Source organism: Atractosteus spatula, chromosome 9 (genome assembly GCF_055471065.1).
Source record: "Atractosteus spatula isolate fAtrSpa1 chromosome 9, fAtrSpa1.hap1, whole genome shotgun sequence".
Lineage (NCBI taxonomy): Eukaryota > Metazoa > Chordata > Actinopteri > Semionotiformes > Lepisosteidae > Atractosteus > Atractosteus spatula.
In genome coordinates this window covers 52,102,246-53,246,725 of record NC_142714.1, presented here as the reverse complement: position 1 = coordinate 53,246,725, position 1,144,480 = coordinate 52,102,246, and the positions used below count along the sequence as shown (strand labels likewise).

At 41.0% G+C, this 1,144,480-nt stretch overlaps 25 protein-coding genes and 1 non-coding gene across 39 annotated transcripts; 12 read left to right on the top strand and 14 right to left on the bottom strand.

The window, feature by feature from the left end:
* Window positions 1-182,502: 182,502 nt before the first annotated feature.
* diaph2 (diaphanous related formin 2) lies at window positions 182,503-680,773 on the bottom strand. 6 transcript variants are annotated; one of them, XM_088924957.1, is made up of 31 exons: window positions 680,748-680,773; window positions 679,537-679,937; window positions 651,741-651,773; window positions 649,947-650,123; window positions 643,994-644,098; window positions 638,372-638,392; window positions 545,565-545,704; window positions 526,622-526,696; window positions 526,447-526,516; window positions 524,022-524,158; window positions 521,574-521,682; window positions 518,211-518,321; window positions 516,759-516,871; window positions 510,816-510,932; window positions 505,941-506,059; window positions 503,137-503,201; window positions 501,561-501,665; window positions 497,042-497,104; window positions 492,464-492,775; window positions 484,887-485,001; window positions 404,679-404,780; window positions 398,264-398,358; window positions 374,252-374,353; window positions 370,620-370,859; window positions 352,163-352,292; window positions 299,053-299,177; window positions 264,840-265,004; window positions 252,678-252,813; window positions 237,084-237,176; window positions 232,018-232,068; window positions 182,503-187,491 (listed from the first exon to the last, which is right to left on the bottom strand). In XM_088924957.1, the coding sequence occupies exons 2-31, from the start codon at window positions 679,627-679,629 to the stop codon at window positions 187,427-187,429; spliced, it is 3,384 nt and encodes a 1,127-aa protein (XP_088781083.1). In that variant the 5' UTR covers window positions 679,630-679,937; window positions 680,748-680,773; the 3' UTR covers window positions 182,503-187,426. The 6 variants fall into 6 exon arrangements, with proteins under 6 accessions (XP_088781083.1, XP_088781086.1, XP_088781087.1 ...); XM_088924960.1 differs by lacking the exon at window positions 232,018-232,068; XM_088924961.1 differs by lacking the exon at window positions 497,042-497,104.
* A 91,551-nt stretch (window positions 680,774-772,324) lies between these two features.
* On the top strand, window positions 772,325-814,400 carry glra4a (glycine receptor, alpha 4a). The gene is made up of 9 exons (XM_088925106.1): window positions 772,325-772,678; window positions 797,628-797,761; window positions 798,715-798,782; window positions 800,668-800,891; window positions 801,708-801,790; window positions 804,926-805,063; window positions 805,455-805,669; window positions 806,283-806,432; window positions 813,354-814,400. Exons 1-9 carry the CDS (start codon window positions 772,611-772,613, stop codon window positions 813,645-813,647), a joined length of 1,374 nt encoding a protein of 457 aa, XP_088781232.1. The 5' UTR covers window positions 772,325-772,610; the 3' UTR covers window positions 813,648-814,400.
* An 18,275-nt stretch (window positions 814,401-832,675) lies between these two features.
* gla (galactosidase, alpha) lies at window positions 832,676-838,362 on the top strand. The gene is made up of 7 exons (XM_088925104.1): window positions 832,676-833,012; window positions 834,027-834,201; window positions 834,554-834,731; window positions 834,969-835,060; window positions 835,976-836,137; window positions 836,845-837,042; window positions 837,584-838,362. Exons 1-7 carry the CDS (start codon window positions 832,846-832,848, stop codon window positions 837,926-837,928), a joined length of 1,317 nt encoding a protein of 438 aa, XP_088781230.1. The 5' UTR covers window positions 832,676-832,845; the 3' UTR covers window positions 837,929-838,362.
* Window positions 838,363-838,513: 151 nt separating this feature from the next.
* Window positions 838,514-841,636, bottom strand: rpl36a (ribosomal protein L36A). The gene is made up of 5 exons (XM_088925105.1): window positions 841,605-841,636; window positions 840,377-840,482; window positions 840,148-840,215; window positions 839,720-839,842; window positions 838,514-838,596 (listed from the first exon to the last, which is right to left on the bottom strand). Exons 1-5 carry the CDS (start codon window positions 841,605-841,607, stop codon window positions 838,576-838,578), a joined length of 321 nt encoding a protein of 106 aa, XP_088781231.1. The 5' UTR covers window positions 841,608-841,636; the 3' UTR covers window positions 838,514-838,575.
* A 1,146-nt stretch (window positions 841,637-842,782) lies between these two features.
* btk (Bruton tyrosine kinase) lies at window positions 842,783-865,787 on the top strand. Its single transcript, XM_088925103.1, has 19 exons — window positions 842,783-842,905; window positions 849,489-849,545; window positions 851,027-851,194; window positions 851,521-851,625; window positions 855,392-855,473; window positions 855,835-855,966; window positions 856,566-856,627; window positions 857,185-857,378; window positions 858,668-858,730; window positions 859,104-859,158; window positions 859,807-859,886; window positions 860,427-860,554; window positions 861,030-861,104; window positions 861,770-861,941; window positions 862,792-863,008; window positions 863,557-863,621; window positions 863,891-864,006; window positions 864,496-864,653; window positions 864,956-865,787. The coding sequence occupies exons 3-19, from the start codon at window positions 851,054-851,056 to the stop codon at window positions 865,031-865,033; spliced, it is 1,923 nt and encodes a 640-aa protein (XP_088781229.1). The 5' UTR covers window positions 842,783-842,905; window positions 849,489-849,545; window positions 851,027-851,053; the 3' UTR covers window positions 865,034-865,787.
* A 1,218-nt stretch (window positions 865,788-867,005) lies between these two features.
* On the top strand, window positions 867,006-869,028 carry timm8a (translocase of inner mitochondrial membrane 8 homolog A (yeast)). The gene is made up of 2 exons (XM_088924474.1): window positions 867,006-867,263; window positions 868,344-869,028. The coding sequence occupies exons 1-2, from the start codon at window positions 867,153-867,155 to the stop codon at window positions 868,503-868,505; spliced, it is 273 nt and encodes a 90-aa protein (XP_088780600.1). The 5' UTR covers window positions 867,006-867,152; the 3' UTR covers window positions 868,506-869,028.
* Window positions 869,029-869,254: 226 nt separating this feature from the next.
* LOC148828882 (magnesium transporter NIPA2) lies at window positions 869,255-874,210 on the bottom strand. The gene is made up of 6 exons (XM_088924472.1): window positions 874,119-874,210; window positions 873,574-873,715; window positions 872,691-872,747; window positions 872,040-872,130; window positions 871,536-871,696; window positions 869,255-871,237 (listed from the first exon to the last, which is right to left on the bottom strand). Exons 2-6 carry the CDS (start codon window positions 873,713-873,715, stop codon window positions 870,588-870,590), a joined length of 1,101 nt encoding a protein of 366 aa, XP_088780598.1. The 5' UTR covers window positions 874,119-874,210; the 3' UTR covers window positions 869,255-870,587.
* Window positions 874,211-874,444: 234 nt separating this feature from the next.
* On the top strand, window positions 874,445-882,604 carry taf7 (TAF7 RNA polymerase II, TATA box binding protein (TBP)-associated factor). The gene is made up of 13 exons (XM_088924473.1): window positions 874,445-874,507; window positions 874,783-874,847; window positions 874,998-875,074; window positions 875,172-875,250; window positions 875,768-875,901; window positions 876,229-876,352; window positions 876,686-876,744; window positions 878,089-878,161; window positions 878,423-878,536; window positions 878,938-879,132; window positions 880,082-880,194; window positions 880,709-880,768; window positions 881,572-882,604. Exons 2-13 carry the CDS (start codon window positions 874,808-874,810, stop codon window positions 881,614-881,616), a joined length of 1,113 nt encoding a protein of 370 aa, XP_088780599.1. The 5' UTR covers window positions 874,445-874,507; window positions 874,783-874,807; the 3' UTR covers window positions 881,617-882,604.
* Window positions 882,605-883,569: 965 nt separating this feature from the next.
* LOC148828880 (uncharacterized) lies at window positions 883,570-890,295 on the top strand. Its single transcript, XM_088925595.1, has 8 exons — window positions 883,570-883,665; window positions 884,312-884,491; window positions 884,853-885,041; window positions 885,447-885,623; window positions 885,931-886,072; window positions 887,562-888,106; window positions 888,584-888,725; window positions 889,187-890,295. The coding sequence occupies exons 1-8, from the start codon at window positions 883,570-883,572 to the stop codon at window positions 890,293-890,295; spliced, it is 2,580 nt and encodes an 859-aa protein (XP_088781721.1).
* A 163-nt stretch (window positions 890,296-890,458) lies between these two features.
* drp2 (dystrophin related protein 2) lies at window positions 890,459-921,489 on the bottom strand. The gene is made up of 23 exons (XM_088925891.1): window positions 921,398-921,489; window positions 919,277-919,433; window positions 914,276-914,432; window positions 912,923-913,043; window positions 912,218-912,486; window positions 911,495-911,641; window positions 910,067-910,145; window positions 909,043-909,103; window positions 907,894-907,955; window positions 907,213-907,287; window positions 906,467-906,668; window positions 905,430-905,515; window positions 903,989-904,146; window positions 902,712-902,878; window positions 902,024-902,135; window positions 901,206-901,342; window positions 900,702-900,767; window positions 898,561-898,626; window positions 897,442-897,600; window positions 895,965-896,199; window positions 895,675-895,792; window positions 895,314-895,403; window positions 890,459-894,947 (listed from the first exon to the last, which is right to left on the bottom strand). The coding sequence occupies exons 2-23, from the start codon at window positions 919,321-919,323 to the stop codon at window positions 894,928-894,930; spliced, it is 2,634 nt and encodes an 877-aa protein (XP_088782017.1). The 5' UTR covers window positions 919,324-919,433; window positions 921,398-921,489; the 3' UTR covers window positions 890,459-894,927.
* Window positions 921,490-955,834: 34,345 nt separating this feature from the next.
* cenpi (centromere protein I) lies at window positions 955,835-966,713 on the bottom strand. The gene is made up of 20 exons (XM_088925716.1): window positions 966,243-966,713; window positions 964,765-964,902; window positions 964,329-964,447; window positions 963,596-963,703; window positions 962,860-962,908; window positions 962,683-962,729; window positions 962,118-962,207; window positions 961,893-962,024; window positions 961,169-961,318; window positions 960,276-960,396; window positions 960,090-960,181; window positions 959,817-959,934; window positions 959,186-959,250; window positions 958,695-958,804; window positions 958,198-958,333; window positions 957,652-957,776; window positions 957,363-957,411; window positions 956,978-957,196; window positions 956,385-956,426; window positions 955,835-955,963 (listed from the first exon to the last, which is right to left on the bottom strand). The coding sequence occupies exons 1-20, from the start codon at window positions 966,379-966,381 to the stop codon at window positions 955,835-955,837; spliced, it is 2,178 nt and encodes a 725-aa protein (XP_088781842.1). The 5' UTR covers window positions 966,382-966,713.
* A 1,750-nt stretch (window positions 966,714-968,463) lies between these two features.
* On the bottom strand, window positions 968,464-971,838 carry tmem35a (transmembrane protein 35A). The gene is made up of 2 exons (XM_088925592.1): window positions 971,435-971,838; window positions 968,464-970,396 (listed from the first exon to the last, which is right to left on the bottom strand). Exons 1-2 carry the CDS (start codon window positions 971,552-971,554, stop codon window positions 970,034-970,036), a joined length of 483 nt encoding a protein of 160 aa, XP_088781718.1. The 5' UTR covers window positions 971,555-971,838; the 3' UTR covers window positions 968,464-970,033.
* A 1,573-nt stretch (window positions 971,839-973,411) lies between these two features.
* On the bottom strand, window positions 973,412-979,209 carry LOC148828876 (ADP-ribosylation factor-like protein 6). The gene is made up of 7 exons (XM_088925620.1): window positions 979,087-979,209; window positions 978,197-978,258; window positions 978,001-978,069; window positions 977,643-977,737; window positions 976,970-977,099; window positions 976,298-976,353; window positions 973,412-973,437 (listed from the first exon to the last, which is right to left on the bottom strand). Exons 1-7 carry the CDS (start codon window positions 979,207-979,209, stop codon window positions 973,412-973,414), a joined length of 561 nt encoding a protein of 186 aa, XP_088781746.1.
* A 1,777-nt stretch (window positions 979,210-980,986) lies between these two features.
* Window positions 980,987-985,336, top strand: LOC148828875 (uncharacterized). Of its 2 annotated transcripts, XM_088925773.1 has the most exons (5): window positions 980,987-981,022; window positions 981,337-981,839; window positions 982,938-983,047; window positions 983,855-983,975; window positions 984,985-985,336. In XM_088925773.1, exons 2-5 carry the CDS (start codon window positions 981,816-981,818, stop codon window positions 985,159-985,161), a joined length of 432 nt encoding a protein of 143 aa, XP_088781899.1. In that variant the 5' UTR covers window positions 980,987-981,022; window positions 981,337-981,815; the 3' UTR covers window positions 985,162-985,336. The 2 variants fall into 2 exon arrangements, with proteins under 2 accessions (XP_088781899.1, XP_088781898.1); XM_088925772.1 differs by lacking the exons at window positions 980,987-981,022; window positions 981,337-981,839 and having other exon boundaries at window positions 982,761-983,047.
* Window positions 985,337-986,101: 765 nt separating this feature from the next.
* On the bottom strand, window positions 986,102-993,507 carry arl13a (ARF like GTPase 13A). 3 transcript variants are annotated; one of them, XM_088925460.1, is made up of 10 exons: window positions 992,522-993,507; window positions 991,478-991,585; window positions 991,079-991,149; window positions 990,424-990,673; window positions 989,240-989,345; window positions 988,479-988,684; window positions 988,115-988,223; window positions 987,513-987,786; window positions 986,791-986,901; window positions 986,102-986,533 (listed from the first exon to the last, which is right to left on the bottom strand). In XM_088925460.1, the coding sequence occupies exons 2-10, from the start codon at window positions 991,534-991,536 to the stop codon at window positions 986,478-986,480; spliced, it is 1,242 nt and encodes a 413-aa protein (XP_088781586.1). In that variant the 5' UTR covers window positions 991,537-991,585; window positions 992,522-993,507; the 3' UTR covers window positions 986,102-986,477. The 3 variants fall into 3 exon arrangements, with proteins under 3 accessions (XP_088781586.1, XP_088781585.1, XP_088781584.1); XM_088925459.1 differs by lacking the exon at window positions 992,522-993,507 and having other exon boundaries at window positions 991,478-992,390; XM_088925458.1 differs by lacking the exon at window positions 992,522-993,507 and having other exon boundaries at window positions 989,270-989,345; window positions 991,478-992,260.
* Window positions 993,508-997,993: 4,486 nt separating this feature from the next.
* Window positions 997,994-1,010,540, top strand: xkrx (XK related X-linked). Of its 2 annotated transcripts, none has more exons than XM_088925456.1 (3): window positions 997,994-998,983; window positions 1,007,046-1,007,308; window positions 1,007,409-1,010,540. In XM_088925456.1, exons 1-3 carry the CDS (start codon window positions 998,628-998,630, stop codon window positions 1,008,212-1,008,214), a joined length of 1,425 nt encoding a protein of 474 aa, XP_088781582.1. In that variant the 5' UTR covers window positions 997,994-998,627; the 3' UTR covers window positions 1,008,215-1,010,540. The 2 variants fall into 2 exon arrangements, with proteins under 2 accessions (XP_088781582.1, XP_088781583.1); XM_088925457.1 differs by lacking the exon at window positions 997,994-998,983 and adding an exon at window positions 999,131-1,000,673 and having other exon boundaries at window positions 1,002,385-1,007,308.
* Window positions 1,010,541-1,013,453: 2,913 nt separating this feature from the next.
* nox1 (NADPH oxidase 1) lies at window positions 1,013,454-1,023,691 on the top strand. Its single transcript, XM_088925870.1, has 13 exons — window positions 1,013,454-1,013,540; window positions 1,014,106-1,014,201; window positions 1,014,958-1,015,068; window positions 1,015,480-1,015,564; window positions 1,016,870-1,017,015; window positions 1,017,701-1,017,882; window positions 1,018,095-1,018,224; window positions 1,018,718-1,018,810; window positions 1,019,010-1,019,251; window positions 1,019,893-1,020,055; window positions 1,020,991-1,021,137; window positions 1,021,690-1,021,814; window positions 1,022,262-1,023,691. Exons 1-13 carry the CDS (start codon window positions 1,013,496-1,013,498, stop codon window positions 1,022,386-1,022,388), a joined length of 1,692 nt encoding a protein of 563 aa, XP_088781996.1. The 5' UTR covers window positions 1,013,454-1,013,495; the 3' UTR covers window positions 1,022,389-1,023,691.
* A 283-nt stretch (window positions 1,023,692-1,023,974) lies between these two features.
* cstf2 (cleavage stimulation factor subunit 2) lies at window positions 1,023,975-1,035,155 on the bottom strand. Of its 4 annotated transcripts, none has more exons than XM_088924659.1 (15): window positions 1,035,042-1,035,155; window positions 1,034,579-1,034,657; window positions 1,033,735-1,033,904; window positions 1,033,417-1,033,553; window positions 1,032,977-1,033,096; window positions 1,032,469-1,032,591; window positions 1,032,102-1,032,204; window positions 1,031,382-1,031,444; window positions 1,030,431-1,030,490; window positions 1,028,683-1,028,830; window positions 1,028,239-1,028,429; window positions 1,027,608-1,027,762; window positions 1,026,520-1,026,603; window positions 1,025,570-1,025,734; window positions 1,023,975-1,024,852 (listed from the first exon to the last, which is right to left on the bottom strand). In XM_088924659.1, the coding sequence occupies exons 1-14, from the start codon at window positions 1,035,118-1,035,120 to the stop codon at window positions 1,025,612-1,025,614; spliced, it is 1,635 nt and encodes a 544-aa protein (XP_088780785.1). In that variant the 5' UTR covers window positions 1,035,121-1,035,155; the 3' UTR covers window positions 1,023,975-1,024,852; window positions 1,025,570-1,025,611. The 4 variants fall into 4 exon arrangements, with proteins under 4 accessions (XP_088780785.1, XP_088780786.1, XP_088780787.1 ...); XM_088924660.1 differs by having other exon boundaries at window positions 1,026,520-1,026,600; window positions 1,035,042-1,035,148; XM_088924661.1 differs by lacking the exon at window positions 1,030,431-1,030,490 and having other exon boundaries at window positions 1,035,042-1,035,147.
* Window positions 1,035,156-1,035,394: 239 nt separating this feature from the next.
* Window positions 1,035,395-1,044,438, top strand: LOC148828870 (U3 small nucleolar RNA-associated protein 14 homolog A). Its single transcript, XM_088925947.1, has 15 exons — window positions 1,035,395-1,035,516; window positions 1,035,911-1,036,004; window positions 1,036,573-1,036,643; window positions 1,037,135-1,037,199; window positions 1,038,055-1,038,203; window positions 1,038,840-1,038,995; window positions 1,039,105-1,039,224; window positions 1,039,496-1,039,590; window positions 1,040,131-1,040,254; window positions 1,040,703-1,040,780; window positions 1,041,040-1,041,433; window positions 1,041,958-1,042,391; window positions 1,042,825-1,043,009; window positions 1,043,419-1,043,518; window positions 1,043,640-1,044,438. Exons 1-15 carry the CDS (start codon window positions 1,035,395-1,035,397, stop codon window positions 1,043,970-1,043,972), a joined length of 2,520 nt encoding a protein of 839 aa, XP_088782073.1. The 3' UTR covers window positions 1,043,973-1,044,438.
* Window positions 1,044,439-1,046,877: 2,439 nt separating this feature from the next.
* Window positions 1,046,878-1,046,950, bottom strand: trnav-uac (transfer RNA valine (anticodon UAC)). The gene has a single exon. It is a non-coding gene; the product is annotated as a tRNA-Val (tRNA).
* Window positions 1,046,951-1,061,644: 14,694 nt separating this feature from the next.
* On the top strand, window positions 1,061,645-1,076,821 carry bcorl1 (BCL6 corepressor like 1). The gene is made up of 14 exons (XM_088926058.1): window positions 1,061,645-1,061,848; window positions 1,062,030-1,062,106; window positions 1,062,885-1,063,043; window positions 1,064,413-1,064,503; window positions 1,065,116-1,067,524; window positions 1,068,405-1,068,543; window positions 1,069,191-1,069,604; window positions 1,070,018-1,070,214; window positions 1,070,672-1,070,944; window positions 1,071,609-1,071,775; window positions 1,072,358-1,072,503; window positions 1,073,665-1,073,742; window positions 1,074,339-1,074,495; window positions 1,075,109-1,076,821. The coding sequence occupies exons 1-14, from the start codon at window positions 1,061,645-1,061,647 to the stop codon at window positions 1,075,368-1,075,370; spliced, it is 4,773 nt and encodes a 1,590-aa protein (XP_088782184.1). The 3' UTR covers window positions 1,075,371-1,076,821.
* Window positions 1,076,822-1,092,275: 15,454 nt separating this feature from the next.
* Window positions 1,092,276-1,095,163, bottom strand: mid1ip1l (MID1 interacting protein 1, like). The gene is made up of 2 exons (XM_088925372.1): window positions 1,095,021-1,095,163; window positions 1,092,276-1,094,087 (listed from the first exon to the last, which is right to left on the bottom strand). Exon 2 carries the CDS (start codon window positions 1,093,985-1,093,987, stop codon window positions 1,093,481-1,093,483), a length of 507 nt encoding a protein of 168 aa, XP_088781498.1. The 5' UTR covers window positions 1,093,988-1,094,087; window positions 1,095,021-1,095,163; the 3' UTR covers window positions 1,092,276-1,093,480.
* A 1,537-nt stretch (window positions 1,095,164-1,096,700) lies between these two features.
* Window positions 1,096,701-1,105,927, bottom strand: tspan6 (tetraspanin 6). The gene is made up of 8 exons (XM_088925689.1): window positions 1,105,648-1,105,927; window positions 1,102,608-1,102,796; window positions 1,101,808-1,101,882; window positions 1,101,401-1,101,496; window positions 1,100,605-1,100,760; window positions 1,099,939-1,100,022; window positions 1,099,458-1,099,542; window positions 1,096,701-1,098,646 (listed from the first exon to the last, which is right to left on the bottom strand). Exons 1-7 carry the CDS (start codon window positions 1,105,732-1,105,734, stop codon window positions 1,099,474-1,099,476), a joined length of 756 nt encoding a protein of 251 aa, XP_088781815.1. The 5' UTR covers window positions 1,105,735-1,105,927; the 3' UTR covers window positions 1,096,701-1,098,646; window positions 1,099,458-1,099,473.
* Window positions 1,105,928-1,107,830: 1,903 nt separating this feature from the next.
* srpx2 (sushi-repeat containing protein X-linked 2) lies at window positions 1,107,831-1,123,627 on the top strand. Of its 2 annotated transcripts, XM_088925017.1 has the most exons (12): window positions 1,107,860-1,107,984; window positions 1,108,425-1,108,505; window positions 1,111,314-1,111,412; window positions 1,115,973-1,116,053; window positions 1,116,142-1,116,333; window positions 1,117,242-1,117,418; window positions 1,118,845-1,118,971; window positions 1,119,307-1,119,428; window positions 1,120,407-1,120,586; window positions 1,121,251-1,121,384; window positions 1,122,124-1,122,245; window positions 1,122,634-1,123,627. In XM_088925017.1, exons 1-12 carry the CDS (start codon window positions 1,107,888-1,107,890, stop codon window positions 1,122,812-1,122,814), a joined length of 1,593 nt encoding a protein of 530 aa, XP_088781143.1. In that variant the 5' UTR covers window positions 1,107,860-1,107,887; the 3' UTR covers window positions 1,122,815-1,123,627. The 2 variants fall into 2 exon arrangements, with proteins under 2 accessions (XP_088781140.1, XP_088781143.1); XM_088925014.1 differs by lacking the exon at window positions 1,111,314-1,111,412 and having other exon boundaries at window positions 1,107,831-1,107,984; window positions 1,108,418-1,108,505.
* sytl4 (synaptotagmin-like 4) lies at window positions 1,123,229-1,133,900 on the bottom strand. The gene is made up of 17 exons (XM_088925013.1): window positions 1,133,839-1,133,900; window positions 1,130,766-1,131,029; window positions 1,130,180-1,130,395; window positions 1,129,959-1,130,068; window positions 1,129,551-1,129,650; window positions 1,129,178-1,129,312; window positions 1,128,992-1,129,082; window positions 1,128,593-1,128,671; window positions 1,128,305-1,128,411; window positions 1,127,884-1,127,976; window positions 1,127,414-1,127,592; window positions 1,126,680-1,126,782; window positions 1,126,014-1,126,175; window positions 1,125,807-1,125,897; window positions 1,125,569-1,125,674; window positions 1,125,168-1,125,376; window positions 1,123,229-1,124,884 (listed from the first exon to the last, which is right to left on the bottom strand). The coding sequence occupies exons 2-17, from the start codon at window positions 1,130,882-1,130,884 to the stop codon at window positions 1,124,745-1,124,747; spliced, it is 2,040 nt and encodes a 679-aa protein (XP_088781139.1). The 5' UTR covers window positions 1,130,885-1,131,029; window positions 1,133,839-1,133,900; the 3' UTR covers window positions 1,123,229-1,124,744.
* An 872-nt stretch (window positions 1,133,901-1,134,772) lies between these two features.
* tyw2 (tRNA wybutosine-synthesizing protein 2) lies at window positions 1,134,773-1,142,194 on the bottom strand. Its single transcript, XM_088925012.1, has 7 exons — window positions 1,141,867-1,142,194; window positions 1,141,250-1,141,418; window positions 1,140,304-1,140,502; window positions 1,138,373-1,138,523; window positions 1,137,280-1,137,389; window positions 1,136,995-1,137,152; window positions 1,134,773-1,136,212 (listed from the first exon to the last, which is right to left on the bottom strand). Exons 1-7 carry the CDS (start codon window positions 1,141,920-1,141,922, stop codon window positions 1,135,823-1,135,825), a joined length of 1,233 nt encoding a protein of 410 aa, XP_088781138.1. The 5' UTR covers window positions 1,141,923-1,142,194; the 3' UTR covers window positions 1,134,773-1,135,822.
* Between the last annotated feature and the right edge of the window lie 2,286 nt (window positions 1,142,195-1,144,480).

Below are 1,144,480 nucleotides of genomic sequence, written 5' to 3'. Positions count from 1 at the left end.
TTTTAGTTATTGAATAGCTGGGTTGTCTGCTCGTCATCCGCAGGTGACTTGCAGTCTAGTTTAATGCATTGTACTATACACATTCTGGTTAAAATAACCAATGAACACCCCAATTTCTTATTCATCAGTAAGGAGACAGCACAGGCCTATAAAGACAATACTAGCCATTTGTACACTACACTCATCACCCTTTCTATATTTTGGAGTTAAGTATAGCTTCTTTTCCTTTGTTCTGATCTTATTATTTCTGGTAGAGAATAATACTTCCAGTGATCTTCTTAGATATGTACTTCATGTTAAATAAAAATAAAATGCACAAGAAATGCATTACACTTCTTTAAGCGCACATCTCAGAGGTGAAATTGCTTCTTTTTATTGCTTTTTTACTGTAAACGTTGTAGAGTTTGACAGGGGCTGAGAGCAAAACTATTTTCTTTACACTCTACAATATTGCAAACCAGGAGTGGAGTGAATAGAAGTCCTTACTTATCTGTAGACGTAACATAAAGACACAGCTAAAATTGGATGTCTCACTGACAGTTTGACTTGGACATACAGTATGCAGTGCACATGGGAGGTCAAGAACATCCAGATAGCAATGTGGTTCAAATCTGATATACAGTATACAAGAATACGAGGAAGAGAAAATAATATCTGTTTTGAGTTCTGTTGGCCTACAACACATCTGCAATTTAATCCACACCCCTTAGGGACAGGGTTAAGCAATTGTACAATCCATGCTGTTGTTACGCCACAGTTTCAGCAATATGAAACCTATCCAAACACCTTGCATGTGGAACTCCTGAGAAAAGCTGCCCATCTGGAGAGAATGGTGAGATTTTCTCCAGACATTGCTGTTTTCAGTCTGGGCTACTTACTTAATTAATAATAATAGCTTACACTTATATAGCGCTTTTCTGGACACTCCACTCAAAGTGGTTTACAGGTAATGGGGACTCCCCTCCACCACCACCAATGTGCAGCACCCACCTGGATGATGCAACGGCAGCCATAGTGCGCCAGAACGCTCACCACACATCAGCTATCAGTGGGAAGGAGAGCAGAGTAATGAAGCCAATTCATTGAGGGGGATTATTAGGATTGGTAAGGGACAATGGGAAATTTGGCCAGGACGCTGGGGTTACACCCCTACACTTTTCCAAAAAACATCCTGGGATTTTTAATGACCACAGAGAGTCAGGACCTCGGTTTTATGTGTAATCCGAAGGACGGCGCCTGTTTACAGAATAGTGTTCCCGTCACTATACTGGGGCATTAGGACCCACATGGACTGCAGTGTGAGCACCCCCTGTTGGCCCCACTAACACCTCTTCCAGCAGCAACCTTAGTTTTTCCCAGGAGGTCTCCTATCCAGGTACTGACCAGGCTCACACCTGCTTAGCTTCAGTTGGATGGTAGTTGTGAGTTGCAGAGTGATATGGCTGCTGGCTATATAAGTAGCCCGTAAGGACTGGGAGTCCTGACACGGGAGTGCTCGATTGGCCAGGGACTGCTGGGGTTGGCTAGGGCGTCTGGCACAAGTACTTCTGCAACTGATGTTGGGGACAGCAGAACAAGAAGCTTCTAGCTTTGACCAAAAGGAGCATGTGACAGAGTGCTTGTTATTTTTTCTTTCTGAATGTGAAATACTCCAATACTTCCCTCTACCCTTCTGGTATGTTTGAGAGAGTGTGTGTGATACGAATGAAGTGTGAATGATACTTACCCTTTTTGTTGTTTCCCTAAAATCACTACAGTGTTTTTCCTCGTTGGAGTATTGTTTTGTGTTGATCAAGATGGCCACCAGTCACCTTTCCTGTTTGTAGTATCACACAAATGATCTTAAAGGGAAAGGTTACTGGTGAGCCATCTATAAATAACCGATGTAAGGTTAGTTGTTTTGTTTAAGTGAATATATCACGGTTGCATGACTTTGTTAAAATTTATAAGTAATTTTGGGATGGTTAAATACTTTATTTTGATCAATCTGCCCATCTCTGTTAAGAAAATGTGAGCGAGTCCCTTTAAGAGGATGGTCCTTGGAAGAGGAGGGGCTATAGAAGGGACTGGGAGAGCTCAGTATGGAGAGGGTGCCTTGGAGGGAAGGTGTGGAGAGTACTCCTGTGAGGGTTTTTTTGTTATCCCTATTTTTTTGGCAATAAATCCAGTTTTGTTTGTATTGGAAGACTGCTTTGTGGGAGTTTCTTTTCTTTTGAGCCAAACCTGGTCACTCGGCTGGTGACAGAGCATAACCCCTCCGCAACGACTGGAACAAAGCTGATGTCAGACATTTGCAAATGCCAGAATGGAGCAATCGTTACTGATACATGGAAGCTGATGAAGCTTTGGGTACCACAGATACAATTAAATATGTTTTTGTTTCCTAATTAATTTTCTGTTGCGATCCTTTGTTACATTAGCACAGCTTTTAAGTTGGTTGTAGCTCAGATTTTGTTGTTTGTCCATTAGCAAATGGGTTCTAAGTGGAAAGTGAAGTTGGTACATTTGCACAACCACTGATTAATAGGATTAAAAAAGGCAAATTACTAACAAGAACTCTTTACTCTGCTACTGGAAAAAATGGCCCTTAGCTACAGAAAAATTCACAGGAAATGTTGCTGAATCACTGAAATGTAAAGAAAGCATGTTTCACATTTCACTTTGCCTGAGAATACATCTACTGTACATGTGGATTACATAAAAACAGGAAAATCAACACATACACAATCTGTTCAAGATAAAGGCAGGCCAAGTGTTTACCTTCTCAGAATATATATTATATAGTTACAGGAACAAGATATAGTGAGGAATGTTTTATCATATTTAAGAGATACCTCATAGATTAATTGTTCAATGGCATGAAGTGAAGGAACACAAAACCTAAGAGCAGAGGATTTTCATGCAGTCTAGCACTTGCTGGAGCCCTGTGTTTACAATGGTAAGTGATCCAATCACTAATCAAAACCCCAATCAAGCAGTCACTATAGTTGGCTCTCATCCAGGTAGTCACAGCTTCCATCCAATTAAAATCATGACAGAAGGAATGCAGGTGCAAACTGCAAAGCAATTTTTCCTTCTCAACATCAATTGCATGTGTTGAAAAAACATTATTTTGAAGAAAAAATATATTTTCTGTACTGCTGTTCTGAATCCTCCCCTGAAATGTTGTGCTGGTCAAATGGAGACTACTTCTGAACAGCTGCTCTGCCTGGACTGCTCATTGGTTAATGAGAAACTACAGTATGAAGCAGGACTGTTTTTCTGTTGAAGAAAGCACATTAATTCTGCCATGTTCCCACATGCATGCACTGCAGAAGATAGAGAGGGCAAAGCAAGATTAATTTCATGTACTCATCTGTCCAGCTGTATGGAAAACTGTTGTAGTGTGCTGTGAAACAGTGCAAAAAGTATTTTTTTTCATGAAAGCAAAATTAGTTTTATTTATGCTTTTTAATCACATGATTAATGCTTATTTTAATTTTGACAATATTGCAGGCATTTACATATTTGTTTATACAGTATATTAGTAGTAACAGGAGCAGTGCTTAGAGCCCTACAGTTCTTTTACTGCTATGGTCTGCCAACAATTTTAGACATCACTGCTAACATTATTAGTGGTATACTAGTATACTTCAGATTGCTTACCATCCATAAGTGTCCATTAACATCATCTGAAATACAGTATTGGATATGTACAGCAAATTATATATATTTAATTTTTGTCCTTTACATTATCCTCAATTTGAAAGTCAGAACTGTGAGCCTGCTTTTGTTTTTCTTTCTACATCGATCTGGCAGAATAAGCACAGGATTCAATACACATTATTAGAATATATGTATATGTAAGAAAATATTTAAAAGGTGACTGAATTTGACCAATTCATGGCTATTAGGCATCTGCAGAAAATCTTTGCTAAGCAGCTTGGTGTTTTTAACTAGCTATAATTTTTTTTCTTGTGTTTTTTGTTGTCTTTCTTTCTTCAGATTTTAATTAATTTTTTTAAACAAAAGCTTGCATTTACCAAGAGATTTACAGACAGGTGTACACAGCTTTTGCTGAAGCAGGTGTCGTAAATTGATTTTTTTTCTTCGCATCTTTGCAGAAGATTGCTGGAAACAGATCTCTCAACCACAAGAACACAAAGAAATGAAAAAGAAAACAAGAAAAGGGCCTAAACTGAAATTAAAGAAATCATGCCAAACCAAAATGATTGTCCTGGATATGATTGGACTTTTTTTTTTACAAATTCTGCATTTGTGGAGGTTTAATTACTCTGGTGCCAGCTACAGCACAGACGAAGCCATCTTTGGCTCGATTCCTAGAAGATTATCACAGGCACACATCTACATTTTTTCAAGGTGTGAATGAGGGATGCTATTTCTCTGATTTGGCCAGATATATCAGAAAAAGAACAACTATTGCAAACAAAGATATTTTTTGTTATATGAAAACAGAATCTACCTTAACATGCACAGCTTTAGAAGGAGGTCATATTCAGGTAGCTTTGATAGAGATTAAATACATCCTACTTTCTCCAATATTAATTTAAGTATGGCGAAACTAATTTAAACTGACTTTTATTTTTTCAATGTTGACCATGTGTATTATAATAGAACTCAATGAACAAATCTTAGCAGACAGAGTTTTGCAAAACCTGAAGTCTAGAGCATTGTCACCGATTGAATATATTTTTATAGTGCACTCCAGGATTCCCAACCAGCCATGCCTAACCCTTATCTCAAAAAGAAGCTGATCTGAATTTAATGAGGGAGCTGTACAAAAATCAAATATCATGCAAATCAAACCTTTTTCAAAGCATTTTACAAGCCTCACTGTGCTTACAGAGTACCACCAACATGCACACAGATAAGAGGGCGATCATATGTGTCACATTAGAAGGAAAAAGCAAATCTGGCACTTCTGTTTGTCAATCTACCCATATCTCATATGTAACTGATGTTGCCCCCCTACAGCTCCTGTCTTGTGAGCATGAGAAACTACTACTTTAGTGTCTCTGAGGCAGACCTGAGAGACGGAAACTACACCCCAGGTTGTGATATTCATTTGCTTCCTAAATACATAATTAATCTTTTAAAAAAAACTTGGATGCCATTTTTATTGGACAGATGTTTAGAGCACAATAAGTGGGTCAGGTTGAAAACATCAGCTTTAATTGCGTAAGCTGTTAATGCCAAGTGTAAATTGTGCTATTGTAGAAAGTATTCTGCCTGCAAAACAGACCTGAAGGACCTATTGAGCAGCAGGGAAGGTCTGTGTGAAGATGTGAGTACCACAGATCAAAGCAAGAGGTAAGAGATACCAAAGGGAAACATTAAAAAACATTTATAAAATATACAACCATTTCAGCATTCATATACACCTCCCAATACATACACATACAAGCTAAACTGTATAGATACACATGGTGTCTATGTCACTTGACTTTGTACACACTAAGCATTGAAAGTACAGCCTTTGTCATCAACACTGGCACATGCTGAAAGCAAACAGAATATGTCCCCCCTGGTCTTGCATCTGTTCACGTTGCCAGTTGTACACAGACATTACCAGGATAGACAAGAAACACTGCTGGATAAAATCAGTGCCATTCAATTTCCAAGAACGCAGTGAACTGGTTCCCAGAATGCTACTGCTCAAATTTGCAAATTCAGCAGGTTAGATGCACAGTATGGTTCTGAGGCTGAAATGGAAAAACAAAACAAGAGATCGGAAGTGGTGCACAGCATACTCAGTAAACTTCATACTGTATATTAAATTCAATGATTAATTTGCTTTGGCTGTCATGTTGCAATATTAATGGCGGTACAGGATTTGTCTTTGTCAGACATGAGACTCCATTCCCTCATATCACTCAAAGCAGTGCTTTTAGTTTTGGGAGCTTCTCATGACTTGCACCCTTCCTGGATCACCAGGTTGATGCTGGTGTCCTCAGAGGCAGGCAGGATACCCTGATGCATTGTTTCATGTTTTTATTAAGTAAGATATTTACTTACTTAAGATAAAAATATTTAGGCATAGTCAAATTCAATGTGAGATCTGGACACTGAAACTGAACCACCTTAAAGCAAAGTGTTGCGGGGCATTTCAGATCCAAGACTTCAGATAATTTGGCTAAAATTAAACTCTACATCACATTTTTGGCAGTTCCGTTTTTTGCATGCAGGGATCTTAAGTGCCACACAGCAATGTAAAGCTCTGTAACACACACTAGTAGAATCTTATTAAAGTGTGGCGAAAGCCTGGCTAAAGCAAAGACTGGACATGATCTAAAAACATCTTTCATACAATTGTTCCCCACGTGGCTTTGGTGTGTTTATTTCTCTTTCAATTGGCCACAACGTGCCTAAAACTAATGAAAAGCAAGATTAGTCCAAAAGCAGAGCCTGAGCCCCTACAGAAAGGCCCGCGAGTCTGTCGAGCAGCTGAGGGGAAAGATTACAAAGAGTGCGACAGTCTGTCTCTCCAGAAGAGGCAGTGGCTCCAGGGCTAGGTGAAGCCTGCCATTCCCAGCATCCTTGTAATGTGAGTGCGCAGCCTGTGCCACAGCCTGCAGTCTCCCTTGTCCCCCGCGGGCAGCAGAAATCTGAATTTAACAGGAATGCAGCTGATGAACCTGAATTTCAATTCAAAAGCCAACCTGCTTTCTAATGGAACAGCATGCTGCTATTAGGGGGACTGTCCTTAAGGGATTTCATAAAATAATACTACACTGCTGCAATTTAAATAGAAAAAAACCCCAGAAATATTCATAGCAAAGGGGGCAGTGAAAAACTCAGGCTGGAGAAAAAGCCTCCCTTTACGTCTCTTTCTTTTATGAGTACAAAGGAGGAGAAGGCCTGTGGAGGGTGGGCAGAATACAGAGAGAGGGGGATACTTTGTAAGGAGCCTGTCCACACAGTACGTGCGATCTCACATAGGTGAGCTAGTTACTTGCAGCCTGGAACTTAAGGAAGGAAAGAGACTCAGTAGCAGGAGATGATCTATAGTACACAGAGTATATCTTCAGATGAGGAGAGAAAAGTAAGTAACTCGAGCTGAAATCAATTCCTTATCCACAAAACATACAATAATAAACTGTTTTCCATTTCTTAAAATCATGGCAAACACAAGTGACACATTTCCACCAGAAGGCCCTCTTCAGTTTTCTAATGAAAAGTAGAACACTTGCTTTTCCATGTGATCATAAGACTTAAAAGTTAAAGTACTATGTTAATACAGACAAAACTGTATAGCATTAAACAGAGTCACCTTGCAATCAATATAACTCCAAATTTATATTTAAGTACATAAATTTAATTTTTCACTAAGTCCAAGTGCTTCCATAATTTGCAAGGTAAGTAGCCAATAAGCTTCCAGTAGTAGTCAAGCCAGCAGCCTATAAGCTGTAATAAGAGATGTAAAAAGAGATGGACTACATTACCATCATTGAGCTTTTCAATATATGGAGTTTATAACAAAAGTTCGGGAGGGATGGCAACCAATCTCAGTCAGACTCAGCTGTCAGTAATTAGCAATCGCTCCTGGCAATCCATTCCTCTCCCAAATGCTATAAATACCTACGAGATCCCCATCTCTCTCTCTTGCACGTCTCTTGCATCCCACCTCCACCCCAGCTCCACCTCTGCAGCTGCCCCTTGGTCGCCCTGCATGGGTATCCTGGTCTCCTTGTCCTATGTCCGGGAGGCCAGCCCTCAGCCAAGTGGGTTAAGCCACAATTTTAGCTCCATGATGCTTTCATCTTGGGTGTTTGTCATTCCTCATGAAACTCAGAACATACTGATCCATGTCCATCTCTACTGTTGTGTTGAGTGTTAAGAAGATCCATGTCCAATTACAGTACATCTATCAAGTGTTATAAGATTATTCCCCATAAGGAGCTAATAGCTAGCTGAATAAATAGAGTTCTTAAATAAATGTTTTTGCACTTTTCCTCCATGCAATATTATCCCACCTCCATCTTCACTGATGCAAATATCACAGAAAATGACATAAAATGTCAAGATTATTTTTATCTAAATATTAGTAAAGAAAAAAGAACAGAAACATGACTGTCATTTCGCAATATTTATTTTTTTTGTAATATAGATCTAAGCTTAAAGCACTCTTCAATACAAACAATTTTACCTCTTGAACATACTGTTGAATACATCCTGTCAATCCACTCCACTTAGTTCTGTTTGCATTCCCATTTTTGAGTTTTTTATGTTTGGCTGCAGAATCAAACCTGATCTTTGCTGTGAAAACTTCATGAACAGAATAGATTATTATACAAACAAAAAGGTAAAGAAGATGTAGTCTTGATTATTTCATTATAATTATTGAGATGAAGCCAACGGGTCACCCTTAAAGATCACTCAGAGCCTCTGCAGAAGTCCCTTTTACAGACCTCCCGGTGGGCATTTTGATAATCCTAACATTTCTTTTTTCGTTTATATTTGCATTCATTGCAGGGCCATGGGAATCGAAAAGCTGCTCTAAACCATTTTTAGGAGGGACAACGTATGGTGACACAACCATGGGAACTATTTTGACTAAATTAATATAAGTATAACACTCACACAATGCTTTTAGTAAGCTCATTTAACTAATTGGGTTGTAAAACCATGCATCTATTTTTCAGTAGTCAAGATTAAAACATCTCGGAGCAGATGAACCAGCAATAAAGGCTGAGGAATGAGGAGCAGATTCAGCATAACAACAGGCTTCATAACATAAGCATTGGGTTAAAGAACAAAGGCAATCAAATATTTAAACTCACACCAGAGTATTTTCAACTAAGAAAACCTGTCAGTTTTAAGGCAGTATGCTACTGGAAATGACATAATGTAGAAAGATAATGATTTCCACAAAAAAAAATCAGCACTCATTGATAGTGCTCCTTCTAGATTCAGAACCGAAAGGAATAAAAGATCAGACAGTCCTAAAGTATATGTATTCTCTGTTAAGGCTGACTTGAAATAACTTGGGGAAGCAGTGAGTACACAGCTGTATAATAAAAATGAGCCCTGTTATTGATGTCTGGTCTCCATTGAAACATAAAAGAATTCATACATGTACCCCGAAGAGAGAGTCAGGAGCTGCATTGGGATCAACTTTCACTTTATAATATCCCGAACTTTATTCAGGAGCAAGAACTTTGCTGAAGCTAATTACTGCTGTTATTAAGCAGGAGGACTAATAGCAGCATTTGTTGTGATAACGGCTCCTCTTTGTAGAGTGCCAGATTAGTTATAGATGACAGAAAAATCATCAGACATATCCGAACATTTTTATTTCCATTTTATGAATCCAAAAGCAGCATGAGGGGCTCTTTGGCAATGCATGTGGAAGACTGTTCCAGTCCGGAATGGTTAAATAATGCAGCTCATCTTTTGATAAGAAGAAGGAGGGTGGGGAGGTGCACACTATCACACAGCTCCAGCAGCCTTCAGATGCTTTCAAGGCACAGAAACAGTCAATTAGTGACTACATCCCTGGCACCTAATTACAATCCTCAGCCCTTCTTGAGAGGAAATTCAAGGTCAGAGAACCTCCTATCTGTCTCTCATCAGCTGGGTGATGTGCGCATTTCATCCCCTTGTTTGTGACAAAAGACGAACACGTTTTTCATCTTCATTGAACCTCACAGATGAGATGCTCAAGTAGTGATCTGGTACTTAACACCCTAATTTTATCAACCGGAAGTCAATGCAGTTCACTGCAGGTCAGGGGATTACTAATTGCAGCTTTGCCCACAAAGTAATAGTGCTACAAGCCTCCTATGATTTCAGCCTTCAAAAAGCTCCCAATTTAACTCAAGTGATGCCCACATTTATTAGCCTGACAGCTGGCTGAGGTGAATCAACTCCACAGCTTTTATCCACCACCAAAGACAGACACAAGTAGAGGGAGAGGGTAGCATTCCTGAGGTTGCCATGGCAATCAAACTCCCTTTTATTTAAAGCCTGTGCATTGGAAAATTGCTTGGACTGTCTAGGTGAGCAATGCCCTCATGTCTTCATGGTTACCTCACACAATCACAGCAAGGAAGGCCGCTGTACCCTTGCCCTAGAGTCCATGATACAAAACAAGCAGCAGTGCAAAAAGCAAATTTGACCAGAGGCAATAAGCGTCTTCTGAGAGTAACTGCGAGTGAAGACTCTGTCCTAAGACAGAAATGTCTGTGTATCAATATTGATCTGTCAATACATTTCTGCATAAACACAGGTACATGAGAAATGGAAATAGAGATTCAAAATCCTGTCATGTGAAATGTACATGAACCTGTAATGAGGTTCAGGGTAAATAATGTGCTTTGAAACCATATACTGTATGTAGCTAAGGGCCAGAGATGATATGAGGTCTCAGGAGGATAATCTGCTTGGCAAACGCTCGTGGGTGTCCTGCATGGCCCTTGAGCACAGACACACTGTGCTGTGAGGAGGACTGTGGACCCTGGAGAGCAGCTGTAAGTAGAGCTGACCTGCTGGCCATGGATCACAGCCGCACACCCCTCTCCTCGTCCCATACACACTGGCCACGCTGGACCCCAGTAAGACTGCCCCACAGCTTCCCAGGAACGGAGTACCAGCCCCTGTACTAGGAAGAATGATCTTATGTGCATTATAGAAGGGAAAGAGCATTACCACCGTGGGCTGACCTGCACCTTTTCTGTAGGTTGACGTTACTTAGTCAGGTTAGACTTTGCCAGTCACGAAGAATGACCTTTTTAAAGGTAGATGTGGATATTTTTTTTCTTGATGATTAATAGATGTCTGCAATATTCATGCTAGCACATGAATGGATAATTCCACAAAGAAGAAAACTGTCATTAGGGTGGTCAGCACAACTTCCCGTCAATCAGAGAGAACCAGTTACGAGAAAGGCCTTGGAGGACCATTTCTTTTTAATTTTGTCTCTATATTTTTAATTTATCCCGGTAAGTAGCTGTTTTGCTTTTTGCAGGATCATTATTAAAAAAAAAGATTTCACCCAAGGTGATTTATCGCTGCCCCTTTTTAATGAAGTGATAATGATAGACGTAATCTGGCACCACGTAATTATGCTTAATTGTTGTTTGTTTTGATTTGAGTCTGTAGACACAAGAGTGCTGCACAGGGAGAAACAGAGGCAGAGTGCCAGCTTCGCCAGTGAGAGTACAGGATTTCAGAAAGAGTCTGGTGCGAGGGCTATAGGTGTGTCAGCCAAATTTCAAAATCCTTCCCAACTTACTTATGTTTCCTTTCTGCAAAATGCCTCTCTGGGGTATGTGGCCTAGCCACAGTTGTACTATGGCAGTCTGCTGCACTGGGATTTGTAAGGCATACAGAAATGTCATTCCTTAATGGAAAGAAGCCTTGCTGGAGTCTATGAATATGGTCTGTGATCCACTATCTAATGAAATGTATTACATGTTTTGAAGAGCATTACCAGTGAAATATTGTAAAACAGGTGCAAGCAACATTGGGAAATTGCAGCATCTGACATTTTTCTGATACTTTTAAAATGCTCCTGCTGGCTGGTATTACTTTTTTTCACAACTCCTGTTTTATTTATTATAGACAATACGAGTTACAACAAGCCTTTTGTGGTGAACGGAACAAAGAAAACAAGAAGCTCTTTCATAAAGTTGAAAAGACCAGTTTCTGCAAAATCGGACATTTAAGTGTGTACTTCATTATTTTTTTCCTTTCATCTTTCTTTCTGTGCAAATTTAAGGCAATCTTCAAGAATTTTGTGCTTTGTCAATCACGTCTGAGCTCACTAGAGGAACAGGTGAATTCATGCATTTTTTTCTCCATTGCCTATGTGTCTGAATAACTACACATGCTCTCGACTGAATGATAAAAAGTATCTGTGATTTCCATTTCAGCACACTGTATCTCCGACAGACATTTCATAATGCCATTCAAAATATGCCTTTCCTGCCTATAGCTCAGCAAGCAAGAGGCAACATTCAACATCTAATTGCTTTACTACAATTAGAGTAGTATCGGCAATAGGAAGAATATGATATATTCACTAGACAAAACAATTCTAAAATAGAGTATAAGAGTTCCCATTGTTAAATCTTCATAGAACCAAATGAAAATTCCTTACAACTACAGACAGCCAAAACATACAGTACAGTCTGACGTTTCCCTCATCTCTGTTGGAAGAAGGACAATAATTATTTAACCATGCCACACACGCTGAAGCATATTGAATATGAGGCTGTTACTACAGTAGCAGGTATCCACCACCTGGATAGCTGTGCAATACGTATCTGAGAGCACAATGAAATTGAACTTTGTGAGGCTCTCATGATAAATTAAGACTGTTTTTTTGGTCGATATGTCAACAACTAAATATAAGAAACAGCTGGAAAGGGGGTTGGATTCTGATCCCATAACAATTAACAAGGCGGATTTAAAGACTGAAAAGGTGTGGTGGCCATGAAGTAGATTTTGTAACGAAAGTATTCTTTCCAGACCCTATGCGGATGACACAATCCAGGGAAAAGTGAAGAAAACACGGGGGAAAAAGTCATGCAGGATACGGGGATGAAAACAGGGGGCGTGTCCTAGGTGCGCTGGTGTTCGGTGGAGGTGTGGCCAAGGCAAACAATCCAGGAAGAAGTCCAAAGGAAAATCCAAATGGAGGCGAAAGTCCAAAGCCGGGTGGCCCATCCTAGACAGACGATTAAAAACAGGAACCGGGTCGGAACCGGCAGGGGAAATGGGAACAGAAAATAAAACCTTAACGGGACCAGGCTCTTCCAGGTCCCGGACTCGCCTGGTGCGGAAACCAGAGCAGAGACCGGATTAACGTCAGGGGGGCTGGAAGGAGGCTGGAACAGGGGGCAGGAGCACAAAATCAGGTTAGAAGTGAAAGAGCTGGAGCGCCCTTAAGGGGGAGGGACTACAGTCGTGACAGGTTTATAATTAATCCAAAGTCTTGATAACATAATAACTAATGAGATCACAAAGCTTTCTGCTCTTTTTCTTTTCGTAAGTTATTCCACTATATATGATAAACTTTAAGTCTTGTGTTCTGTCAAGATTGTTATGATTGTGACCTCAATAAAGGTAGTCATAGTAACTAGGCACATCTACTTTTTGAATTGAATAGCAATCTAGAGTATTAACAACACACAGGAAAGAAATGAAAGTAATTTTCATAGAGTAATGCACACTATTGAGCACTATAACACAGGCAGCTCTGATGCCAAGAACATGGCAAGTGTTTTGAAAGTTTCAGCAAAATTAAAATAAAGCCTTAACAGATACACAGCCTTAACAATGCAATTTGAAAGGGTAAATCGTTACCATTTAAGAGTGTACAGTATAGTTGACCGTGACGTATATTAACAGGTAATGTCTGGTTTCTCCAGGTGATTAAATTAAAACATTCAGTGACAAATTTGTGTAATGCTTTTTTTTAGTTCAATGTAACGTGAACAAATCAAATCATGCCCGAGAGCACAAGGTACAATACACAATCACAAAAATCACCCTTTTGTCTTGTAGTAAAACTATTAATAATGTCTGCTTTTGAATTGGATTACAGGCTAACAGACTGAAGAAATATGTTGCAAAGGAAAGAAAAGCAGCTAATCTTCATATCAGAACAGTTTCACAACTGCATGGGCATGCATAATATCTCTACATGCTGACATTTCCTCCCATTCTTTAGTTACATATTTCATGACAAGACTGCAAATGGAAATGGAGTTAACTTGCAACTTGAACTTTGCTCTATTCCTCCAACACTCCACAGTTCTACATATTCCACCACACTTCCAACTTATTTGAGAGAGCTACCTTGTCTCCGCACTTCAAACCCTCTGCTGACTGATGGTTTCACACAGGTTTCAACTTCAATAGCCTATCGATTTTTCTAGGTGAAGTTTACAGTTTTTGCTTATATATATATTTATTATTTCACTGTTAAAGTTTTATAAGATATTGAATTCCTTTAAACATCCGGACAGAACACATGCCCTACTGCCTTTCTAATTCTCAGTCCTGGTTTGTTTTCTCCTCTCACAGGAACTGAAAGAAAGAAAAGGGAATTGAGTGTGAGCTACTTTATTACTGCTCTATGAGAACAATGAATGCTTGGACATCATTCTCGCCCAAGGAATCTTTTCTGTTGCTGTCCTTGCAGAGAAGCATTGACTCAGATTTCATGAGCAGTGGCCAGGCTATCATCTAATAGTATTGACCCTGTGATGGGAAATATATACTGTAGCCGCACAGTTTCTGAGAAAATTTGATAGATTGATACGTGGAAGGTCAGAAAGAAAAGAAAAAAAGACAAAGGTTTGCACCCTCACTGATCCCACACTCAAGGGAAGATATTATCGATGATGATAATAACAAAAACAACCATAACAATAATACAAATAATAACAACAATAAAAATACTTTGCATAATTGAAGTACAGAAGCACAGTGAACCAAATTCATACTTAATATACTGCAATCTCTTATGGGTCTGGGCAGTGAGCTCTGTCTCCTGTGAACTGAATCCTGGTCTTTGGCAGAGTGGGGAGGATCTATCTCCCGTTGTGTGAGGAGAGAGGAGCTCTGAGCCAGTGGATGTCAGATTAACTGTTTAACTATTTAATGGAAGACATCGCCATAGTCATTACGCTGTTCAGTGTCTTATACAGTATGTTCGCACAAGAACTTTAATATCCACTCTATATTTCTTAGGAAGCCAGTGATTTTTGCCCAGGGAGTTCATTTTATTCTTGAATCTTATTTTATAATTTAGCAAATACCATGGTAGCTAATGTATTGTAGTAGTCTCAACTATATTAAAAACAGGCAAGTATCAATTTCCTCAGCCACAGACACACAGAGCACGGACCCACACTTATACAGTACAAAGGGATGATTAATGATGCACCTCATTGATAATTACTCTCATTTATATTGCATCTTTTGGCCCAGAAGGTCCCAAAGCCCTTCCTGGATAGCAGGGCCCCACATCAGACACCTCTGAGATGCAGTCCCACCTGGTACAACAGCAGCTGCTCTTCTCCGGTCACCCTGAGCTGACCAGGGGGAGAGGTGAGACCCCAGGACAAGTGGAATTTAGCCAGGGCACCAGAATTTTCATTCCCACTCTACGAAACAGTGCCAGGGGAAAAAGGAGAACATGTTAAAAACCCAAATGTCAACAAGCTGTGCCTCCCTGCATGCAGACAGCAGTGCTGGACAGAGTGTTCCCTCATTAAAAGCACTTATTAGTGAAAGAAGGGTGAAATTCTAACCTGTAGCCCCTTGTAGGACTATGGAAAGGATTCATCTGGAGCTTTGTACCAATTAAGCAACAAGTTAGCTTTTTTTCCTACAGAGACTGAATAATTTCAGCATTAGGAATCAAATCCCATTACCAGGGGGGCTTGATGGTTGTGGTTCCAGAGAATCTACCTTGGCACAGGTCCTTTGTGCTCACTTTTGAAGCAACTATTGCTAGTTTATTAATGGGCTTTCAGAAATGTAGTGGCTGGGATGAGGGTGGCAGGTTAAAAGCCGCCTGAATAAGAACCGCTGATGAACTGTGACAGACCTTCGAGAATGAAGCAGAGCCTCACGATGGTCTGGCAGTGAAGGCAATCAACAGTCCAGTAAGAAAAAAGAAAGAAGAATGCACTATTGCCCTCAAAAAAGAGAGAGGAACATAGAAAAGTATAAACAGATTTGGAACAGATAACTGAATACAGGAGAGTCAATATTGCACCAAATCCCACTGTAGCACAGTAAAAGTAAAGAGTGCCCTGGAGCAAGGAGAGGTCTGCGAGCTAGGAAATGACATTTGATGAAAGGCAGAGGTAGAATGGGCACTTAAAGTATCTTGTATTTCCAGCATATTTCTCCACATGGAATAAATAAAAAAACTAGATTAAATAAGGGCCTTGAAAAATCGTATGACAACTTTCAGAGTTATAAATTAAATCTAGAAAATGCTTTATCACGTATGCAAAGGATATGAGCTCTCCTTCATGCCATCTGACCATGCACACAAGACAGTTGCCCCTGAACAATAAGAAAATGATACGGCATTACATGAACACATGTATATATTCATGCTTATTTAAAACATGACCTGTTGTTTGGAGTACTCTGCGTTGGAGAGATGTCACAGGACTGGCTAAAATCCATTCTAGATTTCTGCATTCCACACCGAATGAAGGAAGGAAAAAAGGCATTCTGAAATTCATAGCCCAGATGAGCTGGAAGCACCTCGGCTTAATGAATAAGATAGGACAAAATTTGGACCCCTGATGGTAAATTGAAGAGTTATTAACTTTGCTCAAAGACATTGAAGAAAATGTTAATCTGACTGCAGGGCGCTAGGCCCTTTAAATTTAGACATTTTAAACCAATTATAGCTAATTTTCGTTTTCCTTTATCATTAAATACTTCATGTGGAAACCTATTTAATTTGACCTTCGTATTCCTTAAGGGATTCAACCTCTGAGTGCACTTCATATTTTTTAATTAATAATTCATCGTTAACTGACAAGGATCTTCCAGTAAACATGTGTTTGAAAATGACACTCGTTTTATTTAGCCGGACTTCTTTACATTCATTAAAACTCTGTATTTTATTATTTTTTCAGCGGTTGTTTAACCAGTCACAAAAAAAGCAACTTGTTAATATTGAGAGGAGTTTTCCTCAGCAAGTTTTTAGCTGGTGGCAAAATGAACAAAGAGACCCAGAGTTCATGACTTCTGACAAAAAGAAATATTTAAAAATGAAATGTGCAAGTGCCATTGTGCATAGTAAGAATTTTTCTTACTTCAGCCTCATATTTAACTTTTTAAAGCATTTTTTAAGGCAGTCAGAATTAGCAAAGCTATTGAAGATTACATCTAAAATGTTGTGACAACTTCTGTGAGATTCAAAGATTGCAGAGACGTCACCTTTATTTCATCCTTTTAGACAAAATTCACTGCGTACTGTTTCTTCTTTTGCTATTTATTATGTTGCTGTCAAGTGCAGTCTCCTCACGACCTTCTCTTATTCCTGTAGAATTTGGAATCCCGATGGCTTTGTACACCATGAGCCCTATTTAATCAAAGCACCAGCCCTGGGAGGACAAGGCCAGTGTACATTTTACACTGTGTGGGCTCCTTGGTGTCTTACGGGAGAGTCAGCAGTGACTGGAGGAGCTACTTGCTTCTCACAGACAACGTTGCCAGATCAAGACTGTTCAGGAGATACAGTACCTGTGGTCACTGGACCAGAAGCTGAGGATACCCTTGCCTGCTGAAACTTGTTGAGCCCTGATGGTACTTGTCTAGTTGTGTGCAGCCATGTGGACAATCTGGTTCAATTCACATGTAGATTTGGACTGATATGAGAAATCATTGCATCTCAAGTCATTATATTTCAGACACCACCGTGTCTGAAATTTCAATTACATTTTATTTCAAAACAATAAATTCATACTACCTTAAAACTAATTACTTTAAAAGGTAATTAGTCTAGCCTGGAGATATAATGATATAATGTCCTTCCTCACATGATCCCACTGATAAAATGCCATTGCATACTGCAGCTGTGGAGGCCTGAAAACAATCTCTACAGGAAACACTCCTATCAATGAGTTTGCACAGTTACAGACTATACAATAAAAGAATGAAAACAAATTCTAATCTTTTTTTAATTACACGGAGTGGTTTTTTAATTACAAAATAGTCTAATTAGTGGGTTTTTGATGCAAATAAGCCGAATGGTGGTAATTATTTAGAGTGGTTAAATGGTTAGTTTTGACTTTAGTTTCAAGTCCACTCTAGATTTTTCTTTTGTTTAAATAAATAGACAATCTCTCCTTTCAGTAAATCACTGTTTCTCAAGGAGGCATAGCTGTTAAAGAGAAGATTATTTAGTTCAAACAACAGCAGTGAATACAAACTAATTCTCTGTTCCTCCTTTAAATATTTTCTTACTTTATCACTTTTGCCTGAAAAACACACACATTGGAACAGTAGAAAGAAAAAAAAACAATGCCATTCTGTACTGGTATTTTTACTGTGCACAATTATGATGAGTTTGAATTCCAGCTGAAATCATCTTTGCTGTCATTTATAAGGAAACAAACATAAATAAGAAATATACTTTAATGTGTATCTCCTTTGGTTTTTTCTTACCTTTAAGAAGAAAACTGCTTTTTGTCTAGAAGACACCTCTTAATTTTACTTATTTAAATTAAACAGGCAACAGGCTACAGGCAGCTTGAGATCTTAACATTTAACATCAATCGAGTCGCAGCTAAGCACAAGGTAAGAGTGACTTTCTCCTTCCCCTGGGCTCAGTATTAATGAGGCTGGATCATACTGCACTCATGGACACAGACCTTCAGAGATTTCTCTGCACAGCACCTATACAGTATACCGTTTCCTATTAAGAAATCTTAATATTAATCTATAACATTTCAAAAGCCTCCCTTACTCACATTGCTTTTAGAACAAACATACTGTACTGTACATGGGACCATTATTTCCCACTTGACTGGTGCAATTTATAACTGTTTGTTTGCGTGTATCATAATTCAGCAAGCATTCTCTCCTACATTCTCTTCTGTTTTTACGAATTATAATCATTGCTAATTTATTGCAGGGATACACTGACAATGGTGAAGTGTACCTGACCATATTCAGGTCAATGTTCCTTTTAAGGAGGGCTTGCCTATTGTGGCCTTAGCTAAACTACCCAGCTTAAATCTTTGAATGACAATCCTTGTTGGTAGAGCTGGGAGAGAGAGCATTAATGCACTAGCAATCAATTTCAAGAGGCGTACCTTATAATGACAAAAGGTTGCAAGTGAATTGAGTCTGAGTTCTAAATTGCAGACAATCCAAATAACACTGTCGAATGGACCGACAAGCACCAAGTTTTAAAATTGATTCTGAATTTCAAATCGGGGTCTCGCAAGATTATGTGTTACAGCGCATTTACATACAAATCCACAGATGCACATAGTCACAAATGGACAAAACGGAAAGAAGAGCAACTTTAACAAACAAAACATAAGCCCAAAACAACAATGCCTAATCATATTTGAACATTCTTTTCTTTCATAAGGATTGTGTCTTGACTGATGTATTCCTGTTCTGTTCATTAACTAGCTAGGAGTGAGACTACATTCCCACAGCCCTGTGTCAGAGTTCAGTCAATGAAAGCCAGTGAAAATGAATATGAAGCAAAGGAACAGTCATTGTGCTGCTGACCAGAGCACGGACTACCTCACACTAGAGTTGCGGATCTTGATATAAAGGCATGTACCCATCGTGCCTATCAGCATCAGATAAACAGAACAAGGACCTTAACAAGCAACAAATGAAAGGGAACCTAATGACACTTCTGACATGATCTTCAAATAACAACACAGGGTCAAAAGTTCTGTAGCGGGTTCAGACTGCAGTCAAGGGTTTGATGTCAGCACCATCAACAACAGTCCTGACGTTGTCAGCAATGTGAAGCTGTTATCTGCAGCCTATGAGCATAATCTCAGCCTTGCCACAGGTTAGCTTAAAGAAGCTAAGCTCCCATGTCTTAATATCAGACAGGCACACTTAAACTATAGAAACCACAGCAGCAACATTGAACTGGCTAAGTCAGTGTCGTCTGCACTAACTTCTGCATTTTGCTTCACTTTAAGGTCTCTCACAAAACAATACATTTATTGACATCACTTAGAAGTTATAAGAACATAAAGGCTGTAAACTAATGGAGGTAATTCTGCCCAGAACACCTGTTTTGTCCCAGGATGTTGTAAAAGAAACCAATGTATCAGCTTCAACATGTGGCTAGGTATCTTCGTACAGATCATCACAGCTTCTCGTGCCTGCAGTTCCCACTATCAAATGCACTTCCCACAGTTTCTTTCTGTCCTCCGGTTCATTTTTTCAATGGGTCTAATTTCTCAGTGTCTTTGAGTTTTGTGAATAAGTGAATCATATCCTTTCATAGTCTTCTCTGTTCAAGACGAAATTGAAGAAATTCAATTACTTTAGCCTCTCAATTTAAGGCATTTCTTTAAAATCAAGAATGTACGCAGTTTCAATTCTCTGGAATGATTCCAGAGCAGCACTTTAAAGGGTATATACTGTATATATTTAACATGGCGACCGAAAATGTGCACAATATTCTAAATTTGTTAATGCTGGTGAAAAATCCTTTGGATTAACTTCATTGTCAACACTCTTCGTGCTTTCACATAAAAATATTTAGGTCTTAGATAATGTTTTAGGTTAGATAATGTTCCAGGCGATGTGGTCCGCATCTCCAAAAGTAAAAAAAAAAAATCATTAATGAAACAGAAATCAAAACACAGATAAAAATAGAATGAACTCCTGGCCCTGAGCTGTCTGTAAGATGTAGTCTAGGGGTGTCAGTTCTTTGTCTGTGGCAGGGAATCCAATGCATGATGGGTCTGGCCTTCCAAGTTGGATTTCTCTAAAGAAATGACACATGGAAACAATCGTATTCTTAGGAAAGAAGGTGGATTCTAGTTAAATGTTTCCTGTTCTCTCTTTTATCTGTTTTTGCACTGGATGATGAGGAAAATATTCAAATCAAGGCCTCTATATGCCTTCACTCATTAATTGTCACTTATAAAAAGACCGCAGAGAAGGGCTACCTGCCTTGCATCAAAGCTGACATTTTATTCAAGAGCCTGGAAACAAGGGCTGAATAAGGCAGCTCTCAGCGCAAGGACTGCATTCATCTCCTTCAGAGCAGGGTGCCATTGTCAGGCAGCTGTGTACTGAATAGGGAATCAGCTCCCAGACAGCCACTATTGGCACCATTCGAATCGAGGTGGATTACATTCACACTCTGTGGCAAAACACACAACCGAGGAAGTGGGAGAACAGACAGAGCACTATGCTGTCTGTGCCCCTGCAAAAAGAAAGTATATGCTTTCTGAGAATACAGCTGACTGGGGAACTGCATAAGACCATTTTAAAGACTGCAGAAGCAACAGTGATACTGTGCTTTAGGAACCACACCTAGGACAGCTGAACTACCCAATGGATCAGGGTGTGCACAGAAAATATCACAGAAAACCCACCTCACATTGAGGAGACTATGGAATCACTAGCACTTGGCTGGCACTCAGGAAGCTTAGGAGCAAGTAGTACGATGCATGGATTGATACAGTGTGAACCTGACTTGAATTAGTAAGTCATGTTTATGCTGATTGCCAAGGGTATAGCAGAGTATCCACCAGAGGGCTTTAACAGGAAGTGTTTCATTCAGGTCAGGGCCCTGCTGAGCAGTACTGACTACCCTCTCATTACACAGGGAGTGGTTCCTATTAAGAACATGGTTTTCTAGGTGCTGACATCAGAGTGGTCCAATTTTTTTTGTTTATATAAAATGTCAACAAAAGAAGACAAATAAGTGCAAATATGTAAATATTAAGAAGACACTGCCAATAAATATGCTACTCCACCTGCTCTGATGGACCTGCAGAAAGTTACACACATTTTCAGGTTTTTGCCTGTTCATTGTGAAAAATATTCCAGTCCATTACCACACATTAAAACAATAATATTCAACCCATTCATGATTTTTGAGAGGGATCTTTGCTTCAACTCTGCTGTAGATGGGTTTGTGGAAAATGAGATATTTTCTAATTCTTCTTACATCTAAAGAGGATCTCTAACCCTTTGCCTCTGAGCTCATTGCTAAACATAGCCTTGGAATTGCGACTACTGCAGAAACCCTTTGAGTTATCCATCCAAGCACGCCTGTTTATCTAGTAGTACCTCTGCAGTCATAGAACCACCATGAAATGATTCTAATCAATATCTTCCTCTGTGCCATGAAACATGCTCATTTTTTCGTGAGAGAGAATAAAAGTCCAAATATTCTTGGAAAATGATTTCTGCATATCACCTTATAATGGAGCTAAACTTACACTGATACCACTACTCTAAATATATGCTTCTTGTAGCAAATAAAATATTTTTGACAGCACTATGCAGCTGAATTCGTATTCAGTTTCCATTACCTGAAAAGGCTCAGATTCTCAGGTGAAGACAGAATTAAATCAAAGTAATTTGGAAAGCTTCTACTCAGGCACTGCTTTTTTTTGGTCCAGCAATAAGAATCAATGTTTTGGAGAGGCAATGTGTAGCATTTGAGTTGAAATTGATAAAGAGAAAAAAATTGAGAGAGGGAGTGAGTCAGAGCTGGAGAGGGAAGGAGCCAGCGAGAGAGACTAAAAGTCTCACACATTGAAGTAGACGGATGATTCTCTGGAGCGAGGAATACGGTGCAGCAGCAGCTCGGAGAAGAAAGAATGTTAACTGAACTCCAGGTGATGAAATCTCTTTTCAGTAATGAGCCTGCTCTGGTGACTGCGGTTGGAGTTTGGGTTGTTTGACAAGTACGTTAGTCAGTGCTCACTAGTCTCACAGTAAGACTGCGACAAGCTCTCCCTCTACCTGTCTGTTTCCATTAATTCTTTTTAATAAAAAGACACAGTGGCTATATTGCTGAAAAACACGGCAAGAAGCAAGGGAAAGGTATTTTTAGAGCATCTAAACATTACATCACACATTTACTTTGCACTATAATCAGTTCTGTAGAGCAGTAATTTTGCTTAATGGCAGATAATGGAAAGCTGTTTGACTATACGACTCTTAATATTTCAAACACCCATTCTCATATTTCTCATAAACAAATGCACCTTATAGGTGAACACTGGTTAAAATGAGAAGTAAAAACAGAGAACACATTGCCTACAAACATTTACCTTGCTGCTTGGCAAGCTAAATATGAGTGCATTTAATAAGTGTCAACATTTTAGTTTGCAAAAACAAACATGCATTTTTCTGCACTGGTCAATTAATATACAATAGAATAAATGAAAACACTGTGCAAATGTGAGTGTATTTACTATGGTGATTACACATGACATCACATATAAATCCCTGTGAACTTTTACTAACACTTCCATGGTTTTGTATTAGTGTTTTTATTTGTATTAGTGCTTGTACTTGCACTTTTCACCAGACACATCATTGACTCTTGAAACATCAGAAGTTAGAGTTGTAGGACACTGCATGCAAATTAAAAGAATGTTTGCCTTTCTGAATGAACACGTTTCACTGTTAATCTTGCACTTACAGTATCCATTGTTCATGACACAGATATGAACCCCTAGACAAACCCATGTAAGAGGCATTAGAATCGACAGAATCCAGTTTTAAAACAGAAATCTAGACACACACTTGAGCTCTGTCACATGTCACTGACGCAGTCTCAGTCCTCCTTAACAATGACCTAAGAACACAGTCAGTCTGTCTCGTTTAACGATACATTTCTAACCAAAGGATGAAATTAAATCAGCTAATTACCCTGCTTTTTTAATGTTATCCTTTATAGGCAGAAGGCTTTTATCTGCATATGTTTTCACATAAGAGGGAATGTGGGCAATGCACTCTGGTGGTAGATAAATATGGTAAAAAGGCTGCATGAATTACAAAGCACTTTTCAGCTGACTGCAGCACTAGACATAAAGACACTCCCATTAGCAGGGGTTACATTACAATTAAACTGGTATGGTTCCCATTGTGCAAACTGTATGCAATGTGATGTAATTACATAGTAACTACTGGCACCTGGAAATTGCTTAGTGACGAGATTTTTTTTTCTTTCTTTTAAATTCGAGGCACATTTTAGTTGCCATGAAACAAATCAGATATAACGTACCAGAAGTGAGGGCTGTACTGTAAACCTCAAAAGGCTACATTGTAATCAGGGTGAAGCCAATGTGACAAGAAAATGTGTGAAGCTGGGTTTAAAGAGGGAACATTTTCAATAGTGCTTGTGTGGTGCCTGTCACTGATGACATCTTTAACATTCCTGTTGACAGCTTTGGCTATTGTAAAAGGGCAACAAGCATGCATAAACAATATTTAAATGGCAAATTTAGCTCACAAAAACAAATGTACCTCAGGCAAGCAGAAAATAATTTCCTTAGATTGAATCTAAAAAGATGCATGACTGTGAACAGGCACATATCACTTTCTTCATGTGAGATGGGTGATTTTTGTTGTAGATGATTATTAGGTTTCTTTTCAGCTGAGAACAGGTTAATTTACCGAGAGTCACAGATCTCACTGCCTTCCATCATGAAGCATTTGCGTCATGCTAATCACATAATAAACTTTGATATTTGGTTTAATTTATTCCATTTGCAGGTGACCTTTGGAGTTAAGAGTTATTATTATTTTTTATTGCTTTTCTGTTAATGACATCAATGTCAAACTCCTCTCTATTAGCAGTGCTAATGAACCAATGAGGAATTGTTCAGTCTTGACAAAATCACTGTTCTCAATTTAACTCAATTCTTTTGCTGCCTTTTTTGTTTGGGTAGTCCAGGAGAAAACTTATAGGTAGAAGTTATGGGTTGAACACTGGTTTTCGCTATTTTTTTATTTTAAGGCTATGCAAAACAGTCCTCCACCATACTGTACATATAAGGGACTGCTTTCAAGAGGGTAAGAAAGGAACTGGGGAGGTATTCAGATATAATAGCTTTGCTCATGTGTAGCAGTAGGCAGAAGAGAGACTTTTTTCAGAGCCAATTACAGCAGAAACGTTTCCTTTTTAGCATCGGCTTTTTCGAATCCGCCCCAGGTCTGAAGAAAACAGGCTGATCGTGGCTCAATGGAGTTTTCATTCATGTTCATGCATTGAATACTATTTTGGCTCATGTCTGAAGATGGTTTGTAATTAAAAACATTTACAAAAACAAAATCCAGACCCACGGAGAAACCTCTCTCACTGACTTGGTGACCAGAGTCAAGCAGTTTTTCTTCAAATAATTGGAGCCAGATGCCCAGACACCCAGCTCCAGGATATTCCTGTTCAACTGTCTGAGAAGATGACACCTCAGGAGCCCAACGGGCTGTCTTTCAGTCTGGTAGGACTGACATGTATTGCTGTAGCTGTCAGGCCTGTGGTATGCGAAATGCTTCCCGTACTTTAAAGTTGTACAAGTCATACAGCAACTGTTGATCGATATTAATGCCACTAATACTGAAAATTACAAGCAAGTAAAGTCATATATAACACATCTTTGCAGCTTCCTTACCTTCAGAAATCTGCTGGTTTGGTATAGAAGAATAAAGCTTGACCCAGCCTTTACTCATCTACCTCTGGAACTTGTGACTTGCCCTTCAATTGTGAGATGCATCCCCCTGTAAACACAGGGAGCATGGTTAAGGGATATTTCACAGCCTTGAAGAAACAGGAAAACACATAACATTTAGTATTCGGGAGCATTATTTATTTATTTCAGCTTGTTTACACAGGATACTCCCTTGGAGGAACTGGTCATCCTCAAGGGGCTGCCCCTGTTCTGGATCCAGGACGCTAGTGTTACCGATTCGACACCGAGCACAACGCCACAAGGCACGATGCCCAGAGAGAACAAAAACTCGGCACAGCAGTCAAGCACCAGCTTTCCTAGTTTTACGAAGCCTTAGAGAATTCCCACCATCTGAAACAGAGTTGCTTTTTTTTTCCTTTTCATGCTCTTCTTTTTAAGTCCATTACATAAAAATGCAGGACTGATTTTAGAGAGCTGACAAACATATCGAGAGGTTCAGAGATAATAAGAACCTAAATTCTCTGAATTGTTGGGTTGTATAACAAACCCCCTGGAGTAAAGTGTTCACAGCTGTGGGGGTGGGATTCAGTATTTGAGCAGGTGTTAGAAAACGCAGGCAGCCCAGCCCAGAACAGAGCCACAAACAACAAAGCCCCTCAGTGCTTGAAAATGTAGAGCCCTATTAATCATCAGATCACCTGAAAACATTGTAATGTTAAAACCTAATATACATATTGGCAAGACATTAAACATGCATTATCAGCTAACATTATTTTAATTGACAAGCCATTAAAATTTGGACACAGCAAAAACATCTCTGTCTGTTGTCCTAAGAGATGAGCAACTACAGCCTACAAGTGCTGTCCTGCGAGTTTCACAGGTATTTGTGAACTACTAGTAGGTACATAAAAAAGAAAGTTTTAACTGTCTTCCATATAATTATTTCAAATATGTAATTAAGATTGGAGATGGAGTGAAACCCAGTCAAGGGAGGAGCTCATGAACTGGAGTTGTTCTTTCCTTATGATAAACTGCTGCCGGCCTGGATGTGTACAAACACTTTGTTCTCATTTGGAAGACGTATTTGCTGTGCACACTAACAATAATAATTCAGAACATTTCGATGGACTTGAATACAGCAGGCCGTACCATGTCATACAAACAAGAACCTGTCTGTCGGAATGCACGGGTGCTGTTTTGAATCCACATGAATTGAATGTAGAGCTCTATTACCTATCAGAGGTCCAGCACCTGCTGGGCATTACGGCAGCTGCCCATGAAGAATATTGATTGCCAATGCCCACTTTTCGACTGTTTGTTTCGATGACAGGTTCTCAGAATAACATGCTTTATTTACAGCAATATTGATTGTTTCACTCTTGTGCTTTGGAATTGGCTATTGCTGGCCTAATGTTAGATCACCCCTCAAAATGTGACTTTAACACAGACATTTGATCATTTCTTTTTTTTATTTTTTCCCTCCGTATTCCAGCTCCACTCACCATTTATTGAGTGTCGATCTAATAATATCTACCTGGGGTAGGAGGAACAGATAAAGACAAAGTGATTTTATCAAAGCCACAGGTATAGTCTTTTATGGTGGCAATCAGATCAAAGTGACTGTCCAGTTTAGATGAAACATGTGGTGAGTTTTTCTGGAAGGATGCAGGGCCATTTGATTGAATTGTAGCCACATTGGAGTATATCTGAGTGCATTGCCTTCAAGGTCAGCCTTTATTGTAGTTTAGTGCTATACGTTTTTATTGAGAAATGGTTTTCCTATTTTTACTCTTTTTGTGAATATTATTATTCACCTTATGTGATTGTGTCAACAGAAATGTATTTGTGTGACACCCTTCTGCATTCAATGGTTGGCTGGGGTTAATTTAAAATTGACTGAAATACTAAAGCTTCTTTTTTCTACTTTTTTCTTATGAAGGGCTTTCCATGGTTAGTGAGGCATAAAACTGTAAAACGTTAATTTGTGAAAAGTTGAAAAAAAAACACAATTTCCTGTAAGAACTTATGCATCAAACATAAATTCTTTAAGATGTGTTTCTATTAACTGTGTCATGGCTCTCCCTCCAGAACCCTGCTTATACACACAGCTGTTCCAAAGAAGCATATTCTTTTATTTCATTTCTAATTAGATAACCTTCACAATGGAATTGACTATCTTTAGCATTGCAGTATCATTTTGAACTAAGGAGCTGAATCCAAAAGCTTTGTTAATGTTTTAGACATATTACTAACATTAATGTCCATACACATTTATTTAATCAATAAAGAAGTTAATAAAACATTACAGAGCTTCATGTGAGTTGTTATAATGAAACCTTATTATCATCATCATTAGTAGCAGAATGGATGGAACTGGCTATACTATCAGCTATGTGTCTAACTGTAGAAATTACAAGTCCAAATCAATTTGCACTAATTGTTACTCAAAAAAAGAAAATCCCCATTTGAGAAATGAGTGACCACATTTTGACCTTCAAAAGAAGCCACATTCATTTGTTTTCATTAATGCTCCCAGTCCCTAGTGACTGCATTCCCCAACTCTTTCAGCAAATCCAGACACAGGGACAGTGTTTTTCTGTGCTCAGGGTGGAATGATCATCACTCTCGTTACAGTTTGCGTGTCTTGTCTAAAAGTGAAAGAAAAAGGTTCTGTAGGTGGTAAACTAAAGCTTTTCAAATACTACTCATTAGTGTCAAAAATTTCCTTTACTTTACAGTCAGGTTATAGTTTGCACAGCGGTGGAATTCTTTGTATCCTCACTTCCTCAGAAGAACAATCATGTCTATCAGTGTTAATATACAAACTGCTGCATGTGTAGAATGGTGTTTCCAATGTTATGAGCCATCCATGCCAAGACCATCTTCTGCTATTACAATCATACTGCAAAGAAACTCAAGCTACTGCTGTAGTTTTCACTGTGGCCTATAGTTTATTTTGTCTTTGTAATTACTCCAATTGGAAAATCCACTAAAAATAAGTCTTTGTAAGCAAGGCTGATGAACACTTTGCAAAACTGTTGCTGACCTTCATCTGTAATTGCTGCATTTTGTATTTCGCATTCATCTCTCAACTCCCAGCCTATCTATTTTTAATTGATCAAAACCATCTCAGGAGGTTTATCAATTAATCATTTGATCATGCAAACATCTTGACAGCAACCCAACAGAGATCTAAATATGACTTCAAAGATGTGTTTATTTTTATGCTGCAAGCTTGTGTTTAATCCTTTAGATCATAATGCTTTATTTAAGGGATACTTGAAGTTCTAAACATTTCCAGGAGCAATGCAAGGAACTCCTCAGCTAGGGGTAGACAACACTGAACAGGGGATGGATAAGGGGCTCAAGGCTGCAGCTTGTTGAAGAGCATGAGTCTGGGGTACAGGCTCTTTGGCAGACAACAACTGATAAAAGATGTGTGATTGGTGGTGGTGGAGGGGTGTCCTTGAATTTCTAGGAAAACAGAATACAATCCCTGGCTTTATTTGAATTAAACAGCACCTGCTTAACAAATATTTTCAAGTGTCACGTGTTGCAACGGGAAACAACAGAAAATGAGAAAATGATAAAGTGTAAACTGAAGTCTGTCATCACAGTCATCTCTTTAAGGAAGTTAAGGTAAAGTGAGAAACCGTTTAATTCAACTGAGAGTAAAAGGAAAGTCCAAATGACAATTCCCTTATACCCATCAATCTGTGAACAAGGCCTGAACACAGACACTGTCTGAATCTGCATTCAGATGTCATTCGGAGAAGTTAAGGAAGTGTTCACAGGCAGCTACAGGCACCAGGACTCCTAAAACCCTTATACTATAGGTTAACGTCAAAGCCTGAAAGGACAGCAGTGAAAGCATGTGTCTGCAGAAGACAATGTCACATCTCCATCAAATCCCTGCCTCCATCTTCAGGAATGGAAAAAGACACAGACTTTCAGAAATAGCTTGCAGGCTCAATTTTAAGAATACTGTTAGGTCTGTTTTTTTTTTTAGAAAAAAACTCAGTTTATCTTTCTAAAATATATTTTCAAAACCCGCTCTTTGAAGCATCAACTTAAAACATATCTTGGTATTTTAATAAATAAAAACTGTTGACTTGCATTGATTCGAATCTTGACTCATTTATAAACAAACATACAAAATATAACTATATTTTATCTTTTCTTCTTTTTTAGGAGCTTAAGAAGCTAATGCCCCATTGGTGCTTAGCAATAAAGAAAGACTGAGGTCACCCGGGGTCACCTTGTCCCTCAAGAAAACGTCTCCATCATACTGAAACAGGAGGCAGGAGGTCCGGCGACCCCCGTGGAGAATTAAAAAGAGAAAAAACAGCATTCGCTTGGCTTTGTTCGCAGGCATCCCCCTCAGCCCCCTTTTCATTGTATGTGGGGTTTTTGGGGGTTATGAGGTAAGGTGGGGGGAGCAGATGGGGGAGGGGGTGGGGTGCAATTTCGAGAGAGTGGCGTCACCGTCTGCTCAGCTCTGTCGGGAGAATCTGGGAGTGACCTCCTTCGCTATCCTGCAGGGGGCCGGAGGGAGAGAGGGGAAGCAACTGTTGCTATGCTATCACAATGTGTGATATGAAAGCTACTAATCTTTACGCCCCAGCGCGCACCACGGACAGCCTGAACGGGCCCTGGTGCGTACTTAATACACTAATCACACCTTCTCCCTCAGATCAGCTCAGGCCAGCCTCGCCGCGACTGGCACTCCTCTGGAGAGCCGAGCAGAGGGAAGGCATTGTTCCTTTCCGGATTGGAAACGCCTCCCCCCTGGGCTGGCCCGTATCTGAGGCCCTCCATCGCAGGGCTGCTCTGATGTGAGTGCGGCAATGGAGTTGTTCGCTCTTTCAAAATCTAGGGAATTGTTGTTGCAACAGATGCTAACCAGAAACACCCCCTCTTTTCCATTGCAGTGCTGCAATATTGACTGATATTATCGTTTTTAACAATATAAAACATAAAGAAAACATTAAAATGGCTTTCAAAGTATACATTTTCCAACTTTTAACATCATTTTACTTGTGTTACAAGTTCTAATAATTTTGGTGCGTCTTTTCTTATCTATTATTCAGTAGTTCATTCAGATCCTAATAAGTACAATGTAGAGGTGAAATGTATAATCTTATGACACGATAATGCTTTATTGTCTGATTTCTCAGAACTTTATTTGCATCCGAGCAGCTATGTTTTGCACACAAAGAGACTTACAAAAACAATAAAACATTACATATAAACATTACATTACATTAAAAATCAATATAACGTTACATAAAAGACATCAACCCATACAACACATACAGTACCAGTTACCCTACGAACATTTGTATGCTGAAAAATGTTAATGAATTGGTCTACATTAATGATAACCCCGGCTGAGCTGCTCAGTGAAATGGACTTTAAGATGTTCAAACAGTCTTCAGAGGTGTCTGCTTTATCATACCTGGTGGAAAAAAACATTTTTGTCCATTTAAAAAACTGAGATTTATCAGGGGTGGTTTGGTGTAACTCAGCTGGCTGAGGGAGTCAGGGAGCCACTGTAAGGGTGAAGATGGGGTGGTGGGATGGGGGTGACAGAGGAGCACAGAGAGATGTTCAGGAGGAGAGATACTGTATATATACTGTATGTAGTAGAGCAGAAGTGGGTGCCATTAGGATCCAACCTTTCTCCCGACTTTCTTTTAAAAAATTCTATAAATTGTCACAAGAAAGAAAAGTTTGAGAATGGATTAGGAATTAAACAATTGAGGGTTTTTGATATCTATCTTAATTTCACACAGCCCATATATTTCAGGAATATGTAAGAAACTGAGCAATTTCTCTTGCAACACTGCAGTTGTGTACTTGATTGAATTGCAATTATAAGGTAAGTTAAACTTTTTTAATTCACATATTTCTCAAAAGATGTTTGAAGAAACAAAATAATTTAACAAAGCATTTTTTTCAAATACTGACATTTTTTCCTCACTCCTAGTTGTGACCACAAAGCATATCACAGTATAAGCCCAGTTTTCAACAGCCAACTAAAGATTCTTTTGTGAAAAAAAAACATTTTTTAATTCTTCTTTTAATGACTGTAAAAATAATTTGATCTCATCGTCTAGCAGCAAATAAGGTAAATGGCAGAAGAGCAGGCAGGTATTAAATATTTGTGCCTGGCATTTGACTTAAAACATTAATTAAAAATGGATTATGTCTATTTGCTATAGAATGGTCTGTTCTCTTTTAGTCACAGATTTCCCCATAAAGACTAATCAAAATATTATCTCAAATTGAATAATATCAACTGTGCTCCATGGAGGGCTGTGCTTTTCCCCCTGCTTGTTAGAGATATAAGGGCACACTAAAAACAGCACGGCACACTGATAGGTAAACATATTCCAAATGTAATATAGGATTATTTTTAATTTGAGCTTTCAAATGTTCTGCAAAAGCACAGTTAGGAAGCTTTTTGTGAATCAATACAATTTTAATAATTAACACAGAGAGAAGACAGCCAACACATTTGGCTTTAATTAGAGGACATTTTCCTTACCAGTGACAGTCTTGTGGCTCTGATACAGTGCCGTTTTCACACATTTTCTTTGTCACATTTGTCTGATAGAGAACAAGAGCTATTAGATGTTGCAGGTAAGTCATCTGCCATGAAAATATTGTTACTAAACTGCATACGATTTACAGATTCAACAATCATATAAAGAGGTCACAGCAACTGAATAAGAACGCCCCCAATAGGCACACACTCTCATGTTTGTTAACTCTCTCATCTGCTGGACAAGTGCAGTAGGCAACTTTTAACATGTAACTGACAAGTAAATGAGTATCTTACAGCAAAACAAAAAAGCTAATGGATAATGAGAAAAGTCTAAACAAGATTCTCTCAAATAGTGTTTTCTCTCACAAACTGTTTTTAGATTGACTAATTTTCACAAATATATATGTATTGTAGAAACAAAGCAGTGGGCAGTGTTGTATTGCAAGACGGGGGCTGCTCTTCTGCCATGAGCAACAGGTTTAGCATGTTTACTGCAGTTCCCTGTGCTGTTGTTGGGAACAGCAATAACTTCATCAAATGGCAGGTCATGTGAACTCCCACATGTGTGACCTCAGTCTAAGCCCAAATCCCAGCTGTGACCCTAACAAAACAACCACCACAACCGCATGTGTTTTGGCAGCAAAACCTGCAACACTGTAGCTAAAAAGCTTAAATGTGCATGCTCTTGCCCCCATCAGCAAAGACACCTTTATTCCAAAACAATTATAGAAAAATTATGGCTACTTTCCTGCTTCAGTGCATGTACAATTGCGTGGGTCAGTTTTTGGATTCATTTTAAGGTTTTGCTACTGTAAATGGGAAGTATCCCTCAAGTCAAGACAAATGGGAAATACATTGAGTCCATTCAGTACCCCGGATTTCATTTTACCTGCTTTTAAATTATCCATTAGAATACGTCTCATCATTTCAGTTTTGTCCTTAAGAAAAAGACTGATGAATAAGGTATATTAGGAAACCTGAAAGAATAACTGCCCCAATGGGCTCTGGTAATTGACTAGCTTTGTAGGCTCCTTTAGTTCTCGAGAAACTAATATTCTAGCTCTCAAAAGCCACTGCATTTCTGACATCAAAAAGAAGAGCATTCATTTTCGATATGTTTACTTAATCTTACAGACAGACAGATTGGAGGAAATGAAACTCTTTCAAAAAGATCCAAGAACCTTTGATCTCTGAATTACATTCCGAACGTTATTTATAATCTACTTTTCATGTCTTTGTTTGCTGTACAAGCAAAATGCAAATGGTTGCCCTGTGGTTTGTTTGTCTGATATTTTATCTTTGCATTTGAAATGAACTGTGCATTGTGCTGCATCACTGTTATACTGTGTTTCTCCTTTTGAGTGATACATTTTGTTATGAGGACTTCATAGCACAAATACAGTACAGAGCTTCTAGGTGCACTCTTTATTCATTTCTACTGTTCTAGCTTAAATTAAGGAATACTTAATGAATTGGGGGAAATGTTTTATTTTTAAGTACCTATGAAAGCAGGAGACATATTCTTAAAAACTATGGCATTATTTTGTAGCCCAGTATCTGCATGCAAATCATTTGTTTTATAAGATGAACCTCTTATGCAATGTGCAGTATGTGTGATTGGTGAGGCGAGGATGTTGTAGAGTCTTTCTTGTCTGTGTACAGTATCTTCATACTTTTCTTCATGGTGGCAGTGGTCCACATCTGCGTGGGCTCAATTTGCTCAATAGGAAAGATACCTGTCACAATGAAAAATAGAAACCTTAACTAGTGACAGTCCTAGAAAAAATAGAAACAGAACTAAGATTAAATAAAATCAGTACATATTTGTGTTCCTTAACAAAGCACTGAAATAAAAGCACAGCACAAGGCATCCTCTATCCATTCAGCACACTTGTAAGGGCACTTTTTCCTTTTTATTAAAAAAAATGATAAGTAGAATTAATAGCTGGGTTTAAACAGAGGTTGTCTGCAGTGTGAGACAAGGGCTTTATTCTCTACACAGATTAATAGAGAAGTTTAATTGGGTTTATTTTACTCAGCTGCACTGTAGAAACAGCCATGAATTATGCCAGGGGAATAAAGCAGCGTCCAAGATTTGGATTATCTGGCACTGTCCACCAGTGCTACATCCTACCAGTAGTGAAGTGGGCAACTTCTGCACTGGTGTCTGAGTTTGGGTCACTGAGAGTTACAGCTATATCTGAGTTAGGAACTCGATTTCTCCATGTGTCTCAGAACCACCAGAAGGCATGAGAAGTGTGGAGGAAGATGATATGCATTTACCAGATATTCCTGACAAGGCAACTGAACTATGAAAGGTTAAGGTGAAAGATCACTTATGGCACAGAGAGGCCTGCAATGTGTATAGTTATTAATCAATTGCTCTCGGCACAGTAAACAGTACTTTTATGCTTTGGCATTTATTGATTATGTCTGGATTGCATTGAGGAACATATACTGACCATTTCTTAATCACAGAGGGAAAACAAGCATTCAGAGATAGCTCACCACAAATACATTTACAGAAAACACAAGCCCTTTGGAAGAAAATGAAATCATTATCTTAAAATGAGCTATTCAAGGGAGATTAAAAATGGAAAAATACCATTTTCAGGTTTTAGAATTAGCAAAGGTGATTGGGTGACCAATTTGTTATTATTAGCAGTAGCAGTAACAGTAGTAAGCATACACTCTCATCCAGGGCAACCTACAGTGTCAAAAATCTACATTTAGTTTAAGTACAGTACAAGGAACAATTGTATACAGTAGGTATATTAAGGAAAATAAAATAAATTTATGCATGAGTACTCTCTGATGTTTCCTACACAACTAGATAAATGCCTAATATTTTTCTGCTGTTTTTTTCTGTTCAAATTGCAGAATACAATCTATTCTGTACCTTTTAGTGAGAAGTCACTAAACAGGACCATGGACAGAGCTTATTACCACAGTGTCTGAAGCAAGTTCGGGAAGTCCTTCCATTCCAAGCTCATACTCATAACTATTTTAGTTATTTTTTCCATTAGGTTTTAATGTTGTAACAGTTTAACAGAGGTTCAGTAAGTTGGTTGATAAAAGAACAAACACTGGCCAACCAGACGATACACAGAGTTTCTTTTAAATTGAAGGTCTGAACATGGAAAAAGAGGCAGATACGACAGTGGTTTTGTGACTCAAAGGGAACTTCTATACAGAAATAATTAATTCACATTATTGCTGGAAATAGGAATTCACTGCCATTCTGTGCCTTTGCCACCAGAACCATCCTGCGAGCCCTGTGATACCTCCAGTTTCAACACAATACCTACTGTACGTGCTGCTGAGATGGGGTGGAGGGGGCGACGAACAGGCTGCTTGCCTGTTTATGGCAGGATGCTGCGGCGCTGATTTCCTGAGCTGGCAGAGAGACATTCATCTGTTTACTGATTCGCTACTCAGGTGACTGCAGGGGTGGGGAAGAGACACCTGCCAGTTTAAACAGGAACGCGGACACAGTTAGAGTAGGAGTCCTGAGGGAGCTGTGCAAGGTCTGTGTCCAGTACGAAAAGAGAACACAGGAACAAACTCATCACCTCCAACTTCATCAGTATTTAACAAATAAAAATTTCCCAGTCTTAGAGAAGCAGAAGGTCTTTTTCTAGTAACTCCATGTCTGTGTATGCTCTTTTTGTATGGTAGCTCATTTTCTTTTGTGTTCGTTGTCTTGAAATAATAATTCCTCTGAATTCTGTGCCCCTCTAAGAAGTTAGTTTTCCTGATCAACTGTTCCAATAAATCCCAGTTAAGCCAGATACCTCTGCCGTGTCTTGGAATCCGTGATATGTTTTTATATCATTAACCCCACCACTACTCCCAGCCCTCTTCTCATGACTTGTGCATACTGACTAGATAGACACACTTATTGCTGGCATATTCAACATTTTTGGCAAACCTTCTGAGGGTTTGTGAGACTGTACATGTGTAAAAAAATGTTGAAGGAAAATAAGCTAAAAGAAACTTTAAAAAGGACTGAGCATTTTGGAGGACTGCAGGTGATGAAGTGCATGACCTGCTGGTGCAGTGCTTTACAATTATTTATTTATTTTGCATGAATGTGCGCATCGATATGTTATTGCAGATACTTCTGAAATGATAAAAAAAACTTAAGCTGTTTTCAAATAGATCCTGAACTATAGAAGGTTGAGCTTCATGAAATCAATACAGTGAACAGACATATACAAATGAGTGAAACAGCAGTACTAATTAAATCATTAGAATGATTACACGGGATTGTAAAGAGAGGCTGCTTACAAAGGTTGACATTGTAATGCATGAGTGTTACGTAAAAAAGTAAAGAGTTATGTAAATCCAAAAAGAAGTAACTTCATAATAAGAAACACACATGAATGTAAATTTAAGTATTAGCAAATAACAGGGGAACCTTAGTTAACAGAAGACAAAAACTCCTATCACTCATTCTTGCAATGTGTCAATGTGTTTGAGCACAGGCTTGAAATCTGAGACACAATCATGTGCACTGTGAAAGACACACATCCTCTCAGTGGTAATTTTCAGGTACCTAACCCTGACCTTCACTTAGTCCTGAACTGAACCATTACTTAGTCCCACTGTAGCTGAGAACTGAACCGTCACTCAGTCCCACTGTAGCTGAGAACTGAACCGTCACTCAGTCACACTGTTCTTTAGTTTGCAGGGTTTTTTTGCCGAGCCACTGGCCACCTAAACACGGAACAAACAGAAATGCTGCAGAAATCCGAGGTCAGTGATGCACAGAACGAGAAAATAAAATCTTTTAGAGTTAAGCCAAAACATTTTGTGCAGAAATCCAGGCTAGCAGATATCCACAGGCCATTAATGATAAAATGACTGCTTTCAAAGGAGGAGAAGAAAGACAAATTGAAGTTAAAAAACTTGAAATGCCTCAGGGATTTAAGTCGAAGACATTGCAGTATAGCAGTTCTCTTTTATTATTATTTTATAGTTTACTTTTCTGCCATATAAAAGCTTCTGTACTTATATTCTTTTATGGGGAATAATATCAATTTGAATTTGACCCATCCTAACCTCTGATCATCATTCATTCTGAACTCACACAATTTCCTTTGCAGAGATTTTTTTCTCTATCTAAAAGCCACAATGGAGCAAGCTTCATCAATTGAGAGAATATTTTGAGTAATACACAGTTCTGAAACTGCTACCAAAAAATAAAGCAAGACGCATAAATAACAACAGTCCAACAGTCCTATTATTCATGGTATATTTCTATTTGTCTACATGATATTCTACATATTGTGAATGTTTGTTCCACAGCATTCAAAATATATACACATTAAAAATGCAAAACATTTCAAGATTCTGAGTATTTGTATAATATGAAACAAGGTTACTGCTATTTGTATTTTCTATTGTTTCGCAGGTAAGCACATTTGTAAAGAATGCCACAGAAATGACAAGTGAATAGTCAAGGTGTCTGGCTTCCATTTCAGCATAAGAATACCTGACATATTTTAGGTACTTTTCAGTTTTTTAATTAAACTGATAAGTGAATAAATTAATTTCTAATCTTATTTCCTGTTATTTTACAGATAGCCTGTAATGTGTAGTAATAATAATAATTCTTTATTTTCACTCGTGAACATGAAACTGGTCTGTAGGTCATGGTGAAAAAAAAATACTACCAAAGTTTCAAAAGCTACTGTTCTTCCAGGTAAGGAAAACTGGGCTTTACACGTTCAGTTTGATAAAATTACTGCCTGTAACTGCAATATGTTTCAGTCCTTGTTTTATAGATTCTATGAATATTTTACATCTTGAAGCTTGGGCATCATTCAGAGTTTTCTTAACGTATCTCCTCTGTTTCTCTAGAAACATTTATTTAGCTGGAGCCTGCAGAAAACTCCACCATGTCCTGGGTTATGAAGGGAAGTTATGCCACCTGGGAATGTGAGGAGTCCTTAGACCTCTGAAAGCCCATGAGGTTGAACTGTGACTGCACTGCCTCCCCCACTCAGAGACATCGAGGCTGGGATCTGGCCCTCTGTGGTGAGCTGTGTATTACTCACACACAACACTTCATCGCTCTTGCTGTACAGTGCTATGCACTACTTGATGCAAACAAAGGCCTTTGCAGAATGTCACTCAAAGCAAAAACAAAACTCAGGATTACCCTGAAGAACTGAAAGACTGCTATTAAACAAAGAAAGGAGTAAAACATGATATAAGACATTCTGCTGTCATGTCTCTTGAATGCAATTGAAGACAACAATACACCTGCCCAGACACATCTGCAGTCCTAATTGTAACAGGAAGGGGACACATATCTCAAATATACTGGTTCACCATGTTGTAAATGTGAAACAGTATTGCACAGTATTGTCATTCTGGTGTCATGGGGCATAATTAATAAAATACTGTTTACTATAATAAATACATAAATAAATATACTGTAGCTGATGTTGATATTATTTGTGTGTTTTTTACCCTCAAATGTCTCTTTATTAAATCTAATTCATTACTTAGAAGTGAATAATGAGCACAATATTATCTACGGATGCTGCTGATGTTATATTTATTCAACAGAGAGTAAATCTGAATATAATTCTGCAAAGCAATTACGCTGAATGTACCAGCAAGTATCTCAATTTAGAAGGGATGATTGATAAAGATGAAAAAAAAATATTGCATTCTTATCATCAAGAATATTTAACATTTGATGGTAATTCACAAAATCCACCCAAAAATGCATAAGGAAACAACGACACTTACAGTCCTACTCCCCAAAGACATACAAGGCTCTATTCAAGTCATTAATCAATTTCTTTATAGACATTTTTGCACACAAAACAATCTCACTATAGTACTAACTGGGTTTAATTCATAGGCAGTTAAACAAAACTGAAAGCAACGTTCTAGACCATCATTTCCGTGTTTAGTTGCCCTGGTAATGCATTTATTTAATTCAAATTATTAAACTTAATATACAGTAGCTATTTAAATAAGTACATATGTGAGTTCATATTCTTTTCTGAGCATGACTAACAGAGGATGTTAATAAAGTGAGGAGTCATACCAGCACAAAAACACTTATGTGTCCTACTTTATAACATTAAAACAGTAATGCAAAGTAGTTTGTGATGGTCAGGGATGCGAACTCACTGAAACCTTTTTCCTTTAAATCACATCTGGAATACTGCTATTGTACCTTTAACCCTTAAGCAGAAGAAATGTGTTTTGTATTTCAGCATGTGTCTGTTTAGACAAAATAGATTTTGGAAATAGTTTAAATGTTTTTGGCATCATTTGTGATTAATTGATCATTCATGACTGGCTGTTATACATGTTAATGACTTTGAATTGTATAAATATTGTATCACGTCATTAGTTCCTTTAGTCACTTAGTTGACTGGACAGGGGTGATGAAGTGGTTTAAACGGTTGAATGTCAAGTGTGCTGAAAATCAAGAAAGAAACACTTAATAGAATTACTATACCCAACTTGTTAAAATAAGAATACCTTCATGCCATCTGTATGTTGGAACAACACCTTAGCTGGACTCACCAGCAGTGGAGCTAAGTCCATGTTTAGTGATAAATCAAAGTTTTGATTAGAGGGACATCAGTGGCACAGAGGTACAGAATGATACTCTAATTGTTGTGTACAACAGACAAGTAAATGGAGGGGTCAAATAAAGCTGATGGGTTGGACTGTTTAATAGCTGCAGACCTCTATTTGTAATGATGGATGGCAACCGAATTTCATGGTGCCCTATTGATCAATTTTTTGGTCCCATGGTGTTCTTCTAGCAAGTTCATCCTGAAGTGACACCTTTCCCACAAGACAACACATGCCCACATGCTGCTCCCGCAATGACTTTCTTGCAAGATGAGAATGTCACATTTATGCTGCAGATGTCCTGTTTGCCAAACTTAAGCCCCATCAAAAACATCTGTGGGATGAAGCATGTGGAGTATAGGGAATGGAACGATCAAATGAATGGTACAGAATCTGCAATATGGGGCAAAGCATGTATCAAATACAGTACGTACAGCTTGGATTGTTTGTAATTTTTTGTAATTTTAGCCACAATACTACATAACTTTCATAGCAGACTCCCCGTTAATCAACTCTGTTCATGGCAAATGTCAATTTGCATAATGAATCATTTCAGTGCTGTTCTTGTTCAGCTCATTGCTGTATATATGTATAACTTCACTGCACGTTTTACAAAAAAAGATGATCATTTTCCCATTAATTATCTTGAAGTAGTCCCTTTAACTTTCTTTTGAAAAATACCCAGCTGTATAAATGGGTACAAATGTAAATTGTTTTGGCTAAAAATGCCAACTGCTTTGTACAACAGCTACAGTTATCGTCTTCATCACCATAAAGTATTTCCAACAGTCCAAATGCGGTTAAAATAATAACTACATAACTATAATCACAAAAGGCTTCTCATTCCCCTGCACTTCCTCAGCAGCTCTGGTGCAACGCTCCCAGTAGCTGTTCTGCTCAAGAACTGGGTTCCTACTTGCAATTAATTGCCCTGAGATCACTCTGCTGAAATGGAGCTGGACACATGGGCATCTGCATGTTAAGTCCCCATTGAGCAGCCAGACCCAGGCGACAGTTTTGTGGCACGGGCAGGAAATAATCTGAAGTAACCCTCAACAGACAGATACTGCTATTTGTCTTTCTGTCATGATGAGCTTCAGTGACTCTTTAGATAGATGATGGATGAGGCAAATATTTCACCTCCGCCTGACCTCCAAGTTGAGAAAATAAGTTTCCCGGGGAGGCGTGAAAGTCAGAGAGCAGCTCTGTTGTAATGCACCTATCAGGAATACAAGACACGCAAAAATATATACAGTATTTAAGACAAACGTGTAGTTGAAATTAGCCAATTAATACACTTCTTAAAACTGATTATTGCAGTATTCAATGCACACAAAAGTTAGATATGGTGAGGGGTATTCAAGCATAATAACTAATTAATGCATTTCAGCATTTTGGTTATTTCTTTGTTAAGATTAAAGCTGGTCCAACTTAACGCATTAATGATATTTTGACCATGGTGCGCCAAAAAAAACAATGGTTGATAATTTCACATTAGCAAATCATTTAGTAACTTAGATAAAAGCAATGTGTTTGTATCGGATGCTTTTTAGTGAAAGGTTTTGCTTTAAATTTACACCTTTTCTTCCCAAACATGCATTATACTTTTAGACAGTAGGACAGTGCTTGTTCTCCATGTCAGGTAAAGGTCACAGATTGCTCAAGTCAAATGTTAAAACACTTAGACCACTATTACTGTATTAATTAAGCCAACAGTTGTTGCAGGGGAGCTACATCACAAATAAGGCTGGACATTTCAACCAGAAACCAACATCCATCTTTTCTCAAGCATGTGAGTTACAGGTAAGTCAATCAAGTGCTTTTCCTATGTCAGCATTGTTAGTTGATATACTTCTTTGGTGCCACTCTTCAGACCAAGCCCTGCTGAAATCTACAGTGATGACAGGATGTCTTCAGGGCCAGTAAGCGAACATCTAATTAACTTATTATAAGATGTTTCGTAGCTGGCTATCAAGTGCTTGCTTGAGGCATCAGTAGATGCCCTGACCTGATTTGATTGCACAACCACATAATGAGCTAGTTAATGCCCTACATGCAGTGCTACCTAATTCCACAGCTGCAGCAGAAGACTAGTAAAGATTAATTGAGGCAGTTGGAGTGCAAAAAAAACCCAGAGGTTCCAATAAAACTGCAATCAGCAAGACAGAGCTATATTAAAGAAAGCTAAGCAACCCACTTAGGCTGATATTTAAAGGTTAATTTGTGTTCATTAATAATTAAAAGGATGTCTGTTAACTTAATATAGCCTATGCATGTTTGGAAAATGTTAATTAGAGACCCACTTTAAAATCCTGTCAGGTCACGAAGAGGGTTGGTGAGACAAGGAGGGTGGGGGGTGTGGGGTTCAGATGTGACAAACAATTAGATCTATTTTATCGTCCAAAAGCAGTCGGAAAGTTGATTGACGCCCTAGGCTGCCCAGCCTGGAAATGGGCATTGTCTATTTCTGCTGGAGTGGTGTACCATAGCTGAGCGCTTTCAAACACAAGGGCTCCTCTGTGTGTGTGTGTGAGAGGGAGTATTGTGTGTCTATGCGCCTGTCTGTGTTGATACACACACATGCTTGTAACTCTGTCTGAGCCTTCAAGACCTGTTGAAACCAACAGGACTGCAAATCATTAAAAAAAAACAACTTATTAAGTACTGAAAGGACCAGCATTTCTAATTGACTGTGTCTGATAAACAACATTTTCAAAGCAAAATGGGTTTCTTTGTGGCACAATAAACGCATTTTGAGAAAAGAATGCTTTTCAAAAGAGCTTTCTAAATCACAGAAATTGAATTTTTCTTTAGCGTGGGAGAACTATTAGATTGATTTTGTTTTCTTTAGTCTTGGGGATGGGTTGATAATCTCAGGTTTGAGACTATGGATGAACTCCTGGGCCAGTGATCCTGTAATTTAATGGCTGTGGGTGGGTCTTACAGCTATGCAGCATAGTGATGGCACAGTGTATATAGATTACTTTTGCACCTACTAACACACAAGTCTCCGTGCTCTTCAGCTCTGCTAATGTTTGTTATTTTTTTCATTTAATAAAGCCTTTGTGCATATCTGCCCTCTTTTTTTTAGCTTCAGTGTGGAGCACCTCACACCCAAAACATCCCCATAATACATTACAAAAAGGGATTTAAGAATCGAATCTGGTCAGCCCTTCAAATTCCAATTCCAAAATCTAGTTATAAGAAAAATAAGTTACGTAGTCTCCACTTATCAACTTACTGTAGCACCGCTGCACTACAAAGTCAATTTGAAGTACAGATGAGGAGCTGTGGGTATGTCTGTATAGCTGTGGAAACTAACTAAAAACACAGGAACATAAGAACAAGATTTTCTCCCTGCAAGTGACTGATACTTACAAGACAGAACAATTGAAGGTTTCTGTAGAGTATGGTGAAAGGCCCTCTATAAGCTGATTTTCACAGTTTCTAGACATATGCCAGGAAACCTCAGCCTCCCTTGACTTCACATGTTCAGCTCCAATTACAGCTGGTATTTATTTGTCTTAAAATAAATGTAAGCAAATGGTTTGTACTTCATAGCTGATTAAAAACAGCCGGAGTTTTTTTTTATTTACAGTACATGAAAGTTGAGATCCTCTTGAATGTTTGACCCCTACAAAAAATGTAAAAAGAGAGCAACACCCAAGCACTCCTTACCTCTGATTCATGCGATTCATATTTAGTAAGCTCTTCTCATTGTCTTTAGTTATCATGGGGTTATTTTTTCTCTCAATAATGAGACAAGTGGTGCAACAAAAGAGTATGAGTTTTTCCTCTGAAGGACAGAGGAACACAGAAGTTTGATGCCTCAGGGAACTATTATTAAACATTACAACTAGGGAAAGTGTGCTATGTCTGTCTACAAGTGTATTAATACAAAGTCAATGGAGTACATTAACACAGCAAAATACACATGGGGAAAAACAAAGTGTAATACAGGAATGTTAAACAGACCATTAAAATGCCATTTGAAGGTTTATAGGCTTAAAAACGGACAGATATACTCAATTTCTTGGCATTTGCAAACTTCATCCTCCCCATTCAATTACTAAGTGTGGTTCCTTCCTGTGATCTCCCAGCCCCTAGCTAAACTGGCACCTCTCACTGCTGTACGGCTGCCTTGGGCATGCAGCCATGATAAAAAACTTCCTTTGAACTAGGAAGCTGTAGGCTGCGGGATTGATATAATATTTAGTTTATTAATTAGATAGAGAAAAGAGAATGCCTCAGTTCTAAAGTGCACCTTTCATGAAGGGGAGTGCCACAAATTCAGAGCTAATAGGCAGGACAGAATTTACCGTCTTCCCCACCTCCTCTCTCATTCTCTCTTACTTAATCTTTCCACTTGGTAATGAAGCTTCATTAGAGCCAGCTTGCTACCCTGCTTGTTAACTGGTTGCAGCGGGTCAACCCTCTGTCATATGTTTTTCATTGTCACTAAGCTGCAGCAAGTGCTGCACAAGGACAAACCCCATCAAACCCCTCTCATATGAATTCAGAAATTAAGCTACAGTATATAAAGAGCTTGAGTTGCAAACTGTGATTAAATGAGACCACAGCACTAGCTACTACAAGCATGAGACATTCTCCAACAGCCTGTTACAAGATGATATACTGTAGTTATGCTCACAAACAGGGCAGTGAACTAACTTATAGCAGGAAGGATGATCTTTGGTTCTCAGGAGTTGGGTTAGGGCAGGGAGGCTCCTGAAAGACTGTAATTCAATCCTGGAGGAGTAGAGCTGCTTGTCGTACAGTCATACACAAAGGAAGGGACAGTAAACACACTCAAGACGCAACTACAAACAATAGCAGCACGCAGATGGGGCAGGAATGCATATAGTGCTAAAATCATTGAGAATTTAAGAAAGACTAATTCTGAAGAGTTCAGTAGCTTGTACTGAATGTGCCAGGTAAGTCTATTATGGACAACAAAAATCAGTCTCAGATCCAACAGACCCAGCCCCTTCTGCATCAAACATTTCAATAAGGCCAAGTGCTGGTCTGAATCTATAACATTTTATTTGGAATCATGAAGATTATGTGCAGATGCAGTGTCAGTACTTTCTAAAACGCCAGTTAATGAAGTATGACACATACTATTTGTTTAAACAGCAAGTGATAGCACGAAGTGCTGATGAATTACCACAATTAAGATGTGGAGTCTGAGTGGAAGGTGGTGATTGGGACTGGGGTGCCTCCATGTGGAGGCTATATGAACGAATGTGTGCACGTGAGTCCTGTGATGGACTGGCATACCCATCCAGGGTGTAAGCCCACATTGCGTCCTGCAGTTGCTAGGCTAACAGGGTGAAAATGTATAAACAGAAAATGTTTCAGAATTCTAATTCTGAATCCCCATTTTGACTATATTATCTCATTACTGCCTTTCTAGTCCTGGAGATTGAGTTCCCTATAAACTGCTTTGTGTTTTGCTTTCCCTAACTTGAAAAGATTAACTCCTGGGCAAGACCCTTCATAATGTTTTCCCAGACATGAACTTCTGTCACATGCTAAAAAAAATATAAAAATTTTTCTTTGAGCACAGAACCCCTAGTTTATTCATTTTTGTATCACAGCATCATGACAAAGAATTAGAAGTATTTTTTTCTGATGCACTCTTGTACATTTCAGTGTCGATTTTAAAGATAGCTGTTTACATCATTCTAACATTTACAGAATACCTACAAGGATGCACAGTTTTGATAAATATTTATGATAGCAGAGAAATGGGTGGGAGGCTGTAAACTAGGAGAAAACAAGGAAAACTGGGATTCTGGGTATTTCTTCACATCCTTTAACCTCTGTAAGGGTGGGATCAGAACAGCTGTTGTTGTGTTGTTACACTAATGTACATCCACACAGCATATCTTCCTGTTGACTCAAACAAAATCATATAACACACAATTGTTCACAGTGATACATCTTCACCTGTCTAAAGACAGCAACTTGCTGAGGACCACAGAAAATGAAACATGTTTGCGGTGCTTTCAGGCTGCTCCTCTTCAGAAATTACCCAGCATGCTAAAACCACAACACATAGACTGGCATTCCAGCACAAGATGATTAGACTCTGTGTGACAGTGAGATCTCAAGCAAGGGTAAGGGAAGGTCATAGTGTTGCCAAAATGAAAGAAATAGCATATTTGTAACGATCAGTTGTTTCCGGACCCTATGCGGACGACACAATCCGAAGAAGTGGGGAAACACTAGGAAAAAGTCATGCAGGAATACGGGGATGAAAACGGGGGGGCATGTCCAAAGTGTCCACGGGGGAGGTGTGGCTGAGGTAAACAATCCAAAAACGCAAGAATAAGTCCATAGCCAGGTGATCCATCCAAACAAGGAATTAAAACATGAAACAGGTCGGAACCGGCGGAAAGGGAGCGGGAACAGAGATTAAAACCTTAACGGGACCAGGCGCTTCCAGGTCCCGGACTCGCACGGTGCGGAAACCAGATGCAGAGCCAGGATGAACGTCAGCGCCTGGCTTTTAAGGTGGACTGGGAACAGAGGTCAGGTGCACAGAATTAAGTCTGAAGTGAAAGGGCTGGAGCACCCTTAAGGAGGAGGAACTATAATCGTGACAATATTCAGGATAACATTATTATCAGAGATAATCAAAAGAACTGCAATTAGTTTTATGAAGTGTCATAGGCAGTAAAATTGCTCTCTAGCAACTCTGCAAAGTCAGAAAACCTTCTCCCTGATTTTAGTTGGTTAGGGGAGCGAGAATCGGTTCTACTTTTCCTGAAAAGACACCCCTCTTGTAGTGACAGGTAGCATGGGCATTATTTTAATATTCTATCTGTAGCGATACATACAGATGCACTGTTACTAGCGTGAAAAAAAATGACATTATGAATTATGGTAGCCATTTATCTCCCAGCAGAGGGGCTTATAAATTCACTGTGTCTAAAAGTATCTTGCACCTCAACAATACATCAACTGGCGCAGCCCATCAGTCCGAAGCAATTAGAAATTATTCACAAAGTAAAATATAGTTGTGGTGCTACTAGTTTCTGCTACGGTTTGTGTGGGCTATTGGCAGGACACTGGTGCTCTTGGTGTGAGCTCGGTCAGTTTGTTTGCATGGGGCTGGTCGTGTTCCTCTCCTGATTTTCAAAGACTTACAGCCAAGAGGTGATACAATGACAGTGATAGGAAAATGTAGGTTTTACTGAGACAGATTGGAATCTTTTTGGTACAATATTTGCTTTTAATAATTTAATTTTTGAAACAGTGGAGAGAGACCCATGCATTTTTTATTAGAAGGAAAGATGCATCAGTTTATGTATGACTTGTACTGCCCTCCGGTTACCCTGTGTTAGGAATTGAGGCTAATATTAACACAGTGGATCATTTCTGGAGGTCCCCTTTAATTTCTGCAGTCATCATTTCTTCCCCACATCCAGACTCCTTTTTCCCATCTCCAAACCACTTTATCCTTTCAAGGGAAAAAATGTTACTCAGATTTGTTAAAACATCCCCTTCCTTTACTTGAAACTAACAAATAAGCCATAAACTTTAAAATGTTCAAAAAGTAGGAACATCAATGTATATTCTTTTGAAGACAGATCTCATGCCATCAAGACCTTGAAAAAAAAACTGATAAAAGCCTTTTGAAAGCATTATCTGGAGAAGCCTGCATTTCTGTCTTTTACAAGACACTAACATTTCCATCTGTGTTCCCTGTTTAACATAATCTATATAATTAGTATAAAAGAATATGGAGAAAGAGAGCTGTGTATTTTTTAAACTGCTAGTGGGAGGTGGTTATTTTCTCATAAGACTGTATAATTTACAGCAAGCATTCATTGTTTGTTCCATGTCACCCTGTGAATTATATTTCTTTCAGCATGATGTTTGTATACTGAAGTGTGTACAGTAAGGTCTATGTGTGCAAGAGAGATACAGTGTTTTGCATGTGAAAAAAAAAAAGCTAAACAGAGTATTGAGTCAATTTGACCAGAATAGAAATCAAATGCATTTCAATATTTGTGCAACACATTTGCTATAGTATGAAATGATGGTGTTGCTCATTAACACTTCCTATTAACAGATCTTCCAGTGAGTTGCTGTCTCCAGTTATATAGGTTACTTTACTACACTTTAGTTTTTGCAATGCCTGCTCAGGCGGTGGGAGTGGTTGAACACAGTCTAAAAATCACATCTAATAATAAGGACTGAACATATATTTTTCAGAATTAAACAGATCTTGGGTATTAAAACTTTGATCAATACCTCCTCGCTGCACATTCTTCTTCCAGTCATCATCATCTTTATTTATATTCAAGGCTGCTTACATTTATGTGTATACAACCGAATACCAAACAAATTAAATACTTTTACGATGATGCAAAAATGTATGTAGGATAAAACAAAACCTAAGCTGGTTTATCACTAATTTTAATTCATGTAGGTCACATGATGAGCCACTCTAGAAGCTGACAGTGTGCAGTGGTGTCTCTGGAAGCACACTGGACTATCCAGCCTCTAACAGCCAGCCCCGATTAAGGACAAGTCAACAGGTTTAACAGCACTGGGACCTAATTGTCATGACCAGCATCATGATTGCTCTTGTTCCCATGGGAAGAAATGGAAATTTCTTACCCAAATGTTAATGTTTTTTTTTTACACATCTCAAAAACGATTTGGGCCCACATCAGTTAACTTTTATCTGGCTGCAAAAGAAAAAAAAAAGGTTGAAAGAACCGAATGCAGCAAAAACAGTGTGAAGTAAGCATGGTTTACTGTCTGATTTGAAAATGCTTAATTTGTGTTATTCTAATTTTTTTCACATATTTCCAATGTAAATGAATCTATTTCATAATCCCTGTAGGAAATTTTGCTTCTTCAATGAGCTGGGACCAGGCTGATACTCACTGTGGCCTGTCTATTGCAGGCTTCCAAAACCAAGAGCTGTGGGTTGTGTTTCTAGTTACTGGCTGTATTAGGATATAATTTCCCTAGAGATCTTCAGAAAAAAAATAAAGTTAGCATTGCGAAAATGCAGATTGCTTGTTATACCCATATATTTCTGCTGAAACAGAATGGATATAGAAAAAGTCATGGACTCCAAGGGGAAGGGTCCATCATTGTGGTCCCTGCAGGGGCTGTGTGAGTAAGGAGGGAAATGGGAATATTTATAGACTGCATTTCGCTTTAAAATTTACTTCTGCATAAAAATGTTGATTGAAACACCTACATATTAATCTAGAGTTGAGAAGACCTGTTTTATTGCTTGTTGCTCTGCAGTTGTCAGGCACCTGGTTGTTAAGATATATTGGGCACAAAATATGGTAGCAGTGGATCATTCAATCTGGTGAGAACAATGAACCTCTACAATCATTCACAGGCCAAAACAGAAGCCAAACACTGGACTGTCTGTACTTTCCAGTGCTTAGAAAATGCTTTCCTATGTTGTCGAATTCTCTAAGCAAATCAATATGAGATAGCTTGATAATGTAGTTTCTTTCTTCCAAACAAAGAAATTTAATTAAAAATAACTTCTGCAAGATTGCACACAAGAAGCAGCTTGTGCTGTCCCAAACCCTCCTGGCAGCAGACACAAAGGGTTTCTACACTCCAGTGGCTAAGTGAAATAAAAATGTGTCTTTCTGGATCCACTGACAATGAAATGTGTAAAAAAAACAATAAGAGTAAATAGCTAACTATCCCCACTTAGAAAGTGGTTAGCTGAATAGTTTGGAAAAAAGATAAGCACTACCTAAACTCCAGGGCAGAGAAGAGTTAAACCACAGAGCTGTGACCAGAGGCCTCCTCTGCACAGGCTGAAGTGCCTTCCTACTGTTTAGGGACCTTTCTGCACATTACAGCCAAGTGCTTTTAAGCAAATGTAGTATACGGCTGCAACGGCACAGCCAATTTTATTTCATTTATACATTTTAAAGAAATTTTGAACCTCTTAAAGCAAACCGTGCTGATGCTCAGAAAAATTCAAATTTTCAATGCATAATACAGAGCAGTGAAAAAAGAGCACTAAAGGTCTTTACGGACATTTGTGTCGGCTTCTGTAAGGAATCGGTGACTTGAGGTTTTTTAATTAGACGCTCAATACGAAGTGCAAATTTTAATTTAGCATCTCCCTGAAAATGTACAAATGTACAGGTATCCAGGTCTTTCTGAGGGGATATTATCTGAAGTACTTAAAGACTGCTCATGACTATTCAGAGCTCCAGAGTCAAATATGTGAATTTGCATTGGTTATCTACGTCTGACAGGCACAATTTCCATTGGTCAACCTGACTTTACAAAATTGCTTATTTGTAAAACCTATGGGTAATTTAAAAGCTTTTTCTGCTCCAAGACGGAACAATGTATCCTCTCAGGTCTCTCTCTAAACTTACGTTATCTGTCCCCCAAACACCACACACAGGCAGGTTGTCAATTAAATTCAGGATCCTAGTTTTTGGACTGAAGCTTCCAACTTTCATTAGACCCTCTGCCAGCTTCAGCACTCTTAAATTTTTAATCGGTTGCTCATTTAAACAATCCCATTGATTGTTTTAATTCTGCTTTTGCCTTGAATTGCATGTAACACTGAAGTTTTCCTTATGCACTGTGTGCCTTTGAACACATTGTTCAGCTCCTTCTTTGGGTGTTTTTTAAGACAGTAATGGTTACATGCAAAGAGGCAGAACATAAGAGAAAACAAGGAAGGTTTGGCAACCTCCTTAACCCCTAAAGCTTAAGACAAGATGTGAGCAAAGGGGTTGATCAATGCACTGTTCTACTGTTTAGCATTGAAAAAAGACTACGCAGTCTGATTTAGTGCTTTGCCTTTTATGTCCTCACATACACACTGTGCTTCCTAACCGAGAATCTCACTAAGAGGCTTAACCGAGGATGAATGGGTTACAAAACAACAACAAAAACAGAGCACAAACACACACACCATAAAATGGAAAAATACTTAATATTCATTCTTTCAAAAAACGCCAAACCCTGAACATACGGACCTCCTGGCCACTCCTGTAAGCTGTGGCAGGTGCGAGAGCTCGGAACAGAAGCACGCTCATCAAGTTTGCTCTACGCAGCCGCCAAATTGGTCGACGTCCAGAAAGGAAGAGATTGAGCTCGCAGGGCAGCGGCAGGGCTGCTCTCTGCAGAGAGGGCTCATACCACTATGGCCCGCTCGGACTGCCGCAGGGCACTGGGCACGCCGAAACCAAGCAGCCGCATTCAATACAAGAGGCAGAAGGAAATAGTGCACCATGATCCTGACAGACAAACATGGCAGATGACAACACCTTGCTCAGCAGAACTCCAATCCAGGGGCACACAAAGTCCTTAAATTCTGATGAGCAGTGTCTACTTTCCACTTTGCACACAAACCCACAAGCAAACACTTACTGTAGGTGACAGCAACACTGTGAAACGAGGGAAGAAGGGTCAGTGACTGGTAAGTGGCAGTCTGGTCTCAAATGGGAGAATTTGTCAGGGGTGTGAGAAAAGGGACGGAGCAGTGGCTCTGTGGATAAGAATCTGCACCTGTGGCTGGAAGGTTGCCCGTTCAAATCCTGCGGCCGGCAGAGGAATCCTACTCTGTTGAGCCCCTGAGCAAGGCCCTTAACCCCAGCTGCTTCAGGGGCGCTGTATAAATGACTGACCCTGTGCCCTGACCCCAAGCTTCTCTCTCCCCATCTGTGTGCCTGTGTGTCTCATGGAGAGCAAGTTGGGGTATGCAAAAAGACAAATTCCTAATGCAAGAAATTGTATATGGCCAATAAGTTATCTTATTTTAAAAGATGGGGCCACAGGAGGCGACATACAGTATTTATGCTTAGGTGAGTAGAAGTGGGCGAGATTAATTTTGACCGTCATCCGAACCTTGGCTTAAAAATTCCATTAATGGTGCGCAAGCTATAGCAGTGCATATACTGTACAGTGTAGACTGACATGACACAGCAAATAGCAATTCATTGCAGGACAAAACTTCATAAAATAGCAAGCATAACCAGTCTACTTTGTCTGGATACTCCAAACATGTCACCCTTATACAGTTTGTATTTCCTTGGCTGTAAGTCCTAACAGTACATAAACTAAACATAGGTTTAGTCAGCTTGTAGATCTTCTTCTTGTAATATAAGCAGGTCACTGTAAAATCAGGACAGCTCTTCAGACTGATTGGTCAAGGGCCTCTTCTCTGTCATTGTTTTTAAATAGAAAAATGAATGGCCTGGCACACAATGCTGGTACACAGATCCCAACACTTGACTCCAGCTCACAAAGTCTTATCAAATCTCTCATTAGCATTCAGTCACCACTCTCTGTGTACTACTGCCATAAATGTACCCAGCAATTCATATGTAGCTCCCTGCTGTGTCCTCTTCCTTCCCTGCCATTATCAGATTCCTCATGCTCATTTGGGTTCCTCTACACACACCAGATTGCAGGCAATATTCTTTTTTTTGGTTAGGTCAGAAACTAGTCTAGAGTGAGTGCATATGTTTTCAACTCTTTTTTTAGTGTTTAGTTAATTATTTGTGCCAATAACTGTCAAGCAGATGCTCTCACAAACCCAAGTGCTCTGAAAGTAGAAACATAAGATACTGTATGTGTTATTATCATGTACTGTAAAAGAAAAAAGGATACTTCATGCATTGCATTGTTAGTAACTTCCAAACTACTCAGTACATGATGACATATATACATACAGTATAGAGCAACATGCCAAACTGAAACACACACATGCATGTTTGACTTTGTGTGTGTACTCCACACATTCTGTAAACTGTACACACCAATTGTCATAAGAAAATTAGGTGAGCAGTAAAGTGCAATGAGTCTCGATGTGTTTCAAGAATGTGGTTTCTGGTTAAACTCTCATCTCTGGTTAAGCTCTCCAGACAGTAGATCAAGATTCAGTTCATGTTAGAGCTTTTTATTTCTTTCCTTCTTTGAACAAGCCAGCAGTTCCTATAGCAGCACCATCCTCCAAGAGGGAGCCAGTGTGGTCTTAAAGTGATACCGGGCAAGTTGCAATTCCTGACTTAACTAGATTGACCTTTTCCTGACCCATTTTGTTGACTCAGTTTCTCAATTACACACAGCAAAAAGGCCAGACACTTAATTTATTATTCAATATGGTTTTGGAAAGATGTCAGGCTTAAAACAGCTCCAGGGAGAACTCCAGTTTTTATTATTTTTTTAATTTGATAGGAACTGGCATATAAAAAAAGGAAAGAGAAGGCATATGATTTCAAATATTTTAATTTTTTAACTGCATATAACAACAAAACAAGGAGAAGAGAGATTCTGACCAAGCTTATCTATAAGCCCGGCAAAATATTCCCTTATGAAAGTCCACCGTGGTACAGTGAATTTGCATGGCAATTTTGCAGTTCTCCCATTATTTTGCAAGCTTATATTATAATTTTACTTTATTGTGCTGCAGTTTGTGTAGCTCTGCTTTTTTGTAACTTTACTGTGACTTTACTACAGTACACACTAATAAATGTTTATGAGTGTTTTTTAATTGTACATGGGTATATTGAAACACACATGCCACAGATTTATATACACATAAGCATACATTGAAATTCCACACTCAACATTATCAAAGTTGCTAATCCAATTTAATAATGCATGAGCCTGGAATAACACTTTTTACAGCAATCAACATGCAGACTTGCTTTCGAGTAAGTGCCACGGTGATAACATTAGAATTGCAGACAGCTTCCCAAGACATGTGGATTGGTGATCATATCACTGCAACTAATGCTCTCCATTCAAATCAGGACCGTCTTAAGACTCACAATTCTTAATCTCTCATGATGCACCCTTCATTCTTCATTTCTTCTCTGAGCACGCTTTTCACTTCACCACTTCCAGCACAGACAACATTTGAACTACGTTAATTGGAATACAGGGTAAATAGTTTGATTATGGAGCCTTAGAAGTGTACAGTGTATGACAATTAAAGATCCTCCTTGCAAATTCATAATTCGGGGCTGTTCAGCTGAAAACTAGAGTGAAACAATCATTATCATTACTGTAGCTCTTAGTGTTTCCCTTCAGTGCTCTCTTCCAATTCTCTGTATAGGGATGGAGCCTGTTGCAGGGAGCCACGTGCTCAGGCCTCATTATGAGCAGGGAAGCTTCAATGTGTGTATAATTATATAGTTCAAGCCCTGCAATTTGAATATCGTGACTTTGAACTAATGAGAGATGCAACAATGAAGGAGAAAATTACCTAAAATTTTCAGACTTTGATTATTTACAAGGGGCATTGACATAATGTGTGGAGCATGGAAAGATAATTCCATGTTACAAGAAGTTTTCTACTGACCTACAGTTTCTGTTGTTCCCATATTAGTGGAATGCATGTCACTCATTTTATGCAAAAATATCATGCAGAGTACTGTCTCAAAGTTTCAATCCTTCTGCCCTGAAGCTAGTGAGCTGTAGAAAAGTCATGCTATTGCATACAGCAGGTCCTGAAAGGAAGATGGATGGGAAACAAATTACAAAACATTTGGTCAAGTTTGGACAATACCCAAGTGATTTCTTTCTCGATAGGTGGATTCAAACTCATTGAAACCCATTGAACATGTTTTTAAAAAGCTTGTAATTTTCTACAGAGCACCCATTAGCTTTAATCATATCAAGACCAATGGTTCCACCAACAAGAGCAAAATTAAGACAGTGTTTCCTGGCTACTTATTTTCCATTTGGTGACAACATTTCAGAGTCCTGTCACATTGTATTTAGTCCAAGTAAGATGGCTCAGACCTTGAATTTTCACAGTTTCAGACTTTTTATGTTGTTAATTTGTAGAAAAATCTTTAAATGGCCTCTGTCCAAGCTTAAAATGAATTCCTTTGAAAAGACCAATCGATCTTTTTCTTTCTCTTTTAATTCTGCTTCTGTTTTCACTGTCTTTGGCCATGTTCATTCAGAGGGGAGTGTAAAGGGAAGAGTGAGTTTAAGTCTTCAACTGGGTTTGTGGGGGAGGGAGGCTAACACACACAGTTTGTTTTTGAGAACCTGCTGAAGCACAGTGCTGAGATGGGGAGGGCACTCACTTCAGGCTTCTCAGTCTGCAAATGGCCCCATTCCAGAACTGCAGGAGATACAGTTTCTATTGTGAAAGCCGTGAAACCTGAGCAGTAGTGGAGAGGCAGAGAGAGACAGAGGGAGAATGGGGGTACATTAGAATGCACTGTTGAGCGCTTAATGAGAGAGAGGCCTGTTTACTAAGGGAAAAAGTGGAACAGAAATGAGAGACAGGAGCTTGTGTTGGGGGGTAGGGTGGGAATTTGGGGATTAATGCTTTGTGGGTATTAAAAGAATGCTAAAGGCAGAAGCTGTTATCCAAAAAGAAATGAAAAACAAACATTTTGATCTAATAGCTCAGGACAATGTATATTTTACACTATGGGTTTCCGAAACATAAATGACAAAAGAGGTTAGGTTTTACAGATCAGCAGTAAGATGTCACACTGAAATAAATTAAGCCCAGAAGAGAAATGTATCAGTGCATTTAATAGCATTTTATATTTATAGAGGAGTAACTGAAGTATATAATTAAACATAAAAGCCATTTCACTTAACCTTGGGCCTCAGCTATCTTAACACAGAATGTGCTAGATAATATGATAAAAACAAAAGGCAACTATACAATAATAGCAGTATAAACCGCAATACAAATATAGAGGGGATTCTCTATGAAATTAAGTAGTCTACAACCAGAAGGCAGCCTTATAGGTGTTTTGTAAAAAAAATAATACATTATATTTTGTATATTACATTAACAGAAATGTGTAACATTTAAATTGAAGAGAACAGAACTTTCTACAAAGTACTAGACAAAATGTTAAAGACCAGCCACTTAACAGGTATGCAATTTCTCATTTTTTCTCACTCAATTTATGGAATGATGTAACACAGCATCTTTCTTTCTGGGTCTGGTGTGGCTGTGGACATCTGTGCATTGGAACAAATGAGCCATTCTGACCACCTGCAATGGTTTTCCAAACCAGACTAATGATTGATTTGCTAATTGCTTTACATTTTTTTACTCTTAGGCTTAAGTACCAGCAATGTTATTGCTGAGGTCTGGTAGCATGTTTTGCTGAATGAGATTTCTTATACTGGTGTCAATCAACTGGTGTCCTGCAAAGCTGAGTCTATATGCTAGACTGTCAAATATGATCTGTCGGGAAGAGCAATGTAAGCACTTTCCCTTGGCAATAATGGTTACAATTGATGCACCACAGCAAGTATTGCTTATGCATATTAGAATGATAGGATAATCTTGTCTGTATCTCATTCTAATATACTCCCATCAAGAAACATCTGTTCAATTCAGATGATAATTCTATAAAGGCACTCCTGAATGATGTCATAAGAGATTTACAGTAGGTGAGCAATAATACCAAAATATCAGTGGTGTAGTCTCAGTGCGATGCAATGCATCCTTCAGGTATGACCGTGTCCTGTGAGAGACTAAACTCCATCATCTTATTCCTGTTAAAGGCTGGTAACCTGGGCCCATCCCAGAAGCATAAGGCACAAGTAAGGACAGTGTCACGAACACGGAATGAAATCCGTGTCAGATCTTGTAGAAGACCCTATGCGATGCGGTAAGAGCTGGAGAAAACAGGAGGTGTGGTAAAAGGGAACACACAGGGGTTTAATAGTGCACAAAATAATAGTGACAGTCCGTGAGACAGTGTACAGGGAAGACAAAACAGCATCCAAATCCAAACGGGTCCAAGGGCAGGTCAAAGCACAGTCCGAGAGTCCATCAACAAGGAATCCATCCTGGGACGCGACAAAGTTAAAATCCCCGGGAGGGGGGAGCACACGGACAAACAAAACATGGAGGTCCAAGGGTGAAGGGGCGAGATCCTCCAGACCCCGGGCTCAGGAAGCGGGAGGTGTCGGGGATGAGGCCTATGCCCTCAGGAGACGGACGTAGGGTTTCCTGGTGCTAGGCGGGCCTCGCGACATCTTACCCTAATGATGAGCCCCGAGGACTGAAGGAGCTGATCTTTAAATAATAACGCTAAAAGGGTACACCTGGAGAGCTTAATCACACGGACAATAATGGGAGCAGTGGAGCGCCCTCTAGGGAGGGATGTCGGGCGTGACAGACAGCACCCTTGGCGGAAATCCAGGAGGGACAGTAGCAGGGCACTAACACAATTCAAAGACACTGATTAACCAGCTAACACGTTCTTCCTGAAGGTGGGAGGAAGCCGGAGCAGCTGATGCAAACCCACACATTTCTGGGGGGAGAGTGCTGACTCTACACACAAGGCGCCTCAGGCCAGTATCAGAAAGTGGACCCAAGAGCTGACCCAAACATCATTGCCCCATTTACAACTTATATTATCTGATATTACATTTTTTAACATTTTAACACTAAAAATGGTCACATCCTTGGCTGGGAAAAGTGTGACACAATTGAAAACGGTAAAAAAAACTTTGGGATTCTTATTGACAAAAAAGCACACAAATTTTTATATTTCTATCAACATCTAGCCTGTTTAATATTAATTTTGCTTTTCTTATCCAATGCAAGGTAATAACTTGTAAAATGAACATTCTGACAGTGAAATAGACAAATGATTTGGAATTGAAGGAAACATTTGCAACTATTTACTTAGGAGCATCTTTCTGATGAGCAATTCTCTCTGTCCACAACAGAAAATTTGAAAAGCGCTTAAAAATAAATTATATTATTATTACTCCCCTACTCCACCAAAAAGCAATTCTAATTTTTGTTTCGAAATTAAATTAAAAAATGTCTGTTTTGAAAATGGATTCAATCGTTAATTGGAATATTTTTTTGTTTAATTTTTTTAGAATTATCTAGCCCTCAACAAAATATGTAAAGTTCTCCCTAGAGCTGCAAATTTAGCATAGTAACCAGGGCTCGCAGTGGCTAGCCTAATTATTTCCCATCTTTTTAATCCTGGGCGCAGGTCTGTTGCTTCCATCTGCTTTATTGGTGCTGGTTGAAAGACCCCCTGTCACTTCTCGGCTTATCACTGTACATCAACCTTCCCTGAGCTGATGGGCTGGTACAAATGTACAGCATGCATGTCATTGGAAATGACACTAGGAAAAAAGGTTAATTCATTTTAAAGAAAGACATCAAAAACCACTGCACCATCAATTAGTTTGAGCTGAAATACGGCAGAAGTCAATCTGGATTTTTGTGCTGTAGCTGTTCGCACTGAATCAGCAGTTTAAAAGTGTGTTTAAACACTGTGGGGATCTGTTTTCTTCAAGAAGAAATAGGAGGAAAATCAGGTTAGGGAGAGGGTGCCCAGCAGGACTCAAATGCACTCTACTCAATAAAAACGTAAACTGATTTCTTTAAGGAAACTACTCAGGGAGAACAGAACAGATTGCTGGAAACGTTCTGTATGCAGGCTAAGGTGGAATGAAAATACTGTATAGGTTACTCCCTGACAATTACAGCAGAGAAAGTGGAAAAAGATAAGGATATAAGAAAGCATTGCATTTTGATAAGCAAACAGACAGAGCTGCAGAAAATAAGTAAATATATACAGTAGACACATTATTCTGTTCAGCATGAATGCCATATCATGAAATTTGAATTGGCTTATTGTACTTCAGTAGCTCCTAAGAAATAGAAGATCATGGACAGCAAAAAATAATTAATAAAATAGCTCAGCCTCCTGGCAAACATGCTGTTTTCAGGATTCCAGTGCAGGAAGTCACGGTTTTTAAATTAATTATTATAGGAGAGAGTTGATACTCTTTAATAAATAGCTAAATTGAAAGCAAAAAGAAAAAGCATCTCCCTTTTACAGATCTACAAACAAGTCCCTTTGAAAGTACTTACAGTGCTAAAATCAGAAAAGGTGAGCTATCTGTACCTGGTGTACACCAGCCTAAGCTGTACAATGCATGAAAAAAAATATTGCCATAAGTCAATTGCATTGTCATAAACATGGAAAGGAGCATCGAGCAGCACGATTCATTGGAGTGGTCGGTGCAGATAGATGAGAGTTATTAATACAGACTAGAATGTATTTCACAGAGCATTTATTGTCTAAATATTGGATAAAATGCTTGGCTTTATTACTAAGCTTGCTATACAGAACATTGCTCGACTACAGTATATTTCTGTATTTCTAGATCAGAGAGGGGAATTTATTATGTTTTTATAGCAGTTATAATGTTAAGTTACAATTTATTAATTTTGAAAAGTAATTAAAAAAAGCAAGTTACACAAATAAATGTGTATATGTAAATACTGTATGCATACAGATATAAGTTTACATATTAGATTTAAAATAACTTTATTCTCATGAATGGTCTTATCCAGACTTAATCAATGCTACTGCCATCACATCGCACATTGACTGTGTAAAGAAATTCATGGATTCTGAGTTTAGTTTTAATTTTCTGTCATTTTAGATATGAAAGGCCAAAGAAAGACTGGCCAATGCCTATCTTTTTTATTTTATCACTCTTTTAATTTGTTCTTGTCCTTTGTCGCACATGGAGAAAGTACCTGCTATGAAAGTGCAATACCTATGAAAAATGTCAAAGACGTGATCGTTATTAGATTAGAAAAGCATCATTAATTGTGCTCTAAATTGTTCATCTGCATCAGGTGCAAGCCCTTGACAGGGTTGTTACAACATACTGAGAGCCCACTGAACTAAGCCACTGTACCACCATGGCTGAAATAGCTGAACATTACCTGCCTAAAAGGGTGTCGCTCAGACCATAAGCAAAAAAAACAATCTGATTGAAACATATGGCTCAAAGTTATTTACTAGCTTTGGGTGAGCTGTTGTCCTCTTTTCTCTCCCTGCAGGTTCCGGTTTCCCACTGTTTCCCCATGCTTTTCGAGGTAGGCGTCCAACCACTTCATTTTTAAGTTCACAACAGGGTGCTTTTGTAATCGTCCAGGTAATGGCTGGCATTTTAAAGCTGTAGGCAAGCCAGGGCAGACGGGTAAAGACAAAAAGAGAACACAATACTCTGTACCATAGCACTGAAACTAACCACGTGAGGAAACCCAAGCATGTTTTCAAGAACCTTGATTATGCCTTCCCCTTCACAGCACCTGCCTGGGAATGTGGACTTGGCTACACTTGAGACTTGAGAGAGGAAACTGGGGTCTCTAGGTTGACCAAGACTCTGTAGGACTCTCATACAGTCTGCTGCAATCTGGAGGCTTTTTACACAGCACCACATGAAATATTGCAATATACCTATACATGATGTGTTTTTTTTCTAATGTGCTATCCATTGTACTAATGTGCTTAGTGGGAACAATGTGTTGTCAGTCAAAAGAGAAGATTTTTGTCTATTGCTCATATTGTGGGAGATAGGCATGGTAACTTGATTTCTTAAAACCTGCAGCAGAATAACACTGAAATTTAATGAGGAATCATGCAAGCCTCACTGCCTCTGTCCTCTGATTAACCCAAATAAAGACATCACATGTTAAATTAGAACGTATATTAGAGAAGAATGTTCACACGAAAGGAAATTAAATTTTCTTTTAAATACATTTATTTCACCATTGCTCCCTGCTGTAAATCCTATCTCATACTTTGAAAATAAAACACATGCTGGAGCCCATACTTTCGTTAAATGAACAATTAAAACTCCTAAGGCTACGTTCCATGTATATATAAAATTTCACATTACAGCCTAAAATTATGCAGAATCTAATTTTTCAAGGATTATGATCTCTTATAATCATTTCCTGTGTTTCATTGGAATAAGCAAATTGTACCTTTTAAATGGGTCGCAAAAAGCTTTGGCAGCTTCTGAGGATTCTTTAGTCTGTCAGCTGAGCAAGTGACAGTTAGGCTTATCATATCCAAACCTCTTTACTTCTGGAAAAAGGCAATTTGGAGAAACGTAGGGATCAAGGTAGTACATGGATACAGATAAAGACCTGGCTTCTGCACTATCTGTAAGAGTAATATAATCACTCTGGGCGTACGTAGAAGAGTGTTCAGAGTTTGGGGTTGCTGCTCTTTCTAATCAACATAAATGGCCTAGACTAATATCATCACCTTGTCAAATTTGCAATGAACTGGAATACTTAAATATATATCTTTAAACCGATGCTTGGAGTCTCTTACTTCTCAATGGTTTCAGCCTGCAGCCTCTCACCAGTGGAAGGAATGGGTAACTGAAATGCAAATGGATGAGGTGTTTGGCTTTTTCTCCATGTTTTGTTGTTTTATTTCCAAGCCAACAAAGGATCAAGCTCAAATGGGTTCTGGGTTAAAAAATCAGCATCCTCTGGTATTAATGAACAGAAGTGAAAAGGAAAATACATGAGCCTCCAAATACCAAGAAACATTCTAGTGCATCCTGCACACTATGGTACTGGAGCCCGTTGAAAAAAAATACAACCAAAATTAGGAATCCAACTGGTCCTAACCAGTGTTGGAGAAAGTAAAGTTTCAAATGTAATTTTCCATATCACCCCTTCTGTGCAGAAATGCACTGGTCTTTACTTTTAAAACACTGAGATCTTTGGATGGACCCTGGTGAGTCACACAAAAAGTGCAGACAGCACAAGAGTGTGTCACACTGTAGACAGAAACACTCTTTTAAAAAAGAAGCCATCCATTCTGCAGTCATGATGGTTGATGCAGATTATATTCTATTGATGAGATATAAATGATGCTACCCTCTCTGATTTATACTGTGATGAAGCATCTTGCACCCTACACTCAAGTGTCATGGTCATATGAAAAACCTGAACTATATAAGAAAGCCCTTCTTCCAAGTTCGATTGCAAGGCTTGAGTTTAAAGCATGAATGTTTTATACTGCTGGTTGACTAATGCGGCATTTCTCTCCAATGCTTCTGTCGTGTGGGGAGAAGTATACGGGGAAAAGTTGAAGCAATAGAAGTGTTACGACTGGTTCACTAATCTTCAAAACAACAGTAGCAAAAACAAACAAAAAATGCTTTTAATTTTTCAAGAACCACTGCTAATGCTTTCTACCCACTGATTTACAAGTATAGCTCTGTGTTCCAGGTCAGCAGTGGACATGGATAATTTCAGTGTCCTGACTGCACAAATAATTGCTTCTCCAGTATAGAGATAATGACAAAAATGAAGAAGTCTAAGCAAAAGAAAATCCACCAGAGATTGTATATCTAGAATGTTATATGTGTTACAGTGAAGAACAAAAGAAATTAAAAAATGAGTGACATGTTCATGTATTTTTATAAAATCATCTTGCGATGTAATGAAATTTTATTGTAACTGTATAAAACGATAAGGATAAAGTTTCCATACTGTAGGCAAAATAAAAAGATGTATGCAGCTGTGTAACACAATATATTGTGAAAGGGCAATTATAAAATGCATTTCCATTGACGTTACATCGTTATTATTGTGTAGCTAAAGGCAATGTAGTTTTACCCATTTAAGTGGCAAGGAAGAAAGTTTGGATACTGATGCACAAAGAAAATGCAACAGTCTACATTTTAGATCAACAGCTCATAAGGCACATTCATAACATTATTTATGTTTGAAATAGTGAGCAGATAGGTTTGTTGATTGAATAGCTCGAAAAACTTCTGATGAAAACAGGAAACAAAACAGAATGGATGAAGCAATGGTTCACAAGCAGCTAGGCACCTGCTGAGACCATTTTGTGCTGATGTGTATCTTGCTGCCCTTGAAGAAACATTAACTCCTTTCTTGCAGGAGAGAATTCACACTGGGAAGTGGAGGAAGTGACAGAAGGGGCAGACAGTGTTTGAATATATAGTCAACAGTGTGGATTTTAAATCATGGTATGTTCTGTTAAAGTAGGATCTCATTTAGACTGTAACGTACAGTTATGGTCAGCACATTACAAAAAAGATATAGCTACTCTAGAGCCAGAGAAGACCAATCAGGTCCACTCCCAGATGGAAAGGTACTCTAACAATCCAGGAAAGTTCAATCATTTAGTCTCATACGACTATGAGGGACCTACTGTAATTAATTTATTCTAAATCAAAGGCAAACATCCACTGAGGCTCAGACCAATTTAATAAAAATAAAAATAGAAAAGACCTATAAAAACTGTTCATGTCAATTTCAATTTATATACAGTACTTGGGTTATTCATTTCAGAGTGTTTAGGAAATACACTACTAAAATCTTGAAAATTGCATCTTTTAGAAAATACTGTACACCGCAGACCAGTAAATACCATGTAATAGTTACTGTTACACATTTTCTCCCAGCTGGCACAAAGGGATTTAGGAATCTCTTTCCCTTTTCAATTATTCATTTTTCTGTTCATTTTTCAAGCATTCCTATGACGTTTACAGATTAAATATAGCAGAGGAGCATGAAACAAACACAACATGGAAGGAACTAACACATTAGGCACAGTGCAGAAAGAAACACTCATTCATCATATTTAAGATCTGAAAAGAAAGCAAACATATCCTATTGTATTCTTTGTATTTCAGTGTTGATATCTTGTAGTATACCCATTTCTCACATAGAGTAATTCACAAGACTCAGAACAGTAATGCACTCAATATACAGTGCTATTTCAAATGTTCTAATAATAATAATAATAAACTGCTGGCAGAATATTTAATTCCAGGATGCTACCAAAGCCTCTCCTCTCTCCATTGTTGTTTAATGCTATTTAACAACTGCTATTGCATTAAAGAACCTGCTAAATGATTCCAGAGTGACAAAGAAAGAGCTGATTTTAAAGACTGGTCACAGGGGACAGCTGTCTTCTTCACAATGGGTCAGCAAAATTCTCTTATCTTTCAGAAAAGTATTCCGAGGCCAAACAGGCTAGAAATACAGAGTGCAGAGTGCCACTAGCTTTTGTTATTTATTAGTTTTATCACTGCCCTACTAAACAGAGTTTTGGTTTATGACTGACAAAACTGACACAGTGGTAATGGGCATGAGAAGCAAACCATTAAGGCACGTGTGCATTAGAAACGTTTGTGTTTGTCACAGCTGAATTTAAATAATTATAAATGTATTAGTTTAAGAATCTTCATTTCACGTAATGTAGAATGATGAGGTAAGTTGCAAGAACTGTGAAATTGGCAATCGCAGCTCCTGCCCTTGCACAAGCATGACAGTAAGGAAAACAACACCAGCGTTTCATCCAAAACTGCAGAGCAGAAACAACTCCAAGGTTTTAGGAGGACTGATACAGCTGCAGTTCCAGCAAGAGAACTGTTCGCCTACCGTAGGTCTTCCCTCTCCGGCCTGAAGAGATCTTTTCAAGAAAGAGATCATTTCAAGAAAGATCTCTAAGGCCCCTGGCCTCGCAGTGGGAGGAGACTCATTGCTACTTGTTTTCTCACCAGATTTAAAGATTTAATTAAATTAAATCTGATTTCAGTAAATCTGATTTCAATTAAATCTGAAATGTAAAACCCTTTGGTACAGTAAGACCTGCAGTACAGGAACAAAAGTAGAATTGTTCCAATCTTACTCTTTATTGAGTAAAACACTTCATATGTTTTAGTGAAACAGCATTGTTTCATATTTCAAAAGTGTCTGCATTTTCACCCCAGATATGCCACAGCTCTATTCAGCAGGACTGGGGTCCTGGGGTGTGTGTGCTTCTAGCCCTCCCAGGGGACCTTGGAGGCAGTTGGGTGATTTTGCTCTGCTGTCATATTTACTGCACAGAGCTTTACAGTGCTGTGCTGTAAACTGCAGAGAGGTCTCATCCGCGACTGAAAAAAGCAATAAGTAATGTTGCAGCTTCAGCTTAATTGCAAAAAAAAAACACATTTTTATCAGCGCTATAACTCTGTTTGAACTTGACAGGATGGCTGGGAGTAGTCAAAAATACATTATTGCCTCCTCAACGCAGTTCCGTCTAAATGAGGAGATTGAAGATCATCATTGATTTCCACCAGAAAATCACAAACATGAAGAAAGGCAACTGCAGTACTGCCAGGTGACATAACCCTGTAAAACACTTTGCAAGCAAGACTTCTTTGACTCCAGCACTTTCTTGGAAGCAAATTGTGGGTTACTCCCCTCTCTAACTCCCTGCTCTGGGAGTTAGGCCTAACAGTACCCAACATCAGGCTAAATGACAACACAACAAGGACTCATGGTGTAGTTGCTTAGCAACACAAGGCAACTAGGTTATTTGTTAAAACACAAAGGGTGAAAAACACATAATTTTTCAAATACAAAAAGTCTTAAGGCCATAATTATTTATGCAATTTGAAGTTTATTTCACCTGCATCGATTGTGTGCATTTGTGTGTGCAAAGAGGGGTGTTATTTACAGTGGGTTTCAAGAAAAAAACAAATCAAAACCCACAATCTTGATTTTCTCTGCACAACATCTGCGATCTTCACAAGAATGGTCATGTGTTTTAGGGGGATGCAGTTTCTGAGCCTCAGGCAGCTGTTGTTTAAAGTTCCCATAGCCAACGAGAGATCTATAAGTTACGCTGTGCATCCCTGCTCACACAGAGGCAAACTACCACGCAACCCCACCCAACCCAAAAAAACACACGCAAATTAATTCTACTCGATTTGTGCTTATGTCCCTGTTCTGACAACATGTTCTTGGCATGTTTGCACACAGAAATGTAGTTATTCACCAATGCAAAAAATGGTGAAAATGCAAAACACAGATAATCAAGCATGCAATTACCAATTCACAGATTCCTTCAAAAGCAAGCATCCATCTTTTTCTTATCAGAAAGCTGCTTATTGCTAAAACATGGCATGGGTCTTATTCTGGCAGCACAGGACACAATGCAGAACAACCGCCTGGATCGGATACCAGTCCATCACACACAACCCCCCCCCCCAGAGATAACTAACGAAGCCAGCATGTCTTTGGCAGGTGGAAGGTTAACGTCATCTCACACGGATACAGTCAGAGCACACAAGCTCCACGGACGCCCCAGTCCAGAATCGAACCCAGAACCCAAGAGCTACGAGACAGCAGCACTTCCCTCTGCCCATCTATTCCCAGTCCACAACCTGCACATTTGTACTTCATCAGGGACCTGTTACCATTACCGTTATGATGTCCGATTGTGGAATGTGACGTAAAACACTCAGTATCACAGTAATTTCATAAAGTCCTTGCACAGCTATTAGCTATTAGTTCAGAATAATGTGGGTCACCACATGATATCCCACAGCTCTAGTCAAAACTGGCTTCTTTGAGGTAAACAACTCTTTGCTCTTTGCTAATCCATGGTCACACTGAGTTTTAAATTCAATCTTACTTTTCTCATTACAAGTTTTGGAGATATAGGGCCCCATATGGGTTTGAAAATAGTTTACAGTTAATCCAAACGATTTCTGTATTAGGAGCAAAATGGCGATTATTCCAGATCTATATGTGCAGCTGATAAAATGCTGTTTGACATCAAAGGGAGGGAAAATGTGCGAAGGAAAAAGAGAGTCTGAGAAGTGATGCACGATGAGCAAAACTGTCGGAATAATTTGAAAATGTGCCTGATGGAGAAGGACTTTAAGGCTCTGGAGTATTTGCAGTGAGCTTTCACATAAAATAACACCAATACAGCACACTTGATGTGATTACAAGATGAATGCATACCATAATCACATATAAAGCTCTTTTAACAGGCACCCTTTTTACCTGGTGTAATTATAAGCAAAGTTACATGTCAAAAGCTTTTCTACAGTAAAATGTATTTTTTCCTGTTGCACATCAGTAGAAAATTAAGTATATTGTATGTTTATGCAGCTGCAATTTCTTGGTTACATAGAAACATATTATATATTTATCAGGTTATAATTTATGTTTACTCTTATACTTGAATTCCACTAACTGAATTAGTAAAGGGTGAGACAGCCCCAGACACACCAGGACTGAATATGATAGTTGTTTTCAAATATGAAACAAACAGGTCCCAATTAGGACAAAACAAGACAGAGCCATAATGAATAATCAGGATTAAACAGGGTTGTCCTGTGGTCTGCAGTCTTAAACATAAGCCAGGGGAATGTAGAGTTAAAGCTATACTGTAGGTGCAGCCTTTCTAAGGTTTGACCTAGCATTACAAAATAGGCTAGATGTGCTTCCTCTTGCAAAGCACAAGAAATTAATTCAGAGTCCTGCCCAGATTTATCTGGTGATGCATAAATCAAGATTCACAGAGTCTTTATAAAGAGTCAATGGAAATGGCCTGGCAATAACACTTCATTTCAATTGGCAGAAGAATATATTGTAGTGTACAATTGTATATGGATGTCTGCACAAGCCTGCAGCTTTAAGCGCCAGTGCCAAGATGGAAAAATTCCCTTTATCTGAATCTTCTCTCACTGACATCCATAAGGCATGGACTCACACACATTTCCCAAAGGAGAAATGGTGAATTGAATGTTCTTTTTTTCTTACTGGTATGCTCTGTTTGTTTTTGACACCTCTGGAATGGTAGGCCTTTTTTCTCCATTCCCTTTGCCTTTGTCATTATTGCCATTGTTGTAGGCGTATTCACAGCTCAGAAATTAAAATCTGTACATCATGTAAGCCCACATGAAAACTATAAGGCAGCCATAAACATCTATGACAGAATTAATCTCTCTCAACTCTCTGTGTTTTTTTATAAGTACAATTTGTAACTATCAACCATCAAAGATCTCATTTGCTTCTTTGCTTTTTTGGATTGTATATGTGCATATTAAATTTGGTGAAAAGTAAAAGTAGGCCTATTCTCTTCATGGAGCAGTGATGTCAAAGCTCAAATTTAAATATAAAACAGGATACCTATGTATAATTTTCAATATGCTTCAAATGAGCTGATGTTAAAACAAGCCCATAAAGAGAACCCGAAGTGCTTAATTTTAATGCTTAGCACAGCATTCGATGTCCATTTCAAGCTACACAATTTGTAAAGTACAAGGGGCTGTGGTCAGGGCTCAGCCCATTCCAGGATGATAAGCAGCCATTACAAATAAAGGCTTTACATTCATCCTGTTTTCATGTGTCTCCAGGAGCCTGTAAGACATGTAAGACACATCTTTAATGCTACTGCGCTTGCTGAGGATGCGACAACTCAAATGACACAGAGTAATGGTTTGTTTAAAGCCTAAGTTTTGCATGTAAATACCATTTTCTCTCCTTTCTTGGTTCTGTATGGGTACATTAATATATCACACAACCTTGCTGCAGAATACAGTATATGTTAGAAACATGAATTTATGTAAAACACACAGATATAGTGTATATCAATAAAATGCACCCATCAAACTTTACTGTACAATTCTAGTATCCAAAACCAAGCTGACTTTACCTCTTAATAATTTAGTCATACTTAAACATGAGATGGGAAGCATCAAGTCATTTAAGCCTTGCTTTCTTCTTTCCTGTCACAGAATTAGACTGGAGTGGTCATTGCAGTAGACGGGGTTAACGAATAAGGGGCACCACTCCTGCTTCACATGGAAAGGGAGAATTAACACAGCCAGTAAACCAACCAATTAACCACAGCCACCATGTCTTTGGCTGATGGAAGGAAAGTGGACAAAAATGACCACAGCTGAGTCTGGCTCAGTCATGTAATTGGTCACTTGGTTTGGCACGTACTGTTGCACTCAAATAGGAATCCATAAATGATCTATCTAAAAACAACGACAGCTTACCTCCACTCAAGGTAAACTTCAGAATTATCGTGTACATGTGCACCTCATCAGAGAATGCAGACAGGGCCATGGCTGTTGTGGAACACGTACTGTACTGTACATGAAACCACATATCTAAAAATGTCCATATCTTCAAAAGTGAGATTTCAGCTTGGTCCCCCATCATTGCTGCCCCTAGCCGCCTGTGTGTACCTGTGATTGGATGGAGAGTGGGGATTGCTGATATGCAAGGTGTGTCAGTCTGAGAGTCAGGAGCTTGGCTGGCAGTACACGTTAGTGTTCTGATATTAGCACACCAGGAGGTGTGATAGCGGCTGTGTGAGCTACTGTAGTGACCAGAAAACGTCTTTTCTTTTGTTTGGGTTTTTTTTATGTCAGCTTTAATAAAAAACCCTGGGTTTTCAAGGGAAAGCAACTTCATAAACATTATAAACCTCAAGGGAAAGCAACTTCATAAAGGCTCTCTGGAGTTAAACTATTACACGCTGTTGCACTGTGTGTAATAGTTTACACAGTAACTCCAGAGAGCCTTTCTGAGGATGGGATGTTCCATAATATACTGTATATCCTATTCCTGTGATCTCTCATAACATGTAATTGCAACATCCTGTAACCCTGATGGTGGTTAAACATTTTAAATGCTGTGTCTGGAAACAGAATCATTAATAATGAGGTCCTGGCATAAGTCTATATACTGTACAGAGGATTAAACAAATGTGAAATAAAAAAGAGCTGCTCTTAACTGTGCTAGACAGACTTTGATTTTCTCCAGAAGTAATTTAGGTAGAGATGTGCACAGTAAGTCTGGATGAATGCTAACGCACTCATTGTGAGGAGTCTTACTTAAAAATTAGGAATGAAAGGAAACATTTTATTGCAAAACATTTCACAGACTCTATTCTTCCTGACACCTCATTCATGGATAATAAAACATTTTTATCCAAGACTGACTACCTAACAAGCACATAGTTGCATAATTATACAGCACACAATAAATCAGTGTAGACTGTTTGAAACCAATTTGCTTTCTAGTTTATCTTTCCCTGGTTTTGGCTGAGATGTATGATAAGAAGTTTGAATTTGCAGAGAGTTGACAAACTGCATATGCCTTATAATCTATTAAGCATCCCGCAGACACACCGTTGTCCAATTTAAAACTTGCAGTCCTAACTGATGCTCGTATGTTTATTAACTCTGGTAGTCAGGCTCCACCAGCTGAGCTTCGACCTATATACTCAGCCTTTATATAAGGGTAAATTAGAGGAGTCATGATGTATATCAGTAGGACTTTTATGCCTGACTGACAAGACAAATTTGAGAACTAAAAATAGTAGACTGGCTATGAGGTATTTCTCAGCTGGAGGTGTTTTGAAATATTTTCTTACAAAGAAGAAATCAGTGGAATTAGGAAACACATCCATAAAATTGGACTTGCTCAGATTTGGTAGAAATGAGCAACAAGGCACTGCAGCTATTTATCTTAATCAGACAGGATATATTAACAATGCCAAGCGATGAATTACAGAAGGAATCAGTTGTATATAATACAACTCCAGTGCATATTTTAATCCAGTAATAATATTTGCTTACACTGTACTACATTGTAGTGGAATTGTGTCAATTATTCCTTAATCTATTTGCTTGATTTTGTTAATCATTTGATATTGAGGGTACTGCAAACCCATGGTATATGCTATCCAGACATGTGTTACCATAAATAATAATATTGATCTCTAATCCATTATTGTAGTTGTAATTCAGGAATAAACATAGGAATGTGTTGCAGTTAGACTATAATTCAGTGTGTTGCATTTGTAATGATTGTTCAGCAATGATATTGGCTTGAAATGTACTATTTTGTAGTTTCTGTTGCATAATGATGTTCATATACATTGTAATCTTTAATGCATTTTGCTGTTGGAATTCAGTAGTAATAGTGGTTTATAATGCATCTCTCAGTAATGGTATTACTGAATGTTTTTACAGTTTTAATTTAGAAGTGATACTGGTCTAAAATACACTGTTAGCACTGTCATTCAGTTGCAATTTATGCTGTAATTGTAAATCACTAATGATATTGGTCAACATCATTATTTGTAATTGAACCTTAATGCATTGTTGCTATTCATTAGTGACTACTGTACAGTATGAACTGTATCAATATATTATTGATATGGAATGAACAGTATTGCAGTTATAGATACTTAATTAGATTCTGAATATGGTTTTTATTGAAAACACAAACATATTTACCTTTGATTTGATATGAGTTGATTTAATTTGTGCTTCTCCAAAAAAATATCTGTCATCTAATTTTATTTTTATATCATTCGTGCAATTCAAACTCCTACCACAAGTCTGTGACAAAAAAAAAGCTTTGCTTTCTGTTTGGAATGATTCTCTATAACTTACTCACACAATGTGGCATTCTGGAAACAACTTTCTGGAAACAACTATACGGGTAGAAAGAGGAGCTACTGTATAGACATGCTCTTGCCAAAATGAACTACCCTTTCAAAGGCATAGCTGGTTATGTAAAGATCAAATTCTGATTAAAAACAGGCAATGCAGTATAAAAAAAAACTCTTCCATGTTTAATGTTGTCATAAGGAGACTGGTGAATGGTCAGTCTTTTTCCATAAAGATAAACAACACACTGGGACTACATTTATCCTGAATAAACTGGATATGTTCATATTTAAGTGCTATCCTCTCCACTTTCCGCTGCTGCCTCACAATTACCTCTTTGAAATATTACCACATGGTTCTGACGCTGAGGAAAAGGAGATCACATAAATATGCTAAGAGGCATGATCAGGGCTGAAACACACACACACAGAAATGTTTTTGATGGGAAAAAATCCTCCATCATATTTTATTTTATTATAGAAGGTTATCACATGAGCAGGTACAACTTCTCAAATGGAATTTTCTTTCCCAGTGGTTTGTTGGGACATTATCACATACCTGTTGAGCTGGGCTCAGGTACTCTACAATACGAGTGATGAAATCCAGCACTCATGACTCTCACTTGTACAGAGACATAGTGCCTAGTGTCTGACTTTGTTCCTATAGAGTAGATCAGGTTGCATTTTGACACACCTAGGGCCCATGTAAAGCTGAACTCTTCAGCTGCAAGTAAATGATTCCATGCATTTTTTTTTGTTTCTATTCGTTGGAGAATTACTTGTGGTCAAATTGACTGCTAGTATTAATACCACAAACCAGACAGAGAACGTCACTCTTCTTCCTTTCACCTGAATCCCTGTAAGACCTGAATTCCAAAACCACTAACTAAAACGTTATAAATATAACCCATTATACTATCTGTAACACGAGAACGTGGGAAATCTGGCCTTAACATTCAAATACTAAACAAGTGGGTCGTGCAGGAAATTAACTTCATAAACTGACACCACCATTTGTGTAACAAATAGTTTTACTGCTGTCAAATGGAAGTTGTTAACTGGAGCTCAGGAAGGTGTATGACAAACTTCCTGCTGTTCTAAAACTTAATTGCACATGACCTCCCTCTTCCACCATCGTAGTTGCTCTTGGGTCACTCCCAGCTCCTCCACTGGCCAGTGAGTTAATCCAATTATCACTCTGCCTAAACACTCATTAATTAAACATCAAATCACACCTAATTTTTCGATGTCACTATGGCTCATAAATTATTTTTGTCACCCTTTTCTACATCTCACACCTCTGATCACGAGGATGATCAAAACGTCTACGGATGTAGTCCTTGTAAAGTTGGAATACAACTAAGATTGACCCGGTGATGCACAGAGGACAGGCTTGGAAGCCCACTTGGATGCAAAGGATCTTGTCCTGTCACTAAACATTACAGAGCCTGAAAGCAGCTCTGTCTTGTGATGCCACTCTGACATCATTTTCCCCAGCAGGGCACTGTGTGGTTCTTTCACCTACTGAAGGGCTGCATATATATATTCACAAGAAACTGGCTCTGGTACTTTAACATCACTGACATGAGTCACTATGATCACAGGATCTAATTGACTATAATAAAACATTTGCACATAACATAATCAAAATATAAGAAGAATGTACTGTAGGTACATGTATTCATACTGTAGATCCACAACTCAAGGGCCTGAACCCAGACCTTTAGAAAGTGTTAATCTGATCCAGTTTAGTTAATGTTGAGCTCCATTAGGTCATTAAGAGGAGAGATGGAACAAAAACTGCAGAACCTCAATTTTCAAACCATATGAGAGCACATTCTGAAACAATTGGGCCAATACAATTCCTGTAGAGAGGAATTTTAATTCTTAAGATGGACATTGGCTAGTTCGGACTTTATTAACCCATTGTTAGCTTAATTTTGAAAACATTTTCCTCGCGTGACATGGAAAATGCTAATGACTGTCTGTCATTGCTCAGACACTGTGTAACACCCCAGTGCCACTTATATGAACAATTAATTTTGAATTAATTTACTGGTTAATGCTTCACAAAAAAACTTGCAGCTGAAGTGGACAACACAGCTGAATACGGCACTGAGTGAAGTGCCTTGCTCCAGGAAGCAATCGTAGTGCCACAGCCAGGATTTGAACTCTCAAACTGCAAACAACAAATCCAGAACCCTGCACCTTTATTCCACAAGGCTGTTATATGGCTATGGCATAAGTGCTTCTTTGAAAGTGGGTTCTAGTCATTAAATCCTTATTCTAATGCTCTCAGCTTCCAGATATTCACAGTACAATATATCTGTTCTGTATGATGTTAAGATACTATTAACCTTTTAAAAATGAATTTCATGCTAGGTGATATTCATAGAAACCACAATCCAGATCCAAAAAAAACTGAAAAGTATTCCATAAGTAGAATAAATTAATATCCGGGACCCTAATTACACAGATTCCTATTAAGGTGTCCTGGCAGTAAAGCAGTCTTGAGACTCCATGAAATCCCTGAATCCACGGGACTTTGAATCAGTGAATTGTGTAGAAGAAGATGTACTATGCATGAATCTATTATAATTGACCTCCTTCACAACCTGCAAAGAGTGTATTAGTGATAGCACTCATGATTATACACTTAAGATAGCTTTTTTGTATGTGCAGGGACAGTCAGATTGCACTCCCTTCTGCTCAATTACTGGCCTATGACAGACCTCCAGCATGGTCCATTATCATCTTTCCACGCTCAGTAAGTTCTCTTAGATAGTAATTATCACTCAATATTCAGATGGGGTCCCACATGACAGCCATAATTTGTGAGGAAACACAGAAACTCAATGATATTGCTTATGGTGAGCAGCAAAATAGTGTTTTCCTGTACAACTGACTTACATCATAGCATAGAAATAGCAACTGTGCATTAGTGTTTAGGAATTCCCTTTTGGGAATAGGGATTATTGTTTTTATACATAAAATATGTGCTTAATGCAGCTTATTAATTTTATATATGATCAAAGAACAGCCTATACTATTATTACAGTATAAATGTGATTCACACTTTCTATAATATATTTCACAGGGAGGTATTCCTATGCACCTAATGATAATTAAAAACAAAACTCATGTTCACGCTAAATGTGGTTCATGAAATCATGCAAACTCATATTCAAAACATTAAGCTTTCAGCTTGGATTTTAGAGTATCTAGGGTTTCATTTTTCACTGAAATGTACTTTATTTACAAAATCTAAATTGAGATGATATCTCAATGGCTCAGATGTAAGATGTCTGACTAGGCCACAGGTTGGGGCAGTCAGTGGCTTAGTCCCTGCAGATGTAACCTTGGGCAATGGAACATGACAAGCTTCTTGCGAAGCAGGTGACTGAGGTCATAGGCTGAACGGAGGATTCCTCTTAGAAAGGACTGGATACTAAGCAGAACTAACAGCCTAGAAAACATTTCTTGACCTGTTGTTCCATTTGACATTTGTGTTTTAGTAGGCAGAAATCTGAGGATCTGAATTTGAGTCTCTGGCGTTAATTAGTATGGCTAGAGTGCTATCAGAAGGAGTGCTGCAGCATCACTGTCTCACACCCAGTGGAAATAACCATAAACCATCATGGCTACTGGTGCATACACTTCAGTAAACCAGATCACAACATCATAAGGCATTAAACCAGACATGTTGTGTTGACATTTACTTATTCTCACTGTCCATCATCTTTATCATCGTTTAGTAACATCTGTACAAAATGTTTTCTGTAATGTGTTCCTTTTTTACATGTCTTATGTTTAAATGTTAAAAAATAAACATAGACGGCACAAAGCAAATATTGTGGAACAGTTACAGTATTTATGCAACACCAGATCCATGATATCCACTTCTGAAACCACAGCACATTTATTTTAATTACAAAAAACATATTCCTAGTATAAAAAATCTTTTTGAATCTTCTAAGAAGTACATCTCTGCTTTGATATCCAAGAATAGGGAAAATGCCTTCTGTTATTTTTACACTCTGCAAAGTCTTTCTTTCAATGTTTGCACCTTTTACAAAGTGTTCAGTGCTGAAAAAGTGTTGGAAATGATTCACATAAGAGCATGCTGTCGCACCCCAACTTGTCAGGAATGAAATGCATGAACTGGATATATTCCACTGCTCTAACAAAGACAATTGAACCTTTTTGTGTGTGATACATTTACGCAGAAGACAAGCTGTCGAGTTTAACAGAACACAAAGCTCTGAATCATATGCGAAAAGTTTTGTAAAAACATGAAAAGGGTCTTCTGTAGTCTAGCTCAAACAAGATAAAAAAACATCTCTCTACTACTTCTTTTTAGCCCGTACAGTCAACCCATGTATCTTTTTAAAGGTCTGGAGTGGTGCTTTATTTAATTATCAGTGCATGCTTTGCCATCTTGTAAAATTTACTCTTGGATGAAGTGAATATAACAATATTGTAAAAACTAATAAAACTGGTAAGACATCAGATTTAGGAAAGATTTAGAACAGAAGGAACTGTAATTGCAATGTAACCAGATACAATTGTATTTACACATTTATTCAATTATTTCTTTGACTTAAATCCATGACCCAGACAATGAAAGTCCTTTGAAATACATGCTCTTAATTACTGTCTTTGCATAATCTCACTACATTTCCTTCATAAAATTTAAGCATATTGTTTACTTACTAGATAATACGAACTACACCAAACCTTTTTTTTTTTTGCTGAAGAGTAACTTTATAACAGAAAGGGGGGGATTTATTTGAGTGGGTTAGAATCTATTTCCATTGTTATACCATTTAAATTGATCAAGGTAACGTCCCGGGCTTGGATTTACATCAGATATAAAATTACTAAAGATCTGAATGAGGCTACAGCTACCACAAAACACGCCTTGCGAAACTGTGCTGTCCTCACACTGCACTGCAGCTCGCCCTCTGACGGGGAAGACTGCAATCCAGGACCACTTTCGTTCTAATGACACATCGATATAAAGCAACATTTCTGTAGAGCTGTGTCCCTTGTGCTCAGGTTTCTTCGGACAACAAGTATAAATGAGACTAGATGAGCTGTGAAATGTTCAGGATGGGACTGCATTGTCCTTTTTCACCCCATCAGATGTTGTGTTATCACAGAGTCCTTCCCTCGGATACTAATAAATTTGAGTTTTTCTCTCCGGGCCACTCTCATGCTTTTATAGCCTTTTTTTTTACTTTTCCCAACACACTTTGTTCTCCTCTCATTTGCTTCCTATGAGATTCAGAAAAAGACTGCTACTCCTGGTAGCGAAGTTGGAGGTTAATGGAGAGGAGGAGGAGCTTACTCTTTATTCTTGATCTTAGTCCTGCCATTGTCTTCTGTACTTTGTGTAGTTCTGTCAATATTCACCCACAGATGAACAGATGTGCAGAACGGCCTGTGGACAGGAAAAGACTGGTAATATTCTATCATTTTACAGAACTTGAACTACAATGAGAAGCACCGGTGATGGACAAATTAAACTGCTTGTACAGCAACAGGCAGCTTATGGTAGAATACCAGTCTGTGAGACTCAAAAAGCAGATGTCTGCACAAAGTGACAGCCATCAAAAAGCAAGGCCATAGAAGCAGGCTGACAAATAGGATGCTTAGAAATGATAATCCTGACCTCTCTCTTTTCTCAATTACAGCTGTAAAATGGTTGTACTGGGTGTCCACAATGTGGTGGGAGGAGACACACACAGCAGGGCACTTGAAATGGTTTCACTCAATGGGATACCTAAAGTGCACCAGGTATGTGGGAAAGGAGAATAAAACCCTTCCAGGACTAAGAGCAGTCTCACGGATCATTGCCCCCCCCAATAGCTGCAATGCCATCCCAACCCCAGTGCTGGTCAAAGATCCATTGTTCTGTGCTATTGTGCCATAATTCAGAACTGCAGCTGCCACCTGTCCCCAGTAAAGCTGGGGAAGGTTCACCTCTGAACTGTGAGTTAAAACACCGTTGTGTGCGACTTGTTGGAATGTTTCCTTAGACTCTGTGAAGCACTTGACAAATGTGCTTGATGCATTTCCTGGACAAGCCAAAAAGGAGGCAAGTGTTTTCAAGCTGAGACAGAGAACCACTGCAGGGTTTTATCTAAAATGTACAAATCGGAAATGAATCTAGTTTTAAATCACATTGGAGCTGCCAAAAAATGAATCTATGCAGAGAAAATCATGTTAAATATGAAATTTCATATAGAAAATTAAAAGGGGACATTAAAACATAAATGAAGTATCATATGTTGATTTAAGTGATCAAAATAAATATATATTTATTTATTTTGGTTCATTGCTGAATTAAACAGACTGCTTAAAACACGAAAAAGCTATCTTCCTTTACAATTAAATAAGTAGCCTCAAACAGAAACTGATAAATCAGTATCCTAAAACAATCTGGTTTTGGCAAAGTCTGGGTGTGCAATATGATTTAAAGCCTTAATTATACCATTGGAAACCTAGATTTTTCAAGTAAACAAAATCTGGGCAATTACTTCTATCCATGGAAGGAAAGACAGAGCCTCTGTTACTCAGCAAACCGCCAACAATTAGTATGTTTGTGACCAGTTATTGATCTAAGAGAGAAAAGAATATCGACATCCTCTCTCTGTATAAAATTAGTTTATGCATTTTAATTGCTGAGTCAAACTTGAAATTACTGAGAATGCCCCAACATTCCTATTAATGAATAATTGACACTGAAATTAGTTTTATATTGAACACAACACCCTCTCAATCAATAGCTCCAGTTGGTGTGATTAAAATAATTTAGCTACTGTATGCCACAGTTAAATGGACGTAGCTTTAGTGTTCTTTGCACTGCTCTATTCAATACAGAGGTATGGAAATAATACACAGTCCAATCCCCTCTGATTCCAGATCTGTTTTCAAAGGAGGACATATAATCTTACTGATATTTCCAGCTGTGTGCATCTTACTGTGGGTAGGTGGTATGCTCAGGCTACTCTTTACTATGCCATCATATCAAAAAATAAAATAAGAAACCAGGTCACTGTTTCACAGAAAAGAAGTCACAGACATAACTGCTGTGTTAATTCTATTACATTGTATTTCCAAATGGGAATACAAATTGAAGTGTCTCAGATTGTGCCTAAACTTTTTTGGCAATGTGCTGAGAGTCACAGTCATTCCCAGAAACTCACAAAACTAGTCCAGGTGTAGAAGGTACTGCATTAATAACATGACATTGAAAGAATCTTATAGATCTTCTGTTGTGTAGAGGAATATTGGAAGAGAATGCTGGGAATTTCACAGAGAAATCAAATACATACTGTACAGTGATGACAAGCCCAAAAGTATTAGCAAGACCTAGACCCTCTAATCTCATACCCAATGAACGAGTAGCAGATCTGACATTTCGTGAAGTGAATTCTTTTTTAGGTGCATTATTTCATGCAGGGTTGAAAAATAATGTGAATGAGTACTCAGAAGTCCATGTCTCCTCAATAACCCATTCTCTATGATGCTTAAATACCATGCTTGCATGCATGCATCCAAGTCTTTCTCTCTCATAAGCATTTGTCTCCTCCAGTCATGCTGTTCTAAGCACAAAATAATACTTCTCCACTGAGTCACATTAAAAAATATATTATCATGATCACCACCAGGCTATTCATTCCTTTGACTGTCTATTATACAGTTCTACCACGTGCCACAGATATGTTCTTTAAAGCATTGGTGCTTAGCACAGCTATAGCTCTTTCTCAGTTTGACTTCTTTGGAAAACTTTAACTATCCAACTCATGACCTTTACTGCAGTGAAGAGGACAGTAGACTCTCAGATGCCCCTTGCTGCTTTGGTCTGCAGGACAGAAAGTGAATGAAGCTTGAGTACTTACTTTCTGGAACAAATGTAGCTTAGATTTTGCCTCATAAAAACTTACCAGAGGAAAAAAAGAAGCCTGTAATTAAGTTGGTTTCAGAGCCGCATACAACTGAAAATCCTGCCATCTTGTATGTTAATTAGGATAATTGGAATTTATGTCTGCGGGCTTTGGTAGTTAGGTTAGTGAATCATTACAGCTGAAGGCAGAATAAGCTATAAATGAATTTCTTCCCAATCACCTGCCTTTGAGAAAGCCATTCTAAGATGCCACTGAAAATGAAATAATTCTGCAGGTATCATTCATTTACAGTTTGGTAATGGGTTCAGCTTTGTTCCAATTATGTACACTTTTTAAGCAAACATAACTTATGAAATGGATGCTTAACACCACTGCCAGCTTTTCAAGGACCTTGATAGTAAGACCTTCCTTTTATTTAGAATTGCTTAGAATATTTTAGTAGAATGAAGATATATTTTATGGAGTTTTTTGCAGCTGCCACTCTGGGATGCTTGACCATGAAAATATAAGAAATATTACAAAACAAAAGCAGGTTTCGTAGCCTATTTAGACCTGGGTAGCTTGTAAAGAGGAGACCAGACAAGACGTTTGGGTTAGTTAGATGCAACTTAAAAAACAACAAAATGGTGGACCTACAGTAGTATTTATTATCTGTAAGTTCTCATGACATAATTCCACTTCTTCTCACAGTCTAGTTCTAATCTTGCCTTTCCACATAATGAAAGCATTCTGTAGGTTTAAATATCCCTAAACATAATTTTATGGGAATATATCAAACTATCATTGAATAACAGGAAAATTCAGCAGGTATAGGGAAAGTGCTACAACCATTAGACTGAAACATTCAATCTATCATCATCATTTCTACATTTATCACAACATCATGCTAACTTCAATGACCCGGTAATCAGCTTGTCTCCATTCCTACTTTGTCAAAACATCTCAAATCCAATATCACTTCTAAACAGCACTCTAATCTCAACAGCTCATAGTAACATGTTACTGGTTTGTCAAATGTCCTGTAATATCTGGATCCAGCCAGCTCTATCCGCATTTGGTGGTACAGTAACCCTGAGTTCCTTACACACATGTATTTAACTATATACATACATTTTTAACATATTTTAAAGAACAAGTAATAGGTTTATTCCATGCTGAAAAAAATTGGAAATTATTCCATTTCTTCAGAATGGAATAAACCTATTACTTGTTCTGAACTATATTTTAAAGAAAGTGCACAATGATTTATTTTAACTTTCTCATATGATGCACATTATTTCAGCATTTCAAATGAAAGAAATCTGCACACATAACTAGATAATACACCAATAACACACCATAAGGTGACTTGGCTGTTTCATTGGTATAGCAACCTGTGAGAGGAAGTATTCACAGTCATGCCACACTGGCTCTCAACAATCCTATAGCCTTTGTTAATAAGCACCAGATTTGCTTGTTGAGATTATAAATTAATTAATTTTGTTATTCTAGAAGATAATTAGAAAAGGGTGTTTGCTTGTAATTCTGATGAGCTTAGTAGCACACCCTCTTTTATTCAATGCCTCTGTCTCTCCCTCCCTTTCATCTAGAAATTATTCACTTACTCTCTGGAGCCTAAGAGCTTGTTGTGGCACGAAGAACCATTTTCAAATTCGCATTTCAAGCAAAAAAAAAAACATAGGAAAACAAAATTGAAATTAGATTCGGCAATTGCTTTTGCCACAGATGTCCAGTTGGACGGACACTCTCCCCTCTTCAGCTGTTCCAAATAACGGCTGCTCTTGCTGAACCTCTTTGGGGCTGTTAGCTTGTTTAGATGGCCGGTAAAGTCAAATGACCCGTATCAGACTGTTCAAGAAGAATGTGCTTTTCGAGCCAAAGTACCTTCTTCAGGGAGAAGTAGCAGATCTCAAGTATGAGCTTCAAGCTGAGTCCTCACTAATATCCCAATATTTCAACTGGCCTATTACCCATGCAAACAGCTTCAAGTAAGCTACATATGGCCACCCAGGGAAGAGAGATACATTCTGGCCAATATTGAATTTAACTACAAACAAGTTCTGCTTGGCTGAACTAACCCTCCCACAGCTTTGCACTTGTTCTGTGCTGAGAAAGTCAGAAAAGTGGTTTAAAATATGTAAAGAGTTATGCGCACTAAAACTGATAATTTTGAAACCATATCTGGTCAACCAGATCACAATTAAAAATCTGGGATTATTTTATTTGAAACAGGTCTAAATCAGTTCAGAACAGCCTAATGACTAGGTTGTATTTGTGATGTATAAGATATTTTAAGTCTTCAATAATGAAAATGTTTATGTAATAAAAATTAAAAATCTTGTCAACAGATACAAAGATGTATTCACAGTCACAGCACAATAGCTCTCAACAATCTTATTGTGTTATTTTAATAAGCACCAGATATGCCTGAATGGGATTTTTCAGATATAGATATTTCTCGCTGAGTCAATAATTTGACATGGATAATGTCTGAATATGCAGAAGCCATCTTTAAAGAAAAAAAAACAGATACACAGAGAATTGTTTAATTTATGAACTTGTTTATTAAGTAGCAGCTCAGTAATGATTTCTAAATAGTTTTTCAATATATTAAAATGTCTTTGTAATTAAAGTTTAGATAACAAACTCTTCCACCAATTTCCCTCTAATCTGTCCTAGCTTTCAAAAGCATTCCTTGCAAGAGAATTAATTGCTTCAATCAAAATTCCTCGATGGTGACGTTTAATCTGTGCTTTTGCTTAACGAGCACATTTTTAATAGCATGTACAATGTGATGAAATTAACCCTACAGAAAAGTCTCAATTGGAAAACTAAAGAGTAATTAAGCATTCATTAAGCATTTAAGATAAGATGACTAGTCTCTCAGCTTTCATTACATACATTTTACAATATACTATTGCACTTAATAACACTTTGTGTATTACTTCGATGTAAAATAAAGTTAGCGCTATGTTAAAGTTAACTGTGTAAGGGACCCTTGAAGAGCAACAAATCCCATCTATGCAAAAAACACTGCTCAAAGCCCATATCATGGGACACGGGTGCAAACACTATTGGTACTGTATGTGCATTTAAAACTGAGAACACTAAGCACTTCTTTACACACAAGGTTGTGGGAGTTTCAAACAACTAGCCCTCCTGTACTGTTGAAGGGAATAGTGTGCCCTACATCAATAAATAACATAATGAGATTCTTTGATCAATCAGCTACTAGCTTGCTAATGAGCTTGATAGGCCAAATGGCCTCCTCTCATTTATAATCTTTCTTGTTTTCCTCTGTGCTAAGCCACACACATCATTGCAGGGCAGCAAGATGCTTTGGTTGTATCATCTTTTCAAACTTATCATGAATATTGACTTTGCCCACTAAACAACAGCATGTCCCCATCAATCTCCTGTATTCCAATTTATTGGGATACAGGTGAACTGTAGTTTGTTGCAATTCTTCAGTCAATAGCATGATAACAAAAAGATGGACATGATTGCACAGATTGTGTCTTCTTCTTAATATCTTCTCCAGTAACTGAAATTAGATACCTTACTGATATTTTAACCAATGCTCATGTGACTGCCAGAATATTATTCATTTAAAAAACAGCTTATTTTGAGATTTTCTGTTTTCATTTCTATTCAATTACATTTAAAAATGAATTAAGCTGAGAAATAGATTGTCAATGAGAATAATGCCAAGCTAAAACAGGAAAAGTACTTATTTAGAACTTTAAATGGAACCTTGGGTTCCTGTGTAATTTTATGGCACCTCCTAGGTCAGGCTCCACATATCTGTTGCACATAATTATGCACAGAGTATACTTACAAAAGAAAACATTTCTTTGTACTGTATGTATCCCTTTGTAAGATGATTGTTTTTCACTTGTATTTCTAATTTGTGTTTTTCGCAGATAGCTATGGTTTACAAATTAAACTTCTGCCTGTGTGAAGAAGTATAAATGTCATAAGAATACTAAGTAAACTAGACCACTGGTGGCTAAATGCACCCAATTAACATTAAAATCTGAACTTAACAAATAGAAATGCACAGCAACTTCGATGTAGTTTATCAGAACATTACAATAGCACAGTCAATCACATGTTCTAATGCCCTTGATGAAGCCTATGAAATGCACCTGCATTTTAAATTAAATTAAATTAAAACAAACCATGTCAAAAAGGTTCATTTTAAGCTTTTAAAAGGGACTCCCAGAAGACCTCTCCATACTAACAGGCTCTGAACCTTATCTGAACCTTTTACACAGTTGGTGTCTGACTGTTGTGCCTTTTATATCTTAAAGCTGCCTAACCACAACCAGTGTGACACAGTTCCCACACAGAAGCACTCTTCACCTTGGAGAGCTGTCAGGCAGAAAATAATAATAAATAAATTAATAGAGTTACACTGTATCTGCACAACTGAGCACCCTCAGTTCCTATCAGTCATTAATAATTCACTTTCACTTTTCTGTCCATAGGGATAGCTTTTTAATGTAGGAGTGGGCTCAAGCTGTGTCAATTTCACGCTTAAAGAAAGTGTCTATTACCTCCTTACTTTTAGATATTCACATGGTCCGGTATCATTAATAGTGCTTACAAGAGCCCAGGAGTGATCCCTCATCATTAGATATTTTTAAGACCTGTTATCACTATGATCCCTACGTTACCAGATAAATATTGTACAAAAAAACATTTCATTACATGGCTGAGATTGTCCCATGCCTAAATTGTAGAATTAAAAAGGTTTAGCAAGAGATTGCTTCTTGAGCATGTGTTCAGCTGTTGAGGAATTTCTAACAAAACATCACTGTGGTACAGTATAACCTTTACAGTGGTTAAAGTGCACCGAAGCCTGGACAAATACAATGTTTTTACAAAAATAAGACAGTGCAGTGTACAATTTTTTTATAGCAGCGCTCAGCACAAATTTTTCTACGTCTGGGAAATATGTGATTTTCTAAACCTGTTGTTGCACAAGACATACTATTACACAGAGAATTAACTGCTGTTAAAGATTTCTAATAATCTTTCTGGTCATTGCATGTTTGTGTAAAAGATAAATGCAACCAAAAGGAGACAATATGATAACAAACACCTTTTAGGTGTGGATCACAGACCAGGACATTGTAACGCTGTGTTCAGTCTGAAACACCCTAATGATATATGGTGCAGAATGGCTTCTCTCAACCTAAAAATATTCCCCTTTGCCCAAGACAATTGGTCAGAGGCCACTGTCCACTACCAAAAGAATGATCATCCAACAAGGGACATGTATTGACCTGTAGGGTGGTTACCAGGATATGCCTAATAACATCTTAACCAATCATCAACTGTGATTTTCTACCTTTATTAAAGTTAGTACCCAAATCATTTTGATGGTTAACTCACTGGCTTCTCTGACTCTCTGACTTTGCCAACTACAGTATGTAACTGCAAGCAGTCCAATTCAGGACTTAATTTTTTTTCAAGACTTTTTCTTTCCAAGCCAAGAGAGTGAGTTAGTAAATAACAAGATTCTACAACAGAAGAAATCTTATGTTTTGCTAAACAATTTTTTATTTTTGCCTGATTACAAAAACAGTTGCACTCTTATTGTTAACATTCTGAATATTTAAGTATTTTCAGTAAAAAACTATATCTGGGACAAACTGAGTTTCTCCCACCCATCTTTCTTGTAGTCAGATCCAAGCAGACTGTGCATAGCACAATGCTAACTTCCTTGCAGAGCTAATCTCAGAAACACAAGGCAAAGCTCCCCTCTCCCTCTGCACACAGCAAGCAGCTGAAGACACTAAGGCAAGAAACCCTGCTCATCTTCATCTTCAGTGGGAAGTTCAAACTCATCGAGAAACGTTTGGTCAATGTGTATAAAACTTCTTTATTCACACTATAATTCTCAAGAGTTGAACTATTATACCAAACTAGTTTAGACCACGATAGTAAATGCATATTTAGTCGTATGTGAGAATATTAATGTGATTTCATTATCTGAGACTGATATAACCTACAAGGCAGACAATAACATTATAATTGATTTTAACTCTGATGTTATTATCTCTAGTCTCAACCTTTTATATCATAGCAGATCAATTCACAAATAAATACTATTATTTTTTGGATTGTTTTTCATCTTTTGTTGTAAGGATCTTTAATTGACACCTAAAAGTTGTCAAAGCTCTCTTGCAAGCTACAGTATAATTGTTAAAGTAAATTAAAAACCTTCACATCGCTACATTACCTGGCACCCCATACGAGGACTACTAAAATGGAAATGGAACAATTGAATTTGACATTTTGCAGCTTTGCCAGATTTTGTATGCAGTTATACTGTGTGTAACAAACCCATTCACAAGTGCGCACAGCTCCCTGCTATTGAGATCCACTGGGTGAATCTGTGGTGTGTGAGAAGTTTCTATGTGACTGTCCATCACCAATTGAATAATTTTTACTCATGATCTGATACTGATCACTGCGGCTACTAAGACAGTACTGAAAAATTTGATTTAAATCAAAAGTTGCTAGCTGTAGCAACAGAGCAATTCGGTAGAGAAGACGCTGTGGATTTAGTTCAGATTTTCTCCATCTGTGTTTTAAATCTTTCCAGACAACTCAGACTAACTTGCAATGAGTTTTTGAAAGTTGAAATGCTCCCGAGTGAACTGGAAATCTTTACAATTGAGCATGCTGAATTATCAGGCATTCTTAATGAAAAGAAATTAAAAGCCCCTTACGTCGCTACACTTTTAATACAGATTAAAAGATTCAAATTTTGCATCTAATACAAAAGTTCAAGAGAAGGTCCAGCTCTAATCTTACCTGCAGTACTTCTGCCTTCCAAGGCAACAATGACACACTTCCTACTTCCTACGGACTTGTTTGTTTTCACATTCCTCCCACCACCCCACCTTCACCACTGCAGCAGCTCACTGGCTCATCCCTCTTTAAAGGATGGGGGCTTGGGGTCCCGGAGCCCCCTGCTTACAGATGGGTTATCGTTCTCCTCAGCAGGAACGTTACCCCAATAAAGCTCACTGGGTGAATCACATCTCTTCTTCACCTTAATGTGGGGTTGCCCAGACTATTGCACTGCATTTAAGACAAATGGAAAGACAAATTGTAATATGCACGCACTGACTTAAGATGGTATAGATCAAACACATCCACCTTTCAAAGCCAAAAATTAATATGCAAGACATTTGAAGACTAAGATTATAGTTTTAAAATCTCTCTTTTAAATGAAAGTTCAACTTTAATGAAGTACTTCCATATAATGCACAAAGACTTTTTGTGTCTTAAACTTCCTCCGTCTGAGTTCCTAAACGTCCTTTTGTCTGAGTGATGCAAGGCTTTGTCATAGAATTGATTAGCATTAGCAGTTCAGTGTTGGTGGAGAATGCACCTGTGAAGAAAGGATTAGTTAATTAAGTTTAAAGAATAGCCAGGGACAGAGATTTCATTTTGTCACCCATTTGAAGTCAATAGGTCTTATTTGTGAACATTTTCTTAAAGGAGTAAAAGCACTCTGTTTCCCTCAAGCAAAATTATTTGTCCTGTGAAAAACTGCATACAAGCCTGAAAAGTAAAGCTTTTTTGCTTTCCACAAAAGAACCAAGAGATTTAGAGATTTTATATGTGTGACCGAGAGAGAACACATCTGCTTTCATGAAGCGTACTTCAGATGATTTCACCGAAAGCACCACATATGCTAAGAAGTGCACTCAGATGCTAAGGAGCATATTCAAGGTGACCTGCCAAGGTCTCTTTGTGACAGTCAGTGAGGATTTTTTCTTCCCCAGAGAACAAATAATTGGAGAAAATCAAACGGATCTATTGAAAAATCATGAGGGAATTAAAATTTGCCCTTTATTGAAAACTGCCCTTACTTGCCTAATTTTGTGGCTGAATCCATACTGCAAGGCCAGATCCCAGAGCTGTTTTCTTTCATTTTTTTGTGTTTTCCTTAGAATGCTGGGCTATTATAAAGGAAAGGTAATGGAACACTGTTCTAGCTGCAGTCTGTGGTAGAGAGAGAGAGGAATTCAGAAATGGGTTGACATTTCTCAAATTCACAAGCTGAAGTTGTAAAGAAATTATTTAAAGAGAAAAGATTCAGGGAGAATACACAGCTGGATCCAAATGGATTTATACCTTCAATACAATGTAACAGAAAGTTGGTTTCGGAAAACAAAAATGGAAGTGTACATTCATTGTTTTTTGCATAAATTAAAGCACGAAAAATGATAAGAATTATTACAATATCTTGATATATTTGAAAGTCCCTAAGTTCTAATGAGAGCACCAGGACCAAAGGATGTACTGTACATGTAAAACAATCCTGAAGCAGGACATGTCCATATCTGTCCTCCCCATGAGGGAAGATGTTCATTTTTAACATGATCTTCACCTTTCAGTGCCAGGAATACCCCTGGTGAGATCTGCTCAACTATCATCATGTGGCCCCCTTTGACATGGGAGAAGATGTCTTATCTTTTTGCCTTTCAATATTAGGACTAAACTTACAGTTTATTTGCAACCTATTTACGGAGAATGAATCTATGTGAACATTGCACAAGTAGAAATGTGTGAAATGTTTCTCACACAGTTCATGAAGGGTATGGATACATCTGAAGCCTAGTGTTCTTTTAAAGAATAAAACAAAGGTTCGATTCTGTACAGACTTGAACCAGCAATGTCTGCTTGAGTGATGTGGCTTTACGCGGGGGCGTGCCCAGTGTGGAGGCGGAGCCCTGGAGGAAGGGCGACACCTTGCTTTTGTAGTCCCAGCTGTCCCGGCTTCTAGATGATGGGTCCTGTGAGTCCTATAAAGTCCTATAAAGGGTCCTGGGACAGCCCCAGAAGGGGGAGTTCCGCATAATGCATTATTTTTCTTTTTCTTTTTCTTTTTGGCTGTCCCATCACGTATTTTCACCGGGCCAGGCACACCTTTTCCATGCACTTTTTTTGTTTTGTTTTGTTTTCACCTTACACACCCTGCTCTGCCAGACTGGACCCTGTTAAACAGGGTAAGCCCAGCCTGGATGTCGCGATGCATAGTGGTACACCTTTGTTTTTTGCTTTTTTGTTCCATTTCTCCAAATCACTTTACTTGAAAGAATATACTTTTCTTTTAAAAAAATAAAGTAATTTCCAAAAAAATCTCAGTTTAAACTTCCACTCTATGTTGGGATAAAAAAGAAATCCATTTGTGTTTCAGTAATGCCTCACTGTTCATGCGTGACAATGCAATATGGGTCAAGCCTAGGAAGTACATGTATATAAATTACATTTTAACTATGAGGAATTGACCCATGAGTACAGAAATATTAAGACTTCTACATCCTTATCTTTCATTGATCGCTATATAAACTCATGCCTGCCAGCCCAATTAATAAGACAAAGTCTTCTTAGACTAAGAGCAAGCCACACAAATGAATGAATCTTTTCTGAATAAAAAAAGAACACAAGCCTAGCATCATTCCACTCCTTCAGAATGCATAATTGAATTATAATTGTCAATTTCATAGTTGGATATGAAACAGATAATTACTCACCTCCTGAAGAGAGTAGAAAGTGAAATATTTTGGAAACGATCTGCAATGCATGTGATTGGGATTACTGCCCATTTCTGCTGGTCACAGACTTTGCCTGTAAACTCAAACGGTTAACTGTTTCTACACCTCGAATGTGCGTCCTAGTGCATCTCTAACGCATCCTGGTCACTTTCTGCACCACAGAGCTAAAACACCTGAAACAATATCAAACACAGTTCCTCTGACATGTCCTTCGTAGCTGGACAGGCTTCATACTGCCTTGCATGGCTGCTAACTTTCATTTAACTGTTGTTTTAATCCCAAATTATCTTTTGTTGAATTATTTTTATGCAGACACTTCCCATCCTGATTTGTCACCTCTACGGTGCGGAAGGTATCCTCTAAAGACTCATGTCCTCTCTTATTCTGCCCTTAGCAATTCAACTCTTACCTCCAACCCCCACCCCAATCTTGCTCATGAAAATTAAACTAAGAGACTTGTTTTTATTTGTTTGCACAGCATTATATTCCAAAGCTGGCATCTTTTAATTAAAGGTAAAGGGAACAGGTTTCCTTTCCATTACATAGCTGTAAACAGTTTAATGCTGAGGAAGTCAATTCATAGTAATTTAATAGAGCTGCCATTAACTTTTAATTATTATATTAGGAACAAAGGGCAGGGTGTTGACAATTTTATTTTAGTTAAATACTTTACGCATTTTTTTTTAAAAAAGGAAATTATATAAAACAGAGCTAAGTAAATACTGTAAGTTAGTAAGTATGGTCTGCAAACCAAAGAGCTGTCAGGCTGGGGCAGACTTCTTCACAAAACAGAAATGAAGGGAGAGGAGAGAGGCAGAGCCATGCAGCTTAGTGACTGTGGTGTACACATCATGTTCCATTCTCCTCAAAGCTACAGAAAGAAAGAGCTCCTTCTGCTGCTCAGGCTCCTGAGGGGACAGGCAATTTGATTGGCACAATAAGGTAAGCTGAGGCACAGGTGGTACCCAAACCGGCTCTGATGAGGCTCCCCTAAGATGAGATAAAACAGTGACAGGCACCCAATGAAGTGCTGACTGTCTGATCTGCATTTGATTGAAATTTAAACATGGACACAACAGAGTGCATACTGAGAAATTACCAAGGATGTCTTTGCTCGGCATCTTGGTTTTCCACTAAAGATTTTTGTCAGAATATTTTTAACTTGAATGGTAGGGATTCAAAAATGCATAGCTTACAAGTAGTAAATAGGAGATTTTGTATTGATTTTAAAGTACTAGAGATATGCACAAGGCTCACATGAAACATTTGAAGACAGATTTCTGTGATATAAACTAAATGTTTGTGTGAAGACATGGCATATTGTTGATATGATTAGGAGGGCTGACTCTTTGGACACTAGATGTCAGAGCAATCTGTTTGTGAAATCTGTTGGGCACTGTCAAAACAGTTTAGGTGATGCATTTTTTTGCCTTCTCTATCCACTTGTGATCCAAAAACTAAAGTGTATTTAACTATAACATTTTGCTATAAGGTGTTTTATTTTATAATATTTTCACTATGTTCTAAACTGAAAAGGTTTTACTATGTACCATAAATACTGTTCACATTTCAACCTTAAAAAATACAATTCAGTAATATTCACTGAAAATAAACTACTGAATTGAAAATAAACTAAAGCAAATTTTGTTTAACGTCTCTTGGATTGTGTGCTTTAAATAATTGAAATGAGTCAATTAATTGTTGTTTTGTTTTGTTTTGAATGGCACGTTGCAAAGTTGAGAAAGTTATTATCTAAAAGTGCGTATTTAATATTCTCTGTTATTCCAATCTTGTTGCATCACTTATAGAGTATGATCCGATATTAAATTTGATTTTAAAGCACACATTCCATTCCTAAAGGAAATCCAGGTAAAATAACAATTAAAAACAGTGCATTAGCACGGAATCAGTGCCATCTCTCTGTGTCATTCAGCACTGCTGTAGACCCCTGTCTGGCTCTCCCAGGAGGAAAAAACCTGGAGTTAAGTCAATATTGTGACAGCTGAGATACTGGAAGCTCATGCTGTATCCTAATTAGGGTTTGGTGTGTATTGAGAGTTTTTCTAATTGTCATTATATTTCCACTTCAAATTGTGGCAAAATGTTTTGAAGTCGGCAATCGGATACAAACCTGTTGTTAATGGGCTCGATTTAAAGTTAATGAGCACTGTATTAGTGCAGAATTAGCTAACAGCAACTTAAACTGAGCTGAGTGGATTATGTTTTCATTACTTCCTCATTAGGTATAGCTGGGGATTAGATGACTTGTATGAAATCGTGTGCAAAAACCATAGGAAATCTCTTTAGCCAATTCAGGAAGTTTAAAGAACACCTAACTTCAAACTTTTCCTTAACTCCCATCCCCCCAAAAATGTCTTTTTACATACTGACCCTCAGATACACTGCCTATTTTTAAATCTTGTCATTCACAATTAAATAAACTCAATTAAAGGGAGCATGTACTGTATAACTACTCAAAATAAAAAGAAATTCCAGTTCTGTTACAGTTAACTCCTCTCAGGCTGGTATTGTTTTCATGGCCAACTGGGCTTACAATCTTGAGAGGAACGGGTGAAGGTTTATTCCCTGCTGAAAAGAGAAGAAAAGAAACGTGTTCCTTTGCAGCCTACGTATGCTGACGCAGCTACCTACATGAACTATTGCAATCTTGAGATATCATTCGATACCAGGTGTCAGAAAATTGTTGCTGTGGTCAGGCCAAGGAAACTGTTCTGTCTGTAGTCTGCATGAAGGTGTGGAGCTGCAGTAAAGGACCACTATGCAAAGGGAGAAAGGCTACCTGTAGAATAATTATATTCAGTATACAATCCTTGAACTTAATACAAAAATAAACTCCATCATTTCACTAGCAGAAATATAATGCACCAATGTACAATTTAGTATCCTCAAACAGCTGTTTAATGCTATTGGAGCTTAACGCTTCCTGGTTGATAATTCGTATTAGAAATACTGTAGGAATTGAATTCCTCCAAAAAACAGTAATACAGAGAATTTCTGTATGGCTTGTGGTGTTAAAGTACCAAAGGCAAAGACCTATAGTATCTTGACCAGATTCAAATTTTATTTTTTTTAGTGGAGGAATCAAGCGTTCGCTGTCTGCCCATGGAGTCAAGTGTTGGTATCCTGGATGAGAAAATATTATTAATCTAAGTCACTATAACACCGATACGTTTCTGTCATGTGTGTGTATGTACAGTAATAATGAGAATATGAGACAAGGATTTCACAATATCCTTAAATACTAAAGTGAAGATGTGATAAACTTAGTGTTTTCATGAAATCTCTGGCTTCACGTTCCTATAACATGCAGAGGTCCAGAAACAGCCCCAATGGTACTTCTTTCACTACTTGCCTGCAACTAATGGACTGATTGTAGGAGATCTTTCATCCAAATCTTAATCTGTCAAAAATTGTAATGTCAGATTAAACTAGATTTATCACACTCTTGAAACACTCAGGACTTAGGACCTTCTTTATTTTAAAGTGAACACTACATATCAATGAACTAGTTTTATACAAATTGGAGTTTATTACAATTCTAAATACTGTAGGAAGAAAGCATACTGTATGCTGTGATTTCAAAGTAGTCCTGATGTGGCCTATAAATACAAACAGGTTTCTCCATGGTCAGAACCCCCATAAACAGATATGAGATGACCAAGAATCTTATCTCAATGAAATAGAGCCTTGGATGTCTACAGCCTAAATAGCATTAGACATTATGCCTTCACTTCTCTGTGCACAGGGTGGACCATTATAAAAACAGAAAAAAAATCAACAAACCTTTATAATTGGACAAAATATATTAGAAAAAAATTGAAAATGTTATATTTTTTCCTACAGTATAAACCATCTGTTAGCTTAATTAAAAATAAGCTCATTAAGACATATTGAGCATCATCTAAAGCAGCACATTACCACCATTACCTACAGTACCACTGTACAATAATACAGCTGCCGGATTTCCTCTTATATTCAAGGCTGCTTGTCAGAACACAAGAAAGGTCAAAACCAAGAGGCCATTTAGTCAATCTAGCTTACTTGGTTCCTTGTGCCTAATTGATCTGAGGTTTACTGCATGTGTAGTTTTTGAAAAGTTGTTTTTTAGAAAACCAATCAGATCTCAGTACTTTTTTGTCATGAAGAACTGGGTGTCCTCCAGCCCCGTAATGATTTGTAGTTTTTGAAGGTTATGAGGCAATCAGAAAGCCAATGTCTCAATAGGATCACAATCCATCCCAGAATTTATGACTTGGAGCAAAGGTTTCACGCAGTCTAGCACTAAAACCAGACACTGTGATATTTCCTGAGCAGCAGCTTTGAAATAATGATTCTTTAAATTTCTGCAGTTGGTTCAGGCTGGGAAACACAAAGCGATCAGGAAAGGCAGGAGGTAAAATAAAATCTTGGGCTGGGACAGTTCACTTGACACCTCAAACCATTATGATCTGAAGCAATTGTAGATGGCCAGCTAATTAGGCTCCATGGATAGAAGGAGATATTCAAAGGGGAGGAGGAAACTAAAAATAACAATTAATTTGCATCATAGTGATGATTTGCAATAATGAGAGCAAAGTGATAGAAGAAAAGAACCTTACTGGACTGCACTGGCAAATAATTCTGCATAGATAAGAATATGTACACAGAGGTCCGAAGGCTGAGCTGATCTGTCATGTCCTTCTGTTGCATGGATTTACACAGCATTTCAAGGCTTATGTTTATTTGGAATGTATTTTGATCTACAGAGTGTCTCTCTCTCAGTGTGTGTTTTCTTTTCCTAATAGTGCAGTTTCAAGTGACTCAAACTCTCAAAAGAGTATCAAGTGTCTGGCTTTTGCTAACTTCATTTGAAACCCTATGCAACATGACCTTGGCTTATTCTTGTGGCGTAATGAGAATCTTACTAATAAATCACAGATTGCCATACAGGGGTGAAAGGTAACTTTTATGTGAAATGTATGCAGTTGAACCAATATTACAGAGTCCTAATGAAGATTTTGCTTTTATTAAAAAGTACTGTGCCCATGAATTGCAGACTTGGAGAACAGGGTTTTAACAAAGTACTACAGAAAAGAAAAAGCCATGTCACAAGTTACTTAAAAGATAAGTACATACAAAATTAATGATCTTAAGTTAATCTTTTTTCTTTATTCATTAACATGTTTTATTCTACATTAATGTGCATGCTTTAAATACAGCTGAAATCCCTAACACAAAGTGAGGAATATGAATTAGGGGCATTACATTTCTGAGTGCAGCTGTGTGTTTGTTTGGCATAAGTGCGAAAGTGCTTGCTGCACTAAATTGCTTCTTCAAAGCTGGAATCAACAAGATAGACTATAGGGATATTCTTAGAAAAGCAATATGTTGGACTAAAGGCCAGACTTTGAAGAAAATGTAGTAAATATACAGTATGTACTTTGTTATGTTATGCTTAATCCATAACATGTAACGGATTTTAATTTGGTTAAAATGTTAATAATGTAGTAAGTACATTCTATCCCAAAGAACCCACCTGCGTGACGCATATCTCCCACTCTGTACCCCACTGCACAGCAACTCAGGAATGCAAGTGAGAAAATGCTTTGAATCATTCGTACATTGTAATAGTAGCTAAATGTGTCTGAAGATGCAAATAGTTTAGCTTGCATTTCAATCTCTTTTATTTGGAATACCGTTCTTGTGAGGTATCTATGAAATATTAACTTTTAACAGTGTATAAAAACATGCAATAGCAGGTGTCAGTTGAGAAAGTAAATCTGTCACGTTTTGCATTTTGGGGACAACGCAAAACGAAGATTGTTATTATTAAGTACATTACATTATAATTACATTTTAATTATAAATGCTTAATAAAATGCTTCTATTTTTTTAATTGCAGTCATTCCTTTCAGTTCTACTTTAAATGATGCCCTTCAAAGGGCATTCTTTTGTTTTTCTTGGAAAAAAAAGTGTGGAGAGAAACCTGTGAACAACAGCCCTGAGAGGTGTGAACTTAATCAGAATTAATGAGAACTTCAACTCGATCTCCCATGGCACATCTTCTATTTCAATTTTTTTCCCCTTTAAATCACTATTTTGATAATTATAGTAACTTATTTTGACAATCAAAGACCGTTATTTCTCCGGAGTAATAATGAAATATGACTGGAAAGAAAATTAGGCTGAGTTTGCAGATGCCCCTTAATAACAAAACGCGCAGAAATTTGGACAGTCGCGACGCGATTCTATCCAAAAATAATGACAAATGAAGAGTACTAATTCTCAGCTGAAGCACGACCTAATAAGGCTTAAACCCGAGCATGTATTCTTTTTAAAAACAAGTGTTAAGATAAGTTAAACTTCTTCCCCCTCCCAATATGATTAATTGAAAGTAAAAAGACACTAAGGACGCACTTCTAAGATACTGCGCTTTGTGGTTTTCTGTGCTTTCCTCAATTCCGCTTTTGTCTGTCGCATTAATCCATACACAAAGCATCCACTGTTATTCTCTGCTACATTCTTTATGAGAGTGAGACTTGACCCGTTTGGTCTTATTATCTGGCGTTTTCTTTTCTTTCCTCTTAATGCCCTGCGCTGCACTCCACCCTCCAATGAGAAGATAATTGGCAGCATCTCATACATGTTTTAATGCCGACTGGTAACCGAAATCTGCTACACAGTAACTATCCAGCGCACTTTCTTATCGTAATTGTTTCAATGGCTGATTTCCCTTGCTGACCAATTAAATGTAACACGTGAAGGGCGCAGTGAATTCAGTTTTTTTTTTACTAAATACTAAACGTTGAGCAAAATCGTGATAAAGCAAGGGCAAACACGCGATATTAATGCTTACATAAGTATGTTCGTTCACGGGAGACATTTGCATATGCTACAAGAAACGCGTCCGGGTTTTTTTTCGCTTTATTGAAAAGGGCGATACAAATGGAGTATCGCCAGGAGATGCGCTCCTGTAAGAGAATGGATCTATACGCTATGGATTGATCCACAATGCCTGATGAGTTTTACAATTAGTAGGACAGAAGAAATATTGCCCTTTGACTGTACGCATGTGCGTGTCATGAACGAGTCTAAAGAGATTAAATATAGTTAGTATTCAGAACTTCGAATGCCAATTATCGATCTTTATGCATGTCATTATGAGGCAGTAATTCATCATGTGTCATAAACCCCAGGGTAATTAAGCACAAGAGCAAGACTTATGAAGGCTATCATCAGTTTCTTTGGTAGGGCGGTCAATCACTCTATTAAGCGCTTCCCGGGGGGTTGCGCACATGTTGGCCGGTGGCAACTTGCACCCTGAGGCAAGCAGACCTAATTAAAAGGTAGCCCGACGGAATTATCTGAGCACCGAACAATTTCAGTTTCTCATTCCCTGTCTTTCTCAGTTCTGACAATGGTCTGTCTTCCTCCTAAGGACTCGGTTCTCTCCCTCATCCTTCTTGCTGCTGTTCCCTGCCTTACAACTGCGCAGACTGACGCATTACCACAGCGATTCCCCGGGGAGCGTAATCTGTAATTTTTTAATCGTCTCCTGACAACACAACAAGGCGCGTTCTTTAATTTATATTTCTACATTTTGTATTCTTTCTTAAATGTTGGTACTATGCTTATGGTAAAGTAATTTTTGAAAGGATGGATGTGTGTGGAGCTGTTTTTTTTCCATTATATTGATTTAGGAAAATATTACTACAGTACATACAGTATATATTAGGACAAGTAATAGGTTTATTCCCTGCTGAAAAAAAGAAGAAAGAAAACACAACGTTTCGGCCGTGGAGCCTTCTTCAGGTGTAAGAAAGACAAGGCAGTAGGCAAAGGTAATGTAGCGGGAAGACAAAAGCTGGGAGAGAGGAGGAGCAAGAGGTGGGAGCAGGGGACAGAAAGAGAGGCCAATGAAGAGGTGTGAAGTCAGAATAGGTGTAGAGAGGTGTGAAATGAAACCTCCAATGAATAGAGAAAAGAAAAGTAGTCTGTCGTTAAGAGAAAGGGGAAGGTGTGATCCTAGCTGCAGGATAATATTGGTTTCTGTAGTCTTTTTGATGTATGAGTTCAGAAAACCGTCTTTTAGAACACAGACGGAGAGATTTCTATCTTTCTCACACCTGAAGAAGGCTCCACGGCCGAAACGTTGTGTTTTCTTTCTTATTTTTTTCAGCATGGAATAAACCTATTACTTGTTCCTTTACTTGTTCCTACACATGCTGACGCAGCTACCCACCTGAACTACTACAGTATATATTAACTTTGTATGTGTTTCTTAAACTGCTGACAGACATTATCGCTGACCTTCCTTGTCATAGTATTCTATGTACAGCTGGTCATCCATTGCATTCATGAAGGAGCAATAAACAGGTCATGTTATTTATCCTTTTTATGAGCTTGAATATCTGAAGCATAAATTAAGTGGAATGTTTAATTTTAAACGATACTATATGCAACTGGATGTAAGCTGAGTTAATTTCACAATAGGCACACACATACTCTTGTGTCTCACACATGAGAAGCTTAACTCAGCCCTGGAAGGCTGACTCCAAGGAAATAGGCAAGTGTGGCAGAAAATTTGGCAAATGCATTAAAGCTGCATTAAAATGAAAAATCCCCAGCATTGTTTCAATGGCTTAGATAATGATTGCCAGCTTCTAATGAAGTTTAAGCCATGAGTATAAGAAGTCAGATACAGTATGCAAGGCCTCTGATTACGCCCTAAAGCAGTGTAAGCCCCAGCTCCAATGTACTGAATTAACGTTGGATCAATGATCACAGTTGTGTGAATCCTGTCCTGGAGGGCAACCCATTCCTCACAGACAAGACCCCTCTCTCCCAGCACAGCGAGACCCACAAACAGGAGACAGTTCCCTAACTCTTAAAGGAGGAACGCAATTAGACTATTCATAAATGTAAAGACTGTAACAATTCGTATGAAGGAATGCACAAGGATAAGGAACAAGGGAGCTCCTCTGAATACTTAATTCCTGGTTAAACATTCCTGAACATTCTGAACATTCCATCAGATGGCGGAGTTAACATTAACAGCAGGTGTCTGGTGTTCTGTGGGACCTTTTTTCTGGGGAAGTGGAAGAGCACACTCATGTTGCATTATCTTCCAGCATGGGTCTGAGAAGCACTCGCTGCTTAATTTCTTGATTCCCCGCTTTACAATTTGTTTTATTAAGCAAATTGGCTGCAAAGGACAAAAAGCTCCTTAATGAAAGCCTACTGCAAAGGTACAGCTCCGAAGTACGAAAGCTGGAGAGAGGGAGTGCCCAATGCAGAATTAATTTTTAAATCTGAGAACTTGCTTTGAAACACATCTTTACAAGACAGACAGCATCAAGTAATTAAAAATTTAAAAGAGCTTCCTAGACTCAATTAGATGTGCTTTGATGGGTTATGAAAAAAGAGCATGTGTAGCTGAGAACACTGTTGAAATCAAGGGGCTTTTCTGACTTTCAATCCAGTTGTCATAACTGCTTTCTTTTCTATCTTCCTGTTTTTAAAGGGCTGTTTACATTGTAAAACAACCATCAAAAACAGCTGTGACTCTAGAACTCCATGCGCAACTGGTGAATGTTTATAAAATATGGAATAACATTTTTCTCACCTGGCGTGTATTTACTTCCTTAAACATTGTATTTTGCTTATATAACTCGATTTCTTTATATATTTAAACATAATGTAAAATATTTATAATGCAAAACATTGGGGCAGACTTGAACAGTGTTTATAGCTTTGTAAACATTTTTTTTTATAAATGACACCAATTACACACAGGCAAACAATTATTAATTCAAAATGTTTTTAAAATTAGTATAAACACGTATACGTGTTTTGATCTTTTATAAACATAGCGTGCATTAAATGTGTATTTTTGCAGCATTTTCATATAATAAAATTTAATTAAGTTACATACTGTGTTGTCAATTCTTTTGAAATACATGGTCAATTAACAGTGTTGTCTAAACAACATTTACATTATAATTAGAATACATGTATTTTAGTATTCACTATAGGCTGCATTGTGAGGTCCTGGTACAATGATAAAGGGACATGTCTGAGAGTGATGCCAATGAATTAGTTTAGATCTCTGATGCAGGTCAGCATCTCCACTTATGTGTAAATGGGTAACACTGGTCTAGTGCTTGCAAGTGACCTTTCATTAATGCAGAATAAATATGCTATCAACACTGAATTACACTGAGGTAAAGCATGCATATGAAAATATTTGTTAATAGCATATAATTAATCATTTGCAGAAGACAGTTAATGTTGGTATATTGCACTAGAAATGTGCTTTTAATTCTTAAAATATATACTAGGTTATGGGGTTTGCAACCACTCATCTAAAACATCACCTACATGTAACTCTTTGCATTGTTCATATTTTTTCATACTAATATGCAAAACAACAATCTCAAGGCTAGACATGACATGCTGTGATGTCTGTGATTGGCTCATGCAATCAAATCTCGTCAGTGACAGCCTGCAGCAACATGTCACCAGAAATTGAGCCCATCCTGTCTGTCAGCCACAGAAATGTGTTTCACATTGACTTGAGAAGGTGTACAATCACAGTTGTTTTTGAAAAGGCAACATGGCACCTATTAAAACTGTCACACTTGACTGATTTATGCTCAGTGCTTAATAGCTTGTTTTTTACCATTTGCATAAATACACAACAGCTTGTTTTAGGTTTCTAGAAGTTGTGTTTCCAGAGAAACATTCTTAAATGATCAAAGGAAGGATAACACACTTCTGTTCTGAAAAACAGATTCACATACTTCCAGGTAAGCGATTAATGAGCAGCATATTCTTAGCAATTTTTACAGAATACATGTTTATTTGATCTAACATCCTACTCACATTTACTAAACTATTTAAAAAGAAAATAAAAAAAAACTTTGCAATGTTGCTAGACTAGTGCTACTTTCAGCCGTCTAATGACTTAATTTGGCCATCACTACTTTTCACATGGGGCTTCAAAGGGAGATGTGAAGGTTAACAGTTCTACCAAATGTCTAAGCAAAAGACAGCAGCTTCATAAGAATCTGTATCATTATATTATAATGAGCTGCATTCATAAAGCAATGACTGATGATGGGTATATATGCTGTATACATACGACTAATGAACTAGTACTGCTCCATTCCACACTGAAAAGCAAAAAGAAATGAAAAAACAATGATATGAAGTTTGCAGGGAAAGGAGGGTGAGAGTAATAGTATACCTACTCTCTTAAAGCATTATTAATGCACCAAACACAATCAGTTCCAATAATCATTTGTTGAGCTTTTCCTCTCAGTATATCCTTCAGATGAAAGGGTGGGGTAGAGAGGACAAAGCAAACAGATGGACAGAAAGAGTAGAGAAATGGAAAGACGGGTAACTGGATGACAAATTATGTGGGAATTGTCTGTTAATAAACTGAGACATTGGAAAGATCAATCGATCACTGAGTGCTGGCGGAAATTGTGAACCCTGTTTCAGGATAATTTTGGATTCTGCTAACACAAATTTTGAGAGACAGGGCATAACACTTGGGAGGTCAGTGACTATTCTGAAAGTAGTATTCAGACTGCCTTTTGACACTGTTTATTCCTTGTGTTCTTTAATTAGATCACAAGATTCTTTACTTAGACAGTTTAATTCATTAAACATCGGTGAATATAAAGAAACGACTTAGTTTACACTGCTTAAAAACTGTTGAAGTGATGAAATTCCACTGCATTTCTAGAAAAAAAGAAATCTATTTTTAGATACTGTGGCATGTGTTATTTCTTATCTGGAATTGTCGAGGCTGAAGGCACTCTCAGGGGTTTTCACACAGGTTTCTTCACTGCCAGAGACAGATAATTGGTTATTTTGAGTAATTTTATGAATGCAGCTCAGCTGTTGTTGCTCAACCAAAAGTAAACAACACTTTGGGAATAGCATATGGTTTCTGTAATCGAAATTCAAAATTTACTAAAAATCTACCAAGGTGGAGGTGAAACAACTTTACTCAATTAACTCTTTGTTTCAGCATGTCCAAACAGCCTTTCTTCGTATATGCTAGGTTCAGAATTTCTGTGAGAATGTTCAAATACAGCCCACCTACAGTATATATTTCTTTTGTTGAATCAGCCCTTGTTAATGGATATCTCGAGATTCTTTCATCTCATCTGCTCTAACTTGTAGTCATCCCTGACATAATTTCCCAGAAGCTATAAAAACCATTAGCAAGCATATTTCCCTCGCATTTGTGTCATGCAGTCCTCCTCCACCCTGTCCCATCCGCTGCAGCTGCCCCTTGGTTAAAGAGGAACAGCAACACTATTTGCACATTCAGGGTTATAAAGAATTGGCACTGATGAGTGCATTCCAAACCGCACTGAAAGTACAGTGAGTACACGGTAAGGTGCAAAACCTCCAATTTACACCACAAAATAGATTAAATTTATGTGTAGGTATGTGCAGCACTGTATAGCCATCATTGTCTGCGATTTAGAATGAAGCAACAAAACGCCAACAAGCAGGCCCTGTTAATTCAATAGAAATATTCTCTTAGTCGTAAAATCATATCTAATGCATATCTTAACTTATAGGTAAGTTAAAAATGATAGGGATAGCACTTTCTTTGAGCACAAGTTTTGGTTCAGTATCTGAACTGAAAATATATTTCATATAATGAATGGTCGGGTTTTATAAACAAATAAACACCAAAGCAGAGAAAATGTCAATATCCTATCCCAAATTGTCAATATTTGAAACCAATCTATTTCTGTTGCAATAAAGCCCATAGCTTAGACCAAGCAACATTTACTAATGTATTAGTAAATATGTAATATTACAAAACCAACATCCTTTTAGCTCCTCTCCCTGCAGGGTGTTCCCAGCCTCCTGGTCCTGTGACCATGTGGGTTAATGTTTTGTTAATCCACATTATTCAGTTTATGAACAGTACTAGTTTAATTCAATTCATTACACCTGCATTTTGATTTTGGTTCAGTTGATCGATCAAAATGTTTCTTTATTTGTACAGGTGTCACGGGAGTCAGACTCTCCAACACTAGAATTATATCTTGGAACAGTTCCTGTTTCTGTCATGGGGTGCTTTACATTAAGAAGTGAATTCAAAGCATTAAGGATCTATGACACTGGGTCTATGAAAGATGACGACTGCATCAATAATTGCAGAATCTTAATATCCAAAGCCCTTATGTGACAAAGTATTAATTTAGTGTAAAAAGGCTTTTACACTCATCTACATGACTGGTGAAGACCCAGGTACTGATCAGTAACTTATTCCATTCTTAATCATATCAACCTCTGAATATCATTTAAGCTTATCCTAGGTTTGAGTTTGTAAAGCAAAGTGCAAATCATGCCCCCCCTCTCTCACATTTTCAAAGGAGAGTGAAGGAATTAAACAAATGGAACCAAAGTAGTATGCCATACAGTAGTGCAGAGAACATGTTGTACAAGTATCAAAATATGAAACAAAAGCTGTGTGATGAAATTCTCCTCACCAGGTAAACCTTTCCACAAAAGGTCTTAATCACATGACAATGTTTCACATTCAGATGTCTCACACAATGCATGCACATGAATTTCAGATGACAAAACTTATATACATGTAGGTGATTGTTTCTGTGTATTATATACTGTAAAGAAATAGAAACACTACACTAAATACCATGTGAAGCTAGGTACTGTATATACAGTACAGTGAGAGTCTGTTTTGGATTGATAATCAAGGATTTCATGTTTCAAGAAACCAAGGTCTAAAGCCATTGTTTGCTTTTTGCGTGAATAGGAGAAGACCAGAATCTTCTGATATTCATTCCACATGAATCGTTCAGTCAAGTACAAAACACAGTTCAGAAGAAATAAAATACTACATCCTTACTGCGGTGTTATGAAAAAGAATATAATTTTTTTCAAAACATCTAGCCTTGCCTATCAAAGACCTAATCATTCTTTAAAAAAGCTGACTTTTACTCCCTTCCTTATTGTAACTCAGATCTTCCTTGCTCTCCGAAGAGCCAGGCAATATTATACTTTTCGTCCAAAGATGATGATAAAGGTCCTAGTGGAAAAGACTGGCGCTCTGCTTGTAAAAGCATGATTACAGAGAAAAGGAAGACCTACAGGAGTATGCAGCCAATTTTATCGTAACCCAAGACATGAATGATTCTCATTGTAAGATAATGGGGTATATTATCTAACGTAGTTCTCAACAGAGACCTATCCGCGCTTTAAGTGGTTCTCATTTTATGAACAACCCCCAATAAGGGTTTTAAGATCATGTATTTGATCTTATGTTTAATAATGTACTAATCTTATAGGCTTTGAAGTACTGCTAATATGCAATAGCATTATAATTATGCCACTAAGTATATATTATAGATCGAAGCTATGAAACTATGATGCCACACTGAGGATGCATTACCATACAGCACAAGATTAAATTATTACCACACATTAAAGAGAAGGTGAAGCCAGTTCAGAGATAGCATCCAAGCGACAATGGGAAGATTCAAATTAGTCCAGGAATAAAACATATTTCTTTTTTATTCCTTTGATATTACTCGTTACCATTTCTTTACATTGTTTCCTGGCCTCAGAATCCCTCTGCTGATTCCAATCTGCACTCCATTATCTCAGCGGAAGACCCTCAGTACTGCCTCCTGTGTCTGCTCCAGCTTTCTACTGTCTGCTGCCAGCCATGCTGCAAGAAAGCCTCTGCGTAGTGCAGCAGCACTGGCTACTTCATTACCATACCCTGGTGTGTACTGTCTGACCTAGAGAAGAAGAACGAGTTTGGATTTATAATGCCTAGAGTTCACTGAACTTAAATTTGCATTAACTATTTAAGACTCTGTAACATTTATTTTAAGGTACATCTTTGCAACTGTTTAAAATAATAGAAGCAATATGCAGTGCATGATCAATTACATTAAAATACCAAAGTGCTCTTTGACAAAAAAAACAGCCAAAAAAACTAATAATGAGCTATGCTCTAGTTTACTTATAGTAGACTAATAAGGAAAGAAAAATAGAAAACTGAGTATAAAATACTGCACAGAAGTTCAAAAATTAAAAAAGAAAATTCCCTTTATTTCAAGATACATTGTGTATTAATGTTGTATTTATTTATAGCAAAAGAAATCATGTCAGGTACTGTAGCACATATCCCAGTATCCATCTTCATTAGATCAATAGATGAATTGCTAATGAAACAACCAGATTCACTCCAAAAGGAAAGGAATGAAATGCTTTTTGTGCCTTTCAGACAGATTTGATGAGGACAAATGATGTGTTTGCTACTATCCTCAAATCTTGTTTTTATTTATGATACAGTACTTGGAGGATTAAAGCTTTGCTATTTTTGATTCATTTTGGCAACAAATTCTTCTGTTCACATCCCTTCTAAAACAATATTGTTTAAACAGAATTAAATCCCTCTGCCAGTACATACAGCTCGCAACTCGTTGCTGGGAGGCTCAGGCAATACCCTACAGTGCCATACACTGGTCATGAAGGAGATGGCTAGGGTCTTTGCCATGAATCCTCTGATGGGTCACCTCCAAGTCAGAATAGTTAGAACTCCCCACATGGTTCTGCCTGAGCTCTGAAAGGGGTGACGGGGTTAGTGCATAGTGAGGAATGCTGGGAAGGGAAAGGAAATAATGTCAGTGGTACTAATTGGTGCTTGTCTTCTTTTCTGGACTCACATTCTGAGCTTCTTTGGTCAGATGATTCACAGCCTTATACATTCTTTATCACAGAGCACAAATACACTCAATAATAATTCCTCAGTCACACAGGGCACACAGATAAGAAGAATCCAAATTTGCTGTGAGGTGCTAAGGACAAGTACAATATCTTTTTTTAAATAGTTTCAAAGCGATTTGCTTCATGCACAGTGCAAAAACAAACTATAGGTACAATCATGTAATCATTAAAAAAACTAATACCAACATTAACTCAGGCTGGTTCTTTAGGTAGATGTTTATGTATTTCTGGTACTTCAATAACCATGTGGATGTGTTCAGCAATAATTGCTTTAGAAATGGAAAAATACCACGCATCCTCTTCATCCCATATGCTATTCAGGTAGCTGTGACAGCTGTGGGCTCTTTATCCTAAAGTTTTAATGCAAAAAATATAATACATAAAGTATTGTAGCCATGGACTGTGCAGTATATACTTTTGAAAAATAAGTAAATAACTAATGTTCAGATTTGTTTAGGAAATGTGCTAAATGCTTCAAGTTTGAAACCTGAGTTTCTAATAAATAAATTATTGCCAAGGACAAGAAATTTATATTCTATATGTCCTCCACCCTAAAGAGGTTCCAAAGAAACATTCTCCCTGAAAAAACAAAGAGGTGACCAAGGCAAAAAAAAGAGAACAAAAACGAACATTACTCATGTCATTGGTGCCTTTGGGCTGTTGTAGAAATTGTGCTAAGTGTCTCACAATGCAAAGCTTGAGCTCGGATGACTGTGGCTTCATTCTTCCATGCAGAACAGGAGCACCTTTGTTAGGAGTGGATAGTAAGACATGGACCATTGCTTCACCTGGGAATGTGCTCAAAGGCCTAAAGCTTATTACAACTTGTGACCTTTGCTGGTTGTCAGCAAGAAAGAAAAAATGTGTTTTTTGCTCCACTCACCTGCACTTTACAGATGAACTAGTAGTACAAGGAATGTCAATGCACAGCACTGAAAGATTGTCATTGCTTTCATTCAGGTGTTGCTAGGTCTTACTTCAATGTTTTACATTGACTCAGATGTGTTCATTAGATGCAGATATTCCTTTAAAATGTGAGTCTACAGGAATTTCCTTGAAAGTACATACTGTATTACATTTCACCATTAAAATCCCTTTGATATTTGCACAGGATCACAAAATAGATATTGAACAGCAAAAGAGATTGACAAGAAGAAGTTTCAGTCTTATTAAAAACCTCAGTGGAAGGACTGGATGTGTTTTATAGCTGCCATCAGATTCATGCCACCTGTGAACATCATCGTCTTCTGAAGTCAGTTCTCCTAGACAAGACATTTTATTTTCTAACAAGATAAAAATGTAACTGGTTTGGGAAGATCCAAATGTGACATCTCGTCTTGTCCTTTCCTGTAGCTTCAGGTACACAGGTTCACTTTTGAAAGAAATGAATAGAAATCTAAAATGCCCATCTGCACAAGTGATGTTACTTAGTGATGTACTGTACGTGCTGGAGAATGCTCCTTTCAACACAACCATCACACCTGCACTGCACCAAAATGTACAGGTGTGTCACAGACATTTTATTTACTGATTTTGTTTTGTCACACAATAAATGGTCACATTATACAAAGTAGCTATGTTGCAGTGGATATTTTTTGATTACTGTACAAAGAAAACAGTCCATAAATGCACTGAAATGATAAAGGTGCTCCTTAGTCTTTTCAGTTGTCCAAAAGAGTAATGCAGCTCAAAGGTTGTAGTTGAACATCAGGTTCCCTTCTCTATATAGTTAAAAGACATTGCTTCTATCAAGAAAAAAAGAGTACTGTTTCTTCTAACACAAACAAGTAAATAGAGCTGTTCTTATTTCATTGAGAACTGATTCACAAAGCTGTGCAGCATTTGAGTCTTGTAAAGTGGCCAGGGGTTGTGGTGCCGAGGGTACAGGCCAGGGCTGTGCTACCAAAAGAGTTCAGATTACAAATGGAAATAGAGCTGACTGTGCTGTTCTCTTCCTCTTTCCCTGAGCACTAAATTGAAAAAGTGGATGTTTATTTCAAGGACTGTTATAGCAAGAACGTAGAACATAAGAGGAGACTGGGTCATGTTGCCATTCGCTGATAAATATAAGTTTTATGAAATGGAGTGTGTTGGTGCAGCACTTGCAAGAGGAACCCAGGGAAACTTTTTTTTTATCCCTCTGCTTTGAATTTATTTAGTTACACTTTAGTTCCTGCAAGAAGAAGAGAGAAAGCATTGACAGGCGATGGAGCCTGACATTTGGGAAGTGCATCTTGGAAACAACTCTGTTGGTGTCATTAGCTGCAAATGTGTTTTACTACAATAGACTGCCATTAAATGGTGAGCCAACAAGGCAACAGCAAGTTTAGCATCAGGCCTTATAGTGGAGGAAATCTCTCTGGTCAGTGTATCCACATTCCAAATCTGAGGCTGCTTATAAATTCTCTCTTTAACAGTGTATCTGAAATGAGAGTCTTAAAATAACTGTCTATTAAAAACATTCCTTGGTATTACTGTTTGTTTCATATTGTTATTAATATATTAAAAAGTAAAAAAAAGATATACTATATTGTTGTGTACCTCTTTACCTCAGAGACGTCTAGAAAGTTAACTATTATCAACCTGAGTTTAATACAACTAAATAATATATCCACACACTACAAGCAGAAAGTTAAACAGAAGTATAACACTTTTTCATGATTTGTTTTGCCCAATTTATGATCTTTCACGAATCATTCATAAGTGACCACTGGCTCATAAATGACTCTTTTAAGGGTCTGCGTCAATTTTGTTCACCAAATTCTTTATTTTGATCATTGGAGAAACTGAAAAGTGGTCATTTGAAAATGTCAACTTTTAAAGGACAGTACAGTCATTTAAATGTTCCTACATAAGCCATGAAATACCATTCCTCAATTAGGAAGAACAAAATCTTAGCATGAAATGACCTAGGCTCTGTATGAATAAGATGCCTGATTAGTTTGAAAGCCGTCCAGGAATAATTGGAAGTCACACAATTATCTTTAATTCTTACAGTAAAAGATTGACAGTGTTAGTTTATCAGTGCCAAAGACATCATGCTAGTGGGCACTAATAACATCCCAGCAAAATGCCAGTGGATTGAAGACCTAAAGCTGTACTGGTGAGAGTGGTGTTGTAAGGAATACTGTTCATTTTCTAGCAAAAAAAATTGTTTTTCATTGAACTGGGATAAACAATGTCCTGAGGCGACAATAGTAGAAAATGTCCATCTAAATATGAACCAAAATTAAAAACAAGAACGCAAAAGTGTTCATTGTTTCATCATCACCAGGCAAAATACAATTTGTATAAAGTCAACTTTAATTTTTAAAAAGCACTTAGGCTTGTGATTCACAGGTGTTTATTTCAATTTTTTACTTTGGTCAGAAAAATGAATAGTTTCCCTGTGGTCAATGCCATCTACAACTTCAGTCGTTAAAGAACAAGTGAAGAAATTACCTTTCTCTGAGAATAGGAGAAGCCCTGTGATGAAGGGCTATTGCACGACCTCTGAGGTCGCCCTCAGTCATTATTCACTCTACCTGTTTCATCTTTGTCTCCAACCCAGAAAATATGTAGAAGTACAATATATCTTTCCATTTCTTAAGCTCATCAGACTTGTTGTCGTTGTAAATAAGTTTTGATCATTTAATCTATTTGCACGTTTGTATGTTCTTTTACCTGTTGTGAATCCACACTGTTGTACCTGAATGCTTGCTCCACCATTCTGAATCAGAGTTACAGGCCCGTCTCACCTCTGGATTAAATGGGGGCTCAGCAGTCTCACCTGTCCAGAAGGAGCCATGGGCAGAGCTTAGGGGGTTTAACCTGGCACTCATGGTACAGTCTCGTCTTGGTATAGTATGTACTCTTGTGAGTGTACTCAGATATTATTGTTCTGCTAGTAGAAATTCCTTGGATAAACTGCAATTTGTTATTTTTGTTGTGTGTTTGTTTTTCTCTGTTGTAAATATTTTTTTTTGCACCAGAGCACTTGTGGTAAACAGGCAGTTTTTGCATGTGTTCACACCTTTTGTAAATGGGCTAGCTCACATGGAAAAGAAAGCAGTTTCTTTCATGGAACTTATTGTCTGAGCTACTCGTTAGGTACTTCCACAATGTTAGGAATCTATCTGAGCAATAGTTCTGCTGTTACGTCCAATGGAATCTGACTGCCCTGCAAGATACATCTGATGTTGTAAACCCCCTAAAGGCACTCTGGATGAATCAGCTGGACAACAAAAGAGCAGAAATAGATTTGATGATGGATAATAGTTCAGCACTACAGCAGTGATATTTGCTTTATTATCTGACTTACTGAAGCTGTTCACATTTGTACTGCTGTACTTTCCCAAAACATCCTGTGAAAGCTCTTCACTGCTGAACATTCAAGTGAAATGTTTTATTGTGGTTCTGTGGCACATTGCCTTTGTGGTACAAGCCCTGACCTCAGATGATGGTCATCTGTGTTTGACCCATGGAGCCATGCACTGAATTCTCTCAGCCACAATGCTGTAAAATAAAAAAATAAAAGACAAATATAATAGAATAAAATAAAAGATACAGTATGTGGAAAAACTGCTCATGTTATGCGACTCCATGGTCTATGTGCAGAGACTAAGTGGTAAACGTTTGACTGAAGAGAAAACAATAGCCTGAATTCAGTTTGTTTAAGAAACCAACCTGGCTCAGAACCTAAAGAATTAATCCAGAGGGCTACATTCAGAAGTTCATAAGAACAGTTACAAATGAGAGAAAGCCATTTGGACCATCTTGACCATCTGGGAGTTAATAAAGTAATCAGTTAACAGACTAACAGGTTCACTGGGAACCTGATGTGACTCAGATGTAATGTGCAAGAGTTGATTTAAATTTCCCAGCCCCCACTTGCCACTTAAACTTAAATTAAAATCTATGCTTTTGAAGTCAAATTTAAAATAGAAGCATCATCTACTTTTGAAATGCCACTTGGTATCCAAGTCTCAAATTTCACATCACCTCCTTCCACACATCACTGTCAAAAAGAAAAGAAAGAGGGGGCAATGAAAGTCTTAGATTTGGACTTCGTCCCTCTTCGAGACCCACCATGGAACTTGTCTGGAAAAGGGAAAGGGCCAGCTCGGCTGCTCAAGTTTGCCTCTCTCCTGTCTCAAATGCTTTATCTGATACAGATCTATCCTGGCACAGGGAACAGAGCCAGCTGGTGTGACTGCCACTGTTGCCCACTGCCCACAAGCAAAGCCATCTCAGGACTCAACACAATCGCTAGTGACATGCCAAGCAAAATTGACTGTCTGGGTTATAGACACAGGGAGCCAGCTTGAAGGATGGGTGGGATTTGATGTTGTCCAGTAGCAAACACTATTTCTCTGAGACAATAAAAACATTTTTAATGTAAGAACTGTTATTTGTAGGCATAGTACTTAGTGTTTGAAAATATAAACTATAAACAAATCTGTGAAACACGAAATACATTTTGGCATTGTCTTCCAGTTTGTATTTTTTGTAATTTAGACTAATTTGTTAAATGAACAAGTAAGTTCATTTTCATGAAGAAAAGTTTGAGTAATTTTCTATTGAAAATTTGAAGGCTTTCTGCACAGACAGAGTGCAGCAAACGAAATACAGGATTAAAGAAAAAAAACTTCTGCGTTAATGATGGTGCCGCTATCTCTTTGTTAATTTCGCATATGCTAGTTACAGCACCATGCAGCCATTGTAACATCATTCATTTACACTGCAGGTGAATTACTACAAAGTATTAGAGACCCAGAAACATCTTGCTTTGAAGAACAGAGTCAAGCAGTTTTGGTTGACCGATATTTGATGTGTGATAGGGGTTAATATATCTTCATCAGGAGCACCTATTATGTGTTCATTGTTGAGAGAAAACATCTTTAGCTTCCTGCCAAGTCTTCCGATCCGTCGCCTGCTCTGGCCATCCTATTCCTTAGAGGGGTCAATATATTTTATGAGTCAATTACAGACTAAAGGGCAAGTTTTCCAAGATGAATGCACACACGGAACAAGCCAATTAAAGTGAAATGTATGCACGCAGCAATGCAGGGTGGTGTGAAGATACACCTTTTAACATCATTACAGAGCCCTGGAGGAGCAGAAAACGTATTAATCACCTTAAAACAAATGGAAACATGCAGCAGGGGAAGCTGCAAAAACACACAAAAAATTGACTTTTTACTTAGGGTTTCATATGTTCCGTTTTTGTCTGAAATCTAATTTATTACTGTGTAGCATGTAGTCAAAGAAAAGTGTGGCATCTCTCATACAGCAACAAATTGTAGAAAGTCTAACAAGCTTTAATCAAAACCAGAAAAGCACTTTTACTCATTCAACTTTCTTTTTAACAGAATCTTTGAAAAATGTACTTAACAGGAGACATCACTTAACAACACAATGACACCGTATTTAAAATCTAATACTTAGTGTAGTGCATGCCTTTTTTATTTGTTATTGACTGTCTGTTCTAGGAATTTTCCATAAATCATCGACAAGATGTTTGCTCCTAGTAACCCTGAGCTATTGATTATATCACCTGTCCATTCCATGGTACAGTATACTGTACACAGACACACAAGCACTCAGTGGCAATTCAGAGACACCAGTTAACCCAGCTAGTGTTTCTTGCAGGAAGGTGGAAGGAAACTGGAACACCTGGAGTAAACATGGACATACAGTATGCAAACTGTAGACTGAAGGCACTCCTTTCCAGAATCAAACCCATATCCCAAAACTTGTGAAGCAGTACAGCTAACTGCATGATCACAATGTCAAACCTGTGAGAATTGAAGTCTGAATACAGCATGGAGAGAAAAGGCTAGGTCTCAGCTCTCAGGTATAGGTCTTAACATGGGAGTGGTATTTGAGCTGGGTATTTCTTTGATTAACATCTCTAAAAGACCCCTCCGGTGTCACCATTATCCTTAAAGAATCGGGTTTCTGTCCTCTGCTTTATTCTAGTGTGTTACATGATACTCCCTTCTGAGTGATTAAGACTAGGAACACAATTTAGTCCTGGGACAATCTTTAAAGCTCTAATACGGTGTTTATAAATATTATATTGTGGACATCAATTATTAATAAACTATCAGATGCATTATTAAGTCTTTATGGCAAGTCATGTATTTGCATAAAAGATGGAATAAAATTTCTATCACATACCTTGTTATGCAAATAGCATTTTATTAAGTAGCATTAATTTTAATACAGCATCTGAGAGGAGTCCTTTCGGGGGAAGTATATCTTAGTAGTGGAATAATCATAGATATTTTAATAAAATGTTAATTAAGAGAAATGGCATGCACAATTTTACTCACTTGCACCAATTTGTTAAAACATTTTTGCCTGTCACAGACATATTTTAATATCCCCACCATTCATCTATAACTAATTTACATGTCCATTAGATGTCTGTCAGGCTTTGGTATTCTTCGTATAGCTGACTGTTCTGTTAGCTAAGTGTTCTGTAAGTACCAGAGGGTGATACAAGCTGATTTCTTCAGCAGAAACATTTTTTTCTCTCAGCAGCTGCAGATTTCTCTGTGTTCCAAAAGGCTTATTACTAGATGATTACTCTGCAGATCCTTGAAGGAATTATACACAATTATCCATAAAAATTATGATCTGTTTCACCCCTGTCTTTGTGCTGTACTGTTTGCCTGACATTCAGTGGCTAATCAAAGCTTGTATGTTTAGGATTTGTTTCCCTGTCGAAGGGAGATTTGTCAAGTGAAACCATCAGTCCAGCATAATCAGGAATATGTAACAGAAACTGTACAAAATAGTGTAATGCATCCACTTAAAAGAGTCATGGTTTTGAAAAAAACAGAGGATTGACTTTCACAAACAGTGCAATACTACAAGGGAATTTTGAGTGAGAGGTGACAGTGGTGCCAAAGAGGCAGCTGATGTGAATATGCAATGCTGCAAGTAATGCAATTCAAATGACTGGCATTATTCAGACAAATAAAGTGAGCTTAAATTGTTCTCTTCTGTACAAATGCTATAATTCAGTCTCTGGGGCTAGGTGCCCGACAAGGTATTGGTGAGCCTATGGTGAATATTAACTACCTTTAAATGCCAGGAGCTATGCACACAGACATTCCCTTTCTCAGATATTTGTTTCTCTGAAATGAAAATATGGAAGGAAAGAATAAAATATTAAAAAGAAAAGATACAGCTGAAATACAAGTGTGTTCTCATTGATAAATAAGGCTAGACGAAATAAAAAATCTCATTCCCATTTCTCTTAAACCTTTGGCTGAGGCATTACTATTCTACCTATTGTTAGACTGCAAAGGGAACCTTCATACTCTGTGAATATTAAAATACATACAAAGCAAGATCCTCTTTGAGGCTTGTGTTTAGAAGGATTGACTACAAGATTGAGACAGCATGCAGAAAAGCACAGTGTCAACTACATTCCTCTTAACTTCTTTGCATCTCCTTGAGCGCTTTTGTATGATCTTTTGGAATACTGTCAAATTGAATTTGTAATTGGAATTTATCTCAAATGTGTGATAAGAAATTCTGTGCCTGTGGACTCCAATAATAAAATAATAAAAAAAACACCAGCCCAGATGTGAAGGCGGGCATGTCAGCTGAAGTACACTGTGTTACTGCTGATGTAGAGAACATCCTGGAGATTTTATTAGAGTTGCTTTGCTAAGGTTTAATGTTTCATAACTTCGTGACAGACATGAATTTAACTGTTTGTAATTACATATTGCATTTCGATAACTTGATTCTGAATGGTTGACTGCCGCAATTAAACACACCATGCTGCCCCCAGGACCTTCGAAATGAGACCTGAGTCTTGGCAGTCTCCAGCAAATTAATTTTAATTGGTATATGTTCGCCTGGATTTCAGTAGGGTAAGAAACAAAACAAGAGTGGCCTTCTTCTGTTTTTCCATGGGAATTTTCTGGATAAGTATTTAGCTGACCCTGTCATTACATTTCACAACAAGAAGGTCAAAACCTCCCCTGGCAAACAAAGAAATCCAATACTTATTAGGGAAGAGAAGGGAGTGAAAAGATGTTTAATTCTAATCATAATCACAGTATTAATTGACAGTATCCCGGGGCTGCTTGGGCCGTTGTTGAATGCCTTTTCAGTGAGGAACCTATCCTGGACTTTTAATTAAGCTCTATATGAGTCCTTTGTTTCGGAAGGCTCACTGCTTCTCACTGCTGTAGATCATATTTGTCAGGCCCCTACGACAGCCCACGGCCCTGTGATGCTGCTCTTCAACCTCTGATGTGCTCCTTGCTTGCATTTCACTGCAGTCTCATATTAGGGATCTTGTGCTGTTTCCTCAATTTGCAAAACCAAGCATATATATTATGACATGAATTTCACTTGTTTTGAACTCGTTAGTCATGATACGAACACAGCAAAATCCATCCCTCCAACATGCCGGGTCATGCAAGTGTTTTTTTTTTTCTGCTGAAATGACTGAAAAGGCTGTGTCTCCATGGGGCCTGCTCTGTGAAACTGTGATCGTTTTAAAGACAACACAAGGCTCCTATGGGACTCTCTGTGCGGAACCAGTTCTTTTACTTGGCTGTCAGACAGTTATGATTGAGTCGTCTACAAAACACGGTTTCAAATATCCATGCTGAACATGGTCTATAGGTGCTTATTATTGATTCAGAGTGTGCAAAAACAATATTTACTCATACAGTCTTTAAAACTTTTGAACTTCCCTAAGTTCTATGAAACCTAAAAACAATAGCACATTTTTTTAAACAAAGGAATATTATACAAATAATGTTTCCAATGACTCATTCTTTGCACCTCTTGCTCAGTTTTTTTAATCATTTGTGATACTCCCTATCAGAAGTGAAATTTCGGTCCTCTGACTGTCCACCCATTATCAGAAAGGCTTATTCCTGGTAGTTGTCTTGGCAACCCGGAGCCTATCCTGAAGACACAGGGCCTGAGGTGGAACACTGCAGGGAATGTTCCAATGCTGTCAGACCAGGACAAGATAGAGACACCACATTACTTGTCTGGTATGTCTCTATCACATGAGGGGAACATAAAAACACAGGCAGAATATGAGAACTCCACACAGAAGGCACTGCAGTCCAGGACTGAACCCCACACCCAATATCTGTGAGGCAGCCACACTAACTGTCAAAGAGTAATAAACTCTGGATAAGACATACTCCAGCAGCTTCTAGTGAAAATGTGGCTCGGAGAGACTACTAATTTTCCTCTTGGCCTTATAAAGTTAGGCACTTCTCCTAAAAGGTTTCTGAAGTGTTATGTCCTACCTCCGAGCAAAGTCTTCATTAGCTGAAAATTAACAGAAGCAATTAACCTTTAAAAGACCACCGTCATTAAGGGCTTTTTAAAAGCCTTGGCGTCTCTTACATTACAGGAAACATGTGCCAAGGAACTCCACTGAGTCATTGTCTGAAACAGGCATAAGCGTGGAAACAGCCCGGCTGATGAAGAGCTCTGGCAAAGGGGAATAACAATAATATATGGAAGAATGTTCTGACAATCAGCCCCCCCAGCCAACTCATTAACAGCAATTAGCAGTGTCACAACAGCCAATACACACACCTACACACCAATCCACACACTTAGACCTGCTTAAAAATTAAGGTTACACTTGCTAATTATAAACCTTGCTTATCACTGGAGCCAATCAGTTTGGTGTCGAATGGCCTTTATCCTAACTTCAACGAGACCATATACAGTAGGAAAAAGAAGGACTACCCTCCTACCTCGTATAACGAAATCTCACTCTGCATTCGTATAAGAAAATTCGTATTTTTCCTTTGTACCTTGGATAAATGTCATACAAAAGTAAAATTCAGATTCCTGAAAGTTAAGCATTTGGATCTCTGCCATTTATTACAAAATTAAGTAACATTACATATTTTACAATGTAATGTAATGTAAAATAGAAATGACAAAAACTGAACTTATTAAATTCTAAAAAAGCAGGGCTGACAGGGACAGAATGTGGAAACCGAGAACAAGAAAGGGTTAAAGAGGTGAAAAATAAATTTAAATAATTTCCAAAACAGAAAACTCTACAGTAATTAAGAGGCTGACAGAAAGACAGAAGTAGTAAGTGGGTCAACTGGAAATGTCTTGGGGTGGGGAGGAGGGATTATACAGAAGCAGACGGGAGAGACAAAGTCAAAATGGCTGTGTGAACGACTCCAGTGTTTCTGGACTTGTGAAGAGAGAGACCATCCCTGCAATCCCTCCGCAAGGTCTCCTTTAATTACAGTTCCTAGGCCCCTTCAGAAATCACCCTTCTTCAATAGGTTACTTACATGTCATGTGAAATGTTATCAGTCACATCTTAGCCTACAGTTTGCATTAAGATCATTGTTGCATGCGGTGATGATGCTATTTCGGGATGCTAGTTTCTGTGGCTCTCACACAAACAAGACGGCTGACCGACAGCATGACCCCCCCTTCCTGCTTCCCCAGCCCAGCTGCTCAGCTGCTCCTTTCTGCACAGCTTCTGTGATCATATAGACACTCCATCATGAGTCACAGAAACTGAGCCAAGAGTCCAGTAATCTTCAGGCTTTTATTTTATTCGTGCATGTCTTGAAACGTGTATTTGACATGTCTGAATTAGAACCGCATAGTCCATAATACTGTATCTTACATATAAAGTAAATTACATTATGAAATTCAAAAATAGCTCATGCAGGCTCGCTGATTGTTCACATGGTGGCCCAAAGTGGAGCTCCACTCCCAGTATCCTCACAAAGTCTCGTTTAATGTTTTGACTCTTAATGAAACATTGCTTACTTAATTGTGTTGGTCCCTCTTGTGACAAGTAAATTAGCCTGTGATGAAATATATACCACTGCTGTAGCAAACTCCTTCTGGGGAAGAAGAAAAGAGAAGTGAGGGGGAGTAAATTACAATTATGGTCCTTAAGTACATTTCTTCCACTTCATTCTCACATCCAGGAGAAGTTACAAAATAAGGGGGGTGATGGGTGATAAAACATACATTTTAAATATCCATCTTCTCTAGTCTGAATCTTCTCTTTGCCTTGCAAAGTAAAGCTTACTTGCCCTCCAGGCAGCTGTCATCTATTGAGTTCCCTGTTCCCTGTAGAAAAAACAGGTGAGTTCTCAAGGGTGGAGTCATTGTATTCAGGAGAGCCACATTCTTCGGATTCTCACAGGGAAATCACAGAATTGGCTGCACCTGGTGACTTCTGCTCCCTTTAAAAGCAGTTCCTGAGGCAGTGAAAGTGGCCCTTTCCACAGGGCACTCAAGTTTAGGAAGTAGTGAGTATAGTGGGATTAAGCTAAGATGGCAGCCTTGGTTGTTTTCTGGGTTGGGATGCTGCTTAAGTAAGAAGATGGTTAATGAGCACACCTGGCCAACCAGAATCAACCGAGAGAGGTTATTTCCACTGCTATCTGGGTTGAGAGACTTAAGGGTAATGGAAAGATAAGGCTATGGTTCATGTGGAACCCCCCCTGGCCATGCTGTCCTAATGGGGGAATGTAGGAGTCACTTGTGGGGGAGAAGGGATTCCCCCCCATCTAAATGACAAGCTCCATCAGGCCACTGAGCATCTATCCACTTAATTGCCTCTCTACCTTGTGGGTGCCATGTGATTGCTGTATAACCAGACTGCCCTGGGACAGGATGTAGATGGAGTGCTCCACAGTGGTCACACTCCTTTGTCCCTTGAACCCACTGTGTCACAGGCACTCACACAGGAGCAAGGGACAGTGGGAACAAACACCATTTAATGCTTTTGGTCAGTTGTCTCACTCGCAGTTTTGTACCCTTATGAGTTATCTAAGTATTTTCATGGAAAAAACTGACAAAGCAACCTTGCTTAGGAGTAGATCTCATGGTAGTTAAACTTCTTGAGACAGCATAAAAAGTCTTGCCCACATTTATTTTTAAAGTAGCAGAACTCCATTGTCTACAGAAATGTTGGACAAGGACAATGTGCTTGGCCACCAATTAGCTTTGAGGACTGAAAGAAATGAGTCTAATTTATGCTTTTGATGGCTGACATGACTTGAAAATGTTTGCTACAGTAGTAAAAGTGATGCTTTCTGCATTTATAGGAAGAGATAAGAGACTGAAGATAGCAGCTGAGTGGCTGAGAGCAGTTAGCAAAAACTAGGGTTTTGAATCGGATACATGCAGCAGTAGAGAAACAGAGGGACTAAGGTAATGAAGTAGTATGAGAAATGTGAGTGAAAAGATGAGGTGAGCCAGCAAATTCTGAATAATTTTCAGTGGGCAGACAGTGTTGGCAGGGAAGCCAGACAAGAAGAATATACACAGGAGTCTATGTAATAGAATGTCAGGGCCTGAACTAAGAGTATTGTGGAAAAGAAGGGGTGGATTCTGAAACCCTGGGAGTAGATGCAGAAAGAGAATAGAAGGGGACCCGGAATGGAACCTTGGTGGACGCCATTGGACAGAGAATAGGAAGGAGAGAACAAGCAGATCTGGTTGAGGAAAACCAGGTGCAAATAGTGCTAGAAATCCATTGATTAGCTGGGTCCACTATCTTAGTAGATGGGGAATAGAGTGATCTACAGTGTCACAGGTGGCAGAGAGATCGAGGAGGATTCAGCAGAGGTGAGGGAAGCAACATGAGATCAGTGAAGAGAATCGGCAACATAGTCTTACATAGTCAGTTTTTGCCACATGCGCTGTGCGGACAGTGTCAAGTGGCATGACAAAGGAAGGAGCTGGCAGTGCACTGCCCACTTCCTGAATGCAAGTGGGCAAATGTTTTAGTCAGAGATTGGTGTGATGGAGGAGAAAGAGGTATAACAGGTGGGTAAATATGAGGAATGAGTAAGCAAAGAGCTGAAAGTGGAGAGTGAGGGAGAAGATTAAATGTTTGAAAAGCTTTCAGATGGTGGAGAAAATCAAAGGCATAAGATAACATGCAAGTCTATCAGATGAGGTTGGGGAGCAGGGATCAGAAGGGAGGAGACTGTGCAGAAGAGCTTATGAAGACTGATTGTAGGAGATGAGATGCTAAAGAGAAGGATGAAAAAGGAGAGTAAAAACAGAGATCCAGAGGGCATTTACTTTTGTTTCAGCTTAGTTAAGCTTGGTTCAGTCCAAGCAGGGTATAGAGGAGAGCCAGGGGTGAGAGTGGGAGGAGTCAGTGAAGGAAGAAAAAAAGGAGCTGGTGAGTGAACATAGTGAAACAGGGAATGAGGTAAGAGAAGAGTCATAGGTGGAAGATGGGGCAGTGCAGCATAAGCAAAGGTAGAAGGCAACATAAATGGAGGTAGGTGGAAGAATAAACCACAGGAAGTGGTCCGAATAGTCAAGAGGTAACAGAGAAGGGTAATAAGTAAGCGTTTCCTAGATAAAAGATCCAGCCTGCAACCTATATTGTGTCAAGAGCGATGGTTGAAAGAGTGCAGAACAGAAAGCAGTCCAAGTAAAAAATTGTGTTTGGAAGATGGAGAGTTGAAGTCACGTTGCAAGATCAGAGGGACAGGGGGCAGAGAGCAAAAGAAAGGAATCTTGTTCATCAGAAAAATGAAGAAGTAGACCAGGATAAAGCAGTGAACAGTGGCAAGAGGAGGGGAGTTTACTTTGGAGGTATTACAGATAAAGGTGTTGACAGAGGGACAAGCCAGAAGATGGGAGCAGGAAAGAGCGGCGGTCCTATGCCACCACCCTATCCAGAGAGAGAAGGACAAAGAGACCGGACATAGGCAGAGCAGATGGCTACTGGGGTTAAGAGGGGAGATCCAGATTCTGAAAGGAGCAAGAAAATCCAGAGAAAGATGGGAGGGAAATGTGGAGATGACATCGCAGCTAGAAATTGTTTGGCAGCTCCAAAGAGAACCTGAAACCAACTCAGTCAGTCAGGAAGAGAAGGATCTGAGTCAGCAGGGGAACTGCTGTCTAAGCATGTGATTACATAAGGGCAATAAAAAAGCAATCAGTGTTTAAAATGTGTGCATATACCTGTCACTACATGCCAGCATAATGTTTCAGATTACATTTCATGCAAAGTAACAGGTTAACTGGCAAACATTCATCTATTGTATTCCTCACTTTAAACACATTATCTGTTATCAAATGGCTGCTCTTCAAAAATAATTCTGCTGCATTTCACCCGCAATATATAATATATTCAGTATGACTTGTTTCCAGTAGAAAGAAACTGCTTAGTGTGAGTCTGTCACTATTTAGTGCTTTTCTCAGTTTAAACTGTTACTTTAGGCAACATAGAGTCAAGGCGACTTCAGCCCTCAAAGTAGTATTTGATCATTTTATGTCTCTGTTTTGGTGTGTACCTATTTAGTCGAATAGTATACATGTTTCATTGAGTATGGGTATATTAGTACCAGAGATTATACATGAAGGAATGGAAACTTCCTCACAGTTAAGACTCATGAATTTATTCTGTAAATAATGCTTCATATAGTGTGACTGATGTGAAATTGCACAATCTTTGATCAGCAGCTGTGAAATCCTATGCTCACATGTAGTACATAAAAAGTACATTCTTATTTACTGTAGGGATCACATTTTTTAATTAAGGTTTTCTAATGCTGCCAAAAAAGCCAATAACAGTGTAGATAATTATGATGAACAACCGTTTATTTATTTCGCAGGTTTGTAGTGTTGCACGCATGAAAGACACATGCTTATAAACAAAAACCCTGATATCTGAAGCATGTGCTGAGATTTCTTCACTTGAATCAGTTTCAAGAAAGTGAAGTATTTTTCTGCTGTACAGGAAAATACAGTACATCGCACATGTTGCACTATGACCTCTGTCGTGAATGCTATTTTGCAGGATGTGGGATCCTTTTTGATCGAGGCGTGGCTTTTTCATGCATGCTGGACTAAGGCTGGTATTTTGTGTTAAGGGACAAGCTTTAACTGAATCTCCCATGGATTCCATTTGATTCATCCCATGCTGATAGAGGGCTTTATGGTGGCTGTTGAATGCAATTACAATCGCAATCAGATGGAGAATATGCTCAGTGTGATGCATGGGAAAGCTCCTACAATGATGTCACAGCTGAGATTTGACAGCAGGGATTTGCTCTCAAATTAGATGTAGTTGAAAAGCTTGGGTATAAACTAGACACCTGCAGAGCTGCAGCTGGAATGACTATTATTATCAACAATGTTCATTCAAAGACTCCCTCATGAAATAATAAAATGCTATAAAAAGGATCTTTGTCTAGGTGCCTCCACATCATTTTTCTTTAGTTGTAGAAGGGAATAAGTGGGGAAAAGCAGGCTCTGTAAAAAGGTAGTTATTCTCAAGAGCTAGCAGGTGTGAGATTACCTAGCTAGCTTCTAACACATGGTACCTTACTCCCAGTAGGCAACATTGTAAGACTGAAATTTTCTTTTACTGTAACTAGGTGTGTGTTCAGAAGGGAGGAGCCCTTTATGTTTGGTGCTGTTGCATGATACAGGATTTTTTATGCGTAAAGAAAAGTGTAGATGGCATAAAACCTCACATTTGCCTGCAAAACCTTTGAATTTAGTGCAGAATTATAATCATTCCAATGAAATTATAATAATATGCAACATAGTGTAAGTAAACGAAAGAACTAAAACTGAATAAAATCAATTTAAATGTGTACCCAAGAGTTTTAAAAATGCTAAAAATTCTGAAATGTCTGAAATCTTACCTCGAAGATCTTTTTATTTCATTTTTCTGTGATGGTCACTTGCTTCATTCAGAGGATAAAGAGAATGTTTACTTAGATCCAGATTCTTCCTGAATAAAACGTGTTGTTTACAATTGTAACAAACAACAGTAACAGTTTAAAGAATATCACGTATGGAATTTGCCATTTTCACTGAAGAAACAGGCAGGATTTTGTTGATCAATGGGAGGAACCTGTTGCTCTAGTTCCTTTTATGTGACGCAGCCGACACTCAGTGTGAAGGAATGTGAATTGATCTGGCTGAGTAACTCTTTTCTTGGTGTTTCCCCAGACGCGGGCGGGTTATGGCTCCGCTACCTCCCTTTTCTCGCCCTTTCCCAGATACCCCTTCCAGGCCCTGAGGCCCAACCACCCTCTAGCACTGGCAAGGTAGTCGCCATCGAGAGGGGGCACACTGCCCAGATGTCATCAAACAGCAGCTGCAGCCTGTTACTGCTGCTGGATCCTGCCGGCTGCCCCCGTCTCCCCTTCCTGATTGACAGGGAAACATATCTGGAATTATGAACCTTGAATTTGAGGCTGCTCTGCCATTTTCCCAATGGGGAGACAGTGCTGAAGTGATTTGGAGCTTTAACGATGTATCATTACATACAGCTCCGTGAGATGAATATGACATGAGGCTGTTCCCTCCCTGCTGCAGGAGGCCTTTGGTCCTTCCCAGACATGGGGTTTGCTGATTTGCAGGGGGATTTATCTTACAGCAGGGCAAAGCGGGAATCTCTTTTTATATATTTTTTTTTTCTCCCCATAAAGCTGTTTGCAAAGGATTAATTGACATATGGAACCAAAAGGGAAATAAAATGCGCTTTATTATAATAATGATAATAATGATTATAAGATTTATTATAATACACCTTATTTAATTTCCCTTTTGGTTTCAGATGTCATAGAATATCAAGTTTTAAATATAGAACTGGAGCTGAAAATTCCTTATTTATACTGAAATTGTTTTAGTGCTCAGTTACAAGGAAACAACTTTGATTCTCATTTTTAAACAAATATTTTTCTTAGTGGATCAGATTCAATGATTGAAAATAAAACAAATTATGAAATAAATACTGAATGAAATTCCACTTTGCAAGGAGAGGATGTTATAAAAACATTGCCACACCTACACATCTACACGTTGTTCAGCAAAGCATTTTGTGCTTTATGTACGGCTGCCTACATCTAAAAGCAGCATTAGTGACACAGAGAGTAAGCTGAAAAGAAACATGCTTGAATTTTCAAGGCTGAGCACTGACATTGGCAATGAACAGTATAGTATCTTGTAACTCTTCTCCACATCATCTAATGATCTCAGGAGGCCTGTCTGGGTCCACATGATTTCCTGAGGTACTGTATTTAGTGTTTTTCTGTCTACCCTCCTGATTGTCATGGTAATGGAATTCTTCTTGGCAATTGTTTGGTAGCTAGCAGGTTTGCAGGCCTCACTCTCTTGCCTGTTGCTATGGTGATTCGGGCATTTCCTTACTGCCTGAAAGTTGCCCAGTGTCAAGCCATTGAAGCAGCTTTAATGAAAGTTAAGACAAATGTTTATTAAAGGATGTTATAAAAAGTTTTTAAACAAATGTTATTAAAATAAATAGTTTTTTTTTCTGGGTAATCATACATTGAGAGGAATTTAATTATTTATAATATTAAAATTAAAAAAATATAAGAAATGGCAAAATAGAACTGTCCCATTACCCAACTGATTTTACAATTTCACTTTTTGTGGAAGTTGCAGTACAAACGTAAGTTTTAATTCTAATAGTATAACTGCACTAAGAGCCAATTGTCATTTACATGATGATCTGGAGACACATTTACTGTATACAGCAGGTCATTTACTGAAGCAATCCGTGTGCAAGAGGACAGGTGCCTTACTAGGTACAGTTCACCCTGAGAGTCAAATCAACAAGCCCTAACTACTGCCCCACACTGCTGAATTTAAATTATACTGTATATATGCATACTTACAGTATAAACACTAGGTGTTCAATAGGCACCGTCTCCTCACGGTGATGGCTGATGTCCAAATTAAATACTCCATGCAGGTTGGTTGCTAAGAATCTGTCAAAGAATTAATTTCCGCTATGCGCCTCTCCTTTGTTAATCATTCCCAACATGATGATAATTGACATTTCAAGATCAAAAAGACAAAAATGACAGAGCTGTAAATCTGACTGAAAGTTCCTCTTTGGAGTGTTTGGTAACAGATCACAATGAATTTTTATTAACGTCATTAACTTGGGTCATCTGGCTTTAGAATAACTAATTTTACAAAAAGAAACAAATTCCTCACAAAAAACTTTTTTGAGGAAGAAATATTTATAAATCTTTCAGCATAGAGGCCTTTGATGAAGGAGTGCATCCTTATTGTGAGGGGGAGTTGGTTCAAGTTAAGAAACAGTACCACTAAGTTACATTTTCAAGAGCAGTCCTTACATAGCGACAGAAAGTGTTTTAAGTTTGCTCAGAGTTCCCCCAGTAAAGTGAGGGAATAAGGGAATAATAGTGACCGAAAGACACTAAATACCCTTCTAGTCAACATTTATCACTTCTGCTTTTATAAATGGTATTAACAATTCTGCACAACACTAAATTTACAGCCCTCTGCTATGCTCATAAATGCCTCAGAGTATGACATTTGGTTTGCTTCCTGTGCATATTTCTGGGATTAAAATGTTTTTTTAAATAACATTTTGTAATGGTTTTATATTCACATTTTTGGAATAGGTGATTTTTTGCTACTGCATTAAGTTTTTTTTTTCCAGCCACAAAAATTACATCTGCATCAACAAGTGTTTGAATTCTGTACCACTTCATATCAGCCCTATTGTTACTGCACCAACTTTCTACATGCAGGGCATAAAAAACCTTCAAATTTCAGATAACCTTCCAGCATCGACAGAAATAAAAATAAATACCTTGTAGCGATTTATTTTTTAATACTACAAGTTTCAATTATAGACTCCAGATTCTGTAAAACCAGAGACCATTAAGAGTCTATCTACTCACCTAACAGATGTGCACAGTTTAAATGCTGGGGAAGTGAAAGAGCACTACATATTCAACTGCAAGTGCCTTGCACTATAGAGTTTTTCTCTTGCAGTTTTCCAAGCTGTTCTGTGGAAAATTCAGCATCTACTTCATTATTGTCTTTAAACACAAATGAGCCTCATCAGATTTGTGCTGGTATCATATGTCTGCTTTGCATTTTTGCAGATTAATTTTCTGTGCTGCTCATTTCCTAACCTCTCTTTGATCTATACCCCTCTACTGAGTGGATTGTGTTGTGAGTCCACTTCAGACGGGAATCCTGGAACATGTCTTTTAATGGGGCTCTTCAGACTTCCTGCTCTAAGTAAAATCAATTGTGAATAGACTGCTGTCGATAAAAGAACAGCTATTCACGGGCACTTACTCTCTCCATTCCACATTTGCTATCAGGTTTATTTTCCAAATAAAAAGCAAAATGGGGCAAATGTTGCCCTAAAGCAAAAAAGTTGATTTGGGGTTACTGAACCTGCTTTTGTGTAGTAATTAAATTTACGAGCTGAGAAATTTAAAATGTAGCTCCGTTTTGGAAAATAAGCAATCACTAAAGGAGCTCAATGATTACATGATATGGATGTTGAGGTCCCAAAATAAAACTCTTATAGTTGCAAGGAGATGAAAACTTTAAAAGCAGCTAATAGCACAATTTTCAGAAAAATATAAACATTTGAAAGCATTAACCATGGAACTGCATTCACAATGCTATGCAAAGACAAAGACAAAGACAAAGAGTCAACAGATTAACATCACACCTGAGATTTATGCTGCTGCCCATAGCAATAGGAACATAAGATTCAAAGTCTGTCAATGATTGATCAAAAGGAACATTGAACAGGCTAAATATTATATATTTAAGAAAAAACAATCTTCACTCTGGCGGTATAAAATAAAGTTTTGGTTAATCTATAACTAACCAAAATTTGAAAACAATTATTACCTGTATCAGCAAAGCTGTTAGCTTTGATTTTTACAAAAAGGTGTTATCTTAGATGTTCTTACACTGTTTTAATGAGAAGTGTCTGTTTCCCCGGCATCTCTCATACTGTCCAAGAATCAGAATTGGGATTGTAATTAGCTAACCTGCAGGCATACAATACCGAACTAAATTATTTTAATAGCCTCATGGCTTACCCATTTATAGCTTTTAAAGCTCAATCTTTGCTCAGATTAACTTGCCTAGTAGTGCCGGAGAGGCCCCCCTGCTATCTGGAGAAATTCAGGAAGCTGCAAAGAAGCAGCACTGTCTCCTGACTAACTCTCTGAGGAGACAAACAAGCTCTTGTTCCCAAAGACAACAAGAGACAAACAAGCTTGCAACTCTATTTGTTGTGTGCTCAGACTGGACCTTGTTAAGAGTCTTCCTGGATTTCATTGGAATGTCTAATTTTATTAAAAGGGCCTGGAGAGAGTATGAGAGATACAGAAATTGTAATTCATATACCCTGGGGATGAAGACAATTAGCCATTACCCATTTCTTGTTCCCTCTGTTCTTGGCATAGTTTTTTTTATTCCAACTCCTGCATCACATTATCTGACGTCTTCTGCCAAGATGACTCCTCAGGGCTGAATCCAATTGCCAGCTGATGCTTCAAATGGACCCCAACTTCACGCTAAAATAACTTGGAGTATCAAAAATTAATATTTATCCTCCTAAGCAATTTCAGTAGTTATGAGATTCACCTTCAAGATGTAATGTTGCATGCAGGTAAAATGGTCACAAGGAAATGAGAGCTTCTGAAATGAACCGGGGGAATAATGAACTGCAGGCAATTCCTACTGTCTGATGGGCAAGCAGGTCTGGTGTAACCTTATGACAAACAGGAAAGTCAATGCTCAGATCATTCACATGCCTTCAACCTCGGGGCATGGCCTTCAGATTCCCTTTGAGAGTGTCTCCCTTGTCTCTGGTACACCCAATATCCAGAGCCCCTGGCTCTCCTGGTCTTGCACAGGTGAAGAAAAGTCACGTGTTTCTCCAGAGAGACAACATGGCAAAGTGTGTTTTCATTAGCGGAGAGTGAAAGCTCTCTCCTCACTTCTGCAGTCGCCAAAGAGTGTTGTTGATGTTTAAATAGAAACTGATCAACACAAACATTCAGTTGTGGCTTTTCACTGTACCTCCCATGTGATCCCAGCCCCACCTCCTGAAACAAGTGTCATCTCAGAAACTGCGGACTAATGTATGAAGACATTCAGTATAGAGCTGAAAGCCTTTTTCAGTATATAAGATAGAAACAACACTTTTAGAATGTTTGCATTGTGTCACATAACATCCCGTTGTCTTTTTCTATTTTTCTATTTTTTGTTTCTACTTTTGTTCAACAAAACTTACACAAAAGTAGAAATTAACAGATGAGAATGCAATCAATTGACGTCTGTTTAATTTCATGTTAATAAACCTGAATGCAAATGTGGAATTCACAGCTTTAAATAGAAAAACAGTCCCTAATATGTCACACAAAGGTTTAGGATGGGAATATTAGAGGATTTAATTTCATTTTTTTCCACAAACTGTTGTTGTCACTAGAATTATTATTAATTTATTATTCTAGAGCTTTCTTAAGGATTATATCCCCAGACTTAGAATTTTGCTTTGTAGGTATAAGAGAAAATGATTATCTGTAGATGTAAAGCCTGTGTGAGTCACAAAATTGAAATTCATGCATTAAGCTCATTAAAACTGCGCCTCCATAAGTAATAATTCAGTAGACTCTTTACGCAAGTGCAGCTTATGTTACTGAAAATATTAACGGCTTTCTGACAGCTGTAACCAGCTGCAGTCAGTTGTTAGTACAGATTGCTTACATTGGGATACTTCAGGAAGGAAACCCCTTCAAATAAACTGAAGCTTGGCTGCGGTTTTATGTACACCGAACAATGAAAACATAAATCTTGAATTTCATAATTTATCCTACCAGGAAGCCCCAAAGATACCAGAACCTGTAAAATAGCTAGTGATTTTTGTAATTTAACAACTGTATCACAAATGGTGATATCAAATTAAAGGGAATTTCATTAGGATGTACTGTATAACAAAAGTAAACAAGACATTCTGCAAACAGCAGGCTTTAATAGGTAAGGATGCAAGCCATCTGTGCTACCAATTTTTTTGTTATTCTTAGCAAAAGTCTAGCAAAAAGCCTTTTGCTTTTTTATAAAGAAATAAAATGTAATTGATTGTTACTATTGGTTACCAGAAATGCATGATGTCAAATCTTTTAAGATATATATTTTTTTTACTTTAGCTTCAGCCCACAGCAAATGTCTGAAAAAAGATCAGCTAGTTCTTGAGAGGATCAAGGATTAGCTCTTGCCTGTATGGGGGACATGTTTATTAGCAGTCTCAGTGCGTTGTCCAAACAACAGGAGTCTCATCAAAGCTGGAATTGAAGACGATGTACTCCAGGCAGTTAAAAACGTGCTATAGAAATGAAAAAAAAAAAACACAATTTGAAGCTGAGGCATTTCAAATTATTGGTGCGACCAGGATGTCTCAGCTTTTAGAGTGCTTCAGTTTTGCAGTTGGAGTATTCATGTTACAAAGTTGTACAAAAAGCTTTATTCAACCTCATCGATTTCTAATAGCTTCATGCCAATTTAACATAGTGGAGCTTACTCAAGAACAGCTTCACTCTAGGACGACCTCGGCTCCTAGCTTCCTCTAGCAAAATGTCTATATGGTCAATTTCCCAGTTCCAGAAGGCTCTTTTTTTGATGGATTCCAAGCTAGTGTGTTTTCTAAAGAGGACGATGTCTCAATGGAACAAACAAGGTAACTGGAAGGTGCTGTGGTCTTTTCCTGAAGTCTGGAGAACCTGACTGTGATTTAGTATACCAGTGGTGGTTTACCAGGGTGGGTTCAGCAAACGTACAAGGCATATAGGTGTACAAAGCTATAAGTCACAAGCTCCTTAAACAAACCCTATCTAAATTCTCTTTTATTTCCAGCTGGGAAAGTTTCCTCAAATGGTGTTCAGGAATGTGTGCTCCTGCAAAAGGAGCTTGAGACCATAACGATCCTTTGTTTACGCATGAAGCCCTCTACATAGGGCTCTCACACACTCAGAACCATTGTACCAATGTCATTGCACTAATCAATCAATGGGCACACATTAGAGTATCTCCACAATTACTGTAATATCGAAGCAGACTTATTTCTGTTGGCTACAAAGGCATTAATATCAAATTGTGGCAAATTGCCCTAAACTAGTAATGATGTCGTTAGAGGAGATAATGTGCAATTATTTTAGTCTAAACCACTATTTCAGCACACACATAATTATTTGGCGCTTTCCAAGCGTCACAGCTGCAAGCTTCAAGGTATTTAGAGCTGAACGAAAGAACATTATTCCCATTCGTGTGCCAGCACTGGCCATCAAAGGGAAATGTGTGTTGTATCTACATGTATTGGGATAACTTCCTGTGACCAGAATCAGATGTTGCCAAAATATAACTTGTTTCGGATGTTGGTAGCCACCTCTTTTGTGTATCTTTCAGGACCAGGAATCTGGCTAAAAAGAAACAAGCAAGAGAGACATGATTCGATGATGTCTGCTGACAGCATGCATCAATTTACTGTCCCACTGTGTCATTTGGTGTGTAGGCGTGTGTTCTTTTGGGATCCTCCAAAGCGCAGAGAATAAAATAAGAGAGTTTTGAGAATTGTTTCTCTGGCTAGACTTCAGTAAACCCTGAAAACCTAGAATCGAGTTTGATGGGATAGAATGGTGTTTGCGAGAAAGGTCTATCTGTCCATGGAATGTGTGAATTAAAAAAAATAACATTTGGCTGAACTAGAGAAGGAATTGACTAGTGCACACATTACTGATTTGAATCTGGGCTGTCATTAACCAGCTGTTGCTGGGATTACCCAAACGGTGGCAGTAATTGTCTGACCACTGCCAGTGTCCAGACAGAATGTTCTTGGATTGCCGTTGCTCTGTGACCTGGGAGCCAGTGAACTGCATCACTCCTCTGGTCAATGCTGATTTTCCTGCATACACTTGGGAGTGCTCAGAGACATAATAATGGTTCATACAAGAACAGGCCGCAGTGATTAGAGGTTCTGGTCTTGTAACCGGAAGGTTGTGGGCCCGAATCCCAGGTGAGATACTGCTTTACCCAAATTATAAATATATATGAATGAATGCAAATGTAAGCTGTTTTGGATAAAAGTGTCAACCAAATTATTTTGTAATTCTTGAAAAAACAGAGGGACTGGTACTCAATAACTATACATTAACTATACAAAATGACAGAATGTTTAGGTCTGGTTATCTACAATTTCTTAAAAAGGATGAGTGTTATAACTAATAAATTCAAACCCTATGCAACCTAAACAATTGATCCTCAAAGTCTTATAAAAGCTTATTGTCTTAGTGTCTTCTATTAATTGTTTATTGGAGATTTCATGTCACCAATTCAGTATCTGAGCCTTACATCCTCTGGTAAAAAAAAAAATGTGTTCATACCTTTTAGCAAGACTAAAACACTGCCATAGTCAAGCCAGGAGCAAAATAGTGATAGGCATGATTTGCTTTGTTTTTGTGCCTTTACAAGGTGACTGGAAGACTCCTATGCTTAATCAATTATGCTTTAACAGAAAAGCAAAATAAAATAATTTATAACAACAGGCTGAAGCTGGAGAAAGAAATGTTCTAAAAAAGCAGCCTTTGGCACCATAAATCAAAGGTCTCTGAAGAAAACCATCAGGAACTGCAGTGAAAGGAAGAAAGAAAAAAATCAGGACCTTGTTTTTGTTAAGGGTAAGTGACAGGCAGCTCAGACAGAAAACACATTTCTGAGCCAAATTCAGTATCATTTCAGCTTGAACTAAGTTAATGATCTGCAGACGCGATGGAAGAAGGGCATCATAGGATTAGATTCCACAGAGAAGAAATTATATTGAATGTAAGTGAAAAGGCTGGCCCTCCTTAAAGAACTTGCTGTTACTAGTGATGAATGGTAGCTTTGCTTGAATGCCAATAAATGCCAGTACACTGGGGGTGTATGCATTTTAATTGTGTGCACATTTATAAGGTTGTTTTTTTTAATGTAACATCTGTGTATATTATAACTGTGAACATACAATCTGTATTGTTTGGGGTTCATTGCTTTTGGTGCATTACTGCAATGTGCATATGGACTGCACATATGACACTGTGGGGAAAAAAACAGCATTATGAAAAATGACTGCATTGGAATCAGAAACCTTAAGCTTGGATTACACTGGAGATACAGCACACAGTAATAGGAGTGCAGAAGCAAATCGGTGTCTCTCAAGCCTTACTCTGCTTTGATTTGTAAATGGCATTTAAATTGTCTGCAGGAGCTATGAGGCACCCTGACTGTGGCGAAGCATGTTTGAACGTGCGTGGGGAGCAGAGCTGGATGCCACCGAGAATGCAGCAATTACCATAGCCTGTGTTTTCAAACAACAGTACAAAATCATAGCAAATAAATGACAATACATAAATGAGAAGGTGAGCTGATGCACCATATTATAAGAGAAAACTGATTCAAGTTTAACATAAATAGCACTAAAGTGTCAAATATCTCCTTATAGATTTCACTAAACAAAAAGCAGTTTCATTATTAAAACTCATCTCCTTAGTAAAAACCTGCTATAGTAAATATGTACCCGTAGTTTTACTAGCAAGTTAATTTAAGTTGCTTATTGCATCTCAGTAGCTTTCTTGATCTCTTTGAAGAATCTCTATATTAAAAATGACCAATGGGACTCTGAACAATCTGTCTAAATGAATTGCAAATTGTATTGCCTTACAAGTGTGATACACATTAATGCTACATCTATGTACTTGTTTTTCTCTTTGAACAAGTAGCCCATAATGATAACCACTTGATTATTTTTAATATGTCAAATGTAGCTTATCAAATTTTCAGCCCTTATGAAAGATTCAATGATGCAAACAGGACATCAATGCAGCAAACACAATTGTTTTTCCAGATTTAGCTTGGAATCCCTCTGAATTACTGTTCTGTAGCGTACTGTATATTCATTGTTTATCTTCTAAACAGTCTTTGTAAGGAAGAAAATGAACTGTGAGGATACCTGAGTGCAGTACTATCCTGCAGTTTAAAATGTTACACTGTTAACAAACTCAAATTACCCACCTTCATATCTATTGGCATTTTCAGTGTATAATATTAAATATATAAAACACAGTCCTGTCCCATCTTCTCATGTTATTTACATTTTATTGATTGTTCTTTTCTTTTTTTTCTGTGCAACAATTGCATAGCAGCTTCTCAGACATAGTAGCTCATTGTAAGAAAAATTCTCTACAGACCTGTAGAGGTCTGTGGTGAAATAAAGAGGTGATGAAAATGTATTCTTCTTCTGATTATCTTACAGAGGAATGTTGTGTATCTCATGACACAGTGAAAGGTGTTTCAGGATTGCAGTCTTCCTTGACTTTTGAAGATGGCCTTGCCACCCACCTCAGGAGCAAGACAAGATGGACACAGGCGTTTCGGGATCTAAATCTGTCGATTATTTACTTGGAAATGCCAGTTCCTGAGAGATTCCTGATAACACAAGTTGTTTTATGGATTTACAAAGGAACAATGACCTACTATGTCTCAAACTCAAAATAATTATAATGATAGATTGATATCAGCTCTAACAAACGTATTCTGGTGCAGCTACTGAAAGCAGGTGTATCTTCAGAGCAGCAGAAGAAAGGGATCAGAGTGGAGCCCTGCTTCAGTTTTGCTGTAAATAAAGGCTGAATACAGAGGGAAGCCTTTATTATAATAATGCTGCAGATTGATTTTTTTCTCTCTAGTCTGTATTTTTAAAAGCTTTTGAGACATTTATTTCATTTCCAAAAAGAAAGCAAACTAAAACATAACTGACTCATAATGGGACTCCCAGAGAAATCCAATCTCCAAAGCACCATTAGTAAAGGTAAAGAAGGCTAAATGTGATATTTTTAACAATACCCCCGGCGTAAACTATTGGTGATAAGTGCACAATAATGCCCCCACCAGTAATGCTACCGAAACCAGAAACCATTGTGGATCTCTCCTAACAAGTGAAAGTAAAGAGTCTAAAAGTGCTTTTTTAATAATGTCACTCCAGATAGCACACACCTCTGTCATTCTAGACTACTTGTCTTGTGTCAGCACACAGGCAGGGGCTTGAAGCATTAGAGAGAGTAGTGAGGAGGTTTCAAACAAGAAAAATAAATACAGTAGATCAAATAAAACTCAACTGGAAAATCACACTGTGTCATGCCAGGAGGATGGGACTATTGTGACTTCAGAGCAATAATTAACTTGACTTCTTAAACCATTCTTTTAACATGTGGAAGAACATTTAGCTGAAACATGTCCTGCATGAGTGTTTGTGACCATTTATATCCAAATGTCAGTGAGGACAAAACATAGAGCTTTTCAGTTTCTACACAATGAAGTAAGAGATTCTGGATATAGTAAAGCAAGCTACTGTAGATTATGGATCATTAAACATCTGATTTTCTCAGCTGTGAAAGTAAAACCATAAGCTTTAGCAAACATTTACTTTTGGGCGTAATGTGTTTGGATAATCTTCAAGTACAAGAGTGTTTATACATATACCTAACAGGGTCTGAAAAAGCAGTCAGTTTTCCCCCTCAAAATTAACTACTTATCTATGAAGCACACTCAAGCTTCCAAATATCACATGGGCCAAACCAGATCCCAGAGATCTACAAGGTTTTCATTTCAGATGAGCTCTGAGTGACTCAATTAAACATTTGCTTAATTAGGACAAATTTAATATGCTTTCCAGATCTCAGCTCATTGGCCATTTAAGGCTACCAAAAAAACATGCAGGTTTCTGGTTCTTCAGGTTGTAGGCAGAGCACTCCTGTTCTACATCAATTCTCATACTCCCAGTTTCAATATCTCATGTTCTGAGAAACTTGAGACACTTGTGAGAAACTTGCTGAATGACTATGGTCATTCAGCATTTTCTTCCAGAGTAGAGCTTGAATGTTATTTTTAAAAAAGCTTGGAATATTATTGTTGTTCTTTACCAAGTACACATTACTGTAATATATCTGTGTGTCATATGGAATGAATTAAACAAATTAAACAGTTTGTCTTATTTTATACAACAGGGTATGTGTCTGAAAATCCCAAACCTCATTGGAATTCTCAGGTTGAATTAAACACTGTAAGTTATCTGGTCATCCATTAGCATTCCTGCATTACTTACAGACAATTTCATGATTTTCTTTACAGTGTGCTGGTTTTGTGTTCCCATTAGTCAAGGTTTGCATGCTACAGTTTACAACTTGCTTGTTTGCTAACAACTGTTTGAATTTCTTCTTCCTGAATCGCAGATGGCACCTGCCAGTCAAATGGTAAGAGATGGAAATGCATGGAGAGAAAAGCAGGGAGAAAAATGTCTTTGCATTAACATTTGGAAGTGAGGCATAAATAAAATCTATTAAACTAATTAATAAGAAAGTATTCCTTTTCATATAAAAAGTGAATTTCAACTTTGAATGTATGAACAGTTCTTAAAGGAAATTTGCCTGTCATTTGCACATATATAAATTGATTGCTACAGTATGCAAAACTATATCCAGCAATAATTATTCCCAAACTCCACAGGTTGTAAATATAGCTTATACTGTACATCCAAATTTTTATACATGTAAACTGAGAACAAGGAGATGAGCCATAGTACTGTGGCAAATATTTGTGAAGCCCAGAAATACAAAAGATCACAACTGGTGTGATCACTTGAGACTTTGGTCAGGAAATTGGCAGACTAAACTAATGATCATCACACCCTCCCTGCCAAATTATTAAGAGCAATAAAGAACAAAGAGCTCGAATCCACAAAACACTATCAAGCTGAGCTAGAGCACTCGGCGGTTAATTCCAGGGTACAGACTCAGCTTTAACAGTAATGATAACTCATAGCCTGTTACATACAATAGGGTCAGATCCTGATGGATATCAAGAGTTAAATTATAATGTTCTTTGAAAAAAATTCCAAGGCTCTCTTTTGCTTCAGTCCTTAGGCTGCTCTCTAAATAGACTCAACGCGTATTTTAAATCTGAACTGTAAATGTAAACCTTTGAGGCGAGTGCATTCAAAGTTACCTGCAGTTTAGCTGCATTAGCTGCTTTAGCTGCTTTAGCTGCTTTAGCTGCTTCCAGCTTCTAGGGGGAGACGTGCGCAGTGTCGCCGGGCCTGTTGTTTCCTGCTGTCAGCTCTGCACCCTGCTGCTCGTCTCTGAGCCTGGGCGAGTTTGCTTTCTGATGCTCACCCCGAGCCATGATTGAGTGACACTCGGCTTGCTCGGCAGCACTTGTCCACCAGCGTGTGAGAACACAGTCTGAGAGTGGAGCTCCGGCTGCCACCCAGCAGGAGGGAGTCAACCTGGTGTCAGATCTACTCAGGGGTGGACCTGGAGCAGGAACACTGGGCTCTGTGTCCACATGTTGACATGTGCCAACAAAGACAACCTCCCTTTAAATCCTAGTGTGGGACTCCTGGTGCTGTACAAACCACCTCTCTTTCACAAGTGTCATTTTCATATCTGTTTTATCATAGCAGCTCGCCTTCCTGCTAATCTGCTCCACATAAATGCTTCACGAGCAACACACAGAATAAAAAAAAATCCTAAGACAAAATTAATTAAGCCTGTGACATGGTGCTGCCATTCCTAGTGTTCATTACTGACAGGATTTATTCCACTGAAGAAGAAAAATACTTCTAAGTTATTAAAACTAAGTAGCACTGAAGAAAAGGCTTTTTTATCAATAACCATCTAATAAAGTTTATAGTTTAAAATGAAAATGATTGTTTCTCCCTTGCTGCTAATTTAAGATTCTTTAGTGTTTTAGAATACACTAGAGGAATGTGATTAAAATAACCTCTTACAGAATAAAGTGTCACATCTCATTTTAAAACACAGAACTCACAATTCTGATTTCCCAGTTACACAAGTTTCAGCAGAGCATTTTTCTCAAATTTAAAAGTTTACAAAGAAGTTTAAAATCCCGCCCAGTTTATTCAAATGAATCACACATTATTTCCACGCATTACGGACTGCCAACCTTTTAATTAACAACTATACTTGACTTTTTATTTTAAATTCACAGTATGACATAATACTCCTCAAATCATCAAAGCACCAACCCTATCTTTCTGCACCAAAAAACTTAAAAGAAATGATCCCTCAAGCGAATACAGAAACCTTTATAAATAGTTTGAGTTTGGAAATTAAGACTTTAATGTTTTCATACCACTTATGTGCTAAACACTGAACTGTTTGAAACATTTTAATATTAGGAGCACAGGTACTGTATCTTGTTGTTTGGAGTTCAGTCTGTGTTATGCTGTTGGGATTTTGTACCTTTTCTGTTTTCTGATCTAATGTTCATCAATATTTTAGGTAGGTGTCTAGATGACAATTCTTTCCTGAATACTATCTAATCTCCTGGATACTATTTATAATACTATTTCTACTGGAAATCTATTCCATTAACAGAACTTTGCTAAAATAGGAATAAAAATGAAATTCCGTGCATATAATTAAAAAAAGAACAGTTACCCAACGACCACTACTCAAAACAGTTTCAGAACTTGTCTTTGTTTTTTCCCTTAAACAAAGAACGGCTACCACCTGAGAACACTCATTGTTATCACTTAATCAAGCTCTCATAACCTTGATTCAAAATATGAACCAGACGCAAATACAAACTAAGGAATAGTGCATTTGAAATACTGTATCGAAGATCAGGTGGCACTTCCTTACACTACGAAGTGTATGTGGAACGTATGTTGTGGGAGTGTGGAACAAAGCTGCCAGGCAAGTTGTCACAAGTAAATTGTAATTATCCAAGACTTAATTATGCTCCTCTTCTATTACGCCAAAATAAACACTGTTAATGCGGAAATATTTTGTAGCACGACCACTCTTTCAAAAAGCTGCTAGATGAGATCCTTGGATCAATTAGCTACTAATAGCCAAAGGAACCAGATGGGCTGAATGGCCTTCTCTTGTTTGTAACCTTTCTTATGTTCTACAGGGAGACAGCTAGAATAGCTGCCTCTTTATCTTTACTTTGTGGGTGAAGTAGAGCAAAAGCAGTAACAAGCCAGAGACTGTTCACCTAGTCTTGCTCATTTGTCCAAAAATCTTAACCATTAGGATCCCAGGATCCAGCTTTAAAACATGCAAATCAGCTTTTTGTTCTAGAACACTTGACTTCATATAAAGTTTCCTGCTTTTAATACTTAATGCATCTTCTAGCAATTTCCTCTGAAAAGGAAGTGTTGCTGCACAAGATCCATTAAGTCATATTTTTTACAACCTCTTAGGCTTTTGTATGGATATCCAATAGCATTTGGAAAGTCGCTCAAAGATTTGCCAGTAGCTCCCAAGCTGCTCCGTGCAAAGATGCATCAGTGCTGAACCGCAGGCGCTCAAGGCAACTTGAACAAACAGGCAGATTCTACCATTTGAAAGGTCAGGCTGAGGAAAATAGAAAAGAAACAGCAACACAGACTGCCAGTAAAGTGAGAGCCAGAGAGCACTGCCAATACAATTCCACACAAGAGTCCTGACACTCTCGAACCATGTTGATCACTCACTGATTGAGAAATCAGCTTCAGAAAAATAGATCACCCGTGTTTAATGCAGCATAGTGCAGCTCTGTATGGCATTTGAAAGCTGGACGCGAAACAGTTTATCTCCAGTTCCAGGGCTTGTTGAAAGGGGAGCAGAAGGTAAAGCATTCCACTCTAATGGATACAGCACAGAAGTAACGCTCCAGATGCCCATCTGGTGTCAAAAAGGGGCTTCCCTGAACAAAGACCTTTGGAAAGGGTATGGAAAATAAGGCGTGCAGAGGGGGTGTAGTTCTGGCTGTTCTTAATTCTATTTTACATAATCACCTGTAATAGGATTAGTTCTGGGGCTCAGAGCCCTCCAAGAGATCCTTAACATGTTTTTAAATCCTAGTTATTTGTTGCAGCCTCTGCAGAGGAAGCACAGGCATGCAGTACCACATTTGTCTGTCCTCCCACATATTTCATTCTCATTAAGCCCCTGTTGCACTCTTTCACTCAGGCAGAAATACAGATACATCGCTTCACTTTCCTGCCTCCTTCCTTCTGTCTCTCGCTTTAATATTATTGTCAGTGAGGTACTGAGAAGTCAAGCCATGGCCTCTGCTCCCACTCACAGTCAGGGCACCTTTTATGTCCATGAAGTGACTTGCCATCTATCAGAAGCATGTTGCTTGATGAGGGGTTTTTAGTTTATCTGGGTGGCACTTCCTCTGCCTGTAGCAAGACTATGCTATAGATGTCTCCTTGCCTTTTATAACGCCTTATTAAGAGAAAACAATGGGAGAAGATGCCAGCTATTTGACTTGGTAACTGTTGAATGTGGAAGTGGTGAAAATCTAAATAGGAATACTGACAGCAGCTTTTTAGATTTTTTTAGTATGAACAAATTTTGAAATCCTGAGTGCATTCTGTAGTTAAGCATCACTTCCAGAGCATCTTTGATATTATTTGAAGGAAAAACAAACCCACTGTGTGCTAAGAAACAGTGCAATATAGCTACCTTGAAGTACTAATCCTTTAAATTTCATCTATTACCTGTTATACAACCACTCCATGCTATCCAATATTGAAAACTCTCAAAGGGACAATGTATCTTTCCGCATCAAGCTTCCGATTCTCAAGCTGCAAAACTGCAAGAGGAGACAGGCTTCTTGTCTGCTTGCATTTAAGTGTCTTGTAATTACTTACTTGGATTCTACAAATCGACCTGGACCTCTGAAGATGTTTTGATTTAAAGAGATACAAATAAATCTACAGTTTACTGCTGTAAGATGCAGCATAGAGAACTTTGTGATATCCAATGCTTTTCATCAAGTGAATAAAGTGTTTATTAAAACATACATTTCTTTCCATCCTTAATTAAAAAAAAAGATAAAACAGGTAAAATAAATACAAAAATTAAAGTAAATACATGTACACACACACATGTCAGCAGACAATCTTTGTTATCTTCATAATACAGAAGGAAGTTCTTATTTGTGGCAAAGAAAACGATCATCAAAACCATAAATATTCATTTTTCACACATTTCAATCTGTTGAGGGTCCATGGCCTCAAACACCCTGAAAGTCATCAATATTCACACAGAAGGCTTAAGCATTGCAGAAAAACTGGACAATTCCCATCTCTGAGACTGCACATGGATTAATACAGTATAGTTCTATGCACACATGAAAAAAAGTGAATGACCTCATTGTGGACTTTTAATTCATTACAGTATAATCTATCCTACCATCCATATAGTTTCCCAATGTAGGAAAGCATTTAGAAGCCATACAGCTCAAAGGGCTTCATCAAGCAGGTGCATCCAACTGTCATGAAGAAGAAAGGATCTGTTGCCCTTCTGAGCAGCAGTGTGGAGTTGTGGTTAGGTTTTCCGGATGCTGTTTGTGCAGTCTGTGACAGGTACTGCACCCAGATTTCTCCAGTGAAGGCCCTGCTGCATTAATGGGGTTCCACATTCTCATTCCCAATTAAATGTCTTTCCTCAATTGACATTTAAAACCTGTGTCTGGTGGTAAATGTTATTACTTTGCATTCACATTGATTCATTCCCAACACTCATTGCATTAACCACCCTGTGGATAGATAGAGCATCTGACCCAGATAGACCTGATGAGAGCTATTCAGTATGATTTTCTAACTACATTTTAGGAACTAAATCTGAATCTGAATTGAGATAAATTTAAATAATATATATTTTTTTCATTTGAATCCTTCACATTAGTATAAAATAGAATGTTCTATATATACTGTAGCAAGAAATGAATGTCACATTACTAGGAAGCATTCATCTAACCCCTCCATCACTCAGGTTTGATTACCTTGAGTCCTTAGTTAACAGTATTAGCAAGCAAAATCAAGACACATTTTGCTGTTTTCTCACCATGGGGCATGAGCTATAAGGGCAATAAGGCTCAGAAGGCTGGATCATCAGGGATATTCAGATAGAAATCCAAAAATCTCCAAAGCTAAGCTGGCTTGGATGAAGACAGGGATTTAGTTGCGGCCCGGCTCAAAATGTCAGACATTTTTTTTCTCTGTTTCTACTCTCCCCTGTTCTTCAGAATTTTTCTGTGCAATTACCAGGATGGACACTGAATATGGAGCAACTAGATGATTATGTGTCAGCAGAAGCAGGCAACCTGATACTGAGCAACCAGGGACTCGGTTAAGGATGTGACAGTCCAGAGACAGCTCTGAAATTGCCTTTTTGTGTGCCATTTTGGCAAGGCAAAAGCATGTGAGGACACAGTATCATAGTGAACCAGTAGGACAGTCATTTTCCAAAAGCCTATTAAAGGAAGGGTAGCACTTGCACCAGTAGCCCTTTAATCAATACTGGTGTTTTGTGCTATTTGATTGACAAGGTCTATACCACGTGCACAGCACTTTGATATTAAGCATCTAGTGTATTAACAATTGATGGGCTGAATGCTTTCTGCTTTCTGCTTTTAATAGTTTGATTTATACAGAAGGTGCGTCTTACAATGTGCAGGGTGTTAATTACAATGCATTGGAAGCACAACCTAATTTGCAACAAATTAGAATACAATCCAGGTGGTAAAATTCTTCTTGAGTTTTAAAACAAGGCACCTCGCAGTTCACTTCTCAAAACAGAAGATTTTCCTTTCAGTTAATTTGCATTTCTGTTGTTATGTAGCCCAGAAAATATCAACAGAAAGTCAGTTCATTCCAAGGTGCTAGCATTATCAGAGATGGAAAAGAAAATGTCTTGAAGTGTTTTAGGGGAATGTACTTTAAATCTCAAATAACATTTTGGTTTAGTGAAGTCATTACTCAAATTCAGTGAATCAATGTGAACATCTGCAAGATCCTTAAAACTGCCTTCTGAGAATATCCTCATAACGTTATCAATAAGGAATTATTGTAGTGTTTGAATTGAAGTGTTTGGTACTCTGGGAGGTAGCATTTCAGGAGCTCTCAGTGGCACCGGTATTTAGGATGTATCGTACAAGTAGTAGGCAGGAGGTATTGTAATGTCGTTGACTTCAACCTGTCAGTATGTCTGTTGTATAGGCCATCCTCAATTATAATTATTTTCACTTTCACAGAAGGAAGATACCTTTAAAGTTGGCGCTTAAGATTTCTGGAAGATTAATCCCTGATTCTCCATAAATAAGCCGAGAAGTAATGTACTGTATATCTGAAGTCTCATCTGGAAAGTACTGTTTTAATTCCACTGGGCCACCTAATACATTGATACAATGAACTCATTTTTATATTTTTCAACCATGTACAGAAAGCAGATTTAAATGCTCATCCCAAAATCTGTGTGAAGGACTTAAGTAGGTTACACTCATGACATAAAAATATAGCGCATTTTTAAGGAGACATGACAAATACAAAGCCAGCAAAACAAAGGTCAGGTATCTCCTTTTGACAGCTGGCATTATTAATTTCTCCAGGCAGACCTCTTGGAAAGCACTGACCTCTGCAGCAAAATAGCCTCAATTTTATTTCTGGTGAATATTTTGAAGCCTAGATATTGAGAAGAAAATCTACAGCATGCACTGAAAAAAGCTTAGCCGGGCACAGAACTATGTGTGATGCAGGTTAGTGTATTTTAAGTTCATATTTAGAACCTTTTCAGTTTCTGTACTTGTTTCTTCTCACTCTGTACCCAGTCTCATAAGCTTGTTACACACACTTATCCAAACCAGCATGCATTACAGTTGAAAAAACGTCTTACGGATACTACCACAAGTCCCTTTCACCTGCATTTCTTTTTTAAACATGTCTGCACCTACTCTGGATCTTCTTCAAGGCATCAGCTCAAGCTTTCTTGCCTGCCTACGTTAATCATAATACAGAAGACCTGAAAGATAAATCTATAATTAGCATATAGAATATTTAATAACCCATATCTTGCAGAGACTCAAATGAAATGTAACAGAAAAAAGTAATGTATGATAACTCTTGGTTTATTCCAAACCTTAATATATGCTGTATTACGACTGGCAGTTCGCTTAAAATTTCCAACATTTCAATGAGAATGTCTTCAAAAGCGAATCTAATTATGGCTTTCTAAAACAAAGGGACTCAAATCCCTAGTGTACTAACGGCCCAAGCCCGGGAAAAAAATCTGAAATTTAACATTCTTGGTTGTAATTATGGAGCTTTGATCGCATTTTTCTAGATATTTCACAGATGATTATTTTATACCTACATCTCCCCAGACATATTTTCACAGATAAAGAACAATCATAAACAAAATTGTCTTTTTGTTGTTCTGCTATTTAAAGAAGAAAATAAGAATTTTAACCATAGACACACGTGGTATTAATTTCAGGTGGGGTAGTTTCCAAATAGACAAGGATTTTATTACTGTAAAATATGATAAGCCTAGGTTATATTTTTAATTTCCTCAGACCCTGGTCTTTCCTCGGTACACTCTCTAGATTAACTGAACTTGCAGGTCCTTCACACTTTTGGACAATTCAAACTCATTCACTCTTTAAAACTCTGGATCCAGATCAGCCATGTTAATCTAGTTCCCTGTCTGCCACCTGCCAACCTAAAAAACAAGCCTTGAAGAAAATAAGTACACTGTACATAGTGAATAACATGTGCTATTACAGTCCACCTTACAGAGGGGAAAAAAACTCCGTTTTTGTTGTGCAAAGCACTTGTGTTGCAGTTCTTTTATTTCCCAGTAGCTGGCTGAGGATACAGCTACTCTCCTTTGTTGAGCCAGTGAGAGTACAGTTATATCATTATCACCGGTACCAGAAATTGGCTTTTCCTTCCCTGCCACCTGCTTTCAGAACAAATTACTCCCCACAATCCCAACTCTTGATTAAGCAGAAATCCTCTTCTGATTTAGAAATCAGTTTAGGTTTTATTTTATATTTATTCAAGCAATAACCTCATTAGAATTTCTACTGCTGCACATTAGAGCAAAGTAGATGCACATAGACTTAGTAATGACTTCACAATTAGCAGAGCAGATCAACAATTAAATCAAACATATCTAATAAAATTGTTTTCACATACCACGGGGGGTGAATGAATTAAGGTCACCATCTAAATTTTAAACGCAATCACTTTAATATGTGCAAAATGTTTAGAAAAGTAATGCTATGGAGACATGAGCTTATAATTATTCAACAGCACAGTAACCCCATCATCCTACTGGGACTCTTCACAATTCTGGTCCAGTGGGAAGCACACCACCTACTGGTCCACCACTTATACCAATAGCACAGCTTTCCATAGTGGCCTCCCAGCCCAGTAACTCCTTAGCTTCAGTGATAATAAAATCAGGCTACAATTAAAGCTGCTCCAGTTAAACATTAAATTGAAAATGTTGCTTGGACTCTGATCGTTGAACAAAACCACTGTATTTCCATTACAGTACATCTAAAAAAAGGCAGATTTTATTTTCATTCAGTCTTTTTTTACAGGTCAGGCACAATTGTGCACTGTAGTTTTAAATAACAAAAATAGAGTTCATCATCATTGATATACACCTCTATACCTGTACATGCATAATAGATGGTTATGATCATGCCTTAAATCAAACCAATAGAGAAAAGTCTTCAAATATTTGCATCTCAGCAATACAGTACATACAGTAGGAAACCTTTCTGTTATAGTATCCTATTTTACTTGTTGCTTCTGGCAAATGCCTGGACTGAAATTAATCAAAATCAAATGTCTTCATAAAACAACCATTATAAACTTAATCACCAAATTTGTCATCACCACAGACAAAAAGGCTGATTTCTGGAAGACAGTGATAAAGCACAAGCTTATCCTAGTCAGATGACCAGATTTAAAAAGAAGACTATAATGATGACTTTTCTAAATTCTAAACTTCCCGGAAATGGTTACAAAAAGATCAGCTTTTTAATGTGTATATATCAGTTTGTAATGCTATCCCCCACTGCAGCAAAACCCTTTGTTAAAGGACATGCACCTAGATAAATAATGTACTTTCATTAACTACGAGGAACTTTAATTTGCATCACTAAGCAGCTTACAAAAAACTTAAAAAAAAACTGCTTCAAAAAGCACATGAAAACTGTCTAAATCTCAAATATGCAAGTCGCTCAGGTGTTTCATAGCAACGCCTCCATACTGAGCAGTTGACCCCAGTTAACTGACTCTAATTATGTACTTAACTTCTTCAATTAAGAACAAAAGGAAATTGCAGGGCAGTAGCAAGAGAAGAGAAAGAAGGGAATTCACTTGTTAATAGAGACAATGATAGTGATATTAATAATAGAATGTTTATATTAACGTGGTGCTATTTCTGTCATATAATCTAACATAAAATGTTTTAGAATTTATCAAACATTTAAAACTGCTGACTACTGCTTGTTAAAGCTCTGCAGTAGCTATATCTCTTGGGACTTGAGCATAATTACAAACCTTTTTTTCTAACCATCAAATTGACTTTATGGCGACATGATGCTGCAGCAGTAATCATGAGTTCCTGTTCAAGCACGTGTGCCTTTCCTCCGGTTTCCCCCAACCTTTGCAACATGAAGACAAGCCTCGTGCTTCAAGAATAGACTCTGGGTTACCAGAAAAGAGGAGCTTTGTTTAGTGATCTTAGGTGCAGATCGAAAAAAAAAATTCTTACTCGCAGCCATTTTTTTATCCTCTCCTGTGAATCTCTTCTTTCTCACCAGAGGTGGATCATCTTTTTGGACTTCACCAACTAAACCTTTTCTGGTAAAAGTTTAAGCATGACATTGAAGTACACATAAATACGAAATTTAATGTAGGTACTGTACACACACAACCCGATAGGTACACCTCCCAATATCCTGACCATGTACAAGAGATACAGCAGTTCGGCATGTAAAACTCACAGACAGTGAAAACTGGATATTTTACAAAGATTTCCAACACTGTGGAAGTTAAGAAAGTGGGACCTAATCAGCCACCAATGCATCGTGATTTTGACAGGAAGGAGTGGTCTACAGGGACTGAAACAGTCTACCCTATTCTGTTTCCCAAGAGTACTGTTTGGAGGGGACAGATCATGGACCAAATACACAACCAGTGATATCTAACAGCTGTCAGAGTAAATTAAGAAACAAGAGTACAGTGCAGAACATTAATATTGGGAACTGTACTTCACTAAAAATGATGGAAAGTCCCATATTGAGAGGCTTACATTTTGAAATAGGAAAATATTGCTTAAATAAAAGGTGATGCAGCTATAATGAGCGGTTCTTCAAACATGCAAATGTTGTACATTGCTATGCCAGCCAGCTCAATGTCATAATGCACGAAGTGTGTGACAAAGTTTTACAGAAATGGGATTTGAATGCAGTAGCTGTGAAACTCTACTGCAGATTTTTGTGAAATCACGGGCTATTTAAAGAAAAGCCGTGATCTGGAGAACAAGAAAACCTCCGGCAGGCCATGCCAACAAAAAAAAGGTGGCAGAGAGGTGGAGTTCTAGGGGGGAAGCGGGGGATGCTCCGCCCCTTCCTCCATCATTCAATTTTCTCTTCCCTATTTAAACCCTAACCACACTAACACACGCCTCCTAACGTTTTGAATTCAAGTCTTCTGTGTTCGGAGCGCTAGACCTGTAATGGATTGCATGCTTAATTCTCTGCCGTCCTCAGACCACCTTTCTTTCCTCCATCACCTTGACGATTCTCCAGCTGTTCCTTGGATCCAAATTTATCCACCTCGCCGGCGTTTCTTCTCCCATCCAACCCCCCGCAGCACGCAGCTCCCGCAGCCACGGATTCGCCGTCTCGTCTTTTAAAGGACCGACCTCTTTCAAAGCTGCTCACATCGCTCTACAACAGATCTGTTATTCCTATTTCGCCTCAGTCCGATCGTTTTGATTTTTTTTCTCTATTCTTTACGATTCGATCCCGGATGAAACCGTTCTTCCTCTCCCTCCACTGTTTTCCTCAGCTCCGCCTACTGCAAAAACTGGTAGCTGCTCCTCCTCCTTCGCTCGGCTTTCCAGTTTCGCGTTCTCCTCCTGCACAGCCAAAGAGCTCTCTAGGAGATATTTCTCTTTAAGGTTCCCAGCAGGTTTCTTAAATCCTCGAAACCCCTTCTCGCTTTGCAGCCGGCATTGAGTCCTACCTGTTTAAATTTCAGCTTCGCTTCCTGCTTCAGCCCCGCCCGTCTCTCCTTCTACCGACCCCGTGTCAGATTTCATCCTCGGCACAGCTAACCCTTTAGACTCGGGCATCGTCATTTTCCCTTCTCGTTTCCGCCGCCAGATCCTTGTCGGCGAAGGAGATAAACGAAATTGTCAGCTCTGAATGCGATTACTCGGTAGCAGAATCTGGGGATCTCACCATTGCTCTAAATCCTGGGATCCATGTCTTCTCAAGTTTTAACTCTGGGCAAATTTATTCTGAATTTCTCCGTTTTCAGGAGTGTCATCCGTTCTTTCCAGCCTCTCAAGCACCAGGGGTGGACTACTGCTTCTGATCTTTGTGTGTTACAGGGGTTCTTTGTTTTATGCCCAATTAAATCGCTATTCTCGCTGTCTGTTCTAGCACTACATCTCGCACTTAGATAAGATAAAATGACGTTATTAGCCATATACAGTACAATTTCTTGCATTAGGAATTTTTCACATACCCCAGCTTGCTCTTCATGCGACACACAGACAGGGAGAGAAGCTTGGGGTCAGAGCGCAGGTTCACCCATTTATGCGACACCCCTGGAGCAGTTGGGGTTAAGGGCCTTGCTCAGGGGCCCAGCGGAGTAGGATTCCTCTGTCGGCCATGGGATTTCAACCGGCAACCTTCCAGCCACAGGCGCAGATCCTTAGCCACAGAGCCACTGCTTCTCCCTTTTTTTTTTTTAAGATAAGAACTTTGCACTTTGTGGAATCCCAGCAGCACTTCCAATAGTTTCTTCCAGGAAGCCTCTCTGCCTTTTATCTTCCATACCAAGACAAGGCCATCTTACCCCTTCAAGAATCCCGTTATGGATGCAACGTGTCTGGCTGCTGTGGGTTCTAACAGCCGTAATTGACCAGTTTCCCTGTCATCTGTTTTCCAGAATTGAATGTTTGATTCTGTGACCCATCTTGCATCCCGGCCCCTCACTTTCTTTTCTTTGCTTTTTCTGACCCGATCCACTTCGCTGTGGATACTTAAGTAACCCGTTACATGTTTCGATCTCCAATGCTGGTCTTGACCCTCCATTTTACTTCTTGTTCCTTCAGAATTGAAGCTGCCACCTACACTGCCCGAGCTATCTAGGCTATTCAGCTTATTTAAACAGTGGGCCATTTGCCCTCCTCCGCACTCAACCTTTGCATCGACACCACTCTCTCACGCATTTGAGCTACTCATTATCTATTGCTGGTCTGCCCGGAGTGGGGGCGTCGGTTCCACTGGGGCCACCAGAGGTTTTCCCCTGTATTGGCACGAAGGGGTTTTTTTCCTCTCCACTGTGTGGTCAGACTCACACATAGCCTCTACACATTCCTCTCCTGTTCTTTTCTCGTTTCTTTAATTATGCATTGGCACACACTTCGTTTGTCCTCATGGATGTTGGAAGGGAAAGTGTTGCTCTGGGGTTCCATTTTGTGGGGGTAAGTGAAGCTCACTTCCCTGACCTTAAGATGGCAGCGCCACCTTGACCCTTTCTGGGGAGGTTCTCAAAGCATGAGCCAGAACGGATCCCCGGCCACATTATTCTCAGGAACTTATTCTCATTCTCCCTGTCCCCTAAGGGTTTATCCCAGTTGCGAGGCCGTGCCTCAGAGTGACTCTCAACAAGTCAGGGGACTTGCTTCCTTCTCAAGCAGCTTTCTCTTTGTTCTCAACCCCTCGGGCAGCGCCCCTCAAAGCGATTCCTCCAGTCAGGGGTTCTTTGTCTTCCCCCTTAAGGGGTTCATTCCCAGTTGTGAGGCAGCGACTCTCCGTGAGTCAGGGGTGTTTATGTTTTCACGCCCCGGACGCTGCTGAGTCAGCCACCCCAATCGGCCACTTGGGTTCCCCGCGCTGTCTGGGTGCTACTTTTCTCTTCTTTGCTAACCCCTGCTTCTCCCCTTGAACTACAGTGAAAGAAAGTATTGAGAAAAAGAATCACCTGATGCCCTTTGATCTTATTGATCGGGAACTTCTCCATTTTAAAAATTGATTTTCTGGAGGAACAACTAGGCATGGCAGCTATAAATAAGTGTTATACCTTATGCAAAGAATAATTAAAAGTGGACTCATTGTGTTGCTTTGAATATGAAAATGAAATGGCTGTAGGTCATGGAAAGCAACAATCTCCATGTCACATTTTCAGAAACTTTCCAGCTGCAGATCTTTCTAACTGTTCTGGTTATAAATGCAGAATTGGAGAAGTCTTTCAGTAAACTGAAATCTTTTCTTCTCTGTACTGTGATCCAAGACAGATCTATGCCACTCTTCCCATAGAGCTAAGAGGCAAGTTTCTGTATCAATAAAGTAGGCATAAATGTTACAAATGTATCTGGTTTGTTAGGGGATCCAAAATGCTTGTTACATTTTTATTGACATGCACATAATGGTTTCCATTAAGGTTACTACTAATATCTTTCATTTTTTAGAAGGGAGCAGTACAGCTAAACCGTTTGGTGTATTTCACTAATATAGGCCATATTTACAGTTCATGCTGTGTATATTTAAATATAGGCCATATTTAAAAGCCAAAGTTATGCCCTCTTCCAAAGTAATAATTCCATGTATGCACAATATATCACCAGCATACTGTACATGTCTGCTATAACCCATAAATAGGTTTTGTGTTGATTCACCCAAGACTTCAAAGATGTTTGTAAAATACATGAGAGCACACTCCATTTTGAAAATGGTTTTACAAAACATTTTAAGATGAAAATTGTTTAAATATCATCTTGACATAAAGCACCCTAAGCTGGATAAAACTGACGGAGACTGCCAGTGTGTTCTATGTGTCAGGAAAATGCATTAATCCTCAGCATAAAACTTGCACATTGGCACGAGAACAGAGTGGCAGACCAAATCTTAAAAAGGTACAAGGTTATACTGTGAGGCTAGATAACATGGTTTTTTAAAATTGGATTAAAGATGACTGCCAAGATGTTCGCATAAACACACAGCAGCCGAATGGGTGGATGTTGTCAGAGTGAAAAGTAGCTGCTGTAGATGCCAACATGCACGGACTCAAAAATAGACACAGGTAGAAACCGAGAACAGGCGTAAGACACTGGCACATGTCGGAGTGGACTTGGCATCCACACCAGTGAACAGATGTTAATCCAGGGCAGATAATTACATCAGTGCAGGAACAGACATTTCTTCTGCTTAATTTAGGTCTTTAGAAGCAACGTGATACTGTAAGTGCGATTGCTCCCAGAAGTGGTGGCTGCAAGATTCCCCCCCAAGTCCTGCCTGGGAGGGAGGGGCGCAGTGGGGATCTGATAGGTGAGCCTCAGCAGAGGGGGCCAAGCGGCAGGGAAGCCCAGCCTCTAGCAGGAACCAGGGCAGAGTGAGCAGGGTCCAAATCACCCATGTGTGCTCGTGCCTTTGGCTGCCCACAGAGGCCAGTGAGGCGAGCCTCTCACCTAGCACGGTAGATAATGGAGGATTTCAATATCATAGCATGTACTATATAAGTAATGTGTAACATCAACTAGTGCTGGGTAATAAAGAACCTGCAGCATGTTTTCAATGCACAGGTATACGGACAGGTAAAACAATGAACCTCTTAACTAGTGTATTCTAAATGTCCCTAAAAATGCTTGTGAAATCGGCACAGACTTGGGAAGCCTTCTACAGTACCTAAAGATTTGAAAGGTATTGAAGTAGCCAGCAGCTTTATATGCTGTTTTTTTCCCCAGAGATATTCAACTTATTTTACATTTATTCTGTTTTTCCCCGCCCACATAACTTGATGCACTTGCAGAAGATACAGAGTTGGAAAATGAGAGATAATGGCTCCCATGTGCACTTCCTTGCTCTTACATTGAACCGTAAAAAACAGTCAGGTCACTTTGTAATCACGTTTAAATACACGAGTTACAAATTTATAAAGGAGTTCTAATTACCAATATTTTTCCCAAGAGGGGGTGTCTTCATTTCCTTTTTTTTCTTTCACTTTCTCTTTGCAGAGAATATTTCAAAGGCATATTACCCAAGCACATCAGACTGGTCTGCATGCTATCACTGAACATTGAAATGTTTCTTCATTACTGTCGTTCTGGAAAATGGTAAGTAGGTTAGATGAGCTCTGGACAATTTATCAGTCTCTCTTGGCTGTAGTTTAGCGACCCAGATCCAGAGTGTCAGGGCTGAGCTTCGGGACAATGGCCCTCCTTTTCAGGGAAAGACGCATAAATCTCGCTTTAAATTAAGTTAACATGTTCTGCTACATTGCTTAATGAGCTAAAGTAGTAAACAGTACTGGAGCAGGCACTCTGATTTATTAGCAACACTGACTTTAATGCTGTTAGATCTCTCTCGGAAGAATGAAGGGGTCCAATAGAACACTTTCACCACCCTTTGTTCACAAATGTGTTGCCATTTGTTTTTTTTCAACACTCAATAAAAATAAAGAAGGAGTCCTCAGATGGATGCTGCCTGGCATTTTATTAACACAGTCAGGCCTGCTGAACTGCATTAGGGAAATTTACTATCGCAAAGACATTAGATAATTCACGGCGTGGAACCATGCGATAAATAAAAGAGCTGGCATAGGTAAATACGCTTGCATGCCTCCGACTGTCACAGCCACAGAGACCTTGTTTGCCCTTCATGAGGTAAACTGGCACCAATAAGCCTGACAAATTCTGGTTTCATACAATGGTGCATTCTAAACAGACTGTGAAAAGCTCCCTTTGCAAATAACATATTACACTACACTCGTGTGCCTCCTCCTTGCAAATTACATGTGATTTCTCTGAAACTACCTGGCTGTATTTCACAGCATCACCTGCAACACAAAGAGCACAAGTGCCATGCAGCATGCAACGATTCCTTTTTTATAGTTAGGTATGGACCTTAATAGATCTTGTTGCTTTTAACAGTGTTATTAAAATACACGTACAGTATCTTAATAGATAATCTATAATGAAATCTGTCAAACTTGAGTTATTGAGGATTTTCCTGCTGTTTTCTTATCTTCTGCATTAACTGTTATTGCCACCTTAATTCTGTCACTCCTGCACAATGCGAGAGGTGTGGTCTTGAGCACACTCAAGTGCTTATCTGGGACTAGTTACAACAGAAGAGACCATAAAAATATTTTTCCCTGGACAGATAGTACCTAGGTGTGGTCTTCCTGCGTTAGTTTATTTTTTAAATTCCATGTTTATGGCTTTGTTTCACATATAGGTTCGAAGTAAATCCTGTGTAATACTAGGCATTAAAGAAAAAAAAAGTATTGAACCTACTCAATCAGGGAACAAAATTGAACAGTATATTGAGAACAGGAGCTGACTCAATTTTTCCTATTGATTTTGTAGTGAACTTGGCTGAATGTCCTTGGAAAATAGGAGGTGTAACTACCAACTCACTCCTTTACACATACAGTACCACAGAAGGGCAGAGGTAATAAGGTAAGACACCTGGTTTACTTGGGATACAGGTTTCTACTGCATTACTGTCTTTTTAGTCTGATGGTTCTTTTTGGCCTCTTATACCCTTAATTATTTGGGAATCAGATATTTACTGAGAGAAGTATAACAAAATCAGAATCAGTTTCATTCAAGGGGGGCTCAGAATATGGTTGAGTATGGTTTTTAATCAAAATTACTGATGAGCATCAGCACTTTGGAAATAGAAGGCTTTCCTGACGAATCCACAACTGTAATCTGACACCTTGACATTATGACCCACAGTGGAAATTCATGAGCAAGGAGGTGAGACACATTGTCAAGCATATATTACACAAGGACTTGGACTCCGAGTAGACAGAGAAAGTAAACATTACAAAGATTTTCTCAGAAAACATTCAGATGCAAATCCTGGAGAAAAACCGGTGGAGAATACTGTACAGGGTGCAATGTTGCCCTTACTGTATGGCACTGTCTCACTGAAGAGAGGGATCTTCTCCCTCAACATGCATTCTTAGCTGTAATGCTCAGCTCGCTTCATCGATCCTCGCAAGGGCTGTCTTATTGAGCTATTACAAGGCAACGGTGGCTCTCCTAGCTGCAATTATGGACCTTCTCTTCTCCTCACAAATGGGCTTAATAGGCTACTCTGAGTCTGGTATAGTCAAACATCCCATCCAGGGTTATGGCCACCCAGTGCCCAGCCAGGAGACAGAGGGCACAAGGGTGTGGATGAGAGTGCACACAGCAACAATTTAGCGTAGCAAGGAACACTTGTTAAGGCTCTGTATGTAACTCTTTAAGGCATACTGTACCTCCTGCATTTCCAGCAATTTCTCCAGGAAAGAGGCCGCAGTCCCTGTGTTTTATACTCATTCCTCCAGAATAAATACAATATATTGAAATCTCCAGGATGTCAATGATAAGGTCACAACTTCCAGCCCTTTAATTTACATTAAATTAAACACATTTAGTCCCTACCTACAGTACAACTCGCAGAGGAGGAGCAGCATGTCCTAATTCATCCATATTAGAAGCAGTGCTCCTGGGAGCAGCATGGAAACACAGTATTGCGCAGATGTAGGCCTAACCCATGGGAACTGCGAAGATAACTGCTTTAACATCACGCAGCCAGGCCACATCTCTGTAAACCCCTCTGTTTTGATAGAAAATGCGCAACAGTTCCACAAATTGTTTTTGTTCATCGAATTAAAAAAAATGTTAAAAAATTAGAAATGAAAATAGAAATTATTATGTACAGTATAATCTTAAAGGAACAAGTAATAGGTTTAGTCCATGCTGAGAAGAGAAGAAAGAAAACACAACATCTCGGTCGTGGAGCCTTCTACAGGTATTAGCGCACCTGAAACGCTGTGTTTTTTTTTTCTTTCTTCTCTTTTCAGCTTGGAATAAACCTATTACTTGTTCCTTTGCAGCCTACGCATCCTGACACAGCTACCCACCTGTATGATCTTTAATGTTCATGTGTATCTTGGTCGGACTAAAGAAAAACAATATATATAAATATATTAAAATGCTGTCACAAGTTGTGCTGCCTCAGTCTTGCAGATGGAAAACCTGCAGGGTAAAAGCAAAATACCCACCTGTCCAGAGTGAGCCTATACAGATACAGAGTCCGATTGTCTGAGAGATGAGAGCAGGCAGCAGCCCTTCAGTGGTTAAAGAGCCTGCAGCAACACAGCAGTCTATTGTTCTGAAACAGACTCACCTAAGAGTGAGGCGATAACCAAGGAGGGAGTTCCCCTCTGCCATGAAACACCTGTCAGTTGCACATACATGACCAGTGCATTAACAGGTAAATGTTGACCAAGTGAGCAGCATTATCTCCCACTGTTCTCTCACAAACAAATCAGTGTGGCACTACTGCTCAGCACCATTTCCATAACAGCTATGTGATGTAAATCAGACCCAGCTCTATTGTGTTGAACAGAGCCTGTCATTTCCAATAGTTAAATGCAAATCTGCCGTTATCATCCAGCACACTCCAGTGTGGACGCCCATGTCTTTCTGCAGTGATGGAGGGAGTGTGCGGTGTGTGGCCTTTCACGGAAAGCTCTTAATACAGAAGCTCTCCTCTATGAAAGGGTTTCTGTCATTGACATTTTGCATGGCAGACAGATTGTGTAGGTTTATCTACATCTAATATGTGCGTGTGGAATGTTTGATCTTGCTTGTCATTCATCAACTCTGCTATTTCTATTAAGCGATTTAGCTTAGATAGGAGGATGGGTACATAGAAAGTATGAGCGTTTTTTTAATTTTATTTACATGTCACTTAAGACATGTTCTTCACAGTTTGCCTCAATAAAATGAATAGTTGTTGGAATAGCAGCAATAATAACAGTTTTAGATGATTTCATTAATCCTCAAATCTCAATGTATACTGCAAAATCAAAGCAAACAATTCTTTTAATTCTTTTATGCATGGTGCAAAATACAGACCACATTTTTGTGGATTATTAGCATGTGTAGTAGATGGACTGCTGCATAGATACACAATTTAATCACTGCATTTTACTGCATTTCTGCCACAGTTATCAGCAATATTATGATGAAAAAAACCCAGAAGTAGTAGCCTCTCGAGACCCACTATCTCTGCCATGCACACAAATCAGACTGGACACTTTGTGAATCCCAGACACAGGCCTGCATGAATATTTAGTGAGACCTGTTGGCTAACTGAGACATTGTCATGTTTTCATCACCAGCTCCTCATCACAGTGTGAGCTGAGGGACTCGGCAGTAGTGCAGTTCTGCACCATTTCCTTTCAGCTCTGCTTCTTCCCTTTAGAACAGTAACGGAAAGCAAACAATGCTGTGCGCTATTTGATACTTGATTTCATCCATAAAAAGAGATGCAACTGGGACATCAAAACACTGTAAAGATTAAAAGCTCATTATTGAAAACTGTGATGAAATTAATGGATGCACAAGAACATTTCAAATCAAGGTATGTTGTGTTATGTGTACTGTATCTGTAGGCCTTCTACTATTCAATACAAAAATACAGATGTATAAATATTTAATTCACTTGATTTCATTTCAACATCGAAAAGCTTCCTTCATCCTGTTGGAAGAAATATTTACTGTTTCTTGTCACTAGTAAACACAGTATCTGTGCCTAGATCCCACCTCCATTCTATTAACACCTGAACATTATACTACCTTGTTGTTTTTGTAGGAGTAAAAATGTTGTGCTGCCTACTGCATCATCACCTCTAACCACAGACTAGCAAGAGCATCTATCAAACCACAGTTCAGCCTAGGTTTTTAATCACTGAACCTGCAGGGTTCTAGGCCAGGCCCCTTGTTGATTATTGCAATTCAATTTACTGTATTAATTAAAATCAGAGCCGAAAGGTATATTTTCACCCCGATTGCTGACCCTAGTGGGTTTTTGATATGTTCTTTTATCCTTTTTTTTAATTGTTGTATTGCTTGTGCTGTGAGAAAAGGTTATCTCTTCAGTACAGTAATTTGCTTACTGTTGCCCCAGGGCTTAGGAGTAAATGAGTGGATCTCTCAGTGGACAATTTCAGTGTTAATCCTTATATAAATGGATAATAAGATCAATAATACTCCCATTGTGAGATCGGGAGCCAGAGTTAAGGTGATAGAAGAATGCCAGTGTTGAAATAACAAGGTAGGGACTATCTGGCACCAGAGCCTCAGGGACAGGAGGGCTGGGTATTTAAAGAGCTGTGTTCCAGAGCTGCCTCTATAGGTGTGTCATCAGAGCTCATGTAGGTCTCCCAGTGTGAGATCAGACTGCTAGAGTGAGAAGGTTGAACAGGACTTTCCACATCATGGGTTTGTTTCCTGCTGGAGTTGGCTGTGCAGAACAGGCATGTGGAGGTGACTGAGGGACATTGGATCACACAATACCTGATGCACCACAGAGGGTCACAACAGTCCACTCACCCGAGCAGGAGCACAAACATTGTCACTTTGTCACATCTGAGAGAAAGCTTTTCCTCAGATCCCAGGGTTCCTGCTTGTACAGCACACACTCAGAACACAGAAACGTAGGCAGAAAAGGGACAAGGAACCATTCTACTTGCCTGGCTTTCCAATTAAAATATTAATAGATTACTTGTAACTTTGTGCTTAAAGCTTGAGACTTCTGTTATTTCTTTATTCCCAACCCTGCTTTCTTTTAAACATTAATTAATTGCTGTTAAGCTGTCTTTGCATCCTAATTAAAGGAAAGCTGCTTATTTCTATCTGGGTTCAGGGAATCTGTTGTGTGAGGGACATAAAATTACTGTACATTCAATTCAGTGTCTTGTTAAATCATATGTAACAGAAGATCCGTCAAGATGTCTCTTAACATTTGTGGGAAAGACAATCTGTCCCATTGGATGTTGAATTAGATGGCTGCAAGACTGAAATACTTGTCACAGTAGGATGAGGGCTAATTCATTTAACTAATTTTTGTTTGAAAACAAGGTACAGTAAGTAGGGCCAGAGGATCAATTAAGATATGAAAATGAAAATGAGTGACCTTATTTTGTAATTAACTGTTATGTTGGGGTTTTTTGTTGCTTTTGTTTTTGTGAGTTAATTGGGAAGCAGAATTGGACAATTCATTTTAAAGGAGTGTCTCATGATGTAAATCCCCAACAGCTCAGGCCCTGTTTATGCAGTGACTGCTCCATATTTCAGTGAAGTATTGATTTTGCCCAAACAAACTTCTAAAACAAATGAATGTAAATATATCCTTCTTAAAATATTTTCTTGGCAAGCTAAGTTAAAGTTAAAGCTAAATGTTTGTATGAAGGGACTAGATTTATAAAGCTTGTACATTAAATGGGTTTAAAAATCAATTAAAAAGTTTAAGGAGTTTAAAGAAAAAGAAATAACTTTATAAAATGAATAAAAAAGAAAAGGATCCAGTTAGGAAAACAAAGCACAAAGTACAAGAATGAGGTGGAATAGAATATTGCAATGGATGTCAAAAAAATAAAAGTGCTTTTTCTCAGTATTACAACAGAAAAATGACAAAAATTGATGTAGAGTCTCACAGATAATTATAGAAAACTGGTTATGAGATATCCATACCTTAAAGGGTAACCAAACCAAGCTATTGTAAACCAATAGGTCTCACCTCTGTTACATATTTATGAAACAATAACAAGAACTGAATGAGAGTACCAACAGGATGTCACCTGTCACCGTAGTTCCCTGTTACGGGATAATCAAGATGGAGTTTGACAAAGAATATCTTCCTTCACTCGTTCTTTGAATGAGAGACAGCAGAAATGGATAAACAGAATATATAGGAACAGTTAAAAGATTATTCCATGCTGAAAAGAAAAGAGACAACATTTTGGCTGTGGAGCCTTCTTCAGCTCTGAGGGAGAGAGGAATAAACTGGCAGTTGATACAGCTTGGGAGCTGCTTGGGAGACGAGGTGGGAGAAGGTTGAGAGGGGTGAAGAGAGGTGTGAAGTCAAAACATGCAAATGAACAAAATGAACTTGAACAAAATATATAATATGGTATATTTAGATTTTAAGATTAATGATTAAATTACAGGTGGCAGGTATTCAAGATAATGTGTATCTGGGGATTAAAAAAAGGATAACAAAATCGAAAAGGGTGAAGTGATGTCATTAGTGGCGTAACACGAATCAGTATGAGGATCATTTTTCTTCTTAATTCAGATAATTTATTCAATGATCTAGATGCTGGTGTATTTGTTAAACTAATTGAGTTCATAGATGATACTTAAGAAGATTAGAAAATTGTGTAGCAGCCAACTCAATTCAAAAAGACAAAAATTCAAGACTGGGCAAACACCAAAAAACAGAAGAACTTTAATGCAGACAAACGCAGAATGGGAAAAAAAAAACTAAACTATAGATATGAGACAAGTGACACTGAGCCTCAAGAAGTTCTGAAAAAGATTGGTCTATACAGAGATTTGCATCTTTCAGTTGGATCAGCAGTGAGGAGCTGCAGTGGAGCAGAAGCAGGTGGTGTCCATCAGCTGTAGAGCGAGCCTGGAGCTACTGTACCATGGCCACTGTGTAGCCAGAGCAAGAACTGTTGACCTTTGCATGTTCTATAACAATGTAAACATTAACATGAGCTGGAAGCATTATCTGACTTTTGTAAAAAAAACAAGGTGTGTAATGTACCATAAAATATGCTTCCACATCTTGAACACAAGATAGTGGATTTTTCTAGTACTGGAGAACAGAGATGTGACTCCTAAGCAAACAAATTGTGGTGCCACAGCTAAACGATAATTTAATCTCATACATTTAACCTTTGAAATTTAGGCTCCTTCAGATGACCTAGATGAGTGATCAGCCCTATTTTGCTGGCAAGAGTTATTGCCTCCTTAACCACTCTTTCATGCTCTAATCAAATAGGACTTTGTGTCTGTACAGGCATGTGCTGTAGTCTGTGACCCTGAATGAGTCTTGTCATATTAATTATTTTAAGGGAGGTGAGCCCTGGCCAGGGTCAAGCTGAAGGTGTGAAGCAGCATTAGCTATTCTACCCTTATGTCAATCGAGTTCTGGGACAGAAACTACCCTTGTGGTCTCTGACCCCTTGTTTGATTGTTCCCTGTATGTGTAGAGATCTTTAATCTACTAATAAAAGTCTTAATTAATCAAAGTATATAACTATTGTGAGAAAACTGCACTAGATATTTTAGTAAACATAATAGCAAGGTAAATCCTTAAAGGCCAGTTTAATGGGATCTCCATGTTACCATCACACTGCTTCTCAGAGGAAGTATACTGCAATTGTCTGAAGAAAGTCACATCGAGATGGATGATGGTCTGTAATGGTCCTTTTGAATCTTAGCCAGGCAAACATACTGGTTTACTGTGTCTGTGTTATGACATGTTACAGATTTTCCTGTGGCAGAGTGAAAGTTCTGTAGCACAACACCACTGTTTCTCTTGCAGCTGAAGCAGAGAGAGGTAGTACTACTTCCCAGCTGTGACACTCAACTCCAGAATTTCCACTGACACGTGATTTCATGCAACCTGTTTTCAGGCTATTTTAGGAGAGAAGCACACCTTAAGTTCACAGTGTTTGAGAGTCTGACCTTTCTGAAAAGCTGTCAGTTTTCTATGCTGGAATATGCTGTCATGGACCTTATGAGTGCCTACTCCATTCAATAGGGAAAAAAGGAGAAGGGCTGTATTCCCCGTCAAATATACTGTACAAATTTGTGTTGTGTTTCCCTTTCGTTCACATCTTTATATACATGATCGCCTTACAAATGGAATATTAGTGACAGAGACCCAATGTATAACTCAAATAGACATGGGAATACCAACTACTGCAACGGGCACAGGCTTTGGGCTTTGCTGTTCTGCTGCTCAGGACCTCTAATAATGCAAAGATTTATATTTCATTCATCTTTTTTAATGGTTGTATTGTTACCTTTTTTAATTAGGATAAATGGCAAAATGGGTTTGTTTTAATTATTTGTGGAATTAATCATGGAACAATGATTATACAGGAACAGCATCAATTAATAGATTCTGAACTCAAATGTATATTCATTACGTTTTAATAAAGTCTATATTAGCATGGAAGGCAAACAAATTTTACAACCATTTGCAAGGCTAGGTCAGTGAGGTAATTGCTGGAAATTATGAAGCACTTCCCTCATCAGATACAATACATAAACTTGAGAATTTCCAACAACTGAAATTAATATTGCAACCATTAATCTGGAATGTGGTAGATGGCTGCTGGTAACCTTTGGGACCCTGAGCAGACTACAGGCATTCACCTTTTTTATTTACAATTGTAGACTATTAACCCATTAGTTACTAAGGTCATGGTGTTATTATGTCACAAATGCACTCAGTGACAAATATTTCGTCATGATAGCAACAGGCTGTTTGACTTGGTAATGAAAATGAGGAATTAATTACTTGTTATAGCATCTGACCTCATTGTTCAGAAGATACTTCTCTACTTCAAAAGAAGCCAAGTGCAGTACAGTACAGTCAAAGCTGGAATGTCATTTACCTCATTTCCTAAGATAATTGTTTAGGTATCCTTTAAAAGTAAAATGATTAAACCACTTCAGAAGCTAAAGACTAGTAGTTTCACTGTCCTTCCAGTCTGTCAAATGATAGAATCAAACATTATTAATAGCCCCTTTCTTATGGATTTTCAAATTCTTTGTAATCTCTGTACATCGAACAACTTTTACTTTGTTTTTAAAATACAAATATATACGTCTCCAATGGAACTTGTCATGAAAGTCTTCAAACTAAGGCCTCGATTAAGTCAAAGGTTTTACCAAACTACAAATTATGACCATCGTGCCTGATAGCTACTTTTTATGTATCTAGATGTCAAGAACTGAACTTAGAGTAATTTGAAGTAGATGATCCGAGGGCTGCCCTTTTTCTGTCATCAACAGAGGATACCCTATCCATGATATCGACAGGGCCATCACCTGAGCTGAAAACAGCCCTTGAATTATCAACTCGATCAGGACCTGCTGGCCTCACAACTGCATTCCTTTGGTGCTTCTCTACCACCCTAAAACACTTTCTATCCCCAGGACCATTTATGACAACTTTTCCATCTTACAGGATGTTCCCTCCACTGGTACACTCTTTTCTGACCGCCCCATCATCTCATATTGCCAACCACCTAATATGAGTAACCTTCTTGTTCATGGCTCCCTTGACCACCCTCAGCAATCATCCACACCAGGCACTTTCCCCTGCAAACCTTTACTTGTTCCTTTGCAATTTCAACTAATATACAGTACATGCAATTTAATGTCACCTAGCAAAACCCCATAAATAACAGGATTACATTGTTTCTTTACTCATTTATTTTTTCCTTCAGTTTAAAACTTTTGAAATTAATTTTGTTACTCTCAGAATGTGTCAGATGGAGAGTGATGATGCCCACATTGATAAATTGGAACTGTATAAGCTCTCTCCTGCAGTTCAGTGAGAAATGCAGAATTTCAAGGGATGTTACAATTGTGCAATGAACTACAAAGATCTCATTTAGAATATTTTGTAATATTTTGCAGAATACCATACAAAAATCTACTCTGGAGACATCCTGAGAAGGCCACCCAATTACCTTCCCAGGCCTAAAGCAATGTCTTACACTAAAAAGCTAATGTGTCATGTCATTTGCCAAACAGCTTTATACCATACGGTGTTGCGGGAAGCTGGAGATTACCTGGCAAGCAACAAGCGCAAGTCAGGGTACACTCTGGATGGGGCGCCAGTCCATTGCAGGGCAAGTGCAAGCCAATCATAAATGGGGACAATTTGGAGGCCACAGTAAAGGCCGAGGTGGGAAATCTGGCCCAGACACCAGGATAACTCCCTACTCTTATCGAGAAATGCCCAGGGATCTTTAATGACCACTGAGAGTCAGGACCTCGGTTTAATGTCTCATCCGAAAGATGGCACCCACTACACTATAGTGCCCCCACCACTATACCGGGGCATTAGGACCCACACAAACTGCAGGGTGGGCTCCCCTTACTGGTACCACTGGTCTTCCCCGGAGGTCTCCGATCCAGGTACTGACCAGGCTCATCCCAGCTTAGCTTCAATGGGTAGCCAGTTGAGAGCTGCTGGGTGATATGGCTTCTGGCTTAAAAGCTATTACAGTCTACTTAAAACTTTTTAGATGAGAAACCCTCAGGGACATTGACAAGGTCCTCTCATTGTGGCTTCATAAGAATCAACAGTGAGACATAAACCAGAAGATGGAAGTGGAATTAAAGATGATTCAAAAGTGCATTTAAAACAGAGACCAAGTAGTACATCATTACACAAACAGCTGTGAGAGTCTGGAACTTGATACCATGATACCCTGGTACCCTGATACTCTGGCTTCATCCAAGAAGCATCTGAATTAGGTCCTGAGCTAAAAGACCTCATGCCTGCAAGGCAGACAAATATTTCAGTTTTTAATGAGTTTTTACAATCCATCCCACTTTGTGTGGATTGAAACAACCCAATCACATTGTATTTTTAGAATCTGATGGAAATTACCACTTTTTGCATTTTTTTCAAATTAAAGCGGAGGTGCTTGGATAGTGACACTGGGCAGCTACTTATGAGCTAAACCCACAATGATTTTGAGCAAAGCTCTGTGCATTGCTTCAACCTTGATTTTCTAGTGGTTTGTGGGATGTCCCGATTGAGTCGTGCGTAAACTCTTGTGACTTCGTAATTGATTATTTTCTCTGCCAGTCTTTGAGACAACAAAAACACAGAAAATCATTTTCTCATGTGCTCCACGATGCAGCATGGTTCTTCTGTAACATAAATAAGTATGGCACATCAAGAGATCAAGAGAGAGTGCAATTCAGAGGGAATGATAGAAAGATGGAGTGGAGATCAACAACATTTTTGATTCTCTTTACATGCTCTGCCTCCATCTGAGTGTGCTGTAAAAGTGGGAGTCAAAATATTATATGAAAATGTGTAACTGCCTATCCTGAGAAATTAGATAGCTAAACGTAGAACCCTTAGAATATATTTAATCTCCTTAGTGGAGGTCTCCCACACAATAATTATTGACACTTTCTATGAACAAAAGTAATTTTGTTTGCAGAGTATATGGACATTAACTGGAGAGGTACTGCTATAGGTGTTACTTTTGTCATTCTTATCTTGCTATCTTCCACTGTCTGTACATTTTAGGGTTCTTAGTCTTTTGATTTTAAGCACAATATATTCCGATCTACACTGAAGAGTGCATCAGGGCTTTTTTATGCAGTCCCATGTAAATACCTTTGCAATGCAGAAATGCTTCTAGCCACCAAAGAATAAGACAAAGTTAGCTAAGAACAAAGAGCAAAAAGGAAGCGCAACAAAAGCACACAGGATGGATTTCCTAGCCTTTAGCTCTAGTACAAAATGTGCTGTAATATGTTTGTGTTTTCAAATAAAGTACTTTGTACTACAGAAGCACATTCAAGGAATCAAAATACTATTTCATTTTTTTAAGTTGTGACTATTCATTGCTTTTTTTTTAGTTGTGTCTACAGAGCACATTCTGCATTTTATTCAAAATTCTGGAATAAAATGCTTTAGAAATCACCCTACCAGCTCATGCACAAGACAACCCCTAAGTATTGTGGTATTTAGTTACCATGGTAAAGTTATCAATGGTATTGCTTTATCATCAGCATTTTTCTTTTCAATTATTTGTTTATTTTGCTTTCTGCCTCTCCTTGCATCTTAATAGACTGAAATGGGTTTTTATGCACTGTTGAGCAACCATGACCTGCCTTTCAGCAGGTTTGTATCAGGTGGGAAAGCCAGAGGAGCAGCCCATTCAGGGGACGATGTAGTTCATTTGACTGCTGAGCTCTGTACAGGAAAACATGGTCTTTCTAAATGTCCAGGGAATATGGTCCAGCCAGATGACAAAGGAGGGACCAGGCATTAATTACAACTAATTACAGTTCTTTCCTCTGTGAGGTTTATTATAATGCTCCTTGGACAATGCAGATTCAGATCTGAGAAAAAGAGGAAAAAAAGAAAAGGTTTGACTGACATAATGCATGGGGATATTGTAACAATCACACTAGACACAGTGCAAACGCCCAAACAAAAACACCTTTTTATCAGTTTTGATTGTATTACAAATTAACATCCTAGGCTGTGTTGTATCATATTTCGTGCTAGTATAATCTATCCTAATACTGACATTATCTCCCTAAAGGCATATATTTTAAAGTGAAGGTGCATGAGAACTGAACACTGTAAACAGTAGTGTAATGGTAGAGTTTCACAAACACAGTAATAAAATAAATCATCTTAGTTGAGACACATATTTGAGTTAAATGATCTGGAGCCTACATTAAATAAATTTAAGTTTCAAATTAATTTATTTCAAGAATATTTGGAGTTTATTTTTAAGATGTCAGGTTTTGCTATTTACAGTATGACACCCCTAATGTATATAATGCCTAAACTGATGGTCAGTTCAGTTACAGTACGTGCACTGCCAGTCTTTGGACTGCCTGAGACATCAGGATGTGTCTCAATGAATTGAGTGATCTTTGTCTATGAGGGTTTTAAAATCAACTATTAATATAAGTGTTAAATTCAATGTTTCATGCCCAGCTAAAAAATTAATCTTCGGATTCTCGACCTTCTTTTCTGCCAATAACTTCCAATAACTCTACCTATTCTGTCTATTCTTAACCATCTCTATTTCTCATAGTATTTCTATAAGACATTCCAAGATAACAATATATTAAATATAGAAAGACTTCACATCACTGAATAGCGTAATTAAAATGCAGTGTGAAATGAGAAATATAGGCATTTTTTCTGCTGATTCAAGGGTAGTGAACATGTGAAATTTCATTTTCTGTGTAGTTAAAAATGAAATTTCTTTAACATCAAAAAAAGAATCTCAATATTGGTATTGATGTGGGAGGAATAAAAGATAATTTGAGCAGTAACTGTTTAAGTTCCAAGGTCACAGTCATATAAGGACAAAATAGAAGTATGGGGGAATTTATAACTTGACAAAATCCCATTATTGTATCCCTACATATTTTTGTGTAGCAAACCATTAGAATGGACTGTCATGAAAGTAGAGCATGAAAAGAGTAATTGTATTCAAAATAGGACTTGTCCCTGTGTTGACCATGCATGGTGCCATATTATGTCATTTACAGTCGGGCGATGGGGACCAGTGAGTAAACTCTGGTGGGGCGCAGTGCACCCTAGTCTATCAAACCTACGCTGCATGTCAGTCGGAGCTTGGAGGAAGCTGGGCCTGGTAAGTGCTGCACAAACACGAGGAGAATTCTCCTCGGAGAAGGTACCCCAGCCTGGAATTGAACCCAGGGCTCAAAAGGCGACAATACTAACCACCATGCCGCCATGCCTCAAATGAAATCTATATTTATATTTGTAATGGCAGTGCTGTTGTACCAATATTTGTATGTCATTCGGAAATAAATAGCACTTGGAAGACAATTTTCTTCCCTATTGCATGAGGATGGGTAAATTTGAATGATGCTGATAGGTAAATGTCTTCCACCATATTTTAAGCCTACAGCCATTCGCGCATTGAACAAAGGAATTGCAAATGAACAAAATAAATGTCAGAGTGAGTTTGCACTGGGATCCGCTTGGTAACACTGGAGTAACGCAGAAATTGACCTATTCGCCACAAGCCACACCACTTGACGAAGCAGCCTGGGTCACGGCAGGAAACGCGGGGAATGGAAATACAAACGGCAATTGAAAAAGAAGTCCTGCCGCCCCTGGAGTGCTGGGCTTAAAGAACACGAGCTGGCATTTCACAGTTACGTTGAGCTTGGACAAATCTTTGCGTAGCAGTTGCAAAATCATTTTCATGGCCCTAAGCCTCCGAGCGTGTTTGCCATCCCTCTGAGTTAGCCCTCAAGCATAATAGCCCCCAACCAGCTTAAGGCCTGAACTGGAACAACATTATTAACGGAGCCCCTGCAGGCGGACCAGCTTGCTGGCTTTGTTTTGAGAATGTAGTGCAGGCAGCCCTTTCCTTGGGATTTGCTTAAAAATAAATAAGTAAAATCATACCGACACAATGTTTAAGAGTGAAAAAGAGAGAGCAAGAAAAAAAATCTATGCATTGCAAGTTTGCTGCTGACAGCCAGCCAGGCAGACAGGAAAAACATTAACACCTGGTAGACAGGGATCTTCATAACAGCTTCTCAGTCAAACACACTCAGAGCTGCGCAAGTTTCAAGGTATTTACACCACATCTGGATTGCGGATGCATGATCCACCCCACTGTGATCAATGGAAACAGCTCCGAGGTGAGGTAGGAACAGGGCCAGAATAAGATATTACAGTCCTTTTCCTATTTTTCATGTTTGAGAAAGGGCAATTAGCCCTGTTTCTCTTGCCTGCTGGATCAAACAAAGGTGGAATGCAGGCTGTGTGAACAACACTTTCAGGGCAGGTAAATTACTAGGTGAATATGCAGCTGTGGCCTTTTATACTTCCTCACTCTGTGGCTTCTTTCTTCCTACAGAACACTAATTGTTGATTATGAATTTAAAATCTGTTCAAGGCTTCCTCTGCCTAAGACCAGACCTTGCTTCCCCCAAGTATCAGCCTAAAAACACATCTTCGACATCTTACACTGACGAGCTAAAATTAAACTTTATTAGTCTTGGAACAGTAAGATTTCTGAATGATCAATCGTTTAACAAAGCAGAGAACACAAGTGGAAACTATATTGACGATAGTCAATTTAAAAAAAGAATATGTGGCACTTCTTTATGCAAAGGCTTGTGGGTGTGTGGATCCAACTACCCAGCCATGTCATTCAAGCTGATGAGATCCTCCAGTCAAATTGCTACTAACTACCCCTCTGGCTAGATGGTCCAAATAGCCTCTTCTTGTTTGTACTCTTGAGCATGTTCATTAATGTCAGCTATAAAACTGGGAATGCAAGGGAAGGGTAATGTTAATTTATGTTTTCCACACACATAATAAGTACTTCATGTTTACAAGAAAAGGAGCTACAGATGACTGAGAACGTCAGGCAGTTTGGAGGCAGAGTTGTGCACCGATGGACAGTGTAACAGAAAACAGATGGTCTGTTTTGTTTTGTCAAGAAGAACCTCTGAACCAGTGCAAAATTTACTAGATACCAGTTGTTTCAGGGTTTTCACCGCTCTTTCTCTGCTCTCTGTTGACAATCATGCCTTTGTCAGCCTTACCAGTGGGTCTGCATCTCTAGTCCATTCTTTCATAGTTTTTACCAATTTAAAAATCCCCTTTCCCAGTTCCATAACTGAGCTGCCATCACTACTGCACATTATCTGTTATGGTATAAAAAAAACAGCAACAGCTGGCAGACTTGAATGCTGATAAACTGAAAGCGAAGCTGAGCACTGCATTTGGGGTTAATAGGTGGCTGATCTGACAGAATATAAAGTATAGTGTACATACACGCACGTGCTATCGGCCTGGGCACGAAAAAGGGATAAAATCAAAAAGATGCCGAAGAAGTGCTTCAGTGTTGCTGTCCCACCTTCTTGCACCATGAGACCTTTTAAACAGAGTAGCAGAGATGAGAGAAATGAAGATACCTTCCAGGGGTGGCGGGGGGGGCACAAGATGTGCTGTGACTGTCGGAGTAGACCCCTGCCTCTGCGAGCGAGCTAAATGATCATTACAATCATTAAATTGGATTGACAGTGGCCGCAGTGACACAAAAGCGGAATTCTGTGCGGTGTCTCCGGGATTAGAAAGCACAAAGCCCTTGCCAGTAATTCTTCAAGACAAATAGCATTGCTCCCCAGGCGCAGCTTTAACGTCGGAGGCAGGCTCAGCTAATTAGCAAGGGAGGTGTGAAGGTGAAATCATTAATTTATTTATACAGTGTGCCCTCTATCCCTTTGTCCCTGAGTGAAGGAAGGATGACGAGGAAGACATAGAGAGGAGATGGGCAAAACAAGCATGGGAAATAGAGGGGAAGGGTGAGGAAGACAAACTGTAGACAGAGGAAGCACTGCAGCATATGAGGAATTGAAAGACAAGGCCAGGTGGACAGAATGAGAGTAACCAGCAGAAAGGATGACACTCTCATGACAGACTTGTAAGAAATATCCAGGAATGCAGAGAACAATTTGATACAGGAGACTATTTCCTTCTAAATAAATAACGTTGTTTGGGTATTATTTGATTGATGGGGATGCTCTTGTATTTTTTTTATTCAGAGCTGTTCTGTGTCAGCCTTGACTGCTGTCTCCGGGCTGCCCTTCTCCCAGTAAGCTCAGCTGGGTCCTATACAAAATGATTCATGAGACTGTTGCTTTTTCCTGACCCTAGCAGCCTGTAACACAAAACATCAGGAACAGCTCAAAACACTTTCACAGATCCCAGATTAATGAGCATTTTAAGTGCCTTTATAAATAGCCTTCCGTCTGTATAAAGTAAAATTCCCAGGTCTCAGTACGCAAAAAAAATTGTAAAAGCTGAACTTGACTATATCCTGTCAAAAAACTGACAATAAACTCTTGATTCTGTAGGAGATCAACCTTAAAAGCTTCAAATTGACATACTGATAGGTATTGCTGTAAGCTCTCAGATACAATTTAGTGTGAAGGTTCAGATCAAGTGAGGCATCACTAATATATATATATATCAAAACAACTGTGATTTTAAAAAGTACCCTTAATATTTGAAAAAAGAATTTTGGCGTCCAATCTTTAAAATGCACAATATTTATAGTTTGGGAACATGCTAAGTTTCTGTTAAAATGTGATCCATGGACAAACTCTCAATAGCCCTTGTACACAACAGCAAGTTCTTCTACCTTTTTTATAAATATAAATTCATTTATAAATTCAGGTGACTGCCTGAACTGGGTTTAAAAGAATAAGAATAAGATAAAAGACATGAAAAATCATTTTTCTAACAATGACATTTTTCTGATAATGAGCCCTGTTCACTAAACCATGAATCATGAACCACTTACTAAACGATAAAGGAACATTTCATCAGTAAAAACGTTTTTTTTAAGTCTGATTATATTGATCGGAGAGGAACTACAAAAGTTGCGTATTACATTAACTATAACTTCATAACATGAAAAGATCTGAAATCCCACAGATGCAAGGATATATATATAATTATTAAAAGAACCAATGATTTGTATCTGTTGTTTTTTTTCTTTTGGTTATTTCCAGAAAAAACAGCAGAAATAGTTCCTTGCATTTATGTAGTGCTTTTCATCCTGAAGGATCTCAAAGCACTTCACATGCAGCACTTAATCCCCTACTGAAGTGCAGCACACACCTGGGTAACGTGTGGTTGCCTTTATGTGTTTGGGTCCCCACTACACAGCAGATCAGGTGGAGAAGTGGGAAATTCCTTCATCAATTGAATTAAGATTGAAATACAGGGAGGCCAGATTGTCAAACCCATACAGTAGTTCACCAGGAAAGCAGGGCTAACTCCCCTAATCTTATAAGCACTGCCATGGGATTCTTAATGAACAAGCAATCAGAACCTTGGCTTTAAGTCTCATCTGAAGGAAGGCACTTCCTAGAGCTCAGTGTTTCTAGTCACTGTAGTGTAGCACTGGTCTGGAAATTCTGGTCCACTGACAACACTTATGGCTGGTTTTCTTTAGCTGTCTCACATCCAATTCTCAACAGGCCCAGCCTTGCTCTAATGAGAAGGAGTGTCTCAGATCCTAAAGACGTTTTTCTTGGAGTGAAGGCTAAGTCCTACTGTCCAGAACACCTGTTGGGGTAAAAGCTGCATTCCAGTCAACCAGTGAGCTTGCAGTGCTACCAGCATAGGCTTCAGAATCAGAAAGAGTCAAAGGAAACTCTCCTGTGAAAGGATACTGCAGGATTTGCCATGCAGAAAAACGATGGGTGGCTCTGAGAAGCCTTCATATCCAGAGGAAGGCATGCACTCTCCTCACCTCTCCTGTGGTTACAAGGACTGTAGCTGTGAGACAAGCTGATTAACATCTTTGCTATTCCAAAAATGGGAGGTAAAATACAGAATTGCTGATTAAAATAAATATAAGATCCTATGGAAAAGAACAAAACAACCTGTAATGAAGGACAGGATGCTGTCCAGAGAAGTAATGTGTGAAGATTTTGTACCTAAAAGTCCCTTTAGTATATATTTCTAAAGGATTTCTAATGGCTTCCAAAGGGACATAATCTGATCCCACAAACTAGAGAGACATCTCATAACACCTGAGTGCCACAGGCAGAAAATGAGAAAGAATAACTTTATCATGAGTAGAATAAAAATGATGCCCCACTGGAATATATTAGTGTTCCTTTACATGTGGTGGGTATTCTGATGCTGGAAAATAATATGAAAACTGGCTAAACAACAGCTACATATGAGCCAGTAATATGAAAATAAGTCCATATGTGATATGGGAAATACAGTAAGATTTGGAAGCTGTGCTGCTTTCTACTGAAAGTGAAATGGACTATGTAAAGAGACAGTAGAGAATGAGCAGGTGGATGAATACATAATGAAATACATCTCTTCACATCTCTAGGTACTCATTACAACTGCATGGGTAAGGCGCCACTTTTGCTTACCAACATAATTGTCTTGCCATAAAAGTAGATTTGATCCTACTTTAGATCTTCAAGTGTACCAAAGTTCATTGACAGCAACCAATTCAAAGCTTTAGAATCAAACCACCATTTACATGATTCAAGCACAGTGGATGGAACTAGGGAGCAGACAATTTAAATGACCTTTCTCATTCATTATGGGGAGAGCCATGAATCATCCCTACATAGGTCATCAATCATAAGCATGGAACTCAAAACATTTTCTCACATGCGATACCCAAGCTGTTATCGCACATCTTTCACTCTTGCAATTAGGTCTCAGGACCTATACTTCCCTGGATAATATGAACAGATTTATGCTACATTATCTCTTAACCTATAGCTTTGATTGGGATGAATCTGTGGTGTTTATTTTTGCTGTGACTATCAGTCTAGGGTATCTTATTGTATTTCTAGTGTGTTTTCAGTAAGCTCGGTGCCTGATGTGCATCACAGGTATGAACAAAACAGGTCTAAAAGAGAGAGCAGCAGCAGAGTATTGGTGCAAGTTTCTAATCAATATAAAGCTTCAATCTTGAAGGCTGTTTTGAGCTGCTTTTGTCAACAATAACGATATTCTTCCACTATATTCTCAACTCAAGGTCCATTTGATTGGTGTATTACGTATGTGGGAGTTTCAGCACATTATTCTTTTCAAGAGCTGATGGAAAAGATGACATTATTTTCACTCTGCAGTGGATCTTACATTGCTTTCAATTCTATCCTAATGAAAGCAGATATAAATAATGTTCAGAATAATAACAGAATGTTTATATGGTGGATTTTTCCTCTCTGCAGGAGATATTTTGAAACAGATAGCAAAGAGGAACTAATACAATAATGAGTACTGGGAAAGATATATAATAATAGTGGACTGTGTGAAGTTTTTGCCAAGCAATGTGATATAGTAATGTTAGACAGTGAGCACAATGATTATTCTGGGTGGATCAGTCTCACACTGCCAAAAGAAGAATAAATAATGGTGTATTTGCAGTGTCCCGTTCTTGATTCAGCATACAGTAGCATCATTCACTTCAACCATTTTTGAAGATACAGCCTTTATTATGATTTTAGCAAATTCTTTTTTCCTCTGAGTAAATATTTTCAGGATGCAATCTTCATTTATTGCACAACATTTTGGGAATATAAGTAATGTAATTATATTAAAATATAGTTATATGCCATGTTTACTGTATATTGAACCTGTGTTTCAAGTAAATTTAGTATGAAATAAATTGCTTTAAATGATTGTCAAATGCAAAATATAAAAAAAAAACAGCAGCCAGGAAAATCAAAAGTATGGAAAATTGTTAGTGCCAAGAAGGAAGAGTCATAATCTACTCTTATCATTGATATTGCTGTTCCACTTTAATGATGTCTTTCATTATAATAATTCAGCTTCCTATTACTGTACTTGAGCATGATGTGATCTTATAAGGCATCTGATTTAAGGTACTGTAGCTCTGAGCATGTTCCATTAATATACTTCTCTTAACTGAACATCAAGGCTAAAGCTTATACACCAAAGCCCCAAAAGACCTTTCAGTAGTTACTCTCTGTAGGTTGATTTGAAGAGGCTGAGTTTTTACCTTAATGAAAGTGTGGCAATCTCACAGATGTAATTTTAATCTCCAAGGATAAGACAAGACCAGTCTGGAAAAGTTAAGGTGAACTGATTGATTGATGAAGACAAATAGTTCCTTAAGTCCGGAGGATAGTAGACAAGGCCTGTGAAAGAAAAAAATCTCTAGGGGAGAGAAGAAGTGATGACAAATGGTCTATCAGTCGTAGATTATATTGTTGTACTAATTTCAGCATTAACAACAGCGAATCCTTTTGTCCTTTCAAAATTCGTTTAGAAAGCCAAGTACCTAAATCCTTACTAAAACAATATTTCAACAAATAATCTATTTCATACTGTATTTCAATGTATTTGTGACATTTCCATGGGATATCAATGAGAGACTGGTACATGCATTAGAAAGTAGTGTGTTTTGAAAACAAAACTGGAGCTACTGAGGCAAACTAGAGGAATCAGTCCAGAAAAGCAACATTCTTGAAATCTGAGCTTCTTCTGACTTTGCAGTAGAAATCCATGATCTGGGATGGCTGAGATAGGCTGTTGGTATTGTCAATCAAATGTGTTTTTTTTTCGTTATATACAAAAGTGAATTATCTTTAAATTACCACACCCGAAGAAGGCTACACAGCTGAAACGTTGTGTTTCTTTTCTTCTCTTTTCATCATGGAATAAACCTTAACTTGGATCTTTAAATTAATACTATATTCCTGTATGGCTTGAAATGTCAGACAAATGTAATGTGCAATATCAAACATGACAAAATTCTGTACCATTGCAAATAAAATCAAACACTTTAAAGCAGTGTTTCTTTGCAAGATTCTTACAAGACTGAAGGTTGACAAATTATTTTCCCAACAATTTATGGGAGCTAAAAGAATCTACAGGATATTCCAACCTATAATTCCACAAAATAATAAGAACAACAGTCATCTGTCTAAATCCTGTTTCTCAGGTGAACAGCTGGACTGTTGGAGTTTTGGCTGCAGAAAACAGCGGCACAGCTGGCTTTTAAGAGGAAGAGCTACCTGAGTGCCTCTGGGAGGTCACACACATCCAGTCTGTGGAAGGGCCCTCCCTGGGTGCCACATACAAAGACAGAAGGGCTGTGCAATTGCATGCAGATGTTCCTGTTTACTGGGCACTGTTACTTTTCCTGTGCTTCTTTTCTTTTGGGTCTATTTTAATGTCATGCTTATTTTATTCTCATTGTTTAGACATCAACTTCATTAAAAATGTTGTAATTTTTTACACAAGTAGTACTTTAATAATCACTGGCTAGATGCAACAACTTAGTAGAAAAGTGTATTTGCTTTATACAGTACACTGAGGATCATCAACATATATGCCAAAGGGAGTCTTGTTCCTTCAGTGGCTGAAGGAATTTTGCATTGCTGGTGGAATGCTGATGCAATGATAATGCTGAGTTATTGTCTGAGTCACCACAAAACAACAACAACCCAAAGAAAAACCATAAATTAAACTTCTTTTTTCTTAGCTAAAATCCTTTAACCACCAGACAGACTCTGCAGAGCTGACATTTCAAAGTGATTTGTCTAGTTACAGTGCTTCTCAGAGCGCATACAGTTCTGCAAAAGGTGAACAGCAACATAACCTCGACCTTCATTACACCAAGGAATGGAACAAGTGTAATGATGATTAATTATGTCGTGCACGCTTTGTAACAGTTAAATGGCATTTCTTAACAACTAACAACAAAAAAAAGGACCTTTATTCATCCCGTTCTTCTGCGCAGTTATCGACCGCTGCAGTCCCCTGTGGTTCAGGGACAGCGTTACTGTGGTGGGCACAGACAGAAAGGACACAAGGAAAGTTAAGGGTTTCCTGTGTTTCAAAAGCTTTTCTTAAAATAAAATAAACAGAGATAATGAATGCACTTCAATTCCCTTGAGGTGTCATGACATCAAGCCAGAAGAACGAGATGGTTTTATGAAAACTTCGTGTCAGCGCTCAGGTGACATTGACAAGCTGAGTTGATGACAGGTGTGAGTGACAATGTGCAGGGAAAGGAGTCAAAGCAACACAATCCTGACAACAAAACTTTGCTGTCTATCCATTTGCTGTGTAAAGTGTATTTAACACCAAATACTGGAGGTGCTAGAAAACAAGATTTAATCTTTACTTCTTACATCTTTTAACAGAGCTTCTGGTGAAGCGATGTCTTGTCCATAAACTCATAAACATTGCATTAAATATTTTCCCTTGGCATTCTCTAAATAATTTAGCATCTACACTTTGAACTTAGATTTTAATAATTTAGGTAGGAGGGGGTAATGAATACTATCATTTTTTAAACAAAATAGCAGCCATAATTTACAATGTAAACATTTGTTTTAGTAGTTACACATACAAAGCAGACCCTAATGGATTTTATTTTCACAAAAGCCTCGTGGTTACAAGCCGTAATGAATTATTTGCAAACTTCATCATGCTGTTTCTTGGGCAATAAATAGGAGAAGCTCTTTCTTGGCAAGGGTGGGCATTTATGAATCTAAAGCAAATGTTTTTTTTTATCATTTCAAAAGGAAAAGTAAGCTCCTGTGAGAGTCTTCTCCTTCCTGCAATTGCTAGAGTCATTCATTCAAATCGAGGGTATTCTGCACAAAGCTCACAATGAGGAGAATGCTCCATTTCCAACATTCATACTTGCCATTTAATTTATCATTGAATTTATCGACAAATTCTCCATTTAAACAACTGTGGTGAAAAACCAACAATCCTCTGTTGTAACAAGAAGCTGCTGGCACCTATATGTATTTGACAACAGCACCCAGAATTCACATTCTGTCCTTGTTTTTCCTCTGCATTAAGCAGTTTTGCTTGTAAAAGCAATGCTATCAATTCAAACCACAGTATTACACAAACCCTAAATCAAACGTTTACACAAGTGTGATGTATAATTGGCATGAGAGAAGAAACATGCGGGCCTGAAGACTGCAGGGAAAACTATGAAATTAAATGAGAGATTTACAGATTCAGTGTTCCAGAGTAATGCCAGGAATGGTGTTATTTGTCAATTACAAGATAGTGGAATCAATTGAAAATGGCAAAGTGCAAATAATGTAGAATGTACCCATGTTTGATCTTAGAAAAAAGTGCAAACATCATAAAGTTCACTCAGTTTTTTTGCTTTTTTTTGTTTTATATGTGTATAAAGTGAGATAAATGGTTGAATACAGAGAAAGTTAAATATTTTACAAATACATTTTGTTTAGAAAACAACTTAATTCTAATAATTTACAAAAGGGGTAAAATGTCCTCTCTCAACTTTAGTAGAAAACATTCTGAAAACAGTATGAGGGCTTAGGCAGTTACAAAGAGTCACAAGGTTTGATATGCACAGATACACACAGCAGGTATTGTTATATTAAGGTAAAAACAAATATTTATAATCTGATTTAATAAAACTTTAATCTTAATAATTGCAATGAATATACCATATGAACCTAGTATTCTAAGATTCCTGTCCAGAAGCCCGTGATGATAAGATCCATTATCAGTAAAATGTTGACAGAGCAAGATGAGATGAGCATTGAATATTACCATAAATTGCAGTCATCAAGATGAAAAATCCAGAGGCAAACATTCACCACTCAAAGTAAATAAATATTTTTTTTATTTTACATGTTGTACACAATGTAGAGAATCAATAAAAAGAAAAATAAAATGTTAGGACATCCAGTTAAAAGCATGAAATTTAAATCAAAGGATTTCACATTACAATTTTACACTGCACTAGTATATCCTAATTTACAATATTGTGTACACTTTTGGTCACCACATTGCAAAAAAATATGCCTTTGTTACTCTAGAATCAGTCTGGAGAATAGCAACCACATATATTCCTTCACTGAAGGGCTAAAACTGGTTCTTTGTAGTCCTGAGCAGGAAAGACTATGAGGGGATATGATTCAAGCATTCAAAACCCTCAACAGCAGAAAGACAACCCAATGGACTTCTTTGGAGTCAAAATTGAAACATAAACCAGAAACAAGTACAAACTGCATTGAAGTGCATTGAAAACTGAGAACAGGTTTTATATTTCTTAGGTTTCTCATATACTTTAGGAGTTCAAGAATATATGGTTCAACCACTGGGTCTAAATAAGCTTGATTATTAATTCATGGCTTGTGTCCTGAATCTGAAGGTTGCTCGACACCTTTTAAAGATGTGATTAACCGAAGCCATAGAGTGTCAGCACACTGAATCAGGCTCCACTCTTGAGCATAAGAAAAGAGAGTTTGTGAACATTCGGCCCATCTAGCTCATAGATGAGCTTGAGAAACGGGGTCTGAGCAGTAAGGACCACACTCCTGCTCCACAAATGCAGGACAAGATGTGTCAGTGTGATTCACGCTTACACATTCCTCTTTTAAACAACAAAGACTTCCTAAATGTCCTCTTTGCCTGAGATATCGTCAGCATTTTCTGCTATACGATCACCGCCTTCTTGTGGCCTTACAAGCTATTAAACAGTTCTTTAAGCCTCAGAACTTCAAAACACATGTGTTTCTGAAAAATGTGCCAAGCTATTTAACTGAAGAGTTATCTAATCTTCACATTCTGTGGTAACAACAACAAAAGATAATGAGGAGAGAAAAAAATCTCCTTGTTTTGTCAAAACTGTTTTTTCTTGTTTTCCCCAGATTGCTATCAGGAAAAGCCTATTACGTTTAGTGTGGTGGGTCACTTTCTGTTCAAAGCTTTCTCTCAAGCCTTCCTTCCTTAATACACAACCAAAAGTCAAAGTTATGATTTTTTAAAATCATTGTATCATTCAGGATTTATTAGTCAGGTTGACGTGGCTGTACCCTCAGCAGTCTGATTTGGCTTTCTGTTAACAAGGGAGAATAGTATTGCTGGTAGCAACAGATGTTGAACTGTGAAGAGCCTGGAGTTTCATGAACCTTCTGTACTGACAGAGTGGTTTTATTGGCTGACATTTTTCATTGGCTCTTTTAAATGCTCTCATCTAACCTGTGGCTTAGCTTAACCTTGCACTGAGCTGGGATAGCACTGAGTTTGGCACTTCTGCACATGAGGTATTGTAGGCCCAGGTTGCATAAAAGAGCTTATGTGTTAAAAATCAACATTTATGTCAGTTCCAGTGACAATGATGGAACGCATATTGGAAGGTGTTTTATGCAAGTGGCCAGGGGACATCATCTGTGAGAACAGCCAAGTAAAGTGGAGGGCATGTGTGTGTGTCCAGGTATTAGTGTAATAGCGAGGACTGAATTTGTGGTCACAAGGTGTCAGGAGTTAAATCAATTCTCTCATAATCAAATGGATAATCAAATAATAACCTTATAATCCAAATGGCATCTTTGTAAAAACTTAAAGCTGCTAAAACTGTTTCTTTCGCATCTGCCTTCACCCCATGTAGAATTAGATTTGAGTTGATAATCTCAAATAAAAATGCGCAGTTGTCAGTACACTATACTCTGCTCCAGATGCACCAGATCTAAATTATGCTTCAGGGAAAGCCAAGGCATTTTATAGTACCACAGCTGTCTCTTTGTTTCTGGCTGGGGTACAGTGTCGACTGTCCCATGCTGAATTGTAAAACTCTATGGGTGTTTATCCTAAACTTGCAAAGGCATAAAAGGGAACCTGGATTCGGTCCCTGGCTGTGTGCGATCTGTTTTGAACTAATTCATTCAGGACAACCTTGTGCCTCTCTGGCAGAACAAAATGAACTGGCAGGGTTCACATACCAGCTGATGGATGTACCCCTTTCCTTTCTTTTTCCCCTTTGGAATTTCACTCCAGAATAGCTGGATGTCACAGTTTTGACATCTATGTTCTCCTAAAATTGGTATTATTCCAAACGTCCTGAAAACTGAGGACCATTAGTCTCCAGTGTTATATAATAGACAACACCCTGGCAGAAGCTTAAAACAAGCAGAGGAGGATATAGAAACTCTGTTGCCAAGTGCAATGGGCATGTCATTGTGTTTCAGTGTGTTTCAGCATTTACAATTAAATAAGTCTTAGCATGTCTAAGGCTCATCAGAGTTTATTAAATAGTATTAGAAGCAATAGCAGAGGTCAATGTCACATCCCAGTAACACCTGCCATAGTGTAAATGCAAGTTTATAAATTCTAGCAAATAACGTACAAAACAATTATCTTTCTAAGCACCAATGAAAGAACCATATTAAAATTAAATTTAGTCGCTGCAGTTATGAAAAATAACCTTCATGCTAAGAGGAGCCCTGCATCACATAGCAGGACAGTCCCCAGGATTGAAAAGACTAAAATTAAATTAAAATCAGTGTCAAAGAAAATAGGCTGCTCTCTCCCTCTCTTAGATGTACAAAGGATTTACAGGGATTCAGTACATAGGCATGCAGATAGACAGGCGGGCGGAAAGACAGAGAGAGATTTCTATAATACATTTAAAGAGTGTTTGCTTGACTAAAAGAACACACAAGAGAACATTGCACATCTCCCTCTACCTTCATCTGTGCTGCCCTGCAGTCCAGAGGTCTGTGTGACTTGCTCTTGGGGAGTAATGCCAGAGATAAAAGCACTAAACCTGTCTCTGCTTGTTTGCTCGTTTACAGTCCTAGGAAAGATGAAAAAAAAACATTCTTAGTCCATTTCAACTAGAGCATTATTAATAACTGAGGACAGAGAGGAGGAGGAGGGGGGAGTGTTGTGGAATTTTTAAAACGGATAGCATAGGCGAGAGAAGGCTTGGTTTATTGTTTCATTAAGAGTCAGTTTGTGTGGTCAGCAGTTCTGCACTGGGGTGTATGTATTCCATGGGGAGTAGTTTAGCTGAAGGCAAAAACAGGAATTCTTCTGAGGCTTTTATGTACTTTAAGTGACATGATCTTAAGAAAGCCTTTAATAAAAAACATCCTGAGGTTTTCAGCATTCCATTTACAGCAAGGTACTTATTCAATTACTGTATTTTCTTTTCTTGTGCCCACATTGTCAAAGTTTACACAAGGCAGCACCACTGGCTAAGAAATTCAGCTTTCCAGAGAGATGAAGCAAGGTCAGGTGGATGATATGTAGTAACTATATAGTAGGTGCTCCATCCTCTTGGAAGGCTGGGTCTATACGGGCCTGGAATGTACCTACAAAACTAGTCTAACTAGACAATGAGAAACTCATTTAAGGTCCCAGAAGGGAAAAACCCAGACATTTCCATTATGTCCTACTGTTGTTTTCACGAGTGTCATCATTAATATCTTCTGCTCTTAAAGAGGAAATATTGCACAGCACAAAAAAAAAAGAAAAAAAGAGCTCAGAGTAGATCTCAGAAACCTGCGCTTTGTCTGTTCCTGCAATGATTTTGGATTCAACACATTTCTTGACAAGAGAGAACTGAGAGCCAGATCAAGCAGATGGTTTGGCTCCTTAAACACACATGAAGATGAAAGATACGCTTCTCTGATCTAACGTTACACTTAATCATCATTTTAAGACTTTGTTCTCCAACTACATCTCCTTTAGTCTTTTTCTTCCCCTTCCTACAGAGAAGGGCAACATGCGGATGGTCTTTCTGGAAAGGTTTAAAGTTAAAAGACTTCACCCTTCGTTACCTTGCCAGAGAACCAGATTCATCATATATACTTTACATATACACATTTCTTCACTCCTATTTGTTTTTTTAGATGAATGGTACAAAGACTATGAACTGGAAAAACAGGCTAATAACATAAGAGAGCAAGCGTGACTCAGTGAGCTGAAACTGGATGGGAAAAAGCACAGGATGCCAGAAGAAGAGGGAGAGAGCAGGGTGCAGGAAGGAGGGGAGAGATGAGTGCTTGAGAGACGTGGATTCTTTGTGACAGTTTAAAGTTGCTTTTCTTTGCTGCAGCATCACTGTGTCCTCCCAGCTGGAGTTCAGAAACAGGGGTAGCGGGGCTGGTGGAGGGCGGGCAGGGGTTCCAGGGGCAGATGTTCAACAGAGGAGCGGAGCAGGATTCTGTGCTGGCTGCTAGGATCAATATGGGTTGTCACACCACAGCAGCAGACGGCTGACCCCGAGGGCCAGGACAGACAGAACAGGCCAGATCTGAAACACCAATGAAAAGAAGCAGTGGGTGTGATGGAGCAATACGCTCTCACATGTCACACTGAGAAGCCGATGTAGAGAATTAATTTACGTACTGCAAAACTAAACATAGCATGTGTGTTTTTCCACAGCTCAACATCACACTAGTGTACTGTTAGTGAACTTGTGTCTCCAGTAAATGCACTGGCACACAATACTTGTAGATACATAATTAGAACAGCTGGCGAGAAAAAGAGGAAAGTTTTTTTTTACCACCCAAAGTAGGCGGAATGCAAAATGCAGCATAATTATGTTATATTCCTTTTGACAGCTGATTTATCTATGTATGCATTAGTAACTTGGTGGCGTGTTTACTTGCTGCTATTATGTACCTAGAGAGAGAGAGAATGAGACTGAAAGAGAGGGACAAGGAGAGTGTGTGGGCAAAAAAACTATCAGGAGTTGACAGGATTAGCATCACTGATGGATAATTTATCTACATGCAGAATTCTACAGCATATTCCTTCATGTGCGCCATCCATGTAAGCTACTGTATATTGTTTCCACTCCCATCCTAAACCTCGCTCTTTCTGTCTTAACTTCTTCAAGTAGTTTTTGTTCCACTTGCTTTTTTCCACCACATTGTCTAGGTTTTTCCACATTACAGTAAACGCTTCTGACAAAACTTCTCAAAGACACAGTCATTCATTAGCAAGGGATGAAATGATACAGAATCTTACCTGGCTCATTTTGACATTTGTGTCTGCAGATCTGCAAAGAATCTCAACGATTTCCACTTTCTAAAAAACACCATTTGAAGAAAGTTTTTTTATGGGCATGGATCTTCACCGAGGAACCAATTTTTTAAACGCACAACAGGGGGTGAGTGCTGTTGGCTTTCAGCTCTTGGGTTCTAGGTTCAATTCCAGACTGGTGTCGTGACTGTGCCCAGGTTTCCTCAAGGACGTTGACAAAGTCCACCCAGTGGACAGTGAAATAAAACCAGAGAATAAAAGTGGAAACTTGAAGCCGATGGGAGAGTTCATTTATTTACTGTATTGCAAAACTGAACATAGTGTGTGTGTTTACTCACCTGGCGGTAGTACATTCTAGAACTGAGAACAGGAAGCACATCTTTATGCAAATAGTTGTGGGAGTGTGGAACATTCTGCCCGGTCCTGTTGTGGAAGCTGATACCCTAGCTTCTTTCAAGAAAAAAAGCTGGATGGGATCCCTGGATCAATTAGCAAACGACCTAGACAGGCCAAATGGCCTCCTCTCATTCGTAACTGTTCTTCTTTTCACATGATAGACTCCGCCTTGCCACAGCATTTTCCAGGAACAAGTGAGTTTCTGATGATATTGTATTTTTAGAAAGTAGAAACAGGAAAGCAAGACTTTTGGAATACCATTTTAACCCCCTACCAAGTATCAGGCCATACATATTGGAATGATTGCTACTGTAAGTTGTTTTAAGTTGTCTTAGCTAAAAAGGCGTTAATGAAGTGCACTAAAAACAGCCCATGTGCAAAAGACACCATCCGGGCTAAACTGTTTCTTATGGTTCTGGAGTCAATGAGCTTCTAAAGTATAGTGCACAATAGCTATTCTGTATCTACTGAAACCTTATCTGATTACATACAAAAGAAATGTCACACATGGCAATCTGTTCCAAAAGCAGATACCCCAGTTATGCACATTAACAGCAACACAGGAATAAAGATGACAACATTTAACAATTTAAAAAATTATGCACTGATTAAAAATGCTACTTACACTGGAAGAGGCAGATTGCCTTTTTTTAAAGTGCAAAAATATCCATCTGCCTTTGATTTTTCTGTAGTGGATGTAGGAAATATTTATGCACAACCCCAACAGATTATTACGAGAATAACTATCCTTTTTATCTCTCTCTAAATAGTGAAATTACTGTAAGTGAGCGTATACACACAGTACACGCACATGCATTCACATAAACAAATGCATTAATTAGATCTACTGTAGTTAAAGTACAGTGCAGTGCAAGTGGTCTATTTCCAGCATGTGATGCACTTGAACTTAAAATAGACATTTTTTAAAATAGGCATAGACAGAGTCATTGAATATAGCATTGAGATATTGAGTATAGCACAGCATTTGTGCTATAAAGCAAAAGGAATTTCAAAGCATAAGACAGGAACAGGACCAACGTGTCATTTCAGCACTTCCCAAGAGATGGTGATGTCACAATTTAAAATTCAGACTTCAATCTGACATTTTTTTAATGTTGTTCTTGCTATTCAAAGATTTATTTCAAAGTTTACTGAGGCGGGTTTGAAATGCATCAGATTAGTACCTGGTCTATAGTTTGAATGTGCAGGAAAGAGTATACAGAAATTACCTAAACCAGGAGCAAATAGGACAAAGCCTATTTTGATTGTACTGATGGAAAAAAAAGTTTCCTAGAGGCTACAAATTTGAACTCACATTTTAACTCGAGGCAGTTGCAATGAATTAAAATGTGTCTACAAACACATTTATCACTATTATGATCAACTGAAGGAATGTTTTAAATTTTCTAAACTAACAACTTGACAGCTGTGTTTCTACACAACTACAGACTGCACAAAGCACAGAAACGTCATTATCGTTCCATTTGTGTTGGCTTGCAGAGAAGATTGGATGACATAGCATTTTCTTCTCAAGTTCTCAGCCCATAGAAATATTCATAGAAATCTTAGAAGACTGTCTCTAACTTAGAGACAGATAAAACAAAGGGCTGCTGTCAGTCAGAGACATTGGGTCTATTTATTTTCTCCTCATAAACTAACTTTAAGAATTTACATTTATAACATCACACTTTTTTTGCTGCAATGCAGATGAGGGTTGGGCATATAGTTGTTATACTTGGCTGATGGAGAGCTCTGTCCTTTTAATAGGTGTAAAAATGTTTAACTTCTCTGATAAAAAGGACCATGTATACTCAGTAGCTTTGTGGTAAATCTAAGCAACAATCAATATTATAAAAACACATCATCTACCCAGGAAATTCAGTTTTGCACTGATGTTGATACGAAAGCATTTAACGTCTCAATACTATTTCAATCAGTACCCTGAGGTGTGTTGGTGTGTCTATATCTATATCTATGCTGTAAGTGACATATACTGTCGTGCATGTATATTTTGCTGGTGTGGAGGTCAGTTCTGCGTCCTCATAGCTCTTGGGTCCTGGGCTTGATTCCCATCAGCAGCACATTCTGTGGGGAGTCTGCATACAGTATGTGCATGGATTTACTCTGGGAGCTCTGGTATCTTCCCACCTTGAGAGGACATGCTGGCTTGGTTAAATGTGGCCTCCAAATGAAGCTCATTTTTGTTTCTGTGCAGCCTAAGATGGATCTTGCCCATCTTAACCACTCCAGCTGTGGGATAGGCTCTGTGTTCCTGTGACCCTTTCCAGGAATAAGGAGATTTGTGATGATGGAAACCTGAATGGATGAATATATATACACAGTATATGTACAGGTAACAGCACCAACAGGCATTTCTGCTGCATTACTTGTGCTATTTACCAGAGTTGTCAGAGTAATTGCTACCATTTTTAGTGCTCGCAGAGAATCAAAGGCTGCAAAAAACGTACCAGTGCGAACCTGGCAGACTTAAAAGGAAAATCACTTGTTTCATGCTTATGTGACTCAAACATTTCAAGGCTCACTTTGCTTTTACAGGCTCTAATTATTTAAAGTATTTTCCAACAATTTCTTTATTAAACCTATGCTGCCTATTGACTGAATAATTTTCCCACAAGCCCCACACATTTCTTAAATTAGAGGTGATCCTTAGGAATTTCCACATCTCTGAATGGATCTTTGAAGACATCTGTGACTTTCTTGGCACCATGGTATCGCATCATTATTTGTAACTTTTATTTAAATATTTCTATTTTACTATTATAAGATATTACCAGTATTGCCATTTATTAGGTATGGTAAAAAAGAGATACAAACCTGGAGATTCAGTATCCATGTGATTCAGGGTGTTCTAATTCCCCTTTAAATTGCATGAAAAGTGCAGATACAATACAATAACATTGAAGGCCTGAACCCCAATATCCAAATATTTACTGATTACTGACTTTATGCAGTATCTGTAATTCTGTGCTGCAAATGACTAAACTGTAAACGGGTAGCGCATCTATGAATGTGATTAAGAAGCAGCATCAGAGCTAAAGTGTTTTAAAGTCACTATGAATTATGGTATAGAAGGATATTAGCTATGGCTTTTTCACAGTGCTGGAAAGCTGTGTAAAGAAAAACTTATTCCAGTTTGTGTATACACAGCCAGATCTGTTTCCCAACACTCCCATGATACACAGGGAGGACCCGGTTGCCCTTAAACACACTGAAGTCGAGTCACAGCCAGGCCACAGTGAGCCATACACGCAAAAACAGCCTGTGCTTCTTCGCTCATGTCTTAAAGTCATTCTGCGAAACAGACATAGCTAATTAATATGCATATATTCCATAATTTATATCTGTCTGCCTATCAAACCTGCTGCCTTATAGCAACTTCTTTAAAACTATAGTAGAGGTGTTCATTAACAATGATTACCGTGATAGAAGTGTTCTTTTTATTTTGCTTATTTGCCTAAAAGTGCACTTAAAGCAATTACTGCAGGGGCGATTTGGACTGGAAAGTAGTACCTCTGTCCACTGATGGCTTTCCCTCGTCCCATGAGGACTGAAGCATCGTTGTTTAATACATGATCTTGATTAGAGGCTGACACTCAAAAAGAACATTATAAAGAAAGATACATATTCAAGGTTTAATTTTATATCACAACGTGGTTATTATTCATTTTGATCATTTATACTTTATGCAGGAACAGTGTGTATACTTTATCGTAGAGTGGCCAATATAAAATAAAGATGGTACAAATAAACTTTTTTAAGACAATAAAACATTGTGATGTTAATCCTAAAGGTAGGTAGGGCTAATTATAGTAGTATTAATACATCATCAAAATGTCAGATTTATTATTTATTTAACAGAATTCCTTAGTATCTGTTGTGCTATGTGTAAATCAGGTGAGGGCACAGATACTGACTTATTATGATAAATCTTTTGCTTGAAGCCGTACATTAAAAAAACATAACCTCTTTAATTAACCGGTTGCCATGGCAAAGCATTTTTGTTTAAATGGCTCTTTAAAAAAACAATACATAACAGACTAAAAAACTGCAGCATTTAAGAAAAAAAAATATTCCAAGCTGTGTTCCCGCATAACAGAGCACCAATTTGCAAATGACACTTTTCAAACTGTGCATACCTCTTCCAAATGTATGGACTGTATTTTTATATATACACGGTTAATATACTATACCATATAATTATGATCTGCAAGATTTCTTTTTCTTCTTTTAAAGGGTACAATAATGTGGTAATTAAACATCAGTCACCAGTAGACAAAATAAGCACAAAGGAGTGAATGACATATCCCTCTGAAAAGCTGCAGTCTCTTTCTATAGAAACAATGTCTTTTTCAGTTGATGATGTACTGAATATGTATATAAACCATAACAGAACAGGTGCTTTTTGCAAAATAAATGGAGTGCATTCTTGTCTGCCACAACACAGAGGTATCATCACGGGCCTTGATAGGGGGATCTTTCATCCTAGAAAGTTCCTTTTCCTAATCAAACGTTGAAACAGAAAGGACACACCTACATCCATATACACACAGTGCCCCTGTGTGTCACAGAAGGTTTTAGTAAAACATTAGCAGAAATTTGAATATGATTACAGTACTACCACATTTTGTATATTGCAAAACAAACAACAATATAATTAAAAAATAATATTAAAAAAAAACAGGGTTCTTTCATCTTTAAAGCTACAGTATAACTTGTAGGCTTTCCATCACCTCTGTCACTGGACATTTTTTATAAATGAACATTTATAGCAATCAAATACATGTTTATATAATTCACTGAAATGTGTTATCTCTGTACACTGTGATGTGGTTCACATTCATTGTAAAACCTTGAAAAATATAATGATACAAATCAGAGTATTAAAATTAGATTACATTTGCCTTCTGCTGGAATTGTGACCCGCATTCGTCAGTCTCCAAGACAGATTACATCTAAGAAAAAGTGAAAGTAAATGGTTCTGAGGAAAAATCAAATGACAAAAAAAACAACAGGAGGATTTCTCCTGAAGTGGCTGTCTGTATCAGTGGCTTTGAAAAGAAAAATACCAAGCAGGCCTAAAAAAGTCTTAATTTCACAAAGTGGTTGTGAAAACTGCAAATCAGTGTAAGATTTTAGATAATTGAGGGCTGAAGACTGAAGGGCAACAGGCTTTGTAAGAGTACTGTTAAGTACCAATTTTCGTTCTCTAGATACAAACTTGGCACTGAAAATAGATGTCGGATGGGAGAGGGAAAACAGCAGCTTTTCCTGCAAAATTAAAACAAAACAGTGTCGAGATGTTCGGGATCCCTAAATCTCCACATTATCTTTATCCACCTTCCACATACAGTTTGTTCTTACAGAATCTACAGTAGATCAGAAGGAAAAAAGTTACTCCAATGCGTCTAGTTAACCAGAACCTCATTAGTTGAACAGATCAAACAGTAGCATGACTTCAACCTTTCTAGAAAAAAGGGAACATGTTTTAAACAATAAGAGATAGACAGCAGAAAACCATAAGACAGCCTAGATGACAGTTCAATACATTCATGTGAAAGATCTCAGTGATGTCTTGGCCTGCTCTGTTGTGATTTGTTATGACATACAATGGAATTTGATTATGTCAAAAAAGTCGTGGGGTTAATGAAAGCACCAGTGACTGCAAGCAATCTGGAAAATGCTTTCCTTCATGATATATTGTGTTGTTTATTGAACTAAACAGATTAACCGTGATAGACTGTTTCTGGACGGCAGCAATTTACAGCTCATAAAAAAAAATGGTTTCAGATTTTTTTTTTGTTTCTGTTCTTCCTGCTCATCTTTAGAGCTGTAATTAGAAAATTAATTTCTTGGTGAAATTACCGAGACCTAATAATGATCAAATAATAAGGTCAAATAATGGCTTCAGTTGTACATTTGTTACAAAAAACATCTCTCTTTGCTCTTGTTGTAATCAGGCTGCAAGTCACTAAATCACAATTTGCTTTACAAAAATAAAGAAATTCAATCTGGAAACACACCTCTGGATAATCAGAGAAGTGACAAAAAGAATTAGCAAAAGAAAAGTCCAAAACACAGGAACTGAGAGATATGTCAGTGGTGTTACAATCAAAGCATACTATTCACACTACTGCCTCACCGCCCACCACTAATTATTATCACAGTCACCATAATTAACACTTAACAGTTCTTTTCATTATATTAGAAATTTCAAAGAACAAACCCAAATATACAATATGTTAAAAATGTAATTCCTCTGGATGTGACAGAAATGCATGTTTGTCTTTTATACATCAGTGTTGTGGAATTAGATGTCTTGGTTCTGCTCTTTTCTATGAAGCAGAGAAAACCCAGGCAAGTGCAAAATAAGCAGAGCTCCACTGCAAAACAAGGATTTCACAAAGCCGTTTGCACCACAGCTTACTATGAAGAATATATACATATGTATATCTGTGGAAATGAAGGCTGATAAACTCATATTAACAGAATTTTCCATATCTGACTGTGTGAAAACAGATGAGTAGTGATAAAAGTGAGATGCAGGAAATACTCAGGTTATCCCTTTTCATGCTGTTGATATATGGTACATTAAATTAGTATTTGTTACCTGTCCACAATGAGGAAATTGACTTATTTCTCTTTTAAAAACGTATTGTTTAGATTACTTTGCTTGATTTGAAAGCACATGCTAAAGGCTTCAAAACAAAGAAAGTGTTTTGAATTGCACTGTGTTTGTAACTGGCTGCTTTTGCCCAAAGGTCTGGTAGTAACTTGTATAGGAGGCTGTTAATGATTCTTTCAAAATGCAGCCGCCATGTTGTTTTAAACCCCTATAGTTAAAGTGCCTTTAAACTTGGTATGCAATGTCTTCATTTGACTCTGCCCACTGTGTCTGCTCAGAGAGGGCAGCCAGGGGCACTCAAAAAAACTGACAGACAAATCCATTTCTAAAAACACTTAAGGAGAATCTTTAATGGCCCCTGAACACAAGTTAGATGCCCAGTGGTGAAGAGAAGAATCTGAAAACCCAGGGTTGGTTTTCCAGTTTTTCAGCGCTTTACAACAACAGCGGTAGTAATAGCATTCAGTCCACGTTGTCTTTTTACCGAGCACAATTTTTATTCATTAAGGGCTTTGTTTTGTTGTTGTTTAAAGAACTTTGGAACAAAAAAGTATGCCTTTTTGTTGTTGCAGGGCCAGTTTTTGAAACAGATTTGGAAAGTTAAGACCTTAGTTGAGAGGAGCGCTGGCCATACAGCTGGAAAGTACTTAGGCTTAACTGCTTTGCTCTTTACAAAAATAAAGAGTTCTGAAAAGGTATCTTAAGGCTACTAGCTATCCACAGAAGGTTATGGAATACCACCCTTGCTGAAGACTCAAGCAATCAAAACAATCTACCTAGTAACTGTACTTCAAAATTGTAGATCTAATAAAAATATAATATCTTTACAAAAACAGCTAAAGATATGTCCAAACTTGGACAAAGCTTTTTTTGAACTCCCATAATTCTAACTTCAATTACTTCATTGACACTTGGGTTTTTAAAAGTAAATAGGTCATATGGACTGGAGAAAATGTATTGTTGTAATTGTCTTATTTTTAGCGAAGATTAAAATTAAAACTGTTATTTCTTGAGTACTGTACCAACATAGAAGATAGAGACTGTTCCTCCTCAGAGTTTTCTGTAGAATATGTTTAGTTTTAACATGCTCTATATTTTTAAATATGTGTTGAAACACTGTTCTCTTCAGTGCTGGTGTTGAAATAAGCAGCTGTGGACAGACATTTGTGTAGAGATCACAGATAATGAGAAAATGAAATACCAGTAAAATACCATGTAATATTTCTGATTCATACAAAATATGAGAGACTGCAATCAAATGGAAATCATGCAAAATTTGACCCAGAATAATTGAACAAATTTGCATTAAATAATTCTGCAGCTGAAAAGAAGAAAATGTTACCAAGCGAATAGGAAGGTTTTCCACAACTGCATTGCTATTCAGATCAAGTAGTGAGGTGAGAGGACCTAAGTGGTTTAGTTTTCAGGACCTCTCAGACGCTTTTGTCCTGCATTTCAGCAGGTAGCCAGGGAGGATTCACCAGCAGACAGAACTGTCTGGCACTGAGTGCTACTCTCTGGCTTCTATCACAAGTGAGGCAGAAAAAAGACAGATGGGCAACTTAACATATGTCAGATTAAAAACAAACAAGCTGAAAAAGTAAAATAAAAGCAACCCTCAATGTAATTAGCCATGTCCTTTGCAAAGTAAAGACACAGTAAGTAAATAAATTAGTAAGTAAGGCTTCGGACATGTAGCCACCAGATGGCCTTTGATGTTCCCTTCCTATTTGACAATCCCTGTTTTCCAGGACTCTGTTGTCCGTAAAAAGCCCTTTACTGTTTTATCTACACACGCGCCACTCCATCCCAGCGCTCCCCGTGTTTCCGAGACTGTCTCTTTGGCACATATTGTTTCTTCCCGGTGAGGTGTGAGGGCCTGGCTAGGCAGACGGAGCAGGTTCACAGCGCCAGAGGGTTCCCATTGTGACGTGAGCGCGACCGCTCCAAACCCACGCGCCGGTGATCTGCAAAGACAAACCAGGGCAGAGTGTGAGTCCTCGGTCATCCACAGCCAGCCGCACACAACCCACGGTGGCTTCAGGAGAAGTGGACTGGCCTGTTCCCGGTGTGTGTTCACAGTGAAAAAGCAAGCTGTGCCTTTTATAAGCACAATCGCACAGCTATTGTGTGAAGATATTTCATTTGACAGTAAATGATTTTAAAGAAATAAGCAGTACACGTTAATTTATGACTGGAACCCGATTTAAAAACAGAGAAGAATTCCCCCCTTTTTTTCTTTGCAACATGAGCTCTATAAAAGTACAGTAGGTTCTGTATGCTGAGTTGGGTTGTCATGGGGTCAAAAAGACCAGAAATAAAACAAAAATGGTGAAAAAGAGACAAAGAGAGGAGGGGAAATGTGCAATGTGAGTGTGCAGGCTCATGCTACTATTTGATCTGTTCAACCCAAGAGCTCTGCAACCTCTTATAAACAATGTTCCGATCACAGAGGAGATGCAACAAGAGCACTAGTGTGATGCAGACACACTGGCCTTGGAACAAGGCATAGCAAAAAGAACAAAGCAGCAAGGGTACAAGGTGAAGGTCAGTCCTGGGAGACAGCCCAGCGATCAGGCACTGCAAGCACAGGTGGACATGAACCACCACAGGAAGGCAGAATGGTAATGAAATAACATGTTTTTGAGCTGACATCTAGTTAGCTTTTTGTTCACGAATGTGCACTGAACTCTTTGTAACCTCACCATTCAAAGGTACAGGAAAATAATTTATCAGAAGTGGGATGACAGGAGACGGTGATTGCTGCGTGTAAGTCGATTCAGTGCACAACTTAGCGATCAACATAGACAGCAGTCCAAAAGTGGGACACTGACTCCTAGCATCAGACGCAGTTCCCATGAGGGCGAGTGTATCTGGGATTAATGCATACAGAATAGCAAAAAACTAGCCATCCAATCGGTGAATTACGCCCACCTTTCAGAAACGAGGCAACAATGCAGAAGATCTTTGAATGGCAGTTTGTGGTGCATACTGTTAGAACAGTGCAGCAAACGCTGCCTAAGGGCTCGATGTGGCATTCATTACAACAGGTAATGAGCTGAATGAGACTGTGAGTGGGACGCAATCACTTTCTCTCGTTTACCCACAATGAAAGAAATAGCTTTCAGTTCAGGAAAACAATGTAGCAGGCACACTGGGGGAGCAGAAAAGAGAAGCATGAGCAAAGCCGAACAATGGGAGAGGAACAGCGGCAGTGCGGGCTGAATGTCTCCTGTGTCACTGTATCCTAGAATCTCAGAATTTCATGCAAAGTTAATTAGAGCCAGCATCGGAATGCTACCAATAATTAAGTTACTTTTAACCAATCAAAGTCCTATGTCATATGTGCTAAGGAAAACATTTTTCCTACAAGCTGTGTATTACAGAGACACCTTCATTTTCTCAGAAGGCAAAAATGTCAGTGCTGAGTTTTAGTCTCAGACTTTAAGCAGGTTTGATAATTATTTTTTTAGAACATATAAAATATACAACATGGTTATTTCATACAGCTTGAAGAAACATTTTTGTTGTATTGATGCTGTTTGTCTCCAACAAGTAGATTGTGAATCTACTTTCTATACAAAAATAAACTTGTATTGGCAAAACACTTATAATTGTGCAAAAACGTGTAGTTATTTTTTCTAGAATTGCCTAGAAATAAAATGTCTTGTATTAAGAGATCAACAGTGCTGTATCTTTGAATACAATAGACAAAGACAAAGCTTATTTGAAGAAACCAGAGTTCACATAAGTTGTTCCGTTCTCTTCTACTTCTTAATTTAATCTTGTTTTTATAAAGTAGCTTAGATTATTGATCAATTCACAGATAATTATATATGAATCTCCTAGTAATAAACAATAACCTCTCCATATATTATTATTAATTTGTTTAGTTGATGTTTTTATCTATTTTATCGTATTAATAATAATAATTGCTTACACTTATATAGCGCTCCACTCAATGCCAAAGCGCTGTACAGGTAATGGGGATCTCCTGCACCACCACCAATGTGCAGCCCCACCTGGATGTTGTGACGGCAGCCATAGTGAGTGACAGAACACTCACCGCACATCAGCTATTATTGGGGAGGAGAACAGTGTCCCCGTCACTATACTGGGGCATTACGACCCACATAGACTGCAGGGTTAGTGCCCCCTGCTTGCCCTACTAATACCTCCTCAAGCAGCAACCCTTAGTTTTTCCCAGGAGGTCTCCCATCTACTGTAGGTACTGACTAGACTTACGCCTGCCGAGCTTCAGTGGGTTCCCAGTTGTGAGTTGCAGGGTGATATGGCTGCTGGCAAGTATTAGTACTGCTAAGCATTTTATTGAAATGGTCTCAGTAAAACAACTTGCTCAAGGGTTCAACAGGGTGCTTTTGAACCTACAACGTTCCAGTTACAAGTCCAGAGCCATCTCTGCTACTTCACACTGATGAGACATAGTTTAAAATACCATAGAAGCACTGTACCGTTGAGCTGGCTAGCCCATGGGAAGTTAGAGAATGTTAAACCAGGAGAACCACACTTACACAATTCTCATTGGTTCTGAAGTTTAAAAAACAAAAGGTAGGGGATGATTTGCAAAACATTTTTTCCATGTGTAAGTGAGCCTTTTTTCCAGACAACATTCCTTAAAACCAGATGAGCAATAATCATGCTTTTACATTTTGAGAGAAAGAGAAAAAGTTTTTGAGAAAACCATGGCAGTGATCACACATTTGTCTGCTGTCATTGAGCTTGATGGCTTTTTTACCTGGTTTTCCCATGGCTGTATCATTTACAGTTCAGAAATGCTGGAAAGAAAAAGAAATGACAAAAGGAAAACAACATTCTTCCTTTCAGCAGGGAAATGCCTGCACTCCACAAAGTAATTAAATGCTAACAACTGGCATTGTTTTTCAAGTGTTAAGCAATGTGTCAAGGGGATGAGCCAAAAGCGACACCAATCTATTTAGAAGGTCTTTGGTAATGAATGCACCATTGGGGGAAAATGAGAGAGAGGCTGGGGGGGTTAATAATCACTGCTGATGCCTCTCACAGCTACGGAATTGACAATTTGCACAGCACAAGGGCAGGCTGGGAAGATTTCAGACAGGCGCGGTTACAAGCTTTTGAAAACATAAAATTATACTGGCTATTGTCAAATAAAATTTAAAAGCTTTAGTGGGTTTTATGCTGCTGTCACTCTGTATCATTTACTAGTGTAATTTCTGCACTGTCTATAATATGCAGGTCCTCCTCACAATTTGCTTTGTGGGAGGTTTACTGTTATTTTAACACCTTTTGAACCATAAAGTATTAACTCATTAATTAGTGACAGTCAAGCACTTTGGAAATAAACTTCAAGAAAATAAAAACATTAGTGCTACACTTGTCAGCAAGCCAAACTTCAAACTATAAATATAAACGGTCAGCTGGTGGAGACGGCTCCTTGTTTTAAGTATCTGGGTATATACATTGAATACTATACATGAGATTACAGAGAATGTTGTTAAAAAGCCATGCAGAGAGGTTTCAAGAGCTTTGATGTAAACAAATACATCCTAGTGTTAGCCTACACAAGCCTGGTAGGGACCGTGCTCTCTTTTAGCATCTCTACTTGGTGTAGAAATGGTGTCAGGGGTGAGCTGAGCTCTCAAGAATTATAAATATGGGCAGCGAAATTATTGCTCAGAAATAGCTAAATCATTTTTGCGGGAAGGCAATGTTAATGTTGAATAATGCCTCGCACCCACAACACCAAAGGCTACGAAAAACATTTTTAAGAAGTCACTCAGTGTGACATTAGTCTTTTAAATTCTGATGTACAGGCCCGATCAGAGTTCTACTGTTTATTGACAGCATATATAAGAATGCCACAATTGAATCTTATATTGTTGTAGTTTATTGTTTTGTTATTTACTGCACATTGATTGTATACATCTTGTAAAGTCCATGTTTTATGTATTCTGCATTTGTTGTCCCAGTGAGGCCAAAGGAAATTTTCCAGGGTATGGGGATAATAGTGTAGATTATTCTTCTAATAAATAAATGAGTTTGTTAATTAATGGGATGATTACTCAGCAGACACAGTTATCACCACCTGAGTGGGTCTACCCTGTTAGAAGTAAAGTAGCCACAATCCAAGGGGAAATAACTGCAAATATAAATAAAATTACTGACCTGAATTAGCAAACCTGAGATGTCTCTGGTTCTCAGGTGGTTTAGTATTTTTTTTCCGTTTAAAAAAATAAAGTATATACAACTTACACAAAGCATTTGGATGAAAAATTAGGTCAATTTCAGCATTGTTGCATGTACAGTAGTATACACTCAAAACAATAATATGGAAAAATATGCAAAAATGATTTGGGCATCTTAGTGAACAACACTTGACATTCAGAGGAGAACCCGTTTCATAAAGAGAGGTTTAAATACTTGAGTCAGTGTCACTCTAGATACTGGATGAAGTCCCCACCTGGAACCTCCAATACCTCCCAGTAGACCAAGGCAGCTTAGTTTTCTGCTTTTTCAATCTGCTCTGTGGCAGTACTCTGATACAACCAGCTTCTTAACTGCTATACTGATCCTGCTAATTATCTCTTAAATAATTAAGGAGTTGCAGAACTTTAATGTAGTGGATTGGAGGGGCTGCAGTAGAATTATTCGAATGTACTGTATGATAGCTAGCCCCAGGGAAGCGTGGTTGAGCACTGGTTAGCAGTGCTTTCTGTGTGGAGTTTGCATGTGCTTCCCCGTGTTCCCATGTTCGCCTGGGCTTGCTCTGGGTGCTCCAGTTTCCTCCCACAGTCCAAAGACTTGCTGGTAGGTTAAGTGGCTTCTGGGAAAATTGGCCCTGGTGTGTGTGAGAGCGTCTGTATGCATCTATCTATGTGTGCCCTGCGATGGACTGGTGTACCGTCCAGGGTGGAACCCGACTTGCGGGTGTGCCCATTGCTTGCTGTGGTTTCTCTGTGACCCTGTCTTGGATACAGTATACAAAAAACAAACTTTCTGGTCCTCAAATATGAAAGGCGCAAGGCGGAGTTGCAGTGGAACTGAGTGTCTTCAGAAATGGGTCATATACAAGGGACTTGGGTAAGAAGGGTCTGCCGCACACTGAAGAGATGTGGCTGCAGGAATAATATCAGATTCTAGAGAATAACTCAGACCTCAGCTACAACAAAAAGAGGGACTGCTTTTGAAAGCCAAGAAACATTTGAAGGTCTGATTATTGCAGGTGTGTTTGATGCTACTATGACTTACTGCCTGGGTCGGTAGAGCCTGGATACCTCATCCTTAATTACTGTATTTGGTTCTTTTTGAAAATTGCCAAGAGAAAAAAAGAATGCATGCCCAAATAAAGCATATTGAGGTGCTGTCCAGTGATAATCGGTAAACACAGCAAAATGTGTGTACTTGTTCAGTTTGTTAATAATGCAGTTGTTAATGTTTTCCTATATTTCATAAAATTGAAAAATGATGGTAGGATACTACATTTTTAAAACATATATTACAGTTTAGGTTTACATTTAGAATCATGGGATTAACGAACAGCTAGCATAGGCTGTAGCCTAGGGTTCCCGGATTGATCAGGTGCCCCTCACGTAGTATCGGATAGTCATAGAAAGGCTATGGTCGCATACGTTATGTGCTGTGCTGATAATGGTCTAATAGATTCAGAACTAAAAAGACAGTTCAGTTTGACAATGAATATGAGTATTGGACTAACGTCTTGAAAACGGTGGTTGCAGGGGTGACATTTTTAGCAGAGCGAGGGCTGCCTTTTAGGGGACACAGCAAAATGTTCGGGCACCCCCGACAACGGGAACTTCACGGGTGTCCTTGAAATTATCAGCGAGTTTGATCCCTTCTTGAAAACACATATACAAAAATGTCTAATCGTCGATGCAGTGTATTGACTGATTTGAGTCTATTGACCGCAATGGACTTGCACGAGTGGGAAGTGTCCTGCTGTTCTTGAAATAATGTGCTCAGACAGGGTGCTCACTGGTCTCTGAGGTGCTGATCTTGTTGCTGTTGTGTATTGTCGGTTTCAAAGCCAGCATGCGCATGATTTCTGTTGTCAGCTCACAGATTAGCTGTGAACCTGATTTATTGGTTGTACTGCTGTATTTGAGTTACAAGCTATTGTAATGTTTGAGTATTTGGGCTCCCTGTGTACTTGTGTGTTCCCTGCACTACATTCAGTTTGAACTGGCGGTAGCAGCTCCTACTCCGAACTGAATTATATTACAGCATTTTCTCTCACTTTTTTCTGGTAATGGGATGGGTGGGGCTTCTGATCACCTTAATCCGCCACTGTGTGCCACACTTGTGAAAAAAGGTATGTTTCCTTAATTTGTATTTTTGGACATTTCCTGACCCCCCCCAAAATAATCTCAGACGTGAGTATGACTTTGTGTCTGCCCGACCAATAGTGAAAGGGAAACAAATAAACTCCTCCCAGTCACATTCAAGAAATCAGCAGTGGTTCCAAAAACAAATCTGATTAAACAAAGGAAAATAGCGCTGCTAGCAGAAAAGTGAAACAAACATATTGTAACAACTGGGTTCAGGTGTAAATCAAATCCATATTCATCTGTCTAGGTTACATTAGTTGGAGTCTATCCAGCTCTGAAGCATCAGCTTCTACTGAGTGAATATGCTAAACAAGTACAGGCTTTCTATAACACGTCAGGGCAGTCAAGGGACTGCAAGAATAACACACTGAAAAGGACAGACTGGATTTTATTTTTTAAATTTATTTTAAGATAATCGGATCAATCTAAATATTAAAGTCCACAATCCAAAAAAGGCCACAATTCAATCTGGGTGTATAATCAATATTTCTGGAAAGAAATAACCAAATCTGTAATAATAGCATCTTAAAGCAAATTAACACAGCTGTTAACAAATTAACAAATCTTGTTAATCTTTGTTAACAAATTTTAATTTAACAAATCAGTCAAATTAAAAGATGAAAGGAATAAAAACAGCTCATGCTTATATTGCTTATTAAGCATTAAAGGGTTAAAAACCATACTGTGTACTTATACACAACAAACCACAAAGAAATTCACATTGAAAATAATAGAATGTCATGAATGTACATGTATTCTTTTTAACTCTTATTAGAATAATTACAGTACTGATGTGTTAAGAATCACTAAGTGCCATCACCTTCCTAAGGACAACAGGACTAAATGTATGTGGGTGGAATTAAAATATTACACTCCCACTTAGAAAAACAAACATTTCTTAAAACCACCAGCAAACATTTCAGATGATGGTAAATTGTTATACATAGAAGTCCAGTGGTGTAATCCAAGTAGATTAATCTTTTAAATATAATGACATTTCTAGCAATGTTACAAACTCCTTTGTAGTAATTCCCCCAAGAGGATGCATCAAATGTCTCAGGTACGCTAATTAGTCTCACAAGATTTGTGATATTACACTATATGTGGGAGGTGTAGACGGGAAACTAGTATAAACTTGGATGTATGATGCTGGCACTTTGCCTACTTGTAACGGGCAGACTTTCCACATTTTAAAATTGTCTAAAACACGGAGAGACACCAGTACTCCTTAACATAGAAGTGCATGCAGGGCCTGGGTTTCACTGGGAGCCTCAAGCAGCAAACACATCTTAATGAAAGTGTTCTGAGCTACAACGCTCACATAAAGTTCAGAGTTTAAAGAACTCAAATCCTTTTCAAAACTTGCAGACCTTTCCTGAACAGCATTAGGAAGGATCTTTTGCACTCTGAATGATCATCATATTTTACATTCATAGTTCTGCGTTTCCTTATCTTATCCACAACTTAGTAAAGATTCTTTGCACAATTCAGAGTGAAGTTAGTCTGTTATAGCTGCTCATGCACAATAATAATAACAAAGCACACAAAAATTCACCAGGATTGCAAATAGAGTAAAATGACAAATATTTGAGAAAGTTCATTCTAACAGTGAAGAAATAGCTTAAAGGAACATCTGTAAGAGTTAAACGTATTACTTTGTTCTGCACCTCTGATATCTTATACATTAATTCCGATATTAATGTCCATACTTCTGTATACATGCATGGTGTGGTTGTTTTTTTATTTTAAATGAACATGCAAATAATATTAATTCTCTGCTTACTAAGATGCTATCTGATTGCTCCAATCACTGGTTGTAGCAGAAGTAAGTTCTGCTTTTCCTGCATTCTTATTGTCTAATCAGCTCTGTTCCAGTGCGTCCAGAGTGAAAAGTCACTGCTCTCAGGAGGTTCTCTTGTCACATCGAATGTGAACAGGATGGAGTTAATACCTTTAATAGAGTAAGAGCATTTACTGCCTTAGCTGCACTGACCACAAAGATGTTGTGATGTACCATAACTTAAAAAATATATAACATTTATGTAATGTAAATAAGTCAAAATAAAGCAGTAGTGGGTCAAAATAATAATGTGCAGTTTGCAGACTCTCACTTATTTTAAAGATATTATATGTGCAGCTCTGCTCCCACTGCAGAGCTTTGGGGCAACAGAGCACCGCCCTGCAGACAGTGCTGAGTATTGCTCTGCCACAGGACCGGGTCCCCGACGTGGGAGAATTCAGTGCTACTGACATAACAAGGGGGTGACATCACTTTCTGTTACAGGCTCAGTGCCACTGAGCCCTGTTACAATTACATCAAACATGCTCCCTGCTCTGGTGAATGACCCACTTACTTGGCACATCCTACTTCTCTACCTTGAGGAGCGCATTAAAGTTTAAAACCCTTATTGAAGGAAAGGGTCTGGACTGCCATTTAAAAGCCAGCATCTTAACACATATTTTGCCACAGGCCTGCATTTTCCCCCCATTGTCCCACTAAATTTCCCATTCAGGATCACTTGGCTAAAAGCAGAACCAAGCCTGAAAATAATAGCTCTTGACAGCCCCATACACAATACAGTGTTGGAGAGCTGAAAATCACTATGGATGTCAATACACGAATGCTTATTTTTAGAGGAAAAAAGTGCCAGCTTTTTGGCTGGAAATAAGCACGATCGGGCAAGTGCTCTGCAGAAAAACAGATTTTTCCTACTAATAGTGAGAGTGACATGTTACAGCATTTCTTTCTAATACAATAACTCCTGAAAGGTTGCATGCGCATTGCACTGTGTTAAGTTTGACATTACAAAATCTGGATGAAGAGAATGCTTGTCATTTTTTCTTTTATTTATTGTCAGATACATATATTTTAAAAGGCAATTTGCAGGGTCATTTGTCACAACTAGGAATTAGCAAAGGTTCTTTCCTACTTGACGACTAATTTCCAATTTTTGCGCTGGCCTGGGCAAAATAAAGTTTCACAGGAAAGGAAAAAACAACATTAGATAGGAGAACATTTAAGAAGATTACAAAACAACTTATAATTTAACCCCCCCCAAAAAAATCACAGCCCGAAGCTCTCAATAGAACCTGACTTGAGATACAAGAAGAGTGAAGAATAACACAGAACGGTAAAAAAAAAATCTCAATGCAGGTTTTTTAAAATCAATTTTGCCCAAGAGGAAGAATTCCTCAGACGTGTTTGTCTTATCAGAAGTCAAGGAGGCACCTTTCAAAAGAGGGAAGGTGTCAATCAGGATTGGAGAAAAAAAAACTTCTTTCTTTGACATTTTCTTAAGGTTCCCGAGAGCTAGGAAGAATGCAGAATGGTTTTATCAGCCTTGATTAAGAGTTTCATATTTAAATTCCTGTGCCCAGGTAGTAAACGTCTGTTTCCCTCCGCTGTCACTTTGCCACGGCCTGTTGAAGAGCTCCGGCTGTCGGTGCAGCCTGCCGCGGCTGCTGGAATGAGAGCGGCTCACGAAAGGCGCTAGAAGGCAGCTCTGCGTACATCTGGATACAAATGAAGGCAACAGTGACGAGTGGGCCTCCAAACAAGATTCGGCCCGCCAAGTGGCTAATCTATCAGGATCCTGCCGTATCACAGCCCAGAGGCCCCGCGCGGATCCTCCAAGACGGATGCCACTTCTGCACTGTGCGGACGTGCAGCGCACATTGGGAATACGAGACTGCCTGGAAAGACCCGAGTTCAGAGCACGCAGCGCCTCTCTGAGCGCACGCTGCTAGATTCTTTCATTGCCATTACGATTCAGAAATGCTGAAAGGAGAACAAGGCTGAAGTACTAAAGAATACAGACCCCAGTGTGAAAAGCAACCCTAATAAATCATATCAAGACCATGTCAGATCACTTAATCTGATCTGAAGTGTGACAATAAGCTAATGTTCTGGCAGAGGTTCTTGTATTGGTGCAAAGGTGCCTGACTCCAATTTCAACACCTAATTATAAACCTAACAATTAAATCTAGCCTAAATCATAATCCTTAGTCTAACCCAACACGACTCCTTAACTAGTCAACCCTAATTCACAATCTATTCTCAATTCTTCATTTGTCCATATCATTCATCTAATCTGTAATCCATAATTCTGCTCAACCCAAGTCATTAAATTCAGACATTAGCATAATCTCATTTTACCAAACTGAGGAAGCAGAGTGGAATGTATCCAGAGCCTGAGAGTCTACAGTACATAGACGGGTGACTTTAAGACGATTCATCTCACCACCATGTATTTTCATCACAGACATAGGACTGTAAAGCTGTAAGTGGACACAATCTCTGTCAAGATAAGAAAAAAAATAATAATTAAAAAAGAGATATATGTCAGCGGTACAATTACTGAGATACATCTTTGCAGACTCAGCTGCTTAAATAGGTCTTATCAGGTGCAATCTGTTTGAGAGTGAAAGAAAACCGTACAGTCTGTAAATGGGCTGACTGACAGAAGCATAAGTAGACAGAGATAGTTAGACAAATGGAGACTAAGATATAGTTTGACAGACAGGTGGATATATAAATGGATAGTTTGGCAGGATGATAAGGTAGGTAGACTGATGGATCACCAAACAAATCGAGGAAGAAAAAGGCTGGTGAGGATGCAGAAAAAATATAAAAATCTCTGTAATGATAGCAAGCCAAACTCTTCGATAAAAAGAAAAGAATCTTGTTGATAAAGAAAAACTAGTAAATTGATTCTCTCCCCCCCCTCTTCCCGTCAACATCTCTTTCCGTTTAAATTGAAATCTGAATGTCACAAACATGAGATCTATTTTAAACAAAGAGTAGGCTGTGACAGAATAAATGTTTTATAAGATAATTTTTATTTCACTGATCTTGAAATAACTTTTCACTGACAATACATTTTTTTAAAGTAATCCCGTCCTTTACTTCAAAATACATAATCAGTTTTGTTCCTTGTCCTGTTACAGCCTTCATTCCCCAGCAATATCGGGAGCTCTGATGAAATGAAGGAAGAAAACCTAGACGTAGCAGAGGCATGGCTAGGCTGTACCGATGAGCTGCAGTCTGGGCAAGACTGGTCAGGAGTTTCTAAGTAATGTATGCATATATATTGTTATGGAGTATTATGAATGTCCATATGGGTTCGTGTACAACTACAATACTTACAAATTTGTTCACCCCCATAGTTCAGTGGTCTAGACAAGTGGTGCAGTGAGCAACATTCTGAACCTAAATCCTTCTTTGAGATGGCAGTATGAATAGTCAGTGTGAAAGATGCCCTAATATAGTAAAGCAAAAGCAAGCAAAGAGGAAGATGTCTGGTTCAGGAGACCAAAGACTCGGCCACTGTCACTCTCTCTTTTCTGCCAACACTGAAAACTGCATCACTGTGAGTGGATGCCATGTTTTGCAAGCTGGACATCCAGTGCTCTGGCCTCGTCCTTGAAAGAAAGAAACCTCATCACACTCTTGTGGTGGCCTCTTCAGATCTCTACTTTTACTTTTCAGTGTGGCATCATCCTCATCTTGATCCTCTGAGGCTTGAAGGCTGATGCAGCTCCCATCTCTACTGTTTAAATATACAAACTGTGTATATATATATTCATACCACTATACAGATCGACTGCTTATTACAGATTCCAAACAACAGAAACTCTGAGGTCATTTCAGAGAGATATTTTATAGACTTATTAACTGACAGAGCTGTACAGTAAACAGCCATGAAAAGTCCCATTGTGAGCAGACAGGACCATCAGAAATCCTAATCGCCAGCTAAGTCATTACAGAGTCCCCAAAGCCCTCATTATGTCCTGCTTTGGGATGATGTCAAAAACACTGAAATGGGAACGTTTAAGTTTTAAGTAGCAGTCTGAGCACAGATTGTCTCTGTACCCTTTTCTCTGAAGGGAAAGGAAAGATCCTTAAAGAGCCCTAACAAGTGTTTTAGCACTTTTTAACAGACGCTTGTTAAAGGTGTAATTTGATGGTATAATGTCTCTCTGTTGTTTGATAGGAAGAAGTAGCTTTTCTTAAAATGACACCGGAAATTCTGCTGCTCCAGTTAACAATGGCAACAGTATGTGTTACTGGGGTGAGATGCAGTTTTTTTTACTTTACAGCTCATATTAAAGTATTGCACTAGATTGCTGAAAGGAATGCCAAAAACCTCATTGAAATGTTACACATCCTTAAAGTCAACAACAGTCCTGCGCAAATCTAAGACAAAACATCAAATCAAACTACTGTAATGTTTGAAAAGACAAAGAATCTCAATAAATGTGGAAAAAACAATATTACATTAGCAATCAGTGCTATTAAGTGCATCTTACTTCAAAGAGAAAAGGACAGGTATTTTACAAAAAAAAACAAGCAGATCTCAGAAAGTATAGAAAAGAACATCTCTGCAGCATCTATACAAATAAACATGTGGAAAAAGTCTGAGTTTTTATATAAAGACCAAGTGTTTTAACTTCAGAAACTCAGTACAACCTCATCTCACATCACCCCTGTCAGCTTGCTACCACATAGTACACAGGGGAGTATAATGGCTAAATAATAAATACGGGGTTATGTTTTTTATTTTATGACTTTATTTTTTTTACATATTTGTTAAGAAGCACAAGAGCCTTTAAAAAAAGTAATCCATTTTGTAAAAATGTAAAGAGTAAAGAGCTCTTATACAGTACGTGCTTCTGAATCTTTAATGCAGAGATGCTCTCTAATGTACACAAGACATTTGGCTCATCCACCGAAGGTCCCAGCTCCACTCTTCATGCCCAGCTACTGTTGCTAAGGGGTCTTCTTCCTAGTTCAGTTTCAGGATAATGGCTGGAAACAGGGCTTCAACTGGGTTTCCTCTATTTTTGGCAAAGCCCACCCAGCAAACATGATTCTCCAAAGAACACGGATCAAGAAGAGCTGGACCCATTTCCAGCTCTTGCTGATGCACAGGAAAGCCTTTCATTCATCCTTCATGTTTAATTATGACCACCTGCTCATGTTCTTTGGTTGTGGTAAAAAAAAAAAGATGAGAAGATGTCTAACTGTGTAAGGAGGTTTAAACTGATGACCCACCTCTGAAAGAGTCTGCACTACTATGGATTTCAATAAATAAAACACTTATCCCTTTTTTTTAACGGAAAAATATTCCTTCAGGGAAGCCCCCTGAGATCTTGTTTGCTTGGTCGCTTGTCACCACTTAGCCACTGGGTTTCAATAAAACAAGCAAACAACACGATCCTATGCCTATAAATAACTTATAATTTCTAAACCAAGTACTGTACACAGAGGTTCAAAAAGGCCTTTCATCATTCTTTTATGGGCTTACATGGGAAATCATATTTTGAACTTGAAGGAAAAATGTTTTAACGCTTGTACACACAGAAAGCAAGAGGAAGTGCACAAGTCGGAGATTGGCAATTTAGTCCAGAAGCAGCACAGTATGTTTTTATGATTTTTGAGACCTACTGTAATCATTATCTAACCCCTGGAGAACATAAACTGGAGAATTTGATGTAAGAAGGTCTGAAAAAATAAGGGCTAAAATATTTTTAGTTAATTGTTTAAGATTTAATTTTTTGTACTGTTCAAATTGCAGTTCAACACATTGATAGTGTTTCCCCAACCTTTGTACACAACCCTATATAGTATATCACTATCTACACAAGATTCTTTTACAGTCATGTAGACATGGAAGGACCATTATTGTAACTCGGCGTATATTCACATTTCTTGAAAATATTTCTCTGAATTTTGTGATAAAATATTATTTTTGCAAAAACTCTATTAAAAAATTGCCAACCCATATCCTACCACTTGGAAATCAACAGGTGCTTTGCCAGTTCTCTCTAAATTAAAACCTTTACTGCTGAGTGTCCTATAAACTGTGCTCAGCAAAAGCTGCAATTCAAAAGGTTTTTATTTCTGAAAAACCCTATGATTACATATGAAAAACTATCTGCAGGACAACTTTGAAAGGATCCAAATCACACAGTGCAAACCCATGCTCATGCTGTGTGAAGAAAATGTTTTTTCACCAATGACAAGGAAGAGTATGCCTAGAACTCACAAACACCATATTTGCCCTGAAAATACATGCTCCTTTAAAGAATTCGGTACCATGGAATCGATCGCCTTCTGTGGCCAATAAAGGTCTGCTCGTAATGCTGTATCCAGATGGGCAGCATGCTTGTAACCAAGAGTAATTAACTCCTGCAATGTGAGATACTGTGCACAGGGCTAATGCGATAAACTGACGGAACATCATTACTGAGCTGCAAACATGAAAAGCCATTTAATTTGGGATACAAATCTGACTTGATCTCAGATCCCACCACCTGCCTTTCACAACTATGGTTCTTCTAGCTGAAGTAATAAGAAAAGAGGAAAATGAAGAAACAAGGCATTATCTTAGTTTGCTAATGTAGGAAAGCCACCGGGTGCTGTGGTGAAATACAAAATCAATGTCTCCTTTCAGCGTGCACCATGACACCAGCTTGTAAAAGGAAAGCTCATCCCACTCAGATACTAGATTACTGTTGTACCATAGTACTAATATACTGAAGGCTCTTTTATTAATCTCAGAAAACAGCACGACAAGAGAATAAAATATTCTATTAAATATTTCTGCTTTTAATATTATTTCACTAGTTCAAACCTATAGTATTGCAACAATGTTTCAATGAGGGTATTACTACTTGGAAAAAATGTAGGTATGCTTCACATTTACGTCAAGAAAAATGTAGAAGGATTTACAACATCTGTGAGATAAAGACACGATCCTTTTACACAGACCCTGTGTCTATGATGTATTCATCAAAAGGTGCTGCAGGTGTTTAATTTTATTCAGTATTTTTGTGGTTTCTGAGTGGAAAATTGAAAAAAGGAAATTAAAAGAAGCAAAACAGCCCTGACATTGACTTGAACTGAACAGCAGACCATCATTATATCTGGGGCTAAATGTACCACAATTCTATCTGAAGACACTCTCCTTGTAGCCTCTCAATCTTCCCCACAAATAGCTGTCTCCAGCCCCTAAGCAGATGAAACCCCTATGCAGCATACCTGTAGCCAGAGTGCTTCCCTGAGATCAATTAACATTAAACTTTAAACCTGGGATAGTACTACAGAAACAGCAGGAACAGCTTCTATACCATTGGGGACGTGGAATGGGGAAAAAGCACACAGGCAGAAACAAAGCTGTAGCAGCTCTCACGTACTGTTGGCATGATCCTGTGTGTCAAATGACTCCCCAGGTATTCTGTGCTGTTCATTAATGACATGTGAACCAAGCACAATGAAGCACAGTCTCACTGCTAATAATCCAGTGGCCAGGAATCTTCTTGGAAGGGCCCTCTCTTAATTTAAAAAAAATCAAGCAACTTGCTGACACGTTACTTAAATGAGCCCGGAAAACACTGTCATGTCTCATTCATAAATAATACACAATTCAATAGAACAATATGCATAAAAAACATATGGCAGAACAAAGTTTCACATTAACTTACCTGGACCACTGTTACTGAGCTGCATGAGTCCGTGTCAGCCCTCAGGCCCTTGAGAGTGACCTCCATCACTTTCACCTGACCTCTGTCTGCCTGGAGTTCTGCTCTAAGCTTTTGGCTGAAGTCTCACTATGAACTATTTTGAATAATCACCTGCCTATAATGTCATTCTCACAGATGGCTGTAAAGGTTGATGCATCCTGGTATATCATTTTGTGTAGTGATTATGGAGTTATGACAGTGCTTTCTTTGCTTCAGGTAAGAAAAGCATTACCAGTAATTTTATTGACATCCAAAAGTGTGACAGAAACCTGCCCCCCACCCTGTCAAAAAAGCATAAAACTAGCAGAGGTAAACAGAAATATTTACTTCAATATTATTTACTTGTACAGAATGAAGACTTTTAAAAAACACTTATAGACCCACTTACAGTAAGTAAAAACCTAGTGTCTGAATTTTAATTACAAACAAAATCCACAAATCACATATCTGCTGTGTTTATACCTGATTGCTTGTGGATACATTGGAATTCGTGACACGAACTTTTTCTTTCAGTTCTGTGTAGTAAGTTTCCCTCAGGATGTTTGAATTGTTTGAGCTACTAAGTCTTTTTTATACATCAGCCGGCACTGGGAACCTTATTATTTTTCTTCAATCGGTAAAAGCAGAGAGCATGCTTTTCATTTTTATTATGCCAACCACCTCTGAAGACGTCCAAGAGAAACAGCACAGGAAATGGAGCAAGCGGCTCTGCATTTCTGAGGATTGTCCATCTGAAATGCCAAGCAAGAAGAGTGGGTCTATTCCTGTGGTGCCCCTGCCTCCCTGTTGTGCATTCCCATCAGGCAAAAGGCACACACACCTGTCGGCTCCTGTGGGTGTCAGGACAGCTCTCTACGGAGACGCGCATCTCCCAGGGAGAATGGCAGGGGCCTCTATCTCACAGGCATCTGCTGACAGCACTCACCCCGTCACAGCAGGGTGCCCCGACATCCAAATTTCAAAACCTATCCAGCACCCCCTTCCTCCAGCCCTGGACCTCTGTGCCCAACACTAGGGCTTGATGACAGCTATCAACATCTATCCCAGCCAAGACTGTTGTTGAGGTTGGTGCTTGGGAAAAACAGAGAATAGCAAAGTAGGACCACTCGATATCCTCTACTTTAGCACAGAAAATATTTTGCGGGTAAACTGTGACTCATTTTTTCTCTCTGTTATGTTTTACTTCAGCTCTTCCCAACATCGATATCTAAAATGTCAAAGCCTCCTCTCACAATTTCTCTGTCTCGAGTAAACGGGTTACCTAATCGTTGCGTCTTCCTGTGTACAATAACAAAACAAGAAAATATCATGGAGTGCTAATTTACAGACAGCAAACACTTTATAAGTTGCGCAAGAACAGTGGAGATGTCTTGAAGGCTGACATATGAATCAATTTCAAAACATAAAACTCTGAAAAATTACATTGTGTAAAGTATCCTGAGGTCAATATGGAAAAATTAAAATGAAAAAATAAATAAACTTCAGCATAGAAAATCTGAATTGCCCTGTCCTAGTTTTTATTCCATTCCTGGCCCATTTCAAATGTATTTTTTCATTTAGATTGCCTAGTGTTTGTCACTAAAACCCGGAAACATCATGCTGGTCCATTTTTCCTTTTGCTGCTCTTCTTTTGTACTGCTGCTTTAGCACATCACGTGCCAAACTGGCACTTCATTCAGGGGTCTGTAACTCTCATTTACTCTTCTGCAACATGCAGAGGCCAGCACAGCAAAACCCCCTTGATTTCTCTCCTTAATTGAAATGAAGTTGGTTGACCTTTGTATAATTATGGTCTGGACAGCTTCCACCGGAGTTTTCTTTTTGAACTCATAAATCATTTAGTGTCTCAGGCCACTGTGACTGTCCTGACCTTTCCCCTGACATTTGCAAGGTAAGACTCTTTCAGCAAAGATAGTTTCCATCAAACAGGGCACAGTGCCAAAATTAACAGCCTGATGACTCGATTAAAATGAAAGGAAGAAACATATCCGATTTATTATTAACATGTTCAAAGTTGCATTCTTTCAGACTTATTCATCATTCAGAGAAATACTTGGTGCTATATAACCATGGGCCATGATTTTTAATGAGTTGCCCTAAGTAACTTGCGAAACAGATTCCTAAAACTACAAGTTGGAGGGATGCCGCAGTCCCCTCAGTTAACAAGAAGATACTGCATCTTATTGTCAGTAGGTGAGATAGTACTGTAAGTAAACTAACTAAATACACAAGGTTTCTCCCCACAATGCTCAGAGAAGGCTGATCCCTTGGCTTTCAGCTGATACTGGATACTGTGCACACACATGAGCACGCGCCACTGTGAGCACGGGAGACTGAGTCAACTCCGCTAATCCACAGGCAGGTTGCAAAAGGTGAGGATGCTGCCTATTGACCCAGCAACAGCCACAGTCCTCATCAACACACAGACAACACCAGGAAACGACACAGAACTCCTCCTTTCTTCTAGTAAATCACAAACACCCGGGCATCCTTGACTTGCATTTAGAAAATAAAAACATGCTCCGCTGAGCGCTGAGAAATTGATTTCTGCTTTGATACAAAAATATTTTATGTCAGAGCACAACCCTGCTCATTCTGAATCACATGCTCTTCACAGAAATTAAACCTGTATTTTATAATGGGAAAATGTCAGTTATTTGGCAGGAGCAGCAACAACTATGAACCCCCCCCCCTCTTTGATAGGAGAGTGAAACTTAGGGATTTAACCAGGATAATTCCCTCATTGCAACTGTCTGTAATCTGCTTCAACAATACAGATTCTATGTGTATTTTTTTATGATGTATGCCTTCCAAATTAAAAAGTAAATCATGTAAAAAAACAAGTATTAGTTTTCTCTTCTTCTTCTATTTGAATATTTTGCATTTCTGTTTTTTAGAAATACAAGCACACTCGTATACACACAGAGACACCACCATTTGACGACTGATTTCTCCAGGCACCAAGCTCTTCATTAAATGTTGATTTTCTGCCAGAGAGACGCACACTCCTGCTGGGGAGAGGAAATGAAGCCTAACCGGTGTGCCGGGATCAGTGCCCCTGATCCTCTCCGGCACTGCCAGGGGATCTCTGCATCTGTGGAATCTGTGGGCCCAGCTCTGTACTTCATCAAAAGTAAGACCACATCTCCCACATCTACATGGGTGTTGGCAAACATAATCCCACCAATAAACAGTAAAGTCTAACCATGCCTTGGTGAGCTTGACAGGTGAAACATCATTTTGACCAATTAACTAAAGCAGAAAAGCCAAACAAAAATACCCACGACAATAGTTTGATGGAATACAAAAAAATCCATTCTGACTTAAGCAACTAATTCCATGCAGTGTCTGTGATCAATGGCAAAGACCCAGACAAGCCAATGCATTCTTCCCATCTGTCGATGGATTGATTTGAACTTGACCTAAGTCCATTTTCAGCAGGATTTAAGTTTTCTCCCACTGGAGTTCTGTAATTAAGGTCACCTTTTATTTGTCTATTTCAATTCCTGAAGCAGAATTCTGTGCAAGTAATTTCTTATTACTCCAGTATAGAAATGTGGACCTTTGTTGTGAAGTAACAGACATCTGGCAAGTTAAATCCTTCCATAAGTTAACTTGAGCAGAACACAGTCTTACAATCTAGGATTTAAAAGAGACTGAACTGCACATGCACTGAATCTCCTACAGTTTACCTAAACAGTTTAAAATGCTCCTTTTAAAAGCTAAATGCAAGTTAGACAAGAGCTACAACTAACTGCTTCTTTACTCAGTGAAAGCTGCAAAAGAACTGAATTCAGGAGCACTGACTTTCAGCTCACTTATGTTACCTCTGCTTCTGTTTCTCGAAGCACCTGTTCACTTAAGATTTGTTCTTAAATTGGAAGAAAAATCCTTCAACATAAGAGGAATTGTTTATAGATTTTTTTATTTGCACAGACCAGTTGAATGTAAAGGGAACATTTCTGAATTCCAGAACAGTCCAGTGCACTGGAATGTAATGAAAAATAAAGATAACAAACAAAAGCAAGACAATTGCTCTGGATGAAAAAGAAGAAGAAAAAATTCATAATAATGGTAGACCCAGTTGAAAAGTGCAGAAAGGTTTATAATAGAAAGTTTATAATAGTTTGCACTGATGGATCTTGGTTGGATTTGCATCGATTTTTTCTGGTATTGAACCACATAACTAGCAATTAAGCATTTGAGAAGAGAGCTGTTATCTCTGGCCATCAACCACACTTGATCCCAAATTGACAAATATCACAGGAATTTCCCCTCCTGCTCCAAAAATCTGTTTGGGAGCAACACAGCCAAACACCTGAAAGGACAAGGAGATTTTTTTTAATTTGAATTCTGTTCTTCAATTTCTCTGGGAAAAAAAAAGGACAAAGAGTGATTTACAGTTGCACTACAAGTAAAATAAAACTGGATTTCTATGTGATTCACTGCTGCAATCCAAATTACTCTGGCTAATTCGATACGGATTCTTTCTGACAGAAAATCAACTTTTAATGAAGAGCCATGAGTCTGGAGAAATTAGGCAGTGCCCAGAGGAGTTTGTATTAAAAGTTTATAAATGACAGCAGTCTGAGGTTGCGGAGCAGTGAGTGCGACTGGGGAGAAGTGATCCATGTAAAGACAAACAGATTCAGAGCAGGGTCCCTGTCCACATTACACTGCTCTTCTGCAACTACTTGGCTCATTCCCTTCTGCACTGAATGAAAGAATTAAAGAAGATGACAGGCATTTTTACTGCAGTAAATGACTTAAACCAGTGACGTTACTGAGGAAACCACCTTTTCCTGAAGCAGGCCTCTCCCCAAAGAAAAGAAACAAAGTACGACCCGCAGAGGCAAGCCACAAGAGCTGCTGAACAAACACATACTGACACAAAGGTTCTCTCATCCTTCTCTTGATCAAATGTACCGGGACAAGGAGCCATATGGGAATCACAGTTTATTAAAACAATTACAGAGATACATATGGGCTGCATGAAGACTATTATCTCCAGAGATTTATGCAATGTCACATAACTGAGCAGAGATGTTCTCCGCATATGAGGAACTGGAAGGAGCGATGGGAAAGGAGAAGGTGCAGTGTGGATCCACTCCTTTCCCCAGCCCTCCCTTCACACAGCCACCCCATCCCAGCCTGTGACTCAGCATCAGCTATGAGTTTGCTCAACATCAAAGATCACCGAGCACTGCAGTATTTCGTCTCAAAGGCAACACGGATTCCACAGCAGGCTGATAGAGCACCATAACCTGGCAAATTGTACAAATACCTTTGAAAGCTGCTCAATGTTCATTTTCTGAAAATGTCTCATTTACTTTGATTAAACCTAAACCTCAGGAGTAAAAAGCCTACCAAACAAGCCCAGGAAAACCGAAAAGGTGACAGAAATTTCTAGGCAGATATACTTCAAAAGGGAAAGACAATGCTAGCTTTGCAGCTAGGATATCCTGCACAGCTTTTAAGAGGCTCTCTGTGTGCTGTAATTTATTCTAAGCACAAACAACTTTCTTACCTTCATTTGACAGGTTATGAAGCATTTCATCTCGGATCCTGTCTTTTTAGGTGATGTCGATAAATAATTTATTTTAATTAATATAATATCTGCTCACAGTAGCCGAAGATGAGCTCTGTGGCATTTATATCAAGGGAAATCACATAGCAAAGCTGTCATTCTAAACATTCTAAGTGATAAGATATGACTACTTGTAGGCACTGGTACATGTTATCATGTTGACTGCATTTTAAAGAAGAGCACTGGTATGCATGTGTGACATTTCTATTGCATATGCCTTATAAAATGGCAGATAAGGAGGATGTTCAGTTTAAGATGCTATCAAACCATGAAAGAGTTAAGCCTTTCCTGTGAAGCAGGCCAAACCGGTTTATGCACAGTTTTTAATCCTTGAATGCTGAAATCAATTCAATGAAAACAGGCCAACAACAATGTTTATCTTTTTACTTCTGTCATCTTATAAATACATCAACTGTCCATATTGATGTTTTAGACAATTGATATCTAATTTTCAGTTATCAGTTATCTAATATCAGTTTATGTCAAATAAAAAAAAATGCATTTACCCTGTATAGCCAAGTGCATTATCACACTTAAAGTCTGTTGTTCCTCTATAGCTATCATAAAAATAATTATGCAATCAATTCTGTTTTTAACTAAAATGTTTTTGTCAATGTGAGTATTGTACCAGGATTCTTCCAGCCATACGTGTGGAGCAGGTGGTCACCTCTGTGTCTCCTAACACACCTCTTGGACAATGCAGGGCCAGTCCGGCCTTCCATCTCATGGGCGACACCCCTGGCGCCAGCATGTTCCTGGCACTGCCCACATCCTCAGTGCTTTAGCTCTTTCTCTGCAATTCTCGCCTCATTCCTGGCTCACCTCTTTGCAATTTATCGCTAAATGTTTATACTTCAATCCAGCAGCAGCTGGAGAGACATACAGGTTGTGTACACTAAGTAATGTGAGAAGTGAGGTGTAAGTAAAGAATACACTAGCAATACAAGAGCACAATATTTATCTCAGTTTGCTGTCACTTGCAGGTAATTGCACCATAAGGTACATTTATTCATGTATTCTATCTTAAATAGCTGTTAATTAAACAGAATAAAATAATGGAAGCAATCTCCCATTAAAGAATAAAGCCCAGGTAATTATTCAGTGATACAGAGGAGAAAGTATATTTTTAATTAGTGGTACCACTGCAATTGCTTATAGATTACAATAATTCTGTAATGGTGCATTTATTCTAAGTTAGTTCCACCCAAGTTAGTTACAGAATGACACTGCAGAAGATGGCTTATATTTTCACGGTACAGAAGGCAGATGCTCTTCTTTTCTTTGAGACGGGATTTCAGTTTTCATAGATTAGGTGAACCTATTTTACTAAAGAAAATGCAGTATACCTTTTAAATATTAAAAACTGTGACTAAAACGCATGCATCATGAAGAGGTCAGAGTAAACCATTTACTTTTTATTCAGTGAAACTCTCTTAAATTAATTTGTCTCAATAATAAAAGTAATAACTAAAACTTTGAAGTTGAACCAGATTGATTAATACAAACCTGCATAAATCATTCTTCATTTTTATTTTACTCTTCAACATGTCTAATGGCAGATTAAAACTCACAGATGTTCTTTTGAAGAGGAGCATAAGAAGGGAAACAAAACAGAGTGGCCCCTTAGTTAGTTTTGACTTTAAATGACAGTATTTTATTCAAATAAATGATTTATTTTCCTCTCTACCTTGCCCCTGACAGCCAGTCTATTATCTAAGTCTAGTACCTTACTTGCACTGTTCCAGTTTCAGTGAACCTCCAGGAACATGGATGCAGTAATTACAAACAATGCCAGGACAATTTAATCTTGACAGCGGCATAGATCTTTCAGTAAAAACAACACATAAAAAAATTCCAAAATCCAGCTAAAGCTTGCAAATGTGTTGAAGAAAATCCCTTTCCTCTGTGGCCTGTAATGTAGTACTAGTGACATAATAGTAAGTGAATTCTTCTATTTCCTATGATGATTTATAATTTCAGTACTCTGTGACATTAATTTGAGATGCCTAAATTATGATTTAGCCCAGGAGAAACACCTGGGCCAAGGTGAAAGTCAGTGGTCTTCATTTTCAGTTCAAAGCCGATCTAGCTCATTTAATTTCTAGTAGCGAACTGATCCAAGGTTTCCATCTAGCCATTTCTTAAAAGAAGTAGCAGCTTAAACAACGTGGCTGGGTAGCTTGTTCCTATCTTTTAAAAGTTGTTCTTCCCAGTTCTACTGTTTACTATAATCTAATATGTTCAGATATTTATTTACACTGGTGTTCAAAAACACCACAGAGAAAGTTACTGTTTAAATCAATCCTGAAAAGCTTGGACTCTCACATGCCTTTGGCTGGCTGAAGGAACACTCCCTGTTCTGTTTTAAATTCACTTACACTTGCGTTTGCAGCTTCATGTTTCAACTTCCTTTTTTCAGTCTGTCAATGTAGGATTTTTAAGCCCTGGAATGTGTTTGCTTTTCACTGGCCTGATTCCAGAACAGCAATATCTTTGTTTTAACACGGTGACCAAAAGTGTACACAATATGCTAAATGGGGTCTTTCTAGTACATTGTACAATTTCATTCTTTGGTTTAAACTCTACACATTTTTTCTGCTATATATCCTAGCCTTCTGTTTGCCTTTTATATTGCTTTTATATTGTGTTCCCCATTGTTTAAAAGATTAAAATGATGTGTCAACATGAACAAGTAAGTCTTTTTGATATGTAGCTTCTACAGGCTTCGTGTCTCCCATCCTATATTTATAATTTGGTTCTTCCACCTGTGTAACAAACTGCACTTGTGTACATTAAGTGGCTTGAATTCTGTCTAAATCTTTCTGAACTCCCTTTGCTGTGCTTACTAGGTTCTAATGAAAGGACCTTTTTTGTTGTAGCACCACAGTTGATCTTAAAGTGTTTGTTTATTATTGCTTAGGAAAAGGGTTTATTTCGTATAAAAGATTTGTAGGCAAAGTCACTTGTTGTGCCATATTTCTATTCAGATGCAGATGACGCAGTTATCATTGACAGCTCCTTATGAATAATAGAGCATGCCAAACACGCAATGTGCAAGAGGAAATGAAAGAGAGCTCTAGTTATGGACCACCAGTTTCATTAGAGGCGCTATTATTACCTTACAATGGCAACATCTATCATCTAAAGCCAGGATATAACATTCTTATTGGACAGGAAGAGACTGCTGTTAATATCAGCTCTCACCACATATCCTCTGTAACCCAGATGCTGCCAGATGTTTTCAGGTATGCTCCTGAACTTTCTTTTCTTCAATCTCTCTGCACAAGCTGCTGTTATGGTTCAAGTTACTCTGCCCACACTTTAAAATTCCCTTTGTGAGAATGATATGCAGATTGTAGGAATTTTCTTTTCACTTTCTGACGGCCAGAATAGGTTCTTTGTAATAGAAGCAGCTGTGGATGGCTGATTAAATGTGGGTATACTTACCATATCACACACTCGAAGGTAAAACTGAAGAATGTGCTTTACTATGATCTATGAAAATATAGGGAATAAAATTCAGGCCACCAAGAATTCAAGAGGAATTCTTCTGCACTGGCTAGGTAGAACAATTCAGGAATGTGGTTGTCGCCACTTATAGCACTATGGCTGCCATCGCATCATCCAGGTGGATGCTGCACATTGGTGGTGGTGGAGGGGAGTCCCCATTACCCGTAAAGCGCTTTGAGTGGAGTGTCCAGAAAAGCGCTATATAAGTGTAAGCAATTATTATTAATTATTATAAGATAGTCTGCCTGTCCTTTGTTCCCCTATTTCCTACAAGGACTGCTCAACCATTGTTTGTCCTAAACAAATACAAGTAGTTTTAGGGATAAGGGAGGCTCAGCTGCGGTTTAATGATGGAATGTGGTGTCTGGTGAGTAAGATTACACTGGTATTTTAGTTCCATTAACATACTGTACAGAAGGAGGTTAGTCTTATAGGCTTTAAATGATACCCTAGTTCCCTTCAAGAAATATTGGGACATCCAGACCAATTTAGTATCTGCAACCAAACCAGCTACTGTAGATGGACTGAAGGGTCTCCTCTCAGTCTGACCCGTTTTCTAACAGATTTATTTAGTTATTCTTACCCCACTAATCAAACAGTAACAGGAATTATCTAAAAAGCTCTCCTGTGCTGTACCCAGAATCGGACTCACATGCAACACTACTCTTTTTTCAAATAATTTTTAACAATAAAAATACTGTACGTGTTGAGTTTCTGTGTGCAGGGACAGACATGAGATCTAACTCCCATGTTTCATTTGTAACCCCTTTACCAGTTGTATTATTCTCCTTACAGTTGTGTAAAGAATAAAGGAAAAAAATAAAAACCAGTTTTATCTCATTGTTATCACCTTTCAACTTTGAAAGATGCTTGAAAGCTCCCCACTGTGAGCACCCTGAGTTCTGTAGCAAAGGAGCCAAGCCAGCTATTTTCAGTTACCGTACGCTGTGCACATGTTTAAAGAGTTATTAATGTTAAGAACTGTTGGTAGTAATTATCAGTTGCTGTTGTGGTAACATTGCCTGTTAATTTTGTTAATGTTTCCTTTGCTTCCTGGTGAATAGTTATTGCTGAAGAGGGAAATGCCGATTGAAAATGAAGAGATATGATGAACCATTTAAACACTTGGTTACAGCTGCTAAGTACTGGTCACTGGCAGGAATTACCAAAGTGCTGGTTTGTACTCTAGTGCCTCATAAAAAAGGATGTCCATTAACTAGAATTTCATCAAAGATGAAGTTCATACTATAACAGGGATTTATTTTAAATGATTTTTGACGTTAATATGGATCATCATAAGCATCACTATAAATTTAAAGATATAGACGTATAAAGCAATTTCTTTTATAGCTTCACAAAAAAGGGCAGGGGTTTTGAGTGAGAGGGAGAGGGAGGGGTGTGGCTGGGTACAAGGGCCATTATTCCACATGTGTTTAAAGAACCTCTTTTCTAGTAGTACCCAAACAATTTCTCTCCTACTACTGCTACTACAATGCAATGTTACACACATGCATGTGTGTGTGTGTTATTGATAGCAAAGTAAAAATATTTTGTGTAGGAAAAAAATACCAAAAGCATTTGCTTTGTAAAACCAACAGATGGGATCTAATGATTCCAGACTTGGGAAGCAGGGTAAAAATGTGATTTATTGTCACTTTCTTTCAACCTTTGCGCATCTACCCTGTTCTGTGGGCTCAGCGTTAAGCGCTTGGCAAGTCTGGAGTGGGTCGGCAGTACACACAGGGTTGGGTAGGCTGACAAGATGCCCACACACTTGCAACACCGTCAGTGGCTGCACCACCCCTGCTTTACCCTGATGGCGCTCTGGGACTCTGTGAAAAGGGCTACATGGCTCTGACACCTGTGCACTGCTCCATGTGGGTAGAAGGTCATTATAATTAGCAACTGCAATATGGAGCTTATAAATAAGCAGAAATAGCAAGGTGCAGGGTAATTCCACACCCAAACACTCCAGTTCTCCATATATTCACAAGGGAAACCTAGAGAACAAAGTGTACGACTCAAATTTCAATTTATTTACTTCGGTTGAAGACAGGTGTAGGCATTCCCGTGTACAAAGGTGGATGCTTTATAAAAATGCAGCTCATTTCCTGCAGCACACATCAGTGCACACAATGCTGACCATTGTACATTAACAGATGCATATGCTCATTTTTCCCCTATTGTAGGGATGAAATTGCAGACATTATGAAGGGTATATAAGAGCTCACCAGAGTGAAAGTTTTGCCTTATGTGACAAATGTCTGACTCAGTTTAATAATATATTTGCACACGCAGATCATCACATTTGCTTAGAGTTTGTGTATGTTTAATATCTTCAAATAAGTGCACCACACTGTTGTGTGTCTGCTGTGATTGCTGCTGCTCAAGACTGGGGAGTATACTAAGTGTGCATTTATTTAGATGAAGAAAGGAAAGATGATTAGAGCTACAGGAATTCAGTTGGGTAGAAAATAGAAGAAGTTTGACAACATATGCAGAGATTCTGGGTTCTGTCTGATGAGGTTTGCAGTGCAAACATTTACAGATTTCTTCTGTTTACTGCAATTTCCTTTATCAGCCAGTTTTGTACCCTACTTTCAATATATTTAGAAGCAACTGCTATTTTTTCTCTTCTAAAAAATGCCCTAAAAATATTATTATGAAAGTTCTTTAAAATGATTTAACTATTTCCATGGCTTTGGCCTGCTGGTTGTGTTTTGCTTTTGAAACCAAGGCGACAGCCAGCACCTGCATTTCTAAAGAAGTGCAACACGAGGTCACCACATGAAAAAGGATATGGACCTCGGGGAGGGGCAGGGGTGCAGGTCTGGGGCAGAACTAAAGAGGGGCGTGCTCCTTCACGACAGAGGAACAATCCTGTTTTAGAGGAGGCACGCTGGTTTTGATTAAATTCCCATTTCCCCAGGTCTCTGCGGGCTCCTTTGTGAGGCTCCCTGCGCTGATGACAGAAAGCACCGCCGAGGTGGCAGCTGCAATTAAGAGGTCGTGCCTTTTATAGTTGCCCCACCATCTTCCTTTCTTTGTCTAGTTCCCCAACCCCTAGCTGAAGTTGTACTCATTCTCCGTGCTCCTGTCCCCACTCCTGTCAGCCTCTTCCCAACCCTCTGTGCTCTTTTCCATCTTTCCTGTATCCATTCTTCTCCTTTCCCTTCTTTCCCTCCAGTTGCATCTGTTCTCTCCCTCTGTAAATGAATCCCATACAGTTTGCCTCCTCCTATCCCAGGGCTTCATTATTATTCTATAGACCTTCCCTTTCCAACTACCCCAGCTTCACATCCACGGATGCCTTGACTTTCATGACTGATGGAGCTTTAATGCATCAGACGATTATTAAAGCAAAAAGACAAACTAAAAATAAGATACACTGAAAAGGAGAAAATAATTGTACCAACTGGAGTGTTATACAATCAGTAAGCCAGCACTAAGTATGTGTGCTCAACTTACCTCTGCTTTATAGGATTTATGCTCCAGATTTAGAATTGAGCTGACTTTGTTTTTCTGCCTTTCTTTTTAAAGTAATTTTATTGAATAGTTTTCATCTCCTAAAAAAAACATTAAAAATATATCAATACAAAATAAAAAATGCACTCAGCTCTAGCCTTCTCTCTTCTCCCCCTTCCAACCTGAAGTTACAGTTCAATTCCTCTGATTCGTCATCCTTACTCCCCTCCAGCAGATTAGCTATGTTTAAGGCAGCAGTTTTACACTTTGAAAAACACTGTGTGAGAAATATATTAGAATATAAATAAGAATATAATTATATCAGTCTTGATACTGAAAAGCCCTTGGCCATTTCTAAAAGCAGAAGCTAAGTCTGACTAGACGTTTGGAGGAATACTTTATTTTTTATGGCTGTGAACATGTGGAACACTACTAATTTGTACATACATGAGCTAAAGGTGTTTTATTTTTCTTCACATTTCTCTGTCCTTGTATCGCTTCCATCTTCCGTTCCAGTTAATGACCCTTTTGCAAGGGCACTGCCCACACTGGATTTCTGAACAGGGGTGAGCATTATCACCAAGCCTGTGTCTCTCCAGCAGCAGCTCAGTGAACCCCATCTAATCCTAGCCAACAGTTTGCCTTTTGGGGCCCTGTCATTGTCATGCTGAAACATCCAGTAGCCCCATTCAGATGGCTTAAAAATTCAAAGCCTTCCTTTAAAAGGGGTTCACTTGTGTTCGCTTACAAAAGACCAACTAGAGTTACTCCCATAGAAGGGCCCGTTCAAAATCAGATTATTTCCACTCGAATCATCTTTTATCCACCTGCCAGTTAAGTATGTACCCAGCATTGTCTCTTTGTGAATACCTATTTTAGTATGACGGGAGTGGATGCTCATTGTTGCATTTCTTGCTGAGTTCCTAAGCAAAGAAGCATGCTTCTTTTTCTCCCTTGTTTTTTAAGTATATTTCTTTGAAGAAATCTGGGCCACATGCCCCTAAGGAACGCAAAGTGCTTTAATTCATTCCCACCTTTTCTCCCTGGCTGCCATCTCCGAGGCCTCCGTTATGCCCAGAAGTGATTTGTTCAGGCTGGACCATCAAATCAATTATCGCAGCAGTATGCTTTTCTATTATGAGAGGAGAAGACTGACAACGGGAAGATAGCTGAAGGTGGAAGGCGCCTGGCCTCAATTTATTAGATTATTAAGTATCGTTCTTGTTGTTATTAATATATTAATAAAAACAACACCACTAACTGCTGCAATGAACATTAATGCTCACAAGTGATGCTTTTGAAAATTATGTGAAAGGCACAGCACTGGTTTCACTCTGCGGGCTGCTGTGTCACACCTCGATCAGACATATTTGAGAAAAACCAGCAGAAAAATCTTATCGGCTTTTTCAAAAGCTGAGGGAGCAAACCCATCATCCCACCACCAAGCCCCCAGCGCAAATGATAGAAAGTGATGATTCCAGAGACTGTGCTGGGAACAGAGACAGAAAAGGGGGAGAAAGGTACTAGGAAAGAGAGAAAGAGCTCTGGGAAGAAAGAAGAGCAGGCTGCCGCACCTCAGCTGTTAACTCAACAGGACTTTCACTCAGGCGTTAGTCCAAGGCAGCCCTGTAAAAGCTTTTTTTCTCCATCGACTGTTTCATCTCTTCAATAATTTAGGATTTATTCTGTTCCCAATAGATACCATAAAAAATGAATAATTGCACCATCAGCGTGCATCCACAGTAATGGCACTGGGAGAGTTTAACACGCAGAGTTGGTCCTGTCTCTACTGGTTTGAGGATGTCCCTCCATGGGTGAACAGAAACATCATGTTTTGTAATCTCAGCGTGCTAAGAGCAAGTACTGTGTATATTTAGACAATGGTGTCTGAATTGGCAAGCTTCACTTATTGCAATGAATATTTTGTGGAGTGTACTAAGAGGAGGCCTATGCAGACTGAACCTTGACATTTAATTTAAGGAGGACATTAAAAGCACCATCTACTTTAAAAATCAAATTTAAATTGTGTATATGGTTTTAAATGTTTTAATATTTCTTAGATTCAATTTCTTCAATAATTATGAGATTCCTCCAGCACACTTTTCACAATGATATAGTGTAAGCCACATTTTTCAGCTTTTTTTGGGGTGGATCATGAGGGCAGAGTTCTAAATCTAGACGGAATGAAAACGTGCTCGGTGGACTTTGAGAATGGGGAATGGAGCACAGAGCTTCCAAGTGAAACACTCATAGCTTGCGGGAAGATGTAAGCAAAACAATCTTTAAAGAGCAGATTCAAGAGGTAAATACAAGTCAAATATCTTGTTCATGGTGATGCAGTAAATCACCTCAGTAAAACTGAGGTTACAAGATCTTTTAACATTTTAAAATCTCATCAGATTATGGTCTACTCCTTCTCCTCACTGCACATGGCCACATGATGAGATACTTTTAAGAGCAGTTCCACGTAGTGATTTGTCTTCTGCTTGAGTGACCTTGCTGCACAGTATTTTGAAGGGATGAACACTTCTGTATATAGCTAAGCATTTCTTACCTCCATCGCATTTACATCGCATTTACAACTTTATTGTTGTCAGTAGCAACTGTGGTGCATCTTCCACAACGGTATTAAGAGGCTCTTAAATAGGATACTTGCAAGATTACACAATACATGATAGTAGAGAACAAATTTAATGCTATGTTGATATTTGTTATGAAGTTTACACTGTCATTTCAGTTAAATTGCAATGCAGGGTCAGAGTATAACTACTAATTGCAATCAGAATTTTAACAATGCTGAGCACATAAACACAGTTGTGAGAGGAAAGCATAAATACATTATGTATTAACACTCAGTCTGCAGCCCCAGTTTGACTCATTCTGGGGGGTTAGCTGTTTGTCTCACAGCACCCTATCTTGATTGACACAAGGATACTGTGTTGCACAATCACTGTTAACTACTGATAATTATGCAGGAGATGCTCAATCAGGCAGCAAATGAGCTGGGACAAGCTTAGCAACATATTTTAAATAGTTTTAAAGTTACAGTGGCAGTGTTTCCTGATTACTTCATATCTGTTTCGACCAGCAGAGAAGAAATGAAAAAGCAGGAGAGTTATTTTTCAATACATGAGTTTGTAGTGCAAGACATTACTAACCCCATGACCCATTTAGAAATGGTGTCCATTCCCAAGTGTTGCAACAATAAACAGTTATTTAGAAAAAACATAAAAAAGCTCCCATCTCAGTTCCATTTCCCTTTCAACCTATCTCCAAGGTCAATCACAAGATATGCATCTATGTGCAAATGTCTGTCAGTTTCAATCTCAGAGGACTGGTGCTGCACTCTGACATTGCAGGGATGTGGAGGCTCTAAACCAGGAGTGTCCTGGAAGACCAGTGTATTTGCAGTGTTTGCTAGGTCTTTGCAAACTGGTCCAATTAAGCCAATAATAGTCTGACTTAGGTCAGAGTTGGGCTTAAAACCTGCAAACACATGAGTCTTCCAGGAGAAGAACCGGACAGCCTCACGCACGGGATCGCAAAAAATGCCATATCAGTCCTCCAGCCAGAAGTGTGAGAAAGAAATGAAGACTAAGAGGTTACAGCTTCACACTTTGGGTTCCCAGACTTTTAAAATAGGGACATGTGTATCATGCTGAATGCATCACAATAAAAAAACACAATCAAAATCCAGTAGGGAGTATTCTGAAAAAAAAAACATTAATATTCTTCTGGAGCAGAATCGAATCGGAATCTTCTGGAGTAGATTGTTCACCTAATAGGAATATTAATTCTTATGTGTGCTTAGAACTGAGTATATTTAGCATTGCCTAAATTAAACTGAAGTTCTGAAAATAATATTTTAAACCTGACAGTTCTGTTTGACGAGACAGTAAGCAAGATTAAAGTTTTGTGTGCTAATCAACACGTGAATTTTGAATCTTGCTCTCCATAAATCCTTTCAGAACTGGGCAGAGTGATTGATGTAAAAAAGCTGAACCAGTGGGATTACTACTAAGTAACTAAATGGGGCATATCAGTTTTCCATTACCAGAAAGGAGCAGCTATTTGGAATGTTCAGCTCTAAATGAAAAGGTGAAGCCGCACTCAGACACTGCAGTTCATTCAAGTGTAAATGTTGCACGCTTCCAGGTTTTTTTTGCAAATGGAAATTTGCAGTTCATTCTCGAGCCCATCAATAAATAAACCAAACTAACACAAATAGATAAATAAATGCAGGAAGACTCTAAAATGGGCATCTGCCAGCCCAGGTGATGGAAATATGTCAGGTAGAATCACGCTTGAGTTGAAGGAGAGTGGCTGAATGAGAAAATGCTGCTGATGGCACATTCACAGTTCCCCTCAGAGACATGTTTCAGCCAATCAGGGACGCTGAGGATTACAGAAGATTTTTGCAGGAACGGCACTGCAGGCACTGACATTAATGTTACTTTTAGTGTCTTTCCCTCTGTTGTTGTTGTCAGCTTTGAGAGCCACCAGTCTGACAGCAATGGAATCTGCCTTGGAGTCCTCCCCTGTCAGCACACTCTCCAACACTCTCACTCACTCTGCTTGTCGGCTCGCTGGTACCTACAGGCTATGCAAGTCCGTTCAATCCCACGGACCTTGACCTTCGCCTCAACCGCTGGGTCACACGAACAAGGCAGCCAGAGCTGCTGGAGCACAAGAGACCAGGAGTTTTCAGACAGCACCACTTAAATATAAACAAGCCATGGCAATAAGTGCATTCCATGTTAGAATGATACCATTATTGTTTTAGTTATAAACTGGCCACTTCGTGTTCTACTGTCACTGGTAGGCCAGTGCCCCCCTCTCAGGCTACTGTTCCTTCACTCTTTAGGAAAACACAACCAGTACAAAACTTCACAAACAGGTGGAGGGAGATGAATCTCTTCAGTCTACAAAGGAGGAGAATGAATCACTTTGGAGGAGATTTGAATCAGGTATGCAAAATTTTTGTGGGTGTGAACAGGTTCAGCCCAGGGGACTATTTTACACTCAGTGGTCACATTAAGGGTCACATGAAGGGGAATTCACTTAAGACGTAAACTTCTTTACTCACGGAGCAGTGGCTGACTGAACCAGCCATGCAGTTGACACGCAAACCTTAAGGAATCGTTAAGGAAACTAAACTAAACTACCAAATGAGAAAGATGGGCAGGGTGGCCTCCTCTCGTGTGCAGAACTGTCTTATGGTTTTAGATTTAAAGAATAAAGAATGAACTAATCCCAGGCTTGTGCTGTGACCAAAAATCCTAATAAAAAATAAATCATAGTTTATTACACCCCTCTTCCCAAACAACATTTTTCTTTCAACAGAGATGGTAGCTGTGGCGGGAGGCCTTTCCAACATCAGACCTCAGTCCCAACCAACCTCGTCTGCCCAGAGCGCTGGCCTGAGGAGTCATGCTGAGGCTACCACAGTGCTTTACATGTCTCAGCAGGGCCCTCTTCCCACGGAAATGTATGCCCTCTGTTTTTCTGCACTCTTTTTAAACAGTTTAATTTATTTTTAAATTAACCAGAATGTGCTAGCATTGTTTGAGCTTTTGATCCAGATCATGAAAAGCTACGATGCATCATGAAAACCTTGTTCAAAACACAAGTGACAATTGAAAATGCACAATGGCTGACCTAAAATGAGCTATAAACTCTCAAACACACTCAGTACGTCTTATAATCTGAATACAAGAGCTAACACACACCTGTTATGAATATCATGAATATTGAGTGGATATTCAAATTAAGAAAGTTATTTTGGTTGCAAAGGGAAAAAACATATCAATTATTATTACATTTTTACACTGAGAGCACTGATAAAACCATTTATATTGTAATAATGTCAGAAAACATGACTGTATCTCAATGTCCATCCTCTTCACAGAGAACAGCTGCTTTCCAGAAACACTTAGATGTTATTGCTGCTTTTGTTCTCCATTTTTATGGAAATTTCAATCCGGGAAAAATACCCGCTTGTAAAGTGGTATAACTTGGGACCAGCAGGGGAGCTGCAGAGCACAAAAGATCTCATTTCAATTCAGCCTCTTCTGCAATTTACTTGACTGGCGGTTTTACCAAAAGTGACTTGCGTTTCCACCCATCTACACAACTGGGTATTTTACTAGAGCAGCTCAGGTGAATCCCCCTGCACAAGGGCACAACATAGTGTCTCAACTGGGATTTGAACCCACAACCTTCCAACAGGGAATCCAGAACTCCAACAACTGCTGCACACTGACTTTCTCATTTCTAATGATCACATTGTAGCAGAAAGGCCCTTCTTAGCTAAATAAAATGTATCCAAGTTATAGCTCGAATCCATTAATTCTAAACTTAACACTTTTATTAATTCCAATTTCATTTTCCAATATTTCTATAAACATGAGAATGAGGTTTTTACCCCAGTGTAGGTTTTCTGCAATTCATAAATGTGAATTATAGATGCAGACTTACAAAGAAGCATTCACACCTGCTAGCTCTCTCATACAGAGAACCACACTTTTAAAATTACACAGTTCTTACACAGATGGAAAAACATTAGCAAAAACATTTTACAAAGGGATTAAAGCAGCTTTGTAAGGGAAAATGCAACATGTCTGATTCCAAATAAGAATTGCTTAAGCTCATTCAGTGAGTGTTGGAAAACCATAACAGGATTTGATGATTTAGCTGGTGCCTGTCTATTACTCTAACATCTTCTCAAGTCAAGGCAACATCTGCAGAAAGATCTCACTTAAATGCTCTGTTTACTACTGTCTGTCAAAGCAGGCCATCCCCTAACTAGATCTGAGCTGATCTTTTGGCTGACTTCTTTCAAAGACTGGAGGGAAGGAACGATGGCAAAAACGTTTGTAAGAAATCTGAAAAGAATTTAAAGCGGAAAAAAGACCCTTGTCTCATTGGCATGAAGAGCATGAAGAGAGAACAAATAATCCCAGACATAATCCACTGGGCTCAACAGAAGCAGACAGAAGAGAGTCTGTACACAGTTCATGCTGGGGATTTCCAAGGGCCAGTGCTGGGGAAATTGTTCTTTTCAGTTATAAGTAATGTGTGTAAGGAATTTCCTTTTTAAAAATATCTTTTTAAAAAGATAAAGGGTGAAAATATTTTTAAGTTTAAACTACTGTATACTGTACATTGTTTGTGTATATTTACAGGTACTGTAAATTTCCCTTACTTACTTAGTAACCTCTTACATACAGTCTATACAGTAACTTGTAACTGTAATGGATTACTTTTTAAAAGAAACATTCCCCAATATTAAATATTAAGGAATCCTAATTCCTTTATTAACTCTTCTTTGCATTCTCCACACAGACTTAATAATTTCCCTTTTACCTTCTAAAAACAGCACTTGCATATAAACCTTGAAGTGCAGATATTTTTTGCCAAACTGAGTATCATTCCACTCTCTGCTAAATAGAAACAAGAATTGTTTGCAGGTGAAACAGCCCAGTGGCACTACGCCTGTTATAGAATTTGATGTCACTCTAATGAAACTTAGACTGTACTGAATTCTGGCATGACATACTTACAGCAGTGCTAGATGTTTCTTGAGATAAAAGTCTAACAAGTCATTCTGAAGATCTAATTAAAGATTCATTGTATGTTTGCTAGTTTCAAATAAGGTGTCAATAAACAAAAAAAGAGAAAACATTTCTTATCTTGAATTAATTTAAAAAAACAACTGTTTTCCTACAAAAAGTTGTGAAAACAGAAAATGTCTATTTGCCAGAGATAATCTGAATTTCAAATCAGTTTTCAGCAGAAGAAAATACGTCCTAAGCAATCAAAGGGTTATTATCCAGAGAATTAAATCATTTCCAGAGCAGCAGCTTTTTAATATACAGGCTATCACAGCATCCCATTTGCTATCAAGCATCCTCTTTTAGCTTAATATAAGTGAAAATTAATAAAGAGTAAACAATCTAATTAAAGAATTAATAACGCAAGAACAGCTTCGCTGAAAAAAAAATAAAATAAAATGCTCTCCTTAAGTGTTTTTAACACACGGTATTCTTCTGGAGTTCTGGACTATTGCCAGGACTCCAGACATCAGATTATATTTCAGATGGGACCAAAAAAATGCTTATTTGTTTCATTAATGCAACCAGCTGTGCACTCACAGAGCCACAGAAGGATCTGTCACTGTGATGGCACCATCAGCGGCCCTCTTCACCTAAACTCTATGGCATACTGAAAAGGTCACAGCCTGGTCAGACAAAAACACTGAGGACGAAGAGAGAGGCTAGGGCTGTAGTTTGGTGAGTAAATAGCTTGACTCAATCTACTCTAAAGTAAAGCAATTGATGTCCGTAACAAGCCACTTCTCCTCTAGCACCCTGCTTATACAGTGAGCTTCCATCCCTCACTACACAGTACAGGTAGACTGAGCATCAGTCATTCATCAAAAGCCACATCTGATATGTTGAAAATCTTCACATGGGTTGAAAGTTTTCCCAAAAGCAAAAAGTACATAGGGAGAAAATTATTGATGCCTTTTTTCTCTTAAAAGGCATCGTCTTAAGCTGCAGTTTCAAAATTCTCAGACTTCAGCATATCAGCAAGTTAAATGGGCACACGGTGCACATGGGTTCTGCACAGAAATACACATAAGGATTGTGCATAAACAGCAGGTGTGTGTATATATATATCATATATATATATATCTGTAATTAGAATCCCACAGACTTCTGTCACAGACATTAAAGAGAAACTCATCTGGGTCTTATAATCCGTGTGGCAAACTTCGAAAGACACTCTAAGCAGGGCTGTAACCCACGTTGCCCCCAGCAAGGAAAGTGTATTATCACTCAGCCCAGGCTGCCTGCGTTTCTCATTTCCAGCCAGCTTTGAGCTCCTGATACTTTCTGATTATGTGCGTCCATGAAGGCAAATGGAAAACTAAAATATTAATTTCGCATTGCACCGGCTGACAGATCGCAGATAGCAGCGGACACTCCAATGCAAACGGCTCCCAAATACTATTTGTCACTGGTAATAGACACCCTGCATTTGAATAACAATGGGAAAATTGCTGTGGAAATAACATTAAATGCCACAATTGCCTTTCATTTTCCACCGACGTAACTACACTCCATTCGGAATCGCTTTATTTATTGTCATCAGGATTATTATTAGGTCTTTTCCCCCTTAACCAGAGATAAATTAGCCTTAATTTGTCCTTTGGAACTTTCCATCTTTAGAAACCAAATATGATAGCTGTGGATATTTTATCTGAAGATTATGAGCCCAATTTTTCAACCTGAACACAGAGATGTTCTTATGATTTCCAATCTTGGTTTTAAAGCCATTCCCTCCTTTTTAGCTGCAGGAGTTATTGCTCTATTAAGAATGTCACATGGCCGTGAAGTCATCTGCAAAAATCACTTGGAGTTAAAACATTTTAAACAATCGTCCATTTGGTGGCCCTCCACCTCAAAAGGTTTACAGACAAGACACACCTTTTTAATTGTTTTTTAGGCTGCTGTTAGTAGTATTTGACCAGTATATTAAATCTATTTCAGAGTTTAGATAGTATTTGGTTGCATTAATGCTGCATTGTCAATTTACTATAAAAATAGCAGGACTGTTTAAACGCATTGCATTCAAGTTTAAGAGAAATGGAAAAGGTTCAATCGCACGTCACAAAGTACTTGAGTTGATTGCTGCTGTTTCATTTTCTAAAAATGTTGAATTGCCTCTTTGTTAATCCCCTGATTAAAGATGATTTAAGTTCAGTAAGCCAGGTGGGGTATAATAGTCTCGAAGCTCCACTTCACAAGCCTGTGCATTTAACATGGGTTGCCAGGGGTTGACTGCTTTCATATAACACATACTGTACTGTACTACAGCTTTCCCTTATAAAATGATTTATGAATGGTGTGAAAGGATAACCAATACTATTGCATTATGGTTTGGTTCATTCTAGTCCACTGTTATGAAGAAACTTAGATAAGAGGGTCATGCTGCCGGAGTAAAGTCAAACAGCTCAGGCCAACAACCTCTTCAATGCAACACTGAAGAACATGGTGTCATTCTGCTTGAATGGTTGCTTTTACTGATATTCCATTTATTAAAGAACTGAGCAGTTACACTCTGCTAGTTTTATTATCCTATATACAATTAGAATAAAACAGAAGATCGGTTTCACAGAACAAGCAATTAAATGGTACACAAAGCTCGACTGTGGTTTTCCAAGCTTTTTTTCTTTCCATTGATAAAATTTAATTTTCAACTCTCATTTCTGGGAGAAAAATGTGTGGGTGTGGAGTTTGACCCCAACGCAAGGCAATCAAAGAATGTGATCCTCCCTGAAGGTGCATGCAGTATTTCTGGCCTCATAAACATTCCTGTTTTTCTCAAACAGGCGTTGTGTCTCATGTTGCTGTCTCTGCAGTGCATCAATGGCCTTTACTGCTTTATCTCCCAAAGTGTCCAAAGGTTTGGCAATGTTACAAGCCCTTGAGGCTACCTACCACCTCAAAGCCAATCACATCAGCTAGATGTCTCTGTGAAGCAGCCTGGGTATTCTGAATAGAAGTCATCTATTACCACCTTGAGGAGGTTGGTCTTAGAGGGCTGCACTGTTGGGGCTTATCCATCATCTCTGTTTATCAACAACTTTGCCTACAGTGTGTTCAAAGGAGGGAGGTGCAGACAACAGAGAGAAAATTAATTGTTAAGGGCTAGAAAACTACTCATACACACAGCTATTTGGTTAAATGGGTTTGTGGTGAATGATGATCTGCTGCAAAGCGCCTGACTTAATAAAAATGACAACCACGTGCAGCAGTTGAAATGCAACAACACAATTACAGCTGAACATAATGGTTCTTTGGCTATTGTAATGCTATCTCAAGTCATTCCTTTGCATTTGTAAAGCAATATCCTACCACTACTTTCCTTCACATGACTTATTTTCAAGTGCTTCGAATGTTTTGAAGTGCCAAATACAAACCAAGGCAGAAACAGCAAAGCCTTAATGAATTGATCTGTATTTCTGTGAAAATCTGGGAGGAGAACAGGGCCCAATTCCATCCAATTCATACCTCAATAGCACTGTTTCCCAGTGTTCCCAGTATCACCCCAGTACAAAACCAGTTCAGAACCCTCTCAGTTTATTGGGGGTAAGGGGGGTTCTGATTCCATATACTTAGCCAAGTAACCATAGCTCAAACTAAACAGGTCAAAGCACAAATACCAATAAAGACTCTTTAAAATCACATTTTTTGGATTTGTAGGTATCGTATGAATAACAAGCATTTAATGTTTTCCTTCATTACATTCAAATTATTATCACAAGAAAACAATACCGCTAGTCTAAACAGAGATTCACTGATTTGTTGTAATAAGCAATCAGGTTCAGACAGAACTCCTTTCTCATCAGCTGAGAAAGGCTGCAGATCCAGATTGTATCATTAACAAAGACAGTAAAAAAACAGTCTCTTTGCTAGGGTATTGCATTACCTTCTGGAACAGCCAGAAATGAGCATGTAACTGGTAGCAAAACAAAGGACTCTGCTCACCTGTTGAAAATTGAAGCAGCACGTGTAAAATTTCTTAGTCTCAGTGATGGCAGGATGAATTAACATGGAAGAAATGAGTTGTGGAGCTAAGAGGTGAACAGAAAACCAAGGATACTCAAAATGGTAAACTAACCACCTCTTTCTGCCAACCCTGTGCCATTAGGACAAGGATAAAAATGATACAGATGTCACATTCTGATTACAGGACCTTTGATTTCATTACTCAAAAAACTCAGTCCCTGCGCAGCCCTCTTCCCTGCTCTCCTTTTCTCTTTCTGTCTCATTTGCTACTTCATAGATTCATCCCCTTTCTGCCTTGAAAATTTTATGACTGAAAAAAGGTAATTTAATCTTCATTAAACATACAGAAGCCCACTTTCTCCCCTGCCACAGTGAATTAACTACAAGTCTTGAGGAGATGAGACAGTTTGGTTGAAATCCCATAACTCTAGCTTATATTATATCAAAGCATCTCTGCTTTTAATGGAGGCAAGTTGATCCTCTTCCAGTCATCATCAAAGAGCCCCTAATGACAATAGGAGACATCTGATGGAAGATATTTATACGGTAATGCAGGAGAGGCAGAAAGCATTGTCTTTTAATCACTTATAAAGCTAGTAAATAAATAAGATTGGATTCTCCCACTTGAAATCTGATTAATATGCCTTGGGGATGCTTTATATGAAAGACCCACTGAATATGTGGCTTGCTAAGGAGAGTAGAAATCGATTGCAAACACAATCGATTACATGAGTAGCTCCCAACCCGATAGAACAGCATTTCCAGAAATAGCTCTAAGAAAGATGGAAAAAGTTTGTGGTCACTGGGGGAGTTTACACACTCTACACTTAAGGAACAGAGAATCTGCCGGGGCAATCGGAGAGAATTATGAAGTAACAGAGCACGTGTTCTGTGTCTGTGACCCACGGACAGTACCTGCTCCAGTGCTTACCCCAGGAATCCTGATAATGATTTTTCTGGCTGAGAAATATGAACCGCCATGCTGCCATAAAGCATACCCATGCTGTGAACAAGGTGCACCCTGCCTGCATTCTATTCCATCTCAGTGGACTGGAATGCTTTGCCAACACATTTGTATTTAGTTTATGGCTTTAATAACCAAAAAAAATCAAAATGAAAACTGGCTGTGGTATAGAAATTAGATCACGCTTTCCTGGGCTGGAGGCACTTGGTTGTTTATGGTTCTCTTTAGCTTAAAGCAATTACTGCCTAAGGCACCGTGCATCTGAATGGATAAGGTACCCACTTCTTAATCTCTTAGTAAATCTACCCATGTGCTGTAATAAGGGACACAGGTGTCAGGAAAACAATACACTAGTTTAGGATATTTTTTTTAAGATGACCCAATTACATAGGTAAATATGTGGCCCAATAAATAAGATTTAGAGACCAGTTTAATGCACAGATGCACAGTGTTGTGTGAAATGCTTACAGTCACAAGTGAATTCAAATAAAATTAGGTTGATTGTGCAGTTTGTTGCCTTCATTTGTAACTTCTTTCAAAACCAAGCTTTGTACTGTTTACTTTTGAAGCCTGAAAAACAATTTGGGTTTTCAAGTTGATTCCAGACTACACCTTAAAGGCACTATAGAATACGGTTTTATCAGAAATTTTCCAAAAGCTACATTCATGCTGCAATAGGATAAGTCACCATTTGCATCTGATTCCAATTACATGTGGGGACATATCTTTTATAGACGCTACATGTTGACTTTACTTGTTGACTTTTTCAGACTGACTTTGGCCATGAAGCTTCTCTGATTGCCTGCAATTTATACTATTAAATACAGTGTGATCTATCATTTTAGGATCTTGGTAATTCAGAAAAAAGCGGACCTCCAGAAATTTAATTTCACAACAATTCAGACTTTGATGGCACTCTTCTGTAGCTGCATTATGTCAACTTATTGCGTGAAAAGGGTTAATTGAAAAGCTACTCTAGAGGTTGCCTGCACGCTTGATATCCCATTATAACTGTCAACAATTGTGTGGTGGAAATTTTTAAAAGATGTTTTCACCTAAAGTAAAACAATAGCAAAATAACAATGCAGACATGTTTATTTCTAATACCGCCTACATGATTGATAGTAATTGGTCCAACCAGAATTATGTGAAAGTTAGGAACATGAGGATATAAAGCACTATAAAAATCAAATCCTTACCTGCAGACCAGTGCGGATAACCAAAGGGGAATCATCACCGACATTATTCTTACCCCACAATAACATCATATACTGTATCTGCTATCCTATTGAGCAAGTGGAATACTTGTTACATTTTCTCTTTTATGGAAAAAAAGAACAGCAGATTCCTCCAAAGACAGCTTTTGAAAGACATCTGAACAAGATTCTACCACTGAATCAACAAACTTTATTGTTTTTTCTTGTTCTTTTTGTTGCTGATGTGATTGCTTTCTTTCTATTTTAAAGCACACCTTTAAGGCTTGCACTCTGCCTGGTAACCTGATCCTTATGTAGATCCTTCCATATACACAGCACATTTAATCTAGTCTTGCAGTGATGGTTCACATTGCCATATCGGCATTATAAAAGCTTTTCCACCATTCACACAAATATCACCCCATGGCTCATATATTTTATATTGTATACCGTATATAGTGTTAGCCCCACCCAAAAATAACAGTTCTTTAGTCACAAACAGATTTTCTTAGAAAAAACTATTACATCCATCTCAAAATCAGGATAAAGAGTTGAGAAGACAGAAGTAAAAGAAAGATGGAAACAATATTAAGAGAAATGTGATGAATCCAGGCAAAATGGAGTAAGTGCCCAGTTTAAGATTGGTAAAGCTATAAGATAACCATGATGAACTTTCAAAAGGGGCTGCATACCATTTTAAAATCTGTGCACAGGCACTGCAGAGTGAGCAGTATATTTAACTCAGTGACTAAGCAAACTCTTGGTTGTTTGTAAAACTAAAGACAGGACAAGAAAGTCACTGTCAGAGGACACAGAGGACAGGGCAGAGGAAATCCCACCAGTGGACAGATTCAGTACATAGGGAAGGACAGCAGTACCTGAACACACATGAATGCAATCACACTGAGGGAACCATTCTTTTCTCAGATACAAGGAAGCCATGGTAGACTGTACTTAACCACACATACAGTTCCACAGATAAACACACTCACACGCACACAGCAGGCATCCCTCAGAGGGAAAGGCTGGAAAGGCAAAGAAATAACTTTCTGTCACTGTTCTTCCAAAGTAGGCCAGGGCAGAAAAGGCCGCAATCCATTAAGGGGAAGTATTTTTGGGTGCTCTGTGCAACGTTTGACATTTGCAAGCAGAATGCCAAGCTGGGAAACAAGTCAAAAATCCTCGTGTAGGAATTGATGGAGGCATGAGCCCCCCATGACGGAACATTTCCTAAAAGCAAACGCACGTGCCGGCAGTGGTGACATGCTTTAATGGTGCAGGCTTGAGAGGGTAAAAATAGTACGTAGCTGGTTAGGTGTCTGAGTGGGCTGATCAACACCAAGGAAATCATACTGAGCCTTTGGTACAGGGATGAAACTAAGGAAGTGAAAATATCTGCAGTTTTCTTTTTCATGTACACAAATTAGTATTATTCAAATATCTGATATCTCATTTAAATTCATCTAGTGACTCTATATCGGTCCTGTGCTTAATTTTGGGTTAAATATTCAATTACAAAAGAGTATGAGGAGCTAGATAGCACAAGGAATACTTTTGTAGCTGATTTTGCATCTGACAACAATAGGGTGGAGGGCATGATGGATTCTAGCATAATTCAAAGCCATAAGGAATGTAGGCAGCAGGCTCCAGCTGATGTTCAATATTGGGCCAACCAGCTAATGCTGCAAGGTTAACAAGAAGAGGAGATACAAGTGGGAAATCACTGCATCTCATCTTAGGCTCACCAAAAAGTCTGTCCCAAGGGGACCTTGGATGGAACAAGGAGGTTTTTCAGAGGCTGGTTCCTTGCATCTAGACAAGGAGAGTCCAGTCCTGGTTCTGGAGGGCAAATGTGGATACAGGTTTCTCTTCTAATATAGCTCTTTATGAGCTACCTAAACTGCCTGGTTAACAGTTTAACCAGACTGATTCATCAGCTTCTCCCAGCTCTTCAGATGGCTTCTCTGGTGAACTGAATGTTCACTCAAAGAAAGAAACAAACTGAAGGGCAGAAGTTGGCATCTTCCAAAAAACCCCAAAGCAAAACGAAAACTAAAGAAAAGCAAACAGCGATGGTGTGTAACACAAAAGTGAAAAGGGTGACTGTGCTGAACGGTGCATAGAATCATCATGCAAGATCTCTGCAGATCTTCGACAGAATGAGGGCTGGGAGATTATCAGAGCTCAGCGTTGTGCATCCTTGGGTGCTTACACCAGCTTTTGGTTTGAATCATGAGTCTCTATACAAGCTCTAGTGTGGATTAGTCAGAATTACTGCCTAGATAGAGGGGAATGGAGGTAAACAACAGAGATTTGCTTCGTTACCCTTATTGGCACCTGTCCACCATGATGTTGGACTGGAAGGGCTTTGATCACCTGTAACATTGATGAACCAAACAAAGAGAAACACATCAAGCAGGAAGCCTTTCAAAAGGGCAAAGGCAACTTGCCATTGTGAAACACTTTTGATACTGTCAACGAGAATGCCAAGTACTGGGACACTAAATACACACTGGCTCAGAATGAACCAGAGAAAAGGGTTTTAGACAAATACAATTTTCTACTGGATGTCAGATTTTCTTAGCAATTCAGGAAACACAAACAAAGGCAGGTTGTGAAGGAGTAGCTCTTTATCCTTGCCAGCCACTGGCAGAATTTTGTCAAGATGTGACCTGCAGGGATTCAGGAGCTCAGAGTCAGAATGTTTTCTGAAGTGTGGCATGATTCATCACTTTATTGGTATTTTCTAAAAAGATGCACACCTTGACATACAAGGTTATACATCAGTATTTTTAAATAAAAAAAAAATACACCTGTTTCAAAATGTTCCTTGCCTGACATTGGGATTGGGGCCTGAGAGTTAATGGACTAAAAACAAAATCTCTAAGTGTTTTGTATTTAAGAGCTCCACGAAAATGCCACCCATGGTCCATCACAAGTGTCATTCCAGTACACAGCCGCGTCTGTAATGATGTGCTTTGACATTAGCTTTTCACTGTCCTGCAGGATTGATCAGTTTGGTGTCTGACATAACATATAACAGCCTCTCACTAGGATGCAAGGTGACTCACATGCATTGCGGTTTGAAAATCTACATGGACATGGAACTGGTGTTCGGTCAAATTCGTCAGTGTCACTGTGAAGGCTGCACAAATTTCTCACAGCGCAAGGCTGGCATCACTTTAACCAGAAGTGTCCTGTGGAACAAACTGCCCTTGTGTTCTCCCACCTCACTACCTGGATATGGACACTCTTCAGAGCAGAGGTAATAGAATAAGATATACCGTATGTCAATGTGTCTCTGTGGATCCACAGCATCCATTCATTACATACAATAATCTGTGGCTTAAGAATGACAATGTGACAATGAATCCTTTAGGAAGGGCACCAAGGACAGATGCATTTAATAGGTTCAAGAGTCTTCAACACAGAACTGATAAGGTTATACAGTATATATGGTATGTCTTCTTTTTTCTAGCTGCTATTTAAATTTCAGTAGTGATATTAACCCTTCTCATTGCTCATTTTAATATTCAGAACAGTAGCTTAAAACATTATATTTTCAACCCTATGCCCAAGCAAACACAGTGTGCACCTAAAATGTACAGATGCAGCCATTCAAAATGCGCGGGCGATACCGCATTATTTTCCGGTATGCTGTACGCAGTCTACCGCAAGCTACCGGTAAATACCGCGAGTTACCGGTAAATACCGCTAGCAAAATAATAGTATCCGGAATTTCCGCAAGGTGGAGCTAATAAAGCTCAACCTCTCATGTTTGAGCTGTAGCCATCAAAGTCTTTAACGAAGATATTAATAATAGTATTAATAATAAATGACCTTGGACAAGCTGTAAACTCAAAGTATTGCCCTGGTCCACATTCTTTTTTTCATTGACCGTCTTTGTAAAAGTAACGCCACAGCATTTCGCAATCACGCATTTTTTTCCAATCATGCAAAGTACAGTGATTCACCATGCCTTTCACATGCTCATAAAAGAGATTGATTTAGGGACATAAACATATTACCGTATGCAAACTGTACTGTATACAGTATGTATATGTATATTTAATGTCTTAACTGTGCCCGTTTAAGTATTGAATATTCATATCTAATTTTACCACTGAAGGGAAATCTTAGTAGCTGAGCATAAAAACAATAGGAGCATACTGCAACGCGTGTGAAGGCCATAAACGATATTAATTTTGGAACATAAACATACAGTATATGGCTGGTCTCGGTACTTTAAAGAAAACATACACGAAACATGGTTTCATTATGACCAGAATCTTGAGATATTTTTAACTTGATTTACAGTATTTGAGAGGTATGTCTTAACACCGATACTACAGTGCTTAAGTACTACTCACGTATATGTTTCTAGGTTTATATTATGCATTTCATACGGTCAAATTACTTTTGAGCAACTAATAAGAAGCGCGAAACGGTATGCGTTTTACTTTCGTTTCGTGCTGGGACCCGTGGATTGATTAGAGATATCAAGTACATACAAGTCATTTTTTAAATGTTGTAGTTCGTCTTGAAAAAATGTTACGAGTACATCATCTATCAACAATTACACAGGTTCTGTTTCCATATTGCGGATTTTGGTTACGTAATATTATTTTCTAGATTTCACGTTGTGAATATATGATTTGGGCAAACAGAGCCGCAAAGAAGTACATTATGGGTTGTTGTTTTTTTTTGCAGTTTTATCTAGAACAAGCGATGCTTAAACCTTTGTCTGATTCTTGTGAAACTATCCACACGACAGTTACAGTACCTAGGAGTTGACTTCAGTGATGTCACTGATGGGATGTTTCTAAAAATCCATCCTCTGTAAAACGTCTTCTCTAGTTGTCCTGCATATGTATTCGCTAATGAAGCTGTGTGTTCTGAGCCTGGATCTCTACATTTCTGTATGAACCACCTTAGAGGGCTAAAGACAGCTTGTGTTTAAATTGAGTGTAAGGCAATTTATGCTTCTAAAGTCATGGTCAGCATTTTTGTACTGTGCTGTAAACTTGTTCTGTGCCTAGTCACATTATTTTATAGCGTTTTCATAGCGTTATCAAATCTGGTGGCGCTGTGTTAGTTTCCTGACTCCCATGTCACATGGTCTGTGATTGTAACCTGTAATACCGGTTTAATTCGTCACAGCCAGCACTCCGGTTGTAAAGTAGAAGCAGGCGAGATTTCCAGCGAAAAACACCTCCCCCTTCTTCAGGTGTGAGGGTCTTCTGCTCAGAATGAAACGCTAAAATGTAATGTAGGCTCTGAATGGGTTCTGACTTGCTTTAACAAAATATGTTTACAAATCCTTTCACCTGGCATTTTCGTAGTTAGAAATTATGGAACGCTCTGTTAAAAGCAAGGGAGTTTTTATGTCCGTTGCAGTTCTTTTGCAACATGAATATAATTATATCGTTATTAATTTCTTGAGATACGCGATTCCATATTATATTCCCTTTTAATCAAATTCTAAAAGTATGCTTGTTGACTCCGGTATCGCGTTAGTTAAAGACTTCGATGCTTAAAATGTTTAGGAGAAATGGAATACTGGTGTGTATGTTTTCTTTAAAGTACCGAGACCAGCCATATACTGTATGTTTAAGTTCCAAAATTAATATCGTTTATGGACTTCACACGCGTTGCAGTATGCTCCTATTCTTTTTATGCTCAGGCACTAAGTAAAAGGAGATGCTTCATATTGCTTGACTAATTTTAAAAACTAAGTTAGAAATGCAGACGCTCCCTCGGTGCGCTGCTCTGGTGCGCCGGCTCTTACACAGTGCCTGTCTGCCGTAAGCGTTACAATATACATACCCAACACTGCTTGTACCCATCTGTCATGCAAATAAAACACCTTGAATTGAATTGAATTGAGGGGAGAGGGGGGAATACTAAAGGCAATACTGGCTCAATACCCTCGATGGGCTTTGACGTGCTAATGCGTTGGTTTAACAGTCCGGGTGTGGCAGGCTTCCAATGTCAACTCGACTCGATTGGAAGACAATGAACGTATTTTGTGATATTTAGAAATATAAATTTGTTTGGTGCGAGTGAGGTTTTATTTAATCTCTGACCAAGGGAAACGTTTCATTTTTTCAAAGAAATGTTTGTTAAAAAATAAAGTCATAGTTCTATGGGATTCAATCACAGACCATGTGACAAGGGAGTCAGGAAACTACTCTAACACACAGCGCCACCGGATTTAATAACGCAATAAAAACGCTATCAAATAATGTGACTAGGCACAGAAAAAGTTTACAGCACAGTACAATAATAAATGCTGACCATGACTTTAGAAGCATAAATTACCTTACACTCAATTTAAACACAAGCTGTCTTTCTGTATGAACCTCTAAGCTGGTTCATACAGAAAATGTAGAAATGCATTAGCCTGATTATGATTAAAAAACACATAATTAAACACGCGTTTGCGATTTAAATCAGAACACGATTTAAATCAATATAAATGTTTATATTGTAACGCATACTGTCCAGCCTCCATTTCTCTATAAAAATTTACTCTGTTGCACACACACACACAATAGAAGGAGGAACCGCTGTCAGAAGGGAAGATATGTTCAAAATATCGCAAATATCGTTCATGTTGCGATATTTTGAAATATAAAAGTCAATTTATTGTCCATAATATCGCTATTCTATTTTTTCGAAGAAATGTTTGTTAAAAGAAAAGTCCGGCACCAGCTGGATTCGATCACACAACCTCCCAGTTGCTAGTCACGCACCTAGACCAGTCGGCTAGAAGACAGCTCGCATGAACAGGCAGGCGAAAAAGCCCTACACAGCCCTGTCGCAGCACACGAATACCGTTATTAAATTCTTTAGATACGCGATTCCATATTATATTCCCTTTTAATCAAATTCTAAAAGTATGCTTGTTGACTCCGGTATCATGTTAGTTAAAGACTTCAAAGCTTAAAATGTTTAGGGAGAAATGGAATACTGGTGTGTATTTTTTTCTTTAAAGTACCAAGACCAGCTACAGTATATACTGTATGTTTATGTTCCAAAATTAATATCGTTTATGGCCTTCACACGCGTTACAGTATGCTCCTATTCTTTTTATGCTCAGCTACTAAGATTTCCCTTCAGTGGTAAAATTCAATATCTACAACGGGCACAGCAAAGACGTTTTTACTGTAAGTCTTTCTACGACAGACCAACGGACCACGAGTGCCCCTGTCGGTCAACCAATCACGTACTGCGGTGCCACGCGTCATCTTGCGTCATACTGAGCGACGTCACCTGCGGTACGTGTCTGTGACGCGCACTTTGAATGGCTGCATCTGTACTGAACAGGGAGCAGCGCAGCAGGACTTTGCGATCATTGGACCCCACTGCCAATTGCAGGATAGACCTACCGTTCCGTGGAGCTCGCTTCCTACGGTCGCGGAAAGCTGCCCCCGACTGCAGGGCCTCCATCAGGCTGTCCATCACACCAGTTTCGTCTCCTTCTGCAGGGAAGAGGGTGAAAGAGATGCATGAGCTCCCACATGACAGCCCTCATTGGATACTCCCAGCCTCTGCACGTGGAAAGGTGGCCTTCTGCCTTCATGGGCTAACCACTAAATACTGTATGTGCGGCAGAAGAAGGAGCTAATGAAGAAGAAGCCACATCGTAGGACACAATCAGGCTACTCAAGCTGCCCAGCCATGTTTTTGAAGCAGATATCCTGTTTTTTTTTCAAGAAACACCTGGATGAGATCCTTGGATCAATAAGATACTAGCTACTAAATGGACAAGGAGGGTTAAATGGCCTCTTCTATTTTATAAACTTTATTATGCTTTAAGCAAACATTTTAAAGACTGTTGCTAGTGATGGCTGAAAGAGATAGCTGCAGCTCCACAACTACCAAGATATGGGCTGATGGCACATGTTTCTATAAAGCTTTAAAGACAGACACTTATTTGTACTGTGGTTGTGTATTACTATTCCTTTCAAATCATCAGAATTTAAATGCATGACATCAAACATTTAAGCAATATATGTACTTTGGAAAAAAACAAAACTATGCACAGCTTGTGGTGAGTAAGTAGCAAACAATGTGCGTATAATAAACACAGACAAATCTCCACATGAAGGTGATGGGATATGTGCACTGTCGCTGACGAATACCTTTTCTGGGGTTCGCGGTCAGGGAGCTAAGTGCTCCTTACTAAGATTTAGTATGGGACTTGTCGATACCTGGGTGCTCTATCATTGTTCTGTCAATGACACTCAGACTAGGCTTGGAAAGTAGCAGAAAAATATGCTCCAAGCCACTGCAGCTCTTTGTTCTGTAACACTGCAGGACAAAACTAAAAAACAAAAACAAGCAAGACAGAAAATTCCAAACTCTTAACATATGGCTGCAATGGTAGGTTAAACCTATACATTAAATCACATCATACAGTATAAAGATTTCGTGACTATACGCCTGTAGTCTAAAATAAACTTTGGTCTCTATCTGGGTCAGCTATCTCCACTCTCTGCTAATGACTCACTGGCTTCTCTTTCTCACTGCATTCCAGATCATACATAAATTTAAACTACAATCATTAAACTGAATTATGGACATTGACAACATGAGTGAGTTACAGCTCTTAAAATGTTTACAATAGGGGAAGGAGCTTCACCTAAGAATTGCCATAGAGTATCCATAGTGTAGATATGTGTTTTCAGACATTGTAATCAATCGTTTATTTTCTCACGCACTTAGAAGAGATGACAGCTAACAAATAGAAATTATGACCAGAACAAGCAGACAAGTCTGCCTAATTAATTTTAGGTAATGCCACTCTTTCCCTGATTAACTCAATGGCAATATATATAGAGTTTTTTGGTTTTCACAGTGCCAGGCAGCTCCTCCTGAAATAACTCAATCCAAAACATTAAAAGAAAATACAAAATAAAGATATTAAATGTAATACATATTGCCAAGGTCTAAAAAATGTACCTCATTAATTCTTTTAGTTGGTCTCTTATTATTCCTTAGGCACTTCCCAAGGGCTAAACTGAAATCAAAGTGGCTGTGCTGTGTACATACTGTATTTAAAAGTAACCCAGATTAAATCAAACTTAATTAGCCTTGCCGTTTAATGGCATGTAGTTGTGTTTATATATTGTGATGTGCAGTTCTATGATGATACTGAATTTGATTAACCTTCCCTGCTGCCAAATAAAAATTACATATCCCTTCTCCCATGTGACAATGGTGCGAGACAGTTCACGTCCAACTATAAACTGACTCCAAATCCCCACAGAAGCAAGGAGAGCACTTTATTTCTGATGCACATTTTCTTTCTGCAATCCAAATGACACTACAGTATAGTTGAAATGCAATGTGCTGACTATTTTTTAACTACCCAGACTTTCATATCTCACTTGTGTATTTACTATTTTAATTCACACATGTGGTGCAATGCACTTTTAGACAGCTGTCTTTCTTTCTCCCTGGGTTTCTAGTCATCACAGGGGGCAACTGACACTTTGATCAATTTGTCCTACTTCTGGCTTAACTGTAGCACAATTCATCATCCATAATGACCAAGCCTCAGGAACTAGGTAAGTTCAGAGGGAGCATCTCAGATACAGAGCAGCTTAATTACGGAAGAGGATGCTCACTCATTGCCACTATACTACTGTGCTAGAACAGGCTTTAATTTGGACCACGTAGAGTTTTTGTTCGACAAAGCAACTAGGTGAGTCAAGTGGATTGGGCACAGTGTTCTCCTGGAAAGTGTTTATATATTTGAGAAACCTCCAAATGAAGTATACATACAAACACGGAGAAGATGTATTTACCATAACCTAAACTGCATTAAAAGGTAACCGATGATGTTGAATTATTTAATTATTTTTGTATCAACTAAAAAAAATCTTTGGGCTTTACCAATAGATGAACTGTTTTTGCTGTGCAGATGCAGCCATCTAGAATGTGCGAGGTGTCACTTGGTATATTGCGATAGGTACTGCATCATGGCTTTTTTACTTTTTCAAATAATCTGATGCAGGACTGTGCTACTCTTTAAAACTCCCAGGTGGCACAGTAAATCCTTAAAGCACCGTAGCTGTGTGTGGTTGTCAGATGAATTGGTACTGTATAACCCCTGAACTGCTCAGCGATTCTACAACTGCAGTACATTTGAAAATAGCAAGTCTATTTTTTTCCCAAATTTTTTTAGTTTATGATAACATAGTTTCAGATACAGTACAGTATATAGAAAAAGATCTTGGTGCAGCTTTAAGGGAAAACAAATGTGTTATTTGTTACTCTCATAAATGAAAATAGTAGTTGTTAACTGTGTTAAAAATATGCTGTACAGCACATAATTTACAAATGTGTTTGGGTCAGTAAAAAACAGCCCATTGATACATAGCACTTAAGTCCATTGACCGATTTTTCTTTTAAGGTTATCTAAGAGGAATGTAGATTAATCATCTATTAAATATGAACTCACAAAAACACATTATGTTACTAAATTTTTCACACGAAAGTCACATTTAACATGAAATTTTTAATCAATCAGAGCAAATCAGATGATAATCCTTTTTGGCAATAAAAACCATCTTAATAGATATAATTAAAATACTATTTTAGACAAATACATGAGAGTAACATTCCTGACAACAGTAATAATTGATTTAAAATCAATTAATATAATTGATTTTAAAAATAAAGGTACCTTTGAACTTAATTCTTAATTTTCTGCTGATTAAAAATAAAGCTTTATAAATACATTATATGTTATATTTATACATTAATATTCTTAATAATGTTAAATGTTAATATATTTAATTTATTTTGATTTTCAGCTACTAAAATTCCCCTTTACTGACATGATCCCATATTAAGTGGATTTAAAGAAGTAGGCTTCCAGTACATAAATGTTACAGTACTGTACCATACTTAATGGTCTAATACGAGAGCTCTGTTCATGGCATTTAATCCCCTTTTCAGGAAAAAAAACTGTACAGCCATGTTACTGTACATTTTAAAACAGTAGCTAGGCTATGCACTGTATATCTTTATATACTGTAACACATAAAATGTTATATTTTTAAAAAATATGATAATTAGACTAAAAAACAACACTGTTGCAGTAAAAGCTAATGCAACACACATGCCACCTATCTGTTTTCTGTGACCAGTGAAGGGCTGGATTCGGTATGCAGGAGCAGACTAGTATACAACAGTTTGCTTTCCACTAACACCAGATTTGACGCACATTCTAGATAGCTGCTTCTGTACTCAAACTAAGCCACTCAGGTTTACGTCTTCCCTTTATGACACCTTTGCCTGTGTCCCTTTGAGCAGTACAAAAGATGCATTAATTGTTATGTCTCGGTCTGTGGAAACAAAGATGAGATGTTTGTGAATTGTAAAGAGGTAACCTTTGTTTCTTAATGTTTCTGATTTTTTTCAGAAAGACAATAACATGCACAGGAAATTGCCTCCCAAATGAGTTAGGTAGGGTTGAGACCTGCAAAATCTTCTGAACCTCATGCAATATTACATCTTCACAAGCTGCAACTAACAGCCCTTAGCTTATTAATGACTTCATTATGCAGTAAAGAACAATTCTTTATTTTACACCTAAAGGATTTCCTTTGGTGAGAAAGTGTCTGCAGAGCCTCCTTCACTGTGAACCTTTGCGCCTGTTACTCTGATCTTCACATCAGGGCCTATATCATGTAGCACTTCTTGCTGGTGCCCTGGGCTGCTGAATGCACCAATAAGCTCTGGAGTCTGACTCCTTTCCTCATTCGTGTTATAATATATTGACGTGTGCTCTGTCACATTTTTAATTAAGGGATAACAAGTACAGCTATCTTACGGATTTGTGAATTCGCACTAGAGATTAGCTTCAAGACAAGGTAACTGGCAGCAGGTAGGTGCTTATTACAGTATGTGTAGCACAAGAGTATCTGCATTGGAGAAGAGAGTCAAGTGCTGTGATTTCTGTGTAAGAAAAGATGGATATCAATTTGAAAGAAATACAGAATTTTCCTCTGCAATATCCAGCTATCCACAAGCAGACGTTTAAAGGAGAAAGGTGTTTGCAGTTTTTTAGATACTTGACTTTGTCAGTCTGACAACAAGTAATTCAGTCAAACATCCACATAAGTACAAGTGCACACAGAATGTGCTTATTAACAATGCATCTACTAAATATCTGGCAACATTTATATTGATGCCTAAGTATTTATATCTGAACTGCAAGGTAAAGCCACACTTTTGAATAACTCAAGAATACAATTTGAATTGTGAATTTTGTAACCAATGAAGTAGCTAATAAACCAACAGGAACATGGACAAAATGAACAGAAAAGCTATACGTATTATAAAATTATTATTCTTGACCTCTGACTTACTTTTCAACTCAAAAGTAAAACATATTCAGGGTAACATCTAAATAGCACAGATGTACTTTTGTGCTAAGCGAGTATAGAGACAGATAAACTTTGACTTTAATGCTGCATTGGTGCCACTTAAAATGAAAAGGTACCTACTGCAGCTGACAAGCTGGATTTGGCTAAAGCTCTTGTGAACGGAGCAGGGTTTAATGATAACCTTCAGGGATTGGTTTAAGTGCAACAGCTCTCATCTCTGTGACCTATTACTTCAGGTCCGTGTGCAGCAGAAACTATCCCCAGGACCTGAGAGGTAAGGAACTGATATCAGTCTTCTTCAGCCACACCAGTCTCACAGACCTTCAGAGCTATCTCTCCACCTCGTAATCCTCTCGCACACCAGACCTCGCCGACTCCTAGAGATGAGAGGGTCAGATAACTGTTGTTTCTGTCTGGCCACGAATATTTCTCTCAGGCAGGTAAATCCACTGCTGTCCCATGGACCTCGCCCTTTGGCTCACAGATGTCAGGTTACATACCAAGGGCACGGACAAGACTCTATTGATCCATCGCTGTTAAAATATTTATTCATCTGTCAAACTTTTAGTCTGTTCATGCATTTAACTATCATGTTCAGTGGTGTATATGCCAAACTTTTCAACTGCTTGTCCATCTGTCTACCTATCCATTCATGCAACAATCTGATACGAAGACATTATTCGCTCAAGTCAACAAAAGGTAAATATTGTCCACATATCAGTCCACATCCCTGTCAACACACATCTGCAGACTGCACTGCATTCTCCATGCCAAGAAGAAGCTGTGAGAGTGTACCAAGCTGCGCTGCCCCTGGTAATAAAGGTGCTGTTCTATTCTTTTTGAGCAGCACACTCATTTGCAAAGATTTATTTTGTGAAAAACAGCTGGTAATAAATCGGAATCTTCCCTGCTTTAGTAATTACAAGTACAAATAGCAGATCCATTTGCTTTACCTGTAATCCAGAAATCAGGTTATCTGTCTTTAGGGGTTCTGCTCAGTTTGGCTCACTGCAGATAGGGGCACACGAGTGTCCTAAGGGCACACTGAGTCTATTCATATTTTATGAAATTCCTGATGAATTAAAAACTCACCAGAGAAGAGCAAAGCTACATCCTATCGATATTCATCACTTTGTTTCTCTGTTAAAAACTGAAGCGATGGCATTGTTATAATTATGTGGCAGCGTCAACACTGTTCTGTTCATAAATTCAATTTGCTAGCTGTCATCTCCTTCAAATGTGGAAAAAAAAAAACAGAATCGATTAAGATCACAATTCCAGATGGTTCACACAATACCAGCTACAGTACAATCAGAAAATTCTAATCCACAGTCATTCTGGTTTTGTTTTATAGTTGTTTTTTTTTGCTAAATTGTAAGCAAATGTAATACACTTTAATAACTTTGTGAGAATAAGGCTGAATTGAAAAAGCCTGAATTTCAATTTCTGAATGGAAAAAGCCCACACCATTTTAAATGTGTTTCTAATATCAAGTCAAACGATAAGGGAATCCAGAGGTTCTGTGATGCAGCTTACATACAAAAGGGCCAACCTAAATAATGAACTATAAGCAGACATTATTTTCCAGTTCTAATAATGAATGCAATCATTTTTTTCTGATTTTTTTACTGATATTTATCCCGTAAAAATACATACATCAAAGGAGCTTATTTATTGCAGTGCTTCCCCATTGCAATCTCACTACCACAGATCCTCCACTTTAATTGGCTCTTTAATGAGATTTAATAAGAGCTTTCAGCCCCTGTACTTGATGAGCTGAAACAACTCTGAAGGGGTGCCGCAGAGATTGCACCCCCCCCCCCCCCCCCCCCCACTATGCGCCCACATCACATGCTGAAGAAAAAAAGAAAAGCAAAATTGAAAAAATTGTACTGGCTGGGTTTTGGTTGTTGTTTTCTGAACATACTTCATCCCATCTGTTATGCCGGTGAAAGTCACCTGTACAATTAACTCAGCACATGCTCTGTGAATACAAACCGATGCGGAGCCATGTTTTACAGCAATGGGTAGAGCCTGCAAGGTTATGATGCTACCTCCTGCTTAAGGGGGGTGTGTCCTCTGGCACAAAGGCTGCCCTGCTCTCTGCAGCGTTCAGAGCCCAGTGTGGACCTGGGAGGAGGCAGCGAGGGTGATTCCCGGCCACGCTGAGGTGTTATTTCTGTGCATTCCTCCACGAGTTGACGCTGTTTACAGACACTTCACAAGCCCTTCTCAAAGAAGGCAGCCGCCGCATCAGATCAAAGGCAGGCACTAGGCAAGCCGCGGTCAAATGAGATCAAGACAATGCGAAGAGAAGGCTAAACTGTCCACCCTAATGTAAGACTCCTCAAGGGAGGTTGGTCCGCGATGAACAGGTTGCTCTTTCAAAAGAAAAGGACCTCAATTTTTCCTTTGAATGCTTTTTTCATTTATTCGTCTTAACACTCTTTGCCTGAGTTGCAAATCATTACAAAATAACATTGTAATCTGTGAGAACAGCAGAGGGATCATTTCACAACTGCGGCTAGATCCTGTGGCAATCGAATCATGGATGCTCCTGAATGCCCAGCGACCCCGAGGGTGTGAGGGTGCTCGGTCCCGGATTCGAGTGAGTGGTGGGGAGAGCTGTCTCAGTCACTGACAGAGGCCCTGGACTACAGGGGTGGGGGGATCCTCTATGAAACAGCACGATACAGAAAGAGGAGTAGCCAAGCCCAACCACACTTTATGAAACCATAGTCCCAGCCATGCCCTACACAGCTGCATCACACTGACTGCCATAAAAAAAAAACAAAGAAATAAAAAAAGAGGATCTCCATCTGGACAGCTGCTGCAGGGCTGCGATGACGGCAGCTGGAACACCTGCAGAGCTGTGATAAAGCAAACCCGTGCTTTCACACCCCTGCCTCTCATGCCTTACTGGCCCCAGGACAGAGCAGGCCGAAGCCTGCCTCAGAAATAACCCCGGCCACCTGTGTGACAGAGAACAGGGACAGGCCAGGAGCAGGAAGGACAGGTCTGAAAGACTGCTGAGAGGGTTGGGGATCGAAAGCAAGCAAGCAGAGAGAAGCTGTGAGCTTGGAGGGAAAGTGATAGTGGCGGGCTGAGGTCTGGAGCTGTCTCACATTCAGTGGAAAGTGGCAGCATGTTGCTGGGGGTAGGAGGGCAGTTATAAGGACGTGAGTAGAATGCAGAGACAGAAAAATCTGGGTGAATGTAGAAAGATATAAATATGGGCAAGGGTGAGAGGTGGAGGACAGACGCATTACCACCTTGTAGCAACATTTCTGCCTCATTACCACTGATTAAGTAATTTTACTTTTCTCTGTGTAATCTACTGTGAAGTGGGATCTGCTGGTGGAAAACAGCTCCTTCGCCTCACACAGGTGGGTTCCCTCCCATAGAATACATAACAGAAATCCCCCAAAAATCATTTGGACGTTGTTATCTAACTGACTGGCTATCTACTGTAGCTTCCACTACCTCTCTTTCCTTCCTAATTACTCCTCTGCCAATCAATTCCTCCTCTACTGCAGTCTCACTGTCCTGTCTTGTCTAAAGGTGCATCTGCACAAATCAGGACAACATGATAATTAATAATAATGACCGCCAAACTCTAACGCAGCAAACTGTCTTGCTGAGAAAACCACAAAGGCGGTGGATGTTAGATGTTCTTCAGAGTAAGTGTAATTGAATTTGACTGATTGCTGGGAAGCAACTTAAGATGTGTAGAAATGGTTCAAATAGAGACCACCCATAGATATTCAAGTTCTATAACGAAATTTAAAGCCAATTTTGTTTTCAAAGAGGGAGGAAAACCTGAATTAAAATATAGAAATGTAAAATTTCTCAGGGGTATCGTCTCATTTCTGTCTGTGACCTGAGGGAGAGACCGCCGCTTTAAGTTAAACAGGCTTAAAGTGATTATAGCTTTTAGTACTGGTCTAATTAGCTTTTTTTCTATAAAAATATTAATCCAAAAACATAAAAAAGTTTCTTATTTAAATGATTATTTCATATTTTTTGAAGAAAACTCCAAGGGAAAAATCCCTTAAGTCATATTAATTTGTAATGAAATAATTATCATAGAATAATCAAAAGGCTCTCAGTTCTGCAGATTCTACTTCTGTAGGCATGTAAGAACAGGGCATAAAAATAAAATAACTGCAAAAACATACACTGAAACCAGCTAAGATTTGTTACTTGCGGTATTAAAATTAATTCTAAAACTAGTGCTAAGAAATACAGAACTGTTTTTTTTTTTGTCAGAGTGTAACTTTTTCCTTGAGGACAACTCTAATCACATATACTGTAACATCTAAAAAGGTATCATGATCTTCAGGAAGATGACAGTCTGCCTGTCAGTTAATATATTGCTATCAAGTATGCCATTATTTATTAGACTAGATGTACTACAGTAGATAAGCCCCTTGCCCTTGTTGCTGTCTTTCAAGGTAATGACTGGAATTCACGCTGCATGGTGCAGCCTGTGGATTTGTGTCTGGATTTGCTCATGCTTCAGATTCCTGTGGCTCTGGAGTGTAATGTGGTATAATTCAAAACCAAAGCTGGTTTCTGACAGCAACAAATTACATCTGATCTTACTGCAATTGCAAAATTTCAGAAAATGCAGATAACGGAGGATTTTTTGCAGTGATTTTGTTTAGAAGCGAAAAATACGGGCAACTGATATCATTTTTAACCGACAAATGTTCTCAAAATTAAGTACCATTAACCTTATTACAATGTGATTGTTCCCCAAGTAAAATCTTTTTTCTTGGAAATTAAAATTACCTTTAATAGACGAACAGAAAGACTGGAAAGTCTAGCAAGACTTCTTGTTCCATGGCAGGATTTTCTGCACTTTTTCTAACTCAAAATTAAAAGTGGGTATTTTTTTCCCCAACATAATACAGAAAAGAAAAAAGCAAGTAATCTTTCCCCTTGTGCACCACAGTTTCTTGGCATTTCCTCCCAAATTATTCACAGATACTTTTAGAAAACAAGAAGCCAGTTTGGCTCTGGAGGAACAAACTCTGAAAACTGTTCTCTATGTTATGTATTATTCAAGTAATGACATGATAAACTAGTTAATTGCTTACTAATTAAGTACTTTAGTTCCAAATATGTAATGACTGGTGTGGCTCCTCACTCTGCTCCTCACATAATGGATTGGGCTTCCCTGAGGCTGTCTTTTATTTGACTTGGAGCTACAGTACATTCATTTCCAGCTGTGGAACATCTTGTGAGAATCTGACCTTTCCACTGTCAGCTCCCTGTCACTCCTTTAGTGCTGTTACTTTATAATCACCTGGCATATATGCAGTACCCTGCACACAGCCATGTCTTCAAGCACGGTCACTTACTGGTACTAATTCATATTTACTGAACTGATATCCTTTTCTGAGAACTCAATGCATTTTTAAAAGACACCAATTAACTAGGACTGACAATTTCATAAGATTTGCAATAGATGACTATAGAGTAGCTCTGCTCTAGTGTAAATCAAAAGATAACGGTGCTGTGAATCCTAGGAGGAGGAATCTTTCACCTGCTGCACATTCACATGTTCACATTCTTTCACAGTGGTTTGTCATTAGAGTATTGGGAAGACAGAAAGACAGATAAAACAGATGCATGAGCTGACACAGATAAAGTCCACGTATATACAGTAAGCATTTACACACAAACAGCACTGGTGCTGTTGAATGGAGCTAAACATCTCACTTACAAGGAAGGGTTCTTCGTTGAACGAATACAATACACAGAGAGACCAGGAATGAAGCAGATGAATCTGCAATTGATTTTCTCTGTAATCTGAGAGCCTACCTTTCAGAAAATAAAATAGGAATGATTCTATAACCTTTTTCAAGGGCTTCAAGCCCATCAATATAACCTTAGCTCTATTTTGTCTTTTCTCTTTTTTCTTTCCTTTTCAAAGTAAAAAATAGGCTTTACCTCTGCTGGTTGACTGTGGCAGTTATGTCTAATACAATAAGCCAGCCTCTAGCACTGACCACTGGTATTCTCCTTCTCCAGCCAAACTGAAGCACCAGCTCACAGCATCTGTCTGAGTCACTGACACCCCTCCAGAACACATATGCAGGCACACAAGTACGCACACACACATTCCCTTGGTTATACTCTTTTATAATGTACAGAGTCCCAGCTGAATCAAAACCTTTACTCAGATTTTTTCAATTATTTAGACTGGGTTTTATTCTGGAGGGTGGAAAGTTACTCTCAAAGCAGCCCCATCCGTGACAATGGTGAAGATTCCAACCCATCTACCATAGTCAGCTCACTTAAATTGTTGCCAAGTTTCTGTTTGTCTTTTTTTGTTATGTCATGGCATCTAAACTTCAGAAATTAAACACACGAATAAAATTTTCGTCTTGAAGAACAAAACTGTGCTCTTATATTTGTTTTTCACCTCATTGGTATTATATGACTTTACCCCAGGAGCAGAGAAGCCTCAATGATGTCTTACTTGGTCAGTTTCATGGTCACTGGGAGTGACCAGGGGGTGTTGTCAATGGACACACACTGACCTCAGCAATGCCAGCATGAAGTCTGCCATCACCCGTGACACATGGCACAGTGATACCAGCTGCCAAGACCCACTCCTCCCTAAGGATCAGCCAGAAGCCAGCCCAGTCACTCCTGAACAACCTCTCACACTCCTCTACACACACAGAGCACGCTGTCTATGACATAATGTAATATCTCGCAGCATAATAGATATCCTGCTGTGATGAAACATCTTGTTCTATTAGAGACAGAAGGATTACGTGGATTTAGGCTATTTTACAGTATTTCCCATTTACTTTCAGTGGGTAAAGCAATTTGGAGAATGTTGAACATCTGGTCAGTCCGAGAGAATATGGAAATCCACTTAGAGCAAATTAAAACAAATGGGGAACAGAGTAATGACTTCATAAGCAATTTCCCCTATTAGTATTGCTAATACTTCACTACAAAAACAGATTCTGCCTGTGCGCTCACAGTTCATCTGTCAAAAAGGAATAAAATATTGATGTCAACCTTAAGATGTTCATTCAAAACTTTGGTTTTCATAACCTTTTCTTATTTGATTCAATTGAATTGTTCAAATATTTAATTGTTTTATTTTTGTTGGTGATGGTCATGACTCCTGACCACCACAACACAAACCTCTTTAAAAATCAGAATGAATAAAATCATGAAAAATTAATTTGATAGTTAATCATTTGCTTATGAAGAGGATTAGCTTCCAATTTACAAAATGAATGAAAATCCATTTCATTATATAAATTGCCCCTTAAAATGAATTAAATGTAACTAAAAAAAACAAAATGCTCAGCAATAAAGTGATTATTTCCATTCATTTGTTTACCTTCCAGGTCTGTCTCAGAAAATGAGCTCCAAAGGCCTAATTTCTTTCAAAATTTCTCACTTTGTCCACAGTATCCTAGATTTCCTTCTTGATTTACTGTATTTGTAACTAATATTTACAAGAAGAAACACAGTACACTTCAGATTTAAAAGAGAAACTATTTAAATATATAGTAATTAGCTTCCTTATCCTGAGCTTGCTGATGTTAATTAATGTTGCTGTTTATTTCTAATTTATAACTGTTTTTTACTGTAAAGGTGTAGTGAGAAATAGAGTAATTTAACAAATGCTCACCAACAAAGTGCAGTGATAAGTAAAATAACGGATAATTACGTACATGCTTAGAACACATTTATTAATATCAGCAATAAATTTGTATGGCTTGTTTATAGTGAAAACTACTTAGACATATTTTAATATAGTAATACCCTTAAACAAACATTAGCCTTGTCTTTAAAAGTTGAAGAGTACCTTAAATTGTTGAGCTATAGCCCAGTACTGTGCAAATTTAAATTTCAACACATAATAATTATGTTTAAGTTATTCACACTCTTTGATAATGCAGGTATAAAAGCCAGAATGCTTTTTTAAGAATATGCCTATAATTTAACTGGTGGCCAGTGCTGACCTTGCCAAGCATCCTTACAGATAGGTATAAAACTAAAAAAAATCTTTCAAACCAAATCCTAAGAAATGGTTGTTTAGCAGCAAAGTCTTCTCTACTTCTTCTAACTCTAAACAAAATCTAATCATTTCCAGATCAAAATCTTTACACTTTAATTTTTTTTTCTCAGTTACACGAGGCACTCATCTTGCTCAGGAGTGAAAATGCTTCTTAATGGACCCTGTGCAATTGATTTGCAGAGCAACACACCACTATTCCCTGCTCAATACACTATGTTCAAACAAAAGACACCTAGAAAGGTAATGAAGGGGTCAGAGATGAGTTAAGAAGATGCAAGAAATTTATAACATTTCATTGCCCTTGGCATACGAGTTTAAAATACTGTAATGTTTTATTTATATAACACTTCTTTTGGAGCTTGTAGACACTAAAGATCAAAATCTGTACAAACTAAAATATTAATATACAAGATCTTTTGCTATGTGGTTAGACACAGATTGTTCAATGTGCTTTCCAGTGTTGCAAACCCGGCACCATTAAAAAGAGGTCACTGCGTGACTCTGCGCTTCTTCAGTCTCAAAGTTTACAACACATTGAAAGAGGCTCGTACTGTATACTAGGAATTCACATTCCAGAAATGCCCTCGGTACTCTGCAGTTCTTTTGTTGTGTGACATTTGAAACCAGCTGGCTGTCAAACAGGGTCTTTCACATGACTTTACAGACTGCTGCTATCAATAAGTTTCTAGAAGAATAAAAGTTGCAATTTTAGTGGATTTACAGAAGGTCTTCCAAATCCCTTCTAACCTACTAATGAACAATGTCTCCCATTCTGGGAATATGGGGAGTACAAGTTCCCTGCAGCATAATAATGTAAGCTATTTTATTTTTTACACAGCTATTAGAACTGGACAACAGATTCCCATGAGGGATAGTTCAAGACTTAAACAGAGCACTAACTCACTCAGTTTGCTCACTCACTCATGTGCCATCATATAGAAACTTGAAAGCATCACAAGGAAAATCCCGGGGTAAAGGATATACAGTACATGTATAAAGTTATTTGCTCCTTTTTAAAATCAGAAGTCATGATGGCTTTCATTTAGATCTCTGTTTTTTCTACTTTCCTGGGAAGGGAGAGGAACAATTCAGCTCAGTTGTGTGGTTTAATGACCACACAACAGTATTAGGTGTCCAGCTCCCTCTACATTACACATTTTTAAATCAACTAGAAACAACTGAATAAGCAACAGCTAGCAGAGCTGAATGAAAATATGCAAGTGTAGACCCTACACATACAATAGAATTAAAAACAATACTATTTTATTCAGAAAATTAAAGTGGGTCATTCATTTATAGCACACAGATATATGGTAAGTACCGTCATTACAGGTTACTGAAGTTAGAGTTTACTGAAGAAAAAAAGACAAGTGATCTAATTCAAATGTTCTATGACTCTTCACATCATAGTTGAAACGTGAAGGAAAACATATTGCTATTCTACTAAAAATGTTATTTTAAAATTCCGTGTTTTCAAGCCAGCATGAAATGCAGTGCTGGAGTGCAATGTCAATAGGCCAAATGCATCTGTGTCACTTAGAACTTAAACTACGGAAAGTAGGAAGAAAAACCACATTTCCTTAGACTAATCCTCTACCTGACAGCCTATTATCTGCCTGCCCTACAAATGCAGTGAACCTGAATCCCATAGAAGCTCAACAACTTTACAAGTGACCTACATCTTCAACGGCACTTGAGGGTGTCTGTCTGCTAGTTACCCACCAGAGCCGAAGTGCTCACAGCTGAGTGAAAGGATCCCCATGGTACATTTTAAGATAAATGATGTTTCTAAGATAGACATTTCTGTATAATTTAGAGGGGAAATAACAATAATAATAATAAATGAAAGAAACCAGAATCCCAGAATAACTGCATAACAAACTGGTCACAACTGCCTTTGATGGGAACAAAAAAATACATGTGCACAAGATATTTTAAAAATAAACTTGTACCCTAAGGCTTATCTATAGAAGTATCATATTCATAGTTCTAACAATACAATATAGCATTAGAAATGTATGTATATAATCAATTTAATTTATATAGTGATTTTCATTACAGAGCATATTGTATGGAGGGGGACCTACTTGACTGACCACTAAATATGCAGAATCCAACAGGGAGATGCAGCCATTCTGTTCCAGCAGACCCACCTCACAGTGAGTCAGAAGGGGGAGCGAGAGACTGTGTCACCGGGAGAACCAAGAGTAACTCAAGGGAATTTAGGGTTTACACCCACACTCTTCTGAACAGTGTCATGGGATCTTTAGTGTGCAAGTAGTCGTTATCCTCAGTTTAAAGTCTTGTTTGAAGGCCTGTCAGCCTGGGTAAAATGCGTGTTAATGTTTGCTTCTTTAGTAGAAAACAGAGGAAATCAATACAACCTTCTTATTTGTACTGTATGTAACATGCTAAATCACCTCCAGCCAGCTCCAATTAGCCTGGAAGCGCAGCCTGTAACATTATTCAGCACTTTCCCTGGCACCCTAAAGCTCCCAGGCAGCAGCTCGCCAGCATGTTACCTTTGTTCATGTCAATCAGCTGCTTCTTCTTCTGCTGTCGCTCCAGCTTCTCCCGCTCAGCCTTCTCCTTTGCCAGCTTCGCCCTCTTGATCTTCTCCTCCATCTCCCTCTTCTTGTGGTTGTCTTTCACAGCATCCTGCACAGGAGACACAGGCACACAGGTTAGGACTGCAGCTCACAGAGCAGCCCTCCAGCATCGACAGCAGCTGTAGAGCTTGACAAGGGTTTGGAACTTAATAACTGAGGGAATCCTTGGCCAATATTGTTCTGGAAGCACAGCACTGGATGGTAAGAACAGCAGAAGCACAACATGTGATTAAAAAGCCTAAATAAAAACCAGTGTTCACACTGAAGACCAAAACAAAGGAAACTCTTGTAAGGAATATGGATATAGTTCTATTCCACAGATAAGGATTTTCAAAACTGTGTTTTTTTTTCAATTTATAGCTAAGTGATCCACTTTTATTTTCTATTGATCCTATTAAGAACCAGTAGGTAATGAAGAAAAAAACAAAATAAATGCCGCAGCTCTTCTGAGGTCACAGAGAACTGTGTGGTTACACAAACTCAGGCAGCAGGACGCCAGGATTTTTTTACAGAACACCTCTGGATATTCTTCACTGTGACTAGGGCAGGCTCATATACAGTATATGTTATCCTTTGATTTGGTTTTCTGGATTACTTGCTGGCATCTGCACCTCATCCCACTCTCTGCCTCTCTCCAGCATTACAAGGGGAGAAAAATGTAACTTGTAACTGATTGCATAGTTTAATGTCTTGTAAGAAACGTAACATGTCAGTTCATGGCTTGCTATGAAACACTTCACACAGAGCACCAAACACAGAGGAACATACTCCCTTCTTCTCTCACTCACACATATTTCCCCACCACAGAGATCTTTGGGATATGCATTCTTGATCGCTTGACAGAAAGCCGACACTGCTGTGTGCTTAAAAGATATTCTGAAGCCACACTGCACATCTAACAGTAGTCAATCTTGGACATCAAAGACAATAAGGACATACTGGCTTGCATTCAGAGGAAGACAGTGAAGCTAATCTGAAAAGGCACAGCTACCTCTTCTCCATGAACATCAGGTTTCAGGTATGTAGGTTGCCTTGTTCTCGGTCAAATGTGTAATAGATTTGACTGACAAACCAAAGTGTATAGAACCCAGTATACCATTGAAAAAATCAAGCAAAGAGACATGGGCCATGTTATAATTTTCCCATTTTGTGTTAAAACCAATTTCATGAATAATTTTCAAAGCCAATGAGGCATTCACCCTTTCCAATAAAAATTCAGCACTCAAAATGTCTACAGTCAATATCTGAGTGAAGTGCAAAGAGAAGGTGTGTGGATCTGAGTCCTTAGAGAATGTGGGAAAGACATCCATCACATATGTGATACAACAGCAATGGAAATTGATTTAAATCCTTCCAGATTGGAGAATAACAACACAAATGATGTCCAGGATAACAGTGGTGAAAAAGAAGAGTGACCTGTTGCTTTTTTTTCCTTTTCAAATGTCAACAGGGCATCAGGGACTTTGAGAGTGCAACACTAGGAGAAGTCTTGTTAATGGGCCTAACACAAATGACACAGACACAACAGGCTGCATTGTGAAGCCTGAGCACTGGGCTCCTGAAAATATCTCCTAACTCAAGGCTCCTGGTGTACGCTTGTCATGACTCGGCTGCGGTTTTGCATATCAGCTGGACTTGGGGGGGTCCACACACCGGCTGGGAAAGTTATCCTGCTTCTGTGCTCCGATATCATGAGAGTCACCACCCAGACCCTGCCTGAGTCTCCCCAGGCCTGCTGCATGTGTCATGTTTCACATTAAAACAGAGGGATTACAGGGGTTGTATCTGTGAGGCAGTAAGAAAAACACTTCATACTCAATAAAAGCCTTGCTGGCTCCGAGTCCAGTGACAAGAGCACTCGCTGTCACAGTCTCCTTGTGAAATGACAAGGGCAGAGAGGAGCAGACTAACTTTCTTTCTGCTAGTGGACATAGATTCATTTTATTTTTCCATTGCTTTACTTGTCCCAAACATGTAATTGACAGGCATTAATTAAGTCACTCACTGTTACTGATTTACTGCAAATTACTCCAAATCAAACTTGCTTCTTGCCATGGACGTGAAGGCAAAAATTAAGCCAATATATATTAATCAGAATAACGTCATAATTATCTGCATTTGGGCATCAGCATAACATTTATTGGATTCAAAAGCATTTCCTTTAGTGGTTCTGAAAAGGTTAATTTCATTTGGATCCCAGCATAAAGTGCATAATTATCTCAATCATTAAGCATCAATAATTATTAATACTCATTTCAAACACATATTTAATCACATAATTTTCACTGTTTCTAGTCTCCTTTGTTGCATAAGAGAATGTTTATCATTTAACACATGAAGAGGATTGGTTATTATTATATTATTGGTATTACTTTCTTAAATAAAGAAGCAGCTGCTTAGGTTTTTCATCAGAAATAGGAGTGGGCATTCATTTCATTTTTATTTTATAAAACTCAGTTTCCTAAATGTCATTTTCTAACGTACTAGAATGTTGATGAAATCAAACAACTCAAAAGGGATTTATTTATTGTATTTACTCTGAAAAACACATGGAACTGCAAATTACAGAAAACTTGGTTTGTCCAGAAATGGTATTGTGCTCTAAAGTGTCTTGGGCATCGTTGGGTAGATAAATGAATGGGTCAGGAATAAAGACTTGAATGCAAATCAACATAGAGTACTGGCTTTTTAGAAGAAATTATTTAGTCAAAATGGTGCACACAGGAGGCAAGAGTATTAAGCTGGCATGCGTGTAGCTCTGTTAACAAGTGATCATATAGAATTGGTAACATTAGGAACAGCAATAATTAGAAATGCAAATACATTAGAACTGTCAAGGTAAACCTGCTACAGAATGGAAGGAGGAGAATCAGCAGGCTCAGCAGAAACTAGACAAGAACAATATGCAGGAAGCACAGTAAAAGAGGACCCCAGAAAAAATGCATCATCAAAGTACTAGGTAATTAACTGCTCATACCTAAATGCCAGGAGTCTTAGGAAGAAAATAAAGTAGACAGAAGCTCCTGCATTAGCATGTGATTATGATGTAACTGGAAACCTGGCTACTGCAAAGAGAATAGCAGTGACAAATACAACATTAGTGGATCCACAGCATTCCAAAGAGATGGGAAAGGCAGTTGAGGGGGAGATGTAGCACCACTATACATCAAAATGAGCATACAGGCACAGGAGCCCAACCTACAGTACAGTACATGAATCAAGGGGCAGACTCAAACATTCAAAAAGCAAAATATGTTGGGAGTATTTTACAGATCTCCAAAATTCCAAAATCAATTACAATTTGAGGAAAGCAGATTACAGACAACACAGAAAGGGGTTTAGAGATGTATAATTGGAAAAACATGGATGCTGTATAAATGGTAACATTTTAGAGATTTTATGCTTGAAAAAGAGAACAGATTCATCCCTAGAATAAATAAGTGCAAAGAATGAAAAGCTAGTAGCACAAACGTTTTAATAAACCAATTAAGAAAAAAAGGAGAAAGAAAGCCCTTTAGAAAATGCTAAAAATTCAACAGATCCAGTTCAAATCATTACAATAAATTTCATGCACAACTCACTGTATATGTATATACTGTACATACAGTACAGGTTATGAGACATGTTAAAGGAAAGACAGCAGCATAGGGTGAAGTGTCTCTGACATAATAAATGGCAACATATCATTGTTTCCTTCCTCTTTCTCCATCACACCTGGAGAAGTCTCAACAGCTGAAAGGTTGACGGTCTTATTTCCACTTTTCAGTGCAGAATTAACCTTTACGTATTCCTTTGCATGCTGACACAATTACCCAGTCAGACATTTTACTGTATGGTAGATTTATATTTTTTTCAGCTGCTTAAATCTAAGCTAAAATGCATGTGAACCACTCTACTATTTTAGCTTCCTCACACTGGCTCCCTATGGATTTGAGAATAAAATTTAAAACACCACAGCTCACCTTTAAGAGTTTGAACAGTTTGGCTTCTGACTACATCAGAGAGGTGCTAACTCCCTGTACAGCTACACATCATTTGTACTCTTCAGATTCTGGCCTTATTTTAGATCCCAATACAAGGTTCCAAACACTGGGCGACAATGCTATTCTGTTCTTTTGCTCCAGGACTGTGGAATAATCTCCCAGCTCATATTAAATTTTGTAATTCAAGTATTATGTGTATTAATGTGTCTAATGTTTTTATTTTATTTTATTGCGCACTGCTTTTAGATGCGATGGGAAAGGGGTAATGTAAAATACATTTTATGATTCTTTATTATATAACAATGTATTATATTATTTTCCTATTATTATTATAAATTCTGGTAAAGTTAGTTAACTGGTCACATTTGCAGATGAAACAAGAAAGTAGAAGCTTTTCAATTTGAGTTAATTTGAAAACCGGGCAAAATCTGGAAAACGATATGAATTATATTTTAAATGATGAATTTAAGACAACTACAGAGTATTATTCACACATAGAAAAACAAGCTATGAAACACATGTAGTACTAGAATGAACAAAGTCTTTGTTGTTTATGTTCTTATGTTCACACATCATTTACATCTCCTCAAGAATGTGGGGAAGCAACATAAAACAGTGTTAAAATACACAATTATAAATATAGAATTAAATTCAAGAGATTATACACACAATGCACTGGTAAAACTTAATTCAGAATATTGTGCACAGTTGCGATTGCACATTGCAAAAAAAGAAACATCTGTAGTGAAATTATTACAGAGAAGAACAACCAGGTAAATTACCAGTCCTTCTTTGAGAGGCAAAATGTAATGCACTTTTTTAGTAAAAAAGACTAAATGGGAACATGCTTCAAGAATTCAAAATCCTCAAAAGCATGAACAAAAAAAGTTGGTCTACTTTACGTCCAGGCATGATCATTTTTATGTGCTGGCTGAATTAACCTAATTGCAACACTAGAAAGACCAACCATCTAAAAAGACCGACCATCATGTTGGCCTCTGAAAGGACTCTTGCTTTCCTTGTGTACAGGAGTTCACCACTTCAAAGTAATACTGGAATAATAATCTGGGCCCTGCAGCAAGTTTATCAATAACAAAGAAGTAGCTGAAAAGTAGCAAAAACAGTAATCTCTTACATTTCACAGGAAGTCCTTGTGGTGACAGCAGCAGACACTAATCGATATGTTAAGGCAAATTAGACCAGATAATTGCATTTGCACACTAAATAATCCAAAGTCATTAGGAAAGCTGATTACACGAAAACCTTAGCTTAAAACATGCAGACGTTCCTTTTAATTAGAAGTCTTTAAATGGCTTGTTTAGAAACAGGCTGAAGAATCTGGAGATAGCCTTCCTTCATGGAAAATAGAAAGCAGGGTTTCAGTAACCATAAACAAAACTCCAGGGACTCTGGAATAGGCATTGTTTAAGCCTCTATGTCTACAGCTGAATTAAGGATGAGTAGATTGCAATCATCCATGAACACAGTGGTACAACAGTGCTGCAATTAATTATGTCCTGCATTAACCCTTCTAAGTGCTGACTGGAATTAATGGAACACTTTTTTGGAAACACTTAACAGTCTACAACAGGAGCTCACAAGGTATGACAATAATAACGATAATATAGACATTGTACTACAGTGTAGTATTTCAAGATGAAAAAAAATACTCCTAATTTAACTTTACTCCCCACCAACAGGCCTATGTATAGGATGAGACCAGCTTTACTGCTTCTAGTTATTATTGTTATTATTATCAGGATTAGCAGCAGCAGCTTATCTTGCACTGTACCATGAAAGGTGTTATATAAAATACAGGTTAAATGTGTTTATATAAATAAATGATGTGGAAATGAAAATTCTGAAATGGCTGAGATTACAACATTACGTTGTTTTTTTAAGCTGCAAGAAAAAAGGCATAAAAACCCAAGAGTGGTGTGGACGCCCCTGAGGAAAGTGTACACCGCTGTCTCATTGACGGGAAATCGAAACTCAGCTCCTGTGTGCAGTGCGCGTTCCGGGATTTCACTTTTAACTCAATTCATTGGCATTTGTGCAGGCAAGACTTGCTTTGCCGAAAATGAGGGAGGTACAGTAAGAAAAAAAGTAAGTTGGGATCCCTGACATACAGTATATCTCTATTCCCTCTCCTCCACACAGCCTGTCCTTGTGTCCAGTGTCTTAAAGAATGGCATCCAGCTCCAGTGTTCTGACTGTGGCTCTTGTGTGGCAAGACTGGGGCCAGGCTCAAGGAGAAATGAAAGGACTTTGTGCAAAACTGTCTCTTAATAGCTACCTCACTCCCGCTGCAGAACGACAGTGTTTCATTTAGGGGTTGTTATGCACTCATCATTGTGTTGACAGCACTGGGTTAGAAGACACTTTAATTTGTCACCTTCTCCAGTTCAGAATGGTAATTATGTGAAATGCTAGGCTACTGAAATTACATGCCTGTAACGTTTACAACTATCCTGAATCGAGGCACTATATTCATAGGAATTAATGTATATGTATTACACTCCAGCATAAATACAGAATAAAATGTCCTTTGCTAAGCACTCTCTCTGGTCTTCCACTGCTTGTACACAACTCTGAAAACGTTTCACATAGTGCACCTTTGGAGTCACAAGTGTTACACGCAAGAGGGAAAACATCACATTTCAGTAGGCCCAGTAAATTATCTTGCTTCACAAGTCTCACTAGGAATGCACCAGACGCTTCAATTTAAAGCAATTTGAATTATTTACAAACACTGTTTACTGCTCCTCTGACCTTACACTTGTCCCTTGATTTTTTTTTTCAGCCGTTACATCTTAAAATCAGTATTGCAGCTTATAGTCCTTATTAACAGAAGAAATCAGATTACACTTTAGTAAACTTGTTTTAATGGCTTATGGGGTGGGATTATTAAATGTATTTCTACCTTTGCATCCAATTCTTTTATTCCTATTATTATTTTGTGAGCTGATACTATTAGAAAAAGAAGAAACTGTAAGCCCTTACTTTGTACTTTTTACCTGCCATCCATGAGAAACTGCTACTGTATCTCTTTGAAACCCTGTGTAGCATGGCTCTGCTCCTCAGTCTCTCCTGGCTTTATTAGTCATATTAGAAGCACACTCAATTAATGAGCCCGATTGTTAGCTCACTGCCCAGCTGCTCCACTTTGATAACTTGTTAATATATGGATAGTTTTATCCTCCTCATACTTTAATAATTAATAGAATTTTTATATGTATTGAAACGCCTATTGGAATATAAAGAAACACAAAAATTAAACTGGATACAATCTTCTCTGTCGTTTATAGCCAAAAAGAGAGAACCTCATACACCATAGCTATACAATCCATATACGTATATGTAAGTGGTCCTTATGTGAAAGAGCCAGAGCGATGTAAAAATTAAATCTTCAGTCAAGCAGCTGCCCTGTACTTGAGTTTACAGAGACTTTTATATAAATGAATTCAGCCTCTCTTTGAGGAAAACCACTTTATTATGCAGAACAACTTAGTTAAACCATCCATCCATCAATCCATTTCCAGTAACTGTTTTATTCATACAGGGTGATGGTGATCCGGAGCCCCACCCAGCAGGCTGAGGGAGCAAGGCAGGGCCACCCTGGACTGGACTCCAGTCGATCACGAGGTGCAAACACATAAGGGGGGGCATCTAGAGACATTGTGCCTTTGGGAAGTGGGAGCACGCGGAAGCACCAGCTCATAGACGAGAAGAGGACATGCAGGCTCCAGGCTGGTAGACTAGAAATCAAATAAGCTTAACCACCCTCTACAAACAGAGGGACCTAGAGAAGCCCTACAGCACTGGAATGTGTGACTCACCCACTCCAACCAGAGATGACTCTGTGTCCCCAGGTGTAGCGGTAATAGACTGGTGAAATATTTTATCCCCTCACTCTCAAACAATGCAAAATATATATTTTTTTATCTGCTTTAAGACTTTTGTACTACATTATTTGTTGATGGTGGTTGTCTGTTTAGTCTGTTTTTGTTGTATTGTTGTGTTGGATTCTGCTGTAAAACAAATTTCCCCCAGGCGATAAAGTTTGAACTGAATTGGAATCAGAGATATGAGGCAGCGGCACTAACTCCAACCCTTGTTTAAACCTCAACCAGTTCATCGTTTTACGTTAAAGGGACACATGCAAACCTTCACTGAGAATACCTGGACCATTCAGGAAAATCTTGTTTTTAAAAATCTAAAAATTTGTATTTTCCTTCTATGTCTAAAAGATACTATACATGACTATGTAATCAGACTGCTTGGGGGAAAAAAGTTTCATGAAGCCTCTATTATTAATATGCATATCTTAATAGCAGACTACAGGAGTGTTACAGCATCCATCAATGGTTATGGTTGGATCAGCACTTCAGAAGATGCAGCTTAAATGAATGACTGGGGTATACAGGGCAGTGAATGCTGGACGGATGTGCATGAGACAGATCCTCAATACAGCTGTCACTGGCACAGTGCACGGACAAGAATGAGAATGAAAGAGTTCAATTATCTGAAACGTCTTGAGCAAGACCCATCAGCATCTTGGTCTTCGGGTTTCAGGAAAAAAACCCAACATCAATTTCTGCCAATTGGAAAGGCTGTTTTAAAGGCCAGGCTTGACTGAGCCTGGACCAAAATCTTTCAGATAGAAATTAAACAGAAGTGACATTTGATCACAATCTAGCAGACACCAAAGGTGATTTAAAAGCAGTGAACTACAACATCAAAGCCAACCCCCTCCTAGATAGACCTCTTTTTACACTCTCCTGCGCCTCACAAGTGTCTCTCCAATACTTGAAGATAATGCAAGGATAAGGCAGTTATAAAGGGGTTTTGTCTTGAGAGAATAATACTATGGACAATCATTGCAGGAGGTAAGATTTAGAAAAATGGATAACAGAGCGTTCACTCCAGTCCAGTCTCAGAACATGATTCCTCTGTTCATATTTTAAAAGTGCACGGAAAGTGTTCCTTCTTATGCTTCAGCAGCCGATACAATCAAGGTTGTGGCTTTACCCTGTTCAATAAACTGGGAAAAGCAGCCTTTTGGAATGTCTTTCCTGTTGCTTCCAAACTGTGAACAGCGTAGCCTATATTAAGACCCTTTATATGGGCAGAGTTCTTGGTGCTGCAGCACGCGATGTACTTTGATGAGGAGAATGAAAGTTAGTTGCAGATACTGAATCACATGAAGGGGGAGAAGAGGGGGGAGATGCAGTCAAGGGGACCTTGCCATTCACATTAATGGGTTTTGAAGACTTTGAGCGTACCCTCTGGACAAGGTGTCATATTTCTGACACTTTTCACTTTTTAGTTAAGGAAAGGAAAGTGAAAGACAGGAAAAAATCACAACGTGTAAACGAATATTTAAGAGCCTCCCTCTTGAGAACAGTGGTCTCCCCTCTTCAATCTCATTCCCATTTGCCTTTTCTCTATTTATTATTTCTGCTCCAGATTCTTACAGCCGTTGCATGTATTACACTTGTGCAGCATGAAAACTGGAAGGTGGCATTCTCACATTTGAGGAAATACGCACTTTACAGCAAAAGAAAATTACCAACAAAAATAAGTCAGCATCTTGCATATAATACGAATATTCACAGATTTTGCCTTTTTAAATGTTTTATATTCACACACTCCTATCTGTCATGCATCTTACACCTTCATGTTTAAATAAGGTCTGTTGATGGCTCTAAAACATCTTCTGTACTCCAAGTCTATTACATGTCCAGCACATACTGTACAGTAACATAGTAATGAGACTCCACAGAGCATACAAGGACTTTCTTTGTCAGTGCAGAACTCAAAAACACAACATACAAATATGGTCATGAGCACAGCATGTGTATGTCTTACAGTAATCTAAGCTCATTATCTGTCCTTTGCTCAGTATCTGCCAAGGTTGTTTTCTGTAATATGAAAAAATAAGTTCATTCCTGGCTCTCCATCCTCCATCATTTTTAGATTTCTGGATGGAAGGAGTTTATCTTAAACAGGGGCCCCACTACTGTCCTATGCTGTATACACTAGAGGATCTACTGTACCTCCTGCTCTGTTGCACAACCAAACCATGTTTTATTCCTACGTGCTCATCATCCTGCCAGTGACGCAGTAAGGCCAGACATAATCAGAGATGTATTCGCTACATTGTCCCCTACTGGCGAACTACGGCAGAGTATTCAAGCATTCCTGTGGCGTGGAATTCAGGAAACTGTTATTATCCAGAAGAATTGCCACCATTACTTCTGAAAGCAAGTAAATTATACATGTAATAAAACAGTGCTCAAAACTATTTAAAATGCAAATGATCACCATTACGAATATGCCTTTACATTCAAAAAAGAGAAGCAGACTGTCTTACTTTATTGAAATATAACTTTTAAATTTGCTCAACTCTGACCTGCACACTGTGTTTGGTTACATATTTCAGGCTAATAAAACTTTCTACTAAAAGATTTTATATATATATTCAGATATCTAGACATATAGAAAAGATTTAAAAAAATATACAGAAATGTTATATGCTATAAAATGCAGAAATGTTATAAGATGCGAAACATAAATTAATCTGTGCCAAATTTTAGTACTGCTGTTACATCTATTACTATACCTAGCGATATTAGTAAAAGCATTCTGTATTATTATATTCCTCATCCCTCTGCAATATATATATTAAAAAAAGGAAACATATTGTGAAAAAGTCTAAGAACACAGAAAAAACTGGAAACATGAATAAAAGTCTTTTAAAACGGAAAGAAGATTCTCTTCATGGTGAGCTGCCTGATCCCTATTCCTGCATGCCATTTTTTTTATTGATGTCACCATTAACCTAAAGCGGGGACATGACCTTTCTGTTATCCCCCCTCTTCTCCCAAGCGATCAAGGAACTTATTATGCCTCTTTTATCGGCTCCTCAGATCTGCCCTTGGAAGATCTTGGATCAACGCCGTAAACTTCCAAGCTCAAAAGCAGCAGGTCTGCTGGACGGCAGGTTGTAATTTTACATGCTAGGATGGGCCTTTCCCCTGACACTGTCTACAGCTGTCGATCTCAGCCTGTTTCCTAGCCTCTGGTTTGCAGCTACAGAACCTGAGACACAAAACCATATCATAGGACTCACCAGGTTTCTTAAGGTGACCACGCTGATGAGGGTAAGAAATAGTAGAATTTTATAATGAGGAGGCACACTGCACTGGCATGTGGTGCAAAGCATGGCATTTGACATGGAATCCCTGAGCTTGTCACTAAATCCATCCTGAATGGTCCTAGATAAGTTCACGTATTTTACTTAGTGAAAACTCACACTGTTCAATCAGCTCTCCCTGACTACAAACATCATAAATTAGGGGATGTTGGTTGGTTGGTTGGTTGGTTACAGTAGCACAAGTAATTTGGTTCATGACACTTCTAAGACCTTGAGATCATAATTTCAGCAGCTAACTTAGATGACTGCCATAAATCCAAGTGACACAGGCTATCATTGGTGACTTCAATGTATAGTACAAAACAGCATGATGCACTCCATGCATATTTGTCCAATGTTATTTTGACATGACACAGGATCTTGTCTGGGATGACAGCACATTTATTATCACATTTATAGGTACTTATCAAGAGATCCTTAACCTCTCAGCACCTTCACCCAGAATGACAGGAAATCATTCATCTCAAGGGCAATAAAATATCTCATAGCTCAAAAGCCTAAATGTCATGGAAAACAAAATAAAATTAATGTTTTAATAAATGCAAATTAAAGTACAACTAAACACCTATTACACATTCATAACACATCTTCTGTCTAAAATCTCTGTAATGTCTATACAGCTTTATCAAAGTTTATGAATCCCAGACCAGAGGGTTAACGGAGGAACTGCAGAATCAAGCTGGAGTTACCTGTTTAACACACTTACCTGTGTACATCCACTGCTTCCAACAAAAACTGCATCCATACAGAAAGATAAAAACAGCATGACCTGCTTGCTCCCAAAGACAGAAAGCATCCCTCCTCTGCTATGCCACAAAACCAGTTTTAAAAAAGTTATTTTCCCAAAGGTGAAAGATTTAAACCAGAGCTCACCTGGTAGAGGTTGCGGAAGTTGGCGAGATCACCAAAGAAGTCTTCGATGCTGATGGCATGGGGGTCAAAGGCAAAGTAGCTGCCCAGGCTCTCGTACAGCTTCTGCATGTTCTTGTGCATGATGGAGAGCTTCTCGTACTGCTCCCGTGAATGTTTGGCAAAGCCGTGAGGAGGTGGTTAAGGAAAGCCGGCTATGTAAATCCATACTCACCCATGGAACTGATGATCTAAATAATTAAAAACCAAAAAACCATTTCACTTTTGTAAAGTTTCCTTGTGCATTGCAAGAGAAAATAAAGCCTCTTTAAATTTCAGATACCAAAGTCCAAAAAACCTATTCGCACCATTTCAATAAACAGAGTGGTATCTAGAGGGATGGCTGATTGCTGTCATTGTTCCTTTGTTTCTCACAAAATGGGAAAGCCCAGCCAACATTCCTTTAATCTACAGTGTAGATTAACAGTTTTCTCATGACAAATCACTGCTGCCACCTCCAGTGTACCCAGTATGGACAAACTGTTTTGATGTAAAACAGTAGGATGTAGGAGTACTCTGCTGCATTAAATTTGTGACAAATACAAGAAGTGAAACTCACCATTTTTCTTTTTCATTGGTGACCACTGTGTAACATTAAACTTTTACAAATAAGAGATAGGAACGGTATAATAAATTCCTCCAAATTGCTAATTCTAATTGACACAATGGATCTTCCTGGTATTTAATTGTCCAGATTTCATTTCCCCAGTTTAAGTTATCCAACTAAAGTCTGAATTCCCCAAAGCAGTAAATTTCACAAAAGAATAATTTTAGAGTTTAGTTATGCATATTATACCAATTCAATCAGATGCTATGCCAATTATTTTTTTTCTACCAAAAGCAAAACCACAAAACCACAGCACTGTTTTGAGTATATTTTCTGTCAAGTTATAAGCTTGAACGATACTTCTTCCAACTTCTAAGATAGTCTCAATAACTGCCATTGAGCTGTCATGTCAATTTAGTGAAAATGGACAGATGTGAACACTCCAGAAACCCTCTTAGAGAAGTTAGGTCTGAGGAATCTGAAGCACTGTGAATGGAAAGGAGAAGAGAGAGAGTCTCAGTGGCATGATGGCTCAGTGCAGGCAGGACATAGCAGAGAAATGAAGAACAGAACCCTCCACCTCAGCTACAAAAGCAGCAACAGTTCATTAATGTTTACACACTGCTTCTAAGCTGTTGATGTAGATAGTATAAGTGTGCCTTTCATAAACTCACGTCAAAAGCTTGGCTGTCAGGAAATGAAGCAGTTCTGGTTCTGACAACAACCACCAAATCCTCTGGTTGACCCTTCTTAAGTACTGCTGGGTTGTCTAGAGAGAGACACATGGAATAGCCAGAGAATTATGCCAATGCAGGGCATGGAGCCATCCAACTTCAAAATATATGACTGAAATTAGGGAGATAGTGGTTTACTGGTGAGTCCAACAGAAGTGTAAGTGTGGACCTGAATTGAATAAACAGAGAGATGCTTGCTCAACACTCTGACTTTCTGTTTTTAGGTACAGTATTGGTTTAATCAATGTATAATTTGATTTGATTTCTTACTTCCAGATCCTTTATATTATGGTATGTTGTAATAGGACAGGCATTTTTTACAATGAGTAACAATGTGATGAACAGCATTGCTATCTGAACTACGGAAATACAACATTGTCCTGGGCAAATGAGGTTAGGTTCAAGGCATTTCCTTGATGATGCTTTGGACAAAAGAGGAAGAAGAAAGAAAGCATGATGGCAGGCACACATTGTGTGTTAGCGTGAGGAAACTGAACAGCAGAGCTTTAAAAAACCTCAAACACATTGAAGTTTAAATTGTTCTGATTACATTTCCTATGACAAGTGACTGAGTTGGCAGAAAGACAAGGACAGTGCTTGTGCATCTTGATGAAAGCTGTCTTGTTTAAGGAATCGGGAAGGGACTTGAATACTGTGAGGAAGGAAACAAAGATCGAAGGACACAGAGAATGTTGTTCACATTCGGATCACAAAATAACCTGCAAAGCCCCTGATGCTGGGTTTGCAATGACATTTATCCTTCAGATTAAAACAAAAAGACACATAGATGAAACCAAAGAAGAAATATTTCAAAACTATGGAAGCAATTGCATCATTCTATACATACTGTATATGGCTGGCCATGAATAACCCAAGAAAGGAAACAAGCTACTTTATTCCTCAGGTCTATCAAATGCAAGGCAATGAACACACCTAGTGAATACTGACCTGCTGAGTGCTAATCCCCTCCTGCAGGCTACCCTTTCATGCCTCCTCTGCTGAACACAGACAATAAGTCTGGAAGGGCAGGGGGACTGGTGTACAAGCACACCTTCACTCCTCGCTGTGCCGCGCAAAGCCGCACGGTAAGGTTACTACAGCCTGATCAATGAGATCACAGCTGAGGGTCAAATCTTTCTGATTCCATCCTGGTGTGCTCAAAATTAACATCAATTAACTCTGGCATGTTAAATACACGCAACACGGAGTGAGGGAAGTGGACTTCTCCTGTCTATTTAATAGAATATTTTTAAAAGTTACAGGTCATTAAATGTTTATATCTGAGAGACCTTAGTTCAACAAATTAAATTCCTACCTTATTTCGGCAAATCTGTTCTCTGCGATCATATAATAGCTATAAAAACAGTCTTGTTTTTTTAGATAATGATACAAGACATCACTCAAAATGTTAAATATTATATAATTTAATGCATTTTTTTTATTTTTTGGAAAAGGGAAAGACATTGTATAGGATTCTACCTCAAAACAACAGCTTTGAGAAAAGAACTGTGATCCTAACTATGCTTTAAAACTATATAAAACTGAACAGAAAAGAAAAAAAAATCTTTCTTACTATACAGTGGCCACCTATAAGGACAGCAATAAATTATCTAGTTTGTTTACCACCCTGCATGTTAGGGAGTTATTAAAAATGGTAAATTGCTCTCTTAGGCAAGGCCAAAAAGCCTTCTTAATAAATCTTGCCTAACCTACTTTCAGTAATGTTTATTTAATGCCTTCCTATGTGTCTCTTGGCCTTAAGCACAGGGACTGAGCGAGCGTAGAGACCTGCTTTCCTTGGAGTCGTAGAATTATCCCCTCTCTGGGTACCGCAGCCCCAGTCAGAGGCTTCTTGCTCTCGTCTTGAAGCCTGTTGCACACGCAGCGGAACTGAGCCTGATTTAAAAGGAGTTCCCCCATTGGGCCACACTGCAATCAGGGAGCAATGAAGGCTCTTCACCGCTGCCCTGCCAAAACATCACTATATCACTATACTCCACAACCCACATGCCAACGAGATATGGAAGACCATTTGTTCATCAAGGAGATGAAAGTGTGAGATTTTTAAACAAATCCCAAAACAAGTCAAGTCAGTTCCCCGTACTAGTCAGTACCAAGCAGCTCACAGGGGTGTGGGGCCGCCCCACTGTGGATGTGGGAACAGGAACAGAAAGCAGGAGTGAAGCAACAGGTCTGCAGAATGGTACTACAAGCTCTGGCGCTAGAGAATGAGGCAGATGCAGTGTCTGTCAGAAGGGATTAAAAAAGGCCCTTGACTTGGCACAATTACTTGGAGTTGACGCTTGGGCATTTGAAGCATATTGCAGGGCAGACAGGGACGCTGGAGGCTGGCTCCCACTGGGGCTGCCAGCACAGGCCGTAGCCGGCAGCCTGAGACAGTCTGTAGGCACAGAGGAGCAGGAATAGCACTGAGTGTGCCGTTCTGCTCCCATCCTTTAAGATACCATTTCTTCATCCCAGCTGGCACCATAATATGAAAGAAGAAGACAGATGCCAAAGCATTTGCTACTAGGAAAAGTTTCTTATAATATGCTTCAAATTGTACTGCCTTCAGGAAGGCCAATGCTAAAGGAATGAAAACAAAAGCTAGATATATACAGTGTTTTGTGAAATGAAACAAGGGTCATGGGTCCCACTGAAAAATATGTCCCTCTGTGGTAATGTAAAAAGAAAGGTTTTGAATTGATTTTTCATACATTTCTCAGTTGATTTTAAATTATGTTTTAAAAGCACTATTATTTTCTATATTGCTATCTTATGATTCACTATGCATAACTTTACAGTAGTATTCTTATACAGTAACTCTATAAAGACAAGATCTCACAAATCTTTAATTAATAATTCATGCATTTAAACAAAGCTATGCTCTATAGAGAAATTCAAACATTCCACACAATTTTATATTTATATACAATATAATATTTTAAGCAAATCTGAATTCTGAAAGCTCCTTTCACTACATTCTTAAATCAATGACCTTAGTGCTAAAGAAATGAATTGGAATCCCTGCCCTTGAAATCTGCGTCCCCTCAAACCCCAGCCCAGCTGGAACCTCTCCCAGCAGCTTGTAAGAGACCTGTAAAAGACTAGAGCTAACGAGAGCCTTGGCTGTGAGCTGATTGTGAAGCAGGGGTCTGGGGAGACATTACAGGAAATAAGGACCTTGAATGAGACCAGCAATCCAGCCACACGGCATGCCCCCGGCCAGTCCAGGCTGGACAGTATATCTAGCCCTGAATCCCATTCAGCACTATCCCCTTGGCCAGGGGCTTCAAACCCAACCAGACTAGACATATTTGAAGGAGGCACTGCAGTGAAACAGTGCAATATTTACAGCCAGCAGAAAGAAGGCCAAAAATGATAACATGGCCCTGCCACAACAAACACCCTTCTGTTTTCTCATTCCCACCAGCCTCAGATTAACTGCTGGTATAGGGAGCTGGGGTTCATGATTTATGCTTGCATTCATAAGTTAGGTTTGTAATTTGTAACTAGAAACTGAAGAATTCTTGCTGCACATGCACAGGTGTTGACTATCTTGACCAAGTTAAAGCAAAGCAAAACCACTGTGGTTCCACGCAGTGAGTGCAGGTGCTCTGTAGACAGCAGTCCGAGTGAGCCGTGCACACAAGAACTATACACTGTGATATGGGACAGAACATCGATCATGGCATGGTCCCAAAGGGAAGATGCAAAGCAACATTAGGGGAAGCCATCATCCTAAGACACATAATTTTCCCTTATAAGGATGTCATCAAGGATTTCTGTTTCCTCATTTGAAAATGAAAGCAATTTCAATGTCAATTTACTCCATATTCCTGTCCATTAAATATTTATGAAATCTGAAACATCACACACTTTGCCTCGACCGAGCATTCACCATTCCCTGCTGTTTTCTGTAAAGATTATTCAAAGAGAAGCAGCAAAATTGAGCATTTGAAAGAGCTTCTACAAGAAAACGACAGGAAGGATTAAAAGCAGAAAGGAAAAAAAATACTCGTGTGGCATAACAGTAAAAACAACATGCTTTTAACAACCTCTTAAACATCAAAAATCACTGAAACATGATAGAAATGCAAGAACGAAATCAGATAACTCCTAATGGGTCACAGTATGATCCACCAACATCACTGCAATGCCAATCCAGTTCCTATTCCTGAACTTTAGCACTAAACCCCATCCTGTCAGTGTAATGATCTAACTGGCAGGATATCCTGCTCTGTGGCACTAATGAGGAGACCCTCCCAATTCTCAGGGCCAGATTCTAATCTATAGTTTCGCTTCATTGCAATTGAAACTGCTGGGATTTAGCCTGAGACTCTCATCAAAAGCCAGCACTCTCCACTTGAGCTCTTCACTTCAGTTAGACACCAAACAGGAACAGCTGCCTCATCTCTTCCCACTGTAAAACTGTGCCAAAACGACAATATTAATCTGTTGCATTTTGACATTCTGTCAAACAAAAACTTCACCACAGCCAGTTAGAGAAAAGCCAGTTAAAGAACAATTTTTGGTTTGTTTCAGTGTCTGCTCCAGGCCTCTGTGTTTCTTAAATTAATTTGGGATCTGTAAGCTGCATTACAAAGTGAGCTGGTCAACTTGACAGTATCTATACTGCCACACCTGCTGTGCCTTTGACTGTAATTACCTCAGACGTCTGGTGTCCACTTTTTGACTCTTTTATCCCAAGCAGAACTATCCTTTTCTTATAAAAAAGGAAGATGAAACTCTAATTTTAATATTACAAAGTTTGAATTAAAAACACTCTATTGATTATTTTCTCTTTAACAGCCATAACCTTCCTTGTAATGGATCTGTCAAATTTATCTGCCCTTCTCAATCTCAGGAAATGTGTTGAAAATTAATGTCTGGTTCGTTCAAAGGCTTTCATAAACCAGACCTGTGGTACGCCAGCTTTAGCCTATTCTGCTTCACTAGAAGGATATTACCTCTCTCAGCAGGTGGGATGCGAACCAATCCTGACATCTTTTTGATCCTCCTCGCACAAAACCGGCTTCATCTGATAGCTATTAACTTTATCACTTTTCACAAACTGCACAGCAATTCCAAAAATTACACAATCGGACGCACTGATTGTATCTCAAGATAAACAAAGTGGAAAAAATGTATGCGTTTTTATTTTAATTGAAACATTTCAAGAAACCTTAGAGAAGATGGATCAGCCCTCAATGTATTTCACTTTTCCACAAGTGGACTTTATATGCGTTTACTTTCACTGTTCTGGAAGAAGTCTATCACAAGACAGCATTTTAAATATCCCTCCTGCACATGCCTACAATCAATAACAGCAGGGACTTTAAAACAGGACTCCCTGCTGGGTTGTCTTTAAAGTCTGCTTAAGGTGTTGGAAATGTCAATAGAGTTTCAATACCACCTCTTTTGTTGGACTGTATAGAAAATCTCTACGTCTAGTCTGTCTAAGCATTTAACTGCCTTTAGCACTACATAAATTAGATCAATGACACTTTTCAGCAACTGAACTGTTGTACTTTTTTTTCTTATTTTAATGAGGACATGCTCCTAGACTTCTTTTTCAGCAAAGCAATTCAGTTTCCGATCATTGTTAATTTGATGGGGCTCCAGGTTTGTTCAGAAGATACAGTATTTAGGCTGGTCACAACAGCATGTTGGCTTGGTTTTGGAGACAAGGTGAAGTCAGGCCCCAGGCTGAGATGGAAAAATATTGATCCCTTTTCTTTGGTCACAGTGGGGTTTATACAATAAGCAAGACTAAGAACAACTTCATTCAATATCCTGATCATTAACAGGGCCTGTTCTTACCATGAGGTCAAGTTAGTTTCAGAGGGCCAAGGGACCAGTTCTTTCACCAAGGAAATGCACTACAGGGCTTTAAGACCTCATCTCACAGGGTAAGCCTCATCAAGAGCAATGAAATTGAGAAGCTCTCAACCAAAATTATATGATACTCTTTCTTCTACAGGCAATGGAAGCCTGTGAATTTACTGTATGTAAAGTATATCCATGGCTCCTCACTGCAGTTACCTTTCTGTGGCAATAGCAGCTCAGGGCCAGTACTGACAACAGCGTGTAATGGGTCTGATCAGGGGAATGGATAAGTGCGGCCAAAAGTGTGACAGTCTCGTGTCGCATCTGCATGGTCACGATCAGGCAGCAGACATACAGTACAGTATGAGATTACACTTTTTTGGTGCTGGGCTTTTCATAAAGTACTTTCTCAGATGGGATGCTCTTTATTTTTTAACTATTGACTTATGATTTACACTGTACACCTTTTTCATAAACGTATCCTAGAGTGCTGTAAAACAAGAGAAAAATAAATTAAACTGTTTAGGACATTTCACACATTTTGCACAGACCACTACAATGCTCCATTACATAAAGGATTCTGTACAACTATGAGGAATCTTGATCCCTGGTGCAAATTGAGAGCATGTGCACAATTAAGAAGCAAGAAGAAAAGAAGCAGACTCTTGATAGAGATGAGCTGGCAGTGAAACTATTTTTAGATAATTAATTTAAGCCTTTTAATAATTAACTGATAATTATCTGGCAATCAAGAGGAAGATAAAATGATCTTTGAGACTTTTTTTTTGCCATCATATCAGGGAGCTACTGCAAGATGTAGGTTTCTAGTTAAAGACAAAATGGCAGCAACTAACTGACAACAGAAATGATCTCAACAACCTAGAGCTACATAAATCTGTGAATACTAAATGTCTAATGAATGACAGAAAACTGACACCCACACGCTGCTAGTATGTGACATAATAGATGTAAAAGAAGCTACATTTCCTGAAGGAGAAACAGTTTGACATACTCACCACTGAAGCTACAGTAATGATAGAATGGTTGCATACAGAACACTTCCTCACTATGCAAACATCCCTGTAGCAATGCAATCCTATAAATCAGACAAAAATCAATAATACACAATGAAATTAACACTCCACTTTGCATACCAAAACATGCTAATTCATTTCAGATTGTTTATACAAGAACCAGGAAACACAGAAGATCCAGGAAACACAGTTTACAATGTCTACAGCTGCCCAGAGGCCAACACTGAGCCAAGGGGCTATGAATCCACCTTCCTTGTCCATTAATTCAATTCTCTTACTCAAACACAAGCACTTCATAAACACTGTACACATTCCACATTGATTGTGAGACTCCACATCGGATCTATGCGCCAATGTGTAACCTTTCTTTTAAACTTTTAGATATACTGCACTTAGCTGCTAACTTACAACACGACCAAGATGAACCTCATCTCACATGCATCCCTTCTTATTATTCAGAATCCAAACATACAGTGCTTAAGAACAGAAGCACATTACGGTTCACCCAAAGATGTGATCTTTGAATGAAGTCAAACCTTTGACCAGTTTTACAAGCATTCCTAAAAAAGAACCTCACATGTTCAGGAAAACCAAACAACTCTGGCCCGCTTAATGTAGCTAATGTAGCCACATACTGTACACACAAAGTCACAAAATCTATCGAGCTACACAGACAAGAACGGTCCTCACTCTCCATGTCACCGCCCTGCAGTCTTGCGCTCATTCGTTCATCTCCTAAAGGTGTAAGCTTCTAACTTTCTCCCATGTCTCACCAGCACAGGCTGCCCTGTAGTGCCAGGATCTGAAAGAAGAATGGGTTTGCAGGCCTGTTGACTACTCACCCATTAAGAAGGGCTCTATTTGCCCCCGATGACTCTGGTCCAATCCATGAGAATACACAGAGGGAGACACTGTATTATTAAGGAGAAGCAGCACGTTGACAAGCTGCTGATGAATCGCCCCCAGGTAACTGTGTTTGTGCTCTTACTTATGAAAATCAAAACATCCTTCCACTGGTTCTGTCTCATCTACTGTACCTGCAACTACCTGCCTTCTCTCTCTCCCTCTCTTTCTACATATTGTTCCATCGGCATATTCATGTAAATCCATCTGTCAAGCTAAGTATATCCATCTGTCAATCCTTCTACCTAACTGTCACATTATTTTTTTTTCCTCTTCCCCATCTGTCTCTATCACTCTTTATCTAATTTCAAAATGTTATGCCTATGATCCTACAGTAGTATTGTAGTAAAAGTTGCTAAGGAAGAACAATTCTAAATCTGAACTGGAAATATGATAGCTGTTACAAGCCTATAGCTGGCTGTTTTAGAAAAATGGAATTACAGTGCATACACATGCACCGAACAACAACTGTTAATGTCATAGCAGACTTGCTCATTTGGTATTTAAGAAAAGATAAGAGATAAGATAAGATCACTTTATTGGCCATATACTGTACAATTTCTTGTATTAGGAATTTGTCTTTTTGCAGACCCCAGCTTGCTTTCCATGAGACACACGGACAGGGAGAGAAGCTGGGGGTCAGAGCGCAGGGTCAGCCACTTATACAGCGCCCCTAGAGCAGTTGGGTTAAGGGCCTTGCTCGGGGGCCCAACGAAGTAGGATTTCTCTGCCAGCCGTGGGATACGAACGAGCAACCTTCTAGCCACGAGCGCAGATCTTCAGCCACAGAGCCACCGCACCGCAGTTTATTCATACAGTCCACTTAAACACAAGTCCTAATTCCTATCAAACTCACTACTCCTCAACTCACTTAGCTAAAGGTAAGTTTTGTAGGTAGTAGTTGTTTTTAAGAGTGGCTGTATCAGTAGATACCAAACTTGTCCTACAGTACGTGCCACCAAAATGGCTAGATGAGCAAAGTGGCCTCATCTCAATTGCAGCCCATGTCCTCATACGTGCTGTGTATTTACATGGCTACCTTTCTGCTTGCTCACACACATACTGTAAACAGACATGTTTGCAGGTATGAGTCTAATCTTGTTAGTGAGTCTGCATGTGCATGTGTGCAAAACCTGTTGTGTACCTTTAGCTCTTGATTATTATTATTTTCAGCAACCGAATTCAGAGAAAGCACAATTACTTGGCTCTGCGGTGCACAATTTGAGTGTTGCGGCTGACAGGCTACCTGTCTCCCACTGAGCAATCTTTTCAAAATCAATCCAGCAGCTAAACGTATCATTCCTCCGAACCATCATATCCTGTCATGCAGAGATTCGCGCTTCCAGTAGAAAAAACAGACAAACAGCTAAATTAGTGGGGATTTTCTTTAACTCCACAAGACGCATTGCCTGGCCCTGCTGCATCCACATGCTGCCTTCGTTTTTGGTATTGACAGGTTCACAATCTATAATTCCTGAAACATATGTGGCCTCCCCTACCCCACAATCACTGCACAGCTTATACAAAGAAAGAGCAACGCACTACTGCACCACTGCCTGACTTAATTTGCTTCAATTCCTACATGGAATTATTTTAATCTAAAACAATAATATATACAGTACAGTATTTGGTGATGCATTGCTTTTCTGGACCACTGTCATGTAAGAAGTACAGTCCAGCTTACAGGGTGATAGTAATGTATCAGCATAAAAGACAGGTATACAATATAAAAACATAAAGAGAAGGAAATAAGCAAAAGAACAGGCATTCCACAACAAGCAAAAACCCAGATGATGATGGAGCTAAGCTGGATGACATGGTGACGTCTCTCCCTGTCCAGCTGAAGGGGAAAGGGCAAATCTTCCTTGCATTCAATAAATGGCATAAGAAATGCAGCAGCGTCTTAAAATGTAATAAAATGGAAAAAAGAGGCAAGGTTTAAACAGAGTGCACCGGACAGGTTTTCTAAAACAAGAATGATGAGTGCATCATTTCAGGCACATTTCCCATCTCCTGTGAACTTAATATTTTTCTGCAAAATTACTGCTTTTCTTCAGAATTCTTTGGTATTGCTCTGGAGAAATAACTCACACTTACTTGCACATTCATTCGGCCCTTTGAAAAGCTCCTCACTTGCGCAGCAGTGCGTAGCTCAGGGAGTTCAGTATCAATGAGTGCTGTAGAGCTCTTTCGGCTCAGGTGCCCTATCTAATTTCACTCACAGTTCTTTCCTTGACCAAGTCTGTGTGGTATACTGGCCTCTATAAAATCTCCATCTGTCTTAGGCAAATCCTGCTAAAAGCAACAGGTCAACATTCCTCTGACATGGCTCAGTGCATCTCCCTTTAGTTTGGAGTTGAGAAAAAGTGAGAGAAATTGATCATTTTAGCTCTTAAGAGGGGAATGAAAGACTGGCTGGTAAACAGAAACTTTCAACAAGTCATTACACACGAAGAAAAAGTAACTCTTCTCTTATACCTCTGAATTAAATATTTAAGTAAGAAATCTCAGACACTGCAGAATTCTGTACCACTCAAGTAAAATCACTTTGGGACAGACAAAAACAAATAAGAGAAAAGGTAAATTAAGTACAGATAATCCAATAATAACCTCACTCAGAAAGTCTGAGATGGTGGCTGTCAAGACAAACATGGGTTGGCTGGTGCTCAGAGAAGGCGATCTGGGAGCAAAGCAGAATAAAGGATGTTAATGAATGACACACCTAAAGAAAGACTGTCTGCAAGACTCGCTGGAAGAAATGGAGCTAGATTGAAGTGAAGCACAAAGACACTGCCTGTTTGATTCAAGAGCAGGCATGATGTTGAATAACACCCACAAACTACAGTTTCCTTTACAGACCATGCTGTTTCTGAAGGAGAAAGAAAGCTGCTCAACAATACAACTCAGGTTTACTGCTTTCATGTATGGAAAAGAAGCAATTTTTTTACCGAAAACAATAAACAAAGGAGGGATTCTCCGTGGAGAAAAGTAATTAATGTAAATCAACCTTTAATTTCTGAGGCTCCACAACACCATATGTGGCAAGAAATGAGGTATTACCCCTTGCAGGTGGAATAATAGACATCAAAGAGGAAAATGGCAAAAATGGCAACAATGAATCACAATTCCATTTACATCTCGTGATTGCCATTTTATTCTCTTAGTGACATTCATTTCTGTAATGAGGTATCTTGTATCATCAACAGCACTCTTCATGATCATTAACTGCCACCATTCAGGAATGAAGCAGCATTAACCTACTTATTTTGTTAATTATAATTCCTGGGCTTTTATCCTCTGCTGCTAGCTAGCTTTGCTGAACCATCACAAGAGTGGACACACCATTTGCCCACTCCATCCAAGCAGGTCATACTGTATCCTGTGTCATGTGTGCACGATCCTATTCCAAACAACAGTATAAAAACACAAATATTGGTCAGAAGTGTAGAACATGTGGCAAGCAAAACTTCAAAAACAATACCAATGTATTTGTTAAACTGAATATTCATGTTGATGTTTAGCATAAATTAGTAAAGAAGACAGAAATAGGCTATTATAAGCTTTGTTTCACTAGTTAACTGAACATTTGACCATTTTTGTTTGCTTATGTATAACAACAACTTCTAATGATTGTATCTATTCAAAACTCACACATGGAAATACTTCTGAGGAATCCACAAAATGCAGCAGCAATTAAGAAAAAAAGCTAGAGACCATATTGTCTGTCACAATAGTTTGGCAGGCTAGCTGACAGGCAATTGTTCAGATGTTTGTGCTTTAAAGACTGTTTCATTTCAAATAAAGCCAATGAAATATGTAGAGCATAATGAGGGAACTGTGCTGTTAATGACAGAAAACAATGTAAGGAAATGACCAGAACAGTCAGGTTTTTTTTTCTTTCTGTTTCCTATTAACATTTTACAAGCAATAGTGAAGATGTTCCTTCCATGTAGCTGCTCTATTTCTGAAAGTCAGGTACAGTACATGCTGCCAGTAACTGGTTAGACTTTTTTTATTTGGTACTTTAATGGTATAACTTACTGTTTATGTGAAAATGTGAAGCTTTCTTCAGGGCAATTTAGCACCAGGAATTAACCTGGCATTGTGGTCCAGGGTGGCATTTGATTCTGAGAAAGCAGATAAGACTTTCAGTTTCTTTGCCTGGCAGCATCTCTGGCTTAAAGCACAAAGAAAAGACAAGATGTCAACACATACTCCTTGAGCTCAGCAAGAAGGACATGAGGAATTTTACTTCTCGCCTCTTTATTTTTTACATTTCTGGATAAAAAATGCTAGTTGTTTTTCTAATTAACATTTTAAATCCTGATTTCAATTACCTTCGGTCCTAGCCACAGACACTTGTAATTACTATTCAAATTATGGATTAATAAGCAACACACCAGGCATGATTAACTCAGTGTATGTGAGACAGAGGATCACAGGAATAATGCGATTCAAACGCACCCTCCTCTGAGAGTAATTAAGCAAAACTCTGTTTAGATGAAAAAGCAAACATCAAAAGAACAATGGTACATAGGTATTACAACTAAATCAAATATTTATAGCTTGAGACGTTTCAGAGACTCTTTGCATATAGTTTCCATATTAATTACCATGAAGGAGCAGGTTCAAATAACTTCATGACTGTCTTCGCTTAAAGCAACAGGGAACTTATTTCACCAACTGGCTGCCCCCTCCCACTGCCTGCTTATGGATACACTTTAAATAGCTGGGAAGCAAGACATTCCTCTCATTAATAGAAATGTTTAGGGCAGGGCTAACTGTAGATGTTTAGGGAGTCCCAGCCTCTCACAGACAATGTTAAAGTCTGACTTTTGTACCTGATTTATTGAAACCTTTTAATTAACCTGCAATTATGCTTTTTAATCGTATTACAAAGCAGCCGGCAATAAGGCTCCCACAGATCTGCACAATTCCACTGCTCCATGCTGGCATTTCCTAAATGCTATAGCCAAGTCTTTTCATTATAAAAACTGTGAGAATATTTTAAACTGGAGTCCCCACACCTAGAAATCTCATTTAGGTCAGTGTTTTTTATTACACAAAATGACCTAAATCAGGCAACGAATGAAGATTTGCCATTTTTAAAATAAAAAAGACCAACAGAAAGACTAAGGAAAGGCAAATACAATATCTTGTGGGTATCGATGCCTATTCGTTTTTTTTTGTCCAATTACAACATTATAGAAAACTGAATGACTTCTTATTCTTACTTTTCGCGCATATGAAGACAAAGCAGCCAAAGACCGCTAACGCTTATAAAGTCTCCGTCAGCATGAAACAGTCACCCGCTAGTGACAAGGACATTTTTTATGTATCTTAGAATGAACACCTTTCTAATATAGTGTGAGAAGTTATAAGATTCCACCACTGGTAGCACTGAGATTGGACAAATAGCTAATTAATATTAATACCCATAATTCAGTATAATTGCCAAGCATAACTCCCTCCCTCTAACAGAAGGATATTCACTGGAACATAGATGGATATGTGCAAGGAAACTGACAAAGATAGGAAGAGCATATCTTGATGCAAAGAATGGAACAAAGAAAAAAACACATTATATAATACAAATAAATACAAATACAAATATACAAATAGAATTTGCTGATTGTAAGTGCACATTTCCTTAATGTGAATTAGATAGGATGACACAGACAGGCATTCATAAAACAATAAGGAAGTGAATCCCTCCCTGTAATACTGTAGCAAGCATCTTCTCTGTGCTATAGGGACAGCTCTTCCCTCTGGAGAGGGTCATGCCAACTAAAACTCATGTGTTTAATACTGTAAACGCAGCAGAGCAATCTCCACACAAATGAGACCAGCTACTGGCTCTCCACTTTTTTTCTTAAAGCCAGATGAAACTCAGAAACTGGGGATGCAGTGTCTTGCTGAGTTTAGAGAAGGGTTCAAGCTTCACACTCTTTGCAAAGTGCTGATAACTGTAGACCTGTCACTGCAGGCGTATCTTCATATGATACCCTTCTTATTTTGTCTTTTATCCAGTTCCTTTTGCTTCAATCTCAGAAAACCAGCATCTAAAAATTTAATTAGATGCTTCAAAGGGTAAAGCCAAATTGCTCTTCTGCTGCTTCCAAGAAATGATGCATATTTATTCAATAAGAAAAAATAAATACAAAATAAGTGTGATTCTCACGTTAGAGACAGAACCAATTTAGAGCAGTGCTGCACTGTGCTGGTGGTGTTTTTTATCCGCCAACAAAACAGGGAAGCGCTGCATAAATTATGACCACCATGTTGACACCTCAAAGTTTTGGGTAACACATTAAGCTCATTATGACACTAAGGGAAAAGAAAACAAAAGAACACTGGGAGGCCAGGACCTCCAGCAAGGAATTAGAATTCCAGTACGAATACTCATGGGAAAGGGTTAATAATCTGCTGCAGTTTTGGCCACAGCGTGGAGGAAACGTTCTTCTCTGCAGAAGCACTTTCCATTTCTTAACAGTAGTATAAAGAGAGAGAGGGAAGGAGATGGTATTAACACAAATCTCTCTGCTATACCTTTAAAGAAAGTCTAACTTTCATTTCCTTTTGACAAGCTGCTGCTTGTGATCTTCCTGAGCTGCATAATGCCAGGTGAGCAGGCGACATATTTACTGCCCTCGCCTTTATTGTGTTACGCAGTGTATCTCTTCCCCGTAATGTCACTTTTTTAATCCTGTTTTTTAATTTGAATATAATTTGAATTAATGTACGTGTAATTTGGAATACAATGTATTTTTAATCGAGTGCATAAGGGCCCTTGAGAATAGTGAAGAAGACATCTCAATGCATTACTGTGTCTCAGTGTAACATTTCCATCTAAATAGGAAAAGAAAACGCTTGGTTACTTCAGATATTATTTAGGGGAGGTTTAAAGACCCTGGCTAGCAGGAAAGAAAATACACCAGTCTATGAATGAGGGCAAAATCACAGACACGGAGCTCGAGTGAGATTTTCAAGATCGTGAGACTTTTATTGCCATTTAGTAAAACAATGACAAGTAAATAAAAAAATTGATTGTCTTTGGAATGATCTGCTGAAGAACACAGATACATTTCCTTATTATGATGCTGAAGTCAATGTTTTCTTGGCATTGATAAGTAGTTATTGTGTAAGAATTACCTCTTTTGGGACGTTTACAAGTCTAATCCTTGGATCAATTAACTGCTGGCAACCAAATGACCTGGGCCAAATGCTCTACTATTGGTTGTAATTTTTCATATGTCCCGTTACCTTTCACCTAATAATCTCTCAGATGTGCTGTTAAGAACACCAACACAATTCAGGATGGGCATCTTCCTGGAACATTTAAGTTACACCACACGAGCATTCCCTTTTACTTCCATGCTGTGAGACAGTGCAGACATCCATGTCATCCCCCATGGTCATGCCTCTAAAACACACCCAACACTGCTTCATGATGGGGAGGTTATCACTGCTCCACAATGCAGCCTAGCACAGGAGGCAAGCGTGATGGCTGCCCTCTCCCCACACCACTAAGGGTCTAGTCTGAGCCAGCCAGCCAGACGGATCTCTTTCACTCTGCTGGGGGCTAATATCTCCACCCTGCTGGGGTGACACATGGGGATCTAACTTATTTACCCAATATGTATTAATGAATTATGAAGAGGGAGCCCAACAGCGAGGCATGAGCTCGCTTGCCACTGCAGCCCGATAGGCACAGCAGGACACACGGCTGCCCAATGAAAAAAGAGAACAAAGCAAAAAAAACAGAGCTGCGCAATCTATAAACAGCTTTTTAAGAGTGACACCAAAGAAAACCTGCTGGTTTTCAAAGTTATCTTATTCCCCTACGGAGGGGCTGGTTGCCTGTGGCAGTACAGTGTGCACTGCAGTAGTAAATGTTGCCTCTAGCTTTGCAACTTAAAAGGATCTGTGACCCCAGGATGAGGGTCTAACATCAGTGCCCAAACAAACCTTGCTTAAGACAATTAGCACCTCCTTCTGGGCAAATAAAGACAAAGCACCAAGCAATCCAACGTTCCTTTTCATCATTTTAAGGGAAAACGTACTTGTATCTAGAGGGCAAAACAAGGTTTTATTTACAGTATGTTCCTGGCATTAATAACAGAGATGGGCATGACTGTAATTACTACGTAGTGAAGGGGCACAACAGGATACAGACTCTAGAGGGCTGGAAAAGGGAAATCTTCTTACTTGGAGAGACCTCTACTATGGCCTCTTTCCAAATTTCTTTGAGCACCACAAAAATCTAAAAACAACCCTAGGCAAAAACCTACCTAACCTAAAGGTCTCCACTTAAATATTTAATTTCATGAGATACTCAGAGCAAATATAAACTGCATTTGCTGAAATGGGCCCACCTGCAACTGTTGGCTTTAGAAGAAAAAAAAGTAATGTAGAAAACAAATCCCAAAGAGAACTTAACCTACTGTTACACTAGAGGTTTGGAAGTAGTTCACAGAGTCTTATTTTGTTCTAAATATACTGTATATAAAATATATCACAAGTAAAAGTTAATTTTCCCTTGAAACTGAACTTAGGAGGATTCAGCATTCCAAGAGAGAGTTAAAAATAAGAGTGCTGTGGAAGGTTTAGACCATCAGCAATCATTTAAGTAATGCTGATGATTAAATGAACTGCTCATGTTCATTAGGTTTTCCATGGGCTACTGTTTATATATACAGTATATGTAAAATTTAAACATTTGTTAGTAAGCTCTGTAATATCTGCAACATAGTAATACATGGTAAAATTCGCTAGAATCTTAGAATTGAAATGCATTTGGGCCTCCAAGCAGTTGAGCTTGGCACCATTTTTTTCAATATTATTAAGCACACTTAGAGGTTAATTGTTAACTTGGCAGCCAGGCATGTACTGAAATCAATACAGGCTGAGATCCCCAATAGGCAAGTCTGCAGTGTCATAATGAAGAATTCTATGGTTTACGCAGGCTCGCCTGGGATTAAAAAGATTAGTCAACCTGATAAATGTAAGCAACTGAAAAAGTTGTTTTCATTAATAAAAATTTTAAATAATGCATGGTTTCTGAAGACTCACATAAGGCAACAATAAATAAAGAGACGAAAATGAACAAGATCTTAGATTTCTCCCGCGCAGACAAGAATCTTTGGTAAATCGCCAAACACTGAAGAAACACATGGCAAATGAGAATACTCCTGTCATGATCAAGATGAGAATGCAATCTGGTGTGCAGAAACGTCAAACGACCACAGGAGTTTTGCCTGTGTCGATGAACAGTTGGACACCCAGGCTGTTGACCAGACGTCTGTGCCAAAGAAAGTCAAGAGTAGTCAGATGTAGGAGGCCAAAGGTGAGAAAAGGGCTTTATATGAGCAGCTGACTGATATGGAGTAAATTAAATGTTAAAGCAAAAACTGCAGCTTGTGACTCTGAAAAGCCTTTGGGAAACTCAATAGTGAGGAGATACAGTACCTTGTTTAAACTGCTCTGTGCAAGGCTGTTGGTTGAGCCATTAAAAGTTAAAACACACGCTGTCTAAATAGCAGCCTTTATTCTCTGATCACCTATTAAGAGCTATTCAGATAGAATGAAGGGAGAAAACTTAATAAATAAGGTGAGATTTGTACTGTGTAGTAAATATATTCCTCATACATCACTATTTCTCTCATCACTGTTAGATTAAACCTGTGAGGGACCTCACTGGTGTCAAGAAACAGCGAAGCAGTGATTTCTTTCTTTCGTCTCAGAGGAGCCTACTGGCCAGTGACAGGGCCAAGGTGATGGGGGTCATTGGGATGAGGTAAATACAGAAGTAATCTCTAATAAATATGACAAGATACCCTAACTATAGCTATCCACTACTGTGCTGGAGTGTATAGTGGTTATGGTGCTTCATGCAGAAAACAGCATTAATTGATTTCAGCAGAATTCCAGGGTGGAAACGTTAGACGGACATATAGACATTCTTACATGTTACAGCTTCAGTACTCCCAAAGAAAAAGAAAACAACAAAAAAATAACCTGTAAATCCGTTGAAGGTCATGTACATGTCTTGGTCATTCCTTGAGAAGACACAAACTTCGTTGCAGTTTTTTGATAAACTCTTACATCAACACCCTGGAGGCATTCTGCTCTCTCTCTGTCTTTTTTTTTACAGAAGGCTCCAGATTTGTAGGGAAGTCTTGACTGTCCCTCATCACCTTGCTGTGAGATGAATGGGATCAGCAATCTCCTCAATCATTCTAATCATTACATCTGATAATGCCTCATTCACGGCTATAATTTTCAGCTGGCTCCCGGCTATCTTCTTTGCTCCACTTGCCTCCTGTTTTTAGCTTTCATAACGCCCAAGATATAAGAGCCACAACTAACAGATGGCAGCTGATTTGGTGATGCATCCCTGATTTCTACTCCTCTGCCCTTTTTAAAAGCTAGTCTATTGCTAACTTTGAGGTCACCTACTGCTTTGTAATACTGAGCAATCTTAGGTCATCACTGCTGTCTAGGTTCCTATATGACAAGACGATAACTTAGTATGCAGTATTACATTTCCCATGTCAATATGTGCATGTGGAGTTTTTCTTCACGATATAGTGTACACTGTATAGTAATTGCACATTCTGTAAAATAATAAAAAACATTAATTTTGCAGAGGACTACAAAACAAATTGAAAGAATTTAAAGCAATAGATGAGCTTTATAATACAAGTCATAGAAATAAAAGTTTATTTTATATACTGTATATTATATCCAACCCATTTGTGTTAGAACCCAGATTGATGTGCAGTATCAAAGCACACACTGTATAAGCATTAGAATTATCCTTGCTACTTATTTGTAGGATACTACTTGCAGAGTGTTTGACAGGGAGGAGTAATAAGGCACTGTTAAATTATCAGTGTAAACCTGGAGATCTGAATGCTGAGCAACACAACTTACATACGCGTCTATTGGCTTCTGCTGCTGATAGCCCCAGCCAGCACTCCTCCTCCACTTGACGGCACAGTGCTGCTGTTCAATTAATCTAAATCAATAGATTTTAACACTCAATCATAAAATCTGTAGGTTACTTGGAAAAGCTCTATCTGTCACAATTAGTAACCCCACCCCCGCTGTTATTTACACATGTGGCTCTCCCACAATTCAAAGCCTTCACAATAAAGCCTGTACAGGAATGAAAGAGCTGACAGCTGAGTGACAAGCCCTCTGAAGAGAGGGATGCCCTGCGTGACTATACGGGGGGTAGCCAGGGTGCTGTGAGGCATCTGGGTGCTGAAAGCTCGCCAACTAGAACTGGCTTCTTTCCATTTCAGCACTGGGGCATAATTAGTCCCTCCACTGTCCCTGTCATTTAGCTGGTTCAGTAATTAAAATGCCAGAAAAAAAGGAAACGTTTTTAAAAGAAGCAGCCCCTGACCTTTCGATGGCTTGGTAATGACAAGTCTGTTAGCAGACAGAAAACCTTTCCCTGTTACAGTAGCATTTATTTCAGCCCTAATGAGAAGGAGAGCAATGCTGGGGGAGGTGAAGAAGGAAAACTGCAGAGAGAAAAGAAAACAGCAGAGAGTAAAGAAAAAAGCACACTGCATCTGTCACTGGCCCACTGGGTCTGGGCCACTTCCCTCCTTCCACATCTTGACTCATTTCGTTGCTCTCCTGCAGACTGCAGGCCTTCAGAGGGGAACAGTCAAAGCAGAGATGCCTCAGATTGAGGGCAGGACTCGTGGGAGATCCACCCAAGAGACAAACTTCACTCAGGGTCTGTCCTCGGTCAGGTGGCACTCATGTTTGTGTAAACAATCCCCCCCCCCCCACACTCACACTTTTCGGCCACACTTTGCAACAAGGGTTGGCAAAGCCGTTTCTAAACGTGTCATTTATATATGGAATTCATTTCTGAAAAGAGATTTAAGAGATGGGGTATGCTAATAAAGAATTAACAAAGCAAGATCAATGTGATGATTGATAACCAATCTCTAATGTAGCTTATTTGCATGTTAGTAACAAAACACTATTCCAGACCACAGCCTCATAGCCTGGGGCCACGCTTCTTCCCACTACAGTTGGTGTATGTACTTGGAGTAATGAACTGTAATTAACTGTTAATAACACTGTTTAATAACATGTTAATAGAATACTTACATACAGTTATAATAGAGACCTAAAGTGCAACGTGACCAACTTCCTTTTCTTGCAGCTGCAAGAACCTGCAGTCTGCCCCCCGCCATCACTGAAGAATAAGGAACGCTTAGGAATCAAACACAAATATGCAGATGAGCAATCCAACAAAAGACAAATTACAACCCTTTGTGAACATGGTGTTGTTTTAATTAAGGTTCAATTGTCAATTAAGTTTATGCTGGAGGTATTTGGTCTTGTTCTGAAGTGTTTTAATATTAGTTCTAACATAATTACACAATCCAAACAGGCCAGTGTTCAGTTTGGCAAATGGCTCTGTTATCACAGCATACTTCGAAAGAAGTAATTACAGCAAGTCTTTCCATGTGGAGAAGAGCCTGGGAGGGGGAAGACAGACCAAATCTCACACAATAGGAACATCTTCCAATGCTGGGTAACAGCAAAACAAAAGAAAATGCCTAGTATTTAATTTGATATCTAAAAAACAAACTACTAGGAGCACCTCTGACATGATAAAGACCTTACTGAGCTTGATTCCAAGTTGAGCCTCCAGTTCAAGTGCTGGGAAACTATCTTGTTTGTAGGCAATGCAGCTCAGGAGCAGCTAAATGGGTCCTCATTATAGACAAACAAGAGAAAACAGCCTGATTATATAACATTAGTTAACCTACACACATCCTTCTATTTTCTAACTGCTTTATTCAATACTGTGGGGGAGCCAGAGCCTATCCCAGCAAGCAATGGGAGCAAGGCAGGACACACCCTGGACAGGACGCCCGTCAATCGCAGGGCAGACACAGACACAAACAGGCACTCTCTCAGAAAAGGACGATTTTACCCAGAAGCCAGTTAACCTCCAGTATGTCTTTGAACTGTGGGAGGAAACCAACCCCTTTAGGAAAGCCATGTGAACACAGGAAGGACACACAAACTTCGCACAGATACCACTGCACGAATTGAACTCAGGGCTCCAGTGCTGCAAGGCAGCAATTCTAACCACTAAGCCACCGTGCTGCCCTTTAATCTATATTACACATTTAAATGATTATTTATACTATACTATACTTCAAAGAACAAAGTAACTGTGCCTCAAGGTCCCCCTTCACGCTTTAGGTAGATCAATAGTTAGTCTTTTTACCGTTTACAAGTAATATATAAAAGATGAATAATTAATCAATTGGAGATTTTTAGACAGGTAGCCCACAGAGTCTAAAGAAAATATATCCTTGAATGTTGAAACCCCAGTTGGCTAATCTTCACCTTCTCCTTATTAGCCATGATGTGAAAACTAGAGAGAGAACATCAACCGACATACTCATGTATAAACATGCACTTCAGCTTCAAGAATTACAGGGGTACCTTGTCGATACAGACAAATCTCACTCCTTCTTTAACCAGATAGCAGTCTGAAAGAGATATGCTGTGTAACCTTGCTGTAGTTTTTATCACTTTATTTAGAGACACAATTGATTTTGTTAACATAAAGGCCCCCTTAAACATGTTCTACCAGGTTCATGTCATCCCAGAAGTGTGTATCATGTATTTTCCTCAAGTCTCCAGGAATGAAAGGATGTATTCTGTTAGGATATATTTGCCACAGTCACCTCTATGTGATTGATGGAACTAATTTTCTTAATAAATAACACCCTGCTGATTAACGCTGGATTGCAGTTTGTAACTGTTAGTGTTTCTTGCTGTCAATTATTCACTTTAATTAGATTTCCATTTCATTGCAATGATCCTCTCTTTCTGAGCTGGATAAACCAAACACTAACTTTGCCTGTTTTAAAATGCACCCTCTTTCATTATCAGAGCAATGCTCTACTCTTTCAATAAGCATGTGCAAGACTTCCCAAGAAAGCAGCTGAACACATATAGCACACCTAAGAATCAATTTCCAATTCTGAGATAATTGGCTTACTATATTTACATAATGAACAATCTAATTAGTGTAAAGTGGGTGAAAGCAGTCAATAAATCCAAGTAATTGCATGTCTAAGCTCATATATGGAGAGATAGCATGAGAGGCAGCTAGAAGATACCTGCAGTCACAAGCAGGTCTCTGAGCTTGCCAGAAATGGAGCAGCTAAGACGCAGAAACTAGAGGACAGAGCTCATCAGGTCCTGAGGAATATAAACCTTTTCCTCTAGATGATGTCAGTGGAAGGAATAACATTAAGATATGTAGAAAACGTTCTAACATTAATTTGATTTACATTTTAGACCTGTGTTCATTTGGTGCTACATAAACATCTGCAATGATATGAAAACCTTTTTATCAACAAATTCTCCCAGGTACCTTCCACAACACACAGAAGTGGTTATTTGCAATAAACTAAAATATATGTTGCCACTGGTGAACACTCTATTGTCTGCAGAAGAATAAATGTCATTATTTCCTTTTGTACATTGCTGGCCAACATTAAGTACATTCCTATTTTCTATTGTAGAAATAATTGGTATAATAATCAGCTGTAGTTTAGTTGGCTATGGTAATTTCAACAGCTAATTTCGACAACACATACAGTATAACCAGGAATAAATGCAGCAGAATTTAAATCTCTCATTTTTTGCTCATTTTCTTAGTTCCAATCTGATTTTTTAAAAAATAAACACGTGTATTAGTTTAAATGGTTAAATTAAACGGTATGTGTGAAAGATCAAATTATTTTTGCTGGCAATTCAAAAAAACCCCCTTTGAGGTACAAGAAATATTGTAAGAAATAAAAAGGAGCCATTTACAAAATGAACTGTAGTGACCAAGAAAAACTCTACAATGCAAACCACGCAAAATCACCCAAACATGCGACAACGTTTTACAGAATCATTGATTAGGTGATGGAAAATCAAAGGCAGATTCTAATGTTAACACCCATTCAAACTGAAAATAACATGCATGTAACATAAAAAAGATAACTGGATATTCCTAATCATACTTTCCACCAATAACTAGTTAGTTTTGAAAGAAGAAATGTAGACGTCTCAGAGAGTTCTGCTCAAGTCCTGAAGCCTTTCCTTAGATTCAGGAACAAACGGCCCATGGGGAAACTCTGTGAAAGTGTCTATTCTTTTGGGTTGCTAGCTACAGTAAGTGTAAATTGACACTCAGATGCAAGTCTATTGTGCTCACCTCTTCAGGCTGAAGATGAGAGCCTTCTTTTGCAGATGCCAGCCCACATGGGAAGGTCAATATCCCCAGTAACCATCTCAGAGCAACAAGAACTATTTCAAATCTGCTAAAGCAGATGGGGTCTCTAGTTTTCATTTCAGCCAAACTGTGGCATTTCTCTACAGCAACATGCCTTCAAACACATGGTTAAGGAACAGGGTGACTGACCACATCCCCAGTTTGCATCCTTAACAGGAAAGGCACTAGCCAAGAACATGCTAAGAGCATCCAAACAAAGAATGTTGAACAAAATCAACTCAGCACCCACACACACATATACATAATATTATTTTTTGCAGTGCTAATTAAATACAGAATGAGAAGAAAAACTCTCAGAATCCATTTGGCTTTTTTTTTAATGGATAGGGGTTTAGTAATTGTAAGATTTGGACCTGTAGCACTTCATAGCAAATCTGACTTACAGTACTTATAGGGATAGCTGAATACTAGAAGTTTTAAACTAATATATAAAAAGGGGAAGTGTTTTAAATTTCCCATTCTGTAGTGTGAAAGGTGTGCAGGGGTCGTATCTGTACCAAACTTTCATATTTACTTCTATTTCTTTGCTACAGACACAGTCCAATTTATCACTGGAGGGAAAGACTGGACACTCACGACTGAGTTCCTGAAGCTATGCTTACTGCAGGTAAACTGTATAATCTAAAAGGTAAACATTTTTCAATAATATTCTTGATTAATACTTTGAGAAAGAGCACATAGTACACAAAACCGGATAGGATTCTACAAGCTAGTAAAGACCTTCAAAGACAGAAGCTATTTTAGAGGCTCTATTTTCTGGCTGCCCTCTGCTTGCTCTGACCAGCTTCCCTACCACAGAAGGAGGGCTGGTAACTCTCGGCACATCTTGGCAAGCTACAGTAAGTTGCAGGAGCTGCATCACAAATCAGCACCTCCTTCCTAAATATCTTTTGAAAACATACAAGAGACAGAGGCAGCTGCATGCAGGTTGAGGGGCTCAAGGGATCAGACCCAGTTAACAGGCAGCAGACCCACTGCTGCCCCTCAGACCCAGACACTAATCGGGACACTTGCTCTGTGCTTTGGCAGAGATCAGCACCACTCAGGAACTGCCACAGTTTTGATTAAGTTTTAAATTAGAAAATGTTTAATTTTCTCTTCGTCTGTGATCTGATTGCACCTGAAAAATATTTTTCCATTCATTCCAACCTTCAAGACATTGTCCCTTGTTACCATCAGATTTTCCACATCTCCAAATGATAAAAGAAATCAGGATCATTGAAAGTAACAGAAACAGAATGTTTTAGTTTTTATCCCGTCTACAACCCCGTAGACCATGGAACCAATATACAAGGAAGGTGGTGCGGAGTAACAGAACCTTTATAGTTTGTTGTCTTCCCATTTTGTTATTATTTTTGTGCTGTTGTGATCATGTATTCAAAAATGAAGCAGGTGTTCTCTTTCTGCATGAATATGGTACTGTACAGTATTTCGCAATATGATGGTGAGATACTGTTATATTTAGACAATGTCTCAGAATCCCTGACTCATCTGCTATCTAATTTTTATTATTTTAGTGCTCTATTACTGAGAAAAATGAACTGGTCAAAGGCTGCATTAGTGTCATTAAATTATACAATTGAGAAAGCAAGCCTACAACTGATCATTCCATTCTTCATGCAATTCTCTTCAAGCTAATGCTACAACATTTAAAAATGAACATACTTCCTTATTTGAATTTGTTAAGCTCTATAATTCTTCTTTTCTCCTCTTTAGGGTATTGGGATAGTTGAATGCTAGAATTTCTAAACTCGTATGAAAAGTGGCTGTTTTGAATTTTGCATTCTGCGGTGTGAAAAGTCTGCAGGGGTCTTATCTCTACCAAACTTTCAAATTTTACTTCTTCTATTTCTTTGCTTTGTGATCGCTGTGTTTTTAGTTTAAGTTTTAGTTTAGGTTCTTTGCATCCACCTAGAGAAAGTCTGGTGCTTCCACATAGACTTCAGATTTAAATTTATGTTTGTGTTCCCTATAGCCACTATACAGTAAATTGTAATTTGGCCTTATACTCCATGTACAGTACAGTATAACCATGTATTCACCCATGGAACCCTGCAGAGGACACCACTGGCAGTAGAGAGATGGTGTGGTATTGTTTTTGACAGATTTAAAATGACTGATTCACAAAAAGTCTATAATCTTTCTGTGTCTTTTGCTAACATTAAAATGTGCCTGGCATTTCAGGAGCAACTTCCTGAGAGAGTTGCAAATACAAATGGAGAAAACTGAGAAAATCAGACATTTAAACGAATTCAGCATTTCTGCGTCTATTAAAACAAACTCTATAGATGAGACTTTTGGGGGGACAGGTCCAATATAACAAATTCAACCTCTTAAAGTAAATGAAAAAGAGATAAATTATAGTCACTTTAGGTGAATGCCATACCTCTATAGAATTCTACAGAATAGAATAGAATTCCTTTTTCTTCTGCAGTAGGTTTTTTATCATATGCAAAAACAGCACACAGTTATAATTCAAATACAGCTTCCAGAGCTCCCAATGGACCAGGAAGTCAGATTTCTGTGCTGCTCCAGTGACAATTGGTGGTTCAGTCGTGACATTTCTATGCAGTAGGGTTATGGGACACGCTGCCTCTAAAATGCGTCAGAGCAGCACAAACAAGAAGTGAATTATGTAAAAACAAAGCCAACAAAAAGGGTGTCAGAAAGTTCCATTCAGGAACATTTGTTAGCTCCACCTGCCTTACAGTAGGTACTGTATAAAATCTTTTATATCGTTGTTGTTGTGGTTGTTGTTGTTGTTTGATTGTTTATATTCTTGTAATTACTCATCAGATGATTATTCATTATGTGGAGATCCACACTCCACTCAGATCCTGTTCCTCATTCAGACACCTGTTGTAACATCACAGTCATTCAGAACATGCAAAACACCAGCATGCAGAGCACATTTTGCTGGATATTTTTCCTGATACACTGTACTCCAACAATATTAACAGTCATCAGCAGAAAGACTGTTCATGAGCATTATTTACTCACCCTCTGTTGAAATATATTCATAGCTCATTAATTAAAATATTAATGCCTCATGCTACACAGGGTAAATTAGACCTGGCTATTGTTCCTGAACAATGGTAATCTAGACAGTTGCAACCAGATGAATAAAATTGGGTTAGGCATTGTAGCTGCAGAAAGGAAGAAGAGATATGGACAGAACTATCAGTCCACTCAATAAATCCCATTCTCTCCCTTTTTTAAAAATAAAAGTCCTAGTTAATTAAAAGGCTTGGGGGGCTGTGTGTGCAGTAAATAATTATTAATTCACCACTCAGTTTGCTTTGGAAACAGTGAATTGCATTTGAAAAAGCCAAGAAGCTTTTGAAAGGAAATTGGGATGGGGGAGTGAAGGAGCTGATACTGGAGGAGCTGCTCCTGCTATAATCTCTCCCACCTGATTTCTAAAAGGTATTTTTATTCCAAAAGAAAAAAAAGAGAATGTAGCATTTGCAAAGGACAGGAGTTCATTTTATTATATTTTTCAATTTATCTTTTTTTCTCATTTTATCTCAAGCATCCAGGTATTTGCTTACTGTTCAATTACAGATTCTGTCAGTGCTCATGTTAATTCATATCTCTGTCTAAAGCAGTGCTATCCTGGCCATTTTGCTAAAGGTTTATAGTTTTTTAGACTGTTTTTAATGGGTACAGCAGAGCAAATGCTTATAAAAAATATTAATATGACAGAAATAAAAAATACTTTGAACAGAGCAAGATCCCTGTAATGTATGTTGTTTTTGTCACATTTCCATAAGATGTTTGTGCTGTTATTGTTTTTCTCTTTTGGAACACAGTTTTTCACAAGACTTCTGAATCTGGCTGGAACACAGAAAAATTAGCAAGACATGTTTTTATGCATTTGTCTCGCTTTATTATGTGAATAATAATTTTCCCTCTCTTTTACCGCTTCAATTTGAAACCAGCAACAGTTTTCAAATCCATTCTGCCTCTGCCAGCCCTCTCTATCTTGAGACGAACCCTACGGAGACAGGGAAACACTCAGAGACATACTCATCCTCGGAGGTACACAGTGCCAAGATCATGCATTCTTTTCACCCTGGGATCAGGAAAGAAACAGGAGTTAGATGAAGGGCAAGAATGTCATTTATTGACATCGCCCAGTCTTGCAATAGTCCCTTTTACACTGGAGGCCAAGGATCCCTCTGAAAAACCTACCCACCTCCATCTCAGGGGACACAAGAGGGCCTGCAGCCAGTGACCCCCAGCCTAGCCTGAGTGTGGCATCCTGAACTCCAGGAAAGACATCTCCCTGGAGGAGCAGCTCTGGAGCCATGGGATCTTCCTTTTCATTTTTTATCAGCTGCACTAGTGAGTTGACTCTAAAATCCTGATGAACTACAGAGTTCCAATTATTTACTAGCCATTCAGTTTTCATTTCCAAGCTACGGGCTCTCACCAAGGCAGACGCCCTTAATTTATCCACTGAGATACGTACAGTGCTACAGATGATGCATTTGGGTTTCAGTGTCCTAAACAGCCTTCCTCAGCTCGTAACATTGACACACACATACACTTCCTAAGAGCGAGCCGGTACTCTACACTTCATACAATTAAGATGCAAGTCAGAGAGGGGAGAAATTTGAATTGTAACAAATTAAAAAGGTCAAGAAATGAATTTTTGCATAAAATGAAAAATAATCAGCATGCATGTCTATTATGGTGGCTGAAAGCGTTCTACAGTTTTTTAATGAAATGGTCAATTATAAATTTGCATGGTAACTCATTGCACTGCTTCCTAGCCTCCCCTTCCCCTAGCTGTTTTTGCTATCATGACCATTCCTCTTTCTCTGCTGGTTTCCTGTCACTTTTCCAACCAATCTCCCTCCAGCTCACAATCATTTCCTTCACCTGTTTTGATCTTTTTCATTTACCAGGTGCAAGGAAAATCGTGATTCACAAACTGTCTTTCCATCTTTCCATTTACAGACTTCAAAAGATCAAAAAGTTATCAGTATTGCTTTAGGTTTTTTACAACCAATATGAGCATATGCACCACGAAGTAAACATAATAATAAGAAGGATAACAACATTTTAAAACCAAGAAGCATGTAAAAATTACACTGATCTTATCTCCTTGCAATCACACTGTGGTTTTCAGCAACAATGAGAATAAACATTCGTTGTAGTTTCTGAAATATACACATCTCATCTGCTTACTTTTACATTTTTTCTGTCATGATTCAAAGGTGGGAAAAAAAGAAAAGGAACAAGCTGAAACTTATAAAAATCAGTCATGTGCTCAGTTCATACAGATTTCCTGTCAGCAGGAAAAGGCTTTCTTTCTTTTCGCACTTCTATCTAGGCAGAGGTCCAACATCTCCAGGGATTAGTTCCAGCCTCTCACTGTCCTGAACAGCAGACACCTCACCATTTCATAAGAGGTAATTACGAAGCTTGACGTCCTGCCCCTATACTCCGGCACTGCAAGATCCCATTCTGTGTCTGAACCCATTCAGATCCCCCGGGAACGACCAAATATTTTTTTTTCCAGCAAAATAAAAACTTTAAACCCAAGTCACTCAGAAGGTAATTCTGAACCAATATCAACCAAAGCCTGGGATCAACCAAAGACAGGGTATTCACTCTAAATGGCAGAGGGGCATTTTGTTAAGTGTCTTGTGAAGCTACAGAGTCCCTGAGTGTTTACCAGACCACTGGGAACAGCAAGAGATGGATATTATGGAAATTATGGTATTTCCAGCAGTAGCTGCAGCTTGATTGGACAAACCAATTAATCCATTATCCCATAATTAGGCCTTCAAGTGCCTACTCTATCCTTTCTCCCAGCTCCTCCCTTATATAGTACGTGCCATTGCTTGTTCTAAAGTTCTAAATCTCATAAGACCAACTATCAGAAGACATCGGAGGGTCTGTTATGGTTCATATTTCATTTAAAAGCCCATTATTTCTGTAAAAAAATGTTGGCTAAACTGCTGAAGGAACACCCTTTACAATAATTCGCATGCATTATCCCAATAGGAAGAAACATGATCAGTATAATCTTCTTGAGAAGGACTTATCATATCACAAGCAATTGCAAAAAAGTCTTACTGGTACTGTATGGTTATAGACTTCACTTCCAAAAGACAAAAAAATACTGTAATAAATGCATTGCATACCTGAACCTTACTGAAATCCGACTGGAACCACAAAAGGAAAACATATCTAGTTGGACAATATTTTAAGATCAGAAAGCAATTAGAGATAGATAGAGATGGGTTACATAGTCACACAAACTGACCACATAAAAATGATAGTAATTGATTAGTAAAGTGCACTATTGCTGTTAGCCTATACCCCATATATTTTAGCAACTTTTATATCAATTTCAAAATACAGTTTCTTAATCAAGCGTTTAGAACAGAATGTGTTTTATGATATGCACCATCCCAGAACACTTCACAGCAAGTTGGTATATCACAGCATTTTTCTGGGGGATGTTAATGGCAGAATTTCAAAATTTGTAGGTCTCGGTCTGCTAAGCTAAATAAACTATCATTTTTCTTTTCTTTCTTACAGGCACATCTTAATCTTGACAACTACTGTTTTATTCTTACCAACTACCTAGAACAATAAACAAAACAGATTTTAAACATACAGTATGAAACAGATCTAAGAAAATTAAATTACAAACTCCCTTCTCCTCAAGAGTACAAAAACTGAAGTCAATTTCTGTATGCATGCACAGAACGACTTGTGCTTGAATAACATCCAAACATACAGTAAACACATAATCATCTTTTATTCAGAAGGCCCAAAGACGATCTATGGTGCCCAATCATTTGAATTGATTCCCAACACATTCAAAATACCATGAGTTCCAGATTGCCCTATTCATTCTAACTTACAGAAGGAAAGATTGGTTGCTTCATTTAAATGCTTCTGTAAGGGTTCAGGCACAGGTCAAAATGACAGGGCAAACAAAAAATGTCTGAGAGGGGAACCAGAGAAAGATCGTGGGACAAAATTATTGCCCACACACCCACCCTTCCCCCATTTCAATCACTCTCAGGAGCTCTGCATCGATTACAGTCACCACAAAGGCAATGGAAAACTGACAGCTTCTTTCTGGGTAGACAACAATGCCAACTCCATCAACTCTAGATGGTGGAGCTCGACCGAGCCAGATATGGGCGTCCGTCACTGTCACCTAAACGTAGGACAAAGTGGCTAGTCCTGAAAAATGAGGCATGACTACTTGATAATAAAGGTGCCAAAAAATCTTTGTTTCAACCTTTCATCACTTTATTTTTGTCAATTTCTGAAACAAATCTGGGATGATTCCCTACCAACAGAGAGGCAAATCAGTCATCATTCCCAGTTTAGCCAAACTAAGAAATGGCTTCGAATCTCCAAAAGGGAGAGGAAGCTTTACATTCCCCTTGAGACAATGAGACGGGAATGAACAAAGGTATTGTTTCAGTATATCTACATCTATTTATTTCTTTTCTTACTTGAGGACACGTTTTCTATGGGTCTGTTAAATCAATACATAAATCAAAGCCAACTCCACTGTATCTAATAAGAACAAGACAGATCTTATCCTGCCTTGGTTCTTGGAAAATCAAAACTGGTGTGAGTTTATTAACCTTCTTGTGTTTGTTTTTTAACTTCACAAGTAATACAATTTCTTGCTTGTTTGTGTTTGGTGCCTTTATCTAATACCATGTAAAACATTAAACTAAGATGGTAATATATCCTAAATGTAAACAGTTGATTAAAGTAAGAATACTGATTACTTACCAATGAACATAAGGATTATTTCTATATTTATATTTAATTACTGGAGAGGTCATATTGAAATTAATTATTCTTAAATTTAGGTAATAATGGTACTAGCTCACACCAGAAAAAGCAGCCAATTACAGCTGCTGTGCAGCATCAAAGTGTCGCTGTTCTTCTCAATCTCAGGTGTATATTTGAGTTGGCTACTTGTTTCTTTAGTGATGTTTTTCTCAACTCTGTTTCCTTATGTCTAAGAGGAACAAAGCTTGATGGTGATCATCAATAGACATATACATAGATAAATATACATTTCATTGCATCTCATGAGGGTACCAGGGCATTTCTTGTGGTAAAGAAAGATGTGTTTTAGATTGCAATATACTGTAAATGAGCCCATTTTAATCCCAGAAAAACAATATCCATATCCAATACATGGAAGAAATGGAAAGCTACACAAAAGCCTGGAGTGATTCATAATGGAAGGAAAGTCATAAGATATTGAAAACAAGCTCTAAAGGAATTGGATGTCTCCTAAAATACTTAAGGTAAACTTCATGTTTTCAACTAGTGAAAGGCTAAGTATAACACAGTGGTATGAATACTTTCAATGCAACATTATTTTTACTGAACTCCATCACTGAACATGCCTAGCTTGTCCCTCTTCCAGTACATTTTCCTTTCCTGCTCTTTGTCAAGGAATCTTTACTCACTTCACTCACCCCATGCTCCTTCACAGCTCTCTCTTGACCTCCAACAGCATACTGTACAGTAGCTTCTGCACCTGAACTAGGGCCCAGAGAACCGAACATGACCCCGCATCCTTTGTCTGAGTGATCATGAAATGTCAGTCTCCTCCTTTCCCAGCTCTTTGTCATGACTACATATTTCAAGGTATGACCCCTTCTTTTCACTTTGTTATTAAACATGTTCCCCACTGATAGGCTCTAGATCTCATCTTCTTTTTCCTTTACATTCCCTTCTTAAGTTCTCATTTCCTCTCTTTGTTTTCTTAACATATCTCTGCCTCCTCCTCTGCAAAGACCCTTGGTGTGACAATCCCTAACTCTTTGGTCTACCTCATCCTTGAGAAACTCTTGAAAATTCTGTCCACATTATGATACATCTGCAGAACTTGCCCTTCCTCATTATTCTCTTATATTCAAACCCTGTTCTAGGACACAGTTCTCCCACAGAGCCCCCTGCATCATCACTTCGTCCACTTCAAGTCACCTGAGCACCATTTTGAAGAAGACTTCGGTCCTCTGGACCTGTAACTGGCAAGTTACAGGTTCAAATCCCAGGTGGGACACTGATATAGTACCTTGAAGCACAGTACTTCACTCAGACGGCACTGATAAAATAACCAGGTATAATAAAAGGGTACAGTACAAATGTAAATCCCTTTTTTATAATAGCATCAGTCAAATAAATGACTAATTCTAATTAAATTAAATAATAATGCAAAACCCCACTGCATATCTAGTATGGCCCCACCACGCTTCTCTTTGCTATGCAAAACTTGTTTAAACTGGGTTACAAGTCATCCTTTATTTCATAACATACAGTATCTAAACAGCTTATTACTTCTATCATGCCCTAATGAACGCAATATAGTTAGAGGTGTCACAGTTATTTCCAATATGCACTGCAGATACAGTGCCCCTTTTCACCAGAAATTCATTTGCTCAAATAATCAAATGGTTTTCCTTCACTGTAAGTGTATAAATTACTTGTAATCCAAATGAGGGAAGAACAATGAGAATTGATTTACCAAAGGAAGCTTCCAGTCAGGCCTGCGGTAGGTTAGACTGTTAAACCACTCTAGGCTAACACACACTGTGGGGAGAGAACCCACACAATGAGCCACAGGGGAAGACTGCATGAAAGTGCAGTATCAACAGCTTCAGGACTGAACTGTCTGTGATTTAGAGAAGGAAGGCAAAAGATAGGAACATTAAAATACCATCAGCCACGAATGGCTTCCTGACCACAACACAAAGGAGCTACATTTCTGAAAGGATATAGACATCTTTTCCACAAACTTATCCTGCTCGTCATCCGACTTGGGGAAATTCTGGATATCATTCTCCAGGCGCTGGATCTGGCGTTCCATGGTGTCCAGGCTGGCCTTTAAGATCTGGGCAGACACTAGAGGAGAACATAAAAAAACACATTTATAAATTTATAAAACAAAACTAATGTTCACAGCCAGCACAATGCCTCTGATTTACCAAAATATACTGTACTTTCTATACTGAATATATATATACAGATGAGTTCAGTTCAGGAAAAAAATAAAACAGTCTTCTTTGTCTTTTATGTAAAACATGTACGTCAAAAGTTTTAAGAAACTTTATAGTTTTTAAGTCTTGAGCTAGAATACTCATTTCAAACACTTCTGGCATACAAATGTGTAAACGACAATGAGAACTGTTTCAGCGCTTTTTCACAGATATGATACCTAAGAAACAACGCAGCCACTTCTCACTGATCTTACAGTGGATGCTGTGGTTCTTGTTCATTAATCTGTCTATGATCAGCGCTTAGAGAGCGACTCTGTACCCTTTTCCTTGAGTATTCAAATAGGCTCTTTCAAGTCAAAACTTCAAAGATCCTGCAGTGTCTTCAGGGATCAATTGGAATGCAAGCACAGACTTAGCACAGTGTTGTGATTATTGTACAGCTTTAGTAGTATTGACACATGCACATGAAAACAATATTCTTCTAAGCACTTGTTTCAACCCAAGTACATGGTCATTTCACTCTTGTACCCAAGTAGTGCCTGTCATCAGGTGGGCAGTTAATTTTCTGGGGGTTCATCTAAGGACAAGTAAAGTGAGGTGAAGATGCAGAGGAATGAGAGCAGACTTGGCATTAAGATGTAATCAAGCATGCAGATTCTCAAGTCCATTTTTGTGTACAGCCTATGATTCATAATTGTCAGTTCTTTAATTGTTCCAAGTAAAGTTATTAAATTAGAGACCTGGTTGTGGAAGTGTTCTGCTAAGAGGTTATCTGCATGACGGTGTATTAAAACATTACTCCTATTTATGGAACACTGCTGAATCTCACAACCTCATAACATTGTTGTTAATAACCGCCTGCCTTAAAATGCAATTATATAGCTATATCTTTAAACAGGCTGCCTGCAGAGGGAAACAGACATGATGACACAGGGCAAATGGGAACCTATTTTAAAGACATTTAATGGCTTACCTATATTCTTTAATGCTCAGCTAGGACAGAAGAAGAATAAATACAGAACACAAATCACCCAGGACAAGTCTGAACAATGTCGTAGTAACAGTAGTGTCATTAGCCAGCAGCTGGAGGAAATCTCCCAGCTGTGGATTTACTGCAGACTAATCAAGCTTTATGAATCTGGGGGTGAAATTCTAGGGCACAAGCAAAGGAACAGCAGAATTACAGACACTGTCTAAAACACACTGATAAGTAAATAATCTTTCCCAAAAACACTGGTTAAACAGAAAGTACATTATTATTAAATATTATAAACAGACATGGTTAAATATGGTAACGTGCTTTATAAACCTTACTGTACAGTATTAATCGTTTGTTAAAAGTGCTTTACCAGCAATGTACAGTACTTGTTATCGGTGTCAGGCGTATTTAATTTCTCTTCTTTACAGAAAGTAGCATTTATGTACTATATATCCTTATAGAGATCTTTAAAAGCTAAATATTTAAAACATACAATATACAGTAGAATACACTGCACACACACAGACAAAGAACATTATTTGCTTGTCCTGGTCCATATGTGGTCTTAATACGTTCAAAGTTTACTGTCAACAACAGTGATCGCTAGCAATTGAGCAAACTAATCGAGATATGAGCCTATACCATTAAAACTAGCTGTCTGCAGAGCGCGTACTGTAGGATGTCATGATAAATCAGAGGCCAGACACACAGGTAAACACATCCAGACACACTTTGTCTTGTTTGTGTGGGAGCCTTAATGATCAACCCACTGAAAAACCTAACTGATCTATCCAGACCTTTGTTTATGATGTTTTTTTGTTTTTCAGAACTAAAAGTATAATAGCTGGGAATGTTACAGAACTGACTGATACTGCTCTCTGCAGGACGTCTCTGTTAAACAAAGAAGCTGTCTTATTGGGATATTATTAATTCAGCTACTGTAAGAAGAAAATAACATTCATCACAGAGGAAGATTAGTGTTTTTAAATGTACACTGCATAAGGAATATGAAATTAATAAATAGAAATGTGTGCGGGAGTAAACAAATTATCTTCGTTATTTCTTCTCCTGCGAGAAAACTTCTTGGAAAAGGCCAAATTAAACACATAACTCCTTGCAGAAAGTGTATGTGCTTCTTCTAATGAAATACACAGCTGCATCTCGTAGGCTTGGATCTGGAATAAAATCACTCATGTTTTAAATGAAAAATTGACATAGTTGTCTTATAATAATACTGAAAGGCTTTCTTTGTTCAGGGTGATGCTGCTTGCTCTTTTATATGCCAAACATTATGTTTCCCTCTTCCCTATTCACCAGGCTTTTTAAAATATTGCATTTTCACAGACGTGGAAGGCTGTAGAAAAGACCTGCTGTGTTAATGATGACAAGCTTACACCCTGAGACAACATCCCCTCTGCTAATGCTTCTTCTTTTAGTATTTTTTTTTTTCCTGGACAGCTCAGGGAGAATTTTTTTCACAAGTGTATTTATTTCCATGGGATGGGGTTATGGAAGGAGAACAATTTCATTAAAGCACAGTCCCATTTTTATTCTTTCTTGGAATAAAAGCTCATAAAAAACTCTAGCCTTCATAAAACAGTGTGGATGCGCAACACAAAATACCAAATCACCAGCCCTAATGCGAAGATGTCACTGTTATATTCAGCCTTTTACTCGGCAAGACCAGATTCAATTTGAATTTATGGATCGGGGATTTCAATATTTCATTCCTTTCTTTCAAAAGAAGTGTTAATTTCAAAGGTTAAAAAGGAGATTTAGATTTATTTCTTCCATGACTCTCCTACACTGTATAAAGGATGTAGTTTTTAACTGATTTCTGCATATGGATTGAAGAGGCAAAAAAAGGGTTGGGTTCCCTCACAGGAATCAAACACTGGAATAACTCAAAGCCCACAGAGTCCTCACATGCGTGTGTGGGTGCAGAGGCAATACACCTACCAAACTGACAAATTCAGATTTATTGTAATAACCTTCACTATCGGCCACTCCATTAGTTCTCACTGACGTAATTAAGACATGTTTGTATGATTCAAAGCCATGGCTGGACTCTTGACAAATTAAGGCTTCATTTCTGCAGGAATAAAGGGTAAAACATATTCACCCACGTCACTAGGAACACCAGTTGTCATTAGAAATGGTTCATTAGTTTACATGCAGACGGGATCACCCCCTATCCCTCTTCCAATAAATGATGGGAGGTTTTTTGGGGGGAGGGGACTATGAAGGGATATGGGGCACAGACAGTATCAGCCATTTAATCAGCTGTAAAATGAGTTCAAACCTCCAGAGGCACTAAAGTGAAGACCTTTCAGGGCTCCACGAAACACCCTGGTCTCTGCTATTAACTTGGCATGCCAAATTTTTAGAAATCCAATTCACAGCTACTGCAGCTACTCCGATACGTGTTTAAAGAAGTAACCTTGAACTGACTTTCTCAAAAGAATGGCAAAAAATGACACGAGGGAATGCTTTTGCTGTGAAAACGGTTTTTGTTACCAATTTGAACTTCTGCACTCAACAAATTCTGAAGTTAGGAATAACCCATTTAATTTACACAAAGCTGCTTCCCATTGTAAAAAAAAATGTGATTTAAAAAAAAACCTTTTAGTTTATTGTACACAGACTGTATGTATCATTAGAATTGGATGAGGTTTCAAATTAAAATCCCAATACATACAGTACAGTATTTCTTACAGGCAGATTATTTTTAAAGCTCTGCTCATAAAACAAAGGGGTAGATGGATAATGTACAGCACTTACTATTGTTTTTATCATTGTTTTATTGTTTTCTGGTACTACTGCACAACAGCTCCTGTAAATGCTATCCGTGCCAATTTGTTTCTTAGCAAAGCTGATACTCTTAATTAATGAAACGAGCCAGATATGGTGGGTTGTAAATAAAATATAGAAAGAAAAGTAAATACTGTATATCATAGCAAGTGAGACAATGATTCAGTACAGGTGTTTGATCAGTGCAGTGTTTGGCATCAAAGACACAGCTATCTGTGTGGTGAAATGGGGTAGTGGCAGGACCACAGGCTGCAGTCCCAGGGCAGTGCTGTGCAGGGATTCACACAGTAGCTTCTCCCCAGCCCCCAGCTGCACTGCTCATGGCACACCCACCCCAGCACATGGCTGTTGGGGAGAGACATCCCATAAAAGGACCAACAACTGCACCACAGATGTCAGGAAGGTACCTTTCCACTATCTACTGCAGATCTGATACACAAAACAGCCAGAGAAACTCCCTAAAGCCTACTGTGTACAAATGAATCAATTTACTTATACCATAAAAGACAAAAAAATGTATTAAGTTCAAAGAGGACTATAAACCCTGGGCAATATATTCCTGTTGTGGATGACTGACTAACAGTTGAATTTGTTTTGTACTCAATGACTTTCAACATTACAAGGACAAACTTATATACAGTATACAGTATACAGTATATAAAGAACAAACACATTTACAGTATATACAGTATAGACATACTGTACATACAACAAGTACATACAGTATGTACATATATTTATATAGCATAAATCTGATGACGTTCCAGAGAAGCACATATAAACAGTACTGTATTAATTGGATCAGGTACCAGAGACACCTACATTATTCACCCTGTTAGACACAAGCATGTGTTCAACATGGGGTGGACTGGAAAACCAGAAGGACGAAAGGGGAGGACAGCAGCAGCAGGAAAGGGAACACAGAGACTGATATGCTTTCAAAACAAGTCTCTCCAACACAGGAAGAGCAAAGGTTTTTGTGTTGAGTCAGAGATGCAGAATTTCATTGGACACACCGCACCTCCTCCCAGCATTGAAATAAAGCAACACGTGGTATACTGTAGCACCCACATCCCTGGGAACAGTAATATTACTTTAAGCCAGAATACACACTAAGTAGTCAGTGCCCAGTTCAATTAATTTTCATCTAGGGGGAAAAAAAAGCTTTTCAGAGAAAGAAAATTCTGTGCTATAAGCAGATCAGACTGTGATTATAATTTATCTTCTACGATGTGTTAATCGGATGAAAAAAAGAAAAATCCTTTTTATATTCGCTCTGTTTATTACTTTAATACATATTTTCTGTAAAGTCCTTTTCTTAGTTAAGCATTATCATAATTAAATTGGTGCCTTATTTTTATTTACCACTTATAAGGATTTATGATTAATCAAAAACCTTAAGGCCAAAATATGTTATTTAAGCACTGGGAAAATCTGTAAATCTTTAAATCCCCTGCTTATACCATTAAATAAACTCCTATCCTTTTTAACAAAAGCATTGTTAGGTAGCTCTCGTTTTATGGTTTAAAGAAAAAGGCAGAACAATATCTTTCGACAAAGCAATACAAATATAGCCAAGATAAAAGATTCTTGAGGAATGATGTAGAGACTGAGTGACAGTTGCAGGTTAAAAAAGAAATGTATCAACAATCAGGGACTGTTTAACTACTGATCACACCACCCCTTCCAAGAGGATCACTGAGTACCACCATAGCGATGGCACATGATATAATAAGTGCTTGTCCGATTATTTATTTTATTCTCATCTGGGTTTGATGGGATCGGCCTTCAAACCTTTATTGGCATAGTTCTCCATTGCTTGCTAACTACTGTACTGACAGACTTCAGACTGGATTCACAGCAAACACCGCTCCACAAGATACTCCAACTGGAATTTTTCAGTAGCCCGGACAGTCAATTGGGATGAATACAGAGCTTTTCTGAAAGCCCTTCAGAAACAAGGCTTCCCAGTGAGAAAATGGCCTCTCTCAATGCCTCAACAAAAACAGCACAAAAAAGAAGAGAAAGTGCCATCTGTCATGAAACAACAAATACCAAAGAGAGCATTAATCTGTAATGGGCAATGAACAATGGCTGCAAAAGTACAGTTTCACTTGAGCAATTTGTATGGCACTAAACATCAAAAATATCAAAATGGTAAAAAAAAAAAAAAGAACAACAGAATGTTTTTCCATTCTTCTGCCTTTTTTTTACAAAATGAAAGTGCACTTACAGGACATTTACAGCACTCTCCAGCTTTGTAAAAATATTTTCTGAATACTGCTAAATGTCTTCTGAAAAGCACACAAACTTAAATCAAATAACACATTAAGTGAGCCGATTCTTGAATGTTTTTATCACAATATTACAAATATAAGGTATGCAAGGAAAACCTCAGGGCTATTGCATTGCCTGGGAATTCTGACATCATTGGAGAACCTGAAACAAGGTGGAGGGGAATGACAGGGAAGACATAAAGAGCTGGATGAGATCATCCTGAGGTCAGTTCCCTACAATACAGTACCAAACAGTCTCGCTGGGCTGAATTACTTCCTCTCTTTTGTAACCATTCTTTAAGCCTAACGGGTTCCATTGTGAGGTTTCACAGTGGCTCAGTGGTTAGCATTGTTGTCTTGCAGCTCTGAGGCCCTGAGTTCGATTTCTGGAGTGCCAGCTGCATGGAGTTTGCATGTTCTGGAGGGTTAATTGGTTTCTGGGAAAATTTGGCCCAGGCGTGAGGGTCTGCGGATCTGTGTTTACGTCTCTGTGTGCCCTGCGATGGACTGGCGTCCCATTCAGGGTGTATCCTGCCTTGTGTCTTTTGCTTGCTGGGACAGGCTCTGGCTCCTACACAGCCCTGTACTGGATAAAGTGGTTAGAAAATAGGTGGATGGAATGTTTCCATTTCTTTCCACAAACAGAGGTAACAGGAAAATCCTGCAAGCTAGAGAGTGAAAGATTGCAGGTACAGTAAATGCTGCCTAACCTTTGTTAAGAGGAAGACACTCTAATTGATCTAATCTTTAAAAATAGCTGGGACAAAATAAATGGAATACATGCAACACTAGGGATTAATATACCATTTGTTATTTATACAGTACTTTAAATCTCTAAAAACGGAGCATGAAGGAATGAAGTGGAGTTTGCAAACTGGGAACACACTGACAAAGGCTTAATAGAAGTAGGATGGGGATATTCCCAAGCATTAAATAAAGGGCCATAATAAGCTCATCCCAAAAACAATTGTACAAGTCTACAAAAATATTGTCTACAAAGTGATACAAAGTAATGGAGAAATTAAGAAAAAGAAAGTCAGAAGGATGAAAACAATCCACAGACTGTGTAAAAGGGCCCAAGATTAAAATTAGAAAAATTTTACACTGAGCTACAGTGGAAAGTGAAAAAAGTGTCAAGAGGGAGACCAAAAAATATTGCTGTAGAGCCTAAAAACTAAAGTCAAATAGTCAAAAACCTGAACTGTAAATGTTCAGCTTGTGTGATAATATGGCATTAATACTAGGAGAAAATATGTAGCAAAATATGTTAAATGAATAGTTTTTTTTTTCCAAAAAAGATGTCAATAACATGCCCCAGTTAGAAGGAGCTATGACAGTAGTGAGTTATACCACAACTGACCTTGAAGGATTACAGGGTCTGGGATGCTTAAAATTAATAAATCAACCTAACAGCATTTTCACAGGGAAATGAGGGATCTTATTCAGAAACATTTAACTACGATTTTCCAATTGTCATTGAGCCTAGGAGTTATAACCACAAATTGGAGAACTGCAGATATGACACAAGTTCTGAAAGAGGCAAAATTGAACAAGAAATGTGTCTGTTTTCTGTTACAGAACAATAGGTTGATTCCATGATGAAAAAAGAAGAGGGAAAACACAACGTTTTGGCTGTGGAGCCTTCTTCAGGTGTGAGGGGTTGCTGAGGTTGCTCACACCTGAAGAAGGCTCCACAGCCGGAACATTATGTTCTCTTTCTTCTCTATTCAGCGTGGAATAAACCTATTATTTGTTCCTTTGCAGCCTACGCATGCTGACGCAGCTACCCACCTGAACCACTGCTTTCTGTTACTACTAGTTACAATTAAACTAGAAGAATATTAAGAACACTAAATGCATTGTAAGAGAAAGCCAGCATGAATTCATGAAGTGAGACCTTGTGTAATTCACTAGAAAGTTTCACGCATAAAATAGCATTAGTGGAATATACATAGGTAACTGTCAATATTGCTCTGCTTTTCAGGCCCATTGTCATGTACAGACAAGTTAATGTAAATGTCTTCAGTCTAGAACAGTGGATTTTGAGAAAAAGCTTTATCCAGGTTAACAAAATTCTAATTCAGGGGACTACGTCAGACTCAGGGACATGGTGGCACATTGCACTATACGGGAAAATGAGAAACTTCTTTTCCCAGCTTCCCAGCTAGGCAGTTCAGGAACAAAATCTTGGCTCCTCCAAGAAGCAGCAGAACCAAATTTTAGTTTAATTTAAGAAATAAACTGTCAAGCAAGTAAGATGGGCTGAATGGCCTCCTCTCATTTGCAATCTTCCTTGGATTCCTTCTGCTCAAAGAAGCATTCCTGGAGAAAAAGCTGTGTAATGCTGCTCCTGTATGATTTCTGTCTAACAGCACTCAGCAGAAGAAAAACAGAAGACAGGGACATTGCCACTCCAGACACGAGCAGCCCCAGAAACAGTCCTGGCTCTAATGCCACTTGTTTAAAGAACAACAACAACAACAAAAATTGTACCTTACATAAAAGTGGATACTGGCTCTGCCATTTCAGAGTTATCAAATGGGTGATTGTTAATTGGCAGCTACATCATCCAAGCTCCATGGTATCTCTGTCTTTGACAGCTATCTATTATTTCAAAGGATTTTCTACAGAACAGTGATTTAGCTGGAAATAAAACTGCCATTCCTCTTCCTGGCTCCCCTAAGGAGACTGTAAACACTGTTGCGCTGGTGATAACACCACTCCATTGTGAAACGCTGCTCTGTGCAAGGACTCAGTTCAATGACAGACTCTTCTGCTGTGAAGCCTCTAAAAGGCTTAAATTTGCAGACAATTATTTATTTGAGATTGCAGATAAAATGCTGATAAATTGTAAGGTGAGAAAATGAAGGGACCACAGATAAGAGTGCCCGAAGTACCAAAAAAGCAGCCATAAAAAAACAACCTAAGCAGAAAGAAGAGCAAAACAAGAAAGCCAGAGAGAAGTGCACAATTGGGTACACTGTCATGTTTGGAAATGATCTCTCTTCTTGGCAAGGATTAGAACTAAACGCCAAAGGATATCATATGTATTCATTTCTACTACACTTACCTGTATGAGAAAGGCTAGAAACCTGACAAAAATCCATACACAAAAAAAAATCAAATACACAGAGACGAGGAAAGATATCATTTTCTTGCACATTGAGACACCCAGAGATAACTACATGAGGATAATAAGTACTAAGTGTCCCATAGTTTATGGTAATGGTCCTCCCATATGATTTGGGAGTAAGTCTAAATCATTAGACTTACTAGAGTAATGAAGCTGAAAACACAAGAGACAGAAATAATCAGCCCAGTGAAGAACTGAAGAGGTCAGCTGGACCTAAAATGGAACAATCCAATGGCCCTAGAGTGGAACACACTCTCCAGATATAGAGGAATACTGCACACATGCTGTATACGGACTCACTTGCTTGAAATATAATAATAATGATAACTTATCATTGTCATCAACCATATGGGCTTCCTCCATCTGGCTTTCTTTCAAGTCCCCCCTCATTCATATGGCGAAGTAATGTCTCACTTCCTCACCTGTGCTGTGTAGTGACTGGGCCTGCTGTCCAGACAAGATGAGGCAGATGATGTGGGTCCTCTCCTATTTGTAAATGGCTTTACAAAATGGATCCTTTAGTACATATGCGCAAGTAATTACTATTATAAACCATTAACAAGGTCGACTGGATTTTATTCAATTTCACTGCACTACAATGTACGTACTGTAAAACCGTTGTGTGCATTGCTATGCAATCATTTTCTCATCTCATCATATATCTGTTTTTTGTTAATTTGACAATGGAAGTTATAAATGATGCACACCTCATCCAGTACCACAGAAAGTAATAAAGAGTTATGAAAACGGGTGAGGGGTTACTTTGATATACGCCATGTATCTCTTGAAATAAAGGGTATCTTTCTATTAGTCACATAATGGAGGAGAACTACAGTAGTGCTCAGTGATGAAGGTCAAGGAAAGAGAGAGAGAGAATAAAAGCTTCCACAAAGACATCAAGCTCATCACCACCTGAAAAAGCGCCTCAGACTCTCTTTCAAGAAACTGACTGACCACAAACCCTTAAGTCATCTTATTCATGACCCTTGTGGTGCCTTTCCTTCTCCAAAACAGCTGTGGGGCACACTTGGCCGAGCAGGCGGTAGTCATGTGCAAAGAATGCCCTGTGAACAGATGGCCAGGCCTCACAATGTTTACAGGTAAACAGACATCTTTGTTCTGGGCTGCTGGCCTCCCAGGAGCCCCAGATGGAAACAGCATTTCTTTGGATGCCTCTGATCAAAGCATGCACATTCCCAAAGCAATAAAAAGAAGCACTTAAAAGAAGTGTAAGTACAAGAAGATGAGTGTTTCAGAAATTGAAATGGATGAGTATTCTCTTAACTGATTTTTGATGTGGCTCTTTTCAAGAGTTTATGAAAAAAAAACAATAGCAAACGCACTGGTTCCATGAATATCACCTTTTCCCCAAAAAATAAAACATTAGAAATTTAAATACACACATATATCCAAATAATAGTGTTTTCTATTCCTCATAAAATTGGTCTTCTTTCACCAGAATATCGTGTTCTCCTACATGAGCTGCACAAACATTCAAAGTGTTAAAGGCTCTTCAAGAAAACTTCAATTCAAGATAGACGGCACTTTGGAAAGTATGAATGAGTGCTACTCCTCCACAGCTACTTCTAAGCACACACAAGCAAATTTAACTTAAACATTTCAGTCACCTTTTGCAATATAGGTTTGTATTGATACAACGAACCACACTTGTTTAGGTTAAATCTGATGTAAACCATCTATGCATGTTTTCTTAAAAAAAATACAGATATTGCATGAATGCAGGTGAGGAGTTCAACCTTTTGATTTGCAGGTCAGGGATTTGTGATGCTCCTAAGGTTTAGAACAGGATCTTCAGTTTCTCTGAGGCTCATAAACTCTCACATACTGTACCCAATGTCATTATAAGCACATATGTACTGTACATGTCCTTAGCAACTTACTATACTGTAGCACACTGCAATTCTTAAAATTACCTTAGAGTTCCTCTTTAGCTACCAACGAGACACAAACCAGCTAGCAAATCTGACCTTGCAGAAGGGTAAAATCCTAAACTTACAAATAAGAACCTTGTTCTTTCAAACCTGTAGCCCAGAGGTAAACAGAGAAAGAAAGAAAATCCATTGAGTCGCTAAGAAATTTTAAGTGCTCAGGAGATTTTTTTCTTCCTCTCCACAAATTCTTGTCTTTGTGGGAGGTAAAAACCTAAGCCTGAGGCTACTGCAATGCCTATCAGTATAGATTTCTTTATCACAATGACAGAAGTAAAAGAAGCAGACGTGCTTTGTTTTGTGGTTGGGGTTAGAGCTGGGAAGCTTATTCAGTTTCACCTACAGAGAAACAGCAACACTACAGAAGAAAGGTCAGGCACTTGGAAGATGCCAGTGCTGACTGACCCTAGAGCTGTGTGCTCTCACATGGGGAAAAAAGAATAGTTAAGTTAGGTTTAGCTGGCATGGTAAATGACACAAATGTGGCAGTGGAAAGCAGAATACTGCTCCCTGTGGATTTCAGAATAAGATTCAAATACTGCTGCTCACCTTTGAGGGCTTGAATGGTTTGGTTCCTAACTGCAACAGTGAGCTGTTAACTCCCTACATACCTATAGTACACATCCATTTGTGTTCTTTGGCTGCTTTCAGTTTTCACTCTATTCTGTTCCCGTGTTCCAAGACTATGCATTGATCTCATATTTGGAATATTTGGAATTGTGGTTAATTTACTGTTTGGGAAAACCTGGCTCTGTTGTTTATTTTATTGTACAAGTCTTAGAGGTAATGTACTGTGAAAGATGTGAACTGTACAGAATAAAGATTATAATAGGAAATTATAGTGTACTTTAAATTGTATCCGTATAGGATGCACAGCAAACCTTCCAAGGAAAAAAATATTCTTCAATACATGTTGCTTTGGCAACTTTAAATCTGTGAAAAATTAGCTGCACAGCCAATTACTGGAAAATGGTTACATTCTAAAAGTTGTCTTGACAAAAAATAACAATCTGTAACACTTATACAAAGCTGAAATTGCAGCCAAGGATGTTTTTCTCAATCAAAGTCAGGTGGAAAGCAACAGCTAGTTTGTTACACCTTTCAAGTGCTACACACTGGGAGAAGATAACAATGTGAGCAAGACAATATTCTAACTATTGTATAGATCTATGTGAGTACATTCTGTAAATACAGATATTCATTCATAGAATATCAGATTTTCGCAGATTCAGAACAATCAAAAAACCCTTTTCTGATATTCAGACATTAATCTAAAACCCCTCTCAGGATATACAGTATGCAAATGTTTGCTTCTTTAATAAGGAGAAAATTAAATATACCAAAAACCTATCACAAGTGCATAAATGAATTATATAACTCTAGTTCTCAATTATTTCATTTTTTTAGCAAAGCAGTTTTAATGAAGTGCAATATATTTAAAAAAACACATAGACCACAGCAAATTACCATATTTAATTTACTGCAAAGACAAATGTCTATATCACACTGCCAGCAGTGCAGGTCTATCTTGGAATATATTATTATTTTGACATTTTGTTTCCATTGCAATTTTTTTAACTAATGATTTAAATTTTCACATTAAAAAATCTTTTCTGTACCTTGTGCACAATTGACCTCACTCTCAGAACCTCAATTATGAAGAAAAACTTGTTAGCTGGCTCTGCCTCTCAGCTATAAACCAATGCTACGTTTCTGTGTTTAAGCAGGAAATGGTTGTCTTTTGAAAAACCTTCACTGAGAGCCTTCATTTCTCATCAAACCAGTGGCAGTGATCGCAGCTCAAGAGCTCCATCTCGGTGAAAAAGCAAGCAATGATATAAAAGGTGCACCTGAAATTTGGGTATTTAAAGAATGATGTTGCAAAGCGATCAAACCCATCTTTGTGACTTTGGCATTGAATTCTGTGCTGTTGGATATGTCTGCTTGATGAAGAGTGGAAGGTGTATTTATTTACAAAAGCAATTTAAGCAGCTTTTCTCTTTACAGTTCATCTCTTCAATAAGTAGCTTCACCCAATCAGATTATTGCACTAATAGCAACAGCCTTCAAAAAACTTGCTGCTCAATCTCCTTTTTCTCTGACAGTGTTCAGTAAATATTACAAAGGAAAGCACTGAAATTCTTGAAGCATTTTAGTGCATTACAGGTACAGCACAAAAATCTCTGCCTTAATGGTTTCTAATAATGCACATCGAGACTGTAAGGTTTGCAAAGACTTATTAAAAAGATCTGTTTGATTATTTAAATAGTCAAAAAAAGCTCTGTTACAACAATAAAATAATTTCAGCTCTAACAGCATGTTTAGTGCTCTAGAAAAGTCAGTTTTACACTGTGCCACCAGGGTTAATTTTTAGAAAAATGCACTTTTGAAACCTCATGGCATTCTACAGTTATGATAGGAAATGTCAGACTAAATATTCAGAATAAGGAAAAAGAAAAAAAAATTACTCAAACCTTTTTGAAGGAAAGCGATAGGTTATCCCATATTATTATGAATTTTGAAGCCCCTAGGGTGAGACATGATGAAATGGGGACGTGATGTGCTCTCCCAAGCGCTGGGATGTTAGAGATCATGGTGCTTTGACAGAACACCACCAATTTGTTCCTCTATTTCGTTTTTGATTAAAAGTTGCAGGACAGCTGTGCCCTGTGGCAGAGCATAATTCAAAAAAAAATTAGGATGAAGCTAAAAATGTCGACTCCAAAACTAAAAATATGTCGACTCTTGAGTCTCTGGAATGCACCTTCACTTCTTTTGTCATTCTGAATTGTCCTGTACACAGCAGATAATCAATGAAGGCTTGAAATGAACACTACTGTTGCTCTAGGAATGGGTTAAAGACAAATGAACAAATCCCTCTTCTTCATACTGAGCAAAAACCTGTACTGAATTTTGGTTAAGAGCAATGCTCAAATCAAACCACATATCAATGCTGGGTGTGAACATGTTCATTTTGAACTCGAATGCCTTGCATAATTTCTGGAATCAGACAGATTCAAATGTTGTTGCATTAGTCAATCAAAATTTTCTGCAGTTACAAATTCCTTTTTAGTGACTTACAGTAAGTCACTGGGATGCCCTGACAGACAATATCAGTAATATTATTTACTAGTAGCTTATTTGGCTCCTATATTTTCCTTTTTCTTGATTTCAACATTTTGTACATGATGGTGGAGGGAAAGAAAAGTATGAGATAACCTTGAATGAAGTACTGTAGATCAACATACTGTAAAAGAAGATGTTGAGTTAAAGTAGAATTCAGTGGGTTAAAGCGAGCAGGGTGACTACCCAGAAGTGCTTTCTGACTAGCTATTGCCACTGAATAACTGGCAATGGTTTAATAGTAGTGAACCCACAACCTACAACTTACACAACTTTACACAGTGCTGCCCGGGCAATGTCTCCCAAGCCAGCATGATGAAATTCACATGATTGCTTTAGATGCTTGATCCTGTTTGTAACTGTTACTAATCTTTGTGTGCATATAAGGAAAGCGGATTTATGTGTAAAGTTTTCATCGTAAAGATCACTTTTACACGCTGTTAATCTGAGCAGTGATTGACCAACTACATTCCTTCACTCAAAATGTACTGCAGCACCCTACTCATCAATGAAGGTAAAATGAGGAATGACATTGTTATTCCATTTGAGTTTTTTTCCCCTTGTCTGCCAGGGGTACATCTATATATTTAAATATCTGTTGCTCTCACTTCTCTCCAACCCTGTGACTGCAGTTTGTGATTAATAGTCAGTTTGAAATGAAAATGATCTATTCATTTGAGGTGCTAGGCAGCATGGTATGTTTGATTGGCTGTTAGTACAAGTTGTACAGGCGTGTGACAAAAGTGTCAGTCATTAGGAGGTCATGGCCCTTTCTGAGCTGTGGAGTGACTAAAATATCTGTTATGCTGGGAAATGGCAGATCACCTCAGAGACAATACTGAGAGCACAAAACGGGAGAATAAATTATTGCAATAGAGGCTTTATAGGACAATAACACTCAGACTCCATCATGCCCCACATCAGAGGTTAACAATGACTGGAGAGCGGAAATGATTTTAATTTAAAATTAAACTGTGTGCATATCGATCAGTTAGTATTACCTCTTTCAGCCCAGGACAGACAAGTATCCTGGATTAGCTTAAAACTGTGTTCTCTTAAACAGAAGCACCAGTAATATTAGCATTAAACCCCAATGATTATAATAACATAATAACAAGCAATATCCTTGAAGCATTAGCTGACTGTTTCTAATTAAACACACTGCTGTATGTACAGCAGCTTGTATACAAGTAATCCAATGTACCAGCCGTGCACCTCATCCCCTTTTGTTCTAGATTTTAATAAAGTGGGAATTATATCTATTTCTTTTTGTTTTGTATAAGTGGTGTTTACAATATATGTGTACAACAGCTACCCTAAAGGAATCCAATATTTCAGACAGCACTCATTCCAAGTCTGGATTATCTAAAAAATTCAAACCCTAAATTAGATTGTTTACACAGGAATGTACTTGTAAAATTCCACTTAAGGATATACACTGTTGTAACTACAAATTGTAGTAGGCACAGAGTTCCTGGAAATATACCCCAACTATCAGCATTTATTAAAATAGATCCTTCTCACAAACATGTAGCCTCATGTTTGTATTGGTACCTACGTAGGTGTGATGTAACTGCCTAAATTAGGATACAATCCTTCTTCTGTACTTGATAATAAAGTCGATTCAAAGAGATTTATATTTCTCATGTAATAAAAAGGTCAAATCAATCCTCACACCTACCACTCCTGTTCTAATCTAGAAGGAAGCACAAAGAAGGGCCATAAAACATTACATCCTCTCAGAAACACATGTATAAATAAGCATGCTTTCATAATGTGTTTAGGAGGGAGCACGCTCTGTATTGATTATACTGTATTGCTCATTTACTTTTTTGTTTTGCAGCCAGGAGAGACAGAGAGACTGAGCCTCAGCTGTAAAACGAGCCTTTAAACCTCAGGCAATCCTTAAACTCATCAAGGCTTTAATGAGACTTTCAAACGGGGAAATAAATTAACTGACTTTGACAATCAAGCTCATTGAAGACAGTGTCTCAAGAAGTGTGGCGCGTCTAAAGGCAGTGAGGCTGGGGAAGAGGTATTCAGAAATTGGAGTGGGGTAGGAGGGCAAAACTGTTGGTGCTCTAACTTAACACTAAATGACTGAGATTTGTGTGTAAAATTTTGATGTGTTGTCACAAACACACAAAAAGCTCTCAAATGAAGCTGTTAACCATTGTCTCAGTGGCTGATGATGGTAAAATAGAAGAAGATTTTTTTGCACGGATGCATCAGTCCTAAAGTTACAGGAATGAAGGTGTCTTTCATATTAATTACACCGGTGCATGAAATAAAGCTGAAACGGTCATTTCATTGCACAGTAATTGAACTGTTATAACAAATGAATCTGGAACTTAGAGATCATCAATCTCAACAAGGCTTACAAACCAACAAACTGATAAAAAACAACAAACTGATAAGAAAACAATGCCCTAATTTTAATAGACACTCAAAATGTAATTAACCATTTTATCAGACTTCAGTCTAAATTTTTTTAACAATTTAATATTTAGATGGCTTTTTCCTTTTTCTAGCTGGGAAAAGGGAAAAAAGAAAAAGGAAAATCACTGAGCAATATTGCCCCAAATGTATGTCAGCCTGGACACTGGCAGGGCAACAAGGCTAGGGGCCTCAGAGACTACCTGCCAAATATAAATACATAAAAGCTACCTGAGTCCCAAACCATAGGAAGGTCAAGCATCCATTAGCTTAGAATGGGCCCTGACCTTTCAGTAATAAAACTCTTAAGGAAAAAAAGCTAAGCTATAAAAGCACCTTCTCCCACCAGCACTTCCCAAAGATAAAAGCCACACATCAAAATATCTTTCACAAAGTGAAGGACTCCTCAGTGCTTTTGATGTGTAATTATAGGTTTACAATCTGCCTCTTACTATTCACAAATTATTTAAATCTGTACTTGCCATGGTTTGGCATGCTGTTTCTTTTCCCTATGTTTTCTTTACAAGGAACGGTAATACCAGCCAAATTCCATGAAAAACAAAATTATACCCTAAAAGATAAAAAGCTACATGCTGGATATGGGAGATCTTAATGTTTATACCAGTTTACAAGAGCATGGAAATTATTCCTCATTCTGAATGAAGTGGAGTTGCAAAAGTCTCTTTCAAGCTTTAGGATGGCTGAGTCTTAAGTGGCCTAAAACATGCATCTTATGGGTAAACAGGAAAAATCTAAAGAAAAATGTGATCCCTCTTGTTACCTTATTGCCCTCTCCTCTCTCAGTCCACATTTTCCTCAAATCAATTCTAATTTTGGCGCTTTCCTTTGTCACGTTCGAGATTCTTTCCGGCTCCGTCTGACTCAGCCACGATGCAGACTGCCTCCAGCCTGGAATAAATGTCTTCTGCATCTGATAAACCGCAGCTCTAAAAAAACTGACAACAGGGTTTATTTGCCTAATAGAAACTCCAGTGTAAAGTGGGCTTTACCTGCTTTGCTGCAAGGCAATGGCTGCCACACAGGTTTAGGACACTGAATTGCAGAGCGGTGGGAGAATACTTCTTATCCTAAAAGTTTCTGACTTCAGGCAGCCTTCGGTGTCGGATTCTATTTTATACTCCAGGACCCCAGGCACCCAGAGCCTCAGAGCTCCTGTTTACAATATTTACCAACAGCCATGAGGAATCCATACTTTCCACGTGTTTAATCTCATCTAGCCTGTGGCTCAGATGCCGTAACAAACAGGGCTAAAGGAACCCTGGCTCACCGGGACCAAGACTTTCCCCTACACATCAGGTTTTGTTACCATATTTTATTCATTTAAGAACCTAAAGCCAATAAGAACCCAAAGGACACATTTATTGAAAAACATACACAAGAGACATATCCTTAGTGTAGATTTTTTATTGTGAAGAGATATAGACGTCTCTGTATAGACTGTATATAGTAAGAAACGGCTATTCTTTTTTCTCTGGTCTCTAACCTATGCTCAAGACAATTGAAAAAAATGACACATTTGTCTGAGTGTGTCACCCGCAGAGCTTCTTTACTGAATAAGCACCTGTTTTGTGTTGCCTCTCATCCCTAAGTGCTGTTTATAAAGCCAGCCCACTGCATCAGCACTGCACACTCAGCGTTCTCCTCGGGCCCCCATGTGTGAGCCAGCTTCCCTGAAAATGGCACGTCAACTTCAGTAAATGTTTCATTCTTTTATTTGTAATCTGAAACGAAGCAGCAGGGACTGAAATTGCCATTCATTTAGAGGCGATCTGAATAAACAATCAGAAGCTTTAAAGATCACACTTAACACAACTGCCCAGTGCTGAGAGAGAAAAGCCTCTGTACACATTACCAAAGAGATGTTTAATCAAGCATGTTTTTATCTTTATTAATTATCTACATATAGTATTATAAAGTAAGAATATATGCAAGATTAGTTTTTTCCAAACTAAAACCAGAAGCATGAGATTATATATACAGTAGATGTACAGTATACCTACAGTACATACTGTACTGTATATCTCATACTACAGTCTCTTTCTTTCTTTGCATCTGGGAAAGGAGGTACTGGCAGGCTGACAAACAGTAAAGAAGAAAATGGTGACATGGAACTAGAAAAAGAATGACTTATGTTAATGGTCATGATCCGTAATCTTCTCTCCCTACTTTATTGGCAGGCCTTCCGAACAGTCGCAGATACCTATTATGACTTAACGCATCAAAATGGCAGCCTAGCAGAAGCACCAAGGCCACCTGAAGACAGAAACAGCCGACAGCAGCAGGAGCTCTCTCTGTTGAGGGCTGTGCTTGGAGAGCCTCAACTTTGTGAGCGACAATCGATTTTGTGTTCTTCATTTCGTGGGCAGGAATGAGCCAGGCTTTTCTGTCAACAGTTCTGCACAGCTGCCTGTGTCTGCTCTGCAGCTGCTACAGGGGGATAGAGTCAGGCCTCAGAGATGCTCAGAGTTTACATCTCTAGCTTCAAAAACACATTTCTCGGAGCTCCTGTTGCTGTGCATGCACCTTTCAGTAAAAACATACAGTATAGCCTTATCTGACAACAATACAGAAGTATAATATATAAGAATTAAGAAGTGGGAGTTAAAAGATATCATCTTTGACTTTCAATTTACCCTACACATCTTGAGTAGTTCTCAGGTAGCAATTTTGCATTAGTTATAAGGGATTGTTGCGCTATTTTCTGTGTTTGACAAAAGAAAAAACTCTGTTTCTGATTCTAATTGTAGGTAAAAAGGGTGAATTAATTACTTCAAGTTAACCTTAAATAAAAAATAATCATGTACTTTTTTCAGTTTATTAATACATAAATGCAGACCAGTAAACTACAAAATTAGAATGACAAACTTCAGACACATGAATCACCTTAGCAACATATACTGTAACTGTTTTAGCATTAAAGACATCTTTGAAAAAAATCCTAAGAATATAAAGTGATGTCCCTTTTCAAAGTGAAAACATGCATGATAATCTATCTATGTAAACAAGATGGAAAATTCCAAATGGATTGGTTGAGACTAAATGAAGATTCTATTTGCAATGTATGGAAAAGGTCAAGACCTTTTCTCTAGCACCATCTTCACAATATCAAACAAACGGATTCCATTATTTCAAATCAACATCACCCTGATCTATATTCAGACAACCAGGCTTCAAATCCCCAGCCCTGTTCCTCAATTTTACATGCAAAACAGCATTTCTGATTAGAATACATTTGAATATGCATCGCATTGTGCTGGTTTATATCATACAAGCCAAACAGGGAGAATGCTAATCACAAAGGTACGAAAGAGAGGTTATATCTGAGACTTATTAAGGATGTTTTTAAATTTAATTTGATTTCAGTCTCAAGCCTTACTTTTGACTGGAGTCAACTGAAATTCAAATTGACTTTTACATAGAGATGGCATACAACCAAATGTCATGCACAAAATAATTCAAGCTCACTAAATCTGGTTTATTATGAAAAATGTTTATATTATTGTTTTCCTCTTGTAGTGATTTCTTTAGTAAACATCTCAGAAATGATGTCGCAATAGGCTACCTTAATCCTAATAACAGACCATACTACTTACCTAAAACACTGTCAATTCATTTTATCATTTCTACTGTATGTCTGTCCAATATTGATGGTCCACAGAGATTTACGAAGCTGAGTTTTTAGCGAGAAATGGATCCCCTTTTCTCTGGTCCCTTTACATGTGTTGCTATAGGCAACCAAACTAGTTGTGCCAAGACTATAAAAAGCCATCCCTAAATATTGTGTTACTGAGCTCTTGCTACGTGGTGATTCTTGAAGTCAGCAGTAATGGGCAGTTTTCATGTACTTGTGGAAGAGCTGTGATTTTAACTGGCAGATGAACACTGACTTTTGCAAGCATTGAGTATAAACAGGAAGGACACACAGGTAAAACCAGGCTAAAACCAGTGGGAAATGAAATGTTTTTTCTTTTAAGTACAGAAATATCAATATTACATTCATTAGAATAAAATATATTTTAAGCAAAGGCAGTTGCAAGTTAAATATTGATATGATTGATAATGAAAATGACCCAATTTAGCATCTAAATCAATTTACACTACTATAGAGATGCTGGAGATTTAGAGGAAAAGAGAGCAAGATACCTACCATGGCCTTTGAGTCTGGGCCATATTTGCAAACACTAGTCAATACAAGAAAAAACAAGGAGAAGAGAGCAGAAAAACAGATGCTGCATCTCGCAATTGATTGCTAACAGGTTTGTCAGCTGTGTCTACCTAACAGAGAATTGAGTCTACAGTATAACAGACGTTTAATGCAAAAATAAAAAATCCAGAACTTGGCTGGGATGAATCACCCCTTGAAGCCTTGGACTGGGAACAGATCTCTCTCTGAGTTCAGTGCTGCACAGAAGTACCATGTGCCATCTCCTACTGTCTCACATACACCAGAACCAGGTCACGTCTGGGGACTTGTGTGACCTCTGCTTTACACGCCGCATTCAAGACATTTGAGAAAGGAAATGTTGGCTGATCCACATTTGAGGGATCAATGTAAATTGATACTGTACTGTACATCAAAAAACTGACCAGCTATATGCAAGGAATGGACTCCACCCAGTAGCTCGGTTGCTTTCTCTGCAAGGCTGTTCATATTGCTGGCAGACAGGAGTGCTGTGTTTCCAGTAACATGACAAGAAAAGGCAGTAATTACCCATCCAGGCCAGGACCAGATGACAGATATCTTTGTGGTCAGCCCAAGGTGTCAGACTCCCCAGTTCATCACAGTGCATGTCTTATCTAAAAGGTTTTAATGCATATTAATTAACAACAATTTGAGAATATTAATTTACAGCTATTAAATTATAAATGACACCTCAACATCAGCAAATGAATTGGGCTTCAAACGATGAATTAGTTCTAAAAATGACTACATTCAGGCCTTAAAAGCTGCAGAGCACTGACTCGGCTGCTCTTGCAGGTATGCAGCTTTATGCCAGCAAAATGACTAAAAGCTCCAGAAAGTAAAAGGTTGACTAAAATTCATAAATTAACTCAACACCTTTATCTAGGGCCATAGGAATTTTCTGTCAGTTGGAAAAAGAAATTGCTATTAAGGCCACAGTTTCGCCTCCTGTGTATTTTCAGTCTGATATGCGTACTTCAGTTGTAAACAAGTATATTTTTAAAATGTTGACACCAATCACAATCCACTCACACAAAATGTCTTTAGGATTTAGTTAGAGTTTGAAATGTTCTGGTTGCCTGTGGGCCAGTGGAAACGAAATGACCTGTCAGTTCAGATGTACAGTAGTAGCACCTCCAGAACTGTGATAACCCCTGCCTTGTATGCTTGGCCTACTCTGAAGGACCTGGGTTCATTCCTGACTTGATCTACAGTAAGCATATTTTAAATTTACAGACACCTGCTTTATGTGCCATTTTGGGAGTAACTGAAAGGCAGGTATAACCTTATCATAAATAGCCATTGTTCCATATGTCGAAGTAACTTGAGTAGTTTTAAAACAATTCACAATGATCTCTTCTAAAGGTCCATTCCTGGCAATCACAGAAAGTGACCGGAGCTGTACTCAGACTATAAAACTTCCTGAAAAACTGCTTGGTTTAGAGTATCATGGAGTACCTTTGTGTGTCTTCTGATGTGCTCTCCGGAAAATGGCCTTTTTCATAACAAATTAAAACTGATTTCAAATTTTCACTGAAATGTGTTGTGACTTCTATAATAATGACATATTTTATTAATACCATTGTAACAACCTCTATTTTAAAAAGCTACTTAAAATACAATTTGATTGTTATAAACAAACACACACAGACACATCACAGTCTACAGTATATGATAACTTGAGACCGTTATTGTGGCACAACAATAAAAGCTTATCTCTGTCTGGCAGGGGCCACACTACTGGAAAACTCAATTTTCTACAGGTTTGTATGACAAATCTCCTCATTATCTCTACTATCAGATTTCCTGACTGTCGCATATCACAAGAACTACCTGTCAAAACATTTTAAAAGTTCCAGTTGGTCAGTAAAAATCCTTTTGCCCCTGTGTGTTTTCAGTTTGATATATGTGCTTCACTTGTCAACAAGTTTATTTTTGACACTGACCATCCTACTGTTACACTTACAGCTTGGAATCAATTGTGCTCCTTTTTAATCTGAATTTTTAATGCTGTTCTTACCTTTTTCTGATGCACTTAACTCACAAAAATTGGACAGGACTGCAGAGATCAGCCCAAGAGAAATTGCTTCTCACACTGCAAGTAACATTCAACAAGAGTCATCCTGACACACAGCCAAACCAATCGTGCATAACTTTGGGAACTAGACTTACATTGATGCATCCAAATGTTTTTCCTGAAAACATCAAGGCCATGGATTGCCTCAGGATCTTTGCAAACTTTGCTGTGGTGTCACTCGTGGCCTTATTTGTATGCTAAAATTATGAATGGGACGAAGTGCATCAGACTGACAATGTACTCTTGGCTCCATCTGGGCTAGCACATGGGGCATTTCACCAGTGTTTTTCATCTGTCCTGCTTAAATATTAACTACTGTAGCAAAAACAATAACCCCCTCACACTGGGAGAAGAGCTCTACAGAAACTAGAACAGGGAGAGAGACAAAGCACCAGCAGAAAAAGATTACTGTTTACATGGAGGGACATCACAAAACCCAGTAGTGCCCAATTTACAGAAGAAATTAGTGAGACAGGAGGAAAAAGAATTGAAGGAGAAAAGAGAACATACAAGGCAATAAGTGATGAGAAACCAAGGTAATATCATTGTTGCTGTACATTTTACGTCAAAGAAATGCACTGGAAGTTTCTGAGTATATCAGATTAGCTTTGGAAGAGGGCAGAAGGTGGAGGCAAGATGTTGGTTCGTGTCGAACCACATTTCCCAGAAAACTGTGGGGAATGACCTTCCATCCTGGATCTTCCAGCTGGAGGAAGACAATTACTTGGGTGACAATTGCTTGAGTTGGCCTTCAACCTCTGGAAGATGGGAGCAGGGAAACAACTGACAGACAAGCAGGAGAACATGTGTTTTTGAAGGCTCTCAGAAAGAGACTTGAAGAAGAGTTTCTGAGTTCAATGTTTTTGCCTAGGTAAGCAGCTTAGCTGCCCAGCTATTGCTTGGGAGGACCTTCGAAAGAAGTCAGGTTAGAGCTCAAAGAAGAATAGTTAGGCTTTTTGTTTTGTGGATGTGATGTTCTTCCCAGCACTGTAAATAAAGAGCTCTGGGTCTGTACATTATGGCTGTGTTTATGTTTGTATTTCACCTAGTTCAGCCTTGTTAAAGATCTCCTACAAAGGTCATCTTACCTCCAAAAATGATTCAGTGTCCCACCCCCAGGGTGTGCCACAGCTTTCAGAAAATGCAAACAGGTACTGACCTATCAAAATGTGTTTTGAGCCTTTCGTTCTAATTTGTATGGATCACACGCTCTCGAGTTTTGCTGTAAAACAATCTGTTGCCATCTCAAATGAGCTATCTCATTGCTGAAACCAACTACAGTAAAAAAGCAATGTCTCTAGAGTTTAGAAAGCAATTGGTGAAATAACGTTGAATTGGACCTATAAATGCTTTTGTTGCCAACTAATACAAAGCACTCCAGCGCAGACAGGCTATAATTCACCCTCTTTCTCAGCGGAAAGAGAAACCCAGTCAGATCCAGTGTGTGGTATGTATTCAGCTTCCCATCGCCCCCCTTACAAGCTGCCTGAATAAAAGGCAATCTGCAAATTACCAGCCCAGACACCTATCCTGATGTTCTCATGGAAATGTGAATTTGCAAGTAAAACTGAAAATGCATTAAAAAGGTCAAGCCATCAACATAAAGTTTGAGTTTAACCACCTAACTAGAACCACACTATTCTGCATAGTGCTCTCAAACTTAATTCCACTGCATTTCATTTGTTCAAAGGAACTGCTTTTAAAAACTCATTAGCACAATATTTTCTGATTACTGACTGTTCACTTTGCAAAAAGAGGTTTTAATATTTTCAGCACTGCTGATGCCAGACACAAGCATTCATTAAGGTGAAAAAATCACCCAAATGCATTCATGCTTCGGACACATCAGTTTGTTAGACGAGAGTGAAACAAACCTAGAAGCTCAGCCGGCTCTGCTTCCTTCCTCCACACTGTGTGGTTTCATGAAAACGACATACAGTACTATACTTTTCAGAGTACATGCACAGTATACTGTACCTGAAGAAACACACACCCTACCTAGATTCGTCATACACTGTATAGGGTACATGTCCAGGGTTTTCTCAGTTGGCTTGGTTATTTCAAAACTAATTTAAAAAGAAAACAAACATAGGGCATCTCTTGCATAGCAGCATGAGTTGTGGAAGAAGAATTATGGAAGAAGGTGTGCTATCTAGACCAACAGGCAGCCCGAGGATCCCTCTGCTGTATCCGTCAGACGACTTACTGTTCCCATTTCTCAAGAATCGACTCCGATATCACACATACCCGGAAAACTGAACAAACAGCGCTGTTCTGTCTGGAACCCCCTGTGTGCACAATGATGTCATCTGTACAGCTCTGTAAAGCAATGCCTCCTCAAGACAAGCTGTTTAATGCATGTTGCAGCCAGCAATTATGCAGTCATGATCTAACCAAAACCACACAAAAAGTCTGATTGGGTGCATACTGTTTAGGTAAGCAGTTAGAAGAAACTCTATGGTAATGATGGTTGAAAGAAATCAGTGAACATTTCTATGGAAATGAAGCTGCTGCTTAATTTTGCATGCAGAACGCACCAAGAAAGAGGCCGTGCCTGTGAGCTACAGAAGTGCTGAGCGTTCAGCACAGGCTGCAAACTTTGTCAAGCGCAATCATATTTGAACACTTTTAGCTGTATACATAAAATATTAGCTCCTCCAGTAATTATGCTAAAGTCTTGTGCATTTGTTCTTGCAATGAAAGACTTTACTAATTCATCTATTCGCATACTTTATTTTGAATTATTGTAAGCAACAGAGATTTCTGAATCAGCGAACAGTGCCCCCGTACAGACAACTTTAAGGATACAAGCAGCCCAGAGAAAAATTATACAAGCATATGCCTACCAGAAAACAGTTCACCGCCTGTAGGAAGACAATAATGCTTCTGACACACACAGCTGTATACAATTAGACCAACATTCATGACATACACACTACTTGACTTCCACACCCAGCTATCTGCACTGAACTGCTCTATGACTACCTTTTATATACATTACAGAGCTGATGCTCTGCCCTGACACAAAATCGTTAATTGCATGAAAGAAAAAGATAAATTAATTTGTTAATTACTGTATGATGCAAAAATACGTTTTTCCTTATAACTAACATCCCATCACCAGGTTAGTAAACAGGCTTACAGTATTTACAACTCACATGAAAACTTAAACAAACCAATTTGAGCTAAGTTCAGAAGTAAGTGCATGGTAAGCATGAAAGTTTTGACTATATCTCATATTTTTCCTACGAAGGTCATCTTGCCTTCAAAAATGATGAGAAGAATGCATATCTTGCTTTTTATATAAATATGTCCAATCTTTTAAATTCATATGCAGTACATTCTGGACAATGTGGGTGATAGTGAAGACACAAAGGCACAGAGCATTTTCTTTTGACTAGTTTGATTAACTCAATAAGCACGCTATAGTTTGCAGATTTGTCTTTTTATCTAAAACTTAAAGCACTGTTTTTATTTTTAATGTTTGCCTGACTTTTTGAAACTGGCATAAGCCCATGCTACCTGACAATCAAGGTGGCTCTGCAGCGTGGAACCATGTACTCTATTCAGTACACACTGATTTTAACTGCAGCACTGGTTTCCCACAATATGTGTTTATTGTTGGGGAGGTTTACAAATAAATAAAGAAGATGGAACAGTTTATCAAGCAGTTCCTGCTAGGATTTATTTTATTTTTTATTTTATTGTATTTTTTTTGCTTTATCTTTTCTCTCTGACAGCATCTCCTCAAGATCTGGCATATCAAGTAAATGCTTGCACTCGAAGATTTTTCACTGCAGATGGGTGACATGAGAGGAAAACAGAGCAAGGAGGGGTAGCAGTTACACCTTCTTATGTGAAAACAACACTATTTTGGCAGTTTCAGAGCAGGGTGCATTATACTACCTTGGATATTTTCTTATGAAGAACAGATACAAAGTGCTACAACCCTTAATGCTCTATTTAGAAACTAGTAATTGGATAAAAGATACAGATGCAGCCATTCAAAATGCGTGCGTTATTTTGCGGCATACCCCGGTGGGCGTGGCGCGGCATCTCGCAGTGTCACGCAGTGTGACGTGTTAATCGCGCGTCATTTGACGCTCTGCCGGAAACTATCCGGCGTCACCTTGTAAAACCGCCAGGGGGAGCTTAACCTCTCATGTACAGCATTTGAGCCTTTAATTTTGAACAGTGTATTACAGCATGTTAATCTTCAGTCATTAAAATGTTGGTATATTTTATGAAAGCAAGATTGCTCAGTTGGACAAAAGTACACAACCTACCTTTATCAGAAATATTTATGCATCAAAGCCTTTACCGGAGATATTACTAATAGTATTAATAATGGATGACTTTGGACAAGCTGTATACTCAAAGTATAATTTCTTTAGCACATTTGTACAAGCACTTGGAATCTGTCCAAGCCATACTTTGTCAGGCATTTTGTTTTACTTCAACGGGCATAAAAACTTCCTTGCTTTTAACAGGGCGTTTCATAATTTCTAACTACGAAAATGATTTAAAATGCGACACCTATCATTCAACTAGAGCTTAAAATATCACAAGGAAAAATACACACCGGTATTCCATTTCTCCCTAAACATTGTAAGCTTCGAAGTCTTTAACTAACGTGATACCGGAGTCAACAAGCATACTTTTAGAATTTGATTAAAAGGGAATATAATATGGAATCGCGTATCTCAAGAATTTAATAACGGTATGATTATATCCATGTACTGCGGCAGGGCTGTGTAGGGCTGTTTCGCCTGCCTGCTCATGCGAGCTGACTGTAGCCGACTGGTCTAGGTGCGTGCCTGCCAACGGGCAGGGTGTGTGCTCGAATCCAGCTGGTGCTGAACCTTCCAGTTTTATTTATTTATTTTTTAATCGCGTAACATATTACCGTATGCAAACTGTACTGTATACAGTATGTATATGTATATTTAATGTCTTAATTGTGCCCGTTTAATTGAATTTTAAAAAATTATTTAACACGAACATTAAGCTGTTTACATCTTCCGCCTGAGAACAGTCACCCGTTGCTACCCAACGCAGAATGGTGATTGGCTGACACCATCTGACACCCCTCTGATTGGAGAAAAAAGACGTGCTAGTTTGCTATACATACTGTAACAGGAAGAGGATTTCTTTCTATTCAAAACGTGTACTTTAAAAGTTTAAGAAGTAAAAACCTTACAGCGTACACAGATTTCTAAACTGATCAGGATCGTTATCTTTGTCTTATGCATAACAATATTCACCGCTCTGTGCAGCAAATTAATAATAAACTTTATTTTATATAGCGTTTTAAACGAATAAGTAATTAGATTGCTCATAAACCTAATCACTTGCTTTTTCTTTTTATTTAGGCTCAGATTTCAACTATAGATCGTATTATTAATACCCTTGGTGATACCCCTTGGTGTTTCTCTCGCTCTCTCTCGGGTCACCTGATCATTAGCTCGAAAGATTTGAGTGCTTTGTGTATATTCTAATGGTAGTGGGGGCAGGGTGTGTGGGAACAGGTTTGGTTGAAATTGCATTGGAGATCTATGTTCTTCACACCTGAAACATTTTCTCTGAAAGCATTTTCTTCGCTGTTTAACCGATCTTGTTACAGCATGTTACAGTTTACTATTATTAACCATATTAATTTTAAGTGCTTAATGTAAAATCTTGTAAAAATATATTTTCATTGTTCAAATATACATTAAGTCTGACTATCATATAATAAGTTAAATACAAAACTAAAGAAAAAATAGGGTTAAATATAATTCAAAATATTTTGCTAACAATGTTAACTGTTTATGAATAATAAAATGTATTAGCTAAGGCGTAGGATGGCACAGTTGTTAGTATGTTTTTTGTTTTGTTTCTTTTTCATAAATACAACAGTAGTACCTGATGTCTCAGTGGCTTTCAAAATTAAATTATGCATGCAAACCTGTGAACTAGAAAGATAACTAAGATATCCATCCATTTATAATGGTGGCAAAGTGGTTAGCATTGCTATCTTGCAGCACTGGGGTCCTAGGTTCAATTCCTGCCATCCTGTGTGTGTGGGGTTTACATGTTCTCTCTGGGTTACATGGTTTTTCTCCATATGTGTGATATGACTCCCTCTCGCACTCCAAAACATACTGGTAAGTTAATTAGTTTATGGGAAACCTGGCCCTGGTCTGTGTGTGTTTGTGTCTGTCTGTCCTGTGATGGACTGGCGCTATGTCCAGGGTGTATTCTGCCTTGTGTCCGTTGCTTACTGGGATAGGCTCCAAATCCTCTGTACTGGATAAAGAGATTAGAAATGGAAGTAAAGGCACTGTGTGGATGGAACTATACACAGTGTTAGAAACCCACTATGAAATGGCAGCATCTCACTGAGAATAAAATATTTTTTACTGCTGGCTTAAGGAAACAGCCTTTCCACCTCTCTTGCACATCAGTATCCATACCTAGTTATTTAAACAAATTGCCTCTAATTATAAACATCTTAATATGCTGGCTCTGTGGATCCGCATCAGCTATGTTTGCCCATTCCTTCAATTCATGTGCATCCAACACACAGTTCAATGCCAGCAACTACACATAATCTAAAATACAATCCTTATTTCAGTATCTATGTAAACATATAGTCTGTTAACTTCATCATCTTCATCAAAAGTATGCCTAACCCCATTAGGAAGTGTTCTTGTTATAAGTGTATTCCTCAGCTTTCCCCAAACTATCTTCTTCTTGCCAACATCTCTAGTCTTTTATCCTGCAATAACTCAGCCAACACTTAAATCTCCAAAAGCTGCTTGTGTTAATTTCTTTAAATCACAAATATCATGTGTAAATACTGGCCATGTAATACTCTGCATTGTGGAATAATAGTTTATTTTAAAGGGAACTAGAGAAACTAAGAACTAGAGAAATCAAGAAAGGCTTTTTTTCTAGAATTAATAAATGCACATCCTGTTCACTGGGGAAATTAAATCCACACTGAGCAATCTTCAATATGTTCAGAATATGACAGCAAGAATCCTATCAGGGATGCATTACACCTGTTTTCAAGTCCTTGCACTGGTTACCTATCAGATTTCGAGTCAACTTCAAAATCCTTATCCTCCTTATATACTGTCCTACAACTGGTATTATTGTTCTCCGAATTATTGTACTTGACATGACTTCATTCAGCCTTTCCTGAACGTCTATGACAGGCAGAGTGAGTGCTGTTTCTGGTGCGATCTTTTACAGCTGACATTTCACTGTTTTAAACGAACAAGAAATTAGATTGCTCATAAATCACTTATTCTATATAAACACAGCGTAATTGCCCTCCGAAAATCTTCTTTTTCTTGTTCGTTTTAGAGACCTTGATCGAAACTGATTTTAGATGTCAGAAAGAATTTATTTTCTCTGTATTTCCTACATTGCTTTGTCAAGATTTTAACTTTATATCTAACTTTATATCTAGGCTCAGATTTCAACTATAAATCGTACAGTAATTAATAGCAGTAAATACTGATGTTTATACATAAAAAAGTCATGCCTTGGAGTCATGCAAAAAGTCATGCCTCAAGAGCACAGCAAAGAGTGTATTAAAAGACACTTGTATTTATCAACGCTTTCTTTTCCGTATACCAGATTTTATGGAACCACTTCAGAGGGGTGTCAGCCAGTCAGATTCCAGGATTCGGCACTTTAAAGGAAAAATACACACCGGTATTCCATTTCTCCCTAACGATTTTAAGCATCGAAGTATTTAACTAGCATGTGAAATAGCGTGTGAAAAAGTGGTAGTTTTAAGCTTTTCTGCTAATATAATATGGAATCGATATTGATTTAAATCGTGTTCTGATTTAAATCGCAAACGCGTGTTTAATTATATGTGTTTTTTAATCATAATCAGGCTAATGCAACATAAATTGATACAGTATCTTTGTCTTCTAAGCATCTTAATAAACTTTCAGCATAGCTTTCTACCCGTCAAGATTTATATTTCTTGGGATTTTGGGATCAAACGTGGAAGGATTAGATTATAATCGTTTTTATTTGTCAAATACGTGATTGTATTTCTGAATGTTATGTGACACCTACAGTAGTTCACTGCTTTAAATACATCGAATTAAGAAAGTTATGTGTAGCACTTTAGATCTTTTTTCTGAACCAGGGAAAATCTGATCATGTTTCTCTATAACAATAATAAAAAAAACTTTATTTTACATATCGCCTTTAAAAGTGGCATCTCAAAGCAATACAGTAGATCGAAAAACAGTTAAAAGGGACCAGATTAAATACCAGACAATCGCAAACGCATTTTCAATAAAATTATTTTATTCATTCAGCAGTTTGTGAGAGGAACATCCAGCAGGGAGAGACACACACACCGGTTTTCATTGACAAAATTGGTTTTTTTCAATTCCTTTTGTCTAACAGGAATGTTTTGTTTGTGGACAAACTGTTAGACAAGAGGAAAAGACCGCCTCCTCCTACGAAGCATTAATCGCGTATCTAAGGAAAATTGCAGTATACCTTTGTTCATGCACATCATTATACAGTACAGTATCTCAATTTGTATTTCGATAAAAAAAATCGTTTGCCCAGCCACTACTGTTGTTATTGTTTTTATCCTGTAAAGCGTTTTCTTTTTCTGCGTTTTCCATTTCCTTTTTCTGATCACTCGCTTTCTGGATACACATCTCACCTGTCCTGTTCTTTGTTTTCCTGGTTTGCTGATTATGCCTGCTGCGGTCCACTCCTACCCTCACACCTAAAGAATACTATTTTAAATTTCTTGGCGCAGTTCATTAACCCTTGTATGTGCTGTCCGCGCCCAAAATGCAATTAAAAAAAAGTAAAAAACCGCGCTCAAAATGCAATTTAGAGCTTAATAAGATACACTCCACAGGCAAAATTAAAGACAAAATTAAAGACGATTAAAATCTGTAATCTTTCCACTTGTACTGTGAGTCATCGGACAGTTTCTGCTTTGTGTAAGGATGGTGAGAAAGCTGTGTTCAATGTATTTAAGGGACTCAGAAGTAAAAGAAGATGCTTCATATTGCGTGACTAATTTTAAAAACCAAGTTATAAATGCAGACGCTCCCTCGGTGCCGCGCCGGGTGTAAATATCAAAGTATACATTCCCAACAAGAATTGTACCCATCTGTCATGCAAATAAAACACCTTGAATTGAATTGAGGGAGAGATGGGGGTAGTGGGACAGAGATACTGTAGACAGACTCAAGGCAAATAAGATACTTATGGGTACGCAGACATTCACGACAGCAACATACGAAACGTTTGCACGTACTGTATAGTTAAGTTATTACTTGGTTTTCAAAGTGCAACGAAATACAATATTGTTGTTGCTGCTGTTCTGGTTGTTTTTATCCCGTAAAGCGTTTTGAGAAGCCACCTTTAAAGGCGATATATACTGTAAAACCACTGATTCTTATGGAATGTGTTCCGCGGGAGATTCAAATTTTTATTTATTTATTTTTTAATCGCGTATCTTAGGAAATCTCAGTATAACTTTGTTCATGAACAGTGGCATGTTACATTATCATTCGTTTTTTTAACAAGGCTCGCCAGCTAATGTGAATCGAAACCTGTCTTGCTAGCTTTTAAAGTCGTGCATGTGTAAACTGTACTAGAGGGCATGCAAGTTACTCTGCCCCTTTCAGCGGCAGGGAGTCCCTCTGCTGCAACACACAGCAGACAGAACGGGAGACTATTGCCTTTCATATCTGACACCAGTGAAGTAAAAGGGGTGTCTAAAGGGGTGATTTTAGACCACATTTTAGTTACTTTATTTTGTTTACTTTTAACATTTCTGTAATTTACAGTAGATGTCACAATAGAAGCCCGAAGCCTATTATACTCAGTCTAGCCTTGGATCCTCTGAGTCCCTTGACTCAGTTATTGCATATTAATTTCTTGAGATACGCGATTCCATATTATATTCCCTTTTAATCAAATTCTAAAAGTATGCTTGTTGACTCCGGTATCGCGTTACTTAAAGACTTCGATGCTTAAAATGTTTAGGGAGAAATGGAATACTGGTGTGTATGTTTTCTTTAAAGTACCGAGACCAGCCATATACTGAACGTTTAAGTTCCAAAATTAATATCGTTTATGGACTTCACACGCGTTGCAGTATGCTCCTATTCTTTTTATGCTCAGGCACTAAAATCTCCCTTCTGCTTTGTGTAAGGATGGTATCAAGAGCAATCTTAAGTGGTGAGAAAGCTGTGTTCAATGTATTTAAGGGACTCAAAAGTAAAAGAAGATGCTTCATATTGCTTGACTAATTTTAAAAACCAAGTTATAAATGCAGACGCTCCCTCGGTGCGCTGCTCTGGTGCGCCGGCTGTTACACAGTGCCTGTCTGCCGTAAGCGTTACAATATACATACCCAACACTGCTTGTACCCATCTGTCATGCAAATAAAACACCTTGAATTGAATTGAATTGAGGGGAGAGGGGGGGAATACTAAAGCCAATACTGGCTCAATACCCTCAATGGGCTTTGACGTGCTAATGCGTTGGTTTAACAGTCCGGGTGTGGCAGGCTTCCAATGTCAACTCGACTCGATTGGAAGACAATGAACGTATTTTAGCCCTAAATGAATTAATAGCAAACATGGTTTACATAAAATACATTTTTCCAAGAAAGTTTATAATAATACGATCTATAGTTGAAATCTGAGCCTACTTTAAAAATAAAGGAAAAGCATTTTCAGAGAGTAATCATGCTGTGTTTATGTAGAAAAAGCGATTAGGTTTACGAGCAATCTAATTACCTATTCGCTTAAAACGCTATTAAAAATTTACTCTGTTGCACACACACACACAATAGAAGCAGGCACCGCTGTCAGAAGGGAAGATATGTTCAAAATATCGCAAATATCGATCATGTTGCGATATTTTGAAATATAAAAGTCAATTGATTGTCCATAATATCGCTATTCTATTTTTTCGAAGAAATGTTTCTTAAAAGAAAAGACCAGCACCAGCTGGATTCGAAAACACAACCTGTCAGCTGGTAGTCACGTCTACAAGACAGCTCACATGAACAGGCAGGCGAAACAGCCCTACACAGCCCTGTCGCAGCACACGAATACCATTATTAAATTCTTTAGATACGCGATTCCATATTATATTCCCTTTTAATCAAATTCTAAAAGTATGCTTGTTGACTCCGGTATCGCGTTAGTTAAAGACTTCGAAGCTTAAAATGTTTAGGGAGAAATGGAATACTGGTGTGTATTTTTTTCTTTAAAGTACCAAGACCAGCTACAGTATATACTGTATGTTTATGTTCCAAAATTAATATCGTTTATGGCCTTCACACGCGTTACAGTATGCTCCTATTCTTTTTATGCTCAGCTACTAAGATTTCCCTTCAGTGGTAAAATTCAATATCTACAACGGGCACAGCAAAGACGTTTTTACTGTAAGTCTTTCTACGACAGACCAACGGACCACGAGTGCCCCTGTCGGTCAACCAATCACGTACTGCGGTGCCCCGCGTCATCTTGCGTCATACTGAGCGACGTCACCTGCGGTACGTGTCTGTAACGCGCACTTTGAATGGCTGCATCTGTATTGTTTTCACAAATAAGAGACAAAACAAAACTGCAACGATGCCATACTCAGACCATTTCTAAAAGGTGCTGATGAAGTAATCTCACTGGCCATAAGCAAATTCATTAAATACATATCTCTTCTTTTCTCTTGTCTGACAGGACAGAACAGAGAGAATGTTATCAGGAGAGCAGCTACAGTAGGAAAGATTTAGAATGCAAACCAAACAGCTCAGTCAGGCTGCCCAGAAGTAGATTTCTTTCAGCAGTGACTCACTGCGGCTGCTCGAACCACTTACACCAAGACTATCACATCAACAAGCTAGCAGGGAAACCTGAAAGGTCTTTTCATTTTTCCCACCTGCTGTTCGTAATGTATATGGCTTATACTGATTTTTTTTTCACATTACGTAAAAAATAAAGTCGACCTCAGGTGTCCAGTCCAGGGTGTGGCCCTGCCCTGTTCCCTCAACAGTCCACTTGCGGTCCCTTCCCTGGAAAACCCTCGGTGTTGGACGAAGAAATGCGGACACATGGAAAAAAAAAAGAAGGAAAAAACAGGCTCCCTATCCTCCCCAGCCCCTCTAACGATCACAACATTGTGAGTGGTCAACTGTGACAGCACGGATTTCGCGTCTGGCAAACAGCATTATTTTCATTTCAAGATGAATTGTCAAGTTCTATAGAAATCTGCTGTCAGGCTCCTGGATGCAACACTAACCAGGACACGGCCATTCCCTGCATGTCTGTCTGCCTCCGTACCACAGCACCCAACAGCAAGGCAGGAAAGGAGAGGAGCCCTGCCTCCCGACACCGCTGTCCACCACAAGGCAAATACATCACTCAGGCATGGATCAGAAAGGCAGACAGGTCAGCTTCCCGCTCCGAACATTCCTCCTGACAGACTGTCCACTCTCACAGAGCCGCTCTGCGCTCCCAGCAGGACATCTTGTTTCAAAGAATCAGTTTCAACTTTGTGTGAATCAACCTACAAATATCTCTCAGAGGCCTTAGGGTCCAGCTCTTGTCCCACTGCCTTTCCCCGGAAATTTGCTCCTGGGAGAATGAAGATGAATCTGTTGGCATTACTAATGTCTGATCCAACATAATGACAGACGTTTTGTGCTGAGTGACAGAAAAATGCTGTTTTGTTAGTGAGCAACATGCTACTCATTTATCATGTCTTCCAACTGACGCCAGTCAATTTCAGTATCTCCTCTAACTAAAATATGGCGAACATTTCAGGGGATTTTACTATGGGAAGACGTAATGGCTCAGTTTGATTCAAAGTACAGTAAATGCAGGTGCAAGATTCTGAGTTAAACTACTGACTGTGTATATAAAAATACGGTACTGTGTTGTGGAATTATCAATATTACCTTTGGCAGAAAAGAAATGTTAACCAGTCCCAAGGATATCTGCTTCATAAATGCCTTCAAAGCAGTTCTGACATTTTTCAATGTGAGCTTAAATTTTGCCTACGCAACCCTGCCCAAAATGTCGACATAGATCATGTAGTGATGTGGATTCAAAATGTGAAGCCAGCAGTATGCCATGGTGCTGTCATAACCACACAGATACCTGGGGATGATTAAGGTGTATTCAGTTTATCTAATTCACAAGTAAGAAAAAAAAACAATATTATCTGTACAATACAGGCCAAATTAAAAACAGTATAGGGAAAATAGAGATTATGAGACAGATTCAGTGACTTTAACTGTTAAGGAATGGACAGAGAATGTTCTTTTTTCAATGCAACATGTGTTACAAACTCCCAGCCTTTAAATGCACAACAGTATGTACTAACAGAAATAAGATCCACATTCTAAAGACAATGCAGAGATGTCCATCACCAGTGATCAATGATTTCAAGTAAGAACAATAGTGTGCCATCATTTGCATTAATATGAATAAGCACCCTCCAGTAAGACAGCATACAGTACATACTGTAGCAAACAGCCCATTAATCAAGGAAATAAACAGGTCAACGTATTTCTATGACCTAGACTACACAGGGGTAAACAGGGTTAAGTTCTCAGAGCCTGCCATTTCATCATTTGGGAAGAGAATGACACTTTTTTTGAGAAATCAAAACTACAAAACAGAATGGGAGGATGACTCATCTTAAGATTTTTTTTCCAAAATCCAGAGCACCCAGAAACAAAATGAAAATCCACAAATAGCTTTATAAAATAAATCCAAAACAAAAAAAGAAGGCAGGTAGATGTAAGACCTATAAGAAAACAGGCTGCTTGTTGCTATTTATTCTTTACTGGATACTAAACAGCTGTGCGCTGCTTACTGGCACCACACCTGCTGATCACCTGTCTCTCATGCTATTCTGAGCCCATGGCAGATCTGCTCGCTCAAAGGATGACATCAGAGAAGGCACACTGCACCCCCACATGGAGGAACATGCATATCATTACTTAATTCTCTCTGCCTTGGCCAAAATTATCTAGAATGAGAAGCCTGGCTCCAGCTGGACTTATGCCAGTTTACATTCTCATGCATGATAACTAGTGCCAGCGATCGAGGAACTACAACTGTAGAGCCTGTAAAGTTACAAATGAGACCTGTCCCCTCCAAACCCGGCTGAATTTTCACCTTTGCAAGAATGGCCAGAAGCCAGCTTAATCTGAAAGCTTTTCTTGCAGGGCAGAGAGAGAGTCAGAGAGATGAAATTGCCATTTGTCAAACCCTTTAATTATCTGATTGTGAAGAGTGAAGGCAGCTGCCTATCTGAGGTACGGAATAATGAGGGAGGTTTTTTGTCATTTTCGTTTTTATCTTTTATTATGAGCCATGGGTCCAGGATCCACAATCCTGGCAAGGGTGCTTGTGCTTGTTTGTTGCTAAGGCAACACCATTGTTCTTACCATCGGTACACTGATTCATTACGACATCTAGTCTTCTTTTTCTGTTTTTAAGGATCCTGGCTTTTAAGCTTTTGTTCAAAGTTTTCTTTGATAATTATTTCAGATGTATTTCCAAGAAGATGCAGGGACCCACCAGCAAAGAGACACTTGAAAGATATTAAGTCTCTGATTGAGTGAATGACTGATAAGGAAAGCAGGGGCATAAGTGAGCAATTTGTCCCCTGGGTTGCATTAGTTCATTTCAAAACTGCAAAAGGCTGTAATATATATAAGCATCTAGAAGCTCTTAGGCAATCTGCACATTACCAAGACTTCCCCAGAAAGAACTGAATATGGAACATAAATATCTACTTTAACTAGGGAGCTTTAGTTGTGGGTATTTAGAAGAATGAGTTGAATCTCTCTGGCATGTTTATAGATGAAGTATCTACTCATTGTACTTTAACATAATTAGAAAAGCATTTTACTACATTTAAATTGATAAAATGCTACATTTATATAAATATCTCTAAAAGACAAAACACACCCTGCATGAAAATACAGCATAAATCTTGCTTTACAGTCGACCTCCTTAAGCACCTTGTACTGTATTTCCAATTCAATCACATTTCCAACAATAAGCTATGATGGACGAGTACATTTTAAATTTAGAACAGGCATCAGTGACAAACAGCTGGCCTAGACTTATGCACAATAATTCCACTTAAGAGAGAAATACAGTATGAAACACAAATCAAACATAAACTATATTAAACTGAGGTTCAGGATGTATTGGGTCATTACATAATCACTGCTCCAAAACATCTCAATGCCTCTCTGTCAGTCTCAAAAATCAGAGTTTTCAATGCAGCCCCCTGAGCCAGGAAAGCTATTTAGAATGAAACAGGGGTAAACAAACTCAGGAGAGGCTGCCTAAGCTTCTGTATGTTGAAGAGGTTGGAACCAATAAGCTAAAACCCACGTCTTTTTGAAACTCAGGACTGAGTGCAGAAACAAGTAATCAAGCACTCAAAGCAAGCAAGCAGATCAATTAAAGTCACTGATTACCACTGGTGATTCAGAGCTCAACTGGAATAAAAACAAGCAGGACCAGGGCTAGGGACCCCTGGTCCAGAAGGGCTCTCAATGGGGAACAACATAGGGGGGAAACTGTCTCGTGCCTGCCACCAGGTGGCAGTATTGCGCATTCATTGCATAATCTCATGTGCTCTATCCTAGAATCTTCACCTTGGGGGTACAGTACTGTATATAGGCAAAGGCCAAGTTCAAATAATAATCAAACTGTTATCTAAATTAGCAAATAATATAAAACTGAACAGTACTGCTTCACACACAGGGAGGCATCATTTCCATATGCAGCTGCACTCAGACACACACATCACTGGTTGCTTTCGTTTCCTTTTAGTAAAATAATTGCATCTTCACATCATCGCTTTCAAACCCTTGGGGTACACCCTTCAAGACTAGAGTGAAGCAGGAGGGCTTTTTTGTTATTATATTTTCATATATATATATTCTTTTGAGCAAACCAATCCAGCTTCAATTCAGAAACTGAAATCCATGAGGTATTTATCTTGATGGAAGTGTTATTTCATTATAACCCACTGACAAATCCTCACTTAAGAACACATGGTTCACATTCTGGCATATTCATGTTCTTTGTAAAACACAATCAAGCATTTAACCCTTCAAGTGCCACTGAACCAAAACTGCACTTTGACAGTCCAGTCTCTGGTCTCTGGTCTCAATATCACGAGCTCACACTTCAGCTACAGGTCTACAGGTAACACTATTTCAACTTCAGGCTCCTGCGATCTTGGAATGTTACATTTTTGCTACAGAAAACAAAGAGAACGTATTAATTCATCCTGGGCGCTGGATTCTTTGAACCCTCTGGGAACAGGACACGTTGTTGTTAAATACTGGAAGTAAACACAGTGCCACGATGACTTCTCCCTCCAGTGCTTGTATACTAGCATGAAAGAGGCAACAAGACAAAGCCCTGAAACATTACCGTGTCTGGAAAGCAATGCATACATTTGCTGAAAGTACTTAAGTACAGTAACTACCATATCACAACAGCCTACGCAGAATTGTATTTGAGGGAAAAGCCAAGAAAGCATCACTTTCATATTTGTGAAAAGTAAAAAAAAAGACATTGATCTAAGAGATGTCATTTAGGTCCAATGATTTGAATGAGAAAAAAAAAGGAGAAATTCCGTAGATGTGTGAAAGGTCTAAAAGTAAAAACAGCATGCACAGGAGAGCTAGTTAATACACAGTATAGGAGCAAAGTGAATAAATTGAACACTGGAACCTCTGTTTCTACTTCCTACTATCAAAAGTGCAGATAATATCTGCTGTACCACAGATCATGCTTTGGCCTCTTCTCTTACTATAAACATCTTTGGAAAGATTGAAAACAGGACACACCACATGGAGTAGCAATTTGCCCATGTGCCATGCTAATTCTAATATATATTAAAAATCAGTTTAAATACATTTTAGATATAGAGTGTATATAATGTTATACTGTATATGGTCTTCAGTCAGTTGCATGTGCTGTACAGTATATGGTTGTTACCTTCACCAGCACGTGTCTTAAGTAAGGGGCTGTACTACACTAAAGACTGGTAAATATAACCATTTGCAATTCATTGACAGTATACTGTATGACTGTAGTCTCAGCTAAGGTCTGAAGGCTTTTTGTCCTTAACCTTAACTGAAGTAGAAAAAGTAAGAACATTGTCAAAAACATCTTGATTACATATTTCAGGCTCTTTATTTATGTCCTGAATACATCTATTGCCAAACCTGTCACCGTATTGGTTTCTGAAACAGACTACAGCAAGTGTAAAAGCACTGAGATAAGAAACAGTCTGTCAGATTTTAACAGTATGGATTTGTTCATATTTATATAGAACAAGAATTTGTCTCTACTTCTGATCTTTTCAGACTCAGAGCTGTATGTTCATCAGTATCCTTCTGTAAATTATTTCACTTTTTTCAAAATGTTTCCTTGGTACAAAGTCCTTTATAGATTGGATGTTCTTAAACCCTGAATATTCTAAGAGTCCCAGATTTTGTTAAAAGGGAAATTCAAAAGAATTTTGGGCACATCTCCACAGAATGACCTGAGTGGAGAGCACATTTTTCAGGTGTGACACTTGGAACACCTGCAGCTCCAAAAAAAGACATAATCACTGTCAAAACCATCACCAAGACATGTTTGACTCCACTACTTAAAAATACTAACAAGAGCCTTAGCAGTCTACAAAGGAATTATATTATCTTTTAACAGGTTTAAGTATAAGTTTAAGTATCATACATTATCTAAATGTGTTTACTTTTCACATAAAACCATGTGACAAACCATGTGACATTATACCGTAGATGCATTTCTCATTTTACTACTGTAAATGATCTATAATCTTTTCTAAAAATCTAAATAAATCTCCTTCAAAAGATGGCTAGACTAAGCCGCACAGGACCAGCCCGGAGCTATACTGGCCAAATACAGAAATCCGCAACGCAGTACTCAGCCCCTGCCCATCTGTCTCCTCTACAGACAGAGACATCTGTAGGAAGAGATACTCAAATATCGTCTCCTTCTCTGTCGCTCCCCCCTTTTCTCTCTCAATTCCCAGAACAAACCTGCTCTGCAGAATGACTTCATTGAAGTTTCATTACAACTGTAAATTAGATTGAATGAAAAAAAAACAACTTGTGTTTTAACTCCATACAGTGAAGTATACTGCTGTTATGTCTCTGTTGTAGGGCCAACAGCTATGAGCCAAAGACTATGAATGGGAAATTGCCATTTTGTGCCAGTTCTTTAGTGCACCGCAGTGTCTCAAAATGATAACGGATAACAGATATATTCACGACTGCATTAATAACCCCAGAGTTAAACTTTTTTCTTCCTCTTTTCCCAGACTCCACATGACTTTGCCCTTGGCTACGCCTCACACTAAACAGATTTATGAGAACATTTGTGTCACACTTTCTTTTCCCCCACTGTCAAGATAAATAGGCACTGCAGTCCTGATTGAGTGGAATCACCATGCGGGCATTTACTTTCATTATAAAGCTATTTCCATTTATCTTTTATTTAGGGATCTGGAACAAGAGCAAATTGGCCACAACACCCTTCGCATGGATGTTCTGCCCACAATCAAAGGAATTGGGCAACAGGAAGACATATCCAAGAAACGTTTTTGAACAGCTGCATAATGACATCAGATATTATTATAGTATGATGACCTTTCCTTATGCAATGTCAACCACAAACAGTTGATTGGAAATTAACTTCCATGTAAATGTGTACAGAATATGTCACAGAATTAGTCCCTGCTTCTGTATTCTGAAGTTTTACAGGTACAAATCTATTTTGACAGAGCCTTTCTGAAATGAAGTATGAGAAAAAGATCCACTACAAAAGAATGAAGGATTCCTAAGCATTATTTTTTTCCAATGAGAGGTATTACACGGCATCAAGACCCAATTATCCATCAGATCCTGGTTAAGACTTTCTCCATATGCCAGAGAACAGAGGGCACTCACTGCAAAGCTGAGTCTGACCTCATTTTAGCTTAACTAACGTGATATATTTCCAGTTTGTTCCATTTAACAAGACATTAAGATGTTAGGATGAACTCCTGATCTTTCTCTGTATCACCTTTCCCCAGGGGAAATTATCAATCTTTAATTATCACTTCAGCACATTAAGCAGCTGTGGAGTGAAAGAAGGGCACACAAATGCACCCAAATTCCCTTGGAAGATGGTGCAGAGCGAGATGGCATGTGGCGCTCTCCGCAGGACACCAGGAGAGTTCAGGGTGAGGGCAAACACATCCACTCCCTACCCTTCAATCAAATGGACACAGTTGGCTGTGCCAGGCACCGAAGAAACAAAAAAAAGACAGAAATGTAACCATCGGATGGCGCTTTGGACACCAAAGCATGTTCCTTGTCTTCAATCCTTAGGCATGAATCTCCTCGCCATCATAGCGATACCACAGCCACTCTAGACGTAAGGATAACCTATGTTTTCCGGGAGTACAAATAAACTATAAGATAACTATACCTAGGAATCTAGTAAATGGATTCCACCTGAACACATTCTATTGTAAAACATGATGAGAAAGGAGGAAGAACACTGTCCAAGTGGCTTTTAAACAAAGACAATGCGTGGTCTGAAGGAAAACAGAACAATTCCCAAGGCTTGAACTGTACCCTGCCACGTCCTTCACATACTGTACCAAGTACTGAAATGAAGCTCAGTGTCACTTTTGAAATCACAGAAACAATTATGGATGTAAGAAGTCCATTTGGCCCTTTTAGCTCATATAGTTGTTAGCAAACAAGTTATCAAGGATCTCTCCCTGCCTTTTCTTAAAAGAAACCAGGGTATCAGCACTTGTGATGAGAAATGACTCCTATTCTCAATTCTAAAAGTACCTATTTAAGTAGTTTTTTTTGTGTGTTCTGCTTCATGTTTCGTTGTTGGTCCTGAAGTCCAATGGATTCACCTTGCCCATGAGAATTTATATGTGAAAGATGAAATTCATTGAGCCTGTATACTAGTGAAATTGAGTGGGGATAAACAGAAAAAAAACTTTTGCAAAAATGGCCCCTGGTGTTGGGACAGTTGACAGATCCACCTTTATATTTTAATTAAGATTTTATGATGACATAAAAAGATTTTTTTAAAGGCGGCATCCCGATTATTCAGCATGTAATAAAATATTTTTAAAGTCACCATGGGCCGGTGAGAAATGCACTCAGCTTATTTAATTATTATCATTTATTAGGGTTTTTCATTGTTAATGTTTGTCTTTTTAATTGATGAAACACAAATAAAGCACCTTTGTGGCTTTACTTAATTACACTGGGCACATATAAAAATGGAAAGGTGCCCTTCCTGACTTAAAGAACCTGTCTCTATTACACATTCCATGTCTGATTTACAGAGATCAGAATAAAGCACAGCCTTTGAGTGGTCTTGACTCGCACTACACCAGAAAACAACAACAAAAAAGAAACCACTTTGTCTAACATTAGGCTGGATAACTAGCAAAAGGCCTTCTTCCATGGAGAACCCTCAGTTCTCAACAGCTTACAAATCCACATGCTACCAAGGAACAGACTCCTTCTGTTCATGCCTTCGTATTCCTGTCCAATTAAATTACAGACTCCTGCACAGCACCTGGAGATGGTATACATAAATATACAGAGTAGCCAGATTGTAAGCAGATATATTTTTGCAAAACAATTAAATTTTAAGAAGGTATATATCAATAGGTCCATACATGCTCCCTTTTTATATCCTACACTCAAATGTGCTGTGCAATTTATATTCGTATTTGTGTGGCTCTGTAGAGTATATATATTATTTTAATATCCTCTGTGAAAGGGAAAGGATGAAATGTAGCAGAGTTAGAGAGCCATGGACATACCCAGTTGTTTTATTGTAATTTGAATTGTGTGCTCACTTGGCCCTTAAATCATATTCCCTAAGACTTCGCTCTCATGCATCACATACCACTAAAGCATGGATTTGTGTCTGATGCAATTTCTCTTCGCCCACAGTTCTACCATATTTGCATTCCTTGGGCTCGTTTTATGAAAGAGATACGCAAGGAATCACTCTGTTGCAGGAAAGTCGCAAGTAAAATAATAGCGTTTCACAAGGGTATCGTGGGTTTTATTCTGTAATCTGTGATGTCTTGGAAGCAGCAACAAATTTACTTGTTCATTGCAAATCCAGAGTTAGCAGGAAGAAAAGAGAAAGGCTGGTTTATGATGTGTCCCCACCTTTCACGTCCCCCTTCAGGGGTGATAGGGCCAGAATCAGAGACTCAGCCACATTGAGTGCTTTTATAGTAAAGGTTACCCAAAAAAACACTTTTCCAATGAGGACAATGTTTCATTTTCTGGGTTTAATTTTTTCTTGTGATGTGTGCTTTTTATGTGTTGCAAAGCTTTGAGACGGTTTTTATGGATCCGATATAAAATAAAGAGTAGTATTTGCAATGGCACACATGGTAGGTGTTTGTTGTTGGTGCAGTTCAGAACTAGACTCCAAGTTGAAATTATTTTATGACAGCTGTCAGACTGGCAGGAAAACACTTGCCTGTGAACTGCTTCCTAGAACACTTTCTTCACAGTCCTGGGTGCTCTTGCAGGAGTGAAGTGGGCCCCAGGCCTTTGTCTGTTTACTTACAGCAATACAAAAAGGGGTAGAAAACTTTTGATGTCGAGATTTTTGCCCTGGTATTGCTACTGCTAAGTGAAGAAAGGATTACACCATGCACACAACATATACAGTAGGCAACATTAGAAGGACATATGTGCTCACTACGAAGAACTGAGAGTTATGGGCAGAAAACGATGGCATACAAAATAAGAGTAAACTGCTTTTTTTAATCCACCTCTTCCTCATGTGGGGGTGTACTCAGTAAATTTAACTGTAGACTTTTCTTGTAAACAGGAAAAATACATTTTCATATGAGTTATAATGATCATTTTATAATATCAACAGTTGATGCCCAAATATAGTAAATTTTTCTTTCTTTACAAACAGAGATAATACCAGTAAAACAAAACCAGAGTACTTGATTTCATTTCCACAAAACAGGAGTGTCAGCCTGGTTCACAGCATCAGTAATCACACAGTGATGTGATGCTAATTCTTCGTCTATGAGCAAGACTATAGGCACAAACAGACAGCAGATGACATATTCATGAGGAGTTTGTTAAAAATAGCTGAACAGGTCTCTGCTTTGAACCTGGCTGCACAGCTGTCAGGGTCACCACAAGGGGAGGCACAATGACCTGGTCTTTGGGACCTATTCCCCTTCTCTCCATGAATGTCCTGTAAACTGTCTTTACACTCTGCTCTCAACACATGGCTACAGTGTGGCAGGAGTTGGGTGATGGATCACAAGGAGGAGGAAAACTTCAACCCCCCCCCCCTTAGACCCTGGGGGAGAAGACTGTTCTTAGCCAATAAAAGATGTAATCGTGTTTTGGGGGGGCAGGCTAACTAGTCAGCATGGGAGCAAACTGATACATTTTTCTTTACACTGTTCCAAAAGCCCATAACCAGATCATTGGTACTGTGGAAAGAGAACTACTGAGCACTGGGATTCTCACTGCCCTGATGCCTTCTGTATCCAAATTGTCCTTCGCTGACTGGGCTTTCACTTGAATAAGACACTTTTCTTTTTAAGATTCCTAAAAAAATTGCTATAGGGGTGTTATATCAAACTGTGCAAATCCTCAACTGAAGAGAAAAGATACGTATATATTAACTATATACTGTATTTTTTATAATGACTCATGCTAGAGTATAGTTTTTTTTAAGTGATGAAGCTACTGCTATTTCTAAAATATGTTTCTCAGTATTCAAATGTTATAGAAATGTGGAAAATTACTTTTACAGGCTTAAAAGAGGGTTAAAAAGGATGTCTAGCAGAATTCCTTTAATGACTGCATGTTCATGTCAGACAACCATTTCTAGTGGATTACACAATAATGTGGCTATTACTGATTTGGAATTCACATCTTCAGCTTCGGAATGAACATTATACATTCAGATCATTAATATTATATAGGAATTATATGAGGCAGTTAAAATGGAATAGTAGGGGGAGGTATGCATTATGAAGTAATTAAGGTAGGTTCAGTCAGCAATAAAATGGGCAAAAACCAAACTGAAGTCCTTCACTTCTGTCAGATACCCTTTTTAAAGACAAAGGGGTTAAGAAGGGGAAGAAGGTTGGGTCACGTCAGACAAACACGGAAGGGCAGAAGGAAGGCAAGGATCTCCTTCAGCAAATCAGACACGTCGGATTGCTGTTTTTAATCAAATATACTAAGAACAGAATCAGAAATCTGCTTGTGATTATTTAACATGCGATTATCTCAGTTCTCCTAGTAATGGTTGCGAAAAGTTTCTATTTGTGAGTTGTGGCTTTAAAACTGCAAGCTGTAGACATCTACAGTTAATAGTGTATTTTTAGCTATTTTTGGTAAATGCTGTACAATGTATTGCTGAAGTGTGTATAAAATGAATGAAGTGAAGAACATTGTACAGTATATTCTTACAATACAGCATGACTGAAATAGAGCAGCATGCAATCCGTTTAATACATAGTCAAGAAAGTCTTAGGATGGAAAAAAAAGAGTCCTTAATGCAGAGACACAAATGCACTTTGAGTTTACAGTAAAAGGCCTATTAAAAAAATAAAGTACAGAGGCAAGAAAAAAATCAGAGGATATGATAATTCTAGATTTGTTCAAGGTCAGGGCGAAACATGTTCCAGATAAACACTGTCGCAGATTCACATGGTGTTTTACCAATTTACCTGACAGAAAAGCAAACGCTTATGAAAGATCTGCCATTTACTGTAAATTATTCATCAGTACATTGCTGTTAAACATGCTGTAAAAGCACTCTATTTGCGTACTATCAAGCTAGAGCTGAGCCTCCACTGCAAAGGCTGACACTCAGCTGTGACCTTCCTCCTTTGTCTTCTTCATGTTAAGAAACAAGATAAACTAACAGAATAAAGAAACCACCGAGACCGCAGGGAGCACATGGAGGGGAAAAAGGGAGAACTCTGAGAGTTTTTGCATGACTCTTTCACTGTATTGGCCCTCTGAACCTGTGAGGTCACCATGTCACCTGTGAGTACTTCTGCCTCCCTGAGGGGGCTATCCTGCATCTGAGATCGGTCCCTTTTATTAATTCTGGAGGCTGAATGAAGGTTTTATTAGCTGCTGTGTTGATGTGCCTTTGATTCCTGACTTAGGGACTCTGCACAAAATTGTTCTTGTGTTTCTTAACTCCTTGGATGGTTTGAGTATCTGTTCACTTGCCAGTGGAAGACCGTATCATTCGCATTTGTTTTTCTTGATCAATTCTCCTACTAAAGGAAAGATCTAACTGTTAATTTTACTCAATTAAAAAATACAAAACTCACTTTCACACCTGTTTCAAAGAGACATTCAGTATAGCAGGGCACCTACAGTATAGTAACAAGGATGAATATTGTACCATGGACAATGCTTGTATATATAGGTTTAGGAATAATAATGTGCATAATTAGCAACACTTGCATATTTTCAATTTGAGTTGAATTGTTTACCTTATGTACATTGTACATAAGAATTAGGTCAGGCCACCAGGAACAAGACTTAAGCTTGTCTTAAAATGTGCAGAAGTGGACTCTTAGGGGCCGATCATCAATATGCATGTCCACTGTGTGAAGAGATTGATACCAGTCTGCAGTGTATCTATGCTTACTTCTGGACCAAAACAATATAATTCCCATGCATTAACCTACAGATCTTCCTCTGTAATCATACCACTGGGACAGTGGATCAGCAGTAGTGTCACCCAATACCAGGGCATGTCTTGCAGAAATTAAATGGGTCACATTGCTTAAGTGAAAGACGCAGCTTACCTTGTATGTGTTCCTCTCCCCTTATGCATCATTAGTCTTTTGCCAGTGACTGTGTCTGCATGACGTACGGGGGGTCCCCAGTGAACCATTACAACTTTTCCATTGTCCATTAAAACCATGCAAGATATTATCTTTGGGAATATCACGTGCTTCTTCCCAAGCAGAAGATGATCCAAGATTTATACAAAACTCAGGGATTAACGGTGGCTTCTTGGTCATTAATAAGTTTTATTCCACCAAATGCAACAGTTTTAATTAAAGTTCTCTAACCCTGTTTGGTATAATCCCCTGAGACGACCTATAAAACACTGGAGGGTTTAAATCAAGCTGTAAAAATCCTCAAAGCTGCAAGTTTAAGGGCTAGCCACAGGAGAAAACCAATAAAGGATTTATCAAACATGTCTTGTAAACCAGGGAGGCTTCCAGGCCGATGAAATAAAACAAAAGTAAAAAGGTAAAAATTTCAAGGTCACCAATGACGAACTGTGAAGCTTTGAGATGGGGCAATCTGATCTCACCTCAGAGAAATAACGTAGCAAGACTGTGTGTGTCTGCTTTTAAATTCATTAGTCAGTGCATTTTCCTATTATCTAAAGATGTTCCATTGATTTGTGGTAAAAGACTGTTCTGTAGTTCATAAAGAACTGGGGATATAACTGTGAGTAGGTGAAGTTGCAAAGCTAATACCTGCTTTTGCTCATGTTTGCAACCTTTGCTACATTCTTACAGAGTCGATTAGCTGCTTGTAACTGAACCAGGGATATGGCTTGAGAAACCTCTTCCCATTCACTGTATGTTCTTACAAGCTAAAAATAAAAATGTAATTCCTGCATACTGCAAATTTAGAAAAGATAACTGAAATCAACAGAATTCTGAAGGAACTCATGAGTGTTACTGTATGCCTACAAATTTGTGTTTTTCTGATATCTTCCCTTTAATTTTTTAAGCTAATGATAAAACCTGTTTAAATAACCTTGTAATAACTCAAACTCCCACCTCCTGCCATGTCCATCATTTTCAGTTGATGTCCAAATAACAAATAAAGTTTGAATTTGGCACCCTCTCCATGATGTATAATGTAGACAATCTGTTCAGTGACCTGGGCTAAACTCTGTTTTGTTTTAGTTAGTTCAGTAGTGTCGGATAACAGAAAGGCAGAGATGAGAGATACAAGTGAATGCCTCTTATGAGGAGCATATAGGGTCTCATTCACTAAATGCTGGTAAATTTCCATATTACCACCTGGTGAGAAGCCTCCTCACTGTGCACAGAAATTAAACAGTCATATTCACCAGACTAATGAGAAGCATAATTCAAGCATGGTAAAAGTGCACTTTGTACACAGCTACCATGTGGGGAATTAGCACAGGGTTTGCAGACAACAAAAGTGCACAAGGGCAGGAGAAGGTAAAGCACCCCTGAGTAATCAGGACTTTAACTGAATTCTGCATTCACCACCAACCCCCAGTACAAACAATATCACAACCTAAACCTAACCCCATGCTTACTTACTGACTGCTGGTTCTTTAATTCCTGAATGCCTTGTGTTAGCTCCCCTGAACATGCAGTATAACTAGGGCATCGGATTTTCACTTTTAACTGATCAATAACAAGAAAACAATCCTGATACAGAACAAAACAAAATATTGCTTCTTTCATCAGTGGTTTTAACTCAACACTGTTATGACGAGGTAGTAATGTTTCTCAGTTTCTCAGTATCTATTTCATTCAAGGTCTGGGATCACCAACCATAAATGGCAACTCATCAAGGAGCAGGCACATTCTGATTCTCACATTCTTGGCTGTATGAGAACGTTACTGTAACTGTTCTTACGTTCTAAGGTTCCCACTGGCTTGTGCCTTGAAGGTAAAACTTGGGAGAGCAGAGCAGAAGAATAGGGGACTAAACCCCAACAGAAACTCCAGAATTGTGTCACAAGGGTGGTCCAATTTTCCAGCAAGTCCCACAGCCAAATGGGTACCAAGATTAGTTTAAACCTTTTCTACTGGGTCCTACTGGAGACTCCAAGAGGGAGCCCTGTTTCTTGGGCAGCAAAGAGCTTCCATTGTGCCCTTCCTCCTGTGAAGTGTGCTGGAGAAGAAAGTCCAGTTACGCTTCCTGGCATCAACATGGGATAGATTGGTATGGGGAAGTGTTTCCCTTTGAATGTCTGACACAGGCTCAGATTTTATTGGATAACTATTACAATTTGGACAACCCTTTTGACTCTGTTTGCATACAGTGTAACTCAACATTTCACGTTTGCCACGATGCAAATCAGAGGCTAACGTCTGTGTAGTAATGTAGTAAGTAAGAAGTAAGAAGTAAATGAGTAATACCGATAATCAATTCACTATCCCTGCCAATGATTAGACCGTTTGAACAATCCTCTGATTTATGCCAAAGTGTCACAAGTATAGTTCTAATATTAGAAAAAATACTAAAAAAAGTACTGAAGTTTTTTTTTATTTCAAAACTTTCCAGATAGAAAAGTATTTATTGTTTATATATTTCACAGAGCACTGACACCACCTCAGGAGCAGAGCACATTTTGTAATGAGCACTCTAACACACAGTGGGGAGGAAAAAAACACACTATTCTCATCAGAAGTCTGGGGGCAGAATGAGCCTGGCCCAAAAACACAAATCCTCCAAAAAATAATAATTAATTATTATTTCTTTATTAAATCTTTGATCATGTTTGAACCACATTTACTGTAAATACTGTTTAACTCCCACTTCACATACTGTACTGTATGCTAACTAACTATTCAAAATTCTAAAAACACAACAGAATGTTACTGTACGTTGTCACCTCAGTGTGCTTTTAACCTCACACAGCAGGCTGTTGATGGTGAAGTTTATTTTGTTAGTTTCATGATTTTGGAATTCTGTTTATTTCATTGTACAATTTCAAGCTTCAGCTGTCAGTAGGGGTTTGCTTCAGCCTTGAAGACTCAAGCAGATATAACTATTGAGAGCTGTGCTATGATGTGGGATACTGTAAATGCCACATCTCCTTATTCAGGTAGTGAATTCTAAAGCATAGCACAGAAGTGACTGCTATTTTGACTCCAGAAAATGAAAAAAAAACAAGCCAAACAAATTCTATATTTCTGGCATGCAACATTTACTCTGTGTTGACATCGCAAATGAGTTTAGCACTTTACTAAGATCTGGAGATGTATTGTAACACTGGCACAGAAAATTAATGTTTCAATGTCTTATTCCAAGCAAGTTCTGTATTCATATTTGAAGGCAGCACTGTGCAGCTGTCATTCACAGGAAAAGATTTTCAGAAAATAATAACAGCAATGGTATTTAGATTGTTAAGTGGTGTCTTGCAGCATCCATGCATAGAAAACAAAATGTATTTTTCTTCTTTAAATCATCATCTGCTTAAAATCATTTTATTAAAATAGTGTAGTTTATTAAACATTTAAATATTTGATAGCCCTTGAACATAAATGAATAATGTTCAAAAGAATTTTTAAAAATAATACAAATAATGATTTGTTTGCTCACCCATGTGATGGCTTTCAGCCACAGACCTTTTCTTTCATATACTGTACAGCTCTTACAGTGAGGGAGTTTGGCTGTCCCCAAGTTTATTTAATGAAAAATAAAATTCAATCTAAAAAAGCCTGATTATTATTAGTAGTTGTTGTATTATTAATTGCCGTGCTTTATTACAATATTCTTAAAGACCATGTATTTCACAGTACTCCCCATCTGGAGTGGCCCAATGGTATCCATAGGAGCTTTGGATTGCAATGAAACACGATTATTTAACTTGTCAGGAAGCAGCTATTATCGTTTGCACTTAACAATTTCTTTCCATTAGGGCTTGCCAGTTCCAGTGTTAATCAGCACTTACACAGAGTTAATTCCTCAAAAAAATAACATGGGGGCTAAAGAGAGCTCAAATTAAAAATGATCTGTCTCAATGAGGGGCCGAAGTGTTAAGGCTGTGCGGCAGAGAGAAGCTGAAGAAGGATGGGAGCAGGCGCTACCAGCACTCCGCTGGGCGGAGGTGTGAAAAGAAAGCTGCAAGGGGGGGAAACACTGCATGCTTTAAAACACACAGCAGGAGCACCACCACCTGGCCCGAGTCAATGAAACCAAAGTATGTCATGCTTGAAATCTTTCTTCAGACGTATTTCAGGGATGGACTGTTGTTATTCTTGCAAGGTTTTAAAATTCAACCCACAGCAGAATTATAAAAGTGTTGGTCCCACAACATATCTACGCACATCTGCCTATTACCAGAAAGATTGCACTGGAAATGAACTAAGTGCTGTTAAGGCTTAGGGGCTTATTCGCTGAAATTGTTGAAGGCAGTCTCAAGTAACAACACAAGCAACGAGCTTCAGGGTGGCAAAACAAAGAGCAAAATGCCAAATCTTATAAATACCTGTTGAATTAAAATAAAACAAAAAGGTAATAAAAAGATATTTGTATTTTTATGGCACTGATGCTTTCACTCTCACGAACAAAGAACCCAACTTGCTGTGTCTGTCCCCTGCAGCAAGAGCACATTTCATAAACAGAAACATCACTGTGCTGCAGCTCAGCAAAGTCGCTTTACATGAGCGCAGTGGCCAGCATCTAAAATAGATAAAGGCTTAACTGAACATGTCTGTCAGGTTCTTAATCAATACTAGACAAGTAGTTTCCTGCCTGGGCACAGCAGTGTGAATTTATAACATAAAGGGATTGCACACCATAGAGGACACACTGAAATCAGACTTGTACCGCAGAGCAGAGATGGTTCTCCTGCTATCAAAGAGCAATATCATTCCAATTGTGTGAACAACTAAAGTCATTTCAAGGAATTGCCACAACCAATCCGACCGGTTATTGACGATTTCACATTCTCACAGCCAATCGCATGCAGATGCCACATGGTTCATATTTATTTAGCAAATCACAAACCATGAACATCCACCATAATTAGATGTGGCAGCCACCTCTCACCTCTGCTGGCATTCTCCACATGTTCAAGTTCGTCAGTAAACTTCAGGAGCTCAGGGTACTTCTCCTCACACTTTTCTGCAAGGAAGTGGAGCAGTGTTGTCTTCTGGTCAGTGGACTTCGTGTCTCTCAGCTGAAAGACATGGAGATGATCCAGAATGACCAATCAGGCAAGCATGAAAACAAGTATATAGTGACCACAAGGTAACAGCAAGGGTTCAATCCTAGTGCTTGAATGAGGGGTTTTCTTCAGAGACTGCCTCTCTTCACCCAATGGAAGCACGTACAGTATGCAGTAGCTGTGTATCAAAACGGATGTCTGCATGATCTAGAATGCTGCCAAAGCCCATTTTCCTTGCTAAAACACTCTGTTGATCCTGCTGTTCTTCCACCTGTAGAGGCATGACCCCATTTCAGGTTCTTACACTGAATCCTAAAAACAGAAAATCAGAAAGCACTTATTGCAATAAGCAACACCAGCCTGATATCATTTAGCTGTTGTGTATCCATTTTTTTTCTTAATCCTGAAGCATTTCTATAATCGCAGATCAAAAACCCTTGGAAGCCAGTGTTTATAATGTTACACTTCACCCTATTGATTAAGAACCAACAATGAATGAATTATTTTTTCTTCAGATAAGCGCTTGTCACAACTGCAGTTATGTATCTGGATTTTAGGCTTTTACCAAACCCCCTCAAGCATGTTTTGAATTCTGTTTATAATACAGTACGCCCTGACATGAGCACAGCCAATTGGCACCATGCTAATGAATGAGTCTCACCCCAGTGGCTTATCGGTATAGGTCAGAAGAAGTTGCGGAAAGCAATGAGGTACTTTGACGGGCTAGATAAGCATTTATCTGCATGAGTCAAGGTATTAGCAATTATCTGACACCCATCAGAAATAGTGAAACATATTGTTGAGGAATCTTATTTGCCAACGCCTCCTGTACTTGCTTTGAAAACGCACATGATCAGCTTTAAATACTGGCTGACACTGAAAATGATTCAACAATGCTAAGGCTTATTCCTGTGGTACAGCACCCTGACTTACAACATAAAGAATACAGTATATACAAATAACAAAATCTGGTAAGCAGCCACAGGAAAACACAATTATATTCTCCTCAATTTCAAAACACTTTACAAACCACCAGTCTGACAACCTCACTGCCCCTCTGCTTCTCTTTATTATTTTGATTACACAAAAATATAATTTCTCTGGCATCTCAAGTTCATGGGCAGAGCTGAAAACGAAGAAGTAGGTACAGGAGCAATGTAGGGCATGTTCCTTGGTCCACAGCTTAATCTTTGCGGGATCTCTCCAGCTGTGTGCTGGGCAAACCCACTGCGCCTAACGATTCAATGGGGCCTTTCAGGAAAGCATCCAAGCCAAGTGATACATGAGAGCCAAGTTCCTCTTTACTCGCTTAAATTTGATACTGATTCTGGTGATTGGTTCACTGATGCATTCTTCCGAGTACTGAATAAAATCCCAGTCTGGCATCCTCATTGTAGCATGCATCTCGTTTTCACTCTCTGAATACGTGGGGGAAATCTGTCTGTGTTGGAGGTACAAACATTATTCCGCCTTGGATTGCAAATCAGACATGTCATGATACAGGATCCCGGGCTCTACTAAGTTTGAGGCTGCATTATTAAAATAAAGAATGTCATCTATGTAGAAGCAAAGTAAGACTGTAATAAATAACATACTGTATGTTTTAGATTCTTTCACTTTTCCTCACAGGTCCAACATCCAACCATTGCCCAGCACATAAAGGATACAACTTCAATGGGATTTATTTACTAGATAATTTCCTTTTGATATTTCACTTAGTCCAGATTTGGTCTTTTCATTTTACAGCTATGATCTTTGTACCTCCACATGGGTGCAGGTGATGATGAGACAGTGCCATACTTTCTTCAGTTCTGCACAATTTTGATTCTTCAGTTCATCAGCCATCTGCCATTTTCCACGCCAACAGCCATCCTACTAAGAACCGCAATGAGTGATGCTACTCTTGCTGTTGCACAGTCATCCAGCTTTTCCAACTCAAGTCCACCAAGTCTCAACACCACTTGTGAAAAACTACACCACCATTTAAGGAAGCCATCACAGTTGGCTCAAGACTTCGACCGGTGTCCAGTTTGTCTGGAGATTAAGGCAAAACCTGCTCCACCTATTGTATGATTGAGCCAGTTATAATTCCTTTAGGTGTCTTTTCAAATTAACAAAATCCACCCTTACGACTGAAAAAACATACACTTTGTAATAGGAAATCAAAGTTTTCTCTGATTCAATAATTTACATTTAAAATTTGACAGCTGTGGACAGTGCAACAGCTGTTCAGTGGCACCTCTAAAATAATCACTTCTATTGTTAAACTTACAAGTTACAAATTAAACTTCTATTGTGTGACCAATCAAGTGGTTTAGTGAGCAAAGTTATAAACTGGCACGCCAGTGAAAATGAAAATAAGATCAGGGAAGAAGGCTGTGCAAACACATTGTTTTTACTTCCATTATTTTATTTGTTATAGTTTTTAATATTTGTTAAAAGAGCGTTTCAACAATTTCATCATATTTGGAAATTCAGCCACGAGAAAACACACTAACAAGCCAAAAACAAAAGCAGATTCATGTTTGAACACCCCCCTCCCAAAACACATATACTGTTATTAACATGTACTGTATGCAAGCAGCAGACCTGTTACTTCTGAAACGTAAATCTGAAGTCTTTAAGATCACATGGACTTCTACTCCAATAACAGGAGCAAAGTCAGAGCTCACAGAAAAGTTTGAAACCCAGCTGTTTATGTAAAAATCACTCTCAGATGAAACCCTTGCAGGCTAACAAGTGTTGCACCCTGGAGAGATCCTTATTTTAAAAGCAATGGGAGGGAGGACACGTCATATCCTTGTATGAACCAAGAAGCCTACTTTGCACCAGGACATCTCTCCACATGAACAAGGGGCTCTGAATGTAGGCAATGCCTCACCAGTTCCTACAATCCGTGCTGCCACTTGAGAGGGAAATGCTTGTGAAATCAGAGTCAACAGGACAGTGGGAACAGCTAATGCTTAGAAAGACTCCAGGGTTGCATTAAGGAGGGCAGTGGGGCTGAGTAACCTTATCTGCCTCTCTGGCTGAAACAGATTGCCTGCTGTCAAGTCTTAACTTCAGGATGGCTGGTTTGAGAAATAAGACTTGCACATCCCTCAGCTCAACTCCACGGCACACTGCATATCCCCTGAATGTACACGGCACCAATAAAACTGTAAATACATGCAGGGTTCTTGTTATAAACCTGTTTGCAAGTGTAATGACTGCAAATATCCCCTGTATAGGATTGCAAAGACCCCACTGCCAAACATCTTATTTTATGGAAACCAGGATTGTTCAATGTGGAGAAACATTTAATTAAGTAAACAGCAAATAGGTCTGGGATTATTTAGCACAATGCATCTGCATTACAAACTGTAGTTATTTTACTATGGACTATGTGTATGGTTTGTGTAAAAGTATGGAAAAACGAATCCTTTTGCAAGAATGTTCTGCATTGAATGCACAATTCCAAGAAGCATGGAGAGAGAAGTTGCTCAGTGGTTTGATAATGAATGGATCTCAATCACAGATACTATTTCACTTAATTATACTACAGTGCCAACAGAAAAACACACCCTTACTTAATTATAAATGAAAACATACATATTTTCTAGATTTTCATTTGTAACTACATTTCAGAATGTTCAAGCATTTGTTTTTCATTGGAGAATAGGGTGTGTAGACTTTCTATAGACATGGTATGCACACACCTGTAATTTTTCTGTATGACTGCAGCACTGGACAGAACATGATGTGGTCCTTCCTGGATTTCTGTATTAAATTATTGATTTCTGTATGTTTCTGCCTGTTTGACTACTGCTACCTATTTATTTGTCAGTCTGTCATGCCCGGATAATAGTGAAATGGTTTAAAGAAATCTGATCTGCAGGGCAAAATGTATTTTGTGATTTAAAGTAAAGCTCGTGGCAGGAATGACATACAGAGACTGAATGAAACATGTTAAACTGGCAGCAACATTTGAAATCGCTGTAGCAATCAGGGTGTGATTGCACTGGAAGGCAGTGAGCAGTTGATTAAACTCTTTGCAATTGGCTTCTCTCTATTACCTTGTTAGTTATATGATTGCCCCCAATTCAGCTGCCAAACAACAGCAAAGATGCAGTTTTGATTGGATGTTTTCACTTTAAAAGGGAAAAAGTGGCATTATATTGTTATTCAAATTGCAATAATCACCTTTGTAATACAGAATTATGCTTCAAGTTCATAACTACAGTACTTGCATATTAATGTGTTTCTACACGATCATTAATAAGATTATGAAGGTTCAATAACAGGCTGTTTTTTTATAAACCAACACCTGTAGTAATTATACTGTAGCTTCATACTGAAGTAGAGTTTAAGGAAATAAAGCCCTCAGCCCACTTTTTCCCATTGACAGAGGGACCCCACCTCTCCCAGGCTAAGTGGTGTTATGCCTTAGACAGTCTGTTACAAAGATCAATGATTACTTCAAATGATATGTGAGGTGAAAGAATAATTTATCACCATGATATGTAAACAATAGCTATATATTAATCTAAACACATGGCAGCAAATGACTACCAGTTCAAAAGGGCTCCATGATCAATAAAGCTTTTAGCCTGAAAAGGCCTTTGAACCCCTTTCAAAGTAAGGGAGCTTGCTCAAGATGAAATGGCAATTGTTTTCAGGTAGAATGAACTGCTGTGAAAACCCTAACTAGGAAAGCCAGAATTGATTAATCCATTAAAGACGCAAATTCAGCAAATGCATTATTGTCTGTATTGTGCTGGTTATCTGTTTATCTGTGGGTGTTGTAATACTGCATTAAATGTGATCTTCTGTGTTTCTGGGAATCTAATAAATGGACCTGTGAATCATATATGAATTATTACAGGAGTGCTTCCTACAGAGCATTTTTATTCTTAAATGGTGCTGTGTTTGAGCATCCATTATATAAATCGCTTTTCTAAGAGATATTGGCTATAAATGACATGAAGCTGAGGGACACATTTCTGCTGCAATCTCTGAAATGGCAAACACTTACAAATGACTTGTTTCAGTATTAACTGCAAAAATCTTTAAAAAACGAATACTATTTGAGTTGAAGAGTTCAAGAGTTTTATTTGCCCTTCAGGATTTCAGGTAAGGCCTATTTTCAGACCACAAGAACACCTGTTTTCCAAATTAATTTAGATTTTCTTTTTTTTAATAGCCTCCTGATCAGCAGGATCTCTGCTTACCCTAGTCAATATTGCAAAACCTCAATTCAGCATCTCTGTAAATTCTCTTCCATTCAGTATCAACTATAGTCTCTTCTTTATCTCAATATAGAATCCGTAAAACAGTTAATATGGAAGTAATCATGAACGCTCCAGTGCATATATCAAAACAAGCTGCTCCCCTTTCCTGTCGACACTGCACACGAATCCTAATGTTATTCTCTTTATTTAAACAAAATTAAGTTCTGCACTCGCTCTGCCATGGGGTGTTTACAAATCATTGCTCTCCTCACTAACATGCAGCACAGTGATAGAACAGGCGTAAAGATAATGTATTTTAAAGGCTTTGCGATTACCATAAAGACATTAGGCCTGTGCTGACTACCTAGGCAGGTTTAGTGCATGCCTGCCTCCTCTAATTTCAAAAGCTGTCACAAAAGAAAATGGGCTTCACAAGGGCTACATCTTCAACTTTATAGAAATATTCATTAAATAATATGAGAGTATTCCCTTATATTCTGTTCTACACAAACGTGGTTTTAATAGAACTGTTTTTATAGCATCATAATGTCCTGCATTCCTTCAGTGAAACTAGAAAAACAATACAGCATGTAGTCACTGATAAGTGAAAATAGACACTTCGAACTTTAATTTGTCATTCCTTGCCCCCCACCTACAATATATCTTAAGAAATGTGATTGCAACATCCACTGTGCTCTGCACTGATAGAAAACAAGCAAAACCTGTTTATTTTGTATCTGTGAACTACTGTACAGTAATGTACTGCAAACCCAAGAGAAGAAAAACTGCCATAACACCATGGAAACCTGCTTTCATTGACAGAGCAGTCACCGTAACCTTCTTCTGTTCGCAGGCTGGTGTGTTTATTAATAAATTCTTTAGGAGGAAGGACAAACTCACTAGTGAATAACTACAGACATCTAGATCAACCTGAGCACTCTGTGGAATGGAAACAAACAGAAGAAAACAAATATAACAAATTCTAACAGCTTTCTGGGGTCAAGAAAGTATTGTCCTGATACTTTCATTTACTACAAGTTTCTTCCGTAATATAATTTTGTCACAACTGTTACAAAAACTCCACTACAGCAAAGCCTCCAATACCTAGGCACAGGATTCTAATGCAATTCACCACTTCACAAACCTAACTTATACCGCAGGCCAAACAACCTCAGTATAACCATGCGTGCATGGGTGTCATCTGTCACTAATGGTAATTTTAAAAAATGATTTTGGGGAGGAAGAGAACAGCATGATATGATCTAAAATTACACACCATTGAGGAAGGAAACTCACACAGGTAAATGATAATACTCGAATCCGTTTCAATTTCTGTGTCATTTGCCTTAAGAGATAGCATAATTCCACATGTCAGTGTCTGTGGCTTAAGTGCTCTGTTTAAGCTTGAAAAACAGCTCTTAAAAATCCCACGTGAGGGTTATCGGTGATCGGCTTCCTCACATCAACAAACACTCTTTATTCAGTGACTACTTCTGCATATTTATTACTAGAATAATTAAACTATATTTTCCAGCTCATCATCATCTCTGATGAAAATAAATCAGGTATCTTATTTTTTATTTATATCCTACATTATTGAGGCTAATTAATAAGCATGTGCTTACAGAGGCCTGACACAGGTTTTGAAGGTGGCACACACCTTGGAAGACAAGAACTTGATCTTCGGATGATCTTGAAGTATCAAAACATCAATTACTGCTGCCTTGTTTTTGGCACTAATCAAAAAGTTCAATAATGGTCACGAAAGTGAATGTTTAATAAGAATGGTAGCTCTTCCAGTCGAACAAATGAGCATTGCATCTGCAGTCGTATCCTCCCAATGCATATTTAAATTAATCTGTCCTTATACAGTAGGCTCAAAACACAAATTCTGTTTAAAGTTAAAAAAACATCAATCAAATAGTTTTATTTCACTTACAGTATGTCCACATTTAGCATTTTAAGGGACACAGACTAAGGAGAAGAAGGTTTAAAATTGAGATCAGGAGGCACCTCTTTACACAAAGGTTTGTAGGAATCTGGAACAAGCTACACAGCCATGTTGTTGAAGTTCATATAAATTATAGTTTATTTGTATTACTTATTTTATGTCTAAAAGATTTCTTAAGATGGAGATTTGCAAACACATTAATCTCTGCATCTGAAAATGGATTTGCAACCACACACATTCCTTGGTGCAAACATTCACAAAATGCCTTGAATGCTTATCTAATTTCAATCAAACTCTTGTGGTCTGAGTGCATGCCCACCAAAATACAATATCAACTTTTCTTGGGAAAGCACGGCAGACCACAGAGACAAAAAAGATCAAACTGGACCACCTGAAGAGGACTATGGGAAAATAGGTCCTTCTAGCAATCGCTTCTACTTAAAAGAAAATCAATAAATAAAACAATGTTATGCAATCAAAAATAAAAAATGCATTAGCTATCATAAATCATTTCTAAAACAATTGTTACAGCTGTTCTTAAAAGTGATATAGTGTCTGTCAACAGTGTGTAAAATACAGCCAAAAAAAGGCTGTGGCACAAAGTTAGTTACCAACAAAGGAGAGCAGTCAAGTTGAAAAATAATGATGCCTATAGGCTTTTTCAGATCCATACTGCAGCTTGTTCCTCTTTAAGCGAATGATGTCTTTTTTGCCCACCATGAAGTGATAAAAGACTTTGCACTGTAGAAAAAATCCACAAAAAATAAATGGTGAGAAGAAAACTTGAAATCAGCCTGTTGTGAAATCTGATACTTGAACATTCTATAACACCTAATGGATTTCAAACGAGTAAGTCTTCTTTATCAGATAGCTTCATTTAATGGAGTCTTGATGAAGTTTTCTTTGGATCAGACCGATTGTGCTTATAGATGACTTGACAGCCACAGCACTTTTTTTTGCTTCTAAAACAGAGCTGTGTTTGCTTACAGCTCAGGTTACTGTCCGTTTACTTTTTCTGCCCTTTCAGGCTTCCTTAAATCTAGCCAGGTGAATTTCACAAGTCTTTTGTGTGCTAATTTGTCTTTTGCCGGTAGACAAACACTCATTTTCCAAACTTTTCAAAAAAGACTCAAGGACATCATCCACAGCAGTGCCAGGAATATTTAACTTCAGGTCCCTCACAAGCAGAGGCAGTAGCACTTGCATATATCACGGTGACAAGCACAGCAGCTGAGTATATCACACAAGCAGACAGTGCGTTTTCACATTTTTATTCAACCTACTTTTGCTTTGTTGTGCTGTGGGCTATGTAGTTAGTTTGCGGGAGGCATAACAATGTTATTGTATCTCATGCATAGGCTGCATAATATACCCACAATCACGCAGGAGTGAGTTCCTTCTGAAGGCACGATACATAGTAATACATACCCAGTGAAAGATTCAGGTAATACATTAATTCTACATTGGCTCCTAGGTGACCCAGCCAGTAATGACCTCCCATGTGGGCTCTGATTGGACTCTCTTGCACAGAGACAGCCCTGGACTATGCCATTAGCCCCCCATGACCAGTCTGCAAATTGGGGGCAGCACAGAGGTAATGGATGGTTCAAGATTAATACAAGCAAAAACCTATAAAATCATATAGGTGGGCAAATCTCAAACTATCTCAGTTTACAAAAAAAAAGATAATACGAATCGCCAACGCTCCATTTTTATTTAATTAAAAAAGAAGAGAATGTGGGGCATTAGATCTGACAGCACTGGAGTAACAAATTTAATTACTGATCCAGTCATCAAGGTCACAGTGTTTTGACAGTCGGGAGTGCTGAGTGAGCCCAGGGAGGGATGGACACGGATTAGTAATTCATGCCCACCATAGTGCCCAATGAAAAGCTGGAAAAACAGGAATGCCGGCATAACAGGATCGAGCCAGAGACACAGCAATGGTTATATAGCAAAGGTTTTAAAACATGCACACATGCAAAAAAAAAACAACATTAAAAATCATTATGACCCTCAAGGACCCAAGGTAAGCTCAGTGCACAGTTCTTTAGAAAATGAAAGAATGTAATATGTATAAGTGCTTTCATAAAAAAAAGTTATTAGAACAAAAAATGATGCTGGTCGCAAGAGGGGGGAATCTGCGTATGTCTGCCAAAACCTCACTCCAGTGCATCAGAAAGCTTGTTCCATATTCATTCCCCACTGTGATCACTATGGTATTGGAGGTACATGCTGTGAGAGCTAATTAGCACATCCTACCTCTTTGTGCAGAATCTAGCAACCTTTCACTAATAAAGCTGCAGTCAACAGTTCCCCCTTTTATTATACAGGGATCAATCACACGGTCATAGTATGTAATCTACATTTAATTTCATGTATTTGTATTTTTTTCAAATTATTTTAACACCCAAAATGTTGTTAAAAATGCTAAGATGTGCAATACAGCTTTTGTCTGATCATACAGTACGTCCATATTCAGAGTCAGTCATTTTTAATGCATAATGAATTGAAGCTTTTATACAACACTGAAGGTGCAGTTTACAAATGATGCAGAGAACACTGTTTTTAAATTAAACATGAATACATTAAACTGTATATATGAAATGCACTAAGTAAGCAAAGGGTTTGTCCCAGTTTTTCACAGAATTTTGAATTTGAAGTAAACCTTGATGTTTATGAACTTGAGAGGCTTTTATACATCTTTATCTGTTGATTCACAGCAGTAGACAGACAAGTCATAAAGCAGCCTATCTCGGAAACAATGGAGTGAAAGGATTTTATTGTAAGACACCACTTGCATTGCTTTTGCATTTTTTTCTGTCAATTTGTCTCCGTTTAGTGAAGGATTAGACTTTCAATGTTATCACTGACAGACCAAACTGTTGCAGGCAGTTGAAACCATGTTCCTGACATTCATTGCCTGCAACAGGGGTGGGGCTTTTAGACAGCAAAACCCTGTAATTTTAGTTGATCAGTTATTCATTAACTTTACGTGCTTTACATTGATTTACTAATCTATTACCATGATTAAGATCACTGATCACAAAATGACTGAACAGAAATAAATTCACACCCACCACACCCTTCCAGTTAAATGTCTAGGATGTTCCTTGCCCATCTTGAAAGATTTTATTTCTTCATCTACTTACACTTGTAGAGCCGACTTGAGTCTTTGATTTCAAACAGGGATAAAGGAATGAAAAACACGAAAGATTTCCAATACAAACCAAAGCACTGATTGCATTTAATACAGATCTAGCATCTAAAAACAGTATGTTTTTAGTATGAAACAGTCGTTTAAACATCCCTCCTTGGCAAACAAATGTGGGCATCTGTGTTTTACTATGCAACTTTCTTAATATGATTCATTTCACTTTCCATCAACATTTCTTTTGGATGAACAGGGAAGGGATGATAGGTGGGAATTTGTGCATACAGTATATTTCGATATCTTACCATGTAGTATTATTGAATACATTGCTGTCTCTGTAGAAAAATAAAAAACAGGCTCAATTATAATAAAAATGAATCGTATTAAAAAAAATCCATGTACAGATAAACAGTCCCTGACAGACAGCCACAGCTCTACTGGTGTCTTTTTCCGAAAGGCCACGCACCACCGCGCTGAAAAGGCAGCACCTCTTCAGCAAGCCTGGCTCAATGCACACGGCTTCCCAGCTGCAATCCCAATTTCCTGTGCTTACAGAAAGCTTCACTACAGACGGACGCCGAGGATGAGAAAAGGGCTCGTTTGATCAGCTTCTTTGAGGTAAACTGCCGTTTGTACTGGCTGGGGTCTGGTTAAAGAGGACCAAGCTGTAGCGAATTGGCAGGGATCAAGCAGTCACCTCAGGTAATAGCTGCTTTATTGAAATGGTGAGCGCACTCAGCACTATCTGACACAAGACCTGCCACTCCTATTGTTCCTCACACTGAAGCACACAGCGCTGCATCCCAAAGCACAGAATCCAGGCCCTACCTGTATATCACATACTGTAAGCTCTCTTCTGATCACCAAGCAATTTCTATTGAATTTTTGTGACTCTCTTTTCAAACCTCTCCGAGATCAATCACAGAAACAAAATAAAAGGATTTCTGAAAAGAGAAACCAATGTTTAAATATACAGAAAGAAAGAGTAAGCACACATCACAGTTTGTGAAACATTTAGCCCACAGCATTAAATCTTCATGAAATGACGTTCCAGTGAGGGAAGAATACAAGAAAAAAATAAATATTAGCACATATTAGTATGCACATATCATTCTGAAGACAACAGAAAAAATTAAAAGATATATCTAAACTTGAATTTTATTAATTGATTGCTTTGACAATTGTCATTTGTTTTTAGTCCTCTTCATCCCAAAGGATCCCACAATACTAATAAAATGAAGAGGGGGACTTTTGGGAGAGAAGGTGGTGCAAGCCTAACAATAAATTTTGCCTACTCTTATTAAAAGTGCCCCGGGACCTTTAATGACTTAGAAGCAAGATCCTCAGTTTACTGTGTTATTCAAATGCTAGCATATCCTACAACAGTGTCCGTAGTCACAACACAGGGGCATGACTTTAGAAATTCTGGTCCAGAGAAAAAAGTGCCACCTACTGGTCCACTGACACCACTTATAGAAACAACTTAATTTTACTTGAAGCTTTGTTCCCCAGGGCTGACTAGGCGCAGCCTTGCACATCATCTGAGATCTGAAGAGATCAGGCTGCATATACGGTATCATGGGAAAAGGTATGCCTGAGATCCTATGCAGCAAAAAGAAAAAAATAAGTTACACTACAAAGTTCCACTTAATCGTAACCCCCTCGCCTAATTTTATTTATCTTAAAGGCATCACATGCAGAGGGAAATGAAGTCCAAATTACTCATAAGTCTGAAGGCAGGAACCACAAATTGCAATAATGAAGTTTGACTCACTTGACAGATGTCCCATAAATTATAACCTAAGAAATGCCAAAATGTGTCTGTATACTTCATTATCACATATACTATTCTAAGAATAGAACATCCACACACACATACACATAGTACATAAATAAATAATGTGTATTCATGCTGTACAGGGTTTTAACTGCATTTTAGAGTTCTGATATTGCTTTGCAATGCCCTTAATGAGATAATGGAATTGAGGAGATACTGTTTGTGATTTGGTGCTGTCTGCATTTAATTACACAGAGTTCATCAAATCGAAAATTTAAAAACAAAAAAAAACATAAGTGAATTGGGATTAACACTGAAATAAAATAGCTTTTCTGAGAGGTGTTTAAAGTACATTCATATTTAAAGAGGCAATTTCTATAATAAAAGCATAGTAAGTCAGGGGAATTATGTATCCTCTCTACCAATAATCCAAGTCATGTCAGGCCTGATCGCTTAATTTAACTAGCAGAGTTCTGGCAACGAATCTTCCTCTCTCACAAATGTGTGAATCCTCCAAGTTCTAATTTGTCTATTCCAATTCCTGAACTGTGTGTTCCACACTCCAGTGAGCATGCCTGAGGAATCCTGGCAGCTAACATACACTGGTGTTTGGACTGACTTGCCCAGCATCGATATTAAGTCTAGAATGGGGCTGTCTGGAATCTCTGATAAGCATCCGCTCGGCAATCTTTCAATCTCAGTTACAACTTTGAAGAGTGCTCCCCTTGTATGGGTGACAAGACAAGACTGATTAGCCTTGAGCAATGCAAGTTTTTCATTTGTTTGGTTACTCAATATTCCTTTTAATGGCTAATTTCCTGACCTCTAAAGAACAGGAACATCAACAGAAAGAATGGTCCCTGTGTGCTACCTGGATGATCTAAAGACAGGAACTGGGTTGAGCTACAGAAAAAGTCCAGTACAGCCAGCTATATGATTAGATTAAACTTTGGTTATCAGCTTACCTTCTTTTAAATTAAGGATATGAGCAGGTTTCCTAAATAATTCTAGCCAAACTCAGAGGGTTTGGGTTATTTAAAAAATACAGGGCAATGTATCTGGACCACAAAACAGCTGCAGTTTGAATCTTGATTCATGTCTTGCTATTGTTATGCACCTTTGAAAATTTAAAGTCATATGTACTGTACACTGCAAATATACACACATATTTAATTATATGCAGTATATAGGCATGTAGGAAGTACTCAAGTAAAAATCCATTCTGAATTCTTTGCAGACATTCAGTACAAGGCATAGTTTGTTAACCCTGTTTCTAAAGGATGAAAGAGAAAATAATTTCTAATGAGCATAATGTTTAATTTACACTTTTTATTTTGCTTCTCTGAAAGCGGCTGTAACTGAGGAATATGTTTTTTTTCCACACTAGGTTGTTTTTATTTTATTTGAAGTTGTTAAAATCTTTGTAAGGATTCCTCAGAGTCTACCTTTCCAGAAAAATGTCAGATCTGGGCTATAGAAGTTACTTTTTTTGAAAAGTCTATGACAGGAAGCCAAGAGTCCAAAACAGAGGAATGGATTTTTCTCTGCTCTATAAGATTAAAGTTAACTGAAGCTTAAAAGAGCCTGCATGCCCTTTGTGTCCTAGGCAGATGATGGCCAGAATATAGCATTACAGGATTTTCACAGATAATAACATCAATCCACTCACATCCTGGATGAATCTCTGTTTGGATTCCACCCAGATCAAAGAAATCGCAAGTCCATTTCATTCAGAATGATACCTATAGATGCATACACAACACTCTGCAGTGTCTTGGAAGTGGGCTATTTTTCTTCTTTGCTTTTTTTCCTCCTGTTTTTCAAGTGAAATAACAAAAAAAAGTAATTCTATTTAACTCTGTTTAAAACCCCAAGAAGGTGTCAGTAGCGAGAAACGGGGGAACAGGCCGTAGGAGATAAGGCATGACACAAGAGATTAAGAAGACGTATCCCTGCCATCGAAATTCCACGATTGTTGTCAGGTAACCCTTCACCTACAGTATGACACAGATGTTGTATATTCCTACATCCTGGTCCAGATGTTGCAGCCCTGGCTCAGCAAGCAGAGGGGTTTCTGCTGAGTGCAGGTTCAAGCTGAAGTCCAGGGATCGCTGCTTTGACTGCCGGCTGTGCCAGCTGCACCTGGGACTCTCCATGCTGAGAGGGCACAAGGGGCAGAAGCCACAACAGCACACGCCTGCAAGCTTGCTGTGGTGCCAGTGAGACCCGGAGCAACTGTGTTAATTAAAAGCGGTGTGTGTTTTGATGAAAAACAGGGATAGTCACCCCTCTCATACAGCTGTAGATACTGTAAAAGCAGTACAGCAGAACTGACCATTTGCAAATGCAAAACCAAACAAGAGACATTTTAACTCTGAGAAAAGGCCCTGAGTGATCCCATCTCGTTGGTGCTTAAAGAAAAGACTTAAGACACTGCATGCAAAGTTTCTGTATACTTCTACATTCAAAACATCTAAATGACCCGCAGAAAAGCTCTCCAAATTTGATTTCTTTCACATAACAAAGAGCTGCTCTCGGAAGGGATATTTTTTCCACATTTATTAAGTTGATTATAGGCCAAACTAAAGAAGAAGGAGTTTATCCAATTTATGAATCCGATCTAATACTACATAACTGCATTCAATTCAGCTTCTAATAAAAACTAGGGCAGATACAGCTGCCCAGAATCATGTTAAAATAAGTAGGATGAAGTAACAATGTCATCAGCTGGAAATTAGGCAGGGTATAAATTGTTTTACCTACATTCAATTTGAGTCAACACCAGCACTGAGCAGGTTAGGCTTGTGGCCACACATATTAGTGGAAAAGTGTTATGAAAGTAAAGTTCATAATTGGTTATTGAACTCATGAAATAACATGATGGTGGAATTCCAGAGGTGTAATATTGTTGACAAGCTTTAATAACTCATAGCTGTAACCTACTAAATTATCAAAAATCAATGCTAACAAGACTTTATTGTTTCCCTTTTGCAGTTTCTCATACAATTCAAGTATTTCTCAGACAATGTAGCACTTTCTCTAGTACTTTCTAGCAGTCATGCTGTGTCTGTCTAACCATGCAGCATCAGACACGTTCTCCAGCCAGTCATCCATATCTCTTCAGATCAGAGTCCGGCAAGCCTGAAGACTTCAGTGGATGCACAGTGTGGAAGGAGCACAGGACAATGCTCTATGAGTCCTGTTGCTCCTACATTGCACACACACAGCTGTCAGAATGTCCTGAGAGGCTGGAGGATCCCTTAATGAAAAACGTGGACAAGCATGCATTACAAGGACATAAAATATTAACTTGCTGTTTATGAAACATCTGAATGAATTCTACTTTAACTCTTTGCTGACTACAATCTCTTTCCTAATTAAATTTTAAACCGAGCCCTTCCTTTCCAATGAAAAGCAAGCATCCCAGAGACAGGTGCACACTGCATTTTTAAATGTATGCATCTGTTTTCTAGTTAAACACAGTAGAAAACAGATTTTAGGCTGTTCAGTTCTGCACAATTTTACATCCGAAAATTGATGTACAGGCTAGAGGTTCATCTTCAAAATGTTTTTTTCTTGTTGAGCCCTTTGCTCAAACAAGGGCTTTCAAGTTCCAAGTCAAAACTACCCTGATGGTTGGTGAGAAGAGACAACAGTGCAGCCAAGAGAGCAAAGGGTTAAAAAACCTGGCTAAGAACTATCAAGCCTTCATGTTTTCTGGCATTTCAGTGGAGCAGAGAAAGGTTTACAAGTCAATAAACTTCTCTCCCACACAGAAAGAAAGTGGAAAAGTCAGTTCAGAAAAGTGTAACTCCTGATTATCATTATTTTACTGTAGGACAGTAAATATGATCTTTATTTTTAAATTATTATCCATTATATTTTCCTTTTAAATCTTGCAGCCATGTACTCCTACTATTGATAAAAATCTTACAAAGATTTTCATTTGACCTTCAGTAAATTACATTCCATTTCTTCGATATGACAGAAGATAAATATATTCAATTCATTACTACATTTTAGATGATGAATACTGTATATCCTGCTATGAAACCTATGTACAATAACAATGATTAACATATAGGTGGCTGAATGTCTCTTATTATTCTGAGAGATGCAATACAGACACAGGTTAACGTGTGGGTGGAAACATTGATTATTTCAATTCCAGTCCTTCAGTTAGAGAAATTTTTACATTAAAAATTAATCATGCAAGCTTTTGTTTCTTACAAACAGGTGGTTAGGCTCTGTCAGAGCTAAATGGAGCATATAGAAAATGTACATAGAACAATTTAATAAGCTAATTTCTAAAAACAGTAACTCACTAATAGTACCGATATTTAGTAATTGTAATTGAGAGTTTTCCTCCTTTTTTCTTTAAAGGAAAAAAATGTTTTGTTCTCTAGGAGAATTAGTTGCTCACAGGAGAGTTTACGTTGATCTCAAATGATCCCAACCTCACGCTCTAAGGTCACAGCAAGCTAGCCAACAAGGAACAAAATCCCTAACATGCTGAGAGACATTCCTGTGTTGACATCTGCTGGGATCTTCTTGAAATCCATTTCTCCTTTGCGACTCTCTGTCCTAGGCTTTCTAACCCTGGTCCTGGAGAGCCCCAGTCTAGCAGGATCTGTAAGTCACCATTAAGTCACCAGTTTCTAAAGAGAAATTAATTTCTGTGAGAAACTAAACAGGTGAATTGTTAAAATAAGTAATTTACAGATCATTTACGACTGAAATGTAAATACTCTTCAGCCTTCAAGGACCAGAGTTCTCTTAATTGTGAGCACATTACATGTGTCATTCTTAAACAGCTTACAGGAATTGCCAATCTTTAGAAATAGGTGTCCTACAGTACAAAACTAACTGGATTGGGGCTCTCCAGCATCAGGGCATCAGGGGACCCATGATTCAGGCAAACTCAAAGGGGCTTCCAAAATCAGAAACTGCACTCTAATTCAAAAACTAGTAGTTGTGCAAGAACCAGTAGATTCTGACGGGTGTACTGCTCTTTCTAACCATAATGCATAGAGCTGGGCACTGACTACTCCTGAAAAAGCCAACATACCTGGTCTCAAGAAGGAATTAGGACGTCATGGCTATTTTCATGTATACCCATCTGAAGATGCAACTCTTTAAGTCGCTTAAATTGGACTATTTACATAGTTAATGACTGAAAAGTAATATGAATCCATGACAGAAAATGAAAAGGACTTAAGGGAATGAAATGACTGATTAATATGTACTTGGAGCTTGAGAAAAAAAAATGACACAAAAAATTAGTAACCAAAATGTAATCAGAAATGGGTCTAAGAAAAAACATTTGTTTTTTTTGTTGTTTTTTTGCCCTTTATCCTATGTTAAGTCATGGAATGACAGATGGTAGTAATTTCTGTCTTTCCCAGAGTGATGCAATGTGTAATTACAGACCAACAAACTGACCTACTGCAAAGGATTTCACATATAAAAACCGTCACATGCAGCAAATATTTTTATAGGTTGGGTTTTGAATTGTGCTTGGCATCTTCACCGCAGTACTAACCCTCACTTCAGCATGAGGAAAAATCAAATTTCCTCTCCTGCAGCTAAGACACCTGTTCATCCAGGGCAGATCTTTGGTGCTGGAATTTCAATTTGAAAAAAAGTGGGGCTTGCTGTGTGCATCCTCATGTTCCTGAGACAGGTGAGTCCAGCCCACTGTCAGCCCAATGCCCTTGTTTATCTGTCACCAGATGTGCCAGAGAGGAGCCACATGCTCTCTACAGGCTTGTACAGTACAGTACCTAACTGTTTCGGGGTTGGACACTTCCACACCAGAACTAGGAAGAGCAAACTGCAAAAAAGCCTTTCACACACAGCATCCAAAACCAAATAAAAAGCTTAAAAAAAACTGGCATTGAAGGGATATTTTATATAATGTAAATAAATGATACGACATATTTAATCTATCTTATTGACAATTACTGCTTTGACTTGTACAACAAAGCGAAATGTCTTCCTTTTCACGCTGACTTTTCCATCAATCAGCTCACAATAGCTTGCATGGTGTCAGCGCCAGCGCATTCTGCACAGTAATTTCAGCACATTCCAGAACACGTGTTGCAATGCACCCTAAAGCTCACATCAATGGTCTAATCTGTCAAAGGTTTACATTTACTGCTCTTGCAATTTAGAAAACAGAGGGTCTGTCTGTCTGACCCCAGGCAGGGTCATCCATGGAAAGCAGGGACAGGAGACCGTACTGTACCTTGCACAGGAAGGTGATGTTGAAGCCGAAGGTCTGTGCGTTGCGAGAGCCAGCATTCATGTAATTCCCCACCAGTAGCACCAGCTCCAACAGGCGGCTGAAGCCCTCGCTCTTCTTCACCTCCTCACAGGCAAACGTCACGTTCATGATGTCGGGGCGGATGTTGTTGACCTGCTCTTCGAAGGTCAGCTTGAACAGGATGCCGTTGAGCCGCGACCTCAGCATCTTCACCGAGCTCATCTGGAGAACGAGATCAGGAGGACAAGGCATCACTGTGGACACTGAGCGCTGAACACCATCACCGCCACTCAGGACAGAAACAACTAACAGTGGGCAGCAAGAAGCAAATAACCACGGAGTCCTGACACTTTTCAAGAGACGCTTGCTTAGAAAGAGATGCATGAACTTCAGAATGAATATTTTAATAACCCAGTCAGATAAGACAGAAACATTTAACATCATGTGGTTTTACAATACATTGTAAGCGGTCTCTTCATGCCAAAAGAGTCACACTGAATCTGACTTGTATTCCAACACTATTACAGCCTTAATAAGAGATCTCCCTATGTTTAAATTGAATTTGGCTTTTAAGTGGGTCTGTCACAAGAAATAAGGCAGCACATAACTCTTGACAAAACCTTTCTCTTGTTAGAAAATCACAGTTTCATACCTTTCACTTGCTCATTTGCCCACAGTGATATTGAATAAAAAAGTAAGTGCCACTGCTTGATAGCAAAGCCTACAGTTTGAACACAATCCATCCTTTCATATTTACGAGACATCCTCCAACACAAAACAGTCACAGCTTTTAGGTGCAAGCCACTGAAAAATATGGAGCTAACATTCTCAACAGTTCTCAACAGTGTGAAGATTCACAGACATGAATTATCACAGATTGTATGTTTCTAAATTGGGAAATGTTGTATACAGTACATCTGATATACATCTTTGATATTTATTTAGGTATGTATTTATTATCCATCCTAAAGGTGAAAATTAGTCTTTGGCATCATCATAAAAAACTACAAAAAAACAACACCCACCATAAATTCACATTAAAAACAAACTTGTATGGATTCGGATACAATGCATGAAAAGATTAATTTCTGTTGAAGGGCGGGGGATATGAAATCTGAAACATAAGCAGTTATACAACCAAACCATTAACTGCATCTGTACTTATTACAGGTCTGTACAGTCATACAGAAAAGATAGGATGGATAAACAGAAAGCATGTTGGGCAAGAAACAGAATTCAGAAGTGCTTTGAAGCAAAGAGATCTAAGAACTTTTTCACCTGTCCCATGTGACAATTCAATATATAACTGAGAAGACCTGAAACACTAACCGAAAGTCCTCTTTCACCTGTGAGCCGCAGGGCTGGAGGATTGAAATCACACTGAGGAACTTAAGAAACTACAAGAAAATAATAAATCAACAACACCGAGTTCTGTGTCTGTTCTCATGTCATGTGCAGTGAAGTAGGAATTTCAGATACACTGTACAGCTTGTCGCATAATGCACTGCTCAGGGGCTGCCCTGGGACCCTGGTCATGATGTCACATTATACAAGAGATTTAGCCATGTTATGAGTCTGTTGTCTATCAAAATAGCATTGTGTGCCTTTCATTTCTTTATTTGATTCTCACTATATTAAAAAATAATAAAAAAGAGCATTTCTGACAGCTTTAGCAAAAAGTATCTACAAGTGGCTTATTTCCCAGTGGAGCTGTGAGCAGCCCTGATAATGTGGTGTCTTTCCACTTGGCTGTATATTGCTCAGGATAAGCTGTGCCTGTATCACAAAAGCATATCATTACACAAGAGGAACTGTGTACAGATCGGTATTAACAAACATAATTGATAGACACCTGCCTGCTTTTCAGGGCCTGATTCCAAAGGAGCATAGGGGAGTCACTCTAACCATCCCAGATCCCTTTTTATTGAGCCACATTGTGCAAGAAAAGTTTTACTGTTTCAATAAACGTATTGCTTCTTTTAAGTGTACAGTTAGACTTTCTAAACAGAGATCATGAAGTAAATTTATGGAAAACAATTTTTCAATGTATAAAATGAAATAATGATGAAAATGGAAATAATTCACAGGCCACAACTGAGTAGTAAAGTTTTTTTTTCTTGATAAACATTTTCAACACATGGACAAAGATAAAGTTGATTAGCCAAAATAATCTACTATACTAGACTGTTTTCTCAATATGGTATGTGCAGAAGATCATCACATTGCTATTCTATGTTTATATTATTATATTCTAAAGTGAATCAGTGAACCTGATATCTTTATTTGTCATTCATCAAAATGGTTAATCTGAGAAGGATGGGTCCAATTTAAATCTTTTTATTGACAGTTAACTGTTAAGGAAAGAAAAAAAGGTAGCAGTTTTAACCTCCAAATCCAATTGCATGCATAATGATGTACTTTTGCTTTACATCTAAATTACTAATAATAAGCAACATTCCCAACAGGGCAGCTATGCATTCTCATTCATTTCCTGATAACTGGCAATAAAGATAGCTGGGGATGGGAAGCTGTTATGTACCAATTCATCTTTTTCAAACGGTGTGTTCTCTGCTTCTGTTGCTAATGAATCTGTGTATTAGACCTCACCAGCACTGCACCAAATTCTGAAGCATTCAGGTCACCACATATTTTCAGCTGGAGTGTCTACTGCAATTTGACACATCTGCCACCAAAGCATGGTTGCCCGTTACCCTGTGTAAGGGCAATGGCAATGAGAGTGATTGCGATTAATTAGTGTTTGGCTGACCTCTGTTCATGCCCATTTACACAGCTGGGTATTATACTCAAGATAAACTCATTATACTCATGTGAGTGAAGTACAGTATCTTGTACAAGGCTACAGTACATCTGCAGTGCCCTACCCAGGTATTGGCAATGCTGAAATTAGTCTGTCCAAGTTTCAAGGCCGTTTCAGCTACAGCATCATAACACTGTTATGCACTTCATGTTTAAACAAAGCAATGGAATGCCATGGAAAAAAGTTTTTAATGACTGGAAGTGGCTGCTGTTTGTTGCCTTGAAAATTCTCCCTAATTAGGCAGCATGAGGTCACTTCCTTATTTGTGTGTGATGTTTTGTGCACCCCTTCTTTTCCTTCTGAAAATATCTTGCAGCCCAAAAAAACACTGCAGCTTTAAAACCACAAGTCCCCTAATCACACTCTGTATGAAAATCAAGTTCAGCTTCTTTATTATTTATCAAAAATCACTGGCACTGTCAGTCACAACAAGGCTACCAGATTTGACTTGTCATAAAAAATGCCCTTTATATTCTTGGCCTTTTAATTATACATCACTGCGTCTTTTTATATATTGAATAGCGCTGATACTGCAGAGGGCCTGAAGGCAGTCTTTCCTTTTTTTAATGGTTCTCTTCTTAATTTCCTGATTTTCTTCCCTCTACAATCTCTAATAAAGATTTAAAGGAATAGAAAGAAATTGCTCTGCAGCCCCATGGAGATGTGGATCTGGTGTCAAAGCAAAGAGGAGGAAAGGGAAGGAAAAAAATCAATACTCAATTGAAGCGCCTTTCCCTTTCTCTCTCAGTGGCAGCTGACAATTCCCCAGAGACAGGGAGCTCGCTGGTGTACTTACCACGATTCCGAACTGCTCCGACTCGCACAGCTCCTCGTACTCACTCTTCAGCTCCGCCAGGGCGCTCAGCTCCTTCTGCTCCGGCAGGTTGTTGATCAGGTTCTGTAAACACAGACACTCACATCAGCTACTATGTCCCCTTCCTCACGAAAAAGGTGCTACGGAGCAACAGCGTTTCAAAGCACAGGTTTGCGCAACTGAGGCTTGACAGAGTGAAGGGCCCTTCTTATTATTACTCTCATTCCTATTGTTCCAGTTACTGTATTTATGAAGGATACCAGGATGAGGTTAGAAAAAGCCGCTTTACTCTAATTTTAAAAATAGTGCTCCACAAACACTCCACAAGCACTTTTTTGTGTGTCATGTAAGAACACTACAGTTGAGCTGTATACTGTACATGAACCTTGGTGGTATTTAATTAAATTAGTATCTTTGCATAAGGAACTGCCAGTTGAGAGGAAGAAGGCAGGATCATGCATGGGGGAAAACACACAGCAAGGGAAGGTTTGCAGGTGTGGTCTTCTGGTGACCAGCTAGTGGTACAGTATATTAAGTACTGTGCATGCAGCCCAAACAGCCGTCAGGTTTTGTGTTGCAGGAGTAATGTAAAGCAGGGCCTGGGTTACTAAATCATACAGCCCCTCCACCCCAACACACACTAAGCACGGAGGCATGAATGAAAATGCTTGTTCCGCAGATTTAATATCCTAAGTGGCCAGTGCTGATAAAATGACACTGATTAACAGCTTGGGATATGTCAAAGATATGGATGTATTATTAATGTCCTAAGTAAATCAATTTCAAGAGAGATCACACAATGTTTCTAACTGTAGTTTATAATCATGGAGACACCGGTGTCACATTTTCTCACATGAGAAATACTCATTGCATTATATAGCACTTGGTCATTACCACCCTCCCCCTTCAAAATAGCCTGCAAAAGTGAAACAACAATGACGTCATGTGAACATTGTGAGCTTTGCACCAACACAGTTGTGACATTGCTCTATCTAGTGGGATTTTGACAGGGTTGAGGGAGAAGAGGTCTATGTGGTGTACCCACTTTCCACTTATCATAGTAACAATGTGACTGCATGCCATGCCACTGCATCTCAAATTACTGCAAAGGCGCTATATTAATGGCCCCCAGGTTGCAGTAAACCTTCAAATACTCCAGACAGCTTCCACAAACAGACAGCATTTTACCTTGACAAAAGAGCAGAGTTCCATATTCTAGAAACAGAGAGACTGTGTTGGGAAAGGCAGGAAAGTGGGCAACTGAGACTTGCGACTCTGTACACTAAAATAATAGTCTGCTTGTTATATTTTACTAGAAGAAGAATCTATATGTTACAGCTTAATAAGCCATTGTGCAACTACAATGGCATTCTTTAAAAGCAATTTCTTTCCTCTTTCATGACTTGCAAAGTTTTAATGCAGTCCCAGAGCATAAATGTTATGCAGTGTCCCAGGGTTGTCTTCATACTTCTCACACAGAGGAAAGGGGACAAGATTTATTTCAACAGGTCGCCAAAAACACTCAACTAAAGAATGCCTCTCGGGGTGGTGCTGCAATACTGGAAGAGAGGAACTTCCATTCTAATTTTTGTTAGAAAGCAGGGTGTTCCAATCATAATAGTATAATACTATAATAGTAATATAAACAAAACACTGGTAAGTAAAACGTTAAATTTCATTGACTCTAACAAGATCTTAGGTTTTTCACTTTTCTAACTTTATCTGAGTGCAAATTACGGGTTATGGAGAAAACAGCAAGGTTTTCAAAGTGACCCCAACTTTTACCTGACTTCAATTTCTTGGCCCATTCCAAGTGTTACTGAACTAAACATCACATTCCAACAAAAGTATTTCTAACAGAAAAAAAACACGGCTTGTTACTACAGCATGTGGACCTTTAAGAATCATAATCCAGCTCTGCAATTATCTCAAGGAAAGACAGGGGGGAAAAACATAAAACTTTATTTTCTTTAAATGTTAATTGTGAACGTAAAGGTCAGTTAAGTAAACGTAACAAACCGTGGTGACCTTCTCTGGAAAAGCTAAGCCTCCCTTGTGCATTCACAGCTCCTCTCCTTTCATTAATTCCCTCTTATTTGGACGAGCAAAGGGAGCAGTCTGCGCTGCAGCTCCTGGTCACATGACCCGCTGCACACACTGTAGCTCTGCGACACTCTCTGGCAGATCACTAGATACCACAGAGTCACAGCCACAGCCCCAACAGGGGAGAGCGCAGGGTACAGGCCACAGCATCGCCATTCATTTACTAGAGACGCACTCATATGCACATACTGCGTAATGTGTATACTGTACAGTACATATGTATACTGAGGGGTTGTTAAAATGCAATAAAAGATTATCGGAACCAATAGCATTTGTTGCATTTTTAACTCCTCTCAGGATAAGCCCAATTTGAAGTAAAAAGTAGGATTTGAATTTTTACAAGTACAGAAACATATTGGATAGTTCACATAACGGTAAAAGCAGAATTATTTTTTGTATATAGTTGGTATGGTTTAACTAGTATTAAGGCAGGTGCTAGAAACAAGATAATTGAAGTTTTCTTTCTGGAGAAGAGAGTGCCCCTTGCAACTAGGAGTAAGGAATGTAACTACCCAGCATTGAGCAACAGAGATTCAGCAGCAGAATTCAACTGCTATTCTGATACTCCATGGGATTGTTTTTTCTTCTCTACTAGGAGTTGATATTCTTTTGTTCAAGGGAGAAGAATGAATGAATTACAGTAAGGGACAGGAAGAAACAGCCAAGAAAAAAGATACATGATTTATTATGAATAAAATTGCTTTTCTTTCTTTGACAGTATGCAATTAATTTTCCAAAGAAGAAGTAAACATGCATTTTCAATTGGAAGCATGTTAAATGCTAACATAACGTGACACTTTTGTCCTGTCAGTGGCTAAGCTGGTGGGAACACTCTCCCTCAATATCTTGTTTTGACAGCATAAACTAACAAAACAAGAAAAAAAAACTTGTAATTCATTTAACTGTGTTTCTATCCTTTTAGAAATTCATTTTGTTCTCCACGCTTCACTGCGTTTCTTCTTCTTTTTTAATATTCAGTTCCTCGTACTGCAGAATTCTTCTGAGTTGGGAAAAACACCTCTCAATTGTGAACTCAACAAATCATCCCCATTCAGGGAAAAGGCAGAGAGCTGCTGAATATCAAAGGGTACAGTCAAGACAGAGAATAAAGTGAAGGGGTGTGGAAGCCTGGGAGGAGTACGAGTGCAGAATTGGTAGACTGCTGATTCAAGTGATTGATAGTTACAGGTAAGAAAAGCAACCTGAGAGGATGCAGGACTCTCCATGAGCAATCTGGAGACTGCTTAAAATGTTCGGATTATCCAGCGCAGATGAGAGAATCCAAGATCTGTGTACTGTATACTGTATGTGTGAGGAATTAAGAGTCCCTTCTCAGACCTTCTGCCTCAAATTACCGGCTGTGAAGAAACAGAGAAGGCCCCGTCAAGGCTGGTTTCAGTCAGGTCCAGTCAGTTTGGGTAGGAAGTTCAGTGCAAACTGGGCTAATGACTCTTGCTTGTTTCTGTCCTCCTGTCAGAACATGAATCAGCAGCATCAGGCCAACACAGCGATCATGCCAACAGCTTCTGCCCTGCAGTGACCACCCTCCCTCCCTTCTTCCTCTCCATTTCTCTTTTATTTGCATTAGTCTAATCCTGCATCATTTTTCTTTTAAATGCTGACTCACTTTGACTATTCACCCCAGTACGTTTATAGAAGTTTTTGTTTTTAAATTTGATGTAAAGAAACCATCTACAATGAAGTACTGTAGCTGCTAGTTGGGAATGTTGACTTACAAATGCATTTAATTTTTTCCGCTTCTTTTTTCTGTTCACAAAATTGCTGTCAGTGACCCCCTATTAATACCTACAGTAGTGATGCTACATCTCTGATACTGCTGCAGAGTCTCCGACTTTCATCCGACGCTATCCTATCTTCTGCAGTAATGACTTTTATCTGTGCAGCAACAAGAGCACCAGCTTAAGGGCTAGAGGACTCCATTTCAGCCTACCTGTATGCAACACTAAATCTCAGTATTCAGCAGAAGAGAAGGAAATTCTGCCTCTGTGTGTCGTGCCTGTAACAATATCCTGCTTTGTTCCTCTGACTGTACTGTTAATGTCAAGGGATGACGTACGTGACACAAGTCGATGCAACGAAAATAAAATCAGCAGCTAACAGACTGGGAGCCGCATAATTCATTTGGACACGAACCTTCGGCTGACGGCGGAGAAAATGCCTGTCAATGGTTGGAATCTAAATGCTTTTATTTTGCACCCCACAAGTCTAGCATTTCACCAATTAGGCTGTCAAAAGGGTTCTAATTTCTGTTCCTGCTCTATCTACATTTCAATATGTGCTTTCTTCAAATTAGAGGTTCGCCATACTGTATCACAGTTTGTCAGAGTTGGGGAAGACGTAACAATTGCACTCATGAGTCATCAATTCACATTAAGAGGGCTTGATAATTGGGTGCCATCAGGTACAAAGAATGGAAACAGACTTTTATGGATGTTCTTCAACAGATGAGATGGGACAGCGGTCCCTTTTCAATTTATCTAGCTTCTGGCAGGAGCTCAGAATGTACCGTCTCCAATCTTGATATTTAAACAGGGCAGTCAAAGTAAGTGCCAGCCTGCTTCCATAAAAAAAGGAAACAACTCACAAGAAATGAACTAATTACCTAATCAATTAAAAGAGCCCAATATGTAGATGTAACAATTAAGAATAAAACATTTTGGGATTGGTCTGAAACATTTATCTTTGCACACTTGTAAATCTAGCTTTAAACCCTCAGTGCAGCCCTAACACTGTCACTGACTCCACCATGGAACACCAGAACCCTCATTCCAGTCCAAGCACTACTCTCACCCTCAACACCAGCACCATTTTGTATTCTCAGCCAGATCTCTCATTACCACAGTTGACAAGAAACCAACAACTGAGCAAAAGCTTTGCCCCAGCCTTGCCCTCTAACCCAGGCTGGAGTCAGAACCAAACCCCTAAGCCAAAAGGCTAATCGGGAATCTCACTGATAGCCCAACCAGAGCCTTGATCCTAGCCCTGGCTAAAAAAATCTAAAAAATAATCTTAGAGACCTATTTTCTTTATCTTTCTAAAATTCAAGACACCTTTTTTTCCTTTGAAATGTATTACTAATGCTGGGTTTTAGCCTGCAGTTCCAATATGTGCTTATCGTAGCTCACACAAGAAATACCCAATAAATAAAGGGACTTCCAAAGCAATGAAAATACAGCTTCTTAGATGGAATTGCAGTACTATTTTCTTTTTTCTTCAACCCCTCAAAGTCAAAGGAATACTACCCAGAGAACAAGACACTGTCAACAATGCACCATGGATTCTGAATGAAATGCAGAAAATCTCCATTCACACACAGCAGGCAAAATCTGATTATTGGGGTTGTCTTTTCTGAGGCACTGTCCATGCAGACTAAACACCAGTTAATGTCTACTGCTACCTTTTCATAATTACGTTTTATCAACAGATTAAAGAAATGCAGAGCACCTGAAGAAAAACCTATTATGAATTACAGCTTAATTTAACAGGTGATGTTATGTCTTGGCCTTCTAAACCAATCCAAAAACTCAGCAGTGTGTTACGTTTGACCACAGAGTGAAAAAAAATGTCCTTAATCTAGAAGAAAAGCTCGTCACGAATGCTGCTGGAAAGGAGGAGTCTGACTATATACTGCCGGGGGCCATATCATCACCAGGGCCCAAGACTCCAATGGACTAATTCCATCTGTGAAAGATTACATGAAGCGTAATGAAATAATTATAAAGTAATATAGGCTGTCCCAGGTGGGGGTCTATCTTTACTTTCAGTCCCATATTAATTACCTCTGCACTTGGCTTTCACCTTGTTCTGAAAGTAGGGTTGGAATAGAAACAGAAAATATTGTAAAAAGGAAGCACCGTTCCAAGCTTGACTGGTGGAGGGACTAGAGCGCGGCCAGAAGGATCTCAGATTATCAATCAATCCAATATAAACTAAAAGTTCCTGCTTTTGACAGCTTTTGAAATCACTGCTATTACTGCTGGTAGCAGAGCTGCTATTGCTTTATTAAGTCAAATTAAAGAAAAATTAATCTCGGAAGAGACAACTTGTTCCTGTTTTTTTTTTTTAAAAAAGCAATAATACGATCCAGGCTGGTTCTATAAACATTTTGACAGAATGACAGCATCTGCAGGGCTTGCGGCTCCTGACTTTGATCTCTGCTGCTGCCAGGCTGCTTCCTTTTAATTTATTTCACATTTCAAACCCACAGACGACCCATACCAAGTTAATACAGTTTAATGGGGATTTTTGAAGAGCTTCTTTTTAACATATATCCTGAATTGCATCTTTAAAAGGGTAATATATATAAAACAGCAGGTTTTACTAAAGACATTTATCTAAGAAAAAAATAAAAAAGACACTCGCACTGGGTGGCAGAATGTAGATATCATCTACTCTGATGGGTACCTGCTTGAAAAGCCAGTATTTGCTGTGTCGATCGCACAGACATCAATATTTGTTTTTACAATTTAAACACACTCAGGGAGGTCTAACTTAATGTGTTAATCAAAGAAGAATTGCCAACACCAACAACTTTGCTCATTGCATGCACAAATCTGTATCCTTCTGCACCAGTAAAACTGTGCATCAACACCACTGACCATTCAATAATTCAGCTGGAGAAACACAAATTATCATAAACATCCCTTCCTCCTACTGTAATTGAAATCTAAAATATATATTTATTTTATTATATAATAGCATATAAAGAAAAGGCAGACCGGCAGAAAAGAGAGAAGCATTTCATATCGTCCCATTAGGTGAAATTTTTAACTCCTACTGTACTTGCATTACATTAAATTTAATAATTATGCAAGCAAAGCATAGGCCAAGTTCAGTGATGTCCACTCGCCAAGACATCAGGCCGGCACAGACAGCCCAGGCCAAGTCACATTGTCCTTTAGTGGCAACAAGTGTGGTTTTTCATTGATATTGTCATCCAGGTGAAAACTCCTTTAGAAGGATTAATTTTAAAGAAAGGAAAAAGACATGTCTTAGAAGACTAACAAGTCAGGGCTTTAGTACAGAAAACAAGGAATCACAGTAGAGATTTTATCTGTGAAACATTAGGTGGTAGAGCTGATTCACACTAATGTTTTTTTTTGCACACTGCTTGAGCGTGTTGTGTGTTTACATTGGTGTTTCGTTAATGCCTTTGGATTGGAGAATACACGCAAATAAACTTTTCATTACACAAACTGAAAAACATTAGAATACATGGGTTTATACTAACAAGTGAAGAAACACTGGATAGGTGATGTCATTTTTTAAATGGTTATTTATTTCCAATAGTTTTGGTCCCACTCTTACACAAAAGACATAACCTCTCTGGAACCGGTCCAGAGAGGATAAACCAGAGACATTCTTTGACTTGATAGAATGTCCTACACTCACAGGCTAAAAGAACTAAATCCTTTTAGTCTTGATCTAAGAAGAGTACAAGCAGACCTGATTCAATTATTCAGAATCCTTAGAGGCGATGACAAAGTCAACCCTGTGAGCTTTTTGAGAATCAACAGTGAAATGAAACAGGTGGCACAAGTGGAAGTGCTTGTAGAAGTGAGGACAGGAGGGTAGAGCATGTGTGGAGAAGCTGTCCACCCATGTTGCTGAAGCATATGCACCACCTTCTTCCAGAGAAGAGGGATCCTCAGATCCATTAGCTACTAATGACCAAACAAACTAGGAGTGCTCTTGTTCCTAAACTTCCATATGTTATTATGCTTTACTTATGTCACATTTCAACAAAGTTGAAAACCCAAAATAGCAAAGAGTATCAGGAGAACGCAAACTACAGTAAGTTGAAACAGCATTAGAGAAAAATTAAGCACAGTGACATAGAAATAAAAATGTTGCAGCATGAATCATGAAATCTAACACCAAGATGTAAAGCTGATGCAAACCCATTTTGAGAGGGGAAAGGAAGAGCTAGGTGGGCGCTTAGTTGCTCACTGTAGTTCCTGCAGCGCGTGTGTTAATTAGCACCATGGCCAGGCTGGCCTTACCAGCTGTGGGTTAACTGACACGTCTTTTCAGAAAGCCAAAACCTTCCTGAGCTCAGCTCGGTCTTCTTCGGTGATTACTATTGCCTGCATATCCTGATCTTCCTTTTGTTCACATGTTGAAACATCTTTGTTCACATGTCACAGCTTTTATTTTGTCCTGGAGCTACTGTGTTTCCATTCTGTTTGTGCTTCACACTTCGGGCCCACTGCAGCATATTCAAAGAAATTAAAGAAATACAGTATGTGGGTGGTGGGTTTGATACAAGAAACTTTCACAATAAAACACTGGGACACTTAAATCAATTTACAGTCTGTAAGTGGATCAAATCCTTACTTGCAAAAGATATATTTGCTAAGCTGACTTTATCAATGAAGAGGAAGCCAAGATAGGACTGACACAGCTCAAATTATAGTCGAAGCACAATAAAAAAGTCCTTTTATTATTTTTTATTCCCTATGCAATAAATGATTTACACCACAATAATCATCAAATAATTAAAACAGTAAAGCTGAATCAGTGAAAATCATAATAGCTTTATAGTGAAAACTACAGAAGTCTTATCTCTGTTCTTTTATTCTTTACCTGGGAAAAGAATATTTGACATATTGAAACAAACCATCGAGTTCTTTCAGTTACACTTATTTAGCTGGGGGATTTAGCATTTCTATCCTTCTGAAACACTGCACAGTGGTATACCTTTTCACTACTCCTCCACACATAGGTGTCACAGCAGGATTTAAATGACCAAGAGCTTGGTGTTTCTATCGCTAAAGGGGCATTTTCAGCAGAGAGGACTGTTCTCGTTTAAGACACTTCAACCAGAACATCTAAGAGCTCAATTAAAAAGCTTGGGTACAAAGTACAATAAATCATGGTATAAGACAGTTGAGTTGGAAGTGAGGAGAGCTAGTCTGAATTGGGAATCATATTACTTTCCAACAGTAATCAGGCTTTAAGACGTGAAACATCTCACACAAGCTGGCTTGGGAAGCTTTTTTTGTTTAAAGAAAGAGCCTGACCTCTAAGAGCTGGAAGAAATATAGACAGGCTTTATACATTCATCAAAGAACTATAAAGCAGAGAATAAGAGAGGGAGAGGCGTTTCTCTGATTCATGTGATTGAGTTTCATCTCCACTTCATGATAGAATATCTCTAGATAAAGATGTGTTTTTCATTCTCCCTACCAAAAAGACTACCTGAAACCAAGAGCATCTGGAAGACCTGATTTAAGGCCAATAATGCTCTGTGACTGTCACCTACTTAGCAGGCTTATCACAAGCAGAGCGGGTTGCAGATGCTTTTCATGTCAAATCTTCATAATATGTGTACAGAATAATTTTTATGACACCATCTATGAAAAACTACTTATCCTATTATAAATAAATTCACCCTGGAAATATATATATCTATATATAAATAGAAATGACTTTCACAGCTGCTGCCATTTCTTCTGAGAGATGACAACTCTTCAATAATTAACAGAAAAAAAATAATGAAATAAATTTTCACCTAAACCTGTCCTGTAAAAACAAGCATATATAAACCAAACTGCAACAGTGCTTTGATTGAATCGATGTCATTGATTTCAAAACCAAAAGTTTTAACAAAAAGGGTTTGGATCATTGATTTAACTCCACAGATTACTCAGTTTAGACACACTAGCAACCCAAAGTGATTATGAATACAAAGAAGTTTTTTTTTCTTTCCATAAACTCATTTATTCTGATGGGTAATAAACACAGCCCCCTTTTCGTCAGAACTTTTCACTTCGGGCTAATCTATAGCAAACAGGCATAATCCAATCTGTATCTCAACGCCAGGAATCACACGGACACCTAAAACAGAAAGTTCATTACTACAAAGATTGACAGGCGACAAACCCAGGGTGACAGATTCAGAAATCGCATTAAACTAAGTGATAGATAAAAAATGGATTATAGTCGGGGCGGTGGGCGATGAGTCTACAAAGCTGACTGGGACTTGGCATGTCGTGAAATGTGCCTTTTAAAAAAAGCACACCTGAGATGTCTCTTTAATTTTACGCCATTTTTTTCTGAAGGATTATCACAAGTTAATAACGGGGAGCTGACGGCTCTGCTGTTACTGTTCTATATAAAATAGATATATATATACAATTTGCCAGAAAAAGCTCCTTTTGTACCACCTTGGCAGCTGTATGAATTCTCAGATCTACACTCTCCTTTATCCCAGTGGTGAGCAGTAATGCCCCTGTGGACCAGGGAATCGTCAGCTATAATCATGAACTGTAAAGCCTGGATTTACTCAAGTGTACAGAATGAAAGGTGTCCTGGTCAGTGTACGTGTGTCAGGCAGGCAAATCTTTCATAAATCATGTCTGATCAAAGCTTACAGTCATTGCCTCTGAAAATTCTACACTTTCAGTTTGATATCCTGCGGGGGTGAACCACATCTGAATGGAAAATGATAGTGTGTAACCATTCAAGGACATCTTTTAAAAAAAAATCTTTGGATTTTAAAACGTGCCATGCCTTCTGCAGCTTGTTTTAGCAGCTCATAAACATCATTACCATGTGCTTCCTCTTGAATTAACAATACTGTGGTGAGCTTTATAAAGGGGGCAGAAGGCATCGGTGTCTTGTGATACCCCGGCAGAAAAAACAGTCTTCCGTTTATCCATCCACCTAACCATCAACCTATTTATCATAGCTTGCCTACCAAACTAATTAATCAGTCCTGGTAACATGTTACAGAAAATCCCAATCAAGAGACTTTATTAACTCCTACTGTAACTCTTAATCAAGATTAATTTAGATTTAATCAGATTGTTTACTTTAGAGTTATAGCCAAGCTTTCTCTGTTTCGTATGTGCAGATACAACATGAATGTTTTTAAGATATGAATCACAAGTTCCTCTACCCAATTCCTATACCCTAAAACCAAGATTCAGACCGAAGAACAGGTGTTTTAGAGCAAGGCTGCCCTGCAGGGCTCTGCCACCCTTCCTGACGTGTGTCGGCAACCTCACAGATCTTATTCGATCCTGCCAGCCACACAAGCCAGAGAAAGTATCTATTCACTGTGAAAACCACCATTCTGGTACCAAACTGCATCCTCCTGCATTGAGGACTGTTCTTGTGGGATGACAATGGGTTCGTGTGTAACGGTGAGGATTAGAGGTAAGAGGCATTCCCGTCCTGTCACACATTGATAAGACCATTACAGATGCATATTATTTAATGCAGCTGCTGTCATTCTTTCCACTGGGCAGTTGCAGTTTTTCCCACTGCTGGACACTTCCAACAAATAAATTGGTAACTGTTACACATTCTGCACTGAACCAAAACTAAAAACGAAACACTGCACTAACTATTTTTAAAAGGCTTTTCAGACTAATTGCAGACTAATTATAGGTACAGTAATAGTTAACTGTTTCATCACCAGATTTTAAAACACAACAGGGCTTCTCAGCTTTGGAGCCTCCCCAGATTTCATGAGGTTTCCAGAACTCTCCTGGGGACCCTTTACTGCAGTCATGGTGCTGGAAAATGGGGGTTGGAGAAGTTGCATTGGCTGGTCCTTTTAATTGAGCCCCAACTAATTCAGAGCTCGCACAAGTTTGCAAAATAGCATTAAATGTGAAAGTGCACCACCATGCTAAAGTACAGTATGTCATCAAACCAATATTAACTAATGGCACCAACCTGTCAGGTTTAAGGACCAACTCCGCGTTAGTGCTGTGCAATTCTTATCACATTGTCCGGCCATGCAAATGATGTGCAAACAATATGCCAGCCCCAGCCTTCCCGGCTGATGTCGCAGCGAGGAACACAGGCTCTTAGAGACATGGAGCCCAGCCAACGAGCGCAGCAGGTAACGAGCAGGTATGAATATGTATGTGCCACCGAGCAATGGCAACAGATCCGATTTGATTGACAAACAAGATAAACAACGGTAGGAAGCAGGGGTGAAAACGCAAAGGGCTTTCAGTTGCAGCCGATGACAAAGCATGGAACCCTGGGAAGGCAAGGACCACCACACAACACAGTAATGACAGGCCTCAGTGAGCGCTTCCACCTGCAGGCAGGCAAGGCAAGTCAGACCACGGGGGCCCCGGTCGCGTTAGCATGGCTGCCATCACCTGTGAGGTGTCAGCCGTTTTGTTACAAATCACACCATCAAATCACTGCAGTCATTTCCTGGAGAACACTTGTGTGTGTGTCTCCGAAGACTACTACTTTTTGCATTTCCTACAGCCATTAAGTTTTTTTTTTCTGTCACCTCTGAAACAAATATTATCATCTTTCCAAATTTTCTTCTTCTGGCTGTCTGAAAAAAAGTTGTTTTTTTGGTGGCAGAGGACCGAAACCCTGGTCTTACAAACACAGATTCAGGTGTAAAAAGGTTTAGAACAGCATATCAATTTTTTTTTAAAGAGATATATTGCTGTATGAATGCAGAGTGCGTGAATTTGCACTGTGAAAAAATGCAAAGCCCATTAAACTACAGTACACGCATGTACTGTATATACATAGTAATACAAAACCTATAATTATTAATTACTCCTAGAAGCACAACTGTTACTATTAATCAAGCAACAATAATGAACGTTATTGGGATCATTATCAAACACCATAGAGATCCGTACACAGACAACAACAAAAAACTCTTTTTGTGATACTAAGAATATCTTCCAGTCAGAACACACATCACTTAGTGCTCTATTTCAGTCTGAATGCAATGTACAGTGTAATACAAAATGGCTGTCTTGGGGAATGACTGCCCATGGCGGGTACTCTCTTCCTGTCAGGTGTCTGCAGGGCATCCTGCATGTCAACACTCAAGACGAAGCTGCATTATGCAATAAACAGCCATATAAATCCTTGCATCTTGAACCACTAAGAATTGCAGTCAACCAGGGATTAAGTCTCACTGAATAAAAAAGCAAAGAACTTGAACTTAAAAAGAAGAAAAAAAAGGTTAAACACAAGGTCTGAAATCTAAATTTAAATCAATTTTAAAAAAACAGTGAATTGCAGATTTCCAGTGCTTTCTTTGAATTTTCAGTTTCTAAAGTGCACATTTTTTATTCCTATATTTCCTTTTCAAAGCTGCTTTTGAAGAATGATTGTCTATAGGGAGGGCTATTAAAGAATGCACTGCATACTTTCTACATAATTAGGACATAAAGCTCTATTCATGGATTATCTGAGTGCATGTGAAACTTTTTTAGCAACATGCTGAAGAATTCAAAAATGAAACTTTTCCATCCTCTCTTGGAATTATGACCAGTTTTAAGCAAAGTTTTAAGCCATTTCTAGAAATGTTAATGGCAAGAAGTCAGTCAAAATCTGTCAGTTTTATGTTCATTGTATACACACATATGCAGTAAATACACTGTGTATTTACAGTACCATAATAGTGCTTTATGATATCATTTAACAAAAGTGCTTTATAAAATAAAAAAGGGATCACAGCAAGATGCTTGTTTTATTTTTCCAGCTGCAAAAGGTCTACCTGCGCAATGAAAAGTGTAATTGTTGATCGAAGCATGTTCATTTCTAGTACCTGCAACAGCGGTAGATTCTACCCTTTGATCTACCCTCAGATATATTGTACACCACACTCATTCTGTTGTTACAGCTTCCCATGACTTTTGGAAGACACCTCACATTTTAATTACTTCTTAAAACTAAGGAATTATGTTTGAAATACAGTTTTCTCCTCTGAGCCCGGAGAGCAACACAAGGCAGAAACTCACTGTGCAACTCTTTGATATAGAGTACAGTAACTGCGAGTCACAGGAAACATGCCCATCAGCGTAAAAGCTGCAACTGCTCCAGGAGAGCACTGGGTTTCTTTCTGCATTAGCTGGGAAACAGAGGAAGAAGTACTTTACAGTTGAAGGTTTTGAATGGTTACTTCAAAATTGTTTTGGTCACCATTTTACAAAAATAACTACTGCTACAATGGAATCAGTCCAGAGGGTGCAGCCAGATACAGTCTTGGTTGCTCAGTCAAGTATTCAGAACACTCAGAGGTATCTTGAACATCCTGTCCCAGCTCAAACCAGGGGGTGTCAATCAGCACTGAAACATGAATGAAAAATCACAAGTGGAAGGGAAGTACAGGGAAATGTACTTAAAACCAAGAACTGAAGGACCTTCCTCACACAGAGCGTCGTGAAGAAATGGTTGGATGAGATTATCTGATTGATTAGCTCCTGAAAAAGAAAATCAGTTATATAGGCTGATATAACCGTTCTTATCTTCAAATTATCCGGATGCATAGAAAAAAAAAGCCATAATTCAAGTCCATAATATATAACTATAACTATACACGGAGTTAAGAAAAGAATGGGACATACCATATGCAACCAAATGAAAAAAAAAAATCAATCTTTGTAATTTTCCAAGTGTAGCCTTGGCTAATTTCTCTCACACTACTGTATATTCAACTGGAAAGTAAAGTGCTGATATGGGAAAACCTGAATTTGTCCCAATAAAAGTATAATGAGACCAATAGGTCTCACAATTTTGCCGGGCAACTCCATCAGCTCATTTTTGTCACGAATTACACACATATGGTGACTGCAAACCAGCAAGACAGAAAGCAACCACAGCTCTTGTCATTCCCTTTACTTTCATTCAACCTCTACAGGGTGAGCAGGGGAAAGAAAAGCTCGACTAGTTTTCTTTTTTTAAAAAAAATCATCCTAGCACCCATGGCATATGTGAATACCGAAGTGTTGGAAGAATGCACAGTGCTGTCAGGCAAGCATGAGTGTTAACAGCCTGCTAGGTTAGATCAAGTGTCAGGAGCTCAGAGTGTGCTAACACTGCAGGTTGGGATATCAGTGCACCACAGCGCCTCACAGTGGCTGGGCTCCCCCAGGGACTCACACATTCATTTAATCATCTTTCATCCCAGCTCCCAGGCCATATAAGAGCGCTGGAGCACTGGAGAATAGTGCAGGACTTAGAGCATCGTGGTCTAAATGACTTTCAAACGAGAAACAGGGAATGAAAATGACTTTGGTCCATTTGCGTCCTCTCGCCAAAGCCCCGCCTGTGGGTCTATGTGTTCAAGTCCACTTACGCTGCCTAATCTACCACCAACACTCAGGGGATGCCAAGCGGATTTGGCTGGAGAGTATTCTATCACCCAACATTCCACCTCAAGTTCGGTTTCCAATCTCAAGAAAAACAAGGGCCTTCAACTGCAAGGAAACAATGTGCCAGTGGGAGGACTGCGGGGACCTGCAGAGCTGCTGCAGAGGCAGAAGCAGCAGGGGGGCTCTCCGGAGACTGCTTGGGCGTGTTTTAGGGATCCTGAGAGGGATGGGGGGGAGGTGTGGGTTCTTTTCTGTGAGGTGGAGGAAATATGCAGTTTTTGTTTTCTTGCTTTATTTCATTAAAAAATGACCCACCCACCCCCCAAAGAAATAAGGAAAGAATGGAACACAACTAAATTAAATAAGACATAGTTTAAAAGAAGAGGAATGAAAAAACAACATTACCAAATAAGTTGCGGGCGATGGGTAGCTTAACAGGTTGCTCTGCGGAGCAGCTGTTTTGTGTTGTAAAGATAAAAAAAGCAAGTGTGATCATTTCTTTGGCTGGTTCTTTAAATGGCACAATGCACATCCATAGCTTGTGTATGAAAGTTGAAATTGAAAAAAAGGTTGTAAAAAGCCATGCTTTACTGTGACTAATGCCTGCCTCAAGAGACTTCTTACTGCTAGGCATCAGGACTTTAGTTTTACACAATAGTTCCTAATTGTGCCATCTAAAATGTCAAAATATGCACTGGATATCCTTATCCCGGAGGCTTTTGCTAACAGGTAACAAGCTAAATGTAGCCACAGAAAAGAAAAGTACCCAGTACAGGGAAAAGCAAACAAAGAACAGAAAAGAAAAAATTAGCCGAATCCTGTCTGACATAGGCCAGGTCTAAAACATTACCTTGGTTGGTTTCAGACCACTGAGACGATCAATAAATAAATCAAGTTCATAACTATGAAGTTCAGAATTCCTTTGAACAGAGACAGAAGGAAGAAACTGCAATTCTGCACAGGCAGACTCTCCGCTGCATGCCAATTATGACTGCTAGAGAAGGACTTGTAATGGAAAAAAGGAAAAGAGAAACACCAGAAAGATAGCAGGTGTGTGACTGGCAGCATCCTCAGCAGGTCTCTGAAAGGAGGAGAGAGGGAAACAAAAGTATTTTGTTCATTGACCATAGTGGACAGAAATGATGTCAGTCCTCTCATTTTTTGTCAAGACCACTTGGAAAAACATCTGCTGGGAGGACAGTGTGCTGAGAGACAGCTGAAGGGTCAAAGGAAAGGCAGAGCTGGGATGTCTTTTTTTCTTTGCTTTCTGGTTTTAAAGATCAGAACACTGAAAACCAAAAACAAAGTCATACTAATAGAAATGCTTAAATACACAAAAGCACAGAAATAAGCCACCCTCAGATAAATGGAAGACAAGCATGCTTATGTTCATTTATTTCAGGAAGAAAGAGTAAACAAGCAATGACAAAGTCTTTGTTTAATAAATACATACTGGGTCTGAAGTCAGCAAACAATGTCTATTATTCACAAGAGTGGTAATTTTCACAGCATTAGAAAAAAAATCATGAATATCTATTATAGCTTGCTGCCAAATCTTATTTATTATATAACATACAAAAGGTACAGCATAAAGGAGTGGGAAACGGGTTCGGAGTGCAGGGATAGCTGTAGTCATTAGCGTCTTGACAAAACACACTGTGACAGCCACAAAACCCTTGAACTTCTTTACTATGGGGTAATATACTCTCTGAAGTCCATACCTCAACATAGCATGGGGGTCTTGTTCTAAGTTTTTTCAGCAACTCAAAAGCAACCATTAAGGCCTCAGAAATTGCCAAAAACACAGCATCTGACCCATGTCAACAAGAAGTTTAGAAACAGGAAAAAAGCATTAATTGTGCTGGCTCTAACACTGTATACAAGCCCCCAGAGGACCCTGCTATTGTCCCAGCTTTTTCATTAATAAATGCAAGCAGATGTAATGAATGCATGGCAGTAATGTGGCAAATTGGATTTTAGGCTGAGTGTAAGTGCTGTGTGAGAAACTGGCAGGCCTGCAAAAACGTCTTCTTTTCTGTCATGCAAATTCGGGGATCCCTGGATTAAACCTCCAAAGGGTGGGGAAAGAAAGCAGTACAAAAATAAAAAAACAGGGTTTAATTCTACGTATTCTTAAAATACTTTTAAGGTCTCGGGTATTTTAACATACAGTAGATCTTTATTTTTATTAGAAACATTTACAACAGAAATATATTCATCACAAACAAATAAGAAAAGTAAAGTACAGTCATTAGCTTTTCCTTTTTAAGGGGAAAAAGGATGATATTAAATAAATCACCCAGCATGAAAGTTTAAAAATGTACTAATATAATATTCAGTGAAACATGTACCCAGGGCCACACAAAATGGCTGCCCTACCACAGACAACAGTTCTTAAACATTTAGTATTTATGTCTTTTTATGTCCGTCCCTCTCTAACGCTCGGCAAAGTTCAGAAAAAGAAAAAAGTATGGATGAAGGATGAAGAGAATTAGGTAGGAGAGGATACAAAGAAAAAGGTATACCGCGTAGATAATTCTGAAGAGCAATTGACCTACAGAAAGGCACTTGTACCCACTAAGCCTTTCTTCTTCCATGAAAACATTTTTCCTTTGCTAATTAGATCCCACCTCCTCCCACTCCAGTTCTCTGCTGTCTAAGGCCAGTGTGCTACAGAATAAGAGACCACTGGCTCCTTGGTAAGACCAAGGAAGTATAGGATGGCACAGAAAAAGACACTAATTCATCCAGCAGATCACATGGACGCGTCATTCGAGTTTCTGTTCTCTGACTCAAGACTAAGACACAAGACAACGAATCAACTGTATCACATTAATCAGAAAATTGATGCGCTAACAGTAAGAACACAAAGGATGTGCTAATGTTCAGAAAGATAAAAACACTGCAATCTGACAAATGAATAACAAACTGGAACTGCAGTTAACAGAAAGCACTTTTGTTATTTTTCCCCTAAAAGGTTTGCTTACTGTGGCTCTATATCAAACAGTTGATATCTGGCCAATCATTATTATGAAAGGCCTGTATGGGATTTTGCTGTGCCTGAGTTTTCAAATCCATCTTCTCTGCCATGTTTTGAACGATCTAATAACACATTCATGCTCTGAGATGGGACTTGAAATCACGCCACAGAAAATACATAAATATAAAATAACAAAGAATGCCTGAAGATTGTACAGTCTGGTTTGGTTGAGATTAGGTGCCTTTTCCCTCTTTCTTTAGAAAATGTCTTTAAGGAGACTTTGTGAAATGCACGTCAGGTAACTGTGCCTGGCATCGGTCCCAACATCGCTCATCCCCTTAACTTCAGCAGGTAACCGAATTCTCTCAGCACACCCAAACCAGGCCTGCTTCAGCTCCTCTGCTTTTCAAAATGAAATCCAAGTCATACACACAGGATTACATCTGCACAAGACTGGCAAGTTCACAATTTGTCTGAAAAGGTTGATTTCATCCCAATATGACACCAAAGATTTTTTTAACACGCAGATATGTAAAAAGGACCACCCTTCCAGGCTATGATGGGAGATTACCGTGGCACTCACAAAGAATTATGGGTATGAATATTAATTAGCATTTGTGTAATCATGACACTATGGGAGATGGAACTGTCTTAAGTCTTCTCATTCCGCCTTTTTGAGCATATAATTTATTTATACAATTATACTCCATTGACTGAAGCCTACAGCCATTTGATTGACAGCAGGTAGAGACTGACTTGTCACTAACAGCAGTGAATCAGTCTCTCTCCTGTGGACATCTACAACACGCACAGGCGTGTTCCTGGGCTTTCAGCACACACTTCCAAGGCAAATAGCGGTACGACGATTCAATCAGTGACAAATCCTTTCCTTATCCTTTTAAGGTAATAAAAAAATTGTAGGTGGGGGTCCATCTAAAGAATCTATTATCAAACCCTTATAAATGACTCATACTGGTTGTTGGTTGTAAGTAGCTTTCTTTACATTAGATCTGTTTCTAACTGTACCATTTTCTAGCATTCATGTATTTTTATGAGTCCTAAGAGACTTGTGTGAGGAACAGTTCAGCTTTTACACAACAGCAGCAATAATGATACCAAAAATTATAAATGTGCCGGAAAAAAATCCCATGATATAAACTGTCTTATATTGGGACTGTATTTACAGGAATACGTTCCATTTTTTCAACATAAAGATAAATTACAAAACTGTTAACAAAAACCTTGTGAGGGGGCTGTCTCACCAATTTCAGTGATTTTCAACCTGTAACATACAGTAACTGGGCTAGTAATGCAAACAACACTTTGAAAAAGCCTATGCTAAAAAAGTAATCTCTAATTGCTGTTCAGTGGTTTTATACAAAGTTATGGATAGTTATGCATATGAATTGTTCGTGGAATGTGTCATGTATTTATGGTCATCAATGCCCATTAAAACCCTTCTATATAACAGACATTCTCTGAAGCTTGGAAACAGATCTGGGTCAAACACTTTTCACAAGGATATGAAATTCAAAAGTACTTTCAAATGCTTTAAAAATGTGGTTGCAAGTACTGTCATTCTACAAAATGCTTTGTATATGAAAAGTATTTGAAACACCTAACAAATAATCTGCAGATACTTTTAAACACTACCTGGATAGGATGACTTTGCATATTTGATTTGTTGAAATAATTGACTGTATCTCCAATTACCTCCTTCCTGCATGTGAGTAGATGAGACTATTTCAATCAATCAATTACAATGGACTTACCACTCAATGGCAATGGTTGTGGCCATTCTACTGCTCTAGTCTTAATTAACACAGGAATGTGCAATGTAACCTGAGAGACCAGATTAAAGGGAGAAACTTATTAATAACCAACTTCTAACAAATCTTTCCCACATTTCAAATAAATATGTGAGATCAATCCCAAAAGTTTTGAAAATCATAGACATCTTACACTGTGTGTAACACTTCAAGCAATAGTGAAACACAGGACAACATCTAAGGACCTCTGAGAGCAGTACCTCCTCTGTGAAGAACTAGGTTAGTGCATAGTAAATGTTAACGTTTTTCTCTACACACAAAGCACAAATATGTCAACTTTAGGAAAGGGGCAGGTGGCCCAACTGCAGTCTTCAAAGTTTAGTAAAAGTATGTAAAGCCTGATAATAAATAAAAATGAAGGTTGGCATCGTTTCCTCAGTATAATGAATAGCAGAGCTTGACCTCTGTATTCCCTGTGTGATATTGCCAGGCTGTGAACAGGCAGGAGAGGCCTGGGCACCAGCACAATGGCTGCAGAACCCCTTGCCTCTCACACATGTGCCCACTCTTCACAGGCACATCGCGCTGCTCCACTCTTCTGCTCAGAGCTCCCAACGCCAGCCCTGCCTCAGCAGACAATCAAACAGTCAAACTAGCTGCCTGTTTATGCCAACACTTTAAGCAAGCCAACATTTTCTCCTCCACTGGTTGACTCTTCTTAGTATTGGCACATACTTCGGAATTTGATTCATCGCAAGTTTATACAGTACAGAGTATTAAAATAAAACAATGTCTGCAGTTATTTTATTTGAACTAAGTATCTGTACTTCTAGGCAATTAAACGTTAAGCAGCAGACTGCAAAAATGTTAGAAGGCAGACACAGTAAAAGTCTTAAAAAGTTGGTTTAACTGTTATTGTTGGTTGTTGAGAAATACAAGAATAATATCTTTGTTATGGAGTGAACTGATTTTTATAATGAAACACAGAAAAAAAACCCTGACAAGTTTAGTTTACTATTTTAAGAAAATGCTGCTGACATCCAGGCCAGTATTTAGAACACGAGCAATGGTATCAAAAGCACTTGTGGAGCAATTCCGTGGAAATGGAGTGAGGGATTTCTGTCTGAAATGAGATGATATGGTGATGGAGTTCCCAGACAGAATTGAATTTGTACAGCAGAGTCTCAACAGTAGGACTGCACAGCTCTAGATGTGGGAAAATAATTGCTGGGTACATATTCAATCTGAGAGCCGAAATGGCTCTGGAGTTCAGGCATCTGTAAATCATATTCAGGCGGTGATGAAGCCTAATACAGGATAAGGGGAGCCAATCGAGTTTAATATACGTGAGGCGGAGATGAGTCCACAAAGAGCACATCAAAACAAGCACACAGACCAACTTATCAAGGACATCTAGTATCTTCCCTGAACATGACAGGAGGGTGGCACCACAAAAGAATCACTGTTAAAACATCACAAAACTCAGAGACTATGAACAAAATGTGACTGTGTGAAAATTATTTTTAAGGGGGAGAGAGGGAAATGAAACAAGTCAGTGGCAGCACTTTTGAAACCCTTTTTTTATTTTTAAATCCTCCATCCCAATCATGGAAGGTGCAATACAAAAGCAAAAGCATTCCTTGAGCAATAGCCTCTGGTTAAGAGCCACAGAAGCTCCACTGGCCAACAGAAACCTGCTGCCTCATTGCCCAGGGCTGGGGGACAATTGCCCAGCTTGTCTCTCTGTCGCTCTCCACACACACCGTTGCTCCCTTGTCCCAGAGACAAGAAAGTTAAGGTTGCCTGGCTACTCTAACTTGTCCCCTTTCTGGTGGAGGTTCATTCCTAGTGTAGCCAGTCCTGGCTATGGGACTACTGACAAACAGACCCTGATGAACTTCATGGCTTCAATCTCCACCTGTGGCTTTTCTGGTGTTAACATCACTACCTGAGGCTGAAAGCCTGACGTAATTCAGACTGTAACGGCACTTTGTCATCACATCATCACACTTTGTTGTGAGTGGTTTCATAAAGTAGGGGCAGGAAATGTCACTTGGATATTAGTCCTGGAACTAGCAAAACAGTACCCTTAAATAAAAAACACAGAACTAAATCACCGTGGCTCCAGAGTTTACATTCAAGTTCTTGCTGCCATGAGAAAGATGTTCAGTACAGTGTGCTGGCTTGTTCCATTTTTAAAATCTGTTTCACTGGACAGTCAGGCTGCTCAGACGTCTCCTTTCAGGCATCCAAACGAGCTGCAGGTTCCTCAGCAGCCGCTCCTTGTCAGTTCCTGCTCTTGCAATGTCATGATGCGTTTCCCCTCCCCGATAAAGGTGACTCCCGGTTATGGATGAAGACCCCTGCCACTCTCCCGGCCCTCAGGACTGACGGTGCCGCTCTTGATGAACTCCAGACACCAGCCCCCAGCTCCGGTGACTCGGCCCCGAGCACCTCACCTGGCCCTGCTCCTCTTTCTTCACACAGCCTCCCCTCCAGCAACCAACATTTACAGCCCAGAACACTGCTCTGGGTCTCTGCTCAGGTCTGAGTTCACTACCGGCTGGTTTTTATGATCAATTTAGCATATCACCTACTGTGAAATCCAAATAGACGTGTGTGTGTGCCATTCTGCATGTGTGTATAAAGCTCCAGATCAGTCTGCCTTATACTGTACTGTAGAAGTCTTTTGAACTAAAACACACACCAAAACAGAAATGATATCCTTGATTTCCAATTGCTTTTTGGCTGCTGTAAATCCATTTTAATAAATGTGTCTGCTGTAAAAGCATTGTGATTAATCGGGGGAGTTCACACGAATTACATGTTACAACGTCTGTACCACTCAGCAGGGGGGGCCATTTGCTCTGCCTGCTGCTTTTCTTGGGTGGTATGAGATGATGACATATCATTGACTCACAGTGTCACAGCCACAGAACTGCTAAATCACTACACTCCCTCAGCTGCGAAAGCTCAAAGAAAGGAAACAGCAGAAACAAAATCGATACACTTAGATATACATAACGTTAGTGAGGACAAGTGTGGAATACATCTCCGTCAGCCAGCACTGACATACCTGCATGAGAAGCTGACTACTATGATGCACCTGATCACGAACTAAACCCTTGAAAACAGGGGAAGGTTCTAGCTCTTTAACTTTTATGTGTGTGATCGTGGGGGTTGCTTGGTTCTAAATCCCGCTGTGAAGTCCTAGATTTAAAAACACTTCTGCCTTCCCAGAGAACTGGAAGATTACAAGCCAAAGAAAGGTTACTGGAGCTCTGGCTGCCTCTACTTTTGAGATGGCTCGTGAAGATAAATGAGATACAAACTTATTTTTAGCTGCCGCATTCCTAATTGGAACAATGTAGCCTAGCTTCTCTACATGCCATTAAGAGAAATGTTGACTGCAATTCTGCACTGTATAGTACGTCTCATTTTCTACTCCCCAGTACAATCAGCCATTTGACTAGTCTTGCTCCTGAGTGTGTATTCAGCTTATTGCGCCGACATGCTTCCCTACTGAATAATTTCCAGGGAACACGTACTCCCTCCACACACACAGCACCGTTTCATTTAAAGAAAGACAGTCACACATGGCTTGGGAAGAGGCACGCAAAGAGCAAATGGAAGGCAATAAATTGACAGATCAAACCGTTAGCTGTGGCCAACACAGGAACGCCCATTCTTCAGAAAGCACCCCTACCTCAAACAGCCAGCTCTGTTTGTAATTACCACTTCCTGAGAAACAAAAACAGCTCCCAGGAAGATCATTAATCTTGCCTGAAAGGAAACGGCCGGCGTGAGTGCGAGTGTGCTTCTGTGTGTGTTTGCCAAGCGGTGTCCCAGACCACCTATTGTGGGCAGATGGATGGAGGTCCCATTCGTCTCTGAATGGAGCAGAACTGTTTGGAGTCGGGAAGGCGGAGTTGATCTTGAAACGAGGTCAGAGAGAATGGCGAGACGCACACTCACAATGTGCACACAAAACACACACACACACACACACCGGCTGGGATCTTACCTGAATCAGGGATTCACTCAATCTCTTCTCATCCACTTGCAGGATGATGTCTCTGATCTCTTCATAAGGCATGCGGAACGATCCCAAGAAAATAGCTGTTTTGATACGAAAACATACAAGCAATTTGTTAGATGTTTTGGTTTAAAAAAGTGTCAACACTCGAATCTCATCAAAAAAACATTTACCAAATGTATGCCTTTGCTTAGGAGAAATAAAGCTGTGTGTTCACAATGTTTTCATTTGTTTTTATTATTTGGTTAATTGACTGAAAACAATGTTTATCCTCACAAATAAAATTAAAACCTGTACAGTATATCACACAGATTTTTAAAAATGTTTGAAAAAATATAATATCAAATATTGCATGTATTTGTGTAGTCCTTTACAACCCAGAGGATCCCAAAGCGCTTTATACATAGGAGGGAACTAACTTCATCCAATGCCCTCTTGGGTGACAAAATTGTGTAGCTATTCTGCACCAGCAGCAAAACTGCTCAGCAGATCCAGTGGCAAAGTGGGAAATTACAGTACTTCACCAGTTTAAAAAGGGGGGGAATTTAGAGAAAAGTGCAAATACAGTATATGTTAAATTTACAAATACAATTTATATTTTAAACACACACCTACATCTGTTATATTCGTTACATTTGGTAATTTGGAATCTGTAAAACTTAAAAATGTGTTTAATGACAACTTTGAATCAAGAATAAAATCATTACTATACTAATATACTGTAAGTCCTTGAAAAAGCTATTAATCTATTTGTAAACTTCTAGTGAGGTCTAGGCTAAAAAAGCACCTATGCGCTTTAATAATGTTTCAAGAGACAAAAGAAAATGGATCAAAACTAATTTGAAATACAGAGAATGTGCTTCACAATTATTATTCTTAAAAACATACAGCATTTTTAGCCATTAAATGTAAACAAATTAGCAAAAGGAAAAAAAAAAGTTGTGCTTAAAGACTGAAAATAGCACATGCAGTAGATAAGAGCACACAAATCTTCGAAAGCACTCTGCTTCTGTCATAGCTCAGTGAACAATGTGCAGGCAGCACATGAGTTGTGTAAGTGTTCAGCTTTGGGGGCCGATTTGTTCTAGTTAGCCAACTAGACCAGGTGCCACAGTTACTCAGTGAGGAAAACTCAGGTGTAACCGGGACTCAAGAACATTCTGAAGAAGAACACAACAAGAGAGGCTTGTTAATAAGCTCACTAATGGCACTCTCTGTGCATCTGTTCTGAGCTGGGAGACATGGTCTGACTCCCCCAGTTCCCCACGTGGAATATGTCAGCAATCGTGCATGTCGGTAAGTGCCAAGTCAATTATACCCAACTGCATCTCTCAATCTCATTGTGACTATCTGCAATCTGTTAATTAAAATGATAAAAATGGAATCAACACAGAAAGTAAGATAGCAAAAGCTATCACTTTTGTCTTCTCTGAATACCTTTTTATCCCTTTTTGTTATCTAGCAAAAACAAAAAAGCAGCACAAGGCAAGAATCTTATTTGCAGTGTATATTCCTCCTCCCTAATTCATTCTCCCACTTCCATCCCCCTCATTCCTCCTTCAGCCCTTTCTGACTCTGACCTCTGCCCTCTGGTGCTGGATCACAGGACTCCCACCTGTGCTTTAGAGATCGACCCCTCTCATCTCCTCCAGACCCTCGCTCTTACAGTACCACCTTTCATTTCCTTGCCCTTTAGCACCTCTGCTCTCATGCTGTTTTCTCTTTGACTTTAAGAAGTCCTGCATCAACCATATTCTCATGACACCTTCTCTTGGTACCTATCCCCTGGAACCATCACCCTATCTCTGCTCCCTTTCTTCAGCCGATTCACTGCCTTCTATGCACTCCCCTGACCAAGAGCTTGGCTTGATCCTCTCCAGACTTCTCCATCTCACATAAATTACAGAAAATGAATTTCTCCCCGATACAGTATCTCCGCTGCTTTTTGCCTGCTGTTCAAATCAGCTACTCAATTCTCCTGCCCTTTCTCACCAACTTGTTAACTTCAGACTATGCTTAATCCTTCTTCTCCTTCTACCTCTGTGACGACTTCTTCCACTTGGTTGTTGTGGTTCACCCTTATTACTCCACCTTCTCCCTAGAGGAATACCTCAGGGATCAGTGCTTGAGCCCCCCAGTCTGCTTTGGTCTTCTTGTCTCCAATGTTTCTAGCTTGAGAAAGGCTATGCATATCTTTCTACTTTGCTGGGTTTGACTTAAATACCCTTTCACTTTCAGTGCCCTTATCTCTGTATCCTCTCAAAATCTTCAAGAGATCTCTCCTGTGGTGCATTAACTATGCCTTTGTGATCTGTACTGTCCTGTATGCCTAGGAGACTCGGCCACTGCTGATCCTCATCGTCAGCTGCAAACACACATTTTGAGTGGCTCAACGGTTAAGGGCACTCACCTGAGAACAGGCTTAGCTCTATGATTGCGGGTTCAGTCCTGGTTCATGTCACTGGATGTCAAAGAATAAGGGATAATTCCCAGGTGGTGGCAGAGAATTGACTGGGGGTCCATCAGTCGACCTAGGCTGTTTGCTCTCAGTGATACAGTGACCCCTGTAGCCTCCTGGATACCTGCTGGTTTGTGGTGTTGTAGGCAAGGGACACACTTCTCTTCTAAATCAGCACTGAACCTCTGCTACAGGACTCTGTTGCTTGTGGTAAAACACAAGCGGCTCGAGGGTGGGCGAGTCAAAGGAGGCCGCCTACACATCTCCATTCACCCATGTGTGTAGTCACGGGGATTGTAGTCCCAGCTGAGACAGGACAAAACACACAATCTTACCCCAGACTGGTCTTGCTGTCTGGATTCACAGCAAAAAAGGAAACATGCCAAGTGATTTTAACAAAACAAATGGCAAGGGACTTGCATATCGCCTTCATTTCTCCTGGACTGGTACAAGCACCACAGCAGTGAGCCAAACTGAATTGTAATTAGCAGTTCCAAGCAGGTGGGTATAAGACCAACCAGTCATTCCAGACAATCATATGCCAGGTATGACATGCAAACTTGGACAAACATCTATCATTTTCAAAGCCTGAAAAACAGAATACTAAAGAACTACATAATGGGAATTAAATTGAATTATTCCTGTATTGTCTTAATTAGCAAAACAAAATGGAAGAAGCTACACTGTGGTGAAACGTGTAAAAAATTTCTAAATGATGAATAGATAAGTTGATGGTTCCTTTCTAATTTAAATCTAATTAAAAAACAGAATCCCAGTGAGCTCTGACAGCATAACAAAGTGCTGAAACCTTCCGTAAAACTTAAATCGCACAAAGAAACCTTCCGTTCATCAGTTATCAATTAACAGAATTTACACATTTAAGTGAAATACATCCCCCTTCCGCTAAACAACACAAAGAAGCTGCTATTAGGTGATTACAGATTTCACAGATACGTAAACTATTCTTTGCAAAGGTATTTTATAACAAAAGGTGTTTTAGAAGGCTAGGGTAGAACTGCATCTACTGTATAAGACACCATAAAGCAACTACACATTGCAGAAGTAATTTTAACAGCACAGGTTTTTTGTCCTTCATTTATTTTAACACTGTATTGATCAAAACCCCTGCCCTATCCCCTCTGATGAGTTTATGCTAATAAAAAACATGGGTGATCCTGAGTCACCCCCACTTAAACACAGAGGTTTTTGTTCGTCAGAGAAAGAGTCTGAAGCCCCATGTTGAGGTAACTGGAAATTTCCAGGAGCAGAGTCAACACCCTATTTTGCAAGAGAAACTACTTGTGCAACAAGAATAGACTTGGATGCAATGTTAAACATTGTGCAAGTCGGTTAAAAATGTATTCTCTAAAGAGCTTTGAAAAGCCTTACAACCACAAAAGTTTCTGTTAAAATATATACATATTAATATGTTGGACCGCAGATGAAGTCCAGACATGACCTCTCCAGAGACGTCTCTCCCCCGCTCCTTGGAGGATGACTTAATGTAGCTCATTTCTGGACCCTGAATCATTTCCCTCTGATTATTTCATCCAAATTAACAGCGTCTCAGATGGAATGAGTTAGCACTCAATCCTTTGTATCTATTGTTTCAGCTGCGAAGCTTTCCGCCCTCTCCCTGGGCACACACACACAGCAAATCGCCTTTTTTAAAATGTGATAAATGTAACTGGTGTTTCATATTAGGAGGACACATTGTAGCTGGGGTGGGGGGGGGGGAGGGTGGATGGGTCTCAGGCAGGAGAACGGAAAGAAAAACTAGCCTGGCCTCAGCTTTGATAAGCTAGGCTCTCTTAACACTCCGTCAGACTCAGGACTCGGCTCATTTAGACTCCCCTTCAGCTGCACCAATGGATAGATCGCTGAGAGAATTTTATATACAGTACAGTATTGAAACCTTTGGGAAGAGAAGGCCACTAAACTGATCTCAATCACTAAATTCTTCATCACTAATACTTCAGGGCCGAGGGGTACCATGGACCCCACATCCCTCTGCTGAGATCACAGACTGAATTCGATTAGACAAGAGACAGACGCAATTAGGGCTGGACAGAGACAGACTCAATCACAAAAGCAGTTTGCGAGTCTCTTTAGATGCCTTTAACGTAACCTACAGGGTGAGATGTTAAGGCCCGTCTCCAAGAGTGGCTCTTCAGGAGAAACAACATTGCTCTATTACACCAGAGCCCAATCACTCACGTGGGGGAACCACAGGCAACTTCAACGTTTCAGAGAAATCGATGTTAAATGCCCCCCTGAGGTGATATCTATTTCATAACCCATCAAAAACAGACCAATATGTTGGGGCTGAAATTAAACATGGTAGGAGCCACACCTCCCTTTCCTGCCTTCCTCTGTGTCCTCATCTCTCTCTTCATTTCTCCTCCACTCACCTGCTCCCCTCCTCCCTTCCCCTCCCTTCTCTACACTTTCAACTCCAATTTTTCTTCCCCAAAATGAAATGGCTTAATTGTCAGCTTCACTTTTGGGGAAAGAAAAAGATGCATGAAGTTCTGGGCAAGATGCCAGGATATGATATCCATGACACTACATTTGAAAAAAAGAAGGGGAAGTTGTTTTTTTCTGCTTTTTGTAATTTCTTCCTTTCTGCTTTTATAAAGGAGAGGTTTTGATGGCAAGACATTTTGCCTTTCAGATAAGACAGCTGTTTCAGCAGTCTTCTAAAACTTAAAGAGGCAGCAGGACTGTGGTTTGTACATTTCCAAACTTATAGAGGATCTCAGTTGTGTCTCAAGGAGGGGACACCTTTCTGGTGATTCTAGTTTACAGAAAATGTTATAGACTGGGTGATTCTTGTATCACAAACAAAAACATCAGCAAACAATGAATAAATCAAATAAAATGGTGACCGCAATTCTATCACATATGAGAACGACCTGCTTTCCTACACACATCTCAGTTCAGTCCTAATCAGGTGTACCTGCTGTATATAATAACATCATCTTCCAAACACTAGTACCTTCTTCCAGGGCATGGAGTGTGTTTGCTTCCTCTGATAACTGGGTTCTGAAATCTTGGCCAGAACATGCTTTAGTAATTTAATGGTTTGTTTTCAGTCAAGGTGGACAGTGGTGTGTCCGAGGAGGAAGAATTGGTAAAGAAAATTTTAAAAATGCAGCAGAGATAATATTGGTTTCTGGGAATGTACGGTATGATAGCAACAGGCCTCTGAGAACAACTCATATGCAATAAACTGTGCACAAAGCGTTACACAGCTTCTCCATATGCAGCATCTGCTGTGAACTGAACTGGAAAGGTACTGTAGCTTTCTCTTTATTTTTTTTCTTTTATGTAGCACTGTACCAAAGTTAATAAAGCAGAGGTGTATAGAAAGATGCAGTTTAAGGCTCTCAATCATCTTTCCCAAATACACACACGCACACACCCCCTGCAGCACAGCACAGATTGCATGACCCTTGACTTAAAATCATGCACTTTCAATCGTGCCTATATGCTTGCGTGGAGGTGGCAGGGTGGATAACACGAGTTCTAAGTGAGGCATGTTTTTCAAAGAGTATTTCATTTTACATCTAGGTGACACTTTGACGCTGGACTCAATTCATCAGTGTAGTTCACTTAGCAGTAATCGTTCTCAGAGCCCACCACATTCTCGCTCTCAGCAGAGGTCGGAGTACGGGTTGATGAAAGGACAGATTTCCTTATATAAGACATATACTGCCATCACAGCTAATGCACCCTCAACAAGAGGGGGGGATCTGCAGTGAAAATAAAGGAGGGATTGAAAAAACTGTACTTTCAGGCACTTGGGAGGCCAGCGCACATTGTTAAACTCCATGAAGTACATCAGCGCAGAAAAAAACAAAACAAATACCGTCCGCCCTTTCAAAAGTGCAAGCAGGGCCAGAAAGAACACATGGACATGAGGAAGTAGCAGGGCGCACGTACACAAGTTCTGTGCCGTCTTGGAGTCCAGAATCCGCAGCTCCTTCGCTTTCTTCTTAAACTGTAGCACTTTCCTATCATCTGTTTCATCCACATCCTTCTTCACTGTTGAGAAAGGAAAAAAAATAGCAATCAATATCAAAGATATGAAAAAGTATGCCATTTCCTCTGCTTTGCAGAATTTTCACTTCATTTTTCTCATTGCTGAACAAAGAACAATGAATTATTGAGAATTTACTTCAACCAATCAAGATGATATACTCCCTGGCTTAAAACTAATCGCACCATTAGCAGCCAATAACTGTTTGAGTATAAGCTATTCATATTCTGCAAAAAAAAATGAAAAAAGGAAACTATCATCCACATATCAGTAAATCAAGAAAGTTGAAGCGATGAGAGCTTTAAATGCAAGGAACTGCTTTACATTTTCTCATTGATTTTGCCTTTTCGTTTCTGTGTTGTACATTCAAAAGAAAAGTAGAATAAAAAAATTAATTAAGGTGCTTTAACTCAATATTTAACAATACATGTGTTCCTTAACCGTAACTCAAAGAGCAAGTCTTAAAAATTTCAATTGACTACACACACAAAGAATATCGGCAGACTGTTTTTTCCCTCCCTCTGTTAATTCGGAAAACACACCTTGAGAAAAAGTGCAGAGGGCATCTTTCTCAGTTCGTGAAAAAAAGATCCTCATATCCCTTGAAGTCGAGAAAAAGCACACAGTGCAATAACATAGGAATTATGCAGCCTGCCACAGAGCTAATCCCAGTAATTTGCCCCCTGCAGAAAAAGCACCAAGGGTGGCACATTTGCTGGTCTGATCCAAATAATCTCCTCCAGCCATTAAGATTTAATTCTGACAAACTAATCCAGATTACTTCTCAACAGCACAATCATGAATTATTCAACAGACTGGACAGAGTTTCAGTAGGCATCTGGATGTAACTTCTGTTTACTTCTTACATTAGTTTGTGGTTGTATTCTTGGATATCATACTGTATGCGAATTACATCAGGTAACAATGCATGTTGGGCTAAACCTACTCGTTCCATCTCATTTTCAAAGCCCTTCACAAATTAAATCAAACTCATTCCATGTGTCTGCATGTTCAAAACTGTCTTGTACTCACAGACATCCATGAGTCAACTTCAAGGGCAGAGGTCTGAGGTTCTACAGATAAAAATGTGACATACTTAAACTGAAGGACTATAATGACTGTTACCTCTAAGGGAACAAGCAGCAAATTTTACCCTTCTACCTCAACAGGGACACACAAACAAAAGGTAATTGGTTGCCCTTGTCACTTACTGGGTCGGATAAGACCAAGCAGGCTGCACAAAATTGCTTTAGCCCACTGCAACACAAAGATACATTGTGATGGGTGATGGGAACACTTCTTTTAGCCCCTGCGTGCTTGATTATTAAAATATTAACACACACACAATCTGTTTACTTTAGATAACCTCCAGCTCAAAGATAAGAAATCAAATGCAGGTTCCCATTTGTACACTGTTTAGGTGGTTGTAACACTTGTGGAGACGAAAGAGATTTGTAGTAGACGATCTGATCTTTCTCAACTTGAAACACTTTGTCTTAACCTTGCAGGAATTCTATATGAATCTTAAATGGAAACAACTTTCAACATTTCTGACTGAATGCTACAGAATGCAGCAAGATAGATATTGATACATTCTGTACCAGACCATCTACAGTGTTTTATAAATTTGGCTTCCTGCAGCTACAGACAAGCTATACAGCCTCCTTAAATGACAAACATAAAAAGGCACCTGTACATACTGTAGCATTCGCCTTCGTGGACAAGTTTATAAAACAAGAGCTGAGGTCAAACTAAGGAATCGAAACCTGGACTTGCAAAGTGATCAACGGCTCTCAACCTAAGATGCTTTCCACCTAGAACACACAGAGTAGCTTAGGTATTGCTTCCAAGCCACCTAGTTTAGAAAACTCAAAGAGCATGAAGGACCCAGAATATACACAACAGCATTTATGCCCTGTAGACTGACCTCAGCAGATCTCAGAAGCTGTTGTAGATGGTGTTGGTAGACCAGTAGGTGGCTCTCTTACCTCTGGACCAGCATTTCCAAATCAATATGCCCCAGTATGGTGACCAGAGAAAATGCTGTAAAAGGAGCCGACCATCAGGTGAGACTTTAACCCGAGGTCCAGACTATTTAGTTAGCAGAGATTATACGGCACTTTCTTGATGTCACACAATCTGACCTCCTTGAATTTCCCTCTCAATTCAAATGTTGAAATACGTTCTCATGTATCTCCCATAGGAACAAACTAGAATATAATGACTTACTGTTCATCACAGTGCATTTCTTTTTGGAAAACAGATTCCAATCTTGCAGACATATCATTGCCTGTATAAAGCCTCATATTTAACATTTAAGAGATTTTGCACTGTGTTTGACATCTGTGATAGCAGAATCACCATTTTTCCAGCACAGATAGCTTAATGAAATGACCTTATTGTTTGTACACTGACAAAAGTTGCTCTTGTCTCTCCCTCTCCGAGCACAATCTGTATGTATTACAAACCACGGAAGTAATTGTGTTATAGCAGTAATCCTTAAGAGCTTGCAAAGGATGCTGGTTGGTTAGGCACAAAACCCACAATAATACTGTGCGTGTTGAATGGGAGCCCACGGGACTGGCACAATTTATCCCAATGCCATGGTTCAGGAATACTCGCTTGGTGTGCCAATGTGCTTCATCATGCAATCAATCCTTGCTTTTGTTTATCACTTGCAGTCTGTCCTGTCTTTTTTCTTAACGAGGTACTTAAAAAAAAAAACTTAGCAAGTAATCAAGAAATCTTTTTTTTTGCAATATGTACAAATATATGAATAAAATCCTAGAGTATAATCAGGCCTCCAGAGTTTAAATCATGTCCTTTTGTGGAAGCAAGGGAAGAACGAGAATAATCAGATGGCAGATCGAACATAAGACCTCCTCTATTCACCATGGAGCTGAGAACTCTTTACTTATCAAGTCTCTTTTCACTTCTGGGAATACCGGCGTGTCTCAGTGCTAATCATCATAACTTCTATTTATTTTAGCCCAAGGTAGTAATCTCAGAGGAAATCCAGTACAAACAACCTGCACTGCTGAAAATATCTGCCTACTTAAAAGCAACAATCAAAGAGGTAACTTGTCCTTAAGCCATGATGTAATCTATTGTGGGCATCTACCTTTATTTACTGTTAATTCAGTAACAAGGATGAAAGTACTACTAGCTGTTCTTGCAATTACACTGTATATGTTCTAATCATAATTATATATGCAAAGGAACAAGTAATAGGTTTATTCCATGCTGAAAAAAAGAAGAAAGAGAACACAACGTTTCGGCCGTGGAGCCTTCTTCTGAAGAAGGCTCTTCTGAAGAACAAGTAATAAACCTATTACTTGTTCCTTTGCAGCCTACGCATGCTGACGCAGCTCCCCACCTGAATAATTATATATGGTCATACAAATACCAATTTGCAAACTTTGCAAGAGACAGAGCAGGGAAGGGTATGAGAAAGCAGCACTTATTAGAGTTTTCCCCACTCTAAGGTTACTGTACAATAACTTTATGAATTTCTTACACTTACACAGTATTTACCGTAGCTTCTTTACTTCTTGACCCAATTCGGTTAATTCCAAATTTTAGAATAGCAATTTTTGGTCAGCACTATCATTTCTTCCATTTGTTACAGTTAAATAAGAAATACTGGACTTGAAATCCCTTTAGTTCTCAATAAGTGCGAAAGAGTACTGGCAAGAGGCAAGGCTTAATTTAATTTTCTCGTAGGTGCAAAACAATAGTCGGCACATGGTAGCACAGCAAAGCCAAGTACTGAGTGCAGTTAAGAACGATAAACTTATTAATCATTCAAAACAGAGAATAACAGCATAATCTTGGGAGACAAAAGATTAACTTCACACTTATCCTCGAAATGTGCCTTTGCAATCCTGTCTTCAGGGTCTTGTATTGAGTAGGGCATTTTGCATTTACTGTTACTGATACTGCACAAGGCAGAAGAGTAATTAATAGGGTTTATAGTGATCTTACTAGTACAAGAACTATGGCAAAGGATGATTATTTAAATATATACACAGCACTGGAGGTAAGACATGTCCCATATAGGGTTAAATACAGTCGCATCTGCTTAGGGGCAGAGCAGTGGTTGCTGCAATGTTCCCACTCAAAGTAGTAAATACTGGAATCATTTAATAATGGGAAAATTTGAATTGGATCAAGATATACAACTGTTCTGGTTCCTTCCATTACACTGTTCTGGGATCCTATTTATTGACATTTTGTGGATAATTAACTTTTCTGTTTTTGTTCTTTAAGACAACAATGTTCCATCTGGAACTTAAGATGTTCTGTCAGTCCCAAACCTGGAAAGTGACACGTCCCTTGACAATGACATCAGGGCCCCACAATTTCTGGGTCAGCTGCAAACACGCTGTCTTGGTCTGGCTTAGAAACTGCAGAACATGTTTTTACTCAGCAGAGAGGCTCAAAATCCAATAATTCAACTTCAATTTGCAGGAGGAATTAAAAAAAAACATCAGGAAACATCAGTCTAAAAGGCTGCCTATGCTCACAGAGGGGGGGATAGATCTGCAAACTCAGCAGCGGCAGCCAATAGCCCCCACCCCCTGCCGGCACAGCTCCTGTCCACACCTGGCTCGCAGCATGACTGCACACATCCTTCATCTCTGCGCTGTCACCCCGCACAACATCGAAACCTTCATCACCTCACATTAATTGGAAAAAAAATGTTATCTCATAACACAAAACAGACACAATTAAACCTGATATTGTCCTATCAGTAGTTCTTCTCTTGCCAATAACATTGTTGTGGTGGCTCAAGGTTTTTTTTTTCACACTTTCAGATTCAATTAGGTAGCAGTGTCTCGGACTTCTGGGCTGTACCGTAGCCTCCAATGTCGTTACTGTGGCTGCTCTTTCACTGTAGGCAGCAGGGACAGATCCCATTACAGAGCCATCAATTACAGCACATCTGTCCATCACCTGCAGCAGTGCACAGGCAGTCTCCCACCAGCTCCTTTGAATTTCTACAGGTTTTCTGAATTTAAGGAAGGTCAGATAAGAGCCTGCACTTGCACTTCAGGAAGAGGCTTCTTGTAGCGTATACTGTAACTAGAGAGCCTGATGAGTCCTGACAGTGTAGTATCTGGGTGGTAGAGAACACTGGTACATTGATATGTACCAGAAAAAAACACATCAGAATTTCAAAACCCATTGATAAAAACTTTCCCTTACTCCAATTATGTTTCCACCAACCCAGGATTAATGCTGCTATATGAATAACTGAAATATTATTCATATTATTTATTAGAACCATATGAACTAACCAATTAGAGCTGCTGCCAGTACACAAACGTGTATTTGCACAATACTGGGAGCATTATGTTGGCTACAGTCAACTCAAACCTTGACTTCATCTCTGTCTTCTGGCCTTTGGTTGTTATAGCAATCTACAGCAATTCCATTTATTAAAAGACATTCATTTGCTCCAACAGAAGCCCACATTATAGGGTAGGCATCGAAGAGCCTCCATTGGTAAGCCTGTCATGTACAATAAGAAAGGGATACAATTTCTTGTGATGATGGATATTTTCTCTGACAGGCTGTCAGCCTAACGTGCTATGAAAATGCTTTACTAATCACAGATTAATAAGAACAAGAGCCGCTGATTATTATTAATTATTTTATTTTGAGGCTTAAATGAGCGTGGCGGAGGACTAAAATAGATGGAAAAGATTATTTTATAGTGTTTTTGCAGCAGTCTTCTAAAGGACCGAGAGGGGGAGTGCAGGTTTTCTGCATCTGTCAGACACACACTTGGCCTAAAGCCTTTGAATGAAGCACCATTCAAAAACTCAACACTGAAGCATCGATGGGATGGACACTGCTTCAAGATACAAAAGGCTTAAATTTAGAGCATATACAATCGAAGTAAAACACAGAAACTTTTAGCAGTTTTCTTTCATTTAATTTTACTGTTCCATCAAATATTAATGCAGAGCATGTTCACTATTGTTGAAATAACAAGCAATTAGAAAATAAAAAGGCTCCTTTCTTTCTTAATCTGTTTTAAAAGAGGATATATTCTGTTTGTAATAAACATACTGATCAAAACCATTATTGCATTCTGTATTTGAAACGTTAATAGAAAGTAGCTCAAAATGTTTTAGCTGCCAAATGAAAACAACAAACATAACACAAAATGAAATCTCACTTAGCATCATACTGCATAAGCAATAGATGAAACAGGAAATGCAAAAGAAAGGGCTGCAGTGTCTCATTAAAATAACACAAAGTGATTGTATGTGTAACAACCTAAAACGCTCCTATGTATCCATGCACAACTGTATTTTAATATTTCTTGCAATGCAACAAGTTACTGAACTCTAAATATTTTTAATTAGTGTGGAGCATATCAAGAAACACACTTCTCATGTTGTAAGGGTTGCGTATAGTGGTGCAGTGTTGTAACCTTGTAGTCTGATCTCATCAGACCTCAGAAGCTAAGCACATCTGGGCCTGGCCAGTAAAGCGATGGGAGACCTCCATGCCACTGCAACAGTAGATGATGCCATTCTGTCTGGACCTGAATCTCCAGACAAGTGCCCAGTATGGTGTCTCCGGAGACTGTCCTTTAGGATGAGACTTCAAAACAAGATCCTGACTACCGGTTACATGGAATTCCATGTTCGCAAGAGTAGGAGTAGTCACCCCAGTCACCCCATATTGAGTTTAGTCTAAAGTGGCTTAATTCCACTTCAGACATACACAATCTGGCCTTCCAAGAATTCCTTATTAAATCAACTAGTGAAGCAATTTTTCACGTCTCTACCTGATCGGCTGTGTGCAGAAGGGCTGCTACAAGTGAATGGTGGATGTAGTGGATCTCCTACTTGTAAATTAAACAGCACTTAGATCCTTTGTGGTGAAAACGTAAATAAATGCAATCAATTATTTTTTAAAAATGAGTGCCACCTTGAAAGATTGTCTAAATAATGCATCGGCATAAGTAAAGTGTTCTTTATCAATTTAGTTTTTTTCTCTGGTATATACATTGAACTCGAAAAGAACCCATCAAAATATATTTACTTCCATTGTAAGATGAAAATTGGTGTAAGGAGAAAAAGGGATGAAGAAAGATTCCAGGGTGTAACTGAGAAACTATTGCATTGTTCAAAATGACTTGGCCTCATTTCTCAATTTCTGTATATTTTGGACAGAGGACAATTTGTGGATCCCAGGATTTCAAAACTCTTCAAATCCTTGGGGCTCTAGTAATTTGTTGGAACTGTTTAATTTTGGGTTTTGTACATGCAATATCTCCCTGGTGACACAAAAAGCTCAGAGTTACAAAAACCTAATCACATCCACATGTTGATTTCCGGATAAACAAATCTGGATAGAGCTCTGCTGAGAAACATATTTAAAAAAATATTTAAAAAGTTGGTATGACAGCTTTATTACAGATGTGTTTAACAACAGAGCCACACACTGAGCCAGAGGGTTCAGAGAGTCTTCCTTCCCACACAAGAGTTGATTTCTACCATGTCAAATCATTTTTTTACAAAAAAACAATCCCCTTTGTGTTCCACACAACCCATGCACAGTTTCAGCCGAGCTGAAGACTCAGTTGCATGTGTGCTGTACTGGAGCTGACTGATGATTATGTAATGTCACAGCTATTTTTTTCTAAATCTATAAACTTTCTAAAGTTATCCTTGTGTTATACCTACCCATTTTGGAAACACAAATTGTTTGATTATCCCTGATTCCCAAGACCCAGGGGAGAAAGAGGAAGTGCAGACAGGCTCCTCCGCCCCGCCCACTTTCCAGCCACTCCCCCTTCGATACGTCACGGGCAGCATGGCCCCCTGCAGGAGGTTCAGCACCAATCACACGTCCCTTTCCTGCAGCACTGCAATCCTGCGGGTGCCTGGGAGGCCAAGGAGTCAATGTCGCTGAAACCCGAGGGAGTAGTGAATGACTAAGTGTGTCACCACTTGGGGAATCCAGGCCATGGTCGGTTAGTAACCTGGTCATGGTCGGTTAGTGACATGACTCAGGCTCAGACCCCTAATCACAGAGTTTAACCTGTGCTCTGAAAAGGAAACACTGGAGGCCCATAGTTATTTTTAATCCCAAATACAAAGACACTTGTAAATAGGGAAGACTGATTTAATGTGATACCATCAGACTCCAGATAAATCACCTAGAAACACAATTTCACTGGGTCAATAACACTGCCATTGTCAAGATGTTTTACAATAAAAATACTCTTTAAAAGGACAGGCAATTTCAGATCAGACTATTAATTCAGTGACTAACCAGATTCTATCTGTTTCACTAGTTTTGGGTAACAATGGATACTTAACACTTTTGATTGTTCATTTCATTTTTATTTTCTCTTGTTGAATGATTATGGTCATGCATTGGAAGAGATGAGTCCTGGCTGAGGCAAAAATAAAAAAAGACAAAGATTGTTTCTTTTCATGAGTCTGAACACAAGTGAAAAGGGAAAAATGACCATTAAAAAGCCCTCATCTTGAGAAGGAGAGGGAATTGTGTGATGCTCTAAGAGTAAGGAGAACCTTAATGGCTCCTAGAAAAAGGCCAATTAGAACAGAAAGCAAGCAGTGCTCAGTGAAAGGTTAACACCATTCTACAGAGACATTAAGCATAAAAGCCAATCTAGAAATAGAGTCATGCAGACAAGCATTGGTGATCAACTGGCGCCAACCAGCCCAACAGCTTCCAAACCCCACTAGCAGTCACAGTGGATACAAGAATGGGTCAATTTGTGACAAAAGAGCAAAGCTCTTAAATCTTTTTCAAGAGCCGATTGCTGTGCTTAGCTACATGAATATTGCTCCCAAGTCAAGCCAGTCCAGCAATACCTTATAAACCACAAACAATAATGCTACATATTTAACCCACTAAAGCACTTGGAAACAATGTGTGCAAATGAGTGTTTGGTACAGTATGTGAGGCTGCAATGAACAGTGCTACAGCCTGCTAGGTAACCACTGAGGTCGGGTATTAATCAAGGAAAGTAATTAGTTTGTTGAAGAGGTAAAAACTGAGAAACACTGAAAATTGTATATATACAGTGGTAAGGATTGCTTTAGTGTCTGAACAAGAACTAAAAAGACAAAAAATACACTGTAAACAAATTCAAAATCAGAATGTATTGCAACTGGAATTCAGCCATTTTATAACTTCCTCAAAAACAGCTGTTGCCAGACAAAGACAGATGAAAAAGATACAAAAAAAGATTTTTCCACCTCACCAAAACCTGGGTGATCACAAGACAGTAAATCTTAAGACTGACATTTTGGGTGACAAATGTGATTTCTGCTATTACAAAAAGTTAATTGAAAACGGTCATTTTTTAAACTACTTTAGTGAACAAATGTAAAAAAAAAACACTATACTTTGCTGCATGTATTTTGACTTTATTCTTTTTAAGAGGCCCACAAAAAAGACAGCAAGAAAGCAATACCTGAGAATTTTAAGGGTCGTTAGGGTGAAAATTTTAAGGGTCATGAAGATAAAAAATTACCAGCCTCTCTTCACATCAGAGCAATGTCAGTCAAGACATCATCCCAAACAATGTACCCAGAATGACTGAACACTGTTAATGCAACACTATCCCCCCCAAGAGAAAGTAGTATTAATCAGTTAAGAAAACATTGCTTAACAGCACCTTGCAGCTGTGACCAATTCTGCCGACTGACTGGGGCTAAACACCGGCCTTTTTGTTGCCCCAAAGTCCATTTACTGTCTCGGTTATAAGCCCAAGCACTTCACTCCATCTTCAGTCTCCCCTTTCAGAAGCATGTTCCTGCTCCAAATAAGACTTTCTCTTGCATTCAGAGAGCTCAAATTGTTTTTTCTTTCTATCCCCCCCTTTTCTTCTTTGAACAGCAAACGTACATTGATCGGCTTGAGGGTAGTCAATAAAAAAATGCACACAAATTGAATTTGAGCAGCGCATAACAAAGACCCCAGGAATGAGATAAGTGCTTAAATGCACAATCCAAATTTAGAACCTGGATTTGCAGGTCAGTTGAACAGATTTTGATTATGTGGTTTGAAAATTAGTGTCTACAGCCATTCATCAGAAGCAATCTATTATTAGGGAAGCAATTTCTATATTTTTCAGACTTTAAAAAGCTGCTTGTTTGGCGACTTAAAAAAATGTTCATAATAAATGACTGATGGCAGTTGAACACACATAATTTGTGGCCCCCTGATGTCAAACTGAGAGGGATGTTTGGGTAGTAATGACTTGCTCACTATAGCCTGACCTTCAGACTGAAGAGAAGCCTGGACAAGTCAATTCTCAGCCTTCTGAAATGACAAAGAGATGGTCTCTAAGTGTGCGCTTTGATATAGAGAAGGAAGAAAAGTGGGTTCCTTCACTAAATCATAATAGCAATTCAACGCTGCCACATTTATTTGAATTGTGAATATTAAGCAAAGCTTATTTCTACAGTTGTACTCATATACTGTAATTCAATGCGTTTGACATCATACTTTGTAGAGTGAATGATATTCATTCACTAACAGTTTTGCTTTTGTTACCATTTTGTTTTGTTTCTGTGGCATCCTCTCCCTTCCCTGCCCCTTGCAGTAAATTGGGTTGAGAAATCCTTTAATCTGGTGAGTTGCACAGTTTTAAGATGAGCCGTGACAGCTCGTGAGTTCTTCAAGCTGCTTCGGTCTTCCTCTGTTTCTTATAACTAGGCCAACATGACCCATTAGATTTGTGTGCCTGCCAAGCGCTGCAGAGTCGCTTTCCTGATGTTACAAACTACTGCCCCCGCGTCCATTAGTTTTGCCCTACCGACCTGTTTAAGCATTCCAGAGGCATGCTGCACCAAGGCAGATGTCACAGCTACGGATGTAAAGCAGAGATTTTAACACAAACCACAGACAGCTCGCTGGATTACTGACGTCCCAGTAGTCTCTATTACTGCTCACAGCCTCGCAACATGGGGAGAATGATAGTATATACTGACAGCGTGCACAACCACACACACTCAGACACTGACTCTCTAACCACCTTCTCTCCCTTTCCTTCCCTCCACCTCAGAATGAAAGCTGGAAAAAATACTAAGTGGTAGAGGGGGCCGTTTTTCCCAAAGACTGTCATTTTTTCAGTATCATTTTCTGTTTGCCTACATCCCTCCTGATCCCTGCCCTCTTCACTTATCTGTCTCTCCAACTAAGAAACTGTTGCAGCACAAATAAGCTCCCCTCAGAAATGTCAACTATTTATAGACCACGTCAGCAGCTTCGGCAGATTACACACAGAGACACCGGAAGTCCTAATCACTACTTAAAGGATTACTTCCCTATAGTTTATTGAGGTAATAAAAACAGATAAATGGGCACAGCCATCTGGTAATGTCCAGTCTCCAGCAAATAAATACTCTGGGACTAATCTATGCACATAAATGGCACTGCACCTACAGTATATAGTATACCACTTCTATCTGCTGTCTGAAAACACAATGGTGCTCAAAACATTATTATAATAGAATTATTATGGAAAAATCTTTAGAGACATACAAAACGATCATTTAGAAAAAAAACTCTGCTTTCCTTCCTAATGAGTTAGTGATGGTGACCCATGTGTCCCATCTACTGGCCTCAATTACTTAATCATGGTTAAAACAAAATAAATTCTAAAGGTAATAACATTGTTTTCAATTAGTATTAATCTGATGTGCAAGAAGCTGTTATACTGGTAAAAAACATTCAATCTATAAAACGTATCTAAAAATATTTATTAGTATGAACAGGAGAACATCTGTGTACCGCAGCCTCTGACTTGCAGTCTTTCATACCTCCTTCCTAACAACACTCCGTGAGACTGATAAGATTCACAGCTTGTGGATAGGCAGTACTTTTAAAAGTTCATATGCCTTCATGCAGTAAATGCCAAGGCTTGCTGATGGATACAAAATGTGTTTGTGTATTTGTTTGCAGGTCAGCATTATGCTTGTTAGGAGGAAGGTGGATATACTCACAGGATTTCACAATGAGCACATCTGCATTGTTTACCTGAGCTCCCAATCCTCCAAAATGCCAAAGACAGATCCACTGTCACTTTGTTCGAGACTATGGAATCCTACACTGACAGTTAATGTCATGACAGCCTTTCAGACTAGCATATCAAGTTACTAAACCGAGCACAAAATCTTATTGTACTGTACCTTCAACGGTCAGGTCCCTTTACAGCACGGGCTACAGGCCCTTAGTAATGTCTTGTGACCATCACAGCCCACAGTGCTGCTATTGTAATGTGCATATGCCCAAGCAGTCAAAAAATAGAGACACTTGAAAAAGAGTCATTCCAGAGCTAAGATCAAAACACAAGAACAGCTCCACAGAAGAAACCACACATGGGCTCACAACAACACTCCACTGTCAGTTTCTCTGGAATAGCTCAGATCTGGCATATCCCCTTCCTACTTTTTAGCTCTCATACCTGGTTTGTGAACATGGATCACATATATGGATGTGAAAAGGGGGGAAAAGGGAACACAATCAGAGAGGCTGAGACACCTGTTGTCATTGCGTGGTCTATGACCACGTTGCTTCATTTCTACTACACTGTACATCACTATGAGCAAAATGATTGTGTTCTGGGTGAGCTTGTTGCCAGAGCAAGTGATGTCCTGTAAGTGGTAAGAGGTAATCTATGGGGAAACAGCAAAGACACAGTCCGAGAAGGTCTCCTGTAAAGGAAATATCAGGAGAAAACAGACAACAGAGAGAACTCTGTATATAACCAGTCATTATCTATTCAAGAGCAGTTTTTGGAATGTACTGCAACAATACGTATTGTTATTCTAAATCTCTCTTTTGGCAACACATATTGTCTGGAGAGTACTTAACCATTTAGTTTTGTTCTATTAGTCCAGCTGGTCAACTGAGCTATGATTTTTATGATTGTGATTTTTCTCTCCTGCCTTACATTGCAACGTCATCTGCCATCGCTCAGGCAAGCCTCATGGGGCATTTCATCAGAGAACCATTTGGGTCCACCAGCATTGAGCAGCTTCCTGAACTGCACGCCCGAGTCGTCATACATATACGGGTGGGTGTTAAAGACCTTTACACAGGAGTCTGCAAGCGGTGCAGAAGAACTATGTTCTGTTCTAATAGTGAGGTTTTAATATTATCAGACATTTTTGCTCATGAAAGCTATAAATGCATTTTCTGAAACAAGGGGGAAAACGGTAATTAAGCATTAAAAAAAAACACGGGGACCTCATTTTTCTTTCCTCAGCTAGTTCTGACTCCCCCCCCAATCCCCACCAGTTTCTGAAACAGCATGGTGGCATCAGATTTGGGCACATTTGTCTTCAACACTTCTTACAAGATTTTCCTTTTCTTTAATCTCCTCTCTTACTGCAGTCAGGCTCCCAGACAGATAAGCAAAAGAAGTCATATACTTGTACAACTCTGAGATTTCTAAAAATTTCAGTTTCATACCAGAACTAAATACAAAAACCGCATGCTCACCTGTGCAAATGTCACTTCTTATTCCCAGCACCCTAGTTCAAACCAGGAAATGCATTAAAGTACACATTCCTCCATGAGGACAAACCAGAATAAAACTGACAGCCCCATTACACGCAGAATCAGGTTCCGATAACACAGAAAGAGAAGTTGTTGTTCTGCCCATGATCTGCATAATCAATCACAGGCAACGCTCAGTGCGCAACCAATTCTAGTGCGCAAACAGAAGCGGCTGTGTGAGAGGCAGATACTATTATCCATTTTAAAAAGGGCCTGGGAATTAATACTCCAGAAGTTTCAGCACCCCAGCAATCAAACCAACATAAAGAATGAAAATGTGATTTTCTCCTTACACCAGAACCATAAAAAATATATCTGAACTTTTCAGCCACACAGACCTTGATTAATATTAATATGCTTCCTGCACAGCAGACAGAGGGATTTTGACCTCCCTTATGTCAGAACGTATATTAATAGTTACTCTGTACACATACATACATATATCTGAGCCATTTTCTGCCCTGCTGGATTATGAAGAGTTTATGGGACCTGCCGGTACAATGTCTGGATTACTCTTGGATTTCTCTCTGTATTAAGTAACACAGTAAACCCAGGCTACATGACTTTAAGCCTGTCACTAAGTACTCCAGCTTGTCTCATAAAGCAGAGCTTCCATTCGAATGGATGCACATCGTAAAATAAGGTACCAAGCTGAGGTTTTGATTTCAGCTCCTTCAGGCTTACAAATTGTCTTTAAAAAATTAAAACCAAATGGGTACATACTAATTGGCTTAACTGCCATATGTTTTGAAAGAATTTATTATTTTTCATTTGAATCTTTTCTGGAAGGCTGGCTGGAAGGATGTGAATGTGCAACAGCAAGGGCAATTGGCCTATGAACAGGCCTGTGAAGCGAAAATGTGTGGCAGAAACTCTGCAACAGTCAGTGCCAATCTTGATGAGGACTCAATTTTATAACTGTGCAGAAGTGGAATCAGATCAATAGCTCAATATTGTAGATTCAAAGGTAAATGAGTGCATTCAAAAAAACAATAACCAAACATGGATATACCAACATGAATGGAAATTTCCCGTGAATGGCACACCAGGAGGCTCTTTTGTAGCTTAGCCCTAGATCTCAGACATCACCTGCTCATGTCTAGATTACACACTAGAAGTGTACTGTACTTTGGCCGAGTGAACTCCTTGTGAGTTCTAGTAGACATTCTAGTAGAACTCCAGGTCTATCAGTTAAGAGCTGCTCTCCAGTGCTGATGCACTGGTGCTGCTGTAGGCACTGTGGGGGCTCACAGAGTAGAAAATAGCAGAAGGCTTGACAATGTACTAGTTTGGGAGGATGCACGCACAGACCTCATTCTTATCATGATGATATGTGGATCACTATAGTGAATTGAGTTGACTACTAACTGCTAATTCCAAACAAAGAAATCGGGAAAGATAATGTACTGTAGCATCTGAGACATGCTTGTGTTTGTAATAGCTTGCTTAGTGTTGAAATCCAAAATTAACTTAACTATAATGGGCCTCTTATGTAGGCAAAACTTTTAAAGATATGACATTCTTTGAAAACCTGATGCATTGCCATTCCAAAAAATGTGATAGAACAAACTGTATTTTCTCTTCTTTCTTGTTTTTCTGCACAAAACACAGCACTGTGGAACTGAAGCCTCTAAAGGAAGAATGCCCATTCCTAAAAGAACTGACAAACCCTGGCAGAAATTAAATGATGATGCTTATATAAAAAACAGTTTTCATAAAGAAGGGAGGGGGTATTAAGTAATGAATTAATTCATTAGCAGAGACGTTTGTTTGCCTTTTATTTCCTGTTAGCCGTGGGTGTAAATTGGCGAAAGAAAACAAGATTTGTTTTGTAACAGAAAAGCCTAGGAGATACTGACAGCTAACAGACCTGTTTAGCAATAATTAGAAAAAAAAATCTTGCAATGCCACCCCGAAGTGAAACATGATGGGAGGTGTGCAAGACTGAAACAGGCAGGTGGAGCGCTCTTCTGCTGCGCTTTGTTTCTGTTACATGTCATCTCACACCATAGGCCTGGCTCCCGTAGTTCCTGCATCTAACAGTGAGTTTGTCAGAGGCCTTCAGAAAATGTATCCCCTTGAACTCAGAACGCCCTGAACCATCCCCCCTTGTACCACAGTATGCATCAGGAGTACCCTATTATGAATCCATATTCATCCCTATTTTCATATATGGATATCCATGTTTTTGAGCCCATATTTCTGTACAAATCAACATTCAATCCTTCTTTTAAACAGTTACTTTTTATCTTCTTTTTACTCATTTTAGCATTTTACTCTGGGTTTATTGCTGGTTATTTATTACTACTCTCTGTGATTTCAAAGTGACCACAGGATCCTGGACATTTTAAATGCCACCTGGTTCTGGCATCATTGGTAAGAAACAGTTGGGTACTCGGCATTGTGAGTAAGTCAAGAAAAAAAAAGCAGATCCATGAAAAAAAAAAAACCTGAAGCTGTTCTCATGTCCCAGAGTGGAAAAGGGCCTATTGGTCATTGATACAAATGAGGTCTTGGGTTTCAAGTACATTTTCTACAAGACATTTCTGCCTCATCCTTCGTGAAATTAGCCTGCAGTTCATAAATGCTTCAGTAGAAGGGAAACATGAGTAGATAGTCACTGCTTCTCTGAACCATAAAACAGGTTGCTAATATGATTTTAGTTAATCTGCAGTAGATGCTCCCATAAAATTACAGTTTCCACCACATTGATACTTAATGACACCTTTCATGGTGGTGTTTGTCCAGCAATGTGCAAAGGACTGTTTATACATCGGGAGGAAATAAAAGTAAAAGAACCAATAGCATTTGTTTTGTTTTTAATGTCTCTCATTATATTAAACGGCATATTTATGAATTTTTCAAATAAAATGAAATAAGTGCAGTGCAGACATATTATCCATATAGCAAATGCCGAATGAAAGAAGGTCATAAAGAAGAAACAGCTTGGGCTGTGAACATCTGTTTGAGTCTGCTATTGTAAAAGAAACACAGATGATGTGTCACTACATTAAAACAAGGGCTGAAAGGACTATTTTTTACAAAATAACACTAAAAGGTTTCCAAATCACCTGACTCATTACCACCATAATTACAGCAGAATAAAAATACTGCACTATAGTTCTTTAAGTACATCATTTAATAGTGCTTCATTACAGCACAGCATTAAGTGCATGACTTAAATCTCACAGCAACACAGTACTATCGAAGGTTACGTTGTACTTAAAGTATTATTTCTGTCATTCAATCCACTATATTGAAGTTATGCCTCTCCAGAAGAGCTTCAATATATTTTATACAGTACCATACAAAACCACATCTCTTTTAAGCAAAATGGGATTGCATTGTACAACTCAAATTGAGACTAAAACAATCACCAACATTTAAATAGCCACAACAATTCACAATGGAGAATTAACTCATACTTCAGGTTTCCAAAGGACTCTTATATTCAAGTGAACCTACATTTTATGCTGAGCTATTGAGTATGTTTTAAAGCAGCAGTGATTTAAGCCAGGATGTTTGGACCTGTGCAGAGTTTTGTGAAAATAACCCAAAAATAATATTCAAGTGCGGCTAGAGAGGAATGGTGGAGGAGTGGTGTTAAAGTTGGTGCAGCAGCATGGAATAGTGGTAAGGACTCTAGTCTCCTGAGTGTCATGGGCTCAAATCCCAAGTGGGACACAGGCGGCACGCATCTTAGACTGCTCCAGTAAAGGTCTACAGGTCATAACTAGAAATGACTTACACAACTGACTTATCCAGTTACATGAAGTATTAAAAAAATCACCTTCTTATGATAATGCAGAATTTGCAGGAAGAATGCAAGCTCACCTTCTGACTCAAAATCTTTAAAAAATGGAAAGGAATTGGAAAGGACGAGACAAGCTGAAAAGACATCCAAAGTACTGACATTCTTATATAATTAATGACATGATACAAGCCCTGTGCACTCTGTCTGCACTTCCTGTCATGTCGTTAGACGCCACGCTACTCTCTTTTACAAGCGTTGCTGGTCTTATCTTGCTCTGCAGCAAGGACATGCCTTTGCAGGTTGCTTGGTAGATATGTCTGGAACAGAGGTAGCATGCTGGTTGTGATGTTGTCAATAGTCAAAGCAAAGACAGACTGCCCAGCAACATCAAATGAAGCCCTAAACAGAAGGAGTCTTTAATCTCGTCCCCTCCAGCTCCAGCAAACATTACATTAGTCTGCATGAGCTCCACATGAGGTCTAAAAAAGTTTTTATGTTTAAACAGAATGGGCAATGAATAATATTTTTCTTTTTCCAAACATTTGGCATATTTTTAGAAGGTTTGGAAAGTTTTCTCAAAAAAAGTGAAAACAGAAAGCAGGTGACCTAAGAGAAAAATAATTTCACCTCTATCTTAAAAAAAAAACAGAGATGTAGGTCAATTTGTGGTCACTTACTAATGTTTGGGCTGGACTTTCTGGGCACTCAGAGATTTCGATGTGATTCTTTAAAGGATTTCAAAATACTGTCCAACCACTCCTGCACTGAGATAAAAAAAAACAAAGAAACGGCACCAATAAAACAAACATGATGAAAATAACTGAAGGGCAAAAAAATGATAGACGTATTTTGCTCAATGCAGTATGATGCAAGAGGAGAGCAGGCACCCAATGATGGATCAGCACTTTGATAATGTCACTGGACCCATGTTGTGTGGGTTATGGACACCAAGAGTGACATTTTCCTTTTGAGAACAGCCTCAGCAATCTTCAAAACTCTTTCAAAAGCCTGGGACACTCTCAACCAAAGGCTAAGACAGGCTTGTGCTGCTTCACAACACAAGGGCAGCCTTCTGCACACAACACCAAATGGCTAGGAGCAGCAGGTGGGAAAACAACCTGGAACCAAGGAATAAAAAACAAGACAACAGAAGCAATGATTACAAAGCCTGTTCAATGCAACCTTAGAGATGTTGCTCCATTTCCTCACTACATACTGTAGCACCTGTATCTGTACATTTATGTGCAGTACTGTATGTGTCTTTTCAGTCTTAGCTAAATACCTTGCACCGACAAGATGCCCATGCATTTTAAACTCTTACATCAGCCTCCAAATTTCCAGCAGGTGGTATTTTACTATCAAAGAAGTCCATCACTAAGTGGAGGAGTGTACGACAATTACTAATAACGTCTAGCCAGATATGAACACCAAGCATTCCAGCAAAAGAACAAGGTTTGAAACACAGGAAGATCAGAAATACTACTGTTATCATACTAAATATAAGACTGTGTTCTCTTCATTGTCATTCCCAAGGACTTCAACATCACAGGTGAATCACTGTGGAAAAGTGAATGACTGCAGAGTTTTATTCAGGAATTAATCATTACAAATACAAAGCTTTAGAAGTCATCATCTTGCTGAAACCTTTCCATGTTCACTAACACAAAACAAATGCCAGTCCATTTTAAAGAAGTGTTTTTCTTTTTCCCCTGCAGTTCTTCTTATCTGACATCGATCTTGTCAGAGGCCTTCAAGAAAGCAGCCTTCTGGCCTGGGACCAAAGGGCCTTTATAAAAAGCACTGCTTCTCTATTGCACTCAAGAGATACTAGCTCCTTTTTACACCAATCTAAACTGGCTCTCCACAGAATGGTACAGCATGCTTTTCTGGCAATTTGTACTGAATCCAAATATACAGTAGATGTAAGAACTTCTCGATGCAAGCACAAGTGTCAGGGACCAGCTTTGCTTTCAGATATATACAGTACAACGCCTTCCAAACATTTTAATCCCCACCAATAATGTCCCATTTTGATGAATTACAAAAAACTGATGCTTATTTTTAAAATTTTATTTAAACTTTTAAAACGGTAATGATCAAGAAGGTCACTGCTATATACGAAAGAGGTTAAATATCAGCAAAACCTGCAAAGATTCTTTTTTTTTTGTTTGCATAAGTATTCAGCCATTTTAAGTCAGTATTTCTTGGACACACCTTTGGCAGCAGTTACTGCTGTCAGCATGCATGGATAGGTGTCTACCAGATGTACACATTGGGATGATGTAATTCTTTGTCATTCTTCCAGGCAGAACTGTTTTAACTCTTGCCTTTTCTATTGGACTGAAGTCAATTTTGACTGGACATTCCTTTCATCTTGCAAGTAAGGTAGGCTTGTGCTTCAAGTCACTCCTGCTGAAATACAAATGCTTTGACACAGTTTTAGATTATTGGGTTTAGATTCTTCTCTTCCTCCTTTTCATCAGTTTTATCATTTTATTAACACAATAACACTACAATTGAATTTAGCAGTTTTAAAGGTTTCAATGCATTTAAATGGTCTACTATTAATAGTCTACTATTAAAACAGCAGTATGTAGCAGACATAAAAAATATCATTTTAACAATTAAGGATTACAAACTAATTAATAGCAAATTTCTGTACAGCATAATAAAATTTAAATATGCATTTCGTTCATCATGACTCTTGTGGCTTTCTGATGATAAGCTTCTTTCCTGTGTGTTAAAACCCAATTTGAAACTTGAAGAACCGTACTTGAACTGACAAAATATAATCAACAACAGTTAAAAATGGTTGTCTGTCTGTTCATGTGCTTTGCTAAACGTATTTGGCAAAAACAATGAAACTTTAAATACAAATTTAAGAATAGATGAAGCATTTTCTAGGCTCCAAGACAGATGTCAGCGTCATGTGGAACTCCAGCTTGCACAGATGCACTGGAGTGTGTATTACATGTGTCTGTTCCTTGGCAGAAGCACTCTTGCCCCCATATTTGTAAGATGGCCTCAACTAACAGCACAGCACTTGAAACAGAAACAACTCTCCGGCGAAGGGAGATAATTTTATTAAAACTTTCATCCTGCTTTTTCAATGTACTTCCTTTACATTTTCCACTAATGTAAAATTGCAAAACACTGAGCTTAAAGAGGCTATTTAAGAAAAAGACTTGGCGTTTAGGTTGATACATCATTTTCATGGGTGGTGCGGTGGCTCTGTGGCTCAGGATCAGCGCCTGTGGCTGGAAGGTTGCTGGTTCGTATCCTGAGGCCTGCAGAGGAATCCTACTCTGTTAGGCCCCTGAGCAAGGCCCTTAACCCAAACTGCTCCAGGGGCACCGTATAAATGGCTGACCCTGCGCTCTGACCCCAAGCTTCTCTCTCTGTCTGTGTGTCTCATGGAGAGCAAGTTGGGGTATGTGAAAAGACAAAAAGAAATTGTATATGGCCAATAAAATGATCTTGGTCTTGATCTGATCCTCCTCATCTTCCATGGAGAATGTTTGGATAAATAGTTAAAAGTGATTCATTTAAATCAAGGGATATTGTGTTAAAATGTAACAATGCAATAGTAAGAACTAATTTAAAATATTGTTTACAATTCTAGCCACCATGATACTAAAACAATGTTGCCATTCTGGAATCAATTAATAGAAAATAGAAACAACAAAAGTGACAGGCTCAATAACCTAAACCTTTTTAGTCTTGAATAGTGAAGGAATCTGAATCGAATATTCAAACACCATAAAGGCACTGACAGTCAATCCAGTGGCATCTTCAGAATCAACAGAGAAACATGAACCAGAGCTTAAGTAAAACCTAAGGGGAAGTGCATTCAAAACTCACAATGGGAGGTAAAAGGTTGGTTTTGGAACAAGCTACACAGCCATGATATGGAAGCCCATTCCCTGCTTCTTTCAAGAGACGGCTGGATGAGATTCTTGCATCAATTAGCCACTGAATAGATCCAAACAATCTATGCAAGCCTTTGTACACTTTTATCAGAACTTTGCTTTTCTAATTTAGGCAAATGTTTGGAAAATGTGTCAGGGTAAATAATAATAAGGCATTTTTTATGCTACCCTGGTAACATCTGCTGTGATGAACATGGCATTATCATAGAAGGGTGTAGTACAACACAGTGATAGCATGGTTAACCCACAGGCAAACCCACTGTCGAATAGACAGAAATGCAGAAGCAAACACTGACATACAGTTCAGAGTGCAGAACTGCCTCACAGATTTAGCCAAGAAAGCCTTCAACAGTGGAAGAAAGAGCAATAAGGCTTTTTTAAAAATGTTTTATAGAGAAGCCTGTTCTTATTTAAACGATACAGATGTTGTATCATACCAGTATACATATATCAGGGGATTTTATGAAGTTGGCTAACAGTCGTGACATTGAAATGTGTCTTGCACAGCTGAACTTGCAGTATAGTCTCTCACTATTGATGAAAGGCTTATGTGCCAGGCTTTTCTCTGAATTTGTTTCCCACACAACAGGACCTTCCCATATAAAAAGAAAATATACTTTTTTTTTAAAAAAAAGACAACAAAGTGTATCAGTAGCCCGAGGCTACTGTCAATTTGTGATTGCAGCTTCTGCCCCTAAACATGCATGACACCGAGTTTGACCAATGTCATTCTCTTATGGCTACAGACGACTTTCTCTGACAATGTCCTGGGGGAAAGAATCCTCTCTACATTAAACTGCAAAGCTTTCTGATGAAACAGCCTTTTTTATTAATGAACAACAACAAAAAATGCTGTTCTGAAGCAGTCCTGCAGCTCAGACAAAAAGATGCACATTTTTCATCATTTAGAATTATTTATCAATTTCGAAGAGAGAGAGAAAAGACTATGGTTGATCTATGTTTCCTTCACCTTCTCTTAAGAGATGTAAAAAAAATCTGGTAACATCTGCCTGATTTACTCTCTTTTTGACCCAGGAATGATATTTATGATGATAATGAGATTGGATCGTGCACTGAAGGAGATTATTCTTGGCAGACTGCAGAAGTGACCCAGTGTAGGACAGTTATATTACACACACTGTAGAACACAGAACATGTTTTTCACTCCTTTTGTGGTGGTTGATTGTACAATAATTAAATATCAATGGCCTATAACCTTTTCACCTGCAAGGCGTACATTATTAAGCAGTGGTAATACGTGGCCTTCACTGTGAAAATGTGGTAACTACTGTAATAGGCATAAAGACAGAAACAACAGAATGTCCACACTCCAACATTAAACACAGCAGTCTGATTCCACATAAAAGATGATCATGTCTCTCCACACCTCTGGGAACAGAGATAATAGGCAATACCCCGCTATGCAAATAAGGAACTGTCTTGTCCTCTTTACTCCAGAAATTAAGAGTTAATATTGTACTTTTTAGTCCAAGGGGAAGTCTTCCAAATGTTTATTTAGGTCACATTGATGGACACCGCAATAAACATACAGGATCAATTTAACTCCTCTATTATGCATGATGTCAATCCTGTTTCAGATGTTTTTGTGTGCTGTAGAGAGTGTATTATCACTGTGTTCCAGCACTGAAAAGCCTACAGTGAAGATTATTTTACATTTCCTCATTTCTTTTGCTTCTTTCTTTTCCCCCAACATAAAACAGCTGCTTTCCATTTAGAATGTCAAAGCATTACAGCTATACCTCTACACATATACAAACTTTTGATCCCAGCTGGCAGGACCTTAAAATACCATGTCTGACGTCCTGGTTACAAGCAGTATAACGATTACTAGCTGTCAAATGAGACAGGAAACAGTAGATAGGCCAAGTTCTTGATATTCATCAGAGCAAAAAAAAGCACAACCTTTATTGTTTTTAAAAAATGAATAAAAGCAATCTTTATTGCACCCTTCTCCCTCCAATGTGTGGCAGTATATCTTTTTTTTTCCTTTTAAAGCAGTCTAACATCAGATTTGTAATGCTGACACAAGTAAAAACAGTTATAAAAAAATCGAAATCAAGATGTCTGCGTTTATTCATCGATTCTTATCAAGAAGAGGACCTGTTTGTGTTTCATCTCAGAGGCTTGCGTTTGGCTAGATTGTAAATGTGGGAATGCTTGCATCTGGATAAATGAACAAAAGTAAGATTTAAATGTACAGAGCACATTTCTTCAAGTCAGACTTGCAAAGCATTTACAAGCTCAGTACAACGGGAACAGCAAATTCCAGATTTCCTCGTCAGGAATGGGGTCAGGCAGCTTTATGTGATTTCAGCTGAAGGGTTAAAAGACAGGGTCAGGGTAGTAAAAACTGGGTTAATTAAAATACACAATTATCTGCACAAAGCATCATGCAAACCATAGAAGGAGGAGGAGAAAAGCCCCTTTTTTTAGCCATTTTGTGACCAAGGAAGGCAACTCTGCAGAGAGACACACAGCACACTCACAAGAGATTGACAAGATGTGGTTCACTTTTACCTGATTATCAGGCAAAAAAACAATGCAATTTCCTATGAAAAGAGACATCAAGCTAGCATCCTGCCTTGAATCTGTTGAGTAGCGAGCTTAACAAAGATGCTAAATCAGTGACCCTCGTAACCCTCTGTTGCTTTGCTGTAAAAATATGTACTCCTTTTATTCCTATTTTTATTCCTAATTATATGATATCCTAATGATAAAAGGTCTAAACGGCTTTTTTTGCCCTCAAGCTATGAAACTATTTGTGAAAGCAAAATATTTTTCACTGGAAAGCTTCAATTAAGGGTGAAAAAAAGTAAGACTGCCAGAGGATGAGACGGAGCCAGAATTGGCTATTAGATACAAAACTTAATCCACTTCGCTATCTAGGCTACGCATCTGCCTGCAGCATAGAAATGCCGAGATTAGCAAACGAAGATAATAAGCTGTTAACAGTATGCATGAGCTCCAATATTAAATTTCTCCTTGAAATCTAGTTTGGAGGTACTAAATCTATACTCTCAGACATGGTAATGGAGACTGCGTGCAGGAGGGCCTCACTTTTTCACAAGAGCTTGAAGACGCACACACATGGAATAGGACCACAGACGTGAGAAATTGTCATATATCAAAAATACATCAATTTAATTTTAATACTTACTGCTCTGTAAAAAAATCAAAGCATTAACGCAGACATAAAAATGCAGCCTGCATTTCTAGTGCCTGTGAAGTAAGGAACAAAATGCAAGATTTGAAATTCATCAAATCTTTAAAAAAAACAAGCACATCCAGTTTCAAGCGGAGTGTAGATTTTTTTGACAGGTGCTTCTGTGCTGCTGTCATGATTTAAGAGTTTGCCCATCGATCCACAGTTCAGAACAGACAAAATTTATACTGACTGGACGCAGTGTCCAGAATTTTGACTGCAGTTTAATGAGACTAATAACCTAAGTTTTACTACTGAAATAATCTTTTTTGGAAAAAAAGTGTGTGTGTGTGTGGGGGGGGGTAAACACGTACCATAACAGCAGGTCTTAAAAGCATTAAAATTTTATGACATTCATTTTTATTAGATGTGAGGTTTGAGACCTTTTGGAATAAACAAGGAATATAGGCGATTCTTCCTTGTTCTCTATTTGAGAATATTCAGCACAACAGCAGAGTTTCCTTCTCTGCTGGAACAAAACCACACAGCTCTCACTCTAATTACACAATCTAATTTTGTGCTTTTTTCCTTCATCTTTTTAAATTTTTTATTAGGCCATAAACAGTGTATCAGGATTGGTTTTAATAACCAGACGTTGGGAAAGAGCTTCAGTGGGACCTGTTTAATATAACTGAAGCTGATTTGATAAGTCACCATTTCATCACAGATTTTATTTATTAATTACACAGACTTAAAGCAAAATGCCTTCTTAATGACGTATTTTAGTGGGGTTCTGTGGCTAATTAACTGATACTGTTGTTCCACAAGTGCTTATTTGCTTCCAGAATTGTTTGATTAAAGCAGTGTCTTTTTGATTGTTTGCTGACAATATGTGTTTTACTTTTGGCTCTATAAGAAACTGTGCAACCAAATCAAAACTGGCAGTCCTTAAAGCTGACTTAAACCAACTCTAAGACTTCAAGGTACAACATTTATATGTCTTAACTACATACAGTTAGTTAATTCAAAACAATGTAGAGTAACATACTGCATGATGATATCCAAGAAACCAGTGTATACAGCAGGCCAAACACAGACGTAATCCGAGGGAGATACCTTGGTCAAGTGTACCACAGCAGAATCCCACCAGGAATTTAAAGCTAAGACCCTCCCGTCAAATTCCTAACCAGCCACCACTCACGATGCCATCCCAATATCTAGTATAGTATATACAGTAGCAATGTTAAATGTACTGAGAGTCACACCTTCATTGTAGCTTTCCACTGTAAGGGAAAGGACACCCACGATATAATACTTATACACTTTCTCAGTACCATTAATACTGTAGCTCAGTTAAGTCAATAAAGACCCCGTGGAATACAAGTAAAAGGGCATATTAAGAACATAAAATCCACTATGACTGCTACATTCAATAAAAACATTGCAGCCTTCCCCTCTCATGCTGAGTGACAGAAGTGTTATGTGTTCACTGAAGGGAAGAGTCAGGAATAGCAGTACCTTCTTAAAATCCACCTAACTACATCTAACTACTGCACATGCGATTACAATGCCCAACTACTCTACAGCGCTGCATCTGGGAATACTATAATGTCCATTCTTATGGTTGTGGTACAGGCAGGGTTAATCTGTTTTAGCCTCTTAGAAGAAATTTCTACTGCTTCCCATAGTTTCCTGTAGTAAGGCTTTCAATAATAATCCAAGCTAATTAAAAACTTAATTTCACTACTGTACTTAATATAGTCCTTCGAAATTGGACTTCTGAACTGACATCTTGCAAAGTTTTTCAACCTTGCATTGTTAAATTAAGAAAGATAAATGTACAGTATCTCCCTATATTTACAGTACACTACAGGCAAATTAATTTATTTTTAAATCTTTAAATAATTGTAATGTAGCAAAGATGGACACATTCACACTAAAAGCCAGCAGTCTGTGTGACTCTTATCCACTTACAACCTTTGTGAATTTCGAACAGCTCAAAACAAAACAGAAGCACGATAAGGTGAAAGTTAACAGTTCAAAACTAAGTTGACAAAGTGTGTTCCTATTTCATGCTAATTAATCCCCAAACACGTAGCAATCTCCCCAGAGCACGATGTGCATGTCTCTGTGTCCTTGATTACTCATTACGTCTGCTATAGTTCATCTGAGCGCAGCGCTGCGGTGACTGAATTAGACATCTCCAAGCTCCGCGCCCTGCACCCCCTCCCTCGTGCGTCTTCCTCTCACACACAGGCAGGGAAGGCGAGAGAGAGACACTCGGGCACTGAAGGAAAAGAGGAAAACAGGGGGGCACTGGGTGAAGAGAGAGAGTGGAAAGATGCAGAGGAGGAGGAAGAGTGTAACTGGGGGAGACAGAGGTGGAGAGGACTGCAGGGAGGTTGGATGGAGACAGAAGGAGGGAGAAAAGAGCAGAACAGCGCGTTAGAGACAGACTAAACTGTCATGGCAGGCATTATGTGAGAATATAAATAAGGGAATCATCAAGGTGAAGAGGCGGCCCTCAGAGTGCTGGCTGAACCCTGAGCGCGTAGGTAATACACTCTGAAACTGAAAAGGTCTGGAAAGCTGCGATTCTCATTCATTTTAATAGGGGCCTTGGAGACTCCAAGTGCTGCCTCCTGCCCCACGCTCGTGGATGTCGATAGACCTTCCAATGTAGTGATCTCCAAATGAGCCGTAATGCTTCCCAGCCAACTTTCTTTTTAGAGAATGCAGGAAAAAGAAAAGTTCTTTAAGTAACCAAAATGAGTCTGTACTGTTCTATTTTTAACCAAGTTATGAAACTAGCCAAAGCTCTAATAATCTGAAGCTCTAATAATGTTGTAATAGAAGCTGCACCAAAGAATGCTGTGCTCAGGTTGTGTGGGATCTGCAGTTAAGGCATTGTTTTTTTGTGTTGTGACAATAGCATTAGAACACCTATAATTAATAAAGAAAAATAAGCTGCAAATTCTAAATAAACATGGCATTTACAGTTTGTATACAGTGAATTACAGGGCGGGGAGGAAATACAGATGCATCAAGGAAGAAAACAAATGAGCAAACAAACCTACATTCTGCTCAGGATATGGATATCAGGATACCAAACCAAACTTCACTGTGTTAGAATCCACTTGCCTTTGAATTAATTACAGCAATAGTGATTACGAAGCTATAAACAAAATAATCACTAAGAAGACTGGAAATCTCTTCCTATAGGTAGTTATACTGAAAATCCTTGTCTTATTGTGTCACGCCCCTCACACACCACAGCAGTGAAAATGTGTTAGTCATCTGCCTTCAGAAATGAAGCCAGCAGCCTCAGGATCGACAAATACAGGCTTTCAGCAGTGCTGACAGAAAGAAGAAAGAGTGAATGAGCTGCTCAGCTAAGTTATTGTGTCAATGTGCCGCTGCACAGCTGCGAGAGCTCTGACACAGTAGATATGCATGAAAAAGCGTTGCGTGTGAGGTGGGATGGGGTGTGGGCTATCAGTATCCAGGAGGGGTTTTTGAGCTTCTGCAGATTTTGCACATTCTTCCAGCACGCATTACCACCAAATACAGAACATGCAGAACGGACATCACAGCCACTGCCATGCATGAAACAGAGGCTTGGTAAAAAAAAAAAGACAAAGTTTGAATTGTGGATAATCTACATGATTCTTATGAAGAAGACAACCTCAGTTTCAGACATCAGCAGGACCTGTCACAGATGCCATGCCAACAGATGTTCCTTCCCACTCTTTCATACAGATACTGTAGGACCCTGACAAGCTGGAACCACCAGCACCACTATGGTACCTTGAGAAAAGTGGACAAGTAATTACATCACTTCTCCATAATAAAGGGGCTTAAGACCTGCAATGCCCCCACCCCATAAAAATGGAAAAGTTTAACAAGCCTTTTTTTTCATTTATTCGTTTCTGCCAGACCGAGCAAATTGTGTGACCCGATTTCATGGGATCTGAAGAGCTAAATTTTTTAGGTAAAAAGACAAAGACTTTTTTTTTAAGTGCCTTTAGATCTTGTCCCCCACTCTCTTACTCTCCCTCTTTCCTGTCACAAGCATTCTCATATCCTGGGGGCATGGAGCATACACCAGGAAAGATTAGTGTATCTCAAGTATCCTTGTCATACTCAATCAGTGTTCCCTACACTGGAAACCCGATGTCAACTTTTTCTTGTTGGATAGAATCATCCCACAGTCTCTGTTTAGCTATGATAATGATGGGCTTATTCATTATGCAAGACCATACTTTCAATCATAGCTAGTTAAAAGCAGTGATTTTAAAGATAAAGTTTGGACTCAAGTCATAGAGATTTGCATTTGAAAGACAGGCTGGAAAAAATAACATACAGTACTGTATCTTGGTGGTGGTGGTGGGGAAAGGTGCCAAAGTGATCAAAGACATTACTCTACTTTCTAAAGTTTTCAAAACAACATGCCATTGTTACAAAAAACACCAACCCTCTGCACCCTAGGAAAACACTTCACATGCACCAAAAACCTTACCTGGAAATAAGAGCTCTATTCACAAGAGGTTCTAATGTGATTAAGTGCACTTTAGTTACTGATACAGTAGATAGATACTTTATTGATCCCGTGAGGGAAATTGCAGATAAACCTATGGATAAGGAACACCTCATCACACACAGTAAGAACCTTTAAGGGAAACATGAAAATGCTTCTGAAAGAAAAAAGTAAAATAATGAAATCCAATTGAGATGAGGATAGAGTCCTCTGGATTAATTATTTATAGCCTTGACACTGCGAGACACTTGATCACACATTTCTGCAGCTGGTTTGTTTGGCATATTCAACAGAAAGAGACCTCACGCAATATACAGGACAATAATCTTAGGACAGCACCCAGAAGACATGCAAGAAAAAATAATCTTTACATTTTTACCTCTGATAAAAAGGATCTTGCAGAGCCAGAGATCACTGCCTGGCTTTGCCTTGCTCATATATTCAGCTGATGAAAATTATATTTAACAGATCTTTTAAAATTTCATCAAGCCTCCTTTTTTTTTTTGCTTTTCCTACGCTGTTTGTTGAAGTTTTTCTCAATAGCACAGTTTTGATTTAATATTTCAAAAGAAAAGGGAGAAGAGAAAACTATTTATGAAATATATACAGTATTGTTGATCCTTCACACAAAAAAGTGCAATACAACCACCACCTGTTTTTTTTTTAAAGCTTTTGGAATTGAATTTGAAATGTATGCTCTATTTTGTTCTATAGTGGAGTGAACCTGACTGCAAATGTTAAAACAGCTTGAAGCTTAGAAGAAAATTATTAGCACTGGAAAACATAGAATTAAAGGGATTTCAGGTTGGAAAAGAGAAGAAAATACTTTTATATAAAAGAATAAAAGCCAAAGAAAGCAAATCCGATCCATATCCAATTCTCACACAGCCATGTCACTGAAAAACTATAAAGATGGAAATGAGCTGCAGAGGTGACCCAGGAGCAGTGAAGTCTTTGGTTACTGTGCCCTGGATGATGTTTGTATGCCAAATAATCCTCCTTCTGCCTGAGCCGCCCAGCTCAGAACGCCCAAGAGGACCAGAGGCATCAGTTTTGTGTGCAAGTGTCTTCAGATAGCTCGAAGCCCAGGACAACACAAGCGTGGCTGGACCCCTTTTGTGTGGCGGCTGCCTTTGTGCAGGGTGACTGACGCGCTCCGAAAAAAAGGGGACTCCAGCTCCCGGGCACAATGGCAGCAGGTGCTATCGGACAGCTAATATTTGCACAGCAGTTTCCCTGACACACACGCATGCAAAAAAAAAAAAACATTTCTTATAAAAAGAGCAAGGACACAGACATAAATCCTAGTCTGGGTCCTATTTGAGCAACAGCCCCCCTCTTTTCTTTTCTCTGAATCCCTTTAGGAGACAATGGTCCAGATGCATCTTGGCAACCTGTCATTCAAAAGGTCAGACCTCCCAACAGTGACCTGCCAGTGTGCTGCTGCCACAGTCTAATTTATGAAGCGAGAAGTTACTGTTTTCAGCTTCGGAGCTTGCTTTTCCCCACCTGATGAATGCCCAAGAGTGCATGTGGATTTTTTTTTGATTCTCATTGTTACCAGTGTCTGCCACGTCAACCTGATATGCTCATGTATCCAGTGTAATCATCTCTCAATACACTTTTCTCTGCTTTCCACTGGTTTGGTTTAAGAATGAAGCAAAGCAGATTTGAGAAGTTTTTTTTTATTTATTTTTTTTAGGCTGGGTGGGGTATGGATAGAAGAAATAGATGCAGGATTTAATACGTATAGTTACAGCACTTTCTGCCTTTCTAATACTGTGTACACAATAAATGCCAAATCCCTACAAATCACCATTCTAGTTTGTGTCACGGTTGTCACTAACAGTTAAGCAAATGTTTCTCTAAACTGGGAGGTCTGAAAAAGAGGCTTTTTCTATCGATGAATAACATTTGTGTTTTGCTCAGAGTTTTTCATTAAAATTTGCATAATGTATAGCATGAAAAGAAAATGGAGGACTGGTGGCACAAGTTAGCTACTGTAGATGGCAAGGAAAGAACAACAACATAATAGCTAATTGTGAGGTTATGCATATAGCTCCATCTTTTTATCCATCACTAAACACAAGAAATGAAACTATAATCCATTTAGATGGAAAATCTATTTGGGGCCTGGATGGTTCATGGGATTAATACGCTGAGTTTGCAGGTCCTTCAGTGAGGGGAGATTGTTCGATCTCAGCACTGGGCTGACATAAACTAATATCACTCTGATCTGAGAGACACATGAAAATAGATTTGGACTTCCACAACAATCCCTGGCGAACATGAATAAAATATCACTAAACATCCTTTTCTCACAAAGAAACAGGCCCTCATTCTCAGCAAGTATATGGGAGAAGAAATCTCTGTTCTTTACTGAACAACAGAGTTTAAATATTTATTTCTTTGCGTGGTTTTGCTGCTGTTTGCAAAAAAAATTGAGCCACAGGATTCACACAGGACTTAAACAATTACATACTAAGATTGGGAAATTGCGTAATTGTGTCTTATAAATATTTTGCATTCAAATAAGATAAAAAAGTGGAAAAGATACAAAAGAGAAAAAACAAATGCAGCATCTGAAGATTCACTGGACAATATTGCTATCAAATTATGCTGTTATTAAATAGAGTGAAAAGTAAGCCTTAAAGGACAGGCATTTGGTTTACGGAGGGTAATTATCGTCAAAATGGTGCCTTCTGATTTAGAAAAGTACAGTGCAGCATTTTAACTCAAGGATCTTGGTGTATCAGCATCTAAGTTATCAGTGACTTGAGACTTGAAGACCTTGATCTACCGTACGATGAAATACAAATATTCTTTCTGCATTTGCCTTTTGCAATAAGGGTGAAAATAGCAGCATTGAGAGCTTCAGATAAGGATCCCTCAGATATCTTTTCAGCATGTGGACTGTGTCATCAGCACAGCAAGATCTGATTAAAAAGATGTTGTGTGAAAGAGAAGCTGACAATTAACCTACAAAAAGCACAACAGCTGAAAGAGGAGAAAAGATTGTCATAATGTGCATTGTTCCTCTGAAGTACAAAAACTGCACATGTTCGCCAACAGATTTGTCTTTGTGCATTTGCAACACAAATAGATTTAAAACTTTCAAAATCTGTTCTGAATAGGAAAAAATAAATATTTGAGATTTTTCTTTTTCAATATAAAAATCCAAACTGCAGCTTTGTAAGCTTTGCCCAGCACAGAATATCTCAAGTGATCTGATTAAAGCCTGCCAAAACATCACAAATCCTGGAGACTGGTCAGAACACAAGCAATTATATCTACTATTAACAGCTGGAGTCTCAACCACACCCAGCTCCAGATCATCCTGTGTGAAGACAAAAATAAATGTGGGCTCGATCTTCAAAAAAAACACCAAAGTAATACAGACCCTTTTTCTAGGAACAAACTATGTGAAAGAGTAACATCCAGACATAGCTCTCAGTTCCTGAGATATTCCAAAAATAAAACTCAAACAGGATTAGTAATCCTGCAGAATAGTCAGTGATTTTATGTGAAGAAAATATATTTAAATAGAGAGTACTCTATCCCTACATATCCAAATACAGAAGAAATGCTCATTAAAAAAAGATAAGCAGATGACATTACAAATACTAATAGAAAACCTAACCACAAAACTAATAAAGTATGTGTGCAGTCATGAAAATCTTAAAATTTAGCTTTTGTTTGTTTTATGTTTAATTTGGAGAGGTACATCACAGAGGGATTTAATGTTGCACAAATATAATTACATTGCTGCAAGAATTTCTGATGTGCAGAACTGTTGTGTCAAACCTGAACAGCATATTACAATGCACAGAAGAGTCATGTTTAGGCTCTGAACTGTGCATCACATTTATTTAACAGTTAAAGTACTGTTGCCAAAGATGCTCCTCTCTTCTGTTCCCAAAGTTTTCAAACCATTTATTATGGTTTCTGTCCGACCTCCAGAAGGCTGCCTTATGATGTCTTGTGGAGCTGTCAATGATGGTTATTTTCACTGGGAAGTTATGGGACTGGAAAAGGTGTTTATACAAACTCATGATGTCATCCTACCTAAACAACTAGATACTTAAAGACTTTTACAAATGCTGTTAAATTAGTATTTAAGGATGATCTTTTGGTCTTGGCCAGCTAAAGGACTGATGTGATTGTACTGTGCACTAAACTGTGGCTGAGGAGAACTGCAGCCTTCATAGCTTTGCATAGACACACATGAAACAACATGACCAATGGTAGTCGTACAGTGCTGAACTTAAACTTTACCTTTACCATAGTATATACAGTATATGGAAAAAGGATGCTTGATCCCTTTCTTAATTTAGATAGATACTTTATTGATCCTGTGAGGGAAATTGCAGTGCAACAGCAACTTAACACAGACAACACAGCCACAGTGTAAAAAATGATACAATAATAATAATAATAATAATAATAATAATAATAATAATAATAATAATACAATACAATCAGTACAGTGGGAAGTGCACTAAAAGAGTTACTCACAGTCCAGAACACACAAGAACAAACTAGAACAGTACGCAGAAAAATCGTATTGCACATATGAATATAAATATAGATGTAAATATAAATATAAATGTATTGCACGGGTCCCTGGCATATATTGCACAAAAAACGGTTGGAAACAGGAAAAGAAAAAAGAACAGATGTGTCAGTTTACTTTTCAGTCCAGAAACAGGTCCCTGTCAATGTTGCCCCTGCCCAGACACAAGGTGGGTGTGTTGTACAGTCTTATGGCAGAAGGCAAGAATGACCTCCTGTAGCGCTCCCTGTCACACCGTGGATGAATCAGTCTATTGCTGAAGGTGCTCTTCATTTCTACAAGCCTGTCATAGAGGGGATGGGAGACGTTGTCCATGATGGCCTCTAGTTTGGACACCATTCTCCTCTCAGCCACTACCTCCAGGGGGTCCAGGCCAGACCCAATGACAGAGCTTGCTCAGCCTTTTAGAATCCACTGCTCTAACCCCAGAGCCCCAGCACACCACCGTGTAGAAAATGGCGCTCGCTACCATCGACTGATAGAACATATGTAGCATCCTACTACACACATTGAAGGACCTGTGCCTCCTCAAGAAGTAAAGTCGGCTCTGTCCTTTCTTGTAGATGGCCTTGATGTTCTTGATAACTGTCAGCAATTATATGCTGACAGTTTGTTTCAATTACAAGTTTATTCTTCAATATGAGGTTTATTAATGGATTTCAGAGTTTGGGATGGGCAGGACTGCAGGTACAGTTGAAACACCGAAATCAGAACACTGGTGTGTCAATACACACCCTGCCTGCCCCTGATGTTTCCCGTCTTTCCAGCAGCACAAGGATAACACACTGCCTGAAACTACAGAATCTTGGCATCCCCTGTGATCCCAGTTTTTGGCAAGAACCTGTGCACCTGCCTGGATGAAGGGCAATGTCTTGCGCATGAGGATATCGCAGTCCCAAGCCCCCCTGTGGATCAAGCGGAGGAGGCTGCTGCAAGGGCAGTGATAAGGGTGGTGGAGGGAGGCAGAGCGAGGAATGCTGGGAAAGAAGGATTAATGAACCATATTTACACAGGGTCAGGAAGCTACATCAGTTGGGGGAGGCTGTCTTCATTCCCAAACCTCCATTTATAAATTCCATATGGCAGCTAGGTTCCTCTATGAAAATAAATTAAACAGAAACAGACGGACACAGAATACATTTTTCTATAGGCTCTGTTGCTTAATATTGATACTCCAGTGAGCAAGAAAGGTCATCTTGGTATACAGCAAATTCTGTCGGCAAAGAGACCAAAGAAGTAAAGGTTTAGGCTATAAGTTTTAATTGAGCCTCTTGGAGGACATCTCTCTGATGGACTTCAACACAACCCCTTTTTTAATACCCCATAAACTCCTTCTTCATAGGCAGTCCAGAGCCACAACCAGAGAAGTTAGCCAGCGGGGGAAAAGGGAATAAGGGAATGTGTTGTTTTACAGCAAACCAAATCTCACCTTGAACATCCCCTGTGCATAAAGTCAGACACGAAGAGCTACACAGGGAATTAGCTTCTCATTCTAAACAATGGCTCCAAGATACTTACAGGAATTATTTTAGAGTCCTGTTGCATTTTACATATGAAAAAAGACATTTACAGTATAAATTAACTAACTCGTAATGAATTTTAATTAACCCCTAGGGTCTTATTGAATATTTGCAGGATTAATTCTTCTGTCACCAATGGATACTGCACAAATATCAAAAAGACACAGCAATACAATATTCTGGCATTCTAATTAGTTATTTATTTATTATCCATAAATAACTCATGAGTTCGATCTTTCTTAACAGCAAAAAAGGTTACAAAACTGAAATGTCAAATTTGATCCTGTTTGTTAATTATTTTACTTTGTCTAGTCTAATTTCTCTCCACCTCACCATGTGAAATTTGCAGTTCTGTCAGGACTACTGAGATTCTCACAGGAAGCTGAAGCACAATGCAACCTACCCTCCCATTCCTCTGTGTTTGTAGCCAGTACTGATCACACAGCTGGCTGCTTCACCATTGTTTCCTTCCTTGGGGAGTGTAGAGCTCTGGCTGGCTGAGACCACTGCCCTGCTCCGTGCCCGTGTGTTCTGCACTGCTGTTGCACCATTTTGTAAACTGACACGTTTACAACTTCCATTGTTTCCGTCCTTTAAATAACTTTCATTTAGAGACATACTGTAGATATGGTAACAGTTCCTTAAGTAAAACCGGGCATTCTAATTTAGCTACTGTAGAAACTCTGGTATTGATTTAAGCTGTTTGTGCTGTCTTCCAGATTTTGTACAGTACAGTAACCGTGGCTCTGGAAATGTTGTAAAAATAACATTATTTAATAATGTTAAATAATTAGGGGGGTTGGGGAAACCGGAAGGAGACTAGGAGACCGCTTCAGAGAATATGTTAGGGCTGTGAAGATTAAAGATTTCTGCAGGCCAATAGTTTCTCATTTCACCTCAGATGGCCATGATCACACTGATCTCTCTGTCTCTGTTCTCAAAGAAGGGTTTCTCAACTGCCACAGCAGAAAGATTACAGAAACTAAACTTGTCCTGAAACTAGGTTCACACCTTCCCCCTTCTCTCAATGACAGACTTATTTTCATGTAATCTTCTCTATTCTCATGCAGGTTTTGAGTTCACACCTTTCTTCACCCCTCTCCACTTTGCACGTCCTGAGTGGCCTCTCTGCCTCTCCCCTCTCCCTCTTCCTCCACTTTTCCAGCTTCTGTTCTCCTGTGCTATTTAATCTTTGCCATCTACCCTGTCTTTCTCACACCTGAAGAAGGCTCCACATCCGAAACGTTGTGTTTGCTTTCTTTTCTTTTCAGCATGGAATAAACCCACTACCTGTTCCTTTGCAGCCTACGCATGCTGACGTAGCTCCCTACTTGAATTATTGAATAGTCACTTCTTAGACAAAAAGTCCTTACAATTGAATTTATCAATGGGAAAGGTCTAGCCCTGTGTTTTAGCTGAAATTTGGCATCCTCAAAATGACAGACCCCCCCCCCCACCTACTATCTTCCCCTTGTTCCCCTGTGTGTCTGATAGCTGGGATGAGTTGGTAGTTGAATTCAGACTTTGCATTGCTGTGAGAACTGTCTGTTGCAATTTTAAATCATTTGAATGCATGGCCCTGAAGTTACTTTCTAACATGCCTCTAGCAATGCTGCTTATATACAAGCCAGCAAGGCAGAATTCTGTTTTTAACAGTTTTGGCTCTTTTGTCACCCCTGGTGTCTGATTTTACACGGATTCAATCTGATTCAATCTAGGAGATTTTAATATTCATGTTGATTCTTAACACTTTTTTTTTCGGTAGAGTGATGTGCTACTCTTGAATTGTTTTGGCTTTTCTCAGAATATGAATATGCCCAATCATGACACAGGTGCTATTCCCCAGGTCCTTGTTATCACCTGTGGTCTGCACATCCTTGAACGTGGTATTGTGGATCATTTAGTCAGTTGTTCAGCCTCCTCACATAAACCAGACCGGGCTATTACATGTTCAACCAATCAACCCAATTAATCTCATCAGATTTGTTTTCCCAACCCGAGTTGCACTTTACAGTCCATCCCTTTATAGTATTATACAGTATACTGTTTATCTAGGAAGAAAAAAATAAATTGACAAGCTGTTCCCTTTGGTAGAATATATATATTTACTCCATGAGATTAAACATAAACAGAGTAGACAGTGGGAAACTGGCCTGTCTGTGCATCTACTTGCCTTTAAGAAACAGATATATCTATAGTAATGCTCTGACCACATCAGGTAGTTTTGGGGGAATTTAACAGATGAGAAAAGTAATTCAACAACCCTTTTTTCCACAATTCACAATCTCTCAAATCCAGTGAAGAGCACCACTCTTGAAGAGCCTGTGGACCAATGCAATCGGTTTTCTGAGTTTTTTTTCACTCTAAAATTGAGATAATCAGACGTCAGATTGTATCTCGTTGTTCCACTTCTGAGCACAGTTTGTGTACTTTCAAGTTCAGTGCATCTTGCTTTGTAAAGCTTCATGCAGTCTCTCCACAGCATGCATCTGAAAATATCATTTTCAAATTTCAAAATAAAACCCACCACATGTTCCATGAATCCTATTCCCACTATCTTGCTTTGTTAAAATTTTTGTAATTCTTTGTCCCATTGTTACACGTATCATCAGTTCAAATAACCAGTGAATCATTAATATCTGGAATTGTTCCCTCAAACCTTCAACAAGCTACAGTATTCATTATTATTCCACCATGAAAAAACAGAACTAAGACTCCAGCCTACTCAGTAATTATGAGACAATTTCTAACCTACAATTTTTCTAGAATTGTCTTGCTGCTTTTCAGTTACAAGATCATTCATCAACAAATAAATGTATGAGACATTTCAGTCTGGACTCAGATCGATGCCTTGTATAGAAAACACTCTCATTGAGGTTACTAATGATTTACTAATGGCTGCTGCCTCTGGTTTTATACCCATTTTTGTCCTGCTAGACCTCATTCCAGCCTTTCATACTGTTGATCATACCATCTTGCTGAATAGATTTAAGACGCCTGTTAGTATTACTGGTTTAAATCTTAGCTAACTATGAGAAAACAAATTGTTCAACTTGGGCACTGTTGCTCCTCTGCAAAGGTGGCCACATTTGGCATTCCACAGTGCTCTCTGTTCATGGTCAAGTTCCCTTGTGTATCAATCTGTTAACACTGAGTCAGAGTTTTTGGAGGTGTAGCATCAGCTTTCATCTTTATGCTGATGGCACACAAATTTATGTCCACATTAAACCTGACATGAAAGTGAAAGCAGATGAAAGTTGTTTTTTTTTTTTTACACAAGAACATTCATAAAACTAATGTTATACCAATCGAACAGGCTCTCCTTGTCAACTCCACAACTTTGTCACCTTTAATTTGACCACAGATGGTGCTGGAATCAGTTTGAGTGATCAGGTCAGGAATCGCGATGTCATCTTTGATCTGAGTCTTGCATTCAAGGCTCATGTAAGTAATGTTGTGAAGGTGTTATTTTCTTCTTCTTTTTTTTCCTTTTTCCTTGTATTCATGTATGCCTCATTATTATAATGCAGGGTTTGCTGTTGTATCCAACTATGATCTCAATATGTTGCAGTATGTTTAAAACGCATCTACTCTTAACTAAAACTGAAATGCCTGAGCATATCTTTCCATATCCCTTGTGCTCTTAGACTCTGGCCTTCTTTCAGTTCCAGTCACTGGGCTCTGAACACTGAGAGACTCTGAGAGACAGTGCTTTCAGTCTGTTGCTCCTAGGCCATGGAATGATCTCCCAGCCTATATTAAATCCTGCAAGTCAGTCAACACATTTAAAAGCTGTCTGAAACCTTACTTTTATACCCTAGCTTTTTATGCTGTTTAATTTCAGGCATTAAAGAAATGCTGACATGAAAGGGTTTATTGATATTAAAAAGAAATTGGGCATTAGGAAAAAAAACGCACGGAGGTCAATACAGAAATGACTGGTTTGAATCTCAGCATTGCTGTGTGATAACTATGACAGAAATTCCATGAACAGCAGCACACAGTTTGTCTTTTTAAAGGATTAACCAGGTTAAATCAACTCAATAAACTCCTGTAGCTTAACATCCTTCTGACCTTATAATTCTAAAATGGGAGACACAAAAAAATTAATTGTTCATTCTAAACTGTTCATATACTATTATACATGCACTGTACAGTACTGTATATACAGTATACCGATAATCCTATAAGAGGGTCTGGACCTCATCTTCAGCTTCCCACTTGTCTGGAGTCCTCTCACTCATTCCTTGTAAATGATAAAGAAAATCCCAGGTTCTGAGCCCTACTGACAGGCAATCACTTTTAGCAACGTTCCTTCGTGTCGTGGTCGATAATGAGACATTTGTTTAGGAAGAGGTGTGGGCACAAATCAGTCTACAGCAAGGGCTCAAAAGAAGAGTTAAAAACCTTTTATTATATTTTTCTTGCTGTGGTCATGTACAATTTAAAAGGTCATCCTTTGGAGAGATCAGGCACTCAGCGTGTGTTTTCTGAAAATCACTGGATTCGTTGCCCTGAGCAGGCTATCGCAGTGAAACACCCCAGCACGGTACCCTCCAGCCAAGCTTCTCCCAGCTTTACTGCATTCCCTGTCCCTATAACTCTCTTAATGTACAACTTTTCCAATAAAAAAATCTTAAGTAATCTACAGTATGTAATCTGATTTGTCTTTCTGAAAAGTAGGTACAAAATTCAGATTGGAGACTGACCAATCAGCATATGCCACTCATTTATTCAAGCTCAGTCTCAGTGTTTACTTCTGCGTCAGGTAGGAATCTCCTCTCCTATATTGCTATTTTGTTGCTCTTAATTGAGAGGCATGAGAAGGCATGACCCATCCAGCTGTGTCTTGTGTGAAATCAGATTCTCTCTAGTTCTAAACAAACAATGATGAAGATCTTGAGAATAAAGAGTGGAGGTGGCTGGAGTTAAAAACATTGTCTTCAAAATGGGGATATGTTTCTTTGATGCTTGAGAATGGGCTGTGTGGTTGGGAAAATGTTATTTTATAGCTATTTTGGCGAGGAAGCACTTGCGAGCATGTTGCTATGCATATGATGATTTTTAAGGAAAATCTCACAAGGAAAAGAGGAAGATCAAGTTTCCAGAAGCTATTCGGAATTCAATTGAATTGGAACAAGGCACTAGTCACAATTTATTAAAGAAGAAACCACTTTAAATGCTGTATTAGAAGGGTTATACCTTTCCCTTGCCTATGTACAAGGTTTGCAACAGTCAAAGGTGTTTCTTAAACGTGTTGCAGCAAGGCTGGGTGTTATTATTTTCTGCGTAGCTTCTCCTCGCTGCCTTCCGCTCACGCCAAAGGGGTGAGGGGGTGTTTGTAAATTAAGTCCTGCATTTTCTCCTGACTGCAGACAGAAAGAACAAAACCAAACATAGCCTCCACAAAGCAGCTGAAGAGACAAAAAACCTACTGTAACCTTTACACATAAAAACAGAACAAGGATGACTTGAAGGTTCGCAGTTAGGATTTCTAGCCCAAGGGAATGGAATAAAGGACCCTCCAAAGATTAAAAAAACAGAATGTACAATATTATTCAGAACATCTCCCATTCTAGCTGTTTTTTCTACATCTCTTAGTTATACTATCGACACCAATAATCCAAAGAAAACACCAGCCTGTAATGCAAAGCAGCAAATGAATATATTATCCCAGACGGGTCAATTCCCAGAATTCCTGCAGACACACGGAATGGATGGGTGGTTGGTGCAGCTGTCAGCCAGTCCACTAAGTTGCCAACCACACAAGCAGTGCTGAACAATAGGCTCCGATTCTCCACATACAATAAACAGGGCTCTCACTGAATCACAGGCAACTGTCATCTGTTTCAGATGATGGTTGAAAACGGACCCATGTCACTGGATGTTTCCTTCCTAATGAAGAGATTCAGCTGCCCTAAACTCCCCACCAATCCTGCGTTTCAGAAGACTAAAATGACAGCAAACAAACAGATACAGTGCCAGGCACTGCATTGATGTTTTATGCATTATAAAAAAGAAATATCAAAGCCAAAACACAGTTGGAAGACAAAAGAAAACAAATAGAAAAACAGATTATTTTTTGTCATCATCCTTAAATAATGAGATAAACCTTCAATGAATATGGCATTCATTTTTTATGATTTATCTAAGGTATTAGTCTCTTTCTCTCAGGACGGAAAGAATGCAAATTCCTGTACATGCATCCCTGTCCTCCTGTGATCTAGAGGAAAGCAGTGATTTCTCGTCCCTCCTTGTGGTCACTGTTACAGGGTAGGAAAAAAGGTGACTTCTGAACTCCGGGAATTCCATTGGTATTCATTTGGTGCAGCAAGCATAATATTCTCCTTAAAACCAAATACTGCAGAAGAACAGATAATGAACAAAAAGCTCTAACCTGACCGTTTTACATTGTTACAGTTAATGTGAACTTATTCAAGTTATCAAAGTATCTTTAAATTCTCACACTACAGGAATATACAGCAGTTTCAAGCAAAGACAGGAAGTATGCAAAACCAACAAGATCTACCCTACCTACTCTGGAAATGCCAAACTAAATAACTGCGGGAGAGAATGCTCTTCATGAGAATTGCTTATAGAGGTGTGTAAAAGTGTGTAAATTGCTTTTTACAGGTGTGTAAAAGCAGTGCACTGAAAATCATCCTAATCATTCGGAGAAAATAACTTTTTGCTTGGAAGTGAATTTATGGGATCTTCAGTCTATCAGGTTGGCGCACAGTATGGACATGCTTAACACTAGAAACACAACAACAGGCTGTACATCCCAAGGTTGATGTCTATTAATTTTTTATGCCACTATGTTTCCTTCAGCAGGTCCATGACCCCCCCCCCCCCGCCAAAAGCAAGAACTAGCTCTCAGCAGCTTCACGTGAAAGAGGAGTCTGGACTGTAAGAAGCGAAGCCCCAGGCTTTGTCCCAGATAACTATCTTCATTTCCCATTTCACCTTGGAGCCACGGAATGTGACAGTGTGCACAAAAGGCAACCTCATAGACGCATCTCGAAATAATGAGTGTAGACGATGAATAAATATTTTCCCAGATGATTAAACAACAGTCCTAGATCTTAATCTTCAGCAGGCGAGGAGATAAGAAACCACGATAATACAGCAGCTGTCTGGAGCGTGTAATTCACCGTGAAACCCTTAGCAAGAGCAATAAGGAAGAAGTGAAACAAGGGTGGCAGTGATTTCCCTGTAGTGCTCCAACCAAGACCACCATAGATCCTCCTCTTTGGGCTTTTAAGGATTATGAAAATGCACATGGTATCCAAGTGATTAAAGCAGTAACACATTGTGAGTTAAAGTAAAAACAAATGAAACAGCATCATTCATGGTGCAGTCATCACTCTGACCTTTTTCTACTCCAGTTATTTTCTTTGCAGGGGATGGTTAGACGCAAGCTCATGGATTCTTGCCTGACTTGCACAAGCACTCTGCCTCAAATGAACCCACAACTAGACTTGCGTCATTTTATTTAAATGTAGTGATTCCCTGATAAGGGTTCTCAGTACCGCAGACAACTGTTTCTTGGATAACCACAGAAATGTTTTGCCTATGAATTTACTTTGACTTTTGCCGACAAACTTTGCTCACAGAATTGTTAGCTCCAATATAATCAGTGATTAGCATTTAGTTGTGATTAAATCAAAAGCATTGTGTGGTTTAAATATTTAATGCAGCAAAACAGCATTGTTCTCCTGCAGTACACATGGATATCTTACTGCTATGTACTGTGTAATATTTATTTCAGAAAGCAAATATTATCAGTCTGGCTAGTATCTATGGTTAATATAATTATATGTGTGTTAATATTTCTTTAAAACCACTTATTAAATCACTATCTTTTCAGGTTGTATTTTTGTTCAAAGTATCTAAAGGTCTCATAGTAAGCTTTCTGGGATGAGTGCTTAAACAATGATTTAAAAAAGAATGAGACCAAGGTCTGAGAGCTCAAATAAATCACTGAAATGTAAAACGTTATGCAAAATTTGTACAGTGGGTAGTGTTTCCTGGAGTATAGGAGGTTTATCTCTGCAGACTTTTACAAAATGTTTAATTTTCATTATAGGGGTAAACTAAGTGGCAACTTAAATTTCAGGCTGATTTAACTTCATCCCACCCTTGAGAATGTTGTTTTACATTTAAACTGTAAATTGCCAACAAATCAGTTTTAGCTGGAAGTTTCAGAGACTTTGGTACTACCGCACGCGCTGCTGGAGCCAAACATAACAGAATATTTACTTAAGCAAACACAGCAACCCGAAAGCAGAGACCATTCAACGATTCTTGATCATTTGTGAGGAGGTTTAGCATGCCATTACAGCCTCCTGAAGGATATTATTCTCCTTCCGGCACTGTAAAGCTAAAGATTAATGCACTTGCATAGAACCTATTTCATTGAACTGGTAATGCCTGAAGCCCGCAGGTAAATTCCAGTTGCAAAATAAACTGCTACATGTAACTCGGGTTCTGTGGCATCCAAATTGAGTTCTATTTTCTTGCAATTTGATGCATGATGGAGCCAATCAATCATCATACTGAATATTTAATAAATGTGGCATAATATCTATGGCCATATAGAGAATGACTCCTCCGAGGGAAAGCATAAATGCTGAAGATCTGATACATCAAAGGCAATCTGTTCTATTGACTATCACTTTTTTAACATATGTGTGCAATAGCAATTATAGAACACCAAAAGATACAATACATTTGCATACTGATAGTGCTCCCTTACATCACAAATTCAGGCACAGGACAATAAGTTATGTTCAGACTTTTAGCATCCCTTACAGTCTGATCAATGAAACAACAAAGCTTACCAGTAGACTACAAGACTACTGTGATTTACAGTAGTTCCTGCCTATGTGCAACAGGCAATATAAGAAGACACAAAAGACCAACACCAACAAACTCTGGTGTTTGTTTTCTGTATTTCTAAACCAAGCTCTGACAGGGCTTAGATGGATGGCCATGAGTTTTTACTGGTTTTATTAAGCAAATTAAATACATTTTTACTAATGTATTATGCATGCAACCTAATATATAGATTAATATATACTGTAGATACATATGTAAAGGATGTTATTATATAAAAGACAATATGTACAATATGTTCTACACAGCTACACATGGTGACCAAATAGCACCAAAGGAAATGGAAAAGATTAGAATCCCAAACATTTTCTCATACAGTAACAATACTGGGCAGGTCTGAGTCAGAAGAACTCAAGCCATCACCAAAGTGGAGACAGAGTCAAGGTGAAGGAGAACCGACTTCGGAATTCTCGGCACCAGTGTGTTTTTTAGCAGCAAAGGAATGAAATCAGTTGATGTGCAGTGTTATATTCAGACATTTTAAGAGCTCTTCAGATTCTTCTTAGCGACAGCTGTGTAAAGAAAAAGCTTAATTACAACTGTTAAATATCCACCTTATGTGTTTACTGCTGTGCAGTCAAAGTAATATGGGTTTCTACACATAGTTCAACTCACTGTGGTAACACAGCAGTGACAGCTGTTTTCTGAAACAACTGATGCATGTCTCACAGTGATTTAGGACATAAGACAACTCAGAGGCATACTGTATAGTGTTTTACATTATTATAATACTAACACTAATTTAATTCTTCCTCAAAGGCTGGTTAGTCATTGTTAAGAATCATCAATTTAATACCAATATTTTCTCAGCTGCATGACAGAACAGATTGATATTGTCATGTCCTATTTCCAGTGCTGCACAACTTAAAAAAATGGTGTTTAAGGAAAAAACATGGGACATGGGATAATAAGTTCCCATACTGCACTTGTGTTTTTCCTATTTTTTCTTATTACTTTCTCCTTTCTGCTTGATTTGCAGCAGGTGGGTCTGTGATGCTTTGTCAGCCTTGAAATCCAAGTTACAGGTGATAGCACGCTACTTCAAAATCCTCCTGACAGAACAGCTTCTGGTCAGGAGTTCATACTGAGTCACAGCAAGCACACATATCACTGGTCCTGTAACTGGCCAAGTCAGCTTGTGAATGGTCCGGGCATCAACTTTCTGACTTCTAATTAAAACTCGTTATCCTGTCTTTCTTGAAATAAATGGGGGGAAAAAATGGTACAATGCAGTCATCAGTAGGCTTGGTGTACAATGCCATCTGGGAAAGTGCAAACTAATATTTTCCAAGCAAGTTAAGACAATGTCATGTAAAAATCAAGCAAAATAAAGCCACACAGGCACATGTCTGGCCCTTGAAATCAGACTGAGAGAGCTGAGGAATCAGCTGACTGTCAGTCTGACATCAAACGTAATGTAATGACAGACATAAGGACAACTTTCTGTTCCTTTCCTCTCAGGTAGGAAGGCAAGTGACAGAATGTTTAATTCACATGCATACAGACACACATAATTACAGAAGAAAAGCTCTCCAATTCAACATTCAACACCACTACTGTAGCTTGGGAGGTGACAGCGCTTTAATCTGGTGCACCCGTTTTTGTTGCCTAAGCCAGGATATAAAAGATAAGGTTCTTTTCCATACATGATTACACTCCTTTTGTTAACACTTTATAAAAAAGGAATGGATGTGTTATTGTTTTATTGCAGCTTATAATATTATACAATTCTAAATATTAAAAAAATGATATATGCAGTATAAAAACCTTATACTTCTGCTGCCTCAGCATTGCAGGAGAGCGACGGCAAGCTCTGTGTCTGAACAGGGAGAACTTTAGATCCTGATGGAACTGTGCAAGAACTGGTTGTTGACAATACTGTGCATTGCAGAAGGTTTCTTACAGTACATGGTGTCTATTAGCCTCTCATTACAGCTGAGCAATGATTTTGCACTTGTAAGATAAGATTCCATTATCTTCCATTAGGTAAATTGCTAAAAAAACAATAAAAAATTATGTAACTATTTTTTAACCCTGAGGGAATGTAAAATGAATATGCTCTCCAGATCTCAAGCCTCAGTTTCTATTAACAGTGACAAAAGATTTCCAGATCTATAGACGCTGAAGTTGCTTTTTTCCGATGCACAATACATGTGAAGCTACTGTCAAAAGCGAAGAAGCCGGTTAGAAATGTCTCCTTGACTCTAACTGCAGCTCTGTAAAGTATTACCGGTTAATAAGTGACTACTTCAATCATCTCTGGTTCATGCTTTTTCTTATTTTTATTTTCATTTGAGTGAATCATCAGAGACCTCATCTAGATGGGGCAATGTTTTAGATTAAAAAGGAGAAAAAAACATTTTACGCCAAAAACAAGTACACCTCAGAAATCAACAATCCTAATTTATCTTCTTTATTTGAACAGAGATGAAATGTTAAAAGGATTCTCCAGGCATGAAATTTAATAGGTCTATTATCCTGTTCAAACTGTTTTGTCAGCTTGTTTCTCTCAAGTCTTTGCTTGGCGTATTGCTAGCTGTCGTATTTTCAAGAGAAATCTCTGTTTAGTGCCATTTATATGCCCTGTTCCATCAACAGATGCCTCTCACTGTTGGAGACCTAAAATAATGTCTACTGGCATAGGCGAGAAGGTTATATATATATACTGTATTCTAGAGTGAATGTTTATTTTTGTATTTCTATTCCTCCTAGACAATTCTACAACAACTATAACACAAAATGTAACAAACAGAATGGTATTTTAAAATGAGTACATCACATAGACAGACACAACACTGCCTTATCACTCACATCACGGTGTGATCCTGTGCATGCCCCATTTCTGCCAGCTACATTCTGTGGCGACCGCTGATGAGTGTGCCAGATAAGCCTTTATTAACGTTGGAATAATGAGCAGATTCAGAGTCGTGTTTCGCTATATGCTGAAAAAGAAGTATACAAAATAATTTGCCAGAAACAAATTATTTCTACGATCAGTATTCTTCCAAATGGCTATTCTATGACCTTTTATTCTGATAGCTTTATGACACCAAATAGCAACAGGAAATCACAGAACTATTACAGTAACAATGTCTCTAAATGTTAAGTGTCCAATCCTGCCTGGTAAACGGGATAATCCTTGGATCATATCCGAATCTGTTTCGACAACAAAGAAGTCCATGTACCAATCATGTTAAGTTGTACAGGTTCACTTTTATCCGAGTTTTAGCCATTTGCTTTGCAAATGTGCAATAGCTTTAGCTGTGCTTTCCATAAACTAAGCTGATGAACTTGTTCTACCATTGTCGGAGGAGAACTTTACAAGAACAAGGGGGAAGAAGTGAGCATCCGTGTTGTGAGTGACTAGTCAAAAGGCTCTATTCTGCCCTCCACAACACAGCTTTGCCCATTCAATGCCTGCAGGACACTAATTGGCAACAGCTCACAAAGCATGCTCAGTGTGTGTCAAAAACCACAGCACAGAAAGAAATAACTCACCTGCATGCTTTCCATAATGATAAACTTGAGATTTGTGAAAAAAATAACAAAAAAGCTCTCTCCAAAAAAAAACAACAGTGTCTGCAGATTTTTCCTTGTCTTTATAACTCCTCGGCGCTCAGCTGCAGAGAATCTCACAGAGCATCTAGTAGTTCTATGGAGCAGTTAATAAAATGATTGACAATTCCTAAAGGAAAACTTCCTCTGGCAACAGTCCAAACTCTATGAAAAACAAGACTCCTGCTGAAGTCTCTGTCTCTCCCGCTGCTATTACACCTGCAATTATCAAACAGAAACGCAGCATCACAGCAAATTAGCCAAATGAAGAAAGAGGGAAAAACTAAAAGGCCAGGGTCTCAGTCCAGAACACATTGACCATAAAAGCACTGGTGGATGGGATTTGACATGACCTTTACAGAGCTTTAGAAGGAATCTGGGGACCTTTGCAAACACCAGCAGACCCCTTAACCCTTCTCCAACATTCACTTACCAGGCACATGCTCTGCAAATAGAATGCAAGTTAATGAGTCTAAATTATCAAGGTTGTATTTGCCTGGCAATTATGCTGGGCTGCTTTTCAATGCAACTGATGTTTTGGGATCGATCTATCGTTTGTGTAATTGCTTTGCAACTATTGTATCATCATTAGGCCTCAGTCTGAAATGGCATCTGCGGGCATGAAAGGGCAGAGCTAACGGCTTCTCTGTTAGTTTAAAGGTTATTTTTAATCACCACTGAGAAATGCTTATTCTTCTGCACTCTTTAAAGCCTCGTCTATTGTTCCCTATTCCCGATTAACAATCAGGAATTACTCGCAGGAGAAAAGTTCAGCAGAGCTTAGTTACCTGAACAGTCCTCAGCCTATAGTGCCACCAGTGAAAAAGCACAAAGGTGTAAAATTCTCTGTAAAGAATGTATGTTATTCCATGTATGTAGTGTACTCTTTCTTTCACATGCAGATTGAACCATTTTGGCTTTGAAAATACTTCACAATATACTGTATACAGTAGCTAGTCTAGAAAAACAAGAGAAAGAGCAGTGAAATTATAAACCTTTACTGAAAGGATGCAATCAGTCTACAAATGAAACAGATGGCCAAACGGAAGATATCAATGAGTTAAAACATGTTCGGGCACTTTCTGCTGCAGAGCTGCAAGAAATCAGTCCTGTCAAAGACCTTTTCAAACCCAACTGCTGTAGTTTATTCCCTAGTGCAACCATTACACGCTGCAGCTTCCAATTGAATGCATGAAGCTGTTAAGATAACTGTTAAATACAGCTCTGTGCAACCGTTTACTCACTGACAGTGAGAGGAAAGCAAAACTTGTAATCTTCCATTTCAGATGTCAAGGTCATGAAAGAAGGCAGAAACCAGCGTATCCCAGGCTTGAAAATCGTATACTATCTTGACAGATGTCAGCGAAGACATACCTGTACCCACTGCAGTTGAGCAGAAGGTGTGGGTTTTATTTTGGTGCTTGCAATCTAAATAGCACTAGTCCCTCAAAATAAAAAGCAGAGCATAGTCAAGTTCCTAGTCTTTGTTGATAAATAAAATTCCAAGCAAAGCTGCAGATTTTCTGTTTATTAGCTGCTACTAATTTCCATAAGCCTCAATCACACAATATACAACAGCTTAATGAAACAATGTTAAAGTACATGCCTTTTGGATATTTGAAACAATTAAATCTGCTGTATATACAGATAGGAAATATGGAGTATTTCATTCGGTATATACTGTACAGTAGATGAACTTTTCTTTCAAAACTTCTTTCCAATGTTTTCTGTGCTCTTTGATTGTTTGGCAGTTGTTGAATTTGAGATTGTGTAAAAAAGAAGAAAGAACTTAACAAGTATTTAGAATTTAAAATTCCTGCACCCTGTATTTCACCTAAGTTACAATTTTAAAACGGCTGACAGCTGAATCTCATTCTGTTTATACTATTGTTACAGATGGGTGTGACCCTTAATCAAAAGGGAAGATGCCAAATCATGTGTCATTCTTTATAAGAATTAAACTACCTGTGCTGCACTTGGAGAACAACAAAAGAGCTGAAAACATTTTGAAGAATTTAACTCTGAAAGCTGCAATTTAGCCTTTATCCCATCCCCACCTTTAGTGAAATGTGACATTACTGTCAGACAGTCAGCATACCTGTTAAATTTCAGTCAACACTTTGCAGACAAAGCACCCTAATAGAATTCTTGACCTTCAGAGGAGAGTTTAAATAAAGCAAGCACAAATCATTACCTATCAAACCATCTTTTTTCCCTGTGTCTAAAATGAACAAAACCAACACTGACATTTACCAAGAAAGATTTTTTCCACTTCCTTTCACAGAAATGAAAGTGTGAAAACATGAAGTGTATCTTTCCAAGTTTTATTTTTTTTAACTTCTTTCCTCTCATGCGCCATTTCTTTTTTGCACAAGAGAAGACTGACAAGTATCACTACTGAGCTCTACATCTACAATCTGAATCTAGGTCAAAGAAGCATTAAAATTTCAACACAGTTCTCCAATCCTGATAGAGGTGTTGTGAAAACATTTCAAAAGGCACTACGTTACCAGAGGGTAACGTATTATGTCCTGGATAAAGACACAACATCAAAGTGTGAGTTTTGGTCAAACAGCCATCATCTTATTGTCTCTGCTAAGGTATTTTCTTACCCTTCAGCAGTGGCTGTTTGGCAAACACAGGGTTCATTAACTTTGCCCTACATGAAAGTTCTCACATGCTGTAAGAAGCATTATACAAATCTGAAAAACAGTATTAATACCACCGTGTTGACCATTTGGCCAGAGTCATTTCTCTCACCATCAAGTGTATACTTGAATTCACACACAGGCATCATTTCTGCTTTCTTTGCAAGGCCTGCAGTTAGTACAGAGCAACTGTACTTTTCCCAAAATATCCTTGGTAGCCGAGATTCAATTGATCGTCCAGGCCATAGCAACAGGATCCCTCTTCTCCACAACATCTACTGTTACAGTAAATTAAAAAGCACAGACAAGGCACAGTTGGGCTGCTGTCTCAGTGTGAATTTTCAGCCTGTCAAATATTTTTTGCAGTCTGCAGTAGTTGCTTGTGATTTTCATCTGAAAATTGTTTTTAATTCATCTTGTGGATACAGCTCCCAGAACAATTTCCAGGTCCTTCATCCTTCTACTCTGCCTCCCTCACTTTACTCCTGCATGCAAAGGACATTCCGCAGGAATGCCTGCTGTGCTTAGGAGCAGACAAAGAGCAATGGGTCAGGAAAGTCACCCCATCATTTCTGAAAGCTCTTCCCCTGCTTGAACAACTCCAGCCTGGTTTTATGCTGGTCCGGCAGAAAATCCCTGCGCCCAGATAGCATCTTCTTTAAGAATTGCTAACCAAGCCTTTTCTGTGGCATGAGTGGGAAAAAGTCAAGCCTTACTGAGTTTAGAAATACTACCAGCGTCTTGCATTTACAGAAGAAGCAGTTCACGATATGCTGAGATTTTTTTCTAAAAAAGCTAAAATAGACTAGCTTGGCACAAGTAAATATTTCTTTTAGCAAAAAGGACTTTGATTGTTGCCGAAATCCATTCGAGCAAAACCCCAAACACTGTACATCTACATCTCTGTTGCTACAGGGTTAAGAATATTTACTTAGTTTAGGAGTCATTAACAATTAATAACCTTCTTCAGACTTTAATCCTTTGCAATGAATAGAGCTGTGCAATCATGTACCTCCCATACATAATGTATAATTATTAAACTAAATACTGAATTCAAAGGCTAAGATATTTTATGTTTTTCATGCTTTAGAAAACTGTGTTTATTTTTTTCAGCTTTAGCGTTGGCATGTCCTTGAATCCTAAGAATGTCATATACAGTAGTTATTTATTTTTCAATAAATTGATTTATTGTAAAAAACATTTGCAAAACATCTTAATACACCATGGTGTAAAAGGTGAAGTACAGTGCACTTGAATGACGTGCTTGTTATGAAAGAATAACTTTTCAGATTTCTTAATATTTTAAGAGCACAGAATTGAAATAGGTTTCACTGTATAAGAATACGTTTTCGCACAAGCAGGCTGCAAAAATCAATATTTGCCTTTAAAAAATGAACCTCATTCACACAGAAGTTAATTTATATATGCTCCTACAGTTACATAATGTACCACTTTACTCTGACATTTGATGAATGGTGTCAAATGGCTCTAGTCATTATCACTGGGGAATCAGCTCTTAATTAACTAAAACCTTATGGTAGGAGGTACAGTAACCTTTTCCTGCACTGAAACAAAGGGCAGAGCATCAGCAGCAGGCATCTCCAGCACCCTGACTCTTTCAGGCACAACCTAGGAGCCTTTTACACAGCAGTGCAGCTTTCTCTGCCCTGTGTTATACCCCCAGGCACAGCTTGGCTTTTCAGCTTTATCTCTGCATGCCTGTATGTATTTGCGCGTATCAGTCTGCAGCAGGACTGTAATGTGCCGTATCACATAAACCAGATAGAACTATCTCACCTCATGCAAGCAAAAAGAAAAGAAACAAAATTACAACAAACTTTAACCTTACTCTGGTTGATGATATTCCTCTATTATTTCACACAGAGACCTTCAGCTGTTCGAGGTCTCCTGTCTACTCCTCAGGTCCTGCATGTCAGCTACACAGAGTTTATGACACAGCTAGGTTGCAAAATCACCACAGAGACAAGACTCATTACAGAATGTGTTTCTGAACAAGCAGGAGTTTTCCCTCTCGGTTCTTTTTTATACCATAACTGGTTTCATTCGGTAATGAAGGTCATTTCAATTGTATCTTCAGTTGGAGTTTAACTTCCCAGACGAAGGGAAGGAGTTATCTCCCTGGTTCTCATAATGAGGATGGAGTACAAGTGTAGCATTTCACCTTTCATGGACCTCAGCTAGAGGGGAAAAGAATGGCAAAAAACCTGAAATGCACTGTAACTGTACATTGCTTTAAATTATTTGCTGTTATATAGTGTTGCATTCCTGTAATAGATTGCATAGTTGAGGCAAATTGATAGGAAATTATCTCTGTTTCAGGAGTTTTAATATTAATTCCATGGGGTCTCTTCATCTCATTGTTGTGCTTATTATCATCTGTACAGATAACAGATTGTTTCTTAATTGAAAGTCCCATTAGAAACCTTTGGAATCGAATGTTAAAATTATTAACATAGAAAACTACAGCCCTGATGGAATTTTATTGAAGTACATTGTAATATAAAAAACAGAATTTTAGCAGAAATATGCTTAGACACAGGCCAACGCAGATTAGTGTAAAGATATACTGTTAAATTCTACAAAACAAAAGCTAAAGTTTTGCCAAGAGTAACAGATATGCTGAAATACATTAAGTGAATCTTAAATATACTACAACATTGGTAAATTATCACACACTGTAACTGAAAATAAAGCTTTACTATATTATCATAAAGCTGGCACATCTACAGTAGTGTGTAATTGTTCTGTGAAGGTGATCTCTTACTTTTGGAATCTAGGTGTTTGATCAGAACTGATTAGACATGCATTAAATATCATATTGACCAACAGCAATCAGTTGTAGCCATATTTTTTTCACCCATCTCATGTTCTCAAAATACAGTATTTTCATGACCTTCTTATATTTTCAAACCTCCAGTACTAATTTCTTTTGAAATTATATGACAAGAACCAGCTCCCTCGTGACTGGCGATCCAAGACCTACTGTACAGTACCAGACCAGGTCAGACTGGGCTGAAGCTCTGAACTAACTGTGTTAAGAAATTGAATCTCTCCTTCATTCTGACACCCTGAGTTAATAGCTGGGCATTTCGACATCTAGCAGGAGCAGGAGTACTTTTACCAGTAATGCCTTGTTTTGCAGTTTTAAGGTCTATTACTTAAGAAACACATTACATCGTCTTCGTCCCCGCTAAAGCTAATAAAAGACAAACACGAACTGCTTGCCTTTTTTTTGTCAAGCAGTTGTGTTGTTGTGTGTTTCTGATTTCAACACACAAAAAATGCCAATGTACAAGACTTTCTTTTGTGTTTCGCGGCGGATAACTGATGATTAGGAGTGTAATGGCCATCCAGACAGTGCACAAGATCTCTTTGAGGATGCTTTCATTAACTCATTAAATATTATTTTGCCTGGAAAGATCACAGAGAAAAAACATCTCCCTGTTCATACAATCTCATATATTACCAGGAGCACATGTTGCATTTTCTGCTTCCTCTTATTCACACCTTAATATTGAGTATTATCAAGCCCTTCTCTAACTGCCCTTACTCCTCTTTTCTGAAATAACAAATGCTAAACTACATTAAAGAATTAATGCCACCTGAGCTGTCACAGTACGTGGGCTCCATGGACAGGAGCGCTAAACCAGGGGAGGGGGTGCTTCTCTGAGCCTCAAAGCTCTCTGAATCTCCATCAGAAGGTCATCGTTAAGACGCTGTAAGTCTCAGATGACAATTATCTCCTGTGGCATATTTCCACCAAGGAACTAGTTCATGGAGGATACATCAATCATTCATCAATCATAGCTTACTGCTTAAACGGCTGGCATCTACGATGGAAGCATATCACTATTTGAAACTTCTAAGAAGCCTCAATTTTCTATATTAATTATATTATAATAAGTTCTTGAAGATTCCAGAACTGACTCATTTGTGAGCCAAAAGTGCATAGATATTTTATAAACAGACATATATTATACACTGTGTATATTATTCACAGGCATCTCTACATCATGCATGTACACATCTAATGCACTGCATATTTATGTATCTATTCATTCCCTGTTACAATCAAATAGGCAGCAGCTTAATCACCTGATAGCTAAGGCAGACAATGTTCTGTAGGAGGTGCCATGGCTCGGATGAAATGGTAAGCCAAGATCTGAACTACTTCATTATTAATAGTCACATGACGTTGTCTTAAAGAGAAGGTGAGGTAACCCTGGTGTTCTGGCTAAATTTCACTCTTGTACAGTACAAACTTGTACAAGCTGGTCTTCCTAAATGTCCCCAGGACAGGAAGTCATTGCTCACCTCACCTGATCTACGATGCAGCTGATGCAGAATGGTTGGGAGTGTCTCTCAGGTGGAGCAGTGCTTCAGGAGTGGAAGAAGTCAGTCTTCTGTAAGATGCTTTGAGAACTTTTGCTATGAAAAGCAGCATATTTAAGGGAATTATTCTTAGTATTGTTATATTTCAAAAATTAGTTTTTTTCTATCCATTGATCTCAGACAGGGTCAAACGCCAAACTCCAACAGAGAGGGATCCAGCTGTTCTAGCGTATTGATCCTACAAAGCACGACAGACAGGGTAAGCGATGAATGTTTGGCACATGCTAATGCAATGAGGCACCTAGTAGTTAGAAAGCTAAAGGTTTTATTTTCAAACTGCTCAAGTTTTTATTTTTTCCATACTGCTAGGTTTTAATTGCAAGAGCTTCTGTGAGCCCCAAACCTGTTCAATTCTCAACAGCACCTTTTCATAGCTTGCAGGATAAGGTTCTTTTTAAAGTTATATTAATTATTAACGCAGACCCATCTTGCAGAAACAGAATATTTGTACCAGGTTTGTATAAAATATTAAAGACAGTGTAACATTTTTTTCGTAAGACACAATCCTAGTATATTGATAGACAGAGGCAGACCTGGACTCACAAAGCAACAGAAACATGCAGGGTTAATGCTTTAACATGCTATTATGCAAAGCACCATGAAACAGCACACCCACTTCTTTCTTCTGCAAATAAAAAAAAGAAACAAAAATCTAAGAGACAGAATAAGCCTTCAGTCCTGTATCCTCCATTAGGCTGGCAAGAACCATGTACTAATAACAAATGGCTGCATCTTGGTGACATATAGGCCTATCCTCGAATCACAGCACTAGTCAGCTGGCACGTTTCAAGATAATAACTGATAGTGATATAGTCTTCTATTTCCCTCCATATCATGATGATTTTTCAGGCTTATCGAACTGGCAAATTGTGCTATAATGACATTTCTATCCACACGCGGGCATACACACATTGTGTTCGATACAATAAACAAATCAACAAATAAAGCAAAAGCAACATGCTGTCTCCAAGGTAAACAGAACCTCAGGAATGTGGCAATGGAGTGAGCGAAGAAACAGCCCCCTTATCGGAGCAATCTCTCCACTGCCAGCACAGCCTTGAAGACGTGGAGTCTGCAGAGAGGCCCTATAGGTGTAGCCCATTACAAGTCTGCCCACATTGCCAGCTGCGTGTGGCCTCTCGGTTAAAATTCTTGTGCACCTGCAATAAAGCTCCCACCCGCCCTTCTTTTACTTCTGCTTAATGCTGTTTTTATCCGCATCCACTTCTTCTTAGCAAAGATAGCCACTGCAAACGTTAATTTGAAGCTAAAGTAAATACATATTCTCCTGGCAAATACAGTACCTGTTGTACTATAGGTTCGAGAAACAGGTTTGTAGGATTCTTGGCCTTGAGGATAAGAACCGCAAAAAGTTGACTAGCACACTTATTGGTTGTGCTTTTTCCCTGTACCTTTTTAAAAGTGCTACCACTGGCAGATCTGTGGTTCTACATGGAAACTCCATTCGAGTGGGATCCAGCTGTTCTGTTATATTAATGCTGTTAGATGAATGTGGTTGTGCCCATGACAAACACTCAGATAATGAAACTAATCTCAGCAGCCTGGCATCAGCAAACCAGGGAGCAAATGTGTGTTCATGAGTTTTACCTAGAAATACAATGTGTAACAGTGCTGACCTATGGAGAATGCATACTAGAAAGAAAAATCCTTCTCTCAATTTTCTAAATTCCAGTAAATGCTTAAAAATAGTCCATTTTAATCTTACTTAAGTGACATTTTAGGACTATAATATACTCTGAACCATCTGCCAATGATTTGCTTTTCTCTTTAATTGTTTCTTTCTTCAGGCAGACTTTTCAGGTAGGGAAGGACAACTACCTGTATGTACTGTACATTACTCTGATATTATTAAAAAGTTGTAAGATTTTTACAAAAAGGGCAAGTCAAAGAATATATTATTACTTTCAAAAAACCTTTAATAGCAGGACATGGAAATGTGATACAGTACTTCTTCCCTGAAGTACTTATGATGTGATGGGAAAAGGCAAATGAAAAATCTGATCAGAAATTGCTTCAAATGATATTTTTTGGCTAAATGTATTTTCACGGGATACAGATTTTACTGTACATCTGCTGGATGTGGGGTTTTTGCAACATGTGCTAAAGCATATTATGGCACATGAATTCATAATTAAACACATTAGTATGTTTTCATTTTGTTTGTAATTCTGTGTAGCATGCAAGAATGAAATGTTGTTCAACAGAGGCCAGATTAACATCAGTATGCTACAATGCATGAACCAGCACAGTCTAGAAAGCAAACACCAGGACACAGAAATGTGTGGAAATTTTTGCTGGAATCCCATGCCAGCTCTAATAAGATTTAGTCCAATGTGATTAGTAAGAAAAAGTATCGCTTTAACATTTGCAGCAGCAATTAAGTAGAAATAAAAAAGATAAGCCGCATTTTCAACTGCAATAAAACAACAGATTAAGCAATAAATAATAATTTGTAGATTTAAAAGCAAATGAATAACATGCAATAAGGGAAAGATCTAAGAATAATTTCTTGCTCAATGTGGGCAAAAGAGTTGTAAAATTGAATTAGAAACTATGCAGTCACCAGTGACACAGTGCCCCCTACTGCTCTTAGAAAAATCCACTGTCCACTTTCCTCAAAATACAACTTCTTCTGTAAGAAACTTACAAAGACTGCTGAAAATTACACATCTAAATGACCTTATGACATTTCCTTAGAGATTTCTATCCCATATTTATTAATCAAATTAAGCAGTCCTTTCTCAGATTTAACAAGTATCTGTAACCTCCTGCACGACATGATCACAATACAAACTGAACCTGCTCAGAAAGCTCAAGCCTGTTGTGAGCTTGCTCATCTCAAAAACTGCACGTGAGAACACAGGTGGGACCTGGAGGAGTCCAGCAGTACCCAAAACAAAAAGGGTTTTGGTTGCACATGCTGTGTGGAATCGCAATGCTCCACTTCTCAAAAATGATGCACATCATTCTAAAACATAAAAATTGAAATAACAGAGATAATACAGGGATCAACAGGCTATGTGTGTCCCAAACTGGACTCTCAAAGGGAGATGAGCCACGGTCCTTAACAGAATACTGAATTACTGAAGAGTCGTGACCATATTCACTTCCCCTTCTGCTATGACTAATGTAGTATTAGCATGGTCATTTGATTTGTGCATTAAAGTTATGGTTGTGTTCTCTGCTTGAATTTCCTAATAAAAATATAGTTTACATGTTTAGAGCCATTGATTTTTTTAGCTGCTTCCTGACAGCGATGGTCTTAAAACCAATGAGATTGTCAATATTAATAATGGAATGATTTGCAGTTATCAAGAGCCATGAAGGTGAAGAAAGGCCTCTAAGAAACAATCACCACTCAAATTACCAAGTTCCGTATGATCTAATTCCATTAAGCTCTAATATGGAAAAAGCCTGTTCCGCAGCCACTATTAATGCACTAATGAAAACTCTTGACATCTGTGGAAAAAGTGAAAAATGCCCAATGATTTTAAAAGTTGCTTCTTATCCCATATCAGTTATCTTTTAATGGCAAGATTAAAATTCTGTTGCAATAACGTTTCTGCACAATAGACAGACCTACAACATGGCAAAGTGCATTGTGTTCCAATCAATACTACAGGGGCAGGAGGAGCAAGGAGGCTGAAAAAGAGACCTGGAAACACCTGGTGCATCACAATCACATCACATCTACCTCTGGTACGAGAACGAAATAATCAAAGAAGAGATCGGGTCTGTCATGTCCTTATGTGGATAATCATCTACATTTATCAAAGTTTAATAAATTGTCTAATTGTCCATATGCTCTGGAAATGGAACAAGAGCAATTAATAGACAGTCTATTTTGTTCTTCAGTATATCAATGTCATATGACGTACACAGGCACTTACTTACTTATTTTCATTGCAGGGAAAATAAAACATATTAATTGCATTAATTATGAACATGTGAGACTGCAGGTGTTGCAATCAAGTTTCAGCTAATCCATCCAGGGCTATACTGTTCATACTGTATACCATATTAACTACTGACCACTCGGAAAGATAACAAGCATGTATCAGCCTCAAACAAGTTTTACCCAAATTTTGCCCTGTCTGAACATGTGAATCTTAATTTATTATCAAGCTTCAAAGTTGATTTCCTGTTCCTTCACCACCCTTTCCTAAAATACCCCCATTTGTTTTAGGGTCTCCCTCTCATCTGCACCTTCTCTTGTCTTGGGTCATGGCAGCTGTGCTGCAAGCCTGCTTCACTGACAGCCACTCCTGCTGTCTCTGGGGAGTCTGGAAAATTTTTACCAAACACCACAGTGCAAAAACCACTATATTAACTAATAGGTCACTAACACAGGGGGGAAAGGGGAGGGCTGTACTCAAGTTGGACACAACTTGTCACACAGAAAAAGATGACATGGACAAATATTCCTTAGATTTTGCCTTACTACAATTATTAGAAATGTGTTCTGTAGTATACAGAAATGAACTGTAATATCTGTAGCATCTGAAATAAATCCACTTAATGGCTTGAATTCTAATTTATATAAAAGACCAGAACAGGGCAGTTCTGTAGAACAGTCTGGATTCCCTACAGTGAGGGACCAGACAGGAAGAAAATAGCTACATGTCGAAGTAACCATCAGGAGTTACCACCATTCAGTTAACCTGACAGCTTTAATCAATGCAGTGTGGATAACGGCAGCTAAATCATGTAATTGCTGGTAAGCAGCAATTCTAATTTTTGATAATGTGTTAAATTAATTTGGCCCAATTTGTGAGAGACACAGATCTGCCCAAGCTTTGAGAACTTGAAACCCACCCTTATTCAATTACAGCCAAGACAAAATAATGCTGAAGAGCTTTGATTTTTTTTTCCTCTCCCCCATTTGGGATTGTTTACTCGACCAGTGGGTTTACTTAATTATAACAGACAGAACAATGAGGTACATTCTGGCCTAAAGCCAGGAAAAATAACAGCGTTCGATTCTAGGGAATTCATGCAGGCTAGCTAGCCTGCCCCAGACCAAGGTCTCCCTCTGCTGTTCAATCCTCTCACTAGCAGGGTTAGAAAACAGGAATGGCAAGATGCAATGGCATTGCGCTTTGATTGCTGAGAATGCAATTAAAAGTCAGATGGCATCCACTTGTTTTATTAATACTGTCAAAAAAGACAAAATAGCATTTAGTTATTGTCAAGTCATTGCAAACCCTGGTACTTGTAATAAAATATTACATGAAACCTTGAGAATTTCATCTTATTACCATCACGTTGGGATCAGTCTGCAAACCATGAAGGTGAACTGCTTTAACACAGAATCACATAAAGATAACAGTTCTTATTTTGCATTTAACATGATCCACTCCCAATTTACTGTTGGTTCATAATTATTACATTTCCCTATGAAGTCACAATAACAACACTCCATATGGTTATTGTAACAGGTCCATGTACCATTAGAATTTCCATTTCATTTTTTGAGATCAGTCTTCAATAACCCTTTTTTAATTTCAATTCACTTCTCTCCAGAAACCTGTCCATAAACACTCCACCCACTCAAACAATACTTAACAGTCAAAAAATGAACAACTGCAGCCAAACAGTCACCCTCTAAGAGCCCCCTGCACCCAGCCACATTTTCAAATACCTGTAGCACCTACCTGGACTGTCAATCTCAAGTAGGTGACAGTTGCCATAGGAACGATGACATGTACTGCAGGAAGCCATTTCTGAGGCTCATAGGAGTTAATGAATTATGATTTTGTGGCACGAACAGGATCCACTTTCAAAGTGACAACCACAAGCTTAATTTAAAAAATAAGGAAAAAATGCCATAATAACCATTTCATCACCAAAGTGCTCAAGCCAGCAATATACACCTTAAAAGGAGAAAGGACAGATCTGGTGGCAGAGGCTTGGAAAAGGGTGTTGGTGTGAAGAGTATCTTCTTTGTTATTTCAATGACATGAACTTCATGCTAGTTGGAAGCACTGTCAATCAGCAGTGCCCCACCAATTTAGAGCCCTTGACAGCTATGTAGTACACAGCAATTTACACAAAACCACAGAGGGATCAGCAATATCTAAAAAGTAACTACGGGCCTGTATCTCTTAATGTACTCTTGTGTTCCTGGGGTTTAGTTGCTGGTTTGTGTAACTGCAACACTGGAGCTAAGCAGCAACAAAAAGACACAAAACTTTAAAAGCAGGCCTCCAGCTCATCATAGTCCATCACAGCACACTGACCATTATATCATTAAAATGATCTTATTGATTTCTGAAGGATCGCTGCATATCCAATTCACTAACACAGCTTAGCATTTCTCTCTAAGTATCTGCTTTTCGCTCTACTGCTAAAAGTTCCCGTTATAAGAACTAAATCCTATTTGTGTTTCCATAATCTGTAAGGATGATGAACGCACCAGCATATTCTATAGATGCAGCATGAACTCTATCGGCCTCCAGAGCAGCTCCCTCCACTGAGGCTCTGGGAAATAATCTTATAAGGGGCATCACACTTTCCAGATAGAGAGCAAAACCTTCAAATGCTCACAAACCATTTCTGCAGTCATTTACGAAGCTCTTTTACTTAGTCCAGCATTGCATAAAAATACTCAGAGACACAGAGAAGCAGAGACAAATCATATTTCCTATCTCCTTTGGGGTATAGACATTGTTGGCATCTGTCTGGACATTTGCCTTCTTGAATTTGCAGACATTACAGCATTTGATTAATACAAACTTAAAAAAGGAAGATGTTGAGATGGGAAGTCTGTCCAGTTAACAAAGGTTATGTCACTTGTTTTCAGCAAGCTCTTAATAAAGGCAAGAAAAAATAAGCCTGAAAGGTAATTATAAATTAGGTGTTTCCGCTTCAGCTACTGTAGTTGATCCTTTAAAAGGGCGGGGTTAAAGTCGTATAATCAGTATTGTCACAGCCTTCAACATCTGAGTCATTCATCCTGAGATCTATAACCATAACACTACAGAACCCATCTGCAGGTGAAGCTTAATGTACTGCAATTAGACTAATTTCAAGGATATTTTTCTCTATAGTCACTTGTATACAGTACTTCATGGAAGAGGGAACATGCTAGGAGTTTAGATTTATTTTTATTTATTTTATGGATTGGAGCACCTTGAAGTTCAACATAAAAGAACCTAAAAGAGCCTTAATGGATAAACTGGAAAATAAGAGATATGCAGTGATATAAAGGTCAAAATCACATTCATATATTTTGCAGCAGTAAAAAACATGCTCCATTATATATTGTCCATTTAAAAACGCATAAAGTGATTTGAGCACATTGTGGCTGGGTAAGCAGCTTGGGTCAAGGATGACCTACTTTCTTCAGGGTAATCCATGTATTTCTGTGAATATTTTGTCTTTATCAGGTTTTGTAACATCACATATTGTATTTAAATTAATATTACTGTAATTGCTTTTTACATCTCATAAAAATTTCCAAGAGAAACTAACTAAAACTCTTGGAAAATTCATTTTTAACTGAGTAACCAGGGAACCACAGTCCAATCTACGCTCCTCCATTTGTTTTCTGACATCAGCCTTACTAAAGGGAAGCAAAAGGAAGATCTGAATGAGCAAAGGAATGAATGTCTAGTTATTACGCATTGGATCACCCAATGGGACAGATGCACAAACTTCAGCACCAGAAGCAGTGACTCCAAGATTGCAGTCGACCCTCTTGGGTGCTATTGTTCCTAATATGTTTATCACTAATCTCACCCTTTGGGGATGTTTGCTCCTGTGTTAATTATACACCACCAGCCCTTATTAATGTCACGCACCAGTACTCATGTGGCAATGACCATGCAAGTACACACAAAAGAAAAAAAAACTTTACTTATTGAGACAGCAAGTAATTAGCTAGATATAGTGTGCAAGAGTCATTAAAAAATTTCTCATCCACAGCTTAAGAACTTGCCTTAGTTCTTACTCTCACAGTTTAAAAGAACACAGCTTTCTAATTGATAACTTTCCAAGCGTCGCACCCTTCACTACTGAGAATTACTGATTAACTGAAATAAAGCAACCCAGCATATTCACCTTCACAACCTTTGCATCCAATAAAATCCAGTAAAGGGTGAGGTGCATCATAAATACAGTACCACCCATTAAAGATGAACAACACAGCACTGATGCGGCATCCCGTTTACGAAATTAAGAATATTCTGCGCACACATACTGTACCTGTATATTGTATATCAATTGACAAGTTGTCTTTCCACTTAAAAACCATGCAAGGTTGTGCTGAGTTAACATGCTACAAAAGGACAGAAGGACCTTAAGTATGAACTTTGTGGCTAATTTGCATATTGTAAACCACTTTTTTTCCAGAGCTTAGCCACAGCAAACACACAAACAGCTTTCCCTCGTGCTCTTCTGAGGTCTTCAGAGAATTAAATAGCCTCCGTGTGCTGACTTTGTGTTCCAATTACTCCTTGCTCTGTGACCCACCTTTGCAATTAGGAGTTTAGGAGAACTAAATCTGTCTGCTTAGCTGTCAGTGCAGCCTGGTATGAAAAACCCTAATCTACACCTTCTACTGGCATGTTCTTACACAGCAAGCAGCATTGGAGAAATGACAGCAGAAATACATATTGTGTACATGGTACACTCTGCTGCCGAATCACAATTTTTAACATGTCCAGCTGGTTCCTACTTACCTTTGAAATACCCTGTTGTGAGATATGTTTAATTATGTTATTGGGGGAAACTTAGAACAACATTGGTTGTTAAAGATTCAGTAGTAGAGGATGTATAAAAGACAGAGTTTCCTGGGATAACACTGATTGCAATCAATGAGATGTGGCTAAGCTCTGAAAAGTCATTAGCACCCAATATTGTGTGATATGCAGCATTTAGATGGTGTCACATGAGTACATCAAAACCATCTGGTGAGATTAGATTGGGACCGTGTATTCATTCAAAGGATACTCTTTGCAACATAAAGCAGCTTATATTATATCTTAAATCTTATATAAACACAGAGGGGACTACAAACCTACTGTCAGCATTAAACTTATGAGCTCAATGCATTTCTTGAGTATTCTGAAGAATATTTTCACAGATCTACACTTTCTAAGCAGAAAGGATGTCAGATTCACAAAGATGAACACTGAAGAAGGAGAAACAGTTCTAGCTGCTGCACAGGACTATTACCAGGGGCAGAGCATCAGTGAAGCCAAGATGACTGAGAAGGAGGGCAGTAAGCAAATCAAAAGTACAATTATCAATATTAATAACAATAATAAATGTGATGGAGTGGGAGTAAGCCTGCAGGGAAATGTCATGATTTGCTTTTCTTATGTGCCAATTCAAGGCTTTGAATGAAATGAAACAGCAAGAATTAAGAACAAGGGCAGCATTAATACCTACAGATACTGGATACACCACATTGTCCACCTCATCTGACAGCTTAAGCAGAGGTTTTAACCACATCTGCTTTAACAAGGTCAGAGTGATAAAGATTTGGGTGGGAATGTAGAAGAGAAAGAAAAAAAACATGAAAGAAATGAAAAGAAAAAAAGATGTTGCAACTGGTTGGGAACAGAATCCCTGAGACACCATCACTGATAACCCAGGATCTCTTTCAGAAGCTTACGTTGAACTTTAACCCCGATAACAAAAAACAAACAAATCCTCATTATCCACACCAGACAGAATCACAGAGAAAAACAACAACTTTTCTTTTACTTTAAAATGTAAACTTTCAGGAGCTGCTGCATACTGCAAGATTGCTCAATTCTTCAGAAGCAGGGAATTTATGAGACGTAAAGAGGGACAGTATATCTTCAGCTCATGTTCCTTCTTTTCCACCAAAGACAAGGGGTTTTACTTGCAAAGGCCTACTAAATTGATTGATATGATATGATATTTATCAATTAAAATACCTATGTATACCTATTAAAGACCAACTAATCTACTCACATAGCTAAATCCAGCTGTTTCCTATACATTCGCTTCTTTTTTGCATGCAGTTTCTTTTTTTTAATATACACATACAACAGCCATGGATTAAACAATACCACCATCCTGTGATGAAGTTCACAGAAGGCAGTGCATTGAAAATGTGATACTCTTGTGCAGCCCAGTGGCTTCAGAAAGGTTAAGAAGTAACCTGAGTTTATCTAAATAAACCAGCAAGAAAGCTTTGAGAAAGATCAAAGTTGCCAACTGTCTGAACAAATATGGATTCAATTTTCGAGGCTGAAGGTGTCAGTTTAAAACTCAAAAGTTGTGGACAATTTAAACAATGGATTGTAAGGCTTAATGCTGAATTAAATGGATCACATTTTCACAAAGGCTTTCTAATGTACAGTAATTATGAATCAAATAACTCACTTTAATAACAATGCGTGCTTCATCACTGTTTGGTAAACAATGGGTGAATTTGTAAAATTTTGTTGGTTGCATTACTAAACATAGTGATATAAATACAAATATAAAACATGTTTCGGCATCAAACACCTGACCATTCTGTCTGCAGATACACGATAAATGAGCCCCGATTTACTACGCTCACATCAACTGCTGAATGAAGAGCAAAGCAAAGACATTGCTGTAAGGTTATACAGTATATACCTTTTCACATTTACTTTCAAAAGTCCAACAATAGCAGATAACTTAATTTAAAAATTGTCTTGCATTTAAAAAGCTGAATTTTGGCTCCAAAGCTTTCATCACTTCTAAGCTTGGGGCTCTAAACACCCTTCCACTGTAATATGTTGGACCTCTTTAATAAAACATGTTTTTAGAAAAAGGCAGTAAATGCTACATTTCAGAGCAAATTTTACCTTCAGGCTTAAGCAGTGTATAATTTTGAAAATATACATGCCATTTTTTAGAGCTTCTTGTTCTGTTCTAGTGTGGAGGGGCAAAAAAAGCCTACTTCATTTTTATTCGGTTCAAAATCAAGAGGAACCAAAGATCAAGGAGAAACAAAACAAACAAAAAAGGAAAAGCAAACAGCCTGGGTTACTCCAGCAGGGATAGACTCCCATTTAAAAAGTGAAAGTACACAATTTAAAAGCTGATTTTTTTTTATTTTGTGTGCCCACAGAGCTCGCTTTCAGTGCAGATGAATCAGGTGGAGCTGAGAGAAATCCTCAGATGCATTTGGACGCTGTGATTGAAATTGCAGTGCTTTGAGGGAAGACTTTGAAACGCTGCAATCAGTATAACAGGAGCTGCAGCCCAAAGGGAGCCTGATAAAAGTGCAGCAGGAAGACGCATTCCCAACGCAAGCTGTACAGTTGAATCTCTTGGACAGATGAGGAACAGGTTTCACATTTGCCTCTCCGAATTTTTCACTTGTCGTCTTTCCTTGTGCTAGACATGTGATGCCGCCTCTCATTCCACCCAATGCGTCTCTTAAACATCAACAGTGAATGACAACAGTGTCCCAACTGCAAATCCATGTTATCTCGCTGACATAAAAAAAAGGAAAATCGATATGGTTTATTTTCAGTGAGGTAACAGCTTGAGCTTGACCTGCTCTAATTGATTGTTTACTGAGGCATGCATTCGCACTAACAAAATTCTCTTTGCAACTCTCCGGCCAGTAATATGTCATAACAGCAAAGCCTTGTCACATATGGCAGCCATACAAGTAAAGAGTTTGCACCGGTTCTCCAAACAGATTGCCTCATTCAAAACCCACCGCACACAGCTGGAAACAAACCAATTTCTTCTCAAGCTCCAAAGAGACTCAATGAGAAATTAAAACACAATAACATCCCTCAAAGCATGCTAACTTAGTGGACTGTCGACTGTGTTTAAAAACTGGGCCTTGCATGCCATTTACTTTATTCAAATTGTATGGAAATGACTGAAGAATAAAGAATAAGTGAAATGCAGAACACCATTCAATCACCTACAGTACATCCATTATATTATCACCACTCCACCACTTGTGCGCCTGATACCCATAAAACATATGCTCCAAAAGAATTAGGAAACAAGACAATAAAGTCATTTTAAGTAAAAAATTCCAGCTGCATTATTTGTTTCAGTGCCTGTTTTCTGTCAAGGCTGTAGTTGAATCACACAAAATGGATGTGATTGTACTGTAACTCAAACTTATCCCCTCTAGTGAGAGAAGACCAGCAGAAATTTGAATCAGTGACCCTCTTCACTTACAGAAAGAAATGAGATTTCCTGAAATGAAAGCAATTAGGCAGTCATTACCACTGTAAATATCCATTTAGACAGATGTACACGCTAAACATTTAACCCAAAATTACAGATAATTAAGACAAAAAAAACAGATGATTATTCAATACCAGGGAATGGAAAGAATGCTTTGTGTAAAAATCTATTGTGTATTGCAGCCCTGTTCTTCACAACCTGAGTGTCATGGATACTGATCTATAAGTCAGCGTGGAATGGCAAAGTGGAAGACAGCTACTGTAGGTCTTGCTGGGCTGGCCCCAACTTCCCTTTTAAGAAAGTACTGCAATCCCAGATCCAATAGAAATAGCCTTCTATAAAATGGTTATTTGAAAGTTTACAATGGTTTCTAAATTAAGATTCAATCAATCCTTACAGAATGGAGACTAGGGAAGGGGACAGAAGGGAGGGTTTTTGGTATTATGTTAGTTCCCTGATCTTTTCTGTAAAAAAAAAAGATTCAGTCTGAAAAAAAATATTTATGCAAATCGAGTTAGCTGCAGAAAAACCTGATGGTCATTCTTCTTTCAGTTTTGATTTCGACGTGCAGACTACAATTGTCTGCGTGCTTCTTTCTACATAAATGCAAATCTGTATCCAGATGGAAACGTCTTGTCAGCGCTGACATCCTCAGAGTTTTCAGAGTTCTGAGATTTAGCCCTATCACTGCTTCAAAGATGGAGAGCTTGCTTTAAGAATATATTTTTTTTCAATTTGTCATGCTGAGTTTTTGAGTTTTTTTTACATCTGTTGACAGCAGGTGCTAAACTTAGGCATACAGACCACTTGACACTGATCTACTCGAGCACTGCGACGTGGTTTTCTTTCATGTCTCACAGTCTTTCTGTGTTACTGAGCACTTCTAGGCTTCTTCTTAAATAGCTTCACAACCAGAACAAAGCAAGGACACACTCCTCATTTTCCAAAAACTCACATGGCTGCATAGGGCTCACCAAGAAAGGAGAGTCTGTGGAAAAACTTCCCCCACGAGAACTGATGCGCAGAGAAGAAAAAGGGGCGTTCCTCGCTTCAGAGGGACTAACTAGCTTGGGCACTCTTGCCGTTTTGTGTTTCAAAACACTGAGAAAGCTCCACTATGCTATTGCTATGCTGTCTGGAACTCCATCCATTGCACATTGACATTAAACTTTTATAAGGGAAACCATTGGGCTTTCAAAGGAAGCCTCCAGTGAGATGACTCTGTCTCTTGCTTATTGTAAGGCACCACAACAGAGACAGAATCTCCCCTAGAGCTGTGATGTTCAGTGTGGCCCTGAGGAATTTTTCCATGTTAATGTTTGTTTGTTCACCCCAGAAGGATCAAACTTACATTGGGTTTCACCCCCCCCCACCCCACTTTTTATACAACATTCATGCGTGATTATCCGAGTTAAGTCAAAGATTCCTCAGGAGCATCTAGGCAAACATTGGGCATCCTCATGGGCGAACCATGCAAACTCCCAGGTTCCTAAAAGCCCTTTGAAAATGTGAATGTTATGTTTTTGGGAAGCCAAACATAAGTAAAGTATGGAAGTTATATTGAGTAAAGAAAATTTCATCTGGTGAAAACTGAGCAATTAAATGTGCTTTATACAATGATTAGTACATCATTCCTCTCATTTGAAAAGCAGACCCTTGCTACTACATTTATATTATCACTATACATATGAACAACTAACCTCTTTTTGCAATCCCAGCATGGAGTGTTCTACTGAATTATTTATGGACAGAAAACAGCCAAATGTAATTGCATTTATTAATGTCCTCGTTCAATATGGGTTCTGTTTAATTTGTTAATTTTATTTTTTCTGCAGTAATGAAAAATAATTACCTAATTACTACAAAATTGCACGCTCCTTACCAGGAATGTGTCACAGGCAAACTACAAGGCATAAATAAAAAAAGAAAACTTTTTTTTTCAACAGGCTAATGAACTGATAGAGAAAGAGTCCAAAATGAACACTGTGATCAGTGGAGGTGAAGACAATAAAAGCAGCTGTGCTGGAACATTAGGGGTTATCTGTCTCTCGTCAGGGCTTTTTGATTTGTCTGGGTAATGTGAAGTCTCCGTTAGAAAACAGTGACGTACTGTATCAGGCGTATATTCCAATTCCTTCTAATATAACCAGCTGAAAACAACCAGTGGCTAGAATCTCAATTCACACCAAGCAGGGAATCACAATTCTTACACTGCGGGGCCACTCACTGGACAAGAACCCCATTAAGCTTTTGCAGGTGGCCAGCTTATAGTACTAAACATTTCTGACCACATATTGCAAATGGCTGCCCACCCAAACGAATGGAGATTCATTACCTGGATGGACTTAACATTTTGCTACTGATAGCAATGTAAAGCACACAGCTTCTCACAAGTGACTTTTTGTTGAAATATTTCTTTCTCCTGCTCTGTAGTCTGGAACACTTATGATTAAAGCAAAAAGGACTTTCACTTCAGGGAGCGTGTTATAAAAACAGGTAAATTTCATTAGCTACACTGCTATCTAACTGTGAAATACTAGCTCCAGGCATGTATACACATGAATACATCTTGCTGAATAAATAAACACATTACTACAACAAAAACGTACAGGGCTTTTTCTTTGTTCTGTCAACACACACATACACAGGGGTCACAATTAGGGGGTTACCTAGAAATCCTAACTGAAAACTAGTTAACAATCGATTGGTCTTTTGTGAAAGCTATTAACCTTCCTAATAAAACAGTCAACAGAAGGATTTTATCAGACTACTAAGCACTCATATCTGCAAATATTGTAGTCAGTCCATCACACATATTCACCAGGGTATCACCATCCATTTGTATCCCACTCTGCCCAAATCATTTGATCCAGCACAATGGCACTAGCTACAGTACCCTCACTTTCACCACTCTCCAGTCAAGCTCATTCAACAGGATTTCAATAAGGTAAGATCAGGATACTGGCAGGACCGTACGTTACATTCAAAGTGCACTCATTCCTGGTTTATGTGATTTAGGTGCTCTTCACCTGAATATACACATTTGTATTTCAGCTCTGTCTTTCTCGGCTACATTTGATTGCACAGCTACCAGTTGTTGTTGTTGTTTTTTTTGTTTGCTGTATTTGTGGTATTCTTACAATTTGCCCCATAGGCTAAGGCTTCCTTAATGAAGGGCAATTGCAGATACATGATTAGTGTAAATCACTTACTTTAATGGAACAATGGTGACTGTACTTCCTGTTTCATGCTGTCCATATAAAGGAACTGGGTAAGCAAGAGGAAGGCTGGCCTGGCACCTTCTGGGAAATCACACACTGGTACAGGGAGCACCAGAGTAAGTGGGGTAAGAGACATCCAGTTCCTTTGAAATGGAAAGTGATTTATTTGCAAGTTCTTTTTTAGATACAATTTAAGCAACAAAAATCCATGCTTTTATACACTGTATGTTTTATTAATGTAAACTATTCTACCTAGAATCAGAACAATCTTGTTCATGAGGTGTAGCCTGAGTGTAAAAGTACACTGTCCTGGACTGACTTTAGTGAACATGAGAATGTTTCTTGAAGTGATGACAGAACAAAATTTGCTCAGCTGAGAGCCAAATTGAATAATGAAGCAAGCTGGCAATAAAACCTATACCACATCAAGAGCAGCTATCACTTACACAAACAACTGACATTACACACAGCCAGCAAACAAACTACCTTTTATCATGCCAGCTGACATTTGCCTAGTCACAACTAGTGCTCTTAAACTACTTCAGAAATCACAAGAAGAATCTGGGAAAAATCAAGACAATCTATCAAATCTATCAAAGAAACATAGGGCGCAAGGTAATACTATCACTGGATAGGATGCCAGTTCATTACAGGGCACACTCAAATGCAAATATGAAAGGGGATTCTAGAGACATCAACTAATCTAGTCAGTACACCTCTGCATACAGACTTCTCTGGGCACTGCGTTTTTCATTTTCCACCCACACAGACCCAGGGAGAACATCCAGACTCTACAAGGAAGGAACTCAAGGCTGCCCATGAGTGTAAGGTAGCAGCTATAACTGAAAATTCCTAATATTTTAAAATAGGAGGCAGTAGTCTGACAAAAGCTATGGCCACCTTTGTATGCAGCAGGAGAAAACTCTCGAGTGATGATTTTACTCTTCAAATGACCAGAGAAGCATGACCTGGCTGGGGTCTGATGACTGACCTCCACACAGTGGTTTCGTTAGAATACACAGTGATACACCGTAGAGTACAAGCTCACCTTTTTTCATTTGGTGGATTATATAAAAATGCATCCAGTGCAGTATCTCTCTAAATGTTGAAAAATAATAATGGCAGTAATAAAAATAAAAAATTAATCCGTCACCAAGTGGCAGCACTTAAGTGTTAGCAATATTGTTTAAGATGATGCTTAGTGCACTAAGACGGCCTAAATAGGCCTCTACCGTCTGCAATAGATTAAAATCAGTAGGGCATCACAGTAAGACATTATTAACTTTAAACCACAGGAATCTCTAGATATAACACATTGGCGACTCTCACTATCCAGGTCATCCCCCCTAGCCTTTTTGTACAATAAACTAATTAGAAAACATTAATAGTTAAACACATATTTTTGGCTCAACTCTGATTTATTGCAGCCTTTATTAATTTTCTTTAAAGATGAGTGAGTAGAAGAGTTGACCCCTGGAGAAGCGCATTAAGTTGGCTGAACAAAATGAGGAAATAGGTTACACAGTGTCATGAAGATAAACTGTTCTATACATGAAAATTGTACTCATTTTGAAAATCCAGTCCTTAAATTTAATATTAATTTGTATATATATATAAATGCTTGCAGCTAGTTTTTAATTCAAATATTGACATCCAGTCTCCAGATTCGTGATTAGCAATTGTTTGGTCTGAAGCGTACCCGTATGAGCGCACTGGTGCATGGTTTGTATTAACAAGCCTTCGAGGCCCAGAAGACGTTCCCTCTTTCATAACCATCATTATAATACCTTGTTTGTCAAAGGCTAACATACCTACTTAACTTGTCTCCTTGCGAAAGTGGAGTGCTTTCGTTCTGGTTTGAACATCTTGGGCTCCAGACAATGTAGCACAGAATTCAGATGTGCTCGGAGGAGTAAAAGGTAGAGCAGTTTTCTAGAGCAGTACAGTAAATGCAATTGCATAAGAACAAACAGAAATCTCAGCTTGGCAGCTGCTTTCAGTAGCTGTAAATGGCTTCAGCACTAAACAGCTGTGCTCTACAGAGAGCAACAGCCAATGATCATATATAGTCTTCTTCAGTCCTTGTAAGACTTTCTGTAATTTCAGGAGTGGTTTTGAACAGTTGGTGCACCAGAATTTATTGAAAAAGTTTTAATGGTAGTAACTCACAGTTTGAAGCTTTATAAAAAGGGGTTAAAAGGCACTCTGAAGTAGAGGTGTTTGTGTGTACAGTATGTGGGGGGGGAGGGGGAGCCAATTTACATGCTGCTCCCAACTGATAGATGATTGATGTGCTTTGTCACCTCTTTCACCTAACTCTTTTAATTACATTTGGGGCCTCTGAGAACTGCTACTACAAAATCAGCTTCCCCTAATCACCTTACATTTGACACATTCCGTATCAAAACATAGTGCCTTGTTTTCTTTTATACAGTATGTATTGCAGCTGCCTTGATTGTCCCTTCAGTGACTTTAGTGAACAGACAAATGAAACAGACAAGATAGTTTCTTTCTGGCGGTCCAGCAGGCAAGCGTTTTAGAGAGGAGCCCAATGCGAGACTGCTCTGGTGGCAGCACAGCTACTACCACGGAGAGCGAGAGTCAAAGCCCAGCTGAATGAGAAGGCTACAAAGTGGGAGTGCTTTTGATCGCAAACCAGTTCAGCCTAGTGTTAAAAGAGTTGTTAGGGAGTTATTAGGGAACCACAGCTAAAGCTAAACTCCCACCGCTCGATCATTACTGCTTCTAGAAAGGCAGTGTAGCTAGGTCATTATTTTCTTGCTCTTGTGCTTTGTAGCGGGGATGCAAGTGCGGTCACCACTGGCATGTGCTTCAGCGGAGGCCGATGCCCCCGCCGGGGTGCAACAGGAGCGCAGAGCAGGAAGGAAGACCGAGCTCAGCTGGCCTGTGGGACAGGCGAGGCACGAGCTGCCAGGTTTGAGGCTCGGCTGGTCGGCCTGGGTGTTTCAACTGCTGACCTTAAAAGCAGGATAGTGCTGGTGCTGCCTTCCCTCCTCCCAGATGAGACGGGTTTTGAGTGAAAGTTGTTAGAACATTAAAGCTGAAGCTGTCCAAGCGAAGATCTCTGCAATAAAGAGCTGGAGGCAACACTTAAACCATCTAAACTTTCCTACGTGATAGAAATACAATCTTTATTTATTAAGTATAGGTGTCAGTCAAATGTTGTATTCTTTCTTTTTTCCTGTCCCAGAGTTGATTTTATTTCTAAAATATCTCTCAGAACACCTGCAAAACCTGACTACACAATAACCATATAACTGCAGTGACACGAAGAATGCAACAGGAGATTAATATAGAAATTCCCTCCTACAGTGGTGAGGAAAATTTTGTGAACCCTTTAGAATGATCTGTATTCCTGCAGCATTTGCTCCTAAAATGTGATCTGATCTTCATCTCTGTGTCGTAATTATAGATAAACATAAACTGATTAAACACATAACACATAAACACTGTACTTTAATAATAAAAATAATAATAATTACGCGATTATCATCTTACTTTGGAGTTTAGTTTGGTGTTGAGACAGCTCTAAACATGAATGAGTGAGGAAGCGCCCAGGTTCTTTTCCTTTCTCCACCTGTGAGGCCTCTTCCATAATCAGGCGCACTCTGCCAGCTCAATGACACATTTGCCCTGCTGACATTAGCTCTGTAACTGCAGTACTCGTTTTTCATTTACTGGGGCTTTAAATCAAAAAAAGCAAAGTGAACAACTCTTTCGCATAAAGTTTGTTTGGAAGAACATAATGACTTATGTTGCCCTTGACTCCTACAGTATTTTATGTTCCAATTATGTATGATGTGACATTCCAAAACAATGAAATTAAACTTTGATTTATGACACCATATAGATCTTTTTTATCCTTTATTTTATTTCCATTCTGTGTATCTACAAAACTGGAGCAGACCTGCAAAGACGCTCTTATTTGGTTCATTCCCTGGCTGAAATGAACCCTATTCATAACGGGCAAATCATTACTGGGGTTCAGTTTTAAATACAAAGATTGACAACATACTGTATATTCAGTCTACAGTATGTTACATGTTCTGAAACAGCCACCTCAAAGTAATTAGTGCTTCAGAGTCTGTAATGTCTGAGAATCAGAAACGTGCTGAGGACTTTCTAAACCAATACAGTGTGGCTCCTGTGTACAAAACTATTATAACCAAAGAAAATCTGAACAACCAATACTGTATATTTAGTTAACATTTCTCTCAGCCAGGTTTCTTCATTAAAACCAAAGGGGTTTAAAATGCTTGTCACTGTAACATTATACATAGAAATGGCTTTTGCTTCGTATAATTTGGTATTTAGAAATGCCTCACTTTTAATATACAGAGATGAGAATAAAAATATGAACAATATGCATTATTAAATTCTAGCACTTGGGTCCTGTGGTATGTACAGTAAAACAACTTATTCAGACAATTACTTTTAGAAAAAAATATTGACTTATTGGCCTCATTCTCCTTTTAGAAACCAGGTAACAAAGGATGACAAAGCTTAAGATTCAGGGCTGTTTGTGCCTGCACACCTACTTAAGAACAAATTCTTGTACTTCAGTACATATCTTAGCCATAACTGAGCAATATAGTTAATAATGGTGTTGAAGGGAGAGAGAGAGAGAGCCCTTCTGTGACAAGCAAAGTCAGGGGGTCACAGAAAACTTTCTTTTTCTTCAGCCAGATCTGGGTCCTGGTGAGGGTGGGCTCATTAACTGAGCTTTCGATTCATTATTATACTGGAAAGCTCACTGAAAAGTGTCTTTGACCCTTAGCTGTTGGGTCAACCGTAACCTAGAATTTCTCCCTTTATATAAATTAAGGCTACAGTGACAGGCCAATTATTTTGAATATATCTTCATTAGACTGCTCTTTAGTGTTTCTTAACCAGAAAAATGATCACCCTTTCTTTGCACATACTACTCCATTTGCTGCCTCTCAAACCCTACAGTCAGTCTAGAAAAATCCCAAAACAGTTTTGTACCTGTCTATCACAATGCCATACAGTAAGTGATACGACACGAGATAAATGGTTCCCTTTGGATCCTATTTTTTTCTTTTAGAAGGTCATGTCAAGCAGAATGCTTAAGTTCTGCCACTGTACGTACACACCCTGGATTCTGGCTGTGTTTAAAAGCAAGCAATGGTAATGCATAGTGTTGTAAATTAATATGTTAAACTCTTGTTCACAGAACAAATTACCACTATTAATTGTACAAAGGACAAAGAACCAGGTATGTAAGGAAATTAAGAATGAATGTTTTTTAAGGTAAAGCCGACACTGAAATCTGTATACTTGTATATAATATATCTGTATATACACAATATACTGCTCTATTACTTAACATGCCAATTACCGTAGACATAAACGAAACTGTAGATCTAGACACTGGACTTTAACTCTAAATGTACTGTAGGTAATTCCTATCCCTAGCTCACTTCATCTTAAATGCAAACTGTAGTGCTGAATTTGACACAAAACCTTAATAATAACCCTAAATTTACTCGCAATCCTAATCATTCATCACTTCCCCAGCCTGGTTTTAGCCCCTACATGGATAGTTTTGCTTACCCCACTGCCTTTACTTCATTGTACAGTAAAAAGATGTACAGTATTGTGTTGGGTGCCCACCAGCAAGATTATATGTTTGTGTGTAATTTGTCTGTGAAGAATTCACAGTGAAGACAGGTTTGTAACAAACAGATTAAAAGACAATCACATCAAATCAGATTGTCTGTTCCATTCATTCTAACACTTTATCAGAAGATCGGATTAGACAGAGTTAGAGATAAAATAGCTAAAGATAATGTAACATAAGGCAAGCATTGCCTATGGAGTAGTGAGCGTTACTTTTCATGCCAGGTTAAAACATAAATAAAATAGCTGGAGCATTAGTGTGTGGTGCCCTCCCTACTCCCACTACAGCATGCCAGTCTGTGGACTGGTTTCATTCTTCCTGCCTGACATTTTTGGTATCTTTTGAGCACACGATGCGTTCTACACATAGTATTCTAACTTAAGCTTTTTCTTTCAACAGAAAACCTGTAACAACATTTTTTTAAAAAAGTATTATAAAGCCAGTTTTGATTTTTAGCCCACTGTTTAATTTATGTGTTAGTTACACAATAAGCTGTACCTAGAGGCCCATTTTTTTAAGAATGTGAAATGTTTTATTAACAGTTCATTAAAAGTCTTATTTTCCTATCAGTTCTACGCCATGTCTAGTGAGGAGACTGGGGTGGGTCCTCTCACACCCAAAGGGAGAAGATGCACAGAGTGAGCTCATATTTTCAGGAAGGTATCTCCATATCAGAAAATCTGTTTTGTAGTACTCGAAGCCTGTACAAAAACAATTTAAAAAAAATGTTTGCCAGCATCAATCTTATGCCAACTGCACAGTAAAGCTTTGCTACAAAATTGCTTTTCAAATGCAGTACTCTGTGTTGCATGGTCAATCAACAAGTGCATCTTATTAGATCCCTCAAGCAGAACGGCGGCAAGACCATTGATTGATACAACAATGAGAAGAGTTTAGGCTAGGGAGCAAAAAAAAAACAATAAAACACATTTCAAATTGTACAGCAGAACGGATTTAAGTTCAAAAGAAAGAACTAAACAAAGAAAGTGCCAGAATCTCCATGTGTCTCAGATCAGAAATGCACAGGGAGTCTTTTTTGCAAAGCGCAAAGCCTCACCGTTCACCACTAATTTCCTGCTCTTTTTGAATTTTGTAGTCACAGGTCACAGCAGGTAGTGCCTTTTAACCAGGCCTGGGAAATGCATTCAGATTTACTTGCTTAGACAAGCTTCCACTGCTTTAAAGATGAACACAGTCTAGTGTGATAAAATCAAGTTAAAAATCAGAGGCCGAAGCTTACGTTAAGGAAGCAGGAAGATAAGTACAGTGCAAGCTGTTTATTAATGTTCCTAACTCGGTGAAGCCCTTTGTCAATACCATTATGAACAAATGATACAAAGAGGATTTAGTTATTACTGTTTCCTGATGGCCTGATTAAAACAACTGTGACAACTTTAGTATCTTAAGTAGCTTAAGCTTATAAGTAGCATATCCTTACAGTATAATCCTATGTTTATAGTTCCTTAAGTTTTGTGTACAATGTTTAAGCTATATTATTTTACAAACCCTCAATATTTTTTCTTACTTTTTTTCAGATCAAAACCTAAAACAAAAACCAGAGTTAAAATGTAGTTTTCAGACTTTTTAAAGGAAAAAGACATCTGTTTGTGTATAATTATAACCACTATGTATGTACAAAGTTAAGTTACACAATTTAATAAATTACCATATATTAAATGCATTTTTGATATATGCCTTCTGTAAAAAATAATGTTCTACATAATTATGTTTCTATATGAAGTAACAGATCAAATATCAATATTGAGTAAATAAATAGTTCATGCAGCCCTTTCAATAATTTCGACTAGCAGTTCAGGAGACTAGTTATATCCCCTTCTGCACCAAGAATTTCTAACAGCCTCAGAGACATCTGGAACACCTCTGGGACAGTTCTTTTACAACATGCTTTTCGCACCTCTAACCAGCACCCCTGTGATGCAAGTGCATTTTCACTTTCTTTTCTCATCTCTCACAATATGTTCTCACTGAACGCTTGCTTTAAAGGTTTACCTTAAGGAAAAAAAAAACATGCCTGTGAGCTGCATTAATGGGTAGAAACACTGCATGACACAAATACGGGGAGAATTTTCCATAAAAACAAGGATTTTAACAACAAGCTCTTTGCATGCCAGCACGGGCTGCCCCAGAGGAGGAAATATTTCAGAACAACCCAGGGCACTAAAGTGCTTTTTGTAACAGCGTCACCCCCAGGACTGAAGTACAGGATAATACATTGAAAAAGAGACCTGACCAAGCCCCCAACTCCAATACAGGACATGCATATAAACAGCAAGATCTAAACCACAGGTAGTAAGAAAACAAGGCTTTTAAAGAATGATCATAGCCCTTGAAACTTTAATTTTTTTATATCTGTGTATGTATTCACAACCGTATGAGTGTCCAGGGATCACATATTAATTTTCATTTCGATAAACATTTTCAATTAAGGCAATGGATACATTTGGATATTGAAGTGTGCATTGAAATTTAGAGTGCAGAAAAGAAAAAAAAGTTAAGTGATACTCTCATGGTTAGTCATCTTTTTAAAATTGCTCAATGTGAGGCACGTATCAGCTCTGAAGTACTATACACCAGGCAATGTATTTAACTTGTGGCTTATTTGCTCAAAATGATTATTTTTTATTATTCATTTTAAATAATAATGTTACAACCTGAAGCAGATCTTTAAGGTAATATTCATGGTAAGCCACAGAATTCTAAATATTTGTCAAATCAGCAAATTAAAATAAATAACTATAATTGAAAGCACAAATGAAACTAACAAAACTCCTTTTGCTTAATTGTTAAAAATATATATTTCACAGTGCTAATGTAATGAATTACTGTATACAGTAGGTGTTATTGATAGGAATCAGACAATTTCACCAGGGGCATTGTTATTGTGCTTTCAGAGGTCGCCACTAAACAGGTGCTTTCAGAATGAAATTGCCTTTTCTTCATTACCATAAAGAGCTCATTTGAAAAGGTGAGGAAGACAAGATAGGACTGATGGTGAAAAGTCTAATGGATAAATTTACACCTACATTTATTTACAAAGAGCATAGATACAGTTAAAGTATTTCTAAATGAAGCTTTAAGATGTACCTGTACTACACTTAATGCACATATACATACTGTAATGCAACATTAAGCAAGGACTATTGCTAACTGAACTCTTCCAAACCTGCTGTGAAAACTTAAAACAGCATGTTTCTTAGTTTCTGTTTTAGTGTTAATGAGTTTTCCAATATATAGCTTGCAACATTAATTAGAGGTAATGTTTCTCTCTCCATAATTTAAAGGATGTTTTTGTTGTGGATTATTCATTTGCTTGTTTATTTTCTTGACTGTTCAGAGTGTTAAACTTTTAGCCCCTTTTCGAGGGTATTCGAAACAGCCTGTTCACAGTAGAATGTAAATCCAACGTCTCTGTTTGACTTTCAATACTAAGAAGAGGAAGCACACTTGCAGCAAAACCTTGTGTTTCAACTACAGGAAAGTTCCTTTTTACTCCCCATGTACCTGTACTGCAAAGACTAACCATGCACGTTGTCTGCCAGCAGTTCTTTACTTTGTGCTGTTACATTTCTCAGGTTTCTCTATTCAATTTGCATTAAGAGAACATTCTTGCCTGTTAAACTGCAACTTCTTTCCATATGGCATGAAAATTTATTCTTCTAAAATTTGTATGTCTTTTAGCATCTCTTCAGTAGAGAATGCACAATCCTGACATCTGACAACAGACAGAGAAAGAGGGGGAAAAGACGCTGAGAGAGTGTGGGAATATCCACAGATGGGGAGGCTTGAAAGGTTGAAATGTGTTCTTACAGTTTGACAGCCCCTGTGTTACATGCGATCTGTCCGCAATGCATTCTGGAAAATTAGAGGTCCAGAAAACATACTGTCAGAAAAGTCAAATGGACTGGAGTTGTCATGACAACATTGTCCCGCAACCCCTTCCCACTTCTAATCAACAGGTTAAGAAAAGTAGAGGTCATGTACATTTACCAACAAAGGAAGAATATAGAAGGTCAGAAATGCCAACCTAGTTGTCTGTCTTCACAGAACAGTCTCCTGAAAGTAAATGAAATGGTACGGTGATCTCAATCACGCGTGTGCTAAGTGCACTGGGGGTTTAACAGCAAACAGGAGACAGGTTTTACAGAATATGTTTATCAAGCAAACATTTAATAGGAAAGACCTGATTATTTTAAACATATTTTGATTAACTGAAGATTAATTGTCCAAAAAATGAGGATGTAAACCTAAATCCTGTACATCACAAGACATAAACGATGTGAGTGGCACATCATTTGGAGAGTTTTTCCTAAGATCTAAAAGGTCTAAAAGCTTTACATAGCAAACCCCCATCTTCGAAATTTTCAGATGCCCCCAAGGAACTGCGAAATGTACCACAGCACAAAACCAGGACACCAGAGGTTCGTATCTTGCTGTCGGAATGAGCCCCTGTGAGAAACACACATACCTTTGGTCTTCGTTGAGAACGTGAGGGACAGCTGAGCGAGGAGGTCTGGGCTCTCAAACTTCTCCTCCTTGACTTTAATCCAGAAACAGCTCTCTGCCATTTCCTGAGGCACAATCTGAAATTACACAGGAACATAATTAAATGTTCAATCACTGCAACTAATTAGCATTCCTAAGACATTGAGCACTTAAGTGTTAAGATTTCTGCATGAAGAAGGTGGATATTATATATACTGGTAACCTATGAATTTAATCATCAGAATACGTGCACACATAAGAGACATTTTCAAACATATACATTAATTAGTTTTTGTTGATTTATAGGTGTATCAGGATGCAGTAATTTGTCTGTTTCCAGGACTTTCAGTACTTAATTTTTTATGGATCATTAAAAAAACACTTAAATGATCTTTCAGCATATCAGCAATTTCCACTAATTGAAAGAAAGTAAAAAGACTAATTAAGCCTAATAAACCTCTGATTAACTCAAAACTTAAATGTTCTCATTGTTGATTTCTCTAAAGGAAAAATGTAATTCTTTTCAACTCGGTGCACATAAAACATTTCTTTGTTTACGAGTGCTGCGTTGAGGTAGCCCATTCCAAGTACTTCAGCCAAACACTTACACACTCAAGATAGGTAATGTTGCATTTGGGGTGCTAATTGAGTACCCATGTGCAATGGCTCTGCACAACATGATATAAATTTGTTCTTACACAGTGCCCTTCGTGCCAAAATATCCCAGAGCACTGAGCAAAACATAAGCATAAATACATGTAAATTTCAAAATACATGTCCTATTTCAAACCACTACATTAAAATACACTTTTCAATACAGTTTTTAGTGTCTATTGTAAGTTTCTAGAATCTAGTGTGTCTGAAATTTCAATGTTGATTGGGAAGGAAGCTCAGAAACACAGGGTGTAACAGCGAAAGGACCTGATCAACCATATTCATATGCAAAACAGTGACCTGGACCAAAGAGCTCTTGAAGGTAAGAGGGACCTGAAGCCTGAAGACTTTAGTCCAGATACCTTAAGGTCATTTTGAAAACTCTCAGACAATGAATGTAAAGCTGTCAGCATTGTGGTGATGTGATCAGACATGCAAGAGAAGTAAGCTTACTGGCAGCCATAAAGCCATATGAGTGTACTGTCAAGCAAGAAAGCAAATAAAGAGTTAGAGTAGGTGAATGGGATCTCATGAAAGCATGAACATTTTTACATTAAGCAAGGTTTTGAGTTAAGAAATGTTTCTTAAATGTCAGAAGCAGTTCTAGTCACAGAATTAAGATATAAATTGGAGTCAAGAATGACACCCAACAGATCTGGGTTTTGTAAACTCTTCAATGACTGTATTGGATGATTATTATTTTCAGAGAATCCTTTACAATGCACTCAAGTTAACTTGCATGGGTACTGTAGGTTAATTGTTGTTTTGTTATTTTTACTCTCGCAAAGTAGAAGGGTGTTAAGAAAAAGGGCAGGTGTTGTGACAGAGCAAATTTGTGTTGAAAACAAGAAAAAGACATAGTGACAAGAATATCTCTGCATGTAGTCCAGTTACAGCTGTGCAGACAGGAACGGACACTCTTGTAACTGAGTGAACAAGAGAAAGGTTAAAATCAGGAGGAGGCTGTTTAGCCTGTAATACTTGAACTGAATACTAAGCGCTGATGTATTTTATTGAAGGGGACTCATCAACTCTGAAAGTGAACAGCTTGCAACCAGCAAGTTTTGTTCTTTTTTCTGTATTCAGTAGGGATGTTTCAATCTCATCCAGACTGTCCCACTGATGTTGTTCACCTCTGTCAAGACAGGAGGCAGAATGCCTCAAATTCTGTGCGACTGTTTACACACACACACTCAGTGTGCACACAATTCAGAATTCGCTTGATGGAGGCTTTAAAAAAATGAAATGCCATTGAACAATCTTTTGAAACTGAACTGTGTGCCATCTGTCCTGAATCCAAGCCATCAGAGCAGAGCTGTCGCTCATGGTAGAGCACCCTTAAAAAAGAACTTGGCTGCTTTTAATTTACGTGCGACAGACAATGCCCACATGGCTAAGACATTCTTTGCAGTTATCAGGAGGTAGAGTTAAGAAATGGCCAAATGACCTAATTTAAAACTGGAGGACAACTTTGGAATTTGGGCAGTGAAAAACTTTAATTTAATGGTACTCATTTTTTATGGTAGGTACAGTTTTTTTTTTCATACCAAAGGGCACACACTGTAGAAATGTTCCATTATAGTATGCCAAGGCAAGCCAAATGGATAGCATATTAAAATACAAAATAAGGTGCACAGATTTACTTGTCCCAAATCTCTCCCTCTTCAGCTGTCCTCAGAGTCTCATACATTTGACGCACACACCTGTATTCAATAACTCTGTTACACATGCACAGCAAGTAGTATATATCTTCTCCAAACAAGTCCCTCAAAACTAATTACAACATCTCGCGCTCGGTATTGATAAATCTCCTCTGAAGCCGATAGCGCTGCACAGTAAAAATCCCGATGTGCATCCTTCCTTCACATAACAGAACGACTCTGGCAAGCCCCCAGGTCGCCTGCAAATAACTTTCCGAAAGAAATAAACAACTGGAATATTTATAGCTTTACTACCCTGTTGAAGGGTAGCTAGCAGACTTACTGCACTCTTCTTAAAGGTGTCTAGGGGGAAAAGTAACTACTGAATTTAATGAGGAAGACACCTTCAGAAACCAACTGCAAAAAACAATAATAACAACCAGCTTCATTAACTATCTTTATGACTTTAACAATAACTTTCTGAAAGTAATAACTGAAGTGTTAACTTTGCTATTTGTTCCAAGTGTAGCCTCCTTGCAATATTCTCCTTAAAGACAACTTTTGTGAAAACTATTAAATAAATTTCCACACGTGAAACCTTTGGAAAGTCACAAGAACAACAGCGTTCAATTCCTTTTTGTTTAGAAATCTGCAGCATTGTCACACTATCAGAACCACGGCTGTTATTGTAGGTGTCACAGTGACTGTGCTCGACTTTAACTGATGTAAAACAGCTATCTTGTCCACATGGATATCAGACCACAAGTTCTTGGCGGATTTCATGCTGTTCCATGGGCCTGAGACGCAGGCTGAGCAATCATTTACTTTTCCATAAACGTGTTCCATTCCCAAGTGTAGGTGCTCTAACCGTAGGAGAAATTACATTACAACACCTCCAGGCAACAATCTCCAGCATGGCCGCTTGAAAATCAGTTACATGCTAAAAAATTGTTTCCTCACTTTATCGCTCCTGGCTGGTTTTCCTTTTTATGCATTTTTTTATTATTATTTTTTTTCACGGTTAGAGATGGAAGGGTCTCCAGTGGGTGATTTAGAGCAAAGCAAGATGTTTTTTTTCCTTAAGAAAGAAGAAATATTATTCTTTCCTTCAAAGAAATTTCTGGACTGACATTAAGGAAAAGCAGCAGCATATTCTTGACCACAAGATGTTGACACTGGTTACAATTAGAAAAAGTATAAAGGAGGTGGCATTGCTAATACATTGGCACTGTCACAGTCAAAGACTGAATCACATTATTCTGTACAATTTTATTTATTATTTCCAGCTGAAATAATAAATTGTACACCATGGAAATTGATCAAATGGAAGCAGGCTAAACTGTCTCATTGCTGACACAGAATGTGCATTCGGAGCACTGAAGATGCATTCATGTCAAGTGTTCATGGTATTACACTAAACTGCAACAAAAGCTGCAACCAACCGCCAACACAAATGGAGGCAAATGTTACATATAATTGTTTGCCCAAGTAAATAAAGTACAGGAAACCGATTTAGAAATAGTGGAGAGGAGGGTCCTAGCCAGAGCTTCACATGTCTCTCAGTCGGCCTGTACACTGAGGCTGTACACTAACCAGGAAATGGGACACACTGAGCCTCGTGGACACGTGTTGGAGTGACATCTTCTCTTCCAGATTTTGTCACTGTTGCTGGGCTCCGGGTCTGTGCTAAAAGGGGCAGGCTAATATTATTGTATGTGCTTCACAGGCAAAATGTTAAGAGGTCACATATTTCGACTCAGCATTTCATAAAACAGAGAGGTGAAATGCTACCAGATTTCTCTGACAGCAAACCCAACTGCTCCAGCGTCTGAAGATGGATTTGTTAACTTTGACATATTTTGAAATACACATAAAATTATTGCTTTTCCTCACGCTATAATGAATATCTATGAGATCATGAGATGCATTTTATACCTCTGCCTTCATTATTCCTATTGTTTTGTGTACTTAATATATGTACCAATTTCCTTCTAAATCTCTCAATATAGAAAGATAGATGCACTTGTTTAAAAGATGAATGCATAAACATAATAATATGCACCAGTACAGTCTATAATTTTAAGCACTGACGATCCCTTCGTCTTGTCACTAAGTCACATTAAAAATCATATTACACTCTACAGGGTATCAAGCAACTGAGTACCATTACACAGATGTTAAAACACCTTCATGGTTTTTTTATATTGTGTATTTGCATAAGAAACATGGATTGATTTCCATAAATCCTGTGCACATCTCCTCCTCTCTGCAAAGCCATTAATGATTGAATGCTTCACACAGGCGACACGTGCAATATTATTTCTGATGGCAGCATTACTGCATTCCTCTCTACAGTATGATGGCTTGTTCACATACAGCACAGGTTGGTGAGACTTTTTTTCATAATCATGTGCATCTTTAGAAAGCCCACAATCAAGAGATGTGTACAATAACACATTATTATTATCATCGCTGTTTAGAAGAACTCCACTTATCTATCTACTACAAATACCTCTATTTGCCTTTTTCAACCTCATGAACAAAAATCCAATTTTGGAGGTGGACCTACTATGAAGAAGGAAAACGGACCACAGATGGGGATAGGTATTTTAGAAATATTAGATTGTTCATTTGGTTTTACTGTATCTTAACAAATCAACAGTTTTAGAGAAAACAGAATATAATGTCTAGACATACGTACTGTATATGAATTATATATTCAAATTATTATTTCTTTATCAAAAAGGACATATTACTTCCTAGGCTATAAAAAAGGAAACCTGCATACATTTTCCAATAGTATTTTTTGATTTTCATAGTATTTTATCTCAGAGATTCATTATGTTTATTGGTATTTTGAATCTAGGTCTTATTTGACCATTAGCACATTTATTCTGGCTCATAGGCCATTATGAAAAAATGCTGTGGTACTCCTGTTATCACCACTGAGTGCAGGATTTCCACAGCAGATGTGACTGAAATACTACAGATTTAAAATGTAAAATTAACACACTGATACAACATTACAAGGATACCTTAATTATTTCTGTATGGGGGTGAGAAACCTCTGAGCAAAAGCAGGTCACTGCTCTCCATGTTGTTAGAAGCCCAGTAGGGGGTGCTCTTTCCTCTGAAACAAAATTTAAAAACTGTCCCAGTATGGTGATGGGACACACTACTGTAAGAGGTGCTGTCTTTCAAGTGAGAAGTTAAAAGGAGGTCTTGGCTACTTGATTGTTACATGTTTGTAAGAGAAGGAGTGTTACTGTAACTTTGGCATCCTTGATAACTTCAGCCCAGGGCCTGTACAATCTGGCTCTGTAAAGTTCTCCTAAAGTCCACAGGTGAAGTCATTTCTCACCCCTCCAGATATGCTGTGCAGTGGGGCTGCAGAATGGCTGCCATGTGTTCCCAGGTGGGCGCTGTACTCTAGTGTTGGAGGAAATGGGTCCCTTTCTAAATAATAAGGTCTTAGGATCCTTTGGGGTGAAAAGCCCTACTTAAACACCAGTAGTTAGTGATTTTGTACAACTCAAGGTAAAATATCAGAGTCAGAATGTTTAAAAACTCTCTTTGAGAATGAGTTTACAGCTCAGAAAGACAGGTTTCTAATCCCTCAAACTATGCACCTGATAGATTTGACTTTTGTTAGAGTCCAGGAAAATCTTTTCCTTTGTGCAGAAATGTGTACAGTGTTTTGTTTCTGTAGGAGATCAGTGGAAAATGCTGATGAGGTTGATGAAGACCTGTGACATTACATACACACTATGTTAAAGTGACATCATTGTCACAGATCACTATTTAAACTCCTTTGGTAGAAATAATTCTTTCTCCTTGGTTCATGATACACTAATATAACTACACTCTTCAAATTTTCACCTACAGTACAGTAGAGTCCGCAACAATAAAATGACTGGATATTTACCATTATAGCCATGTAACAGAAAAAAAGAACCTAAAAAACAACCACATCTCCAGATATATAATTTAGAAGAACTCCACTTATCTATCTACTACAAATACCTCATTGTATTACAAATACCTCTAATTGCCTTTTTCAACCTCATGAACAAAAATCCAATTTAAAAAATACCCATATGCATTTGATCAATTTCAAAAGGAATATGTACATACACTGTAAGCCTGTGAAATTCAATAGGGCTGGAATACATATCTCTTTCAAATGATTATGCAGAATGCATATTGGGAATTGGGTGTCTTCACACAGATAATGCTCTGAATCTAAAAACACATTCAATTTAAATGAATTAAGATACTGTACATCAGCTGGATAAGATCCTCAGATCAATAGACTACTAGCCGCCCAACAAGCAACTTCCTTAAGGTTTTATGTTCGAACATGGCCCCAGTGAAGGACCTAAAAAAATAAAGATGGCCTATCGTCCTACCGCAGTGAAAAACAAATATGCTTTCTCTATACTTTCGAGAGTGGATACGAGTCCTTGGAAAACAAGTATTAATTGCAAACCTGATTGCAAATGAAAAGATTACAAATTCTTAGATGGTACAAAATATCAGCCTCAAACTAGAGCAAGTGCACACACAGCCATCTACAGTAGGTGTATTCCATTTATACAGATTCCATTTCTAATTTTCATAATTGCAGTTATTTACAATATCTAAAAACAACTGACATAGTCTAAAGGCTGTACATGGAGTCTGACTGAAGATGGAGTCAATACACACACGGGCGATAAATTCCAATACAACTGCACACACTGTGTATCCTGAAATAATATTATTCCAGATTGAATTCGACTGAAGCAATAAGGATAAAGTGTGTTTATCTGATTTATCTGGTTTCACGTCTCTGCCACACTGATTGTATTGTCCAAGAGAAAAACAAGCTGTTGCAACCAAGGCGCCTCAGTACAAAACAATTACTTCAGCCCATATGTTCCAGCTGTGCTTTACAAAAATAATTGCAAGAAGCAAAACTGGAGCAAGGTGCAAGGCGAGTATTATTAGTTTACAGAGAATAAAAACTCTACAAACTCCTAGCAGCTCTAATTATAAAATTCTTCTTCTTCATTGTTTACCCAATGCAACTGTATTATGATCTACAGAAGCTTTCCCAGTGAGAGAGTGGTAGATTGTCCACATTGCTTGACAGACATTTTAGGAAAACTTCTACTGCTGCAGAAAAGCAGTATATTTACAATACAGATCTACAGTAACAATAAGAGGTAGCCCAGGGAAATTGCTAGCCACACAATAACACTCAGTGCGCACGCTAATCCAGTACCTTGGACCAGTTGATTCTCTTCATGGCCACCTCTGGTTTGTAGGTTTTCTTCGGCTGCAGTCCGTAAGGCAACTTGACAACAGGGGGAGCCAGTGGAGGAGGAATGCCAGGAGCACCAGGGAAGGGTGGGGGCGGTGGGGGCCCTGCACCAGGTGGAGGGGGGGGAGGAGGGGGAACTCCTGCACAAAACAGAGGGGGAGGGGGGGGAGGGGGGGGGCAGCCCCCAGGAGGAGGTGGAGGTGGTGGAGGAGGAGGAGGAGGAGGTACAGCACCCCCTATCACAGGAGGGGGAGGGGGAACCCCTGATGCAGCCTGTAAAAAAACACCAAGAGCTCAGTTAGCATGCAGTCCAACACTGTCCCTGATTTGAAAGAAAAGCCCACTCTCGGCACTGAATGGCCGTCATTTAGAAAGCTTCAGGACTTGACCTGCTCTGCACCTGGCTGGGCAAATGACAGCACATGGCCCTTTCTTATTTTGTAAACTACGGTTATTTTCATCTTCCTCAAGAATGTGAAATGATTAAGAACTAACTCTACTTCTCCTCTGCCTGTAATAAGGGCTGATAAAGGCCCTGTCGAGTTTTTAGGCCAATCCTGATCTCCCCTGAGCTCTAATCCCCTGTGCTGTGGAGAAACTTATAAATGAGCAGAAAACGCGCTGGGCGTATTTACAGCCAGCTTGGCTTCTATCAGCAAGCCAAAGGTTAATGCTCCAAGGTACCATTACTAATATATCTCCACCTTGCTAACAGACCTGCACATGGAAAACTAGGTCAGTCGCCTGGTAGATGAACTTCCAAGTGGTAAAAACCAGGCAATGAGACCAATAATAAGGCCTGAGTGTTTTTAGCTGTAGAATACACATGCTGTCTTTACTCAGCAGAGCGGGGGTCTACTCAATAAAGAGCTTACTGCATAACAAGTTACACACTGGAAAAGTTCTCAAGGAGGGGACTGTATCAACTGCTGGGCATTGAGGAATGTTGAAGTGTGCGATATGGGTGTAAAAAGGATGTACTTTAAATTACACCCCTTTCCATCAGTCACTGGCACGGCAGAGTGACAGAGTTCTGGCAACACAGTGATACAGCAAACTGCAGGCCTCAGAGGAACACTGATCCACTGACATGCTTGGTTTCACTCCAGAGAAAGGAGAGGCTCTTGTGGGGTTACATTTATATTTAGCAGCATTGTTCCTGATTCTCTAAAATTCTCCCTATGCACTTAGCACAGCTCTGGTAGGGTATCACAAGCGCTAAACATTCCACAGAGAGCTGACACATTCCTGGATTCTCCAGGTTCTATTTACTGATGCAACAGCGAGTGATATTTTTAATTCACAGGTAACATTTGGAGAAATCTCTTATCATATCACTGTTTACCAAACAAACTAAAATTTGACTCTTAAAGGTTTTGTGATTTATTTACAAAGAATGCATAATTTAATATATTTAATGCAACATTTAATCACCATTATTCATAACATTTTCTGAGTAGCAGTCTTTCCAATCTAAGCCTTTACTGCTAAATTCTACTCTGCCTGTTGTACTTGAGTCTTAAAACTGTCAGGTCTCACTTTGCCCACACAGCTCAATGTGATAAAAAATGAGGACCATGAGAATAGCTTTATTCCAACTTGCAAATTTGCTGTTAATGGCCATCAAGTTCAGCATGAACCATTTGACTGCCACACTGTATGTTTGCCGTTTTTGCAAGGAATCTTTAATAGAATTGCTCACACAGCTAATGACATTATCATACAATGTGTTAAAGTGGTGTAAGAAGAGATATATTTAACACCGTATATATACATGCATATAGAGTGTACATATCTACAGTATATGGATTGCACTATGCTTTGTGCTCATAAATTCTTGTCAAAATTGATCAATCAAGCTGGGTCTTAAGTGAAAACTAATCACTGACTCACTGACCTTGGACAACCTTTGTCTCTTCCTGCAAAAAAGCTGTTAAAGAAGGACTCCCTACTGGACATGAGTCTACACCTCCACAAGGCTGTCCTGGTTAAATCACATCTAATTTAGCAGCTTTGCTCACAGTGAGGATGTCACACGTGTAATTATGTGTGCAGCTTTTTAGACATTTCGTGGTTGGAGTAATGCATTTCAAACTGTTTAGCGATTATGCACACAAATGTAACTGAGGCTCTAAAATAATAGCTAACAAACGTCAAGATCCAAGTGATCATATCAGGAGAGCACCAGGAGTGACAACAGGACTGACTCAATCCCTTCTGTTGTCAGAAAAAAGGAGCTTCTGAACTGGCTACAGCATGAAGAGCCATTTCTGCTCCTAAAGCAATGAGATAATTTCACAAAGAGAAAACATCAAGCTTTGGCAGGAAAAATTAAAACAATTTCAGATAACACGCAGAACTCCGTAGTTCCTGCCAGGGCTGAGCTAACGCCTCATTTCGATGTGATTTTTTTTTAATGCAAACCGTATATATTTATCATCTTCAAAAAACAAAACTGGTGACAGTTGCGAAATAAAAAAATATGCAAATGGATCAATTAGAAAACAAGCCAGGAAGAATACAGATACTGTAGTTTGTGACCTGCCGATTATTAGAAATTAATCTGTGATGAAGTTCTTGCGTTATCTTTTTTCCTGATGAACACATTTTCAGGCTTCTCATTTCAAGCTTCTCCGCCCCTTCCATCATTACAGGACTGGGCGTTTTTTAATAAAAATCACAAAAAGTTTTAAGTATATAATTCTCAATGCATTGTATTATTACAGAGGAAATGAAAAAAGGTGGAGCTGGAAGTGGCTTAAACACAAGACTAATTTCCTAAACGCTGGCATATAACTATGATTACGCATCTGTCAATCTCCCGGTCACCGCGGCCTGTTTTTTTTTTCTTTTAAGATTAATGCAAGAGAATGAAAGCAAATTAGCTGGTAAATTAGAGCGGCATCATTTTCTTATTCATTGGCCCACCGCGCTGCTCGAGTGGCTTTAGTATTCTGGTGTGCGCCATGCGCTTCCTCGGCCCCTTCTGCACGCAGAATGTTAATAAGACATTACAACACTCTAAAGGTTGCGCATAATCTTAGCACTTCTTCTTCCCAGCAAAGGACCACGAGGCACCGCAGAGCAGCTCCTGCTGCGCAAGTGTGTTCTGAAAAGCCCATTTTGGTCAATATGGCCATAACGCTTTACTTTTTGATGAGTGTTGCAAACCATGTCCGAGCATTGATCGCTGGTAACAGGGGTCAAAAATGGGGCAAGCCTGTCTTACGCTCCATCCTTGCTAATGGCCCTTCGCTGCCAATGTCTTAACTCACTCGTTCATTTAGGATTCTGATTAGCATGACATAGCCTTTTGCAAGCACTTCCTATCACAGAGTGGCAACACAGCATTAAATATAACCCCACTTCTGAGGCAGAAGGGCGCAGGGAAGCCAAAGAGCAAATTAGACTCTGCAGGGACGGCTGGCGCTCAAGAGCAGGCGTCAGTCAAAAAGGCATCTGAGAATACAGCACAATTAAATGTCCCAGTCTAGTAACTCAGACAGGAGGGTGAAATGAGATTTTAACGTGCTAGTTTATTTGAAGAGCATAAAACTAGTGAATTGTTTTTTTTTGAGGAGGTGGAGTACTGTTACTTTTGAGACCTCCTTTGATCTCACTGTACTGTTCATGTATTTTTTTTTTAAAGTCAACACATTTAGAAGATAATTGTCCTTTCTGACCAACACCATGGTACTGTGGCTGAAGTCACCTCCTGTCCCAAGAGCATAAGGCATGTTTAATCAATTTCATGAGACATGACAATAACGGTACCTGATGGGGCGTCTGCTGTCTGTGGTCATTGCCCCTGAAACAGTGCCTGTGACTCAGAGTAAGACTAGAGATATTGTCTTGGGTCAAGTGGCACTGGGCACTGCTTTTCAGAGTTACTGAAGGTCACAGGTTGACACTGAATCAATAGAAACAAGTCTGCAGCCTCTGCCCATGAGAATTAGTGAAAAAGACTACAAAAAACAAAAAAACACAATTGAACTCAAAGGCTCCTGACACCATGAAGCTTCAGTACCATCACTGAAAACAGAACAAGCAGAAAATTCAGGTGACTCTAAAACAAAGCTGGCAGATTATTTTGATCTAGATACTAATAAAGTGTCCAGTAGGTGTACCTGTAGAGACCAAGGTGTTGGGGTGCGTGGGAGGGTTTGTGTGGTGGTGGTAGTGTGGGGTACACAGGTATTACTACAGCATATTTGTCAAAACTGAATTTGAATTTTTTTTCAGAAAGACAGAACCTCCTGGGAAGCAATTTATTTTTTAAATTATTTTTTTAGAAATCAAGTGTCGTCTTATTTAAAATCTAAAAGTGGCAAAAATGCTTCATTTTGTGTCGACTTTCAGCTGAAAGTGGGGGGTCATTTCCTCAGGTTAGACCAGAGTCAATGAAAACTGAATGAGAGCCAATGGTTCTGTAGGTCCTCACTGTACAAGTATGTGTGTGTGATGTGCACATGAACATAGCAAAGAAATACACGCACAGAACAGACCGGAGCCATAATTCTCTTACAGAACATCACCCACCTTTCCATCAGATTCACAGATGACCCGCTGCGCCTCTTTGAGCTTGCCTTCCTCACTACTCAGCTAGACAGAGACAAGACAGAGCAAGAAAAGAAAGAAGCAGATTATGGCAGAGAGAGCCCAAGAGCCCAACAACTTTCCAGAGAAAGACATAAGCAGACCTTTTTTTTATTATTTCCTGCTGGAAAAGCCTCCACAAACTACATGGTTTTCAAGACACCCACAAAAGAACAGAAAAGGGAGAGGAAATATGGATACAAATGGAACTGAAGCGACAGTGAGGATGGTGACAGTGATGGCATATTAGAGAAGAAATGTTATATATTGGCCAAGACATGGACAGAGAAATGGTCTCATTAGAGTTCAATCATTGCCAAAACTCTCAATTTGATCACTTGATGAAGTGCAAATTGTTCCAAGGGCTGGCACAAAAAAGCACCTGAAATGAAACATTTAATTATTTTAGCATTGTACAGTCAAGGGTCAAGGGCTTCCAAACACGATCGCCCTCGAGACAACATCAAGAAGGATGTCTGTGTTTTTCCAAGAGACGTTAAACGTGACCACTGTTTCATTAACCAGATTTTCTCTATAATTAATGACTAATTTGAAATGAAGTTCATTCCACTGAATAAACGAGCAGCCCTGATAACTCAAGCACAGAGAAAGAAAGAAGCCAAGGCTCCACAAGACTTTTAGTAATTGGGAAAATATTGCTCAGTCTGAGTGCCGGTATGATATTAAATCTGTCGTTGAAGGGTTTCTATTCAGCACAGAATATACAGAAAGGTTTCCCCATTTAACAGGCAGAAAATGAACATTAAATATTTATACACTTTAAAACTCTATTTACCTAGTTCTCACCAGCATTTTATTCTTTTTCCCATCATCCTCTATTTCTGTTTTTCCTTTTCTATCGTATAAATAAGAGGGACACTGATTTTTTTTTCCTGAAGACTTCAGTTTTATACACATGACGACAGTCTGTTCATTTCTGTTTGTCTTTTTTACAAGGGTGACTGAGCTCAAGCCAATAATGTGTGACGTAAAGCCTTGGGCTTCAAGCAGTTTAAACAGGAATAGATTCAAATACAGCAGCATTTGCACTTTGTGCAGGTACCCCATGCAGACATAGCCCTGCTATTACTGCTGGGTGCACACTATTAAATATTTACAAAGAATAATGGAAAAGGATTAATCTTGCTTGCAGGTTGTGAACAAGGTCCTGTATTAACTCGAGTCAGTTCAGGAAAAAAAAAAGATTTGTCTTCAACATTTTTAATGTTGAGTCGACTGGAAACGGCAGTGTGTGAATGCTGCTGCAGAGTTAGGCGCAGGACCTGTTGCACCGGGTTTTGGAGAAACCGCCCGGTTGCTAGGCTGTGATCCAAGAGCGTGGGCCATGGCAACAAGGAGAGCCAATGGAAGAGTGAGCTGCATCATCTCTGGCATCTCAGGCTCCACTCTGTCAAGGTCTCCATCAAATTTCAGACAATAACGAGGAGGAACTGTAAGATATGCCAGCTGGCATTTATTCTCTGGGGTTTAACCGTCTGTTCTGTTAAAACTCTAGGGCAGAATAGAGTATCAGTTCTAATAAATTCTTTGTTATTTTGGTATGGGAGACTTTACAAGAATTCTACAAGAATTCTTGAATAACTGGGAATGCTGGTGACTATCTCCTTAGTATTTATTAATTTATAAGATTTTTGAGATTGTTTTAAGATGTAAAGTTTCTCTGTTAGTAAAAAAAAACCTCAAGGTGTAAGGCTTCAAACTACAGAATAAAAAGTAAGGGATAAAAAAGAAGTGTAGACAACAGAAGACGAATCACAGGCTCTAGCAGGGTGAAAAGTCACTGGAATATAGTAAATATGTAGTTTGCTGATAAACCAATGACCCTGCAATAAAAATGCGTTTATGCCTTTAATTTAAAAGCTTAATGTGTCTTTAAGACAAGCAGAACTTTCTCTTCATTTAAGAAGCACTAAAAAAACAAAAGGAGAAAATCTTTGATTCCTCAGAAACATTTCTTGGCCTGATAATCTTATTTAAGGTATTTAGGTTTTGGCACCTAATTAGACAACTGTGCATGTCTAACAGCATAAAGCTGAGCACAGTGGCACGGTAAATGCAACATAGAAGAATGTGCTGCAATTAAATGCATGATTAAAAGTTATTGGCCTTTTCTGTTGCTTGCAAACTTATAGCACTTTGAAAGCACAAGGGCCACTTCTAGCTTCCACAATGAAGCCAAGGTGAGGCACAGCTCTCAAAAGAGCTCTGTGAAGCATGTCCAGTGCAATGATTTCAATTTCACCATGAATAGCCTCCTCTTACCCCTGACAATACATTTTCTATTTAAATGGAATACACAGAAGGCTAAGAGATGAAAGAATAAGGAGTGACTTTATATTTCAGAAACACATACATGTTGCAGTTTCATTCTTTCTCTCCCTTGCAGCAGAACAATAGCGGCTGACAGACAGAAAAGCTCCTGCCCCAGCCCGTGCAACAAGTCCCCCGGTGGCTGGGAAGTGGGGCAGGAGCAGCTCTGTGCTCTCAGGGAGAGGGGCTGCTTAACTTGGGCCTTCCACCCCCTGCTGATGCGCTGCACACGGGTGCTTTGCAGACCGGAGGGAGAAACTGAGATTCTGAAGCAAGAAAAGGATTGAATGGAGCTGAAAGCTGACAAACAGGGAGACAGCACAGGCAAGAAATAAAAGCTACAGTATGTGGTATGGGGAGCAATTTAAAAATTCTTATTATACAACATACAGTATAGCACATGAAGAAAAACAGAGAGAGTGATGAAAAAAGGTTGTTAACCAGACAGCATCACAGGGAAACTGAGTGTTTAAAGCAGATTGAGCCATGAATATGTGGAGCAGCTGTTGGCTTGCAGTGTGAGTGATGAGCGGGTTTCACATAAAGACCAGGTAACAAGTGATGACAAAGGCTCTTAGCGAGATGGACTGGTGAGCAAGGACTGCACACAAATGAACTGAAGGGCTTGCACTGAATGACTGTGATGGTGCCTTGGTTATGAAGTCAGAGCAGACCCAGACAATGTGAAGGCTGGACAAATGTACTGATTTGGTCTGTATCTGGAATAAATTGCGCCCACTGTAAGGATGCCAGCAACCTTAATGATAGTGACTATTCTTTCAAAAACTTGGGAAGAGACAGGTAAATGTGTGGGCGGCAGGGAAAATGGCATCCATTTATTACTTAAATAGCTTCTGTTTTAAAAGCCCTCTTAGCTAAAGACGCAATACCATATTTCAGTGGTAGTTTTTATCAAATTTAATAAGCACAAAAGCAAACTACCCCTTTGTCTCTAGGCAGCACTAAGCATTCAAAATTGGGTTAAGGAGGAAATCACTATCGTTTTCTGTGCTAGGTGTGTCGGGCTTTTGGCTGAAAAGAGATGTTTATGTAAAGGCCAGAAATGAAATCTAATCCATCTTTTTAATAACACAATTCCCTGGAAGTGGCTGCAACAGAGTATTCCTTAACTATCAGCCTGTCTAAATTCCTGTGTATTCAAAAGTAAAGTGCTATTTTATTAAATTAAATAATGTCATATTTCTGAAAAAGCTCACTATGAAAAGTATCATATTTGTGATTAGAAGTCAAAAGAATTTCACTTCACTGAATTAGCAGATTCTTCCTCCTTAGTAACAGTCATATCTCAAGCACTGACCTTTCCAAACTGAAGGACAGCACAAATATTGCTATTCTTCAGGACCTCACTGAAAATTAGTCTTTTACCCCGAGGCCTACAGGTAGATTCAATTAACATTTTAGCTGGGGAAAAGAGAACTTTTACATTCTTTCAATAATCTTATAAAATTTTTAGCAAGACTAATCTATTCTGAACAAACAGAATTCAGATGTATTCAATTATGAATGAACTATGTCCATAACATAATACTGAAACTGTTACTTCTGCCAAATGTTCCGTCACTTTTACTTAATTTAAAAGCAGTTGCTAATATTTTTAATAATACCTACAATTCAAACATGTTTCTAATTAGATGTTCGAATACTCAGAGGATATTAATTCCTTTTCCTGTTGCTATAAACAAGCTATGAGCTTTAATGAGGCAGAACAGATCCTCCATGAAACAGCATAAAAGATGTTATTTTTCAAGGGGTTATAACAGTTCTCATTGGAAAAGTAAACTAACACACTTTTCTAGCTTTGACTCTCCAGCAATGCAGCTGTTTACAAGCCTAAAAATGAGTAGCAATGTGGGCGTTCAATTTTGGTAGTAGCAGTGGCTATTTTAGACAGACTACAAATTAAGAGGAGAAGCTGTTTCATTGTTTTAGGAAAAGGGCAGCCTGGACAACAATTTTAATATGCATGGCATTTCCTATAAGCATTCACAGAACGTTGCCTGCTAACTTTAAAGAGCAGCCCGGCCGATATATTCCTTCCCCAGCGGGTGGTGGAGCAGAGTGCTTGGACGTGCAGACCCGGGCAGGGCCCCAGGGACTCCTGTCTCGTTACCTGCGTCTGCAGCGCGAGGATCCGCGCCTCCAGCTCTTTGATTTTCTCCTCCTGCTTCTGGAGCTCAGCCTGGGCCTCCTGTCGGGCTGTGAACTCTTCATCAAACTGCAACGATCACCAGAGCAAACACACTCATCCATCTCCACACTACACTAAAGCATCATGAGAAGACTTTAAACAACACGACAGATCGCGCCGGATGATCAAAAGCTGACACTTTTCTTTGCTCTTTTTTTACCTTCTTTCATCCACCTGTCCATTTGTTTACTGGCTCCCTTATGATTTTCATCCAGTGTGATGGCCCTAACCTTTCCGGAAAGTGACCTGTGTCAGGATAATGTTTTCACTGACACCATGGGGATCCCTTCTCCATCAACGTGCTTAGGGGACACCTGAAATATTCTATGACATTTGCCACTGAGGATGAGAGGGATTCTTTCTGCTTTCATCAGACAGCTGACACCAGCACACTTTCCTTTACTTGCTAGAGTGAGAGTCACTCCCATGGTGATCAGGGCTGTACACCGAACAGCACCAGGAGTTTAACACCTGCACACTCAGAGGCAGAAAAAACAATACGAAACACATGCATGTAAAATGCATTATGATTCCCCTACTAGCAAGTTAATTAGTTTTAGTTTTTTTGTGTATGTTTTTGTATATGAGCTGTGGCCGGAGGCTATTTAGTTTTTGTAAAGTTATTGCCTATATGTTTTTCGATTCTTTGCGTTTTGTGTCTTAAAAATAAAATTGCATTAGTTCCAGAAAACGTGCATGAAATTAAAACTGCTAAAAAAACAAACAAACACTAATAGCATTTCAAAAAGGGAAGACAGCGCCTGTTAACTGTGTTTGAAGAACTCTTTGCAGAAGAACTGGCAGGAGAGGCCAGCAAGAGCACATCACTACTTGCTGACCAGATTAGTCTAATGAAGCACCAGAAGATTCTAGAGCTGTAGATTTTCTTCCAGGGTGTAAGTCTCAGGGAAAGGGAATATACATTAACTTTAGATTACATGTACACTCACCCTGTAACATAGTCAGCAACAGAAAAAGTCATTCAATTGCATTGCTGACAATATCAATATTAACAACTCTGGACTTAAAAATACATTTCCTTCCAAGTTTCACAAACTGGAATTCTCAAGGGAAAGGAAAATGTACAATTTCCCAATACATAACACCAAGACTTCTATATTTACTTAAGGGAGAAAGTCAGTCCCATGTTTCCTATCAATCCATGTTAACAGGGCTGTGGCTTTCCCTTAATGTAACAGGGTCCTTTTGTGGACTTTGCTCAGAGGATCAGAAGCCCTGGAGCTTGGGCGAAAACATTTTGAAAGGGTGTCTCTACATATTCTAACTCTAACTCTGTGAGGCACAAATAACTACATAAATGGACTTGGTACATCAATATTGATCCATGTAATGCTGATACAGATCATGTCCTTATGCTGCCAGTTATTGATCAAAGCAGGGAGATCAATAACCTGTCTCTGAGCTAAGGAAAAAAGCTTTTCGATACGAGAGGTACTGGTGGAATACCAATCGTATCAGAGTATAATTCATAGTTTACCTTTTTGGATAGCTCGGCAGCCTTCTGTTCACTTTCATCAACTTTAGCTTTATCCACACACTGATCTGTCAAAACATTGGGTTTACAGAAATGAGCAACATGGAAATGAGAGTGATCAGTAATTTACATTACAACCATTAATGCTTCATTTTATATTTCCTATTCAAACTCATTTTTTGCTTCAACATGTAGTACACAGAAACAACCAAAAAGGCAGCGATCACAACAAGCATGTTTGTTTAGGTGTTGCAGCAGGCCTTCAGTCTGCTGGTCGTTGTGCGAACTGTCACATGGCTGATTTACTGTATAACTCACAAAGAACAACATGCCAACAAAGATCAAAAGTGGGTTATGTGTTATGTTAAATGTGCTAAGAAGAGACTTAGAGCCTTGAGGGCACAATACGTCTTTGAGTCTGTCGTCTCTCTGTCTACATATCTACTGTATGTCTATATATCTCTCTGCCAGTCTATTTGTTTATCTCTCTCTACCTGTTTATCTACAATATCTATTCATATACCTCTGTCAATATATCATTGTAACTGACTGTATTTCTGTATCTCCGAAGTGCATCCATTCCTACTTCCCAGATCTGGGGACTGATTGCAATGAGAAAGGCAAATGCAGAAACACAGAAGATCTAAAACATGTGCTGATGATGACACACGATTCACTGCCACTGTATGTCCAGGAGAAGCAGGTGCCAATACCTATATTGACTAAAACTATAAGGCAGGAAAGGCTGAAACAGGAAAATGACTCATTCATCCATTCATCCATAACAGAGAGACCAGGAGGCATACAGGAGCTGTGTAAACTCACCCCCACTGCTCTGCCACTACCTGGGCTGCAAGGGTTCACAAAGTGCACTTCACACTATGTGTTGATTAATGTTTTCCTGCTGCTCTTGAATCTCTCTCTAAGGGTGAGGAATTAGTGTTTGATTTAATTATTTATTTTTAACAACGTCCTTCGGGGGCTCAGATTGATACAAGCAAAGCTATTCCATTACCAAGCCACACAGCCAGAGGTCAAAAGTCAGGAGGGCTAGAAAATGAATCTCCTGTGGCACTGAGTCCGTTGTGCTGCATTCATTAACCTTGGCACAGACCTGGGAGAGGCCCCCTGCACTTATTCCTACCTAACAGGAATTGAAAACCCATTTTTAACACTCGAAAATAATCGGAGAACTGCACTCAAATTTGAATGCAGTGGCAACTATTGAGAATGCCTGTAAGATGTGATACAGTACGTGCTTTTGGTGGGGCGACTACCATTCCCATTGCAATCAATTATCCTCTTTAATACAAAAGTAAAAACGAAAAAAGTGACCCTCCTCACATTCTTCAGCATTATAAGTTTTATTAGGACTACCTGATAAACCAGACAGGCGGCTTGAGAAGATGAGGAACTTTGGATTTTTTACTTGTCTTCTAAGTAATGAACCTGTCAATACCGGCGCTATGCCCTGTTTCAGGAATATACTGAGGGCAGGGTAAATTAATAAGCAGTGTGTTGCACTTGATCCCTGATGGAAACTGGTACTTCTTCTATCCGGGATAATGTATTTTCCTGATGGTGGGCAACAGAGGTCTTTAAAAAATATTAGGTCACTTTCCAGCTTGCAGCTATCGGGGCTCGACAAACCTGAATCAAGCTAAGCGAGTGCAGGACGCCGTGTGTACGGAACCCTGCTGGGGGGTGGGAGGGAGGGAGGGGGGGGCTGGCTTGAAATGAGTGGAAGAGAAACCACTGCCAAGCCTTACTTACAGTAGCACAGCTACAGCTGCTGTCACGGCCGGGTGGGGGGAAACAGAGCAAATTAAATAACTAAATTCCTGAATAAACACGCAAGTGCAGACACACTTAATGAGCGTTCACATATATATGGCTTTCCTAACAAAAACTGAGGATTCTTCTTAAAAATGTGGAATTAGCAATCAGCCCACTTGGTTACATACCTGCATTACCTTGGTTACCTAAATTAGCTGAAATAAAGTGTGTTTAGTTTCGCAGACAATACAGATAAATTCTTTGCCGTCTACAGTATACTAATCCTGACACACAAAAGATTTTAAGCCTGTAGAGCAAAGAATGAATTCAATAAAGTGGGTTCATCTTATTTAACTTCAAAACGGTGTCAAGGATTTGAGATGTGTCAGCCAAGGACATCGCTGTTTACTGGAGAATACACATTTATGAAGTCCATAATCTATGCATTGGTATTGATACATTATAATTTTACATTGAATTGTTGTAAATATCAAGCGGTATACATTCTAAACTTTAAGACATTACCTTGACAGATGTGAAAATTTTTAAGAATGCCATATTATCAGGTTATTTAGCCTAAAGAGATAGAAAAGGCTGCTCTGTGGTGGTCATGTCCACAGACAATGTGACAACAAGCATTTTCGGTCTGTAATATCATACCTTGATAAAGCAGACACTAATAAACAGATTGATAAGCCTGAGAAACTGCAGTTGAATCAGCCAAAAACCTCTTTTGCCACTATCTGCCCAGGTCCGGCTATCTGGGCCTAGGTGAACCTGAGGTTCCTCAAGAGACCAGGTGAAATGTTTGTGCTCATTAAGCTCCCCAAGTGGCAACAAAACAGAACATCATTTTCAAATATTTGGAATTGAGAAACACAAAATAAGACATTACAAATTTCTGTGGAGGTTGAAGCCAATAGCCTGGTTTCTTTCAAGAAATGGCTATACTGTATGCCTTCATCATTGGATCAATTAACGACTGAATGGTCTAGATGTCCTGAATGGTCTTCTAAATGCAGCCAACGTACCGATAAGGTGTGTGAAGTCCACATCCAGTCTCTCACGGTGCGCAAAGTCTGGGTCTGTCCCACTCCTGTGCAGCACTATCTGAGACACACATTCTTCAATGACCCTGTAGTACTGAGGCCTGCAAAACAGGGTTTGCAGTTAAAGAATCTAGCGTTAAAAACAACACGTTAGGAGTGGCTAATGACACCATAAGCACTTACAGTACTAGAAAAGAGCACAGACATCACAATATTTGATGGGCACATTTGGAAATAGGGACACTATTGATTAAGTACTGTATATATTTCACCAGTAATTTTGTATTTATTTTATGTTTTTTTTTAATTTCCACCTGGGGCAAAATGGCAGAAATCTTAGGCACTGGAAAGACATTGGTTTATTTAGTTTCAGAGCTCCAAGGTTATACTCCTAAACTGATGGAGGCATCAAAGCTAAACCTGGCATTCCAGGAATTGTTTGCAATTATCTTCTGCAATTAAGAATGATAAATCTTGGAACACAAATCAAATTAAAGTAATTAGCCTAATTAAACTCACAATAAAACTAAGAAACTTGCAACCTCTGTGTTTGGATGTTAGAAGCCTAGCCCACAATAGCAGTTTAAATCATTATGCCTTTTACTTTACCTTTAATTGAACTGCATAGGTTGATATGACCTTTTCTAAGTTATATTATCAACTTTAATTGCAACTGACATTTACCAAATACAATGTCAACTTAAGCTCTGCTGTGTCAAATAATTATGTTCCAAGCATAACCTTGAATGGTTCAAACAGATATGCAATTTCTAACTGGAATTTCTTTTTACAGCATAAACGTATGGTGCATTTTAATGGGTGCAATCTGGGGGAATTGCCTCCCAATACACAATACATTCAGAGCTATGCAATAATTTACATGTGTAAGTACGCCGTGAAGGGGTTGTCAGCCTGGAGCTCGGCTGCAGATTTTAACCATTTACCATTTTCTGTGAAACAAAGAACTTATTTTTTTTAAAGAAATCATCCCTTCCCCAGTTTCTGAATCATACTGTATGTATAGCATGTGACATCTTGGTGGTCACAAAAAGAATGTCATTTCAGATCAGATCTCTGAAGTGGAAAAAAAGCTGAGGGAATTTAGGATGTAATTATTCAGCAGTGGAATGGACCATCAACGGACCGACTTGAGGTTGCAAGGATGACCTCTGCGGACTCAGCAGCACTGGGGTGTGGGCTCTGCTCTGGTCAGGGCTTATTTCTTCCATCTGTACTGGTATTGCTGCAGAAGGGGAAGGGTGCTGTCGGTAGCTCGGGTCAGGGCAGGTAGTGTTCCTAACCCCGTGAGCGTGCCAGCACACTTCTGAGAACTAATGAATAAATAAAGAACACCACAAGAATGCAAAGCAGCAATCTTGCATTGCACAGAAAATTAAGGAATTAATAGTGAACCCAAGTAAAAGTCTCCGATGCTTCCACACACATTAAATGGATTGTATAATTAAAACCTCTGGGTCACTTACAGAGCAATTTTGCACTACTTAAAGCTTATTTCTTTAACGAGCAGGCACTACCCTGGGGATGGATATCTTCATACATAAGACTGCAGCTGGGGGCTGTGTTCATTGCTATAATTTAGTTTGGATTATTTGGTACAGATCAGCCTTTTTAAAGCTGGTGATGCAAAGACACTTGACCACAAGCTTCTGGATTACTTCTGACCTTGTCATTAACTGCACTGCTTTACTAATAGGGTACAAACTCATCTCAAAGATTCCAGAAGGAAATCAAGGGAGGCCCTAATCAGGGAATGTACAATCTGAACCCCTTGCCACTTAATCCACGGGCAGTTCCGCCCTCTGTCTGCTCTCACAGAACTTGTGCTCATCCTAGCTGAAGCACTGTCTACGCAGCTTGACTGATCATTTCCAACGCTGAACTCGGGAAATAGCAGAATGCTAGAAAATAAGAGGAGAACGTGTTTTGTTTCCAGGCACTTGGAAGAAAGAAAAAAAAAGTGAGATCTGCTATTAACTTGCTTGTTTCAAAATCACCCATGGAATAGAAGGCAGCCTGGAGTAAGCACAGCAGATTCATTTTTTACAGCAACAACAAGCAAACAAAAGAAAGACTTTCAAAGTGTAATTATTTATGTGATATTTCCTAATAGTGTAAATATCCTAATTAAAAACAAAAATTAATTAATCGCTCAAGTGACTCTCTTCTCTTTCCTTAGGATTGCTCCTACAGCAATGCAATAATTGGCTCATAAGCTCTAAGCCTGACATTATCAGGATTGGTTTGTAGAAAACATTTCATATAAAGTCAACACCAAGTGCTAATATAATGCATAAATTCAAAGCATATCATGTTTTAAACCACTTTTTTAATTTACCCTAATTAAGTACACAGTGCACTACTTCCAATCATTTATATGAAATAAAAGATCATTTTTTGGATTACTGTTTTCAGGGTGTGTGTATGGGGGGTTATTTGGTTTCAGAATAAATTAAAGTGATGTTTAATGAGGCACATTTAATGAATGCATCACACTAGAGATAAAATTTAATTTGCATCTTCCCTTAATAGAACAATAAGACACTGTATATAAATAAGCAAATACTGTGTATTTTATTTTCCAGTATGTCTACGGATTTGCCTCCTGGAAACGTCCAAGCTTTGATTGTTGCAATGCCTGGTTTTATGGCAAAGCACACAGCTTATGACTGTCACTGAAGTATACCAAATTAATATCTCAATAAGCTGTCCTATTTTCAGAACATGCCCACAGCTGTCTGGAGATAACTGTAAGGAACTGTTTGACCCAAAACTGTCAGGTCCCACCAGAAAGCCATAAACCCATAGCACAGCATATGTCTGCACACAGCTCCTTCAATTCGCCTGACACCTTCTCTCCAGCGTTCATTTAATTTATGTGTGTCACTTTTTTATTGAACACAAATAAGAGGGGCAGTGCAGAGAATACCTGATCCTAACATCAATCATAATTTGCTCTGTTGCCATTTTAATGAAAGAAAAAAAAAATAAATACAAGATTACAATACGAATGCAACATTTAGACAAGGACTATGAAATGATGACAGCAGCATTTATAAAATATCAGAGAATGTTGATCTCCATAAAGTTAATGAATGCAACTGGTTATCAAAGTTTATCCAGCCTCAAACTGACGGTGTGGTGGCTCTGTGGTTAAGAATCTGCGCCTGTGGCTGGAAGGTTGCCGGTTGAAATCCCACGGCCGGCAGAGGAATCCTACTCCATTGGGCCCCTGAGCAAGGCCCTTAACCCCAACTGCTCCAGAGGCGCTGTATAAATGGCTGACCCTGCGCTCTGACCCCAAGCTTCTCTCTCCCTGTCTGTGTGTCTCATAGAGAGCAAGCTGGGGTATGCGAAAAGACAAATTCCTAATGCAAGCAATTGTATAGGGCTAATAAAGTGATGTTATGTGTGTTGTTGTTATGTTAATTCTTCCAGCATTAATTTGGATGAAAAGTTGTGCTTACAGTTTGGCAGACCATTGGGTTAAAAATAGCAAAACACTACCTTTCAAATTCAAATTAGCATTGTATTTTTATTCTGGAAATGACATAACCTTTTTTGGTTTTCTTTAATAAGAATTATTAAATTATCATTATGAATAATGCCAGTGCCTGATTTAATGTCTTGGGTTTTGTAACCTTATTTAACAATCAACCAATTACATTAAGATTCTTAAGATCAGTAAGAAATAATTCAATACTGTCAGCCAAGTTACTGAAGTAACTTCATTGTAACTGTCAAGAACTTACATAAATTATTTATACAAAAACTTGTGTATCCAGCTTATGGGTTAGAAATGTACAGTGTAGGAAAGTCTCAGTCTCTGCATACACAGCTTGCTGAAGAACAACATTTATTTCAAAATCTTCATTCCAGAGGTGATGCAGGGTAATGTTGGTAACTGGGATTATTGTGAGTTAAAAACACTGTTAGATTTTATTTTGTTCAAAGGCTGAAATGAACCACTGGGATTTAATATATATTTATACACATGCACAACACCAGTGTTTCAGCAGACTAAAAGAAAAATCAAAATAATACATCAAACATGCACTTATGTTCAAAGGATTTAAAGGGGCAATGGAAAAGAATTGCAGCACTGCAGAGGCAGGGCTGACACGGACAAAATCACCAAGGCGGAGGATCACACCTTGACAAGTGACCAGTGCATCAAAAGCATCGCTGCCTTGGATCAGACTTCAGTGAAAATGTGTTTTTAAAGCACATCTTTAATACGGATGTGTGTTATTAATGAGTGCTGGTAGTAATCTTTTTCAATGTCACAGGGACCGTGTATCTCTAGCCGCACCAGACAGGAATGCTGATAAAGAATTTGCTGTACTAGCTGGTTAATGTATTTTCTATTTCTTTGCTTCTCCAACAAGCTGGGAATACATTATTCATAACTCAAAGTGTGGAGGAACTTGTCTGCAGTAAACTTTTTCTTCTTCTCCTCCTCTCTCTTTTTTAAATATTTTATTTCCGCGAAAGGACCGACGCAGCAGCAAATTGATCATTGTCAGCGCGGGAAGGGAACAGACGCGTCTGCCGCGCCACCCTCCTGTTGCGCTTTTCAAGGCCGGCCTCTGCCATCTTTATTCTTTTTCTGTATGGTAAAGTCACATTTCACATCCCTGCGACAATGCAGGGTGCTGGGAAAAATCAAGCAAGCATTCAAAACCATCCATTCTTTGTTTTTGCTAACCCATAACATGGTCTGGTCCTCACTGCCACAGGTATTAAAGGGGGGGAGGGGTCAAGGCCAAGCCCCGCCCCACTTTCAAACCAATCAGAAGCTGCAGGAGAATGGGATCCTTATGAAAACATTGTGCTTACCTGATGTAATAGTCATTCCTGATGAGTAGAAGGTGCTGAAGCATGGAGAGAAGATAGTTTTCTGCTGCGGTGTCTTTCACCATGTTAGACAACAGATGGTAGACCTCATTCATGTCGGTGCAGAGCGGGTTAAGGAAAAAAAAATAAGATTTCATTGTGTTGTCCTTTTTTTTTTCTTAGCAAACAAACAAAAAGGGAAAAGAAAGTAAATTCCGTGAAGTACATTAGTTTGATCCTGTTATCAAGAGTGAGCATGCATCCATAAGCCCTATCACAAATTTGAAAAGCACCAATAAGCAAACACAAAGGCCACCGCCAAAAAGAAAAATAGGAAGAGTGCAAATCCCCTTAACCTTGTCGGCACGAGCCAAAACGCAAGGTGAATCTCATCTTGCCTTTGCCTGGAAATAAAAATGCACATGCATTTCATCTCCTCATCAGGCAGTGTTTACAAAGTCTTTGGCTGGCTCTTCCCTACCACGAACCCGGGGTGTTACAGGGACGCTACATTAGTCATTCCTGGAACACAGACAAACGTTTCAGTTCAGGTGAAAGAAGAAAGCAAGAAACATTTGACACAGACCTGGTTTTCCATCACTGTCAATTTTTTTTAGAGCGTTAATTTAATTTTAATTTTAGATTAAATTCCATTATCCTTTCTTGTCTGAACACATCTGTAAAAGACAAATGAATGTAAATGACAATGACGTATGAGAATGTCTATTTTTTCCTTAAATTATTAATGACATTTATATCAATATATGCAAGTGACAGAAGTAGATCGATTTTCAGTCACAATTCTGTTTTCTCAGGAAAATATAATTGCTGTTATCCATGCATTGACACATTGTGGCTGAACTGTGTTTTTTGGAATTCATGTGATAAATATAATAATCTAGTGACCATATACAGTATATACAGTAGACTGTATTATAAAGGATATGATATTAAGCTATTTTATACCTTATGTGAAATAAGGCTATGGGTTTTCATTCTGTATTTATAGAACAGAAAATGAAGCACACCATTTGTCTCTTTATTAACACACCCTACATCCTTTCTGGCTAGTTGGCCCTGCACCATCAAGAGCAAGAACCGAAAGTAGAACACATTGACTGAAACATGGGTGCCTCTCTCTGTTTGAGGGATGATGGACACAACCCTGCCAGGGTCAGCAAGCACCAGGGATCCCAGCGTGGGGCAGTCTGAGCCTCACCAGGTGACCCCACTGCACCCAGAAACTGCACAACCCCCATCTCCAAGGGACAGACCTGAACTAGCAACCCCCAGCCCCCCGAGCTGGGCCCTCCGGTCTGAGGTTCATCGGGGGATCGGACAGGAGCGCCACCACGTTTTTCTGTTTCTGTGCTGTTTACTTGAAAGCCTCCTTTGAACCCCGACAAAGGGAGCATGGCCACCTTCCCCCGGGAGCTCAGAACAGATTGCTGTGTGAGCTTTGCTCCATTGACCTTCTGGCATTATTACACGATTATGTGAGGGCTTTGCATTATTTTGTACAGTGTGATTTGGCAGCACTTACAATGAATTTTAAACTCACTCTAAGGCTGTGACTCAGTAATCCGTCTATATTTTAGCCCTTTTTTTTCCCTCGATCAATTATTCAGACAGGTCTCTTCATGCATAACCAAAAGTTGTAATGATTTTTAACTGCTGTTTTCCCATTAGGGATCTTGTGTCTTAAGAAGAGTAAACACAGATTGAAAAAAATTGGGAGTAAATATGGTCCCTCAAGTCTACCTGTCAGGCTGAGTCTTAAATGGATCTTGAAATTAATCAAATGAAAACTCCATAGGTTTGAATATTTAAACCCAAAATCATGAAAAATGTATTAGTCAATTGAAAATATTGCAAAAATCCAGTCTTCAGATTTTCCTGTCACTTGTCCTTAGAACAGAAATGATATGTTCTTAAACTTGCTAGCCATATTGATTTTATGTCACATAAAACTCCCTTGAGGACAAAGGCAATGTTTTTGATGTCTAAAATAGATGTTGTATCAGACAGAAATCATATTATTTTTCTTTTTAAGCTGCGTTTTTAACTAATTATGTCCTATGTTTCAATGTCCAAGAGATACAATTGCCAGCAAATGATCACAAATTCTCAAAGGACAATTTCAATTCAGACTTTACACAGCACATCCACCACACGAAACAGAAACATGTTGTTTTTGTACTAGTGCATGTCACTAGGCTAACAACCACACCATACAAATAACATTTTATAAAATATTCACATATAAAAAATATAAAAATATTCCTCTACTTCACACAGAATATTAAAAACAGTTTTTACTTTGCACTGAGGTACAGTATTATCTTCACATCTGTGTGAACTTACAGGGAATGGAAAATGCTTCTGGCACTACCAAGACCCTAAACAATAAATGAGGATATTAAAAGTAGAAATATTATATCTATATTATTTTGATTAAGTCCATGCATTTCACATGGTTATTTGTCATACATAAAAAAATACAAAAGCTGTGCACACACACAGCAAACTGGGAAAAAAAGTGCTGCATACAGCAGTCTGATGAAAAATTGATTGCCGTCATGATATTTAGTGTGTGTTTTGACAATGTCTGATGAAAGATTTACAAGGTGACAGCAGGGTGATACATTACTGAAGCTGCATTGCTTTCACAGTTCACGGCTTTGCATTCATTTTCAGCTCTTTCTGGCCATCCTGCTGTAAATATAGAAGTTTGGAACAGTATCCCTGTTAGTCCAATAAGCTCATATGATCCCACATTTTCACCTTTTTTTCAAAGAAATGATCAATTAAATAAAAGATTAATAAAAATCAGGTCTGCTCATCTCACTGAGAGTTGTAGACCCTAATGTCTCTTTCTTTGAAATAAGATAGAACCATAGATGTTTTAAGTTTCCTTCCCTTATTAATTTTGATTCCTTTTACCTGTAGGATTTAGTTTTTCTGTGCTTCTGTGCTTATGTCTAACTTGAAGTACGCCATGTGTTGTTAGCATCAGCCATGATGCATATATTAAATTAATATTAAATTGGTATAACAACGGAACTGTCCAAGCAAAGGAATGTTATGCCAAACTTACAACATTATTAGGTTAGTTGTCCTTAACCATTGCAGTTTAGAACAGCCGCTGTCAGTATTTCATATTTTATTTATATTTCACATAAACAACAGGACTGTGGTAGTACAGCAGCAGAGATTAGGCAGAAAATGACACTCTCTTGGCCTTACAAAAGCTTAAGACAAAGAGCAGGACTGTCTTCATCTGCTCAGGGGCGGAACGTGGATTCAGATGAAAGGACTAGTAATCTTCCTGTAATGATGAACAGAGGGCTTTCAGAATAGACAAGTGTCTCAGTAGATCGATAGACAGACTGTAATAAGTCTATGGTATGTTCACTACATCGAAACTGTCATATCTGCTTGAGACACCATCATTATTGTCATCACACCAGTATGAACTTCTCCCTCCTCCAAAAAAAGAACCACTTCATAATTAAATGATTAGCACTTGGATATGACTCCCTTGCTTCCATTACTAGAAATAAATCCCCTTTAATATGAGCATGGACACTTGACTGTCTCCCATCAACTTATATCACCCATGATATTAAAAGATTTCCTTTGCATCAACTTCTATAAGAGATAAAAATAAATTGTGCATTCCTGAATAAAAGTCTACTGAACAGATGAAGGGAACAAATGTTATTAACCTATTAGCCAATGTGATCAATGGTTAATAAAATAGACACATGACAAATAAATGATCATTAAATTGTTATAACACTACTTGCAATAAATGCAATTAATCTACACTTCTGGTCAATCACATTAAGCCTACCATAATTAAAAGTCACAGAAAGCAAATTCCCACTGTTGGCCTGATTTTGTTTAATGTTAACGAATCAAGAATTGAAATTAATTCCGAGTCAAAGCAGCTCACGAAATTGTGGAATGAATTTGTATTATATTATGTTACTCAACTGAACATTAGGAGCAATACAATTTAGTATTCACTTGTGCAGATACAAAGTGTGGCAGGGCTTGCAACAGGACGTTGCCTGACCAATTGTGGCGATGCCTAAAACAGGAAGTCACATGACCATGTGTGACGAGGTCTGCAGTGGGAAGTCACATGACCAAATGAAGCAAGGCCTGTGACAGGAAGTGGCAGGGCTTGCAACAGGACGTTGCCTGACCAATTGTGGCGATGCCTAAAACAGGAAGTCACATGACCATGTGTGACGAGGTCTGCAGTGGGAAGTCACATGACCAAATGAAGCAAGGCCTGTGACAGGAAGTGGTGTCTCACGCACTCCAGATAGCACAATTAATAATGGCAGAATGTGAGTGAAGAGATACAGTAGGCTCCAGTTTTTGGCATTTCACAACTAACATTTTCAAGTTCATAGGCATGAATAAACATTAAGACAGGTAATGAAAGTAGAATAGCAGGGCTAGATGAGTGAGTCAGGGGTAAACTTAAGGTCAATCAATGTCATGGATTGGCACTATCTATTAATATTCATCAGCAGGGAAGAGTCGTCTCGTATGAGCCAAGGTCTGGACTGGGTTGAGAGCATTGTACTTTCAATCTGTTAATATTCATGAAGCGGCTCCTTGCAGCTTTAAAAGCAAGACAAGTCAAGACAGAGAAACACAGTAGAAGGAAATATGTATTCAAAAGACCAGCACAAAGAAAGGCAAAGCATGTACAGCAGGTACTAATCAATAAGAGTCCTTCCTGGAAACAAACAGCTACAGTGTCATCAGGGAATCTGCTCAAGCAAATAAGAGGCTAATCAAGACTTTTTTCCCACTACATCAAGTGTCATTCTGGAAGCTAGCTGCTATAACAAAGGTCATCACACAGTAACAGAAGACTTGCTGGATTGAGGATAGGGACATTAACATCTACAGAAAGACGCTTAAGTGTCTTTGTACAGATTTTTTTTCTGTTAATGTTGTAGGGATTTCCTCCTCACCAAGTGTTACTCTTGTTTCCACAGGAAACAGGAGGGCATTGTTATGCAGTCCTATAGTACCCATGCAAAAGCAAAATCAATGCAAATTCATTTTGAGAAACAAAAGGTTAAAGTTCAGGTTTAAACATTCAATTTAAAATTCAGTCTAGGAACAAAAAGCATCACAGTTTTAATATATTTTTTAAAACTAAGAAATGTTAACCTATTAATATTTACATATTAAGGTCTGATTAATTACACCACTATGTTCATCATGGAGCTAGAATTAAACATAAAAAACTCTCAAACGCTAAATGAAATTCATTGCAATATAAAATATTAAGAAGAAATTGTAAACCTGTGACTTCTGAAGACACACTTAAAAAGAAGTCAGCCTGAAGTGTTTTCTATTGCAAGACATCAGCATCTTTTTTTCACGTTTCTCTCTGTTTTCTAATAACTGGAAATATAAGCTATAATGAATGTTAGGAACTGAATTTTATCTGCACTACATTTCTGGATATGTACAAAAAAGAGATTTAATGAAGATGATGTACTGTACAAAAACAAGCTTTCACTGATGTTAACTAGTCACGGGGATTGGGAAACATTGACCTCTTTAGGAATGCAATGTTTTTTCAGAAAGTGAATGTATGTTTTAACGAAAAGTATTGACTTCCCATGTTCTAAGGTGATTATAATTTTCTAGATATTTAGGACTTTAATGAGCTGAACTGATGAAAAGTGAGCAGTGAAAAGGAGCAAGGAGAGATAAGGTTTTTGTTAGTTGAAACCTGATGAGAGATGGGAATCTAATCACTCTCTAGGTACACAAATCCCCATTTAATGAGCCTGGGGTCCAAGGTTTAGGTCTGTAACTAGGTGATACCAATATAATACAATCATTATGAACAATTCTATTACTGATAAATTAAACAAGAGCTTTGCGATGTTGAACAAAGGATATTCCATTTCAGCTCGGATGTCATCGAGGCGGTGGGATAATTCAATTAAATCCTCATCCTTGTTTTCATTGAACACCTTCAACTGGATATCGAGCTCCTCTGTCTCTTTCAGCTCCTATGTTTTTAAAATAAAAATGAACAAAACATTAAGAAATCACAACATTTAAATAAAAATCTATATTTTTTAAAAACTCGACATTGGTTCCATCATTCTGAAACTGAAGTTTCACTGGGAAACCCAAAGCACAGCTGAAGCAAATGCTGAAACAATATGGTGTCATGCAGGAACGTGAAAGTTATATTCTTGACTAAATAATGAATCTCACAAACTTTTCAACGTAGTCCTTCTTCCATTTATTTCTGGAGGAAAAAAATCACTAAAGCTTCTTCCTTGGTTATCAGGGGATTGTAGCAAAATTAGATCTCTATTTGGCTAAAATAAGCAAACACCTCTTTAATCAGTGTAAAGATGAATTCCTCCAGGACCTGCCCTAGCCTCTCCTCCTCATGCACACAAGTTTGGAAATGTAAACTTTACAGCTTTAATATTAATCATTTTAAATTAAATATACATGCTGTACAAAGCAAAATGTAACCAAGTTTCTCAAGATATCAATCACTGCTTCACACTAAAGGCACACCATCTGTCTTATAAAATGTCATTTAAGAGTCAAATGCTACATCTAATGCAAATGTTCAGAGGATTGTGCAATTTATAGGTTTCTGAAGCTGAGCAAAGATTAAATTAGCCTGAGTAAGTTATTCTCTGCACTCATATTTTTGCTTAGCTTTTTTATTTTTATTTTTCCGCTGTCATCTTTGAAAAAGGAGGTTCCATTATTATTCACATTCTAGGTCCAAAAGACAAACTAAATAAATAAAATAATAAATACGCTACATTTCCAAAAGGACAGAATGTTATTAAAGCACTTTAAAAACCAAAACACTTTCCAGAACCATGAGAAAAACAATTACCTCTGCATGAAATAAAAAAAAATCACCCATGCATGACATCATGTAAAAAAAAAATTCTGACCATAATAAAAAGAAAAACCTGTGTTCTTCTAATTAAGCTTAAAAATATCTGTGCCGTTTATAATGATGTGAGCTTGTGTCTTTCTCTTGTTTGAAGCTGTTCTCTGAGAACTGTGATTACTGGTGCATGCCCCATGTTTCTGCTTAATGGTCTGCACGTGCCTGGGGAGTTTAAGGATAGAGACTAAATTCATTTAGAAACAACCACAAATCAAACCTTTGGAGCAAACAAGGGCTATTAGGGTTTTGCAGATGCAGTAAGGACACCACAGTGCGATAATACGTCATCAGTGTGTTTTCCCCTTTGTGTTAATGTATAAAGAATTAGAGTGATTTTTTGACTTTCCTCCATTAGGACTCCAGATTTGTGCAGGAGCAGTGGAAAAGCCCACTGGATTACAGCAGCCATTGGCACTCACCGGCAGGATCTTCTTCAGACCACAGCGCAGAAACTCATTTCGGAGGTGTATCCTGAAGTCCAGATCGTCAGGCGATGTGACCAGGGCGTTAATTAGCTGCATACACGCCACCTGTGAGAGGAGTTAATCAGACAATTTAAAGCCCAATCAACTAAACCCTCCTTATAAAATCACCATACTGGACCAGAGCTTCGTGACACACAGGAAAGCTGTGAAAGCTCGCAACCTTTCTCCTCACAGTAGCCTGCAAACTAGAATAGATGATTAATCTATTAGATTAAACCGATTCATTGTAGTGTAGAATTATAGCTGGAAATTCATTTGCAACTGTCTCTGTCATGTGTACTGTACATACTGTAATGTATATATAGCATACACATATTCAGTGACAGATGTATTCCTAATTGTTCTTATTGTTGAGGACTTTACACTTTCAATTAAAAAAAAATACTATACTGTATATTTATAGTCTCAAACCTCCTTATTTCAGAAGTACATGGACACCTTCTAATGGACCCAAGACTGAAATGGCCTCATGTCCGCCCAGAAGTGGGGATAGAGAATACAGAGAGTAGAGCAGTTCATTGAACAACAGTGCATTTTTAATTGATTGATCTGAAGGATGGCAAAGCACAGAAACAAGAGGAAAAGATGCTGATGTACATTAACTGGCCCTAAGTTGGCTCCGGGGATTGTTGTGGGATGACGGAGGACGTTAATTGCACAGAGAAATGTTCTGGAGGCAGAAGATCGATGGGAGCTGAAGGATTCGTTGATTGACATTCGAAAAGTAGCCATTATTAATCTTCTCTGCCGGATTTGTGCATGCCAGTGTGTTTTATTAAGAGGCCACAGGAGATTGTGTCACCCTCCTTTTTCTGAATAGCCTCCAGCGTGTGTTTTTCCTTGATGTTTCACATTAACGCGGATCCGGATAAATGTCCTCAAACCCCGTTAGGAAGTGGTGCATGGCGGAGCGGGTGCTTGTGGTGTCAGAGTGGTGGTGCGAACAAGCCAAGTCAACGTGCAACAGCCAGCGCGCAGGCAGGAGATTTACGGGAGCGAATAGCTGCCATCTGGCACGCCATGTTTTTTTTTTCACTGTGCTAGAGGAACCGTGGGCTCAATGGCTTGTACTAATACAACTGAACAAGAGAACAGAGCGGCTTTTATGGGGCACGTCAAACCAAATGGATGTGTGCTGAGGCAGATGCACCAGGACTGCGGGAAAGAGCAGGCTTCGAGAAGGGAGATGGTGGAAAGACAATTTAAAAGAAGGAGCCATATATCCGGCAGCGGAGAGACCTTCACTTGAGTAATGGGTACGGACGAAGAAGCCTTCACCGTAACTTGTAAATCAGGGTTCGGAAGACGCGTAAAACCCATGTTTAATAAATTAAGCCTCACTGGGCATTAGGACTAAAGCTGCACAGTGCCCTGAAACTAAGGGCTGGAGGCGCTTGTTTTGCTGTAGTGCTCTAACAAAACAGTCTTCGCTAAGTTTACTTTGTCAAAGTCATTAGGGGTGATCAGAACCCACAAGCAACTGCTTTGGAAGCTAGAGTTACTTTATATCTTTCTCCTTTCTGATGTCCTAATGCACAGCATATGATATAATTAAATGCAGACATATCTAGTCATTATTTTATTTTTATTTTATTTGTCTGAAGAAAAACAATTACACTCTGGCAAGAAATGTGCTCATATACTGTAGCTAAATGTACAGCCCCGAGGAGGCTTTACCAGGCTAATTAAAAAAAACACTGCTGGGACGGTTTCAAGTTCTGATGCCACCTTCCTTATGATGGAGGAAACCTTAAACCACAGCAAAGCAGATTTTAATGGCATTAGTTAGGCGAGTTTCACAGCCAGATGCAGGTTGAAAGTGTTCAATTTCTTTGAACCCACTGCATCAGGAAGGTACTTTAATTTACTTCACAATTAGCTGAACTGGCTTCCATTACCTGCAGTTCTAAACAAAGAAAATGAAGCTTGGCCATTAAAGGGATTACACTCACAACATAAGATCCCAAACACTTTCTGCCAAACAACTGCATGATTTACCTGGCACTTAATAAATAACTTAATGAAAATCTCTGTTCTCTTTAAAAGAGAAAAAAATACATATTGAACTTGTAATTAAATGTTTTGTTCGGTCTGTGTTAGGCGTACGTGCCATAATGAAAGACATCTGGCTGGGAGAGCCATAGCAGACATGGTCTAAAAACCCCGGAGTCCGAGTGACAAATCTGGTGATGTAGGTGGGGACGCGGCTCCTTTTGGGAGAAACTATGGCTGTGAGAAACTCAAACAGAAGTTGGAAAAAGCTGAAGAAAAAGCAAAAAAGACAAAGAGAAGAGTAAACTTTGAAAGCAGTCATGATGTCTGCTATTCTTCAACTCCAGATTTGAACATCTCCTGCATATTTAAAGTAACGTTCTGTATCTTTACACTTTTCTCAATTGCAAACAGTTGCTACAGTAGCAACTGGCACTGCTTATCAGATTTCAGAGGGGTCAGGACAGCATACAGAGTGAAGGCATGAACGAAGGGGGTTCATTTTCTATACTGGGGTATGACGACACTGCATGTGGGGTCTTCATTCCACTTCTCTGTCTTACCCGATTTTTAACCTGCCAGGCACCTAACAACTTCAAGGCAGGCTAGTGCAACAGGTTAAAGGAGAACTTACAGTGTTTCTGCTTTAGAAGACCTGAGAATGGGGAAGGCGTGTGAGTGATTTAGGTAAGAAACAGAGCAGTACTGTTTGTCTCACATGATGTAAGGATCAGGAAGCCTCAGATTTCTGTGATAGAACTGCACTTGCGAGTGGCTGCACTGTCAAATTGCCTCATCCTCCCAGTCACATCTAACCTCAGAGTGAAGATGTATTCGTATCCCGTTCAGACACAGCACTGTGGCTTTCTGTCCAAACAGGCATGGCAACAGACAGCATGGTTCATAATGCCCAGTCAAGAGACATACAGTATATCGTGATATCAGAGCCAGGCATTCCCAGGACATCCACAATAAAATAAAACTAATAAAGTAATTAAGCAAATGCCCAAAAACAGAAGATTACATTTCCAAAACAAAAAAAAATAAACACATAAAAGACGAAGGCCTGGACTGGTTATGGACTGACAAGCCCAGCGCCTGAAGGGCTGTTTTCTTTGCCAGAGGTCTCTTCCCTCCAGTGGAAGTCCACCCACCAGGTAGAGGGTTTGGAACTGGTGGATGGGTTAAACTGATTTTTGGAACCTGACTTCAACAGTTACTTTCTCCCTGGGGAGGAAACGTCCCACTTCTCCTTTCTCATCTAATTGAGCCACAGAAGCAGAGCTCAGGAGCTCCTCCACCCACCTGCAGCTGAGCAGCTTCGTGGTTCTCCAGTCCTTCCACGATGGACGCAAATCTCTCCTTGTTATTCCGCTCAGCTGCTATGGTCATAGCTGCAAGGATCTTATCGAGGCTGTAGGTAAAGAAACAAAAAACGCACACACAATAACAGCAAACGTCTTTATCAGCGGGTGGATGGGACATTGACTTCACCTTTCAAACCCACCCAGTAGAGACCTTCCCAGAACTTCCATTTGCTGCCTTTGTTTTCCTTTTTCATGTCATGCCCCATATCTCTCCTTGTATTTGCTGATCCTTGCATACTGTTCGGCGTTCGGGAGCTGTTTCAATCACAAATTCCTCTGGAATCCTATCCAAAGCACACAGCTGCTAAAGGTGGTCCTACAAAGTACTAAATAAAGGGTCTGAATACTCATGTAAATGGGAGATTTCAGTTTTTTATTTTTAATACATTTTCAAAAATTCCTGAAAACGTGTTTTCACTTTGTCATTATGGGGTACCATGTGTCGATTGATGGCAAAAAAGAATCAATCCATTTTGAAATAAGTCTACAACACAACAAAGTGTGGAAAAAGTGGAGGGGTCTGAATACTTTCTGAAGGCACTGTATAGTAAAAAAACGCCACTGATACCAATTCATCAGTCTAACCTGCCCCATCATCACCGAGAGTCTTACTCCCATTGTGGAGACAGCAAATGAGGCAGCTCACAAGACATTATGTATGCTTTGACAGTGACAAAAATCAGGCAATTTAGGAGTAAGACACAAGGTGGAGAAACAATAGATTCGCACAGGAAAATAGAGGTTAATTTAAAAAATGAGTGATTATGAATAGTTCCTTTTTGAGTATCAGTGCCCAATAAAAAAATAAGGTTTTTTTGATTGATTTGATTTCAGCAGATCAGGTGAAGACACCCCAGCTACTGCATCTCCTTTATCTATTGCACACAGGCAACACTGTAAGTCAGAATCCTACAGGAGACCATTTTCAGTTTTTTTCCCCATGTCCCCCACAGTGCAATGAAACATCTGCACAAATGAGGGGCGATAGCTCACAACTAAGCCGCATATGTGATCTTACCTGCTTAAAACAGATTTGGTCTGGCAATTATTTAACAGGGGAGATCTAAAGAACATATTTAGCTCATTTCTCTTCCAGCCCCCCACAGCTATACAGGAGAAAAAAATTCATTCAACTGCATCACTTTGTTACTTCTGTATATATGCTCCACATCTATTCAAATCATTCTAGAGAGAAAAGTCTTTGTATTAAACCATACAGTAGTGTACGGAGCTTACTTCAGACTTTGTTTCTCTTCTTCTAGCAGAAACCTTTTCTAAAAAAAATGTTTCAATTTTAGGGTGATTAAGAAAGCCTGAATCAGGGGCACACGCGATCCCTTTCATGCAAGGGAAATCTGTTCTTCAAAAATAGACACCTGCTTAACTTCTCATCTGCCTGTTTGATGTTGTCACTTACAATAGAATCAAAACACTTCCACTGCTGTTACATCTGCTCCAAGAGGGTTTTAGGTACAAAATGAAATGTCAGCCTTTTCTGGCACTGCTGCTGCTGAAATGTGTATAATATTGCCTTATACAAAAGAACATTTAAAAACATAACTGTATTAATAGGAATACATAGTTTATTTTATTGGGCTAGTGAAATATGAAGTTTGAAATGTGCAATCTTAAAGAGAGAACAGCTTTAAGGAAAGCTAAGTAAAATAGTCCTGGCAGTTTTCAGTGATCTTGCACACTGGGTGCTCACAGTCACTTGGCTGAACAAAAGCAAAACTCAGAACCCACTCACACGTCATTTGTGACATGCATTTTTTTTTTCGTTACACATCATTTTATGCTGCAGTGCTTATTCATCTGGCGTTTTAATTCAAAGGAACTTTTGATGCTGTCTTAAAATCATCTTGGTACCGTCTCGGTAACTGGATTCAATCTGTGATACGCCAGCATACCTGCGTGTCCGCAGACAACAACACCGGGCAATTTCACACATCACATGTAACGTACAGCTATGTCTGATTGGAGGCTAAGGAATTCATTTAGGCACACTTGAAAGTTTAATCTAAAATGCAGAATAAAAGCCCAGAATGTTTCAGTAAAATCTTCTGTGATAGCCTTGATTTATTTGTGTCACGTTCTATTTTGGGGATGTACTACACAGGTTGTAAGACAATATGGTCTGATTGATTACTAAGTAATATTCTGTTAACTGAATCATATTGCAGGAGAAAGAACACTACTTTAATTATACAGGTAGAAAGAAAAGCAATTTAATGATAATGAGAATTGCGGATAAAACAATATCACCTTCACTTACTTTAAAAAATACTTACCAAAACCAAAGATATTTAAGAGAATGTATTTTGTGTTAGCTTTTGCATTTTAAAAATGTGTCATATTACAGATGTTAACTACAGTAGTAGCTTACATGTTCTCCTCTCCAATAATGCAGACTGCAGAGAGGACTTTGACGATCTCGGTCATCATGTTAGTTTGTTTCGGGTCAATAGCTCTGGCCAGAAGTAACAGGCTCCGCTCATCTCCCAGGATCCTTTGCAGGCCATACTAAAATAAATACATAAAGATGTTTTTAAACTCCAGTAACCACAAGCGGTCTGTGAAGTGTCTCAGGCAGGTAGCATATCTTGAGATCATCGTTGCATTTCTATTCAGTTTCGGACAGGGAAAATTGAAGTGGTACACTGGGACACTGAGCAAAAGCAACAAGATCAAAAAGAGAAGAAATAAGAAAATTCTTTATGACACATCCTGGGGGACCTTTAGAAAAGCACATGCCCTTTCATTCATGTCCCATGAAAATTAAATGAGGTAGTATCACCTTTTTGTGTTTGTGATCTTAGGTTTTAAACCTCAAGCCAAACCAGAAGGCAGTATTGTGTTTTTCAAATAAGAGTATTGCCCAAATCCATATCTGCAATGCATGCATTAACACTGAATCTTCGTTAAGAACGTTCATTCAGAATCTCATTCCCAGCAGTCTTGGAGGAAAGTTTTTTGAATCTTTAAATGTAGTATTAGTTCTGGTTTCAAGTAAACCAAGATAGAAAATAAAATGCACTGCTTTTTTCCTTTCATAATTATTTCACATTTAACGAGACATACAAACAAAACTTTAAACAGCTTTCTCTGCATACAGCACAGCGCCACAGCAGAATTAGCCATGATTGTTGAGGAACAGCACTGTGTAAGGCAGTAGGAGAAAATGAAGATTGTGATGAATTAATCCAATTCAGGACAGGCCTGCAGGGACAAAGAAACATTTTATTGTACCTTTAATCCCTCCTGCTCTTAGGATGACCTAGTCGAGTTTTGGGATTTTGCAAGAGAAAGCAATTTCTGGTCAATAGCAACTTAATGGTTGATAGAATCAAGGGACACAGTGCTATTTAGAAAAATCTCTTGAAAAATGATACCAAGGTTTCCAAAGGAAAAAAAAACACAAAAAAGAAAATGGAGGGAATGAGTTATAGTGTCTGCAGAGCCAGAACGGTACCAGTTTAATTTTACACACAGAACTCAGTAATGTGTGCCTTTGGGCGACAATGTCACACTCCGCCAGTCTATGATGACTTATCCTGTAATGCACACAGCATGGCCTGGTTTTCAGGTACTCAGAGGGGGTCCTACACAAACCTGGAAACTTTTGTTTCCAGCTTTAATTTATTCCACCTGCATCTTGACTTTTCAGGTACTGGCCTGGTAGTGGATGAACAAGCTCTAATTTGATCAATTCATAACTAGCAGGCCTACACTACACTCTTCCAAGCAGTAAGGACCGAGTCAGCTGACATATTTCAGGTGATGGGAATCTTTATGACTTCTGTCTGACTCATACAGCAACAGGAATCTGAAGTCTTAAATGAAACTGAAATACTGAAGTGCACAAATAAATTATAATTAAAAATACCTCAAATAATTAATTGAACTTCTGTCAGGCTAAGATGCCTTTTTGCAAGAAATATTGCATAATCTCTCAAGTGACCTACAGTATAAATAAACAGATTGAAAAATGCTGAGTGTGAACAAAGAATGTGAATACAATTGTTTTAATTTGCACTGTTTTAATTACACCTTGGTTTGTTACAGAACGTGGTCAGAATGACATGGTGTGGCTATGTACCTGGGATTGCATTATTCAGCTCAAATATGAGGAAGACTTGCTCTGGTGAATCTGACCTGAAAAACCCATTTTTCCAGTATCTTGAGAACATGTGCTTATCTGCAAGGGCTAAAGACCTACTGACTGTCTAGTAGATTGACAGTCCAGGGCACCTTCATTAAGGTACAAAACTGCAATATTACTTTAGATGGAGATAAAGAAAATTAATGTTTGAAATAGTGTAGCAGATTACATAATCTTTTTTGGTACAGCATTTGTTTCATTTACTATTTCAGAAGATGAAATGTAAGTCTGTAAAACTTGTTTTGAGATTGAAAGAAAAAATCTATTATGTAAACACATTTGCGGTTCATTTACCAAACACCCTGTGACAAAGGATACTTTAACAGTGAGGCTGCACAGCTGGGTTTGAATATCTCACAGAACGAGGGTAGCTGTGGTTAAAGCCAATGGACATCGCCACACAGTATAGATTTGAACTGACTTCATAGCCTGAGTGCAAACACGTTTCAGCAGTTTAAATAATTCAGAATTGAAAGCTTTATCAAAAGATCCATTTTATAAAAATCCATTCAGCCTTTTGTGACCAGGAATCAGAAGAGAGATGACAATGTCTTTGGGAAAAGCAGAATTTCTATGCTAGATTATTCTGGAGTTTATTGAGGATGAAATAAAGGCCAGGGAATCCAGACCTCCCAAACCAAAAACGCACCTTGTTGTTCATAAAAGCTTTCAGACACTGAATAAGTTTGTGCTGATTCCTCTTGTCAATGCTCTCTTGCCTGGAGAAAGAGAGCAAGAAAAAGAAAGAGTGAGCCCAGATGAGGCAATGACGTCCATCCTTGAGAAATGAATGTTATATTTTCTGTGAAGACTACGTTTCTTACTGCTTTTTGTCCAGGAGCTTCTCCAGAACGTCCAACAGCAGTCCCAGGCCTTCATGTCCAAAGTTATTAACCCAGCTGGGGAAAGAAAGAATCATTAGACTTGAACCAACATCATTAAATAGCTTCAATTTGTTGCTGTCGCACTAAATGTAACTTACTCTAACTTTCACTGTCTCAACGTTCTCTCTCCCTGTTTTTTTTCTTCTACACCAATAGTGGAGGTAACCCGAGGGAGTAACTACTGTTTAGTTTGAAAGCTTGTCTGCGCCCATATTGAATTACAGAGCTACAGCGTGTGTTTCTCTTTCTCAAAAAGAGAATGAGACTGACTAATGGTTTGTCTTGGAAGGAAGCTGTAAATATTTGTTAAAAACACTTTTTTTTATCTTGTTGCTGTTTGTTTCAATATGTAAACATCGATCTGAAAAAAAGCACAGGACCATAAACACATTGACTGCTCTGTACAGCTCTATGGATCACCACTCAATTCCAGCCTCACCGTTTTCATTGTTCATGATTCATGTGCAACACATCATTCCCTTGTGAAGTCAACAGGATTCTTAGCAAGCAGAAGTCATTTGTCTTTACTGTTTATGTATCCTTTTTTTAGCCTAAAAGGCAGTGCATGCCAACAGTAACGCTGCTGCAATGTACAATATAAAATCAGTAGTTAAAAATCATGGAATCACACAAACAAAATAAAACGCCCTTCCGTCCCCAGTTCAGAAGTCACCGCTAAATTTCAAATAATTTATCAAAGATGCATTCATTTTAGCTTGCCTGGATAGACTCCGGCTTCCCCCGTGAACCTGTAGTGGATGAAGCAGTTACTAATGGATGAATGGACCTCCATTTTCAAAACTTGCTTTTTAATTAGGTTGTTTTTTAATTCAATGTCTTTGTATTTTGACAAGGCCAGAAGCGGACGTCTCACTTTCTCCCCATTTAAATTCCTGTCAATCAAATGAAGAGTCTATTTCTAATTAGAAATTATATCTGTTTCACATCCTTCAGAAGTAAAAAGCTACAGAGCTGCAAGGCCTAGAAATGTCAATAGGAATTAGGAACTTGAGCAGTGCCAAGCGCTGGAAAGATGTTTCCACGTGCAAAAGCTGCACCCTGACACTTGCCAGATGGGTCTGTAGTTGCATCAGCAATTTCCAAGTGAATTGAGGACATCCACAACTTCAACAAGATACTCATAAAAGATCATGCAACCCGGTAAAAAAATGTTTAATTACGTTGCTACTGAAGGAAACAGTTGATCCATAAGGTATCCAACAAGTTTCTCTCTTGTTATCTGAAAGCTGAGGGTTGGATTGAGGACTGAGATGTTGGGAAATGGAGTGGCTTGGAAAAATCCTCCTGCCTACGACAAGCACATCAGTATCTACACCACTAAACAGGATGCAGAAATGATCCATGTCCATGCGGGGCATCATTATTCACAGAAGAAACGGTGCCCTTCATTTTACATTCTCATGATGGATTTCCTGAGTCGGGCACAAGTGCTTCACATGCATTGTGCCAGGCAGAACTTTGCAGCTACAGTATGCAAACCCCACGAGGCTGCTGCTCAGCCATGCTAACGCATCACAGAGCACAGACACACTGGCAGTGACATATGCTGCATTCACGTTTTAATCATTTCGTATGAAGAAGCCTAAATCTTAATTGTTTATAGTTTGCCTCTGAAAACGCCCACCCCGACGCGCTAAAGCCTGTGTCCCACAGCAAAGTGCTTAACATATGCAAGATGGATGATGCAGTAATCGATACAGAATTGCAAGCGATAATTGGCTATAAACCACACCATGTCGAGAGACTGCAAATGATCCACTTCAGACAGGCCTGCTCTCTGCTCTTTCTGATTAACAGGATGATGCTGGAGATGTCCATGATTACATCCAGATTATGTTATTAACATTACTTATTTGAAGCCCAAGAGTGTCAATAAAACAAAATACATAGAGCAATTTGTTGCATTATGGAACATAACTCAATGATTTATCTTCCCATTTGAGGACAATTTTACTCAATAACGGCATGTATATTAAAGTCATTTGTATTGACAATCAGTGTCACAAATAGCCCTCTATTAGCTTTGATGTGTGTTCGCCTACGGCAAAGCTTGGTGGTAAAGTAAGGTATATTCAAATCTGCTTTGAAATTTACAGTGAATTACAAACACTTCAAGCCCCTGCACACCATTATTCAATATTCATTACTAGGCAACCAAACCTAATTTGCAACTTATTACTATTTGCTCTACAGTATATTATTATGATCTGCTTTGTTAATAAAACAAAACAGTATAATGTTGAAAATTTATAACTGTCTGTTTACTAAGTGCTTACAGTTTAATGTTTGCTCTTTCACTTCATGCTGCTTTTAGTGGCTCATCACATACAAACATAGTTAAACAGAAAGAGAATAAAGAAAAATGAGCTTTTCAAGAGCATCCTGTTTTCCTTGTTTAAATGAGGATTTTTGCTGCTAAGCATCTAATCTGAACATCACATTAAGGAAGCAGTAGGAGAAGAGGAAAGAGATCAGTCAGAAAACATAATAAAGGATGCAGGCGGGGTGGATACAACAGGTGAGGAATCCTTTCCTTCCCAGAATAAGAAGCTGCTCTTCAAAGTCATGGAGTCACGGAGTCAACACACTCAGTGCCCCCAGCTGGAGCTCAAAATGATGTCACAATCCATCTCTCTCACTCTTCTCCCCAGCCCTTTAATTGGGGGTCAAGGTGCATAGCAGTCTTCTCAAAGACAACATGCATTCATGAACAGGGCACAACACATCACCAACAGCTTTCAGCATGGCTAATGAACGTAATCTGTGTATTGTCTTAACTCTAACGGATTAGGCACCAGGACTGTGTGCACTGCAGACAAAATTATCATGCGATTCAGACGTGCTGCTCAGAGCACCCTGAAAATCACTACCATATTCTTAAGACACCATGGTCATAGTGTTCTGTCTCTTTAAATGGGCTTAATAGCAAATTCATGAAAAAAGCATGTAAATACAAATTTAATTCCTGAGAAGATAAAACCAATAGTTTGATTTATTTATGGGTGTGTTCAATTATTTAGTGCATGTGGAAGTGTGAGTGGTGGGAGGTGGGGGATTCTTGTATCCAGGTAAAGATGATGCAACTGGGATTGATTCCAAGATATGCTTGTAACATGACTCAAATGCTGTTATTAAAAATAGAACAATTTAAAACTCGTAACCCGACAGCAGAAACTCTGGCTAATAGTTAAATAGGCTTCCCTTGTGTGTTGTTACATGCTTTTATCAGTATAACCACATACTACCTTCCCACCACTGGGAAAACTGCCATGTTCTTTTTCCAAAAGTGGCCAAAGCTGAATAGCAATGTGTTCTGCCCCAGTGCTTGTGCTCTCTGAGCTTCCAGTGTGCATCTGTTAGAGTACAGCAGTACAGGACAGACAGAGAGAGAGCTTTGCATCTGGGAATGCAATCTGCATCACGAGAAGTTCACACCCTTATTCAGTGCTGATGCTGAGTACTTGTGTGCTTCCTCTTGCTTGATTCACTGCTTAACCCCGAGATTTTTATTTGCACTTTGAAAAAACATTCTTAATCATGACATATCGAAGGGAATCATTCTATACAGTCTCCACATTTGCAAAAGAATCGTTACAAATAGCCAAATTGACATAAAACCATGTCCAATATCTTCACATAATGTACAGTAACATTGACCAACTAAAAGAAACAACATTAATTACAGGTTTATAGTAATCTGTTAAAATATACATGAATCCCTCATTTGCATCCAGAGGATTCCTGCACTTTCTCTCTCTGCCTCCATGATCATGTCGCCACACTGTAACGAAACAGGCAATAAATCTGTCAGAGAGCCTGTAAAGCTGCCTCCAGCCTGGCCTGTCATTCCCCATGCTGCCGACACAGAACCTGGAGTTTTCATTACAAAATAAAGACAAGAGCATGTTGAGATGTGGATGATAGGTATGACTGAACTGCAATACTTTCAGGAATTGTGTAAAATCCTGAAGCATTATGAAAAACATGATCCAAAGTGTCATTGAAAAAGTCTGCTTTACTAAGGCACTGTTGGTTTTGTAAGTCTTGTTTTTACACTGTATTTAATTTTTGTTGTTATACACATGGAATATGGTTTGGTTCATTTTAAAATCCTGCCCACGATACAGACACACTAAGTGCAGGGCCATTATAGCATAGCTTGTAGTTTATACACTGTATGTTTGTCATTGATAAACAAACAGTTCTTGTCCACTCAGGTACAATAGTCTGCTGATAAAAAAGCCTTTCTTCAGGCCTCTTGTGAAATATACAGGTAAAACATGCTGGAGAAAATTCTTCTTTAATTAGACCAATTACTTTTCTTAAACTGTGGCGACAAATGCACTAACGTAGCACCAACACCAATGTTATTAATGGACCTGATGATAAAGCCACATCTATTTCCTGCCTTTCACAGTACTGAAAACACATTTGCAAAGCAGTAATGGGTGCTCTGGTGTTCTGCAGGGTGCAGTCTCTGTCCCACAACAATTTGACATCCAGCTGTACAATCAAGGGACTTAAGCTACTGTATGTCATTCTTTATTTTTCAATCTCTTGGTGGTGTCATAAATTGCAAAGATTTGCAAGATCTCTACAAAATCAACATTTAAGGTTTACATCTTTGTAGAGGTCTTTTTTTTACTTATTTTTGTTCTTTAAATACTTTACACACTCATGTCATATTTACAATGCAGAATATTTGACAATGAGGCCAGCAGTGATGTGCAAGATGGATCAGATGGTCTCAACCCCTTTGAAAACATTTATATGCTCTAACATGCTAGGAAGCAAATAAAAGAATAGAGACTTTCCAAAACAATAAGTAGAAGTCAGCTGAGGGATGGTTAAGCTCTTGAGTCTAAATGAATCTCCCTGAGCAAATGCTATCTTTTCCGCTACCAGGTACATCTGTAACGCAGAATCGTTAAAAGGATATTTTTTGAGTATTGCTATTTTGGTACAATTGATTTTAGCCACTCTTTTATTAAAACAAACCCATGAGAGCTTTTGCTTGAAGAATGCTGAAAGATGAAAGAGATCTTTTAATTTTGCACTGCAACTAAACCACAAAGCAAATCCACTACTCCAGCCCCTGTCTTTAGTGCTAAAACATTCCGAAAGCAGACCAGATTTTTAAAATGATTAAGTAATTAGTAAATTGTTTTAACATTTAACAGCAACTGGCCACCAAGCTTTTAAATTAATGAATCTGCACACTAAAGCTCAACAATTTTACGAGTCAAGGATAAACAGTCAAGGATAAACTATACAACTGAATGAATATCTTGTGTCTGTGTCTGAATGTTTAATTCTAACATAAAGTATAATTACAGGATACAACACAATGCACCTTGAAGAAAGTGTTTGGAGAAAAAAAAAAACTTTGGGGACTTGATTTCTCCAGTGGGTAGAGCTAGCTCCATAAAGAAAGATTATTTCCCCACAGTAAAGAAAAAGTAAAGACAAAGAAACTAGTTATATCATACAGTTTGCTCAAGATTGTCCATTGATAATCAAAGAGCAAAGATTTAATAAATTTATACCTGCCACTATTTAGTCCTGTTTATTAAGAGCACAGATCTTTCCACTGAACACTTAGAAAATGCTTTCTCCTTCTAACAGTCTTGCAGTGGAAAATGATGCCAAATTCCTGGAGGACTGAGTCCAAAGAGCATAAAGGCAATAAAGAAAATCAAACAAAAAATATGAGAATCTGAGTCTAGGAAAAAATAAATACACAAAGCTAAATGTATGTGTGCATCACACTACAGCTCTTTGGAAATACATCTGCATAATTTAGAAGAACATCAATAGACCCTGCGGAAAGCAGGCAGCAAGCTGTGGTTTTAACCTCCTGAAAAAAAAAACATATCTCTGTCACTATGATTCAGACAATCGTCAGGTTGTCTAAAGACATAGATCTGCTTTAAACACCACTCACTGTCTGCCTGCTATTACAAACCTAAATGATTAGATTTAGCGCTCCCAACAGGCACCAGAAAAATACATTCTTGCTGCTACATTGCTCCCAAAGGTCATAGACATTAATCTATTTAGGTTCAAAAGACTGAAAGAATTAAAGTAGTAACAAGTTGCTGATCTGATCTGAAATAACTGATGCGGATGTGAAAACTTAAGGAGGACCTAAACAGAATGTGTCACTCCTGGCAAGAAGTGATTCGCCATTTACAATTTCATAAGTAGAATCTGTTCACATGTACAGTATGGAGAGCCTCAGTTGTCTGTCTCAGGTACAGTATGTGCTGCCACTAAAGCATATTGAAAGCCAGAATTCATGTTAGAGGTGTTTTTCGAGACCCCACCTGTTCTACAGTTTGCTGTAGAACAGTTCACATTTTTGAGTGGGTGCTACTCATCCTGAAAGATAATCTCTCACTGAAGGGTAGAACAGTTTTACAGTGGTTGAAACATTTTATACAGGGTTTAAAAAGATGCTGCAAAACAAACTTCATTATTATGGACCGAAGAACAATGGTGCCCCTTCACCAACAGCTGCTAGAATGCCATCAAGCTCTTCTGCCTCTCCTATGCTAATACAATTTAAAACAAAACATTGCCTTTCCTCAGCCTGAGGCAAGTTGTGAATTTATTCCTCTGCAAATACAGGAATTTATTCCTCTGTAAACACAAAATAAACACAAAATGTTCATTTAACATGTCAGCAATTTCCAATTAGTTGTTTAGAGATCTAGTACAATTCTTTACACCCATCTGGTAGTGTGAGGATAGTCACACATCCTCCTCTTCCATTGTTCCAGTGGAGCAGAGAGCTGCTTCCGGTATTGATGTCTTATTTACCGTTACTCTTTCTCAGTCATGTTCCTCTTGATTCCAGTTACATCGTAATCACATGCTAAAGCAGGAGCTTCTACCTCTGGTATTTTGTTCCTAATGCTCCTGGCATTTAGGTATAAGCGCTTAATTTCCTCTGCCTTTGATGTTTTGTTTTCTATTCCTGGTATGTCTCCCTTGCAGATTTTCTTCAGATCCACCCCCCCCTCTACTCTACTTTAAATGTTTTTTAACTTTTCTGTAGCTGCTTGTCACTAGCCAGCTGGTAGGCCCTTCTCATTTAGATGTGATCCAGTCTCTGCCATAGAAAGATTTCCGGCTGCTGAGAAAGCTTCAGCACACCACAACCTCAGCCATGCATAGTGTTTAAGGATTAATAACCACAGTTGCTCACCACTGCATGATGCAGGCTGGATCCCAGAGAAGACAAAGATCTTGGGTCCTACTCCTCAGTTCACTTTCCAAAGACTTTGTATTTGTTTCCCATGGATACTGCATTTATTTCTATTGCAAGATGGTCAACAAAAATGTACAGTATGTCTGCTCTTTGGCCCATCTGCTCTTTGGACAAAGGCAGTAACTTTAGGAAACTTCAGGAAGACAATATATTGTTATTGATTCAGGACCCTTGATGCATATCTCTCCTGCGCTGTGTCTGAAAACTCTTTTTCCTGAGCGTTTGGGGTCACTGGCACTGACTGATGTTATTGTGAGTATCATAAACAGAACAAGTCCAAACACAACCTTGCCAGTATACAGAAACATAACCTTCTCTGTACAAAGCCAAGGGAATGAGCTCTTCAGATTTTACATTTTATAAGACATACAGTAGACAAACCCTACTGTAGTAGGTTCAGACCAGTAGTGGTCTGATCTGAGGACACTGTTTTTCATGCCAGTGTCTTGTGATGGTTTTATTGCACAGATAAAGGCTAACATGTGTGTTCAAAGGATTGCATTGCCTTCTAATGGCATTTGAATCCCAGCTGGATTCTCACACTACAGCAAGAAAGACTGCACATCAAACTAAATGAATGGCAGTTTCAGTTTCTGTGGTTGAGAAATGAGAACACTGAGAAATGAGAATTACTGAACATGATACCTTAATCCCCCCCCACAAAATAAAAGGGGAAAAACAGGACTGAAAAATAAATAATAAATAACATGTTCCTGGGAGACTGGCAAAAACAACATCAAAATTAAGAAAAAAGTGTTCTGTACACTATCCTGAAATTTTCAAATTACCACCTCCTGTGAAGAAAATACTTCTGAAATTTCTAATTATCTCCTAAACAGCAGGAGCAACCCTAATGTTCTTGCAATTAATTGGGCCCAAAATGGTCTTTACTAAATCAGGGATGAAATTCCCAGAATTTGTCAAGGAAATCACTGATCAGTAAATTAAATAAATAAATGAAATAAAATGACAGATACCAAAAAGCTTCTGAAGAAAAAGGTGGCTGGTGGTGAAGGTTATCTTCTTTTACTATTTATTATTGCTATTTTTATTTTTTGTAATTCTCCTCTTTGTTTTTTTGAATGTTACTCATTCAGGATTATTGAGAAAATTTTTAATAGGACAGAAAATTAGGGTGATTCAATATATGAATTGTGAAGATTGTGTGAGCAGAAATCAATTGAGGTGATTAACAAGTGGTAAAAACACAGTTCTGATGCAGATGTACAGTACAAACCACTTTATGATTTTTTAAAATCAAATCCTTCTCTTGCCATGATCTAGACTAACTCAGTATACTGGATGTTTACAGTAAATAGTGTGTAAACAACTGGCTCAGAGTACAAAAGATACCGTACCTCACACACCCACCTCAACAGAAACTATCCTACACATGTACTGCAGCACAGGAAACAGCAATACTGCTGGGTTTCATGCAGTAGATCTTTAAAGTGCTTCCAGCTTCCAGTAAAGCCAACAAGTCTCACAGATGAAGGACAATGTCCCAGCAACCCTCACCAAGAAATAAACTCTTACCTTTGATGTTCATAAGAAGTCTCTTCAAAGCAAGAGCAGGCTATAGCCTTACCAAACCAAAAATCCAGTATACAGAAATGCAAATGAAATACCATAAAAGTGGGTTAATGCACAGTTTTTCAGAAACCCACAACTGGTCCTAAAGGTATTATGAGTATTAAGTTGGAATGGCTGCCATATGCTATTAAATATACAGTATACTGTATATATAAGAATAACAGTGAAAGATTTAGCTCATGAATGCAATTGTTATGTTAATATATCTCCATTGTTACTTCAATTATCCAGCTGTAAGTACAAAGTGTATATTACTGATTTATAGTAACAGCAGAGGAATTAGGGTAATCGATTGTCTACTACAATTCGACAGCAGGCTGCCAGGAAACTTCAGGACTGAGCTGTGTGCTCATGCAAGCAGAAGAGAAGCAGCAATCAAAAACTGCAAAATACAAGGAAACAGAGAAGACATCAGGATAATAAATCTGTCTTCAGGAATCAAAAAAGGCTACTTCAGCTTCCATTTTTGTTAAAGAAATGGAAAAACAGCTTATATTAAATACAAATTTATTGAGGCAGTGTTAGGCATATGTAAACAATGTGCTCCCAAGTAAAAGGTATTAACCTACTCTTCCCAGAAAAGTTATTAAAATAACATACAGATATCGGTTGTATAAACCCTCCCTCAAATGCGACCAAGAAACAGGACAAAGATGTAGGTATCAGCTTAAAAAATATGTCCAGAGGAAAAACACAAAACAATGAAGAAGGAAATAGTTAAAAATCCCTGGAGCCCTGAAGTTATTGGATTTAATGCCGTAGAATACCTATTTACCTCTGTACCTGCGTGATACCATTTTTCACTAAATCAATACTGAACTGAAATCAGACATCTGAATTATGTATGCTTAGCTCCAGGCCTCTAAAAGATACGGCTAGCTTTGAGGTTAACAGATGGTGGCATAAAATGAAACGGCCGCCCAGATTAAAATATATCCAGTCACGGAGAGCGTTTGAATCTTTCAGCTTCTTTACTGCTTTTGAAGGAGCAGCTGAAGCATCAGTGATGTGCCCAAACCAGTGAGGTGCTGTTTCCTGCTCATGCAGCTTCTTAAAACATTAATCAAACACGCAGACCGCAAGGTGGAAAGAACAAAAACGTGAGGCAAAGCAAGCAGATATGCAGTTTATACAGTATATTGCCTTTTGCATTTCTGTTTTCTTAGACAGAACATGATGTGAATACTTGCTATCTGCCTATTGCGGAGGGCGCACTTTTCCACAAAATCTCCGTCTGCTCTTCCAAAAGACTTTGAGCAATCAAAAAAAAGACTTGAATATTCATTAGATTGTCTCTGGTGAGTTCCAGAAGACTCTCCTGCTCTCCCTGGCTTTAGCTTTTAGAAACAGTAAACAGTTCGGCCCCAGTGGGAAAAGCCCAAGTCAGATTGACAAGACTCTCCTGTGGATGCTCACTGCAGGGCTGAGGAGCGTCGGCTTCTGTTTTGATCAAGAGTAACTGGTCCACTCTCACTAATGCATGAGCCATTTAACACATCATTGTATTCATCTCACAGCACTCAGAAAAGGGTTAAGATTTAAGGGATAAGAAAGATGAGGGAATTGTCCAACACTGATACAGGAAAGCTGTCTAATACACTAAAAAAGTAAGGACTCCTTTTCTTAAAACAAATTCTCAATATCACATGTTTTCATATACATTTCTATATTATGCAGCATCAAATGAATGGTTAATTTGGCCAACTGAGACAGGTACTGATTTGATTGATCAGTTACAAACTTGAACACAGTGAAAAACTGAAGTTCCTGTGGTTAAGCAGAACCAGAGTTGCGGACTGGCTGTTTTCTACAATGCTACAATGCTGAAAAATCATGATGATGATCACAACAGTAAACAAAATTGAAAGGAGGTAGCTACAGTCACATTTATTCTCCCTTTCTGCAATTATCAGAATCAAGACCCATTCCCGATAAGGGCCATGGCAACCCAGAGTCCATCCCAAAGCTACAGTACATACTGCATGGGACACATATACCTACAAGCATATACAGTAGTAACAATTAAGAGTCCCCAATTTACCTCCGTTAACCCCAATTAACGCAGTTAGCACACATTTGCAAGGTGAGAAGATACTAGAGCTCCAGGAGAAAATCCATGTACAGTAGACATGCAGACTCCCCACAGAAGGGGCCAGAATCAAATCCAGGATTCAAGAGCTGGGAGGCAGCAGGACTAATCAGCAGGCTGTCCCGCTACCCTTTTTGACATTTATGACAAGCAAAGTTAACGCCATCTGACAAAAGCAAACCCAAACAAAAACATAATCTACCTCAAGCCCCGGGGGTGAGAATACTGATCAATTATTTTAGAATTTGTTCTGCCTCTTTTTTTTTGTTGCTTTCACAAGAACAGGTCCAAGTTAAAACTGCCAGAGCCTTTAGGGTACAGTGAAGTTTGTAATAACATTTATAGTCTGGAGAGTAGATAGTGCAGCACAACACAAGAAAAATGACCTGGCTCTGAGCTTCAAACTTGGATTCACTCAGTCGCCACAGCCTTGGAGACAATTTATTTCACAAACTGACAGGAGCATTTCTGATAACTTTTTCCCCCTCCTCCCCAGACCATGTCGGAGCATGACTGCTGCGGTGAAGAACTCTTATCGGGAGTTTCTAGAAACAAGAGTGGGTCTGGGGAGGGGGATGTGGCCGGTGAACTTCCTACAAGCCGCCTGTCCCCTCAGCCCCCTTCTGAAGGCCTGATGTCAACAAGAGAATGCTTCTACCAACTGCAGTGCTATTTTAATTTCAGATATCTGGCAACAAACAAAATACGCGTCATCTTTCATTCTGATCGGAATCAGCAAAAGAAAGAAATTAAGGCTAGCTGTGAAACTGCTACATTAATCAATCATGTTGGGTTGGCGCAGCACACAAGCAAATAGCTTGGCACCTTCCCTAAAGGATGCTATGCAAAGTTAAGGAATTTACACTCAAGAAAACGGTCATTAGAACACATTATTAAGGAAAGGGGGTCAAACATAAAAATAATGATATGTAACAGCGGATCATTTTCGTTCACATCTTGCAGCTATATGCACACTGCCCATTTACAAGCAAGATGCATCATTCTGTTTGGATTAACTGAAGCAAGAGATGCCAAGATTATAGTATAAATACATCTTAATGTATAATACATATTAATTTTAATACATCTAATGCATGATTGACAATAAAGTCTAGGAGAAATAGCTGTACATTTATAATATTTGACATGACAGAGCTTAAATGCTACAGTACAACTTCACTGGAAAGCCATTTAGACATGTATGGCTGTCGCTGCCATTAAGACCAGTGTGTATGTCTGTCTGTTGACAAAAGCCAAAGCACTGCTAATGCAGTAAAAGTTGATCATTTTCTACAGAATTACATTTTTTTTTACTACAAATAATGAAGTTATTGCTTATCTGACGAGGCTTAGGTTAATAAGGCCAGTTTTAGCTTCCATAGATGTGCTATTTTTTCTCTCCTGAATTCAGATTCACATCAGAAATGTTGGCTCTTTGTCCTCTAACTGAGAATTGGGGCAGCATACAGCAGCCTACAAGTCCACTGGTGAGTACTGCCCACAGTGCATTGCACACCACTGAAGAAAGTTTCCAAGCTAACTGAACTGGCTTGTTAATGTTTCATCTCCTGGGGTTCACAGCCTAACTGAAGAGCAATGCAACTCCACCAGCTGATGGAGTATTCAGACTTCAGCTGGTCACAGTAATTGGTTTCATGATCTGGTAGCCTCCATTTAAGGCTTCTCCAGTTTTGTTCTATCATTATTGAAGAATTTCTCCTTTATCAAATTTCCAGCAGACTCAAAAATAGAAAGAAACTTTGTTAAGTGATACAAAGGAACGAGCAGGGGTTAATTCCACACCGGAAAAGTAAAAAATGAAGAAGAAAAAAACACATTTTGACACGTCTGACCTTCACTGAAACACTTCAACAGATAAAGGAGAACAACTGAAGGAAACGTTATAGTCCTTTGCAGCCTGCAAGCTGGTGAAACTCCTTCCACAAACATCTAAAAAACTAACCTGTGAGACGCAACATCCTACTTTCTTTTCAACCTGTGCTGTTTATTCAGCACTAATCAGTGATGAGAAGAAATTGTCTTCTGATTACCTATTCATTTTACGCTTACAGTTTTAACTAGATCATCCTCACTGTGCACCTATGAAAGGAAAATTTTACAGTCCTATAAAAATATACAGGAACAATGAGGTCAGACATTTCAAATCCCATGCAAATATTACAATAGCACAGAAAAAACCAAGCAGCATTTTACTGAACTGCACATTCTCCTTCAGTGGAGACCTGTGGAACTTCAACATAACAGATCTCAGTGTCACAGGTGTAATGTTAACATTTAACAAGCAGGCACTTATGTTAGTATATATCATTGTTCTTCTTTTTCATGATGAACAACAAAATAGAAATGCAGCTAAGGTTACACAACCACAAACATCAAAACCTAAAATGTTGCGTGAATATTATCAGGTTTTTTTTTATCTGTAGGACAGATTTAATTGCATTAAACACAGCAGCTGCTTCCTCAGTTTTCAAGGATGGCTCACTTTGAAAGGCAAAAAAAAATTAATTCAAATGCATTGTTATCAAAAATGCTGGTTATTGAAAGTTGTGATGAGATGAAACCGAACCCCACACAATATTCATGGGCTTTGTAATCTATTCTTTTGTACTCCAGATTGACATTAAAGGAATAATAGTGTTTAACAAGAAATAAACCTTATACATTTTCTTGCCTTAACAATGCTGAATGAAAGGCTATGATTTTTCTCTTTTTTCACAGTACAGATTTGCTATTACGCTGTGAAAGAGAAAGCAGTTATTGTGCTGGGAGCTGAGCGACACAATGCAACACTGAAAAGATTAATAACATTAGTGTCATCACTCACTGGGGAGGTACGTTAATGTTCATCTTCTCTCCTGCTGAAACAATACTTCAAAGCTAAGGTCAGATTCTGTCATCATTCGAAGTGCATTTGGGAATAACAAAGGGGGTACTTAAATCTGGTTTGTCGCCATATTGATATGCTGTACCTTACTGATTTGCATTAAGATAAAATCACATTCGCCCATTTATGTTTGTTCCAAGGTCACTCAAGGTTGGGCTTATTAAATGTTTCATTGCTGCTTAAGCAGGCTAGGGAATACAGCACCTAATGGCTTACCTGACTGTAAACCTTACTTAAACCTAGCGTACATATAATTTTATCATTTTAGACAAATATCATTTCAAACACTTGAGGAAAAAACAGTATTGCTTACGGGCTTCAGGCTCTGGGTTTCCTTCTCAGTCTCAATACACAGCAAGTTAAAGCAAAGCAAAGAGAAACACTAAATAAGTGCAAATGCATTGTCTACCTATTTGAAATAATAATTCTTCACAAGCAGTATAATTCATTTGAGGTACTTATTTAAATGTAAAGATTTGTGCTTGATGAAATCTGTTAAACACTGATGCTTATTCAACTCAATTATATGATTCCTAGGCTTGTTTTTTATCGCTTCTGAAGATTTTAGATGAGATTATGGGTGATGGTTCTGAAAGAAAAAAGGTTTCTTTGACAGTGTTATCAATGTCAACACTTCAAAAGAACTTCAGTAAATCTCTATTCATTACATTGTTAACAAAACACGTACTTGTGGATCATTCAGAACAAGCAGCAAACTAACATTTAAGTTTGCTGACAGCCTGCACAGATACAGATGCGGATGAGGTTCCCATAACAGCAATGAATTATATTATGTTGGTGCCAAGACCCTCATCCAGACAAGTGGGGTGAAGATGGGTGGACGAAGGAGCGGGCATCTTGATGGTTTGTTATCATACCAGCTCGGAGTACAGTAGTATTAATGCAGGGAAATTGTAAAAGGCTCTATAGTAGTTTTAAAAACAGGTTAATTCATACTTCTAACAGCACAAGTCTCTTTTCCACTTGGTTTCAAGGCACCTGACCCACCTTTTTTCTCCTCTGCATTTATTCTGAAAATGCAATAATTTGTTATTAATTTGGATACAACATGCACAATGTTTCATGACAAGCTAAGTCTATTGTTCTGGTTATGCTGACTCCACCAGATACAGGTATAGAGACAGATGCATAGATCAACTCTCATTTTGGAGCCTCTGCCCATTAAAAGCCATGTAGTGAGTTCTTCTATCTGTAACCTGCAAAGCCACACAAACCGAAAAATGACCTTGAAAACCATTAAAAGCCCAGCTATGAAGATTTTCACATAATGAAAATTTAGAGCCAGCAAATTCAATTTTGGAGAACTCTGTTCAGAGATTTCTGAGCTAGCAAATTCAATATGGAAAAGCCAGTGCTGGGATTTGGGTGACAGAGAATTTAATACTAAAAGCTTAGTAGAGGGAACTTATAAGCCAGCCTCTTCAGTGCACAACACTTAGTACTACCATGTTGGTGCCAGTAAACTCAATGAAAAATCAGGACAGGTAACACAGAGCTAGTGAACTTAATAAAGGGAGCTCAAGCTGAGCATCTTAGAGGCAGCAAATGTGATATAATAGGCAGCAAATGTGATATAAAGTAAAGTATGAAGAGAACGCAGGACAATTGGCAGGGCCTGCATGCCAAAAACAATGAACAAATACACAGACTACTTATCGGTCCACTTGATCTTCAGATTACCTCTTGTTTTAATTCACTAAACTGTTTTACTCAGGTTAAGTGTACATCTAATCTAGGATGTAAGAGAAGTAGATTTTTTTTCTACAGGTTGCACAGTCGACTACCTTTGTTTTATGTTTTCTGAACAATGACGTTTCAAATCCAGTCCTCCATGCAGAAAGTGAGCAAATAAATCCAATGGGAACTAGGCATTCAATGGCCTGATTAGCACCCCTTAATAATTACACACTGCGCACTTGCAAATTACACCCCTGCAAAGTTTTAGAGGAAATGTCTTCTGGTTGAAACTCAGGTTAGGTTTTCTGCTGAAACCAAGCTTTTCAAAAAACCCCTATCAACACATGTTCAGTTCTCTACTGTTCATATAAACCAGGTCTATCTTCAGATGTCATGTCATCTCAACCAGACCATTCCAATCATACTTTTGTCATGCAATCGCCATTGATGGTTTCAGTCGTACGGGAAAGAAACAGGGTACATTTCATGTTCGCATGGAAACGTTGCTCCTGATCAAACCCAACCATGATGTCTGTGCAGCAGCTACTGTATTCCTTGAACAAGCAGTGCTTACATAAGAGGAGCCCAGAAAGGTTCAGATCAGAATTTGCCTGCAGGATAAGCGTGACTTGTGAAAATGACTGAAACTTAAACCACTTCTCTACGCTGCTCACTGGAGTATGAAAGCCTAAGCAGTGCGCCATGCTGTCCCCAGAGAGGATTCCCAAACCGTCGCTGGAAGCAAGGGAATCACCTTACAGACTGCAAGAGCCACTAAGGACTCTGCATTCTGCACAGTCAGCAGTGACTGCTGCCATTCAAGTCATGTCATGTAAAAAAAAAAAACAATTAGATGCCGGGACTGACAATAATGATCTCGCACGAACAAAAATCTAAAAAACTCTCATGCTTGAATGTCCCTTGAGTAAAGTGAATAAATTAACTGCAGAACCCTTATGCATTTGAATAGATGCATTTGTACTCATTTAAGTTAAGTTTCTAAAAGGTTAAATTAACATAGCACTATCAGAACAACTAGCTCCACAGTTCAGATTTCCAATGTGCTGTGATCCGTGACCATTAATTACATCCATATTAATTACGAGTCACCTCTGAGAACAGGAGAGGTTGAAATGTCCCTTTCATTATTTTTTTTCTTTAAAAAGTGCTGTGTTTATTCAAGTCATCTGTCACCTAAGGCTGCTCCTTTCCTGGTTAAGGTCTGGCCTTGCGTGGGTGTTTAAGACGCAGTATATACAGCTTGTTCACCTAGGGGTCACAAGGTGACCACTTTGAAAACAACCTGAGGGTCGTCCTGCACTTACTGTACACTGTCAGCTCTACCGGCACTTTTCCACTGAGAATGTTTCCAAAGTGAAAGAAAAGAGCTGCGAATTTTGTTTCGCAGATTCAAGACACTGGGGAAAAAACAGTGTGAGATTAAAAAATACAGTAGATGCTGTAGTCACTTCTACCAATTAAAAGCAAGCAAACAAAAAGAATAACAACTAATCGTAACTTATAAAGATGCATGTATAAGACGCAAATACTTTACATCGACATTGTTTGATTCACTGTAGAAAAGCTACCATATGAATTTAAGAACTACCTTGAATTTGGGACTTTACCAGGTGACAGAACTAAGATCTTTGTCCTCCATGACGGAAAATATTCTTGAGAACATTTCTGTGCTTTTTTTCTTCATCGATATGAAGGGGAACATTTTTAAAAACCTATTAATTGGATTCAAGCGCAGATCATATCTTTTGTTATCTGCTGGTGCATATTATCTTCCTTGCAAAACCACTCCAAAGCCTATTAGTTTCTGAGCTGTAAGGATGCAGGCTAATGCCTTCTGTATCCAGTGGTTCAAATAACTGGTCCACTGGGAGTTCGTGAAGGCTGACTTTTAGCAATGAGCTCTACTTAAAAGAATATCTGCCATTCAACTGATGACCACTTTATATGCAGCACTCATTGATTCACATTAAGAAACATCTTTCCAACAGTGAAAGAGTAAATAATTTAGAAGGTCTGCTGTCAGCAAGGGTTCCACCATGACGTTGGGACCAAATTAAACTACAAGACAAGACTATCTACAAGACAGAATCAGACAACTTTGTGAGAAGCCCAGGACACCACACGCTCTAATTAGAACTGAATGAAGACCTATCAAAGCTTGCAGAAATGAGCACCGTACTGAGGAAAATGTTTTAAATTATTTTAAGTAGCACATTAAGTAGGATCAAACTGCAAAAAAGAGGGTGAGGAAGAAAAAGAGACTTGCTGACAAAAAAAAAATCAAAGCCGAAAGACTTGATCTTTAGATGAGGGAGGGGTGCTCATTAAGCAGTAGTAGAATGGGATTCTTGCTGATTTCTAAAACTGGACTTCCTATCTATTACAGGCTAATAGATAGAGTCGTAACTAATCCCTCCTGCCTCGCTGACAGCTGCAGATGCAGAGCTCATTGGCTACATGAATTGCAAATGGCCCATCTTTCTGTTCATGCAAATTCCTTAAAGACTTGGTGACATATTTCCAATTTACACAGCAGGCACAAAAAGCATGCCCACGACAAGCATAGGAATCTAAGAAAAACCAAAAATGCAATCGTGAAGTTTACAAGCAAGAGCATCAGAATTCAGAATACACAGCCTTTCCACACACAGATTCACTGCTAGGCTCCTAATTCTCTTACACCAAGGTGTGCACTCATTAAGAAGGCTTTGGAAGGGCCATAAATCATCTGGATGTGAGTGCTTCTGAGCCCACTGGGTTTACTTTTTTGTTAACTTAAGATTCCAGAAGTTTTTGTGCTTATTGTACATGCAGTGCAACCAGTTGGACAAACAGCGTGGCTGTATTTATAATCAAGATATTTTTTGCGCAACCTCTTATCAGCTCAAGCTTTAATCGTGCATGCCTGATAAGTCACACTGCATGGAAGGAAAGTAAAATGGTTCTGCAAATAGTGTTTCTTCCACAAGCACCCTCCTTTCTGATTACACTATTTACATGGTTCTAATTTTTAGCCCCCAGCTAAACCACAGGGTCAGCTTAAAAGGGCTATTAATCAAAAATTGATTTTTAGTGTTCTTTTTTTCCATTATTCTTTCACTGTTTCATTTATTTCAATTATAACTCATTTAAAATAAATGGAAGCATGTCCACAACATTACCTTTTATAAAAATGAGCACAGTAAAAACATTTATCAATCATCTCATGGCAAAGAGGGGCATAGACTTTTATTCATGTACTGGAGTTAAGCAGTATGTTCTCTTTTTTTTAATGAGGACTGACCTGACAGGGTTGCTAGTTAAGGACACTCGCAGGGACTCCAGGCAGTTGAGCAGCTTGTCATCGGTGATGCCAGAGCGCAGCTCATGCACGTACTCCTGTGATGACAGTGTGCACTCATGCTTACTGTTCCTCAGTCCGCCCTGTAACACAGTAATGCCAGGACCACATGTTAGCAATCAGGGAAACACAATTTGCAGAACATCTGCCAAAGTCTGCTATTAATGGATGACGCATCTAACCATTTTAAAGATAGAAACCATTGATTTGGTGTGATCAGTGAACATCCCGATACTTGGCTTCCTTCGTCAAAAATACAGCAAGCAAAGGCTACTCCTTGAGATGTTTCAGTTCTGCTTATAGGTTTAACGTGTTCCAGTCAACTGTGCTGAAGTCGATGCAATGTTCCTTAAATGACTAATATACTATGGAAGTCACACCGCCACTGTACAATGGTTAAAGTGGTTTGCTTGCAAGATGAACAATCATGGAACACAACCCCCATATTTTATACAAGCTAAATATATCCAACCTATACCTGTTAAAATTTACCTATTTTAACACCTGAGGATATGGCAAAGGTATTTCTGTTATTCACTCCAGATCTTGGCAGCACTATGCACATTATAAGACCTGACAAAATCATCCATTAACATCTACGTACAGTAATAACAAACCATAAGCAAAACTAAGCCTTTGAAGCAAAACTATTTGAGTTAATTTAGGTAGAAATAATGCGATACTTGAACAGAAGTTGTCAAAGTCTTTTGGATGCTTCATACTGCTACTTTACAGTACATACCTGTAGATCTAGTAAGATAAAACAGCTGCTTGACATACAGCAGGTGAAAATGATTACCTGTGCTTCTGAGCTAAGGCTTCTTTACACGTCATTACCCCTGCTAAACTCCCGCTGGCCATGCTATAATATACTGCAGCAGCCAAGAATTTTAGCACACCTACTTAACCTACCAACACAGCACAGATACGTGCCCTTAGCTCCGCATGGCTTTGCAAAGCAGTACAAACTATATCAGGAGACTTCTAAAAAAATATATATACAGTATACAGTAGCACTCTTCATTTTCTTTTGCTTTTGTTAACTAAAGACATTATAATCTTACGGCTGGCCTCTCTCGAAATTAGGTGGCTTGTGAGGTCTGAGTACATTAAAACTCATGATGAGATGAAGACTACAAGGCAGGGAGACTTTATTCAGCAACTTTTTCTCAGTGCACCCACGAGTCTCACACTCACACTGCACTCTCACACTGCAAACAATCCAAAATCTACGCCATGCACACCCCTTATTTAATAATAATTGTTGACACTTATAAAGTGCTTTTCTGGACACTCCACTCAAAGCGCTTTACAGGTAATGGGGACTCTCTTCCACCACCACCACCAATGTGCAGCCCCACCTGGATGATGCGACGGCAGCCATAGCGGGGCCAGAACGCTTCCCACACACCAGCTCTCAGTGGGGAGGAGAGCAGAGTGATGAAGCCAATTCATAGATGGGGATTATTAGGAGGCCATGATTGGTAAGGGCTATTGGGAAATATGGCCAGGACGCCGGGGTTACACCCCTACTCTTTTTGAGAAATGCCCTGGGATTTTTAATGACCACAGAGAGTCAGGACCTCGGTTTTACGTCTCATCCGAAGGACGGCGCCTTTTTACAGTATAGTTTCCCGGTCACTATACTGGGGTATTAGGACCCACATGGACCACAGGGTGAGTGCCCCCTGCTGGCCCCACTAACACCTCTTCCAGCAGCAACCGTAGTTTTTCCCAGGAGGTTAGTTTCTCCCATCCAGGCACTTACCAGGCTCACACCTGCTGAGCTTCAGTGGGGCTGCCAGTTGTGAATTGCAGAGTGATATGGCTGCTGGCTATTTCCCAAGCAAACCTAATTCGACCCATGAGAAAATCTGTTCCCTAGCTCTTCTCCTATTATCTTATTAACTAATTAAACTATCTACGTGCTGTACAAATGATCTATTGAAAGTCACTACCCCAAGTGAGTGTGACTATTTACAAACAATCAACGTATAACAGCCTCTAGTGGCTCGTCAGCAGTAACTACAATACTTACTACAGCTGACCTACAGTAGCACAGATCTGTTTCCTTGCTGTCTAGCTTTCAGCAGAAAAGCACAAAGTATGTTTAATTTCTTCTACTCTTCTGAAGTGTGACTAAGGCAGCAAATACTCATTTAATCTCAAGCCATATTAGTCAAATCACTTTCCAGTTGACCAGAAAAAAAACTGTCAGCTTAGTACTCTCTCTGGTAAGGGAATCAGGACAAAAAAAAAGAAAAATTAAATATACATACAGGATTTCTGTTCATAAATGTTAGTCATACTGTATACTGTATATAAGAAAGACGTGCTGTAGAGTGAAACACTGCAACTGATTGTTGCATTTTGACACTCTCCATCTGCAGCCTTGTGTGAGCATTGTAGGAAGAAGCTTACAGTCCAGGGTTTTGAAGTTCTTACAAATCAGTGCAACTTTCTTCTTGCTTGAAGCTACGAGCGCGTCTCACATCAAAGTCATCATAAAACACACTCTTGCAGTGGGGGGGGGTGAAGATTGCTCCACTATGTGTGCATGCAGTACCAAGCCTGACATCTGCAAGAATTATCAGAACATCCTCTTTTCTCTCAGCGAACAAGTCTACATTGGATTAGTCACAGTTCTCCATGTCTGCTGAAGTCAATTTCTGTAACTTGCCAAGCTGGCTGAATTCCATTCATGTAGTATCGGTAAGTAATCTGACAGAACCGCTGTCAAGACAAAAGCAGAAGAAGTAATGTCTGTCAATCACTTTTTTGATTTTGTTAGTATCCTGCTTGTTCATAATTTAGAGTCTCATTTTGTACAGCAGGGCATGCTGCAATTATTTTTACAATATTCAATATTACCACACATACCACCACCTACACTTCATCACTGGTGTTATTAATGTTGTGATTTTGTTTTTTGCTTTTAGGAGTGAAACTATTCAGCTAAACGTTTGTGTTTCTCAGTAAAAAAAAATCCTGACATACAGAAAGTTTGAAGGAAGCTGTTTAATCGCAGGCTGGCTGTCAATGTAGCCAATTTGTGAAAAGAATGGAATTTCACACAAGAAATAGAGGAAGAAAATGAAGAGTAAGTGAAATTAGAAATTCCTAGATCTCAACATGTCCACTTTAATGTGCTGTCAAATGAAGGCCTACTGTTTGATCTGGATTCAGGAAAAGAACAAGGATCAGAGTGACTACAGATGGATTGAAAAGGTAACTGGTCCCATGACTATCACTGTGCTGAATGCTACAATAGTCAAGGGCTTCAGCAAACGCCTTCTACACCAGGATGGAAAGAATGGAAAGAAGAACAATTAGAAACTACAGATTCAGTCAAAAGCAGCCTAAAAAAACATAACATTTGCACAATTCACCTTAATAAAACTTCATAAAGTATTTTATTCTTGCGATTTGTGTCTCAGAAATATCCATATCTTTTTGTTTGCATGAATTTTCATTCAGCTATGACTGTCGATTTCTGCTTGAAAACCAGTAAAGAGAGGCATGCCATTCAAATTGCACTGCAGACTCCAGACAGAGTTCCAGCTCGATTCCCTTCGCCAATGACTTTGTTCATTAAATTAAGCAATCCTTGATCCCATAAGCCACAGACTAATGTAACTCAGTCCAGACAAAAACGTTATGTATTTTTGCCAAGAAAAACAACAGCATGTTAAAATTAATTTGTCTTTTCTGAACTTTAACCCCTAATTCTCCGGGGGGGCTCGAGAAAATCTAATGGATTCATAATGTCATACCGATATGCACCACTGCCCCATCTATGACTCTTAAGTGCTGGTTAATTGTCTTCAAAGATCAAAGGTCATTAGCAGCAGTCTGTGAGAAGAAAAGGGATAATGTAGTTATCTTTACTTGTGCACGCATGGGGATTATCACTAGACACTGTGTCCTGTGTTTTGGCACAGACTGAAACAGCTGTAAGACTATACATCTAAAGGAAACAACACTGGCACTGAACATCATGCTATGAATGCCCTCAGTTAAAAGAGAATGGTACAGTATGGTATAATGCTGGCTAAAACACTGCAGGTCTCTCCGGTCCTCTTTAGGATTTACAATGGTTTAATATTGTTGATTGCTCTCACTTTGCCCCTAGTAAATCTAAAGCCAGATTTAGAAGGGATCACACAAGAGACAAGCGAGTCAGAACTAAACCACACTGGCACGAGATGGTGCCTTGAAGCTCTACGGCACTCCAAAAAGCCGGGATGAGTTTCTCACGTGGGTGGGAGCTGAGCAGTGTTAATTGTGCGCCTCTCAGAATAACCATGAACTCCAGCTGATCACCAGCACTGCTCCTTGCTGGGAAGGCAGAGGACCTCTTGTGGTTGTATTCGTCTGGCGAGCATGGCTTATGCCTTCAGCTTTCAATTTGTGTCATTTTTTAGAACATTAACTCTTATATGGCATCTCCATTTCTTATTTCTGAAATGGTCTCCATCTGTCCTTTACCTTACAAAATATTTTCTAAAATATTTTTACTTACACTAGGGACAGTTAGAATTTGTTCAGCTGACCACACAGTTTGCTGCAGACAAAGCTGGTGGCTGTCTACCAGCTACAGTAAATCTGGGTGTCCGGTTTCACTCGTTTCCCCGACCTCTACCCTTAGAAACTCAAGACTCAGATGCGATACGCGTATGTTGCTCAATGATCTCTAATCAATATTGACTCTGAGGAGTGACATCAAAATAGCTGCATGAAACTAATCAAACCACAAGTCTACAGTAAGTCCATGTATACACATTTCTGCTGCAGCGACAGAAACTCATGCAACAGATTTAAAGAAACAATATAGCACCATTGGTAAAGAAGACCGTTGACAGGAGTTCAAGCTGCTTCTGAAAATAACTTGCAAGATATACTTGAAAGAGATTAAACTGGGTTAAATATAAGTGTTTGACGGTTAAAGAATTATCTAAGGTTGTTTCAGATGTGTTCACTGTGCATACAAAAGACAGATCCTCTGCAGAAGTGCATTTTATAAAGCTGATTCCAATAAAAGTGACCAGCAAACCTGTGAAAAGGAAAATAACAGATGAAGGTTTGGTTACTGAGTCTGAGTATATCTTCCATGTTATTCTGTTGACTTCCCAGAAACATACAGAGATCCAAGGATCATTAACAGATGGGAAAGGAAAGGACTGACATTCCCCATCTTTCACTGCATTCAAAAGGGTAATCATAAGCATTTATTGCCAATAAATTACTTCCTGGTAATTAAGAAAGTGTCACAGGAATTGTTATTTAACTGCCCTCCTAAATGCAGGTTGAGATGCAATTAAAGTACAGTGGGAAAGAAACAAGATAGTGTTTGTCTTTCTTGGTGTTGTTTTTTAATGAGTACTTCCTTCTCCTTGTTGCTGTTACTGTCAGTATTCATTCTTTTGCTTGTAGAGAGCCGCCAGAGATAAAGCCACTGGAACCATGGCTGCACCAAGCAAGGCAATACCCAAGACACATCAACGTCAACTGCAATGAGAGTAATAAAGAGAAACTACAGCAATGCTGGCTTCTGTTCTGAGAGGAGAATAAATAGCATTCTCCAGACATTTACTTTGGTTACTGCAGCCACACTACAAATTTCAGCTCTTCATTACCATAGTTAAAGGAGATAATAAAAATGCACAAAAGACCACAGACATTTTTGGACTGAATTGGTGAGACAGAAGTGACAAAATAAGTAAATTATATTAATCTAATTTACCCCTAATTGACCAAAGTGTTACAGCAAAAACTGCAGAATGGCAAGACTGCAGGTTGGTTGGGTGTTACAGCAGAGATGTGAGGCATCTGCTTGTCTGTCCCATCCTGGTGCCCGCGACAGGCAAGCCAGGTACAGAAGAGCACGAACACCACCATTCAAGGATGCAGCGAGAAGATCCTGCTTGAACCACAGTGAGAATAACAGTCAAGGATATCTTACCATATTGACAATATCAAAGTAACAGTAAGGGATGCCGAAACTGAAATGGTTTATAATTTAAATACATACAGTATTACACTCAGGTGTTTACCAAGGAGGTAAAGTAACTGACGACATTCCTGGGGCTGGGGCCAGACACTGTTCTGTATTAAATACTATTATCATAGAAGAGGCAGGAGTGTCACAGGTACTAAAATCATTTGGATATAAACAAGACATATTAGATATTTGAAATAAGTTACTTGCAGGATGTTAGCACAATTCATCCAGCAATCACTCAAGACAGCAGCAATACCCACAGACTGAAAATTTGCTAATGTAATACTATTCCATAAAATCAAAAAACAAAAGTAGACCTAGCATGGTCCAGGGCATCTAAGGAAGGGTTAAGGAAAGAAGACTTGGAACTAGCAGGTAACCTACATGGCAATAGGATTTTAAGGAAATGGATGGTATTGATGAACAGGTTCAGCTGCTTAATGTACAGATGAAATACAGCAGGGTGAATGTTCGAATCAGGTGCTGGTTTGTCAAAATGAATGCTTTGTATTTGACAAAGATCCCTTGTGTGACAAATTAAAAAAAAAACATTTAAGATAATTACTTCGCCCCATAGTTTTGGGTATAATTTTTTGGTGACAATTATTTTTTTTATTTTCAGAACACAAAACACATGCAGAAAACAAACAAACCACAAACACAAACCCTTAATGCATCAAAAACAAAAATCACATTTGTAATTGACTACTTACAGTAAATATTGACTCAGCACAAGTTAGAAATTCTGTTTATATTTGTGCTTGTTTGAAAATGAATGATGAGACAAGGTATCATTTTTTCAACTTCATACAACATCTTTTTTTAATGAATAAACAATTCGGTCATTCTTCTACTTACTTCCTGGTATGATATTAAATGCTAAATGCTTGAATCACAACTGCTTGTACATATTGTTCAATTATACTAAACTAATTTCAAGCACATGATTATAAAAAAATCCTAAATCAAGAACTAAGCATGGCAGCAAACCGAATTAAAAATAATTATGATTATGTTTAGAATTCTTATGTAATAATAGCATGAATCATATTAACATTCTGCTCTCTAACTAAATGCCAAATGGAGGGGGGGGATATATAAAAAGATGAGGAATAATGAAAATTTTAATTAGCTCTTCTCTGTATGTGATTAATGAAAATTACCCAAGCGCCCTGCTGATCTTTTGAAAAATAATACAGATACAATCTTACCAATTAGTGCACATCACGCAGTATCAAAGCCAAGTGGCTAAAATCCTTTATTCCTTAATTTCTTGCTCATTAGAGTAGGAATGACAGGGTTGCAGAGGAAAGCATCTTATTTTTCTGATTTAATATATATGTGTAAGATCAAGTTTCACGCAGTTGCAAAATGAAAAGTTTGGGTAAGCTATGGGTCAGTTGAAATGCCCATTGCTTTGACAATGAAACTCAACGGACATCTTGCTGGGATATTTTGTCATTAAATGTATAAACTACTTTTTGGCTTTTAAAAGTTTCATTTCAGAGGAGCAGGTTTATCGGAGGAAACTGGTTATCAGGACTGAGATACTGTATAACCATATTCATAACAACAAACCAAACTCAAAACAGAAGGGCCTTCAATACCTTTAATCCCTCATCATTTAAAGAAAGAATGTTTTCATTTCTACATAGATCAGAGTAAGGCATAAACCAGCCTCTTTAATCTTTTGATTCCAAGGTCCCAGATATTATCTCTCCTATCTCTTTAATTGCTTAATTGAAAGAGATATTTAAATAATTAATGACCTGGTCGGCTGTTACAATAGGTGGTTACAATGCAATGATCGCTTCATGCCAGATCTCTTAATGATGTGAAAGCAAATCAGCTGTTCTGGGTCGCCTGCATTCTCTAGCTGAGACAAAAGAGACAGAATACAAGCAAGACACCTGCGTCAGAGTCTTGCACTCATCCTTTGTGATCAGCTAGGGACCTGTATTATTTGAAGTGCTGATGATTATGCTGAGGGACCACACCACTCTTATTATTTCAGAATTACTGAAAAAAGAAAAGAGGCCCCTCTGTATGTGCTAGTTATCACCTTCTTTCACTAGTAAATTCAGGCACTAAGTTTTATGCCAAAGTGTTTTCATGTACACTTGAGACTTACATGTTATACTGTACTCATCCATCATCATCAAACAAGATCTATTAGAACCCATTTGGCAAAGGTCAATGCTTTTTTTTCATTTAAGACTCCACCAATACAACCCTTAACCTGCATCTCTTTCTAGGGTGTTAGGGTCTGAGTTCACTAAAATGATAAACTTTTTACTTGCAAACTCCGTAGTGATGGTGAGCTCAGGGAACAAGTTTTCTCCACATTTTTCCTTTAGGGCTAGTGGTCAGGGACGCCCTCTTTTCCTGCTGCGGGTTGCCATGCTGTTAGAATTCCTCTCACAACCAGTCTGCCCATCTCAGAAGTAGAGGCTTCGCTAATTGGTTGTTTATAAGCTCACTTCGTACACAAACAAGCCGGTAAACGGATGAGTGGGCAAAATTATTTTATTTACTGTATTGCCCTATATAAAAGAACACTGATCATCACCATCTCCATCTGAACTTTATGTGGCATCGTTCCTATGGTGTCAATCATCCATGTAATCACCACTAGCAAATAAAAACCCCACTTGTAATGCGTAGTGACATGTAGTCATAATGGCAGAATCTGTCACAGTGGTAGTATTAGTGACAGTGTATTAGTGGTGATAGGAAATGAATTATCCCCCTTCACTTCTTTCCCCAACCACAGATCTGCTGACAGCTCGACAAAGTTGCGATCCCCTGGCACACTGAGGGTCTCATCTGCTCCCTCGCTTCTGCTCCCCGGCACCGCCGCGCAGCCTGCAAGAGGCACAGCTGAAACCGTCTGGACCCACATTTCATGCGCAGATCTGGCTTACTCAATGTGAAGTCACCCTGGCTCCACAGACCCTCTTATATCCGGCTCCACAGCAACCCGGCATGTAGCAACTCCACTCGCTCCAGTAATAAATTAACCCACTTCTTCACAAAGGCCAAGAAAAGACATTTCTGTGAAATTAAACAAAAGCGCTGTAACACTGCTACAGACAACTTCCCCACAGTCTGACTACATACTGTATTTTTTTTTTTTTTACTGTTTGATGCAAACAAAATTTAATTTTGGACAACATGACTGCCTGAATCAATGCCAAGTCATCAGGACACTCCAAACAATGCAAATTGTTCTGTGCTGATGAAATCGGTCCCCAGAAAGGCAGTATGGCAGACAACACCATAGCTGAGAAGATTACAGTCTTAAAAGATTTGCCCTTTATTCCAATGCAAACACAAGCCATAATGCCATGTAAAGCAAATTTAATAACATAAAACTACTTAAAACTAGATGCCATAGCCATGAAAGCAACAAAATAAGAAAGAAGTCAGGTTTCCTTTGAGGAGAAGCAGTATTCCAGGGCTGTTTCAGTGATACTCAAGGACCATAATGGAGTAGCAGTACGCTAGGCTCAAACAAGCAAGAGGTCAGGAGAGCAGGAGGCAGAGACACATTTGGATTTTGTTTCCAATTCATGTATTTATTTATTCATAACCAAGTTTCACTAAGAGAGAACTGGCAAGGGAAGAACAGTCTATTTCCGTAAATGAGTTTCGAGGCTTTCAGTAAGAAGGACTGGATATCACAAGGCAGTAATGCTTTCAAATACTGGAACCAAAACCAAATACAACAAAGAAAAAAACACACAAAGGCAATTCCTTAACACCCCACCTCTCCATCTACTCATTGATTGGTTTAATGTTTCTAAAAGAGACAGAATCCCAAAAATAGAGCTCAGATCAAACACCCTGATTATTGTTACAATGCCAATGATTAATTTAAATGAATGGAAATATTGGAAGAGTTGCTAAGCTCTGTTAATTGAACCAGCGTCACTTCTTGCTCTCAGATCCATAATACGTAAAAAGAAGACAAGTTCATCTATTAGTACTCCAGTTCTTTGAATTAATTTGTGGTGTCAGATAAAATTTTCATATTTCATACTGCCAGGTTACTGCTAATGAAAAGGTTTAGCCAATGTGGACTACTAGGCTGGAGGAAACTCCCATGAGTCTGAGCAAAAAGAGCTGGAGGACTGGCACTGCATCTATGAACTATTTCAAACATGTGAATAAAATCAAGATCAGTGCTTTCTGGTGGTATTGACTGATTATCCTGGTGTGTTTCTATGTTTGCGTTGATGAAATCAGATTACCAGTCAACAAAAATAAGCTACAGTATTTTCTTTAAAATACTTCAAATGTTTTCAGTGGACAGGATAGGCAGATTGCTCCATCATGATGTTTTGAGGAAATGCAGGAGTCAAGTATCAACAATTAAAGGATTCTTCTAATAGGAGGACAATAGGAACTCTCCTAATTCATCGTTGTGCCCTTTAGGTCTAATATGGCTTTTATGCATCCTGGTTCCCAACCTGGGCCTTAGGTGTGCAATTTGATAAATCTGATAACTTTTTCAACACAGAAATGGAATGTACAGTACAGTGCACATATGGGACAGAAAGCACAGGTTATTTAAGGTCTCCGCAATAAAGCTGGGAATTCGCTTTTTGTTAACTGTGCAGATGTGGCAGACTTTTTTTGTTGAAATATTTTTCTACAGCATACGGGTGCAGATTTTATTTTTACTGTCGATGGCATTCTCAACCTTGATGCAAGGGGTCCCTGGGCATTCGTTGTTTTTTTGTCAAATAACAAGGACAGCAGTCAACACTTCCTGGAATCCCATATGTATCCTGAGGCCTGAGGGAGGGACTCACTTTGCTAAGTCATCTGTTCTTCCTTTAAAAAGCACTTTAACCTGCGAACCTCCCCACAAAGACAGCCCACTCTTAAAAGAGAAGTGTGCCGATTTGTTTTTCACTGAAATGAGCCTAAAAGCTGAGGAATTCGTTTATGGTGCCAAGCCCTATTAATAAAAAACGCACCTCTTTCCTTTCGCTGGCTGAGATTCAAGATTCACTGTGGGACTGTGCAGAACCTTGAAGAGTCAGCAAGCTGTGCTGCACTGCTCCCCCCTCAGGAGAAGGGCTGCCTTTCAGGTCCAGGCGAAACAACGAGAAAGCAATTCATTTAATAGTGAAAGAATTCTTGAATCCAGGCTGCCACTTCATATACACATGTATAAGAAAGTATATGATTTTAAGTTCAGTATTCATGAACGAGATAAAGGAATTATGTTGAAAAGGAGCTACATGGAGTTTCTTAGATGTGAAGGACTGTCTGGAGCAACACAATGTACATGTCAGAACCACTGCACTGAGAAAAGTCAGTTGGACTTCTGTAATAAATCTCAAACTAAATCATCGCATAATAGAGAATGCAGAAAAAATGTAATGCAGCAAGTGTATACAATTATTTATGGGAAATAATAATCTCTTTAAAACGAAACTGACAAATTGGCTTTTGAGTTAAGGATAAACATTTATTCCACTAAAAATTAAAAGTAAAGTTAGCAAGATAAAACAATTCTATTAGAAATCCTTTGAATCCATCTGCTGTTTAATGAAATAAAAATGCTTTGGATGAAATGTCTCAATAGTCTTGAAAAATGTATGTGTTAATAAAATATTTACATATCAGACTTTTGAAGTATTTATGTAATTCTCATGGAGACATCTTGAGCTGATGTACTGTACTGTATGTTGAATACAATCAAATACTTCTAACACGTGTTACTGTATTTTCGTAACAGCCTTGATTTTTCCAAACTAGTGCACATCCAAGTGGCGTATGAAAAGACAAGTACTTTTTAATTTGAGCAGCACCCCTCTGCAGACCACAGACCAGCCTTGTCCCCAGTAATTATCTCATCATTGCCCTGTATTTTTCCTAAACACATGAAGAAATATACACCACCATTACTGTAGACCAGTTAGCATACAATAAATCAAACATTGTACACATCCAAAACATATATTGTGCCATTTTCTACATTGGTTCTAACACATCCCTAGACTAGGGCAGTATGCTCCTACTGGCAACAATGAATCAGGTTATATCTATCACTTCTCATAATGTACAATACCCAGTAAATCCAGCCCCTTTATATTTAGGTATACCGTATAATGCAAGTGGCACTGCTGCTGTCTCATGTGTCCTTATGTAATTTGCCACGAGAGGGTTTTTCATTGGGTTATTTTAGTGGTGGTATTCCACACCGGGAGTTTTTTTGCCTTGTCTAATTTAACATGAAGCCGAAACACATCGACACTGTCTCACACCAACCTGGAATAAACCCTGCAATGTAAGAACAAAGCGCACTAACTCTAAACCCTATACTGAACCGCTTACAGTACATTTTAGTCATTTTAATAGTTTTTCCCTTGTGTCCAGTGTGATAACCTGATCTGCCCTCCTGTACAACAAAATTAGCCCCTTCAATTAAAGGGCAATTAACAGAATGTAAGAGGGACAGCTGTAATGTCTTATGTACTTGTTTGTGTTCCCTGCACTGCTCATTATTCCTGTTTGCAATGCAGAAAGAGGGAGGCCTCAGAGAAAAAACCCAGGTCAAAACCTTTCTGCTTTCTTGTGCATGGCGCCTCTCCTCAGAACCTCCTGACAGGTGATCTTTATCAGACAATGCACAGGTGTGACTTCATCATGAGGAAAGAACATTTCACACCACAGGTGCTGGTATTGGGGAACAATTCTGTAATGATGGACAGTTCACAACTCTGGATGTACTGTATCAACATCACTCAATGGGCATAGATGTCAAGAATATGTTAAATCTATGTTTAAAAAAATGACATTTTAAATATTACAGGATTCTTTAGAAAGTGCAAATCTGTCAGACTGTCTGGGAACTATTTTCCAGCAAATTAATAAAATAGAAAATAAAATGATACATTTGGGAAAATGCTGTAAAAATTAATCAATGAAAAATTAATTATAAATAATATGAACATTTCAGAAAATCCTCAGATCCTCTCCAAAATACTTCCCATGGATGTGGTGGACAGAACTACTGTACAGTATGTGACAGCAGCATGAATTCTGTCAAATGTAAACAAACAACATTTAACAACAGAAAGATGGTCTGTAGTGGCCTCATGTTTTTAAAAAATAATTTTTAGTGCAAAATAAATAACTATTTTTATTGTCATATTTAATCACTGCATCACAGTATATATATTATTTTGCTGATTTTAGATTTTCACATTGGCAGTCTTTAATTTGAGCTATTCCTTGTTGTTTTTATTTATTGTCTTTTATTAAAATACTGCACACCATAACTCAAAAGATAGAGCGATGAAAAGTTTCCACTGTCTTTTGAAATTAAAAACAGTTGCTAGCATAATCGCGCTATAAAACAGATATTATAAGCTGTGCTTAATGTGAAAAAAAATGGGAACAAAATTCAAAGGAGTTTTTCAGTTTCATTCAGTCTAGTTTTTCCACACAGTTCACACCAATGTTGCCACATAGAAAGCATGAATATGCATGAAAACTGCATAGAAATTATTGTAGGCACCTGTAGCTTTCAATTACACCAAGAAGAATTATTCATTCCTGTCAACAGCACCTTAGACTTGGGCTTTTAAAAATTATTTTTCATTGTTTCCATTCATAATTAGCACCACGATTTTCTTCTCTTCTTTTTCATCAAAGAAGCTAGAAGGTCCAGGAACCCGCACAAGCTGTGCAAACTATATTCTCCAATGCCACTGAGAATACAGTTTTTAATATTGATGATCTAAGACCAAGACGGTGCTGTTTATATATAAAGACAGCACTGGCATATACCATGTATACTGTATGTGTGAGATATATGTATTCTATTTGCAAGGTTGTTGTATTATCTCATACATTCTATCAACTACTGAAATGCTGGCACATTTAAAAGTAAATCACAGAGGAACTAATTTAGGCTAACCTTCTGCCTTGGTATCATTGATTGCATTGTAAAGACATAATGAATTCACTGCTTCCGCCAGTATCTGCATCGCATGCAGATTAGGATCAACTGCGAAGGGCTCGATAAACTGACAGAGCCTCAGAGCAGTGCTAAAATCCCAGAGAAGTGGGAGAAAGAAAAATGAGACTTGTCCCCGGTAAAGACTGTGCTGTAATATTTCCATAACAGCCTACTTGATGAACAAGGGACTGTTTATTTATTCTGATTTTCATCATCACTGTGACCTCTCCCCCGGACACACATGACAAGGAGGCTCGAGGAGGGAGGAAATCACGTCCCGATGATGTCACAATTGCCAGAGGGGAAGGGTTCTAGCTTCCTATCTTTCAGCCAAAAACCTCTGAGACATGCCTGCGATGTTTAACCATGGCCCAGGGATTTAATAATGATTAAACTGCAAGCACTGGTCTAGCACATTCCAGGTGACACACATCACCAAGGGGAGACCAACGTCATCATCCACCAAAGTGAAGCACCACCTGTGTGACTGGGACATGTCAGCCTTTATAACCCCACAGCACCACAACACAGCAGATCAGGTGCAGAAGTGAGAACTGGACTATCTAAGGCAGCACAACAAGGTTAACACCCCCACTCTTCTGAACAGTGCCCATGGGATATCTGATGACCAAGCAGCCAGGACCTCAGTTTAATGTCTCATCAATGGTATCTCCTGCACCTGGTCTGAAGAAAGAGCATCTCCTACAAGTCCAGCAACCTAGTTTTCCTAAAAGGACTTCCATCTTGGTGGAGATCAGATACGCCTTGCTTAGCTTCTGAGATCTGGCAATAGAAGACACCTACGATATTCCAGGAACGCTGACATAAGGTGTGTCAGTCTGAGTGTATTCTACAGACTATAATATCTGTAAACAAAGTTCATAAATACATTTGTTTTAATCTATAAGGTAACACCCTTACACCTTAAATCTAACATTAGACATCTTGTTCCTTAATAATGACTATTAGAAACAATTTTTAAAAATTGACCAACATTACTTTATCCTACAGTAACAATGAAAAAAATGAGTTCAACAGCTTATAAAATGTGATGAAAAAAAATTAAGATATCTCAAATCTAAAAGCTTCTCTAACAAGCATTTACTTGTTTCAGACCTATTCAGCTTCAGATCATTAGAAACAAAAGCTACTTCTTACAATATCTTGCACCATTAAACCAGTTCTGTCTCTGGCAGTTTCCATTCAATACCACTAGAAATACCTATTCATCACCAACTAAAGGCTGCTTCCAGTTAATAGAAATGTACAGATCTTTAACTGTCCATAAATTAATGATTCTGCTTAAGAAATCTAAAATCAGCAACCTTTTTCTACAGTTTGGCATGACTACTTCTACAAAGCAAGATTAATTAGCCTGTTGAATTGAGAGTTGTTTCAGCAATGGCAAGCTGCCTTAATGCAGCTGTCCTGCAGAAGCTATGATGTGCACTGTATCGAGAACTCTCTTGTGGACCTCAGCAAACATGGGGAAATGAGGGAGGGCTTGAAACCGTCACCAATTTCGGCAAGTAGGGCATAACACACATTAAGTGAAACTTCTCTCTCCCTTTTTTTTTTACACACCAAGCTTGGGTAATGTAACAGCTTCACTTTTTAACACAGGAAGAAAAAGCTACACGCTTGAAAACATTAGCAAAAGATCCTCAAAATTTAATAAGCGTTGCACGTTCATTTTCTTAAGATGGCAGGTGATGATTTAAAGATTTGTTAGTTCAGTAAATTGGAACAGAACATTTGCCACAGAAAATGGAGAAAAGCTACTGGAAGCACAAAGCGAGTCTTCGGTCAATTGATCACATGACAGACCAGGAATTAATCTGCTCACAAACTGGTATCGGCACTAGGTGAACGCAAGACCATCCAAATCTAAAAACACCCCTTTTCTGGACCACTGGCTTACGCTCTTCAACGTACTGTGCTATTCCTGACAACAAACATCTGTCTTCCTTCAAGGATGGCAGGTAGTCATTAAGAAAGCATTTACATCACTATAAAGCTGTTCTTTCCCTTCAACAGCCCACTGGACAGTGGTTACAGCAGGCAGAGCAAGACCAGCAGAGCCTGGACACGCTGCAGAGAGACTCACCATTTCATCTTTTATATTCCTAAACACTGCTCATTCCACTCACTTGTCTCCATCTCGAACAGGATGCTTCTTTAAATGTCTTAAAGTGAGATTTCACTTCAAATTGACGCTCTGATTTTTTTAAAAATCTGGCATTTAGTGAGATTTTGCCTCGATTTGATTTCTGAACGCCTGCACTTCAGTGCAAGTGTTACTGTGTCTCTCTTGTGAGAAAGAAACATAAGATGCAGATTTCTCCACTGTAACTGCAGCACAGAATTATATCAATACAGAACAAACGAGTGCAATAAACATATCAGAGGATCTGGCAAACACAAGTTAAATATATTGATCTTACATTTTTCAATTCAGCACTAATTTTCACTTTTGCCTTGAAATTGATCAAGACCTGGTGTTAATTCCAAAGCAAAGCTGTGCCCAAGTCACTACAGAGCATATTTCTCGTGACTTTGTCGGCTTTTGTCTTTAATATTTTATTTCCTTTTTCTAGCTATAATGCAACATACGGTCTTGTGTATGGGCTTGTGTACAGTCTATGAGGAACAAAAAGTACTAGGATAAGAGACAAAAGGTTTAAACATGCCCCTGCATGTCCTAAATTATCACACATCCCTAATGGTGAAAACCAAGGACATTTGAGGTATGTGGTCAAGACACAGAAGTGCAGTGGTCACAGGGATCTTCTGTAAGCCAAAAACCACAACAGCTCCTCCGCAAATTGCTTTCTGCATTAATTTCAACCTGCACTGTCACCTCGCTCCTCGCGTGTTACTGTGTTAGGGAACATCTCCAGGCATCTTGCTGTGGTTGGATCCTCTGCTCTGTCGGAAAAAGTGACAGGTCTGACCTTTCCAGAGTGGGAATTGTGCTGCACTTGCCCCCAGACAGGCTGGTTTTATTAGTTCGGCTCTGTGCAGATAACATACACGCAGACAAGGTAAGGTATGTGCACGCAAACTGAGTTTTCTATGTCCACTGTATTAGTCTGAAATATAGAACATCTAATGTCTGAAGATAGAAACATTCATCAAATGGCTCCTGCCTAATTTATGATTTTTTTTTTCCAGCAGTCCTCCTGATCGAGGGAAATGCAGAAACAACTCACTTATTTAAGACTTCTAAGATTTATGGAAGAGAGGTCTCATTATGAAGTTCTTTTTTCTTCTTCTGGGTGTATAAAGTTCTTTTCATTTACTCGGATATTCCAATATGTGTCTGATTTTAATGTCTTTGCAGACTTAGCAGCTTCTGTTTAACTCTTTCAATGGCAGATGGTGCAGTTAGCCCTTTACCTCCATTGTGGCAACATTGTTTCTAGGTTACCTTTTTTACCATTGAAGACAACAGGTAATTTCCTTAATGATAGCAATGAAACAGGCCCTGTTCAGAGGACTAGGCAGCCTGGGGAAGGGCAGTGTGCTCCACAGGCGTTAAACCAGCGCACAGGCAGGACAGTGCGACAGAGCTCTGGCTTGTATGGATCTCTCTGTTGTTGCTGCAGTTGTGCAAATGAACAGGATGAATTTATCGCAAAGACGGTTTTTCTATGATGATACTAAGGTTAGCCTTAGGAAATGTTTTAACTGCTGTGTACAGTATGAAAAACCTGTTTGTCACATTCCTTCTCTGTTTATCAAAACTGGCAAATATTAAGGATCTTCCTGCTGACTCGCCTGGAGGGATTCAATGTAAAAAAATCTACTGCACTTGCTCACTTACATTTGGCTCTTCTTGGTTCTTTCTTTCCTCCATGTGATTAAAACATTAAACCCACCTGCCCAGAATGGGTCAGTGCAGCTGTGTTAAAGACTAATGATATAGAGCAGCATGGATCTGAGTCTGCACTTGGAATCGGACATTGCTCCTCAATGAGAATGGTGCTGTTAAGATGTACAGTATAGTTCTCACTGCTGACCTCAGTTTACTCCTAACGAACTCAATCATCCTTTTTTCTGCAGGCGACCAGTAACTGGGCTGGATCAGGCATCTAAAAGCTGAGCGAAGTTGAGAGGAACAGTCTACATACAGTGTTTACACAACTTTTGGGGTGTTTGATTCAAAACTACTCTTTCAAAGGCAAGCAGGAGCCATTCCAACTTCGATGGATATGAAGCTGAGCAAAACATACCCATTGTCCTCTACTGTACAATGTTTATTATTATTAACCTCAATTATTTTAAATATTGTTACGATTATAATATACTGTAGTGTATGCAACTCCAGAAAATACAGCTAAGCCCTCTCATTTAACAGATGGTAAAAATAAATGCATAACCGTATACACAGGTATCAATCAGTGAACTACAGGACAGAAATGTGTTAAATGGGCTCTGGGATTAGCGATCAACGTCACCTGAAAATTCTGCTTGAGGGATTGAAGAGGCAGAACATACAGTGTCTGTGATGTACAGTGAAAAGCAGCTTGGGCTTTGCTTCATTTTATAATTAGCATCTTTTTAGTGTTTTTGTTAAAGGGAAACAGAATCAGCAAAATGGAAGTTAATGTTTAGACCATGGAAAATTAGTACAGTACATACTGTAACAAAAAATCAAGGATCTGAAACTGGCCTTTCCTCCATTATTTTGTTAAAAACATAAAACAAGACAAGATATACACAAATTAAAATAAAAGGTATTCAAAGTGCCAGATTATTATAATACTAATAATAATACTATACTAATAATAATGAATTACTTTATATATCATCTTTAAAAGTGGCTTAATAGAAAGAAAATAAGTTCACAATGAGAGGAGACAGTAGAATTACACAATTACAATAAGGGTTTGGAATACAGTAGAACTTTTTATTTACAATTAAAAGAATAATACCAACTTCTGTGACTTGAAAGAGCTTTGTCTGAAATTAGCTGAGCTCTTGTTTTTCACAAAGCACAAAACTTCACAGGTTTAAATGGAGTTTCATTGAATTAATAAGAGAAGTAATTCTGACATTTTTTCCACATCTGTATTAACATCAATACAAATGCTTCAAAACCATTAAAAATAATGAACATTGAAACACACCAAGAAAGTAGGACAATTAAATTGCCATCAGGACAGTTCTAGAATTAATCTAAAGGCATCAATAGAAGCAAGATAATTAGTAGTTTTGAGAATTGTTATCAATGTGTCAAACAAGCTTTATTTTTTTAGGAAAACAAAACACATAATTAAGTAATAACCATTAAGCCCAGTCTCCAGGGAAAGATAAGCAGTGAGATAAAATATTATTTTATTGCACAAGCATATTGTGTCACGATTTTGTATAAAGGTGAGGTGCACAAGACAAATAGCAGGCTTTGCCAGAGTGTGGACTGTAAACCCCACATCAATCCAGTCTTTTAAGAAAAGGACATTGCAGATTAGAGTTCCATTACCTTGAGCTTTTGAGGAAGGACAATGTGATGACCAGCCCCTGTTTGTCTAAAGAAGGGATGTCACAAGAAGACAGACAAAGGCTCTGATAGATACTGTAACACAGAATAAGGTCATTTACTGCACGATACTGTAGGTGACCCGCAGAATTTCAAACACAAGATACATGCCTTAGTCCCGAGAAAGTGCATATTTGAAATGCATCAAGGTGCCCTTTAGATGGCTTTTCAAACTGTTACACCAGGGGCTGAATTCCCAGTTTCTCCATATTAAGCCTGAGTTGGAAATGACCTTTCGTTTACAGCTGCTGGGTCTCACTAGTGCAGGACTCCACACGGAAATGTATTTGCTTTCTTTAATTGAGACACTGCACAACGGAGAATGGGAATATAAAAAAGAATTACAGAATAAGGGTAGCTGGAGAGATAGATGGACACAATTATAAAGAGACTATGCATAAATGAGTGTCATAATTATAATAATAATAATAATAATAATAATAATAATAATAATAATGGACACATTTATGTTAACCTATTAGGCAGGCATCTTCTACCTAAAAAGTGATTCAATTACATGTTTTGTTCACTCCTTACTGCTATTCTTTTTTTTTTTAAAGTCTCTGTTACTATCCTTATTTATTTTAGTAAAGTTAAACAGCTTGCTTTTATAAAAAGGCTGAATAAGCTAATGTTTTTAGCTACTTTGTTTTGAAGAGTCCACACCTGGTTATGGTTTATTAGAAAGTCTGAAGGTAAAAATGTACTGAGAGTAAGAGCAAACCATTACTGGCAATCATTTGACAGTATGCATCTTGCACACTCACACAAATGTATGTCAGCATGCATCAAAACTTCCTGGCATTACAAGCACTCCTGTAAAGGCTTGGAAGAGAACAGATGTTTTAGTGGTTTTCCAGCAGATGAACATTTCTACGTTTCTACCTGAGAAGGCACAAAAACCCTTTACAAGTAAAACATTGAAATATTAAAGATAGCATATATAAATAAAGGTGATACAATTCTGTGTACAAGTGTAGTATGAGATGAGAAAACTACAGACATTATTTTCATTGCTTTTCTTACACACATTTTTTTTTATGGACAAACACATGCTGGCAGTCAAAATTATGGAGATCTTTTATGATGGGAAGAGCTGCAGATCAAAAAATGTGTTCAGATGAAAAATAAATATGATGAAATGACCCTAGAAGGGCAAACAGGCCAGAATGGCAGGTCCAGAGGACACTAGTGAAAAGTGTCTGAAGAAGCAGTGGATGTGTTCCAAACTCAAGAGGCAAGAGCCCATAAGACAATGATGAATGCTGTTCTGTATCTAGAGTGAATTAAGACCGTAAAAAGAGCAGGTCTGGGGTTAGTGAAAACCCAGGGTACATTTTACAGCAAAAACATCGGTCCATTCACCAGCACAGAAGAAAGAAGTGACTTGGGAGTTAGAAATATGTTTCTCTTGATCAAAGCCCTGTTGGATAAGCTCTACACAAGAGTGAAGAAACTAAAATATTTACAGTACCTGGTCAGAACTGAATGCAGAAAAGCACAAGGTACAAAAAGGATTTGCAGATGTATTTTGTCTCTTGAAATGATTTATAAAACTTTTTATGAATCAAGATGTTTAAGATGATATTTCCCAGGGGTGTTTCATTAACACACCCATGTCAACGTCAAAACCTGGAAGCACTCTTTTACAGTTCAATTCCAGTGTCACTCAAAGCATGGGCAGGGCAAGCAATGCTAGTTTGAAGTTTCTCCAATAACCAAGCTGGAGATTTATAATTCGATCTGAAAATTAAGCAACTAAATATATTTCCTGACAGGGATAGACTTTATAGGTTTCTAATAAATGTTGTGTTCTAGAATGTGAAACATTGACAAGGGTAAATTGAAATAGAAAAGCTACCAATGTCATCTATAAAATTATATTAGCCAGAAGACTTTACTGCTTTGGGCTGAAACCCAAAGGTAAGAGCGGGGCTGAAAGAATAAAAGATTTACTGATAACACTGGCAGCCTTTGACTATTCAATACTTGCCACAAGGAAATAGATAATATTAGTTTACTAAGCTAATCAATAATGAAAAAAGCTTGAAAAGTATATGTGCCATTTCTGTCTTTATTTCTGTCAAGCTCTCTTGCACATTACAGTCAGTATGGACACCCCAGCCCCGGGCTCATGATGAAAGCTCAAAGCCACCAAAGACCCAATCACAGTAAGATCAGCATCCATGACCTGTTTACCCCCACACTGAAACACCCTGCTTCATTCAATTTCACCTTCTATCACTCTGATTCGTTTTTAAGGGAGCTGACTTTACAAACTCATAAACATGTGATGTATTAAGGGCCCTGCATGACCAGAGAAGAGGACACCCCGATGCTCTGAAAATGTGCTTAACCGATGCCAGTTTGCTATTTTTAAAAAGTTTAGACCGAAGACCTGGTTCCTTACTCATTGCGGAATCTCAGCTCTCACTGTCCACAAGGCATTGCAGACACAGCAATTAAAAGAAACTCATCATTTCCACTTACAATTTCCAACCCGTGAGCCATTCAATTCCTCATTCCCTCAGTTTGCATGGTCCACTGTGAGAAATATAAAGTCTCTCTACTTTTTTTTTTACCTCTGTCGCGGGAATCTCTCCACCAAAAAAATACCTCACTACTCAAGAGAAGCACCATTTAAAGTTACAAATCACTCTGGAGAAAAGAGGGGAAAATGAGTGTGCCATCAAACAGGCTGAACCTTCTCACACCCCACTTTCACAATGGAACGATTAGCATTAAAAAGGAGCCATCAAGGAGTGCGCTAAGTTTTGTTTATTCATTTGCAGTATGATTGATTGCTCAGTCAAATCATCTAAGTGCTCTTTTCATTCTATTTTTGTTACAATTTTTCATCATAATTACTTAACACGAGAAAATCTAAAAGTAAAGGGGTGTCCTTTACAAGTCTTTCGAAATGTTGGAAAAATGAAGACAAATGAAGACATCCTTTTTTGCAACAAAAGACAATTGAGTGCATTCAGGGCCTTGGCAAGAAGCTGCTGTTCACACTAACCTGCTTACTACCACTAATTATCAACTGATTAACAAATGTTATCAAATGTAATATCATTTTAAAGGTGCGTGGAAATGTGTGAAGTACATCTTAACATGCGAGCATTTCTTTTCAGAAATAAAAATAGATGTTACTATTAAAACACGATTTAATTAAATTCCTCTTAATATTAAACTTGTATAGTGTGAAGTAAACCTGGTAAAATCTGGACAATCCTGGATCCCCACAGAAAACACTGGTAGTATTTCGCTGAATGAGCCCTAACTGAGACTACAACAATATGTTGGATGGGAAACAAGGCAGACTGGGAGACAGATGGGCAGAATTCTTGTTTACCACCCTGTTCCTTAATTACTGAGCAGCGAGGGGCATCGTCACATCTCCAGCTGACCCACTGGCTCACAAATGACACCACTCTCTCACCCGCTTCGTTTTCGAAAAACAAAATCCTGAAATTTTTATTTTGTGGCATTTAGTACCTTTAACTCATCACCTGAGCTCCGGCAGGCATCTTAAAGCCTCTTTCACACAGCTTACGATAGCCTTCTACAGGTAAAACAAGTTCACCTCTAGATGGTGCTGAACAACTTTTATTTTATTTTTATTTTTTTTTAATAAAAAAGTAGGTCCATCATGGAAGGATTTTTTAAACAAATGGTGGAGCACAGTCACATCCACCTTCCCACCGACTCTTATTTCCCAACCTTTCTTGGAATGACCTGTTCCAATTCTCTCTGCACTGGCGCAGCATGCAACCCCACTTAGCCCATATCTGGATATACTGTAAATACTGCTGCGATAACAAACACTCTTTATTCAATTTTCGTGAAGTAGCAGCTTAACAGCACTGCCATCTGTTACCTGGGTGTTCCAGGACAGGAGGAATGCCACCCACCTGAATGTGTGCTTGTGGACACCACACTGATGAAGACAGTCAGCCAGGCACCCCCCGATGGGACCTAGAGCCACTTCATGGGACAAAACCCATACTGGATGCAGCTGCTCCTTCTTCACATGTTCTTGCTTTCTGGGATTTACTGTGGTCCTCCTTTAAAAGGGTTCCATTTAGCCGTCACCACTAGCTTATGCTTTTAATATGAATCACAGGGACATCTTGCCACTTCGTTCTCTTTTAAAAAGCTCAGCATAGCATCAATCACATTTTGCTTCTTGATTAATACGCCAGAAGGCATGAAGATACTTGCTATGCACCAGTGGCAGCTGTGATGAACCCAGTGGACGTGAATTCCCTGGAGTAAATCACCTGAATACAAAGACCGGGTGTCTGTAAAAAACTCTATTAGATGGCCAATTCAGTAGAGAGGCAATCATACCTTTTGTGAGGATAATACAAGTATTACATTCATTAGCAACAACAGTGTGTGTGATATTGCAGGTCACTGCATGTGACTTTCAGAGGTCATTTCTTATGATCTGTCACCAGGTAATGTCACTGCTGATGAGAAACCTCTTGACAGAAAAACAAGACATAATGAGATTTAATAGATTGTACACACATATAACTGATAGGTTAAGACCACGCATGCAAATCATTGAAGGTGGTTTTGTTTTTCTTGGGTTTGTAGGCATAGTCTTGCTCTGCATGCGCCAGTGCATCACCTATCACATTGCCCCTCACAGAGGATTCCTGACTGATGACACACAGATGTTAAAATGACTACCTGTTATCAGGAAGAGCAACAGTACAGTATGTTACCATGTCAAAAAAGTATCTGTTACATGGTGATTCCACTTATTTCTCCAAGGTGGAGAAGAAAAAATTGAATCACCTGTAAGGAGCTTACAATTATGGAAAGTAAGAGAGTGGGAATTCCACGTCTCAATAATTTGTGTATCTTTCCACTAAACATCAAAATATAATTATGTGCATAATTAAAGGACCAAAAACAACCTGCAGTATCCTAAAGCAAACTGCACTGTAATGTGAATCCTGAAGTCTATGTGGAGAGCACAGAGTTTCTTCAGCTGAACACCAAGATACAGGAGTGCCAGGATTAAGCCTGTGATCACAAAACTGTGCTATTTTTTTAAAACCGAGTAGAAATACTATCTAAAATGTGTTAGCCATAAGGACCCTGTGAATTTCCACATAGCCAAATGGAGATTTAAGTGTGAAGTCTCTTTCCTTTCCAAATGAACATAGAAATTCTAGTGTGCAAACTATCCCAATACCATAAAAAGCCATAAAGAGAAAAAAAAGATAATTGAAAAAGAATGTCCATTTTTACTGAGATGTGATCTTGAAGAGAACTGGAAAAATGTGCCCATCTACAGTACCTACTGTTGAAACTATTACTAAAGCTGTGTCATGCAAAGGAGGATAAATCTCAATACCAGGATATCTTGAAAGTTTGATCTGCTCTATAATCAAACTTTCTCCATTGTGAAATGTAACAGCAGTAATGCAGGCTTTAATTCATTTTATTCAAATTATTGAATTCAAATTATCAAAAATCGTTGGAAGATGAGGCAAGAGATTGGCAAGCAATGTCTAAATTTAAAAATGTATCACCTCATTGTAATCAGTATTGACAGCTGTAGGCATTTTTAATGAAGATTTTGTGCAATATGCAAGATCAGAGCACACATTAATAGTGAAGATTTCCCCTGCTGAGAGCACACTCTAGCAACACAGCTAAAGAGGCTTGCCCCCATGTGGGACATGATATGCATGTGGACTCCCAGATGAAGACAGCAACACTGAAACAATAAAATAATTGACAACTATCCTACAGAGCATTGCAGCAAGGTTTCATTTGAAAGGATATGCAAATCACGTCCAGAGAGATAACTAACACAATGCCATATAAACAAGCTACTTAAAAAAACAGCTCAGGCTTAGCAATATTAGTCTGATAGTTACTGCACCAAAAGGGACTGTAATTAATTATCAGAAGAAAAGTTATCCTCTGGTTACATACTGTGTTGTTTATGGCAATACTGTTGCACAGTTTTCCTGAGGTATGTGCAAATATATATGATATATATAGATATTTGTGTTGGTGCAGATACTTTTCTGAACAGTGTCTCTCTATATTATAATAAGAAGCAATTTTAATGATATTAATCAAGGTGGGTGCACACTAAGGATGACATATTATTTGAGGATATATATATAGAAAAAAGAATTATAAGATCTAAAGAAAAAGCCAACTGCAAACACAAATACAGACTCTCAGATTATGATCTGAAGCAACCCAAAATCAAACAGAACCAAATAACACCCACTTGCTTCATAATGTTACTAACTGATAGAGAAAATGTATCACATAGTCAGCTCAGGTGAAGGCAAAACGAAACAAATGTTCCTATCTACCACAGGTGAAACTGAATGTTTTGGACACACTGAAGAATTTGGGAGAAAGTGTGCAAAAACTCCCTCTTCACTTTGTAAAGCCAAGGGTAGCTGTGGCCCAGATCATGCTGCCTGGTTTGATGACTCACCACAGTGGATTACAAATAATAATGTACTGGCAGTGAATTATCCCTCTGTGCCACAGTGTACATAATACTAACAGCCATGGAAAAAAATGTAATTTGTTCCTGCAAGCTGCCTCCCTTGTCTGTATCATCTCATTCACATTGACTTGTGAAGAGAAGGGCATCCTGATTTTCCCAGGTTTACCAGTACTGAATTACCAAAGTTTCCTAGGATATGAATGTTTAAGGCATAATAAGAGTAGCACAGGGAAGAGTGTAACAGGTTCACAGGATGGCACAAGTCCTGCAATTAATTAAAGTCAAAGATCTGCCCTCTGAGGACGTCCATTGAACAAGGAGGAAATCAGGACATTCAATAGTAACAACACCCATCCTGATCATGTGTGATGAGGATCGGACATACAGGATCACTGTTGTTAACAGTAACACTCAGTATTACAATACTTTCAGAACAAACAGTGAACACACACCAGAGGACTCGCGTGGAAACTATGTGGAAGTGCATTTGAAATTGAGCACAGGAGGCGCTTTTAAGAGGGGTGTGAGAGTGTGGAACAGGCTACCCAGCCATGTCATTGAAGCCGTTAACCTCGCTTCAGTTTCCCTGGAAACAGCTGGATGAGAGCCTTGGATCAATTAGCAACTAACTACAAAACGAGCTAGATAGGTCGAACGACCTCCTCTCATTTGTAGCCAATTCTTATGTTCCCACTATACAGTATGTGTACTACGCTGATATTCACATTCAATTCATTAGGGTAAAGAATACAGAAACAGGTCCTTATTTAGTATATGGGAAGAACTGCACTCCACAGTTCAGGGTAAGTAGAGTCACTAAAACAAAATCATGTTTTTCAGATATGAAACAGAATTGGATCCAGAAGGATCAGAGGATGTTGCTCAATGTCATACATTTAAGGAAAAAAAAGACCCAAAATACACAGATCAATATGTGACTGCTGCTGACAGGAGGTTTATATAAAATCCCATTAGCATGTTACAGGGAGCGTATAAGTGTATTTGTTACATTCAATGCCTTCCCATCTTGTACACCTGTCAGATACTCTGCATTCACTTGCACCCAAACTCTTACAGCTGTCAGAGAAAGGACACTAATCAGTTTTGTACCAGAGCCTTTTTATCCCCCTTCAGATATGCTATACTTTATACAGTATTTAAAAAACAAACTTCTGAAAAGGCTGTGTTTGTGCTATGAAAAAGCAGGGGAATGCAGTGAAGTTTCTCAGCATTTACAGAAGTCTCACACTGCCCTCTATAGGCCTGACTACCACACTGCTTTGTACAGAACCCTCAGAAAGCCAGGCTCCATCTCCAATAAAATAACTGCTTAGAGGTCAATTGCAATGTTTAGATTTTTGCTTCTTTTTTCTTCTAATCATGCAAATAAAAAGTGTCCTTCATAACTCAAAGGCATTTGAATATCTGAAATAATCCCACAGACTTAAATGTAACCCCCTCCCCCAAAAAATGCCCCAACCATCACACATCACACCGCAAAGCTTTTAAAATATGTTTGTGAATTGGTGTTACTAGCCACAATACCCTACAGGCTTTCAGTCTACATACAAAGTGTAAATGTTGTATTTCCACAGGGACTGAAAAATATCAATACAGGATGGACTGAGGTGTCCATGGCTCTGTGCATGTTAGAGGCAAAAAAAAAAGTTCTTTGCTGAAATATTGATTTCCATTGAGATCTTTTTTTCTGTTATCAATATCTTTCTTAAGGATCAGCGCTATGATGTCATTTCCTATAATCAACGAACAGCATCCTAAAATGAAAATGAAAAGTAAACTGGAATTTCCAGTACCTTATTTAATGAATTGATACATTAAAATACTGTAAATATAAAGTGTTACTGCACATAAAACAATGGAGGCTATATTCATTTCCACAGAGCACAAGACACCTGTCATATACTCTGTGTCTCCTGTAGGAAGTCTTTCAGCAACAGAGGAACTAGTGTCCTTAGCATGAGATTCCTCACCAGCTGACAGTCATCTTAGACAGCTACTGATCAAACAGCATAGCACAGCTGATGAAACCATGTGCCATTAAACCATTTAAAGCAATGTTCATAGAACCAACTGAAGACAGAAGAGCCCACACATTACATGTCCTCATATGGGAAAACGATATGCACATTGCTGTGGTTGTGTGGAAATGGCTTCACTCCACTGGGGCCTGCACCTGCAACACCTTCAGTTTAGAGCAAGGCCTGCTGAACCTTGCATTCAGGCCAAAGGTCAACTGCTTCTTGCACAGGAAATGCAAAATCTAAGGACAATAATGTCCATCTTCTCCTCCTCTTTTAATGAGTGGGGCAGACTCCAATAAAAACTCCTCTAATCCATGCAGGCTCTCTGTTTTTTGTTTATCAGCGAGAAATGAGGTTTAGGTTTCTGTTTATATAAATCCTCCAGTTGTAACCGTTTAAGAAACGTTTTTCTCCTCCACTCATAGTCCTTGCATTTATGATTCCTCACTTTGTGAGCAGGGCAAAGGCAACAATAACCTTCCCTCTGACAGAAAGGGCTTAATTGTTATACCTATAGCATACAGTCCCTGCTGAAGTCCTCACTCTGCATGCTTGCTGTTAACCAAGCCAAGTGGAAACCAAGCATAGGTAAACCTTTAATGTGCACACTGATCATTTGTCCAAAAATAATACTGCATTATCCAGGGGATACTAAACAAAAGGGAGCTGTTGCGTTCAAGTTCTTGAGAATATTACTTCTGCCACTCCTGTGGTCCAGCAATGCATGCAAACAAAAGACAAAAATCACATCTGTTCCACAAGGGTTAAATGATAGTGTACTGAAGTGTACAGTGCTGGCTTGGCATTATGCTAAAACATCAATGAAAAATTAGAAAATGCCAGTAGCATTGTCATCGAAATATGACAACATTCTTGTCACGTTAAATTTCCTGGAATTATTCCCATTATTTACTGTTCTCAACACATCAAGAAAAAGCGAGGCAGGGAACATCAACACCTTCCAGATTGCATTAATGATGTGATTGACAGGAATATATTGGAAGCTGAAGCCTGCTGCTGAATTTTGATTTTCCCAGCCTATGAATGCATACTGAGAATTTCAGTGGGATAAAAAAACACCAGCAACAACAACAATAAAAAAGCACAGACTTAAAGTGCCATATTCTATCCTGAAAGTCTATTGGATAGCCCTGATGATAACAGATGTGCATCCCTGGTTAAATGCACTTCTTCATTTCAGATTTTATGTATATATAATAAAGTTGTTTAATTGGACTGGTCTCTGAAATTTAATTCCGATCTACAGTGCAGGCATTCCAAAGAAGTAAATTGCAATACTGTATCCAAATACAGAGCAATGATACAACAATTCCAAAACTATTTAGGGGGAGAAAAAACACAGGGGCATATCAAGTAATTATATTTTAAAACTGTCAGCAGCCAAAAAATGGCTTTAGGTGCATATAAAAGTTCTGCTGTTGACACTGAGAAGAAAGGGGATATTCTGTCATCTCACTGCTGTGTGCCATGTTTATACAGCCCCAAAGAGTGACAAATTCTAATGAATTCATGAATAGAAATTTTACTAAATCTTTGTTTCTCATCCTTGTCAAGGCACATCTGCTCTGTGTGCCTTCCTTGTCGAAGAAAAGCATCTCTTCTTGGTACAATACCGAGTGTGATTCCTGAACAAAAACAAGCTCAAAATTTCCTCATTTTTGTTCACGTCTGATTTACTGTATGAAGACCTTAAGAAGCTTTGTTTTTTTCTTCTTCATTAGAATCTGCTCCTCGCTCTTCCTCATGGGCTTAGCCTGATCTGTGGAAAGAGTGGCCGGGATGCTCTGGAACATTTTGGCCATTAAATCAAGCTGTTTTTTTGTGATTAGTGCAGCTTTGTTTTGGCTCATCTCCCGAGTTCTGCCAAGTTCGGTTTTTTATACGCAGCATGTCCTTGCTGCTTTTCGCGTCTCAGTGGCTCTGAGATGTTGCACCATTTTCTCCTTTTGTTTCCCTCTGCTACAAAGGAAGAAAAGGAACAGCAGATAATTTCTTTCTGGGTCCAATGTGCATTGTTTCGTGTTAAAGTATTTTCTCAGTGATGAATCTGCGGGTCTGGTACAAGCAAATCTTACGTTTTTCTTTGCTCAAGGAAAGAATGAGGCTGTGATGTTGCTAAGATTTTTAGCCGTTGGGTGCTGATTAAAAAAATGTCTAGCTTTCAAATAATGTCTTCTCTGTCCTAGAATGCATTTTGAAGGCTATAAAACTAGTATAGTGTGAATGTAGTCGCTCCATCTAACACCAAGCAACATAACTATTCATTTCACTAGGAAATGAAACAAAGAAATTAACAACACCAATAGCATTTCCGATTAAATTCATATTAAGCTTTCTATTTGAACTTAACATACCCAGTTGTGGTATATTCCCTAACTCGTTAAATTAAACCCTCATGTTAATTAAAAAGAAACTAATTTAATACTTTCATCTATCATGAACTACACAGTGTGGAAAAAGAACTTTTCCAAATCACTCTGATGAAAAGATGTGTAACGTCCGAAGAGTTTCACACAATATATTTCACTGCACGGGATTGGCATTTGTTGCTAAAGCCATGCCTAAAGGCATTCCAAATAAGAATGCATTTTTAAAGGTGTGTTTTAAAAGACTCTGAATCCGAGTTTGGCATGGTATTCAGGATCGACCTAGAGAGGGCTCTGCTATTACTGCAAGTGTAGAGTATAATTACGGCATTAGGCTGTTACTTTTGAGATCTGAATTTGCAATCTAGGAACTGGTGGAAAGGATCAATGCCATGCTCCGTCCAGAGGAATGTCCCAAATCAATTAAAAACATCTAGTTGCATTCAGTCTCACTGGGTTTTATCTCCTAATGCATCAGTGAATGTACACTTTTCCACAAGGGGCAATCGGTCTTCTCAACACCTTAAATCTCCATGTCCACACACTGCAACAGACCTCACTTCAATCAGATAAGAGCACATATAAAACTGCAATCCGTAACCTAGATTCAGCAATTTTTCTTCTTTGAAAAATAAACACAACACAACAGATTCAAGCATAATACACATGAAGGATAATGCCCACCGGGACTGTTTTTCCCCATCTGTTTTAATTTCCTTGTGTGTATCATTTTTTTCAGGGCATCGGTATAATTTTAAAAAATAATAACAGCAATAAATACACATTTACACCAAATTAGATTTTGTTCTTCTGCATGTTCAACACATTTGTCTCCTTGAAACCTTAAATCTCTTGGCTTATACTGCTGTTGCAGCAACAAAAACCCTCTTCTTTCAGATTTTGGGCTGCAGGAATTGTGCGCTCAAGGAAAGAAACTCAGTGACAGAAAGCTACTGATTGACTGCATTTGGAGAAATGGGAAATGTGTCCTTTTTTTACATACTTGCCTCAGCTGACAGCGAGAGCTTTGATTTTCATTTCATTACCTTCTTTAACGCCACTCATTATTATCATCATGTTTATTATTTTTACATTTACTATGGTGCCTGAAACCAAATGAATGCTGAAGGCTAAAGTTGCAGAACACACGTGTTAAAGACTAATAGTAACACCTAAAATTGGAAAACTATATTTTACTATGAATGTAAAAGAAATGAGACATAAACTAGATTTTTTGCAGAAGTGATCATATGGCTCAAGTACAAATTCAGCATTTCTGTAGTCCCTACACAGATGTCTTTTCTTTGCTTGAGGTTAAACTTCTTGGTGCTCAAAGTTGCTACTATTACAGAAATGAAAATATACCGGTAATTTACTTACATCCTTATCATAGCATGCTTCAAACTTAATCCCTAAACACAGTGCTAAATCTAACAAAAAACCCAACAAAATCCAAATGTCTATTCCTCATATTTCTTTAAGCTGTCTAGAAAATCTACCAATAAGATCAATCCTAAACATCAAATGCCTTGAACAGAAACCCAACCCTACAATCCTAACATTACTTTAGCTTAATATTAGCCAAACCTTTAACATAAGATCTGCCACAAGCCTCACTTTATTCAAGACCTGACTGGAAACCTACCAACAGCCTACCCCCTGAAGATAAGTCCTTCATCATGGCAATATGCAATTACAATTCCAGACCAGAAACAATCAGACTTTCTGTGATCTCAAGGAACATAACCTTACAAGTGGCCATCTTGAGCGGCTTCAGGTACAAGGAAATGTCAGCTGGATCTGATGTCAAGCTGAAGCAGTAATATATATGTGTGGAGCTGTGCCAGGTGTGGGGCAGGGGTTCCCAATACTGGAGCGGAGCTGTGCCAGGTGTGGGGCAGGGGTCCCCAATACTGGAGCAAAGCTGTGCCAAGGGCGGGGCAGGGGTCCCCAATACTGGAGTGGAGCTGTGCCAGGGGTGGAGCAGGGGTCCCCAATACTGGAGTGGAGCTGTGCCAGGGGCGGGGCAGGGGTCCCCAAAACTGGAGTGGAGCTGTGCCAGGGGTGGGGCAGGGGTCCCCAATACTGGAGCGGAGCTGTGCCAGGGGTGGGGCAGGGGTCCCCAAAACTGGAGTGGAGCTGTGCCAGGGGTGGGGCAGGGGTCCCCATTAAAAGATGGGCAGAGCTGGAGCTGCAAACCTGGAAAAATCCCAGCCCCACTGTATATACTTGCTGCAGTGGCCTGTCTTCCAATTAGGAATAAGTGATATACTGTAAAAATAATTGGAAAAATGACTCATCTGATTAATACAACCAAAGTTATTCAAGGCAGGACAGCAAGAGGCAAAAATAAAGAGTCTTTTGTAAAAGTGCTTTCTGTAAAATTCTGACTTTTTACTTAATTACATGGTTATGGACTAATCATGTATGATCTGTGTCATCTTTGTTTATACCAACTGCGAAGCCTTTGTATCCTACAACTTCAAGAAACAAAAAGTTTTTAAAAATATTTTTTAAAACTGGATGGAAACATCATTAGTATTCTGGCTAAATGAGCTTACCACATTGACAGATTTGTTACTAATTCTAATGGAAATACCTCATCAGTATTAATCCTACAACTATCAATTTTAAGTGAGAGACGCCATTGGGAACATATGGTACTTTTTTATTTAACGTTGAGTCACATACTGTAGCTAATGGTTAAAATAGATGGGAAACACAAAACACTGCATAACTTTACAGTGATTTCTTACCTACTTCACACCTACAGTAGGAATGCCAGTCTCACGATGCCTCTGCTTCAATGGGGTTAGAAAGATTTATTGGAAACTACTTCTTTTTCAGAGTCTTTTTAATCCCGTTCAGATGGTCAATAGTGCTCAGAACTGCTTAATAAATCACTTGAGTTGCAGGAGTCTGGAACTAACTTGCTGCATATGGTTGTACATTAAGAGATAAACTAAGCATACAGTAGCTGAAACAAGAGTGCCAGGTGTTGGGGAAACTCTGCAAAATTTCACAGCTTTTAACTGCTTTCAAAACGAAGAATTTAAAACTGTAGTTTGAGCATTTGACCCTATTCGGGTAGTAATTTTTAATGTTCAGGGGTGTGAGAAATGCTCCCCGGTGGAGCTGGCCTGATCAATCTCCATGTTGTCCTGAGAGAGCACAGAGGAATGCAGTGAAGTGGAAATCTAATAAGTAAATTGATTCTTAAAAATGTAGAGAGCTTTAAAAAAATATATTGGTGCTTTTAGATAATATATTTCAAGGATGTAACTGCTGTGCTACAGTGCGTGCAGAATTTTAGAAAACAGTTCGTCAACAAAGTACACTGTTTAGGTTAGTTTAGAAGACAATGTACCAAAACAATATATGCTGTCTGGGTCATTAGAATTAGCTGAAAGTAACCGATAAGCTTTGAATAACAAATCTAGTTTTTCTTCTCTCGCTCTATGATGTAATCTGTTTTCTCTTAGAGAAAGGGGAAGTTTTAGAAGGGACCAAGTGCTGAACTTTTTTACAGCGCAACGTCTTATAAAAACCCTGTACTGCTTGTAACAAATTGAGTCTCTGGTTGCACTTTGCGAAGTGGCAGCAGGGCTCCCAATATTGCAATATTGAAATAAAGACCTTACTCAGGTGAGAACTCTCTTTTGTGGCTTCCTTGATAGTTATATTTCCATGACAGCAGCCACCTGCTACAGCATGTCAATAAATTAAATACCACAAGGCAGAAACCCTGTCCTCCATTCACACTCATCAAGTCACATCATACCAGAATGGCCTCCGATCAAAAACAGCAAAAGAAAACTGAAAACTCGGATTGTTATCCATAATTTAGGAGATGTACTGTACCCTCTATCTTTAACTAGTTTAACAGGCTTTTGTACAGCACACATGTAGACGTTAACACACGTTAGCACACACATATACTGTACAGTACAAGTATGGCACTATAGACATAGTGGATATTGGATTGCCATTTCCAAAATATGGATAATGTTCATCAAAAAATCTTTCTGATAGGTCCTTTAAATATCATGAGCGATGCCTATTGAAAGAACCTGAAAAAGCACTGTCTGAATTATAATTAAATTGACTTTTTTGCCCATTAACTTTGATATCTGTACCATCATTTTACTTTGCTAAATTTATACTAGTGCTGCCAGAGGTTTAACCATTTTATAGTAGTCATTATAATGCAGAGTAGCACAGTAGTCATAAAACAAGGACATATATAAAAATGTTATTTCAAATTACAATTAAAGGTAGCACTTTCTTCATGTTACACTCAAAACAAAATATCTTTAAAGGTTTCTGCAGAAAATTTTAAACTTGAACAGCATTTCAAGGAGCAAACCAAGAAGTAGGTAATGACTTTGAAAGATGTGATTCAGATGTGGAGCTACATTGACCATAAGGGAATTTAAATTGCAGTTCAAGTTTTAAAAATAAAATTTCATGATGATCTAAACCTAATTCATGCAAAAGCACAAAACAGTCATACTGTATATATTACACACATCCACATGTTCCATAGCAGTAGATCAGGAACAACCCTATCCAACAGTACTTCAATTTCAATTTCACCGGGCGGTGATTTCTTTGGCTCTGTGGCTGGAAGATTGCCGGTTCGTATCCCTCAGCCAGCAGAGGAATCCTACTCCGTTGGGCCCCTGAACAAGGCCCTTCACCCCAACTGCTCCAGGTGTGCCATATACTGTAAATGGCTGACCCTGCGCTCTGACCAAGAAAGTTGGGGTATGGGAAAAGATAAATTCCTAATACGAGAAATTCTATATGGCCAATAAAGTGATCTTATCTTATATTTCTCTGTAATATAGTGTTAGTGTTCTGGTTTACTCCATCATTATACAAGCAGGCATAATTCAGTGGTACACAGCTATCAGGCTTGAGCCATAAAAGTGGAACATAGAGCAAGTGACCTGACTTCAGTGCTTGTTCTCCTGAAATGAAGCTAACTGGCACAGCGCTCTTGTAATGGAGTGCCAACATCATCAATAAGCTCCAATATAGAATGGCTGGGGGCTGTGTGGGAGGAAAGGGGATAAGAGGTGCTTCGTTATTTATTAATGGGCATTAATCTCAGGATGATGAATGAGGAGAATAAAATAGCATAACCCCCCAAAAAAAGAATAAAAATGGACTCAGAAAAGACTTGTGCTGAACAGTTATAAATATAAAGTACCTTGGCATTTACAAATTTCATGCCAGTAGTATTTAATTAGAAGGTAGCCTATTCCACTGTTTCTTTAAATTCCTTCCTGTTCTGTGCAAAAGGTAGAATTTCAATATGGGGCAGCTCATTTCCATGGTAAGGAGCCCTGCTGCCTCACAGCTCTTGGGCCCTGGGTTTAACTGTGGCCGGGGGTGATTTCTGTGTGGACTTATATACGCATATTCACCCTGTGATCGAGTGGGTTTTCACTGGGCTCTCTAGTTTCCTCTCATCTCAAAGAGATGTGCTTGGTATTCGTAAATTGGTGTTTGTAAATTGTGCTTGTGTGTTTGTGTGTGCCGTGCAGTGGACCGGCTCACTCACTGATGTATTGGAGCCTTGCACCCTCTGCTTGTGGGATATAATTTACAGCTTTCCATAGCTCTTACCAGGAATACTCAGCTTGCTGAGAATGGATAGATGGAATACTCAACATTACTGAACAGGTCAGATGACTCACTGATTCAACAGCACATCTGCTTATGTCCCCCTTTTTAAAAAGGGGGACCGGAGTGCCTGTTTCAGCTTCATAGGAATCATGCTCCTCGGGCTCCCTGGGAAAGGCTGTGCCAGCAGCTGGAATGGAGATTCCTTTCCAGACTCCAGGAGGAGCAATGCGGATTCCGTCCTGGCCATGCAGCAGTAGACCACCTCTTTATTCTCACAACGGTATTTGAGGGGTCACGGGAGCTTGCTACCCCTGTGGACACGGTTTGTGGACTTGGAAAAGGACCCTGGGGCTGCGTGCCATCTAGGCCCTGTATTTAAGAAGCGAGTTTCTTGGCATTCAGACGAGCCCATTCAAGGTGGGTGTTGGACTCCACCAAGGGTGCCTCCTGTCCCCTCTCCTCTCGGTGATCTGCATGGACAGATATCTGCATGGGAGCCTCAGCATTGCATCTCTGATGTTTGCAGAGAAATTGTGGTGAGCTTTTACAAAGAAAAGATGTGCAGATGACATAAATATCACATTATTATTATTATTATTATTTTTGAACAGTTTATTTTTCACTTTTTTGGAGCTGTAACAAGAATTTATACCCTTGTACTTAAAAATGTGTCAGAATGGGCTCCACAGGAAAAAGTGAAATACTCCTGTCCACTAACTTTTGTGTCTGATAATACCATGGTTTCAATTCCCTGCAGTTCGCATTGTTAAACATTAAAAACTGACATGGGTAAAAATGATGGTGAGTTGCTCCTATTTACCAATGTCCACATCTTCTACAGCCATTCAGTTCCCTATTGTGTTGCTGTATTTTATGATATTTCAGAGATTGAATGTAGTTTGTATAGACTGTTCCTTCCTACAGATTTATCTCTGTCGCTGACCCCCTTTGAAAATAGCAGTCTTTCAAGGAAAAAAAAGACAGAGGCCAGTGATGTGACAGCCATAGATCAACAAACAGCACATTAATGAAAGCTGACAAAGGGGAGTCTGCTGCAGCCTGTAGAACACAGTGCTTTATTGTTAAGGGTTTCCATCAATTTCTCTGTTGCTCAGAAGAGAAACAGAGGAGCCAAGTTAGATTGCAAAACTATCTCAGAATTTATATCATTGTATTAGATCATCGCCTCCTTGTCCAAAGACCGCAAATCACAAAAAAACCTCCTGTAAGTGGAATTTCTTTTAAAAAAAATGGAATTTGAGGTAAAAGAAAGAGATCTTAGCAGGGGTCCGGTAATCGACGCACCGTGTTTGAATGCACAGTTTTGGAATACTGGAGTTTCTCAGGTGCAGCAGATTTTCTTCACCACCAGCACCTACTGCAGGTTCAGTGAAACCTCAACTTAACACACCTGGAGCAAATGGACTTCGAAATCAACAGACAGGATCTGTGGACACTGGAAGTCCAGCAAGTCTCCAGGCTGTCCAGTAACAATGGGCTTTTGGGCTATGGTCCAGGTGTCGTCTAGATGCTCCTTGTTTTGGTTTCTCTGTAGGTGCAACAGGTAGTGCACCCATCATCTCCCAGCGCAGTGAGGAACGGCAGTGTGCAAGTTTGAGTGTGAGCCGGAAATCTGAACTTTTCAAGCAGCTTGAATATGATGTGTCTGTTGCATCTGTGTGTAAAGAAACAAACTATGCCTACAGTATATGTCATATAGATAAGCCAAGACACATTTTCATTAACATTTGTTCTGTGTCCAATATGTTGATCTACTGCTCGAGACAGAAAGTACCAGGTCAGTGGATTTAAAAAGTGTATTATTTTAAAGGAGATTGTTTCTTGTGTAAATTTGAGAGAGTCATTATTAGATTACCTTACTCATTATTGTTTACTCATTACATTGTCTCTTAAGAGAGCTGCTCTGTATTCATTAATGTTGTTTTTGTTGTTTTCATTCGTTATTGATTTATTATTGCGTGATAGAAACCTAAAGTAACAGCATAAATCCTCTGCTCAAAGATGGTTACATATACACGTACAAACACACTGTATACACACACACACAGTAATTTAACTTCTTTGTGTTGTGACATTCACAGACACCCTGTGCAGCTTATTAGTATGTCAGCCCAGATGTTACTGCAGTGCGGGAGGTACTGGGATTCTCAGGGCAGCAATGCAAAGTCAACCCAGTGGTCTTCTTCAGGATCGAACTAGAGGTCACAAGTGGAAACTACTGTACATGCAACTGCATTTGAACTCTAGAACCAGAGACACTTCTTTACCCAAAGAACTGTGAAAGGATGGAATATCCTACTCAGCCACGCTGTTGAAGCCGATACCCTGGTTTCTTTCAAGGAACATCTGGATGAGATCATAGGGTCAATTAACTACAAGCAGCTTTCTCAACTGGCCCTGGGCCACGGAGGGATGGGAATACTCGGCAAACACAGCGCCCCCTGCAGCTGCCAGTGAGGTGTGGGCCTTTCCTCCAGGGGGCGCTCGACCTTCTGCATGGGGCTGCTGGACCTGTGGCGTGTTAACACACGAGGAGCATGTGCCTGCACTTCCCCGTTGTCTCCTGCGTGCAGCCGCGGGGCTCGTACACACAGGCAAAGAAAAACGGGCGATCCTAAATTCTTTAAAAAAAAAAGCACTTAGGCAAGCAGTGAAAATTTAAAAAACAGTTCTGCACAGAATGCTTTCCAGCTGCCAGGCTCTTTGACACTGTCCTTTGCCTCTCCATTAAAGAGGACAAAAAGAAAGAGGAAAAATACTAGATTGCCAAAACAATAACCTGTGTGTCAGTGACAGAACCCTGAACTGAATCATTGATTTTTCATTTCTCACATTCAAAGGATGATAAATACAAACAGCAGCCAAGCTGGCTCCATTAGGGACTTGCAAGACAGGACCCAGACTGCTAGTTGCCCGTTATTCCTGACTTTCTTTAGAAATCGTCCTCTCTTTCAAAAGGGCCTTGAGCCTCTTTTTAACAAGTAGGAATTGAGAGCTACAGGGCAGCACTTTAATACCTTGGGAACATACTGTAACCATAAAGTAAATTCAGAGTAGAAGGGATCCACCGAGCAGTGCAAACACACCATATAGAAAATGTTTATTGTAGCATACGCGGGTGAGATAAAATGGAAGACTCCAGTATTTTTAACATAGGCTGAACAAGCCTCGTGGATCAATTAGTTCTGGTGACTGACCTTCCAGCCCTGTATAATCCTACAAATTCCATAACTAAAGCAAGCTTTGAGCCTTGCACTCCAGACTTCAGAAACAGATCCTGACCACAGCACGTGTTGGCTGTCACATGCTGAACGATCTGGATGAGGTAGTTAGCCGCATGGGCACCATCTACTCCAGAGTCTGGAAACCTGCAACAGAGACATACCTGCTTTCTCAGGGTTCACAAACGGCTCTGGAGCCGTGGCGTAAGACTAAGCAATGGTGGCTTTAAGATCAATAAAGAAAACTGGCAACAGTTTAGAAAGACCTGCAAAAGCAATTTGCTCTGCCTGTCGACTCTCTAAGGTCCTCTTACGATGAGTGCCAGCCACAACCATTCTCAGAGTGCTCAGAGTCCTGGCACAACATGAGGGCCAGTGTGACACTGCACACAGCTGCACAAACAATTTAGAGCAATGCCTGTCTTCCTGCACTTAGCTTGACATTGAGTTGCTACACTTATTGCAAGAAAAACAAATCAGGTTAATTATGGATTCTGTTCTGCGTGCTTATTACCTAAACCCAATGCAAAGTTTTCACTTTGAATGCATTAAAAAATAATTAATGTACAACACTCATAAATATGTATCGTGCTGCTGCAAGTTGCTTTCAAAAATCAAAAAGGATCAGCAGTCAAATCAGATGACAATAAAACACAATAAATGACCAGCTATCAGGTACCTGCTGCGTATACATCCTTCTATTTTTAATCCATTCCCATTCACTGACACTTGTAAAATAATTGTCAAGAAGGCGTCCCTGCATTTCGATAACAAATGTGTTTTGGCACCTAGTAAGGACAAAACTCCTAATTTCATTCTTGTCCCATTTTTTTCTCTCTTTTTTTTGCAACTTATCAAACTTTCATTATACACTCAATACAGTTTCATCATTCCAAGCCTCCACATCGGAGTGGAATCATGGCACATGACAAGTGAACCTTCCAGCAGCTGTGTCACTACTGTTCTCTGCAGAAGACGACAGCTCTCCTCAGAGCCACATTGCAATTCTGAGCATGTTTACTCAGTGCTGCAAAGCTGAAAATGACAAATTAGGAAGGTTGTGGCTCTGGACTTCTGCCCCAGAGGACTAAAATAAGGACTAGTCTAAAGTGCGGCTGGCAGTGACTAATTTTACATTCGACCCTTTTGCTGAACTCGAGTTCAGGCATGTAAAAGATAGAGACCTTAAGGACTAAGCAACCCAGATTTTAATCCACACTGTCGAAAAGTATGAGTTTTTAAAGAAACGCTGCTGCCATTTTTTTCCACAAATCTAATTTACTCGGCTGCAAGACAAGATATAAATAAAACAAGAGCAATGTTCAGGTTTAGAAAAACTGTTTAAAAGTTATAGAAAGAGAATTTACCAGAATCTTTCAAACTCTATTTTTCAATTAACTATTTTACTGATGTGAAAGCCTTTCTGTGCCCGACACCTAGTTAACATTGCCCATCTCGGTAAACTCTCAGTGCAAATCTGTTGACAAATACTAAATCTTTAACATCTGGACATGTTGCTTATTAATTACCTTCTTCAAAAAGGCACCAATCTTGATATAATGGGGCTGTAGCATCACAAACAGTCTAAAGTGAGTTTAACAATATTTCCTGCTATGGGTGTTCAAGAGGAGTTGTAACCATGAAGTAAGGCATGTGATGAAGGTTAATGTTTTACTTTTCAATTCACAGCAGCTTTCATTTTTTTTACAGAAGGTGTTTCACATGAGATCTGCATACAGACTTCTTCAGTTTGTTATTCCTGAGGTCTGGCCCAGTAAGAATTAGGCATGTAGGGTTGCTGTCCTAACGGTGCACTGGATTTCTCTGAACTGTGCAATTATGCCTGACAGCTCCCTTAGCTTCTCAGCACAAAGAAGTGGCTTGGGAGGGACACGACAGCTGTATGCCAGAGCTTTTCTCACTATCAATTCCCCATTTAAGATTTCTATTGGGAAGCAAGACTTATATTAAGGGAAAATGTGTCCAGGGAGTCCCTTTAGTTTGATTTCCAAACAGTACCTACTGTACATGAGCCCACTAAGACATGATACCAGGCATGTCCAATTAACACTTTGTGTATTTCTATCCCTTTTGACAATAGAAGAAAATTTGTTCCTCCCAAGGTTTCAAGAACTATGATTTCAGATGAACCGTCCCATTAAAAATGCAATAAAGGGAAGAGGTGTCTCATTTCCAGCATGACTGTCCCCATGTGCAGACTGAACAGGGCCCTAAACCCCAGGCCATCAGCAGTACATTCAGTGCAGCAGGTACCCACCCACCTGCCCAGCACTTTCAAACACCCCGTTGTGTTCCATTCAAAAGAAAGGTATCAATGCAAAGCATTAGAAAGTAAAGCAACAAATATAATATTTATACTGTACAAAGCTTTAGAAAACGAAACTAACAAAAAATCTACAGTTTTTTCCTCTTAGATGTTAAGCATAAAAAAACAAAATGAAGAGTGGTGGCTGAACTACAGCAAAGTCTCCTGCAACAGATAAAAATAATGTCTTAAGTGAACTTTTAAACTCATTCCTTTTATTTCCAATGAGATTTAAGATTCAGTTTTACTAGTGCATGAAGCCCTCTGAGAAAGGAAAACCATCCACTTTCAGATTTTTTCATTTCAGGCTCTTTGTGTTTTCATTAATAAAACACATCCCGTTCTCATCTAGTAGAATATAAGCCTGGAAAAAAAAAAGTTATAAAGATCTTTCTTAAAAAGATCCCTTTCATCTCTTAGATTATTTTTTGCAAGACCTAATTCCATAAATGTGAACCAAGATGTGTCAATGCAAATGTCATTAAATTTAATTAGATTCTACTATTTGCAGTTTACATCTAGGTAAAACAGCTTCCTTTAGGGTGCAATATAGTATTTTGTATTTTAAAGAAACAATAAAAAATGAAGTGAAACTTGCAGAAGTTATGTCTCTTTAGTTTTACATTAGTTATGCCTCTCAGCTTTTTTAAACCCATCAGGCAGATAGTTCCTGATAAGCTCTTTTACAAATATCTTTAACAAACTGAAACAAAACAAGAACACAATTTCTCTCTTGTACTATCATTCTAAAAATCTCCATGAAAAAAAGCTTATTGTAATTGAAAAATACAGCAAATTAACTGAAAATTAGAATTCTATTTTTTTTATTTGTGAACATGTGTGTTACGGACACAGCCTGACTCTCTCTTTCTGAAACTTTCACATCACAGGAAGTATCCAAAATGTGTGCAACTTTAACTGTCACAGACCCAGGCTGCACACACAGCCTAGCGCAGGTTCTTAATGGAAAAATATGGATAGTTACTGACATTCCAGCTGGCAGCTCTGTTCCACTTGCTTGGTAATGGCAGAGGGTCAATGGGTATAACTAACTCACCACTGAACAAACCTTTCAGATTTTTGAAAAGACATAATAAGAATAATATTAACATACTAATAAATATTCAATATAAAGGAATTTACATTAATAGTTTATATATCTGATATGAGATCTGAATATTAAAATACTTACAGAATGCATGCTTGTTTTTAGATATGTGCTGCAGATATATTTCACTCACAGCCTGGTGGCACTGCTCAATTTAAAATTCAAACAAGAATCCAAAAACACTGAAGCACTTTTAGAAGTGTTAAACAATATAGCCTTACAGTACATGCCCTTTATTTTAAAAAGTGAGCAAATCGGCAGTACAGAATGCTGGTCTGAGCAAATAATTAAATTATGCATTTTCATGAAATCATCTTCCTCATCTGAACCCAACTCCAGTTAGATTCTCCCATCGCAATGTACAAGGCTTACAGACACAGGTCCTGGAGAAACAGGGGGCAAAACAACTGATTTTTCACCTATTTTTCAAAGTTCAAGTTGGAGAAAAAAAGGAACATGTGATGAACATCCCCCTGCTGAGACACTCTTAAGAGCGATGCCCAGCTGCTGCTAGAGAGGATTCATTGCTTATACACCATTCGCTATGTTTTAGATTAAATTTTAAACAGACACTACTGATCCTGGAGAATCAATGAATTGTAAATGCATGTATAATTCAATATTTAAAAAGGATCAGTATTCATATCCAGAGGAAAATCAATGGTTTTTAAGCTTCGTACAAATATCTTTCCTTGCAACTAGACTCGCCTGCATAAAGCTGTAGGGCAACATTAACCCTGAACAGCAATATGTTACACAGACTTAAGAGATGGGTTAAGATCATTTTTCCTGAGAATGTCCCTGGAGCACATTTAGGATGAACACTGAATACCCTGTAACTCAACTGTAAACCACACCCCAGATCACATATTTAAAGCTTATAACATTCACTACAGAAGCACATTTTACTTTTACTATATAACTACTAGAAGTGGGCTTAATGACAACTTACTCCATCATTACAAAGAAGGAACTTCACACAAAATATATAAGCTAGAACGAGAACAATAGGAGGACATTTTAACCTCTTTTCATTACTGGCAGTAGAAAAAATGATTCCCCGTGGATTTGTTTATGAAATGCTGTATGGATCATGACTGAGATGTTAAAGTACCAAAATAATACAGTAAACGACTTTAGAAATGTCTGTATTTCAGTTTTCTTGCTAAGAGAACACTGGGAAATGTTCAAGACAGCTATTTACATATTTGTAATCATTCTAGTGAGCTCCAGAATGTAAGAACGTAAACAAATCTGAAAAAAAATGGAAAATGAGAGTTGATAGGGAAGGAATTTGCAGCTACCTGTAGACGATGCCTCTGGACAGCTTCTGCTAGACTGAAATAGGATTCCTAGCCATTGAACATACTAACGCTAACATGCCACCAGGGTTTCAATAAGGAAAGTTAACCACATAGCATAATCACAGGCAAATGCCACATGTTTTTCTAAACCACCACAAAGCAATGGTCAGAGGAGAGCTCCCACCAATTACTTTCTTCCCCCTGGACTGAAATGAAGTTTTCAAAAGTATGAAAAGTATTTCCACGTTTCCTATCCGGTGGTATGTTAACCTCCAGCTTCAGAACTTAAAGGTAAGAGTATATGGTCACTTCTCAAAATGTCTTCTTTTACTTCACAGCTACCCATAGCTGATAAAGGGTGGGACTAAGGCTTTTGCAACAGAAAAAGGTGTCAGATGCTCAGACTGTGATCCAACAACCCACAATTTTCAGACAAGGCATTCTTTCCTAAAATATACTCTTTACAAAAACACGGACTGCTTCGGAAACACAGACTGGGGATTTCTCATTATCTTTTAGGGGGGTTTCTGACATACAGACATGCATGCATTGCCCCCATTAGGCAGCAGTGTGGAGCAGCAGTTAGGAAGGTTGTGGGTTCATATCCCAGATGATGCACTGCTGTTGTACCCTTGCTACATGGACTAAATGGCCCTTGCTTGTTTGTAACTGTTCCTAAACAGGAACTATATAAATTAAAAAGTACCTGAAAAACTAATACATACAGTATAGTAGTTTTAGTACAGGACTGAAAGCTCTAACCCTCACAACAGCACCTCATTCAGTGAATCTCATTTGATCTCAGAACAAACCATTGGCAGTCTTGTACAGTATAAACATGTTTTTACCCAGAAGCTTTGAACTGAGCTTTACATCTGGGAAAGGGTTAATCTGCACTTATTCCTCTCTCTCCTTAAACCCTGTAGAACAAATACTTTAGTGCATGTCATTTTACATTACAGTAACAAAAAGAGCCCGTCTGCAGAAGACTACAAGCATCTGTATGCAAGCCTTTTCTCTTGACGGGGAGCAGTTAATGAGGTTGTTCCATCACACAGCTATGCCAAATTATTTTGCTCCCGCTGTCATAAGAAAACAATTTTAGTAACAATAATGTCTGCAGAATGAACACATTCCGCTTACAGACACAGGGAATTGTGAAATAAATCAGTTTAAACCCAAATGGACAGGGTACATATATGCCATTTGTGAGTATGAGCAGTTCATGTCTGATCTGCTTTTGGTCAAAACCCCAGACTCACTGCAGACTCACAGCATAGGAATAATTTTGAATGAATGATACAGATTGGGCTTCCATCTCTTAGCAAGTTATGCATATCTGCATTATATACTAATATACAATGAAAAGACTAATTAATAAGAGCCAAGTGCTATTTTTTTTAAAGTTTTTCTCACATTTTTAAAACTGAAAAAAATGACAAAGCATTTGACTTGGAGCAAAACGAGTTCTTGGATCTGAGGTGTAAAAAAGCAGAATGGGGTTTTAGTAGGTTTTGGAAAAAAATAATGGCTTTTTAATTACTCTTGGCAAAAAAACAGTTATGGAAAATATTTATTTCATTTAAAAATAAGGCACTTTGCAAAAAAAAACATGGATACATACAGAGGGATAATGTACTGAACGTTAAAGACAGGCTGTAATTTCTGTAAACTCTGAGAGGATGTAGACTCTATCGAAAACCCATTAGGTCATTAAGGGGTACAACACAGCAGCGTAAGCTTCTGTTGGTACACTTTTCTTCCCTTTCAAGAGGAACATTACGTCCCACTTTTCCAAACAAAATCAGGCAAAGCAGAACATACTTCACAAATACATCATAAAGATTGCTAAGTGTCCTTTTCAAGGTTCGAGATAAACTATAAAGTATCTGTAGTACATGCTAGAAACCTATTTACTTTTCAATCAGAAAGTTAGTTCTCCCATGCAATTATAACCATAGTAATGCTATCTGTAAATTATTAAATCAGAATGCCAATGGTCTGACCTGATCCAATCTGCTCTGGTGTAATCTATTATTTATCAAGGGCTGCCAAGGTTGTATTATTACTTCCAGACACAGATGGCATATTCTAAAGTCTTCTTTTACTCATTTTAAATAAGTGTTCACTTTACTACAAACTCTTGCAAGGTGAATGTGTTTTCTGAAAACAATAATAAACAACTTACAGTATGTAATTATGTTCCTGCTGTATACTATAAATGATTGCTGCTACAAATGTCATGTGACTGCTCAGTCAGAATCCAGCTCAAACTCCACTAGATTACTCCACTTTCTAGACAACATTTAACCCTTTAAGCACTTTAGCCAACAAGTTAAACAATTATCTTTGCTATGAATAGACATTTTGTTTTATTTTTGAAACTTCAGCCTGTCAATACCTTCTCTGGGGTGTGCAATCAATGATTTAGGCATTCATATTCATCTTTAAATAGATTTTTGTTGGAAATAAATGTATAACACTGGGTTAAACTGGACTTGTGCTCAGTGTCTGGGACTAAACCCAATCATCTGAAATATCAGCACTGTTTCTGAGCCAATTCACAGAATATTTCAGAAGAATTCTACACTAGGATATACCACATACAAGGATCTAAAATGAATGTCCAAAAATCACACTGAAACACTGAAAATATTTGGAAATGCATTAGAGATAAAACTGACCTCTGATAAAACCAGACTTGCAGAGCATGGAATACTTGGTAATTACAGGGAAGTGAGCATCATTAGGATGCTGTTTTGCACAACGCTAAAGGATCGAAGGTATTGTTTTCTGTGAGAGAAAATGTATCATTTGTTGCCTTATGTCATTATATTTTCATACAGCCATTGTCTAACAGGACAGTCAATTTTCATCTGTTCAGCATGTCTGTATTACATCATGAATAACTACGCGACAGCTTATTGGCTCATCACATCGGCCACATCCAGGCTCAAGCATCTTGCCATAGAGCAGATCCAAAGGGGCGGCTATTCCCAAATCACAGCCTTTTTTAGGGCTGCAAGTATCCTTTTCAATGAATCCGTTCAGAAAATTGCAAACAACACGGGGGCCTATGCATTTCAATCTGCAATAATTATGCTCTAAACACTTCGGAGCTCGTTTTGCACCCCCCACCCTCAGGTATTTTATTCTTTATTTTGCTTTTAAATTACCACTTTGAGAAAGAACTTTATTTTTGGATGAATCTTTTCCTTCATAATTATAGCTATTTCATGCTTTACTCTCTCTTATTTCCTGAGCACATGTATGCGATTTACAGTATAAATGCCCGGGTCAGGCATATTCTTTGTGGTTGTCCTTTCAATTATTAAGAGGGGATGAGAAGTGCCTCATGCAGCCTTGGGCCTTGTACCCATTTTAACACCCATTCTGTTCATGCCTGGGTCCACCGGGGAGAGCAGTGCATTAGGAGGGCTTTTTGCAAAGCCTTTTGAGCCAGCCAAGCTCTTAAAAGCATCACCCACAGTATCTGCGGTGCCTGAGCCACAGAGGCCTGTGGCCTGCCATGGCGGCAGCAGAAAACATCCTTTATTTGCACATTTTTCCCTCAGGAAATGGACTATATATATATAAATATGAAGTGTGTCATTCTGCGTTAAACCCTTATGAAGCGAAGTCTGAAACATAGGTGAAACCACCTCCAAAAAAATAAACGTGACAAACTCATGTCACATCAGCTAAGAGCGCTTTTCATCACAATGTGACAACATGTCTTCTCTGCTAGCCGTCATTACTGCATTCCTCTTTGATCTTCAGAAAGCTGCAGTCAACTGCCTAAAAACTGTCTACTTCGTGTGCAGCATCCCTTCCACACCCTACTCCCCTACACCATCCGCTCGCAACCGGGCACTTGCCAAGACATTAGCATGTGCAGCAATATAGGCAAAACGCCAGAGGCAATAATTACAGAGTCTTCATTTGTTCTGTCCAGATTAGCCCAGTTAAAGTGCTCGTACTGTACCTGAAGATCACAATCTGCAATGACCTCATTGACTGAGTGACTCTCATAGGGAGGTCACATTACACCACGTTAACACCCATCTTTTTACTGTAAGTAAATTATTAAACTGCCTTTTTGGCTTTTGGCAATATTTCATATCTGGCAACAAAGGTGCAGAAAATTTTAGCACAATTTTAGCGCTGCAAAATATTTAATGTCCATAATTATCTACATCTTTAATCCAGTATTCTCCCCTCATATGGAGAAAATGAGCTACATTCCTACTGCAAGGTTAATGAAATGTAAGAATATAACAGGTTAAGGGCAATATCCCCAAAATACCATGTAACAGAAAAGACAGTTATGCTAATAAAATGGTAGCCACTAAACCTACACAGGAGAGAATTCCTTTATAACATGCTTTCAGGTACCTTTTAGTTTCTAATTAAACTTTACAAGTAAGCACTTAAAAGAGTGTTAATTCCTCAATATTTCTACCACCTTGATGAAATCACAACCCCAGTCTGACCAGATTGTATGCGCTTGTATTTGCGGTCATTAAATGTGGTAAGACAGCAGTGGGATGTAAGAAAGGAAACCAGCCTTCTCAGTCATAAAAATCATCCTTCACAATGCAATTATATGCTCCTCACTGCTCATGGGATGTAATCAAGCCAACAGACGCTACAGGTACCCTCTGTGGGATGTGTATGTTAATGCCGTATGGTGTGTCTGAGTTGCAGCCATAGTTTACAGGCAGTAAGCAAGCTTGTTAAAAGTTGATTTATTACGCATTCATTTACACAAGAATTCCTTGCACTCCAAGGTCAAAAGTAATAGTCCTCTGAATGTAAATAAATCTTCACCCTACCACATCTTCCCATTTCAGAGAGAAACATTTGTGGTACTTTGCATATTTTACCTAGATAGTGTCAGATTTCTTAAGTTTAACAATGGCTTCATCCTGTGTTTGAGATATGAATGGAAATGGTCTTTTTTTTCCTGAGTGGATCCTCTACTCCATTATGTGGAGTATAAGGTGAGAAGACATGAATTGAAAATCCACTGTAGTTTGGACAATTCATAAAATGCAGCGCAGGATAAGGACAACCAACACAAGCCAAAAGCATAAACAGGAGGTGACAAACAGCGACTTGACAGAATTATCTACCCTGCTGATAACCGGACAATATGGACAAGCAGAAGCATGTATTAACTCCCACTTGAGGAAGGAATTTGCATCGGTGAAACCGTTTAAACTGTACAAACAAGAAACCAAAAAACATCTTTAGGCTACCTTGCCTAACCTGAGCGAGAGAATGTGAATGGTGCAAAGACCTTATGACTTGTGCAATTCCTCTTAGAAATGCATGAAAACAGCAGTGCAAAGGCACAGCTTCAGATTCAGTCAGAAGCTGGATGAAAGAACAATGCTTTCAGAACCGTTACTGTCAAGAACAGCATCCCAGTCTCATCCAATCCTCCTCGGTCTCCACACTCCAGGATTGACACAGCTTCGTCTAGCCTGCAAGCTGAGGAACAAACCTGTGCCTCTCAAAGCTGTTGTATCAATCTCAATTTATTTTCTCATCGTTAAAGCATTGATTAAAAGGCACTTTTGAGATCAAATGCATTTTTTCGAATGCTTCTTAAAACAGGCCTATATATAGAGGGGATAAAAAAACTTCTCTTTAACTTATTCATAATTCCCAATACCCAAAACTGTTCTAGCATTGTTATAAATAAAGTACAAAATGTATGAGATACAAACTGACACAAATGGAACATTGCAACATTGAAGGCTGTAAAAGTATTTGAAAATGGAAAACACTCACAACTTTTCTGTGCATCTCTGTGCACTACAAATGCCTTGCCAATGGACCCATGCAATATTTAAACCTTCCATGCCATCATCCTGTCAAACAGTCACAACTGATTTATCAGATAACAAAATTATTAAAATAACAAATCAGAAACATTGATTCCATTTTACAGGTCACAATTCCAGGTTACAAAACTGTAACCTTTTTGGTCTGTGAAATAAAGCTGGAATTGGCTTCTATTATATTCTTTTGGTGAGGAAGAGATTAGTTACCTCTTTGCTTAAAACACAATCTGTTTCTCTGTCTATTGTAGCCGGGAAGAAGGGAGATGCTATTTTAAGGACTTTTACTTTCTAAAAGCATGGAATCTGTGTAAAGAGATGATTAATCTTTCAATGCCCAGAGGGTTAACACCATATTGTCAATAAAATAGAGGGAGATAAAAAAAAGTTCCTAGTGCAGTCATATTTTTTGTGTGGAAGCAGAAATGCTCAGTTTTGCTAGTTGATTCAACAAGACAAGCAGTGTTTGTGTCCACATCTTTGCAAAGCCCCGGGGTGCCAACAACCTACCATAGATTATGTGGTAATGGGATATTCTTCTTAAAATTGAAAAACCATAACATACGCCAAGCCTGATCACACTATCCACCCTGATTGAGATTGAGGTGCTACATGTTGTCCCGTACAAGAAAAAAATACCTGTGAGATAAGAAGCCCATTCACTTTGTGTTCTGCGTCCTATAATTTACTGAATATGGATGAGTACATTCCATCACAAAAGGTCTAAACAGAAATCCCAGCTTTGAAGGCAACTCTTTAAATACTGGGCTGCCAGCAGCAAAGCTGCACGAAGAGAAAGACCTCGCTGTACATTCCAGATCTCTGGGCAGTATGATGCTCATTACTGTTATAACAATATAAGAGAAGATAAAGAAAAAGTTTTTCAAATAATTAAACAAAAGCTCCTTGCAGCATCCCACTGTCGAAATCCCTGAGAAAATTCAGCTCTTTACTGAAACTATAAGAATCCTCAGTCTTGTTCCAGTTGTACCATTTCTAAAACCAAAAACCTCTCATCTTCCCGAGTGCAGTCAGTTTTCAATATTATCTTGCAATCTCCTCCATTTGGCTTTTTTTTAAATCTGCTTTAACAAGGCCATGAGTCTCAAGAGTTAGATTCTAATGTGGTTTGAAATACATAAAGGTCAGTCTTTTACTCTTTCTTAGACTCCCTATAGGATTCCTGTCCCAAACACCATGCTGCTATTGAGAATGAAGTTCATAAACCTCGCTAAGACAGATATGTTAGGCAGAATCTGTCACAGACCACCATCCTAGCAAATCTGTAGCATGTTCAATTTTATGGGCAAACACTTTTTTTCCTGTTACAGTATTCATGTACTGAATATATTCTTATAAATCATCCCAAGTTATTATTACAGACAACACAATGAGACCACCATATAAAATAGCCCTGTAAGTACTGTATCTATTGTATAGACTGAGCACTGCAGAATTTTGTAGCTGATAGACCTACCAGTCCGTTTTGCATAATGCTTTCGGTTAACATGGTAAGTTTAATTTTAGAAAATTAACTTTTGCCTTCAGGACTGCTTTAAGCATAAATGAATTACATGTCACCCCCTAGCCACAAGTCCTGTAAATCTCAGTATCTGAAACCTCATTCTGTATGTAAATGCTTCTAATTGAAGTTGGCATGCAAGTGTAACAATGCAGTTTTAGTAATGATTTCAACTTCCCCTGGTGAAGCATTTTACATTGTAAAGCAAATATGTATAATCAGATATTTAATAAAACTCCAGTAAGGGAACACCCAATTATATACAGTGAATTGCCTGTTTAGTAATTCAAGCTGTGTGTTCTGTAGTCTTCCCCACTCGCATTTAATGCTTTAAGAAACAATAAGTGTGAGAAAATAACAACAGAGAGCAAACAACAGGAAACAACAAAACCAAGGCGAAAAAAAAAACAAGCGAACAACTGCAGAACTGGAAAAAAATGTTTGATTAAAAACTAGGGATTGTTTGAGAATATGCAGCATACAGTATTTAGTAAAACAATTATTCTGTAACAATTCATACCAATGGATATCCACAGACAATTTAATAAGGAACATGAGAACAGACAGTACAAATGTTGTCTGTCACACTGCTGACATGCAATGACATTCAATCCAGGCTGCTTACTGTAAGTCCAGCCTCATACTTGCAATAAGACAACCTATCGCAATTAAAGACTCCTTCTGCATCTTCACCTTCAAAGAGATGAGAAGGGCACAAACCTCTATGTAGCTTTAAATACAAATGCTTTAAATAACAGCAGATTTACAGACATTGCTGCTCACCAATTCCTGCACACTCACCAGAATGGATGTGCTACCGAGACAGTGAAAACTGACAAAAAATCCTATGGCTGTCTAGTGGGCACTTACAACAGCGGTTCTCTGTTGTTCCTATTCTCCCTGTCACTGTGCACTATTTCTGTTTTCTGCACCAAACAAACAGTTAAATTGCAGGTCTTAATCAATGTAAAATGTATTTAAATTAAGACTGATATTTAACTGAGCACAATTTTTCAGGATTATTTATATCCCTCATATATATATATCTATTTATATAGATATGTCACTTTACCTACAGATAGCTCTACTGATAATTCTATTTAGCATAGCGCTATAGCTAAAACTCAATGGTCTGTGTTAGTCTAATTATGAACTCACTCCTTTACTAAGGCTATTTGTAGGTAATTTCATTATGGAATGCGTATGGATGTACACAAATACAATGTATTAATTCCATTTGTGAAAAGTCAGTGCTTGAGCTGTACTCTTAACAAACCCAAGGGCCAAAGATCTCTGGGCCTCAGAATGAGTTCTCATGTCATCAACAGCTGATTTTGCAAAAGCTTTGCTGTGATTTGATTTCAAAGAACTTTACAATCTTCTACAGACCAGGCGCCATAAAGCCATGAGCAGCAGCGTGTTTCTATTCTGGAGCTGGATCCCCGATGCTTTAATCTCTATAAAGGCTGAGCAACAGGATCTCTTTTATCTGTCCTCTGCTGGGATCATTTCAAAAAGTAACAAAATATAACCAGATACAGCAACGGGGAGAGTTTTGGATAAAGCACATAAACGTTAAACAACAGAAATGCATTTTCAAGATTCAGTGATTTTGTACTGCTGCAAGGTCCCTATTGTCTGGTCCCTACTACAGGTCCCCAGAGAATCATTTCTTAGTACAGTACCAAATAAATATTGATGCAGGAGCTCAAACAAAGACAGCTCATTTCCCAATCAAGGTACTATTCTGGAGGAATAACTAACGGAGCTCCATAATTCAAGCAGACATCTTGGTATTAAAATCTCTGTTAATCAGCTTTAAAGCTGGTGTGTTCAGAATCTGTGAACAATATGTAGAACATTCCTTTACCAAAGGGAACGACTGTAATTTTCTGCAGTGCTTTGATAACTTGAAGTAATGGGTTTATCTATGAAGACTGCTTGTGATTGATATGCAGTTACTAAATCTGCTTACTTCTCTCTGACAGAATCTAATAAAGACAGGTCAGGCATTTTTCATATTCCTTTTTTCTTCTTAATTCGCTGACACTTGTCTAATAGGATTTATATTTAGTTGGTATTAATTGTATCGGAGCACACACCAATTGCTATAATCCTACTGCTTATCTTAACACCCTCCGCTACCAATACACACAAGCATAATGTACCAGTTAGTCTTACAGAGTATAGACGGTGACTTTACAGTAATTACCACTGACATCTCCCACAATGTACCACCATCACATGGCAGAGTCCTGGCCCTCTGCCCTTACACTTGCTCACTCCCGAGCCTGTCCATCCCATTGGACTCAGAGCAGAACAAATCCTAATGCATCCTGGGACTCTCGCTACAGAAGAGGCAGTCTTGCACATCTACTTCAGAAACAAACCGAATTGGTCTAGAACAAGGGGTAGTTCTGGCGGTGGCAGTGGGGTTACTGCTGGAAAATTCCCCTTGAAATCTGGTTCCCAATCAGATTTCATTATTCAGTGAGAAAAGCAGTAAAATAATCATATCATTTAAGAAAGAAGCCAAGAAAAGCAAAGCCTGGGATATTGCTCTACTAAAGGCTTTACTCGCAGTGTGAGGAATAAACTGCATCTGATGCTAAGAACACATTTTGCGTTAGTAACTGTATGTTTCAGAAAAACAAAAACTGTGCACTAATCATGCTTTGAGCAGCGTTGCCATACAAATGAAAAACATACCGTCAATTACATTTAACAGCAAACAGCTAGGAAACTGGTGAATAAGAGAAGAGGATTAATCCTCACAGCTATATACTGTAGCAATTAGTAAGATTTTAAACAAGCACCCTATGAATGCCACATCAGCACAGAATGACTAAGTTAAGAGATCTAAAGAACTGTGGTCTGTTCTGGTAGTGTTAAAGTGCTCCTTGTAAAATCAGCATTGGACGGAGAAAGAGAATATCTTAGGACAGTGGGAAAAGTAAGTCTTCTAAGAAAGCACTTCAGGTTCTAACAGTGGGAGTGGGAAAGAATGTGAGCATCATGTAATTTATTCATGATATGATGAAATGTGAAGGTTTTTTTTTTTTCAAGAACCATGATGACACTTTATTAATTCTGAAATCAATCCCTAAAATGAAAAATCGAATACCCATTAAGGCAGCAGGGTGTCTCCCTAGGCATCCGGCATACTGTATTTTGTTGTCTGTAAATGAAATGCTCCTAGAAATAATTCATTAGTGTAGAAAACTGTTTTCCAACTGAAAACATTTATGTATAAACAGAGAAACTATGGCACACTTTCAACAACCAGTCAAACTCTGCAGATCAGAAACCACTGTCAATCCTAAGGAACAAGCCTGTCCAGAACTTGCAAACACCAGACTCTTCGTCCCGCCCCAGAGGTCACAACTAATTAATGCTGTAATTATGTACTGTATATACTTAGATACCAGAGCCAGTATAAAGAGATTAAGATCGATATATTTTAGAGATTGTAGATAAAATGAGGGAGATAATGAAAATATATCAATATAAGAATTTATAGTCAAAACTAAATGGTAGACATTCCCTCTAGATGCACAACAATATGTTCTCTTCCTTCAAAAGAAATGATAGGACTGAAATCCGGCAAGTCTCTTCGGACATGAACTAAACAGCTTGGCGTTGTAGCCTGTGCCAACATGCCTTTCTAGCACTGCAATGTTAAAAGAGAATTTGAAAGCAGTGCTTTTAAGAAGTTCCAGTTTAAAATTTTTACCATGAATCATTTAGGTATGGATTTGATTTCTGTTTCTTTGTTTATACACCACTGTTCTATGGGAGATGCTTTTTAAACTTCACATCTTGTTTAAGAATCAATATGGACTGCATTTCGACAAAGTGCAGGTTGAGTCTAACATGAAAAACAGTATCACAGTCTTCCTCATCACAAATGCCTGAAAAATGTTAATTCAATGTTTCCTCCATTGTAGTTAGCAAATCACCTCTGTTTAGTGAAAAGGTTAATAGAAAAAGATAGTATAGGAGGCAACTTGTAGATCCCCAATGACAAAGTAATTCAGATACCTTTTTTTGTGTGTGAAAATAATTTTACTGGTGGCACTACAATTAGTGTTCTTTTTAAAGTAATTATATCACTTTCATTCTTTCTTTCTCAAATTGATTAAGTCTTGCAAACACTGGTTCTGCCGTTAAAATGAAACCTCATTTAAATATTAGCACCATCAAGATGTAATGCATTTTAAAAAAGATTAAAGAAATGCGATTCTTATTATCTAATTAATCCTACCATGCCCAAAGGTTATTTAATTTGTTGAAAGATCATTAACAAGTCTCCATCCAGCAAATGAAATAATGAGCAGCCTAATTTGCTCCAATTCAAAGGGAAACATTACAATAAACAATGTCTGGCAATATCAAGCTTTCTCGTGGCAGAGCTACTGACAAAATTAGAAAAACGTTAATAACCCACAACTTTCAGCATCTTAACAGCTCTGATTGCACCGACACTGATTTACACTTTGCATCAGCATGTCTTGCACAAAACAGGAAATAAAATAAGTCCCACAGCTTAAAGGATGTAAATGACAGAAAGCTGAGACTAAGACCAAGATGTCTAAGTGATGAAAAGCAGTGGGTTCTGGAGGTTTGCTTTTTGTTTTTTCTTAAACAGACAGCACATGGATGTAAAGGGTGTGAAATTAACCTGTAAACAACTGTGTGGTGTAGCTGCCAGGGGCCCTGAGAGACAGCTATTGAGACAGTAGACTTCTAGTGGACTTCATTACCATTCAGTTATGATGGGAGCCTGGGCTGTGACTGGTCTTGTGGTTCTCTGTATTTATTGTTGCTGGTTTATTGTTCTTTTGTGGTTGTACAGTAATAATAAACTAGATCAGGTGGGTAGCTGCGTCAGCATGGGTGGGGTGCAAAGGAACAAGTAATAGGTTTATTCCATGCTGAAAAGAGAAGAAAGAAAACACAACATTTCAGCTGTGGAGCCTTCTTCAGGTGTGAAACGTTGTGTTTTCTCTCTTCTCTTTTCAGCATGGAATAAACCTATTACTTGTTCCAATAATAAATAAACTTCATTTTATATAGAGCCTTTAAAAGTAGCTTTGTAAAATTGCTTTTCAGACCGGAAAAAAAGCATACAATGAGAGGAGACAGAACAATTACACAGTTATAATCAGGGTTTGGAATAGAGTAGGAAAGCAAAGGGACAGACACAGAACCAGTTAAATAAAAGCCCTTCTAGAGGCTACTGTCCCTGTCGCTGCTCTTTACTATTAAAGACCTTTGTGGCTCAGGATGTATTTGGGGGTGGTCCCGCCTCCTGTCAGTTCCTGGGCACACGAGGAGTGGGGACAGACCTAGGACACGTGGGAAGGTGGTTTGAGGAGCATGCTCTTCCAGTGTGCTGCATGGCAGAGCTGGGAGCTAAAGGACCAGCTCAATTTCAGAACCCAGATTCCACCTCCTCTGATCGATTGAACACATGTTCCCACTTGCAAATGCTACAGTATCACCCCCAGGAGTCACAAAAATGAAAAAATAAAAATCATAAAAGAAAACAAAAGACTGCAGACGCAGGCACTCTCCCAGTTCCGAAACGGAGTCAGCGCAGACAGGAGGGCAGGAGGAGAGGTGCAGCTCTCAGTCACAGCACTGCAAGCTCACAGGCCTCCAGGCTGGCAGCTACACGCCCAGCCAAGGACACCCTCGCCAGCACCAGCGGCTCCTGGGCAGCTGCACTCTGCCACTGAGGCAAGCCAAGTCAAGTCACAGCAGACTGACCGCGAAGCCTGCTTGATCATTTCTGCCTTTGTTATACACAACACCACTAACAAACTAAAAAAACAATCACTGAGAGACTTCCGAAGAACAGTCATAATAGATGAGCTCAATTTTTGGCTTGACAATTTTTTTCATATCTGTTGTTTATACTGTAAGTCTTAACACAGCCTTTGAAAAAAAGGCAATATACTGCAGAGTGCAAATTCAAATCTGGATGCTACTTTGCAAGGAAAATGATGCTACCCCAGTCTAGTAGCCTTACAAACTTCATTTATCAGCAAAGTAATCAAGTATAGTGCATGGTCCAGTGTTTCCAGTCTGTTCTGAAAATTCTGTATGAAGCATCAGTATCCTAACTATTGTATGCATACATCCATCATACGCAGACAAATGTTCAAGGAAAAAAGAAACCATTATCTGTTGCATTCATTAATCTTCAAATCTCTTAAATCCAGCTCCAAATAAATTGCATGACAGGACAGCAGTTAGTTTTCATGGTTATCACTGTAATAATTCCGAATATTAAACTTCTGGCTAGACTCGATTTTATCTTAGATATGATCTGACCTGTAACTCGATATCATTTATATTCTTCAAGCCCACTGACAAGATTCATGTTTTCTAATAAAATCCTACTTCTAGAGTTCCCGCTGTTTCCCAAAGAATAATCTAACAGTGGAGCAGTTTATTGAACACTGAGCAAAGACGCCATCATCGTGATGTTCATTAAGGAATAAACAAGTGAAAAGGCAATATTTAAGACAGCTAATACCTTGCACACAACAAAGCTGACGATAAGAAGGGAGAAATATAATCTCTCAGATTCCACTTTACTGTCTCCCACCCATGTGTCTTATTTTCTGTAACTCGGATGGCTTGCAGCATTAAGTCTAACCAGCATATTGAAAAAATCTCAGTCAATGTTAGCGTTACTGGGGGGAATATTAAATTCAGTTTCTGATAATGAAGTAAAGGTTCCTGCTTTTTTTTAGTCTCTCATATTGGATATTTTTTTCCATCCAGGAAGCCTGTTGCCAATCGAATCTTTATGAACATGCTAAGTATGCTGTCACGAGGACTGGATTTACAGGACACTACACTCCAGTTTCTGTAATTGAAATAATGTCTAAAGTTAACTTTCTACTTCATGGTATTTTCTCTAGGTAATAATATATCACTGACTGATTTGTTGGGGTTTGAATTATAATGCAATTGACAAAATTGTTATACCATGTTCTGACAGCGAACACCAGTGTAGGAGAAGCTGTTCTGGCTTCCACAACAACGTTCCACAAGAGTCTTGTTTAAAATTAAAAGTTTCAGAAAAGTCCCCGTTTGCCTCTTTCTTACAGTCGGCCATCTAGCGTCAAAACTTACTTGTCCAGCAGGCAATATAGTTAAACTGAAAGAATTTTAAAATATCATTGTTCAGGCTAACGAACTACTGAGCTGCCGTGCATGTACAACACTGCAGAAAAATTAACATGCAAGACGGCTCTGGGCTGGCCAGCCACAGCCAAGGAAAGTAACAAATTTATTATGCCTGTAATTTGGCTGCATTCTACCCTGCGACAGTTCTGTTTCAAAGTTAACTTCAGAGCTGCCAATGCACACAGTAAGTACCCTTCCGAGTCAGCCAATTCTGCAGCGGGGCTGCATGCACTTTTTCCACCGACCCCTCCCCTGAGTGACGAGCCCTAGCGCCCAGTTTCTGGGGGCACACCGCCTGAAGGAATGCCCCCCCGAGACAGCCCCGGCGTGCTCCGCCTCCTCGCGAAACGGCGCCAGCTCCGTTGTACACACGATCCGCATCGCCAGAAAGAGGAGCATCCCAATTTCATACTTAAAATGTTAAACTGTTCTGCCTTACAAATAAATCTATTTGAGAAGCAATCTAAACGTCCCCAATCCATTATTTTCCGTGTCGTGCGGGGATATAAATTACGTGAGACTAATGTTTCTCGCCATGTGCTCTTCCGCAGGGTGTGCTGCTTTATGGGCCTGCCATAGAATTTGCAGTAAAAAATGTAAATTTTACTGTAATTCGGTAATTCCCAGCCATGGACAGAGGCTCCCACCGAGGCTCTTAAAATTGGCAGCGTAAGTAAACAGGGCTGGCTGTGAGGGGCTGTAAATACTGTGTTGCTTTATTGCCGTAAAACGTGCAAAACAGAAGACAGAGCCTTCCTGGAGCCAAACTGACATGATGCCAGAAGTGGAGGAGCTTTTGATAACTGTACAGCGCAGAGCAAAATCAGCGTTTCATTGCCTGCCACTTGGCCAAATACACTGGCACTGTGTTTTCACTTTGGGTAAAGGTTTGCTTTTTCCCCAGAAGACATTCTAGGCTGCAGTCAAACTCTATTTACATGTATCAGAGGATGCTGTTCAACATCTTGTACTGAGATACTGGGTACCATTCAGGAGCTGTATGCATTTGAAAGAATGAGAGTTAGAATCCTTTCATTTCTTTAAAAAACACTACACTCCTAAACTCCAACCCCAGCAAAAAAAAGGGAATCTTTTCACAGTTTAATTGATGCTGGCATTTTAATGCATGAGGAATTGGATGAAGCACATGTGATTTTATTTATAGCTTTAACATAAATTACATAAATGAGTTACAGTTGTTGGCTTATAAGGCTAGTCCACAGCTATCACTACAGGAGATAGTTTTAAATGTTAATGTTAATAACATACTGAAAGCATCTGGGAAGAAAGGCATTAAAAGTAGCATTCATTACCTCCTAATTATTCAAGTCTAACAGCTAATTTGTATCATAAGTTTAACAGAATGACAGGCAGGTTTCACAGAGGGAATATAACCTGTTTCACAGCAGGTAAAAGTACAATTTGGGTAAAGAAAAACAAGCTGAATAGAAAATACAGAATTCTCTGTGAACGTTCACCAGAGCACTATAGAACAAGGAGAGGGGGGCGGGGGGGGGCATACCTTCACAATGTATACAATTCTGCATTTAATTCTGAGTCTGGACTTCAGGAGCCTTTGGTTCTTGCTTCATTTTGAAATAAGTGACTGCCGACAAGGAGACCTGAAATGGCCCCATTAGTGACAACTTTGTGAAAGGAAAAAGAAACAGGTCATCACAGAACAAGGAGATGCTTTATAGCTTACCTAAACTGATCCCTAAATAACACAAAATTGAAAATCTGGCTGCATGGATATATGGTACACAATGTTCCATACACTGGGTCTGTTTTACAATGTATTCTTAGTCAGAAGCACTTACTGCTGTAGGAATCTTCAAGGTGATGGAGCTGAAATGTGTAAATCCTACAAAGCACACGGCACTTTCCCGATGTAAAAGCATTAGGAATGACAGGCATGTGGAAGTGCTCTGATGTGTCATAGGATACAAGACTGATCAAAAAACCAAAAAGGTTCACTTTAGATCTAAGGAAAATGCCAGTCTTTAAAGTCGTAACATCAGATTCTCGGTGTAACTTCGTTGTTCTTGTCTAGTTGAAGGAGCACTTTTTAAAAGACAAAAGTAAAACTGACTTGGAGAAGGAGGGTAAGGAGTGTGGAGGACCGGCTGGGGCTGTGGATTCTGAAAGCCTGTGGGTTCTCACCCCAGTGGGGTGCTGCTGTTGAACCCTCAAGCACAGTACTCAACTCACTGTGCCTGCGAAGCTGCTGCCCAGCAGTACATAAAGCTTGGACAAACTGATACAAATTTAAGTCGCTTTGAACAGAATTATCACCCAAATAATATTCAGGATTATTATTAATCAGAGGGGCACGGAAAACAGGGACACATTAATTACAATTACAGACTTTAAACTGTAAATCATATCATCTTAATAAACAACAAGACAATTTCACTCCCAACTTGGCTGGGTAAAACTTTCAAATGCTGAATGGCAAAACAGTGATACAAATGTAAGCTTGTGATCCCAAAGCTGTATTGCAAATCAATGCCAGCCTTCACACACCGGTGGAACTGCAATCCAATCACCTCAGTTCAGTTGTGGAATCTAGTAGGTTGATTAACCTGGAAAAGGACATGATGGAGTTCAGACAAAGACTCCAGGGAGGAGAAACAATGCCTCGTCAATAACCACTGGGCTTCCTTCAGCCACGTCCTTTAATCAAACCCCAGCACAATGGAGTATACTATCTGACAATTCTAGTCAAATATCCAGAAAACAAACACTTGACTGATTCAAGCTCTATTTTAATAAAGACACATGCAAGCCTTTAATCCATCAGGGCAATTAGAAGGCATCATGACCAAGGCTTTTGAATAAAGAAAAGGAAAAAATATTTTAAAATCTTTTGTAGTCTCAATCATTCTTTATTTTTTGCTTATTTTTGACTCTACAGACAACTGGAACCAAACAAGAACTTTTTCACTCAATAAATATGTTTCTTTTTTTGATTAAAACCAGCATGCCAGCAGTTTATTTTGCTTGTAATTGCAGTCTCTGTCTATGTCGAAAGCTCCAAGGTTATCCGTTAAACATACAGCACTGAAACCACAGGTGCTCATCTGCATGTATGATTTCCAGAAAACTGACTGAAACGTAAATCTCCTTGTCAATATTTTAGCATACAGTAAATCAAATGGATATTTGCCCAACACAAACTTATGTCCCATCTACAAATTCAAACCTTAGACTGTAGTTAATGCTCAACAGCTAAGGCTAACAACAAAGAAAAAAATGAAAAATGTCATGTGAATAATAAAGTAATAATGGGTTCTAGAGTGAACATCTTCCTTGATCAGAACATTTTTTTGACAAGCTTCTTCATGTAAATGAAAGTTCTGTTTCAATATAATGTCATCATATAGGTTCAGAAGCTTTACAAGTCACAGTAGTGGTGAAGATGAAGGTAGGGTATTTTGACTTTATTTGCTGCTGATAAAGTAGATTTTTTCCTGTCCAACCGAAACTTTGCATCTAGCAAATGATTATCAAAGGAAGTTACGCCCCCAAGATATGGCAAAGTTGCAAAATCTCTCAGCTCTGGTCAGGGTGGAGGTTTAGCAGTACATTCATGTAGATGCTGGTATAAACAGGATTCCTGTTGCTATTTGCTATTTTTTTTTAATTTGAAAGGATCTTCGTTGTAGTTCACTGAGCCCCTGAGCAAGGCCCTTAAACCCAGTTGCTCCAGGGGCGCTGTACAATGGCTGATCCTGCGCTCTGACCCCAAGCTTCTCACTCTGTCTCTGTGTCTGTGTCTCATGGAGAGCAAGCTGGGGTATGTGAAAAAACTAATTCCTAATGCAAGAAATTATATATGACTAATAAAGTGATCTTATCTTATCTATTGTATTAGCAGCATCTTCAGGCATTACTTAGCATGTCAGCTTCTCCACTCATAACTATGGCCACTCATAGAGTTCTTCCAATCTGAGCATTTCAAACCATAAATATATTTGAATTGGATATTTCTGGACCTACAGCTCTCTAACAGAACTTGGCAGTGCCTCTACCTCTTACTACAGGCAACTTACTAATCTTACTAATGGACTACAATCTTTCTTCAACTACTTTTTTAATTCATGTGATCCCTGCTAATGACTACAACAACTATTGAATGCAGCTCAATTTTGCTAAAGGGCTCCATAATTTAAGAGCCTAGCACCTCCTGAAACATATTTTGCACATTCTTCCACACAAATGACCTGTGATGACTTGAAGGCAGCAGGAAGACATCTTTTTGTGTATCAATGCTACATATATAGGGAAGCTGTCAAGGCTGCTATATCCTCCCCTATCACAATCTTACTGAAAAGGTCACAGAGGTCCTCCAGTCCTCTTTATAACTAATATCACTGAGTTAACATGTCTCTTCATCCATCCATTTCTAAGTAAAAACCAGGATATATCCTTCAACAACATGGCTGGGCAGACTGTTACATATTGTACTCCAATATCCCTTCTCTGTCTCCTGTTCTCAGCTTTAAATGCTCTTCTCCACAGCTTCCACTGGTGTGCTGTTTCATGTTTCCCTGTTGATTCTGAAGCCCACTCAGCTGACACTGCTAACATCATTGAGTCGCACTTACAGTAACATGGTGTGTTAAAAAACTTGGCGTAGATCGCAAAGTGCCTAATAACTAACATCCTGTTTCCCAATTGCCCTTTCTTGTAAATTTCAGGAACAGGTGGTTGCAGCTGAATTACAAATTCATCTTGCAGCTAATGAGCTGTTCGAGCCTTTGCAGTCAAGGTTTAGACAAAGACACTGCACTGAAACAGCCCTGGTTAAGGTATTGCTGATGTTTCTGACTCTGGGACATTCACTAAGTCTTCACCTTCTGGACTTGAGTACACCTTCTAATACTGTCAATCATGGCTGTTGTTCTAGATCATATGGATGTTTTTAATGATGTCTGGTATTCTCTTCATTGGTTTGGATCCTGTTTAGCTAATAGAAGCCAGTTCTTAAATCTCAGACAATTATGATAGATGAACTCCCACATAGTCTCGGTGTTCCACAGAATTCTGTACTGGGACCGTTACTACTGTAAATATTAAATGAGATGCATATGTCAATGATCTGACTTCCTTGGTCAGATTACTCACCATCGTAGATGTGGGATTCACTGTTGAGGACATTAAGTTTTACCTGCAGAACAGATCAAACACTACTGCTGTGGTTTCTGCACCTTACAACTGACTGTCTTATAGGAACATATGGATGCAACAGAAATTTCTGTGATAAGAAAGAGGTTATGCTTATCGGCTCTTAGGAATAGCTACAAGGAGCTGGTCATTTCAGTCTGATTGTTAATGTTTAAATTAATCCCTTAAGTGAAGTTAGAAATCCTAGGCATATTTGTGACCCAACAGTATGATGTCAATTCAAAGCTTATTTTAGAAATGTATTTTCATTATATCTGTGTGACAAATTTATACATGCCTTTAGAAGATTAAGCTACTGTAGTGCCATATGTACTGGGATATCTAGTGCGCAGTACTCAATAGACTTCAGTATGTGCAGTAATCTGCAGCTCATGTGCTAGGTAACACTGCTGTACATCCTGAACTAGGAACATCTTTCAATCTTATCACAACTGCTTGCTATGTTCTACTCTTTGATTCTTTTATATGCTTAATTTGCTGTGTGCCTTTGTAAATAAAATGTATTTTTAATATTCTCTATGATGAAAAACTCAATCTCATTGCAGGACCTTCTGAGCACTTTTAGGTTGGTTAAAAGTTTTCTGATATGCCCTGCATAACATTTATCTTCACAGCTGCTGTAACTTCCTCGTAGTCAGAGGGTGACTAGTGCACATATGGGCAGAGAGCAATAAAATGAAGCCTAAATCAAATCAACATGCCGTATGGCTCAGACTGTGGTTGAATGCACAGATGTAACAACATAAACCAAGTTTTGATTATGAGCCAAGGAAGATGGAGCTTGGAAATGACATCAAGCCAAGGAGGAAAGCAGTTAACCTGCAAAATCTCATACTGAGCCCAAGCTGCAGCCCTGAAAATAAGCTTCCCAATTATTAGGAGCTGAAAAATGTAAAAATATACATGCGTGTCATATGGGCTGCCTGTGGGCTTGCTATGCAATAATTTAAAAGTCAATGGCTTGGCATGGACCTTATCGACAAGAAAATGTGATATTAAAAATTAAGACAAAAGTGCTATTTGTATTGTAAACAATCCTTTTAATTAAAAAGAAATGTCTCAGCAATGGCTGGTTCATAATGCAAGATAAAAAAACAACACAATCACTGTGCAAAGTCTACCCAGACACAGAAACTGGGGTTTCCATTCTGTTTCCAGCTTTCAAAGCACAACTGCTGCCACACTTTTCTGGCTAAATCTATCATACATAACGTGAGATTTCGCCAATCAAATTATTCACTTGTGACAGCTGCATCACGTTCATTTTCTGTTAGCTTTCCTACAGAGTAAAAATACTGATACATGCATAAAAAATCAATACAGAATTGCTGTAAGACTGACTTGAAACCATCTGAGATTTCAGATTCTTGAGACACAGAGAAGCCTGGTCAGAAGCACAGCACTCTTTGAAGCAATAATTACAAGTGGTGGGACTGTCAACGCCTGTCACTCCAGAATTTTTTTACAAGGAATACAAGTGTAAAAATTAGATAAGGAATACAAATAATCGCGTACAAAGCATAGATCAACCTCATACAGAGTGAAGAGGTTTTTAAGTATTCACAGTGAAACTGGTCAGTATTAAACATTATATATTGTGGCTCTGTTTAAAATAGAACAGTTTTCTGATACAAAATCAGAAATGACATTATTTACATAAATACTTATTTAACTTTAGCCTAACCTTTTTGAGGCAAACCACATCAGAAATTCCTGTATTTCTAGGTTGGAGAAGCCAAAGGTGCAATCTGTTATCTGTGCGATTGTGACTGAACACCTCTCTGTAAAAATCTCCTCTAAGGGTGCAAAACCCCTGAAAAAAGCCCAAAACAAACTAGGCTGTTTGAATCATTAAAAACTAGAAAGACTGTTTGAAAAGAATGTTCTTCAACACAAACATTAATTATGTGCATATATCTGACCATTAATGCATGACATTTGCAAAATACTGTATATACAGTTTGGATAAACTGAGTTCAAGAAATGTCATTTGATATAATGAAGCAGTATTCAATAAATTAATTCATGATATACTAGCCTCAGAACAACACTCTAAAACACTTAGAATTTAAAACTTCAAATGGAATTAAATACAGTACATACATTTAAGAACAAAATGTAAGCATCTGAAAACTTAGTTTTGATTTATTATTAAGAATTTATAACCTAGTGCAAACCACACAGTAAGTGTTTAGTTTCAAATGTATCAGGGAGTTTCCAATTTTTCTGTCTGAGCAAAAGAGCTATTCTTAGAGTAAAATGAAAAGTTTTTGATCCAGTGAACACAAAGTTTCATGTCTCACTGGGCTGGTGATTTCAATTCAATAAAGCAGAAATATGGAGACAAAGTTCATTGTAAAACCTGTGATAGTTTTACATACTTACAGTTCATACTGTATAAGATGTACTGTACAGTACATTTTAGGTCAGCACACATACAGTATACAATATACTGCATGAGTATTCACAATTTCAATGTTTGCCTGCTTTCCGGCTTTGTTTTAAGACAAAAAAATGCTTGTGCTTTTAATACTGCAGGGTACTTAGATAAAATAACATGAGTATTTTTGCTCAGTTTTATATAATTGATGATGGTTAGGCAATATCTACAAATATACAACTACAAATAATCAAGAGCATGACCAAGAACTAGGACTTGGTAAAGTCTAGTAGTCTGGCACATTTACTTAAAATGCAGAAATCAGTCATTTTCTGTTCCTTCCCTCGCTCTATTTACTAAAGGATTCCACAATAATACAATAAATAATGAAACTATCATTTTAATTCTGAAATGTATACCTTTATTTTGTTCCTAGAATGAGTTATCACTGTACAGCAAGTAGCTGTACAGAATTACTCATTAGAAAGCATTGCTTTTCTTTGACAATTTACCATCTAATTGCTTTAGAACAGACAGATTGAGTGCAGCGGGAAACATCCATTGGTGACAATGAATAGAACTAACAAATTAAAGCTGGAAATAAAAAAAACAATTTAAATTAAACCCATATCTTATGCTATTTCAATTAAATAACATCTCATTTAAAAAAACGTACTACGTAAATCTTCCCAAGACCTAACTCTCCATGTTACCATGATAACACCCATTCTCATTGGAACCGGACACATGATTGTCTAGTTTTCAAATATTATAATCCTTTCGTTAAAGGTCAGAAAACCCGCAATGCTGTTTAGGTTTCTACAGAAGTTTAGGCTTCTGAAGGCACAGATTTGGCCCCAGGATATTTACTGTCTTTTGCAGGACTATGAGAGTAGAACTACCAAGATAAACTGGGAATCAGGCACCTGAATTTTATTTAATTATCCAAGACAATGTGGTGAAAACTCATCTTAAATCGCTTAATTACTGGAACCGATGAGTCAATGTCTCTCAGCAGGAATAAAGGACCCCAAGGAAAACATTATTGTGTTCTGTCAATTTTTGTAAATAGCTTTACCCTGAGCTTTAGAGATCATATCATCTCATGGAGTCTCCTGCTAACAAATCCTGCTTAATGACAATTATTTGAAGGAAATAATTTGAAGAAGACATTACGTGAATTTCTTTTAAATCACGTTACCAAGGCAATTTCAAACTAAGCAACAAAATATCACTTCATTGGAGTGAAAACAAATGACAGTTTTTTATGATTTGATAGATACTGTACATAATTAGCATTCTCTCTTTAGCTCTAAAAGGGATGCAGGGCACGTCTCTTGCCAGAGAAGCTACTTAATACAATTTAAATACATTTACGCTACAGGTTTATTTCACAAACATTTGTACAAATTTGAATTTAAAGATGCAGTTATAGTATTTGTTTATGAGGGAAAAATAGAGTGGAATTACATCATTTCACAAAACATTAAAAATGAAGTGATGCCAAAAGGTCAAATCAGAGTTCAGCCTGCACTTTTCAGTATGCTGACACACTTTTTAGTACAACACTTAAAACACCAAAATAAAAGGAGTTCTGATTCTGTCCTTACAATGATTAAGCCATGACAGTAGAAAGCATGTGCAATAAAGACGTATACAGTAAATAATATTTTAGTACTATTAAATAATTCATGTTTGGTGACAAGCACCAAAACAATTTCAAAAGGCCATAGCCAACTGTATACAGTACGTTCCTAAATGCAGGATGGATACAAGGAGAAACACATCAAAATTAAAAAGAACTGAACTTCAGACATAACCTGGCCAAGTTCGGGTTTGGGACCACAAGTCACATCTACTTATATTATGTGTACGGCCATGCCTCATGACAGAACAGCAAAGGTTTAAAACCACAAGACCTGTGGAAAGTAATAGATAAAGTTTAATCTCAATTTAAAAGCCCTCACGAGTACAATCAGTTACATTTAAGTGAAATCAGCAACAGTACTGCTGAGAAATGCCATCCTTCAGATGAGACATTAGACCTATAGTCATTAAAGATCCCATGACACTGTTCCTAAGAGCAGGGTGTTAACCCTGTGTCCTGGTGAAATTCTACTCTGGCCTCCTTGAAGTTCCCTCTTAATTCAGTGAGTGAGGCTGCAGTTTCCCAGGCTGCCCCTGATGTGCAGGGCTATGAGGCAGCTGTGCATCACCCAGGTAGGGGCTGTGCTTCAGTGGAGGATGAAGTGAATCCCCTCCTATATATAAAGCGCTTGCGGTTCTTTTCAGATAAAAAGCGCCACAAAAGGAAAGTAATTTTGCTAAATAAACATTGTAAGTGGCGATTACTGCTAGGGGCTCCTTTCGTTCCTGTCAGAATTAATTAAGCTTCCATCTCCATTTTGAGGAGGAAATGTCAGTGTGATGGATGGACAGACAGGCAAATCCACAGAATTCTTCAGATCTCGAATGATAGGAAAAAGTGGTGTTGAAGTTAAAAACACTTTATCGAGAAGCACCCGGAGGAGTCGCAGTGTGGGGCCCAGGCTGTAGTTTCTATTTATAGGAGTCAGACTGGCAAGACAAACATGACAGGCTCCAGATCTGCACTTGAAGCAAATTTTCTGAAAATGACAAAAAAGTTAATTCAACTCGAGTACTGTGAGCAATCAAAATTATAATAAAAACAGCCCATATTATTAGGTCAAATATGATTGGAAATATCCATTCTAAAATGGAAATTTCAAGCAGAAAAATCATGCTTATTCTATAACAATACAATATGAATGCACGTCGATTTAGACACAAATTGTGTTCTCAGCTAATGTTTGACGGAATGAAATACTAAGGGTAAGAACAAGCTGAAGCATTTCCTGGATGGAAAATGCCAGTATGGGACTGCTCCCTGGACAGGACACCAGTCATTTACAGGGCACAGACACACAAACCCACACAGATAATTATGAGACACCAATTAATAGGGAGGCAAGTGTAAATCAAGGAACCCAGTGAAACCCACAAGAACGTGTGGAGAACATGCAAGCTCCACAAGGTATTTGAACCCAGAAATGAGGCCAGGACCCATATGCCAAGAGGCATCAACGCAGGACATATACACTTATCACATATACACATATACAATCTAGAGTGTTGCAGCGAGTCCGGATGCTACATATCACCTTCCTTAACATCCTGTCACTCATTTTCAAGATCACAACAGTAAACTCAAGAGCAATCTAAAATGTCCAGTGTCTTGGGCTAGAAGCAATGGCCAGCAACATCCATGTAGGAAGCAAGGCCAGCTGGAAAATGGCAAAAAGAGCTGTCTATGCACACTGAAAGTCTAATCTCCTACCCTCAGGTGAATTGACAAACAATGTTTGTGCTTATTAACGAGACCTCTCTCTCTCTCTAACAGGAGGGATGTGCCACTGGAACCAATACCACAATGCATAAATTTAGACCAAATGAATCCCCATCCAAGTCTGCTGAAGGCTCAGACTCCTCTGAGGAATAACAGACTTCAGCTTTGACAACTTCACTATCAGCGAAGACAGTAAATAATCCCCAATGCCCACATCTAAAGGGACGGCAGTCAGAAACTCCTTTTATTGCAGTTTAATATGGCTACTGCCTTTTTTTAAAAAGAACAGAAGAGAGTCTACACTCAATTTACAAATATCCACGACAAAGACTATTGTTTCATTTCTACACAGATCTCCTTAATTTTTTTTACAAAAATAGACTGATTTGGGAAAGGAGGAACTGTCACAGTAAAATGGTGGAAGTTTGTGCAGGAATGCGGACTCATCCTTTTCTTTTCCTCCAGTGTGAAATTTGTGACTTGGCACACAAGACTGCCACATGAATGTTTGAGAGTCTGGGGCTTGACAATGAATGCAATGGCATCTATTGGACTTTGTGCTCTTAAGATTAATCAGTATTAGTGATATGACACTGGTGTCTATGGATTTTCTTCTCTTTTTCCTTTGAATACCACAACATACTACTGTGCATTATTATTAAAACAATGGAAATAGAATTATTTGTTCTCTTTTTGACATGAAAGGTATCTCACCTCAAAAGCAACACTGGACATGAATTCACTGAACAAAGCCTACAATATGTTTACAGCTATAAGATGCCTTACAGACTGTTGTGACATAGGGTGCACCAGTCAATCTTTCTAGTTACACTAAGCCTTTGGTGTGGTCTTTTTGTTCGCTGTTGTATCTCAGTATAGACTCCTGAGTAGAGCACAGGTTGAGCTTCTGTAAGATGATTCTTTGATATTTGTACTGTACTATAGGTAGGTTAGATGAAAACCACAGACATTTTTATGCAGACGTTTGGGTGCCCCAGGCCAAATTACATGTTTTGTTGATTTTCTAAGTGAAAATAAGTTAACAACCTCTGCAGCAAACAAACTTAAACTTGACATATTTCTGCAAATTTTAATGCACAGTTACTATTTATTTGCTGAATTTAACAGACTGAAGAAAATAAAAACAGTAAATGTGGCACTTAGAAAATCAACAAAACGTGTAATTTGGCCAGGGGTGCCCGAACGCTTGCATACAACTGTATAAATAAATGGGATTTCATCAACTGAAGTTCCCGTGTTGTCACTGTTTTATATAAACCATAAATGTTATTTAATAAAAATCCATATGTCCGTTGTAAAGAAAATAAGGAATACAATTAGACCTCATCTTACTTCCTGCATTCTTAATAAATCAATCAGCCAAAGCATTAGGAAAAGCAATTGTATTTGTCTGTCTACTATGTGTGGTTGCTGGTACCTTAATAGTCTAGAAATTCTATGCACTCCTCTCTAAAGCATCCCACAGAGTCAGCTTTGACTAATATCCTGGATGTTGGTTCCAGACTCCCACAGTCCTCTGTGGTTTTTGCTCTTAAATGGCTCTAGATGGAATTTCAGCTTGTGTCCCAGGGTCCTTGTGTTGTTGCTGATGAACTCCCCATGAACTGACTTGGTCAGTGCCTTTCAGAATTTAAACTTCCAGAATCACGTCCCCACATGACCTTCCTTGCTACAGGCTATCAAGAATCATATCCCGTTTGTCTGTCCAAGTCTGAGATTCCCTTCAGGCCAGAAATAAGACTGTCCTTTGTACTGTCTCTATAGCAGATTTATGATCTTTAACTTTAATCCAAAATTCATTCTCATTGCCAGAATGCAGCTCACGGACACTGAATACATAACACAATAGCCATTTGGTAACAGATTTGATTTCTTTACTGTTCAACATCTACAGCAAAGATTTGAAACAAAATAAAACTCTCTGATACAAAGATAGCTTGTGTTTAAAACTCTCAAGCCACTTTAAATTTTAATAAAGAATCTTGGCTGGATATCAAAAATGTAAAAAAAAATTAACAACTAACTTTTACCAGACACTGGTCTGAAATAGACATTTTAATAACAAAGTCATCATCTAATTTAGTACCAGCCAAACTGTGGCTACAAGCCAAGAACAGACCAGTGTGGAATCTGACAGTGGCTTCAGGTCCTAATTATGAAAAGTAAAAGAATTATTAACTCTGGTGTTGTTTAATGACTTTTAACACATTTGCTTGGAAGCTCCAGGCTTGTACTGGCTAGCTTTGACGATTTTGGCACTAGATCATTTCTTATGCCGATACTGATAACTGGTTCTAAAACCTGTCAAGTACTTGCCAAGTCTTAAGAATTGTACCTCTTTATTACACACTATCAGTTGATTCTACGATTATCTCCAATTCTTCATGCATCTCCCATAACCTAAGCTACAACACTTTTTTCTGTTACTGTAATGTAATTTTTTTGCAATGTTAAAGTTACAATACAATATTACAAGGCTCTAGCTCTATAACCTTCAGGATAAAATCAAACAGAAAAACTAAACAAAATCTTAATATTAGAACAATTAAACATAACCATGACCTAAAACAGCAAATATAGCAAAAACATGAGAAAATAGCAATGTAAAAATGTCTTTGCTGTTTTTCAGCAAAATATTGCTAGGAATAAATGCATATTTCATTATTTAAAGCAATGAAAGTGGCCACACTTGTATTTGGTGGGGCATTCTGCTTCAGGATGGCTGCAGGTTGTTGTGTGCTCTGTAAGAGTGTCAAAGACCACAGCTGTGTCCAACAGGACAACCCTGGAGGGATGCACAAGAAATCATAGAAATGCTAAAGGGCTTCCTCTGTGCATGGAGCATAGCAGAAGACGACCATGATCAGGACAAGAGACAAACACTGACTCGGTGCAGGTGAGCTGTCCACTCGCTGGGGTGCTGAAAGCTGTCAGCCTGAGACCACATGGATATCTGCTGTACTCAAGGTATCGGCATCTCTGTCTCTGCACTACTACAGCACATCATGTAGTTCCTTTGCACAGTGCTGAAGGGCAGTCCTGTTAGTACTGAAGTATACAAGTCTTCATAAAATGTGATGGGTGTTCCAAGACATACGTCCAAATCTACTGTAACTTTTCCTGTTCATGTCTGCAGCACAAACTCAGTACACTGCATGTCACAGTTCGTTGTGGAGAAATGTTTACCAAGCTCGGCTAGTTTCTCCTCAGCTGTCACTCACCACCCACTGTCAGCACACACCCCTGCCCACCCTTTAGAATGTGATGCAGCTTGAAGACACACTGCCTAACAGGGAATCATAGCTGGCTCTCTGCTGGCACCTGGAATTACAGGTGTTCTTTCAGTTAAGACCATTTATTCTTCAGAGAATACAGGATAAGAGCACACATTGGTTCAAGCCAGCTACTACAGGGTAAAGAGGTTGCACACAGGACCATGCAAATGGGCAACACCTGGCAATTCTAATTTTTATAAAACCTCCAGCGAACGTAGAGATCTAATTACCATTTGTTTTGCCACTGGCATGATTATTAATCCCCACACAGGTGGCAATATGCTCCAACAGCACAAACTTAATAAACACCTGTGTTCGACAAAACCAAACAGAACCAAGAAAAAGTACAAAGATGTCACAAGGTTCCATTTTAACTGGAAACTTTTCATTTTTCTTTTTAAAAACTAAGCCCATTACATCTCACAGGGGATATATTACCAGGTACAGTACATATAAAAAATCATGCATTGTTTATACAGTTGGTGTAAAACTAATTTACAGTACATTGCAAGAAAATGCATACACGTATTCACAGACGCTGCTGCTGTACTGCGAGACTGGGCAACGCAAAAAAAAAACAAGTCAAAATCTATGTTTGGCATCATCTGCAGTTAAAACTGAACTCTGCTGACTCATTAATGCAATGGATTATCACACCAAAAAAGTTCACTCTTTCACAGACAGTTTAACAAACAGTCCCTAAAGTCTTATAGTACCAATGTGTCATTTTCAACATTATGATTTAGTTTACTATTAGCAAATCACTTGTCCTCAGGTAATATATTGTATTTTTTGTTCAGCACCTCAAAGTAAAATGTTGTTCTGCGCCACAAAAAAAATAAAGGGAGTGCATAAATTATTTTCCACAATTTATAACAATTTTACACACAGTAATAGGTTATGGCTCTCTAGTGCTGAGGAAACTTGTACTTTCTTTTAAGTGAAAATGAAGTAGGCTATTCCACAGTGTACCAGTCAGCGTGCTGGATTTTTGAAGATGCATAAAACAAGCTACACCGATCAGCAGTTTTCAAATTTAAAGGGTCAGCAGAAATGCTTTTAGCTTCTCTCCGTGATAGAGAAGGCTTTGACAGACCTGTACCATCTGTTTGTTATTTAGATTATTTCCCATATCAAAAAACATTATTTATTCATATCTCCACCAAGTTACTGCATACATGAATAAGATGAAGGAGCCTGAAGTAATTAAGCTGCTTTTTCATAATTATGCTACAACGGTCATGGCTACCAGTCTTTTAGTATATTAGAAATCCTGAAATTTGCATTTTACATTTATAAAAGCAAACAATCTTAAAGATATGCTTTGCAAAAATGGAATTAGTAATGAACTGCTTGAACAGAATCAGGAAATGTCAAATTGCGTGATAGGTACTCTCTTCTTCTATTAAAAGCCAAACTTTCATCCACATTCGAAACAAACCTGAGAGGAATCAAGTCCATCTCAATTTCTGGGTCTGTGTTCAGAGCCAGTGTTCACATGGCCAAGTCACTACTTACCTTCTCTCCACATTTCACTTGTAGGTTTCAGGAAGAATGTCACTATGCAGCTCTGTATTAGGAAGAGAATCAGTATGCGCTAATGGAAACAACCCAATTAATATCAACATATGGGAGAGGGTATTTAAATGTCAATGTCTGACACAAAGAACAGCGTGAGAAGCTCGTTGTGCATTGCTATGATGCACAACTTACTCTCCATATTAATACAAATGTGTCACAATGCTTTTGTTGAGTATAAATACAATGCAAGTATTATCAACTCCTGCACAGAGAACAGAAACTGCTAAGGTCAGTTTCCCTTCTCCTGACCTTTATGTACACGTCCAAGGATGTTCACAGTACTGCTTGTAAAAAAAACTGCAATCAACTATACATTTCAGAAGCCAAAAGACAAAAAGCTGACTGCTTTCTGGAACATTTACAATGCGTTGTAATTAATACCATAGCAATTCTAGTTCCCCAGCACTTCAATAATAATAACCCCGGTATCTTATGGGATACATGATTCCTGTAAACAGGTGAGAACTGAACTTTACACTTAGAAACTCTGAGAATGAACATTCAAATTCTGATATCATCAAACCATAGTGCACAAAACAACTGCTTTACTGCGCCATGGTTAGATTTCCTTTCAAAAAGCTGAAGGAAGACTTTTGCCCAAAACACAGTGGAAACCCTGTGTACGATATAAAATGTTCCTTAATTTTCCTTTAATAGCACTCCACTCAAAGCACTTTACAGTTAGTGGGGACTCCCCTTCAACACCAATATTGTGTGGTCCCACAGGAAATGATGTAACAGCAGCCAAGATGCGTCAGTACACTCACCACACACCAGCTGTCATTGGGGAGGAGAGCAGATGATGAAGCCAGTTCAGATATGAGGATTACTAGGAGGCCGTGATTGGTAAGGGCCAATGGGAAATTTGGCCAGGACGCCAGGGTTACACCCCTACTCTTTTCGAGAAACGTCCTGGGATTTTTCATGACCACAGAGTCATGTCAGGACCTCAGTTTTACGTCTCATCTGAAGGTTGGCACCATTTTACAGTATAGTGTCCCTAACACTATATTGGGGAATTGGGACTCACACAGACTGCAGGGTGAGTGCCCCCTATTGGTCCCACTCACACCTCTTGCAGCAGTAATCTTAGCTTTCCTCTGTGTCCCATTCAGGTACTGGCCAGGCTCACAGCTGCTGAGCTTTAGCAGGTTGCCAGTTGTGAGCTGCAGGGTGATATGCCAGCAGCTATATTAATAGTGGAGTTGTGATCATGAAAAAAACTAAATTTGACCATCATCAAATTGTATTTGCACTTTGTGAAGGAGCCATACAATCATCAATAACTATCTACAGTTTTCTGAAATGTAGCCTGAAATGTGTGAACATGGTTCACTGCTGATGATACCCAGAGGAACATCTTCATGTAATAAAATGCATACAAACTCAAATATAGACCTATAAAAACAGAATACAAATGTAAAAACCCAAAACTAATTATTGACAGTAATCACCTAGTCAAAATAGTTTATTTTTATTTAGAGGATCCAGCATCAGTAGAGATGTTAACATTTCAACAGAAAAGAAACAAAAATTTCCATTATCTGAAAACATCAAACAAGTAAAAAAGAGAATAAAAATGATTAAAATGTTATATGTGAAAATAATAATACTGAGTCTGCATATAAAATAGTTCTATTACGAAAGTGGTGCAATTATCTTTAATCAGGTTTTAAATTATTGACTCCCTTCTGCATAGCCACAATACAAATGATCAATTTCTCAAGCTGTAAAATGCAATAACCCAGGGAATTGTTTTGTGAACAAAGGAAAATAATTGTGCCCACAGATCATTATTCTCCCTGATATCATGGTCTAATTGTTCAGATAGAGAAAACAAAGGATTGAAAATGAAAGTCATTCAAACAAGGGTTAAGACTCCCTAGAAAGACCAAAACTGGACGGGAAGTTGAAAATCGAACATTCATCATACAATTCACAAAGTGCAAATTTTAAACGTAACACCACAGAACAGGTACCTGTATGTGATTTTACACAGATGGATAGACTGCAGACACAGCAACAGACGATATTCAGACAGGTGAGACATTAAAAACCAAACTAAAAAACAGACATTTTCCTAAAACATCAATGAAACGAAGGCAATCTACAGTAGCTGAAGTCTTTACATTCAAACTCAAAACTGCAATTCTGCTGATAACAGCTTTCTTTTCATATGTCTAAATTAGTTCTCAATCCACTCACTGTCATTTAATTCTCTCTGAGCTAACCTAGTTACTGAGAGATCAGACCGGAGAAGTCAACCTCTGTATAATTATCTCATAAACTTTGCATAAAACAGATGTTTATTACTTATCTTGCTTTTTTATTTTCTTCCAACACTAAATTACAGGAAAACTTCATTCCCTCTCCCTAATAAGGACTAGAGTTTCCTGTCTCCAGCACTGCCAGCACAGGTCCATCACTTAAAAAGAACAGTTTAATTGCTGCTTTCCTGTCCTGGGCTTAAGATAGCAGAATGTTAATAACAGTCTGATGAAAAATTCATCAGTCTAGAAGAAAATAATCAATCCAAATACTATGCAAGTGCATTCTAATTAAAATTAGGCCTTTCCGTTTTCATTAAGAGGGTTTGGGGGGGATTTCTTAATAAATGTGAAACAGAGATGATAGGATGTAGCACAAAAATTAATCATGGATTGTTTACACTACAGCCAAAGAAGAGAAACACATCACAACACTCCTACAATGAGGATGATAACACGGCTATCAAAGTTCTTCACGATACTTTCTTACCTTTCTGAAAGCGATAGGGTTGGAGACCAGACAAAGCTGCCCTACATGACACTGAGAATTTCACAAACTACATTTTATTCACTGAACTCTGATTAAAACAAAGCAGAATCTGCCTTTTTTCCCCATTAGCTCCGTGGAGTGACATATGCTATTGTTACAATATTATAGTATGCACTAGCTCATATCAGTTTTTATTATTTTTTCCATTTTCAATTGAGAAAACAGGATGAAAATAAGGAGCCCTTTTACCACACCTCTCAAAACAAAAGAAAATCTGATTAGCAGCCTCTTACTTTCTTACCAAGGAGAGAAAGTGCAAGTTAGGATAATATAGAATACAGGAATCTTCAATAACAAGGAAACAATGAAAAATATCCATGATGCATTATCTATCGGCAGTTTTAAAAAACACAATTGCATTCCATTGCCAAAGTGCCCCACAGTAATTAAGCAGCCATACCATTTAGCAAAGGTTCAATGCTCAATTTACACTTTACAGTAATTCAATGCAGCCTAGAGCAATTTAAATACCTGTCCTGTTTTAAAGTGTCTCAACAATTACAAGCCATGCATCGGTTTTATCTAAATGTACACTTGCGGCATATACATCATATATAATATTTACATCCCTAACCAGCACAGACTGTTGCTTTTAACTATCTGACACAGTCAGGTGTAGCTCAAATTGTGGATGTAACAGCTGCCAGTTTTTCTACTTGACCAAAAATAACAGCACTCCATATTGCCATGTCACAAGAGCGGAAGAGGAACACGGCTCTTTAGGTGATCTTTGAGGTCCAGACAGATTGTTTTCAGTTCTTCCCTTCTCCTGTAGAGCACATCAGTATGATGATGATTCAAATCAATCTGTGCCAATAATACCCCCCGCTCAGAGCAACACGTTCAGGTCACGGCTCGTTAGCTGTGATGCTTTTCCTCATATAAATGTTGCATTTCTGACACTGACTCGTTTTTGAGAACAATTTCATTTGGCCAATTTAGCCCAATAAAAGTGCAGATTATGATTCAATTCATACATTTCTACAGTACATGGGTACTGTTTTCTAACACTTCAAAACCCTTCATAACTTATTTCGACGCTGAAAGTAAAGAGAGATCAAAGATCAATGATAAAAACAGCACAACCTGAATCATTAAAAATACATGGATGATTGATATTTTTATGTTCCTTGCATTTTTAAGCTTTTCTACCAAAATGCACAAATATACTTACAAACTGTACATCTGTCCTACAGCACCAGTGAATGAAAAAGCTGTAATTCAGAGTACAGGAACACAGAATAATGCACTTTCAAATATTGGGATAAAAAATCCAACAGATTGATGAATTTTTAAATGCTATTTAAATGAAAATTCCAATATCAACTGACATACCACCATTGAAGGTTATTTTAAATAATATTTAACCATCGCTTAAGTACTTGTGCTGTAGAGAAATATTTTATTACACTTCAGAAATCATCCAATCTGTTCCCTTCACTCACCCAAAGACCTTCATGGTCCATTTTACTTACAAACCAATCAAAATGGCATTCGAAGTGAAACTTGCTATACTGTAAGAGAACTTATTTACATACCGTAAATAGAAGTCACACACCCCAAAGGATTACAGCCCCTAAATATCAGGTTATAGTAACAGTGCTGACAGCATTAGAATGTCATTACAATGAAGAATTTATATATAATAGGCTAACATCTGGAATGCAGATCTCTAATAGCCAACAGCTGCTCTCTAAAATACATACAATTAGAGGTCATGTGCCGGTCTCAAGGTTCGTGCAGTTATAATGCCGACACACAAGATAAAGAGATTTTATTCTTTCTTCCCAAATGCTTTATGTTTAATATTTTATGGATTTAATGTGTCAATTAATTATGAGAAACTGGGCACATTCTTTTTGTTAGCCAGCTGCAATCTACTGTGCAATGTTACTGTACTTTCACTCTGTTGTAGAAAACCACTTTCTTATCACTTTTATCTTATGAATGCTCATTAACCTGCATAAGCTGCTTCAGTTAAAGTAACAGAAGATTATTTGTCTTTGTAAGCCGACCTTTTTTTGATCATTACAGCAGAAATTAATCAATTTTTAATACACTGACCTGGTACTCAACACAGAGAGGGAGAAGCTCTGATTAGCTAAATCAAATAAAATACAAATTGAAATGTCAGCCTTTCATATTTTGAAATTCTTTATGCTAGCAAACATTGATTAGGTATCTCTGCACATTATACTGCATAATAATAAATGAGTGAGAATGCAGTTCATACTCTAATTCCCATAAAACCTACAAACATGCTTGAGCAATACTGGAGCAAGCTGGGAATATTATAGAACCTGTTGCACATAATAGACAAGAAACTGAAATCGGAGCTTTTTTCATTTAAAAGAGTGTGCAAGCTTATTTGTAATGGTGATGGCAGTGGGAATGTTTTGACACCAGAAGCTTTAGAGACCAGTATGGCATACTTTATACACAGTACACCTAGTAAATCATTCTGTATTTTGCCAGTTTCTGGGAAAAAGCATGGAGCTAGACATTACCAGCTTCATTTTAGAACAGAACCAGCTTACTTCTGGTGTTTTTACCCTTTACAAATGGGATTTAACATTGCCGTGTACATAATCCATATTATTATAGCTCAAACACTCCTTAGGTTTCTGAGAAGGTACATGATTAAAAAACCTTAGGGATTTCAGGGATTAAACACTTGGAAAAAACGTTTACACTGCGCAGGTGCAAGGTTCAGTGTTTTGCAAATTATTGTCCAAAACTCAACCTCACCTTGCAGCAACAAGACACTCAGTTCTTCTCCTTATAAAACAACAGACGAACTTTTAACCAGCTTTTCCCATGGAGGAGACAGTATTTAAGAGAACAGAAGTCTTTGAAACATTAAAATAAAGGACAATGAAAAACTGAAAACAGTTTTTCTTTTTCTTCTGTGGTTTTTCAGTTCTCCAATGACCATTTTTCTTTTACTCCAGAAATAGTCAGTGTGCTGCAACTTTCCAAACTAGGTTTGAGTGGGAAGCTCATCAGCGTACGAGCTACAAAGAAACAAGTAGAGGTTAATTCCATGCTGAAGCTGAAGCGTGGAATTAAACTTTACAGAAGAAATTTAAATATGTTTCTTTCTTATTACTTCTATTAACATTACATATTCAAAAACATGGTCTGACTAAAGACACTAAAACAAAGCAATTTATTAAAATTTCTCATCATTCTTTTTCTATAAGCCCCCATAAAACAGATGCAATTAAAGCTAAAAATTAATAGAAACTAGAGAAAAACCAAATGGATTTTATGTGTTAATGTAACTTCACAATTCACTGCCTCTTTAGGTCTTTCGTAATCATTAATAAATATAATTATCCTCAACAAAGAGCAATGTACTGTAGCAGCAGCTTCTGACAGAGCTAGAACTGTTATTATTATGAACTGTTAATTACATTTAATGCAAGAAAAACTAAACCTCATTTTCTTTTTACAAAGTAACCTTTTCACAATGTGAACACATGCATTTAATTTTTTTATAATTCAGTCTTTCTAATTTGAGAAGATGTGATTTTATGCCCTTTTTCATGTCTTTCTTTTATGCGTTTGGTACAAAGCCATATCGCAGCTCACCTCTTTGGGGGATTACTTTCCGCTCCCTGTACACGTCTTTACTGCTATTATGTTGATTCTAAGGTGTGCAGGCACTGGCTGCTCAAACTCACTGCCACACATAAAAGAGCTGTAAGAAGATGAGCAAATTCCTCGTGCACTTGTCTAAGGTGGACGGTCCACTCATCTGAGCACATGGTATTCAGCTTTTTATCAAATGCAATTTCAGTAATTAGTTTTCAAATGACAGATTTCATTATAGTTTTTCTGTTCACACAGAAAAACAAATCTGAGATGGGCTCGCTTGTCGAGCTCAGAGTGAGTTTCTATTAAGAAATAACTTGGAAAGGTTAAAATGAAGCATTCTCTGTTCTCTCAAAACATATTAGAAATGAGGATAGTGTTGTTTTCAGACTTGGTCACCATACTATGAAAAGGATATTACAACCTTAAGAAGAGAGTTAAAGAGTTAAAAGAATAGCAGGAATGATTCCTGGTTTAAGGTCATAGTGGACTGTTATAAACAGACAGGTTAAGAGTGCTAAATCTCTTTGTTCTACAGCAAAAGAGATTGGAGATTTGATCCCATTATATAGGATCCTAGGGCTACATACAGGGTCAGCTCAAGGGGCTATTGCTCGGTACTCAAAGAGGTCACAGGGTCTCAACTGGAAATTGAAAGGGATTTGATTCGGGATTTATTGTAAGAAATGCTTCTTTACACAAAGAGCTGCAAGTGTCTAAAAAGGGCTTCCCTGTCAGACAGATGAGATCCTAACTCTGGACACTTTCTTTAAGAAATGGCTGATTAACTTTTTATATTCACTTACCTACTAAACAAGTTGCTCCAATGCCCTCTTCTCATCTGCAACCTTTCTTATGAGATCACGTATTTCCAATATTTCCATCCTAACTCATTCTCTGATGCCTTCTCTCAGCAGTGAAGTTTAAACTAGGGTATACAATGCTATTGTCTGAGTAACAGCAGGAATGCATTCAGACAGCAAAGACACTCATGTCTGTCAATTCTACTGCTCAAGAGTTTCATGAACCCTCATTCTGTCAGAAAGAGAGGATTTTCCGTGATAGTATTTGTTGGTTGTGTGTGCCTAGGGGTTTGTTCATCGTACAAAGTATATAAAGTGTTGTTTTAAAAAACCAAAGAATACCCCCAGCCATGAGGACATGGAGCTGGAGGGGGAAAGGTTACTTCCTACTAAGAATGAACTATTCCTCACATGATCCCCACGCTGCCGACAGAATTCCTTGGAGATTGTCCAACACAAACAGAAAAGTCAGTAATAAATCCCAGCCTGTCACAAATTCTTTGAAATTTATTTAGATGCTTACTGTTGACTTCAAAGAAAAAAATATAATCATGCTAAAGTAGTAAAGAAGAAAATGACATGTCATCTCTCCTCACAGTATTTTCACATGGCTGGTCCCTCTTGTGTTTCAAAAAGGGCAAAGATCTTCTCTCTTTTGGCAGTCAAGTTAGGAGACAGTGTTTAGCCAAACTGATTGTCTAATTATTCGTTTCGAGGGGTTTGCCTAATGGGAAAAACCACCATTCCGAAGCATCTGCTGGCTGCATGCACCTAGCAGCCCGAAGAAACATTTCTAAGTTTTTCGGGATCCCAGCCACTTCCTTTCAGAGTCTAGAGCAGCTCAAATGAAGCCCCCAAAAGTAGCTTCACCAGCAGCATGTTTCCCTCTTGTCCGAGCCCTTGAGAGGAATGAAAGCATTTTCTTGATAACTCATGCTCTGCTGTGTGGTTGTGAGGGAAGATAGCAATCGCAACTGCTCTGCAGTTTTATCGGCTCCTTCCTGGTGATGGGCACTGGTGCAGAAAAAGTTCCACATTTTATTTTTTTTGTGTCGTTATTTCAGCATGACTTTACGAAGCTGTTGCAGCACTGTGGGTATTGATGAAGTACGTGCGTCAAGGGGCTCACTATTTAATGCACTTTTTTGCAGCTGTGTCTAAGGAGGAGGCAGACTGTTTGACATCTCTAATCTGACTGCAGAACAGAAACAACACACTCGCTTTGTCGCCTCACTCATGTGAATGAATTCCTCACTGAGGTGTACGTCTGCACTTAGCAGAGGAGTGCTTTCTGCCTGGTCTGCCCCCTTGGGCCTAGGCCTGCAGACCACGATCTTGCAGGTGTAAGTTCACTGCATGCCCCCACTCAGATCGGGTGAGACTTCAAAGGCTGTGCTCACACATGATGGCTGAACTCCCAACAGCACCAAACAGCCTAGGCAGATATAGATATTATTGGGATAATACAAACATTAATTTGACAAGGATGTCTAAAAAAATAAAACAGCATATGGTTGTGCTTTAAAAATTCATGTGCAGAGATATAGTAGCACCTGTACCTAAAAAAGGTGACAAGACAACATGTGCAGGATACAATTGCATGCATATGCCACTCTGTCATTAACACTCATTAATGAATCAATGAACCAATAGATAGTTTGTCAGCTGGATGCCTCCGCAACATATTTTTTGCTACTTTTAATTATTTGGGGGCCGTCAACTTTAATGTAATCACACTAGCAGAATATTAAAAATGACAATTTCAGAGTCCGGATGCCTGAAACCACGACGATGTATTTTTGTAAGTCTAAATTATACTTGTGATCAACATATCGCTGCCAGCATTAATTATTCAAATTGGAATTGCATAAGAGCATAGTCCACTGTCAATAATTAGGTTGTCAATATTAGCCATGATTGCACATGACTCTCCACTTTCGATAATTACATTTTAATCTGGGTTAACAGCAGGGAAAATAAAATGCAGTTATCGCTGATGACTATCTCCTACCACATCAACATGTATTAGGTTCAGATATTAAAAATTACAATCCTGAAATGAAGTGAAGGGAAAAACCTTTGTATGATTTACAAGTGAAGCTACACTGAATGCTACATCGAGACAGATATTTTTTTTCCTTTTACAATCACACATTTCCTAGACAAGCAATCTGTTCCTCGCAGAATACAATATTAACAGGTATTTAAAACGCATTAGACAATGGCACAGTAGCACCAGGGGGTTAGAACAAAAAAGTACCAGGTCAAATCTGGAGCAACTTCACAGCACTTGCTTTTCTTCCAGTTTCATAGTAACAGATCTGTTGCCATCTAGTGGTCTTATTATTTAAATCTTTCCAAAATACAGCACAGGAATAAGAGTCCAAGGTTGGTGTGCTCTTTAAAATTACTCAAGATCTTTATGTTACATCTCATACATATGAATTTACTTTAATTAATTTAGCTTTTGTATAAAGCAACATAGAAAGCTAATAATAGATTATTGAGTATTATGTACTTTGGCAAAGGCTACAGAATATATTTTTTTGCATTTTCATTCTCCTCACTGTGCTTACATGGATGATGTAGAGAGCAGCAGTGATACCAGTAGTGCAGTGCTAAGCGGGGCTTGTCTGGTCAGTACTGGAATGGGAGACCTCCAGGGAAAGGCACACTGCTGCTGTTATTTGCAGCACATAGCAGACGTGTGGTTATTGATTAAGTGTGTGTGTCAAGGGATTCACTATCTATTGCAATTTTTGCAGCTATGTCTAAAGAAGAGGCAGCCTGTTTGACATCTCTAATCCGACTACAGAACAAAAGGTGGCAGATGAGAGGGAGGCCCATTCTTCCAGACCAAAATATCCAAACCAAAGGCCCAGGGTGATGAAAGGGCATGCAGTGCTGTAGGGGGTGGTGTACTTCAGATGAGACATTACACCAAGGAGCTCACCGCTTATATACTCAATAAAGATCACATGGCAGTGGCAGTGTAGATGTCTTGACACTGGTGTCCTGTCTAAGTCCCACTCTGGACCTGCCTAACCATAAACTCCCCTTTAAATCAACTGGTGAAATAATTTCTCATTTCTTTGTCTGATCTACTGTATGAAACAGGGCTGCTGTGTGTTATCTAGGTGGATGCTGTGCTTCTGTTATGGATAAAGTCTTCTCTCCTGTACATAAACATACTCTGTTGCCATGCAAAGCACTACATAAATGCAAGTAATTATTATTCAAGTGAACTGGTCAGGTGAGGAACTATAATACTGTCAATCTCACCTTAGATCATTATCTGTATGGCCAGACTTGCTTAGGTATCTGTTTAAGTGCTGTTGATGAGGAGATAACGATTCCTTACTCCGCAAAGTCAAAGTATGATGAGTTACAGTCTCACAATCAAGATGTTATCTAACAAGATCATTCCCCTTATTGAAGGAAGATTGTGCCTAACTGGCAGATATTCCGTTCAAAGTGAATCTCTCAATCGTGTGAACCTGTGTGATAACAGATGATTGCATTGATGTGCCCATGGACTACAGGGGAAAAAAACCTTCAGCTAATGATCAGTCACTCTCTGGTGACAGTCAGCTTCACATCTCCCAGAGACTTCCGACTACATCTCAACTCTCAGGAGCCTCCTGCCCACTCATGAGCCAAGAACAGGTGGAGGATCAATGTTTCAGGAGCAAATAAACCGAGAATTACGGCTGGGTCACTCTAACGACACCTTGTTGAGCAGGAGAGAAATCTGTTTGAAAGACTTTGAAAAGACTTTCATGAAGAAAAACATCAACTGTTTTTTCAATAAACCTGCAAATCATATCCATTTAGCTGTGACGATGTTCGTCTGTCTTCTGTCCTATTTAAATTTGTACCGTATACAGTACGTCTCATCTGTGTTCTTGCTGTACCGATAGCAAATTTCACCAACTATTGTTGTGTGGCAATAAAGAATCATCTATGTAACCTACAGTATATGTTGAGGGGAAACTTGTTTTTCATCCCACTTTGTAGACAAGACATGGCATTGTGTGTTCAGTTATTGAGAGAGCTATACGATTTTACCACAAATGCCTCCTATTCTTAAAGCACAACTATGCTTCCTTCTAATTTAATAAACAGCTACTTGTACTGGATGAAAGAACAATGCATAATTAATGCACTGCACTATGTTGAAAACAATTGGAAAATAGCATATTAAGACTACTGCAACCTTTAAAAATAAGAAGTGCTGCACTGCATTTCAGGACTGAGACGAAGATCACTCCTGATTGCTCTGGCAGGTTCCAGCTTGTTCGAAAGTCTGAGAAAAAAGGCAAACCACATTCTGGACACAAATGAAAGGAACCTTCAGAAACCTGAGCCAAGGGGTGGGGAGCTGACGAGGTTGCTGTGACAAACCCTAGGAGAAAGCCCCTCCTTTCTTCTCCAGACAATGACAACTCTGGCCTCTTGAACAGTGCTGCACAGGCCTCACCCTTCATGGAGGACGAGTCCTGCGGGTGCTGACACTGTCGGACTTTTGTCCTGGAATCCCCAGAGGCACCTCTGCACTGTCCTTTCCGGGACAGGCTGGGTCACCGGCCTGGGCTGGTCTGCCTCTCAGTACGGCCCCATGAGGTTGGCCAGGCGTCTGCCAGGGTCAGCAGATAAAGCGCCCCTGTCCTTTCTGCCACTGAATGCTCGGAGCTGGCTGACTTGGCTCTTGGTGTGGCAGGGAGCTGAGCTGTTCTTGTGCAACTAGGTAGAAGCAGCTAAAGTGGCCAGTGTTCATGGAATGACTTCAGCTGATTTTGGCTTTCGACATATGTCTAAAAACTTCTCAGTTCCATGAAGGCCTGGAGTTACCAAGAACCTTGTCATTTTTTTATATTAAGAAAGTATCCCTTCTTTTTGTATTTTAAATAAATAAATAAAATAATATTTACCTTTAATTTTCTAAAGCATTTTGGATGCCTGTGAAAATGCTTGCTAAACTGCAGATCAAATTGATGTGGAAAACAAGATGATTGTTTTGCACTTAATTGTGGAATTCCAAATTAAAATTTATCCCAAGAGAGCCAAAACCCAACACACGCTGCACAGCAGAAAAATCCTTCGGCTTTAATGCAGTTTAAAGTAGTTCCAAAATGCGTATCGCCTTTGGATTAGTACTGAACTCTCTCCTATGCCCCCTACCCACCTCAATGTGAAATATCGCTCGCTGCCTGAATCACTGGTGAATGACTTAAAGCATCTCCGAGAGGTCGAACAGGGATATGCTTTTTGGGGTCTATGTAATAAGTGTTATCCTTTGAGTCCAGTAGAGCTCATACGCAAGATAGATTGAGTGGGAGCTGCTGTATATTAGTATCTGACCCCCCAAGACGAAAGCCATCTCTTGTGTAGAATCAAATCAAATTCTGGCAGACGACAACCACTGTGCTGTACAGTATATTCTGTGCAGTATTTAATACTATGGATTGGAGAGCAGAAAAGCACAAACTAATTTAAACTCTCATTTAATTCAGTGCCAATGGACTCTATTTGAGTCCCTTAGCCCTGTCTGCAACCAGAATGTGCACAGTGAACTCAGAAAAATGTTCTGCAATATAAATAATCATTCATAAAATGTCTCAGACATCTATTAAAGATTAATCAATCAATTCTCACTTGACATTTCTGAATTAGTACTTGACTGAAAAGCATTAAAATTGTATGCAAAATGTCTGCGTACCAATAACTATTGCAGTTTTCATAACACTCTCATAAAAGTATACATGTCGAGATGAAAAGTCGTATTGTCAGTCCATTCTTGACATTCAGCCTCGTTAATATAATTGATTATTCAGCCCAAATAAGGGCTTTGGCTTGTAAAAAAAACATTCTTCATTGTCACGGGAATACTGGGAGCTAGCCCATTCAAAAAACAACACGCAACTACACAAGCAAACTTCCCACCAGAGACCAAAGCAGAATTGTTTGTCTAAATGATTAATAGGATCTTTCGTTCACATTCTTAATTATATAAATGCATTTTTATAGAGAACCCTTCTTCAAGAGGTAAGTAAAATCATTAGGTCACAATTTCCTTCTTTTTCTCTCTTTCTGTTTATTGCTTATTGTTAATAAAACACAAGAGGAAACGTCAGGGCCCATCTGGGAGGAAAGATCAGTTTAAATGTTGCTTTATCAGTATTTACAATGAAGCTGGGATCTGATTTTTTAAACAAAATGTAATGTATACCCATATCATTTCTAGCCTACTTCAGACAACTATTCTTAATTGGGACAGATTACAGTGTGCTTTTTTCCCCATCGGAGACTTATTTGCTGTTTAAAATAATGAGACTGGGAATATTACAAACCCTTCTCTGTCTTTGTGTTTGTCCTTATTAGTTTCAAAAGGTCTGACTGCTCATCACCCACACCTTGAGATTCCTCAGTAAGTCCACAACCCTGAAGGAAAAAGGAGGCCTCATTGGGTCAAACAGCCTCCTATCTCTTTCTCTCCCTCTCCCTCTGTGAGGCCTGTGTCTGTGGGAATGAGAAGTTGTATTCATGAATATATTCTGCTGCGATGGGGATCACCGTGAATGAGCTGCAACAGCTGCTTTTGTGCATTCTGCGCTGTTTCCCCAAAGCCTGAATTATAATAAATCACATTAGAGTCTGCACAGAGCCCAGTGCCTTCTTAATTTGGAACAAATACCTGAAAGGCATATTAACCTCACTTATAGATAGCCCTGATACACTGATAGACATGCATCTTCAACAGGCCTTTATTTCAAACAGCAGACCATACATACAGTACAAGAGCCAAGGGAGATGAGAACATCAAGAATACAGCAGCAGAACCCATAACACTAATAACCAGCTTATAGGGGCTTGATGGATATGTGTATAGAAATAGATGAATTCTAAAGAACAGAGGTAAAGGTATATACTTTAATTCAAACCATTTCAACAACTACATTGCCTGACATTTCATGTTTTTCTCCAAAATAAATGTTTCGGACAAGAAATATGGAATAACTAGCTCTAAAAGCAAGACTCCTCAATATTCAGGCTCAATTCACGTCCTTGACCTGAATCCCCTACCCCCCAAAATATTTTAAAAACATTTGGTGCAAAAAAACATTTTTGCTTTGTTTTTTAAAAATCCATTTAATTCTCACTGAAAGACCAGTAAACTGTAATATTTCACATTTTCACCTATGTGCAAAAATCCCCCTTTATTGATACAGTTTCAATGGCACTTTAAAAGTGAGTAAGGTTATGTTCCACCTTACAGTACATCTACAAAACTCTCTCCACACAGCCAACTTTAATGGACAATTTTACATAAAAGAATATATTTTCAGACTGAAGGCTTAGAACAGGGGCTTTAATGAAGGTCTTGGTTTAATTATGTTTCGCTATTCAAAACAGCTGGCCTTCAGCAGCTTGCATTTCATCCAAAAAGATAGGGAGCAAATGCCAATAAGCACTCTTCAAAATCTTCAGCTCTGATAAGGCTGGAACAAGGACAGAGTACATGGACTGTGCCAGAGTGCGTCAGATGACACTGAGCCTTAAACAAAAACAGCCAAGACACAATTTCCACTACTGAAGGGAATTATAACACAATTGTGAAGATTATAAAGTAGCATGGGCATCAAGTTTCATGTAAACACAGATCCAGTACTGGTAGAAATTGTGCTTTATTTACCTAAATGCAAGAAACGCAACTTCGGAGAGTGCCGGCAGGGGTTGCAGGATCTGTTAAATTCAGTGCTGCAGGAGGAGTCTGCCTCATTAGAGTAGCAGTTGACGAGACCCCACCCCTCAAATCACTCAGACAGAAAGTTTTACTTTGTTCCCAAGTTCAGGTCACCCCTATTATTTATATACAATTAAAAAAATATTTTTTTTATTTGATCATGCAATGAAACCTGAAAACTCATCCCTTCTTGCCATTCCACAATGGTTACTTCCATTATGCTAACCCCCTTTTTAAAGAATTAATTTCTGCTGAGAAAGGAGAGTGAGGGTAACAATACATCTGCTGCGTTACAGACCGACTCTCGTTTCATTAACGGTTCAGGACTAAGTATTTCGATTCCTTAAGTGTTCTCTAAATTTGCCAGAAATACCCCTCCTTTGCCTCAAAAACAAAGAGGTCGTCTCCCGGAAATGGGAACCAGAGCTGGATGTAAGTGAAAAGGTCAGATCTCTAAAAATAAAAAATAACGGGCTTTGTCCATTACCTTCCTAGCCAAAAAATCCTTCCCTATAATCAGACGAGCCTCCTGTCTAGTTATTAACAGCACAGCTTCAATCCTCAAAGTCTGGAGACTTGGATGAAATTTCTTTTCCAGTAGGCTCAGCCTCTCGCAAGCGGGTTTCCGTGGCAACGGCCTGTGTCAGCCTGTGCTGCCGAGGGCTTGTCGATGGCAATCTTCTCCTGCTCGTTGGGGCCGGGCAGGTTATGTCAAGTGACACTGTGCCCTCTCAGGTAGCGAACAAATCATCTTTGAGACCAAATAGACTGGTATCACCATGGCTCCTGCATTTAAGATAGCCTCTGCCAGCGGTGCAGGCTGTATTATGAGCTCCGTCAGTAAGAAGGAACGAATTACGAGCCTTATCATTCTTTTTTCATTACCACTGTGATTTTCTTTAACATTTACAGCTCTGCCTCCAGTCATGCACCCAGCGAAGGGGGCACAGGCAGCCGAGGCCCTACAGGAAGCAGTGCTGGGAGCTTATTCAAGCTTCTCCAGCCAGAGGCCTCCCTGACCCCCCCTGCACCGCGATTCAGAGCACAGACACCGCAGCCTGCCGCAATTACAGACAATTCAGACAGGTACTTCCTCGCTACAGTACCTGGATAAGATGCCAAACGGATTTCATGCTGCAGAAGGAGAAGTAAATGTTACTCGCGCTGCCCTGCATTGGGGAAAGGGCTCTCTCGGCACGGCCTGAAAACAAGCACCTCACTGGCCGAGCAGTCAGGTCAGCCACTCGGCGCGTTAGCTCCAGCCGTCTGGTGCGTTTAATGTCAAAACGGCCTTATTTCTCCCATCCCTGTGTATCGGGTCTGTATCCGGGCATTTGAAAGGCATCTGAGCACAAAGGAAAGCACCGAGGTCACGCGTCTACTCTCCCCCCCCCCGTTTGCCTTTCCACACCGAGAGCGAGTAAAATTTAGGACGAATGAAAACACAAGATTACATGTGGCTTACAGCAATTGACGTCAGCAAGGCTTTACTTTGTGATCAAAATTAAAAAGTAGCACAAAATTCTCCCAAAACAGAAAGCCAATATTTTACATACTGTAAGGCATTTATATTTACAAAACAATTTTAAAGTGCCTACACACTGGAAAATGGTTGTTCTGGTTAATTGTTCCTTTGCAAAAAGTATGTTTAAGGTATCTACTGCTTTTTATATAATTGTGCACATTACTGTTTTATCAAGCCATGTGTTTGAATAACCTCCTGTAAAATACTTGGGCTTCTATACACATTTTCACTCATTCATCACTTCTGGCTGATGCTAACTGAGCTGCTCAAATGAAAACAAAAAAAAACCTGACCTTGTACAGACTGAAATTCAGAAAATTGCAGGGAATCAGTCTTAAAAGAAAAATGGCAGAATAAACGCTTTTTCAATCGATCACCATAAACGGGCACAGAGAGCAGCAGCAGCAGCCGGGGCAGGGCCTCCAGAATGGACTGACCCAGCTTCCACAGCTGCACGTACCAGCAAGACGGACAAGTGGTCATTCAGTCTCATCACAGACACGCGTTACACGCAAGTCACACTTTGTATCTACTCTCAGCTTTGAATTACCAGACACATGTTGCCGGATACAACTACAGAAATTGGTAAGAATAGACTTTGATCAGCACAATGCTGTTAGAATTGCACCATAACATTTTAGATTTACTTTAAGCAAGACACTATCAAATAGATAAATTATCTGTGTTAAGATGTTTTTTGTTTCCGTTTCATCTGGTTTATGTACAAATCTGGAAGGCAGTGCAGATATACTATATATTATATATATAGATAAAGACACATTCACCTAATTTTTTTAATCCATTTGATTTCCTTAGCAGCTCTCAGTGATGCACCTCATACTGCTTCAGTAAATATTCCTTCCCCCTGTTTATTCTTGTCTCCAGATCTCATACTCTTTCTCACTCTTCTCACCGAAGCAGAACCACACACCCACGGGCCTTTCCTGTCCCTCTCCATAATCCTACCCTGCTCCTCCAGTAATCTGCGTCTTTTAGGAAACATGTACATCCTGTAAAGGAAAATCTAAAAATGACAGATCTGTTTTCAGTCAATGTAAAAAGACAGAATAACCCATTCACAGAGCCATAGTAAGAAATGAAAAAGTCACAGGGCACAACTTTGTGAGAAGCTGCTGAAACAAATCCGTAATTAGATTCGGGCACAGGAAAACCATCATCATCACAGGCACCAATAAAAACCATAAAGATTCCATGCCCTATTGAAACAGCAGTGGATGTTTTCAAGATGGTACTGCAAATGGTTTAATGTTATAGACAGACAAGGGCCTTTACAAGATAAGGTCATGCTAAAGATCAAACAACAAATGAAATCAAACAGTTACATTTTATGAAAAAAACATGAAAAAATACACTCACTGTTTTTGTAATGGCAGTACAGTGTGTGAAATGCAATTAAGTGACATTTTTAATGCACTGTGTAGAACAAAGGACAGAATATTTTAGAGAAAACAGATTATAGATTGCAGATTATGATCATTCACATAAACACTTTCAATGCCTGTGTTATAACATTTTCTGTTTTACAAAGAAACAGCTTAAATTAACAAAGGTTTTCTAGTTCACATTTAGCTGTGTCATTTAAAGATCACTCAATCCTAAGTGTTACCACTTACAGCACTTTATTGTACAGCTTTTAAAAACATTAGTTATGAGCTGCATTGATAATGAAAATAAAAACTGGGCATTGAAACCGACCTTAGGATTTTCACTCTGCTGGATAAAAAAGACTCTTTGCTATGCAGTCAAGGGGAGTAAATGAATTAGGAAGGATTAAGAAATTGCCACTTACCGTAACTTTGCTCCCAGTTATCTGCATGCAGTGGTCAGCGCAGCCGAGTTAATGTGCAAAAAAACAAACACAGCACAATTATTAGTAGGCAAGAGCTTCACACATTTCTAGTACATTGTTGAGGTATTAGTGCATCTCAGTTTTGTGTTATTCTGTACCACTCCAGCTGCATAATCGACAGTCAAACCCCATAGGTGTGAAGGAAAGACAGTGTCTGCAATTCTGATATTTGCTTTCAAGTGCCAGTTTATCAGTGATTGTTTTTAATGATCCAGTTTCACACCATGCAAATTAAAGCCTTGGATATCTCAATATGTATAGCTTCACTGATTTATTAATGTCTCGCATTGGCCATTCAAAGTCAGGACACATTAATTGAAAGAGACTTAAACTGGAAGAGAAGAGAAGGTAGATGACAACACAGGACAGACAAGTGGTGTTTTTCCATAAATCCTGTATTTAATATCACCTCATATGAAGTAATAAATTGTTACAGAAATTTACACACCAGGTGTTTTGGCTTGAACAAATTATTTTCTTAAACTTCTGCTGTTATAAAAGCTTTTTGTTGAAACCGCTAACTTGTTCGAAATTTACCATTATAAAATTATGTCAGCTGCTCGAGAGTGCTATTTGCATTCATGAAGTGCATTTTTCAGCAATCTGATTGTATTTTATGGAAATCGATATGTACAGTATTAACTCGCAAACAATCCTCCTGTTTTCCTCTGCAAGCCAACAGGCTACAAAACGCCTAAATCAATCAGCTGTCATTTGCAGTTTATTTCACATGTCAGATTTAAACAAATATCACAGTCCTCAAGTCAGCATGATTTTTTTAACCTCGTTACTTGAATGTTATCAATAGAATTATCAGTGAGTCCTGAATGGGTTTGTATTTAAAAACCAGGAGCTGAAAGCTATTCTGTCCACACCACTGTCAAAGTTTATGTCAGCACCATAAAGGACAGACGCAGATGAATCCGTGAGCACTGCCACACGAGGCGTTCGGAAAGAGGAATTCAGCAACACATAAGGTATCTACCCCTTCCTCCGAAGGCTGACCACAGGTAAAGGGACGGAAAACACCTGTGCATCTTTCAGGAAACAACGGTATGAGGTCCTGAGATCAATTCACAACCTAACAGCCAAAACGCTCACTCCTGCCATTTCTTATCGTTTCCTGTCAGGATTCCATCTCGGCTTCTCAAATAAAAACAGGTGAAGCCTGTACCAGAGCCACAGTGGCCCATCCTGGCTCCTGTAGCGGTAAACGGAATAGGAAGTAATTAAGATCAGATCGGATCACTTTATTGGCCCTATATAATTTCTCAGATTAGGAATTTGTCTTTTCGCCATTTACACAGCCATTTACACAGCACCCCTGGAGCAGGTGGGGTTAAGGGCCTTGCTCAGGGGCCCAACGGAGCAGGATTCCTCTGCCGGCCACGGGATGTGAACCGGCAACCTTCCAGCCGCAGGCACAGATCCTCAGCCACAGAGCCACCGCACCGCCCCAAAACATCTGCCCTAAGCAGGAGTTGAACCCGGATCTCCTAAATAGCGCTCCTATTGACAAACCCATTGTGCTACCAGGCCGCTCAGTGAACCCCCTCTAGATATGACCTCCCAGAAATGCTGGGCCCCACCTTTTCAGAGTTGGAGGGACTGGAGCAACTGGCCACTGCCAGCCTATTGTATACTTTTAAATAGCTACTGCAGAGAAGAAATGGCTTTTACACTTATTTTTACTTCTCTACACAGTTTTCTGGTTTAGTGTTATTTTTAAAGCAAAACTTTTCCAGAGTTCACGCACTGACGCTTACAGAAAATTGGGTCACATCACAGCATGAACCTCAGCTCTTCTGATTCAGAAAATAACGAGTTGCGAGGTGGCATTTTAAGAAAATTACTTTAAAACACAAAGTCGGGGGACGAAAGGAGAGGATTAAATAAATGCCTAGTCATTACTAATTTCTGTCTGTAAAGTGCTATATCATAACAGCAGACACCATCTTGCACTCAGTCTAAAAGTCACTCTTAGAATAGCAGGGTCTGAAGGGGAAAAGACTATTCAGACAAATTTAAAATCAAATAGTTTTTAATCATCTGCAAAAATCTAATTTTAATACAAATTGTTAAGAAGTATATTTTAATGTCATAAGCCAAGCCATAAAAATTTAAGGCCCTAATATCATTCCAAAACAAAATATCACCAGATATACTGTACTAGTACTGTCAAATAAAAGCTCAGTATTTCAGAGATATTCTACTAAGCAAAAAATTTGACTGCATGACAGCACAACGTTTACAGGTTTTAATCATAATCATAATTGGAAAGAAAAAATGACAGACCCATCTCTGCAATGTTACAGCCTTATCACACAAAAAAAATCAATTTAATCACAATCACATTTTTTCTAAAACAAAAAGTATTACACCTTGCCCCCAAAAGACCCTACTATGAAATTCTTCACTATCCAAAGAAATAATAAACATTTTTAACAATAACTACACAAAGTTAATCTTTTGTTTTTGGAAAAACATGAAACAGATTAAGCCACAGTTAGATGCATGCTATGACACCTTTACATAGCACTTTCACATGCATTTACAGAAAATAAGGCAAGCCATGCACTAGTGACAGGCAAGGACATCCAGGGTGTAGCAAAGCAAAACCGTGTTTCATTGTACACAGCTTATATCCAAATGAACAGGGTAATTGCAAAAGATTTCTCCTTTGAAAAGACATTCTCAGTTTAAGTAATTCAAAGGCCTCCCATGGAGAGACGCAGGGAAGTAATAGGTGGTGTTCTGAGCCCTGTCTGTGATAAACTATAGAGGCTGTTCCTGAGAAAATTCTTCAGAGGGAAAATGTGCTAGGAAAGAACAAACAAATTAATAAAACAGCTTGCTATCTCTGTTGCTTAGAGGGAAATATTTAAACAAATAAAAAAATGTACCTGCCCTTTGCAACAGGTAATAAAAAAAGAACTAGAAGATTAAAAAAAAAAACACCAGCACATCTTCTGTCTTCAACTGAGGGAATAGGTCCTCCTGCTCTCAGCATGCCCATACTGGCTTCACAACAACAGATGTGGCTCTGCTTCTGTGTCCTCCCCAATCCCTTGTATCAAACGAGAGGCAACAGGACACCGGAGCACCCAGCTCCTGCTGCACGAGCAGAAGCACGCAGACACAGCCACTGACGAGGGCTACACCGCACATACTGTACCAACAAGGCTGTCATGAACAGTAATACCTGCAGTGGGACCCCCCATCCTAAACTGCAGTCTACTGTATATTGCCATTAGCTGGGAATCAGCTGAGATACAGGATTCCCCATTTTGCAGCTCTGTTTAACCCTGTATTTTCTTCATTCCCTCTGTAGCTCTAGGAAGGCAGACTGATTGATGTAGACAACCTCTGTGAAACCCTGCTGAGGCTCCTAAGGAAAACGATGTAAGACAGCTCTAAGCAGCTACTGTACTTACTGAAGAAGATGAGGAACTCTCCGATTTTTTTTCATTACTTTTCAGCAAACATACAGTGGATGTGGGGTTAAATGAACATGCTCATGTAAACAACCAAGATACTCCAGATGGACAGACTCGCCAAGTTCCGCCTAAAGCGGTATGAGGAGAGAACATTTTTGTCAGCACATGTTTTTGAAGAGGGTACACTAGTAGCAGCAATAATGTGCACAAAAAATATTCCATACTAATAATTTCAAAGAAATTTCAATAAAGAATTAAATTTTAAGGAAGGTAAGCAGTTTGTCCCTGTCATAGAAATGAAAGAAATCAATATTTTGGCAGAAAATGAACTCCATGGCCTTTTCCACGGATTTCTTTAAGAAAACAAAGCTGTTTTTATTGTTTCTAGTTCATTGATTGCCAGATCATAAAGCAAGATGTTAACAGTGAACTTAATGTTTTTTCAAGTTGCTATGCAACTTGTACCCACCACAGCACACATGATGCAGTAGGCTGCTATCCCAAAGCGCTTTGGAAATTAATTTATTTACCACTGGAGTGCAACACCAGCTACGGTGTGCCACCAGCATCACTACAGGTAGAGATTAGGTGGAAATGAATTCAAGTAAATTTAGGATGCGATTGTAAGGAGGATAACTGATGCCGAGTCAAACTGAAATTCATATTCTTATTAACGTGGCCATGGGATCTTTGATGACCAAGTAGTCAGGACTTCAGTTTTAATGTCTCATCAGACAGAAGGCAACTCCTACAGAACAGTGTTCCTGGTCACCATATTAGGGTATCAGCTTATAAATTGTGGTTCAGAGGGAAGAGTGCCCACAAACACCACTCTGAAAACATGGCAGTCAAGGTGTGCACAGGAAAGAGGTGAGGCTGGCATTAAAGATTCTGTCTTTGAACTGGATGGAAGAGATTTCTCTGCAGTTGGCAGATGGGTGGATAGATACACAGATTAACAGGTGCAGAGCATGTCTGTTTCAGGCCGGAATGGACTGAGGCAGGAAACGAATGCTGGATAAAATGTGTTAATCCCCCAGTAGTCTTCAATAAGAAACCAGTTCTGATTCCCACTTCCACAGACCCCTGTAACTTATTTACCCCTTTGCTCTCTCCCAGAGGACTCAGAAAGATTCATAATACACAACCCTACACAAAAGGTTATGTTTCTTTCAGAGACACCAGCACATGAAAGCTAAACTGAGTGCAGGATTTGCTGAAGAGACTTTTCAAAGTGAGAACACAGAGTATTTGCAGCACCTAATTCTATTGGAACCAAACACTGTTCTGCTCACGGCAAATTTCACTTATCACATAAAAACATGTTTCTGCCCTCACATAGTGAAAGTAAATTAAGCAGAAACAGGGCTTGCAGTTTCCCTACGCTCCCTCAGTATGCAAGCAGTCAAACTGTTTGACATCTAAATGGGGATTGCTTTAAGTGTAATTTAAAGCATGAAGAAGAGGAAAAAAAATTCTGAAAAACATTTCTTCAAATAACTTGCTTTGCTCATTACGTATCCTTTTTTAAGATATTCTGTTTGCCAGTTCCAAGTCTTGTTTATTACTGTATCAACTCATTGAGTATTCTTAAAATCATCACAAGGAAACTACTAAGACTGGAATCTAACAATGACTATCCTAACAGAACACCATGTTGGAGAATTTAGAAAAATCACATCTATCTAATTTGTATCCAAATATGTCCTTTAGAGCTAAAATCTCTCTGGACTGACTCAATAGTAGAAACATAAAAATCTCACCCTTAAAAAAATCACACCCCGTGCTTGCTGGATTTAGAGGTCTTATTGGTTTACAGTAATGAAAGTGTCATATTTCAGATTATTGAGCAGTTGGGTGATGCGTACTAAATTCTAATGAACAGCTGATCCTCAGTACAAAGCATTTGAAAGTGCAATACAACAAAAGCAGTTTTATAAGCACCAAGAAAGGGAGAAATGAGGCAGCAATCAAAGATTCTGGCTTAGCAGAAGCAGAAAGCAGATCAGGTTAAGCTTATTATTCCATAGTGTCTTGAAAGTGTCATATACTTCATCTCTCAACCCCACTCCCCCCCCCCCGCCATACACTCCGACTCACAATGACAGACGCTCACAGCACTTACGGATTTGGCAGTTGCAGAGATGTACTGCACAACCATTTCTCGTTTGGTGCTCAGATCTTTCCCACGAAGGGGTGCCTTGCGCTCTTCATTCAGGTTCATATCCTCCTGTTGACAGACAAGCATACAAGAAGTTTGTAGAGAAGAGGAAAGACCCTTTCATCCCTTTCAGATCTTTTTTCATACTGTATGCTCACAAATACACAGGGTGTTAAAGGAATGAGTATTTTAATCCCTTCCTTAAATATCTAAAATGCAGAAACCAAACCTCCCCTACACACACCTTTTGTTATATACCATAACACGCTGAACTAACATATAAGAAGTGCCTTTTGCAGAAGAAAAAAAGAGCACACTTATCTTTCTGCTCTAATGATTAACATGTAGAAAAACATGCAGGACATGAAAGTCTATGATCGTGATTTAATAACACTGAATACTCAGTTGGCTGCTAAAAAAAAATGTCACTTCATTTATGGAAGTCCAACGCTGACTGAACCTTTTTTAATGTGAAGATGAATTTACTAATTTGATTTATTATTCTAATTATGATTGCTGCACATAACCTGCAAATGTATCATTAACAAAAGTTGCCTTTGCGGAACCATAAAATATGAGCTTTTAAAATCATGTGTTCAACTGAGCTCTTTATTGTAAAAATGAACTACTTAAAATTCCATCTGGCTCCTTAAGCAGTCAATCTATGGGACATTACCAGCTAGGCCTGAAGATATATGGACAGATGGCCACACTGAATGGGAATGATGGTCAGCTCTTCTGAAATACAATGAGAATTAAAATTCAATTCTGCCTTCTTGCGAGAATGTAGGGATGTTCACTGGTTTATTGGAGGAGGTAGTGGGATTTTGCTTCTGTGCAGGCTTTTTGACATTACTAGATGAATGCAATCTCTTTACCATTCCACTCAGTAGCTTACTGTATAAAAGATGTTGATGGTCTGGTGTTAATGTTTTAGAAAAAACAGATGGATATGGGCTCTGTGACCTACTGTACATTCTTACTTTGCTTGAATGTAATAAGATTAATATAAATTGGTTAATAACTGCCCATCTCACCATGTCACCTGGAAGAAATTAATCTTCTTCTTTGACAAAACAAATGGCTTGAGCATGAACTGTTTTTATTTAAACTTTCACAATTAGCTATTTTGCAGACCAATGGCATTTTAATTAATTCCTGAACTTTCCTAATCGGGTCTGTTGAATTTAAATGAATCCAACTGTAGCAATGAAAACAAAACATTTCGATAGATTAGTGATCCAGGCCTAAAGAGCCCATCGCAAAGGAAACAAGTCAAAGGTCTTGATACACTACAGACATACAAGAGACAGTATAGAAACATACATTTCATCTGTACTGGTAATTGCAGAGCCACTTTGTAACAACAAGCAAAACAAAGTAAAGACAAAACAGCTTTTTAATGACTACAGCAGGCCCATACTTATGACTTATTTGCTTGCATTCTGTTCTTTTCCCCAGAGCAGAGTTTGTACTCAATTTGTTGAAAATAATTATCGAAGTATGAAGATGCCAGTCAGACTGGAGACAATATACAGCAGGTGTGAAAAATAAAAATAAACTGAATGTTGTTTTTTTTTCACTTAAGGGTAGTTTTTAATTAGGTTTTATTTGGAGAATAAATGCGGAGCACTGGAGCAAAACATTTTGTCCTGTTTATTTAAAAGAGTCACTTCTGTAGTGGAGTCAAGACATACTGTCCCTATTTTTTATAACCAGGTGCCGTTATAACCTTCCCTGAGTAACCTACAATGAGATCTCTTTAGGGTAGCTATTCACTTAACTCCCTGAGAAGGACAGTTCTCTATAGCACAATCTGAAGAGCTAACACACCGTTGTTTGTTTGTTTGTTTGTTTGTTGTTTTTTTCTTTTGCTTAGTAAAATAGTGCACTAAGAATTAACTCCTATTTTAAAGTTCACAAGAAATCACAAATCTATGATCTGGCAGCTCTAATATAAGCACATAACAGCTGTAGGGTTCCACTAAGTGCAACACAGGTGAGGCACTGGAATGATAGCAGAGTCAGAACAAATGTACTTTAGCTGTAAGGAGTCTGTTTGCCAGTTCCTTCACAAAAAAGCAACAGCAAAAGATCTTCTCCAGCTTTGTGCTCATCCCAAAAGAACAGCATATTCACACGATCAATTTCCTTTAAGTGTGCTCTTCTGAATAACTAAACAAAAATGAATATTGAACACCTGCATTGTACTTCAAAGTAATGATACAGGTTGCAGGTTCTGGCTTGTTATCAGATTCAGTTTCTTTTAGTAATTAATGGAGATACTCAGATCTGTCTACAACAGAAATTGATATGGAGACAAGCCAAGTGCCTGCTGCGAGTTAAAGAAGCTACTCCTCAGTTTGTTTCTTACAGCAGATTGATTATTCCTTTCAAGGTCTTATTCGAATTCATTGCTTGTGAATATTGTTAATTGGATAACCTGCAATATATTTACTTTATTGGGCTCAGCATTGTTCCAGATTAAACGTATATAGGCTGACTGAGGTCAGAACATATCGAGGATAGCTGAAGAAACTGACACGTCTCTAGTAGACCTGTTGGGATGCTGGAATAGAGGAATAACTATAACACTGAAAAGTGTTTTATTACTTTTAATTTTACACGGAGCCAATGAGGCACACACACATAAACCTTAAAAACCAAGGGTAATAAACAAAGCTGAAAGACGAGTGTTTTCGACCCAGTATGGTGCTGCACATAATGAATCACATTAAGGTTTATTCTGAATATTTATTTGCATGCACAGCGGTGCTGCATCATGCTGATATTGTTCTGTATTTGTTTTATTACTGATTGGTGACTACTGCTATCTAATGAATGCAATTAGCAGACCTGCAGTCGGGGGAGTGTGTGAAGGAGAGATTTGGGCTGGCCATCCTCAAGCACTGCTGCAGGTCACAGCACTGCGGGCTCCTAGACGATTCTTCCCCCAAAAGGGAGTCACACGCTTGAATACTGAGACTCAAGCGAGATCATGCCTTCTGGGTGAATTATGAAGCAAAATAAATGAATAAAGCCGTGCTTGTTCCATGCACATTCTTGAGGTACAATTTTCATATTAAATACCTACAGTTAAACACTATCTCTCTCGCTTCGTTTCAAGAGACTAGCAAGTCTTTGCATTCCATCTGAAAATTTACTACTGTTAATCTTTATCAAGGTCAGGCTCAGCTGTCTCCTTAGTGCCAAGAACTGTTAATACTACTAAACAGAGCTCTAGCTTCTGAAAGAAAAATCACTAATGCATCCACATTCCTGATTTAACATCCTCAGAAATTCTAGAGTCTCTGGAACTAAATCTGAATCAACAATGCCTTCTTGAGCATTTATTTTCCCTTTGCCATTGTTTTTGTAAAGAAATGTCAGATTTTGGAAAACAAAGACTATAAAGCAATATTACATATTACAAGCTGATTTTGTGCAAAACTAACGGGACAAAATCTTCAGCGCCTAAACCAGTCTGCAGCCCTGAGCCTCCAGCTTGGAAATAGTGTCTTCTGATTTTTGTTCCAGCTGAGGTCCAGATGACTGAACTGGATCAGCATTACTTAAATAGGAATAGGAGTTAACACATTTTCCAGATCTCTGCTATTGACTGTTTATAGTTAAGACCTGCATAACAGCACTTCAGAACCAGAGATGTAGAATGCTTGCTTAAAATATGTCATTACTATGACAAAATCTGCTAAATGTTATTTTTACACTTCTACATGACCTCTATTGTCAGTAAATCCATAATTTCATGTACCCAAATTTTAGCAGGTAAGGTTTAGAAGTACATAATTTTTCTTGTTCCCACAACAGCTAACACCTTTACGAGAAATGTTACTGCTGTAAGAGAATTGTTACTTATGTATTCTTCAGTAGAACTAAAGAATAAAAAAGCACTGCTAGTTGTTTTGTCTTTTCATTTTTTTAATAATACCCCTCTGTGTAACACATTTCAGGACCATGAACATGCCTTTCCTGTCATCTATCACACAATAAATTGAACCACAAGTTTAATGTCACGCCGTTTTGAACACAAATATCATAATTGAGCAATGCGGTGAATCACAGAATCAGAGCACTGATGCAGGAAAACTGTGTGATCCCTGAAATGTTAAGCAGACTCCTCATCTCACAGGCTTCAGCAATAAAGACCTTTACAAAAATATTGGCAGGGTACTAGAGATAATTTAGTGCCTACTTCAAAGAGATTAATAGAAAGCTTTTGTTAGATTAAAGTCCTAAGCACTAGGAAAGCCAATTGGTATACAGCACATTGCCACAGTGGAGAGCCTGGACATATTTAAGTTCCTATGAACTGTTAAGCAGAAAAAACAGCCTGAGATAAAAAAAGAAGAAAAGAAGTCATCTCAAACATTGAATTTATCCACTAAAGATCAGACATTGACAGTAGACACTTATTGGGCTGCTGCACATCACTTTACATTTTATGTCTGAGCAACCAAGATGTTCCTAATGAAAGTTCTTGAATTACTGGGTATTCTGCTCTGTACATCAAACACCTCATCAGGTATATGCAAATACATAAAAATAAATATTTTGTAAATGGTAGTTAGTGCCTTCGTTAAAATAATTGCTTTTCAAACCAATGGAATATAATCATGATTAAGGAAAATGGGTAACAAGAAGGGGACTTTTTCCTTCAGCATAACCAAGACTAAAAGGCCATTGTCTGAGGGTACAGTAGGCAAACAATCAACTGTCATGTATTCCACAAGGGGGCAGTGTTTAGCTGCACACTGAGCACTACGCAGAGATGCCTAAAATATGCCGTGATAACCTTTCTAATTATAGGCCAGAAGGCTGACAGTTGCAGCCAGACTCTGGAGTAAAATTGTTTCATCATTCACTCCAGAGTTTATCTCAGCTTTCTATGAAAGGGGGGCTACTGTGTGTTTGATGGACCTTTGTGATACACTGGGACAGATCAAGCCACTGAAGTCAACATTTTAAATATATCTTCTCTCCACAGCACACAGCACACTCCTGAAACCTTATCACAGCCCAAAGACCTACTTCAGCTAACGAAGCACTTGGAAAACACGACAGCCTAATTTATCTTTTTCAAAATCAAGAGATTGGGTGATTGAGATTGAATTGTACTTGCCTGCTTTTCCTTGTTTGTTGGACTGATTGGATTTGATGCCTGGAAAACTGAAATGCTGAACAGCATCATGTATATTTCCTTAGCCCTGGTTCTGAACGCGTTTCTGAGGCTCAGGGACAGGGTTTGCACATCCAGCCTGGATCAGGCAGGTGCCCAAACATTCATCATTGTTATGAACAGTCAACATGCGATGGAGCAGAATTTGTGCATCAGCAAAAAACCCTAATGCCCTGATCTTACACAACTAATTACAATGGCTGGTACTTGCTTTTGTTTAACGAGGTGGCATAACACAGAGCACTGCGCACTGATGTGGAAATACTCCAGTGTCCCGGAACTGATCCGAGAGCAGCCAGCTCCTCTCTGGAGTAAAATCAGTACAAAGTAAAAAAAAATCAGCCACGCAGAACAGGGGACATTCCTTGTTACTCCTAGCTAATGTATGTAAAAAAACATAGTAGTCTCAGTTTCAGTTTGATCAGCCATGATTCGGAGTTGAATCAGCTCTATGGTCTGGAGGCCCATTTCAGAAGATGTCGCAGCAGATTTCGTAGCTGAACATGACCATGCTTGAAGCATTCACGTGAAAGAACTGATCTTGCAGCTTCCGTCTGTGTCCAGGGAAAGCTCACTCAGAGAGAGGAGTTCACCCGGACACACGGATCGGGACTGTAGGTAGAGAACACTCGGTCAGGGAGAGTTCACCCGGACACACGGATCGAACAGTCCCTCAGAGAAAGGAGTGAGAGAAAGGGAAAGAAGGCTGTGAGGGCTTACCATCATCTTCTCGAAGAGGTCAACGATCTCCTTCTCTGACAGGCTCATGGAGCGGTCGTCAAAGAAAGGCTGGGGGAGAGGCATCTCACCCACAGAGGACTGGGAGTCTATGGGGTGCTGGATGAGAGGTTTCTCCCGCTTCATCCCTGACTTCCGAAAACTGGTGATCCTGTCACGCTGAAAAGCAAGAGGAAGAGAGGACTACGGATAATTGCAAAAGCATAACCACACTCATTTTTACATAGTCTGGCTAGTTAATGTTTCACACACAACTTACACCTCAGAAAAATGTAATGTACCACAAGATAAACAAAAGATTAACTATTAACTTTAAAGGCCCACTTAATGAAATCTGCAACCTCTGTATCCATTCATACAGATCTTGCAGTTTGACTCTCTGTATAACGTATAAAGATCATGACAGTCTACTAAATCAAAAATAATACCTGTCCCTTAAGGAGCCTAACAGTGGAAAAAAGGTATAAATCTTGATCAAAATTATATCCCTGCTTGCCATGAAACATGAAGCGAACTCAGATGCAACCCCCTGTTGCAAAAAAACAGAGCCCTTAATTAGTAGAAATGACTTCTCGATACCTGGCCGTTTTCTTCAGCATCATCATTTTGCTTATTTCCACTATTAACTACCAGGCACTTGCCTGATGCCCAGATGAACTTCAGCCTAACCTAATGAGTGAACTTGTGCAAATCGAGTCAGACCCAGCAGGTGCTACTGATCCGCGATCAAAAAAGGATCACTTTTAGCTTTTTTTTTTTAAAGGTAACAAAGTAAACTGATGGTACACAAAATCAACCTTTTGCATGCTGTAGTACAGATGCTCCAGGGTCATTAATGTACTTCAAATTAAGCTTGGATTTCTTACAGCTTTCTCCAAGCTCGTCTATTTAAATTAAGCCGATTTGAGAGCTAATGCCAATGATGGAGGTTTAAAGAGGGGAAAATGGCTTTTGGCATCTCCTTCCGTTAACTTACCTGTGGTGCAGCCAGCAAGAGAGCACACCGCATTTTTCAAAACCACTGCCAGAGAACTGAACTTGCTTTTGTCTCACGAGCAAGATCAGAAACAGACAATAAACAAGCCAGCCAACAAATCGTTCTGCTGCTGGAGAACTTCCGTATTCATCAAGTCGCAAGGAGCTGATGAATACAAAGCAAATTTTCCGCACAGAGTGGGAAAGTAAATATTGGACAGTACAATGAAGTGAGTGGAAGCTAAAGTGTTACTCGGCAGCTACGGGACTGTCGATTGCACGCTGAAGACAAACAGAAATGCAGGCACAGCATTTCTCGCTTAGTCAGAGAAAGCTCCAAAATCCATGCGATGTCACTGTTAGAGCTGATCAATGAAATGGGAGAATGGATCATGCTTTCTGGAGGAATGTGCATTCAGGTGAAATGTAGATAAGGATGACAAGTTAGAATAACACACTGACAGTGATGCAAATATTTGTGGATATCTAAATGGAATAATTAATGTATTTAAATGTTTTTAAAAAAGTCACACCCTTTCCATTCCTGTCTCCAGTGACCACTGCCCTACAGTGGAAGAGTAACTACACTGAACTAATTTACTGAACTGAGAACCTACAGATGGTAATTTGGAAAGAGTTGTATTCAAACGTTTTTAACAAACTTGCTTAAAACTTGTTGAGCATTTAAACATCCACAAATATTCAGAATTCAAACAAGAACTCCCATGCATCTAAATTACTGAAGAGAAGAAAATGAAACAGAGAAAAAATCATTACAATACAAAACTGGGAAAACCTTACCACATCATCAGCCAAAGTTTTTATGTGTATGTTCTGCAGAAGGGAAGGGACATTAAACAAATGAGATCCAACTTAAAAAAAAGAAATTTACAAGATGAGTAAGTGCTCTTGTGTGTATAATCCCTATACACACAAATATACACAAAAAAACAAAAACATGCAAAAACAATAGATAAGCCCTTATTCCCAAGGTTCACTTCATACCTCAGTGATATACAGTATGGGTATATAACAAGGATAACGGGTGATACAAAGTACCCTTCAGCCACACAAAAGGATTTTTCTACAAGTAGGTAAAAAGATCCCTGTATGTTAAGCATTTAAGTGATTGAATGACATAATCCTCAACAGACAGTCCACAACAATGGATGATAAGGAAATGGAAAAACAAAATTATGCACAAGGATTAGGTTTTCATTGAAAAAAGATGTCAGAGTAATTTATTTTTGCCCTCTCCGATATGCATGTTTGATCAGAACATGTAAGGTTATCATCCATTCATAACTGTAGACAACACTCCATCTGGGATCACCATTATGTTAAACAAGGTGAAACGCACTCCACCATCTAGTGGTGATGATCATGGCTTACATCTTTTAACATCTCAGTTCTGGAACAAGGCATCTGCAGCATTTCAGGATCTCAAAAATGTCACACAACCACATCCACCTTAATGTATTCCCCATCCGAGAGCGGAGTGCAGAGGCACAGATCACATCGAGCAGTCACAATCTTCTGAAAAAAGCCGAAGGAGTTGAAAATAATTTTATCTTGGTCGCGCCGAACGCACTGCTAGGCAGTAGCTCTTTACTCACGGCAACATATGATCAACATCCAGTAAGCAACCTGTCTAAATGGTTTAATAAATCAATCAAGAAAAATATAAGGAGAGAAAAAGATTTTAATAAAATGATTAAAAAGAAACAGGGGCCATTTAAACGGAAGAAGTACAATGAATTGCAAGCATGTTAAAAAGAAATTATTAGAAATCCAGAAGAGATAAAAAGAATATTGTAAAGGAGACAAAAGTATTTTTTCAGTATTACAAAAGTAAAGAACAGTATAGCATAAAATGAAGGCACACTACAATAATGATAAACTTTTAGAAACTAAGGGAAATTGTTGATGGATTAAATGACAACACATCTCGGTCACAGGTAAGTTTTTTCTACTAGCGAGTAAAAAGATCCCTGTTTGTTTAGACTTGAAGAAAGACAATATTCCATATTAACTTACATTAGCACAGAAGTGTTACAAATACTAGAAGCACTCCAGGGCTTGGTAGCTTTCTCCAATCGCACTTAAGGTAACAAAGACATGGTATTCACGGCCTGTTAGCAAATCTCATCCAGCAGTCACTCAAGACAGGTGTAATGCCCAGTGAGTGGAAAACTCCTAACACAGCACCCACACATACAATGGGTGATAGCTTTATGGGATGGAAAGCTATGGAAATTATAATTAGTACTAAGCTAGAAAATCATCCATGTACAGTAGCAACAGGATTCTAGGGGATGGTCTATGTGCACCGTGAAAAGGGAAGTCTTGTTATCATGTCAGAATTCTTTGAACAAGTAACAGAATACAAATAAAGATTTTTGTATTGTATACTGTATTTAGACTTTCAGAAGATCTTTCATCAAATTACTTATATGAGAATAATTTTCAAATTTCAGATGCTATGTGACCTACAGAAAGTACAAGCACAGGCAGACATCAGGGTTTTATAATTAGTGGAGTACCACAAGGACCTGTATTAGGACACTGCTCTTCCTAAATTATGTCAGTGATCTATACTTTAGCATGGTCAGTCAATCAGAGTGCACTGTAAAAGCAGCAAAGAAAATTCAAAGAAACTTTGACTGGACAACAATGGGAAAACAAGTGACAGATTATGTTATAATGTACACAAGTACTGCATGCTGGCAGAAAATGCAAACTATAGATAAGAAAGGAACACTGAGCTTGCAGAAGCTAGTAAAAGACTAAGGTGATTATGCTGATACATCATTTATATTGCATCTTCAAGACAGCGTGTAGAAGCAGTAAAAAGGTACACAATGCTGGATATACAGTTAAATATAGAATTCAAACCATTGGATATTATAGAATAGACCAACTAAGCACATGTTATTTCACTCATTCATGTTTACTAAATGGTCTTGTTGTTAAACACAAAAAGATAAGAAAGAAAGGCTTCAAACAAGAGGCACCTTTTCAGACCATCTTCATGATCTGACTGCTAGTAGCAGGAAATACATTTTCTTTAATTCCTTGAAAAGGTGTGCACTGAGAAAGTTTGTTCAGTGTCTTTTGATATTATACGTCTAATCTTTGAAGAACACCTGACTTAATTACTTTAAAAAAATAGTCTTGCATTACATGATAAAATTAATCAAAAACAATAAAATCTAAGAGAGATAGTTATACGAGCAGAGATAATTGTAACTGCTAATGAAACATATGCCTGTGAGCAGACAATGCCATCCAAATGCCTTAGCTTTGCTTAAAGTATGTTTTAAGGGCTCCTCATGCAGATGTTGATTTTTTCCCCATTGTCTTCAAAGACAAAGCATACTTTTTCAAAGGTATGTCATTTTACTGTTGCTCGTAATTTGTAAGATGTTGCACACAGAAAAATATCCAATGCACCATATGTTGCTTTACACTATAAAGTGCTAATGAGCTTAAATTCAGCAAGTTGTAGACATCAAACTGGCTTCCTGCAGTTATATTCGCCATGTGTCTAATATAAGGCTATTGCTCATAGTCTTAGGAATGGCTGGAAACCTCTTAGAACAGTGCCTCTCCCACTGATCTCAAGGCCATAATGCCTCTCTGTGTGGCTGCAGAATAAAATCATCAGACATTTAAGCTGCCAAATCAATTTTCTTGTCTCAGCTACAGCATGCCTTTGAGGTATCCGAGTTCTAAGCTATGGCTGTTAAATGCTGCACATGGGCTCAATGATACAGCACAGCTCCTGAATCTCATTATGACAGCTCCTAAGGGAAGCTCTCAAAATAGTCCAGACTATCAAGGGAAGGCAACACCAAAGCTGCTCCTATACCACAAAAAATATGAAATGATATATATCCTTTACTTATTTCTATCGTATACATTTTGGGAAAAAGAATGGGTCAATAAATCACTATTGCTCCTGGCTTAGTGACAGGCATCACTTGCCTTGATTATTGCCCAGACCTCCTCCAGAAGCTGAATTCCTAAAGGGCTGTGGAACAGACCCCTTTCGCCTCCTCAGGGGTGTCTGTTTCTGTGAGAATTAGTTTATGTCTTTGTTTGGCAAAGTGGATTCAGAAATGGCAGCTGTTCCAAGACGCGAGCTGAGAGAGAGCTCCTTTCAGCGCCAGTCCACTAGCATTTCTGCAACCAGTGGAGCAACATTCATCATCTTTATGCCTTTCTTTGTTATTACTGTACCTTATTAAGCTTTCAAGAAATTTTCCAATTATCTATTATATTATCTTCTATATACTGAAGAATTACATTCTACAAATTATGTGAACTATTGTAATATACATAATGATATATGAATATTAAAACAATATCAAAACTCCAAATTTTAATTAAAGAAACAGCTGGGACCCAAACCCACTAACTGCCAAAAAATTAAAGAGAAACAATTACATTTTATTGCACTTAGTTCATTATATAGCCTAAACTGAAACCATGTGATAAAATTAAACATACATAACTTCAGTGCTTTTCACAGGTTTTTAGGCATCAGAACAGTGCTTGCTGTTAGTCTAACTGCTTCAGTAACATTATTAAAGTAAGATAAGAAAGATTTCATTTCCTTCACAAATTACAAATATGAACAAATCATCCGAGTGTATAAAGTGACAAATTTGTTTTGACTCTCTATGGTATGCCTCTGCTCCGATGGTAATGTAATTTCGTACAAAACTGATCTGAAATTAATAGAGGCCTATAAAATTCTGCGACTGACTTATAGACATTTCACATCTGAAAATCGTGTCTAATAAAATGATTTCATGTGCCCTTATATAATCAAAAGAAGATTGAACTGCTTTCATGTCAAATAAAATCAGACAAGTTTTATTCTCTCCTATGATGATAAAGCAGTTTCATAAAATAAAATACATGACCTAAATAAGCAGAGATAAGGATGCTATTATTCCTCAGCATTTTGACATTTTGTAACTAAGGTTATGATAGTGATAGTACTCTTAACTATAAATGTATGTGTATGTCTTTTGAATAAATATAAAAAAATGGATTATTTGATGTTGAATAAAATAAATGAAACATGTATCTTTTATAACTGTAACACAAAAGGATTTTTGTCTATCTTCTTTTTCTGACAATTTCCAGGCACTTATACTGCATGTTGAAGAAAAACATCACATCACTACACAATTTGTGGTTTCGGCCAGTAGTTTCCCTCCCCGGAGCTGGTGACCAGCGATGCTGATCAATGCCTTTAATCGATCTGCTTGTGTGTTTAGTTTCTTTTTTATCCTTTTCTGCATTCTGCAGTCCTAGGTTTCAGAAATCCTCTGTGTCACGAGTGTTGTTCCATCACCTTCAGATATAAAATCTCACCTCGGAAGAGGCGATTAAAAACGGCTTGCTTCCTCATTTCCGTATAAACACTCTTAATAATGTTTCCGACAGACACAGGTGGGGAAGACAGTTGATCAGAGACTCCCAGTTCTCTTCTGCAGAGGGCCGACTGCGCCCGTTTCAGCCCCCATGGGCTGCACTCGGACAGCACTCTGCATCTTCTGAATACATGTAAAACATGCCTCACACAGGACATTCAAACCCATCAGACTGTCATTAGGAACCGGGCTGGAACAAAAACAAACCACCGCAGACGCAGGGGTTCCCCAGGACCAGAGCTGGAAACCACCAGTTTAGAGCAGCTCCAAAGATAAACGCTTAAAGCTGGAGAAATTTCTAGTTTTGCTAGAGCAGTTTTACTATTCACACAGTGCATCATTACTTCTCCTGTGTTGCGAAAGAACAAACATGTACTTTTCGTTTCGTTGTTACTTAGAATAAATAATATTTTACGTCATCCTAAACTAGGCTGAAGTGACGTTTGTGTGCATTCATATTCTTATTTTAAAAAACGTATTTCCAGGATTTAAAGTGTGTACAATTTCACTTGCACATTTGACTTCAACAAAAAACATATGTAGAATCACAAAGTTCTACTTGTTTTTACTGAAAGAACATTGCCATCTGACAGGTGTATGTTGTACTAGTTCAGAAACCATTTTCAATTTAACAAACATTTTAGAAATTGACTTATGCATTATTTCTTAGCAATTAATAAGGAAATGAAAAATGTTGACTGTTTTATTGTGGGTTTGTAAGTGATAATTTTTTATCATGAATTTTTTTATTTGAAAAAATAACTGAGAATAACTGAGAACATGATAATAGTTTAGGCATTTAGGTTAATGTGTATGGTAATTTCATGATTTTTTTATACACCAAGTCAAAAGATTGTTCCTAAGCCATTTAGGGAGATATAATTAATAATTGCTTACACTTATATAGAGCTTTTCTGGACACTCCACGCAAAGTGCTTTACAGGTAATGGGGATCCCCTCCACCACCACCAGTGTGGGCTATATCACAAGATGACACTGCAGCAAGTACACACATGGACAAACTCTATTATGACAGCATAAAGGCAACTCAGGAACTGAGATAGGGCTGTGCTAAGTGAAAGTTAATGTGCCACAGGAGGCACTGCAAAGTATAGCTATTACACAGGTACAATAAACTCTTGCTTTAATAGAGGTATTCTTCCCATATTTACTGAAGCCATCTATGGGTGCACTTAACATCTGTATCTACAATAACTGCAAAGATCTTTAAATGTTTCCTATAGCACACCTTAAAATTGGCAGTGTCTTAGGGGGCTTTCTCACCTGCCTGTCTAAATTCTTTTTGGAATAACTAATTTCAGAAAAGATCAGGAGCCCATAAGGAACCCTGAGGCACACCTTCCGAAAAAAGGTTCAAGTGAAACGTGCTGCTTGTATGATACCCCCAGGCGCAGTCATTTGAATTCTACAGAAGCTATAGTCTTGTTGACTGTTACAATTACATAGGTGTAATTGTTACGGCTATTAGAAGTGACCATTGAAGTGTCTTAGGAATCTAGAGATAATAATTAACACTTACAGTGTTTTAGAGTTTACAGTTCATTTACATTTACTGTACAGTTCTCGGGAGTTTCAAAGCAAGAGATTGTAAGAGGATTAGAGCCACATCGATCAAAGGCATCTCTGGTATGCCTTGGTTAATTAAGTTCTGGGTAAAGGAGTAAGGGTCATCAACAGTCCAGGAATACAGGAAAAATGACAGGTGAATAGACAAAATGGAGAACATGGAAGAAGAGAGAAGGAGCAGGAAGAGAAGAATAAAAGAAAAACGCTTATGTCAGGTGAGAGGTCCTTGTCCAGATCATCACAAATGGCCAGATTCAGGTGTTTGAACTTTGTTAAGGGAACCTGACAAAGGTTCCCTTAACAAAGGGAATTCTGTTGTCTTTAAGAATCACCGATTTCCCGTATAAAGAAGTTATAGGTTGAAAACGACCTCTCCTGGTTACTGGGAACATTAGTGGAACAGAGAGATGGGTTTCCCATTCATTTTGTAGCATCTGGGTTTATAGTGACCTTTAATTCTGGGCTGTATTCTGTTTGGTGCAGGAGGCAGATTAATCTCTCTTGCTCGCCTGTGTAGGCGTTATACAGGATTTTGAATTCTTGAAAGCGGTCTGGGATTTCTGGTCGGTCAGGACACCTTGTTTTTAAATAAGGTAACTTGTACATTGTAAGTTTATGTTGTGTGCTGTTTAGTGTGTCATTTTCATTATTAATAAATATTTGATTAACCCAGTGCGGCAGATTTATTACTGACTTATCAATATATCAATATATCATCGCAGCCCTGTGGCAGGAAGATCTGCTCAAACTATCTGAATTGTCTAGCACTGAGGGCGATGACAGACTGACCGTTACAGCAAAACCTCATTACATGGAAGGATACTAACCGACTCTCAAAACTGCATGATGTTCTCTGACCTGCTGTGTGTGCATCTGAAAGTTTATAATCACTGTGATATCATTCTGCTTCCATGGGTCTGGAAGCACCATCAGGTGTTACTTCCTTTCTCCCTCCTGAGGGCGAGCATTCATTTTGCTTAAAGTCTGTGGAAAATTTCCAAGGCACAGACAGCAGCACAAATTAAGACGGAATAAGACCTGACACCTGGTAAACACATTTTGCAAGGGAATGATTTCTTGGTCACTGTGCTGCTAAGTCCCTACTCCAGAGACCCTCTCAAACAAACGCAGTTGTTCACACATTTTCCAGTCTTTAATTAACCATGGTCATTTCATTTTAAAAAAGCAAAGCAATCTAAGTGACAGATATTTTGCTCAATGCAAATAGCTCGAAAATGAAAATTAAAAAAACAGATCAAAATGATTCTTACAAAATTAAACCCCAGTCACAGAATTTTAAACAGTGAATCCAGATCAATGCCTGTGACAACCACATGCTGCTGTGCCAGCATTGCCACTAGGGGGCAGATTACAGACTGCATTCACGCTGAACGTCTGCGAATTAGGAGATACAGACGCACAGATTAAAAAAAACAGGCATCCCACAAGTTAAGAAACAGTACTGTATTAAAGACATAACAATCAACATAAACATATATGTATTTCATACAAAATGTATGGTACTTGAAAGGCCTTTATAAATTAATATCAGAACCCATATACTGTAGGACTTGTGAGAATTTAGAAGAAATTTAGAATTTCGAAGAAACTGCCCAGCCATTTTTTTTAAGAAGTTGATATCCTAGCTTCTTTCAGGAAACTGTTGGATGAGATGCTCAGATCAATTAAATACTTACTGCTAAAAAGCTAAATGTGCTGAATGGCCTTGTTTCATTCGTAAATGTCCTTATGCTCCTGTAGACTAACCTTGTTTGAAGCTCTATGGAGTTAGCCAAGCCAATATAGATTAGTACTGTACTAATTACCCAGGTACTGCAGATGACTCCTGCAGGCAGTGGTGTAGTTCTGCTTTTGTTGCATGTAAATTACAGAAAACGCAGATTTCACATTCAGGCTCTCTAACATGGCTACAACCAGAGCTCTAGGTGATTCTACGTGAATTAATTCTAAAGCCATTTTTCTGGAGACTGCAGCTCACTTTCACCTCTCTGAGTTCTTGCACTGACAGGTAGAATTGCCAGCAGATAAAGCAACAACTATCAAAGTAAAAACTGCACCTAAATCACACACCAGGAAATCCAAATTAGCTTTATGTGGTTAGAATTAATGGCAAACAAAAGATTCATTCTTGCATAGATTTTTGGCAACAAAGACCCTGCAACCATGTGCTGCAAACAATTATTGGCAAACTCTTGTTGATAATGTGTGAACACATGACAACCAGATACACCAACTGTTCCAATCCACTTTGGTCCCAATTAATTTGAACATCTCAAAATATTTTTGGGTAAAAAAAAGTTAAAAATGGAGACTTCCTCCCTAATTACAATGGCTCTTCTGAATTTACACATCCAACATTTCAACTGTCTATGTGCTAATACACATGCCACAGCAAAATAAAGTGGATGAAAATCCAACAAAAGTGTCTAATGGAATGAAAAAGTTATATAAATCTTAAAAAGTTATCAAAATTTGACATACATATAAAGCAAATCTATTTGCTTTTTGCCTAAGCTTGTTATTAGCTAGTTAAAGCTTTAACAGACATTTTCATTCCAACAGTACAGTGTTAACTGTAATTCTCCATTTGTGTAACCATAAAAACAAAAAGAAAACAAACAAAGCCATTTATACTATTACACTACAGCACAATCGGAGGAAAAACTGCTAAAGCTCAAATGGGGCTAGAGGCTCACAGCTATTTCTTTCCACAGCTACTGGAGGTAAAGACATTTATTCAACAGGTCACATTCAGTCAACAGGTTGCTGTGCATCTCTGGCTGCTTTTGTGTCTTGACCAGGTTGCCGAAAGGAAACAGGACACAGATGATAAAAAGATGCTGAATAGGACCCTAGGCCTCACAAAAGCAAAGTCGCAGACTCAGTGGCAGCAGCCAGCAGTGGCAAAGGTTGGCACCAAGAGGCTGAAATCAGATTGGCATGGATCGAAACACACACACAGACTTTCATTCTCCGTGTTTTAAACAACACGCCTCTCTGAAACTGAAAAGCGGAATTTTGTGCTTCATTCCCTCCAAACAGAATATGCTCGTTTTAAATCATTAGCTACATAATTAGGGCGAGCCGTGGGTTGGGAAGCATCCGCTTCATTAGTTAATAACCCCAGTTAATGTCCTCAGCAGATAAGATGAGTAAAGATGCTGGAACGCCGAGAAATCTACCAAAGAAAAGCAAAGAAACAAAAATAGCATCTCGGCTGCTGCTGCCTTGGAGAGGGAGTCAGGTGTATCGGCTCCATCGTTGTGTGTGACTTTTAATCCACTGCATTTCGCGTGAATACTTGTGATTGGTAACTGCAGTGCAAGTGCTTATTTTTCTTTCTTTACTCGTTGTCTTATCTCTGTTCACGTTCACTTAAGAAAATAAGAAAAGTTACGATCAAGAGGAGGCCATTCAGTGATGATGATGTGAGCTACCTAGTGAGCAGTTATCATTCCAAGGATCTCATCCAGCCATTTCTTGAAAGAATCCAGGGTATCGGCTTCAACAACAAGGCTGGGTAGCTTTATCCCAGCTCCCACCACCCTTTGTTTTAACCGGACTTCCATGTAGCTTCCACTTGTATCCTCTGGTTTGCGTCATTAAAAAGTCATTAAAAATAAAACAATAAAACTCAAGACAAGTGAAGACAGTCTTGTAGGAATCTTCCACAGCCTCAGCTGCACCTCTTGCCGTTGAAAAATCTGAAACCCAAACGCCAGATTTTCGATCACGAAGAAGATTTTAATCCAAGTTTGACCAAAAGATGAGCAACAAGGAGGGGCCTCCTGTAAATACAGAAAACCCTCCAGGACTGAAAGTGAAAAATAAGAGGCTCCACACAGAACAGAAAAAAACTATTTCTAATAGTCGATGATCCTTGGAACTAGCTGAGAAAGCAAGAATGTCTTCAAGAGAGCATTGCCCTATCCAATCTGCCTAAACATGAAGGTAATGTTGCGTTAAATAAATAGGAGGAATGGATCTGGCAAACAATTTAATACTTAAAAAGATGAAAGCAGAATAAATGTCAAGTTCCATTTTTATACTTTTTTCCCCAAAAAGTACCTTCAAATTGTAAGCTCACTGCGGCAAACAATTCACATATCAGATCTGGACATGCGCTTCCTGCGAAATCTCAGATCCCCTTCAAACCTGTCAGTTAAGACAACTACTCGCAATCTAAGTGTTAAATAAATAGAATAAAGTGGCAGTAATTACTTGTACCAGTGAACTGTTCTCTTATTTTGTCTTTTTCTGTTGAAGTCCCACATGCAAATTATTCTTTCTTGTTACTAGACGGTTATGTTTCAAGTATTGATCTTCAATTAATCAAAAATGTTTAACTCACAAAGCACAATGCTTTCCTGCCAATAAACAGATTTATAGTAATAACTCTTCTCAGAAAGTACAAAAACTTGCAGCCTTGTTTTTCTCCTGCTTCCCACAATAAATGATTTTCCAACAGAAATGTCAGGATCAGTGCTTCAGAAAGTTACCTGATAGCCAACACTGATATTTGTTTTAAATTCATAGCTTGACCGGCATAAAAGGTAACAAGTGCAGGGTTTTAGATGCAGGTTGCAGAATAAAAATTACAAAAAAAAATGAACATTATATTTTCTAAACAGTAGGAAAACAAGGAAAAAGGGGGCACATTAGGATATCCAGTGTGTACAAAAGTACTGAATTAAAATCAAGGGATGTTATGGCACAATTGTACAATGCACTAGTAAGAGCTTATTTTGAATATTGGGAACTATTTCGGTCAGCACAGCACTACAAAAAAATGCCCTGGAATCAATCCAGAGAAGAGCAGCCTCATACATTCCCAGGGTCAAAGGACCAGCTAAAAGAACCAAATCTTTTCAATCCTGAGAGGACAACAAGAGGACTCTATTCATGTATTCAAAATAACTAAAGGCACCGACAAGTTCAACTCAAATGATATAATCAGAATCAACAGGGAAACACAAACTAGAGGAAGGCACTTCTTTACACAAAGGGTTGTGGGGGTCAGGAAACATTCCCCAGCCATGTTGTTGAAGCTGATACACTGACTTCTCTGGATACTGGCTGAATGAGATCCTCAGATCAGTTAGCTCTTACCAAATACTGTACACGAGCCAGGCGGCCGGCTCTCATGTGCAACCTTTCTTCTACTCTTAACTACTCTGATTGTCAGTCAATGCTGAATCCCAGAGAACCAGGCAAAGATGAATGAATTCTTAGAAAACGAGTGCTGAGTTTGTGGATGAAATCCTAATTTCTTCTGTAATGTATTAATAGGCAATGTTATACTGCAGGGTATAATTTCACAGAAGAAGACTGCTAGTGCATTAGAATTAGAGGTTTTTGAAACTGCAGAGGTTTAACAATTTAGACCGTTTTTTCCATTTGATGTTGGATGTGTTTTTCATTATGACATATTACAGTGTTGAACTACGGAACAGGATTTGATAATTTGCTGTAATACAGTACCTAGAGTTTTCAAAAGTAGGTTGCTTGCTTTTATCAAAAGCACTTAAATAGAATGTATAAGGACAATATCAAATCACAGGTCTTTGCTGCCTTCAGAATTGCAACATATAAAACCCTAAAATGAAATCTTGGTGCTGCTCAGTCTTGAAGCATAACCAACTACTAAGCTTTGAAGAATTTTTCCACCCTGCACAGGCATCCATCCTGAAACATGCCATTTTCCCCAAAAAAGCGGGTCTGAGACCAAGTCTCATAGGCTCCTGCAGGCTGTGCTGAACTGTACATGATGTGCTGTAGCCCCAAGCCCACTGAACCTGGCTTCAGGCACTGCAGTCCCACTACAGCCATGCACCATCTTCAAAGGAGCTCCAGCAAGTGAATCCAGGATTATTTCAGACAATAGCCATGCTTTGGGGGGAATGTATTACTTACAGTAAGTAACTGACACCAAAGCAGATAAGTGAAAAAAAGATCTCCTGGGATCTAAATCCATCGTGTTCTAACATTGGCTTTCACATCCTCAGACAATAACGCAGAAGACAACCAAGGGCCAATCAGCCCAAAGTACAGGTTTAAATGTACCCGGTTTGCTGGTAATTAGTATTTTATCACTCTCCCTTAATTTGATCCTTTTTTCATGCAATGCCAAACTGCAACATCAAACAAACATTCAGTTACTTCAGCTCCAGGACACAGAAAAAGCGCATCAAAACGCTTTATCAGAAACTGAGTAATCAGAAACTGAGGGCCCCATCCACGGCTGTGGTGACGAATGAAAAGCAGGGGAATCCAGTCCAGGTCCTGGGAACCCCCACCCTCCACACACCTGCTGGCTTCACTCCCACTGAGCTCTTTACTTAACCAAATCCTTAACTGAACCAACACGTTGCTTGACTGGAACCAGGAAGTGTCATTTCTAATCATAACGTTGCAGATCCAAATTCACTTAAGAAACAGATTGGCCTCCATCAAAATGCTTAAGACTTAAAAATCCATGACTTAAAGTTAACTGAATTACACAAAAGAGTTGGGGGATATGTGTGATAAAATAATATAATTATATAAAATATAATTCTTCCCCGGTCATGTAATGTACACCATTTACCAGTAATTAATGAAGCACTTAACATCACAGCTCTGCCTGATCTTGTGTAGGACTGTGTCTGCACATATTCACAGCCTATCCCCACAGTACAGCCCTTTATCTTAATTTGTGTTAAACCTCATCATTCTGACTCACTTGTGTTCATTCACCTGTACGTGTAATTAAACACACAGCGGTTTAGCACTTTTTCCAGCCTGGAACATAAACACATCTGTGCACTAATGAATAAAAATGTTTTAACAAAAGCCGTTTTGTCGTGTACACCAGAGTCCCAGCTGATAGTCCCAGAGTCTGATTTGAGGAAGGGCAAGAGACAGGGTCTGTTTTACTAGTGGCACGGCCAGAACACCCTGGCACCCCCAGTACAGCAGTCAGCCCCGTCTTCTGCAGACAATTATGTCACCACTACAGCAGCATGCAACAAACAGTACAGTGTGAAGCACAGCAGGAATACACACCAGCCTCCAGTGATTACAACTTACAATTCTAACAAATATTTTATGTTAGATATTCCTGCCACTGTTAAATAAACACTGATAAGACTGAAAGCTAAACTTTCCACCACCCTGAGCCTCATTAAGTACCATTAAGAGAACAAGGTGAGTATAGTCTTGCCTTCCTTAGGTCTCTCCAGATCACTTAGGCAGGAAACGATTCAAATATGGCGTTTCATCTTTTTAATGTTTTCCAGTAATAAGGTACTCATTTCTGAAGCCGCGGGTTTAAACAGCAAATCAATTGTTCTCAAAAGGCTCTATATGAAAAGACCATAAAAGAAAACTGCTCAAGAAAAACAAAACAGGATGCACACAGACTCAGTCTTTACTCACACAGAGAGAGACGGGTGAGCACAGACACACCCAGCCATGGGAGACCTGCTCCCTGCCGAACAGCCTGCTGAGGGTAAGAGGAGGTTTATCTTCCTCGGTTCGTAAACAGTATTCAGTACTATTTTTCCTCAGAACACAATTGCCTTTAAATGGTCACTGTGTAATAAAACTTGCAAGAAAAAAAATGCTATTTTTGTTAGAATGAGGTCCTGGAGTATCTCTAAATTACATCAGCCTCTGGCAGTTCCAAGAAACCCAGCATTGTTTACTTTAGCCTAAAATAGAAATCTTCTAGAAACCTTTCAGTGTTGTCAGGGCTTGTGTTGGGGACCCTCCTTCACTTTAAAGATCAAAGTTCACATGACAGCCTTATCAAATAAGTTAGGACCCATTCTCCTGGCCCAAAGCTTATTGCTCTTTCTAGGTTTTAGCAGGGAATTGTTTTTTTACACAGTCTCAGCAGAAGATTAAAATGACAAAGTAGCTTCACATACAATTCTAAAAGAAAACAGATACAATTCTCTTTAGAAATACCCAAAAGACATGCAGAGGTGATTAACAAGACCTTAACAACAACCAAGAGCAGATGGCTGCATATATCAGGGCTTGTTCACGTCCTGTAATTGTAATAAACTTCAGCACACAGTCCAGGTGGGTCCTGAATGATCTATATTCCTTTCAGCAAGAAGGCTAATTGTTCCATGCATTGATCGCTCTCCCAGTATCTTTACCAAAGCAGTGCTTAAGTTTCCATTTTTGACCACAAGATGAACCTGTTTTAAAAGAACTTTTACAGCAGAATCTACCTTATTTATCCCTTGAGAGATTTTAAACACTAAAATTAGGTTCGCGCCTCAATCTTCATTCACTGAAACAATTCACATCTCTCAATCTGTCTTCCTAACTCTTACCCTTCAGTCCAGAGGTATTTCCTGTACTTTCCAGGGAAACAGGATCCTTATTACGCTGTGGGGACAGGAAGGGAACACTCTTCCAGATGTCTCCAAATGAAAACACCATGCAAATTCATCACAATCTTTTGCAATTTGATTTCCACACTCAGTGCTGAATTCATGCTAAACCTTCTCTTTGCTTTCCTCATGCCTTCTACAAAAGCCCATACTGTAAAGAATTTTAACACCTCAATCAGTCCTAATAAAAAGCATTTCCTTTTCTATAATATAAATCTGTGCTGAAACAGTAAGAATTCCTTCTAACTTTTTAAAACATTCAAAGGACCTAACTGATTTCAAATGCAACATTTTTGCGACAGTACAGCACACATGAACCCTTTTGTAACACACCTATGACGATGATATTATTTGACAAAACCCCTATTACCAGCTATTGGGAACATTCATTTTCACCAAACTATCACATACTGATTGTTCATTGTTTGCAAAGCTTTGTCCTGCTCTCAGAATGTCAACTATTGCCACAGATGATGGTGTTAAATCATATCTGGATACACACAAGTGACAACAGTCACTGGCAAGTTCTGCTCACTGTGAGAAAAAAAGAAAATGAATTCCAAAAGGCAGATATGTGTAATATGTTTGAAACATATAAGGTATTGGTGCAAAAAGTTTTTTTCATATTATGTGGTATCACTTTAATTTTAATTGTCAGATTTATTTTAGGACATCTTTTAGGGTTATCCTAAAACCAGTGTTCATCAAGAATGATTCCCAGTAAAGACTAAAAACAAGCAGGAGGAAAAGAAACAAGAAAAGGCAAGTTTGTTGAAACGTGAGATGAGATCTGAACATTTCTATAAAGTACACTGTACTACAATTTGTAGAAAAAAAGGAAGCTTTTTCCATTAATGGCTCAGAAGTTCATTTAAATGATGATGTCAACTCTAATGGCTCTTTTTATCATGCAATGACAAATACATTTTTCAGAACTTCCTTTCCTCACTTCCTGTCAGCAGTGAAACAGCCAATTGTGGAAAATTTCCTCATTTCAAACCACACAGATCCCAGCAGCTATGGTGTATTGTCATAACGGTCACTGGCAACAATGAGGATGTTAAAAGAAGATATTTTACTTATATTTCTTCATACGCTAGAGCCCCTGCAGGACCTTACTGTATTAATAAAGCACACCACCAACAAACTGCATCATTTTCAAACGCAATGAAACTTCACTTGAGCACATCGAGACCCCAGGGAATCATTCGAGCTGCCTGCATACTTCCTCAGTCCTTTCCATGAACTCTCTGGGAACCTGCGCAGGGCCACTTCAGCCGAGTTCACAGAGTGTGTGACACAATTATGCAGGTTAAGCTCATCTGTAAATCCTCTAGGGTTACATCTTAAAGTCCTAATATGGGAGGGCATTTTCTTGCCTATATACAGTCCATAAAGAGCTGAGTATAGTCTGTTGGTTTACCATGTGGCTGCAATTAATCTCAATAACCTGAAAAGTGTCTCATATTAACTGTACGCACCTGACTTAAATAATCAATTAGCAAAAATACCATGTTTTTGATTTAGAAGTCAGAAGCCTCCAGTAACTTAGACTTTGCAAGTAATTCATTATAAAATAAACTATACTTCCAAATAAGTTCAGCCCCTTAGTCATCTCTCTACTGCAAAAAATTGATATAGTATGCATAATTCAAGAGCTCCATCAACTATTCATATTTGCAGATTTTATATGCTTGAAGAAGTAATGACAAAATAATCTGAAATTAATATAAATTGAGAACACTTTAATGCTAGCTACTGTTAAATGTGTGAATTTTCAGTATGCAATACATTACAGCATTTCCCATCCTCACATTTCTCATTATTAAAATGTAAATAATAACAAGGAAGAAACATCAGGCAATAGCTAATTTGCTGTTTACACAAAGCATAATTCACTTATACGTTAAACAAAAAACAGCTTTAATACATACAGAGATTTGACATTATGAGAAACAGTAAACAGAAAAGACCCACAGGCACAGAAAGAGAATGGAAAGAATTTTAGAAAATATTTGTATTTCTTACAAAAAAACAACAAAACTTTAAGAAAAACTATGTTGCTAGGACTGAAACAGTTTCAAAAACCTTTTTAATTTAGCATTGGTACTAGATACAGTATCACTCGTTTTAAACAGGAATTTCAATTATGACATCTAACTAATCGGGAAACAAAACCGTAAACTATAGTTTATGTTGAAAGATTTTAACCACAATTTCTCTAGATAAAATTGAGATACAATTCTCACTCTATATTCACAAAAAAATCTAAAAAACAAAATAATGCTCAAAAAATACACAATTAAATATGTTCAATAGTAGCATTTATAAATACTTGCACTATGATACACTCACTAAAACATTTAAAAAGCACATTTTTATTGAAACAGTTCATAAATAAGTTTCCTAATGTTAAAAATCAAAAGTATGAGAATGACAACAGCATAGTCTTACAAACATAAGACTCAGTAACGCATGATGTTTCTGTTCTTCCCGTTAAGAAATAAAGGAGGTGAATTACTCTCTACATCACTCTTCCGAACAGCAGCGTCTACAGATCAAACGCTGCACTACAGGAAAAGATTAGTCAATAAACACAAACGTACAAAAGCTGGACGTCTAATATGATTGTGAGACATAAACTAAGTTTAAATAAACATTACAAAGAAGAGGAAATTCCTCATTAATGTAAGCGAGCAATGGGGAAGATTATTTTGTCGTTTAATTTAAACGTTCACTTCAGACCACATCACTTTGCTTCTCTAAGCCAAATTCAATGAGTTAAAAGAAGAAGGAACACAACTCTCCGTACTGCACTCCACCCTGATCTCACCCCCTTCAGGTGCAGGACAACAAGCTGCTGTGTATGATCAGCGCAGGCAGGCAATGGAATTCAGTGTCAGTTAAAACAGCACACCAGCATATTTGCAGGGGCTGTGCAGCCTTGTTCTGCCACATGTGAAATGCAAGCACAAAGCTTAAAACTGAACACCCATACGTCCCCCCTTTTTCTACCTGCTTCTTTCAATGCAGGGACGAGAGGGAGCCGGACCTATCCCAGGACACACTGGCACACGCACACACACTCATAACAGGACCAATTTTCCCAGAAGCCAACAAACCTACCGGTATGTCTTTGGGCTTTGGGAGGAAACCAGAGCTCCAGGGGGAAGCCCACGTCAACATGAGGAGAACGTACAAACTCCACACAGACAGCTGGAATTGAACCTGGGGCCGCAGCGCTTTGAGGCAGCAAAACCACTGCACCACTGTGCTACCCTTAAATCTGAATAAAATAATTAAAATTAAATAATTCAGTATTCTCTCTTACTACAATAACACTAGAATATGGATATGACTGCCTAACAAGCTCCAATCACTCTGCTGCAACACAAGCAGGACATTTTAGTCCAAAACCTCCTAAGCAGCACATCTGGGAAATATGTTTTTCAGACAAAACTATAATGGAAATAATGAACTATATTTCTATTGTGCAATTTAACACCATTCATTGAGGGAGAGAAAACTTTCCTTTGGCTTCAGCAGGAAGCATTTATGCCGAATATTTAACATACGCATATTGTACTTTCATTAGACACTTTGAAAGCGCTCTGTACAAAGCCAGTTCCAGGGCAGGGATCAATTCTCCAAGGTTCATGTGCTGAACACTTTTGGCCTCTCTATAATTATTAAGCAGTAGTCTGCTTTAATTAAAATCATTAGGAGGAGGATGTTTTAATTAAATTTTGGAAGTACGTTACTCAAAATGTGACAACTGAGCCACCAACAGTCAAGTGCTTCATTAATAAGCCAGAGAATATCTGGGACCATTTGGATCCATTCAAAAGGTGAAAGCAGAATGCTGCCGTATCAGGCCACACAAAACATGCTGTAACATGACCAAAAAAGCAGTACGCATTTTTTAATTTTCTTTCATAATTAGCTTTTTATTGCAGCTCAGATGCAGAAGTGAAACTCTGGACTGCCCTGCATACTTCTACACAATTTGTCCAGAAAAGAAAGTAAACATAAAACAGACTGGAGCTGAACCCTGTTTGTCTCTAAAGCAGTTGTTTCAAAGCTGACATCTCTTAATGTCTCATACAAAACTAAAGGTGGACATCTTTGAAACACTGCCTCAAGTGAAGAGCCAACGAAGTATGAATTAGTGTTCTTAAGAAGGCTTGTGACATTCTCTCCCGACAATGTGCCATGTCTACAGCACCACAAATGGCACAAAACCACATGACATGAGACACATGATGTGAAATCATGTTTATTTTTATGCCTGGGCAACTTCTTCTGACTGAATCACATTTGGGATCAGTAGGAAACCATATGCTTCAGCCTAGCAAAAAACTTGAGTTTGAAAAGTTCTACTGTTTATTATACTATAGGACTAGTTAAAAAGCTTAGATGTTTTTACGTTCTCAGTACAGATGCAAGAATGTTTTTGAAGAAAAAACTTTATTCAGTGCTTTCTACGTCAGTGTCTGTGGTGTGCCAACTTGTCTGGGCTGCATGACTACAATTAAAAAGAGCAGAGTATGGAGAACTATGGTGACCACAACATGTAATTCAGTGGAAACTATTTCCTGACTAAATTTTAAAAAACCATACTGTTTTAATTTATCCTTATGTGCAACCTGCAAAAATATATTTAAGTGTGTACCTCTACACTGGACTGAAATGTTAGAAAATGCCTCTTGGTATTCTTTACATTGCACTAATGCACGCAAGACAGCCACACACCTTCAAAGACAAACAGCATGACTCATTACTGTTTCCTCCTGCAACGCAATTTGATGTTATAAAACGATGTGTCTGCGAGGACAAACCCACATTAAAAGTCATTTTCAGAGAAGATCAAGGTGTTACCAAGAAGGACTGCGTGCAAGCTTCACTCTAAACTGCTGAGTCTTCAAAAAAGCTACAAGAAAGCTGACCTTCTTAACACCACTGCCTCACATCTTTAGAGTCCTGTGCTGAATTCTGGACAGAGAGACATTCTGTATGGAGCTTGCATGTTTCCCCTTGGTCAACATAAGATTCTTCTGGGTGTTCCAGTTTGCAATGACCTTTTAGAAACATGCTGCCTGGGTTAATAGTCTGCTCTGCATTCTGTGCGGGCGTGCACATCCTGCAATAGACTGGCATCCCATCCAGAGTGTAGCCCTGCCTGTATTTCCAGGATAGGATCCAGCAACCCATACCAGAAATAAGCAATTTTCTAATGATGGATGGCTGGAGTTTCATTTCACATGCTGCTGGTGCTTTCATAAACAAGTTCAAGCTTCTATGTTCCCACTTGAGTTTCTGACATGAGATGTTTCAGGGGGGAAAGCCAGCAGGGGATTGCCATAGCTGCTCACTCCCTTTCTCCTCGCTTTCTGAAAGTCATTACAGAACCTCAAAGACGCCAGTGCAACAAGAGAGAACATGGGTATCGAAATTAACGAACACTTCCTTTTCTTCAAGGCTTAGAAAGTTAGGCGCTGTTGATGAGATGTTAAACATGATCCGAAGTTTCAGTGAAAAGAAAAACTCTGAAAGTCATGTCACTAAACTACAAAGGTGAGTCTGAGAGCAAACCCTCATCTGTCTGCTGAGGAACTTTTTAAAGCAAAGATCCAGGAAAAGGACATTGCATTCTCTCTCAGACAGGATACTATTACTGCTACAGAAGCTGGCAATCCCCAGAGACCTAACCAAGAAAGAAAATCACATTTTGAGACTCCCAGGGTAGAAGCACTTTCTGAGAATTCACCTTTTTGAATACACCCTCAGATAAAAGATTGCAAATAATTAATAAAAACAAATGAGTGTTTAGATGTACAATGCCCCACCTGCCCCTTACTACAAAACAAATAGTATATTTTCTTTAAGTATTAGTCTTTGTTATATAAATCTCTGTGTCAACTGGCAATATAAGAAGGATTAGGAGGTGATGCTTAATTTAGAAGTACACATCCTTTATTCTAACATATTCTAAAAAAGCCTTCCTACCAGGTTAACCTCAGAAAATAGTTGACAGTTAGGCCTGTATTGCAAAATCTAAATTCTTTCAGATATCAGAAACTAAGACAAGAGCTTTAGTTCACTCTACTAATCTGGCATTTTATGTCTTGATATCGTAAGAGTACTGTAACCCATTATTTTAGCCACTGGCCTGTGATGATTAATGATTTTTCCCTCTTATTATGCAACCATCTGTTGAGAAAGAGTACAAAATATTGATAACTTTCATAGGCAGCTCTGGAATGTAATGGTGTGTGCAAAACCCAGGAATCTGAATACGTAATGCAGTCTGGTCAAAACCAATATAATATATTACTATGTGCCCTAAGGTACAAATGATTTTCCAGCATGACTTGAATACAGCATAAAGCTTTGGAACTTGCATAGGCAAATACACTGAAAACTTTCACCCCTAAGGATAAAATCAGTCTCTTGTGCGTGTCTGTCTCTAAAATAGATTTTACATTATAAATAATGCATTTGTTCTCAATAGCAAAGCAACAGAAGACCCAATTTGCCCTCACAGACCCAGAAGCTGTATCATATAATCTTTAGTAAAAAAATACATCAGCAGCTAGGACAGAATAAAGGCAGAAACATGCACATGTACAGTAAACCTAGTTTTATGTGTTCAGACACAAACAAGATGTCGCACAATTTAACAGATTAACAAACATCCTACAAGTGTTTTAAGAAATAGGTTTTCATACTGATTTTTATAACTTATTTTACAAACCCATCCTGAATGAGAACTTTTTTCAAAGTGAGACAAAAGTTATACTTCAGAAGAAAACTATTTTTACAAACTAATGGGTTTATGGTCTTGAAAACTACATCAAATGTTTGCAAAAGATTTTTTTCTCTTCCCTTTCATCCTTCTGGAGCAAAGAATAGTCTGGTGTGGATTTTAGTCACTGGAACTAGATTCCCTACTTTCCTTTTGGATTACCTACTAGTTTTCCTTCAGCATCAGTATGTCCCTCCTTCACTGATGAATTAAAAAGAAATAAATATTTTGAAGTGGTATTTCAGTGAGTATATTAATAAACTCGCTTGATGATGAAATGGTGAAAATGTATTCTTGTAATACATTAGTCTGGTAGTTTCACAAAGTTAATTTTCCAGAAGTGTCTGGAAGTCACCTTAATTTTCACTGCATATTAAAGGAGGCTGAACACAGATGCACCACATCGTCATGGGGGAAGTCAGAGAATTATCAGAAGATCAAAGGTAAAGGATAAACAGGACTACTTGGTCATTAAAGATCCCAGAGGTGATACTAGTAAAGGCTGTTAACCCCAGTGTCCTGGTTAAATTCTACTCATGGCTTGTACAGTCTTGCCTCCCCAAAGTTTCCCCTGTCTTGAACTGGTGAAGCAATTGTCACCCAGCGCAGTATTGCACTGCAGCAGTGGATACCAGAAGTGCTGACTTGTCTCACCTTCCATCATGTACAGGAAGTACATGCAGAGGGCAATGTCTCACACTTGCAATGCACACACCTGTACCGGTCTCAGAACTGTAGCAATACAATGGGCAGATGAAGACACCTCAATCCAGAAAGCGTCAAACTTCTGCAGATCAACTGTTTCCGGCCATGTCTTCTACAGATCATGGTATAAATGCACTGCCGAGAGGTGATTTACTGCAAAACAGGATTTTTAAAATGTATAAATGAAAATAATCTTTGATCTAATACGATTCCTATGATGAGGAAGGCTGTTGTTATCACAGGGATGCTGAGGACCAGGGAATTTTTCTCTCTTCCAGAACCTGAAAAACACCTTTTTAACAGACCCCCATCCTAAGCAAGCTGGTGCTGAACACTGCAAGAGTGAGCTCAGATGGTACTACAGGTGATAACCTTTACTAAATCCAGCTCAAAGAAGATTTCAAATCGCCCTGAATTCTAGCACAGATCCTATTAAAATACATTCACAGGACGCATACAGCAACGGAGTCCTTCAGTCGTGCAAGCAAGGAACCAGCTCACAAATGTAAAAATAATAGCAGGATTTTACAAAAATACAGAGGTCTTATTAAGTCTGCTTCTTAATAATATGCTTAAAAACTATCTTCACATTAGAGTGATTTCCTATGCTGGGGCACTGGGTTGTGCCTAAAACCTTTCATGTATTTCAAACCTCAACAGTACTCATGACTACTGGGACAAGGTGTCCACCCACAAGGGTTTACATAGTAATAATCCTTCACAGAGAGAGGACTAGGGGTGGGGTGACAGCAGACCTGTCCAACCCTGATAGCAACGAAATGCTAGCGGAGTGCAGGGAGTGATTAGCTCAATGACTTCATCTCTCAGCCCCCAACACATTGTACAGGCGCTAGAGGATAGCCCCAGTGGGTCTGGCAGTAGCTGTACTGCGTTCGTTCACCAATGTGTTAACTGGGCACTCCACCCTCTTTTAGGACAAGGCAAGATGGCCCAATTCCAGTGCTGCAGGGCGGTTGTGACTGCAGGTTGTCATTCCAATTCAGCTTCATTATTGATAGACTCATCCAACGAATCCAAACTTTTCCCTCGCTGTGAAAGGGCAAGGAAAGCCTGCAGACGGACTGGCCCTTCAGGACACGAGCTGACCCACCCTGACCACACTGCTGCTTACCCTTATTCACACTCTTACTCTTCTACTTCCAGAGAACACCACGAATCGTTAGTATGTGTACAAGCAATCAAGAACTCCTTGATTGGCTGCTTCCTGGGATGGTGAATGTTTTTATATTATTTTCAAGTGAAAAGCATCATATCTGTATAACTCTTCTTAGCCTCATTCCATTCCGCCTTTTTTTTTTACTTCAGAAAAATAAATTCAATAAAGAACCACTTAGATTCTAAGCACGACTCCAGTTACAGCGTTTTTAAACAATTGGATGAACTCTGCAGTAACATTTATTAATCTATTCCTGAAGCCATTTCGGATTAACAGAACAGTCTGTTCTAAAGCAGCTTTTCCAAAAAAAAGGTCCAAAAGACAAAGCAACAGAGTCACTTACAGTACATGTGTGGCAATATTCAGTCACACTATGAGAATGCTCAGACATGATGTCCATATAGGATTTAACCCAATAACAGAGAGACTTAAAATGGAAAACTAGGCCTGATTAAATCTAATTTAATAAGAAACAAAATCACCTCGAGTGTTGCTACTTTAAATACTATTTAGGATGTATGCGGCTCATTTGAATTTCAGATTTTCTTTATATTGTCCTTATTTCCTTCGGTCGGGCTTTGATTATAATTTTAAAGAAGGCTAAGACTGGTTACACAAGCTTTCTGGTTTCCAGGCATTGTCTAATTGTTCAGAATGACCAATGAGTGGCGTAAGGAAGTGAACAGAAAACCAAATTCAGTATTAGCACTCGGAGGACCAAAGAGGGTAAAATATGAATTCTGTTTCACATGCCACACAACTAATGTACCTTGGATGATCAGCATGTTTTTTGCAAACACAAATTATACTTCTACCCTTGAAAATCCTTATTCTGAAAAACAATGGCCTACAGGTCATTAGAACCTAGATGTTTTTAGCAATGATTACTAGACCACTGGACTAATATATAATGTATTAACTTGCACCTACCCATGTTGTCTCACTATTGTCAGTATTACACAGCAGTTCCACATTTTCAAGAAGAACCTGCTTATTAGCAATTAGGAGACACAGGTCACAACCTTAAGTCTGCCGTAAAATTCACCTCAATTGCTTCTACAAATTGTAAACGGGGGACAATTCACTCCAGCAAGTGTGGTGCATTTCTGACCGGTGCTGAACAGGACATGAGTCAACCTCTCTCATGTATTAGTAAGACCTCATTCAGGATACTGTATATAATATTCATCATCACATTACAAAACAAGACATCACTGCTCTGTAATTAATCAAAAAAAGAGCAATCAGACACATTCCCAGGCTTGAAGGAATGTCCTGCCCTAAAAAGTTTAAAGAAACAAAACTTGTTTCTACTGAATCTTGTCTGCCTGCAGAGCACTCGAAGATACTGACTGAGCCAACACAGTGAACAAGGGTGAAATATGATCTAAAGGGAACTTCATGTTTAGAAACTAGAAGCATCTTAGATAAACAAATCTCCAAGGCCCAGTGGTATTCTACCAGCTGCACTTTAGGAAACAAGATGGTCTCCACAGGGCATAAATAAAACTCTTCCAGCTGTCACACATGACAGTAGAAATACCTATTAACAAAACACCCACTCGACAAAACAAATTCAAGTAATCATAGACCGATATCCAATAGGAGTTATGTGGTTATGATGTAAGATTATGGGAATCAATGTTTTTCAGGACCACTGCTCTTCTGTTAAATCTGTAGATCCTGGCACAGTTAGTAAACTAGTCAGGTTTGCAGATATTACTAAAAGGGGAAGATATCCAAACAACTTCAGAAACTGGACAAACTGGTCCAGAAAGACCAAACTCAAGACTGGGGAAACATCTGGAAGATCGCATACACTCCCAGGTGTAAATTGACTGAAATAACTAAAAAAACTGACCCATCTGAATCCTGAACAGAGAAGAAGACTATAAGACTGTAAGACTAGTCTAAGAGGCTTTGACAAAGTAAACCCAATGGACTTCTTCAGAATGAACAGTGACACTCAAAAGGGATCTGAGAGTCTGAAACAAGACACCAGCAAACTTAAGAAAAGCCTGTATGATTTGTTCAGTTTAAATAGCTTCTAGCAGCCAAAAAAACTAGATGCCCACATGATCTCCTCTGATTTGCCATTAATACAGCATGTTCTCTGTACTGTGACCCAATGTTTCCCCCTGTGTACTAATTAATCTCTATGGGACAATCAACACAGTCCTACAGGAGCCTTAGCAACTTTTAGATTTCACCCCAACCCACCTTTAAATAACTTAATTGATCTAATTATTCACTTAATTGGATGAAGTAACCATTTTCCACAGTTCTTAATCAGTCGCTAATTAAAAGATACCAATAAAATCTGTAGGCTGTGAACCCTGGAAAGAAACTGAATCATCAGGCACATTTGTCTTAAAGACATCCTATATTTGTATTACTGCACGTCTAATAGGGCAGAAAATTAACAATGCAACTTCTATCAATAACGTTACACTCTATCCCACCCAATCTACCTTCCAGGCACCTACACAAACAGATGCATTACGAAAGCAAACATTTCAGCAGGTGTTACTTCTCGTGACACATTCTTTAATTCCACCGATTCTTTTATGATGCATTAATTCAGAAGTATCATTTTTAGCAGCATTCTGATTTTTTTCATCCATATGAAACAAACGTCGTTACACAACTCTGCCAAACCCTGTTTCACATGAAGCTCTCCTACAGAGGCAGGAAGTGTGAGAGCCACGTGTGATGCTCCAAACATCTGAAAGTTTGAAATCAGCACCAGGTGGGGTGTTGAGGCCTCTTGCCTAGAGCTGTAAAATTAAGAAATTTGAACTCAAAGTAGATCCTGCTCTACACAGTAACTAGCAAAAACAATTTCCAAAAGTTTGTTTCCTAAACTTGGTAAGTTCGCCTAAAAAATTCCCACTGCACACATTGGGTACCCTAGTGCAGCACACGTCAGAACCAAGGTCCAAAGCTCCCTCCCCCCAGGTACTCCTGCCTCCAGGAGCCTGATCAGCACAGCCCAGTCCAGTGGCTGGAGCACTGCTGTGGAGTTTCAGTGCCTCTGGGAGTGCTGGGGACTCAACTGCTGATGGACCAGATTCTTTCACATTCAGCTTTTCTTCTCGTAGAGATGAACAGAAAAGCAGACTGACTGACTGCGCGGACGTGACACAGCTTGGACTATCAGCCCGCCCCACACGAAGACTGCAAGTCTCAGGTGAGCCCTAGGTGCTCTGATCGTGCCTTGTGTTACACAGCAGAGAAATCATCATCCTGTAAGAGCTTACTTTACATTAGGCACATTTGTAACCAGATCTGTTCAAAGAAAAAAAATGCCAGAGTCCTTAAAACAAACGCCCTGGGCACAAATCAGGTTTCTTGTGTAGTACAGCAAACGCAACGCTGAAATATGTTTGCTGTTTGTCTGAGAACTTTGAACCACTGCTCCTCCTCAGGTCAGGCCTTGTGAAATCAATACCAAAACCAGGACAGCGTGTCAGGTGCAGGGACCACGTATAGTGCCAGGGTTGGAAAAGGGGATAAGCCTCACTAAAGCACCAAAACTCTGAATCTACCCCTGATCGTACAGACGAAAGTGTCCTTTTTCCAGAAAGCGGGACAAGGCTTTCCTGTGGAGCAGATCTGTACGTCCACCCCAGGAGCTGCAGGTGTCTGTGCCATGCTGGAAAGGGGGCACTGCGGTCAGCCCCTTCCATCACAGTGGATACTCTCTGCTTGTGATTGGAGTGGACAGAACCCCCTGATAATATTGCTGAACTGGGAGCAATAGACACCTGTGTCCATTAGATGTAAAGAGGGTTTTAAAATACTTGATTCTTACGGAGCTTTCATGTAAAAAAATCCCCATCATCATACTACATTCCAGCCCACAGCCCAGAGACAGATGGGTGTGATTTTATTGACACCTGGCCTTCCTACAACCTATTGTTCAGCAATAACAAATGGTTTTGTATTGTTTAGGTTTGTAAGTCGGGTGGTGTCCCACACCCAAACTTGAACCATCAAGCTTAATGCATGAGTCTTCACAAACTCGAAGGCGTTATCTGACATACGGCATCCTGCAACAGTTCAACTCTTCACAAAGCGAAAAGGCAAACGGGAAGGTGGTTAACAATGTGTGCGAATGAAAAACGTGTCTTCGGGGATTTCAAGTAAACGCTTTCAGCGGTGTGCGCTAGACTGGGTCATTAGATCATCCGGTGACAAATTGGCGCACATCTGGTTGAACGGTAACCCCTCGTTGTAGACATGTGTATTTTAAACGTGCTTGTCTATGCAGAACAAGCACAGTAATAACTTCTCGTTTGCTTTTTGTGTATTATTTAATTAAAAAAGGACATGGGTTGATTGGCTGATGCTGTTCAAAGAAGGAACGGTTCTCGATTAAACCTTCCCTCCTGCTACAGGCCCACGCGCTTCTCTAATGCCAGGACATGTCACCAAGTTTTAATACTACTAATAATAAAGCACTTACCAGTTTTTTGTTTTTACTGTCATCTTCGTTTGGTTTTCTTTTTGTGTTTTTGTTGGGGTCCTCCCCGCCTGCAGCTTGTGATTGATTTTCCATTTTTCTTTTAAATCCCTGGCCTTCTTTTCGAAGTTAATATCCTCTCGTCGAAAACTGATGCGCTCGACCTCTCTCAGCTATCCCTCTAAAACAACCCAGGGAGAAATTCTTCCTCAGCCATGCCGTCAAGCCCGAACACACGGACACATCCCCAGGCTGTCCGGGGTTGACTCTTCAATTACCAGCAAAGTTTCCAACAAATCGCGAGTTTGTGACAACTTTCCAGTCTCGCCAGGCGTGCTGCTGTTTGGGTCCAGGGTTGTGTATTATCAAACTTGCAGAACAATCCGTCCCAGCTCGAAACGAATCTGTATTAAAAAAACAGAAAACACTTACAGTAAAGGGAGGAGAGGGGGGTGAAAGTTATTTTTACTTATCAAACATTACGCAATAATGTCTCACTCTCACTGAACACGTTTACAAAAATAACTTTTGAGACCCGCGAATTACCAGCTGAGAATAATGCTGGCGTGTCTTTTCCCTTGTAATATTTCAGTTAGTAATTATGACATTGGTTTAGTCTATTTGACTAGGCGGAGAAAAAGCGCACTGGTTTTCTTTTTAATACAACGAAACAACAATGTTGCGATTCGAGAGAAAACACATAAACAACAATGTTGCGATTAGGGAGATTATACAACGAATCAACTATGTTGCAATTCGGGACAGAACAACGGAACAAAAATGTTGCAATTCAGGAGACTCGGGCTGGGTTAAATCGTAGCAAACGCTTCAGCTGACTGTACAGGACTTGTTGGCTATCACGAATTGCCTCCAGACCCAGAATGAGCTCTAACAACAAACCAGCCTAACTGACTTGATAACTTACTCTAGCTCAAGTGTGTATCAACAGAAGCAAAACGCATTGCACTGGTGTTTTATTATAACTACATAAACAATTTTATTTGCAAAAAAATAAAGAAATGTATCGCCGTTAGCACAGCACAGACTGCTACTTCTAAAATGACAAGCGTGTCTCGTTTGCTGTTCACTGGATCACACCCAGATGTTAACCGTAGTCGTTAACCTAGTCGTTAACTTATTGATTATTTTTCTCATCACGTTACAATGAAACAAACCTGTCAAACCAAACTCACAAAATCCCATCCGAACCTTACCCTCGCAACCAAACCTGACAGCCAGACCCACTGCGGTCACCGCCTACCCCGAGTTCCCATTAGCGCAGCGCGCTTGGAGAAAGACGGCCCCGCGCTGCCGCCATTGGCTCTGTCCGGAGTCGCTCACGGCCCGAGCTGAAGGGGGCGGCGAAGCGGGGGCGGTTTTGACTGTAAGGTCAGAGTGACATCTCCGGCGAGCTCTGCACACGCGTCTGAGGAGGGCAGGGCTCCGGGTCGTGGAGAAAACAGCGAAATCACACCAGTGAGAGCGCCCGCCTTGATGGTAGCGGTAGCACTTACTGTACCTGCGGAGGCTGATTCATAAAATCACCGCCGGTCTCTGGCTTCACAGCGTACTTGGCAAAATAACCATCACGTCTTCTTTTCGTGCTTTATTCACCACGACCACTTTAATACATGCTATAGCTGCCGCCTACCATCTTTTTTTTTTTTTTGGCTGTGTCCCTCAGCGCTGGTATGATGGGATAATGAATATTCCTCGAAATCGCTTGTACATCTTCGGCGAACCCTCCTGTCTGTTTGCGCTCGGCCTGTGTCACGTTGTCAGGGAAGATTGTCAACAGCTTTCACCACGCACGGCCTCGTACTGTACCACAGTTTGGTGTGCTTGGCTGTGCCTGCTCTGCCCACATGCCCACGTCAATAACAAAAAGTCCTCTTAAAAAAAAAACCACCACCCCGCAATTTCTCTTGTGGGAACGGAGTTTTACACCCTGTGAAACGTACAGTATCAGGAAAGTCCAGCTGTAGTATCCCTGCTGTTCTTTTAAGGTGACATGGGGGGTTGCAGAGATCAGTACAGCGTTAATACATGTAGGCTCTGCCCAATCACTCATAGATCTTCCTCGGATGGGTTACTTTACTTGAATCCTCCTGGATGACCTTTCTACCCGACTAAAGTACATAATGTATCAGGGCTGTTCAGAAACGCCTCAAGAGAAAGAGGCAAAAAAAAATTCTGAACAGTCAAGTGAGACAGTCAGTACAGTATTTCTGCTTGTCAGAACAGGAATCCCAGATCACCTTCGCTCAAGGCAACAGAGTTTACATTTTCAAACAGCAGAGCCTGCTCAGGCAACAGCGTTGACCGTGCCACAAGGCTGCAGTCAAGCCTCCGTCCAGCCCTCAAAGAAATACCGTAGCATAACAACAACTTCTGATACAAGGAAGTACTGTATGTTTTTATGAGAAGCCCTAAAGGAAAACAACAGAACAGCAAAAACATCTCCCAGGACGTGTTAATGCTGGTACTCATTTCTATTTTATTTTCCACTTATATTCTACTAGTACTCCTGTTGCTGTTGTGTTATTCAGATGATGGCTCTGTCACCAGCCTTCTGAATGAGAACAGAAGTGCAGTGCCCTTTGCTCAGCACTGTATATGGTTGTGAAGTGGCAGAAACTCGAGCCTCCTGGCTGAACACTGTGTCAGAATGACAGGAAATGTGGGGAGAGGGCTGCTGTTCAGCAGCATCCAAAAATAGACTTAAATGGTGATGCCAGTTGTGGCTTTGAATCTTTGAAACTGCGGGGGGAATCTAGTTTTCCGTAACACAAAAGATGCTCGGTCGAGTTTCCTGTTTTTGCTTTAAAGTGGAAAATATCCCCAGGGGAGGAGGTCTGAGGGAGCACAAGAGAGATTCCTGTCATTTTTCTCTCAAAGGTAAATGTACTTGCAAACACAAAGTTTTGACTTAGAAGAAGGGCTTTAGCTTTTGTGATCAATGCTGTTGTGGTTTCCTAGGCAATAAAAAAATCAAAAAGCAAAAGATGCCTCCTGTTTGTCCTAAAACACAACCAAAGGCAACACAGTACAACCACAGAGAGCTTATCCAGTACTGCCTGCAAAAAACGGCAGAGGTCTGTGCAACTCTGTGTATATGATATTGAACACAGTGCAACTTCTAACAGAGGCAACTGGAGCATAAAGCTATTACCTTAATGTCTTCAATACATGGGCATATTCTGTGATTTTCAAGGGGTTACCTATTATTAAAAGTATTTTTCATCAAGTTCCACTATCTTTTTATGTTATTGTGTCTCATAATATACCTCTGATTTACTATCTGAGAACCGTATGCTTACAGACTTCACCCCCGTTTTGCCGCAGATAGCAATAACACCTTGTAATGAACAGTCGTTCCAAGAGGGAGTTCCTTCTCTCTGAGCCTTCTCTTCTGAGAATAGGTTAGATTGTCTAGGCTCAGCAGGCCTGCTATTCTATCTCATTATGGTGTCTAGATCATCTATTACCAAGCTGACCATTGAAGAGCAGCATCAAGTCGTAAAACAAAATGACTTTTTTCCTTTGGCAGGCAAAGGAGGTAATACAATGTACATAAGTACAGAGAAAGCAAAACACACTAGTGACATGTTTATGCTGTTAAGTGTAAATAAAGAAATAAAAACAACAATAGTTTCATTTGCCAAGAGATTGAACATATAGCCACAGTTTAGTACAGATGTATTTTGTAGCAACAAATTACTTATTTTATAAAATGTATTTCTTTACAAATCATTTGGTTTAATGTGGACATTTGAAAAAAAACAGTGTCACAATTTTTCTTAGATGATGTCTGCTCATTTAATAACAATTGTAGCAGTGTTTACTTAAAATTTACAGGACACCATCTGGACATTCAAACGATAGTGATTTGTGCATTTCAGACCCTGGCTGGATAGTTCCCACCCAATCGAAATCCAGCAGCAGGCCCCTAGCAATGCTGGGCGGAGTGCCATTAGAAAGAAAACTCAGACCCTTCTGCTTTCTCAGCTGTCCTCTGTTCCCACTGGGGTGGTAACAGCTCTGGCAGATGTGAGAAGCATCCTAATCCTTTAATTAAAAAAACAAACCAGAAAATGGGACATTACTTGTAAAACTTCAAGGAAGTAATCTTTCTTCTTGAATACATTAAAAGCTTTCCTGGTGTTCTGGTGCTTATCTTGTCAGACTATTTAGACAATTGAAATGCAATTCCCTCTGCACTGTACATCTCTCACTTAAGAACATTTTTAAAAAAATATTTACTATCCCTTGCAGTTTCAGGTATCTCAGTGTCAACTAGCTACATGTTATAGTTTTAAACAAAACACTGAACTGTGACTCATGACGGCGCACACACCTCACAGTGTTAAATCCAATCCAAACCCAGGATCAGTTAGGGGAAATGAAGGTTATTCTCTTAGATCAGAACATAAGAAAGGTTACAAACAAGAGGAGGCCATTCTGTCTGTCTGGCCTGTTTGAAGGGTATTGGCTTCAATTGGCTTCAATGGCTGGGCAGCTTGTTGCACATTTCTTGGAACAAAGAGTACACCTTTTGCAAAAAACGTTTATAGACTCTTACTAGCAAATATTTGTTCTAATGCAGTCCCTCTAGAGAGCAGAAATAGTCTCTTCAATGTCGGAGGTACATTTATTTCTGGTTCCCACCCAAATGCGTGAAGAAATTATAAGATAGGGATGCCTTCTTCTGTCTGGCACTCAGCCAGAGTTTCCATGTCATGAACAAAGGCTGACATTCTGCACGAAGATGCCAAACTGCACTCGCTGAACACCACCCTGCTGCTCCCATAAACACTCCTGATGAAGACGGTGCAGCCTCCCTCCCGTGTGCTCAGCTGTGCGGTCCCTCCAGGGAACTCCCTTGCACACCACAATAGTACTAAACCCCAGCGGCACAATCAGCAAGCAACACCTGGGTGTGCTTCCTCTTGAACCGAGAACACCCAGTCACGAGCCCTTTCACCGCTGATCCCAGGACCCTCTGTCTGAGCTCAAAGCTCTCACACACCACACCCCCCGGCACAGGACGTGTTCATTCTGGGCAGGACGAACGGTGAGCCCCTGCCGGCTCAGTTCACTAGAACCGCACTGACATTTTCAGCCCCTCAAATATGTTAGAGAAGTCTGATAGCGCAAAACTATTTCTGAGGACACAGAAAGAGATTGATTGAATCGGTTGGTATGTATATGCACCTATTTACATTTACAGTATACTTTACTTCTCATTTAATTAAATTATCTAGAACAATTATTGCACAGCACTGTTACTATCTGTTCCTGTTCCATAAAGCTTGTTGGACCTGAATTAATTTCCAGCTGCCCTGGTAAAGGTGACGTCACTCTTTATAAGCTGCAAATTATTTGTGATTTTGTTTTTACCATGATTAATTGTTTAATTACATTATTCTTTGGCAACACTGCAAATGAACAGTCATGCCAATAAAGCACTTTGAATTGAATTGTATATCTACTCTGTCATAAATGGAGTGAAAGTGGATGGATCTAATCTGTTATGTTGAGCAGGGCCAGAAACATGACAGTTAAAAGACATAATGGTTAAGGCACTGAATCAAAGTCATTAAAAATTACTTTAGTTATAGATCTTAAGGATTCAAGTTCATTGTGGAGCATTTTTTTCTTTTTGATTAATCTTTTAAATTTCCCTTTTCCATCCTAAGCTAATTAGAAGAATGGTGAGGATAAAGGCATTTAGATGTAACTGATGTTTCGTATAGAACTGTGAACCACAGAAGAATCTTCTCACTTTATAGAAGGTGTTAATCTAGCAAATGAAGCAGAATAATGTCCCTAAATTGTGATTTTTCTAACCACAAAATAGGAAGTATTGTCATTCCTTTGCACTCTTTATCAAAAACCGTTTACCACAACATTAACAATGTATTAAGAAGCCAATCAGGAAGCAGAGCTCATCCTGTTGTGCACACAGCCATAGACATGGACAAAGGCAAGCTGCAACAATCGAAAAATGATCAGATCTGCGTTTGTGTTGCCTTTTATTTTCAAAAATTTCAGCCACATTTAAGACAAGGTTCTACCAGAGTAAAACTGAATCAAATCGATGTCTCCAGTATGTTGTGCACATAGCAGGGACCTGCACAGACACCTGACACCAGCAATGACATCATATTCTGGAAAAACATGCTGCCTCCTTAAATAAAAACACATGAATAAATCAAAACCACTCCAGATGTAAGCACATAAGTACAATAACTCCCATCATTTCTTTCACACAGAACAAAAGACGTCAGAAGATGAGTGTGAAAATCAGTTTACAGCTGCCCATCTGGTTTGTTTGCCATTATACAGTGAAATTCTAGAGAGACTTTATTTTAGATCTGGCCCACTTTTTCCCAAGACTTTCCTTATCAACATTAAATTAGTCACCTTTTTCTACTGAGCGACTGGTGCAGCCAACCCATTTACAGTACCTGTATCATTGAAAAAGCACACTGCCCCACTGACTAATTACAGCATCTATAGGAGACACTGCTCTTATGTGCAGGGGCAGTTTCAGAAAGTCTGCGTTTTGCCTTGGAGATGTTCATGTTTGTGGGTTTGGAAAGAAAACAATTATGATGATAATTGGTAAATAATGGCTGCAGATACAAATTTTAATTCCAAAAACCTCAATGAAAAGAACTTAGAAAAATGCAAATCATTAGAAATTGTCAGCAAGGCATTCTGATTGTGTCCGGTATCACATATAGTAATTATCACATTACTGTATTATATGATAATGGGTCTTTTGCTATACATTCTCCATTTTACTGCTACTGTAATGCAAGCATGGATTATAAAACGTGTGTTCAAGAATATGAAAGTTTGGTGAAAGTTCCAAACTACAATAATAACAACAACTCTTTTAGATGGATCTTTGTGATAGTAGAAGTGTAGGTTTTGTAGAGGAATCTAAAGGATGTGTTTTTAATAAAGATCCTCATCTTGTGAGGATAGGTTATTTTTAACTGCCTGAAAGCAGTTGCTATGAACTATTAATGTAGTGACATACCTGTACAGTTATCCCCCCATAAAGTAAAATCTAAAGGATTTTTACTTTGGCTAAAGAAGTGTGATGACACTTAAATGACATCTTTTTTTAAGCAGCTGTCATATCAGTTCCAGACAGGGTAAGACTGTGATTTCTGTTGAAGACTGCAATGTGTGTTAAAAGATCAAAAGTACCACTGGAGAACAATGTGGGTGTTGTGGCAGTTTGTACTGCTGCCTTAAAGTTTTTGGGATCTCAGTTTGATTCCTGCCTTGTGTGCCTTCTGCGTGGAATTTGCATGTTAATGGTTTTTCTCTGGGTGTTTAGTTTTATTTTACTACACCGCATAACTAAGAAATGCAAAGTGAGGATGTAAATGACGAGACTGATCTCTCACATATATATATATGATTTGTGTCAATGCTCTTATATTTTGAAAAAGTTTTAATAATGTTTGTTGTATACAGAAAGAGCAAAGAATGACCTCTTATTATCAAGAAGCTAATTGTAATGCAATAGCATTTAATTATATATATATTGAGGAAGAACTATTTTCATAATAGTTCCACAGTAGGTAGATTCTATTTTTCATGTATGGTATGAGTTCAGATTTTTCCAAAATATCTAACAAAAATATGTAAGGAAACAAACAGGAATAAATGCAACCTTAAATAATTACATGTTTAGGGCTTCTAGGATTTTGTTGTTCTTTTGTGAAAAACGCATGGCATTCATATGCATCGTTATATTTTACAAAAACAAGTTTATTAATGGCTCTGATTGAAACCCTTGTAAGGAACGAAAGGTACTTATTGGGCAGCAGAACAAAATCCTTACAAAACGTGATCTTGTGTTCCAGCGCAGTCAGTGCACAACAACTCAGTGCCCTGCTCTGCGTAGTTCTAGGACAGAAAATGCCTTTAAAATCTTTGAGGAATTAGAGAAGTGTGGGAAGTTCAAGGTCTGAAAACTGTTAACCTTGTCCTATGGTGTTTGACTCCATTTCATTGTACATTGCTTCAGCACTGCAGAACAGACAGCCAAATCAGCCCACCTTATTTCATTACATCATAAATTCCCTTTTAAGAATGAAATGCCTCACAGTCACAGAGATATTCCCTTTCAGTTCTATATGCAGGGCAGACGTTTAAAAGTCTAGTACATCATTTTCTATCACCTTGAGAGTATAGCACTGGGTTTGCTGGAAACAGCTCTATGTGAGATCTATAATTACACTGGAGTTGGTACAGAAAGTAAGGGACATCATTCCAGTCTGAGTCACTCTGGTCTTTTTAGCACTTTACAATAGACCATCAAAAACACAGAAATGATCTCTACCCATATAGGGAGTGGTGCATTCTGTAGGTTGATCAACAAAGCCACAGGCTTTCATAGTGAGGGCAGAGAAAGAAAGAATGTACCCCTCAGTCCATGACTACTGCATACAGTATTGTGTCTTGTTCTGAATATTAAAATTAGAGAGAAATGCAATGATAAAGGAACAGTTGGCAGACAGTCACTTTAGAGCAAATGCACCTGCTTTTATTTCATGCTTCATCAGTCAAGCGTATCCAGGTTTTATAAGAGATCATCAGCAATCAGTACCACATTAAACCCAGTGTCGCACTTCAGCCTTAGCGATAGTCGGCCCACGTGATCCATGCGGCAGCACACGTGGAGCCTGGGAGATGGACAGGAAGCCTGCACAAGGGGACTTCCCTCTGCACACTTTTAAAGAAAGACCCAAGAAAAGCGGGCATCAATCTGCTGTCATGTGTGACACCTTGCATTTGATACTGGTCATTTCTGAAAATGTGCCCTGCACCTCATCTGAGCGCGTCGAAATTGCTTTGAAACGTCCTTTTGCACCACTTCTAACACGGCAGGGAGCTGGGAGCTCCACGGTGTTGCAAACGTTCGGCTGTTAGCTGTTGAGCTCACCATGTAGATACTGGTACGATAAAAGGGAAATTAGTATTTAAACTGTTTGTTGGTCCCCTGCAGCTTTACCACATACTACAGGAGTATCTTAAGAGAGGGAGAATATGGGGGGAGTTCGTTTGCAATAATGTCTCCTGTTCTGTTTTCTAGTACTTTGATTTAGGTTCACAATAATTAGAGCAACAATATAATCTGCATCGTTTATTAACGTTACTCATCTCACACCAATCACTCTGCTCCTCCTTCCACTTCACGCAGCGTCTTCTACTCCACTGACTCTCCAGATACACTAGGATGAGGGTAGCAGTCAAACGCTGACACTCCTGGGAGAGAAGTTTTCCACTTGATGAAAACCGTGTTTTTAACCGCTGTTTTAAGCGCCTGAAATTCAGCGCTGTGCAGCAGTCTAGCTGCTCTGAGCCAGGGACTTTAGAGTTTTATTTGCTTCTGTAGGCTCATACAACTCCTTGAGGTGTCTGAATGGGATAAAGCGCTATGTACTATAATTGACTTGTTCGCTGTAGACCTCGGTGCGGGAGCCGGGATGTGAAACATTGAAAGTCAGCAAAGCCGAGAGAAAATGCTAATTTGTTTCCACCTCCGGTTTCGAGGATTACTCACCACTTACAGCATCTCCTGTGAATCCATTTAAGATTTTAATTACTGGTAAGCAAATACTTATGTGTTTTACCTTTCTAAGAAGCGCGGTCCAGGGGTTTCCATGGCGCCCAGCTGCTTGATGATTCTGCTGGGAGAGCACCTTGAGAACTCCACACGCATGAAAAATCAAATCACATTAACACAGTCTATTAGGCGCTTGTCTCACCTAAACAGCAGGCTGCGGGTTACCGGCTTAAAAGGCAGCCCTAGTGAGGACTGGAGGTAGACAAAATAGAAATGATCGATTTCCTTATAAATACACGTTTGAAATTCAATTTTGTTTTGCAAGAACAGTAATTAAAAGGCAAGGAGACCAATACACATTGAATAGAAAAGGAAACACCACACTGTCTCCAATGAAGGCTGTGAAAGGTGAGTAGATGGATTCAAAGGCCCTGGTTTGTGGTGTCAAGAATGTATTATTATAAATCAAAGTGCTCATGATTTCCCACCTCAATTGCACTCACACAGCGGTTTTACAGAAGCCAATTAACCTACCAGCATGTCTTGGGACTGTGAGAGGAAAGTGGAGAACCTGGAGCAAAACCTGCGAGCACACAGGAAGAACATACAAGCTTTGTGCAGAAAGCACCCTGGGAATTGAACCCAGAGGCCCTGCAGTGCTGTGCCACCCTCAACTGAGAGCAGTGCCGCCAAACTCAGATTACACTCCAATACAGAGGTGGGATTTATCAGGACACACCACTTTTTTTAAGCTTGTTTTAAGCACAATAGATCTGTTGTTATCCAATCTCCCTTTATTATGGTTATACTGAAGTATTGTCTTATTGACATGTGTCTCATGCGTACATTAGGGCCTGAGATTTCTTTATGAGGTCATTTAACATTCAGTCATTTAACTCGGTTCAGGTAATGCAGCCAAACCTTTAGTTTATAAGTTCCCATATTTAATAAAGCCACTACTCTGAGAAATATTGTCATTTAGACAAAAAGGAAAAAAAAATAGGACAATTTTATCATCATGGATCAACTTGGTTGATTTATTTGTTTTTCCTTTGTATTAGAAAGTGTTGATAATAATAATTTTTGTTCTGTTGAATTTGAACATTCTTAACCTGCCATCAATTTCCCTACGGGATTAATAAAGTCTTATCTATCTGCCACTATGTGTGTGATTAATTAGCGAAATAAAAGAAAGTGTTTTATATTAAGAAGCAGTTTCTAAACTGTATATGGCACATAGTCATACTGTAGATAAGAAGACTGAGCACAAAAATAAGTATAGAAGCCAGGTCAGTTTATTCTTTTATTAAAGAATAATTTGTATTGGCTGTTACTTAAAGCACTTAATTGGCACCTCAGTACCTGAGTGAGCTACTATCGCCCTACTCCCCACCTCGCAACCTTCGCTCTTCTAATTCTGGCCTCCTGTCTGTACCCCAAGCCTGTCTACACTCTAGGGGTGACAGGGCCTTCTCCCGTTATGCCCCAAAGCTTTGGAACTCTCTCCCCAGGGATAACTCCTTCATATCTAGACTCAAAAACTTCTTCTTTAGAAGATCCTTTACTTAACTGCTTCTGTTTTTTATCCCTCTGCTCCTACTGTATTTAGTACACCCATCTACTGTCTCTCCCCATTGTGTATTCTCATTGTGCATATGTTATATTTTTATTTTATTTTTTTACTTTTGTTTTTGTCATTCTGTAAAGTGCTTTGAGAAGCCACCTTTAAAGGTGCTATATAAAATAAAGTTTATTATTATTAATTTTATCAAGTAAACGAATTAATCTAAACAGAGAACTCAGTAGATTAGTTATGAAGATTATGCCAAATTACACTTTTGTTCCTTACCAGTAATTTACTGCTGTCTAGTTTCCGCTCACTTCCTGTGATGCGTTCTTATCCTTCAGTCCTTGACGTAACTGTGAAAGTGCAGAATAATTTTTATAGTGATTAAAACATTTACCATCACTTTGATTCTTTTCAAGTGACCACCAGATAGAAGTTAGAGGATTTCAGTAAGAAACAGTGAGAGCACTAATCTAAGAGTCCCAGAACAAACTTTAAATCTGTGTTTTTGGTTTGGTTTTTGGTCTTGCGTGATTACCTTATTATGATGGTTCACTTCATGATTATTGTCCCAAATGCCTGTCTTTAACACTTCCGGGCTAAACTGTTGCTGATCTTTTTGTCCCTGGGAGTATTTTTTAAGACTTTTTCAGAGTCCCACACGGAGACTTCACACAACTGGTCAACTTGTGAAGGAACAGACGTTTGCAACATAATTTTACCCTAATCGCTACTTCAAAACTGCAAGCAGTGATCACCAGTTATATTTTCCAACAAACTAGATATAACAAGATATTTGGTCTGAAATACACTTAGCATTCATCACATGGCAGGATCATGTTTTGATCAGGAGCACCCAGAATAACATGTTTTTAAGATATGACATTTCAAAACGCCTTTAAAGTTGCACAAAAAGAGGTGTTTTTATCCAACATCCCATGAAATCACTTGCTTTATGTTACTGTATGCTCCTACTCTTATCATAGTAAAAGTAAAGGGACAGAGTTGTGTTTTATTAAGTTTTACAAACGGACTGAATGCATCTATTTGCTCTGTCATTACGGATATTTATTTGCACAGATACCCACAGTATGCTTTGGCCAACAGCACACATTCCACTGGCAAGAATCTACACAAATGAGCTACAGACTATAGGATTGCCCCTTAGTTTTCTCCTAATGCAGGGAAACTAACGGAAGTGAAAGAGGAGCCTATGAGTTTTATTTGAAAAATGCTTCAATGCTTCTTTTAATTAGAAATCTGTTAATGCTTGACGTGATTGCAATCGACTACTTTTAATTAAAATGCAAATTCAGGCAGGATGTAATTGTTGCAAAGAAAGCTTATATCCCAGTGGTAAGGGGATTTAATTAATGGATGTACTCTAAGAATAAATAGTGCACAGCGTCTGTTAGACGTGTACAAATTTCCATGTACTTACACAGAAATTTGTATGTGATTGTATGTGCAACTTGATATACTGTTCTTAAAAGCCAATGTAGGAGATTTGCTAAACAGATTATTTAAACACATAAACATAAAAGATTTACTGCTTCAGTGCATGCACATTGAGCTGCTTGACTGGAATGCATGTTTGCTTTATTGCTTTAATGTTGTAATTACAGTTCCTACAAATGAAGCTTTTTTAAACCAGGGTTACTCCCCCAGTCCAGTCCTCCCCAAGAGACATTCTAATGAGCTGATTTTACTCTCAGCTGCTCACAAAATGGAAGGAATGATTGTGACACTTTGTCTATTACAGTTACAAAGAGTTCAGCATTGATCCAAAATAATCTCTTTCCACCCCTGAAAGCCAATATGTACCTTTAAATTAGTGAGATGAACATTCATTCTGGTGAACTATGCCTCAGAGTTGTCATGCCCTATAAACCCAATTAAAATCATCAGTGGGTCGGTACACATTCCAGCACTAAAGATCTGTACCATTAAAATTGATTATGCATTCAGGTTAACTCACACCTCCCAGGTTTCTCACTGGTGAAAATCTAAAGCATATTAAAATGCAATATATATATATGAGAGAAAAAAAATAAAAATATATACTTGAGCCACAGACAACATTAATCAAAATGTGATTAATTTCTCACATCTCCATAAAATGACAAATATAAATATGTCCAAGTTTTATATGAACATCAACAAAAATATATTATTTTCAAGTTATTTATTTTGTGATTGTAGACTTCTGCAATATATTACAGTTAATGAGGAATGGATTAGTCTATTCGAGTCTGCAGAGGAAAGATCTTTGTAGGAAACCAACATGCACAGCAGTGATTTACAACAGCACTGATGATACGTGCCAGATTTCGCTTTGAAAAACAATACACATTTTATGTGCAAAAGACCCCCCTCCAATCCAAACCATCGTTAATAGCAGGTAGAAACATTTCAAACAAAATCAGATTACTGGGTGAGGAAAAGGATCATAGATACAGCAGTAAAAGGCATATAAATATCAGCGAAGTCTACAATAACCAGTCACAGTCATTCCAAGATTAAGCCTGAAAGAATCTACCTGTAATGTAGGAAACTCACACTATACAGGAAGACAGCATGCATTAATTTACAATATAGAGCTCATGACACTTAGATATGCAGTTGGAAGACAAGATATCGGACATAAGCAGGTTAGTCAAGGGTTAGTCAATGAAAATAAATAACTGTTGTGTACTATACATATTACAGTTGTTAATACAGAATTACCTAAACATACAGTAACACAGTCATTTCAGGTTGGAAAAAAGAACTGTGTCCCTGGCTCTCTCACTCTTTTACTGACTCTTAACTCCCTTTAGCTAAGGTTAGAAAAAGAGGTCAGTTGAACAATGGCCATGGATGTGTTTCTGTATACAATATACTCAATCATTTCATTGACAACACTGCCTCCGTGCACCACTCCAGAACCCACAGGGTAGATCCCAATTCAACAATTAAATTAACACCTCCTTTGAAAGGTTCATCTTAACTATAGAAAAGGTTTCTCTCTTTTAAAAGTTCAATTTAGGGTTCACGTAGTTATTATCAGGACCTTTTGTGAATTACTGCCACTTCCTGGGTGGACAGGGATTGTGCTTTTAGTTTTTCAGCTTTTAAATAGTCTCACTGCGAGATGCTCCAACATGCTGCTGGCTCGTGGCACTGAGACTTACTGGTAGTTTATAGCCCTGGGCTGCCAAAAACCTGCAATCCATTTCTGTCTGGGAAAAGCTGAGACCTCTCCTGTTTATAGCTTAGCAGTGCACTTTCTGAGAAACCTATCAGATAAGGTCACTTCAGGCTGGCTGCCACAGTCTCACTATCTTCTGGGTCATTCGCACGGCAGATTTAGCTCATAACAGCACTGGTTGCATTTGTAAAAACTACACTTGGCCAGTAGTTCGATTTTTCACTTCTCAAAAACTACTTTAGTGTAAAAATATTCCTTAATACTCATATAAGACTTTGGGTATTGTGATGACTTCTATCCCTTGTGTTAAGCTCCTTGCATAAACATATAAAAAAATAGTTTTTTTTACTTCTTGTTGGATTCATAATAGTATTAATATAATTATATTCAGTGGCACTTATCCCTGCTTTTTAAATTACATTCATGTATTGTTTCAAACTGCTGATAATGAAAATATCCTATTTATTTTTCCATACAGCATTTCAAATACCCTCCTTTTTTGTTATTTCAGCTTTCATTTAATGAATGTTCTGCTATGTGACTCTTGTTATTAAAGCAAGGGTAAGTGCTTCTTATTTTAAGCCATGAAACAGGAGGGATTAATTAGTGCTCTGTTGAATCCCAGTAGGCCTTACCCTGGCCATATGGAGCAGAGTCACAGAAATTTGGCTTTAGAATTCTTCAGCAATGTACTCGTCTAGTTCTCATAAAATTCATTTGTCCCAAGAGACAGCCAAAATGACCAGAAAAAGCTCGTTCTGCACTTTGATCATGAGAGCAAAGTTTAGCTGCATGTCTAAGAAGCGCAAAATGTTCTTCATCACAGATGTACAAGCAAGATAAAACACAGGACAGATTTTACACTGCTCTGGTCAATCAAGAGTAAGTATTAATAATTGATTTGTCTGGCACTTTTATCCAAAGAGACTTACAAAGGCTACAAACACATTTTGTGTTACATTGTATCAATGTATTCAGCTGGTTTGCTCGAGCAGTCTGGGTAAAGTACCCTGCTCAAGGGCACTGCAGCAGTGTCCTCACCTGAGGTTTGCTAAAAACACCTGAGCCTGCTGTCCTGAGTTCCTGCTTCTCACTCCACACCAAGACACTGCTACAGAACTGTAGGGTCTCAACTGTTAAAGTTGCTCACATGGAGCTCAGGCTGCTACTTGTTGGTTTAAGTTCAGGCTGTGGCATATGCTGACTGTGTGATTGGCCTGAATGGGCCAGAGGTCTTCTGCTCCCTGGGCATCTGTGAGCTTGAGATGCTGTCAGTGAGCACAGCATCACACCTGTAGTCTCTGAAAGCTCAGTGTAGCTGTGAGTCACTGTGGAGCTCTCAGTGTGCAAAATGACTAAGAGCACAGAAGAACACAGGCCTCACTCCCCCCATGCTTGTCCAAGTGTGGAAACCAAGCTGAGCAAAAACTGTCAATTCCAAATTGGGAGAGCACAAAAAATAAAATATAAGCCAATTCCAGATTTTCGAAATATATTTTATGGGTTTCCAAGCCGAGGTGGTACACTGGATGAGTAGGAAGGCCCTGCTCATGCACTGCTCCTGATTTCTGGCTCTGTCCTTGTGGGATTGCGTGTTCTCCTGCATCCTCTGGTTTTCCCCCACAGTCCAGGGACGTGGTGTCTGGAGTGTGAGTGCACCCTGCAGTGGCTCAGCCCTGGACTGGCTCCCTGAGCCTGCTGGGCTGGGCTCCGGCTCACCAGCACCCTGTATGAATATGAAGCAAACTGTTACTGGAAATGGAAGAACGGATGTGTATTTCGAAATGCAGCACCAAACAAATATATATGTTTCACCCCCTTTCCCTTGTTCCTTCTATACTGTAGTAATGACATACTTAAAAAATGCTTTCCTTTATTTCCTCCTCACTGGAAGCATTTAAGTTTTCAAGGGCAGGCAACTCTAAAACCTCTCAAGCTTGTTATATTATATGCCATAGACATTTCCACGGTCCCCCGTTGCTCCGCTCATCCGATAACTGGCTGAGGTTTTTCTCCTTACACTGCTAGGGCCCCCTGGGGGTGCTTGAAAACCATGCAACACCTCCTAAGCTCTTTTTCCTTACTTGTCAAAACCTTACCTGCTCACCCCAAAGAATCAGTCTGTTTTATCAAGCTAGCAGGGGATGTTTTACAGCCCTGAATAAATCACTGTTTGCTATCATGGCATATGTCTAGTGACGGCTTATTAAAAAGAACACAAAAAGTACAGAACTACAAAATTGCAATTGTCGGCCCGACAGGTTTTTGAAGGAGAGCAGTTAGCTCTTACTCAGAGCCTTTCCTGAAATCTGTGATGAGCTGGTATGAGCTGGCCACTTACGCCTGTGAGGTGCTGAAGTCTGAAACAAGCCTGGGTGTGGGGGGCATGCCCAACAGTCATCGAACAGGAGAGGTTCACACTAAGGGGTTGTGTTTCTCCAAGCACTTGCTGGCTTGATGTGGGCAGGAAAATCATCACATTGTTCTCAGAACGTGAAAGGAAGGTCGGGCACCACTATCATACTGTATATGCAGGAATGACAGATGTTAGTGGTGCTGTGTAGACCGATACATGCCTTGTTTAATTGTTAGCTGGCAAAATGTGTTTAGACAGCAGGAGTTTTCTGTTATGTCCATCATCCATTTTTCTAAGTGCTTTGTCCAACGGTCACCCTTAATGGGACACCAGTCCTTGGCATGTGTGGAAAAAAGAGAAAATAAAAAATTGTTGTTAGGTGGTCAATGTTGTTGTGCAGAAACTCCACTGTCACTTATATTCATCTTCCTGGCACTAAAAATATAACTGTAAAGTTTGGAGATAATTAGGCGAGCCATTTTTGAGCAGGAGGTGTTTGGTTGATGGGTGTTCCTGAAAAAAGATTTCTGATCCATTGCAAGTGTAAAAGTCATCATAGTTACATTTCAGGTGCTAATTTTAAAGGGCTTTGGTTTTTTGTAGAAGTGTGAAAGTTTCCAATGTAGTCGGTGCATCAGTTCTTTGAAAGCATTTTCGAGTACTGTCAAGCCAAAATCCTGATAGATTCAGGACCGCAATTTGTGTCACAATTTAATGGCTTGTTTGTGCCAGTAAAACTGCCTAGTGTCAAGCTGCCAGTCGGCACAGCCTTCAAACATGAGCAGTCAAACATGGGAAGAAACCCTACCAACCGCTGTAGCCTTCCTCTCCCTGTTACTTTGGAGTCTAATAAATGAAAATAATTTTTACTTAAGATGGCAAATAGTATGAACCTGGTAATAAATACAAACCTCTAAAATAATTTAATGGTGATTATGGGCTATAAGATATGACATATAGTAGATTAAAATAAAAGAATGTGGTTTTGTAGGAATAAAAAAATAGCAGTGCATGTTGATTTGAGCAGCTGTCAGAGATATACAGTTCTTCATGACAGTTACAATGGTTTACAAAAAAGTCTTCATGTCCTTGTACCACATCTCTGCCCCCGTTGCATTTTCGCAAGGGAAACTATATTTGTACTACATTGTATTTTTGTCTCGCTGCTGGAATATGCATTAACAGCAGCCTTAAAGCCTTTATTTTGTGTCAGAGTCCATTACACTGAATGTCTATAGCAGTGCAGTCTCCAGCAGGAAACTTTCATAAAGCGACATGAATACGATAGACTGCGCTCCAGCTAAAGCTCTTCAAGCACATGTTGTCTGCATTACTGCAGGAAGGTAGCTTCAGGTTAGCCTGTGCTGCCACCTAAAGGGCAGAACAGGAACTGCTCTTTTTCAGGTTTAGTGTTTTGCAGAGGTGCTTTATCACCAGATACATAGAAAATCTCAACACTTTGATTACTGCCTGTAAATAGAGCATCCATCAAACGACTATAAAGCTATCGCCTGTTTTACTCTTGTAGAGAATGAGTGACCTGAACTTCACAAGCGTTATTTGGGGAATATCAACGCTGCGACATGGGTAATTCGGTGATATTAGCTTCATCCAATGCCAGGCTACATCCACTTAGTCATGCGCTGACATAATGTGACGATTTCCATCCTCGCGGCGCGGAATAACACCCCAGACAGCTTCACGAGCCACGTCCAGGGGAATGACGAATATTCGGGCCAAATTGCTTTGTTTAACCCTGACCATGTCGGTGGTTTACCTTGGAGAGCCCGTGCCTAATAAACTTTTTAAGATACAAATCCAATCCAAACATCTAATCCATAAACTGCGGGTAGATGGCACGTGAATGTCGAACTGCAGTAAAACTGACAAGGAATTAATTTCCGATAAAGAGGAAAAACTTGATTTTCCAGGCAGTAGTATTCGAAACTGAAAAAAAATAACTTCTGAGTGAAGGGTGATTGATACTAGTAAGTGGCCATCGTCCTATTATATGGCGAAATAAACGTATTGCTACGTTTATCATAAAACCTAGGACAGGGCTGATGTTGATGCTGAGTGATACCAGAAGGCTCTGTACAGGTGTATCTGAGGCCCCCCAGTCCCTGAGTGATCGTAGCCTCCGGTGTGTTTTCGGAAAACCGCACTCGGCGCGGAACAGTTTTCTCAAACAGAGCAGCGGAACAGATGCGCTGAGCTCCCTGCCGTCTCAAACCATGCGTCGTCCCCAGCTTGTCTCAGACCGACCAGCGCTTCTAGGATAAGAGGCGTCGGCCCTGAACGCAGAGCTACAGTATGGAGACACAGGAGCAGTTGCTGCTGTACAGCCGACACAGCAAGTGACCGGGAATGGTTAAAAGGACAGATACCCAACTGTCCCGTCGACAAATAAGAGAAAATAAGATCACTTTATTAACCATATACAATTTCTTGCATTAGGAGTATCGTATTTAAACATTCAACAGAATTCATTGGAATTAGTCAATTTTTTATTTCATTAGATATCAATTTAACAACCGGGACGTAATTTTAACTTCGCAGTTGTGCCTCGGAAGACTGAGATTACCACGTTTGAGATGAAGCACAAACCCTTTCCAGTGTGTGCTTTAACTTTCCTAAGACATTCAACATCCCGTTTGTGCAGTCAGGAAAGGTTATTTGATTAATTAAAACGCCGTTTGGAACATATTTCAGAATAAAGAACATTTAAATACTTCACTGACGACAGCAGCATTAACATCTTTCTTGACCGATTTAATCAGGTCTGAGAAGCGAGGAGAGGCTGGGTCTCATCAGTCCTGGGATCGGATACCTCAAAGCCAAACAGCGTTGTTGGTGTAATTGCTGTGTTAGTGGATCAATCTGTGCGAGGTATTTCTAAATGTCCAGATCAACTCCCTAGGAGCTGCCATTGTATGAGGCATGCAGTCCTCAATATTAAAGATCCCGTGGAACCGTTAATACGATTTCGCAAACTCTGCCATCCTGGCTAAATTGCATTTTGGGATTGCACAATGTGGCCTCCCTAAATTCCCCCTTTAATTCAACTGCTGAAGTAATTTCTCACGTCTCCAGCTGATGTGCTGTGCAGTGCGCCAGCTGGAGCAGAATAGCGGCTGCACCTCAGCGGTGCTTGACCTGGGTTCCTTCCTTTTGCGTACAGTGCTTTAGGAGTCTTTGTGAGCAAGGTGCTGTATAAATGCAATTCATAACAACAGCGTCTGTTAATGGTTCAGATTTATTGTGTTCCTTGTATCCTTACTATGGGGAAAAAACACTAGAGGTGGAACTGCATTTGGAAATATCAGGACAGTAATTATTTTTGTTTTTTTTAAGGAATGGGATTTGTACCGTGTCTGCATGTTCCCTTGCTTTCGTATCAATGGCGACAGGAAGGAGGAATCCCGCTCTCCCGTGCGGGTTTAACACAACGCGAAAAACGAAGATCAGCAGTATCAAGTTCTGTTTCCTTCTCTTTCTCTTTGAGACTAGGAAAGTAACAACATTTACAGCTTTGCCCTTTCGCAGAATAGCGGAAGGATTAAAAAAAAAAGTTTAAAGAGGGAGAAAGTTTAAGGTGACAGAGCCTCTAAAACGGGGTTTTAACAGTTTTGGCCCTGGTTGTTCGCCTGGCGGCAGCCATTTCGATGTGGTGCCCTGCCACACCTGTCAGCATTTTACACCAGTAGCGGCTAATCTCCCTCCCGGAGAGATCTGCTAATTAGAAACATCATCACTACAGAGGGCCGTATTAAATTTCAGCGATAACCTGAGCACATTGAGCCGAAACATTTTTAATCCCTTCCTTGGAACATAAAATACTGCCTTATATGTGCAAGTTCATCGTTGTTTGTAGGGGGGGGGCAAGTTCAAGGAGTTCTTGTAAACTGTGCTCGGAGGCAGTCTTCCCCGTGTGCCTTCAATTACACCCTTTTCAAGGTTATTGCTGCAGTCTCTGGTTTTTATTGCTGTTCTAAACCAGAAGAATCCGCTCAGGCGAAATCTGTCAGCAGAGGTGCTTGCTTGGGATGTGCTGATACCTGGAGCACATCTGGACAGTGGGGTAGCATGGGGAGCTGTAATAATCATTACAGGCGGAATGACATCTCTATTGTGAAGTGAGCTCTAACCTTTTAAATATAGGTGGATCGGTTTTAAAGCCGTTTCCAAAGTGATTGCAATGGCAGACTTCAGCTACTTTGCAGAAGTATGGTGTCCATACGAAAGCTAAGACATAATTAGGAAGTCTTTGTGAACCGTGTCCGTGTGTACGTTTTTCTTTCTCGTTGTTATCACGGTTGCTAAACCATGCAGGGGTGGATCTCTTGAACATGCACTTCATGGCTCATTCTCTGGTAACCTCTAACCATGAAAGGCAAATTAATTTAGTCGGGGCCCTAATCAAATTTTTCTTTTAATAGTCAGGGGGCTTTTGTTGCATGTCAGCAATTATGTTCTCTAATTCTCTCAGCGATACAATAAAGAATTATGGGGAGGCTGGAACTCAAGACGGGGGACCTGAGGCACACACTGTGCTGCAAAGCAATGTTTCATGTAATTTTTACATAGTTAGCCTCAGTAGGCTCTGACGTTACAATAAAGCCCAAATAGCTCCCAACACATATTACAAGATATGAAATAACGCTTTATGTTTGTGTTCACAGTAGGAATGGCTATAGCTTTGTTGGTCATACTGTGCGAGAAACCAGTGTATTTCTGTTTTTTTCCCACTTCTGACGGGCCACATGTTAAAGGTTGCTTCTAATCCATTACAAGGTTATCGGGTCCAGATTGTACTGAAACAGAAAGAAACTGCTTACTAAAAGCCTATGGAGAGGATGAATAACTTTTGGTAGCCTTAAGCCTCAGATCTCAGTGGAAGTGAACAGGAGGGAGGCGAAGAGGTAGACTGGTATCTGACTATCCCTTCTGAAATTGTCTGTCTTCAAAACTTCAAAAATGTCTGTGCATCGTCAGTAATCGCTGCTATCAGTATCTGCCATGTTTTAAAGGATGGTGGCCCACTAGACTGAACTTGGCCATCACTGGCTGAGGACTGCTCATTGAGTAGTCACAGAGTACCTTTGTAAGTTCCTTACAGTACATGCTCCCAACAAAATGTCTTGGAAATGCAGATACATGGGAAACCTGCATTTAAGCTTAACTCTTCCTTTTTACAGAGCAAATTTTTAGATTGATTTGCTGAACCTTTTCACATAGGATATTTTGCAATAAATACTTGGGTGTTATGTTATTCTATGTATCAACACCCAGATGAATAATACGAATATAACTGACATTTCTCTTTAGAATTAAATAAGTAATTCAAAAGAAATTCATGCCATCATTATACAGCTATCATGGTGTCAGCTCAAACTGAAAACTACATCTAGATAAAAGCAATATGGCACAAAAATGATTTAATCCAATACAATAACACCAAGTTAGTGGAAGTGAAAGAAAAATGTAATGTTTTTGTTACATCTGTCTATTGAAATGTAAAACTCACCAATTATTCCATTCATTCCCTGGCAAAATCACACCTACCCAACGGCGTTTGTCTTTTAGGAAGAAGAGAATCCCCTTCCACCACTTTAGCAATGCAGACAGAAACCCTCCACCTTTGTGCAAGTGAGGATTTCATGTCTGAAACATGTGCTGTGAGTGTGCTGCAGTTCAAGCTGAAATCTTAATTAAAAAGGACATCAAAGTGACGGTCCTTTTCCCCTTTGCTTTGTACCTACAGCTTAATCCTGTCACTCGTTTGGCATGATTGTTGGGAACAAATACTCACTGTATCCTCGTGTACGGCAGAAAACCCACCCGGGTACAACTGGTTTTCTGTTTTGGTTCTTTTGTAATCATGCTTATAAATGATCTCCATGAGCATTTCAAACAAAAGCTTGACATGGCTTTTTGAAAGGTAATGTTTTTACTATGGACTAATATTCTCTCGAAATTGCTGCATTTTGAATTTATTTTATTTCTTATAGATATCACAGAATCCAATCGCATACAAGGGAAAAATGCTAGAAACCAGTTGTTCAAAAAGCAGGTCAGTTAAACAGCTAACCACTTGTGCAAGCAAAAAGTGTGGAGGATTTTTTTTAAAGAAAAAAATTTAAAACAATTAGATTAAAACAAGTATACTGTATTTATCTGACATAATATGTAAAAGGCCAAACACTTTTAACTATAAAAGCTTCCTCTACATATAATTTGCTTATTGAAAATCAATGTTACAATCCTTCCATCAAAGTAAATTGAAACATTTTGTTCCTGCCTGTCTATATTCTGATCAGGGACTATATCAGTCTCAGCTCAGATTGTTTTTCATGTCATTCTGTCTCAATTTACCTAACACACATACTATAAGACGAAAACAACACTCTCAGGTTTTTTAGTGTCTGTGGACGTGCTTTTAACTGCATTCACTCGGACGGTATTAAGTCTCTCAAGTGTCAGTATCACATCACCCACCGTTATATCTTAAAGGTATTAGTGAAGCTGATTGATAAAGTGAGATAATTCCCTTTCCTTCTTTGAAACTGTCTTTATAATTCTGTTAGAATTCCTGTGCTATTTCATGTATTTTTTTTCAGAGAAAACATTTCTAAAATATTGATATGCTGAGAGGTTGAGTAGATTTTTAGGCCTGTTTTGAAAATTCATGTGCAGTGTCTCTTGGCAGCAAGTCATGAAAGTTGGACTTCGTTTCAGAGGCAGGCAAGGGGTTGTGTTACAGGCAGCCTGTAAGCCCATATTAAACATAACGCACACATTTTTATTGCTTATGCAAATAGTACAGTCTCTGTTGAGTTGTGTGTAACTATAATTATCATAATAATCTTTATGAATTCGTGGTTGGTCCCACAGTGTAATGCTTATCATATCTGCTTTACCCATAGAAGGTCCTGGGTGCAAGCTCCAGTAGAACTAAGATTGTTTTGAAGCTGATGCCCTGGTTTCTTCCAAGGAACATTCAGATGAGATCCTTGGGTCAATTAACTATTAACTACCAAACAGACTAAATGGGCCAAGTGGTCTTCTCTTGTTTGTAGCTTTATTCTATTCCTATGTGTGGTGAAATTCATACTGTTTATCCATATACTTTCCTTAACATAGGTGTTAGTTGTGTATTTAGGGGAAATTAAAGCATGTATTTAGACGAGTAAGCTTGGTTTTGAATGAGTGCTCCTGTTTTATGTGGCTCACAGGTCTCCTTGCAGCTGCCCTAGTTAAAGTATACTTGGATGTGGGTTCATTAAGATGCCATCAGGAGACTCAACTCATACGAAGCCTGACTGAAGCAGGGTCTGCTTCTACTGCTGGTGACACCTGCCTGGGCTGCTCTTCTGTCCTGCAGCTCCACCTAGTGTGCGTCCTGCCACAAATCAGGCTGATGACTTATTAATGAGGGCTAATTGACAGTTGGTAAATGCGATCCTTTGATAGAAACATACTTATGGATTAGAGACTGGAGTTATCAAAACCTTTGAAAAACGAATAACAGCTGGCATGAATGGGATATCATTACTCACCTTTCCTTTACTGGTTTGTAAAAGATGTATATTATACTTTGAAATTCGTATTTTTCATTAGCTGTATTTTTCAGAATAGCTGAAATAATTTACCAGCCGCAATAACACGTTCCAGAAGTAAGAGAAACTGTTATTCTCTTCCTCTTTACAAAGCCTGGGATAATTACCACACGATTCTTTAGCAATTAATTTGATTTCCACATACTCTGTAATTTTGGTAAATATAGTTTTTTTTCTTTCACATAGAAAAGAAACATCAAATGAGATTAAAAATCTCCCTGTAGGCTTTACACATCTTGCCAAGCCCATTATTTAATAAAGCCTCAAACAGAAGATAACAGAAATTTCTGACATTCACAGTGCTGTTTCCATAGCTCCTCTAGCTTCGCACTGTTGTTCTCTTCAGACATGTTAGTCAAGATTAACAACAATCAAACCAAAAACAAATTCTACAAACAAGATGAGTTATTCACCCACCCGCTACAAACCTGCAATAATAATTTAATAAAAGGTTCTCAGAGCTTTGAACAATAGGATGTCTGGTAGGGAGAAACTAAAGAACAGAGACTGGGTATTCTGTGTTCTTAGTTACATCTTGTGATCTTTGCGGTAGCATATGCTGGTACCATGTGCTGCCGATATCCAGCAGTCATGAAACCCAGAGATGGGGAGTGCCCTGTTTTATTACTGTGTTGCATTTGTCTCTTACCTGGTGCATTAGCAATTTCTCTTAGTTACTCTCCTTGAGGCTGGAAAGATGCATTTTCCCTTGCTTTCGTATCAAAGGTGACAGGAAGGAATCCCTCTTGCGTGCAGGTTTAATACAATGCGAAAAACAAAGATTAGCAGTATCAAAAGAAAAAAAGATCAGCAGTATAAAGTTCTTGGTCGTTCGAACTGCTGTCTCACAAAGTCAGAGTCCTGGGTTTGATTTTTTAACCTTGGCACTTGTCTGGGAGGAATCATGCATGTTTGCCCCATGTTCAATGGGTTTTCGTAAGCTGTTCTGGTTGAGTCCTGCACCCCTGACGTGCAGGTTGAGGTTGGTTGGCTTTTCTGAAGGGTTGCCCTGGGTCTTCTCCCCATTAGCAAGGCAGTTGAGCCCTCAATACCCAACCATGAGCACGACGGCTCTGCAGTCTCTGGAGTCGGACAGATGGACTCTACTTGACATGAAGATGGAGGTAGATTTTGTCTCTTTAAAAAATCAGAAACCCTGTGGTTGCTTTAAATCTTGTCATGTCTAAATGGTTTACAGAAATAGATGCAAATCACTGATGAGAAGATGTTTTGCATCTTCAGTGTGGATACTCTCTGTTAGCGTTTCTGTCATCTATTGTACAAGTATCAATTATCAAAGCAACACCAGGTGTCCAAGACATAATAAAACCAAACAGACAATTTAAACCACAATCAGGAAAAATAAACTCAGTCAACAGTGAATCGCACTTGAGGCAGATTCCTGATTGGTCTACTCAGGCAGGTATTTATAGTTTGGTATTAACAGTGATGACTCACAGTACTTCATTGTGAGTCACCTCATCTCCATTATTTCATCTGCGGAGGTGGGTCTTTGTACAGGAGGACTTAAGCCAAGTTCTAGGACTCCTTATGAAAGTATCCTATTCATAAATATGTAGTGTGGTCATGAATGTGGGAATACTGTGCTCACAAAGACAGATGTGGCACTTTAAGTCCAGGTACAGTGTGCGGACCACAAGAAATATATCATGTTCAGCTTCATACACTACGTAAAGTCAGGGCCAAGAATCTTAGACTTTTTAAATTATTTCCCACCATTCCCAAGAAGCCAGGACTGTATTCAGATTCCCTTTTTTCCTGACCCTCACTCCTGTCCTACTGCTACTCCAGATGTTGTGTGGTCATGTCTACACACTGGGCTATGCAGAGGAAAGCTTGTTATGAAGTGCTTTGGGCTCCTTCATCATGATGAAAGACACTGAACAAGAAAACATCATCACAGTAGACATATAAAACTACTTACCGTATACGAGGATCTCTGTGCTCCCAAATTATCAGCATCGGCTCTTGTTTTTGTAAATTGTGCCGAAAATTGTGCTTTTTGTGGATGAAGTGCGTTTTAGTTACCGAGTGTGTGAACCTGGAAAGAGAGGTTTATGGAGTAAATGGGTCAAGAGTAGATTTGTTTTTGCTCGGGGACAGTCTGTCACGGTGAGTAATTGACTGGAGCACTACCGCAATGAACGGCCTGAACTTGACGTCTGTTTCAGCGCCTTCCTGAACCAACGCAGCTGCCACTGTGGCATTCTCATCACGAAATCCAATTTTTGAAATCTGAGTTTGATAAATGTGCTTATATTGACTTGATAATAACCAATCAAACGAGCGAATTGTTAGTGCCTGCGCCTTAAAACATCTTGTCGTTGACTATGCTTGAGGTAGTTTATCTCTTCAGAAGGAACAATAGGTGCCTGTGTGACAAAGTGGCTGGTTTTTATTTTACCCCCCAACAGCTTAGCTTTTTTTCCCCTTTAGGACACCTATTTAATCACAGTTAACTATTTTTACCGCACCACTTGAGGAGACGGCTTTTTCTCCATCCTTGACTGCAGAGACCCTAACGAGCTTTGGCTCGTTTTAAGATGTTTTTTTCCCTTTACCTCGCCGTTTCGCCGCTGTTGTACGTTGTTATTGGTTTTGCTGCTCTTCAAAATGAATAAAAATGGTTAAAAGCGACTTTAAATCCCTTATCTGTTTTATGTTATCGCGTCTTTCCATTACCTGCTTGAATTCCTGATCGTGTTGCATTTATAAAGGTGAACTGGTAAAACTCGAGCACGCTCTCTATTTTATACTATCTTCACGTTTCCGAAGCTCCTCCGGCGCAGAAGCAGGTTCATTTACTGTGGATATGGCTCCATCTATCGGCTATGTGTAGAAAGCCGCTATGTATGAAATATACTGTATTGGGGTTTTTTTTTAACAATCTCGCCTCGTAATGTTCTAATTGTAGACTGTTTCTTCAAGTTATACTTGGGTAAAAGCAAGAGCAACATTTAAGTAACTTATCTATCAGGGACGAACAAACCACGACACTGACTTCTCATGCTCTCAAGGAGAGCTCTTAGAAGTTCAAGTATATGTGAGAAGGATTGCGTTAATACTGTATATCTTCTTCCCACTCCGATTGGCTATCTCCTACGAAAATAACAGCACTACGTCGTGCGAATAGTTTTAATTATTGAATACCTGTTTACTTTTACAAACGTCCACAAAAGTAACATAGTATTCATGCACATGAAAAGTAGCTACAACTTCGTCACCCCCAGGTGCTTTTTTTTTTTGGCTTGACGCGAGAGAAACGGATCACGGCGCTTTTCTTCAATTCTTTCCTTTGAAACAGTACCCGACTCGGACTAATGGTGAGGTACCGTTCCCATGCATATACAAAAATAATGACTCTTTAACAAAATTAAAATGAATCCAAAAGAACACCCTTTTTAATGCAAAATAATAGTTGTCTCATGCTTTAGGTGTGCTTCCCATCCATTCCTCACTGCCCCTAACTCAGATTACTCAAACTCAGTCTTAAATAAATCCCCCGACATGTTTAAGGGGGCTTTCCCTCACCTCAGCGATGTGCGAATTAGAAGGTGCATGAATCGTTCGCTGTCTTTTAGTTTTTCTGTGCAGATACATTGTATCCACAGAGGTGACTGCGACGCTACATTCTGCCACAAGATGTCAGGAGAGCCAGTTACACAATGACTCCCTCATTCCTCCACACTGAGCTCAGCAGGCCTACACAGAAAACGCATTCAAGTTGTCCAAGACCTCCTTTTCCTTATTTCAGTTCTATAGAGCACAATTACAAAACGTTCTTTTTAGATTCCCCGTACCAATACGGTACCAACCCCTTACAGCATGAATGTACCATCCGTCGAGGCGAAAGCTGATAAAAGTTTCATCTATGAAACGTTTATCATAGATACATAGATGAACGTTTCATCTATAAAGGACGTCTCCTGAGAGTATCTTTCACCTATAAATAACCTTCTTCTTTTAAATGTTCTCTTCAAATGTTCTTTGTCATAATGTGATTGTATATGAGATTAATATTATTTCTGGAGGTAATTGAGATAAAGAGGAAACTCTTAAGGTAGTTCTAATAAATTTGTTTTATGCTGAAGCTCTCAAACACCTGTACAAATTTGTCACCGTGATAAAAAGAAAATGCAATGTCTCTTCTCACCGACAGATGGCAGGCAACGGCTTTCAAATGCAGGACTATAGTCGAAAAAAGCTGCGCTGTAAATTCTCCGTCCGTTGCACGGATGCAAAAACTTAAAAACAGATCTATATGAAGTTAATTAGAAAAAACACGTTGTTGTTGTTATTATTATTCATTTATTTTTTCACCTTTTCAGCAATTCCTGTCGTAGCTACAGTCTATTGTTTATTGTATCGGAAAGAGAAATCAGGAAAGGGGCTAGTTTTGGATTCAAACTGAGAAACTGTATCATGATTTCCAAGTCCAGCAGCAGGCTGTACAATGAAACTATGTATATGGTGCTAGCTCACGATCTCAAGACAAGTCTGGTTACCATGCAGATGCAGCAATAATTAAGGTGCAGTAAGAGCTCCAGAGAAGATTGATGTCTGAATGGGATTAATAATACATGGACACACACAATCCTACTGGATATGTCAAGGTCAGAATACATACTAATATTGACCTGCTGGTACACTTGAAAACACCTTATGGGTTTCTGATGTACGTGAGAACACTGGGAAAGCAAGAGGTGACCAGCCCCCCCTTCTAGCATGTTTGGTCCTGTGGTTGCTGGTAGCACATTACAGCGTCTCATCCAGCTGTTTCTTCACAGGAGCCAGGGTAGCAGCTTCACCAATATGGATCTGTAGGAAAGTTTTCTGCTCCTGCAGCTCTTTGTGTAAAGAAGCTGCTGGACCTGAAGTCTTCCAGGGAGCACTTTATCAGTGTCACCCAGGATTTTGACTTCCCCTTTCAGTCTGCTTTGCTCCGCACCAAAAGGATTCGGTCCTTTCAGCCTGCCAGAGTAGGAGATTACTTTACGTCTGGGGGTGAACTAGGTTATTCCCTGGAGGGATTCCACAGGATCTTTCAAGTCTTTTAAAAACTGTACATTTCCAAAAATGCACACAATATTCTAGAGCAGTCTTAATGATGTGTTGCAGAGTTTTAATGTAATATCCCATACTTTTAACATCATGATATCCCATAATTTTTACACTTTTAGTTATACATTCTAATATTCTGGGTGAAAGGCTGCAAAAAGTCTTTCAGTTGACAATATACTTTATAATAGGCATGTTAAACGGGATTCTCAATTTTAAAAGTAAAAATCTACTGAATTATTTTAAAATCTATAGTTGGTTGCTATACTGCAATTCTGTTATGAGACTCATATCAGATAGAAGTTTGATATATGTGGTGATGATACAGCATTTCTCCATCCTACAGTTGATAATAAAATTGAATTTTATTCAATTCAATGACAGGAAAGATTATACATAGTGTAATATTTTACTATTAAACATAGAAATTGGAGTGTTTTCTTACAGCACTCCAGCTTTTCAATGTGGCTAATGACAGGTAGCCGGAGAGCAGGAACCAAGCAGATTTATTTTAAATGCTTGCACTTCAGATTATACATTCAGACTGAATCATAGCTACAGTTCCTTTACTGTTTTCGGCAAACCCCTTAAGCACATCATCCTTGTAAAATACATTGACCTCGGAAATCTATAAATGGAAAAACACAGCAGATTGTAGTCCTTTTGTCCTATGTCTATGAATAATCTTCAGAACTAAGATTTCATGCCTCAGTTGCCTCATGTGAGTTTAAGCATGAGAAATTGATGACTGCATAACTTGTGCTGCTCTTCATTTTTTTGTTCTGCAGCAAAATCTTTCCTCTTCATGTTGAATGTGGGTATCTGTCTGTTTAATTGTAAACAGCCAAGGGAATTTGATAGCATCAGCAAAGGTTGGAATGAGGAAGAGACCCACAGGTAAACAAACTTGTCATTTTTCCTTTGTTATTACAAAAATAAGCGTCTATACTTTTCAGAGGTTAAGTTGTCATTGGAGACGAAATTATGTGTCTCTTTGGATCTGCTCATCAACTTTCCCTCCAGTGTGAAAATGCTCTTGCCCTTGTCTCCATTAACTAAGAAGGATTACTGATAAAGACAAGCTGTGCATTCAGCACACTGGCACTTATTCAGCATCTTAGGTCAATCAAGTTCAATTACAGATAGAAAACAAAATCAACTAAACGTGGCAAATCTTATAATCAAATTAATGAGCAATTCGATGATATACAGCTATATATCATAGGATACTCTGATACTACAATATTTATACTACAGTGTTAAATTGTGTAGTTTGTAAACATGGTTTAAAAATCTGCCTTATCATGTTCTCTGAGGACAATTTCAATATAGTACCACTTTACTCAGCTCTTGAGAAAGGTCTGGCCTTGGAAACCCAAACTGTCATTCTAACAAACAAGGTGTTCTATTTTCTTTTGGATGTGTAGAAATTAATGAAAGCACTGCTTATTTATCAGGAGTCCTTTATCTGTATCAACTTAATGTAAGGAAGAGGAATTTGATGCTTCCTTAGCATTTTCTGATTGATTTGATTCGAGTACCTACAGTACATTCAATTCCCTGTATCCATCTCAAAGGCCTTTTTAGCATGCTCTGAAATTGCCTATTTACCAGCTCTGAGAGGTGAATTAACATGTCACTGTATTGTTTATGCTATTAAGTTGTACCTGAGTCTGTGTTTTACTGCAGTAAGTACTGTGTTTTGTTGCTGGAGTGGAACATGATTGCAATTACTAGCAAAGGGAGTTGAAATCGAAAGCATCAGGAGCACCCCCAAAACATGGTATATTCCTTTCTTCAAAGGGTAATCATGCTTTTTTAATTCACTGCTTTATTCAGTTTTTCTTCACTTTGCTTTAAATACTTTGAATGCTCCATACAGACTTGAATGCTCCATACACTCACTGCTGAATTTTTGTAAGTATACGGCTTCCTCTGAACCATCTTAACATCATTATTTGAGAGGAAACGCTGTAGTTTTTCTTAGAACAAACAAGCAAGGATCTTTAAATGTAGTATCAACCCCATTCATTTACTTATTGGAAGTTTAATCTAATCTTTTCAGAAAATTCCCAGTTAAAAGGCAAAACATTTGCATACCATTTTAAAGATTTTTTTTGTTTGGTAGCTGTCTCTTCAGAAGAGTGTACCACAGAGTGTGTACCAGTTTAAAATATAAGAATAGCTAGTTTTTGCATGTTCTATTGCAGTTCTATTTCAGGTCTCCATAAGCCTTGTCTTGCTGTTAGAAACTGCTTCCTTTCTTCCAATAGCTGTAATTAGGTTTGCTAGTTACTCCCTCAATTCCTCAATTACTGCCTGGTTGCAATGAAAACATCACTCAGTTTGTCTTGCATTTTTGGCATTTCAGTGTATGAGGCCAAACCCTTTTGATTGGCAGCTTCCTAAAAAAATCACACAAAAACAATACTGTTCAAGGTGGTGCACAGGCTTTTCAGGTGTCTTGAAATCTGGGTTTCCAGAGAGCTGGAGAGCTGGGTGAAGCAGGTAAAGTGGTCTGATGAAGCCAGTGATGAGCTGCTTGACAAACAGTAGTTTAAAGACCTAGCTGGAATGAAAACATGCAGACACACCCACTGTCCAGGATCAAGACTGGGCACCCCTGTCTTGAAATACACAGTTCACCTGTGGAAAAATTCACCTGGACATTTCCTTCCCCTGCTCTCAATGACAGACTTATTTTTGTGTAATCTTCTCTATTCTCATGCAGGTTTTGATTTCACCCCTCTCTTCACCTCTCCCCAGTTCGCACCACCTGAGTGGCCTCTCTGCTTCTCCCCTGCTCCTGCTCCTCCACTCTCCCAGCTTCTGTTCTCCTGTGCTATTTAATCTTTGCTGTCTGCCCCGTCTTTCTCACACCGGAAGAAGGCTCCACATCCGAAACGTTGTGTTTTCATCCTTCTCTTTTCAGCAGGGAATAAACTTTTACTTGTTCCTTTTTATTTCCTTTATTTCTTAACCTTTGGAAATTCCTCGTCTTTGCTCATGGCAGTGGAGAAGGTTGGTTGGCTGTTGCGGTCTCAGTCATGGTTTTCCAGATATCCTAGGCAGCAGCAGGGAGTCTGTCAAGGGCTCCAGATTCCTCAGCAACAAAACAGAGGAGGCAGCTGCAAAGGCCTTTCCACACCTCCAGCCTCGTGTCTCATAAGGGTTTCGACTGAAGCGTGATGACAACATCAGTGGTGCTCTGGAGTCTTTGAACAGCCAGTAGATTCGCTGTGCTGCGCAGAGCCGTGCCTGGAGGGGGTGTGAGTGATGTTTGACTTGTTTTTTTCTCAGTGAATTCGCTGCCTTGTCGGCCAGGACTGTGCTGCAAAAGATATGTTTGTATCCCAGGCGACTACATGGTGTAAAATAAAGGTTAAGTAAATCACGACGGCCTGCCAGACTCCCTGCCTGCATGGGAAAGAAACAGGCACTCCTCGAAAACTGGGGGCCTTTTCCTCTGAGGTACCAGAATGTGACAGGAGAGGGGAAGGGAGGTTGGTCATACAGGAATTTTTACTGCAAAGGATGTATCTGGATTGCACCTTCCGTTCAGGCTGCTATACAGCTGTTTTGTTGCTTTCTCACTTTTTCTTAACCCTAAAGCCCGATGGCAGTTGCAGCTCAGCATGCCAAAGCAGAGGAGAAGAGTCTGCCAGGCTGAGGGAGTGAGACGCCAGTGTCAGCACCAGAAATCCACACACAGCCCGTGTTCACTTCACCGCTGTGTTGCTCTCTTACTGGGGCTTTTTACTTGTGTATAAAAAAAGAATCACGGAGAGTGAAAATATAAAATATTCAATACAGTTAGGGACTGGTATGCAGGATTACAGTGGAGGCGATCATTTTAAGCACGCTGTATTGATTTTCTTAATCTGAGGTGACACGGCAACCCAGCAACGGGTCTAAATAGAAAAATCATGTTCTATTTCTGCTCCATGCATGGAATTCTGATGTTTAATGGGATCACACAGACTGGCTTCCAGAGTCTCATGTTCAGATTCTGACAGCTCTGTCAGTGACTCCTGCACATTGACGGTGGGCCACAGGGCTGTGAAGTTGCTGGACACATGTTAAACTAAACCGGAGTAGAGGTTGTATGCCTGCTGTGCTACAGACCCTGCTGAGCTTGCAGCACTGGCCATCTCAGACATGAACATCCATGTTTAACTGGATATCCTGCAAAACTCCGTTCCATATAAACACTGCTGGGCTAGCTCAAAGACCACACTGAGCTGGTCAGACATCAGTATCACTGAAGCTGAAGGGGTTACTTTACTTTTAAGATGTCATTTCTTTTAAATGCCCCTCTGTTGCTGTCTAACCCAACTCATGCAAAACCTGACTGTTTGAACACATAAAGAAAAGCCTTGCTGTTACCAAGGCCAATTAACTGCATCTCCTTGTCAAACCCAAACCCTTCCAGTTTTTGCTTCATGCAGACTCATCTCCAGATCTGCACTCATGTACCGTTCAGCCACATCCTCTCTGCTTCGAGCACACGCTTGGTTGTCTGTGTCCTGCCTGTGGTGTGGTGGTGACAGCTCAGAAACGTGTGCAGAACATGCTGCAGGCTGAAACAAATTTTTTTGTTATTGTTGTTTTCTTTACTGCTTCTTGCTGCTTATTGCATTGTTATTCAATTTTATGGAACATGTATAATGAATCTCCAAGCAGCACCAGGGCCTCGTCCCAGGAAACAGCTGAGTTGATGTTTTTAAGCCGAGGTGACGCTGATGGGTCGCTAATGCACTGCGAGGGGGAATGTTGACTTTGCTGTTTCACTCAAGGGTACAGCCCTTAAACTGGGAGAACAATGTTTCATCAGAGGAACTCAGCCGGCAGGAAAGCACAGCGTACAGGGCTGTTGGGAAGAGAGAGAATCTGGGCAGAAAGAAGTCCTGTGCAAAACAGACCCATGAAAACAGATTTAGTTAGAATTTGATTTAGAATTAGATTTAAAAATCGGAATACTATCTGGTACTTCTAAACTAGATCATCAGTCTAGATTAGAACACACAATTCTTCTTTTAAACAGAAGAACAAAAAAATCTAACTTACACATATGAGCTCGGTGACATAAATTGTTAACACCCGTACCGCAAATTAATAAGACAAGCTGTGTGGTTTTCAGATTTATCATTAACATTGGATTATAGAAAAATAATGCAAAACTACACAGACCTTTCAGTCATCCTGATTCAATTTGATACGCACTGTGGATATTTACTCTCTTCACATAGGAGAGTTGTTGTGTACTTACTAGAGTGGAATGAGAGTGGGGTAAAAGTATTTGAGCTTGCCAGGCAGGGAAAACCGACGGCTCTCAAAGCTGTTTTCAGGACAGATCCCAGCCACCCAGAATAAGCAACTTCCTAAAAATGGACAGATAGTCTGACACAAGGCCCTTTTCATTCTACAAAGTTGATTTTGAAAAGTACACATTTCCCAAAGAGCTGATCAGGGATCCCATCTGACAGGGTGATAACACGAGGAAGGCACTAAATATATTCCTTAGAACGTCCCCAACGGTAGCACAAATTATAAATGGAGTGGAAATCTGTTCTGCCTATAGTAGTAAATTGATCTGCAACACAGAACTGGAACAGGAATTCTCTGACTTTGTTGCGAAGTCTGTGTATGAAATGTCAAGGTCTGACACAGATGGACAGTAGGTTAGTTGTTTTTGGCAGAGTGCTGACTGCGTGTTAGACTGCTGATACCACTATAGTCTCTTATTGTGGGGGAACACTCAAGTAATCTCAAGTAATAAAAAATAAAAAGTAATAAAAATAGCCATCAAATAACTACCCTGAGGCTTTTTGTTCATAAATATCTTTAAATGCAGCCCAAAGGTGCTGTGTTGAGAAAAGGCAGAATGAGGGCACTGAGTTTCCAATATGGTTTAATATATGGTTTAAATAATGCATATTTTCTTCCTTCTTTTTAAAAAAATACAATCAATTTAGTTCTCATTAAAAGCGACAGATGGAGACTGAGTGCTTAGTGTTTAATCAGGAGAAAATAATTCTGAAATTGTGAAACATGGAATGTAGCAATGATTCATTTTAAGAAGACATTGAAAAATGAGGCAAGAGGAATTGAGATGTTCTGTGGTAAATGACCCTTCCAGTGCTCAAAATTTTGGAGGTGTTTCCATTTGGTTTGATAAATTTATCGGAAAGAGTTAATTTGGCCTTTTCAAGTGTATGGCAGAATAAAACCATAAAGTTCTTTTAAACTGAAAATTAGTATGGATCTACACCATACATTTTCATTATCGAACTAGAGTAATATAATGGTGGTGATCTAAAACCTAGCACGTATATTACAACAAACCTTGTTTAGATGTGCCCAAACAAATACTTTATTTTACTCAAACACATTTAGTGTCCAAGATAACAAAAACCAATAAATATACTGAGTGACTGATTTAAAAAACATGATAGCAAATGCAGTGGTTTCACTGTATTCCTCTAAGTGCTGTCTACTGAGAAGATTTACTGCTAAATAAATACATAAATCTCCATACTGTAAGCCCCTGGTGACTGCCTACAGTATATCTCACAAGTGGAACCACAATGCCACTCAGAACATACTGGAAAACACACGTGTCCAAAGTTAAACCCATTCCATGTAACCTGCAGATTCTCTTGAGACTGACAGAGTCTGAGGACAGATGATTCTGAAAACCTGTTGTTGAGAAGAGCAGCAGAGTTTTCAGTCTGCAGTCTGTGTAGGACAAGGAAAAACACCAACAGTTACTGGTGTTCTGTAAATAAGAAAAAAAAAACAAGGATTGTTTTTTAAAAAAGGCAAGGTAAGCCAAATACATAGAAACAATTGGTTTTTTCCTGTCAAGGTTAGAAAGGCATTTCAGAAGTAGAATTTGATTCGTACTGAAAAAAAATCAAGTGTACAGAAAGGGAAAGAGTGTGTGAAAAGCTATTACTGCATGAACTGAGTAATCGAGAGATTAAAATTGCGAAACAGAGCTAGTGAAGAACTGTCGGCACACAGCCACCCTCTTCAGCACTGGGCAGCTTTGATTGACTGGCTCGGAATGTGCCCATTCACACCTGTTGGGCTCAGTTTGCTCATTATGAGGGCAAGCTGCTGTAGAAGATCTTGACAGCGAGAAACATAATCACGAGCTGCTCTCCACACGGCGAGAGGTCACGGCTGCACCGGAGCGAGGAGCCATGAGCCCTGGGAAACAGATGGGTTATTACGAGCTCTCTGACGTCGGCTGTAGCCTCCCTAATGGATTTTAAAAGAGAATTCCTCAATGATTTCAAAGGCATCCCCGGACGGCCAGCACGACCCTGCTGTCACGTGGAGCCTCCGCTTTAAAATTCTGCTGACCCTGGTGGAAGAGAGCAGGGGGATCTTACACAGGCAAGAAAGGTTACCCGACACGTTCACCACTTAGGAACCGTGAGGCTGACGTGCAGAGAGAAGCAGTGTGGAATCTGTAAATGTCCGCACATCCGTTCTCCTGTTAAAGCACGCACTGTAACAGCAGCAGGAGAAAACAGACCGAGCTCCTGCAGCGTGAGATCCGATGTGCGGTCACACTATTGAGACATTTGGAAAAGCGCTGGAGGGATGCTGTGGGCACTTAGAGGATAAAAAGCCATAAATGACCTTAGAGAAAGCCACTTATTAGGGTTTAATCCACATCTGTTTAACCGTTTACAACCTGCTGGTGTCTGAAAAGGTGTCGGGAAAGGTGATCCTTTTGCTATGCTTGTCTTTGCTTATCAGACGCTTTGCTATAACATGTTTTGACTTACATGCTGTTCAGGAACTCAATGAGGTGTTTAGTCAACCGCCACACCAGGATAACATGGACGAATATACAATATATATTATCAAATGTAGAGGAATGCCATTAAACAAGTTTTCAGATAAAGTCTGACGACAGATTATTGACTGGTTATTCCCAGGCGCAGGGGAAGGCTCTGGCACTCACAGCCAGTCTTGTCCAGTGTCAGAGGATCACAGAAAGTGACCTGGAGTGTCATTTAATAGGAGGTCCAAAGAATGGGATTTCATGACGTGATTTAGAGCAAAATTATAAAAATGCCTGCAATGGGACATTGCACATTTAAATGAAATGCCTATAAGGAAACATTTCCAAATATTTGTGAAATCACTGGAGTTTCTCCTCTTGGCAACGTTGTAAGAACCGTAAAAGAGAGAAATCTGCAGAGATGTTGAAAACACTGTAACAAGAAAGGCAAAATTGGAAAGCAGTATTACTGCTGTGACAGCCAGTGTTTCCCGAACTATAGAAATACTTGACTGAGGCAGCAGGAACTGGTCATTATTTCCAGCAGTTGTATTAAGTATAGGGAAGATAAAATATTATCTAGGAGTGATTCAATGACAATGTGATCCAATGTGCAGCTATAAAGATAGGTGTTTGGGTTCCTCTCATACTTATTTTACACATTTCCCTCCCTCTGGAGAAATCAAACAGACTGAACACAAGGTCCTGCACCTTCTCTTCTGTGATCTGCTGTATGTGTGTGACTCAGGCACTTTATTGTCTTAAGTTGAAAATGTTTTGAAAAGCTCATAACATACGTGTATATATTATTAGTGTATAATATAATTGTGCATTATATTATATAGTATATGTATTTGTAACTGGATTGACTCTAGCAACATTTTATATTAGCTGCTAATTGAGCTTGAGCAGTTGTGATCAGTTTTTTTGAAGATTGTGATCAAAGGAAACTAGATCTGTGTCAGCAAGCAAGCAGCAAAGGAGCAAGGAGAGGTTAGTCCCATGCTGAAAAGAAAGAAGAAAAATAACTGTAAAAAATGTGCTGTGATTGTGCTGTGGAGCCTCCTGCAGGTGTGTTAAAATAAAGAAATGGCAGAATTTCAAAGCTTCTCTACACTAGTAGGATGTTTGAGTACTTTCTTGATGCTCATGTTGTATCTTACAAATATATTAACTGCTAATTCTAAGACATGGTCAGCAATGTCTGCCCAGATACACGTACATACATTTGTCCCTACTTGCTGGTACACCTGCTTACTAATGATGGAAGCTGTTTCCCTCGACTCATGGCACCTTTACCTCAAGTGTACACCTAATGATTTTCCTCGTACTGATTGACATCATCATCCTTTCAGGTATTGCGTTCTCTTCTGCAGTCTTTTCCTGGATTTCAGCAGATTTCAGCACTCAGCATTTTTCGCCATTTCAGCATGGTAAAACAACATCTTTGGAAAGTCAATCCAAAGTCCCCATCAGACAGCATGTCCGTCTCTTAGAAAACTGGTGCAGCTCAAATCTTGCACAGCAAGAGCATTTATGGAACAGGAAATAATAATAAAAATTATGTCAATTAATCATACACATACGCATGGATATTACCAAACTGATTATTTCAAGACCATGGTCTTTTTCCAGGTGTATTCTGCTGCAAATCTGGAGCAAACACCCTTATATAATATCCATCCATCCATTTTCATCCAATTCTGGGTCAGAGAGAACTTTCTATTTTATATGCCTAACCTTATGTTGGGTTAGGCACCATGGCTTTTATAAACTTCTTACCTGTGCCATGCCCTCCTATATGAGACAGCAATATCATTTACATTGTGTGCTGAGCAAAGACACAGCAAAGCAAACTGTCTGACAGTCTTGTCATTCTGATCACAAGTAACTTGTAACATTTGACAGCATTCCTTCAGAAGGTGCATTGAAACAGTAGATTGTTATTTGGTGAGTATCTAACGGTCTTCATCTGCTGTTTCCTTGTTTTCCAATAATCCTTCTGCAGAGCATTGATTAACAATATGTTATTCACGTGCAAAACTACTGGGCGGTTTAGTGTGTGAGCAGTTTGAGATAGGGATTTTCCCTGCGCGGCTGGGCGGTCGAGAGCCTGGTCATCAGGACAAGGACATCAGAACACCCCCTCGCACGGTGAAATGAGCCGAGGAGATGATGGGGCAGAGGGTGGGGATGCAAAGCAATGAGCAAAAGGTTGGAAAAGGTTGTTCGTTAACGGTATCTGCATGAACATGGGAGTGGCAGAGGCTAACATCTTTAACAGAAGGGCTTCATGAACCCCGCACACAAACTCCTGCCCCTCCCAGGGCCCTCCCAGGAGCCAGGGCCGTCTTGGCTTGTAGAGATGGTCTAGCTTGCTCCCCCACAGAAATCCCAGCAGACCATACAAGGGCCAGTTCGACACAGGCAAGAAAGCGACCAGCTGTGCCTGGCAGTTACAGCCCCAAAAAGAATAAGCAATGAAATGTAATGTGCATAAAACATGTGGCATTCCATTAGAGTTGAGCACTATGCAAATTAAAAGGAGTAATTAATTCTCAGCAGTGAACGTGGAATAAACCTTCGTCTGGCACTGTTCGTTTAACCCTTGCTTGGCCTCACCTAAACACCAGGTAGACTGACGTGCAGTTGCTGCAGAATAACTGAACAGGCTTGTGAAAAGTTAAAAGGAAGGAATGATCAGTTTAAGATGGACAATGCATGTTATTGCATGTGGCTCTTACACTCCAATTTGCCAGGAGGCAGGGTGAGCACAAGCCTGCTTCCACAGCCCTGGTTTGTTTGGACGCTCTCAGAGGAGCCTTTGAAACACACTTGTTTTCTGATCAGAGTTGTTCTTCCTTGCTTACACTCCTCTGCCCTACTGAAGTGACTTAACACGTCTGTATTTTTTTGTTCTCCTTCAACTTTTCTGAACCCTAAGGCTCTTAATTAATTATTAACTGACTATTTTACTTTTCTGGGCAGGGTGGGATAGGGAGTAATTTTCACCTTGGTGTTGTTTGAATCTCAAAGATGTTTACTCTCAGGCCTCTCTTGAAAGCTTTCTGTTTTTCTGTTACCTTGAACATTCACCAAAAAAAACAATGCTCCCTGGGAGAATGACTAATGATTCTTTCCAGTCCGCTTTTTTATAGGTATACATTTATTTTGTTCCTCCTTGGTACCTCAGCCCGATAAGCCATTTATTTTTCTGGTCAGCTTTCTTATCCCGGTCAATCAAGGACATAAAAACGTTCAGAAGGGCTGCATACAGCAAAAAATATTAAAACATTTTTAACAAGGCTCTTAATTTGTTCTCTCCTCACACCCATTTGCAGGACCATTTGTCTTTTGAAATGGTGTGAGTTCCACAGTTCCACAGTGACTGGCAGGAGAGTTAGTGCCCACTGGAGGAGAGGTGTGTCTCTTACTGACATCATGGCAAGCCTGCAGGAGCCCAGCAGGTCACAAACTGGGAGCCCTGGGGGCCCGCTGCCACTTGTGCACTGTTGCTAGGGGCGACATGACTCCAGCTTGAACACTTGGATGCTCAACATCAGGATTATAGACCTCCATCTTCAACTCCAAGAAAGTGTTTGTTGGTTGCATCACTTGTAAGCTCCTTTTAAGTGTTAGTGCAAGACCCACTATGCTTTAAGTCACAAAATACAGGAAAAATGATATTTTACAGGCAACTGTTTCCATTGCTTCTAGTGAATTTTCGTTCACATTTATAGAGAAAAATCTATAAATCTATAAAAAGGTAGTAAAACATGAAGTCATTCAGAAGGCTACTAATCAGGGACTCAATCAGTCTTTGTCCACACAGTTGGCTAACAATTACAGAATTCCCTTCACATCTAACTGCAGTTAGTAATAATAATTTCACTTAAATAGCACTTTTTACCACAAAGGGCTATAAAGCTCTTTTAAAACATAGTAGAGGACCTGCATCGTCCACAACTGAAGTGCAGTCTCCACCTTGGCTACCAAGGAAGTCCTTCGGCACCAGACCCAGAACAGATAGAGAAATTAGAGATGGCTTCATCAGTTGAATTAAAGGGGGATTGAAGATAGACAGTTTGTGCAAGGTCAGTGTGGAACGTAGTCAGCACTCTGGGTTAGCACACCCCTAACCTTTCATCCAGTGTATTGGGATCTTTCATGACCATGTATTGAAAACCTTGGTTTAAAAGGACAGAACCTTTTGGTCAAGAGGGAAGAGTGCTTTCTACAGGTCTACTGATACCACTTACAGCAGCAACCTGTTTTTTCTTAGAGGTCCAGCCAGGACTGACCACGTCCTGCTTTGATTAGCTTTGGTGAAATAAGGCAAGAATTACGGTTACTGAAAATCAGTATTATTTTCTCTTTCCCAGCTAATAGAGGTTATTTGTTTTCTTTAAAGACAAAACAATTCTCATATTTTGTGTTCTGTGCATACTTTATACAACAAACAAAACATTAATATAAAACAAATACAAAACATTAGGCTGCTCTTGCATGAAAGCAAGGAGAGCATATCTTTTTAATTAGAGTGCAGTCCCACCAGGCCTATGGCTGAAATACACATACTTTGCATCTCATAAAAACAGAAAAACCACTGGGTACAAAGTGCAGAAAATAATTTGAAGTATCTGGTACAACACCTGAAATGCTGAGTTAATGCAAATGCAGGTCAGTAAAACAGGATTTTCCCAGAAGAAAACTCCCTCTGCCATGTGCTTTCATAGAACACGTGCAGTCTCAACCACTCGTTTTAGATTTGGAAATCAAAGTTCACATATAAAACATTTATGAAACTTCAGTGTGAGACGGAGCTGCTGACAGCCTCTTCCTAACTGCAGGAAAAAAAAGGACTAAGCAGCACAAATCAGTTCATAACATGTAATGGAGCACATAACACGTCTGAAAAAGGTCTGCACAAAAGGCATGGGATGATTGTGCTTTAACATTGCCAAGGTCAAAGGTCTTGCAGTGCTCTTGGGGCTACTGCAGAACCAAACCACCCTGACACTGCAGGCTTCCAGATTAGGGTGGGTCACTAGAAATGGAAACAGAGGAGAACAGGGACAAGAAAAGCATGATGTCACAGCACTCATTATGTCTCAGATTCATCACAGCAGACTGGATATATGCTGTATGAGAGTGGGTCATTGGGCCTGTCTAGCTAGTCTGTTGGAATGATTCTTAACAGAGGAGCCTATACAATGAGGGTAACAAGAAAACAGCAAAACAGTCAACATTTCTGTCTGATGGGCTGATATAACTTGCCCATTTCACAGAGGTAATCCTCTAGGTTCTTGATAACCTTTTGGAAAGGTGAATGTTTCAGTTTTAAATATGTGATTGAATATTAAAACAGCTTTAAATAATTTATCTTGCTCTAAGTCCTTAAAACTGATAAAGTCAAGATGTGACAATAATATAACTGACTAATCAGAAGTTATGATGGAAACTCCCGGCATGCTACACAGTGGGGAGAGAAAATCAAAACACCATTTCTCTCTAAAAGCAAAGCAGCAGACAGTCTGGAGTCCTGTAGAGCCAAACAAAATGTCACTCACACAAGGTTCATTCAGCAGGCTTTTCATTTGATTTGGCTTTTCTGAAGAGAATGGTTCACTTTTTGTTATGCAGAAAGTACATCTTGTGCTTCAAACACTTTGTGCACCAACTTTGTCCTTGTGCTCAGTGTTTTTTAAGCACAGAGTATTTCTATTTTAAAATGCTTTTTCAGGACATTGGGATTATTGATGCTGTTGTCTGATCACTGTGATCACTGTGTGGCTTTTTTTTTCTATGCCCTGCCTAGAAAAGTCTTCTTAGATGGGTAGAAACAAATGCTTTTCTTGTGGCATTTGAGCACAGAAACAAAAACCCTGTTCATTCTAAATTTAGATAAAGATAGATTTAGATATAAAATAATTAGTGTTATACCACAGCACTGTTGAAGCAGAATATTTATCAAGACAGCAGTCAGACAGCTTTCCCATATTTATTACACCCAGCACGACGATTCCCGATAGGGCAGTGTCTGTGCACTCTAGGTACCTTAATTAACTTCTTTGTAATTAATACAACAATGAGAATTAGTTTCTTAATCGGCTTACTCAGTGTAGTATAAAATCAAGTCTGCTGATACGCTGATGTAAGAAACCCAGATCAATCTTTTTCTTAACATTCTCAGAATCTGTGCAATATTAAATTGACATATGACTTATCTAATTTGTTCAATTGTTTGTAGTGTAACAAATAATACCAAATGTATACTCTTTGATTCAGAAAGAGTAACTTCATGATGTGCAGCATGATTTTAGAACAGATATATTGTAAATGAAACCTACATTCCTACTGTACTTCTTTGTAAATTCTCTTGCTCCAGGGTGATGATGGCTACAGCATTGTAGCAGCACAGTCCCCAGAATGTAATTAGTACAATAGCTTCTATGTTCTTTATCAAGGGCCTGGCTTTCAGATTCCACAAACAAATCCAGAGCTCAACTGAGCTCAAACTGCAGAGACAGTCCTTCTGTAACAGCTTTAAACTTACAGAATCTTTTAGAACTGCCTGTGGACAAAGAATGCTGCTGTTCACATGAAGGAAGGAATGTTACCTCTATCTCCCTAGAGGTTCTCTCTTTACAGAAAATTGTTTCTGCTCTTGATGTCGTTTCCATCTGTTTTAAAACTTGGTTGCTTTATTCTATTTTTATTTTTGTCTTTTGTTTTTCCATTTGAAATTTCACAAAAGAGGACTGTCTTTTCCACTGTATATCTTTGCTGCCGTAAGCTTTATACATGCAAACCTATAGGGTGTGGGGGAACGTTCACAGAATGAAAAAGAACGAGGAAGAAAGCACATTGCTCCCTCTGTGACAGCACCTGGAGTTCAGTAAGGGAGGCCATGGGTGACTGTGTGCTCCGGTGCAGGAGCTGAGTGTTCAGAGAGCGGCTCGTCGGATTCGCACGCTGCTTCTTAGGAGCCAGTGTTGTGGCAATGATGTATCTGTATGGCTGAGTCCCAGTGACATGCAAGAGTGACACTGCTGCAACTGAGATTCACCACATGTGTCACATCTGGAAAGAAAGATCCCAAAACAATACCAGAATGAAAGACAAATCTTGCATCATCTCAGTCCCATGATCCAGATGGACCATACTGTTGTTGCTCACTCAGCTCTTTATTTGTCCTTTGCGTTTGTATGAGATGTGGTGTGCATTCAAGCAATGTGTCCTACCTGTTTTCAGGGACTGTGGTGATATATTATATTTATCAAGTTTCCTCTTGAATTTGTGCAGCACTGGTACTGGGCTTATATATAGACTGACCTTAAAAAAAGCTGTCTTTGCATTGGAGGGACTCAAAAGCAATTCATTTCTAAAGGAACGGAGGTAGAGAATAAGTTTTTCTTGCTGTATACCTTGTACATAGAAGTTTACTTATTTAATGAGACTTATCTTTTATCTAAAGCTTGCAAGAGAATTATACCAAAAAATAGGAGGTTAATAATGAGGACACTGAAATCTTGTATTTGGTTGTTGATAGATCTAGCAAGAAGCGTGTGTGGTTTTTAATTTAGATCTGCGGTCTCTGCTCACATTCCTCTTCCTCAAGTCTCTCCTTGACAGAAATGCAGTCGCTGACCTGTTTCTTGTGATGCTGAAGACCAATTACCTGAATTTATAAATGGCATCAGCCTACATACCTGGAAAGATTAGTGTCAGTGTGCAGGTGGGAGGCCAGGCTGAATTTGCAGTGCTTCTTTTCTGTTTTGTAGGTTGTGGTGGAATCACAGCTAGAAAGACTTGTTGCACTTGGATGCATCGTGTTTCAAGAATGGCAAAATGGTTTTAGAAAATGTAATCAAAATGTTATTTTCAATCTTTTTATTGCAAATGAGATTAGATATGCGTATTGAACAGAAACGAATTAATTTTATTTTAAGGTTTTTAACTGTTGTACAGGTGCCTCTACCCAAGCTCGAACCCGCTCACTGAATTAGCTTTTCCTTGCTGTGACAGCAATGCTGAACTTTTTAATTTAGTATGAAAAAAGAGTTTCTTCAGTATTCACATTGCTACTTAAAATTGCATTTGAAGCAGGGACAGATTAAATTAATAGTATAATTGAAAATCGTTGTTACTTTAGTAATGATCCAGTAATTAAATTAGAAGAAAGGTAAAGGTTTCTTGAAAAATATTTTAATTTTAATTATTATTAATTTGGAAATTGCAGATGTAGCGGCGAGGCTTAATAATAAGGCAGAATTAAGTGTTTCTGAGCTTCCCAAATGAGGCCCCATTTCTCTGTTCATCTCTGTGGTGCAGCCACAGAGAAACTATTCATGCAAGATGATTTAAGGTTTCCTAGGACAGCTCCCAAAGGGGGATGCAATTAGCTAAGCCTGGCTATCATGATCAATGGTCGTCCGTTGGCGCCTTTATGTCTAGGGAGTGCCGGATGGACATCTGGACTGCATTCCTAAGTGTCAGGACTAAGTGACTCATATCTCACCTTGATCAACCAATCAGGGACTGGTAGGGCTGAGTAACCCACGTGGGACTCTGATGCCCATGGAACTTTCAGCCAATCAACGAGCTGAAGTTCCTCCAGGTAAAAACAGGCAACACAGGCCCGGAGATGGAGATTCAACAACAGATTCAACAAGATTCAGATTCAACAAGATTCAGATTCGGGAGATTCAGTAAGATTCTGGAGAGGATTCTGTGGACTGTTCTAAAGGGAATTCAAAGGAGAATTCCAGGGCAGGACGGCCCAGGAGCAGAAGGCTCCCAAGGGCAGGACATTCTCGCAGCGCGCCTCCTGACCATCCCGAGACTCAGCCCGGACAACCACGGAACGGCCAGTGTGTCCGAGTGCCAGAACTTTCCTTTGTTCTAAGAGTCTAGAGTGGAGGTTGCCAGAGAGTAACCAGCAGCAGGCCTCGTGGACAGGTCAGAACTGTGGACAGCTGAATCACTATTCAGAACTAGCTCTTCATCAGGAACGAACCGGTCCTCTTCCTGACTTGCTGGGATCCACAGTCATCTTTTCTCCTGTGCACAAACTTTGCTAGTTAAAGCCAACACTAACTAGCCGGTCAGTGAGCATCAGCAGCGCACCGTCGCAAGCCGCACAGCACAGCCTGGCACGGAGCCAGAGAGCGCGGATTGGACAGCAACAAGCCTGCAGCTGATTGTTTGTGCCTGCAGGAGATCTGAATCCCCAGAAATTGGATGAGTATTCAACTTCAATGCATTACAGCTCGAGAATTCAATTGCTATCCCAACCAGTTGATATCAATTTAATTCCTAAGGGTTATGTACTTGTTTTGAGTATCTAATGTAGAAGTTGTAACCAAGTTCACTTTACGAAACGGTCTTAATGAATGATATACTGAACGTATGTCCTCTTGATGTGTAACACTTCGTAACTGATTGAATATATACCTTTTGTATTCTGATAACCCTCTCGATAAGATCTGTTAGGTTTATATGCATATTCTATGTATTAATAAATTTATCCTCGTGTATTAGTACCTGTGTGTGCGCGTTGTTTGAGTTATGTCGCGTGGTTGGATTCTAAAGCCATCAAAAGAATCAACTTTGTGATTTACTGCTACAATTGATAATTGTCTCAGTAAATGCCCAAACCCTACAGAACTGGTGCCTTCAGAGAGCCACTATGATTACATATTTGGCGTCCCTGAACGGCTATGAAACACTACATTTATGGCGTCCCTGGACCGGCGTGGCAAGACTGAAATGAATCAACCAAGCGGAATAATTCATATAAAACGCCGCGGGTTTCATACACGACAATACAGTGTGCTGAAAGCCGAAAGGAAAAAAGTTCCCCTTGCTCTTTAAGCAGTGCTTGATTGTTTTGTGATCTTTTGCAATCTACCGGGTTGATTGCATACTTGATCTTGTGGTTTTCTGTGGTAAAACTGTGATTTCGTACTTAAAAGTAATACTCTTTAAGTTTAACGATGGTTGCTAAAAGGTCTGAATTCGAGTCGCTATTAAGCACTCTCTCTAGCAGCGACAAGTCTGACCACGATCTCTTCCATATCTCCGTCAGCGGAGAAGCTAGAAGAATAAATCTCCATTCTCTGAGAGAGCTAGCGAAGGACATAGAGAGATTTGACCCCGCAGTGCCAGAGAATAATATCGAGAGTTATATTCAAGACCTCAGGTATAACCTGCAGTTCCTGCCAAACGCCACAGAACAGGAGAAAGTGTTTCTGGTCAGGAAAACTACCAGCAGAGCTGTACATGAGTGGATGGCTAGGCAGATGAAAGAAGTCTGTAATGACTTTGAGCAGCTATGTCAAGCACTTATCGAAGAATACAGTGCGCTTATTGACCCGACTGCCGCGATAGCCGCCGCTCTTAACATTAAGCACGAGAGAGCAGAGTCCCCTCGCGAATATTACGAGAGACTTAGACGAACTTATTTTGCAGGGCGAAATTATGAGGGTTGCGAAGAGAACACACATTTCAAGGGTTTATTCATTGCGAATCTCCACCCGTCAGTCAGAAAGATGATCTTAATGCATACAGATGCACAGACCATGAAAATGACTGATATTAAGAGATTCGCGCAGAAAGCCTGGGAGTATGATGTCCAAAGTCGCTCTGAGCAAAAAGCTGCTAAAGCGACTGTGTTCGCCGTCAGAGCCAGCAGGGTTAATTCCCCCCTGCTCGAAGGAGCACAGGCTCCTGAGCTGGCTAAGCCCCGTTCCAAAGCACTCACACAGGACCGCACCCAGCGTCCTAAGTGCCATGAGAACACCGGGGAAGGGAAAGGGCTAGAAAAGGCTGAACAAAAGGATTCAGTAGCCGCCCGCCTGGCCAGGCTTGAACAAGCTTTATTAGGACAGGGACAACCGCTCCCCAAGGCTGCCGGAAGCGTGAATGAGCTGATACTCTCCACTGGAGGAGGCGGAGACCCGCCCCCTCTCCCTCCCTCAGTCTATCTGATTGAGCGGAAGGGTTCCTGCCTGGATGAGGTCGGCCACTCCCAAGCGAGTGCTGACTCCACCCCTGAAGTCACAGAGCAGGCAGTAAAACACAGAGGAAAAGCAAGAAGCTTTTACCTCAAGGCTGCCATGGGAGATGTCTTACCCAGTGAGACACTGATTGACACTGAGGTTGAAAGGTGTTTGATGTCACACGGCAAGCTCAAACGGGTTGAAAAAGAAAAGGGCATGCGACTCAGAGTGGAACCTTTGGTGGATCACCAGAAAGGCAAAGTGTGGAAACAGGTCAAGGCTCCTAAGCCTTCTGTACAGAAGGAAAGGGGGGCCAAGAGGCAGACTGTGCTTACACAGTGCCCACCGAACACAGAAGCCTATGCGGAGATTCCTTCTGTTCCCTCTGGACAAGAAATAAAAATATTTTCTTGTTCCCCGGATATACAGGGAAGTCGTGCCCTGGCCAAGGTCCCAACAGCCTCCATGCCACAGGAGCGGTGCTCCGAGCAGCCGCCTGATCCACCAGGTAAAGCACACACCTTTTACATCCCTAAAGAGGAGCAGATCTCCCCACCTGGCGATGAAAAGGAGCTTTCCCTGTGCACCCTGGCACCCAAGAGGGGTCAGGACCACCACCCTGCGGTGGTGGAAGGGATCCAGATGGCAGGAGAGCAGGTTGGTGATGTAGCCCTCACCCTTAGCCCTGAGAGGTCCTCTATTAGTGAGGATCTGCTTGAGCAGCTGGCACAGGGCCACCGCCAGGTGCCCCTGGTGCAACATTCACAGGTTAGACAGGAGGTCCAGCTGGACGCTGAGACTACTGCGCTGTGGACACACCTGATCCCAGATGCCGATTCCCTCTGCTGTGACCCAGGGAACCTGCAGTCAGGTAACATTATTTCTCACAACTACCAGGTAGTGAGTGAGACTGACCTGATTGTTCCTGCCTCGACAGCAGGGTTGCCAACACACCCAGTCCCCCAGAAGGGACAGGGAATGAAAGCCGAGCCGGTTTTCTTACAGCCACCAGCTCAGTCTGTCAGTCTGAGTCTGACCAACAGTGGTTCACCCAGACTGGAGCTGGATGGTCAAGTCACCCGCCTGCCAGTGCAGGACATCGCAAAGAGGGGTGTCAGAATCCCCGCCTGCACTGACATGGGCCTGGTGGGTGATAGTAAGTTCAAAGACAATGAACTAGCTATCCCAGTGCTGGGGCAGCTCCCTGAACCCCTAGCGAGGGAAGGGGGGAGCGAGCAGGTGTCCTACACCTACCCCCAGCGAACGATTGTAAACATGCCGATAGAGGGATTCCTCAATCAGGAAGGGTGCAGGGTGGACCTGAACAGTGAGAATGGGGTAACAATCCCAGATCACTCAGGTGCTCCAGATGACCACTCAGCCGAGGGTCAGGCATGGTCCACCGCTGCACCGCCCCCTGCAGGGTTCCTAGAGCACAGGCATGAACAAATCGAAAAAGCAGATGCCCTGGAAAAGGAGGAGCAGCATCAGCAGCTGCGTCAGATCTCCTCAGATTTCCAGGATGTTGGTGCCCAAGATGCCACATGGCATACTGAGAAAGACACCATGTACACGCTGCGCCAGCTTAGAAAGGCGACAGTCACTCAGAAGGAGATGACTGGGATCAGCCACCCGAAAAGACTTTTGGGAGGACTGATCGCTGCCGCCACTGTTGCACGTTTGCTTTTTCTGGTAGGTTTGTGTGCTACTGGCACTCTCACCCTGACTGCCCCAAGAAGGCAGGTGTCAGAGATACCAGAGGGTAGTGACAGACTGTATCGACAGCAGCAAAAGTTGGAAAGCTTAGGGAAAACCCTACAGGCAATTTCCTATGCAACAGGGTTAAACCTTATTCCCCAACCAGTGGACATGATTGTTGGTGTTATACAGTGGGTTTATGCTTGTGTGCAACAGGCCAGAATGTTGACACAAGACCTGTTAAGGGAGTTTAGTGCCACTGTAGCCAGTCTAGCCACGGCACAAATCCCAACCCACTTGATTCCACTCTTCTCAGTAGAGGAGTATGTGACATTAACCCCATCGCTCATAGCTCACCCAGAAGGCAATCCAAGATTGAATTCGGTTCCAAATCTTGAGATGGGTATGGCTACCAAAGCTATCCATTGGCTGTGTCTAAACGATTCACCAATGAAGGGTGTAAAGCTACTAATGAGCAGAGGAAGGTTAATGAACCCCATGAAGAGCAGGTGGGAAGTAAATGGCTGGTCAGCACACCACGTTTAACTGACACTGTGACTTGTGACAGGCATGATGCAGCTACCTAATAAAACAGTTCCTTTAAGTTCCTGAGGAGGCCATAGTACAGCATGGTAACTTAACACTGTACGGTCTAGAACCAGACAACATAAGACCAAACTTGAGGTCATGGATGCCTTCAGGTGCCACACTAAGGAATTGGATAGAAATCCAAGAAACAGTAAGCCCTGAAGAGGTACAGGTAGTTAGTTTGCTTTAATGGAACAAACCTCCAAACCACCCTAGCAGATACCCAACACAGGTGTTCTGGTTTATCGGGGGGCTGGGAACAGGAACTGGTGTTATTGTAACACTGCTGCCGGGTAGCTGGATCATGACTGACAGTGTACTCTGAATGATGTACTCTTACATCAAGATGTACTCCGGGTAGCATGAATGAGTCAAAGGTAGCATGCCAAAAGAAAGGAAGTGACTTCTCCCCAAATATCTACCACAGAGGTATCAGATATTGACAGTGAACTTCCTGATGTGTAATTCCTAGACTTAGATAATGTCTCCTACCGTGTTTATACATACTCCAGATGTTATTCATCCTGTTTGTATCCAATGCTGGTTCTGGTATGAATTCTCGAGGAGTAATGTGGACATTTAAGATTAATGTTCTAATGGCAAGGGACATCACTTAACTCTGTTTTTGTTTTGAAGGCAACAACGCCTCAGGACCTCGTGACCTTCAAAAAGGGGGGATATGTAGCGGCGAGGCTTAATAATAAGGCAGAATTAAGTGTTTCTGAGCTTCCCAAATGAGGCCCCATTTCTCTGTTCATCTCTGTGGTGCAGCCACAGAGAAACTATTCATGCAAGATGATTTAAGGTTTCCTAGGACAGCTCCCAAAGGGGGATGCAATTAGCTAAGCCTGGCTATCATGATCAATGGTCGTCCGTTGGCGCCTTTATGTCTAGGGAGTGCCGGATGGACATCTGGACTGCATTCCTAAGTGTCAGGACTAAGTGACTCATATCTCACCTTGATCAACCAATCAGGGACTGGTAGGGCTGAGTAACCCACGTGGGACTCTGATGCCCATGGAACTTTCAGCCAATCAACGAGCTGAAGTTCCTCCAGGTAAAAACAGGCAACACAGGCCCGGAGATGGAGATTCAACAACAGATTCAACAAGATTCAGATTCAACAAGATTCAGATTCGGGAGATTCAGTAAGATTCTGGAGAGGATTCTGTGGACTGTTCTAAAGGGAATTCAAAGGAGAATTCCAGGGCAGGACGGCCCAGGAGCAGAAGGCTCCCAAGGGCAGGACATTCTCGCAGCGCGCCTCCTGACCATCCCGAGACTCAGCCCGGACAACCACGGAACGGCCAGTGTGTCCGAGTGCCAGAACTTTCCTTTGTTCTAAGAGTCTAGAGTGGAGGTTGCCAGAGAGTAACCAGCAGCAGGCCTCGTGGACAGGTCAGAACTGTGGACAGCTGAATCACTATTCAGAACTAGCTCTTCATCAGGAACGAACCGGTCCTCTTCCTGACTTGCTGGGATCCACAGTCATCTTTTCTCCTGTGCACAAACTTTGCTAGTTAAAGCCAACACTAACTAGCCGGTCAGTGAGCATCAGCAGCGCACCGTCGCAAGCCGCACAGCACAGCCTGGCACGGAGCCAGAGAGCGCGGATTGGACAGCAACAAGCCTGCAGCTGATTGTTTGTGCCTGCAGGAGATCTGAATCCCCAGAAATTGGATGAGTATTCAACTTCAATGCATTACAGCTCGAGAATTCAATTGCTATCCCAACCAGTTGATATCAATTTAATTCCTAAGGGTTATGTACTTGTTTTGAGTATCTAATGTAGAAGTTGTAACCAAGTTCACTTTACGAAACGGTCTTAATGAATGATATACTGAACGTATGTCCTCTTGATGTGTAACACTTCGTAACTGATTGAATATATACCTTTTGTATTCTGATAACCCTCTCGATAAGATCTGTTAGGTTTATATGCATATTCTATGTATTAATAAATTTATCCTCGTGTATTAGTACCTGTGTGTGCGCGTTGTTTGAGTTATGTCGCGTGGTTGGATTCTAAAGCCATCAAAAGAATCAACTTTGTGATTTACTGCTACAATTGATAATTGTCTCAGTAAATGCCCAAACCCTACAGAACTGGTGCCTTCAGAGAGCCACTATGATTACATATTTGGCGTCCCTGAACGGCTATGAAACACTACACAGACAAGAATTAATTGTAAAATTGACAAAGATGATAAATCTATGATATCTCTAACAATGTCAGCAGCATGGGGACTAACTCTTAGTAAAGTACTCATGGTTGGTGCTTCTGTTGTCAGAAATACTAGCACAGCTCTCAGAATAGCCAGGATATGAATGTTGAGAGGAATCATGTTATCTTGAAACCGTAAAGAGACCTCCCCTGTTACTGTCCATGTGGGTACACATGACACGAGACTAAGAGAATCTGAAACCCTTAAGGATCTGTTTCTGTCCCTGTAAAGGAAGATACAAATCATAGTGGGAATACTGCAATTCCAGGTCTTCACAGGGGAGGGTTTGAAGCTCTCAGTACATTTTTTTCCCATAAAAAACATTGGTAAGGTGTATCGCAGAGAACTAGTTTCATACAAAGCTGGAATAGCTTCTGGAAAAGACCAGCATTCTATAGGAAAAGTGCTTTGTATTTAAATAGAAGATTTTTTAAATATTAGTTCATGTTATCTGAAAATGCATAAAAGTATTCTTAGGAAGAGAATAACTATCTTCCCCTATTCCACCCCTTTGATTTCAGTCCACTTGCTATTTGCCCTGTAGATGTATTACAAAATGGGTATCTTCTTAGTAATTTCACAGATGGCAGAGTACAGACTGATTGCCCTAATGAAACTGAATCTGAGATATCTTTACAATCATGCAAACAATTTGTGGAGACTATTAAACAGAAACCTGGTTTTCGCCTCTTGAGATATAGTAGTGAAATGTTAGGAGCCAATCCTTACAATCTTGTTGTGATCTAAATAACCACTAAATCCACTCTGATGCTTGTAATTGTGCATGATTAGTCTTACTTAATGCCCAATCTTTATCAAATAAAGTATTGTTAAACAAATATTCTATTGTTGCTAGCAATCTCAAGTTTTTGTTCTTAACTACTGTATATAGCACAGTATAAATGATAATATCTCTATAATATCTAAGGCTTCTCCTTCATATTATTCCTTTTTTAAACTACATTCCTAACAGAGAGGAGAGGAATTTACTAACATACATCATAGCAGACATTTACATCTGCAAACATAAAACATCAAGTCAGTTTCCAGTTCTTTTTGGTATGTTCATCACCCCAGCATTCCCATCTGTATTATCTGCTCCCTGCCAGTAATTATGAAAGGACCTAATCATTATTGTAATCCTGTTTTAGGTCTATTTTTTTCTTAAGAAAGTTCCTATGTCTTCTATTACATATCTGTTTCTTTATCCTTCAGGATAAAAAACACATCCTTCTTCAACTCTAAAAGGTTTTTCAGAAGTAATATGTCTATGCTTCCCTCCGAAGTCACTCAAACCTTGGATCTGTTTGGCTAAAAGAGACTGTTGCACAGGGAAAGTTGCAAAACTCCAAACACATCAACATATTTTGGGATGAGTTAAGAGTGTAAATAAGATTCAAGGTTTCTTATTTAATCTTTTCCTGCTGTCATTAGACTAAATAATCCCTCTTCCTCCTATGTAATTCACAACGAGAACTCCTCTACAAAGTGTGAACAAATTCTGAATTATGTTCAGATGAAAACATTAACCACTGGAGATCTAATTTCCCACTTCTGTAGAGATCATCTACTTGCTCCAAACAGGTAGAGTGTTAGTTTTTAGTGAGTTGTGCAATGATGTTCTAATATTGGTAAGTCTCAGTAAAGATTAAAGATCGATCCAAAACAAATATTTAAACAAATTAAGAGTTCTTGGAGAATTTCTAGTCAATCTAAAGATAATATGAGGACTGTGGAGATTCAAACACTATACTTATTTTAGCCCTGTTAGACAAGCATACTATGTTTGGTACTGTAGATCATGACATTTTAATTAATGTTAAAGATCTGGTTTAGATTGCATTGCATAAACAGACAGCACCAGGTTCTCTTAGAGGATTCTGCATCTATTCTGGCTAATTTTATGTGTGGTGTCCCTCAGGGCTCTGTTCTGGGTCCTGTATTATTTTCATTTTACATTTTAAGTGACATTATTTGTACGTATGGGGTGAACTGTGAATGTTATGTTGATGACACAAAACACTACTCTCTCATCAATGCTACTGTGTTTTTATTGGCATTGTTGTTGGATATCTTAAATGTTCTACAATTAAACCAAAATTATATACTCTTGATTAATAACTTCTCAGAAACAGATGGAGGTGGGAATCTGGACTTTTAATTTAAAATCTGTGGTGAAAAACATTGGATGTTATATTTGATTGTGACTTACAATTTGAAACTCATTGAAAAACACAAAAATTACCTTCTTCTCACCAGAGAAACATTACAAACATTACTAACCTTAGACAATTTCTCTCCTCATCTGGCTCAGAGTAATCTGGCCATGCCTTTATTTCATCAAGACTCAGCAGACTGCTCTGTCATGTCTACTGCTTGTGCTCCCACCTCCCATGAGACTTTTACCTCTTTATTCAACATTTCTATTCAATAAAATCAGAAGTCATCATTGTAAGGATTTAGTTGAAATGCACGCCATCTTCCACTTTTGAATATTCAAGATGGATTTGAGGGTCACAAGGTGAACTATAGCCCCAAAGAGATTTTAGACATCCATTAGGATTATGCCTTCCCAGAATTTTGCTTTTTATAAAGAGCTTTCCCCTTCTGTACCCTGGGATGGTTGGCATGGCACTGCACTTCACCTTCGGAAAGCCGGCACAGCGAATTCATCGGCTTCGCTCCTCCCAGAGGCTCTCGTGAAATCAAAGTGTGGGGAATGCGGATTAACACGGCTAAACTGAACTGTCTTTGATTTTTTTAATCCGAAAGGGAGAGGCTTTGTTCTTGAGATCGTAGCCGGAACCGTCTTTAATGGCTTCCCTGTGGTGTGGCCAGCTTCTAAATCTGAAAAGCTGGTGAAAAAATAATCAAACTATCCTACAACAAAGATTTATTAATATTGACATTTCAGCCTCATGGAAAAAAGGGTTGAATGCCGCTTGAATTTCCCTTTAGCCCTAAGTTTAAAACATTCCTTTCACGTCTTTATTTCTCACTAAAACTCATTCATTATTTCTATTTCAAGTAGAATCCTATCCTGTAATATAAAAGCACCTTTTTAGAGTGGGGGAATTAAACAGGTTTTAGTTGAGTGAATGGCATGCGCATATTGTGTAAATACAACGGACAATGTAGAAGAAAAATCATATTTCAGTTAAGGAGGGACAGAGGTATGGGGGTAAACATGCGTGAACACTTCAGGCAATAAAAAGGGAAGCTCATTATTTAATCAGAATATCAGAATGTTGCCATGGACAAATAACAGTCTTTCACCAATTAAAAACAAAAAGATTTTGCCACAAAAACAAAAAAAATATTATTACTTTAAAGCATTATTTTAAAGCACCCTGTGCTGTGAATTAACAAGTTGTCAAACACTCCCAGAACATCTCAGCTCTTCTCTGCATGCAAGGTTTACCTTTCTCTGTTAATGTCCTGGTGGAGTGATGGACTGCACCACTCAATAATGCCTGTGACCGAGAGCCCCCAAGTGAAGTCTGCAATGGCACTGTCCAGCTAAAGCCACTCCATACAGTACATCAGCTTCTGAAAACTGTCTGCTGAGGTTAGTGTATGCTGTGTTCGAAGCGGCCTGACTCTGAGACGTCCTCATAGTCGCAATTAATAATATCCTTCTGACAAAGTGTTCGGAAGCTCCCACTCTTTCCTCTCATGGAACTGGAGAATTGCAAATTCTAATCAGAATTGGATTTCATGGCGTGCAACATATAGCTAAACAGCAAAGGCAGCTAGGAAAATGTTTGCTCTTTAAAGATGTTCTAGTTTTAATAGTATACCAGACTCTGCCATTGCTCCTGGGTTAGGCCAAAGGCAGTTCCAGGTTCGGTTTGACACGAACCCCTGGCTTACTGAGCAGGTGTAATCCTGCTGGGAATTGCATGGGCCTGGAATTATTTCACATTTTGCGTTTGCACCCTTATTTGGAGTTTTAAAGATTTTCAAGTCTAACGAAATATGTTTTTTCTTAATTTCTTTTTTCATGTGTAATATGTTTTTTTTATTAATCTTAAAATACATCTTCTTTCTGTTTTTTCTTCCCTGTATTTCATTGCAATATGAGGAGTTAAATCAATATGGGTTCCACAGTCTTGGCTCTTTATCTCTTAGGAATTCAATTAATAATAAATAATACTTATTAATTCATTTCTAGTCTGTCTTCCCTCTGTTTGCAGTTTTATATTACTGTAGAGAAAAAACAAACATAACGATCTTATTTCTAAATTAGCAGGACTAAATCTGTATGGTAAAATAAAAAAGCACTGCTCTCTCTAGGTGCATAACTTCAGTTCTCTACCTCTTGAGGTTCCTGCTGGACAAGCCAGGGGACGCAAGTTAAAGGGACTCAGATAAGTCATGCTCAAGCGCAGTAAGAGCTCTCCGCTCCTCCACAGACTGCTGTCGCATTGAGGCTGAAGGGGCTGCGGTCACAGAGCGAAGGGCTGTTTTCTGTTTCCCTTCACGAATTTCAGAGTCAGACAGAGGGAGGTAAGAGACTTCTGGCATTTCACTCCAGACAGCCCATCACTCAACCTGCCTTTGACATCCTGTCCTAACAAGTTGTGCACAAATAACAGAGACGCACAATGACACAAACACAATATTAAAAACAAATTGCCCACTTCATCTGCCATCTGCCTTTCCCCTTAACTTGCAGTATAAACTCCCCCTATAGCTGTTTCCCCTTTCTTTCCTAAAGTGGTGTTAATGAGTCTCTCCTACAGAGCTGTTACCTTTGTGGGGAGGGGGTTTAGCTCCACATCATGCCCCTTTGTTCTGCAGGGTATGGCCGGGTATCGCAGGGTATGGCCGGTATGGGTATGGCCAGCCTAGACATACAGTAACTGACAGCCCAGGGTGTGTGCTGCCACAGGACCTGGAGAAAGTCACACTGCATCTTGGGTGCGGGGATCCCTCTGACAATTACAAGGACAACACTTTTTAAAGACCCTGGAATATAAAGAGCTTGTTAAAAAAGTGAAGTAGAAAAAAGGGTATAACACATTTTTGGCAACATCTGCATCATTTTCTGTTGCACATACTGAATAAGTGTCATAAATGGACTCTTTTCAGAACTTTGTTATAGTTTCCCCTTTGTAATGTCCAATCTTTTATTACTTTGGTTGTTCACGTGTTGACCTTTTCAGTTGTTGATTTTCCATAACTAGTCACATGCCACTTCTAGGCCACAGACTCATTCAAGCAAATGTCTTTTAAGATGAGTGGCGTCACCGAAGGTCAAAGGCATTTTTGGTATAATGGGAAACATCAGAATATTATAAAGCAGCTACCATGGCAAAACTGTAAAAAGCTTTGAATGTTGTATAAGGACTGAAACATAAGTAATGGATTGTAATTCACTGGAGGGTTTGCAAACCAATCTTCATTAGTACTTTATTACAGAGCATTCAAATTGTTTGCTAGTTGAAAAACAAAATTGGAGTGTTCTATGGTGCCTGATTAGTATTCACAGAACAGAAAAATTAATGTAAATTGGAAGTACATTACTCATAGCATTTTAAAATGAAGACACATGCTTTTTAGTTTGCAATGTTAGTAGTTGTGGTGAATGTTGTTCTTTTCAATAAAAACGTCTAAATGATTCAGTCATCCTCTGCTTCTTTTTTCAGTCTCTCTAGATAAATGTGGATTTTCTCAGGTTATACTAAAAAATGACGCAGAGATCACATTCATATTCACTAGTTTCTTAGCAAAGGAAGTAGCTAGTTGTCTACAAATATTACTATTTATAATATTGTTAAAATCGAACAGCTATGGAACAGCTTGAATTACAATTACAGATTACAGTTTGAATATAATATTAAAGACAAAAGAAAAAAACATTACCTGCAATCAATAAACAATAAATACATTTTTAATCAAATCCTTCAAATCTATATTTTATCAATTTATCACATTTAAGTTTATGTTTCTATTTATTAATATTGTATATTGGATAGTGTATCAGCAATAAATATCAAGATATAAAGAAGCTTAATTCATTAAACTATGGGTCCCTAGCCCTGGACAATAAACACTTACAGACAGTGTAAGTGTTTTCCTTAATTTACAAAGGATGTATTAACCACAGACATCAGTATAAATCCTCAATGATTTTTGATCTGACAGAAAGAGCAACACAATATAAACTGAGCTCCTGACTGGACAGGCCTACAGTGTTATACTACACTGCCCATAAATGTGTGGCTCAGTACAATCAGACAAACACCTGATCTGACCTGTATGATTCTGTGGTGACTTACTATACCTGAATGAGCTTGAAGCCAGAAATGCTAAATACCCACACCTGTAATTATTCATGGAATATACAGGAACACATATTTAAGAAGGAGCAAAATAGTTTAACGCTTGTATTTCCCAAGATATTTCTGCCACAATTAATTACTGTAAAGGATCCACAAATGCCCTCCATTGTGTAACAGAAATAGATTTCCTGTTCATAGTGGGAAGCTGATTAGAGCTGATATAATGTTGTTTTGCATGATGGCCTGGGTTAATGAAATAATGCTGTGGCACAGAAGCCTGCCTGCCAGCATATTATGCAAATATTTACCTTTTCACTTCACCAGAGCCGGCGAACAAATCTGCATCCCATTTGCATCATAATGCCATGTGCAGGGAACAAATACAATTAGGCAGATTCAATTATTAATGGGTACAAACCGGCTTCCAGTGCCGCTGGTCCCGGACCCAAACTGTCCTCTGGCGTGGCTCAGTGGGCAGCGAACCGCCTGTCTGGAGCTCCAGCCCTTCCCAGGCAGGGCTGGCTGAGGGCTCACTGCCCTAGGATCGGCAGCAGGGATTCGTTTCTGAACTACAGATACTCTATCGCTGCCATTAAATAACTTGCATTCTGCATCAATCTGCTCATTCCTCTTTGAAGGAAAAAAAGACTTTGGAAAAGGAAAAGTGAAAATGAAGCCTGTTTTCATGTTTATTGCTCTATTTAGCTGGGAATTTGCAGTGGCAGTGCTTCAGTGTCGTCATTTCGGTGTGCAGGGGGCCAGCAGGAGGTATTTAAATAAATACACGTTAATTATTCCTTTCCGGAAATGCTATCACCCCTGGCATACATGAGTTCTCAGTCCAGTTTCAGAGAGGTCAGTGGCTTGACCACTTTGTTCATGAGCATGGAGGATGTGCATCTGCACATTCTTCTGTGTGAAGTCAAGACCTGGACAAAACCACGGGCATGTTCACAGACATTCATGTGCATGCACACAGATCTGTGTTAAACCTCCCCGGGGTTTGTGTAAACTGCTTGATAATTCAACACCAGGCCTAAAGGGAAAACCAACTACTGCTTGACCAAATGAGTGTGTGTATGCCAAACACAACATGGCACAGGGGTCCTGAGCATGTATTGCAAGCTGTGCAGCTAGCACAGCCATCTCACTCAGGACACCTCATGTATTGATAACACCGTCCTCAGTGTCTCTCCCGAAGAGGAACTGGAATGCAGTCCTTTGATTCATAGTTCTTCTCTCAGAACTAAGCATTTTCTCGTTTAGTGAAAGGATAAAGAGGATATCTGGAGGACTGGGAAAGCTGCCTGCAGCAGCCAGCTGAAGGAGCACTGCTGGACTGGATCAACACACATCCCTGTTAGTGGACTCTGAAGCAGGACTCATGTCCACCAGGTCCTCTATCCACAGCCTTGTCTGTGGCTGTTTTTGCACAATCACAGACGAGCTAAAACTGCTGTGGCCTTGGGATGTTTTTAGATAAAAATGTTTTTAACTTTCTGACACTACCGAAAATTATTCTTTACTGCAGAAAATAATTAAAATTAATAGTGGTCTGAGGTTCTTTAAACCATAATTAACCCAGTATTTGCTTTAATTAATACTTGAATCCCTAATGTAGGAACACTGCTGCACTTAGTGAAATCTAAGTACTGTGCTGTATATAAAAATACACTATGTTATAAACAAAGTAGTGTATTTTAAGTATACACAATTTCCTTTTTGTGTAAACGCTACTGTGACAAACAAAACTGACCAGCATGAGCTGTCCTTTTGAATTTTAAAGTACCATTGCGGCCTTTGCAGTATGTTACAGATAGCAAAGATATTTTGTTTGATGGATGGCTGCTTGGTGTTTATTTTCTGCTCACTTGTGGAAGGGGTGAACTAGGGGCTGTGGTCTGGAGAGAGCAGTCTGAGACGAGGGCACCAGGCCTGCCCAGTGCTCATTGATATGCACGGCAAGGGCCTGTTTTTGGAAGAGCTCCATTCACTGTCACTTTGATTCAAATTAATACTGTAATGGAAGGTTATTAAATGACCCTTGAACCAGAGCAAATAAAAATAAATATCCTGCAGACGGGAGGTAGGCCACTCTGAAAGACATAACTACCCTGCACTACCCTGGATATTATTAACCTTAATGGTTTGCAGAACTTTACCACTAGTCTTCATCTCTGTTTAGCCATGCCTCATCTCCAGACCGAAAACCTTGTAAATTTGAAACCATCTTAATGAGATTTCATGCTCAGACGCTAAGTCAATAAGACACAGTTCTCACAGCCAATTCCCATGATAATGAAACCGCTCTTCTCCCGACTAACCCAAAGACTTGGGGCAAGATTAGGCCCCCACCAACAGTGTCACTATTTGGACTGTTGTAAAGATTTTTCCTTTTCCTTTTGCAGGAACAGTACTTGTTAGATTGTCTTGCTTTACTTTGTGATTTCTTTTTTTCAGAGCCAATGGATTGTGAGTAAAAGACAAAAATTTTCATCTCTACTTGTTTAGTGCTCTCCTGCTGTTTCCGATCTCTATTAGTCACAGAAATGTCCCAGAAGGCTCCACAGCCGAAACGTGTTTCTATTCTTCTCTTTTCAGCACGGAATAAACCTTCGCCTTTTCCTTTGCATGCTATTTCAGCATTGTGAATAACAGCCATTAAAATACTTTTCACTTCCTAACCAGGCTTATTTTGCTTCTTATCTTCACTGATTTCACTCTTTTGAAACCCCAGCTAGGGGTAGGGTTAGCATTCCCACACTGCTTAGACATATTTTACACTCAGTGCTGGATTTTGTGTCCCAAGGGAACTTCAGGACGAGTGATAATTTGCTCCTATCTGCAACTTTTTCGGAGACTTTTCACTGCCTAGGTTGAATTTTGCAGCTTTCAGTAAATGTCTTCCAAAACTGAGTCAGGTGAAAAGTTGTAAGATAAGCTGTTCTATTGGGTTCCATGTCTCTGAAGCCCTCCAGTCATCAGATTTGAAAATGTGCCTCAAACCAAAAAATCAGATTCTAAAACAATCAAAACCATTGAAAGAAGATCTTGGAAATATATCGCTTTCAATAATGTGTCTTCTTTCGGAAAATTTCCAATCAGCTGGAAAAATGCTCTCAAAATGTTGTTTGCATAAGCTTGCATTTCGGGCCAGTGTAGGGTGACAAGAACCATTAAATGCTGACTCCAGTTATGCATCTAGTTGCACATTGATTGACAGAATTAAGAGAGTTTACCCAGTAGAACAGGTTTTGAACTGACTCAGTTTTGGAATCCAATTACTGAACGCTGCAATACACAACATACTGTAGATCCCAGACATTCAACCAGAACAGTAATCATTTGTCATGAGCTGCTTAATGCCAAGAAGATTTATTTTTAAATGGAAAAGATGTGTTTTTGAGCTGTTCTGTCAAAAACCTTCGGCAGGATCAAACATCAGCTGTGATGGAGTCATAGGAAAACTATGAACAATGCCTTTGTGTAATGTGTCTTTAATGAACACTTGACACAGCAGTCAATAAGAGAAAGCCAACAAACATTACACAACCAGGCCCAGAGACTCTCTCAATGATCTGACTGCCTCATTAGATTTCACCACTAATAGACTTGCAGTACTCTTGTGCGCTTTCCCCCCATTGTTAGTTTCTGGCCTTGTACAATAAGCCACTGCAATGCAATTTCCAGTAATATTGGAAGCCCTTTATTCATATTAGTAGATACTAATCTATGCAAATGCTTACGACAAAGGCATTTCATGCTTTTATTTCTATCTGAAGTATCAGCACAGCTTCCTTTTCAAAGAACATCTCAAAGATTGAAGGTTGTGATGTTTTAGTGTATTAGTGTTTAGTAGTTTTATGACTGTTATTAGTAAAACTAATGTTTTTTAACTTTGCATAAAACTTTGCATTAATGTATATTTTTTAGATCAATTTAACAAGGACTAAACCAGCACAAATTGGAAAATGATCTCATCTGCACAGATTAGGTTTTGAATGTTTCCATACTGTAGCAAGTGCACTTTAAATGATAGAATTTTCCTCTTTTCCACATCATGGGGGATCAGGAGTTTCAAGTTACCTCGTTTCCAAGCCGCTGTGTCTACAGGCATCTCCAGCTCACCCAGAGCCCAGCATGGTTTCTGTGTTCCTTTACGTTGCACACAAGTCTACACCTGGGAGAAGGGTTGAAAAGATCCAAGGTGTAACTACACCGGTTAAACCCCTCTCCAAGGTCTGCAGCTTGCTTTTGATGACTTAAAAAGAAATCTTAAACTTGATGGATTTCTGGCTCAGAGGATCCCAGTAGGGAAAGTCTCTCTTTGACTACAACAGGCGATGTACAGTAACACAGAGCACTTTCTCTTACTATAGACACCTGTCTACAAATCAAAAACAAGAGAGAGCCATCCCAGTTTTCAGCCTTTGGGAAGAAAAATAGACGGAGAGCAGCCAAGAATTGTTCAGTTTTGATTTATTTATAAAAAGCGATGCAATCATCACACACTATTCACAAATGTATTATGTCATAGCTACAATATATGACCATGTTTTCACTGTGAATCACCAGCATCTGAATTGCCAGGAAAACTGATTACACTGTATTAATTAAGCCAATAATTAGCTTAATTAAATTATTAAAAGTTGTTCTAGAATGAAACCCTGACATCAATGATTCCTTGTTGTTTATGAATAAAGGAAATTATGCTCTATTTCCACAGCGCAATAACCTAAAAAGCCACTGCATATTGATTTATCAATTCTTAGATGTTGTTCAGGCAAAAAAAAAAGCATAATATTCTTTGTTGTGTGTCAGTAACAGGGAAAAGGCAAGTTTATGTATTAGTTTATGCAATGTGGCTATGCATCTTTTGGACATAATAGGTCTGCAATTGCTTTGCAGAGATTAAAAATAGACTCATTAAAATAGAAGGAATGAAACAATCACATAACACATTGGATCAAGGCTGTTCAGCCCATTAATATGGAGCTTTCCTGAGCGTCAGGTAATCCTTTACAATACAGCACAGGTGCTGAGCAACACAGTAAATGAACTCCAGCTAATTTTAGCCGCAGGCAGTTAAAAGTTAAGTTACAAGAACAAACTTGGACGTAGCCTCCAGTGTGCTGGTGTTTGTCTGGGTGGTGTTCAGTACAAATGAAAATTATTCCCCAAATTCTTTGTTTTGTTGTGTGTGTGTGTGTGTGTGGGGGGGGGGGGGGGTAATCCCTTGTTTTTAAAACACTTAATATTATTTCTGTACTGAGCCTTCTGTCTCATGACCTACAGTCTACCCATTGAATGTCATCATTCTTAGGCTTCCTGTGCCCCCTTTTTTAAATGTCTCTTTTTAAACATTTCCCCCTTGTCATGCACACAGCCTGACTCTCTATTCCTCCCCCATAGGAATGCAGGTATCTGCCTACACCTATTTGTGGTCTGAAGTTGATTAATGCCGTAAATGATGTGATAATTAACACTGTCATGTGGGCTGGAGCATGCTTTCAGAAAAGGAAATAGTGAACAGGAGGGCGTTATATACTGTAGATCCTATGAAATATAAAACACTCAAATTCTCAGGACAATTTTGTTAATGAATTGTACTGTGCAGTATATAGCAGCAAAAGCAACACAAATCTAATTAAAATGCATTTTATGTATCACAGGATATCCAGAAAGGGAAAAAAAATTACATGAAAGTAAATGAATCCACTTGATTAGTAATATCTTAAACTCATTAGTGATAACGATATTTTTCAGTGGAATACTCACTAGCTGTACAATATTATTATAATGAAACAAAGAATAAAATTTTGTTTTGCAATATGTTCCCCCCTTTTGACAGAATGACAGAAAAAGATTCTACAGAATCTCAAAAACATTGACTTCATAATTCCCTTTACCGGGGCTTCTAAATGTGATTTTTTAATTAAAGAACTACCCAATCAAATAATAAAGTTAAATTTGATTGTTGTTATATTCTTTTGTCCAGAGGCACTGACACATGTGCCTTTGACAGCGAGTGAGAAATGATGGATTTTATCACAGTAAGGTACTTTGCCTTTGGTCAGGATTTCTTCTTTTCTTTAATGAAGGTTCACGGCTGAAAGCAGTACAGCTTATTGCTTAAATTGTGGCGAACATAATTAAATCTGTAGTCCTATCTAAAGCTGTGGTTTGATGAGTCCTTAAATAACCTTATTTTTTTATTCCAAATCTAGAAGTGATGTATAAACTGCATATGAAGTTTAACATGATACCTCTGTGCAAATCTATGAACAAAGACCAATTGTTTTCTTCGATACCCTTACCAACATTCGCTGTTGTTTAAGCTATAAAACACAAAAGCAAACAAGATAACTATAGTGTTAAGATGACTTTTGTTATTTATGAAATTAATTTCTGGTACAATATATAAGGGTTCAGGTAGATCCAAACTCGTCTTACAGTTTTGTAACCCAGGTGTTTGTAATAACGACTTTCCTTTGGAACAGACTCCCCTCCAGAGCAATCACTATGGTAGAGCTCTTACAGTTAAAACAGACTCTAAACCTTGTTTTTTTATTCCCATTCTCCTTTAAACAACCTCCTACTCTCACAATTTCCTTCACTAACTACAAGAACTACCAAACGGGCTATCTGGGGTGAATGACCTCTGTTTCTTCTACTAATTGCACATTATACATGAACCAGGAACCTTTAGACGAGGGACATTTCTTTCCCACCCTGATGTGTTTAGTAGGGGTTCTTGAGAATAAGAGAAGAGCAAATGTAAAACTATGTGCAAGAAATAAACATTTTTTGTGTCCTCACCAACAAATGGTTTCTGTATTTATTAGATCCTTGATCCTAAGACATGTAACAGTACCTAGGAATTGGTAATTGGTACTTAACTACATTTTAATGGTTCCCAAATTCTCTCCATAGTTTTCATCAACTGTGACAGTCTGAGTCCTCAGTTGCAAAACTTGTCCTTGACCAATGTTTAGTTTAAAGTTGGTAGTTCTTCCAACATCATGACAGGATACTGTACCACTTGCAGAATTACCCAGATTGGTATGTGCGGTGCAGTGTATTACTATATCCATTCAGGTTTAGATGCCTAGTTAAAGAAAAGCTACAACACAAGGCAATGTATAAAGTTATACACACTTGAGCAGAATCGAATGGTGCCTGTGAGAAACTGGCAAGTGTAATACAGCAGTAGGTGTGCACATGGGCTCTCTGAAAAAAGAGAAATGGTTTATTAGCTCAAGTTGAACAGCCTGGGCCGTGTGATAGTGAATGGAACACGGTAGAAGAGTCAAACACTAATACAATATCACTCAAGCCTTACAAAAGGACCATGCTTTTCATCCAGTAGATCTGTCCTTGTGACTCATTCAGTAGGATTTACTCAGTAATATCTAGCATTTTCCTACAGTATTGCAAGATATTCTTAGACAGAAAAAAATCCTAGACAAATGTTCCTCTAGGCTTGTTAACAAAAGCAAAATTATGGATGAAGGCACTCCTTTCGCAACATTTGTGTCACGATTGTAGTCCCTCCCCCTTAAGGGCGCTCCGGCTCTTTCACTTCGGACCTGATTTTGTGCGCCTGCCCCTTGTACCAGCCACCCTTAAAAGCCAGACGCCCACTCAGTTCTGGGCTCTGCATTGGTTTCCGCATCGTGCGAGCCCGGGACCTGGAAGCACCTGGCTCCATTATGGTTTTAAGTTTCTGTTCCCGTTCCGACCCGGTTCCCGTTTTTAACCGTCTGTCTCGGATGGACCGCCTGGCTTTGGACCTTTTGTTTTCGTTCTGGATTTCGCATTGGACTCTGTTTTGGATCGTTTGCCTCGGCCACACCTCCCCCGACCACCAGCACTTCATGGACACGCCCCCTGTTTTCATCCCCGCTTCCTGCATGCCTGTTTTCCCTTGTGTATTCTCACTCAACCCCGGATTGTGTCGTCTGCATAGGGACCGGAAAGAACGCTTTCGTTACAATTTGCAGCTCATGTCACACAATTCTGAGCTGAATTCGCTTGTTCAGAATACAAGCAAGAACACCGGGTTCTCTAAATTCACATTTCCCCATTTCAGATGGAGCTATTTGCTCAGAACCCACACTGTGATTATGTCCAATGGCTTGACCGTGGCCTGCATAAAAGTGGGATTTTTTTAAACCCATAAAAGCTACGCTTGCTCTTCCCTGTTGGCAAAAAATAAATGATATAAAAAGAAAATAAGCGAATGATCTGGAATTAAAATTCTCCCCTTCGCATCAGACTCGTCCCTGAGGCTGTGGGAGATTATTCATCATTCTGTCAGATGTATGAAGCTGAGAAGGCAGAGGTCACCCTCTCTCTTCAGGGGGACCATCCCCTCTGGACCTCTGGGAGAGAAGGAGAGAGGCTGGTGTAATAGGAGGGAACGTCTCCTTGAGAAATCCTGCTCTGCATGCTTCCCGACATCCGCACTTCGGGCTGCGCAGGGATACAGGCTGCTTTCTCTGTGCAATATAGCACAAAAAATGAAAATGGTGATAAGCTCTATGACTAAGCACTGCAAGACACAGCTCATTTCATTGGAGTTTCAGCCTTAAAGTAGGATGGTAATAAACCAGGGGCTTTGACCCATTTCATACAGTCACTCATGATAAGGACACCAGTTCACTCCAAAAACAAATCAAAATATATACAATAATTATGACTCAAATCGTTGTTTGAAATGAGGATCTGTTAACGAAACACAATGCTCTGCCTGTTTTGGGGTGAAGCCTCTGAGGAACCCTAGCTAAAAACATCTGCTGTCTCAGATGGTTTCAGTAAATGGAGTTTATAACAAAAGTTCGGTAGGGATGACAACAGCCAAGTTCAATCACCCCCTGCTGTCAGTAATTCGGAATGAATTCTCACCTAAAACAATATAAATACTCCACGTGATCCCCTTCTATCTTGAACCCCATCTCCACCCCTGCAGCTCCCTCTGGGTACTCTTTGCCCTCTAGCTCTCAGCCGAGTTGGTTAAGCCAAACTTACTGTGACTGAAACACTCAAAAAACCTTTTGATATTCTTAATTGGAGGGTGTTGTTATTCCCAGTGAATATAGGATTGTAAAGCTCAAATCCCCCTTCGCTATTCTGAGGAATGAGCCAGGGAGCTGCTGTAAGAGTGTAGATAGGGAGGTGGGGGTGTGTGAGAGAGACATGTAGAGGGATGTCCCCGGTGTGAGACTTACTGTACTTATGTAGGACAGTGAAAGCACGCGAGATTAAAATCTAACCGTCCTCCTAAACATCTCTATATAAACTCCATACAATGCATTTTCTCTGCTGTTGTGTATTTTTGCTGACAGCTTTTGTGCATTGCCGAATAGCCGCGTGAAAGTTGGGCCAGCGGAATCGAGAATAAAGAGTGCAGTCGATTGTGAGTACATGGGTCTCCAGGGGAAACCTGAATTGATTCAGCTCTGGCTGATTCAGTGAGTCTGTGCCGCTTGTGCAGGCAGGACACCCCTGTAGAGACAAGGTCCTGCTCTCTACCGACCTCCCATCACCACTTCGCACTGCCTCTCCATCTCTGGCCCTCCACAGCTGTTCTTCCCCGGGACATCAGCTTGCTTTACGAAAAACACAGAAGGACGCTGACAGAGAAAAGAGATGACAAACATCAGATAAACTCCAAGACGATTACATTTAATTCGTCTGTCCCCTTCTTTTTGACTGTCCCTGCTTGCTCCTTTTTCTCTTCAGTTATTTTGCTCTGGCCCTCTCAAGACAAGAAAAAGAAAGGAAACGGAGGGGCTGCAAGGGGCCCTAGATCGTCATGGAAAAGCTGATAATGATAGAAGGGAGCCTGGGGACTAGTGAAAAGAATACAGAATAGCTTTGACATGGTTTTGAAAGAAAACCTGCTGGCATACCAGAGTCTGGGAATGAGAATACACTCTCTGGCACAGATGTTGCCAAATGCAGACACACAGGAGCTTCAGTCACAGGCTCAGGTGGTGACCTCCGTTCAAACACTCCTGGAGGACAGGGTGCTGAGCCCCATCCAGAGCTGATTCTCACACAATGTGGGTAAAACATTAAAACAGGCATCCTGCCTCCCACTCCACATGGACAAGAAAGCCCTTCCAACGGGCTCAGAAGCTGGACGCTCATTCCCAGTGCGTTAATTATGTTGTTTAATCTTGGAAAATAGTATGGGACTTCTAGAATGTTTACCAGCTGGTTTCATTTTTTTTCTTTCAAAACAAAAGCATTCACTGGAGGAACAAACATGAATAAAAATCTGTTAATTTGCTTTAAGACTGAGCTTCTAAGACAAAATGTAAAGTTAGATACCAAGCAATTACAAATTAGCTTTTAACCATGCTCTGGACATTGAACCGGGATAAATGTAAAAGTCTGGGGATAAAACCAGAAATATTTGCCTTTTACACTATGCTCTCTTCAGGTAGTCTTTATTTGCTTTATTTTTTATTTAGTTTTACATTCTGCACAAACATGTTCTTAGTGATCATAGTTGTAGAATTTATATTTCATGCTTTCTTGAAACAAGATGAATTACTCTCAGCTTGCAGGAGGAAGAGTGTACTTTATTTAACAACAGTTTTTAAGCTTGAAAAGCCTTGTTGTTCAAAGAAACAAAATAGTCTTCCTTTCCAATAATGACTTGTTTAGTGCATTGGAATCCCATCCTCTATTTCTTTAAAACACAAGCCTCCTCCTCCCGATGTAGATTATCCACGAGTGGAAGCCTGTCTCGATGAATAATAGCACGATTGTGTCTCTAGAGATTATGGAAGAGACATTAATAAGGCCTTCGGTTCTACACCCCATCCTGGAGAGATACACTGGCCATTTCAGAGTGGGGTGAGGAAAGCAGAGCCAAGGTCAAGAAGAGCTTAATGGGAAAGACAAAAAAAAGATATCCAAGATGTCTGATAAGGTTGCATTTGACTTTCACAAGATTATTTGCCAATAATTTCTAATTCAGCAAGAAGATTTCCTTATTGCTATTGATTCAGGGCGGCGTGCCTCAGCCCTGCTTGAAGCATGCAGACCTTTCTGAGAATACAATGAAATACATGATTACTGCTCTCAGGGGGCCTGCTAACTCACAAGGCAGTGCTGTTGCATATTCCTCCATCAAACATGGGATAATTAGACTGAAATGGACTGTCCCTGCAGAGAGACTCCCAGGGGAAACACAGAAGCACAGCAAGGGCACGTGACAATCAAGCAAAAGCTGAGAGGAATCCGGATTTGGCGTGGTGTATAAATCACAGCCAGCATTTCCATTCATCAGAGCTCATAAGGTGGAGAGAATTACATTTACTGTACTATGCCAGAGGACCTGACTGACAGGTAGATGGACACATACTGACAGATCATGCAGACAAACTGGTTGTTTTCTGGCACAGTACGAACTCTTGGAAAGAACAAGAAAGTTAATTGTCTGTAAAGATACAGCAGATAGGCTTACACACACACGTACATAGATAAATATGTAAAAGCCAAAGACCATTAGACCATAAAATGTAGTTATAAAAACAAGTAGTAGAAACAGGTAGTAGGACAATGTTTATTATACAGTAGATGTTTTAAAATAACGTATTTTAGGACATCTGTTAGCTGCTCTTTTCCAAGGAGTGTCCTACACAAAACATTTGGCTTCAAACTAAATGTATTTGTCACAAGGCTGAGGGCGATATTTCACAGAGGCCGACAGAAATCAATAGATATGACGTAGCCAAGCAAAATGGGCTCCCTGACTGCGTGGCAGCATCAGATACATCACCATGACAACAGAAGGCTTGTGTTTTTAACTACTTTCTTCTCTATGAAAACAATAAAAAATAAATAGGACTTCAGCAGCTTCAAGGAAACAAATACTTTATTTAACCATATACTGTATTTAAACAAGAAAAGAAACTATTAGACAATTAAAATTGTTTCAAACTGCTTCACCATTGAATTAGAACATATGAAAAGTTACCAGTGAGGCCATTTAGGCCCATATAGGGCAATGGGTTGCCAGTAGCTAACTGATCTGAGGATCTCATCCAGCTGTTTCCTGAAAGAAGCCAGGGTATCAGCTTCAACAACATGGCTGAATGGCTTCTTCCACACTTCCACATCTCGATTTTTAGACTCTGTGAGGTCTCTTTCCAGGCTCTCCTCTCACCATTTCCCTAGCATAGGACGCCTGTGAGACAGTGACACGCCATAAGCTTCCTTTGAGACTCGCACTGCCTATCAGCCCCCAGGCAGCGGCAGTTTAAGCCCAGCGCCCAGTCAGCGAAAGAGCACGGCCTTCTACGTTTTTCCAGTTTCGTGTGAATAGCAAGTGTAGTGAAGCTGGAGGGGAGCTGGCCTGGCCTGGCCATTCTGGACCATGTGTTGCACTGGCACTGGGAAGCCCTGCTGTATCCTGTTCTCACGCCAGGGTAGGTGCTCCATGAAGAAGGACACAGGTGAGTGCACGCTTGCAGACAGCTCTGCAAAAACGTTAATCAAGAGAAAAAGACGGCAAATCCCAAGAGGTTGGGAAGTGATAAAAAATAACAAAAGTTACCTAAAACACTTCTGGAGTGATTACACAGTTAACACGACTATTGTCACTGGCTGTTCAAATTGATTACAAGAGTATTAACAGAAATTACCATAAAACACTGACTTTATTAAAAAGTGGATTGTTAAAAGTCAACAGACTGTTGTAAAGAAGGAAGCATATTTTTTTTTTTGGGGGGGGGGCAGTGTTTGCATTACAGAGAAGGAAGTACTTTTTTGTCGACTTTTCCAGCCTTGAACTGAATCACAATCTCAACCTTCTGATAAGAATGTAATTATTCTTCCTTTGTGTGCCGAAAATATTTCTAGTTGCATTTAGGGTTTCAGACATTGTTTATTACTGGTGTTTTCAGGTCAGGGCTCCTGCTGCTTGTTAAACTACAGCTCTGTCCAAGAACGCTGTGATTCAGACTCCTCTGCTGGGTCTGCAAGGACCTTTGCAGGGGAAGACGCGCGTGCCGAACACTAGGACAGCTCTCAGGCGAGACACGAGACGCTGGGGTGGGCACAGGCATCTGCTCCCACTCCCCCGTTCGAAACAGATCGAGTGTGGAAGAGGTTAAGCAAATCTCTACCAGTTTGCGTCAGTTTCACCTCTCAAGGGCATCGCTTTTATCAGCCGCTGTGAGTTCTAAATTATGTCTGCTCCACGTAGAATGCGCTACTGAGTTACGAGGCGTCTTGCTGCCAGTCTCTAAATGGCAGCGAGACTGGGTGTAGTGGCAGGAGGCACCGGCTGGTGACCTAATATTTCCAGACTCTCCCCATTCGTCATTGTCTCTGCAAACCCGCGTCATAACTCTGGACATTCATTTACACACAGTGTGAAATTTTAAGAATCCTGCAAACAGTAGAGACGGAATAAAAAAAGAAATTGTTTCTTCTGTTTGTTTGCTTATTTCCTGTGCTAATGTGTTGATCAGAATGTAATTTTGTGCGCATGGCTGCAGTATCAGAAACAACCAATTTTGAAAAGGAAAACTGAAGTATAACTGTCTATTTCTCCTTCTGTGTGATTAAGGTTTGCATGTAAAAGCAAATACTGAATTCAGAAAATTCTGTCTGAATTCTCTTAAGAAACTCAGTTTCTTGTCTCAAAGTTGAAAAGACAAATAGCAAAATTCATTTCTGGTTACAAATCTAGATGTTTCCAAGCTGTAATTATAAAATATAGTGCAGAAAAACAACTCAATCTTTTCATCTCTAAGCACAAAAGCAGAAACATTCCAAAGCAAAACTGCCATTTGCAACCTTTCCTCTAAGAAAGGTAAATTATTCCTATGACTTTACAAGGAAGTAGCTCACTAAGCTCTGAGTATTTGTGAGCAGCTAACATTTTCAGCTTTGATTTAAATATATTGTTGAATTACCACAGAATGAAAGCTCAGCCGCAGGATGCACAAAAATAATGACATAGGCTTCTGAAAAATTGCAAATATTACCAGTTTTAATTAAAATCTTATATCCTCATTGCTATTATTATTTTCTGTGAGCCAAATGGAGTTTTTTAATCAGTAGTACAGTATATGGAGTTAGCAGAAAAAAAGAAGATTCTGATGAGATCTCAAAGACAATAATATGATAAAATATCTCTATTAACCAGACAACGTTTAAATATTTATGCACAGTGCAGCAAAATGTAGTTAACTCTTTGTGTCTCAGTAAGTACAGTACCTGGTAAGAAAAGGCTGGGCTCCAGTTAGAGCTGCAGTTACCACAGAGCAGCACCCAGCAGATTCCTACACTCTGCCCTGGCTTCAGTACAGGGCAGAAGATGAGTCATCCACAGGTTATTTTAAGAGAAGCAGGTGGTGTCAGAACGAGGACTTTTTCTTTGCTGACCAGCTGTTTCTAAATAAGAAACAATAAGTCAGAAAGCAGAAACATGTCATGCAAGCAGCCCCAACCAGAAATTACAGATGAGATTCCATCGGGCTGGAATCCCACCTTTCTGGGCCACAGGCAGTTATCTGATAGCAGTGCAGAATACAGGGCAGAGATGTCAACAGCTCCCATATGGTTTACAAGGGCTCATGATATCCTGTTTTGACACCAAGAACGGATATAGGATCTTCTGGAAGTCAGGATTTGATATTTTGAACATGCATTAATTCCAATTTACAGTATACATTGATCCGTCTTTAAATTGCTTAAAATGTATTAAAATACAATCAATAGTTCAAAATAAATAGAAAAACACGTCTTATGAAGATCAATGTCAATCAGTTAGCAACATACTCAAATACTCTGGGTATTCCAAGGAGATTCATGAAGATAGGCATAAGAGAAAAGACCATTTGGTGCACCTGGTCTTTTGACGGGTACTCAGTTTATTTGATACTGATTGACACAAATTTAAGTTGAATGAAAGGGTATGGAGGAAATAAATAATTCCAGGAAGGTCAATAACTGTTCAGAGCAGTAGCACAGAAGAAGAAGATTGGGAATCTTTACTCACAGCTCTGAAGCTCTGGCCTTCACTGGTCTCACTCATCCTTTTGCCATTACAAGACATCAGATATAAGATGAAAGATCTACAAACACGCATTTAAGATGCTGTTAAGGCACTGGCAAACCTCTTACATTGCTGTGCAATGCCAGAAAAATACAACGTAAGCAAAAAGGAGTAGCTATGTCTTAAAACATTAATGAATGTCATAAGATTTTGGAGGGGATGATTGTCTTATTACAGGACATTGCCTTGGCTTTCAGAACATCTGGTAACTTAACAAACAAAAGGCTGTTTTCCATGGGAGCCCAGAGGTTTGATCTGTGGTTAGCATACTGTGTTTGTATTTGGACTGCTTTAAGAGCATTGAGAACTGTAGGCTTTGTCTGCTAACCACACTTCTCAAGGATGAAGTGAGGCCTCCAGTGATATTCATTTTGAAGATACACCAGAGGCAGGGAATGAAGAACTGTCAACTCTATATAAGAATAAGTAATTAGTAATTAGTAAGGTGATTTATTGTAAATCACCATGAGAAGATCTGTATATCATTATTATTATATGTGTTATTATTACTGCTAACCTGTTCACATTTAAGGACTTGAAATCAATGCTTAAATGCATTTCTTTTCATCAGCTAGTGTCAAGATCATTTAAATGGAAAATATTATATTTAGCTTCACATGCATGACAAAGTGTCATGTTCATGGATCTGTCATTGAAGAGTATGAACTCATGTGAAGGATTTCTGTAGATCTGACTGTAAGGTCCATCCACCTGTGAGATGGTTTTATTCTTGTTTGTAATGTTCTTATGCATATGCTGCATTGACTTATCAGAATTCAATTGAAAATTTAATTATGATTACAGTGACGTGCTCTTTTGTACAATCCTCAGGAACAGTGCTGGGAATCTAAATTTCTGCTGTACAAACATTTATCTGTGACTCCTGGCGATAAATTATCAGTCTTGCTGGAGCTTCTACACAGATATTGCAAACACACAGTCTTCTTTATGTTCTGTCACATGTGGCTTAAGTTTTCTAAGTACAAGACATGTTTACACTGATGTTCATTGTGTGTGCCTTGTAATGTCTTTGAGATTGTAAGGGTGTGTCCTCTAGGGGATTGCTGCTGGTTTAAATTCAGGAATCTGCCTCAGATTTCTCCTTATTCTTTGTCCTCAGCAGAATCCTTCAGTTACCTCATTATTTTCTGATATAATGGGATGGAAATAAATGGCTGTACGTCAGGATAGGGCAAAGGATGGATCAGATTCTTCAATGAGCTGTCTGCCATTGAGAAAGGGTCTATTTGACTCTTCATTATTAATGAAGTACAGCATTTCTTTCTCTAAAAACAAGATTGGTCACTACTCCAAAATTACAGCTGTTTTTCTACAGTTTTGTATATTTTTCTGCTTCTTGAAAAGCAATTAATTGTGCCACACAATTTGTGTAACAAAGAATTACTTCCTCCTGAGCAAACTGCAGTTTCAATGGATTGTCTGCTTAGAGGGCTTACAGAAACTTTAGGAGTGTTATTACAACTACATAATGTGAGAATATGATTAAGTGACAAAAAAGTATGTAATACCAAAAGCTTAAAATCTGATCTATTTCTAAAATTTTGGAAACTTTGGAACCTTGTCTATAATCAAGACTGAATCCACACCTTCTAATGTTCTGCTATTCACTCTCAGAGGAATCCCTGTGATTTCCAATTCTTCCAGACAGACCCAGACATCCTTTAAAAACACTGGGGAGAATTCCAATTGGAAATCCTCTTTCATAAATATGTATATAATCATCAGAGCAGCAGTAACAGTTGACATGATAATCACAAGTGCAAAATAACTGTTCCTAATTCACTGTTTAGAAATCTCTCTACCGTTATTACAAGTGTTGCATGCAGAATGAAGAGAAAACTCAGAAACCGGAAGTCTGACAGCCTGGGACTGTGGATTGTCTTCTCCACTGTTTTTTCCAGAGCCATTAAAAAAATGTTGACAAAAGTACATGGTAGTGTAATCCAAAAATCAATCCTAATGGCAAATTAACCTCAAACTCTGACTTCATACGTTCTGTAGCTCAGACTCAAAGCATGTCACTTTCTAAACTCTGCACCATCTGCACAATCCCGAGTCTAATACTAACCCTGCCTTAGCTCCAGTCCCAAGCTTACTCTTAAACTGTCTGCAAAGCTAACCCTAAGACTCAGTGCTCAAAACAGAGAGCAGAAAGTGTGGACATGAAGGACTGAAAGAGAAACAGACAAATCAATGTCTTCCAAAAGAATAAAAATGCATACCAGACACATTACTGTTTAGACACTCTAACAGAATAACAGCTTTTTTTGTGTGCATGTTAGTTTCTCACAAAAGTGCAGGTTCTGTACAAATGCATGTAAGCAAAATGTCAAGTTTTGAATTTCCTGGATTTCAAAACAGGCGGCTCCATTGTGTTCTTGAAATGAAATGCCCCCCTTTTGTTGATGACAAGGACAAACCTCATTCTGGGTGTTATTTGATAAGACTTTACTCGTGCACCAAAGCCCCCTCATATCCCCTGCCTCTCTGTAACCCACAGCAGAAGGCAGCTGTATCAGTGTCAGATAAAAATTCAATTGGCTAAAGGGCTTTAAAGACCCCGCGTTGCCATAGAGATGGGTAGGCCAAGAATGGATTAAACAGTTAGCGAAGGGGATGTCTGTGCCTTTGTTTGGTTAGTGTTGCATTAAATTGTTTTCTTCCTTCCCATGCAAAAAGGAAGGAGGAAGTGACAGGTAATTGCTAAAACAAACTTTTTTTCTTTCACCCGTGTTCCCTAATGCTGTTGGCTGATTTCCCCATTATGATACATCCCTAGAGAATTAATATGCTTCAGACTGTTCTTCTGTCATGTGAGCTGTACATAATGGTACCATTTCTCTACAGTAAGTATTACAGCAGCTATTAAGGTAGTGTAAAATATAATCAGTTCATCAATCTGATTGTGAAAGAAAGTGGAGCATACACTTTCTACCATGGGAATTCTACCACTGTAATTCTGGTTCATAATATATCAAGATTTTTGTAGGTGTAAATTTTTGTGGGCGGTTTTTCAGTTATTCAGCATAAGATGATTTTAGTCATGGCAGCAGGTTCTGTTTTCCACATGGATTGTATTTCAGTAGTGTTTATTAGTATTTTTACCATGCTTCTTATTTTTACCATGTTTGTTCACTTTTCTTGTTATCTAAGTATCTGACAGAACAATATGTAAGTGTTATGTAAGAGACTATTTATTAAGCAAAAATAATTAAAACAGCCACTCAGCAGACCATATCAAAACTCCCTTGAGACCCGTTGTCAATATGCAGACATTTAGGGTTTTATATTATTTTCAAGGACACTGATTAAGCACAATCATTTGGGTGCCCTGCATTTTTCCAGCCACTACAGCTAGACAGCTAGAAAACTCTGCAGACATTTTTCCTCTAATTAAAGGGATTAGAATCACTTGCTCGGCCTTGGGGATTTATTTCAGCTGATTGAATTTGGCTTACGTTCTGATTGTTTTATTAGATTTCGCACGGCGGTTTGTGTTGATTAGGGAGAAAGGGGAGGGGCAAAGGAGCCGGGAAAGAAGTGGTTTACAGAGTAAAAACCCAGGTGGCAGCACATACAGTGGAGACACTCCAGACACCTTCCTGTCAGACAGCAAACCCACTGTCTTTGAAAGATACAACATGACTGTGCTTATGCAACAGAGTGTACAACAAACCCAATATTATTCTTATTAATAATATAAAACCGGATATATGAATTATTTAAAGTTCATTCTGTTGTTAAGCGACTTTTCTGTGCACTGAGCAGGCATATTTCTCTGCATTGGTTCTGTATTTTTTAAATCTCGGTTTACACTGTACTGATGCTACAGTCTAGCACTTGCAGTATCTTAAATTAAAATAGTGAGTTTAAATATTGTACACCTATGTTACTGAGCAGTGTGAAAAGAAACTATGAAGATCTTTCTGGTTATTTCCCTCAGAGCCTCCACTAAATCCTTTAGATGCTTCTGAAGAAAAAAAAACTCAAACTGAGCAAGAAGCAAAACAGGGTGATGAGGGTGATATATACAGGGTGATTCTGGATGTATTGTAGATGATCAGATCATGGAGTTAATAATTTAATGAGCATTTCAATTATGTCAATGAAAGAAAAGTCTTTGAAGGTTTTTTTTAGTAAGTAAGTGTGGATTACGCCATTTAATTAATGTAGCATTTGCAGTATGTTCAATAGCTCTAATGAAGTTCATTTTGTGAGGATCGATGCATTGGATTCATTTCAGTTGGCTTTACATTCCGTAAAGGACACCCAGTCACAGAGCACAAGCCCAGGAGAGAAAGGGAAGTACAGTATGTTCTCAAGTGCTGTTACATTCTAAGATGCCAAGTTCAGGGTTTTGTTTCTACTCGTGGGATAACTTAGCAAGAGACTCAGCCATCGCTCTGAGTACAGCAGTATGCAAGAATCTTTTCCATCTTTTATTATTAAAAGAAAAGGAACAATAAATTGTGTAGAAAAGGATTTTTCTCCGTTATGGGAATAAAACCTGAAGATACACAGTAATTATGTAAAGCATGTAAGCGTGTCAGGGAGACAAATGAGCCTGAGAGCATAAAGTTAGGGGAAGGATTCAGTCTCTGGTCTGGGGAATTGTTATTCATTGTTGTCAAAATAGAAGTGTCTCGCCGTGGCTTTCAGAGATGAAGGAACAACTTCATCCACAACTTGACAAAGGTGCTATGGTAGAATGAGAAGGATAGAAAATGTATCCTTAATGAGGAAGTTAGGCACTCCAGGATCTGCAGTTTCTCCAGTGTGCAGCCTGTGAGTGAGTTTCACGCTGAGGCCACACAACACAGGCTTTTCAGCAGCCTGTTAAAAATGTTTACTTCTGCTGTAAAGCACCAACGAACCAAGCTAAAAGAGACCATGAACTATTTCTTCCATTTCATCCCAAAACACTGGCCTGGAAGAAAGGAAAATCCCATTTGACACAGATGGTGAAACTGATTTAATATCGTGGCATATGGGCTGATTGGATTTTTTGTGCTACATTTGCACTGAATATACTGTATTGTTATTGAAGGTATCCGGCTCTTTCAAGCTTTTCTCTTAGTTTCATGAATCTTTCTCAAATCTTGCTAAAAACAGTTCTTTATGCCTTATTTTAATAATAACCTCTCATTGACATGCAATTCTGCCTGTTACAGTAGCAATGGCAAAACACAGTTCTGAAACTGTGAAATCTTATTTGGCAAGAACGTTTAGCAAACTTGGAAAACAAAGCCAAAGAGACACTGAAAATTAAAGGGAAGAAAACTTTATTATACCATTAAAATGCAAAGGAGAAAAAACTTCAAATGCAGGGCAGAATGAAAAGCTTCCCTTTTTAATACAGCTGAAATTGTAAGGGATTCCAAGTTCGCAGCTCAACGACACTGATCACCTATGAGCCAGAAGAATGAGCCTGTCAATATCTGAGAACAATGAAAGTGGGGTCTGGCGAATCAGATCTATCACCTCAAAGACCTGATGGCATTGATCTTTCTCTAACTGTTTCTATCAGTAAAGTCTGTCCGGAGGCCGTGGATTTTCTCCATCACTGGCTGCTCCTTTTGGAGGCAGTGAAATGATGTAATACGTCTCGTATTTATACACAGCTCTGGTATGAGCACATTAGACAAGTGCTTGTCAGTTCCAAATTATATTCAGATGTTAATGAGAACGTCATGGGGTCTTTTTCTCATTAAAATTTTCCCCCCTTCATGTGTCAGGGGATGTTTTAACAGAACAAATCAAATCTATGAGATTTGCCAGTGCTGAATTATTAAAATTTGAGTTAGTGATGTATGAAGAAAAGTGTTGCAATTAGTGGCATTCAAGTCTCATCTCTCTAGTGAATCTGGAGACAAACACCGCAGTTCGTTCTCCCTTGGTGCAGAGCACTCGGAACGCAATGGCTTCTGCAATGTAAAAATCCCAGCTAAAAGGTGGGCTGTTTTATACTCAGAGGAGTTCTGGAATTATTCTGTTGGAACACATTGCCTAGGGTTTTAATGAATTTGTGAGCGAGGGTGTAAAGTAATTAACCTACAAAAAAGTGGATGGTCAGGTTGGTATTAAGGGCTCTGGAATGCCAGACTCAGTCCCCTTGCCAACTGAGTGTAAACATCTGGCTTCCTCGAGAGCTCAGCTGTGCTGGACTGTCACACAAACTGGAGCTCAGACCGCTCGGCACTTTCTCCTGCTGTCTGCCATGTCTAGTGCTCCATTTCAGAGCTGCTGTACACAAGTAGTGTCTGCAACCCTTTAAAACACAGTGAGACTGCACATGAAAAGCATGAAAAGTTCATGAGGAATAACAGTATGCAAAAATCATTTGTTTTGTGAACAGTTGTTGAGTATTTAAGTGCAATAGGTTTTGTCTTAACCCACTTGGTTAAGAGATAGCTTCCTGGCCATAGGATGGGGAGGCTAGACCCCAAAAAGAAACTCAAGTGAACCCCAAAACCACCAATGCGGAAACAGTGTTAGAAGGGGTGCGCAGGCACAGTATGGAAATGCGGACACTACGATAAAAAGGCAGACATTTAAAGCTGTAGGACGCCTGCTGGCTATGTTGAAGGTAGGATGCCAGACAGACCTGGGGCCGATGCATTGGCTTGAAGAACAGTAGGGCTAAGAGGGGCAAACCCAAACCCCAAAAGAATCAGGTGAACCCCAGAACCACCAATGCAGAAACAGATAAATGGAATATACAGCCACGATATGGAAATATGGATATTACATTAAAGGTGAAGTACTTTAACTTTTAACCCATCAAACCACCTTTATCCACCCATCAAGGATATTCAGAGTTTTCTAGGTGAACACAAGAGAGTCGTCTTTGATTTTAATTTTGTTTGAGAAGCCTTTAAAAGTGCCTTCACCCCTTCACCCCTCTTCAACAGAGACACCTTTAGTCAGGCAATCACGATTTTGGATGCAAGTGCAACCCATCCCATCATCACAGAAAGAAAAGCCACACACAAACCTCAAGACACATGCAAACTTGATCAGCAACCTATTCATTCTAAAAAAATCTTGCACAATATCAAGAACCTGCCTCAGCTCAAGATGCATGAATGCTGCCCATGACAGCAGTTATTTTACAGCCTCCACTGTTCTAACCCTTCCACCAAACCAGCTTCAGTTTCCTTTTTAACCCCTTCTGGGTATCTACCAGGGCTAGTTTCATCGGTGAACCTAGAGAGAATTAATAAAATCAATATCAAGTAATGGAAAACTCACAGTTAAAAACAATGACATATAGCTATGCTAGACATTCTTTCTCTTTCACTCAGCCAATAACACCAGCCTCTGGGACTACTGAAAATGTGGTTCCTGTAAACAGCTGGCCTTTAAATCAGGTATGCTTCAAAACCTGCAGAAGTGCCTGTCTCAGTATTAGCACTAAACTCCACCAGTGATGTTCTGCCTTCAGAATGAAATATTCACGATCTGGGAATCTGGGGTGGTTGCAGAGGAGGGATTTTTCAAGACCTTCTAGAATTTCACTGCAGCATCTTTGCAAAATAATTTTCCGCTTAGAGTACCTCTAATAGCAAAGGTCATGAATGAGCAACAAGGGAGCGTGTCTCCACTGCACGCTTTGATGCTCGACTTGACTTTTCAGATGTCACATCAGCTGCTTGCATGGAAGGAGTTAACCTCACTGGAAAAGTCATTGAAGAAGAAAAACACTTTGTGAGACAAACATGAACATCAAAGTCTATGGATTTGAGTTCAGAGCACCCAAACTCACCTTCTAGAAGTTTATAAAGACAGAGTGTGGAGTCTTAAAACAACAAAAATCAGTCAGGCAGCTTGATTGATACAGGTAATATCCAGTGCAGTCTCTTTGTAATAACCAGTGTGTTATTTGGTCTGTCTCAAGTATAAAGCTTAAATATCTTTTTGCCCATTTCCTGGAGATTTCCAATGATGGCTTTAAATTTGTTTTACCTATATATGTCACTCTAATAAAAAAAAGTAGTACCATTATTTATACACACAGGAATACACCAGAGATTCCTATATCTGGCACACAAGTACGGTACCTACAAATGCCTCAAAACCATTAACCAAGCCAACATAGACCGTTATTCGTTAGTAGACCAACTCTCCCCCCTTTTTTCTTGCACTCATTAAATAATCAGTATCGAAGTTCGAGCAGCTGAGTGCCTCACTCACTGGAGCATGAGTCTCCAACAACTGCTCGTCACAAACTAAGCTCCAGCACAGATGAAATTACCTCTCACCCTCCCTGCTTTCAGTGTGCAGAACTGGTCCCACATCCTTTCCAGGAGTGTGTTAGAGAACAGAGCAGATGCTCAGAAGCCCACAACAGAACAAATTAGACAGAGCTGAATGGAAAAGGCACATTTTAAGCAATTAGCCCCCTTGCCAGTAGAGCTGGAGAGTAGAACCGTCAGTCTGCCCTCTTTCAGAAATGAAACTTTTTGCATTGTTTTAATTGACCCATATGTGAGGGATGCATTTCTGATTAAAATGGTGCCCTTACTTATGAAGATCAACAGTCATGAATTCGCTGGCATTAAGCTGCAGCAGCAGTGGGCTCCTGCACTCTGGCATCTCCTCAGTCTCTTTTCACAACACTTGTCATCATATGTGCAGCTCTTCTAAAAATAAAACCCTAAATGAAAGGTTACTGCTGCGTGATTGCCTCTATACATTTGCTAGTGACCTGAGTACTTTGGTACAAGGAAACTAAATTAAATTCATTAGAGCAATCATGTCCCATCACAGTGTAATTATTGTTTCACTACATATCTGGATTCCTCTCATTGTTGCTATAATAATACCATACTGCACTTTCTTCCTGAGCTTTTATCACAACAAGGTAATGGCACAAACTATTAAACAAAAGGCCCCTGCATTAAGCATTACACAAGGAGATGAGATGATTTGCAGAAGCCCTCCCAGTACTAATGAAGAGAAACTGATGTTTTTCATCACAACCAATAAAATATTGAATTGACTTGAAGTAATACCAACCCAGGCAATTCCACTCTCATTAATACAGAAAATGTATTTGAACTAAAAGCCATTTACGTAGTTTCATCTTCACAGCAAACAGGGGGCTTCTGCACTGTACAACACACAGGCCTGGTCTCCACAGTAGAACAGGAAGGAAAATGGATGAAACACATTACTGAGCAATTCTGTTTCTCTCTCATCCTCACAGGGAGCACTCATCAGATGGAAAAAGTAATTCATACAGATATGATACCCAAACCTTTTCATTTTCATGCAGAACCACAGCATATACGATTCTAAACAGAATCGCACAGAGGTTTCTAAAAAGCCCACTTCATATACTAGACTATGAAGCTTCTTTACAGATGCTGTAAACAAACATTATTTTGCACTGCAAAGGTGTTTTGTATTCACTGCAGAATGTGCTATAGGCACATAATCAAGAAATCAAGAAATATGTCATCTTGGTAGTGTCATGGGCACAGGATTCTTCCTGTTGCCTGTTTATATTTTTACATCGTACTTTATATTTATCCTGAATTAGATCACTGTTGCTATAATTATCAAATGCTCTTGTCACTTACATTGAATATGTTCACTTACTTTTATCACTGGTTGCGCAGTTCTATATAATACATCCTGAAAAATGTCTGCAAAACATCCCTCTGAAACTGAGCAGTTTAAGTCCCACACAGACCTGCAATTTCAGCATTACAGAACTTATATCTCACCTTAATTTTCACTTTGCCGATAGCAGAGATACCGCCAGTGCAGATCTCTGAAGCTAGATAAGGAAACTAGGTTGTTGCTGTAGTGGTTTAGGTGGACCTGTAGATGGCGCTCCTAGAATTCCCACACAAAAAAACACACTGCAGTGAGCAGGGATTCTGTGCTGTATTTGGTGCTGTATTCTAATGAACTGCTGAATCCTGGTCACTACTTGGTCATTAAGGATCTCATAGCGTTCTACATAATGGGACTAAGGATCTGCGCCTGTGGCTGGAAGGTTGCCGGTTCAAATCCCGCAGAGGAATCCTACTCCTTTGGGCCCCTAAGCAAGGCCCTTAACCCCAACTGCTCCAGGGGTGCTGTATAAATGACTGACCCTGCACTCTGACCCCAAGCTTCTATCCCTGTCTGTGTGTCTCATAGAGAGCAAGCTGGGGTATGCAAATAGACAAATTCCTAATGCAAGAAATTGTATAGGGCTAATAAAGTGATCTTATCTCATCTTATAAGATTAAGAGTGTTAACCCAGTTACACCAGCACATCTGCACAATCTAGCTTCACCAGATCTTCCCCTTAATTTATGTGCTAAAGTACATTCTCACTTTTCCTCCTGACCACACTCTCCCTGTGTCTATGTGGGTGGACTAGCACATTTGTGCTGAGCCCATTACTGTATCTGTCCTTTATCTGCTGGGTTAGGCTCTGGCTCACTGTAGCAGTTATTAAAAATAGATAGACATCCATCCACACCTGCAACATTACTGCAGCAGCACTCTATTTTAGAACTCTTCCCTTAAGTGGACTTTAGTAAAACCAATTTCGCTTCAACTCTTTCATACATCACGGGTAAGCAGAACCTTATCTAAAATGCTTAACATAGCAAAGTGAAGCCATTATTTTCAGACAAACATGGCAGTTTCAATCCATCGATATGACAGGTCCTTAATCAAACAGTCCGAGATTAGATTATTGGCATATAATGACAAAAGAACAAAGAAATTGAACATCAAATGTTATTGCACAGTTGGAAGATGTACGGGTACTTTCATACAGAACTCCAAAATAACCTTGAGAATACATCTTTTTCCCTTTCTGTTGTGCTTGTGTGTGATGTAAAATGTTTCAAATGGGTTTAGTCACTGAGGTTGTGGCAACATCTTATTAAATTACATGGCTCTTATTTGGTAAAGTACTGATTTTAAGTCAATTTTTATTACTAAACTAAAGATTTATAATAAAACGTTATCAGCATGTTCTGGACTTTAGCTCACATTATTGTTAGTTTTACTGAGAGCATTATCATAGAAAAAAGTTCTGAAAAAACTCATGAGGTAAAATATAAGGCACTTTTCTGAGTGCACAGCTGCACTGTGTTTGAGTTGATAAGTAACATTATTTAAATGAAGGCATTTTACTGCCTGCAGTATCTTTATAACAAACAACCAAAAAACTCCAATTGCAAAAGATCATATGACATCAGCTGAGGTTCTTTATTTTTCAGACACACGGTGCTGTGCTTTGTATAAGGAACACGACGAGCAATGCAAGTTGAAAACCTCACTGAGATGCTAAAGATTTACCGTCACTCTGATGTAAAGGATAAATTATGCCAAGCAACAGACAAGCAAACTTTTTCCATGTAATAAAATCCTGTATTTTGTGTCCCTACCTTCATGAGGACGCCTGATCTTTATTTTTTGGGAACCAATTACCGTAGGTTGTTAAGTATATTAATTCATAGCATGTTTAATATTTACTTGCATTCTACTTGCCCCCAATGTCCACCAGGGGCACAGGTTTCTGCACTGAAGCCTGATGTTATATTTGACCGATCAGCTGTAACAGGAGGACGTACAGGTGAGGGAAGACTCTGCTTAGGCTGGGTTCTTTCCTCATTAAACTTCACTGGCTGATGAGGCCTCTGAAAATTGCTATCCACACCCGTTCATTTCCTGAAAGCCACATGCAAGCTATTTGAAGAAAAGAAGACAACAGTGCACTCTGTTTGGTGATTCAAACAAAAGATGCAGAAAGATCTAGAGGCCATTCACAAGTCTGGGCACAGCAAGAATATGGAATGGAGGGCAAGTTGCACTTAAGGATTCAGACACTGACAGGCAATGAAAGAGCAGACTAAATTGTTTTATGTAAACAGTATCTTGCCGAGAAAATTCAAGAACGCCCGCCAGCATCTATTAGCGCTGTATTTCAGTGCCAAAGAAACAGTAAAGGAAAGATGAATGTCATAAACATGTAATTGAAAGCACCAGAATTTACATTGCAGGCAAGGTGTTGCATACGGAGAAAGCCCCTGCCTCCGGGAGGCGCTGCTGGGGCCGGCAGACCGGGTTTATTCCAGGCTAGCAGAGAAGCTGCTCTGTGTGGTTGGTGTGGCTTCCTGGAAGAGATCAGGCTGCCAGCTGAAATACAGGTCTGGACAGACACAGAGCCCAATATGTAAGGAGATGTGCAGAAGAGCACAGGGCCATTTTGCATACGCTTAAATCACCCCTTATACTATTCAGCAGGATAAAGGAGGATTGTGAGAAATGAGAACTTCGCAATGAAGTAGCCTGTGATGTCTCCTTGGCGTTTGTGGATGGGCTGCATATGTCAAGAAAAGAGTGTTACTTGTGTTGCTTAAAAGTGCCAATGCTCATTTCTTTGAAATGCAATGATGTTTGAATTAAGTCAAACTTAACAAACTGACTCATGTTCTTGGCCTTGGGGTTGAATTCTTATTCACAAACCTTGAGGAGAACCTTCACAGTTCTTGTGAATCCTATTTCACTAGCAACATGGCAATGCACTTATACTTTAGGAGATAAAGACCAGATAGACACACCTGTAACATATTTGCACCGCATAGGCTTTCCTTTATTAAAACTCTGGCTAAGACTGAGACTGAAAATAAGGGTGACTGTAGCCCCCAATGTCTTAGACACAAGGGCACTAGTGAAAGTGAAGACCAGCAGGAGATGTACTGATACTGCACCAGCAGCTGTCTTACTGAATGTAATGCAAAGTATTTATGATATTTATGTGGTGTCATGACAGTGGAATAACCTTTCTTCTGAACTGTACTCAACAAGCACCACTTATAACATGATCTGCCATGAAGGAGTGACCTTTCTCTTGTTTTTCCCAGCTGGCTCCTTAGACCATCTTCACTAGTCTTTTGGGTTTTCCTAACTCATAGTTTGAGTCTAAAATGACCAGAGAGAAAAGCACAGCTATTTGAGCACATCAACTTCAAGCATTTCCAGGACAGAATCCCAAATCCTAATATGCTGAGCCCCAAAGTAAACAGAGGAGGGGTAAAAACTGAGTATTTACATGCTCGTGTTTCTCACCAGTGTCCTCATGAAAAGCATTTTCTTTAATTTGCAAACTGCGGGTGGACACACAGTGCATTGAAATAATGAAAACTTTGTAATTATGCACCAGTCGAGGGGCAAACACTAAATTTAGAGCATTTACTGTATAGTGTGTAATCATTGTGCCGTTGTCAGAGTGATACAGATAATGACAAATGCTCGAATATAGCAATTTCTCCAAAAACTGTGATTTTTAAATCCTTATATAATTAAACAGTGCTCAGATTACATCTTTCTCTAAAAGATGTACCACAGCTACAACATAGCTGACATTGTTACAAAGAGATGTTCTTTACATCATGCACAAGACAATAATAGAATTTTTTTATTGTTGGTGGTGACAAATGATTAATCCCTCCATCTTTCTTATTGGAAGATTTCAGAAAGAGAGTCTGTACCCCAGACACAATGCTTTATATCACAAAAAGCAATATCTTTAGACAAAATTACTTTAATTTGCCAGGCAGTCCATGGGCATCCCACAAAACCCATTGCAACTCAATATTTATTTTGGTGGGTTTTTTTTAAAAAAAGGAAAATATTTTTAATAATGGTTTAGCTATGTGATCCAGAAGTGGAGTTCTTACTGGCCTAGAAAATCTTGTGAATTTTTAGCTTAATGCCTTCTAAAAAATGTCCCACCACACTTTTCTCCTCAGTCTGATTCTAACAAGCCCCAGTGGTTTTCAGAAGGCATTCCCAGCTATAAAGCTGCTGATTTCTAAGACAGTGCCAAGTGAACTGAAATAATGATACTGCCCAGATGATGGGCATTAAAGGTAACATTATTTAAATCCTTCCTTCTACTCTACATAGGTTAGCATCTGTTGGAATTCTACGCCTATTGCAACTGTCATTATTGTCAAATAAATGCATTTCTTTTTACTAACGCAGGCCAAGCTCTGTCCTTCTCAATAGACCATTATATCTGGTTAACGAGAAGAGCATGTTATCTCCCCACATTTTACATCTGCTTGAGTGAGATTTTTTACATAAATTATCTTTTTTTTTGCAAGAAAGATATGCAGTGTTATTTTCTAACCTTGCTCAAAGTCATCGTAAAACCGTATAAACACAAACGCGTGGATACAGATAATGGCTAAGATGATGTGGTTGTGGGATAAATGCAGTGCTAATTTAAGAGGTGTTAAAATATAAGCAAACACACTCATCGTAGGTTTCTGTGATTTCTGCACTTTATACAGTATGTGCTTAAGTGCTTTGCTTTAGCGCAGATGACTGGGAATGTAAGTATTGAGAATTTTATCCCCAGCCGGGATTCTGGGTGCTTGAATATATTATGTTTTCATGCTGTAGTGTAAAAAATTATACTCTTGGCTCCGTTTTCCTGTAGTGAACATTATTCCTTCAAACATAATTTGTAATAAAAATAACCGTCAGACTACTAGAAGGCAAAACTACAGTAAATCAATAAATTGCATTCACCAGTTCAACTTATAGTTTTTATATTCAGACTCTGATCTAGATTTGAATTTTCAATCTGATCCAATCTGCAATGCTCTAGCAAGATTTCTGTGGACAGGACAGCATAATTTCCAGCTGCATACTGTAGATCACAGTTTCAGTTTAATCACTGCTATTTTATTTATTTGTACAGAGCGGTATTAACTACTCAGCACAATGCAACCTATAAAGCATAACCTTAATCAGATTATAGGCCACATCATCACAGTTTATACACTATGTGAAACATCTTGTTTGTCGGATAAGTATTAAATTAATTTCTTCTTGTTTTTATGCTCCATTTAAATTACATGGTCAAGCAAAATAATTTCCTTAAGGTCATAAAAAAATCATTTCAAATACAAATTCTTAATGAAATTCTAAAAAAGAAAAACTGGTTTCTCTTTACCAAAAATATACTGCTGATGCACTGTATTGTAACCTAATGTATTAGATTGGTTTATAAAAATTAATCATTAATTGATTTTCTGCTCACAATACTGCTAATTATTGTTATAATTAACTTGCTAGCTGAATGAGACAGTCTTCAAAACAGTGTTTCTTTGGTGAGATTGTTTTATTTATATAAATTCAAAGTACAACGCAGTCTTGTCTTTAAATATCTGTTAAGGATTATTTTGACAAATAGAAACAAGTAGAAATGTATTTTCTGTATTTACTATCACAGCCATCAGGACACTTAAAACCAAAACAAACTAATATTCATATCAAAGGATTCTATTTCACTTGAAATTCTACAGAAGCTCTCTTTTGAGCAATTACTCAGGTTAACGAGAAGCACATCTGCCGTAGTATGTGAATGGTCGGTGATCATCACAATCCAATGTGCTACACAGTTGTTATTACATAACACATTCTACTCGGTTACCATGGCAAGCTTTCATCTTAAAAATTTAGTGGGTTGTCTTGTGCACAAGATGCATTTATGTATGATATTTAAATAAAATGGTCACAAATAAAACGTAACAACAATTCCTCCAATTAAAGGCTTCATGCAATTGTTTGACAGCTGTTACTATTTGGAATAGGGATTTGAATATTACAAAGGAATTTCCTGAGACAATGTCTGGGACAACATCAATTGACTAATCAGTCCTATTCATTGAAAGATTGACTTAAATTTCCTTCACAAGTTGTACTTAACTCCTGTGGTATAGATGCTATCATACAAATGTAGCACCTAGGCCCTTGTGATGCTCTGTTTATGCAACATAACAGGCACTTTCTTTACATGTTTTGGGAGGGTCTAAATGAGGCTATGTTTTAGAAACAGGATCCTTCCACATCCCCTTTCTTTAGTAAAAAAAACTCCTGTCTAAAAAAAAAAGAAAGGAAAACTGAACAGTAAAGGATTTATGATTATGGAAAATAGGAGAAAGGAGGTGCCATTCTTCTGGGACTTCACAAATCTTTCTCATAGCCACAAGGTTGTCATTCAGTATGTGAGAAGATCCAAAACGTTTGCTAAGCATGCAGGCAATATGATGGCTCACATTCAAGCTATACAACATAGGAGCATGGTAATGACAGCTTAAGGTGTTCTTCATTGCTGTGTGTTCACAATAGGGGACACTGCCTCCCTAAGCCAAAGGGAGAGTCATTTAGAGGTAGAGACTAACTGGGCCCTGATAGAGCCAAGCGTGGTGCATTGGCAGAGCTGTCCTCTAGGCTCCAGGGCAAGATGGGCCAGATATGCCTGATGTTCCTGGCATCACTTGTTAAATTTAGGACAGAAACTCCAGCTTGGAGAAAAGTGCCCCTAAAATGGCCTTCTCTCATCTGAGACGTTATGTTCTCATGTGTTCCAGGACTGGCCACATGAAAATGAGCTTTGTGCTCTCATCTCCTTTATTGTACCACTCCACTCTGTGTTTTAGCAGCACTGCGTCTATCATAGAGGAAATTTAATTAGGCCCTGCTGAACTGTCTATTTCTCATCGGTAAGCAATTCTCCTGTGTTTATAATGAGGTTCACTCATTTTTACAGACAAAATAAAAACAAGGCACCATCATTTCATGTCCTTACTTTATACCCTAAAGGACATCATGGATTTTCTGAAGGATTTTCATACTATGAAACTTCAGAATGTTACTATACTACTATACTATACATTTCAGAATGTATCTTATTAGATTTTTGTCTTTAAACTTTCCTTTGAATACATTGCCAGGTCCTGCGGAGAATGCACTGTGTTAGTATAAAAGGTCAATTAATTGACCTTTGGTTGCCTCACTACAGTTTCAGCTGAGCAGATTTTTAGTTTGTTTAAAGCAAGTCTGGAGATTCATTGGCAGAGGTAAAACATATATAAATACAGGGGAATTTGTAATGGCGAGGTTTGATGTGCTGTAATTAAAACTAAATCAGAATCATTTTTGTGAAACATTTTTATTGCATAAACTTACAAAACTTACAACCAGTTTTAGCTCTTTGTATTAACAAAAGTCCTCTTTTCTGAATTGCCACTAGGTGACCAGCCAGTAGTCTGGTTCCTTTTCAGATAGTGATTGAGCACTCTACAGGTAGCTTACGTGAACAATATCGCCCTCTAATGGCATCAGGGAGAAACATGAAGGCATGAGCAACCATATACACTGAGCACTAAAGGGTTAAGTCCTTCACTTCAGGCTAAGTTCTTCTCATGCATGTCACGCACCATTAACGAGACACTATATTTGTTTTAAGGTTTCCTCTGTGACTTGTTTATTTAAGACTGGTGACAAATGCATCCCTTCCTACAGAAGGGTGGGCTTCCCTCAGGTTAAAATGGCCAACAGCCTTAACAAGACCCATAATTCAGGGAGACAACAGAGTCACCTCTGTTTTTGCTGACCACCCACCAGCCAGCTCTCATGGCTTTTACACAGACCCTGTGATAATCTAGATGTGTCCTGTGCATTATTACCACTCTGTGTGTGTGCGCGCGCATCCTGGTGGGGCACAATAAGTATAATTCAAATTATGTTTGTACATACAGCACTTCAGTTTCAAGGCACAGTACAGCCAGAGCTCATGAATAAAGAGTGAGTGTGTTTCCAGTGCAAGCCACACACACAATCTTCAGAGATACCAGCAAACACTACACACTGATTTTCACTGAACCGTCAAAGAAGAAAAAACTCAGAGACACACACCAGGTACCAATTACATCCAGAAATTACACCCAGCGTTCGAACTATTTCATGAAACATAACATAAAAATGTTTCATGCTCTGGTGCCGAGAGGAGGTAAAGATATGTACTGTATAGGATTAAAGGTTATGGCATAGTGTGTTTATTTTCTTATTGTTTTAAAATAAAGATGCAGAAAAACTCCAGTTATCACCTTGGGAAACACTCTTGTAAGCATGTGGAGCCCAATATTGTGATGAATGATGGGCTGAGTGGTAATTTGATTGTGAAGGGCTGCTCTACTGTGTTCTGCTCCTTCTTTACTTCACATCAATAAACCAGGAGGCTTTTATTACCGTCTCTCACCCATAGTTTCTACTTGTGCTTAAAAAACAAAAACAAAAAATTGACATAAAGGGGGGTTACTTAAAGATGGGAATTTGACATTTTGAATAAAATACAATTTTACTCAAAAAATAAAATTCCCATGGTTTTCAACCACCTCCCAGCAAAATCCGAAACACCTTTAACACTGCACTCACCCCTGACCCTATTTTCAGTGAAAGGTGCTCTTTCAGTCCCCAGCAATTCTAACAACATGTAGATGCCAATAAAAGACAGGTTTTTTGGGAATCCCAACCTGCCATAAAAAAACTTTAGAAGAAAGGAAATTATTATCTTCTTGATGTCTACCATTTATTGGTTTGCTAATATTTCAATAAAAGGACACAGAAAACAAGTACAGTATATCTGGGCACACCTTGAAGCTAGCACTGCACAGGTCCACCCCTATTGCCCTGAAGCCAGCAACCTCCACCCCCACATATGCGATACTCTCGACAATATATCCCTCCGTTCTCCTGCTCCTGTGTCTAATTGCATGTATTCTATCATACTGCCAGTAACAGCGCAGCTGTCCCTTTAAATCCTCTTCTGTAAGAATTCCTGGAGCGAGCAGCTGGCTGTAAAGCTCACTTAAAAAAAAGAAACAAGCACACACTCCCTCATACACATACCCACAGAGCACAATTCCAGTGAGGGGCACACTATTCTGGATTTTACACCTGCAAGGACTAAGTGGGAGGGAAAAAAGGAACTTTGCTCAAGGATTGCCTGGATGACAGCAAGACGATGCTTTTTTCCCTAGTTTTGCAAGCTGCTCTGTGGAATTGGTGATTCCTCATATTCTTTGCTCCACAAATTATTCAACAAGGGAGTGTGTCTGAGTGTTTGTGGAGGGGAGACAGGAGAGACAGAGAATGCTATCACAAGTCTTTAGGATTCTGTGTATCTTGTCTTTCTGCTTTTTCCAAGGCAGCTTCATCAGGTAAGGAAAAGAAAAACTTGCTTCTTTTCTCCATTTAAATTTTGAAACCATTTCATCACCTTTAAGGTTGTTTTCTTTCTTCTGATTCCCTCATGCTTGCCTATTACAAATGCTCACTGTCTTCTCTGGTCTACATCCAATATTAAAACTTTGTGATGAAAGAAGCAAACAAGTTAGAGAAAGGGACTGATTTCTTTATTAAATATTGACAAAAAAGAAAATCTAGAAATGTCTAAGCTCACATGCCTATTCTGTGATTACATTCACCTGCTATTGCCTGGATAATTTCAAAGGTCAGTGGCCCTATAATCAATGAGTTCTATGAGCAACAAGGAGTATAAAGAGAGAGGTTTGCACCAGGCAACTGAAGTGAAAGTATGGTAAACGTTACAGAAAGATTTGTTGCATGTGGATATCTTGTGTTTCAATTGAATTTCCAACATCAGTAAAATGAAAATTAAAATGTAGGGTATTAATTACATTATTTAAAAAACAATAAATAGGTTACAGGACGTCATATGTTTTATAGTCAGTATACTCTGATAACTGCATTTCTTTACATTTACCAAAGTTATGGGATCATTTATGTAGCCAATGACAGCCTTGCTTGTCTACTCTATCTTTCTGTGAGCAGAAAACCAATTTTAAATACTACTTTTTTTATCTTATATATATCTGTATTGTATCATGATATATTGCATGATTTAAAATTGCAATAAAAAATGTAAGACAGTGAAAGTGTACCTCATACTGATCAGAAAAGGGTTAAGAAATTTAAAAGCATTCCTCTTAAATGTATACCAGTATGAAAATCAGCTATTTTTCACTGGATGTATGTTGGAGCTGCAGGCAAAAGGTTTTGCACTTCCCTATAACAATTTAGGGGAAATACAGATGTCACAGAATCTGTATTCCAGGGCCCCAAACAGAGATGGGATGTTTACCATCAGATATGTGACTGGGTGCATGTTCAAATCAAACAGCTGAGGAGCAAGTTCCAAGATGTTAATGCAGACTGTGAAATGATGATGCACTTGGACTCTTGATATGATACAAAAGTTTCAGAAAAGCTGGTATGCAAAAGCGTTCTCCTTATTTCATGCCCTGTCAACCCAAGGTGTGAACGTTTTTGAAATACAATTTGCATAATCTTAGTGCAAAACTGTTCTGAGCACAGGGTGCTCATGTGATTCAAGCCACAGATCAGGGAGACCTGACAATTTTCCATTCGAGAAATCAACAGTTTTCAGCTTTTCCACCAGAGAAGAGATCCGACATCTCCTGACATCTTGGGGTGGGGGATGGGGGAACAGTGAGAGTATCCTCCCAGAGACTGTCCAAACAGAGTCATTTGGGGCTCAAAGAGGCAGCAAATTAAATGAAAGCTGGTTAATGGCATGCTCATTACAGATAAACACATAAGCAAAAGCCCCTTGGTTAGAAGTATTTTCCTCTGGTGCCCTTAGTTAAACTTATTGCAAATCCTGGTTGGTTGGATCTTAAATTAACTGATCATCTTATAGCACTGCATGAGTTTCATTTGTAGATATTTTGACAAGTCACAAAGGATAAACAAGATACAAGATACAAATTGTGCTTGACATAAAAACACATGATGCAAGTCAAAATACAAAAGGGACATTAATGGACAGAAATACATGAATTCACATGTCATTTGATAAAGTACAGCAATGAAAAACAGTAGCTAGGTGCCCAAAGAGAAATGCTGCACACCAAATGTAAACCAAATAAGCATATTGATAAAGAGAACTAAACCCATTTAAAAAGCACATGAAAAATTACCACCAAATATTTGCTCCCAAAGTGTCTTGACTGACTAGGGTCCAACCTCAGTGATCCTGGGGAAGATTTATATGGAGGTATTTTAGAATTAGCACCACATGTCAAGTTCCTTGGGCACAATGTAAGTTCAAGGTAAATCATAAATAAAAGATCTGAAAGTCCCCTCAATCTACACTTGTGACAAACAAAGGTAGGTAAACATGGACAGGAAAAAAGTAACTCCTGCATCATGTTCTTACCACTAGACTGACAAGACCTTTGACACCAGATTTCTCATTGTGTTTTTAAAAGGAATTAAAGGAAGAGCAGAGAAAATAAGACAATAAAGAATGTTGGATTTTAAATGAATATTAAATTATTATGTGTATTAAGGTTTTGTTTACAACTGTCTTACTGGTATTTAAGAAATATTTCTTGTTGGTTGGATTTAAAGTATGAATACCAATCTATGATTTCTCTATTAATAAGAAGTATCTATGTTTTCCAATGACTTATTAATATTAACACAGACAATGTCTGCACAAGAAGTCCCTTCATCACTGTATTTTAAATGTAATAAATTCCAACAATGTTTCCTAGTCCTGGGGTACTCTGACCTCCTCTGGTTTCTGTTCCAACTGAGCTCTTAATTAGATTATAATTAAATTATTGAACCTTTAAATTAATCAATTACTTGATTTTAGTGGTTTTCTGCTCTGAGGTCTTGGATTCAGAAATATTTTTTCATGCATTGTTTGCAAGAAATGTAGCAGACAGACTGAATTCAACTCTGAACCGATTATCATTCACTCACATTATCTGCATTCGGAGAGATGCAGAGACTCAGTTGTTCAATGGCACTGATCATTTGGAGTTGTTATTGAACAATCACCCTAAATAGGAAGAGCTCTGAGACCCAGTGCCAGGCAAAAGGGTCATGCTCATTTCTAACCCCACCCTATTATTTGAGAGTTGAAAATACTCAAAAAGAAATAAAAAAATTAAATAAAGCTTCAATAAGTGTAATTAATAAAGAGCTCTGCTGAAATGGGAACTAAGAGACCCGAGAGTAGTCTGGGAGCAGAATTGAAACACAGAAAGGAAGACAGAACAACCTTCAAATGAAATGAAAGAAGTAACATCTTAATCATTTCGCTCTCGCCTTTCTGACAACACAGATCAGTTTCATCTGTGACCTTGGACATTCACAATCACCAGGACACAGTAAATACTGTTCCAAATAATCTGCGTTTGCAGTTCTTATTGGGTTGCTGCTGCAGACAATACACTACAGCTATAATGTGTATTTATTCCAAACTGCAGAAACTCAGAATAACTGTCAATTCATCAATTTGTCATTTATGGTGCTGCTTCTCTGCTCTGAACTCAGAATTACCTGTCCTTCAAGCTGGCAGAAACTGAGACCTCTCGAAATGTTTTAAATTGGAGATGGAGGGGAGAGGAAAAACAGTCTGAGGCTAAGTAAATATCATAGTGGACATGTACTTAGCACATCTGTTTTTAATCAAAAAAGAGGTGTACAAAATATTACAAATTGAAGAAGGAAATAACTCTAACAATTTTCTGGAGGTGTCTTGCTCGTGGTTTTACCCCACATTCTCTCATCTCTCCCCCTGTCTCTGACACACCCTGACCTGCAACTCAAACCCACATTCCCGCCAGTCTTTGCTGGTGTCTCACCCAGGGGTGCTACAGTGAGTCCTGGTCCACGAGGGCCTCTATTACAGCCCTGTGAGGGGCACCCTGCCACTACGATCTTCGTCAGGTCAGTAGTTGGGGAAGCTATCGTACCCAGCGCAGCCTTGAAGGAAATGCAGGCAGACTGTGTGGACTAGGCACAAGATTTGCACCATTCTTATGTGATGGGTATCTTGTCAATTAAATGAGAAATTCAGCTTTAACTGAAATTTGGATGAAGCGGGTGGTAAGGACGCGTGCTGGCACAGAACAAGGCCTGCCTGGCATCCTGGTACACAGCTGCACGCCGGCCAGGCGTCAGGCAGCAGCCATGGGTATCCCGGCAGGGGAGCGAGGGATATTTCATTGTTTCGGGGGAGCGAAGGGGTGGAAGGTGAACGACAGTTCATCCCTCTTCTTGGAAGTTTTTGTTTTCCAGTAGGATCATTCCTGAGGTCCTTTGTGGGGAAATTTGCAGTTGGGATCCTCTGATGAGGTGGCAGGGCAGGGGTAGGTGCCAATGCCGTGCTGGTGTGCTGCTGTTTTTATTCTTGACTTTAAAATGAATGTTCTTTTAGATAATAACAAGTGTGAACCAAAAAAGTGAGGGAAACAATTTATTTGTTTTTAACAAAGGGAACACTTCTCATGACAGACAGAAGAGTTTCTTGTGACAAAGGAAACACCGCTGCCCAGTGCACACAGCTGGTGCACTGAGTAAGAGCAGCATCCATCGTCCAGCCCAGCCCGCTCACTGCTAAGTCTGCTCTGCGGGGATCGCTCTGCGGAGGAAAAGGAGAGTGATTATCTCCACCCCCCTGAACAACTGGCGACCGTAACATTTGAAGTAACTAAACTATTCGTTAAGCTTTACGGATAACTGCACATCACTGAACAATTGCATTATGAGCGCAATACACTAATAAACCATCAGCATGCTTGATTAAAAATTATCTTAATATGAAAATTAACAGAAAAACACCCAGTGATGCAAAAATAGATATTTCATGTAGTTTCTCCTGAAAAGAACAAAATCCTCTTTAAGGATAACTGAGAAAATGGTTACACAAATGTGTTTTCTTATTCAATATAATAAGAAACACCCGGCTCCACAGCCAAAACGTTGTGTTTCTTTTCTTCTCTTTTCAGCAGGGAATAAACCTTTACTTGTTCCTTTAATATACTACTACTAATAATAACAAATGTTATTTTATACAGCACCTTTAAAAGTGGCTTCTCTAAGAGAATACAGCAGAATTGCACATTTACAATTAGGATTTAGAATACTGTAGGAAAGCAAAAGAACAGACAGACACAGAACCAGTTAAATAAAAGCCCCTCTAAAGAAGAAGGTTATGAGTCTTGATTTGCTAGAGCTCAGGGAAGGTGACTTCCTGATACCCTGGGTGCCGAATTTCAGAGCTCTGGGTTAAAGCAGGAGAAGGCCCTATCACCCACAGTCTGCAGATAGAGTGTATACAAATTAAATATTTCAATACTATTAAATAGAAATTATTTAGTGACATTTTTATTGAATTTTCAAACTTTTGATTTCAGACAAATACAGTAATAAAAAAACAAATAACCCATCAATACTACAATTAACATTACAGTACCAACAGTCATATAATTCTATCCAAAACTCATGTCATGCTAGTTTAATACACATGAATATAGAGTACACTATACAGGATGTGTATTTAATAATTTAATGGAACAATAATGGAGCATATTTCTAATACAACAGCTGTGGAAACTCCTTCCCAAGATTGGATCATTTATTATTTACAGATAAATTATGAAAAAGATACACATTTCCAAATTCTGAACTGTTTGTGCACAGATTCATTATCCCCCAATTTTGGTGAACGCATTAACTTTCTAATGAAGTGCCGCACTGACTGAACAAAGCACGCGCACAGCGTTCTCACGATTTGCACTAAATGCCTTACTGCTCATCAGTAATGAAGTTCAGCTGGGTTGCAGAATTAGGCCCACAGTACACTCACAGGGAGGACTGACTTGACTCTGAGCTCCCTCTCACAGTGGTTGTCCTCCTATTGCAGACAGAAACAGCATGCATCAACAGCATTAAACCGGAGTTAGTACCAGTCAGCACAAAGCAGAGAACAAATCTGCAGATTAAGGAGAAAAGAGTTTAACAAAGCAAAGGAGATAGTCAGGCCCCCAGAGGGCTAAAGAATCCCCTGACCCATCAACCATGTATATCAAGTCAGGAATAATATCAGAAAGATTTGTGTTTTGAAGGTTAAGGGGGGATCTGTGTGGGTATGCATTCAGTCTTTAGAATGCTAGTCTTTTAGTTTAAAGAGTGAAGAAAATGTATATGAGCACAAACTCTAATTGTGCTTCATCAAAAAACAAATATCTTGTTAGCATGTGAGCCTCTGGTGTTAAGCCTTTTAGTAATGTACAGTTTAATGGATTAAGCTTTACTTCAAGTTGCTAGTGGAGTTTTGCCAAGTCTACCTTCAGAGAGGAGTGAGAAAAGAAAGCAAAGAAAAAAAACTGGTCACACTCCAGAACGCCTGTCATGTCCACTGTGAGTTAACAAACCTGTTCCCCAAAAATTTTCAGAAAGATCCACCAGCAGCTCTGACACACGAGGAAAAAAGGAAAAACACCAAAATTCTTTTTCCTGACTTTGCAATTATCAGGATTCCAAAATGCTTTGCAGATGAATGGAGCAGCTGATTTTCTTACTGGAAAAAAGGTTCTATATTAAAGGACAAGCTGTATAACAGCCAAAGCTTTCTTTATTGTAATACAAAACTAAAAGTAATCCCCCAAAACCACTTGATTATCAACTAATTGAAAAGACCTGCTGGATAGTCTGGTAGAGGCACAATCAGAGCTGACGGACACAGAACGTACCCTCTGTGGAAGCACTACAGTCCTTGGGCTGGATTCACTACACTTAAAGAGGAGCAAAATGTGCTCTTCTCTTTTTCTAAGTACAGTTCAAAACAGTCCATGTTCTCCTACATCTACACAAATAATTAAACACATATGCAGCATTTAAAATTGTGCGCACCTGGATCATTCCTGTTGCAGCCGCTCTTAAAAACAGCACAGGTGCTCCAGAACTGTAGTCACAGCACAGCTGTCTGAACACTTAGATACACATCTGCATGAAAATGACCCGCAGGCATGATGTACCAGCATCTGCTCATGACTGTCCCTTTCCTTCCTCATGTCATTTTAATTCGCTCCTACAGTATCTTCCTTCACCAGGTGATTCGAGTAAACACCTGCAGCCCAACACCTGGATCTCTCTTAACCACAAAAAAGGGCCAAAATATTTAAGCACTTGGCTACTATGCTTTAAAAGGCCACTGCAGAAATTTGCAGAAGATTTTTTTCTTTGCCAAACCTAGAGCAAATGGAGAATAAGAATAGCATGAAGTAGTCAGGTCTGGATAAGCCTGGTGTCACCTTCTCATCTTTTCAGTAACTCCCAAATAATTGCCAACCAGTTTAATGAAAGTCGTCAATGCAGAGTCTTATCCTTGGATTTAGCTCTGAAATGTTGCCTGTTTTAATGACAGTCAGCAACGCATGCATTTTTAAAACGAGGAAATGAAACGTCCTTTTAATTGCCTTGCTCGTGTTTCTCACTTCACCAATCTACTGACATCCCAGCTCTCACATCGGCGGTGCTGCAGTGGAGAGCAGCTAGAAACAGCGTGCCGATGAGACAGTCCGCAGCTCACCGCTCACTGGCGGATCAAAGCGTGGAACGTAATTATCAGTTCTACAGGGGGTATCACAGGTTACACATACAGTATTGACATTGTGCACCACAATCCTAAATGCAGTCAAAGACAGTGGCTGGGGATGAGTTCAGAACAGACTGCTGAACTACTCATGTCCTGCAGCCAGATGGATGAGCAATAGTATAATCTCTGGAATAGCCTCAGATTCTGATTCAATCGAGACCATCAAGTGTGGTTTTCCAGCTTTTCTCTTCCCATGGTCCTGGGAGACAGATTACTTCATGCATTTACTTTAAATTAAGCAGACGTAAGAAGGTAAGTTTCTTTAGATAGAGAAAAAGAATGTTCATTTTCCTCTGTAAGAGATAATAGGACTTAACAGCACAAAAGTAAATGTCTATGAAGTGGTCTAGACAACGTTTGAGAGTGTTATGAAGTTTGTAATCTGCTCTGAAAGAGGTTTTCTCAATAGTCCATATCTTTAAAATCGGAAAAGAAGACATTTTTGTATCTATTTGGCTTTACTGGTAGCAGAAAAATAGAGAGAGAGAGATGCAAAGGATATTTATATAGATGGGAGAAATGTAGAGAGTTTTATACCATTTTGTTGTCACGCAGAATTTATTGTAAATGTTGCAGATCTGCATAGACAGACGGAATTCATTTGCCAGCAAACTGTCAGATCTAGTAAGTATTTCCAGACCTCTGGATATAGAAAGATCTGGTACTCCGGTAAAATCACTGGTCTTGTACATCAGAGTAAGATAAATAAGAGGAATCATTTAATTACTGCAGATTGACATAGATTAAATGCTACCATTTTAAGAATTAGAAGATATAATTAAGGTAATATATAACTCAGCATGAAGTTTTTCCTTCTCTGTACAAAAAAGGACTCAAGCACTCATAAATTCACAGGAAATATTCAAGACACACAGCAAATTCTGAAAGAATAAGACTCATTTACTTCAGTGCATCTTTGAAGAACACTGAAATACTGTAGTTCTTAGGCTGGCAGATGTATCTTGTGTTGAGAGTTGAGAGTCTCCTGTATGGATAAAAAGTTTCTTAAAGGGATAACACGGGCCGTGTTTTGATAATTTGTTGTTGTTCAATTACTTTAAGTGAGAGAAGGAATTTCAGAGCAAAAGAATGCTTGCTATATTAACTTCAGTGAAATGATTCCAATGTAACATGGGGGCTAGATGTACAGTATTTTTCTTATACATTAATCACCATAACATAAGTAAATTATTGCAGCAGAGAGGATAGAATTTTCTGTTTGTGTTTTCAGCAGTTGCAAAATACGTACAAACACTTTTTATGGCAATGCACTAGTAACAATGGCTTTACTGAATGATTTTTCTATAATTATTGAGACATTGGAAAGAAAATGACTAGAGAAAAGCAGTCTTTATGTAAAAGCATGGTAACTGTCAGTCTGCTTATTTGTCAAAAAAAGAAAAGTAATTGCATAAATAACAACCTATCTGTTAATAAGTGATAACAGAGTCTTGTCATGTCCTGCGCTTTGAAGTCACACAGCTGCTCAGCTTATTTAGAAGCAAACCTTTACAAGTCTGCAGATGTAACAAGACTCCTTGACAAGTTGTATATGAGAGGGGGACAGGCAAACAGGACTGCTGTATCAGTGAGAACTCTTTTCTTCAATATTAAAGGCAGCCATAAGGATGTTGTTTTATAAATCAAATATCATGGAGGCAGAGATACGCTACTCCATTAAAACCTTTGCCTTGCCACTTTTATTTACAGCTCTTTCTTTCAGCACAATGCAAATATTTCTGTGCAGAATGCTTCTCGTTTGTCTGGAGCATCATTAAGAGCACAGCCAACAATGGGCACCACATTGTGGGAAGCCTCTTCAGCTACTCTCCTTCCTGTAATGCTCTACAATTCAAGCTTTGCTAACCCACGTGGGAAAATTCATTTTACAGCACACTCCCAACACAACAACACGTGTTGTTTAAATCGGCAGACAACATTTTACCAACCAGGAAATCAGGGCAACAATTAGACAGATTGGTGTAAATGACAGCCAGAGCCAAAAGGGATGACCTGTTTGCTGTGCACTTATGCCATAAGGTTAACCTAGAAACAGCATTTTAGGAGAAGCTTTTTCTGTCTCATCTGTTCTAGAGGAGAATATCTTTGTGTTCTGGATGACATGAGCTGCCTGTGGTGTTAGCTCAGTATGGAATGATTAAATGGAGATACAGTAGGTTATCGTTTTCAGGGGTAATCTTACCCGATAAGAAAAGGAGAAAGTGCCCCATTTTAAAAGAATCTGTCAGGGGGCAGCTGAAGCTTCCAGATTATATTGAGCGCTGTTGGACACAGAAGGGACACATGCCATCTATTGCTGTTGCTTGTCGGGGAGCCTGATGATATTCGTATCCTACAGTTTGACATTAGACACAATCCATGAAGTTTTCTGGGGTCTACAATTGTCATCAACCCCATGATCATTCAATATGTCTCCCTCAGGTGTGTGATCTGAAATGCTACCAGTCCTTAAGCAGAGGGGAAAAAAGAGGAGTATTTGATACACTATTGCAAAATACTACCAATTACAGTACATGCACTAGGTAGTACAATTGAGGGCCCAGTTGGAAAACAAAACCACCATGCACAGTGATCCCTCAGGACCAGGACTGAGAAAAACTGGAATAAAACAACATCTTAGCTTGACTAAAACTGACTCTTGAACAGAGCAGACTACAAGTGAACTCCAGTCAAATATTTGGAATCTTCAGAGGGACTGACACACGATAGACTTCTGTAGTCTGCAGTGAAACATGATCCAGAGGACACAAGCAGAAATTACAGGGAAGTACATTTAGAGCTGGGAACAAGAGACTGTTCTTTACACAAGGGGTTATAGGAGTCTGGAACAAGTTACTTGGCCATGTTGTTCAAGCTGATGCCCTGGCTTCTTTTAAGACAGTGCTGAATGAGATCCTCAGATCAGTTAGTTACTAGCAACCACATGAGTTACATGGGCCAAATGACTCCATCTCATCTGTAGTTTTTCTTAGGTTAACAGACTTCTTCAAACCTGTTGTCATTCTTTTGAGTTTGTGAAACAAACTTTGCATTGTTGTTAGCCAAAGGATTGGGTTCCGTCACTAAATAAAATCTACAATAAAAAGTGTGCATTGCTATGCTTAAATACGATAGTGCGGCATAACGAAATCTGCATATTTGAAAATTGAAGTTATGTGAAGCAGAAAAGCATTTTGAGGTTGAAAGGTTCTTCATCTTATCTAATTGCAAATTCACACACAGTGTGAACAGGAAATAGACGAGGAGAGTATGGTGAGGGAGCCCTCACATGGAACATCATTCTTACAAGCTGAGCTGCTGTGATAACCACTTACAAGGGGGGTAGATTTCAAATGGCATTCCTCTGATAGCTCAGTTGGAGCCACGTACCAAAATCCACAGTGTCATGAAATTAAAGAGCCTCACCAAGAGGGATGTAAATCTAATAAATGCAAAATAAATGAACAGCTTGTGTCGAACTGCTTTGACCTTGGCCTGCACATGCTGTAGCAAATTAAATTCAATCTGGGGAAATCCCAGCCTTCATTGTATGGAATAAAATAAGTTTTTTTTTTCTTAAAAAGTAAAGTGTATGCACTGAGAAAAATTAATCAGTTCTACAGCAAATGTATATGTTTACGATTGTCTTCCTTGAACCACGTTCTGTTAGTCTTACATTTCCAAAAGCAGACCAAAATAAGCAAAGCTTCCCACCCCCTAAAACAGCCCCCCCCCCCCCCCCCCACTTCCCCACTACATAAGGATAGGACCCAGTGAGGAAGAGCATGCTGAGCCTCTATTGCTCTCCACCCTACCTCCCTCACTGCCACCATGGACCCAAGACACTCCATATAAATGCTGGGAAGACAGGCTAGGATCTAGGACTGCCAGAGAAGGGAATGTGGAAAGTGCCAATCTTTGTAACTACAGTGTGCTGAACTAACACAATCCATCTCTACCCCTGTGAGAAGCCAAGAGGGTGTTATCATTTAGCAAAGATGCTAGGAGAGAGCAAGGGATGTCCCTGCTTCCAACTGTGGACAAAGTAAACAAAACTTGCATTCAAACGTCCCAAAAAAGGGTGCTAATCAGAGTGTACAATGAGGAATGTGGAACAAGTTTAATCTGTTAGAAGATGCAGCTGGAAGCGGCTGTCCCATGCTCTCCGTACACAGTAGTGTTAGCATGATGCTCGCAGACTGCTTCAGAGGGGGAGACCCATCCATTAGCTCCTCACAGGACTGACTGGCGCTCAGTGGCACTCTTATAAAATTAAGTCAAGGAGGAGTGCTCTGGTAATATGATAGTTAGGTATGCAGAGCCACACGTTGCCCGTGCTTATCTGAGAGGCAGAAGACTTTGATTGCACTCTAATGGTGCTCTACGTGCATCACAACAGTGGCAGCAGTAAATTTATATAAGGCACTCAGACATCTTTTGGAGGGAGCATAACTTGTCCTAATATACACTTTAACATTGGCATGAGACAAATTTCCTTCTCAAGGTCTTCAGTAACAACTCATTTGGAGCACAAATGTTCCTTGTGGAAGTTCTCAGTTGCAATTTTGTCTGTGGTGTACATCGACCTGGATATGTGTTTTTTTTTTCACAACAGGTGCATACCATGTAAAATTGAGATCTGGTCTTCATTTTCAAATTCAGAAAGTTAATTAGTTAGTTTACACTGACTGCTTCTTTTTAGCTAATAGACCATTCGGGTCCTGTCACACACACACAAGCTAAGAAGTCCCTCAGTCTTCAGACGATGCAATCCTGTGATCTATTTATAGGATCACCACATATAAAACCATTTCAACTTAAGCCTGAAACAAGTCGAGTTGACTCAGGTTGCAGATTGGCTTGTAAAAGCTGTTTTCAGTGTGCACCTGGCATGTGTTAATTTACAAATGCTCTGTCTCTGTGAAACAAGATTACTTACTTTATTGCTTTGTTGCTTTCCCCTATTTCTTTCTTAATGGACTATTGAGGAAACAGATTGCAATAATCTATACTCTCCTCATGTGCACCACAGTTGGATTCAGATATTATCAAGTACAGTGATGTTTCCATACCCGGGATTCCCTGGAACTTGAGTGTATTTGGAACTAAGCAGAGGCAAGTCAAGATAAAGGAGAAGTTCCCTACTCTGCAACAGACAGAATGTAATAAAAGAAATTCTATACAGTTGAATATAATATAGTACATAATTGGACAGAAACTAGAACTATAAAGATTACTATAGGTAATAGTAATCCATATTCAAGACATGATTTCTGCACTGCTCTCCCTATTCACCTCTCTCAGGACCTCCAGAACAGTTATTTAAATCAGAGAATTCAAGCAGCCAGCTCCCAATAGACACCTGTAATGGAAATCTGAATTGATGCTGATTACAACCACAATCACTCCACCAAGACTGTTCCTTTTCACCAAGAATGTTAGCTGCCTCAGTCTCCTGCCCCATACAGCAGGCACAGGTGGGTAAATTATGCTGAATAATTATGGTGTACATTTTTCCCACCATCTTTAACCGGAGATTCCTGATGTCTTACTACACTTGCCATGTAAATTTAATTTATTTCTTTAATTTTCTGAGACTTTGTGGGTGTAGGCTCCACCTAAATTTCCACCGTGCTTCAGGCAAAATGCAAATTTGTGCTTATTAAGATTGAAAATTGGGGTTCACTGCATAAAAATGCAGCCCTTGACTAAAGCAGGCAACCTCTACTCTGATTGTTGTTTTGGCGGATTCCATCTTAGGGTTCTAGAATTACAGCACAAAAGGAAGCATCAGAATGTGATATGCATGGTAAAGAAAATACCAGACCCATGAAATCATGGTGTCACCTTGAATCACTTCTTCAAGTTTCTTGAGCACTTATATGAACATGTGAAGCACTTAAATTTTAATAACCCTCAGACTGAGTTCACATGCTGCAGCTCTGCATTAACAGCCTCAAGTATGCCATTAATTCAAGAGAACATGGTGTTTGCATTACCTACAATGTGCATACGAGATCATTCATATGGGGCCCAGATAAACGCTTGAATAAAACAATGTCTAAGATCTGCATTCTTGCTCTTTGTCTCACTCTTTTTAAAAAAATAAAGGCCATTTTAAGGAAATAAGGAACCTATAATTTCTTGACCTTTTTGATCTTCAACATCCACCAAGGAGCTATTTGATTGAACTGAGTTGAGCGGCTTTCTTACAGATTCATCAAGACATGTTAACTCCGTCAGAAGCATTTTCAAAAGGCACATTCTGAAAAAGAGCAACTTGAGCAAATCCCACTCCAGTGAAGACTGTTTTCTCTGGAGAGCTCAAAAGCCTCACCACAGACTGAAACGAGGCTTAACAGCACTAGGCTTTTAATCTCTGCACTCATTTCTGCGACAGTATTGTCGTGTCTGTATGGGAAACACAGGGACAGCTGCCAGGGATATATAGGGGGCTATCCCCAGTCAAGCCAGGAAAGACCTCTTTCTCCCACAACATATCAGACCTGGATGTCTCTCCTCTGCCAGGAAAATGGTGATCAAGCGATAGCTATCATGTGACTCAGCAGGCTTAAAATCACAGCATATAAAGTTCTGTAATAACTGTGCTCATATCCAAGACTGTGATTAATACAGATCCTGATCTACCATGACATCTCCATCCATATTCATACTCCACAGGTAACAAATTGAAGGCATTAATCATTTTATCCAGACTGGCAGCTCTGTCCCTTTTTACACACAACCTGATGGGGATCTCTTAGGAGACAGATAGCAAGGCTGCTGTATGTGACTGCTGGATAACAGGCACCTGCTCTACAGTGACATCCCACTTTTACATCCCAATGTCCACCCAGCAGCTGTGAAACATCTGGATAATCTGCCCTGTCAGTGCTGTTTGCCACCTTTGTCAAAAGCAGTGACAGAGCTCTGTGCATTCTCTGCCTTTCCTCACATGTGTGCAGCAGGATTAATGTCTGCTATGTACAAAAACACTTTTTCGTGCCTCTCCTGATGAACAAGCTTCTGGAAGAGCACAAGGAAATGAACACACTGTGTCATCACACAATTGGGCTGCAGTGTGCTGTGAAGCCAACTGAACAGGGAAAGAAAAAAGCTCCCAAACTGTGAATCATCTCTCTGAGTTGTCCCACTGCAATTCCTGCTGGTCAGGATGTCAGCAGCGGCAAGGAGAAAAAGTTCTTTGTTAAGAACTTGTGTTTTTAACAGTTCGGCAGATGCTCTGATCATTGTACAGAATATCCATTGGATAAAAAAGACTGGAAATATATTTTGCACTGAAGGGTAATGGCCAGGTCCCAGCTCTGATCTGGTGTTTAGGCAAGGCCAATAGGTCAGAACATGGAACAGAACTATTTGGACCCTGAGCAGAAAGTGACCAGGGTGTGAGTAAATATGAAATGAGCAATGAATACTTTTGGGAAAACCCCATCTAAACAGAATAAAATACGTTGTAATTGTCAGAGCATCTAAAAATCAAGACTTCACTGTGGGTCTGTTGCCATTGATACCCGTCTTTTTTTTAAATTGTCAAAAAAAGTCTTTTTTTTTTCTTTTGGTTGTTTATTTCAATATTGACAAAGCAGAAGCCAATGAACCTTGAACCCTGTATACGAAGAGTGTCAGTAAAAAGAGGGTTACAGCAAAGTCATTAATTATCACACTAAAGAAGATAAATAGGCACAAACAGACAGTGACAAACATGTTTAAAAGTAAGCACAATTATTCACATATCACTGAGCTCAGGATTTTGTTTTCCAGAAAAAAAAACAGGAACACGAAATATTTGTTGTACATACGAGAACATTAAGTCAATTGAAGATTTTAGCCTTACAGTAAATTACAGAAACTGTTAGAGAGCATTCCTAAAAAGCAGACTGATACAAAAAGGGTACAGAATATGTTTGGGGTAAAGATTGTGCTGCTGAGGTAGGGATGGCAGTTATCTAAGTAACCCTTTTACTGTTTATGTCCCCAGGCTACATGAGCTCAAGGTGGTCACGTAGTCCCAGGCATAGAAATTCAATCTTCAGTCAGCGTCTGGCTGTTCTTGAGGGCTGTGGTGAGCCAGTACTTTTGAGCTCCAAAAAAATGCCCTGAACTAATTTTTTTAAAGGATTTGCAGTGACAAAATATTTATGTCCATTCCTTGAGTAACAGCTACTGTCAGGGGCCAGGTTGTTGGTGAGTCATCATGGTAACAGCTATGTGAACGATTCAGGTTTTACCTCGTAGACGATGAAAAAAATTGCCCAGGGATGTTTGCGCACGACAGACCATGCACGACTGGCGCAATGCATACCAGGCACTTTTTTTAAAATGCTAGGCTACCGTTATTTTGCAATCAATATTCATGTCAGCCTTGATGTATGTTCCTATCAAAATACAACATGTGAAATCAGCATAGTGAATAGAAAAGAATGACAAGAAGATTTATGAAAAACTTTTTCTTTTTCCCGATCAACGTTTTCAATGATGGTGGATGTGGAAATCAGGACTGAAAAGTTTTGTTGATGTGTTGTCGTGTCAGGTCAGGACACTAGGCTTACAACAAATCTAAACTGCTGCTGTGTTCCTGTGTGCACTGTAGGGGTAGAGTGAAGTTTAATTCAAGGGATAGACGAGAGGTATTTTATTAGGTCCAGAGGGCATGTGATGTGTGCTCATAATGAAGCAAGCTGTGATGTTGTAATATTGAGACACAGCTGAATTGCATCAAATTAAAGCTATCATTTTTCCTATAAAGTAAAGGACACAGAGGATGAGATTATTTCTGACAAGCCTCTGGAGATATCAAGTCAGTTCCTGGTAGATTAAAGATTGCATGGAAATTACAATGCATGAATGGTAGCATCTAGTTTAGAAAAGCAATTGAGTTCCCAGTTTAGCAGTGGTATAAATCATTGAACCCTAGGCTCACAATCAGGCGGCTAAGTACACAAGCTTTCCATGCAGACATTTTTGCCATCAGTGTCCCCCCATATACAAAACTAATTATGTCATCTGAAAACAACCCATAAAAATCGATTTCCTTGAGTCGGTTGAAAAAGGGGAGTGACAGACCAAAGCCTTTTTAAATAAAATATAGGCGACATTGAGCTGAAGATAATTTAACTAAACCAGAAATGCGGATCCATTTGTGTTGGAGTTGCATGCCGTTCTTCAAAACATTCTGCTTTTTTCATTACCCTTGTTGGCACAGTGTAATTCCTCTTTAGCTTCCCTGATGTAGTCCTCGTGTGACTCCCCAGCAACTCCACACACTCTTTACTTCAGCATTGTGAACACATGCTGAGGTCCTGACTGCGTGGTCATTACAGAATTAAGGGCACTGCGTAAGCAGAACCACACTGTGAGTTTGCACAATCTGGCCTCCCTACAGTATATTCCTCCTCCCCCTCAAATGGATGAAGCAATCTCTCACCCATCCAACCACTGTGTGAGGAGAAATGCAGCTGCCTTTGTGCTGTGTGTTGCCCATGAGGGGGCTGAACTTCAGCGGGGAGTGAAGTGGATCCATTCCTATATATACTGTAGCAACTAGGTAGGTGGGGGGCAAGGGGGCAAGGGCCCCCCTTTCTTGACCATCCGACACTGGGGGTGGAGGTGATGTGGTCAGTATTACATTCCGGCCGGCTTATTACCCCCAGCTAAGTGAACCTGGGAGCCGTCTGGAAGGAATTAGAGCAAGCTCCATCGCTGGCCCTACCTGGGATTGAACCCGGGACCTTCCGGTCAGGAGCTAGACACCCTTGCTGTCTGAGCTACCACGGCTCCTATATATAGCAACTGCCAGGATGAAAAGCACTATATAAATGCAATTATTATTATGGGATTATATACTTATGGCTGTATAAATCGAAATAAACAAGAGGAAGCTCTTTGGCCAATCTACCTCATTTGGTTGCTAGTAGTTAAATGATTGAAGGATCTCATCCAGTCTGGAAAGGTCCGAGGTATCTTCTCCTTCACAGGGCTGAGTAGCTTGTTCCAGACACCAACCACTGTTAGTATAAAGGAGTCCAGTCTGTTCTACAGGCATGTCTTTTTAGTTTTCCACCTTTGTCCTCTAATTTGTGTTCCACTAATAATTCTGCAAAACAGAAACAAATGTGGGGAATTGTTCTGTTTGTACACAAATCAACAATATAGATAGAAATGGCACTGAGAGTGAAATTGCACTCATAAACTCAGGTTTCTTTTGCATAAGTTTTTCTTGAGTTGTTTGAAAGGACAAAAAACACAGAATTGCATTTTCAATGGAATACTGAAATTTGGAATTTTTGCAGAGGAACACCAGTCTTGTTACCTCATAGCATCGCTGGCTTGATTTTAAAAAAAGCAAAATATACTAATATACAGTACATAAAGGGTTAATGAACAAAAAGCAGACAGACTCTTGCGAGGTAAAACGTACACCAAACAGCTTTTCTCAGGAAAACTAATTTCCCTTCAATTGTTCTTAACAACTCACAAAACGTAACAGCAAACACTGGAAAGGTAAATGCTAAGCAGCTGTTTACTCAGTGCATTTTATATTAATGTGAGCTTTATTCACTCATCTGTCGCACTGTTAAAAGTTCACAGTATACTCCACAGGATGTAATTCCAAAGTGAAAAAATTTTGCAGTATCAGTATTTTGTGGTTCCACAAAAGCAGCAATATTTATGTTTTTCTAACACTTGTGCTTAACGAGACCACATTCTATATGTGTAATCGATTGCAACACATTAAGCTCTATTTCATCCAAAACAAATTGACTTGTCTAGAAGCGTGAATAAAGTACCTCATGCTGGGCTAGATGGCAAACTAGGTTTACTGTATTTCCTGTCTTATCAAAGGCTTCAATCAATGACACTACAATGAAAACTTCCAAGGCCTGCAATACTCAAGAAAGAATTAAACATGAGTGGGATTTCTATAATTATGCAATTTAATTAATAAGTACTCCACAACTTCGTGTAGCCTCTTTATATTGGGCTAATGAGCTCTGTTCACTGCACGGACAGGTAATACGAGAGTTAAATTCCTCAAGTGTGAACAGTCAGCTTGAGTCCTGTAGGGATCCTGCTTAGGTTTCAAATGTAGATGAAATCTGTCATTCCTCCTGAATGCAATGTATGCAATATCATTTACTTGCAAAATATCTGCGCTTGCGTACACCAAGAATACAGACTTTGCATTACAGTGAATCCATGGGAGAGAAGAAATGCCTGGGAGCTTGTTACATTTGTTGGATGTAGTCCTTTGTATTAGCTCAGATGGGCCATGAAGCAAGCCTTGTTCTTGAACATCCCCTAGAGGTGTTTTGAGATCAAACGTCTTCCCTTCTTGCCTGTCAGCCACTATGCCCCCTAATACATTAACTAAATATGGTGGGATCAGCAGAGCAGTTGTCTCTAAAAGGAAGATGAACTCTGTCTTGGCCCTGCAATCAAAAGCTAAAAAATGATTTTGCTCGGGGGGTTTTTTGTTTGTTTTTCTTTTTCAAAATTATCACTTTAGTATGCCAATCGAGAGGCTTGTTTCAATGCAGCAGGGGGAAAATGCAAGCTCTCCTTTGCAGCCTGAACTCTGGTGCTCGCCTGATCAATATCGTTTTAAAATTCTTCAGGGCCTTTTCTCACTGAGAACAAACTCTGCACCTAAACTTTTTTATAGACTATTTCTAAAGAGGTGTATCTTGTCTGCAGGGGGGAATGTTTTAAATTTTTCCAGCAGCTGCTTGATTATAATCACTGAGCATTTGCAGTCCTTTGCATTGGTCAGCCTCCTAGGAAACTTCTGTATGACATTTTAATAACTACATTTAAGGTGGGTTATGAATCACTGCTTCTGTTCAAGAGAGCCTGTTGGCCAGAGCTTAGTTTAGATGCTGTGTGCTTTATGAGCCAGGATAGTACTACAGAACTCAGTTGGCTTTCCAGCTCTGGCTTAGTATTCTATTAGTATTATTCTATATTAAACATACTTTCATATTTCTTCAATTAAAGACTCTCTCAGTCAACAGAATCCATGTGGCTTTACAACCCAAGTGTAAAGAGTGCTTTAGCCTAATTTCCCCAGTGAATGAATAATCTTTGTCCCACCGGCATCATCGTCAGGATTTACTGCACTTCCACAATATGGGGTGGGGGGGCTTGTCTTTGCTGTCTGCGCAGATCTGGTCAATTCATTTTGTGCTACAGACAGACACCTTGTTCTGAATGATCTCTCTTGTAAATGTCAGCATGTGAGGTGTTAAAGATCTCCCTGGAACTGGAACTGAGACCCCCCAGGGTTACTAAGAGAAGATGAGTGGAATAGGACAGGAAGAAGCACATAAGACAAGAGAAAGGCAGAATACTGCAATTTTAGTCCCTAAAGATGTTATCTATCCACAGTCTGCAGCCAATATGGCCAAAAGCTACCAATTAAAATTAACAAAGCCTGGTCCATTGGTTTGCCAAGAGGCCTTTGCATACAGCACATAAAATACAAGAGATGGTAGCTGCAATTTATCACTTATGTAAGGTCTACCTTCCAAAATCTGAAACCCACTAAAAAATGATCAGTGTCTGGGTAACCTGAAAGCAGTTGTGATCAATTTTATATTTAGCTTTCATTTAAACAATACTATCTTGTTTCTAAAAAAAGACATCCTTTAAATTACTCATATAAAAATTAAACATTTATGGATAGGGTTCCAAATTATACGTTAATCATTTGTTATCCATAGATAACGGAGAAAAGGTAATTTTCTTTAAAATATCTGTGTATATTTCAAGACTTGGGTATTTGATTGGAAAGATGATGTTTCAGGACAAGTAGAAAATAAAACACTTTTACATCTGATTTGGAGAACTGTAATACTGATTATGATATATATGTTATACTTTAGATTATTAAATGAGACAATTTAAAGATTGTGAAAAATTGAATTCTCTACATATATTTGTTGGCTGAGCAGGCTTACCATTTTGTATAAAATTATTTGTGCATCTCCGTGATGTTTGTTGGATCTAGGGAATGGCCATATTCACAATTAGTATTCATTCTAAAGGCTGATTTCCTAATGAAAAGCAATTAACAGCATATGTTTGCAATGCTTGTGCAGAATATGTGCTCTTCCTAATTGAAATTAATCTAGCTCAGTGAGTTCTATGCTGAAACAGTTTTATGGAGCACAAAAAGAAAGTTTTTTTAAAATCATTCTGGTACAAAGTAAACGTCTGGGAAGGTTTGCTTTAAGTTAATTTACTGTAAATAAATACACAGAAGCTTCTCATCATTTCCAGAGATAGATTAGCAATACATACATTTTATTATACAGACATCCCTTTGTATAGCCTCGTCAGACATAAACAACAGGAGCTACTGACAACAACAAAGTAACTTGACAGAAAACTTTAATGCATTGTATTGGATGATGCTGAGCACATATCCTCCCAGAAAAGGAATATCAGCACACCCCTGTGTTCCAGTGTATAAACATATACAGTAGATGTGTACAGTATATAGGTGTATACAGGTGCAGAAGATGTCAGGCCCAATTTTGGCAGAGGCAAAGGACCTCAGTTAGAACTGAGCTGGCCATATTCCTTGAATGGAACACTGAAAGCTGGGCTGTACTGCCAGCTTGGGTATCTAATCAAGACTAAAAACTTCTTTTCTGATTGCTTTATGGCTAAACAAAAGCCAACACGCTTCCAGGCTGTGTGGGTTGGATATACTTACGTGTTGTCCTGCAAACAGTTTTTAAAAGCAGCCTTACAAAACTAGGAGCCATTTAACCAACTTCATAATTACTGCAAAGTCACAGGTTTCTGTTTTGTTGTGGGGTTTTTTCTCCCCTTTGGCATTGCCCATATTATCTCTGTTTTTTGTTTTCAAGCAGGGGTGTCCAGTCCTGGTCCTGGAGTGCCAGTGTGTCTACCAATTTTCATTCCAACTCAGCTCTTGAGAAGTGAAACCAGCTGGTTACTGGTTTACCTGAACCAGTTCTCCCAGCTCTTCAGGTGCTCCTGCTTTTGAGAGACCTGGAAACCCTGCAGGCACGCTGACTGGCCCCTTCAGGGCAAGGATTGGAATCCCCTGAACTTAGATCAATAGTTATGATTCTGTTGGATTTTCCCGGTTCTGTGAAATTCAATGGAACGTTTATGTCTTACATTCTGTAAATGCGACTACGCATTTACATCAAGAAAACCTTATACCACACTCCAAATCACAAGGTGAGAATTTGAAAATGAGGAAATCAAGTAAATTCACTGGGAGATTGTAATTCTTGTCAAGGTTCAGGCTTCAATGTTGAGAAGACTCAACCACCAGGCAGCAGAACAGGGCTGCAAAGGTCAGTCTGTCTCATTACAGAGCTTCCCTTGCATTTCAATGATTTAAGAACTGGCTTGATGTTTCATTTAGCAGGGCTTGTGCAGCCTCTCAATGGCCTGTCGAGGGCTATTAGGGCAGACCTATGCTCTCTTCAGAGCCGTCCCTTCAGGATCTGAGAAGAACTAACGTCAGAGAAAAAAAGAGCCTCATAGTAATTCAGCAAAGCCTATTGATTGTGCTGTTTTGTTACAGTATTTTTTTACCAAGAAATGCACCTGAGGAGAAATGCTTTACAAAGCTGCTGGAGTTCTGCAGAAACAGGACTTTATTGATTATGAATACTGTATATGGCTGGGGATGGTCATGACAGTGCATTGGATCATGGGATTGGGCTCTTGACTCTGAAGGCTAACGTCAGAGCATGGGTGAGGTCGTCACATGTGTGGTGACTGTAAATCACAGATCCGGGAGGCACTATTCAGCAGTTACTGACAGTTACACTGTCAAAGCGTTATTTTAGTTAGAGCAAAAGAAAGAGGTACTCTGGGATTATAAGAAGAACGCAGCGATCATCAAAATCTCTAATTGAGCTACTGTGTGATGCCTTCAAAAGCAATGCCACAAAAGCAATCATTTGATCCAAACATAAAAGAGCCACAGACGTCATTCTACACACTTGTGAGGCCTGTTCAGAAAGCTTTCGGAAATGCCCTTACAGAATGGTTACACACAGTAAAGCTGTGTGCAATAATGCAAACGCCAATAAATATGCATAGAAACTTTAAAAAACAAATACTGACATATTATAGGAAATAAACCTCAAATAAATTGGTTTTCTTACAGCTAAGGAGTACCAACAAACATCAATGAGGCACTGAGTTAGAAAAACAAATTACTGAGCTAGAAATAGGAAGGCAAAGAAAAACCTGCTTTTGTCTTGTGTAATATATTTCACTTTCTGACTCTCATCTTCTTTCAATCTTCCTAACATCTTTGTCCCATCAGCCGATACATGTCTTTAAACTCTTACTTATTTTATCATTATTGCCTCCCAGCCAAGATTTCCTGCTGCAAAAATCCATTTCCCTGTCCTGATTTTCACTGGTTTATCATCCCGTTCATCCCCTAATTACATTCTGAGATAGACAGTCCAGAATATTTATGAAACACAAGCTTTGGAAACATGAACTGCCATAATGTACAAAAATACTGTTGTACAAATGTAGTATAGTAATTGTGTGTTTGTGTGTGGTGCTACATGCTGTTACGAACAGTTAAACAGTTGTGAGTAGGCGTTAAATGATTACTATACAGTATATTTAGTACAGTCAAATAGCCAGTGCCTCAAGAGGCAGAACCTCTTTGAAGGCACTATTTACACGGGAATGTCATGTTGATCTTGTTCAGCAGAACCTCAGTTTCATTACTGTCAATATGTGCAAGATATCCTTGTTAGCACATGTAATCAATAAAATAACACAAACATGAAATAAATCCTGTATTTCCTGTGTCAACATTTCAGGAAGACTAAAGTCATAACTTTGCAGCCAATAGAAATCACAAGTCTTCCACTGGGAAAAATCCAAGAAGACAGTAAAATGTTTGTCTTTCACTGTACATGCACAGAATCAAGTCTTGTTAATGTTTTGAATCATAAATGAATTCAATGAATTCAGTCTCATTCTGGACAAAGAAAAGCAAATTGTTTAAAAAATGAAGATGATTACTATGTACAGTAATTCATTTAGAATGTAATGGTTATTTTTGTATGTTTTTGTGAGTTCACCTACAGTATAAAAAGACCATGAGAAGGTTTTGAGTATCTGTGTGCTTCCATCAGTATTCACAGGGATAAAAACAAATTATCCGTACTAGCAAAGCAATCATATACAGTTAATGACATAATATGATCGTCAGCAGAGCAACACAATTGGGTTTTCAAGGCCACACAGTTTGAGAAAGTGTAGATACCATGAAGCACACCTGAAGGAAAAAAATGAATTCAGCAGAATTTAAAATGAAGTCAGGTGGGAATATAAAGATGAAAGAAGCTTGTTAAATTTAAAAGTAGGTCTTTTCTTTGGAGGGAAGAGATAGGTGGTGGAGTACATTAGCTTCTGGTCTGCCAGAATGTGTTGTAAACCCTCAAAGAATGGTAGTATCAAGTTAGACTATATCTTTCTCTTTCATTCTTCTTTAAAAATGTCTGTCAATCCAATGGCAGTGGCAAGATCTGTAATGCATGAAGTGCAACATTATCGCAATGGAAGCTGCCCCCTCCAGGTGCGTTGAGGTCAGTGCCTTGGGTTGCTAAAACAGTACCTACTGTACCACAGCAAGAGCATAGGTGAAGGACTCTGAACCAATCAGCACCCAGACATGCGTAATATCCCCAAGTACATAAACAAGGCTGGGCAATAAGAAATGTGACTTCTTGTTGTTATCCCTCCCAAACTTCAGTTAATAATTTCCATTTATTAATCTGATGAAAGGATTATTCCGGTTGAGGTAGTGACTACATACCACCATCGCTACAAACTATGTCCTTTTTTAAAGGACAATGGACAGAAATGATTAAACTCTCTACCGAACTCTGTGTTCCACCCAAGAGAACAATTCTTCTCCTGTGTTTGTGTCCATCTTTACAACTGCCACAACAATGAGAAACAATGAGAATGTGAAACGACTTCACAGTCATGCTGTTGACATGCTCTAAGCCATTATAGGATACAAACAGACCCTGGCAGACAAAGCAGCACAGAGCTCGAGAGCTCCAAGCTTCTGAACTCATCCTTCCATTGCTGGCTTCATCATTCTAAGGTTATGACAGACTCAAGTAAAAGCTATATAAAACACTGGCAAAATTACAACCAATTGCATGGGCACTTATGCACCAGGTGGGCCCCGTGGCTCTTGAATTTCTTTCTCAGCCAGTCAAAGCTGTCAGACTGAGATGGCTGCCGCTTCTGAAGCCTGAATCAATGCTTCCCTATTCTGGCATCTCCTGAACTGCTGCTAGTGAAATTGAGCTGCCTAATTGTCTAGTCATTTGCTTTGGTATCGAAATCTAATGGTTTCCTTTTCAATTTCTCACCGTCATATTTATTTATTTTTCTAAGCAATGTGTGTGATCCTGTACTGAAAACTTATCACTTCGTCAAACCAATTTGCAAAACTTACATCACCACCCTGCGTAGTGCAGTCCATTTCCAAGTCCTGTGAGCTCTTCCATTTGTCAAAAGATGTTGCACATCTGTGCAAATAGGTCTGTATTGGACAATTCTAATACCACACTCTCTTTCTGTGTCCATTCCTTCTGTGTCTGAAAACTCAGGCCTGGATCCTGCAAGGAGGAGATCAAGTCAGCCAGCAGGGCAGCCCCCAAGCCCATGTCCCCATCTGACTTTCTGGATAAGCTCATGGGGAGAACCTCTGGATACGATGCCCGCATCAGGCCCAACTTCAAAGGTACTTCCATAAGTGACTACCCATTTGAGGCAGCCTGAAAGGCGCATTTCTGAAGAATGAGATGGAACAAATACTAGGCCCTTACCATGAGTAACACTCCAGAAACCAGCAGTGTGTGGATCCACAAGAGTTGGTCACCTACGTCTATGGAGTACTTTATATACAGGTGATGGTGACTGCCAAAGGACTGTTAATGTCAGAATTGACAGACACATTATCATGCCTACCTGAAAGCAGAAAATGCATTTAACTACTGTGAGACTGTAGCCTTACATTACATCCCCACCACTCCCATCTGTATCACAGGGTTAAAACTGTCCATCCAAACCCACCCAAAAGCAGTCCTGCTGCTGCCCTAGTTGACGCTCCTGCAGAGCTACAAATATTTCCTCCTACAAAGGAAATGTTGGTTTTTGAGTGGTCCTCTTTTGGTCCAGTTTATATGTTTGTAAGGTATGTCAAGCTATACCATTCTAGCAGTTAAAAATACAGGGTGTGATATTCTCATTGGTTTATAGCCAGTATGGATCTTGCTGTATCCACCCCATGGTCCCAGTCAGCAGATGTTTTAAAATGTACAAGCTCTGCATCTTACAACCTTTTGGGCTTAAGATTGATCCATATTTCTGGAATACTTTCATAAAGTGCACCAAACGACTGAAGGAAAACCCCAATATATTTTTAACTTAAGAAAACAAAAGATAACAAGAGAACAACACTAGCACCCACTTTCAGATGCTTATTATATTACATGTTTAATAAGTTGGTAGGACATTTAAATGAAAGCTCATGTTAAATGTAACTTTCATTAAAATAGATATTCAACAACTGCATAACACTCACATCACATTCTCATCAAACTCTGTTAGGATATTAACAAAGAAAACATGTTGAACTTACAAAAATACATTGCATAATTGTGCAGGACTGATGCCATTGTGTTCTCAATTCAGGTCCACCTGTGAATGTCACCTGCAACATATTCATCAACAGCTTCGGGTCTGTCACAGAAACCACAATGGTAAGAGCTTCCAACTGAAATCTCCTAGAATCACACCTGTCCCGACACATTTTTTTCAGAAGTTTGTTTCTGGGTTATTACTCCTAGAAAGTTGATGTTGTGTTTCATCTGAAGAGCAGAGCACAAGGAGCTTGAATGTCTTGCTCAGGACAGCAGGCAGTGAGCACATGGAAGTAGCAGAGCTCGACCCATGAGCCACCTAGTAACATTCCCCTTGCTTTCTTCACCAAAGCTGCAGATCATAGCATTCACTGCAGAGCAGCACAAACACAACATAGCTCCATCTTATATCATTCAGTTAAGTAGCTCTATTTGGAAGCATTTAGAAGAAAATAAGCAATAGATCTCTGTGCATATTGTAGAGAATAAAAGTGTTTTTATCGTAGTTTATTGTGCTTTATCTTCTGTTTATCCTCTTTGGTTATATCTTCTGCACATCAGAGAGAGAGTTCAGGGTTTAATCTGATCTGTTAAGTGCTAAATGCTCATCCATGGCATACAAAAACAAGGAGCCAGAAAGGAAAAGCTACCTGCAGAAATTCTGAGAAGAGTGGTTGTATTTTAATTAATGACCCAATTATAATCAAGTACCTTGTCTGCAATTAAAATTAAAATAAATTCAGAAATGAAAAATAGAAGACATCGATAAGTCTTAAGGGGAAGGGTTTGGTGAGCAAAACTGAAGGTATTAACTGTAATAGATTGCCATTAGACTACAGCAGGCTTACACCAGGGTAAGATCCCTTTGGAAGAAAGCAGCAATAATTTCTCTGCGTGGTGCTCCAAAGTCTTCTACTTATTTTGATTAATGCATTGTCTCTGCTTGTTCTTCTGCTGCTTTTGATGGGCTTAAGTTAGAATTTTGAAAAATGCAGGGGAGATCCATTAATCTCAGCTGAGCTGCATCATGGGTTTTTTTCTCCTTAAAACTGCAGAATACACACACTTAAGAATACACACTTTTTTTTCTTTTTTCACCCAACCATCTTAACAAAAACTAATACCTTGGTGTTGGGGGAACAATGAGTGATCAATAAGGCAGCATTGGGCTCTATAACTCTCCTGGAGTACCTCATCTGTCATCGGGGTGGAAGCGTAGGGCTGTGCTGGTCAGTGGTAAAAGCAGAAATTTACATTTCTTTCTCAGTTGCGAGTTGTGGGCTTATTAGAGACCATAATACGGAAGACGTGTAGGAGGCAATGCCTGTTCCTACAGTAGAATCCAGAGAAAAGGCTTTCTTCAGCTAGCTAAAACAATTTTACCGCTCTCATCGTATGTGGGTACTGTATAAGACGCTTTTTCTCAAGATGAATGGCATTCAACGAATTTATTTCAGAGACATTCTGATTCCTGAATCCCAAATCTTTGTTTAGTTACATGTTTCTTTAGCTATCTATTTTTCAAGAAAAAATAAGAAGGAGCCTCTGTTGCTTTAGATAAAGTCTTCATCCGATGCATGACTGGGGGGGGGGGGGGGGGGGCAGGGGCGGCGGTGAAGGGATATGTCCTCTCCAGCAGTTTGTCCACACACAGGGCAGTCAGTGACTCTCCTTCAGCTTTCGCCTGAATACGCATGGTCCTCAACTGGCCAACAGCTGCCATCCCACAGCCCCGTTCTGAACCTGAGCCCTTCTCCAGTAAAATCAATAAGAAGAAGCGAAATCAGCTGAGCTGAGCGCCGAAACCTCACAAACACAGTCAAAGTAAGAATGAAGGTTAGCTTATAGTATATTACAGAGCAAATTAGTCCTCACCGAGCAGTACCAAATGAATCCGTCATGCAAATGGGGAGAGAAAGCTGGGTAAGTCGGAATAAAAAAGAACAGATACAACAGATTAGTCTGGAAGTGAGTGGTGTCTGCTGCTCTCTCTCCCTCGCCTCAGGACTACAGACTGAACGTGTTCCTGAGGCAGCAGTGGAGCGACCCCCGGCTGGCGTACAGCGAGTACCCTGACGACTCCCTGGACCTCGACCCCTCCATGCTGGACTCCATCTGGAAGCCCGACCTGTTCTTCGCCAACGAGAAGGGGGCCAACTTTCATGAGGTCACCACGGACAACAAGCTGCTGCGCATCTTTAAGAACGGCAACGTGCTGTACAGCATCAGGTACGCCACCGGGGCCACAGTGCGAGGGGCCTTCTGAGTGACAGCTACACGACACACCCCTTCTAAAGAGAAACAGGTTTACACTGCACCACCTGGAAATCTCTGAAAAGAAATAAAAGCTCTTCTTCTCTAACCTACTTTAACTTCTCTTTCATAGCAAGTCACGCCTCTGATTCACCCAAAACTGAACAAGAAAGGATCCCTGTTAGAGTTCTCAAAATCTCATAAAATTGGCAGATATTAAGTACAAACTAGGCAACTGTTAAACTGAAAACATGAGATATGCCAAGATGTGTCGGCACAGAAGCATGCAGCGGCAGAAGAGATCACTCAAGTGCTTTTTCTCTCAGATTAGGCAGATTTTGTTGAATCGTGTTGCAGATTCCACTGGATACAGTTCGTCTCTCAGTGGGTCTGTAAGAAATAAGTCAAAACCTGTTTTTAAATATGATAGATATCTCAGAAATGAATGCATTCCCATGTGCACCATGCTTGGAACTTAAAAGTGCACAACACACATTGCCCAACAGATAATTATACAGCAGCTCATTAACAGCAAAAGTCCTCAACAGCGCTTATTTTTCCCATTAGCAATCTGAAAGCTTTATACAAAAGCTAGGCGAGTCAGCTCAGACGTCTATGTAATTTGCAATCAGAATGGTACATTACAATATTCCTGACTTCTCTGCATCTGCTACCCCTTATTTCCTTGTCTTTAATTCCTGTACTATGTGTGTAATATTGCTTCCTCTGTCTCTTTCTGTTTTCCTGCCTCCTGAGCTTCCTCCTCTGTCTCTTGTCTTGTCTCTATCTCAGGCTGACTCTGACCCTTTCCTGCCCTATGGACTTGAAGAATTTCCCAATGGATATTCAGACATGTACCATGCAGCTTGAAAGCTGTGAGTCCGTTGATTTCCTTCCTTTTTCTTCTTCTCATTTCACACTCCAACTCAGTCCCATCACCCAAGGAGGTACCTAGGGAGTATGACGGATTAAAAAAATCACAGAGTGCGTGGCAGGAATCTCAGGATAGCATCCCTGCTAACATGTTTTGATAGGCAGGAAGCTACATAACGTGCCAAGAACTTCCGGCTGTGCATCCTGAACTCAGACCCTTGCGTCTTTTAGCTCAGGAATATACACCATTGTCCCCTGTACAAAAGCGCCACAACAGCAAGCACTATTTTCCGTATGTTTTCTTTTATTCAGCAGGATTAAAAACGGAAAAAAACAGCAATAATCCCCAACCCTCTGACACTCTCCCCTTCTGCTTCCAGCTGTGAAACCTTCTCCATCTGCAGAACTAATTTTCAGGATATCAGTAATGAAAGTTTCCTTGTGTGTCCCTCAGATTACGTGCCAGACCTCTGGTGTGCCCACAGCACCTTTTATCCACACACAGAGAGAAAAGAACAGCTTTGTTTGTCAAAAGCCAAATGAGGAGCGGAGGCAACATTATTCACTGGAATGGATCGCCTCCCCCAGCCTTGGAATTAAAGCTACGGCAAAATCTAAATCTGTAAAGCCACTGGCCTTTGTGCACTGGTTACCAATTTGGGTATTTTTAATATCTAAAGATGTTTAGATGAACAGGATGTTCCTTGAAGCATGTGTGCATATTTCAATCTCGCCCACTACTGCTGCTGGCTGAGGGAAGAAACACACTAATAAAAAACTGAAATGGCTCAGTCTGTCTGTAGGAAATAACTCAGCATTACTGGGTCACTCGCAGCTTGCAATTAAATGCTTCCTTGCCAAGACTATTACTGAAAACCTTCACAAATGAAAGAGAATGGACAGGTCAAAGCCGATTAGAGGGACATAATCATTTCTAATTAAAGAGAGCACTTTCCTGCAGCTTAACAGTTCTTTTTTGATAGTGGGAAAACAGCAAGTGTTAAAATTTGGCCAGGGATTAATATCACCCCACTTCCAAGGACATCAGAAAGACAGCAAGTCTAGAACTATATGTTCCAAACCCAGATGTGTGCATATTTCTACATTTAATATTATAACATATATACTGCCCACATATTATATTATTCACTTTTAAAACTTCAAAAAACAAGGCTACAATTAAAAAAAAAAATAAAGGTTCATTTCGTCAAGAAATTTGATCTTGCTCATTAATTGCATTTCTGGGTAAAAGGGTAAACCCTAGACAGATCCAGTAAGGAGAAAAAAAATATACTCTCCCAACAGAAGAATACCTTGCTTATTCATTTTCAGAAAATCTTCACTGTGCCAAGATCGCTCTGGCAACCACATTAATTTCTAAAATCGATTCAGCTTTATCTGTGCGGCTGTCCTGCAACCAGCTTCTTCTTCTCTAGTGGGGTCTTGTGAGTTATGGTCTCTGACATGGAGAGGATTACTGTAATGCCTGGGCACTACAAGAGGCAAATTCAAGGAAATCTCCAAAATATCCAGGAAAGTTTTACAATAATGTTAATATATAAAAAAACGCCCTTCTCATTTTTCTCATACGAAGTTTGATGCCCTTTGGTCATTCTGTAATTGAGTCCTAGCTGTCTTTTATCTGTCTCCTACATACTACATGTGAAATAAGATATTACTGCTCAACTATTAAAATCTATTATTTCCAAAAGGTATCCCTCCTCTCATTTAAACCTGCACATCATCATAGTGAGCAGTTGAGAAAAAGCAGACAGCAGGAATTTGCTCTCTTGCACAACTCCTGTCTCAGCTCTATTTCACTGACCCTATTGTTGGCCCTCAGAAGCATAACTGGATCACAACAAATAGCAACAGTGGTCGGTTTTCTCACCAGTAAGAAACTCTTGTCATCTTGTACATATGTGTTCCCCTCTATGAAAGGACATGAGGGGAAGAGGCACCTAAAAAATGCACTTTAGGATTAAGGATGTTTTGTCAAATGCATGCATAACTCAAGAAAAAAAACAAGGGAAAAGAAAAAGTTCCAATTCAATAAATAATTGATCATTGTTTTCTGTTTGCTCCATAGCCTGGTATGCTGTGAGTGCCACAGAAAAATCTCCTAACAAACAAGTTGTTTTATTTTTTGTCTTGTGCTGGCTTCTTTTTGGAACGGGGGATAACATCTTGAATAATTTATGCCTTTGTAACTCAGACCTCAAGGGGCTGAGATAGACATCAGCATTATTCAGACGCGTCAAGAATTCCACACCATTCCAGCATGCCTCATGCATTTTAAATGAGCCTGTAAACTCACCCAGCACAGAGCCACTGGTGTCACGGTTCAGATGGGAAAAGGAGAGGGCATCTTTAGAACAGAAACTGGAAGTGTGATGAACATTATTATAATGTTCATTTAAATGATTATGCCTGGAGCATTTTTGTCTGCAGAGATGTTTGCCCTGAAATCCTCCTGGCCGTCATGACAGAAACTGTCTTACAAGGTGTATTACTCAATCTGTATTCCACTCTCCATTTGTTAAGCAACGTGTGTAAACCCTTCGCAAATATTTCAACCAGGCGGCCCAGCTTGCGAATCAAGTCACCAGATTTTAACATGTTCAGGCAGCTTTATGCCACTTCGCCATCGACAGGTAATGAAAAGATAAGCCCCTACCCTCACTTCAGTTCCACAGCTTGGCCAGGGTGTGTGTCTTACTGTGATTTCGAACTGTGTCCAGATCTGTCTCACTTGCTTGCTTGCCTCCTACTTCACTGACAAGAGAAGGCATAAATAACACAGGAAAATGAGTTCATCCCTTTGCATTTAAAATGTGCTTACGGTTTGCAGAAGTAACATTGTGTGGCTCGTGATCAAAATCAAAACATAGTAATAATCCTAAATACTTTACAGGAGAGTTAAATACACTAAAAATACATTCATGCATACAAATGATGCAAAAAGGTGCCGAGAAGTATCTTTTTACCACAATCCCCTCCCACTAAAAAAGTATGAAAAAAATAATAAGGGAAGTCTGTGGACTCCCTATACTTCAGGTAACACGCTCAATGTATTCATTTCCTGGGACAGAGCATTTCAGACATCCAGCAAGCGCTGTGTCCCTCTTCCTCTGCAGTTGGCTACACCATGAATGACCTCATTTTTGAGTGGCTGGATGAGGGCCCAGTGCAGGTGGCCGAGGGACTCACACTGCCCCAGTTTTTGCTGAAAGACGAGAAGGACCTGGGCTACTGTACCAAATACTACAACACAGGTCAGCTTCCCATCATCTCCTCCTTTAGGCACCATCAGGAGAATCTGGTAGGATCACTTTGGCTGTAGCTCTATTGTTTTCATTATTTAAATTGCTGATTTAAAGGATATTTGAATATCCTGTGTGCAGAGGCCGACCACCCTTCAAATTCCTAAATACCTAACTTGCTTTCATTGATTCCTTAGTTAAACTTAAATCCTTCTTCTGAACACGATACAGTTGGATGTAAGTACATATTGTACCTGCTGCCCACTCCAATAGAATAGAATAATCAGTTTAAATCTGCAACATGGCAAGTGTTCATTTTCATGAGAACTGGCCTTGTTAGGAGGCACAGGGACACGTGTCCATCTCACCTGTGTTCACTCTCCCCGGTTCTCTGTGGCTGAAGGGAAGTTCACCTGCATTGAGGTGAAGTTCCACCTGGAGCGGCAGATGGGCTACTACCTGATCCAGATGTACATCCCCAGCCTGCTGATTGTCATCCTGTCCTGGGTCTCCTTCTGGATCAACATGGACGCAGCTCCAGCCAGGGTTGGCCTGGGCATCACCACTGTGCTCACTATGACCACCCAGAGCTCAGGATCCCGGGCTTCCCTGCCCAAGGTAAGCCTGGTACCGATGGTCCTTCTCCTGCTGATGCCCCTGGAATCACTCACATTTCACCTGCCATGCTGCAGCCACACGCACGAAGAACTGAAGTTACATCGGATGTTGTTCACATCACGTCCCCTCCAGGGCAGACTGAGGGTTTTCTCCCCCTCTAGTAAAGTTACAAGTGTGTGACAAATAGATCAGGTGAGAAGCAGTGTTCATCTGGCATGTCAGCTCCATTCCCTCCAAGGATTATGAATCACAAATTCAGCTGCTCTCCAAACAAGCTGTCATTTGTAGGGGATTCACATCACAGTGAGCCCGGATCTGAAGAGCATTCAATTGGTCAGCTGAATTGCCAGCCTGTCCATTTCAGCACTTTTCTTTCTGCACGAACCTGCAGCATTTTGAAGCTGTCCTTATTCAGGATACAACTGACACTGCAGGAAATAAAAGCTGTGATGTACACTGCACTGAAAACAGCACATGCCCCACACATGCCCTCTTTAACCAGGAGCTGCTGTAGGGCCACCGGATTGCCGAACATAATGAACGTCTTTCAGCACGAGAGCCCATGTGCACTGCTGAAGGACATGCGCTCAAACTGCTCTGGCTTGTGTTCCAGGTGTCATACGTGAAGGCCATCGATATCTGGATGGCCGTATGCCTGCTCTTCGTGTTTGCGGCACTCCTGGAGTATGCAGCGGTCAACTTTGTGTCACGGCAGCACAAAGAGTTCATCAGGCTGAGAAAGAAGCAGCGCCGACAGAGGATAGTGAGTTTGATTCCTCTCTCTGTGCATGGCCGGTATTCAGGGACTAGGAGTCTCAAACACAGCCGGTCTCCACCTCGGCCCAGTCTCACAGAAAGCCTGCTGGCCTGTACACTTAGGTACCTTCCACTCCGTGCAGATCTGAAGTACTTCTCTGTCAACCTTCAATCAGATTTAACGTCAAAATGCCACCTCACTGGATGGTCTCAACAACAAATACCGCTGAATTAATAAGTTGTGGATTTTATTAGGGTTAAGTAGAAACCTTGGGTTTGATTTCAGGGATGCCAAATTTTTTAATCATGGGGAGTGAAGCAGTTCCCATTAAATATAATCCCAAAATATGCATAAGAACTAAATGCAGAGTTCCTAAAACATAACGCTCCATTTTTTAAATAGCATCTGAATATGATTTTTTTAGTTGTTGAAATAGAACACTGAGTTGTAGCAAAGTAGGCTTGTCCACTGTACCAAGCCTGGATCATTGATCCAATGTTTGAATTAACTTTAGAAATCCTCTTCTTTGTTGTTAGTTGCTTTTGGGATATATAAAAAAACATAATGTAAGTCTGTCTGAGATCAGTATTGATTTTGTTCTCCCACTGACAAAGGTCCAAGAGTATCAATAACTTATATTGATGCTTGACCTCATGTACACCATTGTGTATTGACAAGGATTAATCAATATTTCCCTCTTTCACTTGGACACTATGTTTTAGAGTACCAGAAAGCTATCACCCTGATTTTAGTTCTGAACTGAAACCTAGTATTACTCCCCAGCATTTGTGATGACAAATTGTTGGTGAATCTCTGACCAAAATATTTGTTCTTAGCTTGAGGACAGGAGCTGGGATGATCCAAGTTCCATCTCAGTCTTATGCAATAGACTTTGTCCTCTGAACTTAAAAAGGAAAGCCAAGAGCCATTGTCCTTTTGCAGCATGTTTCCTTAAACTAGATGAAAACACAACTTTGATCCTAAGATTGTATAAACGCAATAGTCTGTTAGTCTGTTTCTTTGGTGCAGATAGCAGTGTCTCTACGGCAGTATAATAAGTCACCTAGAAGTGCCAGCCCAAACTTCACAGCACAAACTTCCAAAATAGCTCTATGAATCCCCTAACTCAACAGAATCAACATTCAGCTAGTCGTCAGACTCCGATTTTGACATATTTTTATCAGACACTGCCAGTGGGGAGGGAAGGAAGGAGGAGGTAACCTGTAATAACCTTACCCAGCAGGTCCAAGTGATGGACAACAATTCCGTTTTAAAAACATAACAGCAGCTAAAGTCAATCAATAGGTCTCAACAGATGATCAAAAGCCACTCTCTGCTTTCAGTCCCAATTTCTCCATTTTTAGGAAACTGTCCTGATTTTCCATGCAATAAAATTGCTCCAAAGATAATTTTCCCTGCAATAAAGCTGTGTGTCAGCAGAGCCCACTTGGCCACCTCTCCTGCCCCGGATCATTCCACTTTCTTTCCATCAGCAGAGGGAAGGAGACACACTTACAGTGCGCTTACAGATGTGGATGTATGTGTGTGTTCTAAAGATTCTAAAGATCGACCAATTTCACTTAGCAAAATGTTCGTCACTTTGAATACATTTTAAACACATGCAATATAACCTTCCTTATTTTTAAAAACAAAGTACCTCTAATGTCTGCCTTCACCATTTCAGTCAAACCACAGTTATTAATTATTAATGAAACTGACAACCCTCATCAATGTAGTAGATAGGCTGCCTAGGAGCACACAGGATATCCCATCGCACAATAAGCTCCTGCATGGCTCTTTAGTTCTCTGTTCCATAGACATAAGCAATTCATAATTTAGTCTGAATGGAGGGTTGTGAAGGGCTGTGGACTTGTAACTGGAAGACTGTGGGTTCAAATCCCAAGTGGTTCAGTGGCTAAGGATCTGCGCCTGTGGCTGGAAGGTTGCCAGGTTCAAATCCCGCTGACAGCAGAGGAATCCTATTCCATTGGGCCCCTGAGTAAGGCCCTTAACCCCAACTGCTCCAGGGGCGCTGTACAATGGCTGATCCTGCACTCTGACCCCAAGCTTCTCTCCCTGTCTGTGTGTCTGTGTCTCATGGAGAGCAAGCTGGGGTATGTGAAAAGACAAATTCCTAAACCAAGAAATTGTATATAACTAATAAAGTGATCTTATCTTATCTATGTACTGCCAGTGCACTCTTGAGCAAGGTACTTTAGTCAGTTTGCTTCACTTGAATGGACAGCTACAGTGTGTATAGTAAAAGAATACAAATATAAGTTGCTCTGGATAAAAGTGTCAATGATTATAGAATGAAATTACAGATTAATATAAATTTATGTAATAATGCTGGCAATACTATTTTAAAGACATTTATACTAAAATAAACATATTCTATACTGTATATATTAATCTGAGAAATAAGCCATGCTACACATTACAATAGTGTCTTATTAGACTATCAAGGTCATGAAACCCTGTGAAGTATAAAAGGCTTTTGATACCAAATACCAGTGATTCATCACAACATCAATAACATTCATTTTAATTATGTCTTTAACTGTCCCATCTTATATCAGTCCTAAAAAGACTGTCCAGTTCTTGCATGTGTGATTAGTTATGACATGAAATGCTCTGGAAATAATGTGCTACCCTCCAGATGATTTCTGTACTCTAAAACTGCAGATTCAGTAATCTCAAGGTTAAACTTGTTTAGCTATGCCCATTATACAAGCAGAGCTGCCCATTAAGGGCATTTTATGAGTACAGAATAACATAAAGAAGTCACACTTAAAATGAAACTCTAATCGCGATCTTGAGCTGGAGTACTGAGAGGCACTTGACCTCAAGCGCTGCCAACCTGTTTAATCGTATTATTGCAATTTCTCTATTTACGTCTCTGCACAAAGGGTCTGGTTAGCCAAACAGGAAGCGCAGAGTCACTGCGGAAGGCGTGTGACCTGCCTGGCGGTGAGCCCACGTATGGGACGATATCCCAGCACTGCAGCACCGGCTCCAGGGTAAACTGACCTCTGTCCCAAAGGGCACGGTGTCCGGCACGCGTGAGTCTTCGTCCTGGAGAGCTCCTCCACACCCACCCTCCCTCCCGAGCCTCCCCCGCCACTCTACGTGCACTCTCCTCACTGCTCACTCCCTGTCTCCCGCTGCACCATGTCTCCGGTCCTCCTCTCATCCCCTCCAACCCGTCATCGGCCTTGAATGCCGCCTCCGAAAGAAAAAATCTTGGAACAAACCCTTGATCCTAAACGCATTCACACAAGATCTTTTCTGTGAGCGTCGGTTTTTCCTACTCCGGAAGTCCTGGGAAGTACGGAAAGCTCTCAGTGGTATCTCCTTCCTCTGCTTTGCTCGGAAGAGACAGATGAAGGTTTTTGTTGAATTCATCACGGTTGAGGTGCCATGTAATCAAGGAGTACAGAAATGGCAAGAGCAGTCCAGACCCGACCAGCTGTCCATCTCCTTGGTTACAGGTACCATGTGGACGTTGTGGGCATTCCTCTTCACAGTGTCAGGGTGATTCCTACCCCAGGGCTGTAAGGCCACAAAATGCCTAGTGCAATCACTCTCAGGAGGCTTCTCAATGGAGCATTCGGTGTCTCATTCTGGATATTAACTGGCTTTTTTAAGAGCTGATTAATTGGGACGTTTAGTGCCAAAAACTCCGTTGTCATTTCAGACCCTCAACCTCCTCCCGTTTGCATTGTCAGTCCTTATGTGACAAGCCTGTGCAATCACTGAAAGATGTTTCTTCTTTAAAATCTGTTCCCAAGGCTTTGATCTGGCGGTGAAGGTTTTATCAGGATCCGGAACAGTATGCTCTCACTTTCTGCAATTCCCATTGGCATGGACTCTGCTCTCCTATTACAGATTAGATAAGTGTTATGACATCAGCTATCTGAATTCAATCCTCAATTTGGTAGGAAAGAATTTAAATAAGATTTCACATTGTACGGAATTCTATAAATTCACGCTGACGGAGAGCAGAAAAGGAAAAAGAGATGATGTGACAGCGGACATGGTTCCTCATATACTCATACACATACATTGATCATAGTTTTGAAATATTTTTTTCTGTAATAAAATCTGCATTTACCTTTCGATTTGCACTTAAAATCAAATTGGTTGAACATTGAAATGAAATCTAAAACAGTGACTTACTTCCACCAAATTCATCTCTTTAAGAACCTGCTCTGAAACTTGCTCATCCATCAATGGTAATTACAGGAATTAATTTCAAAACAACAAATATGTTTTTAACATGGTTCTGTGTCTCTGTATCAGAAACACCTTCCTGCATGTGAATACGACAATGTCCCAGTCCCGTTCAGAAGAATATTTACTCTGACTCAAGTAAGATAATATCACTTTTTTCTCACCATATCATAGACAAAGGCACAAAGAAAGCCGGGATTATTTGGATTTTGTTTGATTTGAGAACATAAGAAGAGTTACTGTACAAATGAGAAGAGGTCATACAATTCCTAAATGAGAACTACACTTTTGGTATAAAATTGTAAATCTTTCCTTTGATTTGTACTGTTTTTTCAAGGGTACAAAAGCAGTACCCCACCAGGATTTTAACCTGCAACCTTGCAATTATAAATCCAGAGTCATATGAGATTTATATAACTATTTTAGCAGCTAAATGGACAAAGTGCTATGGAAATATACTGTATGTACTTAAGTAATACTTTTATTTTAAAATATATATGTAATATATCATCCAGGCTTCATCCACTCGTGTGTCTTTTAGCTTCCTGGTTTGACATATACAAAATCGGATAGGTCGTTTTCGTTATCTCACTTTATTATCCGCAACTATTAGAATTAAATATTTTTTCTGTAACCTTAACCCCACTGCCAACCAGAAAAATGCCAATTTAAAAATGTCTTCTAGATTCTATCACGAAAATGGAATATAAATGAAGAAACATAGTACTCTGTATGAACTTATAGTGTCATTTCTTTGTATTGTGAATAATTTAGGCTCCAATCATTAGCACATCTTGTATTTAAATAACTCACTTCAAACACTAGTCTGAAAGCTAAGAAATATTTTTTGGTTCAGATGAAAGAAAAAGTGTTTGATTTGAATAATTCTCTTAAATTTTCCTATGAAAATTTAAATGTGAGAAGTCTGGACAGATACTTTTTGTATTGCCTGGCATGTCAAAACATAAAAAGCTCCCTGTGTGCTTTGAAGGTTTCTGTAATTTGAGGCCGCAGTCATCCGTCAGGAATCTTTTTTACAGTATGTTTACATTGGGTTCAGGCTGATGTTTTTGTCATACATCTAGAGGTGAAAAATCCTGTAAAAATACTTTCGAGAACCTCCAAGGCAATTCTTAAACATGCTGATGTTAGTATTAATCTTGTTCTTGAGCTTCTGCACATCCAGGTGAGCCCATTAAAGAATTAAGAAACTATGGCCCCCATGTATTCCATATAAAACTTTGAAATGCTTGTCTCTCCTTTTGTCCAGGTAGATCGTGTGTGATAAAGTCTTCTGTGTCTGTGTATCTGGACCTTGAAATGCACTTGCAAATAATATTTAAGAAGTGAATTCAGACTCTCATTAGATGGGTTGTGATCATGTATATTTATGGGTGACGTCCTTAATATTTTAATACTCGGCATTAACTTGCCTGGCAGAGGAAACAGCAGCTCTGGCTGTGAGGTCAAGACTAACAGATTCCCCCTCACCTGCAAGGTGTGAGCCAGGGGCTTGGCACTGTGATAAGCTGCAAAGTTCACAAGGTACACTATCGTCTTTGTGGAGCTTGACTGTGGACATGCAGCTGAGATAATGGCTCTATCCCCCTGAAGTGCTAGGAAGACACACGAGCAGCAGGGTGGCCTAAATGCAGCAGTATTTCAATGTGACCAGTGTTTCACTCACACAGCTGGGCGGGGGAGCCGGAGCATTCCGCAGACACACGCTGTCAGCTCAACAGCAAGCCTTGCTTTGTGAAAGAAGCGTGCTTGTTAAGTGGCGCCGAGGTGGAAGGCAGATTGGACACTCAGCGCCAGCCCTACCCATGTCACAGAGAAGTTAATGGGCACCCCGGGTATTGAGGGAGCTGCCAGGGTTGCCCAGTATGTGTGCTGGAGTTGGGGGGGTGTCACGTCGTCAGAGATGGCTAATTATCCAGTTTAAAAATGTCTCACTGCTGACCGCCTCTCTCCAGGTGTCAAGAGAATGTCAAATCCGAGCCGTACGAGTTTTAAAATTCTGGGCAGAATCCAAATGAGCGCTTTTATTCAAAGGCCAATTGCAAAGCCCTCCGTATGAAGCAATACCTATTAATACTCAGACATGAGAGGTGCACAGTTCCAAAGTCCTCGGGCTGTCACTGAGAAGGAAAGCTTAATTGATCACACATCTTTCAGGCTATATTCACTATTTAAGTGTTGTTCTTGCTTTGCACCACTTTTTTCACCTCTATTGTCTGTCTGCCATCATTCAGTATGTGTTTTGCTCGTGTCACATGCTAACCTATTTCTGCTTTTAGGCAGCAAAGGTAGTTTGTAACAGATCAGGCGATATGTCAAGAATGGTTTCAATCGATGCTCAGGGACAAACCATACAGCTCATCTAATTATGCGGAGAATAAATAGAAATTACGATCAAATATAAAAACAGAAAATGGGAGAGTGCTGGTATTTTGGAGCAGACTCAGCTCTCGTTCCCCTCCCACCACCATCTTTTACACCTTCCTCGTTGCGGAGTTTTGGGAATTACTACTGAACTTAATACAGGAAGGTGGATAAACCTGGATTCATGGGCAGGAAAAACAGCAAAACTGAGCAGGAATGTGGGGGGGGGGGGGACCTGGGAAGTCAGGCACCTCACTGGGAAGCCATCCCCTCGTTCCTCCTCTGCATGTTTGTCCCTCTCTCTTGCAGGAGGAGGAGCTGGTCCGCGAAAGCAGGGGGTTTTATTTTCGCGGGTACGGACTGGGACACTGCCTGCAGATGAAGGACGCGGCCGCGGTCGAGGGGGCCACAGTCTTCACCCCCCCGCCGCCCCCGGCACCCCTGCAGGACGCCGAGTCTATCCGCAAGAGGTTCGTGGACCGGGCCAAGCGGATCGACACCGTTTCCAGGGCCGCCTTCCCCCTTTCCTTCCTCATTTTCAACATTTTCTACTGGATCACCTACAAAGTGTTGCGCCATGAAGACATCCACCAGGCCTTGTAGGCACGCTCATCAGAACCACATTTCCTCTTTCTCCAAACCAAAACTGCCTGTACGACTTACAACCCAGAAAGAAAAAAAATGTGTAAAGATAAAGATATTTTAAAGAGTATTTACTTCTACCAGACATTAAACAGGTGCTGAATATGATAGAACCAAGAGTTCAGGTGCAACTGTGCTTCTCAAGAGACAAACACTCGCTCCAAAACAAATGTCACCGATTATAAATATGAATGCCTATTTTAAGGGCAAATGGCGGTTTGCCAGTGTTTTTATTTTTCTGAAATGTAATGCCTTTCCTTTTCTTATTCGGGATTTTAAAACATGCCATTCAGAGCCAAACCCTGCACTCTGAGAGCACGAGAACAGAGCAGACAGGCCCAACAGGTAAAACAGGCCCCAGTGGGCAAGTGTCTGCGCTGACTCGGAACGAACTCCTCTACCATATGCTGCATCTCAGAAATGAATGTTTTTCAAAAAGAAAAAAAAAGAAAATATTTTTTACACGATATTTGAAATGCGTATTTGGGGGATGTTACAATTAAAGGGGGGCTTATTTGGAATTCCTTGGGGGAAATGTATAGTGTTCCTGAATATTCAAAGGTTGTTGATATGATTACTTTTTTAAAATGTTAAACACAATAAGATAGATATTATATATACTGTAAATACTGTATATATACAGAGCTGTCTGGGAATTGGTGACAGCACAAATGTTTTTTGTCTAATTTGAATAAATGGAATATTCTGCCAGGATTTACGCAGCACTCTTCTCCTCTTTGATTCCTGTGTTGTTGCTGGAAGTTTAATTTATTGATTTGACTTGTTTCCCTTCAAAGACGATCCGATACACACATGGGATCTGAAACCCAAGCTCTGCAATCTGTTAGCGTACAGCAGGCAGCAGCGCATGTGTCTGTCTGACATGTGCAGTGGGGTTTTTGTAGTCAGAGCATAAAATTCCCACCCAGTATCAAGCAAAACAATGAAAACAAGGATAGAATTCCAAGCATTTTTCACCTTGTTGTCTGAAAAACATCAACAAGAACAATAAGGGAAGATTGCACTCTTTCCCTAAAAGGAGACAACCTCTGTAAAAGCATCTTCAAAAGATCTAAATTACATGAAATGGCCAATATGGAGCACACATGGCCAATCCATTATGAGCGATCTTATGTTTTTTGCTTTGGTAAAACATCTACATGCATGTTGCTGGTTAATTTAATGTTCTGTAATTGACTCATGACTTTTTTACATTGCGTGCATTGCTAAGAGTGGGCTAATTTTGTGCACGACTAATTCATTTTTTTAACTAATGAAACTAGAACTGTGCTTTATGGGTGTTTCTTAGAAATGGAAAATTATATTAATGTTTTTAGTTTTATTTATATTAAGTTAAATTATTTGTTCTTTAATTGAAGAGTTATTACACTGGGAAGTCCAAGATCACAAGATACCACTTTACAGTTCAACCCTAGTTATGTCTTAAGGTTCCTCTGCAGCAATCTGATTAATCTCTTCAGATGTCTGTAGACTACTGAAGAAAAACACAAATACTCCAGTTTCTTGCTGACACCAAGAAAACACTCTTGTTGCTATGCTCTAAGTAAATACAAGGTATAATCCAATCATTAATAAGCTTGTCAGACTGTAAACTCACATCTGCAGGATTTCCTATCACTTCTTGATAAATATCCAGTATGAGTGTTATACAGCTGTGAGGATTATAATAGAGTTATTTTGAATTCATATCTTCTTTTTTAGTATATCTGCAATGTAAGACATATTGGGTAAATACCTTATAGCACTTCTGACTCTCAGTTAAACAGCTCTGGGTCTCTCATACAAGCAATTCATCATTAGTTCCCTTTCGGCATCAATGAAAAAGTCCCAGAATGACACCAATGGCAATTAAAGGAAAATTATCATTTATTTTCACTTCCTCTAAGGTTGTGAAGATGCAGGAGAAGAGCACAGCCTCAGCAGGAGAGTGAATGGCACTGCCAAACCAGGATTCAGAATGAGATGTTTTAGCTGCTAGTGAGACTGAAAATTAAACATTTAACACTGGCATTAAACACTGTCAGTCTTTCCCTATATCCCTACTTTTGAGGTTACACATATCCTGTTCCCATCCCTCAGGAAAGCCCCTGTACTTGAGCTAACTTACATGCAGCGTTCCCTGCTGAATGAGTATAAAGCAGACTGACTGTGCCAAGCCCTGACCGCATCTGCAGTGCCAGCGCTTGAGAAGACAAGAGAAGGCATCTCTGATGCTGAGTTAAGAAGTCAGAGATTCAGTCTTCAGCTCCAAGTTGTGATTTTGCAGGGAACAGCTGAAAAGGGACAAGGCTGACTTCTGAAATCATGCAGGAAAAGTGGAGAAAACACATCTCACTGCTCACATAGCAGATCCTCCCACAGCAGAAGAGAAATGTTCAAAAGATTCCTATAGTGCACCATAGATATAAAGTCCACTAGGGATGAAAAGGGAATGAGCACAGGAGTTGTATGATTGCTACAGGAATACATTGAAGAAAGGAGAGGTAAAAAAAAGAAAAACATTACAAGTCCTGAAATAAGCAAAAGCCATCCTCATTAAAAAAATCTCTTACAATGTCAATCACTCTATTTCCTCAAAATGGAGAGGAGAAAGGATATTTTTTATACGAATGAGTTTATGCTTCTTGAACACAGGAGTGTGGGAAAGTCATGTTTTCAAGGACAAGATAGCAGTTTGTAATTAAGTGCGTAATCATGCGCACAAAATGCATTCTGTTGAAAGGGAACAGCAATATTATTTTAAACACCGACGTCTATTTTGTGACGCTAGGTTCAAGAGAAATCCAAACCCAGGAGTGACCACATTAAAACAGACAGTGATCACAACACAAAGGAGCAGAAATATTTGAATATATCTAGGCCATTGCTGTAGAACATTCATGCTGCAGCATGAAGAATCCAGCATACATTCACTTCCCATTCTATGTGAATTTAGAGAACATACTTTCATTTTTTATGGAGTGCTTTAAATGCACAAGGCTCAAAGCACCTAACAAGGAAGAGATTCTGGTGTGCAGTCTATCCCCAAGGAGAGGGATCAGAGAACTAAAAAACTTCAGGCAATAAAGCACATTTATTTTTATTATTGAGGCACGATCCTGAAGAGAATTCCATAACGTGCCCATATGTTATAATGTTATTTAATATTATTAAAGCTGTTTACTGTGACGTCATGTAAGCAAGAGTAACTCAGCTCCAGGGTTTAAGCGTGCTAAGTGTTCGACCAGTGACACAATCACTAAGTTGATTTTCTCCATTGCAGTAATGTGGGAAAAGTAATTTAATATCCTGACAGAGCATAATCACTGAGTTCTATACAGAAGAGCACTGAAGGATTTTACACCCAGACAAATATACATCCCATCTTCTATGTAATGCATTTTTAAAATTATAATACATGTTTACAATTTTCTGACATTAATGTAGTTCATAAAATAAAAAAAATAATGAAGTAGAGAAAGTAGAGAAAAAATCACCTTCCTTGTAATACAGTATATCTGCATTCATGTGCCTGTTAATACTTTATATCAGAGTGACGCTTGTTAATCTTTCATATATAGTTAATAAATTATAAAGGAAGAAGTGATAAAACGTTAGACTAAAATGTTGCAGTAAGAAGATCTTGTACTTTGTAGTGCCTCAGTCATTAAGAAAATATTGTTAAGTATATTTAATGCCCTGTATTAAGTATACTTTTCAACTTAATGTTTTAATTTATCAGCTGTCTATTAAATATGTATAACACATTTAAAAGCACCACCTGAATATAAACTGCTAGTGTGCATTTTTTATTCACAAGCACATTACAGCAGTTCTATACTTAGGAACTGTCTGGCTATACTGTGATGAGTCCCTCTTGCCTCCACATGCTGCAGCTTTATCCTTAGATATAATATGCTCAGATTTTTCACTGCAAGCTAAATGCAATCTCTGTATCGACTGAGCAACTGGAAACAGTGACAGGTCCTGAAATCTGGGAGCATTATTGTATCTGGTGCTTTACCTGATAAAGGGTCTTCCGGACAGAAATCTGAATTAATTCAAATCTGATTTAAGCTTTTAATTTCTGGTGAAACAAAAAAAAACATCCTGAGTCCTTGAGAATGTATAAAAACATGAGAGAACTGATGAATTGTCTCATTGCTGATTGCTCAAGCCCTCTTTCCACAAAGAAATACTAGTTACTGTTAATCTGTGAGTGGTACATTTCAGTAAACATTTTTATTGCAAGCATTAGGTGTTATCTGTGTGGTACGAACATTATTTTTTCAATATTACATTTGTTTTTTTCCTAAAGGAGTAAAAAAAAATAAAAGGATTCAATTATGATTCAGGTGGGTGTTTCTCTTTTCTTGAATTGCAAGATTGTGATATATATAGTTTTTTGTGGATCCTTGTACTTTTACATTGATACATTTGATTGCTCAAAAGTAAATCAGTTAAATTCTCCTATCAGAGCCTCTTTTGGAATTTTAGTCAAACTTAGCTGAATACTTCAGTGAGACTTTCGCTGTATTATATGTTTGAGGACTCTAAGTAAATCGAAGCTCAGAATGGATCAGGACAGTTACATTAAGAATTTCATGGATAGGAATGTGATATTAAACTCCCACGCATTGAGGGATTTGAAGATCTTAAAATAAAGATCCAGGCATATTTAATCAGTAAATCAGCTGGTCAGTCAGTGATTACTGATCAAGGAAAGATCATCCATGTTTTTCCTTGTATTCACAGATTACCCACATAACCAAAGCAGATTAATTTGTCTTCACTATCTCAATCACTTCCTTTATTTATATAATTTAGACCACAGAGAATACAAAAGTCACAAAGAGTGCTATGAAAATATAGTCAGTCTAGGCAAGCAGCAAAAAAGATATGTCGTTAAATCAACACCTGCTGCACATAAGGGAAAGTGTATAGACACACAGACAGACACAGTTAAGCACACAAATAAAGAAAAACTGTGCAGCCCAAATTGCACAACATGTATGTTGGTAACCTAGAAAACCAGTGTCAAGAGATTGTCCCTTGTACTTCCCTGAGGAACAATCAACACAGCTTCACAGCTTCATTTTGGGAGAAGATACATTGAGTTGAATGCCCAAGAGCTGATGGCCGGGTTAAAAAATCAATGCCGTCCTCTTTAAACTTTCTTTCAATAGGTTTCTTTATCCTTGGAGAATGGGAAGACGAATCTCATTTAGTCATTTCCTTTCCCTTCCTCGCTGACAGCTGCATAAAACCTCAGGTCGAGGCATGTTACCATCACAATGTCACATTTACATTTTTTAAATACATATTTTAAGCCTCACCTATCAACAGACAGAAAATGCTGAAGCACTAGAAACAAGTTTATTTCTTCTTCTGCATTCTATAAAAAAAATAAAATTCTACATCTGAGTAGATTTCTCTAGTTGCCTGGAATGTAATTATACTGTGCAAAATTCTTTTGATTGGAAGGATTGCAGTTGGTTGCAATGATTGGTTGGGTAACCGAGCACAATTTTCATACCTTTTCTTTAAAAAGTCTCATCTCCTTATTCTAAGAACATGCGCAATTGCGCAGATACTGAGCATCAAAAGAAACTTTTCATGTTATTTATGCACATACGCTTTTAGAATTAGTGCACAGATTTTGGACATTGATTAAAGTTTTTGGCATCATTTTGATACATAGATCATTCATTACTGATAGCGGTACGCTCTAGTCATTTTGTGCATAAGCACTAAATCACCTCAGTTGTGAGAGACTTAATTGGGCACAAAGAAAGGAACCAGATTTCCCTTCTTATCAAGACAACAATGCCTTTGTGCATTAGTGTGCTGGAGGAGGTCTTCATGATGAATCAAGGTTTTGTGTAGAGCACCCTGATGTATGACAGCAAGTGTGGTGCACAGGTGGAGAATGATACACTGTTTTGTGCAACAGACCAAACAATGGGGAGTGTGACCCTGCCCAAGTGTGACGATCTGGGCAGGGTTGTCTAGTTGCTAAAGAGCATCATTGGTAATGATTGATGGCACCTTGACTAGGCAGCTCCACACTGATCACATCCCACTGCCCTTCCTACAAGGCGACATACAGTCTGTCTTCATGCTGTTCATGTAAGAGGGGTTTTCTTGCAAGATCAGAACATGACAATCATGCTGTGAGTGCCCTGTTCACCAGATTGAAATCCATCCAACAGCTGTGGGACGTGCTTGGATGACATGTGGCCTTTAGGGCTCAGGGACCAGTGAACAGGCACATGTGTTTCATAGTTCTAGAAGAGGAATGGGACAGAATCCCACAAGACTGCAACTAACTACAACTTGGTTCAAAGTATGTGTCAAATGTATACAGCTTGCACGGTTTCCAGCAGTAACCAGATCACCTATGAGCCTGTGACTTTCACTGCACTAACATCCTGTTGATCAAACCAGTCGATGACAGATGTTAATCAACATAATGAATTCACCCGTGCAATGTCTGCTCAATAAAATGTCAGTACAGATGCTGCAAAAACTCACATTTTTCTGATAATAATTTGTTGATTTTTTGGTTTTGCTTTCATAAGTCATCATTCCTTTTCATGTTCAACACATAAAAAGCCACTCACTTTCCACTGAGTAATAGCAAAGTGCAATAGGAGCACCTTCAAAGAAAAATCCAGTACATTATCCAGTAATACAGTTAAAAAGAACAAGATGGCCTCTAGAAAAAAAAAATTTAAAAGCCTTTTCAGAATGTGTACTTTCTGCATTTCTTCAACTCCTGCAATAATGTAACCACACCAAGGAACCTGTATTTTCTGTCAGTACTTAGAGTCTACTGAAATTAAAGCTCCCTAAAATGCATGATGTTTTGTACTGACTCCAAGGGTAAAGAATGCAGAGTCCTTAGCTCTTCAGCTTGTTTAGGAAAGAGCCAATTCTCCATCAGGAATAAGACCAGCAAGACAGCAGAAATGAACATCAATTGCTACTACTGGGTCATATCCCTACCACTTCATTACATTTCTGCTGTGACCATAGCAGAAATCTGGTTGCAATATGGAAACTGTATGATGTCAGTAGTTTGCAGCATTGTGGTCCCTCTGCTTCTTAAGCTGCACACTGCTTGCAGGGTCAGTGCAGTTCTGGTTAGGTATTAACACAGATGTCCCAGCTACCTCGGATTGTTGAAAAGCAGTGCACAAATACATGCAATTGTAAGTTATCAATGCAAAATATTAAAAAAAGACTGAAGCAAAATAATTAGGGTAACATGTAAAAAGAATACATTTGAATAAGAGCCATTTGACACCTTTCAAAAATTGTCCAGATAATGAATGATTTCCCATTAATATACATCTTAGAAAAGACCATACAGTTGAAATGGATTTTCACTTGCCCAGAAAATGCAGTGAAAGTAACTCGAGAAAAATTGACATTTTAAATTAGAAAAATCTTTACCAAACCATCTCTAAATCTGTGCAATCTCATTTCGTTTCTGAGCTCAAACAGCCATCTGTTTTATGAATTTGGTCTATTAAAATGTTCTACTTATGGCATGACTAGCCGAACCAGAGCTGCTAGATTATACAGTGTATTCCCTCACACTCCTGGCTCTTATTTCATTGTCAGGAAGACAGGGGGATTCCTGCTCCCTGAAGCCCTTGGATAAACAGAGGGTTTCTTTCCTCAGCGCTGTCGCTGTCTCGTCGTTCGCAGGATTTACTGTGTATTACCTAACAGGCGGCGGGTGAGAAAGAGCAGGACAATGAGATAGCGGAGCTGTTGACAGTGATGCAGTCAAGTGGGAGTCTCAGGCAGTGCGAGCAGGCAAGCTACAGAAAATAATGACTTTGCCAGGAGACAGTTCAGGACTTGTTGCTCCCTCAGGTATGACAAGAGGGATTAACTAATGGAGCAGTGCCTTCACCGGTCAACCTTACCTTCAGAAATATGACATTTAACTCTGCACTGAAAACTAGAAACACCACCTCATTACTTCATGGCTCCTTATCTGAGGATTTCTTTTAAATCCCTCGTAGACATTAAGGACTTAATTGAACCAATTCAGTGAATAAGATAAGAAAATCACCAGGTTTTCTGGGTCTCAAGCACTTATTGAAATGGTCCTTCTAAACCCTTCAGATGCCTTCCTAGTAGATTTTGATTCCTTGGTACCAATCAACAGCTTCAGGATCCTGTCCTTAATGGCAGAATCCTTGTGCCCTTAGGAAGGTATATACATATTCCTGCTGTCACATGTCTTAAAACCTAAACAACCTGAAAACTGTTTTGGTGTGTTTTTCCTGTTGTCACCATGTGCTTTAGGTGTCAGAGATGTTTACAGCATTTGCTTATATTTACAGTGAGTAAACAGGTAGACACTCCCTCAGATCTCTCCTGTCCACAAGTGACTAATTACTGATTCCAGGGCTGATGCTGCACATACAAGCAGGAAAGTGATGGAGTCACCGAGATCGTCTGTAGATCACATCTTTCCAGCTAAAGCTGAGTCACCTACTTTGATCAATTCTCATCTTGCTGTGAGTGTTCGGCATGATTCTCCACTGTCCTCTCTGTTCCAACACAACCTACATCTAAACATGCTGTGACAGCATTGGACCATCTGTCTCATGGGGTGATTTAATCCTTAGAGATAAAGCATAAAGGACATTTCCAATATCCCTTTCGTATCCTCTAGTCTCTCCTACTGTATGGGCTGATGGTTAATGTTTACTTAAAACCATCACCGTTTTCAAGTAAAACCTTCCTGACAGAGCCCGTTGAGGTAATATGCTTTACAGGTTTGATCAAAGATGGAAAAACTCTCCTGGTTGTAATCTGTAACTTGGTACAAGAATGGGGGAGTGCATTATTTGCTGCTGACCCGAACTAGCTGAGCTCATAGAGGATAGCAGCCCTACGAACTCAAGACAATAGTCTTGCCTTCTCCCCCTGTTTATGGAAGGTAGACTGTGAAAGGTGTCACAGGGTTTCTTACTGATGGGGCTTTTTGCTACTGTGGAGTGCTGCAATAAATATAAAGGTCATTTCCTCGATGCTAATTAACAAGGGAAAATGTTCCCAGCTGAATATCACATTGGATTTCTCAGAATGCCACATTCTGCATGATAATGAGCAAAACTGAGCTGGCTCTTCAGGCCAGTCCTTCTTTCAGAAAGGTAACAAAGCATCTCTTTCAGTTGTAAAAAGTGGACTTATCCGAGAAAGTCTCTGGTGATATATATAAGTCCCGTATTTTTAAAACCATGTAATTAACTAGTTCCTGTACTGCTAGGTCAGCCTTTCTGGATGCAATATACCACCACTTCTCAAGGGGCTATACAAATGATATCTTGTAAATAATGCAGATCTTGAGAGACTTTTTTTAAGCGAGTATTGCCTGAAATCACAACCGCTCCAACGCATTATCTAGTAAATCAAAGCAGAGTAGCCACTGGGGAGGAGACTGACCACCATTTAGAAAAAAAGCACTTTTCCAGCAGACTGACTACATGTTTGAAACCAGTGATGAAACGAAAGCCCCAGTTTTCTATCTGAATAATCAGCTTTTAGCCTAGCTTGCTCTGACACTGTTGTGAAGTGTTTAGACAGAGACTAACACAGCTGGGGCGCTGGTGGGCTTCAATACTGCCTTTTCAGCACAGTGTTGGTATCACGGAAGATAACAGAATGCCTCCGACTCTTGTTTTCTGCAGATTGTGTGACTGATCGCTCAAAGCTCCGCAGGGCTGTTGAATGAACTAAGGCCCGCTGATTTTAGCCGCTCTGCATTTTTGTAAATGCAAAAGCCAGTCAGTTACCACACAGGGGGTCTGAAAAGCTCTGATTCAAGCACTGGATGAAACCCTGAAAAAAAATCCATATTCACACCAGAAAAAGAAAGCTAAGGGAACGGCATTGAATTATATTGTCTAGAATCTTTCCGAAGGGATAAATAGCAACAGCTCGCCTCTAGAAGATAAAACTATCTTCTGGAGAACAGTTCCTACTAATTGATGTGTAGCTTCAGCTGCTGTCATCCGTGTAACTGGAAAATTGCCTGCTTTATCTTTCTTATCTATCCAGTACTGAAAATCATTGCAGAGAAGATACTAATAAAATATACATGAGGCAGGCAGCGGAGTGTGTTTGCGCTGGTGTGTGGGGAAGGGGGGGGGGGTGCAGTGTATATGGGAGGCAGTGGTGGAATCAGAGCAGGGGTGGACAGTCACTAGGGAGAGAGGTGGTGAAACAGAAAAGTAGAACTTTTTCCGCCTTTCGTTTTGTCTCCAGCTTCACCAATGTCTTTGCTTCCTGGAGACATTAAAAAAATAACACCAAAATGGGGGTGGGGGGGGGGGGAACTCAGCAAGGCAGACCACGTTGCCACGGAAACCAGCGCCTGCAGAATGGAGGGCCAAATTAAAGTAATAATTCTGTAGGAGGATGAGAGAATCACAGACCCAGGAGTAACAGCAGTGGAGGAAGGGGCTGGACGCCACAGTGTTCTGAGTTTCTTAAACACCCCCTCCTGATGAGCTCCTGTCGGGGCTCCCACAGTAAAAACCAAACCATATAGTTTTTATTACCTCCAAGATCGAAGAGACTAGCTCAAAGACAAAGGCGGCTTCATCACCCTGTAGGAGCAACAGCAGACACAGGAGGCAAATAAACAATACCAGGGGAGAGTCAGACCCCACTGGCTCCATAATGAAACCAGTAGGAGGGCCCTCATCAAAACCCACCACCTTCTTATTTACTGCCAGGAATTTTCTGCACTGTCTCTTCCATCTCTGTAATTCCTCATTTTAAGTATATACAAAGTACACCTTCCGATCCAATTTTTCTTCGGATGCCATGGTAAAAAAGAACAGAACAGCAGATGCTGAGAGTCAAACCTCACTGAATTTTCAAAGCAGTACCACAAAAGAGAATGATTCCCACAATTTGTTTGGAAAAAGCAGCATTGAAGCAACTGATGAAGGTCTTAATGTTGCTTTCTTTAATGTTCAAAGAGGAGGAAAATTCAATCAAAGTGTAGATATCAAGTTGAACATTGATTCCCCCCTCAGTGTGAGACTACAGAGGGAGCCTGCAAAGGCAACATAGCACAATCAAGAATAACATCCACAGCTACAATCAATGACCCTTCTCTTTCGTCACAAGTACGCCAGTCACATACATGTGCAATGTCTGCAGATAGTCACTATGTGTATATGTGCTTATAAGCCGTTGCTGTATATTACGGCTGTGCATTTTAATCAGCTCTTGCTGTTTCACAATGCTGGGAGGAGGAACCATCTACACCAGGTGTGGTCAGCCTTGACACATGCGTTTCCTGCCAGTGCTCTCTTTGCACCAGCTTATCCTTAACTGTCTGAAATGACATGCAGCACATGGGTTAATTAAGCAATGAAGGATCTATTCAGGGCTTAACTTACTGGAACATTCAAAATCCTGTAATTGCGTAGATCCCAGGTGCCAAGGTTCACTAGTTCTGGTCTAAGCAGACTTCTGATTCCACCTTTGCATATATAACGTTAGCTGTTACTCATCAGCGAGGCATAGCTAACTTTGAAGAGTAAAAGGGTTGCATGCATGTATCTTTTAGGAATATATACATGTAAATCAGGACATGGTGAGCTATAGTACTGCAGGGTAAATGGCTCACTTGGAACAATTTAGTACATGACATGCTCAACTAAGTTGAATAGAAATCATCTGAAATGAAAATACCAGCACCCTGTACCTCTCAAGGTTAACACTTGACCATTTCCAAGTTAATTGGTTCAATTAACTTACTACATTGATCGAAACTCACATGTTCTAAGCCTTAACAAGCATGATTTAAGTTTGTCCTATATAAGACCTGCTAGACTGGGATTCAAATTGGCACCTCGCTTTGTGTGGAAGTTTAGAAGACGTGTAGGGGTCTTCTGATACCTGGCTCAAATCTTCACCACTGCTACTATGGATAATTTACAGTTCAATTTGGAAATTAGAAACTGAGAATGAGCGAAAAAAGGGGAACACTATGACCCTCAAGCAACCACTTAGGATAATCTCTGTCTCCTACACAGCTTTTTGTCATTAAAAATGGGCTCAATATTTTCTATGTACATGGTAATTAAATTTAAAACATTATAGTGCATGTTTCTTAATACAACAGACTGCAGTTTCTATACTTTTTTTTCAAATGGAGGCACCGTGTTACATCATGAAGGACACAAATCTCACTTAATGTGATTCCATGATAAATCTAATCTTTCTCCTTTCTCCTTACAATGCTGGATTAATTATATGTATTGTATTGGCCATGGTGGAAAATGTGTTCCACAGACTGAGAGAACAAAAAGACTGGAGTCCTCATTACTGTAATCCCAAAGGTCCTCTCAGTGAAAAAAACCAAACTTTCTCATTTTATGTCTCTCCTATATCTGGCTTCCAGCAGGCGTTGAATTACAGCTCCAGTAAAAGTGAGATAAATTTGAAATAATGAGTCTGAAAAAATATCTACTGTATCAGCACAAGATTTTAAGCCTCAAGTGCCACAATTCATATGTTTTAACTGTGGGAGCTCCTTACTGCAGTGCTTGTTGGAAATGCAATTAGTATACTGGCAATATTTGATCTGAAAAATCATATACAGTATATTTTTATACAATGGTAGTTACTGAAGTATAACCCCAAAGAAAGGGAGATAAGAAAGAAAGTTGACATTCATAGCCATAAACACAAGATGAAAGGCCTTTAACCTATGACCTTTAATATCATTTCAGCTCTTGTCAACCCGTTATTGATCAAATCCAATATATTAACTCTCTTAGTTTGTGGTAAGAGCAGAGGTACCTCAAGCAAGCAGAGCTTTGCTTCAGTGACCAGAAACAAAGAATTCTCAGCCCACTAAATACTTTATCTAACATTTACAAAAAAAGACACCACCATGCATTGTGGCTGACTGACCTCACGCCCACAACACCACAGCGCTGTCAGCGTGGCGCACAGACACGTCTCAATGGCATGAGTGGACGCCAGCGAGAGCAGTGGAAGGGGAGGGGTGATTACAGCCAAACAGTAAATTGAAACAATGAATTAGAGTCTAGAATTTCCTGCTCTGGACTTTAATTGCTCCCTGGAGCTGTTAGGGAGGGAACCATAAACAGTTATCAATGTGCCAAGTTGACAATCACTTGTAAATAAATAGGATGGCTCTTAGGAGAACACTCTTATCAAAGGGGGAAGCTGAAACCCTTTTTCTTTCTGGTTAGACGACAGAAAGTTACAAATGTACTCATGAGGTTTCCTAATCCTGTAGCAAAGTCAGAGATATGTCTGGTATTCACTGGTATTTTGTCAGTGGTCAGTCTCCAATTCAGAAGAAGAAGCAGACATAAGCAATAATTCTAAAGGGATTTTTCCACCTCTCCTTGTTTTATATGATGCAATAAAATGAAACACACATATTTTGTATATGTTGTCAGTTCTGGTGAAAAAAACAATCAATTTAGGGGTAAATGGGCAGATCCACCTTAAACCCTCAAAAAATGAATCAGAGCAGCTTCCCAGGAGGTTCTAGATTACCTCTGCTAAATTCATTTTTGGTTCGCAATGACAATTACTCCTGCTGCCTTAAGAGGCCTGAGAGTCCTGCTGGAACAATTTCTCCCACTAGAGGCAAATTGATATTTTTTTAAAACAGGTTGCAAACTAATTCTAATCCAATCTTGTTCACACGGAAGGATTCCCATTCTCTCAAGCTTGCCACTCAAGTGTTACGGATGTAATAGATTTTACCGTCTGGATGGAAATCTCATCCCCAGCCGCATAAAGGACTGTCACTGGCATCTAACAAAATAAAGCCAAGGATGACAGCTGAAAGAAAAACACTTTTCCTCTGTTGACGCTTTGACCCAATGAATGGAGATTCTTTTCATTCCTTTCCATACGGTGACGACACCACATGTGTGCTTGTCAAGCTATCTTTTTGGTTAAAGATCAGTCACACATTGCCTGTCCGTACCTTGGCGTATCATCTCTCTCTGGGACTTTTTTTAAATAACTGTCCAGTAAAGCACACAAATTAACATCCACTGCCTTCTCCACTGCTGGCTTGTTACAGACCCAGTGCAGATTTACAACCACTGCATTGACTTTAAATTGGATTTCACTGAGGACAAAAGTCAATTGACTGGAGAATTTGACTGTGTGGAAGAGCTTTATGGTTCGTGCCTTGCAACAATGCTGAACAGCTCAGAAAGAAAGTGGTTACCTAAACATGGAATTCCAAAAATCGGCATTAATGATCCTTACCCTGCTTTTGTTTCTTCTTGATTGCTAAAAACTACTTTCGTGAGAGAGCACTATTTCTTTTCGTTTGTCACACTAAACAACTTTCTCAGCTCTTAATGTGCAGAATTAAGAGGAAACCTACCAAAACATATCTGGATTTCAGTTTCAGAGTTCTAGTGCAACCAAGATATTGATTCAGCCTGAAAGAGTTCACAGCAAACTGGACCACTTCTATCCCTTTAGTGGTGCTGTACATGATCTGAGTGGCGACTTAGCCTGGTTTCAGTCTTCAATGAGTAGCCTTTCACAGTGAGCTTCACCTCACTGACTTGTTCAAAACAGTGTCAAACACAGAAATGTGCCATGTGCACAACAAACGCTGAAGATGTATTCAACACAAGCACAGAGTATTTAGGCAGAGAGAACTGCACTGGTTTGGTTTCTCCTTTCTCTAAGACCATTGTACGGCTTATTTCTGGATTGTAGGACTCCTTCACCAGGTGAACATCCAACTCAGTGCACTGAACAGCTCTAATCATACTGGACATACTGGACAAGCAACTGGCTGGAGAAGACTGGAAGGACAATGGGTTGAGTAGTCCAGCTGGTTCATCCGCTGCACCCCAAGAGCAGAGAATAGCATAGGTAAACTGTATTAGAGGCTATACTCATTAAATAACTGTGCACAATTTTTTTTTCGGGGGTGGGGGGGGTGGTAATTGCGAAGTGTTTATTCCATTTCTTGATTGATTAATGTTATTCGAATAATTATGTAGTTGGTTCCCTTAATGGCTTCCTTTAAAAAAACAAACAATCCACATCCTGTTGTGCGGTTTGTACAACGAACTACACTTTTCAGAAAGGCGCCAAGCAGCTTCAGCTGTTCAATTTTTGAACAAAGCGCGTCGGAACACTCCATTAGGAAATGGATACACTGACGTTAGCTGCACATTAGCAACAATGAATCCATACTGGTACGAATGGCCTTCGGTACATCTACGGCTTTGCGTGTGTGTGTGCGCGCATATAAATAAAGTACTGCTGTTCTTGCTTGTCATTGATTTTGCCATATGCTTTGTATAACTCGCATTACTGCAGTAAGCAGTTACACCTAATTAAAATAGGAGAAAAAAAAGATCGTTAAAGCTCGCGAAAAGCTGGATCACGAATGGCAGCGCTACCGCGATGTTATAATAATGGCATCTTAACTGAAGGTCATTTTTGTGTATTCCTTTTTAAAGCGCTACAAACAGAATTCCATATTGATCACACTATTAATATTGATTTTTTTTTCAAAATTCATTGAGGCTAATTCTCCGGGGTCTTGTAACTCTCCACTGAACTAGTCACTTTACTGTACCATAATTATTACTAATATTTATGTGTAATCAGGAAAAACCCTCACTGAGCAGTGCTCTTTTTACCCCCTACAGACCAGAGGTAAAATTATAATTCAAGGTGCGATGTGTTTTCAAGGTTGCTTGGAACAGTGTCTTCCTGCTTAGGGGCAAGAGGGAGTGTCGTCATGCAGGACTGACACGTGACGTCACTCAATACGGCCACGGCCGCGCACACAGGTGTGGCACTGACGAAGAGCTGGCGACACGTTAAAGCTGAAAAGCATTCTTTGTCATGCAATTTAAAATAAAGCTGAATGAAGAACCAGATAAAGCAACAGATTACTGCCCTCAGACTCGAGCCCAGTGGGTTTGAAGAATGAAACCCTTACCTGTCTCTGTTCACGAAAGGTACAGCTTATAAAACCACTGTGGTAGCGGACACAGAAACTGTACCAGTTGTACACTTGCCTATCGCACAGTGGGGAATACTGTTCTGTGATATCCATCTGTTTCAGTTTTTAATGCATAGGCAGTTTCACATTTCCGAATTAGAGTTTCAACCACTTAATACCTCATTTAATTTGCAAGATTTTGAGAAAGGATAGGTCATTGCCCAACCTTGGTTGTTCCTAACCTCCTGTTTCTATCTAAACCCTAATTAACTCTTTGATACGATTTATAACAACAAGATTATAATGCCAAGATTGACAATTAAACATTTCATCACGCATCTTGACCAAGGCTTCCATTTTGTGCTACTTGTATCATAAAACATGAATATAATGTTCTCCTACTCTATGTAAGGTCCAGCAGGCCATGGACTGAGGCCCATGTCCCACAGCTGTCTGGCGTTAAAGTTGCAGAATAAAAGACATACAGTAGGATGTGGCACTTTGTGGTGCATCAGTCACAAACTGCAGCCACAGCACAGACAGGCAGCGCCTCGGCATAATCCAGCTTTTGTGGAAACAAAAAAATTGAAGAATCTATCAATGTTGCGGTCGAGATCCTTTTATTGCTAAGAAACTACATCTGTAACTAAGTAAGTCGATTGGCCCATCCATCAGGGGGGCAAGTAAAATTGAAATCTGACATTTAGAGGCTCTGCCTTTTCTCCAGTTCTGATATTAAGCAGAGTGAATGACAAATTGTTTGCATCAGGCCTGTCTCTTACCGGAGCCTTTGATAATGTTTATGTTGAAAAACGTCCCCTTGACATTTTGAGAAAGGTCGGGTTTCTTGGTTATTAATGACCACACTTAAATGCAGCCCAGAACACTGTGATTATTTTGTCTTTTATCTGGTAATGCCAGCTAAAGAACCTGCTTCCTTTGTGTGCAATAGATTTCCTCTGTCCAAAAAACACAAGAATAGGACCAGTAATACAGTAATACAGGGTGTCCTTGTTTTGGCAAGAGGATGTGACACCAATGGCCAATCAGCTCCAGCTCTGGTTGTAACTCTGTCCTGAACAAATGTTTAGCTTGAAGGCTCTGCTTTGAACAGCACCTAGCATTGAATGGTCAAGCTCCAGGTTAGCTTTAGGGTTTATTGCACTAGTCCCACACTTAACCTCAGACATGCTGACTCAGCCCATCTCACACTGCTGGAGACAATTCTCCACTCAATGGGCTACAGAGCCCACTAGTGTGCAGGACCACAGCTGTGCAACTCACTGGCCTTTAGAGACTGTCAGCATCTTTTTACTGCAACTTGTAGTGTGCAGTTTAGCATTACCCTTCATTTCAGTAATCACTTTTATTTCTGTTAAGTATATTACACATGCACTAATGCATAGCATTTTTAAAAAGCACTTACATAAAACTATACTATCATTATTATTTACATACAACTCAGTATACATACAATTATAGATCATCGGCTCTGAGTGATACACATTTTTAAATATTTCAGCTGTATAACCCAGCACAGCAAGTAAAGGGTTGTTTTGTTTTGCAATTTAAACGTGCAAGTGATCTAAAACTGGAATGAAACATTAGGCATTTTCATGTAAAAGTCAAGTAACATTTAATACGTTGTAAAATGTTTAATGCATTATAAAAATAGTCTGAATTAATCATCAATTCTAATGAAATTACAGGCATAGATGACAGTTTAGTGGCAAAACTTACTGTCATTGAAAAATGCATGTCTGTGATGGCACAAGGCATTTTATTTCATAAATTATCATCTGCGTTTTTATTCTTAATCCACCACCAGGGAATCTGCATAAAGTAAAATTATTGTGCATTTAAGACTGTTTCAGATTATGTATTCTCAAGTGAAGGGGTACGGCAGAGAGGCACGGTGTTACGGTGCGGACAGTCCAGTGCGGTAAAGGTCATTTTTATTCTAAGGAGCGAACGCTTTCCGGACAATTACTGCAACTGACCACAGCCTTCCGACTGGCTGGCTGGACAGACACGGACAGCACCTTTACCGAATAAAAAGTGACAGGAAGAGATCTGTCTAAACAGCTAGTCGACCCCGTGCATCGCACGCACTTACCAGGTTTCCGTCCTTTCTAAACTGTGCCCTGAAAATGAACAACACTGCATATTCATTGTAGTTTTTTTTTATTATTAACATTGTTTTTAACCGCGCAAGGACATGATAGGCACAGCAGGCCTCGTGGATAAACGGAGATTTTGCAGACAGCAGCGCTCTTACCCCTCCGATCACAAGTGTACAAGTGTATCTGTAAGTAGGAGCAGCAGGAGGCACATAAGCTGAGAGGGTCTGGGATGAAGTTCGAGGACAGAAGACTCGAATGGATCTCACCTGGGTCGCGACTGCTCTTCCTATCAGACCCCACGTGTTTGAAAATAAGAAAAACTTCAAAACAACTGTGCTACTAGTTCAAGATCGAGGTCCCTCGTTTTTATAGTTAATTGTACTATACATCCCCTTAGAAGCCAATTAAATTGCGTTTTCACTGGGTTTCCGTTTAGCAAAACCTATTCGCTGTCCTTTGGGTATATACATGCAATGTTGCGTTATCGTTATTAACCACTATTATAATTATGAGTTATGATTATAAAACACTAAGTGAATCTTCTCTCTGTTGAACAGAACATTGTCGGCAAGTCTTAAATCAGCGCAGATAAACGCGCACATCAATGTATCAATATCAAACCAACTGGGAATCACAGGGAAGGAAGATTCAACTTGGTTTACGATTGGCGGCGTGTCTTTTTTACCTTTGACACAGAACCGACCAAATTGTTTAAAGGAAAGTCACATGCAAAATACGATCAAAGCGTAAAAACGCGGAACACCGTTCAAAACCCTAAGTCACAAGCAAGGACGAGAGTCAACAAGATCACATGACAGAAAGTCACATGACCGCCGAGATCACGAGAGGAAGAAGGAAGTCAATTGAACTCGCCATACGACCTGCTGCTGTTCACACACCCCGCTTATTATTGGTCATATTCTCCGGCAAAACTAGACACGAAGGTGGGGTTTAACGAGGAAGAAGTCTGTTCCTTCTTTGCGCTTGAAGTTTCTGAAAAGCAGTCGCGATCGCAATGGCGAGGTTAGCGGTACTGCTGCTATCAGTGGGTGTCTGTGCATTCATTCAGCCTGTCCGGCTCCTGGACAATGGCCTTGCGCTGACCCCGGCCATGGGCTGGCTCCACTGGGAACGATTCATGTGTAACGTCGACTGTGACAGCGATCCCGAGAACTGCATTAGGTAAGGTAATGTGTTCCTGCATTACACATACGGATCAGTGCATCGATTGCATATTGACGAACTGGCATCAGCCTTAGCTTTCGAACACGTGTCTGGGCGAGGGACATTTGCCCATCATCATAAGCAAAATGCACAAGCCATTGTGAACACGATGGAAGGCCGCGCAGGCAGCATTTAGGTGCTTATTGGAATATATCCTATAGTAGAGAAAGCTGAGGTTTTTTTTTTTGTCCTTATCTGTTCTCATTCTCTTCAGATAAGTTCTGGAAATAGCCTGAGCATGTATTGATATTTCCACCGGAGATCACGCTCCCCGAGACGCTGAAGAGCGCTTTTTTAGTCATTAAAGTCGAATGATATTTTTGGCAGCGAGGGGGGAGAGTAATCTCCAGGTCTGTGCTCACTGCTGCTCCTCGCCTGCCTTCAGGAACTGTTGGGAGATAACTTGCCCTTCTTTTCAATGTGCTTCATACAAGGTGCAGAGGCTGACTTCTCAGTATCATCATGAGTCCTTTTTTTCCATCATACACTCAGTTGTTTAAAACATACTGTAAATCACTTGTAGAAAAGACTTGAATGATGGGTTTCAGGGGATTCCAGTCCTGGTGTTAGAGAGCCGGTGTAGGCAGGTGTTCCAGGTGTCTTTAAAGCAGCAGCACCTGAAGCCGGGAGAAGCTGTACAGTTCAGTCAGTAGCGATCTGATGGAGCTCGTTATGAGCTGAACTGCAATGAAGACCTGCAGACACACCGGCCCTCCAGCTCCTGGACAGGCCTGAGGCGAATCAGAAACAGCATTGTGAGAGGGGATTGGAAAGGAACATGCAGGTACATGAATAATTCTTTTAGGGAAAAAATAAATACGTTACCCGATGCACAAAAACCGCTCAGATAGGAGTGCTTGGCCTTGGTGGCCAGGGTGTACAGTATGTGTCGCAGGCTGTGGCAGTGAAATGCAATCTCCTGCACAGAAGTGGGCGCCCGCAACAGACCCTCTCCTCTGTGTGACCCTGTAGTGAAAAGCTGTTCATGCAGATGGCGGACGTGATGGTAAAGGAGGGCTGGAAGGAGGCAGGCTACGAGTACGTGTGCATTGATGACTGCTGGCTGGCCTCCAGCCGGGATGCCCAGGGCCGGCTTCAGCCTGACCCCAAGCGCTTCCCCAGCGGCATCAAGCAGCTCGCCAGCTACGTGAGTCAGGCGTGCAGCAACACAGCCGGTCCACAGTGTACTGGCCGAAGCGCAGGGCTGGACACCCTCACACTGTGCCGTCACACATTTGTCTTTTTGCTGTATCATCAATTTAGATTTCTCAGGGAAAAGAAATCGGTTTCACTCAATATCTTAATATTCAAGCTTACCAAGTGTGGGCATTAAACAGCCTGAAGTATTTAAATAGGCAGGTCGAAGGTTAAGGATCGGCACAGCAGGTGATCACTGAAGCCTAGAAATGCATTTTTTGTGCAACAGTTCCCTCTACTGTTCAAACAAAATATAGCACTGTTCTCTCCTGCATTGTCCATCTGCTCCCATCTGCTTTCAGATCCACTCTAAAGGGCTCAAGCTGGGCATTTATGCGGATGTGGGATTGAAGACGTGCGAGGGCTATCCGGGGAGCTATGGCCACTACGACATAGATGCCAAGACTTTTGCGGAGTGGGAGGTGGACCTGCTCAAATTTGATGGATGCAATATGCCAAATTGGACTTTATATGCAGAAGGTGAGGGGTTATAGAGGCATTTTCTTTAAATAATTTGTGATATGGAAACACTAATACTTCAGCATGACACTCAGATACAAGCTGTACAGACTGTTCAACCTACTCTAGAGATGGCATTAGTCAGGCTGCTCCAGTGTTTTGTTGCACTTTTGGCTTTCATGGTAATATCTTGTTCACACTGTCACAAGATGGAAGTTCGACTTTCTCATAATGTTTCTAAAATAAAATCTTCTCCAGGTTACATAAACATGTCGAGGGCACTCAATCAAACTGGGAGGAAGATATTGTATTCCTGTGAATGGCCATTATATGAATCATCTCACCAAAAGGTACATGACACTACCAGCTGCAACAGATACTCTAATGCATTTCTTTAACATCGCCTCCAAACTTAACTGAGCTTCTACAAACAGGAATTTGCCAGTCCAAAAATGTCACAAATATCCCAAAACTACATATGGAAAAAAGTGGGTAAATGTAAGGTATCTGAAATAAAGTGTGCAGATTTTCAGGCAGCAGTACAGAAGTGGTAGTGTTTACCATGGCAATAGTTATGCTTACAAACCAATCTAAAAGCTCTTTTACATATTTGTAAAGACACCAAAAGCTACCATTGCTGTTACCCCAGTCAATGGAAACATTTAAAACTTAATATGTACATTAGGAGCACCTGTTAAGTGTTAAAAGCTTGAAAGCTTCAAAACTTGTATTTTTTATCTATCCTTCCACTGGAATAAATCCTGAGGGTCTTTGGCTTTGTTCAGTAGCATATTTTAAAGAAAGCGTGCTGAAGGGTAAATCACACTGTAGTGTTTATTCACATTCATCAGGCCTGGAGAATTGCCTGCAGGCTCACTGTTCACACTATGATACTATTCTCAAGCATCTTCACCGTGATCTGCAGCTGGGAGAATGTGAACTCCAGTTAAGCTCCGTGTGTTCTAAAATAAATGCTGCTGTGCAATGCAGCTTTGAAAGCAGGCAGGCCACCTATCATTAAAAATCACTGATCTTCCAAAGCCATGGCAAGGGCTCTCCGATATTGCTCTGCAGTCCTATTAAGCGGCTTTTCTCATAACACTCAGCAGCAGCCTTTTCTGACCAGACATTTTCTCTCAGTTTTGTTGCCATATCAGTGCAGTGATGCCACACATTTTTCTTAATTAAAAATGCTGTAGCTGAACTTGTAATGACTCACCCGATGTTTTAAATCGGTAGCGTTTCACACCCCGGGTCTTTTCCAGCCCAACTACACTGCAATCCGTCAGTACTGCAACCAGTGGCGCAACTTCGAGGATGTGTTTGATTCTTGGAGAACAGTGCAGCAGATCATCGACTTGACATCCGGCATCCAGAAGCAGATCGTCCCAGCAGCAGGGCCCGGCGGGTGGAACGATCCTGATATGGTAACCCCGTTTCGAGCGAGGCCAAGTTACCAACCTGTCCTCCCAACCCAGAGGGCTGTTGACCTCATTCTGCATCCTCCAGGCTACGTGTAGACTCCTGCCCAGAACTAGCTTTGGTGCCACAAAATCAATACGCAGACTTCAGGGCTAAACCTTGTACTTAGTGGCTGTGGCACAAACAAATAAGCCAAATCAAAACATGCTTTCAACACACCCACCAGTGATTTCAAAATGAGTATTAAATAAAATAGGTGGGTAGCTGCGTCAGCATGCGTAGGCTGCAAAGGAACAAGTAATAGGTTTATTCCATGCTGAAAAAAAGAAGAAAGAGAACACAACGTTTCGGCCGTGGAGCCTTCTTCAGGTGTGAGGGCTCTTTCTTCTTTTTTTCAGCATGGAATAAACCTATTACTTGTTCCATTAAATAAAATAGTTCCATATTAAGGAAGACTCTGAATTTAAAAATTCCTGACACTTATTAATGTCCTGGATCCTGTTTATAGATGATCAAACCACCCACTTCCTTAGTGTTGTCTTCACTTCCTCAATTCTCCACCCCACTGGATCCTCCAGACTTCACCTCTAAACATCACATCTTAAACCACACAATGAACCTAAAGAATGTTTGCTTAAAGAAAATAAGACAAGTTGTCTAAAAGGCCATGATTAGAAAAGCCATTTTCGAACCATGCTGTTCTGTGTCTCAGCTCGTGATTGGAAACTTTGGACTCAGCAAAGACCAGCAGCAGACTCAGATGGCCATGTGGGCCATCATGGCGGCCCCCCTGATGATGTCCAACGACCTGCGTGACATTGACCCCCAGTCCAAGGAGCTGCTGCAGAACCGGAGAGTCATCGCCATCAACCAGGACCCCATGGGCATGCAGGGCTACCAGACTATGAAGGTGAGGCTCAGCTCAAGTCATTTTTAAAAGTAACCGCAAGACAAAAAAAATTAAAGACATTTTGCCTTTTATAACAAGGCACTGCTCTACACTGGAGTAGTGTTATTCTGTACCAAGCTGTGCTTAGCATTCACTGTGATCCTGAAACATGCAAGAACCCATAGGTGACTAGTTGAGAAGTTAAGCATTCTAGGGATAAGTGAACTGTTTGGTGGTTTTTGAATGTTCTCTAAAGTTAAAGGTTTATTAAATTTGTTTCAGTTGTAGAGAAGTTAGTAGATTCTTCTAGCAACGCACGTTTCTGCATTTTTAGTGATGAGAAGCCAAAATGAACACATCTTGTTTGCATCACCTTGAACATATTGTTGGCCAGGTACAAACTAGTAACTCAATTTCATCACCAGATTCCGTCTTCTGTTGGCAAAAAAGAATCTGAGGCCTAACTCCCATCTCTCCCCTCTGAAGATAACCACGGGACTTTAGATACGTTACTGAAAATGTTTGATTTCTTTACACATTTCCATTGCTGTTTAAATTTTAGGCCAACAGCTTCGAAGTGTGGGAGCGGCCCCTCTCTGGAGGGAAAATGGCTTATGCAGTGCTGAACAGGCGAGAAATAGGGGGACCAGGCTACTTCCCCTTCACCGCAGCTGTGCTGCCCAGCAAGAAGATCTGCTTCCCCCAGTGCAACGTCACGCAGGTCCTGCCCAAGTACCAGGAGCTGGGAGTCCAGACCTCGGACTCCAAGCTGAAGTTTCTCGTCAACCCCACGGGCACTCTGCTCTTCACCGCCACACCCGTCACGAGCAAGCCCAGCACGCAGCAGGACCGGGCCTGGCTCATGGACTTCGAGAAGCAGAAGAAAGGCCGCGACCCCAACTTGTAAACAACCCCATCGACCGTTTACAGTTTTTGGCATTTTTCCCCCAGTCTGCCTTGCTGCGCTTCTCTTGAATTTTATTTTGTATGGGCTCTGCTCCTCTTTCGACATTTACAGCAGTCGTGCTGTAGCAAGGTGAACCGAATCATTAGAAGGGTGAAAAGGGAACTCTTGACTACTCGTTGGTTCAATTTAACTTTTAAGAATGATGTTGTTTGATTTTACTAAAAGTAGTGGCTTTGAACCTTACTGATAATGTTAGTGGATTATAGTCTTAGACTATATACTTTTTTAAATGTAAGTTACTGAATTTGCACAACACACCAAAATCATAATTACCTCAGGAAAGGCAGAACAAAGTATTTTATGCTTGTTGTACGAACTGATTTAGGTTAAGAACTTATATTCTATTTCTTTAAAATAAACTGATTTCCTACTAACCCCATTTTGATTTGTTGTTCATATCATAATTTTAGGGTATTTCACACTTTCATGTATTGCATCAGTAAAGTGTTAAGTCAGTCAACTCCCCTCATTTCATTGATCTCTAATTTGACATCAGCATTTTAAATCATGACAACTGGCTCATGGTACATACCAATTTCTTTATTGATATGCTGTAATATCCAAAAATCAAGAAAAAAAGGTGTAGCTCAGAACTGGATGACCTGGCCCTGAAAGAGATGGGGGGGGAAATGTCAAATCGCTGTTAAATGTTCACATATTATAAAAACTGCATCAAAACAAATAGGTTAGGGTCACAGAATGTCTTTTTGACACACTGCAGTATGATATTTACCACATTGTAATCTTCGTGAAACGCTTACTGAACAAGCTAACCCCAAGAATGAAGCAGTCTGGCATCTCCCTTCTTTGCATTGGCTAAAGTACATCTTTGGCCAAGGGCTATATGAAACAGCTTTATACTTCCTCAGCACAGCAGCTCTCCTCACCGAACACACAAGAGAGCCCGACTGTGTGCAGCAATAAAGAGAATGCCTTCACATCTACTTTTGTACAGTGTCATATGAACACTGGAGAAATCCGTAAGGCTTCCGTCAGCCTTCAGCATTAAGTGCTGCAGTCAGAAGTAGCTGCGGAGAATCTGATATAGACAAAATGACCACCCAGCCAAGCTCAACACCCTCTGTGCATGAGCATAGACATGGCTTTTATCAGTCCAACATGAACACTGGACTTCTACCATCTGGATGTGCAGAATGAACTTAACTTAATTTGAATGGGCAATATCACACCCACAGCTTAATTCTTACTTGACAAACACCATCACAGTTTAAATTTAAATCCTCATTTGTTCAGCACAAAACAGTTTCATTCAACATATGGGCATCTATCTACTGTATCTTGACAGGACACCTTACAGAAGATTTAGAAAGAACCACCAAATTAAATACTACAGTTGGCTTCATCAGGCAAACATTCTACTGTGGTGGTCACATTAATCGATTTAAATTGCATTCAATATGCAAGAGATCTCCGGCATTTGAGAACAAACCATGGTAATGGCGACAGCCTATTGAGCACCAATCTTTTTAAATACTAAAAAATATCTTCCAAACTTCAATACTTCCAAGACGTTTGCGGTCAAACGTCAAGATACAAGTCAGTTCTAAAGGAACACAACATTTCGATTTGGAAAAATGATCTCGGCCCCATCTAGCTGGGGTGAGAGACAAGCAGATGTCCTGAACGTGTGGGTGAAATGTCAGGTGCTGAGGTGAGCCGTGCTGCTCAGAATGGCCTGGGCCAATGAGGGGGAGGCTGCTTGCTCCTTACCTTTCTCTTCTTGTCTCCTCCCAGCTCGAAGTGCTTGCACCTCTTGATGGCCAGCATTCTCTTGGACCTGCAATTCGGCTCCACACACTCCAGCCTCAGCACAATCTTTTTGGTGGTCTTAGCCTGTTTTGAAGAGACAAGGCCATTTTTAGGCACTCAATTTGCAACAGGAAGGAACAGGGCTAAACGCTGGAGCGGCAACAACGGCTAAGCGTTTTACAGAAACCAAACTCATTTCTGACACCGCAACACAAATGAAAGACAGCTCTTGTGTTCCCAAGAATTTCACACAACTCAGTAATCAAAAGACAAAACCATCCATTTAAAGAAAAATAAAACAGTGATGATAAATAGTATACCAAAGTTATGTCTGTGAAGCAATATAGAAAATGTATAATTCATTAGTTTGTGATAATTAGCATTTATACCTTTTTACGGAATATAGGCTTTGTTTGACCACCATAACCGCTCTGCTTTCTGTCGTATCTTCTCTTACCTGGAATGAAAAAAAGCACAAGATGTTTTAAAAGACTTTAAACCAACGTTTGTACAAAAGGGACAGTACTGAATGAGTAGAAAATAAAGAACCCTGCTTCTGCTCCAGGACGTCCTGCCACAGTGTGGCCCCTGATGCCCCATGCGAGGGCAGACACTCACCCTGGGCATACAGGGAGTCTTTGCCCTTCTTGTACTGGGTCACTTTGTGGGGCTGGTGCTTCTTGCACTTTTTGCAGTAGGTCCTGCGGGTTTTCGGCACGTTCACCTAAACATCACAATGAGAGGGGAAAAAACATCAGAAAGGGGGCAGCTATTCAACCTTAGCATACTAGGGGACAGGACCTGGAAAACACCAAGTCGTTTTAAGCATTACGAGAGTAGAAACTGTCTCTGTACATTGTCCCTAACTTTTAATGACCATATGGCTATCAGTTGACAATGCATTAAGACCGTCCAGGAACTGAAGGATCCTAAATTAATTCCAACAGCAGCTTTCTTAAAGCTACCCAGCCTGCTCCGCGGCCTGGAGTGCAGGTCCTCCTGTGTGAAGTCTGCATGCTCTCTCAGTGCACGCTGCTCGGCTCTGCGCGCTCCAGTTTCCTCCCGCAGCCCCAAGACTCGTGGCCGAGTCGGACCGGCATCTGAACCGGCCCTGCGATGCATCGTGTTCTCAGCCCCGCCTGGCACTCTCTTCGACCTGCCCAGCCTCTGGACTACAGCCACAGCGACCGGGTCTCACACGTCCCTTCCGAGTCCGTCTGTAACCTCTCAACTCCGCTTCATGAAAACGGCTCGGTAAACTTGGCAACAAAACAACTGCAGCCATCGGAGCAAGCTTACTACCCGACCCGTATTGGCGGCTGTCGAAAAGTAGCACTTTCTTACAACTGCCCCCTAAGATCTGACCAGTCGTGTTACTGTTCAAATCAAAGACTGTCCGTGGGTTTTTATCAAACCAGCTCTAACGAGAAAGCTCAGACAACTTTGCAATGTGAAAATGACACACGGCGGACCCACACAGCACAAACACCCAAACACCACTCCGTGGAAATACAAAAACCGCCACCCAAAGCACACAGAAACGACAGCATGCGTACTAAACATGTGCGTTTAAACACACAGCCCAAAGGAAACACAACTTGGTAACGTACTGCAGAGCGTTCCGACAAAATAAGGCAGCCATTTTCTAACCCTACACTTTTCGGTACCGCATACAACACTTATTCGTAATGTTTTAGTTTTGCAAACCCAACACCAGTCATAATGGGGTCCACAAGTAGCCAAGACACTTGTGAACACGATAACTGTGTTTTGATGCTACAGGGAAACTTCAGGTTGAAAGATTACAATTGATTAAAAAAAGAAACGAGAGCCGAGTCTCGCTTACCATGATTGCCAACCCGTTGCAGAAGCGAAGAGGAAGAGCTGCCCCGGAAGCAGATGCATATGTGAAAATTCGGGTGAAACCTTGAGCGCCGCTACTCGTGTTCATAGCGCGGTTGCAGGAGACGCGCCGCCTAGTGTCCAGGAGGTGTAAGAAGACAAAAAAAACTGCTTCTGTCATGTGTCGCAACTAAATTCCCAGTGCGGAAAGAAATTTAAGTTTTACTCGGCTCAAGAAAAGCTGTTTCCTTACATCTTCTGACTTTCATCAGTGTGAAATATCAGAGAAAATGTTATAAATAATTTTGTCTGTGATTACTGGCTGTGTCACAAAGAGAAGTAAAAACCATTAATCAAATTAGCATTAAAATATCACAGCGCAGATAACGACATATGGCGATGTTTTTGTTCTCGGCTTTGTTCTATGCAAAAAGTGCAGTATATCATCTTGAAACTCCCAGCACTTTTTCAGATCACAAACATTATTGAGTTTCCATGTATGACATTAAATATTAAGTACCGGCTTCCCTTGTGAGTCGTCTCCTGGCTACTCTCTCGCTTTTCTATGCCATTAAGAACAACGAACTTTAAAAAAAACCGATATGTATTAAAACACGTTTCTCTGGACTGGTGAAACCGGGGCAGGTGACAATCCCAAAAAAAGATATTAAGTGAAGCAAGGAAATGTTTTTCAGTATTTTGAACTTTTGTGAAGAGGGTGCAGTCAGGGTTAGAATTGGCTGTCCCGAGTTTGAGGTCTGGTGAGGACCCTGGTCCCCAGAAATATTGTTCTCACTTATTCTCTTCACTGAAGACTTGTCCTTATAAGTCCTGAAGACTTCATTAAGATTTGATGTGATGTATCTGCAGACAGACAAACAGACGATGCAGTGTCAGATCTAATACCTGAAGCAGCAGTAGTTATTCCTTTTCTCAAATCACTAAAAAGTTGCAAAGTCTCTAAAAGTCAGCATTCAGATTTCACCAATATTGCTGCCTTCAGGGGTTTTTTAAGGACATTAGAAGCCAAAGATGCAAAGAGAGGTTAAGGTATGGCACAAATCACTGAATATGTAGTCTGTCCTCTCTCAACTACTGAATATCTCAACAAAATGTGAACAAATATGAAAATAAGCAGGAAGCAAAAGGGGAACTAGGCAGACTTAGTTCCTATTTCAAGGGTGGGGCTTTGGTGTCTGCTGTCACAGCCTGAAGAGGAATTAGTGCTGAACAGCTGTGTTGCTGTGATCTGTCGGAGGGCAGCAGGCAGCCCAGCTCCTGGCAGAGCTCTCGACAAGTGCAAAGGTAAGAGCTGTGTGCTGATGTTATCTGCTCTGTTAGCACTAGGGGTCTCTGTGCGGGGAGGGGAGGATTGCTGGAGGCCACGGGCTTCAGCTCTGGAGAAGGGAAAGAGTTTCACTCCTCCATCAGCAGGGGTGTGTCACAGGATGCTTCACATTCACAGGTCCTTGTGGTGTCTGAAGGAGCGAAGGCTTAGCTTTCTTAAAATATGGATGTCTCTTTTTGTTTTATTCTGAAAAAGTAACTTCAACTTCTAAGACTAAAGGGTTCTTAATATTAATATTTTAGAGATGCTATTTGCCTCTTGTGCTGGAGTATCTTAATCTTTCTTTTGGGCCAGCTTGGATACCTGGCCCTCCTTGGTCCTCTTAGACCTGATTCTTTGCCTCAGGATAATGCTCTCTGAGAAAGCCAGCTGCTCTGTGATGTATTTTCATTTCTATTTTAACCTATGTTTTGGAATTTGCATTACTACTAATCAGAAATTGAACAGATTTTGCAGACGTATCAGGGGCCATCGGACTGCTGAGTAACTGACTTCAGAAGAGTAACTCTTGTGCTCTGACAGTCGGCCTAACGTTCAGGATCCTGTACTTGTGCATTAAGGGGACATTGTATGCAGACACTGTTCAAGCAGGGTACAGTAAAATGGTTTTGCGATGCAAATGTCTTATTAACAGAAGGAAAAACTGTAGGCACTACTCCACCCCCCCCAAATAAAAAGATCTGACATCCTGATCCAAACAATAGTCATTGTTCAAGCTGAAAATGACAGAGGCTGCATGAGCCGCCACCAGCTCAACAGGGCTCATCCATCTGCTGTGAGCTTGAGGTAAAGAAGTGGGGAGGCTTCAGAGCGACTCTAGAGAATATATTTAACGCCTGCAGCATGGTTGGGGTTTCCTTTTAGAAATGTGTGATAAATGGTTAGATTTTGGCATTAATAAAGCAAACACCAAATAAGATCAAGTTTCTGGTGCATTGCCATTTCAATGCAAAATGCAGAACGTTTCTTACTTGTTTTTTGGAAAGCAGACATGCTCGTTTTCTTAGAACATGCCAGGAAATTGATTTATGCAACCAGACTCTAAACGGGAAATTCTGCTCCTCGCCTGACTACCAGTGTACTCGTGGCTTGTCTCTTTATCTTTTCTCAGCTGTGAGATACAGAGGGAAATGACTCTAGTCCTTGGCTAATGTAGACAGTACAGGACACCATTACAACTCTTACAAAACTATAGAATTGCTGTAAAAAGTAACTTTAGCCTTCTGTCTATATATTTTTTTATCTCATTTGTTTGTGCCTATCAACACAGAAAGCAGCACAGACTAAAGCTCCCCTATCCTATCTTGTGAGCTGCAGAAACTTGTCTGTTTCCCTGCATTTTCAGACCTGTACCTTAATTGACAGGCTCTCTTCCCACACTTTAACCCCACTCTGTAGCAGAATATGTGATTTTAGAAACTGCAACATTCCATTTTAGAAAGTAAAATGGTTGGTTCAATGTGCAGTTTTAGTGTTGTTATCTAATTTCTGTATGATGTATCCTGACCAGCAAAGAGACCACAACATCTACTGTATCACATACCATCAGCTAGAAAAGGCTGGCTATTTTGTATTTATAAAGCAGTTCATAACATTCATATGAAAAATAAAAGTTTTTACTGGTAGAATTATCGGATTTTATTTTTAAATATTCGAAAAAGTTAGATTTGGAGATGGCCTTTAAGGAAGAATATCTTTCATATTTTGCACATAGAAAATAACATTTTAATATAGAAAATAATTTTTAAAAGTACAGTGTGTGCATACCCTCCCTAAAACAGCACGGTGTAAATAATAAAATAATTATATTATGTTGAATTTTAGTAATTAACTATGAATTTACGTTTTAAATGTTTTAATAAAGTCAGTACATTTATTCAAATCATACAGTTTTTCAAACATGTTTTTAATAACAATATTTTTAATAATAAGTATAATGTTTTTTTTTATTAACCCATTTAGGAGGAATTCTAAATTAGAAGTGTTCAGTCATAATTCCACACAATAGCTTCACTTTATTGGCTCCTTAGCCAAGCACAGAAACCTGTGGGTCCTGGTGCCCTGAGCAGGGTTGTGTTCAATGGATGACATACTGTACTGTAGCTCCAGGTCTGTAGGAATAACCACATTCTTTTATTATTCTTTATTTATCTGCCTTATTTATCTTAGTAAATAAGATATAAAAGAAATAATCTTCTTTAGTATCACCTTAGGTCATCTAAAAAATGTAAAAGTATTATAACTGAAGCAGCTAATAATTTCATTAAAGATGCAAATATAATTGCACTCATTGACCAAACAATTTGACCATGATTATTACTGTACATTCATATCAAAACACGCTCCAAATGTTATCTGCACTGATGCTTTTTAAGTAGGACAGTTCCCTACAAAATAATCAGCTAATTTAAAATGCTTTTGCAAATCATATAATGCCAGAAAGTTTAGAAAAGGTGCCATTACAGTCTGTGTTGGTTTTAATCTCTCTGCTTGGTCCATCCTATTCTACCAGCTACAAAATGTGATTTAAAACTATGAGCACTATTTATCTAAAATATGCAAGCGATCGCATATACCCATATATGAAGAAGCTAGCAGGCTGTGGAAGCAGATGAGATGTTGTTCTGTGAATAATTTGCTGTTCTTATAATCTACGTCTTGAAGTAACATCTTTTGAAATACTTTCGTTATTTGTGAAAGAGAGCAACAGTAACCTCCTCACGATTTGTCTTTATAAAGAAAATAAAGTACCATGAGCAGCAGAGGACAGTGTAAATGAGGAACTGCTTCTTTTTACAAAACAACAAAACAAAAATAACAGGAGTAGTACTTAACATTTGTTTACTTCTTTCATCATTTTTCCAAATTTTTGTGTACCGAAATCTCTCAAGTTTAAAAAATGATTTAAGAATAACACTGCCGAATAGTGAACGTTGGGCCACGTGTTGGTGACTTTTATGCACACGTGCTTCGATTAGGCAGGCAGAGCCCGACAGTGACAAAATTCATTTGTAATCTGTGGAGTTACCCTTCGTAATATCTCTTGAAATACATCTTTATAGAGCCTTTCACATGTATCAAGCTGGAAATTACTCCCTCAAATCAACAATACAGGATGTACATTTGGCATTTTCAGATACATGGGAGCCTAACAGATTAACAATTTTCTTAATGGGTAGCAGAAACAATATCTTTTTGTTTTTGCATAGTATGTTTGTTTTTATTAATGAGACACAGCAGCTATCACCTTAAACACACTCTTTCCTTATTTTAATCTTCGCTGCATCAGGAAACTCGCAAAAAGCTAGAAATTCCTTTTAGTTACTTTTTCCAAATGAACTTTCTTAGAGAAAAGGAACATGAAGGAACTGAACACTGTTGAGTCATCCCTTCATTGTACCATTCTGCATATAAACCAAGAGATTCAACACATCTCCTTACTGGTGTCAGAAATAAAGACATATCCATTGTGTCTTTCTCACATTCTGTAAGGCTAAATCCCCAGGCAAGATAGTAACCTCTGTTCTGTCTTTACGTGTCAATTGTCTTATGGAAGACAACAGAAACACAACACAAAATCATTACTTAGGGCTTCACCATGGGTTCAAACAGTGCTGATCAAATTAGAAAATGAAACACTGGACAAGGACAGGACATCCTAGTCATTTACTTCTGGATAAGAATGGTTCAGTACGTTCTCTCTAGAAGAAAACAACCTTGCGGCAGATTCTTTTAAATATTGTTTCCTCTTTTATAAAAAAAGATCGTTATACAGTATATTACTGCAGAGTCGGTGGAGTAGGAATTTTTCCCTGAATATGTACAAAATCAATTCAATGGAAGAGACCACCTCTGATGAGTGTCAGCATGTTTTGCACGCACTGAGCTGCACACAGCTACATGACTACATGACTACAACATCTGAAACATTTCTGTTATCTGATAAGATCCCCACACTGCTGGTTCTAATCTCAAATTTGAGTTTTTTTATATTTATATTAACATCTCAGGGTTCCTAGGTCCTTTCACAGTATTCTGTATAAATAGTATTTTCAGGATAGATTTAATCTAGAACCCCAGTAAGAGAAAAGTTCTGTAATTCTCACGTAATCCCAATTAAATGATGTAGGTTCTTGCCTGCTATTGATGCATTTCTTAAAACAATCTATCAATCCACTGAGTGTGAGACCACTATAGTCCAAACTGTATTACACAGAGAGAGGCCAAAGCCTGGAAACATCACTCGTGTAAAGAGACAATGTTTGTGGAGGACTAACCACACAGAGGACATCTTCTGCCTGGTGTAAAATCAATAGACAATAAATAGGCCAGCCACTGATGTAAGCAGTCCATTAAGCCCAGGCTGCAAAGTATAAAGTGGCATAAATGCAGCAATTAAAAAACAAATTAATTAGACTCAAATGTTACTATACAGTGTGCGTCCGGTGGGCAGCATGCCCTGCGTTACTCACTGTTGTTATGATTGCTAATTGACTAGAAGCACTCTTGCTTCTACAAAACGTCCGCAATCTTATTGCCAGGAAGTCTGCGGGGGAAGCAGGTCCTCATCACACCCCCACAAGCCCGATTACAGGCAGGAGAAGACCCTGCTCACTACCGCAGGGCCAGCGGGACAGTGGACAGTGTGTCAGTCAGAACGATCTCCCAGTTCGTGTAGAGAAGAATGGAGAATAGCCTAAGCCCACATGTCTGTCAATGCACATACTGTACCTACGATATACCTAAGATGCACATGGCTTCCACGCCGGCTCTGGAGCTCATACTGGGTACTAGAAGCCCCCCTTGTGTCTATCTCTAAGATGTGGGAAACCCAATAACGTGGTGTGGAGCTACTCTGCTTGAAGGGTGGTAGAAGATCTTAGAAACAGCTCTATTAGCTGACAATGCTGCTACACTTCCTTTCAGAAGGGATTCCTAAAGGTGAAGTTCGGTAACCTGTCAAATAACATGCCAGAACTCGGGATGAGAGACTGCAGAACGGAAGTCTAAAATCAAGGATGGCAGAAACTGGTTCTACAATTCAGCAGTGGTTTGTGAGCTGGGACCTTAGTTCCAGACAAAAGCTGACATTGCTGCTGGATTAGGGCAGCATGGTCCCCAAGCTGTACATGTGTTTTTCTTTAATGACAGAGGGGGAAAATACTGCATAGTTCACGTCAGGGCAGCAGGACAGCAACAAACAACAACAAAAAAAAGCTAGGAACGCAAAACACTTTGTATCAGCAGTTTAGTGTGTGACTAGTGTGAAGAGCAGGTGATAATCAGCAACTGAAGAGGCAGGAAATGGTTAGAGGGGTTTAAAATAGGCGTCTCAGCAGCCCTGACAGCCATGGCCTCTTCAGAGAGAAAGACGAGCAGATCTTCATTCTCGCAGCTGTAGTGTGGAAAGGTAAGGATGCTCCACTGGGCTTCCCGAGCAGCTCCAGCTGGAGGAGCAAGACTGCCATGCTGACGAGGAGAAGGGGTGAGGGCTGGGAGTGATTGGTGTCGATGGAGATGCACTGCGCACCAGTCTTGCATCACTTGACTTCACAGCGATAATGCAGCGAAGACTGAGAAGTGTTACACTGCAACAAAACCTCACTCGTTCTAATTCTAGGCACAGACTGCAGACTTTTTCCCCAATACTGTTGGTGTCTTTTATTTTTATTTCATACGAGACCATTTATACGTGCAACAACAGCCAGTAGAGCTCTTTTTAAAGTCTATGGGAGAGTCAGATACATATTCCTTTATTACTTTATTAGTACGACAGATGTGTGCGAGGTGGTCTTTTGTAACAAAGAACTGCAAGAGTGGGGGTTAACCTAGCTTGCATTGTCATGAAATATAAGTGCAAACCTTATTTTGTTTTTTGGGCTCTTTTGTTCAGAAACGTTTGCATATGGCTTTGACAGTTTCACCACGCACAAGGTGCTTACTGTAAATGGTCAGACTGTAGGTGTTTTACAAATGCAAATGATTTCACCATTCAAGGTAAGTTTATTTGGTTGTTTTGTTTAATGGTTTGAAAATGGTTCTTGTAAATAGCGGATGTGTTGTATTATACAAGAGTCTCTGACTAAACAGTTTTTGGCTGGACTTTTCATCAATAATAAATTAATTCTATTAGAAATTTGGTTTATTTATGTGCCCAAAGTAATTATTAGGCTGTTCATGAATGTTGGGAAGTAGCCAACTGTTACTTTCTACAAAGCAATGTGAAAAAGAATATTTAAACTTTCTGTGTGCCAGGAAAATATATGCAAAAATGTCTGATAAAAAACACATTTATATTCAAATAATAAGGATGGCACATGGAATATTTATCAATACACATGAGCAGTTTAGATGTTGAAATTTAGAATGTTGTTCACTAGTTACGTTTAAGTTACAGTATTTACAACACATGTTAAGCCCAGGAAGCTTTATCTAAGGGGAAACTTCTATGAGGAAATGTTTTCAAAAAGGACATTATTTGCATTATAAGAGGCACATGCAAATTCTATTATATTTATACACAGATATCTTTAATTTCAGTTTCATTCAGAGAATTTCCCAGATGTATTGCCTTTCCTGAAAGCCCATCACCAGCAGGTAAGTCACGTTACAGCAACATAAGAATGTTTCTTGAAGAAAACCAGGGTTTGAACTTCAACAGTATGGCTGGATAGCTTCTTCCAGACTCCCACGAGTCTGTAATCTTGTAACCTTGTGTGTTGGTTTAAATGCACTTTTACTGATGTCTTCTGGTTCAACAGGCTTCACTGTTGATTCCAAAGAAACCCATTGGTTTGACTTTATCAGTGTCTGAGAATTGTGAATACTTTAATCAGGTCTCCTCATAATGTGCTGACAGGTTGAATGACTACTCCATAGGATGTAATGGGTTAAAACATACTGTACATGAGAGAAGGTCTATATTAGAGGTACACTGTAACACATTTCAGCATCTCTGAACTGATCTAACAGCTTTAAGATGCTAGTGTGAAAGTTGCAACTGTGCTGGGTGGGTGTGAATGATGAGAGACTGTGTGTGATCCCATGGAGACATGCCAAGGCCTTTAGCAGGTTTACTGTAGGTGGAAGTCACCATATCTTTAATAAAATAAAATATGCAATAAGGTGCTCAACACAATAGCACAACACAGAGAGTACTACAAATGTAGTGATGTATTGGCTAGCATTGTAAAATCTGCAAGACATATTTCCTTTTTACTAAATGATAGAAGAAGACGGTATAATGAAATGTATAATAATTAAAGTTCCATGCTGAAAGGGCCTTCTCTCTTCACAATGGTCACATAAGGGAAGGCTGAGATACTATGTTTGTGCTACACTGACGTGCAGTATACAGTAAGTCTCTCAGACACTGAAAGTCTGCTCAAGCCAGGAAGCTAATTTTGCACACCAACAATTGCAGGAGACCTGTGCTATTAATGACTAGACTTGAAGTACTGCACGTCCTTTCTGAATCATCTAATATGTGTGAAGGTGCAAATAATAATATTAATTAATACACATTGTATGAACTTAGGGGCAATATCGGCCTTGACATTTGGAAAAAAATGTCTGATAGGAAAAATGTACTTATACACCCATGCTGAGCCATGGTTATTTTATGACACTGTAGAGAATGCAGCTGTACTTTCTGGATGTTTATCTTAAGTGGATGGCTCTTGCCTCCCTGGTTTGCTCTTAGAAGGTCCTGCTGCACTGCTTGGTCATGCACATAGAGGGTGATGTGCAAAATACCTTAATGCTCAATGGTTTCATTTTGCATTTCCAATGGTCACTGTCAAACAAGTTTTACAGCCATTGCTTAGAGTCATCTCTGTCAGCATCGTGTATGTAGAATTACGTGAAGAGAGTCACTGCAGCTGGCATGCTATCAATTTAAAACAACAAGTGCAGGACTCTTGTGCAGGAATCACAGTGAAATGGTCCTGTTTGAGATGGTCCAGACCCTGTTTGAAAAGTTCATTCCCTGTTGCATATCCAGCATATAGGCTCGGTCCTCTGCGGAGAAACTGATTCTTTGTCTTGCAAAGCGAAGGACTGCTGTTCTATTGTTTCAGGTAGACCCTCAGCTGTAGGATTAGACCATGTCAGAAAACATCCTGGAAGAGATTTTTGTAAAACGCTCCCAGCAGAAGAAGAAAACCTCACCGCTGAACTACAAGGAAAGGCTCTTTATTCTGACGAATGACAAGATAAGCTACTATGACTATGATTTTGATAAAGGGGTATGTAAAGCGCTCACCACAGTAGATTGTATAGACCCAGAGGAGGCAGGGGGATCCATCATCGGGATGAATGTCTTGGCTTTCTCGATGCTTGATGTTTACTTACTGTATAAGCTTGCTAGCTGTGTCCTCTGGTTCGTGTTTCACTGTTGATTCTGAAGGGCTTTCTCAGTGTGTCTGACAATTTTGACCACTTGAGTCAGGCTCCTTCATAGTGTGCTGACAGGATGAATGAACCGTCCAGAGAACATGATGCCTGATCACAGTAAGGCAGTGCTGCTGCAGTTCACCTGTTGCCGTAATCTGATGGTGTGTTTTCCATTCAGAAAAGGAAGAGTTTGAAAGGCTGCGTGGAGGTTGAGAAGATCAAATGTGTAGAGACGGTGCTTCCAGAGGAAAACGCTCCTGCAGACCGGCTCTTCCCATTCCAGGTATACAGCAGGAATAGCAGCCTAGCTCCCATCAGCCCCTGCAGCCATTTTCCCAAACATGCTACCCCCACAGGACAGCTCCCCCTGCTCCACAGCTACCCCCACACCCACGCCACACCTGCCCCTGCTCCACAGACACCTCCACATTACAGCCACACTGTTCCACAGCTCGTCCCTAATAGGGAAGCAGCACAACAAAGCAAAGAAGCGTCACTTCAGTCTTTTAGTTCTTTTCAATTCAGTGGTTTCTCTTGGAAACGTACGTGTTTTTTATTATGCAGTAAAAAAAGGACGCGCTCCTCTGTGTCATGTTATGAGCTGTGCTCCTCCCCTCTCCCTCCATGTGTCAGTCCCTCGATTTGGAGGCTGTTGAGTCAGTTTCTCTTCCTCATTTAGTTAAACTCCTCCACCTCTGGCCCCTTCGGAGACTCATGGCATGTTCAGAAGGCAACAGTGATGAAGCAGCTCATGACCTTAAGCCCAGACCCACATCTCCCACTCTGCCTGCACACAACAACATAACAATAAGCCTGTTGTTGTTTTGTAGATTTGATTTTTTTTAATCTACTACTATCTAATCTAGGTTTCTTAATTACCTTTTATAAAAAAAACACATGCAATGCACATGTGCACTTCTTGCAGAATGAGCTGATATCAGTGCCATTCTGCGGAAAGCTGCCCATCTGGGGAATGGGTTTTGTGCAGTGACACCAGGAGGAGAATGAGGAAACACTAAAACAAAGCGAGTCATCTTCCTCCTGACTCTGCAAACCCTTCCTGTTTGTGCTTGTGCTCAGCCTTTCGTCTGCAAGATTTGATTTGGTCGGTTGTATCAGATTCAGTAACCTTTTTGTAAATACTACTTATAGAGTATTTGTGCACACTGTGATGCAGTGTTATTATAGTAAATGTTTCCTTAAATTATTGTTTTACTGTAAAAAAACTGCCATCCATCCATTTTCATTCGCCGCTGTATCCAGGACAGTCGCGGGGGACACTGGAGGCGGTCTTGTCAAGCAACAGGTCCAAAGCAGGGTACACCATGGACGGGAAGCCAGTCAGTTGCAGGGCACACACCTACACATGCAGGCACACACTCAGAACAAGTACAGTTTTTTACAGAAGCCAATTAATCTATAGTATCAGCAGGCGAAAATCTGGGAGAAAAACAAAGTGTCTAGAGGAAACACAGGGAGAACATACAAACTCCATGCAGGCAGCACCCCAGGAATTGAGCTCAGGGCCCCAGTGCCACGAGGCTGCAATGCTAAACACTGCGCCACCTGAAGCTACCAGTATGCAAAAAATGGAAAATTTCCACAACAAATGTTTCAAGTTCTGCCTTCTCCAAGGGTTAAAGTTTTTTCATTGAGTCATTTCATTAAATTTATTGAGTTTTTTTTCCGTGTATGTATATATATTTGCACCATATAATGAAAGTAAAAAGCCCAAGTGATTTTGTTGTGCTAAAAACCCATGCATTCACCTCAGCACAGCACATATGAAATCTGCACATTACACTGTATGAAATTAAACATAGTGTCTTTTTCTTTAGAACGTCAAAATCTATGTGTTTCTGCTACAATATTTAGCATGTATTGTAGCAACATGTTTCACCCACATCCTTCTTACCACAAGTAGGCCACAATATGCATAATCCCTGCTTTACATTACTGGCATCTTCTTTATCGTGAGCTAAGCATTGCTCATGGTTTCACTTTGAGTACTCTTTCCTATTTTTACAGAAAGGCCAGTGGTAGATATGGGGCCCACTTTGTGATCCAACATTAAAAACAGCCGATGTGAAGGCTGCAAACTAATTAAGCCCTCCAGCTTGCTAATTAGTCGCTCAACATGTACAGACTGAGAAAGAAAATAGGAGAAGTGAGACTGGCTCCCTTTTTATTTTAGACTTGGCTGGGCTTCATGCTACAAGAGTTCAGCAGGTGTCAAAAACCGAAACAGAACTATCTGTCATGCCGCCTGGCTGGAGCCTGTAAATTAGCTTTCAGTTTTAGGACTAAGCATTGCTAATTATCGCAGCTAGATTATATGACAGTCTCATCTGCAATGAAATTTTAAAATGAGACCTGTCAAACTCAGACATGGCTGCGTTTTTCTGAAGGGCAGTTTCAGTGCCTCGTTTTGATGTTTTTGGACAGCAGTAACATTCAGCAGTTTTCTGGCGCGGTTTTGAAACCCCAGGCCACACAGGGGGGAGACTTCCACTTCCTACAGCACGGTCACTCACCACATAAGGAACAGCGCTGGCTGTTACAAAAGAACACAAGAAGAGTTTGGAACAAGAGGAGGCCACTCTGCCCACCCAGGGCATGTGCTCGTTAGCAGATGAATGATTCAGGATCTCATCCAGCCATTTCCTGAAAGACGTCAGGGCATCAGCTTCAGAAGCCTGCCTGGGATGGTTAGGATCTCGCTCCTCCGACAGTATGAAGCTGGCAGAATGTTAATCAGCAACCAAGCTGCTCTTGTAGAACATCCTTATCTTGACTATTTGCTTGCGATAACAGGCGGTCTCACAGCAAACCACCTTCGATAAAGACAACAAAAAAATAATTTCCGACGGATTTTGCCAAGGGCTCTGAAACAGAAGCTCTATTTACAGTGCAGGGGAAGTGAAACACAGTTAATATAAAATACATAGCAGCAACCCTCAACTTTGATATCAATGCCCTAGAGGTATTTGAGTTTAACACTTTGTTAGGGCAACATTAACAGACATGTACTATCACCCAACAGATACCAAAAAATAAACACAAAGATACAAATTTCACCATCATTTTCTCAAACATGGGTACTTACATTGGTTTGACTTTGAGTGATGGTTTATAGGCATCTGACTGTGCAGAGTGAAAATAAAAAAACATGATGTTTATGCTGTGTCACCCAGGGGCTGGCTTGTTGACGTGTGACAGCAGATACATGAGTGTCACCTTTTCTTTTATATCCACCTTCCTCCTACTAGCAGACAGACACACTGACCCATGCTGGCTCTGAGTAGCCTAGGGCAAAGGACAGAGGGCAAAGGGGGCTGTGTTTTCCTCAGCTTTCCTAGCAATATTAACATCACTGTGGTCTGCACACTGACAGGTTCTGTCTCTGGAACTCGAACAACCATTTGGCCAGGGCATCAGCTTCAACAACATGGCTGGGTTACTTGTTCCAGAGTACACTTCCACTTGTGTCCTCAGATTTGTGTTTCACTGCTCATTCTGGAGAAGTAGAGTGAGATGATTTTGCCTTCGAGCATTTTGTATACCAGTATCAGGTTCCCCCGTAGACTTTTCTGATCAAAAGTAAAAAGGTTCAGTTCCTTCAGCCTGTCGGTGTAGCTCATTCCCTTAAGCCCACGAATGTGTCTGGTTGCTCTTCTCTGGACTGATTCCAGAACAGCAATATCTCCTCTATAACATGATGACCAAAATTGCAGTCAACATTCTAAATGAGGCTTTATTAGTGTGTTGTACAATTCTAACATATTATATCATGCACGACCTCTTCACATTTCCTTTAATTTCAGAAACTCGCAGCAGTAGAGCAGCCAGTCTCACCGATTACTATATTAACATTCAAATATACTGTTTCCTTCCTGGCTGTTCATTGCTTCCTTTTTTATGCTGAACTTGGGAAAGTTTTGTAGTTTTTGAGAAGTTACAAAGCAATGAGGAGATTAACACCAGTTCATTCAGTGGCATGAACAGGAGTCCACTCTGTAACCAGCAAGTCTGTTGCTTCTTCTTTGCAGATCATCTATGACGAAGGGCCTCTGTACATTTTTGCAAAAAACGAAGACATTCGAAGACAGTGGATCCACAAGCTGAAGCATGGTAAATGCGAGTTTACAGACCATTAGATCAATGGCCCTAGGGCCAGTCTAGACCACTATTTCCCAGTACTCATCACCCAACACCCCCTCCAGCATCCTCAGATTTCTATTAATGTTCCACATCGGACAGCTTCAAGTCTACGCATTAGAAAATAGTATGCAGTAAACACCCCTTCATGTAAAGACATATCATTGACCTGTGCTGGTAAAAGACAGCAACAGTAATTGCAAAAACCCTGAAACTGAAAACTGAAAACAGCCACAGCTCATTTATGAACGTGGTCCTCCCCCAGGCGTCATAAAACAAGAGCACATTGATCCACTGATTCAAGAGGCACTTCTTCCATTTTGTGTTTTCACAGTGGTCAGGTTCAACAAAGACCTTGCACAGAAGTACCACCCCTGCTTCTGGGTGGACGGCATCTGGCTGTGCTGTCAGCAAGAGGTCAAGCAGGCGATGGGGTGCCGCGTTATAGAGACCACTAAGAATGGAGGTCAGTACAACCCGACTACACAGGAAACAACCCAGGGTTACCCAATCTGATGACCGCAGGTCATCATTTAGTAAACCACTGGTTACTTACATTACAATACAGCTAAACAGCCTTAACCTTCAGTAAAGCACAGAAAGTGGAGAGTGGTTGTGTGCTGTCTTGTTGAGAAACCAATGTATCTCTTGGGTACCACTTACCCAGCTTGAAACAACAATAATAAATCCATCTAAATAGATTCACAGTTTGGACCTTACAGCTGTCCCAAGTGCTAAGAAAAGCAGAAGACCAAAGAAGTGGTGTGTGTAATATAAAAGGAAAAACACTGGTATATGCCTTACAGGCTGCTGAATACAGCTCTGGCCATCTGTACTGCCACACTGAACTACATTTAAGTGAGATGGATGACAGGAGATTCCAGACAAATAAGTGTAGTGTAACAAATGCTTTATTATTAATATTACAGCTTAAAATGTATTGAATGATGTGGTCAATGGGTATATCTGCAATTGAACAAACGTTAGGGAAGCACCTCCATTTCCGTTTCTGGAATTGCTGTGTGAGCTGAAAACTATCACATTTCTCCATGTCATTCCTTCCAGGATTCAAAGGATCTCGACGGAAATCCCGGAAGCCACTGCCTCCTACACCTGTGGAAAGGGAGGTAATGTCCTCAGTGTTGTTTTATTTCCAAAACCACAAGTGCGGTAGCTGATTCTAAGGATGAGGCACCCATTTTGACCTCACTTGGCATGCATGTCCATTTCAATGTGTTTCTAAAATGAGCAAGGAAAGAAAAATGCATTGGTTAAAGAGTAAGTGCATCCACCAGACCTGACATAATATCATTATTTATTTAATTCCACTGTTTCTTCTGCCAGAGAATTCAAGTACTTGAACCAAAATGTGCATTCAAGGTTTTACTGAATAAAACATGAGTGAGTGAAACACTAGGACAAAGCAAAGTGGAAACTAACTAGGAACCCTCGCTTGTGCAACAGGCACAGTTAGGCATCACTGAGCCCTGTTTCTTCTGCAGAGGGAGATTTCTTCACACTGACTGGGTAAAACTCACTCTCTCTGCGCTCTTGACAACACAGTAGGTTTAGCTTTCAGTGAGGTGTGGATGCCGCGTGAGGACACAGCCCAAACTGAGAAGCGGTCTAGGGCCTTCAAGACCTCAATGCCTGCTATGTTCTCTCCCTTCCTCCCCGGGGAAAGGTCTCCAGGCCTCTCCCCCCACAGCCGCCCCCCCAGCCCCAGCCCCCGCCCCCTGAGCCGACCTGCCTGACGGTGGTGGCGGAGTACGATTACACGCCCATGACCGAGCAGGACCTGCAGCTGCGGAAGAATGAGGAGTACACCATTCTGGACAGGAGCGACACACACTGGTGGAGAGCGAGGGACAAATACGGGTAGGAGGAAGGGCAGGACGGTTGCACTGTGGGCAGGCGGCACATGTGCCCTGACCACAGGAAGGGCAAGCTGGGCAGGGGGGGGACAGGGCTGCTGGGAAGGCATGAGTTTCATCTGCAGATATGCGATGCCACCAAAACCATTCATCTGACGCTAATAAGAGATGGAAGAACAGAATTTATTCTCAGCTTTTGGATTTTTTTTAATCAGCCATGACATGCCCTTTGACCTGCAGGAAGACACAGATGACAGAAGAGATAATAAACCACAGGCAGAGGGAGCAGTTATGGTTGGGGGGAGGCGCAGGAACAGGCAGAGCGATGACAGGGTGCTTTCAGGAGGGTGAAAAGTTGCGAAAAGACGCCAACAAACTAAGATTAAAACTGAGTAATTAGAAGCTCCCACCTGGGAGTTAGAAAATCTTGTGTTCAGCTAAAATGTTTCACTGTTTTAAACTTTAAAGACAATTGGTCTCTGTTTAATATGCACCCGTTTCATATTAGTGTTGAATTTCCAGCCAGTGACTTGTAAAACCACATGCTGCCTTGGAAAAAAAAACCATTTTGGAATGAACCGTTGTTTGAATCCTAATAAAGGAGACAGGTTTGAATTAAACGCTGTTTAAAAGCAGTTTATGAATCAAGCTTTTAGTAATGTGGCCAAGGGGAAAAAACTCAATTAGCAAATACAGTAGTGGTGGCAGCTGGAGGAAGAGTAATTAGGACATGGTACTGGGCTTCGCTCTTGCAGAGATAATGTCGAATCCCCTCAATCACCAGAGGACACTTACACTGCTTTCTCAATGCAAGAATGAACTGGTCTTCACAGTCTATTAACATGAAGATAGGGAAGCCCTAAAGGAGCATCATGAAATTATGGTTGTAGCAGTTGTTCTCCTCTTAAAAAGAACATAGAAAAAATTGAATCAGGGACAGAACAATTTCAAACTTGATATTGATATTAACTCACTGTATAGTACCAACTCCACTTATAAGGCTTTCAAATGTCAGACTGGCCAGACTCTAAAGGTGGAGCTACAGTACATTGTTCGTCTAAACATGGAAGAACACTGCTGCAATTTCTAGGCTTCTTTTTTGCAAAGATGAAAATATTTATAGTTTTAAAAATATTTAATGTCTTCATTTTTCAACTGTAACATATCAATAAGGACATCATTTGCTTGAGGACACAGTCACTTAAAAAGAGACATCCCTTATCTGCATAACAGGAGAGGTATAGTGATGTAATGACAAAAGTTTTCATTTTTTTCCTTCTGTTTTCTCAACAGAAAAGAAGGCTACCTACCCAGCAACTATGTGATTGAGGCTGGGAATGAGCTTGAAAGGTTTGAGTAAGTAAGACGTCTCTGACACAGACACGCACATGCTCCCACCAGGGCCAAGGAAACCTGAGCACCTGGAGGAAACCCATGTGAACATGGGGAGAACATGCAAACTCCACACAGACAGCACTCCAGCCCTGCAAGGCAGCAATGTTAACCACTGCGCCACCATGCCACCCTATTGGTAGACATTCTGATTATTATTCAAACCTAAAGTTAAAAAAACAAAAGGAAGACAATGTTAAATCCTCACACATGGGGTTTCCTGACACGGTGGTTAACTGCTCGATGGGCTGGTGGAAGGGTATTCCCTCTGGCTCAGAGGAACCACAGTGTGGGCAACAGCGAGGGGCTCATGTGTTTTCATCTGCCTGATTTCCAGCTGGTACTGCAAGAACACGAACCGCAGCCAGGCAGAGAACCTTCTGAAGGCAGAGGTTAGTGCTGACACAGGTGGAGACTTGTCTCCTTCTGCATTCAAAGCCATGCAATATAAGCATTCAGAGCCTTCTGTTACCACACTGCACCAGTTGTAGAAGGATCCATGAAAGTCAACAACTTATAAATTATAGTGATATATTTTAAATTATACAAATTAAATTAAAATGGAAAATTATAGTGATATATGACATCTTACCAAAGTTCATATACAGGTACCTAATTTTAATTTTGTAATTTTGTGTTCAAATATATGATTTTTGCACAAAATAAAATACTATTAAAAGTGTAAAATTGATTTTAAGAAGGTCTTTTAATAAGGTTGATTATCATTTTACAACAGATGTTAAAAATACTCGATTTATACGAGTGCATTCAATAGGAATATGTGGTCTTCTCCTGCATAATTTCCAGAAGGCAGCAAGAAGCCAAGAGCTCCAGATCCCTAAGCAATATGCTAAGAGTCAAACACTCGGACCATAGGTGCTGGAATAAGACTATTAATTCAATATGTGATTGAATCAGAAAATCATGCAACTGCTGGTCACCACACAGTTCAATGTTTGTAAGAACAGCTCAGATTTAAGACAAAAAGAGCAACAAAAGTGAAAGCAAACATCTGTCTGTTTTGCCTTGTCTTTTCATAGAATAAGGACGGAGGCTTTATGGTGCGAGACTCTAGTAAAGCTGGAAAGTACACTGTCTCTGTGTTCACAAAATGTGCAGGGTAAGTTAAGGAAGGTTACTCTTTTATTAAGCACATTAATTAATTAGCTGTATTAGGAGACAAGTTTTTGGGCATTCAAGGTTTTAGCTTGCAGTAGGGCTGTGCAGTTCAGTATATAGAGTGTATACAGTATATATAATAGGTGTCATTTATATCTCTGTATAAAACCATAAATAGAGGGGATGTAACAAGAGGAATACACAATGCTTAGTTAGCACATTTTCCATCACTAAAACCTAACCAAGGCAGAAGTAGCTTAAGTCAGACAGATGTAAGCACACAGATACACAGGATAAAATGCCTTTTCACTGGACCCAGGACAGAGTTCAGAAGCAAGAGCAGAAACATGATTCATCTAAGGAAAAGAAATGGAAATATATTACATGCCAAACCCATGACTTGTTTACTGGTCTTTAACCAGAGCACATATTAGAAGTAGTCGGAAACTAACTGCTTTAAGCCTTAATCTGCTCCCTTCCACACTGCTGTCAGCTCCCAGTCCACCGGTACCTGCTGAAATATGGACTTTTGTTTCCCAAGGGATGCCTCCGGAAGCTGCAGGCACTACAACATCTGCACAACAGCGTCAGGCCAGTTTTACCTGGCAGAAAAACACAACTTCAACACCATCCCAGAGCTCATCAACTACCACCAGCACAACGCTGCAGGTGCACCACTGGGGGCGCCTGGGGTCCTTCCCTTTAGAACTGGGGGTCCTCAGCTCACCAGGAAGTAGCGTTTTTGATGAAAGATAGCTCATCGCCCCTTTGTCAAGCACATGGTGACGTTACCTGAAACCTCACAGAAGGGGCCAGTTTTGTATTTACAAAGAGAGGAAGCTGACGGCTTTGGCACGGGTGCACTCAGTATTCACATAATGACATAATGACACATAATGATCCCATGTTTCACAATAAGAGACTTATTTGGGCCTGTCTGAAGGGGTAGGACAACAGGGACTATTTGTCATAACAACAACCCGTTATTATAAAACTTCTATAGGACTCCTCTTATTCTGTGATTCTCTGGCCATTACATTTCCCCATCAACAAGGGCAATCAAAATTGAAAAAACTACTGAAAATGAGCCCAGTTGAGAATCACAGCTGATGTCGTTTTTCTGTCTTGTGTGCGGTTTCCCCAGGCATGGTGAGCAGACTGAAGCATGTAGTTTCTGCTCGAGCTCACAGCGCTCCCTCCACCGCGGGGCTGGGATACGGTGAGCATGATCTCCGCACTCCGCAAACCCCTACGACATGACAGGACATGATTTTCAGATGGCTGTTGATGAGGTTCCTTGCAATAGTTCCTCACTAATTCTCTAAATGGACTTGCTTCAGACAGGACACGGAGAGTAAAGAATGCTCAAGCTGAGCTGATGTAATCACTGGAGTACCTCAGGGATCTGTATTAGGACCACTGCTCTTCCAAATCGATATCAATGATCTAGATTCCGGTACAGTTAGTAAACTAGTTCAATCTGCAGATGATCCCAAATTAGGAGGATTAGCAAACACTACAGACACAGTCAAAGAAAAAAAGTAATAAGAATCTATTATTTTCATTTTGTAAAGTCTTTGGAGAGGAAATAAAAAAGAAGACAGAACATGATACTGCTGAGTGTTGTAGTATATATATAGTTGAAAACGTTAACTTAAATGAAGACATTAAGATACCACCATACTTATTTTTCTCTGGTGAGAAAACAACAGAAAGAAGGAGACACATTGTACTTTTAGGAAATATTTTTAAGTGGCAGAATGAAAAGATGCTGGACTTTGTGACTGCCTCAGTGAAAAAGTCATGTGGCACTGTCACTGGCAGCTGGTTGGCCAGGATGTCACACTCCCAGCCCCACAGCTGTGGCCCTTGCCTTTGCTACAGGGATCTGGGAGATTGACCCTCGTCACCTGACCTTCATCAAGGAGCTGGGCAATGGGCAGTTCGGGGTGGTCAAGTACGGGAAATGGCAAGGCCAGCATGATGTGGCCATTAAGATGATCAAGGAAGGTTCCATGTCTGAGGATGATTTCATCGAAGAAGCCAAAATCATGATGTAAGTGTGCACCTCCGCTGAGATTACAACAGACTAGAGGCTCCTATCTTGTTGATCCTGGAAAGACGCATTCTCAAAGCTATCTTTTGTCCAGCAATAACAAATAGATAAAGCCACTGTTTTTGTTAAAAAGACAGTTTTTAATAGTTTAACAGTAAAAAGACAGAGAACTAATTATTTCTACATTAACTACAGTTGGAAATACAAAGCATTAAAATACTAGAGGTTATTATCAAAAAGCACAGGGGATTTCAAAAGCTCACTTTTGGGGAAGTTACTGTGTGTTCATGTTCTTTGTAATGGCACAAATGAAGATACGATCACAATGGAGTTTAGTGCCATTACTGTGTTTTTCCTCTATGTCTTTAACAAGCATGCAGGTCCTGTTCTCGGCTTCATTGTTTCTCACACAGTAAAACAATACTGAGAGAATTTCCTGTTCATGAGCACCTGCCGGAAGAGGACTCTGCTGGACATGTAGGAGAGTAGAGTTCCTTCTGCAACTCTACTGTACAGAAATTCTCCCTGTACAGAAAAGGTGCACTGTTCCTCTCCGAAGGGGCTCCATTGTGAGAGCACCACTGTGTTAGTGCTGCAATATAAAGTACATAACACAAGCAATAAAACTCCAACATTTTGCACATCCTGGTGCAAGTCTGCTAGTATCTCCTGCGTCCTATTCTCGATTATGTAAATATGTCACCAAGGCAATGCTTTGCATTTTGCATGTTATGTTACCAACACATGCTGTTGTTGTGAAGGCCTGATAAGAAAAAGATCATGTGTTCAGCTCTGACAGCTCTTGAAAAATTTAATGGGTTTTAGACTTGCCTCTTCTGTGCTGACCTAGGAAGCTTCGACACCAAAATCTGGTGCAGCTGTATGGCGTCTGCACCAAGCAGAGACCCATCTACATTGTGACGGAGTTCCTCGCCAATGGCTGCCTGCTCAGCTACCTCCGCGAGACCCTCAAGTTGCCCAACCAGGTGCAGCTCATGGAGATGTGCAAAGACGTCACCGAAGGAATGGCCTACCTGGAGTCCCAGCAGTTCATCCACAGGGACCTGGTCAGGACTGGCTCTGTCCTCTTTTCTGATAGCAGACTCCCTCACACAGTTCTTGCACACAGTTTTATGTCAATGTAAACTACAATGTGTCATATTTTTATCCCAGTGTCTCAGTATTTCTGGTAACATATGTACAATTTACAGCTTTCATATTTTTACTAAATCTAGCTTCGTTTCAGTCGAAATTCTCCACTGCATTATAGCTCATAATAATAACAACTACATAATGGCTCTTTGACCCTGAGTTTGTTCCAGCCTGTGTGGGTTTAAATGTTCTCACTGTGCTCGTGTTTGTTTCACTGGGGTGTTCGGTTTCCTCCAAGAGACGTGCAGTTTGGCTGGAGCTGGAGTGTTCTGAGTGTGTCCTGCAATGGACTACAGTACCCTCCAGGGTCTCGTCTTGCCTTGTGCTCTTGTGCTCTGGGCTCCTGGCTGTCATGCCCTGAACAGGAGTAATTTGGCTGTCCAATAATGGAATGATGAAAAAATGGGGGAAGCTCCGAAGATGAGGCTTTTATTGACATCTTCATTTCATTTGTTTGTCTCAGGCTGCCAGAAATTGTCTGGTGGATAGTAACGGGACAGTCAAGGTCACCGATTTTGGACTGTCAAGGTAAGGAGATCTGACACCGCTAATCAATACCGATTTCCGAGCTGCACTAGTACAGCACTTCTCACAGCCTTGAGCAGTTCGATGCCTGAGGGCTTTGCCTATTGAGCTTAATTGAACGCAAGGAAGCATAACTGAGTGAACTGCAGAGTCTAATTAACACGTTCCGGAATGAAAAGTAAAAAGCCTCATCTCCTGAAGATTCTCATGCTGGGATAATCCAAGCCCGTCTGAAGCTGCTGTTGCTCCCACTGTGTCCCCGCCTCTCCCAGGTACGTCCTGGACGACGAGTACACCAGCTCCTCCAGCAAGTTCCCTGTGCGCTGGTGCCCCCCTGAGGTCCTTCTGTACTGCAAGTTCAGCAGCAAGTCCGACATCTGGGCCTTCGGTCAGTCTTCACCCCCCGCGCTCTCATCTCCGTCTGTCTGAAGACCACCATAGTCCTCACCGAACAGACACAGCACACACTTTCAGTTCTCTTATTTAGGGGAAAGGGAGGATGGAAATACTACATTTCTCCACATTGCAGTTTCGATTTTAGATAGATAGATAAGACTTTATTGATCCCAAAGGGAAATTGATGTGTTACAGCAGTCCAGCCCAAGACAAGCAAAAAAAAAACAGACATCAGAATAGACTAAAAATTACAATGCGTACAGCAATACAAAATAAATATAAAATAAAATAAATACATAGGTTTGTGCAAAATATGCACATAGTCACTGTTAAAACAATAAAATATGTGCAAAGTGTGCATAGGTATATACAGATTGAGTGTCCAAAAAAGTGTCCAAAAATATTTGGAATGTTGTTGTTTTAGTAATTGTTTGTCTTTTGTTATTGATTCACAAAGCCCTTTTTCTGTGTACTTAAACAGGGGTCCTCATGTGGGAGATCTATACTCTAGGGAAGATGCCCTATGAACGCCTCAACAATACAGAAATTGTGGAACAGGTGTCAGGGGGGGTGCGGCTCTATCGCCCCCAGCTGGCCAATGAAAGGGTTTACAGCATCATGTCTAGCTGCTGGCATGAGGTGAGGTTAATAAATGTACATACGATCAGCGTCGTGTACAGTTAGTGTCAAAAAGTAATCCATTTAATTTACAACTTGTGTAAGGGATTGATTTCTGAAATCAATCAGAGCTTGAGAAAACTTGGGGCGTTTTTAAATTGCTCCGTTGTCTTTATCATTGCACTGGCGCTCCATCTAGTGGCCACACGTGCAATTAACACCAAAACCCAATTATTTGTGACCGTCTCCAACTAAATTGATTCATTGTGCCTACCTTTTTCCTTTTTACATGAATAATTTTGTTATGTTATTTTTTTTTTTAGAAACCAGAGGAGAGACCATCATTTCAGGAACTTCTTTTATATATTCAGGAAATTCTATATGAGCTTCAGGAGCTTTGAATATGTTATTTTTTTCTGGAGTACTTCCTTTTAGATCCTGCGCGCTGTTAAAATACAATAAAACGATCTTCAACAGAGCGAAGACAGATTTCTGAAAGTTGGTTCCAGTAACAGACCACAGAAACGTGTCTAAGAACAATTAATTTACAGTCATGTTAATAATTAACAAAAAGTCCTGAAATGTCAGAGAACCCAAACAATGTGAAGAAAACTTTGAATTACGTTATTCGGGCACCTTTAGGAAGTTTGCAGGCGAACAAGTGTATGGCAAACCTGTTTGGGAACCTGTTTTCTTCTGCTCCGAATCCTGAGAGAAAGCTAATTTGTACAATTTGCAGCCACCAACATTATGTGCACCTTTTTGTTGTAAGAACACTTATAAAATTGTTCAGACACAGTTCCTTTTTCAAGTTTACGTCGTGACATTGAAAAGGATACAGAGTGTTGATAGTGCTAATTGATCAGGGTGAAAGCACAAAGCCTTGTGTTGTTGCTGTTGAATAATTCGATTCAAATGCCACGCATGCCTATTTCTCCCACTGTCACCTTTAAAAGGACACAGCATGCTCCTAATTTCCTCAGGACAGGATCAGGGGTTTCAGCTCTAGGGACTCCTGTGTCTGCTGGGTTTCACTTAGATGTCTTAATCGGACCCTTTTCTTGAAGTGGCTGAAAAGCTTCTAAAATCCAATGGAATTCAGCTTTAGATGTTAAATGTGCTCTAAAAATTATTATATAAATAAATTATTTGAGTTATGTGTGGGGTTTTATTTCCTTCAAGTGTTTACTTGATTGCTCTGAGTTAAGATATCTTGTGCAAACAGAACCATGTTTTAAGCGAAGCGCTTCATTAATAACTGCAATGAGTTACTATGAATTTTAAGTCTATTAGTCTATTATGTGTATTAGCCTATATAGTTCAGGTGGGGAGCTGCGTCAGCATGCTCAGGCTGCAAAGGAACAAGTAATAGGTTCATTCCATGCTGAAAAGGGAAGTAAGAAAACACAACATTTCAGCCGTGGAGCCTTCTTCGGGTGTGTTTATTAACCTATATTATAATAATATATTATAATGATATTATTAAGTGTAATAAATAAAATATATTAGTATATTAATTATATTAGTTTCTAAGTATAATACCCAGCAACTCACAACTCACAGCTGGCAGCCCACTGAAGCTCAGCAGGTGTGAGCTTGGTCAGTACCTGGATGGGAGACTCCTGGGGAAAAGCTAAGGTTGCTGCTGGAAGAGGTGTTAGTGGGGCCAGTAGGGGGCACTCACCCTGGGGTCTGTGTGGGTTCTAATGTCCCCGTATAGCAACAAGGAGACTATACTGTAAAAAGGTGCCATCCTTTAGATGAGACATAAAACCAAGATCCTGACTCTATGTGGTCATTAAAAATCTGCAATCTGCAATCTTGCAATCCCTAGCCAAATTTCCCCCTGGCCTTTACTAATCATGGCTCTTTTCTCCTCATTACTGAGAGCCGGTGTTCGGTGTTTGGCAATCTGGCTGCTGTCGCATCATCCAGGTGGGTGCTGCACACTGGCAGTGGAGTGTCCAGAAAAGCACTATATAAGTATAAGGTGCTGGTAAAACATAGTGCTGGTAAACTTTAAATAATTGAAGACTTTAAACTTTGAATCCTTTTAGCCTTTTAAAAAATAACCATATTTACTAGTCACTGAGGAACTGCACACAGTCCGAACAGTGTTTGGTTACTTGATGAACGAATTGCACTTAATGCGGTAACTAGCGCCGTTGTTAAGGCATGAATGAGTCCAAAATAAAAGCTACACAAAGTAGAGCTCATTGCATCATCTCCGAGATGTTCTATGACCCTAGAAAGGGCAATAATCCCGATTCTCTTGAAGTGCACTCTCGCAACTAGCAAGAGATCAGCCAAGGCGTGTGCTTCACCGCAAACCCTTCCCCTACGTCCCTTCCGCTTCCTGTGAGCGGCCCCGCTTGCTCACGCACACACGTGAAGGTCAGGAAGCGCGATCGCTGAGCGCCTGGGCAATTTATCTGTCTTGCGTCTGGGACATGAGCGGGTCGTTGCAGTTTATTTTAATTCGCAACAGAAGCTGAAAGTGAGGAATTCGTCGAGTGTGAAATGGAAGGTCAAGGGGTGACGGCGGACCCTCAGCTCCAGCAGTTCATTGAAGTGGAGTCTCAGAAACAGAGGTTTCAGCAGCTAGTTCACCAGATGACAGAAGTGTGCTGGGTAGGTCGATGTGGAGCGATACTATGTCATAATTGTACCTTTTTTTTTACAAGAAAATGCAAAGTCCCCTTGCGCAAGGGAAACTTTAGCTCGCGTGCCTTATTGAAACACGGCGTTTATTTTGTGTTCAACAAAAACCGGAGCAGCCGATACACGTCTCTTGTTCCGAGTTCTTCGGATTTTATAGAACCAGATCTGATGAATGAACAACGATCCATAAACACACAAAGAATAACACATCGTTATATATTTATATTCCTTCTCCTTCTGAGAAGAAATAAAGACTGTAAATATTTTCTTCGTCCGTTTTCTTGAACGGATTAACTCGGTTGAAGCCGAAAAGTCGTTTCGACAAGCTTGTGATCACGTTTGCTTTAACTGGAGCTATATCCAGCGGAGATGAGGCTGGTTTAACCCTAAAGTTCAACTAACCCTTTACTTTTCATTTTACAGCCAGTGGAGAAAAAGACATAAACTGTATTAGACGTAGCCTGGCTTTAAATCTGGTCCTAAAACTTCTGATGCTACTGTCTTATTACGTTGCTACTGCTGCGTAGCCTGGTGTGTGAGGATCTCAGAAACAAAGACAGGCCGGGCCTGCTCAATACTGGGAGACCTTCAGGGAAGACCAGGTGTGTCTGTACGTTGTGTTCTTTGCAGTATGGTGACCAGGGACACTGCACCGTATAAAGTATTGTGCTACAGGTAAGCAGCCAGACTGTCGCTACAGATCCCAGGGCACTGTGGACGAAAGTAGGGTGCTCACCCCCCAGTGTCCTGGCGACGGTCCACTCTGGATGTGATCGGTCTGGTCTTCCTCCATTTTCCTCACGGGCTGGTGCAGCAGGTTCACGCTCCTCCAGCTGATGGCTGAAGTGGGTCCCCCTCCACGTGTGGGACCCTTCGGGCTGAAAAGCACAGGGTGGATGCAGCAGTTCCCGATTTACTGCAAGGGTGAAAGCCCAGGAAGAGCACCGGGTGTTCACCCCCGTTTTTCACGAGCCGTCACGAGCGATGCGGGCCTTCAGTGCGCAGCAGCGGTGTAGAATTCAGTGCTCCTTCTCGATTTCCCATTTACAGGACAAGTGCATGGATAAGCCCGGGCCGAAGCTGGACTCCAGAACAGAGACGTGCTTTGTGAACTGTGTAGAGCGCTTCATCGACACCAGCCAGTTTATCCTGAACAGACTGGAGCAGACCCAGAGAGGCAAGGCGTCCCTCTCGGAGAGCATGTCTGACTGAGCCTCGCGGAGGCACGGAGCCGGGCCTGAGCACAGCGCGACAGACATGGGGGTGCACCCACGAGGGACTGACGGGGCAGGCCAGTGGCGCGAAGACCGTACAAATGCCCCTGGACTGCCGGCACCCCCTGCCATGTTGTTTTACCCCAAGGGCTGATTCTGACACCTCCCCCTCAGCTCCCCGGGTTCTAGGAGTCATTAGTGAAAGATTTCAGTTTCGTTAGACTACGGAGTTGCCTTTAATTTGAAATCCCAAAAATGTTTACTACATGCAGAGTAAACCTGTTCAATGTATGTAAGTGAAAGGTAAAACCAGCTCTGGTTATGGAAAGGTTGTATTGTGTGCATGGATGAAAACGATGATGAAAAGTATGTTAACTGTTGGTGGCTCAGTCCATTCAAAGCTTTAAAGTGTTTAAATAGAATTTTATTGTGAACATTTGACAGCGGGAAGCTCTCAAAATACACCTACAGTGTGACATTGTTTGCCCTGTTTCCATTTCAAATATAAAAAACTGAAATCGTACTGCTTGAAGTCAGTTTTTTTAGTTAGGTTTGATTTTTTTTAAAGTTACGTTCTTGCTGAATTCCTTGTTAAGCCATTCAGTGAGGTTTTTAGGATGTGAAGTATGTAAATTTGAGTGAGAAAACAGACTCTATTGTGCTTTTTAGCCACTAAACAATCTTAGGCATCTCTTGCATAAAATTAACTAACAAAACACATAAAGAAAAACTAATCATAGCTGAATCACAGTTAAAACAGCTTTCAGTTTTTATTAAAATCCTAAACTCTTATTTACAATAACAAGGTATCAAAAATTAAAGATTGTTTTTTAGAAAGGAACAATAAATATAAACATTTGATTTATGACACCAAAGATTACAAGTGTGCTAAGCCATTACGATTGTTAATACTGTAGTTTTCACATATATAGCATTTGGGAACGGAGGAGATCAGTCCACCTGTTACATGTAAACAAACATACAGCTTCTCCAGAAAGCCACTGTAATTACACTTCTCCATGAAATCTCCTCCGGCCTCCAGCCAGACAAACTGCACACTGAGTAAAAGTGGAAGAATCTGTGCAGTGTGGAAAATCAACCCGTGTAACCTGTCCCTGCCAACAGTGAAAGGCACGAGGTGGTACACATGACCCCTGAAAAGACGTGTACAATAACCCGGCTACTCGTCTCCAGTACTGCAGTTCATTGAATGAATTACAAGAATTCTCCATTACAGAATTCTCCAGAATTACGGCAATCCTACAGAAGTACTGAGAGTTGTGCATTTCAGAATTATACTAATTACTTATACTGTATAAACATATAAACGTGTATGAAATGATTGACGCAAATGAATAATACTATATTAACCGTGTTCAACTTTCTGGAATAGCTCCCGAGACTCGCTCTGTATTACGCCCTGGACCTCAAGTTGTTAATTGCACCACTGGTAAAAATAAATTTAAAAAGGCACCTATTCACGTGACAGTTAGTGAAAAAAGTTATTCTAGTGTTTTGTAGCTAAGCATTAACTTCAGCACAGAAAATTAAATTCTCTCAATTACAGTTTCCTAGACCTACGTAGATCCTAATGTAAACCTTGGGATCAATAAGAACAAAAGACACTAAAAAAAGCCAGTGAGCTAATGAACACAGTGTTGTGTGACGTGTCAGTCCTCTCCCCATTTTTATGCATCCTGCCATTTCAGTGTCACATGTTCCGCAAAGAATGGGAACAGAACTAGTTTTAATAGTGCAGACCTGTCAACCAGAGCCTACACCAGCGGCAAAGGAGAAGAGTTAAAAAAGATGATTCTTGTGGAGTAAAAACGAAAGGAAAAGGAACAAGGATGGCAGTATGAAGTCCTGTGAAACAAGAGGGACTTTTGTGAGAGTAGTCATTTGCAGAGAGAGGGGGTTTTGCTTCCTTTTGGACGGGTACTGTATTTTAAAATATTTTAGAAGGATACTTCCTAGAAGGCACGGTATCCTTCCCAGATTCCGTTCTAAAAATATCTTCAAGACCCCAAATTATTATAAAACAACAACAGATGGGTGTTAAAAGGATCTGACTCCACCGTTAGGTGACCGTGATGCTGCTGCTCCTCCTGGCTGTGCTGTCTGGAGAATGCCTCTTACTGCCTCCCTCCCTCAAAGGCTGTCCCCCAGGCGTCACCGCCTCCTGGCTGGGCACGGGAATATAGGGCTGGCCCCAGGGGTCCCCTCTCTGGCCCCTGCGGAGGAAGAGTGGGAGGGCGTCCCAGGTGAAACTGACATCCTTGAAGGCGTGGAGGAGAAAGATGCCCACGATGATGGTGAGGAAGCCGCTGATCGTGCCCAAGATGCCGTCCGCAGACATTTGGAACCACTCCTTGAAGAGGATGGCGGAGCAGGCCATGACCGCGGTAGTGAAAAAGACGTAGTAGATGGGAGTGACGATGGACGTGTTGAAGATGTCCAGCGCTTTGTTCAGGTAGTTAATCTGCGTGCTGATGCAGGCCACCAGACACACCAGCAGCGCCCAGAGCAGGGGCTCCTTCAGCACCGGCTTCCCCGCGAACAGCTCCTTTGCGCCGATCCCCAGCCCCTTCACACAGGACACGGAGAGGGAGCCGATCGCCGAACAGACGAAGATGTAGACCAGCACGTTCTTCTGGCCGTAGCGCGGGGCCACGATGAAGATCAGGACCAGGCTGCTCACAACGACGCACGCGGCGAACACAATGAAACCTGCAACAGGCGGAAGACAGCAGTTCTGTTAAAGTGAATAATCTGAAAGAAAGAAATCAGGCACTCGCTCGGCAGCGATCACACTTGTTCTGCTTTCAAGATCCAGCTTGTTGTGTCCCACTTCAGCTTTCATCGCCGGCATCTTCCTGTGGCTCAAGCCAAACCTCTGCCATCAGACAGGGCTGTGATCCCTGATCACTGCCAGTCACTGAAATCACAAACTTAAAACTGAATTTCAGCCCAGTGAATTCCGGAGGGCACATTCACCCCCGAGAGACAGTGCAGGTGTGTGACGTACCGGGATCTTTCAGCTTTTCCGCCATGGAGCTCAGGGAGTCCACTTCCTCCTCCTGTGGGGCGTGGATGACCATCACAGTGGAGCCCAGGATGCACAGCAGACACCCGATCTTCCCGTGAACATTCAACCGCTCGTTGAGGAAATAGGAGGACAGCACAGCGCTGAGGAAACAGGAACGGTGAGAGAGAGCACTTGGACAAAAAATGTATCTATCACCTATCAGAACTGTAACAATCTTTCTTGCATTTCTATATGTTATTTAGTGATGTGTTGTAAGTGACCCTCATTAGGATGGTTTGATGGAAGGTACCAAGACCATACTTGAAACAAATCTCGGAAAAAAGTTTTTTTTGTTTTTTTTATCCAAGCGATGTACCACTGTTTTCATCAAAATGGTTAAAACAATACACCGAGAAATCAAACGTGTGATTTTGCACGCAACGTCTTGACGACTCATTTCGGACACGTTTTGCAGGCCGAGCTCGTTCGTCTGTCCTGACTCACCTCACCAGGACGCTCAGGGCTCCCAGCGGCGTAACGAGCGTGGCCGGGGCAAAAGCGTAGGCCGCAAAATTCGCAGCCTCTCCCACCCCCACTGCAACACAAGAGGGCAGGGCGGGTCAGGAGGCAAGCCTGCGCCGGGGACAAAGCATGGCTCTTGCCACGAACACACTTCCTCTTTTGTTTTCAATCACAGTACTTTCTTTCAGAGGGTTTGTGCCTTCCAGTCTCAGGCAGAACACGTGTCTCAGAGATTTCCAGATTAAAACAACGTACAGGTGGGCTGCAACGTAATGACCCGTTCATAAAAACCCGAAACACACCCGGGTATCTGGACATAACGCGCAGCACAGAGCAATGCGGGAGGAGAAGAGAGATGAAAATGGCAGAGAACCGAAGAGCCAGAAGGGTTCTGATCTGGACATCCCTCCAGGTTATGTCAAAGCTCCACAGACCACCACTGGGTCAAGCGCTGGTTTAAACAAAACAAAGGCATGATCTTGGAAAGAAGCCTCTGCTGCTCAGACACGTCTTTCCGTAGCTGATATCACAGTAAATCATAGTGGAAATGACATTCCTGAATGCTTTTGAAGAGTCTCGAAAATAAACTGTCAGACTTGTAGAACCCAAAAGGACACAGACTTCACGACTTACTTGAAATAAGTCCTGCCCACCACAGCCACTCCTTGAGGTAAGCGTGTCCTCCTTGGCCTGCACAGGGAAGGACAAAACAAAACGCCTTCATCTCCCGGTGTCTCCCACTGAACTGCAGCTCATCACCACTGACAGCATCAGTAGCAGGAGTACAGGTATGTTTCCTTCAACACATGTCCAATACACTGACTGAACCAGTTTTTCAACGCAATCTGGTTTTCTGTGACAGGTACAAACAACAAAACTGGGAAACAAGTTCTCCAGCATCAACCGAAGAAACTCACAAGCGGGAAAAGACATTCCATTCCAACAATAATACGCCATATTTAAACACAAACACACTGCAAAGTGAACATCTTCCTAATTAAATAAGATTTCATATTATCAACAATGTGAAGTTTTAAAGAGATGCAAGAATGTCTCACGTTTTCCCGAGATACGATGTGAATGGGTGCGACTGGTATGCCGTAACTCTTCCTGACCAGGTCACAGAAGAAAGTGACAAGGACAAGATGACAGAAATGACACAGGGTGAAAACACAACAGTCTAAGTTTCACATCAATAGTTCACTTCCCATTCAGGTACTGCTGTTTGCGTTTTACAGCGTGAGCAGTTACATTTGCTGGTTGTCTGAGTAGTGTACTGTGCCTCGGGATAACAAAACACTCTGCTCAAGTCATGTGATTGGTATTTGAGTTATTTTCGGAACAAAACTACTTTAAAACTGGGCTCTATAAAACAGCCTGGAGAAACTGAAACAAAAGTTACACAAGGCACAGAGATTACAACGACGAATCATGCGATCCAACAGTAAAGTCGACGATAAACGCAAAGACAGTGAGCCCCGATAAGGTAAAACACACTCGCAGTGTGGACACGTACCCGCTCGCATTGACCCCTTACTGGCCAACCGGAGGAGCCCCTTCTTCTTCAGAATGAAACTGCCCCCAATAAAGGCACTGGAGCAGATGGCCAAGGAGAGGCCGATGTAGAAATTCACTCGGCTTGCAGCATCGATATCCATCTGTTGACAAATGATTCAAGGAAGTCTGATACTGGAGAGAAATCACAGCTGAGTTGAGATTTAAAAGAGAGAGAGAGAGACGCCTCAATCTCAAACTCAACAGCTCAGGTATGACTGTTTCGTATTACATTTCGTTTTACTGAAACCTATCTGGAGATTGAGTGCAGCGTCGATGAAACAGGGCAAAGTCGGTATCTGCTCGTTTGTTGAGGATGAGGTTGAGGGTTTTTTTTCTAAAAAGCAATCCGTTAATTCAGTTCTGACTGTAGCTATAATTCAGTTTTCCAAGACGTTCATGTGATGTCATGGGACAGCTTTGTCATAAAGCAATAAGTTATTTGTAGAAGATGTACATAATTAAATTAAACCGATTCTGTAATAGGAAAAAAAAACAGGAATTTACCTTGCAATCGTGCCCATAGACTCCTGATACAGAGCTCTGTCACAGGCCGGGGAAACCGCAACTTCCTCCATCAACCGGTCCTCTCCGTCTGCAGGTCCTCCAGCTCCGGCTGCCCGGAACCTTTCTTTCTCCTCTTCTGCCACGGAGAAGCGACGAAGCACCGTTTTGAGCTTTCTTCTATTTTAATTAAGTAATATTATCGGTGAAGACACCGGAATCCGTAAGGCAAAAGGCGTTTAACCGAACTGTTGACTTAGTGAATGTGAGCCGTATTAAAACGACGAGAGCAAGGCGGACCCTTTGGAGAGGGGGAATTGTTGTTTATAGGTAGTCTTTTCAAGAGAGTATCCGGTTGTGTTGTTGTGGAGGAGGAGGGACAGTTGCTGTTGGTAAGTTCAGTACGTATTTCTTGCGGGATACAGTATGATTATATTTATGATTTTATTCTGCTGCCTCTAACTATATGTAACATATTATTTTAATAGGAGCCAGGGTGGTGCAGTTTATGTAGTTTGTTTTTTAGTTTACTTTATTCCCTGCACTATTTTTGAAAATTTGCATCAAAATCAATACGTTTGTTGAAGCACAAACAATAAACAACGATATCTCATATCGCCTAATCGCATCTTTCTCTGCCTAATAAAAATATCAATTTTCTTTACAGAGGACGTCGTATAACGCAAGTGTTTATGCAGAATAAGAAGATCAAAATGACTTCCAAAGCAAAAGGTTCGACATTTCTTTCTGTGCACTTCTTTACCTGTACATATTTATATCCGGATTTATTTAAATTTCGCTTAGATGGTAATGCTTAGTTAAGTCGATTTCATTACAAAAAGACGCCCTTAACTGTTGATGTCTTGATTTGTTCTCCTCCAGTGGGAAAGGCAGGCTCCAAAAACAAAGACGACGCGCCTCATGAGCTGGAGAGCCAGTTCATACTGCGGCTGCCCCCGGTACGGAACCTGAACCTCTCCGAGATCGGAGATGCCGAAATCGACCTCATGTACAGTAGTTTTCATTGAAACGTCCTCCTGTTTTTTTTTCTTGTAGGAATACGCCTCCACGGTTCGGAGAGTAGTGCAGTCTGGTAGCGTCAATCTGAAAGACAGACTGACCATTGAACTGCACGGTTCGTACTCTGGAAGAGTTCCTCGATTGCTCAGATATTACGGGCCTTAATCACTAATAATCGCCTGTCTGGATGTTGCACCGGCTTCATCATTCACTGTATCGCAAGAAACGAACTGGGTCGAGATACAGACGGAATAATCTGGCATATTTGACCATTTTCTAGACCCGATTTAAGGGTAAAAAAAACAACACCGAAACGACAGTTGTAATACATTTGTCCCTCTCAGCGTCCTTATTATATTAATAGTTCTTACAGTTCGGTAACTTGATATCTAGATCCATTTCAAGTGTTAAGACACCATACTGTATGTACTTAAAGAATCCTACACCAGTTCCTGAAAATGTAAAACTTGTTCTTATGTTATGGTGGTCATTTTATGAAGTCTATTTCTTTCCTAGTTATGATCAGTTGAGTTTGTGTAAGAGAATGCATTTCCCTGGAGTTACGACAGCTTCACCAGTTGTGGCCGTGTGCTTTCACACATGATCTCAAAACGAATGACCCCTCTGTGCAGCTGACGGGCGCCATGGGATCGTGAGAGTGGATCGCGTTCCTCTGGCCTGCAAGCTGGTGGACCTCCCCTGCATTATAGAGTCTCTGAAGACAGTGGATAAGAAAACCTTTTATAAGACTGCAGATGTTTGTCAGGTAAGAACGAAACATTCATAGGCATACTGTGCAAATTCATGTCTAGTTTTAAAATGTACATCTACTTTGATGCAATTAAGTTTTTAACTTAATTTCATTTTTATTAGGTTATATGCACAGTGTTATTGTGGATCTTTAAATCTGTTTTCCATTATTTAAGTGTGATTGATTTTATTTTTTCTCCACTGTTTAATTGTAATCTTTCTGTGGCATTTTTTCACAAATCCTAGGAAGTTGTCCCTTCCTAGTTATCATTCTAGTTATACAATTATGAATGGCTGACGCTCTTTGTGTTGAACTGTTCCAATGAATATTGTATGTACACAGATGCTGGTGTGCACAGTGGATGGAGACCTGTACCCCCCTCTAGAGGAACCCACAGGAACTGCAGAGCCCAAGAACAAGAAGAAAGACAAAGATAAAGACAAGAAGTTTATATGGAACCATGGCAGTGAGTATCCACCCTGCTCGCCTCGTTGCTTAAAACGTGTTGTTCCTTGTTTTTTCAGAGGCAGTATTATTATGAGCCTGGTTACAAAATAGCGTTAAAACACTTTGAAATTAAGTTTCAAATACGAGACTTAAGATGTAGCAAGGCAGTATTTTTTCTTTCGTTAGCAGTAGCTCTTCTGTGGGTTTATGCAGGTAGGTGGTTGCATTTACTTTTTTCTATGTGACAATAAACTGCGATGAGCCTTTTCAGAGCTTCCTGAAGATTTTCAAGTGACTGTGAACGGCAGTATACATATGAACAATAATAGTCGTCTTTGGTTTTACTGTCTAGTCACTCATCCCTTGAAAAACACCAGGAAGAGAAGATTCAGGAAAACTGCCAAGAAAAAGGTAAATTTTAATGTGTAAAGTTCATCTTCGTCTTCTTAAGTTTTCCTTCTTAAGTTGTCGCTTGTGTTTTTTAAAACATTTATTACTGTGTGAGCCAGTATTGAGATACTTTGAGAGTTTTTAGAAATATTAATCTGCTTTTTAGTTTTCCAAGTTTTGAGAGATAAGTATAGTTACACATAGAGCGGTTATGAAAATAGAAAATATCAGAAATAGACCAAGCGGGATAATTGATAAGTAAAATACCCCCAAAATCTTAAAGCTATGTCAAGACTATACCCAAGTTGTAGGTATATTGAGAGGCTCTTGAGATATTTGTTCTCTGGTATAGATTTTATGAAGATTTTATAAATAAGGCACACTGGGATAAACAAATATTTATTAATGATGGCAATAACACACTAAGAACACACATTTACAAACAAGGTGTATCGAAGGCCTACATCCTGACCAGACAAAAAAACTGCCAAATATTCAAATCCTGTATAATGTCTAACAGGCCAAAAAGAGACATAAACCTGTCCTCTTAATCAAACAGAATATGACCTACAGTTAAATCTATATCTCGTTAACTCTGGATAATACAAATTTAATGGGACCCTGAAGTAAATACATCCACTCACCAGGAGAAACTGTATAGAGGGATTCTCTGTACAGGAAATTCATGTTGAATGGCCAGCTCTCTCCACAAGGTTCAGATATGTAACTCAATCCTGGTTTTAAAGTCTCATCGGGACAAGGGCCTCCTGCCTGGCACTGTCTCTTCTCCCAACGTGGGTCTTTCTGTCTCTCCTCTCTCCATTCCCTTTTCTGTACTCTGTTTTTATCCTCTTTTCCTGCACATTTGATGACTCTTAATGATTTACCCAGAATTTTATTAACCAAGGTAAACCTTACGATTCCTTTGATCAGTGCGTCTCAGAACTTCTACAATACAGTAAGCACCTCAGCCCCTTTCTTGCTTTGAATCTCTCCTGAACTGCAAATGCTGACATTAGCTGGATGTTGACCATTGTCTCTAAATTCTTTAAATTGCCACTTCCAATAACTAGCAATATAAATAAAGCCCCCTGTTTTATATTGGCACAAGATGCATAAGGCAACCAGGGGGTGTTTCGACTGATAGAACCAAGAAAGAAAGAGATTTTATTTTCTCTTCAAATAAATCTCTTTTAAGATGTACTGAGCTCTTATGATTTTGTCTTCTGTTATCTCTAATGCATTTCCTTGCTCGTTTCCAGATGGTCCTATTAGTGGCAAATGTACTGTGTCTCTGAACATTTCCAGAGAGGCTGTTTAATGTGAGTTCTCAACTGTCTTAACACGGCGTGATTCATTTTACAGTACATTGAGTCTCCAGACGTGGAGAAGGAAGTGAAAAGGCTGCTCAGTACAGACGCCGAAGCTGTCAGTGTCCGTATCCTTTTCTTTGAGCGCCGCGTTTCAGTTTCTTTAAATATGTCTTCAGCTGTTTCCCATCTCAGCTGAAGGCGCCTTCAGAATAATTCCAGTGTGGTAAAAAAAAAGACAAATCTGTCTTTGTGGCGGAGGCTTTGTAACATACCTAGCTTATCAATAACAGCTCCGAATGCTGTGATGACACGGCGGTGCCCAATGGCCCCATGGTACAGAGCTTTGCAGATGTCTGCTGCATTTCCTTTGACCTTGCTGGCCACAGGGTGGGAGGTGATTGCAGAGGACGAGACCAAGGAGGCCGATAACCACGGGTCCCTGGCGAACCTGGACTCCTCTCCGGGCACATCGGGGCACAAGCTCGGCCATGGCTCCTCAGGTAGGGGTGCCGGGGTTCACCCAGGAACACACATATGCTGCTCGGTGACACTGTTGATTAAGGCACAGAGACACGGTGAGAAAAAAACAGTACGGCACATCCACTGCAGACCTCTTTTAAATTACTCAAGGCAACGCGATCATCTGTGTTGGTGCAGAGCCTGGGAGAAGGAGGACTCAAGCAGAGCACAGAGCCCTACAGTGTAGAGGGCATAGTGTTTAAAATACATGGACAGCCCCCTGTAGAGTCTTAGAGTTATAGTCTACTCTCATCTCCGGTGAGCTGTCAGAAATTAAGGTCTCAAAAACGGATAACAGTTTGCAAGTGCGTTGACTTGCCGCAGCGAGTCTGCTGCTCTGCGAGTCGACCCAGCGAGCGAATGGCCGGGTCTGTGTCTCCAGTGCAAAGAGACGAGCTGCGGGAGATCTTCAATGACATCAGCAGCAGCAGCGAGGAGGAGGAGGACGAGGGCGACCGGCACGAGGACGAGGACCTGAACATCATGGACACGGAGGAGGACCTGGAGCGGCAGCTGCGGGAGAAGCTGAACGAGTCCGACGGCCCGCGGGACGAGAGCGACGCCAACAGCCAGATCGGTGAGAGCGCGGGCAGGCAGGAGCGCCGTGTGGGCCGGCGGGTTTAAAACCGCATCCAGACAGAATGAATAGTTTATGCTGTGAATAGTCGTGAGGGAGTTTTTTTTCTTTGAAGTGCGTGTAAGCCCTGTGAAATAAATAGTTTTGATTTTTTTAGGTCAAGAGACGCGCTGTTCCACACGAGGGCAATAGAGTATCGAACAGATTAGCCCGAGGGGCTGTCGGAGCGGCCTACCAGCTCCTCCCCGCTCGGGGTGGCACAGGCCCAAGCAGAGCGAAGAGCTAAAAGCTCCCAGCCAGAAACCCGCGGGCAGCTGGATGCACAGGAGGCCTGCTCCTCGCTTTTCTTCTGGGGCTCCCGTGGTTACAGTAAAGGGGTGGAGCAGGAGTATTAATCATGCTCTCCATTTGAGTAGCAGTGTGTCGTGTCGGCAAGGATGACAAACTCAAAATTTAACTCCCTTTCGTCATGTCATTGGATTCATGCAGTAACTGCTTATAAAAGCAGTCTGCAAGTATAAGATTTTTTTCACAATCTAAATGTTTTACGTAAAATATAAATATAATATAAAGTGTAATGTAAGCCCGAAGTCGTGTATAACAGCCACACTGATTTTAGTAAGAGGATGAGTAAATATACTCAAAATACATCTCATAATTTTTTAACTGGATGTAAGTACATTTACTTGTCAGGCCCAGTTATTACTTTAATTCGCCCTGTGGTTTGTGAAATCCTGTCTAAAGGAAAGTGTTCCTACGACCATTTTCCTTTGGGGGGACCAGTATTTCCTCTGGGATGCTTCAAAATAGCAAGTGCTGTATAAATGCGAGGAATTGTAATTAATGATAATATCCCCTTATTCTATTGCACGGTCTCTTTCTTCACATACTCTGTCGTGGTGTTGCAGTAGGTTGTGTGTTGTCAAACACATCCTCTTGTTTCCTGCAGTCATGGAGTACCAGGTTCAGATCAACAGTGTGAAGGCAAAGCTGCAGGAGACCCAGGAGAAGAAGAAACACCAGGAGGAGCTGATCAGAAAGGTGGAGAACCAGGCCCTGAAGGTGAGGCCCCATACATCATGCGCAACTGCTACAGCCCAGTACCATGGGCTAGGACATGACACAGTACACAGGACCACTGCCGTTTCCAGCGTCTTTGTGTCATGTGGCTTGTGTCACACTGAAACGAGTTCATGGGAATGTTTTTGAAAAATACTATCTTTGGCATCGTCTAAGAAATCTTTCCAATAGTGTGCTGTGAGGTTTTCTTGGACTAACTTGAGAATTGATTGCGGGAAAACAAAATCGCTATTCAGATACAGTTTATTTTAGACTATTGAGCACCTCCCTGATGCGAAGGGTTCATGTAGAAGTCTGCACAAGACAGCACATGAAGTGTTTATTTTTTCTGTTTCTAGAATTAAAATTTCGCTCTGAATCCGATGACTATTAAGACGTGTAGGTGTCATATCTGGGAGCCCTTTGTATTTCTAGACACCTGCCCCTCCGTTCAGTGTCTTGTAAGTAATGGAATCTGCCTGCTGTTAATGATGTTGTTGTTGTTGTTGTTGTTTAGAATCGCTTCCAGACTTTACTGAATGAGATAATCCGCCAAGAAGAGCGTCAGCTGGAGCAGGTAAGAAGGAGCTTTAATGGCTTGAAGACTTAACCATTCTAACCATTTATAACCATTAAATCGTCAGTTTCTCTAGAGCTGGAATTGAGTAGGAATCGATTAGGCGGGGCATCCTTTACATTCGTTTTGAATAAAAGTCTGAATGCCCTTCATCCCCGCCAGGACCAAAATGACTCTAATTGAACAAATCGCTAGAATATTCGCTTGATCTGTAAGTTTAGAAGCAGGGGGTTAGGGGTGATAGTATGGGGGCTGGGGCCTCCCCGAGATCAGGGGAAGACTCCTGTTCTCTATCCCCTGCAGTCATCAGGTTCTACAGACGGGCTTCTGGGCATAACTGAAGTGGAATCGACCAGATCTTAAAAAGTGAAGGACGAGGCGCCTTAAGCAGTCTTATCTGTTGTTCCATAAAATACATGTAACCTCGTGCAACAACACCTGATGGAGATGGGGGACACCTTGGCCTCCTGTCTTCAAGGGCACCTTGCTCTGGTGCTGGAGGGGCCGGCGTGTCTGTGGGTTTTCATTCCAGCTGAGCTCTTGATGACAAAATCCATTCATTACTGAACCAATTCTCCAGCACCTTCCAGCTCTTCAGGTGTTGCTTCTTTAAAATATAACTTGAAAAATCTGCAGACAGGTTGGACTACTCTGTTTTCATGAGAATGCTTACAAAGGTTATCAGAGTGGTGATAGTGACTTAAGCTTATAATTAAAAACAGGTTCTTAAACGTGCCAGATTAATTCGCAGATACCTTATGTGACCTCCACTTCTAACACAGTTACTGTTTTTATCCCAACAGCTGGCCTCTCTGCAGGAACAGCTGGATTCCCTTATTGAGAAGTAACAGCAGATGGCAGTATAAGCAGAATCAAAAGACAGTTTCATCAGGACAAAACAGAGTCCTAAGGACAGTACCTACAGCGCCTTGGTTTATTTCCCAGATATTGTGTTACTGTTAATGCCACAGAGCTGTCAAGGGCTGTAGAATGATATGTGTAAAACATTGCTGTGGTATTGTGCATGTATAGGCTAAAGATGTGGCCATGTTCACTGATAGACTTTCACATTAGGTGAGACTTTAAAACTGCCTTTTAATGGAGATGTGTAATTGGACAAATTGAACAGTACACCTTTAAAGAAATTAAGTTTGTTGATTAATGCCTGTGAGCAGTCATCTTTGTGATGCTGCTCTACTGTGAAGTCCTGCCAATCATAAGACTACTTGAACAGAAGAACAGTGTGGCTGATATGTTTCTGGTTCAGTTTGGATCTGTGTTATGCTTTTACTGCCCACCAGCACTAAGAACTGATTTTCAGCACGGAAACCATATTCTATTCCTACCCATGCCTTTCAGTTTAAGGGCAGTCCTGTTAAACATGGAGTCTTATTGTCTTATAGGAACACCTCCAGTTTATGGTGTGTTAGGTTCAGGCACATTAAATTTTGAAAATACTTATTAATCAAATTTTATAGCGCCAGATGTGGCAGAACTGTGTGAAGGCTCAGCTGTGTGATGAGAGGTGAAATGGCTGCTAACTTTGACCTTGTACATGCAGAAGGTGGAACTGGAAATCGGTTTAGATGATTCTATATACCCCAGTGATGTGAAATGTTAAGAGCTATTTTGATATTCATTTCCATTATTACAGTGTATTAATGCACTATATGTCCAGGTTTAATGTTGTTTTTTTTCAGTTTTACACACTTCAGTAAACTTTTATATGATGTAAGATGGTTGTAACAGTGATTACGCATTCCTTGTAATGTTTTTTTGAATTATGGAAAACCTTCCATATTATGCTTTAATAAAGATTATTGGGCCAAAGCCTAATACAATGGACACTTTTTATTATTTTTTTAAGAAAAGACTTTAAACTTTATTAGCAGAGGTTAATAGCAATAATAGTGACCCTCGTGTTTGTGAGCTTAACTCTGTGCCCAGTGCCGTCCTAGATCATGTAAGAGCTGAGATCAGTCTAATTGTGGAGATAAAGAAAACTGTTATTATCCTGTTATTGTCAAGGCAGATGAAAATACAACTGTCTAGTCCTGTTGTATAACTGTAATAACATGGGATCGACACGAGAGGGTGCTGAATAGTTCACCCGGTGTGTGTAAATAGTATAATCGGGTAAAAATGCACCATCCCACATGGGTTTAATTTGGGCTTGTGAGGAGAGTGGAGCTGGTGGTGTAGGTCACTAGGGAAGTCTGAATATAGTTTGTAGCAGTTGAGGGATGGTAGAAGCCGCCCTTCCTAAAGCAGTATTTGTTCATTATTTAGTAGCAGTCTTTTAAATTGTTGAAAACTTGTCTATTTTCATGTGAAAAGGCCAGGAAGCCCCCTGGACTGTAAAATAAAATGCTGGTGTTTTGGAGTGTTTTGGGCATAAAGGTCCCCTGAGCCATGCCAGCAGAAGAGAAGGATTTTCCATGCAACAAACGTTTTAATTTCTTTCTAAAAGAAGGTGCGTTCCTGCCGTCACCTTGCACAAGCGCATGCGCAGGTCGCCTGCTGCTTGCTGTCGGAGGATTAGGGAGAAGGTTCTGGGGATTTACTTGACAGATTACAGCGGCCAGCCTGCTAATCCAGCCATCTGTCAGAGAGCAGCCGGGCAGGAGGGAGCACTGCTGGGCTGTGGAGCTGCGCTTGCATCACGGCCTGCTTGCAAGCTCATCAAGAAGGAAAAATCTCCAATAAACAGCTGCTTAGAAGGTCTTCGGTCTCTGAGACCTAATCTTGGAAAATACTTTTTCTCTCGTATCGCTGCCGAAAGAGGGGGGGGACACACAAGGATGGAGGAAATGTACCTCCTGAATATTGAAGGGGTGAGGAAAAAGATCCTCCACGGAGGTCAGGGTGACCTCGCCAAATTTCGGAACGGAACCAAGGTAAGAGGCAGGGGTCTGTTTTCCCAAACTCTGTTTTTCGTGACCAAAAATCCAACCTGTTTTTGTCTTCCTGTCCTATTCTAACTCGGATCCTAATTTAAAAAAATTCCACCTTTAATCCACATAGCGGCTGCTGCCAAATAAATTTCCCTACCCTTTAGCGGAGACGTCTTTTCCAAAATCACAACTGCGCACATTTTCCCCTCCTGTTGTTTCTCTAGTGGAGGAAAGGTCTTCATCAAAATATAAGGACATCAACATGGCCCAGTGTCTCAAGATGACAAGCATTGAATGCACTCAAATGCATTTCTACATTCCACAGCTGGGGCCTTTTGTTTGAACTTCTATTCTGTGCATTTGGCTGCTGCTCCCTGAGACAGGCCCAGAATGGAAATGGCACTGTTTAAGCGGAGTAAAGGTTTGGTAGCGTGTCTAATCTGTTACAGAGCAAACTGTTTTAATGGCTCTGAATGGGAGGTAGGCCTTTGCTTTTCCCAAGAGTCCCTGAAGGTGGTGCTGACAGGATCAGCTCCTGTGTGTGACAATCCAATAAAAATATATGGGTTCACATAATCCCTCTTATCTCAGGTGCACTCTCTTCTCTTATTCTTCCCTTCTCTCTCCCTCACTCTTCCCATCTCCAAAGCTGGTGTTCCACTTCCAGACGCTGGCGTGCAATTTCGAGCGGACTGTGATCGACGACAGTCGCCGAGGCAAGGCTCCCATGGAGATCATCGTGGGGAAGATGTTCAAGATGGAGATCTGGGAGACTCTGCTCACCTCCATGCGGATTGGAGAGGTGGCAGAGTTCTGGTGTGACACTATAGTAAGTCCAGCACCCACAGCCCTAAGTTTTAAGCCCCTTTCTTTTGTACTCCTTGCAAAGGCTGACCGAAACCAAATGTTTGGCTGAAAATGTTGACTTTGGTTTTCAATCCCTGGAGCTGGGGGGGGGCAAAGCTTTGTCGAGCCCTGCAGGAATGGTATGAGAAGTCTTCTGCTTGTGTGACACCTAAACACAATCTACAAGAACCATTTCTTCGTTCCCAAATACCAGTCGTTCTTTTGTGAGGAAACATGAAGTAGAACTCAAAACTCAATTTTATTTTATCGTCATCGTTAAGTGCAATCCTGTCTAGGTGTCCCATCTTGTCCAGTGCCCCTGAAGATCTGTCTCCCCTGCTCAGCATACAGGACTGTACCCCGTCGTGTCCAGGGGGATCCGCCTGATCGCCGAGGGGAAGGATCCCCTGGAGGGGCAGAGGCACATGTGTGGGCTGGGGAACATGTTTGACTATCACTGCATGGGCTACAAGGACCTGAACGAGCTCATGAAGGAGCCCCAGCCCCTCATCTTCGTCATGGAGCTAATCCAGGTCAGTGACCTTTTTGCACCTTGGATGCTTCTAAAAGAATTCAAGCCTGTGTGATAAGCAAAGGCAAAGGTTTTTCATGCAAATTTATCATGCAGTTAACTATGGTGAGGAACAGAATAGAACAAGGAGATGCTTTACTATGTATCAGTTCATCCTCAACACTCAACCTTTGGCCACTTATCTTGTTGTCCAGGCTAAACTGGCAGAGCCTGGCCTCCATCAATTCTTCCTTAATTCTCTGCCTGGTTTCAGCCTGATTGTGGTGGATGAAGTGGGACACTTCCTATGCCTAAACACCTCATAATCCTTTGCCTTCAGAAGCTCTGTGGGAACACAAAGAATGGCTTCGCTTGAGCGTTCTCCTGCTCCAGTTGGCTGATCAGCCTTGGCCTCTGTCTCCCCCAGGTGGACGATCCTTTGTCGTACAAGAGGGACTCCTGGGCCATGGACACCGATGAGAAGCTGCAGGCCGTCCCGCAGCTGCACAGTGAGGGAAACGCGCTGGTCAAGCAGAGGCGCTTCCGGGCGGCAGCCAGGAAGTATCAGGAGGCCGTGATCCTGCTGAGGAACGTGCAGGCCAAGGTGCGAGTGCCTGGAGCGGGGAAGCAAGCGCTTTCTGGGCTCGGCTCAGGCTGCGCTCAGTCCCAGGTTACAGGTAGAACAAGGAAGGGATGAAGAGTAAGGAGGCTGGGAATGAATATAATATCTAAGTAGATTCATCAAGTGAGCACATGCCTTTGGATACTATATCCCTACTGTAGCAGAATTTTCATACCCCCTTCTAAGTTTGCAAACATTTTCTGCACAGAGGTGCATCAATGAGCATAAAAACAGCGGCCATAGTTGGCATGCAGGAAGTGATCAGGGATGTGCGCTGTGTTCCCTGCAGGAGAAACCAGGCGAGGAAGAATACCTGAAGCTGGGGAGGCTCATCACGCCACTGGTGCTGAACTACTGCCAGTGCATGCTGGAACTGGGGGAGTTCTACGAGGTCCTGGAGCACACCTCGGAGCTGATCCACAGGCACAAAGGTATCCGGCCCCACTCCAGAGGCACCAGCTGTAGCAGGGAAAACACCGGGCACGCAATCCTGCTTATCCTCTGATGATTGCAAAGACAGCTCTGAACGTCACTTACAAACAGAAGTATTTGTGTCCTGCATAAGCTACGCAAAATAAGGAAAAGCTACAGCACTATGAAGGCCAAAATCGTGTATTTACATTAGTATAAAGAAATTAGCAATTTATAGTTTATATAACTAACATTTTTACATTGTATTATATACAATTTATTAGAATTGCAATTGTGTATTAATACTGTTTTGCAGTACCGACGAATACTAAAACAGAGTTATAACAGAAATTTGAGAGGAAGGGTAGATCTTAATCTTGCACCCTAGTCTTCCTGAAGGTGCTCTCTCTCGTACTCCTCCCGCCACCCCGTCTACTATCCTGCAGCAGCTCCCTTACTCAGTCCTGGCAGTCTGAGAGCTAGTTTGGTACACTTTTACACAGGTGCCTGTGAGTCAGTGTGTAAAGGCTGACAGCTGTGGTTTCTCCCAGTGCTGTTAGAGCCGAGCTGCAGGCTGTTCAAGTGATGGCTGCTTGAATAAGACTCGCAGTGTGGCAGCGTGATCCTCTTATCTCTGCAGCAGTGAGTCTCCCTCGCTGCACTATTCCCTCACTTGCTCACTATGTCACTATTCGCTCTGCCTCTCTCTTAGCATCTCACTCATCTCCAGTCCATTACTGTCATCAGGTCGCTTTCACAGCGGCTGAAGCTCAAATTATTTTTGATTTTGCTGCGATGACTCCGATGTTGTCAGAGGCAGCAGGATTCTTTTTAAAATGTTCAGACGATCAATGATTTAAAGGAAACATAACAGAAAGTAACATAAATGGAAAAATAAAGGCCTGCTGAAACTCACAAGCCAGCTGTGATTTAAAGGGATTTTGCGTTCTTAAATTCCGCCTTCCTCTTTTTTTTGGTTCAGCTGAATTTTAATGTAGCTGTAACAACTGTAACCTCATTACAGTACGTTTGCATTTGTTAAAATACTGTACTTGATCACTTTGAGATTCTGTGGCATGTATGTTTTTAAAATAAAATAAAAAAATACAAGATGCATTTTCCAGAGGACCACAATTTCAAAAAAGATTTCATGAAGTGTGCAGGTGAGTTCTCCGAAAAGACAGTGAAAAAGACCATCTTTTAAACCTTATTGAACATGAATGTTCTGGTATTTAAAACCTTGCGTTTCCATTTTGTAGACTAAACATTTTGCCTCAAAAGAATTGTCTGAAGAACTGCATCTTTTCAATTACATACCCCACATACATTTTTATGAGTCTCTAGGAAGCAAAAATGAGTGCAGTGCTTTGTAAATGTACTTTAAATGATATGAAAGACACAAAAGCAAAACCTGGAGTGGGGAGACTGAATTGATTTGTATTTGATAGGACAGGAGCCGCAGCAGTTTTTTAAAAAATATCTCATCTTTGCACAATGTTTTTCTGACAGACAATGTTAAAGCCTTTTACAAGAGAGCAAAGGCCCACGCAGCTGTGTGGAATGAGAAGGAAGCTCGACAGGACTTCCTGATGGTGGCCAGCCTGGACAGCTCACTGGCCCCCCTCGTGCAGAGAGAGCTCAGGCTCCTGAAGGAGAGGATGGCTGAGAAGTACTGCGAAGAAAAGAAGACCTACTGGGGAATCCTGGGAGACAGGGCGGGGGATGGAGAAGAACAGGAAAAGGAAATCAGCCGGGAAGGAGAAGGAATACAGGATACAAACGAGGCACAGGACACTCCAGAGAGAAGGAGCCAGCTGGTGGTCACAAGCAAGGGGTGGAGAGCCCATCAGAGCACAGAGCAAAGTCAAGAGCAGCTGCAGAGGACCGGTGAGAGTGGAGCTTCTGGACATGGGGGAAAGGGAAGAGAGGAAATGCTGAGGCTGGTTCCCCTGCTCCACAATGAGGGCAACTACCTAATGAAGGAGAAACGCTTCCAGGAAGCATCTGAGAAGTACAAAGAAGCCATGGATTATGTGAAGTTCATACAGGCCAAGGTGAGCTTGCAGAACCTTGTGCTTCAGTCATGGCTCTGCAAATGTTGAGGGACAGTTAGTGAACAATTGCCAATCATGTCTGCTCCACACAACTTTGCGTTTCATGGTCATCCTGCAGATATAAAGCTGCATGAAAGGCCCATATGATTTCATCATATAGCTTAGGCTTGTTCATGTCGAGCAGAGACAGTGGTATCTAGTAAAATCTTTCAAAAATAATTAAAGATGATCTAGAATCATAAGATTTCTTTAAGGATGAAATTCAAATTCTGTGTAAAAATCCTATCAGGTCTATCATGACACACATATATATATATATGCTTAAAATTACAAATACTTTCTGAAACATCAAATGCAAAATATCTGGGAAGGGACATGATTTTGTATGGGAGTTAATGCCAAACCTTAAAAAGTAGCATGCACATAGGTGTACTGTAGTTACTGGCTGTAAGGTTCTGACAGCCTTTGTCTGAGCAGGAGGATCCTCAGGAGGAGGACTGGAAGTCTCTGGAAAAGGTGCTGCTCCCCCTGGTGCTCAATTACTGCCAGTGCAAGCTAGAGCTGGAGGAGTACTACGAGGTGCTGGCGCACACTACTGAACTGCTCAAGAGACACAAAGGTACAGCACTACCTCCACTGGGTAAAGCCTACTCAGCTCTGTCTTATTACTGTTACTAATTTGTCTGACACTTTCCTGCACCTATTGATACAGCTGGGTATTTAACTGGAGCAATTAGGGTGACATAACTTTCCTAAAGGATACAACCAGTGTTTCACCTTTAAACCAGACCATTGCTCAACATTGCTGCCCTTTTAAACAATCTGTCATACTGGCTGTGCAAATGTCTGTTTTTTCCCACAGTACAGGTATTTCCATACCAGTGGGATAAACATAAATCTCCTAAGACTGTCTGCATCAGACCCTGCACAAGCTCAATGCAGCGTGCACTGCAGTGTTTGTGCCTGCTCTACTCTGGGCTTGGCATTCTTCTGCATACCACTGACAAGGTAGCTCATTGTATTTTTTGCAGAAGAGCTTTACTAAGTTTTTGCCTCGGTGCTTCCCTCTCTGCCCCTCAGGCAACGTAAAAGCCTTCTACAAGCGAGCGCGGGCGCACGCGGCTCTCTGCCACGACCAGCAGGCTCGGGGGGACTTCCTGATGGTCTGCAAGCTGGACCCCTCCTTCGCTCCCAGCGTGCGCAGAGAGCTGAAGGCGCTGGGGGAGATGATGAGAGCCAGGAGCACCCGGGCGCGGAAGAGCTGCTGGAGAGGTGCAGAGGACAAGCAGCGGCAGCAGGAGGGACTAATGGGAGACGAGCACGGGGCGGAGCGGAACAGCTGGGGGCCAGGCCACAGCTCTGAGGCCTGTAGAGCTCCGGCAACAGGCAGAATTAAAGGCAACGGGAATGAAGAGGAGGTGCAGAACCAGTGCTCAGAGTTGGGAATCGAAGAAAGTCTTGGGGGAGCAAATACAGAGGACCATGCAGTTGGAGGTAAGGAGAACAGTAAAGTCTGGGGTGCAACCCAAAGAGTTGGTCTGAAAGATCGACGTAACAATACTGAAGGTTTTATTGAAGAAAGTGTTGCATCTACTATGGTGAGCTCCACTAATGAAAGCAAGGGGACAGACGCTGAAGAAGCCAATAAAAGCTTGATGACAAATGCTGAAGCAGGCAATAAATGCTCTGAGACAGATGCTGAAGGAGCCAATGAAAGCAAGGGGGCAGATACTGAAGCAGCCAATGAAAGCAATGGGGCAGATACTGAAGCAGCCAATGAAGCCACAAAGACAGATGCTGAAGCAGCCAATGAAAGCAAGGGGACAGCTACTGAAGCAGCCAATGAAGCCACAACGACAGATGCTGAAGCAGCCAATGAAAGCAAGGGGACAGATACTGAAGCAGCCAATGAAAGCTCAGCATTGGGTGCCCCAGTAGAAGAAGCCAGCCACCAGGATGTGAAAGCCACACCGCAGGACAGGGCTGGTGGCAGTGCAGGGGTGAACGGGACTGGAGCCAGTGGAAAGGGGGATACTGCTTCACAGTTCGCAGACAGAACCAACCTCAGCAAAGACACAGCCACAGGCCCAGAGCTAGAGAAGAAGCAGGCCAGCTTCCGAGATACCATGACTGATTGGCACGAGATCACAACAGATAGCATTGAGCTCGCAATTGAGGAAGCTAATTAGAATTTATAAGTATTGAATGGGAAGAGAATATGGATACAGCGGCTGCTGAGAATTCATTATGAAGCACAAAGTAACAGTTGTGCTCGCTTTCAAAAGACATCTGACTTCCACTGATCACTAAGGGACAGTTCCAAGCAGACAAATGACACAAAGACTTTGCGTATAACAAAAACAAATTTTATTTCTGTACACAGTATGAGTAGAAAGCAGCCAGTACCCCCCATTAATTTAAAAAGTCAGCCTTTAGGGTCATTTTATACAAAAAAAACTGATCAGAAGCCGGTATGTATTAATTTAAAATAATTAAAAACACAGATGTGTAAACATAAACAATTTTAAAATGTGAGGCAAGGAAAAGATCTTAGTTAAAAGCCAGTAAAGTTTCAAAGTTATCAGCTTGGAGAGGTTACCAGTCTGAGCACTTCTTTACTGTAAAAGTAAACCTGTATGTTCATTATAGAACAGGAGCACCACTGCTGTTGCACATACAGGGGCAGATACACCAGTAAGAAAGGCATGAAATAGGACAAGAAGCTCAGCAGGTTATTAAACCACAAGCCTAATTTGGATAAGGTTCACTCCTGAAAATCATCATAATGCAAGCCACAAAAAACAGTACCTTCGGTAGAAACCTGACCAATGTGCTGGAGCACAGATGGCTCCCAGATAAAATAGCAAAGACAGAAAGCAAAGATAGCTCTCTACTCTCCCAAAAGCTCTTTATCTGATTAAATTAAAATAGAAAGTAGTGACTTTAAAACACAGCGACACAGAGGGCTTACAAAAAATTAAGTCTTTAGCTATGGAGCACCACAAATAAATTATGTTGTACAGCAGCATATTGTATGTAGCCTATGCAGTAAAAATATCTGGACTCAAGTGTACATAAAATGTCATCCATAATCCAAAATGCACTTTTTCTTAAACAAGGCAGGGATTCTCAACTCTGGCCCTCAGGGACTGCACTCCAGCACAATGTTTCTAGTTTACTGTAGGGATAAACAGTTCTGCACCTGAACTGATCCCGTTTAGCTTGAACTGGCCCAGAGTAGCCTTCAGCTACTGATAGTTTAAAGGGCCACAGAAAACCACCTGGACTCAGACCCCAAGGACTGGAGTTGGGTGCAATGCCATGGTACAGGTTGGTGAGCTCCTTTCAGATCTCCTCTGAATGAGAGTCTAACAGCAAGAGCTGGAGAAGAGGCAGGAATGGGACTGTGAAACATGCTCTCATAATGGCTCGAGCACTGAGAGACTTTCAGAGCCTTGCGTCTGACACACAGCAGACAACCGAACTGCATCTCTTGGTCGGAATTCCATTTAAGAAGAGAATGAGAAAAGGTCAATTATACAATAGGTAAGATATTTTAAGAACATAGAATTTAAATTATAATATTGTTGTTATTCAAGATGAATACCCAGTTTAAGTCCATTTCTCAGAAATACATTTTTATTTTTATGTGTCCATTCTTATGATTTCTCTTTTTCAGATATACGCATTAAGGCTCTGCAAAGTGAAACAACATTTCACTGGCTTCAAAACTCTTCATTAATGTAAACAGAAATCCACACATGTACAGTGTACAGTATACACTGCCTTCTCCTGTTTCTAACCTGTCAGAAAGAAAAGGTTTATACTGATAATAACTATGGAATACGAAGAGGAAACATTCCAGCACTTAAGAGATATGTTTGAAATTATTTAAAAAATAGATTTCTGATTTGATTCCAGATCATGAAACATCCAGTCTCACTTAAGTTGTCATGTGACAGCCTGTTACAGGCCATAGGATGACAGGTTTCTGCTGGGCAGAAGCAGGAGGCAAGTAAAAATCTTCCATCATGTCACTTGTATTTTGGCAAGTGGGTAAAACTCAATTTATTCTGGACTCAAGTCTGCATTTAGCCAATCATTATGCCGACAGCCATCAGGACAGAATTACAGTGTACAGATCACTAAATACTGCTTTTACAATAGTGTTTTTTAGCAAATTCTTTGTTTCCTAGTCTGGATATTCATCATTTGTCGCTGTCACACTGGGGTGAATTTGTAGTAGTAAAAGTTTAACAGTATTAAATATGATAAATAAAAATAACAAATATAATGAAATAGTAGCATTGCAGTCTTATTTCCCTTACAGTACAGCAGATGAAAGCTTACTTTGTGGAGTTTTAGGTCAACAATATCTGTGTAGCACGGTAAGAAGGGGCCAGTTTTCTCCTTACAGGTGCTCCTGCCTCTTAATTGGATGCTGCAACTCCTCTATTAAAAAAATATCGTCCCACCTAAAAGGCTTAAAGCTGTGGCACGGTGTCCCTCAGGCTAAACTCCCAGCAATACCATGGAAATAACAGGAGCTGAGTTCTGTGATTTGAGTTCTGCACATTCAGCCTGAAGGAATCGAAGTTCCCAAGACAGAGCACTAGACAGGATTAAAGTTGAAAGTTGTTCACGACACTCACGTCAGAATTCCGGATCGGGACTGTAAAGCTTAATGCAGCTATTAACACCCTTCTGCTTGGATTCTTGTTTGGTGGAAGAAGTGTGCTGTACTTATTTAAAAATAATAAAATAAAGCCAAAGAACTAAGTACAGGCCATCACTAAATCAAAGTCAGGCGATAAAGGATTTTCTTTCAGGTTGTTTTAGGGCTACAGTATTATGCTCTGTGAGACTGAAGCTTGAGAGCACCATTCTATGAACTGCACATCCAGCCTAGTCCTTGTGCTGTTAGTATGGGCTTCAGAGCAGAAAGCTTTTGCACTCAATCACTGCCTAAATGCCACACCCATGCATAGTCCATGGTCACCATTCCATAGACCCAGGGTCAGCCTGCCTGCCTGCCAGGCCATTACGGGGCTTTGAATTTTCCATTAGATTAAGTGCTGAATGGATCCTTCATTCCTTAATTAACCTGCTTGCTGCAGGTCCCTTCGGACAAGTAAGGATCAGCTAGAGCAAAGACTTGCACCGGCAGGAAAGGCAGGTGCCAGGGCTAACCCTTGGTATAGAGGACTGCAGCAAGCGGCCCTGGGCACCTTGCAGGGCTACACTTCAGATGGGAACCCTGTCCCACTTATCATCCTTAGCATTTTACCTATGGCCTTTGGACTCACTGATATATTTATATATTGCATATCAAGCCAATATTTACAGAGTGCACTGGAGACAGGAATGGCAACATACACTGTAAATGTTCAAATGTCCATTAGCCTACTGTGTCTAGGTATCCACCTCTGCGTGCAGTTTCACCTTTCTTGTCATTTCTTGTTCAGTGCATTCCTTTTTTCTCCAATACCATCTATGTGTGGTTCTTCATCCAGTTTCCAAGCATCTCTGCACTCCCATTCTCTTGGGAGATACAGTACATCTTGCTATAAACTACAATACACCATGATTCAGCCACAGACATTACTTAATTAAGACCATTCTCTCACCCTATACTACATACAGTGAACACCACAGACCACAAAACAGATAGACCAACCTGCCATGTGCGATTGTGAAAACGCAAAATGAAACAAACTGGTACAATTCTCCTTCCCCCCCCCAACAGCTTTTCTAAAGTAGTGCATGACACAACGCTGTTGAGGATGAAATGTCATAACATCATGAATAAGAGAATCTGGTGGCTCTGACCAGAGCCAGACAAGCTGTAAAGTGATTTAACCTTGCTCCTCCATGAGACTCTCCTGGTTTTAAGGCATTGTAACTGCTTCATGCACTCTCCAGTCTCTAAGATCTCTGTACATACCTCCTGTGTTTAGCTGTGGAGTTCTCTTCACTACACCGGAGGCCATTAGACTATCTGTTGGCAGGTGCTTTTAAAACTAAACATGCCAAGAAAACCATCGAAGCAGTGTTAGACTCTGGATAATAAGTATCCTAGGAATCCTAATCAGCTGAAACAGTTGATTTTTAATTATTTCATTTCCCCCCTTTCTACATGCTCTATCCAAGACTTGTTAAAGTTAGCAACACAAGATCCTGGGTCTGATCAGATTATTCTAGCTCCAATGAGGAGCACATTGCTCCTGAGCTCTTGCCAGCTGCTAAGACATTCAGAGTTTGTTGGAGACAAACCAAGTAAACCATCTTGTACCCCATCTTGCTGGCTTGCAGCTGGGTGTTCTTCACTTCATTACAGGTGGCTAGAACAGACTGGTCCTGAAAGTGGTCAACAAGGAGAACTTCTGTTGGTATTACAAGCTGAAAAGGCACTCCTTGTGAGCCAATAGCAAAAACAAATTCACTCTTAAGAGAAAACACTCTTGGGAGGTACTGGCAGTCAGAAAACCTCAAGCGCTCACTCTTTGCATTGTTAAACCATAGGTCTAGGTCTTTGTGCTGTTTTCGGAAAGCTTCACCTTGCACAGTTACACACAGCCAGAGCTCGCAGCGCAGTGTCTGCACGGCCACGGCCCTTCGGCACCGGGTTCCACGTTGGGAGGACAAAGACGACCGAGCCGCATGTAGGTTAGTGCAAAAATCCAGGACGCTTCACTGAGATGGGCATTCATGCGGCTCTGTGCCGGCAGGAGGGGGCGCTACAGCACCATGAATGAGGAGAGCCGAGACGACTGGATTCCCAGCCCAGCGCACGGTGCTGCAGACTCTGAGCCACGCAGATTTTAGCTAAGGGATGGCGTACCTTAGGAGCAAAGCAAGAGAAACAACAACCATAAGAAATAATGACTCACTGAGGAAGACAAGCTTGTAGCCCAATAAAACAAAACACATTCATTAGGTTTTTGCAGTCCATTCTAGTTAAGAGTAGATACTCATTTTGTCATTCGATGCTGTTTTAATCAGATACTATTTCTGGGGGGGAAATGCAATTTACGCTGCATTTGATCTATTTTTGTTTGTAAGTGTCATCTGACTTCCGTGCTCTTGAGTGAAGAGAGGTTTACTGATGACGCATCAGCCAGTAGAAAATGGGGTCACAGCTGTCAGAGCAGCAGGTTAGAAGCAGTCGTGCTGCTGTGGGGTACTGAAAGCACCCGACCCCCCTCACCGGTGTCCGATGGGAAGACATTCCTCAGCTGTTCAATCACCTCCTCCAGGCGAATCACAGTGTCCTGGCGCTCCTGCTCCAGGTCCTCGCCTGGAAGACAGACAGACAGACCCCAGGGAGTCCTGAAGCTGCGTGCTCATGCCCACCCAACCGCCACTGCTGCGGACCATTTAAAATGTAAAATAAAAAAACACTGCTTTTCACTTTCACTCCTAAATGTCCTTCTTGCCGGTCCTGGAACAGGCTGTTTCAATTGTGCTTTTGCACAAAAAGACATGACGCGTGAAACGTTCTGGCTGCGATGGATCAGGGCCTAGGCCTGGTCATGAGGGCCAGCGCCCAGCCCGGGGACCTCAGTTACCTGCTGCCTCGGTGTCGGGGGTTCCCCTGTCCTGCTCCCCCGGCCGGCTGGCCCCAGACTGCCGTGGCGACGAGACAGAGGAAGGAGCGGAGCCGTTGGCTTCTGAATCCTCCTTGGGCTGCAGGGAGAGAGACAGTTCACACCACTAAAAATCGCCGGTGTAAGCGCTCCTGAAAAGCTTGTATTAATGGGGTCTGGTGCTCGTGGAGGATCTTTCTGGTTGCCGTTTATAACCGGGGTTACGGCCTTGCAGGCCTCCCTGTCCTGACTGAACGCCCGGGCCCTCGGACCTGCAGCAGCTCCCGGAGCCGGTGCAGCTGGGACTCCAGCTGCTTGTTGTGATCCTCCAGGATCTGCATGCGGGTCTCCAGCCTGCTCTTGTGTTGCCGCAGGATCCGGGCCTCTGCCAGCAGCTCGTCGTCGCGGTGACCCATCGGGGAGCCCAAGGCGCCCTCCGTGAGCTGAGGGGAGGCTGCGGCCTCCTCGTGCTGCCACTTCAGCCGCCGGTACTCCCCCTGCAGGACCCTGCCGGAACAGCAACACCCCTCATCAGGCTGGCAAGGAGACCACTCTGAAACTGTGTCTGACCAGGAGTTAATTCAACACTTTCCCACTCTTTTCTATGCTAATCTGGTCTTTTATCAACCCATAGCCGCCAGTTTGCTTCAGTTCTTTCATAAACATAAACCATGTCAGGTAAAACTCATTCTTACTGAATCATGATTCCCACACACCGAGAACAGCGGGCGACAGATCAACCGCACTTCAGAGCAGAAAAGAGAAAATTCAGTTCATCCGATTCTTTTGGGTCCTTTCATTGTCTTCTGCTCTAGCTCCAGCTGTGTTTGTAGATAAATGTCAGTAAAGTCTTGAGTTTATCAGACATTGAGTTTGTAACCTGAAGGCATCACTCACGTTTTCCCACTGCCATTCTTTCACACACTTGCAGCACTCATTAAAATAATTAGATCATCCATCAACAGGCTAGTTTTTAATTAGATACTTAAATCAATCGATCCTGTGGTACAGAAAAGGATGGGCAAAAGTGTGTTAAGGATGTGTGTTAGACTTTTCTAGTGAGGATCTCAAGGCTGTATTGTACTAAAGACCAGCCTTCAGAAAAAGAACCAAACCCTTTGATGTTGCCTGTGCATATCAGATACTAATAAAATGCAGAATAATACGTGGTTCACTTTATACAGCTGTTTAATAGAAGTGGTTAAAAAGTAATAAAATGTTAATCTGAAATCCACTTTCCTAATTAGCTATGATAGGGAATCTTTCCTTCTCCGGGTGATGAAAGATCCACCTCCAGCTCCTACAGTAATTAATAAAGCTATATGTTTTATAATACAAACCAGTGATTTTTCACAATCCAAAATATTTATATAATCCTCAATATTGATATATTTAAATAAATATGTGAAATACCTAGTTAAATATTTAGGTAGGGTTTTCAGTGAAATCCTTGGTTTTCACCATCAGTATGTATGTGTTTTATGCAACATACATACTGATGCACTCACAAAATGCAACAGCTAATGGATTTTAGTCACATTTTTCACACCACATTCTTTAACAAAATCACAGACCATATGATCATAAACATCAAAATATTATGATCCATATTCATTATGAAATGTCAAAATGATAACATTACAAAGTTAGCAGGGTTCTGATCTCCTGGAGCTCTTAACAAAATGAGGCTTACCGACTTCGGAGAAGAGTACAGGAAGCCAGCCTTTAAAACCACCCTGGTTCCCTCACCTGTTCTCGTTCTCCAGCCGAGCCAGGATCCTCTCCAGCTCATCCTTGTCCTCACAGTTGATGTTGGCCAGGATGTGTCCAGCCCCGGACTGCTGGCCCGTAGGAGAGTCCTGCTCCAGGGTGGGACTGGAGAGGCGCAGCAGGTACTGGTCTTCATCCCTGACACCGCAGCAGTAGAAACAGTAGGCAAGGACATACACACACACAGCTCTGCACATACACACACACACACACACACAACTGTGCACACACACACACAAACACACATGTGGACACAGACACTATAAACATAGCAGAGTGATCTTTGGCTCGAAGAGAGAGAAACACACACAGGTAGAGCAGGCACATACCCAACCACTTTTGCAGGCTAATACTAACCCAGTTCTGCTAAGGATAGCTTTTGGACCCCACTTTCTAAACACAGCAGCTATGGACTGCTATTTCTATTATCTAGCACAGATGAACACTTTAAGATCTATAAGGCCAGATCAGTCGACACAGGTTCAGCCATTCAAATAACGTTGGAGCTCCCCCATATTCCTTGGACTCTGCTATCTCATATTTTGAGTAGCTGTAGCCTACTTGCACTCACAAAATCCATACCGGAGCCTAGAGACTCATCACAGCTGGGGTTTCTCTTGTTTTCCACAGTTGTAACTGGACAGAATGTCCCTGACTCCCCCCTGCACAGGACACAAGTGCTTCACAGGGATGTTCACTGGTGCCTACTGCTCAGCTGGCTGGACTTGCTTGCCCAAGGGTACAACAACAGCAGGCATCACGGGGATTCAAACCCTCAGCCTCACAAACACAAACCCAGGAGGGCTGTCCACAACTCCACGTGGTCTCACACTGGCCTGCTATGCAATATTAAAATTCGGCAAACAGCTCCTCACCGAGACCCAGATTAGTGCCACTACACTATCTGGCAGTGAGCAGCATGCCAGATCTTCCAAAGCAAAGCCTCTAGCGACTGGGTTTCAGTGTCCTTAAACACTCGGCAATCAGCCAGTGCAGACACACGCAGCCGGCGCAATTTAGGTGAAATTACTCGAGGCTTTATTGTGAAGCCACCACTTCACGAGAACCATTGGTGTGGAATGATTGTGATTTACTCACAAGCTTTCGTCAGGAGAGAGGCTGTCAGTGAAGAAGGAGCAGTTCTGATTCTCCATTTCTGCCAGTCTGGAAAGTGGGAGACAGAGAGGTGATGGGATCACTGAAAATGGCAACAAAAGGCAGGAACATCAAGGACACAAGCTTTTCACACAACACTTTCTAGAAGGTTCATGGAAAAAGCACTGCAGGCAGCTGCTAAGATGCAAGTTCTGCAACATCTTTAAAGGGAGATTCCTTATTTTCTTTTGTTTGCCTTTTGATAAACAATGTGCCGCGTTGCAAAGCATCTGTCCCATACTTTTGGAGGTGTGCATAGTCCTCTGGGGGAGGAGGGGTGCAAATTCATCTACTGACAGAAGACGCTTTAATAGAGGGTGGCAAGCTGAAGAAAAATCAGAAACAAATACAGCTTTTCCTATTAAAACTACACTCAGCTCATTTTAAAAACATGTGACGGCAGCCTTCGACGGCTGACTCTGTTCGGTAAACAAGCACAGTGTCCTATCGCTGTTGCGGCAGAGCTCTGTCCTTATCAGATCCTGTTGATGGGCTGGAGGCCTCTCAGCCTGTGGCCTCTGACCCCCAGAGAGCCGAACACAAGGGCCTGCGACACGGCCAGCGGCTCACTGTCCCCGTGGCAACGGGCGGAGAATGGCAGACGGAACTGCTTGATCTTCACAGCTCCTCACTGCGCCGGGCAGGAGAGCTGCTAGAACAGACTAACGCCAGCCAGGGCAGAACCCTCCAGGGTCTCAATCCCTTCCGCGTTATCTCTTATTAACGAAGAGAGGGTCCCATCAGCTGGGCCTCGCATGCACTCTCCCTGCAGAACCTCTCACTCTCACGCACAAATCACAGAACACCAGACCTGCCGCGGGGGCTGTCACATTTTAAAAAAAAAAGTGAATTAAAACAAACGCTCATTTTAACTATTTACAACTATTAGTTCACAGGCAAACATTTCACTTTCTTCAGTGTTCTTGATCAAAAAGGTTGTGACAGCTTGTATAGTGTGTTCTAGGCTGCATCCCTCCCCAAACTCTAGTTGATTGGGGAAAAATAAAAATGCTAATTTCAAGGGGGGTTTTTTGTCAGCAAGTGAAACATCCTGGGTTGGGACCTGTTCTGGTGCTGAAAAATACAGTTTGATCTTTTAAAACTACAATGGGTAAGACTCCATTTTAATGTCGTCTCTGGAAACGACCAAAATTGTGAGAGATTCAAAGCTACACTACGCTACGCATGACCCATGTGACAGCAGTCCAATTAACCTTCTCAGGTGTGATCCGATTGGAGATTTCTGCCTCCTTTGTCCCCCTGGCTTCTACTCCATACAGTAATATGGCTTCTGTTTTGTAGTTTCGCTGCCAATTTCAAGTAAGGATATTTTTTTAAAAGATGTGCCCTTTTCCTTTCGTATGAACGCTAATGTTTAGGTTTTTATATTTGTTCCAGTACTGTGACGTGCCTTTAAAAGGTACTGGCAGAGCTGCAGGGCTTATTGTGCCTTTACATTTTTATCTTGTTGTTCTTTCCCTCATTCAATGCAGAAACAGAACAACTGCCAAATAACATGTCATTGGCGGGAGATGAATTAAGACAGATTGTTTCAGAGTAGATGCAATTAATACAGAGAGGGCTTGTATGGGAAAACGAGAAAAACAAAGAGAAAATGGTTTATCTGCTATCTTCTTTCACACCTCTGCATTGTCCTCAGTTCACTGGGGTGAGTTTAGCTCCTAAAACATTCCACCTGCAGATCCCAGTGAACAAAATCATGAAGCTGAATGAAATTATGGCAGGGAACCCCAAGGCACCCCATTTAGGCCTCCTTAGCCAGGCTCATGCATGATCCAGTGACAGAGGTGACGTCACCCTCTGGAAAACAGACAATGCAGAACCCGGCCATGGCAGAGGAGCGGTCTTTGGTGTGTCCAGGAAGTGACGCTGGGCTGGTCGAGTCCCGGCGGGGGGCAAGCAGAGATGGAGCTCTCATCAGAGCTGGAGCGCAGCAGTACAGTTTCCAAGCCCACACACACTGCTGGAAGGGATTTGTCCAAGGCAACTAAACTAAAGTGGGAGATTCATTATAATTTTAAATCAATCAATAAGAGGTCCAACGCTCCCTCAGCTATTCCTACCTGCTGGCAAAGTGCTCGATCCTGGAGTGTGTGTCTGCGTGTGGCAGCTTTGGAGAAGAACAGGGGCTACAGCCAGGAGACAAAAGGGCAGCACTTAACACCGTGAACAGCAGGGTTAGCTATCTGTCAATCACTACAGAGCGTGCTCCTACACTCAGAGAGTCATACATTTTCCTCAGTTTGATCAGCCCACATACAGAGACAGACCTACACTAGTTCATATTTTGCAAAGACTTACTTAACCAGTTAAACAGAAGCTCCTCCCTCCCTCCTGCAATGCTGGAAGGGTCCTGAGGTTCCATCATCAGCTGATCTTATTTTTGTCGTCAATCTTCCGTCTTGAGTACTAAATGATCATAACCCTACATCCCACTGAACTCTCAGTTACCTAAACATGAACTTTGTAACTTTTCCTATGTTCAGATGTACTGCAGTTCAGATCTAATTCCTACCACAGTGAACAACTGATGGCTAACTGGTGCCCAAGTGCGGAAGCAGACTCACGTTTCACTGCTCTCTGCCTCCAGCACAGACTGGACGGGGAGATAGCCTCTCTGGGGATGCTTGCTGAAGTACTGCTTGGATCGGAACTTGTTTTTCAGAGTCTTGGCAAAATCCCTCATTTTCTCCCCCGAGGTCGTCTGCCAACAAGAGGAATAAAGTATTTCAGCGAGAGCCCCTGGCTCCACCACCTGCAGGGCCAGCACACCTGAGAGCCTTTGCTAACAGATTCACAGCTCCGTATTAACCTTAGGGTTGCCTTCTCTTTAGCTAACCTCATACAGTTGACTCAACATCCGCCAGAAGAACTTGAAGAAAAACAGTACCGTAAACCCTCGGTTTCATGGACAGAGACATCTTCTAAAGGGGAATTTTGTCAGTAAAATACCCCTTTAGAAATACCAACCTTTCCCTGCAATAATGGTGAAACACACAAAAAATTAAACAAGGTAAAATAATTACTGCATGTCCTAGGTTTAAAATTCAGGAATATCACTGGTACTCTACAGAGGTATTGCTTAGCTGGTTATGATGGGTGTTTTCAGTGTTTCATATGCTTTAGCAAATTTTATACAATGTATGTACAACACCAAATAAAGTGTTTGTATATTTATGATAAAAAAGGCACAGGAACTATTTTTACTGACTGTGTTAACAGAAGTTGTTAAAATAAGTCAAAAGAAACAGAAAGCATATATGTATACTGTAGCATGTCTATGTTTATATATGTATTTGGAGAATTTTCATTCACGTGAAGAGATCCGTCTGAACTGGTCGAACCCTTGCAGCCTGTCAGGCTGACAGTAAGCAGAGTTCCTCACTGGTGTGTAGTACTCCATGATAGGGTAGTGCAGCTTCTTTCCTTTGGTGGTCTGTCCTGTGAGAAAACAGGTCTGGCAGATGTCCACATTGAACTGCTTCAGGCTGCGATACCTGGGCAACAGGCAGTAGACAGGGCATTCGTCAGACAAACTCCTCCATTCTATGGATTTTTGAAGATTAGTTTCTGCTCAGTCCCTTGACTAAGTTAATTAGTGTCTGAGTAAGAGAATTCGTTTGGGTTCCACCTGCCCACTGCTCAGCGCCCGTGACCCCCTCACCTCTCCACTGCTCCCTGCACTCGCTCCTGCTCTGTGTTTCACTGCCAATCTTCACTCTGAAACCGGTCGTGTGATTTTCTTATTGCTCTTATTCCCGAGAATATGCACCATCCGGCTGGTTTCATTACTGCTCCATCACCGCATGTTTTTTTTAATGCTGACTATTTCATCTCGCCCAGCGCAGCACTTGCGTCTCATTTCTCCAATCTATTCTTGTGCTTGTGCATTAAGTCAACTTTATACACACGTTGTAAGTCACCTTGCACAACAGCTACAATAACTCCTACACAGGAAAACTACAGCGCTGCTTGTTGGTTATTTTCCGCCGGCTAGAAACGAGAAGAGCAGAAAGGAACAGTAACGGGTTCGCGATCAGAGACTGGCACTGGGGCTGAGGCCCAGCCGGTACCTGAAGCCCTTGATGGGGCACTGCTTGCAGACGGAGCACTTGGCCTGGTGCTTGGCGGATTCGGCCACGGCCACCCGGTGCAGCACGGGCAGCCACACCACCGACTGCGGCTCCAGGCTCATCCACTCCACGAAGTCGGACAGCTCGATGGCAGGCTTCCCTGGCGCCTGTGGGCGGACAAGGAAGAGGGACGACAGAGGGCACGGGCAGGGCAGGCGCATTAGGAGGAGGAAATCAAAACGTCACTAAAAGAAAAGAGGTGAAAACAGTTGTTTAAAAAAAAGAGTAACAGAGAATTCAGAAAAAGACATTGCAAAGGAGGCTCTGGAGATGCAGAGAATCCTTAATGGGCACAATTCTCATTAAACGCATATCAAAAATGCATTTAAAGTTTGATTTCCCTGGGCACTTTCCTAATAAGAAAAAAGGCATAATTAACATGTATCATTCCCACATGCATCTGGGAGAGGCGCTCAAGGATGGCGCTGTCTAATAACATCCTCTTCCTTGATGCTTCCTAACTTTGCCAGCACCTGGGGCTGCACTGGCGCTTGATTTGTGCTGATGGCGTTTCGATTATCTGTAGCAGAGGGGAGAACTTCCTGAGTGCACCCAGTTCTGCAAGGACATGGGCACAGAGCTGCCAAAAATGAACCTGATTTTATGGCTGCCTCTCGCCCAGACACTCAGTTCAGCTCAAGGTCAGGCTGACAGAACTTGACAACAAGCCTAAATTATAATAATGTAATGTAAACAGGGGGCAATTTAAAAGCCATCACCTTTTCAACTGCGGTTCTTTTTTATGCATAAAAATCACTGCACCGTGTCATTGTTCAATTTAGCTATGGTAATACAAGACGTGATTAACACATGCCTGGAGAACTGATGGTATCCGCTAAATTGGAATATACTGCATAGAGTACACGTATTAAAAACAATCAATTTAATTTAGCGCAGCTGTCGTTAAACACACCCTGCTTGATGGAGCACCTTAAATTCTGAAAGGTTTCTTCTAGGATGGAGCAGAAAAGCAGCTGTGCTTAGTGGTTTAAACCTATTCAGTCACAATACTGTGTGTCACCTAGTCTGAAGAGACACAGAAAACACTGTTGCACTCAGACATTCGAAAGTACAAGGCAGTACAGGCACAGCAGGAGCTCGGCAGCAATCCAGTCTCAATCCAGTTCGTGATGAGAGCTCATCCGCCGAGCTAAACCAGTACGGTACGTGCACTAGACCCCCCACAATGCCATGATGCCCAGGGGCAATGCCCTCACCATTCGCAAGCAGCTGCGGACGCTGGGCTCCACGTTACTGCCCCCAAACGCCGCCACCTCTCCCAGCTGCCGGGGGATCTGGATGGCTTCGTGCAGCAGCATGCTGAGGTGGCGCTGATCCGTCTGCCCCCCGGGCCCGGACACCTGCTTGAAGAGATCTGCCGAGGAAGAAAGCCCAGCGCGGGCATCAGCTCGCTGCTGCCCCTGCCCACCTGGCACCAGACGATGGGAGACGAGGGCACCGTGCTGCTCCTCTCTCAATAAGAGGCCTACAGGTCTTAAAAACACTTTTTCCCTTCAGATGTGATTTCTGCTCTCAATGAACAGATCATGTCTGAAATAGATCTGCCAGTCCGTTCTGGTCAATGGTTCACAGCGGGCTGGGACTGAAGGGACGGAAATGATGACTGTTAAAGGGACCCAGTGTGTCAGTGTTACTATGGCTCCAAAGCCAACCTCTCAACAATACGAACAAAATATATTTTACTCGTATAACACATATTGGAAGCATTTTACGATAAATAAAAATAAGAGAATTAAAATCTCCTCATTCTTGCTATTTCCCCCCCCCCTAGTGGAGGTACAGTGGGCTGGAGAACTAAAGCCAAGACACGAATCTGTCATCGTTCCTGCAGAAAAGGTGCCCAAGAATCGACGAAACCACTGCCGCCAAACCAAAGATTTCTGGGCTCTCCAGCTTTGGACCTGTCACCCTGAATCGCAGACACCCACTGTTTCCTTTAGTGTGAATTTTAATTATATAATTAGAATTTTGATCTTGTAATCCATTATTGACCTGCACTGTGTTCGATCATCAACATTGGAACAACAGTATTATTAAACAAAAGCTGCTGTTACTGCCTTATCCATGCATACTGCAGTCTGCTACTTCCAGCATGAACCCATACCTGTCCAAATAATCTCTTCCTCACTGTGTCCTATGCTGTAGCCATCGTTGGCTTTGTTTTGACAGCTGCCTCTGTCTGATCATCTCCATCAATTTACTTTCCACCTTAAATCACATTTTCTTGCTGTTAATTTCAAAGGTTTCACATAAAAGCTAGAATTCATAATACTTTACATCAAGTCCTGGATGCACAGTTTGTCAGCCTCCTGAATTTTCTGAAGAGCTGACAATTTCTTCCTGGTACTTGCTACATTAGTCTTCTTGCTTAGCCTGTTATGAAAAGGCTTGTGAAGTGATTTGAAATGGTGTTTGCTGTGAAAAGAGACTGTGAAATAAAAACTGGAGCAAAAATGAGCTGAATGAAGCGCATTGAAACTGAGAACGGAACTGCCTTCTATCTCAAGCAGCAGGGTGCTTAAAGCATTTTCAAACTAAAGAAAAACGCAGATGTTTTAAAAAAAAAACATTTAACATGATCTAAGAAATTCATTTGCATCTGCCAGATAATTTCAGATAACTTATCATTTAACTCACACTTGTATTTCTCCTGAACATCAGAGCTGCACAAGCAGACCAGCCCCGTCTTGAAGGACAGCACTCTCACCTTCCCATTGCGGCTACTGGAGACACAGGGAAAGTGCAGTGAGAGACAGAACATGCTGTGTGCTGACAGCAGCGCAAAACGCTAAAGACCGATCAAGCCGCCTCATGCAGTTCCAATACAAAATGTGACAGATTGATCAGTATTTAAACCTCATGTCTATTTTCACTCAACCTGTCACCCACAGCTGAGCGGAGCTTCCTGAATCAATTCTATAAGCCCAATACAAAAACCCGGCACAGGTGCAGTGCGGGCCAGAACCAGGCAGTGGACTGTTACACAGATTAGGATATTGATTGCTACTGACAGAGAAACCTATTTAGTGCAGCCTGTTATGCTTTCAGAGTAGACTTGATAAGTGGGTCACATTCATGCTTTGTTTGTTTGAAAGCCGCCAAAACTTAATTCGCAGGTTGGATATACGATTGCCAGTTTGCCATTTCACAGTGCTTTCGCAATTATAGTAATTGCTTGGACTGTAAGGGCGCTGATGTTCACGAGGATAGCAAGAGAAAAATAGCCTCTCCTTGCAGGACACAGGCTAGTTCTGAAGTTTTATTTACAATGCGTGCTCTACTTTGCATCTTACATAACGTATTAATTTTGGAGCAACTGCTTTTCATTTATAACAAGGGGGTCCAAGGTGAAAAGCCTGCCCAGGACCAAAATTAATTCTGTTAATTATTTCAAGGTCGTGTAACAATTTTTAAAAATTAGAGTTACTCAAAATAATGTGGTACTTGTTTCTTTTTTCATAGTATTTTGATCTTTAGGGCAGGACACAGTCAAATATTTAATTGGAATGCCTTTTAAAATACTCAGTCTCGTGTCAGACTCGAGCGCACTCTTCTTCAGAGAGAAGATAATCCAGATGCAACACATGTCAAGGCAGGAGAATTAGCACCAGCACCCGCGAGCTAACCCAGCAGAACCGCAGGGAGCCAGGAATGAGACTGGAAGGGCAGCGTACCAGTCGTAGACGTTGAGCAGCCAGTTGAGGCACATGTCCACACAGAGCGGGATGTTGATGAGGACGCCCCTCTCCTCCTCCAGCCGCTCGTACAGGCTGGTCAGGGAGTGGATGACCTCCACCACGTCCATGCTGTGCTCGCTACGGCGCAGGCTGGGCTCCCGGAACACTTCGGACAGGCTGCCCAGGGTCATCAGGTCCACTGCGGACAGGACAGACAGCAGGACACGCACTGAGCCCTCTCTGCTGCAGGACCTAACACCTGATGTCAGGCAGTTTCAGAGCCCTTCAAGGGCAAGGGGAGAAGGCGGATTTGCAGTTACAGCATTAATTGTCATGAATGGTGCTCTTTAAAAACCTAGTCCAGTCAGTTAAAAACCTAGTCTGCAGTTACCTTGGCAGCAGTTCACTTACTGCTCAGCCTAACTTGCAGCTAAACCCAAAGAAAATGAGACTTTGTTCCTCTCCTTCATTTACAAGAACATGTGGCAGGTTGTTTCCCCAGCCACAGGGACAATGGGAAACAAAGAGCTCGAACTCCTATTCCCTGGGCCCTGAAGCTGGAAAAGAACTCCATTTGGGAATGTCCTGATGTATGGATAAAGCCAGTGGTAAAAGCTAGAACTCCTTCTGCAGTCTGGGGCTACAATCCCAGCCGTCTCGCCTGCCAGCTGTGCCGCAGCTGGGGAGAACAGAGACAGAAGTGGCGGAGACGGGGCGGTCCCTCCCCGAGGAAGAGTACGTACAGCGCAGAGCCTTCTGCAGTCTCCGCAGCTTCATGGCCGTGCGGTACGCCGAGAACTTGATGTTGTTCAGATCAGCTGAGAGGAGACAAGCACAGGGGATAAGCGGAGCGAGAGGGACGAGCAGGCCTCACAGATCTTACAGTCCTGTTGCTCAGAGAAACCAGCAGCATCGAAGCCCACACTGCACAGCCCAGACTGAACTTCATCTCGGCTAGATAAGGAATCCACAGAGTTTAACTCCAACTGGATCCATCAGCGATCGCCTCGGAATTTTTGGGGAACAACGAATCAGATTGGACTAATAAAAAAACAAGATCAGTTTAGTCAAGAACACAGTGAATTAAATTCACATTAAAAAATAATGTAACTTGTCTCTTAGACAGTGATGGTGTCTTTGTCTTAAACTTGCAATTAATTACGCAACAAATAACTGATTTTTTATGCAACTCTACATGACGTTCAGGCTGAAAGCCAGTGAATTTTGTTAGAGCCCATCTCAAACCATTTCTCACACCACCACCTTCGGGAAAAGTGCCAGGAAACTCTCCATAACTCCCAGAGCTCAGTTTAATCCAAGCCAGGGCTTCTGGACTGAGAGAGTGCCGTACTTGTACTTCTGCACAAGCGGTGTCAGGGCACTGACGGAGGGTACGATGAGGGAACCCGGTCAGAAAGACTCACCCAGTGCCTGATACAACTCTGTCATCTTCGGGTGGTCCCAGCAGGTAGTCTGAGCCTGGTGACTGAAATTTACAAAAACATATCAGAAGTGGAAACATCATGATTTTATCAGCCACTTTTTTTTTAAATGGTGAAAGCTAACACTTGAGCAAGATCACCTTTGAGTAAGCAAAGCACAGTAAACCGCACGCCTCACATTTCATCAGTGTAGCACACTCAACAGGACTTACACATGCAGACTGACTCACACAGCCGCATGTCCTTGCAGTTACCGCGGCTACAGTCCCCTTTGCTTCCAGAAGCAGCTGTGTCCCTGGCAGGGAGAATGCACGTCCAGTGTATGTGGCAGGACAGCCAGAACTGCAATCTCACTCGCTCCTGCTTTACCAGGTAGCGCACACCGTAGAAGATCACAGGAGCCAGCGGCATAACTGTCCAGATGGCATCAAAGACATGCTCGCGAAAATGAGCGGCCCGGCCCCAACAGAACGCTTTAAATGAAATTAAAAATTGGCCTCATTGAGCAAGTCCCGCTTTCCCAAACCCACTTTGAAGGAGCTTTTTTTTCCTTTTTCTTTTTTTAACGCCTGGCGGCACACTCGCCCAGACTGCGAGCAATCCCTCGCTGGCAATACGAATCGATTGGCACGGCTCAGGTGTAGGCAGGGAGACCAGCGGCTCAGCCACAAAACCAACAGAGAATTCGTGCAGGCTGGGGCGGGAGCAGATCCCGCTGATCAAAGTCCGTGATTCCAGGCAAGCAGACAATCTTGAACGATAATCTTTACGGAACACGAGACGTGCAGGGAGAGATGCAATTAAAAAGACGAAAGGATTAATGTGCTTTGCATAAATCTGCTGGCACACTCCTGGTATTTCTGCCGGTGCCAGAAAGGAAAAGGCTAATCCACAGACATATTCTTCTGCAGGTGACGCTCAACAGCATTTTCGCAATACTCTGATCAGCGATGCCGCACTCCTCGTAAACCACTGCACAAAGCTTGTAAACCCCACTGTGAGTCAGGGGGGATTAGTATTTTCTAAGTACAATGGGGCAGAGGCTTGTGTAGTTTTGTGATGGAAAACTGAGAACTAGGAGATAACCATTATGTGTTAAACCAAAAACTGTTGTTTTATTCTTTTTCTTACTTGATATAGTATGGCACTTTGTTGGGGGATATAGCCCGCTCCCAGGGGATCTGCACAGAACCTGAAAGAGAGATTATCCGTGAGCCATAGAGAAGAATTAGCTCAGTCTCCACACTAAGGACGGAGTTCAGACTGATTCCTTGGGTTAAGATTAGTCCCTAATGGTGGGTTACGACTCGCACGCTCAGACCTTGAAAAGGAACAGCAGCAGAGAGTAAAAGGAACCAGAGAGGTCTCTGCACACTCACAAGGCTAGTCCTGGGTCACAAAGGATGAAATCTTACGAATCAAAGCAGAAATTCGCATGAAGCCAGAGGATCAATACAGAAGTCCAATTAGATTTATATCACTGTACCCAGAAATACACTGGGTTTTTTAATGAATCATTAAAATAAATACACTCTCGAGATAGTCTTATCTCTCTCCACCAGAAAAACATGCTTGCTCTGCCAATGGAACATAGATATCAATAAAACCCATTAAAAGAAGTTAAAGCAGCAGGAAAAACACAACATTAATTTTTCTTGTACATTGCAGTTGACTTTTTCAAAGAACACCATGCAAAGTGGAAAACAGACCGTTTCTGTGTCTTTCAGATCCAAATGAAAGCTATAGAGCACCTCACATCTCCACTGTGTTCCCCTCTGAAGTTAAGACAGCCCCTAAGAAGCCCTGGTGATCATTCTCCTTTAAGCAACACACTGTACATACTCCCCTCACGGCCTGTTCTAATGTGATCAGAACACTCTTTTATAAAAACAGCCCATGGTTTGTACTTTTTCCTTCACACATCACAAGAGAGAGAAAGCATCTAATGTACTCAGAGTCTTTCCGCTTGCAGGACACACCGAATCTGGCTGGGTTTTGCAAACGAAAACTCTGAAGCCTTTGTGCAGGGCGTGTGCAGCAAGCAGGCAGTGACGGGGGCACACATCATTCCTGCTGTAGCATATTCTAGGCTGTAGAGCTAAAAAAAGATTTCCATCTTTCTATTCAGCATTCCTTGACCAGAGAAGATGCTTACTGGACAGGAAGTGCTGGGACCCTGGTCCGAAATCTCTGTGGGCGTCCTGGAGCTGTTTGAGCCTTTCGTCAACAGAGCCCTGCAGAAGACAAAAAAAAGAGATGGGAGATTTAAAATCAGCGCAGCTCATCTCCTCTATAGCAGATGTTAGATGAGAAGCCTCTTCATGCGACAGGAAACTTGCAATTAGAGATCCGCTTGTCCCTCTCCAGTCAGAATGCCAACTCTGTGCAGTGTTCAGGAAACAGCACACTCCCTTCATATTGAACCTTTAAACCCGGTAAAGAAATGGTTATGTGTACGTCAATAACACAAGGGATTTCAGCAAATACAGTATATAGGTCTTATCTTTCAGAGTTGAGGTTTTATACAGCAGGCCTGCAGGCTTTATGTGCTCTAATCCAGGATTATGTTTAGAATGTTGGATTTATTTAATCTATTAATGTCAGAGAATATACTATATATACACATTTGACTAATGAAATACACCTGGCCTGAAATATTTTTTGGCAGAAGCCAGGTAAGTAGTAAACATCAATTGTGAAAATAAGTCTTCAAAACTACTGAGTTAGAAAAAGAAAATATGATACTAAAAGCAAACAAGCCCACCAATTAAAAAAATAAAGATTGGAGCATTAGGAAGGCACAGAAATCAAGGTCAAGGTATTCAACCCACTTTTTCTGATCTACAAAAAAAGTTTACCTACTGTTATGCAAGGGGAGCTGTGCAAATCAAATATTAGAGTTAAAGATATTGGAACAAAACAACGGAAACCAGCACATTAAAGTACATCACATCTGTGCCACTATACCAAGAGCAGAACCGCGGCAATTATTCAAATGACTGTAATCACAATTCTCGCTTTTATTCAACTAATAAGCACGAATAAGAACTGAGGGAAAGAAAGCTTTACTTCCCTTCCACATTTGCACTCCTATTTCAAAGTTCTTTCAGCCAGAAGGGAATTAGCTGCATGCGAGAGACCCTCTGGGAACAGGGTTTTTGCACAAACAAGTTGGAGCGCGTGGCTTGAAATTTCAAAAGCCAGTGCGTGTGAGTCATGTGGTTGCTCTGATGCACAGCCCAAAACGCTCAACTAATGCCTGACCCAAAAGATTACAAACGCATTGTCTGCACTCATTGCACTCATGATCCCAGTCTCAGAACATGATGCAGACGTGCTGTGGAGTAGCTGGAACAGTCCCATTTCTCTTGCAATGCTGCAACAGTGTGGCTCTCTGAGCTGAGACAGAGGAGAAACACACACCAGCTATTTGAAATTGGGTAAGTATTGCATGAGAGAACTGGGAATAGTTTTTTACTGCCTGGATTTGTGGCTCTGTGATGAAATGCAGGAGCTGCAGGACAGTAGCTGCTGCGTTGAGAGAATCCCAACGCCCTGCACAGGAGGGGAGGGGGGGACTCACCTGCAGCTGCTTCCACCTGCTGTTCAGGTGTTCCAGGGCTCGGGCGTTCTCCCCGGACAGGTGCACGTCTGAGATGGCCAGCTGGTGAGCCAGGTCGTTAATGTGTTTCATGCCTTCCTTCACTTGAGACAATTCCTCCTTAAACAGCTGAGGGGGGAAACAGAAAGAAACACAGAACTCATCAGAATGCCAGAGAAACACCTGCAGTCCCACCCAGCAGCCAAGCAAGCAGGTCAGTTCCAACCATGGCTTATGACAAAAAATTACATTTTTATTAAATACTGACACTGGTTTGGAAATACACCTGCTCTTATTTCCTTTAAACAGACCAGGTTATTTGTGCCCATTTATTGTGTGGTAATTTAAAGACAGAATAGAAGAAGAGGGCTCTATATAGCCTGACCTGTTTGTTTGTTCATTAGCAGCTTATTTAGGCTTTCTGTTCTTTGAAGGTTTAGCTAATTCGGGTTATTATACATATTCTGCAAGATAATTTCTGGGCCGTTTCTTCTCAGAAAGTTATTTTGAAGTGTAAAGGTTCCAGGTATTTTCATTAAAAAGTATTAGAGCAGCTCAGACATACAGTAAGGACACAGTGCTGCACTGACAGGTCACAGAACATTTTGTACCATTAATCCCCCATAATGCTTCAAACAGTAAGGAAACGACACCAGAACGAGAAGTGCAACAGGTGAGACGTCTAAAAAGCTGGGAAGCGCGGACCTTGGTGGCGTCGATGTGGTCCTGCAGGGAGTCGATGAAGAGGTCCCCCACGGGCTCCCAGGCCTCCCGCACGCCCTCCGCCTGCTCCAGCGCCCCGCCCAGCTCCTCCATGGTGCCCTGCAGCTCCAGCAGCCTCTCCAGCGTGCGCTCCATGTGCCGGTGCCGGTCGAGGCAGCGCGCCGTCAGCTTCTCCCACAGGTCGCTGGCCACGTTGGCCTGCTTCCACACCGAGCGGCTGACATTCTGGATCCGTCGCCGCGGCGACACGTCTGCAACAGGCCACAGTCAGGCCCTGCCACCTGGCATTGTGGGAGCTCGAGCCACACCCGTCACAGTCTCCTCAACAGGACATGAATGTGCAGGCCAAAGGCACAGTGTTGGTTATACTACTACTGTGAGATATTCATTAGTGAACATCGAGCCCAAAAAAATACTCATCCTTTATTTTATCATGTCTTACTGGATTAAAATTCTACTTCCATTATTCAATTTTAAATACTGTTTTAATGTTTCTGAAAGTTTCAGGAATATAAACGGACACTTGGGAGGATAGACGGCATGTCTAAAAAGGAGAACAGTTTAAGCAGCAACAGCAGCAGCAGCAGTATGATAAAGACTGGGTTTTTCTCAGCTAGGCAAGCAGCTAACTTCTGACAAATCAAAGCCTAAATTAACCAAAAGGACAGGCCCTGCTCCCAAGCCGACCTTTGCTGTCAGCGAGCGTCTCCTCGGGCTCCTCGAAGGGGTGCTGGGACAGGAAGGCCTGAGCCGACTCCAGGACGGAGTAGATGTAGGGGCCTCTGGACTTCACATCCTCAATGAAGGCCTGCAGAGGAAACACAGCCTCCTCAGGAATAAACCCAACGTCACTCAGACGTCACCTTCTTCACAGGCAGCCAGTTATAAAAACAGGCCTGCGATATGTCAAGATTATTATATGAAATTTCATGTATTACTCACAGGCCCAGTTAGTCACTCTATTCTCTACTGTGCCATGTGGCTTTTAAAGCTTCCTTCAAACAACAGGAAAATATCTGCGCCTCTGGTGTGTTACCTCTAACACAACTTCCCGATGACAAGTCTCGCTCCTAGCTCAAACATATCACTCCAGTCAGTTTTTGTATTTTGTAGCATTTCATGCTAAACGACAAAAACGTATTCAAAGATAAGCACCAGAATTAAAAATGCAGCGGCAGATTATTTACCGCACTTTTTAAGTAGAGCAATAACTGATCAGATCTTACTCGAATGGTTTTCCTGGACTTCTACCTCAGATGAACTTACTTGTAATGACAAGACATTTTAAGAAGAAAAAAGTCAAGACAGCTGATAATGTGTCAGTACATTTTACAATGGGTTCATCTCATCGACCTTCTCATGCATCAGTTTATCAGGGCCCTGGGGACCCCATTATATCCCACACAGTCCACCTGAACACTTGGCTAGACGATGTACAGGCCCAGACTCCCTCTGCGCTCTGCTGATGTATTTCCGCACTCTGCATGTAGGTGAATGAATACATTTAACCTCAGATCAATAATTAAAGCTAACAGTGTTCAAATAACTTATTATGCTTTTACCAGAGCAGGATCCCTACCCTTGCCAGTCAAGAGTTTAAGCCACAGAGGAATGGAAAGGTGGCTGTGCTGTAGCACAGAAAAGCCCAACTCCACTCCTGGGTGGTTTTCACTGCAGATCAGCTCTTAACGAGCTAAATGAAATCAAAACATCATCAAGCTCATGGGGGCACTTCTGTTTCAATTGTGGATTGAAAAAGACAAAACCTGCTGGACTGCAGGGCTCTACCTCCAACCTCCACTTTTAGTTTTTTTCTATGGCTTTTTCCATTTTTTAAAGCCGCCCTTTGCAGCATCCTTAGTGAAGCCATAAATCTCAAGTTCAGGACAAAAAAAAACAGCGTTTGTTAACAGCTGAGTACTGAGTACTGCATTGCTTCAAGTTAAAGCTGGCTAGTCTTCAGGGTTGTCAGCGGAGTTCGCAAATGAAGCCCGGGGAGTTTGCCAGGCAGCTCTGCAGAGGCAAGTGGTTTCCCTCTACCTGGTGGAATTCGCTCTGCTGCTGCACGGCCCCCACATCGCCGCCGAGGGGCAGCTGGTCCGACAGCTCCTCGTCCTTCAGCGTTAGCCAGTCGATGAGCTCCTGCAGGGAGAGCTGCAGCTTCCCGCTGTTGTCCGAGAAGGCCTCCAGCCGGGCCCTGTGGAGAGGGACACGAGACGCATCACCCTGGGCACCTGGCCGAACCCGGGCCCGACCGCCTTGCCCGGTCTGGAATTATTCATCATTTCTCCGGCAGACCTGTCTGCCCCAGGCAGCTGACAGCAGGAAAGCGCAGCTTCACAAAAAAGAAAAACAGAAAAGAATTCAATTGCAAAAATGTAACAGGTTTAAAATGTATACCAGGAACCTGCTATAGTGACATCACAGGACAATGCATTTCAGAAACAGAAACTACCATCAAAAAAGTATCTATATATTTAGGATTACATAAAGTTGCATAGGATATATATCATGTATAATATTTTTTGGTATTGAACACAAAAATGGAGGTTGTGTTTGACTTGTATTGGGGCAGCAATGGTTCTCCTAAGTGAGGTATTAGTAATTTAGAGAAGGCACTGGGTGATGTTTCGTGTAAGACGCAGAGGGCAGGCAGTGTCATCTGCGCAGCCAGACACAGCGGAAGAGTGTTCCTGGGCTCCTGGCTGTGAGGCTGATGAGTTTCCATCAAGATCACAGCTGGGGACGAGAGAGAGGGCACCGTGTTTTAATCACACTGCATCGTGTCGCTTGCAGGCGACAGTCCGGGGTTTCTCCTGCCTTCCCAAGACAACCTGGTTGAATAAACCCTGCAGAATATCTCCAGGAAAACAGCTATCCTCCCTTACAGTGCTAAATGGACTACGGCATGCAAGGAAATCGACATTTCATTCTCAGCCCAGAAAACAAATCTAAGTGCGAGTCACAACCAGAACATGCTGTTACTCAACCCAGTCTTAAAAATTGCTCATTTTTTTTTTAGCAGCATAATTCTACTCTGGGTTTTAATGAGTCAGTAGTTATTATTCACACGACTCCTTATTCAAAAAAAGAACCTGTGTTTTCAGGGAGAAAGAAGCACATCCCCCCACTGCACAATTCCGCTTGAGGTTATTTTGTTTTCTCGCAGGTTAAAGTGAGAGCCAGACATGCAGAGGAAAAGGAGGAGGTGGACAGAGAGGAGAAAGATGAAGGCAACAGCAACTGGATTAAAACATTCACATTCACTGTGTATTCACAGTTGCACGCAGAAAATGGATTTTATTGACATAATCCATCCATCCATTTGCTCAACCGCTCCATCCAGTACAGGGGCGTGGGGGAGCTGGAGCCTATCACAGGGGAATACACCCTGGACGGGATGCCAGTCCATCACGTGGCATAATAAACATTGAACTGCAATGTTAAGCTAAAATGCAAACACTAACGAGCTTGAGCACATTACATAAAGAAGGATTAAAAGGTCAAACAGGTGCATGAAGTGCTTTTACTTGCTTTCTGCAGGACCAGAGTCAACATCAGCTTCCCTGAATTTTAATCCCCAGCGTTTGAAAGGGGTAAAATGCTGAAATGAATGAATGGGATTCCTTTCTCTTCCGTAACAATGCCAAAGCTGGTCAGCTCAAGTGTAAAATAAAGCTTCCTGGGGTATGGCGGGCATTGTTCGGGCAGTCTGCCCTGTGGGAGGGATATGGCCCTGGCCGGAGACTCTGCTGGAGCTCTCACAAAGTGAGCCGAGCCAAGCCGAGCCAAGCCAGACCGACTCCAGCAGCAGGAGAGGGGAGCACGCCGTGACAGGAGAGGACGCGTTTGACCAGCCTCTCCGGGTAGAAGCAGCCTGCCCCCCGAAACACAATCATAGGCCTCAGAGCACACCTGTGCTTTAGCACACGAGAACCTAGCAGTAGATGACAGAGATGTTAGAAGATCCAATTAATTCCCTTTCATCTGGAATGTGCAGGGGTCTTTCTGGGGTAACACAAGTCCACTCGGCTTCATTAATATTCTGTGCAACAGGGTCATGTTTCAAAGGACTTACTGTACTGATCAGAAACTCATCCTGGGTGGTAACTGCAGTGTCAGATCCACAAGATTATATTTATCAGGGATCAGGTATTCTGGATTTTGAAAGGAGCTCCCTCTATATCCATCAGCAAATCACAGTTTAATATGGAGTCAACTCATTAACAGTATTATCACTAGTAAAGTAAAAGCAAATGGGACATTTTAATGGCATCAATGACGATGGGCTGACCCCTGAGTCTGAAAGCAGTTTCACTGCTAGTTCCTTTATAAAACTGTGCTTTGCTACATTTACAGTAGATGGTAGACATTAGAGAAACCATCACATTGTGCTGGACACCATATCCCTGCCTTGAGAGTTCAGCTGTGTATACGCCAGCAGGCTATTTAAATATCGTTTACATAGTTCAGAAGCCATTCGTTTTTACATCACGCATTGAAGACATCCCCACTACACGCATCTTAACCAAGACAATCTGTGTAGTCATTTATGAGAAAAATGTATGTGTAATTTAGGATTTATCAAATTTGAAAAAATACTGAATATTGCAATCCAAGAACTGAAATATTCTTGTGGAAAGGAGTCCAGGAATCACATTCAGAGGACGTCATATTCTTCCCAGTCTTCAATTAACCACTCACTGAGGGAGTGTGAAAAATAGGCCTCTCTGAGTTCTGCTTCTAATTAAGGCTGAAGAAATACAGTAAATGAATTATTTTCATTCCTTCTGGAGTTCTCGCAGGATCCCTGTGGCTCTGCAGCTTTTTCTCCCTCCAGACAAAAAGCATCTGAACACAAGAAACCCAGAGCGCACAGAGCACACAGATTGACAGCCAGATTTAATCCTCAGTGAACCAACAGCACATTAACAGGAAATTATAAACACGACTTGTGACCTAAGCAAGCTCAGGCATCTATATTATCTTCATGGTATCTTCGACAGCATCACCTCATTGCAAGCTGAGTTAATACTGAAGGTCGCTGTTGCTACACAACACACAAATATCTACATTCCAGGTATATTCTTGCACCGATATAAAAGAATAATAAAAACATTGAAGGATAAAAACAAATATAAGTGATGATTACAGAGCATTATGCATTGTGTGTGTGTGTGCCTTCACTGTGCTAAGAGAGTGCTTTGCACTGTTTCAGCCTTTTAGTACAGTTCCACTGGTGATCAAGCCCTCGTGCAGCTATACAATCAGTGAAGCAAGGCCTCAAGCTGCAGGCCAGATCAGTAAAGATTTACCATGGTATAACCTGACAGAAGGAGACAAAGATAGAGCAAAGCACAGTACCGTCCTGTTAACAGCAATTGAAAAGCACACAGAGGTAAGAAAAATGTAGTGAGATTTGGAGGCTCTAGATATATACTAAAGATGGAAAAGAGAAACACTTTCCAGTTTTTCCACCATTAACTGTCATTTAAGTAGTTTGGACAAATCCTAATTATGGTAGAGAACCCTTTCTTGAGAAACACGAAAAACGAAGCATGCAGGTATATGAATGGCCGAGGTTAGGGTTTGACCTTCTCCTGAACTTTTGTTTAAAAAGACATAAGGACCCAGAAAAGCTCCACACAGCTCCAATAAACACAGCGTTTTTTTTCATAAGAGAGTTTACCCCCAGAGCTCTAACATGATGCTCTAACAAACAGGTCAGATTAAGACACTTTAAAAGACAAACATTCGGCAGCACTGAGATAAACACTCCAGTGTCTTTAACCTCCAGGGTAGCAATTGAAAGTGTATAGTTCAGACTTACTTTCTTCAAATTCACGCTGCTCTTTACAGATACAGTATAGTTTTAAATTATTCATGAGATGGTAATTCCATGTTGATTTGTTCCATCATTAGAATCCGTGAAAATGTACAGATGTACTGTAGGAACATGCCATGTTCATTACGTAATAGAATGTCTCCCATTTGAATGTGCTTTGAAAGAGCTTGTCCACATTGAAGTTTTTTTGTGCCTGGATCTTCCCTCAAGTGGTTTCATACCAGAGCTCCAACAACAGAATCATCTGCTCCCCTTCACCCCACTGATTAGCAGCTCTTTGATTGCTCTTTCCAATTAATCCTGTGGTAAGTGCCTTTTCAAAATGATGCTTTAGTGGGAAAACACTTCTCTCACTGTAGTTTCAGTGAACCCCGTACATACACTTTTACTCAGCTGCTGTCATTTTAAAGATGGACACTCACATCATACATTCATTATGGTTATCCTGAGAGAGCCTTATGTAATTTGATTACACAGGCTTTGCTTTCAGGGTGATTAAGAAGGAATCATAGCTGTAGTTTCTGGCTCGCTCAGCTTGCTGCAACTGCCTCCGAGTATTCCTGAGACGGCCAGCCCCCTCCCGCCTGGCCTGGGCGACTCTGTGCATGAAGCGCTGTGAAGCACCTTGACTGCACGCACACCTGCGCACACCTGGACAGCCCTCGAGTGTCTGAAAACTCATCCTCGCCTCGCTGAAGCCCTGCACGGAGAGGAGGCATGCCAAAGCCTCCACATCCTTTTCAATCAATTTATTTCATATCTGTCGGGTAAAGTTAAGCATTTTGGAAACACATTCATACGCCATTTTTATAATGCAGCCCTGGACCTGACTGTAATTATGTGATTGTCATTTTACTGCTGGCAATATCGCATGTAGCGGCAAGCTCAGTGGATGAAATCCAGACTCTGCTGCCCAAACTTCTTGCAATATATCACATCCACCCGCTGGAAGAAAAGACCTTTTAAAATATCGTCACAAAAGGCATTGCATGAGTGAATGAAACATACAATATGCATGTCCCTTTCTTTATCTGCCAACGTCAGAAACCATGGTTGCAGACAGTAGATTCACTGTCAAAAACGACTCCCGCACATCTCTTTCATATTTTTCTTTTCAGCCAGGCATCACAGATCCAATTCGCCGTGCATGCTGCAGCAGTCAGCTCGGCTGGGAGTATGCCCCCTGGTGGTCTCACCTGATGTTGTGGGACTTGCGCTTGATTTCGCTCCAGCACAGGTTCATCTCCGTGGCTCGGAGCTGCCGTCGCCCCCCGCTGTCTGTGTGCTATTCAGGGACCTCCTTCAGTTGCCTGGGTGCCCACTGACATCCCGGGCATAACAACCTTCCGGCAGCTGCGTGGGACACAAACCAGGAACAGGGATTTACAGATTGCACCCCTCACCGCCCCTCACTTCTCAACCTTGTCCGGCAACAAGCAAGAACCCGCAAGTCAACACCGGAACAGGGAGGAGCAACTGCACTCGTCAAGACAGCAGGGTCCTGAAGTCCTCATTCGAGCTTACGGACTTAAAGCAAAACCACGGCTCAAAACAAAGACCCAACGCAAATCATACTAAACCGCAGGTCTGAACGTTAGGTCTGCTTTCATTATTCACATGCTGCAGATCACTTCCATAACGCCACTCTGCCAGTCTCGGATATTGATCCTCTCATTGCAGCCTCCTGAGCCAGAAGAGAGACCCTCTGCTAGGACAACAAGGAGAGGTGCTTGTTCGGATGTATTCGGACACATCGCTCCCATTGGAGGGTCTTCAGAGTGCTTCAGACTGCGGACAGCACGAGGCCTACAACAGTCCCTTGCAGTACAGAGACTGGGCAGCAGTATCCCTCATTCAGAAATCTAACAGGAATCTGAACAGCCCTTGGCTGTTAAGCACTGAAGGCTGCAGCGAGTGAAACGCTTTCTAACATCAGCAGTGTACCATGTTTTGGAGAGTATGATAATTATATAAACACCTGCAGTTTGGAATGATTTATTTCTGGGACCTAATTCCCCCCTTTTCTTCCCAATTAGGTAGTTAACTATCATTTGTTGTTTTAGGTTTAGGGTTTAGTCAGTCATTAACTTGAAAAATACTCCTTCGCCTTCAACGTCTTCTCACGCGTTCTGTCACTCCAGCCAGTTCACCCCCCCCCCAGCAGCCCCAGCCTGACGAGACACAGCTGGGGTCCGGAGCGAGGAAGCCACTGCAGCCACCACCAGCGACATGAGCAACACAGGCCAGGTGGCTTCCTCTCTTGCAGAGGTTCTCAAGTTCTTGTGTGGGTTGAAAAATCAAAAAGCGAAAAAAAAAAATCGAATCCCTCCCTCAAAACCCACGATTTCAAGCGCTGGGAGCTGTTTGGGACACGTGTCAGTATCAGGATGATTAGCATTACTGATCAATCTGCCAGAACTTTATCCTTTGTGTTCATATTAATTTCACGAAGATTAACCCCGTTGTGCAGAGCGATGGCTCAACGGTGCACCCCACGAGAAGCTGCTTGAATTTTTACATTCCACAAATCCCCTCCCCTCCTCGGCCCCGAACGGCCGCAGCAATTCGGTGCTCGTTAAAGGGTAATTATTTCATCCTTAATGAATCCTCCCTCTCCATCACTCTCCCCATAATCCACTGCCTCTCTGATTAATCCTTCTTGTTCACAGTTCAGCAGAGATCCCGATAGGCTCTGGGGTACTTAAAATAACTCGAAGAAACGCGGGAGCAACTCCCTTCCTGTGTGGTTTTTGCACAGGAAGTGTTGGGTCCTTGCACAGCCTGTGGACCCTTGGTGTTGTGTGGAAAAACCCTAGTAATGTAGAGGACTGATGCTAGATATCTGCACACATACATGTACTGCCTACATACACACATTTCATTTGCAGAACTGAGGAATTCAAGACAAATCCTAAGGATCTGTCACTTTCCAGATACATCTTTAAATATGTTTATATATTAGGGCATTCTATAAAATTCCTTATTACTTTAATTCTAAAAAAAATGTATTCACCTGTACAAATATACACCACGAATGTGCCTTCATTTGTCTGAAGAAAAGTGTCGATTTTTAATTTAAAATAAAAAAGAACAGATTAAACAGTTGGGTAGAAACTGTGCTCATAACTGAACGTTTAAAGTTCTAGGTATTTATTCAACAAGAACAGGAAAGAAGCAAAACCTTACAGAAATATCCTATCCTACAGTAAAGTTTAAAAAAAACAAGCCTTGCTCTTGTCTCGAACTCCAAGTGAATTTAATTCCAGAAGACCCCTCCTTCACTGTGGTATCTCCCTATGAAGCCGATGTGAACTCACCTCTGCATTAAGACCATCGCAGCCCCGAATCTACAGCGTTCAGTGCTCCGTGCCCGTGTGTGCTGCTGTAAACAGGGGGTAACCCTTCCATGTGCTGGGCAGTTTGGCAGTGAAAGCTGTTGTTTCCTTTTAGTTTTTCTCTGAGGAATCCAGGGAGGCGTTAAGCCATATATCCCCACCCTCTGGCTCAATCGGAGCATTGTGCTCAGCATTCCAAATCACACCAACCTCCTGCCACACCCACAGAGCGCCGGAAAGGTTACCTTCAGAACAAGCAGCCTCCTGTCCACGCCAGCGCGTCTCTACTGATGCTCACAGGCCAGCACGGCGCCGCCGCATGGCCGGCCGCAGGCAAAAACAGACACCCAGCAGTGGTGACTGGCGGTACGAGTCTGGCCACATCTTGCGCGATATGACATCGAAAAGGTGCCGCGGTTTTTGGGGTAACTTGCGACTGAAACGTCGCTCGCAGTGCACCCCACTGGAGCTCTAAAGACCTGGAAGCATCCTGGGCCAGAGCTTCTTCTCTTTCTGGAAGAAGAGGAAAGTAAAGGCAGCCGGAGCCGGAAAACCAGTCCAGGGCTGCAGTAGGGGAAGGACCAGCAGCTCGGACCTGGAGGGAGCAAAACCAAACCGTCCACCTACAAACTACTGGATGACCCGCAACCTTGAGTCGGTGTCAAACTGCTTAATGGAATTATGTTGAGATAATAACTGACCTGCATAACCTGCAACTACATCTCTACTTGGAACCAAGGATGGCTCTGTCAGCGTTAGCCCATTAGACCAAACCTTCCAGAGGACTGACCAGTGGCACAGGCCCATGCACTGCTGGTGAGCCATCCTGCTGGCTTCACTGCCCCAGGGCAGGAACTGCAGGCCCAGCCAGGTACGGCGGAGCAGCCTACTCTCCCCAAGAGAAAGCTGACGTCTAAAGAGAATTTCACCCATGGGACAGCACACAGCCTTGTGGCTATTCGGCATGACTCAATGCAACCTGTCACTCTGTGTCTTTTCCCAATAAGATACTATCCAGTCTTTCTATGGACAGTTCTGTCGTATAAATATATGATTTAGACTCATCTAGGGTTTTGAGCGACATGCATAGTAAAATCTGCAATTTGTTACAGTACATGGAGAGGCAGCCTAGCAGCCCGGATCAGATTATTAACACTTCACATGCCTGCCTGATGTGGAAGAGCTATAGAAGTGCACCAGGGATTATTTGTGGAAGAGACTGTCTAACCCTGCTGGGCGTTCACAGGGCAAGACCATTGACAATGTTCCTGCTCACAGCACTGAGACCTGTGGGGATCCTTGGAGCCTAACAAAGCCATAGAAGCTTCCTAATGGTGCAAAGACACTGACAACAACACATTTCAGCAGCAAACTCCACTGCGAGGCCCGTCGTCCTTCAACAGTTAGTTCACAGCCTGCAGCGTTGAGAGACGCAGGTCTTCCACTGAACCTCAAATAAAAAGTAAAGCTCCCTTCGCCCCTGCCTGAGCTGGGACAGGCAGGTGAGATCACACCGCAGTGAGTAGAGATGTGCTGTCAACACACAGACACGTTTCCACATCATGCCCAAGTCAGCTTGAAAGACAGTGCACTCTGTCCTCACTGTTAACTCTGCAGAACTGCCCTGACCCACATATTACCCAGATGCACATGGCATTCCATTATAGGTCTAGACTGGCCTCTTTCTACTGCCCAGAGACACGGACAGACTCCAATGCCCTGGGCATTCAAAGAAAAAGCCACAGATTGCGGTGATAAACCTAAACCACAGTAGCAGAACAGCAGGACAGAGTACTTCCTTGGTCACTTACAGACCATGGAAATACTAATGGACAAGGGCAGACAGGAAAGAAAAAATTCAGATGAAGCAATAAAGTGAAAAGGACTGTAATCTACACGACTGCAGATTTAAAGACCAAGGATTTGTTTGCTGGAGATGTGATGCTGTGAAAGAGTTAAGTCATCATCTGAAGAGATGAAAATACATTACAGCAGGAGGACTCATTCTTTGTTTAGGCAGTCATGGAAGCTCGGCGTTTTATGCGTCTGTGACTAAAGCCAGCAGTGATGGGATGTCTACAAAGGACAGTAACAGGAACGAGAACGTCTTTGTTCCAAGCAACTGAAAACAACATAAAATTTGCAAAACAAATCTGAGGAAAATATATACAGGTTTTACCGAGTAGAGAGTGCAAAATATGAAACATCAGAAATATTTATAAGGCACACAGTGTCTGAATCTTTGCCAACAAGAAAACCAGATTTCTTTTAATTTAGCTGTATGTGCACTGCTTCTGAAGTCCTGACTCAAAGCAAGAATAATCCAGCACAGCCTCTGCTCTGAAAAACACTCCAACACCTGATCATAAAGTAGAACTGGCTAGTTCATGTTCCCTCCCTAAACATTCTTCTTTCCCTCTAGTTCTCTTTCTTCGAGGAGAAGAAAACTAGGAGAGGAAGGGGGAAAGAGACAGGAGTAATGTCTCTCCACAAAGAAGAAGCACGGGATCTATCCCACACTCGAAAACAGGAAGCAAATGAGTGAAACTAGAATTGACCACAACAGATAGACATGCTTAATTCAATTAAGAAACAGAAGGTTCCCTGAGGCATTAACTGCACCTTCTGTTTCAGAAACAATTCTGTTGAACGTCATGGCTCCTCACACATGCAGTGTGTTACGGATAAAAACGCTGCAAGGGTGACAGGTCACGTGTTTTAATACCGAAATCTTCCTGATTGAAAGAGCTTCCACCGTAGAAATATAGTATATAAACACTGCAGCATATCAGATTCACTTTACATCTTAAAGGTGTAGTTTTAAGAGCTTGATAAGCAAGCTGAATCTTCAGTTTAAAAACTACCAATTTTAAAATGGCTATAGCTTACATTGCACAAAAAATAAAGACGACAAAATATTTTAACACCATACTGTTTTACTTACAGTAACTCCCAGATCTTTTAATATATGACTGATTGTGTACAATACTCATGCTAAATTGATTATCTGAACTTATTACGAGACTTTTCAAAAAGCATTTTTTTCTTTCTACAAAAGTAATTCTAAAACGCTATTCTTTTGTCTTTAATTATTATTTTCTTGGTTTCCTGAATTAATGCACTTTACACAAATCTCAAATGTACCTCTTTTCAGGATTAATTCAACATATGACACTTGCAATAAACCCACTGAGCCTTGATGTGAAAAATAATGGTTTCATTTAATGACACAGGAAATAAGCCACTTTCATTTCTGCATTTCTGTTTAATTTTAAATGTACCATGAGATTTTTTCTCTTTCATATATTAGCTCAGTAGATTTACACAGTGGGATTGCATTTTTTTTTTGCTTCAATGCTTTAGAACGCATATTTAATGAATGTAAAGAGTAAAACTTTTAAACCTTGCTAACACATAGTGCCTTCATCAGTGCAGAACTTAGAGTAGATTCTGTCTTGATAAATAAGATGTCTCCTAGAATGCATTCTCCTCCCTGTTGTGTACTGAACGTTACACCGGCCACTGCAAACAGGATGAAAACACTTTGATAAAAGCAACAGCAAAACTGCTGGTTTACATCCAGACTACGTGTTTATCCAGCTGCGACCCCGTTCGCTCAAAAGGTGCCATACAGTACATCCATCAGGCCACTGCTGGGGCTGGGAGGGCTCAGGCTGGCTAGAATACTCCTGGGGCGTCAGCTGTCATGGTTTGGATGCCTGTGAGGTGGCAGAGCTGTCGGTGAGAGCTGCATGGCTCCTCCAGTTGATGCCCCTTCAGCTGTGGGTGCTGTGGGCCTCCCAGCCAGAAGATTGTCAGATGGGTCTGACATCTCTCACGCCGGAGTGTTTAACAGACCGTTGAGGGGTTGGGTGGACAAAAAATCTCATGTCTGTACCAAACTCAAAAAATGCTTACTTCCAACCAGCTCATCTAATGTAAACCAATTCCTGAAGCTCACAATGGCAGATCCCAGGAAGCCAGCCCCCAGGGCTGTGTTGAGTGAAACCAGCTGGTGAACTTCAGCCCTGTATTTGAACAGCCTCTGTATTTGGTCTCGGTGGATTAGCTTGTGGGGGAGAGTATTGCACCTGGGGAGAGTCTGCTGAGGGAGATGGACAGGAATAAAGAATAGCCCCAGTTAAGTTAGAAAGAACATAATGCTTCTATCAATATCCACTGCTGTGCCAGTTTCAAAATTTTCTCTGGTGCAAATTATCGGATGTTGGGTTTCACTAGATTATTTTTATTACTAAGCATGAGGCAAAAAGACATGTGAATCATCGCTATAGGTACATATGCACTGCTAAATGATGAAATATGCTGCAGATGCCAAAGTGAATAATAAAATTAGACTTGTTCTGGTGATTCATACACAGAAGAAGTAGCAGAGTGAGCCTGCTTTCAAAGCCTAAGATCATGCTTACTTAGGGAAAAGAATTCTTTGCACTGAAGTTTTAACTCCTTCCTTTAAAAGCCGGTGAAAGGTAGTACCATTTTTTGGATCACCTCTTTTTCTACAATAACAAGTGCACATGTAAAAGGGGAAAGCCAAGAAAAAAAATGGAAAATTAATGAGTAAAAAGCAAATGGTATAGTACCCAAATATCAACAGAGAACTCAGGCTAAGAGACTGTTGCAAAATAGCAAGAGTACATCAGCAAGTCAGGATGGTGAAACAGACCTGCAGTTCTCACTTCGGCTGCAGCCCCAGACCCCAGCAAAGCCCTCCATGTGGCTGGCTGCCCTTTATAAATAGTACACAGTCTCGACTGAGGGCTTCCTGTGCGTCACTAGCAGCGCAGCACATTGTAAAAGCAAGACTCTTCTTCTTCCAGGCTTTCCTGGGCATGATCGCAAGAAAACAAGAAAACACAGTGGCTAAGGCCAGGATCACGATCTCGATAACCCTTCCTCTCCGAGACTGAGGACCTTTGCTAGCCCGGACCTGCTACCGTCTCGGCCGCGCGGGATTGCAGACGGGCCGAGGTGCGAACCCGCGAGAGAGCTCAACTGTCTGAACTCGGCTAATCACGCTGTGCGCCAGCCTTCTGATGCCAAGACCGCAGCCCGTCCGCTGTTTTCCAGCTCGGATGGTGTTTGTGAAACACTCTTCTTGCCGGGTGAGGAGCAAAACCAAAGCAAAGCAAAAAGGCAGAAGAAGATTCGTTTCCCCCACTGGAATACTTCCGAGAAGGTGGACGGCTCTGCTGGAACGTGGCAGATAGGAGTGCTCCTGAGCGGTACAGACATTTTGGTTGTGTATGACAAACTGCTGCTTTTCGACTTCAATTAGGAGCTCAGCTAGACAAACTGAGGCGTAATAGAATTAAATGAGAAAGGACATGGACATAAACAATAGCACAAGCTTGACACTTTTTCCACTGAAATTGTCTTTTACAGCCATCAATCACAGAAGAAAACCGCATGTGTAGAAATGAAGATAGCCATTAGTTTGCAAGGCCATCCCTTAAGACCCTTCATGAACTTGTTTTTGCCTTTAAATGCACTGGAATGTACTACTCCCTTTCAAAGATTCTCTTCTCAAACAGAAAAAACCCTCATTTCTTGGCACACAGTGCTGTGTACAATGATTGCCATATTTCCCATAGTGCAGACCTCCTCCACACATTCCTGAAGAAGTGTGTGCTCTGGCACGCTGTCTGGAGGCGAGAGGAGATTGGAGGGAGTTGGGGGTCATTCAGAATAGCATTTTAAGAACATATTGTTAGGCTAACCTCTCCGGGATACACACAGACAAGAGGCCCTCAGGCACTTATTTTATAAATAATAATTAGCCTCTTTAAACTAGTTTTGTCTGCTGATTTCAAGTGAAAGGCTGCAATTTTCTGCACTCATTCTGAAGTCAGCTCACATTCACTGTGCATCAAGGTTACAACACATGTACTTTGCAGAACAATTACTGCACAGTTTTACGTCTAATGGCACAGTGAACAGGACATGTTATTCAATAAGTTTATAGATATTTAAGCAATGCATGCAGCCCATTAAATAAAGCAACATGGCATTCATCCTGGTGGACAGGTTACCTATGAGATTAATACATGAACCATTTGAATAATGCTGTGTATGAGAGCTTGGCTTGCCTCGTGCCTGACCTCAGAGGTTTTCAGGTCTGGTCACAGACAGACTGAAAGGAGGTCCTGGGCAGATGTCAGCACAGCTGCCCCTGCAGGAATCACACTCCCCTCTCCCCTCGCTCCCGTCCCCACCTGTCCAAGTCCTTCGCCCACTAATACGGCTCGCCCCCCGACTCAGCCGACAGGCAAACTGCCACGCACAGCCCCTGCAAACAGACACAGGTGCATTTGTGTGGATAAGATATGCTTAATCATTTTTGCAGTACAGCACATGTTCTTTTTATCACCTTTACTGGCCTAAAGAAAGGTACTCTGTGGCACTGTCCCTCTGTACAACTGGGTGTCAGGACTGGAGCACAAGTCCAGGTGAGCACATTGCCACTTCATCCCTGAGCAAGCTCCTCTACCCACATCACCCCAGGGGGTGTCTGCAAAAACAGACACCAAAATGTAAGTCTAAAAAAAAAAAGCTGATTGCATGATGATTTGAAAAAAAAAATCGAATGATTTTCTGGAGTGTTTGCTGTTATTCTTTAGCAATTTTGGAAGGATTCCCACGCACTTGCAATTCCAATGACCTCCTCAGCCTACTCAAACACATCGAGTGCAGGCCAGCAGACAGTATTGACAAGAAAAATCCTACCTAAACCATTTTCCACTCCTGTAAATTTAAACTTCATTTGAAGACGAAAACATTCACATAAAGTAGGAGCAGGATAGAGGAGTTTATTGCCATGTGTACAATACATTTATATTGGAATTCTGATTCATGCTGATTTCTTGGGACATCCACGGTACAACAGGCAACGCCACACAATAAAGGGGAGTGACAAAAGTCAGTTATGTCTTCTTGCCTGGAGGATGCTCATTTTCTCTGACTTGGGGAATAGTCTCACGTGGCTTTGAAGACCAGACATGGTCCACAGTCTGTCCTGTCACTGCCCGTCACTTCCCTCTCCCTCATCATTACTGATTACCCCACTGGCACCATGCTGTCCCTGTCAGTCCTCACGGGAAGGACAACGAGGAGAACAGGGATGAGCCAATTATGCATGCCTGCTGTTCGGACAAAAGGGCTTCTTAAAGTAAAATCTCTGGGGTAACTGTAAGAAACGCATTCACACGTGTTCGGTCCCAGGTTTTCAAGTATAATGACATAACCCGATCCCACTTGAAACAAGTCTTACACACTATTCATCACACAGCACTGAATGAGAATTATGGACTCAGAACATCTGTTTCACGACAGTTGGGTGGATGCTGCACTTCAGTGGGTCCTCTTCCTGTATCTAAGACATCCTAAGCTGTAGCCCCCTACAGTCAACCAAGTAATCCTCTGTCCAAGAAATCCTCAGGCTACTGAAGCCTCAGCCGTCCTGCTGTAGACGCTGAAGGCCGAGGAGTATCACACTTGTACACTTGTACTCTGAAGCAGCTGTGCACATGCAGCGACTCTGTACTTCCTTCTGAGCATCAGAGTGTCCAGCACAGCGCCTCCGCAGACAAGCCAGTGTGGGACCGACATCTTCATTCCTCCACATGTCCAGAGGGCGTCCTGAAAGCTAATCTGCACCATCTCGGCTGCAGCTGCTCCCAGCAATTACATCCTTTATCATCCAGCAGAACGAGCAATAGCACCAGGGGAAAAAAAACACGGTGTTATTTACTTCACCTGAGACTTTGTCAGGAGCAAACCGGGGGATTGCCGTTGTGACAGAAACCTAAATCACTGGCTTGGAAAGCAATTTAACAGCCATGAAAAAACATCACGGCCCAGGACTAGACTGCATCTTAAATCCTGGCAAAAAGATTGCTCAGGGATCATTCTCCAGCTGTAAATTAAGAAGAAGAGGCCATAGGTTCCTAATCCTGGTCTGCAGGTCCATGCATCTGCTTCACAAATAATGACAACAGCCACACATTTCAGCTCACTGTGACACCATCAGCAGCTTCTGCTATTACAGATTATCCCAGGACTGCATTAGCCTGTTTATTCAAGTTTGGATTTCCTCATTACTTGTTCTGTGTAGCTCATGATACATGCCAGCGCTATTCCAATCACCATCGTCTTCTGCAAGTTACAGCTGCTTGCAAGCAGATCCACCAAGCTAAATCACATTCCTAACATCTACCTGGGGTTGTTATTCTTCACAGTGTACACTAAATTAAAATCACTAAATTTGAACTCCTTTCTAACAAAGGAAAGAACATACTGTTCCAAGTATTCTTGGACATCAAAATTTGCATTCTTCAGTGCTGCCTTATAATAAGGTGTAATACATTAGTAACAGGCATTTGCAGACAGGACTGCAAAGTGATAAATAATTTGCCTTTTTTCAAAGTTCTAGGTCGAGCCATCATTTTACTGCATTACTCTCAATATCTATTTTTAAACTCCTGGATTTTTCCTGCAATTATAAAGAAAATGATTAATCTCAAGAAGACGGTTTTTAATTTTTAATAAATTTCTAATGGTGTTCTCCACATCAATGAATCCATTGGGAATTATTTTTAAATTCACTGAATATTCACTCAAGGGGATGGCAACGATCACTACAGCTGCACACTGTCCATGCTAATGATTCTGCCTGAGAAGCCCCAGGGTGATCAGGGACTACAAACTACACCTGGATGCACCCAAACCCTACAATAATTACAATAGATGCCAAATCCCTAACTAGTAATTCAGAAAGCAAGCAAGGTATTGCAGACAATGGGCTTTAGTCAAACAGAGACTTTTAGCTGTAATGAAGTCAAACCTCTCTTCTGATGGGTTTCCAAGGCCTGCCACCTTAAGACGGGCTTAAGCCACACATAATACATTCCTAATGTTCTTCAAATCAACAAATTCAATTTGAACACTTTGGGAGAGTGCAGTCCAAGCACAATCACTGATTTATCCACCCTTGCAATTATTTAACAGGGGGATTAGGGCTTGAGAGATAAGCCTCGAGGAGGTGCAGGGTGAATTTAAACTCACAGAGTCTGACCTTCACAACACAGACCAGTGCGCAGATAATGTTCCCCTCCCTTTATGCCATCTAGCACACTCTTCACTGAGAGGCACCTGTGCGCAATACTTTTCTGACAACATCTAAAGAGGATTCACAGAAATCATTAGAAATACATTGCATACTGCAGGTCAAACAGAAGGAATAAATCAGTAAAAAAAAAAGATCACTTAGCAAATTGCTTGTATACTTTCCAAAATGTTCAGACAGCCGACAGCAATACTCCCAGGCCCTGCTGCTGCTCATCTGTAGAATGGGAGTGGGCAATGCCCATTGGGAATGACCTGAGAGCCAGCCAACTTCTCCTGATCACATCCTCTAGTGGATAAGCTGTTGGGCTTACAAAAAATTCCAATATCTTTGTTTCATATATACCATTTTGTAAAGTGGTTGTTTAGGCAAGAGGGAAAAGCGATCTTTGATAAAAAAAAATGGAAAAGGTTTTTATACAGTATATACGCTGCTCTTCTAAAAGAAAAGATTGAATAATGCGTACTAGCATCTGTCTATCATGTAAAAACATTTCCCCTGCGATTCATGTGGTTGGCATGCCAGCTCTGCAGCCTGCGTTTCATGTCACACACGCCTAAGAGATGTGCAGACAAATCCTCCGAGCAACACATGCACACGCAAATAAAAACAGGCATGACGCTTCTGGGAAAACAACCCGGCTCCTTTAAAATACATCAGTCTGCTTCTTGCCTCTTTGGTCCTGCCACATGAACAACAGCCAGGACAACGAGCACTGAAAGGCCTGCAGCTGTGAGGCATTAGGATTTACTAGTCCCATGAAGAAAGCAGCATCTGTATGCTTTCGTGCCGCAAAGTCATGTAAGCACTCATTCCCTTCACGTGAAAAAGGCTTTGAGGCTTCGACCACTAGATGTTCAAAACTGAAACCTCCATTCACCATTGGTGTGTAATGTCTGACAGTCAAGAAACAAGATCTATGCTATAATTTACAGCACATGTCAGTCTCAATCTGTTAGCAAAGGAAAGAAAAGAAGATTCTTCAACTGAAGTTGAGTTTTAGATGCCTGACGTTTGCTCTTATTCCACAACACTGTAACGTGTGAGAGAGCAATAGGTTCAGACTACATGTTTTCTGCACTACATTCTCCAGAAAGCTGAGAGAAATTACCTACCTCCCGGAGTCTACTGACCATTTAAAAACCAGGAGCTGAGGTCAGTCAATATCTGTTTAGAGACAAAGGGCAGGTCCTATTTTACTGAAGAAAATGTTTGACTAACTAAGCAAGTGACAGACAGAAATGGAAACTGTGAATTTTTTAGAAGAGTCTCAAGTCTGTTTATTTAATCAGAACAGCATTAGCAGTGTGAATCCCCAGTACAGTCTTTGTTTCCCTGTTTCACCCTCTGTAGTCTGTAGCCTGGATGTTTGGTAGAACTGTGGAGCTTTCCAATCAAAACTAATTTAGATGATCTTATTATTGTTCATTTGAGAAGGGGGATCTGGACAGGAACATCTAAAGCAGTCCCAGCTGATGAGACATCAGATTAGACGATGATATTTCCGAAAGATAACCCATGTCACGCTGGCTGGCAGCCACAGAATAAATCTAACAAAGGACAATATAAAACATACAATTCTGTTTAACAAATGTTAGTTTTATCCACCTAAGTCGGTTCTCCTCCTTCCAAACAAGTGGACTTTGAAATGTAGTGGGAAGAAGTCGCATGGGCTGCTCCCAAGAGAAGCCCACAACCTGCTGAAGAAGGTAACTCTTTGATCATGCATTCCTATTTCTTCAAAGGCTGAGGTCTCAAGCTGGGCTTTACAAGCAAACCTTTCTCTGACAAAGAGTTGCAAAAGACAGAGAGAAAGTGATAAACCTTCAAAGTGTGGAAAATAGTCCAACTGAATTCTACTGACTGAATTGGTGCAACTAACTGACAAACTTTTTGTGTGCAGTGTCCTTATCTCAGCTTAAGCACTAATATCCAGCTAAAACTCCTGGAGTGATCTGATTAATAAACCGATGTGCTGGCTTCCAAATGTTGGTAATTAGTTACTTTTTATTTGCATAAGGGAAATTGAAATTCAAAAACACACAAGCAAGAAAAAAAAACACTTTCTCTCTGCCAAAAGTAATTAATATTACGCCAACAGGATAACATTGTAGTGCAAGCATGCATTTTGATTAGATGAAGCAGCTGAAAAACAAAAATTCTCCTGTGAGCTATTCAGTGAAAATGAGCTAATGACTCACTGCATTCAACTGACATCAAGACATGCCAAGAGGAAACCTCTGGGGTTCAACACCTAAGAGAACATGTACTTTTTAAGTTACTGAGGTCACACTAGTGAATTGGCAGACCACCCCTGACCTTCAGCCAGGCTTGGTCATGTATAGACTGAAGCAACTGAACTGAACTTAAAAAACTAGATTTTCAAATCAAGATCATGGCAAGGGCAAGCCATATCCACTTAAAATTCTCCAGCTCAGGGGCTTTGCTCAAGAAAGACCCTTTTAGCAATAAGACGAGTCTAGCAAGACTGATTCATAACGTATAGGCGATACCAGCTTCCCACGGTGGGAACAACAGGCAGAGGAACGTTGGCTTTAATGAGCCAAAAGATTCCTCAATGAATCTTTTGGCAGAGCATTGCTTGGGAAGCTAACCAGGTATAACGGTTGTATGTAATTTGGTCTCTGCTTGGCATGACCTTCAAATGACTCGATTCAACATGACAAAGATTAGGAGCCAAAGTACTTCAGCTGTAAATGAATCACAGAGCTCCATACTCTTACTCATCCCAGCAGGTCAGCAATACTGCCTGCTCCCAGGTCGGTTTTACAGAACCTTATCGACAGATAATGTTGATGCCACGATGGCTCTCCTTCTAAAGCCCTCTTTCCTCTCCCTGTTACCATCCCCTCCTCCATGACGCACTGCTGCTGGAGGTCCGTGCTCAGGCACTCCTCACACTCCTCTGTTATTGCCAGCAGCTGTTAACTCACAGGGCAAGCGGACCCACTGGCAGGAAGACTCGGGCAAAGTATTCAGAGACAAACGAGGAGGAAGAAGCAGTGAGTCCTAGCAGGAACCAGCAGCTTTCTGATAACGGACGAATGGATGAAAAGTAAGAGGTCTGAAGATACTCCTATAAATCAGTGCCTGAAAAGTGCAAAGCTGTGCAAGTTTAATACACTCCCAATGAGTTAGGAACAGTGCCATAAAACTTTAATACACAGCTGGCAGCAAGAGAGGAAAAGAGCTGGTGTGCTATTTTCAGAGCTATAACTGCAATTCATAATTCACATGAGTTTTAACAGCATCTTTCACATCATTCTCCCATCGTATTTGCTAAGTTTTGCGTACTTGTGATGGAATTTAACCCTTTGCCAATATAAATTAACCAGCTCCCATTGAGAACCTTTACAAGTTAAAAGGTCTGTGGAGGCCTGCAGTGGCAGTGTCCGTTACTCCTGTCTTCTGAAGAGTTTGCCCCATGTTCTTCAAACAGCAAAGAGACAACATCTGCCCTTGATTGGGGGTTTCCAGCCCTGCTCCTGAAGAGCCCCTATAAATCCAGCAGATTTCATAGCCTTTACCAGTAAATCAGCAATTTCCAAAGACTTGCAACCGTTTAACTATGATTAGTTAAACAGATGATTGTCATGAAAGATATTTAGTAATCATTTTAACACAAAAAAAGCTCAATCCCCCTAGCCTTCAGGGACCAAAGTTGCCTTAGTTGAACCAATTACTTGCTTATTAATTTACAATTGCTCCTAGCTTTAAAAAAAGACTGGGATTCAGAGGTGTGGGTTTGAAGACCCCTGTTCTTGGTATTGCACTGAGGGGCCCAGCTCCTTGCACAGCCTAGCAAGTGATACTAGTCAGCACTGATCAGAACAGCATACAGACATATGGTACCAGAAAGTCCATCATCTTTGTTTTTAAAAATCTTAAAGAATTCAATCCTTTACGTTCTGCTTAAAAAAAGAAAGCATTTCATTTTCTGTTCTGCCCAGAGTTCATAAACATTTAAAATGGTTTATTCTGAATATGTACTGTGAATACTTAATTCTTTGAAATAGGAACATTTTGGAATATATAAGGCCTTGGACAAATTGGCTCACTTGATTGCTCTCAGAGATGACAGATAAGCTGTACAGGGATTCTACAGCACCACAGGCCTCGCTCATGAAGGTGCCTCGTTTAAATCATGTCCCAGAGGGAGTGGAACATTAGGAACATTTTCCAGGAAGAGATTTTAAAGAAAGAGAGATAAAATTGTAGATTTTAATGAGGAACTGAGAAGCAAAACCATTTTGAGATCCAAGGTCTTGCTGAAAACAGTTATTTAGAAGAATGCAATTATGTACAAAAAAATCTATAGCTCCTTTTTAGCTGCAAAAAGGTTGACTCACTGCACCAATAATAGAGTGGAATATAAGATATTTAAGACCGCATCAATACCATTACCATACTCGCAGGTGTTCGCTATCAGTCAGAAAAATAACTGTAGCTGATTTCTAGAGAGAACACCCTTTATTAATGCACAGGGTCCAGCTAATAACTAGCTGTCCGTCTGGATTTAAGGAATACTTGCTTGTTATTAAAGTAAAGCAATTTCATGAAGTCCACATCTGGACATGCTTTTGTCTTTGATTTGCATGATGCAGGACTAGGCCTGGAATTCCGAACCCTTCCACAACTGTGAATGCGCACCGCTGGGTGACAGACCGGCATGGTCTGAAGCAGGAGATGTTTGTGCTTGGAACCAGACCAGGGCTTCACAAGCTCGGTCCCAGACAGACATCAGAGACGGGGGGGGGGTTCAGTGCAGCTTTGGGCGGTTAAGCTCTTGCACTACAACAAGACAAAATGACAGTCAGCTCCCACTTTCCCAAAGCACTTAGCCAACTATCGAGGCAAGACTTCAGCTCCTTTTTGTGGGAAAAAAAATCAAGCTGACTCCCATGTGAGCAGCAGCGCCAGCAAAGGAAAGACGCGCAGACGTGCACATGGCCCCCATGTGGCACACTCACTGATCCAATGCCTGAGCGTTTGGCCATGAACCGCAAAGACAGAACATTTGTCACTTCAAACGGGAAACCGATCCGAAGTGAACTTCTCCACATGACACAGTCCTGCGCCCACAAGAGTTGTCGCCCAGCCGGCCAGGAGGCTGGCACGCTCCCGCAGATCAGTTTAGCAGTCCGGACCTCAGAGGACACCTTTTAAGTGTGAGAAAAACAAATTGGAAATGATCTGATAGTAGCAATGTACAGAAGAGAAGGGGAACATATGGAGAAAAAGCACAGCAAAAAAACCACAAACAAGACAGCATGTGAAATGATTGCTTTGAAATCCAACAATAAAGTTTGACTCAAAGCAATTCCCTTATAATACTTAAAAATAACAGCTATTATTGTCGGAGGTCTGCTGTGATACACTGACACTATTTTCTTCTCTTTGATTCTGCTCTAGTTTATTTCGGGACAGGAATCCCTATGTGTGCGTCTGTCCCATCACGAACTGAAAGAGAGGACCTATCTGTATCTAAATGTAGACCAGCTGAAGCCTCAGTTAGTAATTATTTCCTACTTTCCCTCTGCCCATCACTGCTAGACGGGCTCCTGTCCTCGCAAAGCAAGACTCAGCACAACTACCCAAAACCTTGCTGTGCACCTGCTTATTTTATCGCTCTTGATCTAAAAGCTTTCCATGCCATCTCGCAAGTACCCCGAGATGACATTCCCCATGAAAAGGCCACACAAACCATAAAATAAAGCTCAGAGTGATTGAGTGAACTGTGCCCATTAGGAGAGGGAAGATAAAAGTCTCAATATAACCACAGCTGGAGCGAGAAGGGCTGTGCAACACGATTACCCAGCTGCTCCCACCAGGGCCTCACAATAGAACCTGAAGGGCCCAGAAACTCCCACCAGTGTCCCCATGAGGGTGGAGCCATTCCTTCACGACTCACAGCTGTGGGAAGGGCTGGTTCTGAACAGGCCACTTCCACCCATCAGCAACTACATTGAGGACCTTCACAACCTGACCCTTCCGGAACCCTGATGTATTTCTCATTCGCTTTGAAGGATTGCTTCATGCTGAAGGAAATGTGCTGAGTCACTCCAGGGAGGAGGGCACAATGTCAGCAGAGTGTCTGTGAGAGCAGGGCACAGCACCGAGCTGAAAGCACACCATCTCCCAAACTCACTTGTATGACAGAAGCCACTGTACCTGTTCGGTAAAACACACGCTGAAATTTGAATTGTTCTTTTCTGCTGAGGCCATCCAGGCATGTAACTGTGTCCTTGCGTTAATGAACACGGATTAGAGTTCGCCCATTAAGTAATTTAGGATTCCACTGGCATCCCATCATGGGGGAAAGACAGTTGCAATTTTTTGTGAAACCTCATGAATAATTACGATGACATGAGTGGTTATTACATGCTATAATGTTTCCTTCAAATTCCACGCCCCATGAAACTTTGGCATAAAAACTCCTATATTAAACATAAAAAGCTCCACTACGACATTTAATATTGAACACAATTTTAAAAGCACAATTTGGAAGCTTAAACACAGCAGCTTAAATACTATATTTCATCCATTAGACAGGAAAACCATGTAAATGCAGTTTGACTGCTCATGCCAACCAGCCAACCTGTTCCACAAAAGAATGCCACAGAGCTAGCACTATTGCTCAGTCAACACATTAATTAACTGGTTTATATTAATAAACTAGTATTTATTAAGTTACCCAAGTGTCAGGTTCCAGTTTAAAAAGCCCAGCATTGTAAACAATTAAAAAGCATTTGAAACTTTTTTTTTTTAATAGCGCCAAATATTAGCTATAAAGAAGCTGAAATCAGCTAAACCTCGTTACATCCCCAGTCTTTGCTCTGACGGACCCTCGAGCCAAGGATCTGCATCATGCAGACAGTGCTGAACGTTTTTCAAAACGCCGAAGTCATCATATTTACGCACAGCGCTGAGTCATCTGCACACGCAGTCTCGTCCAGGTGTGAGAGGAGGACCCAGGGCCATACTTGGATTTCATTTTATACTACAAAAAGGAAAAAACAATAGAAATGCTTAACAAGCTTTGGTCCAATGAGTTTTCCAAACTATAAATCTTCTAACATTGGTATTATATGACATGTATGTTTAAACATTACAGACTTACAATGGAACCTGGCTTGACATTTTTAAAAGTAATACAATTTTGGGGAAAGGACTAGATCATGCTTAGTTCACACATATTTGGCACCAATGGTTTTCAGCCTGCTGATAATGCTGTTTCAAAACTCTACCACCCGCCGATGCTGTCAAAGAGGTTTGAAAAACCCCACTGCTTCCTTAGCCAAGCAAGGACACGAAAAAGAACTAGAAGAAAGTCGCAATTCGAAGCTGGGTCTCCCCGACAGAAGGCAGTGCCTGTACAGAGGAGGAAGGAGCCCAGCGAGCTGCAGTGCTTGACTGTGGGGTTTGACCTTGCTCATTGCCATTCAGCCTCTTTATTGTCAAATAAAAGAAGATGGCTCTACAGGGCTTTTAAAGTTTAATGTGAGAGAAAATGAAATGGATTACAGAGCAGCTCTCCTGTAAATCATTTCCACTTCCCTGCCCATTGATTTTATTGACCCCCTGGATGGTGGCTTCTAATGAAGACTGTAAATTCTGAGATTTTCATTGCGGTAACCTCTGACCTTTGACCTTTGCCTGTGGTCAGCAGAGAAGGTCTCGGTCCTCAGTGTGTGCTGGACCTCTCTCCTCAAGCTCATGCTTCCAGGGGCCGGAGCACAAAGACCTTCGGCCACGAGCCTGAGGCTCAGGGCCCGTCATCGCGTGCTGCATCCAGAAAGAACACTCAGATGAAATCCCAGCCTGTGTGGGCTCTCTCCTGGTAATCTTCCAGTTTGTTTGTTACGGCTGCATGTCCCTTCACCTAATAACAAAACACGAGCTGTATAATTAGAACTCCTAGAACACGAGTGCTCATTAAGCGCAGCACAGTTGACAACCTCTAGGACACACAATATTAATGAACTATAAGCACTGGAGCCCCTTCAGGACTGGCCTGTCTTCCTCACAGAGAGAGGCGTCACAAAACGTCTCGTTAACGTGGAGCTTCTCACATCGCGGCTGTGCTTTCCTGCTTTTTTTCTTCAAAACCATTGCCCACACACCTCACAGCTGGTAAGAACCACTGGCCAAAAAGCCAGGCGATGACCAAAGGGGATGCTGTATCAAAACGCACACAACAATTACAGAGGCTATGTAAAACAACCGTTTGAAATATTCCGGCTGAGTTAAAGAGGTACAAAAAAAACACAACAACTTCAAGAACAGACCTAAAAAAACCATGAGCTATAACTAACACAGCAGAAATTATAGGCATTGCTGGAAAATGCTGGCCAGGGCTGGGGCCGCCTGTGCAGACTACTCTAGTGCCAGGCATCTCCAGCGCGCGCAGCTGCCTGATTTACTCCACAGCTCGGGACACGACAGACCGTTAACCAGTCAACAGCTTCTGGGAGGCTTCGTGAGCTTTCCTTCAGCGAGGAGACGAGGCTGATAAATCTCTTGCCAGGGCAGCAAGCTGACGGGTCAGGCGTGAGTGTTTTTTGCCACAGAACGAGCGATGAATCAGCTCTCCCACCGACACCCACAGCAGAGGAAGCCCAGTAAGCACCAACGTGTCCAGCATGAGATTCTCATTGGTCACTTTTCTTCTTCTCACACCACTGGTGATGCTGCTCCCCAACGGAAAAACCTGGGACTCTGCAGTCAAGAAGGATAGCCTCAAAAACACTCAAATCACAAGCCGCGTGGCCTCTGATCACAAACCGGTAGCGATATGGGTCTGAAGCTCCAGTTCCGAAACCTGCAGGAACCCACGGCCTTCCTTATTTTGCTTTGTCATGTCTTACTGGAAATACAGAGCTGCTAGGATCTGTGTTTGTACCGAGAACTTCTATCCAGTTTTCCAATGTCAGAAGAAACACATTTGTCTTATAAAACCCAGCATTTACTCACTCAATTAAAAAATTAGATTCAAGATCAGGAGACTGACAACACGCTTGCAATGTATTGCGATGGATTTCACTGCGCACACCTGGTCTCGTTGAGACAGAAGGCAGCCTTTGTTTCCATCCTTTTATAAGCTGTCAAGCAGCCATTCATTTTATAAATATACAAGGTAAGCTTACATCAGCAGGAGTTTACCAACCCGGCGCCCGAGCCTGCACTGTGAGAAAATTGCTCCGATGTTTAGTGGGAGGCAGTGGTTCATAAAAAGATCTTCGTGCTGGAACAAAAGACTGCCCTGACCTGTCTGTACCTTCACACTGATCTTCGAAGAAAATGTCACATTGTGGTTCTTCACGTTGTGCCTCAGGTCCCTTTGCTGGGAAGATTTCCTGGTAACTCATGTTCTCTTGAGCAGGTCAGGAGTCTTTATGAACAATGACTGCCCACATCTCACCAGCCTTCACACTGCATCACAGTCTCCAGCACTAACAAGATCAAAGCACACACTGGTGCCTGACCTTGTAAAACACAGACCCCGCTAAGCGCTGATTTGTGTATACAAAATGATTTAAAAGAGCTTAGCCTCTTTGAAATATATATATATAATTGAGTAGCATATAAAAAGAGTAATTTGCAAGAAGCTAACAGAAATTTTATTTTGTTATTCTATTGGTAGTAAGAACATGACTTTATTCAAACATTATGATTTGGCAAATCTACGCTACAGAGAGAGCATCCCCGCCGCGCTACAGTTCTCAGCCTTCAGACATACCTTACCTTCTTATTTCAAACGCTTCATCAGATAAAAGAATACAACAGGCGTCCTATAAACTCATTAAATTGTGTTGTATTTATCATGATGAGCTTTAATTAGAACACTTAGTTCCCTTTAAGCCTGTTTATTTTGCTGAATTTAACTGAATTGTGCTTCAGCACTGCCCCTGAACTACAGCTCATCAGAAGTACTGGAGTTGCTATAGAGATGGCCACTATAAGGAATAATCTGCCAGGCGATCCTTCACCGAGAACACACAGCCAGCATCCTGCCTTTCAGCCTCAGGAGTTACACTGTCAGTCACTTTGGAAATGAAAGAAATTCATATTGATTAACTGACTGAAAGCTTTCAGAGTAAAATGGACCAGTTCTAGGTCTACAATGGTGCCCGCTAAGCAATTAAGTAATTAATTACTCTAATTAATTTAATTAAGTAATTATTGCTTGTTTATAAAAATATTTTGTGAACTGATATTTTTTACATTGTAACAAAAGCGAGTAAAAAAAAAACTGAGAAGGAACCAGGAGTCCATCCTCACCAAAATACCTTTCAGACTGTGAAACCCCTTATTTAATCCTTAGTGGAAAAGAGAAAGGAGAATTATTTTTAAGGGGGTTTGTGAGCACAGAAAATAGGTTAGCAGGAATGCCTTGCCTTATGGGATTAGACAAAATCTTTCCATCAAATGCCAAGTAGTAATTAAGAGCATAACGATTTGGCCAAATTGCAATTTACAGTGTCTAAGGGGAAAACCAGCATACATGAAATCCTGACATCTACATGGAGGAACCAGACTTTTTTCCATGTGGACTCCGAGACTCAGGAGTTAAACCAGAACAGACAGTGACTGCAAAACACAGGAGTAACAGCAGAAGAAGGATGTGAAGTGTGGAAGAGCTACACCCCCTGCAGATCCTTCACGCTGCAGAATACTGAATTGAACACAGTTGTTTCCCTTTCAACATGGATTCAGAAATCTACTACGCAGGCTATCCTACACCCTAATGAGACAGAAAGAGGAATCGGAGAAGTAAGAAATTTAAGCAAGGGAGCACAGTCATTGTTATTATTGAGATGCAAGCTTGTAGAGATTTGGGAAAATGTGTCCAGCAAAAATGTGTTAAGTACTTTCGCAAAACGGTTATGAAATTTGTTGACTGTGATGGCATGTAAATGAAAAAATACATTTCAATATTAAATACCACCTGCGCGTGAATTCATCATCGAGCTTCAGCAGAACGGAGGGCAGGACCCTCAGGGGAGGTGTTCTAATGAAACGTGCTCTGCAAGAGGAATCTCAAGCTCTATTCCGAACCAGCCTTGCCAACCCACACAAGAGAGAGGAGTGACTGAAGTCAGGCGGTGGCTCCTCACTCTCTAGGTCTAAACATTTTCTGATGTGGAACCATGTCAGAAGATCATCTCACGTGGCCAAATCATCAGACTTTGTCCCCTCAGAGAACTACCCAGAAACTGATCATATTAGCAGCCCTTCCAATCCACATTAAGGACGTGCGCTACATTCAGCCCCTCAGTTAACTATTTGACAATGAGACAATAAAACCATCATGCAGCTGCCTGTGCTGCATTGCTAGAATGGACTGGATTTCAAAGGTCAATATGCTGAGCAGCTCCAGTGTCCACTGAGCTCAGTCGTGGAAGACCTACTCCTTTTTTGGGTGATCTGAGAAGTGGGGTGGCATTGAGATAACTGTGGGACGTGTAAGAGCTGTGGGCTCTTTAAGAATAAATTGAATTTTTTCTCAAGAAGAAGCAGCCACTCGCTATGCCCACAAGGCAGAGCAGTGCCCTGTTTACTGCAGCGTATTATGCAGTGATGCCAGGATTCATACACACACGCTAGGTGCCCGCTTGCTTGTTGCTAGCCTAGAATTTAGTACTAGTGGAGCTGGAATCCCTCCCGCACCCATTACAAGGTCAAGTTATGATGAACAAGTAAGGAATCAGCTGAACACAAACCAACCAAACAGCAACAGGAGGATTACAGCCCACGAACAGTCAGCCTCCGCCTGGTATGTTCCTGTCCCAGCTGCCTCCAAGGGAAGGGAGCTGCAGATTGACAGCCAAGTCCCTTTCATCTGTCTATTAAAACAAGCCACCCAGAGCCCTGCAGCTGTCCCACAGAGATGTAGCATTTGGGCTAAAGGAAGCCCATGGTGAATGGTCCAAGACTTACACTTACCTCTCTAAGAAACAGCAAGCGCTTCATCAGCAGGTATTTGAAAGTTTCAGTTTAAGCACAGGACACCAACACTACACACCCTGTACTCCTATCTCCTGCATGTTGTTCCAGTGAACATTGTATATTGCTGTACAAAAATTCCAAAAGGAGCCTGGCAATGTTTTGGAGAACTATGCACAAAATATCAAAAGGATTATTAATACATTTGAAACCCACAAAAAGTCACCTCCAATTTGTTTTATTTTCAAAAAAATTTCGTGGTGATTAGAGGGAACCCAGAGTTTCCGAGCGCTACTATACCTTCCGAGTTTCTTTTGATCTAGGGTTAAAAATGTAAAGTGATTTTTACAAGGGCTTCTCAGAAATCCATTTCTCTCTATTCCCCAAAGTAAAATTGCACAAAAAACACTATTAAGGAATATGTGTGCTTATTAATGCTTCCATATAGAAAACATTTCAATAAAGCTGTTCAGACCAGAGCTTCTAATGACCCCTGTGCTCTGTGCTGTATAATGAGAATTTCTTGCAGCCTGTTTGTGTGTGTGATCACCTGAAAGCATGTGGATGTGTGTGAAAGACACGAGTACAGTCCGTCTGCTCTGGTGGCCAAAAACACAAGCCTGACTTCATGGAATCCTGCCCACTCCTGACACAATCAGCAGTCTGTCCAACAGCCCACAGACAGACTCACAACATGTGAGCAGCCCAGCTGCAGATCCAGCCGTCTTTACATCATGAGGCCAAGGAACCACAGGACCACACCCCCGACAGGGTGCCAGGAAGCATGTTTATGGAAGCTGGAACCATGTCTTCCCAGTCAAACCCAGCTGCCTTTTGAAAGAACCCTCATCTCTCCACCGCAACCCAATCCATCACTACTTGAGAACAGGCTTGTGATGCCCTGTTTGGTGGTAGCTGTTCCTGATGTACCAAGGCTGCTAGAGCACACATATCGATTTCATGCCCTCTGGAAGCCTTCAGGAACAGCCCGTGGATCCAGCTCGATTCCAGATCCGGCAAAATCAGCAAATGCAGAAAACAACACCAGCAGTCAGCCACAAAGCCTAGAGCCTCACAGACACAGTAACACTAGAGGATGAAGAACTGTGCCGCTAAAACGAATGTCTGCATTTTACAATCCTGCTTTTCATATTTAAATATATTTTATGTTGGCTGTTGGTATAAAGAAAATAAATGGAAGAGATCAGTCCTCAGCAAGAAAGTCATTTGAAGCCCAGGCTGCTGCTTCTGCAGTGCAGCGAGCATATCCTCCTTTAATTGTAACGCAAACCACAAACTGGAAGAAGCTATTGCTGCCGGCGTGCGACTGCTTGTAGAGCCAGTCAAGGCTAATTAGAGAAGTACCCAGTCAGGGCACTCCAGCACGTAGGAAGCACAGGCCACATGGGGAGTATTTAGAACACAACTACAGTTTTTTAAAGCAGTTTCCCGAGACTTCGCTGGCATTTTGAAGACTGCCACTGCTTTGATAAAGGAGCCCTTTCAATGAGATCTGAAAGTCCTCCACCATGCACTCCCTCCCCCAGCACGGAGGAGGCAGAAGGGGGGCGTGTTGGCGTGCCGGTGTGTTGGTGGTCCCCTGCTGTAAGACACATTCACCCCCACTTCACCACAGCCTCCTGCCAGCTCAGGAGAGGAATATACCCCTTCAGTTTCACCAGCGAAGAGAATCGAAACTATACTCATGCCTCATCGAGGCAGAGCAATTCCATCAGTTCTGTGCAAAACAAAGAATAACTGCAATAATTTGTTGCATTGTCTAGTGCTTTTCAAGGATCCCAAAGCAGTTCACTTATAAAGGAGGGGACCTACTTCATCCACCACCAAACTGCAGCCCCACCCAGGTGATATGCGCCCGCGACGCGGCTGGACAGCTGGTCAGGTGAGAAACGGCTTCACCAATGGTATTCTGGGGGAGCCTGCAGGAGGCCAGAGTGGGATATAGCCAGAACACAAGAGTAAGGGTGTCAGCTCCAATGAACTGAGCCCTGGGACCTGGAATGGCCAAGCGGTCTGGGCCCCAGCTTTGACATCACAAAGACTGAACCTCCTGCAGCACACAGTCCCTGGTAACCACGCTGGCATGTTGGTATGGGCACTCTGGTCCAGACTCGGGGAGGAGTGCCACCCACATTTGTAAACGCAAAACAATTTACAAAAGCCCTCAGAGCAGGAGCATCCCAGTCCAGGTCCCAGAAGCGCACACATTTGTTCCCTCTGAGCTCTTAACTTACCTGGACCCTTAATTAAACTAACAAGACATTTCTCTATTTGAAAGTTGGAGATTTTAAGCGCCTTATGAAATGCAAGTTGAAAGGCAAACTCCAAAATTCACCACATCAGGTCTCCCATCCTAATTGCCAATTACATTAATTCTTGACTCTGTGGGGCCCTCCAAGAAACAGATCAATGGAATAATTAGATCATTAAGCTGCCAGTAACCAAAGAAACAAGATGAGTCAAACAGCATCCTCGCAGTCGCAACCTCTTGTTTTGTTCTTACACTCTGTTGCCTTCACTTACACAGCACAGCCGCTTTGAAAACCAGGACTGGGCATCCTGTTCAGTCAGATCATTACTGTAGACGTTACCTCAGATTACACATTTGAACAAATCTACACGCTCAGCGCCTTTAGCTTAAATCAATCATATAGGATCTTCTTATCCTCTCAAAGGTCAAAGACATTCCAACATTTAAAGGTCAGATCTGACATTATTCTTTACAGATGAATACTTTCGATTTGGCTCAACAAATACCTTCCTGATTGCTCAGAAGATATGTCTGGGAACAGTGAGCTAAACTACAGTGTTTCTTCAGCAACGTCAGCTTTTATGAAGCCAAGGATGTGAGTTGATGGGATCCAAAACTGCAGCAGATGGGCTCATTGGCACAGTGACCCATGGAAACTCAGATCACCTCCAGTCTCTGGCACACAAATCCTGACTCCACAATGGGAACCTGTGCGTCACGGGAGTCTGAAATTCTCCTACACAAAACAGGTCTGCGTGTCTGTCGCTGGAGAGAGAGGCATTAACGGGGGGAGGCAGTTTGAAGCAGGAAGAGCCCCTGACCAGCAGGTTCAAATCCCAGTTTGCTCCAGCCAACCCCCGCTCTAAAAACGGGCAAAACATTTGCTGGTAAAACTATGCATCCTCTGAAAGGTGACTTGGATAGAAGCGTCAGGCAAATAAACAATCAATTTACATGGAAAATGGAAGCACAGACTTGCCTCTACAAACACATGCTGATACAGGACAAGGGCATCGAAGCCACCGAGACTCTCAATGGAGATGCCCGCACTGCAGAGAGACGTTTTTCCTTCCATAACATCAGACTCCTCTTGCTGTGCCAGGTGACAGGGGACACGCAGGACTGATAAATGATCTTTCCCTGGAACGAAAGATATCGACCTCGGTCTTGCAGATCACTGCAGACAGGGCTCCCTCTAAACAACACATTCTGCCCGTTGTCACTGGGGTTCCTCACTGATAGGGAAGGCAGAAGTAATGGTCTGGCCAGCAAACAAATCATTCACTATGTGGACATCTTCCCAAGACGCTCAATTAAAGGATCACTACTTATGTATTTATTAAGTCATAGAGCTGAACCCTGAAGCGCCCCAGACACTGTTAGCACAGGTTTAACTTTCAGACTAATCTTTGCATCTCAAGCAAAGATTCCTTGAATAATTAATGAAGACTTCAGAATATCGACACGTTCCAAAAAATGAATTAACTTAGCTCTCAGAAATTCTTTTAATGTTAATAAGCACAGAATTAAGTCTTGATTAAACTAATTAGGATAATTACCTAGGAAAGAACTGGAGTCAATTAAGGAATGAAAATGCTTTTTTAATCAAATGATATAAGTAGCTCATTTCTGTATTAAAATTACTTTTAAAAAAACTTCTAAGTAGATATTTTATCAAAAGTCCATTTTTTCCATTAATTCTTTTTCTTCATCTTCCAGTTTCAATTGACAAATGGATCCCTAACTTTTGAAACTGTCTTTTTGTCCAGCTAATCTACGTATTGCCATGTTTTTCCTATTTTTGCCCAAATAATAACCCAGGAGCAGAAAGACCTTCCACACATCCAAAATTAACACCCAGGGGCATAACCGAATTGCGCAACACACATGCACACATATTTACTAAAAAGCAATGCAAAATAAAATGATAAAATGTATCTTTTGAAGAGATGAAAAAATGTGTATTTGGACCACACTCTAAAGATCTAAATATTATCCAAAGGGTTCCTAATCGCAGATGGATGCACATCTCACTCCTCTGAGCAGCGAGGGTTGAATACCTTAGAGAGGGATACGAGAAGAGTAAATGTCAAAACAATTCCACTCTGGCCAACAGCACGTTCACTGCCCTGTACGGACCTCACTGATGGGCACAGACCTCACCGCCCCACTCAGGCGGAGACTTGTCAAGACCATCAGCTAAGCGCAGTTTCTAATAAGAATGTATTGCATATGAAAGCATGAAGAGTGACCCGTTTCAGTTAAATACCATGGCTGGATCAGCCACAGATGAGACCGAGACATGCGAAATGAAGCAGATCTAACAATCCTGATGTTTAAATATTAATCTGTATTTGTAGACTAATGAGCTGTGGAGAAGAAAAGTCAGTCCATTACATAGTAACAAGCAGCAAAGCACAATGGCCTTAAAACCTGATTAAAGAGGCATAACAGCAGAGATTAGTCCATAATGTTTCATACAGTCAGTCTGTAGTAAAGATATACACACAGTGCAGTTCAGGCCCACTGCAAAGAAATATGTCCCAAAATGTATTTGTCTAACCATTCTTTAAAGTCCTGCCTGCACGAAAATGCAATATCCAGCAGGAATCATGAAAGATATATAACACAGACAGAGCTGAACAGCTGGCTATACTGTAAAAAGAGAAAACCCAATCAAAGTGCCCTGCTCGCTGTCTGCTGCTGTGGGAGCAGGGAGGGAGTGTCCTGTGCTCATGTGCTCATGTGCTCAGCAGGGGCAAAGGGTCTGGCTGCAGCAGCTCCCAGCTCATGGCCAGGATGATAAATGACAAACAGAAACGCGTCTTGCAAGATAACTGCTGGATGGAGAACTGTTCAGTTTTAATAAGAGAGCATCTGTTACCAAGTTTTTAAATAACAGCTGCTGGTCAGAATAGTTGGCGTCCGAGGTGCACAAGTTTGTGGACTGAGCAAATTGCTTTTCCTTCCTCCCCTCTTGCCCGACGCTTTAGAACGCGGGAGAAGGACAGTGCAGGGACATGTGGCCCCATCTCGTCACGCTAATGGGTCTGGACACATGGGGAGGCCAGATAAGGAGAGAGACTGGGCGAAAAATGCCAGAACACCTTAAAACACGGTCGAAGAACTGTTGTCCCTTCCCCCCTCGGGCAGAAAGACTGCAGCAGCTCACTTTTGAAAAACGCAAGCTCCAAGACTTTAATCCAGGATGGTCCGCCTTCACTGCAGGTCGGTTTAAAGCAGCAGCAGCAGCACCTGCAGAACTGGGAGAAGTGCTGGCCCGGCCCGGCTGAGCCAGCGTCTAGCTGACAAAGGTGCAGCGAGAAGCTGCAGATGCACAGGCTTCCACTGGCTCCAGGTGAGAGGCTGCAGGGGCGACCCTTGACCCCCCCCGGGGGCTGCTCCTCTCCCCTCTCCCCACACAGGCCAATCCCATCCTAATTCAAATCTCTCTAGGCTGAAAAATGCTTTGTATCAGAAAATCTGCTATTTGTTATATTTTTGGCATCGCAAAGGGTCATTTAGGCCAACGTCCACAGACTTTCTTACTGCCTCCAAGTGACACCAGTGACAGCCATGCTAGACGCTACTGTCATCCACACAGAATGCGCTCGGTCAAGGGAAAGGTCATTGCAAAAGCACCTGGCTGTGGACTATGGACACCAGTCTTAACACTATTATTATTTTCATGTTTAACAGTGAGAATACAGTCACACTCCCCTGGAAAGTGTCAAACAGCACACAAATGCTGAGTCATTATATCCTTCCTAACACCAACAACCATCCAAGATACGATTATTAAAATGCAGACAAATACAGCGGTATTTTATTCGTATTTGGTAACCTAATATGTATAATACTGTATAATACAGAAAGAAACAGGCTTCGGGGTTTCTGTATTATTATGTACATAATTCCCTGTCTCTTCCAATGAAGATAAGCCTCTAACTCAAAGCCAAAACCACATCACAGACCACACAGCACCACCACCTGGAGATACCTTGTAAACACAGCTCCAATTTTAAAATGCATTACCTGAGACCGGAGACTGGCACAAAATTACACAACCTCTTAATCATGGGCAACAATCCAAGAAGCAGTCAGTGTGACAGATATACCACCGGACAAGTGTCTGTGCAGTACCCACAGAACAGCCCCTGAGGATGAAGAACGAGTGTGACACTTCAACTCAGAATCCACTTGTAGCTTAGAAGACAGCTGAACTGTAATGAACGCTAACATTCAGCTTGCTTCAGATGCTGATTCTGTGGAGTATACACTCCACAGGGACAAGGAATTAAGAGATTTTAATGAGTTTATTAGCCTAAAGCATCTGCTGTGATGGCTGTTAAGCCCTCATACTTTCAGTGACTCAATGATACTGTATATCCAAACTATTAAGATTTTGCTTGCCTCAGTCTCAGGCCCAACTGGAACTCGTGAGGATTCTGCCAGCCTGGAGCTGAAGGAGGGGTATTTCCAGACTACTGAAGAGCTGCTGCCTGCAGTTTAAGAATGAGCACTGCAGGACTTCCTACGCTGAGTTACATCAAAATGCCAGACGGAAGCTACAACCCCAGTACCTAGTGGTGGGGTACGATTAGTGGAAGAAAAAGGTCTCTGACACACAAATAAAATGCAGTGAAGCACCACGGGTTTTGTTATTGTGATCAGCAGATTGGTGGACAGTTTGATGGGCTCTGGTCTTGTAACACCTTCAATCTCCTAGCATGCTTCCTTGGTGCAGGTTCCAAAGTTTTTCTTCATATTTTTATGTATAAATTACACACATCAACACTAAACTACATATTCAGGACCGTCTGGGACAGAGGAAACCAGTCTGTTCATGCTGAATGGCACCGCTGTACGATGTTTTAACACAAAACGCCCAGCAACACAGAGGAGTGAAAAATGAACATCACATAAGAAAACAATGTGCACGCCAGTCCTGTCCTTCCTTCGCTCAATCTGACCTGGGCGTCCGGACCGGCTGGCCGGTACAACGAGCTGCTTCAATGGGAAGAGCGTACTGTCAGCAGGTCCACAGCACACAGACACAAGGCCAGTGTACCAAGAGACAGCTCCAGCCTGTCAGACAGAGGAAAAGCACCGGCTACACTGCTATTCCACATCGGAGCCCATTAGCCACTCAGGAAAGGGGAGCTTGTTCGGAACATTTTTTATTAATACTCAAGCACAGGGCTTGACTGTTGGTCACGAAGCTGTCAAATTTATAACCTGACAAAGCTACAGTCCAGCCTGCTCCAGCACGGATCAACTAATGCAGGTGACCACACCACACTGACCGCTGACCACACCACTGGTGAAACACCTGGGCAATAACATACCTTCTTGTGCTTTTATATATCTGACCACACCACACTGACCACTGACCACACCACTCTGGTCCAACACCTGGGCAATAACATACCTTCTTGTGCTTTTATATATCTGACCACGCCACTCCCTTAATCACAAACGCCGATTTTCCTTCCTACCCTTTGTATGAACAGCCGACTTTCAGAGCCCAGACTCCACTGTCAGGCATAGCCCCACTGCACCTTTGCACCTGGTGGTGTGGCGTTGGAGTTCAATACGGCCAAACTGAAGCGAGCTCATGAAGGTCAGCTCACAGAGAACAGAGAAGGTCCTGCCGTAAGGTGACACTTGAACGGGATCGCGGAACCCCTAGCTGAAACGACCTTGTTTTTGATGTATTTTAAACAGAATCAAATAGACGAAATAAAAATGCCTTAATTACTGGTGTTCCTCGCTGGCACCTCAGACCCTAAATCTCGATCACAATTCCCTATCTCGGAATTTACTGTCACAAACCGGCACTGAAGCAAAACCAGTGTAATCCACCCATTTCTGTTGCAGCCGGTACTCGCGCATTTGTAACGTAATGAAGACTCCGGTGGCTTTAGTTAATCCGAGACAGCCCAAGCAAACGAAGGGTTGGTGAAATATGCTCGGACAGTTAGATAAATGAAACTGAAACACCGAGGTCCCGCAAATGAGGGTGTCTTTAATGAGCGGTCCACAAAACAGGGATACGCCGCTCTAATTTTCTTTTTTTCTTTCTTTCAACGTCTCGATAGATGTTGAATTAAACGTACGAGCGTGAAAATGAAGCTCTTTTTCTTTTTTTCCTCGCACCTGTGTAGCGTGAGAACGGTCTTACCTTTTCCTGCGCGGGAGTAGGGACCGAGGTGCCTCGCCGATCCCTGCACAGCGCCGGGCTCGCCTGGCCGGGGAGAAATCCCAGGGATTCGGCAGGCGGAGGACAGGAAGAGCGGACAAGCTAGGCTCGGGAGATGCGAAGCGCGGCTCCCCGGTCAGTGAGCGCTGCCAGGAGAGCAGCATCTCGCCAGCACTGACGTTGACATCAGAGAGCTGCTTAAGGTGGCTCACGTCGCTGTTGTGGAGCAAAACGTTGTTTGCCTGGGTGCGGATGTATGGATCCGTCCCTTTGCTCCCAGAACCGCTCCAGGAATAGTGCGGAAAACGCGTTCTCTTAATGTAAAATAAAAAAATTAAAAAATTCGATTTTATGTCAATTCTAAGCGAATTGTTCTCTGCCGAAGGAAATGCTTAACAAAGGAAGAAACGAAGAGCAGGGAAAGTGCTCTCTCACCGGGATGCGCACACAGTCCCGGTATTAAAAGCGGTTTTCGCTAGTAGTTGTAATTGTTCATCATGCTGCAAGTGCATTTGGGATGATAAAGCGTGAATTTATATTACCCTAATAACATAAACCTAATTGCCTCGTGAATGCCGCCCTGAGGCAACTGTTTGTAATTAACTTGCTGGAGCTTTCGAAGGCGCGCGGCCTTATTAAGATGCACAAAGTCGGCTGTTGAAATTATTAATAATCTCACACACTCTCGCTGAATAACCGGCTTGGAATGGGCTCCCCAGAAAGCAGGGTGGGGGGACACCCACTTCCCGGGAGGGTGTTAATAACGATGATGATGGTGGTGGTGGTTTGTTGACGAAGACATGGGCGTGAATTTGCAAAGAGTGACGTCGTTGCTCAAAATCAATGTATTTCGGTTTCACACCCCGCCTCTACTGCATATGTACCCACAAATAAAATGTATTTTTACTGTAAAAAACAAACGCCAAATGCTGTCCCCGGGTGCGTGCGCGGGGCTGCGCGATGCATCAACCCCTTCGTGTGTGTCGGGTGCGTGTCGGGGGAACACAGACACGTCGCCTTCTGTGCGTAACTGCAGACGGACAAATGCATGAACAGACAGAGGAGACGAAGAGGCACTTCTATAAGGAGTCCGTAGTCCGCACTTGCATAGCTTTACAGTCTCCGTAAGGAAAGAGGTAACGGAAAGAACTAATTCGGAACTCGGCAGGGCTGTGTGACATTAGAGGACGATTCAGCCCTAACGGGACTCCCAGTTTGTCCGTCTTCCAACGGCTCCGTCCCGCCGGCTCCTCGTCGTGTTCTCACCGAATATGACCTCGGGAACCTGGAATGACGCGAGCCAAGAACGGCAGCTACTGTGATGTTTCATGAATAATCTTCAGCCACTACAGCGGAAAAAAAATAATCCAGTTGTATTTCCGCTACCTCCTGTCATCTCAGACAACATAAATTATCGCCATTAAGCCTGTCGCATGGCGATAAACCATTTTCCCCCATAGGTCTTGAGGGTTTTCAAGCTAATCACTATTTACTGGAATGTGAATATGTACTGCAGGATAAACTCTTGTCTTTATAAAAAAGAGCAATAAAATACTAGGTGGCAGGGAGCAGACAAAGCTGTATCATCTGACCGCTGCTCTCCAAGCGAGATAACGCAGCGCCGGGTGAAAACTACCCCAGGATCTCCCCCAGGCATTGGTCTTGGACTTCCTCTGGCACACCTGGCGAGGACACATGTCATTCCCCGCTCCGATTCACCATGTTTCTGTGCACAAACTGTACAATTAGAGTACCATAACCCATCGGAAGACAGGCCTGGGAAATTGTCTTCCTTCGTGTGAGCAATATGGTGGCAGGCAGGAAAAACAAAAAAAAAACTGCCCATGCAGAACCAAATCGAGGTTGCAGATATAAAATGACAGCGATATGCTACATTGATTACACAACAGAAACAGTACCTGGGCAAGTTAGAAAACTGTCGGTTTCAGGGTATGAAATGACATATTATTCAGTAGACAGCACACTGCCAGGTAGCTAAAGATCAGATCCAGGAATGCAGTTATCTGTCCAGATGGAGCTTTGATTTAGAGGCATATATTGCGTTTCAGGCAGCTCGGCTGGTATATTTCACAGATCGAGACTTCTTACACTGATCACACTGATTAAATGTTATGAGGAACTGTACAGTATATTCGATTTTCATCGTGTCTGAATTGCTACTTTTTAATCTATTTACTTAAAAATAGAATAGGGAACAGCTGCCTTATCACAGAATAATGCCAAGATTAGGATGACAACCCCTTTCAAGAATATTTGAGTGGTTTGTGCATCAGAAAATCAGATCAAACGCCCTTACAATAAACCTGCTGCAGACAAGTAAAGAAATTTTTCATACAGGACATTTCAAAACATGCGCATCATTCATTCAAGGTCAGCACAGACTTGTTAGTTTGGACAGAATAACAAATTCAGCTGAACTCTACACCTGCACAATGGTGTAGCTAAGCAATTAAATTGATTTGAAAACTACACTAGCTCTGGACAAAAAAAAAAAAAAACATTGGGGAGCAAATTGAAAGCACTTTCCAAATGTGTAATTTAAACAGGCTACAAGTTCTGTTTCCTGATTTAGGAACTTTAATGATATTGCATACACTGGTGCTACCCATCAACTGGTGCTACCCATCAACCACAGAAACACTCCATTAAAAACAGATGGTTGTTCAGCAACATTCCTTAACTGAATTCTGAGAGAAGAAAATCCAGGACTCCGCTTTAGAACTACAAATTGGACTTTAACAGGCAAAATCTGCAATGTCTTCATTACAAAATTAAAATAAAATTCTTCACAAATAAAAGGATGATGGAATATACACCGTGCAATTAGAAAAAAAAATACCTGTCCTGAAATCAGATAAAGCAATCAGACAGCTTTTAAGGTTCTTATTTTTTTAACAATTTAAACTAATGTAGCTCATTTTAGCTTTTGCCTGTATTGTATGGGTATAGGTGTGGCAATTTGTTTAAACATCTTTTTTTAATAGGGTTCAACTCAAAAACAAGATAAAACTTAAATAGCATACTGCTCAAGGGGCAAAAATAAAGTTTTTTTAATTAAAAAGGTGCCAAGGATGAACAAATAAAACTGACTTTACAGACAGAATACAGTTTTACACTTAGATTTTACAATTAGCTTTAAGAACAAGGGTATTTAGCTATATACAAAGCACAAGAAAAAAACTACAGAGAACGTTGATGCTCCCTGGGAGAACAGATAAACCATAAAAACAAGTGTTGACATCCTAACTGTAAGCACTGTATTACTAGCGATAAGATAGACTTGTGACGAGACCTAAACCAGAGAACACACACAGCATTTACTCCCTTGTGACAGAAGTAAACAACTCAAGACCTGCTAATTTTTCTAACCCTTATTTACAAAACGCCCAAAATTAAATTTTGGTCTAAGGTTTAACATTTATGCAGAAAACCTGTTATAAATGGGGAAAAAATGTTTTAAGCAAATGTAACACTGGAGTTGTCCAAAGCAGCTATTTACAGTTCAGAAGTCTGTGGGACTCTGTTTACGATGTGTGTATTACATTGGGAGTTTGGGACAAGTAGAAAATTCTTGTTAGAGGCAACTTTTGGCATTTTTATATTTCTGAAGTGTTAAAAGTAAGCATCAGAGTAAAGCCAATGGAATAGGATATTAACACTAAAAAAGGAACTGGAGTGGTAATTATAAGTAAACAATGCTCAGTAGACGTAAGGGTAATGAATATTTTGCCCTTTGAACAATAGCAAGGACACTAATAACAAGCACAATTGTTTAACAGGTCTATAGAATATAAAAGTAACACTGAAGAGGAAGGTGTCTGGCATGGTGGTTTAATTATTAAATAACCAAAACGCCCAGACCAACTGGAAACGTGTAAGACAGCTAATAGGCGCATGCAAGCTTGCCTAAAACACTACCAGAGCTGCACATTAAACTGAATCTCTCTCACCTTGCACAAAAAATGTTGTGCATAATTTACTCCTTAGAATAATTAGAGGCAAATATACAATGCAGGCTAAAGCCCAGGACTTTACAATTTACTGGCTTCAGGGCATATATAATGAAAACTTATTAGAACACATTATCTTCGTCGCCAAAAGATTCAGAACTTGGCCTTGATTTTTTATTGCTAAAAAAAATAGAGTCCAGAGAAATAAAAAATCATCTCTACAATGACACACGTCATTTTAAAATGGAGAAGTCTACACACACTAAGCCAGGAGTAAGAGCAGACATGACTATCGATTTCTTTGGCTAACATTTCACAGAAATAGCCCCAGTTAGCAAACAAAATACCTTTAGAGAAACCAAAGCCCAAGTTCAATGTCAAAATGAACCCTATGTTTTAAAAGTATTTAATGCAGCTAGCTCATTAGTGAAGCAACTGTTAGCTGGGTATACTTGTAAAAGGTATTGCACATTTACTTTAAGTGCCACAGAGTTTGAAAGTGAGCTCTTCATTTGGTAGCTGTCACATCCATGAGCTGGTAAAGGCTGCTGTGGATTCACAGCCACTGCAGTGTCAGAATACCCATTTTCAGATTTTGAAGACACAGTGAGTCAGAGTCTGCCATCTCTGCAGCCACGCTGTCCAATATTTCACAAGCTGGCATGTCATGTAATCCCACATGTGGCGCGCTTCCTCGGTCCTCGAGAAAATGTACAAAATTAATCCCAACAGAGACCAGAAGAATGCAACAGAACCACCAGACAGCCTCCAAAGAGGAAAGTTTGGGAACTCCAATCAGTAGGGTGTTTGAGTGATAAAGGCTCCCAGTCCTCCACACCCCAGTCAGAGCAGCAGCAATCCCGGATCACTTAGCCCGGCTGGAGTTCAGACCTGCAGGCCCAGACAATCGCCTGATGCTACTCTCTATAAACTCTCTGAGCCCATCGAAGCCCTGGGTGAAGAGATATTCCAAGTACCAATCCCAGTGTCTTCCCTGTAGATCCAAGAGCAATACAGTCAGGCAGAGGTAATCAACAGACAGGAAAGCATCTGGAGTGTGCACCTCCGATTCCACAGTGCACAGATGATTAGATGTACACATGGTCAAATGGAGACTCATATCGAAACATGATACATAACACTTGATTTGCTAATAATGCTAATGCAGCACTAATTTGTTTTGATTTCAAGGTCCCGTCACGTTTAATACGTAATGTGAATATTAACAATCCTCACGAATGCAAACACTTTCCTTATCTTAAATAAGACCCTCTTTTGAAACAAGTTGCAATTCTGTATGTTGATAAGGAGGGCCACGAAAAGTCAAGTTTAAAGCGATCACGTACTTGCTGAGAACATTTAATAATCAATACCTTTTAATTTAAAAAAATGTTATCGCAAAAAGTCCCACATACCTTAATGGCACTAAGGTTCAGCTGCTTACTTTCCGGCCAACACTGAAATAAAAAAAAAGTTTTTTTTATTTATAAGCAGCTAAATACAAAATACTATGCTTGGACTAAAAGAGATTTATAAGACTGGCATTTGGAAAACTTGGAGCATCATTTAATAGCCATAAATTACAAAAAACAATTAAGTCAAAGGATTAATACTACACATCCATCCTTATTTTGACTGAACTACAATGTCTCATCTTTAGAAGACCCTCCTGTCTGGAATTTCACTTGGCACGTTGAAGCTACTGCACCCCTGCATACTGAGGAGTGCAGAGCAGCAGGCATCCACACCTGTGCCACCACAGCCGACGCATGAAGAAGTGTTTGGAATATTAAGAATACCAGGAACAGGGCCCAGAGGTGTGCAAGGAAAAGGGGGTCGTCTTTACACAAGCAGAAAACCGCAAAACACATTTCATTAAAACAACTCGCACCATAACTCAAGCCTTCTTACTTTTAACCCAATGCGCATGGTAAGAGTACCTTCCCAGCTGTAGACTGAAACCCAGTGCAACCACACAGCCCCCGCATTAACACAAGCGCATCGTCACCTTGTGAAAGAAGTCGATGGCGTAGCCGGTCAGCGCCGGATGGTGGACGATGTTGAAGCTGGACCTGTACTCAGTCACGCCGGCCTGAGCCAGCAAGTCCGGGTTTATCTCAATCTCCATCCCTGCCATGAAGGCCTTGGAGCTCCACAGGCACCACACCATCGCCACGACATACTGGTTGTACTTTCTGTACGTCTTGCTGTTGACGAGAAAGGTCTTCTGGGAAAACCAACAAAGATTCTTTTATTTCAAGACTGTTTATGAAAGGTGTTTATAGGCACATGTGTATCATTGACTATGAGAAACAAAATTCTAAAGCTGTTGAGGAAAACAAAGACAGTAAAATAAAAGTTCATTTAACAATTCAATCAAATTTGAAGAATACCTTTCCCTGCTTTTCTGGATCCTTTGCAGAAAGCAGATTTACTCTGTATCTGTAAAACAAAAAATTGTGAACAAATGATACCTCTTTATCTTCTCTAAAATAACCCCACAAGTTATACAAGTGCTTATTATTAAAATGTGTTTCTATTCAAATGTTAACCATCTTTCGCCATATACGTTAAGAATGTAACAAAAAAAATCATTGACCTTAAAATAAAATGACTAAACTGAGCCAAAGCATAGAGTGATTCTCAACACAATTCTCCAGTAACTCCACAGCATAGTCTCACCTGAACATGATGTGGCAGAGCTGGTTGACACTCACAGGGTCCTTGCTGAGAAGGGCAGGGTAGAAGACACCAGCAGGAGGCATGATGGCCAGAGGGAAGTCATACTTCACATACATGTCACACACCTGTGCCCAAAAGAGTCAGGGAGAAAGAGAAACAGTGAACAGACACAGCAAAGGACATTTGTCTCGGCAGAGACTCAAGCAGTGAAAACTTTATAATACCACAGAAGGGTAAAAAAAGCCAATACCTGAGAAAATAATGTAGCAACGGTAGAAACCTTTACATCTCAATGGCATCTATTTAAAATCAGTATACAACGTGCTCACAAGCCACGAGATCTGCATTATTGGAGTGCAAGTAGTACCCGAAAGTCCAGATATGGCAGGTCAGAGACGTAGTATTAGGGTTATGGTGGTAAAATGAGTTAAAAGCAGGCAAAATCCAAAAAGGATGAGTAAAAAACAATATCAGCAGGCATAAGAAAGTTAAAATCAAAATGCCACTTAGAAAACCACAATTCTTTGGCACAGTGAATGCATTTACCGTCTCATAAAAGTTGAGCACGAAATGCAGAAGCAGGGTGTTGTATCCTTCCATGTGCAGTGCTATGGTGGAGATGCGACCGACAAACTCAACCAGTTCCACCACCGAGCTCATTATTCCAGAAAGGCTCATATTCCTGAAACACACAGCATTGTTCGAACAGCACTGAACAACAAATATTTTTTGCCTGTTCAGCAGTTAAGCAATATTTAGGTGCATCTTCTTTTCAGATAAAAGTTGAATTTACAAACTATCGCATTTGTAATGAGCTGAAGCAGGATGCCGTGAAAGGGGTATTGGAAGTTCAAGGTTAAACCGGGCACATTTACTTCTCACTCTACATTCTACCTTGCTTCTCACGAGCCATACAACAAAGCACCAACTAGACAGGACAGAACTGTGCGCCAAGACCATTTACTGTTTAGATGCTTAAAAATGAGGATTGTTTTCTTGCAAGGGAGAGAGAAGCAGTAAAGGATGGTAAAGCAGGGCCTTACGTTGGGGAGTGACCAGAGATACTCATGTCGAACTGATCCTCTGATGCGAAGACTGCGTGCCAGGTCAGCCACTTCACCAGCATGCTGTTCAAGCACTCAATAACGCTGCACTGTGCGAGAAAGAAAAAGTCAATTAAAAAGGGGAAAATCCCTTCACAGTGGCTTAGGCACTGTCAGCCTAGTGGTTGAAGTACTTAATGGTTTCATTTAATCAATTAAAATGTAGCTGGAAACATTTTGTTGAAGAGTGTGTATGAATTTAAAGCAGCCTGGATTCTACATGCATTAAGAGAGCTGCCGAAAATTCTAGGCCACATGAGAACCATGGCTGTCAATTAAATTCATGAAAAACAATCCTATTTATTTTGATGGGTTTTCAAAATAGTAGGCCAGTATGCATTTTAAATAAGTGCTTATTTCCGAAGAAAACCTAGGTTACAACAGTCACAGAAGTCTTTAGCTATTAAATTAAACATGACAAAAACAAATACCTTAAAATACAGAGAGCAGCTGAAGAAAAGCTGAATTAAAGGCTCAAAAAGTAGCTGCTTCACATCTGTAAAACAAGAAAATAATAAGGATGCATAATTAATAAAGCAATGAGCTAGAGAGCTCCAGGTCCTTTCTAACAACTTAGAATTTTGTTTTATTTAAAGCATCTCCCATCTCGAGAGACATTAACTGTGATAATTTATAGAAGATGATGGAAAGGATGGCAGACATTTTTTCTTTTTAATGTAAGCACAAACGCAGTTCAGTGTACAACTGTAACAAAGGTATTTCTCGACTCATATAAACTTACAAATCACAAGACCTTCCTAACAAAATCATCCATGCAAATCAAAGTCAAAATAGGATAAACAGGATATAAATCACTGAATCAACACTAATTTCCATGCTAAAGAATGCTGAATGTCAAAACGTGTCCATGCTTACAATTAAAAGGAAATAAAATTGAGTGCTGGTCTTTTCACTAGTTCTTGTCATTTGAGGATCAAGCATAATTTGAATGACTGAATTGAGCATTTTCATAAACAAACTTTACCAGAAGACCACACCAAAACCCATATAATCAGCATAATCATCTACACCTTTACAGCAATAACAACAGACAGGACTGACCTGAACATGGAATCACAGGGATGTAGCTCAGCAAGCTGAGGATCTGGGACCGGAAAAGGGAACCATCCCAAACACGCAAGAATTTCAAGGTGAAGACCTCAGTACTCAAGAAACCCTCCTGAAACCAAACGTGTATGACTAATTGTGAAAAACACGTAATAACCAATGCTGTCTTGCATCATATTTTACACTTGTCACATGAAGGCTGACGTGCATGTTTAAATAAAGGATGATTTTTCTCTTGCCGCGGAGGGGACGTGACCTGTATCTCACCTGAAGAAACTGCTGTGCCGTGATGAGCGAACTGAAGAATTCAACAGCCTCCGAGTTATTTTCATAGGAAGTATCCTTACAAAACAGAAATTCTTCAAAACAATAAAAAAAGAGGTCAATATAAAAACATAAAAAAATTACAAATGACAGCAGCAGTAATTTAATAGTCAAGGGAAATAATCTCACCTTCATGAAGTGCATGGCCCAGCCAGTAATCCAGCCTCAGAAACACAGAGTCATCCGTTATACAGTTAATATAATGGAGAACCAATGGAGAGTTCAGTACTGAGCCCATCTGTGCTGGAAGCTAAAAATAAAAATAAAAATCTAATTACACATAAAAGAAAATGAATGAACAATATGCGGTGTGGCTATACTTTTGTTAAAGACTTGTTTTTTTCAACCGACTAACTGCTTTAGATGCAACAGATTCAGAATATAACTCTACATGAATTAGGTCATTGTTAAATTCACTTCTTTTGTTGATCTTTTAAAAAAGAATATGGTACTTTGGTGGTTTTTAAGGATTCCTTGTTTCCCAAACATTGATCACACAACACTGTCTTGTGTGCTTAATGCATGTTATCAGCCTCTACTATAGCCAGAGCCCCACCTTGTGGTAAAGAAAGCTATGCCAGTAAATTAACAAGCTGCTAGAAACACTGATCCGCACTACCCATTAACACCCTCAACACAAACTCCTAGACAGAAACCAACTGTAAAGTGGTAATTAGGCATCATTTTAATGGGACACAATAACAGCAACTCAGTCTTGAAAGCTACTGTCAAGAATCCTCTAAAGAGGACTATTCCAGGACCAGCTATGAAACAAGGATTAGTAAACATTTGGAAATGAAGAGTGTTACAATACAGGGGTTTCGAAAAATAGAGAATGCAAAAAAAAAGACCATGAAGGGTAACGTATAATGATAATCATAACCCCCAGACTCTAAAGATATGCCAGGAATATACCCGGGTTGGTATAATTAGAGGCATCCGGGTTCGTTGTGCTCTGGCAGCCTGGGAGAGAGTAATAAAGTCAGAGGCAACGGGAGACCGGAAGGCTCAGGCAGCGGTACCTCCAGGAGGTGGATGTTCTGCAGCAGCTGTGGGAAAGTGCGAAGCTGCTCCAGTGGGAATACCCTGCTGCCCAGCACGCTGTCCTCTCCCGCGCCGGGCTGAGGCGCACAGCTGCTGAGCGGGGGCACGGAGAGGTGGCAGTTCCGCTTCTGCACAGAGGAGGAGCAGCAGGTTTGCAAAGCATTGGAGACGCCATTCAACATTCATTTAACACCCATCGACAAGGTTCTCCTTCTCTTTCACCATAAAAGAGCAGCTGAACGTGAAAGCTGCCGCCTTCCCAACCTGGAAGAACCTGCAAAAGATTCTTTCAACTGAACCGCAGCCGATTTGCAGCAGCAAATCCAACCACAGACCCAGACTGCAATAGTTCGATCTGATTTTCATCCAAGAATAAGGTGTTCTAGACAATGAAAAGAAATATAGGGCCAGCCGGCAAGAATTTAACAGTCAATCCAACCACTGCAAAACTATTTTAAAACTAGTTTTTTTTTTTAAAGATTTTGCGATACTCAAGAAAATTATGATGATCATTTTGAGCAACAAAGTCTCATCACTTGAATTAATTATTTAATACCTAAAACTGGATAAAAAGCCAGTAATATGTCTGCCCTCAAGGACCACACGTGGGCAGCCCTATCACTGAGGCTGAAGGCACATCAAGCTTTGCCTTGCACTTCCTTTATCCTCTGTCTGGAGCAGCAGAAAGAAACGCATCCATACCCTTTTCCTAGAGGCTGACTGTGGTCTCACACTGACAGATGCTTGCAGCTCCGTGACTATTTCTGCTTTGTTCCTTTTCTGCACTGCACTCAGTGCATTCTTCCATGTGGAGTCATAGTTCTTAAAGCCATTCTGGACAGTGGGGGAAAAAAAGTACCATATATTAACATTCATCCAAATATTTCATTAAGTAAATTTTTTTATAAATGCAGGTGCTGCACATACCTTAATTCTTGCTGGAATCGTCAGAGAGACCATTTCTGGACAGAAAACTTTGTACAAAGAAAGCAAAACCATCAGGAATGGCTGCTCGCCCTACAGAGATAATTGAAAAATTGTGAGTAGGAAAAATAAAATTCAGTCTGAAATCTCTCAAGGAGCTACTTTTTTCATTTCTCCTCTCTTATCCAGGTAGACATCAGCATCTGACAACACAAGTCTAACATCCACAAGAAGACCGCAGCTGTGTTCATCGTGGGAGACAGAAACCATCTGAAAATATCACACTAGATATATTTAGAACATGATGGTTCTCAAATCTACCTTGTTCCTTATCCTTATCTTGCAGAACTGCAAGAAAACATCTTGAACATGGTCCACAAACTATGCTTTAAGCAACTTAAGACTGGTTTCACACATTCGTTTAGCCCTAAATCCAGACCATCTTAGATAAATAAACATGACAGAATCCATGATTAATGCCAATCAGAGTATGTGAAACCAGCTTTTTGTGTCATAATTACAAAGCAGGTGCATTAAAACATAGAATATCATTTGCTTAAATATTTACCATTTTAGACTGAAGGTTCATCAGTTTTCTGAGTCTGTAGGGTTTAACTGGAAAACAAAAGATTCACGTTTTATCAAAACATGATCATAAATGCTCACATATTTAGCTAAATTGTACTCTACTGTACAGGAGGAGCAGAGAGAGTCAAAGGATAAGGAAAGCATGTTGAGTGCTTACCGCTCTCCCTTCTGGTCAGCAGGTAGAGCAAATGGCAGATGTAAGGACACTGGGAAGAGAGTAATCAAATTAAATCATGGGAACAGAAGAGAGCCAGCTGGTCATTAATAATTATCACAAATTAGCACTCTAAGAAACTGAAAAAATTAACACCAGAAAAAGTTGAGAATTGCCAGGAAATGACTGAGAACTATGTTATTCCCAAGCACAGTACTCCTAACCCTGTCCTCAAGATTCCCATCTCTTTTTTTCCATTTTTACCCAAGCTGTTACTTGAAGCCTATATGGAACTAACCATTTGCATCACCCTTATGCCTACAGACATGTCCGGACACTTCAGCAGTTCTCAGTGTCGCCTAAAAGCATCAGTTCTCAAGCACATACAGCAAAGGACACCCTCATTATAGGCAACACAACAGCATTTCTGTTTACGAACCACTCCGCTAAACCTTCTAAATCCATGTGCAAACAAAATGATGAAAAGATTACTTATCAGTTTAGAGAAAATCTCAGGCAATGTCATTGCTATATTTAACTTAAAATGTGCCAACTTGCTAGGAGTTGAAAATGAAAAAAGTAGGCAGTTTCCAGCTTAATTAAAGACTAAATAAAGCCCCAAGACACTCAGAAAGTGAAGAACTATCTCAGGGAGCCCTGCCTTACGGTTAAGGAGATGACAAACACTGAATACAGTACATCTCTCACAGCCACTATCGCAGATGTGACATTTACTCACCAGGTTTTCATCCGAAAGGAAGCAGAAAAAAAACCCATAGAGACTATGCAGCCGCTCCTTCGACTCAATAAGGTCAAACATGGTGATAAACCAGCGAATGAACATGATCTACAGCAAGAACAGGAAGAACAGGACATTAATTTAAAGTGAACATCATCAGAATATCTTGCAGAACCAAGTAAACTCCATGGTTAGAGTTGGGAAGCTACATCTGTATTTGGGAGGGAGTGCAAAGTAGTTATTAGAGGTCAATCCCACTCTGACAATTATAACAAAAGTACACCCAACCTTGCTCAGGTGTGTGAAAGAGCAACAAGGCAGTAATGAAAAAGAAAGGAAGACAACGGCTGGAGGTTTAGGTAAGGAGGAACAATGTGATGAAACCGTCAAATTCATCTCATGTTGCCCTTTAATCTATTCCTTTATTAAGCCACATAATACAGCTCAAAATACACTCGTGTATGACTCTCCCCTGGAAAGCCCTCATCAATCAAGCCCCTGTGCAGAGAACTGGGATCTGAACCCTTGGCCTCCCGGGCATCTCCTGAGCCTTAACAACTCCACCTCTTCTTTTGTTTGGCCTCAGCTTCTACAGATATAACTTGTACATTACAACTTAATTACACGGGAAACAGGTTTATGGGTGAATCACACAGACATCCTGCAACATTTTATAAGGACTTGAAGAAATCAAACAATATTTCATACGCAGCGCCTGCCAAACGCCGTCTACCTGCATGTTCGGCGGCATCTTGCCCACGCAGAACCAGGACACTCCTTTAACCACTGCACTCTCTGGAATGACTGAGGCTGGAATTAAACACCTCAGCACACGGATGCCACATTTGCTGCCTGGAATAACAAAAATGCACGGCACACATCAGTATATAACAGAGCATTCGTAGTATCTTCACTGAATAGAGGAGAAGGGAACAAATACAAAACACACACAGACGGCAGGCCAGAAGGATGAAGGTAAAGAATTGGGGGGGTTTCCTTATGAGCTGTTGTTACATTAAATGTTCTTGTGCTTGAAATGATCTCCAGTACAGCGACATGTTTCATTAAAATTAATGTCATAGCCAAAAGAAAAGGGAAGTTGCTTTCACTGGGGACACTGGCGTGTGTGTGCGCGCGTGCGTGCACACACCAGAGGAACTCAGTCATACCCATTCGGAGGCCAAGGGCAAAGTCCAGCAGTATTTCGATGCCCTCCGGGGAAAGCCCACGACTGAAAGCCACGCGCTCGACTGCTTCAAAGTGCTTTTCCAGCACGTCATTCCCCTTCCAGGGGGTGCCAGCTTCAACTGAAACGAAAAACTCCTTTAATAAGCATGTTTATCAAGACGAATGGGAGAAGCGGAAAAGGAGAATGCCCTTCTCCCCTTATTCCTCCTGTTATCCGTAAAGCCGCAGAGCAGGCCGGGGGTCAGAGCGAGCTCCAGCCCCCCTGATCTGGAGGCTCAGGGTGCAGGACGGAGCCCACAGCACCCCTCCCCTCGAGACGGGATACCAGGTCATCGCAGGCCCAGGAGAGGAAAAGGACAACTGAGAGCTGCCAAGCGAAACAAGGCAGCATGTCCGTGGGAGGCGGGAGGAAACTGAAGCACCTGCTGGAAATCCGAGTGAAGAGAGAGGTGCTCAACCTTCTTGTTGACTATTTCACCATCAAAAGCCTTCTGGAAATCTATATCATCCCGCATGCTTTGGCGCTGCCCACTGCCCTTTGGGCTCCTTTGAAGAAATCTGTTAAGCTCAAACTATCGCTTTCTAAATCAATGCTGCCTTTCGAGCCTTCTCCGATCCGTGGGTACGGCTTCCATTCTAAGCAATTTGAAATATCCTAACTAGACGTCTATAAATGACATCGGAATCCAGTGATTCCGAAGTATTAAGCTCACCAGGTCCCCACAGAACTGGAAGCACCATTCCTGGTCCTGGGGGGCCAGTGTCTCTACAGGGGCTCAGCTCTACTTGGCTCTGTTATAGCAATATTATTTTCTTCCCCTCTCTGCCAGTCTAATGTCAGATTCCAGCAGCGCCTGGGACATGGTACTTTCTCCAGTATGACTTGTCTGCCTTTTACACTCTCTTCCTCCAGGTTTACTGGGGGATCTCTCCACTCAACCATTCAGGACACTTTCCTAGATATGGACTGATTTAACAACGGGATTATTTTATTTTAAGATCCCAATCATGTTTAGTACATTCGTCCTTCATCTGTTGGCTCCGACATCAGTTCATCTCATTACAGGTGTGACAATCAAGACCTGCAACAGGAACGTGTTCAATTCAAATTCAGAGATCACCTGACATGAAAACACAACACGAAAACCCAGTAGTCTCAGTGACCGCAGCTGGCCACTACTTAATTCACCTAAACCTGATCAACACCCGCGTGTTTAAGGTCTTTACAAAGATATTTAAGGGCGTCTCACACGTCCTGCTAGACTGTGGAGGAAGGGCAGGGTTGGCCACCTCTATATTAATTCAAAGGCAAAACAGCTCCTAACGGGGATCAGCTTTTCGAAGGCTTTTGACAAAAGACCGGTTTAAGAATTATTGCAATATAAAAAAACCTGACCCATGAAGATGCGCCTTAATAACCGTGTCCCCTAGGCAGGACTGTCGGGAGCCGCTCTCTCACCCTGGGAGAAGTAGAGCAGGGCCAGCTGTAGCGGGTCCCCCGCCTCCCGCCTACGGGCGCCGGCTGCCGGCCTCAGGCTCCTGTCGCTGCGACCCGAAGACGACGAGTCGCCCGTAGAAGCGAAACTTGAATTCGCCATCGCCGGGCCCGGGCAGGTCCGCGCACAGCAAGCCGAAATGCAGAGGGGAGAGGTTTACATCTCCCGCTGTCGGGGACGGGCCGCCCGATACCCAGACCGAAGGAGCGGCGCAGGCTCGGGTGCTCCCACGTCTGCTGGATCTTCGGACAGCCGGACGAAATGACGACAAAAAGCAGAGGGAGACGGGGTTTCCTTCGGCTCTGCCGGTTCTGAGCGCCTCCTTGCTTTAATCCGCTGCGAGGATCACAACTCGCGAAACGCCGACCAATATTTTTTGTCCAGCGTTTCCCCGCAAAAAAGAGAGAAAAAAAACGACACGTCCATGGATACTCAAGAAAGGCATTCAGTGAAACAAATATAACGGTGTGGGTCTCGCAAAGAACTTCGTTTTACAACGGTGCCCCGTTTTCCGTCTAGCTGTATTGGAAACTATAGCCAAACAATCCGAGCCACCCAATTCAAACAGCGCGCGACCGTTTGCGCATGCGTATTCACAGCTAAATGGACACACCCGGAAAAGCACACCGGAACTGGTGGTGACCATAGATATACCGCAAAGAGCATCTAGATTTCCCTTCCTAGCGGCAATAGGCTAGCTGTGCGGCCATATTGGCAAGGGGCAGCGAAGAACAACTCGATACTAGTCACAAACTCCTGTCTCAAAGACGACGGATCACTTACAGAAGACGAACATAAGATTTGCATCCACCTTACCTTCAATATCTTGTCCTTGTCCTTTGTGTATCTTTATTTAACGAATGATTTCACTTCATTGTGGGGAGGGGGGAAATAAAAAATAATAATAAAATGCAGGTTGGTATTGCCGTTTTGAAATCTTTCACCAACGTTAGATATATCGCTGCTTTTGTTACTGGCTGATTGTTGTAGCCTCATTTGATCTTCAATTCACTTTGCAGAACAGGTGAGGATTTAATCCGATTCCGAAAGTAATTATTTAAAATAAATACGAATCAAAGGCTCGTCCTCCATTACAGTTTAATACTTTAATTGCGCCTATTAATATCCCTTACCTAATGTTGTTATTGTGATGCCGCACAACTAAAATCCAGTGTTTTTTGTGTTCAGTACCATTAACATTTCTGTCTGAACCGAACGCTGTTTTAGTTTGCTGCCAGCAGGTGGCGCGAGCGAATCTGCTGTTCACCCAAGCGCGCGAGCGAGCGCCCGTTCAAAAGTGATAGAATGACACGTGTCGCGCTGTAGTGAAGTACAGCAGCTTTACCGATCGATCTTTGCAGATTTACAGAAACCACAATAAATGTGTGTGTGTGTATATATTATCTTAAAACAAAAGCATACTTTTAATAAACATTATTTACTACAATCTTGTGTAATTCTGGTTGTGTAACATTGTATTATGTTTTAAGTGCTTGGCAAAACGTAACTTTGAGTAGCTGTGGGTTGGAAAGTAGTAACTTTGGGTAGCATGGAAAACACATCAGCTGACTACATGTACAAAGAGAAGTAAACATGCAAGAGATGTTATTAGTTTGTTGTCCTTTTAATGGCTCTCGATACATATTGAAGCGTGCTTCGTAGGTCTGGGTGGTCATAGAGCACAATGCTATTGTAAACTTCTATTTTCATGCATAGTATTAGTGAAGCTGGCTGCCTCAAGCAGTAGCTTTAGTTCAAGTACTTTGACTCATGAAGCAAGAAAAGAGTGACTGTTTATTATTTGGCGAATGTTTGTGGAACTTTATTTTTCACACAAAAATCCAGTCGTTCCTCCATTACCAGAAAACCACTTATTCAAGCAAGGGAATCCCAAAAACCTGAGGACAAAAGTCTGGATTACTCCCAGAATGGAATACCGGTCACAGGGGGCACACACACCTACATAGAGAGACATGTTAACAATACCAGTGGAACCAAGGGACCTGTAGAAAAAGCACACAGACACAAACCTGCAAACTCCACACAGAAGGATCCCCAGGCCAGAGTCCAACACAATGCCCAGGGGCACTAACTGGTATGGCACCAGCACTCAGAATGAACACCCGGAATTATGGCAGTTTTGAAGGAGGTCACAGTGTAACGAAGAAAAATGACAAATCCATATTTCTTCCCAAAGAGGTGTCTTTATTTAGCTCATTAGGTTTTACAGGGAAAAAGCAGCCGTATGTGTGGTGCTTTTCTCCAGGGCTGACACTACCGTATTGTTTCATGATCCGTGTGAAATAATACTCTCTTACAAACATGGGAGACTGCACCTGAGTTATTTCCATTTAGTGTACCATTAAAAATAGTGCAATTTCACTTTTTTAAAACGTATGTTCTTTAAATTACACTACCCTACAGGTCCCATGATAAAATGCCACAGTGAAAATGTATTTTTAAATCCGAGTTGTAAAAGACGACTTTTGAGAAGGATGTTTTTCAAAAACTGTGCCACAGATATATATCAGGAGAATCGTGAAAATTCTCATGGCGTTGCCTGGTGCTGTTCTCCCTCCACTGTATTATTTCTGAACTCGTTTCCTTGCAGGGACAAGCCACGGGCTGACAAAGAAAAAAACCACACTGATAAAGTCACAGCACAGGGAGATGCTGTATTACCCTTTCATTCCATGAGGCACCGAAATAGAACACCTTTGTTTGAGCTTTTTCACAGTTCAAAACATTTTGCCATTTTATATATCAATAACAGAACAACACAGGGTAAAAACAATACACTCACAGTACAGCCAAAAGATTTTCCCCCCTTAGTGGTCAGACACGGAAGTAAATTAGGAACAGGGATTAAACAGCACAAGTGGGATTACTTTCTTCCAGCCATGCTACTTTAAACCAAGAGGAAAGGACCTGCAGAGCTAGGACAGCATGTGTGTGGGACCCCATCAGTTCACCAGGAGGCAGTTTCACCCAGTCTCTACAAGAAAGGAATTCCTGAACACTGCATGCTCTTCGAAGGAGGGGAGAGAGAGGATCTCAGAGACAGACAGATAGCAGATAACAGCACAAGACAAAAAACACACTTTATTTACCAACCAAGTCCGTTATCGATACTGTTCAGAAAGAAAAAGGAAATGTATCGCCACGTGTGCCCAGAGTTTCCCCATGCTTGCCTGAACAGCACAGCCATTCGCAATGTTCATTCTAAGACCCGGGGCCCCATTTTCCCTGTGCAACACACTACCCATTCCATAGCAGTGGAAGGACAGTGGGGTCACAGTTTGGCAGCAGGGAAAATCATGCCTTCTGTATTGAAGCTAAAGTACAAACAAACCTCACAGAAAATATAGACATTATCACATCTGGTGGAATCCATATTACGGGGCTGAAAAAAACATCACGTTTCCAACAGGCGGTGCATCAGCATTCACAGAGCTCACTTGTGTGCTCAAAATGTTACGCTAGTGAAGGAAATAAAATGCATTTAGTTGGAACCTACGTGGATCACAAGGAAGGGAACCGCGGATTCTCCCCTCCGTGTCTACGGAGATCTGTATGGAAACAGTGGCCACAGGTGCGACTGTCTGTGGGCGGGGCTACGGTGCTAAACGGGGGGGGGGGGGGGGGGGGGGCGAACCGGAGCAGGTGAAAGGGAAGCTGGGAAGGCTGCGGCTGTCACGTTTGTGGCGACGGTCTTCTTCTTCCTGGGGCGGCCCCGTCTCCTCCTGGCACGGCCCTACGACACCTTGACCTTATTCTTGTCCCGAGCGTTGGCCTGCTCCTCCCGGCTGTCCTCCGGCTCCGGCCGGTCCTCGCCCTGGCGCGCCACCAGCAGCCGGCAGGTCAGCAGGATGCCGAAGACCAGCGCGTGGGCGTAGCGCTTCAGGGGGTCCCCCACCAGCTGGTGGAAGAAGAGCACCGCCAGCATGACCAGCAGGAGCAGGAAGTTGGCGACGTCCTTGGGCCGCCCGGGCACCAGGGTCATCACGACGCCACAGCCCACCTCCAGGGTGCCGATGGTCTTCCGGAGGAGCACCGAGCTGACGCCCATCTTCTTCAGGCCCGGCAGGGCCTTGGCGTAGCTCTTGTAGGCTCGTTTCTGCGGAGAGGCAGAGCATTTTAGAGTGCAAGACGTTCGTCCTGGGAGGAGGGGCTGATTGTGGACACAGCAACGGGCAGGAGCAGAAAGAGGGATGTTTTCCCAGAAAAGGCAGGAGAGGGAAAAAGCTGCTCTAATCTGCTTCAGGATAAATGAATAAAGCCCCTCACTGCAACACAATGGAAGCGTTTCAAAGAGATGGTGGATTGTGTTCACCTTGTCTATACAAAGAATAAACATTTTTTATTATAGTTATTTCTGTGATCTCCCACCCCCCACCCCCACATCCCTATCACTCCCAAATTGGAATTGTACTGAGGCTGATTTCCAAACTGACATTAAAATGTTAAACTTAGTTTAGACTTGGTACCGAAAAGCTAGTGCGGTTCAGTTCTGGGGGCAGTAACTCGCTGTGAGGACCGGGGACCGGAGGTGCCCGTGTACGTGCTCTCAGCTCGAAGACGAGATGCAACATCAGCACCAGGTGCAGCGTGGAATTTGCTGGAAAGAGCCGCCATTGTCCAAGCAGCAGACAGCCGGCTCTCGGGCTGGCTGCTTCAGGGAAACCTTTTGCGGATTTTTAAGCATAGGAATTACAGCTCATTAGCGGCGATCACATTTTATATCACCTAAAACTTTCATCTTAGTGTCCACGTCAAAGATCAGATGGCTCAATGATTCACAAGCGCGTTTCTTTCCATATTATCTTCTTATGATTACGCATTTCACAGAGCTGAAGATCCATTGTACACTATTCTGATTTCACAGCGTCCGAAAGATGCTTGACAAAGGGTTGCTCTCAATGCAAGCCGGTGACTGCATACCGCAAAGCGCAAACACCTAGTTATCAGACACATACACGTAAATACTCACTTTGCATTTAACGGTGGTATTTCTATTGCATACTAGGAGAGCATCGCTTCTCTAATCTGTGAGGGAAAGCCGATTGCATCCTTGTAACTGATCAGCAAAACAATGCCTTCGCTTTCCGAAGCCATGTTATTACGTTATTGTTTTTTATTTATAGTAGGCGCTTACCATTTCACTGTAGGCGTCTTTGCTTAACCGCGGCGTGAGCTTAATGGTCCCCATAAAGACGAAGAACAGGCCTAAAGCGAACGAGAGAGCCACGATGGTAACCGTCCTTGGAGAAGCCATCGTCGCCGTCTCCCTCTCATCCAGAGCGGAGCCGCGCCGCCGGCCCGCGCCCGTCGGAGGTACAAAGGCGCTGCGAAAGGCGAACGGGATTGGTAGACGAGGATCAATGGCGACGCACCGACCCCACAGGGTCCAAAAGCCCAGTTATTTGCTGTGGTACAGCCCCTCCGCGAACAGACACCAGGACACGCTGGGCTACCAACGTTTATTTTCCTCCCTTTCAGATAAATCAGATCAGCAGCGCCAGCGAGGCGATCAAATTGACATTATACCCAGGCTGGTTTGCAGTTCCTGTGAACACACATGTACTGTAGCTAAAAGCAGTTGTAACTTTCCCGTCATTATTTGCCATTTTAAGACAATTTAACTCGTATGACAACGTCAATGTCTTTTTCAAAACCAAAGTCCTAAAAAAACAGTGGACATAGAATCCGGCGTATTCGCGTTGTCTCTCTGGGGACCCCACGAACAGCCCCCTGAGATAATCAGCGCAAAGTTCAATAGGACTGAATAGCACAAGAAACAGCACATTTAAAATATTTTGTATTAAAATTCAGGTTTTTCTCTTGAGATGTACAAAGCACACTTCTCTCTTCATTACTTCTCTCGTTTTGCCAAAAAATAGCAGGACAAAGAATTCTTAGAATTTTATACATCTCTTTGATTTTAAAGTGTTAATTATCATATACTTTTAAAAGAGTTCTCAAGCCTAATCTTACCCTTAATCTCTGTGGAAAAGCTGGTTTCATCTTCAGAACAGGGCAAAAAAAAGTGTCTCTGCTTTATCTTCAATAAATCATAGAATGGGAGTCAATTAACCTTTGCATCTTGTGAGCTGCAAACACATGGCATTGCTTCCTGATATGAAAGTGGAACACAAAAGGCAGTCACTGCACACTTACATTGCACAGCTTGTATAGTGCCAGAAACCATGAGGAGACTGAATGTCATTGTTGGCAACAGAGCACTGATATGTTGTACCACAGAACAGGTGACTAGGACCTATCAAATACCTGGACATCATCCAAAGTGTCCAAAGCCCAGTGTCAGGCCTCTCTCCCCTCTTCTTCCAACATGCACGATCACTGACATCACTGTGTAAGGGCCTGACGTTGTATAAAGAGTATCACAGAGAGATCAGAGATCACTTTAGTAGCCATATACAATTTCTTGCATTAGGAATTTGTCTTTTTGCATACACCAGCATGCTCTCCATGAGACACACAGCCACACAGACAGGGAGAGAAGCTTGGGGACAGAGCGCAGGGTCAGACATTTATATGGCACCCCTGGGGCAGCTTGGGTTAAGGGCCTTGCTCAGGGGCCCAACGGAGTAGGATTCCTCTGCCAGCTGCAGGATTTGAACCAACAATCTTCCAGCCACAGAGCCACATAAGAGTAGTTACAAATGAGAGGAGGCCAGTAGACCTATCTAGCTATTTTAGTGATTCTAAATTAGTAAATTACCCTGAAAGAAGCCAGAGTATCAGCTTCAACAACACAGCTGGATAGCTTGTTACAGACTCCCACAACCCTTTGTGTAAAGAAGTATGCCAGTTTTAAATGTACGTCCACTTGTGACATCTGATTGTGAAGAAGTCCAGGAGTTTGATTCAGTACATCAAAGAGTTATGCTGATGAAGATCTCAGCCCTTGCTCCTTGATAGGAAGACAGTAATAACAAGCATGGAGGGTATACTGATACACACCAAATAAAAGATTTATTAATATGTTCCTTGTGTATGCAAAGTAGGGAAGGACTTTATCCTATTTAACAGCAGCCCAGATGTTCAGGGAATGCTGTGAGACATCTCTACAAGCTGCTGTTTCTCTCAGGTTCTCTTTCTCTGTATTTCCTCATGTTTTCAAGGAGAAGATCTGATCTGTGAAGAGAATTAAACATCCACAATGAAATATTCTAAAATACGAAAAGCCAAACTACAAACATGGCACAGGGTAACTGTGGCTATATATGGAGCTTTGGCACGAAACTGTACACTCTTGACAAGCAGGCAGCTGGTTCAATAATTATGGCACATAATAATTAATGCATTTACACCATGAGCCAATGAAGAAAATAAAAAATACAATATTATATAATATACAAAATATAAAAATACATATAAAGTATACAACCTACATTAAATAATTTCTCTGCCAGTTTTACCCAGGTGCAGTCAGGCTCCTAAAATAACCTTTGAAATTAAAATGTTCAAACTTACTTACAGAAGCCCATTAGTGCCATGGAGAAAGAAAAAATAGTGTTTAAACGAGATAATATTGTGATATTATTATGAGATACAGCTGCTACTGTTACGCTGCCTCCTCTAGATGGCGCTCCTACCCTTCGCTGTTATGATTAGTATTTTTTATTTGCTGGAGCGTCTCGTCTGGTTTTTGGTTAAAAGCCTAGCGTCTCTGCAGCTCCTGGCTCACTATTGGAAGATGGACGCCACAAGGCTGGCCTATCCCCCGGGCTCGCGGGTAGCCCGGGGGCAGGCCTTATTCCCCGGCGTCCTGACCATCTGGGTCTGGGGCTCTCAGCGCCCGGTCCCGTTTTGTTTTCAGTTCTTTGTGTTCCCAGTCTTGTTTCCCCTTCCTGGGGATTTTAAGTGTATTCGTCTTGGATGGATCTCCCAGGCCTATACCCCGACTTCCCTGGACTTTGGACTTTCTTCCACATTTCCCCCCCTGCACCTGATCACTGCAGTCACCGCCCCTGTCTGTCAACCGGTCCTAACCCTGCTGTACCTTCCCCTGCTGTCCTGCTCCAGTCATTTCCCGATTATACCGTCTGCACAGGTTCTTTAACAACACACCTCACAGGAGTCAGAACCGTCTCCCGTGACAGCTAACACATCGCCACCAACAGGTCTCCCTTCATAAATGCATTCCTCTGTTGGCTACAACAATAGACAATAGCAATAGACCACTTGAGATTAAATAATTTAACTTTTCAGCATCTGTAAAACTGAAGACCTTAGCTGGGAGATATTTTTCAAATGGAAATATGAAGACTTATAGATGTTTTTATATGATCCCAAAAAAATTCAGAGAAGCACTGAACTTCACACCCATTTTTATGACCACTGAGGACAAGGGGAATAACATTATCATCAATGAGAGGACTGCAGGTACTTGTGTTGGAGATCTGATTCAGAGTTCCAATCAGCATGGCCTCTGTTATGGTACGATTCAGCATGATGAGACACTTACGGCTCATCGATATCCTGATCTCCTCCAGAGCACTTTAAATTTTCTAAGGCTGCGGACATGTTTGGTGTTAATACACAGCTGTATGTCATCTGCATGTGGAAGGCAATGCCATGATCTCACCCAGAAGGAGCAATCAAACAAGGAGCAAGTTCCTCAATACTGCCCCTTGAAAGACACCACAAGTCACTGACAACAGCTCTGATCTTGTTTCTCAAATAAAGACAAACTGCTGCCTGGGAGAACCATTTCAGAGCTGTGCCTTGCAGCCCCTTAGTCCCTCAATCCCTAAGGAACAATAGTGTCATCCACAGTGTCAGAGGCTGCTGAGAGATCAAGCAGAGAGAGACCCAGAGTCAGCAGCCATGCACAGATTGTTGGAAACTTTTCCAAGGGCAATCTCTGTGCTGTGTAACGGTCTGAAACCTGACTGCCAGAGTTGGTGGGAAGTCATGTGAAACTATAGCTGAGTAGCTCCTACCTTCTCGAGAGCGTTTGAGAAGAAGAGGTTGGAGTTAAACCTGGAGCTGGAGAGTCGGCGGTGGTCAAGGTTAGATTTCTTCCAGAGGGGAGCAAGAGCAGAGCTGGAACAGCTCTAGTCTCAGGGGATTTGTGCAGCTGAGGGAGGAGCTGGAAGAGTAGCTGTGCAGATTGCACTAGCTGATATAATTTTATGCTGGTTGATGGAAATTTTATCCTTAAAAAAAAGTCAGGAAACTGTTGTTGTTTTCAGTGGTTGCTTTAGGATTGAGAGGCCAATTTATAGTTGAAAAAAGAGCCCTGTTGTTGTCTTGTCTTCATATAAATGTGATGAAAAACGATACAAAATGTATACTGTGGGCTGCTTTCAAAGCTGCAGCACAGAGGATCTTCACAGGAGCACCTTTATACTAATTAATCTGCCCAAAGATGGGTATGACAATGTTATTCCTCTGTTAATGAAAATGTTACTTTGCATGGGACGGCATATATACTGCAATATATTTATCTATTATGCATTACTGTTAAATAATTCATGGTACTATTAAATTACCATTTAATTATCCAGTTTAAATGCAATTTGTTTTTTCTCCAAGGCTTCAGTATAAAGAGGGTTAGCCTGGGCTGTCCTCGTCATTGCTCCTGTGCATCTACCAGTTCAGTGCTGCAGTTTCCCTTATCTGTGCCATTACTTCCTGGCTGCTATTGCAGAGATTTACAGACCCATACCCATGAGTCACAGTGATGTAGCTCTTCAGGAGAATGTTACTAATGCTGCGTCCATCAAGAGTTCATTCCATGTCAATCTGCAGCTCGTAATCTTCTCAATGCCAGGGATTTGTCTAACAACCCCAATCCTCTGCAGCACTAGTGTTCAGCACCCCAGAGGGCCAACAGACGGACTTCCTGCGGCCCTGTGAGGTGAAATAGCTGAAATAACCAGACTCACTTTGCATGGGGTCGGACACAGGCACATAAAACCAATCGTTACTTTCCTCATTTCTCCTGTTAGATATGAAACGATACAGTATATGCTTTCACTGAACGTACCCTGCAGCCAGTCCACACCTTCCTTCAGCCCCTCTCCTGTTACAGCGCTGCTGGCACTAGGTACAAAGACACAGAGGGTGAGGCGGCATTTCTAGCCAGTACTGCTGGAATAAACCGCCCCCCTCCCGTGCAGCACCTACACAGTGAAGCAGCAGTGGGCTCAGATCAGTGCTTTTATGCCGTGTGATACCCAGAGCAGCAAAGCGTTTCTTCAATCACTCACCTCCAAGAGCCGGCGAGACCTGCAGGTGTTCAAAGTGTTCCTTGACTGACAACTGATTAAGATCTAAACTTTGTATCCAAACAGTTAGCTGTAGGAAGCAACTAAAACTAACAGACAGTTCAAGTGGGGTGCTGCGTCAGCATGTGTAGGCTGCAAAGGAGCCTTCTACAGGAGCGTAGGCTGAGGAGCCTTCGTCGGGTGACACGCCTGAAAAAGGCTCCACAGCCAAAACAGTGGGTTTCTTCTCTTCTGTTTTCAGCTGGAATAAACCTTTACTTGTTCCTAAAAGACAGCCTCCCCTGCGACCTGGGTGCAGCCACCCCTCTGACGAGACAAGTCTGTGACAAGACATGCTTTTACAAGCTTTTATAAGCAAATAGCAAAAAGGAAAGGGCAGCATCATTCATTCGAAGATTTCTTGAAATCGAGCTTTTTTTTTTCTTTTTTACCATATCTGCCAGGGTTTGTCCGTCAAATTGCTCAGGCCCATCATCTGAGACACTCCAACGGAGGAGAGGGAGCCCTGCAGATCCATTTTGTTGGCGTAAAAAAGAATTGGTATTCGTTTTCGCTTCACATCTGCAGGTGTCAAAAATATTACTTTCAGTCTCTTGTTTCAAGGACCCTATGCATCGCCTGTACTGTGAGAAGCTTTACTGCACTTTCTGCTAGAATTTTTATATCCTTTTTGATGTGGTAGAGATTAGTTATCTTACTGTGTTTAATTATTTAAACCATTTGTTCAATAAAGATATGGCAATATAAAATGTTGTGTGTGTTGGTTGTTAAATAAGACTGTCTTTATTTATTATTATGACTTAGATGAAGATCAGATCACATTTTAGGAGCCATTCATGCAGAAATCCATATAATTCCTAAGGGTTCACAAACTTTTTTCTCACAACTGTATGTAATGTGCTTCGGGATCGTCTGCAGTGATTTAGTTTTAACAATCTTACATAACTCTGCTTGACATTCATTCTAGTGGTGTAAAAGCTTCATTCAGAAACAAAATAGTGCCTCATAAAACAAGGAAAGTATTTCTGCACCTCCTCCAACCATCCCACTCTGCAGATTCTCGTTACGTCTTTCTCTGAGAATGCCTTCGTTAGCCGTCGTTACCTGGGTGATTAATTAGTGCTTCCAATTCCTCCTTGGCCACCACGATCCGCAGTTTGTCTGCGCTGTCAACCACGAAAATGATGGCCTGGGCATCCCTGGCAGTGCGTGAAGAAACGAAAGAAGGATGAGGAAGGACGCAACATGTCTGATATAGATACAGGGGCACAAGGAGAAACAGACGCAGCTGAATTCTGCACGGAATATTCAGCAGGTTCTTTTAGGAAATTCCTCATGTCGTCTGGAGATAGAAAATGAGGGCTCGGTGACACTATAATGTGTTGATTTTCTATTGGATGCAACATCTGTTTTATGGGTTCATGCATGTAGTGCAGCAGAGAAAAGCAAACAGACACCTCACCTGTAGTAGTGCTCCCACAGACTGCGGTACCTGCCCTGTCCAGACATGTCAAACACAGTGAAGGACAGACTGCAGTGGAAGCAGAGACGCTGACATTAGTCCCGGAAACAGGCTGAACTGGGCACAGACAGGTGGGAAGACAAGTCTGCTCGTGGAAAAACTAAAGACTGGTTCATTCAGTAACTGTTAGGCCTACCTGCAGCTGCTGATCTTCTCAACACTAAATCCTATGGTGGGGACAATGTCTTGAGTCTTAGCCTGCAAGAGAAAGTAACATAAGATCACTTCATTAGCCTTATACAATTTCTTGTAGTAGGAATGTTTTCACATACCCCAACTTACTCTCCATGAGACACACAGAGAGGGAAAGAAACTTGGGGTCAGAGAGCAGGTTTGGCCATTTATACCTCACCCCTGGAGCAGTTGGGGTTAAGGGCCTTGCTCAGGGGCCCAACAGAGTAGGATTCCTCTGCCAGCTGCGGGATACGAACCAGCCACAGCCAGTGACCCTTAGCCACAGAGCCACCGCACCACCACCAGTGTGGCTGTATTGAAGTGGTTTGAATAAGAGGCCAGCCTGGTAGTGATGCAGCTAAAAAAAGGGCATCTTTTGGTCACTAGGGCTCTTAAAAAATAAATAAGGTACAGTTTTTTTTTCTTTCAACAACATGGGGGTCTACACTTGGAAGAATTCTATGAGTTTTGTACTCATTATTGTTGCAAAGTAGAAGTGAAACAAGAACTTGTTTAGGGTTTGTCTCTCCTCTACAGAAACGCAGACTACAAGGAAAAGCTCTTTGGTCAGGTTTCTTTTCTGTGTGTGGTTGGGGTTGTTGATATTTGTTGGATCAGGGTTCATCTGGATTTGAATCAATCAATCAATCAACCGGAAATCAATTAAGCAGGTGATTTGCTTCATGTAAGTGATTGAAAGCTCTGAGAGCAAAAGCCCTAGTAGCCTTCAGCTGTTAAAGGGAGAGGTCTCTCAGGTAAGGGAATTGGTGCTTAATCATTCCCAACTGTTCCCATATCTGTCAGACTAACTGATAGGAGGAGGAAGGTCTAGTGTCATCTAGTGGGACTCACGTTTTCAGGCTTCAGCTGATTGAGTATCGTGCTCTTCCCGCTGTTGTCCAGACCGACGCACAAGACGTTCACCTCTCTCTTCTTCAGCCCCAGCCACACGGTCAGTTTATCAAACAGACCCATGGCTAAGCTCATTCACCGCGCTCGCTAACGCCAGGCTTGTCAGAGTGACCACACGGAGCGTATTTGCTCTGCACACGTCTGAATCGCAGTTATTCGCATTTTTTTTACTAGATGTGAACTAATATTCAAAACGTTATAACGGTCAGAAGGCTAAATCTCAACCTAGCATTCTAACGTTTTAAGACTCCACGTTCTACGTGGGCATTAAAACCGGAAAAGCCTATTTGAAATCAAGGCTTTCAAGTCACACTGAAATTCTAGAAGAATACGGCTTTAAAAGTCCCCATCTAGCATTAATATCCACTGTTGGTTTAAAAAAAACTTAAATTCGACTTCTGGCCTTTTAAAAAAAAACATCTTCGTGGGGTTTTAAAGACGCAGAATTTAACAAAACTTTTTCAGTCAGTGACTGACCATACAGTACTTCACAAAACACTAGATCTCTAGTATATGCTCTTTGGGGTTTACGTAATTCCAAGCGTGAAACCACCCTAAAATGATACGGGAACCGCTACCCTTCAGTAACTTGTTTTACTAACAGAGCAATTGATGGCCTTTCCAGCACAAGTCCTTATTAGAGCAGAGCAATGTCCGTTTTCACTTACTTGCATAATGCCACTGACAGCCAGTCCTCGTTTTTATCGACTGTTCTTCTATCAAGCAGAACACAGGGGGTAGGCGTGCACTGTACTTTAAAATGAGCGTGCTGCTGTCACGCCGCTTGCCGGGGCTGCCAGATCAGTACGCTTTACAGATCCACAATCGGTAGCCTTTGAGATTTTATTTTTTTGTTGTTTTTAGTCAATACGCATTGCAACACTAACAGAAACAAAACACTTGTTGCGGTTCATGACTATACATTTAAATAATTTCAAGTTTCACTCGCACGTGTGAGAATTTTGATGACGTTTCCGAAACATGGAGCTTTAATTTTTGAAGAATTTGCAGCGACATTAAAGGAAATATTTTTTTTTTCTCAAATGACTTTAGATTTTAAATAACATAGTGGGGCCGTCTATGTATTCAATTTAAAGATCGAAGAGTGGCGTCGTATTAAAATGTTGCATTCACAGCGCGACGAAGTTAATGTAGCGAATTAGGGCCCCAGGGCTTGTGCCCTCGCCTCAGGCATCGAACCCGGGTCTCCGGCGTCGCTCTACGGGGGTCTCGCCGGCTGAGCTAAACAGGAAAACCGTCCTTAGTCTTCGTTACATTATACATTCGTTACAGAATAAAACCGGTTCGGGGGCGGAGTGCCGGGACCCTTTTGAAAAGCGAAGGAGCCGACTTCACGGAACCTGTATATGTACAAAGTTTTTTTTGATAGCCTTGCAGAACTCTGTCTTTAAACATTTCCATGTGGATATCAGATGTAAGGACTTTAATATTATTGTAACGAATAACAGGGGTCGGCCGCCCGGGCTGAGGAAGGTCTTCTTTAGTTCAGCCGGCAAAAGCCCTGTTGAGCGGCGCCGGGACCCGGGTTCGGGCAGGAGCGGCGAGGGCCTAAACACGAGAACCTGAATTTACTACATCGTTATACTTTGCAAGAGATACATTTTCTTTTTCTATATTACAACAAATAATAGGTAGTTATCACATTCACAAAACGCATTGGTCCAATGCTACTCTCTCCTTTAATGCTTCCTAAGGTGGAAATGCAAATTTACTTTAAAAATAAGGCAAAAATCAATTGATGTAGTTCAGGTGGGGAGCTGCGTCAGCATGCGTAGGCTGCGAAGGAACAAGAGGTTTATTCCCTGCTGAAAAGAGAAGAAAGAAAACAACGTTTCAGCCGTGGAGCCTTCTTCAGGTGTGGAGGTTTATTCCCTTTAATCTTCACATCCCTGACATGTTCTCTGAAGCGGTCTCTTGTTCTTCTGTGCTGTTTAATCTTTGCTGTCTGCCCTGTCTTTCTCACCCGAAATTTTCAGCATGGAATAAACCTATTCCCCCTTAAGGGCGCTCCGGCTCTTTCACTTTGGACTTGATTTTGTGCGCCTGCCCCCTGTGCCAGCCTGTTCCCAGCCCACCTTAAAAGCCAGAGCCCCGAACTGAGGTTGCGTCTGGCTTTTTAAGCAGCCTTAAAGGGATTGACATTTTTGGTATTTTCCTTTGTTTTTCCAGCGTCTTTGAGGGACACCTTTTCTCTTCTGGATGATTTGCTGCCAAATAAAAGTTAACCACGGAAACAATGAACGAAGTGCAGTGAAGTATCTTCGGCCAATCGTTGTCCTGCTGTCTTTGCCTCCAATCAAAATCGTGGAGTACTGTTGTACTGTAGCGGCAATGTTACACTATAAAAGCAGGCTGAAGGGGTAGGGGCTCAGTTTGTGAGAATAGGTAGGGTCGATTTTGGTGTTTATGCTGCAGTTTTTTAGCGAAATTGGCTGTGCGGGGAGAAGAGGCCTTCTTACGATCCGTTTGACTCATTTGAAAGTCAAGAAGAGCCGTGGGTTTTAATATTAAATTCCGTTAATTCAACCTGCTTCCTGGGACATTGGTGTCTGACCGTCGAATGGCATATGTATGTGAATAATTCAAAGCCGCCAGTGACTTAAAGACTTCTTATTGTATCCTTTTCATCTTTTTTTTCCCCAGCAAGAATGGAGAAAGCGATTAATCGTTTGGTACGGTAATTATGTTAACCTACACTGCAGCGCCTCTGCTTCTGTCGGGACCTTTTCTGTTTTTAAACAGCCTGCACGCAGACCGCTTTTAACAGCTGGAAAAGCTTCGCCTAATTTCTGCTTTACAGATGGCTAAACCGCTCCAATAAAAACCTGTCGAACTTCTGCAATTGCGCTGTCGTTACACCGGGGACCCGCTTGGCGAATGCATGAGCTTCGGCTAGTTCCCCTGGGGAAGAGCTCATCCCCAGAAGCAGGTACTTGTCTGGTCCAGCTGGTCCCCGTTGTGTGCCGAGCCGCCCTGCAACACGCTACTTATGTCGCTGGGAAAAATTGAGAATTTGACTAAAAACTAGTGAGACGTGAAAATCTTTTCTCCTTCCAATCGCTTTTCTCTGTGGACAGTCACAGAGGTGGACTCCGCTCATGTTTGTACCCTCGGTCATAATAAAAAGGGATATCAGCAGATATCCCGGCGTATTTAACGCGTTTACTTCGTATTTTATATATTGTATACACCGTGTCTGAACTGTAAATGGGGTACGTAACTTAAACAACATTACTGCTTACAGTCCCCGCCCTTCCTGTGGAGTGCAGGGACCGCAGAAGCGGGGCTGACGGGAGATTTCCTGGCTGGGTCCCTGTTGAGTAGCGCTGGAGGCCCGGGTTCGAGTCCCCGACGGTGCGGGGCCGACCTGATGCGGCAAGGGCGCCCACCTGAACCCCGTAGCATTACACTATTAAAAAGCGACTATTTTACATATCCCCCTCTTGGTCTTGTAAATTATACATTTAGCTTTCAGGCCAACGTCATGTTAAAGTGTGTGTAGGATCTATGTACTGGGGAAAAACGCGTTCAGTACTGTGGTGGAGTGGTGCGTACTGGAGCTCACCAGGCGCTGTTCCAACTCCTCTAAAACTACAAATGTACGAAAACACAATTCGGAGGTATGCACGTGCTAGAATTAATGTGGGGGTGCGACTAAAATAACAATTCTGTGCTAATAGAGTCTTTAAGATTACGATTCATGAAATAAATCACCACAGATGCTATGGTGTGCCTTCAAAAATATGAGGATTGTAACCTTGTCCACGCAGAAGAGGGAGCTGCGAAAAAGAGGCCTCACCGATCCAGAGAAGTATTGGCTGAACCAGCAGTCCACTGATGTTTTCATAATGTTTAAATCAAAAATTGGTGATATGAAAGTGTAAGTAATCTATCAACTTTGTGGTGTTTGAACGCCTTGCTGACCCTCATGTCTAAGAACGTAGGCTTCCAGATAAGTTTATAGTTCAGTCAGAGCATAAAGTTTCATCTCACTGCCGGCGCTTAATGAGCTAATCCGCAGTTTAACTCAAACCCATTTACACTTTGCAAAGGTCTTAAGGTGTTGAATTAAAGAGATCCTGAAAACTAGCTGATTTCTGGTCCTCGAGGACTGGAGATATGCACCTGTACTTTAGCAGACTGCTTCCTAGTTAAAAGTGATGAAACTCGGCTAATTAATTAAGTAAAGCAACCTGTTTCTCCACTGTTGTCATAGCTGCTGTGCGTTCAGACTCAAAGTGCAGTTTACAGGCAACTCTGATCACTGATCCCAGAGCCCGATCACCTGCCCCCTCAGCCATTAGCTCATATTGCCAGAAGTCCTCATTAATTTCCTTTTCAGTAGAATGGAGATGTACCCTATACAGAGGCTAATTAATGTTTTGCATGATTTAGATTTAGTTAAGGGGTATATCATTGTAAAACAGAAAAACTATGGGACTATCCGTCAGCCATGTTGAAATATCCATGTGCATGGGTATCTACAGACGTAAGTGTCTGGATCCGTATTCCAATGCAAGTTTTCAGCCTTTTCAGAGATCTTGATGATATTGATTAAATGCTCTGTCAATGAATGGAGGATTAAATTGAGCTGTGATGCCTCTGTGCGTAAAACACCATCGACGTATGCGGCTCCACGCCTTTGCTCAGCGACTGTCCACCTCCTGTGGTCGTCCTGTGGTTTTAGGGCTCTCCTGCTGTATGCGTCGGAGTGGATCCGGCACCAGAGCTACGAGGACACCCCTGAGCCCCCCCTGCACGAGCTGGTGGGCAAGACCTGCTGCTTCCTCCTCGCGCTGTCCACAAACGTGAGTGATCAGGAGTGAGCCAGGCCCTTTCGAACAACCAGCTGGAAACCTCGTGGTTGGAAACTGAGGGGATGGGTAATGAAAGCCATTGAATATGCTGTCAGGGAAGGACAGGTTCCTAAAGGTATAGAAGAACCCCAGATTAAGGCAAACCCGATAGCGATACATTAATAAGATGGGAGGGGGCAACCAGACTGATTTTTGCCAATGTATGTGACAGTTCCAAATTATATTTTAGTCCCCAAACAAATCTGCACTAAAATGTCCTAAACTGGCATGAAGGAAAGTTTTCTGCAAATCGTTTATCAACCTCTGCTGCAAGAACTTTTTCATTAAACCGCTGAGTGTTATTAAATTAATCAGTATGTAATTAGTATGGTCTTACTTTCAATGCTCTCTTCAAACTGTGTTTGGAAACAGAGGTAATTAAAATTCTTATTTCAGTGTAAATGTGGAGCTCACTGTAAAAAGAGCTTTGAGGCTCTTGGCTATCTTCTCGTCTTTGCTGAGAAGAAATAAGAGTAATTCCAGCAACCTGGAAATGATCAAATAGAGCTGATGGGTGTGCTGTTGCACATTGATGAACAAAGGGGAAGCAATTTGCACCCGATCACAGCAGGCTGCTTAGCTGTTTTGTGCAGTTACTCGGCCTGTTTTAACTTACAAGCAGTGGTGCCGAATTTTCAAAGCTCTTCCAATTACTTTTAAGAAAACGCACATTAGTTATGTCCAGTTGTCAGCTGAACTGGACTCTTATACCTCTTCATGATCTTCACTTGTATGACCAGTCTGGTTATTTGAGTGGACGAATGGAGTCGCTCATTTTCTGAATGAGGTTAATAAAAAAAGCAATGATTAATCTGAAAGAGACCTGGAAAACACTGGTTCTAATGTGTACAAACTGTACTTTAATTCAACCATCCATAAACAAAAAGTATTGTACTTGGATTTTCTTAGTCTCCAGTCTTCAGCTGCTAGTTAAGTAGGATTTTGCTTTGTCTTGCTGCAGAACTGGAATCTGTCCTTCACGGACACGGGGTGTCCCTGTTTACCTGAAGTCCCAGTGGATGGCTTTCAGGACTGGAAGATCAACAGGAAGGAGTCTGAGAGTGCTGGGAAAGATTCGTGTGGCTCTGTGGAGGAAGGCCATCTGAAGGTTATTACTGGATGTCTGAAAGAGCCCTGAACTGTTTCTCTTGGCTGGCGGTTCCCACTGTAGTCACTCGAGTAAATACTCCTAGATTCAGCAATTGTGACTATGGAAATATAGATCTGAATATTTTTTCACAATGTTTTGTATAAACTGATTTTTCTGTATGTTTGTACATGTGGCATTAAACTTACATTGGCTATCAAAAGTATTCACCCCTGTTGGACTTTTTTCCATTTTACTGTGTTACCATATGGAATCATAATTTATGTAATAAAGAATGGATGGGAGCTGTTGGTACATTTTTAACTCCTGCCACTAATTCTTGATTGGACTGAGGTCCGGGCTTTGATTTGGTCACCCCACAACATTGAGCTTTCTTTTTCTAAGCCACTCCAGTGTGGCTTTGGTTGTAGGCTGTGGGTCATTGTCCTACTGGAATCTTCACCCAAGTCTCATGTCTGTTGCAGACTGCAGCAGGTTTTCTCTGTACTCCCATTTTTCCTTCCTTTCCTTTCCCACTGTGCTTTGGAGAATACGTAAGGCCTTGGAAATGTTCTTACACCCTTCCCCTGATTGGTGCTTTTCAATAATAATCTCAGATTTACTCTAAACGTTCCTTTGTCTTCCTGATGTAGCTTTAGTAATCAACTGTGGGACCTCCCAGAGATAGGTATATTTATCCTGAACACCTAATTGCACATAGGTGAACTCCATTCAACAATTTATGCAACTACTTAAGACATGTGGCTGCACCTGAGCCTGTTTAGGTGGGTCATGGTAAAGGGGGTGAATTCTTATGCAATTACTTATTTTCTGTTTTTATTTGTGCTGTGAGGGGCGGGCAGGGGACACAGCCGCGAAGCTGACAGAGTGGACTGAAGGCTGGAGCTGCTGAAAGACTGTTAGCTGAACACAGGAATTATTTTGTTAGATGAATAAACAACAAAGAGGAAGATTCTTGATTTTGCTTTATTTGGTTTCCCTTGTAATTACAACAACCTGTCCTTTAGGTCCCTGAATATGAACAGGAGAAATGAGTGCAAGAGGATCAGTCCCTCTGAACTGTAGCTCTTCAATATAAGTAAAGCGGTCTGAACCTGAATTAAATTATTAAAGCATTGCTTCAGGAGGCAACTCCTGATATTGTTTTTCGTAAATCGGGTAATCGCATCTGAATGGTTTGGTTGCACACCTCTCTGAACAGGCTGTAAGAGACAAGTGATATTTCTCAACAGAGATGACTGAGCTTATCGGAAAGGGATCTGCTTTTGGTGAAAGGTCTTCATTTCACTGCTCGAGTCCTGTAGTGATCAGTCACTTCACGCACATGCAGAAAGACTCCTCTTAGTTTAGTGGTTCTGGTCTTGCCTGGCTTTCAGAGCCAGTATGGCCTTTCTGTAGAGGTCTGGGGAGAGAAATTATTGTTAGTGTCCAAGGGAAGTACCAGTTTATTAGACCCTTTCATTATTAATCCATCCAAATAGCATAGTCTATTAGGTGCAGGAACTAAAGCATCTTTCTATATACATCATGACCTTTCTGATCCCAAAACAGACAGTGCTTCATGGTTAAAGACATAGATGCTGCACAAAGAGCAGATATGCTCTGATGCAAAATATGTTGGTGCATGAAATGTCTGCAATTAATAAAATAAAATCTTACCAAAAGTAGTGGAGAGATCCACGGGTTGTGGGTGAGCTGTCGGCACTTCTTCAGAGTTTATTTTATTTTTCTTCTTTACTGTTTTTGTCTTTTTCTTCTTTTCTGGTTTGCCTAATGGTGAAACACACTCTGCATTATAAATACACTCTGTAAATATGGGAACATGAAAACAGGGAAAGTCACCCCAGCTCATCCTGGTTGGCCTTGACTAGGCTTCCCCCTTGGATGGATGCTGGTTCAGTGCAGGTATTGCCCCCTCACCAATACCGATCCCCCCTTATACAGCTGGGGGACTGGAGGGTAGAGGGGTACAGCAACAAGGAATCGAACCCACAGCCTGCCAGTCCACCTCGAGTCCAAAGGCTCACCCACTACGCTCCGCCATGTCCATGCAGGAAGCTAAACAAATTGTTTCTATGGCTTAAGTATTTTTGTGTTTGGGCATGTTAGAAAATGGAATCTAATAACCCATTTTAAGTCAGAAGTTAAAATAATAACAACTTCCACCTCCTCATCCAGCCGGCAGCTGGTGCTTGGTGATGAGTCAGGAAGCTGCTCGCCCTGGCCAAGGTCACAGACCCAGACGACTGTAAGAGACAAGCTGCTGGCTCTGCTGTTTGTGTGCTATTCTATCTGCACCTTCCAGAAGAGCTCAATAGCTGCAGAAGGACAGGTTGCCCATCTCTGGCTGTCTGCGAGTTGGCGAAATTGGCGTGCTGTACCTTTCTTTGGTTTCCGTTTTTCATTCTGTCTTGAGTCTGGCTGCTCCGGGGTGTCTTCTGTCACTCGGACGCTCCGGTTTAATCCCACGCGGTTGCTGGGCAACAGGGCGGCGGCGCTGCCAGCCTTGCCCTCTTTGTGCCAGGTGGGACTCGGCTCCGTTTCCTGCTCCGCCCCGGTCCGGACCTCGGGCAGTTCCTCCTCGCCGCCTCCGTTCACCGCGTCCTTGATCTTCACCTGCTTCTTCCTCCTCGCTCGCCTTTTCAGGCGGCTCTCCTGCATTCAGACACGCCGGCACAGCCTGAGCACACAGGGCCTCGCCACCTCCCGTTCCAAACTGCGCCGGAACACGCGACAGCGATCATGGAAGCCGTGTTGGGAAAGGAACAATGTTCTCGATTCTAAAGGTCAACGTCTGTGTTGTTATTTCTTTACAGAAGGAAGATCTGGGAAAGGTGAGGCTCGTGAGGATAACAGAGGAGGAGGCAGGGTTCTGAAATCTTCCGGGGTGGATATCTATCTAAACTAAAACACAAGGAGTCTGTGTGCCGAACGAAGAGGGTTAAGGAAACACAAAGGTCAATTTTAATAAGTTCAATTAAACCTTTTTCAGGATGTTCCGGAGGGGCTGCAGCTTCCCTCTGGGCAGGCTGGCCTTCTCCTCGGATCGCGGGGGCTCCTCCTTAGGGAGCGGAGCTCTGCTGCAGCGAATTCTGCAAAACACAGCAAGCGTCCTGAGCAAAGACCCGCAGGACCTGTGTGGAGAAATCCCGCTCAGTGCCAGCCGAGACCCGAGAAGAGGGAAACCCTAACACTGCACTACTCATGATTCTAAGGGTTTCTGACATCTGACAGGGGGCTATTATTAAATCGTTTCCAGGTGCACTTCTGTCTGAACAGAAACTAGCTGTGGAGCTGCACTGGCAGTGTGGCAGAGAGAGCTGCAGGGGTGGCAGCGCAGCACATACCCGTCTTCCCGGGGCCTGCCGTGCCCTCTCTCAGCCCTGCCTCGCTTCTCAGGCCCCTCGGGCGCGGGGGGCTGCACGCAGTCCCTGGCCACCCGCGCGCACAGCTGGTGGTAGTCCAGACACACCGCGCGGAGAAGCCAGCGGAGCCCCCGCAGGGTCTTCCTCTCCGAACACCTCCTGGCGTCCAGCAGAGCCGAGCTGGGCTCCTGGGCAAGACAGAGCAGAGCCTCGAGCTGCAGCCCCAGCCGTCCACTGCTCTTCCACTGCTCCCTCCCTCCCCCTGCAGCCCCACTGCTCCTCCACACCCTACCCAGTGATGGAATGAGTCCAAAAAATCTTTGTCGTCTCCTCATTCGAGCAGCCTTTTCTTCTGTGACTGGGAATGAGTATTTATAGAGGAGACCAGCAAAGTTGCCCTAAATTGGGGTTTTTAGCATAGCAAGCCAGCTGTGAAAATGCCAGCAGTTGAAGACTGTGCTGTAAACCCCTTGGGGAAATAACCTGCAAAGATGACCTATATGATTCTAAAGATCATTACTATTTCTACTGAGCATTTCTATAAAGGCTTTTATGTTATTTATGTTTATGTTCAAATCAGTGTCTATTATCGAGCTTATGAAATTAAAGCAGTGCTGGCTAAGAATGTATACTGCTACCCCAGCTAGACTGCTTTTGTGAGACTTGCTCTATATTTGCCTGCCTAGCGAGTCACAAGTCTAGTTCCCCTGCTCCCCCCCATGCTGGGCCAAGGGCAGACTCACAATGTGGCAGAGAGACCGGCTCTGGTTTACCAGCGTCTCGAGGGACAGGGCCTCCACCAGCTCGCTGCCCAGCAGAGCGTTCGTCTTGTCCTGCTTGTTGGCGATCCTGAAACCGGGAGGGAAGTTTCATCAGAGCAGACACAGCTTCAGCCTCGACACGTGACCTTAATACACTGCAATAATTATCAAAGAGAGACGAGAAACTATAAAAATCTATTATTTTCAGCATAATCATATTCTCTCCTAACAAGAAACCTCTTGGTAAGACCTTTAGAGAAATATAAAATTCCAAGCAACTTTTTAGATAAACATGAACATAGAAAAGCTGTATTTTTTTTCTACTTGCTTGGTCAACACCCAAAAACAACTTTTTTTGTGTGTTTCAAACTTCCTATACCATTTTAAAACAAAGCTTTGGTTGCTGTTCAGGTGGTAAAAAAACCTTATCCTTTTTCATTTTTTTTTCTGGACTATAGAATTTAAGATTTTTAATGAAATTTAGGAAATATTTTCCCAAACGGGGCTGCTAAATTAGCAAATCGAATGCCTATAATCAGAGGTTACTATGGATTTTTTACAATCCGCTGTTTGGGGAACACAGACTGGAATACCCTCTCATACGGAGGCACGTTCTCAGGCTCATGGTGACGGAACTGCTTTGCATTTCTCTCTGGAAAGTATGAAAACAACAATCCTGGATGGAGATTATCCTGGAGATCACAAAGCACCTTATTTCTGTCTCAACTCCCACCCTTTATCCAGGTTTAATTGCTCTTTGTGACCAGGGGGCTGCTACACCCCTCCTCTGGGGCTCTCAGCGGCCCAGCGGTCCCTCCAGGAGCTCGGTCTGTGTGGCCTGTGCTTCTGAGGGGTGCAAGATCGAGCCCACACCCAAGGAACCCCAGACAGGGGCAGCAGAGTGCCTCTCCAGGGGCAGGGCCCCGGACGTCTGAGCAGAGAGCTGGGGGTTCAAGTCTTGGCTGGGGCGCTGCTGTAGTACCCCTGGGCAAGATGCTTCACTCAAATTGCTCCAGCGAATGCCCTGCTGCATAAAGCAGCACTCTCCAGGTCACCACTGTAACACACCTCAGTAATCTGGGTGGTTTAACCTTCAAGACTTGGGCTGACTGTGCAGCTCCAACCCTGTCCCGAGCCCAGGTGGAAATGAGGGGTGTGTCTCTTACACTAGGAGGGGCTTCCCTGCCACCCTGGGGTGCATCAGCAGGTGTGCCAGCAGGTCCCTGGCCTCCTGCAGCCGCTGAGCATCGCTGGAATCCACCACGAACACGATCCCGTGCGCTTTGCTGTAGTGGTCCCTCCAGGTCCCACGGCCTTCCGGACCCCCTCCCACGTCCAGCAGGGTGACCTGGAAGCTGTCCACTCTGAGCTCCACCTGCACACAGCCGAGAGTGGGGGTCACCTCCGCCAGGGGAGCTGCAGGTTAGCAGGGAGACGGCTGAGCTCACACAGAGCACCCCAACATCACTTCACATCACTTCACACTTCACGCAGCTTCTTTAGGGAGCATCTAGGATGTAGTGCCAATTCCCAACTAATGAATAAGACTGTTGACATCACTAATAAATGACACAAAGGATTCCATTCTGTTGAAATTCTGCTATAAAGAACAACAGGTAGAATTGCATCCAAATAAAAATATAGAGGAGATCAGACTCATCATTCCTTTTAATTCACTTTTATGAGGATTGCATGTGACTCATTATCTGCTTCAGTGTTCAAGAGCAGTCTTAGTGCAGGCTGAACAAACAGGTTTTTCTGAACAAAACTCATTTTAACTTGGCTCTGAAACTTGTGTGCAGCACGTTAATATAACCATACCTTTTAGGATTCCTCTGACAGTGGACGTCTTTCCTGCATTGTCAAGGCCAAGCACAAGCACCGTGACTTTCCTGTGAAGCAGAAGTTAAAAGAGTTTGCTGCAGGTGTGAGTGCTGACTGTGGCACTCTGATCTCCAGCTGAAATTGGGGCGAGTTGCAGTCACAGCAAGCAGGGCTTCAGGCAGTGATTCTGCTGTAAGACAGTGATGCTATTTTAAAACGTGTCCTGGGATGGAATACTATCCTACTTGGAAACATGGAGACAATGGATAACATCTGAGCTCCTGGTGAATGCAGAAATACTAACTCTGCCTACTGTGGGCGCGGTCTCCTGCACGTGTCCCCAGGAGGAACTGGCGGCCCCGGACACGGAGGGCCGGGAGCAGGCTGGGGCCTCACCTGACAGGCTGCCGGAGCTTGCAGAGCCAGCTGCAGCAGCCGCTCGCCAGGCTGAACATGCTGGGCTGAGGACAGCAGAGGGGCCACCATCGTCCTTTCAGTCTGTACCTGAGACAAGCCAACAGCATGGACTGTTACAGCAGGGCTGTCAAGATCTCACTTCACACGAGACTGGGCACTGAACGTCTTTCATTGTTCACTCCACAGCGAGAAAGTGATCCTGGTGCTGCTGGCTGCAGGTCAGCCCATCTTAAAATGTCCACACCCCTGTGACAGCCCTTTTCCAGTGTTTAATCAGCATTCTGAAGCCCCAGCTTTCCTTGGAGAAGCCTGACTGGAGTTTATGAATAGAGGAAATGCTGCTGCTACTCAACTCCAGCCTCACGGCTGTGACAGACCAAGTATGAGCCGTCTGGGAGCAGAGCAGATAACCAAGAGTCGGACCTGCCCTGTACATCTGTTGCCTGGTTTTAAGCTCATAATGAAGCCTGAAACCACGAGGCTGTCCCTATATGGCTCACTCTGTTAGTCTGTTGCATGCCTAAATGTGAACATTTAATTAAAACAAAGAGTTGAGCAACTACTGGCATCTCACATGTAACCCCCCACAAATATCTGCAAAAACAAAAGCTAGCACAAAAAAGTACAGAATAATTTTCATCATGTGTGCACAATAAGAAATATGCAATACATAAACAGTTTATATATATATATATGTGACCCGTCTTCAGAAACCAGCAAAATGGATTGTTCTCTTCCAGTAGAAATCTGTAAATACCACTGTTCTCCTTATTTATAAAGAGTCATAATGATATATACCTCTTTAAGGAGTCGCCAGGTATTATACTGCGTGAACATTATAAATAAAATCTACTGTACAAAAAGCACAACAAGCAATTAAAACAATAAAAAACAATTTCTGGGCACTTACAATTGGATATCGGTGTCCATCCTGCTGTGTCTGTCTGCCTGCTCTGTAGCATTTTTGCACCACCCAGCTCAAAACTAATCTGGCTTTAAATATCTGGCTAATCCTGAACTCACCTGATTTCGCTGGTGCACCCTGGGAAATTCAGCCCCGACACTCCTGACGATCATGAGCTGTGGCAGCCAAGGGGGCATCCACCACATGTGTGTCCAGCCCAAAAATCTGATACAAGACACTAGGGCAGCAGTTACAGGAAATCACCTCACCCTCCTTCACAGAGCAGAAGCCCTGTGGGCACACAAGCCCAAGGATCCACTCCGAGCACCAGTGACAGGACAGCTGTTATTGTTATTGACAGAGAGGCACACAGCCCAGAGCCTGCCTGCGTGAGAATTGTCATTTCAGTCACTACAGACAGTCAAGCTTTGCTTTACACTGTTCATTAATTTCGCCTTTAGAGTTAAGCATAGATAGATCAGACTTTATTGATCCCTTAGGGACATTGATGTGTTACAGCAGTCCAGCCCAAGACAAGCAAAAACTGACATCAGAATAGACGAAAAGTTATACAAAATAAATATAAAATAAATACATAGGTGTGTGCAAAATATGATGATCATAGTCACTGTAGAAACAATAAAATATGTGCAAAATGTGCATAGGTTTATACAGATTGATTGTCCAAAAAGTACAATGGAGCAACATGCTGTCCATAGACGAGCAGATGAAGGGCTAACAGTCCTAGCCTAGGGCAGCGTTATACACCCTGACACCCGCCGGGAGGAAAGGCCTGCGGAAACGTTCCCTTGAACACCGTAGCTGGAGCAGTCTGTTGCTAAAATGGAGTGCATGGAGTCTCCTAAACGCCCTTCTGTTGAGGAAATGGAAAGCTATTTGCTTGGACGGAGCGCCATCTACTGGATCCCAGCACAGGAGGATAAGAAAGTGCGCAAGAAGTATACAAATACTGAAGGATAGCTCCTTCACATGACCCTGGGGTTCATACATACAGTACGTGAAACGATCCTTTAGTCAGAGAGCGAGATAAAATTATTTGTGAGTGTGCAAATGTGGCCCCGTTAGCAGATCCCACTGGGATGAGGACTGGCTAAAACTGGGAACGCTGGAATGATGGAGAGCTGGCAGAAACTGAACAGATTTTAGTATTTTAAAATACTAAAACTTCTTGTCACCTTTTATTCTTTTTCTATACTCTTTTCTTTAAAAAAACAAACAATATTTACCTGTCAAAATGAAAATTAACATATTGTTTTGCAATATCAGAAATATTATGAAACATTTCCGACCATAAAAGGCTCGTTCTCCAAACAAGTTTCATTGTAAGCTGGCAGGTGAACATGTTCATCAAGAAAATAAATAGCTGTTCCGCTGGACACACGTCCAGGAGGAATAAATAGCTCATGTTATTGTAACTATTAGAGTTCCAAGGGTTTTTCCCAGGATTTAAAAATCACTACCGAGCTGGCTCGGCAGAACAGACTCTTCCGGTTTGCACACTTTCTTATCCTCCTCTGCTCGGAAAGCGATCCACTAGATGGCGCTCCGTCCAAGCAAATAGCTTTCCATTTCATAAACAAGCGCTTGACAGAGGGACGGACATGGTGGCACAGTAATTGAATGTGACCCTTATCTAGAATAAATAGAATTACACCAGCTGTGCGATTGTTGGAGAAGCACGAATAACCTGGGAGGTGTTTTTCAAAGTTATGCAAGAGAAGAGCAATTGTTTGAACTGTTCTCTGTGATCATTAGCACATTAGCTCATCACAGGCCTGTGATCAGATGTGCTGCCTGCACTCACAGGGAGCTTCTTACTGCAACTATACAGCCATTCCTCTCTCCCTCTTTCCAGAGGCAAATGATTCCTATATAACAGACATGTGAAGGTGTCCAGTGCTCCAAGGCACAACATTTCCGGGAGCCTTCTTCAATCCTCAAAACTGTTTGCACACTGGAGCGCAACGAAAAATGAGCTGCAGGCCTTTGTGAGCGCCAGCAGCTGCCTGTATTGTACACCTATGAAATCTAAAGCATTCAGCCTCTAATTCTAGTCTCTAACTGCTTTATCCAGGACTGGTCACAGGGGAGCCAGTGCCTATCCCGGCCAGCAACAGGTGCAAGGCGGGCTACATCCTGGGCAGGACGCCAGTCCATCACAGGGTAGACACAGACACACACCCTGGACAGGACGCCAGTCCATTACAGGGCACACACAGACACACATTCTGGACAGGACGCCAGTCCATCACAGGGCACACACAGACACAAACACACACTCAAACCAGGGCCAGTTTTCCCTGAAGCCAATTAACCTACCAGCCTGTAAGAAACTGGAACAGCAGGAGGAAACCCACGCTCGCACAGGAAGAACATGCAAACTCCACACAGATAGCACCCCAGGCCTAGAATTGAACCTAGGGCCCCAGTGCTGCAAGGCAGCACATGTCAAAGTAAAACAAACTATGTCAATTGCATATTAAAAGGATCATGCAATTAAAGATATATTCTTTCCAGTCAAGGGACTTTAAAGCACAATATCATTGTGCACTGTGTAGATGTGGACAGATAGAGGACAACTGTCCTGAAACCTAGCTTCACCCAGCGGGGGGGGGTCACTGTCATACTCACAGATCACAGACGCTGGAGGAAGGAAGAAGAGCTTTGTGGCCCCTGACCAATCAGCGGAGCCTTCAGCCGCATGGCATAACAGCCGCGCCGAGCTGGAAAACAACAGCTGAGTCACTGATCTGAATCCCATTCTATACTATAATAAGTTAATCACAGACCCCAGACATCTAATTACATCCTTTGAAAGCTGAGAATGCCTTATTCTAAAAAGCACTGACTCCACCGTCCCCTGAATGGTAGAAGGATAAAGGCAAGATACAGCACAAAGATAAGATACAGCACAACAAACAGATACCAATGACCAGAAAACCTGCAAGGGACATTGTGGGACATAATAGCAGGACGTTGAAGGTGAGAACCAGAACTTCAGAGTGTGTGGAGACGCTTCTAAAATTGTGGAAAAACAAGATACCCGATGATATCTGTATTTTCCATGTTTAAATCGAGATTAAATCGAGTGTAATTGAACCCCTCACAACAAGGCGCAGGTCGATTAATGCCGTTCCCTTCGGCTACGCTTAGATATCGTTCCAGGCAAAAACAAATAAACAGATGTGATGAGTTCAACGCAGACAGATAGGTAAAATTCGCAGGAAGTCGTTCAAGTGGAGAAGGGAGGAGAGAAATGAGAGTAAATGTCTCCACTGGCGGAATAATTACGCCAGCAGGTACGATAACCGCAGCTGCGGCGCAGACGCCGGGTTGCCTCGGTCAAACGCCTGTAATGTTTGTGAAAAGTGCTGGTTGTTTCAAGGGCCTCGCCTCGCCTCGCCTCTGTGTGCGGTGAGTCAGGCCGCTGGAATGTTGCCACCGAAGCCCCAGAAAAGGGTCTGTCTGAAACGCTGCTGCACGGCTGCTTTATAAGGGCAAATCGGCGGCAGAGTCTCCCGAGCGAATACAGGTGCCCCCTTCTGCGACTGGGACCCTCCGAGATACACGCCCCCCCCCCCCCCCCCAGAATCGCACCGGTTTCGGAAAGCAACTCGTTGTGCTGTACCGCGCTGGAAGAAGGTGCACCCTGACCTCACCTTGTGCTTAAACTTCAAAGCAATGGGCAACTGTTACGATCACAGGGGCTTTCCAACGAGAACCGCGACACCACTGCAGTCCTTGCAGCACCGAGCTAATTACCGATTCCATACCGGCCTCTTTAAAGCAATTGGAATACCCCCCACCCAACGAGCCGTCAGTGTGACAACGCGAACACACACCCTGCTTTACAAAATACTCTGAAAAATCAACGGATTTGTGCGCCTGGTTCACAACCAGTCATTGTTCGCCGTTGGTTTGAAATTGTATCTGTCTCCGCTGACTTCAAAAACGTACTGTACCACAACACTGTGAGGAATGTGGACAGTGCTGGCTAAGTGGATCAGCATTGCAGAGCTATCTCGCTCGTCTCCAGCTGAGCCAATCCTTTGCTAAACTGATGGGCTGATCGAGGCGAACACAGAAAACTGGGGAGATCTTTATTTGACCCCTGGAACGCAGCAGAGCGTGCAAATTCCACCCTAGGGGGAAAGCATGACCTTCCAAAAGAAAAATAATTACGATTATACATGAAATCATGCGAATACCAGCGGCTGGCGAAAATTCCCATAGGCATCACACAGCGTATTAGCCTTTGAAGCACGAAGTGTCATTTTTCTTTCGGGTTGTTTTTCTGCTTGAAAACAAAATGTGCTCGTCAGAGAAGGAATGTGGACTGCGCTGGCTTGAGGAAGGGTGTGATCAGAGGAGAAAGCACACACATCTCACGGCCTTGATCGGTGTGGTATCGCTCGGCGGAGTACTGGTGCAAACATGTGCGCTCTGACACCAGGAGAAGCCTCACTGACAGCCGGGCCGCCCCCAGTCTCTCTGAGACATACAGCAGGGTGACGTGTACACACCAGCCTCAGTCGCTGACTGGCAACCAGCTCCCAACCAAAATCATGCAAAACAATTGAAAGACACGGAGCAAAACAAAACGAAAAAAAAAGAAAGTAGCTTATGAACAAGGCTTGCATAATATCTTGCACAAGACGTACCAAGGGCCTGTGTGTACTTCTGTAAAACGTTCTTTTAATCTCGGTCCTTTTTGCTCCCGACCCGGGTGCTTATCTTCCCTGAGACTTTATCGGCTGCTGAAAACACTGTGACAGCATACAGTTATAGTGCTGCTGTGTGTATGGGGGTAAGGGAGTAGGTCTGTCGCCCAGAGGGACGGTCTCCGTGTTTGCTCACAGCTCCCGCAGCAAACACGCCAAGCCTGAGCCCGGGCACGTCTCCAGTCTACAGCCGCCAGCCAGCGGCCGTGCGCGCAGGCTGTGTCCTAGCGCCGGCTGGGCTGCCCGAGCACGCCGAGGCCAGAGCGCTCCGGCCGCGCTGTGCTCCCAGTGGAGACCCGCTGCATTTCGTCCGATTCACGTTGCGTTTAATAAAATTGTTTCTGCACGTGAGAGTTAAAATGTTGTTGTTGTTGTTGTTGTTGTTTGCAGTGTTCTTCACAACAAAACAACAGTTGTTTTTTTTAACTTTACTATACGACTCCGAGCGCTTCTCTTTCCTAAAGCTTCACAGGCTGACTGTGTCTCTCTCCATTAGGTTGAGTCGACAGCATTTGCAGTCCGGACCATGGAGACTCGAGCTGTGCTGAGTGGTTACTCATACTCACTGCTCTTACATATTTGTGGGGAATTTCTACAATAAATATTTCTTCTTACTTAGATTACCCTAATTTAGGTTGGTGCTTAATCTTACCTATGCTGGGATATGTCACAGGATGTGTATCATAAACAGACATTCGGCTGGAGTATCGCACACTTTTTTGAATATTTGAACATTTCTGCTTTGCATCGCGCTCCCTGCTCTTCTTCAGTCGAAACCCGGGGGTGTCTAGGACCCAGAGGGAGCCCGCATTGACAGGGCGAGGAGCAGTCACACCTGCTTGGTGCGATCAGCGTCGCCTCGTCCCTTGCACAAGTTTGCCGAGGGGCTCCGGCGACGAAGCAGTTGTTGAAGGATTAATCAGTCGACCGCCTTCGTGTTTGGAACCGCCGAGTCGGGGCGCCTTGCCCGTCACTATCGAACAGCAGCAGATTCAAGATGCGCCGTGCTGAGCGATCAGGAATACAGGACCGACGGGTGGTGCGGTGAGAGACTCCTCGCCAGTTTCCGTTTTATTTATGCCTGGAGGGAGAAAGAGCGACGACATTATTTTGGTAAATAAAAGGGCGGAGGCGCACGGCAAGGCCGTGCTTCAAAGCATTGCTGGCGAAGCAGGATCTGTTAGTGTCGGCAGCTGTCACGCTGGCCGAGGGCTGCAGAGGCTGCTTGCCGCCTGCGATCTGTCTCGTCATCTGGGCAGCCACCATGCTCCTCCGTGCAACGCGAGGTGAGCGGGAGTGGATGTAACTGTGTTATCGCAAGACACGGAGAGGTTGTTCGGGGCGTGCAGGAGAACATAACAAAAGGCCGTCCCTAGGGTGCTTCAGAATTGAGTACGCGTAATAACAACAACAGCAGAAACAAAACCGAACAACTTTTTTTTTGCCGTCTCTTTTGCTGTGAGTGTGGCCTGACAGAGGGGGGATGACTAACATGTGCGAAGGTGCCGAAACAGAAATTCTGGACCAGAACCACCGGCCTCCCTCCCCTGAGCAGAGCGAGGCGGGGCTCGGGTTCGAGCCGGACAGCAGCAGGCCGCAGCCCCCCTACAGCGTGGTCCTGGCCACCGCGCTGTACTGCGCCGAGTTCATCACCGCCGCCGTGCTCTGCAGCATCTACGACCGGAGCGGGGACCGCTTCTGGATGGCCTTTACCATCACCTTCATGCTGGTGCCGGCTGTGCTGGTCCAGCTGGCCCTCACCTTCATACACCGGGACCTGGGCAGAGACCGGCCGCTGGTCCTCTTTATGCACATCCTGCAGATGGGACCCGTCATCAGGTCAGTGGCAGAGCCCAGCAGCTTGTACTTTATATGGTCACAGCTTTACTGCTGAGGGGTAAACATTGTCAGCCTCTGTGCTGAAATAAGAAGAATCATGAATCCCATTTAAATGTTTTAGAGAAACTGTTTAGACACGTGTTCTCCTTTAAAATGGAGAGAACCATAACGTTTTCGTATTGGTATTTATCCAACAGATGAAACGTTTTTAACACTGTGTGCGTGAGTTTAGGTTTTAGTCAGTGAAACTGTGAGTGATTCAAATATATTTTTGAAGCATAACGAAATGGGTTTCAAAGACTAGAACCACAACACTCCGCGCTGTGGCAGACCCAGGTCTGTTCGGTAGAACTGGGAAGAGAAGATTGTCAGATTGCCACGTTAATTCTGATCACTGATTTTATTATTTACTCGATCAGAAAATAACAATCGTGGTTTGAAAGATATATTTTCAAGCTTTGCATGAGGGTCAAATAGAACTTGTTCTGGTGTTACAAATGATCAGAATCTGAAAACGCAAGAAACTGTCAGATTGTGGCGCAGTATAACACACCACACTACAGCCGCAATCCGTGTTTACTGTGTGAAAGCCCGTTGAATCTGTTTGTGAAACACCAGGTGCAGCAGAAGGAGCCCACATATCACACTTCCCTTATGTGTATTTGTGAGACCACGTCTACCACAGAGTAAACACTTGAGAAGGCCACCGCTCCGTGTCAGCTCTCCTGTGAGAGACCCGCTGGGAATAAGCAATTCCACCCGCTTCCTTGGCGTCAGTTGTCTGTCCTGATACCAGTGAAACACGTAGCGCTCCTCAGCACTATAAATTTGTCTGTTTTGGTCCACTGCCGCGGGCAGTTGGGGTTTCCCTTATAGACATGTCATGTCGGCTCAGGGCAGATGAAACCCTTTCCAGGAGGTGGGCCTCTGAGTCGCATCAGCCATTCGGGTTTCGCCAGTAAGTGACAGTGACCGCAGAGCCGGGGAGAGCGCAACACACACGCCTTCTCCGAGAAGGCTGGAGGAAGACACCCCCGGCCGCAGCATGTGATGCCTGATGCGTCCCCTACAGATCACAGGGGCCCCACGCGTGCAAAAGCCTCGGGCAGTCTCGCCCCCCGCCCCAGCACGTCATCGCGCTGTCGGGTCGTGAGCACGCCTGTTCTCGGCCAGCTCTTGCATCCGTCTTTCCGCTGGGCTTGCCAGCGCAACCCCGGCGGCCAGTGGAGAAAGGTGACCCGAAACTTCAAGCACCCGCTCCCCCACAGTTCCCCTGCAGCACCTCATTTGCGTCTCAATAACTCTGCTGGGAGTCAGGAATGTCACGCAGGGCGCCGGGCCCCCGCCTGCCCCTTTACCAACACCCGGGACAACAAAGACAAGATCTTCTTTTCGTAGGAGACCACAGTATTTTAAATCACTTTTTTTTTTGTGGACAGGACGCCTTAGGTTTCGCAATGACTATATTTAGACCTATGAAGTATTATTAGGAGTCGTTTCTTGCGTCAAAGATTGGGCAGTATTGGTCAGCCTGCTTCTAAGATGTTGTTGTGAGCCGCCCCTTCCACTGCAACGTCGGATCATGCCTCAGGCACACCGAGAAATGTGCTCAGATCTGCAAAGGGAATGTAAATGCGTCTCTCCACTCCATTGCGACGGCCCGGGGCCGTTTTCAGCTTCGTGTGATCAGGTTAGTTCTCCATCTCTCTCTGTTTACACCGAGGTATTTGTCCTGGATGAAGTAGGCAGTGTGGAGGCGGGGCGCAAGCGTGTGAGAATACTTTGAACTAAATTTGACTTGCCGGGGTTTTGGTGGATTACATTGTCTCTGCACTGCCTGCCGGTCCCTATAATGTACTGCAGTCATTCAGTTTGTAGGAAATCGGTGGCAACAGTGTAGCGATTTTTTCGGTGTTTGGGGTTTTTGTCACGTGACGTACCTTGACCATTGCCGATTCCGTCTCCTAGTTAATTATAATAAAACTCCACTAATTACGAAACAAGGCGGCTGCTATTCTCGTAACAACTCAGCCACGGCAGTCTCTCAAGCAGAGCTTACAGGCGAGGCTGATGACTAAGCGCAGAGTCTGTATAATTTGCATCTTCTGCCCGGCAGTTTACGAATTGCAACATGTTTGTTGTTGTGCGTTTATTTTTCGATTCAGCTGTTGATCGAGATGTCCCGACAATTATTTTCGACAGAGTGGAAATGCGTGTTGTTTGCAGTGATCGCCAATGCAGTATTTAGAATCGTAATAACTAATAACGATAAAAAACACCTCACATCCAGAGGACTGCGAATATATCTTGCTAAATTGGATCTAATGAAGACGCAATGACTTGTTAATTTGCATTGGATTTTAAAATGAAGCATATCCTTGTAAAATAAACGCAGAACACTCAAAACGATAGATGGAGGAATTTACCAGTGTTTTAGACGCAGAGGTCTAGGATGAACAGTTACTATAAGGAAATGGACCTTGAACGCATAAACCTGTGTCTGTTAGCTCTTCCTGCACTCTCCAGAGCAGGATACAGCACCGTTAAAATTAGAGCTAATCAAAGAACAGGCTCATTGTCCACAGTGTTACACCTGGAAATGTATATATCTTTTGCACTGGAGCGAGAGTAGGGTTTAACAGCATGTCAGTGATAGTCAAATTGGTGGTGACACTATCTTCAGTCCCAGGAGTGACCCACTGGAATTGAAAGGGATTTGTTTCCAGGTTACAGCCTCTTGCTGAAGTGAGAAGACAGACCCTAGCCTTTAACACAGCTGTGTTTGGGACATTTCTTTTAAAATCTGGGTGATATTAAAGATTGTGGAGATGTGCTTTGTAAAAATATGTCAGTCTGTTATTGGATAATCTGACTAGAGCTGTGCGGTGATGTTGTACTTCTCTTATTGCAGGTTATAAAGCATGAATTGCTCTTGATAACCCTGCAGCGAAGGGGAAAAACAGAAATGCAAGAATTGACTTCAAATAACATCTGAAGGAAAAAGCTGTTGAAATGATTGATTTATAGGCTTGGAATATTGTCGGTGAAGTGGGTGAACATGGTTAACATGGTGAATGAAGTATTTTAAAGAAATAATCTGAAACTGGGCTAACGTGTGGTTCAGACCTAGTATGCAGCCCAGGGCAGACATTCTCCAGGCAGAGGACTGCAGGGTGTGCACCAGGGATGGGTTTTCTGTCTTTGGCACACTGCTTTTGTGCCTGTCAGAGCAGACAGCTGTGAAATAAAATTCAGTTGGCTTTAATTTTGGATCAAAAAAAGATTTGAGAAAAGGGAGGGGGAAGTCTAGCTCTGGGCTTGTTTGTTTCTGATGTCTGATATCATGGCACAGCACCTTAATCACAGTGGTTGCTTATGTTTGTGTTTCGCTGGCTTTCTAGCAAGATATCTGAAGCTCGCACTCCCAGCAGGCCATGCACTTCACTGCGCTGATACCGAAGTTCTTAACGTGAAGTTTCAGGAAAACCTCGGAGCTGAAGTGAGCCAGTCTTCCAGGTATTATGTCTTGAGAGAGCAGGCGTGGGGTAAACAGAAGACATCACAGTTCTTCATACCTGGAACCTCGACTTCTTGTTGCTACAGTTCTTATTGTTCCGTAATATGATTTTCACATTTTTAAAATGTTACAAATGTTACAATGTTTTAAACGTGCGTCTGGTACATCCAAACACAAAACACACTTGCTCTTTCTGAAAGGACCAAGCTGTGTTATAGAATGTAAACTTCAACAAAGACGTAATCCATCCAGCTATACAGCCATTTAGAAAAATATTCATTACCATAAAAACAACCACGGAGGACCGATCTGTTGTATCACCAGATGGACTGTAAAAGGCTTGTTACATTAGCTTTCCTTGATGTAAATCATTTAGGAAGTAAACATACTCTATTTAATATTATATCTTTTGGTGTGTATGAACCCTTTAAGATAAAACAATGTGGCTTCCTGAAGTCTGTGTCATGGTTTACTGTATTTCTGCACGCTTCACCAAATCCTTTACACCTGCCCTGTGTTGAATGGTGCTTTAGTGTTTGTACTGTGGCCAAGTCTTTGTATAACAGCTCTCACACACTACTGGAGTCAGGCTGTTTCAAACATGACACTGTACCACCATTTCTCAATGTTCCTCCTCTCTAGCTACAACATGTACATGCAAAGACAGAGAATTCTCTGGTAAAACCTGTTTTATATATGGCAGGGTAGGGTTTTTATTGACAGGATATGTAAATAGACAGCTTTTATTGTATTGTAACTGTGAAAATCTGTCCTCTGTCGTCCCCCTTGTTGAGGTGTGAGGAAGAACCCTGAGACTCTCCTCAAACCCGTTGTCTGATCAGGAGTGCCCGACCAGCCGGTTCAGGAAAATGAGAAACATGTCAAGTGTGAATCTGTGGTTTCAGAAACGGAAGGGCCTGAAATCAAAACAAAATCCAGGCGATACCGGATCACGCACTGCCAACTCCTGATCCAATTTTGTCATTTGGGATAACGAGGACGTAAGCAGGCTTGTACCCAGCACAGTCTTCCCACGGGGCACAGGCCGCCGAGCAGAGTGCCTGGAGCACTGAGACCGCCGGTGCTGCTGGCTGGATTCTTTCGAAGGTCCGAGGTGGTTGATGCGATCTGTATCTCTTTGGAGTTCCCGAGAGGGCTCGTCCGGGGGCTGCTCAGAATTCCTGCTTGATTCCGCTGTCGGCAAGTGGGGCATCTGCAGTGCGGAATGTGGGGAACCGGCTCCCAGCCGGTTCTGGGTGGAAAAGCGGAAGGCGCTCGTTGTTCCTGACAGGAAAGGTGTGGGGCTGGTTTGTGGATTTGCTCTTGATGGCAGACCCGTCTCTGTGAGTCTGTGCTCCTCTTGCTGTCTGTCCTCCGTGAAAAAGGACACCACCAGTGACATCAGCCTCCTATTTCCTGAGCTTTCATGGCCACGATTCCACTGCCTTGGGCGTTTCCTGTCAGGGCTTGCCGTGACGGTCCCGATGGAATTGTATGGATCCCTTGATCTCGACCACAGTGAAGGTGATCCCACTGCCTGCGATCATCCTGTTGGGAAAAATGGGGGACATACTGTGTTTAGGGCACCTTTTCCTCCACTTGGAGGGGCTGGGCACAGCTGGAAGAGCAGGAAGAGGGCTGCTCAGTCACACATGCGTCCACTCCATGGCTCTCCTGCCTCGTCCACATGGTATAGTAACTTCCTGCCAGTTCCAGACTAGAAGCCTCTGGAATTCAGAACCCTGCTCTCCTCATCACCGGGTGGCTACCTGAGAGCTTGGTGAAAGTGCTGGAGGTCACCAGTCCAGGGGGGAGCTGTTGGACACCAGCCCCCACAAGTTTCTTGAGTCTTGATGCGATGGGACCACGATCCAATGGCAAAAAGATTCATTGTGCTGCTGCTATTGTCCAACATAGCTGGGTGGGGACAGCAGGCAGCTGTGCTTCTGCTCTTGGAAGGCCACATGTACCCTTTAGCGTTGACGTGGTGAATGCAGGTCTGCCCTATAATGAGCCTGCCCAGCCCCCAACCCCAGTTCTACAAGTCTTCGACGGCAGACCAAGCGAAAGATGTCAGGATCGCGAGAGCTGTGCAGGCGGACAAAGGCAGCACAAGGCTGAGGCCTCCAGTGAGGTTCCTTTGAAATCCAGGAAGGCAGACGCAGCTGAAAAAACTGTTGGGTCTTCACTGCCCCCAGTGCTGCTGTTGGAACAGTTCTCCCATGATGCAACAGGCAACAAAAAAATAACACTGCAATTTTTTTTTAAATAGCGAGGTGGACAGACATCATGCTTTCCCCAGTGTTCTGCATCAGTAGTTGCTTGGGAGAAAACGTGGATATACATCATTCTTACTCAATTGGGGGTTTGGCAGAGTATAGGTTTTTGTAATGGGAAATACAGTACAAAATGAACAGAAACAACAGTTGTATGTAGTTCTTAAGCAGGCAGGGCAGAATAGAAGTTTGCAATTACAAGAATCTGCCCGGGCAGAGGAAGAGCAGATGTCTGTCTCCTCTGATTCCAGTGCCAAGGCTGCATGGATCTTTTCAGTAGAGCTCGGGTTTGTTCTAAGTAGCCACAGCAGTCTGATTTCATATGGTGGAGCCTATACTGATAAGGTTTATTACTACTGTGTTTAATTATATCTGACCTGTGGTGTAAACACAACCGGCTCTACCAGGCAAATTGGAAATGCTTTCCTTCAGATGTGTAAAGAGAAGGAAACAGTTACAGATAAGGGTGGTTTTTCCGTCTGCTTTCCTTTTATCTGCTCTTGAACTGACTCATCTGTTGATCAAACTGAAGTGTCATGCTCTGCATTTTGAAAGTGAACTCCCTTGTCTCTTTCAGTGCGATACAGTAAATTTCCATCCTGGGTCAGTTACGGGTTCGTTTCTCCAGAGGTGAAGGCAGGTTCCAGTTTAGGCTGGATCTGCTGCCAGCCCTCCTTGAAACCAACAGGCTCTTGCAGTTTTCCCAGTCCCACACAGTGAGCAGGCAGGCAGCTGTACAGAGCCTGTGATCAGACAGCTCTGATGAGGTTCGATGTCAAACTAACGCAAGGCGTTTCCGGTTGACACCACTGGCCTATTGCCATTAACACTTGAAAGTGGGAAGGGTTTGCTTGCTGTTTCACAGAGAGAAGAAAGCGATGTTCTGTCTTCTGGATGAGGTTAAATTAAGCCTGCCATTGTAGCTTTCCTCTCCCAGGCTGTAGCGGCTGAAAATACACAGACTGCTCTATAAATACCCCTGCACATGTTTCCTCTGCGCGGAGCAGGGGAGGACGGATTAGTGCTGCTGTACTCAGAGGGCCTCGTGACCAGGGCAGGGGTGGGTTTCTCACAGGCTGCTTCTGTCTGCTGAAGGGTGCCGCTGTTTTGCATTGTTGTTTTGCGTGTCTCAACACAGAATTGAATTTGGACTCTAAAAAATACCACAAAACAAAGGGAAACAGAGATCACACAGATCCTCCACGTCCAGTGTCTTCTTGTAGAAGTTAGAGGTTTCAGAGGTTCATTCTGGAATTCTCATTAATTCAAGAACCTTTCACCCTGACCGCATCAAGAGGAATTCTACGATATTGATTTCACGAGGAATGTACAGCAGGTTTATGGTTTGTCTGTCTCAATACCAGTGACTGTTGTTTATAAGGCTTTTTGTGAATGAGGAGCTATTTCATGTCAGTAACTCATACCCAGATCAGATTTTTAAAAAATCACTGCATTGTAGATGAAAATGAGATATTAGTCCCAAATAAACCTTATTCTAGTAGTATACGCATTTTGCATAAAATGATACGGTTGTTAACTAACCGTTTTCATTTATTCTATGCATAATCTTCCTGATACTATCTGTTGGTGTGTTTTTGGGTGTCTTGCTGTTGTGCTTGTAGAGTGTGAAGAACATGTGTGCCCTCTTGTGGCAACATGAATATAAATGTCTTAACATGGGAGCTATCCTGGTTTATCATGGGTCAGCATTTCTTTGGCACAGGAGCTTTGTGAAAAGAAAGAAGAATAAATCGGCCGATTCCAAACCTTCGTCAGATGGTACCTTTTTCATCTACATCCAGAGACATAGAAAGGGGGTTTAAAATGTAGGACCAGCTGTCAGTAAAGTCTGAGCCTGCTCTGACTGCTGCTCGCCATTGTGACTTACTCTCCTTTGACCTCATGCAGTGTCAAGATCTCATCAAGATCTGGTAATGCCTGTGTCTGGTTTGAGGTCAGATGACAGTGGTATTATTGGCACACAAGTCTGAAACTGTGCCATGGCCCATACCACTGACCACTGACCACTGACCACTGACCACTGCTGGTACACCTTCACCTGTGGATTCTGTACAAGGGGTGAAATATTAACTTGACACTTGTTGACAGTATTTCACCCATGAAGTTCAGTAGTCCCCATGTCATTAGAACAGGACTTTGTCCTTTTCCAGGATTCCTTATATGCGTATTGTGTGTCCGACAGGCAGCAAGCCAGGCAGTGTGGGCGCGATGTGTGCTGCTCGTGTGGTCAGCCTGTTGTGTGTCGCAGGTGCGTTGAGGCCCTGATCGTGTACTTCCGGTCTGGAAAGGAGGAGGAGCCCTACGTCACCATCTCCAGGAAGATCCGGCTGAAACACGGCCAGGGCACCCCCACGGAGTGGGAGATCGGGCACTCGGAGCGCAAGCTGGCAACGCACCGCAACGCTTTCAAGCGCACCACCGTCATCCAGGCCTTCCTGGGCTCCGCCCCCCAGCTCACCCTGCAGCTGTACGCCACCATCCAGGAGAAAGGACTGACGCCCACCACCAGAGGTCAGGCCAGCCTCCCTGCCCCCTGCCCCCAGCACGCACGCGGGGTGTGTACTCGCACAGCTCTGACGTCTGACACGCCTGCCTTTCTGCTCTCTTTCAGTCGTCCTCATGGCCATCGCGCTGCTCTCCATCACCTACGGCGCCCTGGTCTGCAGCACCCTGGCCATCCAGATCAACTACGACGACTACAAGTTTAGGCTGCGGCTGCCGGCCTACGCCTGCATGGTGCTGTGGCGCGGCTTGGAGATCGCCACTCGCGTGACAGTGCTGGTGCTCTTCAGCACGGCGCTGCCTATCTGGGTCGTGCCTGTGGGGCTGGCCAACCTCCTCTTCCTCTTCTTCCTGCCCTGGGTGGAGTTCTGGGCGAGGAGGGCGGCGCTGCCGGAGAACGTGGAGAAGAACTTCAGCAAAGTGGGCACCACCGTGGTGCTGTTCCTGGTCACCTTCCTCTACGCCTGCATCAACATGTTCTGCTGGTCAGCCGTGCAGCTGGACCTGGCCGACAGGGACCTCATCGACAAGTCGCAGAGCTGGGGCCGCCTGGCCGTCTACTACGTGGTGCGATTTGCGGAGAACACCATCCTCATCGTCCTCTGGTACTTCTTCAAGACTGACTTCTATGAGTACATATGCGCCCCACTGCTGGTGGTGCAGCTGGTCGTCTGCTACAGCCTGGCCATCCTCTTCATGCTCGTCTTCTACCAGTACTGCCACCCCTGCCGCAAGCTCTTCACGCACAACGTGGCCGACTGCCTGAGGTGCGTTTGCTGCCGCCGCCGCGCCCCACGCTGCCGAGAGGGGCCCCGGGCCCTTCCGCCCCCGTCGCCAGCAGCCCCTGACCTTCCCTGCGAGCCGTGTGCCCGTGAAACGGACATCACCGACGACGCCATCATGGACGCAGCGTGAGCTCCCCCTGCTGGTGGGACAGACTCGTGTCAAGCCTGGTCTCAGCGGGAAGCTGCGGAGGCCTTCTGTGTGCTCCTCGCTCCGGGGCGGCTGGTGACGGTGCGAGGAGCGCAGCTCACTCACCGGCGCGTCTTTGCTGGAGCCGCGAGGGGCTGGCAACCTGACGGCGAACCAGGACGTCTAGCAGGAAGCGCTGCCTGCATGTTTTAAAAAAATGCAAAAATTTTTTTTGATTGGAATCACTTTTTTGCTCTGGCTTGTTTGGAACTGTCATGTAGGCAAAACCTTAATCACGATTCTATATTTAGGTAACTCAGGTGAAAACAATGTGTTACTTTGCCTTGTAATGTTTTTCTTTTTTCATTTTTGATTCTCACAGCCTGTTGACCTCTGGAGACCAAAGAAGGTGTTCTACCAATTTCTCAATAATAGCCTCAAACATCAATATTGAAATACTATATTGGGGGACCCTTTTCATTTCAGGATTCATAAGCAGTTTGGTGCCAAATTCCCACAGTGAGTGGGAGACGCAACCTTTACGAGATCCACTGTTTCACTAGCAGCTGTCCAGGTGACCAGGACTCTTTCCAAGGACTGACAAATCCCTGACAAAACGAGACATTGTCACTGAGGGGTATTTCCAGGAGCTGTATCCCAGAGGTCTGGCTTGAAAATGTCAGGATCTCTGCACTGAAGCCAATTACAGACAAAGGCATACTCTAAAAACAAACCTATTCAGAATGTCAATTTTGCTGTTGCTCAGAATACTATTTTCACAACTGAACAGGCTGCGATGTAGATTTTGACAGACTGGCTGAAATGACACACAGCTCCTCGGGAAGGCTGTAGTAAGCATTCACCTGCCAAGTCGTTACAGAATGGTACTGTATATGACTCATCCTATTTGGGAAAAAAAGCCCAATATCTTGTATAAACCAAGGCTGTAATGCAGTAGCAAACCTGGCCTTCTTTTCATGTTCAGTGCAGAGAGAAAGATGGCTGATGTAAGTGATCTGACAAAAAGGCACAGCCTGTTGGTGCATGTATATGATGCAGACCTGAAGGCAACAGCAAACCTGGATAATGTCAATCCAGGTAGCACATAGGGGTTGACTGGTAGTGATTGGCGGACACAAACCACTCTAACCAAATTCATGCTGGGTTGCAGCATCTGCTGTTGGTTTAGTGATCTGGCATTTCCAAGGACGTCTGTGACCCTGCAGTGGAACCGGTGGCACAGGCTGGATCAGAATGCTGTTAGGGCCATTCTCTATTTATTTGGTAGAGCAGAACGCATTTGATACATAAAATGTGTACAAGTATAAGAGTTTGAACAAATCCACTGGAAATATCTAGGTGTAGAAGGGAAAACCCTGAAACCAAGTACCACTTTCCGCATACCAGACCTGCAACCACAATTAAACAATTGTCTGCCTTTGAGTTTCTTGACCAGTCTGTCAGGTATTCCTGAGCAGTGAGTGCAGAGCTCAGTGTCAGGCTGTGACTGCGACTGATCGTTGTTTTACAGGTGTGAGCTCAGCAGTGTTAGATGTGGATGAGTCCAGTCAGGTCAGCTGTGGTAAAGTCCTCTGTCCGCTCACTGCCTGCTCTGGGAAACGCGGTGTGAGGTGCAGGGTCAAGGTACATACGTTTAACATGCCCATTAGAAATATAATCAGTTCAAATACGTTTTTGTGATGACATCATACGCAAGTATTCAAACCAGTTTTCACTGGGGTTGTGTCAGTATCGCAGTATGCCTTTTGTGTGTCATAGCTGGACGTGAGGTCTAATGTTTCCAAATGCACACATTTGTGTTTTTTTATCAAAAAGGTCCGAGTGAGTGAAGCTAGTCTGCCTGTGGAGGTGTTGCTCATGTGCAGCTGTCTCCGTTTACCTCTTCCTGTTCTGCAGGTAAGGGTGAAAAGACGAGGCGGTTTCGTTACAGTCTGGTCCCAGAGGACAATCTCTGGACTGCTGCACAACACTTGACAGAAGTTTCCATGTAATTGAGAAACGTAGATAGGTGACAAACAAGAGGGGGCTTGTTTGGTTTGGAGTAGCTAATTGATCACAGGATCTCATTCAGCTGCGTGGCTGGACGGCTCCTGGCTCCCACATGTCTCCTGTCCCAGGTGTCCACTGAACGTCATGGTCACTGGCTGTTCTAAAAGCTTCTCTGGGTCACTATCGACACAATGAGTTGACACGTAGTGAAAGAAATGTGTTTTAATTCAAGTTTACACTGGAGTGCCCATCTACTACTTGTACTTGTCTTTTGTACCTGCTTTTACAAATAAAGCTTTGTGAAATCCTGACGGTTAAATGTTCTCTTGTCCTTCGTTCCATTCGCTGCCATAAGGTGGCGGTAAAGACCCGGGTTCTTCTGAAGAGTCCGAGAGAAAAAGGTTTTAAAATTCAGCACCCAATGTTTTATCGGCAACAGTAAATCAAGATAACCTCTCTCTTATTATCAAATTCGTATCAGTAGAGTGTTTTCGATCACAGTTCGCTTTTTCTTGTTTTTTTTTATATAATCCAAAATAGTACCCATACGAGATCTGGTACTTTTCCCCTATACTGCATATGGGAATTTGTGAATTGGCGTCTAATTTTTATTTATACTGAGATCAAATGCTTGAGATACTTGAATGTGTACAAAATACCTATTTCCGCAACATCTGTGAGCATCTGTTCATTTTCCACTTGGTTGTGTAGAAGTACAATGACCTATTTACGAGCACAGGAAGAGCGCACTAACAGGTGAACCTACACACACATTCCTGCTCACATAACTGAAGACCTCAGAGCAAAACCAAACAGAACTTAGAACTTGCCCAGCTGTTCTGTGATATACATTAACGGATATAAATTAAGATCCAGATGTTTCATTTCGTTCACAACTTTAATTATTGAATTGAATTAACCTGTATTAACCTTCCCCAAAGGGAATTTGTCTTGCACATCAAAAGCTCACAAACATGTAACAATGAATGACAATAATACAATAAGACAGCAGTACAATATCATAATACAAAACACCATTCAACAACATCGCTCAATCAGAACCCTTCCAGTCCCACAGAGTTAAAAAATAATTTCCTTAGGAAAGTCTAAGAACAATGATAACAATAAGAGCCTCACCTGCAAACATTGTATTCATTATTCATCAATTGAATGCTTTTTGGTATAAAGGAAGTAAATGCTTTCTGAGTCTTTATATGCGACTCCTCCCAGAGGGTCTAAATCATTCTAGTTTCTAATAATGGTGGATGAATGGGCTCATTTAAGATTTTATGTGCAAAATTAATAATGTGTCGCTCTGTTAGACATCTTATGGAGTCCAAGGATGTGTCTCTAAGCTTTGCCTCAGTCCCGATCACTTTGTTCAACTTGTTTTTGTTCTACAAGTACAAGGCACCTCCGCAGCTCTGAACCCAAAATGTAAAATTCTTATGAAAGTGTCAACCTGGTGGATTTTACGTTAAAACTCCTTAACTTCCTTAAAATATGCCACCTTTGTTGCGCCTTCAACTACTTTGCTACCGTTTTGACTGTTCATGTCAACTTACAATCTATAATCGTGCCAAGGTATTTATATTTATTTACCGTTTTCAATGTCAGTTCAATTAACCGTTACAGGGATCACAGGGATTTCCCTTGTTTTGTTTGTGTTTAAAAAAGATGTATCTCCTGTCTACTGTTTTCGTCATCATTCAAATGTCCAATCAGGAAGAACAGCAGCTTCAGTTCACTACACATTCAGTCCCAGCGCGATGCCAAATCCTCATTGTACAGGATATATTCTTATTATCCTCATTTATTATTATTAACTAACTAGACGAAACCGAGATTATTCGGGTTTTCAGCAGATTTGTGCAGCATTGATAGTGTGCAGTACATACTGTAGGCTCGCAGTTCCACCGGCTGTCGGATGAGCTAAAAGACTTATTTCCGATACGCAAGTTATGTCATCATGTTTTGTCTTCGTTTTTCCGGGAACCAGATGAACCGGTAATCTGTGAAAACCCAACTATACATAACGTTTAATTTTTTTAAAAAAAGTTTTGTTTTCATTTTTTCTCATCCCCTTTCGTTGTTTCCAACCTGTGGTGTCCTTATTATGGGCATGAGACTGCGGGAATTGTCCAGGAGAAAAAAAAATTATAATTAATAATAATAATTGCTTACACTTATATAGCGCTTTTCTGGACACCCCACTCAAAGCGCTTTACAGGTAATGGGGATCCCCTCCACCACCACCAGTGTGCAGCCCCACCTGGATGATGCGACGGCAGCCATAGTGCGCCAGAACGCTTCCCACACACCAGCTCTCAGTGGGGAGGAGAGCAGAGTAATGGAGCCAGTTCAGAGAGGGGGGTTATTAGGAGGCCATGACTGGTAAGGGCCAATGGGAAATTTGACCAGGACGCCGGGGTTACACCCCTACTCTTTTCAAGAAACGCCCTGGGATTTTTAATGACCACAGAGATTCAGGACCTCGGTTTTACGCCTCATCCGAAGGACGGCACCTGTTTACAGTATAGTGTCCCCGTCACTATACTGGGGCATTAGGACCCACATGGACCGCAGGGTGAGCGCCCCCTGCTGGCCCCACTAACACCTCTTCCAGCAGGAACCTTAGTTTTTCCCAGGAGGTCTCCTATCCAGGTACTGACCAGGCTCACACCTGCTGGGCTTCAGTGGGCTGCCAGCTGTGAGCTGCAGAGTGATATGGCTCTTAAACCGTTCTAGTTATGTAGCATCGCATGTCGCTATATGGTGGGCTGAGCTTGGATTTATTGATAAACTGTGTTAAATAAAATACTCAATAACTAAAAGCGCATTTCAAAAGGCAGAAAGTCCTACATTTTGACTTTCATACCTACAGTAGGTTTACGGGCGCAGGATGATCCTTTGCGCTTCCAGAAAAAGCGCTTTGGCCAAGTTCACACCTGCCATAAAACGTTTCCTGAAAGACCTGTAGAAATTCCTCCGCACTCTATATAACAGAACGATTTCTAAAACAAAAAGGCTTCATTGAAATTGAGAGAATGACCAATAAAAATAAAATGCAGCATTTTTTTTAAGCCCTGTTTCCTGCATGCCGCAGTTAAAGGGAATTTTTGCAGTCAGCACTCGAACGGGCCCTGTTCCGTGCGCCCAGCCCGCCCCAGGGTGCGGTCCGCTGGGTATTTAAATACCGGAGTGCTGCAGCTCAGAGCAGCAGTCCCGACTGAAACAAAATCGCACATCAGACCTGCAGACGCAAGTTACCACCATGGGCAACTGGATTGTGAACCACGGGTTATCGGTTTTTATACTGGTGAGAACAAATCTGAATTATTATTATTATTATTATTATTATTAGCACGAGAAATAGAAGATTATTTGTATTAAGAAAGAAGACGAAACGCATGAAATAGGAATAAGTTATAGGTTTATTCAATGCTGAAAAGAAAAGAAAAAACAGCGTTTCGGCCGTGGAGCCGTCTTCAGGTGTGAAATAGGTGCAACGTAGAATATTAACTGACTTACTGTTGTCGCTCTCATTTCTGTTATACACGAGATACATTGTTTTGGTGGTGTCTGCCTTTTAAGACTGTAAAGATTAACTGCTAAATTCTCCTTGCTCAACCAGTGCCAGTCGTGTCTTCCAGTCCCCAAGTTAGTCATTAACCTGCCTTGAGTACTGGGAACCTGCCGATCCCATACTTTTAAGGAATGACGCTGAAATCACTTTTTGTCGGAAGAAATCGCTTTAACTGGAAAGATACGAGTGTCAATTTTCCCTTGAACTATGTAGTCCAGTTCTATGTTCTGAGAGAGTGTGGCGCTCTGTTTTGAAATGCTTGTCAATGGTTTATGAAGTTCTATTTTTTCCTGTTTAGGTGATTTGGATGGGAATCAACATATTCCTGTTTCTGTACTTCTATTTTTTCTACGATGTGGGGGACCAGTATGTCTACACCCGACACCTCCTGGGGGTGAGCATAGCCATGAACTTGCCCTTTAACACAGCCCTGTGGTTCGGATATTAACAGTGCCTTTCATGTTGGTTACTTTACTAGGCACAAATGAAATAAAATCCTTTATTCAGCTAAGAAGGAGGTTACTGTGGGCGGCGCAGCGATTAACATAGCTGCCTCTCGGCTTCGAGGACCTGGGTTCAACTCCCGGGGTGCTGTCTGTGCGGAGTTTGTACGTCCCCCCGGTTCTTGTGGGTTTCCTCCCGCAGTCCACAGACATACTGGTAGATGAATTAGATCCTGGGAAACAGGCCCTGGTGTGAGTGTGTGCATGTCTGTGTCTGTGTCTGCCTGACCTGCCATGGGCTGGTGTCCTGCCCAGGGTGTAGCCTGCCTTGTGCCCGTTGCTTGCCAGCACAGGCTCCGGCTGCCCCGCGACCCTGCATTGGATAAAGGGATTAGAAGATGAATAGAAAGGTATTTCTATTCCTTAACTGATGGTCGTGCTCTAGGGAAGTTAAAACGCTGATGGTTTTCTTTCTGAAGGGACGGGCCACCAACTGCTATTGGGTTTATAGCAGAGACGGCTGACCCGTCTCCGAGGTGCGGCCTGGCTCAGTGTGTGCCAGCTGCCACAGAAAGGGCCACAGCTGGACCTCAGCAGGGGGGCTCCCTGGATTGAGCCCAGCCTCTCCGCCCTCGTGACAGCCATGGTGCCCAGCGCTCTCCGGACACCACCGCCGCGGTTCCTAACGCCGGTCTTTTCCGTTGCAGTCCGCGCTGGCGTGGGCTCGGGCGCCGGCCGCCGTGCTCAACTTCAACTGCATGCTGATCCTGCTGCCGGTGTGCCGCAACCTCCTGTCGCTGGTCCGCGGCTCCTTCATGGTGAGCGGCTCTCCCACCAGCTCAAGCCTCTTGTGCTGTTAGCAATCGCCAGGGAACTGCGCTGCACTTTGACTAGTTTTACTGTTCAATAGAAGCAGTGGGGAGGCACAGTGGGGTGAAAGTCAGCACAGCTCTTTAGTCCTGGGTTCGAGTCCAGCCTGGGTTTGCACTGTGTCTCTGTGGCTCTGTTTGAGTTTGGTCCAGAGCTGCTGGCTGGGTGGATGAGAGTGCGTGCTACTGTGCCATGTGAGGGACGGGTGTCCTGTTCTTCTAGGACAGGCTCTGGGTGACCACTGCCCTCACTTTCAACAGATAGAGCACACAGAAAATGAAGCAGTGCTCACAGTGTATGCATGCGTTGTGGTCCGTTGCGGTTGTGTCTTTCTAACAAGCCCCCTCCTGGTATTTCAGTGTTGCAGACGGTCTATGAGGAAGCAATTGGACAAAAACCTGACTTTCCACAAACTGACAGCCTACATGATTGCCCTCATGACAGGTGAGCACCTCCCCACCACCAGTCTGTGTGTCTCTCTGCTGTTCTCTCCATGTAGCTCCAAAATGTGTGGCTTGGCAGTCAGTGTGTTACTGAGCTGGGAGTCGGTGCCATGATCATTACTGTTTCTTGGCATTTTTGATTTACAGTACATTACAAAAGCATAACAGTACACCCTCTCTGTCCTTAAAATTCTCCTTCGTCTGTACAATAAAAGATGATTGTGAGATTTAGATCCATTCCCTGAGTTACTTTCTATATGAGAATATATCAACCAGATAATGCTTTTCTGTTACTTAAAACAGGCACACAGTACTTGTGCTGGACTTCTGTCAAAAAGCATGCCTGCATTTTGAAGCCATCACAAACCCACACTAGTATTCATACAAGAACCTGTTTAGGCTGCCTGGAGGAATACATGCTTTGTTTTCCTCGTTAACAGGAAAACAAGTGGCCTTTTGACTGATAAGCTGGTGACAGCTTGTGTCATTTGACAATTCTGAACTTGCGAAATGCGCTGAATGGCCTCTTCTTGTTTTGTGACTCTGTGCTATGTGTAGTGAAGTGTGTAGTTGTGTTTTCACCAGCTTGCACACACCCTGATATTTACAGTGGGAGGGAAGAGGTGTGTAGATCCCTGTCGTCACCAGTATATTGGCAAAGCCTTGAATTTTGTCACTGTGAAAGGAAAATTTCAAACACGTTGAAAGGCAATCTGGATAGTACAAATTGAATTAGATAGAAATAAATGCAAATGATGCTTTGGAATCAACAGTTCTCAAGGTTGTTTGCACTGATACCCAATGCAGTGACAATTAAATTCTCTGCTGAGTTGTGTAAAGCTTGTAGTTGATGAATATTGTGTTTTTGGACAGTGTTATCATATTGCTCCGAGCTGAAATGCTGAAGCTCTGCTTTGCTCTGTATCAGGCATGACTGGGTGAACTGCCAGCCAAGCGCTAAGATAGGGAATGCTGCTAGACCTCTACCTTCTGTACTGCCTCTCTGTTTGGGTTGAGGCTGCATCAAAATGGACTTCTAGGGAGCAGAATAAAGTGGAATTAGTCCTCTTGTTGTTTAGGGAGTACATTGGTGGAATGTAATGGGTATTAGTACTGCTAAACATTTGAAACATTATTACCAAGTCATCTCTCCCTCCAAAGACCCACCAGGGTTAAGCCAATGTTTTTTTTAATTCTGTGTTTGTGAGGATAATGTGCAGAACCTGGAGTGAATTCAAGTCACTCCAAGGTTCAGAGCAGGAACCAGGATCCCAAACACCCTCTCTCTGCTGTCTCCTCGGCCCAGCTGTCCACACCATCGCTCACCTGCTGAACCTGGAGTGGCTGAACAACAGCAGACAGGGAGAGTACGACACCCTCAGCACTGAGCTCTCTGAGCTGGGAGATGTGCCTGACGAGAGCTTCCTCAATCCCATCCGCTCCAACAACACCGTGAGTCCTGCTGCTTTTGAAATTCACTCGGAGTCACACAGCTGAGTGCCTTTCTGTGAATGGCCATCAGCCTCTAGAAGCCGGCGCATGTCTCTTAGAGCCGTGCATGGCTGCATTTGTTAATGTGATGTCTTGCATCGCAGATCTAAGAAATCGACAGATTGTTCTTTCGCCCTTTCCTGCTGAGCTGTTCAAGAGAGCCGCCTGTGTTCGCAGAAAAAAAGGTCTCAAGGAAGGCAAGAAGGTCAAATAGTGAGAGCACAGGAGTCCAGGTTGTTAAGCTATCAAGATATCCAGCTAGTCTGATGACTTAATTAACCTGCAGATAACCCCAGACATAATATTTGACAGCTGGTCATCGAAACCCTCAAAGAACATCAGCAACTGCTTAAGATTTAAACAACTTGTAGTTGCTTCACTCCATTGAGGTGCTCATGCTCTTGGGTGGTGTTACTGAAAGCAAAACCCCTTTGTTTTTCATGTGCTCTATCTCTTGTGATAGCAACCTTACCTCGTAGATGATTTCAATGGCAAGCGATTGCGAGTGAAAACAGATTTCACTTGACTATAATTGGGTCGAGTAAGACGCCAAGAGTTCAGGCTGGGGCAATAAACCGGCCTGTGAGCTGCCCCAAGTGGGGCTGTGTGCAGGGACTGACGGTCTGGTCTGCCCCTCGTGTCTCAGACTCCCACGTACATGGCGTTTACCACCATCGCCGGCCTCACCGGGGTCATCATCACCCTGGCCCTCATCCTCATGATCACCTCGTCCATGGAGGTCATCCGGCGCAGCTTCTATGAGGTCTTCTGGTACACCCACCACCTCTTCATCATCTTCTACGCTGGGCTGGTCTTTCACGGAGCTGGGTAAGCAGCAGAGAGTCAGCCAAGCACTATAGACCACAAGGCTCCACACGTGATAGAGCTCTTCTCTGCAAAGACAAGGTTGTGTTTGTCCGCAAAGGGCACTCCTGTGTTCTGTGTCCTGTGTTCTAATCTTAACTGAGAGCCAATTTAGGAAGTAATTCCCAGCAGGGATCTGCTCCTCTTAGTGACACTTGTCCCTCTGCCTCTTCCAGGCGGATTGTGCGCCAGCAGACAGAGGACAGCATGCTGGTCCACAAGACTGCGGTCTGCAGCAACCAGTCCTTGTACTGGGGCAAGATCGAGGAGTGTCCTATCCCACAGTTCAAAGGAGGGGAGCCAGGGGTAAGACTCTCCACATGCTGGCGTCGGCACCCCCTGAGCGCAGCAGCTGAGCGGAAATCTGAGAACAGCACACTCCCCTTGTAGAACTGGTTACCTAGAATCTAACTGTTGCCAACCTTTTCAGCTGACACTTATCCAAAGGAACACCCTTGTTCCTGGATGTGCACCCCCATGTACACAGATGGGTATTTTACTGGGGCAATCAGCTAAAGCACTTGGCTCAAGAGCACATAGCAGTGGCTCAGCTGTGGGATTCGAACCCACAACCTCCCAGTTGTGAGTCCAGTACTCTAACTGTTGACCTATTTATCATTAATAATAATAATAAAGAATGAAAGATTTACAATTTGATATCAAGCAGCTTGGTAGAAAGATTGGATTTTATTACACTTGAAAATTAAACCTGATTAATAAACAAGCAACATGTGTGGATATGCCTTGATACTAATCTGAGTTAGGCAAGTGACTCTTGTCTCTGCCTCTTTTTCCCCAGACGTGGAAGTGGGTGTTAGGACCCATGATCTTGTACCTGTGTGAACGTGTGCTGCGCTTTATTCGCTACCTGCAGAAGGTCACGTATCGGAAGGTGAGCAGGCAAGAGGTTTCTCTAAATCTGCACAGCTGCGCTCTGATACAGCTCCGCTGGCCTGTGTCCTCGGAGAGGCCCGTGCACAGAGGAGGTGGGAGAGACGTGGGATTCCCAACTCTGGGGACATGGAATTCTGCCGATTTCATCAGCTGTTATGATCGTCATCGTCATCATGATCAATAACCTGTGCCCTCAGATTGTGATCCACCCTTCCAACGTGCTGGAGCTGCAGCTGACGAAGCCAGGGTTCCACATGGAGGTGGGGCAGTACGTCTTCCTCAACTGCCCTTCCGTCTCCCAGCTGGAGTGGCACCCCTTCACCCTGACCTCTGCCCCCGAGGAGGACTTCATGAGCGTGCACATCCGCTCCGTGGGGGACTGGACCCGCGGGCTCATCAGCCAGCTGGAGAGCTTGCCCGAGGGGGCGCAGGGGCCCAGGTAAGGGCCTTCGGGGGTCCGGTGCTGCAGTGTGGAAACGGCTCCTGAAGCCACTGGCTCAATAAAGCCATGAACGCCTGGCAGCAGATGGAGTAGCCCCTCGTGATGAGAGCGGTCAGCCAGAATCTGGGTGTGGGTTCAACTACAGGTGTGCAGCTCTGTACAGCTCTCCCATGGCACATGCCCTGGATACAGTGAATAATGCCTGAAATCTGTCCTTATTACAATACTGGGTGCACAGAGACATCCAGTGTAAACATACGGAGGAAATGGCACAAACACACACTTGTATTTGGGGGGGGGGGGGGGGGGGTGTGCCGGCAGGTGTCCCATGTCTCTTTAAGGCAGCAGCACCTGAAGAGCTGGGAGAAGCTGTTCAATTGGCCCAGCTAAGCCCAGTAAGCATTGAACACTCCAATACCCTGACCCTCTATGACTTGGATTCAACAACCCTGTAAAAAAAGCATGAAAAAACAATCACTTCTGAGATTAAATTTTACCCCCCTCCCCTCCCCCCCACGCAGTATATTTTTTAAAGCTGTACAGAGCTACAGTATGTGGCTATAAGTTTCAATGGAAGGGTCCTAGGCTGCCGTGTGATTGGCTGTGGCGTGACATCTGACCTTTCGGTGCCCTCCCAGGATGGCCGTGGATGGCCCGTTTGGCACGGCCAGTGAGGATGTGTTCGACTATGAGGTCAGCATGCTGGTTGGCTGTGGCATCGGGGTCACGCCTTTCGCCTCCATCCTCAAGTCCATCTGGTACAAGTTCAAGGAGTCGGACCCTAAACTCCGCACCAGAAAGGTACGTGCAGGACGCAGGGGAGCCCTCACCTCTCAGCCGACGGAGAACACAACCCCTGTGGGTTTCTCATGCCTCTGCTGTTTGTCAAACATGACAAAGATGCTCATGTTGTTTCTCTACAGAACAGAAACCGGTCAGTCACAAAAAGACACCCTATTAGTAGTTTTCCTGACTGGCAGTGATAGTGTATTGAATATTGAAAGGTTTAGACTATATAAGCAAGGCTTGAAGTTTCCAGTGTTGTTTTTAAAGTAACACACCTCCCTTCAAATTTTCACTAATTGATTTTTTTTGTTCCCTAATTGAAATGTGTGCAATGCCTTTACAAATCATGTAAAGTCAAAGCACGAACCTAAAGTGAACTTCACAATTACAATAAGGTTGTATTTGTAATTATCAGACTGAATCAGCACACAGTATGTTGAAATGGCTGTCGTGTGATCACAAATTCAAGACATCGGTTGAACTCAATAGAAAGGTCTACTCCTGACTGATAATCGTGGTAAATGGAGTGTCTGTCTGTGTCAGAAGAGCTGTCCTCCAGTAGTCTGAGAGCCTTTCTGGAAGAACTTTATACTGTATATCAGCCTCACAGCATCTCATTTTTTCTTTTGCTCTCTTTAATTAAAAGTTCTAAAAGATGAATGCATGATAGGAATTTTTCTTTTAATACATTTGATTAAACACTTTCTAGCGACTGGATTTTTTTTTACCACTATCGACATCTCAAGATATCTTCCTAAGACTGTTTCTTAACTGTTTCTTTTTTTAATGCTGCTGTCATGCATCATTTCCTGGTACAAGAAGGGGGTTTGGCATTAGTGTAAAAGCAATATCCTCATCTGGAAAGCCCGGGAGTACCGGGGAAGGGCAGGAAGCCAACAGAGGCGTGTTTTGATTTTGTCTTCTCGCCGGGTGGCGCTGTGCGTCTGCAGATCTTCTTCTGCTGGGTGTGCCGGGAGACCCATGCCTTCGAGTGGTTTGCAGACCTGCTGCAAGTGCTGGAGAAGCAGATGGAGGAGAGGGGGATGAAGGACTTCCTCACCTACAAGCTCTTCCTGACTGGCTGGGACCACAGTCACGTAAGCACTGGGCATCAGCAGCTGTGGCTCAGAGCTGCGTTCAGATGTGATGGGGGCTTTTCCTCCCTCTCGTGTGCCTCGAGTTTTAAGGCCATCAGCACCTCCTTTGTGCCATTTCTTGTCCTTTAGTGCGAGACTGCCAGTCCCTGTCAGGCAACTCCATGACCGTAAGAGGACCTGTTTAAACAGGCTTGTAGGCAGCAGTGCAGAGGCTGAACCCTGAACTCAACCACCTCGACCAGAGGTCAAAATGCAGAAAGAATCTGAGTTCCCTTTGCCTTCATTGTCCTTAAGTACGCCAGTTAATACTGAGGAATGTAATGCATTTCCATGTGTTGCAGTGCTTTAGTAATTTGGACAGGTGCAGAAATTGAAGTGTTGCTCTCTCTGTGCTACTTCAAGAGCAACATTATGCAGAGGATAACTTGTTCAATGTGGTATCTGCAGAAACCCTGCAGGCATCATTACTCCTGGGCAGTGGGCACTGACAGATTTACAGGTCAAGGTCTGACCATGGCTGACCATGGCTGTGTCCTCTGGCTCTTGCTGCAGGCTGCTCATGCCATGGTTCACTTTGACAAGGACACGGACATCATCACTGGGCTCAAACAGAAAACTCATTATGGCAGGCCAAACTGGGACAAGGAATTTGAGGAGGTCCGCAAGGAAAATCCCACGTAAGATTATCATGCTCCTTTATGCTTCCTTCACAAGATCTTGGCATTGGAACGCAACCGGATACAGATCGTGCATTTCTGTACCACGCTGTGTATGTCAGTGCTGGCCAAATCATAACACTTCTCATCGCTTTCTAGTCAGTTAAACAGCTGGAGAAAAATCACGTCATCTGAAGTGTAACAATGACTATATACATTTGATGAATAGGTTTTCAAATTGTTATTGTCTTTAGAAATTTTAGGTGAATTCAATTTCCGATAGCAAAATGGACCAAATACACAGAAACTATTACATTCAACTCTTGATTCATCATTTCACTGCTATCTGTGAAATAAGAACATTATCCAGATAATAATGTGCAAATAACTGGCAGTGGGATATGCAAAGGAAGAGCTCACTCACACACTAATGACTAATAATTTTACTTTCTGACTGATGTGCTGCAGGTCAGTTGTTGGTGTGTTCCTGTGTGGGCCTGAGAGTCTGGCGAAGACCCTGGAGCAGAAATGTGTGAAGTATTCCGATGTCGATCCCCGAAAAGTGAAGTTTTACTTCAACAAGGAGAACTTCTAAGCAGATTGAATTTGTACACTTCCTTTGAACTCTGCTGTATGGAGACAGTGGCACTCCAATAAGATGCTGACTGCAGCAGCAACAACCTCCACCTCTCACGTTCTCTTTTGCACTCATTAAGGAATCAAGCGATCAGGACAGCTGTTTGTGAATTGAAGGCTTTGGTAGCAGGTTTCTGTGGCCCACATGCACAGACTTCACCTTTCCACCTGCACAACTGCTGGAAGTCAGCACACCTGTGTGAATGCTTTCAGGTCCATCACTGAGCTTTCACAGGGGCTCATGAATTATGCACACAGCAAGACAGCAAGCCAGGAAGCCGGGGACCTCAAGTTTGATCGGCACATCTGAGGAGGGCAATTTAAATAGCTTTCAAAGAAATGTCAAGAAAACAGTTTAGACTTTGCACCCTGTGTATTGCTGCAGGACACTCTGAATGCCAATGGGGAACAATCAATTACCGTCTGGCCCTCCTCAAGATGACAAGCTGGTCTGGGTGACTCATTGCGCTCCCTTTGAGGAGTTCCAAGCGACAGTTTGTGTTCCTGGAAGTTCAGAAGTATGGAGTAGAGTTTGATTAGCTTAATCACTCATCCTCACAGTGTGAAACGCATTTGTAATGACCAGATGTTTTCATTTTATATGTTCCATCTATAGCATGTACAACTACTTGAACTACATGTATATGCATATACACCAGCTATAACTGTTCCAAGGCAGGACAGGCCAAACTGCTTAAATAGAACAGTCAGGCAATGCACCTGATCTTACTAACAGTGGATGGTATTTTCAAAAGAAGAAAGATTGTGCTTATGCTATGTCTTTTGCTTTATATTCCAGGGCTCAGAAAATAATGACCTAGTGCAATTATCTTGTCTGGATGCAGCCACTTCACATAAAAAATGCAGCAAAATAAGCATTGGAGCCAATAGCATTTGTTGCATTTTAATGACTCTACAGTGTATTTTTAAATAATTATCTAGTTTTTAATATCAGGGTAATGCTCTACTGTACTCACAGCGTTCTTAGCCTGATAATTGTTTCTGTCAAAACTGACGCTGTATTGTAATGATAAACGTATGATAGATAGTATGTATAACTATTTTGTCTATACATGGATTTTTTGTACATAGTCTTTATTGAGGACTAATCTCTTGAATTATATGCGAGTTAAATACCTCAGATAATGATTAGGAATGGAATGACCGAAACGAATGGAAAATAATGTTTGCAATGACTTAGAAAGATTATTTAAACAATACTTTGCGTCTTTTACACAAATAAATTCATGGTTGCAAATAAATCACACCATTGAGTATTTCCTTCCTAGAAGCTGACCTGTTCAATGACCAGTAAAAAATAATGAGGTTACAAAACTATATCCGACTTAATACTAAGCATTCAAATGCCACTTAAGGCTAAATACACCTTTAGAAATAAATAATAATTTGAGATCCTTATAAACAAACTGAGCTTTCAATCTGTTTCAGAGAAATACTCACCGCACTCCCTTTCACCCCATAACACAAGAGCACGATCGTCCCACAGCCCCTCAAAACCACAATCTAAAAACACCCATAGAAAAATGCATTTTTCTTTTTTTTTATTGAAATACAAAATGGGGGGAAAACCACAAGCTCAGTCAGCGCGCTCAATTAGTAGACAGGCTATGGCATCGTCGATCTTCTATCACGCAGCTGTGCTTCAGCAGAGCAAGAGCTAAGATGTCCGGGGAGACTGGCAGGATCGATCCACATTCCTGCAGCGCGGGGCTGTCCCACACGGAGATTCCAGGAGCACACAGGACAGAGCACAAAGAACTGCTTCCTCTTAACCGTAGAATTCCTTAAAATTAAAAATGACAGGGAAGCGCAGAGCTACACTGATCTTATTTACAGCGGCACAGTATCCCAAAATCAGATTTCGTGGCCGACATGGCCCAGGGTGCAAACAGGCAGGGCTCTCAAATGGCAGTTGCGAACTGGGCGGGGGAGGAAGCAGGATCCTGTTTCTGCACTTGAAACTATATGCAGCCTGACACAATGTCAAGGCACACACGTTAGGAACTTTGTTTCTTGAATTCTCCGTATCATAAAAGTGTGCTTTTCAAATACCACCCAATGTGTTTTAGCACCACGTTTTCAGCTGAATTATTTGGAGATGGAAAGTTTTCGTTCACATTTCTTTCTGGGATTACTCATTTAACAGAGCTCTTCCTCTTCCTCGCTTCCCCTCTGGGCCTGACCTGCTTGCCTTCTCTTGACTCAAGACTGGCACTGCCCCAGCCCGCCCTCCCAGGACATCAGAGCAGACACCGACAATAAAAATATCTAACAAAAAACAACTTTAATTACAAAAATGAGATTGAAGTCCTGTTTCAGGATCTCAAGGTGTACAGATGACTCCTCGCCGACCTGCTGTCCAGGTGAAGAATGATAAACTTGCCTCTGAGAAAAGCCAAGAACTGAAAAACAGGGAAACGGTTTCGTTCAAAAGTCTTTCTACGCAACAAGAGGACCTACACAAAGGTGTTCCAGGAAGAAAGGGGCTGAAATGTGCTCTCTCTGCAACAATGACCTGATTCCTCACGAGGAAATGGGGCACTGCAATAATAATTTTCAAAGAACTGCTTTTTATATAACATGCCCACATGTGCTCATGAGGAAACATTTGGGGTTTTGCAAATAAGCAAAAGCTGATTCACTTTGAACACTGCTCTTGATTTACATACCTGCCTGTCTCCGGAATCTGGCCTGTCTTTCCAGAAAAGGAAGACATAGTTATGTAACTTCAATGTCGTCTTAGCTCGTCAGTGCCCAATCCTAGAGTGAGCTGTGCAGTTTATGATGAAGTTGTAAACGACACATCCAAACTGAAGGTCAGAGTGAACAAGACTATTTTCTATACACCTCTCCCAACAAACCATTAAAAAGTTTCCACACCACTTGGGTTTTTCCTCAATGAAAGCTATTTTGCTCCCTTTCAGGAAAAACAATGACAGTGTGGTTTTATCTGGAAGGGCACCTGGAGTGCTGGCTCCCCAGCAGTGATCTCACTCCCTAGCCACCACATGCAGGCATGCACACGCCCTGTCTCCGCTGCAGTGATTTTATTCTGGGTCCGCTTAAGCTCGCTCTGCAGCGGAGCTGCGCCACCGACGGCTCCAGACCCGCCACCTCACCTCTCGGCTCCCTGCTTCCCTGCGCGCCAGGGGCACGGCCTCTCAGGGCGCCCCGGCCGTCTTCTGGATTTGCTCCTTCAGGATGAGGATACTCTGCCTCTGCTCGGGGGGCAACATGGCGATCTGCTCCGGGGTCAGCTGCAGCACCTGCATGATGAGGGCAGCCTGGCCATGCAGAGAGAGACACACGCGAGGTCAGACTTCATGCTCGGCACAAATCCCTCAACCACCCTCGGCATAAAGCACACCCCATGGAGAGACAGTTGATTTTGCAAACTCATAATCTGGCTTCAGATATTTCCTTTGATTACGCAAACATCACACACGATGTAATGGTCAAGGGCATCAGCTCAGGAAACACATAGTAAAGCAAACAATGGATCTTGAGTCACAAGAGTCCTGTAACAGTTGGAGAAAAAATAACTGACATGGACAGTAGATTTGAGTAAAGGGCATTCGGGGAGACCACAGGACTCCACCACAGCATTCACGATTATCCGTTTCAGGAAGGAAAATCAATTTATTTTTAAGTTCCTTAAGAGTGAGTTATTACTCCCCAGAGCTGCTCGTCATTCCAGTTCCTGCACTTCATTCTTACCCCACCTGAAGAGCTTCCACTAAAGAAACAGGTGTGGACAAACGCTATACCTGTGTTTCTGTTTCCGTGTAGCAGGGAATGCAGACATACCACTTCTCCGTTGCGGTAACCTTGCATTCCAGATAAAAAGTGCCCAAATACTGTATATTGTGGAAGAAATCACTAGAATTCTTCCAGATGCAGGGGCTGACAGGGCTATTAGTATCCATAAGCTACTAAGAAGCCAAAAAAGATACATTGACTGAACAGCTGCTCACATCAGTGCTGGATCTCAGGTAATTAAACGTCCTACAGTCTCCTATCCAGCCTACCGGCCCCGGCCCGGCCCCTCACCCCCCCCCTCACGCGGTACCTTCTCGTGGTCCTGGGATGTGACCTGGTTCTGAGCCGGGCTGAAGCCTCCCGTCTGAGGAACGCCAGGGACGCCAGGAGCCTGCTGGGAGACAGCCACATCGGTCAGCCCAGGGGAACTGGCAGCGAGCAGCTGCTTCCAAAGACAGCCCCTCCAGAACCAAAGCGTGCCCACGTCCAGCCCCAGTGGCCATGTGACCTCCTGGCCACGGCCCCATGTGAACTTTCAGCTGCCTGCTTGTTAAACCGGCCGTTTGACCTCTTGCACAGGGCGCAAACATCGTTTCGTGAAACTGAACATACTGTGGCTGCCGCACTACTGTAACTTAAATATAATTAAGCATCCTGTGCCAAGCAAGAAAACATTTGGATTAAAGCATTAAAAAAACGGTGTCACAGCTGCTAGCAAGTAATCTCTTGCATTGATATTTGGGTGCATTATGAAAATACAAAAACAAAACCTTCATATAAAACATGTTGCAGTAGATCGACATTATCAGACATGTCTATCTGCATTTCTGTTTCACTTTACTGTAATTGAACCTGAACAGAAAGTTAAGGGTTTGTCAAACACCCTCATACTATGCTGGGTCATGCCTAATGTGCAAAACCTCGGTATTTCAGTAAAGACAAGGAAATTAATCTGGTTCCTGACATGCTCTAATAAAGAAGGGATTGTTCTTTCTTTAGTCTGTGTGGGTGGTAAGTGAGGTATTTCTGTAATTGTTTAGTCTCTTTAATAACCAACAAGGCCACAAAGAAAAAGGGAATTTTCATCACACTTAAGGTAGTACAAGAAAACTAAAGCCTCTCAAACCCCTACAGTTAAAGTTTCAGAACCTTGACATTTTTTTTTGCTACCAAAGATTTATAAGTGCAAAATAAAATATCTACTAAAAAAATGAATAAACCAGTAGAATGAGACTTCACGGTGGGGATATCGCAGCAGCCTTCAACACATCACTAATCGGGCTTTTGTGCAGCAGAGATGGCTCAAACTTCACTTTAAGCGCCCTTTTTCGGTGCCCCACTGGTGCCTCTGTGGGGCGGAGGGCAGGAGCAGGAGGAGGAGGAGGAGGAGGGGTGTACCTGTCTCTGGGGTTGGGGCACATTCGCTCCCATGGTGTGGGGCACTGGGCCCTGGATTCCGGTTGCCATGGAAACTCTCTGGGCTGGAACGGGGCCCCTGGCTTCAAGACTACGAGCCTCCACCGCTCTGGGGTCACGACCTCCAGCAATCGGAGCTAAACAAAGTACAGGGTTACGAAATGCCTGCCTTCAAACAAAGTCCGAAGCTGGCCTTACAAAGATTCAACTTGGAAACACACATCTGTGACACAGCGACCTGTTTGCTGCAGCTGACTGCTATCTTGTAAACTTCACCACGCCCACTGTGGTTTTAACATTCGACAAAATAGCATTTCAAGCAATAAGTCTTTTTCGCTCACAAAAATACCAAGAACTTTAATGTAGTCCTAATTAGTGGCCAACAGAGGAGCAAATTGCAACAGTGCAAATGTATCAAAATACTTCACTGTAAACAATGCAGAATTATGGCTTCCTGACAAACTGCCAGCTGAGTAATGTCAGTATTGCCCAGGATGGAATGCGCAATGTAAAACCGAAAGACGGCAAAGCCAATCTGAAATGAGATCTGTCTAAGAGCATAACTCGTTCTTTCACGCCCGCAGGTGTCCGAGGTCTTGTCTGTGGCTCTTACCTCGGGCCTCCATGGGCGGTGCCCTCTGATCCATCATGGGCCCTCTGGGATCTCCCATCATGCCTCGGGGCTCGCCCATGGGGCCTCCCCTCATGTCGTGGGGCCCGCGCATGTCTGGAGGGGGCCCCCGGCCATCGTGGGTCATGTGCATGGGCGGGCCCTGGTGCGAGGGCGCCCCCATGAACCCCCGACTGAAAAGCACACACACATGGGGTAACACGGTGAGTGAAAAGGGCACCCCAATCCTCAGCAGTGTGCGAAGGGATCGAAAGAGCTCCACGGATCCCAGCATCTGGCTCTCAATAACCTCAAAGCTCAGCAGCCTTCGATGGAAGCCCCTGACAGACACCACCAGAGGACTGTAGCTCTGCGTCGGCACTGATCCCTCCCCTGCTTGCCCCCCCAGCTCGAACCCCGAGAGTGTGACAGGGGCCGCCCGCTCACCTGGGCTCCACCACTTCGCCCGTGACGGAGAGGAGCGTGCCGCCTCGGGGGTCGTTGGGGCCATCACCCAGTAGGCCCCGGGGGGCCACCACAGCCGACACGGGGGGCACGCCTCCGCGCATGGGCGCCCTGGGGTCTGTCATGGGCACTGCAGGGAGCACACAAGACAGGGCAGGGTGAGGGCACCAGCCGGAAGACACCCCGGGCAGGGCGAGGCAAGACGGCAGACGTCACGACATGGAGGCACTGACACAAAGGTGGCATGAGAGGAGGAGGAGGAGGAGGGAGGGAAGAAGCACATTGCACAGAGAAGACTGCACGCTTCCCAAAAACACAGGCGCTCCCTTCTCCCTGCCAGTCCACATGCTTCTGCCTTCTGTCATTGTTTCAAGTGAAACATGCACAAATTGATTAATTTCTACACAGTTGTGTCACGTTCACCAGTGCTTCTGCGTCTACCACGGTGATTTTGATGGCAACTTACATTTTTATAAATTACATGGGCTGAAACTCAAAGTAATCCTCACTTCCTCACTGGGACAGTTTTTTTCAGTTATGTTTTTTTATGACATTTCGCTTCTGCTAAACAAAACCCTTCAGAAGTGGGCGATGTACTGGGATTGTGGAGTCTCTCGTGGTGATTTGTTCTATTTCAGAGCTGTAGCTGGGCCTGTGCAATACAGACCGTTTCCATTTCAAGATGAGAAACCTTGGCACAATGAAGAGGACCCCAAACAGAGTCTCTGCCCTTCAAAATCAAACGAGGCTTTGCTGAATTTAACTGAATCAGAGTTTCACTACAAAAACAGAAAAAAACTGTTTGATGAGGGGGAATCCACTTGAAACCAAAATGAGTAAAACGTTCTACAAAGATCTTTTCATAGGGAAAAAAACAACCTGTATTTCCACCTGAAAGCGCTGAGTAGCACGGTTAACTTGAAGACTTTGCACTCCAAATAATTCACTCCCAGGTCTGAGCTACGCTCATGCCAACCAGGAATTCATCTTCAGTGCGGCTGTGTGTTATTCTGACACTCCTTCCACTGACTGACCAGACAAAGACGTGCACACAATCACAGACCAGAACAAACAAATGCGCAGCTGACTGACGTCAAGTGGAAAGACTGTGAAAATGAGGGGTATTCATAAATCAAACACTTCTGGTCTTCCAAACCTAAAGCAACAAATATTAAATACTGCCAAGTCCTTGACTGAATAATAGGCCTAAGATTTAATCTGTCGAAGAGCACACTAGCAAAGCATAACCTGTGGCTTGAGGTAGAATAAAACCATTAAATAATTAATTGGTTTCAATTCAATAGTTATGTAAAAAAGAAATTTTGGGGGAAAATATTTTAGGGAACCAGAAATGGACTTTGTTCTCAAAATGCCACGAAGACCAAGCTTATGCTCCTCATTTTGCAATGGCTATAATTAGGGTACATTGTGCAGAAACCACTCAACACACCTGCACTACAGTAACTGTACAATAAGAGGTAGGGACTTTCAGAAGTGTGCGAAGTGTATTTACTCTTGTTGCCACATGCAATCTTGCCAAATAAAAAACAAAGAAGCCTGATGCTGATAATTAGAAGACATCGAGACCTTGCTGAAAACATCACTTATTCTAGCTTAGGTATTGAAAGTTTGTCTCTTTTTTTTTTTTAAATCAGAGTCTTGTGCTATTTCCAGCATCTGAATCCAGCAGCCCAGCTGCTCTGGCCAGACTCTGACTTTACTGAGGGTACCTTGTGGCCGTTCGAGTGCAGCCTGCCCTGAGGATCCTACAGGAGAATGCTGAAGGTTTCCTGGGTCAGCAGGAAATAAAAGACAGGAAACAAAGCTTATGAACAAACGGCACAAGGGCTCAGCCCTGAGGCTCACCTATACCAGGTAGCACTTAACACTTGGGTCTGAAGTTTCCAAAGATTCCTAGATTTCCCCCATGCACACTCAGGTGATGGGCATAAAAGTGATATTTTCCCATGCAAATGCTGCCATGAGCCAAACAGTCCTGTAACTAGTGTTGTACTTCTTGCAGATTGTGAGGCTGTAGTGCCCCTTAGTGGACACAAGCTGTACCAACACAGACAGACAGAAAAGCCAAATAAATGAGGACAAGAAAGAAAATCACTCCCATTTCAGCCCCAAGTGTAAAGCGGAACACAGGCACAGAGATAAGAATGGAGAACTCCAAGCAAAGAGTAATGCCACTCGACAGACGAGCACGGATTCCAGCTTCATACTTACCACAGGAAATTTAACAAGAGACAAGGGCTGGCATTAGGGAAGATCTCAGAGTAAAGAAGGTCTTAGTAAGATTAGCTGAAAATAACACGTGTTGTAACTGTGCAGTGAAATACCCTTAATGTACGAGCTAAGTGCATTCTTAAACAATATTTAAAACAATCCTATCGGACAAAACAAGAGCATGAAAATTGTTTCCCCCCTCTCCCTCACAATATTTAATTTTAGGAAACCGCCGTTTCTTGAGAACAGTGAAAAACACACTTTTATGGACTCTCAGCCAGTCCCAAGCCAGGTATTTGTCCATGTTCTCCAGCAGTTTCATCAGTTTCCATTCTTTTTCTACCCGAGAAGGTTCTCCAGGACTGAAGCTCACATCACAGACTTTGGATTGCACATGGGGACAACAGTACACGGCAAATAAGTTTTCCTGGGAAACGGAAGCACGCTACCTTGGCCCCGATCCATGGGTACGGGTCCTCCTGGCGGAATGCCGATCTGGGGCTGCATCCCAACTGTCCAAAGCAAACGGGGACAGCATGTCACTCCAGCTGCAACGCAGGTCTGAGTGCATAAACCCAGCTCAGCGACACGAGCTGCACTAACGGTAATAAAGCCAATAAGGGACTAAAGAAGAGACAACAAAGATGGACATGAAAAAGATACGGAACATTTTAAAATACCAGTGGGGTCTACTAGATTCACACCACCAATTCTGTCGGGTTATGGATTGGAAGACGGCTAAATGGGATTTTCCCAGGAAATGCCCAGGACAAGAAATAAGAATATGCAAATATACCCAGAAGAGTCCGATTGTGAGACCCGGCTCACATTTTCCTCATCCTTGTACGATAAAGGTCATTATTCGAGCATTCTTGTTTTATCGACTCTTGATTTCAAGAGGGCACAGAAAAACTAGCCTTCAAGGTGTGTTATACTTCTATGATTTAAAGTAACTACAACAAGAGAAGTTAGATTTAAAAACTGATTTTAAAATTTAAAAAAAGATTTAAAATGTAAAATGCTGAGTTAAAATGAAAGCGCTCTGGAGCTCTCAAGGAAATAGGCTCTCCATTCCAGTCGTAGCACAACAGCGGCACTTGTGTGCTAAGAAACCTGAAGCAATGTCAAGCATAAGGGTCCACTTTTTTCTCTCAAAACCACGTCCTCACCTGCAGGAACCACAGGGCCTTGGCCAGGGACCTGTCCTGCGACTCCACTCACCATCTGAGGGGCTGACATCATCTGGGGGGCTCCGTTCACATGCATGCCAGCCTGAACAGAACAGCACAGGACAGCAAGTGGCATTTAGCCTAAGCAGTCATGGAAACATACAAGCAAGTTTACAAGCAAACTGGGTACTTTTACTTCAACTGCACAGACCTCGATTGAAACCTGCATTCAAAATGGACAAAACCAAGAGAGCTTGATTTATTCCCAAAAAAATTAAAACTTGTACTATTTAAAATAATATAAAATTCTCAGTTTCTGAGCACAATGCAGCTGCAGATTTACAGATTTACGGCAGGGCTGGCTCACCATGGGCTGTGGCTGGGACACTGGGACGCTGGACTGGACCAGAGCCTGGTTAGAGAGCGGCCCTTGAGCAGCCTGATTGCTGGGAATCAGGGGCTGGATTGCTGCCTGGCGGTGAAGCATTTTCTGCAAAGAATTTAGATTTCCGTGAACCTGTTTGCTTAGGGCATTAGCAAAGAAAACCAGGATTTGACATGCAAGCACAGCACAGCGCTGAGTGTCCATGGAAATGCAGAACCTGGAGAGAAAAATAAAAATACTCCCAGATGTACTAAAAATGCAATACAATTACACTCATCTTTTTTTGAGACTTGAACCACACTATAGAAAACGGGGATGCATTTTGCTTTTTATTGAAAAAACTGTTCCTCCAATCCCTTTCAGTAGAGTGCTATTAATCCTCCATAACATATATGGAGTTTATTTTCACTTTTGAACCCCAGGCAGGGTCCTGACGCGAAGCTGCTGTTACCGCCTGAGGAAAGCCCTGTGCTCACCCACACTCGCTTACCAGCGCGATTTCTGGGTCGACGATCCTCATGACCACCTGGGCCTGGAGCAGAGCGTACGCCAGCTGAGGGTTCTGGAGGAGCATGTTCCGGGCCTCCTGGGGGCTGTTCTGAACACACAGCTGGAAAACACACGGCAGCCACACACTGGTTCATGCTGCGTTCACTGAACCCTGCCTACCTGTGGCTGCTCATCTCCTGACGGAGCTCAGCGGTAACCTGGGATGCCTATTAGCAATCTGTAAAACTGTACAGTAACACGGTACGAAAATGAGTTTTTAACCGTCTGTGCTCCACTTTACTAAACTTGTTCTTGCCAATGTTCAGCGAGTTAGTGATACTAAGCAAGTGAGGATTAGGAGGAACTAACAAGGTCCCTTTGTGAGAAGTGTGCTTCAGCGAGATCTTGTGATGGGGGGGGCTGTAAACCCACTCTACTCACTTTCATTTGTTTCATGAGCTCAAACATCTGCTCCGGGGGCAGGCTGGCCACAGCCCTGCTGATGGACTCGGGGGCCTCTTCAGGCTGGCAGGGGTCTCCGTAAGGGGACTCGATTACGGGGGCACCCGTGCCCAAACCTTCAAGAGAAGAAGATGTCAACGTTCCTGCACATTAGCGGAATGGCGGGATCACGTCCCTCTCAAAGCCCTTTGCACGAACAGCTCAAAGGTCAGGATGTCACTTTGAGAGCGTGAAAACAGAGCAGGTGCACAACTTGTTTTTTGTTTGTTTTTGTGGTCTAAAATCCCTCATACTCACTCTTGAGCTCTTCCTTGTTCTTCTCGCTGGCGGCGTTGTCCACGCGCAGGGCCCGCCCGCTGAACTCGCGCCCGTTCAGATTGCGCATGGCACTGAGGGCCGTCTCCTGGTCCTGGTACTCACAGAAGCCATAGCCCTTGGGCTTGCCCGTCTCTCTGTCATATACCAACCTGGGGCACCGGAGAGACAAGTAGAGCCTACAGAGCCAAGGCAGCCTGGCCTTCCCCCCATCTACTGTCCGATCTGGAAGAGACTTCCCCCCTTTCACACGTTCTCACTCAGAGCCACCCCTACCACCCCGACAGTTTCTGTTCCTCTCCTTCAAGGGTATCAGACGCAGGCCTAAGCCTAACACAGGTTTTCAAAAAGTACCATTTTCATAACGGAACAGTATACAAGTTTGAGACCGCTGAGCCTGCAGGGATGGTATTCACTCACTCTTGACCTCAAGATCCCAATCCTCAACCCTGAGCTACTTTCGAACAACCCACCATCAACTAAAGTTTATCCAGAAAGTCTAACCTTCGTCCTAACCCCCATAATGTCTTACCTCTGCACTTAATTCATCTTTAACCTGGTAATTTACTTTCACAGCACATAAAAACAAACTTAAGAGCTAGCTCTAAGCTTAACTCCGCCTTTATCTTGTTCCATCTCCATTCCAGAGGGAATATATTCTCCCGGTGTAACCCAAGCCTAACCTCAGCCTGAATGTGGGAATACTGACCCGGCACGAGCTACTATCCCTGGCTATCCACAGAGTACTGTAAAAGAAACAGACCATCTCAATACAGACCAACAGGTGAAATGCCAGTGAGCCACAGACCCAGCCACGTCCCCCTACCTGAAACTGACGACCAGGCCGACCTCAGAGAAGATGTCCTTCAGCTGCTCCTCGGTGGCTTCGTAAGGGATGTTCCCCACTGCAGGAGACGAGCCAGCATGAGCTACAGCACGGCTACTGTGCCGTCTTCACGGGCTAGCAGTCTGAACCCCAGGGGTGTCGCACAAAGAGTCGTGCCTTTGCATCGTCATATTCCTCGAGCTACCATTACTACCACCGATGAAAACCAAATGGCAACGGCCTCATAGTTAGTTACAGTAGCAGACCGCCTGGAGCTCCGTGAAACAGCTCTGTTTAAAAGGATGCAATGTTTGTTTACGCGACGGCTGCATTAAGGGATGCTAATCACACGTCCTGCGCTAAACAACAGAGGCAAACGGTTGGAGCGGTCCGCTCTCTAATCGATTTCTGCCCAGAAAACAGGGAGCTGGGAGAGCCGGACGCGCATCTCCGTTTCACTTACCGAAGACGGAGCGCAGAGAGCGGTCCACCGCCGGGTCTCTCCCCGCTGCTGCAGCAGCAGCCACCACCGTACTCGCCATTTTGGACAGGAAGCGACTCTTCCCGCAGGAGACATTACTTCCTATTCGCTCGAGACCGCGGCGTGGGACCCAAAGGCTCATGGGAAATGTAGTTTGTTTAAAAAAGACACTCGGGGTTTTATTTTTTCGTTTATTCTGAAAGTATACACATGTCAACGAATGGAAATATATTTAATAAATATTCAACATGTATGTGAGCCAAGGTTCTAGGGTGAAACGAACCTGCTTCTAGTCTGCAACTACAGTAGTGAAAATTTACGACAGTAATAAAAGTATGTCGGAAGAGCTGAAGAAATCGGAATACGACACTTGTGCCACACGTGGGTCCGTTGGGCAGACAGTCAACATGGCTAAGAAGCGAAAAGTTGCAAGTGCCGAAACCCTTTCTAAAACAAGGTTGGCAAGGGTGGAATTAAAAGAAACGAGGTGTTGTTAGTAGAGAGTTGGATATTGGTAATTTAATTCATGTCTGGGTGGAGTGGGTGTCCGAGCGCTGGGCTAGATAAGTCGATGACTTATGAAGGAGCTGTATCGGAGGCTAAAATAAACTTCAGGTTTATAATTGTAGGACCTTAAATATTGCTACCGAGTATTAACAGGTTGTTGTAGTGCTAATGTTAAATCGGATGGGTTGTATCATTGTTGATGAGATTTTAAACTTCTTCCAGATCTTGATTCAGTTGATTTCTTAAAACGAGCACCGCAGTACTTCCCTGTGCAGAGGTGTGCTCTTGTCCTCGGAGCACAGTGGTGTTGTGAAATTCATGTACACTTTCTATATTTCTCGCAGTAAGAAAAAAGCTTCACAGCGGGACGGAGCTCCCGACGAAGTCGTAGAGGAGTTCTTGCCGACAGAACACGCCGACAGTGCCAGCGAGGATGAGGTAAGGGCGAGTAGTACTCTTTGGTCATTGTCTTGCTAGAGCAGTGCAGTGTTTTATAAGACGACGAGACGAGATCTCAGAGTGGGCTGGGAGTGGATTCCTTCTGTGGTGCCTTTTGCATTAGGAAATGTGAGTGTAACATTCTGTATCTATCTATCTAACTGTCCAGTTCTACGCCTGGACAGTCGTAGTCCCTATGACGGGGTTTTAAGGCAGCCTTAAAAGTGAAGTGAGCACTGGAATGTGTGTTAAACTTGCCCAATGAAGTGACTGACTTAGGAGATGCTGTGACTGCCTAGAACCAAGGGTGATCCCGCGTTGTCTGCACAGTGATATGTTTGTGTCGGGTCCACTTTTGTGTCTGGGGTTCCCATGCGCTTGACGTCTCTCCGTCGGGAGCCTGCCGGCTGCTGGGTGAAGCAGCTAACGTGCCGGCTTTGGGAAACGTGGATCCGTGTCCGTGTGCCTGGCGCGGGATGTCCCCGCTGAGAGAGCTTCCAGGCTGGTGGGGCGGTGGAGCTGCCAGCTGTGAGCTGACAACGAACGTGCGCCTGTGCTGCTGTTTCAGGGCCGCAGTGACGACGAGAGGAAGCACCAGAAGCTGCTGGAGGCCATTGGCTCCCTGGACGGGACGAAAAGGTGGGATTGAGGGGGTGGGGAGGGCGGGGGCTGGCAAGCAGTCGTGCCATGTTTCGAAAGACAGCTCTCCGGCGTAATGTCGGGGCAAAACCTAGAAAAATAAAACCCTCAAAGGCATCAACAGAATTGATCAAGTGGACGTCTTTCAGTATCGAGCGAATCACAGACTATGGGACACAGGCAGGAAGTATGGGGCAAGTGCACTTGAAACTGAGATAAGGAGGCTTTCCTGGCCCAAAGGGTGGTGGGAGTGTGGAACAAGCTACCCAGCCTTCCTGTGAAAGCTGATACCCCGGCTTTCTTCATGAAACAGCTGGATGAGACCTCAGGTTAATTTGGGTACTGACCACCGAATGGGTTGGATGGGCCAGATGTGCTCCTCTTGTTTCCAGCTGTTCTCGTGTTCTGCTGTCTGCAGTCACACAGCACCAGTAGAGGGAAAGCTGTGTCCACTGGGCCAGCGCAGCTGATTCTCTTTCCTCTCTTAACAGGAAGAAGCTCACAGAGAGGTCAGAGGCGAGTGTGCAGGTGTCAGAGTTCGCTGTCAGTGCAGAAGGTAAGTGTGCATCTACACTCTATAGCATTACATCCCACTAGCATATACAGGAGGCTGGGGTCCTGCTGAAAACCTTATACACTAGAATCAACCCACTGACTGTTCAAAGTTGACAGGAGGTAGTGGAAAAAAACCCCATAGGATCACTGGCAGGTTTAGCTCACCAGATTTTCTGTCTGTGTGTGTCAGTCGTTTCTGGGAAGTCGACTAAGGTGTACCAGTAGGTGGCACCATTCCCTCTGGGTCTGAATTTCCAAACCAGTAGCCCAGAAATGATGACTGGAGGTGCAGTTGGAGATGCCTTCAGATGGGATATTGCACCCAGCTACCTGACTGCTTGGTCATTAGAGATCCCAGGGCACTGTCCATAAGAGTAGTGGTGTTCATTCTGGAGTTCTGGTTAAATTCTGCCCTGGGCTTGATCGCTCCCACCCAACTAAACGTATTTGGTGAAGCAGTTTCTTACGTCTCCTCCTGATCTGCTGGCACAGAATGGCTGCTTTGTGTCACCCAGGTGGAGCTGCACTTCAGTAGTGGATGAAGTGGGTCCTTTCCTGTATGTACAGTCCCTCGGGATCCTATGGGATGAAAAGTGCTATATCCATGCAAGGAAGTAATAAAGATCACACCAGATTCCAAACTTTAGTTGTGGCTCCGAGATGGGTGAGACATGAAAGACAGGGTGGATGTAACAAGGTGGCACTTTTAAATTAGGTTTGGGGCCTCTGGTCCTCTGACTGGGACCTGCAGGAATCTGTAGAAGTGTGGGCTGAGACAGCGACGGGCTCAGGGATGGGGCTGGTGATGGTTCTGGACATCTGACCAGGTTGCCTGCTGTGGTTTTGTCCTCCTCAGGTGCCGGTGAGAAGATCGATCTGTCGGACCTGCTCGGCACCATGCAGCAGGCCCGGCCCTCCATCTCCCGCACCAGGAAGCAGCTGAGGAACCTGCAGAACTGCAAGGCCACCCTGGACCTGCCCCTGAGCCAGCAGGAGACCGAGAAGGTGAGAGATCCGCGACACGGGCTCTGTGCTGGCGCTGCCGTGGGAAGATGCCCAGCTGTGCCACACGAGAAGCACCGCACCAGGCTGGCGTCCCTGCATGCCCAATACCGGCTCTGCACGAGCTTGTTGCCGTGAGCAGCAGTGTCCCCGAGTGAGACAAGGTCACTGGTACCCAGCCTGTTACAGAAATGGCGTCAGCTTCTTGAAACCCAGGCAGTGTGGAGCTCTGCCACGGAGGAGGACCTGGTCCTTTGCCGTAGCGGAGTTCAGCCTGTCTAGGGAGTGTCGCGGTGTGAGCTCTGGGTCCAGGAGCATCCTGGATCGAATCCCAGCAGGGGCAGAGCACAGCCACCCCAGTAGCACGAGGAACAGAAAGTAAGTAAAAAGGCTCTGGTGGAGGACTTGATGGAAAAACCCTTGAAGAATATGACACCCCACCTTTGGGATATGAGTGTAGAGCTGATGCTCTGCATTTATAAACATCTCAAAGTCTGCTGACCCAGTTTGCCAAGGATGTTTTCTGAAGTCATTCTTGGCAAGCAGTGGTGAAGCTCCTGGGCTGCTGTTCCTGTCGTGAAATCTGCCCTCCTGGAGTGTGGGTTCAGGGAGGGTGACTGTTTTCCTGCCTTCCCACAGATCCAGAGAGTTGTGGCCTACAAGAAGTCCAGGGAGGATGTGTCCCGCTGGAAGAATGTGGTGATCCAGAACCGGAAAGCAGAGCAGCTGGTCTTCCCCCTGAACCAGGAGCCCTCTGGCCCGCGACCCGTGGAGCAGGTGGTGGCTGGGTGGAAGGTGGGTTTTCACGGGGGGCGCTCGATGTGTGCTGGGCGGGTGGGCAGACAGATCTCGGGGGAAGCTCTCCAGCCCCGGTCTGCCTCACGCTGGTGTTTGTGTGTTGCAGGCACGGACACCCCTGGAGCAGGAGATCTTCAGCCTCCTGCACAAGAACATGCAGCCCATCACAAACCCTGTGCTGACACCCCACGAGCAGGCCTCCCTTAAGGCCATGAGCCTGGAGGAGGTGAGGCAGCTCCTCTCACCCCTCGGTCATCTGAGGTTGTGGCCCTCCCTTTCCTGGCTGAGCGATCTCTGCTTTCGCGTATTCCAGCTGCTCCAGCCCAGTTCTTCACCTCTCGTGCGCTGATATCCAGATCAGCTGGTTCCGTTGCTGACGAATCCCTTTGCCATACTAGAAAAAGGGTGACTGAGCACAGCAAGCTTGTAAAAGATGTCAACTTAATTTTCTTCTTTTTTTCCCCCCAATTTAATCCGCTGGCTGTTGAAATTCCCAGGCTAAGATGCATCGTGCCGAGCTGCAGAAGGCCCGGGCCCTCCAGTCCTATTACGAGGCCAAGACCAAGAGGGAGAAGAAGATAAAAAGCAAAACGTGAGAGCTCCCTCCTTACCTCGACAGTCTCTCGCCATCTGTGTGCAGAACCAGGCGGGCCTCCTGGGTGACGATGTTTGAGCGCATGTCTTCTTGTGCACTGTAAAAAAAAAAGGCAGAGGCGCGTATTCAGGCTTGGCAGCCAGCAGCTCTAGGAGGGGGGTGTACCAGTTGGCACAGGGTTTATGATGGCTAGATGAAGTGGGTGGTCTGTAGGCTCTAGAAATGTGTAGCACAGATTGAGGGAGTGTGTTTTTATTTGGAGAGGCGTTAGTGCTGTTTGGGAGACAGCATGTGCGTCTGGTCTGGACGCCTGCGTGTCACCAGCTGGGGGAGGGGAGGGGAGCATGTGTGGAGCTGTCATGGGGCTGAGAGACGGGGGATACCGGAGCAGCCGGATGGAGCAAGTGGACAAGGTGGGGCAGACGCTGTGCATGTGGCTACGGGTAGAATAAGGGAGGTACGTCTCTGGTCAGGCGTAGTTTTCTAGAAATGTTGAACAGGGTACGTGACGGCAGTGTGCTGGCCTGTGTGCTGCAGGTATCACAAGGTGCTGAAAAAATCCAAGCGCAAGGATGTCCTGAAGGAGTTTGAAGAGCTGCGCAAGACCAACCCCGCAGCTGCGCTGGAGGAGCTGAAGAAGATGGAGCTGACCAGGATGAAGGTGAGTGGGTGGTCCTGTTCCACAGAGACATTCTGCTGCAGTGCAGATGGGAACAGTTCTCTACTGGATTGTGCTCACCTGAAAGAGGATCCATTTGAATTTCTGATATTCCCACAAATATACCCGGAGGTGTTTTTATTTGAGGGGCTCAGGCATATTTCATGGTGTTTTGTCCCAACAGGAGTGTTTTATCCTCTATTTCTAGACTACAAAGAAGTCTTTTTTTTTTCTTCTGTTGGTTGAAAGTAGCTCCTCACTTTTTCGAATATATGCGTGAAAGATGAATTCTGTCCTTTTCTCGAGCTTTGTTTCTCTCTGTGCAAAACCCCAGTAAATTCAGCGCCAGCATTAATAGGTGCCTGTCATGTTCAGTAGGCCTAACGTTGTGATGCCTGTGGAGGGGTTGCCATAGTAACGCGGGACATGTGTTTGTTCACCTGTCATGCAGGAGCGAATGTCTCTGAAGCACCAGAACAGCGGCAAGTGGGCCAAGTCAAGAGCCATCATGGCCAAATACGACGAGGAGGTAAGCCCTGCTTGTCGATGATCCGCTGCACACGGAGCTGCCCTCGAAACGAGCAGCCCTCATACAGGGGCGGCACGCACTTCAGCAGACGGAAACTCGTGCACATCTGGCAGCGAGACCTTTGCGACCTGTGTTCACATTCCTCAGGGTGTTTTACCAGCCCTGTGACCTGTTGCAATGGAGAACGCGTGCTCTTTATCAGATTTTCTTGTTTGGAACGAAGGCTGATCCTTAACCGCCCGGCGCGTGTCTCTGCCAGGCCCGCAAAGCCATGCAGCAGCAGCTGGAGATGAACAAGCAGCTGACGCAGAAACTGGCCGTGCCCTCGGACAGCGAGGAGGAGGAGGAGGGGGCAGGCGAGGCGGAGGCCGTGCCGGATTTCGTGAACGACGCCCAGCCGGCGGCTGACCCCTCCAACCCCTGGCTGATGGGCAAGCTGAGGGCGGAGCCGGCTGCAGAGGAGGGGGCAGAGGAGAAGCCAGAGGCAGAGCAGCAGCAGCAGCAGCAGCAGCAGCAGCAGCAGCAGCAGCAGCAGGAGGAGGAGGAGGAGGAGGAGGAGGAGGGAGAGGAGGATGCGCTCCTCCGGGAGTTCGAGGAGAGGCGCCAGTTACGCGAGGCTGAGAGTCCAGATCAGCTGCTGCCGCCAGAGAAAGGTGAGGACTCGCTGACGCAGCCCACTGGGCGTCCAGGCCTGCACCACATGGGCTGGCTGTGCTGCGAGCAGCGAGCTCTGAAGCTGCTCCTCATGCCCGTGTCACCCTGCGGATCGCCTGGCTGGGAGGTGGCGTGCAGCGTCCGCTCTCCACAGGAGCCTCGGTGCGGCAACAGGCGCTGGTGCACTCGGGGAGCACGAGGCCAAGGAGGAGTGAGAGGAGAGGAGAGCGGGGCGGGGTGTTGATGTGCCAGGGGCTGCTGTAAACGTCAGCTGGATATTCTCAATATAGAGAAGTGATTGTTGCAGGATTGATTTTATTTACTCAGAACTAGATTTTATTAGCATATGACTTAAATGCATAATTCTGCTTGAGAATTTTTATCTTAAATTGAAGTCTGAGCATGATGATCACCTTCTCTGTTATATGGCAATGAAGAGCTTTACAGCAGTTCCACTTTCATTGCGAATCCTGCATATGGCCTTACTTGTGTTGCTACACTTGTTCTTCTGAAAACTCTGCAGGAGAGAAGAGCGAGGAGGCGGATATGGAGGAGGAGGAGGTTTCGGAATTTAACAGCCTCTTTCAGAGGCTGGTGGGAGGCAGGCGGGAGCCCCCGGGAAAGAGGGTGATGCCAAAGCCGGGGCCGGAGGACAGCGCGCCGCCTGCTGACGAGGGAGTGGAGAGAGAACAGCGCCCCCTGCTGGATGAAGGACTGATGCGCGTCCAGACCCTGGAGGACTTGGACCTCCTGAGCCAGGGGGTGACGGGCGAGTCCGACGGGCCGGCGCCGGAGTGCAAGGCACCGGCTCCCAGCTCGGAGGGCGAGGGCAGGAACGAGGGAGGGCAGGAGGTCAAGAAAAAGAAAAAGAAGGTGATCAGTCTCAGTCAGGTGCTGACCAAGGAAGCCAAAGTCATCCGGGTTCCGGTTGCTCCCACCGCCATTGAGGAAGAGGAGGTAAGGATGAACACGGGAAGAACTGTGACCTGGTCCTGAAAGACCAAGACGCTCCCATAGTTAATGCCTGTTTAGGGTAAACCTCCCAGATAATTAGCCCCTGAACGCAGGTTAAGCACAGGGATAAGTATTGATCATCATTGAGTATCTGATTGTGTAGAGCTACTCTGCCTGAGTATTAAGGCTCAGGTGGGGTTGCACACTGGTGGTGGTGGAGCGGAGTCCCCATTACCTGTAAAGCGCTCTGAGTGGAGTGTCCAGAAAAGCGCTATATAAGTGTAAGCTATTATTATTATTATTATTATTATTATTATTATTATTATTATTAGAAAGAAATAGTGACGTGTTCTCGTAGTGTCAAGCGAAGCCACATCCGTGATTTCACTGGGATCCTCGGCAAATGACAGCTGCTGTTCATCTGTTTCCTCGCCAGGGTGAGGAGGAGCAGAAGATGATCATCAAGGAGGCTTTTGCAGCGGACGACGTGATCTCGGACTTCCTGAAGGACAAGCGGAGGCAAGCGGAGGAGTCGAAGCCGAAGGTGGTGGACCTGACCCTGCCGGGCTGGGGCGAGTGGGGCGGCGTGGGCCTCAAGCCCTCCAAGAGGAAGAGCAGGAGGTGGGTTGCGATCTGCGTCGCAGTCTGGCAGCGGCTCCCGAGCAGGGATTTCTTTGGAAGTATTTGAAAGAAGAGTGTTTGTTTCTCTGTTTTTCTGGAACCTGACCTTTTACAGCATCTGTCAGGTATTTGTGCCTCTTTTACTTCCATAATTTCTTCAACTAGTTTAATTTTTGATGACTTCGCACCTATTGGCAATTGAGAAAAATTTGAGAGTACCCTTTCACAAAGCTTTTAATGATGGTGAAGATGGCGTGGGTATTTTTGTCATTTGTTTTTACTTCTCTTCAACACTGCTTTGTCTGTAAACATCCACACATTGGGGGATATCTGTGGGCACTGGTTGACATTCCCTGCGTCTCCCATGCTCCCAAGTATCCCATGCTGCCGCCTGTGTCGCCCTCTGCAGGTTCCGGATCAAAGCGGCCCCTCCCCCACCCAGACGGGACCGGAACCTTCCTGACGTCATCATTTCCGAGAAGAGAGACGCTTCTATCGCAGCCCACCAGGTGAGTCTGCCGCGGCCCCCGTGAACTTTTTTAAACCGATGAGGACGAGCCCGGCTGTCCTTCCACAGGTGTGTGGCGCATTGCTGCCTGTCCTCAGGTTTCTCTCCGCCGTGCCCCGCAGGTCAGCCAGCTGCCCTTCCCCTTCGAGAACCCGACGCAGTTTGAGCGCAGCGTTCGCATGCCGGTCGGACAGACCTGGAACACCCAGCGCTCCGTCCAGAAAATCACGGCTCCCAGAGTCGTCACGCAGCTGGGCGCCATCATTGAGCCCATGGCCAAGGAGGACTTCCTGCAGGGCAAGAGCGCGCAGGCTGCTGGGAAGCTCCCGGACATCGCGCTCACGTCCAGCGGCGGGGACCCCAAGAAGAGAGCGAAGGGGTTCCGGAAGAGGGGGGCCCCGAAGCGTAGAGAGCACCAGAAGGACCAGCAGCCGAGCGAGGAGACAGAAGCCTGATCCTGGCGCTTTGATGGGGACAGCTGCTGGACACAGTCTTCTTCATCGGCTCAACTTGACCCTTTTAACTGTTTTCAGCTCGTTTTTAACCTGCTGGGGACAGCAGGTGAACTGTAAAACTTCACGGATGAAATTGGTAACGTTTTTTAAATCTGAAAACGGTGAATCGAGGTCTGTTTACACGAGCCAGGAGTTCGCTTAAGGCGGAAATGACGTTACTGTGAGCTCAAAGTACGGCCGACGTCAGAGGACCCCAGGATAGTGATGACTGGGGCTGGGGAGGCCTCCACTAGACCTTTGTGTCGGAGGAAGACGGCTGTTTTGAAGAGGGCCTTCAGCTGACTGTTGCCCTAAATACTCCCCCCATTCTACTAGTGCAGCCTGTTTGGACAACACTGAATTGCGGTGATTTAAATGGACATTCCCCGTCTGTAAATCTCAATTAGTAAAAGATCTCTCATGTCAAGATCCTGCGTATTGTCTTTTCTTGAATTGTATAGAGGAAAACCCTAGAACTTAAACTTTATCTCTGAAATTAGGAACGATAAACCTGAGGTTGTGCGGACTGTAGAACACAGAGAAGCTTTAAATCACAACAATTAAGGTTCATTAAAAAAATTACAAGGAACAGATTTGTCCTGGTTTGTTTAACACCTGATGAGTCTTTTTTTCCCTCATTTAGCAGAACAGTATAATGTGCGTCCATTTTTGCAATTTGGCTTCTGTAAGTCTGATAAAATAATAGCCACAGCTTTCAGGTGTCAACTTTTTATTTTCAGCCTCTACATGGCAATTTGGGACAGTTTAAGCCCAAAGATGCAATTGCATAAAGTTTTGGCAATGTCGGAGCTTTTCCCGGATCTCCCGGAATCTGTGTTCAATAAACCGAGAGCAGGGAATAACAGACTCCGATGGACTGGCGTCCCCCCCAGGGTGTATCCTGACTTGCGCCCGTTGCTTGTTGGGAACCTCCCCCGCGACACGGTACTGGATATAAAGCGGACGGTGAATAATAAATAAGTAGTCTCATAAGCGGATGTAATTAAAATTAGATGAACTAGGGAACGGCATGGTATCAAAATCCCCCGTCATTTTAAAGCTCGGTTTTCGATTTATCGATTTCCAATTACTGATAAGTTCAGCTCAGCGAGTGAAAAATAAGAACGCACTTCCTAATAGCATAGCGCTGCGGAATATAAAATAGAGCACAAAAAGAGAAGGCCTTCAAGACTTAAGCCTCCTAAATCGCCATGGTAACAAAATTCCTCTGATAAACAGGATGTGGGCTGTGCAGCTTCTGGTGGTGAGGACAGACGTTAACGTCTTCCAGGGCAGGGTCAGTTTGACATGCTGATCTGAAACCTGTCCCTGAATCCCAGCTGAACTTGCGATTCCTGAAAGCCAGTGCGACATTCCCAGCTGTCATAACATGAAAGACGAGTTCCTGATTATTTTTTTTACAATATATATAACTAAAAGCCATGGGAAGATCTTGATTGGCTAAACCTTTGCGTTTAAAATTTCTGAGCGGCATCTGCTGTATTTCGGCGGCGCAACGCACTGCTTCCATGTTTTTTTTCCCCTCAAACGCCTCCTGTCGGAAGTCCTCCACCTACTCGCGTTTGTGGAAACTGCCTAAAATCCAAGTGTTCGGTGTTCGCGATGCTGTGTTGTAGGAAATTGCCCTATTATGTGAAACACGCTGAAAGAGCAGTCTCACACACAGGTGTACAGTATATTTACACACACTTGCATGTGTTGCATCTATATCTATAACATACACCTGCGATGCACGGACTATTCTGGTTATTGTACGTCTTCCTCCTCTGCTTAAATTCTTAAACTCAAGGCTGAATATGACATTGAACTTGATGTAATTCGGCCCGGTAGCCATCGTCAAAACGATCACACATGAAAACGTGTTTCTCTTGGCGGTAAAAGCTCTCGGGCCCGTCTGATCCATCGGAAGTACGCGAACTGTTGGTAAAACGTGATTATAGGCACTGCACATAGTTTCTATAAAAGCCAGGTGTGACTCTTCTGCAGACCGGAGTCTAAAAGGTACGTCGTATTTCCCAGGCCGGGAACGCATTCTGCATGGAGATTGCCTGTTCTCCCTGCAGGTCTTCACCGGCGTCCCGTTTTTCTTTCACCTCCTAAAAGACTCGTTGCCCACTTTACTCGGAGTAATTAAATCGTCGTTCATTGTTGATGGGCCTTCAGTGGAGAAAGCGGTGATCGAAAACGGACAAAGGATCATCACAGAATAGTATAGACCAGTACATGTCTCCGTTTTTAGGCGCTTTGGCTCTGTTATTCAGTTATTTGATTACTTTTTGTCATAAATGTCCACGTCTTTTTGGCATTGAGCAGTCTAGTATAAAACATTTTATCCTTGCAAATTTGTGTTGTTTTTATTTTTAGGTATTTGAATGCATCAAACAATCGGTTAAATGTATTTGGGTTTTTTTTATCAAGAAAGTGTTTTAAGGACTATATTTAGTGTTTTTTTTCCTAAAGTAATAGTTTTTCGATGTCATTATTTAGAAAATACAACTAGTCGACGATTCCAAACTTTTTTGCGGAACCGCAAGATATAATTACCGCTGGGGGGCGCAAGGATATTATTTGTATTTTTAATCTTTATTCTTTCGCATTTACTGTAATTCCGGAAAGCGCAAGCAGTAACGCCGGCACCCGCGTTTCCCTTATTTACGAAGGAAATGCTGAATTTGAAAACACTCGCAGTGCTACCCGTGCAGGACTGTCCTTAGCTTTTCTGTGCTGCGTATTGTTCTACTTGAAGTTGAGTCGTTTTATTTTTAACCTTATTTAGTTTTAAACATTAAATCGGCAAGGTTGATTTTAGGGGAGAAAAAAAATTAAAAAGAGGACAAAACATGCGTGGTTCCACTGGGGCTCGAACCCAGGACCTTCTGCGTGTAAAGCAGACGTGATAACCACTACACTATGGAACCGGCCGCCGACAGCAGTCTCTGAAATGGCGCTGTTATACCAGCAGGCACTGCTTATGACGTATGATTTACTGATGAGGCATTTTTGTTACCTGCACCTATAATTACACGCATACTAGAAACAGTTTCAATCTGAGAGCATCGAATATGTTCACTGGAGCGTCTCTAGCTGTGCGTGACCGCTCCTGTCAGGAAGTCGGCTCAGACCGGCACACTCCGCACGCCGTGTCCCGGGAGATCCCACCAGCGAGTGACACTGCTAATAATCGCAGCGGGCTCGGAGTTAGTTTCCTGTTAAAACCCACGGTCGCGTTTATTTGCGGGTGTTTTCGGGCTCAGATCCGTCACGAGGTCGTTGTTTCTTTTTTAAAAAAAAAACAACAACACACTGATTCGAAGACACTCGTGCCGCGTGATCGCGTGCGTCTCCCCCTTTTTAAAAAAAAAATATATGTGTGTTTTACCCCGTCGTTTTTCTTCCTCGCCGTAGGCATTGTCAAAGGTATTTATTCCCGCAGTGAACAAAGACTCCTGCTGTGTCTCGGGGTAAGTTGTGGGCTGTTAGCCCCTCCGAGGTGTAAACTCTCTAATAGGTGAATCTTCATCATTTGAAATATCGCACATAGCTGAAGGCCTGCTTCTGCAAATTACAGATCCTATTCACAGCCGGGGCGGGGAGGTGGTGGGGGGGGGGGTTGGGTTTTAACACGAACGAAAACTACCTGAGCATACCCTGCTCAAAACACTCCGTGCCCGGACCCTTCCTGCTCGCCTCCGTTATCTTGGGAATATCAAAAAGCAACAGGAAAAACACCAGCCTGGCACAGCGCTTCTGCGGAGTGTTTCCGACTTTGAGAGAAAATGGTCGAGGCTAGCCTATTTTCTGATACATCACGGCTCTCGGACGCCCACTTCTCTCACGGAATGCGGTCTGACGTGACTGTAAATAGGAGTTAACTCCTGCTGATGAAACAGCCGACCACGCAGAGCGGCAGCCGATCGCAGGCGCTGTGCGCTGGCTAATTTAACGCGGAGGTAGTTGGGAAAAAGGCAGAAAGCCGCCAGCCCCCACCCCTATCGCCGCTCTGTCCTTTCACCCCCGGCGTAAATCATCGCTACAGCCTGGATAAAGGTCTAACACCGTGTAGCGCCGCGTCTAAATCATTTCAACGAGATTAAGTGCGAGAACATGATCTAAAAACGAGCTACCAGCTATCAGCTGGGCGAGAGAGCAAAATCTCGGTACGAGAATTGCTACTTTAGACACTGTGGAATCGGGGAACCGTGCAATGAGAAAGTCGGTGCCGTCAAAAATTCATAAACCGAGTCAGGGACTGCATTCGATCACTGATCACTGATCCTCTCTCCCGGGACAAAGTGCCGCCACGCCCGCAGGCCACGCGTCTGTCCAGAAGAAATCAGTTCTGCAAGACGGCAAAGCTGGTGCTGGGACAGAGCTACGCTGTGTTGTGCTTATTCATAATATTTTCATACAGACGTCTCCTTGTCGTGGTGATGATGAAGAGCCTTCAGATAATTACCCGAACTAGGTCACAGTGGCACTTGTGTGTCATACACGGGGAGGCCATTCGACCCAGGTAGCTCGTGGGGTTGTAGTACGTGTCCCAGATTTTATTGAGCACGACCGGGCTGCTTGTTCCCCACTCCCCCCACCCTCTGTGTAAGGGAGTCCCTCCTGTCTCCGTTTCAAATGTTCCTCCTCCCTGTTCAGTTTCAATTCAGGGAAAATCTCGACTGGTGTTTTTTTATAAGACAAAAGAGTATCGTTCGCAGTTCGGGTCGGTGCTAGTGTCTAATGGCACCATGAAGCGGCAGTTGGTTAATTGGACTAGACTTGAAAACGCCGACCGATACCCTTGATAAATTTTCATATTTTGTGTTTCTGGAAGTAAACAAACGGTGAAAATTTGCACAAAAAAAATAAAAAGTAATGACTTTTTAAGGCTAATACAGCTCACGAAAGTATGCATTACTTCAAGTTATATTATAATAATAAATTCAAGTAGGGAGCTGCGTCAGCATGCACAGGCTGCAAAGGAACAAGTAGAGGTTTATTCCATGAAAAGAGAAAAAAGGGAAACAACGTTTCGGATGTGGAGCCTTCTTCGGGTGAGACGCATAAAACCCGTGTAATATAGGGTCTAATAATAATAATAATACACTGTATAGTTAGATATTAGTAGTAGTTTTACTATTATTAGTAGTAGTAATAGTATTAGGTGAAGAAAAAGAAATCGTCTTGCTATTCAAGAGCCTCTAGACCTTATTTTGTATTTTAGAATTCGTCTGATTTTAGTCTGCGTAGAGGAGGAGGAACATTACTTTTGTCTCAAAGTGCCGGTGCCCCAAATTTTAGTGTATGTATTCGGCTACGGATGATGTATGTTGGACATATCACTGCGCCCTGTGGTCTGCTGGCGCTGCCTGCACAGAGCGCTGCCTCCGTGCAAAAATTATTTTGGCGACGTGAATACGTCCACCTCGTCGGCCTCGATCCTCGGCCGTGGAGATGAGCGTGTCGCCGAAGGAATGACACAGGGCAGGACGGCGCTCTGACCGGGCTCAGCCTGCGGAGCGGTCCGTGCGGCGTGGGGGGCGTGCGAGCGGTGCACGTGACTGGCCGATGTCGCCGCGGAGCCGGAGAGACCCACGTCCTCCTTCCAGACGGAGGGACCCGACACGCGAGCGCGCAGGAGACTCCTGCAGCTGGAGTTAGGCCTCAGACAGGGACGCCGCTGTGCTCGCCGGCCACCCCGGTCACAGCCCCCTCCCCCCCCGCCGCCGCCGCCAGCCTGAGCGGCACCGCACGGCTCGGGACCGCCTGCGCGGGGCTCTGCTCAGTTCGTAGTGAGCGGCTCTGAGTGAATTTCTTGTTTAACACTCACGTTTCAATAGGGAGTATGAAAGTCAGTAGAATAAACTGGAGACAGCACTGCAATATTTATTCTCGTCTCAGTGTTTTAAAAACAATTCTCCACTTTTCGAAACGTTTTGATCCACATCACCGCTGATACGGATATGAGAATTAGGATGTAGTACAGCCCACAGCTCTGTGGTCTTTCCGTCAGCTCCGTCTCTGCTTGGCTACAGACTATTGGACTGAAACTCGGTAAAACAACAGCTGAAAATGCGCCTGGATCCGACACTCAGGGTGCTGCAGATGCGCCTGTCCTACTTTTTTTTTCAGAAACGTGGTTGCTGTGCGTATAGATGATGTGTTTTTTACCTGCCGTGTTTAGCAATAATTACAGCTGCCGCTTTTACAAAATGTGCAGTCTAACGTTCTTCCTCTCTCCCTCCCCAGAAAACAGAGAGCGAGTGCTCTTTGACACGCGTGACCCTTTCGCTTCACAAGACTGCGATTGCGATTGTCCGAGCAGAGCTCAGCCCTGACATAATGCACTATTGTCTGCGTCGCTCCTCGACTTGCTTGGACGTGATTCTCGAACAGCCGAAGAAGACAAAAAGCCCGGGCTCGGGAAGAGTCGCTCCCGGACGAAATCGTGTTCAGGTTGTGGTCCGGTGGCCCTGTGGGTCTGGAGCAAGTCAGGATGTACGGGGCTTCGCCAGCTTTGAGCAGGCGGCCATCGGCGTCCCGTAAGTCTGCAGGCAGCTGAGAGTTACAGGGTACACGGCACGATCCGCGTGTGTGAGGCAGCGGAGAGAACGATACATGTGCACGATGTTACTCCTCCAAACAGAGCCCTGTTGTGGGGAGATGAAGGTGCTTCATTCAGCGGCGGGAGTAGCAGGTGTGCGGACATGTTGGCCTCTGGAATCGCAGAGCGCCGAGTACACGCGTTTCTGCGGAGAAAGAAGCGAGTGTCAGCGCTGGTACGAAGCGACCAGGGGCGGGGGGTGTGTGAACGTGGCCTGCTTTCTTTACATCCCCGAAGTACAGAAGACATCACCAACACAGAACTTAACAATACCATAAGATAGCTCGTGTCTTGCAGCCCTGCATAAATACGGCTGAAGAAGAAATGTATTTTATCCCGTCGATTTACACTCGAAAAGAGCGATAGTGAAGCTTTGACTTACATTTTTTTAAAAACATAGCGTCACACTTTAGGTCATGCTTCTGCTTGGTCTTGCTGTTTCCGAACTTGCACACCTATTTGCTTGCCGAACCTCGGACCTGGAGCTCGCAGCTCTGAGCAGCGCGGGGCTGACCGCCTGACGTCTGTGTCAGATGAGTGCAAGCACATCGCGGCGCGTTTGTGGGGGGCGAACGGGTTTTAGGCACTCGGGGCAGAGGTCAGGCGAAGCTGCAGAGGCGCCCGTGACCGGGGAAGACCATCAACAGCAACGCTCACGAGACTAGCCGGCTGCTGACGCGCCCCGAAGCTGTGGAAATCGCGCGCTGTCCTGTTGTGAATCACGATTCTTCCCAACCGAGACGGCCTGACCAGAAACATGGACACGTCGTGAACACATACCCTAGACACAGCAACCGCATGGATGATGAACATACTTGGGATGCATTACAACGCACAACATACTTTTAAACACTTAAAACACGTGCAAAAAATAAAATATAGGCTGCATAAAAAAAACACCCTAAGTAGGAATTCTTAATCACAATATATGTTTGTACGATGAAATGTGAAACAGCGAAACACGAGTCAGGGGACACGAGTGGAAGACCACGGGGAAGTGCCTTTAAGCGTGAGAGCGGGAGGCACTTCTGACACAAGGGCTGCTGGGAGTCTGGGATAAGGAACCAGACAGGCTGCACAAGGTGACCCACCGGCTGCCTTCAGGGAAGGGCTGGATCTTCGGATCAAACAGCTGCCAGCTCGCAACCGAGCCGGCTGTGTGTGCTGGATGGCCTCCCCTCGCTTGCAGCCCTCTCGCCCCTCAGTGAGCGGCAGTGGCAACCGTGAAGAGCTGGCCTGTCGCCGTCGGTACTGCACACTTTCACACACGTGTGCAGCGCAGCTCCACAGCACCTTTCTTGCATCAAATGCCAGACAAGTGTTTTCAGAAAACGTGCGGTCATCGGTGCTGTAGGAAAGGAGAGATGTCATCGACCAGCTATGTGAAAGCCTACAGTAGCTACGGCTTTCTATCATTTTGTGGAAAGGAGTCACAGAGCTCGTTCGTGTCGAACTCTCTACACCTCCCCAGATGTATCTATTTCTGGAGTCTGTGCGCTGGAGCCACCCGCTGCCTCCATGCTCATTTGAACCCGACTCCTCCTTCCAGATGTAAAATTCGACTTCACACAGTACTCGTCGGTACCAATATTGCGACTGTTCGCGTTCGCTTTCCTTCACAGTGATTGTAAGGATGAGAATATGCGTTTAAATCAGGCCGTAGTGGAAACGCTGGCCCAACTCGACAGACTCCAGAGCGGCGGATAGCTCAATCACGTGGAGTTATTATGCTTGTACCCAGATATTTAAATGAGTTTTATTAATTTATTAAGCGCTGGCAAGTTTAATCCGATCACACGCCCACGGAGAGTTAACCCTCTGTGCCCTCTGTGTCGTGTGTGAGGCGTTCGCAGCCCGCAAACGTCCGACTAACAACCTGTATTGCATTCACCTGTAAGCAAGAACTTACCGGCTCTAGGACCCAGGGTGCGCGATATTTCTCTCCAGCTGCTGCAGTGTGAAACTGGCGATGAGGGAAGATCGCGGAGAGAAACCTAAATTTCGCCCCGGATTTATTCCTCTTTAAAATCACCTCGGAGCCCCGAGACGGAAGTCGGCGGCGCCTGCAGACCCCTCCCCGCGAGCCCGTGAAAGCCACGAGCCCGGACCCGCTCGAGAGCAGCCCCGCGCTGAAGGTAAGGCGGCGCGAGTCGGTTGCCATTGCTAATAACAAAGGCGCTGCGAGGGGCATTAAAGGGGCATTACAGGCAGTCGTGGGGGCGACAGTTGCACCGTTTAAACTTTTTCTTCTTATCCTTTATTAATTTGTGCTCAACTTCACGAGGACAAACAGGTGTGTGCGTGATAGTAAAATGCGAAAGAAAATGCTTATTAGTAAGAATACGGTTGCTTCTACCAACACTATACTACTAGATTACTACCAGTATCCTAGTTGTAGTAACAGTAGTTCCTATTCAGTTGTTTATTAAAGGCAGCATACATGGCTGATACCAGCCTACTGTTGTTCCAGTACAATCCACTGAAGTGATGTGCACTGTGAGACCCTTTTAAAGTTTTGCGGGTCAAAGCTGTGTTGCATCTTTTTTATTTTTCTCTCCGGCTTCTGTAGCACCCTGTAGCTCCGTAGTCAGGAATATATCCCGCTCTGGCGGGTATCCTGTCAAGTTGTCTTCAATTTCACAGGCAGTTTAATTTCCTTAAGTGATTAAGAAGGTTATAAGCCCGCAAGAACACCGCCTTTTGAACGGGCTATAATTGTTCTATATCATTCATTTTCATGTGCACGTCAACTGAAACACGACAGCGTTCGTTTCACCTGGTGAGAAACGAATCAGGTGTTTGCAGAACTTACTTTTCCTCTTATTGACTAGTAACGTAACTCGATGGAGATGTTTGCCACCGCGGTGTGTTAAAATGGCAGAGAGATCGGGATATTCCGCCGCGAATAGCCCACTGACCCACTGTATCTGACAGGACAGACGCCGAACAACTGAGCCAGTTTAATGACAATTGGGCTACAGCAACAGAAGGATTTAGCTCTTAAATACATGACTCCGTGATAAGACAGGACTAAATCTGTTAACTCACGGATTCATTTTCGTGCGTGTTTGTTTTACAACACACAACTGGACGTTTTCCGGAATGTGGTCGCTAAACATACACTGTTTACTGCCCTGTGACTTAACTGTTCGGGGTAGATCTGCGCTCAGCCCGCCCTGAAACACACACACAAGTCTCCAAACGAGACTTTTAGATTCGTCGAAAGACGCCGCAGACTTGAGATTCCCACACTACCCGCGTGAGTACATGTGGGTGCCACATTTTCGGCGATTCTTGAGCTCCGATCGGCCGGATACTGCCGGAATCGCTAGCCGTGCTCCGAGCGCTGTCTGTCGCCCAGCGATCTCGTGGATAACCCGGTGCCTTGCGTTCTTCATTCAGAGTGCACAGCCACAGCAGGGAAACTGCAATGTGGAGGAGATCGCGGCCGGCCGTGCTCAGCCACAATACCGTTTTCTAGTTTGAGCGAATTTCTGCGCGATCTCAAACGGGTACCCTTTGGTTCTTGTTAAATACCGAGCGTATTTAGTGCTTAATTTCTTTCTTTTTTCAATCGCAATTCACTTTTTGATCGCTGATAATCATACAAATGTAGACGCAGTTGTGTATATGTGCATTCGGTATTATCACAGCGGAATCCAGTCGACCAACCAAATTCACATTTTTTTTCCCAGCACACTATATTTACAATATGCATATGAAGGGGTTTTAGTGCGAAAGCTGTATCCACGGGCTGCTTTTCGCGTCACCGTTATAGTGCTGCAGAGAGCCTAATGCAGAAATAGGTCATCCTTTGATAGTTTCTGTTTATTTTCATAGTCGTGTTTCCTTCTGAAGGTGGTCAAATGAAGGACCTGGCCGTGCTGCCAGTGACTGTAGAATGCTGTCGAGACAAAGTAGGCACTATTTGAAGTCAGAGAAAATAACACGGTCATTCCACATTGCGAGATAACACGACTGGACTCGCTGTGAACTTGCTTTCATTTTCAAGACACATTTCATTATTTTAATTTCGTTTGGTTGAAATCCTCGGGAAAGCAACGTAAGATAAAAAAAACTCCTGTTTTCTCTCATCATTAAATAATGATAGTGGTGGTATTTCTAAGCGTCTATGGACCTTTAGGTGTGAGACATTCTCGTCGCTAATGGCTGCAGTCGAAGGTAGCGCTAGCGTTTCAGACGGAACAGGCTTAGCATGGCCTTCCAAACGACGCATCGGCAGGGTGGTGTTTTTACCTGGAGTGACCTTGCTGTGCGGAAGCGGGGGTCTCGGCACCTCGACTTTGCTCTGATCTGCCCTGCCTGAGCTTAATTCCACAAGCAACGCTCGTGCGCGCCTGCTACGTGTCGTGTGCCTTGTGACAGTATAGAGATCGCAGAGCGGTGTCTGTTTTAATGAGGGATTTGAATTAATGCAACTGCAGGTAGGACGTTGTCTCGGTGTTGCAGATTATGCGCCGTGCAGAACCTCCGACTCAAAAGCGCCAGGTGTATGTGTTTGCGCAGGACGAACCGGCTATGTTATCTTTAAGCTTTTGAATTTGGTCTGGCAATCCTTCAGTGAGCTGTGCTGTTAAAGAAGAACAGTTGTATCGATGAATCGCGTGATGTTTGCTCGAACAGAGATATATATCGTAATGATTACTGAATTATTTAAAAATAAATATAGCATGTTGTCTTCATTGTCCTGACCCGGTATATGGTTATTTTTGTGCTTCTTTGAGATAAGAAGTTTAGCATAAACTTGAGATTGAAAAATGACTGGGACATATATATATATATTGGGTAAAGAAGACGAATTATAACACCAAAAACACGAACAATAATAATATCTGTCCCTTATAAAGATGAGGTTGAAATGTTTTGTTCTACAAAACCTGCCCAAGATCCAGCTGCTGAACAGTGTTCGCTGACTAGAGTAAAGCTCTCCATTGCTGGGCCTCTCTTAAAAGCGTGAATAATCCGTGTGTACCTGAAACTAGTGAACAGCAAGCAGAGATGGTTTTAATAAGACATTTTTTTGCTGCAAATTTTAAGGTAGCTTACATTTACACCCATTTATACTGCAGGCAGGGCATTTAACTGAAGCAGCCCAAGTGGAGTAAGTTGCTGAAGGGTTGGGCACTGCCCTGTCCATCTCGCCCAGAATCTGGGCCCACACCCTTCCCATTACAAATCCACAGCACCCGATACTCCACACTGCTGTCGGACAGCCACTGGAGCCTTATTAATCAAACTATGGGACAGTTACATATTGTTGTGAAGTAGTGAAATCACAAATAATAATTTGTTGCACAAGTCTTTCATCGTCATCTGGCCTGTGAAGCACACCTCACATAGTCAGCTGTAGAATCCTCCTTGTGTGAGATGTTTTGATTTAGTACTAAATACTTGTGTTCTGCAAAGCAAAGAGCTCTCTGCTTTCCAAGACAACAATGGAATTTTGCATTCATGAAATATTACAGAATGGTAAAACACAAGTTTGTCGAGGACCTTCATTGCAAAGTGGGCATTGCAGCAACAGTGCTTGGTGTCCTCTTCAACAGTGCCTCACCACATATATCCACAAACGTGTTTCTGTATATTACAGAGAAATCACTATCCCAAGCGGTATGTTCTTCACCAGTTCCCAAACACTCTGCTGATGTCTAATGATCAATGAGTAGCATGTTTAACACAGAAACAGTAAAAACAAGGCACTGATTTGCATGTACAAATTAACAATAGTTGTTAGCTTTGTTATTTGAATTTTTTTGTGGTTGGTAGTGGGAGAACTACAGACAGCTTTCCTAGAAGGAGTTCAGCAAACTTTTAAAACGTGAGTGCTTGGGCACTACCTAGAAATTCACAGTAACTGTTCCTGATCTGGAGAGCAGAGCAGGGTGTCTACTTCAAGTCCTCGATGTGCGCAGCATTTATCCGAAAATGCCGGATTAGAGCAGGACAATGTACTAGGTGTGCACCCAACAATATGTACATGAATTCACGTGATCTTGTTTTCGGTGCTCCGTATTTATAAAGTATTTCTGTAATGCAGCTGAGCTGTTGGTGGGAAGGAATGCTGCTAGGGTTCTGTGGGGTCAATGTGGTGCACTGTCCAGACCCATGCCATCATTCTGACAGAAGACAGAACTAAGCCCTCTCAGAAATGCTTGATCTTTAATTGAGCAAAGAACCAAACACTTCCATTCACACCAGCATCCCCTCCACCACAGTGTGAGGAAAGAAAAATAAATACCATCATCATCATCAAGTGATAGGAAATTGTTCGACACCTATTTCTCTGTAGTGCACCCTGAGCAGCAAAATAACAGCGACTGCATGACGTCTGCCCTGTGCACGAAACTGCCAGTAGCACAAAACACCCCCACAACAGTGGGGTGCAAACTGTGGGGTGCACTCCCCAGGGGGGATAGACTGGGAGTGGTTGCAAATTTTACATCTTACAAGTAACCAAACAGATCGGCAGACAATGAAGGAATGGCTTGTACAGGGTTTATGCAATGTTTCCCAAAGCTGTTACGTTATTGGAACAGTTTGATTGCAGGCACAGGAAGTCTGATCCAGGTATTTTGTTTGTTTGTTTTTTTGGTATCGGTCGTTAACTGTCTTCGAACGCTGCAGCTTGGCGCTTCCTGCTCAGAGCCCTGGATGCTTTGTCTTGTTGTCGCTGGAGCACAAACAGGCGACACTGACCCGTTGTCACACCGTTGATCTTCCCTTCTCGTTGATGATGTGACCGTTTCCTTGATATTCCTTATTAGAACACAGTGTGTTGTTTGTTTTACTCCCCGGCATCAGTAAGCACACAGGTAGGGGATCCTCAGGCAGGGTCCCAAGTGTTAGGCAGTGCTACCCCTTAGCAGCCTGACCTGTCCGATCCCAAGCTCAGCAGGGCCGGGCCTGGTCAGCACGGGGGGAGCCCTGAGGAGAGCCATCTCGATGCTGTAGGCGGTGTGGGTGGACCAGTAGGTGTGGCTCCTTGCTCTGGATCCCAATTTGCAAACCCATGACCCCCGTGTCTCCCTGACAGGAGAATCTGTAGTGTAGGTGGAGCCAAGCTATGGGTGAGACATCAAAACCGGGGTCCTGATTGCTCGGTCATTAAAGACCTCAAGTATGCTTTTACAAATAAAAAGTAGCCCAATCCAGTCTGCGTCTGCCCAGTCTGGCCTTCCTATGTTTTCTTCTTAATCCAGCTGTAAGAGCAGGTTCTTACTCCCCCTTGATGCGGTGCAAGTGGTGGGGTTCAGTGGCAAAGCCCCCTAGAAATTTAAAGACCTTCTGTTAGCAGCGGGGAGAAAATCCAGTAAGCAAACGCGTTATTGTTCGTTTCCAACCCCACGTCCTAAATGTAAAGGTAAGGGCAGAAAAGACCGGGGCGGGTTTATTTTTAACATTTTCAGTGCAGATGATCTTCTCCGCCTTCCCTGTTTTTTTTTTAACCCTTTCCCGTTCATCTTTCGCGAACGTGTGAACCAGAAGGGTGCTTTAGGCGTCTCTGCCTCTCGGGTCGCGCCCTGTGGCCCCGACACCAGCTCACATCGCTCTTTTCCGGTCGCGCTGGTTCCGTGTGTCAGGACTGTCTCGCCACGAACAGCGATAACCAGCAGTGAGCCGACTCTGTATAATATTCGTGTTAGTAGCAGGCGTATATAGCAGGTCGGTACAGCTCTCTTCGAGATTAATGAAATAAAATGGCACGCCATGGTCCGACTCCCCCCTAACGCCAGTCCTGCACTTGTCCACATTTCCTGCCGCGTGTTTGTCTGTGGTGTGTGCGTGTCTTATGGCCTAACACGTAAAAACTCGCAGTCTGTGGGGGTGTAGAATGCAAGAGCTCTCGGAGGTGAGACTTTGACGATGCGCACCAGTTTCGCTCTTCCTTGGCTGCAGTGTTATCTTGGGGGAAAATGCGGGGTCTGTGACCAAAGTGAACACATGGCCGTCTTTTTTTTTAAAAGCTTGTGCTACTTGACCGCGCTGTGCGCGAGCCCGGGGCTGAACTCCCTTCGGCCGCCGCGAGACTGTTGCTTCCCTCCCTCCGTCTGAGGTCGATTTCAGTCTGGTCTTGGCGTGAGACTCAACAATAGTTGTTTACCCCAGCATTCGTAATGCATGGATCTGTGAACCAGGGGCTTACACCGAAGATCGTCACTTCATAGATTGTGCGTGATAAATCATCGTGGTTATGTCGTGACCCCTCTGTTATCTGTGTCGCAATACTGGTTAGTTTGTCGGTTCAGGCGCTTTTATACGTGTCTCAAGAAACATCACAATGATGAGGCGTTGTGATGTGTCATGTGGCATCGCGTTTGCCAACTAAAAGCTACTGTTTTGCCTCAGAAAGTAATCCGGGCAATGCAGGATGATACAGGTGAAAATATCAAGGTGCGAACGCCAGCTGGCCTGCAGGTTTGATGTCTGTGAGGAGTCCCACGCTTTTCTTAGCATTACATTTTTTTAAATTGGGTTTTCTATCGCGGTGGTAATTGTTCTCTCACCACGGTATCGTGTTTAAATTATGCTAAGAAGGATCTTAAAAATTCTTCGCCAGAAGACGGAGTTTATAAGAACGGCATTCTCGCATCCGCCAGATGTGCAGTTACTGCTGCCCGATGCACCTTTGGTTGTGCATTACAGCATCATGTTTTGGCATTTTAAGGTCAGTCAGCGTGTCTAAAATGGGCTTGAAGTGTGTAAGTCTCTCTCCTACCAACGGCTCGCCGCCTTTTGAATGAGAGTGAAATACTCTGCTCCTGGCCTGACGTTTGGAGATACAGTTTGCGTGCCTTAACTGTCCCTGACTGGAGCGCCGAGGACTCGGAATAATTTACAGTAGTTAGGTATTAATCCTTCACACAGGCGCTGCTCCGGCCCCTCGTGTTAATTCCGCAGGGAGCAGTGCTACCTTTGCAGGCACTTCGAACACACTTTCGTGAGCTTATCATCGCCGCCCGCGAAAACCCCTTTTTTTCGCGCAGCCGGCAGCCCCGGTTTGCCGTCCGCACGGAACCGGGCGCGTTGTCTTTATGGACCCAGTCTCGCTCCTCTCCCAGGCACTTGAGCTTTTCCAGTTTAGCGCACCGTTGCGATCCCCTTTCCCCTTGAGCGGCTGGGGCCTGCGTTGCATGCTGGGCGCTGTAGTCCCAACTCCTCCCTTGTACGAGCTGTCACCGACAGGGCGTGGGTAGCGAAACACTACAAGTCCCATACTGGCACCTCTCCATCTGCCCCTCTCTCCCATCGGAGACTGTGAGATACCGTACGGACTGTCTTGACGACCCCCCCCACCCCCCCCGGTCGGACTTTCGGAACCGAAAACGGGCGAGATTAGTGAACTGCCACGGACCAGAACGAAAGAAACGCAACTGACTCTTTAATTTGAGGTATTTGTTTCTCCAAATAATACGAAGAAAACGGAAAGATGGTTGTTTATATAATTTGATAGAGGTGGCTAAAATTTGACGAATTTATTCAGCGGCTGTAGTCAACAGGAATCGGTTCGGTCTGATCTTATTGCCAAACCCAGAAACGGTTTCCGTAGAGGCTGAGGCGGGACTGTCCGTTGCGCGTTTCGTGCCTATACGGTCGGATTCAGATATTTTAACACTGGGAAGCAATTTGTAGCCAGCGAACGCAGTGTGATATTAGTAGCTAAGGTCGACTTTGCTACGCAGGGATCTTAAATCGCATGTAATTTGCGATGCATTCGTGAGAGTAACGTTACTAAACAGCGTCCCCGCACAGGTACAGTAAGATAAGTTGCTCTTTTTGCTGGCTGGGATCTCGCCCCGTATCGGAACTCTTAATGTGACCGAATTTCAGACGCAGAGGGGGAAAGTGCCTCCTGTCTTGTGCTGCCGGTGCGTGGCTCCTCTCTGCGATCCTGTTCCTGAAGATCGAGCAATGCAAACGCTTCCCCCCCCCCCCCCACGAGGACAGAAAAATAACATCCCGAAGGCGACCCAATACGCGCAGGGTATTGTGCCCGAGTTTGCGGACGGCTGGTTTGTTTGCTGTCCGCCGCCGATGTGATGTTACCTTAGCGGGGGTTAGCGGCTTGGCCGGGGACCCGCTGAGCTCGGTGGCTTGTGTGTGTGTGTGTGTTGCAGCTCGGCTTTGCCCGTGTGGGTTTAAGAAGGACACTTTCTGACAACCGAGTTCAAAAGGTTCAGGATCTCCAGTCTGTTTAAAACGGCGTCGTTCCGAGACTCTCTTCTTCAGGGAAAACAGGATGTGTTTTGAACAAAACAACCGTGTTCCCTCGCGTTTCTCTTTAGTCACAACATTTCGGACCACCTGAGAAACGAAGCGTGCTCTTCTTATGTTGTGATAAACCTGCGCAGGTACACAGCTTACACGTCCTATAGGTTGCTAGACATAGGCAGAACTAGCTTCTGTTGCACTTCTATGTCGTGAAAACAGTCGTGCATTACTGCACAGCCCATTTTATGAAATATTTATAGCGTGCTGAAAAGGTACGCTTCTTCTACACGGGCAGCCGGTTGTAAGAGCCGAAGGCGGACTGCTCTGCAAGTCGGGTGAGTGAGAAGATTTTATTTTTGTGCTCTTGCTTCATGATGTGCAGCCTTGTCGAGGGGGTTTAAAACTGACGTACACGGTGGTCAGGGACTTTAAGCGCCGAGCATAATCGCCTTGCCTGCTCCCGGCCGCGCGTGGCTGTGGAATTGCATCTGGCAAAGCAGCGAAGTGTCTCGGGACGGAGGAGGTGCTCGGCTCAGGCACAGCCTGAATGAGAGGTGACATTCGTCTGTTTACAACTCATTCGGGAAGTTGTTTAAATCATATGGCTGAATTGTGTTCATCTGTCGTTCTGTGAAGTCCGGACAGGACTGTGTGCTACAGGACAGTTGTATTTTTATTTTATTTTTATTTTTTCAAAAAGCTGTGATTGTGGATTAGTGCTTAAATAAATACAGACTTTCGCCCTATCCCCCGATATCGGTGGCTCCGCGGAGCGAGCACCAATGAAATGGCTGCTTTTTGCGGATCTATTGGTAAAAAAAGAGACATCCCCACCCCCGCCCTGGGTGTTCCTGGCAGTAGTCAGCCCCGCGGAGTGCTGGCCCCAGGGATAACCCGGGAGCTGGGACGCGTACTCACGGCGCCCGCTGCCGAGGAGGCGAGCCCGTGTGCGGGAGCCGAGGTGCGCCGCGGTATTGTCATCTCTGTTCACGTGAGTGCACGGGATGCGGTGCCGATCAGCAGGCCTGCTATTTTTAAACAGAGCTAGTCAAAAAACCTTTCAGTCTGAGGGGGTTAGCTTTGGAAGTCAAAGGTTTGCTGGGTCCGTTTCAGCAGATAAGCAGCCTGTTTGTGGTGGTCGTGTGCCGGGGGTCTTGTGCCTTACAAGCCAGACATCAGCGAGGCTGTCCCCCCACTGCAATAACCTGGAAGCTGTTTTTAACCTGCAAGACTGGACTGTTGGCGTGGTGTGAGGGAACCAGTTTGTTTCAGAGTTCAGCCATCTTCACACGAGGCGCAGAACTGAAAGGACGTTGGGCATGTCGGTAGAGGAGAGAGGAGAAATTCAGGAGAGATGTTTTCTGTGTGCGGAGAGGGGATTTGGGATTAGGAAGTTGAGTGTATAACTAAGCGTGATTTAAGGGTTTGCACTGAACTGAAAAACAATGGCCTCTTTTTTTACAAGATGAAATTCTCTGAACAACAGCAGTGTCAGTCATTGGAGTGTGTTATTTAAAATTCCACCTCTCTGAACAAGGCTTTGAAACTTTTTCAGAACGCTTCTTTCTACCTTTTTCAGAAAAAAAAACAAACTCTGGCTGTTTACTCCAGTGTCAGTGGAAGCCCCACAGATAAGCCTCTGGTTTTGTGGGATTGTTGGTGGCCAAGGCCGGTCAGTGTGTTCGGGCCTGTCAGTGTGTTCAGTGTGTTCGGGCCTGTCAGTGTGTTCGGGCCTGTCAGTGTGTCCAGGCCTGTCAGTGTGTTAAGTTTTTTCATCATGTTCAGAGTGTCCAGGCCTGTCAGTGTGTTCAGTGTGTCCAGGCCTGTCAATGTGTCCAGGTCTGTCAGTGTGTTCAGTGTGTCCAGGCCTGTCAATGTGTTCAGCGTGTCCAGGCCTGTCAATGTGTCCAGGCCTGTCAGTGTGTTCAGTGTGTCCGTGGACAGCGGTGAGAAGCTGTGTCGCTGGGTCCTGGTTCCGGCGTGGCGGTCAGGGTCCGGAGACGTTCACTCATGTCCTTCCTGCGCAGGAGGTGCTGGTGCAGCCTGGGGCCCGTCGGAGTGCGCGGCGCCGAAGCCTGGAGCAAGCCCGTCCCGCCTGCGATGGTGTCGGCCCCTCCGCTCTGCAGCAGCGTGCACGGCTGGGTCAGCGCCGACCGGATCCGCATGTGCGGTATCAACGAGGACCGGTGAGCGCCGCCGCCGCCTTCGCCCGCGAGGCCTGTCCGTCTGTCCCCCCGCGCTGCTTTTTCAGCAGGCACGACATTCAGGGCGGCCTCTTACATCACCCCTGCACAGCGGTGTCTCTGAAGGCCCGTCCGTCGTTTCTCCTGATGCGAGCTGAGAGCTGGAGCAGGGAAAGATTGCGTCTGTTGTAGGAGTCTTCGATTTGAGTGCTGTCCGCTACAGGAGACAGGACATCCCTGGTAGGCAGCTCACGAGGTTAAGCTCTTGAGGGAAAAGGCCCTCGTTGTTTTACAGCATAAGGAATCAATAGGAAGTTTATTGCAAGATTCCACAAGAGCATTGTGATGTTGCAGCTTTGTTGCTATATTGGATTAGCGCTGTGATGGTATTTACCAGATTGTTGTCTCAGCGCAGGGCAGGGCAGGGTTCCCTGAGGCTTTTAAATGCATGCTGTTGCAGGACCCTCCTGCCTAATGGGTTGTTGGGCATTTAGTCCCACAACTAGCCGCCACAGTTGTGTGTTTTGTCACCCCTCCTGTTGGAGCCGTCTTGCGCATATTCTGTTTCTCTGGAGGTCGTTGACTGAGGCCCCCTCACCTTACAACAACAGTGTGAATGGCTGCTAATTGATAAAAAAAGGGGGGAAAGAAAGCCCAGCATGATCCGAGCAGCATAACTTGATCACAACTGTGAATGATTAGGTTAGGCTTGGAATCATTTTTAGCCACAACGCGTTACAGTGGCCTGAGGGCGCAGAGTGAGCAATGGCCCTTCATCAATTTCTGCCTGTTGGGGGAGGACATGTGTTTATATATACAGATGGATATGTGCTGAAATGTGTCATGTATAGTGTGATGCAGAAATGTTACCTCATGTAACGATCCTGGTGCAGGTCCTTCTCCAGTTATTCCCTGTAAAGAATCTGTACTCAGAGGCTGAGTATTTCCTAAAGTTTTTTAATGGTGAAAGTGTCTCAATTAGTGCAGCTGAGCCCAAGCCTGGATACTGCCTCAGGGTCCTATATCAGGCTCTTCTGTGCCGGCTTGCGTAGAATTTAGGATTGCCGGTAGTGAAAGTTTCAGGAGGAATAAGAGTTTCACTGTGATCTGTGGGTCTTTTGTTTTGTTTCAAGCCCCCTGGAATCTTTGTTTTGGCCTTTTGAAAGGGAAGCAGCTCACAGTGTCGCCACCGGGCACGCCCCTGCGGGGGCTGGTTCATGAATAGCCTGACAATGGCTGCCAGGAGACCTAGTTGTTAAAAACACTCAGGTGTGAATAGCTGTGGTTTTGGGGTCACGCGGGAGGGCCACAGTGCGGGGTCCCTCAGCTGTGCGCTCGTCAGCAGCCTCATTGTGTCCCCTGTGTTTGCCAGGAGAGCGCCGTACCCCGAAGAGGAGCCGGCCCGGGCCGGCACGCAGCCTGTGGCGCCGAAGGAATGCTGCGCTAGCAGCAGCGTCGTGCAGGTAACACCGCCCTTCCGCTGGGGACAGCTGAGGAGGGTTTCAATGAGATGGTTGAAACGCCCGTGTGTGTGATGAAATTCAAGTTTTTAATATGCTTTGTTATTGCACGCTGCTTGTATTACACTGAAAGTTCGAACCTGCAGAAACAGCTTTTGGGCCAAAATTTATAATCCCAAAATGTTACATTTGTCAAGGCAAAGACAGACGAATTCCCCCTATTTAAAGGGAAGCACCCCAGGATTCCTTTAAAAATGCCTCTGTATTCTTATACTGCATTGTTAGCTGACTGCATCAGTCTTAGTTGATTATAACGAAAGCATATTCATCGTATACTGCAAGGGTCAAAAAGACCTTGGTGAGTGCGTAAGGTTCAGTGATATAAGATGGAGCTGTATGAGTGACAAGTGAAGCAGGCATTCATGGTCACAAACAGCCAGATGTTTCAATTTTGTGCCCTACATTTTGTATCCAGGTAAGTCTATAGAGAACGAAGTCTTGCTGGCAGTGATGACCTGGAGAGTTCTCAGTCACACAGCAGGGCTTGCGCTGAAGCAGTCCCTGGGGAAAGAGCTCCAGGCCAAAGTTTCCCATGTGCTGGTTTCTGTTGTCCAGGTGGATGCCACCCAGATGAACGCAGAGGCCAGCGCTTCGAGCAGGTCTCCGGAGAGGATGGTCGGGCAGCCCCCGCCACCGGCGCTGCCCCCCGAGCTCCAAGCCGACGTTCCCCTCGGCCAGCAGTCACAGCCGGGCCAGGCTGCCGAGCCCAGGGGCGCGGACGTCTCCTCGAGAGCACCCCCGCAGACACAGCCTCCCCCGGGCAGCGGCGCCGAGGGCCCCGTCTCTCCTGCGCAGCTGTGGCCTGTGAGAAAGATGGAGAGCGCGGACGTGTGTCTGGGCTCCGGCGCCGGCAGAGCAGCCCCGCCGCGGGTCACGCTGCCCCTGGGCTTCCAGGGCGCCCCTGTCTTCAGTCCCCCGCACACTGTGGCCTTCGTGCCCCCCACGCCCGTGTGCAAGATAACTCTGCCCACAAGCACGGCCCCCCTGGCGGCTTTGAGAGACCCCCTCGTCGCCCAGTTCGCACCAGAATGTCAGCTGCAGAGCTCAAGTTCCGGCCTGACTCCCCCCCTGCGGACCCTCCCTTACCATTTCCCCCTGGGCAGGACCCTCACGCCCGAGCCCAGATCCCCCTCCGCCGCGCAGAAGCCTCCGAGTGGCTCGGTGTCGAGCACCAAGCTTTCCACGGCGGGACCGGAGCTCTGTTCCGGCCCGGACTCGGCGTCTTCGGCCCCGCTCGCTCTCCCGCTGAAGCAGCCGGCTCTGGCCTCTGCTCCGCCGGCGGCTCTGTCGCTCCCTCCTCACCCCCCCGTCTGCTACAGCCCCACTGGCTCCCTGCCTCTGAGCCACACGGCCACACACAGCAGGCTGCTGGGCCGCTTGGAGAGCAGCAACCCCCACCCCTACGCCGACAAGCCGCCCTTGGCGTACGCTCGCTTAAAGTCCTCCCCGATGGCCCTGGAGGAGCTGTCTCTGGCCCCCTCTCCCGAAGACAGAGATGTGCCCCTGGACTTGTCCACGAAGTCCAAGCGTCAGAAAACCACAATGGATCTAAGCAAAAACTCGCCGATGAGGGAGCACCCCCTAGTGGAATCGGGGCAGAACGAGCTGGCGTCGCTGAAGTGTCCACCGCCAGCCCAGGCTGTGAGCTTCGGGCCCGCTTCTCCTTACCCCATCTTCCCAGAGGTCCTGAGAAACGGTGCCGCTCTTGCAAAGAAGCCCGTTGGGCTTTTGAGCTCCCAGGTCCCAGAAGCCTCTGCGCCGTGGGCTAAGAGCTCCGCGCAGGGCTCCCTCAGCAGCCTGCCCGGGACGTACGTGGGCGTGGCCAGTCCAGTCCTGGCGGCCACCTTGCGCAGCAAAGACGCAGCTTTTGTGGACGACCCTCAGAACATCGCCAAGCAGGAAACCATCTCCATCATTGACCAAGGCGAGCAGCTGCTTTCTAAGGGAAAGAAGGCAACACCCAAGACGAAAGACATCCACCAAGCCCAGACGAACAAGCACCCTAACAGTAGCCTCCTGGGAGGCAGGCAACAGTGCCCGCCACCCAAGACCAACATGTTACCCATAACTCTGTCTGTTTCCGCTAATCTCCTGGCTCCCTGTCAGATAAACGGTGGAAACACCGTCTCTCGGCCAGCCGACACACCCCTGTTGCACCTGCCAACCTTACTTCCCTGCTCTGGTGTATCCGTGCCGGAGAAATCCATGCAGGAGAGCCCCCATGTGAGGGTGGGGGGGGTCAGCGAGGGTGGTCTCTTTCACCAGAGCCCACCCAAGGGAGAAGAGGAGAAGTGGGACAAAACCAAATCGCCGTTGTCCAACCTGGAGTCCATAGTGAAGCACACAGCTCTGGAGACGTCCTCGCGGGCCTGTGATCTGGCCAGTGCTGACACCAGGGAAACGGAGGCAGTCCTTTTGCAGGCTGGGGGCCAGGAAGCTGCCTCTCAGGAGCCAAGCGTGGCGGAGATTCCTCCCTCCAAAACGCCAAAGAAGCTTGAGAACGCCTGCCCGGACGGCCCTGCCTGCCAGCAAGATGGGAAACGAGCTGCTTACCTTGAGTTGGCGAGCAAGGCCTTGGAGGAAGCGCAGCGTGATGGCGAGAGGCCAGTCCCGGGACACGGCGGCGGTGGGCGCGCGGAGCCCCACCCCTGCCGGGGCCCAGAGGAAACTGCGGAAGCGCAGGAGGAGAGGAAGGTCGCCGAGCACCTGTCGCCCTGCGTGAAGCTGGAGGGCATCGCCTTGTCCATCCTCAAGGGCCAGCGCGCTGCCGGGGCCGGCCGCGAGAGGAAAAGGAACGGCGCCCCGGAGGCACAGGAGGCTCCCTCCGGAGGCAAGGACCGGGGCAGCCAGTCCAGGAGGACCCAGGAGCAGCCATCCCCAGATCCCGGGAGAAGGACGGAGAAGTCTGCTAAAAAGCAGGAGACGGGCAGCGCAGTGGCAGATGAGGACCATCGGCCAAAGAAGGTACTGCAGCTCTCGAGCTGATTTGCGTTTTCTTGTGCACTCCGTGCGGTAGTTTTCCAGAGCTCCATTTCCTTACCTTCCTGGAGGAAGGCAGAACCAAACTGGAATAGTAACCACTGCGTGAAAGACAGCGCTGGCATCTTAGAGTTTGTCCGGCTTTTCCTCTGTATTCATAACATAGTGCTTCACATTACGAGTGTGGCACATAATGATCTTTTGAGGTAATTAAAAAGCAATTACCATATCAATTAAAATGAGGAGAGTTCTGTAAAATCGTGATACCCTAATAGTGATTATGTTGATATGCAGGCAAATACTCATCAAGTATTTAATTCCTCATTTTTATGTAACACTTTGGGGATTAGAAAAAGATTTTGAAAAGAAGTACAACTTTGAAATGCAACAAACAACATTTTTATTTATTGTATTTATTTTTATATCTTAAAATAAAATAAAGGGCTATTTTCATATTAAGATATATATTGCCACCTAAGGGTGACACGGTAGCACTGTGGTTAGCATAGCTCCCCAACGGCACTGGAACCCTGGGCTCAATGCCTGGGGTGCCAACTGTGTGGAGTTTGCATGTTCTCCCTGGGCTTCCTCTGGGTGCTCGGGTGAACTGGCATCATCTGTGCCTGTGTTTGCCCTGTGATGGCCTGGCGTTCTGCCCAGGGTGTAGCCTGCCTTGCGCCTGTTGCTTGCCTGGATAGGCTCGGGCTCCCCCGCGCCCCTGAACTGGATCAGTGGTTAGAGACAGGTGGATGGGTTGGCCCAGCTGCGTAGAGAGTGCACTCCCATCACACATACCAGACGAGCTCTCCAGTGGGGGGCAGGTGTCCCAGCTGCCGGGGCTGACGAAGGAGTTTTTGTGTTGCAGAAGAGGAAGCGGTGGGCAGCTGTGCCCCAGGAGAGCCAGCCTGAGGTGCCCTCGTGCCCACAGAGCGAGGAGCTGGGCAGGAAGCGCAGGAGGAGAGGGAGTCTGGCACACTTGAGCGCGCCTGCTCTGGGTGCAGCAGGTGAGCATGGCAGGGCCAGCGTCTGGGTGCACCACGGGCTCTGTGCTGACGTCTGTTTCTGTTTTGGCTGCTCTTTAAGGAGTGCCAGAGAGCCTGTGAGGACTGGCGCAGGTGACAGCTGTATGCCCAGTGCTGGTTCACGCTAAGCCACCTGGGTCACCTCTGTCTGCTGGAAAATCCCAATGTTTTAAGTAGATGCTTCATCTGGGCAAGTGTGTCATTTACTGCAAGAGATGTATCATTTACAGGCTGTGGAAAGGGACTTGTAGATTGTTTTAGTAGGAGTTCTGTTTGACACCCGTCGGTTTGGATTCACTGTGCCAGCGGAGGTGGCTGAGCTCTTGACTGGCGCTCTCACTGACAGCGGTGTAGCTCACGGCTGCCTGACTGGGGGCACAGCCGAGCCGACCGCAGGGCTCAGGGGGGCGCCCAGGGAGTCACTCCTGACCGGGTGACCCAGGAGGCAGTGAAAAGAGCCAGGCTGAGGGTTCCTGGTTTAAGCCATTCAGGTAGCACTGCTGCCTTCAAGAGGCTGTTCTACCAGGAGAGTTTTATATCTGCTAGCAGCTCATTTCCGCGGTGGAAACTGGCCGTACCTGTCCTGAGTGTGAGCGCAGTGTGGAAACTGACACTCCTGTGTCACACAGATGGCCTGGGCAGCCCGTTCCCGTGCCCCAGGAGCAGCGAGGTCCCCGTCTCCCTGCCGAAGAGCCCAGCCTGGATGAGTAGGGAGGGGGGCCCCGCAGAGAGCACCCCCAAACTGAGACGGGGGCGGCGGCGAGTAGGGGGGGCTCCCCGGGACGACTGGAGCTGCTCCCCGCCTCCGCCCCTCCGCCGGCCCAGGGGCCGCCCGCGCTCGCGCTCCCGCCCGCAGCCGGAGCCAGGCGAGTGGGGCGCGGCGCCGCACGGCGAGCCGGAGGCCCCCGCCCGGAGGAAGCGCAGGAGGCGCCGCAACCGGAAGTACCAGAACGGGGAGTACATCACGGAGCGGGACCGGGCCGAGGAGGAGGAGGCCGAGGAGAGCTGCGTCACCACACGGCAGGCCGCCCGCGCCGGGGCAGGTACGGCACAGCGCCCCCTAGCGCCAGGGCAGCGGCAGGCGTCGGCTGCCTTCTGGCGGCTGGAGGAGGGGTGGGAAACATCCAGGCGGCCTGGAGTCCTGCCGAGACACGTGAATTGCAGGAGCAGTGTAAAAGCTGTGTTGACACCAGGTTCACAGAGATGCCTTTTAACGTCAGAGGGGCTGAGTATCTCCACCGCGCCACACGCGCGTCATTTATCACGTTCGAGTTCATTAGCATTTCTTAAAATGCCAGTAACCCGGCTTTCAATGGCTCAGGGCCAGTCCTTGCTGGTGAAGATGGATGACTTGATATTTCTGCGTTTTTGCTCGCGTTGTATTTCCTCCTCTTCCCGGATGGCTGTAGTTGCGGGGTGCTAGCGTGCGGGCTGTAACGCGGTCGTGTCCCTGCAGATTCCCTCCCCCGGCGCTGCGCCCCCCCGCCGTGCCGGGGCCCCAGCCCGGACCCCGCGCTCCGGAGGGCGCTGCTGACGCGCTCCGGGGCCCTGCGGCGCTCGGAGCCCGCCGGCGCGCCGGAGCCCTGTGACAAGCCCTCGGGGAAGCGCAAGTTCAAGAGCAAGCACCTGGTGGAGGCGGAGGAGGAGAGGAAGGTACGCTGTCCGGAGAGCTCTCGCACGGAAGCAACAAAGCACAGATGCGTGGGGAGAAAAAATGCTGCTTGGCGTTAAAAATGCAAAATAGATGTTTTTTTCCCTATCATTTGCCATTTGTTCTAAACTTGAGTGATCCTTTACAGTAAGCATGTGGCAGACCAGTTGGCATGTTGATTCTTAATACGGACCTGGGGACTTAATTTTAGTTTACTTTCAAGACAATCTGTAGTAACGCATAGTGTGTTTTCTGCTTGAATTCTTGTGCAGCCAAAAGATGGACTTTTTTAAACCTTGGACTAGAGTAGAGCTACATCGCCCTCTTCTGGCGAGAACAGTAACTACAGGCTGTAAGAAGGATGCGGACGGGTCTTTGTTTCCGCAAGCGGTGAAGTCGGCGCTAGTGTTGCCCCGGGTTTCTCTTCCTCGTTCCTTACGCCGTGTTTTTAAATTACAGGTCAAGACGAGACGAGGCAGCTTAGGCAAGTGCTCAGCCTCTCTGCTGGCCGCAGCGGAGAGTCCTCCTGCGAAGAGGCTGGTAGGAACGGGCTGCACCCTGAAGGGGGCGTCCTCCCCCTCCCCGGGCAGGAAAGGAAGCTCTGGGAAGAGGGGGGGCCCGGAGTCGACGCCCCCCCCCGGCCGGCCTGCCCCCCCCGAGGTGCGCAGGCTGATCGTCAACAAGAACGCCGGGGAGACTCTGCTGCAGAGGGCGGCGCGCCTGGGCTACCAGGTAGGGCTCCTGGAGGAGGGGGGGTGGGCCGGGGCTGCACAGCACCTCCGCTGCTCGAGTTATTAAGACCTGACGAGTCTGACAGGAAACAACGAGAAGCACCTGAATGCAGAGGCTGCCACTGCGCTTCGGCCTGAAACGAAGGGGTTAGCTGAGCAGCGAAAGCACTGGCTGCACTGGACTGGTCTTTCATGAGCGTTATCATCCACTGCTGCTCAGCACGCACCACGCGCAGTCCAGGGCCGGTCAGCTCCATGCCTGAGCAGCTTCTTTCTTTGAGGAAGTTATTTTTATCTTGTGCAAGCGAGAGAGGGGTTGCGTTGTTTTTAGCTGTGGTCAAGAGCCAGTGCCACTCCTGCTTCTTTTGTGACCTCTCTTTCTCTCCCTCTGCCCCCCTCTATTCCTCTCCCTCCCTCTATTCCTCTCCCTCTCTCTCCCCATCTCTCCCTCTCTCCCCCTCTGCCCCTCTGTCTCCCTCCCTCTCTCCCCCTCTGTCTCCCCCCTCTCTCCTTCTGCCCCTCACTCTCCCCCTCTCCCCCTCTGCCCGTCTCCCTCTCTCCCTCTCTCCCCCTCTGTCTCCCTCTCTCTCTCCCTCTCTCCCCCTCTCCTCCTCTGTCTCCCTCTCTCTCTCTCCCCCTCTGTCTCCCCCTCTCCTGTCCTGCAGGAGGTGGTGCTGTACTGCCTGGAGAAGGAGGTGTGCGAGGTCAATCACCGTGACAACGCGGGCTACACGGCTCTGCACGAGGCCTGTGCCCGGGGCTGGGGCGCCATCGTGGCGCTGCTGCTGGAGCACGGGGCAGACGTGAACTGCAGCGCGCAGGACGGCACGCGGTAGGCACTGGGAGGGGCAGCCGTGCCGCGCCAGTCGTGTGTGTCTGCTGGCTCCGGCCGCACGCTCACAGCACTGTAGATATGTGGCTCAGCTCTGCCTGTGGCAAAGATTCAGGACAGCCCTGTGGTTGTTAGTCGTAACAAAACTAAATAGCACCTGAAGAAGGCTCCACAGCCGAAACATTGTGTTTCCCTCCTTCTCTTTTCAGCAGGGAATAAACCTTTACTTGTTCCTAAATTTCAGCAAAAGTACCGTACATAGAAATCGAAAATCAATGTGCAATCACATTTTATTTCTAACCCACCAAGTAAATGCAAAACAAAACAGAGAGCTGCTTGTTCCTGGTAAGAGTCACAGTAACCAGGGGCCCAGAGCACAGGACAGGAATCTGGGTGACCACGCAAACTCCATGCAGACCCACTGCCCACTCTGGAACAGAACCCGGAATAACACAGTTTAACACTGCGACAGGATAACTGGAGTGCTCATTGAAAGGACCTTTTGAGTTTTACAGATTGGTACAGCGAGGGTGTGGTGCCTGTCCCAGGTGTGCGTGTTGGTGATTACGACTGTTTTCGCAGCCCGATTCATGACGCCGTGGCCAATGACCACCTGAACGTGGTGCGAATCCTGCTGGGTCACAGCGCGGACCCCACGCTTGCGACATACTCCGGTCAGACCGCGCTCAAGCTGGCCTCCAGCCCCACCATGAAGGCTTTCCTCACAGGTAAGCGCCCTTGCGGTTTTATTAAGGCTCTGGCGCGTCACATCCTTTGTCACACAGAGTATCGTTCTGTGCGCCGTCCGCGATTTACATGACAAGAGTGGGCTCAGGCCTCTGCAGGTGTGAAGGACAGCCCCCCGGCACCCTGGGAAGCCTGCAGCTGAGTTTGCATTTTAACAGTCCTTTGTCTGGGGATCCTCTGTGTCTGTGTCTTCATGGTTTCATCCCGTTCTGCTCATAAACTTGAATGTCTGATCGTTCACAGGAGCCGTTTAGAACAAGAGGGCTAATTGATGTTTGCCCTCAGCTCTTGTGCAAGAACGCCAGTCCTCTGCTTCTTTCTTTAGCATTGGAAAATGCCCTCTGGCAACTCTCCTGAATTCGATCCCTCCGGCCAGCAAGGATTCTCCCCCCCACCTCCCTGCTGTCGAAAGTGGGGGAGTTCCTTGTCTTCCACAGACCAGTTTTTCCAATGGACACCAGCAGATACCTGTCCGTGCCTCCCCTATCTGTGTACTGTGCGCTGTGCTCACTCCCAGACGCTGGACTGCTTCCGCACAAGGCCATCTCCTGTATGTCCTCAGCAGTGCACGAGTCTCAGAGGAGACCCAGCCCACATGACTCTGGGGACCAGGCTTGGCCACCCCTGTGGGGATCCTCTGCCTCTCTGCCTTTCAGACTGGGCTGGGGCAGTGCCTTTGGGCTTCGACTCGCTGCTGTTGTCACTGTACTAGAGCAGGTTCCTCTGCAAAATGCACGCTTTCCACAGCAGAGTTCACATACCCTGGAGGGGTGATGCAGCTCTCATCTGCAGGTCTGTAGGTGCACTGGTATCCAGCAAAGCCACGGTGATCAGTCTGACCCAAGCCCACCTGAGCCCAGGGGTGCTCAGCCACACTGCGAAGGTCAAAGACTCAGAACGGTACTGTTTGGACTGTAGAGTTCTGTCCGCAGTCTGAGCACAGGCCTGTGCTGGAGAGCCCCACTGTCGACACTGTTATTTATTCTGAAACTATTAATTGGGGGAAAAAATCATTTGTTAAACTGGCCACAGATGGTAACTGCTTTTATTGCTGTGAGGGGCCTTGCTAAGGTCAGCGAGTTGATTGCAGAGCAGACAGATGACTGCAGGGCCTCTTTCTGATCGCTTCCTCTCTCTCGCAGAGTACTTTGCTGATCTCGAGGGTCACAGCGAGGACGATGCCAAGCTTTGCTGGGATTTGTACAGCAGCTCTGTGTTCGGTAAGACATGACTGTCTTCTGTTTTATGTGCCAAGTGAGGTTATAGGCAGCAGTGTGGAGCAGGGCTGAGGGTGGAGTCAAACTCCCAGCTGTGTGAATGGCTGATTTGGATAAAAGTGCCGGTCAAATTAGGAAGAATATCTTCCATGCAGGCTGCTGCCCTGCTGATACTGCTTGAGTGTGCCTCCCTGCCCCACCCTAGTGTAACTGCAGAACTTGGTGCTCAAGTCTGGCTTGGTGCTAAATGGTGTTTTTTGATTCATTGGCATGGCATCTTCTTGTGATTAGTATCATGTAAAAGTCAGAAGCACCTGCTTGTTTATTATCTATGTTTGTTTATCTAGTTAATTAAGATTCTATTCTTTTATCTTCATTATTTAATAGTTGATTGTTTTATTAAATCCATCCTAATGTGAACCAGCTGTGCGAACACAGTACTACTAGAGGAAGAGTTTGGATTAACACCAGCAGTGGTCTGAACGACAGTTATTGCTGCCCCTGTAGAGCAGAAGTAAAACTCTCACCTCCTGGAGCAGTAGCTGAGGAGGAGTCTGGGATGGGCTGTGAGATGCCATCTGTCTGTCTGTGTGCTCCAGAGACCAACCAGGAGGTGAACTGGGACTTCCTGCTCTCCCCCCCTGAGGAGGAGGAGGAAGACAGGGATGCGGAGGAGAAGGAAGACTGCTTCCTGTTTGAGTTTTCCACAGAGCCACTTTTGCCCTGCTATCATGTCCAAGTGACCCTGTCCCAGGGGTGAGTGACTGCGTGCTGGCCCAGCTGTGTGTCCTGACCAGTGTGTGACAAACTGTTACACGACAGGTGTTTTACTCCCAAGTTCATGCTTTTATCTTTTTTTTCAAATCAGGATACACTGTTGTCCAATTAATAGCTTACCTGCAGTGAACAGTGCAAAATCATGTAAAGCCAGAATGAACGGTTAGAGTGTCATGCCTTCAAGCACATTACAGCAAGCAGAAGGAGCTGTGCTGAGCTGAACTAGGAGATTATTTCCTGCATTGAACTAAGAGACGTGAGGAGCTGGGCGAAAGAAAGGAGACAAGATAAGATCACTTTATTGGCCATATACAATTTCTTGCATTAGGAATTTGTCTTTTCACAGACCCCAGCTTGCTCTCCATGAGACACAGACAGGGAGAGAAGCTGGGGGTCAGAGCGCAGGGTCAGCCATTTATACGGCGCCCCTGGAGCAGCTGGGGTTAAGGGCCTTGCTCAGGGGCCCAACGGAGTAGGATTCCTTTGTCGGCTGTGGGATACGAACCAGCAACCTTAGAGCTGGAAGATTGTTTCAGACCGAGTTTTGCTTCCATTCACAGCTGTCTTGCTTCTCTCTGTGTGTCTGCTACAGCTTCTGCAATTGGCTTCTCCTCTCCGACGTCCTGAAGCGTCTCAAAATGTCAGCGCGGATATTCCGGGCGCGATACCCTCACCTGGAGGTTGCCAGCCTCCCGCAGGCGGAGTTCGTCAGCCAGGTGTCGGTCAGCCAGCTCATGTCTGTGCCCCGGGAGCTGAGGGACAGCAGCCTGGAACTGGTGCGCTGTGTCCCGGAGCTGCAGGAGCTCCTGGGCTCCTCCGTCCAGGTGCTGCAGGACGAGCCGGCCGAGCTGTAGCGCCGGACTGACCCACTCAGGACAGGGGGGCAGCCACAGGCCAGCTGGACAGAAACATCGCTCTGCAGCTGTTCAGGTTGAGCTTTTAAGACAAAGGCGCAAAACCACATTTTAAAACCCTTTTTTTTTTGTTTCACCTCAGGGCTCCAGGTGGAATTTTTATATGAGCCCAGTGAACGTTACATTTTTGTTTTTCCGAATTAAACTGAATGTTCTCGGACGGGGATTGTCCTCGGTCCCCCGCAGCCCTGAGTGGTCAGCGAAGAAGTGGGGGTCCAGCCTGGCCAGATGGGCCTGGGCAGGCCGCAGACTGACCCGTCCCCGCGATCAGAGGCCTGGACTGCGTGGACAGGCTCTTCTGAAATACAGGGCACCTGCTGGCCACCGCTAAACCGATTGTATCTGAAGAACTTGACCTCGGTGATCTTCAAGTCAGGCTTTGCGGTCGGCTCTGGTTCCCCCTGCGTTTTCGATAATTTAGTATTTTGGTGAACCACGGATATGCCCACACCTTACCCCTGGCCACAAGCTTTCTTTGAAGTGAACTGACTTGCAGAGGTTCCGGATTCCTGGGAGTGGTCTGGTGGAGCTGCACAGCCGAGCGGGAGACTCAGGGCTGGTTCTCCATGCCTGCAGCACCCCCGGCGTGACTCTCGCGGCCGCCCCTCCTCGGCCCTTACTGCCCTCAGCCGCTGTGACTGTCCTGCGAGTCCAGAACAAGAGAGCGTCTGTGTCTGTGAACGGGTGGACTTGGAGCCTTTCTGAGACAGACGTTACAGGACGGTAGGACATGTTGGCTCTCCTGCAGATGCCCAAAACTCTGAGCTGCGTACTGAATCTGGAGGATCATGGGAAGGATAGGTGACCTCTGACCTTCCCATCCTTTTCCTGTTCTAATGATATTGCTTCTTCCATGTCTGGTGGAAACTTTTATTTACTTACAGTGTTTGGTTTGTTTCCTTGGCTTAATTTAATAGACTTTGTTATGATTAATATATTTTCCTTTTTTTCTGTGTGTGTAATATGATTTAATAAGATTGGTTTGTATGGTTGGTGCTGTAAAAATGAAACATTATATATATATAATTTTTCCTTGGTTCAAAGGTTTTTGTTTTTTTCTCATTTTTTTGTGTTTCTCCATACATATTTTAACAAGCAAAAGTACAGTTTTATTGTACTGGTGCTAAACTAGATTTTGTGTTTGACAATCAATGGATTTCCTTTTTGAAGTTTAAAACAATAAATGATATTTAAAAGAAAATGAATATAGAAATAACACAAGGACGTGCATTTTCCTGCGCAGTGTCTCTCGTCACTGTGCGGGCTGGCCGCGATGACGTCACGCCTCGTGGGCGTGCTGCTTATGCGCTGGTTAGGAATCGAAGGAGGACACGCAATTAAGCATTTTTTTAAAAAAAGGAACAACATACAGAATAAAGCATGGTTGTTAAGTCTTGCTTGTGGTTTTCTTTATATCAGACGATAGCTATATATATATGCAGAAGTGTATTTTCGTATTAGCTTGTTAGGTGAGGTTAGTGATTTTTGAAAACTAATTCTCTATTGGCGGTGCAGCCAGTACGGCTCCGCTTGTACTAGTGCGATCTGACCCAAAATGCACCGCCACTGTAACAAGGCAGCGTCTTAACCGTGGCCACAAGGGGGCGCCAGGCATTCACATTTACTAAATTGGCGCTTCATGAAAACCTTAGCATACCAGAAGAAATGGATCTGACAGTGACCATTTTAATATTGCTAACCTTTAAGTTCACGTAATTTGCATTGAGGCATAGCAGGACAAAAACCAACCTTTTGTTTGCATGCTAAAAGACAGCAAAAGGAGAACTGTGCCATGCTAACCGAGTCCCCTGCTTTATCCAGGTGGCTGGAGCCTATCCTGTCAGGCAATGGGCTCAAGGCAGGGTGCACACACACTCCAATCAGGGTAGGTTAATTGACTTCTGGGAAAAACTGGCCCTGATTGGACTGTGGGAGGAAAGGTTCTCCTTTCAGAGAAAGCGCCGTTTGAGTTCTTTTCTCTCTGTGGAGATTCGCAGTCTCACAGGTTTTACAGTTGTTTCTAAACCAACAGCCACTGAGTATCAGGGACAAGGAGTCACTTTGTCCAAATAAGCGCATTCATTGACTCAATTATCTGAGGATTTGAATGTAACTAAACCCAGTTTTCCTGAGGCAGCTGTCAGTTTGGAGGGGCTGTTTTAATAGTGGGAGTAACAAATTCTATCGCAGTTAAAAAAACAAATAATAATAGAGGGTGTGAATCCTTGTGCTATTCGAACACTACTGAAATGCATTAGAGTGTGCACAATACTGTAGATCACAATTTGTATGTTTAACATACCCCCGAAAAAATCCTGATCCCCTTTATGTCAAAATATTTCTTTCAGGAAGAGGCACGGGACCTGGCTTCAGAGAAATGGTGATGTGATTTTTCAGAAGTTTTTTACCCGAACAATATTTTCTTACACTACCGTAGCGGGTCTTATAGACCTCTGTCATTTGTAATGAGCTCTCAGCAGACTGGGCTTGCCTCCAGAAATGAGGGGGCAGTGAGTTCCACAGGACTGTCAGCAGTGCTGGACTAGGTGGGGACTGGAGTGTCCATCGCACTCTGTGGCACTACTTAATCACACCTGTTAAACTTTGACCGGGCCTTGAAACTAACCCAACAAGCTGACAAAGAGCAGGAGAATGTTACCACCCTTGCGCCACTACAAACAAACATATCTTTTTAATTTAAAGCTTTAATTTTTCAAATCTTTTTTAAAAACTGTTATCCTGCTCAGGGCCTTTCCTCAGTGCCCACTATCTTTGAGTCCTGGCTGGTTGAATGAAGGCCTTTGTCAGATGCTGTGTTGGGGGTTGTTGAAAGTGGAGATCCTTCATGATAATCACGTCATGGCAAAACCATGTAGTTAATATTGATTTTTTTTTTGCAGCTCAAGTTATGAATGTGTACTCTTCAGTGTGCAGCCTGAGGAAGCTACACTGTTTTTGTTGCAAAACAAATTAGTACTAGCAGTAGTAATTTGTACTTAGTACCTACACATTTCAAATATTTGCTTGATGTGTAGGTGGAAAGGGTTTGTAACAAAAGAGGAAAGATTTATATCTAGAGAAAATGTATTTAATCATTAAACATGTTGCTTTTTAGCTCTTTGAAGGAACAGCAACAAGATCTTTATAGTCGGAGGCTGTGAACAGAGGAGAGGCACTGTAGCTATCTTTCATTGCACCTGAGCTCTGCCACTCCAGTGCTAATTAATGACTTAATTCATCCAATTGCTTGTTTAGACTTTTATTCAACTTTTTATTCAGTCAGCCCTGGGTGTCACAGATATTTGACTTGAAGTGGAAAGTACAGTTTCCTACTTCAGGGTACAGAACTGCATAATTCTCCCTCACTTGCTAGCTGTTATTTCTGACTAAACAGCTCTTTCTAGATAATCAGATGCTGATGGTCAGACACAAGTGGGAGATGCTGAATCAGACAGTGGGCATTTTTTCCTTCTGCAGGAGTCCAACTGGTTACATTTCAAGCAGTACACCTGACTGGGGGTGGTTCTGAAACCCAGAAATTGGTACCGAGTACAGTACAAATTCTGTTTGATCTTTAATGAGCTGAAAAGCAAAATTTATAAATGAGCCCCAGATCAAAACCTGAAATCAGTGAGCCTGGGATTAAAACACAGATGGGGCAAAAACCAGATGTTCCTCCAGGACCAGGGCTGGGAACCACTGTCCCTGTATTCAGCTTGATTCTGCAGGTTAGTGACTGGAAGCACACGTTCTCCTGATGTGTCCTTGTTCAGGAAGAATTAATAGTATAAATACCCAACCGTAGCTGTGCATGTGAAGGGCCTCAAACTGCACTAAAGGAGCAAGGCATGCCGCGGTGTATTTGTTATTGACTGATGAATGCAATCGTGTGACAGTTTGCTTTTGCTGAACAGTCTGGATTGATCTGGCCTAGACTAGTGAACTGGTTACCAGGCAGCTAGTGTCCGCCTGTGTTTGTGTACTGGATGTGGTGAGGAAATCTGACCCTGTCAGATCACTTACTGCTCTTCCCGGAGGAGGCGGGATCAGGCGTGAAGACCCTGTGGAACAGCGGCGTGGCTGCACTCCCTGACCTGCGTGGCGGGGGGGAGATCGCAGGGGGTTTCTCCTGTCCCGACAACTGCAGTACAGCAACTGTTATTAGTACTGTCCCAGAGGCAGGGATCAATCAGACAGCAGTCGGCTGCTCCCAGACACACAGGTCTTCCAGGCCTGCGCTGGAAACCTTTCAGCACCTTTGTTTATAGCGAGCACCTCCTTAATAGTTTTATTGGGAGTGCTCTTCTAAGAATAAGGAGATAAATAAATACATCCGGGGAACATGAAATACAGCATGGGTATCATATGTCATCCTGGCAGCCTGCAGATCCTGTCTCTAGAGAGTTTCAGGGTACGTGAGCAAGATCTTTTTCTTCTTATAACAGCCACAGTCCAGTGACATCATCTGAGGCTTCCAATTTCAGAAGGACCCCCCATTACCAAGCCCCCCCCCAATTCTTGATTACTGGTTGGCTGACGCATCCCAACCAGTCACTTTGGATTGGCTCAGAATGAGGACAAGCCTCTACAAGTTTGTCACATGCTTTTTACGATGAGGGAAGAATAGTTTATTTTTAATAAAGGCTCAACTTTGCAAAGCTTGCAGAGGAAGGAAAGAGAGGAAAGGAAAGAGAGGCTGCAGTGTTGAGGAGACCAAGCTGAAGGAGACCCGTCTCCCTGCCAGCTAACTCCTGCCCCTACAGGGAGACTCACACTTGAGTTCCAAGGTTGTGTTTTTGATAAGAAATCTGTTTTTATTATTTGTTCTATTTAATGCTGCTCTAATTTGAATCCCAGTTACATCTAATGTACCTACTTTTATTTTGTGTCTGAAAGACTTTAGGACAAAGCTTTGTTATCTCTGAACTGGCTTCATCACTCTGCTCTCCTCCCCACTGAGAGCTGGTGTGTGGTGAGCGTTTTGGCGCATTCTGGCTGGTGTCACATCATCCAGGTGGGGCTGCACACTGGTGGAGGGGATCCCCATTACCCGTAAAGCGCTTTGAGTGGAGTGTCCAGAAAAGCACTATATAAGTGTAAGCAATAATAATAATAATTATTATTATTATTTATTATTATCTCTGACAACATATATCTCACATTTCACCATTGGGATGTTATATTATGATCAAGAGGCACTTCTTCAGCCAAAGGGTGGTGGGAGTGTGGAACAAGCTACCTAGCAATGGGGTTGGAACCAGTACCCTAGTTTCTTGCACAAAACAGCTGCTTGAGAGCATGGACTCACTGAGCCACTTACTTCCAAACAAACTAGATTGGGCTGAATGGCCTCCTCTGAACTCTGACAGAGTCGTTTAAAACAGTTGTGCCTGAGGTCCGAGGCTTCATTTTGCAGTAGACAAATTCATTTTTGCTGTATAAATCTCAAGACACATGGTGACGCAGGCACGACCTCCTTGTAGTTAAGGTTTTTAGACTCTGTGGTCTCAGAAGCTCTCCGCGGGCAAATCGCAGAGCTCCCTGGAGTTTCCTCCCTCGCTCGGCAGACCTGGCCTTTTCACACCCGACACTGGCTCCCTCATCATCCCCATCATCCCAGCCCCTGTGCCCCGAGAACCCCCTGAGGGAGCAGCCGAACTCTTGCTACCATTTTGTAACCCCTGTTGCCCAATTAGAAACCTCCGGCATAATGTTGGCGCGAGTCCATTGAGGTCTTGATCTGCACAGGCTGGGATTAATATTTCACTGACCAAGCAAAACAAGAGCAAGCGAGGGGGGTGGTGATTTTCCAAAGGGCTCTTTATCCAGACTCTGGCTTGTGCCCAGCACCTTTTCTTTCCTGCGTCTTGAGCACACTGACTGGTCCATGGCAGGCTATTGTTGCAGGCGCAGTTATGCAACAGCCTCATTTCACATGCACGGCGAAGGGCTGCCCCCGGTTTCTGGTGGCACTGTCCCATTCAGCACACAGACTCGCCTTTCATCCCCTGTGCAGCTCGTCAGGGTGCGGTTTCACCCACTTGCCCAGGAGTGGCAGAAGCACGGGGGAGTTAAAGACCCGATCAAGCCTGGCGCGTTCCGAACTGGGCAACTTGTGTTCTCTACTCTCATTTCTCTGTTCTAATTTTCTAACACAGGGGAGTGAAGAAATTAAATCACGCCGAGCTTACACCACCTGCGAAGAAGTGCTGGTTCTGCTGAGGTCTACAGCTGCACAGTCTTCTGTAATCTGTTAGATTGGATTTAAGATTTGTCTGCTCTCCCCGTGTTCGTGTGGGATTCCTCCCACAGTCCAGAAACATGCCAGCAGCTCTTCAGGCTCCTGGGAATATGGGGCTTGAGTGCAATATGGAATATGGGGCTATACAGAAATATAAAATCATTCAGAGCATAAGTAAAGCTTGATCAATTTGAACAGCTTTTGCCAATTCTGATGCAGGCTGTTTATTTTTCTGGAGGTAACATTTTGAAATTTGTTCCTGACTTTGGGATGTTTAAAAATACTGGAATGCATATGCTCTTTGCTCACAATGTGCGATATTTCAAGGGAAAGTGTCTAGAAGCGAACATTTGAATATCTTGGTGCCTAACCAAACCAACGTTTTCAAAGACGGCTGTCCTCGACCAGGGTTGTGTTTCCAAAGGCAATGCTGTGGAGGATTCTGGAAGCAAAGAAGTGTTTAAAATGACACAAGAACTGCTTTGCTCTTGCTGTGAATTGTGGGAGAGCGGTTTAGTGCTGGTGACAGCAGGAGAAGGACCTTGTGCGGCTCTGGTGGCTGGCCTTGGTCAGGTCGTAATGCAGTCAGTGAATCTCTTGGCAGAAATCCCAGAGCCAAGGGGAGCTTATTTTCAAACATTTTAGTGTGTGTTAGACAAAAATGTGACTTTGAACCAATGATGCTACCGAGTCATTTAAAATGCTGTCGGTTACAAGTATTTATATTAAAGAAAGACGTTTCATATACAGTTCCCTTTTTTAATTGATTTTGTAATGTGTTATTGCCTAACTGCATCTATAGAATAGTTATATGAGTTAAAGTTGAATGACTTATAGTTCTGCACAGGGACTTTAGTTTCCTTGTCCAGGTGACTCCATCTGTAAGACTGACTCACCTGAGAGAGCCGGCCAGTTTCACAGCATGTAGCCCTTGTTCCCCTACGTTTTCATTCTGCTGCTCTTCTGTGCAAAGCTGATCCAGACCCAGGCTGCCTCCTAGCTTTGCTCTGTCTGTCTGAGCAGCAGGCTGAGCCGTAATCCTCAGCGCAGTGTTTGAGGGTATCATAGCAACCAGGGTCTCAGAGAGCCTTGCTGTGGAGGCCTTGTCCTTAACATGCGGGTGCTGTTTGCAGAGGTTAAATTAATTTTAGCAACGATCACTGAACACAAGCCCTGGTCTGTGCAAAGCCAAGCTTTCATTTTAAGCTGCTCGGGGGCGATGTCACTGGGATACAATGGATGTATCCATACAATACAATTTTATCCCCAGCCTGTAATGATGGCTGTAAACTGATTCCTGAATGGGAGAGGTTGGTTTACTAAATGTGAATACTGTTTTCAGCAGCGGGTGTGGCTAACTTTAAGACAATACCCGACACCGGTTTAGAGCTGAGTGACTCTATTAAACCTTTCTTAGTTTTAGTACATTTCCACAAATCAGCCTAGTTCTTTTTTGGGGGGATTTCCCACAAGCAATCGATCGATCTCCCCATCGGTCTGAAAGCAATCAGTTAAAGTTTCTCCTCCTTCAGTGAATGGCCAAAGCCCTTCCTCTCTAGAACCAGCAGAGGAAGACCTCTTTAACCCACCTGGACCTGACCGGGATACAGCTGTAACTGCGAATTCATGTAGAGTTGTTTGAGGTTGGTTTTCCAATCCCAGGCGCTTCCTGTTTCTTGGTCCAGGAAGACCTCCCTGAAGCGTTGGCTTGTAATGTGTAGTAAGTGGCTGGAGAAGTGACTTGTACTGTATTCTGGGCCTTATAGCACAAAAGAACCCTTGGAAATAGTGGAATAAGTTCATGGTTTGTGTATTTATCCATCTTGATTCAAGTATCCCAAATCCTGAAAGACCAAGTCAGATCGAAAGGATCAGCAGTGAAATATAAAATGGGAACAGACAAGCGGATACTAAGAGCACCTGTTACACCACTCCCCCGGAGGACTCGTCATTCCACCTCGCATTCCCGCACGGTTCCCAGTTAGCCCATTTACCCCAGCCCTTCACACTCTCCCCTGGGCTCAGTATTAGGGTTCTTCCTGGTTAGAGCTACCTCATCTTCCTGCAATTAGTTACGTCTTTTTGGCTTCCTGACCCTGGTTTGTTCTCGGACTACGTCTTCTGGTTTTGTTTTGGTACTTTGGTTACCGTTCCGGCTTAGAGTCTCGGCTTCCTCACGGCTCGTCCTGATTTTTCTGCACAGGGTCCTCATTAATACTCCGTAACAGTACTTCTGACTGAGAATAAGGTGCGTTTCTGGAACAAACTATCCAGCCGTGTTGCTGAAAGTAATTCCTTGGCTTCTTTCAAGAAACGGCTGGACAAGATGAACTATTACCAGCTACCTAAGTTAGGATGTGCCAAATGGCCTCCTCGCCTTTGTCATTTTTATGCTAATTTTAAAAATGCAAAACCATATCAGTATACGCTTTCAACCTTCAGGCAAGGCCAACAAAGGGTGCATCAGGCTTTACGTTAAAGATGAGATTTGTAATCAAATAGCTTCTTGCACAGATGAACCTTGTAAGGCCTAAAGACTTACTGTCCGCCGTCCAGCTGAATCATGAAACAGTGTTAAGAAAGCATAAATGCAGACGCATTACAAAAGTATATGGGTTAAACGGGATGACTTGGTCAATTCATTTTGCAAGGTTTCAGTCCTGACCTGTGTGGGGCATGGCACTGGATTTAGGTGAAAGGCTGCAGTCAGGAATGCTGTCAGGTCCGCGGGTGCACTGGGACCAGTCTCTTCAGCCCCCAACCCCTCCCCCACAACTGGGCAGTTCAGGAAACCCCTGCTGACACTCGCTGTGCATGTCCACGGCGCTCTGACTGAGGCAGAGGCCAAAGTGAAGGGCAGAAGCGAGGGACCAATGCTTGTGCACATCCTACTCCACAATGTCTCATGAGCCCTCTCTCTTTAGCATGTGTGCCGTGCATTGCTGATGAAGTTCCGTGGGTGGAGTACAGTACCTGCTCGCACTTGTCGTGCCCAGTGTCAGCTTCAGGGGGGCCAGTGTGGTGCCTGGACCCTCCCTCCTGCCCGCCGGTGCCGTGACCAGCCAGCCCCAGACTGGCTGTGCGATTCATTACGCACATGGTGAACTGAGGGGAGCTGTTGCAACACTTGGCGCTGGACGAGGCTGAGCTGTAGCGGATGCTGCTTGCGTCTGTGTTCAGCATCACTTCCTCTGGCTTCTGTGGGAACTGAAAAGCTGTACCTGCTGTGGAGATGGAGTGATACAAAAACATGTCGCACTTGATGTTCCAGGGTTTGAAAGGACGGGCGTGGTCGTGGCGGAGCTCAGCAAGCTCTGAGTGCTGTGCTGTGTGTTTGAACAGTGGGAGTCATGTTTCAGACAGTCTCTCGAACAGGGCTGTGGCCAATGATCATCACAGATTTCTGGGAGTGAGAGACAAGCTGTTCTCGTTCTCGTCTCGCCAGCGCTCAAGAACTGTCAAGAACATTTTGTTTATGCTGATTGTATACACACAATGTTCTAAGGGGAGCCTTAATTTCAGACCACATACTCTAAAACCCCAAGAAAGGACAGGCCCAGTAGTATACAACAGGACGTGTTGTTGTCTTTGGTGCTGAATGGCTCAGTGCCCTGCAGTCATTAATGAAGAGGTCTGGTTTTCACATGTTGTGAGTGCAATGAGGCAGTGTTGTTAGGAAGTTATTAATGGCTTAAAACATCCTGTGCATCACATCTGTAGCAACTGTTAAAATAATTAACATTATGGAACATCTTTTTTCCTCCATAATTTGTTAAGATCTACTAGAAAAGTAGAGACCACATATTGTAGCTTTTGGGGTCCTGTGTTCAGTTCTGGCCTGGGTGCTTTCTGTGTGGAGTCTGCATGTTCTGTTGCTGCATGGATTTTCTCGGGATTCCTCCCACAGTCCAGAGACACGATGTCGGGTTCACTGATGTCTCTAGCCTGTCCGCTGTGTGTGTGCCCTGTGGTGGACTGGTGCCCTGCCCAGGTCCTCCAGTTTGTTTTATCCCCTGTTGCCAGGTCTGTCTCCAGCTCACTGTGGCCTAGCACTGGACTAAGATGATACACAGAGGTGTGGGAGAAACGCCTTGTAACTGTAAATGAAATCAGAAGTGGTGAAATGCTGCTCATTTCATTTTAAATGTGAATGTGTTTATCTGTGATATAAGGCCTGAAAATGTAATTTACCATAGAAGTGGGAATGAGAGGAATGCAAATCTTGTCCATAAAGTCAAAGCACTTGGCAAACTCTTCACTACCTAGCAGCCCCGCGATGATGACATATAAAATGAAATGAGACGAATGAAGTTTGACTTTATGGTTCAGTCGGGCACTTTCTGGGTTCAAGGACACTGGTTATCTTTACAGCTGGAGCTCCTACGTAAATAAACACCTTCCACCTCAAACTTCCTTAAAAACCTCTCTGTACCAGTCACCCGGCTGCCCACAGGAACAATTCAATCCCCTTTGCACAAACACAAATGGCAAAATGCACTCCAGCCGAGTGAAATACAGCAGCAGCACCTGTCAGGCTCCCACCCTGTCCTTGTCCAGGCCTGGTCCTCGGGCCGATCCGAGTTTATCTGACAGAGAGGCAGGGCTGGAGAAAACCGCTGACCAGGCTGGGGCCCTGGAGCGTGGAGGAGCAGGAGTCTAAGCAGCTCCTGTCCTGATCGTGGAAGACACTCACACACACAGCCAGGAAGCCTGTGAGCCTGCAGTCCAGCACAGGTTACTGTCAGGGCTGTGGTGTTTGTGGCACACAGGTTCCAACTGTACTGACAGCAAAATCTAAACCTCACACAGTGGACTTGTTGACTGGCGCAGATTGCATTCTGTTATGTATAAATCAGCCATGTTGAGATAATTGGTTTTTTTGTTCCATCGTGCCAGATGTTTCCTCAGCAGATATTTGCACAAAGCCAGTTAATCAGGGGCTGAGATGTGAGCATTGAGCAGCTCTTTGCTCTGGTTATTTGCTCATGCAAGAGCTCCACTCAGAGGGGTGTGATTGTTTTATTAGGACTGTATAGCTGAGCAGGAGTTTGCCGCTACCAGATGTTAGCAGACAGAGCTGCTATACTTGAGCAATGATCTTTTGCTCATGCCAGGAAGGCGGAGGTGCTTTAAGGACATTCGGCTCTGCCAAAGGAGCAGACGGAAGATACTCTGCCAAGTCTTGTCACGTAGACCATGTAATCAGCACACTGCTGGGGGAGGACTCTAATCAGGGACGCTTGCTTCTGCCCCAGACCGCGTTCAGGCACAGTCCTCGGCGGCTGCAGGGCCGATCCAGCAGAAAGCCGTCCTGCCGTAGCCCACGCTGGCTTTTTTTCTGATCACACTTTGCCTCTCGATCCGATGAGGGGTGGGAGGACTGGCAGCGGGGGGCACAGTGGCAGAGCGCATTCATTTCCAGCCTTTGCCAGCTCTCTTCACACTTTGCTCTGAAAGCCTATCAATGCCAGTGTGGCAGTTCTGCAGTTGTAAAGATACAGAGGATTGAGACAGCTATAGTGATCTACTGCAATACACAACTCTCTCTGAATTCTAACAGCTACATTAATATGCATGGATATACACAGTGATTTACAGCTTATTAAACATATGCACAGTAATAGAATTGCATGTCAGTAGGAGACACGAAAAGTAAATGAACGTAGTAGAGAGAGGTGGTAGACATCTGCTGAACTTTGCAACCTGACCTAAATAGCTACTGCACAGTGGAGAGTGCAATTCACATTTTATAACAAGGGTAGAAAGCTTTTTGAAAAAAATTGGCCCTTGATAATAGTTTCTCAACTTTATTATCTGGTCTCCCAACTCAGTGCTGGCAACCAGTTCAAAATCTGCTGGCAGAACCACTCGTGCACCAGACCTGGACCTGACTCATGCCTTGTCTGCTGTGTATAATCTGTGTGATCACAAGAGAAGTCATCTTCTGTTTCGTCCTGAGGTTTTTTTTTTTTCGTAGCAGATCACAGAAACAGGGGTTCGTTTGAGTACAGACACTGCCTAAATCTCCTCTCTGCAATTCCTCAAGATTGTTTTAAATTCTGGAAACAGCAAATGACTTTAGGCATCCAGAAGCTCTGCAATTAGAACATTTGAAATTATTATGTGTAAAGTCCAGAATGGGAAAAAACAAAGCCTAAAGCACTGAGATATTCGGTGGTATGTAAAAGGTTTATTAATTTAACATGGTTCTGATTACTAGCCAGTAGACTAAGGTTAGACAGTATGTTGATGGAGGCAGTTCTGAACCCTGAAACTCTTCTGTCTCAGTGATGTCCTGGCTGTGCACCAGCTACCTGCTGGAGTTTCGAAGTAACTGACCCGCTTGGGGCAGCAGCTCTGTGTTTCCCTCCGGTAACTGTACCTCGTGGAGAAACAGGTGAGGCTCGGAGGGGCTTTTAGACCAGCAAGATGATGCCAGGCCCAGGTACTGAACTGCAGAAGGTGGGCAGGAGGGGAATGACCTCACAGTGACATCTCTCATCCTCGCCGCCCTGCGTGTAGCTGTGTCATTAGCAATGCAGTCAGTGCAAGATCCCAGAGTACTGTTCCTCAAACTCACTGCCAACTGCCCCCCTGCCAGGCCTCTCTATTACATTACTTCTGGACTGGCACCACTGTTCTCCAGCCTCTTAATCACCAATATCCACTCCCTGGAGGAAAAACGAAAATGAAATCTTATTGGCCGGCTGCTCTGAGCTGTTGCTAAGGGGGGAGTGGATAGAGGGTGTCGATGGGGAGAGAGCACGATGCTCACAGCAGAGACAGTCTACCTGGCCAATTTCTGGGGCAGGACAGCGGTGACTTACATAGTCCGCTCACGCCTCATGGTGGGAGTGTCATTTTCCTGCTGTTAATGCTTTAAGAGAGTTGCGGTGATTAGATACAGGTACGTTCATTTAAATAGCAGTGTTAATATCCTGAGAATATATTGGACCTGCAGCAAGGCAACTGGTTCAATTTATACTTTGAAGACTGGATAGCGAATTTATACCCAACAACAGGCAAATACTGGCATCATCGCTATTCACGGAGATCACACCTCAAACGTTGTATTGTTTAAAGACATTTCATTGCCAGCAACTACTGCTGCGCGCTGTAATTTTGTGCATTTGATAAATAAACTTTTACTTGATTTTTTTTTATTTTTGATTTGAGAGATGCCATCTGCAGAGATTTTTTTAATTCTGGGAGGACAGCAGCAGAATTAACAAACTGTACCTTAATTAACAGCTCTCAGAGGAGTACCTGCTTGATTTTGATGTGGCCTAATGTTCCTGCATTTCTCAACCACAAGATGATCTTGTTTTTGATAGTTCACAGTAACACCTTGTTCTTATGAGGGACAGGTTTAGAAAGAACTCTTGCTCTACCAGTAATTCTTGCAGTCTAGTAGCAAACCCTGGGAGTGTTCAATTCCCAGGAAAACAACAGCGGCAAACAGGATTCAGGTTTTTTGCTGAAGTCCCAAAACATATTTCCTTCGTATTGATCAATAATTAAAATGCCCACACTTGTCTTTCTCAAAGTTAGGCACAGTGTAACAGGTAGAATACAGGGTCTAGTCATTAAAAACCTTGACTGGTGCAACATCGAAAAGTAACCTGGATATATTATGTACTACTAGTAAATCTGTTGGATATAATTAATGGTTTCATCATACTGGAAATGTAAATTTTCCACTGAAATTCACCTATTGACCATGAAATATGATCTGATTTAAAGGCCAGGTATATCGGTTCTACATTACTAGGTAGGGATTTACAACGCGGTTATATTTTCTTAGATAATGTCTCCTCCAGTGAGGTGGTAGCCAAATGAAATAAAGCCGATCATAAATATTAAGACTATATTTCTTTTGTCTTGGTTTTAAAAAATGAATTATATGAATACATAAAAAGTGAATTCTGTGAATTAATATCTTCAGTAAACAATGGCTACCCCCCTCACTGTGTTTGAGGCAAATATTCCACTAGTAAACATTTAATACATTTCATAGCTGTGAAGGACCCCATGATATGATATAAACCCCGCATTATCCAGCAAAGAGGTGCAGCAGTGAGCACAAGGTGGGGTACACCCTGGGCAGGACGCCAGTCCAGCACGGGACACACCCTCTCATACCCAGGCCAATCTTCCCAGAAGCCAGCTCCCCTCCCAGCCTGCCTGTGGCCCTGCCTGGTGGCGGTTAGGATTCGGTGCTCCTGCCGCCGCAACCCGGGTTCGATTCCTGGTGAGCCCAATTCTTCCGTTATGAAAATATAGAGTTGAAGGGTCACCGCTGTGTGCAGAGAGCAAAATAGCAGCAGTGCAATCCTTGGACTGTGGGAGGAAAGTGGAGCCTGAATCTGAGCGTAGTGGGGAGTCAGGGAACAGGAGAGGAAAACTCCTGCGGACCTGAGAGGGGGGTAAACAGATGGGGGTCTCCACGGCGAGGAGGAGACTGTGGGCTTCTCACAGAGGCGCAGGACTTCCGTCAACTAACCATCCTGCCCGCAAGGGCTCCTGTGAGCGATCGGACAGTCGGGGTCAGAGCCAGGCAGGAGCCGGACGGGCACAGCAGGGGGATCTGGTCCCTCAGCCAACGGCCTGGTAAAATGCAAACAGCGAACGTAAATGGTGAAGGTGTGGAGAAGCCAGAGAGGAGTTTTCACACCCATAGAAACCATTGACTAGAGGGAGATCCACACAGCTTGCACCCCAGGAATTGAGCCAAGGGCGCCAGTGCTGTGACGCAGCAGAGCTTACCACTAATCCCAAATGACAAATCTGGCTCTTGTTGGGTTACCTTTGGATAAAGGAATCCAACTTTAGAAGACTTAAGCAAGCAGGAAGTAACCATCTAATACTGGGCTAGTAATTGGGATAGGTGGGGATGGTTAAATCTGCTGTGACTGTTAAATCAGTGTGCATACCATGCTGTTACAGTATATGTTGCCTGTATTTTCTAAAGGCATACTTAAAGGAAACCTTCCTACAACTGTGGCGTTACTGCTGATAGGGGAAAACTATAATGAAAGGTCAGTTATCGTTTGTGGGATAGATAGGAGACATCTGTGTTCACTTTGCTCCTGGCTTCAGTTGGCTCTTAACCAACAAACAAGATGACCGGGTACTCGCCCCTGATCCAGTGCACTGTTGGTAAACTTTCTGAATACACTGTGTGTGATTACTGTTAGGATCTGATAAAAACGTGGAGGTCGGTTTGATCTTGTTCTTTACTGTGCATACAGTACCTGAAGGCAGAGAGACCAGGTTGCCCCAGAAGAGCTATCACATGGTTCTTTCAAGCCCACCTCAGCTCCTTGCTCTCATGTGGTCAGGACACCTGTGCTCATGAGTCCTTTATCCCCTCTCCGTCTCTGCAGGGGAAGCCCTAAGCAGGCAACACGTCACTAAGCACCTGTTTCATTTGGATGCCTTACAGGCTAAAAACACATTTAATTCCTGCATTTAACTCCTAACAGACCCAACCCATTTTTCCAGCCAGTTTAACCTCTGCTGCATTCTCACATGGCTGTGCTCTGTGCCCTGAGCCTCTGCCCTGGCCACTCTGCCCTGGCCCTGCCTGCAGTGCCAAAATAGCGCTTGAATGGAGTACAAGATGGCACTTTGCCTGTAACAGTTTCTGATTTTAGTATCCATTTGTGTGGACAAGATACTGCGGGTCGGAACGCAGAGCACAGCTTGGCCTTTTGCAACCTTGGCAGATGTCCATCCCTGTTATAGATGTTAGGCGAGTCAGCATGACTCTGTGAGATACAAGGAAACTGGGGCACCTAGAGAAAACCCACACAGCTACAAGCACACCATGCACACTCCACACAGAAGGCACCCCTGCTCAACATTGAACCCAGGCCCCAAGAGCTGGGAGGTAGTAACACCAGCTTGATTCTGGTAGTGTACAGCTCCAGCCCTGCTATTTTACTTTTGCTCTTGGATGCACTTGAGCTGACTCTAGACACACACACACACACTTCAAAAACTCTTCTCTAGTTGTTGACTTAAGAACTGGATTCTGGACCTGAAGGACTAAAGCCCATGGCTGCACGACTCAAGTCCATTGCCCAGCACACTCATTAACACTCCTGGTGCTGGAGAGTCCACCGGGCTTTCCCAGGAACCGAAAATCCAATGACTGAAGACTTAGTGCTGATGAAGACCAAAAATCACATGAACAAGAGCTAGAATGACAGCTAAGAAGCATGGCAACCCACGAGTGAAGACTAGTGTTAGAACAGCAAACACACCTCTTATAAAGTGGAAATATTGACAGTATCTGTACAACAGAACAAGCAAAGGTTTATTCTATGCAGAAAAGAGAAGAAAGAAAACTGTTCCAGCTGTGGAGCCTTCTTCGGGTGTGAATTGGGTGTGTATCTGTACAATGCTTAGAAGTACTACTTTTCCCTCTAAGGACTTGTAGTGTTTAAAAAAAAAAAAAAAAAAAAAAAAAAAAGAGTTGATGTCCAAGTTGCACTCAATGATTACAGATTAAAATGGGAGAGAATAAAGACCCAAGGGAAATCATCTTGGTGATGTTCTGTGGTTGATTCACAGATGTATGGTACAAGAACAAAGTATTTGATGAACATAAATGAAATTTATTTCATAAAATTACATTTTCATATTCAGAAAAGGGTATACATTCAAAGCATTTCAACCTTTAACATACATTCTAAAAAATAATTTTTAGTTAAAAAAAATTAAGTTCTAATAGAGCCAAACAGATACTGTTCCCAAAGGCTCCATTGCCGACAGGCTGCCATTATTTTAAAATAAAACCCTGCTCAAGTGGTTCTTGGTTGGAGAGGACAGACACTCCATGCTACAGAAAACAGAAGGATGTAAACTGCAGGACATGCCAGCAGCCACTTCCCAGATCATTCTTGGGAAGTCAGTGTCCAGCGGTGGTATATAAGTGCGTAAAATCCAGTGTTCAAATTACAAGTCCCAGCCCACTGTGGAGCCCCAAGAGCAGGAACAGGCCCTCCCCGGACAGCAAACGGGTCAGTCGTAGAAACTCCACTTTGAACGGAAAGAGGTGCAGAAAAGAGCAGCCCCAAACCCTCCTACAAGCTATAAAAGCCACTTCATCACAGAACTACACCCCTATTGTTCAGGCAGAAACAAGATGTGCTACATGAGCGTGCACTCGGCCAGCTAGTAACTCTACCCCTTTATTACAGACACACCCAGTGCCTTAATGAGCCTCAACGCTGGGTGATTATTCCAGATCTGTCAGAAGCTCAGTCCTACAGAAGAAAAACAGACCTTGGAAGGAAATGCCAGCTCAGAATAGGCATCACTTGACACTTGTATTTGTGCGTTTTCAACAAGTTACCTCAATCACAGGAGCAGTCATATCAACAGCTCTGTCCCCACTCCTGTCCAGTATGAGAGGAGGAACAGGACAGTCAGTCATGACCAGTGGGCAGAAGGAGCCGACCCGGCTGTGGGAGACTGCTGCCTGACAAGGACAGCAGTCTTCAGCCTCTGCAGCCCCGGCCAGGGACGCAGCTCTGCGAGGGGCCGACTGTCTGGTCAGCGTTCAGAGGCAGATTTGGTTTTGGGGGGGGTTGGAGGGCCGCAGGAGGTCTGGGACTGCAAAAACAGGATCAGAAGGCCAAGTCACAGTCCTTCAGGTCAAACGCCATGTCCCCTCCACCCACCCGCGCGTTAAACAGGTATAAAACGTCTGGGTGCATGAGGAACTTCACCCTTCGTGCAAATAGCAAAAAAAAACAAAAAAAACAGTTCTGTCTGTGCCAACAAGGGGAAGAGGCCGCTCCTACAAAGCGCCCCCCCCGATCTCCCTCTTGTAGCGGCGGGTGAGGAGGTCGGCCTGCGCCGTGAGCTTGGACAGCACGGCGAACAGCCCCCGCAGGTGGTAGCGGAACTGGCTCTCCAGGTCGGCGTCGGCGTCGCCCCCCTCCCCCTCCTCCTGCGGCACGGACACCCCCAGCAGGCCGGCGGCCCCAGCCCGCTCCCGCTGCCTCAGGCCCCACTCGATGTCGTTGCGGATGGACTTGAGCAGCAGGTAGTGCTCGTACAGGTCCCTCTGCTTGCCGGGACCGGCCGGCTCCTCCGAGTCCCGGAGGGGGTGGTGGGGGTTGTTGTTGTTGAGGTTGCTGCCCTGGGGGTCGCCCTCCTCGTCCTCCAGGGGGACGTCCCGCAGAAGGCTGGGCACCAGGATGGTCTCGTCCATGTTGTTGGCGGCTGCGATGAAGCGCTGCATCACACTGAGGACGGAGTGCCTGGCGTTGGAGGAGAACTCGCTGCAGAGCTGCATCATCATGGCGGCAGGAACAAGGGTCCCCACAGCGGGGGGCAGGGGAGCCGGAGGCACGAGAGGGCCCTCAGAAGCAGTGCAGGCAGGAGAGAGCAGAGCAGGAGACCTGGGGGAGGAACCCGGATTAATGAGCTGCAGAGACACCGTCATCCAAGGTGGGTACATACCCCCGTGCTTCATCAGGCCTCCCGCCCACAGAAGCACAAAGCATCTTGTTTAACAGGCAACGAGCTGCTGGATAATGTCTCCTGAAGGGCTTGGGTTTGAATACAGACGAATCTAAAGTACACGGGGGGTGGGGAGAAACGGTTATGCTCCTGCATCAGCCTCTGAAATAAGCGACTCTTTATGAATGAGGTTACGCCTACAACAAGCGAGCACAGCAACTCTCGCTCAGAACAGGAGAGGCATGCCCTTACATGGCGTGAAGTACAGAAAGACTTCAGCACGTTCCTGGCTGCGTACTGCTCGTGAGATAAACACACACAAGGGCTCTGGGCACTTCACTCCATCACTCCTACAGAGGGGAACCTGCGCTTTAGTCCTAGCAAGTGGAAGGGTTTGGAGGGACTCTCTTAATTGCGCAAATCCACCCCCACCCCCACAATGATTGATAACGGACAATCACCGCCGTTCCGCCGTTGTTTTTATTACGTGGAGTGTTCATATGTGTGAGATATTTCTTTTTGAGATGTTTTTTTCGCGGAATAAAGTATATTTTGTAGAAAAAAAAAATACCTGTCAAAGTCGGGTATTGGCAACGCAATGGGTTCATTTAACACACTTATCACCTTCTGGCCAAAACAGTTTTAAGCCAAGATACAATAAGAACGACCTCGAAGTGAAAGTCGAGAAACACAGCACAACACGACTATGACTGACAGAGTGCCCCCTTTCTATTAAATTACAAGTTTAAGACTGCTCACGAACAGGTGCCAGGAGAACGTAGGCGATACAAAACATTTCCGAAAAGAAACACGGAAGCGCAAACTCACTGACCACTGCCCCCGCAACTCAGATAAAAAACACGCTTACATACCTGAACGCTTGGAGGTGTCAAGCAAAGCGTGAGTTCGGCCAGTGTTCTAAGATCCCAGCATTAACAAAAACAACGAGAAGTCCGAGCGCGACTCGAGCAACACTGCCGAGACAACACCGGCGCTTCCATTAGCAGGCTGAGTCGGCTCTCGGCTCTTTATACGCCGGGACCCGGCAGCCTGGAAGGCTGGACCGTCTACACCCCGCGGTTACATCAGAGGCGCCGCTTTCTCTGCGCGGCCATTCGCCAGGACAGCTCGGCTCGCCGGCCAATGAGAAAAACCCGGCCCGTGCGCGTCCGGACAGTACATGCGAATTAATGAAGGGTCCGGATTTACAGACCCCGCCTTTCTCACCCAAGGAAACGTGCTGGTTTCGTCAGGTGAGGGCTGTGCTACATGCTGGCATTGAAGTGAGATGCACGGGCTTGCATATGGCTGATATAGCGCAACTCCGGTTACACAACTGTTCGATATATAATGCCTTGTTTAGAGCTGCTCTTGTCCTGTATCGAGCTAGGAATAATAACAGTTTATCCGCTTGTCTCTTAGGTTCAGTTGCTCGGTATGCACGCAAAGAAACGATGTAACTCAAGCACGTCGTGCAACAGGAGTAATTGTAGCATTGTTTGTAATGCTCGGGTTGTCATCTCGCCACCCCGAGAGCATGCACAAGTTAGATTAACCGCACTCGGTTTCAGAGACAGCATGCAGCCGGCCCGGCAGTGTCTGCTTGTCCTGTTCATGGGCGAGAAACGTTCACTGTGAGAAATACGCTGGGATTAGACCAACGTTCTCCCCTAACATAACAAACCTAATTCCAGATTTCCCACTCCTGCCAGGATCAGAACAGCTCCCAGTCCTACTGGGAGAGTGGGGAGGGAACTCAATTGAGCTGCAGCCCAGAACGTGATCTCGTGTCACAGCCCGAGGAGCAGTGAACCTTTACCGTCTGTCAGTAACATTCTGTGTTTGTATTGTAAATGTCTGTAGAAGTTGTGTTAATTGTATACGCTTTGGGCAACACTGAAATTCATCGGTCATGCCTAAGCAGCTGTTTGAATTGAGCTGAAACTGAATCGCAGTGCTGTGTGTTAGAAAGGAGGTCTCAATTTACAGTAGGAAGACGCGTTGCTTGTTTGAGTTCAGCAAGCACCCTGGGGTAGGGCAGTTCAAACTTCTTATCGCTCCAGGGTAAATAAACATTGCTTTATCGGGGACCGTTTTCTTTCTATTCCTGGAAGTTCAGCAGGCATGGCCCTGCTCGGAGTATTAGGTTCATTACACGTGCTGGAACAGCAGCCCCGAATCTCCGTTGGTGCACGGCGTCGTCATTCTTACCAGACGACAAAAAATCTTATTGCAAAGAAAGAGTACGGAAGACTAGCGTAAACAAATATTTTATTTTAAACTAATGTAGTCCACTTAAGAGTAGAATATTCATTTTTTGAATAGTTGACACACCCGAAGGAGGCTCCACAGCCTAATTATTATTAAGCGGAGCTGAGCCTCCAGTCTAGGCGCACTGCCTGAAGCGCATCAAATGCACTGGCGCCACCTGCTGGATTCATTGATCTCATCTTTTCGAGACCTGTCAAAGGAAGCGTGATTGTTTAACACACCCGTGTGTCCGTCTGCTTCATGAACTGTATGCAAACAATAATTCACAAGACTGCAATCGGTAAAGAAAATGTTAGCTTTATTTTTCATTTTTTTACATGCTGCTGCCGTATATTACTGGCAACTTTTAACACTGATTACGTTTCCAAAAGTAGTTTATAAGAGAAAAATACTACAATGAAACTTCTATTGCACTGTGCTCAGACTACAGCAATTTAAACAAAAGAAACAAGGGACAGGCTTTAGCGGATGCTTTGTAGCTTTTCACATTCGTTTATATGACAGTATTGTCCTGTTGCATTTCCATCTTGCTATGTTGTAGTTTTAGGGGCATCTCATCACAGCAGGTCCTGGGGGAAGTAAATTAGTGCTGCACAACCCCACCCAAGAACTACAAATCCCAGCATGCTAGTTACAGGTCTTGCCCTGATGAATTCCTCTAGTTTACATCAGAAGAACATAACACCTACCAACGAGAGTGGGCAATTCGGCCCACCCATCTTGTCTGGATCCAAGAGAATTTTGTCAAGTTTTTGTCTGCATTTCAAATGAAAATAAGAGGGAAAGCAGCCGGCTCTTCTCCTGCACTAAATTCACGCCGTGTCAAAGTCAAAGGCACTGAGGCAAAGTCTTCTACAGAGCCAGCAGTGAAACAAACCAGTGGAAACTATGTGGAAGTGCACAGAGCACCAAGAACACGAGGCACTCTTTACACAAAGAGTGGCGGGAGTGTGGAACAGGCTGCCCAGGCGTGCTGTTGCCGTAGAAGCCGATGCCCTGGCTTCTTCCATGAGTCTGCAGGATCAGACCCTGGGATCAGTCAGCAACAAAGTACCAGAGGGGCCAAACAGCCTCCCCTCGTTGGTCTCCATTCTCTCCTACACGTCTCTGCCCTCCCGCTCTCCGACAGCTCATGGCGTGTCCGGAACAGCGGGAAACAGCGGGAAAGCGGAGTCCATGTGAACGGTCTGGGAATTTAAAAACAAAGAATCCACTGCCGAAGGATGCAGTTCGTACTATGACAAGTGTTAGATGTGAAGAAACGTTTCCTCCTACAGCTACGTCAAAACCTAAAACACCTTGAACGTTTCAGTAATCGGGGAGATAGGACTGATGTCCTCGTGGGGGAAAACAACCATCCTTAAATTAGCCTTACTTTTCCAAAAGGAACAGTGCTACAAATGGTAGCAGAAACTGATCACATCACAAAAAGCAAAAATACATTATAGCAATGCAGAATATCTCCAACGCAATTTTTAATCTGCATTCCTACATTTACAATGAGTCACAAAAGTAAAACGTATTTTCTATTCTACAGAAATATTTCTGGGATAGTGAAGGAGAATGTTGAAACACTAAGAACTTTATTGCATGTAGTAGAGTAGTACTGACTTGTGTTTCATAGCTTATCACTATCACAATGCAGCTCATTAAGTTTCTAAAAGACAAAAAGCGCTAATTATAGAAGAAATATCAACTCTTAAAGCATGTGATGAAAATCAAATACAGGCACGTCAGCTTATCTTAGCCAAGTTTCAGGAATGCTGAAGGCATTTTAATAGCTTCTTCAATGGCACTGCTTTGCTACTGTACATCATTTATGGAGAGATGTGCAAAGTTAGTGTTTTAACAGATTAGCTGGGAATGTCGTTTAACAAAGATGGAAAAATTATTGGAAAGACTAATGGAATCAAGCCATTCTCTCTTATGACAGAGGTGCTCATGTAGACAACTGTTGCAGTGTTTGGCACGTTCTGCACAATGATGTCCCTTTTAAATATCAAATTTCAGCAATGGTGTACCTTGATAATAAAAATAGCATAGCTTCAGATGCTTTCAAAATACTTTTTGTTTGGTAAATTGTCTTTTGCCTCCCCCTCTATCTGGTACCCAGTAAAAGTTAAAAAAAATTAAAGTGAAGAACAAGTTCCCTAAAACAATACAAAAATTAAAATGGCCGATAAGGCCTCCCTTTGAGCTGGCTCCTTGCAGACAGAACACCAGTATCCTGAAAGAGAAAGGACCTTGGTGATTTTCATGCAAAGATCTTCAACTGCTCAATGCTCAGAAGTAGAGAGGTAACACGCAAATCATTCGAGATGTGTCTGGAGTTCAACCACAACAACAAACAAAATGATAATTCAGACAAAATTAAATAAAAAAGGTAAAGCAAATTACTGATAGTAAGTGAAGGAGAGAAGATAGCACAGCTTTTAGACAAGATATAACAAGTCTGGATTGAACAGAGCGCACAGAAAACTAGCTGCTGGAGCTCTGCTGTCCTGTTTACTGTGTGGCATAGGCTACACAGACGCTACCAATAGAGACAAGGCCATAGAGGCCTGGCTAAAGTGAGGGCCACTCCTGTGCAGACACTATTTTACAACAAAGGCAATATTCCACAATAGAGTTAAAAGCAGATGGAACAGGCCGATGATTAGGCAGCGAGCAGAAACCATCAATCACAGGGTGAGGAAGGGAAAATCAGGACACCATCCAGACAGAGGTGGAAGTACAGTGGTTCTGTCGGGGTCAGGTGATGTGCTGGGGAGAACTGGACAGGAGCAGCTGCTGCACTTGGGCTTGTATTGTCCTCATTTTTAAAGATGTGCAGATGCAAAGATTTAAAATATATGTCTTCCCACAGGCCAGCGCGCAGAACAGATAATGCATATTTATATGGAAAGCACAGATTCAAGCCGCCATCTTGCGGCACAGAACCCAGGATGTCATCACATTTTCCTTCAACAAAATATGCACAATGCCACTGAGCAAAAGACAATTTCTAGCGATTTTCCCGGATCTCCCAGGGGCCGTACCTGTGTGCGACTGCTGTTACACCATCTCATACTGGTTGTTCGTGATGTACCGCGACAGACAGCACGCCAAGAAGATTCCAATGAGCTGTGCAGGAAATCAAAATTTTATTACACCCCAATAATGCGTTTCCATGCTGTGCTACTCCGTGTTTGAACGTCTGAATCAGAGATTTGCCATTTATTCCTTTCAAGGTTATTCAATTGCAGTAAGCTGTCTTTGGCTCCACATTCTGCAGAAGTATGCAATGTAGCACTTTCACACTTCTTTCCAAATTACTCTTTGATCCCGGATGAAAGACGATCCCAGTGCCCTCCCCACACTTCTAATCTGAGCTGCTCAATTCAGAATCAGGCCTCCCCTCACTCACATCATACCTACACACAGGTCTAGGTCACACACTATTAGGATTACTGTCCTGCTCCTGTGCCTCGCATGCCCACACCCTGCAGAAACCAAACTCTGTGGCTTGGATGGACACACCTGGAAGAAAGCGATTCCAAAGGAAATCCCTGCGATGATCCCCAGGTTGGACTCCATCACGGTGGTGACCAGAGAGATGCAGCCCTAGAAGAGGGGAGGAGGTGAGACCAGCTGTGCAGCCTGCGGCAGAGAACAGGCCGGTCCTCCAAACAACCGGGACACAACAAAACGGGCTCTGAAGCTTTGAAACAAGAAAGCACCGCTACCTATCACTGAAAAGCAGGTTCATTTCTAGACAAGATTAGATTCAGATGCTGCCTTTTCTAGTCTGGCGCGTCAGTAACGGAGAGGCGTCCTGCCTGCTGGACTGAGCTCCAGCTCACAGCCCCCTCTAGGGATAAGACAGTGCTGGCAGGACACGCAGGAGAGCCGCTTGGGCCTTTCTGCCCTGGACCCGTGTGGAGGAATTAAAAATAAAGCATCGAGGAGACGCGATCCTGAAGCATCTCCATAATCTCACTACCTTCCCTCTTTGCATTTGGGGTTTTCTGGAAGCACGAAGCCCCTCTGCGATACCCTGAGGCTTTCCTTTCCCCAGAAGAGAAGTTTGTTTTCCCTTTGTCTTCACTCGGCTGTCGGGATCGTGGAGAGCGAGCGAGCGGCTGGCCGTCTACGATGACCTGTGTCGGGCTGGGGGGCGATCTGGAAGACAGCGGCGGGGCTCACCGTGGGGTACACCTCGCCGGCAGCCTTGGTCATGTTCCTCAGGGCATCAGTCGTGCAGCTGGAGGGGCTCCTGCAGCAGCTCTTGGGGATCCCGTTCGCCTTGAAGTACTCCGTGGCCCCCCAGTCGGTGTAGTTCTGCACCCCACAGCACTTGAGCTACACATGGGAGAGGGCAGAGGACGTCAGTCACCCCTCGAGAGCCCCGAGAGCCCGGCGTGAGGCCCCTGACCCACAGAACAATGAAAACACTCAAGCGGACCCATGACTAAGTCGCCCTTTCTTAATATGAAGTAATTTGTCAAACGTGGCAGAAAGACTACCAAACCACAACTCGGAAAAGATTAGGCCCCATGGTCATTTTTAATTTGCCCCCTGCGAATGAAGGTGGCGCCACGCCCGGGGTGAGAGCAGGCAGCTGTGGCCTGGAAGAGGGAGAGAGCGAAGGGGACTGCAGCCGGGCTCCAGCAGGGGGCGCAAGACTGAGCCAGGCCTGCACGTGGCAGCACCTTCAGGGGGCAGTGAGAACAAACTGATTTCCCACACAGGGTGGTGGAGAATCTTTGCAAATGCATGCTATCTAGATATAACAGTGCCAGGGCTAATTCAACAAGCAGATTTTTTTTATGTTTAAATTCCCAAATAAAATACTCTTGACGAAAAATATTTCCGCTCATTTTCACTTTCCATGTACGATGTAAAAAATGCAGATGACACTCTTCACCACTGGAGGAAAGTGTTTTTTCTAACTCTACATAATACCTTTCATTCACAGGGCTTAGGACGTTTGCACACTTACATTCCTCTGAATGGTGTCCACAGCGTTGCTTCTAGCATTTGTGCCATTGTAATTGTTTACTGCGTCTTCATAGGTGGTCTTCAGTATCTCCTTTATCTGAAAGGCCAAACCGTAGTTATCTTAACAGCACAGCTCAGGTGTAAATCCTGAAAGCAAAGTCAACTGATTTTCTTATTGGTCAGTGCATTCAACAAAGGACAAGGTCCACTGGAGTCTGGTTCAAAGTGCCAGGTATCACAAACCCATGGCGAGACAAAGGAAAATCAGATTTCAAACAACACATTCGAGCCTTGGGGATGGTGGAGGGATCAAACGCTCAGAGAGAGGACTTCTTGCAATGAAACAATGAAACAGAGAGATGTCAGGCGGCCGCTGGCTCCGGGAAAGCTCTGTGCGGAACGCTGTACCTCATGTCTGAAGAGGAAGCCGGAGATCCCAGCCACAAGCTCAGCCAGGAACACCAGGGTGAGGAACATGGCATACTGCAGAAAGAGAGAAACATTGACATATTCTGTAGGCCAGCCGCCTACAGAATATGTCAATATTGTATAATATGTCTTTGTTGTAAATGTCTGTAATATGTCTGTAGATTTTATTTTACTTCTATTTTTGTTTTGTTTCATGTAAATATCATTACTTTCATTTGCTTTGGCAACACTGATTGTACCCATCGGTCATGCTAATAAAGCACCTTGAATTGAATTGAATTGAGAAACACACTGTGGTGATGCACACAGCTGCTGCCTGCTGGCCTGCGCCCACAGGATTCAGAGAGAGCAGTCTCAAACACCGCTCAGAAAACAGACCTACCATCAACACAAAAGGTGAAATTAGCTACAGCTTAAGTTTTCAGAATGTGTTCTCTGTGCACTGCGCTTGAAAGAATCTAAACTTCAGCACGCGTCAAACAAGGCTGCCGCTCCTGCAGAGCTTGGCTATGGTGTGGAAAGTGCTGTGAAAAAAGAACCGGCTAGTGAGAATGAACGGGCCACTCTGTCATTTCCCAGCTGGTGCCCTACAGGCCAGGCTGACCAGGGACCAGGTTCCGGCTCGCTTGTTGAAGGAACGACACAGGAGAGATAAAACTTCTTAAAAAAAGACACGGCCATATTCCTGCAACGGGCCCGTCGTGACAGGACCCTCTCCTCGGGCGTGGCTGGCCTGCAGCGATACGGTCGGCGGAGACGCGGGTTCGAGGCGCGCTCACCAGCTTGAGCATCCAGGGGCTCCCCCGGCAGGTGGCGAAGCAGCCGAAGAGGCCGAAGATGACGATGATGGCGCCCGTGCCGATCAGCACGTAGGGGGCGTTGGTGCTCTTCTCCACGGCCACAGAGAAGTAGGCCTCCAGGCTCACCTTCCCCCACACGCCCACCGCCAGCAGGATGACCCCTGTAAGCTGAGAGCAAGGCCAGGTCAGGACGGCCCCCACACCGGCCAGAGGGGCTACGTCAAGCTTGGCGGGGGCTCGGACACACTTGATGTGTTGGGAGACTGACCACAGCAGAGCATGACGGCACTGCTGCTCACAGCCGGCTGTCCCTTTATTCAGCCCAACAAGTCTTTTAACGGTCTCAAAACCGAGCCGCCAGTTAACAGCTCCTGTCCACCCACTGCTGCTGTGGTTGTGGGAGCACCCGTCCAGTTTAGCACTGGGACTGACCATGAACATCTCTCATGCATCTCCACCCCACACAAGTTCAGCAGCTGGCCTGGCAGCCCACCCAACAACACATCCCTGGGTGTTTCTCCCTGTAACCCCAGCGTCCTGGCCAAATTTCCCATTGGCCCTTCCCAATCATGGCCTCCTAATAATCCTCATCTATGAACTGGCGTCATTACTCTGCTCTCCTCCCCACTGAGAGCTGGTGTGTGGCGAGTGTACTGGTGCACTATGGCTGCCGTCGCATCATCCAGGTGGGGCTGCACACTGGTGGGGGTGGAGGGGATCCCCATTACCTGTCAAGTGCTTTGAGTGGAATGTCCAGAAAAGCGCTATATAAGTGTCAGCAATTATTATTATTATTAACAACAAAGCCTCACCAGAACTGCCCTGCCTCTCCAACATTTCTAATGCACTCAAGCCTAAAATGCCAAACTCAGGGGCAAAACAAAAAGCATCGTAGGTGTCGCCAGTGTCCTTCAACACACTGGCAGGCAAATTAAAATCCCTGTGCACAGTACGTTCACGCTGTCCTGCGTGATGCAGAAATCTCTGCTTCAATAAAGGCGATAAAAGGTGTTATTCTGGACTTTGAACAGGAGGTGTCCACGTTCACAGAGATATCTGTACGATCTGAAAGGTTTTGATAAAGCAGGATATTCAGTCCATCTAACTCATTTGGTTCAGAGTACATTATTAAAATAAAATAATTAGTTTCACACCTACAGTGGTTTTCATCTCCATACTCCACACACAGTTGGGAACACACTTGTCCACCACCAAGGTGAAGCCCCTCGGCACAGCAGTGCAGAAGCAAGAAACTCCTTTTGCAAGGCCAGACTGCAAACGCCCAAAGTACAATTTAGCCCAGACACTGTGGTTAACACCCCTACTCTTACAGACAGCGCCCTGGGACCTTTAATGACTAGTCAGGATGTCGGTTTCATGTCTCATCCCAATGACAGATCCTCTTAGAGCACAAACAACTGTCTGAGCAAGAAGCTCAGCCTGGCTCAGCTCCTGAACGCTATCCAGATCCGGACATAAGGTGGCCAGGCTGTGTTCAAGCAGCGTTAATCAATACCATCAACAAGTTGCTAACTGATCCGAGACTCTCTTTCCACCACTTCTTGAACAAAGTCAGCGAACCGGCCTCCAAGAATGTGGCCTGGTAGCTCGCTGGGGGAAAGATGTCCCCCCCTGTTCTCAGATGAATACTGTAGGTCTCTCTCACGTGTGGCTCACTGCAAGTCTTGAATTAGCAGTCAGTCCAAAACAGAGAAAAAAAAACACAAGTGGGAGAAATGTTCGCGGAGTGTTAATGTATTAGTGTGTGCCGCTTTCACATGATTCACACTGAGGGAATGCAATTACTCCCTAGCACACATACACAGTGCATATATAAAGCAAAAAGAGACACGAGCTTACACTACAATGTGCAAACAGTCAATCTGCCTGTTGACTTGGTAGATGGACAAGTTACAAACCGGAGTGCTGGCTCTCTCAGCCCTTACAGAAATATAGATCAATGCCTGCATCCTTGAGGCAGCTAGATGATGTTCTGGCCATTGAGGTGACATTAATACCTGACAAACTGCAGAATCCACTCAAGGGGATCACCTCTTTACATTCTACTTCAGTAGCCATGTATGACTGTCCATTATTTTTGTCTTTGGCTGTTTTAATAGTAAAGTGTCTTGAGGTGATGTCATTACAAGGCTCGATATCAAATAAATAGTATAGTGGAAAACTGCTTTAAAATAAAGGAAATGGTTTAGTGAGGGGTTTTCAGCTCCTCAGATCGGAGGCATCCTTCAGTGGTTGAAACCTTGATGGCACTGACAATGCCCGGCTTACATCCAATACCACAGCTAAAAGTCTGATCAAACCATCAGTCGTACAAAAGTCGTATTAAAAATGGAAACGGCGAAAAAGTTTATCAGAATTATTGTCCGGTAAGAAAAAAAACTACAAAAATAAATATCGTTGGGTATTTTTTTAGGTTAACATTGAACAAGTTGTTTTTTTTTTAAATAACGCATTTTTTTCCGTGAGTTATTTTAAACCCGTAATGTATTTTTAAATGGCGGAGACGTTTTTAATTTTTAGAGGTGGCATGCAGAGCCTATGGCACGCAGAAAATACAAAGACGCCGAAGAGAGGTCGTCTTCTCCGAACGAAAAAGTCGCACGGAACTTCGGAGTAACCCATCGATAACTCCGGGCTCCCACGGAAATACAACAATTTAGACAGCGGGGCTGAATGTGAATGTGATGACGTCGGCTAGGACTTCTTTTAATTTCTAAACTGGACTTTTTAGTACAGTGGAGACTTCCACCCAGGCAAACTGATTGCACCCCTAATGCGTTAAAACAGTAACGCACATCCAAGCATGCATTCTTTCTGGGCAACAGGCGAAGGGCTGGACAACGTGAAACGTATCCCAGTTGAAATAAAAACGGATATTATTTTAAGGAAAACGCTACTCGTCCTTTTCAGCGCCGTATTTTTGCTTACACTGCGCTCTGCCCCGAGCCCCGCTAGCCCTTTGTTCTGCCGCATCCCCAGGTCGGACACCCCGACTTACCCAAAAGATGAGGCTGTAGGAGATGAGGAAAGTCTTCAGACATGTTATCACAGGCTTCGTCTGCAGCCGCCTGGATGGAGAAGACATGATGCCTGCCCTTCTCTTTTTTTTTTCTTCCCCCCACAAGAGTTCTCTGATTTCGTAACTCCGGAAAAGAGTCCCAAACTTTTTTTTTTCCCCGTGGCTGCAAAACTTTCGCTCGGCAGCTTCCAAGCAGAAGGGAAATGTCGTCACTCTTTCCCAGACCGCTCTTCGGTGGGGTGGGGGTTCCTGCTGGAAGCGCGTCTGTGCCCCGGGGCGCTGCAGTGGCGCCGGCCCAGCGCCAGGGGGCGGTCCTGCTGGGATCAGGCAGGAGTACCTGGTCACTGCTGCTGTTGTGGGCGGAGGTGTAAATAAGTAAGGCGCGCAGGGATGCGGTACTTTCAGCAGCCGTTTCCAAAATAAACGTTTTCTTTCTTTGTTATTTCTTTGGTTGTTGTTTTGTTTTTTATTTCTTCAAATGAAGTTGCCCAGTGGCTTCGTATTTTAGAGTTGGCGTAGGTAATCGCCAAGCCTGGCCCACGTTGGGCCCAGCTGGGCTCGGTGACAATTTAACGTTACGTGGCACGATTAGCGATACCACACGACACGTCCTAAGTGAGCGGAAAGCCGCTCCTGTGCTCATTTAGGGATTTCACCCCTCTGGGAGTAAGATCGGTTCAAGCGCAGCTAAACTGCCCTGCCGGTTTGCTGCGCACAGGCCTCAATCACCAAAAACTAAATTCACAGATTAGCGTTTTTCCGTTCAAGAGCGCGTATAAAAATCTCAAGCGTATCACAGTGAACCCCGGCTCACATGACTAGGCTAATTATCATAGCAAGTTATTTAATTTCCCCGTTCAGCTTGTTTTAATGTTATAAAAAGCTTCAGTATTTATTGTTATAACATGTAATTTTAGCTATTTTAAATTCCAGTGTCAACATATCCTATATATGAATATGCAGTAACTTCCCTTTTCAAGAGCAACGGAAATAATACTAATTAATGCAAAAAACTGGCTTATGCATAATTTATGAACATGATTAGAATAATGTTAACTATCCGATTTTTGCTAGCTGTGTAATGAATCTTTTTTTTAAATTGGTTTATTGACTTGGAATTCGCCTTCTGCTGAGGAAAGCGTTAGAGCGCCATCTACTGGCCGGTAATGCGTCAATACAAATAATTCGGTTAGTGTATCTAGCAACAGCTGCGTCGCCATTCGACTGCATGGTGTCAAAAACTATTGGTTGGTCATGAACGAAGATTTAATAGTTTAAATTGATAGCTTCACTCGCTAGTATTTATCATCGTTGTATTAAATTGAGATATGGGTTTTTAATTTTTGCATAAAATGGAAGTAATCTAATCTTCATCTCAGTATTGGGAGTATGTGCATATACATTTATGACAGTAGTGTATATATATATAGTACATATAGCCAAAAAAGTAATTGCTAACATATTACCTAATTCAGCATGACTGTACTGCGTCTAATGGATTCGGACACGTTTCATTTGGCCTCAAGGAAATGAACACCTGGCCTCCTTTCAATTAGAATATTAATACAGTAGTTTAATTTTCTCAAATGCGTGTTTTTGGATGACTCTGCTTGAGTGGAGATTTTCTAAGCAATGCAATGTTTCATAATCCGGATTGTCTGACGTGAAATGCATCAGATATATCAAATGAGTCTGGTTTCCCACTAAATAGCGTTCATGGGATTGAGCAGAGTTGCGTTTCCACTCTTCCTACAAAACTGTCACCATTTAATGGGGGAGCTGGGGGTTGAGACAAGGCGAGCAAGACTCGTGAAAGAAATACGCACTTTGCTGTAAAAACAGCGAAAGTTCATAACTTTAATGGTAATAAAATGTGGAATTAAAACTACAAACCCGGAAACTGGTAACGCAGATGAAAAACGTTGAGGAAGGAAACGTCGCTAAGTAGTCACGGTCGTATTGACATTTTTATCTGGTATAAACGTTGAAAAGTTAACTAAGCGGAATTCTAATGGCAGAACTGTTGTAAAACGTGTTAGTCGCTTATCCTACAGTGCGAGAGTTAAAATGAGAACTCCTTCTAACCCACAGAGCTGTGATTTTGTGTACCCATGACTGGACAAAATTATTTACTATAATTACTGGCAAGCAACACCCTCTGAGCCCCTTGTTTCTTTAAAAGCGGGGGACGAGGGCTTCTGCCAAAACTCTGGGCGCAGATGCGAAACTCAGTAATCGACTCCAGCGGCGCCGCGCTCAGCCAAACCGAGTGGGAAAGGGGGGAAGACCGTCAGCCTGTCGTGTTTTCAGACAGAGGTAAATCATCATTCGTTATTATTGTTACTCGCTACATCGTCATGATCATAATTCAGTCTTTTACCGACGATGATAATTTTTTTTTTGGCTGGGTTGTTGTCTTCTTGACAGAGTAACTTCAGAAGCCCTCTTGGCTTTTTCTGGAAACGTGTGTTGGAAGTGGAATCCGTCGTCTGTCTGTGCTGTGGCGCGCACCTTCAATAATGCTCTTTGTTCGGGGAGATATTTGTAAAAACACGAATGTTGCGCTATGACGCGACAGGCTTTCACCGAGGCCACGTTTCCCGGTTTGTAATAAGGGATTTCCAATTCATGTCACGCATTGCAAGCCTTCTGCACCTTTTGTTGACGTTGTAGGGGAAATGATCGGTTTGTCCCTCTGAATCGTATTCTTGTTTTTGTCGTGTTTTTTGTTTTTGACGCGGCCGTGAAGCCCCAAGGGAGTGAGATGTCAAAACCGAGCTTTCTGCTGTTGCTGGAGGTGTGTGCCCTCGCTGAGGTGCTCGGACTGACCGGCGAAGGTAAGGAGGTGTGATGAACTGCCAGACGTGAAAACTGTATGCCCAGCCTGAAAGGGAGCTTGCACAACGTTACCGGCTTTGAGAAAGCACGGACTGTGTCGTTCAAGGCAACGGCACTGTAGAACGTAGTCATCTATCGAGATGACATTTGTTTTGCCAAAAACAAAATGACAGCTTTATAATATTAACGACGGTGCTCTCAAGGCTTCAAGCATGTGCTCTCAGGCTGTCTCCACATGCCTGAACAGCAGGAACTGTGCTGTCGATGTCACAGCCCGCAGGAACATTATCTTTGTGCTGTGGGTTTGGAATACTCCTCGCAGCTGCGGAATCCAGCGCACTGGATTCTCACACGTTTGAATCAACGTTTCCCCCTGTAGTCGCCGTCTCCCCGGCGATGCCCGCATGTCCTGTAGTTTATATAATCCTTTCTGCATGGAAAAACCACCGTCACCACAGCCAACAAGTCGTCAATTGGATGCAGCTGTGGCAGAGACTGGCTGCTGCAGAGATACACGGGGCAGATATTCTTGGTCTTTGGTAACAGTCTGTGTCTGCATGGCTGTCTTTATTTTAAATCAGTCAGTAAACCTGGCTCCCTCTCATACATCATTACAGGTGTTGGACGTGTGAAGGGTAGTGTCTTCCGAGAGAGTAATTAGTGACAGACCCAAATGTAAAATCCGGCATCCCCTATAAAATTAGTGTAATTGAGCTTCTTTCACGAGGTACTGCCTTAACTGTACATGTACTTTCCTCCACCGTATCCTAAAGGAATTTATAGACCTATTACATTGAGGCAGAAGATTGGGCTTTGCCTGTAATATAATCGGTATGTTATTAAGTGATTCAAATACAGCTTGCAGCTTCAAGTGAACAAGAGTAAAGTAACCACTCCAAAGCCAGCGATTAAAGACAACATCCCCTCTTCCTTATCCAGGAGAAATCCGACTCCCTGTGGCCTTTCAACTTTTCTTGTTCCAGTGAATTTCTCCACAGGGAGACCTCCCTCTTCAGAATGTGCCTTTGTAATTAGAATCCCTTGCATTTATATATATATAGTGCTTTTCATTACAGAATAGAAGCTTGAGAAATAGTATTTAAGAGTGACATTGGCAGCTTGTAGCTCTGTTAGCTTCAAGCAGATCAGTGCTTTAGACACTAATCCAGTGAATAAACAAGACTCGGAAAGCACTTGTTTAAGTTTATTCAGTTTGTAAACATTCATCTTCGTGGGCTTAATGTTTTGGGCCTGTTCTCCTGGGTGTGGTAGCATCAGACAGTATCGCGGTGTGTCTTCTCTGGAGTTTCCCATGACTTGCAAAATGAATGTGACTACAGCATGAGGTGTACTGTGAATTTACTCCTAGTTCATCACAGGTCACTGCAGTGAAGATCTGTAAGGGTTTCATGAGTTCTGTAATGGCTGCATGGAGAAATATTCAGGATGATGTCTTCAGTGCTCCAAGTACAAATGGTCTGGACTGGTAGTTGCTCTTCTGCAGAGACTCCTGGTTAATTCCATTAAACCAGGAGTCTAAATGTTTGGGTATTTTATTCACAGTACCGCATACTGTAATTATACCAGTTCCACTCTAAATGGAAAATCGGATAACTTTCTCCTCAAAAGAATTATTGTGCAGAGAACCAAAACAGAATACCAAAATTGCCTTTCTTTAGGGAGCTGTTGCACAATTGAAGAGGGCAAAGTTATTATGTCTCCGCAGCCTCAAAGAAAAAAAGCAACAATCACGGCAGTCACTGCAAATTAATGGAACGAAGAGCTGCTTTAAATAGCATCTTAAATTCCTTAATACAGATCGTATGGGGATCTGCCCTCCCAGAATAAAAATATAAATAGCAACAGCAATTATATCCTGTGCCCCTGGTTGCACGTCCCCGGGGTGTAATGACAGGATGCAGCTAAACGGAGGGGAGCAGCTCCCAGTGTTGAAAATCTCCACAGCAGAGAGACCCAGGGCTGCAGTGACCTGTCGTTAAAGGACACGAATGGCACCTTGCCAAACAGGGATGAACAATGCAGCGTCACGTGTTGAAACTGCTGAGCCCATCTACTGTCCGTTGCAGTTCTGTACGGACACAGTCACTGTGACTCTGCGCTGGGTGTTTGTGCCAGGAGTCAGTCGGTCCTAGTGTGGAGCTGGGACTGTCTGGAGCTGGTGCCGGGTCTGGACAGTGGTCAGGCCATGGAGACAGGCTGATGACAGGAGGATTCTCATTCCCCCTTCTGCTAGGTCACGACAAGGCTGAAACAGGACTGTCCACAGCATTCTTCACTCTTAATTCTCATGGGTGAAAAGGAACCAGTACGTCACGGGATGTTTTTTGCTTTCTGAATGTCATTTTTAGCACTGTCTTTTCTTTACAGTTCTGCTGTTTCAGGTCTTTAGGAAAGCTTACTCTCCTGGATCCAAAGAAGTAGGCTAATAACATAAACTACCACGTGACCTACAATATATTGTCTTTTTTTTTTTACTTCAGTAATATGATTGGTAGTCCAAATATTTTCCGCATGTCGTCAGCCTGTCATGGAGTCTGCCTCACACTTAGTGGAACACTGCGGACAGTGTTAGAGTGATTTTTCCATACCCATTAACAGTATGAAAACATGAAAATGTCTGTGTTCGTCAAGCTGTAAAATTCCACAGCAAACCTCGGCTCTTGCTACAGCTCCTGCAGGAATCATTTTTTTCCTCTCATTATTTCACACAAAGCCAGCAGAAACCGGTCCATGTTTTGTTCTGCGTTCCTTTTCCTTTCCTAATACTCACTTCTGCTAATATCCAGTAGTAGTGAGGGTCCCAGGAGCTTTCTTGAGCTGCTGTAGCTCCTCCAGGCAGTGTGCAGTAGCACTGAGGGCTGTGGACTGGAGTCCCCTTGAGGAAGGTACAGTATGTTGTTCCAGTCAATGCCTTCCCTATACAAGAGTTCTCTTCAGGTTGTCATCCGTAATGAGAATTTGTTCTAAACTGAACAAAAGTAACATGATAAAATATGTTTTGAAATTAAATGTCACATACAGATGGCTGTCTGTATTTTATGTTGGTTGCAAATGAATTTGGGGATACGTGAGCTCTGTTACGTCTAAACTGAATGTCTGCTTGCAGTTCCTTCTTCACAGGATAGTTTATTGTTAAATGTTTAAAATCCTACTTGCTGAAGAAGGGTCTTAGTGTACAGCCAATTAGTGAAGCACCTGTTTTTTCTTAAGTGCCCCTGTGATGTTGGCCTAATACACTTCCTTGCTCTCTAGTAACTGTAACTGTGCACTCACTCTCATCACCTGAAATTACAGACTGCAAGGGCACCAGCTGCAGAAAGCCTGCATTTGATCTCCTTAACACAGTCCCAGCAGGGCACTCAAATCACAGAGCTTCACCTGAACCTTAAGGAGCTATGGAGCACATATACTGTACAAGCCCAGAGTATGGAAGGAAAGCAAACTTTTGCACATTAATGTCTGGGGAAATCAGCTTTTTAAGTTGAAGATCAAGATGCATGGCACTCAATTTAAACCTTTCTTACAAAGGATGTACATGGTTTTACATTTATCATCACACACAACCGGCATTTCACATGGCTTTAGAGGGTGGTTTGTGTTAAAATTGATGCCCCTTTCCTGCCTCCTGTCCTGCCCCGGCTATCTGAGTCTTGATGAATCGTGCCTGTCAGGCTGTGCACTGTGTTGGGAGGACATCCCACCTCAGGTGGCTGGGCTCTAAACCTCATCCTGGAATATGCCTGCAATGGCCAATTTCAGTGACAGAAATGTAATATCTGTTTGTGTGTGCTTTTACATTGATTTTAAAGATGATTATTAGAAAATAGTTAGGAACTACTTTATGCAGTAAAAGGATGTCACACTTGTCAGCATGCAAGGTTTGAAGCATGAAAATCTAGGTAAAATTTGCTGTAACGTTATCCTTACATACTGTAACAGCACAACAATAAGTTGATTAATTTGATTAAATTCATGGACAGTTCAGAGTTTAAATCGTTATGGCCAAGAGTGATCATGGGAGGCAGTCTTCTTCATGTCCAAAGCCTGGAGAAGACAACTCTTCAACATTTGGATTCTGATGTTTTGCTGCTCAGCACAAAATTCTGGTCAGATTAACACTTGGACGGGCTCGAAATATCCTGCCCTTGGAGTAATCATTTCCTGTTGTTTTATCTTTTTGCAGTGCAGCTTTGTAATAGTTTCCAAAAGACCAAAATAAATAAACCATTAGAGACATCTGGTACAGTGGTTGCTCAATCCTGTGCCGCTGGTGTGTGATGCTGACTAGCTGTGGGTGGTGTGGAATAGTAAGACATCTGAACAATGTGCTGCTCCTGCTTTTTCAGCCTGCTCAGGCCACGAAGTCACATGTGGTCTTTGTCTGATTCACACAGCGGCAAGACGAGCTCTCCGTTTCCGTGTGCTGTCACCTATTGATTGAATCGGAATATAGCCGTTAAAAATGCATGAGAGAAGACTATCTGTGCCCGTTATAAGGTGCTGAAATATTCCATATAGTTTTTGATTTTGAAAGGATTCCTTAATTACTGAACTGTAAAAAATTAACACTGTTAATTTTTTTTAAATGGTAATTGACCATTTAAGAGGGCTGCATAACGTAGGGTGGGCTAAACAAAAATAATTAAACAGAAGTACAATAAGTAAAAGAATACAAATTGCAGAAAATGCTACAGCTATAGGAATGAATCTTCAGACGGATCTAAACAGATAACCTTCTTGCTTTTGGTTGCATTATCTTCCTGTTCAGTAAAGCTGTATGATGACAGGCTGTGACGCCGTGTCTAGCCGCAGTGCCCTGGGGGACAGCGCTCTCCCACACACCGGCCACACGGCCCAGGTGCAGCACCCAGGGGACAGGACAGTCCGCACACACACGCTGGTCACGCAGCATCCAGGTCCCCGGGGGGTCAGAGAGTACAGTAACCTCACGAGTACAACAGTGCTCATGTAAAAGTCTAAATCTAAATCTGGTTCAGTGTTTTTCCATTTCTCTGTGTTACAATGGTAATGGGATAGAACAAATTGCCCTTTTTGATTCTGATCCAAACCTGGTTTTGCTGTGCTCACTGATTTATGTTCAGAAAGCAGGATATCTTTCAAAACATCTTGGAAAACATCATCAAGGGGCTGCTAGATTTGATTTTGTTAAGGATCTTGTGTCTTTTGTTTGGGCCTGCTGGCCTTGTCCAGACTTGCTGGAAGTGTCTTTGTGTGCTCCGCCAGTCTGACTGTGGCTGCAGGCTGTGCCTGCTGCTCTTTCCAGAGTGTCTCAGGATATGACCTCAGTTCTGCCTCTGCTGGGGCTCAGGAAGAGCACGAATCCTCTTTTAGAATGTGGAGAAGAGAAGAAAAAAATCAGAGCCCATAGCATTTAGTTTTTTTATCGAATAAGAGATCTCTTGCTGTGACAGATACAGTACCTGTCAGACCCAGGACCCGTGGACATCAGTCACAAATCCAGCTCTGAAATCTCCGTCTGCGAGGAGGAGAGCTCTGCTCTTGCCTGTCACAGGAGAAACGAGGGGCTCCAGGCAGGTCTAGGCAGAGGGCTCTGACGTGCAAGGAAACCAGGATGCTGCTGTAAATGCAGTGGGTGGACCAATAGGTGGCGCCCTTCCCTTTGAATGAGGATTTTCTGAGCAGTGCCCTCATATAGTAACAGCGGATGCTGTGTGTAGGAGGTGCGGTCCTGCAGACAAGACAAACTGAGGTCCTGACTACTTGGTCAGTAAAGGTTCCTTAACGAAGAATAGTGTTAAACCTGGCGACTAAATTCCACTTTGGGCTTGCACCCTTAATGAATATGAAATCAGTTCTTCCTCCTCTACCTAGGCTGCTGTGTGGTGTAAAACAGCTGGGACATGTTAACTCAAGTGAGGGTGACCTGAGTCCCCTCCTGTTGCTCTGTAAATGTAAGAAATGAACTGAATCATTGTTAATCATCAAAACTAAAAACAGTGGCAAAGTTTGACCAATTAATAATAGATAACATTAGTAATTCTTTACATTTAGATAGTGCTGTTCTGGACACTCCACTCAAAGCGCTGTACAGGTAATGGGGATTAACTCCCTTCCACCACCATCTGGCTGATTACACAGTTCAACTGTGAGGAGCTCACAAACACCTGCAGCCCAGCGAAACATAAAATAGACACTGTGGCTCTCAGGAGCAGCTGAAGAGGATGCAGTTGTGCTTCACAGGAACTCTGCCCTTGGACCGTTGGGAGCGTTTGTCTTTGGGGGGGCCCAGGACTGAATAAATGGCACAGAAAGAACGGAGGTGTTCTTCCCTCAGAATGCATTAAGGGTCTGTGTGCATGGCGATGAGTGGAGACGTCAGACACGCGCAGTGCTGGGGAACAGGCAGAATCACGATGCCAGCAGCCAAGGCTTTGATTTTCTTGTGAACGTGCGCTAGCAGGACGAGTTTCTTGCAGAGTTCTGTTCACAACCCAGGGCTGGGAAGGCAGGATGAAACCGCAGCCGGTGGGGAAGGATGAGTGGGTGTGATGGCCTCCTCTCCTGGGAGGTGGCTGTGGGAAAGAGGGGGGTATTTAATTACTGACTTTAAAGGCTGCTGCTGCTGCTGCTGCTGCTGCTTACTGATGATAAAGCACTGAAGTGCAACTCCATCTGTCTCAGCCTGGGCCCTGACTCACTCTCCTCCCAGTGACACGAGTGGAAATTTCGAGTGGGGTGTTCTGGTGAACTCCTGCATTACCATTCCCAATGTCAGTCCTGCAGCTGAGTGGTCTGTACAGTCAGCAGTGCCAGACCTCCCTGCTGGGCCCCTGTGATTGGAAATACAGAGGCAGTAATGAGGTCCTGAAAGACTGAAAATAGTTCTCTTGCTTTTAGGGCTGAAGAAAGGAATGGAGGTGTCTCAGCAAACTCTGAAAAACAAGGGACTTCAGCAGTCGTCTTTAATATTGGTGTTCATGGGATTAACCCGCACTTTCAGCCAAAGAGACTAATATCGATAGAGCTGGGTATTTTACTGAAGCACTCTGAGCACAGCAGCAGTGTCCTTCCTGGGATTAGAACCCACAGCATTCCAGTTCCAAGTCCAAAACTCTGACCTGCTGTTAGTATGTATTGTTAATTAGAGGTTAAGGTTTTTTATAGGAACTGCAGCAATAGGTTAACAAGTACTGTAAGCATTTTAGTTCACCATAGCTCATCAGCTTGTCAATGCATCTGGAATTACAGTATATATATACAGCCTATATATACATATAGTCCTTGTATGCCATTTAACCTGTAATCTAACAGTTAACAAAGAAAAGTGCACAGTTAGAATATAGACAGAGAGATGTTGTTTGCTTTGCATTTGGCTCACTGCGGAACTGTTTGGAGAATGAACAGGGGGTTCGGTCCCTTGCTGTGAGAGAGAGAGAGAGAGATGGCTGTGCTATTGATTCCAGGGTCTGGGCCTCCTGAGCAGAGCGGCTACAATGACGTCGTGCCGGATGAGTCTGACGCCCCCCCCCAGCTGGACTTTAAGAGTAAGTGCTGACCCCTGTGTCCGTGCGGCTGGACTGCTGCGGATGGTGTGTGTCCTCCTGACGAGACTCCTCTCCGGTTATGTCCCAGTGCCCCGCTGGTGCCACACCCTGACCATCTCGAATGGGGAGGCCACCTGCTTTTCCCCCCGGGGGGGCAACTACCAGAGCACGCTGGGGACGCGCTGCGAGCTGTCGTGCGACCAAGGGTACCGCCTGCTGGGTCGAAGGTCGGTGCAGTGTTTGCCCAACCGTCGCTGGTCAGGGACCGCCTACTGTCGGCGTAAGTGTGATGGAGCTGGCCTGCGTGGCACAGCTCGTCAGTACATCAGTCCACTGCTTTGGCACTGAACAGATAAGGGCCTTGAGAGATTCTGCCATGCCTGTCCTGAAAGAGAAAAGTCAGGGGCTTGGGAAAGACCTGCAGGAGGGGAGCAAAGGTATTCTGAGCGCTGGTCAGGCAGATATTCTCTCCAGTGTTTAGGAAACACTGCAGTCCCCTTCCAAGGAGCACACTGCTGGTCTCCAGGCTAAACTCTGCAGGTCTGCTTTACAGTGTTTAAGGTTTAATTTTATTCCTATAGCAATTCCCAGTTTGTATTTTGGGGGAGCGGGAGATACTTCATATAATAGGGAGACAGTCTGCAAAGATCTTGAATGTCTCTGTTCTTATTTCATAGAGAAGCACATCTACAGATGTATGCAGAAAGAAAAAAAACACTAAGTACTTTATTTTAAAAGTTTCTGAGTTTCTTTTAATTTTAGGCAGTGGAAAGTTTCATTTCAATTGAACTAATGTGACCGCCTTCTATAGCTTGCAGCCTGAATTCTGATATTATGTGGTACCACAGGTTTCCTTAAACATCAACAATAACAAGAACCACCAGGCGAATCCCAGTCTTAATCTCTAGATGTTTACAATTATACATCTGACAATGCTTTCTGCATGCATTGATGGATGTTTTTCGTACATATGAGTGTAAAGTGCTCAGGAGTTTTTTTTTTACAAGATTTTATTTTACGAGAACAGCCTCTTGAAATTCCAGCTGGAGCCTTGTGAGCAAGTAATGAATTATAGTAGCAGTGGTCGCTACTGGAATGTGTGGATGTCCAGAATAAATATTCTCTGCCTCTATCTGAGTGTTGCCCCTCCCTGGGCAGCTGTCACCTGCAGTGTGCTTTGTCCTGCAGAGATCCGATGCCATGTGCTGCCGCTGATCTACTATGGCACCTACACCTGCACCAGGAGCGTGTCCATGGGCTCGCGCTGTGATTACACCTGCTCCCCTGGGTACCAGCTGGAAGGCGAACGCTTTAGGACCTGTCTGGAGTCCGGGCGCTGGAGTGGCACAGAGCCCACATGCGTGGGCAAGTCACACATTTGGGATAATACTGATCACCGGCCTACCCACAGAAATCGATACTCCCACAAAAATACCTCCTTCGCAGGAAGACCCATTCTGGAGATGCCAGTGTGCTTAGAAAGGATCAAGTAACAGGTTTATTCCATGCTGAAAAAAAGAAGAAAGAGAACACAACGTTTCGGCCGTGGAGCCTTCTTCAGGTGTGAGAGAGACAGGGCAGTAGGCAAAGGTAAAGTAGCGGGAGAACAAAGGCTGGGAGAGAGGAGGAGTGAGAGGCGGGAGCAGGGGACAGAAAGAGAGGCCAATCAAGAGGTGTGAAGTCAGAATGGGTGCAGAGAGGTGTGAAATGAAACTTTCAATGAATGGAGAAAATTTAAAAGAACAGTAGTCTGTCGTTAAGAGAAGGGAGAATGTGTGATCCTAGCTGCAGAATTATTTTGGAATAAACCTATTACTTGTTCCTTTGCAGCCTACGCATGCTGACGCAGCTACCTACCTGAACTACTACTGCTTAGAAAGGATGTTCCTTTGTGTTTATTCTTAGCTCCAGTCCTTTCCTTATTGTGGATATTTATTTCAGTGAAGTGCTACAGTCATGTATTTCATCGTTTAGTTATTCTGAATTGTTTGTAAATAATAGAACTTAGAGTTTTTACTATAAAATGTATAACATTTTGGAAGCATTATTGTTAAAATGTCATTTCAAATCCAATGAAAGCTTGGCAGCTTAGCAGTAGATGTGTTTACTGTGTCAGTAGAGCAGTGCGTGGGGTCTTCGTCCGTGCTGAACAGGTGTCTCAGGAGCCGGCTGTGCTGGGACAGAGCAGGCTGGCCTTAGTCCTGGGGCGGGCAGGACACGACATCAGAGCCCATTCCTGTCTGCTGTACGGGCTCATTCACGGCTTCTTTGAGGGATGTTTCCAAAACTCCAAAGCTTCCTTCCTCAAATTAGCTTAAGGATTTGATTTAACAAGCAGCTTATGCCTGAGGTTCAGCACACTGCCTGGGGAACACACTGCACCGAGCTGAATGCTGCTGTTTTGTTAAAGCTTCAGTAATATGTTGACACTCAAAAGATGCTACATATGGTATTTGTCTTCTGCGCATGCACAGCTGTAAGCATACAGGATTTCAAAGATATTTAAAAGAATATTATAGGGTTATATAGTATTATCTTGCAGCAGTGCTTACCAATGCCCCACCATAGTGAAACAATATCAACAAAACAATATGTTTTTATTTTAACCCATTCATGAGCCTTGCTTAGAGCTGTGCAGCATTACAAGGCCGTGCTTTTTATTTTTCAGCATCGTATTTTTAAACATTCAGGTCCAGGGAGTTCTTGATTAGAGGATTAGATTGTGTTCTTTTCTATGTTTCCAGAAGTGCCGAAACTGAATGTCCGCCCCTCCCCCCCTCCTGTGTTCCAGACCGGGACCCTCCGAAGATAAAGTGCCCGTATTCCCGGGTGAAGGTGGCAGAGCCTGACAGGCTCACAGCCAAGGTGACCTGGGACCCCCCCGCGGTGAAGGACACGACCAGCCCTTCTGTCACTGAGTAAGGCTGCACCAGGGAGGGCTTGAATGGAAGAAAGGGCTTTTCAGAAGGAAATGCAAAGTTCTTGATGCTTGTGGTTTTTCATTTCCTTTTTTTTTAAAAAAAAAAGCAGATTTGAACCCGCAGGCTAAGGCAACGTAGCACGAGCCTTTCCTGTAACATTTACTAGAAGACTAGAAGGAAATATTCTCACTCCCATGAAGAAGTTCAGTTCCGCTAAAGCAGTGTTAATGTGATTTGACACTGGACTGTTCCATGCAGTAAGTATTTGAATGGTCTGCGTGAAAGAAAGAAATGAGTTTAACATGTGTCTGACCCGCCGTGTCCTTCTGCAGCGTAACGCTCATAGGGCCGGAGCCAGGATCTGATTTCACAGAGGGAATTCACGTTATCCGCTACAGAGCGTACGACCAAGCCAGGAACAAAGCTGCCTGCAAGTTTATTGTACGAGTGGAAGGTAAACAAACCTTTTGAGTTTTTCAGAAAGTTGCCATGAGTTTGTCCAGTTTAATGGTTTGTGGACACTGGGGTACGGAATTGCGGTCCAGACATTGGGGTACGGGAGATCCAGTCACATGATGGACTCTTCGGGATAGTTTTGCATCATAACTGCTCCTCTTGTGACTGTTCTGGAATGTTTTCTGACATGTAGCTAAAAAAACAACCAAAACATTAAAAGGATCCCCCCCCCTCCCTGTGCTGCTCCAATTTAAACCAGAGCTCCTGGCTCCCAGGCTTGGAGCTTCAGGAAATTCTTCTGGGATTCTCGGGGCCAGGAAATTCAATCTTTAAGCATGAAATGAAAAGTGAAAACCGTATTGGTATAGTTCAGAGCAGCTGCCTGGGGTTCCGAGGCTGGGAAATACAGACGGAAGGACGAGATCTGAAAAGGGGCGAACAATGCTTTTTCGAGAGAACAAAGATCTGAGTGTCAGTATTTGAATTGCGAACAGCAGACAGCATTGCGTCTCTTGAATTTGTGATTCAGATTTAAACTGATGCTCCCCTTCATGTTCACGTGGAATTTCTTTGGGCTCTGCGATGGCCTCTCACCCTCCAAAGACAGGCTAGCTGGGATAATTCGGTGTCTTTAAAGGGTGTGTGTGTGCCCTGCGGCGGACCGGTGTCCTGTCCAGATTGTAGCCTGTCCCTGTGCTTCCAGGAGACACTCTGGCTTAGGAATAAGCGGATTTTATTTAACGGATTAATGGATGTATTTAAATATTTGGTTAGTACATAGGAAAATAAACTCAAAACCCACGAGGTTTGTACTTTTCTATGGCTTTTCAAATCGGCATAATTGACCTACCGGATTGTGCCGCACATGAGTCTAAGTGGATGAATTGTGAACCTTTCTGGGTTCTCCCAGGCTGTGCCCTGAGGGTGAGGCGCCTGACGTGAGGACTGACGCTAACCCTTCCTGCTCTTCCTCCAGTGCGGAGGTGCCCTGCTCTCAAGCCGCCGATTCACGGGTACCTGACCTGCTCCTCGGATGGGAACAACTACGGCGCCACGTGTGAATACTTGTGCGAGGGGGGCTACGAGAGGAGGGGCCCCCCCACCCGTGTCTGCCAGTTCAACCATGGCTGGGCAGGAACGGCTCCGGTCTGCGTCCGTGAGTGTGCCATTCGAGCGGAATCGCACCGTGACTTTGCCCTCTTCCACGTGAGCCAACTGTCCCTGCGGCCTCCCGAGTCCGACGTCTGGTGACTTTTGCCTCAACTTGCCTGTCAGATTACACAGCCCTTTTCAGTTAAATTCAAATGAAAAAACTATTACATTAAAAAAAAATATGTAAAAATATGGCCATATGGTCAAGGCTGACAAACCCCGCTCCCCTGCGAGGAATGAACCAGGGAGGCAGCTGCTGGGGTGAAGTTGAGGTGGAGGGGGTTGTTGCATAGATGTGCATGAAGGGGCCTTGACAGGAAATTTTTTAATGTGTTGAGAGAACATTATAATTTGACCCCCTCTTGAACTTTCATTTAACAGCTCCATACAGGGTGGTCGTTTTGCCCACATCGGAGGATCATGGCCTGGCACTGGCAGTTTTGTGGTTGCTTTTGTACCTGGAATGTAGCCTCATTCAGTAGATTACATTTATGTTTATAGTCATGTCCCCGAAGTGTCCACAGTTTTTCCTTTTTGGTCATGTCACGAGCTCCCTTTTAAAGCAACCCCTGTATGCCTCCCCTGCAACGCCCCACTGAAAGAAAGAAAGAAAGAGCCTCTTCCTCCGAGCTCCAGAGAGGGCCTGACGCATACGCCTGTGTTCACAGCGATGGAGGTCAACACTGAGGTGACCACCGCCGCCGCCCTGCTGGACCAGTTCTACGAGAAGAGGCGGCTGCTCATTGTGTCCACGCCCGACAACTCCGACGAGAACTACAAGCTGCAGAACATCATGCTGCAGGTTAGCAGGCAGATGGCAGGTTTCATAGCTCTCTGCCTTGTTTTTTAAATTTCTCTGAGTCGGTGGGATCAAAAGGTGTCACCAAGCATTATTGAATCTCATTTAATTGCAAGAGCTTTGATCAAGGGTCTTGATGGTTTCCCACTCATACTTTACTCATACTTCCAATTTTTAAGATCAGTGCTGGATTTTGGGTCCCAAGACAGGTTTAGGACGAGTGGTTTTTAGCTCCTATCTGAATTTTTTTCTGAAACTCCAGGGACCTGGATGTCGCGGTTCACCGCACGGCAAATGTATCCCAAATCTGTGTCAGTTGGATCAAACGTTGTAACCAAGCATTATTGAATCTTATTCAAATGCAAGGGCTCCTATCAGTGGTCTTGATTGTTCCCACTCATACTTTTTGGTTTGGGGAACATGTCAAAATCCGATGCCCAGAGAGGCTCAGATTTAGATCACGGAAATGCTCAGTTGACACCCCAGGTAGGGTTAGGGTTAGCATTCACACACTACTTAGACCGGTTTTAAGTACTGTAAGTTAACATCTGCGAATGGTGTTTTAAAAGTATCTGCTTTGGCAGCACTGTAAATCACCAGTCACGCCTATGCAGCTCGCTGAAGTGGAGCAAGGTCTCCCTTTCGTCCTGGGGAACCAGCTGAAAGTGCAGGACATTATGCCGCAGATTAGGAAAGGGCAACAGCGTCACTATAGCGGTCTTGCTGCTGCTGTGTTGCCCAGAGTGCCAGCTGCGGCCTGGACCTGCGGCAGGTGACGGTGATCGAGCTGCTGGGGCTTCCTCCGCGGGAGGTAGGCCGCATCAAGGACCGGCGCCTGACGTCCCAGGCCATCGAGGAGCTCAGGTAACGCGCCGTCGCCTGGGGGAGCCGTCCTCTGCCACAGGTAACACAAGCGTGACCTCATTTTAGGGACTAAGGAGCAGTATATTGGCTCATGCTTATGAGGGTATGACCAAGGCATCCTTTTATTTACTTTATTTCATATCACAAAATGCCAGGCTTTTATCAAAGGAACGTTGTCTTCAATACGGGGTTTGGCTGATTTTTATGTTGTGGTTTTGTAGAACAAGGAGAGCTAAAAAAGCTAAGCACACAGAACAACAATAAAATGGTCCCTGCTGCAATCAAACTATTTCATTTGCACAGAGGAGAATAAAGCTGCCAGAGAAGAAGAAAGCTGTTTGCGCCAGAGGGCTTTTGTCTGAGGCTGGTGTGTATTGTGTCCGCGCAGGCAGGTGCTGCGGATCACCAGGGCTTACTTCAGCATGCTCCTGCTGGACAAACAGGGCATCGACCGCGAGCGGTTCATAGCCCCCACCACCTCGGATGAGGTCTACACCTTCATTGACACCTACATGCTGAGCGAGGAGGAGCGCGAGCGGCTGGAGAAGTACAAGGACTACTGCGACTGAGCAGATGGCAGCCCCTGGGCCCCGAGCACCACACTACCTCCCCAGGACAGGCTGCAGTCCCCCCGGGGACCAGGGACGGAAGGCTTTCTTTGCGCCACAGTACCTGGGACCAGAAGCGTTCAGAATCTGCAGCTATTACACCCAGTGCTACAAAATCAGATTGCAGACTAGTGCTCAAGCATGTTTTAGGTCATGAGAATGTCCTTATCGGGAACGGTGGGCATTAGATCCTCAATAAGTTAGATCCTGTTAATAAGAACTAAACTGCTAATCTAATCTAAGGGAGGGTTGGCTGTCACCCATGTGTTTTGGGCAATCCCCCTTCACACCCACGACACCTGTTTTACCAACTACTGCCTCAGACCTGCAGCATTAGACATAAAATAGTAAAAAATAAGGACAGTTGAGCAGAGCGTAATCAAAACGATATTTATTAAAGCATTCTTTTTAAGATAAATGATAAAATTAGTTTTTAAAAAAATAACTCCTCTCCCTCATGACCACGGTGTAGAAGTACAGCTGGATGTTCTGCCCAGCCTGCAGTCACGAGCTGCAGGCAGGAAGTGAGCATCAAAGGTCACTTCCTGCGTGGCTCTTCCCTGCACATTTTACAGTCAAAACACCATCGCTCAGATTACAAATGTTTAAAAGCTTTTCCAGATTAAGAATCCGATCGCCTTCTGTCGTAGTGGCACTTTGCTTTCAGAAGTTAATGCTTTAAGTTTTTTTGTGCATTTGTGAACACAATTTTGAATGCAATGATCACACACAATAATTTTGGCAAATAATTCTAAATAAACAAATCCAAACAAATTGAACCCTTTTATACTAATAGTCACTTTGCTCTGCGAAGTGGATTTGCAAAAGACAAAGGTTTGCACACATCGCACAGGGCCATGCCTGGTAATCGTGGGCTCAAGAGTAATGTTCTGCCTTATTATTTAATGCGACTGTGACTGTTAACAGTACAATTACAAAGGATTTCTCAAGGTGACTAAACCGTATCTGGAATGCAGAAAGCAGCACTCACTGGATGGATTTGTTCTCTGCCTTCCTGTTGTGCACTAGACCAGACAGTCAAGAATGAGAGGAAAAAGCCATTTCTTTACAGTTCTTACTTGCTCCCCACCTCTGTGTGCTTCAGTGAAGCAGAAGCCCATTATACACAGCAATGCAACTGATCATACAGGTCTTAAGAACATTTTATTACATGTAAAAAAAGATCAACTGCAGAAGAGGTGTGTGAACAGCAGACTCAGAAGAGTGAAAGGAGCTCCAACACACAATGATCCCCAGCATTCATGGCAGTTTCTCCTGGGAGTTTTTATATCTTTCGAAAGCAAAATCCAGGACAACAGCTTCCAGAAACGCAATTGTTCTGAGCTGCTCTGATTGCTTTTCCCTTTTTGGTAAGAGGATTAAGCCACAAAACTGAAGCACTGACATTCTAGTACTGAACTAAAATGTTGGAAAAAATGCAAGTCAGCAGTTTCCAGTGCTCTTCGTACTTAAAGGGATAATTAAAATCCTCTACCCCTCCCCATTTAAAAGGCAAAAATAAATATATTACGTGCCATTAAAACCCTTTGGTAAATCCAGTGTTTGACTGTGGAATGTATTTGTCTAATTAAACAATTAAGTCCTAACCTTATTAAGAAATTAGCAGATAACAAAAAGGCCCCGATTTTCAAACATGTTTTTTAAAGATACATAATAAGGGGCCTATATATATTTTATGCACGGAGATGTATAGTTCATCTCACCATTTTCAATAAGAAAAAATGTTCTCAACAGTTAAGAGCAGCTTATTGAAAGCCTTCAAAAAATGACAGCTTCCTGCAACACAAAGGAAAAAAAAACAAGAAATCAGGATCCATTCTGGACCTTTCCTACAATCCACCTCCCCCGTGTCTCTTTCAGGGTGACCTGCTCATTGACTTTTGCCCATGGAGGAGCGCAGTGGGAGAGTGCCCTCTGCCCATGAGTCAGGGTACTGCATCATCTTCTGCCACAGGCACACCTCCTCACCACTGGAGTCCATCCAGTCCACCTTCTCCCCCTTGGCCAGCCCTGAAAAGGCAACCAAACACAGCCCTCAGTGCTGCCCTGCCTCTAGCGTTTGTAGCACTTTGGTTGAAAGGAAGGCAACTGTAAATGAAGATTATTAAAAAAAACATCCTTAGTCCCCTTTCTGTGCAGCTCCGAGTCAGTCACTCGAACTGCTTTACACAGAGGCCAGGTCAGCATCACTACATCTCCTTACCCAGGCTCAGAGATGAGTCAGAAGAGCATTGTGGCAGTGAAGCAGTGAAGTACAAAGTGAGCCTTGTCCTGCGTCTGAGCACTTGCTCACCTGTACCCGTGCTGAGCCTGACGCCCCCCAGGAAGTCGTTGCTGGACATGGCCTCGCGGTCCCACACCGTGAGTTCCACGCACATGTTCTTCAGCTCCTCCAGGCGGAGGTCCTTGTACACGAAGGTGTGGTCATAATGCGGGTTCAGAGTCTTCTTCACCACCGGTGTCTTCCTCTTGGTCATCTTGGTCCTGGACGGTAACAGGTACCTGCATGGTTGGTGGAGAGAGCAGTGAGACAAGGCGGTCCCCATGGCTGGAGCAGACCTCGCTCTCAAGCTGGTGGTTTTCACACCTTTAAAGGACAACTAGAACAAAGTTACTTTGAGTTTTAAAAATCAACTAGTGACTTCTGGATGCCAGGCTGCCACAGAAGCCCCGGGATCGAATCGTTGCCCTCACCCTTTCACAAAGGAATCGGAGGTGCCTCCCGACTTCATTGCGTTCAGGTTCTTGGCCTCTTTGATCAAGACGTGAAGCTCTCCACTCTCCTCCTTCTTCCTCTTGCCTGTCACAAGTCACCAGCATTGTCAGCCACACATCTGCAGTTATTCATTTTCTCCGATCTTCACCAGAAACCACAAGTTCTAAACACAGCCACTGAAGAGTGCCACCTTTCCTCTTCCCTGGACTTGCTTACCTCTCAATTTGTCAGCAGGAAGTTTGTGTGGAGAGACGTACTTGAGAGAGATGACCAACTCGCCTTTGTACAGACCTTGCTCAGGCTTAACCTTGAAGAAAGCACATGTATTTCACCTTCGGATGTCTCTCTGCCTCACCGTGCAAGGTGTGCATTCCTTGCCGCAGCTTCTCTTTTGAGGGATTCTGAATCAGTGCGGCACTGTACCTTCCCACAGAGAGGCATGCACTCCTCCAGGGGCGTGTCGAAGTTCCTGGAGTCCATCGGGAGCTCCACCTCACCCAAAAAGACGTTGCGTCCAAACCGGTCATAGTGCCAGACGGAAAGCTGGACGGAGCGCATCATGAGCTGGGATTGGGTGATGTTGTACTGCAAAGACAAGAGCAGAAGGTAAACACAGGTACCTTATGAAGAAGAAACAGAAGGTAAACATACCTATTCCAGTTGCGGGGGGGGGGGGTATAACAAAATCATTCAGCTGTTCTAATTTGAAGCAAGAATAAGGATTGGAGCAATGGTTTCACAGGTACAGTAATAGGCATACTAATCCATCAGAATGGATTAGGGAGAAATGCTTTTAGCAACAACGCTAACAAAATATTGAAAAATGTTCAAAGTTTTCCATCATATACTTTGTTCCATGAAAACAAATTTTCACACCTTATGGAGATCGCAGTCTAATTCCCTAAAGGCAGCCAAAATCAATATTTGCTCATCACAGACAATAACTCGGCTCTTATCTTTAGACAGAATTGCGATTCGATAGCTTGCTGAAGGTGGACGTACAGTATCGGCTTAACAACCTGCAGATGGAAATCAAGTCCTGAGTGATTAGAGGCTCAGGGTTTCCGTGGCAGGACAAGTGGCCATTACCTTGAGGGTCTCGTTGTAGGACGGGTTGGTGGTGTTGCGCTTGATAGTGGTTTTCCTCTTGCTCTGGCGGGACATGTCCGGAAGCAGGTAGCACTTGACATACCTTCGGAACAGAGGGATGACACGCACAGCATTGCACCTGTTTCTTTCTCAGTCTTCACCACCACGACAGAAACAGAGTCCAGCCACAACTACAGCACCTCTCTGATTACTCCCGATTGTGGGAACAGGAAATCCAAAAGCACTCTATTCTAACATTTTCATTTCCATGCCTTATTGTATCTACAGGCATGCTGGTAAAAGCATTTATCTCAAAAACTACCAACTACCCTTGTAGGAAGCTAATAATTCTCCATCTGTACAAGGGACAAAGAAGGGAGACCACTTTAATTGTGCGTTAACTAGACTAGAAAGCAAAAGTGACATACAAGAGTGACTGGTCCCAATGTAGGGCGCAGGAATGTCTACTGCAGGGGTCTCAAGCTCCAGTCCCGCAGAGCCCCAGTCAAGTTAGTCTGACAGGTAACCTGTTTCTGAAAACTGAAAACACCTTTAAGTAACCGATTCGTTGAGTAGTTTACCCAATTAAGAGACCTCTGGTCATCAAGGGCTGATGGATACTCATCGTGGAAATCTTTTGTCTTTTGAATTTGGGGACTCTCTGGGTCGAGAGTGGGAGACCCCTGGTCTAGCGAGACCGGGGTTCCCCATGGCCCAGGGATAGCCAGACTTACGGGTTGGAGCGTTTCTTGGCCATGTCCCCATGGGCTAGGTTCTGGCACTCCTTGATGAAGATGGACAGGGTCTGGGTGCGCTCGTCGTAGCTCAGCGAGAAAACGATCTCGCCGGAGACCTCTGCGCTGTCGTAGTCACCCGCCTCGCTGTACACGCTCATCATACTTCCCAGCGTGGTCTGCAGTGACACAGGGACAGTCAAGCAGCTGGGAGGACGAGGGAGACGGCCCCACCTCACGTGGACAAGCACCGCATGAACAACACAAAGACGGTTAAAAGACAGAACTGGACAGTTATTAAGAACTGTAACTCACTGAGCCAGTGTATAGAATCCCATAGCGAACATGGCACTAAGGGGTTCCTACACAGACAACCCTTGGCTGCAGAAATCCAGCCCAAAGACTGAAGCTGCAGGAACCCCACGGTGTTGTAGAGGCGAGAGACAGGAGCCCTCATGCTTTGCTCTCACCCTGGAACCTGAACTACGAAGACTGTAGGTGCTGCCTGCAGACTTCCTGTGGATCTCCACCAGGCTGTCTATGTCCTCCTCCTCCTCTTCCTCCTGCAACAGAGTGCAGTCACTTGCACCATGGTGCTTCCACCGAGTTCATGCAAGGGGAAGCCATGAAGAAAGAAGGGCTTCACCAACGAGTGAGGAGCGATGGCCTGAAATGATGCTTTGACTCAGCAGGCCAACATAAGGTGCAACACAAGCATTAACCATCCCACCTGCCATACCAGTTCAAGACTATCATCAAACTTCATCCATCCATCCATCCATCCATCAACAATCTGCCTGACAGGGGAGCTGGAGCCTATCCCTGCAGCAGACCTGGTTTCTGTGCCCTTCAGAGCACGCCTCTGGCTTTCTTTAACAGAGCTCCTCTCACCTGGATGTTCAGGCCTGGGACAGATTTGCTTCGGTCTCCCATAGATCCTCCGTTCACCCCCAGAATGTTTTCACGCAGGTCCAGGACAGAGGTCGGCCGACTATACTCTGAAGACAATAGAACAATAATATAGGGGACGTTCAAACAAAGTGAACTTAAGACTGAAATCAGGAAGAACTTCTCTACAGAGCAACTCGCCCAGTGATGCTTTTGATGCTGATATCCTGGTCAGGAAACACAGGACTAAAATGGCAATGTCTACCTGCGTGTGTAAGCCCTGCATCTCACCTGGAGGTTTCAATGTCCTCCTGGGATTCTTCTTGAAGAGGACGTCACTCTCATCTGCTGTCATACCAGAGCTGGAAAACTGAGGTTGCACCATAGGAACAGGAAGAAAAAGCAGATACATGCTTTCAGCATTTTGTGAAAGGCCACATGTTCACGAATTCCTCGCCTTATGATCAAAAAAAAAAATCCCTTCCCTCAAATAAATGAAGAATGTAATATAATAATGTCAAAGCCTTTAAACTGAAACATTGTTTAAATTTGCAGTTTTATATAAGACACATGTTTTACAACAAATGTTATACACATTGTGTCCAGATATAGCTTCTGAAAGACTTCTGGGGTTTAGCACGGAGCTGGACACGTGGACTGGCGCGAGATGGGAGAGGACGTTGCTCTTACGGGCTCAGGGTCACTCCTCTTGGCCTCCTCAGGCTTGGTGGGGACAGTCAGAGTGGACGCACCAGGCTCTGGGCCCTGTACAGAGTCCCTCCTGGAAGAAAGAAGTAGGAACGTTGTCTAGAAAGAACAGGAGGCTTCCTGGGAAGGCAGATCACGGTCTTCCTCGGCAAACAGACGCAGTCTTACCGCTGCAGGACAGGGCTAGCCTGGGAAGAGTGGATCTCAGGCCGGTAGCTGCTCAGGCTGCCTCTCTCCAGCAGCTCTGCATCGCTGCCCTGCTGCTCTCGTGCCTTTGTGGGCACAGAGATCTCAGGGAAGAGCCTGAAACACAGGGAGAGGCCCCGGTTAGATACACAGAGACCCAGGGGCTGCGGTGTGATCTTGCAGCTTCAAAGAGCGTGAAAAGGAGAGGGAGAGGAACCCATTTTCTCCACTGTTGTACAACAACCTGCGAAGACAGACGCCCCAGAGGGACAGTCGTCAAGGAAGGAGCCAGCCTGCTGGAAATATCAAACTCCGGACTGTCTGGCGGCCTGAGCGGGCCCTCTCTCTCCCTCACCCCTTGTCCGCGGCCTGGGGGTCCGTTGCTCTGGGCCGGGGGCTGGGGTTCAGCTCGGGGCGCTGCAGCAGCACCTCTCCCACCGTCTCCCGCTTCTTCGCTGCGGACAAGCGCATCACAATCAGCGGCGCAGTTTCACCGCCGAGAACGCGATTGTGGGAGCGGGCAAGAACTTATCACGGGGGAGAAAAACATCCTTCACGCTGAACTGGGCATTAGTGGGCGCACAAGCTCAGACTAGAGTATTAGACAGGCAAGTTTCCACATTTCCTACAGTCTGCAGAACATGCGGTATCCCTAAAGACCATCCTCCAGTTGAGGGCAACGATGGAGTTCAACCTGCAGGAGAGCGGAGCTGCTCCTGCTGCCAGCCAGCGCCCACCCCTCCTCAGAGCCCTGGGCACGTACCTGGCGGCTTCTTCCTGAGGGAGGCCCGCACCAGGTCATACCCGGGGGCGTTCATGAAGCGGTTGACCCGCTGGTCGTAAAACCAGTCTCCTGTGCTCTTCTTCAGCTCCCTGGAGAGAGAGGGGAAGAAAACGACACGGCCGACAAAACCACCTCAGTCTCCGGCGCGTGGCGGCGGCGGCGATGGGAACCGAGGCTCAGCGCAGGGGGCGGTCACTCACGCTTCCTTGGCGCACACGCTGCAGGCCCAGGAGCCGCCGCCGCGGACCACCTGGCACTGGCGGCACACGAGGTGGTTGCAGCTCCGGCACCGGCTGCTGCCCACGCTCAGCCTGCCCAGCGGCTCCTGGCAGCGCCCGCAGGCCCGGCGGCTGTAGTCCTGGCTGCTGCGCTTGGCGCCCTTCCGGCGGATGTCCAGCAGCTCGGCCTTCAGCCTCCTGCGAGGGACAGAGGGACAGAGGGACAGAGGGACAGAGGGACAGAGGGACAGCTGATGACCCCTGGCCGCTTCTCAGCTTCCACTGGGAGGTGTGGGGGAGAGCAGGAAGAGAAAGTCGCCCAGAACGGCAGGAGCTCAGCCATCTTAAGAGAGAAGCAGGTCGGCTCCTTGTTACCGTAAGAGAGAGCTGCTCTCTTCAGGAAGCAGCGTCGGGCATCAACGAGCAGAAAGAACATACAAGCTCTCCCAGATCAAAGACAGGCAGCGCAACACCCATGCTGCACGCCAAAGGTGACAGTTCAACACCACTTACTGTGGGTACAGGGAGCCCCCCGGCCCCCACGGAGCCCCCCGGCCCGAGCACCCACCTGACACGCAGCTCCTCCACCCGGCGCAGCTCCTCGTCCCGCCGGAGCACCTCCAGGATCAGCTCCCGCTCCGGCTCCGTCAGGAACGCCACGTTAATGACCTCCGCCCCCTGCCACATCCTGCAGCAGGCCGGCCAGGGCAGCTCGGGCACGCTCGGGGGGAAGGCCGCACACGCCGGCGCTCTGGGGGCCGGCCGTCTCCGGCAGCCTGGCTGTGGTCGCTGCTTCCTCGCTTGCCGCTGCACTGGTCTTCCTCAAAGAGCACTGCAGGCAAAGAGCGCGCTCGTTAGCCTCTCAAATCCTTAATCCTTAACGAGACCGTTCACACTCCCCGCTCCGAGCAGCCGCACCCCAGAGACACCTCACAAAGATGCCTTTAAAAGTCCGCTGTTTTAAGGATATGGATATTACTGAGGGCTCAGGCTCATTCGATAAAAAAAGATGCTCCGATAGGTGTAAATGCAGAACCCAGCTCCACCGGGAGTGCCTCTAGGTGTACCCCTTTACAGGCAGGGGGAAGCAAACAGGAGTCAGATTTAAAAGACAGAGGCAGACTGCTCTGTTTTGGAAAAATTTAGGCAATGCAGTACAGACAAGAGACACAACCCCTTCAACACCAACACTGTCACTCAGAGCAAGAGCTCTGTTTTGCAACAGATGATTACGAGGAAAAAATAAAACATATGACTGGACCCATGAGCGACAAGTGCAAGAACTATAGTAAAATCGTAAAATCCACCTATGTGAGAAAATGGGCACAACTTCAGAATGGTTTTGCGCCTGTTGAGCATTCCTGAAACATTAGAGAAAATAGACAGCCTGCTCTGCAGAATCAGTGGACTCAGTGACATCACAGGCCAAGCTGTGTATTTAACACTGAGACTGTGGCCCGTACCTTACCATTATCTCATAAACTGAATGCACACTATGTCTGTTGGGGGACCCAATATGCTCTATGAAAAGCAAAATAATTCAAAATAGCTTAAGAACACAGCTGAAACTGCAGTGCTATCTTATTTATTCTACAGAAAAGGAAAAGACAATAAGACCTTGCATGTCTGTCAGAGTGCTCCCACCCTTTAAAGACACACAGGCCAGGGTGGAGCTCTGTGGCTGCTTCCTTTATCAACACACAGCCCCGAGAAACCCTGGGCAACATCAGAGTCCTGGCCAAACCCTGCACTCACAGCTGTGGACTCACTTGGTCTCCTGCCAATCAAACCCAAGAGGAGAATTTGTACAGCATAGACACACTGTCACACACTTTCCACCATGACGGCAGCCCTGTGGGCAGTTTCAGAGCACAACGGAAGCTGATTGCACTTCACGTGCAGAAGAACACAAAACACTAACAACTTTGCTACTGGGGGACCCGATCTGTTCTATGAAAGGTAAAATTAATGACGGTTTAAGAGCTGAAACTACACTGGTATCTTATTTATTTTACTATTTTAAGTCAAGCACACAAGATCTTTTAAAAAATACTTTTCACAAAGTTATTTATTATTTAAACAGAAACTGTATGCAAGTAAGAACACCCGGTCCGCTGGAAGTGGGGTGCATTTGAGGTCTTCTGGATGCTCCAGAAAGCTGCCCATCTATTTCATACAAAGCTTTCCTTGCTCAAAGTTCTGGATGATCTTGCTTGGTGTGCGTGAACTTGTCCGGTAAATAAGTCACCAGTAGCAGATGCCATTAAATTGGTCTCAGGCTGCCCAGGTAAGAACCATAAGGCACTTAACCTTTAAACACTTAAGCATCTAGTGCCGAGGGAAAGACATGTCTGCTGCTGGACCCAAGCAGGACAAACTGAGAAATCCGAGCCCGAACTCGAGCAGAGCTGCCAGCTGTTCGGCCGCTCCGGTGCGCTGGTTTGCCCGCAGTGTCTCACCGCCCGCAACGGGAGCGCCTGTCCCTCCACGCCGGCTTGGTCTCCCTGCCACCACGGCGACAAGCGGGATAGACCCGCCGCCCCACCGATCACCCGCCTCTTGCGTCCTCCAGCCTACTGTTACTGTTACTGACCCTTGCTATGGTGATCGTTAGTATTACTGTTCCTCAGGTGCAATGACACAGGTGCTTAAATTCCAGCGAACACCCATACGGTCTACACTTAAAAGCAGTTCCGTCCTAGAAAAGACTCCCACCTTTGTTTCAGAGAGCCGGACGCATGTGCTAGGACAGCTCGGTTTTAAGCGAGACAGTCTCACTGGCCAGCCCCAGAGGGAAGCAGTGCAGCAGCGGTCCCAGATCTACAATACCGATCTCCTGTACCGGGGCACTACCGCGGCGGCGATTTGCAGCTCTTGGAGTAATGTTTACAAAACAGGAGGAGACACGACCTTCTCCGGCACAGTTATTCAAACCTCGCGAACAAAAGACCTCGCACGGAAAGCAATGGAGGAATTCGTTAAAAAAGTATCGATTTCTCAGCAGCTCCGTGTTGGTGTTTTTCCATAAAGAAATGAGTACACTGAATCAAAGCTTATATTAACTAACGAGCACGTCCACTGCTTTAAGCACTCGGAGGGAAAGGAAACGGTGTCATTTATTCAGAACTTCTTTGCGACAAAGCAGGCACCATCTGAAGTCTCATCTGCTCTCACATACAGTACTTTCTCATACTGTATTGCCTAAACATCAGTTTAATATCAGGCTATTCCGTCTGAATAAACCTTTTTAGATTTGTAACATAATAATACAACAACAAAAACGAGCATGATTAAACTACGAATACTTTGTTTCCTTTAAGGATCAGGTCAGAATGTTTTACAGTTACAATCAGGCATTAGATTAAAAGATGAATGCTTAAAACACCGATGTATAAAACTCAACTGAAACTACAGATGAACTTTTTTTTCCTAGAAAACGAAGGAAAACGAGCAAGAACGGACATCTCGGCCGGGAGACCGATTCTCAGTCCCGTTGACACCTAGATGTAACGAAATGCGCCCCCGTCCCAAACCCGTTAAAAAGTTTTTAAAGTTCCGATTCAACGCAGAAACGTTCACCCAGCTGTCTGATAAAATGCAAAAGATCTCAAAGCCCTCCGCTGGCGAGCGCCCCGGCTCACCTCCAGGTGCAAGGCGCTCCGTCCTCGAGCTGTCCTCTCGCGATCCTGCGGCCAGCAATCCCGATCCCGGAAAACACCAAAACCTGCTGTTTGGGCAGAGGAGTTTTTTTTTTGTTTGCGCCCGAAGGAAGAGCTCTGAGGTTTTAAAGGAACCGCTAGCCACGTACGCAGCGCTCAGCGACAGGTGATTTTGTCTTGGGTATCACTTCCCAGTTCAGCGCTGCTTGCCCGCTTGCCCGCATTCGGTCTACAAATCACTCGAATAATGTCAGGAAGCGGATTTATTTTCGCCTCCGACGTGAAACGTGTCGGTTATTATACTCTGTTAGTGAAAGCCCCGTGTTCTTTTTTTACGTGGGCGCAGCATATCCACTGAGAAAAATATGTTAACGGATACAATAACATATAACATTCGGGTTATTTTCTTCACGTTACGTCAAAAAGTGCTTTTGGCAGAATAACGTCTTGTCAAGCACTGTGTTTGAATCGCAGATGGATCATGCCACGCGGTTTAGGAGCAGACATTTGTGCGCGGGGCCTGTCAACTAAACACGGAAAATAAAAGCTGGAGCAGAGGGGAGATGTTAAGCATGTACACACCTGAAGAAGGCTCCACGGCCGAAACGTTGACTTCTTTCTTCTCTTTTCAGCATGGAATAAACCTCTTACTTGTATCTTAAAGATATGTATAAATGGGTTCAAACTAGGTGGCTGAGAAGTGAAATAAGGATATAAGGGCGCAACTGGAAGTTAAAGGGTAATTTATTTATAACATGGACAGGACAATGCTTCTTTACGCAAAGGGCTGTGGGTGCGTGGACCATTATTTTCAGCCAAGAGCTTCTGGTCCAAAGCCTGGGCTCTTCTAGGAAACTCCAGTCTCCCTGTGTCTGCACGCCTGCACAAGGAATTAATGATTCAGAATGCCAAGGACTAAAAAAAAAATCTCTTATTTATTCAGAAGACGAGATGCTACAACAGGAGAGTGACATTTACAGACACTGTGGAACAGGATGCTTTAAAAGAGGCTCTCTAGGTTTGGGTACAAGCAGCTGTAGGCAGTGGGTAAAGCTCAGGGGGTGGCAGTCTGAATGATGACATTTCTGCTGTTGTTCCACCCAGCACTCTGTAATTATCTGCTTATTGTTAGTCTTTTGACCTGTTTTGACCCTATTTTTCACACACTGAATTATGAGAGAGGGAAGAGCGCTTCTTGTCTGGTGACGTACAGTAACTGCTGCATAAAACGGATTGTTATTTGATTTGATCTGCGCTCTCTGTTCTAGATCAGGGCTCTCAGTCCGGTTAGTCTTATAAGTCACCAGTTTCTAAAGACTGGGAACACCAGTAGACATGCTGCTGCTGAATTAAGCAGGAAATCTGTTCAAGGAAGAGAACTCTGGGCCTGGGGGGATGAAGGAAGCCCGTGATACCTCCTTGGTCCCCACTGATATCAAAGTTACGAAACAAATCACCTGCTTTAACCGATCGCAGTGAGATTGTTGCAGCTCTTTGTAAACTGACATAACATGACAAGGTAACAACTAAAAAAAACCTGTGGAAATCTGGGATCCTGGGACAGCTGCTGGAGACCCCTGATCGACATGCAAGCAGCCGGAGACTCAGGTGTGACCCGGCTGCGGATCACCGGTGCCCTGAATGTTCACAGCCAGCCTTTGCAGCACAGTGCTTTACTCAGGCCCAAACCCAGGCCAGACCCAGGATCAAGCCCAGTCCCAGTCCCAATCCCAGGTTCACCCCCAGTCCCAGCCCCGGTCCCAGCCCAGGTCCCAGCCCAGGTCCCAGCCCAGGTCCCAGTTCAGTCCCAGTTCAGTCCCAGGTTCACTCCCAGTCCCCGTCACAGCCCAGTCCCAGTCCCAGGTTCACTCCCAGCCCCAATCCCAGGTTCACTCCCAGCCCCAGCCCCAGTCCCAGTCCCACTCCCAGGCTCACTCCCAGTCCCAGTCCAGGTCCGTTCCCAGCCTCAGACAGGCCTGCACTCCAGGTCCAGCACCACGTGATCAACATGAGGGGCGTAAGACTTGACGTGCTCGATGTGCAGGACGGTGGTCCTCCAGGGCTGTCCGTGAGCGTCCAGCAGCAGGGCAGCAATCCGGCGGGAAGCGTCCTCCGCCCATTCCCGCCACTCCCGCCGCAGGGAGCGTCCCGGCCCGGGAGGCTGCCCGCTCCCTCTGCCCCCGTCACGCGGTGTCGCCGTCCCGGCGCCTCTCGGCGGGCGCGAGGGCACGTTCTGGTGGACGTGCAGGACGCCGCCCCTGTCCCGCCTCAGCAGCCGGCAGGCCGCGGGCCAGCCCTCCTCCGAGCTGGGGATCAGCCCCAGGTTCACCCGGTCCGCGCCACCGCTGAGCTGGAGCTGCGGGACCAGAGACGGGGCTCACTGCTGCGTCTCGAGGACCACCTGGCATCTGCACATCACCTGCCCGGCACGGTCCACTACTGTACCGACCACACGTTCTCATGCCAACCCCCTTCGTCTGTGGAATTACTCCCTCTGCTAGATCTCTGATTGTTTCATTCTATCAATTGTACTTCATCTTTATTCTGTTGTGTTTTATTATTTTATCGTGTTTTACTGGTACACATCGAGCAGCTTAATCGGTAAAGGTTGCAAGAAGACATGCGGCGCTATTCTCCCAGCTTCGCAGCAGCGGATGTGACAGTAATAGGCGCTGCTCTTAACACACATCATAATTTCTCTTGTTCGTCTGTACTGCGACTCAGATATTAAAAAGGATAGAGCTCAACATCTATCCATCCATTTTCTCAGCGCTCTATCCAGTTTAGGATCGGGGGAGAGACGGAGCCTGTCTCAGCAAGCAAAGTGCACAAGGCGGGGTACACCCTGGACAGGACGCCAGTCAATTGTAGGGCACACAGAGACATACCAGGGCCAATTTCCCCAGCAACCAATCAACCTACCAGTATGTCTTGAAATGTGGGAGGAAACTGAAGCACCCGGAGAAAGCCCACTTCAAACATTGGGGGTACAAGCTCCGTGCAGAGAGCGCCCCAGGAACTGGACCCAGGGTCCCCAGTGCTGCACCACTGTGCCACGCTTACAACACACCAGTGGCTCTAAAACCAGTTTAAGAGGCATGCAAGGCTGAGGCTGCGGCGGTGCCCGCTGGTCTTCACCTGTCTGCTGTCCCCCTGGTGGACGGTGCAGCGCTGGGACACTCCGTTCAGCTGCAGGTTTCTGCGCAGCGCGGCGACCGCGTGGGGGTTCCACTCGCAGGCGTGGACACGGGCCGCTCCGGCGCACACCAGGTAGGGAATGGTGAAGTAGCCGATGCCTGGAGAGGGACAGGAGGAGCCGAGCGGGGAGTAGGTGAGCGAGGAGGTGCTAGTGTCACGACTCTGTCTTTCCTGTCCTCTTCAACAAACATCGGCTCCACAGGAATCAACTGTTCTCTTTTTTACCTGCATACAGGTCCACTACGGTCTCCCCGCTGCAGTCCAGCGAGGCGATCCTCAGCTTCTCCGTGATGTTTCCAGGTGAGAACATGCACTTGGTGACATCAAATTCATACCTGCAACACATCCGTACCCAAGCTCTCACCCTGGCATACTTCATCTAGTGGTGGAATGATTCAAAGAAGGGTCTCTCCTGTCTACCCAGAAGGCTAAATATTACAGGGTTACTGAGGATTCACAAGACTGAGTTAGTCTGTCTTTCTGAAGACGAACAGGACCTTTCCTGTAGTACAACATTAAGCCACTTTGTCACCTGTGCCGGCTACAGTCTGTGCCCATTCTTCGTGATATGTTGCTGGCTGTTGCTCCCCCAGTCTGATAAATATGAGCTAAGTAGATTTACAGGCATTCTTCACCGTGAGCTACTGGAATGTCGTTCAGAAAGGACGCTGCCCGAAACAAATGGGATCAGTTGACATTCTCACTCACCTAATTAATATTTCCTTTTTAATGATTTTTTTTTTCAGTTAAACCACATGATCGGAGTGACTGAGCAAGGTTTATATGTCTTATCAAATTCTAGTTGTTTCCTTCTTAGAAAGAGAGGCTGCAATCAGATTTCAGACATGCTTTATCGTTTTTGTGACTAAACGAGATGGCAGAGGGTGCAGCGGTGACACTGTGGCTCAGGATCTGCGCCTGTGGCTGGAAGGTTGCCGGTTCAAATCACACGGTTGGCAGAGGAATCCTACTCCCTTGGGCCCCTGAGCAAGGCCCTTAACCCCAACTGCTCCAGGGGTGCTGTACAATGGCTGACCCTGCGCTCTGACCCCAGGCTTCTCTCCCTGCCTGTGTGTCTCATGGAGAGCAAGCTGGGGTATGCGAAAAGACAAATTCCTAATGCAAGAAATTGTATATGGCCAATAAAGTGATCTTATATTTCCTCTATTGTTTTAGGGATCATTCCTGTCACTGGGAAAGCCAAGCTGTTGGATCTGCACAGCAGTATATTGATAATACATACCACTAGGTAAAAAGTATGAATATCCCATTAATGCACATTGTCATCCAGGCAGATCTAAAGGAGAGGCTGTCCTACCTGATCCCATTGTCCACATGTGTGACCCAGCTGTCCTCTCCCAGCAACAGGGTCACCGCAGGGGACCGGAAGCTGTCTGCGGACACTCGCCCCATTCTGGCCAGCCGCTTCCCACCCAGCGCCAATGCCACGGTCCCCCACAACTCCGGCTCTGTGGGAAGAACACCCCCAAACCAAGCTGAGTCACGCCCTGCAGGCTCAGGCCCTGGCCACACTCCCGGAAGGCCCAGCCGCAGGGAGGAGCCTGGAGACCCCGGCTGGGGAGAAGTCATCAGTGGAGTACCACAGGGGGCAATACTGGGACCACTGCTGCTCCTAATTTACAGCAGGGATTTGTACCGGCACAGTCAGTAAACTAGTCAAGCTCACAGGCGGTGCCACACTGGGAGGAGTAGAAAACACTGTCGAAACAGCAAAGGAAGTTCAAAATGACACAGACTAAACTGAAGACTGTGGAACTACCTGACAGACAACATTTAAAGTGCAAAATATTTGATGCATGCAGTAAAAATGTAAACTGTAATTATATGAAGAAGCTTCTTATGAAAAAGGTGTTTATATTGACACAAGCAACCAGACACATCCTCAGACTTAGAGGAATGTCCCACTCCTACTCATGATGCACATGAACCATGAATCACAAGTGGAAACGAAGGGGAAGTGCATTTAAACCTGAGAACAAAACCTTTTTTTTACATCAAGGGTTGTGGGAGTCTGAAACAGGTGGACAAGATCCTCAGATTGTTCAGCTACTAATGCCTGTCTACACACCTTCTTATCTTCTTATAGTCGTGGTGAAGACAGGCCATCATGCACAAGACCACTGCGTTCATCTCTCCAGATGGTCATCACTGTGCTGTGTCAGGGACTCACCCAGTCCATTCCAGATGTGTTGGTCTGTGCTGTGTCAGTGACTCACCCAGTCTGTTCCAAATGTGTTGGTCTGTGCTGTGTCAGGGACTCACCCAGTCTGTTCCAGATGTGTTGGTCTGTGCTGTGTCAGGGACTCACCCAGTCTGTTCCAGATGTGTTGGTCTGTGCTGTGTCAGGGACTCACCCAGTCTGTTCCAGGTGTGTTGGTCTGTGCTGTGTCAGGGACTCACCCAGTCTGTTCCAGGTGTGTTGGTCTGTGCTGTGTCAGGGACTCACCCAGTCTGTTCCAGGTGTGTTGGTCTGTGCTGTGTCAGGGACTCACCCAGTCTGTTCCAGGTGTGTTGGTCTGTGCTGTGTCAGGGACTCACCCAGTCTGTTCCAGGTGTGTTGGTCTGTGCTGTGTCAGGGACTCACCCAGTCTGTTCCAGGTGTGTTGGTCTGTGCTGTGTCAGGGACTCACCCAGTCTGTTCCAGGTGTGTTGGTCTGTGCTGTGTCAGGGACTCACCCAGTCTGTTCCAGATGTGTTGGTCTGTGCTGTGTCAGGGACTCACCCAGTCTGTTCCAGGTGTGTTGGTCTGTGCTGTGTCAGGGACTCACCCAGTCTCTTCCAGGTGTGTTGGTCTGTGCTGTGTCAGGGACTCACCCAGTCTGTTCCAGGTGTGTTGGTCTGTGCTGTGTCAGGGACTCACCCAGTCTGTTCCAGGTGTGTTGGTCTGTGCTGTGTCAGGGACTCACCCAGTCTGTTCCAGGTGTGTTGGTCTGTGCTGTGTCAGGGACTCACCCAGTCTGTTCCAGATGTGTTGGTCTGTGCTGTGTCAGGGACTCACCCAGTCTGTTCCAGATGTGTTGGTCTGTGCTGTGTCAGGGACTCACCCAGTCTGTTCCAGGTGTGTTGGTCTGTGCTGTGTCAGGGACTCACCCAGTCTGTTCCAGGTGTGTTGGTCTGTGCTGTGTCAGGGACTCACCCAGTCTGTTCCAGGTGTGTTGGTCTGTGCTGTGTCAGGGACTCACCCAGTCTGTTCCAGATGTGTTGGTCTGTGCTGTGTCAGGGACTCACCCAGTCTGTTCCAGATGTGCTTGAGGAAACAGCCCTCCCCCAGCAGGACCAGGTCTCCATGGCGCTGCCAGCTGTGGGGGAGGTCCTGCCTCAGCTCCTCGCTCCACTGCTCCCCCCGCTGCTCCAGCAGGCCCCGCACAGCCTCCGCAAGCTGGTCACGAGGCGATTTCACTCGCTGCCTCTTCGATGGGACAGGATCCTGGTGCAGACCACACCGGCGTGAGACCAGATCTCTCAGGTCTCTTTATATTTGCACTGCTTCTCTCTTTCTCTTGCTGCAACTCTTCTATAAATTCTTCTGCATTAGTGTCACTGAAACAGTGCACCTAATTTTAAATTTGTTGCTTAATGTTCAAATTCCTGGAAAGGTGTTTCATTACTACATGGAATGTACTGTTAAAGTCTACGATTAAATAAATACTTCTGGTTAGGAAAGATGAAGAGACACAGCTCAGTGTGGCAGCAATGCCTCCCAGGTGATCTGCCCCTCTCCCTGAGTCCACAGAGCTGCCCCAGTGATCTGCCCCTCTCCCTGACTCCACAGAGTTGCCCCAGTGATCTGCCCCTCTCCCTGAGTCCACAGAGCTGCCCCAGTGATCTGCCCCTCTTCCTGACTCCACAGAGCTGCCCCAGTGATCTGCCCCTCTCCCTGACTCCACAGAGCTGCCCCAGTGATCTGCCCTTCTCCCTGTGTCCACAGAGCTGCCCCAGTGATCTGCCCCTCTCCCTGTGTCCACAGAGCTGCCCCAGTGATCTGCCCCTCTCCCTGACTCCACAGAGCTGCCCCAGTGATCTGTCCCTCTCCCTGTGTCCACAGAGCTGCCCCAGTGATCTGCCCCTCTCCCTGTGTCCACAGAGCTGCCCCAGTGATCTGCCCCTCTCCCTGTGTCCACAGAGCTGCCCCAGTGATCTGCCCCTCTCCCTGACTCCACCGGCCTGCTCTTACCTGGATGTAAGTGATGCAGCAGGTGCTGCCCGGGGCCACAGTGAGCTGCAGGGCCTGCAGGTCCAGCTGTGCCAGGCGGGCCGGCAGTATGGGCAAGGCCACCAGGCCCTCGGCCCGCTTCTGCAGGCAGAACCTCCGATCCAGCACGCCCACCTCCTCCAGGTACCTCCTGCGGGGATCGGGGGTGGGGCCATTCTCAATAAACGTGCAGTAAAATGCATTATAAACAATAAACTTATTTATATTGAACAGTGAAATAACAGTGCGGAGTGCTGCATCTGAACCTGAAAGCAGGTGAAAGCACTTCACACAGAAAAAGCATCTGAAATACTGAGAAAATCACAAGAATAATTACACATACAGTAACTAACTTGAAACTATTTTAACAAGTAATATTAAGCACTCGATATGTCTGACTGTATCTCTACTGTCTCCCTTCAGTCAGCTACTTAATAAAGACTTCTGTAAATCAGCTTCTTCTTATTCAATGCAAAGCTGAGCCAGCCGTCCAGAGCGGGCCTCGTGTGCGACACGGAGGGGGCGTGGTCACGGACACAGGAACACCCGTGCGGTTGCGAATAGAGGATTGTCGTTCATTCGCTTTCCTTCCCACAAACCTGTATGACTGCGCAAACCGTACAGGTGTCGTCACGGCAGGTATAGCGACGTCCATAGCCTCCCCACGCCGCGGCAGTCCCGGAATGACCCAGATGAAAGAGCCGCAGAAGAAGGCAGGCGTGAGCAACCAGCTTCAGTGTTGGCGTTTTCCAGCGGCGTTTCAAAATCTCACAGCTTTTTTTTTTGTAACCTAGTCCTGTGTGCAGATTTGCACCATCTAAGAATTCAAACCCAGAAGGGGGTCGAAGTGTATCACTTTCAATACACGCTTCATACACACCCTCGACAGAAAAGGCATCACCCCCGGGTTTATGTGACACAACCGCATTCAATATGGCTTCCTCCGTTTTATAGTACCATAGAAAATAGTACACCTAGAGGGGTCTTGAGACCTCCTGGGAAAGCTAAGGCCGCTGCTGGAAGTGGTGTTAGAGGGGACAGTAGGGGGTGCTCACCCTGCAGTCTGTGTGGGTCCTAATGTCCCATTATAGCAGTGGGGACAAAGGAACAAGTAAAGGTGTATTCCATGCTGAAAAGAAGCAGTGTTTCAGCTGTGGAGCCTTCTTCAGGTGTGATAACGTAGGCTACAAGTGAGGTATAGTGAGGTGTGACACCTGAAGGAGGCTCCACAGCCAAAACGTTGTGTTCTCTTTCTTCTCTTTTCAGCCTGGAATAAACCTATTATTTGTTCCTTTGCAGCCTACGCATGCTGACGCAGCTCCCCACTTGAACCAGTGATAGGGACAATATACTGTAAAAAGGCGCCGTCCTTCAGATGAGATGTAAAAATGAGGTCCTGACTCTCTGTGGTCATTAAAAATCCCAGGGTGTTTCTCGAAAAGAGTAGGGGTGTAACCCTGGTGTCCCGGCCAAACTCCCCCCTGGCCTTTACCAATCATGGCCTCCTAATAATCCCCCTCTCTGAACTGGCTTCATCACTCTGTTCTCCTCCCCACTGAGAGCTGGCGTGTGGTGCACTCTGACTGGTGCACTCTGACTGCCACTGGTGGGGGTGGAGGGCAGCATTTCATTCCAGGGATCTTTGCACATGAAAGAGAGCCTAGTTCTGAAGTGTACAGCTCACTTCAGCCACCTCTCTGCATGCAGATTAGGTGCAGAGGTATGAAACTGAAATTTAAAGAAGGCCTTGTTCTACAAGTCCAGACTGGACATTAGCCAAAGACACACCCCTATCCTTTTTAAAAAGTAACATAGGATTTTTAATCACCAAGTAGTCAGGACTTTAGTCCAACATCTCTGAAATGGTCACTTTCTTACCCGATAGTAATAAAAAAGAGCTGTGGAGGTAGGACAATTTCATGGAGCTCATAGAAATGGCAGACTGTCTCTGTAAACAGATCTGAAATTCCTTCCCCATACCAAAAACGTGAAATACCACATCCACATCAAATTAGCAAGGACTGAAAATAGTTTGCTGTTTTTTTTCTCACGCATGTCCGATAATTTGTAGTGACAGAGTACTGCCGCTAGGTGGAGCGAGTCGCGTTTGTTTCGTTGTACTGTGAGCGCTTTCGTGCACACAGTAATCATGAGCTGGAAAGACAGTGAGTTACGCTCCCATGAAGACGGACATTAAGATTTTAACAGTAAAATGTTTTAATTATAAGCATCTTTTCTGAATGAAGGGTTTCGAAAGCCTATCTACTGTTTTTTTTTACAGCTGAAGAAAAGATAACTAGATATACATTACAGAAACATTAACGGATTTTCAGTTCATAACAGAAAATGAACCGCACCTAAACTGGCGGCCTTTGAAAGCGCAGTTATCGGAATTTAAATAAAAGTACAACAGCGGCCAAAGAAAAAACGTATTTCCAAAGCATTCTCTGCGTGTCTAGATATTGTCAAAGGTATGAAATTGGGTTTTTGCGTTGTAAAAGGATTGTTTGATATTAAAAGGTTTTGCACGGTTTTCACATTTCAAGCTGTCGGGAGCCACGTTTTAGAACATTATTTTAACGGGGAGGAGAGACCTTAGTTCAGGCTGTGCACAGCAGCCGCACTCCGGCCTGTCCTGGCTCATTGCTTGTTGTGGATAAGGCGGAGCTCAGTCAATGTTTTCCGAACCGCCAAATTTTAATTGGGTGATCTTGAGGATGTCCGAGAAGATGAATGATTGAAAACGCAACCCCGAATTCGTTTGCCGCCTTCAGCGAGTAAACTAGGTGTCCGGCCGCGTCCTGCCAGACGGCAGCGTCGAGCGCGTTGACGTCACCGCCTCGCCTCGCCTCGCCCCGCGCGGCTGCAGCCTTTGTCCCGCGGCTCGCGGCCGGGCCGGCACCCACGTGTGTCGCTTTGTAGTGCCGAGTGTGTAGGAAATACGTCCACTGCCGCGACATACTGTCGGATAAGCACTGTGGCACCCCGTACCATCCGGGAGATAGAAAGGATCCACGGCGGTGCCCACCATCCACGTACATCTGTGCGGTCTGTTTCACAGCTGCTTTTTGACAAAGACGCCTCATTTACGTTCTCAGTAGATTTTTCTTCCTATTATTATTATTATTATTCGACACATGCTCTCTCGTTAATATGATCATTCTCATATTACGGAAGCCATACTTAGACGTTAAACATGCAACAAAACCAACA

What these genes read in the sequence shown, in the direction of transcription:
- diaph2 (XM_088924957.1), bottom strand. Translation starts at nt 679,629, where the DNA reads ATGGAAAATCAATCACAAGCTGCAGGCGGGGAGGACCCCAACAAAAAC. An exon ending in ACGAAGCTGCTCAGCTGCAG is followed by an intron (nt 518,322 to 521,573) that starts GTGGGTGGAGGA and finishes CTCCTCTCACAG; the next exon opens with GTGGCGTGTATGCAGCTAAT. An exon ending in TGTGGAGAATGCCAGCAGAG is followed by an intron (nt 299,178 to 352,162) that starts GTGAGAGGTGGC and finishes GTTCTCCTCTAG; the next exon opens with TGTCTGCCCAGATCTTAAAG.
- glra4a (XM_088925106.1), top strand. Translation starts at nt 772,611, where the DNA reads ATGCTATCACAAGTCTTTAGGATTCTGTGTATCTTGTCTTTCTGCTTT. An exon ending in CATCAGGCCCAACTTCAAAG is followed by an intron (nt 797,762 to 798,714) that starts GTACTTCCATAA and finishes TTCTCAATTCAG; the next exon opens with GTCCACCTGTGAATGTCACC. An exon ending in TACCAAATACTACAACACAG is followed by an intron (nt 805,064 to 805,454) that starts GTCAGCTTCCCA and finishes CTGTGGCTGAAG; the next exon opens with GGAAGTTCACCTGCATTGAG.
- gla (XM_088925104.1), top strand. Translation starts at nt 832,846, where the DNA reads ATGGCGAGGTTAGCGGTACTGCTGCTATCAGTGGGTGTCTGTGCATTC. An exon ending in GGTGGAACGATCCTGATATG is followed by an intron (nt 836,138 to 836,844) that starts GTAACCCCGTTT and finishes TCTGTGTCTCAG; the next exon opens with CTCGTGATTGGAAACTTTGG. An exon ending in AGGGCTACCAGACTATGAAG is followed by an intron (nt 837,043 to 837,583) that starts GTGAGGCTCAGC and finishes TTTAAATTTTAG; the next exon opens with GCCAACAGCTTCGAAGTGTG.
- rpl36a (XM_088925105.1), bottom strand. An exon ending in AGACTCCCTGTATGCCCAGG is followed by an intron (nt 840,216 to 840,376) that starts GTGAGTGTCTGC and finishes TTTTCATTCCAG; the next exon opens with GTAAGAGAAGATACGACAGA. An exon ending in GAGGAGACAAGAAGAGAAAG is followed by an intron (nt 838,597 to 839,719) that starts GTAAGGAGCAAG and finishes CATCTCTTTCAG; the next exon opens with GGCCAGGTCATCCAGTTCTG.
- btk (XM_088925103.1), top strand. Translation starts at nt 851,054, where the DNA reads ATGTCAGAAAACATCCTGGAAGAGATTTTTGTAAAACGCTCCCAGCAG. An exon ending in GTGTTCACAAAATGTGCAGG is followed by an intron (nt 859,887 to 860,426) that starts GTAAGTTAAGGA and finishes TTGTTTCCCAAG; the next exon opens with GGATGCCTCCGGAAGCTGCA. An exon ending in CCACCAGCACAACGCTGCAG is followed by an intron (nt 860,555 to 861,029) that starts GTGCACCACTGG and finishes CGGTTTCCCCAG; the next exon opens with GCATGGTGAGCAGACTGAAG.
- timm8a (XM_088924474.1), top strand. Translation starts at nt 867,153, where the DNA reads ATGGAAGGTCAAGGGGTGACGGCGGACCCTCAGCTCCAGCAGTTCATT. An exon ending in AGATGACAGAAGTGTGCTGG is followed by an intron (nt 867,264 to 868,343) that starts GTAGGTCGATGT and finishes TCCCATTTACAG; the next exon opens with GACAAGTGCATGGATAAGCC.
- LOC148828882 (XM_088924472.1), bottom strand. Translation starts at nt 873,715, where the DNA reads ATGGATATCGATGCTGCAAGCCGAGTGAATTTCTACATCGGCCTCTCC. An exon ending in TAAGGGGTCAATGCGAGCGG is followed by an intron (nt 872,748 to 873,573) that starts GTACGTGTCCAC and finishes TTCCCTGTGCAG; the next exon opens with GCCAAGGAGGACACGCTTAC. An exon ending in GGAAAAGCTGAAAGATCCCG is followed by an intron (nt 871,238 to 871,535) that starts GTACGTCACACA and finishes CGCCTGTTGCAG; the next exon opens with GTTTCATTGTGTTCGCCGCG.
- taf7 (XM_088924473.1), top strand. Translation starts at nt 874,808, where the DNA reads ATGCAGAATAAGAAGATCAAAATGACTTCCAAAGCAAAAG. An exon ending in TCATACTGCGGCTGCCCCCG is followed by an intron (nt 875,075 to 875,171) that starts GTACGGAACCTG and finishes TTTTTCTTGTAG; the next exon opens with GAATACGCCTCCACGGTTCG. An exon ending in AAGAGCGTCAGCTGGAGCAG is followed by an intron (nt 880,769 to 881,571) that starts GTAAGAAGGAGC and finishes TTATCCCAACAG; the next exon opens with CTGGCCTCTCTGCAGGAACA.
- LOC148828880 (XM_088925595.1), top strand. Translation starts at nt 883,570, where the DNA reads ATGGAGGAAATGTACCTCCTGAATATTGAAGGGGTGAGGAAAAAGATC. An exon ending in TGAGGAACGTGCAGGCCAAG is followed by an intron (nt 885,624 to 885,930) that starts GTGCGAGTGCCT and finishes TGTTCCCTGCAG; the next exon opens with GAGAAACCAGGCGAGGAAGA. An exon ending in GCTGATCCACAGGCACAAAG is followed by an intron (nt 886,073 to 887,561) that starts GTATCCGGCCCC and finishes TTTTTCTGACAG; the next exon opens with ACAATGTTAAAGCCTTTTAC.
- drp2 (XM_088925891.1), bottom strand. Translation starts at nt 919,323, where the DNA reads ATGAACCTGTGCTGGAGCGAAATCAAGCGCAAGTCCCACAACATCAG. An exon ending in GCAGGTGGAAGCAGCTGCAG is followed by an intron (nt 910,146 to 911,494) that starts GTGAGTCCCCCC and finishes TGTCTTCTGCAG; the next exon opens with GGCTCTGTTGACGAAAGGCT. An exon ending in ATCGAGCACTTTGCCAGCAG is followed by an intron (nt 898,627 to 900,701) that starts GTAGGAATAGCT and finishes CCCACTTTCCAG; the next exon opens with ACTGGCAGAAATGGAGAATC.
- cenpi (XM_088925716.1), bottom strand. Translation starts at nt 966,381, where the DNA reads ATGGCGAATTCAAGTTTCGCTTCTACGGGCGACTCGTCGTCTTCGGGT. An exon ending in CCTGCTCTACTTCTCCCAGG is followed by an intron (nt 964,903 to 966,242) that starts GTGAGAGAGCGG and finishes TTTTCGTTTCAG; the next exon opens with TTGAAGCTGGCACCCCCTGG. An exon ending in CGATTCCAGCAAGAATTAAG is followed by an intron (nt 962,025 to 962,117) that starts GTATGTGCAGCA and finishes CCCACTGTCCAG; the next exon opens with AATGGCTTTAAGAACTATGA.
- tmem35a (XM_088925592.1), bottom strand. Translation starts at nt 971,554, where the DNA reads ATGGCTTCTCCAAGGACGGTTACCATCGTGGCTCTCTCGTTCGCTTTA. An exon ending in AAGACGCCTACAGTGAAATG is followed by an intron (nt 970,397 to 971,434) that starts GTAAGCGCCTAC and finishes GCCTCTCCGCAG; the next exon opens with AAACGAGCCTACAAGAGCTA.
- LOC148828876 (XM_088925620.1), bottom strand. Translation starts at nt 979,209, where the DNA reads ATGGGTCTGTTTGATAAACTGACCGTGTGGCTGGGGCTGAAGAAGAGA. An exon ending in ATCAGCTGAAGCCTGAAAAC is followed by an intron (nt 978,259 to 979,086) that starts GTGAGTCCCACT and finishes TTTCTCTTGCAG; the next exon opens with GCTAAGACTCAAGACATTGT. An exon ending in CTGTGGGAGCACTACTACAG is followed by an intron (nt 977,738 to 978,000) that starts GTGAGGTGTCTG and finishes ACGCACTGCCAG; the next exon opens with GGATGCCCAGGCCATCATTT.
- LOC148828875 (XM_088925772.1), top strand. Translation starts at nt 982,887, where the DNA reads ATGCTATGGTGTGCCTTCAAAAATATGAGGATTGTAACCTTGTCCACG. An exon ending in AAAATTGGTGATATGAAAGT is followed by an intron (nt 983,048 to 983,854) that starts GTAAGTAATCTA and finishes CTGTGGTTTTAG; the next exon opens with GGCTCTCCTGCTGTATGCGT. An exon ending in TCCTCGCGCTGTCCACAAAC is followed by an intron (nt 983,976 to 984,984) that starts GTGAGTGATCAG and finishes GTCTTGCTGCAG; the next exon opens with AACTGGAATCTGTCCTTCAC.
- arl13a (XM_088925459.1), bottom strand. Translation starts at nt 991,605, where the DNA reads ATGCTGTTGGCTTGTCTCAGGTACAGACTGAAAGGACGATGGTGGCCC. An exon ending in GCAGGGAAGCCCCTCCTAGT is followed by an intron (nt 989,346 to 990,423) that starts GTAAGAGACACA and finishes TCCCGGTTTCAG; the next exon opens with GATCGCCAACAAGCAGGACA. An exon ending in GGATCTCTCCACTACTTTTG is followed by an intron (nt 986,534 to 986,790) that starts GTAAGATTTTAT and finishes TTCTCTCCCCAG; the next exon opens with ACCTCTACAGAAAGGCCATA.
- xkrx (XM_088925456.1), top strand. Translation starts at nt 998,628, where the DNA reads ATGACTAACATGTGCGAAGGTGCCGAAACAGAAATTCTGGACCAGAAC. An exon ending in CAGATGGGACCCGTCATCAG is followed by an intron (nt 998,984 to 1,007,045) that starts GTCAGTGGCAGA and finishes TGTGTGTCGCAG; the next exon opens with GTGCGTTGAGGCCCTGATCG. An exon ending in ACTGACGCCCACCACCAGAG is followed by an intron (nt 1,007,309 to 1,007,408) that starts GTCAGGCCAGCC and finishes GCTCTCTTTCAG; the next exon opens with TCGTCCTCATGGCCATCGCG.
- nox1 (XM_088925870.1), top strand. Translation starts at nt 1,013,496, where the DNA reads ATGGGCAACTGGATTGTGAACCACGGGTTATCGGTTTTTATACTG. An exon ending in TCAAAGGAGGGGAGCCAGGG is followed by an intron (nt 1,018,225 to 1,018,717) that starts GTAAGACTCTCC and finishes CTTTTTCCCCAG; the next exon opens with ACGTGGAAGTGGGTGTTAGG. An exon ending in GTCCGCAAGGAAAATCCCAC is followed by an intron (nt 1,021,815 to 1,022,261) that starts GTAAGATTATCA and finishes GATGTGCTGCAG; the next exon opens with GTCAGTTGTTGGTGTGTTCC.
- cstf2 (XM_088924659.1), bottom strand. Translation starts at nt 1,035,120, where the DNA reads ATGGCGAGTACGGTGGTGGCTGCTGCTGCAGCAGCGGGGAGAGACCCG. An exon ending in ACCGCCCATGGAGGCCCGAG is followed by an intron (nt 1,027,763 to 1,028,238) that starts GTAAGAGCCACA and finishes TACTTTGTTTAG; the next exon opens with CTCCGATTGCTGGAGGTCGT. An exon ending in CATCCCAGGACCACGAGAAG is followed by an intron (nt 1,025,735 to 1,026,519) that starts GTACCGCGTGAG and finishes CTGCATGGCCAG; the next exon opens with GCTGCCCTCATCATGCAGGT.
- LOC148828870 (XM_088925947.1), top strand. Translation starts at nt 1,035,395, where the DNA reads ATGTCGGAAGAGCTGAAGAAATCGGAATACGACACTTGTGCCACACGT. An exon ending in GAAACCCTTTCTAAAACAAG is followed by an intron (nt 1,035,517 to 1,035,910) that starts GTTGGCAAGGGT and finishes TATTTCTCGCAG; the next exon opens with TAAGAAAAAAGCTTCACAGC. An exon ending in AGGCCATGAGCCTGGAGGAG is followed by an intron (nt 1,039,225 to 1,039,495) that starts GTGAGGCAGCTC and finishes TGAAATTCCCAG; the next exon opens with GCTAAGATGCATCGTGCCGA.
- bcorl1 (XM_088926058.1), top strand. Translation starts at nt 1,061,645, where the DNA reads ATGGCTGCTTTTTGCGGATCTATTGGTAAAAAAAGAGACATCCCCACC. An exon ending in AGCGCGCAGGACGGCACGCG is followed by an intron (nt 1,071,776 to 1,072,357) that starts GTAGGCACTGGG and finishes CTGTTTTCGCAG; the next exon opens with CCCGATTCATGACGCCGTGG. An exon ending in CAAGTGACCCTGTCCCAGGG is followed by an intron (nt 1,074,496 to 1,075,108) that starts GTGAGTGACTGC and finishes TGTCTGCTACAG; the next exon opens with CTTCTGCAATTGGCTTCTCC.
- mid1ip1l (XM_088925372.1), bottom strand. Translation starts at nt 1,093,987, where the DNA reads ATGATGATGCAGCTCTGCAGCGAGTTCTCCTCCAACGCCAGGCACTCC.
- tspan6 (XM_088925689.1), bottom strand. Translation starts at nt 1,105,734, where the DNA reads ATGTCTTCTCCATCCAGGCGGCTGCAGACGAAGCCTGTGATAACATGT. An exon ending in CCTACAGCCTCATCTTTTGG is followed by an intron (nt 1,102,797 to 1,105,647) that starts GTAAGTCGGGGT and finishes CCTTGCTCTCAG; the next exon opens with CTTACAGGGGTCATCCTGCT. An exon ending in TGGACACCATTCAGAGGAAT is followed by an intron (nt 1,100,761 to 1,101,400) that starts GTAAGTGTGCAA and finishes TCCCATGTGTAG; the next exon opens with CTCAAGTGCTGTGGGGTGCA.
- srpx2 (XM_088925017.1), top strand. Translation starts at nt 1,107,888, where the DNA reads ATGCGAAACTCAGTAATCGACTCCAGCGGCGCCGCGCTCAGCCAAACC. An exon ending in CCCCCAGCTGGACTTTAAGA is followed by an intron (nt 1,116,054 to 1,116,141) that starts GTAAGTGCTGAC and finishes GTTATGTCCCAG; the next exon opens with TGCCCCGCTGGTGCCACACC. An exon ending in AACGGCTCCGGTCTGCGTCC is followed by an intron (nt 1,120,587 to 1,121,250) that starts GTGAGTGTGCCA and finishes CTGTGTTCACAG; the next exon opens with CGATGGAGGTCAACACTGAG.
- sytl4 (XM_088925013.1), bottom strand. Translation starts at nt 1,130,884, where the DNA reads ATGTGGCAGGGGGCGGAGGTCATTAACGTGGCGTTCCTGACGGAGCCG. An exon ending in AGCGTGTGCGCCAAGGAAGC is followed by an intron (nt 1,130,069 to 1,130,179) that starts GTGAGTGACCGC and finishes CTCTCTCTCCAG; the next exon opens with GGAGCTGAAGAAGAGCACAG. An exon ending in TCCTGCTGACAAATTGAGAG is followed by an intron (nt 1,125,675 to 1,125,806) that starts GTAAGCAAGTCC and finishes GACTTGTGACAG; the next exon opens with GCAAGAGGAAGAAGGAGGAG.
- tyw2 (XM_088925012.1), bottom strand. Translation starts at nt 1,141,922, where the DNA reads ATGGACGTCGCTATACCTGCCGTGACGACACCTGTACGGTTTGCGCAG. An exon ending in GCTGCATCACTTACATCCAG is followed by an intron (nt 1,140,503 to 1,141,249) that starts GTAAGAGCAGGC and finishes GGTCTGCACCAG; the next exon opens with GATCCTGTCCCATCGAAGAG. An exon ending in CGTAGTGGACCTGTATGCAG is followed by an intron (nt 1,137,153 to 1,137,279) that starts GTAAAAAAGAGA and finishes GTCCCTCTCCAG; the next exon opens with GCATCGGCTACTTCACCATT.